This window comes from Chlorocebus sabaeus, chromosome 8 (assembly GCF_047675955.1).
Source record: "Chlorocebus sabaeus isolate Y175 chromosome 8, mChlSab1.0.hap1, whole genome shotgun sequence".
Taxonomy (NCBI): domain Eukaryota; kingdom Metazoa; phylum Chordata; class Mammalia; order Primates; family Cercopithecidae; genus Chlorocebus; species Chlorocebus sabaeus.
This window is the reverse complement of record NC_132911.1, coordinates 107,169,185-108,166,028: the sequence shown is the minus strand read 5'-3', so window position 1 is coordinate 108,166,028 and position 996,844 is coordinate 107,169,185. Positions and strand designations below refer to the sequence as shown.

Below are 996,844 nucleotides of genomic sequence, written 5' to 3'. Positions count from 1 at the left end.
AAGTTCACTATGCTTTGTAGTTTCAACTCCTTTGGCAGCTGCAGAAGCACGGAAGCCAAGAATGGGAAGGATGAGTGAGCCCAGGCACAGGGTGAGGGCGTCAGGCGGGCCTGGAGAGGGTCAGTGGGCCTGGGTCCCAGGCGCTAGCATTGTGAGCTGTCTGAGTTGGAGTGCAGACTGAAATAGGGGAATGGGTAGAGCCTCACTCTCAAGTGACCCGTGCAGGTGCAGCAGGTCCCAGTGTCAGCATCCAGGCCAACTATAGCAGGCCGTTTTCTCTCCTTTCTCTCTGTACATGATGCAGCATCCTACAGGGGAATGATTAAGAACTTGTCAGAGGCTTTAAAGTCACAAGAGCCAGTTAAGCAAGATAGGTAAACTTCCTGAGCCTCAGTTTCTCTATTGAAAAAGTAAGAGTAATTAATCATACCTCTTTTTCACGGGATGGTTGAAAGGACACATTGGGATGGCACATGCAAAGCCCCAGCTCTCCCTCAGTGGTGGACAGATTCAGCCTTGTCTCCTTCTCTTGCCCTACCACAACTGCCACTCTTTTCATTCCCATGTATCCAATACAGAAACCCCTGAAGGCAAATATTTAATTAGGTTTATTTTTGTCAAATGCACTTTCTCCCTTTACTTCGTTTTGGAGAATATCTGTGGACAAGTTAAAATTTAAAAAAAAAAAAAAAGAAACACAGAGCGTCCATCATCTATTAAACACCAACTGTTTATAAAATACAGAAGCAAACTCCTTAGTTTGGCTGCCACTGGTCCTCAAATGCCTTGCACAGGGAGTGGCACAGAGAAGTGCTCAGTAAATCCTTGATAAGGGAATGAATTAACCTTGGGAACAGAAGATGACAGAGGAGGAGGAGAGGAATAATTCATGAAAGAAAAGTAACACTACTACAGATCGTTATTTGTGTCCAGGGGTCAGGACTCCATTTGTCTTAAGAGCCATCCTAGTGTTACTGGTGATTGTAAAAATATAAATGGCACTGGGGAGTGGCCTTCTGAGACTGTGGGCTTAGGCGAGCTTGCACGACCAGCTGCGGGAGTGAAAAAGCATTCAGGGTGTTTTCAAGCAGTGGTTTATATTTTTGTTTGTTTGTCAGTTTTTTTTTTTTTGCCTTTTGACAGGATGCAGTCTTCACAAGCACATAGGACTGTAGCTTTTTCTTTAATAAAACTTATAAATGTGCTCAATAGAGTCTTAATGATAATATTTATTTGGCCCTTATTAGGTGCCCAGACTTGTGTTAAGGTCTGTATAGATGCCATCATTTAATTGTCTCCGCAGCCCTATGAGGGCAATATTATTACTATTATTTTATTATATATATAATATGTTGTATTATCTATTATATATTTTATATATTATATAATATAATAAATTATATATTGTATAATAATTCATATTACTAATTATTACTAATTATTAATAATTATAATATATAATATATATAATATATAATATATTATATATAATATTATTATATATAATATATTATGTTTATATTGTTTATTATATATTATATTACTATTTCATTAATATCATTAATAATCATTATTATTTTATTATTATTAACAAATTATTATTATTTTATATTATTATTATTTAACAGATGAGAAAATGAAGGCTGAGAGAGGTTGAGTAACTGCCCAGAGGCACTCAGCAGGTCAGTGGGTGGCCCAGGAGATGAATTCTGGTCCATTTGACTTCACATCACCCCTCTAATGTATCTGTTAGTCAAGACTTTGGAAATAACCCACTCCTGAATGATGTACATCATTAGAGCTCAGAAGAAAAAAGAACCTGAACATCATTAGAGCTCAGGAGAAAATATCAGGAACTCACAGTTATTAAGGGCTCACCTAATAAGCCCCAAACCCTCTACAAACATTAGTTCACATGATCCTTCCACCAACAACATGAGGCAAGCACCGAGATTATTCTCACTTTATACATGGTGAAACTGAGGCACAGAGAGGTCCATTAACTGTAACTTTTCAGGCTACACAGGATGACACGGAAAGGAGTTTCCAAGGTGTATTAAGTCTTTTCAGTAAACAGTTTCCAAACCAATATCAGTAAAGTGTATCATCTCATCTCTACAGTCTTGCTAAAAACTGTCTCCAATTACTAATACATAAAAAGCCAAAGCATGAGAAATGATTTTCTGAAATCAGTGGCAGTTATCATGGACTCAGACTTGATTCCTTATGAGAAATCTAGCATTCAGTCTCTCTTGGAGCAGCCTGAAGGTTAGTTGTTTTGTTTTCTTTTAAACATCTTATTTAAGAGAATTGAATCCAAATTTGATGTTTTTCCCTTTTGAACCCAAAGTCAAGAGCACAGGTGGGAAACGGAGGCTGGCGAGCGGTGGGTGGGAGAGACCCATGGTGCCAAGGGCCTCTGAGTGGGCTGCTTCTCCTGGTGGGGGTCGCTCGGCTGCTGAGAAAGTGCTATAGACCAGTGGGGGCCTGGCCACGCCGGCCCTCCAGTCATCCGGAAACTGAACTTGAAGCAGAGTCAATGAGGACACGCTGTTCCTGGGCTGCCCCATGCCCATCAGCCCCTCTGCCAGGGGCACTTCCCATGATGCAGAGTGGGCTTGACTCCGGGAACCCGGCATTAGCCCCGGCTCTGCACCATTTGCCTGTGGGGCTCGTGCAAGTTACAGCTCCACTCTCAGCCTCCCGGTCTTCACCTCCGTGGGAGGAGGTGCGACTGGTGGTGTAAGGAAGGGTGCAGAGCACAAAATCTAGAATCAAACTGACTGGATTCAAAACTTCCCTCTGTCACTTACCACTTGTGTAACTTAGGCAAATTACTGAAATTTGCTCAGCCTCACGAGTCTCATCTGTAAAATGGGGCAATAATAATACCTACCCCCTGGGTTTGAGGAGAATTAACTAAGACATAAGCAATTAACATTGCCCTGAGCACGAAGTAAGCCCTCAATCAATGACAGCTACTATTATTTCTTTGAGCTTGACTGCCTTATTGCTCTACATCAAAGCAGGACGAAACCATCCGATGTCATCTTAGAAACTTCCAGTCTCCTCTGAGTTACACCTGATGGCCACTGCTGCTCAATACTACAATTACAACACTAAAACTGAAAGACAAAACAAGCTCTTCAGCCCATAGCGATAGACTATTGCCCTCCTGTTTACTTTTGTGGGTTCCCTGATTGATATGGTTTGACTGTGTCCCCACCAAATCTCATCTTGGATTGTAGTTCCCATAATCCCTATGTGTACTGGGAGGTAATTGAATCGTGGGGGCGGTTACCCTTGTGCTATTCTCATGACAATGACTGAGTTCTCACGAAATCCGATGGTCTTATAAGGGGCTTTCCCCCATTTTGCTCGGCACTTCTCCTTGCTGTCACCATGTGAAAAAGTATGTGTTTGTTTCTTCCTCCACTACGATTGCTAAGTCTTCTGAGGCCTGTCCAGCCCTGCAGAACTGTGAATCAATTAAACCTCTTTCCTTTATAAATTACCCAGTCTCGGGTATGTCTTTATTAGCAGCATGAGAAAGGACTAATACACTGGCTTAAAGAGTGATTTCTGCCTGGGCACAGTGGCTCACGCCTGTAATCCCAGCACTTTGAGAGGCTGAGGCAGGTGAATTACTTGAGGCCAGGAGTTTGAGACCAGCCTGGCCAACATGGATCACTTGAACCTGGTCGGAGGCAGAAACTGCAGAGAGCCACAATCACACCACTGCACTCCAGCTTGGGCAACAAAGCAAGACTCCATCTCAAAAAAAATAAAAAAGAGTGATTTCTTATTTTAACCATTGAGGTGCACCGAAGCACAATCTTGTTCCTCACGTAATTTACGAAACCGCTTAAGAAATAGACCTGGCTGTTTTCTTTTCCAGTTTTCTCATGAGCCAATTAAATGATAAGACTTTCAGTCTCCCCAAATACATTATTTGAGTTAATTACTGCTGAATGAGATGTCAACAATCGTTGGAATAAAACACTTCTGCAACACTCTTCTAAAGTTATAAATGTTTTGGAACTTTGTTTTCACAAAAACCAAACTTAAACTGAAAGTGTTTATTCCTCAAAACTAGTATTATAATAGAGAGAGAGAGTTGTTTGCTGGATGAAGTCTTCATTATATCCAAACGTAGTTCAGACTTAAACTTTATTCAGATGAGAAATAAGAGCAAGACAGAAATTTATGGATAGAAAGAGCTTTTAGTTTCATATCACAGATGAGGAAAGGGAGGCTCAGAGGATATATGACACTGAGCTGCCTTCCTCACTCCCCTATTCACTGCGAGCTCTTGCCCTTAGACAACTAATACTTATTGAGTATATATTATGTGCCAGGTATTGACACCAGTGACAAAATTGTGAATTAAAAAAAAAACTGTTTCTGCTCTCCTGGAAAAAACAGACATTGATCACAAGCCAGCATAAATATACTGTAGTGCTACAAAGAAGGGGAATACAGTGAAACAAGAACCTGAAAGAAAAGATTTGGTGATTTGGGGAGTGGTCAGGGAGGGCTTCCCTGAGGAAGTGATGTAAGAGCTGAGACCTGATGAATGGGTAGGAGATAACCAGGCAAAGGAGGGAAGGAAAGGCTTCCTGCAGAGAGCCATGTGTGCAGCTGGAGCTGGGGAGGGTGAGGACCTGGAAGGGTGAGTAAAAAATGAAGGCTGAAGTATGGGGTGGGCGCAGTGGGAGAAAATGAAAGAGAAAGATGAGACAGAGAGAGATTAAGATTGAGAAAGAGAGAGACTGAGAAAGCCTGAGAAAGACAAAGATGATCCTAGAGGAACCAGGACAGTTTTTCTTCATCCTAGGAGCAATAGGAAGCCTTTGAAGGGTCTTAGGCAGAGTTCTGATCTGATCAGAACAGCATTCCGTAAGGATTACTGAAGCTATAGCACAAAGGATGAATTGGAGAGGACCAGAATGGAAACCTACTGGCCAGAAAGGAGGCCGTTGCAGGTGTCTAAGCCAGAGATGGTGATAATTTGCACAAGGGTGGTGGTGGTGGTGGTAGAGATGAAAAGTGGGACATTTGAGGAACATTTCATTGGTTACATTGACCAAAACAACAACAACAACAACAACAACAACAAACCGTAAAGGACTAGGTCAGCAAGAAAAGGGAACCAAAGATGACTCCTCTTTTCCTGGCTTTTGAAACTGGATGGATATTACTGCCACTCTCAAAGAAAACAAGACCAGCTTCAGGAGACAGATCAGAGGCTGGGTTTTGGACACATTATATTTGAGATGCCTGTGAGATATCCAAGCAGAGAGAGCAAAGAAGGTGTTGAACACACAGAGGAGAAAGCTGAGTCCAAGATTAAATTTGTGAGTCTTCTCCAAATAGAGAGAATACGCTTCCATTTCCTTACCTGTAAGCTGGAATCATCCTAGCATCCACCTCAAGATTAAATAAGATAGTGTGAAGAATTCACCCAGCACAGCAGCAGCACACAGTAGGTGCTCATAGAAATCAGCTCTCATTATTTCTACCAGGGAGCTTATTTCCTGAAGTCACAGCTAGTAAGTCACCTGAAAATAGCAGTCCTATGGATAACCATAAGATTCAACGTCGCAAGTGGGGAAGACTTTTAATTTATTAAGTAACGAGATATGAAAGTGAATTCTTCTTGACTAGAAACTGCAGTTTCTGAGCAGGAGCACCTAATTCTGCAGATGTAATTAATGTAAATGTTCCCAGTTTACCAGGCCCTTAATAGAATCCCATGAATTTTGCCACTGAATGTGTTCCTGTTTTCTAATCTAGAAATACAACACTGAGCAATGAAGTGAAGATGATGTGAGATGGCACTTTCCAATCTTTTCTGAAATGAGGCAGGTACAGATAACTAAATACAATTTAAAATGTGAAATAATGTCAAGTTCTGGCACCGTGTCTGTTCCCTGAGATGTACCTGCACCTCTGAGTACTGTGCACATCATTCATTCAATTCCCCAGCAAATGTATGCTGACTCTTTCATTCTTCCTGGTTATATGTAAGGCTCCCAGAATGTAAATCACCCCTTTGTGCATGAGCAGGGTTTGACAATCATAAAGTAACTTTTTTCTATTTAACTTTCTCCTATAGTCCCTTCAAATCTATTCTGTGCATTCATTCTTTCCCCTCTCCCCTGCCCTCTCTCTTTCTCTCAGGTTAAATCTTGGCCAGATCCCATGGTTCTGATAATCATGCTTAGGTGGCAAGAGAATGTTTTGGCATTTAAAAATCAATTTCAGTCTAATGACCGCAAAACGACAGTCCAATCTAGGATAATTGAAACTCTTGAACCTGTGTGTACCCCAGTTATGTCAATTCAATCCTCTCACCAACCACACCCATTTGCTTCTCTCAACTCCTCTACCTTCTCCCCACTCACCTGGTTGACCAGAAGCAAATGGTCAGAGATTGCTAACTCTCCAGTCAATCACACAGCCCCACCCTATGTGATCTGGAACAAGCCACTGAAACCCTGTGGCTCCATGTCATTACCTCTAAAATGCTGGTATTTCATCACCTCACTGAATTCTCATGAGGCTTAAATGAAAGTATTTTGAACAGCATCTGACACTTGATAAACACTCAGTTAACAATGACTATTCCTAGTGCCTTCCACTTTTCTGCCTACAAGTATGCTTTGTAATAAATCAATGGTGCTACCTTTTGTTCCCTGTTTCTATGCCAATTCCAAGCCCCAAAGCAATTCTTGACTGTGTCACAGTCTTTCCTCAGCTTCTATGGGACATGGTACATATTCTGAGTTCCATTGGCCACAGATATTCTGCAAGAGACTGGAGTTCTAATATCCCATAGCACTGTTCCCATCAGAGTCTTTGCCTTGACAGAGCCTCTTAAAGGGTTGGGTTTGAGCAAACAAAGTCAACAGTTACACACTCGTGTAATTGCCCCTACCACGTGCCAGTTTCCCCAGCTGGGTTATGAATTCAACCAGGCAGAGATCACGTCTTACTCATTGTTGCATCCCAGTGCCTGAGGTGATGCCAGACAAAGAATAGGCACAGCAGTGGAAGTCAGTTGGGTGGTTCCTCCATCAGTGTAACAGAACTACCACGTGACCCAGCAATTTCAGTCCTAGGGACATTCCCAAAAGAACTGAAAACAGGCATTCTAACAAAAATCCATACACAAATGTTGATAACATTATCCATAATAGCCAAAATGCGGAGACAACAAAAACTGTCCATCAATTGTCAGCTAGATAAACAAAATGTGGTATATCCATGCAGTGAAATATTATTCAGCTATTAAATAAGGAATGAAGTACTGATGCATGCTACAACATGGAAGAGCCTTGAAAACATTACGCTAAGTAAAAGAAGCCAGACACTAAAGGCCGCATAAATGAGTTCATTTATATGAAACATCCAAAACAGGCAAATACGTGGAGAAAGAAAGCAGATTAGTGGTTTCCAGGGGCCAAAGGAAGGGAGACATGGGGAGTGACTGCTCAATGGGCCTGGATTTCTTCTGGGGTTGACAGAGATATTCTGAAATTACAGAGTAGCAACGGTTGTATAATACAGTGAATGTACTAAAAGCCACTGAAATGTACATTCTAAAACTACCGTGGTTACAATAGTAAAATTTATATGTATTTTACCACAATTTTTAAAAAACTGGAAAAAGGAAGTAGGCTTCCCATAACCATTTTAAAATAAATTGGTGAATATAAATGAGGGATTTGGGAGGTTAGGTGGTTAAAAAGTTTAAAGGAAAGTTGGAGAGAAGGGAGTTGAAAGGCAAATGTCTCCGAATGGCAGTAAAAGGTTTCAGGAGCCCACCTGCGATACCCCGCAGTCTTCTTCCCAGAGGTAAAGGACCGAGTCCTTCCAGATGATCAGGGAGGGTCTGTGAAAAAGTCACATTGGAAATCAACAGTCATCTACTGCGAGAACCAGAACTGTATTAGGAAACAGCTTTGTCTTCCTAAGTTCTATAACTGAGCATTTCAGGGATCAAAGCAATTCCTTAATTCAAGGAGTCTCCTCTCTATGCCAGGCAAGGCACCCTGCGTGCTCCATCCTTACTGCCTCTGAGGTCATCTACTTCCATCTTCTGCCTGTAGCAGGACGAATGGCAGACAAAACTCCTCAGACACCAAGTTACACAAGGAAGGGGTTTATTTGGCCGGGGGGCATCGGCAAGACTTCAGTCTCAAGAGCCGAGCTCCCCGAGTGAGCAATTCCTGTCCCTTTTAAGGGCTCACAACTCTAAGGGGGTGCATGTGAGAGGGTCATGACTGATTGAGCAAGCAGCGGGTATGTGACTGGGGGCTGCATGCACCGGTAATTACACTGGAACAAAACAAGATAGGGATTTTCACAGTGCATTTCTATACAATGTCTGTAACCTACAGATAACAGAACCAATTAGGTCAGGGGTCGATCTTTAACTACCAGGCCCAGGGTGCGTGCTGGGCTGTCTGCCTATGGATTTCATTTCTGCCTTTTAGTTTTTACTTCTTTCTTTGGAGTCAGAAATTGGGCATAAGACAATATGAGGGGTGGTCTCCTCTCTTATGCCCACTCTCCAAGAATCAAACTCTGTGGGAAGCGAGCTCCAAAAGGCGGCATTGCTCACGGTCATGAAATGTGACCACAGTGTTAGATCTGCCTTGAACGGGTCCTGAGAACAGCGTCCAAGGGACTCTCTCTATGCCTGTCTCTGCTCCCTCTCTAAGCTGGGTGGCCTTGGAAGTCAATGAAACTCTCTGAGCTTTCATTTCAGAGGTGGTAGCATTCACAGAGTCTTCGTCACAAAGTTGTTGTGAGGCACAGATCGCTTTGAAAACTATCAAATGCCAGAGAGAGGTGAGAGATCCCCATCTTTACAGCGTTTGGGAGTCCAACAAGCAGCGTTTAGCGGCTGGGAGGCCAGGGCCAAGGGACCTCTGCACTCCGGACCGCAGGTTCCTCGCTGGAAACCAGGAGCGTCGTCAGAAGTGTGTGGGCGAGGAGAGGATGAGACTGCAAGCAACGCGACCCGCGCAGAGCTGGACGGGGCGTCAGCTGGTAAAGACGGCAACTGCGGAGGCTCCGGTGAGCGCCGTTTCCATGAATCAGCGCAGGCCCTGGAAAGGGGCTGAAGGAGAGCAAGCTTCCCTTACCCCGAGCGCGCTCCGGTCCTGTTCCTTACCCAGAGAGGCTCCGGCAGGGCCTGTCTCTGGCTCAGCTGTCCCAGGGGCGGCCCCGCGAGACCACCGGAGGCGGCTCCCGGCCTCTCCCCTCCCCTGGGCTCTGCAGACAGGGGCCCTGGGAGTTGTTTACTCTCTCCCCGCCACCGCCTCCCCAACCTCTGTTTCTTTTTCTTAGGTGGTTTACAATCCTCTGAGTCGCTTTACACTTTGGGGCCACTCTCACTGTAAATAATTCTCTTGTCTTGGGATTTCTTGTTGCAAGAAGCTTGCTTTCTCCTTCCCAAAAGAACAAGCACGCCCGCACCAATCAATATGTACCGCCCTGCACAGGTCTGCGGAGAGGGGAAGAGGTTTCCAGAACATTAAGGAAATGTGGACACAGCCCTCGGGGCGCTTCTAATAAAAACGTGCCAGGGAGAGGCTTCTCGGAGTGCAGGCAGGAATGCTAGGCAGGCAGGGCTGGGATTTCAAGGGAGCTCCTGAGACAGGGAGAGCCTCCCAGGATTTTCTCATTGTTTCGTTTGTAGGCAAAAAGGAAAAAATGGAGCATCCTGCAGCTTAGCTGGAGGGCCTTAGACAATGCGGTTATGCCACTGGATCTAATGGGAAATAGGAAAATGCAGGCATGAGTTGGTGTTTCTGTTTATTGAAATTCTTTGGAGGATGCTGGCTTCATACCAAGAAGGAAGAAGTCTTAGAACAGGAGTGGGGCACGGTGTGGGCACAGACTCAGTGCCACAACAGGCAGAGCCTCAAGTGCCACATGACACGTGACAGGGACAAGGAGCCCGCTTAGAACGAGAAGACGGGGTTCATCACTTCTCAGCATGTGACCTGGACAAAGTCACTTAACTTCTCTGAACCTCACTTCCTGATCCGTGAATTGGAGGTGAAAATATCTGCCTTGGTTACTTTACCGCATTGTTAAAGGACCATAAGAGAGGAAGTTTGTGAACAATAAAGCAATCCGAGTGCAGTGTGATCACAATATGAACGTCTTGCTCAGTGTCGGTTGCTCTGGAAGGAAAGTTGGTTTGTAGTGAAAGAAGATGCAGCATGAGCGAGATTGTAAAGGCAACGGGAAGTTTAAAAATAGATTGGTGAGATCACAGTAATAACAGAAGGCCACTGTTGAGGAGAGGGTGCTAAGGAATGAAGAAAATAACGAGGACCTGAACAGGAAGCTTATCGTTGGCGACTGAGCAGGAGGAGGTGTTGCCCGGTCCCACAGGAGGAAGCTGGAGGTTATGTTCACTGATGTGCAGAGGAACGGGTTAGGGTAACAACTTTGATTTGAGCATTTTCCATGAGTCACTATCCCATCCCTATTGAAGGTCACATGCAAAAGCCAGAGCCAGGAGCAGAATGCCAAAGTCAAGGCTGGGACTGAGCATGAGAACGGATGGGGAAGGCACACAGAGTTGGGAAGACCAGGATGGTAAAATGAAGTGGACATTCCAGGCAAGTTCTGAGAAAGCCCAGCAGGAAGCATGGGAGGAGGTCAGTGGAGCACAGGGGAGGCTGATCACAGGTGCTGGACCTGCCATGGGGATGACGTGGAGGCCAAGAAGATCAGTTCTGAAGGAGCTGGAATCCTGGGCACAGTGGTCAGGGTGCCCCTCAGCCAGGAAGGTGACCTGGCAGGCCCCCTGCAAGAGGACCAGAGCTGCAGGGCAAAAGGAGGCCCAATTCCCAGGAGTGAGCCAGTGGCTGTGTTTAGGTCTTGCTCTTCCAGAGAGCAACCAGAGACAGAAAGCTACTGTGCCTCCTTAGTTTCTAGCCCTGCACCTGTGTCTGGCACACAGAAGGCACTCGATCAGTGTTCTTTGGAGTAACCCAACACTTGAATGACAAAATGAATACGGTCAGATTGAAAATACTCAAGAAGCCCTGAATTGTATTCCCCTTTTTGGTGGCTTTGGAAGCTGTTGGCTTTCTTTCTGGTGGCAGATAGCTAATGGGAAGGCTGTCTCATTGTCCCTCCTGAAGACTCTTGGCCGTCTAGCATGTTCTTGGTCCCCCTCCCATCTCTCTATGTGGTGTCCGCCCGCAGGATGGTCGTGTCTCACTTGGAGGCTTGTTCCCTTGGCAACTCACTTCTACATTATGCTGTTCTCAATTGGCCTCTAGTTCCCAGGCACTGCTGTACTTTATTCAGATTTCTAACCATGGCAATTCCCAGCCGTATTTACATCTACTCTTGATACAGAATCTCTTAAATTAAGGGATCATCTTCTCAGAAATTAACTTTGAAAATGCATTTAAACGCATTTTAAACTAGAAATATAAAATTTCTTCACGATTTCCTCGCCAAGAAATAATTCTTGTCAGCCATTTTCATTGACTCGTTTCAAAACTGTTTTCTTCTCACATATTGAAAGCCAGCCCTGAAAAGAGTCTCTGGGAGAAGCGTTTGGTTCCAAAAATAATGTCTGGCTCTCAAACTTTCACCCATCTCAGTAGACTTTGTCACCTCCTGGTCACTGCCATCATTTGGCTGCTGGTAGGCTCACCGTCAAGACTGAAGAAGACCTGAACATCATCGCAAGCAAATATAGGAACAAGAGTCACAGTGAACACTTAATTTTGTTTTACCATGCCATTTTTATTAGACTGGTCTATTTGTGTTTTCCAAGGCCCTAACATGGTTTGCATACCTTTAATGAGGATGGATCGTGCTGAGCCATTCTCTATTCATATAGTGTGTGTGTATATATATATATATATAGGTAGATATATAGATATATAGATTTTTTTTTTTTTAACCATAGTCTCTTCTTCAACTGTAAACTTGTAAACTTGAAATACTTCGTTTTGTTTTTGTTTTTTGAGACAGGGTCTTGCTCTGTCTCCCAGCCTGTGGTGCAGTGGCACAATATTGGCTCACTGCAGCCTCAACCTGCAGGGCTCAAGTGATCCTCCCATCTGAGCCTCCCAAGTAGCCAGAAATACAGGCATGTGCCACCACACCTGGCAAATTTTGTTACGTCTTGTAGTTTTTGTAAAGATGAGGTTTCATTATGTCGCCCAGGTTGGTCTTGAACTCCTGAACTCAAGCAATCCTCTCGTCTTGGCCTCTGTAAGTATTGGGATTACAGGCGTGAGCCACCGCTCCCAGGCTAAAACATGTAAGACTTTTAAGAAATACTCAGATGGGGCCCACTAATACTGGTTGAGGATCACCTCACCTTTTCTTTTCAAGGTGAATTTTCGCCTCTTCTAGCAAACCTGTCTGCCACACGTATACTACTCACAGCTGGTGTGGATAGGCATTCCCTTGGTGCAGCAGCTGAACCTATTCCTTACTTAAGGTCCTTAACCACCATTCTCTGCCTTCCCATAAAACCCTGTATTGATTCCCACATTTGGTATCTCTCTCTATATGGCCTCTGATGGCTCAGTTCAATGTATTGCTGAGGTCTTCTGTCTAGGTCCTGAACATCATCTCAAGCAAATGTAGGTCCTTTCCTGAATGCTCAATGAGCCTCTAAGTAGCAAACCATTTATTGTGGCTAAGATATAATCCCAAATTCCTTAGAACAACTTCCCTCTGACTGTATCAAAAACCCAATGTTGATTTCTCCTACTCTTTTTTGTCTGCATTGAGAGCTGAGGTACACTCAAAAATATAGAAAGTTCATTCTAACTGTGCAGCTGTGCTATGACCGACTCGTAAATGTTATGTTCTAAAGAGTTGATTCTGCATAATGCACATAGCGTGATTCTTGAAGGGGAAATTCTTTGCTGGTTGTTCACTGTACCAGGTTGAATTGTGTCCTCCCCAAGAGATATGTTCAAGCCTGATATGGTTTGGCTGTGTCCCCACCCAAATCTTATCTCAGATTTTAGCTCCCATTATCCCCATGTGTTGTGGGAGGGACCTGGTGGGAGATAATTGAATCATGGGGGCAGCTTCCCCCATACTGTTCTCGTGGAAGTAAGTCTCACGAGATTTGATGGTCTTATAAGGGAAAACCCCTTTCACTTGGCTCTCATTCTCTCTTGTCTGCTGCCATGTAAGATGTGCCTTTTGCCTTCCTCCGTGATTGTGAGGCCTCCCCAGCCACGTGGAACAGTGAGTCTATTAAACCTCTTTTTCTTTATAAATTACCCAGTCTCAGGTATGTCTATAGCAGTGTGAAAAAGGAATAATACAAAGCTCTAACTCCCAGTACCTATAAATATAATCTTATTTGGAAATAGAGTTTTTGTGGATGTAATAAAATTAAAATGAGGTCATACTGGATGATGGTGGACTGTAATTCAATAACTCTGTTCTTACAGGAAGAGAGAATGTTGGACACAGAAAGAAGACAGTCATGTGAAGACAGAAGCAGAAATTGGTTTATGATGCCATAAACCAGGGAATGCTGGGGAGTGTGAGCAACCACAGAAGACAGAAAAGACAAGGGAAGATTCTTCACTAGAGAGTTTGGAGGGAGCGTGATACTGCTGACACATTGAATTCGGCTTGAATACATTCACCAGCTGAAAAACAAGATAAAAGGGAGAGGTTTGAATTCTCCAGAATCTTCCTGCCTTCAAGGTTCAGCCCTGCCAATGATAAATAGGAATTTGTTTTTTGGGCGATAACAGTGTCTCTACTTTTAAGAGAGAGAAACTTTCTCTACTTTTGTGAGAAAAAAATGTACTAGAGAGTTCTTCCTTTCCAGGCATTTGGTAACATTGTTGTCCATAATGCATTAGAGACTTATATTTGAGATAGTGTCTAAATATTTATAGCTCCTCCTGGGGTATGAATGTTTGATTTCCTAATGAGGGACCACTTGAGAGCACCTCCCCTCATGCCCAGCTTGTGACTTAAAGATGCCCATTAACCTTCAAGGGCAGCGGCAATTTGGGGATTGGCTATGATAAGAAATGGGGATTGTAAATTTCCACATACGTTCTCTTTCAGGGAAGAGCTCTGAACCAAGTGCTTTTAAATTAGTTTTTGTTTCGTTTCTGGAGAAGGGACTGCAAAGCTGAGGGGCGATGGAGAAGCTGGAGTAGAGATGAAAGCAAATGTAGTGATTTGTTGAGGACATGATGGTGACAGCCAACATTGTGGGGTGGAGAGGAGGGTTAAGGGATGCTGCAGCAACAGAACTGGTTGGGTGTTAGACAGCAAGAGAGATACAAATAAAGCTAACTTCTAAACTGAGAAAATCAGGAAAATATTCGGGTCACTCACTGTGGTGGGGAATTGGTATTTGAGATCAGGAAGGGCAAGGAAGGGGAGACGAGAATGAAGATCTATCAGACTCACTGGCTAATAGAGCTTGATAGAGCTCTCAAGCTCATTGCCTCTAATTGCCCATTTTAAAGATGAGGAAACTGAGTCCCAGAAAGGTGAAGCTAACTCATCCAAAGTTCCATAGTTGGCAAAGGGCAGAGCCAAAATCAGAATCCAGGACTCCTATCATCATCCCATACCCTTTCCAAATTAGAAATCGAGAACTGGAAAAAGTGGGAGGGTTTGTCTAGATTTTGTAGAATTTCATTCTGTAGCTGGTAACACACAACTTCCTCATAGGAGAGGGTATGGGGCAGAGGTCACAAACTGAAAAGCTTATGATTTGACCCCCACTCTATTTTTAAAATTAATATTCTAATTTATTTCTAACATTTCAAGATTAGGCACGTTTCTCTATCAATCTGGATTTTTGCCTGCTCTGGGAAAAGCCAGTCGATCTGTCAGAGGTTTAGTAAAGAGACGCCCTCCTTTCAAGAAAGGGCGTCGTCTAATTTACCCTCATCTACCTGGTTGGCTTCATATTATCTACCTGACCCCTCTAGCCCTTGGTTTCCAATCCCTGGGAGGCCAGAAGGAAAGCAGAGGCCCTGAGCCCAAGACTGACAGTTGGGATTGTAAATGGCAGGGGGTGAAGGGAAGTGACCAAAGGAGCCCAGAACAAGAAGAACCTGAGCCCTGAGGTCACAGAAGCAAAAGGTCTTGTCCAAGAATTCAGGGACAGGGTTTTCATCTGTTTTTAGATAAAGTAACAGGATGTGGGAACCAAAACAGTGGTCAGTTCTCCAGTACCACACAATGCTGATGACTTATGCAAAACATCCTCTTTCCTATTTTTAACTAGATCACAGAAGCTGCGTCAGAGGACTTTGCTGCTGACTAATCCGGTTGAGGCATCTTTCTCTGAATTGCATAAATGTCATCTACATAGGCTAGAGAACATTTGAGAAAAAGAAAAACTGTAAAGACTACTGCATACGGGGCATTCTTATAAATAGTGTTCTGAGTGGGATCGGGGTGTTCTGGGCCACAGCTTTCTGGAAGTTGTCTAGGATTTCATGGTTGAAGAATGCAGACAGAGAAATCATTCATTCGTGTAAGCCGAATTAATGATTCCGTGACTTTTTGCACTCTAAAGAACCGTGAGGACTGTTTAGAATTATGCTGATTTTTCAGGAAAACAATTTTCTAGTAGTATAGATATCCCTGCACTAGCAATAAGCTTTTTATTGGAGAAAGGAATCAGGAATGACAACAGAGGTTTCTTAATGCTTTATAGGTAACTCGTGGACAAGTTAGCCTCTTTGTGCCTCAGTTTTCTCATCTACAAAACAGCAATAGCAGCAGATCCTCTCTCATGGGGTTTGGGTGAGGATTAAATGAAATAATTCACTAAAAACAGTGTCTGGCGCCTAGTAAGGGCTTACTAACTAATAACTATTATGATATTTTCTATGAATAACTGAATTGAGTCGAGAGACAAGTGCTTTGGCTGAGCTACTTGGTAGCAGTACCAGAATTAGAGACCAATTTTTAATTCAGTATCCTTTCTTTCATCACATGTGTTTTTAAACAACTTACTATTTATTTTCTAGTACATATTAACATTTCCTCTTGCAGGACATAGCACACTTACTGTTTCAGTACAAACATACTTCCACAATGGTTTCTTTTGGAAAAACAATTTTGATTGATTTTTTTTTACTCCCTGATTAATATATCACATTTAGAGTGAGAGTACTGCTCACTTAGAAAAAAGCAAGACTTTCAATTAGCAGGTCTTCGGCCACTGACATGGCAATCTGACTTTAAGCCATATGAAATTACGCATGACATTTAGAATTGAATAACCATTCTGATTGCTTCTTTGTGTCTGTGGAGAAAATAACATTTATTTTGACCAAATGTTATTTTTTCCCTTTTTCATCAAATAAATCATACTTAGGAGTGGAGCGCTTCTGTTGTTCTTTATGATTCATTGATCAACTGTGAAAGAACAAACACATCAAATGCTGAAACTTGAGTTACAGTCCATTGGTGATTCTCTCCAGGACACTGCTGTCTCCCGAAGAATCATAGGCTTAAAGAGATAGCAGAGATTTCAGAGATTCTTTAGCTAAACTCCTTGATCTTTATAGATGAGAAAATTGCGCTTAGAGAGGTGACGTGACTTGCAAAGTCATCCAGTTAGTTGGTGGTGAAGAGGGATCTCAAACCTTGTTTTTTCTGACTTTGAGTCCCCATTGCATCATGTCCTGCACCAACTCATGTATTTCTAAAAAACCTTTCTGTATTATCAGGTGTTGGCAAACAGCCACAGGCCATGTCCAGCTTGCAACTTGTTTGTGCAAATCACACAGCCATGCTCATTTGTCTACTTACTGTCTATGGTTGCTTCCTTGCTACAATGGCAGAATTGAGTAGTTGCATCAGAGTCGCTCTGACGTCTGATCCTTCACAGAAAAAGTTTGCCGACCTTTGTTGTATATCAAGTTTGACTGAAATTCTCTTTTTTTGTTTGTTTCCACTCTTTTTGTATCAGACCCTATTGTCAAAAGTTGAAGAAAGTGGAGTTGGGCAGGGAATTATGGGAAAGAAGAAAGAGGAAGAAAAGAGCTAACATTGCTAACATTTATTTATCTGAGAGAGGAAGTATTCTAGAGGCTTTATATATGTCATCTCATTTAGTTCTCAAAAAGTTGCTGGGAGACTCATATTTTTCAGCCCCAATCTGTACATAAGAAAACAGGCTCAGAGAGATAAGAGTTAAGTTGCTAAGTTTATGTCACTAACAATTAGCAGAATGAAGATTTGAATCCAGCCTTCTCCATTCTAAGATTCTATAATTCTTTCAATTACATCATGTGGTTGTTGTAGTCAAGGTGACCTTTCATTTTCTTAAAAAAGTGTTACACTATCCTCCAAATTGAAATCGTTTAATTAAAAAATAGTATTTGGTACCAAATCATATTTAAAAAGCAAGTAACTATAGGTTAAAATTGTATAATTCATGGTGTTGTCATGGGTTTTGTTTTTGTTTGGGTGCTTGTTTATACAAGTATGTGAGTTGGACTGCAGATGATGAGAACGATACATTTCTTGACAAGAAATTTGCATTTGGCATTATTGGAGAAACTGAATGGCTCAGTAACAGGTAGAATCAAAGAAACTGAATGGTTCAGCAACAGGTAGAATCAAAGTCCTGTATGCATGTTCACACAGATAATTACATAGATACCATGTAATGTGTTTTTATTTAATCAGCAATCCCTGCTCTCCAAGGCTTGCCACAATTCTCTAAACCAGTGGTTAACGAACAGACCTAATCATCTGCATCACCCATGAAGTTCCTTAGGTTACACACTTCCAGGACCCTCCCTGCACCTACCTAAGTCAGTATATTTGAGTTTAGGTTTGGGCGTCTGTAATTTTATTTTATTTGTTTAACCTCTGGAGATGGTTCTGATGATCAGCCAGCTTTGGTAACCATAACCCTACAGAATGAGTGAGCAGGCAAGGCCTGCGTCTTTGTCTCAGTCTTTCCTGGTCCTCCTCTATGCCCTCTAAACCTGTCCACCACCTGAGCCCCACGCTTTGGTCAGTGTGCATGCTCTTCTCTGTCTTTGTCGAATGAGGCTGAGTGCAGTGGTAGGGGCACTTCCCTCACCACCATGTACTTCCTCAGCATCCAGTAAAGTGGTGCAAACACCTGCCTTAATTGCAGTGACTGTGGCTTGTTATGCTTTCATTTCTGTCATTGCCTTTTTTGTTTTCTATTTGCATTTGACAGAGTGCTCCAATGACAAATTCAATTCTGATTTCTTTTGCTCCCTAAGTACAAAAGTAAAGTTCATGGACGCTCAGAATTGAGACAATAAAAGGTCATAAATTGTCCCCACTACCTAATTACTTACCTCCTTTTCTTTCCTGCTTTTAACAATGTCACTGTAATCATGATGGATTGAAACCAAAATGGGTTTTGAACTGGGAAAACTTGGAAAAGCCTCAGCCACCTGTTAATTTGAATTTTTCCTCCCCACTGTGTGGGGGTTATATTAGCCTAATATAATATAGGCTTTTAAATATAGACATATAACTACGTTCAACCCACACTCATTTTTTCAGCCAGTTCCTCTCTTCCATACTATAATCTCAACAATTGACTTCAGTAGTCTTTACGACTTTTTGGGAATCACTATTATTGAGTTTGGATGAGAACGCTAGTTCTTACTTTCTTAGGGTGAGATATGTGTACTTCTTTCTCTTAAGTGAATTAAGACAAAAATATGTGACATGTGAGGACTTCAACATATCCCATATTACAATTATGATTGATTAGGTCCCAACAGACAAAGTAGTAGATACAGAATCTCAGAAGAGGAAAGATAACATTTTTTATCCCAAGTAGAACAATAAAAGAGACCTGTTCTCATGAAGGTGTTTAGAATTACCATATCTTACTATCAAAGAGAAACTCAACTGACAACAGAGTTATTAAGCACATCAGAAAGACACTTGATAGTCCCTAACAAAATGTGGAACCAGACTGAGATTTGTGAGACGAGAAATGGTGACTTAGGCGATAATGCAATATACTTTTATAGGCCATTACAATTAGAGGTGAAAAAAGGGTGCTCTATGAAATTGCCTTGGGCAGTACCTTTCTGCCTCTATAAGATTAACAGCACATTTCACAATGGATGTCTCAAGAAACTTAACATTCATTTACATCAAAGTGAGTAAGCTGCAATTAAATAAGCATTTCCCATCCAAGTGAGATGGACCCTAATGAGTGAGTCTAAATCCTGTTTTCAAGATCAAAATTGCCTTTGGTGACAGCACTGCTTTCCAGTCTGTCCTTCCAACAGGGAAGAGCACTTCAGACTGAGGGCAAACGTGCCTAACAGAAAAAGACAGTGTGTCCTGTGACTCGTTAAAAGTGATATGGGGGCTGGGCATGGTGGCTTACCCCTGTAATCCCAGCACTTTGGGAGGTCAAGGTAGGTGAATCACCTGAGATCAGGAGTTTAAGACCAACCTGGCCAACATGGTGAAACCCTGTCTCTACTAAATACAAATATACAAATATACATATATACATATATATATAGAAGCTGGGCTTGGTGGCAGGCGCCTGTAGTCTCAGCTACTTGGGAGGCTAAGGCAGGAGAATTGCTTGGATCTGAGAGGCAAAGATTGCAGTGAGCCGAGATAGCACCATTGCACTCCAGCCTGGGCGACAGAGTGAGACTCCATCTCCAAAAAAATAAAAAATAAAATAATAAAAATAAAAGTGATTTGGAGTGTAGTTAAAGACAAAAAGGGACCCAAATGTATACTTTAACGAGAATTGTATGAAATTTTAATGCACATGGTTCGTAGGCCACCCTGTCATAAATATCAGCAGGGGATTTGCTAAAAGAGGAGAAAACAAAATAGAGGCGGGTAGAGGGCAGAAGTGCAGGTGGTGGTAAGAAGAAACTAGGAGCTGCTAGGAATGGGTTTCAGAAAGAGTTCTTTAATAAGGGGGCAGGGAGGAAAGAGACCATTGTGGGGGCAACAGACATGCAAGACATCAAGGACAGAAGAGTTTGAAGATAGTTTGCTGGCTTTTTACATGTATGTTCCCTTTGGCATTTGCTTGTGAGGCTGTCATAGAGATTTCAACTGTTTTTGTTTTCTTTTCTTTGAACATTATTCTATGCTGAAACTCATCACCAGGGGACCCAGCTAGAGTCCCATTACATTGTGACACAGGCGAGATCATGTGGTTTGTTTGGAAGACAGACCACATAACCATTTACCTGGCAGCTCTTTGGCTTTGAGGCATAACCATGTGCTGCAAGGTGGCTGTGTAAACTCAGACTCCTGAGAGGACTGCATCACATAGTTCTCTATTATCCAGCATGAATAGTGACTGCCATCATAGACCTGAGGAGAACCGCTGGTGCGATGTGGCTGAGGAGTACCCAGGGTCTCTCATGGCTTGTCTGCACTTGCCATGTCCATTTGCTTCTTCCTAATCATTTTCAGGACTGGAAGCCAGAAATGAATCTGAAGAGACAGAAAAGTGGATAAATGGGCATTGGAGTTGGAGTCATTTAAAATGCCTCTGACATAAATTTTTCGTTGTGGGGTTAAAGATGTTGGGGAAAACAGCAAAAGACTGAAATAAGCTTATTTTTGTGGGTTATGTTGGTCTTCCATTGTCTATGGGCTATTTCCCAACTCTGTAAGTTGCAGATGACTGGTGGAAACAATGTGAGTGATTCTTGTCCATGACCTGCATATGAACTCCGCCCAGTAGAGTACAACTGACCCCTCCCATCCACCCTTAAAGAAAAAGACAGTTTTTGCATCTATTAAGCAAATTCGTTGGGTATTCCTGATGGCCTATATACATCTGTGTGTTCTTTGAATTATTCTTTGGTTGTAATTTTTCTTACCATTCCCTCATTAATACGTATGTATTAAATTACATAAAATTTTTGATATATGTCCATTTTATAGATGCATGAGTCATTATGCTTTTATTTATATATTTGTATATATATTATTATATTTTTATCTATCCTCTCTCTATACACACATACACATACACTGGAAAATGAACAAATTCTTTGGCATTTACAAAGCTACAGTAGACATTTCCCTGTCTGTTTTTTCTTTACCTAGGAAAGCATATCTTATTGTGCTTTGTCCTTTAATAGTCAACACTAAGGACCTCTCCAGTCACTGCTCTACAATGACTGAACATACTTACTTGAAACGAATATATTAAGAATATCTTGTAGTATCCTTTGGATCAGCATTCAAATCACAGAGGTAAGAGCCCTAGTCACGTATGTTTGTTCATTTGCCCCCAGTGTCCTATCTACTGCTGGGATACAAGCCCTGATGTGAAGCTGAAGCATTAGGTGCTTTGAAGTCCCCTTTCCCATTTTCCTCTCAAACTCAACACTTCCTCAATTGGAAGTTACACCACCATCTTGGCCTTACCTTTGTAAGATAGAGACTCAGCCGTTTTTTGACTTCTCCCAGCGGCTGCTTTGATCTTTTTTTAAGCAGCTTTGCATGCAGGTATTGGATGCGCTTCCTCTCCACGCTGGGGTAGAAGGATGCTGACACCAGGATTTTAAGTTGCATAAGGATAGAGGACAACAGTCCCAGCATCACTAATATCACTAGAATGACACTGAGAGGAACCCAGGTCTCAGATAGAAGGAATTTTGGTTTCGGGATACAGTTGGGTTCAAACACAGATATATTAAAGGAAGAATCATGGAAAATATCTTGAGTTCCTTGTTTCTAAAATGAAAGAATAAAATAATCATGATGCATGCCACTTTTGTACTCAGTCCTTGTCTTTCTCAGTACTTCCCTGCAGCACACAGCACTATCTTCAAACATGCAGGGAGCTTTGGCCAAAGGAACTATCACATATTCCTTTGTGTGTTATGATTGGAGCAAAGGAGAGGAGATGTGTCTTATTTGTAACTATTGCAGTGTTTTCTGAAGTGGGTTTGTAGAAACACAGTAAAGATTCCCTTGAGGGAAGTGTATCAAGTACATTTTTTCACTCTATCCCTGTTTTTGAAAATCACAATACCCATTAGACTGTTGAAGGCACTGAGAAGTAGGCAGAGGAATCTTTTAACTTTAGCCAGTTTTCCTAACAAATTTGATCACATAACGCATTTTCATGGAATATTTGTTTCTACATGTTAGGACATATGGGACAAAAGAAAGAGCCGGGAGTCAGCTAAACTCAGGGAGAAGACTGCTTTAGAACAAAGCCCCTTAGGACCCCATCATATCCTCCCAGTACCCCTTAAGCAGACCACAAGGTCACAAAGATGTTGAGGCATTAAATTATGTTCTACATCTACCTTCTGGAGCTTAGGGGTGATTATTCTTATTTAGTGTACTATATTCCCTTCTAGGTTGATACATTGGCTCTCGAGCCCATGTTATTGAAGGAGACTCTAAAATCATGTTTGGGCAGGTCCTAAAAATAGGAAAATTTCTCATCCCTATTGGATGCTCATGAGAGGTACATTCCTTCCTTTTTGAAGGCAAGAGCATAAGCCAGTTGCCCTCAGCAGACTGACACAGAGGGCAGGAGATGACATTGAGCCACCCAGCTAAGCCACCCACAAGAGAAGTGTGTGCTGATCCAGCTCTTTCTTTCTCTGACCTGGGAAAATCATTTAATCTCTCAGTGGATTTGTTTTCTAATTTGGCAAAACAGGAGTTAATGGACCAGATCCTGCCCATGAATAAACTACTCCCAGTGTAAATTAAACACCTTGGGGAAGGAACATTAGCTTTACAGACTGGGGTGCTTAGTAAGTTATTATCACTCTAGTGTCACAGAGCCCTGGGGCCAGGAAAAGGTAAATGACTTCTCAAAAAGATCCCAACCACACCCAGAGGACACTGGCCACCTTGGATCTATCCCAGTGCCTGTGAAGACTCTGGAAATCCCAAACCTGGGACCTCTACACAAATGTCAAGTCAACTCTATAATTTCCCCAGCACTGTGCCGAAGCAATGAAAAACATTTGTGTTGCCTCTCCCTTTCTCTTATTAAAAAAATTGTCTGCCTACAATTAAATAGAGAGATTTCAGTCCCCAGAGCAAAGACATGCACTCTTTTTAATACTGTTGAAGAAACAAACACATCGATTGAGTCAGTGATGAGAAATCCTGCAATAAGAAAGCAGCGGGTGTTCGGTCTGGGACAAAGTTATTTTGTCTAGAAATTTAACTGGGGATTTTGCAGTTGGGAATCAGGGCTTCAGAAAGTTTGTGTGGACACTTTTGTATGGGGTTTGTTGAGGGTAATGTGGAAGACAAATTAATTCTTTCAAAATGCCAAGCAATATACTAAATGGTACCCCAATGTTTTAATATATATGTTCCTCTCTTAAATAAACAATTTATTGGCACAGCACTAAGCAATGAATGGAGGGCAGGCTCTGGTGTCAGCCAGTCCTGAAAAGTTAATGCTGCCAAATGCAGTGAACATAGTAGGTGCTCAGTAAGTAGAAACTCTGGCTATTTTTATTTACACTGCCCACCCACAGAGCTAGCTCTACTTGGGTCATTTCCCATCTTCTTTATTTAAAACATATATTTAAAATCATACGAAAGTGAGAAAGAAATTGGCAACACCTTGAGCCAGTGTTTCTCTTCCTGCGTGACTTTTCCTTGGCAAATGTGAGGCAATGGTAAAGACCAGGAGCCCCCAAGGGCACCCTGGTGTAAGGGTAGGGCATCGCCAGTCATGCAGAAGCTGGTTCTTGGCAGCACAGTCTCTCAGATACAGCATGAGCGAGTTTGAGAAGCGCTCCCACAGCAGTCTCATACTCACATCTGTTCCAGTGCCCACCACCCTGCTGTTTCACGTGTGTACACGGTGACCTCCCTCTCAGGACATAAGCCCCTCAAGGAGGCCCTCACAACCTAGACATCTTCGCACCCCCAGGAATCAGCAGTGACCAAAGAAGAAGGTGTCAGGACATTGTCATTGGAAAGCTGGGTTTTTGGAAGGCAGAACTTGCTTTTTTCCCCCTCTATCTAACGTGGTGAGAATTCACAACACAGGTATGGGTACTGGCTAAGAGAGAAGTAAATGAGAGAGAAGAAAAACGTAGGAGAGAGAGGGAGAATTGAGGGAGGACGCCAAGAAAGGAGAACACAGGAGGGGAATGGGAGGGAAGGAGCAGGCCCTTTTCCTGGCCACTCCTAAAGATCAAGCATGTCTGAAATTCTTGTTTGGCTTTCAGCTAAAACACTACTTCCATTATCCACCACTCCAAATAGCTAGAGCAACAGCGTGCCTTGTAATTAACGGGATTCTTCAGGGGATGCAGAGAGCTCAGAATAATCAACTCTGAGAAGCAGCCCAGGCTTAGGAGGGCAGGAGCCATGGGACTAGATCTGCTGAGCCAGACGAAAGGGGAGGAAGAGTGTGGATGCAGCAGGGGGATTTGAGGCCCTGAGAGGGAAAGAGAGAAATGGCAAGCGGGGCTTCATGGGAGGGTTTGCAGGCAACACTGTGGCCGTTTTGCCTCTGCGATTTCCCCAGCAGCTGGCACAGCCTAGGGCAGCTTGAGGAACAGTAGGGCAAATCAGACCCATGGAAACAGGTACTGGATACCCCATAAATATGTACAGTGATTATGTGTCAATTAAAAATAACCACAAAAATTACAAATAATAATTTTTTAAAAAAAGAAACAGCTGTTGGCGTTTTTGAGGCAGGAGATCAGCAGGACTTGCTTACTGAGCCTCTGTCATAACCCTGTGGATAGAAACAGAATATAACAAAGAAACCAGCCAAAATCATCTAGGACCAAGATGGTGATGAAAAAAACCTCTAGTTGTCCTCGCTGCTCATTATATGCTAATTATAATATATTTGCATAAGGCACTCCTACCAGCACCATGACAGCTTACAAATGATGCCATGGCAATAACCCAGAAGTTGTCTTATATGGCTTGGGAACTCCCCACCGCTTTTCCAGAAAGTTCATGAATAACTCACTCCATAATTAGCATATGATTAAGACTAGGTATAAATACAACAGACCAACAATCCAAGAGTGCTAGTCTGGGCAACTCTGCCTATAGGGTAGTCCTTCTCTGCCTGTGGAGCAGCCATTTTGCTGTACTCTGTTCTAAAAAACTTGCTTTCTTTCACTGTCAGCTCACTCTTGTATTCTTTCCCAAGCAAAGCCAAGAACCCTCCTAGGCTAAGCCCCAATTTTGGGGTTCACCTGCATTATTTTTGCCAGCCTGGGCTAGTGTACTTAAGCCCAGCATGCATCACACACATGCACATACACACCTGCACATGTGCATACACATCCCATGTCATTCAGCCTGGCAATTTCTGGTTTAAAAAACAATAAGGTAAGTGTCTGACAATATCCAGATCCTCTGAAATGTCAACATAAGCACAAATATCCACAGAGAAAATGGAAAAGAAATGATAAACAATGAGATGCCCCATACCCACCATCTTCTCTGTTTGTCCACAGTTGCCAAGAGGAGGGAGAGGGAGAATAGAGAAGAGAAAGCCAGATCCCTCATGATGCAGGAGGGACCAGCTCAGAGACAGATGCTGTCCTGGCTAATGAAGATTTTTCACAGATCCATCTGATGGCAATTAGGAGTTAACTTTCTGGCTTTGTTCTTGGAGTGAAGGGTTTAGAACAGGGGTTCTCAATCTTGGCTGCACGTTAGAATTACTCTGGGAGGTTTTAAAAATCTCTCACCCCAGTTCAATTAAAACAGAATCTGGAGAGAGGTATTGAGTTGGTTAGTTCCGCTCCACAGTGAAGCAACTCTGTATCCAAGGTTGAGGACCTCTGGTTTAGAGGGTCCTTGCTTTCTAATACCTAGGCTAGTGTTTCTCAAAATGTGGTCTATGGACCACCTACCTTGAAATCACAGGCATGCTCATTTAAAATGCTCTCCCAGTTAAAACAAAATCTGTGTAAATCGAGGCCTGAAACTCTATATCCAACTCAGGAAATTCTTAACACACATTTAAGGCTGAGAACTAGTAATCCAGTCTCTCTCAAAACACCGAAGTGTAGCTGTGTAGCATTTTAAAAAGTGGGTGCTACCAGCTACCAGCACCAGCCATTTTACTGGGTAACTTAGGAGCCCTTTTCAACAATCATCCTTTTAAACATTGTGCCGATGCCTTGGGAACCCTCCTGTGTTTGATAAGGACTCAGGATGCACAGCAAAGTTCTCGCTCAGAGAAGGTGCTCAAAGTCTACTTGCCCAAGCTCGAGGATGAGAAGGCGGCAGGTCCTAAATCCCTGTCTCTTAGGTTCAGGCCAGATAGTCCTGCTTGGGAATCCACTTCATGTTCAACCTCAGAGACACTTCTTTCCACATTTGAGTGTTTGTTGACTGTAGGAGGCTGGAGGATGCCCTACAGATACAAGGTGTTAGTGCCTGGAACCTGTTAATGTTACTTTATTTGGAAAAAGGATCTTTGCAAATGTTATTAAGTCAAAGATCTTGAGATAGAGAAATTACCCTGGATTGTACTGGAAAGTCCTAATACAATCATATACATTCTTTAAGACAGAGGCAGAGAGAGATTTTCCACATGCAAAGAAGAAAGTGATGCGATGACAGAGCAGAGATGGGAGTGATGTGCTCACAGGCAAAAGGATGCTATCGGCCACTAGAATCTGGAAGATGCAAACAGCAGCAACAGCACCTGGGTTCCTGGGTTTTAGCCCAGCGACACTCACTTCGGACTTCTCCCCCCACAACTATCCGAGAATAAACTTCTGTTATTTTGAGCCATTCAATTATTGGCCATTTGTCACAGCAGCCACAGGGAACTAATGCAGAATCACACCCTAACATCGGGACTTCAATTCAATTTAACCTGCATTTGTTGGGTTCCTTCTATGTGCCAAGCACTATGCCAGGCACCAAGGATGCAAAGGTGAATAAGCCACTTCCCTGCCTTGGGAGGTTCATGATCTTTTGCAAGACAGACCAGCAAATAGCCAGGATACACCATGAGAAGTACCTGTGGGTCCCTACCTCTCCATGCAGCTTCAAGCGAACCTCAAACCCTGGCAAGCTTTGAAACTGTTTGCTCACTGAGAAAATGAGCCGATACAGCAGATAATCTACAGCTGCAAACAGCACCCAGATGCCAAGATGGGTAAGTATGGGGACGAAAAACAGCCCCAGGTTTTTCCTTTCTTTAGGAGTCGGCCAGAAAGTCGGGATGATGACGTACTTCCTCCTTTCCTCCTTATTCAGCGGGAGCACACAGGGCCTCTGTTGAAGTCTCTCCCTTTCATCAAACTGAACAAATTGTCTGGTAATATAGATGTTTTCATACTTCCAACCACAAGGGCCCAAATATCGCTTCATGAAGAGGCCGGTGCCAAGTAGGACGAGCGAAAGCCCTGCGAAGGCAAGTAGCTTCTGACCCAGGGAGGACAACACCTCTGTCGTGGTTGCCATCTGGTACAAGATGCTCAGGACTTCCCCTTTGCTGTCATTTAGCTGTGCCTCCAGGATGTGGCTGGGACTGAAAAGAGAGACTGCCAGGGTCTGGTTCCAAGAAACAAGGTCATCAAATACACTTAGTGGAGTGGCAAGGCCGTAAATCCACTGAATTGCCTCAATATATTTTTTCAAAAGTGGAAAATGTATGGAAAAGCTCTTTGCCCTTAGGTTGCAAGTCATACCATCTAGGAGATCTTTAAAGTTGTGAAAAATATTTTCTATATGTCCCAAGATGACGATCCCTGTGCCAGCTGCAATCAAAGCGTTCCTGCCTTCACGCAGGCCACAAGAGAGAAAGACGAGAAGAATAAAACATCGTGCATGCTTGGAGCAACACAGCAGAACACATGTGATAATCCAGGAGCCAGCAGCCGCCATGATTGATGATAGAAACCAGCAGAAGGCCACAGACAGGAGGCCCACTGAAATAAGAGCAACCAAACAGCAAACTCCCAAATGCTGGATAAAGTCCATCCATCCAGGGCTCCTTGGAGACAAGTAAATCTCCCAAAGACTTAGGAAGATATCAGTGCCTAAGGTCCAGATACCCATGCTCCCTGCGTCCTGAAAATGAAAAAGAAACCAAGGTCAGAAATTGCTTTTGAGTGTCCTCTGACCTTCGTAAAGGCCATGGGGGTAGACTGACTACAGAAAAAGTGGCCATAATTATTTACTCTCCCTGTGTCCTCTCCCTTGAAATATGACTTTACAGCTTCTTCCACCTTCCACCACCAAGAGATGAGGTCTATTCCTCCATCCCTTGCATCTGGGCTGGCCTTGTGACTTCTTTGCCCAATCGAATGCAGCAGAAATGCCAGTGACGATCCTGGGCCTTGGACTCACTCCATGTGCTCTCGTGGAACTCCGCTCCTGCTGTGTTAAGTCCAGCTGCATTTCCCAGCTGTCGCTGCTATAACAGATAACCACTGAGTGTTTTAAAGAAGCACATATTTATTCTCTCACAGTTCTGGAGGTCAGAGTCTAAAATGGGCCTGCAATGCTGTGGTCCTTCCAGAGGCACTAGGGGAGAACTTGATTCCTTCCCTCTTTCAGCTTTAGAGGCAACCTACATTTCCTGGCTCATGGACCCTTTTTCTGCCATCTCAAAGCCAGCAATGTTGCATCTTCTCTCTGCTTTTATCCTTACATCTTCTCTCTAGACTCTGATCCTCCCTCCTCCCTCTTATAAGAGCCTTTGTGAATACGCTGAGCCCACCCAGATCATCCAGGATAATCTCCCCATCTCAAGAGATTTAATCACATTTGTAGGGTCTCTTTTACCATGCGACATAATATGTTGGTGGGTTCTGAGCAGTAGGACATGGACAACTCTGAGGGGACCATTATTGAGCCTGTTATACCAGGCTGGAATGCTGGATGACGAAAGGCACCTGACCAGGCAATTCCATCAGCTCAGCCAGTAGCCATCCAACGGCCAGATGTGAGAGAGGCCATCCGAGACCAGCTGGTTCTCAGCCGACCCACCGGCTGACCACAGACATGTGAGCCATCATAAATGCTGATTTATTTTAAGCCACTGAATTCTCTACTGGTCTGCTAGAGAGTCGTTGTTTATTGATAAGGGTAACAGTCCTATATCATAAGCCTTAATAGTTGAACCCTAGGCTGATAGGCTGAAATGTCAATAAACTGCATTATGAAAGCTTACTCTTTAGTAGTCATCTGTTTCCTTGTGCTCAGTTTTACAGACCAGAAAGCACACCAAGGGCATCCAAACTTAAATGCAGCTTTGGACTGAGGCCATTGTGTCTCCGCTCTGTAACCATGGCTTCTTCCCTCTTATGCCCCTGCTCTCTGAGAAGAGTTTTCTCCTGAGACTCTGACAAAGAAAAGAAGAATATTTATTTTGTGTCACTGAGATAATCATCTTTTCTTTTCTCCTAGATCTGGAATAATTAAAATGAAGGCACTGTGGGGCTGCTAACACGCCATCAGCCACACAGATTTAGGCCTGTGACGCTCTCAGAGAGACTTGGATTCATTTGGAGTGATATATATATATATAAAATAAAATCGATATTCTCTCCTGATTGACATGAAAATATCTAATAAGTGTTATATCACATGTATGGGATTTTAACGTGGACATTGATCAATTTTTAAACAATCTCAAATAAATCCCGTCTCATTAAATAGGATGGGTCTGAATTTACAGAGTAGCTGAATGCAGTGAGAGCCAGTGAATTACATTTGTCGTGTGAGATGAACCCAGGCATTGGCTAGAGGTTGTGCACTGAGCGAACAGAGGTGAGGAAATTATTCTTTCTGTGTTCAGGCCGAATGAGGTTAACGAAGGGCAGAAATAAAATGGGGGGAATAGGCAGGTTACGAGTAAATGTGTAAATTTCTCCACCAAGAGTAGAGAGTGCTTGCAGTTCCTGCCGTATAATCCGAATGGAAATGCTCAGAGCAGAAAAGAGGTATGAGGTGAACTTGAGTGTTGAAGAGGGGTCACTGCCATGTGGAACTGGCCTTAGCAGAGTCCAGATCCCACATATGAGGATGTTCTGACAGCATCAGCAGGAAAGGGAATTAGAATGGCAATGAAAATGGGGGCCAGCAAAGGGCCATAGTTCCTTTTTCCTGCAAGCTTGCTTCCTTTTGGAATCAGAGGTTGGACTGAAGGGTGAAGATAGAGACGGGCCTTACCGTAGGCCCCTGTGCTGCTGAACCTTCCCTGGCATTGTGGACTGAGTCAGACAGGCTCCACGGCACAGGCAAGAGGACTCTGCAGGTGGGTGGGCAGAGGGCAGGACACCCAGCACCAGAGGAAGTCAGGAGCTGCGGCCTCTCCTCCCAGGCATGACTCGTTGCTCTCCCATTGCTTTGGGTTTGACCCCAAACCATTATTTGATTGATACCCTAGAAGATGTTAATTATCTATTACATTGTAGGCACTTTTTATAAAGCATCTTTCTATCCCTGCCCCAAGCCTGCAGATGCTATTAGCATCTGATACAGTGGAAACTGAGGCTTGGAGTGCTTACTGGAATTTGTCAGCAATCACACAGTGGAGATGGCACAGCAGGATTCAGGCCAGACTTCCAGGCCCTGTTGTCTGTACCATGCCCCAATTCCGTGGTTCTGCGTCATGTGACAGGACCCTCAGCTCACTGTTTTTCCCTGCTGGAGGCATCACACCTTCTGCCAGTGGCTGTTAAGAGCTGACCTGGATATCACAAGCCCATTTCCATTATCTGCTCACTTTTTGTTCCCTGCATCAAAATAGTTGACTCTGTAAGGTTATGTCTCAAACTAGCAGATTCTTCTTTAAAGGAAATCAGAAATCCCAGCTGCTTAACTTTTTTCTAATTTCCTTTATGAGGCACCATTTTGCTTCCTTCCTAAAAAATTAATAATGTGTATTCTGGATTCATTTTTCCTTTCTGTTGCCTTCATCCTTGTACAGTGTGTTCCTAATACAGACATTTTTCTGAAAGTATGAAAAAGATTTATGGACACATTAACATTTTAACATTCTGCAATAAAATCTAATATCAATTAAATAAGATATACGACTGCAATTTTGTCCTGTAAGAAGACATGTTTTCTTAACAGGCAACAGCGCTAATGTTATCCTTCTTAGTTTTGTGTTGAAAACAGCACGTCACCAGACACCAAAACTTTCTGCAGTGAGAGGACTGAAGGTATCTTCTCTTATTTTACAGTTCAAGCCCCAGAGCAGAATTTAGGCCCACGAGCCCAGAGGATGATGTTCCAGTCTGCCCTCTTGGCATCGTTGACTGAGGCATTGATTTCCTCTCTGTTCCTCATTTTCCCTAACTGAATATATGACCTACCTGCTCCTTTCGGTTTAATGAGGGGAACCTTAGCAAGAACCTTAAGACTCTCTGGATAAAAGGTCCCCAGTAAATGCAACTCATTTCTTGTTTCTTTGCTGCCACAGAAAATGAAGACTGTCCATTCTCTGCTCTTTAGGCAAAGATTGAATGCCCAAGCTGACGGAAGGCTTAGAGATAGGCACTGGAGGCTGAGCGTGGCGGCTCATGCCTATAACCCCAGCACTTTGGGACACTGAGGTGGGAGGATTGCTTGATTGAGCCCAGGAGTTTGAGACCAGCCTGGGCAACAGAGAGAGACTCCATCTCTCTTTTTAAAGAACAACAACAAAAAAAGAGATAGGAGCTGGATTGTACCAACCTCCAAGGTGTACCACCCTCCAGGCATGGTGACGCCACCCATGCCTCCTTTAGACATCTGCTGATTTCTTTTTTGCTCCAGTGGAGGTGCGGCCATTCTGCTCATCTTCCTTCAGATCTTTCAATTCTCTCCTCTTAGGCAAATTGGTGAATTGGAATTTTGATAAGCTAAGCAGGTGGTTTCTTTCTCAAAGACTTTGTCAAGCAGATACCCAGATTCGTAAATTTTCTTTTTTGAGCTGGAGGGAATCATAGCTCAGAGCTTCTTAGGCTTGAGTATGTGATCACCGGAGGGAATCTTGTGAAAATGCAGATCCTGATTGAGAAGAAGGTTTAGGGTGGACCCTGAGAGCTGGCATTCCTAACAAGTTCCCAGGTGCTGCTGACGCTGCTCTCATGAAGAGCAGGCTTCAGGTAACAAGCTCTGGAATTCAGTGCTGATAGAACTGTCTGCGATACTGGGCGTGCTCTATATATGCACTGTCCAGCATAGGAGGCACTGGCCACATGTGACTATTGAGCACTTGACAGTGCTCATGCCACTGAGGAATTGAATTTGATATTTTATTTGATTTTAATTAATAAATTTAATTAATTTTAGTGTTATTTTATTTAATTATGATATTTTTAAATTTTAATAAATCATTTACATTTAAATTAAGATTAATTAAAATTTAAATTACTTAAAGTTAAATAAATAACTGGAGCCTTTGTATTGGATAGCACAAGTCCAGATGGTTTTGACTGACACCTCCCTGGCTGATAGTCACAGTCGAGGAAAATAAAATCCAAAGAGGCTAAGGGACTCTAAGCTAGGAGTGAGACCCCCAGTTTTCCACCACTTGGTGACACACTTCCCATCACATTCATATCTCATCTCTGACTTTTCATGAGTCCTGTTTTAAAATTCCACTACAGTTCCTGAGTAATGGAATTAAAACTTCCCATGTACCTGTTGTCATCTGCCAGTGCTGCCATAGCAGAACCCCACAGCCCTGGTGGCTTCAACAGCAGAAATTGATTTCTCACAGTGGTGGAGGCTGGAAGTTCCAGATCAAGGTCTGGCAGGGTTGGGTTCTGGTGAGGACCCCTCCCCGGCTTACAGAAAACTGCCTCCTCTCTGTGTCCTCACATGGCAGGGAGAGAAGGCGGGTGAGCTCTCTGGCATCTCTTCACACTGTGTTACCTTTAATTAAGTACAAAGACCTTTCCTACATGGCACCCAGAAATCATTTTACCCACTGCTCTGTTTGGCTGCCAGTCTCTTGTCTCTCTCTTCCACAATAGTGAGGCAGTTACATTTTCCTCTTCTTATAGGGACACTAATCCTATCAGATGAGGTCTCCACACTTAGGACCTCATTTAACCTTAGTTACTTCCTTAGAGACCCGATTTCCAAATACAACCACACTGGGGGTTCAAACAAATTGGCATAAGACACAAACATTCTGTCCATATCTGTACCCAGTTGGCCCTCAGTCACCACAGAATACATAATTAGAGAAGCGGACAAACTCTAGCTTGTGTCAATGTCTGAGACTTAGTGAAATACTCCTAATAATAGACGGTAGTTATTAAGGTGTTACTTTATGCCTGGCCACAGCATCTGATATACATACTTTCTAACCCTGTACTATTGTAGCTATATCTTTTTAGATAGGAAACTGGGGCTCAGGGAGGTTAAATAACTTGGTCAAGCTCACACAGCTAATAAGTGCAAGAGCCAGGATTTTAACCCTGAGGGGTCAGAATGGACAACCGCTCAGCCCCTCTTTGACATGATCTTCATAGAGCAGCTTCTGAATTTGGTTGAAATATATTCCCAGGATCCCAATCATGCACGCATCCTGAAATGCAGATTCACCATGCCAGGATGAGCTGTCCTGCATTGTCAACCACATCCAGGGTCCTCCCCTCCTCTGCCAGCACAGCTTTATTGAGCCTTCTAAAGCTGACTACAGCTCTCCTTTCCCCAGATGAGCACTTGCTCTGTAGCATCGTGCAGCTCATGAACCCCTATGTTTTACTCAGAGACTGTTACAGCCAGCGGTAGGCTCACCTTGTTCACCCCTTAATGTCAGGCACCCTGGACGCAGGCCCATCCTGGTCTGAGGTCCAGATCAAGGGCTGTCTCTCCCAACTTAGCTGTTTCTCCCAGGGACGGGGAAGAAAAGTGCATTCGGTGTTGGTCTCACCTTCCCTGTTAAGCTGGGGTCAGGAATGGGGGCTCATCCTGTCCCGTGCAGGCATCACTCAGATTTTCAAATGCCTACAGGGGTCAGACAAGCACTGGAAACAGTGAAGGAAGTAAGGAGATTCAGATACTCCTTGGGAGTGTGGGGTGTGGGACAGTGGGCCATGGGTCTCTAGCGGGCTGGAGAGCCCACGCCCCCATTTAACTTGCAGGAACAGCAGCCTCTAACCCAGCAGATTTTCTTCAAAGCTCTCTATAGAGGCAGTCACCAGATTTTCTGACTTTTTTTTTCCAAGTCAGAAATCTAGATTTCTTTGGGTGACATCTTCTGGTTCTTAAAAAACTGTTGGCTCAAATTATTTTTAAACACTCTGACGGCTGATTTTGGCCACGGATTGTGAGAGTGCAGCCTTGATCAACAGATGACACTCACATGGCTCTCTTCTCTCCTCTCTGGCCCACTTCTCACCTTAGCTCTCCTCTTCTCCATTCCTCTGAATTACCTTTTCCCCTTTTATCCCTGGAGACATTTAAAAACCATGCTTAAACCAAGTTCCAGTCTCACACATAAAGGTTTTCCTCTATACCTTGGAAATGTTTATTTTTACCCAAAGATTTCTAACTGTTTTATTCCCCTCTCTTGTGCTTACAGAGGCTCTCCCTCTGCCTCTCCATCTTTTTTTTCCGGCAGCTTCTAAAAGTTTACCTGGTCCCTTTAACCTGTAATTTCTCTTTACTTTGCCTCCATTGTCAATAATGTCTATTTCTGACTCAACATGCTTGTGTCCCCAAGATACAATACCTGCTTCTGGCTTTTACCAACAGCACTATCCCTAGAGTAATGGCCACTTTCTTGCTTTTATCTCAGAACTGCAGTTTCTACCACACCTCAGGCAGGGAAGCCTTAGCTGGAGTCCACAGCAGAGTGCCACCAAGGGCCCTATCTCTCTTCCATGGGGTTAAAATGCTTTTTGTGTGGCCAGGTGGAAGGGAACAGGAAAATAGCAGAACAGGGTTAGGGATGAAGAACCCTGATTTGAACCGAGAGCCCTGCAGAACCATGCCGTCTGGGCATCTGGCTTGAGCCCACATTTACCTGCTTTCATGCAGGGCCAAGCTGTTGCCATGGGAAACAGAAACAGTCAGACTTCCACATCAACCCTGCCCACGCTAGCTAGCAGACACTTCTGCAGGTGCATACACCTCGATTGTTTTCCCTGCAGGGGATCTGTGCCAGTGGGAACATCGAGAGCCCCAGTATGAAGGGCACAGGGCTCACAGCCCCCACCCACAGAGCTCTGTTTGGCCACCTTTTTGATGAGTCAAGCAGACCGGCATTCCCGAGCACTGTCTTTTGAGCACAGATCAACTTTCAAGGTGCAGGTGAATGCGTCCTTGCTTCAGATACAAGGTCCAGTCAGCAGCCACAAAAAAATGGAGCCATGAAATAATGAGAACCTCCACATGAACGGCCCACCCTAGGAGCTTTCTAGACTGGGGATTATTGAAGCTGCACATCACCAATGTGGCTCCAGAATTGGCAAGCAGAAACCCACAGGCTTACTGCTAGTGAAAGTGTGGGAGGAAGAAGTGTGACCTTCTCTGGAGGAAAGGCCAGGAGACAATGACCTTGGGAGCATCTCATTGCTCCTCTCTCTCCCCATTTCCAAAGCTCCTGCCTCATCTGATGTCCCGCGATTGCCATTAAGTGATACCAGTTCATTCTGACTCTGCCTGTGCAGAAGCCAGTGGCTTATGCTCAACAAGCCCAGATACAGTCTGCAGACACCCCAGGGGACAATAAACCCAAACGGACAAGCACTCTGTTCTTTCTGTACTCCTCAACCAGCCCTGCCAGTCCCCTGCGGGAAACCAGTCTGAGCCCATCAGTCTCCCTCATTGGCTTGATGTGAATCTCATTTTAAAAGGAATTCGAACAAAGGGCAGAGCAGCGTAGGAAAAGAGCGCCGAACAGGGAGGCCTGTGGCCCAGCCTGCCTCTACCCAAGCCAGGTTGTGTGGCCTCGGATAGGTCACATCACCTCCTGGACCTCAACTCCCATGGGCTAGTTGAGTTCTCAGGTCCCCGCTAGCCCCGTGCTCTCTGAAATAAAAGGTGCAGTGAGCAGCGGAGCTGGTTCTTGGAGCTGGCGTTCAAAAGTCACTTCTGAGACAGAACATCAAAGCCCAGCACCTGGGAGTGGAACAAAAGAAGAATGGAGGGTTTCTTTTCCTTTTCGTTTTTTTTTTTTTTCCCTTTCTTTTTTTTATAAGCTCTTGCAAACTTACAATGTGGTTCAGAATGTACTGTTCTCTCAGACTGCCAAAATAGCTTGAGCAGGAGCTGCGGCCTTCATTTGAGGTAGAGAGAACTCCTCATGACTTTGTTTTCATCGTTCTTGCCTTGGGAAAGCCAGCAAATGCCTTCTTCTGTGAAAACAGCCTTCACACAAGACAGAAAAGATTAATGAACGCTGCTAGGTAAACAGAATAGCATTTACGGAACAATTCAGGCCATTGCTGTGTGTGCCAGGCACCCAGAGCTGCGTCGTCAGGGAGGCAGGACTGAGCCAGGCTAGGGCTCCACATAACCGCCAGGAGGCTTAGCTGAGGGGATTCATAAAGCGGGGGGTGGCTCAAGTACACCCAGGCTATGCCCGTAAGAAGATATTCATGCTGCAGTTTTCCCTGAGCGGAGGATATTCAGATACCAACGTGAAAAGACTTTCTGATACATCCATACATAGGGAGACCATTGGGGTAGAGGGGGCCTTAAAGTATGCTCTGGTTATAATTGTTTATTTCAATTTACTAGCACTTTTTAAAAAGCAATTTTAGAAATAAGATTATTCTGAAAGGTTACTTACAGGTTTCTCTCAAGTTCTTCTTCTAATGCAGAAATGCACTTCCCAAGGGCTGTAGGTCTTGATATATAGCAGGAAAAAGGGAACCAGAAGTGGTGAGAGGGTCACATCACCATGAATCAACCTCTTTATTTCCCCCATAAAGTGACTAAGTCATTTAATATCAACAAAGAGTAACACTGATACAAAGGAATAGCATATTTCTTTCTAGCATTTTCCTCAGATAGATGCTCTAGAAATTAATTATAGAAAATAATGAAATCAGATATTTTCAAACACAAGAGAGTGAGTTGTGAAAGCTTGGATGGCCTCTCTCCCTCTTTCCTCTTTTCCTCTCACTCCCATACACCCCACGTCCACTCGAGCCATTGGGAAATGACAAGCATCTGCCATACCCACCTCCCATCCACACTCGAAGAGGCAGATGGCACGTAGGAGCCGCCTCTGCACTCATGACCCCAGACAGGTCACATAATTGGTTTCATGCCTCCCACTCATACATGTGACTTTCCATCTTGGAAATTTAGTTTCCAAGTCAAAAGGACCAGCTTGTGTACTTTCAGAGAGTTAGGAAAGTCTCAAAACCTTTCTACAAAATTACTCTTTACTTTTTGATGGAGATCCCTATTATACCTGCAAGAACTTTTATCTTAAAAAAAAAAAAAGAAGGATCAGAATAGACCCGTGGGCTCAGGCTGGGCACACAGACTGCATGACCCTCATGAGTCCTTTGTGTAAGGGGCTGACTTAGTCCTGCAGATGAAGAGAGCTGTTGAAGTGAGGTGTTTTCATTTGAACAAGAAGGATGGGACTGCAATGTGGGTGTCTGATTGAGTCATCCAGAAGCAGCCATGGTGGCCCCAAGGAAGGGAAGGGTCAGGGAGTGGGTAGGATCTTGAGGAAATGGCCCCAGACTTTGGTGAGTGGGAAGTCACTGGTGTTTCTGGAAGAGCCATTTAGGCAGGGGCCTGGGGGTGGGCACCACTCTTCAGTGGGCTGGAATGTGAACTGGAGTAGGAGGAGGGGAGGAGCAAGCCAACAGGCTTGACTGGACAGGATTCCTTTGTAGTAGTGACGGGGATGGAAATGGAGAGGGAGAAGGCAGCAGTAGAGATGTAGTGGTTTGAGTTTGGGGAAGACTAGATGAAATTTAGCATATCAGCCTCACAAAGAAGAACAAAGATAAGAGAGAGAAGATGTTGGTACTCTCTGAGGAGGGAGGGAGGAAAGCTGAGGGCAGTTGCAACCCTCCTGGGGAAGGAGGAGATGGAGACTTCTGAGAAAGAGGAGTGCAGACAGAGGTTGCTGGATCATGGAGAGCAAACCTGGGGGCAGCTGCTAGAAGAAAGAACTTGGAAGAGGAAATGGAGGGGCTCCCAGCCCCCACAACCAAAAGTGAAGTCAGTGACCTGGTTTTGAGAGTCCCCAGTAATTCCCAAGCTTGGGAGTGAAAGGAAAAGGCTGATGTTACAATACCTGTACAAATTTATAAGCTACTAGAATTAGTCATTCCATTTCTAAGAATTTATCTTATATTTGCATGGTATGTGTGTGCGGTGTGTATGTGTATGTGTACATGTGTGTACAAATCTACCATATACCTCTCTATGCCAGCTAGATAGCTAGGTACACAGATCAGCATTGATTGTAATAGAGAATATGTAGAACAACCCACATGTCCATCAATTGGGAATTGGTTACATAAATGTTCATAATCTCCAGTAAAATGACTTATTCCCACAATGTATCCTTCTTCCAACTGAAATGGTCTTCCCTTCCTCTCCTTCCTTTGGGAAGCCTTCACAGGATATCTCATATCTTCCCGATGACTCCTTTAGTAGATACTAAGGTATTCCCCACCATATCAATTTTCATTCTCTTTTACCACCCTGCAGTGCTAGATCCCAATTAATATCCTCTCTGTATGCATGCCCTTTGCCTTGTAACTTTGTAGTTCCCACCCAATTTGAATCTGGGCTTAACCATGTGGCCTGGTTTGGCCAGGAGGTAGGTAGCAAACTTGATGAAAGAAAGAAAGAAAGAAAGAAAGAAAGAAAGAAAGAAAGAAAGAAAGAAAGAAAGAAAGAAAGAAAGAAAGAAAGAGAGAGAAAGAAAGAAAAAGGAAGAAAGAAAGAAAGAAAGAAAGAAAGGAAGAAAGAAAGAAAGAAAGAAAGAAAGAAAGAAAGAAAGAAAGAAAGAAAGAAAGAAAGAAAGGAAGGAAGGAAGGAAGGAAGGAAGGAAGGAAGGAAGGAAGGAAGGAAGGAAGGAAGGGAGGGCAAAAGGAAGGAAGGAAGGAAGGAAGGAAGGGAGAGAGAAAGGGAGAAAGAGAAAAAGAAAGAAAGGGAGAGGCCAATTGGGTTTAAAACTCAGAGACCCCTACAGATGAGTGCAACTTAAGGTGGAGGGGCTGTGATATAGGCAGATGAGATTCAGCTGGTGCTGCAAGATTTCTTTCCTGCGCTCCTAGAGAACTTAGAGAATGGAAAAGCTATGCTCAGCTGGGAATTTTAACCTGATCAGCTCAAATGTTGTTTAATTACTTTGAAAGTCTGCAGTTAGTGAGCTGGACTCTTTGAGTATCCACCTGCACTTCTCAGAAGAATAGCCTCAGAACAGCAATGGTTGGTTAGGAGGGCCTGAGAAGCAGAAACCATGCTGATTTTAACGCCAGGGCCATTGACCAAATGAAGTCAGGGCCTGAACTTCCAGGACATCTCTGGGATTCTGCCTCAGGGGCCCAGCAAGGAGCAGTCACTGCTGAAATTACTGTATGACCCTAAGGTCAGGAGCATCTTCTATTCTTTCTCCTGCCATCAAGGAATCTGTCCTGCAGAGGTGGTTTTAGATTTAATGAGTCACAGAAGCATAGATAACACTAGGCTCACTTCAGACCCATGACTCACCCAGCCCAGGAAACCAGCATAGAGGATGTTTTGTGAAGCTGCATGGCCTGATATAGACATGACTTGTCAATTTGTCCATTTAGTAGCTTTCAACCCTTTAAAAATTGCTATGGCCAGTTGTGGTGATTCACACCTGTAATCCCAGCACTTTATGAGGCCAAGGTAAGAGGATCCCTTGAGCCCAGGAGTTTGAGACCAGCCCGGGCAACACAGTGAGACCACATCTCTATTTTTAAAATAATTGTTATAGACTTTCCTGAATAACCTACTAGAGGTAATAAGTTTCACACGTTAAATGAAGAATGTGAGAATTGTATTCTACGAGTTCAGCTGTGCTGTCTCTGCCCTAAAGTGCTCTCCTTTTCATCACAGAGTGATGTTCCCTGCTGTGTTCTTCTGAGATCGTCAGTTATATCCTTCGCAATGATAGATCTTGACCACTTCTGCTATTTCTATAATGAAACCTTTTAGTGTTTTGCACTCACTTCTGTACTGAAGCTGCTTCCCCAGCTTGGCCTTTCTGTCCTCCCCAGGATAGGAAAAGCTCCATCTGCTTTTTTCTGCCATCCAAGACTACTTTTCAAGCATGGCTGTGTACAAGGTCCCTGGGCTCCCCTGATGCAAGAGGAGAGATTGCAGAAGCTCATGTCTGGCTGTTAAGACAGATGCACACATACAAAAGTCTACACAGAGGGATGATACGGTTACATAGAAAGGCCTGAGGAAGCTGAAAGGAGGATTCCTGAATGCTCCCAGGGATAGAATATGGGTCAAGGGACAGCCAAGAGAAGCGAGAGGGAAGGAGCATGAGTAAAGGCACAGAATTCTGCAAGTGCCTGTGTGGTCCCAGTGGGTGCTTGCCCTGCAGCCCTCTCCCTTCCTTGCAGTCAGATCATGGATATGAGACTCTACACTGACCAATGGGAAACAGGAGGAAGTCTATGAGGAGCTCGTAGTAGAGCGTTCCTTTCTCTTAAAACGATGCATATCGTTCATTTTTACTGGACACTGTTGTGCCCGCATGTGTGACTTCAACAACTGCAACACTTTTTATAACATGAAGGGAGACAGAGCCAGAAGATGGGAAGCACCTGTGCCCTTGATATCACCTTTAGCCATTGAACCAACTCTCGATCCTCTCTACCCACCAGACCCCTGATTTGGGAGACAATAAATATCTTAATTGTTCAAGCCACTTTTAAAAATGGACTATTTTTTGGAGAAGTCTTCAGTTCACAGAAAAGTTGAGCAGAAAGTAGAGAGATTTCCCACATACCCTCATCATCACACAGGTACAACCTCCCGACTATCAACATCCCTCACTGGGGTGGTACATTTGTTGTAATCAATGAACCTACATTGGCACTAATCACCCTACGTCCATTGTTTACATTAGGCATTGCTCTTGGTATTATACATTTTATGGCTTTGGACAAATGCATAAAGACATGTACCCATTATTATGGAATCGTAAAGAGTATTCTCACTGTCCTAAAAATCCTCTATACTCTGTCTATTCATCCCTCCCTCTTCACTAACCCGTGGCAACCACAGATCTTTTTACTGTATCTACAGTTTTGCCTTTTCCAGAATGCCATATAATTGGAATCACACAGTAGATAGTCTTTTCAGATTGGCTTTTTTCTCTTAGTAATATGCATTTAAGTTTTTCCCATGCCTTTTCATGGTCAAGCCACTTTTAAATACCATTTTATTAAAGTATGATTGGCATACCATAAACCGTACATGTTTAGTGTATAAGTTGATGAGTTTAAGTTCTTACATATGTGTACACCCATGAAAACATTATCACAATCAAGCTAGTGAACATATATATCTATCATCCCCTGAAGTTCCTGGTGATCTCTTCCTCTTGTCCCTCCCCACTCCATCCCATCTCCAGCCACCATTCATCCGCTTTCTGTCACTATAGATTAGTTTGCATTTTTTAGAATGGTATAAATGGTATCACACAGTGCCTTTTTTTTTTTTTTTAATTTTGCTTGTTTAATGCACTGGTATTATTTTGAGGTTTATCCATTTTGTTGGATATGTCAGTAATTTATTCATTTTTATTGCTGAGTAGTATTCTTTTGTCTGAATATTCTACAATTGTTTTATTCATAAATCTGTTGATGGCATTTGGGTTGTTTCCACTTTGGATCTATTAAAAGTAAAGTTGCCATGAACATTTGAATATAAGGCTTTGTATGGGCATATGCTTGCATTCTTTTGGGGGAAACACCTAGGAGTAGAACAGCTGAATCAAATGGTAGCTGTATGCTCAACTTTTAAGAAATGGCCAAAGTTTTCTAAAGCAGTTGTACCATTTTATGGTCCCTCCAGCAGGGTGAGAATTGCAGTTGCTTTGTGTCCTCACCAACACTTGGTATGGTTAGTCTTTTTCATTTTAGTCACTCTAACAGATGTGTAGTGCTGTATTGTTGTAGCTTTAATTTGCATTTGTCAGTGATTAATGACGTAGAGCATCTTTTTATGTAATTATTTGCCATCCTTGTATCTTCTTTGGTAAAATGTCCGTACTGGTCTCTAATTCTTTTTGATACAACTGCCACAGTAACAAGATTTCTGTTAAAATTTGTCTTCTTCACGAAAAGTAATGCACATTAATTGTAGAAAAGCATCCTTAACTCTACCATTCAAAGATAATTATCTACCAATTTAATGCAATTCAAATATTTTTCTAGTTTGTAATTTGATTTACAGGTTTTTTTTAACATAGAGGTTTTCAAAAATGCTGTAACTCTGTCTCTGAAATTATACTTATATAATTCTCCTCTTTCCACAAATTTTGTTTGTTTGTTATGTTTTGGGGGGTATCCCATACAAACATTTAATCTATCTAATACGTACTTGATAGATTATAAACTAGGGATAATTATAAACAAAGGTTACACATAAACTGATAAACTAACTATAAACAGTATGTATTCTTTTTTCTCTTTTTAACCTGGCTTTTTTTAATCCACTGTAATTATCAATAGTTTGTTCCTTTTTATTGCTGAGTAGTATTCCATTCGTTTTGTAAAGAAGATAAATCTTAACAGAAATCCTGTTACTGTGGCAGCTGTATCAAAAAGGAATAAGAGACCAGTATGGACATTTTACCAAAGAAGATACAAGGATGGCAAATAATTACATAAAAAGATGCTCCACATCATTAGTCACTGAGAAATGCAAATTAAAGCTACAACAATACAGGACTATACATCTGTTAGAGTGGTTAAAATGAAAAAGACTAACCATACCAAGTGTTGGTGAGGACATATACTACAGTTTGTTTATTCATCAATATGTTGATAGACACTTGGGATCTGTATCCCTTTCCTATTGATATTGTGACAAATTGCCAAAAACAGTTGCTTAAAACAACACAAATTTATTATCTTAAAGTTCTGGATGTCAAAAGTCTGACATGGGTCTTACAGGGCCAAAATAAAGGTGTCCACAGGGCTGTTTTCCTTTCTGGAGGCTCTAGGGAAGAATGTGTGTTCTTGCCTTTTGCAGCTTCTAGAAGGCCACCCACATTCCTTGGCTAGTGTCTTCTTCTGAGTTTCAAAGCCTGCAATTGCATCACTCTAACCTCTACTTCCATCACCGTTTCTGTTTTTCTGAACATGAGGCCCTGCCCTCCTCTTGTATGAACCTGGTGATTACATTGGGCCCACCTGGAACCCAGACCCAGGATAATCTCCCAATCTCAAGATCCTTAATTCAGTCATATCTGTTTGCTATGCAAGGTAACATGTTTACAGGTTCTGGGGATTAGGACATGGATCTCTTTGGGGGACCATGATTCTGTCTACCACAGGATCTAATATTGCTTTTTATCCAAATGGTTCAACAGTTGGCCCAATATCATTTATTAAATAATCAATCCATATTTTCTTCACTGATTTGAAATTTCAGGTTTATCATATAAGAAATTCATATAAGATGTATGTTTTTTTCAGAACTTTCTATTCTGTTCCTGGGCTCAGTAAACTTTTTTTTTCCTTTTGAGACGGAGTGTCCCTCTGCTGCCCAGGCTAGAGTACAGTGGTGTGATCTCAGCTCACTGAAATCTCCGCCTCCCATTCAACCCATTGCCATGCCTCAGCCGCCTGAGTAACTGGGATTACAGGCACACGCCACCACGCCCAGCTAACTTTTGTCATTTTTTAGTAGAGATGGGGTTTTGTGAAGTTGCCCAAGCTGGTCTCAAACTCCTGGGCTCAAGCGATCCACCTGCCTCGGCCTCCCAAGGTGCTGGGATTACAGATGTGAGCCTCTGTACCTGGCCTCAGTAGAATCAACTTGCTTATATGCACACCTGCTCCCCATTGCTGTAGTTTTCAGTTCAAACTCCTTCCCATGGCTCTTGTGACCTACCTGACCCTCTCCTGCCTCTCTTCTCAGCTTCACTGCCTACCATGCCTGGTGGGCCTGCTGTGCTCCCACCAGGCCTAGGAGTTCAGTGATACAGTGTCCTGTGTAACTTGCATGTGACAAGCTAGTCACTACAGTTATAGAAGAAACAAGCCACCATCCCTGACTTTGAGGAATTTCCAGTGGTATATATATATGGTAACCCACTCAAATATTTTACGTAAAATGAGAGTTTTAGTACAGAGATGTAATATGTAATAGAGGCAGCTTTAGCTCACCCACCGGAGTTGCATACTTGTCAATCTTTCCTGATGTTTCCATTATGTTAGCATTCATTAAGAACCACCATGTTATGGCCAGGCGCGGTGGCTCACGCCTGTAATCCCAGCACTTTGGGAGGCTGAGACGGGCAGATCACGAGGTCAGGAGATCGAGACCATCCTGGCTAACATGGTGAAACCCTATCTCTACTAAAAATACAAAAAATTAGCTGGGTGTTGTGGCGGGCACCTGTAGTCCCAGCTACTCGGGAGGCTGAGGCAGGCAGGAGAATGGTGTGAACCTGGGAGGCAGAGCTTGCAGTGAGCCGAGATTGCTCCACTGCACTCCAGCCTGGGCGACAGAGTGAGACTGTGTCTCAAAAAAAAAAAAAAAAAGAACCACCATGTTATTAATTTCATCAAAAAGTTGTTCAAACATTTATCACATATGTTCAAAAATTGTAGTGTCTTTATCAGCATTTGAATGTCGGTAATGATATACCTCACAGTGGTCCTTGGTAAAAGTACCGTAAACATCCTGAGCTCACCTTGAGAGGCTGTCTGGTAATTGCTTCCCAGGCCACATCAGCTACCTGTTGGCATCATATGCAGTAACCAGGGTAGGAAATGCTATAATCGTTTTTCTAGTCATGACAGACCCCTCTCTCACTATTCAGTGGTGTGTTCTCAAGCAACTCACTTAACTGCTCTGTGTTTCTTTGTCCATTGCAGTGTTGCAGGGAACAATCAGGTGAGTCATTTCCAGCGTTACAATTTTATTATACCATAATCCCTATTACTAAAAATTATTAAATGTGTGGGTCAGAGTGACATCAAGAGTTATAGCCTCTCCCAACGTCCTCTCCTTAAATTCATAAGATGTGATCATTAACCTCATTTGACTCCTGAAAACATGGGCTCTGCACATGGTGGGATAACATCGGAAATGCTTCTTGATCATGGAGCAGCGGTGGACCCAATTCCACAGCACGCAGTGGAGGAGGCATCACTGCAGAAAGTTAGGCCTGCAGTTTGTAGAAGGGCCCAGACCGAGGCTGGGCAGAGACTCTGCCAACCAACAGGTCACAGTACTGGGGATCAAGGTTCAAAATGGAAAGTTCAGTTAGATAGAAGATGGAACCTTTACAATAAATATGTAAGACAAGAAGGGAGTCGGGGAAGTATTTACCTTAAAATTGAAACATAATTTAATATGATATCTTCAGAGTATGGAGCCATAAATAGAAATTAGGCAGCTCTTTATATACTGAAATGAAATGATCTCCAAGAAATATTAAGTGTGAAAAAATACTAAGTGGGGAAGAAAAATAAGGAGTAGAATGATGTGTATTGTACACAGCATTTGTATAAAAAAGGTAAAAAAGAATATATAGGCATATCGTTTTTATCTTTCTCTGTTTCCATCTCTGAAAGGATAGCCAAGAAACTAATTAACTGTGGCTACCCCTGAGCAGGGACCTGGGGAGCCGAGGACATAGGTTGAGGAGAGGACTTCTCATTGAATTCCTTTTGGTATATTTTGAATTTTGAATCACATGAACTATTGCCTATTTGAAAAATAAATAGCATAAAAACTCCAGCAACAATAAAAAAAAATAAAATTAACTACTGTGTTAGTCTGTTTTCACACTGCTATAAAGAACTACTTGAGACTGGGTAATTTATAAACAAGAGAGGTTTAATTGGCTCACAGTTCTGCAAGACTAGGGAGGCCTCAGGAAACTTAGAATCCTGGCAGAAGGTAAAGGGAAAGCAAGACACGTCTTATATGCGGCAGGATAGAGACACAGCAGGGGAAACGGCCACTTTTAAGCCATCAAGTTCTCGTGAGAACTCCCCCACCATCAGGAGAACCACACAGGGAAAACAGCCCACGATCCATCACCTCCCACCAGGTCCCTCCCTCCACACCTGGGGATTACAATTTGAGATGAGATTTGGTTGGGGACACAGAGCTAAACCATATCAACTACAAAATTATGTTAAAGTTACATAATTATATTAACATAAATTGTAAGTATATGTTAATCACTTACTAATTAATAAATATGTATATATTTATATAACTATAGACATCGATAGCTTACTATAATATAAATACTGGAAAAATAAATAATAAAGCAGATGGACATGCATTCGAAGCCAGTCACTAGCTGGGTGGTCTTGGACAAGTCATTTATTCTCTGTGGAGCCTGTTTTTTGTTCTGAGCTAAATAATATCTATTATTGTTGCACAGATTAAAGGGGAGGGCGGTGAACTGGCCGGCACAGCACACAGTGGCTGCTGCACGTGTCAGTCCTGGACCCACCGCCTTGAGGGGAGATGATCCGAGGACCTCAGGGACGCTGGGGCAGAGAGCAGGAGGGGCGACAAAGCCTCCTGGGGTGAGGAAAGTGTCCTTAGGTCACGCGAGTCTCTCCCTGGGGAAGCAGCTGTTCCCGCGGCGGTTTTGTGACTCTGGCCCGGAAGCCTGGAGAGTTCGTCCTGCTGCGGGGCTGTCTTCGTGGCTTCTGTTCCTTAGGTCATTAGCAGGATAAATGCTGCATTCGCGCAGCCCCAGACGCCCGCCCTGGCCCAGTCTCCACCGCTGTGGCTGGGCCCGCAGTCCGGAAGCCAGAAGGGGCTCCCTAGCGCCCCCCGCGGCCAGATTTCTCCTCTTCCTTCCCGCAGTCTGGCGGCCCGGGTGGGCGCGGCGGAGGGGGTTGGCCACGTTTCCAGTCACTCTTGCAGTTCCTCATTCTAGAGATGAGAAGCGCTCATGAATCAGCTCACGGGTCATGGAATGGGGAAGTGGCTTCTTCTTCTTCCCCTAGGCTTTTTTTTTTTTTTTCTTCTGGGTAAAACTGAGGCACCAAAAAGCCTGAGTCACAGGTACCGGGGCTTAGAGCAGGGCCAGGCTCTGGGCTTCCAGGAGCTCCGGCCCCACCTAGCCCCTGACGCGCTGCCTAGGTCCTTCCTCCTGGGGCCTCACTTTTAAAAATCAAATTCAAAAGGGGGAACATAAAATGGAAAGAAAGATTTCAACAGAAGATTGAAATAAAACTTGTTTCTTCATCTGGTCTCTGTAGGGTCCCCTAATCCCCCCCTGCCCCCCAAACCCGTGCCCAGTTCATTTGAAACCGCGAAATTAGTGGAAAAATTAAAATAATATTACTGTCCTAATTTAATTGTTCCTTCTCTGTAGGCATCACAGCTCTCTCAGCCTGGCCTCCCTGAGTACCTTGAAGAGAGCCAGATTTAGAAGAAATATGACTTCAGCTCTCAAGATGGAAAAACATCTAGCCAAGAGGCAGGGATTCTGGAAAATTGCTAATAAATTGTTACTGCCTGCTATTAAAAGGATCGATAAGATAAGGCCAGAAATGACTGATGAGAGGGCTTTGTGCTTCGGGAACTAATGGGGGAAGAGGCGCCTGACAGCTCAGAACAGACTGGCTGGGACAGTGCATGCCGGTTCACCTCTTTCAGCAAAAACTCCGGTAGCTTCATTCATTGCTTTGACGATCAATAGTTATGGACGGTGGTTATGAATAATTAAATCAATTGGCATGCTGGGGAGCTCAGGTATCGGGGAAATTACCATATGTATGTCTGCAGCATTGAAGATGCACCAATGTGCCTCTTCTGTAATTTTATTGGTGGTGCTCTCTTGGGGCAGAATTGGAATAGGAGGTGCTAGATCCTTGCGGGGCCGATTCGAGACAGGAAGGAGAGCAGGCAGACAGCTGGCTCTGCCTCCACCACAGCCTGGCCCAGCTGCCCTGCACGCCTGCCCAGCTCCTGCATTTTGTTCACTGTCCCTCTGTAGGCAGCCCTGGGGGAGGCAGCATGGTGCTCACAGCCAGAGGCATAGTTGGTGAAGTAGGCTCTTCTGTGGGACCAACCTCTCTTCCAGCCAGCAAGAGCGAGAACCTTCCCAGAACCAAGAGCGAGGCAGCCTGCATCCAACAGCCTGATCTTTCAGGCACACACATCTCTGTCCCTCTTCCTCCCTTTTTTTGGCTGGTCAAGCTGTACCAGTTGATTCCAGGGTGCCCTAGGAGCCTTGTTAGCTGAAAGTTCTTCTTGTTCCCTCTCATTCTTCCACAGGATTCCCCCCACTTAAATATTCCTGAATGCCTTTAAAAACCTCCCTCTTTCTGCCCAACCTTTGCCCCGACATGTAGAAAGACCTGTGTTTGCATTCTCAGGGGATATCCCAGGGGATCTGCTGCCTCTGCAAAGAGCAAGGCCACAAGATGATGTGACATGAGTGGGCTGCAAGGTGGGGCCAGAACTGGGGAGGCTGGGTGGGTAGAAAACCTCAGAACCTGTATTCAGCCTGAGGATGAGCCATCTTTGGGCAATAAATGACAACACAGGCAAATCATTTGTGGCTCCTTTACTATCCTCTCTACTTTCTATCCCAAATGCCCTTCAATGCCTCCCTCTTCTGCTTCAGGGAGTTCTGGATTTGTTGCTGTTTTTTTTCAGGCAGTGCCTGAGCTCAAGGCAACTTCCTACCCTTTCTCCCAGCTCAAACTAACCCAGCCTCCTTTCAGCAAGGCCTCACAGCCAGCCAGCAGCCATGTTCACCAAACAGCTGGGGTGTCATGGGCTTAGTGTAATAATTCAGCAAATTGAAACCACCTTTACAAAATTATAACAGTAAGAGAAATCTGACATGGCTGACTCCATCTTGCTTCTAGCTTCACAGGCAGGCTGTCTTTGCACATTCCTGGGTATGGGCCAAACTATGGGAGAAATTTAATTTATAGTTTAAATGATAATAGCCCTTCCCCCAAACTAAACTACCCTTGTAAAACTAATGAAAGCCCACTGAGTTAGGAGATGAGAAGGGCCTGAACTCTAAATAATTACCCAGTCATTATTCCGGAGGTCATAGGATTTGCAACCTCCGCAGTTACTCCTGCAGAATACATCACTATCATAGAACCTAAGATAGGCTTTTTGAGATGCCTTTTCAGGTTTTTGCATTTCTGAAAACTGGATGACCCTGACTGGTGACTCAACCAGTCCCGTGGCCCCCACCCAGAAGCAGACTCAGTGCCTGAGGACCATTGTCCACACCGCTATGATTGCATCTGCAACCAATCAGCAGCACCCATTGCCAAGCTCCCTTCCCACCAAACTATCTCTGGAAAACCCCTAACCTCTGAGACTCAGAGGAAATTGATTTGAGTAATAACTCTGTCTCCCACGTGGTGTGGCCAGCCTCCCATCAATTAAACTCTTTACTGCAATGCCATGGTCTCCATGAATTGATTTTGTTTGTGCAGCAGGCAAGAAGAACCTATCAGGTAGTTACATAGCGGCTGATGGGTATCAAGTGTGTGCAGTGGATGTCTTCTCAGAAGGTTTCTATACATTCTCACTCCTTCACATACAGTCATTAATTAGACATTGCATAATCTGGTTTCTCTTCAGATTGTATACATCTTTTGCCTTTTTAAAGGAGGCATTGCTCACCCCACCACACAGGTGGGCATCTTGAGGAGTAGAGGCACCTCTTGCACAAGGCTACACATCGCCCATGTTCTGGAGCCCAGATCTGGCCCCAAAACCTGGGCTGTGCCAACACCTCACCCCTATTCTTCCATAGGGGACTCAGGAAGTTGAATCTCTAACAGGGGCAGTTAAGGAGCCATAGCAGGGGAATGGCAGGGAAGTGTTATAGGGCCCACATCACTCCAACTGGCTACATCCTTGACATTTGCTGAGCTTGGTGGGACAGACTGCAGGAAAGCCAGGCCCTGAGGAGATTGTGGCTGGGGAGTGACTGACACCAAAGACCAGCAGCTTCTCGAATCAACCTACGGCTGTCTTGTCTACTTGAAACAACACTGGTGGGCCCTTGATCCTGGGAAAGTCAGCCTAAAACAGGTGATATAAACAGAGCCTAAATAGATCATCACAGGCAATCAAGAGGCCTGGCCTTTCTGATGGGTGACTCCAGGGTATTGAAGGCCCAAGGAGGGGTTGGGCGGCAGGTTGCAGACATAGAGGTCTGCCCATCTCCAGGACCCAAGCCCAGCCTTCAGGAGACCCACACTCCTGGAGTTCACCCTACCCCACCCAGCTTGCAGGAGGTCAGTGCAGCCTGGACCCCTGCAGAGCCCACAGACTTCTAATCTGCGTTCTGTGCTGTGGAGCAGCCACTAACATAGGCAGCTGGCAGAGTGCGCCACAAAGCAAGTTAGGCAAATGCGGAGAGTGGCTGCCAGAGACAGCTGCATGTCCTCCTACCTGGGGACCTAATTTAGTGGGGGCACAGAGAGACTTTATCCACACCTGCCCAGAAGCGAGACCACGTAGATAGTGAGCAGAGCACAGGCTCTGGTTAGATCCAAGGAATTCCCTGCCAGCAGGCAGGGGACAGGTTTGTGAAGTGTGGGGTCCCACAGGGGTTGAACAGGTGGCAGAGCGTTTTAGGAAGAGGCCTGTCATCTACACTTGGCCTGAAGGTGGCAGCTCTTCCCAGGTCTGCAGACAGTTGGGAATTTCCTTCTCTGAAGCTCTTTAAAGTAGGCCAGCTTCTCTCTCCACTGCCTGGAACGTCTCCAGCCTTTGGAGATTATGAAACAGCCTCATTTCTGATTTCAGAGGTTTGTTGGTGGAATCATCCACACCAGCCACCGCTCCAAAACCCGGATGGCACAGAGCAGCCCCTGGCAAACGGACCACTCCCCAAAGGGCTCATCATGCTGGGTGGAGGCACCCTCAGAGCCAGTCTGTGTGGATGAAAATGCCCGTTATGCCTCTTGCCAGTAGTGAGGGTTTTGCCCAGTGACTGAGCCCTTCCGAGGATGGGAATCAGAACCCAGGTGATTTCCTCCCTGTCTTCCTGCTCTCTTACCTACCTCACAAACAAGTCACCTTCCAGGAGTCTTCAGGCACGATGGTTTAGAAAGATAAACATGGAGCCTGTGAAGGGATGGAAGCACTCATTGGTCCAATGGGATCCATTAAGTGGGTATCCAGCAGTTGGCATGCAGGGGAGCTCACAGTGAGGCCACCTCCTGCACACTCTGTGCCTCTGAACTGCAGGGCGCACCCTGCTGGACATGCTGGGGACTGCAGCTCCATCCTCCCAGGAAAGTCTACTAATAGTAATAATAATTACATCCAACCCTTACTGATGCTACCTGTGCCTGACGCTTTTTTTTTTTTTTTTTTTTTTTGAGACAGGGTCTCATTCTGTGACCCCAGGCTGGAGTGCAGTGGCACAATCATAGCTCACTGTAGTCTCAAACTCCTAGGCACAAGCAATACTCCTGCCTTAGCCTCCTGAGTAGCAGTGACTACAGGTGCATGCCACCACGCCTGGTTAATTCTATTTTTTGTATTTTTTGTACAGACAGGGTCTCACTTTGTTGCCCAAGTTGGTCTCAAGCTCCTGGGCTCAAGCAATCCTCCCACCTTGGCCTCCCAAAGTGCTGAGATTACAGGCGTGAGCCACCACACCCAGCCTGGCACTCTTCCAGGAAATTTATATCTATTACTTTGTTTGATGCTAACAAAGGCCCTGTACTGTTGATACGCAATTTTATATGTGAGAAAACTGAGGCATACAGAAGTTAGAGAAATTGTTCAAATTCATACAGCTGGTAAGTGGCAGTTCTGAGATTCAAACCCAAGGCAATCTGGTTTGGCTTAAGAGAGTATTTTAAAAGGCTAAACTGAAGTGCCTCTTAAAGACACAGTCAGCACCACTGTTGACAGAAGCCAGGTACAGAATTATGGAGAACCAGGTTCCAGGGACCCAAGTCTGTTCTGTGTACAGAGCACAGAGAGTTGTCACTTCGCCACTAGTCTAGAATAGATGCTCTGCAGTCCAGGTGGCAACCAGCAGAACAAAAGGGCAGCCTGTCTTTGGGGCTGGAGAGAATGAAGCTGGGGGAGCTCATTTCCAGGGTGCTGGACCACTCCTGAGCTGTCCCCATCAACACCCAAACTCTGTAATTCTGCTCCAAACCCTGAAATGGTACAGTGAAAGCCCCTGACAAGATAGCAGACCCTGGGGAGAGTAGCTGCAGAAATGGAATCGCAAGTGCCAGCTGCGGGTGGGAGCCACATAAACATTAGAATGGAAATTAAGTTGGAGAAGAGACAGCTCAGAATGGACTTTGGGGACTGCTTTTCTTCGTTCTGTAGATTGCCTTTCAAAGAGAAATTAAACACTAAGCATAAAGCAAATGTCCAAGGGAAGAGGGAATCTGCTTTCCTGCTGGTACCCTGGATGTTCTGGGCTGGACCTGCCTCTGAGGCCCCCATCAGGCCTGAAGCCTAGAGCCTTGGCCTCTTTCTGTGGACACTGTGGAAAGGTGCAATGAGAGCATATTTCACAGAACTAACCTGCAGCAAAGACTCTGTGCACTATGAAGTGTTCAGGGTTGGGGGAGGAGGCAGCCCAAATGCATCAGCTGAAATTATTAGAGTCACTAATTGCTGCCTGGGATGAGCCAAGCTCTAACCGGGGCTTTTATGAACCAGCAGAATTCCCAGGGAGCCCGCAGGGCTGCGGCATCTCAGCGTCCTCCTCCTGCAGAACAGCAGCAGCCACTGCGCTAATCAGCCTGTCCTCAGCCTGCCTGTCTCTTTCCTCCCAGACCTCAGTTTGGTTCCCAGCGTCTTGCAGCCTAATTATTCCTGGAGGTTGGGGGGTGCATGGGGAGGTTGGACTCATAATTATATTAAGAGCTTTTGACAGGACCAACCTTTCTGTCTTCTATTTCTGTCTTGTTGAAATTCTACTGTGCCACGTTAAAGGCTGAAATAAATGTGAGGGGAAGGATCCATCAACTCTTTCTGGAAACGGGGAGGCAGCGCAGTGCACCGTGTGCCCAGCACTCGTGTCCATGGTGAGATGTATGGCTTGTTCTCTTGACTAATAGGAAAACTGCCCAGACTTAAATGAGGAGAAAAAAAGAATCCCATGTTGTCTCACTCGAGTTAAATTTGTTACATTCAATTTTATCCCAATCTCAAACCATAAGACAAAATGGGGCCCCCAGAAGATATCTGGTCGACCTGTTTCTATTTCATGGGCTGGCTCTTTCCTGGCACCCCTGCTCTTGTCCTGACTTGCCCTGTGGTAGTTTGCCTTGTTGGGTATAAACAGGCTAGTGCTGGGAAAGTCAAGGCCACTGGCCAAGGCCTTCAGCTGGAAAGCGGCCAAGGCTCTGACTGTCCACCATCCCCAACACTGGCTTTTCTGACTTCAAGGGGAGTTAACAGTGTGAGCACATAACGGTCAGCACAGCAGGACTAAAGCAGAAAGCAGGAGAGTTGGAGGCAAGAAGGCCTTCTTGTGTGATAATAGCACCATGGACAAATAGCCATCTGCTCTTGCTGGAGACCCTAACAATAACTAACATTATCAATGACCATAAGCCAGGGCCTGAGTTAAGTACATGGTGTGGCTTATCTAATTTAAGCTTCATGAAAACCCTGTGAATTAGGCATTGTTATTAGTCTGTTTTATAGATGGAGGACAGACTTAGAGAGTTTAAGTAACTTGTCCAGTGCTATATGGATAGTAACTCTCATAATTGGGTTGTATTCATAACTGAGGTTTGAACTCAGACAATCTGATGCCTACACTGTTAGCCCCTGCATGAAATTGCCAATTTTGCACCCAGTGACAGAGAGAAAGAATGGAGGACAAGGGGAGAGTCAGGCAGAGTCATCAACATCCCCACGTTTCTGGCACTCCCTGGGAAATATCTCAGGGTCTCCAACTTTGACTTCCGTCCTCCTTGACTGCTCTCCTTTCTGCTTTTCTCAGAAAGATCTTCATCAGGGTTTGGTGGGCTCTAAAGGGGTGTCAGAGATGACCACAGCCCTTCACAAGTTTGCTCCTGAAAGTCTGTCAACTTTAGTTTGTGTTCTGTGCCTGATCATTGATCTAATATTTTAGTTTGGAGAAATAAAATACCAATTTCACATGACTCTCATTATTCCAAGAGTTTTATTATCATATCCAAGGGCTTCATGCCTGGCAAATGAATGGACTCCTATCTTGGTGCTTACTAACCAATAGAACTCACCTGACCAGGGCATCACAAGACTTGCTACTGCTTTATTCTGTCCCATAAGGACCTGCATTCATCAAGAGTATGCTTGGCTGCAAGTTAGAGAAAGCCAGACTTTCAGGGGCTTAAAAAGAAAGGGGATGTATTTGTTGCACATACCGAGAAGCCTACAGCTAGGCAGCTGATGGTGTAGATCCGGTGGCTCAGTGATGTCAGGACCACCTGCTCTTGGCCTTTCTTACAAGTTTGCAAGATGGCTGGTGCTACTCAAGGAATGTGACCCCATTAAACCAAGAAGAAGGCGGGAAGAGGTGGAGTTAAATGGCATCTATCCCTTTCTTCAGAAAAAGCAGCAGCCTTCCCAGAAGCTCCTAATGAACTTCTGCTGACATCCCATTGGTCTGAAGTGTCATGTGATCAGACCAGGGACTGAGAAAGGAAGCAATTGCCCTTCGTAAAGAGATGCCCAGGATAAGGGAGCGGGATTATCCATTGAGTCGATCAACAAAGAGTGTCTGCCAAAGGAGCCACTCCTCAAATACTGTCTAGAGCCACAGTTCCCACCCAGGGTCTGCCACTTACTGGCTATGTGACCTGCAGAGTCACCTAATCTATGAAGTCTCAATGTCCTTGTTTGTAAAGTGGAGGTGATAGCAGCTGCTCAACAAGCTTGTTCTGAGACTGGAACAATCTAATAAATGTGAAAGCACCACGCCAATGCCTGGCACATGTCATAGAGCTGGTTCCCAATCAGACTTAACAGGGACAGCTGGCAGCCAAAGAACCGAGCAGGACTTCTCCACGCCCCTTGCCCTTTTCCTGGCTGTCTTCCCACTCTCTGCCTGCCATGTGGAGCAGCCCTGGCTTAATGAGTTCCTAAGATGAATGTCGGAGAACCGCAGAAAAAGCCAGTAGAGGACAGTGGTTCAGAGCAAGGACCTCACGCTCAGACGGGCCTGAGTTTGAATCCTGGCTCAGCTCCTTACAGCTGTGGCCCATGGGGAAGTTACTTAAGTTCCCAAAACCCTCACTCCCTAAAGCGGGGTATCATTAGTTGTTGTGAAAAATAATGCAATACTGCTTGTAAAACATGGAGTCAGACATCTAGCAAAAGTTTGACTAATTGTTAATATGAGAGATGTGAACTCCTCCAGTACTACGCTACTTTCAGGTACGAATCAATCCCAGTCTTAACCTTGCTGAACTGGAAGGAAGTTCAGCAGAAGTGTCCGCCTGGGTTCCAATGTCAGCCCAGTCCCTCTGTGAGCCTGAATTTGTTTATCTGCACAATGAGGTAGAGCCTTCCCCGCTGGCTACCTGGGAGATCTGGAGACAGCCCTGGAAAAGCCCCAAGCCCAGAGTCAGGCACAGAGGAAGAACTCAATGGGTCGCTGCTGTTCTTACGACTGGAACCTTCATGGGTGATGTGGGCTGGGCCGGACATGGCTTGGGGCACAGAGGTGCTTGGTTTCATTTCTGACAGGCAACTTGGAGATTTCTTTGGAATTCTTTGACAGGGCCCCTGTTGATGAAATGTGACAGCACCGCAGCACCTGGGGCTCAGCCATAGCCCTGGACAAGTAAAGCAAAGAGGAATGACACAGGCAGTCATACCAGCCCTGCCCTTGGGGCCTGCGATGGCACAGGAAGCGAGCCGATGACGACAGCGATTGCCAGGGGCCACGCCCACTCGGAAGCACCAGCGATTCACTTTCTGAATCTTCCTAAAGGGGTCTGGGGCCTTTGTGGGTGAAGGGAAGCAAGAAAGCAAAATGTTTTACAATTTCTGTGTGAGTCTTTCCACACACACTCCCTCGATTCTATTGGGGCAGGTAAGTCTCACAGTTTTTCTTCTCTGTGATTTAAGGCATAGAATATTGGGGAAGACAGAGCTTTGCCCCATATATCCAGAAATAGCATCTTCATTCCTGGTGATTCTGTGAATTGATTTCCACTGGGAGTTTATAGGTTCACTCTGCACGCCACCAGAATGGGGTATGGGAGGACCAAGGATCTACCAGCCCAGGGAGCAGACACAGATTTTGTTTGCAGTATACAAAGGTTGAAGCTAATGCTATTTTAGGTACCTCCTAGATGCACTATTTCTTTATTCACCAGTAGTTAAAATAGGCCGTGTTTCACCCACGTTTGCTTTGCACATACTCATCCAAACTGTTAATAGTAGTTGGTGAGGACTTTGCACATGTATTTTCCTATTCAACATATGTAAGAGTTGGCTAGTCGTAAGAAAATTGGAGAAATGAGGGAACTGAGGTGCAAAGAATTATTCTACAATTTTCCTAATGTCACAAGTAGAAAACTGCAGAAAGGGCCCAAACCCAGGTCCTCAGACACAGCTCTTTTTTACAGTACCATTTTGCTTAATTCATTAGCAGGTTTTGCACCCATGCATGGTGTCACATTGCCAGTCCATGCCTTGGCTTCCTCATCGGGGGCAGCATAGCCTCATGGCTCAGAATATAGGATCTGGATGCAGACCTGCGACTTTGCCATTACCAGCTCTGTGACCTTAGCACTTCACAGAGTGATACAGCTTGAATGTTTGTTCACTCCGAATCTCAGGTTGAAATGCAATCCCCAGTGTTGGAGGTGGGGCCTGGTGGCAGGTGATTGGATCATGGGGGCAGATCCCTTATGAATGGCTTAGAGCCATCCTCTTGGTGATGAGTGAGTTCTCCCTCTGAGTTCATGTAAGATCTGTTTTAAAAGCGTGTGGTCCCCTCCCCCACCGCCTCTCTTGCTCCCTCTCTCTCCATGTGACTGCTCCCCCTTTCTCTCTCCATGTGACTGCTCCCCCTTCTCCTGCTTCATCTTCCACCATGATTGCAAGCTTCCTAAGGTCCCACCAGAAGCTGAGCAGATACTGGAACTGTGCTTGTACAGCCTGCAGAACTGTAAGCCAATTAAGCTTCTTTTCATTATAAATTGCCCAGCCTCAGGTATTCCTTTATCGTAATGCAAGAATGGACTAACACCCAGAGTTTGTTGTTTTGTCATCAAAACAAGGATAGTGCCCACCTTACAACTGCCAGGCACATACCATATGCTCAATAAATGGTGTTGTGTACTATTACATTAATAATAATATTCTCCTGGTCAGTATTATTTAACAGTGTGGCACCAACACGGATGACCCTCTGGTACTTTATGTATGCATTTATTTGAATTGATCTATGTAAACATTAGATAGGTACTTAATTTGAATGCAAGCCTCCAGAGTTAAGGGACCATCATTTTACTCTGTGATACCCAACCTCTTCCTTCCTCATCTCCAGGGCACCTGCCTTGTACCTGTCTATCAACTGAACTTAAATTAGGTGACAAAAGGCTTGATGTACATGTATATCCAGGCAGTCAGAAAAAACGAATATCCATAAGAAAACTCACAAAAAGCTAAATGAATTCATTCTAACAACTTTTGAGTAGAGATCATGAAGAAAGGGTTGGAAAGACTAGACCCACTGGCTTTGAATAAATGTTTGACATTGGTCTGGATGTTCTGTCCTCAGGCAAAGCCAGCAATCAACTCTGGCCAGATCTCTACATATGGGTTCTCCAGCTGTGCCCCATGAAAATGAAACAGCTTATCCAATAACGTGCCTCACCATTGTTTTGCTTGTAGAATAACAGGCAGGCATCTGTTTAGGCAGGAAAGGAAGAGACATGCAAAAGTGAAGAAGTTCCTGTTGAAAGTGCATGATGTCATGTATAGCTCTTAGTAAGTGAAAATCGTGTCTTTGCAGGAAACCTCGTTCCAGCACAGATGGTCCTGCCTGACAACCCCAGCCAGTCTTTGGAGCAACAGTTGAGATAAGTCTAAAATTATAGGGTCTTCCCACAAAGGTGAGAAAAGGTGGTATTTGAAGAAGAAAAGATTGTTTAAAATGGAATGTTTATACCCAAATTATTGGGCTCCCTTTGCCTCTCTTTTTTTCTTCCATTAGATTCATTTTTCTAGGATCGGCCTCAATGTTCTCAAAAGGGAAATTTTAAAACACTGTACCTTTCTCGTGGTGGTGGAGCAATAATTATTTTCTCAATTGAATCATTCATTTCCTTTTTCATTCATGCCTTCTCCTGCCCTCCAACAAGTAACTCTCTCTCCCCAGTGCTGACACAAAACCAGAGATGACCACTGCCAGTAGGGAACGTCTGTGGATCAGAATCACAGCTCCATCCCATTCCCATCCTTCCATTCAGTGATGATGGGAAGTGCTCAGAGACTACAAGGCAGGTGTGTGCACTCAGGTGCCTGGGTCCTTACCTACAGCTGTGTGAACTTGGATGAGTTACTTAACCTTTCTGAGCTTCAGAATCCTTATTCAGAACCTTATGAGGTAATACCTCATATAGGCCTGTGGCTCAGGCCTATAATCCCAGCACTTTGGAGGGTCAAGGTAGGAGGATCACTTGAGCCCAAGGGTTTGAGACCAGCCTGGACAACATAGCAAGATCCTGTCTCAATAAAAAAAAATTTAAAAAATTAGCCAGAATGGTGGTACATGTCTGTAGTCCCAGCTACTCAGGAGGCTGAGGCAGGAAGGTCTCCTGAGCCCAGGAGTTGGTGAATCTGCCTTTGCAAAGATTATGACAGTGAGAGAAATATGGCATGGCTGACTCCATCTTGCTTCTAGCCTTGCAGGCTGGCTGGCTGACTTTGCTCATTCCTGGGCACAGGCCAAGCTAATCATGGAAGGAATCTAACCTTGAAGCAAGAATGATAATAGTCCCTCCCTAAAACTAACCCCCTCCTTGCTCAGGGACCAAAAACTAATGAAAGGCTATGAGATTAAGATTATGGGAGGGACCTGAATTCTGCTAAAATATAGACATAGTTTATATAATCCCTAACTACTCAGGAGTCATATAATCAGAGGGCACAAGATTTGTGACTTTCCCAATTGCTCCTATAGATAGACCCCACCTGGACCCATGACTCATGACTCAACCAATCCTGCAGGCCCCACTCAGAGGCAAACTCAATGCTCAAAGACCGTTTCCCATCCCCCTGTGATTTCATCCCCAGCCAATCAGCAGTACCTATTCCCTAGCCCCGCTACCCACCAAATTGTCCATCAAAACCCCAGCCTCTGAGTTCTTGCAGAGACTGATTTGAGTGATAACCTCATCTCCCACATGGCCAGCCTCCCGTCAAACTCTTTCTTAATTGTGGTATCATGGTCTCAGTGAACTGGTTTTGTCTGTGCAGTAGGCAGGAAGAACCCACTGAGTGATTACACTAGAGGCTGCAGTGACCTGTGATCCCTGCCACAGCACTCCAGCCTGGGTGATGGACTGAGACCCTGTCACAAAAAAAAAAAAAAAAAAAAAAAAAGACAAGCAAAGCCTGCTTCCAGCAGTTATTGACAACCATTATTAGACATAGTAGGCATAAATTGTAAGGTAGTCTCATATATTCCCCTGTTCACATGCTCCCAGACCCTGAGGTATGTCCTCACCACTGTGTGTGCTCATTTTGGACTGTGTGTGCCCTCTGGGCACAAGAGCCACCACACCAGGCCATCTCAGAGAAGGATTTTCTGAGGCCCAGAGGGATGGCTTTGTCAGCCAAGAAAGAACCAGGCCTGGAGGTCAGGTGACCTCATTCTAAGGTCCGTATTTATTAGCCACCTTAAGGGTTTTAAATTTTGGCAAAGAGTGAAGCGTTCTCAAGATCCAAGTCACATGAAGCAGAGTCTGGTTCTGTGTGTTTGTTTAAATGAAGCAGCTTATGACGTGAGTATTCAATTTCTGTCATCTGTTCTAAATTTAAGCATGCAAAATGTCAAGTTATCTCACTATTTTGCTTGAGTTAAAAAAAAAGATTTAGATTTATGGCTGAATGTTATAAGAGCTTCTGCTTCATTTCAAATCCTGGCAGGCCCCACAATAGAAGCAACTGACCAGTAAGTCCCTTCCTGAGCCTAAGGCCAATGTGCTGGTCCTGAAATGCACATTAGCAACAAGATCCAAACCTCTGGAGGGAGGGTCTGGATGCTCCAACTGCTCCTGCACCACCTATGCTCCCCACGCATGTCCCTCTCCAGCTCCACACCAAGGGCTACCTCTGAGCACCTCCAAGGCCAAGAGCTTGGAGCTCCTCCAAGACCTGGAGGACTGAATCCTCCTGGCCCTCAGCAACTTGCTCCTGGGGCAAGAGGATGTTTCTACAAAGGTGCCGCATGTGAAAGGAACTCTGAACTTAGGGCTGAGGCCCAATGGACAGTGCCTGGCTTTAATATCCCAAGTTACTCTCCAATGTCCCTGGACGTCTGCCACTTAAAGATAGCATCAGGGTAAAACATGCATCTATTGGTTTTGTTTTCTTAGATAATAGCTTTTAATAACATGCCATTGCCTTATCAAAGACCTCGTAAGAAAGCTTCGTGATAAGTAAAAATTCTCTAAACAGACAAAGAAAATGGCACTTGGAATCACTGTTTATTCATTTTCTAACCAGGCCTGGTTACAACCTCTGTCTGGTATAGATAAGAAAACTTACTCACTTCTTTTGTAACTTAGAGCCAAAATTGCAGAACTCTGCAGTGTATCTGATAGTTTCTCAACCTGGTTAATGGTGTTGTGGATCATAAATTGTCAAATCCCCGCCACCCTCGACATCACAAGAGCTGCAGCAAAAGCCACCCAATCTAAAGCCATCCCCTGATGCAGCACGCAGTTGCAATCTCATCTCTTCGTTTTAATTCTCAGCACATTACACTCTGATAGTTTCCTTGTTTGTTTATCTTCTGCCTCCAAAACACAAGAATGTAAACTCCTAAGTCAATCTCATCCACAGCTATGGCCACAGAGTCCAAAACAATGAGGTGCTCAACACCTAGGTCTCTTTGCAGCTTTAACTATTATTATCTAAGCAAGATCAGGAAGCCAGTGGAGAGCTAGAAGAGGAAGGAAAGTACCATAGGAGAGAGGGACATAAAGGTATCCATTAAGGAAAGGAAGCTGTATCCAGGAGAAAGCCAAGGAGGGAAAATCAAAAAATGTCAGGGATGATGTGGAGGATAGAGGAGAGTTAGGAAGGGTGGCTTCCCCCTTTCTCCATTTCTGGACCTACTGAAATAAGGAAGAATTTTAAGAATGAACTGAGCTTTTCCATCAAGCTGCTTTGCAGGTGAGGTGCCTAATGTCCACATGATCCACTTTCCCATTCTCTGCAACCATGGCTGAAACCCATTCCTCCCTCTATTTCCGTCAACCCCTTACATAGCTGCCCCATGCTGTGGGCATCAAAGGCCACACCAGCCTGCTGATAGAAGCATAACAAACTATGCCTACTGTGTTAGTCTGTTCCCACACTGCTAATAAAGACATACCCAAGACTGGGTAATTTATAAAGGAAAGAGGTTTAATTGACTCACAGTTCCACATGGCTAAGGAGGCCTCACAATCATGGTTGAAGGGGAAGGAGGAACAAAGTCACGTCTTATATGGTGGCAGACAGGAAAACTTGTGTAGGGGAACTCCCCTTTATAAAACCATCAGATCTCATGATGGTTTTATACCTATTCACTACCATGAGAACAGCATGGGAAAGACCCGCCCCCATGATTCAGTTTACTCCCACCAGGTGTCTCCCATGAGACACCTAGGAGCTACATTTCAAGATGAGACTTGGGTGAGAACACGGCCAAACCATATCGCTTACCTACCTAAACTGAGAATGAAAATTACTGCATGGGTGTTACACACTGACATTCAGAGATGTGAGTCAAAAGAGATGACATGGGGCAGTGAGTGAGTCCTGGGGCAGTGCCTGGGAGAACTATCAAATGGAGCAATGTATCAGTCAGCTCTAGCTGCCATAATAGAATGCCACAGACTCTTCATTATTATTGTTATTATTATTATTATACTTTAAGTTCTAGGGTACATGTGCACAAAGTGCAAACATGTGCCATGTTGGTTTCCTGCACCTATCAACTCATCATTTACATTAGGTATTTCTCCTAATGCCATCCCTCCCTCAGTCCCCCACCCCCTGACAGGCCCTAGTATGGGATGTTCCCCACCCTGTGTGCAAGCCCTGGTATGTGATGTTCCCCACACTGTGTGCAAGTGATCTGATTGTTCAATTCCCAGCTATGAGTGAGAACATGTGATGTTTGGTTTTATGTCCTTTTACTAGTTTGCTGAGAATGATGGTTTCCAGCTTCATCAATGTCCCTGCAAAGGACATGAACTCGTCCTTTTTATGGCTGCATAGTATTCCATGGTATATATGTGCCACATTTTCTTAATCCAGTCTATCATTGATGGACATTTGGGTTGGTTCCAAGTCTTTGCTATTGTGAATAGTGATGCAATAAACATACATGTGCATGTGTCTTTATAGTGGCATGATTTATAATCCTTTGGGTATATACCCAGTAATGGGATTGCTGGGTCAAATGATAATTCTAGTTCTAGATCCTTGAAGAATCACCACACTATCTTCCACAATGCTTGAACTAATTTACACTCCTACCAACAGTGTAAAATCATTCCTATTTCTACACATCCTCTCCAGCATCTGTTGTTTCCTGACTTTTTAATGATTGCCATTCTAACTGGCATGAGATGGTATCTCATTGTGGTTTTTATTTGCATTTATTTGATGACCAGTGATGATGAGCATTTTTTCTTGTGTCTGTTGGCTGCATAGATATCTTCTTTTGAGAGGTGTCTGTTCATATCCTTTGCCGACTTTTTGATGGGATTGTTTGTTTTTTTCATGTAAATTTGTTTGAGTTCTGTGTAGATTCTGTAGCCCTTTGTTAGATGGAGAGATTGCAAAATTTTTATACCATTCTGTAGGTTGCCTATTCACTCTGATGGTAGTTTCTTTTGCTGTGCAGAAGTTCTTTAGTTTGATTGGATCCCATTTATCTATTTTGGCTTTTGTTGCCATTGCTTTTGGTATTTTAGTCATGAAGTCCTTGCCCATGCCTGTGTCCTGAATAGTATTGCCTAAGTTTTCTTCTAGAGTTTTTATGGTTTTAGGCCTAACTTTTAAGTCTTTAATCCATCTTGAATTAATTTTTGTATAAGGTATAAGGAAGGGATCCAGTTTCAGCTTTCTACATATGGCTAACCAGTATTCCCAGCACCATTTATTAAATAGGGAGTCCTTTCCCCATTTCTTGTTTTTGTCAGGTTTGTCAAAGATCAGATGGTTGTAGATGTATGGTGTTATTTCTGAGGCCTCTGTTCTGTTCCATTGGTCTATATATCTTTTTTGGTACCAGTGCCACGCTGTTTTGGTTACTGTAGCCTTGTGGTATAGTTTGAAGTCAGGTAGCGTGATGCCTCCAGCTTTGTTCTTTTTGCTTAGGATTGTCTTGGCAATGTGTGCTATTTTTTGGTTCCATATGAACTGTACAGTAGTTTTTTCCAATTATGTGAAGAAAGTCATTGGCAGCTTGATGGGGATGGCATTGAAGCTATAAATACTTTGGGCAGCATGGCCATTTTCACAATATGAATTCTTCCTATCCATGAGCATGGAATATTCTTCCATTTGTGTGCTCTTTTATTTCGTTGAGCAGTGATTTGTAGTTCTCCTTGAAGAGGTCCTTCACATTCCTTGTAAGTTGGATTCCTAGGTATTTTATTCTCTTTGTAGCAATTGTGAATGGGAGTTCACTCATGATTTGGCTCTCTGTTTGTTAATGGTGTATAGGAATGCTTGTGATTTTTGCACATTGATTGTGTATCCTGAGACTTTTCTGAAGTTGCTTATCAGCTTAAGGAGATTTTGGGCTGAGACAATGGGGTTTTCTAAGTACACAATCATGTCATCTGCAAACAGGAACAATTTGACTTCCTCATTTCCTAATTGAATACCCTTTCTTTCTTTCTCTTGCCTGATTGCCCTGGCCAGAACTTTCAACACTATGTTGAATAGGAGTGGTGAGAGAGGGCATCCTTGTCTTGTGCCGGTTTTCAAAGGGAACACATGCCCATTAAGTATGATATAGGCTGTGGGTTTGTCATAAATAGCTCTTATTGTTTTGAGATATGTCCCATCAATACCTGGTTTATTGAGAGTTTTTAGCAAGAAGGGCTGTTGAATTTTGTTGAAGGCCTTTTCTTCATCTATTGAGATAATTGTGTGTTTTTTGTCAATGGTTCTGTTTATGTGATGGATTATGTTTATTGATTTGCATATGTTGAACCAGCCTTGCATCCCAGGGATGAAGCCAACTTGATTGTGGTGAATAAGCTTTTTGGCATGCTGCTGGATTCGGTTTGCCGGTATTTTATTGAGGATTTTTGCATCGGTGTTCATCAGGGATATTGGTGTAAAATTCTTTTTTTGTTGTGTCTCTGCCAAACTTTGGTATCAGTATGATGTTGGACTCATTAAATGATTTAGGGAGGAGTCCCTTTTTTTCTATTGATTGGAATAGTTTCAGAAGGAATGGTACCAGCTCATCTTTGTATCTCTGGTAGAATTTGCCTGTGAATCCATCTGGTCTTGGACTTTTTTGGTTGGTAGGGTATTAATTATTGCCTCAATTTCAGAGCCTGTTATTGGTCTACTCAGAGATTCAACTTATTCCTGGCTTAGTCTTGGGAGGGTGTATGTGTCCAGGAATTTATCCATTTCTTCTAGATTTTCTAGTTTATTTGTGTAGTGGTGTTTTTAGTGTTCTCTGATGGTAGTTTGTATTTCTGTGGGATCTGTGGTGATATCCCCTTTATCATTTTTTATTGCATCCATTTGATTCTTCTCTCTTTTCTTCTTTATTAGTCTTGCTAGCGTTCTATCAATTTTGTTGATCTTTTCAGAAAACCAGCTTCTGGGTTCATTGATTTTTTGAAGGGTTTTTTTGTGTCTCTATCTCTTTCAGTTCTGCTCTGATCTTAGTTATTTCTTGACTTCTGCTAGCTTTTGAATATGTTTGCTCTTGCTTCTCTAGTTCTTTTAATTGTGATGTTAGGATGTTGACTTTAGATCTTTCCTGCTTTCTCTTGTGGGCATTTAGTGTTATAAATTTCTGTCTACACACTGCTTTAAATGTGTCCCAGAGATTCTGGTATATTGTGTCTTTGTTCTCATTGGTTTCAAAGAACATCTTTATTTCTGCCTTCATTTTGTTATTTACCCAGTAGTCATTCAGGAGGAAGTTGTTCAGTTTCCATGTAGTAGTATGGTTTTGAGTGAATTTTCTTAATCCTGAGTTCTAATTTGATTGTGCCATGATCTGAGAGACAGTTTGTTGTGATTTCTGTTTTTTTACATTTGCTGAGGAGTGCTTTACTTCCAATTATGTGGTCAATTTTAGAATAAGTGTGATGTGGTGGTGAGAAGAGTGTATATTCTGTTGATTTGGGGTGGAGAGTTCTGTAGATGTCTATTAAGTCTGCTTGTTGCAGAACTGAGTTCAAGTCCTGGATATCCTTATTAACATTCTGTCTCATTGATCTGTATCATACTGCCAGTGAGGTGTTAAAGTCTCCCATTATTATTGTGTGGGAGTCTAAGTTTCTTTGTAGGTCTCTAAGGACTTGCTTTATTAATCTTGGTGCTCCTGTATTGGGTGCATATATATTTAGGATAGTTAGCTCTTCTTGTTGAATTGATCCCTTTACCATTACGTAATGGCCTTCTTTGTCTCTTTTGATCTTCATTGGTTTAAAATCTGTTTTATCAGAGAGTAGGATTGCAACTCCTGTTTTTTTTTTTTGCTTTCTATTTGCTTGGTAGATCTTCCTCCATCCCTTTATTTTGAGCCTATGTGCGTCTTTGCACATGAGATGCATCTCCTGAATACAGCACACTGATGAGTCTTGACTCTTTATCCAATTTGCCAGTCTGTGTCTTTTAATTGGGACATTTAGCCCATTTACATTTAAGGTTAATATTGTTATGTGTGAATTTGATCCTGTCATTATGATGTTCTTTGGTTATTTTGCCATTAATTGATGCAGTTTCTTCATAATATCAATGGTCTTTACAATTTGGCATGTTTTTGCAGTGGCTAGTACCAATTGTTTCTTTCCATGTTTAGTGCTTCCTTCAGGAGCTCTCGTCAGGCAGGCCTGGTGGTGACAAAATCTCTCAGCATTTGCTTGTCTGTAAAGGATTTTATTTCTCCTCACTTATGAAGCTTAGTTTGGCAGGATATGAAATTCTGGGTTGCAAATTCTTTTCTTTAAGAATGTTGAATATTGGCCCCCACCCTCTTCTGGCTTGCAGGGTTTCTGCCGAGAGATCTGCTGTTAGTCTGATGCGTTTCCCTTTGTGGGTAACTCAACCTTTCTCTCTGGCTGCCCTTAACCCTTTTTCCTTCATTTCAACCTTGGTGAATCTGACAGTTATGTGTCTTAGGATTGCTCCTCTCGAGGAGTATCTTTGTGGTGTTCTCTGTATTTCCTGAAGTTGAATGTTGGCCTGCCTTTCCACACTGGGGAAGTTCTACACTGGGGAATCCTGAAGAATGTTTTCCAACTTGCTTCTATTCTCCCCATCACTTTCAGGTACACCAATCAAATGCAGATTTGGTCTTTTCACATAGTCCCATATTTCTTGGAGGCTTTGTTCATTTCTTTTTACTCTTTTTTCTCTAACCTTGTCTTCTCACTTTATTTCATTAATTTGATCTTCAATCACTGATACCCTTTCTTCCACTTTATCGAATTGGCTATTGAAGCTTGTGCATGTGTCACGAAGTTCTCACGCCATGGTTTTCAGCTCCATCAAGTCATTTAAGGTCTTCTCTACACTTTTTATTCTAGTTAGCCATTCGTCTAATCTTTTTTCAAGGTTTTTAGCTTCCTTGCCATGGGTTCAAACATTCTCCTTTAGCTCAGAGAAGTTTGTTATTACTGACCTTCTGAAGCCTACTTCTATCAACACATCAAAATCATTCTCCATTCAGCTTTGTTCTGTTGCTGGTAAGGAGCTGCGATCCTTTGGAGGAGAAAAGACGCTCTGATTTTTAGAATTATCAGCTTTTCTGCTCTAGTTTCTCCCCATCTTTGTGGTTTTATCTACCTTTGGTCTTTGATGTTGGTGACCTACAGATGGGATTTTGGTGTAGATGACCTTTTTGTTGATGTTGATGCCATTCCTTTCTGTTTGTTAGTTTTCCTTCTCACAGTCAGGTCCCCCAGCTGCATGTCTGTTGGAGTTTGCTGGAGGTCTACTCCAGACTCTGTTTGTCTGGGTATCACCAGTGGAGGCTGCAAAACAGCAAATATTGCTGCCTGATCCTTCCTCTGGAAACTTCGGCCCAGAGGGGCAGCCGCCTATATGAGGTGTCTGTCAGCCCCTACTGGGAGGTGTCTCCCAGTTAGGCTACACAGGGGTCAGGGACCCACTTGAGGAGGTAGTCTGTCCATACTCAGAGCTCAAACGCCATGCTGGAGAACCACTGCTCTCTTCAGAGCTGTCAGACAGGGGCGTTTAAGTGTGCAGAAGTTGTCTGCTGCCTTTTGTTCAGCTATGCCCTGCCCACAGAGGGAGAGTCTAGAGGCAGTGGGCCTTGTTTAGCTGTGGTGGGCTCTGTGCAGTTCAAGCTTCCTGGCTGCTTTGTTTACCTACTCAACCCTCAGCAATGGTGGACACCCCTCCCCCAGCCAGGCTGCCACCTCGCAATTTGATCTCAGACTGCTGTGCTAGCAGTGTACAAGGCTCCGTGGGTGTGGGACCCACCAAGCCAGGCACAGGAGAGAATTTCCTTGTCTGCTGGTTGCTATGACCTTGGGAAAAGTGCAGTATTTGGGCGAGAGTGTCTCATTTTTCCAGGGAGTCTGTCACAGCTTCCCTTGGCTAGGAAAGGGAAATCCCCCAACCCCTTCAGCTTCCCGGGTGAGGCGACGCCCCACCCTGCTTCAGCTCACTGTCCGTGGGCTGCACCCACTGTCCAACCAGTCCCAATGAGATGAACCTGGTACCTCAGTTGGAAATGCAGAAATCACCTGTCTTCTGCTTCGATCACACTGGGAGCTGCAGACCAGAGCTGTTCCTATTTGGCTATCTTGGCAACTTAGCTCTTTAAACAACAAAAACATGTCTTCTCATTGTTCTGGAGCCTAGAAGTCCAAGATAGGTGTGGGCAGGTTTGGTTTCTCCTGATGCCTCTCTTCTTGGCTTGTAGATGGCTGCCTTCCTGCTGTGTCTTCACATGACCTTTTCTCTGTGTACATCCCTGGTGTCCAAATGTCTTCTTCTTATATGGACGCCAGTCAGGTTAGATTAGGTCCCACTCTCATGACCTTATGTTAGCTTATAATCACCTCTTTCAAGACCTCATCTCCAAATATAGTCACACTCTGAGGTATTGGGGGTTAGGGCTTCAATGTATGAATTTTTGTGGAGGGCAATTCAGTCCTAACAAGCTGTGTAAATGTATGGAACTGCAAGTGATGTTGGCCCTGGGCGTGATATAGTTTGGCTGTGTTCCCACCCAAATCTCACCTCGAATTGTAATAATCCCCACATGTCAAGGGCAGGGCCAAGCGGAGATAATTAAATCATGGGAGTGGTTTCCCCCATACTGTTCTCATGGTAGTGAATAAATCTCACAAGATTGGATGGTTTTATAAATGGGAGTTCCCCTGCACAAGCTCTCTCTTACCTGCTGCAATGTAAGATGTGGCTTTGCTCTTCCTTCACCTCCCGCCATGATTGTGAGGCCTCCCCAGCATTGTGGAACTGTGAGTCAATTAAACATCTTTCCTTCATAAATTACCCAGTCTTGGGTATGTCTTCATTAGCAGCATGAGAATGGAATAATACAGGGGTTTTGAAATGATGGCATAACTGCATCTGATCAGTTCTTTCTGCCCACTAATACAAACAACATCAATTTACTAAGACCATAGCATTGCAGTAAAGAGTTTAATTGATGCAAGGTCGGCCACACCACATGGGAGACAGAGTTATTACTCAAATTAATCTTATCAAAGGCTCAGAGTTTAAGGGTTTTTCAAAGATAGTTTTCTGGGGAAGAGGCCAGGGAGTGGGGAGTGCTGACTGATTGGAGATGAAATCATAGGGAATTGAAGCTGTCCTCCTGAACTGAATCTGTTCCTGGGTGGGGACCTCAGGGCTGGTTGGCAAGTCTGGGTGGGGCCATCCAGTTGTCAGAAATGCAAAAACCTGAAAAGACAACTCAAAAGGCCAATCTTAGTTTCTCTAATAGTGATGTTATCTGCAGGAGTAATTGGAGAAGTTGCAACTCTTGTGACCTCTGGAATAATGGCTGATAATTTTTTAACTATGCCTACATCATGTCTTCTTGTAAAACCTTTCATTAGTTTTACAAGAGCAGTTTAGTTTTGGGAAAGGGCTACTATAAATTAAATTTAAACTATAAATTAAATTTCTCCTGAAGTTAGCTTGACCCACACCCAGGAATGTGCAAAGACAGCTAGCCTGTAAGGCTAGAAGCAAGATGGAGTCAGCCATGTCAGATTTCTCTTATGTCATAACTTTGCAAAGGCAGTTTCAATGGGAGATAGAAACGAAAGATGCAGTGGCAGTTAGACACAGGTAAGGTCTGTAGTTTAGAACCATCAATTAGGATTGAGATTGTGCTATGGGTTGAATTATGTCCTCAAAATGTGGGGGCTATAGTCTCCTGGCCCCCTAAAAGTTCACTGAAAAATCACTGACATGAGGCAGATTGATTAATAGGAGAAAGGCATACAATTTATTTAATGTGTATACATGGGAGCCTTCAGAATGAAGATCCCACCCAACAATATGTTCTAGAATCTTCTGTGTCATCTTGGGATTATAGAAAAAATATGAACTCAAAGGATGCCCCAAAATCAGGTTTTAGTGGTGAGACAGGTCTTGGGAGGGATAAAGGAAGAGGCTTGGCTGGCGAAGATGGCCTTGTTATGTAGACGAAGCCTCCCTCTGACAGAATAGATGGTAAATGATTCTTTTTAGACTTTTAAAGATGTCAGACTCTCAACCTCTTTAAGATCCTGGAAAGGCATGGAAAGGGCCTGACTACACTTGATGAAGATGCTCCACAGATGCAAATTTTTCCCCACAAAATCCAGCTTTGTGAGGTCACTTCTGTTTGCTGGCTTTGTGGCAGCCATTTATATTTCTTTACATATAAAAAATATATTTTAGGGTAAAATATTTTTATTTCCTTCAGAGTTATTAAGGCCAGGTACAGTGGCTCTCACCTGTAATCCCAGCACTTTGGGAGGCCGAGGCAGATGGATCACCTGAGGTCAGGAGTTCAAGACCAGCCTGGTCAACATGGCAAAACCTCATCTCTACTAAAAATACAAAAAAAAAAAAAAAAAAAAAAAAAAAAAAAGAGCCAGGTGTGGTGGCGTGTGCCTGTAAACCCAGCTAGTCAGGAGGCTGAGTCACGAGAATTGCTTGAACTCGGGAGGCAGAGGTTGCAGTGAGCCAAGATTGTGCCATTGAACTCCAGCCTGGGAGACAGAGTGAGATTCCATCTCAAAAAAAAAAAAAAAAGATATGTGGAAGTCCTAACTCCTAATACCTCAGAACTGAACATACAGTTTTTACAGAGGTAAAAGATGAGGTCTTTAGTGGGACCTCTAGTCCAATATGACTGATATCTTTGTTGAAAGGGGGAAATTTAAACATAGAGATAGACACATACAGAGGGAAGACACACAGGGAGGATCCCGTGTGAAGGTGGAACACTAGATGGAGACATGTACAAGTCAAAGAATGCCAAAAATTGCCAGCAAACCACCAAAGTGGGAAGAAGCCAGGAAGCACTCCCCTGCAGGTTTCAGAGGGATCGTGACCCTGCGACACCTTGGCCTCAGACTTTTCAGCCTTCATAACTGTGAGACAATACATTTCTGGTGTTCTAAGCCACGCAATGTGTGGTACTTTGTTTTGACAGCCCTAGGAAACTACTACAGATTGAGTCTGATAGTAGATGGCCAACCATTCCTGGTCTGGCCATCAGCCTGCCAACACCTACACAGAACCAACTTGGGCAGGTCACACATGCAGCAGAGGCAGCTGGACACCATGCTCCTGGATGGGTGGCCCACATCCACAGCTGACTGCCTCTAACTGTTACAGTAGGTAGCTAGTCAGGCATGAGTGGAGCAGGAGAGGACTCCCCCCAACCCACTAGGAATGTCAGGCAACCATCAGGTAATGGTCCAGCAGTTGTCACATTGCCGTTCTAAAATGATCATAGGTTACAGCTGGTGCCAGGGAGAGGTAGTTTCCAATAGATACAAATACCTGAAATAGGTAATTGGCAGGCTCCAATAAGATCTCAGGAATTGGGCAAGTGGGCTCAAGCATGCAGATTAAGAGGAAAAATGGCAAAGTATGACCTTCCAGGGGCATTCCACCAGAAAATGGAAGAAAGCCTCGAGTGAGCATGCATACAACTCCAGTAAACACAGTGCACACGCTTACCTCACAAGCACAAGCAGGGCACTGTGCATGCAGGTGTTTCACTCTAAGGGAAGAATGAAGGGAAAGGGGCACAAGACATGGAAGTAGGCCAGCATATGAAATTTTAAATTACATCCTGCACTGGACCTCCAAGATGTCAGCTTGGGTCTCTTCCAAATATATTTTCCTTTCTTTCCTGCTCTAAAGCTTTTTTAATAAACTTCCACTCCTGCTATGAAACCTGCCTCAGTCTCCTTTTCAGTCTTATGCCTCTCAGTCAAATTCTTTTCTTCTGAGGAGGCAAGAATTAAGGTTCCTGCTGACTCATATGGATTTACCACCAGTAACTCAAATACCTTCTACCACTAACATATTTTGGTGCCTGGTGACTCGGATCCCCTCTGCCGGTAGCACAATCTTCTTGCCCGCCTGACAAACCTAGACCTCTTCAGTCAGTCAGCAGCACATGGAGACTTTGCTTTCTAATATGGGACAGAAATCATTCCTGGTCTTTGGGCTCTGCTGTGGTTTGAATGTCTCCTCCAAAACTCATGGTGAAATTTGATTGCCATTGTGATGGTATTAAGAGGTGGGACCTTTGAGAGTTAGTTAGATCATGAGAGCTCTGCCCTCCTAAATGAATTAATGCTGTTATTGTGGGAATGAGTTAGTTATCGCCAGAGTGGGCTCCTGATGTAAAAGATAAGTTTGGCCCCCTCCCTCCCTCTCTGTCTTGCATGCTCCCTGGCCCTTCTTCCTTGTGGATGGGATGATGCAACAAGAAGGCCCTTACCAGATGCTGGCCCCTCAACCTTGGACTTCCCAGCCTCCAGAACTGTGAGAAGTAAATTTCCATTCTTTATAAATTATCCAGTTTCAGGTATTCTGTTACAGCAACACAGAATGTACTAAGGCTCTAAAAGATCTTATTCATTTCCCCTCCCTGGGAACCTACCTACACCCTGTACTTTACTGTGTTTCCTGCTCGGCAGGAAAATGTTCCCACTCAGTGCCCAGCTTTGGTGCATTAGTTTTTATTTTCTTTTTAACTGACTCCATTTTGTTTACTGTACTTGCAGCAAAATAGCTTACCATAAAAGCAAGACAATCCACAGCTCTGATTTCTGCACAAAATTGAAAATAAAATAAGTCAACTTGGAATATAAGCTCTACAAGGGTAGGGATCTTTGTTTTGTTCCCATTGTTGGATTTTAAGTACCTAGAGCAAATGTTTGTTGAGTATACATTGAATAAACATGTGCTGAATGAATAATGATTGATAAATGAGAAGACAAGTATATATTCTGAACAGGTCTCAATAATTAATCAGTAAAGCAGGAACTTGAGCTATTCAAAATGAACTGGTAGTATTTCAGAATATAGGCAATCTCATTTAAAAAAATGATCTGATATGGTTTAAAATAAAGTTTTCTCACATATTCCTCTGAATTTATTGCTTCCCCTGCAACCCTTTGAAGTGGTGGATGTTTTTTCCCAATAGCCATCACACCACTTGACCTAGAAGTAGAGTAGGGTCCCTACATATTTATTGACTATAACTCGTAGTGCGTCATCACTGTGCACAACATAAGCCCCTGTTAATTTGTGTAGATTTACATAAAGATGATTCTTCCATCATCCTAGACTTTCAATTCCTTGAATTCTTCTCCTTTAAAAGCCTTCTTCCATTTTACCTTACTTCTGTTTCCAAGATACATTTATTACCAATAATCAAAACTGTTTCTCATCTCATTTCCATGCATCCTACCCTGACCACCACCTTTAATCTTTCCTATACGCTCCTGTCAGTCCCCCATTTCCAACCATCCTTTGAGTGTAGCAGAACATTAAAGCTATTATGCTATCACTCATCCACTTGATATCCTATTTCCTCATCTTCCTCTGCAAGAATTCCATGGTTAATCATTATAATCACTCTCTTGGTATATCCTCAACTCTCTGCCGCTCTCCATTTGTCATGCTGGCTCAGCAAAGAAACAGTCCTGGTTAAATGAAAATCTCTGTTTCCTCTGCGCCTGCTCTCATGTGGTTGAATGTGGCTGGAAACAAAACAAAACAAAAGAAAAAACACACAATCTTGCTGGCTGGTCTAACCCTAAACTCATGACCACGGTCTCAAATGGGCTTTTAGTGCCTCTGGGCAATCTTACTATACTTTCCAAACCCATTTGACCTCATGCTTTTCTGGATGAAAATTTCAAGCTTCTCTTTTCCCAGACCTCCAGCACCTTCTCCCCGATCCTCTCAGCTAATGATCGTGATTCCTATTTCACCAAGGAAATAGAATCACCAGAGGGCTTCTATCCACTGCTGCCACCACACCTACCCACCTGCAAGCACCTGTACCTGCAGCCTGTGTGGTTTCTCAGTTCCTGTAGGTGAACCATTCATGCTGCTATCTAAAGTCAATTCCTCCACTTATGCCTTCATCCCATCCTCTCTTACCTACTCAAGGGCATCACTCCATCAGTCTCTTTCCTGCATCAAAAATTTCCGCTTTCTGCCATTTCTCCCATCTGAAGGCATGGGAAGGGTGGAGAAATAGAAAACTGCTTTTGACCTGAGTTCTTTCATCAGGCACTACCTATTTATTTTCTCTTCTTTACAGAATCATCTATACTCGCTGCCTTCAGTTCCTCTCCTCCCATCATTTCTTAAAATCTTCTCTGGTTGGGCATTTGCCCACACCAACCACCAACTGTTCTCGAAGTCATCAATGTCCCCCGTGTTGTGTTGACCTTATGACAATATATGACTAACTGTTCCCTGTAGCTTAATTCCAACAGTACTTGATATTTCCAGACTTTAAATTTAGTGGGTGAGAAATTGTATCTATTTGACATTTTATTTTCAATTTCCTGAGTGCTAATGAGGTTGAACATGTTTTCCTGTGGTCATTGGCTATTTATCCTCTCTTCTAGTACAGGCATATTCATTACGTTTGCCCTTTTTTCTATTGTTTATCTTTTTCTTATTAATTTGTAGAATTTCATTTTAAATTATGGATACTAACCTTTTGTCATTTTATGTGCTACAAGTATCTTTTCTGAAAATAGATTTTTTGGAAGCTAGATGGTTTCCTATGAATAGAAAATCTTAATTTTAATGTAATTGTCATTGTCTATGTTTTCCCTTAGGTTTAGCACTTTTTGTGACTTACTTAAAACATTCTTGTTTATCCTGAGGTCATAAAGATATTGTCTTACTATGAAACTTTGAATATTTCGTATTTTGTATTTAAGTCCTTGATCCATCTGGAAGTATCTTTGCGTATGGTGTGAAGTAGGGATACATTTTCTTTTTTCTCATATGAATAATTAGTTGTGTATAATGCTAACACATTTACATTGTGTATCTTTTTCTCTTGGTCTACAATGCCGTGTCAGATGCATATCAAGTTTTCAAACACATATGAGTCTGTTTCTGAGCCCTAGTTCCTGTTCTGTTGATCTATTTGTTTTTGCACCAACGTCACTCTTTTTAATTACTACCACCTCAAAAAAACTCTTTACATTTTATAGGCCAGTGTCTCCCCACTTTTGTTCCCACTCAAGAGCGTCTTTGCTATGGTCTTTATACAAATGTAGAATCAGTTTAACAAGGCCCGTGAAACCTCCTGTTGGGATTGATTGGAGTTATATTTTGTTTATTGGTCAGTTAGAGGATAAATATCTTTTTGTATTTAAGTCACCGTATTCATGAACATATTATCTTTCTACATTAGTGTAAACCTTTCTTTTTTTTTTTTTTTTTTTTGAGACGGAGTCTCTCTCTGTCCCCCAGGCTGGAGTGCAGTGGCACGATCTCGGCTCACTGCAAGCTCTGCCTCCCAGGTTCATGCCATTCTCCTGCCTCAGTCTCCTGAGTAGCTGGGACTACAGGCGCCCGGACCATGCCTGGCTAATTTTTTGTATTTTTAGTAGAGACGGGGTTTCACCGTGTTAGCTAGGATGGTCTCGATCTCCTGACCTTGTGATCCGCCTGCCTCCGTCTTCCAAAGTGCTGGGATTACAGGTGTGAGCCACCGCGCTTGGCTGACCTTTAATACCTTTTAGTAAAGCTTTATAATTTTATCTATGAAGATCTTTCACATTTTCATTAGATTTATCCCTATATCTATTTTGTTAGGTTTCAGTTATTTTGTGATATTTTAATTAGTATATTTTTAAAATTATATTTTCTAACTCTTTGTTGTGGATATTTGAAAGTGCAAAGGATTTTGGCATTTTGAGTAGTAGCAGGAATTTTGATAAACTGTCTTGTGAATTCTGATAATTAATCCTTAGATTATGAGGTTTTGTTCATGTAGAAAATCTTATATAGATAATGATAGTTTGTTTCTTCTTTTCCAATCTTTGTATCTTTTGTCATTTTTATTTCACTATAGCCAGGGCTACACTGGTTCTAGTGTGGCTGGATCACAGTGGTAATAGCTGGTGTGGGATGTGCCGGCATCTTTCTAGTTTCAATTTTTCTTTTTCTTTTTTTTTTTGAGATGGAGTCTTGCTCCGTTGCCTAGGCTGGAGTGCAATGGCACGATCCAGGCTCATTGCAGCCTCCACCGCCTGGGTTCAAGTGATTCTCCTGCCTCAGCCTCCCGAGTAGCTGGGATTACAGGTGCCTGCCACCATGCCCAGCTAATTTTTGTATTTTTAGTAGAGAAAAGGTTTCACTATCTTGGCCAGGCTGGTCTCAAACTCCTGACTTCAGGTGATCCACCTGCCTCGGCCTCCCAAAGTGCTGGGATTACAGGTGTGAGCCACCGCACCCGGCCTCTAGTTTCCATTTTTCAAAAGTGCTTCTAATGTCTCACTATTGGGCCCTTAGGTTTAGAGTTGGTATTTAGGAATCCTTTATTAGGTTAAGAAACTTTCTCTCTATTCTAAATTTGCTGAGATTAAAAAAAATTTTAAATCATAAAAGACTGTTAAATAACTATTAACTGCTTTAACTACATTTACTGAGCATATCCTATTTTATTTTCCTTTAATCTATGAGTGTGATAAATTACATTGATTTTTAGTATTCAGCTACCATTGCATTATTGGAATAAACCCAGTCTGATCATGTTTTATTATTTTGCCATGTTCTGCTGGACTTGAGTTGCTAATATTTTGTATAGAATTTTTGCTTTTATGTTCACGAGTGACATAGGCTTTAATTTTTATTTATTGTACTGTCTTATCTAGTTTTGGAATCAATATTTTACTAGCCTCAGAGAAGAAGAGTGTTTTCTCTTTTTATTCTCTGGAAAAGTTTGTATAAGTTGAAAAAATTATTCCTCAAAATTTGGTTGAATTTACTCCTAAAAGCATCTGAGCCTAGCGTTCCCTTTTTGGGTAGGTTTCGGGGTTTTTTTGGATTGTTTATTTTTAGTTTTAATTTTTTAAGAGCAGTTTTAGGTTCACAGAAAAGTTGAGCAGAATATACAGTTCCCGTATGCCTCCTCCCCCACCACAGCACAGGCTTCCCCGTCACCAACATCCCACCAGAGTGGAGCATTTGCCGTAATCGATGAACCTGCATCGGCACAGCATTATTGGCCGAAGTCAATAGCCCAGGTTAAGGCTCCCTCTTGATATACAATCTATGGATTTGGACAAATTTGTGATGCTATGTAGCCACCATTATAGTATTGCAGAGTAGTTTCATTGCCCTAAAAATCTTCTGTGCTCTGCCTATTTACCTCTCCTTTTTGGAAACGTTTCAAAATACAGATTCCATTTTTTGTGTGAGTTAGTTTTGGTAAATTATATTTTTCAGATAAGTTATCCTTTTTCTAAGTTTTCAAACTTATTTACTCAATAATAATGACTACAGTTCTGGCACTGGAGATACTGTAGTGTGTGAAAAATGTAATAGATGAGAATCCTAACTTCATCAGGTTTGCATTAAATGCATTACAATGTTCCTATTATTTTCTCATTATTTCTGTTGTATCTTTAGTTGACTTTTCATTTCTACTTTTTATTTTTTGAGACAGAATCTCTACCTCCTGTGCTCAAATGATCCTTCCACATCAGCCTCCCAATCCCAATTTTTGTATTTTTCTTTTACTTTCTTTTTTTTTTTTGAGGTACGGTCTTGCTCTGCTACCTAGGCTGAGTGTAGTGGCACAATCACAGCTCACTGCAGCCTCAACCTCCCTAATTAAAGAAGCTTCACCATTGGCAGGGAACAGGAGGCTCTGCCACGGTGGCAACAATCCACAGCTTCCCTCTTCCACTGACGGCATCTCAAACCAGAGGCCCTGATGAACTTGTGCTCTCGTTTTTAGTCAAGATGAGGAAACTCAGTCCAGATGACTTCAAAGAGATACAATAGGGCTTAAGTGATCCTCTTGCCTCAACCTTCTGAATAGCTGGGACTATAGGCATCTACCACAATAGTCCGCTAATTTTCGATTTTTTTTGTAGAGACAAGGTCTCACTATGTTGGCCAGGCTGGACTCGAATTTCTGAGCTCAAGTGATCCTCTGCCTTGGTCTCCCAAAGTGTTGGGATTATAGGCTTAAGCCACCATGCCCAGCCTCTTTTCATTTCTAATATTGGCTTTTATATCTTTTTCTCTCCTTTTTTTTCCTCCGAGGTCAAACCCACCAGAGGTTTTCTTTCTTAGTGGTACATAAAATCATTGCATGCCTTACAAACAAAAAGATCATATATTTGTTAGGAATGTGGTATTGTATCAACCTTTACAAAGAACCAACTTTATTTTGGTTTCAGAGTTCAACATATGGTCATTGGATCAAGTATATTAAATGGTTTTGCTTGTCGATTACTCATTGTAGTTTCATCAAGTATTCTTTACATATTGTAAAGTTCACTAATAGGTCTATGCAAATTTAGAATGGTATATTCTGCTGAACTCAACTTCTTCTATTATGCGCTGGCCTTCTGCTATTTGCCTCAAAGTTTTTACTTTTTACTGATATAATAGAGTAACAGTGACTTTATTTGTATTAGTATTTGCCTGAAATATTATTGCTTTTGTCCTTTTATTTTAAGCCTTTCTTTGTTCTTAGGTTTTACATGTGTCATGTCTTAGACTATAGCAGAATATTTTTTGACAGTTCCTAATTATTAAGTAAATAATTCAGCCCATTTTCATGTTTTGAGGCTCCTGATATATTTGAGCTTACTTCCAACATTTTATTATATGCTTTCATTTATCCCAATTTTTAAAGTTATATTTTCTGTCATTTTTTGGAACAGATTAAATTTTTCCTGTATTCTATTCTTTTTCTCTCTTTTTCTAATGGTTATTCTAAAAACTACAACATGCATCCTAAAGAATGGAAAGTTCATCAATGTCTTTAATTCACCTTTCAAATAATACAAAGACCTTAGGAAAACCCCAACAAGAAATTGTCCATTGTGTTAGCTCTTTTGACCCCACAAGTTAAATATTATTTTGTATAACATGTTTTAGATTTTTTCCAAGCTTACAATTTAAAATAATTTATTTATTTATATACAATTACAATTTCTTTCTTTCTGTATCTCAGAACTAGATTCTGGAATCCTTTTTTTCTTCTTTTCTCTTAACTTTTTATGGTATGACAGATTTTCCATTAGTGTGAGTTTGGAGGTTAACTTTCTCAGTGTTCATCTGAAAATGTGTTTATTTTGCCCAAGAAATATTTCTTGAGAAATATTTCTACAAAATGTATTAACCTAGGTTGACAGTTATTTTATATCAGCATTTTGAAGATACTTCTCTAGCGTTTTCTGACTTCCATCATTGCTGCTAAATCAGCTGTCAGCCTAATTGTCACTTGTTGGTAGTTAGCTTTTTTCCTCACTGTATTAAAGATCTTTTTGCCTCTGATTACCTTCGTAGATAATTATCTGAGTTACCATTGTTCCCGTTCCTCTCAGTCACTCTCTCATCCTCAGAATGTCTTTCCAGTTCTCTCAACAGCCTATGTTTTCTATGCAAGTGGTCTGGCGTATTTACTTATACACCAGACTGCTCTTCGGAAGAACAAGACTTCTCCTTGTTCTTCCTTGGGTCTGTGAGTCCAGTTGAGCCTCGCAACATGTGGCTATGGTCTGCTGAGGTCCTCTCTGGAAAGAGGAAGTGAATACCTGTTCCCCAAACGGAGTCAGATGAGGAGAAAACTGCTAACAGGATAAGTGAGTGTGTTTAGGTCTCTAACATCTGGGGGATACAATGGCATCGTATTTTTATGTGTAGAAACAAAAATGTATTATTCGAAGTCAGCTTGATTTTAAGTAGGAGAAGGTCTGAAACATCACTGGAGCCAAAACAAATTCTTTGTTTACTTTAAGCAACCAAGAAATACATATACAGCTTATCATTGCTGAGAGCACTGGATCCATGTGATCACTAAAGAAGTTTTGCCATTGGCAAGGAACAGGAGGCTCTGCCATGGTGGCAACGACCCACAGTTTCTCTCTTCCACTGATGGCATTTCAAAGCAGAGGCCCTGATGAACTTGCCCTCTCATTTTTAGTCAAAATGAGGAAACCCAGTCCAGATGACTTCAAAGAGGTACAGTATCTCAAAATAATAAAATTCTTTCTTTCTTTCTTTCTAAAAGATTTTAATCAGAGAAAGGTACCTTATTTTATAAAATCACATTGTAAAATGGATTTTATGATGATAAAGACAAAAATAGACTAATGGCAATAAAAACACAGGTTTAGCTTAAGTTACAAAATTGAAGATCCTGGGATTAATGAAGTTGAGTATTTTTCATCCCAATCATCCTGCTAGCTTACCTAAGGAACTCACAATTCATCAGGCAGGTGGTTTATCATTTTCCAAATTGTAGCAAAATGAGATTGTCTCAGCAGCAAGTCAACTGGTTGGGCCAGGGCTCTCCATATTGTATACATCCTCTCTAACCTACACCTTGAGTTAGGCCAGAGAGCAGGGACCTATTTCATTTGTCTTTGGTACCCATGACATGATAAACACACTCAGGTGAGGACAAGTGTAGGCATCTCTGCCCATGATTACCTAAGTGGCTCTCTGTGTAGGCGAGCAGGGATGCAAGCGTGTTTATATATTGATGGCATAAACCCAGGGCTTCCTGACATGTCTGTTGCTACTGAAGGAGTTAATGCAGCAGGTCTTGGAATTTCATGCTGTCTTTTAAAAAATATATACATTGATATGTATTAACTGTAGAAGAAAATTGAGAAATACCAACAAACCAAAAAATAAAATAAAAGTCAATTATGACTTTTCTACCCAGAGAAAACTACTGATAATATTTGGCTTACATTCCACTAGATTTTTTTTCTAGGCACATATATTTTTAACTGTTCAAATGGGATCCTATTTCACATGTATCTAAAATTCAAACATAGAAACATACAGAGTAAAACATTTCCATCCCCTTACCTTGTTTAATCAGACATATCCTACAGATTATCTCCTATGGACATTGTAGTAGGCATCCTTCCTGACTTTGAAAAAGCTCATTTGCATAATAAATTTATGTATATATATACCACATTCCTAACAAATATATGATCTTTTTGTTTGTAAGGCATGCAATGATTTTATGTACCACTAAGAAAGAAAAAACATTGGCAATTAATCTATGATGTTATTGATTTTAAGATGTATTCAGATTTTTGATGTTGAAAGTGGGGGAAAAAACATCATATGATGCAATATGTTTTTTTAAAAGATATAAAAGATACCTTGTGTTTTTCTATCTTGCTTTTCTCATGTAATGACATGTCTTAAAATAAATTTCTGTGTCACTGTTTAAGGCTCTGCCTAGTCATCTGGTTATGAATAGATCATCACTAGTTTAACCATTCTCCTATGAGATTGTTTTCAATTTTTTACTCTAAAAAAAAGCTGCAGTAAATATTATTGTTTACATATATATAATATATGTAACAATCATGTTTTATTTTACAAATTGACATCAATGGTGTATATCACACATATTGTTCCACCTTACATAGCTTATTTTTTCTGTGTATAATCTTCTTGGACCCCATCTAAGGGTAAATTTCAAGAACAGAAACCCTGGATGAAAAGATATGTGCATTTACAATTGTGTTAGATGTTACACGATTATCCTACCAAAAGGAGAGGGCAATTTACACTTTCTCCAGCAGTGTGTGAGGAAATCTTCACAACCTCACCAAGAGTTAACACTGTCAATCATTTTAAACTCTGTCAAACCTATCAACAAAGAATAGATTTGTCCATGAACACTTGTAAGAGTTAACATTTTTTCAAGTTTATTGGCTATTTGTATTCTGTAACTTTTCTGTTTATGTCATTTATTTTATTTTATTATTATTTTTTATACAGACCCTCACGCTGTCATCCAGGCTGGGTGCAGTGGCACGACCTTGGCTCACTGCAGCCTCCACCTCCTGGGCTCAAGTGATCCTCTTGCCTCAGCCTTCTGAGTAGCTGGGACTATGGGCATGCGCCACCACGCTCGGCTAATTTTTCGTATTTTTAGTAGAGACAGGATTTCGCCATGATGCCCAGGCTAGTCTTGAACTCCTGAGCTCAGATTATCCACCTACTTCAGCGTCCAAAAGTGCTGGGATTACAGGTGTGAGCCACTGTGCCCAGCCTATGTCATTTTATTTCTCCTTTTTTATAGATTGCTTTTTAAAAATTTACCTTTCTCATTGGTCTTTATATGGTATGGATAATATTCTCCTCCTTGGTGACTTTTAAAAAAATACTTTTTCTTTATTGAAGAAGTTTTTAATTTTATATGCTCAAATCTCTCAATATTTTTCTTTATGGCTTTATGATTTTTTTTGTTTATTAGGAAGGTCTTATCTCAAGAATATAAAGAGATGTTCTATTAGCTATCTGGGTTTTCTTTTTGCATCTTGATCTTTAATTCATTTGGAATTTATATCTGTGTATGGTACAAAATAGAGATCCAATTTAATTTTTTCCCTTAGGAAAATCCTTCATTGCTTCTTAATTACCTATTTGGCTTCCCTGAAAAGATACACCTGGAAATGATCAGTCCACAGTGCGTTCTGTGGTCAGCAGTAGGATTCTGTTCCATTCTAGCTTCATAACTCATGGGGATTTTTTCAAGTGGAAAAAGTGCAAGTGAAACCAACCACGAATACTTCATTATTACACACGAGTGACTTGCTGCGTTTCTTCCACAAGATGCTCTGACCGCAGCACTCTACCTCCCCAAGTCCATTTACTTTCCATTTCAAAAGGAGTGATCGTAGATTTGCTTTATACTCTGTACCCTGTGGATTACTACATAAGACACAGCCCCAATCTCAAAATGTCTCAAATGCTTATAGTCTTATGAAAAAACCAGTTCATACATACGTAATTAAAACATAGATGTATACACATGCAGATGAAGTGAAAAGCATCCTAAGGCAGTATACATTAATATTAATGTGTGGGCCGGGCACGGTGGCTCACACCTGTAATCCCAGCACTTTGGGAGGCCGAGGCGGCTGGATCACGAGGTCAGGAGATTGAGACCATCCTGGACAACATGGTGAAACCCCATCTCTACTAAAAATACAAAAAATTAGCCGGGTGTGGTGGCGGGCGCCTGTAGTTCCAGCTACTCAGGAGGCTGAGGCAGGAGAATGGTGTAAACCCGGGAGGCGGAGCTTGCAGTGAGCCGAGATGGCGCCACTGCACTCCAGCCTGGGAGACAGAGGGAGACTCCGTCTCAAAAAAAAAAAAAAAAAAAAAATTAATGCGTGATGCATACTCTGATGAGCATGTGTCTCCCTGCCAACTTCCCGAGAGCGGAGGATGATGGCATTGTCATTTTCATTTGCTTGGAACAAAGTAGGAGCCTCGTCTATGTTAATGAACAGATAAAATAGTAGGTAGCCAGGGAATTTAGAGAGAGCGAAATTCCCGTGGTTAATAAAGGTCAGAGGGTGTTTCCCAGAGGCAGGATTGTGCTGGCCCTGAGGATTTGGAGAGATGGAAAATGGGAGAGTGGGCCTGCCGGATTCAGGCCCTAAGGACTGGCTTTCTGGGAATCAGCTTTCTCTGTTCTCACGCATTAGTTCAGGTTGTCTGGGAGGGAACAGCAAAGCTACAAACATTATGTAGATCTCCCTAAATCATCCTTATTCAAATGCTCCTGGAGCCCCATAGCTTTTCAGACCCATGAAAATCAAAGCTCTAGGAGCCACTCGACTGATTGTTCTGCTGGAATCCATTTTCCCCAGGGCATCAGCTCCAGGAGTGCATACGTGCTCACCTCACAGAAAATTCCAAACAATTATATCCCTTAAGTCTCAGCACAAAGGTAGGCCTGACCTTTCCTCTGAGAGCCAATTCTAGCAACAGGCACAAAACAGCAGCAAGTTCTCTGCCCAGGCAGAAAAGTGACACTGCTTTTCAGAGTCAGCCCTGAGAGAGCTGACCCTTCAAGTCAGTAGTGAGAGGGGAAAAGAAAAGATGTCACGGACCAAAAATGGATCTGAACCTTCAACCTCAGTCAGAGATGCCTGGATCTGCCTAGTGCATTTCCTGGGACGTCGGGACACTGGCACAAGGAGGAAGGTGGCAGTGCCTGTACGGCAGATGCACCCTACAGCAATAACAAGCATACTGTAAGAAGAATCCTATGGTCTAAGAAGAACATGTGTTCAGAATTGCAAGCTAAGGAATTGCAAACCTTGAGTATCTGAGATGGTTTCAGTTAATTTAGAAAGTTTATTTTGCCAAGGTTGCGCTCCTTATTTTGCCGAGGACGTGCGCTCGTGACCCAGCCTCAGGAAGTCCTGATGACATGTGCCCAGGGTGGTCGGGGCACAGCTTGGTTTTATACACTTTAGGGAGACATGAGACATCAACCAATATATGTAAGAAGTACACTGGTTCCATCCAGAAAGGCGGGGACAACTTGAAGCAGGGAGGGCGCTTCCAGGTCACAGGTAGGGGAGAGATAAAAGGTTGAATATTGAGTTTCTGGTAAGCCTTTTAGAAGGAGGAAATCAGATATGCATTTAGCTCGGTGTGCAGAGGGATGACTTTGAATAGAATGGGAGGGAGGTTCGACCTGAGCCGTTCCCAGCTTGACTTTTCCCTTTAGCTTAGTAATTTTGGGACCCCAAAATTTTCCTTTCACAGAATCTGAGTGGCCAACCTAGCGATTTGTTTTATCTATGATGGACATCTGAAACCTCAGCCCATTCTTTGGAACACAGGCCATACAGGGAGTTGAGGCCCTTTGTTTTGGGTTAAATGGAGGTTTCCAGGTAGAGGGTGCTAAGTGAAAATGCTTTATACACAACATGCTTTTTACAAACAATAGCAGTTCTCCTGTCCAGTCGGCCTCCACTGGATTTCTCTGTATATAAATTCACATCCCCCCATGCCAATAAATCCTATGTCTCCAGGTCTCTTCTTTGGCCTCTCAGACATGGTACCATCCCTATTGGAGTCAATAGGGGGCTGGTAGGACAGTCCCACAAGTAGAAGAAACACTGATTCACTGGATGCCTCATGAGCACCTTCTCCAGGTCAGGCACTTTCTAGGAGCTGGAGAAATATCCAGGAACAAAACAGACAAGTATTCTTGTCTTCAGGGAGCTACATTATAGCAGGGGGAAAATAGGCAAATATTAAGAATAAATAGAAATAACACAAATTAAGCTTCTTCCAGATTATCCTACCACAATGGCATCATCCCAACTTTAAAATATACATAGTTTTTCCTAGTGGCAATTTAATTCAGACCATAATGGCCAAAATGATTGCCTTTGTAAACTAAAAATAAATTTCTAAGCCTTCCAACCCTTTTACTGGACCCCTCCTCTCAGCTAAGGGAATTCTAAAGTTAACCTGAAAACCTAGTTCAGGCCAGGATGGGAAGCCAGGGTCAGGGATGTTGGCCATGCCTCATTGTACCCTCCACCCTTCGGAAGTGAGGGACAACTGACCAGCATTAACATCAAAACAGAGATCTTAAGACTCTTTTTGAAGCAATAAGACTTCAAATCCCAGCCTGACTTTAGTATAGCATCACATGACAGATAGCAGGCCCTGAATGAAATCAAAGTATTTTACCCTAAAATATCTTCCTTCCTTCCTTCCTTCCTTCCTTCCTTCCTTCCTTCCTTCCTTCCTTCCTTCCTTCCTTCCTTCCTTCCTTCCTTCCTTCCTCCTCTTTTTTTTTTTTGAGGCAGAGTTTCACTCTTGTTGCCCAGGCTGGAATGCAATGGCGTGATCTCGGCTCACCACAACCTCTGCCTCCTGGGTCCCGTTTCAAGCAGTTCTGCTGCCTCAACCTCCTAAGCAGCTGGGATTACAGGCACACGCCACCATATCCAACTAATTTGTGTATTTTTAGTAGAGACGGAGTTTCACCATGTTGGCCAGGCTGGTCTCAAACTCCTGACCTCGTGATCTGTCCGCCCTGGCGTCCCAAAGTGCTGGGATTATAGGCGTGAGCCACCACGCCCGGCACCCTAAAATACATTTCTTTGACATATTTTAAAATGGCCCTGCAAAGCTGTGTCTTGTGGGGAAAAGTCTACATTCTGCAGAGACTCCCCTTCCCTTTCCAGGTCTTTTCTTCTGATCCAGGAGAGAATTAACTAAGAGTCTAGCACCTTTTTAAGTCTAACAAGAAACATTTACAATCTATTGTCTCTGAAGCCTGCTACCTGGAGGCTTCATCTGCTTAATAAGAACCTTGGTCTCCACAACTCCTTACCGTAGCCCAGACACTTCCTTCTATGGATTCCAGATTTGCAGATAAACTCTTTCAACCAATTGCCAATCAGAAAATCTTTGAATCCACCTATGACCTGGAAGCCCCGCTTCTCACTCCCACTTCAAGTTGTCCTGCCTTTGCAGACTGAACCAATGTACATCTTACATGTATTGATGGATGTCTTATGTCTCCCTAAAATGTATAAATTCAAACTGTAGCCAAACTGAAGCAGAGCCATTTGTCTGGGATAATACCCCAGGTCTGTTGCCTCGTGGCCAAGGAAAGCAAGGACACGAACACACAAGCAGTAAGTTTAAGAGTGGATATTTAAGGCCAGGTGTGGTGACTCATGCTTGTAATCCCAGCTCTTTGGGAGCCCAAGGTGGTTGATCATGAGGTCAGGAGTTCAAGACCAGCCCGACCAAGATGGTGAAACCCCGTCTCTACTAAAAATACAAAAATTAGTTGGGTGTGGTGGCACACGCCTGTAATCCCTGCTACTCGGGAGGCTGAGGCAGAGAATTGCTTGAACCCAGGAGGCGGAGACTGCAGTGAGCCAAGATCTCACCACTGCTCTCCAGCCTGGGCCACAGAGTGAGACTGAGTCTCAAAAAAAAAACAAAAACAAAGAGTGGATGTTTAATAGGCAAGAGAAAGAGAAATGGTCTCTCTCCTGCAGAGAGGGGATCCCGAGTGGGTCTTCCATTTCCATGGTGAAATGCACGTGATTTTATAGATGAGTTTGAGGAGGTGACTTTATAGATGAGTTTGAGGAGGTGATGTCTGATATACATAGAGGATGAGAGATTGGTTGGATCAGGTGTGCCATTTGCATAGCATACAAAGATGCTGGCCACCCCACCCTCGTCTTTTATTATGCAGATGTGTTCTCTACCTGGCTGGTGCCATGTTGCCTGCTTCTTTGCTGTACCCGTGGTTGATAAAGAAAAGGGAAGATGGAGCCTCCATGTTGTGGCACAGCTGCTGGCATTCACCCGTTCAAGCTTCTAGCTTGCTTTTTTATGTCTGCAGCTTGATTTTTCAGGCTTTTCTTTGTTAGAAGAAAATGATTCGGGGGCTGCTTTTTATTAAAAGGGAAACCTTGCCGAAGACTCTCTTACCCTCACTAACTGCCTAAATAATTTCTTTCTAGCTCCTGTATCGAAACTACCTTGGGTACATGTCAGAAACTCCTGAGGCTGTGCCACGGGCATGTCCTTAACCTTGGCAAAATAAAATTCTAAGTTGACTGAGATTGTCTCAGATACATTTTGGTTTATACTTTCATCTCCTAAAGCTACAGAGGCTAGTCATAGAGTTCTACAGAGATCTGTTTAAGTTTCTCTTTCAAAAACCCACATAGGTAAAAGAACAGACCCAGGAAAATCCTTCCTAAGTCCCACAGTAAGATTTGAGAAAGCTCAACCTCATACAGGTATATGACTAAATTCTGTACATCTGAAACTAAGGCAAATCCGAGTAGAAGATGCATTGCATGTTAAGCCAGTAAGGGCTGGTTCAAAAATCATAAAGAGTCTGCACTATTGAAAACACTGAGAGAATCCGCTTCAGCAGATTGCTACCTGGCAGCCATCTTTCCCAAACAGCTGTTGGGACCAAGGGAAACTTCCTATTTACCCTCTGAATGTTCACTGAAAGATCATCTCACAAAAGGCAGATTAGTTGGTGAAAAGTTATTCGAATTCTATTAACAAATTCATGAGGAGAATCACAAAGTGATTACCTCCTGCCAAGGGGTTTGGACGCTTCTATAGCATCCTGGCAAAACAGATTATGGGAAGGGGAGAAGAGGAATTCTTTTGAGGAGCAGTAAAGGCTTGCTAGGAAGAACCATGGATCCTGGAACAGAGCTTAACTTGTAAACACTTCGGGATTTGAATAAGCCTGAGAGGCAGACATTAGCTTGTGAAAAGGTCTGTTCAGGTGTGGTTACATACTTGGTCTTACAGTGACAGGAAGAAAAAATACTTGTTCTCCTTTTTGGTGGGGAGGGGGGTCCGGACTTAAGGGAGATAATGGAACTTAACAACTTTATCCTGTGCTTTGAGAAAGACGGTGGAGAGAGGGGAAGGTCAGAGAGACCTTGAGGATTCTTCTGCAGTTCAGCATGTCAAAGCCATATTTTGGAGAATGGTTTCTGAGCTCCAACACTGCTGAAGATGATTCTGTGGCAGAGTTACCTAAGGGAGAAGGCATATGCCTCTAAACTAATGAATCTTACATATTGAGAAGTAAGTGTCTTCTAGAAATGTCATTTACAGTAGGTATTTACACACAAATGGACACGCAAGTGTACAAACCCAGACATTTAAAATTTCCATCTAGTCCCCATTTTCTGTGAAAGCTTGATCTTGAGACAGGAGTTCTGCAGGGCTGGTTTCACAAGATACAGGTCACAAAGGCCCCACTGATAAAGCAGGATGTGGGAAAGAAGCCAGCCAAACCCCACCAAAACCAAGATGGTGACATAAGTGATCTCTGGTCATCTTCACTGTGCATTATACACTAGTTATATAATACAGTAGCATGCTAAAGAAAATCCCAACTGGTGCCACGGCAGTTTACTGATGCCATCACAATGTCCAGAAGTTACCCTGTATGGCCTGAAATGGGGAAGAACCCTCAGTTATGGGAATTCCCTGCCCCTTTCCTGGAAAACTCAGATGAATAATCTACCCCTTATTTAGCATATGCTCAAGAAATAACCATACAAGTAGCCAACTAGAAGATGTTGGGGCTGCTCTGCCTGTGGAGTAGCCACCCTTTTATTCCTTTACCGTCTTAATAAAGTAGATTTCACTTTACTCTTTTGACTGGCTCTTGAATTCCTTCATGCTCAAAGACAAGAACCCATGTGGCCTCCTGGGATGAACCCTAATTTGGGGGTTTGCCCTGTGACATTGCCATTGGAGATTTTGCATGCCATGGAACACTCCAGCTCAAAACCTCAAAATCAGCTTGACTGATGTTTCTTGTCCTCTGGGAGTCAACTTACATGTCACATCCTGAGAGGCCTTTCCTGACTAGTGTGAATATGCTCTTCAGCTCATACCTCCCACCCACATGGTTACTTCCTTTCAGAAGGGAAGGAAGAACTAAATATAATTTATCTTATCTGAACTAGACATAACGGGAAATTATCTCTTTACTCATTCATTTCTTTGCTTACTTGTTTATTGTGTGTTGCCTCCACTAGAACGGGGTCCCCAACCCCTGGACCATGGACCAGTACCATACAGCAGTAGGCAAGCTGTGTGTGGTGCAGGCGAGCATTACCACCTGAGTTCTGCCTCCTGTTAGATCAGTGGTGGCATTGGATTCTCACAGGAGCGTGTATTAGCCTGTTCTTACACTGTTAATAAATTCATACCCGAGATTGGGTAGTTTATAAAGGAAAGAGGTTTAATTGACTCCCAGTTTCACATGGCTGGGGAGGCCTCACAATCATGGCAGAAGGTAAGCGAGGAGCAAAGTCATGTCTTACATGGTGGCAGGCAAGAGAGCTTGTGCAGGGGAGCTCCCATTTATGAAGCCGTCAGGTCTTGTGAAACTTATTCACTGCCACAAGAACAGTATGGGGGAAACCTCCCCCATTATTCAATTATCTCCACCTGGCCCTGACCTTGATATGTGGAGATTATCACAATTCAAGGCAAGATTTGGGTGAGGACACAGCCAAACCACATCAGAGCGCAAACCCTATTGTGAACTGCACATGTGAGGGGTTGAGGTTGTGTGCTCCTTATGAGAACCTAATGCCTGATGACCTGAGATGAAACAGTTTCATCCTGAAACCATCCCATGCCCCAGTCTGTGGAAAAATTGTTTTCCACAAAACCAGCCCCTTATGCCAAAAAGGTTGGGGACTGCTGCACTAGAAGATAAATTCCATGGGAACAGGAAACTTAGTTTGCTTTCTCTCTCCCAGCTCCTAAAACAGCGTTTTGCAAGAGTGAATGCTCAATAAATATTTTCTGAATGGATGAATCAAAAACTGTGTCAGGTTTAATTTAACAAAGCAGCTTTGATTTTGCTGCTACCTTAAGCAACCATCTTGTTTCCCTTCCTTTTTCATGTAGTTCAGGGTTCCAACCCCACTTTTGATGGCTCCCTTCTCAAACTGGCTTCTTATCCAGCCCCCTTGCCTCCCTGAAGCAGCTCTCCTGAAGGCCAACCATGTCTTCTTCAAGGTTAGACCCAGCCTTGCCTCATCAACTTATCTCCAGATTGGGCACTGAGGAAACTTCTTAACATGCTTCTCACAGATGTGACCCTAGATGAAACTGAGCCCTTTGCTTGTCTACATGTTTTTATTTTCCCTTCTCGAGATGTGTTCCTCCTACTGTCATATAAATAAGAATATTCTTTGAAGTTGTATCTTTAGAGCTTTGCTTTTCTCTCGTTCCTCTTTACATCAAAGATGGTACCTCCTGCTCTGTCATCATTGTCTTTTACATGGATGGCACCTATGGAAGTCAGTAGAGCAGTTTACAAATGGTGGTCTTTTGCCATAGGCACATGTAGAATCATTTTTCTGCATTCATCAGATCTCAGGGATGATAATGTGACTCACTTTGCCAGTGAAATGTAAGAAAAAAATGTCATATGTCACTTCTGGGCAGAAATTTTGTAAGCCAATGCTTGGCTCCTTTCCTTTATTCTCCTTTCCCTTTCTCCATAATCATTGAGAATATATGAATGAAACTGACTTGATTGTCAATTATAACAAATATTTATGATTTTTTAAAATCAACATAGAAATAGAGGCTCCCTAGTCTTAAAACTTGAAACTTAACATTTGTTTCATCTGAGTTTCTTTCTCAGGAAACTTTCTTTCAGGCACGGAACTGAAACTCACCAGATCACCACAACCGGTGAGATGCCAGACCCCTCATCCATCATAATTGCTTCCTTACTTTTTTCTAATTCCTGTTTTCCTACCTTGCCTGCTACATAAACCCCCCAATGTTAGTCAGCTGGGGAGACAGATTTGAAACTATCTCCTGTTCTGCTTGGCTGCAGCACCCGATCAAAGCCTTCTTCCCTGGCAATACTCGTTGACTTAGTGATTGGCTTTCTATACAGTGAGCAGCAGGACCGATAGTGTTTGGCTCTGTGTCACCACCCAAATTTCATGTAGAATTGTAATTTGCAGTGTTGGGGAGGGATCTGGTGGGAGGTGATTGGATCATAAAGGTGGAATTCCCTCTTGCTGTTCTTGTGATAGTGAGTGAGTTCTCACAAGATCTGGTTGTTTAACAGTATGTGGCACCTCTCCCTTTGCTCTCTGTCTCTTCTGCTCCACCATGGTAAGACGTACTTGCTTCCCTTTCAGCTTCTACCATTATTATAAGTTTCCTGAGGCCTCCCAGCCATGCTTTGCTTCCTGTATAGCCTATGGAACTGTGAGTCAATTAAACCTCTTTTCTTCATAAATTATCCAGTCTCAGGTAGTTCTTTATATCTATGTGAGAACAGACTGATACAAGGACCTAGACCAAACCCCTGCTGTTTCAGTAACAGATTTTGGTTCCCTAACTGGGAACATGCTTCTTGTGGCTTGACCACAGTGGGCTGGCAGAGTTTCAAAAGCCCTCCTAAGGAGCTGCCCACCTTTTTTTGGCCAGAGATTGGTTTCAATCTCTCTCTCTCTAACCCCACCATTGCCAGCTCCAACTGCATTCTTGATTGCCTAAGAACAGCCTTTTTAATTTGGCATCAGTGTCTGGGTAGGTGAGTGTCTCTTGTGGGCTCAGACAGCAGGATCAGCTCCTCTCAATGTGGGAAATTCTGGAGGAATTTTCATTTGTAGATGGAACAAGCCCAACTGTCAGAGAGGAAAGCACTCGGACTGTTTCAGTTTGGACACTCTTGGGGCTTGTTAGTAATTGCTTGTGTGTCCTGGCAATTGAGTGTCTTTTGTGGTTACCAGACAGTGAGATCAGCTCCTCTCAGTTTGAGAAATTTCAAAAGACTTTCTGTTTGCAGGTTGAACAAGCCCAACAGATAGAGAGAGGAAGCACCTCAGCTGTTTCATTTTGGGCCCTTTTGGACCTCGTTTGCTGCTACAACAGTTGTATTACATTTTGTTGATTGTTTTGTGTGTGTTTTGATGCAGTTGTGGGAGGTCGGGATTTGATCCCACAGTTCAGCCCACTTTGATGCATCCTTTAAGGTTGGTCTGAATGTAGTTATGGGCTTGGCCATCCCACACTGAAAGTGCCAGGTCTCATCTCATCTCGGAAGGTCTTCGAATTATAGTGCAGTCTTCATTTTGCTGTTGAACAGGAACGCAGGAGGGACTTCCATGCATCCAGGATTTTTTGCTGCTGTTCTAAGCAGGGTTGGGCCTGGTTAGTACATAATGTTCTTCTGTAGTGTGTTTGGCCCCAGTATTCTTTGGAGTTTGGGAGAGTTTGGCCTCTAAAAGGAAATCTAACTGCCGTGGAAACTGCTTTACCCAAAACTTTGGTTCACAGCCTTCATCGGATTAACTATCAGAGCAAATCAAGTTTAGCCATGTGTACAGGTCCCAATTTTGTCAGAAATCATTTGGATCCAGCTATCTTTTACAGACTAGTGAGTCTGTATTGCTATCTCATGGCTAGAATTCCAAGGTAAAAGCTACTGGCTCTTTATTTATATGTGTGTACGTGTGTCTGAATGTTATGTGTTTTCATACAGTACCAAAATGGCTTATAACTAAAAGAGCACTCATAAGCTGAATAAGTCCAAGCATTTTTCAAATGTACATGACTAAAGTAAATGTGTAATAAGCAAGCTGACTTTAAGATTATTAGTAAAATAAAAATAAAAATGTCTTCAGAGTTGTCAGCATATATTTTTGTCTGGGTTTTATATTTGTCTCTGCTAAAAATTTTAAGGTGTCAGGGTTTGGCGCAAAAGGTTATAAGACTGCAAAGCCAGCCAAGAACAAAATGATCTTTCTGTGATTTTTTTTTAATGAATAAAACTAATTTAATGTTGTTGGTTTAACAAAAACAGGTGAATCTTCTAGGGTATGGGTGAAAATACCTATATGCGTGCCTTTAAGAGTCTTACCTAGATGAATACCTAATAGGCACTGGTCATAAAAATGGTTAACAAGGAAATCATTACTAGCTTTTTCTGATATTGCTATTTTCATAAGTGATCTAGATAAACTGCTAAAAATGAATGAAATATAAATGAGATAAATACTGTAAGGGAATCTTTGTGGATTTAAAAATCTTATAATTATTTTGGAAACTCATTAGATGTCTGGCTCATTTCTAATAAAGAAAGGGTTATGACCTAGAGAACCATGATTTTAAAAATTGTGGAAAGATTTCATCTGTGAAATGCTAAATTCTGATAGACAGTTCAGGATTTCTTACATCCTAGGTTTTCACTAAAATTTAACGTTACTAAAAATAAGAATTCTAGTTAATATATAATTCTGTATATAGAGCATGCCAAAGAAGATGTGTCCTTATTGAGAAAAAGAATAATTTTGTCTAAATTCAGAAGTTATCTAAAGGTTGATTCAAATTATGGACTTGGAAAAGTTATTTATGAAACAAGGGGAAAAAAAGGAACCAGTAAGTAGGGGAAAGACACGTAAAAAAGTTATGGATATGAAGATGTATTTTTGGAAAGAAAGGTTATAAGGAAAAGAGAGTGATTTTGTATGAGAAAGGATCTTGTATAAGAGGCTTTGATTTTAATTCTATAATCTGTTTCTTTTTGAAAACTTCTCAGAGTTCTATCTCTGAAATTCTACTTTGTTGTGTCTTTCTGTTTTCAGCTTTTTCCTCTCTCACTGAGACGATAACTTTCTCCTTCAACTTTTTTTGTCAGCTCCTGTAACTTTATTTTTCTTCCTATTCTAACTGATGTTGTGGCCTGATGCTTGAATGTTTAGTTTGAAGGTCTAGAAAAGCAATGTTTTCCTCTAGAATAACTTAATTCTATACTCTTGGCTTTTCTTGCTATGTTGAAATTGTTCATCAGGTTTGACTTTCAGGTTATCTAAATAAGCTTCCCATAAAGAGAAGAAATCACCACCTTAGGAGGCCGAGGCAGGCAGATTACTTGAGGCCAGGAGTTCAAGACCAGCCTGGCCAACATGGTGAAATACTGTCTCTACTAAAAATACAAAAATTAGCCAGGCGTGGTGGTGGGCACCTGTAATCCCAACTACTCAGGAGACTGAGGCAGGAGAACCATTTGAACCCAGGAGACAGAGGTTGCAGAGAGCTGAGATTGCACCACTGAACTCCAGCCTGAGTAACAGAGTGAGACTCTGTCTCAAAAAAAAAAAAAAAAAAAAAAAAAAGAAGCAGTCACACTGTGGAAGGGCTTTCTTTGCCTTTTGGTATATGCTCCCAAAAACAAATCTTACATTTTACCAAGGTAATTCCTGTGTCATCATTATTAGGTTTTTGATTGCTTAGGAATACTGGGACTTACAGGAACTGAGGAATTAATGGTTTTACATCCATGTAATTTTCTCTATTGCTAATAAAGTCCTTGTGCTGTTAAGTTACAGAGCTTTGGCTGGGTCTGAAAAAGGCACTGCCTTCTGCTAAATCTTGAACACTGACACCAATCAAAGCCTCATCTTCAGACCTGACAGAAGATGGCAATCAAAATGAACTGCTTCCATAAGACATGAGGCCAGAAGTTAAAAGTGTCTGATCTCTCTTGGCCCAGGGACTATTGCAGAAGAGGTGGGCATGTGAGATTGTAAGGGCTGATTTTGAAGGATAAGATTAGTTCAGAGTTTCTCTAGAAAGTAAACAATATCGAAAGCACACTTTTGCAAGGCCAGTGTCTGGGCCACTGTGTCAGAATCACAGGATTCTCCTACAGCATTGATCTGCTCTTTCATAGAAAATTGTGAAAGGTTATAAAAGGCTTATGAAAATCTTACCTGTGGCCAAGTTTATTAAACTTAGATAGAATTATTTATAAAGATTTATTGAAATTAGCTTTAACATAAATAATACATTATACCAAGGTAAAATTTGTTTTTATCTTTATAATAAAATGTTCATATAATATTAGTAAGAGATAATAAAAGATTTCTGTTAATCTTTTGAGTAACCTGCAGGGAAAAAAGAGAGAGACTTTTATTTTGGCCTCATGCTGCCTTTACTAGGCCTTATTATTTGATAATTATTATTTTGGCTAAATGAATACCTATTTTGTAGTGACCTGTGATCTTATTTTGTGATATGAAATGTTTTAAACCTTTGTTATTTGACAAACTTTCCAAAATCAAAATTTCAAGTTCTAAATTCAGTCTTTTGACTTAAAACTATCTTTTTAGATAGTAGGATTCCCTGAAGTCCAAGAGGGACATATTATGTTCATTTGATGCGTTAAAATTTTACAGGAAGTTTTGTCAAATATGAAATGGTGTTTTGCCAGTGGAATTCACAGCTGGATTAAGCTCCTGGGGAGCTGGCTCACTGGATGCATAAGGAAATGTGAACTAATGAGGAAAAAAAATTTCAATTCCTTAGTTATTGTTATCTATAATACTTTGAAAGAAAGTTAGAGAGTGCTGAGTTGGGCATTCAAACGAAACCAGCGTCAGATGTGAGACTGTTTGGACTCAGATCACTAGCCTCAAAGCTACCCATAAAAGGGAAAATTATGCCAGGGCACCAGAAATTACCTCGGAGACCTGCAGTTTCCAAAAAGGTAGTCAATGTCGGGGAAAGGCAAAATCAAGTAATTATTGAAACCAGAGGGTATAATGTAAAAGGATAAGTTCTGTTTTGTAGATGGGTACCATCAGCTTCCTCCGAAACCTTTACTAAAATGGGTTGTGAGAATAACTAATTGAAGAGCAATGTCTTTGGTTTTAAATGCTGCAAAGTAGAAGAGCATGTTTTGGTTGACTCAGAACCCACAACTTGCTAGTGAACAATCACAGATAAATATACATAATACAGACACACAAGAAGTTATTCTCAAGAGAACAGCCAGCCTGGTTGACTAGATAAAAGCCATTAATATCTGTTTACTTACTGAATACTTAAAGCCAGTAAGATCTGTTTACCCTGAGAAGGGAGACTGCTTAACTCCACTTATCAATGCCAAGTGGAGCACGTCAGATGAAGCAGATGATATGCTTCCTAGGCAAGCCAGGGGAAACTGGCTTTATAACAGCAGGGGTATTAACTTTACCCTTTGGAAATATATTAACTAGTTTCTCTGAGTTTACTTCCAACAGGCTCCAGTTCCCTATGGATGTGCCTCCTCACTCTTTGAAACTGAAACCAGAGAACCAAGTCATGCTGAGGACCAGCTACAACCACAGTGGGCCGGCCCTTTTGAGGTGCTGCTGGCCAGCCACCCATCTGTCCTTAATCAGTGTTGAGGCTTGGATTCACCAGACTTGAGTAAAACTGGTCCCTCTGGGATCCCTCCAGGGAAAACAGTCATGGTCTTGTGAACCTTCGGAGGGCCTTAGGTTAGCATTCAAAGCCCAAAGACCCTAGATTAGAAATCATAAAGGGAACATGCAGCTTTCAGGAACATTTTCTTGTCTTCCCCAAGGGATCGACTCCATATTCTTTGGCATTATTTACATTTGCATTATCTATGTAATTTATTATCTTAGTCAATGTGGTTTAAAATGTTGCTCTAAAATCAAGACAAAAGTACCCCTGAGTGATTCCAATCATAGGGGCAACATTTCCGAGCCTCCTCATGATCCCACAACATCCCTCCTCAGCATGAAGCAGCCAGGAATATCGATGACCAGATTCCCCATGATTGAGGAACTGATCTATTGGAAAGGGGGACTGAAATCATCCCAATTGTCCCCTAGAACTAACATTTACAGTTGTTTGAATAAACATAGAAATTGGCCCTCCCTAGACTTAAAACTTGAAACTTACATTTGTCTCGTTTGAGTTTCCTCCTCAGGAAATCTACTGTTAGGCAAGAAACTAAAACTCACCGGATCATTTCATCCGATCAATGATATTCCAGACCCCTCATCCATCATGATTGCTTCCTTACCTCCACGAAATCCTGTTTTCCCACCTTCCCTGCTTCCCTGCTATATACACCCCCCCAATTTTAGTCAGTCACGGAGGTGGATTTGAGACTTTATCTCCCATTCTCCTTGGCTGCAGCACCTGATTAAAACCCTCTTCCCTGTCAGTACTCATTGCCTCAGTGATTGGCATTCTGTGCTGCAAGCAACAGGACCTAGACTGAACCCCTGGCATTTAGGTAACATCAAGATACAGCCCCTATTAAATGGAGCTCCTGAGTAACTAGGATGGACGCAATGCCCCTGATGAACCACAATGAACATGAAGCATGAGTTACAAATAAGCAGCACTGTTTCAAGTCACTAAGATGCTCATGTAGCTTACTATTGTAGCATAACCTAATCTATCTTTACTGATACATCTCAATTTGTTTCTTTCTCTGAAGCTCAAGTTCTACTTCTCCAGCTGCCATCAACATTTCTATATGATTTTACTTGTAGAAGTACAAGCTCAACATATCTATATCTATATTCATTATTTTTCCTCCCTAACCCAGAAGCAGAAGTCTCTTCCTAATTTTTTAATTTTGGTCAATGGTATGAACACTCTTCTAAAAACCTAAACTTCATTCAATCACTTACAGTCATGTGCTGCATAATGATGTTTTGGTCATGACAGACCACAAATACAACGGTGGTCCCATAAGATTATAATGGAGCATATGTAGAAGCCTGATATGTGGCACTTGATACTGGCGTTGCAGACCAAGTAGGGGAAATTATTGGTATTCAGTAATGCTGCTGGGAAATTTGTTTTTCATATATATATGATCTTAGTTTGTGCAAGTACACTCTGTGGTGTGTGCAGTACTGCAAAATCACCTAATGACACATTTCTCAGAAGGTATCTCCATTGTTAAGTGATGTGTGACTATATCACATTTTGTCCCCACTTTATTTGCAACTCTGCCTTATGATTCCCACAGGTGCCTCCTCGCTTCTAGCTTTGGTCCCTTAATTCTTGCACTGTTGTACCTCTTGAGTCATTTTGCTGCTTTAATTCTCTTCCCTTTTATGATCAATTATTCTTCCTTTGTCATTAGCCATTCATGAATGTGATAAAAGTAAATATCTAGGTTATATTATGCCTTTGCTCAAAACTGAGGTGTGTCCCCATCATCTACTGAATAAACTCTCAATCCTTGATCTGGTATTGAAGACCCTGCATTCTCTCACCTCTAATTTCATTTCCCCTACTCTTTTGCATGGATCTTACATGAGCAAAAAACTACATGGCCCACTATAAATGGGATATATCCTGTGATGGTTAATTTTATGTGTCAGTTTGACTGGGACATAGGATGCCCAGATATCTGGTTAAACATTTTTTTTTTTTTTTTTTTTTTTGAGAGGGAATCTTGCTCTGTCACCCAGGCTGGAATGCAATGGCACGATCTCCTCTCACTGCAACCTCCACTTCCCGGGCTCAAGTGATTCTCCTGCCTCAGCCTCGCAAGTAGCTGGAATTACAGGCATGTGCCACCACACCCAGCTAATTTTTGTATTTTTAGTAGAGATGGAGTTTTACCATGTTGGCCAAGTTGGTCTTGAACTCCTGACGTCGAGTGGTCCTCTTGCCTCTACCTTCTAAACTGTTGGGATTACAGGTGTGAGCCGCCATGTCTGGCCTGGTTAAACATTATTTCTGGATGTATCTGTAAGGATGTTTCTGGAAGATATTTGTTTGAATTGGTGAACTGAGTAAAGTGAATTGCCTTCCCCAGTATTAGGATCATTCAACCTTTGAGGGCTCTGAACAAGAAGTCAGAGGAAGAGGGATTCTCTCTCTCTCTTCCTATTTAAGGTAGGTCATTGGTCTTCTCTTGCTGTTAGCCTGAGAATTACAACAACAGCTCCCCTGGTTCTCAGGCCTGCAGGCTTGGACTGGAATTTCCTTTACCAACATTCCTGGGTCTCCAGCTTGCACACAGCAGATTGTGGGACTTCTCTACTTTCATAGTCACATGAGCCAATTCCTTATTTAAAAAAAAAAAAAATCATTCTCTCTCTATAGAATGAGTATATACTCTGATATGGTTTGGCTGTGTCCCCACCCAAATCTCATGTTGAATTGTAGCTCCCATAATTCCCACACGTTGTGGGAGGGACCCGCTGAGAGATCATTGAATCGTGGGAGCAGTTTTCCCCATACTGTTTCTGTGGTAGTGAATAAATCATGAGATCTGATGGTTTTATAAGGGGCTTCCCCTTTCACTTGACTCTCATTCTCTCTTTGCCTGCTGCCATCTAAGATATTTCTATGCTCTTCCTTTGTCTTCCGCCATGATTGTGAGGTCTCCCCAGTGATGTGGAACTGTGAGTCCATCAAACCACTTTCCTTTATAAATTACCCAGTCTCAGGTATGTCTTTATTAGCAGCTTGAGAACAGATGAATACATACTCTATTGATTCTGTTTCACTGGAGAACCCTGACTAATACATACCCTGAGCTTATTTGCCTCAGTGCTGTTAGAATTAAGTTTCTGTCTTTGAAATCCTTTTCTTCCCACATACTCATGTCAAAATTCAAGTTCACTTTTAAAATTCTGCTGAGATGCCACTTTCTTCATAGGAACATCTCTGATCCCTCCAATCAAAAGTGACTCCACTATCCTGGTACCCCTAAGGCACCTGCTGTGCTCTATTTCTTGTTGTTGCAGTAATAATTTCTCCAAGAGTCTCATCTCCCCTACTGGACAGTGAGTTTTTTACATGAAGTCACCGTATCCTGCACATTTTTGGCTCCTCCCTCATCCCCCAGAATGCAGTGGCAAAGCCCCATTGTTTTTCCATAACTGTTAGTTGAGTGAAGCAGCACCAGGACATGACCTCAATTCACAGAAAAGTCGTGTGGCTCAGCAAAGATAATTCATGTGAGAATTTCACATTTTGACAAAACAGAGGACAATATCAAGGCTAGGTAATAATTAGTGTTGTTGTTTTTTAGTTTTGCAACTAATAAAAATGGTCCACCCTTGGGTTATGAAATTTCATTTTGTTTGATTTACAGATTTACTGCTGGTGATAATAAAACACCTAAATATTAGAAACATCTGTAATTCTCCATCATTAACCTTTCCAGTATAGTATATTAGATAAATACCGCCAGACCTCAATTGTATACGGATGGCTCTTTATTGACAGCACTGCAAGTTCTGGAAACCCTCAAATCTCTCTGCTGTCATTTCTTCCAGAGAAAGAAAATCATTATTAAGGTAATGGCTTATTTATGACCTTCTCGTTGCTCTTGGATATTATCTTCCAACTCTACCTCTCTGTGTTAGTCAGGGTTCTCTAGAGGGACAGAACCGACAGGATATATGTATATATGAAAGGGAGTTTGTTAAGAATTGACTCACATGATCACAAGGTGAAGCCCCACGATAGGCTAACTGCAAGTTGAAGAGCAAGGAAGCCAGTGGTGGATCAGTCCAAGTCCCAAAACCTCAGAAATAGAGAAGCTGACAGTGCAGCCTTCATTTTGTGGCCAAAGGCCCGAGAGCCCCTAGCAAACCACTGGTGTAAGTCCAAGAGTCCCATCACTGAAGAACTGGGAGTCTGATGTTCCAGGACAGGAAGCATCCAGCATGGGAGAAAGATGAAAGCCAGAAGACTCAGCAAGTCTGCTATTTCCAACTTCTGCCTGCTTTATTCTAGTCGCTATGGTAGCTGATTAGATGGTGCCCACCCAGATTGAGGGTGGGTCTGCCTTTCCCAGCCCGTTGACTCAAATGTTAATCTCCTTTGGCAACATCCTCACAGACACACCCAGGAACAATACTTTGCATCCCTTAATCCAATCAGGTTGACAGTCAATATTAACCATAACACCATCTAACCTTGGGAATATGGATGGCAGAATTTTGTGAAGTAATAAGTTACCATGGAGCTGGTGACTCTGTAAAGGTGGGAGCCATAAACAGATGAACATTAAAATGAACTTACTCTGAGAATTCTCCATGCCAGTGGTTCTTAAAGTGGGTTCCCCAGACCAGCAGCATTAGTACCACTGGGCACTTGTTGGAAATGCATACTCCTGGGCCTTTCCTCAGACCTACTGAATCAGAATCTCTGGCAGTGGAGCCCAGACACTCATATTTTAACAAGGGTTTCTCAGAGATTCTGATGCACATTGAAGATTGAGAACTATTGCTTGATATCATCTCTTAAGTCCCAAAGTTAAGAGAACTAGAATAAATTCCTTTACCCAGTATGGTCAGAAAATGTCTCCGGACTTCCAGCTGCACATCTGTTCTTAATGTTTATGCCACTTCCTGTACTCATACAGTGCTCAGATTTGATGAATGTATTCATGTCATGGTTTGACAAATTGTCTGAATTATAGATGATGTTACAGTTTAGCTTGTCTCTTGGCTAAATAAACGGAGATTTACTCAAGCAAGCTAGCTTAAGGAAGGCGGGTGTTTATTGTGAGGACTAATATGAAGTGATTAGGAGAATTTCTTGGATATCTAAGAAGAGAAGAACTAAAATAGGGCTGGACTTCACACAGTCCAGATTCAAGATGGGTCTAAACATCTTGGCAGAGTGTTGGTCATACATCATGGTTTTGATACAATTGCACTTCATATGTCTGCTTTTTTCATCCTGCTATCAATTAGTTTCCTCTGTTGAATCACGTTTCTGATCCTCCATCATTTGGGGTTGTAGGGTTAATTATTTCAATGAAAGAAAGGCTATGATAGGTTGAACTTATCTTTGAAGTGTCATGCTATTTGTCATTCATGTTGATAGTCAAATATTTAACAATTGATACATAAGAGGTATCAGCCAATCAGAATGAAGAACCAACATTTTAGAACTAAGATGTCAATCAATTAGAATGGGCTCTGACTATATAAACCTGGCATGGCTCTACCAATGCATACCTGCTAAATATTGGGCTGAAAAAATGACTACGTACATTTGACCCTTCAGAAGAGACCATGAGCACAGCAGAAAGATTTGTATAGGCAGAAATTATGATTTTATTTTTGCTTAACATCACATCCATAAATTTCAGTACATGGCACATAAGAGACACACATTAAATGTTTAACAGGACATAATTTTGAAATATTTAAATAACACCAATAAACATACTTAAAATTCAAGCTTTAAATCAAATTTAATGTTATCTCTCTTGTAAATGGCCTTTCAGCCTCCTTATCTATTATTTTTGCCCTTACTTCTTCCTCACCAACATTCATTGTGCATAATTTCAATAATCTTCTAATTAACGTTCCTGTCTCTAGAATCTCTTTTTCTTTTTCTTTTCTTCTTCTTCTTTTTTTTTTTTTTTTTTTTTTTTTTTTTTTTTTTTAAGATAGAGTTTCGCTCTTGTTGCACAGGCTGGAGTGCAATGGGGTGCTCTCTGCTCACTGCAACCTCTGCCTCCTGGGTTCAAGTGATTCTCCTGCCTCAGTCTCCCAAGACGCTGGGATTACAGGCACCCACCACCATGTCCAGCTAATTTTTGTTTTCTTTTTTGTATTTTTGGTAGAGACGGGGTTTCACCATGTTGGCTGGGCTGGTCTCGAACTCCTGACCTCAGGTGATCTACCTGCCTTGGCCTCCCAAAGTGTTAGGATTACAGGCATGAGCTGCTGCGCCCAGCCTCCTTTTCTAACACAACTTCTGTCTCCAAAGCATCTCTCTAATACAAGACTTAAGCATTTCAGTTACTTATCCATTTTCCTGTTTAGGATAAATTCATGAATAGGAAAAGTATACTCACACACAGAAGCAATAAATGTAAAAACACAATAGTCATTGCCTCTGGGGATACTAGGAATAGTCAGACAAAGATTTAACCTGGAAGTATAATTCTTTATATGTTCTAAAATTTAAAAATTAAAATAAAAAAATTAGACTTTATAAAACAGTCAAGAGTTGTTGTTATTATGCTCCTGTTAGTAACGTTATCAATAAAAATAAATAAATATGTAAACTTTCTGGCTGTGTAGTTCTGCTTCTAACCATAAAAGTACTGGACTTACCTTTCTGCTAAAAACAACTATACAACCAAATAATATATATGAAGCAATTGTTTTGGGGCATAAAACCACACATAGAGCAGGACTGTGATCTTGATAAAAGGAAATTCAAGAGATGAGCCCATGGGCATTCTGGCTTTCTGTCTGGGAACACTTACCTGGTACAACATAGGGAGGCACAAGCCTAGTAAAGTTGTGATTCTGCTGAGCTAAGAAGTCGGAAGATAGCATTCTGGACTACGAAAGCAGCTGGAATTTGCAGGCCAGAGTACCTGAGAAAAGGGAGCTGTTGAGAGTAGTGATCTCAGAAGTTAACACAAGAATTCCCTTCAATTCCTTGGCAAGAGTTGGATGGTACATGAAAGGGCTGAACTTCAGAGGCCAGCATTTAGAGGATGCAAACTGAAAGGTGGAGCTGGGAGATGTTTGTATTCCAGACAAGCCAGAGTGGAGACAGCTCAGTGAGTACTTCAGACATGCAGTTTTGTCTCCAGAAAGACTAGGCCTTAGGTATGAGGGCCATGCTCTAAGTTCAAAGAATGAAACAAATCTGACAGGTCCAAAAGAACCCATCATTAACTAAATAGTATAATATGGGGTAAAAACACTCAACGCAAAATTCTTTATCCATTAAAATTCTACTTCAAAGGATGAAATAAAGATATTTTCAGAACAACTAGCCTATAGAATTTATTGCCAGCAGATCTATATTATAAGAAATGCTTAAGAAAAGTTTTCAGACTGAAAGGAAATGACACCATATGGAAACTTGGATCTACAGGAAAGAATGAGAGAACCAGAAAAAGTAAATGTTATTAGAAATACAAAGAAATGTTTTTTCCTTCTCTGAATTTTTTGAAATATAACAAATTATTTAAAACAAAAATAATATATTGCATTATAGAATTTTATTACGTATGTAGACAAACTAAAGGACAACAATAGCAAAAAGGTTAGGCAGAGTAAATAGAATTTTGCTGTTGTAAGGGTCTTACATTTGATGTGAACTAGTAAAATATTAACTCTACATTGACAGTAATAAGTTAAGGATCCATCTTCTACTCTATCTAGAAGCAACCATAAAATATTAACACAAAGCAAAGAGAGGAATGAAAATGGAATATAAAAACATATTAATTCAAAAGACAGGAAAAGAAGAAATAGATAAACAAAACTAGATAGGATAACTTGGAAATAAATAACAAGAGGGTAGCTTACACCTAACCATATTATTAATTATATTAAATGTAAATGAGTTAAACTTTCCAATTAAGAGGCAGAAACTATCAGACTAGATTAAAAAGCAAAAGGCAGCCATATAATCCCAAAGGAGGCAGAGAAACAATTTAAATAAACTGGCACAAACAGGTGAAGAGTAAAAGGATGGAAACAGTAAGCATAAGAAGGAGGTATAGGTATATCAACAGAAAATAAACTTCCAGATGAGGAATATTACCAGTAATAAAAGGATACTGCATATAATGATAAATAATTTAATTCAACAGGAAGATATAGCAATCATATATCTTATGCAGTTAATAACAGAGGTTCAGGATACATGAAGAAAAAAACTGACAGAGCTAAAGGAAGAAATAGACACACCCACAAACATAGTTACAGATTTTAATACTTCTGTCTCACTAACTGACAGAATTAGACAATCAGGATATAGAAGATTTTAACAACAATATTAATCAACTTGACCTAATTAATATTCATAGAACAATAACACTACACCCAACAACTGCAAAATGTACATTCTTTTCAAGTACACTTGTAATGTCAGCCAAAATAAGCACTATGCTCAAAAGTAAAATAAACTTCAATGGTCAAAAGATCAAAATCTTAAAGAATTTGTTTTCTGGCCAAAACAGAATTACTTAGAAATCAATAACAATAAGATAGCTAGAAAATGTCCAAATATTTGGAATTAGTACATTTCTACATATCCCATGGATTCAAATAGCAATCACAGGCATGACGAAACATTTTATCTGGATGGTGATGAAAATAACAATGTTTGGTAGAAGCAATTAAAGCATTGTTTGGAAGGTAATGTATAACTATAAAGAGTATATGGGAAAGGAAGAATGATTTTAAAACAATGATCTAAGCTTCCATCTTAAGAAACTAGGAAAAGAACAAATTAAACCCAAAGTAATTAGAGGTAGGAAATAATAACAGAAATCAATGAAATGGAAAAAATAGAGAAATATGACAAATCCCCAAATAGGTAGGTTGAAAAGATTTAAAAAATTGATAAACTCATAGTAAGACTGCTCAAGAAAGAGAGAAAATTACCAACATCAAAACTGAAAAAGAGGTCATCATTTCAGATTCTACAGACATTAAAAGGATAATAACATTACACATACCTTTATAATGAAAAATTTGGAAACATAAAATTGACAAATCCCTTGAAAAATATAGCCTAAACTGACAGATATTCTATTAACCTTTTATTTACTGAACAAATTTAATTTATAGTCAAAATGTTTCCGCAAAGAAAACAAACTTCAAGTCTACATGTTTTCACTGTTGACTTTTATCAAATATTTAAGAAAGAAATAACATGAATATTAAACAAGTTGGTTCAGTAAATAGAGCAGGGAAACACTTCTCCACTAGCTTGGTCATGAGACCAACACATTAGAGGAAAGAAAATTGAAAACGAGTATCTGTCATAAATGTAGGTGCAGAAATCCTTAAGAAAATATCAAACTGAATCCAGCGCTATAGAAAGAGCTAATACTTCATGATCAAGTCGGCTTTCTTGCCAAATTTTCAAATGTCTTAACAATGGAAAATCAATCAATGTAATTAATTATATTAACAGAGTACAGGAGAAAGAAAACCATACAATCATCTTAATAGAAGCAGAAAAAGCATTTGACAACATTTAACACCCATTCATGATAAAAAATTAAAAAAAAGTCTCAACAAATTTAAAATAAGAGGCAACTTCCTCAATATGACAAAAGGGCATCATATTTAATGGTTAAATATTGAACCATTAATATTTTCCTCTTTAGACTGGAAGTCTTGGGCAGGACTTCCAGGTCCAGGAAATCTTTAAAGGTAGCTGCCCAGTTGGCTTGTCCCTTTACTCTTCCCTCGTCCCCTCTCTCTTTTTCCTAGAATGTAGATAGCAGGAGTTGCAGCTACCATCTTGTAACTGGGAAGTAACCCTGAATTAAAAATAAGCTTCTGTAATTTTAGGTTACTTTTACTGAGTACTCTGTTACCCATGGCTGAATGCAATGCCTGATTGATACAAAGAAACAGCTTTGGCTGAGTCCTTATTATATGCTGGGCTGTCATTTCTCTTGTCATTCAAATTCTCAAAGGCCTTTGTAGTGGGCATTGTGCACCTCAATTTACAGATGAGCAAACAGTAGGCAGAAAAACTTACCTCTTCTGGGTAGCCTTCCTAAAGAAAATTAACCAATGCTTCTAAGATCCTGTCTAGCAGATCTTATCTAGCAACTGACACATCGTATTTTAGGTATAGAGGCATACAATTTGGTCATATTCAGGTAGGCTATTTGAGGTCTGGAATGATATCCACCATGTCATTGCTAGTGCTTGAACAGAATATGTTTTAAAAATACAGTTCAGGGAATAGACTGTCATGTACTGTGTTATTCAGAATCGTCATTATCAAGAAGACCAACTGCGTACTAGAGTCAGGAGCAAGTGGCAATTGGTAAAGAGTTTCACCACCTAGAAACCAAGGATTGAAAAGTTCTCACATTACGAGGCTCTTTCCAGGGCGACTGCTTGCTAGTGCCTACCGGTATGTTCCTTGGGGCCTACCCTGTATTTTATGCCCCATGATCCTATTTCCTAGGTAGAAAATAGTGTGTTTGAAATCCAGCTGATAAACCACTCTGCCCAACAGATGAGAAAAATATCACTGACTGGACAGACCAGTACTCTGATACTTCTTTAGTAAAAGAAGAGAAAGGAAAAATAATGGACACACGATTCTGCAGTGGATGATAGCAGTAACCGCAAGGTATTCCCATTGCCACACATCGTGTTCCAAAGGAATACCTTTCCATTGCAACGTTGCTGTGGTCCCACGCTCTGTGAGTGTGGTTTGTCCATCCCCAGGTTTATTCGGCCCTAGGATTTAAGTGTCCTCTTAAAGCCATGACCCCTCTCCTTGACCCTTTTAAGGCACACTCAGCTCTTCGGGAAGACCCTGGAAGTAACTATGTAATTAAATGAAACCTCCATATGTTTGTTTCTGTTTCCATTTTGCTTCTGGTTCTCACTCACATTCACCTACTCTCCTGCCTCACTCTGAGCTAGATCTGAGAAAACAAGGATTACAATTCTAGACGGGGAAAAACAGACCAAATTCCAGTTAAGGGTAGGTAGTTTTGAGACATTTTCTTCCCTGGTTCCTTCTTCTTCTACACTCTTCTTTCCTCTCCCTTTTCCTGCCCTCATTTCCTTTTTTCTTCCATGAAAAAGAGGGACAGGGTTTGAGGTTCAGTGTTGAATGAAGGGCCCACAATGTTTATACCTGAGGACCAAAATGGGATTCGTCGTGACAAAAGAAAAGATGTAAGACGGAAAAGATGAGTTTATGAGTATCTAGAGGTGGCTATTGAAAGAAGACCAGTCCTTTTAGAAGGACAATGATTCCTGGATATTTTTAAGAGCCTGTCTCCTAGTGGATCTGAAGACCGTAGCCCTGTTTGTGGAACCCCATCACTTCTCCTCTCTGAGAAAGCTCTGCAGATCTAGGTTTCTGGTTTCGTGAGTTTGGGATTTTCCCCTAACCAGGCTTGTACCGACAAGTTGACTGAATTTTCAACTTTAAGTGCGCAGCACTCATCGCATCTCAGGACGCTCGGGATGCCCCTCCCCCCACCACCAAAGTTTTAGGATTTTTTTGTTAGTTTTTTACCATGTCACAAACAACTTGTATAAGCTCCATGGATGTTAGCACATGAGGTTTTATAACAAATCAAGAATATCCCAGACAACGCGTCTCTTTCCCCACAGCTTCAATATTTCTCCAGTAAGAGCATAAGGTTTGCCAAGGAAGCTCATGACTGTTCATCAGACACAGGTCCCTGTCCTTCATCACTACCCAGACAGGGACCGAGTTGTCACAGGATCAGGTTCTCGGTAACCCCAACATATTGCCAGAGTTCCATTGTAGTCCACAGGGGCCCTGCAGTCCTTGGTGACTGTGAGTCCACCCAAGAAGCCTGCTGTCCCCAGCAGCCCACCAGCCAGATCTATGACACAGGGAGCCCAGCCTTTGGCGGCAAGAACTAGAGAAGAGCCTGACCTACCTCTTGCTTAGGAAATAACCAGAGAAGCTGTGTGATAAGAAATGTGAGGACCCACCCAGGAGGATTCTGAGGTCACCATTTTCCTATGTAGAGTGATTTTCCAGGGGCTGAGGCGTCCTCTGCCATCCCTGACTCTCCAGGACCCTGAGAGCCAGCCCAAGGGTGTGAAACTCTGCTGGGGCATTTTTAAAGCCCTATCCTTTGGATGACTGCTGGACTTGTCTGCCCAGCTGCTCCTTTCTGAGAAGACCTGGAGCTTCCTTGCAGTGTGGGATTCCTCACGGGGGTCTCTCTTTTAAGTAGTGGTGGGCAGTGGACTGCTGAGCCTGTGGGGGGTTCCTTCCTCTTCAGGGAAGGTCTGCTATGAGGGGGTTCAGCAGAGTCATCTCCAAATCCAGCAGGGGATACCCCAGCTTGGTTCCCAGTGTTCAGAGGGGACTCTGCTTCCCTTAGAAGACTTGTGCCTTATGAGACAGTGCAGCAAAGAATGAAATGGTTTTCAAGACATTCTAATCAATTACCTGTGCTAATAATTGGCATTTGTGAACACTAATTTTACAGCACTTATGGTACTATGTATTCTATATACAGAATCTCATTTAATCCCCTTACCAGCCCAGTGAACTGGGTAGTTTTATGATTTCCATTTTGCAGGTGGGGGTGGTGAGGCTAAAAGAATATAAATGACATTGTCAAGGCTGAACAGCCAATAAGTGTCAGTCCAGGAACAAGCCAATAGAGTATAATTCTTAAAGAAATAAAAACAAAATAATAGTTCGTGATGTAGAAATTTGTCACTGACACACTTGGGAATAAGTCACTATTTCATTTTATAATCATGACAATGAGGAAAATGGATGCTGGTCGTTATCAAACACATGTCCTGGAATTTTTAATTGATGTGTGAAAAAATTCAGAAGATGTAAGGATGATTCCTTGGCAGGAGTGGTAACAGCCAAAGACGCATGGAGAAATATAGAAAAAAATAAAATTATTATTCTAAAAATCCAATGAGAAAGAAAGGGAAAAAGTAGGTATGTATAAATATTTGCCTATATAAAACGAATATATAAACAAATATATAAACAAAACCAAAGCCAAAGCCAGTCTAATTACAGACAGGCACCACTGCTTAACTCAGATTTTAACAAATAAATATAAAAGGAGGAGGCTGGACCTGTAATGAGGGCAAATAGAACCAGGGAGTGCGCCTGAAGGAAGAGTGGCCAGAAGCAGAGGGTTAGAATCCAGAATGGCTGAAAAAATGCTGAAGGTGATAAAAACGTTCCTTTTATTTCTTTTGGGTCCAAGGAGTTGTTAAGGAAGGGGCAGATCCCTTCTACTACTCAAAGATAATGAAGCGAAAAATGCTGAAGTATTTCAGTTCTCCCTTGCTTCTCTTGTGTGCAACTAGAATAGTCTTTAACTGGAAACAAAACAGGAGTCGAGGCTCATGATAAGAAAAAGAGCAGCCATTCACGGGTGCCCACTTTATGCCAAGTCCATATACATGTTCTCGTCAAGTCCCAATAGTAACTCAGAAAAGTTGGCATATAACCAGCAACCTCCTTCTCGCTCCCCACCCTGCCCTGCCTGACATGCTTTCTGTTGGCACCTAGATTACTCTATGAGGAAAACATATCAGTATTTCTGCAAATCATTTAGAAGGCCATAATGAATTCTCTGTGGATAAAGTGGGGAACTGTGTGGTGGATTATGGTCAAGTGAAGTGGCCTACAATTGACTGACCCACTCAATTTATTGTCAGAAGACCCACATTTCATCTGGATATGGCCCTTCTCAGATGGGGGACTTTGGTCACATTATTTAAACTATATGAACTATAGTTTCCTTATCTGCACAATAAAGTTGATGTTACTACTCACTCATAAAGTAGTCATAAAGATTGATTTAGATCAGGGTCCTGAACCTCCGGGGCATGGACCAGTACAGGCCCATAGCCTGTGAGGAGCTGGGATGCACACTGGGAGGTGAGGAGTGGACTAGTGAGGGAAGATTCATCTGTATTTATGGCTGCTCCCCCATCGCTCTTATTGCTGCCTGAGCCTCGCCTCCTGTCAGAGCAGCAGTGGCATCAGATTCTCATAGGAGTGCAAAGCCTACTGTGAACTGCACATGTGAGGGATCTTGGCTGCATACTCCTTATGAGAATCTAATGCCTGATGATCTGTCACTATCATCACCCCTGATGAGACCATCCAGTTGCAGGAAAACAAGCTTAGGGCTCCCACTGATTCTACATTATGGTGAGTTGTATAATTATTTCATTATATATTACAATGTAATAATAATAGAAATAAAATTCTCAATAAACATAATGTGCTTGAATCATCGCAGAACCATCCCCCAACCACTCCAGTCTGTGGAAAAATTGTCTTCCAAAACCAGTTCCTGGTGCCAAAAAGGTTGGACACTGTTGATTTGGATCTTGTGTATTAAAGTCATTTTGTAGATGTGTTACAAAATGTAACACATTTTGTGTTAGATGACAATACTATTGATATCAATTAATATTACCAGAAAAGAGTTACAAAACTTTGATCTTGGCCCTATTTTAGTCAACATTTTATCAAAGATGTGAATCAAAATAGAGGAAACGTCCTTATCAGATCTGCACGTGACACAGAGCTGGCAGTGAAAGCTGACATGTTAATTCAGAGTGAATGCAGGTTTAGGGCAGTTGTGATGATTCTGATAGCCTGGAATATTGGACAAAACCAGTAAGAAAAAAATTTAGCAAGAAAACTTTTGTATCTATGCTTGGCTAAAAATGAAATTCCACAAGGACGGGTAAGAAAGCAATTCACATGGAGGATCTGAGAGATTTGTTTGACCACCAGTCTAGTCTGAAAAGGCTATGTGAGGTAGCTGCAGAAAATGGCAACAGAATGACAGGTTGTGTTTACAAAACAGAGTCCATAGTACTCTTCTTGAGCCAGTACTCATCCGGAGTCATTTGCTTAAGCCAATGGAGAGGGTATATTTAGAGGACAGATAAGATGATGAGGTTTCTAGTAAGTGACAAGTGGTTGAAGGCATTATATGTGCCTGGAAGAGAAAAGAAAACTAATGGTAGTAAAACTAATAGCAATAATGACAATCACCACCACCACCACAGCAATAGCTAATACTTACTGAGTAACTGTATGTCTGGTATTGTGCTAGTCCCTTGTCTATGTTACATTGTTTAATCCTCTCAACAACTTTGTGAGTCAGGTACTGTTATTATCTCTACTTCCCCATTTAATAGATAAGAAAACAGACATGATAAGTGGCTTATTCAAAGCTATAGAGCTATTGCATAGTTACTATACAGCAAATGAGAAAACAATATTTAAACTCAGGCATTCTTATTTAGAACAGGAATTTTAAGCCAACATGCTATTCTGCTTTCTAAGAGTTGGGGATAATAACATAGCTCACTAAAATATTTGAAAGACTATCTATGGAAAAGTGATCAGCCATTTGCTGTACATTTCTGCAAGGTAGTGCTATCCCAGGAAGTATAAAATACTGGAAGGAGATTTAGGCTAAGTGTTAAGGAATACAATTTAGGCTAAATGTTATGGAATGAAATGGATTGCAGCATTTATTTCTCCATCCATTTGTCAAGCAGAGACTTAATGGCCACCCCTTAGGGTTTCCCTTCATGCTAAGAGGTGCCCTAGGTGAACCCAATGGCTCCTTCGAGATTCTAGTTTCATTAGAATCATCTTTGGCCAAATATATTAATTAGGACTCATGACCTCAAGCAGCAGGAACCCAACTAATGACAGCTACTGTGTAAGCTTTCTTGGAAGAGCAGGGATGCCGCAGATCCTCAGTCGTAATGGAACTAGGAACATGGAATCTGTAGGACCCTCTCTCCAAGTCTTGCCTCCACTTGGTTTTGTTGACTTTCTTAGCATAAACCAACTTTCATCATATATCAGAAAACACTGTCACTGGAGGCTCCTGCCTTTTCCCCCACAATGGGATAGTTTTTGTCACTGGAGATGGACTGCCTCTTTGGTATCAAGGCAAAACAAAATAAAACAAAAAAATAACAAATCTTCACAGGCAAGGTAAAGATTGACCCAGTTTAAGAGTCTGCACCCTCTATACCACCATCATATGGGGCCAGGGGAATGGCAGGTGTCAGAGGAACAATCTGGATGGACTAGAAAAGATACTAAGCAATAGGATCCCTTGCCCCAAGGCAGGATTACAGGAAGCTGGCACTCAAAATGCATTAAGGACGCGACAGGTTTAAAGTCTTTTTGATGTAACCGTACACAAACTATGAACATAAATTTCAGGACTCAGGAATCTTCCATGTTTATAACAACAATCTGTTTTTTTTTTTTTTTTTTTTTTTTTTTTTTTGGAGACAGAGTCTTGCTCGGTCACCCAGGCTGGAGTGCAGTAGCGTGATCTCAGCTCACTGCAACCTCAGCCTCCAGGGTTCAAGTGATTCTTGTGCCTCAGCCTCCCACAGGTGCCTGGCTAATTTTTGTATTTTTGGTAGAGATGGGGTTTCTCATGTTTCCAGGCTGGTCTCAAACTCCTGGCCTCAAGTGATCTGCGCGGCTCGGCCTCCCAAAGTGCTGAGATTACAGGTGTGAGCCACTGCGCTTGGCTGACAATAATCTATCTGAGAATATTTGAGAGGGACATTCACTGTTAATGCTGGATATCTGGCACCTATAATGTGCTCGGCATTGAGCTAGGTGCTGTGCTGGGTATGGAATTGCTGGCTTTGATTCCTATGTTCAAAGGCCTAACCATTTAATGGGATTAAGGACTAAGTAGCATTCTGAGAACCATTTCAAATATAATGAAAGATGAGACCTTATCAATTATCTCATTTAGAAATAGATTTCACATTAAGTTTAAATCAAAACTAGCTTCCCAATAAAACTCTCAATGCTTTAGAAATAGCCCAAATGCAGGAATCTATAGATGCATTCATTCAACTCATTCACATCCTATGTGCTCATCACTATTTTAGACACTATAATACAAGTGGTAATGATTCCCTTTTCTCCACTTTCTTGCCTGTTGTCTCCGCCTGACATAGTCTTCATCTCACTCTTGCTTCCCATTGCCATCATCTCCTTCTGTTTAACTCCTGTTCATTTTTTAGATATAAGCTTTCCCTAAATGTCTAAACTGGGTTGAAACACTTTGCTGTGTACTCCTGTAGCATTCTGGGGGCTTCACTTTAGGAGTTATCCCACTTGGAATTGTTTACCCAATGTGTCTTCTTTAGAAGAATGAAAGCCCCATGAGGACAGGGCTAATGTTTGTTTTGTTCACTACTATGCCTGAAATAGTGCCTCAAAAAAAAAGCTAGGACTAAATAAACCTTCATTGGACAGACATTTATTGAACAACTATGTGTCAAACAGTTTTTGATACTGAAGATATGGTCTCTGCCCTAAAGGAGCTTACATTTTAGTTAAAGTGTTGATTTAATGATAGATGAGAATCTACCTCAAACTCCATACATATTTTCCAGGTGAGGAAATGAATGCCCTGGAGAATAAGTGACCTGAGTAAGGGCATATGGAAGATATGAGTGGCACGGATTTGTTGTTTGTTCACTTAAAAAATTTCTCTTTTGCAAAGTATTTCTCAATACACATTTCACAATCCAGAGGTGGGTTGTACGAACTCCCGTTTCTTCAGTGCATAAATGCCCACAGAACACTGAGGGCATCACGAGCTGAGGGAGTTGAGACAAACACGTTGAGCACATGATTTTTACATGCACAGAATGACAAGGGTTACATCAGTAGTCGGCAGACAGCTTTGGTGATCTGTTGCCTAATTCTATCATATCCACTACAAGAATATCATATCCTTTACTGTTGTCTATGGAGCCTTGGCATCTGGGGTCCCTGGGAAAGTGAAGGTGTTGGCGTCAATGGCAGCCGTGTTGTTAGGGTTTTGTCAGGAGCTGCCAAAAGAGCTCATTTGTGAGCTGGGAGTGGCAAGAAGGGACTCATATGTATTATTACTGAGAAAAGTAGAAGAGCTTTTCAGGAGAGGGCACATGAGAAAGGGAAGGGAATTTTTGTAACAGGAATATATGAACAAAAGCAATTCACTAGAGTGGGGGTATATATGGGATAAAGGAAAAAAAAATACGGGATAGGTATGGGGAAATGGACTGGAGTTGAGTCTTTGGAAATGGAGGAAATGGTTGTTTCCAAGAATGGAGAGACAGCTAGACTTAGATTTCAGTTAGATTACTAAATAAATGTGAATTCAAACTAGCTCTTAAATTTCAGACCTGAAGCAGACTCCCATGAGAACTCCACAGGCGTTCCTTCTCCCAGTTGAGGAACTGCCCCAGAAGGATATGGAGAAATCCTGTCACCCATTCATATCCACACATAGAAGCCAGTCTCTGGACAGGTTGTTTTATGTCAGGTTACCACGTCTCCCTACCCCGAAAACACACCCTCCACTCCCCACAAAGCAAAACTGAAACTTTAGCAGAAACACATACGCATAAAACCAGCTATGCCTTCGCCATCTTCACCCAGGGGCTAGCAGAGCCTGTGCCTGAGTATTTGTGACTCTGCTGTCAGTGAAGGCCATGACTAACTTAAAAATTTCACTCATAAAATCTGTGAGTTGCTGAGTCATTTAATCAGAAAGCAACTCAATCCAAAATAACAACTTTTTAAAATACAGCAACTTTTAATAGTGTGAGCAGAAATCTTTTGGCATTTTGAAGAAGTGCTCTACTGAGGGCTATTGCTAAGACCAGCAGTCTACTTATGTTATTGAGAAGTAGGAGACGGTGATTTCATTCTTTAAATGATACATGAGTTCAGGGAACGAGCTGTAGCAGGCTCAGGGCTATGTGGGGAGAAAAGTCAGAGAAAGCACTGCAGATGTCTGTAAAGAAAATGTTTTATTTAAAGTGTTAAATACCATCACCAGAATGAATTTGATTTACATTAGTTGGTGTTCATTACAGGACTAATCTGCCCTTTTTTTCCAACTGGAATTCCCTTTACTTTTCAAACATACTATGTACAGGGCAACAACGGTCACTGGCATAGTGCTAGTTACATGACTAAACCACAAGTCGAGGTGCAGATGTGAAAATTAAAAAAAAACACCAACTTTTAAATAAATACTGCATAATGACAAGTATGTACAAATATTCCATACAGTCATGTCCTTCTTATTAAAATTAGAAACAATTTATATAGGAATATGCACAAAAGATTATGTGACTGCATCTTAGTATCAGGAAAATCATAAACCTTTATTCTAAGGGATGGTATAGACACTCTAGGTCTATTAAATCAATTGTTGCTGGTACACAGGTGTCTAAATTATTTTAATAAAGTTTTATTCATTCTTTTAACAACTTTACCTGGGTCCATCAGAATGTCAAGACACAGTCTTGGTGTATTTCATATTGCACCACATAAAGAGAAGGCATTTTTAGTGATACTCATTTTAACTTTTGCACCGTATCAAGCATGATAGTTTTTAATGGTCAGCACTAAACTAAAAAAAAATTTGTGCATGGCCTTAATTTAAACAAATGAGATGTGGATTTCAAAAATTAAAGCAAAGAATTAAAATCAAGCTATAATAATGTGTTATCAAATTGTACATAAAGAACCATGGGTGGTTTATTACAATAACCAGTGACTTTTCCTCTAAATAGGGGAACTTAGGAGAAATTTGACCTTGTAGCACCACCCAATGGTAGTAACTGTCTGTAAAACCAAAGGCAGGGGTTTTGACTTTAGGAGATTTTCACATAGACTTTTGGTGATGGCATCAAATAACTATTAATAGGCATACTGACTTTCTTTGAGTCACCAAAAAATTGGAGCTTTAAAATTGTTGCAGATTTATATTTGCTATATTTCTTTAGAAATATAATTTGTGAAAAGTTGAATTTTACTACAGAAAAATGAATGAATAAACAGCCCTGTGTTTCAGGGCTCCCAATTTTTAGCAGTGTTTCTATTCACATAGTAAATGGAAACTGACTAAAGAAATTGCTTTAACTGATTAAAAAACAAACAAAACCTAAGACCTTCTACAAATAATACTTTAATCCCTGTATGAATAATGCTGGTGCTAAAAACAAATTTATTGGACATCACAGTGGCAACATGATTTTAGAATTTTCCTGTAAACTGAATTTTAAAGGTGAAAAAAAATACCATGCACTGTACAATAAACTGCAAAAGTTCAAATATCTTCTTTTTCAAATACATGCTGACTTACTTTAATGTACTCCCAAGTCATGTTGCAAAATCCTTTTCAACATGCTTGAAATCTTAAAATTATTTTTCCCTTGAGAAATTCGCAAATTCAGAGGCATCTACAGCTCTGAATCAAACATGGGGTATAAGAGAGGATCAGATCAAAACTTGTAATTTTTTAGTATAAGGTTCACTCTGGCAGGGATAAAGAAAAGATTAAAAGAGGGAGAAGAGGAAAAGTGAGAGGAGAAAGATGTGAAAAATTTGCACATATTGAACTTCGTAAGATTTGTATGTTTAACATGGAGATAAATTGAATATATTATACTTATTTGTCACATAAAGAGAATTTTAAATATCTTCTAGAAAGTATTTCCATTTGTAATGTCTGCCAAAACACAGACTATGATTAAAGAATAAACATGGTGTATCTTTGTATCACCCTGTTGCATTCTCTCTCCTTTTTAAAACCATGCACTAGTGAAATTTATTTTTAAAAATAATATAAACTGTTGAAAATGGCTGATTTTTATTTTTATTTTTTGCAAGTTGCAGCCCCAAGAAAATAATTTAAGTATTCAGCTAATCTGTGTCCATGCAAAAAAAGTTTCTTTAATTTCATTCAGTACAGCGTAGCCACAGAATTTTGCTTTTCAGAGTCCAACACATCTTGGCATTAGTAAAGGACGTGCCTGTGGAGCTACAGAGTCTGCCACTCTTCCTGCTGGACACACTGCTCTGATCCCCGGCCAGAGGAGGGCTTATGATTGTTCCTGACCACTTCTTTGGTCTCCTACTTTTCACCTGATGCTTCCTAGGATTTCACTCCTCGACCTGTAACACGGCTTCATGGCTGTATAGCTCCATTTCTGTGGCATATCAGGGCTTTGGGGTTAGATAAATGAAGAAAAAGGAATGATAAAAATATAAAGGTGCCATTGAAAAGGGCTTCTGTTGCATGAAACTGACTGATTCTTTGAGATTAATCCATGGCTTCAGATTGGACCAGAACTTGAATGTCATTGAATTCCAAACCTGATAGTTCTTCACAGCTCTGCTCTTTCACCTGAGGGCCTTCTTTAGGGCACAATGTGTGCAACTTCCTCTGAGAACACAGGATCGCTTTGTATCCCTAGAAACAGGCTCAGAAGACACAACATTAAGCATGCAGTGTTACCAGGGTTTGCAACCTGTGATTTGTTTTTTTTTTTTGTTTTTTTTTGTTTTTTGTTTTTTTTTGTAACGCTGGTTGCTGTGACAACAGTTTTACAGCTGCTATGAACGAGAGTAAGAAGGTCCAGTCGAACTTTCCAGAGATGATTGGGAAGCTCTTCTTGTCAGAGGGGCCAAGGTTGGATCTACTAGGGAGGAAGGAGGGAAAAGTTTGAACCATCCGATCACCATATTGGATAGCTCTAGTTCATCTAAAAGTATCTGGGCCACTCCCATAAAAGATTTGTGATCCATGCGGCCATAGTCTCCCCAAACGATGATCTGTTGGCAAAATAAAAAGTAGAGTGATGTCAGTGTAACTGTGTAAGTAGAAAAAGTTGTAAAATATATTAAAATACTAAAGTACATTCAGTTAATTTTCTGACATCAAATATCAAGTTAAAATCTGTATAATGAAATAGTTGTCTTTAACTAGTGGAATCTAAAGGTACATTGGGGAAATTGTACTGAAGCATTAAGGTCATAAGAAATCCAGAGAGACTGGAATTTATGTGTGGTGGGGATTTGCATGTCTATAAATCACTTTAAAGAAAATGACAACGTATATTGCTTTACAGCACTGGTCACTGCTTTGAAAAGTTTCCAAAGAATTTCAGTTGTGAGGAACATAAAAGAATACAACAGAAAAGATTTGAGGTATAACGTCTGACTCCATGAAAAATACTTTCTTAGGTAAGGGATAAACAATTAGGTAGATACCTGTAAAACTTTTCCTTGTGGACTCTCTTCGAAAGATAATAGTTGCTGGTAAAGGGGTTCCAGCGTTTTTCTTGCCACTTTTGTTTTCTTCTTGGCTATGCAGACTCCGTTATCTAATAGATACACCTTTACATATGGTGCTTGGGAAAGAAAAGATAGAGGAGAATAAGCGATAAACTATGGACATGAAATGGCCAACTCACAGTGACATTTACCACAGTTTAATCTTTGGCTGAAAGAGCTAGCAATCATGCCACTGGCCTAGCCGCATTCTGTCAAAATCACTAGATAAACAGTGGATAACTGTGTCTTTCAGAGAGTTTTAGGGGATGTTAACTTAGCATCTGAGTTTATTATTTTCATCAACTGGTTATACAGGTTTACACACTGCATTAAATAAAGTGAAATGCTTCCAGTCCTGAGAGATGTCCTACTCAGTCTTTAATTTATCAATACTTAAATCTATTTAACATGCTTGAAGCTATATTGTTTCATTCACTCATCCCCACAAATAGTGATTATCACTCAAAAGTACTTATTTATTGGTGGTGGTGTGGGTATAACAGTAGTGGAATTTCATGTGATATTGATCAAATTAGCTAAGAGGCAACTAATTAGAAAATCTATGACTTAAAATTTATCCAACAGACACTTCTTAAAAACCATTTTTTATGCATGTACAAATCATGATATTCTTTATAGCAGAATGAGTTGACTAGCTCTAAGACATATAAACACAACTGTCTTAATCACCAGTGCAAGGTTATACAATAGATTATATAATTAAAACTTTCTGCAAAGATAGAAAAGTTGAGTCAAAGTTACAAGTCAATCAGTAGAGATGCCTTAGCTAGAAATAGAAAAGTTAGGAGTCAAAATTACAAGTCAATCAGTAGAGATGCTGAGGCTAGAAATCAAGTTTCAGAATCCTCAGGAATTGTTTTATCCATCTTATCAAACAATCTCTACACAATGTATTTGGAGCACTGTGGCACCTTCCATGGCTTCAAGCGCCTTAGATTATAATGACATTTCAGTATGAAATATGTAGCATAAGAAGTTATAATAGTGCCTTTCTTTCCTCAGATTATAGGAAGTAAAAGTCTTATAATTAGAATATCCAGCATACATAGCTTATGGTACTTTTGGAGCCTGTATCTATTTTTATTCTAATTCCAGAGCCTTACGGATTCCTGAGGAGAATTTTGAAGCTCTAGAGAAACTGAAGAATAACACAAAAGACTAGCTAATAAGAAAAAAGAACTCCTTGTGTACATGGTGTGACAAAATGAATTTTCTAAGTGGGATGGTTTTTATTTTGCAGTGGTTTCTACTATGTATGCACTTATTTAACAACTTACATTATCCCCACTGGATCATCCTCATTGAACACTCATTCAGGATAAACACACAAATGACTCCAGCCCCAAACCAGTCATAATGGACTATCCATTAATAACCTTGATTAACTAAATCAAAGGTCTAAACTAATCAAAAGGTCTCTAATTTGAAACAATATGGATTATGGACGATAATAGAAAAATCTCTTTTGTTTTTACCTGGCAGTGTCTTCGAACCTGGTTTTACAACAAGGCCACGGGCCCGGATGATTTCTACCTCCAACTGTCCCTTTTTGTCCATCATTCCTACCTGAATATCACCTAATGGAAGGAGGAAGAAACAAATATGCTTTAATATACAAATGCACTAAGGAAAATACTTGAGTCAAAGACCTTGGTTTAACATCATTTCATCATTTCCCATATATTTTCTTAAATTCAAATATACTTAAAATTCTATCAATAATATCTTCCTTTAAAAAGCATTAAAATTAAAAGAGAAATAATGGTTAAATATTTTTTATTGCTAAAATCTAAGGTCTTGATTCCTGTTGATAATATTGTTACAGATTCTATTGGGCTGAGCCCAGTGGCTCATGCCTGTAATCCCAGCACTTTGGGAGGTGGAGGCAGAAGGATTGCTTGAGGCCAGGAGTTTGAGACCAGCTTGGTCAGCACAGTGAAGTCCTGTCTCTGCAAAAAAAACAGTCAAAGTATTTGCTGAGTATGGTGGCGTGTGCCTGTAGTCCCAGCTACTTGGGAAGATGAGGTGGGAGGATTTCTTGAGCCAAGGTGGTCAAGGCTGCAGTGAACCATAATCATGCCACTGCACTTCAGCCTGGGCAACAGAGTGAAACTCTGTCAAAAAAAAAAAAAAAAAAAAAAAGAGGGATTGAGAGAGAGAGAGAGAGAGAGAGAAGATTCTATGAAATTTAGAGAATTTCATTTTCAATAATCTAAAACAAAATAGTGAAATCATGTGACAGAAATCCTTACCCATTGCAGGTGTTGCCAGAGTCTGGCGTCCCACCAGCTGAGCAGGGCCAAGGCCATCCAGGAAATCGCTGAATTGGCTATCAGAGGCCAAGCGAACACCAGGGAAAATCAGACTGAAAGCAAAATAACATATGAGATTAAATCCCCAATCCTTATTTGTTTTTAAGTAAGCTTGGTTTCATTCTAGCGTCGTTATTGTGGCAAAACTAGTCCTATTATTTTGCCACTTATATTTACTGGATCCAAACACCCCGCTCCACCTCCCAGGGCTCTTCCTTCTTATTCTCAGCAGCCCACGCATGACACCAGAAGCACCTGTCACACTGCACTGTAGGCTTCTGCTGGTGAGCCTTTCTCTTCCTTGGTCGCAAGGGCAGACTGTGATTTCTATGAGTAACACTCAGCACATATTGAGCACTTACTCCATCACAGGCTTTATCATATTTAATCCTCTTAGCTGCACTATGATACGTTCTATTATTTCTCCTATTTCATACATGAAGAAATGTTTCTGGATCATTCCCATCTGCATACAAATATGCTGTTATTTCTTCCACCATATAAAAAAATCCCTTTCCTGACCCCATTTCCCTCTCCAATTACTACCCCATTTCTCTCCTTGAAATAATTGTCTCTATGTGCTGTCTTCGATTTCTTTCCTCTCATTCCCTCTTGAAAGTCTAATCATGTTTTCATTGTTGCCACTCCACTAAAATTTTCTGATCATTTGACACAATTGACCTTGCCCCTTCTTCCTTGAAGCACTGTCTCCCACTGCTTTCTGCACACTCTAGTCTCCTGGTTTCCCTTTTTTCCCTTCTGCGATTCAGCCTTAACCTCTTGTGCTAGTTCTGCCACTAAACACTGGAGCTCGATCCTTTGACCTCTTATCTTTTTTCTATGTCTGAATTCCCTTGATAATCTCATCCAGTCTCATGGTTTTAAATGCCATCTATGCTGCTATTGCCTAGATTGACATCTCCAGCCTGGATCTCTCCCTTGGGCCACAGACCTATGTTCCAACTGCTTAGTCTACACATCTGCTTGGATATGTAATAGGCACCTGAAAGTCAAATTGTTTAAAACTGACTCTCCTCATGCTTTTGTTCCCCCACTGCAAACACACAAACAAAAAATCCAAACTCTGGTCTTGCCAAAAGATTCCCATCTTGATAAATGGTAACTTCATTCTTCATTCTTCCAACTGCTCAACCTTGGAGCCATCTGTCTTCCTTCCTCTCTGTCATGGACTGAATGATGTCACCCCAAATTTCTTATGTTGAAGCCCTAACCCTTAATATGTCTGTATTTGGCCATAAGGCCTTTAAAGAGAGAAGGTTAAATGAGGCCATTAGCATGGAGCCCTAATCCAATATGATCCATGTCCTTGTAAGAAGAGGAAGAGACACCAGGAGTAGGTACACACAGAGAAAAAGCTGTGAGAAGACATCACAAGAAGGTGGCCATCTGCAAGCCAAGGAGAAAAGCCTCAGGAGAACTCAAACCTGCGGACACCTTAATCTTGGACTTCTAGCCTACTGATCTGTGAGAAAATAAATTCCTGTTGTTTAAGCCACCCAGCCTGCATATTTTATTATGGCAGCCTTGGCAAACAAATATACTATCTTTTCTCTCATTACCCACATCAAATGCACCAATAAATCTTACTTGTTCTACTGTCAAAATACATTCAGAATCTGACCTCACTAACGCTACACTCTGGTCCAAGCCACCATTCCCTAGCTTCCGTATTCCTGTAGTAGCCTTGTGAATGCTCTCCCTGTTGCTGCCCTTGCTGTCCTGGCCCCTTGCCCCCTCAGCATTCAGACTGATCTGCCAAAAACAGAAGTCAGATCCTGTCACTCCTCTGCTCAAAACCATCCAACATCTTCTCACCCCACTCAGTAAGAGCAGAGTCTTACTTAAGTCTATATAAGCTGTCCTCACCCCTGCCACATGCCCTAATTTCTCGTCCGTTACTGCTCTCACCCTTCCTCCCCAGTGCTGCCCTCCTCACTGCTGACACTAGGCCAGCTCCTGCCTCAGGGCTTCTGAAGCAATCTTCATCCTAGAATGTTCTTCCTTCAGATATCCCTCTGCTCACTAAATTCCTTCAGATCTTCATTCTAATATCTCCTTTCCCCTTTCCCCATCTATCCTGTGTCAAATCTTACCTCCAACCTCTTGATCATCTTTCTTCCTTGCTGTATTTTTCTCCTTAGCACGTATGCTATCTAATCTACTATATATTTTACTAGTTTTTCTTTTATACACATTTTAACAATTTTTCTTGTTGTTTGTCTTCTCTATTAGAGTGTCAATGTGAGGAGAGTATTTTATTTTGTGGGGGGTGGCGTCTGCTTTGTTCACTGCTGTATCTCTAGCACCTAGAACCAAGCCTGGAATATTGTAAGTTCTACAGAAGGAAAGGAAAGGAAAGGGAAAAGGAAACAAAAGAAAAGAAAAGACCCAGTTGAGAGAACCAGGTCTATATGACTGCAAACCCCATGATCTTAGCCATGGAGATTTACTCCCTCCCCACTATGACTTGTATCTCCAATGTACAGCACAGTGACTGGCCCACTGGAAGGTATGGTAATATTTGTTGAACGAATTTATGGGTATTCATCTTCTTTTTCCAATAAGACTATAAACATCTGGAGCAAGGGCTATAGTGTAAACATTTTTATATCCCTAACAGTATCTAATGTAGTTCTTTGCAATGATTAGTGCTCAGTGCACGTTTACTTTTCAGTTGATTTTCCCTCTCTTTTTAGACTTCTTTAATGAATAGCGAATCTATTTCTCCCCCCGACCTCAACTCTCAAATATTCAGTTAATACAAATGTTTTAGTCTGTTTCTATAAGTATCCCGTATAAGCCTACTTACGAATGTATAGAAACCATTTATATCTCTTGTATTTATGTTATCATGCTAGACAAATTATCCTGAGACATACCATTCATGCTGTGCCAACAGCTCCTATGGCCTCACATCTGTAAACTGGCCACACACAGGTTATCTAAACATCTAATACTTCCATGGTGATGACAGTGAGGCCAGTAAACCCCATTTTCTTTTATTAATGTCCTTTACAGCCCCACTTCCAGATCTTTAGTTGCTAAGTACTATTAATTTGTTGGTGACAGAACTACACAAGCTACAAATGCTTTAAAAATATCTGAGACAGTTGATTCAAAGGAAAGCTACATGATAACCATGTAAAAGGCTCCCCAACTTTTTTGGTGGCATTTCTTTTTGGCTGTTATATTTAATATAATTAAATAATTATAGTTGTTTGTTACAACATGGAACTAAGTATACACCAGCATTCCATATTTTTTAGCAATCATTCTCAGGATAGAGATTCTTAAAACTAGCATTGTTCACATGGTATGGCATGCATGCTTATTATTTTCGGGCTTTTATATATTATTTCAAGCTAGGGCAAAATACTGTATTTGCATTGCATTGTAAGAGTTACATTTTAGCAACTTGCCATTAAGGCAAAACACTTTATTCTTAAATCTATTTCACTTGATATAAAAAGCCAGATACGTCACATTGCTCAGTGGCAGGTGAGCAAAGTTCTCTTCACAGGAAATTAACCAGTGAAAATTCAAGTGGTTCTGAAGAGCATGAGAGTTAGAAAGTCTCTGTGGAAGCACAGAGAGTGAGATAGGTGAGGCACGGAGGAGACACACATCATATGCAGCCTCACTCACTTTCCTTCTGAGCTGTAGCTGTTCATGCTGCCGTCTGTAGACTCTCGGCTTGCTTGTCGAGTCATCCAGTTCCTCATCTCCACGGCCAGGCCTGTTTCTGTACTTCTTTGGACAGTGCTCCTTAGTTTTTTACCTCCTGCTTCTGCAGAGATAGAAACAAAAAGTGTAACAGCTTTGTCATCACTATCTGGTAAGAAATATCAGCCAAGGCTCTGAGATCATCAGATGCAAAGAACTGTGTAAATACAAAGTGCTCTTATTAAGGAGACAGAAATAAAAGGTATTTAAAACAATTTTAAACAATGTCATGTTGAGTGGGACGAAGATTTTCTAAAAAATCTGTAAGCACAAAACACCATTGTTTTATTTCCATTTAAAACAGTGTTCAAATTGTTAATGTAACAAAAAGATTCAACATAAGCAAAAAAAAAAAAGCTTTATTTCCATTGTAATACTTAAATGCCAGGTTAATTTATGCCTATCTTTTGTTTTCATTGTAATATTTAAATGCCAGATTAATTTCTGCCCACCATATTTTCCCCTTTCTTTTAATCATAGTAAAAGAACCAGGCCTTCACACAATTTACAAAGAAACAGATGGTGAGTAATCCTCAAATTCCAGTCTTAACTTTTACAGGAAAGTCTGTTTTTGTAGGGTGATAGATATTAGAAGGAAAAAGAATCTACACAAAGGAGAGAGCCTAGTTTGCCAACAGTTTCACATCTCTTGGTAACTTTCAGAAAGATACTCCAAGGGGAATGCAAAAACCCACCAAAATAATGTGAAAAGAGATGTTTAATTTTTGTTCATGGACAGTCACGTCCTCAAGGATCTTTAATAGCTTGGTGATGTGATTTACTAATAGAAACCAATTAGAAGAGCAAACAGGAAACTGAGTCAAGTACTACAGATGTGACACAGATAGGAAGTACTATCTGGAGAGGTCAGGGAAGAAGGTGTGTCATAGAGGGTGTGGGATTTGAGCTGGGCATGAAAAATAGGTAGATTGGGACTTAACGAGAGGTGAGAAGAGAGCTTCGTAAGCAAGGGAAACGGCATGGGCAAAGGTGCAAAGATAGGGATAGCCACGTGCATTTAAGGGAGGTGCAATGACCAAAGCACATGTAAAGTAATGGGGGAGTGGGTTCCACAAAAAAATTGAGCCCAAATTACAAAAGCTATGAGTGTTGAGATGCGAAGTTGAGAGGCTACCAAAGCTTGAGCAAGAGGGTGATAATACAAATGATTTGTACTCGATTACTTCTTGTCAGGCTTAAATATTTATCCACACTGTGAATATTGATAGCTTTTTGGGATATGACCATACAGTTAGCTCTTTTAGTGCCTGGTATTAATAACTTTTTTTTTTTTTTTTGAGACAGAGTCTTGCACTGTTGCCCAGGCTGAAATGCAGTGGCGTGATCTCTGCTCACTGCAACCTCTGCCTCCCGGGTTCAAGTGATTCTCCTGCCTCAGCCTCCTGAGTAGCTGGGATTACAGGTGCCCATCATCATGCCCTTCTAATTTTTTGTATTTTTAGTACAGACAGGGTTTCACTACGTTGGCCAGGCTGGTCTTGAACTCCTGACCTTGTGATCTGCCCGCCTCAGTCTCCCAAAGTGCTGGGATTACAGGCGTGAGCCACTGCACCCGGCAGTAAGTTATTTTTAGGTCTATAAATATTTGCTGATATTGCCAGTGATTTGTCGAAATCTCTTTTCACCAAGTCTCTTACAAGTAATTACCATTTTGAAATGCTGCTTTAAATTTCATCCATTCTCTACTTTCAACATTAATGTACACCAAAATGCTTTAAAGAGTATATATGAAATATAAATTATGACTGATCTGTAACTCAGTTCCACAATCTAAGGCTGATATTTTAATAACTGATGGTAAACATGTTGTACTGATATGAACTGTAACAAGATACAAAACATCCCCTACTAATGAGGGAAAGATCTTCTTTACAGCAGAATATTAGTAAATGTAAAAGGAATACAATTTAAAAATTACCAATTTGCAACCTCCATTGGAATAAATGATATAAGTAAGGATCATCAAGGGAGGCTAACACTATTAGATGAAAGGTTGTAGAAAGGATACTCATATGAGCCAAATAATTGTTCCATAAATTATTCTAATTGTTAAAGGAAAAAAAAAAGTACTTTAACACTGGGAGACCAGCTGCCACCATCTTAATCAAGTGATCAAACTTAGTGGCACTAAGAGGGGACAATAATATGCACCTCTGGATATAAGATACACAGTATCACTTGTCAAGTTGTTCTGGACAAAAACATGCAACCTGTTTCTAATCAGATCTTTGGAGCCAACTTCAAGTTTTCAAAAACAGGTGATAGAGTAACAAGATATATGATAGACACACATACACAAAACAATCAGAGAAATCCAGAACATGGACTACTATTCAAGAGAGTTGACCTAGTCTATTAAAAGAATAATGAAAACAAACAAAGAAATAAGGTAAGGGAATTATTCTGGATTAAAATATATCAAAGAAATTTAACCATCAAATGCTATGAGTGTACTCGAACTTCTTGTTTGGGAAAGCAAAACAAGAAATTCTATATGCAAAACAGTATAAAAGTAAATTTGAATATGCATTTGACATTAGATATTAGAAAACTGTTATTTTTTAAGGTGAATAATGACATGTATTATAAATAATTTTCTTATTAGGAGATACATGCTAAAGTATTTAGACCTGAAATGTTATATATTCTGCAATTTACTTTCAAATGGTGTAGGAAAAAACAAAACAACAACCAAGCCCCCAACCCCACCCCAAAACTGCACATATATGTTTTAAAAAATGAGGGAGAATGTTAAGGAGAAATGAAAGAATGAGAATGCAGAGTACATCCTGATATTCACGAAGTTAATATTTATGATTTCATTTGAGCAGTCCTCAAATAACTATATCAAAAAGTAAGCTGGGCATGATGGTTCACACCTGTAATCCCAGCACTTTGGGAGGCTGAGGCAGGTGGATCACTTGAGACCAGCCTGACCAACATGGTGAAACTCTGTCTCTACTAAAAACACAAAAATTAGCTGGGTGTGGTGGCTCATACCTGTAATCCCAGCTACTTGGGAGGCTGAGACTGGAGAATCACTTGAACTCAGGAGGCAGAGTTTGCAGTGAGCTGAAATTGCACCATTGCACTCCAGCCTGGGTGACAGAGCAAGACTCTGTCTCAAAAACAAACAAACACACACCCCAAGCAGGAAGTAATACAATTTTGTGCAAGTGTGTCTCTCCATGTAGCTTTAATGTTCATTTCCTGTGAACAGTGCCCTTGTGAAAAAATTGCCATCAAGTGAGACATAAAACTTCAGTGAAATTTGAGCATGTGGAATGAGGATATGTACAAGAAACATATGACTTAGAAAGGAAATGAGATTCTGAAATATCTCAGAACACAGCCTCTGCAATGTCAAAGATCTACAGTTTTTAATTTAAGGTCTGACTCTATTACAGCGAAAGCGACTTGAAAATCTGCCATTATAGGGTTATGAGAACCAGCACCATTTGTCAAAGAATAATATGATCAGCATGTAATTCTTTTGTTTACAGATTGCTTCTTACATGTATCCCCTTCATAACGATGCTAAAAATCCCAATTTTACAGATATAGCATCTAAGGGCCCCAGAAGTTTACATAATTCCCTGAAGCAACATAGTAAGTGACAGAACCAGCATTTGTAGACAGTTCCCAGACTCCAAATTTTCTGCTATTCAGTACTTCATTGTCAGAATATAACTAAATGGGGAGCTTGTGCAGCTGTCTATGGAGATTATCCTGTGCTAATGCTATAATTGCATATGGAAGGCCCTATTAGAAGCAGCTCAGTGGGGTGGGAAAAGCAGAGCACAGTGAAGGAGTCAGGTCCTGGGATCATCAAACTGCTTCTCTTTTAGTCTCCACTCTACCATTTACAAGGTGGGTGACACTTAAGCAAGTTACATACCCGCTCTGTGACTCAGTTTCCTCAAACTGAAATGACAACAATAATAAGCCTATCTCATTAGGAATGAGGTAGGAATTTTTGTGAGTATTAAGGAAAACAATACATTTAAAGCACTTAGGATAGTGCCTGATGCATAGAAAAGTTTCAGTTAATTGTACTGTTATTATTACCAGATAGGGAATTTGAAACTAAGTATTCTAGGCCTGACTCTACCACTAACTTGTGAGCTCTATCTATTGTACTCTCTGAGTCACATCCCCTCTCTGAGTCTCTGGCTCCTCATTTATGAAAAAGGGAGGGGGAGGAGGGCAGATGATTTCTGATATCTTTGAGTTCTAATGTCTATGAGTTTGTGTATTAATGCATAACCGAGACCATGACTAATACCATACATTGAGGAGATACGCTAGTCACTATCATCTGACATAATCAAATAAATCCAAAAATATACTGAACATTTATAGTAGCCCATTAATACATGTCTTTTTCAATGTTCCATTATCAAACACATTTATAGGCTTATTTTACAATTAATTTTTCAGCACCACAAAATCTTTAGCTACATTCACAGTAAAACTAATTTAACTTGAATGTCATTCATTACCACGATTCACATTTAATGTTCCAAATGATTTGTCATGTTATTTAACTTAAAAACTGAATCTATATAATGGTGAAGGTCTATATAAAGAAAATGTGGTAGGGAGAACTCTAAGATGATACCCATGATTATGTTACTCTACATGTAAAAGGGATTTTGCAGATGTAATTAAGGTTACTAATCAGTCAACCTAAAGATAGGGTGATTATCTGAATGGGCCTAACTGAACCACACTAGCTCTTTCAAAGCAGAGTGCTTTCTCTGGCTGGTTCCAGAAGAGGAAATCAGAGAGATGTGAAACACAAGAAAATTCAATGTACCTCTGTCTGCCTGAAGAGGGAAGGGGCCACATGGAAAGGATGTGAGAGCCGCCTTTAGCTGCTGAGAGTGATGCCTGGCTGACAGCAAGAAAAGAGGGACTTCAGGCCTGCAACTGTAAGGAATTGGGTTCTGTCCACCACCTAAAGGGCCTTGAAAGCTGATTTTCTCCCCTAGAACCTCCAGACAAGAACTCAGCCCAGGCAACATCTTCATTTCAGCCATGTGATGCTCTAGAAAGAAAACCCAGCCAATCGTGCCAGACTTGTGACCTACAGAACTGTGAATTAATAAATGGGTGTTGTTTTCAGTTGTTAAATTTGTGATAATTGTTACACTGTAATATAAAACTAATACAGTAAGTTCTGAGTCCTTTGTAGATAAGTTTTTTAAATGAGGAGACTTATTAAAATATCCTATTATGACTTAGGGGTGGACCATCAAAACTGTAAAAACTTAGCCATTATTTTAAAAAGTGTACATTTTAAAAAGTATACACATACATATAAATATACACATGCATACATAAACATATATGTATAATGTATGTATGTGTGTATGCACTGAAACATCAAAAAATACTCAGGTAAGGCCCAGATGGTGTTGTTGTTGAGGCCTTAAATCACTCATTTTGGTATTAGGTATTTTAAGCCAAAGTACATTTGGAGAAGATGCCTGCAGGTAAAAATCAAATTCTTGAACTGCAAAATATCACAGGCAGAAAGCAGAACACAGGAGGTGTCCTTGTTATTCTGCTCTGCTTAGTCTGATGACTCATTTACCTGGCACCCTCAGTAAAGCCATTTGATTAAACAAAAGACCAAAGGGTCAGTTTCCCCTAATAATATCTGGAAACCAGAAAACCTTTTGAGTTACTTGACAACAAAAACAAAAAGATCCTTTCTGCTACTGACTTGGAAACTGTTCTAAGCCCCACCCAAGGCAGGGCTTACAATGCACTGTCAAACTTAATGTCACAGTGACCTCCTTTCAAATCTTGGATTCACATAACCCATTCCTGGTTGCTCCTACCTGCAAGGTCTCATCTACTGCAGACAGACTTACTTTGGATTCAGGATTTTCTCAATGTCAGTATGCAAAATGATTTATGGAAACAGGATGAAGAATAGTTGGCAGATTATGAAAACTGACTTTACATTTTAGTTTAGACTACAATTTATATGCTTTAACAAGTTGCTATTTTTGCATTTTATTCATAATTACCATTTCTCAGAGTTAGTATAATTTAGAAAACCATTTGTGTTACATTTAAATAATTAAAAATGCATTATAATGAGAATTTCTAAAATTATTGACTCACAGATTTTAGGAAGTAATCTTGGGTAGCCAGTATATCTATGTAGTTTATGCACTCCCTTATTGCAGCAGTGAGAAAGTTGAGGTCCTGAGTGGCTAGTTTGTCTTTGGTAGAAGACTTTTTCATCTTTAAGAATCATTAATAATTGTAAATTGTACTTTTACTCTCTTCCACCTTGCTCCTTTAATTCCTAAAATTTAAATATAACAATTGTCTCCAGCACCTTCATCAACCTCTGTGGTAGACTCTGTAGACATAACTTCTCTCCTATCAGCAGATTTTTTTTTTTTTTTTAAATTTTACTTTAAGTTCTGGGATACATGTGCAGAACATGCAGGTTTGTTACATAGGTATACATGTGCCATGGTGCTTTGCTGCACCTAATCAACCCATCATCTAGGTTTTAAGCCCCACATGTATTAGGTATTTGTCCTAATGCTCTCTCTCCCCTTGCCCCCTACCCCCAAACTGGCCCCAGTGTGTGATGTTCCCCTCCCTGTGTCCATGTGTTCTCATTGTTCAACTCCCACTTATGAGTGAGAACATGTGGTGTTTGGTTTTTTGTTCGTGTGTTAGTTTGCTAAGAATGATGGCTTCCAGCTTCATCCATGTCCTTGCAAAGGACATGAACTCATTCTTTTTTATGGCTGCATAGTATCCCACGGTGTATATGTGCCACATTTTCTTTATTCAGTCTATCATTGATAGGCATTTGGGTTGGTTCCAAGTATTTGCTATTGTAAATAGTGCCCATCAGCAGATTTTATAACTTCCCTCCCATCAGCAGATTTTATATCAAGATATGAAAGATGTTGATTTATTTATCTATTTGGTCCTGCAAGATCTCAATATGGGGACACTGTCGTGGATTACTCTAACTACGTGTAAAAGCTCATACACTTAGTTTCTCAGGTCTTGCTACTATCATAAATATAATTCAAATCTCTAAAAGTCTAAACAAAATAAAGACAAAGAGCCAACAATTTCGTTTGGGCTAATCCAGGCTCTGCATTTACAATTAAAATAAACTTGAAATTAAAAATGAACAATTGACACTCAAAATTGTTTCAGACTTTAACATGTATCCATTCATTTCAAAAGCTTTGTCACAACTATTTAATACTATAAAAGTTATATATCTAATAGCTACAGCATGGTGAGCTTCAAGCAGAGGTCATAACTATGGTAGATATTAGGGCTATTCATGTATTCATGTACTTATTCCCACCTCTGAAGTTAGGTGTGGTCATGTAACTTGCTTGTCCAATGAAATGTGAGCAAAACTAACCCATGTAACTTCAGGGTGGAAGATTTAGCAGCTGATGTATGTATGACTCACTATGTCTCCTTCCATCAGCCTGAGTACAGCCACACATAGGACTCTCAATGGACATGTAGCAGGAGTGAGACATAAATTTTTTGTGTTAAGCCATTAATATTTTTAGTTGTTTGTTATTACAACCTATTCTGACAGATACATACAATAGACAGTATTACATTTTCTTGTAAAAGTTTTAAATTTGTCTATTTTTTTGTTTTCAATATCATTTAAAAATTGGCCATTTTGAATACAGCTCTGTTAAAAACTCTGAATTTGATATTCTATTTTGTAACTGTTTTCATGGCTTTTGTTTTATAAGCATGCTTAAAAAAATTTAATCATTGTTCTTAAAATTCAGATTCAGATTTAAAACACATTAAAATAATTTTAAATAAAGATTTGATTTTAGAATAGTTTAAGATTTACAGGAAAATTGCCAAAGATAGTACAGAGAATTCTAGCACCCCCATATCCAGTTTTCCCTATTATTAACATCTTACATGGGTATGGTAAATTTGTGACAATTACCGAACTAATATTGATATATGACTATTGACTAAAGTTTATACTTTATTCTGATGTCCTTAGTTTTTACCTGAAGTGCTTTTTCTGATCCAGGATACCGCATTACATTTAGTCATCATGTCTCCTTACGTTCTTCTTGGAAACACATTTTTTATATCTCTAATTCCTGATATTCTTTTACATTTGTAACTACTTTTTGTCTGCCTTTGTATATAAAATTAACATGCAGTATGACTCATAATAGTATTCGCATATCCATTAATATATCCACTTATTTTTGGTAAAAACAATATATAAATTGAAAATACTTGTCTATAGAAAAGTAGAAAATGTCACATCATATGTGAAAATGCTGTATGTAAGAAAATAAGTCATCCATGGAATACTATGCAGCCATAAAAAAGGATGAGTTTGTGTCCTTTGTAGGGACATGGATGCAGCTGGAAACCATCATTCTCAGCAAACTATTGCAAGAACAGAAAACCAAACACCGCATGTTCTCACTCATAGGTGGGAACTGAACAATGAGATCACTTAGACTCGGGAAGGGGAGCATCACACACCAGGGCCTATCACGGGGACGGGAGAGGGGGGAGGGATTGCATTGGGAGTTATACTTGATGTAAATGACGAGTTGATGGGTGCTGACAAGTTGATGGGTGCAGCACACCAACATGGCACAAGTATACATATGTAACAAACCTGCATGTTATGCACATGTACCCTAGAACTTAAAGTATAATAATATTAAAAAAAAAAGAAAATAAGTTATCAATACTATATTAATCCAGACTGTATGACACAATGTAAAAGGACAGACTTAATACACATTTTAAGTGTATTTATAAGTTTGATTATGTTTCAAAAAAATTCAATTAAAATTCTCAGTCCCAGTGTTATAATTGAGTCAGGCAAGGGTCAGCATTGGATATTAAAATTATTGGATAATTTTTAGAGAACAGAATATTCATGTGGTACCAAAGTATTACTCCAGAAATTGCTTAGTAATTCTAAAGGGAAAAATATATCTTTTCCACAGAGAGAAACTGGCAGTCACCTCTTAACCAAGTGATGAAATGTAGCATGCCTAGGAGTAAGAAATCTTGACATTATGTGTCTATTGATGGACTATATCAAGTTTATATCACCTATGACATTTAACCTTAATGTAATCACATCTCTAGGTCTAACTTCCAGTTTACCAGAAATACAGGGAATAGAGAGAATGATAAAAAAAATAATCCAGAATGTTGGACATTCTACAAGACAGTTTTATCTGGATTCTTCAAAAGTCAATGTCATGAAAAATAAAAGGGAAAGTACTGTTTTAGATTAAGCATAACAACCAAATACAATGAATAAACCTTGACTGAATCCTGGATTAAGGAGAAAAACAACAAAAATCTTTAAAAAACATTTTTTTGGGGGGACAACTGAACTGAAGAAATTGATACAAAATGAATATGAGATAATAAAGAGTTTTTTGGGTTAATTTTGTTTATATATATTTTTTAAAATTTGAGATGTATGCTAAAAGTACTTAATGATTTATCACGATGTCTGCAACTTACCTTATGCTCAAATGTTTGGCAAAAATACATACCACATGTATGTGGTGTATGTGTGTGAATGCATGTGTGTGTATGAGTGAAAAGAGAGCAACAAAGATAAAAGATAAAGTCAATAAAGTCTGTCAGTCTATGTAGTGGATGCTCGTTATATTATTCCTTTTTTCACATTTAAAATATTTCAAAATAAAAGTTGGGAAAAAACTCAACTACTCAATTTAGAACAAGGGAGGGAAAGAGCTATTGTTTCACAACTTACAACTATGTGTAGATGCTTTGGATATAAAATCTACGTACCTCTAGTTTTCATAAGAAGATTGTATGGCAGTGATGACTACTATCATTTTCCATATGAGGAAAGTGCCCAATTCACACAGTTGACTAATGATATAGATGAGATTTGAATTCAAATTTTGGCAATGTTAAAACCTATGCTTGTTTCTCAAAGCATGCCGGGCTTCCATCTTCACTTAGTATTTTCGACACAAATTTCTAATTCCAGAATAATCAGTGACTTGAAACCTCATCTCAGGTTCTCCTTGTATGTCCAAATAAACTTAAAATACATTGTTTTATGGGTAGTGTTGAGACTCAGATCATTCACGATTTTTGGTCTCTCATGAAAAATGGGGAAACGTCACTTTCGTTGCCAAATTCTGACTTCATGAGAATGATGGTAACATGGATTTATGATAAAAATGGAAACAAATGTGCTAGAAAGTTATTCTCTATAATACACATATGCATTTCAATCTCTCAGCGTGCCACTTTGGACCAACCCACACCAAAAATTAGAGATTTCATCAAACGATACCACAGCTGTCAACAGGACTGAATACATCGTGAAAAACTGAGGATTTGCCAACATGTGGAGTTGAAAAGGATCTTGACCTCTTGTGTGTCTTGATCCTCATCTGCAAAACAGAGGTATCAAGCCAGAGGACAGGCATACCTGTTTCCCATTATGGGTTCCTGTAACTGTTAATACCGACTTTTAATAAGAAGTAAGACCTTATGAAGAAATAAAGCTTAAGACTCTTCTGCAGTAAGATAATTACATTTTTTCCATAAAAGTAAGACTTATCATTTTGGTATTCTTAACACATTTAAATATTAGAAATTATAGCTGTCATTGTTACTCTTTTGGCATTTGTAATTTTTTGGTACTTTCTTGTTCTTGTCTGATGTTGTTATTACTACACTAAGGGGGATCAAGTAAAAGCCCATTAGAAAATAATCCATTTCTGATCCACAGTTAAACTACTTAGATAGAGTTGCATATCCACTACCCCACTTCTTGGCTTTTTTTTTTTTTTTTTTTTTTTTTTTAACTTTCAGATCTGTACTTGATCATGCATCAGTTCACTGATACCTGTGCCTGTTTCTGTCTCAAGAATGGATGTGAAATATCACCAAACTCTTCATAACTCTCAAGTTAGATATTTTGAGGCAATACTTTACGGTCGGATGAACATGCCATTTTAGAATCAGATGATATGAGTTCAAGTTCCTATTTGACTATTTGCAAATTTTGGGCAGGTAACTTATCTTTCTGTAGGTCAGAATACTTTGGTGTAAACCTGGAATCATAATTAGCCTATGCCATAGAGTATACAACATGTAGTGGTGTTTAATAAACAGTGTTGAAAAAGAATCAGATCCTATAATCTGCATAGTTTTGGAAACTGAATAACATACAAAATTATAATAAATCTACAGGAAAAAAACTACGCATAAATAAAAGGCCTTGCCATGTAAGAGGAGAGAGCCTATTGGCCAAATTGAACTAAGGGGTTGACTTCCCACCCAAATCATTTTTTTCAGATGATATCAAGGTGGCTGCCATTAAGTTGAAAGCAAAGGAAGTGAGTAAAGCACAGAGGCTAGAAACTAAAATATCAGAGTTGTTAGGCTGAAAGTCTGTGTCTAATGAGGCATTTGGTTGAAGAGACTCACACTTGAAACTGATCTGAAGCAAACAGACTGTAAACCTACTGAATTTCTGCACTACTGTAATAGAAAAAAAATACTAGCTTACCTTACAAAATTCTGTTGAACCCATAAGATAACAATGTAGTTTCCAAACCTGTACTAGAAAGAAGCAGGCTATGACAGCAATGGAACCACCTCTTCAATAGAAACCTTCATGGCCATAGAGAATAAACAACAAAGAAACACCTTCCTGAAAACAGAACCAGGGTTGCCAGATGAATAAACTATGAAACATACTCTACTGTCAATCTCTGCCATTCCTACCAAGTGAGATTGATAACTCCTATAGATGACTGATTGTTTTGGGTTTCCTATTCTCTCCTTTCTAAATGGGAATTTTTCTTTCAGTTATTCTGTGGCTACCATACATTTAAATTACATTTAACAGAGTCAGAAAACGGAGGCAGATAACTTGTTTTCAGGCTTGCAGGTCACTATAATACGAAAAGCCACATCTAGATATAACAGGACTACACATTGCTCAAAGATTTTAGATTTCGAACAGCTGGGTAAGATTTTAAGGTTGTCCTTCTGAGGAGGAATTTATTATGCTCTATATGAAAAAACAAGAGAGTGCATGGATATTGGGTGTCAAATCTGCAGAAAAAGTTGAAATCGAGTACACCATATTCTTTACCTTAGATTTCTTCCATAGATTTTACCCTGTTCTTGTCTGCTTATGCTCAATGAACAAAGAGGAAAATAACAATATGACAAATTCTTATTTAAAAAGAATTAAAAAGAGCTAATCATATTGAGCTTAGTTTTTTTTTCTTACCATTGGTAATTATTTTATATTACAAAGTGGATATTTGTTAATGTTTTTGGCTTACCAGCATTTAAATCTTCTTTCTACATTTGAAAAATATCCCATCCTTTAATTATAGAAGTTGAAATCGTCAGGTGCCACTTTTCCAGCCTGCTTTGCAATTTGGGCATAAGCACATGGTTGAGGCACTACTTTTCCAAACTCTGAATCTGAAGTTAATAAAGCAAAGAAGCAGAGACACCATAGGCTTTCATTCCAATGAAGGTGGTCGCCAGAATATATTTTCCCAAAGTGACCCTACCCTGTAGCAGCATGCAGTGATTCGCCATGAGTTCTGACAATGGTGCAAGCTGTGATGTCTGTGCCAGGTAGCAGTGATAGTTTAGCAGGATTAACCTGCAGTATGGTTTTGGGCATCACTCCTAACCTACAGCCCAGAATCTCCAGCCTTCCTAGAGATTCTATGACCTATCCAGGATCCCTTAGCAAATACCTTTCTTTTCTGCCTAAATTGCCAGAACTGATTTCTGTTGATTGCATCTGGGCACCTGAAAGGAAACATGTTGCATATGCATGTTTCTTTGTAACGCATGATAGAAAAATATGTTGTTAGTATATATTAAGCTAAGTATACACAACTTCTAGGTGTAGCACAAAGAATGCATAACATTCAAGTACTCTTGTACATGCATGAATGCAAACAATCACCTAATCAGTATGGTCCCTTTCAGATCTAATAGCTTCTTTCCATTCCACAATAACAACATAGAAACCGACCAGGTACTTGTTCATTTATTTGTTCACTATATATTTGTTAAGTACTTCCTGAATGTAAGGTACTGTGGGAGATAACAAATTTGTAATACATGATCACATAATTCCCAACTATGTGATTTTTAAATTTAGTAGGTAAGACAGTACACAAATAATGACAATGCAAGGCAATATGCGCTAAGTGCTTTATGAGTGGTAATGTTTCTAGAGCTGCATTGTCCAGTAGAACTTTCTGTGAATGAGATAAATGTTCTATAATTCTGCACTGCCTGATAAGGTAATCACTAGTCATACGTAGCTACTGAATACTTGAAAGGTGGCTAGTGGGACTGAGGAATAAAATTTTAAATTTTTAAAAATTTATTTAAATTTAAACAGTCACATGTGGCTAATACCTCATGTAGTAGATAACACATATTTAGAGGTTCAGGAAAAGGCAAAAATATTTTGAAATGGGATTATAAGGGAATAGTAAGTATAATACTAGTTCACGATATTCATCAAGATAGGTATTGTTATGTACACTTTACATACAAACGAGGAAACTAAAGCTGAAAGACATTATCTTCATAGTCCATACCAGTAGGAAGAGGTGGAGCCAGGATTTCCAGTTCAGCCACACAGTTTTTCCTCTGCCTACAGAAGCTCTTATAGCTTCTGAATACTTCATACAGTAGATGGGATATGGGCTGAGCTTTGAAGGACAATTAGACAGGATATACATACAGTGGTAAAGGAAGATTAGAAAGAAAGGCATGAACAAAACTTTGGAGACAAAGAGCAAGAAGGCTTAGTTGTATAGAATTACTAGCCTTGGGAGGTGGGGATGTTAAACCACACACACACACACACACACAAAAAAAGTCTCATATTGTTAAAGAATTTGAATGTCGGGCTAAAGGCTTTATTTAGTAGGAGATGTAAATTTACTGACGTTTTTGAAGGAAGGGTAGTGTTAAGATGAAGACGGTGTTTAAGAGAACTGATACAGGAGCAGTGGTGTTGGATTGGTCCAGAAGGGAGAAAGAGAGAGCGAGCGAGCAGGTTGGGGGGTTACCAGATCACTTCAAAGATGAGCTCACGTGTCCCAAACTACCAAGGTGACAACGAGAATGGGAAAGAAAAAAGAGAACTGAGAAAAGCTGGGAATGAAGCATTTCCTTGGCAGAAGTTGCAAAATGTTGGTCTTAAATGTCAGGCCACATTTGGTCAATAAGTGTATTTTGTTTGGCCCAAACAATGTTTGAAAGTTTTTATTCATGTGCCAACATTTTAAAATACAAAAGTTTTAAGTAAACAATCAGATTTATAGCTTTCCATCAGGAAAAAAAAAAAGAGTAAATTTTCCAACCTTGGGATGACATTCAGTTTGGCATCAATTAGCTGGAACTGACTATTCATCCTTCTTTTATAGATAGGTAAGCTTTCTCCAGCACTTTCAGTTCTTGTCTTTTCCCTTTCGTTTTATTCCTATCCTACTTCACTGATGCATGTTACTTTCCTGGCCTGTGGTTTACGGGAATAATAAGGGAACAACCGATAATTTTATTTTATTTTTTTGAGACACAGTCTCACTTTGTCACCCAGGCTGGAGTGCAGTGGCTTGATCTTGGCTCACTGCAACTTCCGCCTCCTTGGTTCAAGCGATTCTCATGCCTTAGCCTCCTGAGTAGCTGCGATTACAGGGGCCCACCAACATGCCCGGCTAATTTTTGTATTTTGAGTAGAGACAGGATTTCACCATTGTTGCCCATGCTGGTTGCGAATTCCCGACCTCAGGCGATCCACCTGGCTTGGCTTCCCAAAGTGCTGGGGTTACAAGTGTGAGCCACCCGGCCCAGCTGATAATTTTATTTTTAAGTTGCTAAAATAAAATTTCCTTTCCTTTTAGTCTCATTTAAACAAAACCTATTTTTTTTTTTTGGAGATGGAGTTTCGCTCTTGTTGCCTAGGCTGGAGTGCAATGGAGCGATCTCGGTTTACCCTAACCTCCACCTCCCAGGTTCAAGCGATTCTCCTGCCTCAGCCTCCTGAGTAACTGGGATTACAGGCATGCGCCATCACGCCTGGCTAATTTTGTATTTTTAGTAGAGACGGGATTTCTCCATGTTGGTCAGGCTGGTCTCCAACTCCCGACCTCAGGTGATCCGCCCACCTCAGCCTCCCAAAGTGCTGGGATTACAGGTGTGAGCCACTGCGCCTGGCACAAAATCTAAATTTTAAAAAATGGTACTTCAAATCCTTTGTTCTTGATGACCCAGACAAAAGCAGACACCTTCGGTGATGTCTACAAAGCTCACAATAACCACTTCCCTTCTTAGTTGCCCTGAGAAATGCATTTTTGGTGACTACATTTATACATACATGGCCTTGCCTTCTGGCTGCATTGGGATGGACCAAACTTGGTAAGTGGAATCTCTTCTTTGGGAATTTGGGAGTGGGACTGAGAAAGACAGTAATATGCAGTGTGGGTGGAACTGTGACAGGTGAACTTGGATGCCATTGGCGGCTATTTTCCACAGGCCACATGGTCTGTGTAACACAGCAAGGGAGAGAGTTAGCTGCTGAGAAAGAAAAAAGCAGCCATGCAAAGACAGAATCAATGGCAAGAAATGGGAAAAGAATGCTCATGGGTTCCCAACAGCCTTCTGGCTCCCAGTTTAGGTCCATGTGAGGCCTGGTGGGATTTCTGCTCATGAGTTTAGTAAATTATCTTTGCATAAAGCATGATTTACATTAAAGTAAATACCCTGTTTTCATTTAAAGAGTGATACTTCCAAACTAGAATTATACTATCATTTTTGTGTTAGTTTGTTTTCTACTTGTTCAAATAATATTATATATCCACAGTATTAGGTAAATCTCCTTCCTCTTCAATCAAAAACATTTCAATATGAAAGAGAACAAATATACAGAATGATCTTGTCTGATCGATAAATAGGGGTCTATGTAATAAGAGCAGAGAACATTTACATTAAAACATAGTCCTTGGAAGAAATGGAATGCTGTTATTACAACTTTCTAGTGGGTTTCCTTTATAAGTCATTATATATAAGATGTCTCCACAGGGAAACTCGTTCCCATTACTGTTTTTGAATTTAGTGAACCTGTTAAAGGATGAAAGCCAATAGGGGTTTAATTTTACTTTTATATTAAAGGGTTTTTTTTCTCTGTAGAACTCAGTCTACTAAAGTTTCAAATTAAAGATACTATTTGGACACATGGTGGTGAAAGATTCTGAATCTTACATGAAAAAGGTAATATTTGATAAGCATTGAGTGGAACTGTTACTCAATTTACTTTTCTTAATTCCAAAATCTTTTGCTTCACTTTGTCTGTTACAAAAATATTGTGCTATTTTTGAATATGGTATGAACTCATTTATGGAATGATTTATTACACATAATCATAATCTAGAAAAAATAATATCCCCTATAAAAAGATCCACAGTAGCCTATAACTGTCTATCCATGTCCTGCCTCCAAGGCTGGCTTCATGAAGATGTGCAAAAACTATGATCACTGCATTTAAAAAAGTCTCTATCACATGTTACATTTTTAAACAGTATAAATATAATCGATGGATGGCAGTCGGTTATACTGATATTCAGTGTGAAAAGAATGGTGGAACTATATACTGTTAATTATTAATAGACACTGAATGCCACTGTGCGAGGTATGATGTTTGCACTTTAAGAGGATTACATTTAAATGTATGAAGAATTTTTTTATTTCAGTGGAGTAAGGGCAAAGTTCTAAACTATTTTAATCAAATGGGACTGATTATTAAGAATTAAGTATATTATTTACTATACACAAAGATTAGAATAAGGTATGTCTCTTTATACTCTTCTTGCTGGGTGAATAAACCTCTTAAAGGGTGAGGCTGAGTTAAATAGGTCTTTTTATTCCAGTTTATTTAGTCAATTTTATTTTAATTCCTCGTAGCTTCACTATCACATGCAAAGACTCTTTCCTCAGTTTTCTGGTGATCTTAAAGCTATTCTTGTTTCTTAGATGGTTTTCCTATAATTTATTTTATTTTATTTTATTTTGAGATGGAGTCTCACTCTGTCACTCAGGCTGGAGTGCAGCGGTGCGATCTCGGCTCACTGCAAGCTCTGCCTCCCAGGTTCACACCATTCTCCTGCCTCAGCCTACTGAGTAGCTGGTTCTACAGGCGCCCACCACCACGCCCGGCTAATTTTTTGTATTTTCAGTAGAGGTGGGGTTTCACCGTGTTAGCCAGAATGGTCTCAATCTCCTGACCTCGTGATCTGCCTGCCTCGGCCTCCCAAAGTGCTGGAATTACAGGCGTGAGCCACCGCACCCGGCCCCTATAATTTATTTTTAAGCTAGTGGGATGTAAAAGAAGTTAGATGAGTTAATTTATTCAGTTTTATAGTATTAAGCTGATAGGATCTCTTCTGTATGACTGCCAAACTATATATTGAACCAAAGGATCATAAAATCAGGCAGGCCAAATTTATCACATATGGACATAATTAAACAAGAATCACTAACCCAGAGCCACATGTAACATTAAGATAGCTTCTGAGAAACCAGATTCCCTAAGTATTAGAAAATGTGCCATTTTCCTTCATTATAGGGCCATAATCATTTGCCCTTGGATCTAGGGTGAGAAGTTGTGGGGTTGCTTCTCTTATTTAGGAATGGTAACATTTCCTTGAAACAGTTCCTTCTTTCTTATAATTGTCTCTAATGTTTGAAAACTCCACACACAGTAATATTCTACATTAGGGAGGTGGACCCAGTGTCGAGGCCAAGTAGTTTATATAGTGAAAATAATTCTTATCTCAAAGGGTTCAATGATAAAATAAGTATACACAATTTATAAACTGTTAGATAATATGAAGGTACTATTACTACTTTCACTGAAAAAAAAACCAAAAAACCTCAGAGATTTGGAGAACATCTACCTGGAATATACTCAGGGAAAAGGATGGGAAAAAAAAGAAAAAAGAAAAAAGAAAAAAAGAGCTCCAATATACAAAAACGATTCCACAAAGACTATCAACAATCTTAATTTATTTTGTTTATGGGAATGTCCCTTTCATCCTCACTGAAGTAAGCTTCATTGAGATTTATGATCTGTGGGCAAGTTGTTTAGCTTCTCTGAGTTTTGGTTTCCATATGTGTAAAATGAGGAAAATAGTAACATCCTTGAAAAATTATCATGAAATTAAATGAATGTGGCACATAGAAAGTGCACAATGGAATGGTAACTTTTATTACTATACTTGGTTTTCAAGACCATAGCATATTAAAAGGAAATGTCATATAATAATGAAGAAGCAACATACAGAGTAGTTAGATTATAAATTTCAAAGACAGATGTGGGGTTTATATCTTAACTCCACCACTTACTGGTTGTGGACTCCAGGAAAATTCTTTTCAAAGGTGTGTGGGAGGCTGCTGATACTGGCTTGGTTCATGAGAAACTGAGAGTTATCACTGACACCTGAATCAATGTTTAACCCTCACTTTCTCAGGGCATGCTTTTCTACCTCCTGAATTAGGTTTTCTTATAATCTCTTATTGCACTCTGCACTTTACCTTCCTAAAACCTGTCACAGTTATAATTACATAGATATTTCTATTAATGTCTACCTATCTCCATTAGGGTGTAAACTCTAAGAGGGAAAGGAACGTATCTACTGAATTCATTAGAGACTCATTGCTTCTAACACATCAAATACCCTCAATAAATATTTTTGAATGAATGAATGAGTGGATGAACGAAAAGAATATGATCTCTCTGTAGACTTCTCAGCACTTTTTGTGCAGAATGGAAACTAGATACGCTGTACAAGAAGAAAATGTGAATATGGAACTGGAAGACAGGGTATACTTGAAATTATTTAGCTATTGCACTCTTTCTGGAAAAAAAAAAGACTAGCTTTAAAATCAGACTTGCTTACTGAACTGATTGGTTAATTTAGTCAAATCACACTGGTTAGTAGATCAGTGCTCTTTATACAAGTTGCTCTTAACCAGTGTGAAAATCATATGGTGGGATAGATTTACTTTCTTTATAAATGAGTCCCACAGTTATGATAATAATAACATAATCCTGAGTATGTTATCCACATGACCTTCATGTATCCTATGTGGGTGTCTCAAAAGAAAAAAAAAAGTAGAGAAGCACTGCTTTAGGCCAACGGTTTCTAACTTTTACAATCCTGCAGAGTATGTTGAAATATCTTCAAAAATCCCAGGACTTTCAAAGGTGTTAAGAGAATCACAAAATCAAAGAAAAAAGTTAAGATTTCTTGTCATGGCTGTAAAAATGTAAGCCAATGGAAAAACCTCTAATTTATGGAAAGTGTCTCCTCTCTAGTTACTAGTACAAAACTGTATGGTTAACTTTAAAAACGGTGCTTCCCATTTAAAACATTTGTCTTGGCAACTTAAGAAGCCATATTACGGGACAGAAATCTGTACCAATTTCCATGTGGAGATGTAGGAATTTCCTTTGGGATTAGTCTGTGTGAGCCATGGTTATGCAAACATACTTTAAATATTGAAATAATTTCATATTTATATACATTTGTTTCTTGTCTCAAAAAGGTTTCTGGAATGATATTTTGTAAACTCGACGATCCTAATCATAATTTAAAGAAAAAGGACGATATCTTATCTGAAGCAAAGTCAAGACTGAAGACTTGGTGTAATAAAAATTTGGGAAATGAGTCCATAATAACCTATGTTTTATTTAAATATATATTTTCAGGCACAAGTGTTTAAATTCTAGCCTCATCACTTACTAGGTATGGGAATGTGGCCAAATATAAGAAAATAATAATCTAGTATAGCTTGGGAGCTGAATGAATAGGCTGTGTTGCTGACTGCCTGGGTTCAAACACTGGCTCTATTACCTACCACCCTGGTGACACTGGGCAAATTTCGGAACTCTCTCTGCCTCAGTCTTCTCATTTGTGAAATGAGGATAATAAAAGTACTGCTTCATAAGGTTGTTGTGGGCCTAAAAGAATACATATCAAGTGTAGAACAGTGCCGGACTAATAATAAGTACTAAAAGTTTTAGCTACAATTATGATCATTCATTTACTCAATTTAATTTAATTCTTGACTTGTTTACATTTCCTAGAATTTTAAATATTTAATTATAGGAAGCAAGTGAAATGTAAATGTACAAACAAAAACAGAAAAGGACTAGTACGAAAATTAAATCATGTTTATATACGGAAGTACCCTGCTGTTAAATCTATATTGATTTATAGCCAACTGATACTGCAACAAATAACCTAGAAGAAACTTGGATAGCTCTAGCTAATAAATTAGTTTGAAGACAACTTTCCAGACATATTACCAATCCTCCATCTTCTACTTTCTCCCCTCCCCCATCAGGAAAAATAGCAGAAAAAAATTATTTCAATCTGTTTTTAGAACAGGCAATTTCTTTTAAATCAGGGCTCACTATAGATGTCCTAATAAGAGGTCATTGATTGTCACGGGATAAAAGCAAAACCAACCCTGTTATTTACAAAAATAGAGTTAACATCATGATAACTAACCTACTCTGGATATACATCTAAAAATGAACACAGTTTGCAACCAGCGTATCAGTAAATTAATAAATATTTCAAATGTTGGGACACTACTTACTATTTACCAGTCAAATCTCATTTTGACTTACAAATTGTATTTTCAGTGTTAGTTGTTAAATCTTATAGGAAAGTTCTTCATGAAGAAAATACATCTTATGTTATTCAAAACTTTATGAACTCCAAACCAACTGCTGAAAAGTTTAAAACAGAGAGTCATCCTCCTCGTGTTTTTTATTAGCTTAATTACAATGGCATTGCTGAAACACCAGAGATTGTGCTTTGAGCACAAACTCACCTTCGGTACTATCAACCCTTCACCTGTCTGTCTATTGTGTAACTCCTTCCCCTCACCCGATCGTGGGTTTTCATAGGTTGAGACTCCTGTTTCAAAGTTTTGCTGCTGCATTTCCCTTTAGTTTTCAAGTATTTCTGTCCTCCAGGCCAAATGCTAATACCCGGACTGCGACGAGTAAACCAAAACAGAGTGGGGTGCACCCCAAGAGGCGCCGCCTTGCCTCCCACCAGTCTACATTCTCATTCAACTTCCAAGCACTTGTAAAATACTTCACAAGGAGAGCCTTTTCCCAAGTCGGCGCCTGTGGAGCTCTCCAAATAACCAAGAAACAACTTCTCTGCTCACCTGACGTGCTCTAGGGCTCTAGGGTTCTCCCCTCCCCCGGCACAGTCCCGGAGAGCAGAGGAGCTGGGACACTGCTACACGGAGTTCTCTCTGCCCCTAACAACCCTCCAGCCACTCACTTTCCAAACAGATAGAGACACCAACTACGGGGGAAGGGGTGTCTCACCTCCTTCTTCCTCCTCCAGGGAGTTCATGCAGGGAAAGTAGCCGGCCAGTGCCTCGAAGGAGGCAGACAGGCTGCTCCGGCTCTGGGAGCGCTGCATGGAGCGCCCTGCAGCGCCAGCACCCCCCAAGCCCTGCCGGCCCATCTTGGACGAGGACCCGCTTTTCCCGCGGTACAAGATACGCGGCGTCTTGGCGGCTGGGGCGCGACGTCCGCAGCGGTTCCAGGACCAGTGGGCCAGAAGCCAGGTTGGTGCCGTGGGACCCTGAGGCTCTGGCCCCTGCCTCCCTGACCTAGCCCGGAGGAGACGTGGCTTTCCTGGCCGCTGGGGCCTCCACTTTATTGGAGAGGGGTCTAGAGGAGGAGATAGAGGCGGTGGCGGACGGAGCGGCTGCTCGCAGTGAACGTCCGAGGTCTCGCCCCGGAGGGAGCTGAGAATCCTGGAGGCTGGAACTGCTGGAGTCTCGCTGCTCTCCCCGCGCAGGGAGATGCCGCTGATGCTGCGGTCTCCGCCAATCAGCGGCCGGAGGGGGAGGTGGCGGCGCGGCTGCACCTCGGCGGGCTGGTGGCTCCGGGGCGCGCGCCTCAGGTACCGGGCAGCTGCGCCGAGTAGCTCCCGCTGTTTCCTCTTCCCTCGGCGTAGTTAGGGCCAGGGAGTGGTGACTAATTAGATGCAGTGAGTTAGGCATCTCAGATGAGTACACAGGTAAATTTCTGGTAGTCACTTTCCCTTTCCTCAGGTTTACAATTTTTTAAACGCTCCTCAAACACAGGCAAAAAATACTGAAATTTTCTTCAAGTCATGACACAAAGGCTCCTCAATTTTTACCAAGTTCCACGAAAACCTACAATTAAAGCTTTCTCGTTTGTTAAATGTTAAAATGATAAAAAGTGAACTAAAGAAATCAAGAACCGATAAACAGAAACACTGAAGAGCACAATGATGTCTATCAACTTTGTTTTAATTTTAGGAATTTTTATTGCCTTCTTTCTCTAAATTAAATAATCCACCCAGTATGGCTAAGAATGACAACATTGTAAGGCTTAACATCTAAGCAAAAGGCAACATCCTGTTAACATAAATGTGGAAACAACACAAACATAGTAGAGCAAAGTAGTTTATAAGCAACATTACATGATGCATCTGCAAACTGCACATCTCTATCCCGGAACCTAAAGCTACTTTAATTCCGTTTTCCCAGGAGTCAGATGACTGCCTTACTTTTTGTAACCTGAGACAAGTCATTCCACCTATTTCCCAATCTAGGGAGGTGGGAAGGTAGGTTACTATTCAGTCCTAACCCTGCCAAACATGACCATTGGGCGTGTGTAACAGGGGATTTCAACGTAAAATGTGAATTATACAATCTAAAATGGTTCATTTATTCAATAAATAGTTCCTATATAGTATATATGCACAAGCTACTTTCTTGATATGCTGAAAGATTCAAATACTCATTCAATTAATATTAATTGAGCTCCTAGTATATGCCAGGTACCATGGTAGATGTTTATATGATGATGCAACAGTGATCAAAGCAGCTAAAAAATCCTTGCTCTCATGAAGCTTACATTTTAGTTGCAGGGGAGAGACACAACAAATCAGTAAATTATATAGCGCTAAAAAGGAGATGAATGCAAATAAAAAATTAAGTTAAGGGGTATGGGACACTGCAATTCAAAAACAGTTGTCAGGCTGGGTTCTCACTGACAGTACGACATTTGAACAGAGGTATGAAGAACCTGAGGAAGTGGCTAGTCAGATATTCCAGGAAGAGAGTAAGTTCGAGGCAGAGAGAACCTCTAGTGCAAAGGCCCTGAGGTGTGATGTCCTGGTGTGACCACAGAACAGCAAAGAGGCCAGGGCAGTTGGAGTGAGTGGAAAGGAATGAAGGACAGAGAGACAAGAGTCAGAGAAAGACACAGGTCATGCAGAGCCTTGTAGGTATGATAAAGACTTTCTTTGTCCATTGCACACCACGATTTAGAAGGTATGAAAAATGCATACAAGTAATAATCCTTTTAAATCCACTTAAAATTAGGAAACTTTCCTATAAATAAGAGTTCCATGGTAAGAAAAAGTAACAACTTTAGCTGTTTAGACTTAGGTTCATCCAGATTTATTGCTTTTGTTTTCCTGATAGACTTGTCCTTTCTCATTAATGTTCCTACAACTCCCTGCTAGTCCAATTTCCTTTTCATTATTTATCTTCCTCAAATAATCAGCATTTCAAAACAACATTGATAAAACCAGAGAACGCTATGAGTACTTTTTCAAACCACATCACTTTTATTCAGAGACTAGAAAATTTTATCGAATGAGATTTTCATTATAAGAATCATAGAATTTTAGAAACTGCAAGGACTTTATTAAAGGTCACCTAATGTTTTTCTAAACAGTGGGACACAAGTGAGTCATGAAAATAACTTATTAAGTTTTGAATAGAATTTGAAAAAAAAATACAGTATCAGAGTTCAACCCATATGGTTAGTACATCAACTGCACTATTGTTTTATGAATATGTATGCTTATGTATGTGCGCATGTATGTATTGAGCTGTGATGTAAAATGTTTCTCACTTTTGAAAAAGTTTGAAAAACATGAATCTAATGTAATAAAATATGTACTTTAAGAGAAAATTTAGATTAAAGGGTAAAACAAATATAGAAAATATATTTATATTTAAGAGGAAACAGCTGTTACCATACAAATCTAATTATACTCAGAGAAATGGGGAAGTTTACCAACCAGTCAGACTCTCCTAAAGATTAAGTTACTTGTTTAGAAAAATTTGAGTACTTTTGACTGGATATCCCTAACTTCAGATCAGGGGGAAGGTATCAAGGAAGAGGGATTGAGCAGAAAATCTTAAAGAAATAAATTGGCAAGCTGCGCTCAGGTGGTTCATGCCTGCAATCACAGCACTTTGAGAGGCTGAGGTGGGAGGATCACTTGAGCTCAGAAGTTTGAGACAAGCCTGGGCAACATAGTGAAACCTCATCTCTAGAAAAAAGTAAAAGTAAAAATTTAGCCAGGTGTGGTGGTGCACGCCTGTAGTCCCAGCTACTCAGGAGGCTAAGACAGGACAAAGGCTTAATTAAGCCTGCAAGGTTGAGGCTGTAGTGAGCAGTGATGGTCTCACTGCACTCCAGCCTGGGTGACAGAGTGGGATTGTGTCTCAAAAATAAAATAAAATAAAATAAATTGGCTGGGGATGCATGGAAAACTTTTATTTTGGTACTCAGGGACATCACAATGATGGCTGAAAGTCATTTTGGAAAAAGATTTCTTGGGTTTCTGCTAGTGACTGCCTGGGGAAGGGGAGTCTGAGAATGGAATCAGTGGTTATGCCTGAGTTGCCTGGGCCCTGCCTTGTCTGTGTTAATAACCTGGTTTCATGAACCAGGAAAAAGTTAATCTGGAATAGTCTAGATGTGTCTACTACATGACCACCACTTCCCTCCTGCAGTTTCAGAATAAGGTTGTCCTGGGAAGCTTTTTGATACTTTTTTCCTAGGATCTTACAGATATAGATGAGTGATAGAAGAATGGTACAGGTAGAGTAGAAAGAATGAAAGAGAAGGAAGAAAATAATCTTATTTAGGGGAAGAAAGCTTTAAGGAAAGAGTGTTGGCACAGAGGTACCAGAGTGACAGACCCACAATAATGGCCAGAGACTTCTAGTCTTGAATGACAACTTGTGGAATATACTGAAATTATTGAGAAAATTTAGAATTCTACTTTTTAAAAAATTTTTAAGTTCAATTGTTTTCCTATGTATAACATTAAATAATATTTCTGGTTTATATATATTTTAATAGGTTGATTTATTATTCTTTGATTTCATTCTAAGTACTGTCACCCCCTAAGGAATTTAAAAATTAACATAAAAATAAACAATTGATAAAAGATTGAAAATGTCCTTCCTCCACATCAGAATATACAAGTAGTATATGTAGTTTTGGATGTAGTTCTCAAGCAATGGGCCACTATATAGTTTTATTACATAAAATTACTAACTGTAATTCCAGAATCATTATCATCCAGTATTTCAAATTATTTATAACTTTCTCATTAATTTAAAGATAGAGAAAAAATGAGTCACAAATATACACAATAAATTGTCATCTAAAAGCAAAATATGGCCTTGAAAAAATACTGCACTATTAAACATAAAAAATCACCTTTTTGAAGAAAAGATAAACAGATATAACTTGGATAAACTATCATAGTATCCTATTTGACAAGTGTGTACTCGCATTTTTATAGATATATTGTACTTTAGAGTTTATAAAACATAGTAATTATGCCACTTAATTCTTACATCGGTACTGACAGAATGTCGTCATTATCTCTTTATAAATAAGCCAATAAAGACTCAACATTAAATGACTTGCTTAACTAGAAAGTGGCAGAGCAAGACTCAAACTCAGGGTTCCCGATTTCAGGTTCAGCGTCCTGTATATCTTATACCACATAAACTTACATAAATTGTAGATTATAAATATGATTTTAACTGTGCAGTAAGTTACTTTGTCCAAAATAAATGTTGACAATGCATCTGTAAAACCATAGTGATTATTCAAACTATATACCAACATTAAATCCATATTCTTTTTAAAAATAAAAACATTTATATTAAATAGCCCTATATATATTTAAAGTCCCATCAGTTCTAACAGGGCTAGAAAGTTACACATCATTTATGTATCACTTTTTGTAATAGTTTTTAAAAAATCACCAAAGTTTTAAATTACGTGAAATTAGTTTATTCCTGAAATAGAGGTTTGGCCACTTAAGTAAATACTCAGAAAGGTTGTTACAGGAAGTAGCTCTATCATGTCTAGACCATGTATTAGTTCCATCAGGAACATGGTTATGCCTGTGGCAGCCTCCCCCTGTTCTATGCTACAAATGATGTAAGCCAGGGGTCCCCAACCTACCCCGAGCCACACAGTAAGAAGTGAGCAGTGGTGGGTGAGTGAGCAAGGCTTCATCTGTTCTGTATTTACAGCTGCTCCCACCTAATTGCTTGCATTACCACCTGAGCTCTGCCTCACAGGAGTGCGAACCTTATTTTAAACTGTGCACGTGAGGGATCGAGGTTGCGCACTCCTTATAGAATCTAATGCCTGATGATCTGTCCCTGTCTCCCATTACCCCCACATGGGACTATCTAGTTATAGGAAAACAAGCTCAGGGATCCCACTGATTCTACATTATGGTGAGTTGTATAATTATTTCATTATATACAACAATGTAATAATAATAGAAACAAAGTGCATAATAAATGTAATGCCCTTGAATCATCCGGAAACCATCCCCTGCTCCTGGTCTGTGGAAACAGTTGTTTTCCACAAAACTGTTTCCTGTTGCCAGAAATGTTGGGGACCACTAATGTAGTTGGTGATGAGGAGAATACAAGCTGCTGGCTAATAGCAAGGGAAGGGAAGAGAAAGTAAGTCCCTCTGGGAAGTTATGGAAAAAAAAAATGGCTATGCTAAAAAGAAGTAGAAAAACAAATGGCTACTTCCATCACTAAGTGTTTTCCACTCAACTCAGAAAAGGCTAGTTGCTGAGAGAGATGGGAATTTCTCAGGAAAAGTTATAAATCATGCTGCAGACTGAACCAACCTCTTTCCTCTTGATATACACTTGTTGGTAATAGGAGGATTCATCAGTTGTGAAGATTGATACGATAGTAGTTTTCACAACTGAGATCAATTACCTGTGACTGTGACTTAATTCCTTACATACAAGTGTCTTTATGCTAAATAGGAATATTTGTGGATATATTTTGGTTTGGTTTATTAAAAACCACCTCTCAGGATCCTAAATTATTTTACTTTATTTTTATTTTTTTGCTGTAATGTAATATCTTTGCATTTAAGTCATGAGAGATAAACCCATGAAGTTGATATTTTTAAACTGACTTCAAATTGCTAACGGTATTTAATGGTCTTGAGAAATTACCCTTGATGTGAATATGAAATCCAAAATATGTAATCTTTTTTTCCATCCCCAGTTTTATGTCAATATTGTACAAATAAATTTTAAGCTTTTGTGATTTCAGTTTTCAAAAGTATTTTTGGTTTTTACTCAGCAGTTTTCAAGAGTAAAGAGCAGATGTTATACTTCAGCTAGTCAACCCAAAACTTGCATAAAAATTGATGAGATCAAAAAACATTTACAAGCTGGACATGTCAGCTCAGGCCTGTAGTCCCAGCACTTTGGGAGGCTGAGTTGGGTGGATTTCCTGAGCTCAGGAGCTCAAGACCAGTCTGGGCAACACGGTGAAACCCTATCTCTACAAAAAATACAACAATTAGCCAGGTGTGATGGTGCGTGCCTGTAGTCCCAGCTACTTGGGGTGCTGATGTGGGAGGATCACTTAGGCCCTAGAGGTCAAGGTTGCAGTGAGCCATGTTCACGCCACTGCACTCCAGCCTGGGTAACAAAGCGGGACCCTGTCTCAAAAAAAAAAAAAAACAACAAAAAAACAAAAACAAAAAAACCAAAAACAGATATTTACAGTATGAGAAGAAATATTAAATAATTAGTATTTTCATTATTTCTGAAATGAGACTTATGATAATATATCCATGGAAGTAAGAAAATAAACTTATTGAGTAAGATAAAAACTAATGGTAAGATTTGACTCAGGAATGAAGGGGAAAAAACTCTAAAGATTAAAATAATGAGTTATAAAAGCAGAGTAGGTAGATAATACAGGGGAAGAACAAATATCTGGACTCTAATTTTGATTATGGCCCTTTATAATAACGATGATGATAATAGGTAACTTTAGTTCTTCATATGCATTACCTCATTTAATTTTCATAAACACTCTATAAGGTAGTTAATCCCATTCTCATTTCACAGACAAGAAAATTGATGCATATTCCTTCAATAAATATTTGTTGAGTGCTTACCACATGCCAGGTGCTATTCTAGTCACTGGGGATACGGCAGTGAACAAATATGGATAGAATCCTCCTCTACCTTCACGAAGCTCACACTCTAGTAGAATAGTGGCTAACACTTACATCCCACTTACTATAAGCCAGGCCTTTTTCCTCAACAACTTTACTTACCAGCACATACACTCATTTAATACACACACAATCCTATGAGGGAGATATTATTGTTCATATACTCATTATATAGATGAGGAAACCAAGGCACATTGAGGATGTCTCTTGCTCAAGGTCACATAGCTTATTAAGAAATGAGATCAGGAATAAGCCCATGAAGTTTGAGGCACAGTGTTACAAATAATTTTGTCCAATGTCACAAGGAACAAACCTAAGATTTGAATCCAGGCCTTATGACTCCATAATCCATAGTCTTTAATTGCTAATTGACACAGCTGAAGAGACTCTGCTGAGATCAACAATTAGACAATGAAACTGCTAAAAGGAACTGTTGACCATGATGATAAGACCATGTTGTTCAGACTGGTCTCGATTTCCGGGCCTCAAGTGACCCTCCTGCCTCAGCCTCCTAAAGTGCTGGGATTACAACAAGGAACTTTTAACATGATTAGTTCTGTTTTCTTATATGGCATATTTATGTAAGTCTTTATTTAGCGATCACCAGGAATCTAAAACTCTCACTGAATGTCTTCAAAAAGTTTTAGGAATTGGCGTATGGGTATGAGATCAGCCAAAAATCACATGAACAACTCAGCCTCCAGAGAAGAAGGAAATATATATTCATGAGATTTGCAATTCATTGCTATTTGGCCACCCATGAAAGTATATTTCCAAAAATGAAGTATAGTCAATCATAAACCAAACATTTTGAAGGACGTTTGGTAGGCAGAAAATAGGGACAAAGAAAATTAAAAATGGAAGTTTCCCTACTCTGCCCATAATAACTACTATATATGCCTATTTTTTGATCTTTGAAAGTGGGCAAGAGTTTGGGCTTCTCATGAGGGCTTCTCTTTTTCCTAGTCTCTCTAGGGCAGTCGTAGTGGCAAGGACGGTTTCCAAGTTTAAGAAACTCCCTGCTCACGCATTCTGTTCCACTGTTCCAAGCAATGCTCCAGCTTTGTGATAAATTCATACAAAGTCTTCACAGCAATGTTAGAAGAATATCCTCAAACACTTGAGAAAAGAAGAAACATGTCTCCTGACTATTATAATTTCCTTGAAATTCCAGATGAACATCACCTAGCAACTTCTCATATCATTATGAGATGAACAGCACTTTGAGATTTTGTGAGTGTAAGCATTCTACACAAATATATGGCAAGATCTAAAAACTTTAAGTTTCAGATACCAATGCCAATAACTTTATGCAATATTTGTAAAAAGTGTGCATATTTACATTTTTCCTATTCATTTATTATTTATTCATTCACTATTCATTTACTCCTTACACCACAGTGTGACTAGAATAATATCAGGTATGAATAGAAAAATAAAAAATTCCCTTAACCACGATTAAAGTCTAGTTCTTACTTGTTCCTGTTCCTTTTTTTCATTACTAGCTAAGCTTCATGTATTCATTACAACATTTATGGCAATAAAGACTTCTTTTGATTACCACTTTGTTCAACTAAGTCATATATTAGTTGGATATAAATGGTTATAAGTTGCTTATACTGCTTGATATCATGCTGACATAAAAATAGAAAATTTGGCATTTTTATAGATGTTTTTGCTTAACTGTCCAGTTGACTTTTTAAATTGCAGACACCTTATGTTTTATTATGCACAAAGACATAAGATTTGTAATAAAGTCATCTAAAGTTATGAAAGACCAAAGGCAGTAGAGAAGAGTGAGGGGTCTGTCAAAGCAATAGCATATTGGAAAAAAAGAGCCCATGGAAAACATTCATGTTATACAGATCCAGGTCAAACATCACCTAGATTGGGTATAAGTGAACTGTTGCCTGAAGGTAGTTCTATTTGTAGCTCAGTATATTTGGTAAACAGTTAAGGCTGTGGGCAAAGTAGCCAACTCAGGAACCAATCTAAGCAACTCATCATCAGCTGATTCCCACTTAAGGTACTCTGTTAAAGATGTCTTTCGGGCCGGGCGTGGTGGCTCACACCTGTAACTTTGGGAGGCCGAGGTGGGCTGACCACTTGAGGTCAGGAGTTAGAGATCAGCCTGGCCAACATGGTGAAACCCCATCTCTACCAAAAATACAAAAATTAGCTGGATGTGGTGGTGGGCGCCTATAATCCCAGCTACTCACAAGGCTGAGGCAGGAGAATCACTTGAACCTGGGAGGTGAAGGTTGCAGTGAGCCGAGATCATGCCACTGCTCTCCAGTCTGGGTGACAGAGTGAGGCTCTGTCTCAAAGAAAAAAAAAAATTCAGTAAGAGTTTGTCTGTCTTGTTGATATGAAACTTTATAGTAGGAAATAATAATATAGATTAAACATGTTTTCCTCCTAAAATTCAATTCAAAATGGTTCCATATAATTTGCTTCATTTATAGGTCCACAATAAGGTGAGTGGCTCACATCTAACAAGACTATTACCCAGGAAAAACAGTCTCACTAAGAGGTAAATTTGTGGTATGAAACAGAAACTCTCTAATAAATACAAGTAATTACAAGGAGAGGCAAATCAGTATGTATTCTAATTTCCTTGACCACTGCTTTATAACTTGGATTCCTCTGCTGGCAACTCCTTATGCACCTCAACTTTCTAATGGGATAACATTTCAAACCCCAATCTCTTTTCCCATACTTCACAACAAACTATGAAAAGACATTTGCAAAGGAGCCACAAGTCTTGATCCATGATTTACAGCCTGCACTGTAACCAAATTAACAAACCCAAAAGCTATTCTACTTGCTGTGATTTCTCTTCTTTTTTTTCCCCCGAGGCTGGAGTACAGTGGCTCAATCTCGGCTCACTACAACCTCTGCCTCCCGGGTTCAAGAGATTCTCCTTGAACCCTGTAGCAGGGACTACAGGGGCGTGCCACCACACCCAGCTAATTTTTGTATTTTTAGTAGAGACGGGGTTTCACCGTGTTGGTCAGGATGGTCTTGATCTCTTGACCTTGTTATCCGCCCACCTTGGCCTCCCAAAGTGCTGGGATTAAAGGCGTCAGCCACTGCATCCGGCCCATTCATTTCTCTTCTATCTGTTCAACAAATATTAGTTGACCACTACTATTTCCCAGGCACTTTCTTAAGCTTGAAAGCAAAGTAATGAGCAAACAGGAATGCGTGCTTTTCCTCATAAAGTTGACAAAGTAATGAGTAGGCAGACATTAACAAATAATCACAAAAATTAACTCACAATTATTGTTAAATACCATGAAAGAAAACTGCAAGGTGTAATGAGAGTGGGGACGTAATTTAGATCGGAATTTGGGGAAGTCACAGAAGGAAGAAGACTTTTCTTTTTGAGACGGAGTCTTGCTCTGTTGCACCGGCTGGAGTGCAGGGGCATCATCTAGGCTCGCTGCAACCTCTGCCTTCCGTTTTGGGTGATTCTCCTGCCTCAGCCTCCTGAGCAGCTGGGATTACAGGTATGTGCCACTATGCCTGGATAATTTTTGTATTTTTAGTAGAGATGGGGTTTCACCATGTTGGCCAGGCTAGTCTCGAACTCCTGACCTCAGGTGATCTGCCTCCCAAAGTGCTGGGACTTTTCTGAGAAAGTTTCTTTGATTGTGACACTTGAAGGATAAACAGGTGTTTACAGGTAAAGAAAAAACTGAGTTAAAGATTTTCCAGGTAGAGGGGACAGCATGTATAAAGGAGAGCTATAACACCCCCCAAACTCAACAATTTCTCATACATCTCAACACAGTTCTCAATGTGTCTGTGTAGCATAGTGAAATTATCATCTCTTATGAGGACAGTGTTCACTTGTTTAGGTCACTCAATCTGGGTTCCACTTAGTTATAATAGCACTAAATTCCTGAAGTGGTTTATAAGACCTTTTAAAACCTAGCTTACTAATTAGTGAAGTATACAAATATCAGAGGAACAGAGTATACTGTTCTCTCAAGTAAAGAAATCATGATTTAGTTTTAGTTAAGAAAGAACATGGGTGCATGTGTGTGTGTGTGTGTGTGTGAGAGAGAGAGAGAGACAGAGAGAGAGAAAGAGAGAGAGAAAATTCTCACCGAGAAAAGCATGCTTTTCAGGGAAAGTGATTTCACTTTGGGAGTGGCTGGTACAGGCTGTGGTTTACTCTACAATGATTCTCAATAATTTCAGTCATCTATCAATTTTAGTTTGATGTTAGGGGAAAATATGGAGACTCAAACTTTTTGGGGGGCTAATCATAAACATGGGTTCATCACAATAAAAATAGCCAAGTGAAGCTTATACTCCTTTACTTACAAAATTTAAAAGGTATAACATTATATCATGACATTCAGTCTTTAAAATATAGGAGAAAAAAGCTTAATATTCTAAACTAGATTGCATATATAATATGTAAATATATATTAATGTTGCATACTAAATTTTAAGATTGGTAACAGCTTTCCTCCCAAAATGTTTGTTTATTGTCTAGTCACCACCATTTATCAGCATAGAAAATCTGTGGTATAAAATTTGAGTTCCTTTATTTTCTGTTATGCATTTCTTTGTGATATTTGGCATTGATCTAACATCTGAAAAAAAAGTCTTTGCAATTCACTGTGACATTAATTTCATTTCAATTAACACTATATTTCATAATACGAGGGCAGCATTTTATAGGTTCTCTGGGTGAGGCAAAACATATTCATATCTCAATAAATCTTATATTGTATCTGAATAGACACTGGAAGACATTTCAAGGACAATGATCTTAAATAATGTAGTTGTTACACATTTTATCACAATTCAAGGTAACTGCAACTTTAAAACAATAATAAAGGATTTATTATATTAAATTTCATTATTAAAAATGATCCTTTTTATTCTCAACTTCAGATTACAGATTAAGACTAGCTGACAAAGGGTTAGTTTTCTGCCTTCTGTAGTGACTGAGAAGGTGCTTGTCATAGAACCTGAACATTCTAAAATAAATAAAATTATCATGGCAGGGGGTGACTACTCCTTTGTCACTCTTCTAAGACAGTTTGCCCCAGTCCTTTGCAGCATTAGAGCTTCACCTACTTCCATCTTATATCTGTGTCCTCCTTGCATCCGTAGTCCATCTCAACATTACTCTGAATCTCACGATGGCAGTTACTCTGATCCTATGATTATCTGGGACTTACCAAATCATGATATCTCCTTTACTTAGACCCCACTGTGGCTGAACTTTTGAAATGAATAACAGAAGGGAGTTGCCCCCTATAACCTAAGTTCCTTTTTACTTCCACACATTTTCTCATTTGTTTTAACACAAACTTTTGTGGAAGAAAAACACCATTTTTTTCTCATAGTGGAGTCTGTTAAGAAAAATGTATTGAATCTAAACAATCCTTGAATCTAAACAAGCCAATGAGAATCTATTATCAACATGTATTCATTTCTCTACTGATTCCAATAATTATAAAATAATTCTCCAAGCTGTATGTTTTTGATAATGTTCTCTATGCATATATATATATATGCATACACACACTTTTACATACACATTAAAAATTTGCTAATGAAACGATCACTGACAGTCATGTCAACAACAGTGTTCAATGTAATATAAGAATCCCTATAAAAACTTTTCTGGGCCGGAAGCGGTGGCTCACGCCTGTAATCCCAGCACTTTGGGAGGCTGAGGCGGGTGGATCACTAGGTCAGGAGATCGAGACCATCTTGGCTAACACGGTGAAAGCCCATCTCTGCCAAAAATACAAAAAATTAGCCGGGCGTGGTGGTGGGCGCCTGCAGTCTCAGCTACTCGGGAGGCTGAGGCAGGAGAATGGCGTGAACCTGGAAGGCGGAGCTTGCAGTGAGCCGAGATGGCGCCACTGCACCCCATCCTGGACAGGGCAAGACTCTGCCTCAAAAAACAAAAACAACAACAAAAAACTTTTCTGGTTCCTATGCTAGGCATTCTGCATGGTTTAATTTTAAAGGTTTTTGATGTTATGTCTGTCTGATGCATAATTCTGTTTTATTTTTAATTTTTATTTTTATTTAATGTTTTGAGATACAGTCTCACTCTATAGCCCAGGATGGAGTACAGTAGCATGATCTTGCTCCTAGTTCAAGCGATTCTCCTGCCTCAGCCTCCCAAGTAGCTGGGATTGTAGCTGGGAATAGAGGTGCATGCCACCATGCCCCTCTACATTTTGTATTTTTAGTAGAGACAGGATTTTGCCATGTTACCCAGGCTGATCTCCAACTCCTGAGCTCAAAGTGATCCGCCCGTCTCAGCCTCCCAAAGTGCTGGAATTACAGGCATGGGCCACCATGCCGGGCCATAGTAATTTTTGTTTGTTTGTTTTTGTTTTGATTTTTGAGACGGAGTCTCTCTTTGTTGCCCAAGCTGGAGTACACTGGCGTGATCTCGGCTGATTGCAACCTCCACCTCCCAAGTTCAAGTGGTTCTTCTGCCTCAGCCTCCCAAGTAGCTGGGATTACAGGCACATGCCACCACGCCTGACTTTTTGTAATTTTAGTAGAGATGGGGTTTCATCATGTTGGTCAGGCTGGTCTTGAACTCCTGACCACAGGTGATCCACCCGCCTTGTCTTCCCAAAGTGCTGGAGTTACAGGCATGAGCCACTGCGCCCAGCCAGTAATTTTGTTTTATACAATGACTTCTCTCAAGTATTTTTAAAAAAACTATACATTCATCTCTAAAACGTATCCATGAAACTGGTCACTACTAGTCCCCATTTCACAAGTGCTGAAGTATAAAGAAGATAAAAGGCTACATACACATCCGTTACTGTAGATCTGGGAAAAGCCTAGATAGTTAAACTGTGCATTTAAAAACTTCTTACATTTCTGCATACTGAATATTTTCTTAGAAAAATATATGCGAAGTGCCAATGAATGTATTCCCATCAAAAGGCATTCTATTGAAAGTGTTTATGAAAGACAACTGATTGCTAGCTTAGTAGAACTTATTGACTACTCAACCATTCATTAGTAAATAATATTATTTATCAAATAGCATCATGTGCAAATATGGTGCTTAGCAGAAGTAGTAGATAGTATAATTCATGAACTGACCATTGGTTAAATCTATTACTGTCATCCATTAATTATTATTTGAACTGGTAAACACAGAAAAGCAGAGAAGACAAACCATGTATTGCTGTGTAATTAAAAGTAAAGAGAGAATAATGGACCAACATGTATTTGGAACATTTTGTATGCAGTTCAAAAGCATTTAAAATATCAGCAACAAAGCAAAAAGAAGACAGCTTAAGTATTCCTGTTTTGAACATAATACTGCCACACTTTCAAGATCATGAGACATTGATTTTAAAAATTGTAGGACTATCATGTTCTAACATAACTTTGGGAAAGCATAGTATTCAACAGGAAAAGGGCACTAAAGAGAAAATCTGAAAATAAATTACTTTGGCTACCACAAAAAATCAAATTATAGAGGCATAAAATGACTCAGAAAGGAGTAAAACAACAACAAAAATAATAAAAATAAAACTGCTTTTGAAGGTTCCAATGACCAGCTCGTTGTTATATCCAATGGGACTTTCAAGTCCTTATCTTATTGGCTCTCTGAGCAGTATTCCACAGAGTTGAACACTCTTTAATCTGAAATTATTATCCTCTCTTGACTTCCATAAGATCACATTCTTGTTAGTTTTCTTCCTATCTCTGTGGCATCCTCTTAAAAAAAAAACCCTTGGCTGACTTCACCTCTTCTATCAAATTTACACCTCCAACACCTGTTGTAACACATCCTTCATGTTCAACTTTGGGCCCTCTTCTTTTATTATACATTCCTTCCAGAGGATATAATTTCATTTCCAGTTTTAAACACCAAAACCATTTACTCAAATGTAAATATCTAGCTTAGCCCTCTCGTCTGAGTCTCAGAGCTGTCTACTTGACATCACTACTAGAATAATTCACAGACTTCTCAATCTACTCTTGACTTTTTTCCCACAGAAATTATTTCTTTTCTTATTTTCCCTCTCTAGATAAATGACATCAGGAACCAAATAGTTGCTCAAACAAAAAGAATCTGGACATCCTCCTTCATTCCTTACTTTCCCTTACCATGTGCCTCCTCTTGTCCAACCATCATCATAAAAATTCTGTCGATCCTACTTCTAAAACAGATCTCATTACTATCCATTTCTCTTAATCCTATACCAAGATACTTTCAGTCTTGCCCTCAAGATATTCCTCATAAAGCAGTTAGGACTATCTTTAAATAATAATCCAGCCGAGCGCTGTGGCTCACACCTGTAATCCTAGCACTTTGGGAAGCCGAGGTGGGTGGATCACTTGAGGTCAGGTGTTTGAGACCAGCCTGGCCAACATGGTGAAATCCCATCTCTACCAAACATACAAAAATTAGCCAGAAATCGCTTAAACCTGGGAGGCAGAGGTTGCAGTGAGCCAAGATCGTACCACTGCACTCTAACCGGGGCAACAGAGCGAAACTCTGTTCCCCACCCCTACCGCCGAAAAAAAAAGTCCATATTGGGTCATGTCATGAACCTCTTAAAAACCCTTCAATGTCTTTTCTCCGCAATGAAAATAAAATACAAACACGTAGCATAACCTCGGAGGACCTGTATGTCTAATTTTATCACAAGTCGTACTCCCTGGTGATCACCATACTGAAATCACACTGGTTTATTCCTCAAACAGGGCCAAATTCTTTTCTGCTTCATGATCTTTTGTTATTGGTTTACTTCCTGTTCCTATAGAGCCTTTCCTGGCAATCCAATCTAAAGTAGAAGGCCATTTTATTTTCTTATATGGTGTCCTATTCTTTTTCTCATAAATATTATTCCAAAGGTATATTTATAAATGTCTTTGTTTATATTTTACTCTCTTCGCACCCCCACTCAACTGTAACCTTTATTAGAAAAAAAGACTCTCTGTTTTATTCCCTACTGCACACTTTCTCCCTATCCAGTGCCTAATATTTAGAACACGTTATCTTGTTTAGTTAATGTAATAAAATAAATTAGATTTTGGCTGTGTGTCTCTAGTTTCGAATGATTTTAAATTCTAGGTCCTCATCTGAAGAAGCACAATGTCAAACATGAAGAGGAAATATTTCTTAAGTTTTAAGCCTATAATGTAAGTTTTATTTCAACAGACATGAGATTGCAGTCGATCAACTTACTCCTAATCCCAAGAATGTCTGTGTCAGAGATGTATTTTGGTCCTACATAATTGAACTAAGCTCCTTATTTAAAATATTAGGACATATTACTTCAGGTTGTACCATGTAGCACTGTTCTTGACAGGTCAATTTCAGTGAGAGAAATATAACTTTAATTAGAAAAAGAAATGAGCAGCCTGCCTCTGTGCAAAGGTCAGATGGAAAGGCCCTGTGATACTGCATTTCCACACAATAATCCAGAAGTCTATGGGCAAACATGGATGGGCCTTCTGAATTTTATGTTGATTTATGGCACTCCCAAAAGGGTCCCGGAACAACATTTAAAAAAAGAGAGATATGTGTATGTAGAGATCAGAAGAGGAATAAATACTGTGCATAAATACCTTTTTCAATTTAAAAGAATCTCCTTTAATTTTCCTTGAGAACACTCTCACTCAAAGTATAGGGCCCTCATTCCAAACAAAGAGCCAGTGAAATTCCAAAGTACAGAAGAGGTAATAGATACTTAATATTTTATGCAGTGTAATATTTCTACCTGTAAACTCTTCTTGAACAATTTTCAGTGATGAAGATTTGTGGTTTTAATTAATAAATAATTATTCTTACTATGATGTCAAAAATTACCTCACTGTAAAATCCAGAAATTGGTTCTAGCTGTGCCTTCTGTAATTGTAAAAAAGTCCTCTTTCATGGGGGAGCCTTAAAATATTTAAAATACATCATTTTACTTTCTCCACAGCTTCCTGTTTTCCTATCTTTTCCTTCTGGCTTGTTTTTGGTGTTTCTACCTATACAAAAAATCTGCAGGTCATTTGGACTTCAGCCGTTGTGGTATTGTACTTATAGTTCTACATCATTTCCCTTCATCATTTTCCTGAATCTTTAATTGTATGTCCCTCTGTTTCTCTTTCATTCTTTGGTATTTAAAAATCATAGTGATTGCAAGCTCCCCGCTCAGCCTAAAATGGTTTCTTATATATCCTTTCCCCTTACTTTTAAAAGATTAGAATCAATTTCATTTTTTATTATATATGTCAGGATTGTATTTTTAAGCTTTTCTCACTACTCAAGTCTAATTATTAAGTCAAATCAGTATAACTGCAACTTTAACACATTTCCAGTTTGTGTCCTTCAGACATACATGCAAGAAGTTTAATTCCTCTTCTACAAGACAGTCTTTCAGATATTTCATTTATTTAACAGAATTTTTAGGCACCTACTATCTTAAGTACTTCAGATACATTAGTATACAAAACGAAGATCCTTGCTCCCTCAAGGCTCACATTCTAGCAAGGGGAAACAGACAACAAACAACAAACGAAATAAGCCAGTGAATTATAAGTAAGATGAAAGATGAGTGTGATTGAAAACAACAACATAATAGCACAGTAAGGGAGTGGTGGGAGGTGACAGTCGGTGCTCCTCACCAAGAAGGAGATATTTGAGCAAAGTCTTGAAGATAGTTCTCTTGTTCCTCTAAGCCTATTGCCTTCTCTTCCTTTATTTTATTACCAATGTCTTCCTACAGATTTTTTTAGCACCTACAATGTGTGAGGCAATATACTAGGTCCTAGGGAGTAAAAGATCCATGAAAGAGTTTATTTCAATTATTAGCTCACAGCTAGTAAAAGCAGAACCACAAAACAAATATCCCTATGTGTTAAGTGTTGTAATAAAAGGGTGAATATCAATTATAGAATTGGAAGTAATTAATTCTGCTTGCTATATTTTGATTAATTTTGAAATCTAGGGAAATGTGGTCTCCTTCTCCCAAGATTTCTAACACTTGCTCTTCTCTGTCAGTTCTTTGTTGTTTCTATGAGTCTAGAAGGACAGTTATCCTGATTATCCTCAAAAAGACTTCTGCAAATGTTTAGATATTTATAGCTTTCTAATTACCCCATTTTGCCTCTGTAGTAGTTTTATGACCTGTTTTTAAGAAAATATTTTATCTTCTAGACTGTATTAAATCTTAAAATTACATAATTTTTCTTTTCAGCTTCACTTAAATGCTGTGTACTTGGCTTCCTTTGTCAAGTTCATGGAATTTCGGGTCCATTTAAAAGTCTCTATCAGGCCGGGCTCACACCTGTAATCCCAACACTTTGGGAGGCTTTTCAAGCCTCAGTTTTACCTCTAAAATTATATTTACATCTTCATGTTCAAATTTCAGGTTTTCCTTATGATCCCACAGGACTTCCCTGTAGTATTCGGTTTCTGCTATTTATTCTAACAAATCACTGAGCACCTTTGTCCACTGTGGTTTCTCTTGTTATATCATACTGATACCCTTTACAGAAAGTATTCTTCAAGTTTTTCTTTTTTTCTGAGATGGAGTCTTGCTCTGCCACCCAGGCTGGAGTTCAGTGGCTCGATCTCAGCTCACTGCCACCTCCGCCTCCTGGGTTCAAGCAATTCTCCTGCCTCAGCCTCCCGAGTAGCTGGGATTACAGGCGCCCGCCACTGCACCCGGCTAATTTTTGGATTTTTAATAGAGACATGGTTTCACCTTGTTGGCCAGGCTGGTCTTGAACTCCTAAACTCTGGTAATCCGCCCCCCCTTGGCCTCTCAAAATGCTGGGATTACAGGTGTGAGCCACCATGCCCTGCCTAGTATTCTTCAATTCTAAATAGACCTTTTCTTCCTCTCATATTCAGTTTAAAGAACTATTTAAAGGTCAGTTGATTCCTACCAAATGTATTTTTCAAGGTCTCATGAAATGTACTATATCTCTGGCCAGGAATATTTCATAACAGCATCATAATCCAGTGCTTGTTTAACACAACAATAACTTGTTAGAAGAGGACTTTAAAACTTACACTTGCTAGCTGGTCATGGTGGCTCATGCCTGTAATCCCAGTACTTTGGGAGGCTGAGGCAGGAGGACTGCTTGAGTCCAGGAGTTTGAGACCAGCCTGGGCACCATAGCAAGATCCTGCCTTGAACAAAAATAAAATAAATAAAAACCTACACTTGCATCCATGAAGAACCTGTGTCTCATTTATGCAGTGGGCCACTATTACTGAATATTATTCACAAATATATATATTATATATATATATATGTATAGTTTTTTTTTTTAGACGGAGTTTTCCACTTGTTGTCTGGGCTGGAGTATAATGGCATGATCTCAGCTCACTACAACCTCCGCCTCCTGAGTTCAAGCAATTCTCCTGCCTCAGCCTCCCAAGTAGCTGGGATTACAGCTGCCTGCCACCAGGCCCAGCTACTTTTTCTTTGTATTTTTAGTAGAGACGGGGTTTTACTATGTTGGTCAGGCTGGTCTCGAATTCCTGACGTCAGGTGATCTGCCTGCCTTGGCCTCCCAAAGTGCTGGGATTACAGGTGTGAGCCACCGTACCTGGCCCACAAATATATTTTATGGACAATATTATGCACAAGTATATTTCAAGTTATAAGCAAGGATAGGCTTAGGAACCTCAGGACCATGACATAGACAGTAGGATATTATTATTCTACTCCATCTACAAGGTCATTAAGAACATATTAAACTGGATTTAAATTTTTTAAAATGTATTTTAAATGTCATGTCTCATGTCCACTCCAATAAAATCTTCCAGTCTCTATTAACTAGCTCTGCAGCCGGACAAAGACATTGGTTAGCCATGATGGAAAAATGGGCTGGGCCTAGCAGACATAGGTAGGCCCAGATATTAGTCATCTTAAAACAAGACAAATTATGAACCTCCATACATACTTCTGGGTCTTTGGCAGACATTTCAAATCTTATATGTAAATCCTAGTCTCTCATTAACTAGATATCTCTTTAACAGACATGTGATTTTAGGCAAATTTAATCTCTCTGTCCCTTGGTTTCTTTTCTAAAAAGAGGTCAGATAACTTCCCTATCCTGTCTATAAAGATCACTGAGCTCCCTTCCAGCTTCAGTAGCTTGCAATTTAAAACTTTCTGCTTTCTTCCATACAGAACTAAGAAAGAACTCTCTCTTAGTTCCATACAGAACTACCTTCTATCCCTCTCTTGTAAGAGACAGGAATATATGAAACTCTCTGGAAGCTAGGCCTCCTTACTCCTTGGAACATATTCCAAACAGTTTGGTCAGATGTTTACTTACTCTTACTCAAAGAGACATTATGGTACAGTGGTTAATCGTGTAAACTCAGGAATCAGACAGGCTTGGGTATATCCCAGCCTTTACACATCCTAGCTGTAAGGTGCACTTGGGAAATTGCTTAAACTCTCTATACTTGTAATTAGGAGATAATAGTAATAACCTAATAGGTTGTTGTAAGAATTACTTCATTTGATAGTGAATACGAAGCTCCCAGTACAATGCCTGGTACATAATGAGAACTTAGGAAGTATTACTATTATCATCATTATATTTTATGTTATTTTAAATGGATAATTTAATGGTATGTTCTTCTGAAATTGATCCAAGGCAACATCTCCCATGATATGAATCTATAAAAATGCAAACAATTTATTTCTTTTTAATGCAGTTAACATATTACTGAACAAAGCCTTGGTCACAGTTTGAATTTTTTGTTTCTAAAGTTTAGAGAGATAAGAATTTATATTAGCTACAATTCAGACCAGGCAAAAATTAATATCCCTTTTCAACTTTCAATATAAAGTGCTAATACGATTACCAAACACAAGAATAAAAATAATTCAGTAACCCCTTTCCGTGACTTTTGATAAAACAAACTTTGACAATTACAGAAACCAGTGAATCATGAGGCAACCTAAAATTTTATGGTGTTGTGGTAGATTAAGGGGTCTTTATTATATAGGACCTCCTTTTCCTCTTCATAATATAAATAAGCAGTTCTTGGCTGGAAACAGTGCCTCACACCTGTAGTCCCAACACTTTGGGAGGCCAAGGCAGGTGGATTACTTGTGGTCAGGAGTTTTAGAATAACCTGGCCAACATGGTGAAACCCCCTCTCTACTAAAAATATAAAACTCAGCTGGGTGTGATGGTGTTTGCCTATAATCTCGGCTACTTGGGAGGCTGAGGCAGGAGAATCGCTTGAACCCATGAGCCGAGATCATGCCACTGCACTCCAGCCTTGGTGACACAGCGAGACTCTGTTTCAAACAAACAAACAAAAAAACCCCCCCAAAAAAACCAAATAAATAAGCAGTTCTCAATGATGAGTGTGCCTGATAATCCCTAGAGAGCTGCTTCTGCTGCAGAGACTTTGATTGACCTATCAGGAAATTTGTATTCTTAACTATCATTTTAAGTGATATTAATACAAGTAGACCTAAACACACACCAATAGACACTGGTATAGAAGGCTTCTTATCTGTAAGAACTCACAACTTGAGTTATGATGAATAGGGAGGAAGGTGCATATGTATGTGCGTGCTCAAACACACACACACACACACACAGACACTTCACAAAATTTTTATTGTGAAGTGTCTATGTGTTAGTTGTTCGCAGCTCATAAACCATTTTCAAAAAGTTATAATGTAAATCAAAATGTCATTCATTTCCCAGGTCATCTCTGGCAAACATTCAAGCCAGAAAGTAATTACATTATATTTAATATAGTATCAGCTTGTGTTCTGATTCTGGAATCCAGTAATTATATAGTACAGTGGGGAGAACGAGAGAAGAGGAAGAAAATTTAAAAATGAGAAAATAAAAGAGGGTTTACGTCTCTATTCTTTAGTACAATGAAAATCCTAAAACCACTCTGAAATGGGGAAAAGGTATAGTTTTCACATTACTAACAAATTTTCTTCATTGCTTTCTTATCTCCCTACATCTCTGAGCATCTCCAGATGGGTAGATCTAAAGGTAAAGTCTGTCTCTCACTTTAGTATGTCACCAAGGCTGATGCCCGAAGTCTTCAGAAATTCCAAAACAATTAGCTCCATATCCTGCCTCCTTCAATGAAGACTTCTGCTCCTAAAGTATTGGTCATCTTAGGCTTATTTAGCATTAAAATAAACTGGTGGAGTCTATTCATCTTTCAGAGATATTCTTATTTTCAAACAATAACCTTAACTAGAGAAATTTCAGGGACGGTTAAAAGTGCATTTAAAAAACGTATAGGCAAACTTATAGAGGGACTGTAATTTGGAGCTGGTTACTTTCTTTAAATACAAGCCTCTTACAGGATTCTTCTCTGGGCTCAGTTCTTCTGACTTCTAGCTTTGTCATAGCTTCTCTCTTTCCTCAAACAAAACATACTCACAGATTTGCTAAAAAGGTCAAGTAATTTTTTTATTTTTGTTTTTAAATCAGGTGCTTTAGAGGTTGTGGTTGAGGAATTGAGGTCAGTTTTTCAGACAAGTGTTTAATATTTTTAAGAGCACTCTGTGTAAATTTTTTAATATATTCAAATTTAATTAATACTGTCCACAGAAATTTAACACCAGCTTCTGTACAACACCCCTGTGAGGCAGAGGAAGAACACCATATGCAAACACTACACACTAAAATAACAGCGTCATGTTAAGACAGGTTTTTGATTAAGTAAAACTAAGCTTGGCAAAGCAGCCATCTCAAGTTAATCCCACATTCAGGACTAAAGGTTTATTACCTAGTTTGCATTACTTCATGATTATAATGTAAATATCACAAAGATTTTCAGCATGTAACATGCATTTACAAAGTTCTTAATTATTCTCTAATATTGCATATATAGATAGGTTCACAATGTAGAATACTGTACACCATATATATGTATATTTTCATGTACGTCCGTATGTTAACAACTGCCCACAGGTTTTATGGCCAAGTATACTCAGGACAAATTTATGTTCCACAATTATTTTGCTGTTTTATCTAGCATTTTTAATGTGGGTGGAATGGCAGACAGAGAGTCCTTCTGCATCAACTATTTCTGCTATAGCCACATGGGGCAACTTTGCAGACTTAGGAACTGTCGATTCACAATACTCAAACTATTGGCTTTGCCTCGTCCCTTTAATCAATTGAGAAGTAGCTGTAGCCATTGCTTATAAAAATCACCAAAGCAAAAACCGTTTGAATGTTTCAGAAATAGTTTCTAATGGATTTATTGCTTCAATGGTTCTATTTAGTGTAATTAAAATAAAAAGTAGGCCAATCGCTGTGGTTCATGCTTGTAATCCCAGAACTTTGGGAGGCCAAGGCTGGCAGATCTCTTGAGGTCAGTAGTTCGAAACCAGACTGGCCAACATGGCAAAACCCCATTTCTACTAAAATTACAAAAATTAGCCGGCCATGGTAGCAGGTGCCTGTGAGTCCAGCTACTTGGGAGGCTGAGGCAGGAGAATCGCTTGAACCCAAGAGGCGGAGGTTGCAGTGAGCTGAGATCGCACCATTGAGCTCCAGCCTGGATGACAGAGCGAGGCTCCGTCCCAAAAAAAAAAAAAAAAAAGTACATTGTCTAGTTCCATGTCTAATAACTCCTATAACTTGTATTAAAAATTAAACTGGTTTTAAATGATCCTAAGTTGCTCTCTTCACTTAGTGTCTTCACTTAGAGATCATTTTAATAGGTTTCTGTGTTTGGGCCATAATATATTTATGAGACATGACAAAACCAGAAGTTTAAGAAATTTACTATCTTAAAAGCTTTTTCACACATCTTTTCCAATTTAATTCTTTTCTGCACATAATACATTACATGATAAAATTTTTGGTATGAAAAATATATTATTTTATTTTCCTGAAATTAATTTATTTCTGATAAAATAACTTGATATTTATTTTATACTAAATGTACTACTATTATAAATGTTTTCATGTTTCTAGGCCTGGTATATCATTTTGTATTTGAGGGACTGGGAGGAATGATAATATCTTAGATTTGAAAGTGTCTTGAGAAAGTACTGGTATAATCTGTCTATGAATACAACTTCATGTGAAGGGAATCAATTACACTTCTCTTCTAAATATTTAGGAAACATACTTCCCCAAATCTTGCACTTCCAGAGTCATGAGAGTCTTTAAGTGGAGACACTATCCTTTACAATTCATTACATACTTATTCCTACTAAACTGGAGAAAATTTATTGTGATTCATATCTCTTCACATGTGTTATGGGATTAAATTGTGTTCCTCCAAATTATATGTTGAAGTCCTAACCCCTAGTACTTCAGAGTATAATCATATTTAGAGATAGTATTTAAAGAGGTGATTAGGTTAACAGGACATTAGAATGGGGTCCTAACCCAATATGACTGGTGTGCTTATAAGAAGAGACAGCAGGGATGGACTGGAACAGAGGAAAGGCCATGTGAAGAGGCAGCGAGAAAGTGGCCATCTGAAGCCAAGGAGAGGGTCTCAGAGGAAACCAGTCATGCTGGACGCTTGATCTTGGACTTGCAGTCAGCCTCAGGAACTATGAGAAAATTAAATTTCTGTTGTTTAAGCTACCCAGTCTGTGGTACGGTTTTTGTATAGTATGCTTCAAGATAAAGTGTCCTGTAATCTTTAGCTTTACAGTGCTTTCAAAAGCTTTCACCAGTCTCTTTTAAAAACTTTAAGGAATTTACTTAGGATTATTTAGATCTATTCTAAGATTTTAAAAAAATCTTGCACAGTTTTGCTGTCCCAATACACCATGTCTTTTTGTATGATGAAATTCAGCTGTAAAGTGAATTTCCATAAGTTAAATGATATGTCCTAAGCACGTCTGCTCTTTTAAAAATTGGTATGTCTATACCAATTCTGAGTATCATGCGTTCAGTTTAAACAAAGGTAAATTGTTTATATAATCTCTTAAAAACACACTTGTTGTTGTATTTTTATATACATAAGACTTCAAGTTTCCTAAAGGCAAAAATTTCATTTTATTAATGATGTTATTCTAATTCCCAGGGCCTACCACAATTATAAGCTCACTGATTTGCTTCTAAGGACACTATTTTATCTAAACAAATTCTAATAAAGAAACTATGTATTACCAACAGGCATACTTCAACTCTTATTTCATTATTCTTCTAAAGAAAATATTTTAAAATGAAACTGTTAATACTAGCTTCTGCAATAGAGCTGAATGAGTCATCTGAATACTATTACTGTAGATTGTAGCTTTTGAAATTAATTTTTCTACATTAGCATTCTAAATCATTACAAATTCTATTTTTGATACTTAAAAAGCTCTACAAAATGGAATTATAACTCATTCACATCACCAAAGAAAATAGATGCTCCAAACTCATTTTTATATTTCCACTTATCAGGAAGCAAATCAAAAGTGAACATGTTTCTTATTTCATCATTTAAAGGGTTCAGTACTAGAAACCTGGATAATTTTTTAAGCCCGAATACACTAAATTAACTGTGTAATTTTCTAGCTACTTAATTAAATATAATAGAAACGTAAGATCCTGCATTTCTAAGATGTGTCAATTCAATATCATTTAAGTCTATGATGCCGAATTTTTTACATTCCTCAATTATGCATTAGCTTTTATGACCATATTCTTCTCCTAGATATCATTAATGACATACATTCAACTGAAGAGACTTAAAACTTATTTTGAGAATCTTTTTAGAATTTTGTGATGGTTCTGAAAAAATACAGAAACCCTAAGTTGTTACTAAATTAGCTTGGAAAGCCCTGAATTCTATGCAGCAATTAAAAATTTCCCATAAAAAGAATAAGACAAAGCGCACATATCTAATTATGTTTTAAAAGTTACTTCCTATGTTAGGATTAAAACTTTGTTTCATGCAAATCAAAACCACAATGAGATACCATCTCATACCAGTTAGAATGGCAATCATTAAAAAGTCAGGAAACAACAGGTGTTCGAGAGGATGTGGAGAAATAGGAACACTTTTACACTGTTGGTGGGATTGTAAACTAGTTCAACCATTATGGAAAACAGTATGGCGATTCCTCAAGGATCTAGAACTAGAAGTACCATATGACCCAGCCATCGCATTACTGGGTATATACCCAAAGGATTATAAATCATGCTGCTATAAAGACACATGCACATGTATGTTCACTGAGGCACTATTCACAATAGCAAAGACTTGGAATCAACCCAAATATCCATCAGTGACAGACTGGATTAAGAAAATGTGGCACATATACACCATGGAATACTATGCAGCCAAAAAAAAGGATGAGTTGTGTCCTTTGTAGGGACATGGATGCAGCTGGAAACCATCATTCTCAGCAAACTATCGCAAGAACAGAAAACCAAACACCGCACGTTCTCACTCATAGGTGGGAACTGAACAATGAGATCACTTGGACTCGGGAAGGGGAACATCATACACTGGGGCCTATTATGGGGAGTGGGGAGGGAGGAGGGATTGCATTGGGAGTTATACCTGATGTAAATGACGAATTGATGGGTGCAGCACACCAACATGGCACAAGTATACATATGTAACAAACCTGCACATTATGCACATGTACCCTAGAACTTAAAATATAATAATAAATTAATTAATTTAAAAAAAAAAACCAAAACTTTGTTTCAGCATTGAGTACACATGGACACAAAGATGGGAACAACAGACATCAGGGCCTACTTGAGGGGAGAGGGTGGGAGGAGGGAGAGGGTTTAAAAAACTACCTATTGGGTACTATGCCCACTATCTGGGTAACGAAATCATTTGTACACCAAACCCCAGTGATACAATTTACCCATGTAACAAACCTACATATGTACCTTCTGAACCTAAAAGTTGAGAGAAAAACAAAAACAAAAACAACCTTTGTTTTTGTACATACTGGCTAGGTTTTGTTGTTGTTTTTGAGACAGGGTCTCCCTTTGTCACCCAGCAGGAGTGCAGTGGCAAGATCATGGCTCACTGGGTTCCAGTGATCTTCCCACCTAAGCCACTCAGGTAGCTGGGACTACAGGTGCGTGTCATGAGCATCGCCCAGCTAGTGTTTTTGTGTGTATGTGTTTTTTTTTTTTTTTTTTTTTTTTTGTAGAGACTGAGTTTCACCATGTTGCCTAGGCTGGTCTCCAAGTCCTGGCTCAAGTGATCCACCGGCCTTGGCCTCCAAAAGTGCTGGAATTACAGCGTGAGCATCACGCCTGACCTCACACTGGCATAGTTTTAAGGTACAAATGACTATTGACTCTGGCACCAACTCAGATTTAAAAATACATATGTTAAGTATTCCTCTTTTCAATTTCCACTCCTCATGCCATGGCCCTAGACCTTACTACTTTGTGCTTGGATTCCTTCACAGTCTGCTCACTGGCATTCCTGCCTCTGGTTCCTCTGTTTTAATCCTTTCTAGACATCTCTGCCAGATTTATTTTCCTAGAATATATATATTTATAAAATAAGTTTCTTTCTAAGGAAAACAACAACAAAAAACTATTAAGTGAATTGACAGGACAAAATCTAATCTACCAATCTTGGAATTCAGGGCTTCCAACCAAAGAGCTTTCCAATTTTACTCCTACTTTTCAACACACACAGTTTTAACTAAGTCTCTCTATTCGCTGCCCACCTCCCCACTCAGCATACCCCTTTGCTTCTCATTTATTTCTCTTCATTTGGATCCATTAGTAAGGTGTAGAATGTATCTTCCTGTCCAAAACTTCTTCCTGTGAGAGCTAAGCCCTGCCCTGACCATTCCTATATCCTGGGGCTGAAAGCTATTTGATTCCTCATGCTCTTAGCCTCTGGACCTTCAGAATCATGATAGGGCTTCTAGTCTGACTCTGAATACTGACAGTTCTAGACAATTTATCTTGTCATGCCATTCCCTACCTCCTTTCCCCAAGTAGGAGCCAGGTTCATGACATTCCTCTTTAAAGCACACTTTAGACTTTAAGTCAGGGTCTTCAGGAAGGGGGCCCAACTCCACAGCATTTCCAACACCACCCAGTTCAAGTTGCTTTCCTCCCAACCCTAGGCTTATGGTCCCAGCAGCCTTGCATATACAGAGCCTGTTAAAGACATTATTGTGTGCCGCTCATAGAATGTTCTCCTGCATCTCCACTTATTGATATATTGTCCATCCTTCAAGATTCAGTTCAGTTCCACCAGCTCTCTGAATCTGCTGAACCACAGGCATCCCTTCCTACTCTGAAATTCCTTTCTCTTATTCATTCTTTGGGAGTTCATCACACACTACCTGCTGAAGGTGTTAAAAATTTACCACTCTGGCACACTGATGATTTCAGTTAAAGACACTTGAGTGGCAGCTGGTGGAAAAGATCACTCTAACAGTGTTGTTTCTTAAAAATAGAAGATGAAATTCCCATGTGAAAGATGCCCTCCTTTTACATCTTATCATCAAGAATTGGAAATTTGAACCAAGAAAATCCTATATAGATCTTGTTAAAATAACAGTTATATTTTAAGCCTTCCTCCATAATTTAGTTGCTTCTTCATAGTTTACTATTCTTTGTCCAATTCATTATATAAGTAACTGACTTTAACTGCTTCTTTCGGTTATTTCCTTATGAAAGTTCCCCTGTCATGTAAAATTTGTATTAAATAAATTTGTATGCTTTTCTCCTATTAATCTATTTAATATCAGTGCAATTCTTGGGCCCATCCAGGACCCTAAGAAGATGGTGGTGGAATTGTGCTCCCTTGGCAGGCTCTGGTGACGAGGACTGGACCTAAAAGGCTGGGATGCCCCACTCACTCCAGACCCTGAGGATAGGATCCCAGGAGAACTGACAAAAGCCAGAAGGTAGAAATTCCTACCAAAATCAGCCCTCCTGGATCTCTGTCTAGAATGCCTCATGGAGACAGAAAAGTTTTTAATATTTTTTAAATATTAAAAAAAATTTTAAAAATATTTTTCTTTGTCCCTTCCTTCCAAATCTGGATTGGCAGGAGAAAAACATTTGTAGGAATTAGTTCTTTCAACTGTGACTCTTGTGAATTTGGTTCTGGGTACCCATTGCTTATCGATCCACAGCCTCCCACAAATAGTCCTTGTTTTCTTTGTCTCTGTCTTTTGTGTGGTTTCTCATAAGGAGGAAAATCATAGAATGAGATTCTCCTTTTGTCTTGTTTTATGTCTTGGAAACTAGGCTTTGTGATCAGTGAAAATATTCTCTGTGGTCTCCACCATGACAGCGGCACAAGTTCTCAGGCTTGCATCGGGCAGCTAGCTAGCTGGCCAGGGGTCTGAATCATGGAGTGTCTCTTTTTGTGACTCTGCCAGCACTCAGAAGAAAATTTGTGTTAATTGTCTCAACCTTTGTTGCCTTGTTAACAATGAGTGTCTTTGGTTTTTTACCAAAAACTTTGGATCTTGAGGCGAACTGCATCTTCTGTACCATCTTTGGGATATAATGCATGCATCCATAATAATGCCATAAACGGATTGTTGATTTTGAACCATAAAAAAGGCTTATTGATTTTGAATCACAATTAAAATAGGTATACTTTTGAAGATTTTGACTGTTGTATTTAAGGTTTTAAAAAAATTTATTTTATTATTATTATTATTTTTAGAGAGCTCACATCCTAAGAAATTGTCTCATTGGTACCTATGTAAAGATTAAATTAAAAAGAGGACACAAAAAATGTGACGGCTAGCCTTAGGGACACCCTTACCAAGATTAAATAGAAATCAGACTTAGAACAAAAGCTAAAATACACACCTGCCAAAAATTCTCCTTTTCTACCCATCTATGTTCCCCTTAACCTCCAACTCTCTGTCCCTGACTGCCAACCCCAGAAGATCCTCTGGCTCTCTGAGTCCCTGGCTTAAACTACCCTTGCAAAATCCAGTCCCATTTCCTCAGACCTCAATGAGGAGTTTTAAGTTTTCAAGATCATGTGATCTGGGGTAATCTTTGATAAATACAAAGTTAGTTTAAACGTGTTAGTTTAAAGAAGGTTTATCTTCAGAGTTGTCAACATTAAATATAATGCACACATACAACTTATTCTACCTGAATTTCCTAATAAAATTGCTTATGTTGGCCAGGCACGGTGGCTCACGCTTGTAATCCCAGAACTTTGGGAGACCCAGGCAAGTGGATCACCTGAGGTCAGGAGTTCGAGATCAGCCTGGCCAACATGGTGAAACCCCATCTCTACTAAAAATACAAAAAACTAGCCAGGTGTGGTGGTGGGCGCCTGTAATTCCAGATACTTGGGAGGCTGAGGCAGGAGAATTGCTAGCACCCAGGAGATGGAGGTTGCAGTGAGCCAAGTTCACACCATTGTACTCCAGCCTGGGCAACAAGAGCAAAACTCCATCTCAAAAAAAAAAAAAAAAAAAAAAAAAAGGGCTTATGTTTAAGATTGTAGAATTACAAATTCAATAAATTCAATCTAACATACAATCAAAACATACAATCAAAATAAATTGCTTAATGTATGACAAAAACAACAATGAAAAAATAAAAAGAATTAAAAGATCCATATGTCTTAGTTTTTAGGTTCTTTGCGACCGTGATTTTTAAAATATTTGCCTGATTTATCTATAGGAAAAATATAAGATAATAAGATAATGACTAGCTTTGTTTAATGTCTCATGAAATTTTCATGAACAATTCAAAGATAATTGTTAAAACTAAGTAAATTAAATAAATGTAAGTGGGATAGAAGTTTATAAATAAACTTTTCAATAATTATGGTTTTTAGAGTATGTCTACTTAAAAATCATTTTCAAAATCTTTTTGGCAACGTAAAACTTTAAAGTTATACTAAGTTAAATTAAATGATGGATATTTGTTAAGTATCTATATCATTTCCAAATAGGACATAATACTGAAAAATATTCATTATGAAATGTAAGTTTAAGCTTATAAACTTTGGGCTTCTTATTACAGAACAAAGGACATTTGGGTCTGTTAGCAAACACATCCTGTGCCACAGTGAAAAACTGTACTATCACCAAACATATTTCTAGAAATTATAAAATGGTGTTAATATGTAGAATGATGTTATATATCAGATCATAATTACTTCTTAGTTTTCTAGTTTTCACTAGAAATTAAGATTACTAAGAATTAAAAATTCTAATTGATGTATGTAATTAAAGCTACAAGTAATAATAACAGAAAACCATGCTACATACAAAGCTTAGAAGGAAAATAAGATATATTTTTGGTAAGAAAAGCTGAACATAGGAAAGATATTTTTATTAAGGAAAGAGTAATTTGTTTCGGTTTAAAGGTTATTCAAAGGTTGTTTCAGAATCAATCAGTGAATCAAACATTACAAGTGAATGGATATAAAAAGTTGAAAAGGAAAAACGAGAGAATCTTGCATGTTCAAGCAGACTAAATTTAATAAATTCACTATAAGACTTTGGAATTTGGTCTTCGTTAAAAAGACGAAGTGTTTTTTGGAGTATTGGTCTGCTCTTGGTAGAAAAACATTATGAAAGATTTTTTTTACTTTTAAAATCACCTACCTAAAAAACAAATATTTCATGTTTTATAAAAATAATTTTCTGTGCTTCATGTTATCTTCATATTAGGTCTTTGATTACTTAAGAAAAAGAAATCTTCTCAATATTTAAAGAGCTAAGCATTTTATCCCTACAACTATGGAAGTTTCTATATTTGCATAAAAAGTCTTTTAATTATATAAAACTTGTATTAAATAAATTTATACACATTTGTCCTGTTCATCTGTCTTGTGCCAATTTAATTCTTGGGCCCAGCCATAACCCTAAAAAGATGGAGATAAGGCTGGGCATGGTGGCTCATGCCTATGATCCCAGCACTTTGGGAGGCCAAGGTGGGCAGACTGCCTGAGCTCAGGAGTTCAAGCCAGCCTGGGCAATACGGTGAATCTCCGTCTCCCGTCTCTACTAAAATACAATAAATTAGCCAGGCGGGGTGACATGCACCTGTAGTCCCAGCAACTCGGAAGGCTGAGGCAGGAGAATTGCTTGAACCCAGGAGGCAGAGGTTGCAGTGAGTCGAGATCAAGCCACTGCCTTCCAGCCTGGGTGACAGAGAGAGATCCTTCTAAGAAAAAAAGAATGGAGATAAAATTTTGCCACCCTTACACTTCATTATTATTTAATATTTCTTATTCAGAGGCCCACTACACACCGTTACTTGAAAGTTCCTGAGATATCAAAACTCAAACTATCCCCAAATGCTTTATCTTCTTTGCCAAACTTGCTCCTAATTCTGTGTTCTCTCACTTAGTCAGTGAGAGCACCATTCATTCATTCAGTCATCCAAGGTAGAAAACTGGGAGTCACCTTTGAATTCTACCTCTTCCTCAACTTCCCATCCATATCTAATCGATCACCAAGCCCTAATTCATACCTTCTAAATATCTATAAAATCGGTTCTTCTTAATCCCTAATCCAGCGCCTCACAATCTCTAATGTCTATTATTAAAAATATTACCATTCTGTTGTTCCACCTCCAATCTAAATACTTTCCAGTTCACCCTTCATGAAGCCAGAATGATCTATTTAAAAGGCAGCTTAGGCCACGTCACTCTTCTGCTTAAACAGCTTTTAGCAGTTTCCCCTTTCCTTGACCTAAAAGGCACACCTGTTATCCGTGTTTATCTGTTGCTTCTCCTTGTTTCTCACACCAAGCTTCAGTAATACTGAATTATGTGAGTTGTCTTGCATATCAGAGGTTCTTAACTCCCACATGTTTGTGAAGGTGAGGTACCTGGAATGTCCTCTTTGCTCCTTTTCTCTTTACCTGGACATTTTCTACTAATATGTTCAGGTATCTTTCAGGGAACAATTCCCAATCTCTCTAGGTCAGAGTAGATGCCTCTTCTCTGAGATTCCATACCATCTGAAGTCTGCCTCTACCAAATAGTATTAAACACTATGTTATAATATGTCTATTTATTCATTGATTCACCAAGTATTTATTGAACACCCATTCCGGGTCAGACAATTTTTGTGCCATGTACTAGATGGTCAAGAAATGATTTTTGCTAATGAGTGAGTGAATATATCCAATTGAACTTCAAGAGCAAGATTGTTATGTTTTAAAAATGTATTTCCATTCACCTTCATGTTCCCATCCTATGTCTAAAGCCGTATTTTATATGTAGTATAGCTCAAAAACGTCTTTAATTTTACATTCAGTCTTGATTTAGAGATGTTTTCAAGAAAAAATGTCATTGATTATAAATCACCATAAAGATTTTGAAAAGCTGTAAGAGCATAGAAAGTAAATAATGCCCAGTAATATTTATAATATCAAAAACCTTAATTGCTCATAATTTTGGTAAAATATTTGCAGAAAGCTTGCCCCAACACATGAATTTTGGAGCCACAATGTCTGAAGATTACACAGAAATCATATGCAACAAAGATTCAAGTGCAAAAAGGGTCTATAGGAGCATTTTGCTCATTTGAAAAAAAACAGAATGAAAAAAATTCTCCTAATATTGATTGTTTGCCATGGGAAAGTACTCTAAGCAGGCTGAAAAATAATATAGTCATTGTGAAAAAAGACCATTTGGAGATCTTTGGCTCTTGGCACTATGCCTATACTGCCTTAATAGTGAAGAGTCTTGCTTTGCGGTATTCTAGATTCTTCCAGATTTTACCGCATCACATTCCAAACGAAAAACAACAATAAAAACCTTCCAGATTACAGCTAGCAAGATTTTATAATGTCTCAAGTCAAAGAAGGTATTAATATCAGAAATACTCAAAAACCAAAAGGATAAAGATAGAAACCCCAATAAAAATGAGCAAGGGTTAGGAATAGAAAATTTACATAAGATCACACTGAAAGATTGACTTGTGTGAAAAGATTTTCAGACTCATTAGTTATCAGAGAAACACAAGGTAACATAACAATGATATATCACTAATTGCTGTCACTTATGCTAGCCATCACTAATGTTGATATTAGATGTACTGATATTGGCATGTTAAAAATTAGGAAGTAATGCCAATCTTTGGCAGAAATGTTGCGATACAGGGATCCTGACGCACTGCTAGTAGGAAGGTAGATGAAAGCAGGCAATCTGATGAAGAAGCTGTCAGACCTTGGCCCCAAATTAATTAAACACACATTGAAGGCTCGACTCTGTAAATCCAAAAGACATTCTCACCCAGGCTCATAAGTAGACATATATGAAGATACACAACTCAATGTTATTTGTGATGGCAGGAGTTGGAGTATATCTGGACGTCCGGCATCAGAAGAACAGTGAGGAAAAATGCAGTAAATGAATACCACAGAGTACAATGCAACACTTAGAAATACAGGAATAAAACCAGGAAGAGGATCTGAAAACCACAGTACTCAATCAGAAAAGTAAAAAGAGAATCTAAATTAAAAAGCATACACAAATACATTTATGAATTATATAAAACAATACTATTTTACAAGAGCACATACACACACCGAAGGTACACATTAAACATGTAGAAAATTAGAATAACCATTCTAACACATGGGGGGAGAATGGAGATTAAAGGGAAGAAGGGAGGGAAGGAAGGAAGGAGAAAGAGAGAGAGAGGGGAGTAGAAAAAGAAGCAGACTCTTTCTCTCAGTGTAGACCTGTGTGAAGCTCTCTCCACCCTGTTTTCTCTAGTTTCTCTAAGTGTTTCCTTGTGCCGCCTCCTTTCTTATCAATAGCACATCTCATTATAGCGTAATGATACATTAAATGTCTCTTCAGCTAAGTTAGAAGCCACGTGGTAGTGGGTACCATGTGTCTGTCTTGTTCACTGCTGTATCCTCTACAACTGGTACGGTGCTTGCACACAGTAGGCGCTCAAGGAATATTTGTTGAAAGAAGGTATAAATGCACAACTTTCTACGATGCTTACTCATGCTAAAAGAAAGAAAACCAAAATCTGAATTTAAGATCTTGAGAAAATATCACGTGGATCTATTCGGCATTAAATTCTGGGTTTCATCTCCAGAAAGACAAGTTCTTACATTTCATTCAAGTGAGGAAGTAGAGCAGCAATTTTGTTTTGAATGATACTCATTTGTGGCACTAGCTGAACCACTTCTATATTAGCTAATACATTATACGAAAATTAATTCAAGATGGATTAGAGACTTAAATGTTAGACCTAATACCATAAAAATCCTAGAAGAAAACCTAGGTAATACCATTCAGGACATAGGCACGGGCAAGGACTTCATCTCTAAAACACCAAAAGCAACGGCAACAAAAGCCAAAATTGACAAATGGGATCTAATTAAACTAAAGAGCTTCTGCACAGCAAAAGAAACTACCACCAGAGTGAACAGGCAACCTACAGCATGGGAGAAAATTTCTGCAATCTACTCATCTGACAAAGGGCTAATATCCAGAACCTACAAAGAACTCAAACAAATTTACAAGAAAAAAACAAACAAGCCCATCAAAAAGTGGGCAAGGGATATGAACAGACATTTCTCAAAAGATGACATGCGTACAGCCAACAGACACATGAAAAAACGCTCATCATCACTGGCCATCAGAGAAATGCAAATCAAAACCACAATGAGATACCATCTCACACCAGTTGGAATGGCAATCATTAAAAAGTCAGGAAACAACAGGTGCTGGAGAGGATGTGGAGAAATAGGAACACTTTTACACTGTTGGTGGGATTGTAAACTAGTTCAACCATTATGGAAAACAGTATGGCGATTCCTCAAGGATCTAGAACTAGAAGTACCATATGACCCAGCCATCCCATTACTGGGTATATACCCAAAGGATTATAAATCATGCTGCTATAAAGACACATGCACTCGTATGTTCATTGCGGCACTATTCACAATAGCAAAGACTTGGAATCAACCCAAATGTCCATCAGTGACAGACTGGATTAAGAAAACGTGGAAGATACACACCATGGAATACTGTGCAGCCATAAAAAAGGATGAGTTTGTGTCCTTTGTAGGGACATGGATGCAGCTGGAAACCATCATTCTCAGCAAACTATTGCAAGAACAGAAAACCAAACACCGCATGTTCTCACTCATAGGTGAGAACTGAACAATGAGATCACTTGGACTCGGGAAGGGGAACATCACACACCGGGGCCTATTATGGGGAGGGGGGAGCGGGGAGGGATTGCATTGGGAGTTATACCTGATGTAAAGGACGAGTTGATGGGTGCAGCACACCAACATGGCACAAGTATACTTATGTAACAAACCTGCACGTTATGCACATGTATCCTAGAATTTAAAGTATAATAAAAATAAAAATAAAAATAAAATAAAATAAAATGGAGAAAATAAACTTTTTTTATCTCCACCTTATTGTATCACAATGATAAACAAATACTACTGCTCAAATAACAAGAAATATTATTTAGACAATAAAATTTAAAGTATAAAAATCAGAACTTTCCTATCAAAATATGATTGTTATGCTTTCTTTTAATGGAATTTCTTAGACACAAATGCTGTCAGTGAGTTTTGCTTTCAGAGTCTATAATAATTACTACAAAATAATTCAGACTAGCACTCTACCTATCAGTTTCACAAAGTATGCATTTTTAAAGTATATCACTCAGTAGTAAATACTGTATTATACTGAACAAATGGCCCTATTCTTTCAATGCAGATACTGTTGATATTTGCATTTCATATGTTTTTCCTACTAGAATTCATAAATGCCTATCACTACTGCCTGCAGTTGAGAGAACTCTTACTAACGAATTAACTTGCATAAATACCCTAGCTTCTCTTTATAGTAAAACTACACATTTTTTGGCTCAGACATAGTATAGTGAAAATTTTCACTAGGCTTAATTCTTCTGGGAATAAACATTTTTCTAGGATAACTGCTCTTCTTGGGAACTGAATTTCTATTTCAGGGCATAGGATAATTTACTTAAATATAATTTTGTGACTGGGCATGGAGGCTCCTGTCTGTAATCCTAGTACTTTGGGAGGCTGAAGCAGGAGGATTGGCTGAGGTCAGGAGTTCGAAACCAACCCGGCCAAAATAGTGAGACCCCATCTTAAAAATAAATAAAGTCATAATAATAATAATAATAATAATAATAAAAGAATTTTGTTCTAGGGCTATGTTGATGAGCTCTACACTAACAAATTTTCACTGTGCTATTTAATTGTTTATTATTAGCTAATTAGAAAGAGCCAAATATCATAAGGGTTAAAGACTGGTTAATACAAACTAATTGGCACTCAGATAATAATTTCCTTGAAACTGCTACAGCTTCTAAATATTTCTTTTGGCTTTCTAATCATGTTCTATTTTCAATGTACTTCCTACTAAACTTCTTTTATCTTTTGGTCGTAAGCTCAATTGTTTCTTGGAAAGGCAGAGAACTCACTCTACATATGTATGATTAGTGTCACACTTTACTAAATCAGAGCTGATAAATCAGAGTTCTGAGACTCATATATATGAAACTAGTGAATTAGAAGAAGATGATTTTCACCACAAAAATACCTATTAGGTAGAGTATGCTGATTCATAAACATGGGAATTTAAAACAGCTAAATTTTGGGCAAGAGTCTCCATTTTGGAAGCAGAATCCATGGCATAATCTTTACAAAGCTAAGACTTAGAATGATAGGTTTGATTTTCACTGTGCTGAGAAACCCACCATAAATACCCTCAAAATAGAGACTATGTTTCAATTGACAGCTTGCAATAAAATAATTTTTTTTGTTGGAAATAAAAGAAACTAGATCCTTCTAAAAGAGAGACTCCAAAAATGCATAATGATTTAGGTAACAAACTTTTGCCTCCTCTGGCCCTTCTTATGAAATGACCACATATATTTGCTTGATTCTATATTTATCACCTCTGTCTACTGCTTCCCATACCAGAAGAAGAGATTGAAACAAACAAAAATAAAAAAAGAGAAGAATTAAATTTATCATTCTTCAAACGCTTAAAGTGAGATTGGAGGAATGAAACTATAAAATATTTGCAACCTGTTATCAAAAATTCAGTCTGCCAGTAGCAACTGTATCTTTCTTATTTTTGAAGGGTTGAAATTATCTATGAAAAGGTGAGGTTGTTAAGTAGTTACCCAAAAGGTCAATGTGCTCATAGGCTGCCAAAAAAATGCATGCTCTCATATCTATAGGAAAAGAGGAGATAGCCCACTCTACATCAATGCAGTCATTACGCACCCAGAGCCTCACTCACTTTTCAGTACTAAACTTAAGGAGAAATACAGGCAAACTTGAATACATTTGGAGGAGACACATCAAAGTATTCAGAGACTTGCATCATATAGACAAAAAGGACAAAGCCTAAAAAGGAAATCCAGGCAAGACACCAGAACTTTCTTTTAAAATAAGAAGTATCATATAGGAGCTAAATGAGTCCAAAGAGTAGAACTAGACCATTGGATGAAAGTCACGGAGAGCCAGATCCAAATCACATTAAAAGCTCCTAAAAAGATGAAGGAAGGATCTGCTCCTAGAAAGATAGAGTAAGGATCCTTATCTTTTTATTTTTAAGTAATTAATTTATATTTTTTAGAGACAGGGTCCCACTCTGTCACAGGCTGGGGTGCAATGGCATAATCATGGTCCACTGCCGCCTTGAACTCTTTGGCTCAAATGATTCTCCCACCTCAGTCTCCTGAACAGCTAGGTCTACAGCCATGTACCACCATATCCAGCTAATTTTCTAATTTTTTGTAGAGAGAAGGTCTCGTTATGTTGTCAGGCTGGTCTTGAACTTCTCACTTCTGGCCTCTAGTAATCCTCCCCCTCAGTCTCCCTAAGTGATTACAGACATAAGCCACCATGCTGTAATCTATGTCTGTCACTCTTATCTTTAAGTAGTGAATTCTCTGTCACTGGAGGCCAATGACCCTTGTAGATGATGTGAGAAGATTCAAGCAATCAATGAGGTAGTTGAATTAGATGGTCCCTTCCAGCTCTGATATTCTATTTTGATCTCTGAAGCAAAGTAATTATTGGGTTTTTTCTTTGTCTTCAGAGATTCAGATTAAAAACTGGTTTACTTCACAATTTAATAATTAACTTAAAATATATACTACCTCAAATTATAATTTTATAGCCATTATTCTGCATTTTGTGGAAACTATGTATAATTTAAGTGTGCATATATAGAGACACTATATATACATTTGGAATATATATTTGAATTGCATACATATATTTGAAATACATTTAGAATATGTGTGTGTATATATATATAAAAATGTATATATTTGGAATTTATCTCTCTCTCTATCTGGTTTAGATAAACTTTCCAGAGTTTACGCCAGGATCTTTTGGTTATTTCACTCTTTGGACCTCTATAGAAATACTAGGTTCAGTTACACAGTAAGAGAGTAACAGAAGTAAAGGGACACACCTAAGTGAGTGCAGTTCTGTCCCATTCCTGGATCAGGAAGACAGTCAGTATCCTGATGACAAAGGGCAAATGATTTATTCTCTATCAGAGACCTGTGTTTGTAGGTGGTGGAATGTGTCTCTAGTGCCAAAAGCTGTAAATGGTTTAAGGAAAGAACAGGTGCTCTGCTCCAGCACCTTCTTCCCATTCCTTGTTTCGAAACTTATTGGAGGCTTCTTTTTCTTTATTTGATTCCTATAAAAACATCCATCTTGCAGGATAACTTACAGAAAAGTCTGGCTGCTTATTGTTCTTAAAATAATAATTGTTAAGAATTCACAATTTACTTTTGAAATACACAAAATAATTTGAAATACCAAATAAATTCACAATTTATTTTTTGAAATACAAAAAAACATAATTTAATTTATGAAGAGCAATTAAAGTTATGGAAGGATGAACAATTTATAGACATGGGTGAGCCCTATGAAAGGCTAATATTTGTACTTCACAAGACTCGTTATGCTCACTAGCAGTCCCAGTCCATACAACTACTGCTTCTTTCTTTTCAGAATAGAAAAAGATATATAATTTTAAAAGTAACGTATGTTTATTGTAGAAAGCCTGGGAAGTACTGAAGAGTCTAGTGAAATAAACCTCCACACTCTTACTGCCTGAATGAAGGAAATAACATTTTGTTATATTTACTACCTGTAATTAAATATAATAAAAATGAATCATACTCTGTAGGTTTGTGTCCTATTTTTAAGCTTACATATTGTGACCATTTCCTGTGCATTTAGAGTAAATTGTCATTTGGATACTACATCTCTGCACAATGCCTACTACGAAAACCATTGAATACCTCTCATATTGGGCATATATTTAATTTGGCAAATTTTGAGTGTTTCACCCATAGGAAATGTATAAATCTTATTCATATTTGGGTATCTAGGAACTTCTATAAGCCTAGCATATAATGGATGCTACATATGTTTATTATACTCTTTTTGAATTATACATGGCAGTTAAAATTAAACTACTGATTCAAAGAAAAACACTATTGAAATGGATGCTGGAAATATTGAGAAATTTTTAAGCTCTGGATAGCTCTAGATAAAAAATTAGAAAGATCAACTTTATACCTAGATGATTTTATAGTCTATCTGTCTGTCTATCTATCTATCTATCTATCTATCTATCTATCTATCTATCTATCCATCCATCCAGACCATTAAAAGTCCCACTTCTTCATTCCTACTTCACCTTCCCTAATAAAAGTGGCCTTCAAGCTGAACTCTATCAATTTAGTACCGATCATTTAAGTATTGTCCTATTGAACAAACTGTTAGGCTACATTCATTCTCATCCTATAAATACTATTCTATGTAATTACTTCTACATCTCCTGTGTTATATCTGCAGCTCATCTCCCTGAGGGAAGCTAGGTGAAGGGTTCATGAGACTCTCACTATTAATTTTGCAACTTCATGTGAGTCCATAAATTATTTCACAATAAAGAAGTTAAAAAAAAAAACTCTTCTCTTGAAAAAATTACTAGAAAATATGTGTGATTCTGAAAAGTAACCACTGTTAAGGGGAACATTTTTTATACCAAGCCTGTCAAATTTTATCAAGGTGAAGTCTTAAAGAGTTTGGCAGTTCTTACCTCTATAGAATCTCATGATTTCTAAACAGTAAACAATGTATCTGAAATATATTTTATTCTCTTAATCATAAAATCATTTAAATAATTCAATAAAAATATGAATATGAGGAAAACCTTCAGTTAAATAAGATGGATTTCATGCTTCCAAATAAAACTTTAAGAAATACAAGTGTGTTGCTTTTAATGTTGAAACAGATTTAGTTTTCAAGAAGGAACAGATCTAAACAAAAATAGAGTTACATTTCTATGCTAGATCTGAATGTAGTGACAGAATAAAAGATGTCAGCTTTGAAATGTGTCAGTTTCACCTACAGATTTATTTTCTAAGCCTATTTTAATTCTGCATTGATATTTCACTAGCAGCAGGAAACTACTTGCCTGTCACGTCACTATGTTGCTTGAGATTTATTCTCAAATACACTATTATCATCATTATATTGTTCATATTATAAGCACTGAATTGAAATTCTCACAGTGAAGAGGAATTAACCTCAAACAACAAACCAAGTGAATACATTGAATAATTTTGGAATTCATAATAACAGCTTCCATATGTATACTTCTACAAAGAGTTTGCCTCATGAAATCCATGAAGGAAAAGGCAGGAACCACACAGTGACTTTTGCATAGATTACCTCTTCTCCAAAATCAACCAGTTGACTGCTTCTAAGACAAAGTATATTAAAAATCATATAACTTGAGATGTGAGACTAGAACTATGGCTTTGTTTCATTTCTCAGTCTGTCAGTACTATTTTTTTCCCATCTTCTTTCGTTTTTTTCCCTAAACCAATTTGTACAAATAGGTTATTTCCTCTATTTTCCTGCAAGTCATATTTTCCTTTGAACAATATATTTTCCTGCACTTTAGGAAATCTAGAAGATTGTGGCAGTCACGCTAGAGGTCTGGCCTTTTTAGGTTAAAAATGTTACTTTTGGATCCTGACTTGGTCCTAGAATAGGCAAAAGGCCAAGGAGATGGAATATCAAATATTCTCTAATATAGATAAGTAAAAAAATCTGGCCTTACATAAGGAGACCCTCTCTGGACTGAATCCAGCAATCTATGAGTAGGTGAGGCCTAAAAGGACAAAAGGATTTAGTTAGTGGAAGGCATTCATACAGAAGCGATTGGCTTGGATATTAACATGAAGGGCTATGGAGAGCCTCTGGAGTTCTGAGAACAAAGTGACATGGTAGTCAGACCTATAGACAAAGCGAGCTACTAATTCTCCTCAACTGTTTCTGCACACTGTATCCTCTACTCTGGCATCGCTAGAAGTCAAACCCCTCAGAGTAAAGAGTAGTAGAAATATTTTAGCTAAGAAAATATTTAGTGAGGAATAAAACAATAAATTTATATTGAAGCTTTAGATGTTTATTACATCATTCAGAGGTTTCTTTTGTATAAATTTACCAGGTAGAAGTGTAATTTTGCTACATGCGCAGGTTGTATAGTAGTGAAGTCACGGCTTTTAGGGTATCCATCACCCAAATAATGTACATTGTACCCATTAGGTAATTTCTCATCGTCCATCCCCTCGCTCTTCCAAATCTCCATTATCTGTAATTCCACACTGTACGTCCATGTGTACACATGAGTTAGCTCCCATTTATAACTGAGAAATTGTGGTATTTACCTTTCTGTGTCTGACTTTTTTCACTTAAGATAATGGTCTCCAGTTCCATTCATGTTGCTGCAAAGAATTGATTTCATTCTTTTTTTACGGCTAAATAGTGTTCTACTCCATATATATACCACATTTTCTTTATCTAATCATCCATTGACAGACACTGAGGTTGATTCTGTATCTTTTCTATTGTAAATAGTGCCATGATAAACATATGGGTGCAGGTATCTTTTTGATATAATGATTTCTTCTCCTTTAGGTAGATATCCAGAAGTGAGATTGCTGGATTGGATGGTAATTCGATTTTTAGTTATTTCAGAAATCTTCATACTGTTTTTCATACTGATTGTACTAATTTACACTCCTACCAACAGTGTATAAGGGTTCCCTTTTCTCCACATCCTGCCAACATCTCTTATTTTTGGTCTTTTAAATGACATTCTGACTGGTGTACATAATATCTCATTGTGGTTAATTTGCATTTCTCTAATGACTAGTGATAATGATAACGAGCATTGTCTCATATATCTGTTAGCCATTTGTATGTCTTCTTTTGTAAAATGTGTATTCATGTCCTTTCCCACTTTATTGTTTGAAGTTTTAATGACAAATTTCTTTAATTTCTATCTCCATAGCCGAAGGCCCTCTTGTAGTGTAATGTTTACTGTCTGCATTAGTGCCTTTTGTCAGAATTTTTGGCTACAGATACTATTGATACAGGCAAACCTAAAAATGCTTTTGGCCCTTTGGAAATAACACCTATATATTATTTGGCCTATTGAATAGCTCTTCATTCTTTGACAGCTTTGAAAGGTTACTGAGACCTAGGATAGTTGAAAACCTACACAAAACCCACTATTACCAGGAAGGAACAACATACAAGTTTAAAGAATCATTTTTGTTTACTATGAAATGTAATTAATAACTGGCTTAAGCAAGATTGTATGCTTTTTTCTCAGGGCTTATTGAGTTGAAATTAGGTTCCTGGTGTGAAATGAAAATGTAACTGTAAATTTAAACACAGTTTCATTTATTCATAAGAATAAGAAGATATAATCAAAGCAATTATGCTTCATACAAACTAGGGTTAACTCTGAAAATATTTTGTAACCCGCCAGTCATAACAGACACTAGCTAGTACTATTGGTACACCCAAAATAATGTAAGTAAAACAAAAAAGCATTCCATAGACCATAAATTTCTATCTTCTTCTTCCCTATTATAAACTTTTGCTAGAATCTAATTTCTTATCATGATACCTATGTACATACATATTAAAAGCCTTCTTAAACACAGTACTTTTTAAAGGAGGCGGATGAGTGTCAACTGAGTTGATGTTTATTACTTCTAAAAATCTTTGATTTACTAAGTCTTTGATTTACTAAGGATTTCTAGGAAGTCCATCATGCTATCTTGATTTTTTACTGTATCTTTTTGTATCAAAACAAAACAAAATAAAAGTCATTCACTAACAACCACTAATAACCATTGAAAATTTCTTTAATCTATTTGGAAACAGCTCTAAAGAGAAATCCTAGAGAATTAGGTCTATAGTTAGTGAAATATTTCACCTTGATACTATCAGAAAGGATATTATGGCGAATCAAGCAAGACATATTTTTTACGCTTTTCAATAAAAACATTGTTTAGATATCATGAGGTAGGTAAAAGAGTTATAATAAACGGTGTTTTTCTCTAGTAGTTTTTAATTTAGCTGGGTAACAAGTAATTAAAATTACATGAAACATGTTTACACATGAATTTGAGTATAGATGCCTTAAGAATAGTAGTAATTTACACAGAAGACAAAGTCTTTGTTCTTTAGAGGCATATTACTCAATTTAGTATAAGCAAACTAAGTAGAGTGTGGATATGATGACTTGAGAAAACACAGTCTCAGAAATACATATGTCTACATTTCATGTAATAATGTTGTTACTTTGTCTCTGGTCATATAGATGACCTGTTTAAGACAAAGAGTCACATTATATACATTTTCCACGTAACTGAGGTAGAGTACAAGTTATGACATACATAGATGACACATTGTTCTTTTCCTTTTGTGGGGTGTGTGGACACCTCCCACGCTTTCATGTTTATAGACCATGGCCATAGGAAAAGATACAATGTTTTAGTACCAATTAAAGGAACAAAATTTTTTCCTCGAAAACCTCCATAATCTAAAGCTGTTATTAAGTGTCACAGGAAGTTTTACCAAAATATGTTGCTTTCACAGTTTTTAACTCTAGTCCAGAATTTAAAAGATAAGTCTATCCACCACTTTCCCCAAAGTTTTCTAATGGTGATAATACATAAATTAATGAGACTTTTAAAAATAAACTCTAAAATTTCACCTCAAACAGTTATGGCAAAAGTTGTAGATCTTAGGTGCAGGAGATAAAATCGTATTATTTTATACTCTGATGAGTTGTTCAGAATTCAATTTTAAATAAATGAATACCTGTAGTATTTCCTAATAATTTAATCTCTATATTCCTTAATAGCTCAGATTTTTCTTTCTAAAAAAAGTCAAAGTTTAGTTTCAAAATAATGTTCACTTTTCCCCCCAAGGTATTCTGGAACTTCTGCATTATGGTGTTACTAGTATTTTAGTATTCAAAATTGTCTAATTCGAATGTCAATCTTATTAACCTTAAGCATCTGCAAAATAGCATGATCTCTGTCTCTGATTACTTATATTCTCGGTTTTATAAAATGTATGGATTTACGTAATAAAGAAAAATGAAAAAACAATGGTAAAATATAGTAAAAAAGGTAATAAAAATAATTATGTAAATTAGTAGAAACACACAGATTATAAAGTCCTACTTAATTGCTATAGTTGAATTGCAAATTTAACTTTGAATTTCTTGACAGCCAAAGTTAATGCGGGACATAGATTAAATAATTAGAAAAAATATATCAATTCTGCCATAGAAAGCAGTCCTTTTGAGCATTTAATTATTTGGAAAGCTAGTGGGCTAAGTGATTGGATTTATTTTGTTTAGTTGTACTCTATCAGGCAGAGCAGAATATAGAGCTGCAAACAACATTTAATATGGGTAAAAGTTTTAGTCACTTCTATATCCTTACAGATTCATTTTTAATGCCTCATTTATTTCTTTTTTTCCCCCTAAATCTCAAAGGAAGAGTGTGCTTTTAGCTGGATTACTGGAATAGCTGCAGCTGTTCCATGGCTTATATTAAAGGTAATTAAGCATCAATATTCGTAAACAGGGTACAAATACTTTCACATAAATTATATAACTTGATCTTAGCCAATTGAAATGGATATTATCTTCACTTCATAGAGGAGAAAACCAAGGCTGAAGAAAATGTACACCTATGAAAGCGATGAAGTCTGCCCAACATGGCAGCCCAACATGGCAACCAGAAGCCACACATGGCAGCTGAGCACTTGAAATGTGGCCGGTGTGAATTGAGATGTGCAATAATTATGCTAAGTGAAAGAAGCCGGTCATAAGAGACCACATACTATATGACTCCATTTGTATGAAAGTCCAGAACAGGGAAATCTATAGAGACAGAAAGTAGATTAGTGGTTGATTCAGGTGAGGGCAGGAGGGATGAATGGGTGAAACGAGGATGGGGAGGAATAGCTAAAGGGTATGTGGTTTCTTTTTGAGGTAACAAAAGTGTTCTAAAATTGTGGAGATGGTTGTACATATCTTTGAGTACACTAAAAGCTACTGGATTGTACATTTTAAATATGCAAATATGTGCTGTATGAATTAATCTCAATAAAGCTGTTAAGAAGAAGATATTTTTCTAAATTCAGTACGTTTTTAAAAATACAATGCTATTTAAGTTGTATTATATTTCTATGACAGATTATCTTTGTAACCAAAATATCTGTGATAACATAAGAATACACTTGTGTCACAATATTATATGGAATATACACAGAACCCATTGTATAAAAACATGCTAATGGATTAGAAGAAAATATTCCTAATATTAACAGTAGTTTGTGGGATTTAAAGTTTCTGCAGTAATGGTACATTAAAATATTTATCTCCTAGGGCAAATATTATAACTTTCAAATATGACATTCCTCAAATTATATAAAATATTTCCATAATGAAAAATGGATCTAACATAAAAGCAAAAGTCTACCAGTTAAGATCAGATTCAAGGAAAGGATATTTTACCACTCTCACACTACATCTAACATTTGCCTTGAGTAGTAGTAACTTTAATTTGTAAAAAGTGCATCATTAACTTTTAAGGGGAAATAAAAGGCTATGTAAACATAAATATTCCTTCAGAAATAAATGATTATAAATGTTGAAGCACAGAAAAAATTATATTCAACAAATGTTACCCAAAGATTAATGCATAAAAATCAATTTTTTTCATTTTAATTTGGTAAATTTAGTAAAGTGTGCCATTATTTTCATAAAATCCTGGGTTATACTCTTTTCCCCTTATAGTTCAAAAGCAATAATAAAAAATTATCTAAAATAAAAGTACTTTTAAGAGAAAAATTAATTGTGAAATTAAACAAACACTTGTGGAATTTTCTGTTATCTTGACATAATTTTTCCCGAAATTTTACCATAATTATAGCTCCTTTAATGGACTCATGAGTACAGTTTAAGTTTGGGATACATAATATGAAATTACAACAGAAAGGGTTGATGGCTCAGATTAAAGATTTTACCTACTTCAGTCATTGGGTCACGGTATTCTTAACTGTGAAAAGTCTTATTTTCTCTATGACCCCACAATGTTAACAAGCAATATCTTAGAATGCTGAATTAATCATAATATTTTTTACCTACTTCTAAGTGTATCTTTTCTTAAAAACACATGCTGCGATTTAAATTTAAGGATGTTTAGATGTTTTCCAAAATACTCTAAGGAATATTAATTCCAAGATATGCTTCAATAGACAAAGGGTTATTTCGTCAAAGTGAGTCAGGAAAAAGTCACTGATTCTATTTTGCTTTTGGAGAGTCACAAAGCACACAAACATAATAAAGGACTTTATGAAGTCCTGCAATTAAAAAAAACACATATTAAAACTGTTTAACTCATATTTTCTTCTATACTTATTTGACGATGAAGCCTTATTTTTCTGCTTAATGCCTAATAGCTTCCAAAGAATTATTGTTTTGTAGATACACTTTGGGAAACTCTGCTTCAAGTAAAAAAGTTTTCTATTTTCATAATGCTTCATATTGTCCACTTTTAACCAGTAGCACATTTAAATGGGAAGAATTAGAATGCTACAGGCATAAAAGCCCTTAATAAATACTGCTTCTGATTACTTTTTTGCCCTTGTCCTAGTTACTTTGTTAATATATTTTAAAAATTTACTTCTTATTCCTTTGAAAATTTTGATAGCTGGAAAAAGATTTTAGATTGGTCAAAGATCCAATGTCATATTAATACATTAAATAGTGCAATGACCTTAAAAAGCAATGAGTCATAGATTAAAGTTTATGCTTCAAAGAGCTACAAAGCAACAGTATAAATGAAAGCTTAATTTTGTTTTCTTATTTGACAACATAACATACAATGCATATTTGGGGTTGGGAGGGAAACAATTGCTTCTCCTCCTTCCCGTTTTTAGAAAGCAGCTAGTCACACTGATCTACTTTCTGGAGTACCAGGGAACAAATACCGTATCTTTTCTGAACATATCTCAAGCAACTGCTCCAATTAATAATCCGTTGTTGAGTACCGAATAAAATGAAAATGAAAATTTGTACCAGATTGGCAAAGATTTAAAAAAAACACTCACTAAGAAAATATTACACTAGCATGGCCAAGAGTGGACAAAATTAAGTTCTCTCATATTCTCTCTGAGAGAATGTAAATTGTGTAATACTTTTAGAGGGTAATTTGCAATATTTTTCAAAATTAAAAAATGAGCATGCCCTTTTAGTTAGTTATTCTATTTGCAGAAATTATCCTACAGATAAATCATACATACATTAGGTCAGTGCAAGTATGTTCACAGTAGCATTGTATAGAAAAGCCTAAATACCCTTCAATAGGGCATTACATTAAATCTATGCAGTAGGAGAAAATTCAACAGAGTTCCCTGAAAGATGAGACAGATCTTCATGTACTGACCTGTAAAGATTCTAAATTATATTTTTAAGTGAAAAACAGAAAGCAAATTGCAATAGAACATGTAGAGAGTATACACTGCAATGTATGATAAAGTCTGTATGATTATGCAACAAAATGTTAACAGGGGTTATCTTTGGGAGATGAGATAAAAGCAGAGGAGGTGGGTAAGTAAGGAAGCAACTTTTATTTTCTATTACAGGTATTTGTATTATTTTGATTTTTAAAAATAAAATCAGATATTGGTTTTATAAATTAAAAACACAGAAAAGGGAATATTTTTGATGCATGTTTTCCTGGAAAAAAAACAAGGTAATAATTATGAATAGGTGTATATTCATTAGAGATTTACAGTTTGAAAATAATTTGCTATTATTTTACTACATTTTCCCAGCTGAGCCACTTAACTTCAGTAGCTAAGTTTACTAAGCACGAAATAGATTTTACGTAAATTTCAGAGAAGAAAGTTTTGTGCAGTAAATAATTAGTGGTTACATAAAATTATGCACAAAATCCCACATTTTATCAACTGAAAATGGATTCTCCTGTGCATTATTATTAGTAAAGACTGGTCAGAACAATGGAGTCATATTTTTCTGTACAAATCCAGGAAATGTTTTCTTAGAATCTTTAATAAGATAATAAGCATAAGTATGAATAACTGAATGATTACAAGAGGCTTATAGTTATAGAAATCTAATTATTTCATTGCACTGATATTTCATGCAGTTGCTATTACCAAACTATTAAAATCCCCATTTTGCTGTCCTTGAAATAAGAATATAACCAAGAAAATCCTGATTCTTAATTCATAGAAAACTATAAAAACCTCTATTTTATAGATTAACCTGAGCCATTCTTATTGTTATGCCCAAGCTCCCTATGTTCAATGACTTAGAGGCAAAAAATAAAGGCCACTGTCTCTGATTACACCAGGACTATGGTTCAATAATTAAGCCCATCAGTTCAGACAGTGTTTAGGAATTGCTCATTATCTTGGTATTCTTTAGCAATGGCAAAGATACTCTCATTTTCCTAAATAAAATAAAAATCCAGATTTTCCCAAGTTAGCAGTGGTGTAAGAATTTCCACCTGGAGAGGCACAACCTGAGCATAATTTCTCTTATTATCCAAGAACTTCTTTGAGATTTTTCTGCTAACTGCTCTTGCTACCACCATGTTGGTATATTCCTCCTCTAATCTGTTTTAAGTATGCATGGTGGGGTGTACCTTTTTCTTAATTCCCTGAAGCACAGAAAAACTGGAACAGTTAAATACAAACTCACTAAAGCGTGTAGTATCAACAGCAACAACAAAATGTAGATTTTGATGTGAAACTAAATAACCTCATTTACATAATATGGCTTACTGTTGTTGAGGTAGTATGGTAGGCAGAATTCTAAAGCTGTCCCCCCAAGATTCCAACCTGTGGCTATTCAAACACTAGACAAGGTAATGGTGTTAACATTGGGAGCTTGTCCTAGATTATCCCTGTGGGCCTAATAGCACTGACTCCTTAAAAGAGAAGAGGAAGGCGGGAAGAGTCAGTTACACAGTTTTTTCAGAAGAAAGAAACAGAGGGGAGACAAGGTGGAAAAGATTAGAGGCTGAAAACATAAGAGGGACTTGACTCACCATTGCTGGCTTTGAAAATGGAAGGGTGCTATGAGCCAAGTAATGAAGGCCAGCTCTAGGAGCTGAGAATGACCCTCAGCTGACAGGCAGCAAGAAGATGCGGACTTTAGTCCCACAGCCACATGTAATGGAAATTCTGCCATCAACCTAAACAAATTTGAAGAGGACTTATCCCCAGAGCCACCAGAAAGGAATCTAGTCCTGCCAGCACCTTGATTTTGGCCTTGTGAGATTCTAAGCAGAGAACCAGCTGAGTCACACTGTGTCTGAACTTCTTTCTGATATAAGAAAGTATGAAATAATAAATTTGTGTTGTTTTGAGCCTCTAAATTTGTAGCAATTTTTTATAGTAGCAACAGAAAACTCAGAGTCTCCCAGACTCTAGCTCATTTCTTGTCTGCTTCCATATGGTAGACACCATCATTAGAGTTCTTAATTAAAGCTGTGACATCTTCTTTCAAGTCTAGAACCAAACTCAAAGAGAAATGCATTATGGAGAGACTATTATCAAATACCACTTTTCCTCTGTTATGGTTATATAATTAGCAAATATTAATTTAATGATAGACACTGAGGCCAGCATTTTATAGTAAAAAAATAAATATGGTCTCCGTCCTCAGGAGGTTCTACAGTCAGACAATATATAGCCAATAGAGTTATTTATAGTCTATATCTATGTAGTTAGTAGTGAATTTTAATCTGTTTACTTGGGTTTTTCTTATATGATCATTTGAAAATAGCAGACTATCTTATATCTAGGAATCCAATGTGTAATTATTCCTTCTTTGCCTATGTGATCGATTTGAAGAGATAATATTTAAACATTTAAATTTATTTTACTTTTGTAATTGTTTATGTTATGAAAAATTTTCAGTAGCACTTCATATTGATTAACATGTAAAAGTTAGAAATTGGGCATAAATGTGTGAGACCTTATTAAGCAAGGAGAAGTCAGCTCAGTTCAGAAAAAAGTAAAAATATTACATATGAAGTACATAAATTTGCCATCCTAATGTAGTCCCTAGGGAAATAGCTGTTATATAGAATATAGCCATAAATTTAAAAAGAAATTTTCCTACTACAAAGGCACCATCACCACACTATTGAACAAGGAACTAACTTTTGTCTTTATTTCATAATTAATATTACTATGAAACCTTGAGAAAGTCATTTAATATGTTGTTTCAGTTTCACATCCACAAAATGTTCTTACTACCAGTCTTATTTCACAGAGAAAAGTAATTCAAGTTTTAAGAATTGTGGTTATCTCCTTTAGATGCAAATGAAATACACTATATTATTATCCATAATTATAGTTAATTATAAACATATGAAACATATTTAAACACATCTATGAGTTGATTAACCCATTGATGTGATCTATACACGTGTCTGCTGACCTTACATATTTCAAAACAAATTCACTTGTTGAATTTGCCGCTTTCTTAGGTATGTCAAATAATCCTACTGCTTTTAGTCAGCAACTATTTTGAAAGGCTGCAAATGATAAAATAGGAGTAGTATATAAAACCCGGTGCCATTTATATCTTTTAGGTACAAGTTCATAGCTTCTATAGCCTACATAAATATTGAGAAAGTCTTGTGGAAAGAATATGGCTGTCATTCAATTATTTATGTTTCATTTTTTCTTTCACTATCATATATAATGATATAAAAATATATGATTATATATTAATATATAATTATATGAATAATTTTCATTGGCATACAATGTTTAAATATATTTTCTTCATTATAAAAAGGCTTAGCTTGACTCTCCAAAGCTATGAAGATACTGTACTGTTACTATGGTTACTATAACTTCAGAGCAAGGATAGAATAAATAAACCAATAGTTTGAGGACCAGGATTAAAGCCTGGGAGAATGGAACCATGCTCATTATGATTTGATGCCAGGCCAGTAATGCTGTGCAGGAATAGTCTGGGGAGTATGATGATGTTGATAGTGGTAGGTGGTCCAGCTTATAATACAATCAGAGATGGTTTCTAGGTTGGATCCTGATTCAGCCTGTTATTACAATCAGAAAGGAAATGCTTAGGGACTCTACCAATTATCTTACTTATTTTGATGAGGTCTGAATGGAAGACAGGAAAAAAGCCAGAGCTGGAGATACAGGCAAAGCTGTATCAGTATTGGCCAAGAAACAAGAAGTAAGGGAGTACATATTGCCAGGAGTCAATGCAAGGTAGCCCAGGTAATAAGCAAGTTAGAATTACAGATATAAAACTGTGAAACAATGGTGTGAGGAACTCGAGATTGTTATAATTCCTGCTTCAGACAGAACTGCAGATAGAGAAATAGAGAGAGAATGAGAATATGAATGTGCCATCCTGAGAAGTTGAGTAGGACCAGTTTCGGACATAGCCACATCCTACTACAGCATGTCCTAATATAAAGAGAACTATGCAACTTGACTCAGTTCTTTTCAGTCTTTGAGGAAAAGAAAAAATGCAAGAAGAGAGTATGCATCAGTGACTGGCCACCTCTAGAAACTGTGACAACCAGAATCTTTAGAGATTACTAGGCCTGTTTGGTGATGCTTCTTCAATTTTTACAAAAAGAATTCCTCTCAGGTGTGAAAACTTTATACGACTCATCATGATATACTTTACTTGTTCTTTCTCTTTTAGCCTCTGTTCTTCAAAATCCACCTTTATGAGTAAGTTTCAATGTGGTTTGGGGACTCATTTTTCAGTAATGTAACTGGAGAAGTTTTAGTGTTTCTTATTGTCCCTTAAAAGCTGTTGAAAAGGGAAGTGGGGACAGTTAATGGGTACAAAAACACACAGAATGAGTAAGATCTAGTTTAGCACAATAGAGTGATTACAGTCAGCAATAATTTATTATACGTTTTAAAATAACTGAGTATAATTTCATTGTAACACAATAAAAGGATAAATGCTTGATGGGATAGAGACCCCATTTACCCTGATATGATTGTTACATATTATATGCCTGTATCAAAATAAATACCTCATACCCCATAAATATATACACCTACAGTAAAAATATGTACACACAAAAATTTTTAAAGTTAACAGGAAATTTTTAAAAAGAAAGAAAATAAAGATCCTGAAGTGTAGGAAATAAATGACAGATAATTCTGAAAAAAAAAAAAAAAACTTGTTGAAAACTCTTTATGCTAAAGCAATTATATTTTAGCAGATAACCCATCTTTTGGCTTAACGAAAGTAGCAGCTCTTCAAAGGTGCACTTGAAAGAAGAGTACATATTCATCATAGAGGTGATTTTGGAGATACAGGAAGACTCTCTGTCTCTACAGACTTTTCTCTCTACTTGTCAATGACTAAAATCTCCTTTACAAATTCACTATTTTGGCTTAAGAGTTTTCAAATACTTGCAGAGAGTACTTAAGCATTTTAACCCTTCTGTATCTTAATGGAAATGTATTAGCCAATTAGTTCCTGAGAAAATAAAAAGGGTGAAAGTATCTGAAAACACTTAATAGGGATCAGGTATAGAAAGAAAGGCAGCCCTATTCAGAGAACAGAAAGTGGAGAGTATCAGAAAATTTTCCAGCTTCACAATTTTAGCAGGACTTAACTCAAAATCATTTATTGTTTCTTTTCCTTCCTTCTTCCCCGCAACACTTTTCTTTCTGTTGCTTCTTTAGTTTCCTCATGTAAGAAGTAAAATCAGGAATCGTAATACCTATTTTAAAGAGCAACTATGGGGTTTTAAAAAGTTAATAAACTCGAAAGTGCTTTGCAAAGTACCAATAACATAGCTGATGTTCAAATAAATGACTATCACTTCTCCTGCTTCTCCTGTCTCGTTGTTATTTGGCTTAAGAAATAACGCGTTTTCAGCCGGGCGCGGTGGCTCACGTCTGTAATCCCAGCACTTTGGGAGGCCGAGGTGAGCAGATCACGAGGTCAGGAGATCAAGACCATCCTGGCTAACACAGTGAAACCCCATCTCTACTAAAAAGACAAAAAATTAGCCAGGCATGGTGGCAGGCTCCTGTAGTCCCAGCTGCTCGGGAGGCTGAGGCAGGAGACTGGCGTGAACCCAGGAGCCGAGATTGCGCCACTGCACTCCAGCCAGGGCGACAGAGCAAGACTCCGTCTCAAGAAAAAAACAAAAAACGGCATTTTCTTCTAAATGAATATGGCAGTAAACCAATATTAAGAAGGTAATATATTGTCATTACTCCTGAATTTATTTTTTAGCTCTTTGTGCTTTTTTAAGCCCATAATCTTTCAGCTTGCCATTTAACCTCCATACCCCGCAACAAAATATGCCAAGAAACCTATTATCAACTAGTTTAAGAGCCTGATTTAAGTATCACTTCTATTTCCTTTTCCTAAACTTCTTTAGTAATGGTTAAAATGATCCTTTAGGGCCGGGTGCAGTGGCTCATGCCTGTAATCCCTGCACTTTGGGAGGCTGAGGCGGGTGGATCCCCTGAGGTCAGGAGTTTGAGACCAGCCTGGCCAACGTGGTGAAACCCCATCTCTACTAAAAATACAAAAATTAGCTGGGCGTGGTGGGCAGGTGCCTGTAATCCCAGCTACTTGGGAGGCTGGGGCAGGAGAATTGCTTGAACCAAGGAGGCAGAGATTGCAGTGGGCTGAGATCACGCCATTGCTCTCCAGCCTGGGAGACTAGAGAAACTCTGTCTCAAAATAAATAAATAAATAAATCCTTTAATGTTACCCACTACTTCTAGACCATGAAACTCTAAGTCCTAGAATCAGATTTAATTTTAAAAATCAGAAGAGCTAAGGTAGTAAAGATTTTAAGAAAGCAATAGCTTATAACTTTTTTCTTTGTTCTGTAAAAAATGTTTCATAGCATTATAGAAACTCTCATGATCAAAACCATAGTAAAAACATTAAATATTACTTCAGTAAAATAATCGAGTGTTCATTAAAATAAACAATAATGTCATTGTTAACCTATAATTATCCACAAAGGGCAGAACTTCCCAAACTGCACAGATCAGGAAGCAGCACAACCTAACTGCCTACTTGTGTCATTTTTCTTGAAGAATGCCAAAACTCAGTAAGATTAATTCTAGGTAACAGGTATGAAACAAGAGTCTTCCAATAACATTCTGAATTAAGTAGAAGACTGAAAATGAATACTCATTTTAAAGAATTTTTCTTTCATGCATGAGTATTAAATTTGTTACACTTGTTTCATGGTCTTAAACACTTACATTGGTCAGAAAATAAAAGACCAAAAATGAGCAGAGGCATTGTTAAATGCACTAAAAGCAGACATAGTAAGCAGGAAAGTTGTAATTTTATGCAGAGACTACAAAAAATGTGTTAGATAGCAAAGGTAGGGACACTGGTAACATTTCAAGGTTATTTTAGTGGAAAATGCCAGTCTTTCACAACAATGGAGCCAAACTTCTTGACTGGGCAATTTTCATGTAATCCACATAGTTAGAGTAGAGAACTCCTTTTGGAGTTTGGAAAGAACTGGAAATTAAGTATGAGGTGGAACACTGGCTGGACTAAGTGACATTTAAAGTTCTTTCTTATATTTTGAGATTTTAAAATTATCCAAGAAGATGTTTGGGAATCTATTTCCACACTTAGTCATATCCTCTCCTACATCTTCAATATTCACTTCCCTTTATGCTCAAACACAAAAAGATTTCTCTCATTTTTGGAGTATAAATGTTTGAATATCCAAAAGCATCAACTAGAATAGGTAGGCAAACTTTTTCTGTAAAGGGCCATATGGCAAATATTTTAGGCTTTGTGGATCATGTGGTTTCCTTGATCTACAGATGCTCAGATACTACTCATCTTAGCCACTGGAGCACAAAAGTAAACACAGACAATATACAATAACAAACGAACTTGGCCGTGTTCGGGCAAACTTTATTTATCAAATAAAAATTATTTATCAAGCAAAAAAACCCAACCAAACATAAAAGCACCAGGTAAAATCTGGCTTGTGGCCCATACTTTGCTAGCCCGAAAACTAGGGCTTTTTCTTCTTTGTTTCTTTACAGTTGGTACCTCCCATTTCTACCATGTATTTCCTCTTTAAGTCCTGATGATCCAGACTTCTTCACATCTGAAAAGCTAACATTTATTAAGAATTAAATTAGATGATGCCCTAACTGAGAGCTCCTCCAGTTACCTTTATCAAGTCTGGGACTTCTGTCTACCATTGGGTATTATATCTACCCATATGCTTTAGCTACAACAATTGCCTACCCAAGGGATACCTCCCCTATTGGCCTGAAGCCTGAATCATCAACTCAGTAAATAAAACATTGAAGAAAAATTAAATACATAAAGTACACACCATAAGAAAATGAGATAAGCTTCAAGAGATTCCTGTCATTCCAATCCCATGGGAGACAGTGAACTTGCCCACACAACAAGTACCAGACTATTACAAGCAGCATTTGGGAAAGCCAACACACAAAGACTCTGTATAAGGAACTCATCCAGAGGCTTCACATAAAACAGCCAAGAATCATATTAGGCTATAATAAACAATAAACATTAAAGTCTTAAGAGGGGAAAAAAAGAAATTTACACAGTCCAATAGAAAATAAATTCAAGAACAATTTCAAGAAATAGTCTATCCAAATGAACAGGAACCATAAAAGTGATTCTGGTATTATGAGAAAACAGGGCTTTATAACACCACCGAAAGATCATACTTGCTCCCCTGTAATGGATCCAAACCAAAATGAAATCTCTCAAATGCCAGATAAAAAACTCAGAAGGTTGATTATTAACCTACTCAAAGAGATAATGGAGAAAGGTGAAAACAAAATTAAATAAATTTTTTAAAAATCCAGGACACAAATGAAAAAATTTCCATATATATATATAATAAAAAAAATCAATCAGAACTTCTGGTTATAAAAGACACACTTAGGGAAATACAAAATGTAGTGGAAAGTTTCAACAATTAGAACAAGTAGAAGAAAGAATTACAGACCTCAAAGACAAGGATTTTGAATTAATCCAATCAAACAAAGAAAAAAGAATAAAAATATGAACAAAGTCTCCAAAAAACATGGGATTATGTAAAACAGCTAAGCCTAAGAATAATTAATATTCCTGAAGGAGAAGTGAAGTTTAAAAGTTTGGAAAATTTATTTGAGGTAATAGTTGAGGAAAACCTCCTTGCCTTGCTAGAGATCTGGACATCTAAATACAAAAAGCTCCAAGAACTTCTGGGAAAATTCATTGCAAAAGATCACCACCAAGGCACATAATCATCAGGCTACCTAAAGTTAAGATGAAGGAAAAAATGTTAAGAGCTGAGACCAAAGCATCAGGTAACCTGTAAAGGGAAACCTATCAGACTAACAGCAGACTTCTCAGCAGAAAATTTACACGCCCAAAGGGATGGGGGTCCTATCTTTAGCCTCCTTAAACAAAATAACTGTCAGCCAAAAATTTTCTATCCAGCTAAACTAAGCTTCATAAATGAAGGAGCGATTAAGTCTTTTTCAGACAAACTAATGCTGAGGAGATTTGCTGCTGTCAAACTAGCACTATCAGAAATGCTAAATGGAGTTATAAATATTGAAACAAAACCTCAGTATATACCAAAAGAGAACTTCCTTAAATCATAAATCTCACAGGACCTATACAACAATAACACAATGAAAAAAAAAAAAAAAAAAACAACAACAAAGTACATAACAGCTAATATGATAAGTACAATAGTACATTATATCTCAGTATTAATGTTGAATGTAAGTGGCCTGAAGGCTCCACTTAAAAGATACAGAATGGTAGAATGGATAAAAAAACCACCAACCAAATACTTGCTATCTTTAAAAAACTCACCTAACACATAAGGACTCTCATGAACTTAAGGTAAAGAGGTGGAAAAAGATATTTCACAAGAATGAAAACCAAAAGTGAGCAGGTGTAGCTATTCTTATATCAGACAAATCATACTTGAAATCAACAATAGTAAAAAAAGACAAAGAAGGATATTATATAATAACAAAGGGATTAGTTCAACAGGAAGATACTATAGTCCTAAATTTATATGCACCTAATGCTAGAGATCCCAAATTTATAAAACAATTACTACTAGACCTATGAAATGAGATAGATAGCAACACAATAATAGTGGGGTCACTCCAATACTCCAGTGACAGCACTAGACAGATCCTCAAGACAGAAAGTCAACAACAACAAAAAAATGGACTTAAACTAAACCATAGAACAAATGAACTTAACAGACATTTACAGAAAATTTTCCCAACAATTGGAGAATATCATTCTTCTCATCAGTACATGGAACATTCTCCAAGATAGACAACATGATAGGCCACAAAACAAGTCTCAATACATTTATGAAAATTAAAATCATATCAAGTATATTCTCAGATGAGGGGGAATAAAACTGGAAATCAACTCCAAAAGGAACTCTCAAAACTATACAAATACATGGAAATTAAATAATCTGCTCTTAAACAATTTTTGGGTTAACAATTAAATCAGGATTGAAATTTAAAAATTCCTTGAAATGAATGATAATAATGACACAACTTATCAAAACCTCTGGCAAAAACAGTGTTAAGAGGAAAAGTTCATTGTGTTAAATGCTTACTTCAAAAAGTCTGAAAGAGCACAAATAAGACAACCTAAGGTCACACCTCAAGGAACTAGAGAAACAAGAACAAACTAAACCCAAACCCGGCAGAAGAAAATAAATAACAAAAATCAGAGCAGACCTAAGTGAAACTGAAACAAAAAAATACAAAAGATAAATAAAACAAAAAGCTGATTCTTTGAAAAGATAAACAAAATTGATAGACCATTAGCGAGATTAATCAAGAAAAGAAGAGAAAAGATCCAAACAAGCTCAATTAGAGATGAAACTGGAGACATTACAGCTGATACCACAGAAATACTAAAGATTACTGAAGGCTACTATAAACACCTTTCCACACACAAACTGGAAAATCTGGAGGAGATGGGCAAATTCCTGAAAATATACAACTCTCCTAGTTTAAATCAGGAAGAAATAGAAACTCTAAACAGACTAATAACAAGTAATGAGATTGAATCAGTAAATTATACATATTGCCAACAACAAAAAAAAGTCCAGGACTGATGAATTCACAGCTCAATTCTATCAGACATTCAAAGACAATCTGGTACCAATCCTGCTGAAACTATTCCAAAAGACAGAGAAAGAGGGAGTTCTCCCTAAGTCATTCTATGAAGCCAGTATCACCCTAACACCAAAACCAAGAAAGGACTTAACAACAAAAAAAGAAAACTACAGACCAATATCCCTGATGAACGTATTTAACAGATGCAAAAACCATCAACAAAATTCTAGCTAACCAACTCCAACAGCATATCAAAAAGATAATATACCCTGCAAACTATCACAAGAACAGAAAACCAAACACCGCATGTTCTCACTCATAGGCGGGAACTGAACAATGAGATCACTTGGACTCGGGAAGGAGAACATCACACACCGGGGCCTATCATGGGGAGGGGGGAGGGGGGAGGGATTGCATTGGGAGTTAAACCTGATGTAAATGACGAGTTGATGGGTGCAGCACACCAACATGGCACAAGTATACATATGTAGCAAACCTGCACGTTGTGCACATGTACCCTACAACTTGAAGTTTAATAATAATAAATAAATTTAAAAAAAAAAAAGATAATATACCATGACTGAGTGGGTTTCATAACAGGGATGCAGGGATGGTTTAACTTACACAAGTCAATACATGTGATACATCACATAAAAATAATTAAAAACAAAAATCATATGATCATCTCAACAGATGCAGAAAAAGCATTTGATAAAATCCAGCATCCCTTTCTGATAAAAACCCTCAACAAACTTGGCATAAAAGTGACATACCTCAAAGTAATAAAAGCCCTCTATGACAAACCCACAGCCAACATCATACTGAATGTGGAAAAGTTGAAAGCATCCCTTTTGAGAACTGCAACAAGACAAGGATGCCCACTTTCACCACTTCTATTCAACATAGTACTGGAAATGCTAGCCAGAGCAGATTAAAAAATAAATAAAGGGCATTCAAATTGGAAAAGAGGAAGTCAAACTGTCACTGATATGATCGTATACCCAGAAAACCCTAAAGACTCATCCAAAAAGCTCCTAGATCTGATAAACAAATTCAAGAAAGTCTCAGGATACAAAATCAATGTATACAAATTAGTAACACTGCTACACACTAATGACAACTAAGCTGAAAATCAAATGAACAACTCAATCCCTTTTATAAGAGCTGCACAAAGAAAATAAAATACTTAGGAATATACTTAACCAAGGAGGTGAAAGATCTCTACAAGGAAAACTACAAAACGCTGCTGAAAGAAATCATAGACGACACAAACAAATGGAAACACATCCCATGCTCATGAATGGGTAGAATCAATATTGTGAAAATGACCATACTGCCCAAAGCAATCTACAGATTCAATGCAATTCACATCAAAATACCATCATCATTCTTCACAGAGATAGAAAAAAATCCTAAAATTTATATGGAACCAAAAAAGAGACTGCATAGCCAAAACAATACTAAGCAAAAAGAACAAATCTGGAGGCATCACATTATGCAACTTCAAATTATACTACAAGGCTATAGTTACCAAAACAACATGGTACTGGTATAAATATAGGTACCTACACCAATGGAACAGAATAGAGAACCCAGGAATAAAGCCAAATACTTATAGCCGACTGATCTTCAACAAAACAAACAAAAACATAAATTGGGAAAAGAACACCCTATTCACTAAATGGTGCTGGAAAAACTGGCAAGTCACATGTAGAAGAATAAAACTGGGTCCTCTCACCTTATACAAAACTCAGTGCAAGATGGATCAAAGACTTTAATCTAAGATCTGAAACCATAAAAACTCTAGAAGACAACATTGGAAAAACTCTTCCAGACATTGGCTTAGGCAAATAATTCACGACTAAAACTCCAAAAGCAAATGCAACAAAAACAAAGATAAATAGGTGGGACCTAGTTAAACTAAAAAGCTTCTGTACAGCAAAAGAAATAATTAGCAGGGTAAATAGACTAACCTACAGAGTGGGAGAAAATATTCACCAACTTTGCAACTCACAAAGGACTAATATCCAGACTCTACACAGAGCTCAAATCAGCAAGAAGAAAGCAAATAATTCCATCAAAAAGTGGTCAGAAAACATAGGCAGTTATCAAAAAAGGATATACAAATAGCCAACAAACATATGAAAAAATGCTCAACATCACTAACTGTCAGGGAAATGCAAATTAAAACCACAATGAGATATCCACTTACTCCTGCAAAAGTGGCCATAATTTAAAAGTCAATAAACAATATATGTTGGCATGGATGTGGTGAAAACAGAATACTTTTTTTTTTTTTTTTATTATACTTTAAGTTCTAGGGTACATGTGCATAACGTGCAGGTTTGTTACATATGTATACTTGTGCCATGTTGGTGTGCTGCACCCATCAACTCGTCAGCACCCATCAATTCGTCATTTACATCAGGTATAACTCCCAATGCAATCCTTCCCCCCTCCCCTCTCCCCATAATAGGCCCTGGTGTGTGATGTTCCCCATCCCGAGTCCAAGTGATCTCATTGTTCAGTTCCTACCTATGAGTGAGAACACGTGGTGTTTGGTTTTCTGTTCTTGCATAATTTGCTGAGAATGATGGTTTCCAGCTGCATCCATGTCCCTACAAAGGGCACAAACTCATCCTTTTTTATGGCTGCATAGTATTCCATGGTGTATATGTGCCATATTTTCTTAATCCAGTCTGTCACTGATGGACATTTGGGTTGATTCCAAGTCTTTGCTATTGTGAATAGTGCCTCAGTGAACATACGTGTGCATGTGTCTTTATAGCAGCATGATTTATAATCCTTTGGGTATATACCCAGTAATGGGATGGCTGGGTCATATGGTACTTCTAGTTCTAGATCCTTGAGGAATCGCCATACTGTTTTCCATAATGGTTGAACTAGTTTACAATCCCACCAACAGTGTAAAAGTGTTCCTATTTCTCCACATCCTCTCCAGCACCTGTTGTTTCCTGACTTTTTAATGATCGCCATTCTAACTGGTGTGAGATGGTATCTCATTGTGGTTTTGATTTGCATTTCTCTGATGGCCAGTGATGACGAGCATTTTTTTCATGTTTACACTGCTGGTGGGAATGTAAATTACTACTATGGAAAACAGTATGGAGATTCCTTAAAGAACTAAAAGTAGAATTACCATTTGATCCAACAATCCCACTACTGGGTATCCACCCAAAGGAAAGTAAGTCATTATATGAAAAAGATACATGCACAGGTGTTTATATCAGCGCAATTTGCAATTGCAAAGATATGGAACCAATCTAAGTGCCCATCAACCAATGAGTAGATACATGTGGTATATACACACCATGGAATACTGCTCAGCCATAAAACGGAATGAAACAATGTCTTTTGCAGTAACTTGAATAGAGCTGTAGGCCATCATTCTAAGTGAGGTAACTCAAGAATGGAAAACCAAATATTGTATGTTCTCACTTATAATTGGGAGCTAAGCTATGAGGATGCAAAGGCATAATATTGATATAATGGACTTTGGGGACTCAGAAGGGAAGGTTGGGATATATTTATAGAGTATATTTATATATAAATATAAATATTTATAGTTATAAATATAAAACTGTATGACTCTAGTTTATATTTATAACTCTATCTCTTATACTCTATGCTTGAGGTCTTGAACATAGTTTTAGTTCCTTGAGTATGCTCTAAAGACATCCTTAGAGATTGTATTGTCCTGTGCTTCTAAAAGTTAAATGGGTTCCAATTGCTTAAATAAAAAGTTTGGAAACCAATACTTTCGTCAAATTAGATCATTTGTCTTTCTCTGCTGCATACTAAACGTTTTTCTGAACTTACTCTACACTTCTGAAGTTCCCTATGCTTGATGTGCATTCCTATCTCATTTCATTGAAATATGACTTATTCTTTGAAGTCTGGCTCAAATTACAAACCTTCAAGAAGCCATCCAAAATACCATTCCAGTAAGAAGTGATCTTTCTGAAATCTTACAGCATTTTGTGCTACTAATAGGCTATCTAACATCTCTTCCCTAATAGATTTTAAGCTTTCTGAGAGTAGGTCTATGATTTGTTTAACTTTTATGTAATTTGTGTAATTTTTAAATTTTCCATAGTGCCTGCACAACGCCATTTTTCTTTAATAGAAACACAGTTAATCATAATTGAATGGATATTTAGAAATTTGTATACTTTTAAAAAATCTAAGTGCTTAGTGTTAGTCTGATATTCTATTTAAAATTTTAAGCAATATTTGAGAAAAATGGAATCTAAACTAACCTTAGTACATTTAAATGTTTCACTGAAAATAGGACAAAACTTAATGTGGACTATTTTAAGAAAAAAAGCAGTTTATACCAAGGATAGATAAAGACTGATGGAACAATCATAAAGGACCAAAAAGATACAGCAGATTAAAACTAAAAGAATTTACATAGTTCTCTTATTCAAAATGAGGTACAGAGTCAGCATAAGGTTTCATTGACACACACGAATATTCCATTAAAAAAAAAACAGAAAAAGGTATCTTTATATGAGATGTTACAATTTTTCCCAGTTTAAGTTTCTACACATTAAGATAAATGCAAAATAAATACACATCTAAGGAGTAAGTCTAAGGAATAATAAATGTACTTAAAATGATTAAAAAGAGGAATAATCCAATATGTAAAATCTGTGAGGGAATTTTATTGTGATTGCGATTGGATAACTCAGAAGAAGAAGGCTAATTCATAGTTAAATATATGAAAGTGTATTCAAATATACAAATAATGCAAACCACTTGGTCTTCATCACAATAAAACATTAAACAAAAAGATTTGACAGTTAGTAGGATTAATCCTAGAACACAGTTTAAAGAGGATTCTGTATTGCTTTAAAATTGTGCACTGTACTGTATAATTTGGAAGAAAAGAATACTATTCTTCCTTGAGAAAGGAAATAAACTCCAGTTTACCATTTCAGTTAGAAATAAGAAGTGAACTTTCAAACATATAGTCATATGTATTTAGTTATCTGAAATGCCGTATTTTTTTTAACTTATGTTAAGTTCAGGGGTACATGTACAGGATTTGCAGGTTTGTTAGGTAAACGTGTGTCATGGGGGTTGGTTGTACAGATTATTTCATCACCCAGGTATTAAGCCTAGTATCCATTAGTTACATTTCCTGCTTCTCTCCCACCTCCCAACCTCTGCCCTCCCAAAGACCCCAGAGTGTGTTGTTCCCCTCTCTGTGTCCATGAGTCTGCATTATTTAGCTTCCACTTGTAAGTAAGAACATGTGGTATTCGGTTTTCTGTTCCTGCATTAGTTTGCTAAGGATAATGGCCTCCAGCTCCATCCACATCCCTGAAAAGAACATGATCTCATTTTTTTTTGTGGCTGCATAGTATTCCATGGTATATATGTACCACAGTTTTTTTTTTTTTAATTCAATCTATCATTGATGGGCATTTGGGTTGATTTCATGTGTTTGCTATTGTGAATAGTTGAAATGGCATATCTTTCATTGTTCGTTAATTAAATTTATTATTTTTATTTTTAAAATACAGGTATTTTCACTTGTGTAAAAAAAATTTTTGTCCTTTTTTTTGGAAAAAAAACTTTCCAAATGAAATAAGTCAAATGAATGCAGAGTTCTTAAATAATCTGTGTATTTTTTTAAACAGAAATCTATTTTAATGTATTGAAGCAGAATTTTATCAAACTAGTGCTTCCAGTAAGATAATTTCACAACTGATTGGTTAAATGAAGAGGAATTCTGACTGACAGCAAATCAGAAAACTTCGGTCACTTATCGTTTCTTTCACACAGATGGCTCTAATTCCAGGTAAAATGACTGCTGGCAGTAGGCAGAGGAAGACAAAAAGAGACAAGAAATTGAGATACTTCAAATGTCAATAGGATTGGAAAGGATTTGATAAGAGGTGGGTGGCCGCTGTTCCCCTACCTTTGGGCTACTGTATTTCCTTTGGAAAGGAGGATTTGGGTGAAAGGTGGTGAAGTAAAATTCCTCAATACCTCAGTTATGAGCACAGTGCCTTTCCTGGAGGCTCTCTGTGGTATTCTTTCTATTCTTTCTTATACTTCTGTATTACATGTTGCCTCACCATCAGTTTCCTCATCAGAATATTTCCTCATCTCAACTCATACATCTGTATCAGCTCTCATATCCTACTCTCACTTTCTAAGCAATTATGAAGTTTCAAGTAAAAAGCAATAAATTCCTCACATTACAAGATCAAAACCAAAACCACCCTTTTAAATCTTTGGATTAAAAGCTACAGAAATTACACTCTTATGTCAGCACCAAACTTTAATGCCTAAGAGAAATACACTAGATTCTACTTTTCCACTGTATTAGTGCCAAGCATATCCTAGGTTACATTAGAAACTATTGCCTCTCTTCCTCATTGTATGCACAGTATACAAATTCAGATCCTACACAGTTGATTTTAAATCAAAAGGTCATTTGTCTTTGTGGATAGAAAGATGAGACACAGTAGGTTAGTATCCTCTGCAATATACTTATATATCATTGGCACTTTTCATCAAGGCAAGCTTTGTAATGTTGACTAATGATTACTTTATGTATTTGTTAAGGCCTGTCTTTCCCACTGGAACAGAAATACCATATGAAGAGGACCCTAGTTGGCACATACCATGTTGTTTGTCACTTAGTGGAAGTTCAACAAATATTTACTGAATAATAATATGCTATATTAAATGTTTATATGGCAGTGAATAATAGAGTGTCGGTTAAAAAAAAACACTTCATCCAAGAATAATATTAGAAGAATTTATCCACTTAGAGCTGCATCAAAGAGGGAAGATGGATTCATCTTAGTGCTTTTCATTCTATAAAGTCTGCAATGCCAGATAGTTTTCAAAGCCCAAGGGGACAATGAGCCAACAGTCTTATCTTTTCCCATACTCCTGATATCATTGCTCCTAGTATCATTACTGCTTAGCTAGGATTTTATTATATTTCTAGCAAATAACTGCAACTGTGTCTTTGGAAGTCTTTCTAGTAGGTAACACGGAAAGGACTCAGTTGAGTAAATAAGTAAATAGCATCTAGCAGCCCCACATACCAATTCAGAATGTATGGGGATTTCATTTAAAATGGCCTTAAAATTGCATTTCTGTTTATACTCTGATGCTCAAAAACCTTAAGGCACTTATAAATTTTAATTAAATTAAAGACTTCTGTTTCTTGTATGTGTTTCTTGGCTCAGAATTAAATTCTTTATGGTTTATTTACAATTACCACTCCTTTACTGATTACTAACATGGACAATCCCTGTTGGCTATTTACATCTTAAAATATGTACAGTTAAATTAAATAAAGCTTATACTAAATTAAATAAAGCTTATACTAAATTAAAAGTACTTTCCTGAGGAATTTTTATTTTGAAAAGAAAGATTCCCCCCTCCAATAATATGAAAAAAGCTAATTATAAAAATACACTGTTAGCAATAATGGGGGTCATATAAAGAATACCAGCTTTAGAGCTTTATCTGTCAACCATGAAACTGCATTTTAGTTTCCTGATGTGTAAAATGGTAATGATAATAGTTACATCTCAAGTTGTGAAAATTAAACAACAAATTCATGGTATTGCTAATTATGTTTTTTAATGACTGATAAATTCCCCTCTAAATTTCATATTAGAAAAAAAGCTTAAATCTTAATAACTGGTGGGTGTTCTTTGGTCAAGGAAGGTAAGTTACGAAAATTAACGTTTATTTCTATTTGCATTGACTCCCAGGAAGCATACAGGATGTAAATAATAACTTCAAAAATATGTCTACAGTATTTCTTAAATCTCTTTACCGTTTCATCTAATACTATCATTTCTGGTAGACAGAATGGTCCCCCAAAGATGTCCATGCATTGCACCCTGGACTCTGGGAATATGCCACATTACATAGCAAAAGGACCTTTTCAAATGTAATTAAGGGTATGAACCTTAAAATAGGGAGATTTTCCTAGATCACCTGAGTGGGCCCAATCTAATTACATAAGCCCTTAAAAGCAGGGAACCTTCTCTGACTGGAAGGCAGAAGGGATAAGGCAGAATGGATAGTCAGAGAGATTAAATGCACAAGAAGGATTCAATGTGCCTTTGTCAGCTTGAAGATGGAGGAGGTCATGTGTACAGGAAAATGGGAACCTGAGGTCCACAACCACAAGGAACCGAGCTCCACCAACAACTGAATGATCTTGGAAATGGAATCTTGCCTTGGGTCTTAAGATAAAATCCGAGCGTGGATGACACCCTGATTTTGGTCTTGTGAGACACAGAGCAGAGAAGTTAGTAGAGCTCACCCAGTTTTAGGATGGCATGGCAAATGTGCATTGTTTTAAGTTGCTAAACTAATGATAATGTGTTGTGGCCTCAATAGGAAACTAATACACCATAGATCATGCCCTCATCATTTCTACTCTAATTAAAAAAAGTCTCTTATTCTTGATCTCTAGTCTTTCTTATTGACAAAATCTTTCTAATTTATGTTGTCATGACCCTGCTTGAAATTCTACAATAGATCCCTATTGCCAGCCCTATGGCTCTAACTCCTTCAACAAACATGATTTGTTATCTGGCCCCAATCTCTATTGCTAGTCTCATTTATCACTATGTGTCAAATACTCTCTGCCTGCTCATACATAAGATACCTTTCCATATCTCTGAGTCTAACATTTCCCATGTCCAAAATATCCAGGCCATGTTCTCAGCATCTTCACAATGTAAACATTATCCACACTTCAAGGTTAAGATCAACTGGTACCCTGGCAACAATGCTGGAAGGAATCATTTCCACTATTACATTAATGATAATATAATAATATTAATGATAACAGCTAAACTTATGTTAACAATAATATTAACAGCTGTCATTTAATAGAAACTTAGTATATGTTAGACAAAGTTATAAGTGCTTAGTATAAGTGCTCATAACAACCTCATGAAGTAGGATGATAGAGTCCATAGTTTTTAAAGCTGAGGAAATAGAGATTCAGAGAAGTTAAGTAACTTGCCCATGTGGCAGAATTGGGACCTGAATTCAGGCCTGCTTGAACTCTAAAATTTATGTTTTCTCCATTCTGCCACACTCCCTTACAGAATCTTGCTAATCCTCATCATGTTCCACCTTGTTTTATGTTTACTCAAGCCAACAACTCATTTCCTCTAGTAGATTTTAAGATCCTAAGAATAGAGAAGCTATGAGATAGTAGGGACAATGTTTTGTCAAGTTGTCTTCCATGGCATCCACTAAAATGAATCTTACAAATAGTGTAGTTGATAAAAATGTTTATTTAATGAAAAAATGTATGAATAAAATTTGTGGCTTAGGGAAATGATTAAAATACCATAAGAAAACATTAGCAAATTATTAATAATTTCATTATGACTACAACCTTCATGTTTGGAAAGGGATAATTCAAGATAATTTGCATTTGTAGCTGTAGATGTAAATATTCCTTAACAAAAGCTTTAAAGAGTTCTACTTATTATTTCCATAAACAATAATGAAACACTAAAATATGAGATGATAAGTAAGAAACACTTGACATATATCCATATGATCATTTATAGCTTCAAAACATCAATGTATCAGTTTAATAATTTGAGGAACACAGTTTCAAGTTACCTTCTCTATAAGAGATTAATTAAATTGTTATTCATTCATTTGTTCACTCATTTATTCATACATGCATTCCAACAAATACTGAGTATTTTGTAGATATCAACTATTATCTTAGGTACCAGAGATGTACAAATGAATGAGATATAACTGCTTCCCTCAAGAAATTTATAGTCTGATGGGATTTGAACAAGTGCAAATAAGTTATAATACATGTTACTGTTAATACACAGATGATTCTTCTTTTTTCTTTTTCTTTTTAGATGGAGCCTTGTTCTGTCACCCAAGCTGGAGTGCAGTGGCACCATCTCGGCTCACTGCAACCTCTGCTTCCCAGGTTCAAGCAATACTCCTGCCTCTGTCTCCCAAGTAGCTGGGATTACAGGTGCCCGCCACCATGCCCAGCAACTTTTTGTATTTTTAGTAGAGACGGGGTTTCACCATGTTGGCCAGGCTGCTCTTGCACTCCTGACCTCAGGTGATCCGCCTTCCTTGGCCTCCCAAACTGCTGGGATTCCAGGCGTGAGCCACCATGCCCAGCCAGATGACTCCTAAGATTGAAAAAACCTGCTTATAATTTTCTATTTTAAAAAAGTTTATTTTTAACTCAACACAACCCCCCCCCCCCCCACCAAAACCTGATTAAGAAATGGGCAAAGGTCTCCAATAAACAGTTTTCTAAAGAAGACATACAAATGACCTATGAGCATATGAAAAGATGCTCAATACCACTAATCATTAGGGAAATGTAAATCCAAACCACAATGAGATACCACCCTCATACTCATTAGAATGGCTATTATTGGAACCCCCCCAAAACAAAAAACATTAAGTGTTGGCAAGGATCTGAAGAAATTAGAACTCTTGTGCACTACTGGTAGGAATATAAACTTGTACAGCTTCTATGAAAACCAGTATGGCCTACCCAAGGTAATTTATAGATTCAATGCTGTCCCCATCAAGCTACCACTGACTTTCTTCACAGAATTGGAAAAAACTACTTTAAAGTTCATGTGGAACCAAAAAAGAGCCCGCATAGCCAAGACAATACTAAGCAAAAAGAACAAAGCTGGAGGCATCATACTACCTGACTTCAAACTACACTACAAGGTTACAGTAACCAAAACAGCATGGTACTGGTACCAAAACAAATATATAGACAAACAGAACAGAATAGAGGCTTCAGAATTAACACCACACATCTACAACCATCTCATCTTTGACAAACCTGACAAAAGCAAGCAATGGAAAAAGGATTCCTGGGAAAACTGGCTAGCCATATGTAGAAAGCTGAAACTGGATCCCTCCCTTACACCTTATACAAAAATTAACTCAAGATAGATTAAAGACTTAAATGTAAAACCGAAACCATAAAAACCGTAGAAGAAAACCTAGGCAATACCATTCAGGACATAGGCATGGGCAAAGACTTCATGACTAAAACACAAAAAGCAATGGCAACAAAAGGCAAAATAGACAAATGGAATCTAATTAAACTAAAGAGCTTCTGCACATCAAAAGAGCCTATCATCAGAGTGAACAGGCAACCTACAGAATGGGAGAAAATTTTTGCAATCTATCCATCTGACAAAGGGTTAATATCCAGAATCTACAAAGAACTTAAACAAATTTATAAGAAAAAAAAAAAATCAAACAACTCCATCAAAAAGTGGGCAAAGGATATGAACAGACACCTCTCAAAAGAAGACATTTATGCAGCCAACAGACACATGAAAAAATGCTCATCATCACTGGCCATCAGAGAAATGCAAATCAAAACCACAAAGAGATACCATCTCAGACCAGTTAGAATGGTGATCATTAAAAAGTCAGGAAACAACAGATGCTGGAGAGTATGTGTAGAAATAGGAATGCTTTTACACTGTTGGAAGGAGTGTAAATTAGTTCGACCATTGTGGAAGACAGTGTGGTGATTCCTCAAGGATCTAGAACTAGAAATACCATTTGATCCAGCAATCCCATTACTGGGTATATACCCAAAGGATTATAAATCATGCTGCTATAAAGACCCATGCACACGTATATCTGTTGCAGCACTATTCACAACAGCAAAGACCTGAAACCAACCCAAATGTCATCAATGATAGACTGGATAAAGAAAATGTGGCACATATACGCCATGGAATACTATGCAGCCATAAAAAAGGATGAGCTCATGTCCTTTGCAGGGACATGGATGAAGCTGGAAACCATCATTCTCAGCAAAATATCACAAGGATAGAAAACCAAATACTGCATGTTCTCACTCATAAGTGGGAGTTGAACAATAAGAACACATGGACACAAGGAGGGGAACATCATACACTGGGGCCTGTTAGGGGGTGGGAGGCTGGGGGAGGGATAGCGTTAGGAGAAATATCTAATGTAAATGACAAGTTGATGGGTGCAGCAAACCAATATGGCACATGTATACCTATGTAACAAAGCTGCACGTTGTGCACATGTACCCTAGAACTTAAACTATAACAATAATAATAATAATAATTAGAAAACCAGTATGGCAGTTCCTCAAAAAACAAAAATTAAATTATCATACGATCCAGCAATTCCGCTTCTGGGTATATCCCCAAAATAATTTAAAGGAGGGCCTGTTAGAAATATTTGTACACCCATATTCAAAGTAGCATTATTAACAATAACCAGAAGGTGAAGGAACCCAAGTGCCTACTGACAGATGAATGGATAAACAAAATGTGGTGTAGACATGTACATATACATAATGGAATATTATTCAGCCTTAAAAAAGAAGCAAATTCTGATGGGTAGAAATATCTAGAACACTCAAATTCACAAAGACAAAGTAAAATGGTGGTTACCAAGGGCTGGGAAGAGGGGAGAATGAAGAGTTATTGCTTAATGGATACATAGTTTAAGTTTTGCAACCGAAAATAATTGTGGAGATAGACTGTGGTGATGGTTGCACAACATAATAAACATATTTAATAACACTTAACTGTAGACTTAAAATTGTTAACAGGTAAACTTTATGTCATGTGTATTCTACCACAATTAAAAGTATTTTAAAAATATGTTTTTTAGAAGAAATAATATGAAATCCAATTCAAATTTAACAAATACTAAATTTGTTTCCATGAACAATGAAACTGCTATCTTTCTTAGCTACATGCTGAGCCTAGATGCTGCATAAGTACCTTAACACAATTTATGATATATTAACACCAGCTTTCACTTCCAGAAAATGTTATGTTTACCTCGCCTACAATACTTGAGCCACCCGAAGTTAGTAAATAACATAGAGTAGCATGAGTCCATATTTTAAAATAATGAATGATAGTATTATAAGGGCTAAAACATAGTTTTAATTTTAAAGGCAAGAAATATGCCTAAATTTAGTGGTAAAAGCACATTGTTAGAATCCTACGTTAACATGCCATATCCTATAGGGTTAGTTTGAGATTTGTGATGATGTGAAAAGATAATACTATTACTTAACATCTCTTTTATTCTTATTACTTAGTTGTTTCCACAGATACTATTGTATTTAATGTAGGCTTGTGTATTAATAGGGCATACATCGTCACTTTCTGTATAACCTGGTCTGAATGCTGTCCAAAAAAGTAAGCATTAGGAAGGATGGATCCAGGATTACAGTGAGTTGGCTAGCAATTGAGTTTTTCTATGTTTCCTTAGCAAACATCCACTTAGCGCTATTACATACTAGGTCAGTAGTTTTAAACCTCTAAAAATCTCACTTCCAGTTCTGTAAAAAATTATTTATTAATGATACACATATCCTACTATACTTTTACAATACATAAAATATATGTAGATATTTTAAAAGGTGATTAAAATTAAATAAATATTTGCAAATAGTTATTTTAAATAATAAAATAAGTCATGCTCTTAGGAAAAATATTTGAAGTAAAATGCCTTATAATGTCTGAAAACAGTGGCTTAATGCTATGTGGCAGTATTAGATTGTAGTTTGCTTATTAAACCTGTTTGCTCCTTTTCCTGGGCACTCTCTAAGGCTATATTTCCCAATGTTCCATTTTCCAGCATCAGCTTTGTAACTAAGCAGCCAATGGAATAGAAACAGAAGTGATGTTACCATTTCCAATTCCTGTCCGTAAAAACTTCCCATGTACTGGCTGAAGAGAAAGGGCTCTAAGGCCTTCTAAGAGGGAAAGCCCACAAGAAGAAAGAAGTCTTGAGCCCTGCATGACTACAGAAAAGGCTACTGGAAATACCTACTTTGGACTGATATTTGATCAATAAATGAACTTTTGTATTAAGTTTTCAGGGTTTGTATATATCACAGCAGGTAATGTATGTTAGGTAAATACAGTATTTTGAAAGTTTGCTTCCAAGTTCAGTTTTCTCATATTTAGTTTTAATTATGTCATAGTTGAAAAAGAAACATCACAGACACACACCATAGGCCATGTAAAGTATAAACCTAGGGTAAGGTTTATTGTTAATAATAGTAGGTGTAAATCCATATTTTATTAATCTTTTAGATAACTTAGAATTTTTTGGTAAACTTCTTGTCAGATCTTAAAGTGTCGTATTGTCTTCACTGGGGGCTACTGAAGAGCTTAACTAAGAGTAAAAGTTGCAAACTTGGTATTATATTCAAACCACAGTTTCATCGCTATAAACTTTTTAAGCCACTTTCCTATTTTCTCATTATTAGTTTAGTTAAAACTAACACCCCCAGAAAGGCATGAGACCATCTTGCATTTAGAGTGAGAATTCTAGGTGAAGCCATATATTAAATATTTGTAAAGTTTAATTTCTTTTTTGTTTTTTAGATTAAAAATTAAAAGTAAGTTCTACTATTTCTTTCCATTCCCCAGGGAAGTGAATCATGTAGCCTCATGGAGTTCATGGGCCTTTCACTGAGGATCACCATATGTGATATAACACCAGACACTGAGAAGAAGAAACTAAACAAGAAAACCAATGATTACAGTTGCTAAATGTTATAACAAGAGTTACTTCAAAGTACTGTGTGAACTTATAAATTATTACAAGATGAAAAGAGCATAGATGCCTGAGTGACCACAGGTTACAACCAATGATCTCCACTTAAGTTCTGGATCTCACCTACCCAATTGTTCCCACAAGTAAGTCCCTCTTATTAAAAAAAAAAGCTCTTCTTTGATTATCTCTCCCCCAAGTTATAGTTCCATTTTAGAATTTCTATTTCTTATTTGTTTAAAAAAATCCTAGAAAAAATTGTTTTTAACTGTGCTGTCCAGTACAGTAATCACTAGTCACATGTGTCTATTTAAATTTAAAATAATCTAATTAAAAATGTAAAAATTAAAAAGTCAGTTAACTTACTTACCCTAGCCACATTTCATGTGTTCAATGGCCACATGTGACTAGTGCTACCATATTGTACAGGACAGCGCAGATAAAGGAGATTGCCATCACTGCCAAAAGTTCGATTGAACAGTGCTATTCTAGACTGTAATAGAAAAATTAAAAGTGAAGTCTCCAGATCCAGATTGTCTGGATTCAAATTCCAACTTCTACCCATGACATTAGCTGGGTAAATTGGGGAAATTTATTTCTTGTCTCCCTACTTTTTTCCCCATCTATCGAATGGAGATAATAACTCATTCCTCCTTCATAACTTTGTTGTGAGGTTTAAACGATTCATATGTAAAGGCTTTGAACTGTGTCTAGCACATAATAAGTGCTTAAAGAGTGTTAGGTGTTCATATTTTTATTCTCACTGACTCTGACTCACTTCTTCATTTTCTTTACAAGCTCCCATCAGGCTTTGTCCTCCACTGCAAGGTTTGTCAAGATTTACGAAATTTCTCCATCTTGCCAAATCCAATGGTAAATTATCAGTCTTCATCTTACTTGACCTGTCAGAGCCCCTGCCACAGTTGATCATGTCCTGTTTCTTAAAATATTTTCTTCATTTGGTTTCTAAGATATCCTTTTTTACATTTCCTTTAATGGTTGCTTTCTCTTAAGTCTCTGATGAATTTTCTTCCTCTTCCTGACCTCTAAATGGTAGAATGTCTTAGGGCTCAGTCTTTAGTTTTCTTCTTGATTGAAGTTACCATAAATAATCTTATCCAGTTCCATGGCTTCAAATGCTACCTGCGGATTGCTCCTAAATTACATCCTTTGCTTTGATCTACTGGGCTCTGAATTAATCTATGCAATTAATCATGTAATAACTGTACTTAGATGTCTAATGGACATCTCAAAATCAAAATCATGTCTAAAACAGAATTCTTGATTCCCCCATGAGGATAAATTGGCTACTGATGTCTTATACCTACCATGTGATTTTAAATTTTCAATGTACTTTTCATACATTTAAAAATATTATCTTTATAGAAATGCTATTAGGATAGCACATGTCAATTCCATCAGTCAGACAGACATACTATGGCTCAGATCTGCTGGGTAAGTTTTTAAAGAGTCCATATTTAATATATGACCCAGAGTAAGCAATAGATTTCAAGTCTCCTTATTCCCTCTATATGTTCTCTACTAGGTTATGATGCCTATCAAGTCATACTCAATTCTTTAGAAACAGTGATTTAAAAGATGAGCTTCCAATTAACAGGCAATGGAACATACAAATAGTGTGACAGAAGAGAGATATAACTTAGTCACTATGTGTGTTGGTCAACATACCTTTATAAAAGGTTTCTCCTTTGCTAATTATAATTTACATATAATTACTGTGATATCATCCAGAATCATTTCACTATTCTTTAGGAAGACTCCGTTTTGCTGAGTTTCTACTCTTCAGAAGGGAGGTAAGTTGTCTTGTCTGATCTTGAAATCCATGACGGTACAATAATATTTATTTTTACAAAAGTAAATACCATCTCAAAAAATTGAAATCATTATGATATATCATTCATGACATAATGACTCTTTACCTTAATTACATCTAGATCTTCACACAGAGACCAGGAAAATAAAGAGAATACTAAACAAATCTTTGAAAATACAAACATACTAGTGGAAAACACACAAAGAATTTATTTGTTTCAGGCAAGTTACTCAATACATCTTATATATTTATGTCTGAAGAAAGAAGCTATTATAAGATACAGCATTATAAAACTAGTTCATTGCTGTAGATAATTACTTTTGATAATTTCATATCTAAGCTACTAGAACATATGCTCAAATACTGAAATTTGAAGATTTGTTTCAAATACTTTTGGAGCTTATGATTCCATTTTTTTCTTAAGAAAATAAAGCATAATTAAAATCTTATTTTAAACACATATACATATGCACACAAATACAGAACTTAGAAATCCATTGAAAGTTTGAAGTCCAGTAATTTTTGGCTATGTTACAGTTAAACTTGGGCTTTAAAATGAGAGATAATCTGAATTCTATTGTCAGCAGGTCAAATCTATTAGGTGAGTAGGTATGAATAACTGCAAATTTTAAGAACTATTAAAAATGTACCCATTATAATGTCACCGAATAGTAATGAAGACAATGACAAACAGACTTTGTCATTTGCTATGTAATAGATAGGAAGAACTTTATGATATAACAAAAAACAAGACTACATTTCTTAAATCTGCCAACATGTCAATGTTTTTGAGATAAAAACCTATAACTACTCATACATGAAAACCAAATCGGTATTGTTACAGAATCTTAATGTATGGTCAATAGATCTATAATTCTGTAATACAAATACTATCAAAGAAAGATATATGGGATAGTTATGCCAAAAATGTAAAGACATGAAATTGGTCATTTAGAAATACTGACCCTTCTGTTTTTGAAATATTCTACATCTTAACTTCTGTGATACTATCCTCTCATAATTTTGGTCTTTTCTTTGTGATTGTTCCTTCTTCTTCTTCTTGGACTTTTCCTCCGCACAATTCTAAAATGCTAATCTTCCACAGGGCATTATCTTGGCCTACTGCTATTTTATCTGTATCATTCTTCTTGGGCAATTTCAGCCATGTTCATGAATTTAAGTATTATCTAAACTTTGTAACTCTCATATTTATGTCCCTGGTCCTGACACAAGCTTCAAAAGTGTTTATTTAAATGTTCTAGACATTTCCACTTGGAAATTTTCACAGATATCACAAATTCAAAATTTCCTAAATCAAAGATTCATTCTCTTCCTCTTTCCCCAACATCTCTCTCTCTCTCTCTTTTTTTTTGTGTGTGTGGGGGAGTGCAGGACAGAGTCTCGCTCTGTCACCCATGCCGGAGGGCAGCAGCCAATCTCGGCTCACTGTAACCTCTGCCTCCCGGGTTGAAGCAGTTCTCATGCCTCAGCCTCCAGTGTAGCTGGGACTACAGGCATGAGTCATCACGAAGGGCTAACTTTTATATTTTTGTAGAGATGGGGTTTTGCCATGTTGCCCAGGCTGGTCTCGAATTCCTGACCTCAAGTGATCTGCCTGCCTTGGCCTCCCAAAGTGCTGTGATTACAGGCATCAGTCACCATGCCCCAACCACTCCTCTTATATTTCCAATATCCATTAATGGCACTACCATCCACTCAGTGATGCAAGTCAGAAATATGGGAGTCATCTTAGAATTTTCTCTCCTTCACTCCTCATATCCAATTAGTCACTTAATCAGGTAACTGACTACTAATTTTGCTCTTTAAAAATTCCCTAAATCTATCATCTCCTCTCTATCTTTATTACAACTGGCTGAGTTCAGGAGCTTATCTTTTGTCTGAATTATTGTACTTCTCCATTAATTCACCATTAAATGCTCTTTTCCAGATGTGGACTTAAGTTTACCTCTTTATTGTAGCCCCACTGGAATATAAGCTCCAAGAGAAGAAGGATTTTTGTCTCTGTTTTCTTTAGGATAGTCCCTGGCAAATGATAGGTATGCAAAAATTATTTGTTACATAAACAAATGGCAGCCTGAATGGGCTAAAAACTATACATAAAGTACATACAAATATGACCATATCAATCCTCTACTGAGAACCTTTTAAAACTTCCTATCATCTATAACTATGATCTGAGATGCTCTATGACCTGGTCTCTATTTATCTACTAGCCTCATCTCTAGCTATTCAGTCTAATATTTTATGTTGAAATTATGTAACTGCTTATCATTCCTGCACATATCATGGATCTATGCCTTGTTTCTTATGGTTTCTATCTAGAACACCTTTCTAATTGTCTTTTACCTGGTTAGCAGCCACTTGAGTCACTGAGATGATACCTCTGATTAGGTATCATCTCCAGGAATTCATTCCTGGAATTCCAGGTTGAGTCAAGTGGCCCTCCTCTGAGCATCCAGTATACCTTCTATGTAATTCTAGATTCACCACTAGTGTATGACCTTGAACCAATCTGTTTAAGTATCTGTCCTCTATTAGACTGTAAGCAACTTGGGTTATAAATGATTTCCTATTCATCTTTTTTCTTCATGTGTCTGGCACACGGTAAGTGCGCAATATTTATACATAACAACCCTGAATGAATGGAATTAATTATTTAGTTTCATATATTTTCTAAATTGTAGTCTTATTAATGTCCATTTGAGGTTCCTAATTTAAAAAACATTAGTAGACTTTATTTTTTAGAGAAATTTTAGATTGACAGATGTAAGTTTTAAAGAAAAAAATGCAATGAACTTCTATTAGAGACGTATAAAAACAATCTCAATTTCAAAAGGCCAACATATATCATATTAGCACAACATAGTTAATTACATATAAATATTAACAATTTTAAAAGTCATTAAAGTATGATCTGTATGTCCACTGTCCATAAATTAAACTTCTATTTATACATTAAAATGCAAAATAGTATTTTAAAACAACAAATAAAAAAATCCTATAACAAAAATCCCTTTAAATATCTTTAGTTACAACCAGAATATTAAAAATACCAACAAATAATTATTTCAACATAATATTGTTAAATAAGACTAAATTCCCAGAATTACAATTATAGTTTGTAAAAATCAAGATTAGCCGGGTCCAAGAATTAAAGTAACCTTAAATTATTTTGTGCTGTAGATTTATATCTGACTTCTATGTACAAGAGTCCTAGTAGTCAAGCATAAATTAGATTTAATCCAGCTGCCTATAATTTATTTTGCAATAAAAGAAACACCATATTACATGCATTTGTTAAGTAGAAGATATGCTATTATTTCCAAGATACCAAGGATTTAATGTTTAATTATCAACACCCATTTGAAAAAAAGACATTGCTCTGATTCACAAATTTCTTAATTGCTAACAGTGGCTTTTCTGAGTAGGAGTGTTGTCTATAATTTGTTTTTGCAGATGTGATTTAGCAACTGAATTTTAAAGTAGCAAAGCTTTGAATATCTTCAATGTCAGCAGAAAATTCCTCCATCCCTGCTGCTGGAGAATATTGCTGTTTGAAGTTTTAACAGGGAAATAAAAATTGCAGTGAGAAAATTGATAACTACTAGCAAATGTTGCTTACAAACTGAAAAGGAAGTTGGGTTGTCAGCAATACAAGAACTGTATTATTCACACAAAATATGAGGAGTCATCTTCACAGTATCTTGCTGGGAATGGAAATTAATTTAGCTGGTTCCAACTTGAGGAACCTAAAGAAAAGCAAATATCCCCCATTTCAGATTATCTTTACAAAGGATCAGCAACTGGCAATTGGGTGTCACAGCATAACTCTTCCCTGAGGAGGAAAGACATGATCTACATTTTAAGAACACTAGCCAAGGTTCATTTTGAAGCAGGCTCATTGATCACTGGAAAAAACATCATTGTTGATCTCAGAAAGGTTAACTAGTTTAAAATACCCTTTCCCTCTGGAACATGTCATCATCCACATATTACTGCAATAAAACGAGTAGGAGAAAAGAAATATATCTTGTAATGACAACTCAAATATGAAGTTAAAAGTAACATTAAAATTCCTACCCGTTTGGCTGAGCTGAGAAGCACTGCGACTTTTCCGTGACAGACCAACAATAGCTACCATTTTGGCACCAATGCTAGAGCGCCGCTTTTTGCCACTGGTGCCCAAGGCGCCCACTGCAGTGTCAGACTGGCTGCCATCATTCTTCTCCAGTGAGCACATGTCTCCACTGATGCTGGTGCTTTTTGTCATGTTCTTCCCTGATATGCCCATTTGTCTGCTTTGCATTTTGGATGTAAAGACACTGTCAGCCGATGGGTCATTAAAAGTGAGGACAAGAGTAAAAAGGAAAAGACAGAAAATGCATTTTAGATAAAACATTTGGAGTCTAATTAAATTATATCATCTAATGGAATATATTTTTAGGATTTAAAAAATTTCAAGTACCATGGTCTTGATTTTGTGTTTTGCTACTCTGGGCCAACCTTACAGCAAATATGCAAAATCAGATTTATGATTTTATTTCTACTGTCAAAGACAAGGTGCAAGTTCGCATAATCACAGGAAAAAAATTCATGAAAAATCAGTGAGTTCATTTAAGACACTATGCTGTCCTGCAAGTGGAAGTATGCCTTTAGGTAGGCATACAAAATAAGGGAGAAGTTTACAAAAACATTCTTCTGTACTTTACTGTTGCTTTCAAAAAGAAATTAGACAAGTGGGAAAATTTTACCAAAAAAAAAAAAAAAAAAAAAGGCCAATACTATAGTATCCATTTCAAGAGTGGCCCTGTAACTTTTCTCATAATAAAGTTTATCTACTAATGGTTAAATTTTCTAAAAAGACTTGCTATTTTCATTAGCTTTGAATTAAAAAATACTTTATTTTACTTTACTTAATTTCATCATTACTGATATAAATCTGTATTACAAAAATAAAGAAAAGAAAGATTTCCTTCTTGCATTCTTTTGAAAGAAAGAAAAATCATTATCAGTTTTCCAGACAGTGCACCAGAAAGCAATCAATGAATCACTGAGGCATGTGAGCTGATTAATAATCTACTGCAAGACTAATACTGCAACTGGGAGTAATTAAAGAAATGACTTTGGATTTTTCCACGATTTCTGGGGTATGGTAGAGGTAGATTAGAAAGTGAAGAATCTGGAAGCAGGCTATCTAGCTAGTCCCCATAAACCTAGGAGGAATATGAGGGAAGCAGTCTGTTTTGCAGGAATGAAAAGACTTATTTACACATCAATTTTTGACTCAGTATTGGGGAAAGTTTTATTTTGGTTCTGATAATGAATGTTTAATATATAAAGTAATAAAAAAGAATAAGAATCAAGAAACAGAAATATCTTTAAACATTACATAAAGGATGAGAATTTGAAAACTAACCTATTGAGGTGAACTCTTATATCTAATTCAGTATCTTGGTGTTCCAAAAAAAAAAAGGTGTTTTCTATCCTAGAGTAGAATCTGGTTAAAGGCTAGGACCACATACTACTTTTGTTAACCTATGTAATATCTTCTCCAAGTATTTAAGAGGGAAAAGACCCAGTGTGAAATTAAAAAAATATATAGTGAAGTATACTATTATATCCCTCACATTCGTTTTAAGAAAAAATGTGGCATACATAGTCAGAAACAGGACAGAGAGAGTCCGTGTGTGTGTGTGTGTGTGTGTGTGTGTGAGAGAGAGAGAGAAGGTACAGGCGGGTGAGGAGAGAGAGAAGAGAAGAGAAGAGAAGAGAAGAGAAGAGAAGAGAAAAGAGAAGAGAATATGTTTCTGTAATATCCTGAACTGATAATTTTCAACTTTGTTTGATTTTGACAGAAGGTAAAAAGACAAGGCTTGTTATAGTTTAAAAGGGCCAAAGTTTAACAGAAACTAAGGCTTTATATTATAACCTATGTTCCATAGTTAGAATAAACTAGTGCTTCTGTTATATAGTAATTTTTGGGTGGGCACAGTAGCTCACGCCTGTAATCCTAGCACTTAGGGAGGCCGAGGCAAGATGACTGCTTAAGCCCAGGAGTTTGATACCAGCCTGGGCAACATGTGAGACCCCCATCTCTACAAAAAAGTAAAAAATTAGCCAGGCATGGTGGCACATGCCTGTAGTCCCAGCTACTTGGGAGGCACAGGTGGGAGGATCACCTGAGCCCGAGAGGTTGAGGTTGCAGTGAGCCGAGATGGTGCCACTGCACTCCAGCCTTGATGACAGAGTGAGATCCTGTCTCAGAAAAAAGAAAAATTTTCACTGAAAACATATACTTTTCTAAAGAGCCACCTAATCTACTAATTACCAAGGATGTCAAAGATACACTCACAAAATTGTATCTTGTGATTTTTGCATTTGAATTTTTATGTTTCAATATCAAGGCCATAAAGAACTTGACCAAAATCAAATAAGATACTACAATAAAATACTAATTGGAACTGATACATCTTTTTGTAGATAATATTTTAATGAGAACTTGGTTTGAAACAAGTACACTTCTCTTCAACCTAACAACTTTAATAAAGCATTATTTACAAAAGGAGTTATTTATTTTTATTCATTTGTTTTTTAGAGACGGCGTTTTGCTCTGTCACCCAGACTAGGGTGCAGTGGTACAACCATAGCTCATCGTAACCTTGAACACCTGGGCTCAAGTGATTTTCCTGCTTTAGCTTCCTAAGTAGCTAGGACTACAGTGCATGCCAGCACACCCAGCTAATTTTTTGGGGGGCGGGGGCAGGGTAGACAGAGTCTCACTGTGTTGCCCGGGCTGGTCTCAACTCCTGGACTCAAGGGATCCTCTCTCCTGGGCCTCCCAAAGTCCTGGGATTGCAGACGTGAGCCACCGAGCCTGGCCCAAAAGGGGTTATTAAAAGTTTTATAAGATGGATACTCTTTTTATTTCCTTGAACTTAGAGATCACCAGGGATGAGTTTATGAATAGTGGCACTAGAGTGGTTTGTTTTGATGACAGAAAGGTTGCGGCTAGGGTTCCTTTTCTTTCTTCACTGGACATCATCTAAAACTATAAGCAAAAAATGTAAAAAAACAAGCTACCATTTTTTTTTATTTTTGAGATGGAGTTTCGCTCTCGTTGCCCAGGCTGTAGTGCAATGGCACGATCTAGCTCACTGCAACCTCCACCGCCTGGGTTCAAGCGATTCTCCTGTCACAGCCTCACAAGTAGCTGGGATTGCAGGCATGCACCACCATGTCCAGCTATTTTTTTTTTTTTTTTTTTGTATTTTTAGTAGAGACGGGGTTTCTCCATGTTGGTCAGGTTGGTCTTGAACTCCCGACCTCAGGTGATCCTCCTGCCTTGGCCTTCCAAAGTGCTGGGATTACACACGTGAGCCACCGTGTCTGGTCACAAGCTACCAAAATTTTTAAAGTTTTGGGACTCTTGATTTATGAAATACTTTGTAGTAAAGAATTTGTAATTATGGGCAATATTTTAAAATGCTCAATTTGGTTAGGAAAAGACGTATTACATTAGCAATTGTTTTAAAAGAGAAATTTCATAAGGGTTTGAAAAAATACAGTATATTTCAATACTTCTGGTGAGATCTCAGTGATAGATTTCTAAAGAGCAACTTGGCAATATATGTCAAAAGCCTTAAAAAAAACAAGCCTACCCTTTAACCTGGCCATTCTAGTTTAGAATTTATCACAAGGGAAAACTTAGCAATGTGTACAGATTTAGCTATAATGATATTTACTGCACAGTTGATTATAATAGCAAATAAATAAATAAATAAAAACAAGGGGAGAAAACCCACAAATGTCCAACAATAGTGGGTGTTTAAATAAATTATGTTCATCAATAAAAGACAATGTACTTTTGAAAATGCTGTTATATATAAATGTTTATGGACATAAAAAGATATTCTTGATGGTGGGGGATGGGGAGGGAGAAGCAGATATTTGTAACTTAGCTTTGGGTAACATATGTATTAAATATGGATTCACCCTACTACAAGGGGACATAGGCAAATTCACATCCCAGAGTTTTTCCAGTGACAGAAATCCAAAAATAGTTTTATAAAAAAAGAAGAAATATTTTGTGCTAAACTAAGTAATTTGAGAAGCCTAGATTCATGAGATGATGTACCAGTCATCTGCACAAAAGGAGAATGAAGAGAATATGATGAAAAATAAAATAATGTGTTCAGAAAAATTTTATTTTTAGGGGAAAAATATAAATGTACGTAGCCAAAAATATGAAATGATATACTGTGACCAGTCTGCTAAAAGTCATTTTAATTTTTTCTGGTTGATAGCTATGTTTTAAAAAAAGTTTGTCTTTTTCTATTTTGTTTTTTCCAGAATAAACATAAAAAGTGTTGGTAATAAAAAAAAAAACTAAAACAGACAAATGAAAAAAGCAATCAAGGACCAACATCACTTCTTCTTTTATGTAAGTCAAATTATTCAACCCACATTAGTTCATGTCACGCATTAAAGGTACAGTATGGATTTCTAGCTAATCCTAACAGATTACTACACAATATATTGAGTGTTGATATAGGGTGTTCAGTTCTAGAAAGGGACACTGTTTTTACATTTCTAAATATTGTTTTGTGCATATTTATAATTTTGGCTTTAGAAAAACAATAAAAACTGTACATATTTAGTATTATCAAAGTTAAATATATAAAACTGTCAATACAAGAGACTGATTTATGGCAAAATTATAGTTGTTAAAAAGTTGTATCCTGAATGGTTAAAGAAAAAGGCAAATCTAGTATTGTCAATCATTAGGAGAAAAGTAACAAATAACTACAAAGCAAGTGAAATATGAGTATTCCCCAAATACATAAATAGCATATTAGGGATTATTGGAAGATGTGATTAAATTACATGAAGTTTATATGCTATAGGGCCAAAAGTTTTCATTGATAGGTTTGAATGAATAGAGGCAAGTGGTTTGGCTTCAAGATAATAAATAGCAAAGATGAGACAAAGACAAATTCTGAGTCTTAAGAATGCATAGTCATGCCAAAACAAATATTTCATCATATTAGAGCTGAGAAGGTAGTCTGGAAATAGTTTACCAAGGAATGAATGACTGGGGTGATTCTATGAAGGCCTAACAGCTAATACAATGGAGTATTAGGACTGTGGCACAGGGACAGAAAAGACATTGAAGGATAGAAAGTAGACAGGGATAGTTCCAGGAGTGAAACTATTTATAACATCTTTGGCAAGGAAGTGGTGATAGAGAGGGCTTGTGGTGTTCAAGAGTTTGAAGACAATAGCATTCTGGTAGATTAGAAACAAACCCAGTAGGACTGGTCAAGCTCCTAAACATGTTATCTTGAAAGGCTTACTTCCTTTTTCTTCCCACTGTTGTGCTCCCTGAGCCAGGTGCCACAAATTAACTGAATACCTGTTACTATTATAATTCATACTTCATCGCACCAGTTGGCAGTTATCGGATACATGTCTGGATTTTAAAGTGCCATTTCTGGCATGTTCTTTGCAGGGAAAAAAACAGCAACAACAACAACAAAAAATCTGGCTTCTATCTAAAGTTCTCCTTTTATGTAAATACTTCTCTATATTAAATACCATTTCTTTCCTAAAATGTGGTAGCTGAAATTATTATTATCCTAATTTACTACCCAACAAACTTTATTTCACTTTAACTCAAATTACCATCTATGATTTTAGGCTAGTAAACTAGTAATCATTTATTCAACAAAGATTTAATGAACACCTATTATGACAGATATGTGGATACAAAAATGATATGACATAGTCTGATTAATTTGCTGGCAAGTATCAGCATGTAAAACACAAACATGGCTGCATAAGAACTTGGTTTTGGTTTACAACTGAAATTCCAATGGTCAACTCTAATGTCAAGAAATCTTAATTTAGTTAAATGAAAACCTCTCTTTGAAGAGTATGTAAAAACTGAGTTTTTCATACTAATTCTTTGACTTCTGGAGATGACAGAAATGTAAAGTTCAGTATTTTTAACATTATTGCAAGTACTATATATAAATACATTACGTTAATATGCTTGAATGTATTAGTATAGTATCTAAACGTATTAGAGGGCGTGTGTGTGTGTGTCTGTGTCTATGCCACAAAACGTCCAGGGTTAGGGAGAAATATTTGGCTAATTAACAACATATATTTAGTCAAAAACATCTGCCTTGATTATAGCCATTAGTAATTAATCTATGTTTAACCTTCTTAAGTCTTAGGTCTCATGGCAGGAAGCAGTATTTCAGGGGTCACAAGGTAGGTCACTGCTTATTTGGGATAATTTAAGGAACATCTAGGAGGCCTGTAATTTCCAAAATTCCTTTCCCAAGAGCTTGTTAATGCCCAAAATTCCAATGTATTAAATATTTCTTTTTTAAAAAAACGATTTGTTTCTTAGTTTAAAGTTTGCTCCCTTTTAACATGTCACATTCCTAGGATTTGGACATTCTTATTTAAAAGATATTTACTTTGGGCCGGGCGCAGTGGCTCACGTCTGTAATCCCAGCACTTTGGGAGGCTGAGGTGGGTGGATCACCTTGGGTCAGAAGTTCGAAACCAGCCTGGCCAACATGGCAAATTGATAATTTTAGATAGTGTTACGTGATCTGAAGAAAATAAGATGGAATAAAATAACAAGGGACGGAAAAGTTTGGGGACAACATTAAATAAGGTTGTCAAGGAAGGCCTCTCTGAAGAGGAGACAATTGATCTGAGCTCTGAATGATGAACCCAGTCAGATGAAAGAAGCGTGTTCTAAGCTTAGAGAGGAGCAAGTGTAAATATCCTGAGGCAGGAATGAGAATGTTTGTTGGAGAAAATTTACAAAACTAAATATAAATGGAATGAAGTGAACGTAAGCATTGTAGATAGGGTAAGGCCTACCTGTGTGGGGACAAATGCACGGCCTGCATGACTTACTCATATTTAACTGCCTATTCAGGTATTACATCAGCGCTGCCCAAAGACTGTGAGAACTTAGAATGCACAGGTTCTTGTATCAGGAGACTTGGGATTCAGCTCAGTATTATGACTCCAAATATAACATCAAAGGGCATTTTGGAGAGATCATGGCTATCTTCCTTAAAAGTGATAAATTTATGAAGGCTAAATATTTAAGGAAATTAGGAATATTCCTTTATTAACTGAACATAAAAAAATTCATTTAATTCTGTCTATATATTGAACCTTTACTATCTCTCGAATTTATAAATTATCTACCAAATTATTGAATAATAGACCTCTCCCTCCACCATAAGTTTGAAGGAAGTTACTTTAAAGAAAAATTTTAAATGTATTATGTTATATATCGTAAGCATATGTTTCTCTGTTTATTACACCATGCTCATGGCTCCTAATCATTTGTCTATTATCAAAGGATAATTTTTCAGTATCTTTTATTATGCTAGTTATATGTCCCTGCACTCTCTCTAGCTGTGTTTTGTCTTCCTTAAAGACAATTAAACACAAAAACTACATTTAAAATGTACATGTTTCAAAAATAGGTGTCATTTGCTTTCTCTGTGGATTTAAGATAAAAATGTATACAAAAATTATGATTTTAAAATGTCTTCATTATAACATGTATCTTACAAAAACTGTATCTCTTCTCTGATGATTTCAGCTACTTTTTTTTTTTTTTTTTTTTTTTTAATCATCCTTAGAGAGATGACCTGGTTTCCATTTTGTTTCTTTTTCTCCTTGAATTTTTAGTTCAAACATTTCTGGACTCAGCTAATTTAAACCATAGTAAACATCTTGCCACAAATTGATTGATTCCTTTAGCAAACATCTACCTTGCATCTACTTTGTGTTAGGTCCCAAGGACACAAGTTGGGGCTAAAATGGTACCTGCCCTCCATGCTCTGGCATATAGGGGCTGAAATTGACAAAAAGGAAGAATACATTGTTTTCTTCACATAAAAAGGGAATTTTCTCTAACTGTTCTGTTCAAAGCAAGTATCCATTTCTGATTATCTACCTAGAGGTGCCACTTTTTCTAAATTGTGCAAAGCCTCCATTTAGGCAAATGGTAGCTTTGGCCCTGTGGTCAATAAGAACAATAAAGAAGACATGAGACATAGTTATGATCTAAGGGGCATATGCTTTAGGGGTACAAATATGAGTGAAAATGCTTATACAAATTAGCAAAAGAAAAGTTATAAGTACAGAGAAAAGGGACATAAACCCAGTGTTAGGAAATTTCACTAGAGGGAAGGATACTATTGAGAATCAGAGATGAGAAAAGCTTTATAAACTTGGGTCTTGAATGGTGGGTAAAAATTATGACATGTAGAGAGTGAAAAATATTCAAGAGAATATTATAAATAATACAGTGGTTAGAATGCACATGTCATGGTTTTAAGATGCAAAAATCTTCAATAATAGCAAACTGAATTCAACAATACATTAAAAAGATCTTTCATCATGACCAAGTGGGATTGATCCCAGCAATGCAAAGATGGTTCAACATATGTAAATCAATCAGTGTGATACATTATATCAACAGAATGAAGGACAAAAAGCATATGATAATTTCAATTGATGCTGAAAAAGCATTTGATAAAATTAAATATCCCTTCAGGATGAAAACCTTCAAAAAACTGGGTGTAGAAGGAACATACCTAAACTCAATAAAAGCCATACACAATAGAACCATAGCTACTATCATACTGAAGGGGGAAAAGCTGAAAGCCTTTCCTGCAAGATCTGAAACATGGCAAGGATGCCCATTTTCACCACTATTATTCAACATCATACTGGAAGTCCTACCTAGATCAATCAGACAAGAGAAATAAACAAAGGGCATCCAAATTGGAAAGAAAGAAGTCAAATTATCTTTGTTTGCAGAAGACAGGATTTTATATTTGGAAAAACCTAAAGACTCCACCAAAAAAATTATTAGAATTGATAAACAAATTCAGGAAAGTTGAAGGACATAAAATTGATATACAAAAATCAGTAGCATTTGTATATGGCAACAGTAAACAATCTGAAAAAGAAATCAATAAAGTAATCTCATGTAAAATAGCTACAAATAAAATAAAATACCTAGGATAAACTTAACCAAAGAAGTGAAAGATCTGTATAATAAAACTACAAAACACTGGCAGGAGAAATTGAAGAGGACACAAAAAATGGAAAGATATTCCATGTTCATGGACTGGAAGAATCAATATTGTTAAAAATGTCCATACTACCCAAAGCAATCTACAGATTCAATGTAATCTGTATCATGATACCAATATTATAAACAGAAATAGAAACAAGAATCCTAAAATGTATATGGAGCCACAAAAGACCCAGAATAGCTAAAGCTATCCTAAGCAAAAAGAACAAAACTGGAGGAATCACATTATCTGACTTCAAATTATACTACAGAGCTCTATTAACGAAAACAGCATGATACTGGAATAAAAACAGACATATAGACCAATGGAACACAATAGAGATCCCAGAAACAAATCCACACACCTTCACTGAAGTCATTTTTGACAAAGGTGTCAAGTAAATACATTGAGGTTAGGACAGTCTCTTCAATAAATGGTGCTGGAAAACAAGATATCCATATGCAGAAAAATATAGATATTTAAAATATAGATCCTGATCTCTTGCCATATACAAAAATCAAATCAAAATGGATTAAATATTTAAATTTAAGACCTCAAATTATGAAACTACTAAAAGAAAACACTGGGGAAACTCTCCAGGACACTGGTCTGGGCAAAGATTTCTTGAGTAATACCTCACAAGCTCGGGCAACCAAAGCAAAACTGGACAAATGGGATCACATCAGGCTAAAAAGCTTCTGCCACAGCAAAGAAAACAACAAAGTGAAGAGACAACTCACAGAATCGGAGAAAATATTTGCAAACTACCCGTCTGACAAGGGATTAATAATCAGAATATACAAGAAGCTCAATCAACAGGAAAAAATGTAACAATCCAATTTTAAAATGGGCAAAAGATCTAAATAGAAATTTATCAGAAGAAGACAAACAAATGGCAAACAAGTATATGAAAAGGCATTCAACATCACTGATCATCAGAGAAATGCAAATCAAAACCACAATGAAATATCATTTCACCCCAGTTAAAATGGATTTTATTGAGAAAAGAGGTGATGAATGCTGGCGAGAATGTGCAAAAAAGGGAACCCTCTTACACCGTTGGTGGGAATGTAAATTAGTACAGCTACTATGAAGAAAAGTTTGGAGGTTCCTCAAGAAACTAAAAATAGAACTACCATATTATCCAGAAATCCCATTGTGAGATATACACCCAAATTGAAGAGATATCTGCACTCTCATGGTTATTGCAGCACTATTCATAATAGCTAAGATTGGGAAGCAACCTAAGTGTCCATCAACAGATAAATGGATAAAGAAAATGTGGTACACACATACAATGGAGTACTATTCAGCCATATAAAAGAATGAGATCCCATCATTTACAATAACATGGATGGAACTGGAGGATGTTTTGTTAAGTGAAGTAAGCCAGCCACAGCAAGACAAACTTTGCAAGTTTTCACTTATTTGTGGAAGCTAAAAATTAAAACAACTGAACTCATGGATCTAGATTACAGAATGATGGTTATCAGGGGCTGAGAAGGGTACTGGCGAGGTGGCAGGTGGGGAGAATAGGGATGGTTAATGGGTACAAAAATATGATTAGATAGAATGAACAATATCTAGTATTTGAAAGCATAACAGGGTGACTATAGTTAACAATAATTTATTATACATTTAAAAATAATTAAAAGAGTATCATTGGATTGTTTGTAAGAAAGAGTGAATCATTTTTTTCTAACGTAGAATTTCTAACACAAATGTGAAGCATTGTTACGTCTGTGATCTCATTAAACCTACAAATGAACAAATAAACAAGGCAATCTATTCAGTGAGGATGTCAAGAATAAAACTATGCTTCACTTCTAAGTATCTTCTATTGATTATATACCTTTCTGCTATTTATCTTATGCCATCTATTTATTATATAAACGATTGTAAGCTAAAGGGGGCAAAGACTTTTCCTCTTTTGTTCATTGGTAAATTGTAGGTTTTAAAATAATGTTTGCCACATGGTAAGTGTTCAGCAAATATTTGTTGAATAAATGAGTTTATCTTTAAAACAAATGTAACTCTCTGAAGGTTGTGATGAGGTAATCCTCATGAATTAACGAAGCAACCCCAATGAGGTAACATATATACAGCAATTAGCACAATGTCTAGAATATGGTTAAGATATGTTGGCTCTAATTATATCTAATTATTTACAATTACACAGAGGCATTAAGGCTTTACTAAAAATAGAAACAAACTTGTTAGATTTATTTGAAGAAGCAGCTATTTTATATAACCAGAGATGGTCTGTGGCCTCGAAGAAACAGTCCCTCAGATTTCATACCATACCTTTAGCAATTTCAAATGTGAAAAATATGTAATTCAATAAAAACCATTCATAAAATAATCTTGGAATGCAGATGATTGATAATCATGAATATACAAGTAAATTTAATTTCATAGACTAATTTATTTGTTAATTTTCAGATTATTGTTAATATGTGAGTACAGTCGATTTTTTTTAACTTTTAAATTCAGGGTACAAGTGCAGGTTTGTTACATAGGTAAACTTGTGTTATAGGGATCTGTTGTACAGATTATCTCATTACCCAGGTATTAAGCCTAGTACCCATTAGTTATTTTTCTTGTTCTTCTCCCTTCTCCCACCCTTCACCCTCCAAAAGGCCCCAGTGTTTGTTGTTCCCCTCTCTGTGTCCATGTGTTCTCATCATTTAGTTCCCACTTATAAGTGAGAACATGTGGTATTTAAATTTCTGTTCCTGTGTTAGTTTGCTAAGGATAACGGCCTCCAGCTCTATCTACGTCCCTGCAAAGGATGTAATCTCATTCGTTTTTATGGCTGCATAGCATTCCATAGTGCATATGTACCACATTTTCTTTATCCAATCTATCACTGATGGGAATTTACGTTGATTCCATGAACAGACTAATTTATTAACCACAAAATGTCAAATATTATGGTTGGCACTAAATAAAAAGTTATACACTTCTGGCATAAATGCTATACACAATCCACATGAATAAATTTACTCTTCAGTTTTGTTGGTAAATAATTATTAACATTGGAAATTCCCTTTATTCCTTATATTATCCCTAGAAAACATTCCAAAACTCCAAAATGTAGATTTTCCCATACACCCCTTTTTGTCTGTTAAGGATGACAATTTAAGTGCTGTATTATTGCTTCTAGCTAAATGTTAATTAAAATTGGATAAAAATGCTCAGTGAGAGTAGAGACAAGATAGACAATAAAAGGGTCATCAAAAACGTCGCCACTGTAACCTGAACACATTTATGGCAAAAGTGTTGAACAAAGTATATGGATGATTTGTATATTTAATAAGTAGAGTAATTATCTACTGGTAAGCCAACTGAATTTAATTAGAAAACTCACATTCAAGATATAGCTACACTAATCAAGTTGTAACTGAATAAATCAAAGTAGTCTTTATGCCTTGGTCTCCATATTGTATAAAATGGGAATAACATTATCCAGAACGTTACCCCAACAGTATCCATAAGGTTGCTACAAGGCTTTCTGTCTCCTTTCCTTCTAGCTCAATTAATTAGTTATCTTTACTCTTCAACATTATGAGAACCTTGAGCCCTCCACGTTTTTTTCCAATATCAGCCCCTTCCTCTTCACTTATACTTAACCAACTTAGGTTCCATAGCCCATCATTTCAATCACTTTTTTTTTTTTTTTTTTTTTTTTTGAGGCGGAGTCTTGCTCTGTCGCCCAGGCTGGAGTGCAGTGGCACTATCTCGGCTCACTGCAAGCTCCGCCTCCTGGGTTCATGCCATTCTCCTGCCTCAGCCTCCCGAGTAGCTGGGACTACAGGCGCCTGCCACCACGCCCGGCTAATTTTTTTGTATTTTTAGTAGAGATGGGGTTTCACCGTGTTAGCCAGGATGGTCTCGATCTCCTGACCTCGTGATCCACCCATCTCGGCCTCCCAAAGTGCTGGGATTACAGGCTTGAGCCACCGCGCCCGGCTCAATCACTCTTTTGCAAATATCTTAAACTTTCTGAGTATCCCTCCTCATAAGACATCCACCTGGCTGAACTGCCTGATAAATCCTACCACATGCTGCTTCTCTGTGTACATCTCAACATTTCAGCAGTTTTTTGTTTGTTTGTTTGTTTGTTGTTTAGGTTGGGAGACCTAAAAACCTGGTCTCACTCTGGCACCCAGGCTGGAGTGCACTGGTGCGATCACAATTCACTGTAACCTTGACTTCGTGGGCTCAAGTGATCCTCCCATCTCAGTCTCCCAGGTAGCTGGGACTACAGACATGCACCACCACACCTGATGAATTTTTTCTACTTTTTTCTTTTTGTAGAGACGAAGTTTGGCCAAGTTCCCCAGGCTGGTCTTAACTACTTCTGAGCTTGAGCCATGTGCCTGCCTTGGCCTCCCAAAGTGCTGGGATTGCAGGCATGAACCACCATGCCTGGCCCATATCAGCATTCTTGAAAAAAGTTCAGCAGAGCAGTTGCTCCACTATAGTTCACTAACATTGGCCTCAAAATTACAGCATACATGTTCTCCCCATTCACACAATAAGGAGTGCATACCTACCTTCTTCATGCTATTCAAACCTCTCAGCTTCTGCTTTCCTCTCTGCAGACTTCTCGTTACATTTCATAGAGAAAATAGAAGCTATCAGATGAAATTCCCTTACACCATATACACGAGGTTTTCAAAAATTCATGGAAAATTCATATTATGAAAAACACTTCATGAATTTCAAATTTTTTTTGAACCAAAAATAAGCTCATACTAACTTGTTATAACATGTCTGAATAGGATCTATTTTGAGGTACTAAGAAGGATAAGACATCCATTTGAAAAGATCCCCTTTCACAGCAACATTAATTCTGCTTAAATTGAAGCAAGAACAACAAATTTCGGATGAAGTTTGGGTAGAAGAATGGTGAAATCACTAATATTTTATGAAAAGTGTATGGGGACAATGCCCCAAAGAAATCAGCAGTTTACAAATGGATGACTTGTTTTAAGAAGGGACAGGATGATACGTTCAAGATGAAGCCCCCAGTGGCAGATCATCCACATCAATTTGTGAGGAAAAAGTTAATCTTATTTGTGCCCTAATTAAAAAGGATGAACAATTAATAGCACAAACAATAGCCAACACCATAGACATCTCAATTGGTTCGGCTTACACAATTCTGACTGAAAAATTAAAGTTGAGTAAACTTTCCACTTGATGGGTGCTAAACCTGTTGGATTCAGATTACCTGCAGACAAAAGCAGAGCTTTCAATCAAGTTTTTTTTGTTTGTTTTTGAGATGAAGTCTCACTCTGTTGCCCAGGCCGCAGTGCAGTGGCGCCAACTCAGCTCACTGGAAGCTCCACCTCCTGGGTTCATGCCATTCTCCTGCCTCAGCCTCCCAAGTGGCTGGGACTACAGGCACACGCCACCATGCCCAGCTAATTTTTTGGGTTTTTAGTAGAGACAGGGTTTCACCATGTTAGCCAGGATGGTCTTCATCTCCTGACCTCGTGATCCACCTGCCTCGGCCTCCCAAAGTGCTGGGATTATAGGTATGAGCCACAGCGCCCAGCAGATTTTTTTTTTTGAAACAGGGTTTCACTCTGTTGCCCAGGCTGGAGTGCAGTGGCATTATCATGGCTCACTATAGCCTTGATTTCCTCAGTCCAGGTGATTCTCTCACATCAGTCTCCCAAGTAGCTAGGACTACAGGTGCATGTCACCATGTCCAGCTAATTTTTTGTATTTTTGGTAAAGATGGCCTTTTGCCATGTTGCCCAGGCTAGTCTCAAACTCCTGGGCTCAAGCAATCCACCCACCCTGGCCTCCCAAAGTGCTGGGATTACAGGCGTCAGCCACCACGCCTGGCTCAACAGAAATTTTAAACAAGTCAGATCAAGATCCTGAAACATTCCTTTGATGAACCATAATAGGAGACAGAACACGGCTTAAGTACTATGATGCTGAAGACAAAGCACAATCAAAGCAATGACATTCGAGAGATGGAAGTGGTCCACTCAAAGCAAAAGCAGACTGGTCAAGAGCAAAAATCATGGCAACTGTTTTTGAGGGATGCTCAAGGCATCTTGCTTGCTAACTTTCTGGAGTGTCAAAGAATCACAACATCTGCTTATTATGAAAGTGTTTAGAGAACGTTAGCCAAAGCTTTTTTCTGGGCAGAAAAACTGCCTAGAAATGCTTCACCAGAGAAGTGTCCACCACAACAATGTTCCTGCTCATTCCTCTCATCAAATAAGGGCAATTTTTCAATAGTTTTGATGGGAAATCATTAGCCATTCACCTTACAGTGCTGATTTGGCTCCTTCTGAATTCTTTTTGTTTCCCAATCTTAAAAACTCTTTAAAGAGCACCTATTTCTCTTCAGCTAATAACGTAAACAAGACTGCTGTGACATGGTTAAATTTCTTACAGATAAACTAACTCACTTCCAAAGTGTCTTTTTTTTTTTTTTTTTTTTTTTTTTTAGACAGAGTCTCACTTTGTTGCGCAGGCTAGAGTATAGTGGTGCGATCTTGGCTCACTGCAACCTCTGCCTCTCGGGTTCAAGCAGTTCTACTTCAGCCTCCCGAGTAGCTGGGATTACAGGCGCTCACCACTATGCTTGTCTAATTTTTGTATTTTTAGTAGAGATGGGGTCTCACTATGTTGGCCAAGCTGGTCTTGAACTCCTGACCTCAAAAGATTCACCCGCCTTGGCCTCTCAAAGCGCTGGGATTATAGGCGTGAGCCACCATGTCTGGCCCCAAAGTATCTTGAATGTGCTGGGGCTTGTGTTGAGAAATAACATTCATTTTTAAAAATTTTTATCTTTTAATTCCATTTTTTTCACAAACTTTTTTGAGGTCTCCTTGTATGATACATGATACTATATATCGTATATTAATGAATATTTGTAAATATATATAATCTCCAAATTTAAGTAGTAGGCTGAGCTTCTTTCTGAACTTCAGAACTATCTACCCAGTTGCCTACTTGTAACGAGCACTCAGATGTTACACAGAATATCACAAATTTGATCTGTTCCAAATTGAATTTAATCTTCTCACTCAAACATATTCCTTCTTCAGTGTTCCTTATTTCAGTAAAGAGTATAACTATTTACCTAGTTGCTGAAGGTAAAAATCTAGAGGCACCCTTGATTTCCCCCTTTCCTTCATCCCCATACCTAATCTATCACTAAGTCTTACAAATTCTATCTCTAAAATATTTTACATATCTTTCCATTTCTCCCCATCCAGACTTTGACCATTGAAATCCATGCCACTCTGTCTACTTTACTGCAACAGCATTCTACATGCTTATGTTCCAACTACAACTCATTCTCCACATAGAAGCCACGTGATTTTTCTAAAATACAAATCATTTTATGGCAGTCTACTACTAAAGTTCTTCAGTGTCTTCTCATTGTACTTGGGAAAAATCCAAAATCCATATAATATAAAATATCAGAAGGAATTCCCTTATCTTCCAAATACGTCTATAAACCTAATTGTTCTGCACCCTATCCTCTGTTTCTTCTGCCTGTAACAAAAAGTGTCCCTTCTCTTTGGAAAAATCAATTCCTCCACAGGACCTCAGGATCCCACTCTCTTCTCTAATAGGGTCCTACAAGATTTTGGAGATCTGGTCTCTGCCTTTCTCTTTCACCTAAATGTCAAGCCATTTGTCTTTGTGAACAACTCTTTAGCCACAGTGACCTCTTCTAAATTTCTCAAAAATGTCAAGCTCTTTTCCAACTCAGCACCTTCACATGTTACATACTTCACTTAAAATGGTACAAACACAGATGCGGAATGTGAAGGGCAGAAAGGTTATGAAGTTTGCTGAAAGTTTTGTTGCTAGTATTGGAACCCAGCAGTCTGAAACTAGAACTTAGGTTTTTAGTTACCAACTTTACCAGTAGTATAAGAAGATGAATATGAATTACCCTTAGCTTAGAGCAGGAGTTGCCACACTTTAGCCTGCATCAGAATTACCTGGAGGGCTTGTTAAAACACAAAGTTTTTGGTTCATTAGGTCTGGGGTGATACCTGAAAACTGCATTTCTAACAAATTCCCGGGTGATGCTGATGGTACAGATCCATCAAGCATATTTTGAAAATTGCTGGCAGAGACTTACAGAATACAAACTACATGCCATGTGAAAAAATACTAAGTCTTCATTTGATGTTTAGTAAACAATATTCAGGTCACTCCTTTTGTTTTGCTCAATTATTTCAGACCTGTAAAAACTGTCTGGATGTAGCTGTTACCATACAGCTTTTTATGTTACCATAATACTTTACCATATAGGTATGATATGCTGTGGTAATTGTGCTTATCTGTCCTCCTATATCCCTTAGTCAGGAATTTTATAACACCTACCGTCAGAGGTTTATTTTATCTCTGTCTACCCGGTCAACATTTTTGCTTTCATTCCCTCCTATAATAGAGCAGGTCAGAAAAAAGGTTGGAAATTCAAGTATTTGGCCTATTAAAAGGTAGTTCTATGCTTTTAAATGATTAGCAAATGTAGGTAGTAAGTACCTAGGCTCATGAGACTGGAGTTCCAATGTTAGCTCTAGATAGCATATATAGCATATACCCTGAGACATAGGATACTGATTTCTCTGACCTCAGTTCTTCAACTGTAAATTTAAGGAAATAGATATTATGGAATATAATCTAATTCTGTTACAAAAGACAAATTATAAAATGACCCAAAAAGAAAGTCTGCAAAGCAGAATTTTAAAATAATAATGAATAAGCTTAGATTAATAAAGAACATGAATATTCCATCCACGAAAATAATGAATACTCTAAAATGCATTTATCTTAGTTCTAATTATTTAACATAGAAAATAAGACAAGGAAAATGAATAACTTTCGAAATTATTTGAATGTGTATACGCATTTGATTGTAACTGAAACAGAAAATATGTATTTTATGAATTTAGAAAATTACTAGCTGCAATTAAGAATTAGAATCTTTACTTTTATCCTCTCATCTTCCATACATTCTTTCATAATCACAATAACAACATAAAAATAGCAATTGGATCCCATTGTTTACTTCTTTTCTAAATTCTATAGTGCTTATATTTTTAAATGTAAATCACTCTCTTTGGTTTTAAGTTAATCTAATTTACACAAAGGTATTTGCCAGAAATACTCCCAATAAACCCCAATCTTCAGTTCCTGCCTCTGTCAAATTTAGTTGCCATCCACTGTGCATATGTTTTTCTCTCTTGCCTTTCCCCTTATTCACCATTATTTTCCTATTTTGAAAGATTCAATTTTCTCTCCTCCACAAATTTAAAATAGTTTTTAGCTTAATGTACCATGCACCTCCTAGAGCAATAACTGCATGATTGCTTCCAACCACTTACCATCTTTTCTAAGGGTAAAGAAACCCAACTCAATTTCATTTTCATATACATGTGAATGGATGAAGTGATTATTAGTTGATTATTCCAAATTGTCTACGTATCATCAAATATAACATATTTACTTTAAATAATGTATTAACATATGCATGCATTCATATATATTTCCTCCTCAGACTACCTGAGGGACATCATCATCCATCTAACTGCCCAGATCAGAATCCAAGAAATTTAAGATATGTGTTCTCTTATCCTTACTCTCTCTATCCAAGTTGAGGTTGGTTTAGTTTCCTATCTCTGCCTCTAGCCTTGCCCACTCCAATCATTAATTATAGTAATATTAATAATAATGCTAATAGCCACCATTTATATAATAATCTATGCTGGACTCTATGCAGAATACTTCACACATTTTCTCTTTAATTTACACAGCTCTATGAAGTAGGCGCTATTATACTATGATGCCTATTTTATGGATGAGAAAGATGTGTTCATAGTAATATTTTATAGATAAAATTCTTGAGAGAATTTCTTTAATGACTTATTCATCTATAGAATAAAACAGAAGCTCCATTGCATGGCCCACAAAATGAGTAATGCTCTGACCTATGCCTAACATTGACTTCACCTCCTTCTTTTTTCCCTCTCAAACTAAATGCTCTAGAAATACATAACTATATGTTATCTGAAATACCTGCATAATTTCAGTTTTATGTGCCTTTACATCTGCTTTTTTCTCTTTCATAAATACCATTCTTGCACATGGCCCCTTGGTTTACTAAGTCTCTGCTTGAATAAGAGTTCCTCTGTGAAGTCTTATCTAATCTCCACCCCCCAGCTTGGATAACTTTGATGCGTTTTCTTTTATGCCTACTGTATATACAGAAAAAACTTTGCAATAACATTTTACAGTAATGTGAAATTATATAACACTTTTGCCAATTTGCTGTCATCTTCTGCCTAAGCACCTGTTGGCAAATTGGTGGGTTAAAATTCTCATCTCCTACGAGGGGGATGTGGTGAGGATGGCAAGGCTCCCAAGCTCATTTTGAGAAACTGGGAGATGGAAAGTAGGTCCCCCAATCCTCTTCCATAGGCTTGGGAAACCAAGAAAGAGGTACCTGGACTTCTGCCACTACGCTAAAAGTTTCACTCAGCTACAGGATTCAGAATCATTTTTATTTTGGGTATTTTTACTAGGGTCAAAAACTGCCACCAGGTGGCGTCAAATTGTAGCTGGAATCTGGGCAGTGGGTATGCCCCAGGACTGCTAGGCATATAGGTTCACCCAGATCATTACATGAACCTAGTAGTTCCACATTGCATCTGACATAGTGAATTTTTGGATATCAATTACAGTGTTTTCTCAGGATCTTACTATATATCCATTATGGAAATTCTTCTATTGCAATTGTTTGCCCTCATGGCATTTGTATATTTTGTCAGTGTTACTTCAGCTGAATAATAAATGTTTTAGAAATATACAGATGTCAACCAATTAACACATATTATTTGTACATCTACTGTGTATAAGGCACTGGAGTCAATGCTATGCTAATTAAAAAGAAATACAAGACACAACATTTGTTCTAAAGTCACTTACAACCTAGATTGCTAGATGAAGCATAAAGAAAAAACAATCTCAAGGCAAAACATGGCAAGTGCTAAGTGAATGGTAAAGACATCAAATAATAAAGAATTTCCAGTAAGAAATGAAGAAATCACACAAATCTCCTCTGCCTATCTGTATGTTTCACAACAGTCCTCAGTTCTATGTAGGCCAAGCTGTTGTCTGATGATGAACCCATTTCTGCTTCTATGATGATACAGAATGCATTACCCTATCTGGCACAGTTTCCTCCTTCTTCCACTTAATCTAATCCTTCCATCTTCCAGGAACCACAGGTTATATTTAGATTATACTCTCAACAATGTGCAGACAATTAACGCCTACAGCAGGATGTCGAGAAATGTTTTTATTGATTTGTTTTAAAATCATATTTATTTCTTTGAGACAGGGTCTTGCTCGTTCCCAGGCCAGAGTGTAGTTGTATTATCAGAGCTGATGGTAACCTCAAACTCCTTTGCTCAAGTGATCCTTCTGCCTCAGCCTCCTATGTAGCTAGACCTACAGGCTTGCACTGCCACATGTGGCTATTTTTTTTTTTTTTAATTTTTAATAGAGACATGGTCTCGCTATGTTGCCCAGGCTGGTCTGGAACTCCTGGGCTCAATGGATCTATCCTGCTTCACTCTCAAAATGTTGGGATTATAGGCATAAGCCATCGTGTCTGGCCATAAAATCTTATTCTTAACTCTCACTTTTGTCCCTTCATATAAACAATTTAGTCTAAAACGTACCACTTTATTCTTCAGCCACTTTTAAAGTCAAGATGTAAGGCATAATTGAAGGAAGAAATTATTTTTACATTTAGTCTAGAATAACATTCAGAAATTGCAAATTAGGTCACATCTTAGCCCATCGAGCCCAAGATTCTACAAACAACAAACACATTTTTTTTTCCTCTTACAAATGTAAAAGATATTTAGCCACTCTATTTAAAACAGGTGTAACTATTTTTTAATTTAAATTCAGTCTAGCATACTGAAGAAAACAAAAATTTAATGAAATGGGGGCACAGCTGGGAGTTAAACAATACTATTTATTTTATTATGTAAGAGATTATTTTTATGTATCTTAATTCCTCAAAGTTTAGAAAGTAAAACTCATTATTTATTTAAAAAGTATTACTCTTGTAAAGGCCTTTGGCAATTGTTTGATCAAATATCCAACTCATCAGCACAGAGGAATTTATAAATACTCCACCATCCCAAAACTGGACATACTCATTCTTGCCCATGTTGGCTGTACAACCCTGTGGATCAGATAGTGACCGGGAAGAATTTAAATTTAGTGCTAGATCATTCCCACTTCTAAAATTAGCAGATCTGGTGATCTCCCTAGGTACAATGAATTAGTTATCATTTCAAATTGCCTCAGAAGAAACTCCCTGTTTCACCTGTTTCAATTGAGTGGCTTAATGTCATTTAATACGATAAAAATTTATTTGTTGTTTATAGAACCTTAGGCTACATGAGTTAAGATATACTCTGATGGGCCGGGCGCGGTGGCTCACGCCTGTAATCCCAGCACTTTGGGAGGCCGAGACGGGCGGATCACAAGGTCAGGAGATCAAGACCATCCTGGCGAACACGGTGAAACCCCGTCTCTACTAAAAAATACAAAAAACTAGCCGGGCGAGGTGGCGGGCGCCTGTAGTCCCAGCTACTCGGGAGGCTGAGGCAGGAGAATGGCGTAAACCCGGGAGGCGGAGCTTGTAGTGAGCCGAGTTCGTGCCACTGCACTCCAGCCTGGGCGACAGAGCAAAGACTCCGTCTCAAAAAAAAAAAAAAAAAAAAAAAAAGATATACTCTGATGAAGCAATTGCTGAGTGTTACTCCAGAATAGATCCAAATCCCCTGTGACCTGCATTTGGGAAATGAGATGCTGCTTTTGGGCAGAGTCAGTATCAGTTGGCAACGGATGAGTTACCAAGCTGGTATTCATTCCCAGTAATGTTAAATTAGTAGTACATGATTTTGTAAGTACTGGCATTTCATGTATAAGTTTTGTCTTTGAGGGCAAAAGTTATATTTCTATTTCTTACTTTTATTTTTGCAAACATTTATCACTGTTTACTATGCGGTGTATGTTGTAGGTGCTTTGCTAGTTTTAACTTAATCCTTAAACAATCCAATGAGGAACTATTATTATCATCATAATTACATAGATGAGAAAAGTGGGCACAGTGAGGCTAAGTAACTCATTCAAGGTTACATGTTCACACAAGATAGTAAGTGAGAGAGACATGATTCAAACCCAACTGTCTGGTTTCAGAGTCTGCACTCTTAACACAACGCTATATACAACACATGCTGTTCATTCATTGATTTGCCTGTTCATTCACTCTTCCAGTATAGCGAACTCTTACTAGGAACCAGCTCTGGGCCGAACAATGATTGGAATTGAGCCCAGATGGGTAAGACTCAAGAGATGTCTGCTGAATTCATGGTTTTGCTTCAAGTTTTATCCTTTTCTTGTGAATCCTTAGGTCACTTCTGATGTAATTATAACTTAAATCAAAACAAGTACAGCTGTAAGTGGCCAAGGTTTTCTTTTAGAATAAGATAATTTAGGGTATTTTATTTTAGAATAGTCAAAAGCAGGCATACTTGTGGAAAAAGTTAACCTGAAAAAAGTGAACATTCTAGAGAGTTGATACTTAACTAAAATTTAAAAGTAGGATATTACATATTTTCCTGCATTTTACAAAAGCCACTGAAATAATTTAACTTTTTCTTGATAAAAGGATAACAATTATAAATATTATTTATTATTCTGTGTTTCAGATAATTTAGAACTTTGAGCTGAATGGGCACTAGCCTCAAAGTAGCACAGATGAAAACTAGCTTGAAAACTTGCCCTTCCTCTTTAATCCCTTAGCTCTTGAGGCAAGTGTACTTGTAGGGATTTTTCTATCTTGAAAAGTACTGAGGAAATAAAAGACCAAAGCAGCTTTATAGAAGTTTATTTCTTGCATTTTTAAAAAATAATTTTTATAATGCCATCAATGTGCTACTTTTCAGTTTCATTCAAAGCATCTTGATTCCACTACATAAAAACAACAGCTTCTAACTTTGTCTGACATGTATTGAATGCTTACCCCATGGTAGGTATTGTGTTACAAGCATTCAAATATTTTAAAAATCTCATTCCACATTTCTAACATTCTTTAAGTTAGGTAATTATTCCTATTTTGCTGTTGAAGAAACTGAATATTTGGGAAGGTCGCAAGCCGATGTGTGGTTCTAACGTAAAGCCAACTTAACCTGGTTCTAGAGACCATTTGCTTGAGTACTGTACTTTATTGGAGGACTTAGGCCCTATCAGCAAAACCCCAATGCATTTTATTATCCCATAGGTTATATTTAAAATCAGATTGTACCTATCACTTGATTTGGCTGGCACTATTTATTATCTAGCCATTGAAAAGTTTTGATATCCCCAAGTGAGTTTGAAAATAATGTTTCATTACAGTTGCAAAAAAGGTAAGAGAACACAGTAAAAAAACTATTTTTGCATTTATACATGTTTGCTTGTTTTTTGATTGGCCAACATTTTATTTTGCATTTTGACAATAGTTTCTCAGCTTCCATACTTTTATTACTTTTCATTAAGTAAATAAAATTAGAATAGACTTGCTTTTTCTCAACCACAGTAAGACATAAAACCGGTTTCTTCCATGAAACCGGTCCCTGGTGCCAGAAAGGTTGGGGATCACTGATCTAGTCCACCTGCTAGCCTCAATCACAAGAAACCTAAGTCAGCCAACACTAAACTTTGCTTCTGAGGAGGAGAAACTTTGTAAACACAAAGGCGACCAGCAAAGATAAGCCTCTTATTACAACTTCACTTCTCATAAAATTGGAAAAGACCTTCAGGAATCAACAGCTATTCATTTATTCATCAACTATTTTGGGGCTCTGAAAACTTTCCCCACAAATGAAAAAATTAGATTTAGCTTGCAGTTTTTGAGTAGTTAAAGATGTGTGACCTTTTGAAAGGTTTTAGAACTATAATTTTTTGTCACCAAGAATACCATACATTTAAGAACAGGTAGTCAATTCTTATTTGTTTTCAAACTGGAGACACCTGATTTACTGATATAACATAACCGTGTAAGTTGTTCATCATTAACATATCAATTTTTAAAAAAATATTCTCTAGGGTCATTTAAGATATCTCCTGTGGTAACAGAGATGTTATTCGTAAGGCCACGGCATCCTTCTAAAGCTTTATGATTTGCTGACATTTTACTTAAGCTCTTTAATTTTGTCTCTTAGTTTGAAAAGTAACAATGATAACAATAACCATTTGTTATGTACTAGGCATTATTCTAAGTAGTTTACATATACTAATTTAAACCTCATAAAGAATCTGATATAAGTACTATGATTATCTAGATTAAAGATGAGAAAACTGAGAAATCATAAAACTTGAGGAAGGTGTTGGAATCAGGGCTGCAACAAAAGCCCCAGCGTTTGTGCTGCCTCTCTTGAAGTGAAGAAGCTTGCTTTCTTAAAATACATATTGCTCAGTCAATTGTCATTCAAAAGTGTTTAGACTTTTAACTTGACCAGAACATAGAGACACTTATTTTCTATTCAGCTACAATAACTCAGAAAGAACATGGTCTAGACATTCTGATTTATATGTATGCAGACATAGTCCTTTACCATGGGTAGCACAATACAATTCTATATACTGTTTAGATTTTAGTCTTTCCTCTACTGCTGATTCTCTTTTCTGGGTGGTAGTCTGCTGCTTACCACCTCCACTGCCTCCTGCTGCTACTCCCCACTCACTATGATTTGATCTATTTTTTTTCTGCTTTGTCTTCTTGTTTTTCATATTTAACGGTAAAACATTTATAGACATGACCGTTAAATCAAAGTGCTCCTTATTCTCTATAGGGTAAACTGATAAATCACAAAATGCTGATTGTCGTCATTGGTCTTCAGCTCCTTTTATTGCAGGTTGGACAGATCTGCTTCTCTTTTGGCAATGCTTTTGGTGAAAATAAATTTGGACATTCTCCAAGGCATCTGGGCAAAAAGCCACGCACTAAATTTTGCCCTTGAATTATATTGTCCAGTTGAAAGAGCATACAAAGTACACAATTTCTAAATGAATTAGAAAAATAGTTCTCAAATTTTAGTATTCACCACAACCACCTGAAGAGCTTTTCAAGAATACAGTCTGTGGTCTTAGCCTCAGGAATTCTAATAAGATACTTTTGGCATGAGGGCCAGATATTTCATTTTGAGGTTTCTCTGGCGATTCTACTGCGAATGACAAACAAAAATCATTTGAGAACCCTGGTAGAGGCTAACGAAAAGTGACACTGAGTGAGAAAAGGTAAAAGGTAAAATGAATTCACTAACTCATTCATCTAACCAAATGATATATTTTTAATCTCACTTTGTTAGTTTTGCCTTTCCTGTGCTTAGAAAAAATTTTATGGTTAAATTTCTAAGTCCACTGGCAAGCAGAAAGCAGATAATAGATAATACTGGATTTCTCCAGCCCCAGCTATCTGCATTTTCCCTTTTGGTTAAATATATTCTGCATTATCTTCAGTTAGTTCTTAGTATATCTAGAACCATATTGGCTTATTTGTGTCATTCTGATTACCATACACTTCAGAAGTATTTAAGAAAAAAAGTTTTGTTTTTCTCTCATATATAGACATGATTGCATATCTTTAAATTAAAAAAAATTTTTTGCACTGGCTGCTTTTAAATTAAAAAATACCAAGATGTTATTTCCAGTATAGCAGTTGGTATAATTGCACAGGCCCACTTTTGTTGTTGATTCCACATATAGGCATACTTTATTTTATTGAGTTTTGCTTTATTGCACATGGCAGACAGTATAAGAAAATCCACTTTAGAATTTTTTCATGTGTTGGTGTATAGAAATTTTATTTGGAAATTAGCTGATTTAACTTTATTCTGCATCTTATTAACTTTCTGACTTTACTATTCTCTTATTTTCCTATAAGATTTGAAGTAATTTTGTATTATAGTGCATTTTAAGCATTTGTCCATTTGCATTTTGAGCTTTGAAAATAATTTAAAGTATTATCAGGCCTATATGTTTAAATTGTTTTAAAAATACTAGTTAATCACCATTTGTATTATTATTTCTTTTAATCTACCAATGTTTTACATTTGGCCATGTCCTATTACTACATGGAATGTATTGAAGAAATAACAGAAAAATCTACTTTGCATATCAAATACTATTTCTAAAAAAAGTCTACTGTTGTATCAGCCTACTGTCCCCACTGATGCATATAATAAAAAATTTAGTGTAAATAATACCTGTCATACTCATTGGTTCTCACAACTATAAAATTTCATACTTAAAAGTTTTAATTTTTTTAAATGGAGGAAACTCCTAACTGTAGAATGAACTAGTGCATTCTATATAATAAAAGATATAGATGATTTTTCTGTGTACCAGACTTTTCAGAATTATTGCCTATAATAATTAGAAATGCTTTTTAGAGTTGTTTAAATATCATAAGATCATTTCCTCTACACACACATTTAGTAAAATAAAATTATATACATATTGAGTGAAAGTTAGCATTATACCATATTTTATAAACAATAATTAAATATCTCCCTTAAAATGACAATCTCCACACTTTCATTTTCAAATGTAGGTTTTTCTTTGTCTAAAAATGTCATTCAACTTTGGTCTAATGTATTGAGCATTTTTTGGAAATTATATTATATAAAATAACATGGCAACAATGCAATGACTTCAGCACATTGAAAACTAAGATACTAAAATATAGCATCATTTGGTAAATCATATATTCTTTATTCAGCAATACAATAAAACTTTCTTTAGAATCATGTTTTTTGGGATTCTGAAAAGAAAGGTAACTTGATTGTCCAGTACTCTATTCAGAAAGTACATAGTGTAATAGAAAATGTAAACATTTGAAGAGTTAATAGTTTAAAATAATCTGAAGGTGGAAAAATTAATGTCTTTTAAAACTACCATAACTTTAAAAGCTGAAGTTAAACATGAAGTTAATACTTATTTCATTAATAACATAGATTGCTCTTATTTCCTTTCACCAGATTAAGCATGAATCAAGTAGAAATATGCAGACCCAGTCTCCAGTTAGCTTCAGGCCAATTTCAGGCCTCACATGAAAATTCAAAATTTCTAAAATCAATTACTCTTTATCCACTGAAAACTCCTAACCCTCTTAACATCCCAAATTTTCTTTCAATAGTCACAGTTACCCAAAATAGAAGCACTGATGCCATTGCTATTTCTTTCTTTCCCTTTGCTTCCTATGTTCAGGTCAAGAGGGAACCCTGAATTTGAACTGCTTTGTGTAAGATCACCCCTCCAGCCCTATATGTTTGAGGGAAATAAGCCCTAGAACTCTGCATGCTCCAGGTAAAAACAAACTCCCACCCTAACCCTAGCACTTACAGCTTCACATCTAATAATCAGCTTTCAGATTACCAGTGCAAATCTCATTATATATCCCCTTTATCTCTGTTAATTTCAATCACCCACAAAGCTCAGAACTCTTAAATCGCCACTTACTTCTGGGATTTAAATCCAGTTCTCCTTTCTGGGAAGTGAGGCAATGCTTCCATCTCCTCTGACACACACTGTCACCCTTCTCTACTATTATCATCTTATACCCAATATTTTGCACTTCTTTGTCAGTCCCCCCCATCAGAATACAAACTCCATGATGACAGGGATTTTGTGTGTTAGTTCATTACTTTATTTTATTTTATTTTTTTGAGATGGAGTCTCACTCTTGTTGCCCAGGCTGGAGTGCAATGGTGCGATCTCGGCTCACTGCAACCTCCGCCTTCTGGATTCAAGTGATTCTCCTGCCTCAGTTTCCCAAGTAGCTGGGATTACAGGCGTGTGTCACCATGCCCAGCTAATTTTTGTATTTTTAGTAGAGACAAGGTTTCACCATGTTGGTCAGGCTGGTACTCAAACTCCTGACCTCCAGTGATCCTCCCGTCTTGGTCTCCCAGAGTGCTGGGATTACAGGCCAGAGCCACCGTGCCTGGCCATTATTTTATTAAAAGCCTCGAGAATAGGGCATGGTACTTAATAAGCACTCAATAGATATTTATTAAGTAAATGAGCTAAGTAATTCAATCAAATACCAAAACCTATTTACACATACTTTGTAATAGTCTTGTATTTTTCCCTTTCTTTTCCCTTTCTTGCTTTTGCTTTAGTCCAGAACCTTATTGAAACCAAATTAAAATTAATTTTTAGATTAACAGTAACAGTCTGATCATGACAAAATATTACCATTAAGAAAAAGGTAATGGTCTGAGATGACATACCATATGCCAGGATATGGCAGAATTAGGGATGTAAATTCATGTCTCAGAACTTCTGCCTTAATGTATTTAGAAATCCTCTGTTCCACTGTGGTTTAAGTGATATCTCCCCAGATTCTTCCCTATTTATTTGCACTTCCTTATTCAATGAAAATATGGAATTAGTAGTTATTTAATATATATCACTTTGGAATATTCAACAATTGAATGTATCTTTATAATAGCAGTGATTATAGCTGTATTATAATTATTTAAATGTCCATATCCTTCACTAGCCTTGACCTTCTTAAGGCAACAACTAGTTTTCATGTATTTCAGTATCTCACCATGAAGTACCGTAATTGCCTATGTGCAGCAGCTAGAAAAATGGTTAGAGAAGAAAAAGAGAGAAAAAGAAAGAAAGAGAAGAGATGGTGTGGGAAGAAAGAACAAAAGAAAGAAGAAGGTTGATTAGCTCACTTTCTTGTAAAATACTGCTAAGGTGAGAGAGTAGTGAGCTAATCTCCATGTTTATTTCTTTCAGGATTGGTGACTAGAGGGAAAGAACTGGATCTTTTAGAAAAATTCCTATAAACAATGCTGTCACCCCAAAGACAATGAAATTAATTGGCTATGTCTTGACAGAGAATAATGTAATACTTCTAATTTATTTTTCCTTTTTTTCCTTCTTTGTATCTTAATTTATAATACTCTAAGTTACTGCCTGTTGTAAGATCATTTTTTCACAGAAAACTTGTCTAAGAATTTTTAGATAAAAATCGTCACTTAATTTGATCATATACTGTGTATTATAAAATGAACCAAAATAACAAATAACAATATCCTTTAACTTTTTTTGCTGACAGGTTACTTATTTAATCTAAGGCAATACACACTTCTGAGGAGAATGAATTATTATTTCTGATTGATGGATACCGAAATTACTAACATACAGTCACAAACATCACAGTCTAGAAATATACCTGAAAACTATTCAATGGTGAAAGAAAAACGGAGGAAAAGGTTACTAGACACTTTTTCAAGAAATTGCCAATGACTAATGTTAGGAATTAAATAGATTGTTCAAATAATAATATAATTCAATAATAATATCATTTTTGGATAAAAAGCATTAAGCGTTCACTTTTCTATGTACAAATTATGATCTAGCTCATATTCTTTGGATTTTAAATGTTTTATGAGTGAAGAGACTTGAAGATCATCTGGTTTGCTCTCTACATGAGTGAGAAAACTGAAGCCTGAAGAAATGAAAATACTTGCCCCAGATTTCACAGAGTGCTAAGAGTCAAGATGAAATTAGAATCTATGCAATTCAGTGCTGTCTCTATTATACCATAAGGAAATATCCAAAAAAATTTATTGGACAGTAACTCTGTGTTTTTACAATATGCCCTACATTTGTCTAAAAATACAGTAGCTTACTGTCCTTAAGTACAAATGAAGCTCTAAAATAATCTTTTATTAATACGCTCATTTGCATTTGCTGTTCAAGCAACAAGATGTGTTCCTTTTGAAGGTTCCAGTGTAATTTTTCAGTTACCATGGCTTTTATTTTGAGTGAGACTGCAGCAATATGATAGGTAAGAATAGTAAATTGGCCCTTACGGAGTGTTAGCCTGGTAGTACTTGATTCATAGACCCCGTTGGGTAGAAGTTGACAATACACTACTAAAGAAGAAAGGTTTTATTTGTACTGTAATTTTATTTCAGAGAGAATACTCAGAAACCAAATTGTAAAGTAAACAAAAGTAAATAATATACCATATTTTTTAACTTAAAAATAACATTTTTAACATTCAGAAAATCTTACTTTTAAGAATAAGAATACAGTGACATTTTTAAGATTATTTGAAAATGTTTACTCTTCAATCTTATGGGCAAAGTGTATTTTGCTAAGCATTTTTCTTTAACTGCCATATATATAAACCCAGATTTATAGCATACCAAAAGCCTAAAGTACAATAAATTATGGTTCTTTTGTTTGTTTATTTGTTTGTTTGAGATGGAGTCTTGCTCGGTTGCCAGGCTGGAGTGCAATGGAGCGATCTCAGCTCACTGCCAAGCTCTGCCACCTGGTTTCAAGCGATTCTCCTGCCTCAGCCTCCTGAGTAGCTGGGATTACAGGCGCATGCCACCACGCCCAGCTAATCTTTGATTTTTTTTTTTTTTTTTTTTTTTTTTTTTTTTAGTAGAGATGGGGTTTCACCACGTTGGCTAGGATGGTCTTGATCTCTTGACCTCATGATCTGCCCGCCTTGGCCTCTCAAAGTGCTGGGATTACAGGCCTGAGCCACCGCGCCTGGCCTAAAATCTGATTCTATACAGTAATTAAAGGAATATGTATTATGTACACCAACTGTAAGCTGACCATTTGTGTCCCTCAAAAATTCCTGTTGATACCATAAATCCTCAATGTGACAGTATCTGGAGATGAGCCCTTTGGGAGATAATTAGATCATAAGGGTGGAGCCCTCAAGATAGGATTACTGCTCCTATCAGAAGGGATAAGAAAGACCTTGCTTTCTCTCTCTCTCTGATTTCTGCCACTTGAAGACACAACGAAAAGACAGCCATCTGCAAACTAGGAAGAGTGCTTTCACCAGAATCCCACAATACTGGCACAAGCTTCCCAGAACCGTGAAAAATAAATTTCTCTTTTTTAAACCACCCAGTCAATGTGTTACAGAAGCCTGAGGTGACTAAAACACCATGAAAACTTAAACATAAGAATTTTGGTCGGGCCCAGTGGCTCATGGCTATAATCCTAGCACTTTGGGAGGCCAAGGCAGGCAGATCACCTTGAGACCAGCCTGGCCAACATGGTGAAACCCCTTCTCCACTAAAAATACAAAAATTAGCCAGGTATGCTGGCACATGCCTGTAATCCTGGGAGGTTAAATTGCTTGGACTTGTAATCCTGGTAGGCAGGAGAATTGCTTGAACCTGGGAGATGGAGGCTGCAGTGAGCTGAGATTGCGCTACTACATTCCAGCCTGGGCGACAGAGCAAGACACTGTCTCAAAAAAAAAACAAAATAACAAAAACAAACAAACAGAAACCCCAAGAATTCTGGTAATTATCAACTGGAAGTTGGGAGAATCTTTGGTATTGAGCTTTTGCCTAAGAAATTCTTATATACTTCTTATAAGTTCTTCCTTTATGTAATAAGAATATCTCACACTATATAAAATATCTAAAATTTTCATATTTTATCTATCATAATAAACAGGTAAAAGAGGCTTAAAAAAGGAAACTCCTGTATCATGACGAGGAACTTTGTTACTTATTGGAAGTATTTTTACTCCCTTCTCATAATTTGTTTGCAATGCTGAAATATTCAGTTGTCAATGCCAATAGAAGTTCATATTCTGTCCAGAACTGTTGTCCAATTCCATTTAAGTTCTTGATATGATTCTAAACAATCTCTGTAATCATAACGTAAATCTCACTAATAAGAAATAAATTCAATGCTTAAGAATTCCCTTAAGTTATTCATTTAAATATTTAAATATATACAGATATTAGGCAGCTCAAAGACAACTAAATTTTTAATAAGGCTATGTAGATACCATGTCAGAACTAAGCACTAGAAGAAATAAGACCACAATTCCCAAATATATACATTAAGATATTAGGGTTTCTTTGATGAAATAAAGCAGAAGACAGTACTCCATATAAACAAATAGAAAATGTAAAGATTATTTTGCCCACAATTACATTCCCTGGAAAATTTTAAAGATAAATTTTTGGCTAGGTGTGCTGGGTCATGCCTGTAATCCCAGCACTTTGGGAGGCCCAGGTAGGGGGGGATTGCTTAAGGCTAGGATTTCAAGACCAGCCTGGAAAACAGAGAGAGATACCATCACTACAAAATATTTAACAGTTAGCCAGGCATGGTGGTGCAAGCCCAGGAGTTTGAGGCTGCAGTGAGCTATGGTGGTGCTACTGTGCTACAGTCTGGCTGGCAGAGCAAGACCTTGCTTCTATTTAAAAAATAAAAGGAAATTTATTTCAAACGTATATATTCTTATATAAATTTTAAAGTCCATTATCTTAAAACTATAGTCCTGTGTGAATACATTAGATTATAAGATATCCAAAACTTACAGAAGTACATGCTAAAATACACACTGTGCTCAGCTATATTATTGACATGATTAAAACTATTAATATATGCAAAGTAATAAATTTTGTTTTGCTTTATTTTGAGATGGGGATTTTGCTGTGTTGCCCACACTGGACTCAAACTCTTGGGTTCCAGTGATCCTCCTGCCTCAGTTTCCTGATTGGCTGGGATTATAGGTGAGAGTCACTGGGCCCACCAAGTGTGATGAATTTTAAACAAAACTGAATTAATCTTATACAAATACATTTATGAGTTGCTAGATCAGAAAAAAGAATGACAAAGCTATCAACGGATTTCCAATGAATAGTTACTGATGTTACTCAGTGTATGCAGAATTACTCCAAATTCACGCAATATGTACTTTATTATACTTAGAGTGATATAAGAAAAGCTCTTTATCATTAAAAAACAAATCTGAGAAGTATATTATAATTACCATTTATACTTAAGTTAGACTGATAAAGAAATACGTTTTTTTAAGGACATCTTATCTACCTTTTCAAATTATTCTTATAAGTATAATCATGTCATGCTCTTTTGTTTGCAGACACAACATTTTATCAGGGTTAAAAACAAAATTGAAACCATCATATTTCATGGTAAATTTTATAGTATCTCCCAAATTTTAAAACTACTAGCTGAAGGTACAAAACTCAGCCTAACTCACTTCATACAAATGTAAATCCTAAACCAATCAATAATATAATTTTGCATTTTAAAGAGCTGCTTTTATTAAAACCATTTCAGAACAGATTTAACCATTTTCTATTTTCTAGCAATATCAATAAAGTTTAATTTCTCCTTAATCTAGGTGGTCATATTACAAAAAATAGAAAACATAATTTCCACATGGGGCAAGATAATTTATTTATACATATTTAACATTTCTATAATTAGCTCTACTTCCAGAGACTTAAAATCCATTACATCATTTCTTTCCATACCTGTGAAATACTATGGATTAATAGTATTCTACACAATTTATAGAAGATCCTATTATTTTGCTTATTATCTGAGAAAAATGAGGCAGAGCCAGAGTTTAATTTGCTTTTTTTTTTTTTTTTTGAGACGGAGCCTTTCTCTGTCAGCAAGGCTGGAGTGCAGTGGTGCAATCTCGGCTCACTGCAGGCTCTGCCTCCTGGGTTCACGCCATTCTCCTGCCTCAGCCTCCCAAGTAGCTGGGACTACAGGCGCCCGCCACCACGCCCGGCTAATTTTTTTGTATTTTTAGTAGAGACGAGGTTTCACCGTGTTAGCCAGATGATCTCGATTACCTGACCTTGTGATCCGCCCGCCTCGGCCTCCCAAAGTGCTGGGATTACAGGCGTGAGCCACCGCGCCCGGCTTAATTCGCTTTTAACACATACACATCCACACAAGAGTACAGTGAAATTATAACCACCAAGCCTTCATTAACAGGAATACTTTAGAAATGCAATATTCCGGTTAACTTTTATTCATATTACTAAAGACTGTTCTAAAACATACGAGCAGTTTTCTGACTTAGAAATAACAAAACAAAGAATATGATTTATTCCCTTTTTGATTGTTTGGAAATTTTTGTCATTGAGGATCATCATTCCAACAATAATTACTACTGTAGCTGGAAACTGGTGGCCCATACATTGGATCTGGCCCACTGATATACTCTCTTTGGCCAAAAGAGTTGTTTACAAAGTTAACATAAGAATTAGGGTTTCTGGTCTCCTGAAGCAGCAGATCTGTCAATACTGCTGCAGGTCAATAACTAGTTTAAGGGGAACAGCACTTTCCCCCTTTAATGGGTGCATACATTCTCTAGCTCACCACCATTCCCAACACTATCAAGTTCTTAAGCCTGACTTACTTCAATCACTTATATTACCTGCTTGGCCCCTTTAGGCCAGTTTGAGTTCCCCAGACCACTATTATATCACTGTAACTGTAGGAGTCCCAAGAAATTAAATGTAATATGGTCTGGAGAAAATTCTGTGAAAGTTGCCTTTAGAAGAAATCTGTTATCTTGATGTAGGCAGTTTCTATGTTCACTTTCCTATTTCTGGTAAAATATGGTTAATACAAAATCTAGTCAGTTTACTTCTAGTTGGCTAATACCAGATTTACTGAGCAACTGTTTCCATATTGCTAAGAATAATTAAAGATTTAGTTTATAATAAATAGTAAAAAAAAAATCCTTCCTTCCTCACTGAACCATTTGAAAGATCATTTTACTGCATGTAATTCTCATTATAAGTATGCAAATACTGGAAACATAAATATTTAGTGATTCAGTAAAGACATCAAGCATGCTATTGTTAAGCTAGCACTGAAGAAACTACACTTGACTTAATGAACGAAATGCCTCACTGAATACACAACTATATCTGAAATTTAAAAAAGTGAAAGGCTATTATTCCTATGCAATTTATTTTGTTGAAAGTTTAAGAATTTAATCACCATTATTAACATTTCATTTTAGGGTTTATAATAAATTGAATGCAATTTGAAATACATTTATAATCTTAGCTTCAGATCAGTACTCTTACATTTTGTTACTACAGAATAATTATTAGAAAATATTATGCAGTAATATTCTGAGACAATGCATCTAGTTATTTTCAATTTACAAAGATATATTGACTTGCAGATGTTCTTATACTATTAGAGTTAAATATTTGCAATCCTTCAATGTAAGCTTGAAAAGTTATTAGAGCTTAAAAATTAAAAATGTAGTTATTAAGCTTATACTTTAATGTAGATGAAAAATTTAAATGATTATAAGAATTGAATAAAAACACTGTAAGCATATTGATATCTTAATCTATCATTTCTTCAGCAACTATGCTAATAATTAAGACATGGATATCTAATCCATCGATACAAAAAAAAAAAGGCAATTGCCAGATTTCTCAAAGTCAGTGATGAGTTCCTAGAATCTTACTTTGGCTAACAGGAATATTAATGGTTAACATTTATGAACAAATTTCTAATGGGTTTAAATACTACTAATGTTATTTAATACAATGAAAAGATTAATAAACTTTATAGTGTAATTTACATATTCCTTAAGGAAAATAATAGTACCTAATCCTTTCAACATCTTTTTATTCTCTTCTTCATCTGTCATCTTCTTTTTTTCTGTGTTTCCATATAGTAACAACAAACTGACAATGTTTTAAAATTGTACTAAAGGCAAAGAAACCTTTCAATACAAGATGAATACATGATGTATTGATTTAATACCAAATTGTGTAATAACCACAAATTGAGAAACAACTAGTATATAGCAAATGAAATGCAGATATAAATTGAACATGACAAACTCTTAATGCAGAAAGGAATATTATTTAAAATGCCAAAATAGAATTTCTCTTTGGTGTTGTTTTTATCTTAAAGGTAAATAATAATTTCAAAATAACAGTAAAAGTATTTTAAACACATTTGGAGAACATAAAAATTACTTTTCAGTTCAAATAACATTGACAAAAACTAGGAATTCTAATATCAGAACAATTTATTTGTGAGAGACAAATTCAGGTCTTTATCTAAATTTATTCAATTTAACTATTCAAGCCCCATTAAAATAAAATATGTACAAAATAGATTATGAAAATATATTTTCCTTGTGGTTAATTTTTTGTATGCCATTAATCCATTATCTAATCTTATAATGTGGTAGAAAGACTGAAAACTGGATTTAAAAAAATCACTGAATTGTTTACATATCTTCTTGTGGCTCTCAACAAAATTTGATAGTGGGAGTAGTCTCTTCTATTTGAAAAAAAAACATAATTTGGGATCAGCAGTCTAGGGCTGGAGCATAAAAGCTCTATGAAAAAATGAAGAATTATACTAATAAAAGTAGAACTATTATATATGTACATATTACATGTATGTAATATATATGTGTGTGTGTATGTCAGTGGGTTCAAGCATAACTAAGGCCAATTCCAAAATGATAGTCCCTGATGCAATTCTTTCTTCCAATCCTGTTTTCATGTTTTAAAAACTGCGAAACATATCATAAATACAGAAATGCGTAAGATACATGCTCAATTAAAAGATAATTTTAAAATTAATATCTTTGCAATCACCTCCCAAGTAAAGAGTAGTCTTCTTTAAAGAAGTTATAGGCAGGTAGGATTTGGCCCAATTGGGAAAAATCTTTATAATAATTACAAATGTCCAAGAATATGAACTGCCTCATAAGGTAGAGGGGCTCTGAACTGTTCAAGCAGATTGGACATCAACTGTTAGTGATATCGTATAGCGTTAGAGCATTCATCACATTTAGATACAAACTGGAATAGAATTCTCATGTCAAGGCCAGAAAATTTATGTTTTTAGAAAGCTCCCTCAGTGTTTTGTTCATGAGCCTGATTTGAGAACCAGTGATATAGGAAAAGTCCTAGTTTAGTTCAGAGTACTAGATAATTAACTTCTAAAGTCCTTTCCAATGATGGCCTATGGTTTTCTGGATATTATAACCTAATTATGAAAGAGAAGTACTATGTTACAATTTTAAGAATGAATCATCAGCAGAAAAGAATGATCAAAAGGAATATGATGACTATATTTCACCACAGTTAAAGGATTAATGAAAAAGGCACTACATTTTACCTAATACTTTGATATTTAAAATTTGATTTTTAGAATTATCTTTCTCATTTATTGTCTGAGTTCAGTAGTTTTAATGAAAAACTGAAGTTTTAAAAGTGACTGAAATAGGGATTCATTCTTTCTTCAACCAGTATTTGCTGAGCACCTATGCTGTGCTAGGCAGCATTCCAGGCACTGGGGATACAGCAGTGCTCAGAACAGATGAAGACTTTGCTCCCATGAAGCTAAAATTTCAGTATGCCCTAAATATTGTTCTCTGAAAGAAGCATGCCCGAAACACAAGTTCTTTTTCTTTTGTAGTTATAATCATTTATATAGATTGAACCTAAATTCTAAATTTATTTAGTTAGAGCAGCAACAGAATCTTAAACCAGGAGAATCCCCATCTCAGAATGTAAATAATAAAATCTGGTCTGTCAGTCTCTCAAGTTTGCTGTTAACATCCCATGATACATACATATATCATATATGTATATATATATCATATATGTATTAGGTATTATATAGAAATATATCTATACAGTATATGAATATCATGTTATACATATATACATATATTACATATGCATGAGCTATAAAATCAGTTTTTAGCCAGAAAAGCACCCTACAAATGAGATATTGACATTACTATTTGTTAAAATCATGATTAAAATAAAATGATGAAGACTCTGAAAGTATAACAGGAAATGAGGTAGCAATATTTTATCTTAACAGAAGTCTCTAAATATCTCCTTATAATAGTCACTTGTTATTACATTGAGTGACCTTGAATATCTTATTTGACAAATATAAGAGAATTTGTTCATTTTGTGTAATATGTAAAATTAATTCTTTTAATGAAGAGGGTATATTCCAATTAATAGCAGAAATAGGAAACTTTAATGATGTGCTGAAATATTAGATATGGGAATAATGGACTCATAATCATTAAATAACAATGTAAAACCAACCTGGAAATGAAAATGACAAAGACAGAAATAAACAGACATTAGGGCAAGAATAGGATAGAGCAATTCAGAAAGAGGGAAACTGGGAGACAGTCTTCTAAGCATGTGCTAGATTAGAGCATGGTATATACACATGTATATATAGACACACATATGCATGCATGTACACATGTATATATGACATAAAGGGAGCTGTAATCTCCTTTATTACAGCTAATGGTTCCAAGTCAATGTATTGTTGGAAGCATAGAAAAAGACAGACAGACAATGGGAGGCTGGGCGTGGTGGCTCATGCCTGTAATACCAGCACTTTGGGAGGCTGAGGCAGGCGGATCACGAGGTCAAGAGATGGAGACCATCCTGGCCAACACGGTGAAACCCCGTCTCTTAGTAAATACAAAATTTAGCCGGGCATGGTTGCAGGCACCTGCAGTCCCAGCTGCTGGGGAGGCTGAGGCAGGAGAATCACTTGAACCTGTGAGACAGGTTGCAGTGAGCCGAGATCATGCCACTGCACTCCAGCCTGGGTGACAGAGTGAGACTCCGTCTCAAAAACAAACAAACAAGTGATCTCATTGTTCAGTTCCCGCCTATGAGTGAGAACATGCGGTGTTTGGTTTTCTGTTCTTGTGATAGTTTGCTAAGAATGATGGTTTCCAGCTGCATCCATGTCCCTACAAAGGACACAAACTCATCCTTTTTTATGGCTGCATAGTATTCCATGGTGTATATGTGCCACATTTTCTTAATCCAATCTGTCACTGATGGACATTTGGGTTGATTCCAAGTCTTTGCTATTGTGAATAGTGCTGCAATAAACATACGTGTGCATGTGTCTTTATAGCAGCATAATTTATAATCCTTTGGGTATAGAAAGGGGAACATCACACACCGGGGCCTATCATGGGGAGGGGGGAGGGGGGAGGGATTGCATTGGGAGTTATACCTGATGTAAATGACGAGTTGATGGGTGCAGCACACCAACATGGCACAAGTATACATATGTAGCAAACCTGCACGTTGTGCACATGTACCCTACAACTTAAAGTTTAATAATAATAAATAAATTAAACAAACAAACAAACAAACAAACAAAAGAAAATGGGCCACTTGTCAATTCAATCTCTTTATACTGTGGCTTAATTGCTTTGTTTGAAGTGATTCCCCAAACAATAGACAGACTGAATTTTTAAAATATATATGGGAAGTCAGCAAAAATGATCAATTCTCATAATATTTGTTGAACTATATAAACTATTTTTATATTCCCTCTATTAGTGTCATTGCTTGAGAGAGAAATCTCATCTTGTAGTCCTTGGATAATATTTTTCCTCTTTGCTGGATTTGTTAATCCTTACTTGATTTTATAATTCATTTCCTAGTTCCATCTGTCAGCTTCTTTAGAGATAATATCAATCCCTACAGTAAGTTTTTTCAGTTACAAAGATCTTTTCTAGACAACGCCATATTTTGTACCATAATTTTATGCTTAAACTCAGCAAGAATAAAAATATTTATTTTACTGATGGAAGCCAAAGTTTGAAATGAAAAACTAAAGCATGTCAATGAGTTTTAAGCACATTCCCTGAATAACTGAAAATATTACACTAAAATAGTTCCACCATAAACAAAGTTTGGAAAATGCTGGTTTAAATACAACTTTATTATAGCGCTTCTCAGAGTGTTCAGGTATGCTATGAATCTTGATGAGAAGGACTGTATATGTAGTAGTTCCCAAATTTATTTGATAGTGGAATAACTTTTTTAAAGCATCAGTGCATGGGATTAACTTTCTGAAAATACACTTGAAAAGCACTGATTTAAAAGATTCAATTTTATATTTCTAAGTATTCATACTTCATATTCTTACCTTGTTGACTGATTTTAGCTAGAGGCCCTCTCAGATTCACATAGCTGGAATATTTTAAAAAGACTAAACAAGAGAACCCATGAGACTCATGTGCAAAATAATATGTAATGTTTTAATTACTGTATTTCTTATAATTTAAAAACCTTGTTTGGTTTGGATCAAGGATAAGAAAAACTGTTTAAGCTTCTCAAATATGTTCGTAAGCTATTAATTCAGAAAAAGACTTTTTAATGGTTAGAGGCAGCTAGAAATTATAGATTTTCTTTTGAGAATGTTTTTCTGCCTTATGTAGGGCTGAGTTTCACTTATCTTTTCTCGTACAGTTTATGTCTTCAAAAAGTATTCTGTAGTGAAGTGGAAGGAACCCTGAACTTTGGTTACAAATGTATGATTTGTATCACTACTTTGACACTTATGTAATACTGGGCAATTTAGATAACCTCTTACTTATAACATCAGTTTTCCATCAATCTGAGCTTCCAAGAGAGCTTTAAGTGAAATTCTTAAGAGGATTATAAAATGCTTTATCAATGGGAAGTATTATTTTCAAATCAATCTAATTACTTTTTATCCTTTTTTTTTTTTGAGACGGAGTCTCCCTCTGTCGCCCAGGCTGGAGTGCAGTGGTGCGATCTTGGCTCACTGCAAGCTCTGCCTCCCGGGTTCACGCCATTCTCCTGCCTCAGCCTCCTGAATAGCTGGGACTACAGGCGCCTGCCACCGTGCTGGGCTAATTTTTTGTATTTTTAGTAGAGACGGGGTTTCACCATGTCAGCCAGGATGGTCTCGATCTCATGACCTCATGATCCACCCACCTCGGCCTCACAAAGTGCTGGGATTACAGGCATGAGCCACCACGCCCGGCCACTTTTTATACTTTTTATTCTATATTGTAATCATTTGTTTACTTATCCATCTCCCTTCTAGACTTTATGCTCTTTGAGGAAAGAGATAGGTTTTGTTAACAACTATTTTCCCTATTTTGGCACAGGGTCTAGCATACAGATGTTAAAAATTATTTGCTGAATAAAATGAAGGCAATTTAAGAAATGAAATAATTTTAATTCCATAACCACTAAAGGTCAACCATATCAAACTATGAAACAAACCTTATAAACATTGTCCACAATCTCTACCCTATTACTTTGTGAAATTATAATGAAATCTTTTGGTACTTCAGAAAATATTTTCTCTTGTATGAAATGCAAAATGGATCTATCCTATTCTGAATTGTCATCTGGCAAAGTGTGAGGAAAGTTTCTGTGGAATATGCAGTTCTAAAAAGCTAAAATATGTGAGAATTTTATAAATTTAGTTTTCCTCTTTCTGATTCCTTTTTTTTTAAAAAACCCATCTCTACTATTTATGAAATGCTTGTCATGTGCCAGAAAGTGTTAAGTGCCTTAAGGGCATTATTGCATTGAGTTCTCATGACAACCCTCTAAGAAAATTACTATTATTATCCCCAGCATATGAAGAGAGTGGCTTTTATTTTCCCAAGTTTATATTGTTAGAAACTGGCAGAGCAAGGACTCAATCGAGTTCTGTCTGAATACAGAGTTAGATTTTAATCATTATGCTATATTACCTCTCATGCATGTTTTGGGGGGACTTAAAACATTACTTCTTTTTTTTTTTTTTGAGATGGAGTCTCACTCTGCCGCCCAGGCTGGAGTGCAGTGGCGCAATCTCGGCTCACTGCACGCTCCGCCTCCTAGGTTCACGCCATTCTCCTGCCTCAGCCTCCCAAGTGGCTGGGTCTACAGGTGCCCGCCACCACACCCGGCTAATTTTTTATATTTTTAGTAGAGACAGGGTTTCACCATGTTAGCTAGGATGGTCTCGATCTCCTGACCTCATGATCAGCATGCCTTGGCCTCCCAAAGTGCTGGGATTACAGGCAGTATTATTTCTTAAAATACTAAAAATTCACATGATGAAAAATGATGAAGACTCATTGTATGCTTACTATGAGTCAGTGTAACATGGCATCAAGTTCTCATTCACAGCTTAGCAATGCAAGCCAGTCTAATCCTCAACGTGCCAGATCAGAACTCTCAGTCTCTATATATGACAGGTGTACCATACAAGGTAGCAATTCACACTATGATATACAGAAATAGTAAAAGAAAGTTGAGTAAATAATAGACTATCTAGAAATACACAGTTGTCTTCAGACAACTATGTATCTATTCAAAATATTTTCACAGAAAGTCCCAGAAGACTAAGTCTACAAATTTTCTTATTTTTGCGTCTCCAAATGATAATTACATTGTATCTAAAAATCCTGTATGAAATCTAACAAGAGTGGGAGAAAACCATAAGAAAAGATAACAAAAGGCTTGGTATGGTGGGTTATGCCTGTAATCCAAGCACTCTGGGAGGCCAAGCTGGGAGGATCATTTGAGGACAGGAGTTTGAGACCAGCCTGGGCACACAGCAAAATCCAATCTCAACACAAATGAAAATTAAAAAAAAAAAAATAGCCAGGCATGGTAGTGCATGCCTGTAGTCCTAGCTACTTGGGAGGCTGAGGCAGGAAGATCACTTGAGCCAAGGAGTTGGAGGCTGCAGTGAGCTATGATCATGCCACTGTACTACAGCCTGGGTGATAAAACAAGACCCTTGTCTCTTAAATAAAAAAAAGAAAAAATAACAAAAAACACCAATAGAATTTAAACATTAAGCAAACTCATACCAATCTTTGAATATGCCCCAAAAGTGTAAAGAGTGTAAATAGTGTAAAGAGAGTTCTGTTGAAAGATGAAAAGATGAGGGGAATGACTATTTATCGTATATCAGTAAATCCACCAACCAACCAACCAAATTGTTCCTAAATGGAATGCATATGAGCCATGAAATATATTACTATGAAGTAATTTCCACTGATTCCTGAAATAGAAGTTCATTTCCATTGTGGGGGGCAGGGGAAAGACCACCTGGACTATTTATTTATTTATTATTTATTGAGACAGGATCTCTCTCTGTTGCCCAGACTGGAATGCAATGGTTTGATCATGGCTCACTGCAGGCTTGAACTCCTGAGCTCAAGCTATCCTCTTGCCTCAGCCTCGGAATGTGTGATCACAGGGTAATTTTTTAAAAGTTTTTGTAGAGATGGAGTCTTGCTCTGTTGCCCAGGGTGATCTTGAACTGCTGAGCTCAAGCAGTCCTCTTGCTTTGGCCTCCCAAAGTGCTAGGATTACATGTGTGAGCCACCAATACCAGCCTGTCCTGGACTATTTAAAAACTTTTGTCAAAGAAGACTGTGACGAGCATATTGGGTATTGCATTATGTCAGAAGCTCTATTCCTTTGGAGCTCTTCACACCTGTAAACTTTCTCTGTTTTACTGCAATCTAATTTATTCATAAACAAACTTTTATTGAGTCCCTACTATGTATGAAATATCGTAGACACTGGGAGGCAGAAAAATAAAGATAAAAATAAGAGATATACTATACTCAACTAATCAACCATGATAGATTAATTATATACTCAAATAACTGTATCATAGGGAGAAAATGGGTATCACAAGAGAAACTATTATTTTAAAAGAATATTATATATAATCTGTGAAGTAAGAGAAGAGAAGGTGCGTCATGGAAGAATTCACATGTCAGTTGAATGGTGAAGGATGAGTAGGTACTTTACTCATAAAGAAACCAGAAGCCACATTTCAGGTAGAAGAGACAACGTGAACATATGCACAAGGAACAAAGGCAAGATCCTGGAATGAGAAGGGTCAAGAAGAAGTGCAAAGGGTTGAAGTCAAGATATGGCTAAAAAATAAAGACTGCAATTGTTTCTTCCTTAAAATCCTAAAGTCTCAGGCCAGGTGTTCTTGGATTTTTTTTTTTTTTTTTCACTTTTGTATCCTGAAGATTAGATTCCATTTTTTCTGTATGGAGAATCAGAATTTGAAAATAAAGTCATACTATAGTACCACACTATACTGATGTCATGGCATCTAACAATAATACTCATGCATGAAAGTTTTTTTTATTTCAAACGTTTTCTTTTACTATATCTATAAAATTCGAACTTCTGTATGTTAAATTTGTTTATCATGAGGGATAAACATGATTATGAGGGAGTCACTGGTCAGAATACTGCATTTAGTTTGAATAACAGCTATAGATAAATTGTACTTATTTGCTTTTTTTTTTTTTTTTTGATACAGAGTCTTGCTCTGTCACCTAGGCTGGAGTGCAGTGGCACGATCTCGGCTCACTGCAAGCTCTCCCTCCTGGGTTTATGCCATTCTCCTGCCTCAGCCTCCTGATTAGCTGGGACTACAGGCGCCCACCACCACGCCCGGCTAATCTTTTCATATTTTTAGTAGAGACAGAGTTTCACTGTGTTAGCCAGGATGGTCTCGATCTCTGACCTTGTGATCCGCCCGCCTCGGCCTCCCAAAGTGCTAGGATTACAGACGTGAGCCACCGTGCCTGGCCCTTATTTGCTTTTAAAAATAAATATTGAATGTAATGGAAGCTACTGCAGTATTTTTTTCTACTGTAATTATTTCATACAGTATAATTCATTCCAATTTCATGATTTCTCTACTTTCATACTAAATTCATTTTACTCCTTAATGTATAATCAGTGGGAAAAATGTTAGAAATTAAATGTGAAAAGAGCAAAGAAATGCATTTTATCCCTATAGCAGACAAGTTAATAGAAATAATATTTACCTGTAGATTAATAGTAATGCCATAAAACAAAAGTTGAATATATTAATGAATGATAATGGACATTTTTAATGTATATAACTCTAAATTGTTATTTTTTCTATAAGGAAATTAATCAGTAAAAAATAATCTGTGCAGGCATCTCTGAATAAGGAGAGAATAACCAGTTATCACAGAAATACAAATAAATAGAAGTTACTAACTATATTACAAAGTAAAACTGTAAAAGTCTCTTAAAACTTATGTAAGATATGAGAATGAATTTTAGGCTGGGGGGCTCATGCCTATAATTCCAGCACTCTGGGAGCCTTCAGTGAGAGGACTGTCTGTGGTCAGGAGTTCAAGACAAGTCTGGGTAGGTAACATAGTGAGACACTGTCTGTATTAAAATGTTATGTTTTCTTTTCTTCTTTTCTCTTTTCTTTTTCTTTTTTTTTTTGTTTTTGTGATGGAGTCTTGCTCTCTCACCTAGGCTGGAGTGCAGTGGTACAATCTCGGCTCACTGCAACCTCTGCCTCCCTGTTCAAGCGATTCTCCTGCCTCAGCCTCCCAAGTGACTGGGACTACTGGTGCGTGCCACCATACCCAGCTAATTTTTTTTTTTTTGTATTTTTAGTGGAGACGGGGTTTCACCGTGTTAGCCAGTATGGTCTCGATCTCCTGACCTCATGATCTGCCCACCTTGGCCTCCCAAAGTGCTGGGATTACAGGAATGAGCCACCGTGTCCGGCCTTCTAAAACTTCTTTAAAAAATTAGCCAGGCATGGTGGCATGTACCTGTATAGTACCAGTTACTTGGGAGACTGAGGTAGGAGGATTGCTTGAGCCTAGAAGGTCGAGGTTGAAGTGAGCTATGATAGCACCACTGCACTTTAGCCTGGATGACAAAATGAGACTCTGTATTAAAACTTTTTTTTAAAATTGACACTGATGTCCAATTTCATATCAATGAAGAGAGATATGGCATTGAATTAGAAATACAATCAGTTACTAGAAATGATCACCCTGAAAGTGTGGCGACACCAATAGCAAGGGGAACCCTTTCCACTATGCACAATGCAATATCAACTTTTATCTTATCTTAATTAAAACCTGGTTCTTCCTTGAACACGCTGTTTCCCCTCAGGTTCTTTCTAGTAACAAATACTTACCCTTCTTCCTAGGTTGTAATATTTCTGGCTAGTTGCTACTTTTTCTTGAATACTTACCTTCCACTTTTATTTAAAAGTTTAAATTTCTTCGTAGTTTATGACAACTGGCTATGCTAACTTATACGTCTGCCCCTCCTGAAGCCCCACCACTTTTATTCCCTTTCTGGTATCTAATGGTCATTGCTTCATTTACTGAAGTCCTTGAGAGCTGGCTTAGACTTTTCTTCAATTCTCAATTTTACCACAATCCTAAAGGACTTAAATCGCCATTACAAAAACCTAACCAACTACCCAATAATCCCAAACCTACATAAATTCAGTTATCTTCATATTTATCTTCTCTTCCGTTAACACTTTATTCACTCCAATGCTGTGTCATATAATGTTTCAACTAATAGAATAGCATCTACATAAAATCTTACATTTCAAAGACATATTCTCTCTCTCTCTTTTTATTTTTTTCTTGAGACAGGGTCTCACTCTGTCAACCAGGTTGGAGTGCAGTGGTGCAAGCTCAGCTCACTGCAGCCTTTACCTCACTGGTTCAAGGGATCCTCCCATCTCAGCCTCCCAAGTAGCTAAGTCCACAGGTGTACACCACTATGCCTGCCTAATTTTTGTATTTTTTGAAGAGGCTGGTCTCAAATTCCTGGAGTCAAGCTATCTAACTGCCTTGACCTTCCACAGTGCTGGGATTACAGACATGAGCCATCACACAAACCTCAAAGACATATTATAACTAAAATCTCTTACCTCCCTGAACCCTATTTTTACTATATCACATAATTTTCCAATTCTTGGACTTCATCTATTTTATCCTACTTCATCAGTTCCCACATGAACTTGTCTTCCTTCTTATTTAGCACTGACATTTATACAACCACTCTCAGTTTCCTTCTACTGCTTTTTTTTCAACAACCCCATCCATCAAAACTCCACTCCTCAATAAATGCTATAGTGTGACTTAACTGTTTCTACACTTTACCTGTCTCAATGCTGCTGAGAAAGATCACACTGCTCTCTCATGCTGGTGTCTCTTGAAACTGTTTGTCTCCAACTTGCAGAACTATTCAACAACCCTTTAATTTGTCCATGGTCAGCTACTTCTCATATTTTCTTCAGTAGCTATTCCAAATCTTCAAACCCCCAACTCAACTTTTAAACTCTTATATTCCTACCTTGTATGTGATTGAGAAAATTGAGGCCATCAGGCAGTATTAACTAACCTCCCAACTCCTTATCTAATAACATCTATTTTCATATTTGTTTTTCCTTTTTCAAGCCAGTTTATCCAGCTATGTTTCTGATCCCATTTCCTCCATCTTCAGGTTCTTACTCTAGTAGATGTGCCTTCTCAGTCCTCTATCTACAGACAGATCTTTTCTTCAGACCATGTATGTTACCTGTTCTCAAATTTCTCACGTGCAGGGTCCCATATATTGACTGTGAAGTCATGAGTACACTCAAGTTTACCACATAGGAAAATAATATGATGGCGTATCAACATTTAACCTAGTAATTTTCCTAAATTTTTGAGAATAATATATGTAATTATTAACTGAGAATCTTCAATATGTAGACAGTTCACAATTTTAATGCCAATGATTATATTTATGTCCAAAGAATAAATTTTGGACAGTAACAGAAAGGAAAAAAAATCACTTTTTCTTGAGCATAAGGTCTGTGTTTTATTCATCTTCAGCACTCTGGAAATTTAAAAATATATGCACTAATGAAAAAAATAGAAAAAAGATGAATGAATATTTTAGGGAAGGAGGCTGGAAGGAGTATTAGAATAAAAGAAAAGATGCTTAACAAACTAAACCCTAAACAAAATATTGTTTGCATATTATCACCACTAAAATCATATTTATAGAAGAAGCAACATAGACTATAGATTCTCCTTCCCCCACTTTTTTTGGAGACTTTCTTTTTGGCATTTACAAAAGATATAATTCATAGGTGATAAAATACGCCCTTTTAAAGTATATGGTTCAGTAGCTTTTAGAACATTCACAAAGTTGTGTGACTATCACCACTATCTATTTTGACAACATTTCATCAGCCCAAAAATGAACTCTGTATCTATTAGTAGTCATTCTCCAGTCTTCTTTCCCCTTAACCCCTGGCAAGAAGTAATCTACTTTTTTTTTTCTAAGGATTTTCCTATTCTGGACATTTCATATAAATGGAATAATACAATATATGGCCTTTTGTGCCTTTCTTCTTTTACTTAGTGTAAGTTTTGCAAACTTCATCCATGTTGTAGTATGAATCAGTGGTTCAATCCCTTCTACAGCTGAATAATATTTCATTGTATGGATATACCATATTGCTTATTTATTTACCAAAGCAGAGATCTTTTTCTCTGATGTTTTCACAAATTAACTACTTCAGAGGAACTGACTACTCATATTTTATGCTATTATCCTAATGAGCTTGTGATATGGTTTGGCTGTGTCACCACCCAAATCTCATCTTGAATCACAGCTCCCATAAACCCCATATGTCATTAGAGGGATTGGGTGGGAGGTAATTGAATTATGGGGATGGGTTTTTCCCATGCTGCTCTTGCGATACTGAATAAATCTCATGAGATCTGATGGTTTTATAAAGGGCGTTTCCCTTGCACATGGTCTGTTACCTGCTGCTGTGTAAAATGTGCCTTGCTCCTCCTTCACCTTCCTCCATGATTGTGAGGCCTCCCTAGGCATGTGGAACTATGAGTCATTTAAACCTCTATTTCTTTATAAATTATCCAGTCTCAGGTATTTCTTCATAGCAGTATGAAAATGGACTAATACAGCTTAGATTTGTGTTATTTTTTAAGATAAGAATTTCCTATTAAACTAATCTCCATGAGAGATAATATCTCAAATTACGAAGGAGAAATGGGATTATGGAGAAATAAACATATTTCAGAGGCAATTAAGCATTAGAATTAACAAGATTTGGTGAATGGAGGGAAAGAATTGTGCCCAGTGGAGAAGAACTAATCAAGAGTGATGCTCAGGCTTCTGGTTTGAGCAGGTGCAAAGATACCAGGCCTTGCACTGAGACTAAGTGTATAGAAGAAGGAATAAGTTATTTATTTTGGCTGCTGGTTTGGTGAGAGGTATAATGAATTTAATTTTACATGCTGAGCTTAGCATGCCCCTTGGACACACAGGAAGATGTCGAGAACCCAAGTGGACAGATCTGGCAGATACTTAGGAAGGAGAACTGGGTTGAAAGTATAGATTTGGAAGTTATCAATACATACAAGCTACTTGAAGCCACGAAGCAGAATGCACCATCAAGATAATAGGTATAGATAGTGAAGAAAAGAGGGCCCAGGATGGGATCCTGGAAAATGTCAACATGGAGGACATACAGAAAGCTCACAAAGAAGATAGAGGTGGCCAGAGTGTACGGAGAACTAAGAGACAATCATAAAAGCCAAGAGGGCAAACAAAATGTTTCAAGAAGAGACTGGCAATGAGATCAAATCCTAAATAAAGTTTGCCTGATAAAATATAAAAACGGCTAACTAAATTTAACAGCATACATAATTTCAGTTATGTAACAAAAACTTACATAACTTGTAATTGTAATAAAATAGAATTAGAAAAACAAACCCTCAAAAAAGAGGCAAACAAGAGAGTAGATTTTAGGTACCCCTAACACACAAAATAAAAGAAAGAAAGAAAGGTAACTATATGAGACAATGGGTATGTTAAGTTGCTTGACTACAGTAAATGCTATGTGTATGTATAGATGTGTGTGTGTGTTTGTGTGTGTGTGTGTATATATATATATCTCAAAATAAGCATATCAAAACATCACGTTTTACACCTTAAATGTGTACAACAAAAAATAGACAATGGTGAAAAATTTCAATTATTATATCTAATATGGTAGTATTAACATAGTCCAAGAAGGCCGGGCACAGTGGCTCACACCTGTAATCCCAGCACTTTGGGAGACTGAGGCGGGTGGATCAGTTGAGTTCAGGAATTTGAGACCAGCCCCTGGGCAACATGGCAAAACTCTGTCTCTACTAAAAATATAAAAATTAGCTGGGCATGGTGGAACATGCCTGTAATCCCAGCTACTTGGGAGGCTGAGGCAGGAGAACTGTTTGAACCTGGATGATGGAAATTGCAGTGAGCTGAGATTGTGCCACTGCACTCTAGCCTGGGCAGCAGAGTGAGACCCTATCTCTTTCTCTCTCTCTCTCTCTCTCTCTATATATATATATATATAAAGAAATTGAATGGGATTAGTATGTTTTTGGCATTTCACTTGAACTTGCCGACAGACTAGATAAAAAAGAAAATACAATGGGCTACACTGTTTTCTTATCACTAAGACAGCTATATCAGTTCTTTAAGAGAGATAATAATAAAATCTTAAAGTTTTACCTAGATTATTCTAAAATGGATGGTAGCATAAGATACAATATCCTCAAAAATGCTTGGATAGCTACTGTAAAAGTAATTCTATATGTCTATTGCTGTTTCTTTAAGAACTTTCCATGAGTCTCTTCTACTTAACATAGTAGAGGAGGTTCTAGCCATAAGTTAACCAACATAGTAGAGGAGATTCATTAGGCAAGAAACAGAAATAAAAGGGATTCAGATTGAAAAAGAGAAAGTAAAACTATCTTTAAATGCAGGTGATATGATCTCCTATACAGAAAATTCTAAGGAATTCACAAAAAAACTATTACGGCTAATAAATGAGTACAGCAAGGATACAAGATCAACATACACAAATTAATTGTATTTCTATACAATAGCAATGAACAATGAAAAATGAAAGTAACGAAACAATTCAATTTACAATAGCATCTAAACAAAATACTTGGAATAAATTTAACAAAAGAAGTAAAATATGTATATACTGAAAACTACAAAACATCATTGCAAGAAAGTAAAGAAGCTGGGTATGGTGGCTTACACCCATAATCCCAGCCCTTTGGGAGGCTGAGGAGGGAGGATTGCTTGAGCTCAGGGGTTCGAAACCAGCCCAGGCAACATGGCCAAATCCCGTCTCTACAGAATGTTTTTAAAAAATTAGCTGGGTGTGGTGGCGTGCCCCTGTAGTTACAACTATTCAGGAGGCTGATGTGGGAGGATCACCTGAGCCTGGAGAGATAGAGGGTGCGGTGAGCCATGATTGCACCACTGTACTCCAGCCTGGGTGACACAGTGAGATGCTATCTCAAAATAAGAGAAAAAAATGAGAAAGTAAAGAAAAAATAAATGTTTTCTGCAGATCATATGGGGCAGAAAAATAAAGAAAAAATAAATGGAACAACATTTTGTGCTCATGGATTAGAAGACTTAATATTCTTAAAATGGCAACAATCCTAAAATTGACCTAACAGAACACAATCCCTATCAAAATCCCAGAAATTTTCCCCCTGAATTGACAAGTTGAACTGAAATTTCATTAGGAAATACAAGCAACCAAAAAGAGAGGAGGAATAGCACCTACACTCTACTGGCATTATAATTACCTGTGGTGTTTTAAAAATGCAGAACCATAACTTTAGCAGTGATGTTCAAGTACTTTTAAAAAGTTCCCAGTTGAGTATTAAGCACAATCATAAAACAGAGTAGAAGTTACTTGAGCTTATAAGATTTTCATTGGTGATAAACAGAAGATAGCCTTAATGATAAAGAAGAAAACAACAACAAAAAAGAAAGTACAAGCCACACATAATACTTGGTGGAGAAGCATAGCCCATCATACCCTCTGGGATGAGTTGGCACTGAAACACACTTCCAGAAAATTAAAAAAACAAAAACAAAAACAACAGCTAAGCTTGATGGAATATTGGAATGGAATATTAAATACTGTCTGGAAACATCTACCAAATAGTAGAAACTTATGTTCAGCTGTTTGTTGTACCAGTGGTCAAAGAACCAATTACCTCTTGAATTTATGATAATAAAGGCAAATCATCAGTATAAAAGGCAATGCTCACTTTCCTGTTTGCTGCGTACTATCATCTAAGCTATGGAAAGGTGCATGAATCATTGAAAAATCCATTCTTCTGTTTAACAAGCTAAAAAGCCTAGACACACAAAATGGATAGGTGTATACGGCAGTCAGGATGACAATCTTCATATTTTAGAGTCCTAATCACAACTATTTTCAAGAGACCTCTGCTTCCCCTTTAAAATTCTATAATATAGGCATAAATAGGCTGTATATATAAAGTTATATCACATGGTTATGTAATCTGTTTTCACACTAACTCTGATCTAGAATATGTTAGCAGCAATGATTCTGAGTAAATGTTTCATTAACGATTGTTCTGCTTGCCCTTCTAAAGATTATGAGATCTTTTGCTAGATAATTGAAATGGCTTAAGTCTCTTACAATTGGGTACTCATGAAAATTTGAACTGATGACAAATTTTTCCTTAAAAAATTCTCTAGCTTAAAAAGAGCAATTCTCTTAAAAAAGAGTAATGATAATTCCATAGCATTTATAGATATGCCTGAGAACCATAAGAATATAGAGAAATAATTTATTGATTTTTAGTTTGAACACAAAGTTACCAACATTGTTGATTTTGACAATACTATGCTTTTCAGTATTTTTTTTTCTATCTTCCATTGCAAATTACTTAAGATTGCCTCTCTCTGAATATTTCATGAAATATTCTTATGAATTTGTTAAGGCCATCCTGATGACACTTCGGATATGGAACTATCCTCAAACATCCATCCACACACGGCTAAGAAACAGCATCACTCTCAGGCTTAGAAATTTCAACATGTTTAATTTCACTAAACTTGTTAAATTTTTCTTTTTGATGTATTTGTAAATATAGCTAAGTATAAATATATTACTTATTACTCAACAGGAAAAATATTATATTCAAACACTTAACAAACTGTTTTTGAACTTACTCTTTGCTATTCATTTCTCCTTTTACATTCAGTAGACTTACTATAATGTGACTTACTATAAAATGAACATAATTATGCAGTAAGATCTGTATCATACAATTAGATCTAATTAATGAAAATAGTAATTACAATGGATTCTGTTTATTTTAGTTACTGTGTTAATTGTAAGTACTAGCATTGCTATAAATATTAAACTTTGAGGTAAGTTTTTTTTCTTCATATTAGGTTGGTGCAAAAGTAATTGCGGCTTCTGCCATTAAAATTAATGGCATTAAAAGTAATGGCCATTAAACGTAATGGCAAAAGCTGCAATTACTTTTGGACCACGCTTAATAAAATTCAGATTTCAAATAAAATATAAAACATGTCAATCATATATAGGTTGAGCATTCCCTAATTTGAAAATCTGAAATCCTAACTGCTCCAAAATCCAAAACTTTCTGAGTGCCACAATGCACAGTAACCTTTAAATCACAACATGACATTGTAGGGAGAGACTGAAAGCCTGCCTTTTTTTTTTTTTTTTTTTTTTTTTTGCTATTGCTTAACAGCTGATATAGGTGTTCCGGTGATGCTACTATGCTGCTTAGTTCCCTGAACACATTACCCTTTCACTGTATTAATAGTTTGTCATATTTTTTACTGTTAAGTATTTATGTGTTAATAAGTGCAAAAAAGTGACTATTGGTTGGGACCACAGAAATTCAGAGTCAGAAATGGCGATGATGCCAAACAACCACAGACTGTCCACGAGTGACTGAGACAGACGTCTTTGCTTGCTTCTGATCGTTCAATGCAGACAAACTTTGTTTCATGCACAAAAGTATTAAAAATACTGGATAAAATTACCTTCAGGCTATGTGTATAAGGTGTTTATAAAACATAAATGAATTTAGTGTTTACACGTGGGTCCTATCCTCAATATATCTCATTATATATATGCAAAAATTTCAAAATCTGAAAAAAATCCAAACTCGGAAACACGTCTGGTCCCAAGCATTTCAGATATGGACTATTCAGCCTGTATTATAGAATAAGATTATTTACAATAATGTTGTATAAGAACATAAGCTGTTATTAATATTTAAACAATCTATGATTGTGTTTATCAACTACCAAAACAAAATGATGCTTGGCATACTCAGACATATTTTCTCTCACAATAAAGACTGAGATTTATTCTAAGAAGTAAAAGCAAATTCAAAAGCCTATGTTGAAATGATTAATGAGTGCTACCAACATTTTCTTTTTCTCTTTTGGGGATGGAGTCTCGCTCTGTCACCAGGCTGGACTGCAGTGGCATGATCTCGGCTCACTGCAACCTCCACCTCCTGGGTTCAAGCGATTCTCCCGCCTCAGCCTCCCGAGTAGCTGGGAATATGGGCACACACCACCATGCCCAGCTAATTTTTGTATTTTTAGTAGAGACGGGGTTTCACCATGTTGGCCAGGATGGCCTTGATCTCCTGGCCTCGTGATCCTCCCACCTCAGCCTCCCAAAGTGCTGGGATTACAGGCGTGAGCCACTGCACCTGGCCCCAATATTTCCTTATAAACAACTGCCGTTGATACTTCTTGCCATGTTCCAGGATATATGTTCCCTACAGAGATCAACATGGTCTCCTCTAGTTTACAGTTCCAGAAGTATTACACAGTTACTTAAGCTAAGTGTAGTGCTTTGATGAACTGCATTTCTAGAATATACCATCTTTCCCTTTTCCTTGGAAAATAATGTGCTCTTTTTTTGAAGAAATAATGAAGCAAGTACTATTTAAAAACCAGAAACTTAAGGTTATAGTCGTCTCTGAATCTCTGCCCAGCAAGCCAGGTATGGCAGTGTGGGATCTGGGCTCCGGGCAAACACCAATGGACTCATGTGTTCTCATCTATACAGTATGTAGAAAACACATTAGAGACTCATTCTTTTCTTTGCTCTTGGAAGAAAGGAAGCTCTATGTATCTTTCCAAGGACACCTTGGAAAGCTTTTCTCTGTGAATTAGTGATGAAATAATCCTATGCCCAACAAATCAGAAAAATGGTCATCTTTATTAGTAAACCAATGTAATTATCAAAAGTTAGATGAATACCAAAGACAGATTTGAAATTACTAATTTAGACTCAAATAATAAAATATGCCTTAAGATTCATTTTTATGTTTAATGCCTGTTATAGAGAAACTGTCATAGAGCACAAATACAGTTAAATATATCTAAGATAACAAGTGAAGGGACACTGGCTAAATCACTGAATTGTATACTCAATGGGTAGAGATCTATCCCAATTATCTGTCTCACTGTGAGAAAAGTGAGAAAAGCACAATTTTAGATTGGGCTTAGATATAATAAGGCAAAATCTTGCTTATAAATAAGGTGTGCTTTTATTGAGCAGGATTTGTACTAACACAAAATCAAATTCTGGACTACTAGAAAATTCAATCCCTCCAAAATGTACATAATTTACAATTTTCAGTCTCATATAAATGTAATTAGAACAACCTCATATCCTCAAGCAGAAGGATAAAGTCTTACTGCACACTTGTGCTAAGTTGACTGTATGTAATACATATAATACTGTAAAGATAGCTTCATACTTACTTACTGGCTTGTGCTATGAAAATTAAAATACAGTTGTTTTTATGCCATGCTGCCTGTATTTTTTCCCTGCCTTTCTCCCTGTTCAAAGTTCCCTCTGCAGAAATTTATCTAATGGCACGAGTTTAAGAAAAGCACAACCCATGTTTGCCTTCTAATAAACCCTAAGGTATCTATTCTTTCTTTTCAGAGTATTAAAAAACATTGCTCCTGCTTTGTAATCTTCTGCAGGACTGAAACTGCACTAGAACCTACCAGAAAACTAAGAAGCAGCAAGGGAACCAGAGCCAGAATAAAGTCTACTGTTCGCTACCTGTTTTCTCATTCATTTTTGAAGTTTGTTTCTAGGACATAATATTTCTTGTAAAGTAAGTTCAATTTTTTTCAGCCACTTCAGAAGTTCATTTTAAAGAACTTTGCCTTATTTTTATCTGAAGCAGTTTTCAATATTGGTAAAGAATTTTCAAGTTTCTCTTTTCAATGATCTTTATTAGGCCTTACAGATAAAGAAGATATACAGTAATTCATGTTAAAAGAGACACAGGGAAATTTACATTTGATTCAGCTACTCATAACGAACTTGGGAACCAAATAAATCAGACTCTCAGAGCTAGTGGATACAAATTCAAGACTGTTTAATAAATCAATCTATTTGATAATAGTTTATCAACATATTAATTAGTATTATTAGAAGCAAAATAGATAAAACACAAGAAAATAAAGCAAATGTAAATGGCAAAATAATTTTTAGGAATAGTAAAAAAGACTACATTACTAATGGGAAATGCCTACAAATAACATATTTTACCTGGTATCATCTTGTGAGAATCTCCTTTGCAAATCCTCTTTATTCCACTGTTCTTTTTCTTTCCCTTGCTCGGGTATATCTTGTGTTTTTTCCTCGTCTCCTGATTCTCTGTTTTTCTCCTTATTACACATTTTGGCAATCTCTTTCCCTTTCTCATTCTCATTAATTCTTTCTTCCTTTACCTCTTCCTTCTCATGAACTATCTCTTCATGCTTATCCCCTTCTTTCCCTCCCTCTTCTATTCCCTTTGGTCTTTTGAAAGCAACACAAATTGAAGGCATGCAAATAAACACACAAAAAAAGAAAGTCAAGAAAAAACACTTATGAAATTAAACAGAAAGGTAATAAAACTATCAAAACATAAGTAAAAATTATATCTTTTAAATATTGAAAACTTACTTCAGTGTATACCAGAGAAGCACTGTATAAATAGCACTTAATTGTAATAGTTTTAAAATCATTTTCCTTTTACAAAATTACATGAAAAAAGGTAAAAGCTGTGATCTCCCTATTATAAATTTTTTAATCCAATAAGAGTAAAACAAAATTTAGCTTAGGCATCTATAAAATCTATAGGACAAGTAAGAAACGCAAATTATACTAACTTATATACTACATGCATAAATTTTCTTGAGAAGATGACTTTTTCTATGAATACATAAAAAATTCAAGTGGACGGGAAAGCATACTACTGAAAAAGTATTATTCTTATGTTTTCTAATAACAAAATAAATTATTTTCATGTTCCTTGGAACATGAAAAATTCAAGTCTCAGCCATCACTTTTATTTCAGTAAAGATGTAATAAAAGGTCTTAATTTTTAAATTACAAACATGAAAAAAGGTATTATTTCCAGTGATCTAGTAAGCAAAATTATCCACAGTTCCATAACATTTTTTTTTCGGTGCAAGAAGTCCAAAATGTGTGTTAAAATATATTAAAAAGTAGTATGTACTGAAATTGAGCTCCCCTCGCTTTAAAATAGATATTAACCTTTTAGAAATATATAATTTTATGTTCATCCAAGAAACACAAAGACCTTCTAAAACATATTTGGAGAAGTTTGTTGTTGAAATCCCCTTACTCACCTGATTTTCTTGTTTCCTCTTGGGCGTTCTGATTGGACAGACATGTAGCTTGTGCTGCTGAAACGAGAAGCACTACTAGTCCTTGAAACCGCAGATATATCACTTACATCACTGTCCGAAGATTTAGTAGAAACATTATCTGCCCCTCTATGAGGATCCCATCCTGATCGATACTGTTAACACAGATTGACAAATACGCAGAAGTTGTCAGTATTACCACACAAAGCAATTATTAGCTTTCTCCTATTTCAGCACTTTCATTGTCCACAGAGGAAACTGCAAAATCCCACTCAGTTGCATATAAAACAAAAGTGAATGGCAATTATCCTAAAAGAAAAATTCAGTTTATATGAAACCTTTGTTTTCAGCAAAGTAATTAGAATGTTTTTACCACACCCCAATGAAGGCCATTAAAATAGTTTCAAAACAGCGCTGGCCTCAGGAAAGAACATTTAGGTAAGATCTGGGAAATGAGCATTTGGCTTAATATTAGGAAGTATAATTTTTTTATTTTTTAATAAAATTTTTTTAAAATTCCAAGTATAATAAAGCTGCCATTATCACTTATAGAAACTAATTCTAGTAGCCATCAATTAATTCATTATGCTTCACTGAAAACCTAGAGATAATATAAAATCTAATTATTCAACCATTAACTTTTTTAGAAAAGCCAAGAGAAAAGAGAAAGTTTAATTTCAAAGTGGCTGCTGGATTTTGATGAATCCTAGAAATACTAGAAAAAGTCATTATTATTTACAATAGTTCAAACTTCCTGGAATTGAAATAATCAGATAGTTAACTGGCATAGCCAGGGTTGCAGGGTATTCTTGGGTGTTCAAATATTCTGGTAAATTAAAAACCATCGTAAATGCTTTACGTTAATGACCTAGTCTCATAAAATACATTTAATGTAAAAACTAATGGACAAAATTTAACTTTATTCTGACAACAAAAAAATCATTTGCTAAGAGTCGTCTTGTTGAGATGTAAAAAGGATAGACTTTGGAGTCTGGAAACCTGAAGTAAGAAAAACTCTCACTAGTTGACTAAATCTGAGCAAATCATTTAATCTGTAAAAGGCTTCTTATAAAAAAATGGATAATATCATCTTTTTTTTTGCAAGGCCTAGAACTAAGACATATGTGATATCTGGCATAATGTAAGTAAATGTAGCCTGTAGTATTACGGTATTATTACAACTTGGTGATACAACAGTATTCTTACTATAAACATCAAATATGACTATTATTGGGTTAAGAGATTATCTGCTAATTGATTTTGATTTGTTTAGATGTGCCTCAAACTTAATGCTGACACACTCTTAACTAGTTAATTTTGCAAAGGAGAATTTTCTAATCACAGATATTAGCAAATTCCATAAAGCCTTAGAAAGATGATTATTTTATATCAACCACTTGCTATGTCTTAGAGAATAATTACCTAATAAACAATCCCCCACGAATGACAATTCATTGCAAGTATTAGATAGATATAAACATTTTGACCAAGATAAATTGAGTGGCAACAGAGCATAAACAGTAAATTCGATATAAGTTATCTGTTGATATTTTTTTTCCAAAACCTCTCAGTATCTAGCTATCCATTTTAAAAGTTGACTCTTCTTCTAACGTAAAGAAATTATTTCTAAGGCTCCATAAAATTTTAGTTAAATCCATTAATCTAGCAACATATATTCAAATTAGGTGAGAATTAGCCTTTCTTAGTCCACTTTAACTTTCTATCTTGTTAGATAAACTCTCAATTATCAAAAAGCATACAATTAAATTCTTCTAAAAATTGCTGCCTTTTCCCAGGAAATATCTATTTAAATAGAGCCAGAGGGTTTAATTTTAAAAGAAACATTATTAATATACAGTGCATTTATTCAAAGACAATTTAGATCATAATATTATTTTTCAAATAAAGTCATTTTAAAATACCATTTTGCCTTAAATGACAATGATGAAAGCCATTGCCTAGAATAGCATTTAAATGAATGGTATCAACATTATCCATGTTATATCTGTCTATATAATATATACAATATGTACACTATATAATAATATATTGTATACTATATAATACAATAAATGACATATCTATATATTTTTTCACAAAATGTATTGAAAGTAAATGTGATCTCAAGGTAAGGTATATTTGGAAAGATTTCATTTTACTTATATGTTTTTTGGGCATTTATTCATACGAAAATCAAAGTTTTAAGAAATTTTTCAAAGCTATAAAATTGTTCAATAGATACTATACTGCATATGGGGGACTTTTCTCTGATTCTTATAATTTATAATAAAAAAGAAAACCGGCTGCTATTCTTTCTTTTAAAGTAATTTATTATTGAATATGAAAGCAGTTTTGGTAATATATTTCTTATTTGTTTTTGCTCATGGGATTATTATATCATCTAAATTCAAATGGAAAACTGTAAGTTTTAACTCTGGCAGTAGTAAGGGCAATAATGTAATCATTAAGAGCCAATGCTCTGGAATGGGACTGAATCATTTGAATTCTGGCTACATAGATTATTAGGTTTGTGATCTTGGATCAATTGCTTCTATGAGTCTCAGTTTTTCATCTGTTAAAATATGGATAATAATTGTGCCTATCTCCAAGGCTTGCTGCAAGGATTAAGCAAGATAATGTGTGTAAAGTACTTAGCACAATATCTGACACAAAACAAGTGATGACAAATGATGACAATGATAATGATGATGATGATGATTAAATAGTAGCCAAATACTGGCTTACGTAAATTTCAGGAATATCTTTAGCTAAAGAATATTAGGTAGAAATACTTAATAAATATATTAAGACTATTCTAAGCTACAAAAACATAATTATTTTTACATATATCCAAGAGATCTGCTTCAGAAAACATGTTTATAAAACAAAATTAAAATTTTAAACCCAACTTTACTATTGACTCCTAGTACGTCCTCAGGCTTCGCCTTCCCCATTTGGCCAGGTTCATCCATATCCCATCACCTAATAGGGAAATACTGATTCCCAACTGCAGGATGAAGAATATCTTTATCTCAGCAGGAAATATATGACACTTCTTGGCTGACATAGAACATGTCTTATTTTTAATATTTGTCTTAGAACCTTATCCTGACATCCAAAGCCACTAGGTACTCATGCATCCCATGCTATCCTGATTGGTTTTTGTCCAATTTGCTTTTCTTTCATATCTGAAACCTAACTACTTATTTGGCTTTTCAATTTCAGTAGTTAGGATTCTGATTTTGTCTACTCTAGGCTTTGTCTTTTTAGGTCTGTCATGATGTCTAGTCTTGTTGCTATGATTCATAGCTGCATACAGGCTTTAATTTGTTTAGTTTTTAAAAGACAGGTTAGCATGGTGTGCACTGTGCATATCTTTATCGGAGACTTCTCAGATCATCCAGTTTGCTGAGCTAAAATTTTAGATATGCAAAATTTAAGGAAAGATAAGATTCCCCATATTGTAGTTTTATGCCTTTTTTCACAGCATTATAATAGTGTAAAGGTTTTATGCCTTTTATTCACACACAGCCCTATGACAAGAGACAGTGTGTGTAATTCATCACACATGACCTCTTGTCATAGGGCTGTGTCTATCTCTCTCTCTCTCTCTCTCTCTATACCTATCTCTATCTCTATATCTATCCCTATATCTATATCTATCTATCTATACATACATAGATGTGTGCATGTGTATGTAAACGTGTTCATGTTTAATTTTCAAACCCCCATTAGACTACAAACTCCTGAAGGCCAGCACAGTATCTTCCTCACCTTTGTGTGTCTCTTAGCACCTAAGAGTCAAAGATTTAACTTAATTTAATTTAAACTATGAGTTTTAGCCTTCTTACTAGGAAGATAAGAATACACTCCAGTTTAAGACTTTTTGAGAAAAATATATTCAAAATATATATTCAAAATACATAATAGTATGCTTAGCCAATAGCAAAAGCTTATTTCCAATGCCTAAAGCAGAAAGTCATTAAATAGAAGGACACTGAATGGAATAGTTCATATAAAGAAAGAATAGAAATTAGCTAAAGGCTCTAGTTTAATGGTGATTAATGATGATTCTGCTATCTACTCAAGGCTTTCATCAAATGTATTTCTCTGTTGACTTCTAAGCCACTGAGCATGTTTACCATTGGGATTAGCTCAGGTTTCCATTACAAATAGACATAAGCTTTTAAAAATGAGAAATCTGGCCAGTGAGAAAGAATATGAAAAATATTTTTAATAAATAAAATTTCAGAAGAATACATTTTGAACATATTTAGAATTTAACATATTCACATATACAACTCAACTCCCACCCCCAAAAATCTAAGTACTAAACGACTTAATAATAGAGTCAACACTTAAAATGGATAAATGTAGTTTTACTTTCCCTAAAATATGATAAACAAAAGTTCTATACTTCAACAACGAGAGAAAAGCAGCTGAATTGTTATTATACCAAGGTAATGAGCTATGAATGTGAGTAAGTAAATTTATTTATTTAGGAAATGGTTGGTGTTGTCTTGGCACTATACAATACATAATGTTTTAAATAATTAGCATGTATTACAATATAGCTGATGGATGAACAATGAATGGCCTGTTAATCATTCTCTTCAATGGAACAAAAACAAAGAACGATAACATGATCTTAGCTGAAAACTGCTCTGATTAAAGATCATTAAAATCTTGGAAGAGAGTAAAGAAGTTTTTCCGGACAACATTTTAATGTTTTGTACATTACTATTAAGAAGTCATGAACTAGAAAAATTTACAGGAAATGATTGTTCTTCAGGATGTTCCAGACTCTAAAGAGTTCCTAAGTGGCTTGGAAAAGTTAATGTTCTTCCTATATATCTAACATCAGTGGAAAGTAACAGTGTACCTACAGAGCTCTATTGAAAAGAAGGCTATTATTAAAGTGTTAGAATGATATACTTAAAAAATAAATTACAATTTCTAAAATCAGTTTCATTTTCTCCAGTAGTCATTTGAAGTTCTTAGGTCATTTCCAACTCTGATTTTGCTAAAGCACCTCAAGAACTCTGGTTGTTTGATCTTCAAAGAAGGAGGCAGGATTATGAATGTCCTTAAATATCACTTGTCTCATTTATTGTATAAAACAATAATCAAAAATTTAATTATAGCAAAATACTGGATAATATAGAAGCCCAATTTTGAAGAAAAACAAGTCTTATGCTATCAAGAAGTACCTGGATACCTGAATATCATACTCAAGAAGGAAATACTGAGCTAATCAAAAGACCAGGGGGACGCGGGTGGGGAAGAAAACTAAGGCAAACATAATCTTTGGAAGATAAAAGTTAGGCTGAAGTTCTGGGCAGGGCTCTTGATATCAGTCTAGGGGAGGTAGAGGAAAGAAGAGGGCAGAGGGAATTCTGGCACTGCAGTCATTAAATAACCATGTGCATTTTTGTCATCTTGTTTTTATTTCATATAATAATAGAAAGAAAACAGTTGTTGCTCTTTGATAATAACACAATTGCAGGTACTTTTTCTTTGACGAGCTACTTCAAGATGATGTTTTTCTCTGTCCTACCCAAGGCTCTTATCAGTGCCTGATCTGAATGCTGAATTGTATAAAAAATGTACTTGTCAGAGATAATTTTGTTTAGCTATAACTTCTAAAGAAGGTATTGTGTGATAATGGTCTAAAATTGGGAGGAGAAGGCAGAGAGACAATGCCAAAGACATTGGAGGACTTATTTAAGATTTAGTCTTGTAAACAAAATTCTGCAAATGAAATCCCGGCTGGAAAGATTTCTGATAGCTGCAGAGCTCAAAAGGAAGGAGTCTGCAGTAAAGCTGAGCCTAATGAACAGCATGCCTCAGTCTGGAAAGGAGTCAAGTATATAAAATTTTCACTGGAGACTGAGGCACTGAATTTTCTCCCTTGTTGGTCTTCAGGCCTGATGGCCTCTTCAGTTTGGTATAGTAATTAAAATAGCTACAATTATTATTTGTATACCCTGTGAAACGTACTGTTGTAAGTAATATATGTGGATTATTTTATTTAATTCTCCCAAACCTTATGAGGTGGCCTTTGTGATAGCTGGAGTCAGAAGGAAGTACAGTTAGGTAGGATGAGCCATACTCAATACCCTCTCCATTAAATAGGTCTAGTCATCCTCTAAGGCACAGTTTAAGATGTCACCTCCTCTGTGAAGTCTTCCTTAACTCCTTCAAAGAGAATTAATAACTGCCTCGAATGTTCCTCAACTACTTTACTCATGCCTTTATTATATCTATATAATCCTCAACTACTTTACTCATGCCTTTATTATTAAAACTACATATTATATATATAGTTTTATCATGTGGTATTATGTGTACTTCTCCCTTGTCTATCCATCCATCCACGTATCAATCATCTATCTAGCTATTTATCCATCTATTTGTAACCTACCCACCCCACTAGATTATAAACTCCCAGAGGATAATGACTTTTGTTGATTTCAGTAATCTTATTATCTACATCTGGGCCTGGCATTTAGAAGGAACTCAATGAACGTTTAATGATCCAAATGAATGAATGGAATGATTTGCTTTATCTGGGCTATGTACTGAAGCATTATTCCATTATGAAGTACCAAATCAGTGCACAAGATACTACATTGATAGCTGTATGGGGTTTAGTCACCTAATTATTTCATTCTCTGTGGTGGGTATAGGCAGTGCTGTTAAACAGTAAATGTTTAACAACTAGCTTTCTGGGGAAAAAAATTCCAATTTATGGAGTTTTCTGATTTCCATGATATAAATACTCCCATTATGGCAGATTTCAAGTTACCAAGTGGTCACTGAACAGACAGTTGGGCACACCACTGGTTGTGGGGTTTAGGAATACAGGCTTTGTTTACAGGGCTCACTAAGACTCCTGAGGAGAGAATGAGTAAGGGACAATAAATATTTACTATGTATCAAGACCTATGATCTCGTTTAAAGTTCACATTGGATCTGCGAAGAAGGTATTTTCTCCATTCTAGAGATCTAGAAACAGACTCATGCAGAGAAGTCTTTGAGACATGAAATAGCAAGAACAGCTTAAAGTAAAAAGCTGCAGTCAAAGAAAGGGTAGCCATTAGCATGTATGCCAAGACTTACAAACGAACCAGCTGTTGCTTGATATGAAGGAAATTTATGAGGTGAATAATTTTTCCTGGAGAATTTACAGAGGAAGTATTACTGCCAGTAGTCAATTATGACTTTCCCTAAGGCTTGGCTTTGTGGGAACTCAATGTCTATTAGTAATCAGCTTCTCCTTGAGAAACAATCTTAATTTACTTCTATTGATTTCTCAGTTTTCAGAGATAGAAATGCCAGTGCTGCAATGAAACCCCAGGTTTAGAGATCTCAGGTAGCTGCAAAGCTTATGCTTTTGCCCTTAACAAATGAATTTATCATGTTCTTCAAGAGAATCAACAACTCTTAAGCCATTCTATCATGTACTAAAACTCTTCTCAAAACAAACAAACAAACAAACAAACAAAACCCCACCAGAACAAAATTCCCCAATAACATCCTAATTTACCAGTCAGTGGTATCTTTTTAGTCTTTTTCTTTCCCCTCTCTTCTTGAAAATTTCCCATAATGACTTCTGAGATAATGCCACTCAGGGTTTCTAGTCTATGTCTCTGAGTGTTACTTTTTAATCTCCTTTCCCAGCTTTGTTTTCCCTAACCTGATTTTAAATCACATTTTCTCAAAGTTCCCATCTTTAGCCTTCTTTTAACTATAATATATTACCCCAGGATGATATAATCCATCATCTACCCATTTTAATTACCAAGTAATGACTAATAAAATCCTTATTCTCACCTCTCCCAAGCTTCAGACCTGTATTTCCAGATGCTGACAAGACATCTCCTGTACATTCTTTTGTTGGCACAACAAATTCAGTATAGCCCAAACCAAATTTATTCTTTCACCCTAAACCAGCTCTCCCTGTACCTCTTATGTTGCCTGCACAATAGGTTCAATATCCAACTAAAACCTAGAAAAGTTGTGAATTATCTTTGCTTCCTCCTTCCCCAGTATCCTCCATTCTAATCAGTCAAGAAATATTACTTAGTCATGTAATGGAAACAAATATTATCTAAATATTTAGCTATCGGGGGTTATGAATGGGTCCTTGGTCTTTCCTTTTGGTAACTAGCATATTTAATACCTATTTATTTGTGGCAGTTGCTGCTGAATGCCTACTCAATATTCCCTCTCCCACTTTGGTCTTTATTAAAAGAATTCACACTGATTTTAATAACAACAAAACAAAACAACTACATTTTCTACCTTGTATGTAAGGTGATCATTTTTTATGAGTGTGATCTCTGAAATATAAGCAGTAATCTAGGGGAGGAGTTTAGGGAGAGCTACTGTGTTTCTGATTACAGTGAGCTAACATAGCTGGTATGACCATATGTCTTTCACTTTGTTTTCCCTTTCTTACTGGAGTTCAAACCCAAGCCTACAGCTACAGCAGGCATTCTGTGATGATGGGGACAGAGTGCTTGGGTCTTAAGTAACAGTACCAGCCCTAGGCTGTTTGGACTTCTTGTGTGAAGTAAAATTCCTTGTTTATTCATATAATTTTGTCAGGTGTTTTGTTATAAACAGCTGAGTGCAAACATGACTGATATACTTTCCTGAATGCAAACTCTTCCTGGTCTGTATCAGAAAAAAATTTCTGACCTCATAGTATAAACATATTCCCTAAGCAACAATATTGATGAAAATCATAATAGTCATCTAATTTTGATAAGAGGCAGTATACCATAATGAACAAGGGATTAAGAGCTGAATGATATGGGTGTGTAATTGCTCTTCCATTTACTAGGAGCTACACAATCTTAGGCAAGTCTCTTCTTTAAGTCTGCTTCTAGATTCACATTGTGGAGACAATACCTTCTTAATAGGACCAATATGAATTTTAAATGAGATCACAGGTCTTGACACATAGTAAATATTTACCATGATAATTAATTAGGCATAGTCCATGATGAAATAAAAGAAGCTGTAGATTATGATACTAAATATACACCATCATTAATCCATAAGCTCAAAAATTTTACCTTGACTTGAAAAAAACATGAAAATGGCTATGAATACTTTATAAATAGGTTCCTAATTGCATGTCTCACAAAAAACAAACAAAAAATAAAAGGGCATTGTCCTTTCACACTAGATTGGTTTATTTACTTAGAGTAGGATAATACCAAACCTGCCTTGGAAATTCAGGTTTATTCATTCCTGAAACCGTTCTACTTGAGTCAGGTTTTTTTTTTTTTTTTTTTTTTTTTTTTTTTTGAGACAGAGTCTTGCTCAGTTAGCTGGAGTGCAGTGGCGTGATCTCAACTCACTGCAACCTCTGCCTCCCGGGTTCAAGCGATTCTCCTGCCTCAGCCTCCCGAGTAGCTGGGATTACAGGTGCCCGCCACCACACCCGGCTAGTTTTTGTATTTTTAGTAGAGACGGCGTTTCACCATGTTGGCCAAGCTGGTCTTGAACTCCTGACCTCAAGTGATCCACTCACCTCGACCTCCCAAAGTGCTGGGATTATAGGCACGAGCCACCACAACCGGTCAGTTAGTTTTTATAATTATGTTTATACTTGATACTACGGAAAGTTAAACTGAGGACTATAACAATGTATCACCATAACACTAATAATAATTAAAATTTAATTACTATTTATGGTTTACAAACAACTTTCAAATATCTTATATATAGTTTTCTTTTTCACACCTGATAAAACAGATTTTTAACCTTTTTAAGATTAAGATTTTTAACCTTTTACAGATAATATGTAATATAACATTAACACTTAGCTGTGTATTGATATAGATGTAACCACATAAAATAAATAGTTTTTTCAATAGTTTTAGTCTTAGATTTATTCGTAAACCCTTTATTATTCAGTAATAGCTCAAACTCGTGTCATCTGAAATATCTGCCTCAGTCAACAAGTATTCTCAAAGTCTGTTTTTCTCAGACCCTTACATATATTAATAATATTCTGACACATACATACAATTTCATGTCTATCCAAGCCCCAGAGGATAGAACAAAATGCCTGGTGCTAATCTAAACCAATGCACCCAGTTGAAAGCCCTTATGTTATTATTATGACTAAATGCTTCTCCAAGCCCTCAAATCAGAAACCCATAAGATCTAACTAGAATTAAGAAAAGTCATAAAGAAACTGTCACTAGCCATAAAAATTCCTAGCACTTGGCCCTTTGTGACCCTCTTTAAACATTATATGGATTATATGATTTTTATGAATGTTTAAAGAATATCTAAATGATTGGGATATAGGGTATAGATATTACAGATATCACGTGGCAAGCTAGCATCCCAAAAGTTGCAACAGAAATAAGACATGAGAACATAGCAGTAGGACCAATGCCCTGGGAATCTGAAGCAGGCAGAAACACAACAAAAATATATGAGCTGGAGATAGGAAATAAGGTTCCCTTTCAATTATTAGTACTTTAGAAAGTAATAGTGTAACTCAAAGTATTTGTGTTGAAGAGAATCAAGGCTAAATAATAGCCTGAATAACTACATAATGTTAAAAAACCTGAAAGGGCCTGAGAATTGCTCTGATCTATCCAATTCAGGGATAGGGCAAATATAATTACATTCTGTTGGAAATCTGAAGAGGCCCACTACTCTTGTTCCCTGTGTGAGAAGACAGAGAAGCATCAACTGGGCTTACAGAAAGACCTATTGGGATGGAGTCAACAGTCAAAGAAGGAACAAAAACTAACAATTACCTCTTGCTTGGACTACTACAATAACCTCCTAATGGGACTCCTTGTCTGTAATGTTCTTTTTAAATGCATCTTAAGTATATCATTAGAGTTACCTCCTAAAAGCACAAATTTGTTTATATCAGCAACTTCCTCAAAAATCTTCCAAACCCATAATTCTGTATGGGTTGTATAAGATATAGAAAAATAATATAGAACATAAGTAACATAGATATTAAAATATTAAAATAATACAGATATATAGATATTAACACATAAGATATAGACATTAAAATAATATGGGTATTTAAAATAATATAAAAAAATTTAGAAGAATATAACCATAAAATTTAAAATGTAGTAGAACATTCTATATTTTTAACTGAGAGATTCAAAGTTCTCCACAGTCTTGTCCCAGTCAACTTTTTCATTCTTTTCTCCTAATACATATCCTCCCCATTTGTTGTATATTTCCACACTAAAGAACTATTAGCTGTTTCTTAAACATGGCTTGTGCTCATGTAACGCCATAACTTTGTTTAAGCTCTCTCCTCAGCCTGACAAGTCCTTGACTTCATGTGTTCTATTCTATTCTATTCCCAGATTTCTCCCAGCCAAATGAATATTTCTTTTGCTATTCTTCCTTTGTATGTGTATTTTTAAAAATTACATCACTCAGCACAGCCTATTTTGTACCATCATTACTTATGTACATGCCTTTCTCTAATTTGATAGTGAACTCTTGGATTGAAAGGATATGCTAGCCTGCCTTCCTCCATTCTTTCCCTCTTTCCTTCCTTTAATTCTCTTCTCCTTTTCTTTTTTCCCCTCTCTTTATCCCCTTTCCCTTCCTTCCTTTATTCCTTCTTTACTCACTATTTCCTTCATTTTATTGTGAGTCACATGGTTATTTCTCTGGCATTTTCTCTTCTTTAATGTTGCAGAACCAGAATCCAGAATTACAGCTGATGAGCTTCAGCAACACCCCAGGTATGAAGTTTTGACTTGCAGGTAAGAGAAAGATAATCAATGACCACTAAAATTGCAAAAAAAAAAAAAAAAATTCACATGTCTTAAAAAACAGAGAGGGCAAGAAGACTCATATAACCATTTTGTTGTTGTTGTTGTTGTTGTTGTTGTTGTTCAAGAGAACAGCCCAGGAAAGTTACCTGGTGCTGAACCACACATTTGGTTATTTACTCATCACTGAGTCATTCACAAATTCACCATATTTAGCTTCAAAGCTAAAAGAGACCTCAGAGAGAGTGTAATATATCTTCTTCATTTCACAGATGAGAAAATTGAGAAATATGACTAAGATTATACAACTTGTTATTATAAGGTCTATTTCTTTTCATTAAACTTTTCTTTTTCACTTTTATTATCAAATTTGTTTTTACTTTTAATTAAAAGTGATAATTTGTATTCATTTTAATGGGACACTGGGCAAGCAAGTTTAGAACTTATTTCTTTTTAAAATATTCATATTGCTTTCAACTTTAGGGATATGCTTAAAATAAAGATTTTCAGCCCTTTTTGAAATTTTGAAAAATCTGTCTAAAATGACCTAAATAATCAGAATACAAAACAGCATTAAAATAACATTGCTTGTAAGTATAATTGGATGGATTTTAATAAAGTAAAACTTTAACAACAATATCATATAAACTAACTCGAAGAAAAACATGTTTTGTGTTCTATTGAATAAAAACACGTTTTATGTTCTATTGAAATAACCCCTTTAAACTCATTTAAAATTTAGGTGATTTTTTTTTGGCAGAAAATCGAAAAGGGCTTAAGAAGTAACATGTTCTTATGTGACTGGACCTGGAGACTGCTGGCCTTGTTTGTAAGCATTCTCAGTCATAAAAATGATCTGAAAATGGTCAATCATAAAATCACAGCCATTTCTTTGTTACTCAGGAAGTTATATTGAGGTAGTAAGTTTTGATTTATCCATCAGAATGGAGTTCAACTGTAAGTTGTTTTTTATTACTCCTACCTCCCATGTTATAATAAATACTAAAAAATAACTATGATTAATGGACACTCCCATTTGCTACGCCTAGTGCTATAGAGATGTTTCCATTCTCTGAAGTTATCACCAAAGTCCCTTCCTTCATATGAAATATATTTCAAGGTTAGCTATATTACTTCCAGACTGGAGTATTATTTTACAATCTTCAAAACTGATGCAATAGAAGTAATCAAATTTCCAAATGTTTAATAAAACAATATATTTGTTTTGCTAATAAATGATATCTGTAATCCTTCCAACTAAAGAAAATTACAACTGAATTTTGTGCTGATGAACAAAGCCATTACATAACAAAATTGTAGATACATTTGTATTATAAATAGTTGAACTAAATTGAAGTTATAGATGTGAATGTTTCCACGTTACCCTGGATGACTGACTTTATTGACTAAAGGTTTCTACACAAGTGTCAATTCAAACTTAATTATCAATTACTTCATGTGAAATATGTGAAACATTACACATATAAATTTATTCTCTAAATCATAGTTATTATGCCACAAGTTCATTAAAAATTATATAGATTCAGGCATTTGTGAGAACATGTCTAGTAGAGAGCCTTACACTGATCAGAGAGTACTCAATCAATAAATGAAACATAGAATTGAAAGAAACAAAATACAGAAAATATATTTCAAATCTAATTTTAAGACTAGACTCTGAGATTAAATAATTTACTTAATTAATGATGAGACTGATTAAAACCCAAATGTTAATTCATAATGGTCTTTTCAATGCTGCCTCCAAAGTACCACATATTTGTTTAACACTTTATAGCTTATAAGGTTCCTTCAATTTGTAGACAGAAAAAAGTTGAGTTGTGAAGAACTATTGGGCAACTTATCCAAAGTCTTATTACATGAATGACATAACCAAAATTAAAAGCCCAATCTTCCCATTCTTTCTCAGTATTCTTCCCACTATGATTATCTCTAGATGGAAATCAATAATTGTATGCCCATTAGGAAACATGCTTTTGACTATTATGCAATAATTCACCTATATCTTCTTTTAAAAATCATATTTTGTTCTTATATTGATACAAAATGCTTAAAATTCACCTGCTCTAGAACTTTTTTCAAACTATCCTATCCTACCATTTTAGTTTTCTCTCAGCATCCACGTCCATGTTCATTCACTAAAATTAATCCCATTGAGTGCTTATTGTGGCCAAGGCAAAGTACATGCTACTGAGAGACTACAAAGATGAATAATATCATCACCTTTCTCAAGAAGTGTATAGTTTAATATAAAAGACATAAATAATCCACATATAAAACAGAATATATGTATTTTATGTGGTAATGCCATGGATGGTTCAGAAGGTATATATGTTTTCACCTATCTGTTCTTTTCCATATTCTTTTACTTCATATATGTATACGTATATGTGTGTGCATATATATATACACATATATCTCCATGCTTAATCCTTTCAGTTATATGAAATTTGATTGGAAAGAATGTATCTGCTCTATTTGGCCACTTTTTTTTCCTTCTTTTCCCATATCCTCCCTGATTTTATAAAGCGAGACCTCTTTCCCTTCTGTGGTCTACTATAATTCATTCCCTGTAGAATATTCTAGCTGTTAACAAGCTAGCAACTCTGGAGGCTTGATGAAAGCAAAGATGAAGTCATACAGCTATTATTATTATTTTTTATTTTGCTGAAGGTAAAAGGAAACGCTTCTCCTTTATATTCTTAAGTGATTATAGGAGGGTACTGCATTCTTGGCAATGGCAGCTATTCTCCACAGACTGACCTGCAAGTAGCTGCATGCAACTTATCTACAATTCTTTCTTTTGTCAGTATTTAGAAACTTTATGTTACTAAAAAGGGACAAATTAAAATTTCTGCTATAATTCTACAGTATTCTATAATATACAAGTTGCTGTTTTCATCTTAAATGACTTTTTTTTTTTTTTACATAATACTGCAATACTGGATGACTTATTCATAATTTAAAATAGTCTTTTTATATTTCCTGGCTTAAATGTGAATATATGGTAAAAGGTAGCAATTCACAAATACATATAAAAGAAAGGAACCCATGCTTGAATATCAGCATAAAATTATGGCTACGTGAGTCATATTTAAATGCGGTTTTTCATGGCTAAGACAGCAAGTTTTTAAGATGTATTTGCAAAACCAAAATATTTTATCTCTTAGGATTTGAGAAGGCAGTTGTAAAAATAGGAAGAAATAGAGAAAAGTAATAAAATCAGAAAAATAAAAAGTTCAAAGCAAAACACCTACAGTTAGTTGCCTAAAAATCCCTATTCACATTATAATCAAATATGCTTTCATAATGCAGTAAAGTTTTAATTTAAAAAATCATTAGCTACTTTGTAGAGATGTGTTATAGACTGAATTGTGTTCCTCCCAAATTCCTATGCTGGAGTCCTAGTCTTCAGTACCTCAGAATGTGACTGTACTTGAAGCTAGGACTTTTCAAGAGGTAATTAAGGTAAATGAGGTCACATAGGTAATTCCTAATCCAATATGACTGATGTCCTTATAAGAAGAGATTAGGACACAGACACACACAAAGTGAAGACACAGCAAGAAGGCAGCCATCTGAAAGCCATGGAAAGGCCTCAGAAGGAGCCAGCCTAGCCAACGCCTGAAAGTTCTAGCCACCAAAACTGGGAAAATACATTTCTGTTCTTTAAGTCACCCCTTCTACAGTATTTTGTTATAGCAGCCCTAATCAATTAATATGGGATGTTAAGGAAAAAGAAATATAAACTAGAAACTTTTAAAATCAAAGATTTATCACAAATAAAAATATAAAATATCTAAAATTTCATTAAAATTAGTTACCATCAAGTTTTTTTTTTTTGTTTTTGTTTTTCTGGTTTTTTTCTTTCTTTTGTTTTTGAGATGGAGTCTCACTCTTGTTGCCTAGTTTTTGGAGTACAGCGATCTCGGCTCACTGCAACCTCTGCCTCCCAGGTGCAAGCGATTCTCCTGCCTCAGCCGTCTAAGTAGCTGGGATTACAGGCACGGCCACCATACCCAGGTAATTTTTGGTATTTTTAGTAGAGATGGGGTTTCACCATGTTGGCCAGGCTGGTCTCAAACTCCTGACCTCAGGTGATCCACCTGCCTCGGCCTCCCAAAGTGTTGGGATTACAGGTGTGAGCCACCATGCCTGGCCACAACCAAGTTTTTAACTGTAGATCTTTTATGTAACAGGAGAGACAAGAAATAAATGAGAATTTCTTCCAATGAGGCAAGGAATAAGTGAATAGTTGTTGCTTCTATCAGCTAAATCATAGAGGTCACAAATTCTCTGGTTCAGAGCTTTAGGGTACGAGTAAATGTATGTGTAAACACAGATGTATAAATTATGTGTAAATACAATATAATTTAATATCTGCCTACAGGTATATCTATACCAATAGATAGATATTTAGTTTAAAATTTAAATACAATCAGCTTGCTAGGGAATATAAACTATACGATAAGAATTTGGGGTAGACAAAAATTTGGATAGATTGGCAAAAAAGACAAATCAATTTTAGGCTTTTAAAAGTACCATTTTTTTTTTAACTTTTCATCCTTTTCTCCCCACCTGTTTTTAAGATTACCTTAAAGATATACTTATCTATCTCTACAAGATTCCTGATGACAACAAATATACACCTGAACCCCCAAGGGCTTTGGTAAGAGGAAGTTAGCTGTTGGAAACAGTGATTCTTCCTTTTATCCTTCTTTCCTATCATCATCATCATCACCACCACCACCACCACCACCACCTCCACAACCATCATTATCATATCACAGCTAACGCTTACTGATTGCTATTACATATCAAGCTCTGCTCTAAGAGTTTTATCTTTATATGTAGACAATCTTGAAAACAATCTGGCTGGGCGTGGTGGCTCATGCCTGTAATCCTAGCACTTTGAGAGGCCGAGGCGGGCGGATCACTTGAGATCAGGAGTTCAAAACCAGCCTGGCCAACGTGGTGAAACCCTGTCTCTACTAAAAATACAAAAAAATTAGCTGGGTGTGGTGGCACATGCCTGTAATCCCAGTTACTCAGGAGGATGAGGTAGGAGAATCACTTAAACCCGGCAGGCAGACGTTGCAGTGACCCAAGATCACGCCCCTGCACTCCAGCCTGGGTGACAGAGCGAGACTCTGTTTTTTAAAAAAAAAAAAGATAAAAGAAAACAATCCTCTGAGGTAGGTATTATTAACACACCTTATAGAATAAGAAACTGAGGCACAAGGATGTTAAGTAACTTGCCCAAGGTCATACAGATAGTAGAAGAGGCAGGATTTTAATCTAAACAGTTTGGTTATGGAGTCTACACTTTTAATACTACTCTGTAGTCTTTATTTAACCCTAATCACTAAAAATATATTGAAGAGTGATTAACAAACTGTCCATATATCTCTATTACTGTAAACAAGACTTCAGAATTTCTGTCATAAATGTGGTTGCAATAGTAATAATAATTAACAATATTGTGTACCAATTGTAAGAAATTATACTTCCAACGGCTCCTTCTCTCTTGACATCACTCCTTCTTTTACTTATCTCATAATGGAAGAAATTAAATAAACACATACAGAAATTTTTAGTTACTTTTAAATGCTAGTTTGATGGATGTTTAATATCACACAAATGAGAAACCTATCCTTGCAAGCATGAATTTAAAAAAAACATAGAAGGGGGAAAATAGGACATAAATGATTTTAAAAATGTAATGTTATCCTTTTTCATTTTGAACTATGACTCTTTTAATTAGGCTATATAACCATTTGGTGATTTTGTAAGTGTGACTGAAGCCTTTAATCAGGCCTTGATAAGATTACTATTAGCATCCTCGTGCACTTCTACAGCTATATTATATAATGCTGCTCTTATTTGCTAGTTTAATAACCTAGATTTCAAAATCTAAGTTTATGTATCTTCATAAATATACTTGGTAAAGGAAGCACCACAGGGTGATGTAAAAATAAAACATACACATCAAATGATTAATTAAAATCCTGGAGGATGGCTGGCTTGGACAAGCAACTTGGACAGCTTAGAAGACTGTGGCCTGGTTTGGGGCCAAGAAGCAATCAAAGGGGTACAATACTTGGTTAAATGTATCCTCAGCTGGTGGAGAGGTGGAGAGTATAGCAGGTGGCAGTATCATCAAGGGCTCAGCATACTCTCATAGTTTCGTAGGCTAGTCTGGCATTTAAGAATACTTCCAAGTAATGTAGGCTGTCCTTTTTTCTCTTATGCTCCCATATCAGCAGTTCACTGATTTCCAGATATTTTTCTTGGGATTCTGCTACAGAACCTGAAGTTACTTGCTTGCTGAGGCATGAAGAAATAAATAAAATTATAGGAAAATATGAAAAAGTAAAATAAGAGTTTACAGAAGTGATGTGTTTCATTGAAGAAATCCAGGTATAGCCACTGGCATAGTCTCTGACATCTTCATCAGTACAAGATAAGATTACTTGACTTGGCTTGAGTTGAAAATCATGAGTAAGTGATCTTAATTCTAATCCAAAAATAGAAAACTATTCTGCTGGATATCTGGTTAGACTATGCCTAGCAGGGTTTTTTTTTTGAAAATCTGAATCCAACTTCTGTTCATGAAACAGTAGATTGCTTATTCCAAGGAAGAATGCTTCATTCATTACTTTCTATTTAAAACATCTTATTGTACTCCCTGAGGACCTTGTAGAATAGAGACTGCTTCCATGAGATCATGCCTATTAGAATCCTTCTGTTCTATTTATCAGAGGAGTCCATCTTATACCTGCACAATGATGTCTGTTTTACATGAATACTAGGTTCTCTTGGTAGCTTGAGAACTGATGCTGCAGCAGCTCTTCCTGTAGCAGGCACAAGGCCTGGCTCTATCTACCTCATTTTGTCACTGGGCTGAGTTACATACTAACAGCAACTCAATTTTTCTCCCTAAGAAAAATACTTTTCCCCAAGTATTTTATTTCTATCACTGCTATAAAATTAAAACATAACTCTTATTTCTTCATGTCTACATTATATCTAAATTCATGTATTGTCATGTTTCTTCTTGATAATATGTATAAGGCTATCTAATCTACATTTTAAAATTTGCCTTTTAAAAACTTGGTCTTAGTTTTCAGGTCCATTTATGTCATCACTATTAATAAGCATTTCTTTGAAAACACCCATACCCATATGCATGTCTATGAATCACTTCATCAAGAACCAGTCACCTTTAATGTCAACCATGATAGCATAATTTCTTAATTTCAGTAATTTGGTTTGTAATTTTTCATCACACATTATGTTCCAGTCTCTTTTAATTAAAAAAACTTCATATCCCCTTAAGATTCATAAATTCTTTTCCTCTAAATTTCATTTTTCCTTTTAGATTTCTGCGGCTTGAATCTCCTTATTTGAGAGTAAATGGAACACTCAATGATATCTGAACATTCAATGATATCATTTTCCTTATCTTAGTCATTTCTTTATCATTTCTTTTTGGTCTTGTCAGATTCATATCTGTTGTCTATGATTATATTTGCTGTTGTTACTATAAAATAATAACTAATATTAGCTGCATTATTTATTGAGCATTTACTAGGTGCTAAACAACTTATATACATCATTTCATTTAATCCTCATCACTACCCTATAAAATAGATACCAAAGTCTTGCTTAATACATTAAAAAAGCTGTGAGGTTAAACTAACCCCAAGCCACCTAGGCAGAGTCCACTTGACTCCAAGCTGTGCCCTTTCTAACACACCACTCACCCACTGCTGCCACATTCTGATGATATTTGAGACTTAAAAGTATTCCTGACTTACATTAAATTTTTAAAGAGCTCATACATGACCACTTCTAACAAGCCTCAACTTTTCTCCCCTCATTGCCTGTGCCTTGAATGTCAATGTAAAATACTTAAGGTTAGCACTGAATGTGTCTTCTCAGTGTTGAGAAGAGCATAAGCGCTAATCAAATTAAATAAACAGTTTAGATAACAGTGGTATTTTACTTGTCCAAACATACTTCAACTATCTGAAATATTTTCTATTAATACTGCCTATAAGTCCACCAATTTCAGTTTATTTTGTATTTATAAGGGCTGTTTTAAAAATGAAGCTCTGTATTGTCATTCATATTTTAATGTAAACTAGTTTAATCAAACTGCTTTCCCCAATACATCTTTGAGATCTGTGAATGGGTGTCTAAAAGACTAGAAGCCTGGGAAAAAAGTGACAGGATGTAGGTGAAAAGTGCCTAGGGTCAGGCATGCACAATAAATGTAGACAAATTTTCTTTTCCTTTCTTTTACTACATTGTCCTCTGTTCTACCCAATGTATTCTATTATGGGTTAAATAGATTATCATAGGCTTCTGGCCTCCATTTGAAGAGATCTGGGCAACTCATGGATTACACTGCTTTTTAATTCTAGGGAGACAAATAAGAGAATGGAAAATTATGACATAACTGCTATAATAGGAGTAAGACATTTTTGTGATAATTTTGTTGAAGTATTGCCACAACATACTCCTTAAAAAAGAGCATTGTTTTTCCAGAGAAATAAGCTTTGAGTTCCAATAAATACTGTACCAATAAACATTATTTGTTGCATGAGCCTTATTTGTTGAAATGCTATGGGGCCACTATTTCAAAGAGTATCTTCATAGCAATATTGCTTTTGGGAACATTTAAAAATATGAAATATAGCGAATTTAAAAACTAAAGCTCATATGTTTAAATAAGCATTATCAAATCATCCATATTAATTTCAAAGTATAAATACATTATTGGACTTTTAAGTATTAATAATTATGCCAATTTATCATTATATAACTCACAGAAGGGTAGCTGACCTGTGGTGAACCATAATTTACACTGTTAAACTTAATAAATCACATTTTTCTGAGAAAATAAAAAGGAAAGTTGATTTTATAGAAAGAATATGTTGATCCTTAAATTGTTGCCAAGAATAGATGAAACACATTCAAGCTGGGATAAAAAGAGTACAAGAGGCATGCAAGAGTACATTGAGTATAATAAATTCTATTTTGAGGGAAACTCCCTGAGAAATCATCCACTGATTAACTAGAAATCATGTCTGTATATGCCTTTGCTGCTCTTATTAAAAATAGACTCTCTTCTTTCAAGATTTCTAGTACACTGAAAATATTCTTAGAAAGACAGTTGCTTAATAGGCATTGCTCTATAGATGCTTTCAAAGTGAGTTACTAAGAAGATTTCTTTAAATTTAGTAGGAATTATTTAAAACTATCAATGCAGAAGTCTTGAGAAATTCAGAGAGCAATGCCATTTAGAATGTGAACGGTATTGGTTTTTTGTTTTTGTTTTTTTAAAACCTAGGCTAACAATTAGATTCCACACAGGGCTTCACAATGGTGTCACTGCAATTTCAGGAATACAGCTTAGGAGAGAGCAGATGCTTTATATGTCTGAGGCTTTGGATTTCATCACAGCTACGTCAAATTTGAAAAACTAAATTAGCTACAAGTAATACTTTCCATGACTTAGTGGCTATGTGAACCTGGATAGATTGCATAACCTTGCTATATCTTAGTTCCCTTATTTGTTAAATGATTTTCTTCAGCAACTAGATCTAATGTTAAAACACATAGCTCAATCGGAGGCTCTATAATTTGCATTTGTTATCAAAATACAAAGTAAGAAATGTAAATATAAGCTAAATAGCCCTCATCATAAAAGAGAGAAATGAAGTTGAAAATTTTAATCTAAGGAATTAATTGAAAATTAATATAACTTATATATGTCTGAAAAAGATTCCTCTGTAACTTTCTCTTTGACCTATATCAGAGGAAGATGAACCCCACATGCTGGGGAGATAGGTGATCCAGCAAAGATAGTTCCACATCAAGAAGTACTTTGTTGTGGTACAAAATAGTGTTGTATTTTGGATCCTCTCAAAAAGTTGTACTTAAGAGACTTGATTTTATTTTGAGGTAAGCTGCCTGCATAATCCTGGCAATAGAAAACAGAGTGATAAGTATCCTACATTCAGTAGGATTTGTCAGACATTATTAGAGGCCTTATAAAGATGTCAGATCATTTATTCTCAAAATGTCTCCATTTTTTTGAAGACATCATTCACCTCTGGCTTCTAGTTGAAACCCTAATTGAGCAAGTCAACTCAGTTATCTAAAGGATAATTTTACAATAGTTCTTCACCTTAGAGCAGTAATTCTCAGACTTTAGTCTACATCAGAATCATCTGATAGACTTGTTAAAACACAGGGATCCGGCCGGGCACGGGGGTTCATGCCTGTAATCCCAGCACTTGGGGAGGCCAAGGTGGGCAGATTATGAGGTTAGGAGATTGAGACAATCCTGGCTAACATGGTGAAACCCCATCTCTACTAAAAAAGTACAAAAAATTAGCCAGGCATGGTGGCGCATGCCTGTAGTCCCAGCTACTCGGGAGGCTGAGGCAGGAGAATCACTTGAACCCGGGAGGCAGAGGTTGAGAGAATCACTTGAACACGGGAGGCAGAGGTGGAGAGGTTGAGCTGAGATGGTGCCACTGCACTCCAGTCTGGGTGACAGAGCGAGACTCTGTCTCAAAAACAAACAAACAAACAAACAAACACACAAACAAACACCACAGGGACCCCAACTCCAGAGTTTTTATTCCATTGGTCTGAAAGGGCCCCAGACAATTGCATTTCTAAAAGTCTCCAAGTGATGCTGCTGCTGCTGATCTACTGCCTTAGAGAATATCTAGGAAATTATAATGCTTAGTACAATTAATTTTTACCAGTATTTATTTTTTCCCAACTTAAAATGATTGCTGTCAAAGTTATAAAACTTTGAAGCTTAAGGCATTCATTTATTCATGAATCGAAGTAAAACCAAAATTTAAAAAGAAATCCCAGCTATACCTATAGTATTCCTTTGGTCCATCCTTCTTTAACAAATTTCTGTCAGGTTTCTATAACAAGAATCACGGCTATTGCTTCTAAGACATTTGTCTTTATTGTATGAACAATATAAATCATATAACTGATCAAGTTTCCCTTTCTGTCTTTGCTGCTTGTTAGGAAGCTCAGGGTAGACATATAGTCCACATGTAGCGGGTATGTAGGATCTTACACTATGCTTTTTTTTTTTTTTCACAGACTTTACTTCTGGAGTTACCTTGTTGTAAGCTGACTTTATTTTCTCTTCATCTTTTCTTCATTGACAATATTATTGAGACTATTATAAGTATTTTTATAAATCATCTACATTCCTTCCTGAAGTATAGTAAAATATAAACCAACAAACAAATTTGTGTTATCTGAAGACATATTTACAAAAAATTTAATATCTTATTTTATCAGGACTTTATGCTTTGGCCTCTGGATTATATAAGGTGAACAGATGAGAGACTACAGCATAAAAAAACCACAAAGGGTCAGGTGTGTCTATTTAGTTCTAGGCAAAAATACAAAACAAACAAACGAAAAACACAGATATCATTTCTGATATCCAACTCAAATAGTTAGGAATGTATCTAAAATATTATAGCATTATAGAACTATTTTCTATACAATTCACTGTGCCCGTTTGAAGTTATTCATATTTTCATCTTAGTGAAAAAATTTTGGAAATTTAGAACCTATTGAGTAAAGCCAAGGCTATTTTAATTTGTCTTAAATTTACTTTCATCTAGCTTTAGTCCTGTGACATTTCCAGTATATCAGAATTCTGTGATAAATAATTTTGTATGCACCATGTTGGTAATAATGTAATCTGGGGAAGAGACTAGTAATTTAGAAGTAGATGCTGATGTTAAGAATCTCTGCTTTCTCTATGTTGTCTTATTGAAGAAGCTAGAAACTGGTACATATGTACATACCTGCTACATATGTATACCCAACATAGCCACTCATGCTTTACTTAATTAGTACTTGAGGTTATGAAGGGATGTAATGTAATAGAAACTGAAGATTTTATAAGGATAAAACAGGCCTAAGTTTTAAAAAATCCAAATTGCTTTTCTCTATTACACAGAGACCACAAATATTACAACTATAATGATTCAATTACTAAGTCATAGAGCATACAACAGCTACATGTTATGAGTAAAGTTTACTATTTTAAGTCTTTTATTAAATCTTCAATAGCTATATCAGAACAAAGTATTTTCATGACTTTGACCATGAATAATATCAAGAAACTAAAAATGTCTTGAATATAAAAAGGTAATGGAGTACAAGAAAAGTGAAATAGGCCAGGTGCAGTGGCTCACGCTTGTAATCCCAGCACTTTGGGCTGAGGCAGGCACAAGGTCAGAAGTTCGAGACCAGCCTGGCCAACACAGTGAAACCTCGTCTTTACTAAAAATACAAAAATTAGTTAGGCATTGTGGTGCATGCCTGTAGTCCCAGGTACTTGGGATGCTGAGGCAGGAGAATCGCTTGAACCCAGGAGGTGGAGGTTGCAGTGAGCCGAGATTGCACCACCACACCACTGTACTCCAGTCTGGGCAACAGAGTGAGACTCCATCTCAAAACAAACAAACAAACAAACAAAAAAACCCAACCAATTAATACCTTATTTCCTCCCTTGGTAGACCTCATACTTCAACTTATTCTCAAAAAGTAGTTAAAAAAAGATTCATACTAAAAGACTTTTTAACCTCTAACAGCGCTTCATGAATATATACAGATGCTGTTTGCTTCATGATGGGGTTATGTCCCAATGAACCCATTGTAAGTTGAAAATGCATTCAATACATCTTCCGAACATCACAGCTTAGCCTAGCCCACCTCAAACATGTTTAGAACACTTGACATTTGCCTACAGTTGGGCAACAATCATCTAACTGAAAGCCTATTTTATAATAAAGTATTGAACAGCTCATGCCATTTATTGAATACTGAAAGTGAAAAACAGAATGGTTGTATGAGTACTTGATATATGGCTTCTACTGAATGTGTATTGCTTTCACACTATCCTAAAGTCAGAAACTTGTAAGTTGATCCATTATAAGCCAGGCACCATTTGTATTTTGATCCAATAATTCAGTAATAAACTAGATTCAATTAAAATACTATAAAATGGGAAAAAATCTATATGAAAGAAAACCATAAGATCATTTAAGTTCTTAAACATTTTTGAGGGGCTATAGATTTTACAAAATGAAAAATTCTGAAAGATTTGTCCTTCAGATGTTTAATCTTTTGTATTTTATAATTTTTTTTTAAGTAAGGCAAATTCTATTGCTAACAGCTGTATACAAACACATAAATTTTAGCACTTAATAATATCATGGGGCCATGGCATTATATGTTTGTGTCTGACTAATCTGCATTTAGTAGTTTGAAAGAATCTGTTTCATATGATTGATTATTTTACAACTTTTAAAAAGAAAAATGTCTTGCCTTCGAATGGTAATCTTGTTCCAGTCTGGTATCTGATCCGGCTACCTGTTTGTATTTGTTAATTTTCATTTGGCGATTTCTCTCCTCTATATCCATAGTACCTATCGAGTAGAAAAAAACCCATAAAATTAATGTTCAGTTCTTATTTCTGAGTCGGACTTACAGGATGTATAAAAGAAGAAATGCTAGGCTGGTATATTACTTTCACTCAACATAGCATGTACAAATTAAATGTCATATAATTTTGAAGATTTATTTAAAGCATACAATTTGGTAAGTAAAAACATGATGTAAATATGTAAAATAATTTCAATCTGAATAAAATATAAAGTTTAAAGAGAAGATAACAAATCTTCATTAAATAGAAAACAATTTCTGGTACGTGTATGTCCGGAATATATTTAACTGCACAGAAATTTGACAATAGTAATATCACGTGAACTTTGACTTTTAATTCATCATGATTTATTTATAGGTATTAAAGTTATAAGTTGCTTTCAAATACAATTTTAGAACTGCATTTAGAAACTATTATCATAAAATTAGGCTATATATTGAAGCAGTTTGCCCCAGCATATGTGTGAATCCAAATATCAGAAACTTTTGAATTTGAATTTTCTAGAACTAGGATCAACAACGAGGTTCTTGTAATAATACTGCTGATAGCATACCATGTCAGTAAAGGCACAAAGTATGACTGAAATCAATTTTATAAAAAAATTAGAATATAAAGAGTTAAGAAAGTGAGATGGCAAGCCTCTTACAGAAAGACATTAACACCCTCTATAACAGGTGCTACCCTCAAAACACATCAGTTGTAAATATTCGGAAAGTCTTCAAAAATTTGGGTTAGAACAAGAACTAAATTCAGTTAGCAAATTCTAGAAAACATGAAAAAGCATTTTGAATGTATATTTATGGGGCAGGCACAGTGGCTTATGCCTATAATTCCAACACTTTGAGGGGCTGAAGCAGGAGGATTGCTTGAGACCAGGAGTTCAAGACCATCCTGGGCAACATAGCGTGACCCTGTCTCCACAACAACAACAACAAATTAGCTAGGTGTGGTGACACATGCCTATAGTCCCAGTATCCTGGGAGGCTGAGGCTGGAGGATTATTTGAGACCAGGAGTTGGGAGGCTGCAGTGAGCTATGATCACACTACTGCCCTCCAGATTGGCCAACACAGTGAGATCCCATCTCAAAAAAAAGTATATTTATGATTTTTAAAAGAAAGATTTATAGGAATATTCAATTTCTCATAAATATATATAATTTAAAAATCTCGATCATATACTACAAATCTACATACTGGGAACAATGAGCTTAGCGAACTCAACTGGATATCCATAATAAAATGTCAGTAAATTCACACAGTGTATTTAGGTAGGAATGTCAACATACACACACATACCCCTTGCTTAAGATCATGACTTTAAAACTGCAGTAAAGACAACTAGATGTAAGTGTGCCTATTAAAAAACAGGTATGTTAATACTTACCTGATTTTTTAAATCGAGTAAAGGAAAAGAGGATTAAGAAGGTACCAGTATAACTAGAAGTTATGGTATCCCCTCTTGAGCCAATATTTTAAAATTTTTAATATTTTAATGTTTTAGTATTACTCTCTGCCTTGCAAAAATCTCATTGCATATTAGATAGTTCTTGTTAGCAACAAATTTTAAAGGAAAATTGGTTAATTAAAATAATTTGAAAAGGGAAGAAAATGTTTCAAAAAGAAAACCTTAGATAAATATACAAAAGAACTTATACTATATTACCTCTAAATACCAGCAAATTTAAATCAACTATTTGATAAAGTGAGACAATTTCTTCCTTGTAATAGTCACATGTTAATAATGATTTGAGTAATTGACTCTGAGTCAAATTTGAAAGTGAGGAATATTAATGCTAGGTTAATATAATTTGAATGACATATAAAACCAGGTGAGTGCCTCCATGATGTAAATGTGAAATATAGTCAAATACAAATATCTATTAGTCTATTAAAATACGACTTTGGAATCCTTTATACTTCAAAAGATACTTTCAGGTAAACATGTTTTCTCCAAAGGCAAGCCAATTAAAAAAAAAATGAGCCCAACATTACAAAGTTATGGGTCCTAAAAGAATATCAGCTAAAAGGTGTGTTTGGAAAGTTTCTCAAAAAGTTTCATGTTGATATAATATAAATAGCACCAACTGACAAGTTTAAACACACACACATATAGATATAAATATGTAGGGATAAATATATACATAGAAACAGGTATATAAATTTTCCAATATTTAAACTATTTTCTGGATGGCAACATCCTAGAAAAGCTACATTAAAATTCCTTCTGATTACTAGGTAGTAATGTGAATAACACTGGCAGTAGCTGGCAAACTTTTTCTGTAAAGGGCCTAATAACAAATATTGCAGACTTTGTGAACCACATGAAAACTGTTACTCTGCCACAACTCTGCCACCTTAGCATGAAAGCAACTGCAGATAATGCATACATAATAAGTGTGGCTTTATTCCAATAAAACTTTGTTTACAAAACAGGTAGTGAGTCAGATTTGGTCTCTGGCATATTGGTTTAACAGTGCTTGCAAAAGTGTCTTTCTATTTAGAAATGGTTTAAAAATTAGGTAGATTTATACAATATAACTTTTATTTAACAGACCACTGGCAGATCTAAGGAGAATATTCATCTGTATTTGCTGGATAAGCAAAACAAGATGCAAACAGAGCTTTCTAACCATTTAAATATGTTATCAGTTAAATTACATTCTCAAACAAATCTCTCATCTCCAGACCCAATCATCATCTATAGACAGTTCCCAAATGGGAAAATTCTTCATTGGAGTCTTAACCAATGAAATCTCAAAGGACTACTTTAGTCAGCAAACTTGAGTAAATATCCTTTTACCTTATACCTTCAAATCCTCCTAGGAGAATAAAACCCTTGGGGCAAACAGTAACCAAACAGGTCTCCCTACCCAAAAATTATTTGGTTCATATGAAGTCTTCTGTTCCTTTTCTATATTTGTAGAAGCTATTCCCAAAAAGAAAACACTCCATGTAGAATAAAAACCTTAGAGAGAAAAGTCTCCTATTGATAAAGTCATCCAGCATAGAGGATTCTTCACCAGCAAGGTGATTTTTCTTTGCTGGTCCTTTGCTCTATCTAAGAAAAATAATCCAGTAATAATATTTTGATTTCAACCAAACTTAGTCTTTCTCCCTTGGAATGAAAAGCAATTTAGAGAAATCAATAAAATAGAAGGGCTGTTCACTAGTTGAGGAAAGGACCACATAATTCCTAAACTTTGTTTCAGCTCTGATATACTATATACATTCTATAAAAGGAAAATAAATGAAAGTGATGAAGTGAATGAATTTTGTTCAATTTCCTCTCTCTCTCAGATTCACAGTAAAAATCTGTACTTGCAAGGCCCTCAAAAACCTATAATAAAGAATAACCACTCAACCACAGAACACTTACCTTTTTTCTCCATCTGTTAATATTTTGCTGAAATAATTTCAAACTTTCCAAAATAAAAATTTTGAAAAATGCCAGTTTATAGGTTTAGAAAGTAAGTTTCTCTTGGAATCTCTAAGATTCATTTTCTTATATGTGAAAATGCTTATTTCAGAAGACTTCTTAGTGGTTTGGTATGGTTTTGTAATTCAAGTATGCTTAAAAAATTAGGGTAATTATATCTTAGAAATCAAATCAAATACCAAGATATTTTCAAATTGTAAAAAAATTTGATTAAGATGGTAATGGGACAACCCAATTTCGTCCACAAATACATTTACAATGACAGTTTCTACATGTTTGTAAATATATATAAATGTAATAATATAATATAATAATCTGTTAATGTATAATGTATTAAACTAATATTCAAGTTATCTCAAATTCTTTTTGATATAAGTAAATTATTAACTAAATAGAGAAAATATAATTTCTTGTTTCATAAATACCTTGTTTCATAAATACTACAGTTGATTTAAATTATGCTGGAAATGGCCCTCTGTTTTTTGATATGTATATATATAAATACTCCTAAATTCCATACGTGTTAGAATTCCTACTTAATAAATGACATTTTACACAAAACTTTTCTTCCTTTCCCTTAATTTATAGTAATCTCCTTCCTTAAATTATAAAAGATTTTTATCCTACTTTATAAATTTTAAGGCAGAGCACAAAAAACAGACAGTATATGTGGATGTTCTGGAATTAATAAATATCTCAAAATATTCATTTTTTAAATTGGAAACTTCTGGCCCATTTTCAGCCACTGACTTAAAAAATCCAATATTTTGTTGTTCTTGATTTAACTTATTTCCTTAAATCATATCACATATTCTGTAGCTATTTATTTTGATACAAGGCTTTGAAGAGATTTACTTGTTCTTAAATAAAAAATTAACTTTATAGTTATTTTGAACTTTAAAAAGCTATTTAATGTACCCGGAAAGTTAAAGTTATACTGATAAAGCTGCTATGGCATCCAATATAAAAAAAAAGTTAATTTATAGGTGGATTTTTAAAATCAAAGATATAGTTGAATATGGCCACATTAGCTGGCAGCCAGCTAGTGGTTGTTTAGGTTTTACTACATGCACACACTACAAAGATCATCAGTATACTTTCAGTGATTTCTGTAGTCTGCAAACAGTAATCGTTTTAAGTTTGCTTTTCCAAACACACACACACTCCCCCACACACAGAAAGACAGAGAGAGAGAGAGTGAAAGAGCGTGAGCATGCCCCTGGAGTCCCAACGCAATTTCATACCCCAAACTTCTTTGAAGTAAGGGCACAGGTTTAGCAGTGACGTAATCCACAAGCAAGCTGAACAGCGACCAGAATATGGCAGGATTGTTGACTCAGTCATCCATCTTGAAATCTTAAACAAAATGCTCAAATCCAAGGATCTTAAGAGGGAAAACTCTTAAGCCCAATATGAAAACTCAAGAAAGAACCCCAAACTTCAGGAAAAAATTAGAAATTTGCAATTATAGACATCTTGGAAGTCAGAAATGGCATTGATTAGTACTTCAAATTCTTGTGGATAATTTAGTGATTTAAAAACATTCCCTCTATTCCTTACCCCATCTCTTCTATTTTTATATAAATATTCAACCTTAAATTTAAAAAATCTTTCCTTTAATTGAGATAAAGAATTGCATTAACTGGCTATTTGATGAAGGTTTCTGATAAACAGTCATATGTGGAGTTGTTTTTGATTATTGTATGTCTTTACAAAACTAACATCTGCTTTGAAATAACTGGAGTTCAGAAAACAAATTTTGTTTATATTTTTTAACATAACATATCAAGAACTTGTGGGATGATCATTAGACATTTGCACTTTATACTTAAATTTATTCTAAATAGTATGCTTTTAAAAAGTACACATTAGGTTTGTTTTTCAGTTAAATTTAAGAATTAAAGGTATTGGTGTAAATATGAAGCTGTAATCAGTAGTGAAGGATTCCCAAATGCAAAATGTTTTCTGTTGAAACTATACAAATAATTGATAACAAAATACACAAAGTATAGCTTTAATAAATCTAATTGATTTTTAAAAAGTACAGAGTGATATAATAAATATAATCTGAATATAAATCAAAATATTATCTGAGGCTTTGTTTCTAATTGAAGCTAAAGAAGTATATTACTTATATAGAAAAGACACAGTTTTTAAAAAAATTAAAGTTAATTAACAAACTATTGAGAAGAAATAATTTTGATAACTATCTTATTAAATTGCATTTCATGAACTTTTAAGAAAATACAAACAATGTGGAATAGACACAAAAGAAGATACAGAAAATAATGAGAATGACAGAAATAACATATTTAAAATGAACAAAACTAAAAAAGCCAAATTGTGGACCCTCAATGCTAAATTCACCATTTAAATATGCACCAAATGAAGTGCAGTGAATAAAAAGGTATCATCAGTGTATACAGCTATTGGCTCACTTCAAGGTGGTAATTACAGATGGGAAAGCATGGCTACACATATTTATTTTTTAGATTCAATGAGATATACTATAAAAAGAACAATTTCAACAGAGAAGTATAGAAATTGCTAATATGTCTCATGAGATAAGAATGTGTAATATTTTATGTCATAACTGTATTTTAAAGGGCAGTGCCACTCAAGAAGAAAATAAAATACTTGATTTTAATGAATTATTTATTTATTTATTTTTGAGACGGAGTTTCGCTCTGTTGTCAGGTTGGAGTGCAGTGGTGTGATCTCGGCTCACTGCATCCTCTGCCTCCTGGGTTCAAGCAGTTCTCCTGCCTCAGCCTCCCGAGTAGCTGGGATTACAGACATGCACCACCATGCCCAGCTAATTTTTGTATTTTTCATAGAGACAGGGTTTCACCATGTTGGCCAGGATGGTCTCGATCTCTTGACCTCGTGATCTGCCCGCCTCGGCCTCCCAAAGTGCTGAGATTACAGGCATGAGCCACCGCACCTGGCCAATTTTAATGAATATTTTAATTGTTCTTTCAATACCTAAAAACTGCAAAAAAATTACTTTAAAATATAACTTAATGGCACTGTATATGAAAAAACTTAAAAATGATCATATTTTTGATCATTTTTGATCAAATTTTTTACCATATTTGGATCATTTGAATTTTGACCCTGAAATTTCACCTCCCAGGAGCTTTCCTCAAGAAATGTCAGCGTGCAAAGATGTGTACACAAGCATACTAATCATACCATTGTTTGATAATTGTAAAGACATTGGGAAAAAAATTCCTAAAGGTGCAAAATAGGTAATTATCTAATTGCATAATGGTATATCTATAGAATACAATGCATCCATAAAAAATGATGAGGATGTTGTACATGTGTGTTCATATACTATGAACATATTGCAATTAGTATTTATAAAACAGATTAAACAGTAAAAATAATAGCATAGTTTAGAACAATTTTAAAGATAAATGTATATTTATAAAAATATATATACACACAACCTATAAATAAGACAGAGCACAAAAAAGATTTGAAGACTTATACACCAGAATGTTAGCAGTTATTACTGGGTATTGATAGTATGTATAAACGCTATTTGATTTCTTATTTAGGTTAATACATGATTTATAAATTTTACACAACTGTATGTTACTTTTATAAGAAGAAAAGTGTAATTAAAAAATACAAGATACAATGTTTATGTGAAAAGCAAATTATCCAGTTTGAAAGTCATATGTTTTTGTTGTAATTTGATTAAAATGTTTTGGAAATAAATGTGAAATGCTTTGTAAAATGCAGATGTGAAATTATTCATTACTTAATTTAGCATAAGGACATATATTTGTTATATAAAGAATTTGGATGTATTAATTGAAAGTGATATATAAAAAGAAATAATTCTAAATTGAATAAACTATAGATTTTTCCAATTTTTATGAATATTAATGCAAAAAAGTCATGCTTTAAAATTTTCCATATTAGTGTTTTCAGATGTGAGACTTAAGGATTTATGCAAGAAATTTTTCAAAAGGTACTTCAAAATTATTTCTTCAGAATCACTTACCTAGAATGAAATATTTTACAATTTTATAATGAAACTTCATATATTATATACTAGAATTCATAAAAAATTATGCTTTTTCTTTTTTGAGACAGGATCTCACTCTGCTGCCCAGGATGGAGTGCAGTGGTGCAATCATTGCTCACTGCTGCCTCCACCTCCCATGCTCAAGTGATCCTTCCACCTTGGCCTCCTGAGTAGCTGGGTCTACAGGTGCGTGCTACTACATCTGGCTATTTTTTTGTTTTTTTTTTTTTAGAGGTAGGTTTTTGCCATGTTGCCCAGGCTGGTCTCAAACACAAGAGTTGAGCTCAAGAGTTCCGCCCACCCTGGACTCCCAAAGTGCTGGGATTACTTGTGTGAACCATCGTACCTGGACAAGAGTGCTTTTCGTTAAATTATTTATTAAAAGTAGATGGTAATGCAAGGAATAACAAAAACCAGAACAAATTGAGAAGCATGGAAATGAATACTTCACATGAAAAGCATGAATTATGTACCAAATTATGTTAGTATATTGTACTAATGCAAACTGAAGTATTTTATTTTAAAGAGTAAACAAATTAATTATTCAACTAAGATACACTAGTTTTGAGGCATATTTACTTCCAAATCAATCAATGTTGAGCATTTTTCTATTGTTTTTACTAGGACCTGAGACATTTGGAATAGAGGAATATTAATTTGATTTTGCTTATAACAATGTTTAAAAATAACATTTCCTTTGCTCCTAGGAATGTTGTAAGAAACCTGAACTCCACATGTGCTTTAATGAAAAAAGGGAATGAAATGAAAAAGGAAAGAAACTTACAAAATTGTATTACCTCCAGGCTCACAGTAATGAATGCTAGTCTTTTAAATTGGGCTCTAAACCTTAACAACCTATTTTAGATGTTTAGGTTACTTGTTACTGTGTGTAGTTGTCTTGTGCTTCTCTATTAACTCTCCACCATATTCATTAAAAAATACTTCAAGGGAGGTGTATAGACAAATATCACAGACTCCTTTCCCTATAGTAAAAAGAAACTGATATCTAAACTATTTTGGATATAAGTTGATTAGGAGGGATCCAGTAATCTAAGAAAATAGCATATGTTTGTTTTTGATCTCTAAATTCAGTGAACAGACTAACTGAAATTTTATTATCCAGAGGACTTAGATCTTAGTATTATTTTAGGTTTTGATATTAAAAATCAGGATGTAGCTGTGCGAGATGGCTCACGCCTGTAATCCCAGCACTTTGAGAGACTGAGGCAGGAGGACTGGTTGAGCCCAGGAGTTTGCAACCAGCCTGGGCAATAAAGTGAGAACTCGTCTCAACAAAAAATCAAAAATTTAGCTGGAGTGGTAGCATGTGCCTGTGATCCCACATACATGAGAAGCTGAGGAAGGAGGATTGCTTGAGCCTAAGAGGTCAAGGCTGTAGTGAGCCATGTTTGCGCCACTGCACTCCAGCCTGAGAGTGAGACCTTGTCTCAAAAAAAAAAAAAAAAAAAAAAAAAAAGGATGTACTTGGTCCATGGGGGAAGATTAGGGTTTATGCTAGCAGAGTACAGTGGAAGTAACCACCATAGAGTTGATGGGACCTTGAAACTGCTCGGATTTAGGGAATGGGCATATTTATGATACATTAGGATTAAATAAAAAAAATTTTTTTTGAGACAGAGTGCTGCTCTGTCAGCCAGGATCGAATGCAGTAGCTCAATCACAGTTCATTATAGAGTTTTGACCTCCCAGGCTTAAGTGATCCTTCTGCCTCAGCCTTCCAAGTAGCTGAGACCACAGGTGTTCATACCATGCTCAGTTGCTTTTATTTTTTATTTTTAGTAGAGACGAGGTATCGCTATGTTTCCCTGGTTGGTCTCAAAAACATGGGCTCAAGCAATTCTCCCACCTTGGTTTCCCAAAGTGTTGGGATTACAGGCATGAGCCACTGTGCCCAGCTAAAGAAAACGTTTAAAAACAGCATTGGTTGAAAAGATAAAAAAGAGACAAGACTTGGGTTTTAGTCCTGGCTTCACGAGTCCTGTACCTACAAACATGTGACTTTCTGAGCATAAAAGTCTTCATCTGTAAAACGAATAGTTTTGGACTAGATATTCGTTACAATCCCATCTGCTACATAACTCTGTTTTTTTTGTTTTGTTTTGTTTTTTGAGACAGTGTCTCACTCTGTCATCCAGGCTGGAGTGCAATGGCACGATCTCAGCTCACTGCAACCTCTGCCTCCTGGGTTCAAGCGATTCTCCTGCCTCAGCCTCTCGAGTAGCTGGGACTACAGACACATGGCACCACGCCCAGCTAATTTTTTGTATTTTTAGTAGAGACAGGTTTTACCGTGTTAGCCAGGATGGCCTCGATCTCCTGACCTCGTGATCTGCCCGCCTTGGCCCCCCAAAGTGCTGGGATTACAGGCATGACCCACCACGCCTGGTCAGTTGGTTGACTTTGAAGTCAAATGATGTTTAAGTGTTTTTTGTTTTATATTATCATATTTATTTCATTAATATAGATAGTGTAAAGTGCTCTAGAAATTTTTAATATTTGTCCTGGTACTGCGTTCATTACATTTCCCTTTACAAAATATTCGTATGTGTGCAGAGGCAGGGAAGAAAATGGAATAAAGGAAGAAGTGACGGAAAGACAGAGATAAAGAAAGAGGAAGAGAGGAAGAAAGAGAGGATTAGCCAGAGCCCAGGAGAGACAGACAGGACGTATGAAACACTGATTATATTGAAAAATTCATTAAACCAGGAACTTTATCCAGGAAAAAGAGTCACAAGAGTGCTCTTATCTAGAAGGATCTTTTAGGCTAAAGTGCAAATGCTTCACTATATACATTTCCTTTTTCATAATATACAGTGACAGGTATAGAAGAAAATGTTACTAACCTTCTAGTAACTTAGTTAACTTGTTAGTCACAATTCCTGTATTTTTGAAAAAGCAAGGTATATTTTGAGGGTAAACTAAATTTTAAAATGAAAAGTCCCTCAGAGAAGAAATACAATGGTTATTGAAATTGCTTCTAAGAAAAGTACAATAATGGTTTATAAAAGATACAAATATCAGTCACATTCACTGTGTTAATAAACTATTCCCCATTTATGTTATGGACTTTAGAACACTCTACCTTTTACATGATTGCTAAATACCCACATTAAAGGAGATATGATTAACAGAGTAGCATGTATTATCACCCTGTATGTACATCTTATCCTCATCTTTTAATGTTCTGATATGACATAATTATCAAATACCACTGTATTCCACATCTGGGATCTAAATGTATGAACTAAATGAAATTTGTGAACTAAATTTAAATTATATTAACTATGGCATTAAAATTATGATATAAAATATTTTTGAGAGTATTAAAGATATCTTTTACCTTCCATGTTAGGCAGACAAACAGGCACATAAAGAATGAGAAAAAATTCATAATAGAATCCTATGATACTATGTGTACTCTTAAAAGGATCTAAACACAACATGTGTGATCATGTCCCCCAAACCTTAATGAAAGTTTGATATAATGAACCTCGCTCTTCTCCTCCTTCGAAAAGAGTGGAATCATAAATGGAGAAAGAAGACTGAAATAGGGCAAAATTACTAAATGGAAAATATTAGTTGCTAGATATATCACTTTATATTTTCACTGATGTTATATTTAATTTTCTTTATGCTAATACCATGTTGCAAACAACACACATGTCAAATAAGATGATTAAACTGTGCCTGGAAAATTAAATTGTGCAAACTTACAGAGAAAAATAAAATTTTTGATACTTAAAGAAACATCACTAAAATAAATTATGATTATAAATTGCAAATGTGATATGACTCTAATATAAGAACAGATAAGAAGGATTTGTGAAAGTAATTTCCTCCTTATATTCATGGCGATCATCCTGGAAATTGATTATACACTTGAGTTATGAATTAGAATAAAATCAGTGAAGCTTATGTAGCAATATTGTGATTAAAAGGAAAGAAGCACATTTTAACTTTTGCTGCATTTTATCCATTTGACTAATTTTTTTTTTTACAAAGTGATATAACATTTTTAGACAAATTAGGATCACCCTTAAATTGAAATAATTATTTTTAATGACAAAAAGAAATATTTAGATATATGGATTTTAGATAGTACTCATGCTTGGACACCAAACTGTATTGCTTTTTCCCGAGATGCTGCTGCTCATTGTTATTGGTTAAGTGTACAAGAATGACTACACAGAGCAGCTAACGTCATGTAGTGTAACATTACCTTAGAATTCAAAGGAATGCATCCTAAATGTTTCATGAATAGGGAAATCTCATAAAACGTTTCCATTCAATACTGAGAATAAAGAGGAATTAACAATTAGATGGGGTCACTCTCAGATTAAGAAGGATGAGAATTAGATGGACAGACATCAGGACAGACTAGGAGAAACTGGACTGAGTTTTTAATTTAATTTTTTTCTTTTTTCTCAATGTAATGTTGGCTCCAATGACTTTTAACCCTTCAAATGCCCTTGTGTGAAAACTAGTTACATTGAGGATCTTAAATATCATTGCAAACCAGAGTGAGCTGGTCTCCATGGATGTTAAATATCCCTTTCTGAATTCCTCTCTTATTGCTTTCCCCTTCCCAGACCTCTAGTATTGTTCCCTCATAATATTCTGTGCACAGTGTCCCCATTCTTTGTTTGGTCCTCTTGGCTTTAAAGACATGGGTTCTGGCACAAAGTCATTGCTTTGGTTAAAATTTCAGCTTCAAATGGCTTGGGTAATTTATTTAACTAACCTGTACTTCAATTTTTCAATCTGTAAGCTAGAAATAAAAATAGTACCTGCATACAGTGTTACACTCAATTACATATTAAAACAATTTATACTAAGTGATTTAATTATCCAAAATGTTGACTGCATTTTAAAAGAAGAGTTAAGAAATTTGAGAAAATGCACAATAAAAATTGGTTTTGATCACTGAGTCCTCCTTCCTCAACTACTCTAAAACATTCCCAATCTCCTTGTCAGAACTAGTTCTTACACTGAATTTCCCAAGAGAAGATCTGTAATATGTGTAATTAACAATCTAGCCATCAATCATTCATTATCATTCCAAGTTTTTTAAGTGGGACCTATTGCAGCTAGAATAAAAACAATGAGTTTTTACATAACTTGAGCATCTGGGTTCATTCAACTGAGCCTTATATATTTGAGCTATAAAGTAAGAATATCCAAATATAGGAAGCTTCTTACTATATCTCCAATATTGAGATCAATGCAACACGTTGTGTGGTTTACTAGTGGTTCATTAGTAAGAATTCCCTCTACTTAATTTGTGGTGACTTTAAAGAAAAACCTAATCACTGATTACTGTAGCTAGGTGGATATTGTAAAACTTCTCTCTCAAAGGTTACTAGAAAAACCCTATCTGCCAAATCAAGTGATCATTCCTCAGCACCATTTTATTGGACCTTTCTTCAGCATTTGCTAAAATTATTACACTGTCCTTGACATTTTCTTCAACTGTTTGGCCCTGTACTTTTCTCCCAATTCCCTCTTTATCAAGCTACTTTGCTGGCTCATCATTCTCAGCTGATTTTTCAAATTTATGCATTTCCCAAAGTGTTGTTATAGCTTTCTTTTTTTATTCTATCCCTGAGTAGTTTTTTATTTAATTCTGTATCTTTAATGTCCCATCAATACTGAAGGCGCTATCCTTCAGCTTCTACCTTTCCTGTAAGCTCTAAGACTCACATTTCCAGTTGTCTCCTAGTCATCCCCAAGTGGGCCCCATTAGCACCTGAAACTCAACTTGCCCCAAACAAATTAAAATTATATCTCATATCTCTTCTTCTCCTATAATCATTATCAATGAATATCTACAATATCCAGAATCTATTTCTTTGTTAACTGTCTTGCCTGCTCTCAGACACTATGTCAGCCCTAAATATATCTCGATCTTTTTTGGTTTCTTGCCCACTGCTTGAGATTCAAAGCCCTAGTCCCTTCTTTGATTTCTAGCTAAACCCCTTAGTCATCTTGTCTCTTTCACTTTGAGTTCTGAAGCTGCAGGCTAACCCCACCCATGACCATGGCCCTGTGGACCCCTATCTTGGGAAGGGATCTTAGTTGCTTGGGATGTGTTAGATTAGGTAAATTATTTTTTTCTATTAGTATATTAGAACTATTTTAGTATTATATAAAATCCATTTTAATTTTCTGTATTTTCAATAATTTTAAAAGTCAGATTTATCGAGGTATAATTTACATAAAGTTCACACAACTTAGTGCAAAGTTCTGTGACATTTGACAAATGGATTTAGTCATGTAAACTCACTGCAATCAATATACAGAGTATTTCTATCACCCTAAAAATTCCCTGATGCTGCTTTGATGTCAGTCCTCTTCCTGCTTGCCCAGGTAACCACTGACCACATTTATGTCTAGCTTTTCCTTTTTCTTCAGTAATGTTTTTAGTCTAGAATTATACTTGCTGAAGGCATAGAAAATGAAATGTAACAAAGCTGTAGAGACTACACAGTTAAAATCTATTTTAGAACTTAGTACTACTGTTCTCTGAAAAATCAAATTCTTAAAAATAGTAATACTCTGTATATCCCAGGAATTGTGCTAAGAGTTTTGCATGTATTACAAGTCTGTCACTTAATCAGCACAACTTTACGAGATAGGACTTATTTTTTTCTCAATTTTACTTAGTAGACAATTTACACAAGATCATATAACTAGTAGGTGACAGAGATTGACATGCCCTTCTCCAAAACTTATGATCGAAAATACTGTCATGAAATGACTCTTCTTTCTCTCTCTCTCTCTCTCTCTCACACACACACACACATGCACAGAGTCAGATTTTATTTCATTCTTTCCTCTTTTTCCAGCATCTTTCCTTCCTTTTGACATCTTGACCCTTTTCTTTTTGAGCAGTTTCTCCTCTGTCCATTTTTTTTGGTAATATTTCATCTGATTTCCCTATGAACCCAACCTTGGGCTATAATATAGTCATTCTTTAATATTTTTACAGATTTCCTTAAATTCTCACCCCTTTACTCTAAACAAGCCTATCAACCTCCTTCATACTCAGCACAATCTATAATCTATAACTATGTTCTTCCCATAAGTTATGCAACATTATGTATTAATCAAATTATTTTACATAGTTTTCTTCATGTCAACTTACCTTATTTTGAAATATATATGTGTGTGTGTGTGTGTGTGTGTATACACACACACTTTTTTTGAGACAGGGTCTTGCTGCATTATCCAGGCTGGAGTGCAGTGCTGCAATTATGGCTCACTGTAGCCTTCAACTCCTAGGCTCAAGACAACCTCCCACCTCAGCCTCCCAAATAGCAGGGACTACAGGCGTGTGCCACCACACCCAGCTGATTTTTAAATTTTTTATAGAGATGGGGTCTTGCTGTGTTGTCCAGGCTGGTCTCAAACTCCTGGCCTCAAGTGATCCTCCCTGTCTTGGACTCCTAAAGTGCTGGGATTACAGGCATGCACCACTGTGCATGGCCAATTTACCTTCGTATATGTTACATTTTCATCACAGATATAGAAGTATAGAGCTTTAAATGGGCAAAGAGGAAGAAAGGGATGCGAAAAAAATCATAACTTAAATTTACTATGTTCTAATGAATATTAAGTATTGTGTACATGTTAATATTTACTAAATCCTTGATCACAAACTTGGCTTATTACAAATGTACTCTTTCATTTCAACTCAGAAAATTTAACAAATTTATTTTAATCATAACTGCCATCCAGTGCTACACTTTACTCATTCATCTTCCTGTAAAACTTAAAGTTTAAAAACTCCCTTATCCTTCACTGACGCTTAAATGCCTGCTCGCAAAAATACTTTATAGCATAAATTATTCTCCTCTTCTAAACTTTTAATTCCCTTACTTTATCTTCGGTTTAAGGGTCTTCAGTATGATGTATTTCCTGGCTACTTTACATATCTGGTTTCTTCTTACTCTTCTGGTTTAGTTCAAACATCACTTCCTTAGATAAGACTTCCTGGATTATTCCATCAAAAATAGCTCCTTCCCCACCCCAATCCCACTAGATTGCAAAAGAATTTTAAATAAGAGCACTTAAAACTATCTAAGTTGAACTTTTTAGGGACTACTTTATTTCAAAAAGATAATTTCCATGTGGGGAGATCTTGTATGTCTATGTCACTGTTATGTCTCCAGCACCTAGAATAAGGCCTGATGTATACATATTTAATAGATGTTTGTTGAACAAATAAATTTTTGGAATATAAAATATCTTTATAGTAGGAGAATAAGAATTTCAGAAATAACCTTTCCTTTATGGAGAGCAATTATATTGTATTACACTTTAATATACCATATAATAACTAGGAATGATTTGAGTCTAGCATAGCCAAATTTGCTGATTATTTGGCTATTTTATAAGGAGATTTTAATAGTCTTGGAATTGTATTCCTATCTTAGTAAAGACTCATATTTTCACTACTAACACCTGAAATCTAGAACTGACTGTAATTCTGAGCACAAAGTATACATTTGGGCATTAGAAAACTATTTAAAGAAGGAATTTGAATAGTTTAAAATGATTTGTATTAATAATATGCTTCTGGCCACCTGCTAGACATTTAACGAAAAATTTCTCTAATTTTAAACACAAGTCTTCAATCCTAAATGGGAAAAGTGGTAGACTATGTCTTTTTGTGTGTTTTCCTTTTTTGAAATTTATTTGCTTGCTATTGAAGTGGAAAATTTTTCATTTTGGCTGGTCATTTATTTTTATTTTTTCCTGTTGGTTGAAAGTATACACACACGCACACATACACACAAATTATCAACCCTCAACCTTATTTTTTAACAGTGATGAAACTGAGATTGGAGAAATTAGGAAACTTGTCCAAGATACTGGCCTTCAAATTTCATGTTTTATTGCCTATACCAACATGCCTCTAAACAGGGCAACAGAGAATAAAACATTACTTGTTTTATTGTTCTTTAATAAAAGCATGGTTTCGGTTTTTGTTTGTTTTTTTGAGATGGTGTCTCCACTCTGTTGCCCAGGGTGGAGCTCAGTGGCAGGATCTCGCCCGGGGGCTCGCTGCAAGCTCCGCCTTCCGGGTTCACGCCATTCTCCCGCCTCAGCCTCCCGAGTAGCTGGGACTACAGGCGCCCGCCACCACGCCCAGCTAATTTTTGGTATTTTTAGTAGAGATGCAGTTTCATCGTGTTAGCAAGGATGGTCTCGATCTCCTGACCTCGTGATCTGCCCGCCTAGGCCTCCCAAAGTGCTGGGATTACAGGCGTGAGCTACCGTGCCCGGCTAATTTTTTGTATTTTTAGTAGAGACGGGGTTTCACCGTGCTAGCCAGTAAGGTCTAGATCTCCCGACCTCGTGATCCGGCCGCCTTGGCCTCCCAAAGTGCTGGGATTACAGGAGTGAGCCACCGCCCGGCCTTTTTATTTTTTTTGAAGAAAAATCTAGAAGTAATTTGTCTTGCTTCTGGTGCTACGGATGAACAAATGAAGTGTTCAAGGTATAGTCCAATGCCCAGTTCTACTATTAAAAGAAATTTTCTCTTTTTAAAAATAATCCTGGAAGTGGGTATTATACAAACTCCTTACTAATTCATCATTACAGGTTACTGAGGTATTAAATCTGGATTCAAAATCCTGCTGATTTTGCTTATAACAAACATAAATCATAAAGAGTTAATAATGTATTTATCTAAAAAATAACCTCGACATAATTTGAGTTGTGTAATAATTAATAAGAGCTACCAGTGTTTGATTTTTTACTGTGGATGAAACTTCATAACAAGTTCTTTACAGATACTACTTCCAATTTCTTTCAAATTACAAAAAAGAAATGTGTTTCTAATGTATATGGAAAAAAATTTCTTCGTTTAAATGGTTGTATATGCATATAACTTATTTAGCCATTGCCCCATTATTTAATATTCATGGTAAGATCATTTTTATTGTTACAAATAATGCTTAGTGAACATATCATACATATGTTTTTATTTGAATTTCTATTTCTACAGAGTCCAAAGTTTATGAACATTTTTAAGGTTCTTCATTTATATCGCAGAAGTGCTTTACGGAAAGGTTATGCTAAATTTCACTGCTACTCTGTTATCACACTCTTACCATGGTTTTTTTTCAAATTTTTTCTCTCCACATACAGGCATCACCATGGTGTTTTAAATAGGTGGACATGATATCTCATTTAAAATAGTATTTATTGAGTCATGATTGAAATGAAATTTTTTCATATGTTTACTTACCACTGCATGTCTTGTTTAGAGAAATGTCTGTATATATCCTTTGCCTATTTTTTCTATTAGAGTTTTATTGAATATATACTTTGTAAAAGTTATTCAGATGTTAAGGCTTTTAACATTTTATCTGAGTTGCAGCAAATATCTTCCCAACTTGTGTGCCTTTTATTTATGATTATTTTGATATTCCGAAATTTATACCTGCCACGTTGCACTCAGGATTCTTCCTCTTTTTAAATTTATTTCATTGCTTTTATTTTTAGGATGGCTTTCTTTTTTCACAGAAATAAATATTTTATGCTTTCATTAAAACATAATTAACCCCTTAATCTAGCTGGAGTTTAATAAGATTAATAAGAAGTGTTAAGCAGCCAGCCCAAAGTCATATCCCTAGTGACTGGCAGAACCTGAATAATAATTCATACCTGTCTGATTTCAATGCTCTTCCTCCTTCCACCCAACTATGTTTTTCAGAAATGATAAAGCTTAAGAGTACAGGTGCAATAAGCTTGATGCATAGATTTGCTTGTCAGTTATCTCCTAAACTAGCAATCACAAACTAGTATATCTGTAATGCATATAACAAAGAATTAATTCTAGATAATGGAAACAATGCATACACATCAAAATGCAGATGATCTGAAATAAAAATTCAGTTTTCATGTATTTTTGTAAAAAAATTCTTTTATAGGGCTTGCTCTGTAGTGGACACAGTTTTCATGTGTTTTGCACATTATATTTTGGCTAACTTAATCTTTGCAACATCCATTTGAGGTAGTACTATAATTATTCCCATTTTACAGATAAGGAATCTGAGGCACAGGGTAACTTTCACAAGATCATGGAGCAAGTAAGTGGTGGAGCTGATGAGGCAGTTTAGTTCCAGAACCTGCTCTTATACTGCTTCTCAGACCAACATTTCTTACAGGAACAAATATTTTCCCTAACAGCTGAAATTTTTAGGACACAGAGTTAAGGTGGGTGATAGGCGTAGGTAAAACAGAATGTTATAGTATTCAGAATGTATGAGTAATACATTAATAATTTAACAGTAACATCTTAAATTCAGGATTTAATTTCCAGTGTAGATGAAATTTTATATCAAAAAATAACTACAAAATGGTGCATTCCAAACCTCGTTTTAAATAACTTACTTAATCACTAAATAGCTAATTGTTCCATAGTTATTTGTTCCATGTTGGGGTATCCTTACTCTTTTGAGTTCCAAGAGCTTTAATTATTTTCTTTTATTTGAATATTTATAAGCTTTAGTAAATTGAGCTTAAGTATTATACTTTATCAATAGAAGCTGTCATATGTGATATTTTATATGTACATATATATTTCATTTGAGACTTTTAGATGTATCATAATACTTAATAAAATATTTAAGCTTAAGCTTATATAAAATATTCCTATATACTAACATTTAAACTATCTATCCCAGTATTGAACATAGCATTGACACTTTGTGCCTCCTTATAGACTGAGTGATTTGCATTTTCAAGATTTCAGGGTACTAGGGTTATATAAGGTTTTCATGACTGAGCCATCTTGAGTATCTCCGTCTTTGACTTTCATCAATAATACTGAGTTAATCAAATAAAAGATGTAATCAATGCACACGGAGTATCTATAAAATGGATAGAATGTGAAATACAATTGATAATAATTAAGATTTTGGAAAATTTCAAGAACAGCTTATATGTGCATTTATATGTGTCTGTACATGCACATATATTAAATTACTACTATAATGAATGTTACTTCTCTTTACTTTTAAGGACATAAGTGCAACAATATGCCATATAAAAGCACAGAGCATTCAAAACATGTCATATATGCCACTCAAATCTGACAAGAATTGATATACAAGTTTGAAATATACATGCTATAGTCTGAATATTTGTGTCTCCTCAAAATTCATGTTGAAACCCTAACCACTAAAGTGAGCATATTAGGAGATGGAGCCTTTGGCGGGTAATTAGGTCATGTGGGTGTTGTGGGATTTGTGCCATAATGAAAGAAGCCAACAGAGATCCATTGCCCTTTCTACCATATTAAGACAAAGAGAAAAAAAGATGGCGGTCAATGAACCAGAAAGCAGGCCCTAGCCAGACACTAAATTTGTTGGCGCCTTGATCTTACTTAGACTTTCCAGTCCCCAGAACAGTAAGAAATAAATTTTTGTGCATTATAAGCCACCTAGCTTATGACATTTTGTTACAGCAGTCTGAATGGACTAAGATAATACATACCAATGGGCAACATTCAGAATAATCAGAGAACCAAAACAGAAAAGAGTACTGTAATTGTATTAATTTTTAGAAGTTTCACTTAGCTAACCCTAACAGGAAGTGATTGTTTTACTAAACATTATGATTACAACACAAAATATATGTTACTTATTCCCAACTGTATTTTTATTAAGAAATGTTTGAAATCTATTCCATTTGAATTGTTAAGCTTTTCAAATTAACATTAATATCTGGAAGACAAATGGATCAGTCTGAAATAGTAATTTATAACGTATTTTCTCAAACTCTTAAGGTAGCACAGATCCAACTATAATAATAATTTAATAATTATTAACATAATAACATAACAAAAATAAATATCACAATAATAATAATTGATCTAAGAGACTGGTGAGAAACACAGCTGACAAAACATTTTTTAAGCTGAGATCTCCTTATGAGTAAAATGTATATTATACAAGCACCAATCTTGTCAAATGCTCTAAATCAGGTCTGGAAGTAATTCTAAAAATTTTTGTAGTTGAAACTTAAGATATTAGTTTATGTAACTTAACAAATAGTATTTTAAAAAATTATTTTGTATTAGACTTGTTTAACAATGATTTTAAAAAATTGTGATATGAAATTTCATATGAGTAAGAAAAGGTGTAATACACCCTAATAAAGCATGCTACTTCTCATTTAAAAGAAACTTCATTATGATTTGCAAGTGCTAAGTCAACATTTTTTTGTTGCTTTCAGATGTGTAATCAATTCCTCCATTTATTGTGTAGAATGATGTAGTGATTGTAATTGGACCTTGTAATGCAATTGAAGGTCTTATAATTGTGGTTTAAAACATAAAACATATTCTTTGACCAAATATGTTAGTGAAGTAATTGGACTTGTGAAATTATTTCTCCATCATATTTTGGGCTAAAATTTATAAAGAATGATAACCAACTTGCATATTCATTAGAGATGTGAGTGACAGAATAATAAAGATATTACCTTTTATTGGCCACATACTACAGTCAGTTTTTGAAAAGCCTTAACTTTAGTTTGCTTTTATTAAACAGGTGAAATATATTCTGAATTGCTTGTCACAAAATTTACTGCTTCCTCTTCTAAAATGATTTCCTTTTTCTCTGAATGTTTTCCTATCCTCTGTATTATTCTCACTTTACTCTTACTTTGGAAGAGAATGCATTAGTCTTTATTTATCTCTAGGCTTATGTGAGTTTGTAGAATCCCAAATACAATGCTGGTTATATAGACCATGTCTCCCTTACAGTATTAGGGGTCTGTAACAGAAATCCAGAAAGCTCAGGCTTCAACTTCATCATACTAGGAGGAAAATGGGTGTTATAGATCTATAGCTACCATTACAATTTTAAAAGTGTATGTTAAGAAAGACTTCAAATTATGTTTAGTTACTATGATAATTAATTTAGAACTTAATATTTGAAGACAATAAAACATTTTTGCTTCCATAAATTTAAACATTCAACACACATCCTAGATACCATTTTTTTTTTTTTTTTTTGTAAGAAAAGTTGCTTCCATTATTAATCTTCTCCTCTTTGGAGTCTTCAAATTCTCTCAACCAAGTCCTTTTCCTCTGCCTTTATGCATATCATAAAGATTCCTTTGCTCAACCTTTAAGTTGTACCTCTGAATTTTCTTCCCCCTCAAAGCTTAAATTCCTTATTATTCTCCTTGTTTTGCTACTACTAAATTACATGGTTCATTCCTTCCAACCAGCACTCATTCTTAACATTTTCCAGTTGGTATGTCAAAACCCTACTATCCTGAGCTTCTTTCTCTAATTCTTTCTGCATTGCTTAGAGACCTCCTAATCTTTTCTACTGTGGTCTAAAACCCTGTTCCTTTTACTTAAATACAATATATCCCTCAACTTCATCAGAGAAAGTTCATTTCCCTTCGTATCATGAATGGAATGTTGACCCTTCAAGAATACTATCTCCCTCAGAAACATTCTGAGGGGAAGCTGCTCAAAATCCTTTAACTTACATATATACTATAGAAGCTCGGAAATGGCATCAGCATTCTTTTTCGTATGAATTGCTGCTTCCACATGTTTACTTTTCTAATCTATGTGAAGTCTATGACTTTTATGTTCATACCATTATTCTTCCTTGTTGCTACCATCTATATTCCAGGCAATTTCCTTCACGTATCTATCAAGCTGAGGCCCCCAATAATTTCAATGTCTGTATAAAAATGCTAGCATCAAAATTTGTTGCTTTATTTGCATTCCCAAACTGTAATCCATGCTCCATCTTGGAAACTCACTCCTCAAAACAAACATTTTATCTTCACATTATTTGGAATTGTCCAACATCTGAAAATTCTAAAGATAATTAAATTGTCTCTCATAATAACCTGCTTAGCTTGCTTCTATTGCCTTAGGTATCACCACAAATTTCATTTCTTTCATTAAGACCTTCTCTCCCAATTCATCAAAAATTCTGCATGATTTTACATGAAAACATGATTTAACACAACATCCTTCCCAATCCATTTGAACATCACTTCAACTACTTCCCTTGCCAGCCACCCTAAATATCCCTATTCTCCTCTACTTTCTATATAACTGCCCACAAAGTTCCAACTGTGATCCAAATGATTAATTACTACATCCAAAGTGTACTAATGAGCCAATCATTACACAATCTTAGAGAACCAATGCCATCACAAATTTAAGGTCTCCACTCAGCTAAACTATAACCATTCTTCAGGATATCCTTGGTGAGCTCCCTGTCTCATTTCCCATGGTATTCTTAACTTTAAAATTTCCCCAAGCCATCAAGAAGCCTATTTTATATTAACTACTTTCATTTTTTTCTTTCCCATCTCCTTTCCCTTCTATTTGGTTTCTACCCACAACTTTACTGAATCAATAAGGCAAAGATCATTATTGACTAGTTCTACCATTTAACAACATATTTGTCTTCTCTAGAATTTGTCTCTGCTGCTTATACCCCTTTCTTAAGATTCACTTCTATCATAGATTTTTTTAAATTCTCTTCTTTCATGAATATCCTACTGTCTTTAATCATTTTCAACATAGTTTTCTGGCTTTTGTTCTTTCATCCATTCCTTAAATGTAAATAAGTGCTGGTGATCCCCAAATTTTGATTCTTGTCTCTCTTACTCTTCATATACTACTGACAATTCCATTAATTCCAATGGCATCACTTGAATGCTGATATGCTACCCTAGTCTATGTCTCTAACACAGACTTCTCTCCTGAATTCCAGACAACCAATCATCTCTACAAGATATTTATACGTGAATATTTCTAAAAGTGAATTCTGTCTTTCCCCTGAAACTTGTACAACATATATTCCCTATCCTAATAAAATGTACCATCAAACATTTCAGTCACCTGAAATCATTCTATTCCTCTTCTTCCTGCATCAATAATATCCAGTCTGATCAGTGACCAGGACTTGTAGGTTCTACATCTTTACATAACTTCTCATGTATTGATTGCCTCTACTGATACCTTAATTCAGACCATTATCATTTCTTAACTGATTCATTACACTATCTCCATATATGATCTTTCTGCTTATATTGCTGCAGTCCATCTTTTACATAACTGCCAAAGTAATCTTTTAGAAACAAATATCTACCTATTCTGTTGCTTTATATGTTTCAGTAACTTACACAATCTTTATAAATCTGGTCTCTGCCTACTTTTGCCTAAACTTGTGTGAAGCTATTGGCCATACTGTTTCCTCTGCCTGAAATGCTCTCGACACAAGAGGCTAACAGTGTTCTAGCTTTTAATATTCAACCAAATTCTTCTACGAAGTCTTTCTTGAACTAATATCTATCCTTCCCAGGGGAAAGGAATCATACCATCTTTACTGATTCCATTATATTTTATATATATGTGCATATATATGTACATACATAATATATATATACACACACACATACATACACTCACACTAGGAAACACCTGCAAGGATATATATACACACACACACATACATACACCCACACTAGGAAACACCTGCAAGGATAGGGAGCTATTGTGTGTCTCCTGTTACTTCCAGCACCTAGAACAGTACCAAATGTGTTTAATGAATGCTCAAGTTTCAGCTCAAGTGTTACCTCTTCTAAGACACTTTTTCTGACTGTCTAGTTGAAATAAGCTTTATTTCAGTTTATATTTCTGTAGAATATATTGTCAGAATAAGCTGCACTGACACATAAACAGAGCATGTTATCCACATCTCTTAACTCTTCAGTGATATTGATAGCTTTTTTAGGGTATTAGGTCTTTGGTATTCTCCACAGTGTAGAACACTGATGAACTCATGTTAGGAATCAAATACTTTTGAAATTATTTTAAAAAACCAGAAACTAGTTTTAAGTCTAAAATGCTTGAAACCAAACATATATATCTCTCTGTGTGTGTGTGTACCTAAGCATACACATACACACACATTCCATTTGCCTTTATTCAGTTTATGGAAAAATTATATATATACATATTAAAAAATTAATTATTTTACTTTTATCCATCTAATTGGAGCAGTTGCTGTTGATAGTTGAATATAAAAATGCCTAAATTAAAATACTCATAAGATTTAATATTTTGTTATATTACAAAGGAATGAAAAATTATGAAATGAATAAAAAATGATTAAACATTTCTAGGAAAAGTTAGATAAATAAAATAATAACAAAAAAAGCAGAAGAGACAGACCTGCATATCTTCTCCTCGTAGAGTCCAGTTCTTCTGTGATCACATCGTGTAATGGACAGACATAGACAAAGGAGATGGGAGTGAGTGGATGTACTCAAAAGGTAAAAAGTGACACTGATGGAAAGGGCCTCAAATCATTTTGAGAAAGAATCCTGTGTACAGTTTTAGGGAAGATATAATCAAATGCATTCCACAAAAAAATACATAAGAACTAATGGCAAGTTGATTTTGCTACTATAGGTTAGCAGATTTAGAAAAATAAAGTTAGTGTAGAAATAAAGAGGATCCAAAAGTTTACAATTATTTACGTACAGCAAATCCTGAACACCAATGCTGAAGAAAGATACCATTAGTAAAAACAGTGTTAGTTGTATGACCACATTGTTCAAGACATTACTGAGTTAATTTAAAGTCTGTTACAATGCTTTCGAACTTTTAATTGTCTGAAGAAAAGATTTAATTGAGTCATCACCAAAAAGAGCAATAAAAATAGTTTCAACAGATTTCTATTCCTTTTATGCTTCCCAGGTAAACCAGTGTGCACACAAAAACAAAGAATGGTCATCAGGCTAATATTTAATTGAATTATTTCAATACAGCAAAATATCATAAAAATTTTATGAAGTAATAATTATAGTACAGGTCTTTATTAGAAGAGTAGCTGAAATATATGGCTTCATTTCAGCATTAAAAATCCAAACTAAACTTCAATGTAGACAGATTTTCTTTGATCATATTCCCTTTTAATCCTATTCATTCAACAGATTCTTACAAATGCCACTTTATAGATTATTAAAATTTATGCTAAAATGTATCCATCCAAATCCATCAACTATAACAGATATGACACATGTTTTGGAAATACTTTTTCCCTCAGTGCTAGTGAAGAAGTTCAAATAACATTTTATACAGTGACTTCAAAACAGAAAAATGTCTGTTAAAATCAGAATTCTAAGAAAAAATTTCTTCCAAAGATATTGGTATGATTGACACAGATGAACAATATGCCACAAAACCAAAATTTTCTATTTTAATTTACACACTTAGCGCTGAATCAGCTACTACAAATTCTAAAATCAAACACCACATTTAAGTTCTGCAATAGTTGCATCATTCTTTTTGAGTGATGTATATAGCAAAGCATATTGCATCAAAATATACTTGCAATATCAACATATTAAAATTATAGCTCTTTAGAGAACGATTTCCTATAACAAATTTGTCTCTTTATATGAATAGTGATAAAATAAAAACTTTCCATTAGACTAAGTCCATTAGTACTAGCTAAGATGACCAAAATAATTTTTCTTAGAAAAAAACCAGAAATCTTAGTATGAATTATAGAAAACCGGAAAAGAAATGACATTTTGAAATTTAATATCATTTTCATTATTATATGAACATATTTTTTCACCTGTTGAAAATAAGACATTAAATCTCATCACAAATTACAAACCATACTGCTAACAGGATTAACCACTAGAAAAAAAATCTTCATATTCTTCTGAAATGTACTAATACACATTAAAATGATACATGCTATATTTTTGTTTCCATCATCAATCCACCTGCTTCTCAAAGAAGAATAAGGTAGGACAATCACAGTTTATTAATAACCTAGGCTAATGCTGACTTTCATATGTTGCATCGTGTTTTTAAACACAAAATTTCCCTAGATATACATTTTCCACACTACTAAAAGAGGTTCCTCAAATGTTAAAATGAAATTGGTATGAAGTGGATGAAATAATGGTTTCCATATATTCCATCTCTAAGAAAAGATTTTATTGTTTGCAGAAAGTATTAAAAACTACACAAATAAATGAAGCTTCTTTCTTCACCTAGTATTTTCCTGTATTTTGGATTACTTTATGTGTTATCAATCCAATAGTTTTCATATTACGTGGATCCAAATATGAAAAATTATTCTCAATTCACTCATTAATTAATTTTAGTGAGTAACAGAGGCACACATAGTTCCAGTGACTTACCCAATGATATAAAACAAGTTCAGTTGCAGAGCCAGAAATAGAACAGGGGTATCCTGATTACCAGGTCAATTTTCTTTGTACTAGATACTATATGACCCAATGAAAGCATGTAAAATACAAAGTCAAAGAAGAAAAAATAATTCTCTCATGGTGACGCCTGAACTGGACATTTTATTATACAGTATTTAATTAGAAACATTTTTTTCAAAGTGGCACATTCTGCAACTGTCAAGTAATTCACCAATGCTTTCATTCTTGTAAGGAATATGGCAAAACTTATCTTAGAGTCAATAAAAAACTTTTTTTCAGGAAGTACAAAATTTATATGACTAATAAGGGGATGAAAATGAAATATTTTGAAAATGATTTCACTACTAACTAAAAGTATCAATTAAGTCATTTGCCATAGTTTATCTGAATATGATCCATTAATGAGTCCATAACTAAGCTTACATAAAAATATAACTTTAGCAAATAAAAATTAATGTAATACATAAAATCTCAATATATAAATATAGTTGTATCATATACATTTAAAATATTTTTGGTTTTTTGGATTTCCTGTGGTTATAGTTTTATTATGTACTATTGCATTTAAACAGCCTCATTTTAAAAGAGAAACATAGAGTCAACTACCTTACTTAAGCAGCCATGTCTTAGGCAAATGATAATATGCGACAAGTACTTATTTTGCATATAGTATTATAATGACTAGCAGACTTCGGTGAACCTTGAAAGAAGCTAAGAGCATCCCCTCTATTTCTCCCATATTTCTCATTACCATGCCACAGTCAAATATTCTACTTTTTAGTGCAGTTAATGAAGGGTTCTAATGAGAACTCTTTCTTTTTCATTTATCCAATAACCAGTTACCAGACTCTTCTATAACTAATAAACTCAACTTTTCATCTAATCAATAACCAGTTAAGACTGATTAAGGATAGTAACAGTATTCCCTCTTTTAGGTGCCCAGGTACTATCACAATTATGGCTGGATCTTTGTTTTAGACAGAAAATATAAAGAATTTCTTTGTAAAAACAAAAACAAGTACAGTGTTTTTTGTTCATTCCATCATACAAAATAAAATATTTTCATAAATTATGATGAAATAAAAGACACATAAATTATACTGAATAAACTCATAAGCACCATGTAATCACTTCTGGTAAATTATTTTACAACAAATATTTTAAAATTTAAAAGATACCATCAAGTTGCAAACTATTTAATATAAAAAGCAAGATGGGTGTGATTTCATTATTGTGTATCATATAGTGTGCTTATACAAACCTACATGGTATAGCCTACTACACACCCAGGCTATGATATAGTACTGTTGTGCCTAGGCTACAAACCTGTACAGCATGTTATTCTATTCAATACTATAGGCAACTGTGACACAATTGTATTTTGTATATCCAAACATAGAAAAGATACAGTAAAAATACAGTATTATAATCTTATGGGACCACTGTCATACAGACATCCATCCTTGACTGAACCATCATTATGTGGCACATGACTGTATATCTACATATCTGCATATATAGATATTAATGCATGTATAAAATCATTTTCATCAAACATATTTGGTAATATAGCAAGTTCATGAGAATATGATGTGAGCTTTTATGAAAATTTTGTGCAAACTAAGAATTCTTCCCTTGCCAATGTAATAATGTTTTAACTATTGTTATGTTTCAACTGAACACATATCTCACGTGCAAATAGAAATGATCATCTGTAATCAATTTAAAAAAGACAAACACATGGGGCCTCTTTATCCACAAATGCAGTTTGCACCAAGGGTATTTGATATCTATCTGAAATTCTGCTGATTGGCTAATGTTCTCACTTACCACCATTTACAACAGGCATACACTTGGTACTGTTACCAGATTTAATTGCAGTTGAATTAAATATGTCTATGTCTCATAGAAACAAGCACTATGTTAACAAGGTTTCTGACACAATGAAACAGAAGCATGAAGATTCTAAGTGTATATTAGAATTTGAACATAATTAGAAGCTAACCATAGTGTGAGGGCTCATTGAGTCTTAGAATGTTTCCTTTGGGGGAAGGAGAAATACTTTTCAAAAAAGAAGCCTAGTAAGAACCTAGTAAGAGGGCCTCAGTGATACAAAGATCAGAATAGAAATCTCCTATAAAAACTAAATGCTTACCAAGTTTACAGATGACAAACTAGAACATCTCCACAGTGACAAAACCTTTTAGAAAAATTTCTCAATCCAAATGATGTGAAGTAATCATTTCTAAACTAAATATTTCCAATAATTTTGTCTACAACCATAAATTTACTGAACATTTACAATAATTTCAACCTATTAAATGGCCATCTATTAAATTAGGTGCACTATTTTCAAATACTTTGCTATTTTTAAAAATTCACTATAGTTACATAAAGAGGTTCTCTTTTTTTTTTTTTTTTTTTTTTTTTTTTTTTTTTTTTTTTTTTAGAAGGAGTCTCACTTTGTCACCCAGGGTAGACTGCAGTGGCATGATCTTGGCTCACTGCAACCTTTTCCTCCTGGGTTCAAGCGATTCTCCTGCCTCAGCCTCCTGAGTAGCTGGGATTACAGGTGCATGCCACCACACCCAGGTAAGTTTTGTGTTTTTAGTAGAGACAGGGTTTCACCATGTTGGTCAGTCTGGTCTCAAACTCCTGACCTCATGATCTGCCCGCCTTGGCCTCATCAAGTGCTGGGATTATAGGAATGAGCCATTGTGCCTGGCCTAAAAAAGCTTATCTTTTAAATGCCTTCCTATTTTGGGCAGTGCTGTTTTTCTTTGATTTTGTCTTTGAAATCCAACATGTAATACATTTTTAAATGCAGAAAAAAAGAGAGTATGTACTGAGGGAGTTTAAAATAATTTATTTCCAGGCTGGGCACTGTGGCTCACGCCTATAATCCCAGCACTTTGGGAGACTGAGGTGGGAGGATCACGAGGTCAGGAGATCGAGACCATCCTGGCTAACATAGTGAAACCCTGTCTCTATTAAAAATACAAAAAAATTAGCCAGGCATGGTGGCAGGCACCGTAGTCCCAGCTACATGGGAGGCTGAGGCAGTAGAATGCCATGAACCCAGGAGGTGGAGCTTGCAGTGAGCCGGGGTTGTGCCACTGAACTCTAGCCTGGGTGACAGAGTGAGACCCTGTCTCAAAAATAAAAATAAAATAAAATAAAATAAAATACATTTTATTTCCAAACTATAGCATGCTCTTTATCATAAGAAGAATGGTTACTGAAAAACAGTCTTGGTATTACAAACTTGTCTGTATATGCAGAGAAAACTGAACTAATTTCAAATGAGCAACTAACTTCATAAATCATGAAATTTCACTTCCTGATTACTATGAAAGAATTTACTTCTTAAGATATTAGTAGTATTTAATTCCAAATTCTACCACCTGATTTGTCATATAAAACATTTGTTTGTCTTACATCATTTTTTCCATTAAGAATAAAATATGCTTATTTTACAACAATTCAGAAATTACCAGAAATTATCAAGCTGCTGATAATGACCAAGAACAGAACCCTGATGCCTTTTTCCAGACTGGATGGCTTAAACTAGTACTTAATAAGAAGACTGATTTGGAATACCGCTTTAGACTAAAATAAATTTTTCCTACTTTCAAGAAATCTTAAACATTCAAGAACAAAAAGAAACAAAAGTACAAAATATCAAAATACTCAAGAAAAAAATTTTACGGTATAAAATTCACTACAAAACACTTAATTGAATATTTACTTTTCCTAAAGATACGTTTTATAAAACATAATTCCAAAGGTAAAATTAAGCAAAAAACCCCCTACTTATACTATAATTATAAATTCCATAAAGAACACAGTATGGAAATGTTCATGTTAGAAAAAATTTAAAGGTTAATACATTAATTAAATCAAATAATGCCAAATCTAGGGGCTTATGTACACATTAAAATATTATAGTTTAAATATTAAAATATTAACAATTTGTTACTCTGAATATTTTCAGCTTTCAAAAATACTGTAAAATCATACAGTATATCAGCAAAGGGTTTAGTTGCAAAAAAAAAGAGTTATTTTCCATATAAGATACAAGATAAGAGCACATTATGGTTTCAGTTACAATAACAATAGCTGTGTCAATTCAAGATTTTCCTAGATGTAGCATAACTTACACTTAGAAAATAACAAATCGAAGCTCATAATCATTTTAAAGTTATATGTCCAAGTAAATAAATTCTGAACTACATAAGTGCAAGATTAGTTTCTAAGACTAATTTTGGAGAATATGCAAAATGGTATCAATTCCAAAACATTCATTAAGCCTGAAGAACTTCTAATTTAAGGTAGCTTTCCCACTACTTTTTTGTGTGGTAAATAAAATATCAGCCTAAAATATTTTATGTGGAAATATGCTCTTATAAACATTTCTAATTACTATAAGGAAAGATAAACTCAGAAGGTAAAAATTATAAAATTCAATTGCTTAAAGCTTTTTTTTTCAATATTTAATATTACTGAATTATTAAAGATCATAATATTCTTCTCTGGGATCAGATTGCTTATTGAAAAGATAACACATTATCCACGCTCATGTATCCTTGATTTACATTAAAAATATTTTATTAACTTTAAGGCCTAAAAATTTCTAATCCACATTCTACAGGAAGAAGACATTAAATGATTTACTCTAAAAATTATTTACAAAAGCTTGGGTTTAAAATAATGCATAGGATTCATATATTTTATGTTAACATGAAAGATATTAATATGATAAATATTACATTTCCCAGTGATCTTTATCTATACTGATGTCAATTAAGATAAAAATATTACAAGTAGGGTAGGCCGCCGTAGCTCATGCCTATAATTCTAGCACTTTGGGAGGCCGAGGCGGGCGGATCACCTGAGGTCAGGAGTTTGAGACCATCCTGGCCAACATGGTGAAACGCCATCTCTACTAAAAATACAAAAATTACCCAAGCGTGGTGGCGGGTGCCTGTAATCCCAGCTAATTGGTAGGCTGAGGCAGGAGAATCGCTTGAACCAGGAGGTGGAGGTTGCAGTGAGCCAAGATCGTACCACTGCACTCCAGCCTGGCAACAAGAGTGAAACTCTGTTTAAAAAAAAAAAAGATACTGCAAGCAAATCACTTCTTTTGCTGATAATCCTCTCAAGACATCCCAGTTAAGAAATACTAAGATTATTCTTTAAAAAAAGCAGATATTAGTCATAGTACTCAAAATTCATCCAAATACTTGTTAACTCATTTACTAGTCCATGTCATGCCATTTAGCTCTTTGGTTCTATAGTCTCACATTTAAAATAAAAAATTCAAGTGTTATTTTTACTGCTAGTAAACATCCCAGAAATGGCAAATTCCCAGGCATTATAAATTGTTCTGGCATAGATTTTCATAAAACATCAATTGAAAAAGAAAACAATATATGCTATTGATGCACAGCCAACTTTCCATCTCAGGTTTGGGCTCAATCCCATACAGTTTTTCTGATCCCACAAGTTTGCCAAATTAACCAACCCTTTGATGAGGAATCTTTGGCAATTTATTGAAGTGGGTTTCTTAGATTTCAGCACATAAAAATTAGATATTAAGCACTGTTTATAATCAATAGATTATTAATATCATAAATGCACTTAAACATAAAAGAAATAACTCCAAACATGTCTTCTGTAAAGCGTAAGCTCATATAAACATGTTGTTGCAATATAATCTGCTATATCTGTATCCTACTACTTTCTTCCCATTTTATTACTCCAAAGTTTTCATAATTAAACATATTCTTTAAATATCCTAATTTCCTTTTAGAAACAAACAGATAAGAATATTTATGAAGCACTAAAATTTAACATTGTTTTTACTGCCTTAGAATATTGCATACTTACTCACGACATTTAGGGTTTCAATTTCCAGGACCAATTTTCTAGGATACAGGAAAATATATAATCGCCAAAACAAAAAAAAACTATAATCATTTTAAACTATGACATTAAGCCACTATAGTTAAATTCAACTAAATAAAATATTTAAAGTAGATCTTTAAAATGTTGTGTTTCTGAGATGTCAAAATATTTTTTAGTTAAACATTGCATTGTTTTGTGTTTTAATATACAATGTAACTTATTTACATAGATATATATGGCCACAAACATATTCATGTATTGGACATGATGACAAAGTGGACAACAAATAAATAATAGTTTATGATCAAGGATAACCTGTATCATACAATGTAGCAAGGGGAGAGGTTTACAGTAATAATTTTTGATATATAAATCATAACAAAACATTGATTTTATATTTATCTTGTTTACTTAAAAATATCCTTAAATATATTAAGCTAATCACTGTTTTCTCAATAAACTGATATTAACCGAAGATTTGAAAAGATATATATTTTCTTACAACTTTATGAATAAATTTAAATTCCCAATGTGAATTCCAGTTTATTTTATTACATTTTCAGTATGTATTGTTTTACTAAAAAATAATTCACAGATTAAGTTTTCACTATGCCATCTTTCTTTGCTCTTCAGACTTATGTTACATTATACATTTTCTCAAAGCATTCTATCCTCCTTAAAGCACTTATTACAATTGTAATAACTTAATCATGAGTATAATTATTTTTAAATTATGTATTTTTGCAGACATAATATGCATAATATGCAGACATAATAAGCAAGACAGGTAATTGCTATATCTGTCTTGTCTACACTAATAAGTCAGTGCCAACTAAAACGCTTGGAATACAGCAGGATGGCAACAAATACTTGTTAAACACTAGTTTAATTTTTACATTGACATCTTTTAAAATATGGATCTTAGAGCTTTAACATGAAATGAGTCAGTACATAAAAATACTTTATTACTACAGACACAACATTTTTAATTATAATATCATTAGTAAAACTCCATTTGAATTTTTAAATTTTCAATGAATCAATGTATTCTCATCCAATTACTAATTAAAAGTAGTACTGGATTTTTAGTTAATCAATTATCTCTGCACTTTGCCTTTTTAAATTTTATTCTTGGTTCAAGTTTTGTCTTCTACTTAACCCATTTATGCCTAGTATTCCATAATTGGAATGCTAAGCTTGTGGGAATTATTTATATCCTACTGCTTAAGTTCATTGCCAAGGTCTGATTTTTCACACTCAAAAAATGCGCAACCTCCAGCATAAATGGGTTAATCATATCTCTCCATAAAAAAAGAAGAAAGGGAGAAGAAAACAAAAACACTTTGTTTCAATTCACTGGTAGAATTAACAGTTTGAAGAGACTCCTTATTGAATTCACATACTATGCTAACCCTCTTCCTTGTGGCTGGCAACATATTTTATCTCCCAAGATTGTAAATAAATAATTACCAATATATGGTATAAATATCTCAATAGCATTTGCCGTTAAATAATAGAAATATCCTACAAAGACAAACTTTAGAAAGTATATTGAGCTTTTATTGTACTTTTTAGGGAAGCAAGTACCTCTGCATTAAAGTACTTCAGTTTTAGTCAGCGTAATCAAATATGTAAAGTGGATGACCATCTGTATTTAAATTAGTCATTTTTTCCCTAAAGGACTAATCTTCATAAGAATAAAATAATTATATTTTCCCCAAAATATGTGTAATTAGTTTTCTAAACAAATCTTGAAATAAAGTATTTGCCACTCTAATCTAAATGGAATCTACACACTATCAAGTTCACACCAAAATGAGAAAAATGAGGTACAACAAGCACACACGCATTTTAGAAAGCATGAAATGCAATGCTTGTAGTCTCATGCTTTCATATGGTTTCCAAAGCCTGACAAACCTGGCTCAGATTGATGTTTCTTTTTCGGCAATGGTTTGTCATCACTTATTGTACCATTCACCCTTCTCTGCTGATCTTCCCATGTAACTTCTAGTATAAATCAAAAATAATAATCAGAGCTTATCAGAAACATTAGATAATGTGCATAACAAGAATCTAAATACACTTCAGGGATCTATGGGATTTGGGGGGATATTTTTCCTAAATTCTCACATAAACTATGTAATATGCAGTTAACATTTTAAATACAGAAATGTGACATTAAAATTCTGCTTAATAAATTTCAAATTCCAAAGCACTAAAATTTACTTTCAGTATATCCCAAACAGAATTAAAGTCATAAAAAGAACAGAATTAATAAAATGGCATGTAATTAAAAGTTGTAAATTTATTTGTTTTTAAAATTCAATAAAATACAGAGGAACAAGCTTTAAGATTTGAAATTCTTAAATGATCATTGTTTGTATCCCATCTTTAATTTATAGATTAAAGTTAATTTAATAAATATTAGGTAATTTGAAGAATGATTATATTCATGGAGACTTAACTATGAGGTGACTTTTTAGTAAGTAATATTTAAGAAACCCATATGTCTGCAAAGTAATTATATTCCAGCTAGTCTTTATCACACTATGTAGCCAATTCTATCTGAACACTATAATTTAAAGAGCATACAGTTTGAGACCAGCCCGGACAACATAGGTTCTCTTTTCTTAGATCTTTTTTTTTTTAGAGATTCTATCTCTTAAAAAACTTTAAAAAATTAGCCAGGCATAGTGGCATGTGCCTGTAGTTCAGTTACTTGGAAGGCTGAGGTGGGATAATCACTTGAGCCCAGGAGATCAAGGCTGCAGTGAGCTATTATCGCACCACTGCACTACAGCCTGAGTGACCGTGAGACCCTTTCTCTAAATAAAATAAAATAGCATAAATTCATTTATTAGTAAGATTTATATAATATGTTCCAATGTGCTTTCATAGATGGCATCACGTTTGACCCTACAAAACACAGATGGGACCTTCTATCAGGTAGTTTATACAGGTGAGAAAATAGAACTGACTGATAAGGATAAGCACTGAAAAATTATCTTAGCTTACAATTTCATACTCATTACATCACTTGATTTTCAAAGTAGCATACTGGGAATGGAAGAAATATGTTACAATTTCCTTTACTCAGATGAACTAACTTGGGGCAAAGGTCTAGAGTCACACAGTACACTGTAAAGCAGGCCCTGAGGCAAAGTTTCAAGAACTAAGCTCTTTGTCTTGTATCATATCACCTTCCTAAGATTAAGTTACTTTCAACAACAAAGAGAAGATGATTTAAGGATAGCATTTAGGAAGTCAACAATGATATAGCCTTGAAGAATAACTAAGTTTGCAGGAAGGTATGAGGTGAAAGGGAGTTCTTTCCTAAATTTGATTAGTCAGTTGGGACTTTGGAAGCATAGAAGAAATAAGATGAGAAAAGGGAAACAAAAGTAAATTTAACGGGAACGGTCTCCCAGAATGAAAGGCAAGGTTAGGAAAATAAATTAGAAATATTCATTTACAAGTACTTCACTTAAACAACAGGTACACTTAAGCTTATGGATTATGAATGGAGAGAGAATCTTAAGGGCATTCCTTCCACTTTATTCCAACCTCTGCTTTAGTTCAGGCTATCAAATATTGGATGATTGAATTGCCCTAAATGGTCCTATGCCCTCAGTTTCTTCTCTTTCAAGTCCATCTTGCTTGCTGTCACCAAGTTACTTTTCTTAATACAGATGTGATTGAATGTCCATCCTGCTCAAAAACATATGATAAATCCCTTGGTATTTTAAAGTATCCCTGAATCGCTCTCATATTAATTTTGGACACATGTTCATTTATCTAAGTTGGGAAGGAATGATATAGTTAGGAAATATCCACCAATTCCACTATAAAATCCACTCCTAGGTAGATACTAGTCAAATTTGGAAATTAAGATATGGGTGCTAACATTCTCCCTGCCCTAGAGCATTCATGAGAATAGAGAGAGGCAACAAAACAAAGCCAAGATCCTCTATCACTATTGTATCCTAACACCCTAAATGGTATCCAATACCTAGAATGCCTGCAGAAGCAATCATTAATTACAAAGACTGTCAAAATAACTATCACTTTTGGTTCCTTTGTAAACTTTTTAAATACATTTGCTTGTTTTTATTTTCCCCCCTCCCCTCCCTCCTTCCTTTTCTTTCTTTCTTATTTACAAGGTTATCTGTATTTGAAACAACGTAGACATTGTACACATTAAAGGAACAAAATATATATTTTTTCAATCTCATTGTGTATTTTTAACAGGTGATACAGTAGGGTTTAGTCTATATAATCCTGGCAAAGAATTAATCACTAACAGTCAATTAGGAAGTTTGTAGATGTTAACTTTCCAAAACCAAACAAAATTAACCAACAATAATAAAACATAAAGAATAAATTGGAAAGAAAACTATTTGATACTTTAGACTTTATCAGCCACATTTCCAAAAATTCTTACTTTTGTTAAATCCTAATGGATTAAACAGTTCTCTGGCCTAGAGAAAAGTATCCTACAATTTGTATATTGATTTTTACATATGCATTGAAATATGTAGAAATGTATTAGCACATTATGAGATAACTTATGCTGCAATCCAATCCTATTTATTTCCACCCTGGTATTGTTTCTTATGCAAGTCATTTGATTAAGAATAGCATCATGATTACTAATTTCCAAAAATCTACGAAACTATATACAGTCATACATTGCTTAATGACAAGGATATGTTCTGAGAAATGCATTGTTAGGTGATTTCGTCATTGTGCAAAGATCACAAAGTGTACTCACACAAACCTAGATGGGGTAGCCTACTATATACCTAGGCTATTTGATATAGCTTGTTGCTCCTAGGCTACAAACCTGTACAGCATGTTACTATACTAAATACTGCAGGCAATTACAACACAATGATAAGTATATATGTATTTAAGCATATCTAAACATAGAAAAGGTACAGGAAAAATATAGTATGATAATATTATGAGACTATTGTTGTATATGGAGTCCATTATTGACCAAAACAGCATTATGTGGTACATTACTGTGTGTGTGTGTGTGTGTATATATATACACATTTGTTTATGTTTATGTTTAACAACTGCTTCAGGGTAATCATAATCAGACTTAATTTGACTTTAAATATAAAATTAAAATTTTCAGATTTTTTGCTGAATATACAAAATCATAGCAAGACATTACTATGAAATTATAGTAATAATAACTAACATTTATATAGTAATTATTATGCGACAAGTATTGTTCTGCTTCATCTTCCCAACTTCAAACTTATTTGTTTGTATATTTGCTTTAGAGACAGAGTCACCCTTTGTCACCCAGGCTGGAGTGTGGTGGTGCAATCACAGCTCACTGGAGCCTCAAACTCCTGGGTTCAGCAATCTTCCTGCCTCAAGCTCCCAAGTAGCTGGGACTAGAGGTGTACACCACTACACTTGGGTAATTAAAAAAATTTTTTTTGATAGAGGCAGGGTCTTATTAGGTTGTCCAGGCTGGTCTCAAACTCCTTTCCTCAAGCAATCCTCCTGCCTCGGCCTCCTAAAGCTTTGGGATTACATCTGTGAGCCACTGCACCTGGCCTATTATGTGACAACTATTTGTTCTAAGCAATTTAATATACCAAATTATTTTAAAAAGTAAATTTATAGCATATCTACACAGCAAATAATATAATTTAGAATGGACAGATTTTGCCATTATAACCCTTCCAAGACAACTAGCAGTCTGCCACACCTTTTCCTACACTTGATTTCCTCCACCCACTTGCTTTCTATGAAGATGTGTATGTGATAATAGCTTGGGATTGTGTCCTCAGGAATATTTATATTTCAGTGTTCTAGAAAGGCTAAAAGCTTTGTATTACGAAAATAAGCCATTAGGTAATAGCGGAATATGAAATACCATGACAGGTAATGGCAGAAATATTTGGGACTGAAAACCTACCCAGAACCTCTCAAAACTTACCTTCTCCTTATAAAATTGACCCTGAATATGTACCATGATCTTAAGACACTTTATATAAGTTACACATTATAGAGTAATTTTACCAGCTATGTTTTATTTCTTATCATTATATTATTTTTTCCCCTTGGGAGCTCCCTAAAGGCAAGAAATATGTCTTGTTTATCTTTGCATCCTTAATGGCTATCTAGTATAACACATTTAAAATAGTAGATATTGGTTGAACTACATCTTTAGCTAACGTCTAAAAGCAACAATTACAACAACAGCAAAAAACAAAAAACCAACAAACAAAAAACCGGTTGAAGTCCATGCAAAGAGAACACAATCTAGAACAGTGTCATAGAACACTATGAAGAGGTATGGTATATCAACACATGAGATTAATAGTCTAGATTAGAGATCTGCTGCTATGTGGATTGAAGAAAGGTAGTTATCCTCCAGAATTCTCCTCCTTTATCTATAAGGGAAAATAGTTTTATCAAAAGATGTATAATGTTCCTTCCAAATCTAAAAGTATTTGATTCTAAATCAAGGAGCTATGTCACAGAACACTGATAGATATCTTGGTGAACTATAGGCACACGGTTCGAGGCCACATGGCATTAAACAGCAAAGTGGCAGACCTGGATTCAGAAGAAGCCAAGGGAACAAGAAGTTTCCCACATATCCTTCATGTATTCTGTTTCTTCGACCTCTCCTCACAGCTCTAGATATTTTATTTTCTTCCCTTTACAGCCTTTCAAAGGTGTCTGCACTTGCTGTCTCCACTCCTCTCTTCCCTTGAATCTACTCTAATCAGTCCTTTAGCCCTTATCACTCTACCAAAACTGCTCTTAATAAAAGTCAACATGGTGACTTCCTACTTGCTAAGTGTGCTGATTGTTTCACATTCTTGATAATTCTCTCCTTCAAGTGATTTCTTAACTTGTTACTCTTCTCCCAATTTCTCCATTTCTGGCTGCTTCATCTTCTCAACTTCAAAGTATCAAAGTGGTCCAGTTTATACTTCCTGGACCTCTTCTTTATCTACCTACATGTGTCCACTTGTCCTCTTGATAACCAGTCTTACAGTGTAAATACCTCTTTATATGGATGAGTCCCAGATTTATAGCTACAGTCTACACCTCTAATATGAAATGTAGACCATATTTAATTTGGCATCTTCACTTGGATGTCTAACAGCATCTCTAACTTATCATATCCAAAACTGAGTACCTGATATTCTCACTCAATCTATTATTCTCAAGTATTTCCCTGTATTAGTTAATAGAAACTCCATTATTTTTCTACTTAGGCTAAAAACTTGGATGTCATTATGGAATCTTTCTTTCTCTTTTACTTTGTTGGGAAATGTTGTTGGCTCTATCTTCAACATCTATTCAGAATCCAACAACTTATACTGCTATCACACTGGTCTAAGCCAGTATCATCTGTTTCCGGGGCTAGTGCAAAACCTAACAATGTTCCCTGTTAGCGATCTTAATTCTTGAGGGCATTCTCAATGTAGCAATTGAAATCATCTTACTAAAAAAAAAAAAGGGGGTATTGTGTCACTTTAATCCAAACCTTCCCATTTTATGTGATAAAAACCAAAATCCCAACTATGATCTATAAGTTCATATATGAGTCACCCCTCTAGCCCCAACTATCCTTCTGACTGCACCTGCTACAGCAATATACTTTAACTTATCCACAATATGCTTTAACCAATTAAAAAAAAAGTCCTCCCTTAAACTTACTTAGGAACTTTATTGTGATATATAAAATAAACTGTAAATAAAAAGCCATTCTCTCAGAAGAAGATAGCAAAGGACAAATTGAATAACTAAATCTTAATTATAGGTATAATCAAAACATTAAGCCAAGTAGAAACCAAGTTAGCATATGTGAAATATGTACAGAGTTCTCATCTTACAAATTTATTCATTAATTTCTAGGTTCAACTATATCATATGTTGGGTTGATTTATATAGCAATAGCAATGTTTTACAGTGGAGAGGATTTCATATAATGATAAAAACACAAATTTATAAGTGTGCATATAAAAACAAATTTATAACTGAGGTTTCAACAATCATTGTCACTAGAAAACTTTACATGTGAAACTGCCTTTGCAAAATAAAGACGTTATAAGAAATCTGAAGCCGGGAGCGGTGGCTCACACCTGTAATCCCAGCACTTTGGGAGGCTGAGGCGGGAGGATCACTTGAGGTCAGGAGTCTGAGATCAGCCCGGCCAACGTGGTGAAACCCGTCTTTACTAGAAACACAAAACTTAGCCGGGTGTGGTGGCAGCCGCCTGTAATCCCAGCTACTCAGGAGGCTGAGGCAGGAGAATCGCTTGAGCCAAATTTTATGATATAGAACGAGATGTTACTTTTTTGATAAAATCATTTTAAAATGCTAATATTCTAAATCAATATATGTAGACATATTTGATAATCAATTACTGCAAAACATACACAGTCCTACCATTTTGATAGAATTTGGTTGTGGCAGATTACAGAATTATGTCAGCAATAATTATAGGAAAATCATATCTAAGTATTAAAATCAATCATCTTTTTACTTTCCAGGCAGTTTTAACTCATGTATATAGAACTATGAAAAATCCACAAATGTTATAAATCTTCCTTTTATATTATTGTTAAACTTATGATTAAATTTGTCTCATTTTCTACTTTAAACTTCTACTTTAAAATGTTTTTAAAATAATTCAATTTTAAAACGATTTCTGGATTGAAAAATATCCATGCTGTGATTTTGTAAATGTATAACATGACCACTAGTATCTTCCTCAGAATCCTTTCCCTTAACATGATCAACAAAGTTAATCTTCCAATTGTAATGCCATTACATTTCAATAAAATAGAATTGTATCAGAATCATTAAAAGTACGTATTTTGAAGACTAATTTCCTATTTAGAAATAAATAAAAAAGAATAGACATATTAAATACTGGATAACTTAAATTCAGACTAATACTTGTACTTATGCTTATTTTAAAAAGCAATTCAAGTATATTACAAATGTCAATACGGAGTGTTTAATATCTAGAAAGGCACCATAAACTTCATTTTAAGACTTGCCTTTTTTCCCATTAGTAGGTGGTGTTGGTGTTTCTCCCTCATTGTCTTTATAATATTGAAAACAGATTAATGATTAAGTTATTATAGTGATTAATGATTAAGATCATTAATAACCAAAATAAAAACAAAGCACATCAAAAAAGATGAAATCACACAATAGGGAAACAAATCCATGCACTACACATGACATCCCATATTAATGAACACAAGAGAAAAGTATATACTTCCTATCTCATAGGAGAATTAATAAAAACCAAATAAGTGAAAAATCATTTTTATAGTATATAGTTATGCTTTTATGTTAATTTAAAAACTGATGCAACTTACTAATTACTTTTGACAATAAAACACCAGCAACAAACTGGTTTAGCACATGGGCGTCTTTATCTTAATTAATTTAAAATAAGGAAAAGTGATATTAACTATTGCTGAAGTCCCCAAACTAATGCTATCTTAAAAAATGACTTTAATGTGGAAGACAATTAATGGGGTGAAAGGCTGCAGTGTTTGTATGGACTATATGAGATGCAGAGGAATGAGCTAATGGGAAAACATTAACAGCTAAGCTAAAATGAAATTCATTCTTATAGTATTCCATAAAAATGTGATTCCTAAATTATTCCAGGAAAATGGAAGAAAAATGACATTCTAGAAGTTAGATACTAGATATTCAGAACCCAAGCAATTCTATATGTCTAGAAATATGCAATTAAACTTGCCTGTTTCCATTATCAGATGACTTTGATATTTGTCACCTTTACGACATTGAAAAGTTACTGATAATGAGCAATTCTAGTAGCTTAAGAGATGTTTTCAGTTGTAAAACTAAAAACTCCACTGAAAGAATGCTTCCATGAAAATATATCTTAGGTATAATATACGTAATGGTATTGCTTTCACACCATGGAAAGCAGAGGAAAAAAAGGCATAAAAATAACACTCTATTATTCATAAATAAAAAGTGGTCAGTTAAACACTTGATAAAATTAAAGATATTCTGTATTATTCAAAGAAAGTTACAATTAAACTTGACAATTGGATAAGATTAGTATTCAATTCTGAGTTTCAAATAAAAATAGTGAAAATTTGATAAAGGTAGTATATAAAAATACACTGATTTACTGATTATATAATGTTTTAACTTTTTTGAGACAGAGTCTCGCTCTGTTGCCCAGGCTGGAGTGCAGTGGCATGATCTTGGCTCACTGTAACCTCTGCCTTTCGGGTTCAAGCGATTCTCCTGCTTTGGCCTGCCAGGTAGCTGGGACTACAGGCGCATACCACCATGCCCAGCTAATTTTTTTATTTTTAGTAGAGATGGGGTTTCGCCATGTTGGCTAGGCTGGAATCTTTTAAGTTTTAAAATCCTTTCACCAACATTAAACATTATGATAGATAAACATAATAGGGACTTTAAAAACAACAAAAATAAAAGGTATGCATTTCATTTAGAAAGATGGGGAGAAATTATGATTGACAATAAATATTAGAGTAATACTGAACTGGGATGAAGAAGAGAAACCTATAATTGCTTTACTTTAGGAAAAAAATATAATGGAAAAAATGATCATGGTCTATAAATGTTTTAATGGAATTTATATTCTGCTCTATATTTCTTTATAATTTGCTTCTACTAGATTCAAAATCCATGGGAGAAGGTGCTAAAGCTTCAAAAAACCTTTACTCACCACAACACATGATAAAATATAGTTTTCTAGTAGGTACTCATTAAATTTTTTTGAATAAACAAATGAATGTAAAGCTGGGTAAAGGGTAGGTATATATCTTGGTCAGGGGCACTATCTATAATTCTAGTTTGATTTAAACATCAGGGAAAATATTTAGCCAGTTGGGTAAATTACATATTCTGACAAATTGCCTAGATAGCTTAAGTAATACCCATTCATTAATAAAATTAGGTAATTTATCTTAAAGTTAGTGCTGAAAAACAATCTATTCCTCATTGTGCAGTTATAAATTTGGAGCCTAAAGTCTTATGTAAAATTGAAAAGTCATATTTGAAAACATTCGCTTATTTATTTTAGATACGCAGTCAGACAGACCTGCCTTGACCTCTTCTCCCTGCTTTTCTTCCCCCTGCTCTTCCACATGCTCAGTTTCTTCATTAACTTCTGTACTTGCATAAGCAAGGGTAAAGAAAAATGTAAGACCAAATAGGTGTATCTGTTACTCTTCAAAGAAACTAAACAAATAAAAAATTCTAAATTATTCAGAATGATAAATACACCAATATTTATTTATTTATTTATTTATTTATTTATTTATTTATTTAGAAACAGAGTCTCACTATCATCCAGGCTGGAGTGCAGTGGCACAATCACAGCTCACTGCAACCTGCGTCTCCTGGGCTCAAGTGATCCTCCCACCTCAGCCTCCTGAGTAGTTGGGACTATGGGAGTGCACCACCATGCCTGGCTAATTTTGTAATTTTTGTAGCGATGGGGTTTCACCACGTTACCCAGGTTGGTCTTGAACTCCCAAGCTCAAGCGATCCACCCGCCTCAGCCTCCCAAAGTGCTGGGATTACAGATGTGAGCCACAGGAGTCACTGCACCTGGCCCAACAGATTACTTTTAATAAGTTTCTGACATGCTATAGAAAAGTAAATAAATTTACTGGTTAATTATCACATTGTCTGCTTTTATGATGACTTTGTAAAAGAGAAACTGTGACTTTTAAAATATTTGTAATATGTGGATAACTGGGTAAAGTAGGCAAAATACTTTATATATAAACTTGGTATATTACTAAAGTTATATAATTTTTCTTCTAGAAAAACAGAACATGACATTTTACAAAATAGCAGTACATAAAAGGGAAAAATAAAATAACAATGCCTTATAGTTTTTTAGTACATTGTGCTTTCTATATTATTCTTATTTTACTTCTCTGGTTCTAAACAAAGATAAGTGGCTAAATACATAAGACTAAAATATAAAATAATCAAAATCATAAAGAGTTAAAGTATGACTCGGTCATATGTTGGCTGTCGAAAAGGATTTGAAAATAAATATTTCAATACTTTAATCCTAAAATAATGCCATTAAATTACAACTTCTCACAATTAACTTTTTAGGTGATAATCCAAACATAATTTGATTTAGACCATCAACTGGTAAGTCTATTTTGTGCTACTTACTGAAGATTAACTGAAGTTGAGATTTCTAAAAGAGATATTATATATCTTCTTTAAAACTAAAAAAGTTTGCATAATCTACTGAAGTCTCCATATCAGCATTTATAAAAACACTTTTAAAAATCATCCATACTTTTATATAAAACAAAACTATAAAACAAAACCCCTTTTATTTCATACTAAAAAGGGTAAGGGAGGTTTTGGCTCCTCTTTCTTTTATGAAATTAAAAAAATGGAAAAATCACAATTGGGGACTTTAAAGGAAAATTTTGGTTTTAATTAATTTTATAGGGTCAAAAACAATAGTAAAGAGAATCTTTACTGAGTGCCCATCAGAAACTTCACCAACCCTGACTTTCAGCATCACCAATAGGCTCTGTTTTCTAGTATACTTACTATTACAAAGAATAGAGCTACTTGTATTTCAACAGTCTATTGCTATAAATGACATTAAAAATTCAATTTTAAAAATGTGCACAAATGATAGTTTCTGACTTTATATGCCAATAAATGATGTCGAAACTCCATCGTTAAAAACACTGAAGAGAAAAAAAGTTACATAAATATTACTAAACTTTCCTTAGGAAAAGTGATTTAAAATTCTATGCCCCCAATTTTATGCAAATAATTAAGAACTATAAAAATGTTGTGAAGTTTTTTATCAGGCAGCATAATAGACCATCAGTCACAATATCACTGGATTGTTCAAAATTATGGTACTTGGAAATAGAAAGAATGACAAAACAGAAGTTGACCATCATCCAGTTAACAAGAACACAACTTATATCAACAAGTTATATAAGGGTATAAAAGTATTGCTGCTCAAATGCAGCACACTTACAAATTTGTTACAAATAGTTTACAGAAATATGAATTTTAATATAAACATATATAGAATGACAAGATTATTGTAGTGGTACTTTGTATACTATTTGAGGTAGCTTTTCCCTTTTTAAATAAATATTTCATGAATTTATTCAACAAAGATTTATTGAGGGTCTACAATGTGCCAGGCATTATTCTATGTGCTAGAGATTCATCAGTAAACAGTCAACAAGTTTTTAAAGATACAAAGTTAATTTCAGATTTCCATAACAGGCAGATGATTTTGTATTGATCTAGCAAATGTATGACACTCCATATATCACCATTCAGTATTTTCTTCTGAGTCATAATGTAGTGTTTGATAACAAAACTGTATCATATTTAACTCTGATATACTGTAAGCAGTCTTGCTACATGAAAAATGATGTTGGAAACACAAGCCACAATCACTATCTAATTCAACAACTTTATTTTCTAGAAAGCCAAATTTAATAATTAAAAACATCATCATAAATAAAAAATGAAATATATGATGATAAATATAACTAAACTATGTGTACATCCTCAATGATGTAAACGTAGACTGCAATTGATATCTTTGGTTCAAGTCTTACTCAAAATCTAGTATTCTGGTTAAAAGGTACATAAAAATGTTATGAAAGAGCACATTTTATCTGGTCATTTAAAAGAAGTTAAACTCCTTGCATTCTTATTTGATCAATCAAAGAAATTTAACTCCTTGGTATAATTTCCAAGTTAAAAAAAAAAGTTGAATACTTTGTCAGATATCATAAAACAAAATAATTTTACTGTATATAAGTCTATACAACAAAGGGACATCAATTGCAGTTGGGTTTATTTTTGCTTACTAGCTCCCCAAAAAGGCTGTTAGCACAAAACAAACCCTCCTTTATGTACAGACCTTCATAAGGTTCTATCTCCTTGACTCCATTGTCTAGGGAAACAAAATAAAAATAAAAAACAAAACAAAAACAAAAGAAAAAAAAAAAAAAGGAAAAAAAGGGAACCAAAGCACAGGGGTTAAAAACAACAGAAATTTCCAAAGGCACAGAATGTATTATCTACTAGAGAAAAGTTAAATAATTTAAATATATATGTATTATTTGCAAAACACATCCAGTTACTAAATAAAGGGATCATTGAAAAAATGATCTTAAAAACCGTTATATTCAGTTATCCATGCTTTTAGAGGTCCTTTATCCAAGAATTTATAGAAGTTTGGGAAGTATGTTCATGTGTGTGTCAGCAAATAGTGCTTTTTATGCAAAAATGTAAAATTAATAAAAACATCAGTACAACATGCATCTTTCATTGTATATTCATGATTACCTTTTTCTTGTTCTCCAGTATTGAGAAGGATCACCATTGTTGTGCATCAGCTAACCAGTCCTTTGCAGTGTGTGAAAATTGATTTGGCTAGTTACTAATAAACTTTATATAACTATCAACAATTACATAAACTTAGTTGTGGCAAAGAAATATTATCCAACAGCTCATTTAAGAGTATTATGTTTACTTTTTAAGATGCATTTATTCAAATTTAAAAATGTGCAAGAGCAATAAAGATACCTTATTTTACCTGGAAATATTACAAATTTTTATGCAAAAATACATAATATTTATAAATATAACTATTATCAAATAAGACAAGGCATACAATTAACAAAAGAAGAAAACTAGCACAAAAGTAAGAAAATCTTGATTCACCTTAGCTTCCATGTGTATTTCCTAAACGACATAATTAGAAATAAAACTTACTTCTATCCAATGTTCCCTTTGGTGGAAGCTGTGGAAGCTGTCGGCCCCTTCGTCCTGCCACTGGAGTACTTGATGGGCTTGTCTGGACAGACCCAGAACGAGGATGAGACCTAAAGACACACAATTAATATTAATTTTCAGTATAATGAGTTACATATTTTTAATACCTATATTTGGTTCATATGATAGCTGTATAAATACAATTTAAAAAGAAGTTTGGCTGCAGATTAAAAGGTTAGGAAAACTAGACAAAATATGGATATCTGAATGATTAAATAGCAAAAGATGTTTATTTTTGGTGTAATATGCATACATACACATACATGCACACAAAACCCTACAGTAAAATCCATGGAATTATTAATGTAAATTGGTACTCTATCCATTGAAAGCAAGAGGACAATTTCGCAGATCAAGAAAGAAAAGACTGTACTTTTCTTTCTACCAGATTTCAAATTTTCAACACTAACCTTTCTCCCTTGATCCAGAGATTTTTACTCAGGCTTATATTAAATATCCCTTTATTAGAAAACATCTCATGAAACTACAAATAAAACCCTGAACAATTCAAGATTTAACTAAGGAAAATATTGGTTAATACATAACAGTAGTATCGATAGAAACTAAAACATCTAGTTTTATTTGTAATCATTATGATGATTTGAAAAGTGATGTGTAATGGACACAAATAGTTTCTCATTCTGTAGGAGAGGAACATGACAGTTAATGACGGAATTTACCCAGGACTCCTGATTAATGAGAAATCACAAAACAAATGCAGTCAGGACAGTTAATAAACAAATTACAATGGTAGCCACACACTATTATATCCACTGAATATAAATAGTGTGTTTACATTGAAAGGTTAGTATCGATTATTACTAGTGATCAGCCAAAGATGATAGAAGAGACCATTTAGTTGCTGGGAAAATAAAATGGTGTGCTGGTGGGGCAAAGGGGAAATTAGTCTGATTGATTTATCTTTCACCTCGATAAGGCAGGTGAAGGAGGGGCAGATCTTCCAGTCATTAATGAAGGCATCGACCTCATGAGGTTTGTATCAGGACGTTCAGTGGATCTGGAGCGGGTGGTGGTCCGCTCAAGGAGAGGCCGTTGTTCTGTTGATCTGGATCTGTGATATGGCTGTCTATCTGCTGCTTCACAATCCCTGAAACGTTAGTCAAAAAGCAGCTCAGTTGATCTTTCGTGCCCTTCTGCTATTTGGTTATGATGCATCAAACTGATTTTGAAAAAGGTAACTGTTTAAAATTATGGAGTATGTAAAAATTTTTCTTTTCCCCAACATATTCTGAGCAATTTCAAATGAAACTTCTTAAGAATTTCTAAAAAACCAAATCTGCCTTTCAAAGTAATTTCCAGCAAAGATAATAGTCGCTCAGTCATAAAAAAACAACAAACAAAACTGCTTGCTTTCCAAAATGAATTCCCAAAATGGAATACGTGAAATATGTGAATTATTCTATTTTAAAGAATTCAATGACTTTTCCTAACATTTTCAAGAGTGAAGAAAACCATATAAGCATTAATTCTGTAGCACCTGAAGCTGTTTAGTACTATACCAACTAAGATATAAAAAGGCTTTCAGAAAACACTATACACCTGAACATTTAAACAGAAGAATCAAAATGAGGTTATAAGAAAATAGGGTGACTTTGAAGTCTGTAGCCATATTTAAACCTGATCCACAAGAAAAATTACCCTGTAGAAAACTGGTTAACTGGCTATCTCGGTGCACTTTAGCTATGCCAACTGATTCAATTCAGAATGGGTATTAACTGAAACAATAATTCTGAAACAACATGATCTCTTTGACCACAAATAAATCTAATACCAAAACTTAATCCTTGTTGAAGGAAGTATCCTTAAATTTAAGCAACCTCTCATTGTTGACCTTTCTATCCCTGGAACCTAGCATAATACTTTTACATCTAACATGATCAATAAATGTTTTCTAATACCAGCCCCACAATTTGGGAGATGACTTTAAAAACACTAGCTTTGGCTCCAGAATTCCAAAGTAAAACATGCCAAAGTATATTTCAAATAAAATTATTCCTCCCTATCCAGTTGTAAGCACAAAAATGGACATGCTTATATAATACCGACAGTCAAGAAAGCGTTAGTCTCCCTCAAAGCTAATGTTTCAATGACATCCACTTTACCTGTAAGTTATCTCAACCTTATTTTGGATAATGAAAAATGCAAGTAATTTAAAAAAAAAAAGAAAAAAAGGACATAATTTCCCAAATGTCGTGAATTATATGGCAAATAATTGTGTACTAGTTGATATTAGATTAGGTGACTTTAGAAAGTGAATATTGGCTTTATTCTACACCATATCTTGTGATTATTTAACATTTTAAAGTCATAGGGTAACATATAAGTCAGAGCATTTTTAAATACTTTTAAATCCATATACTATCATGTGATTTACTATCTAAGTTCAGTATTTTCATATAAGTGCATCCAGAATATGTCAAAATAACTGACATTAAATGTAAATATATAAAAAATATTTAATTACTAGTAACAGTTACATGGCAAGAGAAATGAAAAGGTAACCTCATAGTGTAAATATCATAGCTGTCTTTTTGTTTCTGAAAAACTATTTTAAAAGAACACTTTTTTTTTTTATTATACTTAATGTTCTAGGGTACATGTGCACAACATGCAGGTTTGTTACATGTGTATACATGTGCCATGTTGGTGTGCTGCACCCATTAACTCATCATTTACATTAGGTGTATCTCCTAATGCTATCCCTCCCCCCTCCCCCAACCCAAATGTTCCCCCTCCTGTGTCCAAGTGTTCTCATTAAAGAACACTTTTCTTTAGAAATAAGTGTCTTCAGTAGTTTGCTACACGTTTTTAGTCTAACATCTTTATATATCTTCATCATAATGAACAGAAACAAAAGGTATATCTCTTTATATATCATTTCTTAAATTGCTTAAAACCTATTTTTTAAGAGTATCCATCTTTACATTTATTTTAAATATTTATCTTACATTAATAATAAACATCTTATTATATAACAAAACTTTGGGAAATAGCTACAATTACCCTAACAGAAAATTAGACTAATATTTCATGTGTTTATATATAATTTAATTTATTCTGATTCCATCAAGAAATTTTTCCAAGTGGAAAGTGGAGTAAATGTTAGGATATGCAGTTTCACTTCTTTGTGAAGAATCATTTTTAATAATTGAAAAATATGATAATGAGTGAAAACCACAGAATTATTTTAAATGTGTTGCTATGTCCTATGTCCTCAAAAGGAGACCATTATTTATAAAACAGAGGTCACTCCTTAGGAAGTAGCCCTTACAAAAAATGTCTCTTTATAAAAAAGTTGTTTGAAAATTAACCCATCTTTTACATTTTACTTACATAGTTTTGCCCATAAATACAAAGTATATATTAAATAAATACCATAGTGTGAAATGAAAATAGGTTAATAAATGAAAAATGAAAAGAACCACAGTAGAAGGTAGACATTTCCCCAAATGTTCCATCACAGTTAAGGGGAATGGAAAGCTACTGTATTTTAAAATTTAACAGCACAAAAGAGAAGGCTGACACAGGCTCCTGCTCCCACATTGGATAAAAATAGGTCTGACTAGCTTAGACACAATGTTACTGCTATGAAAATTTAAAGTAGTAATGCCTAAATTACCCAGTCTTTTATCAGGCCCCTTAAAGGGATTGAGATATAACACTCACAAACTCCCACCAAAATTCTGAATTTGTTTTAATTTAAAGATGAGAATATATAATTAATTTTGAATAGTAGCAACTGAAAAGTGGGAAATAATAAACACTTGCAAGGCTTAAAATATTTTAGGGCCCACTTGGGGTTCTTAACTTGGAGTCTTTATTTCAATATAAGTCATTTCTTCTGTAACCATTTTATTTACCTTAGTTTATGTTATGCATATAAAATATTATTCCAAAAACAGTGGCCACGGTTTTATCAGATTACCAAAGGATTAGTCACTGAAAAAGCTAGGGCCCCCTCACCTGTAAATTTAAATCTTTCTTATGTAAATAATTCCATTGTCTTTTAAAAAGTGATTTAATATCTATCACTGTTACATCTTTTTGAATAGTTTACATTTTCTAATCTCTATTTATAGTTAATTTTTTTTGCACTTGAATTGATCTAGGCTACTGTCCATTATTATCTAATGGCTGTTATTCTAAACTGCATGCATTCACAAAGGATACTGTGTATCAGCTCCTCCACTAATTTGTGTTGACTAACAATGTTATAACAATACATACTATTGTTAACAACCCAGTCTTAAAAGCACATTATTAGCATATGCAGATTTTGAGATGAGGATGAACTGACAATAGGCCACAATAAAGAAAACAATTTAGAAGACTTTTGTCTTAAATAGCAATCTTTATGCATAAGAAAAACTAAAACTGAAAGAATGTGATTTAGTATTTATTTTCAGTCATTCTAAGGGAAAAATTATTTTATAATCATTCAGCGAAGTTGTCAGTTTTGAATCATTTTTTCAGGTCAACATAGTTGCTCATAAAATATTTTTAAAAATTTCCAAGTATTTGATGCAACTTCCTACCTATTTTATCAGTTTTGCGATGTACTTTAGGTTTCCTAATTCAATGAAAGGACAAGGGATTTGTATGCAAGGGATTGTATGCAAGGGAACTGTCTTGCAAGGGATTTCCCTCTATCAGGGAAGAAGAGGTCAGTGGGCACTCTTGTCTATAATCCAATGTTATTGCCATCCATCCATCCATCCATCCATCCATCCATCCATCCATCCATCCATATCTTTCACAATGATACAACTCCAGATCAAACTAAGCTCAGTGTAGAGTATCTCTAGAGGTATGATAAATAGTAAGAATACTAAAACTCAGAAATCAATGAAAATTTTCCCAATATGTAACTCAGAACGTAGTCTGTATTAAATCAGACTTATTTCATGTTTATATTGGAAAGATGTCATAAGTAAATGTAATAGGTTTTCTTGAAAAGTAAACTTGTAAAAAGTAAAGCTACTTAGGAATTATTCTTTTCCTTTATAAAGCTGACATCTTAAATTTAAAAAAATTGGATATATCTCTGAAGGACAAGTATAGTCCCAGGTTTGGGGCAAGAAATGACTTCTCTATATCCATACTGTATAGAATAAGCTGATGAATAGCAGAAGTGCCAGACACAGTGGCTCATGTCTGTAATCCCAGCACTTTCAGATGCTGAGGCAGACAGATGGCTTGAGCTTAGGCATTTGAGACCAGACTGGGTAACATGGTGAAACCCTATATCTACAAAAAATACAAAAAAAACTAGTGGGTGTGGTGGCAAACACTTATAGTCCTAGTTGTTCAGGAGGCTAAAGTGGGAGGAATGCTTGAACTCAGGAGGTCGAGGCTGCAGTGAGCTGTGATCATACCATTGCACTCCAGTCTGGGTGACAGAGTGAGACCCTGTCTCAAAAAAAAAAAAAAAAAAAAAAAAAAAATACCCAGCAGAAACATTTTATTTTTGTTAAAATATCTTGAATATCTACAGATTTTCTGGGCGTTAACTGCATAACTGAAGTATAAATACATGATAAAATATACTAGAAAACATTAAAAACGAAACATTTTAGACTAATTAATATAGCATATATACATATTTGTATATAACAAATAATTTAAAGTAATTATGACAACTTTAAAATTACAATTTTCATGGTCATCACTAATGTGCAAGATTAACTTTTTAAAAACTCTAGCTCATTATTTTAGCATTGTTTCTAATGTTAAGAGGATTGCAAGATACAAAATATTTGTCATAGAAATCATGGTAAATAAGCAAATAAGTATTGTGCACATATAGGAATATTATATTATTTTGGAGATTAATTTATCATTGGGCATAACAGCATTATTCTACAGAATCTTTCTGTTGAGTTAGATGTAAAGACTTTATATTAGTTAAAAGTAAATAAGCTTATTCAAAAATGACAATATTTAGAGTCAGCCAAGTTAATAACAATCTAAAATGTGAAAATGGTATAATATATATATTGATGTGACAAAGCAAGACATCATTCATGTAGGAAAAAAATTACTATTACCCACAAGCCTATTATTTTATTATCAAAAAGAGAAGTATTCTCACATCTACAAAGGTATTTAAAATATATATTTATTATTGAAAATTGCATGAAGAAATGACCAAATGTCCCATTTTCCTCAAGAAAATTAGGGACAAATACAATACTGAACAATAACATATACTGTATTATTAAACACATACACACACACACAAACATATAAGATGTAAATATTTTGAAGATATTTTAAGTATATTATTTATAATTTTCATTGTTACTTAATTTTTATTTAAAAAGTAACAGAAACAAAACCACAAAGCAGGATTATTTACCCAGCATAATTAATGCAGAACAAATTAATACATCTTTAAAATATAAATTTTAAGAATACTGAGAGATAATATTACATCTTACCTGTAAAATCCTTATTTTTATGAAATAGGTAGTTCCCATATTCAATGAATGTTCAAATTTAATAATGATTTGTCAAACGTAAAAATTAAAGTTATTCCACCAAGTTATTGATCTTGATTATGACTTCCCAGATTCTCAGATTCCATAAAATAGCAAACATTTTAAAGGTATATCTCTAAACAATATAGTTATGAATTGCTATTGTATTATATCAGTATATCTGATGAGGTATGGCTCTCAAGCTAGAATACAGATTCAGTAGTTTCACTGATCAATTTTGAACAATTCACCAGCATTCCTCTTGTTTTGCTGTTTTTATGTGGATAGAGAAATGGGTATAATGCAAATCTCTCAAATGCACTGTTGCCTGCTGCCAGCAGTGGTCACTTTATAGTACCAGTTCAAATCTCATACTCAGATGTAGCAGTCTGAAGATTGCTTAATGCTCCCCAACTCCCCAACTAACAGAACAAAAGTTGTGCTCATTTTCAAGCATAAATACTATCGGCCTCAATCATTACTGATGATACGATCTCAACATTCAACACAAATTTATTTGAAACACAAAAAGCATGACAAATAAGGCCCACCTGTCAAGGACAAAGCCACCAACAGAGGCAGACTAAGAGATAGTATAGGTGTTGAAACTATCAAATGGGGAATCTGAAATAAGTCTGCTTGATATGGTAAAGACTGTAGTAAAAAAGATGAACAGCATGCATGAACAGATGGGGAAATTTCAGCAGACACACAGATGATGGAAGATAAAATAGTCAAATGGAAAGGCTAGGAATAACAAAGTAGAATATGGTAAAATGTTAGCTAAAAAATTAGATCGGAATCAATTTATGACAATTTTTAATGCCTAGTTAAGAGGTTTAAACAGTTTAATTTTCAATGAGAGTAATAAGAAAAACTTCTGAACAAAGGTAATTTCCAAGTAATAAATTAAGAAGAATAATTCAATGGTAGTGCAGAGAATGAGCTAGATTAGGAAAAGGCTCTGACTTGTAGTAATAAGGGTGGAAACAGAGAAGAAGGTATGAATGACAAACATTACAAATCACAATATACAAAATATAGAATATAAAATATAGAGAACATACATAATATTCAGAAGCATGCAAACAGTATTAGCGATAGAAAGAATCTCAGAAGTTATATAATCCAAACTCTCTCACTTTAGAAATGAGCAAACTAAGGCTTATAGAAGCTTGGACGAATTCACAGAATTTGATGTTTTCTGGGCTGGAACTTGAACTGGGCTGTCTTTATTCTAAGCCTGCTAATTTCACTGAACTGTGTTTTCTTTGATAGTAGGGATTTTTTTTCTCTCAAAAATGTTAGACAAATCACCATATAAATTAAATATTAAAAAAACCTTTTAAATTTTCAGCCTCAGAAATGAAATGATGATCTATTAACAGAAATGAAATAGTTCAAAAAAGGTGCACACAAAAACCCAAACCCAAATATATATATTTATATCTATAATATCAGTAAAGCACTGGAAGCAGAAGTCAAACTGTAGAAGGTTAAGGCTTAGGAGCTGATGAAGGAGTGAAGGAAGCATATGTAAAAACACATACTCGAGATATCTGACTTAAGTAAAAAGAGAGAGAGAGAGAAATAGACCACTCTCAAGTTAGCTTGAAGAAAGAAGGTATTATTATTATTATAGTTTATTTATATTTTTATTTTTGAGGAGTTTTGCTCTTGTTGCCCAGGCTGGAGTACAATGGTGCCATCTCAACTCACTGCAACCTGCACCTCCCGGGTTCAAGTGATTCCCCTGCCTCAGCCTCCTGAGCAGCTGTGATTACAGGCATGCACCATCATGCCCAGCTGATTTTGTATTTTTAGTAGAAATGGGGTTTCTCCATGTTGGTCAGGCTGGTCTCGAACTCCCGACCTCAGGTGATCCACCCACCTCGGCCTCCCAAAGGGCTGGGATTACAGGCGTGAGCTACCGCGCCCGGCCGGAAGGTATTATTAAGACCACTTCAACAGTAATTTGAGGAGAAATAAAATCAGTAAAGGAAGAAAGATTGAAATACAACAGAAACAAGAAATAATAAATGCAGGAAAATTCCACAGAAACTAAGACAGGCTAGAGTCAGAAATGTAAGAAGAAGTTAGTTTTGATGGAGAACAAAACAGTTGTAAGAGGACAGAAGATGAATGGTAATGTAGAGAAACTAATATTAAAAATGATAGCAGTTGGGAAAGTGTGTTATTGGCTTACATCACATTGACTAAGAGCACTCAGCACTACCTTCCATGTAGGGAATCTTTAAGAAAACAGTCTATGTGTAGAACCATGACTCCACTAGCTTTGTCAGAATCCTTTCTTTAACCAGGGTTCTAGTTATGATACCCATCTTGAGATAAGACCATCATTGCCTCTCTTCAAACTTCATAGCAGCCCTCATCATTAATCTGGACACAGGTCAAACCTTTCCAGGGACCCTCAGCCAGTTCTGGTATTACAACAACTGACAATTAACTTAGAATATTTTAATTTAATCAGTTCTATTCAATTATCTTATCTCTGTGATTCTTGGCTATCAAGTAAAAGGCAATCCCCACTGCCCCCTGGTATCTTCTTCTCCCTAAATTCTTCATTTCCTATTCTCTCTTCTGTATCATTCTTAATATCTTCTAATTCTCTTTTGTATTTTTGAGAACCCTTATTCCATTATTAATAAACTTTCTTAAACATCAACCTTCCTGCAGGATGGTTTTTGCATATTCCTGCCTCAAATAACATTTAGTTCAACTGTGTAGCCTCTGCTTCCATTGTAGCCTTCATCTGCAGAAGCTACTTATTCTTTCACATTTCACAGTCCAGGAATCCAGGAGGGGAAGCTGGCTCCCTAAAGACACTTCTGACTATTACCCTCTGAACCATAATGGACATAGTCCTTATTTCTCTTAAGCATTCCACTTGGCAGTAACGTTCATTATTAATACAGGTTGCTATTATCTATCCAACTTCCAATCACTATCCCTTAGTCATTGCTAATTTTAGGGACTGACTATGGTAGTGCTAGAGATTTCAATGCAAAGGCAGAAAATCATTGAACAATCATGAACCCCAATCTCCAGATTTTCAAGACTTCAATAATCCTTACTTTATTCTGGCATCAGTCCCACAAATTCCTGCTAGTGTATATCACTATCTTTGCCTTTGTTCTTTCCTTATCCACCCTGGACTCTATGACTGATCATCTGAACCACTCCCATAAAACACTCAAGATTCCCTTCTAACCAATCTTCCTACTCACACAGTCATTAAAACACTCACAATGGTTTAATAACTAACTTGATTTCTCTCTATTAGCATCCTTTTACTTAGCTTCACTTCTCCCATCTATTTTCTTCCTGCCTCAGTGGTAAATAAGAGTTTCTTTCTGCTCACAAAATCCACCTGTGTGTTTAGTCTGATTACTTCCTACCTCTCCTAAGAGTCTCCTAAGACTCTTCTTCCAATCATTCTCTCTTTTTTTCTGTATTTTTGACTTATCTTTCTCTAAAACATCCTTTGCTCCAGTGTGTGAACACATGGACATATTTCCTAATTGAAGGGAAATAAACATCTTTTGATATCACATATGCTATCTAATTCTTCTCCTTCACACTTTCTTGATAAGTTCATTTTCTTATCTCCTGGTCATACTTAGGCTACTGCAACCTGCTTTTTCCCCCCCTCACCTTCCTTCTAAAATTACCCTAAAGTCATCCATGACACCTCACTTGACATATCCAACACGCATTTTTCATTCATTATTTTTACTGTAATGTTATTACTTTCTTCTTGAAACTATTCCTTTAGCTCTTGTCATTCCACTTTTCTCATTCTTCTTTATGTAGCTGAGAAGTTCCTCTTCCTCCCTCTGCCACTTAATGATAATGTTCCTCAGGCAGGGAAAAACTTCTAACCCCTCAGTTCATGGGTTGTTTCTCAGACTGACTTCACTTACTTTTTATGACTGCTTACCATTAGTAGTGAATTTACTCTGAAATTACTCTGTGTAGCTTAGGCAACTTCAAGTTTTAAAATTGTTTACTTTATTCTTTGCTAGACATTTCCTCTTAGCTTTCTCAGTAATTCCAAAACTGAACTTGTCTCACACCTAAACTGATTCCCCCCCTAAGAACCCACCTGGACCCTGCTAAGGTACCTTATGAATCTAGTTATCCAAGGTATAAGACTGGGAATTTTTCATGACTCTGCACTCTCTCAAAATCCAAATTCCATTATTTATCAAGTATTGCTAATTTTAGTTTATTAAAACCACTATTTTCTCTCTGTTCTTCCACCTACTACATGTCTCTCTTTTCATTTTTTCTCTTCAAATCAATCATTCACATAGTCTGTAAGTAGGTACTCTAAGGTGAACAAGCTTGTTATCACTATTCCTAATTAAATCCCTTCAAGGTACCTCTAGAACCTACAGTCTTTGATCTAAGTGCCTTAAAATTTATGAAGAGTATATAAGATTCTTCAGGCTGGTCATGGTGGCTCACATCTGTAATCCCAGCGCTTTGGGAGGCCGAAGTGGGCAGATCACCTGAGGTCAGGAGTTTGAGACTAGCCTGGTCAACATGGGGAAAACCCATCTGTACTAAAAATACAAAAATTAGCCAGATGCAGTGGCACATGCCTGTAATCCCAGCTACTCAGGAGGCTGAAGCAGGAGAATCGCTTGAACCTGGGAGGTGGAGGTTACAGTGAGCCAAGATCTGCCATTGGCACTCCAGCCTGGCGACAGAGTGAGACTCCGTCTCAATAATAATAATAATAATAATAAACAAGAGATTCTTCATAAGTGAAACCCGCTCTATACTCCAGATTCATTTCTTCCTATTTCCTGCCTTGCGAATAATGTTACAACAATTCTAAAATACGATATTTATTACTTCTGTCACCCTGTTCATACATTTCTTTAAAATGTCACAAACATCCTCCCTCATCTCCACATGAATCTAAATAATTCCTATTTATTCTTTAAGATACAGCTGAGTTGTTGTCTCTTCCATGACACTTTACATAAAAATCTAGCTGCCCACAATAGATGTTAGTAGTTCCTTAATATGTTGTGTATAGCTCTAAGCAGGGATGAATACTAGAAAAATAAGTAGGATACAAAGGTAAATGTTAAAAAAGGTTATATTTATTAAAATAAAGGGTATATTTTAATAGAGATATTAATAAAGGGTAACATGATATCCATCCTAAACATGTTTGTTTAAATGAGTGAATTTTAAAAGGCACAATGAACCAAATATTATTTCATACTAGTTAGCATAACCTGGCCAGAAGACTTGCTTTGATTTCTATTGTTAATTAATATTGTCTCTTGAAGTAATATAAAAAAAGCTTAGCAAACATTATTTAAGTCTCTATTCTTCTGTTCCAAAAGAGATAGTCCTCATAATTTTTCATGTTATACACTACGGTAGACCAGTGAAAGTCCAGCTTCTTCTAATGGAGTGGGCATAACTGGAGATGTCATGTTGAATTTACTGCATTCATCCCATTTATTTAGAAAGTTCCAGATATCATATAGCCAAACTATGGCCCAATTGAAGCTATTAACACATATTTTATTCCTAGGAAACAATTTCCAGTTGCAAGTATATGCTACCTTGAAACCGAGGCTAGAGAACTGAATACTTAGATACTGATGCTACTTTTTTTTCCCCACAGCTCTCAATGAAAAAGTTACTTTTTATTGTCCACTTTTAAGTGGTCAATTATTTTGACTCAAGTAAGTAAGAATTTGGATAATCTAGTCCAAAAACCATTCTACAAGAGAAAGAAAGTAATCCAGGTTTGAACCTTGTTAAATACGTAAAAGAAGAACAATGTAGCAACAGCATTGAGGATATTTCTGAGAATGGATTCAACTTCTGGATATGTAAGTAGATAAAGAAAGATGGAGGCTAACAGCAAGAAAATAAAGGGGTCAAGAGAGTAGTATTCTCTACTGAGACAGAAGAACAAGTGAAGTAGAAATAACTTAATGAAACAATAAGAAAAAAAGTGTGCAATCATGGAGTCCAAGAGCGTAGTATTCAAATTAAGATTTCAGAGCTAGAACCATTTCTACTGATAATAAAATGTGAAGTATGGTCATGAGAGTGACTGACCAAAGTAGAACTGGAGATAAAGCTCACTACATTAGAGAAAGTTAAGGAAGTGAGTGGGTGCTAAATACACTATTGAGGTAAATGCTGACATTACTCTGGCTTGATGGCAGGAATTGTGATGTTGAGGAAGACTAAAGCCAGGTTCTAAAATCATCCATGAATAAAATGATATTACTAAGAGGTCAACAAACAACAGCAACAAGGAAGGGTAGTGGGTGGTTGTATTTACTTGCATTACACACAAAGGTACAAGATATAAAAATAACAAGCACAAAACATTACAGAAATAAATACAGGAAAATGGATAGATTACTAGGTCAGCATTCACATGTTCAACACATGTCCAAAAAAGATCAGCCCAAGAATCTCAAAGTGGATTGGGATGGAGGTCAGAAGGATGAGAAACTTAGAAAGTTAGTAGAGTAAATAACAAATGATCAAAGTCCCTTAAAAAAAAGTAAAAAAAGAGGAAGTTACACTGCAAACTCAACATAGCATTTATTACTTCTGTGAAAGAGGCACAGGGATATAATAGGCAAGGAGAGTGCAGGGAAATGTGAGATACATAATTAGATGTCCTGGTTCTTGGTTTGGGTAGTAGATTCAAGGATGTCATGTTATTACATTGTGTTGTAACTAATACACATTCATTTGTATGTAGTAAAATTAGGAGAAAGCTAATATTTTTTAAAAATTATGGATACATAATAGTTATACATATTTATGGGGTACTGTTACATTTTGATACAAACATACAATATGTAATGATCAAATCTGGGTAATTGGGATATATATCACTTCAAACATTTACATTTCACTGTGTTGGGAACATTTCAAATCTTCTCTTCCAGATATTTTAAAATATACAGCAAGTTATTGTTAATTATAGTTGCCTGACTGTGCTATTGAACACTAGATTTTACTCCTTCTATCTAGCAAAGATTTCTTGAGTAAGACCTCAAAAACACAGGCAACCAAAGCAAAAATTGACAAATGAGATTCTATCATGGTAAAAAGCTTCTGTACAGCTTAGAAAACAATAAACAAGGTGAAGTGACACCTACAGAATGGAAGAAAATATTTGCAAGCTATTCACTCAACAAGGGATTAATAACCAGAATATATAAGGAACTCAATAGCACAAAATAACAATAATAATCTGATTTTTTAAATGGATAAAATATTTGAATAGACATTTCTCAAAAGAAGACATACAATGGCCAACAGGTATATAAAAAAATGCTCAACATCACTAATTATCAGAGAAATGCAAATCAAAACCACAATGAGACATCATTTCACCCAGGTTAAAATGCCTATTATAAAAAAAAATCTGAAAATAACAAGTGCTGGAGAGGAATGCTCGTACACTGCTGGTGGAAATATAAATTAATACAACCAGTATAGAAAACAGTATGGAGGTTCTTAAAAATCTAAAAATGGAACTACCATATGATCTAGCAGTCCCTTTGCTGGGTATATATCCATGAGAAAGGAAATCAGTATATTGAAGAGATACCTGCACTCCCATGTTCACTACAGCACTATTTAAAATAGCCAAGATATGGAATCAACCTAAGTGCCCATCAACAAATGAATGCATAAAGAAAATGTGATATATATACACACAATGTAGTATCAGCTAAAAAAGAAAGAATAAAATCATGTATGAAATTGATGATTAGCAAGATGAATGAAAACGGAGGACATTATATTGAATGAAATAAGCTAGGCACAGAAAGACAAATATTGCATGTTTTCACTCATATGTGGGAGCTAAAAAATTGATCCCAGGGAGGCAGTGAATAGAATGGTAGTTACCAAAGACTGGGAAGGATAGTAGAGAGAAGGAGATGAAGAGCGGTTGGTTAATGGGTACAAAATATTAAAAAAAAAAAACTAAGGAACTTCATTCTTACGAGTTCCACCCATATTGTCTAGGTCACTAGACTTAGACCCTCAAGAATTTCTGTTGTCCTAGGGCAAGGCAAATACTTTAATACATATAAAATAAATATTACATATACATGTAAATATACATAGTAAATCCTACATTAGATATTTGATAACTTGCTTGTGGAAACAGATTTTTCCATGTTACATTTCAATATAAACATTAATGATCTCTGTTTCCTCAGCACAAACCAAACTGTGGCACCAAAAGACAATTCATAAATGTCTTCTTCAAAATGGGCCAATTAGGCTGAAGTTGAGAATCTGGGGAAAAGTGCAAAATTGAGATGATCAAGAACTAATTCTAGCTGCATTGGTGAATGGAGAAACTAAGTAACATAAAGCAAACAACCTATTTGTTGATAACTAAGAAAATACAAACTATTGAAAAAGTGATGTGATATGATTTTAACTTAGAATGAAATGAAGAGACACCAGAGTATATAGAGTAAGTCTATAATCAGTAATGTCTCATTCGTGTATATCACCCACCTTTAAAAAGGTTTTAGCCAATTATCAAAATACAGTTACATAACTACTTTTCCATATTTTTGTAAAGTAAATGTATAATTACTGAAAGTAAAAAATAATGGGAATGTAATATATAGCAACAGTAAAAACAAAAAACAACAAAAGATAACTAGGATTGAAACAGAATAACAAAAAAGTAAAAAATTGCAAAAGAAAATTAAATATAGCAATAACCATTATCATATAATAAACTGGAAGGCACTAAATTTCAATTATATTTGCTGAAAGATATTACAAAAGTTATTAGTAAATTGCAGTTGCTATTATCTCTTATGTTTCCTTTCACCTTTACCCATATAAATAAAATACTTATAACTTTACTCATTAGTTTTTAATAATTTTTATAAACTCTTTTATTATCGACTCTTAGTTAATTTCATAGGGATGAAGGAAGTCACACATAACTCCGAATCACTTAGAAACAATAGTCAAGGTGACCAACCATGGCACATAATTCCTAATTTATACTAGCTAAGCCTTCCACCACATTATTTCTTTACCTAAAGGATCTCAAATGTTGTCACTGGCTCAAATCTCTAAATCTTCATACAGCCTTGAGAACTTTTCAAATTTTAGAGATCTTCTCTCCCTTTTCTTTCTAATTAACCTCTCTTTCTAGTTAATCCCTCTTGCTGTTACATGCCAGGAAACTGAGATTTCCCTCCAATGTAAATTATATTTCCTTAAGGCATTGTAGCTGTACTATCTATGATTCACTGCAAATTCCCACTTTGGAAAGAGAAATGGTGGTAGGGTAGAAATGAACAAGTGTTTTCTCACAGACTCAGTATTCTCTGCAGATATGGATTACCTACTATGACAAAGGAGTAGATTACAGCCACCTCCGACAAGGTAACCACAAACAAATCAGTTCAACCTAAGCACTTCAAGGACAGATTCCTCTACTCTGGAGTAGTGAGGTGGAAAAGTGAGTTTTCAAGACCTATGCCATCTAAATACCTAATTATGGACTCTGCTGAGGAAGGTGAGTAGTCAATTGGAGTTAATTTAAAGAGAATACTGTTATTCTATCTTTATGGATAATAGAGAGTTAACCATAATTCCTGGTGAACTAAATTTTTAGAATCACCAAAGAGATGATCCTAATTTACAAAAGGGACACTGTATTTTTGATATCCTACTACAATTAGTTAATATGTTTTATTTCATGTTATTTTATATGGGTGATATTTCTGTATTTCATTAACAACCATGTATGTATATACATAAAAACAGAAATAAAAGTGACCTATATCATATCAATACACAGGCACAAGCAATTCCACAAACAGACTCAATTGTAAGAAAAATATACCTGTCATCCCTGTGATGATGGTCAATGGTCTGACTGTATCTGGAGCGAGGTAGAGTAAGAAAATGACTGCAAGCATGGCAGAAACAAGAATATAAATAAGACTCAAGAAAGAAGTGAAAAAAGTATAGTTTAATTTAAAAAGTGAGATTTAAAAAGATAGGCAGATAGTAAGCAAAACAAATGGAAACTGTTATTGGAAAGCTTGCCCCTTCCTCCCAGTGTTCATTGTAATATGACAGTGCCAAAGGTTAAAATATTCTAAATATTTTAAAATAAAATGCAACAAAAATATAACATTATCAATTATTACTCAAACATCTTTAGCACCATCTAGAATATGTTATATGATAGAGATGCTTTACCATTTTTTTAGGAGGAAAGATGAGATGAGAAAATAAAATAAGCAGAAAGTTTAAGAAGGAAATAATAAATGAAGTAATTTCAAATACTTATAAACGTTGGGAAATTTATAAGGTAACTATTTCTCTTTTAATTATTGATAATTAAAAATAACTATAAAGGGCTTTAACAATTCCATTTAATTAAGAGCAAACTGATCCAGATTACTTTTATTTGATTATTAATTGTATTTATTAAATTTATTGGATGTCATTCATTTTTCCATTCACTATGTTTATTATGTATTATGTATTACATGCTGTTGGCTTTGCTACCTTTCTTGCCTCATAACTACCATAGGCAATTCAATAGCACACTGATCTTTTACCCATCTCTTCTTTCCAAAGCACTAATTTAAAATTTCCTACTTTCTTAGAACCTTTAATACTAAAACAATTGATCTTAGGAGTTTATCATTATATTTCCATAAACAATGGAAATGAACTTTGAACTCTCTCAACTTCCACAATTCTATCTCTAAAGTAAACATACATTTAAATCTTCACTTGTCCTTGTCTTCTGCACCTAAAGAGATACCTCTACTTGTAATCCTGCTTCCCATATGACCTTGCTTCATTTATTATTCTCTTCTGCCTTCCCTTCCTCAACTGCACTTAACCCTAAAAATAAAACCCCTGCTAATCTTTCCTTCCGTTCAAGCCACTGCATCTCGCTCATTTTCTTATCAATATAGAACATCTTAAAATTCACACCTACAATTCTTGCCACCTCTGCCAGATTTTGCTTTCATGCTTTAAGCTTACTGTAATTTGACTTCTGCTTCTACCACACTCTCGAAGCTACCTTACGAATGTGAAATCCCCCCAAAATTCTTTCTTCTCCTCTTAATCCTCATCATAGTCCACTTACCTTTGGTATTAGACATTGATTTTCAAACCTCTATTTTTTAATACTCTCTCCTTTTTTGGTTTCCAAAACCTCTTTGGCTATTAAACATAGTATTTATTTAACAATGAACTATATGCCAAGTACACCATTAAAAGCTTTGCCTACATTATCTCATTTACTTCTCATAACAACTCTTTGAGGTAGGTTCTACTATTCCCACTTTTGCACAGACAGATAAACTGAGGCTGTGAGTGCTTGTTCAGAGCTATATAGTAAGTGGCAGGACTGGGTTTCAAACTCAGGGCTTTCTTAATTCAAAACTCAGGCTCTTAACACATTTGTATATGTAGCCTGGTCTCTCACCTATATGACTGGTTCTTCATGCATTTAATGTACTGGATTTCCTTTCTCTGTAGAGAGGCAGTGGTTTGCCAAGATTCATTTCCTGATCTTATATTCCAACACATTCTTTCTAAGTAATGCAATTGTTTTTATGGTGTAAACAGTAACTCTGCTTTATAACTGATTATTCTTTGGGTGGCACAACACTTTTCCATCTGCTTCTGGGCTCTCCACATAATGCTTTAGTGACAGGTAGACACTTCAGGAAAACACATGTTCATTGTGAGACTGGAACAATACCCTTTGCCTATTTGGACATTGGTGCCAATTTGTGAAATGAGGAGGTTCAAGCAGTGGTTTTCAAACTCTTTTTTTTTTTTTTTTAGCAGATCACTTTTTTCCAAACAAAATTTGGTATAGAATCAATATACAGTAATCAAATAATATCAGAATGATGCTGGCTAAAGAGAGTAAGAAGCCTAGATCCTTATCCATTTAGCCTCATTTTTACCTGTCATAGTAGTCTCTCAGGTACTGCTACAAAACATAGGACTCCATCATCTCTGAAGTCCCTTCTAATTTCTAATATAATTCTTTAATCTCCCTTTGGAACTTAATATAATACTTCAGCTATTCCTCTTTTTGTAATCTCTTGCAATTCGAACTTCAACTAAGGATTAAAATATTTATTTAATAAACCAAGTTTTACAGTCTCAGAATTTAACTCCTCCATTTCCTCATTTTTCACATTCAATTGATTTACAAACCTTGCTTGTTCTGATGCCTGAATAACTCAGATTTCTCTCCTTTACCTTTTGTCTTGCCACCACCTTAAATCAGGTTTACTATGCCTATTGAAACAACCCTCTCTTAGGTCTTCCTACCTTCAGACCCCAGTCTTCCCTTGACTCAATCCAATCTTCATCCTGTCTACAGAAGTTTATTTGCATATTATGCTTTCTGATCATATCGGTACCTCACTAAAAATCCTTCACTGGTTCCTGATATCAAAAAACAAGTATAAATTCCCTAAAAGTTCTAAACTACTTTCAATCTTCATCTTCTACCCCTTTCCATTCCCCATACCACTACCTCTTATCTAGGTACAACAGACTACCTAAGATTCTCTAAATTATCATGTGTTTTCCTGACTCCAGACTTTGTTCATGTTCATCATTCTGTCAAGAATGCCCACCATTCTCCATCTCCACTGCTTCACTTTTCACAGTCTTATTCAACTTTTGAAGTCCAGCTTCTCTGTAATGCCTTTTCCAGTTCACCCGATCAAGTAATTTTTTCTCCAATCTGTTCCAATATTATTATCCTTCTGCCACACAGGCTTCAACATTTTAAAATTAGTTGATATATGATAATTTGTCCAGCTAGACCAGGATAATGTCTGTTTTAAATCTTTGTGCACAATGGCTGACCCATTCAAGTATATTTTGGATTGCACTTAAAAGTAAAATCCAAATTATACTGTTCTCATGATGAACCTTCTCTCAAAAAACAGCAGTGGTTCATATAATTATAGAAACATTCTAGTCATAGATTCTAAGTCTCATGATAAAAAATTACTATTCAAAGTATTAAACTAGATTACTAACTCAATTTCTGGAAGATTATGAGCCTATGTAAGAAAATATTTAAAAAAGTATTCATAGCTTTATGAAGAAGAGAAATAATACCCAACAGTTGTGATGTTGGGCTTTACTGCTTTAAAAGGAATAGGTTTTCTCCAAAATTACTTAAGAATAACAGAAAATATGTAAACTTCAAAGCTTGTTAAAATTTATAAATTTATAAAACATATATATATATAATCATCCAATTTCTAATAGTTTCCTTGAAGAGTCTTATAATTAACTTTGTCCCTATAAAGCCAAAGCAGCCATTAAGCAAGAATCACCTTTATCAAGCATCAGTTTATTTTATTATTCTTTTCTGTCTCTAGTCATGTTAGTTCTTAACATTATCTGGTCATGACCATCTTTGAGGTTTTGTTGAAAACTATAAAACTCATGCATGAACATTTTACAAAATTTACCCTTGTGTTTTAGTAAGCCCTCTAAAATCTACCTAAGGTCCATAGCCATACTCAAAGTCCTTTGCTGCATCCACTTGGTACAACCTTAAAACATATTACACTTCTCCACTGAACCATATTTACTTTTTTTCCAAAATTAATGGACATTATAAAATTTGAGCAATAAGTATGCATAGTGCCTTAAATATGCATAATGACTTAAACAAATAAAGTAAGTTATATTAAAACTGCAGTTAGTCCAATCTGAGCAGTAAATCACTGTAAAAGAAAAAAACAGAAAAACAATATATTTACTAACTTTTAAAAAGCAAAAACAAAATAAAGAAGTCATAGATTCTAAGGCTCATGATAAAAAATTACTATTTAAAGTATTAAACTAGATTACTAATCCAATTTCTAGACACTGGATTCTTAAGCAATAGAATCTTTAAAGACAACACAAGGCCGGGCGCGGTGGCTCACGCCTGTAACCCCAGCACTTTAGGAGGCCAAGGCGGGTGAATTACGAGGTCAGGAGATCGAGACCATTCTGGCTAACATGGTGAAACCCCGTCTCCACTAAAGAATACAAAAAATTAGCCGGGCGTAGTGGCGAGCGCCTATAGTCCTAGCTACTTGGGAGGCTGAGGCAGGAGAACGGCATGAACCCAGGAGGCGGAGGTTGCAGTGAGCCGAGATTGCGCCGCTGCACTCCAGCCTGGGGGACAGAGCAAGACTCCGTCTCAAAAGAAAAAAAAAGACAACACAAAATTCTATTTATAATGAATTGTTCTTTTACTATATTAAATTAGCCGAATGTCCCCTTTAGGAATCACTTTAGTCCATACAAAAAAGAACTGCAAAAATGGGCGATAAAATATTCCATTCTTAAATAAAACTATAGTTTCCAACAACCCTTACTTAATGCAAAAACTTTTTAAATTTTCATTTATTTATTTATTTATTTATTTATTTATTTATTTATTTAGAGATAGGGTCATGCTCTGTCACCCTGGCTGCAGTACAGTGGTGCGATCTCAGCTCTCTGCAGCCTTGACTTCCCTGGGCTAATGTAATCCTCCCACCTCAGAGTAGCTGAGATAAAAAAAAGGTGCACACCACCACATCTGGGATAATTTTACTTTATTTTATTATTTATTTTTTTGTGTGTGTGGAGATAGGGTCTCACTATATGGCCTAGACTGGTTGAGAACTCCTGGGCTCAAGTGATGTGCCTGCCTCAATCTCCCAAAATTCTGGCATTACAGGAATAAGCCACTGTGCCTGGCATGTGTCTTTAATATTGTTAATGTTTTCCTTATGTTGTAGTCCTTACATTCTACTCAGTATGATTTAACTATCTTAAAATGTTCCTGAAATACAGCAAATAAAATAAGTAAAATAAAATGTTATATTATTTTTGTAAAGTGAATTTTCTTTTTTCATTTACTTTATAATTTTAAATTATTAGAGATATGTTTCCTTCACAGTTGACAACTGAAAGGAAAAAAGAGACTATTCTTTTTGGTGAAATAGTTATGAGTATGTGTTATACTTTCTGGTAGGTGACTTCTTGACAAGGAATAGAGAAATAGCATGAGTGTGTAAGGTAGGCCAGTGGTCCATATAATGGGGCATTTTCCTTTTTAGAATATATATTTATTAATTGAATGTATAGGAGAAAAAAAGTTTGTAAAGTAATTTATCTTTTGCCAGTATTAATTATATTCTTATGATACTAAAAGTATACTCTATGGAAATAAATGCCCCTAATGTATTTTGGCCTCCAGGATAGACATAAAAATGCATACTATGGAGTACTTCTGACATGTTACAGAAATACTAATACTCTATACTTATTCTAATAGTAAACTAACTCAAGTAAACAAAAAGCTCTTAAAATAATTTTTTTTTTTTTTTTTTTTTGAGACAGAGTCTTACTCTGTCACCCAGGTGCGATCTCGCCTCACTGCAACCTCCGCCACTCGGGTTCAAGTGATTCTCCTGCTTCAGCCTCCTGAGTAGCTGGGATTACAGGCACCTGCCACCACGCCTGGCTAATTTTTGTACTGATTTCTAATACTAAGGCCACATAGTCTGCCTCAGGAAGAATTATGTTCCTAGTTGTAGCAGTTACCAGGACCTATCGGAAAACCAATGGTATAAAAAGCGGGGGAATGGAGGTAGAAGATGAAAGATATGCTTAATAATTCCTTGTTTTAGCTGAGTCCTAGCATCTAGGTTTCTAAATTACTTGTAAAGCATCTATTTACTTTGCAAAGCAGAATAGGATTTTGACTAATGATACTACAGTGAGATATGCAGAGAAAGACCTAATAAAAATTTTATGTATAAATTATTTTTATATTACCTATAGAAAGCATATAAATACTATATCTTCTCCTTACACCACCCAAGTTTAACCAAGTACCATTAATGAATGTCAAATAGCATTGTTTCTCATTCAATATAGTCTATCCTTGCTCTTGGTGTTGCCTGAATAAACATGCCCATTTTTCAAGGTCCAATTCATGCCCTACATTCATTATATACAAAACTTAAACAAAACAAAACAAAACAAAACAAAAATACGACATGGGCCGAGTGTGGTGGCTCATGCCTGTAATCCCAACACTTTGCGAGACTGAGGCGGGTGGATCACCTGAGGTCAGGAGTTCGAGACCAGGCTGGCCAACATGGCAAAACCCCGTATCTACTAATAATACAAAAAAAAAAAAAACAAAAAACAACAATAATAATAATAAATTAGCTGGGCATGGTGGCACAGCTACTTGGGAGACTGAGTCAGGAGAATCGCTTGAACCTGGGAGGCAGATGTTGCAGTGAGCCAAGATAACTCCATTGCACTCCAGCTTGGGTGACTGAGTGAGAGACTGTCTCAAAAAACAAACAAATAAACAAAACAACAACAACACTACATGAACTGGCTGATTTCTCTCTCTTTTTTCTTGATTACTAAGCACATTAAATGTAAATTATTTGCAAGTGAATATAGCCTTTTAAAATGCAGGAATTTTCAGTACCTACTATACAATTGGAGGCAGTGTCATTTAATCTACACAACTCAATAAAGTTGATACGAGTCATTTAATCTACACAAGTCAGTAAAGTTGATACTGATATTCTAATTTTACAGATAAGAAAATCAAGTGTCAAAGAGGTTAATTTTCCCAAAGACCCAGGTAGCAAGAGGTTAAATCCTGCATTCAAAATCAAGGCCATTTGGTTTTAAATCCTATGAAAAAGATTCAATAAAATAATATTACATTCAACAAAATACATTCTAGTCCAGTGCATCAATTCTTACTGACAAGAAAGGTTATTTATTGTACCTCTCAAAAGACCTAAATTACTATTATTATCTCAAAGGAAATTCTCTTAGGCTTTTTAATCAACATTATTATTGATTAAAATGCTATTCATGAAAATTCACTGTAAGAGTTCTAGAGTATTCTTATTTTCTAAAAATCATAATGCACCCATAGGCATTTTATTACCAAAACTCTTAGAATATTAAGATAAAACAGAAATTAAGAACTTGTTGCTTAATAATGTGATAGACTATATATATAAAATATTGAACTTTTTAATTCCTATTAATAAATGATTACACAGATAATCAAATAATATTAGAAATGGTTTTATATTCCTATTTAAATAAAATTCTATTTTACTTATTTGAAAAAAGGATTTAAGGCAGTTCACAATTCAGATAAATTGTGATCTGGCATCAACAGTGGTCTAAAAGAGAAGTAAAAACCACATGGATCAATTTTCTTGAAAACTTCAGAAAACAATTATATGAACATTTTTGCTAAACTAAAAGATTTATAAATTTTTTAAATAAAAAATGACGTTTCAGTTGTAGACATAAATTGGGATAGACATAAAAATGCACATTGTAGGATCTCTCTGACATGATAATTACCTAATATGACCATATTAACTAATACCAAGGATTAATCATCTAGGCTTTAATAGGAAGTTGTGTTGCCATTAAACCTAGGGTCATTTGCCTTTAAATATTTATAAAGTATTATGCATTTTACATGATAGCAATCATTTTTATTTATAATTCTAGATGTTAATTTTATCTTTTTCTGCAAGATTTAGACAGTATTTGCTTGTCTTAAAGAAAACAAAGTCCATTTTTTCATTAAAATAAAACTTCACATAAAATTGAAGCCAGTTTAAATTCATTTCAGAATTTTCTCTCTCATCATTTCCATTAACAAACCTTCAAGGAACAAGAAGTTTATGACTTGGTATATAAATAATTTCCAGAAACAATCAAGCTCATTAAAATGCTATTAGGCAACTAAAATACCTCTTCATTCATCCTAATATGACTCCTTTCAACTCCTAATCATGCCAACATAGTTACTCTTCTATTACAGTATTGCACTTGATAAGCATCAACTTCTATAGGTAGCATGTCTGTAATTACCCCTAAAGACATAGATTACTAAGAAAAAGTTAAGCAAATTAAAAGAAAATAAAATACATTAACTTTCATTTATCACTAAAAGCAATATTAATTTAATAACTTCTTATATATAATTTCTTCTTAGATCTCAGGCACAAAAACCAATACTTGTTAGACACTATTGAAGACTATGATATCCCCTCTTTACTTTTGGAGAAGTATACTAAATCACAGTGAAATTATAAGCATGAATTAAGTATAATCTTAATTTAGACAAAAAAATTAAGTGTATAAATGTAAACAGTAATTTCTCATATCAGCTTATTTAAAAGCCCCCAAATGTTCTTCCTAAAATCAGTTTAGGATGCATACAAAGGAACTTCTGAGTTCCTTCATTATTTTATCATATCCTTTGAAGAGTTGGGGAAATATAATGGCACTTACTTCACGTATAACCAAAGCATGAATTAGAGTTTATCAATTTGCTTAACTTAAAAATATTAATAATAGTTAATGTAAGCATTATAACATACCATGTTACTTCCAAGTTTGTCACATTTAATGGAGCAAATTCAGAGAGCTCTTCCAAATACAGCAATCAATCTTTAAGATGCTTAAAAGGTTTACTGAAAGCCATGAGGAAAAACCTCTTCATGAATCATAAAATGTTTCCTAAACAAATCAGACTCTGTCTCAATACTTCTATATGTGAAAAGTCACACCAATTTCTCTGATGAATGTAAAAGACTTTAAAATATTTGTTTCATGAAAGTATTTATATATAATAATTGGTTATGACAAAAATAAAACATCTTGGTTTCACTATAATTAACATTATAATCACTTATATAGATTCACTAACTTAACTGGTTGGATTAAACAAAAAACCAAAATGGCAAGAGAAAGATAATTTTGTTTTTTTCTTACCAGAGAAAAGGTTGTGTTTATTTATTTTTAACAGTGTGGCAGTCATAAGAAATAATGTAAGCGTTGTAACAGAAAAACATTGTTTTAGAAACTAAGATAAAGGAATATGTGAAAACATTTTATGGTAACCCCTTCCTGAAAGCAGTGATTATATTACTAATAAGGTCTAATAGTATTTAATCATATTTACCTGTCTCTATCTGGAGAATAATGGTCATCCATGACACGATGTCTATCCATTCGGCTAATTGTATTATAATGTCCAGTAGTAGTGCGTGTCCCTCGAAGCCCCTGTTCCACATTCCGACTAAAACAACAAGATCTATTAAGTATCTTAGTAAACCATTTGAAACACTAAGAAATGAGGTTTATTTTAAAGCACAGTAGAAAAAGACAAAGTCACTATAAGGTGAAGTCCAAATTTTGTTTTCACTAATTGCATCTCTGGTTAAAGGTATAAGTTTCAGTGGAAGGTTGACAGTTAAATAAGATTACTGCTATAACAGATGCAGCATAAGGAGCTCAATTTAAACTAATAACAGTGGGGATATGATAAGGACTATCAAAGTTATTAAAGGATGACTACCAGGTCTCTAGTACTGATATTCAATAATACGCTCAAGAGGATGAGTAGATTTGTATGGAGAAAATATGTTCAGTGTTAGACACATTTGTATACATGACCTATAGGACTGCAGATAGGGATGCCTCATAGGTGGTTGGACATGAGTTCAGAGCTTAGGGGAACAAGTCAAAATTTGCACACTTTGTGCCATCTCCCTTGATACCACTCTAGTCCAAACTACCATTATTGTGAATATGCCATAAAAATAGCTACCTAGGCTGGGTGTGGTGGCTCATGCCTGTAATCCCAGCATTTTGGGAGGCTGAGGTGGGCAGATCACCTGAGGTCGGGAGTTCAAAACCAGTCTGACCAACATGGAGAAATCCCGTCTCTACTAAAAAATAAAAAGTGAGCAAGGCGTAGTGGTGCATGCCTGTAATCCCAGCTACTCGGGTGGCTGAGGCAGAAGAATCACTTGAACTCGGGAGGCGGAGGTTGCGGTGAGTGGAGATCCCACCATTGCACTTTAGCCTGGGCAACAAGAGCAAATCTCTGTCTCAAAAAAAAGGGGAAAAAAAAGCTACCTAAGTAATCTCTTGCTTCAACTCTTACCTCATCCCTGATGACATGCAACAGCCCTTTAAAACACAATTAAGACATGGCATGTCATGTTGTAGGATGAAAGACAGGAGTCCAGTTTTTAATTTATTCCACTGGTGAGTTAATTTTTCTATCCTGTCGGACCCACCCTTTCCATATTAATTGTAGTGCCACTTTATCATCATATGTCAAGTTCACATATAAATATCACTGTAAATGCATATATATTATTATTTTACTATCGATTCCCTTCGATATGTCTATTTTGCTGCTGTTATTCAAGTTCCATCCTAGTTTTAATTATTCTTGCCTGCTGGCAAATTTTCCTCTTCTTTTTTCAAAATGGATTTATTGGTATTTTATTTGCACATAAAATTTTGATTGTTATGGCATTAGGTTTATAAACTAATTTATGGAAAATTGATATCTTTATTATAGGAAGTAATTCTACCCATGCATAGGGCGTATCTCTCATTGATTGCTTACCCAAAGTTTTACATCTTACTTAAAAAGATCCTGTGAATTCTTAGTACATGAATTGTTAGATACTTTGGGTTACTTTTGAGAATAGCACTTACATTTTATTATATTTTCCAACTAGTAATTGCTCATTTTATAAGTTGATCTATAGACAGCTATTTGGCAGAACTCCTATATTAGTTTTAATATTTTGATTATATTGGGTTTCCTGTGTAGATAATCCTATCATTAACAAATAATGATGATTTTTCACCTCTTCTCTTCCAATCCTGAAATCTCTTATTTCCTTTTCTTAACACTTTTCAGGACCTGAAGCACTATTTCAAACAGTGACAATATTAATGAACATCCATCTCTTATTTCTGCTATTAATGTAAATTCCTCTAAAGTTTTTCCATTATAATGCTTGCTTTATTAAGCCTTTACGAAGTGTAGGTGGTTTTCTTCTAGTTTACTATCTTATGTGAATAGAAGTTGAACAATAAAATTCTTTTTCTGCCTCTAGTAAGATTTACTTCCCCATTAGTCCATTAATAAGATGAATTACCATAACAATTTTTCTGGTGTCTCACTGCCATGATTTAAACTCATGGTTAGATTTACTTAAAGTAAGATTTTTTTACATATGTTTATAACTAAAATGGGCTTCTTAAGCTGGGCACAGAGGCACATAGTCCCAGCATCTGAGCCTAGAGGACTGCTTGAGCCCAGGAGTTCGAGTCTAGCCTGGGCAACATAGTGAGACTCTGTCCTTGAAAAAAAAAAAGAAAATGGAATACATATATATTTTATTATACTTTAAGAATTAGAACTAAGGTTATGTTAGTTCCAGAAAAAAATTAGGCAACTTCCCTTCTTTATCTGTTTATAGAGCCAGTTGTATAGAACAGATATTAGTTCTCGAATACTTGGTTAAAACTTACCCATAATAACTTTTTAGTCTGGAATTCTCTTTACAGATGGATGGGGGAAAGACAGTAGTTTGTCTTTGGGTACTGTTTCAACCTATTTGCTGGTTGTTATTTTTTATTATTATTTAATTGGTTTTTTTTTTTAGACTGAGTTTCACTCTTCTTCCCCAGGTTGGAGTACAATGGCAGAATCTCAGCTCTCTGCAACCTCCACCTCCCGGGTGCAAGCAATTCTCCTGTATCGGCCTCCCAGGTAGCTGGGATTACAGGCGCCTGTCACCATGCCTGGCTAATTGCTTTGTATTTTTAGTAGAGATGGGGTTTCACCATGTTGGCCAGGCTGGTCATGAACATTGGTTGTTATTTTATTTAACTTTCATTTCTTCTTGTGTCAATTTTAATATATCTATTTCAGAAATTTAACCATTTTGCCTAGATTAACAAATTTAATAACATAATTTCATAATGACTATTATTTTTAAAGTCTTTTTCTTATCTGTAGCTGTTTCCCTTTTTCAACGTTTTATTTATTTATACCGCTTATCTTTCATGTACAGTCCTTTTATTGTATTGATGTCACCAATCTTTTCAGATAACTAACTTTTGGGTTAACAAACATTCTTATCTTCACTTCTTTTTCTTACTGTCTGTGCCTCATTTTGTCTCAGTTTCACTGATTTTTCCCTAATCTTTATTAATTCCCTCCTTCATATTTCTTCAGGACTTTCTCCATTGTTCTGTACTGTTTTCTAAATTCAGTGTTTATTTAGTTCTCTATTTTCATTAAAATTTTTTTGTCAAGTAAACATTGCACATATTTATGGTATACATGATGTTTTGATATGATAAGTAAACATTGCACATATTTACGGTATACATGATGTTTTGATATGACAAGTAAACATTACACATATTTATGGTATACATGATGTTTTGATATGACAAGTAAACATTGCACATATTTATGGTATACATGATGTTTTGATATAACAAGTAAACATTGCACATATTTATGGTATACATGATGTTTTGATATGACAAACTGCACATATTTATGGTATACATGATGTTTTGATATGACAAGTAAACATTGCACATATTTATGGTATACATGATGTTTTGATATGTGTATACATTGCAGAATGGCTAAATCAAACTATTTAACATTTGCACTACCTCAAATATTTATTCTTTTGTGTGAGAACACTTTACTATCTCAGAAATTTTCAAATATATATTAACTATAGTTGCCATTATATACAGTAGATCTCTTGAACTTATTCCTCTTGTCTAAGTGAAATTTTGAGTCTTTTGACCTATATCTCCCCAATCCTCTCACCCCACCAGGCTCTTTTCTCTGTTTCAGAGACTGCAACTTTTTAGATTCTACATATAAATTAGATCATCTGGTATTTGTTTTCTATACCTGGCTTATTTCTCCTAACATAATGACCTCTAGGTTCAACTATGTTGTCAGAAATGACAGAATTTTCTTCTTTTTAAAAGTTGAATAGTATTTCATTGTGTATATTAACATTTTTATTACCTGTATATCTGCTGATGACAGTTTCATTCCATATCAATTCTGTTGTGGATAATGTTGCAATGATCATGGGAGTGCAGATATCTTTTTTAATATTAATTTTTTAACTTTGTGAGTACATAATAGGTGTATGTATTTATGGAGTACAGGAGATATATTGATAAGGGCACAAAATACCTAATAATCCCAACATAGAAAATGGGAAATCCATCCCTTCAAGCATTTATATTTTGTGTTACACAGAATCCAATTATACTCTTCTTTTTTTCTTTTTTCTTTTTTTTTTTTTTTTTTTTTTGAGACAGAGTCTTGCTTTGTTGCCCAGGCTGGAGTGCAGTGGCGCAATCCTGGCTCACTGCAACCTCCACCTCCCGGATTCAAGCGATTTTCCTGCCTCAGCCTTCCAAGTAGGTGGGACTATAGGCGTGCACCACCACGCTCGGCTAATTTTTGTATTTTTAGTAGAGATGGGGTTTCACCATATTGGCCAGGCTGGTCTCAAACTCCTGACCTCATGAACCATCTGCCTTGGCCTCCCAAAGTGCTGGGATTACAGGTGTAAGCCACCGTGCCTGGCCCCAATTATACTCTTTTAGTTATTTTTAAATGTACAATTGAATTATTTTGACTATAGTTGCCTTGTTGTGCTATCGAATACTAGGTTCTATTTATTATTTTCATTCTTTGTACCCATTAACCATCGCCACATCCCCTTCACCCCCGCTACCCATCCTAGCCTCTGGTAATCATCCTACTAGTCTCTATCTCCATATGTTAAATTGTTTTGATTTTTATATCCCACAAATAAGTGATAACATGCAATGTTTGTGTTTCTGTGCCTGGCTTATTTCACTTGACATAACGACCTCAGTTCCATCCATGTTGTTACAAATGACAGGATCTCATTTCTTTCCGGCTGAATAGTACTCCATCATGTACAAATACATTTTCTGTATCCATTAATCTGCTGATGGACATGTAGGTTGCTTCCAGATCTTGGCTATTGTGAATAGTACTTCAACAAACATAACAGTGCAAATATCTCTTTGATATACTGATTTCCTTTCTTTTCGGTATATACCAAGGAGTGGGATAGTGGATCATATAGTAGCTCTATTTTTAGTTTTTTGAGGAACCTCCAAACCATTCTCCATAGTGGTTGTACTAACTTACATTGAACCAATAGTGTTCAAGGGTTCCCTTTTCTTCACATACTCACCAGCATTTGTTATTGTTTTAGGATATAAGCCATTTTGACTGGGGTGAGATAACATGTCATTGTAGTTTTGATTTGCATTTCTCTGATGATCAGTGATGTTGAGAATCTTCTGATATGCCTGGTTGCTATTTGTATGTCTTCTTTTGAGAAATCTCTATTAAAATCTTTTACCCACTTTTTAACTGGCTTATTGGAATTTTTTTCCTATAGAGTTGTTTGAGTTCCTAATACTTTCTGGCTATGAATCCCTTTTCAGATGGATAGTTTCTTTGCAAATATTTCCTCCCATTCTGTAGGTTGTGTCTTCATTTTGTTATTTCCTTTGCTGTACAGAAGCTTTTTAACTTGATACGATCCCTTTTGTCTACTTTTTTTTTTTTGACACAGTGTCTCACTTGTCGCCCAGGCTGGAATGCAGTGGCATGATCTCTGCTCACTGCAAGCTCTGCCTCCCAGGTTCATGCCATTCTGCTGCCTCAGCCTCCCAAGTAGCTGGGACTACAGGTGCCCGCCACCACGCCCGGCTAATTTGTTTTTTTTTTTTTTTTTTTTTTAGTAGAGACGGGGTTTCATTATGTCAGCCATGATGGTCTCGATCTCCTGACCTCGTGGTCCGCCTGCCTCGGCCTCCCAAAATGCTATGATTACAGGCGTGAGCCACTGTACCCTTTTGTCTACTTTTGCTTTGTTTGCCTGTGTGAGGGGTATTACTCTAGAAATTGTTGCCAAGATGAATGTCCCAGAGAGTTTCTTGAATGTTTTCTTGTAGTAGTTTCATAGTTTGAGGTATTAGATTTAGGTCTTTAATCCATTTTAATTTGATTTTTGTATATGGCAAGAGATAGGGGTCAAGTTTCATTATTATTCATATAGATATCCAGTTTTCTCAGCATCATTTATTGAAGAGACTTTCCTTTCTCTAATGTATGCTCTTGGCACGTTTGTCAAAAATGAGTTCACTGTAGGTGTATGGATTTGCTTCTGGGTTCTCTATTGTGTTCCACTGGTCTACATGTCTGTTTTTATGGCAGTATCATGCTTTTTCAGTTACTATAGCTCTGTAGCATAATTTGAAGAAAGGTAATGTGATTCCTTCAGTTTTGTTCTTTTTGCTCAGAATAGTTTTGGCTATTCTGGGTCTTCTGCAGCTCCACATGAATTTTAGAATTATTTCTCCAATTTCTGTGAAGAATGCCATTGGTATTCTGATAAGGATTGCACTGAATCTGTAGATTGCTTTGGGTAGTATAGAAAGTTTAACATCATTGATTATACTAATCCATGAATGTGGAATATCTTTCTATTTTTGTGTGTGTCATCTTCAATTTCCTGCATCAATGTTTTAGTTTTCATTGTAGAGATCTTTCATTTCTTTCGTTAAGTCAATTTCCAGGTATTTAATTTTATTTGTGATTGTTATAAATGGAATTACTTTCTTGATTTCTTTTTCAGATTGTTCACTGTTGCCATATAGAAATGCTACTGATTTATGTTGATCTTGTATCCTGAAACTTTACTGAATTTATCAGTTCGAATAGTTTTTGGTGGAGTCTTTAGGTTTTTCCAAATACAAGATCATGCCATCTGCAAGCAAGAATAACCTGACTTCTAACTTTCCAATTTAGATGCCCTTTATTTATTTCTCTTGTCTGATTGCACTAGCTAGGACTTCCAGTACTATGTTGGATAAGAGTGGTATTCATTCTTATTCACGGCATCCTTGTTGTGTTCCAGATCTTAGAGGAAAGGCTTTCAGTTTGTCCGCATTCAGTATGATACTAGCTGTGAGTCTGTTGTATATGGCTTTTATCATGTTGAGGTATGTTCTTTGTATCCCCAGTTTTTTGAGGGTTTTTATCTTGAAGGGATATTGAATTTTATCAAAAGCTTTTTCAGCATCAATTAAAATAATCATATGGTTTTAGTACTTCATTCTGATGATATATCACATTAATTGGCTTGTATATGTTGAATCATCCTTGCATCCCAGGGATAAATTTTACTTGGTCATGATGAACGACCTTTTTAATGTATTGTTGAATTTGGTTTCCTAGTTTTTTTCTTTTTTTCTTTTTTTTCCTCCAGGATTTCTGCATCAATATTCATTAGAGATATTGGCCTATAGTTTTGTTTTTTTTTTTAATGCATCTGTCTGCTTTTGGTATCAAAGTAATAATGGCCTTGTAGAATGAGTTTGGAAGTATTCCCTCCTTATTTTTTGAAATAGTTTGAGTAGATTTGGTATTGGTTCTTCTTTAAATGTTTGTTAGAATTTAGCATTGAAGCCATTGGGTTCAGGTTTTTCTTTACTGGGAGACTGTTCATTATGGCTTTGATCTTGTTATTTGTTATTGATCTGTTTAGCTATTGGATTTCTTCGTGGCTCAATCTAGTAAGTGTCTAGGAGTTTATGCATTTCCTCTATATTTTCCAATTTATTGCCATATAGTTGCTCACAGCAGCCACTAATTATCCTTTGAATTTCTGTGGTATCAGTTGTAATGTGTTCTCTTCATCTCTGATTTTGTTTATTTGGGTCTTCTCTCTTTTTTCCTCTGTTAGTCTGGCTAAAGGTTTGTCAATTTTGTTTATCTTTAAAAAAAAAAACCTGTTTCATTGATCTTTTGTATTGTTTTCTATATATCTTAAAGTCAATAACTCTTAGATTTGCTCTTTTGAGTCTATTTTCTAGATCTTGTAGGTGTGCTTCACTGTTTTTTATTTGTTTTTCTTTTGTTTGCTCTTTGCATTTTCAAACGGCCTCTTGAAGGTCATTAATTCTTTCCTCTGCTTGATCTATTCTGCTCTTAAGTGACATTGATGCATTCTTCAGTATTTCAATTGCATTTTTCAACACCAGAATATCTTTTGATTATTTTAAATTATTTCAATCTCTTTGTTAAATTTACCATAGAATTCAGAATTCCTTCTCTGTGTTATATAGAATTGTATTGAGTTTCCTCAAAACAGCAATTTTGAATTTTCTATCTGAAAGGTCGTATCTGTTTCTCAAGTATTGGTCCCTGGTGCCTTATTTAGTTCCTTTGGTGAAGTCATATTTTCCCGGATGATCCTGATGCTTATAGATGGTCTTCGGTGTCTTGGCACTGAAGAGTTAGGTATTTATTGCAGTCTTGGCTTGTTGTGCCCATCCTTCTTGGGAAGGTTTTCCAGGTATTCAAAGGGACTTGGGCTGCAAGCCCAATAATGCTGTTTTTTGCAGACTCATAGAGGTACCACTTTGGTGGTCTTTGATAAGACCCAGAATAATTCTCTGGATCACCAGAGACTCTTATTCTTTTCCCTTATTTTCTCCCAGACAAATGGAGTCTCTTTCTCTCTCTCTGCTGAGCTGCCTGGAACTGGGCTTGTGGTGATGCAAACACCCCTGTGGTTACCACCACTGGTTCTGCACAGGGTCAGACCTGAAGCCAGAACAGCATTGGGGCTTGCCCAAGGCCCACTGTTACCACTACTTAGCTACTATTGCCTATGTTTACTCAAGGTCCTAGGGCTCTACAATCACCAGATGGCAAAGCCAGACAGGTTTGGGTCCTTCTCTTCAAGGTGGTAAGTTCCCCTAGGCCCTGAGCAGATCCACAGGTGCTATCTGGGAGCTATGGATTGGAGTCAAACACCTTAGAAATTTGCCTGATGTTCTATTCTACTGTGGCTAAGCTGGCTCTCAAACCACAACATAAAGTCCTTTCTGCTCTTCCCTCCCCTTTCCACAGGCAGAAGAGCCTCTCCCTGTGGGATCTACCACCACTGGCCCACAAGGGAGTTCTGTCAGGCCACTGCAATGTTCACTGAAAGCCCAAGGTTTCTTCCGTCAGTTTGTGGTGAATGCTGCCAGGCCTGTGACTCACCTCTCAGGGAAATAGGCTCCCCTCTGGCCCAGGGCAGGTACAGAAATGCTAAGCTTATACTAACTTTGTACTCAGGGACTCCATGAGCCTGTTGCTCTAACCCACTGTGGCTGAGCTGACATCTAAGGTGCAAGACAAAGTCACGTTAGTTTTCCCCCTGTTTTTCTCAAACAGAAGCAGTCTTTCATCATAGCCACCACAGGTGGGAATGTGCTGAGTCACCCGTGAAGCCTGCACATCTCAGAGCCCAATGCCCACAACATAGTTTCTGGGTATCACTGCTGGTTATTCAGTGCCCAGGGGCCCTTTATTCAGCAGGTGATTAATCCTGCAGGACTGGGTCCTTCCCTTCAAGGCAGCAACTTCCTTTTGGCCTGTGTTTGTCTAGAAATATGCCAGAGCTAGGGCCTGGAATGGGGGCTTCATGACTCTCCCTAGTTCCCTCTCCTACTGTGGCTGAGCTGGATCCAAGATGCAAGACAAAGCCCTCTTTACTCTTTCCTCTCCTCCCCTTGAACAGAAGGAAGGAGACACTTTAATTGCTGTGAGTTGCACTGCCTGGGGTTGGAGGAGGAGTGGTACAAGCACTCCTTTAGCCATGCCATCTGGTATCTCCTTAGGTCATGTGCCACCCTAGTCCTCTGGCTCTGAGCCCAGCCCAGCACTAGGTGCTGCCCAGGAGTTGTAGTCTTCATGTCCTTTCCAGTTTACCTAGGACTCCAGAGCACTTTGTCCCACTGTGGCATGGCTTGCTAAGAAACTTAAAGTTCTGACTGATGGAATGGGTGATTCCTCTCCGGCTAAATCTGGTCCAAATGCTTCCTCCATATCCAGGCACTGGCCGAGCCCAGCACAGCTTTGCTCTCTGCTATGACAGGGCAACACTGAGTTCAATGTAAAGTTCCCCAGGCACTGCGCTCTTCCTCTCCCAAATGCACAGGCTCTCCATGTTGAACAACTGTTGGTGGGGGATAGGAGAAGGATGGCATTGGTGATTCAAGACTGTCTCTCCAACCCTCCTCAATGTCACTTCCAATCATATGAAGTTAAAACCAGGTACTGTGTTTGCTCACCTGATTTTTGGGTCTTGTGATAGTGCTTTTCAGTGTACAGATAGCTGGTAAAATTTGGTATTCCTGTGAAGATATGAATGTTGTAGGCATTCCACCATCTTGCTTTGTCCCCTCACAGGTATCTTTTTGACATACTGATTTCATATCCTTTGATACTTGGTAGTGGAACTACTGAATCATATGGTAGTTCCATTTTAATTTTTGGCGGGTACCTCCATACTGTTTTCATTAAATAATGACTGTATTAGTTTACATTGCAATCAATAGTGTACCAGGGTTCCCTTTTCTCCACGTCCTTGCCATCTCATATTATTTTTTGCCTTTTGATAAGAGCCATTCTAACAGTTGAGAGGTAATATCCTATTTCATCATTTTGAAGCATTCCTATTTTTTGATAAATATCCTTTAAGATAAAAATTTCCTAAATACTGCTTGTGTCCCACAAATGCTTGCATCATTTTCATTTGTCATTCAATCCTAATATTTCCTAATATTTCAATTATTTCACTTATAATCAAAAGTTATTTCACAGTATTTTAGCTAAGTTCTAGGAATTTAAAAACTATCTTTGCAAAATTGCTTTATAAGTTTATTAAATAATATTCAAAGAAATTATTTATCTGGGATTTATTGAGGTTTACTTTTTAACGAGTTTCTGTTACCAGTTATTTTTGTAAAGTTATGTTGTGTTAAAAATAATTTATATTCTTTGCTTTAATGGTATGTAATTTTATATTGAGATACACAAAAAGATACATATACAAAATATAGCATAGTTGAGTCACACAATAAATTTGACATTATTCAAACCTTCTAAGTCATTGCTAATTTTTTTTGGGGGGGGGGCCTGATTATTGATTTCCGTTAGGGATATGTTAAAACTTCCAACTAAAATTGTTTCTTTCTTTCTTTCTATAACACTGCCAGTTGTTGCTTCTTATCTTTAGAAGCTCTTTATATGTTAAGGAACAAATTTGTCCATGATCATTATACCCAGGTATTTTTATTAGTTTTTATAATGCCTCAGGGCAAATTTGAAAAAGTACTGCTTCTTTACAGAAATGGCCTTATGAGCATACAATTGAGCAAAATTCTAGCTACAGTTTGGCCCTTTCTTGGCTTTTGGTCCAGTCTTTGTGCAAAGTACAGACTGTCTAATTCAAAGTGGTAGTAATGGTTATATATTTTGAATTCAGTAATTTTTCCTAGAACATATATTTCTTTGTCCTTTATGACACTTTTGATATTGCATTCATTTTTTTCTTCTGATTGAAATTGGGATCTTATTTTCATTTTAGTTGATATATAGTTATTATATTTTTTCATGCCTTTGTTTTCATATTCTCTGTGTTCTTTTAAGGACATTGCTTATAAGTGATATGTTAGTGGATCTTATTTTAGGAATGATAAGGTTACTTGTATTTTAAAAATGTTACTTCTCTCTATAATTTATCAATGATGCCTTTTTTTAAGCTAACATTTTTGCCCTAGATTGTCTAGTTACACACTTCTGTTTCATCATGGAATAAACACTTTATGTTTGAACTCCTGTTATAATGGGTTTTCTATCATATGAAACATAATCTGATCTAAAACAGTAGATATCTAAAAAGATAGATATTCCTATCTTCTATTGGACTGTTCAACTGTTCTTTACCTGATAAAAATAAAGTGTGATATAATATGAAACACATTTGGTCTTTGTCTTGAGTTCCTAAAACCATTGGAATTTCTTAAGTGATAGAGTGTCTTTTGTTACTGATCCCCTCTGATAACTTCTGAGTTTATGCTAATGATTACTAAGGGTGGGTCCCCTGGATATCCTCTTGATGGGACCAGTCTACAGACAGACCAAGTGATTACAGGGCTGGAACTTTCAGCCCCACCTACTGACCTACAGAAAGAGGGTTGAGGGCTGGAGATTAAACTCTATAGAAACTTTTGAACAAGATTTGATGAGCTTCCATGTTGCCCAAATCTCATCCTACGCATTTCTTCATCTGCATTTTAACAAATGTCTTTTATAATAAACTGGTAAACATAATTAAAGTGTTTAACTGAGTTCTGTGAGCTGTCCAAGCAAATTATCAAATTAAGGAGAGGGGCTATGTAAACTCCAATTTATAACCGGATAGGTCACAATCTGGGACTTGCAATTGGCATTTGAAGTAGGGGACAGTCTTGTGGGACTGAGCCTTTAACCCTTTAACATGTGAAATCTGATACAATTTCCAGATTATAGTGTCAGAATTGAACTGAATTATAGGATACTTAGGTGCTATCTGCTGGCAAGTTGCTTGATGTGGGAAAAAATCCCCACAAATCTGGTCACAAAGGTGTTCTGTGTTGAGTAGAGTGTACAAAGAAAAAAAACATTGTTGTTTTTCCTCGTACATAGGCATTCTTTTATTTTCCTAGAGGAGGGTAGGGTTCAGTTTATTAAAGTTACAAATTTAAAACTAGTTCTCAAACTTTAAATTTCAGGTTACACATGTTATTATATTGATAAGTGTACCACAGTTAAGTACTTTTAAAAAAATGTTTAATAATTTTGGTCCCATTTATAAACTTTGTTAATTCAACATCTTCAAACATTTTAAACCATGTTTGTCAACTTAATATATCAGATATTCTTTTTAATTTCTGCAATTGTCTAAGTTACATAAATCTTATTTTAGTGGCTTATATCCTTTAAACATAATAAATCTAAAGCTCTCTTAGACATTCCAATATTCTGTGTAAAATTAAGACTCATTTAAAATTCTTAGTCAAATACTCAATTATTTATTTAAAATAGGATGTATAAGTGTGTCATTCTAACTGGTCAAAATTTCTTAAACATTCCATGTATGTAAAATGTAAATTAGGCACATATTTCTTGTTAGCTTCACCTATTACTTCCATGATTCTTATTCCATTAAGCTTGTCTGTACTTAACCGGGTTAATCAGAGATTTCTAGTAAGCTTAAGACTGCTAGCTGCAGATTTTCTGAGCCATTCGTCCCACTGCACATGCTTTTAAAAATTACTGTTTTCACCTGTAAACCCAGCATTTTGGGAGGCCAAAGCAGGCAGATCACCAGGTCAGGAGATCAAGACCATCCTGGCCAACATGGTGAAACCCCATCTCTATTAACATACAAAAAATTAGCCGGGCATGGTGGTGTGGGCCTGTAATCCCAGCTACTCGGGAGGCTGAGGAAGGGGACTCGCTTGAACCCAGGAGGCAGAGGCCGCAGTGAGCCAAGGTCGCAACACTGCACTCCAGCCTGGCGACAGAGCAAGACTCTGTCTCAAAAAAAAAAAAAAAAAAAAAGAAAGAAAAAAATTATTATTCTGATATTTGTTACTAATTTTAAACATCAGTCAAATTTTCATTTTTTCCTATATATTAAATTATCAATTATCTGTATCATTCATGACTATAATTAGTTGGTTCTACCTAGATATACTCATATCAATATGTGACTGAAAACTGGTTCTTCTGAGTTATTTTGAACTCTTAAAATAAAATAACATATAGGTAGTCTAAAATTACAAAATAAGTCATATTTCATTTTACTCTCGTTATGCAGGTTATTGTATGGCATCTTGTTTTTCCTTGAATAGCATTTTGTTTTTCCTTAAATAAATAAAACTATCTTGTTTTTCCTTAAATTCTTTTTCCACAAGAATCTCTTATTTTTAGAGATTATTAATGATACATGATAAATAGGTCTATAATGCCATTGTGATGGTTCATATTAGGTGTCAACTTGAACGGAATGAAAGATGCCTAGGCTGGTAAAGTATCGTTTCTAGGTGTGTCTGTAAGGATGTTGCCAGAGGAGACTGACATTTGAATATGTGGACTGGGAGAGGGAGACCCACCCAATCCACCATCCAGTCAGCTGCCAATGCAGCTAGAACAAAGCAGGTGAAGAAGGTGGGATAACCTTCCTTGCTAAGTTTTCTGGCTTCTTTCTTTTTCCTGTGCTGGTTAACTCCTTTGACTCCTCCTGCCCTTGGATACCCAACTCCAGGTTCTTTGGCCTTTGGACTCTGGAACTTGCACCGGTGGCTTGCTGGTGGCTCTCAGGCCTTTGACCACAGACTGAAGGCTGCACTGTCGGCTTCCCTGGTTTTAAGGCTTTCAAAATGGACTCACACTCAGACTGAGCCACTACTGGCTTCTCCCTTCCCCAGCTTGCAGAAGTCCTATGGTGGGACTTTGTCTTAAAATCACATGAGCCAATTCTCCCTAATAACTCCCTTTCATATATACATATATCCTATTAGTTTTGTCCCTCTGAGTAATACAGCCACCCTACAAATAAAATGAGTAATCTATCTTACCTTTGTGGAGCAGGGACACTGGGTGACCATGATCTAGTCCTTCCTATAACATCTACTCGATGAGGAGACACTGATGGTGAACAATGGTTGGATGACATTACTTGTTCTGGCACTGACAATGTTGAGCTTTGAAGATCTCGACCATCATGTCGATAATCTAAAGGTATAAAACAATAAATATTATAGTTATATATATATACTAAGTCCTTTGTGTCTTTTGTACTTTACTCAAAAACAAAATGTTGGTGAAGTTGAAAGACTTCTAATATATTAAATATAAAGTATAAAGAATAAAGCATAATATTATGATAAAACATTTTATGAACACATAAATTAAAAAGGAATGACAGATATCCAAATATTTAGATGGTTACTATATCTAAGGCATTGTGCTGGGTAAAGCTTTTATATAAACTTAGAGTAAAATTTTACATACAGTTAACTATCTCCAATAAAAGATTCAAATTTATTCTAAAAATATTTTCATCTCTTCAATGACCTAGAAAAGCTTCAAATAATTCTTAACAATTATTATTTAAAATTATTAAGCTCATAAAAAACTCCTAAACATTAAGATCATTTCTTTAAGTGATAAAAGTTTTAGAAAACACCCTGAATACCATTTGTAGTACATGTGTAAATGGTTTTTGCTTTTTTTTTTTTTTTTTTAATGAGATGGAGGTCTCACTATGTTGCTTAGGCTAGCCTCAAATGACCCTTCCACCTCAGCCTCCCAAGTAGGTGGAACTACAGGCCCATGCCACTGCACCTGGCTACCATTTTTCTTACAGTATATGACAGGGCTGATATACAGTAGAAGTCTGAGAATAAAAATATGACAAATCAGAGGAAAGTAACAGCCCAATGATCTGACACATTTACACAAAGAATATTAGAAGAGATACTATCTAAAAGAGTACTAGAAAGAAATTGGTATGTGGACAGATGGAAGGAAAGTAGAAGGACTTCTAAGTTGGTAGAAAAACAACAGTTCAATGTGGGGCAGCAGTATGGAAATGGGCAGGAAAAGTAAGTTTGACTCAAGTTGTAGATATCTAAAACATCATGAGGTTGGTAATGGAAAGAGCCTGAACATTTCTGAGCAGGAAGTAATATTATCACCACCACCACCATTACCTTCATCATACTCTTTGTGGCTATTATTAATTAGCGTTTTACTGTGTGCTAGGAACTCTGCTATGCACTTTAAAAAAGTGTTCTGTTACAACATTTGTTTCAGAAATAACTCAGAAACAACTGTTCATATGTGATATTTCCTATCCTGATAATGTTTTACAGTATTATCTCACATTAGATTCCCTAGAAACAAAGCTTCACATGCACATAGATAAGTGAAGTAGTGTCCTCAGGAAAAAGGAGAAGAGCAGAATAGGGTAAGAAAAAAGGAAAGAAACTAAGCAATGATGTATTCTCAGTCTGATCCAATTGTATGCTCTGAAACATGAACAATTGCCCAGGGTTGGTCTGACTTTGAGGTAAGAGGCCTGGATTTTTGTACTCCTGTGCTAGCCACTCACTGGCTAAAGACTGCCAGTGGAGAGTCGGCAAGGTGTTTAACCTTATGGATGAGGTGGTTTCCATTTGACCAGGCAATTCTCCAGAGAGAGGGACAGCTGTGAGTTGTTAACAACCAACACTCCCTGTAACTGGATGAGTAAATGAGCTGGTAAAGGGGATATGGGTGGAACATCAACAGTGTCCACACAACTTGCAAATAATTGCAGCTGAATGTAAAGTACACTAACACAGCGGGATGCAGCAAACCAGAGAAATACAGAACTGCACACAACGCCCATTCATCCCAAGAATCTCATGTTCCTCCTCTTGGCTCTTTGGTCACAAACTCTGTCTTAGATATATGTACTGAGTGAGTCTTTACTGGTGTTTGTGGATAGTCCCCTTGAGTTCATAACTTTGCAGACTTATCCTTCTTTCCATCTAGATATACTCCTTTCATCTAGATACCTTCATTTTATTTTAGACTCCTATTATATAGTAAATATTTTTATTGCTTAAAATTTAACATGACTTTTTAATTGTGTTATTTTAATTTTTACTCTTCAGTTTTCAAAGCTGCATGAGTTTTGAACGGTCTTTCTTAATCTTTTTTTTTCCAGAGCTCTGCTGTTTTTAGTCCATGATTTTGCACAGCACAAGGTTTTCCCAGGAACACATATACTATATAATAGAAAACAACTCTGCCAAGAAGATATTACCTCCATTTTCATTTGAGAAAACAGAGGTAAAAAAAATCTAAATTAAGTGTCAAATACCAGGGTTAAGACTTAAAAGAAGATATTTCTGACTCCAGTGCTCTCACTGTCTCCCAATACTACATTCTGCTCTGATGATGGAAGTAATACTTTAGGAAGATGAAGTTGATATCAGTATACAATTCATACTGAAGGTTAGAGAAATTGCAACAAGATTAATTGTTCTTATAAAACTTAGAACAGTATTGTCCAATAGAACTCTAAAATGATGGAATGCTCTTCTATCAGTGCTGTCCAATTTGGTAGCCATTAGACACACATGACTATTAAGCATTTGAAATCTGGATGGTATAATGAGAATCTAAAATTTAAACATGTTTATTTTAAATTCATTTAAATAACCACATACAGCTAGTGGCTATGTATACACTACATATTTAGTAAAATAGAACAAGAAAAAGGAAAATCAAAATGCCAGAAGAGGAGGGCATTTTGTAATTTTATATAGGGTGGTTAGACTAGATAACACAAATTGAGAAGGTGACATTTCAGAAAGAATTGAATGAGATGTTTTTCCAAGCTGATAAACACAGAGAGAAGGGTTCCAGGACAAGTGAAAAGGCCCCAAGGTAGCAGTGCATCTCACATGTTCACAGAACAGCAAAGAGGATAGGGTGCTTGGAGTGGAGCAAGTGATGAAGAGCAGATATTGGAGACATTCGGAGGGAAGGGGGAAGATTATGTAGAGGCTTGTACCTTATGGCAAACATTTTGGCATTTAATCTGAGTGATTTTAACCCATTAGCAGGTTTTAAGCAGAAATTGTGCATGTTTTAACTTTTGCTTAAGGCTAGACAAGGTAGTAAATCATACATGCAATAACAGCAGCTTGAACTAGGATAATAATGGAGATTATGGAAGTGGATGTATTTTGAAGGCATAGCAATAAAGACAATTTTGTGAAAGATTTGAGAGACATGAGAGAAAGAGAAGAGACAAGAACACATCTAAAATTCTGACTCAGGGAGAAGAATGAAGTTACCAAATGACATGGTTTGGTGGAAAGGATCAAAAGTTTAGTTTTGGACATGTTAGGCTGGCGATATCCACTACATTTCCAAGTGAAGATGTCAGGTGGGCAGTAAACTATAAAAATTTAAAGAAAAAATAAGTAGAATTGACTGGAGATATACATTTGGGAGTTTCAGCATATAGATAACTATTTAAAGGCATGGACTTTAAACAGACTTGAGATCACTATAAGAAGGAGTAAGATAGAGAAAAGATCCAAGAATAGAGTTCAGGCCAGGCCAATATGAATCAATTACATTTTGTGACTAGATAAAAAAGCAAAAAAAGAGCAACAATTAAGAAAGAAAGAAAGAATTACATACCAAAAGGCAAAAAACACAATTTGGGTAAAAAGAGCAAGTGTCAGAATCAGATACAGCAGGAATGCTGGATTTATAAGACTGAGAATTTAAAACCACTATGATTAATATATGAAGGGCTCTAATAAACAAAGTGGACAGCTTGTAGGAACAGATGAGCAATGTAAGCAGAAAGATAGAAATTCTAAGATCTAAAAAGAAATGCCAGAGATAAAAGAAATACCTGTAATAGAAACGAAGAATGCCTTTGATGGGCTTATAGTAGACTGAACACAGCTGAGAAAAGAATCGCTGAACTTGAGGATATGTCAATAAAAACTTCAAAAACTGAAAAGCAAAGAGAATAAGGACTGAAAAATAACAGAAAAGAATATTCAAGAATTGTGGAACAACTACACAAGGTATAACATATTTGTAATGAGAATACCAGACAGAGAAGAAAGAGAGAAAGAAACAGAAGATTTGAAAGAATAACGATTGAAATTTTCCCAAATTAATGTCAGGAACCAAGCCACAGACCACAGATCTAGGGAGCTCAGAGAACACCAAGCAGGACAAATGCAAAATAATAACGACAGGGAGAAAAAAGAAAAAGAAAAACTATTGAAAGAAGACAGAGAAAAAGAAAAAAACACTCCTCTATAGAAGAACAAAGATAAGAATTACAAATGATTTTTCTAGAGAAGCTACGCAAGTAAGAAGAGAGCGGAGTGAAATATTTAAAGGTTTGGGAGAAAAAACCCACCAACCTAGAATCCTATGACCTGTGAAATTATCCTTCAAAAGTGAAGGAGAAAGAGACTTTCACGGACAAACAAAAATTTGGAATTTGTTGCCAGTAGAACAATATTACAAGAAATATTAAACTGATTTTTTTTAGAGAGAAGGAAAAAGACATATGTCAGAATTTCAAAGCTACATATAGAAAGAAAGAACACTGAAGAAGGAATAAATGAAGGTAAAATTGAAAACTTTTATTTTTCTTATTCTTAATTTATCTAACAGATAAGAATTTATTCAAAGTAATAATAGCAACAATGTATTCAATTATGTATGCTTAAATTTAAGTCAAATGAATGACAGCAATGATACAAGAAGTGGGAGGAAGAAATTCGGATTTTCTAAGTATATGATACTAACACTACCTATGAAGAATTATTTGAAAGCGGACTTGTATTAATTGTAAATGGATACTACAAACTCTAGAATACCTACCCAAAAAAAGGTAAGGAAAAGAAGTATAACTGATATGCCAAGGAAGGAAAGACAACAGAATCATATGAAATCCTCAATTAAAAAAAAAACAAAAACACTGAAAAAGAATAGAAGACAAAAATAAACAAAGAAAAAGGGTAACAAAAACAGTAGATATTAATCCAACTATATCAATAATCATTTTAAATGTCACTCACTTAAATGCACTAACTAAAAGAGACTGTCAGAGTCAATTAAAAAAAGAGGCTCAACTATATAAGAAACCCACTTTAAATGAAAACAATCATATAAATTAAATGAATAGAAAAAAAAAGTACTATGGTAATACTAATCAAAAGAAGTCAGGAGTAGGCAGGGCATGATAATCCCAGCACTTTGGGAGGCTGAGGTGGGCAGATCACCTAAGGTCAGGAGTTTGAGACCAGCCTGGCCAACATGGTGAAACCTTGTCTCTACTAAAAATACAAAAATTAGCCAGATGTGGTGGCACATGCCTGTAGTCTCAGCTACTCAGGAGGCTGAGATGGGAGAATTGCTTGAACCCAGGAGGTGGAGTCTGCCGTGTGCTGAGATTGTGCCACTGCATTCCAGCCTGGGGCCTAAGTGACAGAGCCAGAGCCAGACTCTGTTTAAAAAAAAAAAAAAAAAAAAAAAAAGCAGGAGTAGGAAGAAAGCAGTAGTAGGTACACTAATTTTAGACAAAGCTGACATGACAGCAAAAAACGTTATCAGGGATAAAGAAGGACATTCCATAAAGATAAAGGAGCCAATTCTTCAAGAAGACATAACAATTTGTAATGTGTATACCTCTAACAAGAAGAGTATCAAAATATGTCAGGCAAAAACTGATAGAAGTACATAGAGAAATAGAAGAATCCACCATTATAGTTGGAGATTACCACACCCCTCGGTCAGAAATGAACAGATCCGCTTGAGCCTGATATGCAGAGGTTGCAGTAATCAAGATTGCACCACTGCATTCCAGTCTGGGTGACAAGAGCCAGACCCTGTCTCAAAAAGCAAAACAAACAGGCTGGACATGGTGGCTCATGCCTGTAATCCCAGCACTGTGGGAGGCCGAGGCTGGTGGATTATGTGAGGTCAGGAGTTCGAGACCCGCCTGACCAAAATGGAGAAATCCTATGTCTACTAAAAATACAAAAAAAAAATTAGCCAGGCGTGGTGGCGCATGCCTGTAATCCCAGCTACTTGGGAGGCTAAGGCAGGAGAATCACTTGAACCTGGGAGGCGGAGGTCGCAGTGAGCTGAGATCGCACTGTTGCACTCCAGCCTGGACAACAAGAGTGAAACTCTATCTCAAAACAAACAAACAAACAAACAAAAAACAGATCAAGCAGGCAGAAAATCAGTAAGAAGATAAGTGAACTCAAAAACACCATCAACTGGATATAATCAACATTTATGGACTACTTCATCAAAAATTAGCAGCATATACATTCTTCTCAAGTTCACCTGGAACATTCACTAAAATAGAGCATATTCTGGGTCATAAAACACACCTTAGTAAATTAGTTTTTAAAACATATGATGCTGCTCTGAGTCCACAATGACAATAAATTAGAAAGCAGTAACAGAAAGATAACTGCAAAATCCCCAAGTATGTGCATATTAAATAATATACTTCTAAATAACACATGGGTCAAGAAAGAAATCTCAAGAGAAATTTAAAAATGTCTTTAAATAAATAAAAATGAAAACAATTTATCAAAATTTGTGGGATGCAGTGAAAGCAGTACTTAGAAGAAAATTTATAGTACTGAATGTATATGTATATTAGAAAAAAAGGAATATGTAAAATCAATAATCTAAATTTCTATCTCAGGTATATAGAAAAAGAGGAGCAAATTAAATGCAAAGTAAGCAGTTAGAAAATAAAGAGTAGAATTAGGGTCAATAAAATTGAAAACAGAAAATCAATAGAGAAAATCAACAAAACCAAAATCTGGTTCTTTGAAAAGATTACTAGAATAAATTAGCCTCTAGCCATGCTAATTAAGAGAAAGAGGATATAAAAATTACTAATATCAGAAATGAAAAAGGGGACATCACTACAGATCCCGTAGAAATTAAAAGGATAATAAAGGAATATTATGAAAACTCTATGCCCACAAATTTGATAATGTAGATGAAACTAGACCAATTCCTTGAAAGATACAGTTATGTCAAACTCAAACAAAAATAGACAACCTAAACAGGCCTACATCTATTAAATAAAATGAATCAATAATTAATATCCTTCTAAAATGGAAAGCAACAAAGTCCAGATGGGTTCACTGGTGAATTCTACCAAACATTTAAGAAAGAAATTATTCCATTTTTTTCCAATCTCTTTCAGAGAACAGAACCAGAGAGACTACTCTCTAACTCATTTTATAAGGCCAGTATTACCTCAATATCAAAACCAGACAAAGACATTAAAAGAAAAGAACATATCTCTCATGAACATCAATGCAAAAATTATCAATTATAATGTTAGCACACTGAATCCAACAATGTATAAAAAGAATTAAACACAATAAGTGGGATTAATCTTGGAAACTCAAAGCTGGTTCCACATTCAAAAATCAATTAATGTAATCCACCACATCAACAGGCTATTAAAAAAAAAAATCACATGACTAAATCAACAGATGGAGAAGAGACAATTTGACAAAATCTAACATCCTGAATTTACTAAAAACTCCCAGTACACTAGGAATATGGGGGATCTTCTTCAAGTGGATGTAGAATATCTACAAAAAAACCCTACAGCTAACATCATATTTACCAGTAAAAAAAAAAAACTCAAAACTTTCCCACTGAGATCAGAAACAAGGTAAGTATGTCCACTCTCACCACTTGTATTCAACACTGTACTGGAAGTACTTTGATAATTCAATAAGAAAGAAAAGAAAATAAATGCATACAGATTAGGGAGAAAGAAATAAAACTCTTTTTGTGATGCCATGATTGTCGATGTAAAAACACAAAAGAATTGAAACAAATAGACAAAAAGCTCCAGGAACTAATAAGTGATTATGAAATGTTGTAGGAAATAAGGTTAATATTCCAAAGTCAATAACTTTCCTGTATATGAGCAATGAACAAGTGAAATTAAAAATGAAACACCATTTACATTAGCAGTCCACAACAATGAAATACTTAGGTATAATCTGACAAAATATATATGAGATCTACATGAGAAAAATAACAAAACTCTGATGAATGAAATAAAAAAGAACTAAATAAATAGATATTCCATATAAAGAAATACTCAATATAGTCAAGATGTCCAATCTTCCCAACTTGACCTACAGATTCAAAGCAATCTCAGTCAAAATCTCAGCATATCAGTTTGTGGAGTCTAATAACCAGATTCCAGAGCTCATATGGAGAAGCAAAAGACAGAAGATTCAACACAGTATTGAAAGAGAAGAACAAAGTTGGAGAAATGACACCGATTTTTCAATACTTACAATGAAATTACAGTAATCAAGTCACTGTGGTACTGATTGGTCAATGAATAGACAAATAAATCAATGGAACATACAGACAGTCTAGAAATAAGCTGATATAAATATATTGAACTGATCTCTGGCAACATAAAAGCAAAGGCAATACAATGGAGCAATGATGGTCTTTTCAACAAATGGTGCTGGAACAATTGGATGTCAACATGCAAGAAAGGGAACCTAGACACAAACATTACACTCTTCAAAAATTTAACTCAAAATGCAACATATATGTAAATATAAAATGCAAAATAATAAAACTCCTAGAAGGTAACATAGGAGAAAACATAAATAACCTTGGGTATTGTGATAAATTTTTAGATATAATAGTGTAGGCATGATTGATGAAAGAAATGATTAATAACCTGAATTTCACTGAAATTAAAACTACTCTGCAAAAGACAATGTCAAGAGAATTCCTGCTTTACAGAAGAGAGAAAATATTTGTAAAAGACACATTTTATAAAGGACTGTTGTCCAAAATATACAGAGAACTCTTAAAACTCAACAACAAGAAAACAAACAACCCAATTAAAAAAAAATGAGCCAAAGACCTGAACAGACACCTCACCAAAGAAATTAAATAGATGGCAAATAAGCATATGAAAAGACATTTAACCTCATATGTCATCAGGGAAATGCAAACAAAAACAATGAGATACCACTATACACCCACTGGAATGGTCAGAACACTGACAACACCAAATGCTGGCAAGATGTGGAACAACAGGAACTCTTACTCATTGCTGGTGGGAAAGCAAAATGGTACAGATGTTTTGGAAGTTTCTTACAAAACTATACTCTTACCATACGATCCAGCAATTGTGCTGGTTGGCATTTGTGAAAAGGAGTTGAAAAGTTATGTCCACACAAAAACCTGCACACAGATGTTTATAGCAGCTTTATTTATAATTGCCAAAAATTGGAAGCAACCAAGATGCCCTTCAGTAGACGAATCAATGAACAAACTGTGGTATATCCAGACAATGGAATATTATTCAGCACTAAAAATAAATGAGCTATCAAACCATGAAAAGACAAAGCATATTACTAAGTGAAAGATGCCTGTCTAAAAGGCTACAAACTGTATGATTCCAACTATGTGATATTCTGGAAAAGGCAAAACTATGGAGACAGTAAGAAGATCAATAATTGCCAGGGGTTAGGAGAAAGGGAAAGATGAATTTTTAAGGCAGTGAAAATATTCTGCATGATAACATAATGATGGACACATGTCATTATCCATTTGTCCAAACTCAATGATTGTTTGACACCAAGAGTGAGCCCCAGTGTAAACTATGGATCATGGGTGATTATGATGTGTCAAAGTAGGTTCATCAGTTGTAACAAACATACCAGTTTGGTGGAGGAGGTTGATAAAGGGAGAGGGTATGAATGTATTCGGGTAGGAAGACATATGGAAAATCTGTATACTTTCCTCTCAATTTTGCTATAAACCTAATGCTGCCCTAAAATTTAAAAAAACACATGGAAAATATTACTTCTGGCATAGTTAGTATTTGAGACATCTGCCTTGCAAGCTTAGAAAAACCGAGTAAGTTAGTCGAAACAGTTCCCAGCACTTTGGGAGGCCGAGGCGGGCGGATCACAAGGTCAGGAGATCGAGACCACAGTGAAACCCCGTCTCTACTAAAAATACAAAAAATTAGCCAGGCGCTGTGGCGGGCGCCTGTAGTCCCAGATACTCGGGAGGCTGAGGCAGGAGAATGGCGGGAATCCGGGAGGCGGAGCTTGCAGTGAGCCAAGATCGCGCCACTGCACTCCAGCCTGGGAGACAGAGCAAGACTCCGTCTCAAAAAAAAAAAAAAAAAAAAAGAACAGTTTTGATAGCTCAGGTTTATTATGAATGATTGTAATTGATACTCTGACCTTATTCAATGTGAAACTGGAAAGAAATCTCTGCATATAAGCAACAAACTATCAATAGATATTGCTGGAGGCCGGAGGCGGAGCAAGATGGCCGAATAGGAACAGCTCCAGTCTCCAACTCCCAGCGCGAGCGACACAGAAGACCGGCGATTTCTGCATTTTCAACTGAGGTACTGGGTTCATCTCACTGGGGAGTGCCAGACTATCGGTGCTGGTCAGCTGCTGCAGCCCGACCAGCGAGAGCTGAAGCAGGGCGAGGCATTGCCTCACCTGGAAAGCGCAAGGGGGAAGGGAATCCCTTTTCCTAGCCAGGGGAACTGAGACACACAACACCTGGAAAATCGGGTAACTCCCACCCCAATACTGCGCTTTAAGCAGACAGGCACACCAGGAGATCATATCCCACACCTGGCCGGGAGTGTCCCACACCCACGGAGCCTCCCTCATTGCTAGCACAGCAGTCTGTGATCTACCGGCAAGGCAGCAGCGAGGCTGGGGGAGGGGCGCCCGCCATTGCTGAGGCTTAAGTAGGTAAACAAAGCTGCTGGGAAGCTTGAACTGGGTGGAGCTCACAGCAGCTCAAGGAAACCTGCCTGTCTCTGTAGACTCCACCTCTGGGGACAGGGCACAGTAAATAATAACAAACGCAGCAGCTCTGCAGACGCAAACGACTCTGTCTGACAGCTTTGAAGAGAGCAGTGGATCTCCCAACACGGAGGTTGAGATCTGAGAAGGGACAGACTCCCTGCTCAGGTGGGTCCCTGACCCCTGAGTAGCCTAACTGGGAGACATCCCCCACTAGGGGCAGTCTGACACCCCACACCTCACAGGGTGGAGTACACCCCTGAGAGGAAGATTCCAAAGCAAGAATCAGACAGGTACACTCGCTGTTCAGAAATATTCTATCTTCTGCAGCCTCTGCTGCTGATACCCAGGCAAACAGGGTCTGGAGTGGACCTCAAGCAATCTCCTACAGCTACAACCTACAGCTGAGGATCCTGACTGTTAGAAGGAAAGCTATCAAACAGGAAGGACACCTACACCAAAACCCCATCAGTACATCACCATCATCAAAGACCAGAGGCAGATAAAACCACAAAGATGGGGAAAAAGCAGGGCAGAAAAGCTGGAAATTCAAAAAATAAGAGCGCATCTCCCCCGGCAAAGGAGCGCAGCTCATCGCCAGCAACGGATCAAAGCTGGACGGAGAATGACTTCGACGAGATGAGAGAAGAAGGCTTCAGTCCATCAAATTTCTCAGAGCTAAAGGAGGAATTACGTACCCAGCGCAAAGAAACTAAAAATCTTGAAAAAAAAGTGGAAGAATTGATGGCTAGAGTAATTAATGCAGAGAAGCTCACAAACGAAATGAAAGAGACGAAAACCATGGCACGAGAAATACGTGACAAATGCACAAGCTTCAGTAACCGTCTCGATCAACTGGAAGAAAGAATGTCAGAGATGGAGGATCAAATGAATGAAATGAAGCAAGAAGAGAAACCAAAAGAAAAAAGAAGAAAAAGAAATGAACAAAGCCTGCAAGAAGTATGGGATTATGTAAAAAGACCAAATCTACGTCTGATTGGGGTGCCTGAAAGTGAGGGGGAAAATGGAACCAAGTTGGAAAACACTCTTCAGGATATCATCCAGGAGAACTTCCCCAACATAGTAGGGCAGGCCAACATTCAAATCCAGGAAATACAGAGAACGCCACAAAGATACTCCTCGAGAAGAGCAACTCCAAGACACATAATTGCCAGATTCACCAAAGTTGAAATGAAGGAAAAAATCTTAAGGGCAGCCAGAGAGAAAGGTCAGGTTACCCACAAAGGGAAGCCCATCAGACTAACAGCAGATCTCTCGGCAGAAACTCTTCAAGCCAGAAGAGAGTGGGGCCAATATTCAACATTCTTAAAGAAAAGAATTTTAAACCCAGAATTTTATATCCAGCCAAACTAAGTTTCATAAGTGAAGGAGAAATAAAATCCTTTACAGATAAGCAAATGCTTAGAGATTTTGTCACCACTAGGCCTGCCTTACAAGAGACCCTGAAGGAAGCACTAAACATGGAAAGGAACAACCGGTACCAGCCATTGCAAAAACATGCCAAAATGTAAAGACCATCAAGGCTAGGAAGAAACCGCATCAACTAACGAGCAAAATAACCAGTTAATATCATAATGGCAGGATCAAGTTCACGCATAACAATCTTAACCTTAAATGTAAATGGACTAAATGCTCCAATTAAAAGACACAGACTGGCAAACTGGATAAAGAGTCAAGACCCATCAGTCTGCTGTATTCAGGAGACCCATCTCACACGCAGAGACATACATAGGCTCAAAATAAAGGGATGGAGGAAGATTTACCAAGCAAATGGAGAACAAAAAAAAGCGGGGGTTGCAATACTAGTCTCTGATAAAACAGACTTTAAACCATCAAAGATCAAAAGAGACAAAGAAGGCCATTACATAATGGTAAAGGGATCAATTCAACAGGAAGAGCTAACTATCCTAAATATATATGCACCCAATACAGGAGCACCCAGATTCATAAAGCAAGTCCTTAGAGACTTACAAAGAGACTTAGACTCCCATACAATAATAATGGGAGACTTCAACACTCCACTGTCAACATTAGACAGATCAACGAGACAGAAAGTTAACAAGGATATCCAGGAATTGAACTCATCTCTGCAGCAAGCAGACCTAATAGACATCTATAGAACTCTCCACCCCAAATCAACAGAATATACATTCTTCTCAGCACCACATCGTACTTACTCCAAAACTGACCACGTAATTGGAAGTAAAGCACTCCTCAGCAAATGTACAAGAACAGAAATTATAACAAACTGTCTCTCAGACCACAGTGCAATCAAATTAGAACTCAGGACTAAGAAACTCAATCAAAACCGCTCAACTACATGGAAACTGAACAACCTGCTCCTGAATGACTACTGGGTACATAACGAAATGAAGGCAGAAATAAAGATGTTCTTTGAAACCAATGAGAACAAAGATACAACATACCAGAATCTCTGGGACACATTTAAAGCAGTGTGTAGAGGGAAATTTATAGCACTAAATGCCCACAAGAGAAAGCAGGAAAGATCTAAAATTGACACTCTAACATCGCAATTAAAAGAACTAGAGAAGCAAGAGCAAACACATTCGAAAGCTAGCAGAAGGCAAGAAATAACTAAGATCAGAGCAGAACTGAAGGAGATAGAGACACAAAAAACCCTCCAAAAAATCAATGAATCCAGGAGTTGGTTTTTTGAAAAGATCAACAAAATTGACAGACCACTAGCCAGACTAATAAAGAAGAAAAGAGAGAAGAATCAAATCGACGCAATTAAAAATGATAAAGGGGATATCACCACCGACCCCACAGAAATACAAACTACCATCAGAGAATACTATAAACACCTCTACGCAAATAAACTGGAAAATCTAGAAGAAATGGATAATTTCCTGGACACTTACACTCTTCCAAGACTAAACCAGGAAGAAGTTGAATCCCTGAATAGACCAATAGTAGGCTCTGAAATTGAGGCAATAATTTATAGCCTACCAACCAAAAAAAGTCCAGGACCAGATGGATTCACAGCTGAATTCTACCAGAGGTACAAGGAGGAGTTGGTACCATTCCTTCTGAAACTATTCCAATCAATAGAAAAAGAGGGAATCCTCCCTAACTCATTTTATGAGGCCAACATCATCCTGATACCAAAGCCTGGCAGAGACACAACAAAAAAAGAGAATTTTAGACCAATATCCCTGATGAACATCGATGCAAAAATCCTCAATAAAATACTGGCAAACCGGATTCAGCAGCACATCAAAAAGCTTATCCACCATGATCAAGTGGGCTTCATCCCTGGGATGCAAGGCTGGTTCAACATTCGCAAATCAATAAACATAATCCAGCATATAAACAGAACCAAAGACAAGAACCACATCATTATCTCAATAGATGCAGAAAAGGCTTTTGACAAAATTCAACAGCCCTTCATGCTAAAAACGCTCAATAAATTCGGTATTGATGGAACGTACCTCAAAATCATAAGAGCTATTTATGACAAACCCACAGCCAATATCATACTGAATGGGCAACAACTGGAAAAATTCCCTTTGAAAACTGGCACAAGACAGGGATGCCCTCTCTCACCACTCCTATTCAACATAGTGTTGGAAGTTCTGGCTAGGGCAATCAGACAAGAGAAAGAAATCAAGGGGATTCAGTTAGGAAAAGAAGAAGTCAAATTGTCCCTGTTTGCAGACGACATGATTGTATATTTAGAAAACCCCACTGTCTCAGCCCAAAATCTCCTTAAGCTGATCAGCAACTTCAGCAAAGTCTCAGGATACAAAATTAATGTGCAAAAATCGCAAGCATTCTTATACACCAGTGACAGTCAAACAGAGAGCCAAATCAGGAATGAACTTCCATTCACAATTGCTTCAAAGAGAATAAAATACCTAGGAATCCAACTTACAAGGGATGTAAAGGACCTCTTCAAGGAGAACTACAAACCACTGCTCAGTGAAATAAAAGAGGACACAAACAAATGGAAGAACATACCATGCTCATGGATAGGAAGAATCAATATCGTGAAAATGGCCATACTGCCCAAGGTAATTTATAAATTCAATGCCATCCCCATCAAGCTACCAATGAGCTTCTTCACAGAATTGGAAAAAACTGCTTTAAAGTTCATATGGAACCAAAAAAGAGCCCGCATCTCCAAGACAATCCTAAGTCAAAAGAACAAAGCTGGAGGCATCACGCTACCTGACTTCAAACTATACTACAAGGCTACAGTAACCAAAACAGCATGGTACTGGTACCAAAACAGAGATATAGACCAATGGAACAGAACAGAGTCCTCAGAAATAATACCACACATCTACAGCCATCTGATCTTTGACAAACCTGAGAGAAACAAGAAATGGGGAAAGGATTCCCTATTTAATAAATGGTGCTGGGAAAACTGGCTAGCCATAAGTAGAAAGCTGAAACTGGATCCTTTCCTTACTCCTTATACGAAAATTAATTCAAGATGGATTAGAGACTTAAATGTTAGACCTAATACCATAAAAATCCTAGAGGAAAACCTAGGTAGTACCATTCAGGACATAGGCATGGGCAAAGACTTCATGTCTAAAACACCAAAAGCAACGGCAGCAAAAGCCAAAATTGACAAATGGGATCTCATCAAACTAAAGAGCTTCTGCACAGCAAAAGAAACTACCATCAGAGTGAGCAGGCAACCTACAGAATGGGAGAAAATTTTTGCAATCTACTCATCTGACAAAGGGCTAATATCCAGAACCTACAAAGAACTCAAACAAATTTACAAGAAAAAAACAAACAACCCCATCCAAAAGTGGGCAAAGGATATGAACAGACATTTCTCAAAAGAAGACATTCATACAGCCAACAGCCACATGAAAAAATGCTCATCATCACTGGCCATCAGAGAAATGCAAATCAAAACCACAATGAGATACCATCTCACACCAGTTAGAATGGCGATCATTAAAAAGTCAGGAAACAACAGGTGCTGGAGAGGATGTGGAGAAATAGGAACACTTTTACACTGTTGGTGGGATTGTAAACTAGTTCAACCATTATGGAAAACAGTATGGCGATTCCTCAAGGATCTAGAACTAGATGTACCATATGACCCAGCCATCCCATTACTGGGTATATACCCAAAGGATTATAAATTATGCTGCTATAAGGACACATGCACACGTATGTTTATTGCAGCACTATTCACAATAGCAAAGACTTGGAATCAACCCAAATGTCCATCAGTGACAGATTGGATTAAGAAAATGTGGCACATATACACCATGGAATACTATGCAGCCATAAAAAAGAATGAGTTTGTGTCCTTTGTAGGGACATGGATGCAGCTGGAAACCATCATTCTTAGCAAACTATCACAAGAACAGAAAACCAAACACCGCATGTTCTCACTCGTAGGTGGGAACTGAACAATGAGATCACTTGGACTCGAGAAGGGGAACATCACACACCGGGGCCTATCATGGGGAGGGGGGAGGGGGGAGGGATTGCATTGGGAGTTATACCTGATGTAAATGACGAGTTGATGGGTGCAGCACACCAACATGGCACAAGTATACATATGTAGCAAACCTGCACGTTGTGCACATGTACCCTACAACTTGAAGTTTAATAATAATAAATAAATTTTAAAAAAAAATAGATTTTGCTGGTTTATTGACTCATACTATGTGTTTAAATATTATTAAGAGAGGTGGGCGTGTGCATTTTGTACATGTATATACTGCATTTCACATCTGAGTTGCTTTAACCAGAATATATATTATTTATTTTATCTGGTGGCCCTTACATTATTTGATAAGCTATTGATTAAAGCATTTATTCTCTATTAAAACTAGTTTCAATATTGGAGCTGTAAAATGAAAAGGCCATAAAGAAGAAATGTAAGAAAAATATTTAAGAGAACGAATATATGTTTAAGTCTTGGTTATCATAAGTCTTACGTAAATGTAATTTCTACAGCATTTACTAAAGTGATGGGTTATGAAAAAAAAACTACATATACCATAATTTCAGAAACTACAATACCATCATACTAATTTTTGAGTACTAAAGGTATTGTTAAAGTGTAGTATATCCAAAATTTAGCTGGGCTTAGAAAAAAATAAGGAACTAGTTAGTCCTAGTTAGTACACACAATAGGTAAGGTACCCTAGTTAGTAACCCTAGTTAGTACACACACTAGGTAGTGTGCACCTGTAGTCCCAGCTACTGGTGAGGCTGAGGTGAGAGGGTCAAATGAGCCTGGGGAAATTGAGGATGCAGTGAGCTGTGATTGCCCTACTGCACTCCAGCCTGGGCAACAGAGTGAGACCCTGTCTGAAAAATCAATCAATCAATCAATAAAAAATAAAGTGTAGTATATCATGTAAAATCTATTTCTCAAAATCACATTGGATTTCAAAATAGCAAAATATAGGATATTTCATGGCAGTCTTTTCAGGCTCATTAAATGATTCACCAGACAGTTTCTGACTGGAAAAAAAATAGTAACAATAATGTCAAGACAGGAAAGAATGTTTTTCATATTAAGAGACTTAATGAATCCAGAGTAAGCACTTTGAGTTAGGGAGGGTTTCTAAACACAATTCTGTAGTATCAAAAAATTATTCCAGAAACTATTAACACAAATAAATGAAAAATAAACAATTTTTTCAAAAGATACAACTCCTGTTATAGAAGGGAAAAACTTAAAATGATCATATTAAATAGTTATCTTGAAAACAGAAAATAAAAGGATAGAAACATCCAAAAACGGCATCAAGATGAACGATCTGAATGGAAATAATTTGGATGAAGAAAACCTGATGGACTAGATATTTACAAAAGATAAGAAATGAAATAGTCAAATAACAAAGGAATAGAATACAAATAGGAAAAAAATTTAATGATCTCCAAGAAAGCGATCATGAGAAATATTTCTCAAAACTACTTTATGAGTTTTAACTCTTGCAAACCATAATACATGAAAAGAATTTTTGTAGTCTTATACTGTTCACCCTTAGTACAAAGAAAGGGAAAAAACAGTCATTGAGTTTTTAAAAAGTGGTACACTGATAAAGGCATGCTAACTGACTCTTAACAAAAATTGGCAAAAAAAAATTATCAATCACTAATGCAACTGTGGCATGTCTTACATATATTTTCTTTAGAGTAAAATTAGTCATAATTATGAAATCTATTAGGTTATTTAACTTCAAAACGAATAGAATACTTTTCTTTTTACAATAAGCATATTACATGTAAACATTGTCATCAGAACTTGCAGAAAAGATATATACTTACCTAAAATAGTAAATCATTGGATAAATTTCTAACTTTAAAATGAGGCAAATATGTTAAACTACAATACTATAATTTCAAAATGTAGCTGTACATGATACTAAATATAAAAACAATTTTAAAGTTTCAAAAACTTTCATTTAAATATTTGACATATTTAGATATGGTGGTTACATAAAAAAGATTTCATCTTTTTTCCACCATATTAGTGCAGTACAAAAAAGTCTGAATTATGCAAGAACTCTTCCAATTTATTGTAAAATCCTTATTATTGTCTTAAAATAGAAAATTTATTGAGATCTACTTATCTGGCATCTTTCAAGACTATTCAGTCTAATTGGTACAGGTGTTCCAGCAATTGGGATTACTCAGGGGTTTCAGTTGTCATAGGTTGCCATAGGCTGTTTTGGAGGGTGAGGAGGCGAGTTGTTTATTTCTCTTTTACTTTTTTACTTTTATGGTAAATGATGATGAATTGTACTCCAGTTTTTTTTTTTTTTTTGAGACGGAGTCTCGCTCTGTCACCCAGGCTGGAGCGCAGTGGCCGGATCTCAGCTCACTGCAAGCTCCGCCTCCCGGGTTCACGCCATTCTCCTGCCTCAGCCTCCCGAGTAGCTGGGACTACAGGCGCCCGCCACCTCGCCCGGCTAGTTTTTTGTATTTTTTTAGTAGAGACAGGGTTTCACCGTGTTAGCCAGGATGGTCTCGATCTCCTGACCTCGTGATCCACCCGTCTCGGCCTCCCAAAGTGCTGGGATTACAGGCTTGAGCCACTGCGCCCGGCCTCCAGTTTTAATACTATAAAATAATTCTAAAATTCTTACCTGATACTACACCAATTCCATCATCACAGTCATAGTCAGAGACTTCACTATCACTTATTCTCTTTGACCCTATGAAGTAAACAACAGCAATAATTAAAAATTCTGATTATTTAAGGAAGAAAATTCCCCAAACACCTGAAAAACAAATGAAAATATTCTGAATGAATCAGTTAATAACAAAAAATATGTACAGAAGAAAAGTCATTATGAGCTTATTGTCATTTATTTTCATATACATTTCATGATGTGAGGATATGGGTAATGAGGAGTTAACAATTTATATAATTATTATTTTGGAAATATATAAGATAAAGTTCCTAAATGGTTTAAAGCTTAAAATAACATTAAATACTAAATAATATGTGTAAGTTATCCAACACTGATAAAATCTATTGGAAAATAGATAAGTTAATTTTAGATGCTTATGGATAAAGACACAAGATCAGATAAATTTCAAAACACAGTGTGTTATATTCCAATGCATTAATGCGTCTTTTTCTAATATGCATGACCAATACACTGACTATGGTCAATTCCTTATTTTTCATGCTCATGCAGAGAAAGCATAATTCAGAAAGCAAACTCACTTAAGACATCTTAAATATCCTTTTAAAAAAAACTATGTAGTTTAGCTATTTCTCTATTGCTTTGAAAAGACAATAAGAAAAATGTCATCCACAATACTAATACATAAAAATTGTGAATTTTGGTATGTTTTCTATGAAAAAAACTAGGAAAGGCACTCATAGTGATTACAATTCAAGAGCACCATGTTTGTGTTTTTCCTCACAAAACAAATCTATAGCAAAATTTTTAAATGTGAATCTTACTATGGCAAAAATAGCATAAAACTAAATCAACCAGAGCTTTGAGGGCTAAAGCAGATTGACTACACGCTTAAATATGAAATTATTGCATATAAAAACAAACCTGTGGTTATTTGTTTTTAAATTTTTTTCACCTCCATGTGTTTCAGGAACAGACACACCCTACACAACAGAATTCTTTATTAAAGCATTTTTCCCTTCCTTGGTATCAGAAAACATTTAATGAATGAAGATAGTGTTGCTATTTCAAAAAGATATTGTCTATTTTCTTACAGTACACATTATTTTTTACATGGAAATCGGTTTTATCAGAAAATAAGTGCTTTCATGTATGGTTTATAAAACACTGAGAACTCACATTGCATGAGGTGTCTAAGGCAGAGATCATTAAAATGTCCCAGAATTACCCTCAAGTATTTACAACCTACTCTTGGAGGCACCCGATAAATTTTTTCATTTGTTTATTTTACTACCTGTGCTTTGCCAGCAGGGAAAGTCTCTATTGCCAGAAACTGAAGTTCTCATTTTCTCCTTATAATGGTGAGGAAGAAGACACCTATCTTTTTATCATATGGCCCTACTGAATGAACTCTTTCTATTATTTTCATTCCAAATGCTTATGTTCATAAAGCTTTAGACATGATCAAATCTGAAGCTTTTATAGCTCCAATAGATATTAAACTAGAATTACCTGACAACATCGCAACAGACTGGGCACAAAAGCATTTACAGAATTCAGACATACATTCGAAAAAGACTTGGGACAGAAGGGGTATCACAGAATGGGCTATTGAGGAGAACTTAAGGAGAATTGCTACCCAGCTTGTCTGTAAATGGGCAAGGATAGGGTAATGATTAGTTTACTATGTCAGGTGCACTCCAGAACAGAAAGATTACAAGTTTTCGGTATTTGTAAAAAATCAGATAAAAAATGACAACAGCAAATGATGTTTATCAGCCTTTGTAAGCTGTACCATGTGTGGGTACATGGGTGAAGTGGCATATTTGGTTTGTAAATGCTGCCTCCTTCAAAATTGTATTGATTCCTTTCTAGATTGAGATTTTATCTGTTTGATCTTAACCCTATATAAATTAAACATATTCCAATTCAGTTCCCTCTAATTGTCTCATCTTCTGACATTCTGACGAAAACAGGTTATTAAGTTCAGTATTTTCTTTTTAAATTAGTAGGGTTTTTTTTTTTTTTTTTTTTTTTTTGAGATGGAGTTTTGCTGTCGTTGCCCAGGCTGGAGTGCAATGGCATTATCTTGGCTCACGGCAACCTCTGCCTGCTGAGTTCAAGTGATTCTCTGGCCTCAGCCTCCCGAGTAGCTGGGATTACAGGCACCCAGCACTACGCCTGGCTAATTTTGTATTTTTAGTAGAAATGGGGTTTCACCATGGTAGTCGGGCTGGTCTCAAACTCCTGACCTCAAGTGATCCACCTGCCTTGGCCTCTCAAAGTGCTGGAATTACAGGCGTGAGTCACTGCAGTTGGCCAAAATTGGTCTTTTTAGTGTCCTATATATAATTCTTGCTTTATAAGCAAAGAGAGAGTCTCCCATATTTTCTTCTGAAAATTTAAAAATTTTGCTTTTTGCATTTACATCCTCATCTGTCTTGAACTGAGTTGGTGTATAGTATGAGATATAAATGCAATTTCACTTTTTCCATATGGCTAACCCATATCTCAGTATTGTTTATTTAATATTTCCACCTTTCCCAAATAATCTGTGATGTCACCTCTGTCATCAATAAATGTATTCTATCTGCAAGAATCTAATGCAATTCAAATCAAGGTCCCTATAGGATGATCTGTATTCTAATTTTTTGCCCCTTGTACAGGTTGTCTATCCACAAATCAATAACTCATTGTGTTTGTTACTACAATGTTACATATTGAAGCAAATACATCCACCTTATTATTTGCATCTTGGATCATGCCCCTTTACTCTTTCATATGAATTTTAGATTCAAGTTATCATCTTGAACAAAAACATCCTATTGGGATTTTGATTTTGAATTTCACTGAATCAATAAATTAATTCAGAAAGAAGTGCCATATTTTACAGCATTGTTTTAGTAGTCAGGTACATGGCATTTTCTCCATCTAAGTTTGGCCTTTCTATAAAACTTTTAATTTTGGCTACTCAAATTATCCACATTTGTTGGATATATCCTTTCTATCTTATAATTTCAATTGCTATTAGCTATACAGTTAAGAACTATGTTTTCTAAATTAATTGCTCAGACACAGAAATGCAATTTCATTGTGAATGTTAACCAATCACCTTGTTAAAGTCTTTTTCTCTCTCTTCTTACTTCTATTAAAGTGATTATGGTTTAATTTGAATTTTTCTATGTAGACAATTGTTATCCCCAATCGTTACATGTTTTTCTTTTTTTTTCCTGCCTTGCTATGCTGATAACTACAATGCTGAAAAAAAAAAAAACCAGAAAAATTTTACATTCTTTTTAAAATTGTGATTTAAAATATAAGTTTTCTAATATTTTTCCCTTAGAAATGGTATTTGCTAAAGTTACACTTTATCACATTGGGGAAGGTCTCTATATTGTTAGTTTGCAGAGTGAGATGTAATTTTTATTAAATGTGTTTTCTGCATCTATTGAATTAATCATGCAGATTCTATAATTTAATATACTTATTTGGAAAATTATATGTTAATGTATATTATATATATATTGATATGATAAACGGTTCTTTCATTCCTGAGTTTAAGTTCAGTGATATTTCTTACGGATTTTCGACTTTTACTTCTTAATTATTCTTTTAGAGACAAGGTCTTGATGTGTCACCCAGGTTGGGGTACAATGGCACAATCATAGCTCACTGTAACCTCAAACTCCGAGGCTGAACCAACCGTCCAGTCTCAGCTTTCTGAGTAGCTAGGACTACAGTTGCACACCACCATGCCTGGCTAATTTTTAAATTACTTTGCAGAGACGGGGCTCTTGCTATATTGCCCAGACTGGTCTCAAATTCCTGGCCTCAAGCAGTCATCCTGCCTCAGCCTACCAAAGCACTGGGATTGAAAGCAATTTTTGCATTTTTATTTATTCACTTTAAGTTTTCAAAGTGTTTGCTGTAATGATCACAATTTTATTTTGTTATCAATTTATTTTCTGATATATCAATTATGTTTCCTTTGCATCCTGTAACTTCTTTTTATTCTATCAATAAATTTCACTAAAGGTTTATCTTGCTATTAATTTCAAGGGATGAACTTTTGGGCTCCATTATCCTATCAATTAGAAATTTGTTTCACATATTATTAATTTTTGTTCCTACTTTTATGATTTCTATCCTTCTGCTTTAAATTTGTTTCACTATTTTTTTCCCTAAACTCTTACATTGGATGAGTACTTTATAATTTTCTGCCTTTTAATGTTTACTAACATGAACATTCCCCTGTTAGCACTTCCCTATATTACTCAAATATTTATATGTAGTATATTGATTAAAGTTCTATTCTAGATATTTTCTTCTTAGGACTATAAGATATTTACCATATTTCTTAAATCCAAGACACTATCAACTGAGTGATTACTCACGATTTCAGAGATGCTAGAGCTTGAAAAAAATGCTGATTACAATAAGTTTCTACTTTTTTAAATTTTCAAAAGAACGAGTACAATTTATCTTTCTTTTTACAATTGATGTGATAACAGTATTAGAGAATATTACGTTAATTTTTAAAATTTGTCAAAAGGAATTATAAAATAGTATATTTATAACTCACATATTTCATGGTTGTAACAGAGGAATGTGAATTCATTAATTAAGTGCAGAATTCTTTATTTGACCATAAGATTAAACTTGTTAATTGTGCTGCCTGATTCTTTTGCAACTTTCCTAAATTTTTGTTTGCTTGACCTGTCAATGATGGAAAGCAAATTATATTGGAATCTCCATAAGTGGTGGTAAATTTAATTTTTCTCTCTAGTGTTACTTTTGTATATTGCAGTTATTCCATATAATTCATGCAAGTTGAAAAAATTTCAATAGATTTAGAAAAATAATTTGAAAAATTATTACCCCCAATCATGATAAAATGTCTCAGCAAACTAGTAAAAAAAGAATGTTCATAAACTGATAAAGGGTATCTACAAAAAAACCTACAGCTGACATCACACTTAATTATGAAATACTGAATGTTCCCCCTAAGATAAAGAACATGTAAAGGATGTTCACTCCAAGGATGGTCCTTCTACTCAACATTATATTGCAAGTCCTAAAAAGAGCAATACAGCCAGGAAAAGAAATAAAAGGTATAGGCCGGGCGCGGTGGCTCAAGCCTGTAATCCCAGCACTTTGGGAGGCCGAGACGGGTGGATCACAGGGTCAGGAGATCAAGACCATCCTGGCTAACACGATGAAACCCCGTCTCTACTAAAAAATACAAAAAACTAGTTGGGCGAGGTGGCGGGCGCCTGTATCCCAGCTACCCGGGAGGCTGAGGCAGGAGAATGGTGTAAACCCGGGAGGCGGAGCTTGCAGTGAGCTGAGATCCGGCCACTGCACTCCAGCCCAGGCAACAGAGCGAGACTCCGTCTCAAAAAAAAAAAAAAAAAAAAAAAAAAAAGAAATAAAAGGTATACAGATTAGAAAGCAAGAAAGAATATGATCATGTAAATATAAAGTCTTAAGGAAACTATACAAAACTTATTAAGACTAGTAAGAAAATTTAGCAAGATTTCAGGATACATAGTCAATATAAAAATGAATATTTCTTACAGAATAGGAATATACAAACATAATATTAATTCCCAAACCATGTCATTTACAAGAATTTCCAAAATCATGAACTATTTAGAAATAAATTTAATATAAAATGTCCAAACCACAAAACACTGCTATACTTTCCTATGGTTGTTATAACAAGATATTAAAAACTGAGTGCTTAAAACATCAGAAATCTGTTGTCTCATATCTCTGGGGGATAGAAGTTCAAAATCAAGGTCTCGGCAGGGCCATGCACTTTGATGGCTCTGGGACAGAATCCTTCCTTGTCTCCCTTTGCTTCTGGTATTTGCCAAGAAACCTTGGTGTTCTTTTGTTTGTAGACTTACCACTCTAGTCGCATGGACATTTCTCTGTATATCTTCATATTGTCTTCGCTCTGTGCATTGTCTGTTTCTGTGTCCACGTTTCCTATTTTTCTAAGGACACCAGTCATATTGGTTTAGGGCCCACCCTAATGACCTTGTTTTACCTTGGTTACTCCTGTAAATATGCTATTTACAAATAAGTTCACACCCTGAGGTACTGAGGGTTAAGGTTTCAACATATCTTTTTGGGGGATCACAATTCAACCCAAACAACTGCTAACAAGTTAAAAAGACATAAATAAATGGAGATTCTTTTCTGCCAAATCGAAAGTCAGATATATTAAAATAACATTATCAGGACACTGAGAGAAAATAAAAGTCATTCTAGGATGTTATATATAGCTAAACTTTCTATTAGTAAAACAAAACGAAACAAAACAAAACAAAAAAACCCAGGAGGCCAAGCGCAGTGGCTCACGCCTATAATCCCAGTACTTTGGGAGGCTGAGGCAGGCGTATCACCTGAGGTCAGGAGGTGGAGACCAGCCTGGCCAACATGGTGAAACCCTGTCTCTACTAAAAATACAAAAATTAGCCAGGCATGGTGGTGCAGGCCTGTATTCCCAGCTACTCGGGAGGCTGAGGTACAAGAATCACTTGAACCTGGGAGGCGGAGGTTGCTGAGAGCCAACATTGCAAAATGGCACTCCAGCCTGGGCAACAAGAGCAAAACTCAGTCCCACAACCGAAAAAAATAAAAATAAGAATAAAAAATAAAAAATAAAAAATAAAAATAATATTCAGAAAAACAAAGCCTTTTCCCAATTCTTCAGTGAAGGAATGACTGTAAAAAGTACTTCAAAAATAAACTTACCCCAAAATGAAGGGCTGATTGAAAAAAAGAAAAAAGGTAAAAATTTTGGTAAAGCTAAAAAAACCTGAATGAATAAAATGACAATTATAATGATAATTAATCTGGAGGCAAAGGTAAACTTCTGTTAGTAATATGTTAGATGACAGGGAAGAGGGTGTTTACCAAATTGCAAAATTTTATATGGTTTGGAAAAAAAGGTAGAGATATACGCTGGTTCACACCTATAATCCTAGCACTTTGGGAAGCCGAGGCAGGCAGATTGCCTGAGCTTAAGCATTCGAGACCAGCCTGGACAACATGGTGAAACCCCGTCTCTACTAAAATACAAAAAAAAAAAAAGAAAAAATAAATAAATATCAGCCAGGCATGGAGGTGTGCACCTGTAGTCCCAGTTACTAGGGAGGCTGAGGCAGGAGGCGGAGGTCGCAGTAAGCCAAGATTGCACCACTGCACTACAGCCTGGGTGACAGAGTGAGACTCCATCTCCCAAAAAAAAAAAAAAAAAAAAAAGCTTTTTTAGGTGTGCATGTTAATATTTCAAAAGTAACCATTAAAACAACAGAGATTAAAAGCAGACAGAAAGCAGAGTATACAAAATAGTAATAACATGTCCCTATTATGATACAAAAAAGAAAAAATAATACTCTATATACATTTGTCTGTGTGTGCATTTTTGAGAGATTGTCACTATAATTGCAATTTTGCAATTTCTCCTTTCACTTCCTTCTGGTTTTGTTTTGTTTTGAGATAGAGTCTCGCTCTGTTGCCCAGACTGGAGTGGGTGTGATAAAACTGAAGTCTAGGATTTTAGATGCTTGTCTGATCCTGATAAATACCCTCTTTGAATCTTCTCCCATACCTGAGCTAAGCACACCTGGAGATTCATAACACAGGACATCAGTTGCAGTTGCTTCTGTAGATGGCCCACAAAATCAGGGTGAGAAGGGATGAGAGATAAACACAGGTTCCAGTTTGTCTACATGGATTCCAGTTTTCCTTGATTTTCCGTTTTGGATGCGTTTTTCCTAACCAGTCTATCCTTCTGTCCCACAGAGACTTCCAGAACCACTACTAAATGAAGAGGCAACAGACTTTTTCACTAGATCCTCTTTGGGGTCTTTGGCAAGTGACTTTTCTCAGATTCCTCAACCGTTGTCTTACAAACCTTCCTAAAAGAATTCCCAGTTTCTCCCACTACTTTGTAAAGTTTAATCTTTAAAATAAATATCTTATTTGGTAGTACTTCAGCACTAAATGCTTTGGCTTCCTCACTGAGGCTTAAATTTTATTTCAGTCTTTAATTCATCTAGAGTTCATTTTTTTGTATATGGTTCAAGAAAAAGATCAAGTTCTTCTATCGTCTTTTCTTCATGAATAGCATTATTTGAAGCTCATTTATTCTTTTTTAAACTTTTATTTTAGGTTGGAAGGTACATGTGAAGGTTTGTTATATAGGTGAACTCGTGTCCCGAGAGTTTGTTTAACAGAGTATTTCATCACCCAGGTACTAAGCACAGTGTCCAACAGTTATCTTTTCTGCTCCTTTCTATCCTCCCACCCTCCACCCTCAAGTAGACCCCAGTGTCTGTTGTTCCCTTCTTTGTGTTCATGAGTTATCTTTATTTAGCTCCCACTTCCAAGTAAGAACATGTGGTATTTGGTCTTCTGTTCCTGCATTAGTTTGCTAAGTATAATGGTGTACAGTTCCATCCATGTTCCTGCTAAAGACATGATGTTGTTCTTTTTTATGGCTTCATAATATTCTATGGTGTATATGTACCACATTTTTTAATCCAATCTGTCATTGATGGGCATTTAGGTTAATTCCATGTCTTTGCTATTGTGAATAGTGCTATAAAGAACATTCACATGCATGTGTCATTATGGCAGAATGATGTATATTCATCTGGGAATATACCCAGTAATGGGATTGCTGGGTCAAATGGTAGTTCTACATTTAGCTCTATGAGGAATCGCCATATTGCTTTCCACAATGGTTGAACTAATTTACACTCCCACCAACAATGTGTAAGTGTTCCCTTTTCTCCACAACCTTGCCAGCATCTGTTATTTTTTGACTTTTTAATGATAGCCATTTTGTCTGGTGTGCAATGGTACCTCATTGTAGTTTTGATCTGCATTGCCCTAACGATTAGTGATATTGAGCTTATTTTATACGCTTGTTGGCCACATGCATGTCTTCTTTTTTCATTATTATACTTCAAGTTCTGGGGTACAGGTGCAGAACATGCATGTTTGTTACATAGGTATACACGTGCCATGGTGGTTTGCGGCACCCATCAACCCATCAACTATATTAGGTATTTCTCCTAATGCTATCCCTCTCCTACGCCCTAATCCCCCAACAGGTCCTGCTGTGTGATGTTCCCCTCCCTGTGTCCCTGTGTTCTCAATGTTTAACTCCCAATTATGAGTGAGAACATGCAGTGTTTCATTTTCTGTTCCTGCATTAGTTTACTGAGAATGATGGTTTCCAACGCCATCCATGTCCCTGAAAAGGACATGCACTCATCCTTTTTTTGGCTGCATAGTGTTCCATGGTGTATATGTGCCACATTTTCTTTATCCAGTCTATCATTGATGGGCATTTGGGTTGGGTCCAAGTCTTTACTATTGTGAACAATGCCAGAGTAAACAGACGTGTGCATGTGTCCTTACATTAGAATGATTCATAATCCTTTGGGTATATAACCAGTAATGGGATGGCTGGGTCAAGTGGTATTTCTAGTTCTAGATCCTTGAGGAATTGCCACACTGTCTTCCACAATGGTTGAACTAATTTATACTCCCACCAACAGTGTAAAAGCGTTCCGATTTCTCCACATCCTCTTCAGCATCTGTTGTTTCCTGACTTTTTAATGATCACCATTCTAACTGGCATGAGATGGTACCTCACTGTGGTTTTGATTTACATTTCCCTAATGACCAGTGATGATGAGCTTTTTTTCATATGTTTGTTGGTTGCTTAAATGTCTTCTTTTGAGAAGTGTCTGTTCATATCCTTAGTCCACGTTTTGATGCATTTGATTGTTTTTTTCTTGTAAATCTGTTTAAGTTCTTTGTAGATTCTGGATATTAGCCCTTTGTCAGATAAATAGACTGAAAAAGTTTTCTCCCATTCTGTAGGTTGCCTGTTCACTCTGATGATAGTTTCTTTTGCTGTGCAGAAGCTCTTTAGTTTAATCAGCTTCCCATTTGTCTATTTTGGCTTTTGTTGCCATTGCTTTTGGTGTTTTAATCATGAAGTCTGTGCCCACGCCAATATCCTCAATGGTATTGCCTAGGTTTTCTTCTAGAGTTTTTATGGTTTTAAGTCTTATGTTTAAGTCTTTAATCCATCTTGAGTTAACTTTTTGTAAAAGATGTCAGGAAGGGATCCAGTTTCAGCTTTCTGCATATGGCTAGCCACTCTTCCCAACACTAGTTATTAAATAGAGAATCCTTTCCCCATTGATTGTTTTTGTCAGGTTTGTCAAAGATCAAATGGTTGTAGATGTGTGGCATTATTTCCGAGGCTCCTGTTCCATTGGTCTATATATCTGTTTTGGTACCAGTGCCATGCTGTTTTGGTTACTGTAGCCCTATAGTATAGTTGAAGTCAGGTAGCATGATGCCTCCAGCTTTGTTCTTTCTGCTTAGGATTGTTTTGGTTATGTGGGCTCTTTTTTTGTTCCATATGGAATTTAAAGTCATTTTTTCCAATTCTGTGAAGAAAGTCAATGGTAGCTTCATCAGGATAGCATTAAATCTATAAATTACTTTGGGCAGTATGGCCATTTTGATTTTGATTCTTCCTATCCATAAGCATGGAATGTTTTTCTATTTGTTTGTGTTCTCTCTTATTTCCTTGAGCAGTAGTTTGTAGTTATTCTTGAAGAGGCCCTTCACATCCCTTGTAAGTTGGATTCCTAGGTATTTTTTTCTTTTTGTAGCAATTGCGAATGGGAGTTCACTCATGATTTGGCTCTATGTTTGTCTGTTATTAGTGTATAGGAATGCCTGTGATTTTTGCACATTGATTTTGTATCCTGAGAGTTTGCTGAAGTTGCTTTTCAGTGTAAGGAGATTTCGGGCTGAGATGATGGGGTTTTCTAAATACACAATCATTTCATCTGCAAACAGAGACAATCTGATCTAGCTTTTTCTTACTTGAATACCCTTTGTTTCTTTCTCTTGCCTGACTGCCCTGGCCAGAACTTCCAATACTATATTGAACAGGAGTGGTGATAGAGGGCATCCTTGTCTTGGGCCAGTTTCAAAGGGAATGCTTCCAGTTTTTGCCCATTGAGTATGATATTGGCTGTGGGTTTGTCACAAATTGCTTGTATTATTTTGAGATATATTCCATTGATCAATGCCTAGTTTATTGAGAGTTTTTAGCATGAAGGGGTGTTGAATTTTGTTGAAGGCCTTTTCTGCATCCATTGAGATAATCATGTGGTTTTTATCATTGGTTCTGTTTATGTGATGGATTATGTTTATTGATTGATATGTGTACATTGAACCAGCCTTATATCCCAGGGATGAAGCCAATTTGATCGTGGTGGATAACCTTCTTCATGTGCTGCTGGCTCCAGTTTGTCAGTATTTTACTGAGGATTTTTGCATCGATGTTCATCAGGGATATTGGCCTGAAATTGTCTTTTTTGTTGTTGTTGTGTCTCAGCCAGGTTTTGTTATCAGGAAGATGCTGGCCTCATAAAATGAGTTAGGGAGGATTCCCTCTTTTTCTGTTGTTTGGAGTAGTTTCAGAAGGAATGGTACCAGCTCCTCTTTGCGCCTCTGGTAGAATTTGGTTGCGAATCCGTCTGTTCCTGGACTTAGTTTTGTTGGTAGACTATTAAGTGCTGCCTCAATTTCAGAACTTGTTATTGGTCTATTCAGGTATTCGACTTCTTCCTGGTTTAGTCTTGGGAGGGTGTATGTGCCCAGGAATTTATCCACTTCTTCTAGATTTTCTAGTTTGTTTGTGTTGAGGTGCTTATAGTATTCTCTGATGATAGTTTGTATTTCTGTGGGATTGGTGGTGATATCCCCTTTATCATTTTTTACGGCATCTATTTGATTCTTCTCTCTTTTCTTCTTTATTAGTCTGGCTAGTGGTCTATCTATTTTGTTGATCTTTTCAAAAAACGAGCTCCTGGATTTGTTGATTTTTTAAATGGTTTTTCGTGTTTCTGTGTCCTTCAGTTCTGCTCTGATCTTAGTTATTTCTTGCCTTCTGCTAGCTTTTGAATGTGTTTGCTCTTGCTTCTCTAGTTCTTTTAATTGTGATGTTAGGGTGTCAATTTTACATATTTCCTGCTTTCTCCTGTGGGCATTTAGTGCTATAAATTTTACTCTACACACTGCTTTAAATGTGTCCCAGAGATTCTGGTACACTGTGCCTTTGTTCTCATTGGATTCAAAGAACATCTTTATTTCTGCCTTCATTTCGTTATTTACCCAGTAGTCATTCAGGAGCAGGTTGTTCAGTTTCCATGTAGTTGTGTGGTTTTGAGGGAGTTTCTTAATCCTGAGTTCTAGTTTGATTGCAGTGTGGTCTGAAAGACTGTTTGTTATGATTTCTGTTCTCTTGCCTTTGCTGAGGAGTGTTTTATTTCCAATTATGTGGTCAATTTTAGAGTAAGTGCAATGTGGTGCTGAGAAGAACATATATTCTGTTGATTTGGGGTTGAGAGTTCTGTCGGTGTCTATTAGGTTCGCTTGGTCCAGAGCTGGGTTCAAGTCCTGAATATCCTTGTTAATTTTCCGTCTTGTTGATCTGTCTAATGTTGACAGCAGGGTGTTAAAGTCTTCCACTACTATTGTGTGGGAGTATACGTCTCTTTGTAGGTCTCTAAGAACTTGCTTTATGAATCTGGGTGCTGCTGTATTGGGTGCATATATTTTTAGAATAGTTAGCTTTTCTTGTTGCATTGATCCCTTTACCATTACGTAATGGCCTTCTTTGTCTCTTTTGATCTCTGTTGGTTTAAAGTCTGTTTTATCAGAGACTAGGATTGTAACCCTTGCTTTTTTTTTTTTTTTGCTTTCCATCTGTTTGGTAGATCTTCCTCCAACACTTTATTTTGAGCCTATATGTGTCTCTGCTCGTGAGACGTGAGATGGATCTCCCGAATACAGCACACCGATGGGTCTTGACTCTTTATCCAACTTGCCAGTCTGTGTCTTTTAATTGGGGTATTTAGCCCATTTACATTTAAAGTTAATATTGTCATGTGTGAGTTCAATTCTGCCATTATGATCTTAGCTGGTTATCTTGTATGTTAGTTTATGCAGTTTCTTCGTAGTGTTGATGGTCTTTACAATTTGGTATGTTTTTGCAGTGGCTGGTATTGGTTGTTCCTTTCCATGTTTAGTGCTTCCTTCAGGAGCTCTTGTAGGACAGGCCTGGTGGTGACAAAATCTCTCAGCATTTGCTTGTCTGTAAAGGATTTTATTTCTGCTTCACTTATGAAGCTTAGTTTGGCTGGATATGAAATTCTGGGTGGAAAAATCTTTTCTTTAACAATGTTGAATATTGGTCCCCACTCTCTTCTGGTTTAAGATATTCATTGTTACTCTGATGGGCTTCCCTCTGTGGGTAACCCGCCCTTTCTCTCTGGCTGTCCTTAACATTTTTTCCTTCATTTCAACCTTGCTGAATCTGATGATTATATGTCTTGGGGTTGCTCTTCTCGAGGAGTATCTTTGTGGTGTTCTTTGTATTTCCTGAATTTGAATGTTGGCCTGCCTTTCTAGGCTGGGTAAATTCTCCTGGATAATATCCTGAAGAGTGTTTTCCAACTTGTTTCTGTTCTCCCCGTCACTGTCAGGTACACCAATCAAACATAGATTTGGTCTTTTCACATCGTCCCATACTTTTTGTTCATTTTTCACTCTTTTTTCTCTAATCTTGTTTTCTTGTTTTATTTCATTGAGTTGATCTTCAATCTCTGATATCCTTTCTTCTACTTGATCAGTTCAGCTAATGATACTTGTGTTGCTTCACAAAGTTCTTGTGATGTGTTTTTCAGCTCCAACAGGTGATTTATGTTCTTCTCTAAACTGGTTATTCTAGTTAGCAATTCGTCTAACCTTTTTTCAAGGTTCTTAGCTTCCTTGCAGTGGGTGAGAATATGTTCCTTTAGCGGGAGGAGTTTGTTATTACCCACCTTCTGAAGTTGACTTCTGTCAATTCGTCAAATTCATTCTCCATCCAGTTTTGTTCCCTTGCTGGCGAGGAGTTATGATCCTTTGGAGGAGAAGAGGCGTTCTGGTTTTTGGAATTTTCAGTCTTTTTGCACTGGTTTCTCCCCATCTTCGTGGATTTATCTACCTTGGTCTTTGAAGTCAGTGACTGTCTGATGGGGTCTCTGAGTGGACATCCTTTTTGTTGATGTTAATACTATTCCTTTCTGTTTGGTAGTTTCCTTCCAATAGTCAGGCTCCTCTGCTGCAGGTCTGCTGGAGTTTGCTGGAGGTCTGCTCCCAACCCTGTTTGCCTAGATGTCACCAGCAGAGACTGCAGTCCAGCAAAGATTGCTGCCTGTTCCTTCCTCTGGAAGCTTTGTCCCAGAGGGGCACCCACCAGATGCCAGCCAGGGTTCTCCTGTATGAGGTGTCTGCTGGCTCCTACTGGGAGGTGTCTCCTAGTCAGGATACACGGAGGTCAGGGACCCACTTGAGGAGGCAGTCTGTCCCTTATCAGAGCTGGAACACTGTGCTGGGAAATCCGCTGCTGTATTCAGAGCTACCAGGCAGGGACGTTTAAGTCTGCTGAAGCGGCTCCCCCAACTGCTCCTTCCCACAGGTGCTCTGTCCCAGGGAGGTGAGCGTTTTATCTATAAGTTCCTGACTGGAGCTGCTGCCTTTTTTTCAGAGATGCCCTTCCCAGGGAGGAGGGATTCTGCAGAGGCAGTCTGGCAACAGTGGCCTTGCTGAGCTGTGGTGGGCTCCACCCAGTTCAAACTTCCTGGCTGCTTTGTTTACACTGCGAGGGTGAAACCACCTATTTAAGCCTTAGCAAAGGTGGATGCCCCTCCCCACACCAAGTTTAAGAGTCCCAGGTAGAGCTCAAACTGCTGCGTTAGCAGCAAGAATTTCAAGCCGGTGTGTCTTAGTTTGCTGGGCTCCATTGGGGTGGGATCCGCCGAGCCAGACCACTTGGCTCCCTGGCTTCAGCCTTCTTTCCAGGGGAGTAAATGGTTCTGTCTTGCTGGCATTCTGGGTGCCAGTGGGGTATGAAAAACAAAATTCCTGTGGCTAGCTTGGTGTCTGCCCAAACGGCTGCCCAGTTTTGTGCTGGAAACCCAGGGCCCTGGTAGCCTGGGCACTGCAGTGAATCTCCTGGTCTGGGGTTGTGAAGACCATGGGAAAAGTGCAGTATCTGGGCCACAGTCCAAGGTACAGTCCCTAATGGGTTCCCTTGGCTAGGAAAGGGAGTTCCCCAACCCCTTGCACTTCCTGGGCGAGGCAACGTCCCACCCTGCTTTGACTTGCCCTCCTTGGGCTGCACCCACTTCCAACCAGTCCCAGTGAGATGAACTGGGTACCTCAGTTGGAAATGCAGAAATCACCTGCCTTCTGCGTTGATCTTACAAGGAGCTGCAAACCAGAGCTGTTCCCGTTTGGCCATCTTGCCAGCAATTGTGGCAGTTTTCAAGGGAAATGCTTCCAGCTTTTGCCTATTCACTATTAAGTTGGCTATGGATTTGTCATAGGTGGCTCTCATTATTTTGAAGTATGTTCCTTCAATGCCTAGTTTCTTGAGAGTTTTAAACATCAAGGAATGTGGAATTTTAATAAAAGCCACTTCCGCATCTATTGAAACGATTATGTGATTTTTGTATTTAGTTTTGATTATGTGATGAATCACATTTATCGACTTGTGCGTGTTGAACCAATCTTGCATCCCAGGCATAAAGACTACTTGTTCGTGGTGAATTGACTTTTTGATATGGCACTGTATTTTTCAATTTTCAATTGTTTATTGCTGGTACATGGAAATAATTGATATTGTATCTTGATCTTATATCCAGTAACCGTGACAGATTCACTTCTTATAACAGTTTTTGCATAGATCCCATCTGACTTTCTATATGAATGAACATGTATGCAAATAAGCACCCTTTTACTTCTTTTTCAATCTGGATGCATTTGATTTTTCTTGCCTTATGATACAAGCTAGAACCACAATTACAACTTTCAGTAACAGTTGCGAGGGCAGACATTTTTTTTCTCATTTGTGACCTTGGGAGGAAAGAATGCAGTCTTTTACCAATATGATTTAGCTGTAGGGTTTGATACATGTTCTTTATTGGATTGAGAAAGTTCCTTTCTCTCCTACTTTGCTTAGGGTCTTCTACAGGGATGAACATTGGATTTTATCAAAAGCTCTTTCTTGAGATGATCTCTTGAGATTATATATTTTTTTTCTTTTTCAGTTTAATATGATGAGTGACATTCTGTTTTCCAAATGTTAAACAAACATTGCATCCGTGGTATAAAAACATTTGGTCATGAGATATTATGCCTTTTATATATTGTGGATTCAATTTTCTATATTTTTATTTTACAACATATTTCTAAATTTAATATGCTAAATTTGCTAAAATTTTCATGAGGTTTATTGGTGTACAGATTTCTTTTAATATGTTAGTTGTTGGTATCAGAGTAATGTTTGCTTCATAAAATGAGCTGGATGGTATTCCCAACATTATAATGTTCTGCAAGAGTTTGTAAAGAACTGGTATTGTATCCCCCTTCCATGTTTGGCAGACTTCATTGATAAAGTCATCTGGGCCTGAAATTTTTTTGAGGGAAAATTTTTAGCTACAAATTCCATTTCTCAAATAGATATTGGGCTACTCAAGTTATTTCTTTCTTCTTGAGAGAAACTCAAGTTTGTGTCTTTCAAGGAAAATTTCTATTTCATCTAGGTTGTCAAATGTATTTGTATCAAGTTGTTCACAGTTTTCCCTTACTGTCTTTTTAATATTTGTAGAATGTGTACTGATATCACCTTTTTCCTGATATTGATAATTTGTCTTCTGTCTTTCTTTGCTGATCATTCTGCCTAAAGGCTTATCAATTATATTGATATTTTCATAGATGCAACCTTTGGTTGCATTTACTTTCTCAATTGACTTTCTGTCTTTATTTCACTTATTTCTATTTTGACTTTTAGTCCCTTTCTTCTACTTGAGTCTATTTTGCTCTTCTTTTTGAAGTTTGTTAGGGTGAAAACCTGTCACTGATTCAAGTTATTTTTGGTATTAATAATATATGTCCTTAACGCTATACATTTCCCTACTGTTCTACTTTAGCTGTATCCCATGAATTTCGATACACTAGGTGTTCATTTCATTCAGGTCAAAATAATTTTTAATTTCCTGTTTAACTTCTTTGAGTCATGGTTATTTAGAAGTGTTACTTCATTTATAAATATTTCAAGCTTGTCCAGAGACTTTCTGTTATTGATTTCTATTTTATTTCTATCATGATCAGATAACACACTTTGACCTGAGTACTTTTAAATTTATCGATACTTGTTTGGGCAGGAGTAAGGTCTACCTTAGTGATTCTCAATGAACTTGGAGGGAAGGTGTTTTCTGATTTGTGGAATGTTTTGTAAATGTCACATAAATCCTTCAAGCCTTCTATTTGTTCTACAAACATTGATAGAGGAGTACTAAAATCTCTTACTGTAATTGAGATTGTATCTATCCTGTAGTTTTATCACTGCATTTTCTTTTCTATTCTCTTCTCCCTTTCTTTCCCTTTCCTTCCTTCCTTCCTTCCTTTCCTTCTTTCCCTTTCTTTTCTTTCTTTTTTCTCTCTCTCTCTTTCTCTCTCTCTTTCTTTTTTGACAGAGTCTCACTCTGTTGCCCAGGCTACAGTGCAGTGTGATCATGGCTCACTGCAGCCTCGACTTCCCAGGCTCAAGCCATCTTACCAGCTCAGCCTCTCAAGTAGCTGGAACTGCAGGTGCATGTCACTGAACCCGGGTAATTTTTTTAAAAATAAAAATGGGGTCTCATTATGTTGTCCAGGTTGATCTCGAACTCTCGGGCTCAATCAATTCTCCCACTCAGCCTCCCAAAGTGCTGAGATTACAGGTGTCGTCAATATACCCGGCTTTGACTAAAATTGAGGTATAATTTATATAACATAAATATCTGTTTTAAGTATACAGTTTAGAAATTTTCAGTAAATTCTAAAATCTGTGTATACATCACTACAATCTAATGTTAGAATATCTCCTTCACCGCCAAAGGATTACTCACACCCATTTTCAGTCACTGTCTATTGCTACTTCCAGCCAACTGCTAACTTAATCTGTCTCAATAGATTTGTCACTTCTATACATGTTATGTAAGTAGAATCATAGAACACATGGCCTTTTGCATCTAGCATCTTTCATTTAGCATAATATTTTTGAGGTTTGACTACATTGTAGTATGTAGCAGTATCTTCTTTCTTGTTATATATAGTAATCAGTTGTGCAGATATACCACATTTTATTATCCATTCACTGGTTGATGAATATTTTGACTATTTCTACCTTTTAATCATTGTGAATAATGCTGCTGTAAACATTCATGTACAAGTCTTTCAGTGAACCTTCACTTTTGTTTCTCTTGAAGGTAAATTAGTGGTCATATGGTAAATTTATTTTTAACTTTTTAACAAAAGATGAAAATGTTTTCCAAAGTGTCTGTACCATTTCACATTTACATCACCAAATGGATGAGGGTTCCAATTTCTGCACTTTCTTGCAAAAATTTGTTATCATCTTTCTTTTTTATTACATTCATTCTAGTGGATATTAAGTAATATAATTATGGCATAACTTGCATTTCACTAATAACTAACGATGTTGGGCATCTTTTCATGGCCTTATTTGTGATCCATATATTTTATTCTTTCAAATGACTATCAAGTATTTGCCCACTTTTTGACAGCACTATTTATCTTCTTACTATTATTGCATTTTAAGGGCTTCTTATATATTCTGGATACAAGTCCTCTGTCAAATATGAGATTCACAGATAAACATTATGTGCCACACAATGATGTTTCAGTAAACAACTAATTGTATGTAAGACAGTGGTCCCATACAATTATGATGGAACTGAAAAATTCCCTATTGATGTCATAGCCATCACAATGTCACAGTATAATCACTTTATTTTTTATAAATAAAGTGTAGCCAAAGTTTTCAATGTTTATAAAGTCTACTGTAGTATATACAATAATGTGCCAGGCCTTCGCATTCACTTACCAAGCTTCTCACCGACTCACCCTCAACAACTTCCAGTCCTGCAATCTCCACTCATGGTAAGTACCCTATTCACGTATATCATTTTTTAATCTTTTATACCATATTTTGACTGTACCTTTTCTATATTTACATACATTTAGATAAATAAATACTTGTCATTGTGCTACAATTGCTTATAGTATTCAGCATAGTAACATGCTTGTACAGGTTTGTAGCCTACAAGCAACAGACTATACCACATTGCTGAGGTGTATAGTAGGCTATACCACCTAGGCTTGTATAAGTGCACTCTATGATGTTCATGCAATGATGACAATGTTTAATGGCACATTTCTCAGAAAGTAATTTGGTCATTAGCTGCCACATGACTGTGTTTTCTCCCAGTCTGAGGCTTTAAAAAAATCTTCTTAATGATGTCTTCAAAAGCAAATATTTTAAATTTTGGTGCAGTCCAATGTATTATTTTTTATTGATCAAGCCTTTGGTGGTGTTTTGGGGAAAACTGCCTAACCCAAAGGAATGAAGATTTTTCTCCTATGTTTTCTTTGAAGACTTTTAGAGTCTTAACTCTTACAGCTGGGTCTATTATCCACTTTAATTTTTGTGTATAGCGTGAGGTCAGGTCTAAATTGAGTATCTTGTATGTGGATATTAAATTGTTCCAGCATTATTAGTAAAACAAAACAAAATAAAACAAAACAAAACTATTTCCCCCATTGATTTGCTTTGGATCCTCTGTTGAGAGTCAACTGACCATGAATATAATTTTTAATTCTAAATTTGGTTCAATTTATCTATAGGTCTATCATTATGCCAGTATTATACCATTGCAATTACTGTAGCTATACAATAAATATGGAAATGAGGAAATATATATCTTCCAGATTTGTTTTAGCTGCTCTGGATCTTATACTTTCTCATAGAAAGGCTAGAATCTGCTTATTAATTTCAGCAAAATATCCTGCTTAGATTTTGATATAAATTGGGTTTAATCTGTAGACTAATTGGGAGAAGAGCTATCATCTTAATAATACTGGCTGTTCCAATTCATGCATGTGGAATACATCTCCATTTATTTATATCTCTTTTTCGTTTCTCTGAACAATGTTTTGTGATTTTTTAGTGTACAAGTTTGAACTTCTTTTGTAAACTTTAATTCATCGTTGTTGTTTTTGTTTGTTTGTTTTGCGATGGCGTCTTACTCTCTCACCCAGGCTGGAGTGCAGTGGCATGATTTCAGCTCACTGCAACCTCTGCCCTCCAAGTTCAAGTGATTATCCTGTCTCAGCCTCCTGAGTAGCTGTGATTACAGGCGCCTGCCACCATGCCCGGCTAATTTTTGTACTGTTAGTAGAGATGGGGTTTCACCATGTTGGCCAGGCTGGTCTCAAACTCCTGACTTCAAGTGATCTGCCCATGTTGGCATCCCAAAGTGCTGGGATTACAGGCATGAGCCACTGCGCCTGGTCAAAAATGTTTTCTTAATTTCATTTTCAAAATGTTAATGGATAGATTCTTGTATATTGTTCATGTATCTTGGGACCTTGCTGTCCTTGTTTATTAGTTCTAGTAGTTTTTGTGTGGCTTCTTTAGAATCTTCTACATATAGAATCATGTCATCTGTGAATAAACGCAGTTTCTCTCTCTTCTCCCTCACCATTCTGAATGCCTTTTATGTATTTTTCTTGCCTGACTGTCCTAACTACAATCTCCAGTGCACTGCTGAATAGAAGTGATAAGAAGAGACATCCTTTCCTAGTTATCAATACTAGAGGAGAAAGCATTTATTACCATGAAATATGGTTTGTCATCTAAAGGCTGTTCATAGGTGGTCTTTATCAGAAAGTTCTCTTCTATGCCCACTTTGTGGAGGGTTCTTTTCTAGGCCTACTATGTTCTCTTCCATGCCCATTCACTTTTTTTTTAAATTGTCAATGAGCACTGAATTCTACCAAAGCTTTTTCTTCATATTTTCATATATTCATGTGGTTTTTGTTCTTTTTTCTATTACTATGTTGAATTACATTAATTGACTTTTGGATAATAAATCAACTCTACATCACTAGGATAAATCCCTTTTGGCTATGGTGTACAATCTTTTGCATATACTGTTGGATTCGATTCATTAATAGTTTGTTGAAGATGTCTGTGTGTATGTTCATGAGGAATATTGGTCCGTAGTTTTCTTTTCTTTTAATGTGTTTGTCTGACTTTGGCATGAGGGAAATACTGGTCTTATAGAATGAATTGGTGGGTATTCCCTTTTTCTTTCTAATCAAGGAATTTGAGAAACATTAGTGTTTCTTTTCTTAGGTTTAAAATAATTCAAGAGTGAAGCCTAGGCTTTTCTTTGTGGGAAGATTTTTTCATTATCAAATCATTAATTCAACTTCTTTACTTATTATAGGTTTATTCAGATTTTTAGCTGTTTATGGATCAGTTTCTGCAATTTGTGGCTCTCCAGGAATTTATCCATGTCATCCATGTTGTTTAACTTTTTGGCATAGAATTGTTCATTGTATTCCAAAATAATTCCCCAAAGGGGAATTATACACTTTTAATGATAACTGTTCACCTGTATGTTCTCTCAACATATATTTTCAGCAGTGTCTCACTCTACTGGTATCAATTTACTGTATTAGTTCGTTTTCATGCTGCTGATAAAGACATACTTGAGACTGGGAAGAAGAAGAGTTTTAATGGACTTATAGTTCCACATGACTGGGGAGGCCTCACAATCATGGTGGAAGGCATAATCTTTGAAATATGATACATATACTTAAAATTAAATGCAATATTTATCCACCAGATGAAGAAAAACCCTTATGGAGGTTCTTGTCACCAAAGGAGTTTATAACATATTAGTAATTTATTCATATTCTGACTTGTACCTTCCACTATGACTAATATATCGTATTAGCCTAATTAGCCAAAGGTAATGTTGTTTTTAGCTTTCTATCTATTCCTAAATGTTATTTCCTAGTTTTTATTTCTTTCTTTTATGTGTATATACATGTTTTTACTTATCTTCAGGCTTACATATCATTAATAAATTATTTACTAGAGGTTAGTTGATAGTGACAAGATTGACATGGTACAACATGGAGTCATTATGTCACCCATGGGTAAGTTTAATACTATTACTGACTAAGTACCAGAAAGATCATTTGGGGATGTGAAAATATTAAAAGCTGCAAGATAAATTATAACAACTGCATGAAAATCCAGGACACATACAGCTAACCAGTACTCTAATCTCATTTTTTCTCACATCCACTATTCCTAAGTAGCATGGGGAAAAAAATGAAAAATGTTGATAGATTTAAGTGTTTCAGGTATTGAGAGTTCTCAAGTCTACCAGTTATTGCAATAAAAACTGAAGGAAAGGTCAATCCCGAATGAAAAGAAGATGCTGGCTAGCGTTAGCAGCCTATAAACTTTAAGAATTAGTATATAAATTACATTAGGTTGGTACATATAGTAGTAATCATTATGTAGTAACCCGTCATCCCACACTGTAATTCAGAGAGAAAGTACTGAATAGATAACAATGGTCACAAAGAATAAAATTAATTTACACACAGTTCATTGTAACATGATTATTACAACAAAAGATGTCGTAATGGCATTTGAAAATAGAAATGGATGAGTGTTTACTGTGTGGGGAGGCTGAAAGAAGTGGATGCTGTAGAATTAGTGTTCAATTAATACCATCCAAAGGTACAAGACTGTATTAAGTGGAAATAAAATTCCAGTAGAGGGGTTATTTTAAAAAGGATTGAAAATAATTCTCTAGGTTTTCCTATGACTACTAAGTATCCCATAAGATCAATCCTTACCTCTAATTCTCTATTAATCAAGCAGTCTTCTAATATATATGTAATGTATTCTTCTATTCAGCAGAAGTGTGTGATCCAGATAGACAATACTCATTTGTCAAACTGCCAGCTATACTTCCCATGATTAATAAATGACATGGCATTTGTCCTTATAAATTTATACTTCTAAAATTTGGTTAATGTCAATGAGTCCTGCAGCACTTGACAAATTTGGCTAAAACTGGAGCATGCTGTCTCCATAAAGATATAACTACCCCATGAATACTATGCAAAACAGTATACATATACCTCAGTTTCCAATAGTAGATTGATTAGAAAAATAATGACCTGAGTTTTAGGGGCGAAGAGCTTAAAATGTCATTATTCAATCTGGAAAATATTTTTGAGTTTATTTTAAGCATCTATAGAATGATGTAATTGTATTTTACATTTCAGACTGTAAAATCCAGGGCAAAATGTAATGTTGATGATAATAATAACAATAACAATAACATCAGTTTATATTATTGAGACTAATTAGTTCTTACAACTACCCTGTAATGCAGGTATTACTATTTCCCTTTTATGAACGAAGAAAGTGAGGCATAGAGAGAGGATCTGCCACAAAACATACAGTTCTAAAGTGTAAGAATTAATATTTAAACTCAGGGTAGTCTGAAATTAAAATTCATGGTTTCAACCACTATAGTATACTTGGTATACTACATATTCATAAAATACCTAGAGTAATAAAGGAGGAAATGATAATTTTGTGCATACAGCTATGTGGCTAAATTCATATTAGCCATCTTATTCCTATATTTAGGATTCTAAGCACTAAGATTTAAATGTAAATGTGCTTATTTTGGTGTCACATCACCCAAAATACAAATATAAACCACTTCAACATTGTGATAGGTGATTGCTATGGGTACAACCTTATTTTAGTGTTTCAAACAATTCAAAAGCTTCAGTAATAGCTATGGAAACACTAACAAATGACTATTAATATTCACAATGATATCTTCAAATTCTGTATCATATATATAACTCAAGATTAGGAAAATTCAATAAAAATACGAAAGAATTTTGGTAAAACTTACTTTGCAATCTCCGTGTTGGGCTCTCTCCATGGAGTTGTCTTCGTGGCATATATGGAGAAGGGTGGGGGAGTGGCAATGAAGAGACATCATGCGTCTGAAGTTTGTACCAATGTGGCTCATCATCTAATAATGCTGTTTCTAATTCAATTAAAATCTACAAACCCAAGAGACAAAGGACAGTTATAATATACCAATAATAAAGAAATTATGTTAAATGGTCCTGCAACTTTTGTAGTAATAATTACAATAGTAATGCTATTACACGAAAAACAAGGTCATTTAGACGTTGTAAAATTGTCAGTATGCTTTTGACAATAAATAAACTTTTATAACTTCTTAGTGATTTAACAGTTTTAAATATCTAAGACATTTATTTTTTTGACCCTTGACTACCCATTACTAGAGGCTATCAAATTTACCGTTACAAAAGTAACACTTTTCATTTTAAATGACTGTAATAATAACTAATATTTGTATATCATTTTAGAATTTTAAAAGCGTTTTTATTTAGAGTCAACCTAAACCCCCCCCAGTGATGACTGAGTAAAGAAAATATGGTACATACACACCACGGAATACTAAACAACCATAAAAAAGAACAAGATCATGTCCTTTGCAGGGACATGGATGGAGCAGGAGGCCATCATCCTTAGCAAACTAACGCATGAACAGAAAACCAAATACCACGCATTCTCACTTTTAAGTGGGAGCTAAATGATGAGAACACATGGACCCACAGAGGCAAATAATACATACTGGGGCCTATCGGAGGGTAGAGGGTAGGAGGAGGGAGAGTATCAGGAAAAATACTAATTGGTACTAGGCTTAATACCTCGGTAATGAAATAATCTGCACAACAAACCCCATTAAACATGTTTACCTATGTAACAAACCTCCACATGTATCCCTGAACTTAAAAGTTAAAAAAAAATTAACTTTTATAAGAACTTTTAAATGGGAAGAGAAAAACAAATTTGAAGTGCCTACTGTGTATTAAGAACCGTGCCATATTATCTGCCATAATTATTTTAAAAATTACTAGCTTTGTCTTATTGTTTAATTTTCATAAGCAAAAATACCAAGGCTAATAAAGGTTAAAAGAACTTATCTAAGGTCACACCAGCTTTTAAGTGAAAGAGGTGTAAACTGAATCAGCCTGTCTAATTTAAAATTCTGAATTTATCATACCATCCTGCTAAAGATTTAAAACAAGAAAAGAAAAAAACAAGAATGGATTTTAAACATGAACTATATTACAATACAAATTTTATAACACGAATTTTTAAAAATTTACCCAAAATACAAGTCTGTAGAAATTAATGTCTACTTTTTTTAGGAGGTTGTGCAAGTGACAGTGTTTGTGCTTTGTGTTTACAAGAATGGCCACATAAAGATATATTACTATTTACCTAAGGGAGGTAAAGAAGCAACACAGCCAAGTTAATATTTCATTCTTTCTTTTTTGTTTTTGAGACAGGGTCTTGCTCTGTCACCCAGGATGGGGTGCAGGGGTGCACTCATAGCTAACTGCAGCCTCAAATTCCTGGGGTAAGGCAATTCTCCCACCTCAGCCTCCTGAGTAGCTACGACTACTGTATGCACCACCATGCCTAGCTAATTTCTTTTTTTATTTTTATTTTTTAAACATAGGGGTCTTGCTATGTTACCTAGGCTGGTCTTGGACTCCTGGTCTCAAGCTATCCCCGTCTCCACTTACCAAAGGATTGGTATTACAAGTGTGAGCCACCATGCCTGGAGTTATTTCACTCTTTCTAAATTTTCCCTAGTCATTTTCAAAATTATAGGTATTGTGTTCCAAAGTATTACAAACACACAATACAACACACTTATTTCTCATATTAACCCTGAGTTGCATAAAGTATTATTCCCACTTGGTTGAAGAACAAACTGAAGCACAGATGGGTCAAATAACTTGTTCAAAGACCCAAGCTAAGAAGTGGTAGTGCCAGGAATATAAACCCAGTCAGTTAGCTCCAGAATCTCTGCTGCTAACAACTGTGTGACGCTTCTTCCCAAAGGTCACACAAGGGATTTTAGTTTAGTTTAGCTTTTTTTTTTTTTTGAGATGGAGTCTTGCTCTGTCGCCCAGATTGGAGTGCAGTGGCGTGATCTTGGCTCACTGCAAGCTCTGCCTCCCGGGCTCAAGCGATTCTCTTGCCTCAGACTCCTGAGTAGTTGGAATTACAGGAGTCCACCACCGTGCCCAGCTAATTTTTGTATTTTTGGTAGAGATGGGGTTTTGCCACATTGGCCAGGCTGGTCTCGAACTCCTGACCTCAGGTGATCTCCCGCCGCTTGGCCTCCCAAAGTGCTGGGAATACAGAAGCATTTTTAGTTTACCACTCTTTGGTTCCTCAGCTGACAACACTCACTTCAATATTTCTATAGACTTGTTTTTCCCATGAGATTACCATTTAATTTACTCAGAAACAAACAAACAAACAAACAAAAACAACAAAAAACTGATATAGTTTGGCTGTGTTCCCACCCAAATCTCATCTTGAATTTTAACTCCCACAATACCCTTGTGTCATGAGAGAGACCCAGTGGGAGGTAATTGAATAATGAAGGTGGGTCTTTCTCATGCTGTTCTCCTCATAATGAATAAATCTCGCAAGATCTAATTGTTTTATAAAGAGTTCTCCTGCACAAGTTCTCTCTTTGCCTGCTTCCATCCATGTTAAGACATGACTTGCTCTTCCTTGCCTTCCACCATGATTGTGAGGCCTCCCCAGTCATGTGGAACTATAAGTCCATTAAAACTCTTCTTCTTCCCAGTCTCGAGTATGTCTTTATCAGCAGCATGAAAACGAACTAATACAGTAAATTGATACCAGTAGAGTGAGACACTGCTGAAAAGATACCTGAAAATGTGGAAGTGCTTTGGAACTAAGTAATGGACAGGGGTTGGAACAGTTTGGAGGGCTCAGAAGAAGACGGGAAAATGTGGGAAAGTTTGGAACTTCCTAGAGACTTGTTGAATGACTTTGCCCAAAATGCTGATAGCTATATGGACAATAAAGTCTACGCTGAGGTAGTCTCATATGGAAAGGAGGAATTTTTTTGGGAACTGCAGCAAAGGTGATTCTTATTATGTTTTAGCAAAGAGACTGGTGGCATTTTATCCCTGCCCCAGAGATTTGTGGAACTTTGAACTTGAGGGAGATGATTTAGGCTATCTGGTGGAACAAATGTTGAAGCAGCAAAGCATTCAAGAGGTGACTTGGGTTCTGTTAAAGGCATTTCGTTTTATAAGGGAAGCACAGCATAAAAGTTTGGAAAACTTGTATCCTGACAATATGATAGAAAAGAAAATATCATTTTCTGAGGAAGCTGCAGAAATTTGCATAAGTAACGAGGGGCCAAATGTTAATCGCCTATGTGCAATGGGGAAAATGTCTCCAGGGCAATTCAGAGGTCTTCATAGCAGCCCCTCCCATCACAGGCCTGGAGCCCTAGGAGGAAGAAATGGTTTTGTGGGCCAGGCCCAGGGTCCCCATGCTGTGACACCAAGTCCATAGACTGCATCCCAGCTGCTTCAGCTGTGACAAAAAGGAGCCAAGCTACAGCTTGGGCCACTGCTTCAGAGGGTGCAAGCCCAAGCCTTGGCAGCTTCCACATGGTGATGAGCCTGCAGGTGTACAGAAGTCAAGAATTGAGATTTGGGAACCTCTGCTTAGATTTCAGAGGATGTATGGAAATGCCTGGATGTCCAGGTAAAAGTTTGTTGCAGGGGTGGGACTCTCATGAAGAACCTCTGCTAGGGCAGTGCAGAAGGGAAATGTGGGGTCAGAGCCCAAATACAGAGTCTCTACTGGGGCACGGCCTAGTGGAGCTGTGAGAAGATGGCCACCAACCAGAATGGTAGATCCACCTATAGCTTGCACTGTGCACCTGGAAAACCCACAGACACTCAATGGCAGCCCATGAAAACAGCCAGAAGGGAGGCTATACCCTGCAAAGCCACAGGGGCAGAGTTGCCCAAGATCATGGGAACCCACCTCTTGCATCAGTATGACCTGGATGTGAGACATGGAGTCAAAGGAGATTATTTTAGAGCTTTAAGATTTGATAGTATCACTGGATTTCAGACTTGCATGAGGCTTTGTTTTGGGCAATTTCTCCCATTTGGAATGGCTGTATTTACCCAATGCCTGTACCCCCATTGTATCTAGGGAGTAACTAACTTGCTTTTGATTATATAGTCTCATAGGCAGAAGGGACTTACCTAGTCTCAGATGAGACTTTAGACTTTGGACTCTGGACTTTTGAGTTAATTCTGAGTTAAGACTTTGGAGACTATTGGGAAGGCATGATTGGTTTTGAAATGTGATGACGTGAGATTTGGGAGGGGACAGATGGAATGATATGGTTTGGCTGTGTCTCCACCCAAATTTCCTCTTGAATTGTAACTTCCACAATTTCCATGTGCCGTGGGAAGGACCCAGTGGGAGGTAATCAAATAATGTGGGTGGGACTTTCTGATGCTGTTCTCCTCATAGTGAATAAATCTCACGAGATCTGACGGTTTTATAAAGAGGAGTTCCCCTGCACAATCTCTCTCTTTGCCTGCCACCATCCATGTAAGACGTGACTTGCTCCTCCTTGCCTTCTGCCATGTGGACTCTAAGTACATTAAATCCCTTTTTCTTCTCAGTCTCGGGTATGTCTTTATCAGCAGCGTGAAAATGAACTAATATACCAACCACATTGAAAAAGGCTGAAAGTGAGTAACTTAACATGCTAATAGCTGGATAATTGCTTCCCATCTTGCCTTCTTCAATCATTCTCGACATTACAGTTGGAAATACTTTTCTCAAGTACAGTCAAACCATTTTCTTTTTAAAGAAAATATGAGACTGGGCAAGATGACGAGAACTCATTCCTACAAAAAAAATAAAATTAGCTGGGCATGGTGGTGGGTGCCTGTAGTCCCAGCTACTTGGGAAGCTGAGGCAGAAGAATTACTTGAGCCCAAGAGCTTGAGGCAGCAGTGAGCTATGACTGTGCCACTGTGACAAAGCAAGACTCCATAGAGATGGGAAAGAGAGAATTGGTTATTGGTTATTGGTTCCTATTATCGACCAGATAAATCCAAATTTGTTTATATATTAAGTGACATGCCCAGGTCTCAGTTCCCTTCCAATTTCAGTGCAATTGACCAATATCTCCTCACCCTGATGTCTTCTTATTCCCTCTGCAGGAATTTCACTCCCCTTGAATTTGCTAAATTCCTCTCTCTGTGAAGACTTGCTTTGACCACCTGCCCTCCTCTGCACAGCAATTATGTATTCCTATTGCATTTTCCCCTCCATATCAATTGGCATGTTATATTCTAATTGCTATTCATGTGTCTGTATCACCAATGAATTGTAAATTCCTTGAAGTAAGTAACACTCCTTATTTACCTTTGAAGGCTCAATCTATAGCACAGTGCCTGTTACATTGTAGGGCTTGAAAATAATCTATAAATAAATGGGTTAACTGCTTATTAGTGGTACAGTCTGTTCAGTAAACTACCAAAATATATACATATCACTATAAAACAAAGCAATATATTTGTGAAATACAAATCTTTTATCATTCAATACTGAGAGTTCTAAAATAAGAAATGACATGTAAAAACCATCAGAATATGTACAACCACTGTTTTCTATAGTTTCAAGTTTTGTCCTAAAGCAGCAGCTGAAATACATTCCATTAAAGAAATTGTGCCTACCTTTGCAGATATTCTACATATAAAATTATACTGACAGTTATATAAATAAAAGCATTCAGGATAACACGAATAGCATAAACTTTAAAACAACTCCAGATACCTCGCCTAAGAATTCACTTTCTTCCTCTCGAACTCGAGCTTGATCCCAAAGGGTAATCTCTAGCATTCGTTCCCGAAATTCTCTTCGGTGGACTGGAGAATAAATGAATGTTTGGTTCCATTTGGGTTCCAATGTTTTCTTTACTGTTTTAGTTCTTCTCTTATTTTTATCACTATGGAAAAAAACCAACAAATTATGAACTTACATAGAACCACAAGTTTTATCCTAAAATTTTTTAATTTAAAATTTCTCAGTAAACAAGTTAGGTGACATTTTACCATCAAATTATCATACATTGCAAGTGTTATAACCTTTAAAATTATTATGAAAAATTTAAGGTGTATACTATATCACACTTTATAGATATGACAATAATGGCGAAGTTACAATAAATGTTAAATTTTTTCCATGACAAATTATTGAAAACTTAATCTTTCTCAAAATCTAAATAAAACCAGACCTGAGAATCTTAACTCAATAATTTTTTAACACATTGCCTTACTGAAAACCTTCTAAATGATAATTAACCAGTAACATTACATATATTATTCATTTAAACTACAGAAGTCTCATTGTACAAAAAGATGAGTAAATTATGATATTCACAACTTCTTATCTACAAAGTTCTAGCTAATGACCAATTATAATCTATTTTTTATAAAGATACTTTTTTAAATATAAGAAATTCATATTTATTTGACATATATTTGGTATTTTAAAACATTGTAAATTTATTTCTATGTGAGGTAGTCACCACAACGTCAGTTGAAAATGCAAGATAACCATCCCAATAAATGAGATTGCCAGTTCAAAGGTTTTCATGTTCTTTTTGGTTGTATGTCTCTGTACGTGTGTCACCATATTGTTATACTAACATATTGTCCATATTGGAAAATAGACCAAAACAGAAACTAAAAATAATAAAATAAAAATTTTTAAACATTCAAATATTTCTTCCTGACTATGAAAGGATTATCCTGTACATCACCTAGGGTACATCCAACCTATTTGGAGATCATTAATCTTGCTTATTAGACAGGATCACTGGCTGGATAGGAATACAATTTTCTAGGAAATACAATTTAAGCTACCTAAGAGAACTATCTAAAATGACAGACAAGCTCCAGTTAGAACAGTATCAACTGCTACAAATTATCTCAGCACAACACAGTCCCAAGAGTTTTGGGAAATAGGGAGGAGAGAGAACTAAGAAGGGGTAGAATTGTCTCTGAAATTGGGAAGTAATGCAACTTCTTCTCATTGGAATTTTAAGTTTAATATAGATTTTACTTGAATGATGAAGAGGTATTATATGTTTCCAAAGCACACATATATAATGTGGCAGAAAGATGACTTTAAATATACAAATTGTTAATGAATTTTGTTAATACACATGGACAAGATAACATGCAATGTAGCTTTATTAACCATGAAGGCATTGGCAGAAAAATGACATTGCAAACCCATGTAGGAGATTTTATTTCTATACCTGGAAAGAAGTGATAATGTGTATGGGAATAACTTATCTGAAACAAGGACTGTAATGTATGATCCTTCTCTCCCTCCCTTTGCTTACAGCTTTAACAAATATTTATTTAACATCTACTCATATTTCATTGATGAAGAATGAATTTTGAGACCCTGTCAAGAGATAAAGGTCCTTCCAAGAAGGCCAGGATGAAAGTATTTAACGGGAGCCTTGCTATCTAATTCAAGAATGGTTTATATCTGGCCAGGCGCAGTAGCTCACGCTTGTAATCCCAGCACTTCGGGAGGCCAAGGCAGGTGGATCACGAGGTCAAGAGATCGAGATCATCCTGGCCAACATGGTGAAACCCCGTCTCTACTAAAAATACAAAAAATTAGCTGGGCATGGTAGCAGGCACCTGTCATCCCAGCTACTAGGGAGGCTGAGTCAGGAGAATTGCTTGAACCCGGGAAGTGGAGGTTGCAGTGAGCCGAGATCGTGCCTTTGCACTCCAGCCTGGGCAAAAAGAGCAAAACTCTGTCTCAAAAACAAACAAACAAACAAAAATGGTTTCTATCAAAATCTGAAAGGAAAAAGAAGAGGAAGTCATGAACTTCCTCTTAAGGACAGAAAAACGTTCTCAGATAAAGAATGAAAATTTTAGACAGGATTTCTATGTTGAATAGGAAGAGGAATAGACAATCTCTGAAGTTTCTTATAAACCTAACATATATGATTACAATTTAATAAGGCAATTTGGTACATACCCAAGCACCAATTCACAAAAAGAACCATTAAAAATAACCTTATCTTCAGCAAGTTAAAAAAAAATGAGTTTTACTTTCTCTAGAAGTATAAATAAAGCCTTCAGAATCAAAGCATACTGCATAAGTCAAACACTGAGAAGGTGCGAAAGATATTTAAACACTAAGATCAACAAGCATGCTATAGACATCATTTTAAAATAAAAGCCTAATTATAATAAAATAAATAATTGATCTTTTAATGAATCATCAAATTGCTGAGAAGGTAGTTAATTTTTAAAAACAATAAAATCCAATCTAAATCTTTTTAAAAATTTATTTTCATGTTACTAGAACTTTGGTTTCCATTAAATGTAATTCAGTAACAGCATGCAAACACTTGATGTTTTTACTTAAAATTAGAAGAAGAAATATATTTTAACTGGCGACTAACTTCAAGATATAAAAAGAGTATAAAACTTCAAAATATGTATCAAATAAAATGCAAAGCCTTTGTTCATTGTCTATTCTTTTGTCCTTTTCTTTGCTGAGATTGTTGTTCAGGTGACACTTTGGTACCGAACTCAACCTTGATGACTTTCTACTTGAACCAAATAACTAAATCAATGAGAATCCAAAAGTGTATAAACATGTTTAAGATCACATCTGTGCCTATCCACTTCCAACCTGAGAAAAAATAACGAAATCTTGAGAGCACTCTGCCGTGAGAGGCAGGGATGCAGACAGATAATTGGGGAAAAGTAACTGGTATCATTCCTTCTTTTTTTTTCATGATGCCTATGAATAGTCTCTTTTATTTTTTACGTGCCTGAAATTCAGAGTGTTTAGATTTGTTTTCAAATAAAGTATTTCTCCAATCAAATCAGGGTAGAACAAAAAGAAAAAAAATTAAGGGTAGAACAATACCATTTATATTGATTAGAATAAACACAAAACAAATAATGCTTGAGGAAGGTGATTCTGGGACTTGTGGTAAGTTTTCTTGATGATATAAGGTGATGAATACGAAACAACTTGTTAAATTTATAGAATAGAGAGAAATAATATCTTGGTAAGAGGAGGTAGAAATTGCAGAGAAATGAGTACTTTTTAGCAGTATTTTTAGCTTTTTGACTAAAAGAGCTAGTATTTTTGACTAAAAATTCTAGTATTTTAGCTTTTTGACTCTATAATTTGTGTTAAAAATTTGATTTTAGGAAGCATAACTTTTAATGATTTTGAATAATGAAAATATATATAAGAATATACACATGCCTAAAATTAATATTTAAAATCACATATACAACATTTAAGTTTTTAAAAATCTAATTTACTGTCACTATTTTGATTCCTAAGAACCATCACATTTATGTTAAACTTCACATATCTCACTAGTATGATACCAATAAATGATACAGAATTGAAATACTCATTGCTATTAACATTTCCTCATTTATTTTCCAGAACATTTATTTTTGTTTTATATCCTTACCTTCTGTCTGGAAGAAAGTAAATTTTAACATAAGGATTCCTTGGCCTCCCATCTTCCCTGGAAGGGAGATCCTTTGCTCCCAAAATTGTAACTATTAATTGGTGACCAACCTTGTCAAACCATAGTTTTATCTGAAAAGCAAAAATATTAATTTATCAATTCAAACATTTACTACACAAACACAATGTTTACCTTTCCAATCTTCACCCCATTCTCTTACAGTGTCATTAGCACAGAATATAAATTTTACTTAGTAAATTGTGGCTAGTTAAAAATAAAAGGATATACTATAATAACTTCAATGAATAAAAGAATGATTCAGACATTTCAGTTTGACTGATCAAGCATGTGGGCTTTTTATTATCTTAATGTGATTGCTTATTAACATGTACATAATTACATTATCATAATTAAGGACTTTATATAAAATGACTGATCTGTATCTTTACTTATGCAAGAATCACTAGTTCATTTTGGTTCCCCTACAAAAAAAACTGAGTTCAGAATAAGTGCTCAAAATGAATTGAGTAGATAATATCCTGTTTATATAACATTCACAGGGAATTTTCAAGTAAATATTTTATGTTGTTTCATAGTTAAAAACATTTAAAATATTATAAGCAAAAGGGATTTACTAGTAGCTTTAGTCAATAGATTCCTTCAGTTTGAACTTAAAATGATAATGAATTCATCTTTAAAATTTTTCCTTATTCAGACATTAAGTCTCATTCTTTTGTGAAGTTGATGAATAATATCCTTAGGATAATAAGAGTACATTTTATTATTTGAGATAGAAAATGAGAACAATTTCCCTGTGCCATAATTAGGGAAGGGAACTTCATATCCAACTGCTGAATTCACTTGATTTAACAGTTACCTCCCACACACATACCTCACACTTGCACACCTAGCTGTCTGATTCTACTATGTCAGGATCTATGATAATTATGGCTCTGATCCACATCTTGGCCCAGAACTCAGCACATATCTAACCACTATGTTGAAACTGAAATGGAACCAAAATTTGGCACTTGAGAATAACAGTTACAAATCAGTACTGGTTATACATGAAACACTGGCAATTCAATTCCAATTCCAACATAGCTTTGTTGAGTCCCTCACTTCATATTCTAGAGAATGAGACACTGAGCAACTTTTGAGTCAGAAAAGGTAAACTGACAGTCCAAAAAAGTATATAAAATTATTTTCATCTTTTTTTTTCCCAAATGGAATCAGCCCTTTTATAGGAATAAGAGTAAGAAATATCCAACTTGTTTAAATTATAGTTATCAATTTTTATGTTTTTACATTTAATGCAGGTATTATCTTGCTATTGAATAACAAGAAATTTTTCTAATGGAGCTGCAAAGTACAAAAATAGACCCTAGACAAGTATTTCTTACATTGGGCTAATAAACTTTCCGTGTCAGTATTATCTCACTTATTTATTAAAAAGTTACAAATTCTTGGGCCCACCTCTCGCCTACTGAATCAGAACAAGGCCCTGGAAGTTAGATTTTAACAAGTTCCTAGGTGATCCTCAAGTGCATTAAAATTTGAGAACCACTGCCTTACATTAAGAGATTAACAACTTGAAGAAAAAAGTCTCCAATATATGAAAAGAAAACAGTTCAAATATTTGCTTTTCTAATAATATTAGAATATAGATACAGATAAGAAAAAGGGGCCAAAAGGAGACTATTCTTCTGGCAAAAGATATGAGTGAAAAAGAGAGAAATGCAGGACTGTCTGATTGTATATGAGATCAAAGAGGTGTTATAGATAGTACCATAAATGTGTGACAAAAACCCAACTGATTTCTATGGTATTCTCTATTTTCATCAGTTTTAAAGAGTTTATGGCTTCATTTTTTCTAAGACATTAAAAAGCTTTCTCTGAGGTTCATGACATGAATATTAAGCACCTCAAAGGGAAAAAAAAAAGATCCTGTAAGGTTAAAAAGATTTATTTCCAATAAATGTTACATTTAAGAAACAATAATTATTATGAGACTAAGCTAAAAATTATTAGAGCAAATTATTGATTTCTATGAGAACCTTTTGGGGGGTTAAACTAAGTACTTGTTGCCATCTCCACCAGCAATATTTTTTCTCCTTTAAAATCATTAAAACTAGCATGAGATATATATTTCAAAAGTCTGATAGAGTATTCTTTTCAGATTTCCTTATGCCATGGAAAACCAAAACATTATCAGTTACTAATATTGTCCATTTCTCATACAGAGTAAACCATATGGCTTATTTTTGGTATAATATTTTAGAGTTTACTAAATTATAAATTACAAATGTACAAATATTAAAATAATTTAAACAGCAAATAGGCACATTTTAACTTTACTAATTATTTGACCAAAATTATACCTTTTAATAGACTGCTTTAAACTGAGTATTTGAATATAGCCCTAATTTTTATTTATATTATAGGACTTGCATTGAAGTTTTTAATAGATATCCAGTTCACATAATCGAAACAGATTTTATTAGGTACATCACTTTATAACATTCTTAATTTCTTATCTGTGCTTTTTAAATAAGTATTTAAAATATAGCTGTTGATTCCCCCAAATATAACAAACATATCTTCACAAATCTGGTCCTGACATAGTTCCTGTTCAGCCCCAATTTCATTAATAAAAATATTAGTATAATTTAAATTGTTTTAAAATATTTCTCATTCCAGCTTTAGCATGTAACTATTTTTAATTTTCCTAAGTAGGACCTAAGCAGCATAGGTAAATATTTTATATTGTATAATATTAACAAGAATAATTTATTTTTTAAAATTTAAACAAAATAAGTATTACTCAGAAGCAACAAATTTTTAAAAAACAACATGCAGCAAAGCCAGGAAAGCATAATACTACTTAAAAAAAAACTATATTGCCATTACTTTACCATATAAGGGGTTCCTAATGAAAAGAGGCAAACAACTTGTACCCAAGTATTACATAAAATTAAATAAAACTACAATGGCAAAATATTAACAAAATAAATCCAACTTATTTTATTTGGATTATAATTTTGTTCTTTCAAAGTAAAATACTTTCCAAAAAATGAACATTATATATAATATGCATAAAATTCATATTTTAAATGAGGTACAAATTTATTTGCCAGTCTCCTCAAGGAGTTATTACTTGGAAAATGCAAGAGAATATAGATGTTAAGTGACATAATGAGTGATTTAAAGAGACAGCAACCTTAGTGTAACAAAGGAAAGTATCAACAGTATAAAATTAGCTATTTCTGTAAATGTCATATATATATAAGTAGAATCTACATTAAATACCACTTTGAAATCTATAAGGTTTAGTATTTAGTTTATCATATAAAATCACTAACAAAGATTGTCTCTTTAAATTTTTATTCAATATTCTAATCCCCATGCAAATTTTTACAAGCTGGCTAATAAAATGATTTGAAAGTCAATAATATGGTTTGGAGCAACATACCAAAAAAAGTTTTCCTACTAACGCATTTTCCAAAAACATACAAATAAGGGTTAAACACAACTTTAGTTTCTATCAGGCAGACAAGGCCTTTACCTGAACCCTAGGAACAAAAGGCGTTGTTCTTCTACTAAGGCTTTGGCTCTGGTAAGCAAAATTAAAGAAAAAAGCAATAAAACAAAACCAAAAAGGACAACACACTGGAACTAAAAGACCAAAAGTAAAAACAAACACATACAACTATCCCTTAAATACAATTTTTCCATGACAATATTTATCAAAATTAAGTACTTCAGTGCAATGAATAAATTAATTTTGTCCAATGCCAAAATACATCAAAAACTATATAAAATACTAGAATTTGTATAATCAAATTTTTCAAATGTAGTTCACAAAACAAGAATTAAGACTGGATATAAAATAGTATATTTGGGCTCATGTATTTTGAAAGAATGATTAAAAGCATAACCCAAGAATCAATAAATTTCATATTTTATCCTTAAACATACTACACGGAAAATAGGACAGTGTAAAAAGAAGTTAGTTGAAAATGTATTACAGAGTTATTAGTGAAAACCCATCTGTGGAAGTAATTGTGTGACTTCTCCAAAGTATGTCTACCCAAAGTCCAAAAACTACTAGCCAAGTTGGCTTTAGAATTTCTTAAAAGAATAAACACATTAAAATAAAAGTGTGCAGAAATGCATTGGATTAATTACTTGATTCATACTTGATGAATCCCTATCAGGTTCTAGTACTGAAACACCATCATCAGACATTTATTATGTACCACTTAAGGTAATACTGTTTATTGCTAATCACACCTATTAATGACAATATCGTATCTCTTTTTGCTTATACAGTTTGTTGTACTTTTTCAAGGCTTTATTGACAGTTTATTGTAAGTTTATTGCCTCATGGTATTTCCAACAACCTTATGAGGTAGTTGCTTCTACTCACAATTTGTAGGTGAGGAAACACAGAAAAGGGCTAGACACACTTGCCCATACTCAAACAAAAAGCAAGGTAGTGTAAAGACAGAAAATAGAACCCAGTTCTAATTAAATCACTAAATCAAATTCTCAGAATCAAATCAAATTTCCTTTCTCTTACTGACTTTTGTTTTCATTTTGAAAGTTTCCAAAAGACACCACAATAATCAGAATGTTGTGCCTTTATTAGGCATTCCAAGAGCTAAATCAGAACATGATCAGGTTTGGGAATGGATTTCAAGGCATTTAATTCTGTTTCTATCACCAAGATTCCATCCCATTCCTCACATTTCTTATGGATGTCTCTCTTGTTTACTTCAAAGTCATAAATAGTTAAAGGCTTCTCTCTTTCCACTGATAACTGGAAACAGATAATGAGTACTAAGAGTACTTTTTCTCAGTCCAGTTGGCATTGATCAGACACGTTTATTTAAGACATAAATCTAAAACCCAAAGGAAAGCAGACTTAAAAGCAGACTGTCATTCATCATGAGTCATCTTTCTCTCTCTCTCAATCTCTCTCTCTCTCTTTCTCTCTGTCTGTCTCTTTAAGACAGTTTCAAATCTAAGCTGTCTTCTTTTTTATGTGGAAATATTCCCAAAGGAAGAAAGAAATATTCAGATGTGGAGTGTGTTACTGATGTCTGTCGGTATAACCACAGGCTATTATAATGCTTTAGCAAATGACAGAGGGCATATACGAAATTCATAGAGAAATTTGGCATGCTGAAGAAAGGGACTAAACAAGGTACTTTAGAAATACATTTTATTTCCCCTGTCCTCCTACCTGTTTTGTTTTAGACCAAAAATATTAAGGTTACAGAATATTTTTACAAGTAAATATTACATCATAAAATAAAATTCCCTTTAAAAGAAATAATACTTTCAAATAAATGAATCCTTTAAAGCAAACATTTTTCCATGTTCTAAAATGAACTCATACATGCATCTCACAGACTTCTGAAATCAACCTTCTGAAACCTATGGCAATTTACACCTAATCTTTACCCATGAGTTTATATTTTAAATATGGCTATAAAAATATATTTTTGTGTTGACAATATTTTTTAAATTAACGTAAAATTCACCAGACATACAACTGACTATTTTAAAGTATACAATTCAGTGGCAAATACTGTGTTCAGAATTCTGTGGAATTACCACCTCCTTCCAGTTTCAAAATATTTTCATCATCTCAGAACACTCTGTACTTTACATAATCACTCCCTACTTTTCCATCTCGCTGTCCATTAGTAACCACTGCTTTCTGTCTCTATGGATATTTCAGATAGGGATGGCAAACACTATGTGTCTCACTGTAATTTGTAATTACTATTAATTCATTTATTGTAAGCATGAGAGACCTGATGATATCTATAACAATTCAGGCTTCATACAAATGAAGAATTTGAATTTGTACACCACAATTCATTTTGCATTTTTAATATCACTTTCCACTATTAATTGCACTAGTATCTTTAGAACATTCTTTTCATACAATACTTTCAGAATAACAAAGTCATAACAATGAAGTGTAACAGATAAAAGCTCAAAAAAAACCTTTCATTTATAGAAAGTTTTAAAAAGGCTATGGAGTTTCCAGGGAGATAGAAAGGACATATACCGCTCCTTAAATTATGTATTTCTTTCAAATGGGCATATAAAATGGATATTTGTAATATTTACTTAAAATGGAGTCAAAAGATATTTTTTAAAGTAATTTGGAAAAACACTGCAACCATAAATCAACCACAGATCATGAAGTGAATGAAATAAAATATGATTATCAGTAGTATCAATTGTGTAATATGTTCCCACGGAAAGAGAATTCTGAGCCTTTTCTCACTTTGAAAAAAATTGAAAGCTATATTTTCTTTTAATGCCCTATTATCAAAATAGTCAAAGACTATAAACTAATTGAAACTATTAAGAACTACAAAGGTAATCAACTGAAGGAGAAAAACTGCCAAATTCTGGAAGAACACATATTAAAAATAGGGTCCTAATAAGGGAGTGCTGTCAGTGAAAATGCTAACATACAGCCTACATGGCATAAACCTGAATTCATGCTGATTTTCTTCACCAAATACATTAATAGCATTTTCACTGCTATGCCCGAGAATAATAAACAGCAGGACAATTCAAAAATGGAGAGAAAATAAATTACATACATTTAAAAAAATCAACAGCCTTGAGCATGAAAATGTAAACAACAAATTTACAATATTTTTTTTTATAATCATCTCCTTTGAGAATGATATTATATGTATATATTTTCTATTTGAGACATGAACTGACAGAATATTAGGAAGGCCAACTCACATACTATAAAAATTATCATTGTTCTCAGGCATTAGCAATATCATAATTTTGTAAGTGAAGTACGGGCCCAAGTAAAAACTAACCAAAAGCAAAAATGTCCAAAGGTAGAAAAGAAGGAAAAAGGAATTGTAATGTTGGTTTATGACTTCCTAGTTTTCCTTAGGGTTGATATATGTAGATATATTTTTCCAACCTCTACATCATTAGAGCAAACCAAAATTATCTCCAGGCTGATAGAGACAGGATTAAATATAAAGGGAATTATTATATCTCAGATAGCATCTTAGTTATATTTTCCTGGATGCAAAAATATAAGAATAAAATTCATAAGTTACATGAAGGTAAAAACTTGTATTCGCAGTGACTAGTACTATACCTGATGTGGGGGTCAGAACTTAACACAGATTTCATAAGTAGATGATTGGAGTTTAATTAGGTAAAATCATTTCTGAAGGAAAAATTTGAAAATAGATTTCAAGAGTCCTAAAATTTTCCTTTGCCTTTTATATTGTAATTTTATTTCTGGAAAGTTATTCTGACAATAGAATTTTGTCCTAACAAAAATATTCAAGATTTATATTCAAGGATTTCCACAGTATCATTATTCATAAAAATTAGTTAGAAACAAGCAAGGTACCCTAAAATAGTGATTTAGGTTACAATGAAGTATTAAAATGGCCATTAAAACAATTTTAAGAGGAATTTTTAAAGACAGGAAAAAGTCCACAATATTACTAAGAGAAAAATCAGGATTCAAAATAGTATTTTTTTTTCAGTTTTGTTTAAAAATTTATATGTAGTGAATGGTTATATTTCAGTGTCAGGATTATAGGTGATTTTTACATCTTATTAATTTTCTGTGCTTTCCAGATTTCCCACAATAAATGTGCAGTATATTTATAACCAACATTTTTTATATATAGGGTGGGGTATGGGTATATGTGTGAACAATTTCAAAACATATACAGCTAAAAGTTTTACTAATAATATCATACTGGAACATATTCCTTGCAAGTCATAAGAAAAGGAGAAAATAGTACACATTTTAAATTACAAAATCACTTATAAATCTAAATACTATAACTTTACATTGTTACACATAAATTTAGAAGTGAAACTTTTAAGTTTATATTTCCCCCACATATTTAACAGTTGTACCTTTTACTATATTAATTTTGAACCATGAAGAAAAATAGTTGAATTTGAAATTTGTCTAAATCCCTGAACTATGCTTCTCGTCCTCCCTTCCTAGTCCAATCTGTAGTAAGACCTTGGGATTCAAATGAGAAAACAAAGTGATACTTACTTATTATAGAAAATCTAACTTCCACTCCTTCTTTACGAACTCAAGCAAACTATACATACACACAGACACAGACAGACAGACACACACACACACACACACCCCCACAAACACAGTTTTATTTATGGACTGGGATCATCCAGCCTCAAAAACATTATTTAAGGATGAACTATTGAAATGGATCCATAATAACAAACAACATTTATTAGCATTTTATAGCATAGTAGAAGAAAACATACATTTGTAACTATAAATGACAACATGTGCTGTCGATATATGTAAGAATAAGTAGAAAGATGCTACTTATTTTGCAGACTTGAAAAAAGACCACTAGCCTCAAATGAAAAAGTTCACTCTGTTTATGAAATAGAAAGGAAAAAAAATAGTAAGGGAAGAAATTTATTTTAGTGGAACATTTACAATCTCCTAATAGCATCACATATTCTTTCTTACATAACTTTTCTGTTATTGTCACCTTTATGGTCAAAATCATTCTAAAAAAGACATGTCTAATGACTTTTTTAATGACTGCAAATGAACTTTTTTCCTTTTTGCATATACTTCCTATAACTCCTTTTAATGAAAATACTTCAGAAAAAACAAATACTACCCTTTCCCACCCTCCCCCCAAAAAATATCAAAGGAAAAATTTCATAGCTAATTTAACAAAAAGCTATCTTTTTCGGGCTTAAAATATCAGCCTCAAATAATTTAGTTTTTAAGTGTAACTTTTCGTTAATCCAAAATTCAATGTCTGAATTTTGACAACCTAAATATCTTTTTAATACTCGTGAAATTTCAAGTTTTGTAATCCCCAACAATACTGGTAATATTAACCTGTATTTTTCTAATGTATAAGAATAAATTTATTATGTTACTACTTTTAAATGGTTTAATAAGGGAATGACAACAGAACAAATTAATAAAAAGTAAAGACTTACATTTGTAAAGCTCCTCTGATATCAACACAATATAAAATGCATAAATGAATATTTAAGTTTTATTTTAAAATGTTCAAATCAGGGATCACTTAATGTGCAAAGTTATCTGAAGTATTCAGCAATCCATTATATATTTCTCTGTTTATTTCATTTTGTCTATTGACAAAAAAATCTCAAGTATCATTATATTTCATAGCAATATTGAACTCCAATGATGACTATAAACTGACACCAAAATCCTTAAAGTTGAAAAGCAGTGAAGAATTCATATTTACTTTTATCTGAAATATCATCTTTACATAGTGCAACATTTTTATTTCTCTTAAAAATCTATGACAAATTATAGTCATCTTAAGGTATAGGGCAAAAATTATGAACTTGAATTTTGTTATAATTACTAACATAAAAAAGAGTTTAGGTACCTTCACAAAATATAACTGTTATTAAATTCCAGAAAATCTAACTCTAATAAATGAAGCAGTATGATAAATAGTCAAAATTGGATTTCAAAAACTAAAAGAATGATAAAGTGGGAGGTTAAAAGCACAATTATGTTCTAGTAATAACTTGGTTTGTAAAAAACTAGCATCGTATTTTAAAAGCACTATTTGATATTCTGAAAAGGAGAGTAAATGTAATGACTACATACTGAAAGTTGTCCTGATAAGAACTGTGGAACATCCCTCAACATTCCAGGACTCATAGGAGAGGTAACAGAAATAGAAGGACGATCCATTTTTTGAGATTCAAATGAGCTAGAACCTGCAACGATAATTACACATAACAAAAAACAATGGCTCTTCACAGGTATTTAGTAAGTTTTGCCATATACCTTTTAAATTATTTATTTTTTTATGTCCACAAAATGTCATTATATAGGCCATTTTCTTAGACACAACATTGAAATATTCTTAAAGCGTTTTTTTTGGAAGCAAAAGTGCAGTATAGGGATTCTCTTAAGACCAACAGTGAACCATTTTCTGTGCCAGTTATAGTAGAGACAGGCCTCTTCCTCAGGACTTAGTTACTATCTGTTAAGTGTACTATATTTATATCTTACGATGACATACTAAGAAAAATTTAAAAATAGAAACAAGGAATAATCAAAACATAAATCAATAAAGCAACTGAAAGACTACATTTGCAAATAATAAGAAAATAAGTACAAAATTATTAAATTTTTAAAATGATGTATAGAACAATATAACAAATTATACTGGTAGAAAGAAGTGAGGGGCATAAAAAAAGGAATAAAATATTAAACATTTATTGTCACTATTTTCATTCTTGGGGATAGGAATATTCCCTGTATGTCTGTCATGTTCTCTGGACAGAACATTGCTGATATTCATTGGGATTCAGAACACTGGGGAAGACCTGTTTTTTGTTTTTTTTTGTTTTTGTTTTTGAGATGGAGTCTAACTCTGTCACCCAGGCTGGAGTGCAGTGGCTGATCTTGGCTCACTGCAACCTCCGCCTCCCGGGTTCACGCCATTCTCCTGCCTCAGCCTCCCAAGTAGCTGGGACTACAGGCGCCCGCCAACACGCCCGGCTAATTTTTTGTATTTTTTTTTCTCGTAAAGATGGAGTTTCACTGTGTTAGCCAGGATGGTCTCGATCTCCTGACCTCGTGATCCACCTGCCTCGGCCTCCCAAAGTGCTGGGATTACAGGCGTGAGCCACTGCGCTTGGCCAGGAAGACCTGTGTTTAAGGGAATGGATGTATAAAAACTTAATTGGGAACACAGTGAACCTACAACACCTCTGAGACATCCAATGGGAGATGTAAAGCAGGTAAGTGGAAGTACAGATGGGACCAAATGTCCAAGTAGAGACTAGTGTTGGAAATTAACCTGTAGAGTTGTATGCCTAATTGGAAATGAAGGTAGATAAAACTCACCTCTAGAGAGAATACGGTGTAAAATGAAAGGGAAACTGCAAGGTTTAGGATTAGAAGTAACAGTGATACCTTTTATATTACTAGCAAGTAGGACGAATGAAACCTTTCTACTAAGAAAGAAGCCGGGTTTTGTTGTTGTTGTTGTTGTTGTTGTTGTCATTGTTGTTTTTACAATAAAGGTTGTTAAACTTCAGGCAGCAGAAGACACAACAGAATGTATTCTTTGAACATCCAGGCATGTAGGGACAATGATACCTCCTTTTGATAATGTAAACTTAGAAGTCATACAGCTGGCAATTACAACCATAAGAAGAAAAGAATTTATTGAGGAACCAGGAATAAGGATGGTTAAGGACAGGGCCTTGGAAAAACATCAATGTTTAAAGAATAAAAGATTGGATCTAATCTGAGAAAGGACCCCTGTCTCCTCAGAAGCTATTTTGGAATTATAGCCTAGGGTCTTTTTAAATAGCTAAAATAAGATAAAGGTTTCCATGTTGCTCATACAATATCTGAGAGATGTAATAAAGGTGAATAAAAATTTTAACCTACCCCATAGTATTGTTGTAAAAATTAAATGTGATGGTATAGGTACAACATCAAGCACAGTTATAAGTACTAAATAAAATGGGAGCAATAAGGATAATGATGATAATATCATTTTATAATAATTATAATTTGATTATTTATGTTTCAGTTTTATGTGATCATGATATTCTTTTGGATAAAATCATTTAGCACATAGTCAAAGATACTAAATCAAATAAGTCATGGGACCATATTTTGAAGTATAGAGCTATGGCATTCAAAGGACTACTCTGATAAAGACTCTAAAGAAACTTGTAATTGTAAATATGAAAGTTAAAAAACATCTATTTTAATAGTGCATTCTCAATTATTGTGGTATATAGAGAATCTGACCACTTCTCACCATCCTCATTGCTACCACCGTGGTTTACGTCACCACTGTCTTGCCACTAGATTAGCCTTCTCACTAGTCTCTTTGCTTTTACCCTTGACTCTATTAATCTATTTGCAACCTAGTAGCCAGATTTTAACACTAAATATCTACTCAAAACCATCCTAGATAGCTCCCAATTTTCCTGAAAGTAAAAGCCAATGTCCTTACAGTGGGTTACACTGCCTATGCAATTTGCCCATTATTCCTCTATCCTCACTCATACCATTCTTCCTCTTGCTCATTCCATTCAGCTACACTGGCCTCCTTGAATTTCCTTAAATGCACCTTAGGCTTTCTTGCCATTGCATCCACACATCCTGTACCTGGAAAGATTTCCCCCCAGGCAGCCACTCCAAATGTTTCCTTCAATCCTTCCTTCTCAATGTGGTCTATCCTGATCAACATATTTCAAACTGCAATCCTTTTTTTCCTCTCTCTCAGTATCCCTTACTGTACTCTCAATCAATAAAGAAACTTACTTCATTGAAAAAAAATAATTTAACATCTGAAATACCACTAAAAATAATGTTTAAAATTATAGATAAATTTGACTTTAAACTTATGTATTTATTGTTCCACTACTCCTCTGATGTTAAATCAGAACTGTTATCCCACTTTCCAAAAACATAAATTAGAATAAATGTAATTATTCACTAGTTTATTCTAAGCATCTTCCCCTACTTAATGAGGATGAGGTTACAAATAGTAAGTTTTAAAACTAGGGGAAGTTTTGGGGGTGAATTTTTGGGAGCAGTGACTATGTTCATGATTTTTTGTTGGGATGATGGTTTCACAGGTATGTATGTATGTCAAAACTTACCTAATTGTGTACTTTAAGTATGTGCAGTTTATTGCAGTATACCTTAATCATGCTATCTAAAAATCTGTAATAAGACAATATGTTTAAAAAAAACTTAAAATATTCCACATTTTTGTATTTTTTCCCACAGTGACATGAAATAATACTAAATTTTCCATCTTTATATGCTTACATACTTGATAGTAAGGTTATCATATTTCTTACTTCACATTACTAGCTAAATACTTCATCTGACCTCTGATGAATGCAATTATAAATAACATTTTCTTCTAGAATAAATAAAACTTACTGGACTCCAGTTGTGCATGTGTGCTATCAGGTATTCTAGGTATATCTCTGAAATGATAAAAAGAAAAAGAAAGAAAAAAAAAGAGAAAGAAAGAGAAACTGTTTCAACAATTAATACAACTCATATTTTTTATCATTATCAACCTATTAATAGGACAGTGTAAAAAGAAGAAAACTGTGTATAATAGTGGTATTATATAAATAAGAAACAAGCCTTAGTACTTATTGCTCATAAAAGTATTCTGGGCCAACCTCAACTATTTAAAAGGAAATAAAATTCATATGCATCCATAGCATACTTTTAAAAACAGACTTTATTTTCTATGTGTCTCACTGCACAATTATCCATTATAAAAAATTTGTATTAAACAAGATAAGTTTTACAGATAGGTTTTTATTCTCTTCTGCTCTTTGGTTTTACCTGCTGTTCTAAATCAGTAACATTAAAGTACAAATAAAATATCACCAAAATAAAAAGTAAAATATTCATGTTGTGATTAAAACTTTCATTTTATTTTATTTTATTTATTTTTATTTTTATTTATTTATTTATTTATTTATTTATTTATTTATTTATTTATTTATTTTTTGAGACGGAGTCTCGCTGTGTCGCCCAGGCTGGAGTGCAGTGGCCGGATCTCAGCTCACTGCAAGCTCCGCCTCCCGGGTTCACGCCATTCTCCTGCCTCAGCCTCCCGAGTAGCTGGGACTACAGGCGCCCACCACCTCGCCCGGCTAGTTTTTTGTATTTTTTTAGTAGAGATGGGGTTTCACCGTGTTAGCCAGGATGGTCTCGATCTCCTGACCTCGTGATCCGCCCGTCTCGGCCTCCCAAAGTGCTGGGATTACAGGCTTGAGCCACCGCGCCCGGCCTATTTATTTTTATTTTTTAAAGATGGAGTCTCACTCTGTCACCAGGCTGGAGTGCAGTGGCGCGATCTCAGCTCACAGCAACCTCCACTTTCTGGGTTCAAGCAGTTTTCCTGCCTCACTCTAATTTTTGTATTTTTAGCAGAGACACGGTTTCACCATGTTGGCCAGGTTGGTTTTGAACTCCTGACTTCAAGGGATCCACCCGCCTCGCCCTCCCAAAATGCTGGGATAACAGGCATGAGCCACTGGAAACTTTTAAAATGTAGTAACATCACTGAGAAAAGACAAACACGTTTCTTATGGGGAAATCTCAACATTACCATGGAACTGTATTTACACCAAAAATAAGTGTATATTTTTATTTGAGATTTGACACAAGGATTAAATATTAATGGTTACATTCATTCAGTAAATTACATAAAGGACTATAAATTATTTAAAATATTAAACAAAAACAAGACTTGAAGATCCTTTAATACCAAGAAAGATATTTGATCAATACACTAATCTTATACACTGCAGTTTTATCATAATACAAAACTATGAAAAGACAAAATAAAAAATGAATACAATTTCAAGTACCAGATTTAATACTTTAAAAGGAACATTTCAATAAAACTAAGCTACCACCCTAAGTCGTTTTCTTCAGCATTTTTAAAAAAGAGATAAAAATAATACAGGCCCATCATTTCCTAAATGAATTAACACTGGACATTACTATTCTACAACAAATGATTTCTGTAGGCTTTACCCTAGAATGCTCTTACCCTAAATCTGCATTTAATAATTCACTAACAGTAATATTTTTCTGTTACTTTTACTCTGATACAAGTATATATTTTACCTTGGCATATAATGTAATTCAGTTGCCTCTTTAACATTTATTGCCAATGTTTGGAAATTGTCAATTTTAATCTATAGGCATTACATTTAATGCATAGGCATTATAAAACAGAGGTATAAATTACAAAGCCAAAGAGTACTTTGATGTTTGCTTATTTTGGGTCTGTTTGTTCACCTTGTTAAAAAAGATGTCATGTTTTTCCATAAACTATTACCTCTATCTAGGAGTTGTATGTCCTTTGGCCCTTTCTTTCCTATGTTGAAATCTCTATTTTGAAAAATGTAAAATGTGTAGACTATAGATGATTTATAGTCTCCTTCCCCTACTAAATCCTATAACCACCGTTTAAGGTGTTACAATAAAATGAATAAACACGTAAATACTTCTTCTTTTGTAAGTAACTGTATATTCTACCATCTATATGATTAGATAAAGAGATATTATTTTTGGTGTGATGCTTTTGGTAAGGAAAGAGAAAAACTTACTGTCTACAAAATAATTTATTTCCATAAAGCAATCAGAAATTATTAAATGGCACTTTACAAATAGTTTAACAGTATTCAGCTTCACACACATATAAAATACTGAAACCAACTTACCCAATAGGCCTTGAAACTACAAGCTCTACTTGTGGTTCAGGTTTGGATTCTAGAATGATGTTGTATACTTCCTCAAATGTGGCTCCTTGCAATAGCCTTCCATTCCATTCTAATACTTCATCTCCTATAGTGTGTGTCAGTAATAATAATCTCATAAAGAAAATTTGATCCAATAAATTACACTTAACAGCATCTTAAAGTTCAATAAACTCCATAGGATAAAATAACCATTATACAATATGAAACATACTCAGAACAGTTCCAGTGACACAAAATTTGATGACCATGGTGATTAGTGTATCTCACAGAAAAGGACAATGATTAGAAGAAAAAATTACATAAACATTATCTCTATGTGATTTCTTAATAGAAATTCAAATTCTAAGCAACAATCAAAATCAGTTGCTTCTTTAAAGATTTTATGACTTTATACTCTAGGTTTCTCAATATATGTGCAACTGAGCACCTTGTTTTTTTGTAAAGGGTTTCCACTGTCTAAACTCTCTTGTAAAAAGCTTAATAATTAGTATATCATCAAATCCTCTTTAAGGTACTCAAGGATTTCTCCAATAGTATCCATTACCAAAGAGATAAGGGGTGACACATGGTAGGAAATATGCCTTTGTCCATAAAGTTTGTTCTAAACTACGTTAGAATTTTCTCAAAAGAAAAAGGTCCTATGGGAAACAAAATAGGTTAATATTATATACAGATTAGAATACCCATCAGAAAAAAATAAGATATAGTCAATATAAAAATGATTTTGATCTACTATTACTCAAGAAATAATAGTTTTGACTTTCCATTAATGAATAGAGATTTATATCTAAGTTAAATGAGCTTTTTGTTATTGTCAAATCACTTCTAAGTAAATGAAAATAACTCATAACTACTAAAGTTGGACAGTTTAAATGTAAATAATCAAAGGTAAAACCCTACCTGGTCTAAGATGTCCTACAGTATCAGCTAAACTTCCTTTTTTTACTTTAGTAATAAATGCACAAAGCCGGCCTGATTCAGTCATCTTTCCTCCTACAACCTGTTTAAAAGAAGAAAGTATTAACACAGGAATATTGTTAAAATGAGCATAGTTGAAGATTCAGGTAAAAAATACCTAGAACAATTTGCAACATCTAAAACGCTAATTTAATGTACAGAAAATGATTTCTTAAATAATTTATTGTCTCTATTAGGTTAGTATGTGCCCTAAAAGCTAGGTCTTTTTCACATATTCCAACTGTTTTGCCATTTAATACCCATTATTTGCTGAAATGTTGCATAACTTAGAAACTACATAACAATTGGTAATTTTTGTCCTTATTCTAAAATTCTTGCTTTTGTCATTTCCAAAAACATATTTTACAGTATCATATTAATTATATAAACATTTCTAGTTGTAGATGTAAATACTTTAATACAAAATTTTTGTTTCTTTTACTATAATTAGGATATACCACCAAACTTTCATTGGTAATCTTTTAGAAACACTGATAATGTGCATAATGATGATGGATCTTACTTGAAAAAAATTACAAAATTTACTTAATCGCATTAGAAGTAATGTAAACTTCAGACCATCTGAATCTCAATTTTTCATTTTTATGTTTCTATTAAAATATAACTTTTAGAAAATGAATAAAAATGTTAGGAATAATGCTGTGGAGTCATATGTATACTTGTATATCTTACAAAATTAATGCTTTGATTCTAATTAACTACCATTCAGTCAAATATCTCAATTTGATGGCAAGTGAAGCAAATAATAGCAACTAACTTCACTGACTGAAATGAATTGGTTTTTCTCTTCTAAACAGAGTGAAAGTTATTTGAATTCAAAAATCATGGGGTGTACCTTATTCCATGCATTTTTTCCATAATTACAGTGAATTACACATAGCTGCAATTCAGTTAATAAACTAATTAGTCCTATGTTTGAATCTGAAAATTAAATGTATAGCTCTTATTGACTTATATCCTTAAGTAAATATTTTAAAACTTTCTTGGCTTAACAAACATTAATAATAATTAATTAATTACACTAGCTATAATGATTATTGATATCTTAAAGCTTGCCAGGCACTTTACTAAATGTCTGTATGTTTGTTTATTTAATCATATTACAACAACTCAATTATCCTCATTGAATAGATAAGAAATCTAAAGCTAAGAGAAGTTTATTTGTCCAGTTTCATGTAACTAGTAACTCCTGTATTTGGAATTGAAGCCAAGACTTCCTAATCTTTATTCTAACACTATAATAGGTATCTCTGGATTAAAAAATTGTTTTTAAGACAAAGGGTCTCACTATTTTGCTCAGGCTGGACTTGAAACCCTAGGCTCAAGCAATCCTCCTGCCTTAGCCTTCCAAGTAGCTGGGACTATAGGCACATCCCACTGTCCCTGGAAATGGGTCAAATCTGAATTTAAATTCCACCATCATCACCATCTTGTGACCACGGGGAAGTTAAACACCTCTCTAAGCCTATTTCTCATCTATTGTGAGTGTTAACTAGGATAACAGATATAAAATGCTCAGGTGAGTGCAAGCACATGGATGCCACCCAATAAATGTTCTTGCAAGATCTGGTCATCTAAACCTATGTGGCACCTTGCTTCCCACTCCCACTCTCTCATGCTCCTGCTTTTGCCATGTGACATGTGTACTCTCCCTTCATCTTTGACCATAATTGTAAGCTTCCTGAGGCCTCCCCAGAAGCCAAGCAGATGTTGGCATCATGCTTCCTTTAAAGCTTGCAAAACTATGAGCTGATTAAACCTCTTTTCTTTATAAATTATCCAGTCTCAGGTATTTCTTTAAAGCAATGCAAGAAAGACCTAATACATAGCCCATTTCCACCTACATCCAAAGTTTCCTAATATCTCTTATATTCTACAGGACAATTTTTATAGGAATGACTTAGCTCTAAAACATTTACTTTATTTAGAGAGAGAGAGAGTCTCATGCTGTTGCCCAGGCTGGAGTGCAGTGGTGTGATCACAGCCCACTCTAACCTCAAACTCCTGGGCTTAAGCAGTCCTCCTGCCTCAGCCTTCTCAGTAGCTAGGACTCCAGGCATGTGCTGCTATGTTCAGCTATTTTAAAATTTTTTGGGCTGAGCGCAGTGGTTCAATCCCAGCATGTTGGGAGGGCAAGGTGGGTGGATCACGAGGTCAAGAGATCAAGATGATCCTGGCCAACATAGTGAAATCCCATCACTACTAAGAATACAAAATAAATAAATAAATAAATAGCTGGGAGTGGTGGTACGCGCCTATAGTCACAGCTACTCGGGAGGCTGAGGCAGGAGAATCACTTGAATCCAGGAGGCAGAGTTTGTAGTGAGCCGAGATCACACCACTGCACTCCAGCCTGGGTCACAGAGCGAGACTCCATCTCAAAAAAAAAAAAAAAAAAAACATTTGGTAGAGACAGGACTTCACTATGTTGTCTAGGTAGGTCCAAAGCAATATTCTGGTCCAAAGCAATATTCCCACCTGGGCCTTTCAAAGTGCTGTAATTACAGGCATGAACCATGACACCCAGCATATTCCTTTTTCATTTCAGGTTTTAATTGGGTATACTAGATGCACAGAAACCAAACAAAGCTCTATTTAATGTATTTACCAAATAATTTCCTGGTATTTTACAGTAAAATATAAATCAATATTTGTATTTAATTTCCCAGCATAATTATTTTTGTTTTTAGAATTCAAACAGTACTCTCTTAAGTGCACATATGCACATACACACACATACACACATTTTACAGCATTTATACAAAATTATATATATACATATGTAATATACATATTACATTTCCCAAGTTTTCATTTTGAGTAATTATAAAAAACTATCACTTTAATAAAATATAAACACAGATTTAGACTTAAAGAATAAACTGTATAGTTAAAATGAGTTTGACCACTGTATTTCAGATTCAGGTAGATTCTAATGAGGTTACTTTTAATGTCTTCCAAATTTATATATACACAAGTATTACTGTGGAATTATGGCAACTTCTTAAATAATAGTGGGAAAATGAAATGTTTTAGATAATGAGTGCAAATCTTCACAAATTACTGAAAATGGAAAAATACACTACTAAATTGGTACAGGTTGAAAGTTATCCTTTGCTTTTCTGGTAAACCTATAAGAGTATAGAGCCAAAATATCATACATTTTATTACATACCTTCAAGCCAAGCATTGCTCCTGAATCTCGAGGTACACTTCCATCTTTTAGACGCTTATTTAATAAAATGCGACCAATTAAACGATCTCCATCTTTAGATGGTTGCCAGGTTACAGGGTGCTGACATTTTGCATCAACAAACAAAATAAATAAATACAAAATAAATAAATGATTTTGTCAATTTATGACAAATGGTCTCTGATTGTATGACCTCTCTAAACTTCAGAATTCCAGTTTTATGATTACACAAACCAGCTTTCATTTCAAAGCACTGCTCATAAGGGTGTACTATATTATGCTTATAACCTCAGTATAATCTCAAAGTTTTTTTCAAAATCCAATTACTTCCAGTTCTTACAGTTCTCTAACACAATAATGAATAGCTTTACAAAATCTAAGAAATTTTGAAAATGCGTGCAACTAATTATCTACATGCTGAAAAATAAAAATTCACAGGTTGAAAGATACACTGAAATTCTATGCAAGTGAATTAATTTAAAAATGAAAATTTCCTCTTCAAACACATTTGGAAGATTTTGAAAGACTGTATTACAGTAACAATTAAAAAGTCAAATCATATTAAAACATTAAATTTGACCCTATGATGAGGGCTTTTTTGAAGAGGTTTCTAGATTTAAATAATGAAGTGTACATAAACCCCAATAAATTCCCAACTGAATCTGCATGGGAGAGAAACAGGCTTCATTTACAGGTGGGAATAGATGACATTTCTCACTTCTCAGAGGTTCTTTCATGATTCTTTCAGGTTTCTGATCTATTTAGTAAATTACCTTTACTGGATAATTCAATGATATCTATTGTTAAATAACCTTGAAAACATTAGTAGAGAAACATCTTTGTTTCTCAGGGCTGAACCAAGGCCTCTGTAAATAATGACACTATTCTATTATGAATGATATGCTCAATAGGAAAGTAAACGATTTGTGTAATCATAGTTTCATAGTTATCAAAAAGTAACAGGCATATCTTCATGCAAAATTTAGCAGGCAAAATGCAAGTTCCAGTCAATCGCATCTATATGGTAAAAAGATTTAAAAAGTCCCACTATCCTAAAAGCAAAAATAACAAATATCAAAGCAGATGGCAAGGGCTCTAATACTAATTAATACTACATTAAAATGCTATGACAATAAAACAAAAGACCAAAATGACAGTGAAAGGGAAAAAAGAAAAACAACTTTTTCTGTGCAAACAGTCCCAATTATCTCCCTTTTGTCTGGGATTCAAACTATTAATAATTTAATTTTCATCCCAAGGAAAACATATGCAAGCAATCAAATAAGCCAATCCAAAAATTATTTATTATTTGTGGTTTTTAATAACACTACAAAGTTCTCTCATGCAACAAAAGACAAAACATTCCTTTGTTCCTAAGATTTATTTTTATATATTTATTTTTTGGTATGCCGTCAAACAATAAAAACAGCAAAGTAACCAAGAGATTTTTTTGGTTTGTTGTTTGTTTAGTTTGGTTTTGTTTTTCTTTTCTGCACCTTAAGAAATGCTACAGTGACCCTTGAGATGCCCTGTCCTTTTATTATGTTCTGTTTTAATGAGTGACAGAGAGCAAACGAAGACCGAATGAGCAGGTTAAAAGGCAGGCTCCACAATCTCAGTACCTTATCACTATGGCTATGCTCCTCGTTAAGGGTTGTGCTACTACACGTATCTACCCCAGAGTCCTTAATCTGAGGTTCAGACCATTCCAAATCCTCTTCCAAAGAGTGGCCACCAAAGTACATCATTTTCTTTTGTCTTTCAGACCTGTTGTTAGAGTCCGACAAAACTGCCTGCTCACTAGTTTTTCTTTTTCCCTTTTGACTGTCCCCTACAGGTATGGGATAAAAAAAAAAAAGAAAGAAAGAAACAAAAAAGAAACATGCAAAGGTGTAAATAAAAAAGGAAAAGTGAAATGATAACGAAAATTAAATAGTAAGGCTCCACATGTCTCACCAAAGACATTGGGGATGCCTCACTGCTATGCCAAGACGTATGATCCAACCAGTTGTAATCCATGTCTCCTGTGAGAGTCAGACAAAAGAGCGCAGTAAAGGAGATGGTGAAAAAAGGGACAGACAGAGACATTATAAACATTTTAAACTGTGTAATCCTGTCTGGTCTCAAGAACTTTGTCTGTATAAATAAATACATATATATATATACACACACACATATATATATATGCCAAAAGAAAGCTAATATTTAAAATGAGTAAAATTTATAGAAAGTATAATATAAGGTTTATATCTCTAGACAGATCCTACAGAACAAAAGTCCTGCGAAAAGAGAAATAATAATAAACGGAAATAGAAACAAAAAAAATGTATATGCTGAAAAAGACTATCAGCTATGACTGTTATTCATGCTATTTTTTTTACTCCCATGTTGGTCTAAAGACATGAGTTTGTTCTTCAAAGATTAAGGGACATTTAAAAAGTTTACATTGGTTTGCCAATAACCAGTATTTTAAAAAGCCAAATAATTAAATGCCATTTCTGAAATGCAGTATGATATTCTTCATCATGCTAAAACCTTCTAAGAAATTTGGGTGGTTAAAAAAATTGTTTCCACAAAATAGTAATTTGTATGAAAATTATAAAACAGATTCATTCAATATTAGTAAAAATAAACTTTACTTAAACATCATGAATCACTTAATATTTTGAAATAATTTTTCAACTTTTTTCAGAAATCACATTCTTATAAAAAGTAAATTAAAAAAATTTTGTCAGATAATTTATGTAACTGGCAACTAAGAATGTATATCCACCATTTCCCAAACTTATATGCTTCTTATTTGCTCAGTATTTCAAAATATAAAATATTTGTTATCTTTAATATCTTTTTAGTCTATATATTCACATATATCTTTTAAAATTCTATTTATAATTTTATTTTCTAAAAATACATACTGAACACCTTCTATTTGCTATGTATTGTGTGAGCTCTACTGTAAAGGGTAAAACAATGAAATATGCTTACAACAGAGTAGGGATAGAGAAACAGAACAAATCATCAGTGTCACATAGGAAAATACAAGACACTATGAAAGAGTACAATAAGATCTAATTTAGACTTTGGGGTCAGCAAACACCCCTAAAGTAATAATGTTTAAGATGACAACTGAAAGATGTGATATGGTGCTATAAAAGAACTGAAGGAACACAATGGTTTCGGAACCAAAAAGAATGAAGAAGAATATGGTACTAAGTGAAACTGGTAAGGCAGCACAGAACAACTTAGATAAGTCTTTTATTTCATATTAAAGATTTTAAATTTCAACCATTGAGGGATTTTAAGTGTAATGGTGACATAATCTGATGAACTTTTTAAAATGATGAATATAAGTACTACATAGAGACTAGGCTGTATGACACCAAAAGTTAAAAGACATTTACAATAACCCTTGGAAAAGGTAATTATGGCTTGAATAAAGATAATAGCAATAGACATGGTAACAAAAAAGGGACTGAGATGTTTTTGAGTGTTAAAGACTAAAGAGTCAAGGTTAACTCCCCAGTTTCTGGCATTAATAACTGAATGGAAGAAAAAATTTATGAGATGGAGAAGATTGGAGGAAGAGCACTTCTTGTTAGGGAAGGGTAAGAGGGAATCTATTTCATAAAACATATGACACCATTGACTATAGGATTCATAACTTTCAGGATATAAAAATGTTCGTCTTAGAATTTATTAAATATGGTGGTTGAATTTTGATATATTATTTGAACCTAGTGCACATACAAGAAGGAAACTGGCTAGGGTGTAATAAAACTTAAAGTTTTAGCTGGACATGGTGGCTCATGCCTGTAATCGCAGCACTTTGGGAGGCTGAGGCGGATGGATCATGAGGTCAAGAGATGGAGATCATCCTGGCCAACATTGTGAAGCCCCATCTCTACTAAAAATACAAAAAATTAGCTGGGTGTGGTGGTGCACACCTGTAGTCCAAGCTACTCGGGAGGCTGAGGCAGGAGGATTGCTTGAAACCTGGAGGCGAAGGTTGTAGTGAGCTGAGATCACACCACTGCACTCCAGCCTGGAGACAGAGCAAGACTGTCTCAAAAAACAAAACAAACAAACAAAAAACTTAAAGTTTTGATCTGGAGACATAAATTGGCAATTATTAACATATAGACAGGAGTAAGTGAGATCATTTAGGGATAGAGGATAAAATAAGGTATGAAGAGAACCCAAACTGAATTCTGACATTTAGGGTTTGATTTGAGAAAAAAAAAAAAAGAGAGAGAGAGAAGATTCAAAAACAGCATGCAGAGAAAAAAAGGAAGGAAGGAGGGAGACAGAGGGAGGTCTCCAAATCAAATAGAGTTGCCTAAAACAAAGAAGAAATAAACTATCCTGAATGATTTTTACATATCAAATAAGATGAGGAGGTTAAAAATATGCATTGGATTTGGCAACCATGAAGATTAGAAAAGATGTCAGGAAGAACAATTGGATAGAATGATGAAAATTAAAATCAGGTTGAAGAAACCAAAAAACCAAGGGAAGTGAAAAGTAGAAAAAGTTGTGTGTAAATGAATGGTTCTCAAATTGCAGTTCTCAAAATAGCATCATCGGCAACACCTGGGAACATGTTAGAAATGTAAATTCTGGGTGTCACCCTAGACTTAATGAATCAGAAACTGTTAGTGGGCCTAGCAATCTGTATTTTAACAAGCCTTCCAGATGATTATGGTCAGATGTTTGAGAATTACTGGAGACAATTCTTTTAAGAAACTCATTTATGAAAGAGAATAGGCTTTATTATCTAACACACACAATATGCAATTTGTAGAAAGAATCCCATTCTTTAACCTATGGGCCAGAGAAGTGCTTCCCAAGCTTTTTCATAATTACAATATTAGTAAAACACACTGGAGTATATGGAGATGACCAGTACCTAGGATACTTATGCCCATGCCTGGATGGCTACCCAAAAAGCTAAGAGTATCTGTGTCTCAGAAAACCTGTAGCCCTTTCAAAATACAGTTGTGTCCCACAACAAAGCATTGACAAATCTGTGCAGTAGAGAAAAAACAGTATGAAGCCTGTAAATAAAAATTCTTAACTGGTTTATCTGACAGTAAGAAAATTCAACACAAAATTTCTCTTCTCCCTCTGTGCTTGCAACCTATCAAAAAGGCAGAAATGTAATTTCTTTTGTTCTGAAAATAAAAAATTTAAGCTGTTTAACCATTTGAAACTAAAGTTAAAACCTCTGATTGACAAAAAAAAAAAAAAAAATTGTCCTACATTCTGGGCGCAGTGGCTCATGCCTGTAATCCCAGCACTTTGTGAGGCCGAGGCGGGTAGATCACCTGAGGTCAGGAGTTTGAGACCAGCCTGGTCAACATGATGAAACTCTGTCTCTAATAAAAATACAAAAACTAGCCGGGCATGGTGGCATGTAGCTCCCAGTCCCAGTTACTTGGAAGGCTGAAGCAAGAGAATCATTTGAACCCAGAAGGCGGAGGTTGCAGTGAGCTGAGACAGTGCCATTGCACTCCAGCCTGGGCAACAACAAAGCGAGACTTCATCTCCAAAAACAAAAACAAAAGCAAAACAAAACAAAAAACTGTCATGTATAAGTACTAAATAAACACTTGTTGAATGAGTAAAATTAGTGTCCCTGTAAGAATACGATAATTAATGGTAAATCACATAGAAAATAGTCCTAAAAACTATTAAGACTATTATTATAGACCTAATAATACTTACCACTGGATATTCTTATTTTTTGCAGCTTAATAGTATAGAACTAAGATAATAAAATATCTTTTCTTAGTAACAGTACAAAAACGTATTAGTGTGCTTTCCAGTTCTAGAACAAGAACTAGAAAGCACATAAAGAACCAAATGGAAATTTTATAACTGAAAAATAACTGAAATACAAAAAGCAACCACAGAATGGAGAGGACAGAGGAATGACTCAGTGAACTTGAAGATGGAACAATAAAAATGACCCAATCTGAAAAACAGACAGAAAATAGAATAAAGAAAAAAAAAAAGAAGAAGAAAAGAAAATGAACAGAGCCTCAAGGGCCAAGAAACTATAGCAAAAAGTCTAACACTCATATCATTGTAAGTCCAGGAGAAAAGAAAGTGAATGGGTTAAAAAAAAAAAAAAAAAGTATTCAAAGAAATAAAGACAGAAAATTCCCCAAATTTGGCCAAAGATATAAGCCTATAGATTCAAGAAACTATGTAAAACCCTAAACAAACAATACCCAAAGATATCTGTTACAAGATACACCATAATCAAACTAAAACTAACAACGAAATATCTTAAAAGCAGCAAGAAAAAGCAACACCTTACCTAAAAGGGAAAAACAATTCAAATGATAGCAGACCTCTCATCAGAAACCTGAGAGGCCATAAGGAAGTGGCACAATATTTTTCAGTTGCTAAAATAAAAGAAATGTCAACCTGAATTCTAAATATGATGAAATTATCTCTCAGAAATGAATGAGAAATACATTCTCAGGCAAAAGAAAACAAAGAGATTCTGTCACCAGCAGATCTACCCTAAAAAAATAACTAACGGAAGTTCTTGAAGCAAAAGAGAAAGAAAGAAAGAAGGGACCTGAAAGTATCAAGAAGGAATAAAGAACATACTAAGCAAAAATACGGGGTTTCTTTCTCCTCTTGAGTTTTCTAAATTATGTTTTTGATATTTAAAGGCAGAACATACATTGTCTGATGTGGTTTTCAACATATATAAAGAAAATATTTAAGACAAGTCCATTATGAGATAAAGGAGAAAATAAAGGAATTTAAGTGACTTAAGGTTTCTACATTCCAGTCTAGTTAAACTCAACACCAATACAATGTGATACGTTGTGTACATGTAATATATTACCTAAAGCAACTACACAAAAAACCTACAAAAAGAAATACACTTAAACACTCTAGGTCAATCAAAACACAATTCACAAAGCATTTCAAATAAAAAAAAAAAAATGTTCAAATAACCCGTAGGAAGGCAAGGAAAAGAAAACAACAAAATTAGCAATAGAAGGAACAAACAGAAAACAAAAAAGAAAATGACAAACTATAAATGAGTTGTAGACCAATACTCCTCATGATTATAAACACAGAAATCCTTAAAAAAATATTGGCAAAGAGAATTCAGTGATATGTAAAAAGAATTATACACTATGACCAAATGAGGTTTACTCCTGGAATGCAAGACTGGTCAAATATTTGAAAATCAATGTGATCCACATTTTAAAAAGTTAAAGGAAAAAAAATTACATGATCTTATCCATTAAGTGCTGATGCAGAAAAAGCATTCATGATTTTTAAAAACTCTAAAAAATAACCGAGGAGAACTGGCTCAAACTAACATAGAACAACAATAAAAATCCAACATCTAAGATCATACATAATGATAAAAGGCTGAATGCTTTATATAAACAGAAATTTCACCAAAGAAGATATCTTCATTTATAACAGCCAAAAAATGGAAACAACCAAAATATCCATTAATAACTGTAGCATATCTATACTATGGAATGCTACTTAGAAATAAAAAGGAAAAAACTACACACACAACATGGATAGACCTCAAGGGCATTATATGAATTGGGGAAAAAACTCAAAATGTCACATACTGTATGATTTCATTCATGTATCATTCTCTAAATGATAAAAATATAGACACAAAAAACAAATTAGTGGTTGGCAGATGTCAGGGATGGTGGAGAGGGGGTAGGATGTCATTAGAAAGAGGAAGTGTAATAACAATCTTTGCTGTAATACAGTAGTTCTTCATCATTATAGAAGTGGTGGTTATATGAATCCATATATGTGATAAGATGTCCTAGAACTATAAAAACATTGTTCCAGTATTGGTTTCTTAATTACAGCTATGCAAGATATAACCACTAAGGAAACTAGGTGAAGCATATATAGGATCTCACTGAACTATCTTTCCAACTTCCTACAAATCTATAAATACTTCAAAGTAAAAATCTAAAAATAATGTTTTGCTGCCTTCATAGAATGTCACCACTCCGTCACAACAGGTGTTCAAAGAAAAGGCTAAAGTATCACTTGTCAGCACGATGTAGAGAAGGTCAATGCTTCAGATACGAAGTTACACAAAAAGCACACTAAATCCTGTCTAACTCTGGTATTCAGTTATTCTATTAGCACAAGTTAAACATATTTAAATACGAGGACCTGACAAAAAATAAGTTAAAAATTTGAAACTTTGACTAAAATTTCCCCTTCACCTACCTCTATTGTAAAATACAAACTAACCTAATTATATGCGTATGTGTGTTTTACACACAGAGAAAAAATGCTCATATATTCTATTTACAACATTTTTTCACACAGTCATTACATTAAGACAACAGTTTATTAACTGTTTTATATCATTGCTTTTCTTTTTTGGGTTAATAAATATTTAAAAATTAAATCACATAGTACATAAAGGCATTCTTCAACAACTTCAACAACTTCATTATGATTATAAAGTAATAGCATGTTGTAACAGAGTTTTACAGTTGAAGCTAGAAAAGCTATACTAAAATACTGACTTCACTTCTTATCAATTTTATGACTTGTGCAAGTCATAGGCCTCATTTTCTCATCTGTTTTGAAAAAAATTAGTTGTGATATCTAACAGATTGCTGAGAGTTTTATTTTTTTATTTTTTATTTATTTATTTTTTTTTAAAGCTTTTAGTGGTATGTTTATTATTGTCATTGTTTTGAATGAGATGCTTACTCATATTTGGTAATTATACCTAAGTTGGGTTTTTTTTTTAAATTTATTTATTATTATTATACTTTAAGTTGTAGGGTACATGTGCACAACGTGCAGGTTTGTTACATATGTATACTTGTGCCATGTTGGTGTGCTGCACCCATCAACTCGTCATTTACATCAGGTATACCTCCCAACGCAATCTCTCCCCCCACCCCCCTCCCCATGATAGGCCCCGGTGTGTGATGTTCCCCTTCCCGAGTCCAAGTGATCTCATTGTTCAGTTCCCACCTATGAGTGAGAACATGCGATGTTTGGTTTTCTATTCTTGTGATAGTTTGCTAAGAATGATGGTTTCCAGCTGCATCCATGTCCCTACAAAGGACACAAACTCATCCTTTTTTATGGCTGCATAGTATTCCATGGTGTATATGTGCCACATTTTCTTAATCCAATCTGTCATTGATGGACATTTGGGTTGATTCCAAGTCTTTGCTATTGTGAATAGTGCTGCAATAAACATACGTGTGCATGTGTCCTTATAGCAGCATAATTTATAATCCTTTGGGTATATACCCAGTAATGGGATGGCTGGGTCATATGGTACATCTAGTTCTAGATCCTTGAGGAATCGCCATACTGTTTTCCATAATGGTTGAACTAGTTTACAATCCCACCAACAGTGTAAAAGTGTTCCTATTTCTCCACATCCTCTCCAGCACCTGTTGTTTCCTGACTTTTTAATGATCGCCATTCTAACTGGTGTGAGATGGTATCTCATTGTGGTTTTGATTTGCATTTCTCTGATGGCCAGTGATGATGAGCATTTTTTCATGTGTCTGTTGGCTGTATGAATGTCTTCTTTTGAGAAATGTCTGTTCATATCCTTTGCCCACTTTTTGATGGGGTTGTTTGTTTTTTTCTTGTAAATTTGTTTGAGTTTTTTGTAGGTTCTGGATATTAGCCCTTTGTCAGATGAGTAGATTGCAAAAATTTTCTCCCATTCTGTAGGTTGCCTGTTCACTCTGATGGTAGTTTCTTTTGCTGTGCAGAAGCTCTTTAGTTTGATGAGATCCCATTTGTCAATTTTGGCTTTTGCTGCCGTTGCTTTTGGTGTTTTAGACATGAAGTCTTTGCCCATGCCTATGTCCTGAATGGTACTACCTAGGTTTTCCTCTAGGATTTTTATGGTATTAGGTCTAACATTTAAGTCTCTAATCCATCTTGAATTAATTTTCGTATAAGGAGTAAGGAAAGGATCCAGTTTCAGCTTTCTACTTATGGCTAGCCAATTTTCCCAGCACCATTTATTAAATAGGGAATCCTTTCCCCATTTCTTGTTTCTCTCAGGTTTGTCAAAGATCAGATGGCTGTAGATGTGTGGTATTATTTCTGAGGACTCTGTTCTGTTCCATTGGTCTATATGTCTGTTTTGGTACCAGTACCATGCTGTTTTGGTTACTGTAGCCTTGTAGTATAGTTTGAAGTCAGGTAGCGTGATGCCTCCAGCTTTGTTCTTTTGACTTAGGATTGTCTTGGAGATGCAGGCTCTTTTTTGGTTCCACATGAACTTTAAAGCAGTTTTTTCCAATTCTGTGAAGAAGCTCATTGGTAGCTTGATGGGGATGGCATTGAATCTATAAATTACCTTGGGCAGTATGGCCATTTTCACGATATTGAATCTTCCTATCCATGAGCATGGTATGTTCTTCCATTTGTTTGTGTCCTCTTTGATTTCACTGAGCAGTGGTTTGTAGTTCTCCTTGAAGAGGTCCTTTACATCCCTTGTAAGTTGGATTCCTAGGTATTTTATTCTCTTTGAAGCAATTGTGAATGGAAGTTCATTCCTGATTTGGCTCTCTGTTTGTCTGTTACTGGTGTATAAGAATGCTTGTGATTTTTGCACATTAATTTTGTATCCTGAGACTTTGCTGAAGTTGCTGATCAGCTTAAGGAGATTTTGGGCTGAGACAATGGGGTTTTCTAAATATACAATCATGTCATCTGCAAACAGGGACAATTTGACTTCTTCTTTTCCTAACTGAATCCCCTTGATTTCTTTCTCTTGCCTGATTGCCCTAGCCAGAACTTCCAACACTATGTTGAATAGGAGTGGTGAGAGAGGGCATCCCTGTCTTGTGCCAGTTTTCAAAGGGAATTTTTCCAGTTTTTGCCCATTCAGTATGATATTGGCTGTGGGTTTGTCATAAATAGCTCTTATGATTTTGAGGTACGTTCCATCAATACCGAATTTATTGAGCGTTTTTAGCATGAAGGGCTGTTGAATTTTGTCAAAAGCCTTTTCTGCATCTATTGAGATAATGATGTGGTTCTTGTCTTTGGTTCTGTTTATATGCTGGATTATGTTTATTGATTTTCAAATGTTGAACCAGCCTTGCATCCCAGGGATGAAGCCCACTTGATCATGGTGGATAAGCTTTTTGATGTGTTGCTGAATCCGGTTTGCCAGTATTTTATTGAGGATTTTTGCATCGATGTTCATCAGGGATATTGGTCTAAAATTCTCTTTTTTTGTTGTGTCTCTGCCAGGCTTTGGTATCAGGATGATGTTGGCCTCATAAAATGAGTTAGGGAGGATTCCCTCTTTTTCTATTGATTGGAATAGTTTCAGAAGGAATGGTACCAACTCCTCCTTGTACCTCTGGTAGAATTCAGCTGTGAATCCATCTGGTCCTGGACTTTTTTTGGTTGGTAGGCTATTAATTATTGCCTCAATTTCAGAGCCTGCTATTGGTCTATTCAGGGATTCAACTTCTTCCTGGTTTAGTCTTGGAAGAGTGTAAGTGTCCAGGAAATTATCCATTTCTTCTAGATTTTCCAGTTTATTTGCGTAGAGGTGTTTATAGTATTCTCTGATGGTAGTTTGTATTTCTGTGGGGTCGGTGGTGATATCCCCTTTATCATTTTTAATTGCGTCGATTTGATTCTTCTCTCTTTTCTTCTTTATTAGTCTTGCTAGTGGTCTGTCAATTTTGTTGATCTTTTCAAAAAACCAACTCCTGGATTCATTGATTTTTTGGAGGGTTTTTTGTGTCTCTATCTCCTTCAGTTCTGCTCTGATCTTAGTTATTTCTTGCCTTCTGCTAGCTTTTGAATGTGTTTGCTCTTGCTTCTCTAGTTCTTTTAATTGCGATGTTAGAGTGTCAATTTTAGATCTTTCCTGCTTTCTCTTGTGGGCATTTAGTGCTATAAATTTCCCTCTACACACTGCTTTAAATGTGTCCCAGAGATTCTGGTATGTTGTATCTTTGTTCTCATTGGTTTCAAAGAACATCTTTATTTCTGCCTTCATTTCGTTATGTACCCAGTAGTCATTCAGGAACAGGTTGTTCAGTTTCCATGTAGTTGAGCGGTTTTGATTGAGTTTCTTAGTCCTGAGTTCTAGTTTGATTGCACTGTGGTCTGAGAGACAGTTTGTTATAATTTCTGTTCTTGTACATTTGCTGAGGAGTGCTTTACTTCCAATTACGTGGTCAATTTTGGAGTAAGTACGATGTGGTGCTGAGAAGAATGTATATTCTGTTGATTTGGGGTGGAGAGTTCTATAGATGTCTATTAGGTCTGCTTGCTGCAGAGATGAGTTCAATTCCTGGATATCCTTGTTAACTTTCTGTCTCGTTGATCTGTCTAATGTTGACAGTGGAGTGTTGAAGTCTCCCATTATTATTGTATGGGAGTCTAAGTCTCTTTGTAAGTCTCTAAGGACTTGCTTTATGAATCTGGGTGCTCCTGTATTGGGTGCATATATATTTAGGATAGTTAGCTCTTCCTGTTGAATTGATCCCTTTACCATTATGTAATGGCCTTCTTTGTCTCTTTTGATCTTTGATGGTTTAAAGTCTGTTTTATCAGAGACTAGTATTGCAACCCCCGCTTTTTTTTGTTCTCCATTTGCTTGGTAAATCTTCCTCCATCCCTTTATTTGAAGCCTATGTATGTCTCTGCGTGTGAGATGGGTCTCCTGAATACAGCAGACTGATGGGTCTTGACTCTTTATCCAGTTTGCCAGTCTGTGTCTTTTAATTGGAGCATTTAGTCCATTTACATTTAAGGTTAAGATTGTTATGCGTGAACTTGATCCTGCCATTATGATATTAACTGGTTATTTTGCTCGTTAGTTGATGCAGTTTCTTCCTAGCCTTGATGGTCTTTACATTTTGGCATGTTTTTGCAATGGCTGGTACCGGTTGTTCCTTTCCATGTTTAGTGCTTCCTTCAGGGTCTCTTGTAAGGCAGGCCGAGTGGTGACAAAATCTCTAAGCATTTGCTTATCTGTAAAGGATTTTATTTCTCCTTCACTTATGAAACTTAGTTTGGCTGGATATAAAATTCTGGGTTTAAAATTCTTTTCTTTAAGAATGTTGAATATTGGCCCCCACTCTCTTCTGGCTTGAAGAGTTTCTGCTGACAGATCTGCTGTTAGTCTGATGGGCTTCCCTTTGTGGGTAACCCGACCTTTCTCTCTGGCTGCCCTTAAGATTTTTTCCTTCATTTCAACTTTGGTGAATCTGGCAATTATGTGTCTTGGAGTTGCTCTTCTCGAGGAGTATCTTTGTGGCGTTCTCTGTATTTCCTGGATCTGAATGTTGGCCTGCCCTACTAGGTTGGGGAAGTTCTCCTGGATGATATCCTGAAGAGTGTTTTCCAACTTGGTTCCATTTTCCCCCTCACTTTCAGGCACCCCAATCAGACGTAGATTTGGTCTTTTTACATAATCCCATACTTCTTGCAGGCTTTGTTCATTTCTTTTTCTTCTTTTTTCTTTTGGTTTCTCTTCTCGCTTCATTTCATTCATTTGATCCTCCATCGCTGACATTCTTTCTTCCAGTTGATCGAGTCGGTTACTGAAGCTTGTGCATTTGTCACGTATTTCTCATGTCATGGTTTTCGTCTCTTTCATTTCGTTTATGAGCTTCTCTGCATTAATTACTCTAGCCATCAATTCTTCCACTTTTTTTTCAAGATTTTTAGTTTCTTTGCGCTGGGTACGTAATTCCTCCTTTAGCTCTGAGAAATTTGATGGACTGAAGCCTTCTTCTCTCATCTCGTCGAAGTCATTCTCCGTCCAGCTTTGATCCGTTGCTGGCGATGAGCTGCGCTCCTTTGCCGGGGGAGATGCGCTCTTATTTTTTGAATTTCCAGCTTTTCTGCCCTGCTTTTTCCCCATCTTTGTGGTTTTATCTGCCTCTGGTCTTTGATGATGGTGATGTACTGATGGAGTTTTGGTGTAGGTGTCCTTCCTGTTTGATAGTTTTCCTTCTAACAGTCAGGACCCTCAGCTGTAGGTCTGTTGGAGATTGCTTGAGGTCCACTCCAGACCCTGTTTGCCTGGGTATCAGCAGCAGAGGCTGCAGAAGATAGAATATTTCTGAACAGCGAGTGTACCTGTCTGATTCTTGCTTTGGAAGCTTCCTCTCAGGGGTGTACTCCACTCTGTGAGGTGTGGGGTGTCAGACTGCCCCTAGTGGGGGATGTCTCCCAGTTAGGCTACTCAGGGGTCAGGGACCCACTTGAGCAGGGAGTCTGTCCCTTCTCAGATCTCAGCCTCCGTGGTGGGAGATCCACTGCTCTCTTCAAAGCTGTCAGACAGAGTCGTTTGCGTCTGCAGAGCTGCTGCGTTTGTTATTGTTTACTGTGCCCTGTCCCCAGAGGTGGAGTCTACAGAGACAGGCAGGTTTCCTTGAGCTGCTGTGAGCTCCACCCAGTTCGAGCTTCCCAGCAGCTTTGTTTACCTACTTAAGCCTCAGCAATGGCGGGCGCCCCTCCCCCAGCCTGGCTGCTGCCTTGCCGGTAGATCACAGACTGCTGTGCTAGCAATGAGGGAGGCTCCGTGGGTGTGGGACCCTCCCGGCTAGGTGTGGGATATGATCTCCTGGTGTGCCTGTTTGCTTAAAGCGCAGTATTGGGGTGGGAGTTACCCGATTTTCCAGGTGTTGTGTGTCTCAGTTCCCCTGGCTAGGAAAAGGGATTCCCTTCCCCCTTGCGCTTTCCAGGTGAGGCAATGCCTCACCCTGCTTCAGCTCTCGCTGGTCGGGCTGCAGCAGCTGACCAGCACCGATTGTCTGGCACTCCCCAGTGAGATGAACCCAGTACCTCAGTTGAAAATGCAGAAATCACCAGTCTTCTGTGTCGCTCGCGCTGGGAGTTGGAGACTGGAGCTGTTCCTATTCGGCCATCTTGCTCCGCCCCCCTCGCTGAGAGTTTTAAATAAGATAGTAATGGAAACTCTTTGCAAAGTGTAGTCACACCAAGTTCATGATATCATCATCATTTAAAAAAAAATATTAACTTTCATTCTAATTAGGTAGGGAACATTTAACTATGACCCTTTTATGTTTCCGTTTTTGTTTTGTTTTGTTTTATTTTTTTCTCTTCTTGGTATTCTGTCCTCCTTTTCAACTTGTCAAGTTATGTATGTGGGCATTTCCCAATGTGTAGTCCATGGAATACTGGTTCTACAAAATGTTAAAGGGCATTGAGTAATTTAAAAGTTCTCTAATCAAATAACTTTGGAAAACTTTGGTTTAAGTACAATTAAATAGATTTCTTGAGTGTAGGCCTTTTTTCAAATAATAATGACACCATGCTTCACTAAGAGGATTATATAATATATTGTTTCCACAAACTTAATTGAAACACAGAAGCTTTCTCAGAGGACAAGTGTCCCAGGAACTATATTTTGAGATATAATGCTGAAACCTTCCTAGAGGGTCATTTCCCCTCATAAGATAGTCACTAAAACTGAGAATAAGTCTTAAGTCTTTCCCATTCCAAAGAAAATGTTCTAGTAAACTATTAAAGTAAACACAAAGTCCAACTCAAAAAGGTTTTATATAGGGTATATTATGTAAGACAATGGTTTGCAAACTATGTTCCATTGAGTCGCTTCAGAGACAACTGTTGGACACTGTGCAGAGGACTGATTCTAAGATGGTAGCCCATAATGCCCACCTCATGGTATTCATGCCTTTGTGGGACCTGTGACTTGCTCATAAACAAGGTAGGGGGATGGCAAGGTGATGGGATCTTACTCCCATGACACTGTTAAGTTTCATAAGACTTTGCCTTGCTAGTCGGCTTGTTTTAGATACTCTCTTTGCTGGTTTAATGAAGTAAGAAGCCACGATGTAAAGTCCATGTTACAAAGGAACTTCAGGCAGCCTTTAGGAACCGTGGATACCTTCTAGGAACTGCTAACAGACTTTAGGAGATGTGGGGGAGCTGATGGCAGCTTCTTGTCAAAAGGAAATAAATTCTGCCAACAATCTTATTAAACTTGGAATCAGATTCTTCCCTGCATCAAATGTCCAGAGAGAAATGCAGCGCAGATGACAACTTGATTATAGCTCCAGGAAACCTAGCTTAGCCATGCCAAGACTCCTAACCAACAGAAACTGTGAGATAATAAACATGTGTTGTTGTTTTAAGTCGCTAAGTGTCTGGTAATTTGCTCTTAATTCATTGCCAGTTCTGAAAGCAGTAGATTTTAGAATATGAACCAAACCAAAATGTCAGTAGATCTAGAGGCCCCATGTGCTTAGACCAAGTCTTAAGTTCCAATACAAAAGCATGGCTGGATAAAGTACAGTAGAATTTGAAATAGGATGATAAACATTATCCATAATTAGCTTATTTTTAAAAATCTTGCTTTTTTGGTATTACCAACATATTCTTACTTAATAACATGTAATTGATGAAATGATTGTACATATGGCATCTATTAGAATTTATCTTAATGATTACACAATTTGAAACTGTTCTAGTTCCACAGGTACAAATAGGAGCTTAAGAAATTAACATTCTAGAAAGATAGACAGGTAAAATACATAATTTAAATATGTATATAGATTTTCTTGGAAGCATATAGTCTCATTTCCTGCAACTAGTGGGCACAAACAGCTAAGTATCAAGCTCAAATGTTAATTATAAAGGTACGTGCTCTAAAGGAAGTAAAATTCTCCATGTCAGCAAGTTTGCTATATTAAGGGCAGATTCCTGATAGTAGGGAAACCTGAGGCATGGGATGGGAACATCTTAGCTCCATGTACTTGAAATTCCTAAAACTAGATCCCCTGAACCCTCTGAATCTGGGGATTCAGATGCCCCTCCATTTGCTAAAGAAATAAGAAACACACTGCGGAGGCAGACACCAGCATCATTGAGAATACCAGTGTTGGTTTTCCTCTGACTGATAGGACTGACAGTAAGAGATACTGTTATTTACCTGGGGTCCCCAAAAACAATCAGATAAAGAGGAGCCTGAAATAGAGACCAGGTGACAGCTATTAGCAATCAAATACATAGTGAGTGCCCTTATTATAATGAGTGTCAAGGCAGGAGTGGTAGCCACAGAGTATTGATACACAAAGCTAAGGAGAAGATCATTGAGCACAGCATCCCTAGGGGCAAGACAGATGGGCAACCAATGAGGATATGCCCAATCTATATAATCAAAACAAACAATTATGGATGATCAGGAGGCTAAGGGAAACCACCCCAATAAAAAGACAAAACTCCTTGCATAGTTTCTGGATCTAAACCAGTTTTCAGATGTGGAATCTTATGACTGAAAGAAAGGATGAGTTGCCAGGAGGAAGAACTCTAACACCACAGAAAGTGAATTCAGCTATTTTCTCAGGTAACAGTAAACACAGGAAAGGAAATAACCCACACATTTTAAGAACCACTGGACACAATGAACCTGGTTGACAGTGACACTGAAAATCCCAGTGTCATCATAACCCCACTTTTAAATTAGAGGTATATAGAAAATAAGTAATAAATTGAGTCCTGGCCCAGGTCTGGCCCATGGTGGGCTCAATAATTCCACAGATGCCATTTAGTGGTAATTACAGCAGTCTCCAAATGGACATACTTGGTATTCAGAATAACCCCTACATTAGTTCCTTGGCCTGTGGAATTAAGAACTACGATAATGGACTTGCCAACACGGTGAAACTTTGTCTCTACTAAAAATATAAAAATTAACTGGGCGTGGTGGTGGGCACCTGTAATCCGAGCTACTGGGGAGGCTGAGGCAGGAGAATCGCTTGAACCCGGGAGGTGGAGGTTGTAGTGAGCTGAGATCACACCATTGCACTCCAGTCTGGGAGACAAGAGTGAGACTCCACCTCAAACAAACAAACAAACAAAAAGAACTACCATAATGGGGAAAGTCAAGCCTAAGCCTATGAAAATTCCATCTCCCACTGGTGAAAATTACACATAAAAAAAGGACACAAAGGTGATGGCCCACATTATATTCCTTTTTTAATTCACTAGTCTGCCCCCCTAAAAAAACAGGTGCATTGATACATCCTGAAAAATGACAGTGGACTACTATAAACTCAATCAAGTAGTAGCCCCATCTCAGGTTAACTTGCCAGATGTTGCATCCTCCCTAAATAATTAATACCACCCCAAGTACAAGATACGCAGACACTGAATTGGTAAATGTGTTTTTTTCCATTCCTATCAAGAACGACCAGAACTACTCATATACACCTGGGATGGAAAAAAGACATACTGATAGTTCTTTCTAGGGTTATGTTAATTCCGTTGCCTTCTACCATAATACAGTCCCAAAAGACTGAGACCATAGGGACATTCCACAGAACATCATATTGATTCACTACATGGTGAGAAAGTAGTAATTATATTTGAAGTCTTGTTTAGTCATACACTCTTTAGAGGGCAGGAGGTAAATCCTACAAAGATTTAGGGGCCTATAACACCAGAGAAATTTTTAGAGACCTAGTGGTCATGAGAATGGTCAGATCATCCCCTCTGAGACAAAGGATAAATTATTACCTCTTGTGCCTACCACCAATGAGAAGGAAGCACACTGTGTGGTAGGTTATCTATTTGGATTCTGAAGGTAGCATATTGCACACTATGGAATATTGCTTGGACTCAATTGCCAAGAATTACAGAAGGCTTCCAGCTCAAAATGGAACACAGAGCGGGAAGATGCTTTAGATAAAGTCCAACCCTGTCACTTGGGCCACATGATGTAACAGACTGTATGGTATTAGATGCATCTATGGCGGGAAAAGAAGCCATATACAACTTATGGCAAGTCTCACTAGGACAATCACAATGTACACACTTGTTTCTGGAACAAGGCCATGTAGTCTGCAGAGGAAACCTATATACTACTTTGAAAACAGTTCTTGGTATGCTCCTAGCCCTGGCAGACAGCAAAGATCTAGTCATAAATCATCAATGACCAAACACCTAGAAGTGCCCATTATAAGCTAGCATCTGCTAGGTCTGCAAACTGAAAGGCTGGACAAGCCAAACAATGATTCATTATAAGACAGAAGTAGTGATCCATGTTTGAGCATCAGTAGGGTCAGAAGACATGAGTAAAACACATATGAAGGTAACCCAGACTTCCATACCATCTACTAATATTGTGTTGTCATCTCTCCCTCAGCTCATATCTATGGCCACACAAGGGGCCACTTATGGCTACCTGACAAAGGAGGACAAACATCACGCCTGGTTCACTGATGGGATAGCTCAGCATGTGTATAAAAGCCAAAAGTAGACTGGTGCTGTACCACAGCCCTATTCAAGAGTGGCCCTGAAAGAAAGCAATGAAGAAAATAGGGCAGAGCTTCAGATGTCCATCCACTTTGTGTATAAAAAGAAGGTGCCATGAAGTAAGAATATATACAAACACATAGGCAGGGCAAATGGCTTGGCTAATTAATAGGCCAACAAGGAAAAAAAATTGACAAGATTGAAGAAAAGGATGTCTGGAGAAGTGGTTTGTGAAAATATCCATGGGAATAAGGAAAAAAAAAAAAAAAAGATGTATGTATCATGCTTTAAAGCCCTTTGGGTAACTGGGCTCTTTGGATGGTCCTTGAACAAACCATGTCTTCCAGTATTCATGCCCTTCTGTAGATCCCTCTCCATGTATTTTCTGTGACTTTTCTTTAATACCAAATAGAATATGGTAGGAATGATGCCACATGAGTCCAAAGCTAGGACAGAATAAGTGGTGTCTCAGAATTACAGCTCTGCGAGCCCTGAGCCATCATATAAGAAGTCCTGCTAACTGCAAACTGCTATGTTAGGGAGACCAAAAGTAGGTGCACTGGTTCAGAATCCCATCTAACCAACCCTGCTAAGGTATCAGATGTGCAAAAGAAGTCATCTTGGACACTCTAGATGAGCTCATACCACCAACTAAATTCTACCAGTGTTAACCTTTATAGCATCATATGAAGAAGAAAAACTACACAGTTGAACCTTGCCTGAATTCCAGACTCACAAAATCATGCAAAAGGTGGTATTTCTAGGTAGTGGCACAAAGTGTTAACTACTTCTCTTCATAAAAATCAAGTATAAGTCTTGAAAAATTGGTCACAACAATTGCATGGCTGTGGAAACCAAACAAAAGCAGATACCAAATTGAGAAAAACTTCTAGAGCTTCAGATAATAACAACAGATATATGTTACCTTCTTACCTAGGGTTGCTTCCATAACTTTCTTCTACCAGAGTACATACATGGAAGGGGTCTACTGAAAGGATCAATAAATGTATCAGTGTGATGATGGCTGGGAAAACCAGCAGCTTTTATGCTACCAGAAGACATAAACTTGATTTGGAGTGGAGCTGAGAACCCAAGGTTTTTTCAGCTAAAAGAGGCAAACCCAGTAAGAAACAGAAAACCAGCAATTTTTCTAGCCTAAGGTTGTAGTCCAACAAAGGGTGATCAGTCAGAAATTTAACAGGAAGACCATGGAAATAAGAGACCCTCAGAAAAGCTAAATACACTCTCCACATATATCAGGCTAAGAAATTATATCACTTCTTAGTCACAGGGGAGATCCTGAGAAAGCATGGTAGAAAGTAAAACCCAAGAGTTACTTGAGAACTGGCTGAACTTTAAATGTGCCCGTATACCACACAAAGATTAAATGGCATAAGGTGGAGGCTTTCAAATTCAAGATATTTGAGCACAACTTTTGCCCCAATCTTTGGCTAACAATTTGGATCATGACCCAAAGAGTAGAGACTTCAGAGGGACACATACCACAGGGAGGCAAATTCTATATTTTAAGTCCAAGAAAGTTACTGAAAAAGGGAAAAGAAAAAAGAAACATAATCTTCAGGAAAATCTGTAAGAATCCAGAGTTATTACATGATCATCATTTAAAATGCTCAATTTTCAACCAAAACTTATAAGACATTCAAAGAAATAGGAAAACATTACTCATAACTAGGAAAAAAAAAATCATTCAAAGAAACTGACTGCTATGTACTAAATGTTTGCATGCCCCTCCTGCCAAATTCATGTGTTGAAGCCTTAATCCCCAATATAATAGTTTCTGAGGTGAAGTCTTAGGGAAGTCATGAGAGTGGAGCCCTCATGATAGAATTAGTACATTTATAAGAAGAAACACAAGAGAGATGATCTCTCCCACATCATGTAAGAATACAGCAAAAAGAGCTATTTGCAACTTGGGAAGAGGGCTTCCACTAGACACTAAATCTGCCAGTACCTTAATTTCAAACTTCCCAACCTCCAGAACTGTTAAAAAATAAACATCTGCTTTTTAAGCTATCCAGTCTATGGTAATTTGGTATAGTTGTCTGAGCTAAGACACTGACTCTCAGTGGGATAGATGTTGGATTTAGCAGACAAAGATTTTAAAGCAGCTATTAAAAGTATGTTCAAAAATGAAAAAAAAAAAAAAAACCCTTGTCAAGGAATTACAGGAAAATATGATAACAACTCAGTAAGTACACCTAATTTTATTTCCTAAAGTAAATTATATTGCTTAAAAAGTGAAGCAAAGTAATTTAAATTCTGAAGAAAATAAATGTCCAGCAGAAAAAGGCATAATAAATTATAACAATGTTTAATTTTTAAAACTTAATTTTTTTAGCTTTTAAAAATTAAAAAAAGTATTAATGATTATTTGCTCATTTTTAGAAAATATCATCAACTGATCTCAAGATAACTATCGAAAATTAACAATGCATGTAATCCAGGGATCGGCAAACTTTTTCTCTGATGAGCCAAATAGCAAATATTTTAGGAGCAAAAGAGCAAAATCGAGGCTATTATGTAGGTCTTAAGTAATAACAGTAAAGACAAATTTCTACAATTTTTATTGATGAAACTTAAAATATAAATAGTTGACTGTAATTTTTGAAATATAGACCTATACATTTTGAGGATAATATTTCATGTAACTGGGGTTCAATGTTAGTGTTTCCTATCATCAAAATTTCATCTGCTACCACTGATCTGTAATAAGAGGTATTTGATCTTCAAAAATTTTCTGTTCATACAGATAGTTACTGCCAAACACTGATATCAGTTGATAAACATATAATCTAACTATGCATATTTATCCCTTGTAATACATTTCTAGGTTTTTACTAGATTCTTCTACTAAAAGCTTAGCATGTTATTATATTGCAGATTAGCCATTTCTATTTGAAGGTCCTCAACTGCACAATTAAACAAATTTTGAAATACGGAGGTTTCTTTGTATTCACATTGAAGTCTGACAAACATTGCTGGAACTGTAGTTTGAGCTTAGAAGATATTTCTACTGCAAAATTCTGCAGGGATAGAGATCTTGCTATTTTGTTTTAACTTTTGACACCAAGTCAAGTATATAAAACAGCTTGACATTAGTTAAGATTCAAACATTAATTGTTGAAATAACTTTACCACAGTATAAATTTCTCTTAAAAACAGTTATTTTTTGTCTCACAATTTTGGGTTAAGTTCATTAAGAAAAGTCACCAAATCTGGTGACTTAAATTTTCAAATTTTTCTGGACTTTGCTTTCCTGTGAGTTGATAATATTGTGATGGGTGTTTAATCTGGTAACATGTGATCCACATTCCATGGTGCCTTAAAGCTATAACATTCAAAGTCCACTTTCCTTATCCTTTCTTGATATGGCATAATGTGTGCACAGTTAATAAAAAATAAATGAAATGTCACAGCATGGTTGTGTGCATGCTACTCAAAACACTGTGGAGTCATAAACATGTCACTGTAATTTGCAGTTGCTGAGCAGCACTGCAAAGCAATGACAGCAAACATGTAATCTGTCTCGACCACTCAACTCTGTCATTAAAAAAGTATTGATAAAAGAATCGATAGGCAATACATAAATGACTGGGTTGGCTGTGTGTAAATAAAATTTAGTTTATATACACTAAAATTTAACAGTGTGGCGATTCCTCAAGGATCTAGAACTAGAAATACCATTTGACCCAGCCATCCCATTACTGGGTACATACCCAGAGGATTATAAATCATGCTGCTATAAAGACATATGCACACATATGTTTACTGAGGCACTATTCACAATAGCAAAGACTTGGAACCAACCCAAATGTCCATCAGTGACAGACTGGATTAAGAAAATGTGGCACATATACACGATGGAATACTATGCAGCCATAAAAAAGGATGCATTCATATCCTTTGTAGGGACATGGATGAAGCTGGAAACCATCATTCGCAGCAAACTATCACAAGAATAGAAAACCAAACACCACATGTTCTCACTCATAGATGGGAATTGAACAATGAAAACACTTGGACACAGGAAGGGGATACATCACACACCGGGGCCTGTTGTGGGGTCGGGGGAGGTGGGAGGGATAGCATTAGGAGATATACCTAATGTAAATGATGAGTTAATGGGTTCAGCACACCAACATGGCACATGTATACATATGTAACAAATCTGCACGTTTTGCACATGTACCCTAGAACATAAAGTATAATAAAAAATACATAAATTTCATGTGATTTTCATATCACAAAATATTTAAGTTTTTTTAACCATTCAAAAATGTAAAAAACATTCCAAGCTCAAAAACAAGAGATACAGAGAAAAGTGATGGGTTGAATTGGGCCCACAAACCATAGTTTAACTATCCCTAATCTAGACTGCGTTATCTGATCATTTTCTCAAGTGAGACTTCATAATATATGGATAATCTCCCACATGCAGTAAAATTACATTGTATATCCAAAAGGTTGAGGCTTAAATAAGAAGTCAAGTTGTTTTGCTGCTAAATCAACTCTAAAATCCTTTCACTTGTGTAATATTTCTAGCGCAGGCTAACAAAAATAAAAGCCTATCCCAGATACTATTTTCTAGGATGAGTCAACCATATATGCAGTTAAATTTACAGTCTAAGATTTTACTCCGGTACCCCAAAGGTGGAATTCTAGAGCAAGAAAAAATGCTATCTTATTTCATGTTTCATACTCTAGTACTACATAGTATTGACATTTGATATATTTTAGTTGAAAGAAATAATCAATAAATGAATGAATGAATCTACTCTATACCTCTTGAAATACTGAATTAGTCTTAGACCCAACTTGTCTGCTATTTCAATGCTTTTCAGCTCAATTATAAATGCCCTATACACCATTTGTAATACCATAAGGGCATTTACTCTTTTATGTCTCTCATTGATTAATAATAATAATAATAATATAATAACAATATATCCTCCATAAAAGTATACATTTTTCTATCCATTGAAGAAATTTAATTATCAAATGTTTAAAGCTCTACTAAATATTAAAATCTAGGCATCCTCTACTGAATTCTAATCCAACATAACAGCTTTCACTTTCAATTAAAATTTGCGCCAGGCGCAACGGCTCACTCCTGTAATCCCAGCACTTTGGGAGGCCGAGGCGGGCTGATTACCTGAGGTCAGGAGTTATAATGATGCCTAATATAGCAACAGAGGAATTTATTATATCCAAGTAACATCAGTGTGATTGGGTCCTTTTTATTCAAGGGTAAAGTCCTAAGACTCACATTAAAATTGGAATAATTATTTAGCATAAGATTATTTTACCCATAGGTGGAGTGAATACATAAGAGAATAATCAATCTTTGACTTTTTAAAAATTTTACTTGTGAAAGTCTTAGTAAATTTTATTGCAAGTCAGGAGTGGTGGCTCACAACTGTAATCCCAACACTTCGGGAGGCTGAGGCAGGAGGATTGCTGGAGCCCACGTGTTCAAGACCAGCCTGGGCAACACAGTAAGACCTCATCTCTAATAAAAATTAAAAAATTAGCTGGGCTTGGTGGTGCAAGCTTGTGGTCCCAGCTACTTGGGGAGCTGAGACAGAAGGATTTCTTGAGCCCAAGAGGTCAAGGCTGCAGTAAGCTATGACCATGCCACTGCTCTCCAGCCTGGATAACAAAGTGAGACCCTGTCTCAAATTTAAAAAAAAAAAAAAATTGTTATCTAGCCATCTAATAATTTTTAACATATTCTTATTGTTAGAACTTGTCCTAAAAATTTTTGAGTCCAGTTGGTTTCGAATTCCTCAGATGTTTAATTGGTCTCAGATACCATAAATTAATATTTTTCTCACACTGCTAATGTACATTGTCTTCAATAGCCTATTTTCTTTACAAATGTATAGTAAATTCATTACTTAAAAATAATAAAAAATTATGAGACTATGTAAGGCAGTAAATTTCACTAATGATACTGACAACATCTAAATTCAGACAAATACAAAGCGGACATTTTTTGGGTTTGTTTTTAAAGCTTAAAGGATCATGCTTCTATCTGAAAGGTGTAGTCTATTTTTCCTTCCTCCTAAGCTAGGTCTTTTCTCCAAATTAATCCACCACCATCTCCATTCACCTTCTCATCTTACAAAATAAGTAAAAGTGTGTTGTGCTAATTTCATATGTAAGAATTGATTCAAACATTTCATAATTTACAGCTAGAAAACTACCATACACATGTATTCTTGCATTTGCTAGGCCACTTTTTACACAAAATTTTATACAGAAAAAATAAAGGCCTGCAACTACCAGGTAAAAATAGTCAGATTAGGCTATGGAACACAGAAGAAACTAAAACTCCCCACAACAGATTGTAACTTAAAGAAGATCAAATGGGGCATCTTTTGTGCAGCTGGTCAAATGGTTAACAACATGGCTATTTAATTAAAGTGAAAAATTACACTGGATTATAATATTAAGATTAAAATATATCTAAGGAAAAGTTCAGAATCTATTATACGAGATATTAACTCGCCACTGAAACTAATTTCTAGACGTTTCTCTGGGTCTAAACGCGAAACACGAGCATCAAGTGAGTCACAAAATTCTAATATAAGTGAGTAACTTTAAAACATTTTTGGTCATAATCTACAGAAAGAAATATATATTTTACATTGTAACGAAGCAAAAATTTACTGAACACAATTACCCTTACTCTGTGAACTTGACTTTGATATTTTCTACTCTATTCTAGTCTACTCTTTTTAAAAAAATGATGGTTATGATCCTCTCAATTGATTCTGAAAGTGAAGTGGGGAGGAGACCCAATGAAGGGGATAAGGATGAGGACGAGGGTTGGAGATGGTGAACGTTGCCCCACAAGAGATATTTTGTAAGGTCTGGGCATATTTTTGGCTGTCACAACTGTGATTAGGGGTGCTACTGGCATCTAGTAGGTAGAGGCCAGGGATGCTGTTAAATACCTTACAATGCATGAGATAGTGCAACACAACAATTATCCAGCCTCAAATGTTAGTAGTGCTGAGGTTGAGAAACCTGCTATAGACTACTCAATAAGAAAATAATAGATAAAATTAGAAATCCAATATTATTTTTAAAGGCTACAAAGAAATATATTTTAAACTCTGAGAAGAATGTTCGAAATATTTAAATTCAGAAATACTATGACATTAGCAATCTAAGACTTACCTCCTTCTATAACCCAAAGGCAAAAAACAAACAAACAAAAAAATGAAAAAAACATCAGTTTGCAATTTCCTAACCCAACACAAAGTATGGGAAAGCGATCAATTTAGTGTTGTAAAAAGCAAACTATATCACACTGAGTAAAAGAAAAGTGTTACAAGACATACAGAGCACACAAAATCAGTAAATACAACTAATGCTTCTTTCCTCTGAAGTCCTATGGTACCTGTTTAGTACAATGGCCTTATATTGCTAGTTATTTTAGATTCTCAATTTCTAGGATAGAAAAAATGTGTAACTCATTTCTACATTTTCCACTGGATCCAATCCAACACCTTGCAAATGATAGGTACTGAAAGAGTTCTTGGCAGAAAAATGAGTAAATAGGTGTTCAGTATTCAGTGAGACATTGAATTACATCTTAAAATTACATCTCAACAAGTTAAGCATATTCTTTCTACCCTGAAAACAAGCTTCATTCAATTTAGGACAGATCTTGGAAGAGGCGAAACCAACAGAAATGACCACATCCATATGACCACAATTATACTTTCATTCAGAGCTCTTGAGAGTTGTCCTATAGAAGTCTTAACTATCACAGAACACTAAGTAATCCAAAAATGATTTGAATACGGTATGATGAGTATTGTGTATACACAGTCTCATCTGATCCTTACAATGACTGAACAATAGAGATACTATTATCCTGATTTACAGATTTATAGGTAAAGAAACAGACCTAGAGTGGTTAAAAAGGTAGAACTACATCACATAGTTAGTGAAGGGTTTGATCATCCTCTTTTACTCCAAAACTGATACTTTTCCCATGAAACCTCTGTTTTTGTTACACAAACAATGGCCCAGTCATTGTAATTAGTAGCATCATTTAACAGAATATACTGAATGAAATGACATCTATTATAAATTTGAGTGAAACTCTGTATATTTAAAATAATGAAATCCATCCGAAGTAACAAGTAAGAGACGAGCCAAAACTTAAAGATAGAAGAAGAAAAGAAACAGACTATCCAAAAGGACAGCAGAGAAAAAAAAATTAGGTAGAGTAAATTATAAACTTGCTACCAACTGCCAAGGAATTTTATTATTTATAGACCAGGAAAGATTCTGCTACGTAGTAGAAGCTATGATGTACTAGGACCTAGAAAAAAATTATTTTGCAATGATAATGTTGCTTGGTGCTATCTATAAAGTGTTGTTAACATTTTAAAATTAGATAACTTGATGAAAATTTGCCTTGCATATTTTTGAAAGATTATGCACAAAATTGAAAAGAAACAGAAAAGTAAAGACAAGGAGAAAGATATCGGAGTTGTAAAACACATTCTTTGGAGTTATTTAGTGTAGGAATAATAAAACAAAGTGGTGATTATTTTTTAAAAGTTGGTTGGTTCTTAGAATGATGTCTCTACATATAAAAATACAGAAAAACATGTTTAAAATTCACTAGCAAAATTTCTTTAACTATTAGGAAGAATTTTCAAACATTAGTTAACTATCAAAGATGAACCACAATGTTAGATACTTCTAAAGATAATTTATTCCCAAATCAAATTGCCAATTTTCCACAAATAATAAAAAAATGCTACTTTAATGATGAAAAGTCAAGACATGATATAACTCAATCTCTTTCCCATAATATCCCAGTGTCTCAAAAGCTACAATTTATCCTCACTGAATTCAATTATTGGGGAAATATTAAACATAAAAAAGATTACTTCATTCAAGTTTATTCCTCCAAATTCAAATTAAAGTGTAGTTTTCTGCCGAATACATGTTGGCAGAAACTGTCCTCTGTGAAACAAACAATTAAATACATGAGAAAGAGGACTATTTTCAACAGTGTCTACTAGAAGTTCAAGTTTAGGAATAAAAAAAATGTGAGAGGCATTTTTTTCTATATTTGATAAGTGTTTTAGCTTTGCTAATTTGTTTCAAATAGGATTTTAATTTAACTCATATATACCTTTTTATTTATATCAGATTTTTATAAGTGGATACCTCAGAATACTAAAATAAAGATATCACATATAAAAAAGCTTTCAAGCACTGAATTGATACATTTCTGGGTTTTTTACATTTTTATGTGGTACAAGTGAAGGCATTACTTTAGCAAAGGATAACAGAAATACCTACCAGATAGAATCTAAACCAAACCACCAAAGATAACAAAACTATCCTTTTTCTTATTTTTTAGTATCATGATATACTCTGGCAAATGTGAAAAATGACCAAACTAAAGATGATTAAATATACTTAAGGAAGTACTACAGCTTAGGGAAAATAAAATTTGTATATACTCCACAAAAAATTAAGATTGACAGTTGCTCTTTATAGATAATTATATTTTAATAAGCAAGTTTTTCTTAGTATTTATCATTTGAATGCAACAAATATGAAATATCCCTAACTTGATTTTTTAAAACTGCATATGCATTTCCCCAATCCTATTTGTTGAATAGTTTATCTCTTCCCTCTTGGATTGTTGTGCATTTTATATTTTATCATTTATTAGTTTTAATATATTAAAATTTCACTGATATGTCCAAATTATCTATCAGTACCACATTTTCAATTATTGTCATTTTATACTATCTGGTCAAGTGAGTTCTCCCTCACTACTCTTAACTATTCTTACAAGTGTTATTTCTTCCAGATTAACTTTAGAAATAAAATACTTCAAGGGTCCAATTGGTATTATGTCTAGAATGTTATTAACTCCAAGAGATTATCTGCAAAGAGCTTGCATCTTTATACTACTTAGCCTTCCTAATTAGGAACCGCTACTCACATCTTCCTTATGCTACTCAGTAAAATTTTATGGCTCTTCCTGTAGGCCCCTCATTTTTATATCACAGTTTTTATTTTTAATTCAGAATGGAAACTCTCAATTTATGTGTCCTAGCTAATTATTTTGGTACAGTATAAAATGATTCCATAATCATTTCATACCTAGCTCTGTTCTTGAATATCCCTTAGTGATTCCTGTTGATTCTATAAAGAAAAAATTGACTATTCATCAAATGGTATAAGGAAATTGGGAGTAGGAGGTTGGTATGATACTCATCAATCTGGGATATTTTTCTCATATTCCAAAATAAATTCCAGAATGTTTAAAAAGTTAATGGTTACAAAATAATTTAAAAATGACATAATATACAGTTAAATACTTAATTGATTTGGAAGTGAATAAAGAGCTTTTAAAGATGAAAACAATGGAAAAAAATCACCAAATACAAAGGTTTAGCTACATTAAATTCAATAGTTTCAAATAAACAAAGTAAAATACTAGGTAAACATTAAAATGAGAAATGTATTTGGCAAATAACAGTTAAATGGGGTAAAATCCTAACTATATAAAAAGCGCTTTTAAATCAATAAGAGAAAAACTAATACCCAGAGAAAGAAGGGCAGAAAGAATTAAAGGAATGAACAGATAATTCACAGAAGATATCAAATGCAGATAAACGTATAAAACATTCAACTTTACAATCAAATTCAAATTAAAATGACAAAGAGATAGCATTTTTGTGGCTATTGAATTGGCAAAGATTTGGTGAATTGAGACTGAAAACTCAAGTACATCTGACAAGAGTAAAGCATGTTACAACCTTTTTGGAAAGCAATTTGGTAATCTGAATTAAAGCTTAAAATAATCCAAAGTACAAATATATATTTTTGAAATACTCAAGAGATGTAGGCAAAAAGTATGTATAAATATAACCATTATATTTTACATTGGCAAATGGAAGCCACGGCAATGCCCCAGATAAAGAAATATTTAGTTTGTGGTATAATCTTATGATAGAATGTTAGTGTAGCTATTTAAAATGTATTACTAAAGAACATCTAATGGTTTGGAAAAAAACCACTTATGATGTGATAACAATTGAAAGCATCAGTATACAAAATTATACATAGCAAGATACCAATTTTATAAATCTATAAACCATACATGCATAGGAAAAAAAAGAAGGAAAATACAATAAAAGGTTAACAATGGTTATATCTGGGGGAAAGAAATACGGATAACTTGCATTTCATTCTTTATGCTTTGAAGACTTTTTCAGATGTTTTATAGTGAACATATTGTTACTTTTATAAGGAGACAAAAAATTAATGTTATTTTTAAAACTACAGTTAATGGATATTTTTGAAATATGCTGCCAGGTGATACAAGAAAACTTTCAGAAACAAAGCAAAAAAGCAATTTTTAAAAATTAATAGAACGTCATTCTGTTGTTCTTATACATGAACAACAGAAGATACTTTTTATAACATGAAGTTTTCTTCACACGTTCGATACCATTAAAAGACTTTTAAAATAAAGTTAGTAATACCTATTACATTTTCACTCAGAAATACAACCTATTAAAAAATGCTTATCTAATCAATTACAGCAAAATGTGTAGTTAGAAAGCTTACCTTTTTCACTTACACTCTCACTTTCAATCTCAACATCATCACAACTTGTATATTCGGGCGTGGAAGCCAATTCCTCCTCTGAACTGCTCAACGAAACCTGGCGCATTTTACCTCCTTTCTTCGATTTATGAGGCTTTGGTGGGGGAGGTCTCACTGACTCTGACTGGTCTGAACTGAGAGAATCATTCCTTAACATTGTTTCCATTTTTTCCCGTTTCGTTTTTCTTACAGCAGAGCTAGGATCTAAATGGTGCTGTTTCCGTAGTGAGTCAGTACGCCTCAAGTCTGGTCTATCTATGGGTAGCGGACTCCTCCTAGGGGTAGGAGGACTATGGTTTGTGGTCCTTTGTGCATAAGAACTTGGTCCCTGAGCCTCTCGAGTTCTTTCCATTGAATAAGATCGCTGATTTTCCATGGCAGCTCTACGATCAGATATAGATCTTTGCCTTGATGGTCGGTCCATCCTCAGCATAGAAATCCTGGAATCTTCCAGGTCAGCATTTGCCAAAGAAACATCACTATGCCTTCTCTCATGCCGTGCCCGGGACACTTCAGCATGGATCCGCATTTGTTCTTCATAGGGTTGTGGCTTTACTGGATAACGGGCCAAATTCGGATCACTTCGGTAGCGTGACTGGTACTCTTCCTCTCTCCTTTGTCTTTCGTATTCATCTCTGCTTTCCACATCCTCATCATCTACAATATATTCTTTGGAATGCCTATGACTTCTCCTGTTGGAGTCCCTATAACTTAAATGATCAGAGTCTTCATAAAACTGAGGTTCATGTTGAGATCGCCTATCAGCATAATCTGATGGAGATCTAGGCATTGCGCTATCCGAAGTAGCATACTGTGAATATTCCTCTCTTTCTTCCCTTTGGTCGTATCTTCTATTCTGATCTCTGGACACAGATGGGCTTCTTTTCCTAAGTAACCAAAGGAAAAGAACAATGAGAAGAGCAAAAATTGATCAATTTTACATTTCATTGATTTGCTGGCAGGTTGATGGATAACTAAGTAGTCCTTTTGCCTTTTTAAAATTTCATTTTAAAGGCATACCAAAACAATGGTTTTAGTAGTATTCATTATATTAAGTTCAAATAAGTACTTTGTTGTGGTTATTAAGTGCCTGCAACACTATATCTGGAATATGCTTATGCTCCAAAATTAGATAATATGATATTCCACTGCTATAAAATAGCCTTTATTCTAATTTCCTTGCTTGGCTTGCTACATACACTTCCACTATCCACCAACTATTATTCAGCAGTTTAGAAAAATATTTTCTTCCATCTTTTCTATACCTAACATGTTATGAAAGTTACCTGAAAATGTAATGAAGCCAAACTGATTTGGCTCAAGAGTTGAATACTTTCTGACTAAAACTAAGTGCTGGCTCGTAAAAATCGTTTTCATTCATCATCTGTCTAGTTCATTCCTAGTATTGGTTCACCTAAATTTTCATTTTATCATCATGTCTCCAACATATTTTATTCGATCTAACTTGAGATAAGCAATTTAAATAGATAAATAATAATGATCCACTCATTACAAAAATCCTAGAAATCAGAAAAACTGCTATTTTTATTCCATCTTCATTTAGATTAAGGCCAGCTTGGTGATATTATTCTACTAAGTCTCTACATCTGACCCCTCATATTTCCTTATAGTCTCAGAAGAAGAAACTGCCTCTTACCTTCTCAACTTACCCTTCTAACACTGGTAAAACCTAGTGAACCTTGCAATCACACATAATACCCTGTTAACAAAATATTGACACCAACCTTTTCTCTGGAATAAACTCAGATAATATCAACTATTAGTCATGAAAAGCAATAGGATTAGAATCCTGAAGATAACAGAAAAGGTTTAGAAAACTATTATGGGGATTTTGCCAGGACATGAACAGCAGATAATGAAAGAGTGAAGTCAGTTGAAGTTAAAGATGACTAAGATTCAACAGTCCAGTTGTGAATTTCTTAGTCAATGGTTTATTAGTCCAAAAGCAAGAACAGAGAAAGGATAGAGTAGAATGACCCAACCTGGAAAAATCAGCACTCTTCTCTAATACCTCCCCTGGGTCACAGAATCTTTTTCCCTCATATTTGGAATACAGTCTGCCAATCTATCAATTAGGTTCACTAACAAAAACAGAAGTTATTCTAGGTTTTCCAGGTAGGAAGGGTTTTAATTCAGGAACCAGAAGCTACACAACGGTTGAATGGGCTACAGGAATGAAGGCCAGGAAAGTTAATGCTGATGATCTTAGCCTGAAGATGCAAAGACAAGGGTTCTCAAAATGGACGTTAGAAAGCTGCTATGAATGCCAAAAGTCTATGGACATCTGCCAGCAATTATCTCAACCACCTAAAGCATCAGGGTGGCCAATTAACAGGAGTTTGCCCAGGAGCCACTAAGACTTTTATATCTGCCCATCTGCTAGCCAACAACTAACGCATGACAATAATGGCTTCTGTGTATCCTCCACCTTTCAAATCTCATGTAAGTACAAAGCCAGGATAAACTCTAACCTGGAACTATAAAGGAATAACTACTGTAGAAAGTGAAAAAATTAGTCTATCCCTTAAATGTTTCATAATTAAGAAAGTGGATGTGACATTTTTTAGCATTTACATTTATATATTAAACATTTAGGACTTAATTACAAATCTTTTTAGATTACAATTGTTACATAAAACCATAGATTCCTACAGTTTAAAATTTACAATCAAAACAAAACATTCAAAAAAAATTTATAGTAACACCCTATGTTTGTGTGTATATGTGTGTGTGCACTGTGCATCATTCATTTTACTTTTGTCATTACTTTTATACACATGACTAAAAAAAAAATACTCTGGTATGATAGTAGTCTATCATGAAAAGAACACCAGATTTAAGGAATCTACAGTTCTTAGTCACACTTTTGCAATTAGCCAGTTATTTCAAACTATATAACCATTAAATCCTTAGGAGTTTGTGCTTTAAATTGAGAGACATAGATTTTACATGTTAACTCATATATTACTTTAACAAACATATATTAGGTAAGAAATAAATGCCACACACTATCATATAAATGAGGAATACAGAAATGATTAAGACACATTCCTTGTTCTTAAGAGGGTGAATGATTCTAAAACCATCTTCCATTTCATAGGTAGTATGATTTTATTGATACCACAAATTCATCAAGTTAATAAGCCTACATGAAAGCTTAATGCATTAAGGATTTCCCATAATATATTTAATGCAAACTGAGTATTATAGAAGAATGAAAAAAAAGGGAACACTTCATTCCTATCTTAAAGAATTAACATGAATTTTTGAAAGTAGAGTATAAAGTGAATACAGTATATTTTATCTTACTGATAAATAAGAATATTTATTTCCTATTAAGGACTTCAGTTCCAAGAGAAAGGTTATTAATAATTAGTTCCTAGCAAGCCATCTAGGTACTTTTTAAAAATCATACCTTAGGAAAATTGAATTCATTGTTAAATCTAGCAATCACATTGTTCTAGAGATTATGAAATTTGCCAGAAATATGTGAATCATACTGTAGATGTCGATTTGTATTGGATTTAAGATTATAACCACTATAAAAAATAGAACAGTGGTTATAATCGGAAATTGGGATGACTACTGTCACTGTTACAAAGACTTAAGTTTTCAAAAATACACTTTAAGGTATAGTACTTTACAGTATGTTAACACTATGTGAGAAACAAGGCACAATTTCATTCTAACAATATATGTATCAAACAATGAAGAACCTGCAATCAATTATTTCTAAATAATAAATATTCTATCAAATAATTTTTACCAACTATATTATGAATTACTTCATATATACTGTCCTTTAAATTTTAAACTTCTATATTTCATGATACTATATCCCTTTCAGGAACTAAATAAAATCAGTGTAAATTCAAGTAATGTGTTTCTAGTCTATATCTTTGCTACCGGCCTTTATAAACAAGACTTAGCATTTATCATCATCAGGTGGAAAACATTTAATAGATAAAACAATATCATTGATAATTTATACATTTCTCTAAAGAACCATAAGGCATTTCGCAGTATTTAATTCATCTATTATAATACAAAGGAAAAGGAACGATTCATCTAGGATTTTACATTTCACTTAATCCTTCAAAGACCCTGAGAAATTAAGAGGCAGAATCCAAAATTATGCCTTTCTTTAGTATAAAATGTGTTTGTGGCATCATATAGTGCCTTAATCTTTAATCCTATGCATTCTATTAATCCCTATTTCTGTTATAACAATATCAGTATATATTTATATTCACTTTACATTTATCTAATATCGATTCACTTCTCTTTACTGCCACCTGCATTGTTAGAATTGTTTTCTCTTTCACCATAGTATTCTCTCCTTAATTAGAAACAGTTTATAGAAAACCACATTTTAAACATCCTAAATCTACTGTAATAAGTATCATTTCTACTCCCTGCTTACAGTTGTTTGTCATGTGGACTATTCAATCTATTTCTAAATATTATAGCTTGTATAACACATCTGATGCTCCATAATAAATGTTATTCTAACTATGCAAAATAGTATGCACAGCAAATCCTACCAATTAGACTCCTTAAATTCCATGTCCAAAAAGCATACTGACTGATGGGAAAACTCCAATGAAGCTTCTTTCCCAATTAAAATCACTTCCAGATTTCCCAAAGGCATCCAGGGTTTACATGCCATAAATTAATTCATCATGTTTTTACCATAACTTCCATTTTAATATTTACAGGCTTTACCATCTTAAGTGATTTGTGTTACTAATACCACCTATAATACTGACCATATTGATAAAATAATCATCAAATCTCTGAAAATATAGTCTAATGAACATTTGAAAACATTTATAAACGTTGAAAAATTACATGGAAACCTACATTGTAATATTTACATATTTTAACTCAACTGAAGAAATATGCAATTTTTAAAAATTATAACACTGGAAATACAGTCCAGAATTTGAAGATTACTAATTTTTGTAAATTCAAATTTTACATTAAATTAAGTACTACCTATATGAAAATGTTTGTGAAAAGCATTAATAGTAGAGATCATTAAAAAATTGTTACTTTATAAATAAAAAGATGTAAATCACACTTGAAAAATCAATAACCTGAAAAAAATACCTACTTGTTTTTAAAAATCTTTATAAAGCACGGATATTGCTAAATAAACTAATATAATACTTCATGAATACAATTACACAATGCTAACTAACCATACAGTTTAAATGTAACATTGCAACCAAATTCTAAAATTTTCAGCTGTTAAAACACATTAAATCAAGGATTTAACAGAAGTATATGATCCTGTAAAACATGAAAACAAAGGCCCATTTCTATAATTTCTACAAAAAGCTTTTAATAAATCAATTTATATTTATAAAAAATCAAAAATATATAAATTTTTACATATCACAATTAATATTTAATCTATTTTTATTGTTTTACCTTTGTTCAACCAATGCACATCTGTCGAGCATGAAGCATCATGTTGACAAAAATACATCAACAGTGTGCCAGGCAGTGCTTTCATTTAATCCTTCTAGCCCTGGCAAAATCATAGAAGCCATCCTTAATCAGACGATTTGAAAGTCTCTACTTGCTTACAATTGTTTTATTTCAAAACTCAGTTACTAAAAAATTACACAAAAACAACACTCATTCAAGGATGGAGTCATAGATCCTCTAGTGATGGGTCTGTTAAGAAAAAGGTTATTCTTTAATGCTGTTACTATGTGGCTGTATATAGCTCCAGATCAAGTAAGAATGTACCCTGTAAGGAGGATTATGGTACTTAGCTGATTAGTGTCTCACAATACTGAACACCAAATGCAAGCTACATCCAAGGCATTCCTGGGCACTATGTTTGAAACTGGTGGATTCAGAAATTTATAAATCACCCTCTCCTATATGAATTGCAGTACTTCTAAAATAACAAGTCATGTGCTTGTTATTGATAATTGTGCTGCTTTAGCTTTCACCATAAAATGTACAGTAGCAGTTTAACAGGCCTATTCTGTAACTTCTTTTCAATTATTCAATAACAAGTTTCTTAATCTTTAGTAAAGAGGCAACGTTTCCCCAAAGGTTCAAGAAGCAGCAGTTTTTGTAGAAATTTAATAAAAAGTAATGTGCTCCATTAACTAAGAAGTTGGTTAGACACTAAGTTTAAATCAAATTTTGCTCATTTTGTCAATTAACATCTCAATGCTCATTCAGTGATTTAAAAAAAAATTAAAAAGAGAATAAGGCCACACAAATTCCTTCCTAGCAAAAGCCAGTTATCTGGATATTAATATTACAACTCTGAAAGTTATATTTAAATGATTCCAAATAATTTCATATAAAACTGAGAAAAGGCCAGTGTTAGATGAGTAGAAAAAGATTAAAAAGGGTTGTGCTGTTTTTAGGTCTCACAAATAGCAAGTTTAAATGTGGGTCTAGGAATATATGGTAGCACCATTCAACTATTTGTATAGGTGTTCACCTCTATAATTTTATTTTAGAATTAAATGTAGGTCTTGAAAAGATTGGAGGGAAAATGTGGATAGAGAATGTGATTTTTTTACCTCTCAGATTTCTAATAAAGACTGGCAGATTATTCAAAGAGAAATGTAATAAAATTTCAAAATAATTCATTTTCATAGGAATGTAAAACCAATAATAAATTTCAACCATACAGACCCCACAGTTCATATTAAACTGAAAAAAAAATCCATTTTCCCACAGTTTATTTTTATTCTTAAGTCAAGAAAATCTCAGAAACACTGCAGTTAATAGCAATCCTTCTTCCTCTTTACTTTTCCTTCCATTCACTTTACCACCTCAGTGAGTTCTCTTGGTGATGTTCCTCTAACTGTAATGCACACTCTGGTGCCAATGCCCTTCTCTATCAATCGTCTTGTTTCTAGCTCCTCTTATTCATCTACCCCAGACTTTCATTTGTATCACCTTTAATACCACTATTGTTTTCCCTTCACTCTCTACTGATCTTTCTAGGGCTCCAATTTCTTTCTCCTTTTCTCTTTAGAATGTTTATTCTCCTTTCAGGACTAGTTTCCCCATTTTTAACTCTTTACTCTTAACATGCTTTCTTTTATTTATTGCTTTTGTAACTACTTCCCATGCATTCAAATTTTTGAGGACCCAAATTGGGATCTAAGAGGTTTTCATGAGAATAATTGTAATCTTATTATCCAGTTAAGATTACAATTGGATCTTAAACTACAAAACAACAAAAAGAATCTATGAATCAGATGCTAGTTAAATTAATTTTTATTTTATTTTATTCATGACAGTATTTTCAACTTGTATATAAAAGATGAAGGTTCTTAAATATTCAAATCTCTAGAAAATGCTGCACAATTGATGATCCCTTCAGGAGATCAATAATGAGTAGTGAGATTGAATCAGCAATAAAAAATCTTCAAACAAAAAAATAAAGCTCTAGACCAGGTGAATTCACACAGGAAATCTACTAAACATTCAAAGAAGATCTGGTACCAATACTACTGAAACCATCAAAAGATTAAGAAGGAGGGAATCCTACCTGACTCATGCTATGAAGTATCACTCTGATACCAGAGCCAGAAAAGGACACAACAAAAAGAGAGAGATAGAGATCAATATCTCCAATGAACTGAGATGCAAAAATCCTCAACAAATACTAGCAAACGAAACCCAACAGCATATCAAAAAGATAACTCACCACAACCAAGTAGGTTCCATTCCAGGCATGAAAGGATGATTCAACATACACAAGTCAATAAGTGGGATTCTCCACACATAAAATACCTAGGAATATACTTAACCAAGGAGGTTGCATTAGTCTGTTCTCACACTGCTAGAAAGAAATACCCAAAACTGGGTAATTTACAAAGGAAAGAGGCTTAATTGACTCACAGTTCTCCACGTCTGGGGAAGCCTCAGGAAACTTACAATCATGGCAAAAGGAGAAGAAAAGACACATCTTACATGGCAGCATGCAAGAGTGAGTGTGTGTCAGTACAGGAAAAACTACCATTTATAAAACCATCAGATATCGTGAGAATTCACTCACTACCAAGAGAACAGCATAGGAGAAACCACCCCCATAAATCCAATCATGTCCCAACAGGTATCTCCCTAAACATCAGGGGATTACAATTCAAGATAAGATTTTGCGGGGGAACACAGGTTAACCATATTAGAGGTGAAAGATCTCCGCAAGCAGAACTACAAAACATTGATGAAAGAATCACAAATGACACAAACAAATGAATAAACATCCCATGCTCATGGATTGGAAGAATCAATATCATTAAAATGATCATACTGCTCAAAGCAATCTACAGACTCAACACAATTCCTACTAAAATATCAGCATCATTTTTTCACAGAGTTAAAAAAAAATCCTTCAGTTCATATAGAACCAAAAGTAGAGCCCCGAATAGAAAAAGTAATTCTAAGCAAAATGAACAAAGCTGGAGGCATCACATTACCTGACTTCAAATTAAACTATAAGGCTACAGTAAATAAAACAGAATGGTACTTGTCTAAAAGTAGACATATAGAACAGAACAGATAACTTAGAAATAACAGCCAAATACCTATAACCAACAAAACATACACCTAGCAGCAGAGTAAACAGACAATCCACAAAGTGGGAGAAAATCTTTACAATCTATATATCTGACAAATGACTAATATCCAGAATCTACAAGGAACTCAAACAAACAAGAAAAAAACAATCCCATCAAAAAGTGGGCTAAGGACATGAATAAACAATTCTCAAAAGAAGATATACAAATGGCCAACAGACATATGAAAAAATACTCAACATCACTAATAATCAGGGAAATGCAAATCAAACCCACTATGTGATACCACCTTACTCCTGCAAGAATGGCCATAATCAAAATGTCAAAAAATAATAAATGTTGGTGTAGATTCAGTGAAAAGAGAACACTTCTACACTACTGGTGGAAATGTAAACTAGTACAACCACTATGGAAAACACGAGATTCCTTAAAGAACTAAAAGTAGAATGATCATTTGATCCAGCAATCTCACTACTAGGTATCTACTCAAGGGAAAAGAAGTCATTATACGAAAAAGGTACTTGCACATGCATGTTTATAGCAGCATAATTCACAATTACAAAAATATGGAGCCAGCCCAAATGCCCATCAATCAACGAGTGGATAAAGAAACTGATGTGTATATGTGTGTGGTGTGTGTGTGTGTGTGTGTGTGTGCATATACGCATTTCTATAATTCCTACAAAAAGCTTTTAATAAACCAATTTCTATTTATAAAAGCACAAAATATATAAACAAAACAAATATATAAATATATAAACAATTTTTTTGCATATATATATATACAGTCCACACACAATGGACTACTACTAAGCAACAAAAAGGAACGTAATAATGGCATTCACAGCAACCTGGATAGGAATGGAGACTATCATTCCAAATGAAGTAACTTAGGAATGGAAAACCAAACATTGTATGTTCTCATTCATAAGTGTGAGCTAAGCTATGAGGATGAAAGGCATAAGGATGATGGACTTTGGGGACTCAGGGAGAAAGGGTGGGAAGGGGGTGAGGAATGAAAGGCTACAAATTGGGTTCAGTGTATACTGCTCGGGTGCACCAAAATCTCACAAATCACCACTAAATAACTTACTCATGTAACCAAATACCACCTGTTCCTCCAAAAACCTATGGAAACAAAAATTTAAAAAGAATCAGACCACCCTACTTCTTCATAAGGTGTTTTTTAAAAAATATGTTTGGATTTAAAAAAAAACATACACTGGGGAAGGGATACCTTGTTCAATAAATGGTGCTTGGAAAATTGGATAGCCACATTCAGAATAATAAAACTGGATCCCTATCTCTCTCCATTGTCAAAAGTTAACTCCAGAGGGATTAAAGACTTAAATATACGATCTAAAACCATAAAAATTCTAGAAGAAAACTTAGGAAAACCTCTTCCGGACATTGACTTGGCAAATAATTTATGACTACCATCCCAAAAGCAAATGCAACAGAAGCAAAAATAAATAAGACTTAATTAAACTAAAAAGCTTCTGCACAGCAAAAGAAATAATCAACAGAGCAGACAGACAACCTAGAGAACAGGAGAAAATATTCACAAACTGTGTATGCAACAAAGGACGAATATCTAGATTGTACAAAGAAGTCAAACAAATCAGCAAAAAACCCCAAATAATCCCACGAAAAGTAGACAAAAAACATGAATAGACATTTCTCAAAAGAAGATATAGAGGTTTCCAACAAACATGAAAAAATTATTAACATCTCTAATGACAAGGAAAATGCAAATTAAAGTCACAGTGAGTACTATATTACCCTAGTCAAGAATGGCCATTATTAAAAAGTCAGAAAACAATAGATGTTGGCACAAGTGTGCTGAAAATTGAACACTTATACGCCACTGATGGAACTGTAAATTAGTACAGCCTCTGTGGAAAGCAGTATAGACATTTCTCAAAGAACTAAAACTAGATCTACCATTCAATTCACCAGACCCATTACTGAGAGTATCCATCCAAAGAAAAAGAAGGCATTATATTAAAAAGACACCTGCACACATTTATCACGGTACAATTTACGATGGCAAAGATGAGGAATCAACCTAAGCGCCCATCATGTGATGAGTGGATAAAGAAAATGTGGTACATACATACCATGGAATACTACTCAGCAATAAAAAATAATGAAATCATATCCTTTGCAGCAACTTGGAAGGAACTGGAGGTCATTATCCTACATGAAGTAACTCAGGAATGGAAAACCAAATATTGTATGTTCTTACTCATAAGTGGGAGCTAAACCGTGGGTATAAAAGGTACACGGAGTATATAATGGACATTGGAGATTCAGAATTGGGGAAAGTGAGATGGGAGTGAGAGATAAAACATCACCTATTGGGTACAATATACACTATATAGGGGACAGGTATACTAAAAGCTCAGGCTTCACTATTACACAATTCATCAATGTAACCAAAAACCACTTGTACCCCTAAAGCTATAGAAATAAAAAAATTTAATCTTTTTTTTAAAATAATTCTGCTCTTGAAGTAAATCTATCTTCAATAACGCTCTCTTATCTTCTTTCCAGTTTCTTTCCCAATACTCCTATAGAAATTTCCTCTGCCAGTGATGCATTAGAGCCAGCAAAAAACCAAAAGAAAGAAAGAAAGAAACAAAAGAGTGTGGTGCTTGCTGGAGCTAGGTCCCAAATAAGATGAAGAAGCAGATGCAACCAAAGATGCTGGTGAGGCTGAGCTTTGTGAAAGAAGGTTGTTAAATTTCAACAAGTGTTTGTATGTGATCTGATCATATTTTAAACATGGTGTTCTTTATTAAACACCACATTAAAAGAGGGATATCAACTAAGAGGCATGTCTGAGACCATGAGAATGATGAGTTACCAGATTAGACAACACAGTTAGAATTTTCTTTTAAATTCTAAAAATTTTTAACATATTTTTAGACATGTTTTAAACATAAATTCCTCTAAATTATGTGTTTTTAAACTTTTATAGAAAAGTTTCTTTAGCAATTTTTAAAGTAACTGATAGAAAATAATTTCACACTGTGAAATTACTTGTTTAGCCTTTAATTTATACATATTCTCTAAAAACGTGTTCGATTACAAGCTAAAAGTAGGTGACTTTTAGGGTTACTAAGTCTTCTGAATGAAGAAAATAGTAAATGTACTCTGGAAGCAACTGTAATGAATATTTGTTGTTGGCTTTCTGTCATCTATTTCTCTTTCTTCTTGAAACAGAAAGAATGTCTCCTCCCTTCTAAGCTTTGTGGTTTTGATTGAACTGGCTTCAACTGTTTCAGGGTTGAGCCATAATTAGCAGAGCTAATGAGAATGTACCATTCCTGTTCAAAATGGCTAGTACAATGACCTAAGCTGGTCCAACCACAGTGCCTCTTAAGGACATTGGTCTGACAGTACTGAGACATAGACTTATTGTTTCACGATTTAGAGTTCATGTAACTCTCACAGTTACTAGAAGACAATTTAAGGGTATAAGTCAGAGAGCCTTCCCCTAATGGAGTCAATATCCACATAGTGACAATTAAAAATAGAAATAAAGAAATTAGGTTCTAAGTCGCTTTACTGGAGATTCAGGATCAATCCCCACCTGAATCAACTCATGTACTACTCAAGTTTCAATGAGTTAACAAATAAATTATCTTTAAGTTTAAAGCCAGCCTCATTTGGGGTTTCTATTACTTGAACCTAAACTTTTCTTTGCTGACACAGAATCTGTGACATAGACAGACCCCAAAATCTGTATGTTGCTTTCTCATCAGCTGTCATGATGCTTCTGAGCTCTGTTTCTATGAAAATTGTTTTGTTTTTCCTTTCTGAAATATAGGCACTTTGGCACCTTTACATATGCCATAGTCATATGGTTTCTTTAAAGTATTTCCAGTTTTACAGTAAAAATAGTCACTTAATGAGATGAAAATCTTTCCTGAGATTAAAAATCAAAAGATTGCACATTTAATATTGAATTGTACATGATAATTCTGACATTGGGCTTGTTCTATTTAAGGCTAGAAAGAGATAACAACAAACCACACACAACATGTTTCAAGCGACAGCAACAAGCTGCCTTTTTAAAGTAATTCTCAGTAAACTATCCCTCGGCCAACTGCTAACCTAATTCAGAAACAGAAAAAAGAGGTAGATGACATATGAAATATTACCTCCATTACTGACAAAACAGAAATTGTAGAACTGGTCTCCAGTAAAAAGTGGGATTTCTAATACAAAAACTCAGAATCATACAGACACACCCATCCAGGCACAGACTACATTGGTCTGAGACTATTTTACAGCCTGTTTCTATAAAACTTGTGGCAGGCAACAGGAGAGAATGTAAGTTCTCTGTGAGCATCTTGTTTCCAAGAGAAAGAGGAAAAACAAAGAAACTGCTACTTAGGCTCACTTCCTTATCCCAAGGGGCAGAACAGAAGAGGGAGTAGGAGGAAGCCAGGAATATTATTTTAAAGCAGCTCCATCCATGAGGGAGGGAATATATGAGAAAAAAGGAGGATATCTTATCTACCAAAACATTTCAAGTCTAGAATTGTGTTCAGTTAAAGCAGCTCTAGTGCATGCAGAACTTCATGATTTAGGGTTCAAATAATACTTTTCTTAAACTGAAAGCTGATAAGATAGCAGTAAGAATTAATAGCTTTATAAAATCCATAAAAGGGCCAAAGGCAAAGAGAATGTGGCAAATACAGTTGGTTGCCTACTGAATATCTAATCTCTCTACTTTCTTACAAATAGAATCCAAGTTTTATTCTGGACAGCAGTGTGCCTGGTCTAACAAATTTCTTTTCTGGGTTTTTTAGTGGCTGCGATTCAGGCCAATAAGATTTAGATAGAAGTTTATTAGGTACAGTTTCTACAAAGCTACGTATTCTTAGTGAAAAGACATAAGCACAATAGGCTGACACCTTTCATACTTTATTCTTCCAACGTCTTAACTGTAATGTGGTCCTACTACCTATAACACAATAGCCCTCTTTTAATCTTGAGTTTTAGAGCCACACATTGTAGTAGCAGGGCATTAAGCAAGAGGAACATAGGTCTCTGTTAACTTCCTTGAGTAGTAGATCATCCTTGTGCTGTCTACCTCCAGACTTCTTTTTACATGAGAAAAACATAAACTTCTTTATTTAAGCATGTGGTTATGAGATCTATATTACATACAGTTAAACATAATGTCAACCAAAGCCAACTCGTCTCAACTGAGAACTCTCTAAGACATCTAGGCTCATCAGTAAATAAACAACACACTTGTTATAAACAAGTAAATAAAACGCTACAATAGATACAAATGGTCTAGGAACAAAAATATGTGCAGGTTGTCTGATGAAATACAAGCCAAGGAGAGAGTGACTTCAAATAAAAGATAGAACAGTACAACACACGTCATAATTCCTTAATCAGTGGCTGCTGGAGCCAAGAGTCTATCACGAGCATCTCCTCCTAATTCTGTGTTCTGTGATGTCACATTGGTAGCTTAAACTCAGCCATGGATACTGACACCATGGAAATAGGCTAATGCTGTAAATCAGGTCTTTTTTCTTTGGTGAGCTTGTTGTCAAGTATTTACCAGCACATCACTGCTTACACACTCCTGTACAGTTAGGCAAGAGTCTAGAAAAAAATGTGCAATGGGTAGCCAAACTGCTAATGCTGTTCATCCAGAGACTTTATTAAAGAATACCTAACGTAGGGTCTGACTCAGTCACTGTTTGAGAAAACAAGACAGTAGGAGAGAAAGAAAGAATTCGTTCTTGGCATTATAACTATAGAGTTAATTTTACTTTCCAAAACAACTAAATGTAAAAAAAACCAAACACCTTCGGTTTTAATTTAATGACACCCAAAAATCAATACAATTCTTTGAATATGCCATTCTACCCCGATCCTACAGTCTTTTGAGTTGCATGCTGTGACAGGGTTTAAGTGTGTTTATGAAATCAGAACATGTCAGAGCATTTAAAAAAAACCTTTGTAAATATGGTTTCCAAAGATCTAATGGCTAATGTAATGACAGTAAGCAGGAAGAGTGTCAGACTGCATTTAAAGTAGTAGATAATATGGAAAATAAAAAACCTGAAAGCAGTTACCACTAGATGGCACTAGAATGTATAACTGAATCTACACATTTGTATCCACCAAAAAAAAAAAAAAAAAAAAAAATTATACTAGATTTTTATATTATACAAAATCTCTTTGACTTTATTTATTTATTTATTTATTTATTTATTTATTTATTTATTTATTTATTTATTTTGACGGAGTCTTGCTCTGTCGCTCAGGCTGGAGTGCAGTGGTGCAATCTCAGCTCACTGCAACCTCTGCCTCCCAGGTTCAAGCTGTTCTCTTGCCTCAGCCTCCCAAGTAGCTGGGATTACAGGTGCTGTCCACCGCTTATTTTTAGTACAGATGGGGTTTCACCATGTTGGCCAGGCTGGTCTTGAACTCTTGACCTCAGGTGATCCATCCACCTCGGCCTCCCAAAGTGCAGGGATTACAGGCATGAGCCACCGTGCCTGGCCCTTTTACATTATTTTCTATTGGAATTATTTACATCATACTTCTTTGCATAAAGAGTTTGAAATGGCACAAAAATAAGATGCAGAAAATAGTTAAGTAGAAATTGAAATTGGGATCAAAATCAGAAGTGGCAGCCGAGACCATAAATGAAAATTGGGTAAAAATTGAAAAAGGCTTATAAAACATGACAAGCATTCTGAACTTTCATCCTGTAGACAAAAGCGATATCATCAGATGTTTTGTATTAGCAGATATTCTCGTTGTAATCCTATGGTTAAACCTGGGGACCAGGAACAAATCTAGTGTCATAAAGATCAATTGGATTATTCCAATAAACCAAGTAGGAAACTATGAGGTCCTGAATCAAAGCAGTGGAAGAGAATGAAACAAAATATATTTAGGAGGTTAATTCTGTGGAACTTTAGATGCAGGAAGTAAGAAAAAATAAACGTTGACTAAGTTTTTCTTTTCTTGAGGGGCAAAATGAATAAGATTTGGAATAGAGGAAAAAGAAAGTTTGTAGAAAAAATATGTTCTATTGACCAATAAATAAATATATTTAATAAACAACATTGAACAGAAAGAATTTGACAGTGTTTTCCCATCACTAATAGAAGTCTACATGGCAGATTCTATTTCTATAATGGGTATGAAGACTTGAAGACATTATGCCATTAGTTAATGTGTGTGATAAAGAATGTTATAATTTTTTTTTATTATTGCAGTGGTGTAGTGGTGGTGGTGGTGGTGGTAAGAGTGGTTTAGCTAAACTTAGCACTGAGTTGTGGGCACTTTACATGTATCCACTAATTCATTTTTCAAAATAATCCTGTGCAGTACTATTATTATCATCCCCATTTTTCAGATGTGTAAACTGAGCCCAAAGTTATTTTCTTTGCCTAAAATCACACGACTGGTAAATAGTAGAAAAGGAATTTAAAACTAGTGGGGGAAAAAAAAAAAAAGCTGTCCTTATTGCTATCAGCTGTTAGCTGACATAGTTGCTACTAGTTGGGCTCTGATTCCCCCCAGTACACATAAACAATTTCACAGAATATCAACATCAGCCAAAGGCTCACTGTAACTGTTATAGAACAAAGGAAAAACAATACTATTCCATCATCCTGCCTGAACAGAGATAAAGGCAAAGATGCCGTGCAACCAAAAATAACCAAACATGCCCCTCCCCTAACTGCCACAAGTGACTATTACTTCTTCTCCAGTAGAAACTCTACCACTGTTCTGTTTATTCCATCTCCAAGATTAAAATTAAGACCCTCAAACTGCCCCCACTCTCTAACAGCATCAAATTCAACAAAGACCCCATTTTTAAAATCCTCCCTCAAATCACCTAATGCAAGTCCAACTTGTATAAGTGCCCCTTAACGCCTTCTTATTGAGATTAACCCACAGTTTCACAAGGTTTGTGTCCTGCCTTGCTGTAGCCAACTTTTTTTTTATTAGAAATGTGTTCCTTGTTGGGCGTGGTGGCTCATGCCTGTAACCCCAGCACTTTGGGAGGCTGAGGAGGGCAGATTACCTGAGGTCAGGAGTTGGAGACCAGCCTGGCCAAATGGTGAAGCCCAGTCTCAACAAAAAGTTAGCTGGGTGTGGTGGTGGACACCTGTCCCAGCAGTTTGGGAGACCAAGATGGGCAGATCACTTGAAGTCAGGAGTTCAAGACCAGCTTGACCAACATGGTGAAACCCCATCTCTTACTAAAAATAAAAAACTTAGCCAGGCATGGTGGTAGGCGCCTGTAATCCCAGCTACTCAGGAGGCTGAGGCAGGAGACTAGCTTGAACTCAGGAGGCAGAGATTGCAGTGAGCAGAGATCATGCCATTGCACTCCAGCCTGGGCGAAAGAGTGAAACTCCATCTCAAAAAAAAAAAAAAAAAAAAAAAAAAAAAAACTGTTCCTGGTTGTCTTTGGCTGGTGGACATCAACAGTAGCTCTTCAGGCTCCCTCCAAGGCTTACGTTCTTAAACACAATGTGAACATTCCTCATACATGAAATGCACATATCAGGGAAACTATCAATCTTAAAGCAATTAAAGAGCTGGAAAAATAACACAAAAAGAGAAAACTAAAAAATAATCAAATTTGTCATAAAATAAGTACTTGCAGTTAAATAGTTATGATGAATTTTGGTATAAAATAAGTATTTGCAGTTAAATACTTAACATACATGCCAAATTAATAATGATAATGCTTATATTTATATTAGTTATTTCTATGTCTTATTCCACAACAGGACTACATTTGTAGCTATTTACAGATCATCACTTCAACAAAATATAGGGAAACATGGTCACAAGTTCCTCATGAGTTATATCAAGTGAACATATTTAAAAGGTTCAAATACATGTTTTTGATATTCTATTAAGTGAGAAAAGTTTTACAAAGAAAAAACTAAAATTCACATAAAACTAACTTTTTACTTAATTTGGATAATACTGTCTGAAAAACCATGAAAAAAATTTAATCAAACTTGTTTAATCTTAACACATGGGAATTTACTCATGCTATTATTATTAATAATGACTACTAAACACATTCCCAATACAAGACGAGATTCTTTAAAAAGATACTGCACAGATTCATGACCTTTTTAGAATTTAAAAAACACACAAAAAATTTATAGTTCAGGAACCATAAAGGAGAAAAAAATCCAGAGAGTAAAGTCTATAATGTATTTTATTTTTTTAATAATAAAACAGAAGCAGGGACAAGAATGTATTCACTTACGTTCATTCTGGGCTAGTCAAAAGAATCCAAGTTCAAGGAAAACTAAGATGATTTCTAGGTTTTCACCTTGTAGTTTCCATCATCACTCATGAGTTAAGACAATGTTTCAAATAAAAAATTTATCATACTAGAACCTTATCTAGTTAATCAATTTATGTATATGTATCCAACCAAGACTGCTAAAAAATTAAGAATTACTTCGTTGTTACAATCTCTGTGATCCCAACTGTTGAAAATTATCCCTAGCACTACCAAAGATGTCTAGTAAATGTTGGCTATATGACGAACAAAGAATGAATAAACAAGCCAAAAACAAATTTGTAACAGAACATTATTATGCATCATGGGCTTAAAATTATAATCTTCAGTATAAAAGTTATTAGAAAGACATAATACCAATGGTAATTATTATTTTGGTATATAAATTTTCAGTAGCAGGCATCTCCAGAAAGTGTTTTATACCGACTAAAGTAAGTAGCAGGCACCTCTGACCTTCCCAGTGAATCATTCCAGTCTCTTAACTTCATAGCCTAACTCTAATTATTAAAGTTCTTTGTTTTGCAGAAAAATGGGATTTTATTTTTAATTTAATTTTATTTTTTCACAGATTTTTCTAACATTAGAAGTACAAGCTATCTTTGTCAAGGTTATCATAATTATTATTATCTCACAGTATAGAAGCATAAGTAGAACAACTAATTTTGTAATTCCTCTCAATTGCTACTTTGGCATTTATTATTGCATTTATGTATTCATTATTAGCTTTTTACCTTAACTATTAATCAAAGACTAACTCCTTACATTGTTTTATAATGAGTTATTTGCCTTAGAAAACTTAAAAGGTTAGTTCTGATGACAAAGAGTAACTGAATATAATTTATTTAAGCCAATTTTTAAAATGGATTAAAAACATTTATGTTTTCAGAATAGATTTTTCAAAATATTTGTATCATAATGAGAATACATAATAATTGTATTTTGTGAATATTTCAGAATATTAATTATTAAATGAATGTTATTTCAGAATTTTCAATTTTGCTTATTACTTGCTTATTTTTCAGTTGACACAATTTATAAAACCTTAAGAATGTTGACAATCTTAATGATATTTAGAAAATCTGATTTTCTGAAACTATAACTGGCTAGCATCTCCTTAAATACTTCCTTTTAAAACAGATTTAATTTTTATTAAACTGAAATTTTGAAGTTTAGTTAAGTAAAAACTTATTTTAATCATAATTTCAAATTTTTATATTAAACATTTAGTAAGGATTATATCACAGTTTTAAAAATGTATATGCAATAATTCTTCCTTTCCGTAACCTAAATGTATTTCCAGTTAATTGGTGTTGCTAAGTAAATGACACAGAACCTTATGACAAGATATTCATCCTATATGAACCTAGCTCTGCCATTCTAAATATTTTAAAACACCTGAAAATGCAAAAAAAAAAAAAAAAAAGTCACGAAAGTGTGAGATTAAGTTCAAAAAATGTGGTTATAAGATTGTGTAATTAATAGTAAAAGCCAAAATACTTTCTACAATTACAGATTCACTTGTCATCTTGTTCAGTAATATCCAATGTTAAGAGGTCTCTCTTTTGAATAGCATTAGTAAACATATTACCATGTCAGATTATACAAAGACAACATTAATCCAAAAGTTTATGAAAGCACAAATCTTTGACAGATGATGCATCTACTGACATTAGTACCTGTGCTTAGGTAAGTAGCAAAATTGGAGTCTCTGAAGAGAAATGACTGTTCACACATACTTTGTTATGCAAACAAGTACCAAAATAAGTTTCCAAAAAGGCGGAAAAAATTAGGTTTAAAGCAAATACAGCACAACTCTGTATACTTGTGCAATGACAGGAGGTGTAAAGACAAAGATTCATTCTGAAGACCTTGAGATTCAAGTAATTGTTTTATTCTCAGAAAAGCCATTACATGTAGATATGAATTCCACATTAAATGATATTATCAAAATATTGTCTAAATAAAATCTAAGACATTGTAGTTCTGTTATTGTCAGCTTTATACAAAGAAGTAGAATCAGCATATCACTCACTTTCTGCTGTTACATTATGAATGTGGTCCCTGTTCACAAAAAGTGCTCTGAAGAATTTAGGGGACAAAACAAGTAATCTGAAAATATTTTGTTGATGATACACATAAACATGGCATTTTGGAGCACCAGAATGAACTTCTTAGACAATTTTAAGGACTGCATTTTAAAAATATTACTGTTTTCTAAGAAAGTTTATAAATTCAGAATAAAAAACCTAATCTGGAAAAGTGAAACTAAAATTATGAAATTTGTCATTTAAGTCCTAAAGAGCAACATCCATATGTACTGAAGAGCAAGTGAAATAATTGAAACACTTGTAGAAATAAGTTGAAATGATACTAAATCCAATTGCATTATCATAATAATACAATTTTTCATTGTTAGAAAATGAAGAGGTGTTAAAGACTAAAATATTATACTTTAATCAATTTTTAAAAAATATTATCCAAATTCTCAATAATAGAAAAAAAAATAGTGCTTCTGTTAATCAGAGAAAAGGCAGTAATCTTCTATTTCTGTCACCTTTTAAGTAAAGTATTTTTCTGATAATGAACATAAAGAATTTAAAGACATCATATTTAAATACATTAAGTTATCAGGAAATGAAGGTAGCCATTTGAAACATAAAAACTGATATTGATGCTAGGCGTGGTGGCTCACACCTGTAATTCCAGCACTTTGGGAGGCTGAGGTGGACGTATCGCCCGAGGTCAGGAGTTCAAGACCAGCCTTGCCAACATGGCAAAACCCCATCTCTACTAAAAATACAGAAATTAGCTGGGTGTGGTGGTGTGCACCTGTAATCCCAGTTACTTGGGAGGCTGAGGTAGGAGAATCGTTTGAACCCAGGAGGCGGAGGTTGCAATGAGCCGAGATCGTGCCACTGCACTTCAGCCTGGGAGACAGAGCAAAACTCCATCTCAAAAAACAAAACAAAAAAGAAAAAAAAAAGAAAAAAAAACTGATATTGAAAAGTTATATTCACAGAGAAACTCAAATTTCTCATTAAAAATTTTAATGGTAGTTGGAAAGTTATAATAATTAATGAGACTTTGTATTTATTTTTATTTTTATAATTATGATAAAATTATAATAAAATTATTACCAAACCTCATATAAACATCTTCAAATCCCATATGTTTATTCAAGTATACAATGTATATTAACATTTTCTATGTTTGCTATGAAGGGAAATAGTTTGGGAAACACTGTTATTTGGTCTTGTTTACAAAGTATAGTATGGTTAGCATTAATCCATTCTGAATATAAAGCTCAACTCATTTGCCTTACTGATGATGAGAGATAATAATAATTAATTAAGTTCTCTTAAGGAGTTTATTTTGCTTTTCCAAAATAACTTTTAAATAATAAATGGTGTGACAGAATACTTCAGTGCACAAGTACAAGCCATAAGCCACAAGCTCTAGAGTCAGGCACATTTGATGATTTGTGATTGTTAGTGCTGTAACTCTGTGACTGTTAGTTGTATGACCTCAGTTTACTGATCTATTAGTGGGAATAAGAAATTTTCTTAAGAATAATTAATAAAATCAAATGAGATAATATATGTCCAGTGCTTAACACAATACCTAGCACACAGCAAGTGCTCGATAATGAAAACCGTTTATTTTTTTACCATATGTCAGGTTACAAATTTAGCATAAAGTAAGTCTCAGGAAATTTTTTAAAATCAAAATCATAACAAGCATTTTCTCAGACCATAGTGGAAGAAAATTAGAATCAATATATAGAAGAACTTTCAAAACCACACAAGTACCTGGAAACTAATCAACTTGCTCCTAAATGACTTTTGGGTAAACAATAAAATTAACACAGAAATCAAACAATTTTTTGAAACAAATGAAGAGAAACCCCTACCAAACTAACATAACAAAACCCCTGTGATACAGCAAAAAGAATGTTAAGAGGAAAGTGTATAGTATTAAATGCCTACATCAAAAAGATAGAAAGGGCCAGGTGCGGTGGCTCATGCCTGTAATCCCAGTACTCTGGGAGGCCGAGGCAGTCAGATCACGAGGTCAGGAGATTGAGACCATCCTGGCTAACACAGTGAAACTCCGTCTCTACCAAAAAGTACAAAAAATTAGCCAGGCATGGTGGTGGGCACCTGTAGTCCCAGCTACTCGGGAGGCTGAGGCAGGAGAATGGCTTGAACCTGGGAGGAGGAGCTTGTAGTGAGCAGAGATCAGGCCACTGCACTCCAGCATGCCTGGGCGACAAAGCAAGACTGCCTCAAAGAAGAAAAAAAAAAAAAAAGAAAGAAAGATCTCAAACTAACAACCTAATGTGACACCTGAACTTGAGAAATAAGAATAAACCAAACCCAAAAGTAGCAGAAGAAAAAAAAATAATGAAGAACTAAATGAAACTGAGACAAAAAACAAATCATACAAGGAATCAGTAATATGAAAAGTTGGTTCTCAGCCTGGCCAACATAGTGAAACCCTGTCTCTATTAAAAACACAAAAATTAGCCTGGCATGGTGGCACACACCTGTAGTCCCAGCTGCTCGGGGGGCTGAGGCAGGAGAATGGCCTGAACCTAGAAGGCGAGGTTGCAGTGAGCCATGATCGCAACACTGCACTCCAGCCTGGACTACAGAGCAAGACTTCATCAAAACAACAACAACAACAACAACAAAAAAAACTTCGTTCTTTGAAAATATGAACAAAATTGATACACTGCTAGTTAGATTAACCAGGACAAACAAAAATAAGATTCAAGTCAGAACAATCAGAAACAATAAAGGTAACATTACAACTGATACTAAAGAAACAGAAAAGATCCTCAAAGACTACTATGAACATCTCTACAAACACAAACTAGAAAATCTAGGGTATATTTCTGGAAACATACAACTTCCTAAGAACCCAGAAGAAATTAAATCCTGAACAGACCAGTAATGAATAATGAAATTGAATCATTAACAAAAAGACTTCCAACAATAAAGAAAAAGCCCAGGATCAGATAGATTCATACCCAAATTCTACCAGACATACAAAGAAGAACTTACACCAATCCTACTGCATATAGTCCAAAAAATTAAGGAGAGGCACCTCCCTAACTCATTCTATGAAGCCAGCATCAGCCTAATACCAAAATCTGGCAGACATACCACAAGAAAACTCTGGGTCAATATTCTTGATGAACATAGAGGTAAAAATCTTCAACAAAATACTAGCAAACCAAATCAAACATCAAATAAAAAAATTAGTACACCACAATCAGGTTGGCTTTATTCCTGGGATGCAAGAATGGTTCAATATAAGCAAATCAGAAAATGCGATTCACCACTGTGTAAAGAGAATTAAAAACAAAAAGCATGTGGTTATCTCAACAGATGCCAAAAAAAGCTTCTGAAAAAATCCAACATCCCTTCATGATAAAAATTCTCAACAAACCAGGCATCGAAGAAACATACCTCAAAAAAATAAGAGCCATCTATGACAAACTCACAGCCAATATTATAGTGAATGGGGAAAAGTTGAAAGCATTCTCCCTAAGAACCAGAACAAGATAAGGATGTCCACTATCACCATTTATATTCAATACAGTACTGGAACTCTCAGTCAGAGCAATCAGGCAAGAGGAAGATAAATAAATAAAACACATCCAAATAGGAAAAGGGGAAGTCAAATTTTCTCTGATCACTGATGACACGATTTTACACACAGAAAACTCAAAAGATTCTTAGATTTAACAAATGACTTCAGTAAAGTTTCAGGATGCAAAATCAATCTACACAAAATCAGTAGCTTTTCTTTACACAAATATCACCTCAAGCTGAGAACCAAATAAAGAAATCAATCCCATTTACAATAGCCACAACAAAATAAAATACCTAGGAATACATTTAACAAAGAAGGTGAAAGATCTCTACAAGGAGAACTACAAAACACTGATAAAAGAAATCATAGATGACATCCACAAATGGAAAAACATCCCATGTTCATGGATTGCAGGAGGTAATATCATGGAGATGTCCAAACTTCCCAAATCAAGCTACAGACTCAAAGTAATTCTTATTAAAATACCAACATAATTCTTCACAAAATTAAAAAAAATTCTAAAGGCCATATGGAAGCAAAAAAGAGCCTGAATAACCAAAGCAATCCAAGGAAAATGAAAGCTGGAGGCATCACATTACCTGATTTCAAATTATACTACAAGAATAGGGTAAATAAATAAGCAGGGAATTCATACAAAAATAGACACATAGATCAATGGAACAGAATAGAGAACCCAGAAATAAAACCGAGCATCTACAAACATGTTGTAATGGCTGTAATGTTCATCAACAAAATCAATAAAAATAAACAATGGGTAAATGACACTATATTAAATAACTGGTGCTGTGAAAATTGGATAACCACATTAAGAAGAGTGAACTGAATCCATCTCTCTCACCATATATGAAAATTAACTTAAGATAGATTTTTTTATTTTTTATTTTTATTTTTTTTTTATTATTATACTTTAAGTTCTAGGGTACATGTGGATAACGTGCAGGTTTGTTACATATGTATACTTGTGCCATGTTGGCGTGCTGCACCCATCAACTCATCAGCACCCATCAACTCATCATTTACATCAGGTATAACTCCCAATGCAATCCCTCCCCCCACCCCCCTACCCGTGATAGGCCCCGGTGTGTGATGTTCCCCTTCCCGAGTCCAAGTGATCTCATTGTTCAGTTCCCACCTATGAGTGAGAACGTGCAGTGTTTGGTTTTCTGTTCTTGCGAAAGTTTGCTGAGAATGATGGTTTCCAGCTGCATCCATCTCCCTACAAAGGACACGAACTCATCCTTTTATATGGCTGCATAGTATTCCATGGTGTATATGTGCCACATTTTCTTAATCCAGTCTGTCACTGATGGACATTTGGGTTGATTCCAAGTCTTTGCTATTGTGAATAGTACTGCAGTAAACATACATGCGCATGTGTCTTTTTATTTTTTATTATTTATTTATTTATTATTATTATTATACTTTAAGTTCTAGGGTACATGTGCATAACGTGCAGGTTTGTTACATATGTATACTTGTGCCATGTTGGTGTGCTGCACCCATCAACTCGTCAGCACCCATCAACTCATCATTTACATCAGGTATAACTCCCAATGCACTCCCTCCCCCCTCCCCCCTCCCCATGATAGGCCCCGGTGTGTGATGTTCCCCTTCCCGAGTTCAAGTGATCTCACTGTTCAGTTCCCACCTATGAGTGAGAACATGCGGTGTTTGGTTTTCTGTTCTTGCGATAGTTTGCTAAGAATGATGGTTTCCAGCTGCATCCATGTCCCTACAAAGGACACAAACTCATCCTTTTTTATGGCTGCATAGTATTCCATGGTGTATATATGCCATATTTTCTTAATCCAGTCTGTCACTGATGGACATTTGGGTTGATTCCAAGTCTTTGCTATTGTGAATAGTGCTGCAATAAACATACGTGTGCATGTGTCTTTATAGCAGCATGATTTATAATCCTTTGGGTATATACCCAGTAATGCGATGGCTGGGTCATATGGTACTTCTAGTTCTAGATCCTTGAGGAATCACCATACTGTTTTCCATAATGGTTGAACTAGTTTACAATCCCACCAACAGTGTAAAAGTGTTCCTATTTCTCCACATCCTCTCCAGCACCTGTTGTTTCCTGACTTTTTAATGATCGCCATTCTAACTGGTGTGAGATGGTATCTCATTGTGGTTTTGATTTGCATTTCTCTGATGGCCAGTGATGATGAGCATTTTTTCATGTGTCTGTTGGCTGTATGAATGTCTTCTTTTGAGAAATGTCTATTCACATCCTTTGCCCACTTTTCGATGGGGTTGTTTGTTTTTTTCTTGTAAATTTGTTTGAGTTCTTTGTAGGTTCTGGATATTAGCCCTTTGTCAGATGAGTAGATTGCAAAAATTTTCTCCCATTCTGTAAGTTGCCTATTTACTCTGATGGTAGTTTCTTTTGCTGTGCAGAAGCTCTTTAGTTTAATGAGATCCCATTTGTCAATTTTGGCTTTTGTTCCCGTTGCTTTTGGTGTTTTAGACATGAAGTCCTTGCCCATGCCTATGACCTGAATGGTATTACCTAGGTTTTCTTCTAGGGTTTTTATGGTATTAGGTCTAACATTTAAGACTCTAATCCATCTTGAATTAATTTTCGTATAAGGAGTAAGGAAAGGATCCAGTTTCAGCTTTCTACTTATGGCTAGCCAATTTTCCCAGCACCATTTATTAAATAGGGATTCCTTTTCCCATTTCTTGTTTTTCTGAGGTTTGTCAAAGATCAGTATGGCTGTAGATGTGTGATATTATTTCTGAGGACTCTGTTCAGTTCCATTGGTCTATATCTCTGTTTTGGTACCAGTACCATGCTGTTTTGGTTACTGTAGCCTTGTAGTATAGTTTGAAGTCAGGTAGCGTGATGCCTCCAGCTTAGTTCTTTTGACTTAGGATTGTCTTGGCAATGTGGGCTCTTTTTTGGTTCCATATGAACTTTAAAGCAGTTTTTTCCAATTCTGTGAAGAAACTCATTGGTAGCTTGATGGGGATGGCATTGAATCTATAAATTACCTTGGGCAGTATGGCCATTTTCACAATATTGATTCTTCCTATCCATGAGCATGGTATGTTCTTCCATTTGTTTGTATCCTCTTTTATTTCACTGAGCAGTGGCTTGTAGTTCTCCTTGAAGAGGTCCTTTACATCCCTAGTAAGTTGGATTCCTAGGTATTTCATTCTCTTTGAAGCAATTGTGAATGGGAGTTCATTCATGATTTGGCTCTCTGTTTGTCCATTACTGGTGTATAAGAATGCTTGTGATTTTGCACATTAATTTTGTATCCTGAGACTTTGCTGAAGTTGCTTATCAGCTTAAGGAGATTTTGGGCTGAGACAATGGGGTTTTCTAAATATACAATCATGTCATCTGCAAACAGGGACTATTTGACTTCTTCTTTTCCTAACTGAATACCCTTTATTTCTTTCTCTTGCCTGATTCCCCTAGCCAGAACTTCCAATACTATGTTGAATAGGAGTGGTGAGAGAGGGCATCCCTGTCTTGTGCCAGTTTTCAAAGGGAATTTTTCCAGTTGTTGCCCATTCAGTATGATATTGGCTGTGGGTCTGTCATAAATAGTTCTTATTATTTTGAGATACATTCCATCAATACCGAATTTATTGAGAGTTTGTAGCATGAAGGGCTGTTGAATTTTGTCAAAGGCCTTTTCTGCATCTATTGAGATAATCATGTGGTTTTTGTCTTTGGTTCTGTTTATATGCTGGATTACGTTTATTGACTTGCGTATGTTGAACCAGCCTTGCACCCCAGGGATGAAGCCCACTTGATCATGGTGGATAAGCTTTTTGATGTGCTGCTGGATCCAGTTTGCCAGTATTTTATTGAGGATTTTTGCATCGATGTTCACCAGGGATATTGGTCTAAAATTCTCTTTTTTTGTTGTGCCTCTGCCAGGCTTTGGTATCAGGATGATGTTGGCCTCATAAAATGAGTTAGGGAGGATTCCCTCTTTTTCTAATGATTGGAATAGTTTCAGAAGGAATGGTACCAGCTCCTCCTTGTACCTCTGGTAGAATTCAGCTGTGAATCCATCTGGTCCTGGACTTTCAAAATAAAGGGATGGAGGAAGGTATACCAAGCAAATGGAGAACAAAAAAAAAGCAGGGGTTGCAATACTAGTCTCTGATAAAACAGACTTTAAACCATCAAAGATCAAAAGAGACAAAGAAGGCCATTACATAATGGTAAAGGGATCAATTCAACAGGAAGAGCTAACTATCCTAAATATATATGCACTCAATACAGGAGCACCCAGATTCATAAAGTAAGTCCTTAAAGACTTACAAAGAGACTTAGACTCCCATACAATAATAATGGGGGACTTCAACACCCCACTGTCAACATTAGACAGAACAACGAGACAGAAAGTTAACAAAGATTTCCAGGAATTGAACTCATCTCTGCAGCAAGCAGACCTAATAGACATCTACAGAACTCTCTACCCCAAATCAACAGAATATACATTCTTCTCAGCACCACATCACACTTATCCAAATTTGACCACGTAATTGGAAGTAAAGCACTCCTCAGCAAATGTACAAGAACAGAAATTATAACAAACTGTCTCTCAGACCACAGTGCAATCAAACTAGAACTCAGGACTAAGAAACTCAATCAAAACCGCTCAACTACATGGAAACTGAATAACCTGCTCCTCAATGACTACTGGGTACATAATGAAATGAAGGCAGAAATAAAGATGTTCTTTGAAACCAATGAGAACAAAGATACAACATACCAGAATCTCTGGGACACATTTAAAGCAGTGTGTAGAGGGAAATTTATAGCACTAAATGCCCACAAGAGAAAGCAGGAAAGATCTAAAATTGACACTCTAACATCACAATTGAAAGAACTAGAGAAGCAAGAGCAAACACATTCAAAAGCTAGCAGAAGGCAAGAAATAACTAAGATCAGAGCAGAACTGAAGGAGAGACAGACACAAAATCCTCCAAAAAACAATGAATCCAGGGGTTGGTTTTTTGAAAAGATCAACAAAATTGATAGACAGCTAGCAAGACTAATAAAGAAGAAAAGAGAGAAGAATCAAATAGACGCAATAAAAAATGATAAAGGGGTTATCACCACCGACTCCACAGAAATACAAACTACCATCAGAGAATACTATAAACACCTCTATGCAAATAAACTAGAAAATCTAGAAGAAATGGATAATTTCCTGGACACTTACACTTTCCCAAGACTAAACCAGGAAGAAGCTGAATTCCTGAATAGACCAATAGCAGGCTCTGAAATTGAGGCAATAATTAATAGCCTACCAACTCAAGATAGATTAAATAATTAAATGTAAGACCTGAAACTATAAAAGTCCTAGGAAAAAGCCTAGGAAAAACTCTTTCATACATTGGCCTAGGCAAAGAATTTATGACTAAGAGCCCAAAAGCAAATACAACACAATCAGAAATAAATAATAAAATTAAACTAAAAAGCTGCTGCATAGCAAAAGAAATAACCAACAGAGCAAACAGACAACTTACAGAATGGGAGAAAATATGTGTAAATTATGCCTCTGACAAAGGACTAATACCTAGAATCTACATGGAACTCAAACACCTCAACTAGAGAAAAACAAACTACCCCATTAAAAAGTAGACAAAGGACATGAACAGACATTTCTCAAAGGGAAACATAAAAGCAGACAAAAAACATGTAAATATAGTCAACATCACCAATCATCAGAGAAATGCAAATTAAAACTACAGTGAGATACCATCTTACATCACTCAGAATGGCTATAATTAAAAAGTCAGAAAACAACAGATGTTGGCAAGGATGCACAGAAAAAGGTTAAATTTATACAGTGTTAGTGAGAATGTAAATTGGTACAACCTCTGTGGAAAACAGTATGGAGATTTCCCAAAGAACTGAAAAAGAACTACCATCAACCCAGCAATCCCACTACTGGGTATTACCCAAACGAAAATGAATCCTTATATCAAAAAGACACATGCACTCATATGTTTGTTGTAGCATGATTTGCAATTACATAGTCATGGAGCCAACCTAAGTGTCCATCAACAGTTGACCGCAGAAAGAAAATGTGGTATATATATACAACATGCAATATTACACAACCACAAAAAGAATGAAATCACGTCCTTTGCAGCAGCATGGGTGGAGCTGGAGGCCATTAGCCTAAGTGAAATAACTCAGAAACAGAAAATCAAATACCACATGTCCTCACTTATAAGTGGGAGCTAAACAACAGGTATACATAAACATAAAAATGGAAACAATAAACACTGGGAACCCTAAAAATGAGGGGTTTAGGAGTTGGGGGAGACCTGAAAATTACTTATTCTGTGTGATGGTCACTATTTGGTTGATGGGCAAGAAGTCCAAACCTCACCATTATGTAATATATCCATATAACAAACTTGTATATGTAATTCCTGAATCTAAAATAAAATTAAAAATAAAAACAAATTTTAAAAAGAAAAAATATAACATACTGTGTCTACTTACCTTAGTATAGACAATTGTTTAAGTTATGCTGCTTTTAACATTTGCACTTGGATAAAATGCTTATGTGTGCATAGGAATGTCGTAGTGCAAGATGCTGCTAACCCAGGCACAAAGTATTAAAATTATTGTGTAGGGAAAAAAAAACCTTATTTTACAATATTTCTGCTCACTGGGAGGTGTAAAGTTTCCCTACTTGACCCTAGAAGAAATGTTGAATTAAGAAAAATGTGTCATATTTTCCCGCATACTTCTTTTTTTATCTCTAATTTACCTCCTAGTGTATGTACTCTTTCACTAAGCCCTCAAATGGCTAAAAATAACAGTGGCTGTTAATATTTATTGAATATGTATTATTTGCTAAATACTACACATGGTGATTTACTGCACTATCTCATTCAAATCTCACAAAAAACTTGCACTCACCCTTTCCCTAAGCCCCCAAATGCCTAACAATAACAATGGCTGTTAATATTTACCGAATATGTACTGTTTGCTAAATACTATGCATGGTGATTTACTGCACTATCTCATTTAATTCTCACAAACAACTCCATGAAGAAGGTTCTATTACATTATCATTTGTACAAACAAGAAAAGTGAAACAGAGTACTTAAGTAAAAGATGAACCACTAAGGAGTGACAAAAACCTAAATTCGGGCCCAGTGTGTTTTACTCTAGAACCTGCACTCTCAAAACATGCCATTCCCTTATGTGTGCAGATCAGTGAGCCTTCTCAGTTCAATAGGGAATAAATTTGAGAATATTATTATATTTCTCCAATCAGTGCACTCAACTATGTTCTGTTGAACTTCCCTTTCCCATTCCATAATGACATCTAGAATAGCTCAATCATAGCCATCTTCAATGATGCTGATTAGACCTATGGAAAATTCATTACGGTAGATATTACCGGGGTCTTGTGACATGAAATTTTCCTCCCCTTTTGGCACACAGAGGAACACATATCTTATTTCCATCCATTAGGGAGGGGTCAAGTGAGGAAGCCTGTCCACTGAATTCCTAAAGAAAGTCTATCATTTCTGTGCTGAGGTAGTAAAAAGCTCATGCCCTATTCTCCAGTCTTTTCCCCCTGCCCACATGCACTAGACAGTGTGGCTTCAAGATGTTAGACCCTGGACTGCTAGACCACATAAGAAGTAATTACCCTGGAGAGTCCCCCTTACCCACAGTGAACTACACAAGAACAAAAAGTAAACCTCTTTTGTATATTAAGCATTGACATACTAGATTTGCTTGTTCCTGCTATATAATCTTGCCAATCATGAATACTAGATAAACATTCCTTTCCACCCCACAAATGGAAATACAGGCTGCTCTCTGACACCCATTCACCTAGCCTCTTTTCAATGATCTTTTTCTGTGTTGAAATAAGAATAGGGATAGATAGATCGGTAACTTTACTGCTTAAATAGATGGCCAACCAGGGAATTGAATGCTATCATCCCCTTTCTGTTAGCTCCTCTAATTGCTACAAAAAATTCGGTTGGAGATTCCCTTCATTTGGCCTTCAGTGGGGGTGGGAGGAAATAGTACATCCCTCCCCAAAGTGGTGGAAAAGGGAAGAGAAAGCTTCTGCATTCTCCACTAGGCTCCAGATTTATTACTCAGATAGCTCTCTTACCCCTTTCTTTTCCTCAGTCCTCATTTATATTATGGAAAGTGAAGGTTCCAGTGGGTTTAAGGGCTGAAGGTAATCATCAGTTTCTTTCCTTTTAGAAAACCCTGAGAAGAGTATCAGGATCCAATAGTTGCCAGAACTCTTTTTAATAAGATGCTTAATGCTTTTTTTTGCCCAGTCTGTAATTCCAAGCCAATAGAAAAAGACCCTCTCTGTATCCAATTATAACAATTTAGTGTCTCATGATCTATCTTGTAGTACTTGAGTTTATTTGATCCTGAAAATTTATTCAAACCTCAATTATCTGTATCTATTGTTATGCTATAAAGAACTACTTCAGATTGAACCCATTCACACAAATAAATGAATGACAAGCTCAATGAATATATTCCAGAGGGCTTCTATTTCCCCTTCTTTGTAAAATGTATGGCTCAGACTAGAGAATGAAGATTCCCTTTAGCTCTACTCCACTATAATCATATAATTCTGTAGACTATTCTGTTGTATATTATGATCCCGTGTGTGTGTGTGTATAGGTATGTATATGTATGTGTGTGTATATGTATATATACACACACGTATATATACACATATATACACACACACATATATATACACACACACATATATGTGTATAAATATATATAGTTAAGGTTTCCTATACTATTCAGCTAGGAGAAATAAAAATAACTTTAGGTAACTAGGTTCTGAATTAGATGAGCTCAGCCAACCTCTTTGCTAAGGTTCTCCATAACTTAATTTTTCTGATTTTACATGATAATCTGTCTACTAATATTAAAATACAATTGGAAAGTTGGCCAGCAGTACCCAATAATTTATAAATTGTTTCACTCAATTTTTATTCCTTCATATATATCTTAATTTTCTACTAGCTACAAAGCATTATGCTAGACATGACTGGGATTTAAAATGTTAAAACAGTATTCACTGTGTCCAAAAATGTATTCTGAGGAGATATATAAAATGGTTACACAGGCCTCACCAGGCCAATGTCTCATGCCTGTTTTAGCAATAATGTGCAAATGTTTTTGAAGCTCATCTCAAAAAGTTAACCTAATTATCAGTTAAGACTATATTTGGCTGCAAGTCCTAGAAAATCTACAAAACATCTAAACAGGAGATGTATTTAGTTCTCTGTACAACAAGAAGTCAATCTAAGCCTGGTGCAGCACTAAATGATGCCCAAAAGACACCAGACTCTCTCTAACTTATTGCACTATAATACTGGACTTTGGATATTACAGCTCAGACATTTCTCCTTAGGAAGGATAAAGGTCAAAGCCAGAGAAGCTGCACTAGCTGACCACATTCTCTTTGTCCAGAATGGAGTCACAAGGCTACCTGAAGTTACAATGAAAAGATGAGCTTTTTGTTTTGTGGCTACTATAGTAGAGGAGAATGCATAGTAGAGGAATAAAGTGAGAAGAGAGTTGTAATGGACATAATAAGATCACATAGAGTATTGACACATCTCTTGATTTGGTGACTATTATTTTGATTTTCCAATTAAGTGTAATTCTAAAAACAACAAATTGATTAGAATATAACAATAATTGTATGATAAAATTAAAAATACTAAATATTGGGTATCTCATGGGGAATTAATGATCAACAACTACTTTGAGATTAAACCAACGGCCAGAATACATACAACTGCATATACATACATATCCTAAAATAAAAATATTTCAAAGTAAAACATAAGTTTCACAACTCCAAAAAAATTGATAAATGAAGACCTTTAAAATAAGTACAATATTAAATATTGAGTTAAATATTGAGTAACAGTTTTTTATAATATATATGAACAAATAGCTGCGTAAGGACAAAAATAAAAACAAGTGAGCATTATAATACACAACTGATTTGAAGAATTTCAATAAACTATAACTGTCCTATTCATAACAAAATAAGCAAATAGCTCAATAAAAGATTCTGAGGCACTAGTCATGTCCTTAGAGTCTTCATTAAATGCAACACATATTTGTAAACCTAGATTCGTAAATCAATAATTAAACTCTTATCTGATTTCTTATCCATTAACTTCGGTAACTCACGAACCATCCTGAGTAAAATTTTATATAACACTGTATCTCAGCTATTATCACACCTTAAAGAAGACAGACTGCAGATTTGTAGGGGAAAAACTCAAAATTCAATGTAATGATATTGATTGTCTCTACCTATACATAAATACTTAAAAGAAAAAACTTAGCTTAAATCTATTGAAAATCTTTTTAAAGATAACTGAGTTGTGCATCTGTAGTCCCAGCTACTCGGGAGGTTGAGGCAGGAGAATTGCTTGAACCTGAGAGGGCAATGAGCCGAGACTGTGCCACTGCACTCCAGACTGGGCGACAAAGTGAGACTCCGTCTCAAAGAAAAAATAGAAAATAAAAAATAAACTGGGTTATCTATATTATCCCACCAGGACTGAAAGATGGCAAACTGAACAAAACAAACTATTAATTAAAATGTTCAATTAATGTTCATGGTAGCTAGTATTAGATATATGCCATATTTATCATAAGTAGAATCAGTGCTTTGGTTGTTTAACAAATGAATGCTTTCAGGCATAAACTATGTGCATAAACTATGAAAGGCCACCAACTTTCCTCTTTTTAATCCCTTCCTTTCAAATTGCCATGTGAATGTATTCTTGACAAATTAATCAGCTACAACTGAAAATCAATTTAGTGTAGCAGACAAGACAGCTTCTTCCGAATAAAAATGTTTCATGTTGCCATTCCAGTATAAAAGTCACATCTGAAACACAGAAGTTTTATATTCTCCGTGACATATTAGTAAGTTAAAACTTGTACATAAAAGTGCTTTGTGACACAGCAAGTTAGATAAAAAGACAAGCTCCAACCATCTCTGTCTTCAAGAGACCCATCTCACATGTAACAACACCGACAGGCTCAAAGTGAAGGGCTGTAGTAAGATTTACCACCCAAATGGAAAACAAAAATGAGCAGGGGTTACTATCCTATATCAGATAACAGAGTTGCTATCCTATATCAGATTAACACAGATTTTAAACTCTAAAAAGTAAGAAATACATTACAAAATGATCTGCACATGGAACACATTCTAACATTGACCATGTGCTCAGTCATAAAGCATGTCTTAATAAATAAATAAAAAAAAAATACCACAGAGATTCTTTCATCACAGTACAATAAAAACACAAACCAATATCAAGATTACCTCTCAAAACTACACCAATTTATGGAAATTAAACAACTTGTTCCTCAATAACTCATAGGTAAACACTGAAATTAAGGCAGAAATAAAAAAATTCTTCCAAATTCATGAAAATAAAGACACAACTTACCAAAATCTCTGAGATGAAGCTAAAGTAGTGTTGAGAGGAAAGTTAAGAGAAAAGTGACAAATGCCTTTATCAAGAAGTTAGAAAGAGCTCAAATTAACAATCTAACTTTGCACTTAAAGGAACTAGAACAAAAAGAATGAACCAATCCCAAAGCCAGTAGAAGAAAAGAAATAACTAAAATTAGAGAAGACTCTAATGAAATTGAGATGCAAAAATCGATACAAAATATCAATGAAACCAGGAGTTTATTTGAAAAAATAAACAAGATTGATAGACAACTAGATTAATAACAAAAAAAGATCCAAATAAGTACAATCAGAAAATATAAAGATGACATTAGAACTGATCTCACAGAAATACAAAAGGTCTTCGGAGAATACTATAAACATCTCTATGCACAAAAACTAGAAAACACAGAGGAAATAGATGAATTCCTGGAAAAACACAATCTCCCAAGATTGAATCAGGAATAGACTGAAATCCTGAATAGACCAATATCGAGCTCTGAAATTGAATTAGTAATAAAAAGCCTACCATCCAAAAAAAACCCTGGACCAGACGCATTCACAGCTGAATTCTACCAATTATACAAAGAAGAAATAATACCAATCATAATGAAAATATTACAGAAAAGTGAGGGGCTCCTCCCTAACTTATTCTACGAAGCCAAATCTGACAGATACACCACGAGAAAAGAAATCATCAGGTCAATATCCCTGATAAACATAGATGCAAAAATCCTCAACAAAATACTAGCAAACCAAATCCAACAGCACGTCAAAAAGTTAATACACCACAACCAAGCAGGCTTTTTCCTGGGATACAAGGATGGTTCAAGATACACAAATCAATATATATGATTTACCACATGAACAGAATTCAAAACAAAAAGCATATGATCATCTCAATAGATGCAGAGAAAGCTTTTGATGAAATCCATCATCTCTTCATGATTAAAAAAAAAAAAAAAAACAGTCAACAAACTAGGCAACAAAACAACATGTCTCAAAATAATAAGAGCCATCTATGACAAACCCACAGCCAGCATCATACTGATTAGGCAAAACCTGGAACAATTCTCCCTGAGAAATCAAACAAGACAAGGATGTCCACTCTCACGACTCCTATTCAACATATTACTGAAGTCCTAGCCAACGCAATCAGGCAAGAGAAAAAAATAAAAGACATCCAAATAGGGAAAGAAGAAGTCAATCTATCTCTCTCACTGATGATATAATTATATACCTAGAAAACCCCAAGTATTCTGCCAAAAGTCTACTAGAACGATAAAAATTACAAAATCAATGTAAAAAATTAGTCACATTTCTATACACCAATAATGTCCAGGCTGAGTGCCAAATCAAGAACACAATCCCATTTACAACAGCCAAAAGGTCGGAATGTAGCTAACCAAGGAGGTTCTAGAAGGAGAACTAAAACACTGATAAAAACAAATCAGGGTCTACACAAATAAATGGAAAAATATCCCATGCTCATGGATTGGAAGAATCAATATTGTTAAAATGTCCATACTGGCCAAGGCAATTTACGGGTTCAGTGAAATTCCTACCAAACTACCAATGTCATCCTTTACAGAATTAGAAAAAAAAAAACTGTTCTAAAATTCAAGTAGAATCAAAAAAGAGCCCAAATAGCCAGAGCCGTCCTAAGCAAAAAGAACAAAGCTGGAGGCATCACACTACCTGACTTCAAACTATGCTATAATTGTACAGTAACCAAAACAGCATGGTACTGGTGCAAAAACAAACACATAGACCAATGGAACAGAAAATAAAACTCAGAAATAAAGCCTCATACTTACAACCATCTGTTCTTTGACAAGGCTGACAAAAACAAGCAATGGGTAACAAGCTCCCTACTCAATAAACGGTGCTGAGACAACTGGCTAGTCATATGCAGAGGAATAAAACCAGACTCTGACCTTTCACCATATATAAAAATTAACTCAAGATGGATTAAAGAGTTCAATGTAACACCTCAAACTATTAAAATCCTAGAAGAAAATTAGAAAATACCCTTGTCAGCTCAGCCTTAGCAAAGAATTTTTGGCTAAATCCCCAAGAGTACTTGCAACAGAAACAAAAATTGACAAATGGTACCTTATTAAACTAAAGAGTTTCTGCATAGTAAAAGAAACTACTAACAGAGTAAACAGACTACGTGCAGAACAGGAGAAAATATTCACAAACTATGCATCAGAAACAATTCAACAAGCAAAGAAAAAAAATTAAAAGATTGGCAAAGGATATGAACAGACACTTCTCAAAAGAAGACATACAAGCAGCCAGCAAACATATGAAAAAAATGCTCAGCATCACTAATCATCAGAGAAATGCATTTTCAAAACCACATTGAGATACTTACTACTCCATGGCAGTCAGAATGGTTATTAAAGAGTAAGAAAAAGAAGATTTTTTGGTGAGACTGTGGAGAAAAGGGAATTCTTATATACTGTTGATAGGAATGTAAACTAATTCAGCCACTGTGGAAAGCAGTTTGGAGATTTCTCAAAGAACTTAAGATAGAGTTACCATTTCACTCAGCAATCTGATTACTGGGTATACACCCAAAGGAAAATAGATCATTATACCCAAAAGACACATGCACTCATATGTTCATGGCAGTGCTGTTCACAAGAGCAAAGACAGAGAATCAACCATTGCCCATCAATGACAGATTGGATAAAGAAAATGTGGTACATATACATCATGGAATACCACATAGCCATAAAAAAAAAAGTAACTCATGTCCTTTGCAGCAACATGAATAAAGCTGGAGGCCATAATCCTAAGTGAATTAATGCAGGAACAGAAAACCATATACCATATGTTCTTACTTGCAAGTGGGGGCTAAATATTGAACACCCATGAACATAAACATGGGAACGATAGACACTGTGCTGTACTTGAGGCAGGAGGGAGAGAGTGAGGTTTGGGTCAAAAATGCTTGCAACCTGATTGCAATATACCCATTGAGGTATACTGCAATTGAGCACAAACCTGCACATGGACATCTTGTATCTTTTAAAAAATGTAAAAAAATAAAAGAAAGTGCTTTGTAACCTGCAAAATTTAATTCTACTGTAATACTACCTATAATCTTAGTTTCAGACTTCAAATAAATGAAATCATTTTTTAAATGTATTTAATTAATTCCTGATTAAATTGTTAAAATTAGCCCCCAAGTCCCTGTGTGAGTCCGTCGCTACTATATTCATACTACTTTCTTTTGTCACTGGCTTGCTTCTTAGTTTTATTAATATTAATTCCCCTCAGGCAAACCAGCTTTTCTGACATAAGAGAAAAAACAGGATCCAATCTTGCTGGAAGTTGCAATCACAATCCTACGTTAAAATAGCCTCTTCACTCTCTAGGTAGTTTTCTGCGGGGAGGTCATTAGTGTCTATCCCATCTTGGAGTAAGGGAGAAGAATACAGAAACTGCAGTGGAGGATTGGTCTAAATGCCCATCTGCCTAAATACGATTTGTAGCATCTACACACGAGAGATACAGAAAGATGCAATCTAGCTGGTTCTAATTTTTTTTTTGTTCTTTACAGTGCTGAACCATAAAATAATTAATGATTTTTCTAAAAGTGCAATTCATTTTCATATTCTACAGGTCTTTGCACTGCAATAAAAAATATATGCAGCAAATGAAATCATAATATGAATAAAGTCCCATTTTGCATATCAGTGCACATAATTTGTTTGGTTTAATTTATTAGTCGAAAAGTGTCATTCTTTGAAACTTAAACTTTTGAGTTGCCTCTGTGTGTGTGGTGTGTGTGTGTGTGTGTGTGTACACAGCATTCGTATAGACACAGGCATACACATCTATACATATACAATTGGTCTGCAGCTAGCAACTATAAGAATACTAAAATCGAACCATTTTCAGTACATAAAGATAAGAAAGAAAATATACTCTACTCTTAGTCATATATTTGAAATCTCACTGTTCTAACTATATAGAATATATATTTTTCATTTGTTATTTTTCTTATATTCTTATTTTAAGGAATCACTCCTATATTATCAGATTTTTTCATGTTTTATTGACAATATAAATATTTCTGAATTATCAAAATTATAAGGCAACTTTATATAAACTAGCAAAACATATAGCCTATAATTCTTAATAGAAATACATTACCACATACCAATAGAACATTCACAACCATTTTAAAACCAAGTTCCTTAACTCTAAGAATTATCAAAAAGAAAACTAGATATATAACGTTTGATTATGTCTGGTCACTTCATTTCCCTTTTGATCTTCTGTGTTACTTCATGAAGAAAAGTTTAAATAAATATTAATAGTTTTTCTCTAAGCACCTTTCCCATTATGCCTGAATATAAAAATTCACATCAGATTTGACAAAAATAATTTACAATGCAAAAACCATATGAGTTTGTAAGTTACTTTTCCAAAACTCCAACTAAGTGAATAATTAGGATATTCTTTAGCATTTATCTAAAAGTTATAAAAAGCTTTTCCCACTCAAGGACATCATAGATTTAACACAGGGAAACATATTTAATGCACCTTATACTCAATAATTGGTTGTCTTATCCAGTAGTGAATACTGGATAAGAAACATATAGGATTCTAAATATACTTTCAGATAAAGAAGATCATGTGCAACAGAGCAGATCTGGTACATTTCAATCATTCACATTAAAAATATATGACTTACCTACTAAACTCCAAGACTATTTCTTAGCTCTGTTCGTTTAAGAGTTGTAGCCAGAAATATAAATAAAAGGTAAAAGTACAAAGTCATAGTCATCCAAAAAGAATAGATAGCCACAAAAGATAAAGAGATTAGAACTAGGATGCCTCCAGTCTCTTCACCCTCAACCAAAACCACAGCATTTGGTCTCTGGCATTCATGGGAGAACTAAACAGGCACCAGGGAGCTACACTGGGAAGATGATCCTTCCTATCAGACAGTGTACTTAGCAGCCTCTGTAACAGGACTCCAAATAGCACAGGCACCAGAGGAAATCTACTGAGTTGTCAACGACTTGGGGACCCTGATCATGATGGAGTAAGAATTTTGTTTGACAATTTATTATCAATACCAAGTATATGTTATATTTTGAAATTACTCATTGCATAAGAATAATGTTTTCTTCAAATGGAATAGTATTTCATTCTTTTGTTCTACAAATAGAAGTCACAGATACAAATCTTGGAAATTTTCCTATTTGTGTAATATATAGTCTTATGTAATTGAATGACTATATTTAAACAGTAAAGACTAGATTAGGAATATTACCTTAAATTATAAAGAATGATTTCTGGAGTGAAATAAAAGTGAGTGAAAACAAAAATGTTAATACTTTGTTAAATAAGATATTGGCAAACTTCCCAATATTCAATATTGTTTTCCTTCTAGTATGGAATCCATTCAGTAATTGTCTTTTGCTACGTCCATCCTCTTAAACAAAGTTACGTGTAAACAGCTATATTAGGACCATTTTTTTTTGACATTTTTCCTCACCAACTTACTCAATGACTAATATATCCACCTCCCTCTTTAGACAAAAGAGTTATAATATGGTAAAACACTGAAATTTTTATAATATGGTAAAACACTGAAATCTGTAGAGAGTTCCTAAGTCACAGTATTTCAGGAAGATATACATAATTTTTGTTTCTCCTTATGGTAGAGACTATTAATGTCCTTTTCTGATACCCTTTACCAGTCTTATGAATCCCTCCCGCAGCTGTTGAGAGTGTTGGTTACAATAATGGTAAACATTTTCCGTTCTCCAGAGAACTGGCCCCCTCAACTGACAGAAGTCACCTCCACTGGAAAGTAGCACTGCTATTCCCTCCCCAGTTATGGTTTAAAGCTAATGACCTACTGATATGGTGATACCAAAGTTGGCCACCCTTGCTTCAAAGGAAAAAACAGTGCCTTGCAATTTACATTCAAAAAATAACTCTCCAAAATACACACTTCCCCATACACAAACAGGAAGGATTAGCCAAGGCAAGGCTTTACCTGAGACCACATGCTTCCTCAGCTCTTTTCTCATTCCTGTCTTGCTTCCATCACCTCCTTAAAGATTTTTCCTGAAGAACATTCCTTCATTAAATCATGTGTACACGCAGAGACATACATAGGCTCAAAATAAAGGGATGGAGGAAGATTTACCAAGCAAATGGAGAACAAAAAAAAGCAGGGGTTGCAATACTAGTCTCTGATAAAACAGACTTTAAACCATCAAAAATAAAAAGAGACAAAGAAGGCCATTACATAATGGTAAAGGGATCAATTCAACAGGAAGAGCTAACTATCCTAAATATATATGCACCCAATACAGGAGCACCCAGATTCATAAAGCAAGTCCTTAGAGACTTACAAAGAGACTTAGACTCCCATACAATAATAATGGGAGACTTCAACACTCCACTGTCAACATTAGACAGATCAACGAGACAGAAAGTTAATAAGGATATCCAGGAATTGAACTCATCTCTGCAGCAAGCAGACCTAATAGACATCTATAGAACTCTCCACCCCAAATCAACAGAATATACATTCTTCTCAGCACCACATCGTACTTACTCCAAAATTGACCACGTAATTGGAAGTAAAGCACTCCTCAGCAAATGTACAAGAACAGAAATTATAACAAACTGTCTCTCAGACCACAGTGCAATCAAACTAGAACTCAGGACTAAGAAACTCAACCAAAACCGCTCAACTACATGGAAACTGAACAACCTGCTCCTGAATGACTACTGGGTACATAACGAAATGAAGGCAGAAATAAAGATGTTCTTTGAAACCAATGAGAACAAAGATACAACATACCAGAATCTCTGGGACACATTTAAAGCAGTGTGTAGAGGGAAATTTATAGCACTAAATGCCCACAAGAGAAAGCAGGAAAGATCTAAAATTGACACTCTAACATCGCAATTAAAAGAACTAGAGAAGCAAGAGCAAACACATTCGAAAGCTAGCAGAAGGCAAGAAATAACTAAGATCAGAGCAGAACTGAAGGAGACAGAGACACAAAAAACCCTCCAAAAAATCAATGAATCCAGGAGTTGGTTTTTTGAAAAGATCAACAAAATTGACAGACCACTAGCAAGACTAATAAAGAAGAAAAGAGAGAAGAATCAAATCGACGCAATTAAAAATGATAAAGGGGATATCACCACCGACCCCACAGAAAAACAAACTACCATCAGAGAATACTATAAACACCTCTACGCAAATAAACTGGAAAATCTAGAAGAAATGGATAATTTCCTGGACACTTACACTCTTCCAAGACTAAACCAGGAAGAAGTTGAATCCCTGAATAGACCAATAGCAGGCTCTGAAATTGAGGCAATAATTAATAGCCTACCAACCAAAAAAAGTCCAGGACCAGATGGATTCACAGCTGAATTCTACCAGAGGTACAAGGAGGAGTTGGTACCATTCCTTCTGAAACTATTCCAATCAATAGAAAAAGAGGGAATCCTCCCTAACTCATTTTATGAGGCCAACATCATCCTGATACCAAAGCCTGGCAGAGACACAACAAAAAAAGAGAATTTTAGACCAATATCCCTGATGAACATCGATGCAAAAATCCTCAATAAAATACTGGCAAACCGGATTCAGCAACACATCAAAAAGCTTATCCACCATGATCAAGTGGGCTTCATCCCTGGGATGCAAGGCTGGTTCAACATTCGCAAATCAATAAACATAATCCAGCATATAAACAGAACCAAAGACAAGAACCACATCATTATCTCAATAGATGCAGAAAAGGCTTTTGACAAAATTCAACAGCCCTTCATGCTAAAAACGCTCAATAAATTCGGTATTGATGGAATGTACCTCAAAATAATAAGAGCTATTTATGACAAACCCACAGCCAATATCATACTGAATGGGCAACAACTGGAAAAATTCCCTTTGAAAACTGGCACAAGACAGGGATGCCCTCTCTCACCACTCCTATTCAACATAGTGTTGGAAGTTCTGGCTAGGGCAATCAGGCAAGAGAAAGAAATCAAGGGGATTCAGTTAGGAAAAGAAGAAGTCAAATTGTCCCTGTTTGCAGATGACATGATTGTATATTTAGAAAACCCCATTGTCTCAGCCCAAAATCTCCTTAAGCTGATAAGCAACTTCAGCAAAGTCTCAGGATACAAAATTAATGTGCAAAAATCACAAGCATTCTTATACACCAGTAACAGACAAACAGAGAGCCAAATCAGGAATGAACTTCCATTCACAATTGCTTCAAAGAGAATAAAATACCTAGGAATCCAACTTACAAGGGATGTAAAGGACCTCTTCAAGGAGAACTACAAACCACTGCTCAGTGAAATCAAAGAGGACACAAACAAATAGAAGAACATACCATGCTCATGGATAGGAAGAATCAATATCGTGAAAATGGCCATACTGCCCAAGGTAATTTATAGATTCAATGCCATCCCCATCAAGCTACCAATGAGCTTCTTCACAGAATTGGAAAAAACTGCTTTAAAGTTCATGTGGAACCAAAAAAGAGCCTGCATCTCCAAGACAATCCTAAGTCAAAAGAACAAAGCTGGAGGCATCACGCTACCTGACTTCAAACTATACTACAAGGCTACAGTAACCAAAACAGCATGGTACTGGTACCAAAACAGAGATATAGACCAATGGAACAGAACAGAGTCCTCAGAAATAATACCACACATCTACAGCCATCTGATCTTTGACAAACCTGAGAGAAACAAGAAATGGGGAAAGGATTCCCTATTTAATAAATGGTGCTGGGAAAATTGGCTAGCCGTAAGTAGAATGCTGAAACTGGATCCTTTCCTTACTCCTTATACGAAAATTAATTCAAGATGGATTAGAGACTTAAATGTTAGACCTAATACCATAAAAATCCTAGAGGAAAACCTAGGTAGTACCATTCAGGACATAGGCATGGGCAAAGACTTCATGTCTAAAACACCAAAAGCAACAGCAGCAAAAGCCAAAATTGACAAATGGGATCTCATTAAACTAAAGAGCTTCTGCACAGCAAAAGAAACTACCATCAGAGTGAACAGGCAACCTACAGAATGGGAGAAAATTTTTGCAATCTACTCATCTGACAAAGGGCTAATATCTAGAACCTACAAAGAACTCAAACAAATTTACAAGAAAAAAACAAACAACCCCATCAAAAAGTGGGCAAAGGATATGAACAGACATTTCTCAAAAGAAGACATTCATACAGCCAACAGACACATGAAAAAATGCTCATCATCACTGGCCATCAGAGAAATGCAAATCAAAACCACAATGAGATACCATCTCACACCAGTTAGAATGGCAATCATTAAAAAGTCAGGAAACCACAGGTGCTGGAGAGGATGTGGAGAAATAGGAACACTTTTACACTGTTGGTGGGATTGTAAACTAGTTCAACCATTATGGAAAACAGTATGGTGATTCCTCAAGGATCTAGAACTAGATGTACCATATGACCCAGCCATCCCATTACTGGGTATATACCCAAAGGATAATAAATTATGCTGCAATAAAGACACATGCACACGTATGTTTATTGCAGCACTATTCACAATAGCAAAGACTTGGAATCAACCCAAATGTCCATCAGTGACAGATTGGATTAAGAAAATGTGGCACATATACACCATGGAATACTATGCAGCCATAAAAAAGGATGAGTTTGTGTCCTTTGTAGGGACATGGATGCAGCTGGAAACCATCATTCTCAGCAAACTATCACAAGAACAGAAAACCAAACACCGCATGTTCTCACTCATAGGTGGGAACTGAACAAAGAGATCACTTGGACTCGGGAAGGGGAACATCACACACCGGGGCCTATCATGGGGAGGGGGGAGGGGGGAGGGATTGCACTGGGAGTTATACCTGATGTAAATGACGAGTTGATGGGTGCAGCACACCAACATGGCACAAGTATACATATGTAACAAACCTGCACGTTATGCACATGTACCCTACAACTTAAAGTATAATAATAATAAATAAATTTAAAAAAAAATAATGTGTACAGAAATCCCTGTCTTAAGCTCTGTTTCTAATGAACTTGACCTAAGACAATGCCAGGAGTGAGCCTAGAGACAGACACTAGGAAGGAAATTCTGGAGTTGGATTACTTGCTGGCCAACTAGAAATGAACACCCCATCACTGCTGTAAGTGGAATGAATATGTCCGTGGTCCCTGCCACACAGTGGTAATGCAACTGCTAAGATTTTCACCTATAGTGAATTGGAATAGATTATAGGTAGCAAGGGATGCACTGGATTATGTGGTATCTATCATTTCAAAGGTATGGTAGAAACAGTAATTGTAAAAGACTAGAATTAGATGGTCATTGCTGAATGCCAAACTGATGCATTACAAATTAAGAATGACAAGGTCAGGGAAGTCATCCACTAATATAAAGCAAAGTATGAGAGTCAAAAGGCCTCTCTAGCATTGTTTAAAGGGTTCTTCATCTCTTAAAGTTAGAAAGAAGATAGAGCTAAAGACTAGTCACAGAATTTAATTATAATATTGAGAGAACTTCAGAGAAGGCTAAATTCTCAGCCTAAGCAATTCTTCTATGCTAAAGTGAGGGTCCTGTCAGAGTAGGGCCCAGAGCAAAACCAGAGATCCACAATTGGTCCAGAACATGATACAATCCCATATAACCCATGGTACTAGAGACACCTGTGGTAGAACAACATAAACCCATAGGGTTCTAGAATAGAGCATACTGTCAAAGCAGAAAACCATTCATGTCATGTAGTCGGGGTAGAAATGGAACATCTGATCTCAAGACATCAAGTGACTATGAATCCAGAAGCACCCATCATGAAACCTACCAAATCACAAGACCAGACAGACTCAGCAGCATTCCATTTCTAATAAAATGGAAGTAGCTGATCTGGGCCTCGGGTTGAGCAGGTCCAGATGGGACAAGGAAGATGCCCAAAACATGTGGCTCAACCAAGTTACTTAACACTATTGCATCCATGCTGCCTCTGAAGTTCATATCAACTTGAAGAAAAAAGAAAAAGGCCAAGCTTGGATAGTGAATGGATCAGCTCAGTATGTGAGTGTAAACTAAAAATGGAGTGCGTCTTCACTTCAGCCCTGTTCAGTGTTGGCCTTGAAATAAAGTAATGAGAAGAAATCCTTCCAATAAGTAGAGTTGCAGTTCACAAACTAGTTATCCATTTTGTGTAAAAAGAAAAGAAGCCTGAGGTCATAACACATATGGACAGGAATAGTGGTGAATAGCTTAGCTGATTGATCGGGGGCTTCTGGAAGATTAAGGACAAGAGTTCTAATAAAGAGGCATGTGGATGGACCTTTGGGAGTGGGCTGAGGGTGTGTGGATCCTTGTATTACATACTTACGTGTACCAGAGAAGATCTACACAAGAGGTATTAAATAACCAAGAAAACCAATGAATTCATCATGAGATATCTGCTGGTCTCTGTCCTCACCAACTCCACCCACCTCCATAAGTAGAATAAAGCCATACTGACAGATATGTAGGCAATGCATGTGCCCAACAGCATATTCTACTCCTAACATGATGTATATAACGCTTGCTTCTGCTGAAAGCCTCATCTGTCAATCACAGACCCCTCCCCAACCTCAACATGATTCCACCCTTCAAGGAAACAACTGGACATCTGGTGATAAGTTGGCTGCACTAGATACCTTCTACCTTATAAGGGCCAATAATTCATTCACACAGATATAAAGAGGCATTCCAAGTATGAGTTTGCCTTTCCTGCCCAAAGCACCTCAGCAAGTACCTTTATACATGTGCTCATAGACTGCCTGCTTTACCTACATGGGATACCACATATTTAAGACAAAGCAAATGAAATATATTTCTTTGTAGTGTTAATGCAGTAAAAACACTAATTATGAGATCCACTGATCCTACCACATACTGTGCCATCCAGAACTCTTCAGTCTGATACAGCAGTAAAATGCCCCATTAAACATGTAGCTAAGACTCTGCTTACAGTGGACACTTTGCAGGACGGGACAGTATCCTTCAGGACATAATATATTCCCTAATTCAAAGGTTATCATAAGCTGCTATGCCCCAAATATGTAGAATTCACGGATCTAAGAACCAGGGGATAGAAGTAGGAGTGGCACCACTAACCATTACTGCCAGGTATCCACTTGGGAAATCTGTACAATACTGTTGCTTCAGGCTCTGTGAATCAAGAAATCCTGGTTCCTAAAGTGGGGGATGCTTCAACAGGGGACACATAAAGCTATGGCTACTGCCCGGTCACTGTGTGATCCTTGTGCCAGAAAAAATAATAATCATCACACTGGCATTAGTAATTGACCCTGATCACTGTGAGCAAGTAACAGAGCTGCTACAAAATGGGTATGGGAGGATATGTTTGAAATTCAGGCTAGCCATTGGAGTGACTTGTTATTCCCAAGTCACGCTGCAACTATAAATGGGAAAACATAAGTACATGATGACAAGGAGCTCAGACTCTGCAGGGATGAGGATCTGAATCAATCTACCAGGTAAGTCATCTAAATCAGTAAAAGTGGAAAAAATATAAATAAGTATCAGTTAAGGTCACAAGATCAGAGACAAGTTTTAACAGAAATTGTGAGCACAGAATCCTGGAGGACCTGTGCCTGAATAGAGTAAATTTAATTATCAGAGGCAACTGGCTCTGACTGGTACAAAGGGTACACTAATGTACACATTGTTGGTGGCTTATCCAAATCCCCTTTATCTGGATAGTGCACTCATCTTCCAGCTGCTGTGAATATTGGCTGCTAATTGCACATAGTATCCCTGTTCTCCAAAGAAATAACCTCAAATGATAGCCATCTCATGTAGGAGGTTACCCTCAGCCCAAGGATAGCTCTGATAGGGGTATACAGATAAGAGAAAAAACTGAGGAATGACTTATGCTCAGAGTCCTTCACCCCCAAGACTAGGTTTAACCTGAAACCATGCCCTTGACTAGTTCTTCTTTCCCTATCCTGCTTCACTCCATTCCCTTACAGTTTATTCCTGAAGAGCATTCCCACTATAAAGTATATGCACCTGAATTCTTATCTTAGGCTTCTAGGTAATACTCCTCTTTTTCTTTCTTTTTCTAAGCCTCAGCATAAATTCAAATGAACTGGAATTTTCAAGCACAAGGCAGTAAAAAGAAAATAGACTTCAAGATTAATATTAATTAAATATCAAAATTCTGACTTATAGTCCTCAGGCCCCAAATTTCATGCAAACTTAATTAAAAAGAAGTGACACAGCCAGTCAACTGCAAATGACTTTTCAATTGGGCAGAATCGAGGTGAAACAAAAGGCCTAGTTTAAGAATGGTTTGTTTGAATACAAGTTTTCCTTGTAGTTAAGGTCACAGGTAAGTATTAGTTCTTCAAGAATAGAGACCCTTAGTATCTTTTTCCCTACCTTCCTCCTCAGTGCCAAAACAGAACTTGGCAAGTTGTAGGTACTTAAGTATTAGTTCAAAGAATAAATAAAAAGCACTGGATAAATAGCGGCCTTTGTTTGAAACAGGTGCCTTTTAATTTTCCCAGGAAGAAAATAATGGACACACAGCGTCCTAGACAGGACTTAACAAAATTTATTACCTACACCAAGGTCAAGGTTCTCAAATAAAATTAAAGGATATAATCAAGTTTTTGTCTAAGGTTGTGCAAGTCTCTGCAAAAGTGGAAAAGCCAAGAAGAAACAGTCTCTATGGAATCATTTGTAGAAGAAAAAGGCAGGTAGCACTTCAATTGGTATATAACACAAAACAAATTGAAAAAACAGGAAAATGAACAAAGCAATAAGGGACAAATTGAAAGAAAATTTCAATTTGAAATTTTTGAGGTGAAGTGCAAGTAACATTTATGTCACTTGATTTGATCAAATCCCTCTATTACTCTTGCCATAATGAAAAAATACCTAGGGCCCAGGGCTGTCTCAATGCAGTTAAAAATCAGGAAAACAGGCCAGGCGCGGTGGCTCACACCTGTAATCCCAGCACTTTGGGAGGCCGAGTGGGCAGATCACCTGAGGCCAGGAGTTCGAGACCAGCCTGGCCAACATGTTGAAACCCTGTCTCTACTAAAAATATATATATATATATACACACAAAAATTAGCCAGGTATGGTGGTGGGCGCCTGTAATCCCAGCTACTCAGGAGGCTGAGGCAGGATAATAGCTTGAAACCAGGAGGCGGGAGATTGCAGTGAGCTGAGATCGCGCCACTGCACTCCAGCCTCGGCAACACAGTGACTCCGTCTCAAAAAAAAAAAAAAAATTTCAGAAAAACAGTTACCAAACATTCCTAAAAAGGCTAAAATTCTCTATCACCTTGCTTGCTCTTTCCTTTCTTGCATTTTTGATGTTTTAGTTAGTAGTCAGCATATTCAAATCCGCAGCCTCTACTTACGCTTCTTTCACTTAACTAATCATTATGATTCTCTCTGGACAGTATTACTCCACTAATATCAACATGCTAGCATAAGACTACCATAGTAGAAATTTCCTAATTACGAATAGATGAAAAAGAGGAAAGAAAGCATTTCAAGAGAAACTAAAAGAGTCAAGATAAAGAAAATAAGGAAAGTACTGCAACTAAAGAAAGTATTCAAGATCCAGTTAGCAACTATAAAAAGAAGCAAAGCAGGCAAACAAGAATACAGAATCAGAAAAAAAGAGAAGTGTTAGGGAAGGTAACTCATATAAAACTTTAAAATGTGACATTACATTTCCTTACAGACAACTCACAGCAAACTAGGAATACATAAAATCAACATTGCCATAACTCACAAGAAACAGACTATGGGACCAGGTATAAGCTTAACAAAAGATGAAACTGAATACAAAAACCTCATGACTAGGGATAAACCACGGAATGTGGCTTATCCTATAGGTTATTAGAATTTATGTTCAGAAGGGGTTGTTTAATAAATGCAGAGCTACAAAGAAATATGAAAGCTAAAAAATTCCATATATGATTATATATGACAAATGAATGGAAATATGAAAGAAAGAAAATCAGAGTAAAAATAATATGGCCCTCCATATTATTAAAAGCAAAGTTCTTCAAAGAAATTGCTGCCTACTCATATTTACAGCAGAAAGCTTATGTCCATATGAAGATTTATAAGTAAATATTCACAGCAACTTTAACACCAAAAATGTAGGAAAAAACCAAGGTGCCCATCAACAGGTGAACAGTTATACAAATTCTGGTATATCTATATAAGGGAATACCAATGCTCAGTAATGGATTTAAAAATAAATGAAGAATAAATTATTTATACACATAATAACATGGATGAATCTCAAACTCATCACACTAAGTGAAAGCTGTCAGATTTTTAAGAGTACATAATATAATTTTATTTACATAAAACTCATACTAACATAGGACAGAAAGCACATCAGTGGCTACTCAGGGATAGAGCAGAGCAGAGATGGATAGGAAGCAGGAATTATCAAGGGGTTAAACAAGAAACTTTCAGCAGTTGTATTGATGCTATATTATCTTAACTATGGTGATGTTTCCACAGGTGAATACTTGTGTATATTTGTGTATTTTACATATGTTCAGTTTATTGCATATCAATTATACTTCAATAAGCTATTTAAAAAATCCAGGTCTCTCTCCAACTTCAAATTTCATGCTCTACATTTAAATGATATTCTACCTCTTTAATATGAAGCTAAGAGATCAACAAAATTGCATGGAAAGATGCTCAACAAATAATAAATCTATTTCCTCTCCCCCATTCTTGTCTCAGAGAAGAATCTGCCATAGTAAGGTATTAATCGGAATCCATGTTGGCATTTGGGATTAAGACCTGTGGACTTCATGATCTTCCTATTCTATTCAAGTATGAACTACCATAAAAAACTAGAGATGTTGTCTTAGGCTGTTGCTCTTCCCAACCTTTACCCCACATATGCTAAGTTCCTACAGTGTGGGAACTTTCAAGCCCTTTTTCTTATACGTAGCAAAAACCATATTTGACATGTATCTGGCTATGAAAAACTACATAATTTTAAGTCAGAGCACCTGGGTTTGGGTCCTAGTTTCTGCCAGTTGTGAAATCATGGGCATATTACTTACTTATCTAAACGTAATTTCTAAAACCTGTAAAATGATGACAGTATACTAATACTACATGATTTAGAGAGTCATAGTAATGATTATCTAAGATAAGTGAAAGTACTGATTAATTGTAAGGCATCAAAATATTAGTAAGCATTACAATTGTTTTAAAATAATTTTCACTAGTAATAACAGGTAGGGATAGTAGTAACTAAGGTGGCAGTTTCCTAATAATGAAAGAATTATAGATCATTTCTCCATATCTTCTGCTTTTCCTACCACATTGGCTACAGAAATCAAGTATACCCATAAAAAAGGAGAATGGTACAAAGTGATATAAAAAAGAGTGATGTACAAGCAAGAGATTTTGGATGTGTAAAAAATGTTTTTAAAAAGGATCTTTGACTATGCTCCACAAAACTTGCTTAAAATTGAAGTGATTGTAGGTTTAACTTTCACAAGCAACAATAAAATTGTATAATTTTGAGAATAAGATAAGATTTTATTTTGTTAAAAAACAAAGACTTGACAGAAATAAGGAAACTAAGAAAACATATTTTTTTCACAAAAAAAAATTTAAAAATAATCTTGAAGCTAGAAGTTTACTCTATTAGGAGCTGGAAAATGCTGAAATGCTGAAGTATGTTGAAAAGCATTTTAAAATGCAACGAAGTCAATAAAGTAATATTCTCCTTAAAAATTGAATATTTTTACTGAGTGGCAAACAGAAAGAAGAGCTAAGGTAGAAGAAAAAGGTAATAGTGAGAAGCAGAAACAAAAGACAGATAATTTCAGTAATATGAAAGAAAAAGCCTAGAGAATAACCTCTCATTCTCTCTCTCTCTTCTTAACCAAAAAGCACTGAAGAATGTTCAAAGAAAATAAAAAGTGAAGGTATTTGCAGGTTTATCATTTTTAGGAAAAAATAAATTTATAAAAACTACAAAGAAAAGTTACTAACAAAGTGGCTTTATTTCTATATGATGACTTTCAGAGCCAATGACATTATCAAAGAAGAGGAGTGAGCTTGAGATATAACTTAGAAAGATTTTTTTAAAAAAGAGGACTTGAAAACTAAGACTAAATACAGTTCAAGAAAAGAATCATAACCAATCTTCAAGACTGATGAACCATATCTGGGACTGACAGTTCAGTTTGAGTACAGCTGAAATGAATCTCTTAAAACCTTTAATGAAATATGGAAATAGAAGAAAACTAAACTGACTACAATATTTTCCTCTTTTCAAAATACAAGGTACTAGAAGCTGCTAAGCACACTAAAAATACAGCACATTTCTCACAGATATTACCTTATAAAAACTGGTGAAAGTAATTAAAGACACACAAACAAGGATGTCTTAAAAGGAAAATGTACTAGTCCATTTTCACGCTGCTAATAAAGACATACCTGAGACTTGGCAGTTTACAAAGGAAAGAGGTTTAACGGAGAACTCACAGTTCCACATGGCTAGGGAAGCCTCACAATCGTGGCGGAAGGTAAGAAGGAGCAAGTCACATTTTATGTGAATGGTAGCAGGCAAATAAAGCTTGTGCAGGGAAACTCCCCTTTTTAAAATCACCAGATCTCGTGAGACTTATTTGCTATCATGAGAACAGCATGGGAAAGACCTGCCCCCATAATTCAATTGCTCCTACTGGGTCCCTCCCACAACACGTGGGAATTCAAGATGAGATTTGGGTGGGGATACAGCCAAACCATAGCAGAAAGAAAATTCAAATCATGCCACAAAAAAGTTATTTTAATTACAACAATCATAAATTTTTATAAGATTCTGAAAGATTATATAAAAGACAAATAAGTATTAATAGATATGCCATAGTATCATGTGGTAAAATCATTCCTATAAGAGAAATAATAAGGTAGTTTTCACCATAGTTATGATAAAGTATTATAGATGGGCAATATGCACTACTCTATTATAGTGTGACTTCAAAAGAATAATCACTTTGCTCCCTAAAAAACTTTGAAGAAAACCATTAATTCAAAGAGCATATATGCCTAGGAATAACAGGAATATGAGGGAAAAGTCTCAAAAAGACATATTCTCAAAAAACATAATCAATATCCTTCCTTTAAAAGTTACTGAAAGCATTCACTGTCTGCTGAAAAATAAATTACATTTAAGAAATCAAGAACAGACAGGCACAGTGGTGCACGCCTGGAGTGCATAATATGCCTGGAGTGTATATTAGCAAGGCTGAGGCAGGGCGATTGCTTGAACTCAGGAGTTCAAAATCCAACCGGGGCAAGATAGCAACACCCTGTCTGTTTAAAACCAAAAAGAAATCACAAACAATGAAATTGTTGGGGTTAATAACTAGAGAAAGCAGGCACAGAAACAGAAGCACTGAATTCTCATGAAAATATATCGATTTATCCTTGATTAATAATTAAATGATCTTGTGGGCTGAATTGTAGCTACTCAAAATTCATGTTGAAGCTCTAACTCCCAGTATCTCAGAATCTGACTGTATTTGGAGATAGGACCTTTAAAGAGGTGATTAATTAAAAGAAGACCATTGGGGTGGGTCCTAATCCAATCTAACTAGTATACTTACAAGAAGAGGAAATTTGGACAGAGACACTAAGGATTGTGTACAAGGAGGAAAGATCAGTGAAGACATAGCAGGAAGGCAGCTATCTGCAAGGTTAAGGAGCTAGGCTTCAGAAGAAACCAAACCTCCTCCTAACACCTTGATCTTGGACTTCTAGAATCCAAAACTGTGAGAAATTAATTCCTGTTGTTTAAGCCACCCAGTTTATGGTACACTTTGTTGTGGCAGCCCTAGCAGACTAATACAGATGAGTAAATGTTTAAATCTTTTAAAAAACTTCAATAACAACCAATGAAATTACAAATAGGACAATATGAAAGCAATCAATGACAATGATGAAAAGCAATTCTAGGTGTTCATGGTAGAAATGTAATTACCTTTTGGGAAAGCAATTAGACAGTAAGTCTTAGAAAAGTTGATACATTTTGACACAGTAATTAAACATCAAGAAATCTTTCAGAGCGAAATCCTGAATAAAAGAAAAGGCTTACTCAGTAAGAAGCAGTAATAATTGATAATAATTAATTTATTATAAGTTATTATTTAATTATTGTTTGTTATTTGCGAGGCCATCTTCTAAATCTTCATAAAATTCATTCCCACATTTTTTATTTTTAGTTATATTTAAAATTATAAAGCCCAAAGCAATTGCTGTTAACATTTTGCTACAGTTTCTTTAGAGTTTCTTTAATTCTTCTTTCTGTGCCTTTTTATTTCTTATATGTAAAACAAAAACAAAAAGTATAACTGTATTTTTTTCACTTAATATGGATGAAGGCAGTCAAAAAGCATTATTCTAATATCAAATAACTGAAATTATAAAAGCAGCCAATAGAAAACTAGGATTTTGCTTTATGTGCCAGATTTTATGAACATACCTAAAATGAGGTTAAGCTCTATTCTTCTGATTACCATAATCTCATACATATTTGGTTGCTTTTGTTTCTTTTTCACTTCAATTATAGTTGCACTAGAAGTAAACTTAGTGCTGAATAAGTGTAAGACATAAAGCTATCTATTTCTTTCTTTCTTTCTTTTTTTTTTTTTTTGAGACAGAGTCTCGCTTTGTTGCCCAAGCTGGAGTGCAGAGGCGTGATCTCAGCTCACTGCAACCTCTGCCTCCCGGGTTCTAGCAATTCTCCTGCCTCAGCCTCCCAAGTAGCTGGGATTACAGGTGTGTGCCATCACACCGGCTAATTTTTGTGTTTTTAGTAGAGACAGGGTTTCGTCATGTTGGCCAGGCTGGTCAATGTAAAGCTATTTCTTAATGGCAATCCTCAAATGTCTACAGATGTGTAGCCAAGGGTAACCACAAACAGGATTCAAGCAAAATAGGTAGAAGCAGTTTGAGAGTTTCAAACAGATGCCAAGAGACTTCTGATACATCAGAACCATCTGTAAGATTTTACGGAGTAAAATGTCTAGCTGATTGGGTTAACAAGGCTCACCTGCATTTCTGGAGCTACATGTAGATTGGACAGTACTATCAGGCTGTGAAGATTGAAATTCTTACGATGATTCACCTGGTTGTACTCTGTTGCTGATAACGGTCATTTACACCAAGACAGAAAATCATCAAGTCTAGATTTTTCGATGTTTAATAAAAAAGACGTAAAAAGAGATATTTATAAAGTAATATTATATATGAGAGAAAGTAGGGAAACATTCTTCTGAGCTAGTAAGAAAAAAAGCAGCAATTTCAGATCTTGAAATACATTTTAGAGACTTGGCATTTATTATTTCTGGATATAAAAGTCAAAAAGGATTTAATTTCCTAATAAAAATGTATGGAGAGGGAGAACACATGACATTAATTAATTGGCAATAAATAAATAATTCCTTAACAACAGCATTAAGGACCTAGATGAGCTCAGAGAGCCTAATTTGTTTTCACTACAGCAATAGTTTTCTCTGGCAATACTTAGCAATCTGGAGACTTTATCCATGAAAATACCCTGTGCTCTTTAAGTCATGCTCTGTAAACTACACCTAGCATTCCTGCCTGTTTCAAAGCTCTTCCTTCACTGATGCAGGAAGGTTTTATACATTGTTTTGGTATTTTATAAAAAGGAAAAGAAAGAAATTTCTGAGTAAGTTCACTTCAGATACACTTATTCTATAATTTTACTTTTGTCAAAATAACAAGGGTACCTTCCAGCAGCTGCCTGGTTTAAATTTTCCAACTTTTTAATTAAGGTTTTGCTCTTGAACCATTTCATTCCCACAGTATACAGTGAATACACTGAACTGTCATTGCCTTAAAACTAACTGGAAAATACCTCAGTATTATTTCCTAAAGTTAACATATGAACGAAAAGTATCCACGAGAAGTTCCTACATATGTGCAACAGAAAACATGCACAAAAATGTTCACAGCAGCACTTTTACAATGCCAAAAGCATGGAAAAAACCCCAACAATCTCTCTGTGGGAGAGTGGATTAAAAACTGTGATACACTCATACTCTAAAATATTATAAAGCAGTCAAAATAAATGAATTACCACAACCCACAACAATATGAATGCAATGTAAAATTAGTGGGAAAAATAGAACAATGCCTTTTTATAAAGATGAAATAACCAATGATTTTTAGAAATACATATAAGAAACCTGTATAAGAGAAAAAACAGGAATGATGAACTTGGGGCTGAATATCATGATAGCCACAAACTGAAGGAGTCAAGGAAATGATTGCCAAGGTTCTAGCTCTTGCTTGATAGGGTAGTTTCATGGATGTTTATTACATTATGAAATAATTAACAAGTTCCCGAGTAGCTAGTATTGGGTTTGTCTTCTGTTTATAAACAACTGTAAAACTGGGCAGAATATGAAACAATCACTTTAATGTGTTGGACAAGACAGAACATAAGGCTAAGATTCTTAAGAAAGCGGTAAGCTTCACATTAGCTTTCCACCTGGAAACAATCTTCCAACTGTAGTACTAGGAACTGGAGTCCAAGCAGAAAGTATTGGTTTCACAGAGCATAAGAAGCACAGTCTGGTGTTAAAAATAGAGATTAAAATTCAAGCTTGTTAAGACAGCTAGAATTTTGTTTTTGTTTTTGTTTTTGTTTTGCTCTACACATTCACAGAAACTTCTTTAGTAATGAACTGTAGAATCCCTGAAAGTATGGTCTTGGCAGCTAGAATTTTTGATGCAAAGTACTAGGACAAAAGAGAGCTAAGTGAAAAAGCTCCAGAAATAGGAATAGAAGTTTTGCTCTTGTTCCTGCCCAGACTCTAAGCAGTACATATGCAGGCTATCTGGAGCCTGGCAGACTGCACCTGCTGAGGGCTGAAAGTTGAAGAGAAATTTCAGAAGTCACACCCTACTATAAAACTCTCTGATCAAGCAAGCTTGGAGAGATATTTGTGAAAAATTCCAGGGCATTCAGTTGAGGCCTCACAAAGGCCATGCATTAAGAGTAAAAAAACCATACCCTAGAAGTAAGGGCTGTGCCCTATGACAAAGAAAAAAAAAAAAAAAAAGAGTACTCTCCAAATAAAGCCTAAAACCAAACTTTGACAAGATCGAGGTGATCCTCCTTAATTTAACTGTCCTTAATTTAACTGCCTGACACAATCAAAATTAGCATCCTCAAGATGAAAACGTAGTATAAAAATTCTACAATACATCATTTAGGTGTTTACCCTACAAGACTATGTTACAAGACATCCAAGGAAGCAAGAAAATTAATCTATAACCATGAGAACACAGAGTCAATAGAAGCATTAGAAACAGTCCTACAGATGACCAGAATGTTGCAACTAGCAGAGAGGAGCTTTAAAATAACACAATGAATATGTAAAAGGATTTCGTGGAAAAGTGGATAAAGTAGGAAAACAGATGGGGAATTTCAGCAGATTAATAGGAACTTTAAAAAATGACAATTCTAGAAGTGAAACATGCAATAACAGAAGTGTAGAACACACTGCACATGATTAACAGTAGAATGAAATAAAATCAAAGGTATCCTACACCTTCTGCCTATCCAAAATATATGTAACTTTTGAGAAGTAATAGAATGGTAGACACTCTGACATCATTATATAATAGAGTGAGAGATGTTGAGATTGACATCTGTGTTCTCACAAATCACATGATGAAAACAAAAGCTACCTAATAGTTTAGTCTTGTTGAAACCAATATGGATAATAAATTATGCTAAGAGGCAGGAAATATTACTTTAAAATTGAGACTATTTTCTTTGGCTTCTCCTTTTGCTATAATGCTGTAGGGTCACGTGCCTCAGGAAAACAGCTGTATTAATTCTAAATCACAATTTCTAATGACTTTTGCTTACATGTAGCTTAAACCTTGCTAGCAGAAAAGGAAGTGAGAAGGATTTCAAGCAGGTGAAGGATCTGATATGCTATTGCTGGCTTTGAAAATAGAGGGAACAAGGCCTGGCACAGTGGCTTATGCCTGTAATGTCAGCACTCTGGAAGGTGGAGGTGGGTGGATCTCTTGAGCTCAGCAGTTTGAGACCAGCCTGGGCAACATGGTGAAACCCTATTTCTACAAAAAATACAAAAATTAGCCAGGCATGATGGCTTGTACCTATAGTCCCAGCTATTTGGGGGCCTGAGGCAGTAGAATCACTTGAGCCAGGGAGGTCAAAGCTGCAGTAAGTGGAGATACTGCCACTGCACTCCAGCCTGGCCAGATCATGGGAGGGAGACACACTGTCTCAGAAAAAAAAAAAAGAAAAGAAAAGAAAGAAAGAAGAAAAAAAAAAAAAAAAAAAGAAAATGCGGGGCACTATGAGGCAAGTAATGTTAAGAATCCTCTAGAAGCTGAGAGCTGTCCCCAGCTAAGAGCCAGTAAGGAAACAGTGACATCAGCGCATAACTGTGAAGAACTGGGTTCTGGCAGCAATCTGAATTGTTTGGAAGTACAATTCAGATAAGTGCCAATGCTAGTCCACACCTTGATTTCAACCTGTGAGACACTAAGCAGGGAACTCAAACAAGCCCACCTGGACTTCTGACCTACAGAACTGCAAGACAGTAAACAGGTGGAGTGTTTTAAACCACCAAGCTATGGTTATTTATTAGACAACATTAGACAACTAACATATAGTGCATTTGTATTAAGTGTTTTATAAAGTAATGAATCTTCTTTGCATTAACCGTCATAAAAAACTATGTAGAGAAAATTAAAAGATTCGTGCGTTCATGCAGGTGAACAATTCCATATAATCTGTGCACTGTACAATCAAACCGTGGTACCACTTTTCATCGAAACTGCTCATCTATACATTTGTTGCAACGCCAACACTAAAAAATACAAATAAGAATGTCCTTAGTTGTGTGTGTTTCATGGGAAATATGGTAATATTTTTTAAAGCACACATTTCTCTATGTGTATTTTCATCATCAGATTTACATTTTGTGCAAATAGTTTTTATAACAAGCTGTTCAACTTCTCTAGAAAAGGTAGTGTGTCCTATTTTTATGTTCATCATGTTTTGTTCTAAAATTAAGATATAACTCAGAAAGACCCAAAAAATTATTGTTGAGAAACTTATTGCAAAAAATACATTGTGTGGCATAGGAAAATTTATTTATTTATTTATTTAAAGATGGGGTCTCAGTCTGCCACTTAAGCTAAAGTGCGGTGGTGCAATCATGTCATGGCTCACTGCAGTGTTCAATTCCTAGGCTCAATGATCCTCCTGCATCAGCCTCCCAAGTAGCTGGGATGACAGGTGCACACCACCATGACTGGCTATTTTTTTTCTTTCTTTCCTTGTTTTTGTAAAGAGGGGGATCTCACAATATTGCCCAGGCTGGTCTCAAACTCCTAGCCTCAAGGATCCTGCTGCCTGGGTCTCCCAAAGGGGTGGGATTACAAACACCACACCCAGCTGGAAAACGTATTAATTTAAAAGATCAGCCACAATTTTAAATAATTATCATAAAATTCTTCAGCACACACTTTCCATTTCTTATACTGTGATGGACACCAGTTGAAGATCAATTGATCAATTAATTTCATCTTTAACCTACTCATTCTCACTACAACCCTAAATCAAATTTCCTTTAAAAATTCCCTGTGAAAATTGTCTTTGTAATGGATGCCTACCCAGTTAGAAGGTAATGAAAAAGTATGATAGATTTTGTCTCTTCATTTTATCTTATCAGAAGTTTTCTTTTAAAATTAGATCAGTCACATCGATCTTGCATTTTCTGTGAAGAAAGCCTCTGCATATCTTGCTCATGTTTTGTCATTAGCAACAGTCATTAGAATCTAGATGAAGTAAAGTAGTAAAGAAAGAATATTTAAACATTATATATTCTCAGTACACTCTGATAATATAATGATTATTTAATTAGGACATACAGTTCCAAATCAGCCACTGAACAACAGGCTAACCAATGATATTTAGAAAAGCACAACAAATTATAAAGAATGAAGCTGAGGATTACAGAAGAAGCTACATATATAATTCCCACCAGCAAGTATAGGATCAATACAACTTAAAATATAAAAGAACAGATTCCTTTTTTTGATAATGGCCAATCAGCTTTGCTCAAGCTAACCTTGCCAGAGATGGTAAGTAAAAATCCTGGACAAAGTATGAACACACAACTATTTGAGGCCCTCAATAACAAAAAGACAAAAAATACTGGAGAGCAATTGATTCTTGGAGGAAGATGACACCAAGTGAATTTCTCATTTTATGATTTTAACCAAATTCAATCAATACCTGGAGGCTAAATGTATGTTAGAAAACTCAGTCTTGGCCGGGCGTGGTGGCTCATGCCTGTAATCCCGGCACTTTGGGAGGTTGGGTCAGGCAGATCACAAGGTCAGGAGTTCAAGACCAGCCCGGCCAACACAGTGAAACCCTGTCTCTACTAAAAATACAAAAAATTAGCTGGGCATGGTGGCACATGCTGTAGTCCCAGCTACTCGGGAGGCTGAGGCAGGAGACTCTCTTGAACCCAGGAGGTGGAGGTTGCAGTGAGCCAAGATCACACCACTGCACTCCAGCTTGGGCAACAGAGTAAGACTCCGTCTCCAAAAAAAAAAAAAAAAAAAAAAAAGGAAAAAGAAAACTCAGTCATGGCCAGATGCAGTGGCTCATGCTGTAATCTCAGCACTCTGGGAAGCCGAGGTGGGCAGATCGCTTGAATCTAGGAGTTCAAGACCTGCCTGGACAACACGGCGAGAACCTGTCTCTACAGAAAATACAAAAATTAGGTGGGCAGGATGGCGCATGCCAATAGTCCCAGCTACTCAGGAGGTTAAGGTGAGAGGATTGCTTGAGCCTGGAGCAGGAAGTGGCAGTAAGCCGAGACAGTGCCACTGCACTCCAGTCTGAGCCTACTGACTTGAAAAACCTGAGGAAGGAGTTCGAGCAAAAACAGACTGGAAAGTGAGGGAGATATGACAAAAATAAAGTTAAAGAAAGAAAAAATAAAATTATGTGTATAAAAAACATTGCCAAAATCTCATGCATATACAAGAAGACTTCAAGGAGCTCTGCTGAGCACAGTGGTATGCCCCCTACAATCCCAGTACTTTGGGAGGCCGTGGCAGGGGGATTCCTTCAACCCAGGAGTTTGAAGCTGCAGTGAGCAATAATTGTGCCACAGCACTCCAGCCTAGGTGACAGAATGAGACCCCCATTTCTTAAAAAAAGAAAAAAGAAAAGACTTTTAATTTACAAAAAATAGAAGTTCAGATAAAATTAAAACAATTAAATTACATTTTAAGCTACTGTCATCTCAAGGGAAACTGAGTTAACAGCTAAAGCTCAAACTAACTTCTTTTAAAAATAATCAATGCTGTCTCTACAAAAAATTTAAAAAAAAAATTGGTGCATGCCTGTAGTTCCAGTTACTCAGGAAGCTGAGTCTATAACAGAAGATAAAGATAAATTTTTGAAAGAAACCAAAGAAACCAAATTAAATACAGAAAGACTATCAAGTGCCAATGACTTGTCATCATGAACCACTTACTCCTCATCAAAAATTTATGAAGGCCAGTTTAAACTACAGAAACATAAATTTAAAAATAAACAAAAAAGACTGTCAACAATAGAATTCTATTTCCACCAAAAATATTCACAAAGAATGAAGACTAAGTAAAGATTTTTTCAGGTAAAAGCAAATGGAGATATGAATATCTGCATTTCAAGTAATACTAAAGGGTGTTCTCCGGGCTGAAGAAAAAGTCTATCAGATGGAAATCTACATCTTCAGAAAAAAAACTTAAAATGAGGAATATGTGAATAAATGTAAAAGACTACTCATTTCTCTTGATTTGTTTAAAATATGTAAGACTGTTTAAACCATTTCACATAAAATGGCACAATATAAACACTAAATAGATTGTGAATGATTGTAAATAGATTGTGAAAGTGCAACCAATAAGAACTAATGGTAAAGAATATATGTAGCTAATAAGCAAATAGGTAAATAAAAAATTGCAGCCATAAAAAAAGAATGAGATCATGTCTATTGCAGGGACATGGATAAGCTGGAAGCTAATATCCTTAGCAAATAAATCAGGAACAGAAAACCAAATACTACATGTTCTCACTTAAAAGTGGGAGCTAAACGATGTGAACACATGGACACACAGAGGGGAACAACACACACTGGGGCCTTTTGGAGGGTGGAGGGTGGGAGGAGGGAGAGGATCAGAAAAAATAACTGATGAGTACTAGGCTTAACACCCAGGTGATGAAATAATCTGTACAACAAACTCCCATGACACAAGTTTACCTCTGTAACAAATCTGCACATGCACCCCTGAACTTAAAATAAAAGTTTTAAAAAATGAGTTCCACAACGCATTCATATAATTCAAAAATATGGCAGGAAGAAGCAAAAATAAAAGTGGAACAAAATCCATAAAACAAATACCTAAATTCAAATATATCAATAATTATATTAAATGTTAATGAACTAAATACTCTATGTAAAAGGCAAAAATTGTCAAAGTGGATGAAAAAAGTAAGAGCCAATTATGCTCTTAAAGTGATAAAAGATACATTTTATATTAAAGCCACAGATACGTTGACAGTAAATGACTAGAAAAAGACACACTAGAGAAACAGTATGCATACATGGTTATATTAATATCAAATAAGATGTTTTTGTTTTTGGAACAGGAGCATTTTTCACTAGTGAGACAAAAAAAGGAAAAGACATAGGGTGCTGAGCTGTCCTAGTGATCTCCCTGACCACCTTCAACTAAGGGTTAGACCCATGAGACAAAAACAGGACTCTGAGGCTTCTTGTGAGTACATAGATCCAGCTGAGGCTGAAACTAGTACTATCAGTTTTGTTTTGTTTTGTTTTGTTTTCAGTTACGTGAATTGATAAATACTCTTTTTCCTTAAGCCATTTTTAGCTGGGTTTTCCATTTCAGCAAAAGAATAATCACTGGTCAGGACTGTACTTGAGCCTCACTTTCCTTAATGGTATAACGAAACTTGTAAGTTAATACTATTAACTACCAAAGACAAGCTTACAAAAATTAGATTTCATATCATTATGAAAGCAAAAAGCAAAGGAAGCAAAGCAAGGTGTGAAAATTCTCTGGAGCTCCTCTGTGTTCAGAGTAGGCCAATTGGCTGAGGTCAGTGCTCAGTGAAGCCTAGGATCTGGCTTAGACTATTCAGAGTTACACAATTAGAAAGGACCACTGACCTTGAGTCACTCTGAGACTGGTTTTTCTCCAATGAGTGTTCCCTGACACTATGTGTTATTAGCCACGCAGAAGGAAAAGAAAAGCCCTCTTGCAGGTCAAAGATGAGGCTTCTCACTGCTTTTCTCTTTACTTTGATATGTGTCTTTTAAAAAAATCATTGACTATTCATATTTGGAAGGGGGAGTAAATGCTGTAAACCAAGAATAAACATAGAACAAGTACAAAAAAATTAATATTAATAAGACTTATACACAAACAGTAATACCAAGGAAACGAGAAACATTTCACAAAGCCTTTCCTATAATGTCAATTAATCAAGAAAACATAGGCCAGGCACGGTGGCTGATGCTTGTAATCCCAGTACTTTGGGAGGCCAAGGCAGGAGGATCACTTGAGCTCAGGAGTTCGAGACCAGACTGGGAAACACAGTGAGACCTCACCTCTATAAAAAATAAACAAAATTAGCCAGGTGCGGTGGCTTGCACCTGTAGACTCAGCTACTCAGAAGGCTGAGGTGGGAGGATTGCTTGAGCATGGGAAGATGAGGCTGCGGTGAGTCAAGGTTGTACCACTGCACTGCAGCCTGAGCAACAGATCAAGACCCTGTCTCAAGAAAAAAAAAAAAGAAAAGAAAACATAGATATCACAAATGTGTAGATATCCAGTAACAGAGCTTTAAGGCACATAGAGCAAAAGCTGACAGAATTAAAAAGACAATAAATTCTATAATCATAGTTAAAATTTTTTAACACATTTCTCTCAGCAATTGAGAGAAAAAATAGGATAAAAAGTCATTGAGACATAAGATCTGAACAACACTATTTAACATCACGACACACAACATCCAGCAAGTACAGAATACACATTCCTTTCAAATACATGTGGAATGTTCAAGATAGTCCTCACAGTGGGCAGTAGAACCAATACCAATAATCTTAAACTGATTGAGATTATACAGGTATGTTCTCTCACTAGAATAAAATGTCATCATAAAAAAATAGTAAGATATTTCTCTCACCAGAATAAAATATTATCATAAAAAATAATAAGATATTTTTAAATTAAATCTTTAGAAATGACCACACTTTAAAATAATTCATGAATCAGAAGAAATCATACAGTTCCACCTTCCGAAGCTTTAAAAAGAAGAGGAAATTAAATCCATAATAAGTAGAAGAAAAGGAGTAATTAAGGCAGGAACAGTAATCATTGAAATGGTAGATAAACAAGAGAGAAAAGTAATAAAATCAAAAAAAAAAAAAAAAAAGATGATACACTCCTAGGTAAACTGATAGGCAAATGAGAGAAAGATCACACATCACAAAATAACAGTATCAGAATAAAATAAGGGTCATCACTATCAGATCCATAGATATTAACAAGATATAAAGAAATATGAAATTTATAACAACAAATTAGTCAACTTAAATAAAAATAAAAATTTACTGAAAAACATAACTGACCATATTGAGAAAGATTGAACAGAAAATCTCATCAATCCTATCTTAAAGAAATTGAATTCTTTTTAAAATTTTTAGTATTTTTGTCATCGTATTGTTATCATCTTTTTCTTTCCAACTTTAATTTTCAGTTTGGGGGTACATGTACAGGTTTTTTACATGAGTAAACTTGCGGATCTGGTATATAGACTATTTCATTACCCATGTAATGAGCATAGTACCTGATAGGTAGTTTTTCCATGCTCATTCTCTTCCTATCCTCCATCCGCAAGTAGACCCCAGTGTCTACTCTTCCCTTCTTTGTGTCTATGTGTATTCAAGCTTAGCTCCGATTCGTGAGAACATGCAGTATTTGGTTTTGTGTTCCCACATAAAATTGGTTAGGATAATGGCCTCCAACTCGATCTATGTTGCTGCAAAGGACATAATCTCATACTTCTTATGGTTGTATAATATTCCATGATGTATACGTATATTTTCTTCATCGAGTCTATTATTGATGGACGTCTGAATTGATTCTATGCTTTTTCTATTGCGAATAGTGCTGCAATTAACACATGCATGCATGTGCCTTTATGGTAGAACAATTATATTCCTTTGGGTATATACCCAGTAATGGGATTGCTGGGTTGAGAAATCTCCAAACTGCTTTCTTTCCACAGTGACTCAACAAATTTATGTTCCCAACAACAGTGTATAAACATTCTCTTTTCTCCACAACCTTGCCAGCATCTGTTATTTTGACTTTTTAATAACAGCCATTCTGACTGGTGTAGATGGTATCTCATGCTGGTTTCTGATTTGCATTTCTCTAATGATTAGAGCTGTTTAACATTTTTTAAACTATCAACAGTATTTTGCACAAAATTAGCCCCCCCCCAAAAAAAAACCCACGATTCTTAAATTCACATAGAACCAAAAAAGAGCCCAAATAGCCAAAGCAACCCTTAGCAAAAAGAACAAAGCTAGAGGCATCATCACACTATCCAACTTCAAACTATACTACAAGACTACATTAAACCAAACAACAAGGTACTGGTACAAAAACAAATATAAAGTCCAACAGAACAGATTACAGAACCCAGAAATAAAGTCACATAACTACAACCATCTGATCTTCAACAAAGTTGACAAAAAAAGCAATGGGGAAAGGGGACTCCGTATTCAATAAATAGTGCTGATATAACTGGCTAGCCATATGCAGAAGATTGAATCTGGACCCCTTCCTTTCACCACCTACAAAAATCAACTTAACACGGATTAAAGACATAAATGTAAAACCCAAAACTTAAAACAAACAAACAAAAAAACAGAAAATACCATTCTGGACTAGGACCTGGCAAAGATTTCATGACATAAAGGCTCCAAAAGCAATTGCAACTGAACCAAAAATTGACAAGTGGAACCTAATTAAACTAGAGAGCCTCTGCACAGTAAAAGAAATTATCAACAGGCACCTACAGAATGGGAGAAAACATTTGTAAACTATGCATTTGACAAAGGTCTAATATCCACAATCTATAAGGAACTTAATCAAATTAACATGCAAATACCCAAAACTCCATTAAAACATAGGCAAAGCACAGGAGCAGACACATCTCAAAAGAAGACATACATGCAGCCAAAATAAATTGAATACTTTATCAAAATTTTCACATACAGAAAACTTTATGTCCAGATGGTTTTGCTGGTGAATTCTATCAAATATTTAAGGAATAAATAACATCAATCTTGATACCAACTGTTCATCCAGTAGAGAAAAAGCAAATGCCAAACTCATTTCATGAGATCAAAATAACCCCAATGCCCAAACCTGTCATGGACATTTCAACTTAAGAAAACTAAAATCTCTCATGAACATAGATGCAAAAAAAACCTATGAAAATCACAGAAAATCTACACCAGCAATATATAATATAGAAAATATCCCATGAAGTGGTATTTAACCCAGAAATGCAAAGTTGGTTTAATATTCAAAAACTAAACTTATACAATTAGCATTATTATGGAATCAGGAATAAGAATTATATAATAATTTCAGTTACTGAAGACAAAGCACTTCACAAAATGCACACCCATTCCTTTTTTTTTTTTTTTTTTTTGAGATGGAGTCTCACTCTATCACCCAGGCTGGAGTGCAGTGGCGCGATTCCTAAAAATTCTTTTTAAGAATTTAAGTGGCACGATCTCGGCTCACTGCAACCTCTGCCTCCTGGGTTCAAGTGATTCTCCTGCCTCAGTCTCCTGAGTAGCTGGGATCACAGGCACACACCACCATGCCCGGCTCATTTTTGTATTTTTAGTAGAGACGGGGTTTCACTATGTTGGTCAGGCTGGACTCGAACTCCTGACCTCTTGATCTGCCTGCCTCGGCCTCTCAAAGTGTTGGGATCACAGGCGTGAGTCACCGCGCCTGGCCCATTTGTGTTTTTTTTTAAAAAACTATTATTTAACAAAGAGACTCTCACAACTTCTGTTTGACATTATACTGTTGGTTCTATGCATTACAATAAGGCAATAAAAAGAAATAAAAAGCATAAATACTGGAAAAGAAATAAAACTGTCTCTGCAAATGACATGATTGTTTACAAGGAATAGCATAACAAATCTACAAAGCAACTATTAGAACTAGTAAGTGAATTTGAAAAAGTTAAAAGATAAAAGGTTAATATTAAAAATAAGTTAGATTTTAATATACTAGCATCAAACAACTGGATATTGAAATTTTAAAAAGAATTCCATTTATAATGAGATAAAAAACTTAAAATATGGAAATTATCACAAAGTCATACAAGATCTCTACTCTAAAAACTATGAAACATTGTTTGGATAAATTTAAGGAGACCTAAATAAATGAAGAGATACAACACTGGAAGACTCAATGTTAAGATGTTATTTCTCTGTAAATCAATCTACAAAAATACATTGCAATCCGAGATTTAATCCCAGCAAACTTCTCAAATCAAAATTAACAAAGTGATTATAAAAAATACGAGACTGGGCATAGTGGCTCATGCCTGTAATCCCAGTGCTTCGGGAAGCCAAGGCAGAAGTATAGCAGATAGCCTGAAGCCAGGAGTTCCAGAATATCCTGGGCAATACAGCAAGACAAAAAAAAAAAAAAAAAAAAAGTTTTGTCTCTACAAAACTCTACAAAAATAGTTCTAGCTCCTGGGAGGCTGAGGAAGAAGGATCACTTGAGTCCAGGAGTTGGAGGCTGCAGTGAGCTATGATCACACCACTGGGTGACAGAGAGAGACCTTATCTCAAATATATATATATTTGAAATATATATATGCAGAAGACCTGGACTATCTAACCTATTGGACAAAAAGAACAAAGGTGGAGGATTAACACTGCCTGACATCAAGATTACAAAAAGTAAGACTGGCGTATTGCACAGATCAGAAATAGAACCATGCTTATACAACTATTCAATTTTCTACAAATGTGACAAATCCATCCAATAAGGAATAGAAACCTTTAAGCCTTTTCAGCAAATGGTAATGAAATAACTGGATATCCATCCAGAAAAAATATTAATCTTGACCCCTACCTCACACTATATGCACAAAAATTAATTTATGATGGATCATATATGTTAACCAAAAAGCTAAAACTCAAGCTTCTGGAAGATATAGAGAAAGATAGTTTCCTGACCTAGGGGTTAACAAGGATTTTTAGAGAGCAAACAGAAAATAAAAACCACAATGGAAGACAATTACTAAATCACATTTTATCAGAACTAAAACTTCTGCTCATCAAAAGGCATTGTTAAGAAAATAAACAGGCAAACCACACAATGGGAGAAAACATACATTATATATATATATACATTCACTTACTAGTGAATTTAATAAAAACACAGCCTAATTTTTAAAATATTGGACACTTTACAAAGGAGGATAAACAAATAGCCAACAACAGTATGAAAAAGTTCTTGGAGTTGTTAGTCATGAAGCAAATATAATAAAATTATCATAAGAAGATGCCACTATAGACTCACCAGAATGATAAAAATTAAAAACCTATATCACCAAATGTTGGAAAGCATATGGCATCACCAAAATCTTCAATCATTGTTGGTGGGAGTCTAAAACTTCTTTCAAAAAAGAAAATACTTAAAAACTGTAGATAAGTACCATTTAAATGTATTTTTAAAAATGATGTAGCATTATGAAACTAAACATACACCCACCCTATGATCCACAAATTTCTCTTTTAGTTATTTGCCCAAGAGAAATAAAAATAGATGACCACAAAAAGACTTACGTGAAAGTGTGGTATATTCATAAAAAGAAATACTATTCAGCAATGAAAAGGAAAAAACTACTCACACATGCCACAATTATGAATGAATGTTTTAAAACTATGCTGAGTAGGCTGGGGGCAGTGGCTCATGTCTAATCCCTGCACTTTGGGAGGCGAGGCAGGTGGATCGCCTGAGCTCAGGGTCTTGAGACCAGCCTGGGCAACATGGTGAAACCCTATCTCTACCAAAAAAGGAATTAGCTAGGCATGGTAGCACATGCCTGTGGACCCAGCTTCTCAGGAGGCTGAAGTGGGAGGATCACTTGAGTTTGGGGGAGGTTGTCATGAGCCGAGATCACATCACACTGCACTCCAGCCTAGGTGACAGAGTGAGATCACATCAAAAAACAAAAATAAAAACAAATAAATAGATGAAATTATGCTGAGTAAAGTGCCTTACCAAAAAAGAGTAGCTTCTATAAAATTTGATTATGTGAAGTTTCAGAACAAGCAAAACTAATCTACACTAGTGGGGAAAAGCAGTACAACAGTTGGTTCTGGAGGCTGAGGAGAGTGGGTATTGACTGGGAAGGAGTGTGAAGAATATAGCTGTGGGAATTCAGAGATTAATAAATATGTAGCCCCTAACTCAAGGAGCTCTTAGGACAGCAACTTTACCAGTAACACATAGCCAGTAAGCAGCAGACCCTAGATAGGAGCATAACTGCTATGCTCAATACTACCCAACACAAAGCTACAATGTGTAGTAGAAAAATCAGGCACAAATAAATCCTTGCTTCAACGCAGCAGTTTTCCTTGTCCTTTTCCATTAACTCTATGTCTGACATTTCAAAGGACTTACAATGAAATGAAAAGTTTAAAGCCATATAAGTAACTGTCCTGAGTTTAAGTAAGCAGCTGGACTTTAGTTTGTTCATGAGTAAAATGACAGCAGTAGAATAAAAAAGTCTCCAAATGTGTTTCTTAGAACCAAACATGGGTCCCATGTCCCACTTTCTGTACCGGAGTTGCTCTACTTTTATCTGCTTTACATATTGAGTTAGACCTTGAAAGTGTTCTCTGCCCAAAACAGAAAGCATAGTTTAAAAAATACTAGGCAAAATAAAGAGCCCTCATATTTTAAGATACTATAATTTTTAATGTGCAATGGGTTTTTCTATTTTGCCCTATAAGAAATGTTCACACATTTTTCTAAAATACTTACAATTTCTCAAATTTGAAAGCAAAACTAAAATTGTGGAATTCTTTTGTTGGGGCCATGAATTTTTTGTGAGTAATTCATAGATGGATAAGAAGAAAGCCTATAGCCCACATGAAATGAATTCATTTTACTATTTAGTGAGTAGTGCCAGAATTAAAGAAGTTTACTAGTAATTATTTCTAACTTTTAAAATCCTTTATGATCACACAGAAGTTGAAAATTTAAAAGTAGAGTTAACCTTTACCTGTCAGTCATCACCAAAAGCAGTAGCTTTATAAAACTGTTTTCAATAAAGAAAATGCTTAAAGACTGTAGATCAGTGTCAGATTAAGGACCTATACTAATAATTATAGTATATCGCTAAGGTCCACAGGTAAATATTCTTGTGAAAATACTAATGACACACATATCTAAATCAAAAGCCATTTTGATTAGAAATCTAAATAGATAATTGTGTTACAAGCTTTTATGTCTATAATGAATAATGTTATAGTTCTAAAAATATTTTATAACCACAATTATGTATGTTTAATAACGTATATATATGTACATAAAATGTGTATATTAGATGACTGGGTGCTTTATAACTCGTAACACAGACTTTTCTTGCAATATGAAAAACCAGTTGTGCTGGAATCATACCAAGTCCAAACAAAGCACACTGTGTAGAGAGCACCCTGAGAACTATGAAAAGTAAGCATGTTGTTCTTTCAATGTCAAAGTAGTCATTAACGTACCATGATGAAGAATCATTATCTGTGCCAAAATTCCTGAACACGAATTACTGGTTTGATTATAAACCAAAGCAATAATAAATGCTACAGGAATAACTAAGAACTTCTGACCAAAAATAATACTAAATAAACATTTATTTAGCAAATCACATTTTACTTAAAATGTTAATGTTTTAGAAAAGTGTCAATATTTCAATGGAAAAGAATCCACTTAAACTAAGTGAATTTAAGCTTTATATTTCACTTTTATAATTAGAGTAGCCCTGTAATTTACTTTCAAATCACAACACCTTTGAGAGAGAATAGTACTAATAATAATCACTGGATGACTGCAGGCATAAATTGGGAGTACTCCAGGCAAACTGGATCATATGGTTATCTTACTTGTAACTGAAAAAAAAAAAAAAACTACAAATATTCTTGTCTACTAACATTTTTTCTTTTCTTACTTTTAAATATGAAAGTCTGCATATTTCATTGTACGTATACGGAGAGACTGTTTTTAATATCTACTCTAAATAAATTCCAGTTCTATTATGCCCCTGTGTGGCCAGAAGGCACAGCAAATTCACTGTCACACATTCAGTGGCAAAGAAATACAGCTAGAGGAAAATACAGATCTCTTTATTGTATAAAAATGATGGCTAAAAATTAGCAAATGGAAAAACTTAGAGGATGAATTTTATCACAAAAGATAGCCATCATTAGCATGTTTATTTGAATATTGCCCAAAGCAATTGATAACTCAATGCAGTGAACCATGCTAAAATATATATCTTCTAGCATCTCAATATTTATGTTTGCTTCCAAAGACAAGCTCACAAAAATTAGATTTCATATTGAACTCAGTATTTGACTTTTTTATTAATGATAAAAGCAATTATCTTTGTGTCCTGATTAAGTAATTTAACTTGAGAGAGTTTACAATGAGAAAACTTGATAACAAAAAATTAAACTAAAGTGGCATTTCATCAAAACCTATTAAGTGAGTCAAGTGAGTTTATGCAGGACGAAGACAATTTTTTTTTATAGACTTCCAGTTGTTTCATTTTAGCTGTAAAAGAACAAAGAATCCTGCTGCCTCCTTCATGCACTAAAATGGCACTCAAGAACCATACAATAAGAGAATAAGCTATACACTTTCAGTATGAAAATAAGGTTTGTGCTGTATGGTTTGCAACAAAAAGTTAGTCTAAAATATTTTAATAATTATTACTCATAGATAAATTTCATTTAATCATTAGTTAATGAATTCACTTAACAATCTATATTAATCTCCAGTTGGGGGACTTATGACACATACAGTATTATTGGTGGATTTAAAAATCTTTCTTCCTTTGATAAGTTGAACTTGGAAATTTTTCTGGAGCAGTTATTATGGAAGATTTTCATCCTTTAATGTTTTATTGCTAATATGTCATAGAAGTCAACTGCCTCACCATCTAAAATCCTAATGAAAGTTGAGTTGCAGATTTGGGAATAAGATTAGCTACCAAACAGAAGTCTTAGTTTAAAAACTACTTGAAAGGGCCCCCTTTTAATAATATATTGTCTACAGATGATGCATAATACTATTCTAGTAATCCCTACTAGAAAGCAATTCAGAATAAAATATCTAATTGTCCAAATTGATGGCTATTTTTCTATCAATTTAAAGATCATAGTTAATGTCACAATACAAATACTGAATATTCCATGTCAACTACTCCAAACAATTAAATGATCACTATTCATGTACTAACAACCAACACTGTTCTTTCCAGAGGTGATAGTTATATAATTGATGCTTAAATTGATGCTTAAGAAGATCACAGAGGTCTAATTGAAAGGTCCATTATACAGAAAAAAATTTAAATTCTTGCATATGAGATATTTTGATGACATATTCAGGTCATTCTTCTTCCATGATTTTTTTGTTCAAGAATAATTTTTTAGTCTATATCTTTACTTTCCACTTTAGTGTTAACTAAAATGTTAATACCTATGCAGGATGCATAGGCACTTATATTGTTTAAAAGAATATAAGCAGAATAAAAGGTTTAAAAGACCCTTGTATCCAAACTGAACACAAAAAATAACCAAAAAATTAAAATATATGGAAGCATAAAATTCATATACTTATTTTTTCACTCATCATATTTGTAAAACAATAACTATTTGCAGAACTTTTTGATTGATCTTAAAAGTAAATCAAGTAGCTGATCATTTATGAAGATGCACAGATGTATTTGTGATATAAGGTCACATGATTTTTAAAGACTAATAAGTTAAGGACATATAAAGGCAGAGATTTTTTCCCCTAAAGCAAGATAAATTCTTTATTGATTAATTGGTAGTTTGGGATAATTTCAAATAATAATCAATACAAGTTAAACTATATTGGTCATATAGAAAAGTATTAAAAACTTCATAGTCTAATGTTTAAGGGCAGTAGCATAAAAGTCCAGATTTTAATGACAGCTTTAAAGGCTCTTACTGAAATTAGAGGCATGCAAACAATAAAAGAAATTTGAAGCCAAAGCAAGTACACAGTGATAGGTATGCACACAATTTCCTCAAAAAATAGTTATTTTCAGATTTTTAAATTAATAATACTTACTTTAAAACCAATTCCTTACTATGCTGTTAATAGCATAATTTCTATACCTAAACCCTAATATTAATACGTTTACACACAAATTCTTAGCATTAAAAAAAAAAGATGGAATTAAAACAAGGAAAAGGTTTATAAAGGATGAGTACAAATCCTAAAACTCTAGTAGCTTCAGGACATGGAAATTTTTAGAAAGCCATACTTGCTTTTCAATTTAAATACAACATAAAATAGATATTTTTTCATAAATTATAGACACTAAAGTGATGTATTACTTTAAAAAAGGAAAAAAGCATCTTAAAATATAGATATCCAATTTAGCATATCCTAACATTTCATATACTGTTTTATGTTTTTAATTAGTCTCGAGATAAAATATAAACAAAATCCAATTCATTTATTGAATAAAACTGAATTGAGGAAAGAAAGTGAAATTTTATAAGAAATAGATATGCTATCCCATATTCAAAGTAAAGGTTGTAAATATACTTATCATCAGTAAACATTTTAAATGCCAACAAATTTTAAAAGACTTGTTTTCATTTGCTAAATTAAGATACATATTGTATAACAGGTATTTTTTAATCTCCAAAACAAGATGCCTCACATTGTGCAGAGATACTAAAAAGAAGAGACGAGTAAAATCATTCAATATTTTATGCACTATTAGTTCCCCATCAGTTTCCAGAAGGTTTCAGTGCATTGCCATGTTCACAGAATTTCTTTCTCAGTCTTCTCCACATATATTTAGTTAAAATGGGGTCTTTTTTATACTAAGTATGTAACATGAGAAATTTTCAAAAGCCAAACAACTTAAATGAGCACAGAACTGGGTGATAAAACTGCATTCCAAAAGCATTCTTTAATAGAATATCTTTTAGTGTAAGCCAGAGAAACCATCTGAAAGATATGTTCATAATTTAACAGCCTTCACCACAGAAAAATGATCAGGTTGAAAAAGCAATAGGAATTTATAACAAAGAATCCTGCCAAATTAGCCAACCTAATGCAAAGCATTATTCGCAGTTCCACAATATATCTTGTTTAAAAGTGATTATTGAGCTACCCTGCATAGAGAAATGTCTTAAACCTAGAAAACATCTACCACATGTTTCACAGGAGCATGCACGATTGCTAATTCACATTTTCAACCAAATCACATATGATTATATGGCCCCATCCTTATATATGCAATGTAATCACTGCCATGATCACAAAGAAAACATCTATCTGGCATTTTTAAGTCATTTTACGTATTTAGAAAACAAAATAATGAAACAGCCTGATATCTGTATTACGTTTCAGAGGTCAAGCTAGTTAAATTTAAGATGCTTTTTCTGCTTTGAAGTAAGCTTATTTTCCTTCTTAAAATCAAATTAAGAATGCTACATAAAATCTTAAATTTACAGTAAAAAGACAACACCTTTGTAATACTAGCACTTTAATACAAAACAATTTTTACAGGCACATAAGATTATTATTCTGAAAATAACAATATTAAAAGAAAATACAGTTTAGCTTTACTCACCTTGCATTGTTCAGTGTTTGTCCAAAAAGCTCATTTTGTAAGATATTTGGTGGGGATGAAAAAACCCCATGAAAATGAGATAAAACAGAATTGCAGACCTGGCGCAACGTCTCAAATTGCATTTTCTTTCTTTTTTTCCCCCCTTCTCTTATTTTTCTCTACCACCTGTCTTTAAAATCATCTATTTGCTGACACCATCAAATAAAAACATGCCAATCAAGTTCCATATTTCTCCTGAGCTCTGTAAAAACTGTGCTTAAATGAACAGAGGTTGATAGTTAATTGTACAGTCATTATTCTTCTAATTCAGTTGTAGGAGATTCAGTACCCGTGCAGCTTTCGGCTTTCTCCTGACTGTAGCAAGAATTCTAAACAGCAGTAAGCTTTTTGGGCATTCCCAGCTGAAGTGTGAAGCTGAGCTGCTTTCATGTACTCTACTCATATTTCTCTAAGCCTATTAAAAACACGCAATGAATAGATGCTGTCGTCAGGAGTTTTAGCACATCTGGCTGCCAGCAATAAAATATCAGAAGTAATGAAAATGGGGACAAGGTATCTTCTCAATGCTACCACTGGGTAAGAATAAGAGAAATCATGCATTTCCCCAACCCTTTTCTCTATTCCTGAAAAACAAATAACTCCAGCAACAGAGTATCTCTCTTCAACGTGCAAGCTGCTGCAAAGGACCAGAACACTCTAAAAATAAGTGGTAGATTCTTCTCTTGATGTCATGAAGCAATGAAAATATGATCAACAATAGAGCATTTATCATCTGCATTTAAAATGCCATGCTTCTAAGAGAAGTACATTTGGAAAACATGTACTTAGGTGTTTTAATTTCTCATTTAAAAATTTCTCCATTTATTTATTTTTAAAACAAAGTGGATTAATGTTGAATCTAGTTCCTTTCTAAAGGCTATATACATAGTGACTACATGGTTATTCACATAATTTATACATTATATAAATTATAAAAAATTATACCTTATCAATTAAAATTCACCTAAACACCACACACTAAATTAAAACTTCTCTCCAAATCCAAGTGGAGGAAAAACCCTACAGTCAAGGCCAGAGACACTTCATCAGTTATCACTAATTTATTTCAATAATGGTGGTCATAGCATTTTGTAGAAGAAAATGTTCCCTGAAGGCTCCTACGGTCTTGGAAACCCACCCCATCATCATCTATTATCATTGAATAATTCTGTTTCTGATAAACATTTAGGTTATCCTATACCAAAGTGCAGCCATCTTTCTATAACAGATCTCTAAAACTAGTGTGTAAGCCAAATTTTAAATATTAACTCACTTACAGAGATGTTTAGTATACTTATTGACTTTTAATAGCTCCTAACCTTTGACATTTCTTTAATAGATCCAGCCCTTTTTGCCCTTTTTACCTCAACTCATTGCCTTTTTATCCTTTTCCACACACTATCAATAAATAGACATTTAAATACATTAAGTTTTTAAAAGCTATGAATTCTTTTTCGGCATAATCATGTCACAAAAGAACAACATAAATTAAACATGTAATAATATAAATTTTTAAACAACCATTTTTAAAAATAAGATGTTCAATTATGGGTTTCTTCTCAACTAAGAATGTCCCTATTTTATTATTTCAGTTTATTATTTTATTACTTCAATATTATTTATTATTTCAGATTTTTATAGGTACACGCCAATCTATTTGTCAAACACACATACATGCCTAAAAATCATAAAGTATTTTTAGTTCATAAAGCACTTCCAAATTTATTTTTTAATATCCAGAAAACATTGTACGTGCTAATGCCACTACCATTTTATGGATGAAAAGAAACTGAGGCTTTATTTATTTATTTTTAAATTAATTAATTAATTAATTTTTTTTTGGGAGACAGAGTGTCACTCATTGTCACTCAGGCTGGAATGCAGTGGTGCTCACTGCAACATCTGCCTCCTGGGTTCAAGCAATTCTGCCTCAGCCTCCTGAGTAGCTGGGATTACAGGAGTGTGCCACCACGTCCGGCTAATTTTAATTTTTAGTGGAGACAGGCTTTCACCATATTGGCCAGACTGATCTCAAACTCCTGACCTCAAGTGATCCACCCAGCCTGGCCTCCCAAAGTGCTGGGATTACAGGCATGAGCCACTGCACCTGGCCCGAAGCTGTATTGAATTAAATATCACATAATTTATAAAAGATAGCAAACATATTTTGAATTTGAACAGAACAGAGTCCTCAGAAATAATACCACACATCTACAGCCATCTGATCTTTGACAAACCTCAGAAAAACAAGAAATGGGGAAAGGATTCCCTATTTAATAAATGGTGCTGGGAAAATTGGCTAGCCATAAGTAGAAAGCTGAAACTGGATCCTTTCCTTACTCCTTATACGAAAATTAATTCAAGATCAAAAAGTGGGCAAAGGATATGAACAGACAGTTCTCAAAAGAAGACATTCATACAGCCAACAGACACATGAAAAAATGCTCATCATCACTGGCCACCAGAGAAATGCAAATCAAAACCACAATGAGATACCATTTCACACCAGTTAGAATGGCAATCATTAAAAAGTCAGGAAACAACAGGTGCTGGAGAGGATGTGGAGAAATAGGAACACTTTTACACTGTTGGTCGGATTGTAAACTAGTTCAACCATTATGGAAAACACTATGGCGATTCCTCAAGGATCTAGAACTAGAAGTACCATATGACCCAGCCATCCCATTACTGGGTATATACCCAAAGGATTATAAATCATGCTGCTATAAAGACACATGCACACGTATGTTCATTGAGGCACTATTCACAATAGCAAAGACTTGGAATCAACCCAAATGTCCATCAGTGACAGACTGGATTAAGAAAACATGGAAGATACACACCATGGAATACTATGCAGCCATAAAAAACGATGAGTTTGTGTCCTTTGTAGGGACATGGATGCAGCTGGAAACCATCGTTCTCAGCAAACTATCGCAAGAACAGAAAACCAAACACCGCATGTTCTCACTCATAGGTGGGAACTGAACAATGAGATCACTTGGACTCCGGAAGGGGAACATCATACACCGGGGCCTATCATGGGGAGGGAGGAGGGGGGAGGGATTGCATTGGGAATTATACCTGGTGTAAATGACGAGTTGATGGGTGCTGACGAGTTGATGGGTGCAGCACGCCAACATGGCACAAGTATACATATGTAACAAACCTGCACGTTATGCACATGTACCCTAGAACTTAAAGTATAATTTGCTTTTGGAGTCTTTGCTTTGGACTCCATTTTCTATGCTCCTTCCCTATGATTCTATTTTTTTACATATGTACACACACACATACACACAAATGCACACCTATTGTAAAATGGCCAATTTCGATAGATGAATAGGAAAACTACCTGCCAGTGTCCGAATCAAGGGTATTTTAGTTACAGCAAATATCTCAAATGTTTTAACTCACAAGTAACTTTAAATGGGTTTCTTCCATTTACCTCAAGCAGAAGCAACCTGATGTGCTTTAATTTTTAAGCCTCTGATTATGAGTTGACTTTTCACATCTATGAAAGGTCGATTTCCACAAGTGTAAACAAACATTTTAAAAATTCTTATTTTCAAGTCAATTTCACAGCTCGTACTATCTGTGATGGGAAAAAATTTAAAGTCTCCCCTTTTAAATAGATTTAATTTTTATCAACAATCAGAAGCCCTTTAGAAACAAGTCTACTAAGTAAGAAGGTGATTATACTGCAAAACAACATTTGTTATTAAAAAGGTTTCTTTTATATTTCAAAATTGGATATGAAGACCAAGTCAAAGAAAAAGCATCAAAGTGGTCTAAGTAATGCAAACACTAGAAAGAGACTTAAAAACGACTCATTTGAAAGAGTGAATGATATATCAACTGCCTTCCTCGGAGACTTATTTTTCCAGCTCTCACTATACAACACCCATACTACTGAGCAGCTTTCTTCCAGTTCCCTCAGTATCCCAGAAATGATTTCTTCCACCTTCCTTCTCCATTACCACCCTTTAACCTGCTCCTACTCATCCTTAAGGGCTCAAATGTCCCTCCTTTAGAAAGACTTTCTCTGACATAAATTAGGTCCCCTCTTATGCATTCTCATTACACCCTGTGCTCATTCTTCACAGCATTTGATATGTGTGACTATATATTTACTTGAAAAAAATGTTTAATATCTTTCACCCTCAATTCCATGAGTTTGAGTCCTGCACTCTTATCTCACTCATCTAGCATAGTGCCTAGTACAGAGTAGGCAGTTCATTAAACATTATTGAATAAATGGATGCCTACATGTTAACAACAAGTTAATTCTTTTTCAATAACATACATAGACAAGATAGGAAACCACCTCAGGACTTCATTTGGTTCTCAGTTTCTACAGGGTTTCTTTGCTTGTTTATTTTTAGTCTGCCACATCATCTTATAAGGGTCATAAACGCAGGAGTAACCAATATTTGCAATCAAAAACATTGTGCTTTGAATGGACTTTGCAATTTGTTATGGATATCTTGAATATTATAAAGAATGTTTACTGATACTGTTTGTTTTAAATTTTCAATATAGTGCAGGTTCACATGTGACATAAATATTGGAGACTTCTGTCAGAACAGAAGGAACACGGTATTTGGCATCAGGCAGCCTGGTTTTAAGTACCAACCCAAACTAGTTATATTACCTCAGCATATTTACTTTATGTATCTGAGCTATGGTTTTATCAAATGTAAAATAAGCTACATCACCTCATAGGGAAATTACTGTATTAAAATCTCATAAGTACCAACGCATTTTATAAATTATAAAGTGTTTGGAAGTAAACTCACTATGAACTATTTAGGGAATCAAATTACTGGTATCTGAATTCTAACAATTATGTTCAAGTATCTTTTACTTATCACACTTACTCATTTGACAAATATTTATATTTTCCTTGTGCAAGTCTCTATCCTTCTATCCGTTAGTGCTGATAGGATGTAGGGCTTATGATTATCCTTTTCCAGAAACATCAGATAAACTCAAAAGGACTTCCAAGAAAGATCAGCTCCATATTTACATTGAGTCCAGCAGAGAGACATTAACTCTTACAAATGGTATAGACGATGGCAATTGCTTTCTCTATAGAATCTTTAGTGTCTCACTGGAAATGACAGTGATAATAAGAGTTCTAACAGAAGATATGTTAAAGAACTTTTGGAAGCAAAGGCAATTTCATGACAGAAGATATCTAAAAAACTAATCAATACTTGAATAAGTTCAATCTAAAAGTAATCAAAAGAATGCAAATAAAAATAATAAGGTAATGTATTTTTCCTATTAAATTGACAAAATATTGACCAGAGGATCAAAAAATGCATAATCTCATACCATATTTATTGGTAAGAGTGTATATTGGTACAACATTTTAATAAATATTTAGTAGTATATCTCAGAATGTTTTTAAATGTTCAAAATCTGAGAGCACACTGCAACAATATAAACCAAAATGATAATATTGATTATCTCTGGGTAAGAACATGACAAATTTTTTATACTTTTTGATACACTAGTCACAAGTAAAGCTCAAAATTTAATTTACAAACAGCGGAGAACTCTAAAATTATAATACAATCATTAACCATCACATATTAAATATGATGTTGGCCCATGAACTTTTCTTTAGCAATGCTCAAGTAAATAAAAGAGTAGATTATTAGCTTTCATGTGATTAGCTGTATCATTAGCAATGGTTTCTCCCCTTCTATATCAATATAGATATAGGCATAGATATAGATATTTTGAGACAGCGTCTTGCTCTGTCACCTCGGTGTAACCCCGAACTCCTGGGTTCAACTGATCCTCTCGCTTTGGCCTCCCATGTAGCTAAGACCATAGGTGTGCACCATCATGCCTGAATAATTTTTGATTTTCTTGTAGATATGGGTGGTCTCACTATGTTGCCCAGGCTAGTCTTGAACTCCTGGCCTCAATCAATCCTCCATCCTCAGCCTCCCAAAGGGTTAGGATTACAGGTGTGGGCCACTGTGCCTGACTTCTCCTTCTTAAACAGTAAGTTCCTAAAATTCTGTAATAACTCAAATTGTTTAATTAGTACTATGAAACATCCAAATGACAAGAGAAACCAAAACTCAGCACTAACTTCTTTACATCATCCTCAAAAATATTTGAAGTGTAAATTCTTTTTTTTTTTTTTTTTTAAGTTTTTTTTTTTTAAAGTTTTTTTTTTTACTTTTAAGTTTAGGGGTACATGTGCAGGTATGTTACATAGGTAAATTTGTGTCATGGAGCTTTGTTGTACAGATTATTTCATCATCCAGATATCAAGCATAGTACTTATTATTTTTCCTGAACCTCTCCCTCCTCCTAGCCTCCACCCTCCAATGGGCCACAGTGTCTGTTGTTCCCCTCCATGTGTCCATGTGTTCTCATCATGTAGCTCCCACTTATAAGTGAGAACATACAGTATTTGGTTTTCTGTTCCTGTATCAGTTTGCTAAGAATAATGACCTCTAGCTCCATCCATGTCCCTGCAAAAAAAACATGATCTTATTCTTTTTCATGGCTGCATAGTATTCCATGGCATATATGTACCACTTTTTTTAATGCAGTCTACCATTGATGGGCATTTAGATGGATGCAATGTCTTTACTATTGTGAGTAGTGTTGCAATGAACATACGAATGCATGTTTCTTTTTTCATCCCATTACTGGGTATACACCCAAAGGATTATAAATTATGCTGCTATAAAGACACATGCACACTTATGTTTATTGCGGCACTATTCACAATAGCAAAGACCTGGAACCAACCCAAATGTCCATCAAAGATAGACTGGATTAAGAAAATGTGGCACATATACACCATGGAATACTACGCAGCCATAAAAAAGGGTGAGTTCATGTCCTTTGTAGGGACATGGATGAAGCTGGAAACCATCATTCTGAGCAAACTATCGCAAGGACAGAAAACCAAACACTGCATGTTCTCACTCATAGGTGGGAATTGAACAATGAGAACACTTGGATACAGGGTGGGGAACATCACATACTGGGGCCTGTCATGGGGTTGGGGCAGGCGGGAGGGATAGCATTAGGAGATATACCTAACGGAAATGACGAGTTAATGGCTGCAGCACACCAACATGACACATGTATACCTATGTAACAAACCTGTACTTTGTGCATATGCACCTTAGAACTTAAAGTATAATAATAAAAATAAATACGAAAAAAAAAGAAGTATAAATTCTTAAATTAAAATTATTTAAGAATCTTGGTTTACAAATGCCTAGTGGCTAAGCTAAATATCTTAAGAAAGTTAACACCAACTCAAAAATTAAATAAAAGAATCAAAATTGGAAAGTTATGCTCTTGAATTAAAAACAACACAAGTCTCTAACCTGATAAGCCATGATAATTCATGACATACTTAATTTTACAGGCTGGGTTTAGTTTTAATTTTTAAGAGTACCAAACCATTTCTATTAAGATATTCCATACATGAAAATAAACAAATAACTAAATAAAGTTAATGAATCATTAAAATCATAAGATATATACCATATATAATCTATAACCAAAATCCCTGAAATGCTAAGGGAATTTTTCCTTTTCTTAAAATTTATATCTGTAGTCCCATCTATATAATTGAAACAACTGCATTCTCTCTTCCATTGCATTATTCTTGTTCCACTAACTACTTGAAGCATCCGACTGATAAAAATCTAAGGGTTATAAGAAAGATAGTCCAGAGAACAAACATTTTGAAAATAGTATCTTCATATATTTTGCACATTAAAGTACTCTGTTGTAAAGTATTCTGTATTTCCCTGAGGCACAGATCATAGAACAATTGACCTCAGGGATAACATATAAGAAAAAAAAAAAGGCAGATGATGGAATTCCTAACAAAAGGAGGAAGAAGAAGGCATTCAAAAAAGGTAATTTGGGCCGGGCACAGTGGCTCATGCCTGTTATCGCAACACTTTGGGAGGCCAAGGCAGGCAGATCACCTGAGGTCAGGAGTTCGAGATCAGCCTGGCCAACATTCTGACCATTGCTGCAGAACAGACTAATAACACAACAGTTTCTGGCATCTAATTCACAAAGAAAGGGGAAGCATGGTGAAACCTCGCCTCTACTAAAAATACAAAAATTAGCCAGGTATAGTGGCATACACCTGTAATCCCAGCTACCTGGGAGGGTGAGGCAGGAAAATCGCTTGAACCTGAGAGGCGGAGGTGTATGCCGAGATCGCGCAGTGTGTGGAGACTGCACAGTGAGCCCAGATCATGCCATTGTACTCAAGCCTGGGAGACAAGAGCGAAACTCCATCTCAAAAATAATAATAATAATAATATGCTTCAACTTAGGATGAACCATACAGTACACTCAGGAATGGAAGAAAGGAAGAACAGCCTAGACCTAAATAACCACACTACAAATCTAAAGATGACTAGTACATTTCTACTCACAAAATTTCAGATAAAAAACAGGAAATAGTCCAAAATTGTTACATCGGTTTTCATAAGTTTTAAAAATTTGTTGATGGCCAGCTGAAAAAAACATGTTGTTTTCTGATGTACAAAAACATTTTATAGCATTGCTAGGGACTCAACCCTGTATCTACTGATAATTCTGACCATTGCTGCAGAACAGACTAATAACACAACAGTTTCTGGCATTTAATTCAAAAAAGAAAGGGGAAGCATGGTGAAAGCCACCACAAATGTGTGAAGCCGCACCATAATTGTGATCTCTCTCACTCTTCTTTCTAAGCCAGAAGTGTAAGAGCTAATCCTACTCTGCTTTGGTTTGAGGGACATTATTCTCAAAAGTATTACTAGGTTGCTTTAATAATCCAGTACAAAAGCAGGTTTTGCGACAGCAGTTCCAACACCTAAAACCTGGCAACAGCTGGGCGTGGTGGCCCCTGACTGTAATCCCAGCACTCTGGGAGGCCAAGGTGGGTGGATCACCTGAGGCCAGGAGTTCGAGACCAGCCTGGCCAACATGGTGAAACCCCATCTCTATCAAAAATACAAAAAATTAGCCAGGTGTGGTGGTGGGTGCCTGTAATCCCAGCTACTTGGGAGGCTGAGCCAGGAGGATCACTTGAACCCAGGTGGCAGAGGTTGCAGTAAGCCAAGATCATGCCACTGCACTCCAGCCTGGGTGACAGAGTAAGATTCCAACTCAAAAATAAATTAATTAACTTAATTAAATAAAAATAAAAGCTGGCAACAGCAGAAATATCTTCCTTGTTGAATATAAGAGTTAGTTATAGAGTACCAAACCTAGATTTAAGCTCTACAATGAGAATGTCCAGAGTGACACCTGGAGATTCTACCAATTAAAAGAAAAAGGACCAAGATCCCTGAAAAAACAATTTGGAAAATCCTTTTAGGTTAGGACTGCTAGTTCCAAGTATATATTTCCTTGGTAACTAACAAGAGAACCACTGAAAGCAACATTACAATTTCAGGGATCTATATCAACATAAATAAGCTTCAACTCCATCTCCAATAGTTACATTCACCAAGAGCCACAATATAAGGAATGTTTATAGCCCTGGGACTTCAAGGACTCACATCTAAACTTGCAAACTGCCTCTACAAGTCACCTGTTACCTAGTAACTTCCAAGTGCACCTAGATTCCTCAAGAAACAAATATTGACTGCACATTGTTACTATATATTAGAAATAATAATCATTGGCACAACTATTAAAAGTGTTTCAGCAAAATATGTGAACAAATGAAATACTATGGAATAATATTGGCCTCCAAGAGTGCCCATTCATAATTCCTTTCTTTCATATAATTCCTCTCTCTACTCATTACACTACGAAAAAAAGGCGGTGAGGGATCTTTTCTCCCAAAGGCTACCTATTCTATAAATACAAATATTTGTTTCACTTTGACATTGGCTGTCAGAAAAAAGTGCCTTAGAAGTTTTAAGAACATTAGGATATGTTAATTTGCATGAGTAAAGTAACTTTTTTAGTATCTATATGTATATCAAAACATCATGTTGTAGACCTTAAATATTTACAATAAAATTTTTTTTTTTTTTTTTGAGACGGAGTCTTGCTCTGAGGCCCAGGCTGGAGTGCAGTGGCCAGATCTCAGCTCACTGCAAGCTCCGCCAACCGGGTTCACGCCATTCTCCTGCCTCAGCCTCCCGAGTAGCTGGGACTACAGGCGCCCGCCACCTCGCCCGGCTAGTTTTTTGTATTTTTTAGTAGAGACGGGGTTTCACCGTGTCAGCCAGGATGGTCTCGATCTCCTGACCTCGTGATCCACCCGTCTCAGCCTCCCAAAGTGCTGGGATTACAGGCTTGAGCCACCGAAAGGACATCATTAGGTTCAATACTGAAGAAAAAATATCTACATAAACGTATAACAATAAAGTTTAAAATACTTTGCTTTCACTAGAACTTGCATATGACAGAACACTTCTCATAAACTAGAATATATTGTCATTGCCAGCTATATAATACATTCAGTTAAATATGCTACAAGTACTGACTAGCTGCTTGCCACTGATTGAGTGTCAATGGGAAACAGTGAGTTGGAAGGTACTTGGCTGACTCTCTTTCATTGCCTCCCTTCTCCTTTCTTTCTTTTTTATCTTTCCCTGCCCACCTTCCTTGTCAGCATAGCCCAGGAAGCCACTAGAACTAATACAATTGCCTCTAAGGAGGCTCAGCTTAGGGGCAATATTAATGGTGACTCTAATGGGAACAGTTTTTTCTATTCCAATATAGGCAGATGTCTTTGGAGAGCTACTGAAGAGTGAACTGGTTAGAATTAGTCCTGTGACAAAGGCTCAAGCAATTGCTGTTATGTTCCACCTTGCTGCCCTTAAATGTATTCAAGAAGAGGACATAAGGGATTTGTGTAAAGGAAGACTGAATTATGCAGAAGCTAAGAGTATCTGACTTACAAAGTTCCTTCAAAATTTTATGCTGAATCCCAAATGCCTTCTGCTCCATCGTGCTTTAGTTACAAAAGGGATTACATCAAGACTAATATCTCAAATTTCCCTGGATTTTTTACCCTACCTGTATTTAGCAGGACGTCAGCTTCCTGCTAAATGACCTCCTATAAATGTGCAAGTACCAGACACACTAAATATGCCTCCACAGTCCTCTAAGTCTACTCATATCCTCTCATCAGTAACATGTGCTGATTATAAAGCCACTTGAGGATGGAGCCTCCCCACTTGATGGTGCCCTCAGTCTGAATTCCAGTCCTCAGCCAAAGGTGGCGAATCTTAAGGTTACAGCAATTCAAGGTATTGTGCTTTATGCAGGTATTGGGAGAATAAATCACTGTTCAAAATTCACTCATTCACTCAACAAGTATTTAAATACTGACTAAAGTATCAGAGGTACTTTTCTAAGTACTAAAGCAGGAAAGAAAGAAAAAGGAGTGGAGGGAGGAGGGAAGAAGAGAAAAAGAAAAGGAAAAAGGAAGTAGCGAGGACACCATCCAGCCCTTATAGGAGTTTTTATCTGTAGTATAGCAGGGAAGACAGAGACTAAGAAATCATATGTGTTATTGAGAATTCAGATTAGAAATGTTAAGAAAACTTGTAATAATAGGTTACCTTGAAATAGTCTTGGAGTTCAGAAGTTCATAGGAAGTTTTCCTAAACAAACAGACAAAAAAAATAGATTCAAGATGAGAAACACCAAATGATAAGCATTGGCCAAGCCAAAAGTGGGACAAAGGAGTATTCCAGATATGGAATACGCATATACAAAGATGTACAAAGATCAAGAGACGACACTGATTATGGCAAAATCAAAGAACCACAAGAAGTCAATTCAGGGAGAAATCAAATAGCTGGAGAAGAAACAGTAGCCACAACCTACAGAGCATGGAAAACTGTTGAGATTCTGATTTTTAATCAAATCCAGGAATAATTATGTGTTCTGCTGTAACAATGCTTTTTGAGTCAACAGATGTATCAAGTCCTAGTAGCCAGAATGGAGAAGATTCAGGAGTTAATGAGAAATACATAGGAGGATATATAACCATAAATACACAAAAATATTATCTCACTGTATGTGGAAGCAGAGAGATCATTTAGAAAGTTAATGTAATAGTCCAGGCAAGATTTTAGTTGGCATGGATTAAAGTGATCATAATAAGATAGAGAAAAAAGAACAGACTTAAAAGGTAGACGTTGAATCAACAGGACTTAGTCATTGATTGGTCATGGTCAAGATAGGAGTAAAAAGTACTCTTAGATTTATCTAAGATAAGATCCTATCACATTTAAAATAGAATCTAAACCTCCTCCTTCTACAGAAAAGAGATATGATGCATTGTTTCATCCAAGACTTTTTGGACCAAATGGTTGGTCACAAAGTTAGAACTAGTACCTAGATCTTGTGACTTATAGTCCAGTGCTTCTTACTGGTACTACTGTATCTCTGTCATTCCGCAACTTCTTATGGAACTCTCACTTAAAATCTAAGTTAATGTTACAGTTTTTAAGGGTCCTTGGAATTTAAAATCCAAAGATGATATAAAAATACAGATAAAAAGAATAAGGCCTTCAGCCTTGAAGATAAACATAACTCTTAAGCCTTATGCTTTCTGAGAGAATAAAACAATAAAGCATAGATTCAAACACGTTTAGGCAGAAAAAAGAAATATTGCAAGGGCACAAATCGAATCTTCATAATCCTCCCACCCTCGTGACTCTAATTCTTATTAAACAAAGTCAAATAGAAGAGAATCTGTTGTCTCACCACTTTCTAGACAGGGGTTTTAAGTTATACCTCAAAACTTTATGTTAAATTTTTCATATAAGTGAGTTTCAGATATATATCACAGAAATAAAAAAGTTATTTTACATTGCAACAATTTGGACTCCCTATACACTGTAGTCTTGCCATCTTGGTTATGTGAAAAATATTATAAATATTTCTGAGAGATGTAACTAAAATTTATTAATCCTGCTTTATCACAACTGAGGCAGAGAAAAGGAAGTTTAAAGTGATTAAAGAGATTGAATATACAGAAAACTCAATAGGAATTTGAAAATATCAATGAGGAAAAATAAGGTGAAAACTAACTCTAAGAAATAGACAAAAAAGTTCAGGTGGAAATGTAATAAAAGAAAAAATGAAAAGAAAAAGTGGAAGAGAGATTGCATTAGTAGGGATTGGGAAGTCAAAATAAAGTTTAATTTTCCAGCTCAAGTACTGTGTAATTAGGTAAGCAAAGTGAGAACTGTTCTACCAATAACCTTCAAACCAACCTTGAAAGACCTTATTTCCAAACAAAGAGTTCCAAATCATACCTTAAAATTTCCAACTGTGTCAAATAATAGATATTAACAACTCTCAGGTATGTATCACGGAAATAAAAATAGTTGATTATATGTAACAACAATTTTGATTCTCTGTACTATTTATTTTTGCTGACTTGGTTATTTAAAAAAAAAGAGTAGCTGCAGATTACTAAAGAAGAAATCCACACAATATATTAATGTTTGTAACACTAAGCTGCATCCCAAATCCTAGGACAATAGCGAATTTATCAAGTATTAAGCTATCTTGAGATGCACAGGGCTAATTCACTCTTCAGGATTCCTAGGGATAAAAATGGTCACACAAAATTAAACAAAAACACTCAAGAGAAATAACAATTAGTACCATTATTAAGTATTACACATACAGAAAAAAACACATACATAAAAATAGATAAACACACTTTTTAAAAAATAAGCCTAGGTGTGGTGGTTCATCCTGTAATGTCAGCACTTTAGGAGGCCAAGCCAGGAAGACTGCTTGAGGCCAGGAGTTTGAGACTCGCCTGGGCAATGTAGTCAGACCCCATCTTAACAAAAATAAAAAATTAGCTGGGCGTGGTGGCATTCGCCTGTAGTCCTAGCTACTTAGGAGGCTAAGGTAGGAAGACTGCTTGATCTCAGGAGCTAGAGGCTGCAGTCACCTATGACTGTACCTCTGTACTCCAGCCTGGGTGACATAGCAAGACTCTCAAAGAAAAAAAAAAAAAAAAGAAAATTCCTATAAACTTCTTATAAGTGAAAAACTGCAGTTTAAAAACTCTTCTTGGGTTTTAAATCAAATCTCTCAATGGCTACAGCACCTTTGCAGGAAATACTACAGTCAAAGTATGCCAGGATGATTTAGAAAAACTCTGTCTCAATTCACTGCATATTAAACATATTCCTATGTATTATTCCTAGAAATGAGAGTCAGTAAGGATCTACTGTATTTTCTTACCAGAAGGAGTAGAGAAAATAAACCACATAGACAAACTCAAGGACAAAAGCCGAAATCAAGTGAAAAACAGTCAAGGAAGCTGAGTGTTCCATATATGTTACGTTATCTTATATAATCTTGTCCACATACAATTCAATACTCTGTCAGTGGTAGAGGAGGAGACTACTGAAAATTTATTCCAAAATCTAGCAGTTCTTAAAAGTGTAATCCAGTGCCCTCAGTAGAATCCCCAAATCCCTTTCAGAGGATCTGCAGGGTCAAACCTATATGCATAATACTAAAATATTATTTGCCTTTTTGATTCTCATTCTCTCTTGGGTGTACAGTGGAGTTTTCCAGAGGCTAAATTATGTGTGATATCTCGATATATTGAATACAGAAGCTGTCTTCCACTAAGTTAGACAATAATGGGATTTCCCAAAAATGTAAAATAGTGTCACTTTTCTCACTAAATTTTTCTTTTCTTTACTTTTTTTGAAATATGCTGTATTAGTTTTCCATTGCTGCAAAACAAATAACCATACTTTTAATAGCTTAAAAACATATATTTATTATCTTACAGTTTCCATAGATCAGGAGTCCAAGTACGGTTTAAATGATCCTCTGACTCAGGGCCTCAGAAGGCTGTTATTAAGATGTCCACTGGACCACGTTTATTTCTGAGCTCAGGATCCTTTTGCAAGCTCATGTGATTGTTGGCATGCCTCAGTTCCTTGTGGCTCAAAGATTTAGGTCCTCACTTTCACGCTTGCTGTCAGAGACATACTACTCAGCTCCTACAGGTCCCACACAGATCCCTGACGCATGGCTCTTTCACAGCCCTTTTACAACATGGCAGTTTATTTACTTCTAAACCAGCAGAAGAATCTCTTGCTCCAATTGAAGACATAATCTCATAAAATGTAATATAACTATATAACTGAGTATCCCAACATCTTTGTCACACTCTACTAGCTAGAAGCAAGTCACAGGTTTTATACATACCCAAGGGAAGGGTAAGACTCATTGTACATAACTTAGAATTCTGTCTACTGCATACAGTTAGTTGTCATACAGTGGGTTTACTGCTATTTTAAAATTAATTAATAAATGCATATTTTAAAATTTTTATCAGTTATTTCTAATATGGTAAATATCAATAAATATAATCCACATAAACAAAAGCTCTTTGAGGTCTTCAAGCATTTTTAAGATTGTAAAGAGGCCCCAAGACCAAAAAGTTTGAGAACCACCACTTTAGTCTAAGTTACCTCTTACAGTTGACACATAACACTAGTTTTAAACAGAATAAGCAGAAGTCAAATCCCCAAAAGACATTTTAAATTACAAAAATTATTCAAGTTATTCAGTTATTCCATATCATTTAGCATAAAAATTTGAACTATGATAATTATTTTTATAAAACTTTATTCCCCACCCAACCTCATACTGCATTTCAGAGAATTTCATGAGCTATGTCCTTGAGTAGATAAAAATAGGGTAGGTTCCACGCACAGTTAGAGCAGGGATTGCTTATCTTTTCTATAGTAACAAGCAGGAAGGCAGAGAATATAAGTGCAGATGCTTCAATGTAAATGAGTAAAAAATCTCAAAGGTTCCACCATGATGCTCAACTCATGTTATTAAGAATTGACCAATTTAAATGCCTGAATCCTTGGAAAATTAAAAATATACAATAGGAAAATGTATCTTCATCTTTATTAAAAGTGTTGATTCCAACTCCTCATCCCCCCATCTTTTTTTAAACTCTAATGAGATGGCTAGACCTTGTATGACCCTTGAAAAGACTATTTCTGCTCCTTAAACTTCAGTAATAAACAAGATCAATTTAGTGGCTAGCTCCTTAGTCTCATTCTTCTTCCCCTTTGATCCTCCAAAAGGTACTTCCTAACTGGTTCAACCCAGGTCTGTCTTAGCACATTGGCTCTAAGACAGAAAAATATCCAGTGAGGTAAATAAAAGAAGAAATTTATTTCAAACCACTTTCTTTATTACTGTTTTATTTGCTTTACAAAAAGATCTAAATAAACACTTTTACATTCACCAGCCCCTACCCTTGCCACACCTTAGTATGGTTGCCAAATTTTGTAGTCTTTATCCATTATATCCTCGACCAATATCAGAACTACTTCACTTGTGTGTATTGGGAGAGCCAAAGGGTAAGGGGAAAGGTGGGTGAGAAGTCAGCATATAGCATTAATATTGCCATAAAAGCCCAACTAGAGGCAACGTACTCCCACAGTCCACTATGCACACTCACATATATACTTCTGCCAATATATCTGTAAAATATATGTGAAAAAGGATTATACGAGCATATACACAAATATCAGTTAAGAACGCCTTACAATTTATTAAATTTTATGTTGTTAATGCATGAGAGACTTGGGTAATCTAAGACACACATTAATGTTGGAATAAATTAAAGAGTCTCCAAAATGGTCATTTTGGTGTTAAAATTCTCTCCACAACAGCTTAAAAAAGAGTGCTGCTGGCTAATAAAACCACCACCATTGGCTAACAAATACTCCCATTTTAATGCCTTGCTAGCTTTTCTTTGCTTGCAATTTTACTACTAAAGCATTTTCCTTGATACAATTATCAATAACAAAATGTATTTTACAAATGAATATATGGCGCTGAAAGAAAGCTTGTTAAAAATGAATTTACAGATATTGTCAAGAAATAGCAAGTAACAAGTAGTGTCTTGGTCAATTAAATGTCACTGATTATGACACTGGATATTGGCTTACAATAGTTAAAGTATGATTGAAAAGCAAGTGCTTCAAAAGTGGACTATCTGGTGAAGTCAGGCCCTACAGGAAATAGATAACAGCTTCCCTAGACTTTAAATAAGAAGGACAAAACAAGTGGATAGCAGACTAAAAGGCAAAACTTCTGCAAGGTAAAGGTGAATGACAATGATTGAATATCTCAGATGAAAAGTAAAAAAGTCACTAAGTCCAGCCTGAAACAATGAGAAATGATCACTAAAATTATCCCAATAGTACTGGCAGATATAAAAGTGAGTTGAAATTGGAATTAAATATAGGTGTAAGATATATAGATTAGTATGGAACATGAGAAAGGTTAAGATGTAAAAGAGTATGAAAATGTCTATTCTGCCTCTAATATTTTAAAAGGAAAAGAAAGAATACTTTTTAAATGATTAGACATCCCTAGAATAAATATAGCTACCATGGCTACATATTTACTAGACTGTAAAAATATCCATATGCTCAAGGATAAATAAATAACCTGAACGGCTATATAATCATTGAAAAAACTGAATTCATAGTTTTCAAAGACATTGCTGGCTGGGTGCCGTGGCCCACGCCTATAACTCCAGCACTTTGGGAGGCGGAGGCGGGCAGATTGCCTGAGCTCAGGAGTTCGCGACCAGACTGGGTAATATGTGAAACCCCGTCTCTATTAAAATACAAAAAAAAATTAGCCGGGCATGACGGTGTGCGCCTGTAGTCCCAGCTATATGGGAGGCTGACGCAGGAGAATTGCCAGAGGTGGCGAAGGTTGCAGTGAGCCAAGATCACGTCACTACACTCCAGCCTGGGCGACAGAGCGAGACTCCGTCTCAAAAATAGAAAACATAGAATAAATAAATAAATAAAAATACAGAACTACAAGAGAACTCTAGGCCCAAATGGCAGTAGAGGCAAATTCTATCAAACATTTAAAGAAATAATAGCTCTACAAAAACTACTCTAGAAAATTGAAGATAGAAGATAATTTCCTAACTTATCTTAGGAGGCCAGCATTCCCCTGATTAAACCAATGATATTACAAGGAAAGGAAACTACATACAACTCTCCCTCATGAACATAAATTTAAAAATTTTCAAACAAAGTATTAGTAAATCCAATCCAGCAATACATAAATAGAATAATACCATCATTACCAAGAGGAGTATCCCAGAAATGCAACGTTGATGCAGCATTTGAAAACAGTCAGTATGATTCACCACATAAAGGACTAAAGAAGAAAAACCATGTGATCATTTCAATAGAGGCATTAAAAAAAGCAAATGACAAAATTCCACAGCCATTCATGAAAGAATTATCAGCAAATTAGTAATAGAAGACAATTTTTTCAGTCTAATAAAGGACATCTATGGAAAACCTATAGTTAACATCACATTTGATTGTGAAAGACTCAAAAAGCATTCACCCTAGGACTGGAAAGAAGGCAAAGATGTTATTCTCACCACTTCTTTTAGTGGAGGCACTAGCCAGTAAAATAGGATAAGAAAATGAAACAAAAGGCTTATGACTTGAAAAGTAAAAAGGCTTTTTTCATCATAAGTGATGCAACCATCTATGTAAAAAATGCCAAAGAACCAAAAAAAAAAAAAAAAAGAAAAAAGAAAAAAAAATCACAGTGTGGTACTATTACAGGGTAGAAAATAGACCAATAAGACAGAACAGAGAGCTCAAAAGTGGCCCAATTATATATAAGTACATTATAAACATTATATATAAGTACAAAAACCAGTGATATGAGAATGGTTTGTTTAAAGGCTTCTGCTGGAAACAGTGGCTCACTATATGGGAAAAAAGAAAAACTTGGATTCATACTTCATCATGTCCACAAGTGAACTCTGAATTAATTTAAAATATACACGAGAAAAGTAAAAACTGTAAAGCTGGTAGTAGAAGTGTAAAAGAGTATTTCTAGTGAATTCTGAATGATGACTGACTTTTTAATCCTGACTAAAAGAAAACAAACTATAAATTTTAAAAAGTAATGAATTTAACTACATCAACATTAAAATGTCTGCTAAAAAAAACAACAGACAAAAATGATGGGGAGCTAATTTTTTCAAATTGACAGATAAATAAATACTTCATAGTAATGGCAATCCAAGTAGCTAATATGTATGTGAGGGGATCCTCAGCTTCAATGTAATGAGGAAACTGCAAATTAAAACAAAAATACCCCCTCATATCTACCAGATTGCAAACACATGAAACTCTTAGTAATATCAAATATTAGTAATGATATGGGAAATCACAAATCCTTAAGCACTACAAGTAGAAGTATGGACGGAGGCATTCTTGAGAAGAAAACTAGTGAAATAAAGTATACATACCCTATGCCACATTAATTATACACCTACATAGACAGACTACAAAGTCTTGCATAGGTCCATAAGGAGACATGTACAAGGATGTTCACTGACTCACTGTTTATAGTAACGAGTTTTGACATAGCCTAGAATATCCATCACTAATGGAATGTCAAATAAAATATAGTATATTCACAAAAGGGAGTATCTATTAATTTTATATTGTTGAGGTAAAGAAAATTACCACCAATTTAATGGTTCAAAACACAAGTTTGTTGGCTTACACTTATGTAGGTCAGAAAGTCTGGTAGAAGTCTCAGTGGACTAAAATTAAGATGCCAGCTGAGTTTCTTTTTGGAGGTTCTGGGGGGAATCTATTTTTTGCTCACTCAATTGGCAGAATTCACTTCTCTGTGGTTGTAAGACCAAGGTCCCCATTTTCTTGCTGGCTATAAATCGAGGGAGATTCCCAGCTTCCAGAGGCTGGCAAATTCTTTGACTCATGGTCCCCTTCCCCCATCTTCAAACTCAACAATAGGCATTTTAGTCCCTTTCCTGCTTTGAATCTCTCCTTCTTCTATCTCACCTCATTGACACAGCCAAAAAAAAAAAAAAAAAAAAAAAAAAAAGGTTTTCTACCTTTAAGGCTTCGTGTGATTAGATTGCGCCCACATAGACAATCTAAATTAATCTCCCTATCTGAAGGTCTATAACTTAATCATGTCTGCAAAGTCTCTTTTGCCAGGTAAGGTAACATACAGGGGTTCCAGGGATCAAGGTGTGGACATTTTTGGAGACCATTATTCTGTCTACCACCTTATAATGCAGCAGTCTGGAATAAAAAATTGATATTCCCACATGAATGAATCTTTTAAAATGTAAGATCTAAAGCACCATATCCTTTAGGTAATTTAAAACACATACATACACAAAGCAACATTCTGTATTATGTAAAGATACATAAGCGGGAAAAAAACACAAATCACCGAAGTGCCATAAACTGACAAATGATTAACAAACCTCACTGTATCTGAAGACCAAAATAAAATAAGAGTGACAGAAGAAAAACTGATAAAATAGGAATGTCTATACTATACAAACTTGCTTTCATGCTATTTTTACACAATGCTGTATCTTCTATCTTTTAAAATTCCTTCATTAAAATTTCGTTGGTTTTAACAAATCTACAAAACTTCTCCCAAAGTTCCCTATTTGGTTTCATCATTTAAATTTGTTAACGTATAAAAGTAGTCAATTATTTGACTACTTTTATATATTTCTAAATTACATTTTCATATATTTATATTTGCCCATTTCAAATATTTATGTTTATATAACTATATCATTAATCCTGACTTATTAGATTATAAATTCATATGACACAGAGAATCTTCTACTGTCTTTGTATTTCTCCATATAAACTGTTATATATAAACTATATACTCAATCAATATTGTAGACTACATACCTGAAGTAATATTTGCTGCAGTATGATTCCACTGGGAATTTTCAATAAGTCTAACAAGTATTGGGCAGCCTTGTATATGAGCTATCACATAGAAAGCCTCAAAGAAGAATAGGAAGAGCATGTAATTCATTGTCAAACCCAGGATACTTTTGAGGGTGAAAAGGGTGCTCTTAATAATTATGCCAAGATAACATATATGAGCCAGGACCGGCAGTGACAAACTGGGACATAAGTCATGCTGCCCAAAAATAGATAGGAAAGCATGGAAAAAAGCAAGACATTCAAGCAAATTATTTAAAATGAAGCTAGAATGTGACAGGTTAAAGCAAATAGGCATAACAATTTCTTTTAAAATATGCTAATACACTTTAAATGATCCATCATCATTGCAGGTTTCTAAGAAAAAATTGAATACTAAAGATGAATCTGATACGTAGCAACAAGCAGTTTAATTCTTTTATGCATGTTAACATAGTTTTACAAAGACATTGGGGCAAAATGAGGATAAGGGGGCAGGGAAAATTACCAGATTCTTTAAGTAAATTCTGTTTTTGTAAACACAGGATAATTGTAACAAGTAAAAGATATGAAGAAGATAACGGGTAGCTACTACTTTTTCAGTGATTTCGTTCAATTCATTCTAATTCAGCTAGTATTCAATTTCTAGAACCTTAACTTGGTATGTATAAATCCAAAGATGTAAAAGACAGTAAGCCCTCAAGTTGTTCGAAATTGAGTAAGAGAAAAAAGAAACATTGACAAGTATACTGAAGATCACACAGTGGTAAGTGCATTAACAAAGGTATCCTTTCTAAGCAAAAATATAATTCTTGCTATAAAAACATACAGGAACGATTCATGTAACTAGGAATACTTGAGTTAGGCTTTGAAGAAAAAGGTAAGATTTAGGCCGATATGCCAAGGCACACCCTCACTTAAGAATCTTGATGCTTGCTATTTCTCTGCCTAGAGTGCCCTTCCCTCAGATATCTACATGTCTTAGATATCTTCCTTTAAGTCTTAACTTCCTTTAAGTCTTAACTAAATCTTAAGCAACGCCTTCCCTAACACCCTATTTAAAATTATAAACTGCTTCCCCACAAAAAAATTCCTTTCCTTCCTCCCATGTATTATTATACTACCTTCCTCCACAGCACTTGTCACTAGGACCTCAGAGGTGCAGAACTCCAAGTTGTGACACTCACACTAAGTGAATTGTGCCTCCTGGAGTTCTGCTACACACAACCTGGACAGCGAAATGCACAGGCCTAAAGCTACACTCCTATCCAACATAGTAGTTTTTTCTTATTTCTTTGTCTTTATCAACTAAAAAGTAGTTTTGTCTATTTGTTCACAGCTATACTCTAAGCATCTAGAAATCTGACACACAATCAATACTCAATAAATATTTGTTGAATTAATACATACATAGCAAGAATAGAATTCTAGATAAGAGGAAAAACATAAGCAAATACTTAAAATTTTAAGAATGAAAGATTTTTAAAAATTCATCAGTGATCTGCTGAGGCTAGATTATAGAGGAAAGGGAAAAAAGTGGTGGGAGATAAGGTGAGAAAAGGTAGATAATAGTGAGTCTCAAAAAGGGGCATAACAGGCTTTTGAGTTAGAAAAACCTATGTTCCACTGGAAACTCTACCTCTAATTTTGTTATGTTAAAAATTATTTTTGTATAAAAGGATATCTTAAATACCATTTTTATGACATTTTTATGGGAATTAAAATTACATGCATTAATTTTTTTTTCTCACAAAGTCTAGAACATTGTAGGTACTCAGTAAATGTTCATTTCTCTTAGAAAGCTAAGAATTTGAACTTTAAGTGCAAAATGAGAAGGCATCAAAAGTGAGCAATTTAATGACTTCATCATATCTACACTTTAATATCACATTGCAGGAAACACAGTAGAAAATGGAGAGCAGTAAATAAAGCTGAAAAGCAGGAGGCCAGAAAGGCAGAAAAATATATTGTGGGGAGTTGATGGGGAAGGGGATGAAATGAAATTAATCAAAATCATAAATATGTACATATTATAAAAATCAAGAGGAAGAAGATTAGAAAAATGATACCTAAGTATCTTTAATTGGCCAGAAGAATGACTGATGGTGAATAAGATGGGCTAGGGGATAACAAAGAAGCTGCTACTTTGGGAGGAAGTATATACTTACATTTTGAACATCTCGATTTTGAAATATTTGTGGAACAAAAGGTAAGACTATAAAACTTGAAGTTGTAAATACAACTCTAGTACTGGGAAATCTCAGAACTAGAGATAAACATTTGGGAATAAATATCTTATTGGCATATGAAAGGCAGTGATACATGTGAAGACTTGTTTTCTACAATCTCAAATGTCAACAAAACAATCTCTACAACTAGTTCAGGTGGAACAGAGAATTGTAAATCTTTTGCTTTTAGGATGCATGTTCGCCATCTGGTGGGAAAAACAATAAATACAGGCTTCTTTTTTTTTTCTTTGTACTTCTTATTTTATTATTATTATACTTTAAGTTCTAGGGTACATACGCACAACGTGCAGGTTTGTTACATATGTATACATGTGCCATGTTGGTGTGCTGCACCCATTAACTCATCATTTCTGTTAGGTATATCTCCTAATATACTCACCTCCCCCGACCCCATGACAGACCCCAGTGTGTGATGTTCCCTACCCCGTGTCCAAGTGTTCTCATTGATCAATTCCCACCTGTGAGTGAGGACATGTGGTGTTTGGTTTTCTGTCCTTGCGACAGTTTGCTCAGAATGATTTCCAGCTTCATCCATGTCCCTAAAAAGGACACAAACTCATCATTTTCATGGTTGCATAGTATTCCATGGTGTATATGTGCCACATTTTCTTAATCCAGTCTATCATTGATGGCATTTGGGTTGGCTCCAGGTCTTTGCTATTGTGAACAGTGCCGCAACAAACATAGGTGTGCATATGTCTTTATAGCAGCATGATTTATAATCCTTTGGGAATATATCCAGTAATGGGATGGCTGGGTCAAATGGTAATTCTATTCTAGATCCTTAAGGAATTGCCACACTGTCTTCCACAATGGTTGAACTAGTTTACAGTCCCACGAACAGTGTAAAAGCATTCCTATTTCCTCACATCCTCTCCAGCACCTGTTGTTTCCTGACTTTTTAATGATCACCATTCTAACTGGTGTGAGATGGTATCTCATTGTGGTTTTGATTGGCATTTCTCTGATGGCCAGTGATGATGAGCATTTTTTCATGTGTCTGTTGGCTGCATAAATGCCTTCTTTTGAGAAGTGTCTGTTTATATCCTTTGCCCGCTTTTTGATGGGGTTGTTTGATTTTTTCTTGTAAATTTGTTTAAGTTCTTTGTAGATTCTGGATATTAGCACTTTGTCAGACGGGTAGATTGTAAAAATTTTCTGCCATTCTGTAGGTTGCCTGTTTACCCTGATGGTAGTTTCTTTTGCTGTGCAGGAGCTCTTTAGTTTACTTAGATCCCATTTGTCTGTTGTGGCTTTTGTTGCCATTGCTTTTGGTGTTTTAGTCATGAAGTCCTTGCCCATGCCTATGTCCTGAATGGTATTGCCTAGGTTTTCTTCTAGGGTTTTTATGGTTTTAAGTCTAACATTTAAGTCTTTAATCCATCATGAATTAATTTTTGTATAAGGCGTAAGGAAGGGATCCAGTTTCAGCTTTCTACATATGACTAGCCAGTTTTCCCAGCACCATTAATTAAATAGGGAATCCTTTCCCCATTTCTTGTTTTTGTTCGGTTTGTCAAAGATCACATGGTTGTAAATATGTGGTATTATTTCTGAGGCCTCTGTTCTGTTCCATTGGTCTGTATCTCTGCTTTGGTACCAGTACCATGCTGTTTTGGTTACAGTAGCCTTGTAGTATAGTTTGAAGTCAGGTAGCAGGATGCCTCCAGCTTTGTTCTTTTGGCTTAGGATTGTCTTGGAAATGTGGCCTCTTTTTTGGTTCCATATGAAGTTTAAAGTAGTTTTTTCCAATTCTGTGAGGAAAGTCATTGGTACCTTGATGGGGCTGGCATTGAATCTATAAAGCACCTTGGGCAGTATGGCCATTTTCACGAAATTGATGCTTCCTATCCACGAGCATGGAATGTTCCATTTGTTTGTGTCCTCTTTTATTTCACTGAGCAGTGGTTTGTAGCTCTCCTTGAAGAGGTCCTTCACATCCCTTGTAAGTTGGATTCCTAGGTATTTTATCCTCTCTGTAGTAATTGAGAATGAGAGTTCACTCATGATTTGGCTGTTTGTCTGTTATTCATGTACAGGAATGCTTGTGATTTTTGCACATTGATTTTTGTATCCTGAGACTTTGCTGAAGTTGCTTATCAACTTAAGGAGATTTGGGGCTGACATGATGGAGTTTTCTAAATATACAATCAAGTCATCTGCCAACAGGGACAATTTGACTTCCTCTTTTCCTAATTGAATACCCTTTATTTCTTTCTCCTGCCTGACTGCCCTGGCCAGAACTTCCAACACTATGTTGAATAGGAGTGGTGAGAGAAGGCATCCCTGTTTTGTGCCAGTTTTCCCTAAAGGGAATGCTTCCAGTTTTTGCCCATTATGATATTGGCTGTGGGTCTATCATAAACAGCTCTCATTATTTTGAGATACCTCCCATCAATACTTAGTTTATTGAGAGGTTTTAGCATGAAGGGCTGTTGAATTCTGTCGAAAGCCTTTTCTGCATCTATTGAGATGATCGTGTAGTTTTTGTCTTGTTTCTGTTTATATGATGCATTATGTTTATTGATTTGCATATGCTGAACCAGCCTTGCATCCCAGGGATGAAGCCAACTTGATCATCGTGGATAAGCTGTTTGATGTGCTGCTGCATTCGGTTTGCCAGTATTTATTGAGAATTTTTGCATCAATGTTCATCAGGGATATTGGTCTAAAATTCTCTTTTTTGTTGTTGTTGTTGTGTCTCTGCCAGGCTTTCGTATCAGAATGATGCTGGCCTCATAAAATGAGTTAGGGAGGATTCCCTCTTTTTCTATTGATTGGAATAGTTTCAGAAGGAAGGGTACCAGCTCCTCCTTGTACCTCTGGTAGAATTCGGCTGTGAATTCATCTGGTCCTGGACTTTGTTTGGTAGGCTATTAATTATTGCCTCAATTTCAGAACCTGTTATTGGTCTATTCAGGGATTCAACTTCTTCCCGGTTTAGTCTTGGGAGGGTGTATGTGTCCAGGAATTTATCCATTTCTTCTAGATTTTCTAGTTTATTTGTGTAGAGGTGTTTATAGTATCCTCCGATGGTAGCTTGTATTTCTATGGGATTGGTGATGATATCCCCTTCATTATTTTTTATTGCGTCTATTTGATTCTTCCTCTCTTCTTCTTTATTAGTCTTGCTAGTGGTCTATCAATTTTGTTGATCTTTTTAAAACCGAGCTCCTGGATTCATTGATTTTTTTGGAGGGTTTGTTTCTGATCTCCCTCAGTTCTGCTCTGATCTTAGTTATTTCTCGCCTTCTGCTAGCTTTTGAATGTGTTTGCTCTTGCTTCTCTAGTTCTTTTTTTTTTTTTTTTTTTTTTAGCATTTTTATTTTTTTTTATTTTTTATTTTTTTAAAATTTATTTATTATTATTAAACTTCAAGTTGTAGGGTACATGTGCACAACGTGCAGGTTTGCTACATATGTATACTTGTGCCATGTTGGTGTGCTACACCCATCAACTCGTCATTTACATCAGGTATAACTCCCAGTGCAATCCCTCCCCCCTCCCCCCTCCCCATGATAGGCCCCGGTGTGTGATGTTCCCCTTCCCGAGTCCAAGTGATCTCATTGTTCAGTTCCCACCTACGAGTGAGAACATGCGGTGTTTGGTTTTCTGTTCTTGTGATAGTTTGCTAAGAATGATGGTTTCCAGCTGCATCCATGTCCCTACAAAGGACACAAACTCATCCTTTTTTATGGCTGCATAGTATTCCATGGTGTATATGTGCCACATTTTCTTAATCCAATCTGTCACTGATGGACATTTGGGTTGATTCCAAGTCTTTGCTATTGTGAATAGTGCTGCAATAAACATACGTGTGCATGTGTCCTTATAGCAGCATAATTTATAATCCTTTGGGTATTTCTCTAGTTCTTTTAATTGTGATGTTACGGTGTCAAGTTTATAGATATTTCCTGCTTTCTCTTGTGGGCATTTAGTGTTATAAATTTCCCTCTATACACTGCTTTAAATGTGTCTCAGAGATTCTGGTATGTTGTATCTTTGTTCTTATTGGTTTCAAAGAACATCTTTATTTCTGCCTTCATTTCGTTATGTACCCAGTAGTCATTCAGGAGCAGGTTGTTCAGTTTCCATGTAGTTGAATGGTTTTGAGTGAGTTTCTTGATCCTGAGTTCTAATTTGATTGCACTGTGGTCTGAGATTGTTGTGATTTGTGTTCTTTTACATTTGCTGAGGAGTGCTTTACTTCCAATTATGTGGTTAATTTTAGAATAAGTGCGATGTGGTGCTGAGAAGAATGTATATTCTGTTGATTTGGGGTGGAGAGTTCTGTAGATGTCTATTAGGTCTGCTTGGTACAGAGCTGAGTTCAATTCCTGGGTGTCCTTGTTAACTTTCTGTCTCGTCCATCTGTCTAATGTTGACAGTGGGGTGTTAAAGTCTCCCATTATTATTGTGTGCGAGTCTAAGTCTCTTTGTAGGTCTCTAAGGACTTGCTTTATGAATCTGGGTGCTCCTGTATTGGGTGCATATATATTTAGGATAGTCAGCTCTTCTTATTGAATTGATCCCTTTACTATTATGTAATGGCCTTGTCTCTTTTGATCTTTACTGGTTTAAAGTCTGTTTTATCAGAGACTAGGATTGCAACCCCTGCCTTTTTTTGTTTTCTATTTACTTGGTAGATTTTCCTCCATCCCTTTATTCTGAGCCTATGTGTATCTCTGCACGTTAGGTGCATTTCCTGAATACAGCACACTGATAGGTCTTGACTCTATCCAATTTGCCAGTCTGTGTCTTTTAATTTGGGGCATTTAGCCCATTTACATTTAAGGTTAATATCGTTATGTGTGAATTTGTTCATGGCATTATATTAGCTGGTTATTTTGCTCGTTAGTTGGTGCAGTTTCTTCCTAGCATCAATGTTCTTTACAATTTGGCATGTTTTTGCAGTGGCTGGTACCGGTTGTTCCTTTTCATGTTTAGTGCTTCCTTCAGGAACTCTTGTAAGGCAGGCCTGGTGGTGATATAAATCTCTCAGCATTTGCTTGTCTGTAAAGGATTTTATTTCTGCTTCACTTTTAAAGCTTAGTTTGGCTGTATATGAAATTCTGGGTTGAAAATTCTTTTCTTTAAGAATGTTGCATATTGGCCCCTACTCTCTTCTGGCTTGTAGAGTTTCTGCCGAGAGATCCGCTGTTAGTCTGATGGGCTTCCCTTTGTGGGTAACCCGACCTTTCTCTCTGGCTGTCCTCAACATTTTTTCCTTTGGTTCAACTTTGTTGAATCTGACAATTATGTGTCTTGGAGTTGCTCTTCTCGGGAAGTTTCTTTTGTGGTGTTCTCTGTGTTTCCTAATTTGAATGTTGGCCTGCCTTGCTAGGTTGGGGAAGTTCTCCTGCATAATATCCTGAAGAGTGTTTTCCAACTTGGTTCCATTCTCCCTGTCACTTTCAGGTACACCAATCAGACATAGATTTGGTCTTTTCACATAGTCCCATACTTCTTGGAGGCTTTGTTCATGTTTCACCTAACACCATACTTTAATACATTTCAGACAGATCAATTTTTTTTACAATGTAAAGATAAAATCATAACAGTATTAGAGTAACAGAAATATGTATTAATCTTAGTGAAGAAGAAAGGGCCTTTTAAGCAGAACCCCAACAAAGGATTTGATTCGGTATTTCTCCAAAGAAGATGTATAAATAGCCAATGAGCCTAAGAAAAGATGCTCAACATCACTGGTCATTAGGGAAATACAAATAAAAACCACTTCAAACTCCCCAGAATGCTTATAATAAAAATACAGACAACAGAATTAAAAACATATGTCCACACAAAAAGTTATATACAAATGTCTATAATAGCATTATTCATAAAGCTAAAAAGGAGAAACTCAAATGTCCATCAACTGATGAATAAAAGAGATGTGGTATATACATACAATGAAATATTATTCCGTCATAAAAAGGAATGAATTACTGATTCATGCTACATAATAAATGAACTTTGAAAACATTATGCTAACTGAAAGAGCCAGTAACAAAAGGCTACATATTGCATGATACTATTTTTATGAAATGTCCAGAATAGGCAAATCCAGAGACATAAAGTAGATTAGTGCTTGCAGAGGACTGATGAAAGAGAAGAATGACAAGTGACTGCTAATGGGCACAAGTTTTCTGGGGCTTATGGAAATATTCTGGAATTAGATAGTGGTAATAGTTGGACAACTTCAAAAATAAACTAAACACCACTGAGGTGTATATTTTTAAAGGGTTAATTTTATGACACATGAATTATATCTCCATTAAAAATAAATAAATCAAGAGCCATAAAAGAAAAACATAGGCTGGGCAGGGTGGCTCATACCTGTAATCCCACCACTTTGGGAAGCCAAGGCAGAAGGGTAACTTGAGCCTAGGAGTTTGAGACCGGCCTAAACAGGCTAGAGAGATGCCATTTCTACTAAAAATTTAAAAATAGAAAAAAATAGCTGGACTTGGTGGCACACACTTGTAGTCCCAGCTATTTGGGACGCTGAGGTGGAAAAATTGCTAGAGCCTGAGAGGTTGAGGCTGCAGTAAGCATGACTGTGCTACTGTACTCCAGCCTGGGCAACAAAGCCAGACTCTGTCTCAAAAAGAAAAAAAAAAAAAAAAAAAAGAAAAGGAAAAGAATACAATCCATCATAATGTATGTTTATGTTTATGCATTGGTAAAAAGAGTAATATAAGCAAAACTAAAAGATAATAAACTGGGGAAAAGTATTTGCAATCTGAGGTGGGCAGAATTCTAAGCTGGCTCCTATAATTCTCACCACCCGGTTTACACACCCTGGTCGTCATCCCTCCCCTTGAATGTTGGCAGGATCTGTGAGTATGATGAGATATCACTCCCATTATTAGGTTACATTATATGACAAAGTGAGGTGATTTTGCAGATGTGATTAAGGTCCCTCCTTAGTTGACTTTAAACTAATCAAAAGGGAAATTAATTTTATCAGGCCCTAGGTGGGTCTGATAAATCATGTTAGCCCTTTAAAAGAGAGTTTAGAGGTCAGAGACAGAAGTCAGAGAGATCCCAAGCAGCATAAACACTCTCTACTGGCTTTGAAAAAACACACTGCCATGCTATGAAGAAGGCCATCTGATAGGGAATACTGGGTAGCCCCTAAGGGCTGAGGGCATGTCATACAATTGCAAGGCAGTGAATTCTGTCAACAACCAGGGAGTTTTGAAGAGGACCCTGAGCATGAGATGATATTTCAGCCTCAGGCAACACCTTGATTTCGGCCTCCTGAGATCCTAAGCAGAAGACCCAGCTAAGCTAAATTGTACCCTAATCTTGACCTACACAAACTGAAATTAAAAACTATGTTTTTATAATCCTCTAAGTGTGTGGTCATTTATTATATACATACAGAAAACTAACATACAGTCCATTCCACAAAGAGTTATTTTCTATAATGTAAATGGAGATGCTAAAAATCCATGGAAATAAAAACCAAAAACTCAATGGAAAAATGGAAGAAGATATAAACAGAGTTTTAAAAGAAAAAACTATTCTTAAACATATGCAGAAATGCTCAGTTTGACTCATGATAAAAAAAGAAAAATTAGAAATATAATGCAGTATCATTTTTCACCTATTGCACTGGTAAAGATCAAAAGTTGTATAATATTGTGTTGGCTAATGAACTAGAAAGTAAAACCCTAATACCTACTGATAGAAGTATAACTTTGTGTATCCTTTCTAGTGGGCAATATCGCAATGACTACAAAAATTTAAACTGCATACATTCTTTAACCAAGAGATTGTACTTCTAGGAATTTTCATTTATCTTACAGATTTACTATTATGTAAAACTATAAGTACACACACACACACACGGGCTTTATGTATCATGATAGCATTTGTAATAGCAAAAAAATGTGGTAATAATCTAACTGTCTATCATTACAGACTAAATAAATATGACACATCCACTAAAATTTATGAAGAAGAACACTCTATCCACTGGTAAAGAAAGATTTCCAACATATGCTGCTAAATTAAAAAAGAAAGATAAGGAAATACTATATATAGTATGGTATCACTTCAAAGAAATAGATATATATAGTGTACATATATATTCTTATATTTGCAGAGGATGTCTACAAAAATACACACTCAAACAAAAATAGTAACAGTGTTAGAGGGAAAAAAAAAAGGAAACAGAAACTATGCAGCTGGAGTATGCAGTAAATATATAGAATAGGGGAGATAACGCCAGGTGTGGTGGCTCACACTTTTAATCCAAGCTCTTTGGGAGGCCAAGACAGGCAGATCACTGGAGGTCAGGAGTTTGATAGCAGCCTGACCAACATGGTGAAACCCTGTCTCTACTAAAAATACAAAAATTAGCCAGGCATGGTGGTATACACCTGTAATCCCAATTACTTGGGAGGCTGAGGCAGGAGAATCACTTGAACCTGGGAGGCAGAGGTTGCAGTGAGCCGAGATCACGACATTGCACTCTAGCCTGGGCGACAAAAGTGAAACTCTGTCTCAAACAAACAAACAAACAAACAAACAATAGCAGAGATAATATACAGAAGAAATAAACCTTGAAACATGAGAAAATTCTTCTCCAAGAACTGAGAAGCCTTAAAATTTACTCCAAAACACATTCACAGAGAACATGCAAATCAAAAAATTTGAGCAATTATGGAAACAAGATTTTAAATCGTTTTTAAAAATAAGCATAGTAACTTTTTCAAGTACCTATCAAAGCCATCTCTATAGCAACAATACTAAGTCATTTTGAACAAAATAACTTTTAACACTTGCTGATGAAAAAATAATTTTAACTTTACTAAAAATATATACTTTTGTTCTGGTTCCAAAATGACAAAGAACCAAACTGGCTTCACTCCCTCCACCCCCACAGAAAATGAAAAACAAATATACGGCACCAATTTATCATCAGCAATATCCCAGAATTCAAACGTGAAGAAGAGACAGTTCCCAGGGCCACAAAGAGGGAAAAAAACTCCAAGAAAACTATAAGATATTTGATGCCTTTCCCCATAATCTGCCCACCATGAAGTGCGTGGAATACTTCCCCAACTCACAATTTCTACACTGAATCTCAGTCCTGGAAACTGTTCCTTAACTCAATCAAAGGAGATGCCAAATCAGAGGGGCTAATTCACAGCACCATGCTACAATTCCACAGATCCCCTGGGCATGAACCCCTGGCCAGCCTCCCAACACTGCCAGAATATCCCCTTTGGACTTTTCCCATTCAGGATGGGCAGCAACCCAATCATTTACTATAGCCAGGCAAACTTTGGCTTAAGGTACCATCCAACACCAAAAAGAAGGCAGCAACCTAGAAAAAAAAAAAAATCAACAGGTAAATTAAAAAGAATCTCTAAGAAAACAAGTCAAGTAAAAAACAAAACAAGCCAGACAGGATAGATTGGAATAGACAGTCTTTCAATGCAAAGACATAGAAAGACATCCACAAAAGCAATAGCAAACAGGAAACCATTATCTCTCCAAATGGACAAACCAAGGAACCAGTTACTGATGCCACTGAGAAAGTGATATGTGAGCTCTCTCACATATAAAAATAGTAGATTTAAGGAAACTCAGTGATCTCCGAATTAACACAGAAAAGCAATTCAAGTATTCATCTGAGAAATTTAACAAAGATATTAAAATAATTTTTTAAAAACAGAAATCTTGCAACTGAGAAATACATCAGCTGAACTGAAAAAAATCATTAGAGGTTCTCAAAAACAGAATGCATCAAGCAGAGGAAAGAATCGGAGAGCTCAAAGACAAGCATTTGAAAATATGATCAGAGGAGAAAAAAGAAAAAAATGAAAAATAATAAAGATGATCTACATGAAATAGAAAATTACCAGAAAAGACCAAATCTAAGAATTATTTGTGTCTAAGAGGGAGTTGAACAAGAGCAATGGGTAAAAGCTTATTCAAAGAAATAATGTTGAAATTTTTCCAAAACTTGAGAAATATATAAATATCCAGGTAGAGGAAGGTCAGAGAATATCAAAGAGATTCAACCCAAATAATACTAACTCAAGTCATCTAATAATCAAATCCTCAAAGGTAAAGGATAAAGAGAGGATCCTAAAAGCAGCTAGAGGAAAGAAGCAAGTAACATATAAAGGAACTCCAATTCATCTGATAATTTCAAGAGAAATTCATATGATAATTTCAAGGGATGTAAATATCCCTTTACAAAAAAAAAAAAAAAAAAAAAAAAAACAGAATATGAAAGGAACATATGCCAAAAGAATAAAGGCCATATATGACAAATCCACAGCTAATATCATACCGAATGGGGAAAAACTGTCTTTCCTCTAAGATCTGGAACAAGACAAGGAAGCCTAATTTCACTACACTATGTTTAGTCAACATAATACTAGAAGTCCTGGCCAGAACAATTAGACAAGAGGGGAAAAAAAGTGGCGGGGGAGCATCCAAATTGGAAAATAAAAGAAGTCAAATTAGCCTTGTTTAAAAATGAGAAAACTCTGAAGACTCCACCAAAAAACTGTTAGAACTGATAAATTCAGTAAAGTTGCAGGATACAAAATCAACATACAAAACTCAGCAGCATTTCTGTATGCAAACAGGAAACAATCTGAAAGAGAAATGAAGAAAGCAGTCTCATTTACAATAGCTACAAAAAGAATATCAAATACCTAACAATTAATTCAACTAAAGAAGTGAAATATCTATAAAAAATATAAAACATTAATGAATGAAATTGAAAAGGACACAAAAAATTAAATTTAAAACTTAAAATGTCAATACTACCCAAAGCAATTTATAGATTAAATGCAATCCTTATCAAAATCTGAATGATATTCTTTACAAAAATAATTTTAAAATCCTAAAATGTATATGGAACAACAAAAGAGCCCAAATAGCCAGAGCTAGAGGCATCACACTACCTAACTTCAAAATGTACTACAAAGCTATGGTAACCAAATCAGTATGGTACTGGCATAAAAACAGACACACAGACCAATGAAACAGAATAGAGAATCCAGACATAAACCCATGCATTTATAGCCAACTAATTTTCAACAAAGGCACCAAGAACATTCATAGGGTGAAAGGATAGTCTTTTCAATACACTGTGCTGGGAAAACTGGATATTCATATACAGAAGAATGAAACTAGAACTGTATCTTTCACCATATTAAAAAAAAATCAAATCAAGATGGATTAAAAACTTATGTTGAAGACCCAAACTCTGAAATTACTAGAAGAAAACATTGGGAAAATGTTCCAGGACATAGGTCTGGGCAAAGATTTTGACTAAGACCTCAAAATCACAGGCAGCCAAAGCAAAAATAGACAAATGGGATTATATCAAGCTTAAAAGCTTCTGCACAGAAAACAATAAACAAAATGAAGAAAATGAATGTCTATATAATGACAGAAAATATTTGCAAACTATCCATGTGGCAAGGAATTGATAACCAGAATATATAAAGAGCTCAAACAACTCAGTAGCAAAAAACCGACTAATCCAATTTAAAAGTGGGCAAAAGATCTGAACAGACATTTCTCAGAGGAAAACATAAAAATGACCAACAGGTATATGAAAAATGTTTAACATCACTAATAATCAGAGAAATGCAAATCAAATCACAATGAGATATCTTCTCACTCCAGTTAAAATGACTTCTTCAAAAAGGCAAGGATAAGGGATGCTGGTGATGATGTGGAAAAAAGGAGAACTCTCATACGCTGTTGGTGGGGATGTAAATTAGCATAGCCACTATGGAGAACAGTTTGGCGGTTCCTCAAAAAACGAAAAATAGAACTATCATATGATCCAGCAACTGCACTACTGAGTATACATCCTAAAGAAATGAAATTAATATATTAAAGAGATATCTGTACTCCCATATTTACTGCAGCACTATTCACAAGAGCCAAAATATAAAATCAACCTAAGAGCCCATCAATGGATAAACAGATAACATGACATATATATAGAATGAAATATTATTTGGCCATAAAAAGAATGAAATCCTGTCATTTCCAGCAACATGGATGGAACTGGAGGTCTTTATGTTAAGTGAAATAAGCCAAGCACAGAAGACCAAATATTACATGTTCTCACTCATGTGGGAGCTACAAAAGTAGATCTCATGAAGATCTCTAGAAAGTAGATTGACGGTTACCAGAGACCAGAAAGGGCAGAGAGAAGGAGCATAAGTAGGTTGATCAACGGATGCAAATATACAATTAGATAGAAATAAGACCTAGTGTTTGATAGATCAGTAGGATGATACTAGTTAACAATAATCAATTGTACATTTCAAAATAGCCAAAAGAGAATAATTTGAATGTTCCTAGCATAAAGATAAGATATTTAGGTAGTGGATATCCCAACTACCTTGATTTGATCTTTACATATTATATGAATGTGTCAAAATATCCTATGTACCCCCAAAATATGTATATCTATTATATATCAATAAAAAATCAAAAATACATAAATAAAAATGTGTACTTTTCATGTTACTTCATTTTTTTACTTCCAACCTATGAAGAAAAGTAACAAACTTTTTAAAAATGTCAAAGTCATGTCAAGTTTTGACATTTTTAAATGTCAGCAAAAAAAGATAACTTAAAATTATATGCTATGATTGAGTTCAGAAGTTGTTACCCTTGTCTTTGTACCCAGTTTAAGAGGCATGAAACAAAATTCTATTTGTATCTTTTTAAGAAAGGATGATTTTTTTATGGTCCACAGATCAATTTTGATAACCAATGTCAGATCAAAATGCATACAGCCCATTTAAAAATACTTTTATATGCATACCATTATGAAATCAAATGATGAAATATTTTAACAGCTTTCAAATGGCAGTTTGTATTTATTTTCTGTCTATCAACCGTAATTAGCATAAAACACTGTTCAACTATATGCTATCTTAGACCTCAACTGTATTTTCATCACAACATTTTGACTACTGAATCTCTCAGTCACCAAAATAAATAAAATAGCTTTTATTTAAGTTATCATATTAATTCCCAAGCAGGATGTATGATACATATGCCAATAATGTACTGATTTTCAATATGAAGACCAGTACAAAACTCCTTTCTTTCATTTATTTACAAATTTCTATTGATGACCATTTTTCATTCCATGCAGAACAGCTGACCAGTGAAAACATTTTGGAAAGACACAAAAGAACAGATATACTGAAAAATAGAGGCAAGATATGGGGATAGAGTTCATAGCATATGAGTCCATAACTCTAATTGTTTGTAAGGTCTATCTTCATTCTTTTCCTGGGGTTCTGTCAGACACTCTAATATACTTATAATTCTTCCTTCTTTTTTCTTAAGCTTTTTTACTTATCTATTCATTCAGTCTTTCAACAACTATTTAATGAGCACTACTATGTATCAATTACTGTGTGAGGTGCTAGGAATACACTGAGGAAGAAGATACACATCACTGTTGCATAATGAAATTTGTTTAATTTGTTCAATTCTTCCCTTTCTTTTGTAGAGAAAATTTAAATGTCTTAGTGTTGAAAAGCATTGGTTTTAAAGTGCCTTTTAAAATGTCAACACTTACTAGTAAAGTTTTTCTGATAATGGAGCCAATGATTTACTTTTTTGATTGCACACACACACACACACACACACACAACTTTAGTTAACTGAAATTGACTAAAATTAAAAAGAATAGCTGTCTAATCTAAAGGAAAAGTCATGCTTCACAGCTAACTTATAAAATGCACTTTGCACATCTTTGTCATCGTTGGGTTTTATTAAAATAATTCTACTAACTTTTGAAATTGATGTTGCTTCTTCAACAGGTTTATTTTTTTCTTTTTGCAAGGATTTATTCTGTGACTACTGGCCCCCTAGTGGATAGCAAACGTCAACAAAAAATTTGCACAAGTTACACATTCATCAGTAAAAACGCATTTTCATTTTTAGCATCTTGCTGCTGAAATATTTGTTGCAAATTTTTAAAATTACCAAATAATAAAATACACAAATATTTATAAATTTACACTATACAATAAATGACAAAACCACTGCAGAAAAAAAATCCAGACTACCTTCTGTAAATTCTATGACAGGACTGTTCAGCCTCTATTTCCTACCCTAATTTATAATCTCCAACAACCTTATAGTCTCCCCTCTCAAATGCCAAACGATGGATCATGACAAAACTGGCCAATACATTAAAAGGCAAATGGCACAGCAATGTCAAATACTTCTACCACCACCACCAAAGATCTTTCTATCAGACTTCGTTTTAGTAGTGGTACCTTGCATCCTGTCCTTTAAAAAGAAATGTTAGCTGTCTTGTATCTGAAAAGTTAGGGAAAAGATGGATTATTGCTGATTATATTTCAGTTGAGAACTCTTCACCACACATGCCTCCCACACAGTATGAAATCATGGCAGGAGCAGTATGTAAGTACAAAATGGAGACCTTCCAAACTCACCCCAGCTTATTTTAATGCAACTCTTAATAAAATACTTCATATAAAATCCAGAACAAATGTCAATCTATGCAGAATGCCGGGCCAGCATGTGTAAACTGGGACTGTCCTAGGCAAGCTGGCACATGTTGCAACTCTATTTATAGGTCACTTAAATGAAGGAAAGTTGACAATGGTTCAAGCTGAATTCAGTTGAAAATAGAAATAGAGATTCTTTTTTTCACCTAAAAATTGAAATATTTAAGTTATGTATTCCAAGAGAACAAACTGACTTCTATGCAGTAAAACCAATTATTATACCATGTTAAACATCCTTTTTAAGGGAGATATTTTGTCTTTCAGAGCTCATATCATATTCTTGAAAATAAAAAAGTCTATTAAGCATTGGCCATATAAGAACAGATCATTATTTGTCTTCAAGTCTATTAATCATCCTTTCAATAAAAGATAAAAATGTTACAGAAAAGACACCAGTCATGTTAAAGACATTTGTTAATTATTACAATTTTCTCTCATTCATCATATGCACCAAGCATTTATTGAATGTGCATAATTCATAGAAAGTGGCATGAAAGACATAGCCATTTTTGTTGCCTTTTTGTTTTACCTGTATTCTAAAAAGTATAAGAAGAAATATCTAGGAATAAAGGTTATGAGATCATTTGCTTCCAGGTTATTAGATTCTTTTTTCCCCTAAGAAAAACATTGGTGATTTATTTTTTCTAGTTCCTTAGCTCTATAGTTTAACCTTTTTCTTAACCACACTTTTTTTCCTTTTACAAATTATTTCCCTTTACAACATTTTATCTTATTTCTCTCATGGTTATGCTATTTTTTCTTACCACATAGCACAGATGACCACTTCGAATAAGAGTCGTGACAATCATGGTCATGATTTCATGAAAGCAGACTACCCAGATAGTCCTTAAACCATGTGTAATGCACACTTAGTAAATTCTAAATACAGTTGATTGGTGTTAGGTACACTATCAGCATTCTATAAATATAAGCATCTGAATCTACTGAAAAGATCCATTATCGAAACACTGATTATAAAGAAAATTTCATTAATTTAGACTCAATTTCACAATAAGTCTTAAATATTTACTACTAATAAAATTTCAATGAAACCAGTGATTTTAAAATGTAGCAATTATGCACATAATTCTCCTTTAATTTTTTACTAAATATAATTTACATGCAATTAAAAGTACACAGATCTTAAATGTTACTACTATAATAGCCATTGACAAATATATCACCCAGTAATCCATATCCCTATGGAAGATACAGAAGGTTTCCATCACCCCAGAAAGCTCCCTCAAGGAAAACATCGTTATGATTTCTTTTCTATAGGTTTGTTTTATCTCTTCTTGACCTTCATATAAATGGAATCATATCATATGTACTCTTTTGTGTCTAGCTTCTTCCATTCATCACAATGATTTTGAGATTTATCCATGTTTCCGTGCATGTAAATAGTTCCCTCACTTCATTGATAAATATACACTTATTTGAATATACTTGAATATACCACAGTTTGTTTATTCATTCTCCTGTTGATGGACATATGGGAAGTTTCCATTTTGGAAATTCTATGAATGAGACTGCTATAAACATTATCATACAAGTATTTTGTAGATATATTACTTCATCTCTTAATTAAATACCTAGGAGTAGAACTGCTGGGTCATTGGGAAAGTGTATATTTAATTTTATAAGAAACTGTCAAATACTTTTCTAATGTTTAGACCATTTTATTATTTATTTATTTACTTATTTATTTATTTATTTATTTATTTATTTATTTATTGAGACAGCGTCTCACTCAGTCACCCAGGATGGAGTGCAGTGGTGCAATCTCAGCTCACTGCAACCTCTGCCTCCCGGGTTCAAGCAATTCTCGTGCCTCAACCTCCTGAGCAGCTGGGATTACAGGCATGTGCCACCGCGCCCAGCTAATTTTTGTATTTGTAGTAGAGACGGGGTTTCACCATATTGGCCAAGCTGGTCTCAAACTCTTCACCTCAAATGATCTGCCTGCCTCAGCCTCCCATGTTTATACCATTTTAATTGTTTTATACTTTCACTAGCAAGATGTTAGCAGTCAAATTCCTCAATTCTCACAAAAGGTAAGTGTTGTCAGAATTTTTGTTGTTTTAAATCGTAGCATTCCTAATGGATATATCAAAGTATCTCCTTACAGTTTTTTGGGGGTTTTTGTTTTTTGTTTTTAGATGTAGTTTCGCTCTTGTCGCCCAGGCTACAGTGCAATGGCGCCATCTTGGCTCACCGCAACCACCACCTCCCGGATTCAAGTGATTCTCCTGCCTCAGCCTTCCTGAGTATAGCTGGGATTACAGGTATACACCACCACACCCGAATAACTTTGTATTTTTAGTAGAGATGGGGTTTCTCCATGTTGGTCAGGCTGGTCTTGAACTTCCAACCTCAGATGATCCGCCCACCTGTGCCTTCCAAAGTGCTGGGATTAGAGGCGTGAGCCACCGCTCCCGGCACTTTATAGTCTTGATTTGTATTTCTCAAATAACTAAACACGTAGGACACTTCTTGTACTTACTAGCAACGCATTTTTTTTTTTTTTATAAACAGCCTATTCCAACTTCTTATACTTTAGGAATATTTTAAGTTAATGAATTTTAAGAGTGCTTTATATACCTTTTTAAGCAATATGCATTTTAAGCAATAAGCAAATATTTTCTCTTGAAATTTCTTGAAATACAATGTGGTTATACAGTTTCTTAATAGTGTCTCAATGAATAAAAGTTTTTATTTTGATGAAGTCTAATTTGTTGTGGATTTTTTTTTCATTTTATAGAATTACTGCTTTCTGTGTCTTGTCTAAGAAATTATTGACTACTCTAAAATCTGAAAGAAGTTCTCCTCTAATTCCTCCTACAAGCTTTGCAGTTTTAGCCAAAACCAAGATCAAATAATATTATCCAATATTTTCTTCCAGAAGTTTTATACTTTTAGGTTTTACATGTATCTCTATGATCCACTTTCAGTTAATTTTATACAGTAAAAAGAACTAGGCTTCAAAATTTTTTGGATATGGATATTCAGTTATTCCAGCACCATTTGTTGAAAACACTATCCTTTCTCTACTGAACTGCCTTTGCCTCTCGGTCTAAAATTACTTGTCTATACATGAACTGCCTTTGCCTCTCTGTCAAAAATTACTTGTCTATATATGAATGGCTTTATATATAGACTCTCCATTCTGTTTCACTGATCTATTTGTCTTTATGCCAATGCCACAATGTTTTGATTACTGTAGACTTATAATGTATTCAAATCAGGTAGTGTTGGGCCTCTAACTTCGTTCTTCGTAAAACCTGTTTTGGTTATTTCAAACATTTCTATTTTAAGTTTAGAATCTATCTGTATATATAGATCAAATTGGGGAGAAATGACATCTTAACAATACTGAGCTGTATGATCCGTGAACACAGTTTATCTTTCCATTTATGCGGACTTTCTTTTATTTCTTTCATCAGTGTTTCAGTGTTTTCAACATACAAACCTTGTGCATATTTTGTTAGATTTATATCTAAGTACTTCATTTTTTGGTGCTAGTATAAATTTATTTTGTATTTTTAATGGTCTTAAAATTTTTTTAAATTTCTATTTATAAGTGTTTCCTTGCTACTATTTAGAAATATAAATGGTTATCAGCTATTGACTATATTCTACAGCCTTACTAAACTCACCAGTTTTAGTAACAATTTTATAGATCCCTTTAATGTTCTCTATACATGTTCATGTTCTCTGTGAATAAAGTGTTAGTTCTTTCTTTTCAATCTAGATGCCTTTTATTTTATTTTATTATGCCTATTGCATAAGAGTAAATCCAGGCACTATTATTCCATCTGTACTGGAAGCTGAAGTGTTAAGTACATATTTTGAATATTATTTTTATTTTTAAATAATCAATGTCACAGAGATATTTGGAAAGTCATAAGTATTAGATAACAAGGAAATGGTGATTACCAAACTGCTAAATATTCATCATGCTGAACCTACCTTAAAACTTTATGTGGCACATATACACCATGGAATGCTATGCAGCCATAAAAAAGGATGAGTTTGTGTCCTTTGTAGGGACATGGATGCAGCTGGAAACCATCATTCTTAGCAAACTATCACAAGAACAGAAAACCAAACACCGCATGTTCTCACTCATAGGTGGGAACTGAACAATGAGATCACTTGGACTCGGGAAGGGGAACATCACACACCCGGGCCTATCATGGGGAGCGGGGAGGGGGGAGGGATTGCACTGGGAGTTATACCTGATGTAAATGACGAGTTGATGGGTGCAGCACAGCAACATGGCACAAGTATACATATGTAACAAACCTGCATGTTATGCACATGTACCCTAGAACTTAAAGTATAATAATAATAATAAATAAATTAAAAAAAAAAACTTTAAAGTTTAGATCCAAGATAATTGTTTTATATTTTTATTACCCTTGGTATTTTCATTAAGAGTCATCATTCAAGCAGTAAAATGTAAAAACAAACACTACACTGAAATTCAATAAATATCTGTTGAATGAATGAATTATAACAATGAATTATAATATGAATGAAGACAATCCTGCATTAATTTGTCATACAACTACCAGTTATAGGAGGAAAAAAATAGCGACAGAGAATGCCTTCAAGTTTATCTCATGGCAGAGGAGCTTAAAATACAACACAATACAGAATTTTAGAACTGGAAGTCTTCTCAGGATTTAGACTGTCTTTTCCCATTCCAGAGATGAGAAGACGGAGACACAGAGAAAAAAATAAACATCCAGAAATGATGACACTATGGGCCTAGGTTTTCTGACTTCTAGTTCTTTCTCATCTACCATACAAACTATCCATATTTCTTACTTTTTAACTTCTCTAAATGTTGTAGAACCTGCTACATATTAAATAAATAGTAAAATTTTGCAAATAAAAAAACTTTCCTACATTTCACTTATTTTCAACTACAAAAATTATGAAGCATCCAACTATTAAATAATTTCAAATATAAGAAATATCAACTAAATGTTTTTAAACAGTTTTACTTTAGTTTTCACTAATTTTATTTTCCTAACCCGAAAAAAATCCAGTTTTAAAATGTATTTCACAAGTTATTTTGAAATAAAAACATACTTGAAACTCAAAAATATTTTGCATCTAAGTTGATAAAGAATGCAATTTTATGAGTATATGTTAAGTCAGTATTCGCCTACTCAACGCTAAGGTCTAGGGCCAACTTGATATTCATTCATTCAATAAATACTAATGACCTATCTGTAAAACACTGTACCAAAACCTGTGAGAGAAATAACAAGTCATTTAAAAAGGTCAAAACTACTGCATCACGTTGCAGATCAAAGCTCCTTAAGAGTAACATACTTTTCTGTCTCAAATATAGTTACAAGTCCATAGAGATTTAAATTAAGTTGAACTGAAGTTTCTCTTTCTGAAGCCACTGGTTTCTGAATGGTATTGAAAAAAACAAATTACTAATGCTTTAAACTGAAATTATATTCCTAGCATTACCTCCACTTCCCTGTCCAATTCAAATACTGCAAGAAAACCCATTCTGGTAAGAAAGAAGAAAAAGAGACAGAGAGAGAAGGATAGAAGCTGGGAGGCAGGGTGGGAGATAAAGGAAAAAAAAAAATAGGTTTAATTGAAAAAATTTAAATGGTGACAAAAGAAAATGGGCAAAGGGAGAAATTTCTACAACACTAAGAGAACTGCTCTCTAGGGCAGGGACTGGCACACTTTTTCTGTAAAAGATCAAAGAGCAAATATTTGCAGGTTTTTTTTTTTTTTTTTTTTTTTTTTTTTTTGGAGACAGGGTTTCACGCTTGTTGCCTGGACTGGAGTGCAATGGCACGATCTTGGCTCGCTGCAACCTCCAGCTTCCAGGTTCAAGCGATTCTACCACCTCAGCCTCCCAAGTAGCTGGGATTATAGGCATACACCACCACATCCAGCTAATTTTTGTATTTTTAGTAAACATGGGGTTTCAAGATGTTGGCCAGGCTGGTCTCAAACCCCTGACGCCAGGTGATCCATCCTCCTCGGCTTCCCAAAGTGCTGGGATTACAGGCATGAGCCACTGCACCCGTCCTATATTTGCAGTTTTGAGGCCCATATGGTCTTTCACAACAGCTCAACAATGGAACTGTAGCTGAGAGCAGCCGTAGACAATAAGTAAATGAACACGAGTGGCTGTGTTCCAAAAGAACTTTGTTTACAAAAACCAAGTGGCAAGTCAAATTTGACCCAGGTTCATAGTTTGCTGACCCCTTGCTGTAGGGGAAAAAATTCAAAGGACTCAATACTGGCTACAGATAAATGTCTAATTAACTACTGTATAATCTGCATTTTAAAATAAAAGAAATACTCTTTAAAGTGTTTCCCAAATAAACATTTATGTAAGTTATAATGAGTTCCATTTTCTAGGCATAACTACCAAATCTGATATTAAACTCTAACTTCTTTCCTGACTAAAAGTAATTTTTGTGAACAAAAGGAGCTATTGGTTGGGCATTTATAAGGTTTGGAAAGAAGATATAAAGTATGCTTTGAGTCATTTAGCATGAATTTATTAGTAATAGTAGCCAAAGCACCAGGCAAAAGAGAAAAGACTAAAAGGAACTACAACCTGTTGGCTCCCCACAATAGGTCAATTTCAATTGTTTATTCAGGCCAGTAGTTGTGAGTGAAAGAGGCAATAAGGAATATAAGATTTTTATTTGTTCTCATTACCACCTTCTTCTAAGATTACAGATAGGCAACACTTTGGGAGGCCTAGGTGGGTGGATCATCTGAGGCCAGGAGTATGAGACCAGCCTGGCCAACATGGTGAAACCCCGTCTCTACTAAAAACACAAAAAAATTAGCCAGGCATGGTGGCGGGTGCCTGTAATCCCAGCTACTTGGGAAGTTGAGGCAGGAGAATCGCTTGAACCCAGGAGGTGGAGGTTGCAGTGAGCCGAGATCGTGCCACTGCACTCCAGCCTGAGCAACAAAGACACTTCTGTCTCAAAACAAAACAAAACAAAAAACACAAAGATTACAGATAGGCTTTACCTTGTCTATAATGATGAATTAATTACTCATAAATTTATTGAATTTATTTTTAACATGCATAACTTCCTGATGAAATGCATTCCAAAACTTAATATTCTATTATGTGACCCAGTGCTTTAGTATTTCGTCTTATTCTTCCTAAACCTGCCTCTCTAAGCTCCACAAAAAGCTATCTCATGTGGTTAATTTTTAAACAAATGGAGTCTATATTCCTATTTTCCATTTTTTTTTTAGTCTGATCTTATCGATGTGTTACTCAAGAAATCTTATTTCTGACTGGATTCAGACTTAGAAGTAGAAGCTCACAGAGAGGAAAGTCTGAATTTCTTGGCAATTTGTTCCTGGCGCTTCTGTTTAGCCTCCTTCATTCTCTTGGCCGCAAGTTAAGCATATTCTGCAGCCTCTTCCTAATTTTTCTTAGTATGCTGCTTCTCAGGCAATATGCCACCATTTGTGCTGCAGGACATGTGGAGTAACAAGACGCTGAATCTTGGGTGCTTTGGTCCTAGGTTTCTTACCTTCTTTGTTTAAAGGCTTTCTTACAACATACTGGCGGACATCATCTTCTTTAGAGAGATTGAAAAGTTTGAGGATTCTGCTAGCTTTTTTGGGCTCCAGGCGACGAGGCACCGTAGGTGCCAATAGAATATATTGAATATTCTTGATATTCAATCCAAGAATATACTTTTCTCCTTTTTTAACAATAACCAAGTTAGAATGCTCCAATTGGCATCCACAATGCAACCACAAACTGATTTTCTCTTTCTTTCTCCAGTTCTTCTTGGTCTGTAACAGGAATGCCCCTTACTCATTAGCAGGTGGACACGGCCATGAATCAAGATACCCCGCTTCACGGGGAATCATTGTTTGTCGTTACCACCACTGATTAGGACCTCATAACCCTTCCATTCTTCAACCAAAGCATCAGCAGCAACTTCTGTGGCCATATGCTTCTCATAAAAAGTGCAGTTTGCGTTTATTGTCCACTTCAATGAGTTTCTGGCAGCCAGTGGCTGGGAAGGAGATGTCCAGTTTCATCTTGAAGCAGGTGAATGCCTCCGAGGTACCATGAAAAAGAGCTCATTATCCATTTTATTTAGTTATTCATTCACTCATTTTTAAAAAATCCTATCTCCATTGGTTATCTATTTTTTCATATACCTTGACCATTATAACTGCCATTTGGGGAACTTTCTTGATCTCTGAAGTCATTGTGTAGCAGATACTACCAGCAACCCAACCATATTGCCTCATCATTCACCATTCCCTACACAGCAATATTGGCTTACTATAAGTGTCTGTTACATGCTGCCTGAGCGCTTTCTCTAGCCAGTGAGTTTCAGAGAGCTAACAATTCCCAGGATCAGCCCTGGACCAACAACAAAGGAGAGTTGATAAATAAATACTCCAACTTTTTTGTCCTCTGTATAGGATAACTCTGAGGTCTTTCTACCCAGTCTCCCAGAAGAAGTCTCCACAAGATTAAGATGACTGTTTTCCCCAAAGATAGGATTACATATACTGTTCCCTTTTACCACTTTGTAAAAGAACTGATGCAGTCATTGTTTTCTTTTTCTCTTAAGATCCAGCAACGTATTGGAGTGGTGACTTTAGGTACCATCTAAAATGACTCCCAGTGGTCTTACTTGTTAGAACTGATACCTGAGAACCCACCATACTATATATACAATTTGTTTCTGCAGAAATGCATGACTTTGTACTTATTCAACACAGAAATAAATGTACCTGCTACTTCTGGGCAACAGAAATAGTATAAACCAAATTTAAATTTATCTTTATTCAAACAGAAAAATAAGGTATAGAAAAATAGGCCGAGCACGGTGGCTCACACCTGTAATCTCAGGACTTTGGGAGGCCGAGGTGGGCAGATCACGAGGTCATGAGTTTGAGACCATCCTGGCCAACATGGTGAAACCCTGCGTCTATTAAAGTACAAAAAATTAGCCAAGCATGGTGGTGCACACCTGTAGTCCCAGCTACTTGGGAGGCTGAGGCAGGGGAATCACCTGAACCTAGGAGGCAGAGATTGCAGTGAGCCAAGATCGTGCCACTGCACTCCAGCCTGACAACAGCATAAGACTCCGTCTCAAGAAAATAAATAAATAAATAAATAAATAAATAAACAAATAAATAAGGAAGAAAAAGAATCTTCCCATCAAAATCCTTTATTCTCCTTCCAAAGGTAGGAAATATAAGAGCCCTATGTACTATTTTAAGTATCACACTTTGAACACGGAGAAGCCCATAGAACTGAGCCAAAATAGTTACAACAGAGTTAGCACATGGATATATCAAACTCATGAAATCCTTCACTATAAACCTGACGTTGGGTCTGCATATACTTGCTTGAAAAACCACATCATCCTTCAGCCCAGGATAGAACCTTTGGAGATATTGTTAACCTTCCCCATTATCTTAACTCCCACTTCCAACTAGTCCCATCAATCCAACCTCTATAAAGTGTCTTATAGCCATCTCTTCTTCATTCCCATTAGTCCAATGCCAGTCTCTCTTTCCTATGACAAAAACTTCTAAGTTCCCTGTTTTATTTCACTTCTTTATTCTGGGAAATCTATCTGATAACCTAACACTCCCACATCCCATCTAAGATAGTTCAAACCTATGATAGGTCAAGTCCTGAACATCACATACAGTATTTATGTAAAACATACGAATGTTTACATTACTTAGACAACTCACCGTTGCCTAAACATTTCATGTATTGTTATCTCTGTTTGGAATGAAGACTAAAAGTAAAAACATTTGCCTAAAGATTAAACAAAATGTTTACCTGTCTGAAGCTATGTCACTGGCAATGTGATGCTTCACGCCTGACCCATTTTTAATAGAATCCTGTCTTGTGAGCCCATGAGATCGACTTTTCTCCACTGCAGGTACAGATAAGTCACCTGAGGGTCCTTGGAACTGGGTCTGCTCATGTAGTTTTGGTTTCTTCTCCTGAGGTGCCTCCTCATTTCTTAGCCCTCGAAGAACCTTTTGATCAGGTTGCTGTGGTGTATTAGTTCCACTATTATAAAACCACGCTCCTGATTTAGTGAGGATTTCTTGTTGTTTTCGGCACAAATTACATACCCACATAACCTGCACATGAAGACACAGGGGGAAAAAAATTAGTGTTCCCAAAAGTTAAAAACAAAGAAAAAGAGACAAAAATTCAAGCAAACAAAAAATTATATGGTTATCCTTCTGAAGTTAAAACATAATCCCAATTAACTGCTACTGTAAATTAAATAATACATACTTTCTTTTAATTTTTCTGAATAATTCTAATGAAATAGACAACATTTATTGACCACAGAGGTAGCAAACTAGAGTCCCAAATTGCTGATTGTTCATTTGTACTATTTAATTTGTTTTATTTAAATTAGAGGCATTGTGTAACACACAGAAAATAGATTTTGAAGCTAGACAGTTGGGTTTAAATACCAACTCCAAAATTAGAAACTTTGCAACTTTCAACAAGGAATTGAATCTTCATATCTATAAAACTTAGTTTCCTTAATGATAAAATAGGGAAATAAAGATGATAATTTCCCTGTATTTTGAGGTTGAATATTAGAAATAATTTATTTAAAATATCTACAATATTACTTGTTATACAGAAAATTAGCTGTTAACATTATGTTAACATTCTATCAGCAATTATATTATTCTTAAGGGGGCTTTTATTTTTTTCAAGTAGCACCTAATGGCTAAAATAAAGCTACAAGCTTTGTTGATCCTCTATTTAAAAAAACCTATTAATTGCTAATAATTTATAGTAATGCACTTGATGTTTTTATTGTGGCAAAAGACACAAAATAAAATTTGCCATTTTAACCATTTTTAATTGTATACCTCAGTAGCAGTAAGTATATTCACATTGTGAAACAGATCTTCAAAACTTTTCTTGCAAAACTGAAACTCTACACCCCATTAAACAGCAACAGCCCTTTTCCTCTCCCCAAGTCCCAGCACAACTATTCTATGCTCAATTTTTCAACAGATATATTTTTTCAGATTCCAGAAATCTAAACATATTGTAATTAATATCTCTGTGGCCAGAAAACCCTTCACCATTTTCCGAAAAATCCTTTTCAATTAATCATTTAAAAAGTCATATTATCATAAAATAAGCGTTCATAATTCAAGTGTATGAGTGCTAATGTTTTATGTCAAATACTTACTCTTACACAGCTCTCCAGGTTGCTAAACATTTTCTCACATGAAATAAATTACAACAGTATAGATAATCACAGTAAAAGGTTCAACATGGTGTTTTCAACTGACACAAAAATGTTTCTGTAAAATATCACGTAGATTTTTTACCTTATTGTCCATTATTCCAGTTCATAGTTTGTACAGATCTTATCACACAACATTGTACTTGCTCATTTTTATTATTTTTTTCTTTCATTGAATTGTATATATATTTCTTTTCTCCCCAATTAAATTTGAAGCTTATTGAAGGCAGGAACTACATCTTCTACTAACGTAATAAAACCTTATAAATTATAGAATGGTAAGATATAATAAATGTTTGCTAAGTTTAAGTTTTTTAAAATTCTTCTGGGGGAAATATGGTAATAATATATTTGATATTATTAGGCCAAGATGTATGTTCATTAATTTCCTAAAGAATTAGTCATAAATAATATCAATATATGTACGTATTTTATTTTTATAAGTATTTTGATGTGAAAACAACATTATTTCACTGAAATTAAAAAGAATATGCCTCACAGTTCAAATTTCTTTTGCTATAATTGATTTGAATAGACATGAAATACATCTAACCCATCAACAGTCTCAAAATCAAATTTGAGTCAGCATCTCAGTCTTTTGATGCCATCTTGTGACAAATGCAAGTACTGCAGATCTCTTTTTTAAAGTCACGCAAAACAGATCCACAAAATAATGCAAAAATAAATGAAGTTTGAATTTCAACTTTTCTATTTTAAACGAGCTGTTATTTATGCTTCAGTGATAATCTATCCTAGATTATTATAAGATATAAATTTATCTGAATTAGGTCACACTCAGAGTACTGAAAAAGAGCATCCTTTCGTGCCTGGTAATCAACAAATGAAACAGAAATGAGAGCTTGTGAGACAGACAATTATCCAATCACTATCATCTGCAGAAACAGCATTTTGTTGCTTTGTAGCAGTTGAAAAATAAAATTTTTCACAAGGTAAGCAGGTTACTTAATGTATTTTAGAGCAGAGCTTCTAAAAGAATATCCCGGAGAGAATAGCATCAGTATCACCAGAAGTGCAAATTCCCAGGTCCCACCCTAGACTTACTGAATAGGAAACTCTGGGGCAGTTCCCAGTAATATTTTACCCCAAATCCTCCAGGTAATTCTGTTTTCTAACATTTGAGATCCACCAATCTATGGCAGAGATTCCTAGTTCAATATGTTAAATGGGTTACAAGTATGCTCCTCAGACTGGCTAAGACCAAAGGAGTTCATATTCAGCCTTGTCAGTTTACCTTAGTGTGAACTGCTGACTGTACAAATAGTATTGTTTCTGTGGAGCCCAAAATGAGAAAAAGAATTGGAAACACTATCAGCTTAATCTTCCTCATCTGCTAATATCCAGTGAATATTAATATAACACAGATGAGTATAAGGTATGAAGGATGTCTGATTCCTATTAAAGACTCTCCATGTGTTAATATCCTTCTCACGTTGCCTGGGCTATGCACACTGCTTGCTCCTTTTCTGACTAGATCATTTGTTCCCTCCTAAATCACTAGCTCCCATATCCTTCCCTTCCTCCTTTCCTCCCTCCTTTATTCTATATTCCTCCCTCCCTTATCCTATATCCCTGCCTTCCTCCCTTCCTTCTCTCCTTCCTCCCTCCCTTCCTTTCTTCCTTCTTCTTTTTTTTTTTTTCTTTACTGAAACAGGGTCTTACTTTGTCACCCAGGCTGGAGTTCAATGGCACAGTCTCAGTTCACTATAGCCTCAACCTGCCAAGCTAAAATGATCCTCCTGCCTCAGTCCCTCAAGTAGCTGGGAGTACGGGTGTGGCCACCATGCCAGCTCACTTTTGTATTTTTTGTAGAGATGGGGTTTCACTATGTTGCCCAGGCTGGTCTTGAATGCCTGAGCTCAAGCAATCTGCCCGCTTCAGCCTTCCAAAGTGCTAGGATTATAGGTGTGAGCCATCACGCCTCCTAGTATTTTCTTATTCATGTTTTGACACCTTGGTTACCTTTCTTTTCTTCTTCTACCATCTCCTCCTTCTCTTGGATTAATAGTTTATTAATCCTTTAAGCTCAGGAATTCCAAATCTACCCACATCAAGTACTGTCATGTGCTGCATAACAATAGTTCAGTCAACAAAAGACCACATATAGAAGGGTGGTTCCCTAATATTATAATACTGTATTTTTACCATGCCTTTTCTATATTTAAATATGTTGAGATACATAAACACTTTTCATTATGTTACTACTGCCTACAATATTCAATACAGTAACATGTTATACAGGTTTGTAGCCTTGGAGCAACAGACAATATCATCTAGCCTAGGTGTGTAGAAGGCTAGACCATCTAGATTTAAGTACACTCCATGATGTTCGCGTGACAAAATTGCCTAATGATGCACTTCTTGGACTGTATCCCCATCGTTACCAATATGATTGTAGTACAGAAAAACTGACACTTTCACTTGTAGCCCTTTACACAGATAGCAGCTTAGCTTATAAATTGGTGACAATATTGAACTACCTCTCACAAACACCAGTACCTCTCACAAATACATATATGCTGTGAAATGATTTTTCATTAATTGGCTATGAAATGATTAATGGCTATTAGAGATAAATTCTGTGTCCATGGAACAAAATTTATAGAATTTGGCAATAAAGTCACAGGCCTTTTGCTAATAGAACACTTCAACCAATTACGTTAACCACATAAGGAATGCTGTCTAAAATATCTCAGAAATACACATGCGTATAAATCTCCCTGGTTAGAGACTATTAACCAATTCTCATAATTACCAAAAACATCTAGAACCTGAGAATACAAAACATGTAGGGTTCAAAATTATAGATTATTATTACCTTCAGTTGTAAATAAGCCAAAATTTAAAAAATAATATAGCAATATTAAGAGATGGAATAATGTCTAATGACCCAAATTTGTCACTTACTACCATGTGTTTTATTCCATAAACACCCTGAAAGGAAGGGAAAAACTAAGGAAAATACAAATATCTTTTTTAAACCACAAAAATAACCATAACAGCTGCAGTGAATAGTAAAAGAAAGCAAGAAAACCAAACTTACATTAGGTATATACAATAATTGAGGGCAATCTAAAGGTCTGCAAAATACTATGATTTTCTTCTAAACAGGGACAAAAAAATAGAGTAATTCAAAAAAGGGAGGGATTATATGTTAAAGACTGATGCTAACGAGACCATAGGCCAAGATCCTATGATCCAGCTAACTGCACAGAAAAAGGAATTCACTAGACACTACCTCTAACCATTGCCAACCTGCTCCTAAGTGTGTGTATGCATTTGTCAGAGAGGAAATAAGGTAAAAGAATATAAACTGATCCATTACATAAACAGAAAACTGTTGAAGATTCTGGCTAGCTATTCAACAACTACTTCCTTTCCTCTTAGAAAACTACATTTTCCATGTTATCATGGGCAGCCATGACCATACAATTATATTCTAGCCAATGGATTATAAGTGGAATGGGTGTGCCACTTTCATAAATTTTTTAAAATTCTCATGTGCTATCTTCATGCTGTTCAGCCAAGGCCTTGGAGATAAGGAAACCACAGGAAAAAAAGGTGCTGCCTGGGAACCTGAATAATCACTAGGAGGAGAGCACTCAGCTGATCAGCTCACCAGTGTGGACTTCACATAGGTGAAAACTAAACTTCTACTAAGTTGAGTTTTAAAGACTTTTTGAGTTTATCTTTTATAATTGATAGCATTACCTTGACTAATTCACAGTCTTTTTAAAGTACATGTTTATTCAATGTGTATTACTAGCACAATCTTGTATGTGAAGAACAATACATTACTAGGGCATGAATATGAAAGCGCTTCAATGTTGTTCACTAACTCATGAGAACCAATTGTGTGCTTTCTTCCCAACTCCAAATTCCATGAAGTAATGTGGGTTAGCCTGAAATCAGCCGTGGTGGATGTATTTAGACTAAATAAATTGGAAAATCCCAAAAGTCAGAGATTTTTCTAAAAGAGAGCTGGTTGTTAGCATGTACGAACACACCAGTGACTATAATATATTCACTACATTCTACTAAAAGAATAATATTACATTTAGTAGATAAACTTAGATGAAACTATAATGTAATTTACCATAAAAATTAACTGAAATCATAAAATTCCAATTTTATTATAGATGGGCAGGTAACCAATTCATTATTTATTTACTTATACAATATTTACTAAATGGCTACTGTATGCCAAACACTATGCTAAGAGCTGGTGAATAAAGCTTAACAAATATAGATTTTGCTACAGAGTATAAAGTATAGTAGGGGGACAATAAGTAAACAAATAATTGCACAAATATTATTATAATTATCATAAATGCTACAAAAGGAATGCAGTCCCACCATAGATCTTTCCCTCTGGCGGGCATTGTGTTGGGAAAAAAAAAGGATGCAGAGATCTGCAAGAGGTCTGGAAATCCAGAGGCTCAACCAGAGCATTACCCTAAAGCGTTCCCACAATCAGATTCATGGTGTGTGTGTCTCTAAAAAGGCAGAATTCAAGGGTAGCCTGCGCTACTAAACTACAAGCCCTCACCCAGCACTGCCATGGTGGATTTTGAAAGTAGACACATTGGCTCATATCCTGGAAGGTTAACATTTTCTAATAGGATTCCTTAGGCAATTAAGAGATACTGTCATCCATAAATAAAATCAGAAATTTTCTTCATCTGATGCCCCTGATACAAGCAGCAAGACTCCCAGATTTCCCCTGAACTGTAATCATGGCATTTCTAGCAACACTCACACTTATAGGCTGAAGCAGGAAAGTCTGACTGGTCTTCCTTAAATCTCTCAGGAGGCAACAGCTATCCTCCTGAGAGCTTTAACCTTAAGCATTTCCCAGTCTTAGCTGTTACAAACTCTTCTATGTTGGCTATTGTTGTGGCTTTGAAAAATTTACTCACAAAGAAAGGTAGCTTATTTATTTCTCTATTTTTGATCTGATTTTTCTCAACAGCACACTTGCCAGATTCTTCTTTAAAGCCACTCAGTAAATTGTAGGCTGATAAATAATAGCTCCTTTGGACAAATTCTCTATTTCTTATATTTCTGCTCCTTTTTTGGCTGTTCTCCAAGAAAGTATTCAGGTGTTCTGTGAGGCTTATGCTGCTACACAACCTGCAGCTCATCGAATCCACAGTCTCATTCTTCTCAACTTAGACAGACTTGTACTTCTCAAAAAACCTGATCTCACTTCAGTTCCCACAGCACTGCCAACTTCTCTTAGTCCCTGAATGATCCTCTATTTCTCTATGGCTCAAGCTGCCTACTCTGCAGCTTCTTCTGCAAAGTCATCTCATCCCTCACTATAGATGGGTGTCATGTCTGGGACATGTAGTTATGCTCATTACTACAACAAAGGGTAGTTCTGGAAGTCAAGTCTGGCCTTTTCTTGGCCTTTCTGAATCATGATGCACTGCCAAGTTCATTCTGAAGTACCTATGTCCCTGGTGGATGCTAGGGCATCCCAAAGGGTGATTCCCTTCCATGGATCTCCAATAATAATAAGAGTAAAGGTACCCTTCAATTTAACCAAAATGCACCCTCATCCTGGTTCAAAGCCTGGAAAGAAGAGACTGTAACATACCTCTAATCATCTACTGGCCTCACCTGTCTTCTTTCTCTTCCCCTACAATGTAGAAGAATAGAAGAAGCAAGCTTTTCCTTGACTTTTCTTTTTTGTATACCTAATACTTTCCCCAAATACCCTCAGGCTTGAAGTAATGAGCTTCAATCTTCCCATTTCATCGATTTCATCCCTTAAGCCATCCATTGCCTTAATGGCAAACGAGAAAAAAGACACCAGCTTACCGATAAAAGAATCTAAATAGGAAGGCAATTATAATATAATATATGCATTACACTGTGTTTTGAACATTGTCGGCTATGTTCAGAGATTAATATTTGCCCAAGTACAAAGTACGGACCAGATACACCTCGAGAAAGAGAAGTTCTGGTAGCTTCTGGTTTCTGATAAAATGGCTGATTTCCCAGCTTTAGGCAGGAGTTGTGGGGTGGAAGGAGGAAGGCTGAAGAAGATAGAAAAGGAAGCCTGGGCTGATACTTAATGTAAAAGTGGCCAAGCGTGGTGGTTCATGCCTGTAATTCCAGCATTTTGGGAGGCCAAGGCGGGAGGATCATGAGGTCAAGAGACTGAGACCATCCTGGCCAACATAGTGAAACCCTGTCTCTATTAAAATTACAAAAATTAACTGGGCGCGGTGGCATGTGCCTGTAGTCCCAGCTACTCAGGAGGCTGGGGCAGGAGAATCGCTTGAACCTGGGAGGGAGAGGTTGCAGTGAGCCAAGATCTTGCCACTGCACTCCAGCCTGGCAACAGAGTGAGACTCTGTCTCAAAAAACAAAAAAGTTAAAAGTGCAAGTTTTGAATATAGCAAAATCAACCAATAATAGCTCTCAAAAGAAACAGCACAACAGATCAAAGGTAGAAGGGCTTGGAGTAAATACCAGAAACTAGAAAACAGATGGTTTAGCAAGTCATAGGGAACAAAGCATGGGATTGCTGAAAACATGAAACTACTACTAAGGTTGAACTTTAACACACTATTTAAAGGATGTTAGTATTAAGCTATTTCCTTTGAAAAGAAACAGATGGCATTATCAGAATTATTGAGATATTCATTCAGTATGTGGGTACGCTCCAAAGAAATAGCAAATGAAACTCAATCAATTAAATTAGAGAACCGGGATGGATAAAATTACTAAGTATTAATTTCTGTAAACTTACAATAAATAACTGGTTAAATCAGAAAACTGAAACAATCAGATAATTAAGTAGAAATTTTAACAGCTTCATAATTAATATGATGAGTACATCTTCCAAGTTTTGACAACTGTAAATGCCAAATATTAATTAAAAGACAGGAAATGATAAAAACAAAACAATTAAGCTGAAAATACAATCATACATTATGCCATGAAATTTGTATTACTAAAAATTTTAGATATCCACATTATTTATCGAAACAAAATACAAAATTGCAAAGAAACACAATGTAACTTGCACTTAAAGCCTCACATACATTATAATTAAAATTATACTGAGTTTTACCACTTTGCCTAAATTTAAACTTTTAACCCTCTCTATTACTTTCCCCAAACTCTATTTTTATCTCTACTTATGTAATTTGTTTTATGCCATGATATAAATCTAAACTTTTAACCTTTTTTGCTAAAAGCAGACATGTCTTTCAAAAGAAAGACTGTTGTTTCTACACCCAGAATTTTTAACTTATAAACGAATAAATAAAAATAAAAAACAAATGAAAGGAAATGAGCAGAGCTAAAGCCTCAGGCCTACTATGTCCCCAGCCAAAAAGCAGGTACCAGTGAATAAGAGCACAGGTCTTATGGTTTAGCAGAACTAGAAGTGCTCCATGTGAAATGAGAAACTGAAATTCATGTTCACTTCTGGATGCCTGGTGCCTTCTTCATTAATAAAAAAAAGCTGAAAAAAATGCTGTGGAAATCTTCTCAACCTACACCTTCCTAGAAGCTGTAGGCTTAGGCAAGTGGGACACACTTGTAACTTTGACACTGAATAAAGCCTCCACAGACTCGGTTTATGTACACGAATTTATAAGATCACTAATGTAAAATATCACTAATACATTAATTTGCAATATCACGCAATACCATGATTGAGGCAAGACCCCAGCTCATTAATGAATATCTGGTTCTGAAATGGAGATCCCAGAGACTGCATGAAGGCAACCATGAAATTATTAATATGGAAGAAGTAAGTTCAGAGGAAAGAGGAAGGAAGAAAAGAAGAAGAGAGAGAAAGACAGGAAGTCCTAGATGGTTTCATAGTTGACTTCTCTCAATCACTGAAGGAATAGCTATCTAAAACTTATACAAAATATTATAGAAGGGGGAAAAATGGAAACTTCCATGACTCAATTTATGAGAAATTTTTAATGGCAATATCAGAAAATAGCAGTGGATCCATTTTCTGAATTGGCTGTTACAAATTACCCCAAACTGGTGGCGTAAAACAACAAGAAATGTATTCCCTCACAGCTCTGGGACCAGAAGTCCAATTTCAGTATCACCTGACCAAAATCAAGATATCAACAAGGCCAGGCTCCTTCAGAAGGCTCTAGGGAAAACCAGTTCCTTGTCTCCTCTGGCAATCAGCTTCTGGTGAGTATCATCATTCCTTGGTTTGTGGCCACGTCAATCCAATATTCAAGAACAGCATCTTTGAACTCTCTCTGTTAAATCTTCACATTGTCTTCTCCTCTGTGTTTGTGCACCGATACATATGCACTGATGATACAAGGGATTGCATTTAGGGCTGACCTGCATAATCTCCCTATCTCAAGATCTTTACTGTATCACATCTGCATCTTTTTTGAGGAAAGGGAAGAGTTCGGGGCCATATAAGATAACATTCATAGGTTTCAGGAATTAAGACATGGTTATCTTTAGAGGGGCCATTTTTCTGCCTACCACAGACAAAATTAAAGTGAATAGCCCAATAGCACAAGTGGAAATGAATGCATACGTCTTAAAATCTTGAACCAAATCCTTAATTTTATATAGCAAATATATATGAGAAATAAATGAACAAAGACGAACCTACCATGACAAAGGGGAGATTACACCAAAGATGCAAGAATAGTTTAATTTCAAAAAACATATTAATGAAATTCATCAGATTATTTAATTAAAATAGAAATAAAATGACGTTATCAATACACATAGAAAAACCATTCAACATTCATAAAATGCAAGATTCATTTGTGTGAAAACAATATAAAATCTAGCAACTAAATATTCTAGAAATTAGCAATGATTTGACCTAAGAAAGGATATCTACAAAAACTCTATATCCTATTTTATATTTAAGAATTAAAGGTAAGAGCATTCCTTTTAAAGTAAGAAATGAGCAAAGGATTCCCAGTATCACCACCTCTGTTCAACACTGTATTGGAGATGCTAGCCAAGTAAATCTCTCCTCAATCTCTCTCTCTCTGTCTCTCTCTCTCTCTCACACACACACAGATACACACAGACACACACACACACACACGAGAAAGGATGAAATAAAACTGTCCTTATTTGAACACTATTTGATTAAGAATGCCATTTGATTATGATATAAAATGCAAAAATCTACAGCCAAAATATTGAGTAGTAAGGGAGCTCAGTAAGTTTCCTCAATCAAATCATGATTAAGCAAAATAAACAGCATTTCCATACACCACCTATAACCAATTACAAAACATTAAATAAAATTTTTAAAGACATCTGTTATAAAGAATAATAATAGGCTAGGCACGGTGGCTATGCCTATACTCCTAGCACTTTCGAAGGCTGAGGTAGGCAGATTGCTTGTGCTCAGGAGTTCAAGACCAGCCTGGGCAACATGGCAAAATCCGGTCTCTACAAAAAATTTAAAAATTAGCTAGGCACAGTGACAGGGCCCACCCCAGCTACTTGTGGGGCTGAGACTGGAGGAACACATGAGCCCAGTAGGTCGAGGCTCCAGTGAGCCAAGATGTGCCCCCGCACTCCAGCCTGGGTGACAAAGTGAGACCTGTCTTAAGAAAAAAAGAAAGAAAGAAAGAAAAGAAAATAATATACAAGAGTCCTCCAAATAAAAAAAAAAAAAAAAAAACCCCTCCTGAGGATCCATTTCAACATGGCCAAATAGGAACAGCTCCGGTCTGCAGCTCCCAGCAGGATCAAGGCAGGAGACAGGTGATTTCCACATTTCCAACTGAGCCTCTGCTGGTGATACTCAGGCAAACCGAGTCTGGAGGGGGCCTCAAGCAAACTCCAACAAATCTGCAGCTGAGGGACCTGAATGTTAGAAGGAAAACTAACAAACAGAAAGGAATAGCATCAACATCAACAAAAAGGACATTCACACCAAAACCCCATCTGTAGGACACCAACATCAAAGATCAAAGGTCGATAAAACCACAAAGATGGGGAGAAACCAGAGCAGAAAGGCTGAAAATTCTAAAAACCAGAGCAACTCTTTGACTCCAAAGGATTACAGCCACTCGCCGGTAACGGAACAAAGCTGGACGGAGAATGACTTTGATGAGTTGACAGAAGTAGGCTTCAGAAGGTCGGTAATAACAAACTCCTCCAAGTTAAAGGAACATGTCCTAACCCAATGCAAAGAAGCTAAGAACCTTGAAAAAAGTTAGATGAATTGCTAAATAGAATAACCAGTTTAGAGAAGAACATAAACGAACTGATGGAGCTGAAAAACACATCACGAGAACTTTGTGAAGCATACACAAGTATCATTAGCTGAACTGATCAAGTGGAAGAAAAGATATCAGAGATTGAAAATCAACTCAATGAGATAAAACAAGAAAATAAGATTAGAGGAAAAAAAGAGTAAAAATGAACAAAGCCTCCAAGAAGTATGGGACAATGTGAAAAGACCAAATCTATATTTGATTGGTGTACCTGAAAGTGATGGGGTGAACAGAACCAAGTTGGAAAACATTCTTCAGTATATTATCAAGGAGAACTTACTCAGCCTAGCAAGGCAGGCCAACATTCAAATTCAGGAAATACAAAGAACACCACAGAGATACTCCTCGAGAAGAGCAAATCCAAAACACATAATCATCAGATTCACCAAGGTTGAAATGAAGGAAAAAATGTTAACGACAGCCAGAGAGAAAGGGTGGGTTACCCACAAACGGAAGCCCGTCAGAATAACAGTGGATACCTCAGCAGAAACCCTACAGGCCAGAAGAGAGTGGGGGCCAATATTCAACAGTCTTAAAGAAAAGATTTTTCAACCCAGAATTTCATATCCAGCCAAACAGTCTCAAAGAAAAGATTTTTCAAACCAGAATTTCATATCCAGCCAAACTAAGCTGCATAAGTGAAGCAGATATAAAATCCTTTACAGACAAGGAAATGCTGAGAGATTTTGTCACCACCAGGCCTGGTCTACAAGAGCTCCTGAAGGAAGCACTAAACATGGAAAAGAACAACCGGTACCAGCTATTGCAAAAACACACCAAATTGTACAGACCATCAACACTATGACGAAACTGCATAAACTAACGGCCAAAAGAGCCAGCTAGGATCTTAACGGAAGAATCAAATTCCCACATAACATATTAGCCTTAAATGTAAAATGGGCTAAATGCTCCAATTAAAAACACAGACTGGCAAACTGGATAAAGAGTCAAGACCCATCAGTGTGCTATATTCAGGAGACCCAACTCATGTTCAGAGACACATATAGGCTCAAAATAAAGGGATGGAGGAAGACCTACCAAGCAAATGGAAAGCAAATAAAAAAAGCAGGGATTCCAATCCTAGTCTCTGATAAAACAGACTTTAAACCATCAAAGATCAAAAGAGACAAAGAAGGCCATTACATAATGGTAAAGGGATCAATTCATCAGGAAGAGCTAATTATCCTAAATATATATGCACCCAATACAGGAGCACCCAGATTCATAAAACAAGTCCTTAGAGACCTAAAAAGAGACTTCGACTCGCACACAATAATAATGGGAGACTTTAACACCCCACTGTCAACATTAGACAGATGGACGAGACAGAAAGTTAACAAGGACACCCAGGAATTGAACTCAGCTCTGTACCAAGCAGACCTAATAGACATCTACAGAACTCTCCACCCCAAATCAACAGAATATACATTCTTCTCAGCACCACATCGCACTTATTCCAAAATTGAACACATAGGTGGAAGTAAAGCACTCCTCAGCAAATGTAAAAGAACAGAAATTATAACAAACTGTCTCTCAGACCACAGTGCAATCAAACTAGAACTCAGGACTAAGAAACTCAATCAAAACCAGTCAACTACATGGAAACTGAACAACTTGCTCCTGAATGACTACTGGGTACATAACGAAAAGAAGGCAGAAATAAAGATGTTCTTTGAAACCAATAAGAAAAAAGATACAACATACCAAAATCTCTGGGACACATTTAAAGCAGTGTGTAGAGGGAAATTTATAGCACTAAATGCCCACAAGAGAAAGCTGGAAAGATGTAAAATTGACACCCTAACATCACAATTAAAAGAACTAGAGAAGCAAGAGCAAACACATTCAAAAGCTAGCAGAAGGCAAGAAATAACTAAGATTAGAGAAGAACTGAAGGAGATAGAGACACAAAAAACCCTCCAAAAAAATCAATGAATCCAGGAGCTGGTTTTTGGAAAAGATCAACAAAATTGATAGACCGCTAGCAAGACTAATAAAGAAGAAAAGAGAGAAGAATCAAATAGACGCAATAAAAAATGATAAAGGGGTTATCACCACCGACCCCACAGAAATACAAACTACCATCAGAGAATACTATAAACACCTCAACGCAAATAAACTAGAAAATCTACAAGAAATGGATAATTTCCTGGACACTTACACTCTCCCAAGACTAAATCAGGAAGAAGTTGAATCCCTGAATAGACCAATAGTAGGCTCTGAAATTGAGGCAATAATTAATAGCCTACCCACCAAAAAAAGTCCAGGACCAGACAGATTCACAGCCGAATTCTACCGGAGGTACAAGGAGGAGCTGGTACCATTCCTTCTGAAACTATTCCAATCAATAGAAAAAGAGGGAATCCTCCCTAACTCATTTTATGAGGCCAACATTATCCTGATACCAAAGTCTGGCAGAGACACAACAAAAAAAGAGTATTTTAGACCAATATCCCTGATGAACATCAATGCAAAAATCCTCAATAAAATACTGGCAAACCGAATCCAGCAGCACATCAAAAAGCTTATCCACCATGATCAAATGGGCTTCATCCTGGGATGCAAAGCTGGTTCAACATACGCAAATCAATAAACGTAATCCAGCATATAAACAAAACCAAAGACAAAAACCACATGATTATCTCAATAGATGCAGAAAAGGCCTTTGACAAAATTCAACAGCCCTTCATGCTAAAAACTCTCAATAAATTCGGTATTGATGGAACATATCTCAAAATCATAAGAGCTATTTATGACAAACTCACAGCCAATATCATACTGAATGGGCAAAAACTGGAAGCATTTCCTTTGAAAACTGGCACAAGACAGGGATGCCCTCTCTCACCACTCCTATTCAACATAGTGTTGGAAGTTCTGGCTAGGGCAATCAGGCAAGAGAAAGAAACAAAGGGTATTCAGTTAGGAAAAGAAGAAGTCAAATTGTCCCTGTTTGCAGATGACATGACTGTATATTTAGAAAACCCCATCATCTCAGCCCAAAATCTCCTTGAGCTGATAAGCAACTTCTGAAAAGTCTCAGTATACAAAATTAATGTGCAAAAATCACAAGCATTCTTATACACCAGTAACAGACAAACAGAGAGCCAAATCATGAATGAATTTCCATTCACAATTGCTTCAAAGAGAATAAATTACCTAGGAATCCAACTTGCAAGGGATGTAAAGGACCTCTCCAAGGAGAACTACAAACCACTGCTCAGTGAAATAAAAGAGGACACAAACAAATGGAAGAACATTCCATGCTCATGGATAGGAAGAATCGATATCGTGAAAATGGCCATACTGCCCAAGGTAATTTATAGATTCAATGCCATCCCCATCAAGCTACCAATGACTTTCTTCACAGAATTGGAAAAAAACTGCTTTAAAGTTCATATGGAACCAAAAAAGACCCCGCATTGCCAAGACAATCCTAAGTAAAAAGAGCAAAGCTGGAGGCATCACGCTACCTGACTTCAAACTATACTACAAGGCTACAGTAACCAAAACAGCATGGTACTGGTACCAAAACAGACATATAGACCAATGGAACAGAACAGAGCCCTCAGAAATAATACCACACATCTACAGCTATCTGATCTTTGACAAACCTGAGAAAAACAAGATATGGGGGAAGGATTCCCTATTTAATTAATGGTGCTGGGAAAATTGGCTAGCCATAAGTAGAAAGCTGAAACTGGATCCTTTCCTTACTCTTTATACGAAAATTAACTCAAAATGGATTAGAGACTTAAAAGTTAGACCTAATACCATAAAAACCCTAGAGGAAAATCTAGGTAATACCATTCAGGACATAGGCATGGATATGGACTTTATGTCTAAAACACCAAAAGCAACGGCAACAAAAGCCAAAATTGACAAATGAGATCTAATTAAACTAAAGAGCTTCTGTACAGCAAAAGAAACTACCATCAGAGTGAACAGGCAACCTACAGAATGGGAGAAAATTTTTGCAATCTATTCAGCTGACAAAGGGCTAATATCCAAAAGCTACAAAGAACTCAAACAAATTTACAAGAAAAAAACCAAACAACTCCATCAAAAAGTGGGCAAAGGACATGAACAGACATTTCTCAAAAGAAGACATTCACACAGCCAACAGACACATGAAAAAATGCTCGTCATCACTGGGCATCAGGGAAATGCAAATCAACACCACAATGAGATACCATCTCACACCCACTAGAATGGCAATCATTAAAAAATCAGGAAACAACAGGTGCTGGAGAGGATGTGGAGAAATAGAAACACTTTTACACTGTTGGTGGGATTGTAAACTAGTTCAACCATTGTGGAAAACAGTATGGCGATTCCTCAAGGATCTAGAACTAGAAATGCCATATGACCCAGCCATCGCATTACTGGGTATATACTCAAAGGATTATAAATCATGCTGCTATAAAGACACACGCACACGTATGTTTATTGCGGCACCATTCACAATAGCAAATACTTGGAATCAACCCAAATGTCCATCAGTGACAGACTGGATTAAGAAAATGTGGCACATATACACCATGGAATACTATGCAGCCATAAAAAAGGATGAGTTCGTGTCCTTTGTAGGGACATGGATGTAACTGGAAACCATCATTCTCAGCAAACTATCGCAAGAACAGAAAACTAAACACCGCATGTTTTCACTCACAGGTGGGAATTGAACAATGAGATCACTTGGACACGGGAAGGGGAATATCACACACTGGGGCCTATTAGGGGAGGGGGGAGCAGAGAGGGATGGCATTGGGAGTTATAATTGATGTAAATGACGAGTTGATGGGTGCTGACGAGTTGATGGGTGCAGCACACCAACATGGCACACGTATACCTATGTAACAAACCTGCACGTTGTGCACATGTACCCTAGAACTTAAAAGTATAATAAAAAATAAATAAACAAATCATTCACAAGTTTTAAAATAAATAAATAAATAAAATAAAAATAAAAGAACTAGAGAAGCAAGAGCAAACACATTCAAAAGTCAGCAGAAAGCAAGAAATAACTAAGAGCAGAAGTGAAGGAGATAGAAACATAAAAAAACCCTTCAAAACGAATCCAGGAGCTCGTTTTTTTAAAAGATCAACAAAATTGATAGACCACTAGCAAGACTAATAAAGAAGAAAAGAGAGAAGAATCAAATAGACGCAATAAAAAAATGATACAGGGGATATCACTACCAATCCCACAGAAATACAAACTACCATCAGAGAATACTATAAACACCTCTATGCAAATAAACTAGAAAATCTACAAGAAATGGATAAATTTCTGGCACATACACCCTCCAATGACTATACCAGGAAGAAGCTGAATCTCTGAATAGACCAACAACAGGCTCTGAAATTGAGGCAATAATTAATAGCCTACCCACCAAAAAAAAGTCCAGGACCAGATGGATTCACAGCTAAATTCTACCAGAGGTACAAAGAGGAGCTGGTACCATTCCTTCTGAAACCATTCCAATCAATAGAAAAAGAGAGAATCCTCCCTAACTCATTTTAAGAGGCCAGCATCATCCTGATATGAAAGCCTGGCAGACACAAAACAAAAAAAAAAGAGAAATTCAGACCAATATCCCTGATGAACATCAATGCAAAACTCCTCAATAAAATACTGGCAAACCGAATCCAGCAGCACATCAAAAAAAGCGTATCCACCATGATCAAGTGGGCTTCATCCCTGGGATGTAAGGCTGGTTTAACATCTGCAAATCAGTACACATAATCCGTCACATAAACAAGCAATGACAAAAACCACATGATTTTCTCAATAGATGCAGAAAAGGCTGTTGACAAAATTCAACAATGCTTCATGCTAAAAACTCTCAATAAACTAGGTATTGATGGAATGTATCTCAAAATAATAAGAGTTATTTATGACAAACCCACAGCCAATATCATACTGAATGGGCAAAAACTGGAAGCATTCCCTTTGAAAACTGGCACAAGACAGGGATGCCTTCTTACCACTCCTATTCAATATAGTGTTGGAAGTTCTGGCCAGGACAATCAGGCAGGAGAGAGAAACAAAGGGTATTCAATTAGGAAAAAAGGAATACAAATTGTCCCTGTTTGGAGATGACATGATTGTATATTTAGAAAAGCCCATCGTGTCACTCCAAATCTCCTTAAGCTGATAAGCAACTTCAGCAAAGTCTCAGGATACAATATCAATGTGCAAAAATCACAAGCATTCCTATACACCAATAACAGACAAACAGAGAGCCAAATTACTGATGAGTTGACAGAAGTAGGCTTCAGAAGGTCGGTAATAACAAACTCCCCGAGGCTAAAGGAACATGTCCTAACCCAATGCAAGGAAGCTAAGAACCTTGAAAAAAGTTAGATGAATTGCTAAATAGAATAACCAGTTTAGAGAAGAATATAAATGAACTGATGGAGCTGAAAAAACCATCAAGAGAACTTTGTGAAGCATACACAAGTAAGCATGCACAAAGCAAACTTCAATTCACAATTGCTACAAGGAGAGTAAAATACCTAGGAATCCAACTTACAAGGGACGTGAAGGACCTCTTCAAGGAGAACTACAAACCACTGCTCAACAAAATAAAAGAGGACACTAACAAATGGAAGAATATTCCATGCTCATGGACAGGAAGAATTAATATCATGAACATGGCCATACTGCCCAAGGTAATTTATAGATTCAATGCCATCCCCATCAAGCTACCAATGACTTTCTTCACAGAATTGGAAAAAACTACTTTAAATTTCACGTGGAATCCAAAAACAGCTTGCACAGTCAAGACAATCCTAAGCCAAAAGAACAAAGCTGGAGGCATCCTGCTACCTGACTTCAAACTATACTACAAGGCTACAGTAACCAAACCAGCATGGTACTGGTACCAAAACAGAGATATAGACCAATGGAACAGAACAGAGGCCTCAGAAATAACACCACACATCTGCAACTATCTGATCTTTGACAAACCAAACAAAAACAGGAAATGGGGAAAGGATTCCCTATTTAATAAATGGTGCTGGGAAAACTGGCTAGCCATATGTAGAAAGCTGAAACCGGACCCCTTCCTTACACCTAATACAGAAACTAATTCAAGATGATTAAAGACTTAAATGTTAAACCCAAAACCATAAAAACCCTGGAAGAAAACCTAGGCAATACCATTCAGGACATAGGCATGGGCAAGGACTTCATGACTAAAACACCAAAAGCAATGGCAACAAAGGCAAAATAGACAAATGGGATCTAAGTAAACTAAAGAGCTCCTGCACAGCAAAAGAAACCACCATCAGGGTAAACGGGCAACCTACAGAATGGGAGAAACTTTTTGCAACCTACCCATCTGACAAAATGCTAATATCCAGAATCTACAAAGAACTTAAACAAATTTACAAGAAAAAAAGCAAACAAACCTATCAAAAAGTGGGCAAAGGACATGAACAGACACTTCTCAAAAGAAGACATTTATGCAGCCAACAGACACATGAAAAAATGCTCATCATCACTGATCATCAGAGAAATGCAAATCAAAACCACAATGAGATACCATCTCACACCAGTTAGAATGGCGATCATTAAAAAGTCAGGAAACAACAGATGATGGAGAGGATGTGGAGAAATAGGAACACTTTTACACTGTTGGTGAGAGTGTAAACTAGTTCAACCATTGTGGAAGACAGTGTGGCGATTCCTCAAGGATCTAGAACTAGAAATACCATTTCACCCAGTGATGTCATTACTGGGTATATACCCAAAGGATCATAAATCATGCTACTATAAAGACACATGCATACTTATGTTTATTGTGGCACTATTCATGATAGCAAAGACCTGGAACTAATCCAAATGTCCATCAATGATAGACTGGATTAAGAAAATGTGGCACATATACACCATGGAATATTATGCAGCCATAAAAAAGGATGAGTACCTGTCCTTTGCAGGGACATGAACGTAGCTGGAAACCATCATTCTGAGCAAACTATCCCAAGGGCAGAAAATCAAACACCACATGTTCTCACTCATAGCTGGGAATTGAACAATGAGAACACTTGGACACAGGGCCGGGAACATCACACCCCAGGGCCTGTCAGGGGGTGGGGGGCAGGGGGAGGGATAACATTAGGAGAAACACCTAATGTAAATCACGAGTTAATGGGTGCAGCAAACCAACATGGCACATGTATACCTATGTAACAAACCTGCATGCTGTGCACATGTACCCTAGAACTTAAAGTATAATAATAATTTTAAAAAAATTAAAACTATAAAACTTCATTGAAAGCCCTGAAAGAGAACTTACATAAGTGGAGAGATTTACTATTTTGGCATGACTAGAACAAATACTAAAAGGATGTCAGTCTGCCCAAATTAAATCTATAAAATTCAATGCAATTTTAATCAAAACTCCTATCCTGTTTTCCACAGATTTTATCATGCTGATTATAAAATAAACATGAAAGAACCAAAGACAAGAAGAATCATGATAGTTCTCAAGAGAAATAGCAGTTTAAAGTGGACCTGCTCTTCTTATGTAAAGTGACAAAAATTAAGGTGGTGTGGAATTAGTTGACAGATGCTAACTAGAATATGCAACATAATAAAAGCTCCAGAAACAGACTCTCATATACATCAGTGTTGACCTTACAAATCAGTGGAGAAACAACGCACTATCAAATTTATATGGCTGGGACAACTGATTGTCTCATTTTAGGAAAAAAAAGAGATTCTGACCTCACACCATATACAAAAAATCAATTTCAAATGGATTAAACACTGAAACATGAAAGGCAAAACTTCAAAGCTTTTAGAAAAAAACATCCAGAAAATCGTTATGAAATAAGGAAAACAGAAGATTTCTTGACCCAGATACAAAAAGCACAAACTATAATAAACTGAAATTTTTTATTACATTAAGGTTTTTTAACACTTTCGAATAGTAAAATAATATGATAAAGTAAAAAGAGTAAAAAACTTCTCTCGCAATCTGGGAGGAGTTTTATCGCAATATAGAGTTAACAAAGGATATTTATTTTGAGTATACGAAGAATTCCCATAGTTTAATAAGAAAAAGACTAGGTCAAGGAATGAGTATGTAATTCCACAAAGAAGCCCAACTGGACTATATACAGGTGCTTAATAAATAGGTGCTTAATATCATCAGTCAGAAAATGCAAAATTAAATCAATTAGTTAACATTTCACACTCATCAGTTTGGCAACATTCGTAATTCTGACATCAAAAACTGGAGAAGTAAAGCAACCACTGCAAACATTCCCCTCAAGAATGTAAATTATTTCTACCAGTTTAGAGAGCCATTCTGCAGTATCTAGTGAAACTGAAAACAGCTATCTATACTTTATGATCTAGAAATCTTACTTCTACCCTAGAGAAATTCTCAAGCAACCACAAGAAGCCATTAACAGAGATGTTCATTGAGCACTGTCAACTTTACAAAAAAAATTAGATAACCTACATCAGCATGACAATGCATAAACTGTAGCATATTCATGCAACAGAATTATATTCAACATTCAGAAGGAATTAGATTTAGACAAATCTAAATTTTGAGACAATTCTCAAAATATAGAGATAAAGAAAGCAAGTTTCAGAAAAACATAGATAGTATGATAATATAATATAAAACTAAAAACCTTGTAAAATAGTAATATATATGGTTTACAAGTCTATAAGCATAAAGTATACAAATAAAAACATGGATGGAATAAGTATTTAAAATAATTGTTGTACTCCTAAAAAAATACAAAACAAATACTATAGCAAAATATTAAGATACATATAATTGGTATTACTCTCTAAATGGTTTTGATATATTTGAAATATTTCAAAATTTTAAAATGAAGGGTAAGGAAAAACAGTAGGAATGTCCAACTAGGAGTGAAGGAAGGTTAGCTGAACCTAATGGACATATTTATTGATACTTATAATCACACTGGAAGTAAATGTGCATTTGACATAAATATATCAGTTAATTGAGAATTACTAAATTTTCACACAAATATAATTTTGCAAATACAATATAGCTTATTTTCAGGCCTTTTCTTGTGAAGCAGTGGGAGTATAAAATTCATTTTATAAATGTTCTGTTCTAAATGAAATTTTATCAAAAAAACTAGGAGTGCTTTCCAAAGTAAATTAGTCATTGAGAAGCATTTGTTTATTGATTATTATCAGAATAGGTCATTGTTGCCTTCATAATAAATGTAAAATTTAAAAATCTTATTTTAATTCAGAATTGCTTCTAAGCTTAAATTCCTTCAATTTTTTTTTTAAGACAGCTGTTAAAACAGTGGGTATATCCTACAAGATTAAGGAAATGGAACATTTTTGCAGTTATTAAGTTTTCCCACTAGTCTGTGCTATAGTACTTTGTTCAATATGGCCCAACTTGATTCACTGTATATTGGTATTACATTGTTAACCTATTTCTTCCCCTAAGAAACAAAACATTTTCATTAAAAATTTAGTAACTTCAGTAAAAGAAAAAGAATCAGTTGAAAAGTATCATAATTCCCCATTAGAAAATGTGGTGATATTAATTAGAAGAATTATTTTCCATCACATATTTACTGATTCAAAGATTAAACAAGACATAAATACAACCAAATATACTATCAGTTGACAGTTTTCTTTTCCATTATATAAAAGAATTTGCCAGTTATGATGCTTAAATTACAAAACTATAAGTCATTTCATCTTAAATAACTTAAAGAATGTAACTGGATTGTCTGCAACTCAATGGATAAATATTTGAGGGGATGGAGACCCCATTCATTATGATGTGTTTATGACACGGTTTGGTTCTGTGTCCCCACCCAAATCTCACCTTGAATTGTAATCATCCCCACGTGCCAAGTATGGGACCAAGTGGAAATCACTGGATCATGGGAGCGGTTTACCCCATGCTGTTCCCATGCTAATGAGTCTCAGGAGATCTGATGGTTTTATAAGTGTGTGTTTTATAAGAGAATGAGTGCCAGGCATGTCCCCTGCTGGCACTCATTCTCTCTCCTGCCGCCCTGTGAAGAGATGTCTTCCGCCATGATTGTAAGTTTCCTGAGGCTTCACCAGCCAAGTGGAACTGTGAGTCAATTAAACCACTTGTCTTTATAAATTACCCAGTGATATGGTTTGGCTGTGTCCCTACCCAAATTTCATCTTGAATTCCCATGTGTTGTGGGAGGGACCCAGTAGAAGGTGATTGAATCATGGGAGCAGGTCTTTCTCGTGCTGTTCTCCTGACAGAGAATAAATCTCAAGAGATCTGATGGTTTTTAAAAGGGCAGTTTCCCTGCATAAGCTCTCTTCTCTTGTCTACCCCCATGTGAGATGGGCCTTTCACCTTCCGCCATGATTGTTGAGGCCTCCCCAGCCACATGGAACTGTAAGTCCAATAAACCTCTTTCTTTTGTAAATTACCCAGTCTTGGGTATGACTTTATCAGCAGCATGAAAACAGACTTACATCCCGCCTCAGGTATTTTTTCATAGCAACATGAGAACGGACCAATACAGCTTATTTCACATTGTATGCCTCTATCAAAACATCTCATGTTCCCCATAAATATATACACCTACTATGTACCCCCAAAATTAAAAATATTAAAGTAAAATCATGGTTTAAAAAATGAAAAGAGAGTTTAGTTTTTCTTAAAATAGAAAGTGGCTGGGCGTGGTGGCTCACACCTGTAATCCCAGCACTTTGGGAGGGCGAGGCGGGCGGATCACGAGGTCAGGAGATCGAGACCATCCTGGCTAACACGGTGAAACCCCGTCTCTACTAAAAATACAAAAAAGTTAGCTGGGCGTGGTGGCGGGTGCCTGTAGTCCCAGCTACTCGGAAGGCTGAGGCAGGCTAATGGCGTGAACCCGAGAGGCGGAGCTTACAGTGACCCAAGATCGCACCACGGCACTACAGCCTGGGTGACAGAGCGAGACCCCATCTAAAAAAAAAAAAAAAAAAATTAGAAAGCATATGGCCAGGCACGGTAGCTAACGCCTGTAATCCCAGCACTTTGGGAGGCCCAGGCAGGCAGATCACCTGAGGTCGGGAGTCTGAGACCAGCCTGACCAACATGGAGAAACCCCGTCTCTACTAAAAATACAAAACTAGCTGGGGGTGGTGGCGCATGCCCGTAATCCTAGCTACTCGGGAGGCTGAGGCAGGAGAATTGCTTGAACCTGGGAGGCGGAGGTTGCGGTGAGCTGAGCTCACGCCATTGCACTCTAGCCTGCACAACAAGAGTAAAACTGTCTCCAAAAAAAAAAAAAAAAAAAAAAGGAAGTATATTCACATAGAAGGTTTCATTTAAAATGGTGATTGGAACACGAAAATTTCTGAAGAGGATAAATTATAAAAGACAAAGGACCAGACATAATTATATAAAGATTAACAGATGGTAAAGACGACGATGCTTCATATGAATTGAAGAGAATTGAAGGTGTAAACTAGAGGCAATGATGGTGAAATAGCAATGAAATTTGGTTATATGGAAATCACCAGAACAACCTTGGAGAGAAGAAATTTTTAAAAAAGGAATGTTAATTCAGAGAAAAAAGTTGAGGATATAAAGCTTCATTCACCCGTTTCTCAGATTCCCACTGGTATGTATGTACGTGTGTGTGTGTGTATGTATGTATGTATGTATGTGAGACAGGGTCTCATTCTGTTGCTCAGGCTGGAGTGCAGTGGTGTGATTGATCACGGCTCACTGCAGCCTCAACTTCTTAGGTTCAAGCAATCCTCCCACCTCAGCCTCTCAAGTAGCTGGGACTACAGGCACACACCACCATATTCAGCTAATTTTTTTTTTTTTTTTTTTTTTTTTTTGTAGAGACAGGGTTTCACCATGTTTCCCAGTCTAGTCTTGAACTCCTAGACTCAAGGAATCTGCCTGCCTCAGCCTCTCAAAGTACTGGGATTATAGGTGTGAGCCACCACACCCTGCTAATTCTTGAAAACTTTAAGGTTAATGAATAAAACTATTTGAGATCCTCCATGATTTCTTGCAAATAAATTTCTAGAAGCCATGGACTAATATATGAACTTCCCTTTGCGAAGTGTGCTTCTTTCTCCTGTACTGCTAAAAAGCAATAGCATCACTAATCAGGTATAGTCATCTGACCTACTCCAAATGCAAGACAAGTCCAACTTTGCCTACCAAGGAGGATTTACTATTCTAAGATAAACTATATCACAACACTACCACAGCACAAAATTAAAAACACAACCTCATTTATATCTAAGCTTCAGTATACTTGTATTTTGATTTATCTCAAACGTAACAAGTCCAAAAGTGAATTTCAGACCTTCACAAGGAAATTGCTCCATCTGCAGTCTTACCCATAGCAGTTAATGGCAACTTACCATTCTTCCAGTTTGCCTCAGGCCAAAAATCTTGGGAGTAATATTTTTCTCTGATATCCTACATATATTTCATCAGACAATCTCTTATTACACTTTTAAGATATATCCACAAAGATGACATCTCACTACCTCCACCACAATTACCTTAGCCTAAGTCACCACGTATCTCTCATATACATTATTTCTTCATAACTAATCTTCCAGCTTCCATTCTTTTCGTATCTCCACTAATGTATCTTAACAAAACTATCAAAGTAAGCCTTTTAAAATGTGTTAAAATGTGAGTAAGATCAGGTCATATTAGGTTTTTTGGGGTTTTTTTTTTTTTTTTTTTGGTCAGAACATTTTAATACATCCTGTTTTGCTCCAAATAAATGCCAAAGTCCTTACAATGACCCAAAAAGTTATTTACAGTCTCACTCCCCAAACCTGTCTCTTACCATTTTTTGCTTCTCTGCTCCATGCTCACTTGCTCTGCCCTGGCCATCCACTGGGTTCATCACTCTTCTTCCAACATTTCAAGCATGCTCCCACCATAGGGTCTTATTGTTTGTACCATACTTAGTGTTACGTCCTTCTAGACTGCCTTTCCTCTAAACATATGCAGCACTAACTCCCTCATCCCTTTCAAGCTCAATTATCACTTTTTATGGCCACAAAAATTAAAAATATATTCATTTTCACTTTCTCAAAGTCACTTACAATTTCTAATACTATTTATCTCATTTGTTGTCTGCACCTCCTAATTAGAATATATTCTCTGGAAGGTAAGAATCGTTTGTTTTAGTTCACTACTATTTTCCAGGTTCCTAAAAAAACACCAAAATGTGTTCAAAAAATTAGTGAATTAGTATATTAACTATAGGTATATAACAATTATACATTACTATCTTTAAAATATATGTGCTTAGAAAATTTCTACAATCTAAATACTATGTGCTTTCATGAAAGTGTCTTTAAGAAAAAAATAAACAAACATTTAAGAACTTTATTATTTATATTTATTATAAAATATATTTTTAATAAAAATACTTTTAATAAAATTCAAAACACAGAAACAAAATATTTAAGATAATTTTATGTGCATTAAAATTAAATATTTAAATGAAAATATAATCTGTATTGCTTATCTCAGAAGTTTCCAGATTTGTTCAACTGAGGTATACTTTTGATTTATCCCAACTGATTTTAAAACCTTACTAGGTCTTTTATTGGGAGGTAGACACATTTATTTATTCTGGATAAATATCCATTTCTATGTATAATACTCTTAACAACATATAATTACATTTCAGAAGAACAGTTTAAATATAACTAGTTTTTGAGGTACTGGAGAAAATGCATTGCTGGTGGGAGTGTAAATTAGTTCAACCAATGTAGAAGACAGTGTGGTGATTCCCCAAAGTCCTAATGTCAGAAATACCATTCAACCCAGCAATCCCACTACTGGGTATATATCCAAAGGAATATAAATCATTCTATTATAAAGACACATGCACACATGTTCACTGCAGCACTATTCACAATAGCAGAGACATGGAATCAACCTAAATCCCCAACAATGATAGACTGAATAAAGAAAATCTGGTACACGTACCACACTGAGTAATATGCAGGTGTAACAAAGAACAAGATCATGTCCATTGCAGGGACACGGATGGAGTTGGAGGCCATTATCCTTAGCAAACTAACACAGGAACAGAAAACAAAATACCACATGTTCTCACTTAAAAGTGGGAACTCCTGTAATCCCAGCATTTTGGGAGGCCAAGGCAGGCAGATCACGAGGTCAGGAGATCAAGACCATTCTGGCTAATATAATGAAACCCAGTCTCTACTAAAAATACAAAAAATTAGCGGGGCGTGGTGGCACCTGTAGTCCCAGCTACCCGGGAGGCTGAGGCAGGAGAATCGCTTGAACCCGGGAGGCAGAGGTTGCAGTAAGCCCAGATGGCACCACTGCACTCCAGCCTGGGCGACAGAGCAAGACGCCGTCTCAAAAAAAAAAGTGGGAACTAAATGATGAGAACACATGAATGCATAGAAGGGAACAACACACACTGGGGCCTTTCAGAGGCTGCAGGGTGGGAAGAGGGAGAGGATCAGGAAAACAACTAATGGACATTAGGCTTAATATCTGAGTGATGAAATAATCTGCACAATGAACCCCCATGACACAAGTCCACCTATGTAACAAACCTGAACATGTACCCCTGAACTTAAAAGTTAAAAATAAAATAGAATAAAATAAATACAGCTACTCTTTAAAATATACCAGTAGGAACTAATAAGGTATCAGAGACCTCTTATACAATTCAGATATCCTGATTTCAAACTTACTACAAAGCTACAGTTATAATGACAGTGAGATACTGGAATAAAGATAGACATACAGATCAAGGGAATAGAATTGAGAGTTCAGAAATAAACCCGTACATCTATGGTTAACTGATTTTCAACAAGGGAGCCAAGATCATTCAATGGGAATAGTCTTTTCAATAAATGGCACTGGAACAACTTGATATCCACATGCAAAACAATGAAGTTGGACCCCTAACTCATACTATACACAAAAATTAACGTAAAATGGACCAAAGACCTCAATGTAAGAACTAAAACTATATAATTATTAAAGAAAAAATAGGAATAAATCTTCATGACCTTGGTTTAGGCACTGTTTCTTAGATATTATGCCAAAAGAACAATCAACCAAAAAAAATAGATAAATTGGACTTCATTAAAAAAAAAAAAACATTTTCAAGAAAATGAAAAGATGACCCATAGAATAAGAAAAAATATTTGCAAATTATATATCTGATAAGGGTCTGGCATCCAAAATATATAAAGAACTCTTAAAACTCAACAATAAAAAGACAAACAACCCAACTTTAAATGGGCAAAGGACTTGAATATTTCTGCACGAACATATCCAAATGGCCAAGAAGCACAAGAAGCGATGTTCAATGTCTTTAGTCACTGGAAAATGCAAATCAAAAGCCACAATGAGATACCACTTCATATCCACTGAAATATGTATCATTTTTTAAAAAGAACAGAAAATAAGTATTGGTGAAGATGTGAGGATCCTGTAACTCTTGTACATTGTAGGTGGGAATGTAAAATGATATAGTTACTGTGAAAAACAACTTGGTAGTTCCTCAAAAACTTAAACATAGAATTACCATATAACCCAGGAATTCCACTCCTAGGTAATATCCAAGATAATTGAAAACAATGTTTACACAACTTACAAATGAATGTGCACAGCAGCATTATTCACAAGAGCCAAAAAGTATAAACAACAAAAGTGTCTTTCAATTGATGAATGAATAACAAAATGTGGTATATCCATACAATAAAATATAATTCAGCCATAAAAAGGAACAAAGTACTAACTCTTGCCACAACACAGATGAACCCTAAAAGCATAATATGTAATGTGCAGTATAGATAAACCCATAGAAGAAGAAAGTAGATTAGTGATTGCAGGGGTATAGGGAAGTAAGGGAGTGTCTACTAATGGGTACAGGGGTTTTTTGGGAAGATGGTGATGAAAATGTTCTGGAATTGGACAAATTGTGATGGTTGCATGACACTGTTAAGGTACTAAAAACCACTAACTTATATACTTTAAAGTAGTTAATTTTACTATATAAATATCTCAATTAAAAAAGGTTTTAATGTAGCTTTTCTACAGAAAATATTAGGCCCAGATGGCTTTTGTATTATTTCAGGCTTTTCTACAAGCAGATCCTGAGCCTAACATATGATGCAAAGAAGTTTATTTGAATGACAATCCAAAAAAGTATAGTCAGAGTGGAGAAGTGAAACGTGAAAGGGAGGAAAGCCAATAGATGTCAATTAAAGAGTAGATTATTTCTAGGGGCAAAGTTTGGCCATGATGAGACCTTCTCAGAATCAACCCACTGAGGAGCAAGGGGTCTGGGGTATTTATATGTTAGCTCATTGGCATGCCTGTCTCTCCTCTTTAGGTTAGGCCTGTTCCTTGGCCATAAAATGCCCTTAGGCATAGAGGTACAGGATGCTATTGTTATGTTCAGGAACCATTTGCAGGTACCATTTGGAATGAGCTGAAGGCATATCAGTAGAGTACATATAAAAATTGCTAGTTTTGCAGGTGAATCCTACTAAACTTTTCAGGAACGATTAATTTGTATCTTATGTAAATTGTTCCATAAAATTAAATTTTAAAAACTAAAGCCATACAGCTCATTTTATGAAAATAATATAATTTTGACACAAGATAAGCAAAGCACATACCAATTCCACTGACATATATTTGGAGCCAAAACATAAGTGAAAACTTAAATATAAAACTCCTGGCCGGGCACAGTGGCTCATGCCTGTAATCCCAGCACTTTGGGAGGCTGAAGCGGGCGGATCACAAGGTTAAGAGATTGAGACCATCGTGGCCAACATGGTGACACCCCATCTCTACTAAAAATACAAAAATTAGCTGGGCGTGGTGGCATATGCCTGTAGTCCCAGCTACTCGGGAGGCTGAAGCAAAAGGATCACTTAAACCTGGGAGGCAGAGGTTGCAGTGAGCCAAGACCCTGCCATTGCGCTCCAGCCTGGCAACAGAGCGACACTCCATCTCAAAAAACAAACAAACAAAAAACAACAAAAAATCCTACACAACTAGGAAACCTATCATATTATAATTAATACTATTTAACTCCTTGAATGTAAGGATGATCCAATTCAAATGTACTTCAACATACTAATAGACTAAAGGAGAAAAACAAACATATGATTCTCTCAATCAATGAAGAAAAAGCATTTAATAAAGGTCAACCCCATTTATGTCTTAAAGTAATTATTAGAAAACTTTCTAGTTTTCTAATACAAGTTTTCTAGAAATACAAGTGTATTTCTTTAACTTGGTAACAGAAATAGGAATAAAAGGACATTTCCTTAGGATGGTAAAGATTACATATCAAAACACTGTGTTAAAGATTATACTTAATGGGGAAGTTTTAGATTCATTCTCTTTAAATTTGCATACTATCTGACCAAATAAAACCAGGTTTTCTCAAATACTTCCATAGAGCATAAATTAATATATGTTTACAATATAAATGTAAACAAAAGAATCTGTGATATCAATAAAATCGTAAGACAAGTAATAAAGAAATATAGATGCTAATTATAGGAGATGACAAAAAGAAACTTCAGCTCAGTTATGTCATTTTTAAATGATCTTGATAGCTGAGTAAACTATAATGTGGGTTTTTTCATCCTAATAATCCAGAGTTATCAATTTTTAAAGAATATTTTCAAATCAGACACTGTTAACCCAATGGAATAGAAAATGCAGATAAACAAATTTATCTGGCAATAATTCTGCAGTCATCATAATTTTCTTAACTTAGTTTCTCAATAGATCTCTAAAGTATTCATTATAGTCAATTGCCAAATATCTTGAAAAGACAGAAATATGTGGCTGATTCCTGTTATATACATGAAATACAGAATGCATTTGTAGGTTAGATATTGACATAAATGGAGTTGTGTCAACATCTAACAAAAGTACTTGCTTATTAAAGGTGCAGAGTTTTCTTCTGTGTCCAGAGAACATTAGTGATGCTACAGTTATACACCCATGACTAAAACAAGGTACTTGCTAAACAAATTTTGGAAGAGGGCATAAAAAGAACTTAATTCTATTTCCACTAATACTGGGAAATATAATTTGAGGGTAAGGAGCAGTTGAGATTATTATTTTTAACTGACATCTTTATAAAAATATCTTAATTGCTAATAATGTAGATCAGACTTTAAAAAGCCTGTTCATGGTATGCTATCTAATAATAAACTAGTGCTATTTAATAACTTGAAATTTGTTAGAATTCATAAAGCATTAAGAAGAACGGTATGAGTATATGTAAGATAATGTCCTCAGACATATAATCTTCCTGGGAAAGTGACTCCTAATTATGAAAGAATGCACTGCTCCAGAGGACCCCTGAGAGATTCTGCTCTCGAGACATTGTTGTCAAAGGAAACAGTATGAAACCATCTCTCTTGAAGCATCATTTATTGGCAAAACATTCAAACCCTAAAGAAAACTATTCACATTATAAGAAAACAGATGGTATTAGCAACTTACAAGCAGTTACTCAAGACTGGCTTTGGAGAGCTTTTATAAATTAATATTGCTTACTACTAAAGCTAGGAAATCTTATATGACCAAAAGGGTTATTGTGTCCGCTACAAAAGTGAAAAGCTAAAAGGATGTTGCCTGATAAGTCTATCAGTGCAATTGTATTAAACCCTTACAGATATCATTAAACTTTGTAGAGTTTATAAAACTGCAGGAGGCATTATTCAGATTGTGGCAAAAGTAATGGTAGACAGAAGATATTACTTACAGACTCATTATGTACATATGGTTCCAGTCATTTGCAATCATAACAAAAATAACATATTTGATGCAATGATGGCACATACAAGAGACTTGCCCAGGAATCCACTAGTTAAGAGAATTCAAAACTGTGAATACTCACATTTGGGTTGTTTTGGTTTTAGTTGGCTAAATATATAAGGATCTTCAGGATCTTTATATATTCATCTCAAGAATTGAGTTGACTCAGTGGATAATCATAAGAAATAGCCTAATGGATAACACCTATACTTTAAAGCCTACATTGAAAGCATTCATGTTCATAAACAAACTGTTCTTAAAAAGTTGAGTCCTGATTGGAGTATCAGATGCTACCATTAACATGGGAACTATTATTAATACAGCATTAATACACATAATATTGAATTTTTTCAAGTGGTGAGTAAGTAAACAGGGTGCACTCATACATAGCTTTTGTCACATTACGTAATCACATTCTCAGATGATCTGTATTAACATACTTATTTAAATTGCAAAGTAAAGTAAGACTTTCTCTGACAGTTTCCTGTGGCTGATTGGTTTGACAACAGGACGAGCTTTAGCAATTAGCTCACATGTTTCACATTTTCTATAAACTCAAAGCTAAATATACAATTCTAAGATACTTATAAAAATAACTTAAAGCATGTGAAAAGGCAAAATAACTTTATCAATAGTAATTGTAATTGGCAGGGACACTAAAATTAGCATTTTCCAAATCCTTTTTAGTATATTGGCTTAAACAAGGTGCCCCTAAGTGAAAGGATGGTGAAGTTTAAATAGTCATTTGATAAGTCTTGGTACAGCTTTTTTGGTATAAGTCCCAGAAACAGACAGAATGACTCACCAACTGGGTAACAAATCATTTTGCAAGCCTGGTATTTTCAATTATTTGCTTTCAACAAGTTGAGGAAAAACCTAAATTAATAGTCAGCTGATATATAATTAAAAATAATTTGTGATGATCGATTACTATAATTTTGTTCACATAATTTGGAAAGAGTTCAAAGAATTGAGCGAATTGTTTTAACCAAACTCCTTCTATTCACATCTAGTCATTAATGTGAACATATTTCCTCAGCATTTGCATCTATAAAAATGAAGGAAACAGAAATAGAATCGATGCTGAATTCTATCTGGGTCTGTACTAAGTAATATTTGTCCATGGATTTATGAACAATTTTGAAAGAAAACCAGTCCCTTTTGTCTCATTAAGAAGTGAATTTCTAGTAAAATTTTGTGTCTTATATTTAATTACTTGTAATGAAAATTTGCACTTATTTTAAACAATTGTGTATTAATAATTATTACAATTAAACTCAATCCAATAGATATTTTTCAAAACTTTAAGACTTATGGTCACTGAAATTCTTAAAATGTTTAATTTCAACTTATATATATATTTTGTTGAAAAAATATAAAAAGGTTATCTTTTTAAAAATTCTAGCAAAAAATATATTACATGTGTAGGAAACGTAAATAAAAATTCAATAAAATACAAGGAAAGAAAACTTTCAATTGTTAAACAAAAAGTTTGTTCATGTGTTTGTTTCATTTTTAAGGCTAACTGAAGTTATCAAACTGCTATGCTATTTATATTCCACTGGATACATTTTTAAAGAGGCTGTAACAGTTTTACTGTAAAAGGTCATATTGATAATATGCTAGAATCTGTACCCTTTGCAACCACTTAAACATACAATGAAAATGTTAGATGTCATCTTAAAAATATGTGATGAAGTAACAGGTTTTTCAAAATTAAATTAAGGATTCGAAGTAAACATATTCTAAGATCAGTGTCAGAACTGCCATCTCAGCTACTGCTTATAATATTCAGCCTCCTCCACCCATCTCCTAACCCCAGACTAGATAAGTTCCCCAATCCATAACCATCTTCCATTGAGCTAAAGGGTACAATATTTTCTTAGCAAAGTCATAAATTGCTATCCTCTACAAGAAGTCCTATAAGCCAGGCGGTGCCTACTGAGGCATTTCTTCTCTTCTCTACCATCTGACTGCCAAGATGTCAGCAGGCATCTAGGTTAAGTCAGCATGGCTTATGCAGTAATACCCACTAATATTCTATTTAATCACCATTTATAAAATTGTTTCTGTGGGAAAATACACTTCACGTTCCCACTTGGCATATTAACAACGTATATTCTTCCTCTCCTTTCTCTTCACTGCCCCACAATCTTAATAGTAGTGACTATTCTGACAACAGATGAAAAGCTATTTATCACTGAACACTAACAGAATCTTAACTTCCTATGTTGGCATAAAACAATACTTATCTAAACCAATCATTTCCCATCCACTCTAAATTAAAGTACAAAGGGTGGATATTCTTTCTGGGCCTAGGACAAGGTTCATATTTATAAATATGCATCTTAATCTATTTCCATCATCCAATATAATAAAAACAGCCCTCAAAAGTGAAATAGACCCCAAGATATATAATGATGACACTTAAGGACTTAGTCTATGGTACAGAGAAATAGACTAGCCAGTGAGCACTCTATTACACTTGAGTGTTATGTTTTGCTCCTAGAAACTATTGGTCCCTGAGAAGCAGAAAAAGGAATCCCTTGGAAGGCACACTGAGGAAGGAGTAATACATGATAAAGAGATAATTGTAACAATATCTAATTGAACTATTCATTTTTATTTTCTATGTTCTCTTAATTTCAAATGACTGTATCAAAAGTTAGAAAGCAAATATAAAGTAAACAGATAAAAAAATCACCAGGTCTGTTGCAGCCAGTGTTTTAGCTAAGTTCCAGTGATATGCCTGACACAATTTTTAAATTTTAAATAATATCAAAGTGTAAATCAAAGTGACTGAAATTTAAAATCTTTCCACTTCAATCTGGGGTATATAATGTGTTATACAATAACTTAATAAAATAATGATCTCATTTTATGTCTTTTTTTCTTATTTCATCTGCTCATTTTGGGTCGAGGGCAGGGAATAAAATTAGTGATATCAGGAAATATCTATTTCATTCAATCACTGAATTATTTATATATTAATAAACAATTATTGAACACATATTACTGTGTACCAAGCCCTATGCTACTTACTAGAAACAAAGTATTAAAGAAGACAGAGATGTTCCTATTCTCATGGAATTTATCGTCTAGTGGAGAAGATACACAATAAACAAGTAAACAGACATATAAACAAAATAATTATGTAAGTGTGCTTTCAAGAAAAATCAGAGTGATACGACGAGAGTAGGTGATGTTGACAGAAGTAACACCCTACAGAGGGTAGTTAGAGAAAAATCCTGTAAAATGATGACAGGAGAACTATATCAAAGATGAGAATGAGCTTGCCATGTAAAAATCTGGTGAAGTTCATTCCAAGTATAAGAAACAACATATGTAAATGCCTTTAGGTAGGAAAGGGCTTGGTTGCTTCAGGAACAGAAATACCTGAGGGGAAGAATGGTAGGAGATGTTAGAAAGATAGAAGCCATATTGCGTTTCGCCTTCCCTGTGTGCCCCAATAGGAAGTTATGTGAGTAAGCACGTGAGAATGAAAATGACACGATCTGATTGCATTTTGAAAAATACCATCCTAGTAGATGTATGAAAGTTTGGAGAAAAGAAGCAAAGAGACCAATTAAGTTATTCCAGGCTGGGCACAGTGGCTCACTCCTGTAATCTCAGGACTTTGGGAGACCGAGGCGGGAGGATCACCAGAGGTTGGGAGTTCGAGACAAGCCTGGCCAACATGATGAAACCCTATCTCTACTAAAAATAGAAAAAAGTTAGCCAGGCATGGTGGCATGCACCTGTAATCCCAGCTACTCAGGAGGCTGAGGCAGGAGAACCACTTGAACCCAGGAGGCGGAGGTTGCAGTGAGCTGAGATTGTACCCCTGTACTCCAGCCTGGGCAGCAGAGTGAGACTCTGTCTCAAAAAAAAAAAAAAGAAAGAAAGAAAGAAAAGGAAAGGAAAGGAAAAATTATGCCTAGAGGTTTTTGGTTAAAGGAATAAAGCATCCAATAATGCTTTCAGAGGGATGCATATTAAGTTTGAGATACATATTACATATCTAAGGAAACATGTCATAGAATACACATCTAGAAAATAGTGGCACACAGATTATATTTAAAGCCCATCTTCTATTCTCTCACTCTTGGAATTTCACTTAATACTACAGATAAAATAGATGGCTGATCTGAGGAAAACAAGCCCAATAATTCACAATTCATTTCTGCTCACAAAGGTCTAGAAGATTCTGTTCTACCTAAATGTCAACCCTAGTATAAAATAAAAGAAAGAAAAACTCTTCATGGAGAAGGTGTCATTTTTAGTGACAAAACTCAATTATAGGCCATTATATTATGCTTACAGAATTCCTAAAGTCCTCCCAAAAACAAACCAAAATTTTCTTTCCATACAAAATCCAATTTTCCAATTAAAATCAGTTGAGAACTAAACTTGAGCCAAACGTGAGTAACTATGAAGAGAAATAGGTTTTTTAGATTCCTGCCAGCCAATTCATAACTGGACGTAATAGAACAAAATTAGTTAAAGGTAAGGGTAAAAGAAATCAAGGCCATATTCTCACTAATACCAGAATATAGTTTTGTGTCCCTTCACTTGGGTAAAAAATATGAATAAGTTATTTCTCATAATGAATAGATTCAAAACATGCAGAAGTTCAAGCGAATAAACTGGTTAGGTCTGTTCATACAAGTGACAAAATGGAACTAGCTATTTGTTGTTGTACTGTTCTCCTCTTTAAAATGTAGCCCCATGGGTCTTTGGTGTCAAAAACTTCTATTATCCATTGTTCTGTAGAATTCCAGCTTAACTCAATATAACAGAAATTAAACTCTAAAAATATTCTAATTGCCATGGGTTACTTCAAGGAACTCAAATTTTGACTTGAGTTTTGACTCACATTACAACCAGCATGATTGCACATTAAAATATTCTGAAAATTACTATGGCTATAAAACCCAAATTATATTAAATGAAAAGCTGAGCTGCAAAGAAAGAAAAGCCAAGGTACCAAAACGGAAGATGGAATTTCAAACCAGAATATTATGCTCATAAACTGACAACTGTGTAATTTTGATTTTAATACCTATGCAGGAACAACACAGAATTTAAAAATAAAGCCTAAGTACTACATAGGCTGAAGAGCCGAATCTAAGATGATGCACAAAGCCAGGGTATTTAAAAATCAGTATCTTTAATGAAAAGATAAACTAGAAAAAGTTCATCTACTGACAAAAGAAAGCACAAAGAAGTACGTCTCTGCTTATACTCTAGACTAACAAAAAACCGTCTCTCCCAATAATTCAGAACATTGTCCTGTACTTCACATGCAGGTTTACAATTTGCAGCTTGGTCCACGAGCCAAGAAACCTGAAATCATCAAGAACACTAATCCCAGGCCAAATATTCCAGGAAAACACTTAGAAGAAAAATTTAAAACTCTTAAGGGACACACCATCAACAATGGCTGCCAAAGATTCCCAGGAATTGAGGTCCTCCAAAAGTAAGTTCACAGGTGAAAATTATAAATCACATGAGTGGAACAATCTACTATGAATGAACATCAGCAACCATAAAAAATAGAATCAAAACCAAAAGAACTTCAAATAAAAGAACAACATATTAAAAATTATAAATATGTTTAAAATTATTAATGATGTAAAGGAGTAAATAAAACACTAAAAAGGATTAAACATATATGAAATAAACTTCTGGAAATTAAAAATATTTTCATTGGCATTTGTCTGTTTCTGCTTAGGCTATAGAAAGTAACAAGAAAACATCACTCCCACTTTAACAATGAAAATCAGCCAGATTCAACTACAAAACCTGTTTTCTGGAGCCCTTCACTGTACTAAGGTCAAAAAGAAATTTACTGAACTGAAAACCAACATTATAACAAGCCTCTCTGAGGAGAAAGCAAAGCAGCTTTCATCGCTAACAGAGCAATGAGAAGAGGAGGAAGCTGCCACAGATGTGAGGAGAAATAGGCTGAACTTTTAACAAATGTTGAAAAGACTGAGTGTGGGTTGCTATAGCAGTGTTAGTATTCCTGTAACCCCAGACACAGGGGAATCTAAACCCACCTAGTGACTATTTTCCATGATCCCTTACCAACTGCTCATAAAAAAGACTAGTGACAGGACAGAAAACCTGAGAGACAGCTCTTCAGTGGCACAGAAGTGTGGTTAGAAAACTGAGAGAAGAACCCTCCAGTATTTCAGGCCTTATAATAAGAGGTAGAAAACATGCATTACCACTAAGGGATGATCATGGGAACTGAGAGAAACCCTTGACCAAAAAAGAAATAGGCACAAGAGGCCTACCAAAGCTTGCAGATGTAGCTAGAGATCTGAGGAACTCTTCAGACATGCTAGACTTTGCACTTAGTATGAAAGCATCCGCAAATGACAGAACTGCAGAAATGTTAAAACAGACACTCTATCAGGAATAGGCATATAGTACCTGTTGCCAAGGCAGGAGAGTTGGGAGAAAACCTGCAGATACTCCAGTCCTTACAAGGAATAACAAGCAGAGGGTGTCTACTATTTCACCTGAGAAACAATGGAGTTCAGAAGACAAAAAAAGAAATAAAAATACTAATATGTTTAAAGTACTAAAAAAAAAAAAAAAAAAAAAAAAAAAAAGAGAACCATTCAACCTAGAATTACAAATTCATAAAATATATCCTCAAAAATGTGGATAAAATAAAGACATTTTCAGATGTACAAAAGTTGAAATATTTCATCCCTAGCAAACTTGCACTAAAAGAAATGTCTTTTAAAAAAGCTTGTAGACTGGGTGTGGTGGCTCACATCTGTAATCCCAACACTTTGGGAGGATAAGGTGGGTAGATCACGAGGTCAAGAGATTGAGACCATCCTGGCCAACATGGTGAAACCCCATCTCTACTGAAAATACAAAAATTAGCTGGGCGTGGTGGCGTGTGCCTATAGCCCCAGCTACTTGGGAGGCTGAGGCAGGAGAATCACTTGAACCTGGGAGGCAGAGCTTGCAGTGAGCAGAGATCATGCCACCGGGAGACAGAGCTTGCAGTGAGCAGAGATCATGCCTCGGACTCCAGCCTGGTGACAGAGTGAGACTCTGTCTAAAAAAAACAAAAACGAACAAACAAAAACTCTTAGGAGAGGTAAGTAGAGCAAGATGGCCACATAGAAGCCTCCAGTGATCATTCCCACTGTAGAAACACCAAACTGAACAACTATCCACAATCACCATCATAAAAACCCAAATCAGGTGAGCTATCACAGTATCTGGTTGTAACAACGTATTAAGAAAAGAGGAACTGAAGAGGATAGAAAAGACCGTCTTAAATCACCTACACCACCCATCCCCAAGTCCATAGCAGCAATCATGAAGTGTGGAAACAGAATCTGTGAGTTTGGAGGAAGGACAGAACGGTGATTATGGGACTTAGCGTTGGAACTCAGTGCTGACCTGTTACAGTGGAAAGCAACACCAGCCAGCACTCAGCCACTACCCACAGAAGCAGCATTTAGACCAGTCCTAGCCAGAAGGGAATCACCCATCCCAGCAGTGAGAACCTGAGTTCAGACAAGCCTCATCACCATGTGCTAAAGTGTTCCGGGGTACTAAATAAACTTGAAAGTCATTCTAGGCCACCACGACTATGATTCCTGGATAAGTCCTGGTGCTATGCTGGGCTTGAAGCCAGTGAACTTGGGGAGCAAGCAACCAAGTGAGACACCAGCTGAGGTAGCAAGGGGAGTGCTTGCACCATCCTTTCCCCCAGCCCCAGGCAGTGCAGCTCACACTACTGGGAGAGATTTCATTCCTCTGCTTGGAAGAGTAAAAAGGATTTGTCTTGCAACATGGATACCAGTTAAGCCACAGTAGAACAGGGTCCCAGGCAGAGTCATGAAGTCCCCATTACAGGCTCTAGCTCCCAAACAACATTGCTAGACACACCTTGGACAAGAAGAGAACCCACTGCCTTGAATAGAAGAACTCAGTCCTGGCAGGAATCATCACCTGCAGACTACAGGGTCCTTGGACCCAGAATAAACACCAGTGGAAGCCAGGCAGTACTTGCTGTGGGCCTTGAGTGAGACTCAGAGCCATGTGCCCTCAGGTGTTACTCAGCACATTTCAGGCTATGGTGGTTAATAGACTCCTGCTGCGTGAGAAAACGAAAGGGAAGAGTAAAAAGGACTTTGTCTTGCAGCTGTACCAGCTCAGTGACAGTGTGGTAGAGCACCAAGTGAGCTCATGGAGTCCCACTTCCAAGCCTTCACTCCTTGACCCTGGACCTACCCTGAGTCAAAAGGGAGCCGACTACCCTGAAGGGAGAGACTCCGGATTTGAAGTATTCACTACAAGCTAACTAAAAAGATCTTGGTACTTGAGTGAACATCAGCAGAAGCCAGGTAGTAGAGGCCATAGGTCCGCAGTGATAGCAATGAGGGGAAAGTCCTCTTTGGAAGGAGAGGGAAGAGTGGGAAAGATTTTGCCTTTCAGCTTGGATACAAGCTCAGCTGCAGCAGTACAGAGCACCAGGTAGATTTTGAGGGTTCCCAACTCCAGGCTCTGGCTCCCAGATGATATCTCTGGACCCACCCAGGACTGAGGGAAACTTACCACACTGAAAGGAAGGATGGAAGCCTGGCAGGCTTTAATCACCTGCTGATTTCTATAGAGCCCTTGAGCCTTGAGTGAACATAGATGATATGTTCACCAGTGGTCATTATGGGCCTTAAGCAACCGCCAGGGCTCTGCTGCCTTTGGATCTGACGTAGCACAGTCACAGTGGTGTAGACCACAGGAGTGCTTGTGTCACCCCTTCTACAACCCCAGGCAGCTCAGCACAAAGAGAGACTCCATTTCTTTGGGGGAAACGAAGGGAAGACAAGAGTCTCTGCCTAGTAATACATGAAATTCTCCCAGATCTTACCCAAGACCACCATGGCATCAGCACCTAGGTGAGTCTGTTAGAGTCACAGCATTAATGGGCTGGGGGTGCCCCCTTACATAGATATGGCTACAGTGACCAAAAACTTAGATTATAACACCCAAGTCCCTTTGAATAGTTGGAAAACCTATCCAAGAAAGTACAAGTACAAACAACCCCAGACTGTGAAGACTACAATAAATACCTAACTCTTCAATGCCCAGACATCAACAAACATCAACAAGCACCAAGACTATCCAGGAAAACATGACTTCACCAAACAAACAAAGGCACAAGAGAGACAGATATGTGACCTTTCAGGTAGAAAATTCAAAATAGCTGTTTTGAAGAAGCTCAATGAAATTCAAGATAACATGGAGAAGGAATTCAGAATCCTATCAGATAAATTTAACAAAGAGATTGAAATGATTAAAAAAGAATCAAGCAGAAATTCTGGAGTTCGGAAATGCAACTGACATACTGAAGAATGCATCAGTCTCTTAATGGCAAAATTGATCAAAGAGAAGAAAGAATTAGTGAGCTTGCAGACAGCCTATTTGAATAAACACAGTGATAGGAGACAAAAGAAAAAATAATGAAAAAGAATAAAGCAGGACTACAAGATTTAGAAAATAGCTTCAAAATGGCAAATCTAGGAGTTAATTGGCCTGAAAGAGGAGATAGAGTTAGAAAGTTTGTTCAAAGGGATAATAACAAAGAACTTCCTATACCTACAGAAAGCTATCAATATTAAAGTGCAAGAAGATTAGAATACCAAAATTTAACTCCAAGAAGACTACCTCAACACATTTAATAATCAAACTCCTGAAGGTCAAGGATAAAAGCTTCTTTTCAGCTACAGAAACAAACAAACAAAACAACATAGAATGGAGCTCCAATATGTCTGGCAGCAGACTTCCCAGTGGAAACCTTATGGACTAGGAGAGAGTGGCATGACATCATTCAAGTGGGAAAGAAAAAAAACAAACTTTCATCCTTGAACAGTACATCCAGTGTGATATGGTTCGGCTGTGTCCCCACCCAAATCTCACCTTGAATTGTAGCTTCCACAATTCCCATGTGTCATGGGAGGGACCCTGTGGGAGGTAACTGAATCATGGGGTGCGTCATTCCCATGCTGATCTCATGATAGTGAGTAAGTCTCACAAGATCTGATGGTTTTATAAAGAGGAGTTCCCCTGCACAAGCTCTCTCTTGACTGCCACCATCCATGTAAGATGTGACTTTGCTCCTCCTCGCCTTCTGCCATGACTGTGAGGTCTCCCACTCATATGGAACTGTGAGTCAATTAAACCTCTTTCCTTTATAAGTTATCCAGGCTCAGATACATATTTATCAGCAACATAAAAATGAACTAATACACAGTGAAAACATCCTTAAAACATGAGGGAGAAATACAGACTTTCCCAGACAAAATAAAGCTGAGAGATTTCATCAACATCAGATCTGTCCTACAGAAAATACTAGAGTTCTTCTCTCTCAAAGAAAATAATGTTAATGAGCAATAAAATATTATCCAAAGGTACAAAACTCATTGCTAATGGTAACTACACAGAAAAACACAGATTATACCAATGCAATTGTGATGTGTAAACTACTCATAACTTGAGCAGAAAGACCAAAAGATGAATCTATCAAGATAGTAACTACAAAACATTTCCAAAGACAGTATAATAAGATATAAATAGAAACAACAAAAGTTAAAAAGTGGGGAAATTAGGTTAAAGTGTACAAGTTAGCTATATTTAGACAAAATAAATTTCAAGACAAAAACTATAAAAAGAGGCAAAGAAGGTCATTATATAATGATAATGGTGTCAATCAGCAAAAGAATATAACAATTGCAAATATATAATCACCCAACACTGGAGCACCCAGAAATAGAAAGCGAATATTATTAGAGGTCCTCTATACATATAACAACTGCAAAAATATAATCACCCAACACTGGAGCACTCAGAAATAGAAAGCAAATGTTACTAGAGCTAAAGAAAGAGAGAGAGACCTAACCCCCCTGCCACCCACCGACAATACAATGATAACCTGAAGACTTCAACACCCCACTCTCAGCACTGGACAAATCATCCTAGCAGACAGTCAACAAAGAAACATCAAACATAATCTGCAGTATAGTCCAAATGGACCTAATAGATAATTACAGAACACTGCATCCAACAACTACAGAATATACATTATTTTCCTCAGCACATGAATCATTCTCAAGCATAGACCATATGCTAGGCCACAAAACAAGTCTAAAAATTCTAGAAAAACCAACATTATATTAAGTATCTTCTCTGACCACAATGAAATAAAACTAAAAATCAATAACAAGAGGAATTTTACTAACCATATTAACACAAGGAAATTAAACAATGCTCCTGAGTGACTTGTAGGCCAATGAACAAATTAAGAAGGAAACTGAAAAGTTTCTTGAAACAAATGAAAATGGAAATACAACATACCAAAACCTATGGGGTACAGCAAAAGCAGTACTAAGAAGAAAGTTCATAGCAATAAACGAATACCAAAAAAGTAGAAAAACTTAAACAGTGCATCTTAAAGAACTAGAAAATCAAACCCAAAATTAGTAGAATAATAAAAACCATACTAGAAATAAATGAAAATAAAATGAAAAAATACAAAAGATCAATAAAACAAAGTTAGTATTTTGAAAAGGTAAACAAAATAAACAAACTTTTAGCCAGACTAAGAAAAAAAGAAGGAAAACTGAAATAAATCAGACATGAAAAAGGAGATATTAAAATTGATATTGCAGAAATTCAAAGGATCATTAGAGGCTACTATGAACACCAATATGCCAATAAGTTGGAAAACCTAGAAAAAATAGATAAATTCATAAACACATACAACCTACCAAGATCCAAACATGAAGAACTCCAAAGCTTGGCTAGACCAAGAACAAGTAATGAGATCAAAGCCATAATTAAAAGTTTCCCAGCAAAGAAAAGCCCAGGATCCAATATCTTCATTGCTGAATTTTACCAAACAGTTAAGGAAAAACTAATACCAATCTTACAGTACTCCCAAAAATAAAGAAGGGAATACTTCCAAACTAATTCTATGAGGCTATTATGACCCTGATACCAAAATCAGACAAAGACACAGTGAAAAACAAAAAAACTAAAGGCCAAAATCACTGATGAACATTGATGCAAAAATTCTCAACACAATACTAGCAAACCAAATTCAACAATACATTAGAAAGATTATTCATCATGACCAAATGAGATTTATCCCAGGGATACAAGGATGGCTCAACATACGTAAATCTATCAATTTGTTACATCATGTCAACAGAATGAAGGACAAAAACGACATGATCATTTCAACTGATAACAATAAAGCAAGTGATACAATTCACCATTCCTTCAAGAGAGAAATCTTCAAAAAAAAAAAAAACAAAAAAAGGAGCATACCTCAACAAAATAAAAGCCATATGTAACAGGACTATATCTAGCATAACACTGTACAGGGAAAAACTTTTTAAAAAGGGCACAGAAAACTAAAAGAAGGGTACATCCCCCCAAAAAAGGGTATAGAGCGAACACACCTCAACAAAATAAAAGCCATGTATGACAGACCCACAGCTAGTAATATACTGAACAGGGAACAACTAGAAGCATTTCCCCTTATATCTGGAACAAGACAATAATGAACACTTTCACCACTGTTATTCAACATAGTACTGGAAGTCCTAGATAGAGCAACCAAAAAGAATTCATCTGGAAAAACCTAAAGACTCCACCAAAAACCTATTCAAACTGATAAATTCAGTAAAGTTCCAGAATATAAAATCAACATACCAAAATCAGCAGCATTGCTGTATGCCAACAGTAAAAAATCTGAAAAAGATACCAAGAAAGCCATCCTATTTACAATAAACACAAATAATATCAAACACCTAGGAATTAACCAAAGAAGTAAAAGATCTCTAGAACAAAAATTGTAAAACATTAATGGAGGAAACTGAAGAGAACACACACAAAAAAATGAAAAGATATTCCATGTTCACTAACTGGAAAGATCAATATTGTTAAAGTGTCCATACTACCCAAAGTAACTGACAGATTCAATGAGATCCCTATTAAAATACCAGTAAGATTCTTCACAGAAATAATAAAAAAAAAAAACCTAAAATTTGTATGGAAACAAAAAAGACCCAGAATAGACAAAGCTATCTTAAGGAAAAAGAATAACACTGGAGGAATCACATTACTTGACTTCAAATTATACTACCAAGCTACACTAATGAAAACAGCACAGTACTAGCATAAAAATAGACACATAGATCAATGGATCACAATACAGAACCCAGAAACAAATCTATACATCAACAGTGAACTTATTTTTGACAAAGGTGCCAAGAACATATACTGGGAAAATGTCAGTCTCTTCAATAAAAGGTGCTGGGGAAACTGCATATCCATATACAGAAGAATAAAACTAGATCCCAATCTCTTGCCAAAAGACTTATATCTAGCACCTGAAACTATGAAATTACTACCAGGTAGGAGACACTCCAGGACATTGGTCTGGGCAAAGATTTCTTGAGTAATACCCTAAAAGCAGAGGCAACCAAAGCAAAGGTGGACAAATGAGATCACATGAAGTTTAAAAAAAAAAAAAAAAAAAAAACTTCTGCACATCAAAGGAAATAATAAACAAAGTGAAGAGACAACCCACAGAATAGAAGAAAATACTTGCAAACTATCATCTAAAATTTAAAATATAACAAAATGACAAGTTATAAAGATTATTTCAGTTACATAAGTGAATATATTGTTATTTCACATTATTCTCAAGAGTCTAGCTAATGCAATTAAACAAGAGAAATAAATGAGAAAGAAGGAGGTAAATTATTATTATTTTCTGGTCATATGGTTGCATATTGTTAAAATTCAAGAGAAACAACTAAAAAATTCAAATAATATCATTCAGAAAGGTAGCTGTGTACATTAATAACACACAAAACACAATATTCTTTCTATATAAAAACAAGTAGAAGTAGTAAAAATATTTTATTTATAATCTTAAAATAAAATTATTATGAAATATATAAAATTGACTGGGAGCCCAGCACTTTGGGAGGCCGAGGTGGGCGAATCACAAGGTCAGCAGTTCAAGACCAGCCTGGCCAACATAGTGAAACCCCGTCTCTACTAAAAATACAAAAATTAGCTGGGCGTGGTGGTGCATGCCTACAGTCTCAGCTATCTGGGAGGCTGAAGCAGGAGAACTGCTTTAACTGGGACCCAGGAGACAGAAGTTGCAGTGAGCCGAGATAGCACCACTGCACTCCAGTCTGAGCTACAAAGTGAGACTCCGTCTCAAAAAAAAAAATATATATATATATATATATATACACACACACACACACACATACATACTCTATATATAAATATATATATATAATAATCCTATTGAGGGACATAAAGGAAGGTGAATAGATAAAAAAAAAATTCTAATTTTGAATATGAAGACTTAATATCATAAAGATGACAATTCTTCCCAAACTTATCCATAAATTAAATGTGATCCCAGTAAAACACACCTATATGGGCTATTTAGGACTAAACAAATTGATTCTAAAATAAAGAACGAAAACTAAATTTAAAAAGTATAGCAAGGGAATATCTTTGCATCCCTGAGACAGGGAAAGATTTCTTAGGCTACAAAAAGCACTAACCATAAAAGAAAAAGTTAATAAATTGGACTTCATCAAAATGTAAATTATCTGTTCTCCAAAATACACCATTAAGAAAATGAAAACCCAAGCCACAGACAGAAAATATTCTCAATCCTTAACAGATGCTCCTTGACTTACAATGGGGATATGTCCTATAAACCCAACATTAAGCTGAAAATATCTTAAGTTAAAAGCTTATTTTCAACTTACAATATCTTTAACTTATGATGGGTTTATTTAGATGTAACTCCATCATAAGTCAAGGAGCATAATAAATGCATATTGCTTTCTCACCATTGTAAAGTTAAAAATTGTAAGTCAAACCATCATAAGTTAGGAACCATCTATATATGATATTTGTTCAGTATATATAGAGTGAGAACATCTGTAAGTCAATAATAAAAAGACAAACAACCCAAATTTAGGCATAAGATTGAAGCAGACATTTCTCAAAAGAAGTAATATGAATGGCCAAAAAACACAAATAATGCTCATCATCATTGGTCATTAGAAAAATGGAAACAAAAAGCCAAACCAGTAACCCAGCCAAATGCTGGTGAAGTTAGGGAGCAACCAGAGTGTTCATATTTGGCTGATAAGAATATAAAATTGTATATGACCTTTGCAAAACTGTTTGCAATGAAAATTGAATCCAGCTTCTTGATCCGGCATACTCTACTCCTAGGTTCTACTAAAAAGAAACATAAAAGCCCACAAAAAGACCTGAACACAAATGTTTACAGTGGCTTTATTGTAGCCAACAACATTGGAAGCAATCCTTATTCCCACAACAGAAGAATGGATAAACAAATTGTGGCATATTCATATAATAAAGTAGTATCAGCAATAAAAAAGGAACAAACTACAGTTATAGGCAACATCATGGATGAATCTCATAGATTTTGAATTGAAAGAGGATACTACATATATGATTCTATTTATATGAAGTTCAAAAACAGGCAAATCTACCTATGGTAATAAATGTCAGAAGGGTGATTGTCTTTTGGGAGATGGGGATAAAAAACTCACAGGAAAAGGGCATGCATAAACTTCTTAGGATGATGGAAACAATATATATCTTGATGTGGTGCTAGGCACATTGGGAATAAACATATCTTTCAAAATTCGTCAAACTATGCTTAAATTCTGTGCATCTTATTATGTTCAAGTTACACTTTCTGAAAGGAAATAAAATAGCCAGGAAATTTTTGTAAAGAAGAGTAATGTGAGGAAACTAACTCCAGTAGTGTAACAAATGTGGGGGTGGGGGAGATAGGAGTTGTAATCTGCCACAGTGGGGAGGAGTATTTTAACACTAAATTTAGTATTAAATTTAGTTTTGTTCACATATGGAGTTAATAAACAGGCCAATTTTAGTCCCTTTCCATATTTTTAAAATATTTTCTACAGACAGTTCATCCACCTCACACTGTCTATAGCCAGGGTGGTCCACTACCAACAACAGTCCCTTAGTATGCCACTGACCATTGCTACAAGCTACTAGTAACACATACTAAAAAGATGCAGTCATTAAACTATGTGGTACTTGTATTGGCAAAATAATTGAAAAATCAATGGGCAGATTAAAAAGACCAGAAATGTGCCAGAATGCATATGGGAATTCTACATATGAAAAAAGTGGCTGTGAACATTAGTGGACAAAAAAATAGGTTACTCAATAAATAGTATTATGACAAATGAGTAACAATATGAAATAAAGTAGGATCCATATCTTATATTATACATCAAAATTCTGAATAAATCAAAGCCGTAAATAATTTTTAAAACTTAATAACTATTCTACAAAAAAGATAAAATATTGGAGAATTCATTTTTGTAATATTGAAATAAACTTTTACTACGTATAACAAAATCCAGTGCTAAAAAGACTGATAAATTTGACTAAAGGCAATTAAATGGTTTTACATCTAAATGAAGTCAAAAGAAAAAATAAGACCTGAGATATTTTCAGCATATGTGGTAAAGAATTATATTCTTTAACAAAGAAACCATATTTAAAAATACAAACATAGTAATACAAATGAGAAAGGAATAGTACACAGTAAGAGAAATGCAGAGAGTGATATCAGGAAGATGGCAGAGTAGGATTTTTCTACCCTCACCCCCTCTCAGAAACATCAATTTAAACAGCGATCCAACCATAAAAATACATTCACAAGAGCTAAGGAATCCAGGTAAGAGATTATAGTACCTGGGTGGAACACAGAAATAAGAACAGATGCATTGAAGGGGGTAGGAAGGACAGTTTCACATTATTTACATCACCCCTCCCTCACATCCGTGCAGTACAGTGCCAAGAGAGATAATTTCTGTGGGTTGAGTGGGGAAGAGGGTGAAGCAAGCACCTGACTTCAGTGGGTACCCCATCATCAGGCCTTCTCCAGTGACCACTGGCACAAAGCCAGCTCCTGTGGACCCCATTTCCAAGCTTCCCCTAGCACCAGGCCATTCCTCCTGGCCCCAGGCTCCAGGCTTCCCCACAGTGAACTCAGACTCTAGGCCCACATCAGGATAAGACCAGCTCCTACACACCAAGGTTCCTGTCCTTTTCCAGTACTGGGCCAGCTCTGTGGCCTCAGGCTCCAGGCTAGACCCTATAGACCTAGACTTCAAGCCTTTCATGTTGACTCAGGGATCAAGCAAGTCCCATCACCAGGCTAGCCCCCACAGCCTCAGACTCCAGGTTGGACCTAGTAGCTCCAGTCATCAGGCCAGCACCTGTGGACAGAGACTCCATGCCAGCACCCACAGTCCCAGGCTCTAGATCCACCTAGGACCAGGCCAGCCCATGGTACCCTAGGCTGCAAGTCAGTCCTTACGAATGCAGACTCCAGGCCACACACATATGCTGGAAACATGCCAGCCCCTGTGGGCACAAGAGTCAGGCCTGCTTGTCCACTGACCTAGGTACCAAGCCATCTGACCCACAGACTCCAGCAGCAAGCCTGCCCATGGATCCTGAAGACACTTGGTCTAGAATCTCTGAACAGGCTAACTGGTAAAAGCCTTTTCCTGCTGAAGCCAGTTTGTAAAGAGAACAAGAAGTGCTTACTTCCTCAAATGTGCCCACACCAATACAAGTCCAAAAGATTGTGAATAATCAGAAAAACATGACATCATCAAAAGATCAAAATAAAGCACTGATGGTACAGGAGTTAAGAAATTATTTAGGCAGATAGTGAGGGTAAGGAAGTCCTCGGTAAGGTTTACCCTTTTAATGAAAAGCAACCCACAAATCATTTTCTTTTTGTTTCTTTGTTTGTTTCTTTGGAGACAGGGTCTTGCTCTGTCACCCAGGCTGGAGTGCAGTGGCACAATCTCAGCTCACTGCAACCTCCACCTCCTGGGTTCAAGCGATTCTCCTGCCTCAGCCTCCCAAGTAGCTGGGATTACAGGTGGGTCACATGCCCGGTTAATTTTTGCATTTTTTAGTAGAGGTAGGGTTTCTCCACGTTGGTCAGGCTGGTCTTGAAAATGAAAATATATCAATTTATTCTGCCAGAGATGAGAAATCACAAGCAGTTTCATACAACAAAGACCTGGTCCATATGGTGTTCTTTCCCAGCTCTGTCCTAGTCAGACATATTAAATCAAGGCCCTGGAAAGACCCAACAAAGCTAACAAGAGAAGAATCTATGCAGAACCTATTAGATCAAAGATACCCCCAACAGATCACGAGTACCAATCCATGACCTGTTAGGAACTGGGCTGCACAGCAGGAGGTGAGTGGTGGGAGCAAGCAAAGCTTTATCTATATTTACAGCAGCTCCCCATCACTTGCATTACCGCCTGAGCTCTGCCTCCTGTCAGATCGGTGTCAGCATTAGATTATCATAGGAACACAAACCCTATCGTGAACCGCACATGGGAGGGATCTAGGTTGCTCACTGCTTATCAGAATCTAATGCCCGATGATCTGTCACTGTCTCCCATCGACTCCAGGTGGAACCGTCTAGTTGCAGGGAAACAGGCTCAGGGCTCCCACTGATTCTACATTATGATGAATTGTGTAATTATTTCATTATATATTACAATGGAATAATAATAGAAATAAAGTACACAATAACTGTAATATGCTTGAACAATCCTGAAACCATCCCCTCACCCCTGTGTGGCTGGCACTACAGGCGTGCACCACCACACTAGGCTAACTTTTTTTTTGCATTTTTAGTAGAGTAGAGTTCACCACATTGGCCAGGCTAGTCTCAAGCTCCTGGCCTCAAGTGATCTGCCCACCTTGGCCTCCCAAAGTACTGGGATTATAGGTGTGAGTCACCACATCTGGCCAATAAATGTTAAATGATATTAATGAACATATCTACCCTGGTTTCCTGAAGGCTCTTCAAATTCAATATCTTCATAAAATCATTGCCTTCCCTACCCTCACCCTCTGACCCCCAACACCCCAAAAAGGCCCCTCCATCTTCCATATACTGGTTTCAGCACAAATATCCTCATTCAATGCAGAAAGCTAGTTGTCATCCTTGACTCCTCTATCTTTTTATTCTCTTCTCAACTCTCAAATCCACCAACCCTATATAGCCACTGACATTTTCTCCCACTTTAGGAGCTCATAAACTCTCACTGATGGTATTTTATAGTTACGGCAATCCCATGCAGGATAAGAAAATAGATTTCATTTTCAGTTATAGATTGGATGGAATGGTATTCACGATTGAAATAACTTGCTCAAAACAAACTTATCTAAAAGATAAAAAAGCAGTAAAATGTATAATAAAAATGTATGACCTGTGCCTGCTCACAAAAAGTTAGGTATGCTGCAATTATAAGTATGCTTTGTCATCTCTCCAACTTTCTGTGAACTCTATCCCAGCCAAACTGAAAGTCATTTTAAATCAGTTCTTACTAATATCATCTTCTATAAAACTTCAACATATGTTCTTTATTAATATTTTCAGTTGTCATATACATTTTTTATAATTGCCCTATAGGATATTTTAATTCACAGAATTTTCACAGTGTGAATTTTAATCCCTTTTTATAGGAGAACTGTATTAGTCCATTCTCATACTGCTATAAAGAAATACCTGAGACTGCATAATTTATAAAGAAAACAGGTTTAATTGGCTCACAGTTTCTCAGGCTGTACAGGAAGCATGATTCTGGCGTCTGCTTGGCTTCTGGGGAGCCTCAGAAAACAAACAAACACGGCCTCAGGAAACATGCAATCATGGTGGAAGGCAAAGGGGAACCAGGACATATTACATGGCCAGAGCAGGAGCAAAAGAGAGGAGTAGGGAGGTGTTACACACTTTTAAACAACTAGATCTTGTAAGAACTCTATCAGGAGAACAGCACCAAAGGGATGGTGCTAAACCATTCATGAAGGATCCACCCCCATGATCAATCACCTCTCACCAGGCCCCACCTCTAACACTGGGGATTACAAGGGAACATGAGCTTTGATCAGGGATACAAATCCGAACCATATCAAGACCTAAATCAGGTTTTCTAAGTTCATTTGTGAATTTATTCTAAATATGCAAGCAGGTGAATGGTTTTTAAAACCATAATTTTTAAATTATAATTTCTAAACTTAGAATTAAAATTATAATTTAAAAATTTTAATTTTAATTTAATTTAAATTTAAATTTTAAAATTTTAAAATTAAAATAATTTTATAACTATAATTTTAAATTCTATAATTAAATTTTATAATTAAAATTATAATTTTAAAATACATAAAATATATAATTTTTATATAAATTTTTATATATAAAATATATAATTTTTAAAATTATAATTTCAAAACTTAGAATTATACATTCTAAGTTTAGAAAAAAGATTCATAATGTATAATATAGTCAAACAAATAGTCAGTAGCCTCTCTCTGCCTTTTAAATTACTCAAAACTCTTCTAGCCTTCTAGATTCATTTTGTCCCATATTCTTATTGAATAGTATGTTGGCTGAATAATACAGTCCAAAATACTTCCATGTTGCTGATAAAAATACTCTGGATGTTTGTCTAATTTCCTGGCTAAACAAGGTAAGAATGCTGGTCTTTGTCAGGTTTACAATATAATAGGTCTAATGGTAGCAGTAATACATAAACTTGTGATTTTTTTATGAGTTTGCTATGACAGACTGTTATATTCAGTTTCTAGAACAATTTTGTTAAGGTGATTTACAAGTTACTGTATTAATAAATAGAAGTGCAAATGCAAATAAATAAATCTACCACTGTTAAGTCAGTATTTACTGGAATGAAGCTCCAGCTCCACACAGCCATTGCCCAGATGAAATGGAATAATCAAAAATGATGTAATTTGAAAAATACTTTTAAGTATATGCTAAATTGCATATATTTTATTTAGCGTAAGTACATGCTAAATTGCAACTCTATATGAGAATAACAATGAGCAGCTAGAATACATAGGTTATGAAGGCCTATGTGCTTAAATTATGAAGGTATAATGTGCTTAATCAGAAAGAGATTACATTGAAAACACAGAGCACCTTCCTCTGAATATCATAGCTGCAGCTGCAAACCAAGAGATAACTTGTATGCTTCTGAAATGTGAGAATTACTGCAAGCCATATATCACCCTTCCACACCCTTCATTTCAATAATCATGATCATTAGTAACATTATTCTTGTACAATAAAAGTTAACAACCTGTTAATAACAAGTGACACTTTTATCTAGTGTTGTCTCAAGAGATACCAATATCCTAAGAAAACTAATAACTGTTGTAAAAAGAGAAAAAGGAATAATTTAACACCCACATTAAAGTTGTCTTTCTATAAACAGATGATATGCCTCTAGACAGTGAAACGGGCTTAATTTTGTTCCAAAACTTTAATTTCATGTGGTTCTCACTAGACATGCCAAGGTCAGTATTTAGTAACAGATGAACAGTTAGATACCTGTTCTGGCCTGTGAGAAAATAATTTACCATAGAGCGTAAGTTTACTTATTTGCTCTATGCATCCTAAAAGGTCTGGGAAATGTAAAATTATGTTTTAAAAATTTCAATTCTCTTTATTTTGATCCTATGCAAAATAGAATAATTCATAACTGAGGAAAAATTCAATCTCTAAGACCAACATGTTCATAGTAATTTACTACTAACAGCCTGAGGCTATTTATATGTAATAAATGAGAAAATGTGTTAAATGATCCTACTTTTTAAAACATGTATAGAGGCAAAAACATATAGATGAGTACTGGGTAATGATCATCATGCACTTCCTTTACTGCACTTCTGCATTTCTGAAGAAAATCAACTCTAGATGTTTGTATGGCTTCCCTGCTGCACACTGCATATCTTACTAGTGTTTCCATTAGGAGTATTTTTGGGTATAAGAAGCAAAAAAACATTGACTACTGGTGACAGAAACAAATTTGGGAAGGGAATATTTTTCTCACATTGGGAAAAGTATCTGATTACATCGAATCAGTGGCTCAACAATGTCATGACTAATGACTCCAGTGCTCTTGGCCCTTCCTTCATCATCACAAATGGCTAGTCAAGTCAAAACATTACTTTTGCACTAAAAGGTTGTGCCAACTACATCTTTTTTTTAACTCACTACCTCCCAGCAGTTCTCAAATACTTTCTTATAACTCATTTGCTAGAACTGTGTCACACAGCCATTCCCAGTTACAAGGAAAGCTAAAAATAGTTTATATTCTTCCAGTGGGGACTGCAAGAGGGAAGGAAGTTAAAAATGTCTGTTGGAGGAGGGGCGCAGTCGCTCACGCCTGCAATCCCAGCACTTTAGGAGGCCGAGGCATTCAAGATCAGCTGGGCCAACATGGTGAAACTCTGTCTCTACTAAAAATACACACACAAAAAAGTACCCGGGGGAGGTGACAGGCACCTGTAATCCCAGTCACTTGGGAGGCTGAGACAGGAGAATCACTTGAACTCGGGAGGTGGAGGTTGCAGTAAGCTGAGATCACACCACTGCACTCCAGCCTGGGCAACAGAGTGAGTGACCCCCACCTTCCTCCCCACCACCCACACACAAAAAAAAAGGTTGTTGAGCCATTGAGCAGAGTCGATAACAGTCTCCTTTTTCAGCTATTCAACATTCCATACATATATTTTGCATGTAATACATTCTCCTCCTCCCTAAAGGAGGTAATCCCAAAGTTTCATCTAGTTATAAAATCTAATTCCAAATCCAGGATCTCTGAGGAAAAACAAATCTTACCATCATGGCCCAGTGTGCATCATTGTGAACCACTCAACTATACACTAGAAGACAAATTATACCTGTTCCCAATACACCCAATACACAATGATTGAGAAAAAACAGGGTAACTGTAATAAAAACTCTCATTCATAAATATGAACAATCATAAATATACAGCGACAACTATCCATAGCACACAGCAACCCATATATGAACAATAGCTTAGTTTCATTGGTTAGCCTATCTGGTTGCCCCTGATTGAGCTATCTAGATATTTTCCCTTGATGACTGTCTTTCATATCCCTTGAGTTTACCTTGGCAGAATGTCCCTTGCCCATTATCCTCCTTGGCGTTAGATACGATTGGGACTAACAAGTATACTCTTCTTAGAGTCTGTATGGCATTCACATCCACTGCTAGAACATACATCATATTGCTAATATGAGTTCAAGAGCTTCTATATTGCCTTAGAAGTTGAAAACTCATAGAATTTGCTATCTAGACTTAGGTTTACTTTAACCATTAACCACATGTGGTTATTTAAATTAAAATTAATTAAAATTAAAGAAAATTTAAAATTCAGTTTCTCAGTCAACTAGCCACTTTTCAAGTGTTCAATAGCTATATGTGACTAGAACATACTGAACTGGATAGTGAAGATGTAAAACATTTTCATCATTGCTGAAAGTTCTATTGAACAGAGATGTATAGTATTATAAAAAGGCCTGCTGAATTTTATTTGCAATGTCCCAAATCCACACAAAATTATACTTTTATCTTGTAGTCAATCTTAAATTTAAAATATAGACTGCTAAATTATGAAATCTTATCAATGCATAAAAGTCATTTCTAAAGCTGGGTTTTATCATCATTAAGTGCCTCATTTCTGGGGCAGGTGTCAGAATTCATTACGGAAGCCACAAACAATAATTCGACCATTATGCATCCTGCATTAACTCTGTACACAAAAGTAGCACCAGATATTCTAAAGGTTATAAATTGCCTGAATTATGCTACTTGTGAGTCAGAAGATCAGGTGGGCTAGTAGATAGCTTATAGGTTCTCTAGGGAACCTGCCCCAGATCAAGGATGATGCACAGTCTGGGACATGTCTACAGAAATTGACCCATATATCTTCAAAATTGCATCTAAAATTTGGTAGGATTCCTACAGGTTTTTTTTTTAAAGGGAAAGAAAAAGAAAGAAATTGCAGTAACCTTTCTTTTACTCAGAGATTTTATTCTAAGCCTACATTCAATATTTGCCACCATCTACATCATCCCCAACTGAGTAACTAAAGACTTGGAGGGGAAGAAAAAGGCTCCAGCTGGTAAAAGAAAAAAAAAAAAAAGACACTATTTAGAAACTATCAGCTGAATGATATTCTCTTTGAGTTTTATGCCAATTTGAAATGGGTAAACTTGAAAAGTCCTCAAGTTTAAGTCTGACTCATCCAAAAGAATCAGATAAAAGGATTTTTATCTGTATTTGCAGGGAGTCATCAGTCTCCATGGCAAATCCAAATTCAAATCAGACCAGTAAGGGCACACACTAACAGATTATTAAAACCTAGCCTGTAGTCTAGTCGTATCCACCTGAGTATTTTTAAAGTATAAATACATCCAATATTTAACATGAAGATAAATTCTAAAACATATGAGAAAAATAAAATACATGAAATACTTATAATCAACTGCCAAATACATACTTTAGAAAATTCATATTCAGTGTTATTACTTCATTATTACAACAGTTAAATCTTTATACTAAGTCAGAAAGATAAGATTTTAAAACCTTATCAGTGCAACAATGAGTTTAGCATAATAGAAGATTATAGAAATTTTATCACAATGAGGAATGCTATGAGGTCTCCTTGAAAAAAATTCTAAAAAGGCAAGCCTCTTTAAAAATCAAATAATCAATTTTTTATCTATAATATATAAAGTGTAAATAATTTAATGTAAGTTTTTCAGTAAAAGCAGATAGCATGCTTAAATATGCCATAATGTTTAGCAATGACCATGCATCATAACTATAACAAAACACTGAGAAGTATATAAATTAAATATAGCTATAAAATTAAAACTGGCAATAACAACAATAAGGAAAAACTAATATTAGACAGAAAAAAAGACTCTAACCACTTTGTCCTCCTGGAGTGAATATCCACGAAAGCAAGTTAGAAAAGACAGAAAAGACAAAACAAAAAAGAAATAATTAATTCCATTCTTAAAACAAATAAGAGTTTCTACAAGTTTTTTTAGTGAAATTAAAATTCTGAAAACGTCTAAATTACATCTTGACTGAAATCTAAAATTTTAGATTTTAAAAAATTTTAGGGGGGGAATTTTTTTCCATACATTTCATTCAATTCAAGCAAAAGCATGCTACATAAGAGAATATATTAAGATATATAAACAAAATAATTTCCATAAAAGCAATGAAATATCCAAACATTGGAAAAAAAAAGAATGCTCTTTCTACAAACAAAATCAGTTAAACACTGAGCTCAAAAGACTGAAAAATGTTTAAGAAAAAAGTGTTATATACAAAGACAATAAAAAACATAGCATCAATGTTTAATTTCATCATATATACTATTAAAAGTCGATAAAACGTAATTTTACATGAATTATACATATTGTTTCTGAAGTTTATCTCTGTCCCAATTTTTTCAGAAGTCTTTTATACTTAATATAACTAAAAAGAAAACCTTTTTAAAGTCATTATTATTGATTACCACTGGTAATTTGGGGTCACTGTTTCCCAATATGATAAGAGTGGAAAAGAAAATGAGAAAATACGTATTTTGGACAAAAGGTCATTTAAATAAACTACAAAGTAAACTCAATTGTTTCATTTCTCTTTTCTTTAACATAAAGTAATGATAACAGTGAAAGTGATAATGCAATAATAATGACTGATACAAGAACTTACAATAATTAAAAACCAAATCATGTGTTTTGAGATATCACTGTTTCTTTGAAATATGGGTGATAGTACAACATTTGTGACTCAGAGGAAAGACAATCACACAGTCCTATCTTAAAATCCCACATGTTTGGGAGCTGAACAATGAGAACACACGGACACAGGGAGGGGAACAACACACCATACACTGGGGCCTGTTGGTGGGGGGCAGGCAGTAGGGGTGGGGGACGTAAAGCCTCAAGAAAAATAGCTAATGCATGTGGGCTTCATACCTAGGTGATGGGCTGATAGGTGCAGGAAACCACCAAGGCACACATTTACCTATGTAACAAACCTGCACATCCTGCACATGTATCCTGAAACTTAAAATAAAATTAAAAACAAAAACAACATCTTCTCTCACTTCAGATCTTGCACTATAGTCACTCGATAGTGCTGCCTCTATATAATGCCAGTGTCCTTGGTTGATTTTATATCTCTTTTCTCTATAATTTAATTGATCAGCTAATTATTTTAGGTCATAATTACTAGACCTGGAAACTCCAGTGGTAACTTGAAGTACGCCCAGGAATAGTCATTAAAGATTTAATAATATAATTATGTGTTAAAATTTCTTTTAAATAGTTATTAACATTTTATCCTATTTTATTATCTAAAGAAATTGTATACCAACTACTTTTTTCTCATAATCAACCATCCTTATGGCATCCTTACTATCTTATCACTTCTAATAATCAGTCAACCTTCCTCTCCACAAGATCAATTTACTTTATGTATTACTCCCAAATCTACCTTCTCATTATCACATATCATTGATTCTATCATTATTTTCCCCCTCTTATATTTCCTCTTGATTGTCATGGCACCATTTCGGACTACATAAGACAAAATCATCTGTCAATAACTATTCTTTGTGCAATTTTCCATGATTAGTTCCCCAGTCTCCGAGGAAACTGATGTTAATTTCCCCCTCAGAATCCTTCTTCAGATAGAGTATTCCATTTTTCTGATCCCTCCCTCTATATCAGTGCTCTATATTCTGTGTAGTCAAACTACCATCACTTGCCTCTCACTTCTTGACTACCCTCTCTAATCAACCCAAAAATATCTTTCACCCCACTACAATATTCTCTCTCAGGGCTGGTCTTCTTTTTCCCAAGAATAACAACAATTAAATTCTATCTATATAGTTTATATTTTTAATTCATCCACAAATTTAGATTGCCATCTTCCATAAAACATTATCACAGTGCTGAGCTACAGCATAGAGCTGGACTTAAACGCAATGTTTACCCCACAATAACATGCCCATGGTAAGTACACTAGACTTTATTTCTTCCATTAATTTACTGACCCATTATGTGCCAAAACATAGAAGCCTACAGCAGTCAAGGGGAATTAAACAGATCTAATCAACTAATAATAACAAACTTTTAAGAGTACTAGACTGAAGGTCTGAAGAATCCAGTGTGGCACAAAAAAGTGAGTGGTTAATTCACATGAGATATCCAAAGAAAGCATCATAAAGGAGATGATGCTTAAATCCAGAAAAATAAGTAAGTGCTCATCAAATGGTAAGAATTGTGGACTGGGAGTAGGATCTAGAGGGAATAAAAGAAGTATTTCAGGGAAAAGAAAAAAGAAAAAAAAAAGGCAGAGATAAGAGAAGTGCAAGTAGCATAATCCAGTTAAGACATCTAGAATGGAGTGAAGCTCATGCCTAGAATTAGGTGAGGAATACATCAGAGAGTGGTGACTCTCTCTGGTGATGAGGAGTCACTGAATCATTTTTAAGCAGAAGGTAAAAATAATCAAATTTGCATTTTACAAATCACTACAGCAGTATTTGAAGGATGTGATTAACAGGCCAAAACTGAAGCAGAGAGACCAATTAGAAGACTGGCCTTAGTCTAGGTGACAGAAGATGAGAACCTAAAAAAGACAGCACCCGTAGTTTACATAGAGAGAGAGGAAATTATAAAATCAAAAAATGTTGGGAAAGGAAAGAAATCTAAGATGATTCCTACCTTTCTGGCTTAGATGACAAAGTGGATAGTGGGGCCAATTAAAAAGTTGAAAATTATAGGAGGTGTAGATTTGGGGGTTCTTCCAGCAATAGGAAATACATAGAAAGTATGTTTGGACTAAGTGAGATTCAGCAGTATTCTAATATATTTACTGCAAGGAACTTGGAAACACAACACATTAGGCCGGGCATGGTGGCTCATGCCTGCAAACCCAGCACTTTGGGAGGCCGAGGCAGGCAGATCACCTGAGGTCAGTAGTTCGAGACCAGTCTGGCCAACGTGGCGAAACCTCATCTCTACTAAAAATACAAATATTAGCTAAGCATGGTGGTCCGCGCCTGTAATCCCAGCTACTCAGGAGGCTGAAGCAGGAGAATCACTTGAACCCGGGAGGTAGAGGTTGCAATGAGCCAAGATTTCACCACTGCACTACAGCCTGGGCAAGAGTGATAATCCATCAAAAAGAAAGGAAAGGAAAGGTAAGATAAGGAAAGAAGAGGGGAGGGGAGGGGAGGGGAGGGGGAGAAAAATCCAATGTCCTATTTAATGGATTTTAACATAAAATAAGTTAAAAATAAGGATTATTACTACACTTTTATTTTAACTTCAAAAAATATTCTTTCATTGTTCATTTACTTTTTGCTTATGTTTGAAATTAAAGGTTTCTGTTAGGGATCCCTGAAAAGAAATTGGGTGAAGTTAACTAGGTATTCCATTTAAAAGGGATAAAGGAATTCATGACCAATGTCTAACCCACCTTACATGTCTTGCCTGCTTTCCATTTCCTTTGTGCTCCTGTATCTACAGTCTGTTTTGCCAACCTACAGTTTTGGTGATATCGTGAATTTTTTATATCTTAAACTGTTGTATAGTCTCCTATTACGATTACAATTCATTATAGATTCTATTATTAATCTTCCTTCTATATGCTAAATGAAATCTATTTAACTTGGTACTCACCTTATCTATTGATAAGGAGCTTAACTACTGATGAGCACGTCATGTACTAAGCAGTATCCCTGACACCAAGAGATTAGGAACAAGTGGATACCAAAAGCAGCTTTCAAATGTAGATGTACCAATAAGCAAGCATACCTTGCCTTTGCCATATGTCCAGCAAGCTACAAGTACTTTTTCTCTAATCTAAAATAAATCTCTAAAACCATATACTCCTCATACATTTTTAAATTAACATTTAAGTTTTAAGTCAGGCATGGTGGCTCACACCTGTAATCCCAGCACTTTGGGAGGCCAAGGCAAGAGGATTGTTTGAGCCCAGGGGTTCGAGACTATTTCCTGGGCAAGGTGACATGACCATGTCTCTACAAAAAAAAAAAAAGTTTAAAAATTAAGTGGGTGAGGTGTTGTGCACCTGTAATCTCTGCTACTCAGGAGGCTGAAGCAGGAGGATTCCTTAAGCCCATAGTTCAAGGCTCCAGTGAGCTGATTGTGCCTCTGCACTCTAACCTGGGTAACAGAGTGAAACCACATCTCTTAAAAAAAAAAAAGAAAAGAAAGAAAAGAAAAGAAAATTAAAGTTTAAATGGTTAGGATGCATTTTCAGATATATTGTATATTGTACAAGTACATTTTAAAAGTGTAATATATATATATATATTTCAGATGGGGTCTGGCTCTGTTGCTCAGGCTGGAGTGCAGTGGCAGATCTTGGCTTACTCCATCCGCCACCTCCCAGGCTCAAGCGATCCTCCCACCTCAGCCTGCCAAGTAGCTGGGACCACAGGCACTCACCACCACACCTGGCTAATTTTTTGTATTTTTGATAGAGATGAGATTTCACCATGTTGCCCAGCCTGATCTCAAACTCCTGAGCTCAAGCGATCCACCCCACCTTGGCCTCCGAAAGTGCTGTGATTACAGGCTTGAGCCACTGCACCTGCCCAATATATTTTCATCAAATCTCGGAACTGCACATTTAGCTTATACACAGAATATATATGGAAAATGTCTACTGTATAACCCATTTGGCAAACCACTCCACACTGTTAAACCATCAAATGTGGCTTTCTATCAAAAAGAGTCCAACTTCATTTTTAAATTAAAATAGCTATTATAATGATTCACAAATGGCCATCTCACATTCAAATTCTAATTCTAAAAACAATCGAAGAGGCAATAGAATCTTGCCAAAAATCTGTTGCCTAAATTAAATAAGGCGCTGCCCCCTTCTATATTTCTTACAAACCCTCTCATTGCTTTGCCTCTGAACTCTCCCTGAGGACAACACATTCTGGAATTGTCACTTTGCGTGGTGGCCCAGAGATTTCTACACCCTGAGCCAATGTACTATATAAAAGCTAGATTCAGAATAGGTAAGGTTGAGGAATGTACCTTTCTTTTGAAAAATAGAACAGTTGTAAAGGTGAGTTGAAAAAGAAAGATTCACAAAAAAGAAAGTGTTCTAAGGTAGATCAGCTTTAAGAACACACTACTAAAAACTTTGCCCTTGAAGTTATTCACACCACTTACTCCCAAAAACCATTCCTTCCACATTAGCGATATACTATCTCACTTTCAAGACTGCTATTTCAGAATATGAAGAACTTGTGAACTCACCCAGAGATTCCCGAAGAGAAACAACCCCCAAATTGGCAATGTATATTAATATATTTCAAAGAACTTGCTTAAGAATCACTTTCTAAAAATAAAATAAAAAATTTAAAAATCACTTTCCTTTATAACCATTATAAAATTATGTCATTATGCTTAAAATCTGATAATTTATGAAGTGAAAAAATTCATGTTACATTTTATGTTAAATAATACAATTATGGAAAATGTACATTATTTATTTTTTTCAAAATTAGTGATTAAGCAGGTTGTAATATATTTTTCTTACCAAAAAGCAAAAGAAACAAAAAGTTAAAGTTGCCACACTTTGACGCTTAAAATAATCCTTATTGTAAATTACTTTTAATATCTTTCTAATATCACTATCCAATAATTACAAAGTAATTGTTTCCTTATAAAGTCATTATTTTTTCACTTGACTAAATATATGGCTTTTATTTATTAAGAGGGTATCATCTTAAAAGGAAACAAAGAGAACCAATATTTCATAAAATTTTGTTGTGTTGGTACTTCCATATGTCCTGCCCTTCATTTATTCTCTATGTCCTAAATGTACTTCAAGAGAATTAATTAAATGTCAAGGATGGCTCCACATGAAAGAGCCTCAAAATTAAAACAAAAGGTTATTTTATTGTGTTCTCTTAAAAGATCATTAAGAGAATTTTTAAATAGCTTTATAATTAAATCATAAGCTATGTAATATTTGTGTTCTCATTATTCTATTTCATAAGCTTAGTAAGACGAGCTTTCACTGAGATTCATCCTTTTGGACTATGATAAATCAAAGAAATGTATTTAGTACCTGTTGAGAACAAAAGCCTTCTACATAAGGCAACTAAGCATAATGATCAAATTTGAAAAAAAAAACTTAAATTCCATAGTCTTTTTGTTTAGAATATAGGCAAGCTTTATACATGACAAGTCTCTTGCTTGAATAAAAATGTAGAAAAACTAATGAAAGAAATCCAGGGATGTCTTCCTTGAGCTAAAATCTAGATTATATTTTATTATCTTTACAAATCCTCAGACTTAAGGAAAATATGAGATAAGTGGGGAGTATTGCCTCTGGCTCCATCCTTCTTCCACAAACCATCCCCATCAGGCTAACCCTCAACATATAAAGAGACAGAGTTGATACAGAAAGCTGCACAGAGGCAGAACCCAACAGAATTCCAGGGGTTTCTTCAAGTCTTCAGTTCAGTAATGATCAGTGAACATACATGTGAGAAAAACACTCAAGGGAACGGGGTTAAAGAAAAAAAAAGAACATCTAAAAGAATTAGAAAGAAAATAGCTGTTCCTACCAGCAAGACTGGAAAAACTCATAATTCATGGGATATTGGTTAAAGACTCAGTCTTTCCTCTGTAGAGGAGAATAATTAGTGTTAAAACTGACCATTGCTCCAAACACACCTAACAAACCCTGAAAGAATGTGTACAAGTATCAAACTGTTTCCATGTAACTTAACTACATCTGAAAACTCAAGAACAGTTATAGAAACACAAAAATACCCAACATCCAACAAAGTGAAATATACAACACCTGTCATCCAACCTAAGCTACCACACATGAAAAAAGTACAAAACAAGAAGAAAAAAAAAAAACCCCCACATACCGTAATGACGGTAACCAAGCAAAACTAACACGGACTCAAGGGGGGTTAGAATTAGCAAAAGAGAATATTGAAACAATAACTATAACTGTATTCTATATGTTTTAAAAGTTACATAGAGCATAGAATATATCTTTTTAAGTCCCAAATTAAAATTCTAGTCATAGAAACTACAATGTCTGCGATTATTTAAAAATACACTGAATTCTATAAAGAGCAGATTTGACATTGTAGAAGAAAAGACAAGTAAACTTGAATGCACAATAATATAAGGAATACAAAATAAAACACAGGGAAAAAATAAAATTAAAATTAAAGGAAAGAACATAAGTGAACTGTATGACAATTTCAAGTTGCCTAATATATTGGGAACAGAAATTCTTGAAGCCGTCTAGAGAAAGGAGGGAACAGTAAAAATATTTGAAAAATAATGGCCAAAACTCCCCCAGGCCCTCAACTAACCTCAAACGAAAGAGACACAAAGAAAAACACACCAAAAAAAACCATAATTTAATTGCACACAACTAGTGTTAAAAAATACTTAAGCAGCAAGTGAAAAAATGCTACATTATGCACAGAAAATCAAAGATGAGAATGATATATTTCTCAATGGAAACAGTGAAAGGGAGGAGGCAAAAAAGCAGTGCCTTTAAAATATTGAAAGAGAGAATGGTTTAGGGAAGGCAAAGCAAGATGGTGAAAGAGAATCTCCTGTGATCATGTCCCTGGCAAGAACATCAACTTCGTACAACTATTTACACAAAAAATTAAAACATCATGTGAGAGATCACAATACCTAGTTTTAGCATAGTAACAAGAAAAGATGCATTGAAGAGGATGAAAAGAACAGCATTGTCTACACCACTCCTCACCCAACCCTAGAGAGTATAGCCAGAAGAAAGAATATGTGCTTAGAGTGGAACATTAACACCAGGCAGAATTCCACAAGTGCCCTTGGAGGGAGCATTTAGAACAAGTTCTGGAGCAGAGGAGAACCTGCCACCCCAGCAGAAAGAACCCAAACCCCGGCCCACTTCACCACAGGCTAACAAAAGTGGCCTTGAGCCGCAAATAAATTTCAGTGGCATTCAGGCCATAGCAACTGCAGTCCTTGGGTGAACCCTGACACTGCACTGCTCTCGAAGGTTGTGTACTCCAAGTGCAACCCAGCACGAAACTATCTGGTTGTATCCATTAAAGAATGCCTGCATCACTCCTCTCCCAACTTCAGGCAATACAGCGCACAGATTCCTTTCTCTTAGAGTAAACAGAGGAAACTTTTTCTTACTATTGGGTACCAGCCCAACTACAGTAAAATAAATCACCAGGCAGGATCCCAAAGCTCCCAGTTGGCCATTGCTTCCGGATGGCCCTTCCAGGCGTACCCTAGGCCAAAAGGAAATATGTTACCTCCGGCAGCACAAACCCAAGTCCCAGCAGGTTTCACCACCTGTTGACTACAGTGGCCTTAGCCTTACGTAAACATCAGTTGCAGTCAGGCAATAGTGGCCAGGGTCCTTGGGCAAGCCCCTGTACTGTGCTGATCTGAGACGCCATGGGATTCGAATATAGCCCAGCATGGTGTCACTTGCTATGGTCACAGGGGTGCTGAGTCACCCATCCTCCAACTCCAGGCAACACAGTGCAGCGAGAGACCCTTTCACTGGGGGAAAAGGGAGAGAAAAAAGCTAAAGACTTTGCCTGGGAACTTTATCTTCCCCAAGTCCATCAGGGTTGGATCGCGAGGATTTGCAGCACACATGGGCTTGGAGTGCCCTCTGGTGCTGAAATGGCTACAGTTACCACCGGCTTAAGTAAATACTCAGTACCCTCAACAATTCTTGGAAGACCCTCTGAAGGACTGGAACAAACAAGGCCAGACTACAAAGACTAGAATAAATACTTAATTCTTCAATGCCTAGGCATCAACAAACATACACAGGCATCAAGAACATTCAGAAACATATGACCTCACCAAATTTACTAAATAAGTTCCCAGTAACCAACCGTGGAGTGATAGAGATACGTAACCTCTCAAGAAATTCAAAATAGCTATTTTGGGGATACTGAATGAACTTAAAGAAATCACAGAGAAGGAATTCGGATATTTCTCAGAAAAAAAAAGGCAGCATGGAAACTGAACCGATTAAACAACCAAACAAATCCTGGAGCTGGAAACATCAATGATTAATAAGAAATGCATTAGAATGCCTTCGTGTGGAATTGATCAAGCAGAAGAAAGAATCAGTAACTCAAAGACAGGCTATTAGAAAATTCACATATGATAAAAAAGAAAATAAATGAAAGAGATGAAGCACACTTACATGATATAGAAAACAGGCTAAAAGGGACAAATATATGAGTCATTGGCCTTGTAGAGGAGGCTGCCAAAGAGATTGGGTAAAAAATGTATTTGAAGAAATAATAAGAGAACTTTCCAAACCTAGAGAAAGATGGATATACAGGTACAAGGTCAAAGAATACCAAGCAGATACAACTCAAATAAGACTACTCCAAGACATATAATAATCAAACTTTCAAACATCAAGGACAAAGAAAGGATCTTAAAAGCAGCAAGAGAAAAGAAGCAAATAACATATAAAAAAAACTCCAATACATCTGGCTGCAGACGTAGCAGCAGATGTAGCAGCCAAGAGGAAGTGAGGTGACATATTCAAAGTGCTGGAGGAAAAACTTGCAACAGAGAACTCTGTACTCAACACAGCAATCCTTCAAACATGAAGGAGAAAAGTTTTCAAACAAAACCTGAGGGAATTCATTACCACCAGACCTATTTAACAAGAAATGTAAAATTGAGTTAATCAATTAAAAAAAAGAAAGAAAGAAACAATGATCCAAAAAAATCCTGTGAAGGCATAAAACTCACAGGTATAAGTAACTACACAGGCAAATTCAGATTACACTAAAACTGTAATCATAGCATATAGTATCTTTAGTATGAAGACTAAAAGTCTACCAAAAATAATAACTACAACAATCTGTTGAGAGAAAGGCATATTTAAAAGATTAAATTTGAGATAACAAAAACAAAATGGAGAAATGAAGCTGAAGTGTAGTTTTCACTTCGCTTGCTTGATTCTTTTCTTTGAAATCAAAGGGAAGTTGTCATCAGATTAAAATAACTTTCTGTAACTATAAAATGTATTTTGTAAGCTAACAGAAACCATGAAGAAATGTCTATAATAGGTTCACTAAAAATAAAAAGGAAGGAATTAAAATATAATACCAGGGAAAAAAAATCACTTATCCACAAAAGAAGACAGTAGGAAAGAAAGGAAGAAGGAAATTACAAAATAACCAGAAAACAAATTTTAAAATGGTAGTAAGTGATTATTGATCAATAATACCATCGAATGTAAATTGCCTAAATCCCCTACTTAAAAGACAGAGAAGCAAAATGAATTTTAAAAAAAAGGGATCCAACTATATGTTGTCTACAAGAAACTCACTTGTTTAAAGACATACATACATGGAAAAGATATTCCATGTAAGTAGAAAACAAAACAGATCAGCAGAAGCTATTAGATTTCAAGTAAAAAGCTATAAAAATGGCATTATTTAATGATAAAGGGGTCAATTCAAGAGATATAAAAACTGTAAATCTATATGCAACCAATGTCACAGAACCCAAATATATAGGGAAAATATTATCACATCTAAAGGAAGAGACAGATTGCAATACAATAATATTGGGGAACATCAGCACCCTGCTCTTATTAATGAACACAGCATGCAGGCAGAAAAATCAACAACAAAAATATAGAATTAAACTAAAACTCTAGACCAAATGGACCTAACTGACATTTACAAAATATTTCATCCAACTGTGACAAACTACACATTCTTTTCATTAGCACATAGAACATTCTCCAGAACAGATTATGTCTTAGGCCAGAAAACAAGTCATAATGAAATTTTTAAAGTAAAAATCATATCAGGTAGCTTTTCTGACCATAAGGAACAAATTCAAAATCAGTAACAAGAGGAACGTTGAAAACTGTACATACACATGGAAATTAAACAACATGCTTGTGAATGACCAATAAATCAATGAAGAAATTAAGAAGCAAATTAAAAACTTTCTTGGAACAAATTTAAATGGAAATGCTAAATTACCAAAACTGATGGGATACAGTAAAGCAGAGGGAAGTTTACTGCAATAAATGGCTACATCAAAAAAAGTAGAAAGACTTCAAATAAACAACCTAATAATGCATGTTAAAGAACTAGAAAAGCAAGAACAAATCAAACCCAATATTAATAAAAGAAAACATATAATAAAAAAGCAGGAATAATTAAAATCGAGACAAAAACACAAAAGAAAAATGAAAGGAAAAGTTGGCTTTTTGAAAACATAAACAAAATTAACAAACCTCTCACTAGGTAACTAAGAAGAGACCAAAATAAATAAAGTCAGAGGTAAAAAAGAAGACATTAAAACTGATACTATGAAAATGCAAAGGATCATTAGAGACTACTATGAACAAATATATGCCAAAAAATTGAAAAATACACAAGAAATTGATACATTTCTTAAGATTGGATCATGATTAAATGGAAAACCTAAACAGACCAATATGAGTAAAAAGATTAAAGCCATAATGAAAAGTCTGTCCATCAAACAAAAGCCCAAGACCTCATGGAGTCACTGCTGAATTCTATCAAATATTTAAAAGAAGAATTAATACCAATCCTACTCCAACTCTGCCAACAAATTTTGAAGAGGAGAGACTACTTCCAAACTCATTCTATGAAGCTAGTATTAACCTGAGAATGAAAACAGGCAAAGACACAAAAACAACAACAATGACAACTACAGGCCAGTATCTCTGAAGAACGAACATAGAAGCAAAAATCTTCAAAAACATTCTAGCAAACTGAATTGAATAAAACATTATAAAGATCAATCACCATGATCATCCCAGGAATTCAAAGATGGTTCAACATTCACAATTCAATAAACGTGACACATCACAATCATAGAAATAAAGACCAAAACCATACAGTCATGATAGTACATTTCAATAAACGCTTTTAATAATGATTTTTAACTCTGAACATACTAGATATAAAAGAAACATGCCTGAAAATAAAAAAGGCCATATTTGACAAACCTACAGCTAGCACCATATGGAAGGGAAAAAGAATTAAAAGTCTTTCCTCTAAGATCTGGCACAAGTCTAGGATACTCACTTTCACCACTTTTATTCAATACAGTACTGAAAATTCTAGCAAAAGCAATTAGGCAACAGAAATATACAAAAGGAATTCATATTGGAAAGGAAGAAGTCAAATTAGACTTTTACACAGATAACAGAGTCTTATGTTAAAACCTTAAAGATGATACCAAAAACTCTTAGCACTCAAACAAATTCAGTAAAGTTACAGGATACAAAATCAACATACAAAAATCAGTAGCATTTCTGTACGCCAGCAGCAATCTGAAAACAAAATCAAACAAGCAATCCCATTTACAGTAGCTACAAAAATAAAATAAAATAAAATAACTAGGAATAAACTTAACTAAAGAAGATAAAGATCTCTACCATGAAAACTATAAGACACTGATGAAATAAATTGAATACCAAAAAAAAAGGAAAAGTATCCTATTATCATGGATTGAAAGAATTACTACTGTTAAAATGTTGAAACTACCAAAAGCAATCTATATATTCAATGTAATCTCTATTAAAATACCAGTAACAGGCCAGGCCTGGTGGCTCATGTCTGTAATTCCAGCACTTTGGGAGTCTGAATGGGTGGATCACTTGAGGTCAGAAGTTAGAGACCAGCCTAGCCAATATGGCAAAACCCTGTCTCTACTATGATTACAAAATTTAGCTGGATGTGGTGGCGTATGCCTGTAATCCCCGCTACTCAGAAGGCTGAGGCAGGAGAATCATGTGAACTTGCGAGGTGGAGGTTGCAGTGAGCCGAGATGATGCCACTGCACTCCAGCCTGGGCAAAAGAGAAAGACTTTGTCTTAAAAACAAAACAAACAAACAAACAAAAAACAATGACAGAAGTGTGAGAGTGAAACCAGCCAGGGCAACATAGTGAGACCTCATATCTACAAAAAAAATCAAAAAATCAGCCAAGTATGGTGATGCATACTATAGTCCCAGCTACTCAAAAGGCCGAGGCAGGAGAATCATTTGAACTCAGTGGATCAACAAAACAAACAAAAACACCCAGTAACATTCTTCACAAAACAGAAAAAAAAAAATCCTAAAACTCTAATGTAACCAAAAAGATGCTAGACAGCCAAAGCAATTCTTAGCCAAAAGACAAAGGAAAAAAAAAAAAAAAAGGCTGGAGTAATTATATCGCCTGACCTCAAAATATACTATAAAGCTAGAGTAACCAAAACAGCATGGTACTAGCATAAAAACAGACATAGACTCAGGGAAAAGAACACAGAATTCAGAAATAAATCAACGCATCTACAGCTAAGTCATATTCAACAAAGGTACCAAGTATAAACACCAGGTAAAGGACTGTCTCTTAAATAATGGTTCTGAGAAAATTAAGTATCCATATGCAGAATGAAACTAGAATTCTGTCACCATATATACAAATCAAATCAAAATAAAGACTTAAATCTTAAGACCTGAAACTGTTTCACTACTACTATTAAAAAAAAAAAAACAAAAAAACACTGGTCTAGGCAAATATTTATTGTATAAGACCTCAAAAACAGACAACAAAAGCAAATATTGACAAATGAAACTATATCAAGCTAGAAGATCATGCCTAGCAAAGGAAACAATCAACAGAGTGAAGAGACAGCCCGCAGAATGAAAGAAATATTTACAAATTATCTAATAATGGATTAATAACTAGAAAATACAAAAAACTCAAGCAACTCAATAGCAAAATAAAAAATAATCAGATTTAAAAATGGACAAAAGATATAAATAGACATTTCTCAAAAGAATACAAATATCCAACAGGTATATGAAAAAAATGATCAACATTACTAACTATCAGAGAAATGCAAATTAAAGCCACAATGTGATATCATCTCACCCTCATCAAAATCACAATTATGAAAAAGAAAATAACAAATGTTAACAAGGATGCAGACAAAGGTGAACACTTGTATACTGTTGGTAGGAATATAAATTAGTACAGCCACTATGGAGAAGAGTATAGAGGTTCCTCAAAAAAATCCTAAAAATAGAACCACCATATGATCCAGCAATTCCACTATCGGGTCTGTACTCAAAAGAAAGGAAATAAACGTATTGAAGAGATACCTGTACTCCCCTGCTTATTGAAGCATATTCACAATAGCCAAGATAGGAAATCACCCTAAGTGACCATCAACAGATGAAAGAATTTTAAAATGTTGTATATATACACAATGGAATATTATTCGGCCCTAAAAAAGAATAAAATCCTCTCATTTGCAGCAACACAGATGGAACTGGATGTCATTGTGTTAAGTGAAACAAGCCAGGTCCGGAAAGACAAATACCACATGTTCTCATTCATATGGGGGAGAAAAAATTGATTTCATGCAGGTAGTAAATAGAATGGTAATTACTGGAGGCTGGGAAGGGTAGGAGGAAGCAGGAATAAAGAGCGGTTGGTTACTGGGTATAAAAATATAATTAGATAGAAAACACAAGGTCAGTGCTCAGTTACAACAAGAAAGAGACTATGGTTAACAGTAATTCACTGTATATTTCAAAATAGCTGGGAGAAAAGATTTGGGATGTTCCCCAAACAACGAAATGGTCAGTGTCTGCTGTGACAGATATCCCAATTATCCAGATTTAATCATTACACATTATACAATTATCATTATCACATATACCACATTAATATGTATGACTATTAAATATTATGTATCCATAAATTTTCAATTTAAAAATACTGAAAGACAAAAACTGTCAACCAGGAATTCCACAATCAGCAAAAATATCTTTTTAAAAAGTGAAGGCAAAATTTTCAGCATGAAAAAAATTGAAACCATTCATTAGCAGCAGACTTGCCCTTCAAGAAATACTGAAGGAAATACTTAAGACAGACAAAATATGATACCAGATATAATTATAGATCTACAAAAACAAATAATGCCAGAAACAACTACAAGAATAAATATAGTTCTTTTCAAAAATTATTTAATATTTGAAACTCTTGGAAGATAAACTTTTTATACAAAAAGAATAACAATATATTGTGGGGTTTATAAAATGAATAAAAGTAAAATATGGCACCAGTAACATAGAATCCAACATTGTTGTAAGCTTCTTATAATACACATGAAATAGTGTAATATCAGTTGAAGGTTGACAACAATAATTTAAATATGTATTCCACAAATCTTGAATAACTTAATAAAATAACAGTTACCGCTATTAAGCCAACAAAGGAGAAAATATGAATCATAAAAAAACTTGAGTAATCTCAAAAAAGGCTAAAAAAAGGCTAAAAAATGAAAAAACAAAGAACAGATGACATAAGACAAAATCAAAAAGCAAGATGATATAATCAAATGAAAGCATATCCATAATCACAGTAAATGTACATTTTATAAACATCCAATAAAAAGGAAGAGATTGTCAGGTTGGATAATAAAGCAAGATCCAACTCTATGCTGGCTATAAGAAAAGTACTTCAAACAAATAAATTTTAAGTAAAATAATAGAAGAACATATACTATGCTAATACCTAAGGCAATACATACATGCAATTCCATTTCCATATATATATCTAGATAGAGAGAGAGAGACTTGGTCTGTATATATATATATATTAGACCAAGTGAATTTCAGAGCAAAGAATATTATCAAAAATAAAGAATATCACTTAATAAAAAGGGGTCTGTTAAACTAGAGGATATAACAATCCTAATGTTTATGTCCCTAAAAACAGAGCCTAAAAATACATAAAACTAATAGAACTCCAAGGAGAAACAGACAAATCTACATATTATATATTTCAAAATCCCTCTCTTAACAACTAATAGAATAGGCAGGAAATCAACAGTGAGATAGCAGACTTAAATGACTCTATCAATGAAATTGGCCTTGAATGGGCATTTTAAAATATTCTGGCCAAAAACAGAAGAATATGCATGCTTCTTAAGTGCACATAAAGCACTTACCAAAGTAAACTATATTCTGGGCCATAAAAAAAGTATCAACAAATTCCAAATGATTCAAGACATATAAAGTATATTCTAAGACCACAAGAGAGGTAAATTAGAAATCATTAACAAAAAGATCCCTAGGAACCCCACAATATTTGAAAAATAAATAACATACTTCTAAATTATCTATAGGTAAAAGAAGAAAAGAAAAATGAGAAAGTATTTTTAACTTAATAAAATGAAGAAACAACACACAAGAATTGTGATGATGCCAATAAAGTAGTACTTAGGGAAAATTTATAGAATGTGATTCCTAATTTAGAAAAGAAGAAAAGTATCAAGGCAATGACCTCAGCTTCTATTTTAAGAAAGTAAAAAAGGTAAAATTAAACCCAAAGTAAGCAGAAAAAGACAAGAAAAGAAACAAAAAGAAAAGAAAAAAGATCAAAGATCAAAGCAGAAATCAACAACAAAGAAAAATCAATAAAACAAAAATCTGGGCCAGGCGTGGTGGCTCACACCTGTAGTCCCAGCACTTTGGGAAGCCAAAGTGGGAGAACTGCTTGAGGCCAGAAGTTCAAGATCAGCCTGGGCAACACAGCAAGACCCCATTGCTACAAAAATAATTTTAAAAATTAGTAGGGCATGGTGGCACACACCCATAGTCCCTGCTACTCTGGAGCCCAAAGTGACAAAATTACCTGAGCCCAGGGAGTCAAGACTGCAGTGAGCTGTGGTTGTGCCACTAGGATCCAGCCTGGGCAACAGAGTAAGATCCTTTCTCTAGCCAGGTTGAGCAGGAACAAAAAAGATACAAATTACCAATATCAGGAATGAAAGAGGTAGCATCACTGCAGATTCCATAGATACTAAAAGACCAATAATGGAATACTATGAACAAGTTCATGCCAATAAATTCAACCACTTATGAGGAAGTAGACAAACTAAGATATAACAATGAAACCTTATTCAGGAAATATAACCTGAATAACCCCATATCCACTAAGAAAACAAACGTCACTTAAAAACCTTCCCAACAAATAAAATTGCATGCCCACATGCCTTCACTGGTGTAATCTACCAGTTCTACACAATCTCTTCCAAAATGTTGAAGAGGAGGAAATACTTCCCAACACATTTTATCAGGCCAGCATTATCCCAATACCAAAACCAAAGAAAACATTACAAGGAAGAATAATACAGACACATGCCTCATGAACATAGAAGCAAAAGTTGTAAACAAAATTTTATTAAATCAGCCAGGCACCATGGCATGTATCTGTCATCCTAGCTACTTGGGAGGCTGAGGCAGAAGGAACACTTGAGCCCAGGAGTTCAATTCCAGCCTAGGCAACATAGCAAGACACTCATCCCTAAAAAAAAAATAATCAAATCAAATCCATTAATATATAAAAGAGATAATCCATCATGACAAAACGGGGTTTATCCCAGTAATAAAAGCTGATTTAACATGTAAAAATCAACCAATGTATTTCACCACATTAACAAACAAAATAAAAATATATATGATTAATCCAAACAGATGGAGAAAAGGCACTTGGCAAAATCCAACATCTATTCCTGATCTTACAAAACCAACCAAACAACAACAACAAACTCAGCAAAGTAGGAATAGATGGCATCTATGAAAAGCGTACAGCTAACATTATACCTGATAGTGAAGACTACGGCCTTTCTCCCTAAGATTAAGAACAATACAATGGAATGTCTGCTTTCATCCATTTTATTCAAAATTATACTGCAGTTTCTAGTCAATGTACCTAGTCAAGAAAAAAAAATCATAATCAGGTAATCCAGGGGAAACAATTAGAAGTGGTTAGTTCTTAGCAAAACAAAATAATGAAAAATGGGGATTAATGAAGAAAATGAAGAAATGAAATCACACAGGGGAACTAATTTCCACAATTATGTCTAAGTAATGTATGTAAAACAATAGCTTCCTGATTAAAAATTACTTAAATAAATAAGTAGGTGATAAGATTAGTAAGTAGATAAATGCAAAGTCTAAAGAATTTACTGACACAAACTTATTTTTTTGAGATGGAGTATCTGTTGCCCAGGCTGAAGTGCAGTTCCCCTGCCTCAGCCTCCTGAGTAGCTGGGACTATAGGCGCACACCACCACGCCCAGCTAACTCTTGTATTTTTTAGTAGAGACGGGGTTTCACCATATTGGCCAGGCTGGTCTCAAACTCCTGACCTCGTGATCTGCCCACCTCGGCCTCCCAAAGTGCTGGGATTACAGGTTTGAGCCACCGCGCCCGGCCCAAACTTTTTTTTTTTTGAGACATGGTTTCACTCTTGTCACCCAGGCTGGAGTACAGTGGCACAATCATGGCTCACCACAGCCTTGACCTCTCTGGCTCAGGTCATCCTCCCACCTCTGCCTCCTGAGTAGCTAGGACTATAGGAGCCTGCCACCATGCCTGGCTAATTTTTGTGTGTCTTTTTTTTTTTTTTTTTTTTTTTTTTTTTTGTAGAGACAGGGTTTCATGTTGCCCAGGCTAGTCTAGAATTCCTGGGCTAAAGTGATCCGCCCGCCTCGGCCTACCAAAGGGCTAAGATTACAGGCATGAGCCACCACGCCTGGCCACAAGCATTTTAATATATTGTTTTTGCTAATTTCAACAAAGCATTATTTGGATTGAATTAACATACTCTGTAACGCAAATGAACACAATAAGCTTAACTAGAAGAGAATTGTAATTTTCATTTCTGTACCTTGTTTGAGCGTAATGACACTCGACCTCCACAACGAGCACAGAACTTTGTTTGGCAATATGAACAGTTATGGCCACATCCATCAGCAAACTTTGTTTTGTGGCAGATACCACAGGTTGGCGCATCACCCTTCTGTTCTTGCTGTTGCTGTGATTCTTCTCCCATCTTCTTTACCTGTTCCTTATACATTTCAAACTGCTGATGCAGTTTTCTGTAGAGAAAATAAATAAGAAAAAATGGTTTCCTGATGCTCTCTAAAGGAAAAATTATCACAATTTATAGACACAATTTTATAACTAAAAAATATACAAGATGAGAATAAAAAGAATGAAAGTTTAATTTTCTGATGATAAATTAACACTTTTCATGGCACACTATTTGCAAAAGTATTGCAACTAGTTCCACCTTCTTTTTTGAGACGAAGTCTCGCTCTGCTGCCCAGGCTAAAGCGCAGTGGTGCGATCTTGGCTCACTGTAACCTCTGCCTCCCCAGTTCAAGCAATTCTCCCACCTCAGCCTCCTGAATAGCTAGGACTACAGGCACACACCACCATGTCAGCTAATTTTTATATTTTTAGTAGAGATGGGGTTTTGCCACGTTGACCAGGCTGGTCTCGAACTCCTGACCTCAAGGCATTCACCTGCCTCAGCCTCCTAAAGTGCTATGATTATAGGTGAGGACCACCATACTCAGTCTCCACCTTCGAATATACATATTAAATAACCAATTAATATAATGCATGTTCATGGAAATATTTCTTGAGATTATATTTCTAAATTTCTATCTACCATTTGGAGTACATTTTCAATCACATGTTCTAAAATACAATATTATTTTTCTACCATTTAACTTCAGAAATACAGAAAGCTAATTTGACTTACACAGTGAGGTCAAGACCTATGAACTTCAAATCACTGAGACACAGTCTTTCAATAAGAGTGATATAAAGAATCCAGAGAGAGAAAAAATACTACATAGGCGCTCCAGTCCAATGGAAGAAAATTTACATGCTATTAAAAATGAAGAATTCCTTCATTTTGGGGGCTCTTGAGTGGACTTGAAAGTGCTGAGGCAAATATAAATAAACTTAAAAAATTAGTCAATAAAAATTATCCAAACTAAAATAAAAAGAAAAATATATATAAGTGGGGAATATAAAACAACAGTGCATCCAAGAGTTAACCCAACCTACCATATGTATAATTGTTCACAGAAAAAGAATAGAAATGAAGGAAATATTTGAAGGGATTATGACCAAAAATTTTCCAAAACTAATGAAAGACACCAAATTAAACACAAGAACCTCAGAGAATCCCTGGAAGCACAAATGTCAAATCAAATACCAAACATAAACACATGCTCCTAGTTTGCCTTCATAGTCAAATTGCTAAAACCCAAAGATAAAGAAAAAACTTTGAAAGTGGCCAAAAAAAAATACACATTGTGTAGCGAGACCCAATGGTAAGAATTAGAGAAGATTATTCTTGAGAAACCATGCAAGCTGGAAAGCTTTGGAGTCATGTCTATAAATTGAGAGAAAAAAAAACAAAAAACAAAAAAACCTGACAACCCAGAATCTCATACACAGTAAAATCAGGCTTTGGAAAATATAAATAAGTAAATAAAAATTATAAAAATGAATAAAATTTAAAAATAAAAACTTTTCCAGATGGACACGTATTGAAGAAATTCATTGGCAGTAGACCTTCACTGCATGGAACTTAAAGGAAGTTCTTAAAACAGAAAGAATATGATACTCCTTAGAAGTACCATATGGAAAAAGAGACCTAGAAAAAGAAATACACGCTTATATTAAAAATAAAATGTGTCTCAAAAACTTAAGAAAAATAGAAAATTAAACCCAAAGAAAGCCAAAGAAATACAAGAGATTAGAACAGAAATCAATGAAACCAAATGCTGGTTTTATGAAAAAAATCAGTGGAGACTGACATAAGCAAGTTAAAAGAGTAGGACTTTCCAACATTTGTCCCTCAACAGCAATATCAACTTGAACAACTATTCACATGTGAAAATACCTTCATGAGACCTAAGGAAACCAGGTGGGAGATTATAGCAACTGAGTGTAGCAAAAAAAAATAAAAGACGCACTGAACAGGATAAGAAGAACAGTTTAACATTTCCTGTTCATCCCTCCCCAACCACAGAGATAAACAGAGATACTCATTGCTAAGGAGAAAAAGAGAGAACAGAACACTCAACTCTGCCTTGAACTCCAATACCAGGCAATTGTTTACTGTTTCACCAGTAAAATGCAGTGCTAGGCAGACCCCCCCAGTCTCAGACGTCAGGGTTGTACACACAGACGGAGCCTCCAGGTCCACTCCCGTGCCAGAACAAATCCCACATCCCCAGGCTCCATGCCTGACCACCAGACTTGGTCTTCGGGCCTGCCCAATCTCTAGGATGACTCTAGACTTCTACAATGCCCTCAGTGCCAGGCTGGCTCCCATGACCCCAGGCTTCAGGCACACCCCAGCATCAGGCCAGGCCCTGCAGCTCAATCATCAGGCTAGCACCCTCAGAACCAGCCTCCAGACAAGCCTCTGTGGATATAGGCTCCAGGCACACCTAGCACCAAACCAGCCCCCGTAGCCCAGGATCCAGACTGTTTATTATCTGCAGACCAAGCCTCCCAGCCCACCCTGGCATCAGGTGAGATCCCACAGCTCTAGGTTCCAGGCCTGTCCAGTGGACAAGGTCTACATGCAACCTCCAGGCATATTACAGAGCCAGGACAGCCCCGGCCATCCTGGACTCCTGAATACTCCCATTATAATACAGACTCACACGGCCCCAGGTTACAAGGCATGTCCCAGCACAGCACAAGTGCCTAAAACCCTAGTCATCAAGCCAGCACACAAAGACCCAGCCTCCAGGGTGGCACCTGCAGGTACAAGGTCCAGGCCCACTCAGCACAAGACCAGCCCCCGTAGTCCTAGCCTCCAGGCTTCCTTCAGGTTTCAGACCAGCCCAGTAAAACAGAGGCCCATACCACTGCAAACATCAGCCCAACACAGCGACAGGTTAGCATCCTGGTCTAAGGCAAAGGTCAGAACCTGCAAAAACAGATTCTAGGCATACACAATGCCATGCTGGTCCCTGAGGCCCCACCCTCCAGGTCAGCCCTTGTAAAGTCACACTCCAACAGACCAACAGACCAATAGTATGGCAGTAGAACCCAGTGCCAAGACAAACCATATGGAAAGAGTGTCCAAATCCACTCTTGCGGACACAAAACAAGTTCCACCCTAAAAGACTCAGGCCCCAGGACCAAGCAAGCAACAGGTCAGGTCCCATGGTCACAAGGTCCATCCCAGTGCACCTGTGCACTAACGCCATCCCAACACCTAGCCAGCCCCTCCTGACACAGGCTTAAGGCCAACTTCAATGCCAGGTCAGCCTCTGTGGGCCCAAGTTTAAGGTCAGTTCCCACAGAAACAGATTTGAGGACAAAGCCTACAGACCAAATGAATCGGTCCACAACAGAGGTTCCAGGATCAAAGCCCAACCCAACGAACCCAGGGACGAGGGATACACACCTGCTGACCCAGGCACTGGTTCAGTCTGCTCAAGAATTCCAGCAACAAGACCACCTACCAACCATGCAAACAGCTTGCCCAGAATCACCACACAGGCTGACTGGTGAAGACATTTTCCAGACAAAGACAATCTAAACAGACTGGAATAAGTCCCTACTTCCTACATACACAGACATCAGCAGAAGGTAAGCATAATCATGAAAAACCAAGGAGATATAACACTACCAAAAAAGCAATCATTTCCAGCAAGGAAGTATAAGAAGATGGTGGAAGAGAAGCCTCCATTAATCATCCTCCTCACAGGAACACCAAATTGAACAACTATTCACACAAAAAAAGCACTGTCATAAGAACCAAAGATCAAGTGAGCAATCACGGTACCTTGCTTTAACTTTATATATAAAAAAGAGGCACTGAAGAGGGTAGAAAAGACAGTCTTAAATTCTTGATGCCATCCCTCCTTCACCTATCAGCAGCAGCCACAGAGTGCAGGAAGAGAATCTGCGAACTTACGGAAGGGAGAGTGTAGTAATTGTGGGACTCTGCATTGAAACTCAGTGATGACCTGTCACAGATGAAAGCAACACTAGGCAGAACTCAGCCACCCCTCATAGAGGGAGCATTTAGACCAGCCCTAGCCAGAAGGGAATTGCCCATCCCAGCAGTAGGAACCAGAGTTCAGGCAAAGGCAAGCCCCATCACCATGAGCTAAAGGGGTCTGGGGTCCTAAATAAACCTGAAAGGCAGTCCACGCCACAAGGACCACAATTCCTGGGCAATTCCTGATTCTGTGCTGGGCTCAAAGCCAGTGAATGAGGGGAGCATGCAACCCAGTGAGATACCAGCTGAAGTGGCAAAGGGAGTGCTTGCATCACCCCTCCTTCAACCCCAGGTAGCAGAGCTCACAATTCTGAGACTCTATCCCTCACTTGGAAGAGTATAAAGGACTTTGTCTGGCACCTTGGATACCAGCTCAGCCACAGTAGAATATGGTACCAGGCAGAGTTGTGAGGCCCCCATTCCAGGCCCTAGCTCCCAGACAACATTTTTAGACAAACTCTGGGCCAGAAAGGAACCCACTGCCTTGAAGGAAGGAACCCAGTCCTAGCAGGATTCATCACCTGCTGACTAAAAAGCTTTAGGCTCTGAATAGTCAGCAGGAATGCCCAGGTAGTACTCGCTATGGGCCTTGAGTGAGACTCACAGATGTGCTGGCTTCAACAAATTCCCAGTTGTTGTAGTCATAGGAAGAGACTTCACTGTTTGTGGAAAAAAGAGAGAAGAGTGGGAAGAACTTGGTCTTGTGGCTTGGGTGCCAGCTCAGGCGCAGTAGAATAGAGCACCAGGTAGATTCCTAAGGTTTCTGACTCCAGGCCCTGGCTCTGAAATACCATTTCTCAGCCTGTGTGGGAAAGGGAGGCAACTCACCATCCTGAAGAAAAGGACAAAAGCCTGGCTGGCTTCAGCACTTGCTGATTGTAAAGCCCTTAAACCTTGAGTGAACACAGGCAGTACTCAGGCAGGGGTTGCTGTAAGCCTTCAGTGAGGCACGAGGCTGGGCTGGCTTTAGGTCTGACCCAGCGCAGTCTCATTGGTGGTGGCCACAGGGGTACTTGTGCCACTCTTCCCCAACCTCAGGCAGCCCCACAGAGAGAGAGAGAGAGAGAGAGAGAGAGAGAGAGAGAGAGAGAGAGAGACTCCATTTGTTTGGGAGAGAATAAGGAAAGAGAACAAGAGTCTCTGCCTAGTAATCCGGAGAATTCTTCCAGATTTTACCCAAGACCTTATCCAAGGCAGTACCGCTATCAGTCTGCAACATTCCTGGGGTTGGTGTGGCCCCTTGTGACGACACAGCTACACTGATCAAAGACATCGATCACAATATCCAAGTCCCTTCAAATACCTGGAAAGCTTTACCAAGAAGGATGGGTACAAACAACCCCAGACTGTGAAGACTACAATAAATACTCTACTCTTTGATCCCCAGAAACCAAAGAATACCCACAAGCATCAAGACCATCCAGGAAGACATGACCACACTAAACAGACTAATTAAGGCACTAGGGAGCAATCCCAGAGAGACAGAAATATGTGTCCTTTAAGACAGAGGAACTCAAAATAGCTGTTTTGAGGAAGCTCAATGAAATTCAAGATACCATGGAGAAGGAATTCAGGATCCTATCAGATAAATTTAACAAAGAGATTAAAATAATGTAAAAGAATCAAGTAGAAATTCTAGAGTTGAAAAATGCAACTGACATACTGAAGAATGCATGAGTCTCTTCACAGCAGACTTGATCAAGCAGAAGAAAGAATTAATGACCTTGAAAACAGGCTATTTGAAAATACATGGTCAGAAGAGAAAAAAAAAGAAGAAGAAACACTAAAGTACACCTATGAGATAATAGGTATAAGATAATAGGTATGAGATAAAGTACACCTATGAGATAATAGGCTAGAAAATAGCCTCAAAATGGCAAATCTAAGAGTTATTGGCCTTAAAGGTATAGATAGAGATAGGGGTAAAAGTTTGTTCGAAGGGATAATAACAGAGAACTTCCCAAACCTAAAGAAAGATATCAATATTCGAGCACAAGCAAGTTATAGAACACCAAGCAGATTTAACCCAAAGAAGACTACCTCAAGGCATTTAATAACCAAACTCCCAAAAGTAAAGGATAAAGAAAGAATCCCAAAAGCAGCAAGAGAAAAGAAAGAGACAACATAGAATGAAGCTCCAGTATGTCTGGCAGCAGACTTCTTAGTGGAAACCTTACAGGCCAAGAGAAAGTAGCATGATTATTCAAAGTGTTGAAAGAAAACAACTTTTCTCCTAGAATAGTACATCCAGTAAAAATATCCTTCAAATATAAAGGAATCAAGACTTCCCCCAACAAACAAAAGCTGAGGGATTTAATCAACATCAGACTTGCCAACAAGAAATGCTAAAGGGAGTTCTTCAATCTCAAAGAAGAATGTTAATGAGCAATAGGAAATCACCTGAAGATACAAAACTCACTAGTAATAGTAAATGCATGAAAAACACAAAATATTATAACACTGATTGTGGTGTATAAACTACTGATATCTTAAATAGAAAGATTAAAAGATGAATGCATCAAAAATAGTAACTACAAAAACTTTTCAAGACATAGACACTATAATAAGATATAAACAGAAACAACAAAGATAATAAGCAGGGGAATACAGGTTAAGTATAGTATTTTTATTAGTTTTGTTTTTTCTTATTAGTTTATGCAGTCAGTGTTAAGTTGTCATCAGTTTAAAATAATGGATTCTGATATGTTATTTGTTAACTTCATGGTAACCTCAAATGAAAAAACACACAACGGATACACAAAAAGTAAAATACGAGCAATTAAAGCACACCACAAGAGAAACTGACCTTCACTACAAAGAAGACAGGAAGGAAGGAAAGAAGGAAGAGAGGACCATAAAGCAACCATAAAAAACAAAATGGCAGGGGTAAATCCTTATTAACATTGAATGTAAATCAACTAAACTCTCCAATCAAAAGACACATGGGGCCAGGAGAGGTGGCTCATGCCTGTAATCCCAGAACTTCGGGAGGCTGAGGTGGGAGGATCATTTGAGGTCAGGAGTTTGAGACTAGCCTGGCCAACATTCTGAAACCCCATCTCTACTAAAAATACAAAAATAATTAGCTGGGCATCATGGCGCATGCCTGTAACCCCAACTACTCAGAAGGCTGAGGCAGTAGAATCACTTGAGCCCAGGGAGCAGACGTTGCAGTAAGCTGAGATTACGCTACTGCACTCCAGCCTGGGCAACAAAGTGAGACTCCATCTCAAAGAAAAAAAAAAAAAAGACACATGGAGTAGCTGAATGTATTAAAACAAACAAACAAACAAACAGAAAACCCAATGATCTGTTGTCTAAAAGTAACACACTTCACCTATGAAGATACACATAAACAGAAAATAAAGGAATGGAAAAAGGAATCTTTCTATTCAAGATATCAGTATTTTATACACCACAATCACAGAGTTATAATATTTTGTGTTTTTCTGTGCATTTACAATTACTAGCGAGTTTTGTACCTTCAGGTGATTTCCTATTGCAAAAGGAAACCAAAAAAGGAGCAGGAGTAGCTATACTTGTATCAGAAAAAAGAGATTTCAAAACAAAAATTATAAAAAGAAACAAAGAAGGTCATTATGTAATGACAAAGGGATAAATTCAGCAAAAGAATATAACAATTATAAATCTATATGCACAAAACACTGAAGCATCCAGATATTGAAAGTAAATATTATTAGAGCTAAAAAGAGAGATAGAACGAAATACAATGATAGCTGGAGACTTCAAAACCCCACTTTTAGCATTGGACAGATCATCCAGACAGAAAATCAACAAAGAAACATCAGACTTAATCTGCACTACAGACCAAATGGAATTAATAGGTATTTACAGAACATCTCATCCAATGACTGCAGAATACACATTCTTCCCCTCAGCACATGGATCATTCTCAAGGGCAGACCATAAGTTAGGCCACAAAACAAACCTTTAAAAAAATTTTTTTAAATAAAATTATATCAAGTATTTTCTCTGGCCACAATGAAATAAAACTAGAAATCAATAATAAGAGAAATTTTGGAAACTATGCAAACACATGGAAATTAAACAATATGCTCCTGAATGACCAGTGGGTCAAAGAAGAAATTAAAACGCAAGTTAAAAAAATACCTTGAGACAAAGAAAAATGGAAACAACACACACCAAAATATATGTGATGCAGCATGGGCAATTCTAAGAGGACAATTATAACAATAAATGGGTAGATCAAAAAAAGAAGAGAGATCCAAAATAAACAGCCTAAAATTACGACCAAAGAAACTATGAAAAGAAGAACAAACTAAGCCCAAAGTTAATAGAAGGAGGGAAATAATACATATCAGAGCAGAAATCAGTGAAATCGGAAATTTTAAAAAATAGAAAAGATAAAACTAAGAGTTGTTTTCTTAAAAAGATAAACTCAACAAGCTTTTAGCTACACTAAGAAAAAGGAGGCTGCTCTAAATGAAATCAGGCATTAAAGTTCACACCACAGAAATACAAAGGATCATAAGACACTGCTATGAACTAATAACAATCCTTCTCAAACTCTTCCAAAAAACTGAATAGAAGAGAATGCATCCAAACTCATTTTATGAGGCCAGCATTACTCTGATACTAAAGCCAGAAAATAAACTACAAAAATAATAAAATTACAGGCCAATATTCTTGATGAACATAGATGTAAAATCCTCAACCAAATACTAGCAAACTGAATTCAACTGCACATATAAAAGGATCATCCACTATGATTAAGTTGGATTCCTTGACAGTTCAGAATGCAAAGATAGTTCAACATATACAATTCTACCAATGTGATGCACCACGTTAACAGAATGAAGGACACAAACCGTAAGATCATTTTAATAGATGCAGGAGAAGCATTTGATAAAATTCATATCCTTTCATGATAAATAAACTCTTAAATTAGGTATACAAGAAATATGTCAACACAATACAGGTGTTACATGACAAACCCACAGCTAACATCATACTCAATGGTGAAAAGTTGGAACCTTTCCTCTAAGATCAAGAAGACGACAAGGATGCCAACTATTGCAACTTATATTCAACACAGTAATGGAAATCCTAGCAAGAGCTATTAAGCATAAGAAAGAAATAAAAGGCATCCAAATTGAAAAGGAAATTTAATTGTCTCTGTTTGTGGACAACACAATCTTATCTATAGTAAACCGTAAAGACTCCAGTATGTTGAAGAGATATCCATAGTCCTATGTTCATTGCAGCATTATTTACAATAGCCAAGATATAGATCAACGTAAGTATCCATCAGTGAATGAATCAATAAAGAAAATGTGTTATATACACACAATGGAACACTATTCAGCTTCAAAAAAGAAAGAAGTCCTGTCATTTGTGACAACACAGATGAACTCAGAGGACATTATGTTAAGTGAAGTAAGCCAGGCACAGAAAGACAAATACTACATGATCTCATTTACATGTAAAATCTTAAAAAGTTGAACTCATAGATGTAGAGGGTAGAATTATGATCACCGGAGACTGGGATATGGGAGGTTAGGGAGATGTTGGTCAAAGGATACAAAATTTCAGTTAGATGGGAGATTCAAGTGATCTATTGTACAACATGGTGTCTATAGTTAATAACAATATATTGTATTTTGAAAATCATAAGAGGGTAGACTTAACGTGTTCTCACCACAAAAATAAGTATGTGAGGTAATGCATATGGTAATTAGCTGGATTGAATCATTCCACAACATATACAGACTTGAAAACATCATGTTGTATAAGTATACATAATTTTTGTTAATTTAAAATTAAATTTTAAAAATTTTAAAAATTCAAGAAAAAAATCACTAAAATTGATAAACCTCAAGTTAGAATGATGAAAAAAACAAGACACAAATTATCTACAGCAAGAATGACAGAGATTACTACAGAAGTCACAATTAATCTAAATTAATTTAAAAGACTGCAAAGGAATACTATAAGCAACCATATGCCCATATGTATGTATGTCTTCCTTTGAAAGACAGAAACTAGCATACCTCATTCACCAAAAAAAAAAAAAAAAAAAAAGAAAAAAAAAAAGCTTGACAAGCTTTATATCTATTAAATAACTTTAATTCATAGTTTAAGAACCTTCCAAATCTAAAACTCTGGTTCTCAATGGTTTCATTGGTGAATGCTACCGAACACTGAAGGAAGAAATAATACCAATTCTACATAGTCTCTCCCAGAAAACAGAGGATGGAACATCTCCCAACTAATCTCTTAATGCCAGTATTACTCTGACCCTAAAACCACACAAATAAGCCGGGCATGGTGGTATATCCCTGTAGTCCCAGCTACTCAAGAGGCTGAGGCAGGAGGATTGCTTGAGCCCAGGAATGCAAGGCTGCAGAGAGCTATGATTGCACATTGTACTCCAGCCTGGGCAACAAAGCAAGACCTCATCACTTAAAAAAATTACAAAGATACTGGAAGAAATTATAGACCAATAAAGTATTTCTCATAAGCAGATTTTTTGTAAAAATCCTCAACACTAAAAATACTAGAAAATCAAATCCAAAAATATGTTAAAGAGTAATATCTCACAAACAGGTGATGTTTATCTTAGGAATGTAACTTTGGATACGTATTTTAAATTCAAGCAATATAATCTGTCATATTAATATGATTCCCTAAAAATGTGCAAGAAAGCATGTCACACAACTGCTTAGCAAACTAGGAATTGACAGAAACTTCCTTAGCACAGTAAAAGTGCCTGTAAAACAGTCTACCACTAACATCACACTATATGGTGAAAAATTGAATGCCTTCCCCTAAGATCAGTAATAAAGCAAGGTGTCCTCTTTCACTACTTCTAATCAACATCAAACTGAAAATTCTAGCCACTACATTAAGGCAGGAAAATAAAATGAAAATAAAAAGTTTACAGATTATAAAGGAAAATAGAAAACTATTTGCAGTTGCCCTACTTGTCTTTGTATAAAATCTCAAAGAAACGAGCAAAAAAAACCTCTTGTAACAACCAAATGAATTTAGCAAGGTCACAGGATACAAGATCAATATACAAAAAACAATTACGTTTGTTTTTAGTAGTAATGAACAATTGAAAATGAATATTTTTATAAACAGTCTGCAACAACAGCAAAAAATAAAAAAAGAAAAAAGATTCAGGTATAACTCTAACAAGATAAGAACAAGCTTCCTATGGTGAAAACTATAAAACACTGACAAAAGAATCAAAGGAGACCTAAATAACAGGAAAAATATACCACATTACCAATGGCAAGACTCAAATTGTTAAGATCACAATTCTCTTCAAATCAATCTATTCAATCAATGCCATTCCCAATAAAAATCCCAGCATTGTTTTTTATTAAAAATTGACAAGCTACCTCTAAAATTTATGTGAAAAACTGAAATCCTGGAATAAACAAAAATTTTTTTAAAAAAGAAGAAAGGTGAAAGACTCAAAGTACCTGATTTGAAGACTTAATATAAAAGCTGTAGTGATCAAGTAAACATGGTATTGACAAAGGATAAAGATACATATCAATGGATGCAATGGGAAGTCCAGAAGTGGTATAATACTTAGTGATCATTAACATTTTTTACAAAGGTCCTGAAGTAATTCAATGGAGAAAAAAAAAAAATTGTCTCTTAAGCAATTAGAAATTTACATGTAAAACTAATGATATCATTTGGATGTTTTGTACCCTCTAAATCTCATATTGAAATGTGATCTCCAATGTTGGAGGTGGGGCCTGTTGGGAGCTGTCTGGGTCATGGGGGTGGATCCCTCATAAATGGCTTGGTGCTGTCCTCATGCTAATAGAGTGAGTTCTTGCTCTGCTAGTTTACAGGAGAACTAGTTGTTTTAAAAAGTCTGGAACTACTCCCTGCCTTTGCTCCCTCTCTTGCCATGTGACATGTCTGCTTCCTCTTTGCCTTCCACCATGAATGGAGGGTTTCTGAGGCCTCACCAGAAGCCAGTGACAGCACTTTGCTTTTTGTACAGTCTGCAGAACCATGAGCCAAATAAAACTCTTTTCTTTAAAAATTACCCGGGTATTTCCTCATAGCAATGCAAAACAGACTAACATAAATAGTAGTTGAAAATCCATGTGTAAAAAACAAAAACCTCAACTTGCATCTTACATCTTATACAAAAATTAACTCAAAATGAATTGCAAAACTAAATATAATGGCTAAAACTATAAAACTTCTAGAAGAAAACATGCAAGAAAATCTTTGTGACCTTGGGATTTGGGTCTTGCGAAAGACTTCTTGGATAGGTTAGGAAAATATTTTTTTAATAGGATATAAAAAGTATGTGCCAGGTAAAGTGGCTCACGCCTGTAATCCCAGTACTTTGGGAGGCCAAGGTGGGCAGATCACCTGAAGTCAGGAGTTCGAGACCAGCCTGGTCAACACAGTGAAACCCATCTCTACCAAAAATACAAAAATCAGCAGGCATGGTGGTGGGCACCTGTAATCCCAGCTACTCGGGAGGCTGAGGCAGGAGAATTGCTTTAACCCGGGAGACGGAAGTGAGCCAAGATCACACCACTGCACTCCAGCCTGAGGGACAGAGCAAGACTCCGTCTCAAAAAAAAAAAAAAAAAAAAAAAAAAAAGTTTGAAAAGAAAGTAGTCATAAACAATATATAAATGAATGAGTGTAGCTGTGTTCCAGTAAAGATTTATTTATGGGCACTGAAATTTGAATTTTTTGTTGTTTTTACAATTACAAAGTATCATAAATTTTAAAAAATTAATCAACCATTTAAAAGTGTAAAAAACTGTTTTTAACTTACTGGTTACACACGAACAGGCAGTGAGATAGAACTGGCTTGTGTACCATAGACTGCCTACGTCTCTATGATATAGTTTCACTTATATGACATTCTGGGAAAAGCAAAATCAGATTAATGGTTGCCAGGGGCTGGAGTAGAGTGATGGGCACAAGAAACCTTTTGGGGTGGAAATAGTCTATGTCTTGATTATACTGATAGATTTTATATTTGTCAAAACTCACTCAACTGTATACATAAGAGGTGAATTCTACTGTAAATAAACTATAGCTCAAAAAACCTGACATTAAGAAAAGTTAGATTTCAAAGTGCTAACCTGAAGTCAGCCAGTAAATTAAAAGATAAAATTCCAGGAGTCCTTATATCTACTTCGTCACAAAAGTATACTTCCTTTCTACACCTAATATCAATGAAAATTGTTTTAAAACCAATTTTATTAACTTTTTCTGCCACTTCAGATAATACCCTGTTTTTCCCTGATAATCTCACACCAGGTTTAAGTGAAGCTCTGCTAACACAAAACAAGCACCACTACAGGAGGTTCAGGCCCACAAATGAATGAGCTCTGCATCAGAGCTTCTCATACCATTTAGAAGAATTATCTTTCCAAGTGTAGAAATATGACACATATTTGTACATTTGTGCCATACTGTACATTTCCACTGCAACACTGTTGATACACTTCCTATCTTTGAGATGCTTCTCAGTAAATGACTAAACCCCATTGGGAGAAAAAACAAGACAGAAAAATTAGAAAGAGCAATATTGTTTCAGTTCCAGAGACACTGGATTAATAGACAATTTACCAAGTGCTATGGGTTGAATGTCCCTGCCAAAACTCATGTTGAACTTGATTCCCAATGTGGCAGTGTTGGCAGGTGCGGCCTAGGAGTTGTTTGGGTTATGGGACAGACACCTCATGAACAGATTAATGCTCTTCCTTGGGGGTGAGTGAATTCTTGCACTAAAATGGATTAGTTCTCACAAGAGTGAGTTGTCAAAAAGACTCTGGCTTCCTTCGTTTTACTCTCTTGCTTCCTCTTTAACCATGTGATCTCTTCACACCTGCCCACTCGCCTTCAGTCTTCTGTTAGAGTGGAAGCAGCATAAAGTCCTGAACATTGTTCCCTGTATCAGTAAATGGTGCCACCATTCAATTATACAGGCCTGAAATCTAGAATGATTCTGGAATTGTGTCTCTCCCTCAAATGCATAATTTATTTACCAATAAGTCCTTTCAATTTTACATCCTACATGTGCTTTGAATCCTTCCACTTCTCTCCATTATATGCTGCCAATACTATAGGTCTTGCTAACATCAATTCCACCTAATCCAGAGAACAGTCTCCTAGTTATGCTACTCACATCCATGCTTCTTCCCTTCAATCTACTCTGTACACTACAGAAAAAATTATCTCTACTTAAAAAAAGTTATTCTTCTCTCACTGCTAATTGTTCTTAGGAAGAAAAATCTTATGAGGACCTACAAAACCTTGGATATACTATACACATCTTTAACTTCATTTTTTTGCAGTTTCTTTTCCCACCTTCTGCTAAAGTCTTTCTTTCCATCCTTTTTCTTTCATCCCATTTTAGTCTGTATTTTATACGTGCTCTTGCCTCCATCTAGAATGAATGAATGGATTGCTATGTACACTTTTTTTAATTCTCTTTTTTAAAACCTTAGGTATTCATAATATAATTGATCATACCCTTGGTAGCACTGGTCCATGCTTGGTTCTTGTTCTATTTAACTATTTTCCCTTCCCCAGTTTGATCTCCCTTCCCTGAGGGAACCAGTCTTGTATATTTGCATAGACGGCATGTGCCATTTACTTATTTCCATCTATTTCTGTCACTCAATTTTACATTTTTATATTAAAATCTAAATAGATAAGCCATAGCTAATATGCATGGTACTTATTATGTATGTATCAGGTAAACAGATAGTATTATCGTTATTCATATTATTGTCCCTATTCTACAGACAAGTTATGTGGCTCATAGTCAAACAGCTGGTAAATTGTAAAAGCCAAATCCAAATTTAGTGTTGTTCCAAGAGTTCGTGCTCTTTACCCCTATAGCTGCTGCATCTAGTTCATGCATTTTAATGGCTGTATAATGTTTCCGTTTGGATAATCACATTTTATTCATCCATTTCTTTAAGTTGGCCCTTTATAGTTCATTACTCTTTAATATATCTATGCCATATTTGTTAAATGCATATAAAGTTTTCTCTAGGGCATTTATGCAGAAATATGATGTACATACTAATGTTCACTAGATACTTTTAAACTGCTCTTCCAAATGGATTAACCCTGTTAGTACACCTGCAAGCAAAGTATGAATATTCCAGTTTTCTCTCATCCTTGCCAATGTGTGATTATTATTCAACTTTTTAAATTTTTGCTGATTTGATGGGTATTAATTGACGTCCCATTTTTTAGTTCATAGTGTTCTGATTTCGGTGAAATCCAGCCAGTTTGACTGCCCTTCCTATGAACTGCCTATTCATATCCTTTACTGGATTGGATTTCCTGTATTATTATTATTGATATGCAGGAGTATATACTATATAGCCTATATATACATACTTGAACATAGGAAATTTCTTCTCTCAGATTGTTAATTTTGTTAAACAGAAACCTTTAATTTTGAGGTAGTCAAATACAGCAATTTCTTCCTTCATCATTTGTGGCTTTGGTGGCTGGCTATATAAAACAAAATAAAACAGAACAGAACAACCTTACCTAACCCTAAGTCAGGCACCAAAAATTTCTGTGGTTTCTTCTAGTAGCTTTACAATTTTACCAGTCATATTTAGACTTTTAATCAATCTGAAGTTTATTTTTATATGTGCTGTATTGCAGGGATTTAATGTCAATCTTCTCCATATAGAGACTCTAAATTCCAAGCATCATATACTAGCTAGTCTGTCCTTTCTTCCACTGATTTGTGATCTCAATCTATCATATACTAAGTTCCCATATATGCATAAGTCTGTTTATGAACTCTGCATTCTGTTTCAATGGTGTTTGTGTCTGCTTTTACTCAAGAACAAGATAATAACAACCAAACTCTAAATAAAATTAAAGATGAAAAAAATCTTAAATATATAAATTTGAATATATAACTTTCTAGTGATGTAGATCAGAAGTCAACAAACATTTTCTGTAAAGCGCCAGATAGTAGGTAATTTAGGCCTTGTGGTCCATACAGTCTTTGTCGCTACTCAACTCCTCAGCTCTGCCACTGGGATGCGAAGGTAACCATTAATAATATTAAAACATGAGTTTGACTATATTCCAATAAAATGCTATTTACAAAAGCAGACAGCCGGCAGGATTTTGGTCCACAGGCCATATTTTGCAAATTCTTGATGCAGATAAAAGAGGCAAAGATATAATCATAAAATTAGTTTAAAACTTCTATTACAAATAAATATTTAAATAAATATAAATTTAGAAAGTTTTTTCTACTTTCTTATCTCATAAAGTTATTGTATCTAAATTTTTCATGTATATCTTCTATATCAAAGTCTCCCTCATCACTAAGGAAACTCAATGAATTCAGTATTTTCTAAAGTAAACATTTTTTCACTTCTGAGTTCTGTGAAATAATGAAACTTTTTCAATTCATGTTTACTGTTGTTCCTGGAAATTTTTTTACCAGCCACATAGTTTTGTTGTTGTTGTTTCCCTATTCATATTATAAGTGTGTTTTCATATTCTCCAAAAGTTAACTACCTATATTACTCCTTTTTAAAGTAATCTTTTAAAAAGTTTGTTTACTAGGATTTCCAACACTTGCTACTGTGAGGTCATACCACTGTGAATTTCTTGACTGATGTTAAATTTCTTGTTTCTCTATAGGCCTAGGTATACAAAACTAGATTTGACTGAGGTCCTTCAGGATATGTTCTCTCCAAGCAGTTCTCTGTAGTTCAAAATAAAGAAATTAAGAGCTCCTCATAAGATAAGATTTATGAGGAATCAAATTGAGCAGTTTCCTTTTACTAGAGGGATGGTTTCAGGGGAAGGGGAGAATCCATATATTTCAGGATATATAGTATTCTGGCTTTGTAACTTGCTTTGCTATCTGGTAAAATGGGTTTGCCTCTGGTCTTCTTCATGGAAACTTACTATTTGTAAAATGAGTTCCTCTACATAAATATTATAACACTTTTATCCAACTTTCTTGGAAATCCTAGAGGGATTTTTATTAAAATTGCATTATATTTATAAATTACTTTTAGGATAATTGACATCTTCACAGCCTTACCACCTAAAAACACCTATCTGCATTTATTACCAATCCTCAAAAAAACAGTAACCACCTGTACGGATTACAGGTGATTCTTTTAACTCAAATTTTTCTATCTTATCTTGTGATCCACCCCCAGATAGTCCATGAATAGATTGGTATCTCAATTGAATTGATTTCATTTTTAATTGCATGTATTATCTTTTGTGCATTTAAAAACATTTTGAGAAAGAGTCAATAGGCTTCACCAGGCTGTCAAACGGATTCATACACAAAACAGATTAAGGACCTCTAAGAAATATTTCCATGTTCTATATGTTGTTTCAGAAAGAAAGAAAAAGCAAGTTCTCTAACAATGTCATGAAGTTAATATAACCATACTTCCATACTCCTCCTTATTCTCATGCACTTCAATGTCACTTCCTTGGAGAGGTATTCCTTAACATCACTGACTAGGTCAAATCCCTCTGTTAAATATTTTCAAAGCACTGTATTATATGACATTTACTGCAGTTGTACCTTTTGTTCATGTATGTAATTATCTCATTAATCTCTATCTCTCTAATTAGAAAACTCATGAGAATTGCTTTGTTTTTGCTTTCCATTTTATCCCAGTGACTAGCATAATACATGGCTCACAGTCAAGTTCTCAATAAATATTTACTGAATGTTTACATTAATAATGAATAAACAAATACGTATTGTGTATATACTATTTGATACATGATAGAGAAAAATATAAAGCTGAATATTACCCTGTTCTTGTCATCAGTAAAATAAGATAGATAAGGACATGTATAGATAGGAGACAGACATGGAAACAAATATAATTAAGTCTATTAAATTAAGTTTAGCCTACAGCTGCCTCCTTATAAGTTTGCCCTAAAGGTTTCGTCATACATTTGTCTGGAGTACAGTTACATAGTGAACTGTTACCTAAATGGATGTATAAACAGACTGTAACCTACTCTTGTAACTATCACTGAGTTTCAGTGAAGCATATATAGATAAATAAATAAATACATACACACATACATACAGAATAAATAAATAAGGCAAGCACCTAACTGTAACTAATTCAGCTCCTTCTATACATCCCTTCTATATTTTTGTATGTCACTTCTTTTTTTTTGTCCAAAAATCTTTTCCAACCACACAGAAGCACTGGAGTCTCTCTGACTCTGTTCTGATTAGGGGGCTACCTGAGTCACAAATCATTCTTTGCTCAATTAAACTGTTAAATTTAATTTGTCCAAAATTTTTAATTTTAACACATGGTATCAGAAGTGGGAACCAATATAGAGTTTCTAGTGAGCCCCAAGAGCACTGAGTAACCGAGCAAAGTACCTGCTTGGCCATTGTGTCCATTGCTCTCACAGAAACTGGGGACTATGGGTAAGTTCTCTCTTGGATTCTTAAAATCCATGAATTTCTGTTTTGAGCTATCTAAGTTTGTTTGAGCAAATTTTTTATCTGAACTGGGTTCAGAAGTCATGACAGAAACTAAACTGGGTCCCAGATCACACTCTATCTGATAATTATCTGGCTTGAATCCAGTTAGAGGCGTAAGGTGTCTGACTAGGTCAGGTAGAAACTGGCAGTAAATGGCAATATGGCAGGGGATGTGAACTCCAGCTTTCAGGAGTTCTCAAAGATTTTTGTGTACCATCTCCTTTGTTTCTTTTTTCTTTACACACTTAAGTGGAAAAAATCATTGGCCAAGTTGATCAAGGGGATCTGAGAGGCAAAGCCAAGATTCCATGTGCAAATGGAATCCTAATTTCTAAAGAACTGAGTACACCAACTTCCAACTATACCTACATTTACATGTATAACTGTTAAGCCCCAAAAGCAGGAAACACTTGGAGAAATGGCAAAATCTTACTAAAGGTAATTTAAAATTACACTGAAACATTCCAAATGAACAACACTACACTTTAAAAAGTATATTTTATTTATTTTTAAGACGGAGTCTTACTCTCACCCAGGCTGGAGTAGAGTGGCACAATCTCAGCTCCCTGCAACCTCTGCCTCCTGGGTTCAAGCTACTCTCCTAACTCAGGTTCTTGTGTAACTGAAATTACAAATATGCGCCACCATGTCTGGCTACTTTTTTGAATTTTTAGTAGAGACAGGGTTTCATCATGTTGGCCAGGCTACTCTTGAACTCTTGACCTCAAGTGATCCACCCGCCTTGGCCTCCCAAAGTGCTGGGATCACAGGTGTAACCCACCACGCCCAGCCAAGAAGTATATTTTAAAATGAGGGCTCCTGAATTAGGCTTACCCAGATATGCCTATTGATATGCAGAAGCATCTAAAAATATTTCAATATTGTTATTCCCTCTTTATTAAAAAAAAAAAAAAAGACTGTTTAAAAGGCAAATAAAAAGCTTAAGCAACTAATTGAGTAAGAATTGAACCTGTTAACTTTTGGCTTAATTACTATCCTGTTCTGAAGGGAAAAAGAAAGTTATTCTGGATAAAGTGTTTATAAAAGGTAGGCCCTCAAGTAAAGCAGACTTGCTTCTTTTTAAGATCTATAAATGCTAAATCCAGGCATAAAGGTTTTCTTTGCCCTATTACTTGAGGGGCTCTACCCTGAGCTCAGTAATTTTAGCTAAGAAAACAATAGCTTAGTTTAAAAGACCATCTATTGAACTAAATTGTTTTGAAAATATATCTTTCTGGCATTTAGCAGTCTATATTAAAAACTCTTTTGCAAAAAAGTTTACATCTATAAGGAAATTTCCATTTGCAAGGGTGTATGAAAGGGAAGACTGGGTCACTAGAAACTCTTACCATTGTTTTAAATTTACATAACAAGTCTTACCTTTGTTTAAGGTAGTTTTCTGGCCATTTTGTCTTAAATAGGTCTTTATGTACCTTTTTTCCTTGGTTTGAATAAATGGAGATACAATATTTAGGCCTAAAGTCTCAGCTCTGTGCTTTTCACATATAAATTTTTTTTCACTTAAAGAGTCATCACTTTAAAAGACAAATTGTTGCTAAACTAATAATTGCTTAGGACAAAAAAAAAAACAAAAAACAAAAAACTAGGTAATTGGAAGACTGATAGAGTAAATAGGGAAAAGAAAAACTATTTAAAAGTCCACAAACCAGAATTCTTTATAAAAGCTAAAAGATATGCTTTTGTCTGAGTGTCTGTATGTCTGTAAGTCTATATGTGTTATGTGCATGTGCTAATACTTGGTAAATAAAAGTAGTTGTAAAACTGTTGGTAAAACAATTTTAATTGTCTTCAAAATTGGCTTCAAAATTGTCAGTTAAATATAATTCAGTAATCTCTGCCTGTGTGTACTGGTCAGACAGGCTTATGCTATCTCTGTTACATGTTTTAAGGTCATAAAACAGGTGCTTCCTTAATATTTTTAATACTTGTTTAATTTGACGGTGAACTTATGTTTATGTTTCAAGCCTCTAGGTTCTGGGATCTGGACAGGCATCCAAGGTAGGACCTGAAGATATGTCCTCAAGTACTCAGACCACCAGCTGCAGGGCCGAGTCAAGCCCATTATGGCTCCTTCCTCCCTGGTCCACTTTTGCCTCCTAGCCATTCTGCGAAGGGTTGCATGGAACAGGAATCACCTTCACAGCTGTCTTCTCTTCTGAGTTCTATGCCTAATATGTAAATTCAGGACCCAGATGGGCCCTGGCCTTCATAGCCATCCAGGATGCCATGTGGCTACCTAAGACCCAGGACTACTGGGAAAGACTTTAGAGAGGGTCACATTTCAAAATTCCTTTCAGGACCAGGTCTGGTGGCTCATATCTGTAATCCTAGGACTTTGGGAGGCCAAAGCGGGCAGATCACTTGAGGTCAGGAGTTCAAGACCAGCCAGGCCAAGATAATGAAACCCCATCTCTACTAAAAGTACAAAAAATTATCCGGGCATGGTGGCGGGTGCCTGTAATCCCCGCTACTCAGGAGGCTGAGGCAGGAAAATCGTTTAATCTTTTCAGTAACTTAAAATCTTCAAATCATGTTATATTAAATTAAGTAACAAACAATCAAAAAATGATTCATTTGTAAGTAGATTAAAATACTGAAACATTAATTATTAAACATAAATTCAAGGTCATATACTTTGGCATCTTATTTTTATGTTACATAAAAATGCTAAACATTTAAATCAATTAATAAACAAAAATTTGAGAAAACATAATTCTAAAAATCATAAAATCATTTTCATCTGCAAATGCTGATATAAAACAGTTCAAAATTACTTACGCTAGGTCTTCACTAAAAACTAGGGTTACTCAGAGTTAAAATTATAGTTAATGTGTGTAACTATAACTACTAGATATAGGAAAAACAATTCTGTATACAGAGTGTATAAAAAAAGTAAGATATGTTTTTAGTGAGAAAAGTTGTAGAGGGATAAAAATATGCGTTTGTTGAGAAAATCAATTCTGCCCATCTAGAAGTTACTTAAAGGTTGCTTCAAATTAAAATAATAAAAATGATATAGATATATTAAAAAAACTTAAACATAAAAAGACTTAAATATTTCTAAGAGATATAAAAGGTTTATGAAAATCTTGTGTGGTCGAAAGCTGACTGAGATTGGATGGATTTGTTTACAAGATTTTAGCAATATTAACTTCTATATGGATAGTACCAAGGAATAGGGCATTGCTATAAAGATACCTGAAAATGAGGAAGCAACTTGGGAACTGGGTAACGGGCAGATGTTGGAAGAGTTTGGAGGGCTCAAAATAAGACAGGAAGATGAGGGAAAGTTTGGAACTTCTTAGGGACTGATTAAACAGTTGTGACCAAAATGCTGACAGTGGTATGGACACTAAAATCAAGGTTGGCAAGGTCTCAGATGGAATTGAGAACCTTACTGGGAGCTGGAATAAATGTCACACATGTTATGCCTAAGCACAGAGTTTAGCTGCATTCTGTTCATGTCCTAGGGACCTGTGGAAGTTTGAACTTCAGAGTGATGACCTACGGTATCGGAAGGAAGAAATTTCTACGCAGCAAAAAGTTCAAGATGCGGCCTCCCTGCTTCTAACAACCTATACTCACATGTGGGACCAAAGAATAATCTAAAGTCAACACTTATATTTCAAAGGAAACAGAACCTAAACGTTTGGAAAATCTGCAGCCTGGCCATGTGGCAAAGGAAAAGCTTTTTTGGAAGAGGAATTCAAGCTGATTGTGAAGCAACAATTTACTAGAGATATTTATATTACTAAATGGGAGCCACCTGCTAATATTCAAGACAATGGAGAAAAAACCTTGATGGAGTTCAGAAACCTTCACAGCAGGCCCTCCTATCACCAGCACTGAGGCCTAGGAGAACAGAAACCACTACCCTGTGGCACCTCAAGACATGGCACCTGGCACGCTGGCTGCTCTACAGCTTGAGCTGACACTTTGAAGAATGCAAGCCATGAGCCTTGGCAGCTTCCACATAAGACTGCAGGCACAGAGTGCAATCTTGGCAGCCTCCTCCTAGATTTGAGAGGATGTATGAAAAAGCACAGGTGTCCAGGCAGAAGCCTCGTAAGAGTGGAGCCCTCACAGAGAATCTCTACTAGGAGAGTGCAGAGGAGAAATGTGGGGTTAGAGCTTCCACACAGAATCCCCACTGGGGCACTGCCTAGTAGAGTTGTGAGAAAGGGACCACCATCCTCCAAATTCCAGAACAGCAGATCCAGTGGGAGCTTGAATCTTGCATGTGGAAAAGCTGCAGGCACTCAATAACTTATGAGGGTAGCTACAGGGACAGTACCCAGCAAAGCCACAGGGGTGGAGCTGCCCAAGGCCATAGGAGCCCACCTCATGTAGCAGTGTGTCCTGCATGCAGGACATGGAGTCAAAGGAGATTTCTTGGAGCTTTAAGAATTAATGACTGCCCTGCTTGGTTTCAAACTTACATAAGGCCTGTAGCCCCTTTCTTTTGGCCAATTTCTACCTTTTGGGATAAAATGTTTACCCAATTCCTATACCCCACTTGTATTGTGGGAGTAGATAACTTGTTTGATTTTACAGGCTCATAGGTAAAAGAGACTGGCCTTGTCTCAGATGAAACTTTGGACTTTGGACTTTAAACAATAGAACAAGTTACAATGTTGGGGGGGCTGTTGTGAAGGCATGATTGTATTTAGCCATGTGAGAAGGAAATGAGATTTGGGAGGGACAAGGGATGGAATGATATAGTTTGGATATTTGTCCTTACCCAAATCTCATGTAGAATTGTAATCCCCAGTGCTGGAGGTAAGGCCTAGTATAAAGTGTTTAGGTCATGGGGCTGGATCCCTCATGTCTTGGTGCTATCTTCACTATAGTGAGTGAGTTCTCACTAACTCTGGTTATCTTTAAAAATGTGTGGCACCTCTCCCCACCACCCTCTCTTCTTCCTGTTCTAGCCATGCTCCTGCAATGGCCTGCTCCCCCTTCACCTTGAACTGTGACTGTAAGCTTCCTGGAGCCTCCCTAAAAGCCCAAGCAGATGCCAGCACCATGTTTACTTTAAAGCCTGCAGAACTGTGAGCCAATTAAAACTCTTTTATTTATAAATTACCCAATCAATGGTATTTATTTATAGCAATGCAACAATGGCCTAATACAATTGAGAATATTATCTGTTAATAAGTAACATTTGGTTTTCTATTTTGAACAAGATTTTCATATAATATTAATAAGAGATAGTAGATACATTTCTGTTCAACATTTGAGTAAACTGTGGGAAAAAAAAAACAATAGAAGAGAAAGGCAGACACAGATACTATCCCATATTGTCTTCATTAGGTCTCCAGATTGTTTGGAAAACTGAAAACAGATTTTTGCTTTTTAAACCCTTTTATTTATCCCTTTGGCTAAATAAATATTATTTACAATGACTAGTGATCCTGTTTTAATTGTTTTAAACCTTTGACATATTTGACATGCTTCTCCAAATCAAACTTCAAATTAAAAGTTGTCTTTTTGTGACCTCAAACTACTTTGGAATGCTACAGAGGAACCCTGAAACATTCAAGAGAAAGATGAACAGGCTTATTTGGTATATTAAAGCATATGGAAGCTGGGTGCGGTGGCTCACGCCTGTAATCCCAGCACTTTGGGAGGCCGAGGCAGGCGGATCACGAGGTCAGGAGATCGAGACCATCCTGGCCAACATGGTGAAACACCATCTCTACTAAAAATAAAAAAATTAGCTGGGCATGGTGGCGGGCACCTGTAGTGCCAGCTACTTGGGAGGCTGAGGCAGGAGAATGGCATGAACCTGGGAAGTGGAGCTTGCAGTGAGTTGAGATGACGCCACTGCACTCCAACCTGGGTGACAAAGCGAGACTCCGTCTAACAAAAAAAAAAAAAAAAAAAAAGCATATGGGAAGCACTGTCAAATAAGAAATGTTTTACCCTCTTTGAGTTATGTTATGAATATGGTATTAATATACGTTCCAAAATTGTATGAGATTCCTAAAATTCTGTTATATCTTGGTAGGAAATCAGTCATAACTATAGTTATTATGTTAAGTTATTATAGGCCACAGAAATAACCAAATTTTCTTCTCACTTGTGTCTTTGACCATGATCATATTAATTCCGGTCCACAGTTAAGTGCTTAATTCTGATACATTTTAAAACAACTCTTTACAAGCAAACAAAATCCTAAAGTGTTGTGTCTTCAAGGAAGTTCATGGAAAGGGTAGAAAGGACCATAAGAAGCACCTTTGAATACAGGTTTCTGATGACTTTAGGATCATATCATTTGGACTAAGTAAGGATTCCTAGCACTCCAATGAAAAGACTAACTGATTTATGAAACTGCTAACCCAAGGAGGACAATAATTAATTGAATACCAAGAAAATACTTTGCCAGATTTTCATAATAAATCAGCCAGCACTGAAATTATTAAGAAGTGCTATTCGAATGAACTCTATGATCCAAGTCAAATTACCAATGCGATATGCTTTGGCTGTGTCCACACCCAAATCTTATCTTGAAACTGTAGCTCCCATAATTCCCACGTTTTGGGAGGGACCCGGTGGGAGATAACTGAATCATGAGGGCGGTTCCCCCCTACTATTCCCATGGTAGTGAATAAGACTCACAAGATCTGATAGTTTTATAAGGGGAAACCCCTTTTGCTTGGCTCTCTTTCTGTCTTTGCCTGCCACCACGTAAGATGTGCCTTTGCCTCCCACCATGATTGTGAGACATCCCCAGCTATGTGGAACCATGAGTCCATTAAACCTCTTTCCTTTATAAATTACCCAGTATCAAGCATGTCAATATCAACAACATGAAAATGGACTAATGCAGCAAGCGGGTACCATTAGAGTGGGGTGCTACTGTAAAGGTACCTGAAAATGTGGAAGCAACTTTGGAACTGGATAACAGGCCAGAAGTTTGGAACAGTCTGGAGGGCTCAGAAGAAGACAGCAAAATGTGGGAAAGTTTGGAACTTCCCGGAGACTTGCTGAATGGCTTTGACCAAAATGCTGATAATGATATAGACAATGAAATCCAGGCTGAGGTAGTCTCAGATGGAGATAAGTAACTTGTTGGGAAGTGGAGCAAAGCTGACTCTTATTTCTTAGCAAAGAGACTGGCAACATTTTGTCCCTGCCCTAGAGGTCTGTGGAACTTTGAACTTGAGAGAGATGATTTAGGGTACCTGGCAGAAGAAATTTCTAAGCAGCAAAGTATTCAAGAGGTGACTTGGGTGCTGTTAAAATCATTCAGTTTTAAAAGGGAAACAGCATAAAAGTTCAGAAAATTTGCAGCCTGATGATGCAACAGAAAAGAAAAACCCATTTTCTAAGGCGAAATTCAAGCCAGATGCAGAAATCTGCTTAAGTAACAAGGAGCCAAATGTTAATTGCCAAGACAATGGGGAAAATATCTCCAGAGCATGTCAGAGACTTTTGCAGCAGCCCCTCCCATCACAGGTCTAGAGGTCTAGGAGGGAAAAATGGTTTTGCGGGCTGGGCCCAGGCTGTGTGCAGCCTAGGGACTTTGTGCCCTGCATCCTAGCTGCTCTAGCCATGGTTAAAAAGGGCCAAGATACAGCTTGGGCTATGGCTTCAGAGGGTGCAAGCCCAAAGCCTTGACAGCTTCCAACTGGTGTTGAGCCTGAGGGTTTACAGAAGTCACAAATTGAGGTTTGGGAACCTCTGCCTAGATTTCAGAGACTGCATGGAAACGCCTAGATGTCCAGGCAGAAGTTTACTGCAGGAGCAGGGCCTTCATAAAGAACCTCTACTATAGCAATGCAGAAGGAAAATGTGGGCTTGGAGCTCCCACACAGAGTCCTCACTGGGGCACTGCCTAGTGGAGCTGTGAGAAGAGGGCCACCATCCTCCAGACTCCAGAATGGTAGATCCACTGACAGCTTGCACTGTGCACCTGGAAAAGCCACAGGCACTCAATGCCAGCCCACGAAAGCAGCCAGAAGGGCGTCTGTACCCTGCAAAGCCACAGAGCAGAGTTGTCCAAGACTATGGGAACCCACCTCTTGCATCAGTGTGACCTGGATGTGAGCCACATGGAGTCAATGGAAATCATTTTGGAGCTTTAAGATTTTACTGTCCCACTGGATTTCAGACTTGCATGGGGCCTGTAACCCCTGTGTTTTGGCCAATTTCTCCCATTGGGAATGGTTGTATTTATCAAATGCCTATACCCCCATTGTACCTAGGAAGTAATAACTTACTTTTGATTTTACAGGTTCATAGGTGGAAGGGACTTGCCTTGTCTCAAATGAGATTTCGGACTGTGGACTTCTGAGTTAATGGTGAAATGAGTTAAGACTTTGAGGGACTGTTGGGAAGGCATGATTGACTTTGACATATGAGGACATGAGATTTGAAAGTGGCCAGGGATGAAATGATATGGTACGGCTATGTCCCCACCCAAATCTCATCTTGAATTGTAGCTCCCACAATTCCCACATGTTTTGGGAGGAACCCAGGGAAAGACAACTGAATCATGGGGGCAGGGTTCCCCCATACACTTCTCTTGGTAATGAATAAGTCTCATGAGATCTGATGGTTTTATAAGGGGAAACACTTGTGCATGACTCTCATTCTCTCTTTGCCTGCTACCATGTAAGATGTGAATTTTGCCTCCCACCATGATTGTGAGGCCTCCCCAGCCACATCAAACTATGAGTCCATTAAACCTCTTTCCTTTATAAATTACCCAGTCTTGGGTATGTCTTTATCGGCAGCATGAAAACACAGATTAATAAACTATGATAATCCATCTAGAAAACAATGCTACACACTTGATTTGGAGAAACAAAATCGGTATTTAAGAGAATATAAATCCAATGTTAAGTGTAGACTCACAGAGAGAGGCTGGACAGTCACCTGGTACTTCTTAAGTCCTTAAACCTCCATTATTAAAAGCTCTACCTGGGCATTGTGGCTTCCACCTGTAATCTCAGCTTCTCAGGAGGCTTAGGTGGGAGAATTGCTTGAGCCTGGGAGTTCAAGGCTACACTGAGCTATGACTGTGCCACCACACCCCAGCCTGGGTGACAGAGCAAGACTCCATCTCTAAATAAATAATTAAATAAATAAATACACCATGACTCATCATGGAGGAGATAAAATGATCCAAATAGAATACACACACATGCACATACATGCACACACGCACACACTCACATACTGGTGTGGTGACTCTTCTAAATTACCAAAATGACTTGTGACAAATATACTTCAGGTATATTTCTGCTACCTGATGGGCCATTTGAACATACAGAGATTTCATTCCATTGTTGTTTTCAGTGCATATATTCTGGTTATATAGAAGCTTTCTCATACAAGAAGGCTAATCCTATAATAGTAGCTAAAAGGTTATCAGATAATGTATTTCCCTCATGGGACATTCCTGGAAAAATCTCTAGTGATAAAGGTACTTGTTTCAGTGGACAAGTAAAATAGTTAAATAAAATATTACAAATATAATAACATTAGACAAAGCTAATTAATTCAACTAGGTTGCCTTGGTCAAAGATATTGCAGATTGATAACAATCAGATCAAGTTCCAGAGGAAAATATAAGTTGATCCCTTATGAAATAGTCACTGGAAGGCCTATGCTCCTAATAATAGGACCTCATGTATCTTCCACTCCTAAACTCTAATATGACTAAACTCTAGCAGGCTTTAACATATTATGTCAAAGTGTATTTTTACCAGCTTAAAGAAAGCTTGTCGTGGTCTACCAACAAAGGACAATCAAACCCAGGTGATCTAAAACTCAAGAGATCTGGTCTTCTGGAAATATCAAGGAAAGACTGCCCTTGAAACCCACACTGCAACAAAACTGTGGGACTGTGAACCTTGAGCTTGTAATCTCACAACTCAGAAGAGCCCCTACAGACTCTTGGAACTATACACCCATTGGAGACCTTAAAGTAAAGCTAACCATGGAAGTTTCTCCCTAGAAGCAGATGACATTCCAGATGCAGACAGCTTTCACAAGATCACAGATCAAGACTTCTCTGCTATCATGAAACTCTTACTTCTTAAAATTTTCCTTGCTTATACCTCTATGAACAATACAACTGGAAAAGGGGTTTGTGTGCACTCATGAGGTATCCTTTTATTTGTGGGGGATTTTGCGGCCTACCTTATTTATGGACAACCTATGTTTTGATAGATGAAAGATAAAAAACAACGTGTTCAAGAAATTTTAATGATACCTTTGTTGCTTCATAATCTGTCAGAAACAGAACAGTGGTCCACTCTCTTAACCTACATCATCAGTTAAAGAGAAAACTGCCAGAAGGCCTTCACTATTGAAGATGGGTGGTCTCTTCTGACACAGTTTGGAGTAAATGAGGCAATTATTAAAAATGTATTCCTTATAACAGGTTCTACAGCAGATTCTACTGCAAAGGCTATGGCTGCACAAAAAGCTTCTTTAAATTATCTTGCTGAAGTTATGCTAGGTATAAAATTATAACTTACTGCTGAACAGAGAAGTATCTGTGCAGTTACTGACACTTCTTGTTGCACATAATACATACATTAGGTATTATAGAGATTCTGTTGTAGGGGATTAACAAATAGGTTGCTTGGTTGAAACAAACAGATACTTTATCTAGCTTATTCTTTGGTCTTTGATTTTAGCTGGTTTGGTTCATGAGGATCCTGGTTAAGGTATACTCCAAACTCTTGGTGTTATCCTCCTGACAGTCATAATAGTAGTCTCCCTGGTGCACTGTATTCTCTCAAAAGTTTCAAATGTTTGCATACGGTCATCTATAGAAGGTCAAATGGTTTCTTTTCAAATAGAACAACAAAAACTCAAAGAAATGCATGATTATGAGAACACCATAACCTATGAATGACATACTGTCACTGGAAATCCTAAATGATGGTAACTAAGAGTAGTGCTAATGACCCAAGCTTTGGTCACACTCTCACCTAAGTAAAAACTTCACCAAAAGGGGTGAGTTAAACAAAATTATGGGAGGTCATTGTTTTGGACTGAGCTCATACACTAGGCCTTAACAGACCAGACCGGATCAAATCAAAATGGAGTCACTCATGCTAAATGTGACATAATCAAATTGAAACTTTAAAGACGCAGATAGCCCCCAAAAAAAGACCAGAAATTATTTTCTCTCTTGAAAACAGGACATTCCAGCATAATAAGGAAGTCTCCTCTAGGCTATCTTTTACAAAAAAAGTAAGTTAAAGTCCTGTTTACAAGGACTTACAAAACTCACTGTTCTGTTATGTTCTAGTGAGATTTGAGACCAAGTGAGTACATTTACCATGTACTTAAAGAATGATCATTAAAGAATGATGTCAATGCATAAAGTTTTCGTCAACCTCTCAGGTTGACCAAACGAAGGGAATTGTTAAATTAAGCTTAGCCTAAAACTGCCCTCATTATAAGTTTGGTCTAAAGGTTTCTCTGTACATAGTGAACCATAATCTAACTAGATGTATAAACAGACTGCAACTTATTCTTGTACCAATCACTGAGTTTCAGCCAACAGTTGGCCACAGGTGGCCAACTGTTCAACTGTAGCGAATGCTGAACTTTTAACACATCTAGCTATTACTATACCTCATTTTACTTTTCTACACATCATTTTCCTTTTCCTGTCCAGAAATCCTCTCTGACCACGTGGCAGTGCCAAAGTCTCTCTGAACCTATTCTGGTTTAGGGGATTCCTGATTCAGGAATCATTCTTTCCTCAATTAAACTCTATTAAATTTAATTTGTCTAAAGTTTTTATTTTAACAAGTCAACTGAAACATGTACTAGATAAGTATTAATATATAAGAAAAATGTTACTGGAGCACAAGGAATAGAGGCATTAGTTGTGAACGGTGTTGATAAAACTTCATAGAAGAAAAACATTTTTTAGTTTTTAAGCGTTTTGGCCATGAAAGACATGCAAAATTGTGACAGGCATAAAATGAAGGATAAATTTCAGGTTTACATTTCTTCATATGCAAAGTATGAAAGCAAATGGAAAATTCAGGAAGTTGAAAGTATTCTCATTTGGAATAAGGTATGCATGGAGGGAAAACAGGGAGGAAAATACAATAGAAGAAGCTGGAAAGTCAGCGTGGGGTAGAATACTAAGGATTATTCCCCATATTATCTAATATCCAATTAAGTTTGTAACATCACTAGTTATAGAAATCAGTAAGACAATGCTGAGAAAGATTACAAACCTATCTCAAATATATCAGATATTTGATTCATTCTTTTTAGACTCATAGCATATCTCAAAACCATTTCTGAACTACTGGCTAAAAGAGACTTTACGCCAGAAGTCACATGAAGCTCTTTATCAATATTAATCCTTTATCTTTCACACATTTCTTTTTTTAACACCAGATGGGTAATGTGCAAATATCATAACAAGGTTTGAGGGAGGAACATCTCAAATGAGCATTAAACACTCAATCACACTTATCAACTATGAAAGAATCTCTAACACACATTTTTTTATTATACTTTAAGTTCTAGGGTACATATGCAAAACGTACAGGTTTGTTCCATAGGTATACACGTGCCATGTTGGTTTGCTGCACCCATTGATTTGTCATTTACATTAGGTATTTCTCCTAATTCTATTCCTCCCCCAGGCTGCCACCCTCCAAGAGGCCCCGATGTGCGATGTTCCCTGCCCTGTGTCCATGCATTCTCACTGTTCAACTCCAACCTATGAGTGAGAACAAGCAGTGTTTGGTTTTCTGTCCTTGTGATAGTTTGCTTAGAATGATGGTTTCCAGCTCCATCCATGTCCCTGCAAAGGACATAAACTCATCCATTTTAATGGCTGCATAGTATTCCATGGTGTATATGTGCCACATTTTCTTAACCCCGTCTGTCACTGATGGACATTTGGGTTGGTTCCAAGTCTTTGCTATTGTGAACAGTGCTGCAATAAACATACATGTGCCTGTGTCTTTATAATAGCATGATTTATAATCCTTTAAGCATATACCCAGTAATAGGATTGCTGGGTCAAATGGCACTTCTAGTTCTAGATGCTTGAGAAATTGCCACACTGTCTTCCACAATGGTTGAACTAATTTACACTCCCACTGACAGTGTAAAAGTGTTCCTATTTCTCCACACCCTCTCCAACATCTGTTGTTTCCTGACTTTTTAATGATCGCCATTCTAACTGGCGTGAGATGGTATCTCATTGTGGTTTTGATTTGCATTTCCCTAATGACCAGTGATGATGAGCTTTTTTTCATATGTTTGTTGGCCAGATAAATGTCTTATTTTGAGAAGTGTCTGTTCATATCCTTCATTCACTTTTTGATGAGTTTTTTTTTTTTTTTTCTTGCAAATCTGTTTAAGTTTTCTGTAGATTCTGGATATTAGCCCTTTCTCAGATGGGTACATTGCAAAGGTTTTCTCCCATTCTGTAGGTTGCCTGTTCACTCTGATGATACTTTCTTTTGCTGTGCAGAAGCTCTTTAGTATAATTAGATCCCGTTTGTCTATTTTGGCTTTTGTTGTCATTGCTTTCAGTGTTTTAGTCATGAAGTCTTTGCTCATGCCTATGTCCTGGATGGTATTGCCTAGGTTTTCTTCTAGGGTTTTTATGGTATTAGGTCTTACATTTAAGTCTTTAATCCATCTTGAATTAATTTTTTATACTGTGTAAGGAAAGGATCCAGTTTCAGCTTTCTACATATGGCTAGCCAGTTTTCCCAGCACCATTGATTAAATAGGGGATCCTTTCCCCATTGCTTTTGTCAGCTTTGTCAAAGATCAGATGGTTGTAGATGTATGGTGTTATTTCTGAGGCCTGTCTTCAGTTCCATTGGTCTACATACCTGTTTTGGTACCAGTACCATGCTGTTTTGGTTACTGTAGCCTTGTAGTATAGTTTGAAGTCAGGTAGTGTGATACCTCCAGCTTTGTTCTTTTTGCTTAGGACTGTCTTGGCTACGTGGGCTCTTTTTTGGTTCCATATGAACTTTAAAGTAGTTTTTCTCCAATTCTGTGAAGAAAGTCAGTGGTAGCTTGATGGGGATATCACTGAATCTATAAATTACCTTGGGTAGTATGGCCATTTTCACAATATTGATTCTTCCTATCCATGAGCATGGAATGTTCTTCCATTTGTTTGTGTCCTCTTTTATTTCGTTGAGCAGTGGTTTGTAGTTCTCCTTGAAGAGGTCCTTCACATCCCTTGTAAGTTGGATTCCTAGGTATTTTATTCTCTTGGTAGTAATTGTGAATGGGAGTTCACTCATGATTTGGCTCTCTGTTTGTCTGTTATTGGTGTATAAGAATGCTTGTGATTTTTGCACACTGATTTTGTATCCTGAGACTCTGCTGAAGTTGCTTATCAGCTTAAGGAGATTTGGGGCTGACACGATGGGGTTTTCTAAATATACAATCATGTCACCTGCAAACAGAGACAATTTGACTTCCTCTTTTCCTAATTGAATACCCTTTATTTCTCTCTATTGTAATACACATCTTTAATACAAATGTCTTTGTTTCATGATGCCACCATAACTGAAACTGTATTGAAACGGGAATTAAATTAAGAGAGTCTTTCCCTCAAGAAAAATTAAAAAAAAAAATTTTTTTTTTTTGAGACAAAATCTCACGCTCTGTCGCCCAGGCTGGAGTGCAGTGGCGCAATCTCAGCTCACTGCAATCTCTGCCTCCCAGATTCAAGCAATTCTCCTGCCTCAGCCTCCTGAGTAGCTGGATTACAGTATGCGCCACTATGCCCAGCTAATTTTTTGTGTTTTTAGTAGAGATGGGGTTTCACCATGTTGGGCAGGCTGGTCTGAAACTCCTGACCTCGTGATTCACCCACCTTGGTCTCCCAAAGTGTTAGGATTACAGGCATGAGCAACTGTGCCTGGACTCCTCCTGAAAAATTTATGTAGTCGCTAGATACAGAATCTTCAGAGCTGACATTATTACTCCGTTCACAAAATAAAATAATCTTGATATTAGAGACTGAGATTAAAAATATGTAAAAATTACATTTGTAGCTTGTTATTGACACTAGAGAATGACTATATTTATATGACTGTAGATAGACAGATAGATAGATAGATAGATAGATAGATAGATAGATAGATAGATAACCCTTCCTGAATCCAAAGGGAAAAGGTGTTTCATTGCTTCTCTGAAATTTGTTTCTTGAAGAAAAGTATCAACTCAATTCCGAAATAAAAATATGGTGATAAATACAAGAATCATTTTGAGTTCATTATAAATATTCCACCTATAACTGCTTTCTGCTTGAGCAAAAAAAGTACTTCTTTGAAAAAGAAATTGGAGAGCAAAAACACTTTTATCCACTGTTGCCTAGGTATAACAACATGTGTTTTTCACACAAAACATAAAAAGAAAAAACTCTGATAACATTATTTACATTTTTTACAATTTGTGTAAACTTAGTTGCACTTAATCTCAATTGATGTCATTAACTGTAAACTTTCGACTACTATATGATGCAGAGTGATATGCTCTGATTTGTATTTTAGAAGAAATCACTACCATAAGCAGCACATAGCTTATATAAAAACATCTTCTGTCTATGTGAAGCTTGTCTAACCTGCAGCCCATGGGCCATATGAGGCCCAGGACAGCCTTGAATACAGTCCAACAAAAATCTGTAAACTTTCTTAAAGCATTATAAGATTTTTGGAAACTTTTTTTAGCTCATCAGCTATTATTAGTGTTCCTGTATTTTATGTGTGGCCCAAGACAATTAATTATTCTTCCAATGTGGCCCAGGGAAGCCAAAGGATTGGACACCCCAGGTCTATATCATTCTCAATATCATTCTCTGTGTCTTTCTCAATCTTCAGAAAAAGTAGATATAACAAGTGAAATACCAAAATTTGTATTTTAGAACAAATCGTATCATATCACACCTTTTCTCCCTTTCTAGGCCAGATGCAAAGGCACCAAAACATCAAATAGTAAGGCATGCTCAAAACACAGCAACTAGGCTACATGCGGTGGCTCACGCCTGTTATCCTAGCACTTTGGGAGGCCAAGCAGGCAGATTGCCTGAGCTCAGAAGTTCGAAACCAGCCTGGGAAATACAGTGAAATCCCATCTCTACTAAAAATACAAAAAAATCAGCCAGGGGTGGCGGGCATGTGCCTGTAGTCCCAGCTACTTGGGAGGCTGAGGCAGGAGAATTGATTGTACCAGGGAGGCGGAGGTTGCAGTGAGCTGATATTGCACCACTGCACTCCAGCCTGGGTGACAGAGCAAGACTCTGTCTCGCAAAAAAAAAAAAAAAAAGCATCTATAGTATTACCAAATAACTAAATGGGAAATTATGGAAATTAGAGAGTTACTAGCTTTAATATTTTAAAGTAGTTTGAAGTAGCTGAAGTACTTTACTTGCACAAATAACCCCAAAATTCTCCTCCAAACTAATAGGAAAACAATAATGACATCAGAATGTATACAGCAGCACTATTCATAATAGGCAAAAATTAGAAACAAACCCAAATGCGTATCAATAGTAAAACTGATCAATAAAATGTAGTATATTCAGATACTGGAGGACACACAGCACTGAGAATGAATGAAATACAACTGCATGCGATTACATAGCTGAATCTCATAAACATATTGAGCAAAACAATACAGAACCAATAGAATACATTGTATTATTCTTTCCGTAAACTCTAAATAAAAATAGGCCAAAATAATGGTGCTGGACAGAAAATAGTGGTGCTAGGCTAAAGGATAAAAGTTACCCTTGGAGACGGGAAACAGTTCTCCCTGAAAGGCAGCATGAGGAAATCCTGGAGGGCTGTTAATGTTCTGCTTCTTGATCTCAGTGCTACTTTCTATACTTTCAATCTGTGCACTCTCCATTGTATGTTTTATGTTACTTAGCAATAAGCACTTTGCTGCTTTTATCAATTTTTCTAAATATCCTTTTCTGAGCAACCTATCATTTGTCATTTTAAAAGTTTATTTACTTATCCCTGCCTTGAGCCACACAGCATTTAATATGATTCTAAGGTATGAAAAAGATTCTGTAAATGTTATATTATTCAGATTAAAGATTATCTATGTTGGACCTGGAAACACATCTATGTCCAGGAGCTGCCTTTACCATTTCACAATTCCGTATCAGCTTTGTTTGTTTGTTTTTGTTTTTGTTTTATCTACGAAGCAGCATATTTATTCCAGGCCCTAGTAGACAGCCCCCTGATTTCATTCCCACTCATCATCACCGGCTGGACGGACAGTTCCACCAGACATTGGCAGAGTATACTTAGGCTCAGCTCCTCAACATCCAGGTAACTGACGTGGAAGGCCTGCTCATCAGAGAGCTCACAGAGGACACAGCAGCAGGCAAGGCCCAGGGCACCTAGGGAGCCCAGTGAGCAATTGCAGAAGGACAGGATCTTCTCTCCAGTGAATTTCGTAGAAAATCCCAGGTGCAGCCTGGGCCCTGGTTCCGAAGACCATCCGGGCAGGAGCCCACATCAGTGGAGAAGTAGTCATCATCAGGCTCCACCTCATTGCCATCCCAGGCATCCAGAGACAACGTGTGCACTCGAAGCAGCATTTTGGTCACCGCATTACACCTTGTTAATGTGACACTTGGAAGTGCCACTGCCAATCTCAATGAAACACTCCATTCATCAGGTCATGGTGAATTCTTCGCGGTGATCTGGCCTGGACTCCTGGGTCACTGTGTACTCTAGCAACCACCAGCCTTTCTGCACTACCAGTTCCTGAAGAGCACCAACAGGGATGCACTCAGACTGCTGAAGGGAGGAGCAGAGGCTGCTTTTCCATGGGGGTGCTCCTGGTTAGGACAACAGATGAAACTGGGGTAGCAGCTGCTGCAGCAGTAAAAAACAGAGCGTCCCCAAGCAGTGAAGAGTCTAGGGGAGAAAAAGAACTGCTGTCCTCCGGGGCTAGCTGCAACATGCTCCCCACTCCGAGGTATTTGAAGGCCACCTCAGCTGCCTTGTGCCTGACTGCCTTCTTGTTGGGGCCCTGACCAGTGCAGCTGGTGTCGCCAACAGTGTGACCCGGCAGGTGAAATTAGGCTGGTGGGCCCTCGGCTTTGAGAAGGTCGTACACAGGTGTTCTTCCCTATTCTGGTCCCATACTTCTGCAGAAGGCTGATAGGCATCTTGCCAGGGTTGATGGCCAGCATTTTCTCTACACTAGGCAGCCTGCAGCCCGTGGTAGTGCCAGAGTCTTGCTCCTCTTCACTCATTCCCTTCTCTGTCCCCACAGGCACCACTGTGACTGCCTCCATATCAACTTCTTTGACCAGTCAAGCACCGTAAGAAGCACATAGCTTGCAAAAACAATATTTTGTCTATATCATTCTTAATCTTCAGAAAAAGTAGAAATAACAAGTGAAATTTTAAAATTAAAATTAAATATCCTCAAGGACTCTTCAATTTCCATCACCATTAGCCTTCAAAACAAAAAGATAAACATTTTTAGGGACCCATCTGCTCTCTCCTTATGAATGAATAATGGACTGCCCCACATATTTTTAAATTTCACCTTTGATCCTATATTCTGCTATTGCAAGCTAAGATGAGTAGACAAAGCAAAGAAACCACGTGATGCACTCAGTCTTGTCATCAACAGGCAAAAGCAGTCTTTCCAAAACATCCCTCTAAGTAACTTTCCATGACCTGAGATCTGCAGATTTAGCACTCTGGAGGAGACATGGGAGAAAAACTGTCCTGGACACTTAATGAAAAGAGTATAATAAGTCATGCTAATAATTAGCACTTCAGTTAAAAGCCCCAAAACGTTGACCCTTGAATTCATGTTTCACAACTAAAAAGATACACACCATTTTCCCTGGGCTTGAAAATCTTCTCCACTGGGGGTCCAGAAGCAGATGATCTTTGGGGAAAAAACAGCTAATGACTCCTGGATCAAGCAAATGACAAACCAAAGTATACAGCTTCCACCCAAGACAGAAGATTATAACTTTTCTGGTATCTTTGCTCCTCCTTTCTAAAATAATTTTGTTTACTTTTAATCTTATTTATTAGTATGCTTTGGCATCCCTAGTGATCAGCTAAAGGCTTCTCAGAATATGTGTATACATTCACATATTGTCAGTGTTATCACATTCTTTATCTCCATTAGTCTTTCATTACCATCTAAGAGAAGGCAAAAATCTCCTTGTTATCTCACTGACAAAACTTAATATTTGGTTGGTGCAAGGTAATTGCAGTTTTGGCATTGAAACTAATTCACTTTTGCACCAACCTAATAGCTGTTACTTAAAACACTACAAGTAGCAAATTTCCTTCCTGAGGACACTTGTACATTTGAATTTTCTTCACATTATAAGCTAACCTTCAGTCTTGTAAAAAATAGACCTTGATCTCAGTCATTATAGCAGTTACGGCAGAAGCAACTACTGTATTGGAGTTGTGAGCAAATGTGAACCTGAAAGAGCTAATCCTTCAAGATGGAACTCAAGTGGCTAACTGGGCCTAGATTTTAAAGATTTTAAAGACAGGCCGGGCGCGGTGGCTCAAGCCTGTAATTCCAGCACTTTGGGAGGCCGAGGCGGGCGGATCACGAGGTCAGGAGATCGAGACCATCCTGGCTAACCCGGTGAAACCTCGTCTCTACTAAAAAATACAAAAAAACTAGCCGGGTGTGGTGGCGGGCGCCTGTAGTCCCAGCTGCTCGGGAGGCTGAGGCAGGAGAATGGCGTAAACCCGGGAGGCGGAGCTTGCAGTGAGCTGAAATCCGGCCACTGCACTCCAGCCTGGGTGACAGAGCGAGACTCCGTCTCAAAAAAAAAAAAAAAAAAAAAAGATTTTAAAGACAGCCAAGCTGCCATTTGCTAAGTAGCAGTCATCATATACTCTGAGTTTCCAGAAAACCCACACCTCTACTGAACTTTGTGCTCACCTAAACGAACCAATCAGGGCTCAGCTATATCAACTAATCAGAACCCAGCTGTAACAACCAGTCAGAACTGAGCTGTGTTAACCAACGAGAACGAAGCAAGTTTGAATCCTCCATTTTCATAAAGAAACTGGATTAAGAATATGGGCAGGAACGTTTGCTATAAAATTAGGATCCTCCCTTTGCTTTCTGGAATGCACTTTCCTCTATCATTGAAAACTATGTCTACCCCATTTGCAAACAGTCTCTTTCCTCAAAATTCCTTTCCAGAAAAATTTTGTTGACAGAGCAATCCTTGCTACAGTAACTATTCTTCTGGCAAATCTTTATCTTTTGACATCCTAAAATTTCTATCTCATTGCAATAAATAAGAATCAAATGTAAACTAACTGTAGGTATTACCAGAACTCATTATATAGAGGATAGTGCCTTGTGAGAAGTTTTAGGCAATAATCTGTGAGCAAAAGTGACCTATGACACTTCTGTCTTACATAATTAAGAATAAGTGTGAGTTTTCCGTTATCTCTTTTCCACTGGTGTAGCAACCCTGGAAGCTATGTGTTCCAGATGGCTTACAAGACAGCAGCAGCCTAAATCTCTGAGTTGCCACTTGGAAGAGAAACCTACTCCTACGAATAGGTTTCAGTTTTAGTGAACCTGTGCTCTTGGGCTGTGACTCTGAAAGTGATTCTCAGCTTCTTGTCCCCCTTAGGTGAGGCGGAAAATCTAAAGACTGGAGTTATTTTCCTTTTCTCATATTGATTCACCTCTGGTAAAGTTATTTCTCTTGAGGCAAGGTGGGGAACAGAAAGTTCTAGGAGTATGTCAAAATGGTTACTCCTCCCCTGGACTATTTCAGAATGGTTACTTTCCCTTCCCCCAGCTGGAAGCATGAGGGGACTTTTCTCTGATATTCACTTTCAGAGCTTCATGGTACTCCTAGAAGTAAAACCTCAAAATTGTGGGGGCTTCCCACAATTGTGGGCTAGGACCCCAGGAAGTTTTAACTTTTAAGTTAGTCCACATTCAGCTTCCAGCAGTTCACCAATTACAGTTTAAGTTTTCCTAGCAGAATCTGTGGTTTCTTCACCCAGTAAACTTATTCTTTGTATTTGCCCCTCTCTCTACACTACTCAGAGCTTCATTTGCCCTGTGACCTCAATTTTCTGATGGATTTAAGAAAAGTTGTTGGTTTTCAGATCAGCATTTTTCTTGTGAGAATAGCAGTGACAACTTTTATGCTCTTTCACCTATCAAAAAGAAAACCAGAAGTCCCCACACAATTGTTTTTAATTACTTATCAGCTTGTCTCTTTTTTCCACTTAACCATGAACTATTTGAGAGTAGGAACCATAGTCTTTTTATCTCAGGACCCAGGGTAAGTACAAGGATTCTTCAGAGCTTAACAAATCTTTGTGTCTGCTCTTTATCACACACTCTCTTTCTAGGTTATTTTATGCATTTTTTCTAGCTTTATGTGCCATACTAACCACTCTCAAACATATATCTCTGGCCAGTCCATCTCTCTCCTTTAATGCTGGATAATTATAAGCATCTTAAATTTTAAAAGTTCAAAATGTAAGTTTTAGTTTATGCCTCCAACCTGTTCATCTTCTCCTCTTCTTGATCATATTTAATAACATCATGACCCAATTAGTTCTTTCAACTAGAAACCTGGGAGTCATCTTTGGTTCTTTTCCCTTCTTCAACAACTTCTAAATCTATTCCTCTGACAAATCATATCATTTCAATCTTAAAATATATTCTCAATTTACTTCTCTCCATCTTCACTGTAATCAGTGTGGTCCAGGTTATCACTATCACTAGCAAAGTCTTCAAAAAAGGCCCCTTCCATTGCTCTCTCCATTTCTATTCTCACTCATGCTACTCATAGAGCACTCAGAATGATCTTTATATACATAAAGAAAATCCAGCCGGGCGCGGTGGCTCACGCCTGTAATCCCAGCACTTTGGGAGGCCGAGATGGGCGAATCACAAGGTCAGGATATCAAGACCATCCTGGCTAACACGGTGAAACCCCATGTCTACTAAAAATACAAAAAATTAGCCAGGCGTGGTGGCGGGCGCCTGTAGTCCCAGCTACTCATGAGGCTGAGGCAGGAGAATGGCCTGAACCCAGGAGGCAGAGCTTGCAGTGAGCCAAGATCGCGCCACTACACTCCAGCCTGGGCGACAGAGCAAGACTCCATCTCAAAAAAATAAAAATAAATAAAGTAAATCATGTCACTCCCATGTTTAAATCTCTTAAATATCTTCCCTGTATACTGAGACTCAGATTCAAACTCCTTATCACTCTCTGTAAAACCACTGCCCTATCTGAGTCCTACCTCTGGAACCTCATCTCCTGCCACACTCCCTCTCATCTACTATACTACACCCACGTTGGTCTTCTTTGTGACCTTGCTACTTAAAGACTTTCACATATCATGTTCCCTATGCTTAAAACACTCTTCCCTTTAACATTTTGTTTCTATTAAAAGACCTCACAACCAAAGAGGATTACTATATTAGGTGGTTATCTAATTCCAATAATTCAAATCTTAGATTTTCCTAGTATTTCAAACGTACATTTATTAATCATAGCAAAACATAAATAAAACTAAAATATAAAATTCAAAGTGAAGTAATCCAATTGATTAGTTTAATGCATTTGCATTAGAAAGTTTCTTAATTACCTTTACCATTTTGCTATGTATTGCAGATACAAAGTTAAAATAACAGCTGCATCTTAAGGCATTTATCATTTTTCCTAGTATTTCCATCTTTAATTATCCAGAGGCTTGTTTTATACCTTACATAAAACCTGTTACGTTATATTGTCTTTGCAGAAAACTTTCCCTCATTTTAATGCTGATACAAAAGATAGCAAAATTAAAGAAAAAGAAATATTAAAATTATTTCATTTATATATTAAGCAGTTTCTACAAAGGGTGAATTAACTGGCAACTAAAACAAAAGGCTCATTCAATTTTCTATGCCTCAAATCTCATGAAAAGTTGAATACAATAGTCTACTTATATCTATAATTACACATCAATTACCAAAATCAAAATAAGTAAATCTTCCTGTTATGCTAAAGAATATGAAATGAACAAACCTCAAAAATACAGACCTCAAGAAGCCTACATTATCACTACATTTTTCAACAACCCCACAATGGAATTTATATAAATTGATTAAAATGGAACTACTATTTAGGAAACATAATAGATTTTTAATACTAGCTATCTGGTAGAATATTTCGTTATTCTACTATGAAAGTATTTGCACAAAATACGAAAACCTTACTTTTCAACATTTAAAACTTAAAATGAATACCTGGAATTCAGCTCCCCAAAATAATTTTATGGATGAATAATAGAAAGTAAGCAGCTAGGAAGTTATCCCACTCAGATAGTATTCATATTGGGAAAGAAACAAGATAACCGAGAAAGAAGAAGCCTTATAACTCCAAACAGAGAGTAAGTGAATTAAAGGGCATTCCGAAGTAACCCTGGTCCATGGTTCAGAAAGATAAAAGGAAGGCTTCTAGAAAAATAAATACCAAAAATCTTCAATGTAACAAGAATGTAAGATGAAGAATGTAACTATTAAGAGAATATATTGATTCTGAAGTTTTAAAACTACATAAATCACAGAGCAAGAATGAATTAGTTGTCAAAGACATCTTAATTGAAATAATACCAATTAACCAAGAATTAATTTTTAAATCATCCAAAAGTGCTAATTTTTTCTACCATCTTCCTATCCAAAAATCAAAGCAGATTGGATTATATTTATTATTAAAGTGATTTCTTTTGTGTTTATGCCGATCAAATGTCACTTTGTTACAGTAATCTAAATATCTTTTTTTTTTTTTTTTTGAGACAGAGTCTCGTTCTGTTGCCCAGGCTGGAGTGCAGTGGTGCAATCTCGGCTCACTGCAAGCTCTGCCTCCCGGGTTCACGCCTGCCTCAGCCTCCCAAGTAGCTGGGACTACAGGTGCCCGCCACCACGCCTGGCTAATTTTTTGTGTTTTTAGTAGAGACGGGGTTTCACCGTGTTAGCCAGGATGGTCGGCTCACTGCAAGCTCTGCCTCCCGGGTTCAAGCCTGCCTCAGCCTCCCGAGTAGCTGGGACTACAGGCACCCGCCACCACGCCTGGCTAATTTTTTGTATTTTTAGTAGAGACGAGGTTTCACTGTGTTAGCCAGGATGGTCTCGATCTCCTGACCTCGTGATCCGCCCACCTTGGCCTCCCACAGTGCTGGGATTACAGGCGTGAGCCGCCGCGCCTGACCTAAATATCATTTTTTAAAAGTTACAAAATATCTGTCATTTTATTTAATGGCCATGGTAATCTAATACATAATATATATGGCACAATCTTGATTCTTTTCAAAACCTCACACACAAGATACATAACTGAAGTCATTTAAAACCAAGACAAAATTATATCTAATTATGTTTTGTTATTGGTTTCTCCATTTTATTTTATTTTAAGCTTCAGTGCCATAGTGAAAAAGCAAAACAATGACATTGTGTGGCACTTTAATATAATGCTTGCTAGTTAGAAAAGAAATTATTAAATTTAATTTTACTCCTTATGTCATAAAACTCCTGTGTCATAAAAGGATAAAATATGATAAATCAATTACGAAGAAATATTTATTGAGTTCCTACTATGTATTAGGCATTCTGCTAAATGCCAAGAATGAAACAGTAGGCAAGATAGATACTGGCCTGACTTCAATGACCTTAAGTACAGGAAAAGTTCCAATTTGAGAACTACATATTAACTATTAGGAAGAGTATATCACATCATACTTTTACTTCAGTTGAAACTAAAACCCTGACAAAATATAACATAAAATGTATGCAAAGTAGCATAAAATGGATGAGGAGATTATCCTCATCAATAGCAACAAGACAAAAAAGATGTTTATCTTTTACTCTGCATTAAAGGCAAAACATGAATGTTTTTCTGAGTGTTTCATCATACTCATCATTCTCATTCTCTCCTGGGGTCCATGTCACTTTTCAGCTTGTCCATTCCTACAACCAAACCAGCTTCTCCGAAGAAATAATTCAAAAGGAAGCACTGAGGCTAAGTGGTTGGAGCACCTCTGAATATTATGGCAACTGGCAGAAGACTGGAATTTAAATATATGCGGTCTCTCTCACATCCTGAGCTACCTCAACTTCACAACATAAATAATACTACTTGCACAAAATTAAAATGATACATAAGTGAACAACTTTCTAAACTGTTTTTAATCTATTAACGAAAAAAACTAAATCAATACTTCTTTAATGTTTCAGGTCAGTGTGAGAATATATTGCCACATTTTCCAAATTATATTTCATAACCTAATGAAATGTTTAGTAAAAACAGGATTCAGTGGTCAAATAAATGTATTAAACAGTGTATGTTCTAATACCCTTGGAGCATATTTGGGTTCTCTGAATAATTATAATAAAGAAACTTGCTTAACCTTTTTTAAAACCACCTTTCCAAAACTATTTGACCAAATATTGACTTTGGGGGTTAATATCTTTTAACGTTCTCTAGAACAATTTTGAAAGAAACACACTCTAGTTACATATTGCATTGTTGGAAAAGGATGTTTTACTGAATAAGTATGGCTTACATTATTTACACTAAAATATAGCAGGGTAGGGGGAATTACCTCTTCTTTTTAACTACCCTATTAATTATCCTTGCCATCTTTTTAGATTTCCATTAAGGATAATAGTATCAATTTCCTTTCTGAGGGCATACTTTTCCAAAGACAGTATTTTAACACATACTTTTCAGTATGTTATGCTATCAGAGATAATATTTAGTCTATATATATCAGCTTACTTACGTCTGGGGCTCCTTTTCATTTTGTTGTTTTTGCTGGGGCTGAAGAACGTTATTTACCAGTTCAGTGATTCCACTAAAGGGAAACCACCTGTTTAAATAAGCAAATAATGTGACTGAATAACCAAATGAATAACAATGTAGGTTAATGTTTTCTTATCCATAAAAAAAATACACAGGCACAAAAGCTACAGCCAATGGTAATGTGAGCTCCAATTATCCAGGCAGTCAAAATGTAGGGAAATTAAATTTGAACACTTAACTAGTCCACAAGCAGGCAGCAAAAAACTACATCCAGTCACTATGTGGGTGAAGTAAGAAGCTGCAGGCAGCTCTCTTACAAGCCAGAGAGTCAGAAAGCAGAAGACACACTAGCTGCAGCCTACCCAGTATTAGTATAAGCTAATACCAGAAAGCAGTATGTGGCAAAAGTACAGAAGTTAAGCCTACTACACTCTTAATACATTTACTTACTGTGTCAGTTGTGGTTTGTGTTCTTCTTTGACCCTAAAAAGATAAGTTTGCACAACTGAGTGCACTGTACTATGAAGAGATTTCTATTTACAAATTTGTGTTCATATAAAATGGACACCAAAAATAAGAATTTTATATAGAAAGACTTAGTGCTTTGCCATATATTGAAATTATACATTTCAATCAATTTTACACAAAAAAAGAGAAATTGAATCATTTGTTCTCAACAGAAAACTAATATTAAAATTCTACCTCTGTTTTAAAGCAATGATTTGGTCCTGAAGTTTTCTGAGTATTTTTATTGATATTAAAGATTTTAAAATAATTATGTTAACATACTATATTAAACACAATTACATTTGGTTAAGTGCAAATAGATTTCCTTTTCTTAATTTTTCCTTAATATTGAGGTAAGGCATAAGTATTTTAAATAAAACATAGAGTTTTATGAATGTATTTTTAAAAGGCTTACAAATGAATTTCTTTATGCCTAAAGAAGCAGAGAAAGGAATGGGGGGTGGGGGAGGGCAAGTATCCAAACTCTCTTAAAATAGCTATTAAAATAACTGTATATTAAATTAGAAATGTTCATAAGTTAATTATGCAAACAACCATTCCAGAATGAAAATGAATTTAAATAAATAGTATATAAATAACTATAATAAGTCAGTGCTTCACTTCTAGTTCTGCTGAGTTCAATAAAGTCTTGTCTAAAATAGCATATAGAAAAAACTGCTTTCTAATTCTCTGAGATGAGAAGATATTTTTATATTACAAAAATCTAAAAATTCACAGTCAGAAACTGATTTAGAAGTAGACAGTTGTGGAAAGCTAAGACAGCCGATTGAAAGCAGCTGCAGTCCACAGCGCTCAAGGAGAGGAATGAAAGGAGCAAGTCAGTTCAGCACCTTCAACTGAAATATCTGAGTTCTCACATTGAAACTGACTAAGCAAACAACTTGACCCTCAGAGAATAAAGAGAAGCAGGGTGGGGCAATAGCCCACCTGGGAGCAGCACAGAGCCAAGGGAAGTGGTCAGTGATTGTGTGACCTGCCTAGGAAACCACGCTTCTCCCACAGATCTTTGCAACCAATGGATCAGGAGATCTCCTCATGAACCCACATCACCAAGGCCTTGGGTCCAATACACTGAGCTATGTGAAGTTTCAGCAGAGCGGTTGCTTAGACACACACAGAGACCCAGGAGTTTTGCATACTCTGGCCCCGGAATCTGTGGCAAGGCAGGAGATCCATCTGTGAATGCCCCTAGGAAGGGGACTGAGTCCAGGAAGCAAAGTGGCATCATTCTGTGGGCCCCACTTCCATGGTGCCTCACAAGTTGGGACCCACTGGCTTGGAATTCCAGTCAGCTGGTAGCAGCAGGTTGGAGTCTGCCTGAGTCAGGACTGAGTTCCCAGGGGGGTGGGTGACCACCATCTCTGTGGTTCAGTAGACTCAGTCATTTCAGCCTGCCAACTTTGAAGAATACAGGCAGTTTGGACGAGGAGGGGTCCCCCAGAGAGCAGCATAGCTGCCTTGATGGATCATGGCCAGACTGCTTCTTTAAGCGGAACCTGATTCATTCATCTTCACTTGGCAAGACCTCCCTGTGACGACTTCAGCCACTCCAGCAAGGATTCTCTGGACACAGCTTTGATCTTTCTCAGGGATGAAGCTCCCAGTGGTTCTCTGTCTCTGCGGTTCAGTAGACTCAGCCATTCCAGCCTGTCAGCTTTGGGGAATTCAAATGGTCCAGACAAAGAAGGGACCCCTGAATGCAGCATACCTGCTCTACCAAAGGCCCGTCTGATTGCTTCTTTAGGCAGATCCCTGATCCTGTTCCTCCTGACTGGGTGAGACCTCCCAGCAGGAGTCTCCAGTCACCTCCTACAGGCATATTTGGGCCAGCAACAGGTCAGTGCCCCACTGAAACAAAGCTTCCAGAAAAAGGGGAAGGCTGCCATCTTTGCTGGTTCACAGGTTTCACTGGTGATAACTCTAGGTAGAAGAGAAACGAAGGCAACTAGGGCCTGAAGGGGACCCCTCGCAAACCACAGCAGCCCCATGAAACAGTGCCATCACTTAAAGAAAAACAAACAGAAAAAAACAACAACATCAATAAAAAAAGACCCCATACAAACCCAAATCAAAGGTCACCAACCCCAAAGACCAAAGGTAAGTAAGCCCATAAAGAAAGAATCAACAAAAAAATGCTAAAAACTCAAAAAGCCAGAATGGCTCTTCTCTTCCAAATGACCAAAACACCTCTCCAGCAAGGGTACAAACTGGACTGAGGCTGAGATGGATGAAGTGACAAGTAGGCTTCAGAAGGTGGGTAATAACAAACTTTGCTGAGCTAAAGGAGCATGTTGTAACCCAATGCAAAGAAGCTAAGAATCATGATAAAACAATACAGGAGCTGATAGCCAGAACAGCCAGTTTAGAGAGAAATATAACCAACCTGATGGAGCTGAAAAACACAACATGAGAACTACAGATCAAGCAGAGAAAAGAATCTCAGAGCTTGAAGAGTATCTTTCTGACATAAGACAGACATACAAGAACAGAAAAAAAAAAAATAAACAAGAATGAGAAGGAATGAACAAAACCTCCAAAAAATATGAAATTCTTTAAAAAGATGGAACCCAAGACTGACTAAGGTACCTGAAAGAGATGGGGAGAATGGAACCAAGTTGCAAAACATACTTAAGTATATCATCCAGGAGAACTTCCCCAACAGAGAAAGGCCAACATTCAAATCCAGGAAATACAGAGAACCCCAGTAAGTTACTCCATGACACATAATGTGTCAACCCCAAGACACATAATAATCAGATTCTGCAATATACAAATGAAAGAAAAAATGTTAAAGGCAGCCAGATAGAAAGGTCAGGTCACCTACAAAATGCAGCCCATCAGACTAACAGAGGACCTCTCAGCAAAAACCCTAGAAGTCAGAAAAGATTAGGGGCCAATATTCAACATTCTTAAAGAAAAGAAATTCCAACCCACAATTGCATATTCACCCAAACTAAACTTCATAAGTGAAGGAGAAAAGGGATCCTTTTCTTCCAATCAAATGCTTAGGGAATTTCCACCACCATGCCTGCCTTGCAAGAACTCCTGAACAAAGCACTAAATATAAAAAGGAAAAACAATTACTACCCACTACAAAAACACACTGAAGTACACGGAACAGTAACATTATGAAGCAACCGCATAAACAAGTATGCAAAATAACCAGCTAGCATCATGATGACAGAATCAAATTCACAAATAACAATACTAACCTTAACTGTAAATGGGCTAAATGCCCCAATTAAAAGACACAAAATTGCAAGCTGGATATAAAACCAAGACCCATTGGTATGCTGTCTTCAAGAGACCCATCTCACATGCAAAGACACACAATAGGCTCAAAATAAAAAGATAGAGGAACGAAACAAATTTAAAACAGAAAACACAGGGGTTGCAATTCCAGTTTCTGGCAAAACAAAAACATTAAACCAACAAAGATCAAAAAAGACAAAGAAGGTTATTATGGAATGATAAAGGGTTCAATTCAACAAGAAGAGCTAATTATCCTAAATATAAATACACCCAATACAGGAGCATTCAGATTCACAAAGCAAGTTCTTAGAGACAAAAAGGCTTAAAATTCCCAAACAAAAACAGTGGGAGACTTTAACACCCCACCGTCAAATTGAGACAGAAAATTACCAAAGATATTCAGGACCTGAACTCAGCACTGAATCAAGTAGACCTGATAGATACCTACAGAACTCTCCACCAAGAAAAGAACAGAATATACGTTCTTCTCATCACCACATGGCACTTAATTTTATCTAACTAAAATGTATCACATAATCTGAGGGAAAACACTCCTCAGCAAATATAAAAGAGCTGAAATAATAACAAACATTCTCTCAGACTACAGCACAATCAAATTAGAACTCAAGAATAAGAAAATCACTCAAGAACACACAACTATATTGAAATTGAACAACCTGGTCTTGAATGACTCCTGTGTAAATAATGAAATTAAGAGAAAAATAAGAAACTTCTTTGAAACTAATGAGAACAAAGACACAATGTACCAGAAACTCTGAGATGCAGCAAAAGCAGTGTTAGGAGGGAAATTTATAACATTAAATGCCCATATCAAAAAGCTAGAAAGATCTCAAGTTAACAACCTAACATCACACCTAAAAAAACTGGCAAACCAAGAGAAAGCTCCACAGCTAAAAGAAGACAAGAAATAACCAAGATCAGAACTGAACTGAAGGTGATACAAATATTAAAAAGAAATCCTTAAAAAAAAAAATCAATAAAACCAGCAGCTGGGTTTTTTTTAACAAAATTAATATAATAGACCACTAGATAGACCAATAAAAAAGAAAGAAGAATCAAATAAACACAATCAGAAATAAGAGGGATATCACCACTGACCCCAGAGAAATATAAACAACCATCAGAGAATACTATAAACACCTCTATGCACATAAACTAGAAAATATATAATAAATGAATAAATGTCTGGACACATACACCCACCCAAGGCTGAACCAGGAAGAAACTGAGTCTGTTAATAGACCAATAATAAGTTCTAAAATTGAGGCAGGAATAAATAACTTACCAACTCAAAAAGAGCCCAGGACGAGATGGATTCACAACTGAATTCTACCAGAGGTACAAATAAGAGCTGGTACCATTCTACTGAAACTATTCCAAAAAATTGAAAAGAAGGGTCTCCGCTCTAACTCATTCTATGAGGCCAACATCATACTGATACCAAGACCTGGCACAGACACAACAACATAAAAAACCTTCAGGCCAATGTCCTTGATGAACATCAATGCAAAAACATCACACTGATACCAAAACCTGGCACAGATGCAACAACAACAAAAAACTTCAGGCCAATGTCTTTGATGAACATCGATGCAAAAATTGTCAAACATCAAAGCAAAATACTGGCAAACCGAATTCAGCAGCACATCAAAAAGCATATCCACCATGATAAAGTAGGCTTCATTCCCAAGATAAAAGGTTGGTTTGACATACAAAACTAAATAAATGTAACTCATCACATAAACAGGACTGAAGGTAAAAAAAAATGCATAATTTGTCTAATTAGATGCAGAAAAGGGCCTCAATAAAATTCAAAATCCCTTCATGTTAAAAACTCTCAATCAACTAGGTATTGAAGAAACATAACTCAAAATAATAAGAGCCATACATGTAAAAGCCACAGCCAATATCATACTGAATAGGCAACAGCTGGAAACATTCTTCTTGAAAATGAGCACAAGACAAGGACGCTCTCTCCTACCACTCCTAATCAACATAGTATTGGAAGTTCTGGCCAGGGCAATCAGGCAAGAGAAAAAAATAAAAGGTATTCAAATAGGAAGAGAGGAAGTCAAAGTATCTTTCTTTGCAGATGACATGATCCTATATCTAGAAAGCCCCATTGTCTCAGCCCAAATCATGTCCTTTGCAGGGACATGGATAAAGCTGAAAGGCATTATCCTCAGCAAACTAACACAGGAAGAGAAAACTAAACACCGCATGTTCTCACTTATAAGTCAGAGCTGAATGATGAGAACACATGGACACATGGGGGGAACAACAAACACTGGGGCCTGCTGGAGCTGGGTGTGGAGAGAGGTAGAACATCAGGAAGAACAGCTAATGAATGCTGGGCTTAATACACAGGTTGTGGGATGATGTGTGCAGCAAATCACCATGGCACACATTTGCCTGTGTAACAAACCTGAACATCTGGCACATGTACTCCTGAACTTAAAATAAAAGTTGAAGAAAAAAGAAGGAGACAAGTAATTCATGATGCATATGATATGAAAAATTAGGTACACCTAACTAAAAAAAAACTTCCACCTCATGTGGCACATATTTAGTGAGTCATTCTTGGGATTAATATTATTCATTTTTAAATATTCCTTTATTAAAATTAAATTATTCCTTCTACAGACCTATTAGTGTGTACTGCTTTCACAATATTCAGGAAATTAAGGGAGACTGACCCAATATAGATCACTGAATATCAAAATGAAATAAGACTGGATATTACAAGGTAGAGAAAAATCGTACACAAGCATAATAAAGGCCTCTGAGGGAGTTATACCTGATATAAAGGACGAGTTGATGGGTGCTGACGAGTTGATGGGTGCAGCACACCAACATGGCACAAGTATACATATGTAACAAACCTGCACATTATGCACATGTACCCTAGAATTTAAAGTATAATAATAAAAAATTCCAAAAAAAAAAAATCCTACTCATCCAAAAAGCTCAACTCAAAAAAAAAAAAAAAAAAAAAAAGGCCTCTGAAATTTGACTTCTCACAATTTCCTAGAACTTATCCTAAGAGGTAAACTTATGACTACACGATCAGTTTATTAGTTTTTACCTTCTCAAAGAGAAACTAATAATTAGTCATGAAAACTGGTCAGCAAAATCCTAGACTTTCATTAGAAGGCTATTACCTAACACTGTAAATTAAATTCTCTTTAGATCAAATTGATTCACTTTTACACTGTGTTCATTTTTTAATGATATAGCAATAAATGAAAGGCATACTTTTAGACATATTTGTGTCACAATAACAAATATAACTGTTTATTATTTATAAATAATAAACATTTCTATATTAACAATAAAATTATATCCTGTATTCTCTTTATAAAATTCAGAGTGTAATATCTTATTTGCAAGAATGAAAGTCACATCATTTAGAATTTAAATATAGTCACAAAATGGATTAATATTTAAAAGATTGTTAGTTTAAAACCAAATGTCATATAAACATTCAAACACAAGCAAACTATAGTGACACTGAATTCTATTTAGAAAACTTGTATTTCTTTGAGAAAAAGATAAAAATCTCTTTTTAGAACAAAACATTCACAAAAAGATAAAAAGATAATGGCAAAGAAAGATTACCATATGAGCTCATTAAAATGAAGAACAATTAAAATGACCCTTCACCAAATAATAGTTTGCTAAAAACAAGAAATACTGAAATAAATATGTCAATGAGCTCATTTACTTGTTAAAGAAGTCCTGGGTGAGAATCTGCAAGAAATCATGTTGCTCTTAATCAGTGACAAGTTCGTATCATAAATGTTGATATCAATCTAAAAATCAGTTTCCCATTTCAAAATCTTTACTAGGAAACATAGCATAAAACTCTAAATTATTAAAACTGAGTTTCATAAAAATATCTATATATAAAATGTAAAACATCTGCATCAACCTCCCAAACAAAATATGTATAAATATTTAAAATATTTATATTTTATATTTATGTTTTAAATAATATTTAAAATGCCTTTAAACACAGTTAAAAGTATAAAATTATTCTTCTCCTTTTGCCAATGTTAGATAAAATCACACTGCAAAGTATCTCACCAAAATTAAAATGTTGAGATAATGAATTAAAAATTAATAATATGAGAAACTAATTACATCACCTATTTCTCTGACAATATGCTAACATTATTAACAGTGAACGCCTACATTCGTCCATTCCAAGAAGCTGATGAGGAGATTCTGGTTTCCAATCTGACATATAAAGAGCTTGGAAATTATCACTCCCATCCTCAAAATGAGAAAAAAAGCTGAACTGAAAATCAACAACTCTTGTTAGCATCATCAAGAAATTAATGTGACCTCGCAAATTGCTGCCACAAAAACTAAACAGACAAATACCAAGTTCCACAGTTTACCAGAACCAAAAGCCCAGTAGCAGAGGCCTGCAGGTGGAACCAGTATATCCACAAACACCTTATAATTAATTGCCAGAGGCTCAGGGTAGACTACTTTTTAAGTTTCAAATTCCAAATCTTAGTTTCTCAGTCTTATGGGTGCCAACACACTTGCATAAGTTTTATCTCCAGAAGCTCTACCAGGTTCTCTCAGTGAAAATCAGAGAAAAATCCTCTCCTGCATCCAATAGGAGGAGAAGGAAAGTAACCATTTTGAAATGCACTTGAAGCTCTCTCTTTTAAGAAGGTCTTCTCTCAAGGGAAACTATTTTATAAAAGATGATGTTTTGCCAAAGCTTAACAGGCCTGAGGAAGGGAAATACCCAATTCCATCCTCCTCCAGCCTTCAATGTAGAAAATGGAAAATACCAAATTCCAGTCCTTTCTAGCCTTCAATGTAGGAAGAAGAAAATACTCAACTCAAGCTCATTGACAGACTGAGGCCCAATGACAGAACTATCAGATGCCTCTCCTCCCTCTACACCTACCACCAAATCAGTAGAGTTCTTATATAATAACAGGTGAAACAACCAAAAGAACTACAATCCTCAGAAACTATTTAGTAAGGAATCAATACAGAAACACAAAACAGCAAAAAAAAAAAAAAAAAAAGATAAACACAAGGACAATAGAAAAAATTATAGCCTCTGATGCCACAGCTACAATAAACAGTAAACACAGTCTAACTCTTGTCCGGATAAACAAAAAATGTCACACTTAAAAGCTAACTACCTAAGCTCCTTTTACTGAATAACCCTTGTCCAGCTTTCAATAAGAAATTACAAGGCATTCTAAGTGGCAAGAAAAAATTTCTGAAGAGACAAAGAAAGCATAAATCAAATATGGCAGAAAATTTGGAATTGCTAGACTGGGAAAATAGCTGTGGTTAATATACTAAGAGTTCCAATGTGAAACATAGACAACATGCAAGAATACATTGGCACTGTGAGCAAAGAGAGGCAAACTCTTGAATGAATCAAAAAGGAAATGCCAAAAAGAAAAAACAATAGAAATAAAGAATGCCTTTGACAGACTCATCAACAGAGCAGTAGACTTGGCCAAAAAAACAATCAATGAGCTTGAAAATATGTCAATAAAAACTTCTAAAACTGAAAAACAAAAAGACAAAACAGTGAAAAAGATGGAACAGCATATTCAAAAACTGAGGGACAATTATAAAAACTATAACGTATGTGTAATCGGAATAGCAGATGGAGAAGAAAGGAACAAAAGAAATATTTTAAGTAATAACAACTGAAAATTTTCTAAAATTAATGACAAACACTAACCCACGAATCCAGGAAGCTCAGAGAACACCAAATAGGATGAATATCAAAAAATGTTTCAAATAAGAATATACTATTCAAACTGCAGAAAATGAAAGACAGAGATGACATTTTGAAAGAAAAAAAGCAAACACCTTATCTACAGAGAAACAGTATAAGAATTACATCAGACTTCTGTTCATACAGAAAAGAAAAAAGTAGAATGAAATATCTAAAGTGTTAAATAAAGAAACCAACCAACCTATAGGTCTATACCCAGTCAAATTATCCTTCAAAAGTCAGGAAAAAATATTTTCTCAAACAAACAAAAATTGTAAAAATGTGTCACCAGATCTGCTTTGCAAGAAATATTAAAAAGAAGTTTTTCATTTCCTTCAGAGAGAAGAAAATTATATAGGTCAGAAATTCTGATGTACATTTAATAAAAGGAATAGCATTAGGGAAGGAACAAATAAGGATAAAATAAAACCTTTTATTTTTCTTATTCTTAATCTATCAGTTTGTCAAATACGGAACTATAGCAATATTGTATTCTGTGACAGTATTTTATGGATAAGTGAAATAAATTATAGTGATGTTATATGGTACAGAAGAGGGAAATTGTGAATAATCTGTTACCAGGTTTACACCATTTGTGAAGTTGTACAGTGTGATTTTAAAGTGGACTTGGATTCATTATAAATAAATGCTACAATCTCTTAAGCGACCACCCAAATAAAATTTTAAAAGGAAGTACAATTGATATGCTAAAAGAAGAGAAAAGATAGAATCATATAAAATGCTAAAATAAAGGGAAAGAAGAGAGAGAAAAATTAGAAGACAAAATAAGAAATAAAACAAGCACAATAAATGCAGCACAGTTACAAATACAGTAACCATAAATCCTACTAAAAATAGTCACCTTAAATGTAAATGGTCTAAATACACCAATTAAAAAGCAGAGACTATCAGAATGGATGAAAACAAAAAGACACAATGTCTTAGTCCATTTTTGTTGCTATAAACGAATACCTTAGGCTGGGTCATTTATAATGAACAAATGTTTATTTGGCTTATAGTTCTGTAGGCTTTATAAAAAGCATGGCAACAGCATCTGCATCAGATGAGGGCCTCAAGTTGCTTCCACTCATGGTGGAAGGTGAGGGGTGCCATGCAGAGATCACATAGAAAGAGAGGAAGCAAGAAAGAGGGCAGGAGGTGCCAGCCTCTTTTTAACAACCAAAACTCATGAGAATGAACAAAATGAGAATTCACTCACCCTCCACTCCCAAGAAGGGCATTAATTTACTTATGAGGGATACACCTCCATGACCTAAACACCTCACATTAGGCTCTACTTCCCAACACTGCCATACTAGGGATCAAATTTTAACATGAAATTTGGTAGGGACAAACAAACAATAACCAAGTTATAGCCCCATGGGAATGGGGAATTAAGAGAGATTGATTGATAGGTACATATATACAGTTAGACAGAAGAAACATGACCTAGTGTTTGATAGATCAGTACAGTAATAATAATTTACAATAATCTATTGTATATTTCAAAATAGAAGAGAATAACTCAAATGTTTCTCACATAAAGAAAAGACAAATATTTAAGGTGATGAGCATCCCAATGACACTGATTTAATCTTACAGAATATACTAATGTATTAAATCATTGCATATACCTCTAAACTTTGTATATCCATTATGTATCAATAAGAAATTGAAGAAATGGGCCGGGCGCGGTGGCTCAAGCCTGTAATCCCAGCACTTTGGGAGGCCGAGACGGGCGGATCACGAGGTCAGGAGATCGAGACCATCCTGGCTAACACGGTGAAACCCCGTCTCTACTAAAAATACAAAAAAATAGCCGGGCGAGGTGGTGGGCGCCTGTAGTCCCAGCTACTCCGGAGGCTGAGGCAGGAGAATGGCGTGAACCCGGGAGGCGGAGCTTGCAGTGAGCTGAGATCCGGCCACTGCACTCCAGTCCGGGCTACAGAGCAAGACTCCATCTCAAAAAAAAAAAAAAAAAAAAAAGAAATTGAAGAAATGAATAACACCAAGCAATGTATTGTCTCTACAAGAAACCCACTTTAAATACAAACGAAAACTAGAGTATCCACATGAATTTCAAACAAAGCCAACTTTAGAGCAAGGGAAATTATCAGAGATAAATCAAGGTATTTCATAGTAATAAAAGGATGAATGCCCCCAAGAAAACATAACAATCCTTAATGTGTGCATACATAACAACAAAGTGTCAAAATACAGGAGGCAAAAACTGATACACTTGCAATGATAAAGAGATTAATCCACTGTTACAGATGCTGTTTACACAGCTATCAATAATTGACATATACAATTGGCAGAAAATCAGTGAAGATGCAGTTGAAATGAACAGCATAAATAAAATTGATCTAATGAACATTTTATAATGCTCTATCCAACAATAGCATAATACATATTCTTCTTAAGCGCCCAGGGAACATACACCAAGACAGACCACATTCTAGGCCATGAAACGCCCTTTAATACATTTAAAAGAATACAAATCATTCAAAGTATGCTCTGAGTTCACAGAGGAACTAAATAAGAAATTAACAGCAAAACTACAGTGAAAAATCTCAAAATATCTGGAAATTAAACAATACGCTTCTAAAAACATGAGTCAAGTCTCAAAATAGATTAAAAATATGCTTAACTAAATGAAAGCGAAAATAAAATTTATCAAAACTTGTGAGATGCAGCTAAAGCAGTGCTTAGATGAAAATGTCTAGCATTTTAATGCATATATTATGAAACATATCTACAATCAATAAAGCTTCTACCTTAGTAGACTAGAAAAAGAAAATAAAATCTAAAGTAAGCAGAGGAAAATAAATAATAAAAGTTAAAAATCAATGAACTTGAAAATGGGCATCAATAGACAAAATAAACAATACCAAACCCGCCTCTTTGAAAAGACCAATAAATTGATAAATTCCTAGCTAGGCTAATAAAGGAAAAAAGAAATGATACAAATCACTAATATAAAAAATGAAAGACAGTCCATCACTTCTGATCACATGACATTAAAAAGATTAAAAAATAGTAAGAACACTATCCCAAATCTGATAATTTTGATGAAATGAACCATTTCCTTGAAAGATACAACGTACCAATGCTCACAAAAGGACATGTCTACATCTATTTCAAAAATTGAATCAATATATAAACCAAAGAAATATATACCAAATCTACAAAAGGAAAACTACAGAACTCTGATGAAATAAATATAAGAAAATTTAAATAAATAGGGAAGTACGTCATGCTCATGGATAAAAAGACTCAACATTTTTAAGATGTCAGTTCTCATGATTTGATCTATAGAAACATGGTAATCCCAATCAAAATCTCATCAAGTTGTTTTGTGCATATCAACAATGACTCAAAGTTTATACAAAAAGGCAAAAGACCTAGCAATCCCACTTTCTAGGTATCTAGTCAGATAGACTGAAAACATGTTCACGCAAAAACCTATACATCAATGTTTCTAGCAGCTTTATTCATAATCTCAGAAAACTGAAAACAACCAAGATGTTAAGAGGTGAATGAATAAACAAACTATGGTAAATCCATACAAGGGAATACTACTCAGCAATAAAAAAGAAATAAACTACTGATATGAACAGCATGACTAAATATTAAATGTATTTTGCTAAAAGAAACAATTGAGAACTAAAAAGCTGCATAAGGTTTGATTCAAATTCTATGACATTCTGGGAAAGGCAAAACTATAGATAAAGAAAACAGAGTAGAGGCTAATGGGTCAATGATAGAGGGAAGTATTAACTACAAAGGAGTCACACAAGGAAATTTTTAGAGTGTTAAAACTATTCTATAGTGTTGCTGGATAATTATGTGTTTGTCAAAACCCATGGAATTATGCATCACAAACATTAAATCTTAATGTTTGCAAACTTTTTAAAAAAATCCCTGGAAGGAATACAAAATGTGACAAATTGATCAAATTGTATTTAAAAGGTACAATATAACCTAGTTAGTTAAAAGAGAGTGAGGAATAAAGGAGGTGTCCTAAAGAACATTAGGAAAGGATATTTTAACTAGATAATTGTAATACCAAAGACAAAAAATAACAATACATAAGCATTGTACTCTGGTATACTTGTTTCCATACTATACAAGTTAGTAATTGTGAAACTATTCTACATTTACACTGTGGTTGAGCAATGAGTAAATAACTGCCACAGAATACAAATAAACAAAGAGAGGAGGCTAGAATGAACCCTGCCTGCAGTGCTAAATTTAGAGTCAGACATATCAGTATAAAATCACACATATTTACATATTTTAAAGGTAGATGATAGATGAATAAATAAATAGAGGTTGAGAAATAAATATAGATATGTGTGTCTATACAAGTTTATATATACAAGTATTTCCTCATTTGGTTTGCTGAGAGAGCCTAGAAACAGTGACATCCCAATTGCAATGAGCACATCTGGTACAAAGATCTTTTTTTCTAAATACCATTCTCCAATCAAAGACACTTTGAGAAATGGCTAATTTTCCAGGTAGGCAGAAAAAAAACACAAAGTTAACCTAGATTATCTTGTAATGCTAGAAAATAAGAAATTGTTCAAAAACATAAAAACATGGAGTATGTCAAAAAGCACAAACTCAACCTGAAAAAGTTCCCAATGGCCAAAGCTGGAACTATTTGAGGACAAACAAAAACCCCATATGGATTATAGTGATCCCTCGAAAAATAAATATCTATTAATCCGTACTGATATAAATAAATAAATAGAGGAGATGGCGCATATTTCCCTTACAGAAGAATGCCAAATAATACACATTAAAGGCACGAAGAAAATAGAAAGTCATCATTAGAACATCACAGTAGTAACTGTTGCAGGTAAGATCCACTGCTAATATTAGAAATCAAAGCTTAAAGGAGAAGCAATATTTGCATAGCCTCAAGTATCTCCCCCCAAATATTTATTAATTACTGTGGTTTAGATAGATGTCTAAAAATTATTTTATACCCATTCTTCAAGTGGTGGAGCCTAATTCCTCTCCCTTTAAACAGTGACTGAAATTAGTGACTCACTTGCAACTAAGAGAAAATAAAAAGGAAACAAGTATAACTTTACAGTGGAGAAACCTGAGAGACACAACTCTAACTATATGATCAAAATTAGCCCCCAGTATGATGTGATACCACTGTGGTATTCTTCCAAAAACTTCAAAACCCCAGTTGAATCAGGGGAAAAATAAAAACAAACCCAAACTGAAGAACATCCACAAAAACTGAAATTAAGGAACACTCTTTTTCTTTGTTTTCACAGCTTTCGCCAGTATTCTTCACAAGTATCAAAATCATGAAAACAAGGAAAGAGTGAGAAACTGTCACAAATTGGAAGAGACGAAGGAGACAAGACAATTAAATGCACTTATCCTAGATTGAATCCTGGAAAAGAAAAAGAACGTCAGTAAAAAATATGGTAAAATTTGAATAAATCCTACAGTTATTTAATAGTATTGTACCAATGCTGTTTTCTTTGTTTTGATAAATACACTGTAATTGTGTAAATTGTTGACTGCAGACACCTAGGTGAACAAGATACAGGAACTCTCTGAATCATTTTTGCAACTCTTCTAAAAAGTTAAAATTATTTCAAAATGAAAAGTTAAAACAAAACAACAAAAAAACCTTCCCACAAAAAAACTGCAGGCCCACATGGCTTCAATGGTGAATTCTATAAAACATTTTAAAAATAAGTAATACTTATTTTTCACAAGTACTTATCTTTCACAAAAATCACACTTATTTTCAAAAAATGGAACACATTCCAACTCAGTTTGGGAAGCCAGCATTATTATTCTGATAACAAAACTAGAAAAAGTAAATTCAAGAAAAGAAAGTTACTAATATCCTTAATGAACACAGATGCAAAAATTCTTAACACATTAGTGTGAAGTTAAACTGTAAATGAGACTCCAAGCACTCCAGACTAGATGTACTCACTGTGACTAATACCCAAATTGAGATTACAGAACAAAGCGGCCATGGTGGAGTGAAAGAAGAGTGTTTACATGCCCTTTGTTCATAGAAAAGGCAAATCTGGATAAACATGCTACTTTACTCCCATAAGCCAGAACAGTTCCTGTGACCAAAACCAAGAAAACCTGGCAAGAAAGGACCCATCACTAGCCCTTTAGAAGAAACATCTCACAGAGCCTTCTAGTTTGGGTCTTAGGAAGCCACCCAATCAAGGGCTCAACTATCTTGGCCAATCAGAACTAAACAAGCTTGAATCCTTCATTTGCATAAATAGATCTGATTGAGAACTTGGGTGAGAACTTTCCTTATGTGAGCCAAACATTCCTTTTGTTCTTTAAAGAGGATACTTTCATTTTTCTTAAAGGCTGTACCTCCCCAAAATGCAGATTATTGTGAGGCAGTTTTATATAGAAAAAAAGCAAAGAGAGTGGCCAAGATTGCCAATTAGAAGGAGCTAGTGTGCATGGCTCTCAAGGAAAGGAATATAAGGGCCAAATAAATACACCTTCAACAATAACATCCAGGTACTTGCACTGAAATTAATCAGGAGAACAACCTGACCCAAAGGGAATGAAGAAAAGCAAGACAGGGCAATGGCCCACATGGGAGCAACACAGACCCAGGGAATTCTCCCCTGCCCAAAGAAGCAGTGAGTGAATGAGCAACCCTGGGAAACCACGTTTTTCCAAAAGATCTATACAACCCTCAGTCAGGAGATCTCCTTGTGAACCCACTCAACCAGGGCCTTCAGTCTGACAAACAGAGCTACATGGAGTCTCAGAAGAGCAGCTGCTCAGGCATGCATGGACACCCCAGAGCGATAGATACTTGCAATTTCTGACAAAAGTAGCTGCAGTTCCAGCAAACTGGGAGGTTAGACTTCTGTGCATACCCCTAGGAAACAGACTGACTCCAGGGCACTGAGCAGCAACAGCCCACAGGCCCCACTTCCACAGCACCTCACAAGATAAAACCAACTGGCTTGAAATTCCAGCCAGCTACCAGTAGCAGCATTGCACCTACCTAAGAAGGAGCTCCCAGGCAGGGCCACTATCTTCACTGTTAAGGCATCTTAGCCATTCCAGCCTTCACACTATGGAGAGTGTGAGCTGACCTGGAGTAGAAGGGATCCACCAGCACAGCACAGCTGCTCTACCAAAACGAGGCCAGACTGCTGCTTTAAGGGAGTACCTGATCCTGTTTCTCCTCACTGGGCAAAGCCTCCCAACTAAGGCCTCCAACCACTCCCTGCCTGAGCTCTCCAGCCAAAAAAGATCTAAATTCCCCCTGGTACAGTGCTCCTAGAGGAAGGGGTGGGCTCCCATCTTTGCTGTTTGGACAACTTAGCCATTCCAGCCTTTAGGCTTCAGAGTGTGTGGCATGACTGGGGGCTGAGGTGGACCCCCAGCACAGCACAGTTGCTCAGCCAAAATGTGGCCAAACTTCTTTCTTAAGAAGGTACTGATCCTGCTCCTCCTCACTGGGCAGGACCTCCTAACTGGGGTCTCCAGCCACTTCCTGCAGGTGCCCTTGGGACAATAAGAGGTCAGTACCTCCCTGTGACAAAGCTCCCAGAGGAAGGAACAGGCTGTTATCTTTGCTGTTTTGCAGCCTTCACTGGTGACACCTCCAGGTTCTGGAAAATCCAAGGTGACTAGGGACTGGAAGGGTCCCCAAGCACACTGAAGCAGCTCTATGGAAAAGTGGCCAGAGTGTTATGTGGGTGCCCATTCCCATATCTCCTCACTGGGTGGGTCTTCCAGGCCTGGGCCTCCAATCACACCCCACCAGAGCTAAGGATCCAGTGAGTACCAACTCAGCAACTCCCTGGACAGAGCCTCCAGGGGCAACTGAAAGCCTCTCTGCCTTTTCGATAAGAAAATGTTGATAAACTTCCTTACCACCAAACCTGCCTTACAAGACATCTTGAAAGAAGCACTAAATATAGAAAAGAAAGACCACTACCACCTAATACAAAAACAAACGTAAACACAAAGACCACTGCCACTGTAAAATAAGCCACACAAACAAGCCAAAATAATAACATACAAACAAGCCAACATAATAACCACACAAACAGGCCAACATAATAATCAACCAACAGCACAATGACAGGATCAAATCCACATAGAGCAATACTAACCCTGAATGCAAATGGGCTAAATGTCCCACTTAAACAGCAAAGAGTGGCAAGCTGGATAAAAATGACCCAATGGGCCGGGCGCGGTGGCTCAAGCCTGTAATCCCAGCACTTTGGGAGGCCGAGACGGGCGGATCACGAGGTCAGGAGATCGAGACCATCCTGGCTAACACGGTGAAACCCCGTCTCTACTAAAAAAATACAAAACACCAGCCGGGCGAGGTGGCGGCGCCTGTAGTCCCAGCTACTCGGGAGGCTGAGACAGGAGAATGGCGGGAACCCGGGGGGCGGAGCTTGCAGTGAGCTGAGATCCAGCCACTGCACTCCAGCCTGGGCGGCAGAGCAAGACTCCGTCTCAAAAAAAAAAAAAAAAAAAAAAAAAAAAAAATGACCCCAATGGTATGGTATCTTCAAGAGACCCATCTCACACATGACACTCACAGGCTCAAAATAAAAGGATGAAGAAAAATCTACCAAGCAAATGAAAAACAGAAAAAAAAAAGCAAGGTTTACAATCTTCATTTTCAGACAGAACAGATTTCAAACCAACAAAAATCAAAAAAGACAAGGAAGGGAATTACATAACGGTAAAGAGTTCAATTCAACAAGAAGACCTAACTATTGTAAATACATATGCACCCAACACAGGAGCAACCAGATTCATAAAGCAAGTTCCTAGAGAATTACAGAGACATAGACTATGAAACAATAACAGTGGGAGATTTCAACACTCCACTGATGGAATTACACAGATCATTGACACAGAAAATGAACAAAGATATTCAGAACCCAAACTCAGTATTGTACCAAATGGATCTCATAAACCTTTATAGAACTCTTCACTCAAAAACAACAGAATATACATTCTTCTCCTCACCACATGGAATATACTCTAAAATCAACTACATAATTAAACACAAAATAATCCTCAACAAATGTAAAATAACCGAAATCACACCAAACACACTCTCAGGTCATAGAACAATAAAAATAAGTGTCAACACAATGAAAGTAGCTCAAAACAATACAGTTACATGGAAATTAAACAAAATGCTCCTGAATGACTTTTGAGTAAATAATGAAATTAAGGCAGAAATCAAGAAGTTCTTTGAAAATAATAAGAACAAAGATACAACTTACCAGAGTCTTTGGGACAAAACCAAGGCAGTGTTAAGAGGGAAATTCACAGCACTAAAAACCTACATCAAAAGTAAGAAAGATCTCAAATTAACAAACTAACTTCACAACTCAATCAGAATTAGAGAAGCAAGAACAAATCAACCCAAAGCTAGCAGAAGATGAGAAATACAAAAATCAGAGCTGAACTGAAGGAAATCAAGACATGAAAAATCATTCGAAAGATCAACAAATCCAGCAGTTGGTTTTTTGAAAAAATTAATAGGCCACTAGCTACACTAATAAAGAAAAGACAACATCCAAATAAAAACAATTAGAAATGATGAAGGGAATGTTACTACTGATGCCACAGAAATAGGAACAACCATCAGAAACTACTACAAACACCTCTACACACACAAACAAAAAAACTTAGAAGAGATGGATAAATTCCTGGACACATACACCCTCCCAAGACCAAGCCAGGAAGAAATTGATTCCCCGAACAGACCAATAACGAGCTCCAAAATTGAATCAGTAATAAATAGCCTGAAAACCAAAAAATGCCCAAGACCTGATGGATTCACAGCGAAATTCTACCAGATGTCCAAAGAAGATGTAGTACCAGTCCTACAGAAACTATATGAAATAACTGAGGAGGGAAGACACTTCCCAGTTCATTTTGTGAGGCCAGCATCATCTTGACACCAAAACCTGGAAGAGACAAGAGAAAAAAAAAGAAAACTTCAGGCCAAAATTGTTGATGAACATGATGTAAAAATCAACAAAATACTTGCAAACTGAATTCAGCAGTACAACAGAAAGTTAATCCACCATGATCAAGTAGGCTTCATCCCCAGGATGCAAGTTTGGTTTAACACATAAAAATCAGGCTGGGCACAGTGGTTCACGCCTGTAATCCCAGCACTTTGGGAAATCGAGGCAAGTGGATCACCTGAGGTCAGGAGTTCGAGACCAGCCTGGCCAACATGGCAAAAACCCAATATTAAAAAAAAAAAAAAAAAAGCCAGGCATGGTGGCACGTGCCTGTAGTCCTGGCTACTCAGGAGGCTGAGGCAGGAGAATTGCTTGAACTCGGGAGGTGGAGGTTGCAGTGAGTCGAGATCGCACGGCAGCACTCCAGCCTGGGTGACACAGCGAGACTCCGTCTCAAGGAAAAAAAAAAAAAGGCTGAGTGCGGTGGCTCATGCCTGTAATCCCAGCACTTTAGGAGGCCGAGGTGGGTGGATCACAGGGTCAGGAGATCGACATAATCCTGGCTAACACAGTGAAACCCCACGTCTACTAAAAATACAAAAATTAGCGGGGTGTGGTGGCGGGTGCCTGTACTCCCAGCTACTGGGGTGGCTGAATCAGGAGAATGGCGTGAAGCTGGGAAGTGGAGCTTTCAGTGAGCCGAGATCGCGCCACTGCACTCCAGCCTGGGCGACAGAGGGAGACTCCATCTCAATAAATAAATAAATAAATAAATAAATAAATAAATAAATAAGGGCAGGCGCAGTGGCTCATGCCTGTAATCCGAGCATTTTGGGAGGCCAAGGCAGGCAGGTCACCCGAGGTCAGGAGTTCCAGACTAGTCTAGCCAACATGGTAAAACGCCATCTCTACTATTAAATACAAAAATTAGCTGGACATGGTGGCAGGTGATTGTAATCCCAGCTACTCGGGAGGCTGAAGCAGAAGAATTGCTTGAACCCGGGTGGCGGAGGTTGCAGTGAGCCAAGATCACCCCACCTCACTCCAGCCTGGGTGAAAGAGCGAGACTCTGCCTCAAAAAAAAAAAAAAAAAAAAAATCAATAAATACGATTCATCACATAAGCTGAACTGAAGACAAAACACACATGATTATCTCAATAGACGTAGAAAAGGCTTTTGATAAAATTCAACATTCTTTCACGTTAAAAATTCTGAATAAACTAGGAAATGAAGGCACATACCTCAAAATAATAAGAGTCATCTATGACAAACCCACAGCCAACATTATACTGAATGGGCAAAAGCTGGAAGCTTTCCTCTTGAAAACTGACACAAGACAAGGATGCCCTCTCTCACCACCCCTATTGAACACAATACTGCAAGTCCTAGCTAGAGGAATCAGGCAAGAGGAAGAAATAAAATGCATATAAATAGAAAAAGATGAGGTCAAACTATCTCCATTTGCCAACTATATGGTTCCACACCTAGAAAACCCCATACTCTCTACACAAAAGCTCAGACCTAGCAAAGGGCTTCAGCAAAGTTTTAGGATACCAAATCAACATACAAAAGTTAACAGCATTTTTATACACCAACAATGTCCAAGCTGAGAGCCAAGTCAAGAACACAGTTTCATTCAGAGCAGCCACAAAAAGAATAAAATACCTAAGAATACAGCTAACCAGGAAGGTAAAAGATCTCTACGAGGAGAATTACAAAACACTGCTCAAAGAAATCAGAGAAGACAAAAACAAATGTAAAAACATCTCATGCTCATGGATAGGAAGAATCAATATCATTAAAATGCCCATACTACCCAAAACAATTTAGATTCAGTGCTATTTTTATCAAACTACCAATGACATTCTTCACAGAACTAGAAAAATCTACTTTAAAATTCATATGGAACCAAAAAAGAGGCCAAATAGCCAAGGCAATCCTAGGTAAAGAGAACAAAGCCAGTGGCATCACATTACCTGACTTTGAACTATACCACAAGGCTACAGTCACCAAAACAGCATGGTACTGGTACAAAAACAAGCACATAGACCAATGAAACAGATTAGTGAGCCCAGAAATAAGGGTGCACATCTACAACCATCTGATCTTCAACAAAACTCACAAAAATAAGCAATGAGGAAAAGAATATCTACGCAATAAATGATGCTGGGTTAACTGGCTAGCCATAAGCAGAAGATTGAAGTGGGACCCCTTCCTTACACCATATACAACAATCAACTCAAGATGGATTAAAGACTTGAATATAAAACCCAAAACCATAAAAACCCTGGAAGAAAACCTAGGCAATAGTATCCTGGACATAGGAACAGGCAAAGATTTCATGGCAAAGACACCAAAAGCAATTGCAACAAAAGCAAAAATTGACAAATGGGATATAACTAAATTTAAGAGTTTCTGCACAACAAAAGAAACTATCAACAGACTAAACAGACAACCTACAGAATGGGAGAAAATATTTGTGAACTATGCATCTGACAAAGATCTAATATCCAATGTCTACAAAGAACTTAACCAAATTTACAAGAGAAAAACAAGCAAGTCCATTAAAAAGTGGGCAGAAAGCATGAACAGACACTTCTCAAAAGAAGACATACATGCAGCCAACAAGCATATTAAAAAAACAAAAACAGCTCAATTCACTGCTCATTAGGATGATATTTTGGGTTGTGTTCCACTTGTTCTCACTGTTTTTCTTTTTTTGGTTCCTTTTTTTCTGTTCTTTTTTGGGTTACTGCAGCATATTTTATTATTCTAGTACTTCATTTTCTTTTATCTAGTGTTTAGGGCACATTTCTTTTCATAGTTTTCTAGGAATATGTGTGTGTGTGTTTGTCTGTGTGACTTACCATAGTCTTTCAACATCTTACCACTGTAAGTAGCATGTAGAATTTTTTTTTTTTTTTTTGAGATGGAGTTTTGCTCTTGTTGCCCAGGCTGGAGTGCAATGGCACGATCTCGGCTCACTGCAACCTTTGCTTACCTGGTTCTAGTGATTCTCCTGCCTCAGCCTCCCACGTAACTGAGATTACAGGTAACTGCCACTACGCCCAGATAATTTTTGTATTTTTAGTAGAGACAGGGTTTCACCATGTTGGCTTGGCTGGTCTGAAACTCCTGAACTCAGGTGGTCTGCCCACTTTGGCCTCCCAAAGTGCTGGGATTACAGGCGTGAGCCACCACACCCAGCCACATCTAGAAATCTTACTATTTTATAAGCCTCTCTACCTGTCCTCTGTTATATAGTTGTCTTAAATATTCCTTTATATACTTTGAGAAACCCATCAGTGTTGTAATTTTCTTTCAGCCATCAAACATAAAGAACTCAAAAGGAAAATATTCTCTCAAAATTACCCAAATACTTACTCTTTCTATTGCTCTTTCTTCATTATGGTTGTTCTAAGTTTCCTGTTATTATTTCCTATCTTTCTGTTTCTAAAACTGCCTTTATTCATTCTTTTAGAATAAGCCTGCGGGTAACAAATGTTCTTAGATTTCCTTCATCTGAGAATGCTTTGTATTTCACCTTAACTCTTGAAGGATATTTTTGATAGATTTAAGATTTTGAATTTACAGTTCTTTTGTTACAGCATTTCAAAAATGTAACCATTTACTTCCAGTCTTTATGGGTTTTGATGAGAAATCTGCTATCATTCAAAAAAATCTGCTGCTCTTCTCGTAGTCAAAATATTATCACTCCTATGTTAGGCATCATTTCTTTCGGGCTGCTTTCGAGATTTTTTTTTTTCTTTTTTTGTCTTCAGTTTTCAGAAATTTGATTATGATGTGTCTCAGCCGGAATTTCTTTTGGTTTGGACTGACATTGGTTCACTCAGTTTCTTGAATCTGTATGTTTATGACTTTCCCCTAGTTTGTGAAGCTTTTGCTCATATTTCTTCAAAATTTCTTTTTAATTTTGTGCTCTTCTCCTTTTTTTCTGGGACTCTGAGGACACATATGTTAGATATTTTACTCCCCCTCTCCCTGCCTTCCTTTGTACTGCCAGAGTATCCAAGATGGTTCATTTGTTAATTTCTTTTTTCTGTTCATCAGATTTTAAAATTGGTATTACTCAGGTTTCAAGTTTATAGTTTATTTCCTATTTCATCTTGTTCTGCTACTGAGCTCATCTAGTATGGTTTTTGGTTATTCCATTTTTTAGTTCTAAAGTGATAGCCTTTTAATGATAGCTGCTTTAAAATATTTGGAATTAATAATCATCTATATCATCTTAGTGTTGGCATATGTTAATTGTATTTTTTCATTGGAATTGAAATTTTCCTAGTTCTGAATATGACAAGTAGTTTTAAATGGTATCCTGTACCTTTTACATATTATTTTATGATACCCTTCTTCCTATTTTTAACTTCCTGTTAGATGACATATACATATCTTCGCTTATTTTTGTGGGCTGCAGTTCAAATGTCAGTTTAGTTTTCAAAGCCTTTCCAATGTGCTTCTGGTCTGCCCCACTTACGTGTTATCCTGAAGCCAATCTAAAACCCGGGAGTTATTCTATACCACTGCTGAGTTCTTAAACCGTTTGCTGTTTTGATTTTGGTCAGCTTCTTGCCTTGTCTGTTCAGGGATCTGTCCAGGACTTCATATGCAGATTATAAAAATTCTTCCCTCTAACACTCTCAGTAATCCTTCTTCAGCTCTCTAATTGAGAGGATATGGTATTCTGGCTCATGATTGCATCATGGGGATGGAGGAGAGGTCTGTCCACAATCTGTTGGCTGCAGCACCCAGTTGCAGCAGGTGTGGCGGGGTGGGGGTGAAGAAGTACTATCTCATTACTAAAGGGCAAGGATGCAATATAGTTTCTGCTGAGAACCTGCATCTGGGAACAGGGGCCTCTCTCACTACTGCAGGGCAAGGATAAAAGGGCTCTTACCACAATCCCCACAGGTATGGAGAGGGTGCTGCTTTGTTTTTCAGGCTGTGGTTGGTGGACAGAGCTCTGTTCACAATCTGGGAAGCTGCAGTGCTCCGTTCGGAGGGGAAGGAGTCTATCTCTTTTTATGCTGTTTTCCTGGAGCAGGCAAGTATAATCAAAATGTTTTTGTTCTGTTGGCTGTCCTTTTTCTGGTCCTTTAGCTAGAAACAGCAGGCTTTCCTTGGGACTTGGTTTTTTTTTTTTTTTTTTAAGTATGTGTCTGTTGATGTTTCTGGGTTGTGGGTCTCTTTAGTGCCCATGCTGGGGTATAGAGAGGGCAAAACAACACAAAAAAAACCCAGGGGGCAGCCACAGTGCCTCAGACCTGTAATCACAGTACTTTGGGAGGCCGAGGTGGGCAGATTACCTGAGGTTGGGAGTTCCAGACCAGTCTGACCAACATGGAGAAACTCCGTCTCTTCTAAAATTACAAAATTAGCTGGCCGTTGTGGCACATGCCTGTAATCCCAGCTACTCGGGAGGCTGAGGCAGGAAAATTGCCTTAACCCAAGAGGCAGAGGTTGCAGTGAGCCAACATCATGTCATTGCACTCCAGGCCTGGGCAACAAGAGTGAAATTCCAATTCAAAAAAAAAAAAAAAAAAAGAAGGGATCTCACTCCCACTCACTCCCAGGGGTTTTCTCTTGAAGTTCCTATCCACTCCACTTTATTTTCTTTCTCTTGTAAGGTCTTCTATTAGTTGCTTTTTTAATTTTGTCTAGAGTTTTAAAATTGTAATTAGTAGAGAAAATAAAGTGGAGTGCGCATACTCAACTTGTCTGGAACCAGCCATAGTTTATTTACTGTTCACTTAATGTTTTGTTTCCTCACCAGTTTATTTTCCCCAATGCCTTATATAAAGTACCTAATTTGTTAATATTACAATGATTAAACAAAATTAATTACAGGTAACTCTGGATTGTGAAATTGTTTGAGGTCTAGATAGTATACATGCAGTTGTTCAGTAACTTTGGAGAGCCTGAATCCATGAAGAGAGTTGTAAATTTGGCACCCAGTTACATAAAAGAGCAGGTGCATTTAGGTTTTGAAAAGCACTAGATTGACATAAATTAAAAGCACCTAAAGTATGCTTCATCTAAATTTAAAGCATGAAGAAAGGTATAAATGATTATTTTTTCTATACCAAATAAAATGAGCTTAACTGATTACTATTTTGGGTTGACAATCATTATGTTATAGCATGTGAAGTCAGTAGTTCTCCACTGTAAAAATGATCTCTCTTTTTACTTTCTTGATGAACTCTTAAAGGACATCTGTTGCAGGAAGTCAGGGACCCTGAATGGAGGGACTGGCTGGAACTGAGGCAGAAGAACATAAATTGTGAAGATTTCGTGGACATTTATCAGTTCCCAAAATTAATACTTTTATAATTTCTTCTACCTGTCTTTACTGCAATCTCTGAACATAAATCGTGAAGATTTCATGGACATTTATCACTTCCCCAATCAATACTCTTATAATTTCTTATGCCTGTCTTTACTTTAATCTCTTAATCACATTATCTTCGTAAGCTGAAAATGTACATCACCTCAGGACCGCTATTGTACAAATGGATTGTAAAACATGTGTGTTTGAACAATATGAAATCAGTGCACCCTGAAAAAGAACAGAACAGCAATTTTCAAGGAACAAGGAAAGATAACCATAAGATCTGACTGCCTGCAGGGTCAGGTAGAATAAAGTCATATTTTTCTTCTTGCAGGGAGCCTATAAACGGACGTGCGAGTGGGAGAAATATCACTGAATTCTTTTCCCAGCAAGGAATATTAATAATTGAAACCCTGGGAAGGAATGCATTCCCGGGGGTAGGTCTATAGACGGTCGCTCTGTGAGTGTCTGTCTTATGCAGTTGAGATAAGGACTGAAATATGCCCTGGTCTCCTGCAGTACCCTCAGGCTTACTAGGATTGGGAAATTCCAGCCTGGTAAATTCTAGTCAGACCAGCTGTCTGCTCTCGAATCCTGCTTCCTATAAAGATGTTTATCAAGACAATGCGTGCACAGTGGGACATAGACCCTCATCAGTAATTCTAATTTTGCCTTGCCTTGTGATCTTTATTGCCCTTTGAAGCATGTGATCCTTGTGACCTACTCCCTGTTCGTACACCCCTCCCCTTTTAAAATCCCTAATAAAAACTTGCTGGTTTCACAGCTCAAGGTTGCCATCATGGTCCTACCAATATGTGACGACATCCCGGGAGGCCCAGCTGTAAAATTTCTCTCTTTGTACTCTTTCTCTTTATTTCTCAGACTGGCTGACACTTAGGGAAAGTAGAAAGAACCTATGTTGAAATATTGGGGGCTGGTTCCCCCAGTAGACATCAATATTTTTTATGGTATTAGATCAATATATGCATTACTGGAAAACATTCAGTTGTATCATTTTTATGTGAAACAGCTGTTTAGAATAATTTAAACTTGTTTGTAGCTTTTTATGTTGTGTCCTATATTACATTATTATAATAATTGTTTGCTGATGTTCATATTTTTGCAGTTAGACTGGAATATTTTGTTATTATTATTACTACATTTTTCTTTCTTGGCTGCTGCTGGTATATTGCTTCTTCAATGACTGCCCTATTCATTTTTTACACACATCAAAGAAAAACTGGCAGTAAAGAATGATTGCAATTAGTTGGTAACAGAAGAGGTTGACAGCTTTGTAACCATGTTTTATTAAGAAATGAATATCTTCAATCTATGAATCAAAACTCAGGTTTTCAACATTCAACAATTCTCTTAATACAAATACCCGAATGAAACATTTTCATGAGAGTTAACACATATATTTAAATTAAACTGTGTCCCTATGTTTCAGATAATGTACCATCTAAAGTGTTAATATATAGAGAATTTATAATTCACTTATGCACTTAACAAACGTTTATCACGTACTTATTATGTGACAGGTATTGTGCTAGGTCTTGAAGTCATAAAGATGAATGAAACATGTTTCCTATTATCAAGGAATTCATACCCTATTGAGAAAAGATAAATATATGAACAGTTAACTCTACTAGTGTGTGTATATATATATATTTACACACACATATATACACATAATAAATGTATGTCTACATTTTATATATATTATATAATGTATTCATGTATGTATGCATCTATCTATCATAAAAGCAGAATAATGTTATAAAGCCAGCAGGACTACAAACTATGTAGTTCATTGATGTACAATTATAACTACGTCAGACCTGCCTGCATTCAATAAATGTCTGTTAAATGTTTGCTGAATTAACATAGATAATTTTCACTTACTTTGCTTTCTTTCATCATTATACCCTTTATCACTGTGATCTCCAGATGTCACTCAAACTATTCAAGCTTTGGTTCATACTGTGTTAAACAGGCTTTATCATTAGAAATAATTCTCCCTTTATATGTTGTTGTAAGGACAACAAATAAACACATAGGAAAGCATTTTGTAAACTTTAAGTTACTGCGTTAGGTAATGTAAAGAATCCTATCTTTGATTTTATGCTGTTGTATGAATAAAAAGACAAAAGCAAAATCTTATATTATTAACTCCATTTTTCATTTCTGCCTTCTCAGTGCTCTGTTCTAGAACGTAGCTCTTGAACCAGAATGTGAACTCATTGTGGGCAGGATACTTTGAGTCTTAGTATCTACCTTATTCAGTACTCCTTAAGTGCCTTGACTTTGTACCTGATATAGTAGGTGCTTAAAAAATGTTGTTGATGGACAACTTTGCTTTGTGCACATGTACGCTAGAACTTAAAGTATAATAATAAAAAAAAAGAAGGTTGCATTATACTGCAAAATAAACAAACACCCCTGCCCCAGCCCTTTACATAGCCAACCTCCTTCCCCCTAGAAACACTGTATGAGTTAGTAGCAGGATGAACAAGAAAGACAGCCAGTTGAAGTAAGAAACAAAAATTAAAGAATCTGACGGGATATAAACTGATTATATTTAAAAAGTAAAAATGCTGTTTTTACATATTTACTTTATTTCCTTTACTCTTCCACATTCTTCTGCCAAAAAGGAGCTTAGTATTTTCTGTGCACCATTTTATTTGTGTATGTATGTGTCTATAAATATTCATTGGTTAAAATCAGAAAATACAGATATGTATAAAGATGAAAACCACTCATAAGACTTATCTTTTAAATTGAGTATAATAAGAGTCCCTACCATTAGAGTGAAGAGGATTAAATGGATTAATATTTGTAAATACTTAGAATACATAGTAAGTCATTATATAAAAATATTTGTATATTAAATAGAATAAAATCAAACAAGCAAATGATATCCACTATTAATATTACACATATACACATGCATAGCAAAGTTAGATTATTCCCTGAAGAATTTCACGGTGACAGTAAGCAAAAGAAATTCTTATAATAAACCTTGTCATATATATAAAGGGAGAGTTATTATGAGGAATTGGCTCACGTGATTATGGAGGCTGAGAAGTCCCACAGTCTGCCATTTGCAAGCTAGGAAATCAGTGTTGTAACTCAGTCAGAGTCCGAAGGCATGAGAACTAGTGGAGCTGAGGGTACAGATCTCAGTCTGAGGGATGTCCTAGCTTAAGCAGACAGGCAGTCAGCAAATGGGGAGAATTCTTCCTTCCTCTGCCTTTTATTTATGTATTTTTTAATTTTTTATTATTATACTTTAAGTTCTAGGGTACATGTGGATAACGTGCAGGTTTGTTACATATGTATACTTGTGCCATGTTGGCGTGCTGCACCCATCAACTCGTCAGCACCCATCAACTCGTCATTTACATCAGGTATAACTCCCAGTGCAATCCCTCCCCCCTCCCCGCTCCCCATGATAGGCCCCGGTGTATGATGTTCCCCTTTCCGAGTCCAAGTGATCTCATTGTTCAGTTCCCACCTATGAGTGAGAACATGCGGTGTTTGGTTTTCTGTTCTTGCGATAGTTTGCTGAGAATGATGGTTTCCAGCTGCATCCATGTCCCTACAAAGGACACAAACTCATCCTTTTTTATGGCTGCATAGTATCCTCTGCCTTTTATTTTGTTCAAGCCCTCAACTGATTGCATAATGCAACACACATTAGGGAGGGCAATTCACTTTACTGAGTTTAGCTTTTCAAATGCTAATCTCATCTGGAAACACATTCACAGACACACCTCAAGATAATATTTAATCTGGGCATCCTTTGGCCAGTCAAGTTGATATATCAAATTAACTATCATAATGGGTTTTGTTTGTGAGTTTTGCTTACTATGGGTTTGTAGCTTTTAGCCATTTAAACTAGAGAGGTCCTTAGAAGTGAGTCTTTTTTTTACAATTAACATTAACTTAGTCTATTCTGGATTTAATTGATCATTTTTTCCCTTTTAAATTTCTTTTCTCTTAGACACTGAGAAAAATCCCTCTTGTACCCTTGTGCTGAAGGTCATCAGAGGATATTTATTTAATGTGATAGATCTCCCTAGAGGTAGAGGTCTGAACTTGATACTTGATAACCTCTAGTTCCTTTCTTTTAAAAAAAAAAAAAAAAAAAAAAAACTGAAGAAACCCTACTTTAATATTTATGTCTGTACCAAGGAAATGATTCAACATTTATTGAGAGCCAATTATTTACCATACATACTACATATTTTTATAATTAGAAAATATTTCAAACACATAAAAAATTTTATATAGCCATAAAATGTGTTCTGTACTTTATTATTTTACTTAATCCCAACTACCAGTCTATGAGGTAGCTATTGTAGTTCCCATTTTTACAAAGGGGTAATAAAATGGTTAAATAACTTACTAGGGATGAATGTTAGGGCTAGCATAAAACCTCAGTCTGCTTGACTCAGAAGCCCATATTCTTTCATATAAAAACTAGCAAAATCACACTGGGAGATCATGTTGCTTTTTTTTAACCATCAATATGTCAGATCAAATCTGTCACCTGCATTTTCTTTGAGACTGTCTTATGGATAAAACAGACAGTGTCTTTCTTTACTCTTTTCAAGTTGTTTCAGAAATTCTCATTATTTTAAGTGCTCTCATATGTTGTGACAGCAGGTTCCTTTGTCAGCCATCCTGTTCAGAATAAATAATCTGTACTATGCCAGCATGATTTATTGCTGCTACTTCCTTTCTTTATGTTTTGAGTAATTTTATCACAAAGGACATAAAGTGTTTTAGACATGTGCAAATGCCTGAGTGACTAGAGCAGTTTCCCTGGCTGTTTAGCCAACTGCCTGTGGCTGGTGCTCCATTTGATAGCAGGGGAGAGAAGATAGGAGAGCACATAAGGTTATCAAATAAGATAGATATACTGAATCACAGCACCCTTGTTAAACAGGTGGTGCTAATTGCAAATCCCTTTTCTTGAGGACTATTGAAAATGGAATTTGCATCTGTATGTATGAGATTGCTCAATCTATGACCTGGCTACAATCATAGTGTACAGTCGGTGGTTACTTTTTTTAAAAACCAGATGGCATCTTAAAAATGTTACATATATTTAATTATTTTAAAAAGTGGAAAATAGAAACAGGAAAGATAAAATTCCCCACAATCTTGACACTGTCACTGAAATACTAATAACATTTTTATGTGTTTTGTGTTTGTCTTCTTAAAAGGTTATGCATTAAAAAAACACTTAGAGGTAATCTTCCAGATAGTATCTTCACATTTCTTCTGGACTCAAGGTTTATATGACTTATAGTGATGATGCTAAAAAATTTCAGAATATAATGTATGTGTCATTGTTTGTATTCATTTAATCAGACATAGATACCTTTCTAACACTAATTTGTTGCTCTACTTTAAATCATAAATTCTTATAATCCACTACAGCAAAAGTATTTTTTCTTTCTTCATAATTTACTTTTGTCTTCTCTTCCATAAAGAGTGATAACCTTATTCTTTGTGAATAATTTTTATATTGTTAGAAATGTACTTTTCTCTACAAATCTCTAGAAATTAATGATAATTTTAAAAAATGATACTATGGCAAATCACAATATTTTTGGATTATTTTTATACACACAAGCATTAAATATATCATTTGGGAACCAATTATTTTTGGTTACACCGATAGCCCAGTAAATTAAGTTGCTGTACTCATATTCTATTATATAACTTAGGTGTTTAGAAACAATAAGAGAGTTAATTTCAGTTTTATTTTTGCTCCCGTACATATATGATCAAAATGTACACAGATGTCTCAAAAATACAACCATTTCTCCTACATCCATTCATTCTGATGTTTGTGAATATTTACTATGTGCCAAGCATTGTTCAAAAATTTTGGGTCCCAGAGATAAATGTAAAAAGTAAAGTAGAGGTTCCTCTTCAAAGACTTTCCTCCTCATCTAATTAGGAATAAATAGTAACTTCTCTTAGAAGCAAAATTTATTCAAAGACCTGTGCTAACATTCTTAAATATCTGCTAGCCATAATGAAGAAATCAATGAACTTTATGTTCTTAGCTCCCACAATTTAGCCTAAATTTTGCTCTGGCATGCTTATACTGGTCCAAGCGAGCATTAGGTCACAGTCTATTGCTCTTCCTTATTTGAAGGTGTTTTTACCTTTCTCAGCATTCCACAAGTTACTTCCTCCTTCCTTTGTTCTCCTCTGCCTTTGCCTCTTTTAAAAAGTTCTAAGTTGCTAACCAATTAAGACAAATACAGAATGTGAGGTCCCATTCCAGCCAATGGAAACCAGACACAGCAGTAGGGTGGATGCGTCAGGTTATCAATGACCCTGTCTCCTTTGTTCGGTGTACTCTCGTGGCAAAACTGCTGGCAGGTGTACCCTTTCTGCAGAAAGTAAAAATGGCCTTGCTGAGGAAATTAAATTTATGTTCAAGTGCTATTTCTTTATGGCAACAAGAAACAAGCATTTGTAACATAAATAAGACATAATCCCTACTTTCAGGGGAATCACATAAAATTATGAGGACTTCATGTGTAATATTTATTTGACTATATTTTTCAATTTACTGTTTTATTATTTTTATTTAAATTTCATTTATTAGTTTCAAATACATAATATAGTCACATAGTTCAAAAGTTACAAAAAGTATGCAGTGAAATTTTCCTTCCCACATCATTGTTCTATCTACCTATTCTTCTCCCTTAGGATAATATGTTCACAGTAAATACTTAAAAGGATAATTTTTTAAATTTTGAAAAGAAAATTTAGTTTTAAAAACGGTGTTATTATTTATTGAGTAACTGCTATATGCCAGGCACTTTCTATATATCTTATTTAATCCACTTAATATCCTTTATCTGGTATGATCACAATTTTATTAATTATAAACAGAAACTCAATGAAATAAAGTAAGTTCCTGATGATCACATAAATACCAAATAATGTAACTAAGAACAGGATCTAGGTCTGTCTAAATTCTCCTTTGCTCATTCTCTTTGCACTCTCTTACACAAAATTAATGTTTTGGAATTCCAGCTGTCTACATTAATCAGTTGCTGTCATTTTTCCCTCGGATGATGGATAAAAAACAGGTTTTCACCCCAAACTAATAATGATAAACTTGAGTAAGTAGTCATAGAAATTTGGGGATATATATGTTTTTAAATGATGTAGTCAACATTCAGTTGTTCATATACATATAAAACAAGAATTAAAAGTAATTTGTGTTCAGTTTTCATTATGGGTTTATTGTCATATATATGTTTAACTTAGAAAAAAATTTAAGCTTGCATTCCCTGAGCAAATGTCATCTAGCAGTGAAGGAACATCTTTGGTGCCAGATGAAAAACAATTTGACGTTGAAAAGTTGCCACATATACAACCTGGATTGATTATTGTAACATTATTGACTACTTTTAATATGGAAAATATTTCAGTATTCATTGACAATCACTTTATTTTTGTCAACAGTTTGACAAATGTTATCTTATTATTCATAAGTATAGTGGCTCATTCTCATAGGCAAGGGTGGTGACAGCTAGAGTTTAGGAGCAATAGTTCCTAAAACACTAGTCTGTATGTTATAGGTAAAATGCAAAAATAAGTCCATTTATAGGTGTATATAAATGATAAAATATTTGGTATTATACAGAAAATTATGTGTTTGTTTCATAGAAATGTTCATATTCTCCCTTTGAGTATTTCCAGCTATGTACATGTATCTTGTAGCAGAAAAATACATAGCCTTTTCTAGGAACTGTTATAAAAGTAGAGAAGCCAAAATGCAGATTAAAGGGAGAATCCTGTGGGCAAGCAGTAGTAGTGGTAGCTTTGAGTACTGATGGTAGAGGTGAAGGAAGCGAGAAAGTGGTTGGTATTTGTTATGTGTTATTTCATTTAGGTTTACATTTACACAGAGAGTAGAAGTCTTTCTCTAAGTGATCAGTTTTCTTCTCCTGCCTCCTTTTTGTAGTTCTGATTTATTTTACTGTTCTTTCTTTTCTTCCCCACTGTTTACCACCACTGAATGCAGAAGATTTTTTTTCTGCTGCTTAAAAGTTTGATTTTGATTTTGTTCTTAGAATATTTTTCCTTAATTCAGACCCAAATATTGGGAATTTCCCCAATATTCCAAATATTTATTTGCATATCTTCACTTCTTAAATATGTTAATATCTACATAATTTCTCTAATAAGATAAATATTTAAATATATTTTCATGATTCTTTGGTGTACAACTACTCTCCCTCAACCACAATGTTGATATCATCTAGAATTTTAGCTTGGTTTTTTTTAAAAAAAAAAACTTTGCTTTTTTTTTTTCCGAAACAGGCAGTTTTTACAAAACAGACAATAATAAATTTTACTAAGATACTTTTCTAAGGTACTCTTACTTCATATATTTCTTGCCATATCTCTTGGTTTTGGTTCTCTTGTTACTTGAGAGCGTTTTCTCTTTTCAAGTACTCACTGTTTTCCACATTGGTTTTGTTTTTTGTTTTGTTTTGTTTTGTTTTTTTCCAGCAAAAAGTGAGGTTATTGACTCGTGTAACAGGGGAACATATCCAGAAGTGGAATTGGCTTCAGGCATATCTAGATCTAGAAGTTCAAACATTGTCATTCAGGCAACTTTTCTTTCTCTACCTTTTTGCCTCTCTTTGTCTGTTCTACAGACAAGTTCCCTCTATGTGGTAGTCAAAATGGGTGACAATATCCCTGAACCGAATTTTCAAGCTTAGCAACCACGAGTGAAAATAGGTTTGTCTTCCAATGTCCTTGCATTACCCTCAGGGAAAACTCTCATTTGCTCCACTTGGGTCATGTGTTCATTCTTAAAGTAGTCCCCCAGCTGGGAAGACAGCACATGTGAACTGAATGATATGGGTAAGTACTCATCTGTGTGAAGATGACAGGATACTGCCACTGAGAGGCCCCTAAGGAAACATGTAGTCAGGGAATAGTTTCTCTAGAGGAATCAGAAGAAGAGGGGTGGGAAATGGGATGGATAGACAAAAGTCATAGTTACTACAGCCTTGAAAATGGTCTCACAGAATAATTCCCTTCCTCTCATCCTACCAGATTCTGCCTTTTTTGTAAGTGTCTGGGTCTCTCCAGCTTCAGAAAACTTCTTTTCATCCTGTCCCTACTCTAATGTCTTTTACAACATACATTGACTGTACTGCCAATTTAAAAATTAATCACATGCCTCACTGTATTCTTCCCCAAACCATTTCCTTAGGGTTCTTGTAATAGTTATCTTTTCTGCTTCTCTCCCTCCTCCCACCCTCTCCATCCAAGTAGATCCTAGTGTTTGTTGTTTCCTTCTTTGTGTTTGTAAGTTATAATTTAGCTTCCTCTTATAAGTGAGAATATGTGGTATTTGGTTTTCTGTTCCTGCGTTACTTAGCCTCCAGCTCCATCCATGTTCCTGCAAAAGATATGATCTCATTTTTCATGGCCACATGAAATTCCATGGAGTATGTGTACCACATTTTCTTTATCTAGTCTGTCACTGATGGACATTCAGGTTGATTCCATGGTCTTTCCCATTGAGAACAACGTTGCAATGAACATTTGCATACATGTGTCTTTATGGTGAAATGATTTATATTCCTATAGGATTGCTGGGTCAAATGGTATTTCTGCTATTAGCTCTTTGAGGAATTGCCATACTGCTTTCCACAATGGTTGAACCAATTTATACCCCCACCAACGCTTTATAAGTGTTCCATTTTCCCTGCAACCCTGTCAGCATCTGTTATTTTTTTACTTTTCAGTAATAGCCATTCTGACTGGTGTGAGGTGGTATGTCATTATGGTTTTGATTTGCATTTCTCTAATGATCACTGATACTGAATCTTTTTCATATGTCTGTTGAACGCATATACGTCTTCTTTTGAGAAGTGTCTGATCATGTTCTTTGCCCACTTTTTAATGGGCTTGTTTTTCTCTTATAAATTTGTTGAAGTTCCTTGTAGATGCTGAATATTAGACCTTTGTCGGATGCATACTTTGCAAATATTTTCACCCATTCTATAGGTTGTCTGTTTACTCTGTTGATAGTTTCTTTTGCTGTGCAGAAGCTCTTCAATTTAATTACATCACATGTCAATTTTTACTTTTGCTGAGATTGCTTTTGGTGTCTTTGTCATGGACTCTTTCCCCATTCCTATGTCCAGAATGGTATTGACTAGGTTTTCTTCCAGGGTTTTTATAGTTTTGGGCTTCACACTTAAGTCTTTAATCCATCTTCAGTTGAATTTTGGGTATGGCATAAGGAAGGAGTCCAGCTTCAGTCTTCTGCATATGGCTAGCCAGTTAGCCCAGCACCATTTATTGAATAGGAATTCTTTTCCCCATTGCTTGTTTTTGTCAGTTTTGTCGCAGATCAGATGGTTATAAACGTGTGGTCTTATGTCTGAGCTCTCTATTCCATTCCATTGGTCTATGTGCCTCTTTTCATATCCGTACTATGCTGGTTGGTTACTGTAGCCTTGTAGTATGGTTTGGAGTTGGGTAACGTGATGCTGCCAGCTTTGTCCTTTTTACTTAGGATTGTCTTGGCTATTTGGGCTTTTTGGTTCCATATGAATTTTAAAATAGATTTTTCTAGTTCTATGAAGAATATCATTGGTAGCTTGATAAGAATAGCACCAAATTTATGAATTGCTTTGGGGAGTATAGCCATTTTAATGATATTGATTCTTCCTATCCATGAGCATGGGATGTTTTTCCATTTGTTTTTGTCTTCTCTGATTTCTTTTTAGCAGAGTTTTGTAATTCTCATTGTAGAGATCTTTTACCTCCCTGGTTATCTGTATTCCTAGGTATTTTATTTTTTGTGTGGCAATTGTGGATGGTATTACCTTTCTGATTTGGCTCTCAGATTGGTTGTTGTTGGTGTGTGGAAATACTAGTGATTTTTTTTTTTTAACAATGACTTTGTATCCTGCAACTTTGTTAAAGTTGTTTATCAGCTAAAGGAGCTTTTGGGCCTAGACTATGGGGTTTTCTAGATATAGAATCATATCATCTGCAAATAAAGATAGTTTGACTTCCTGTCTTCCTATCTGGATGCCCATTATTTCTTTCTCTTGCCTGACTGCTCTGGCTAGGACTTCCAAAACTATGCTGAATAGAAGTGGTGAGAGAGGGCATCCTTGTCTTGTGTCAGTTTCCAAGGGGAATGCTTCCAACTTTTGTCCATTCAATATAATGTTGACCGTGGGTTTGTCACAGGTGGCTATTATTATTTTGAGGTATGTTCCTTCATTTCCTAGTTTATTCAGAGTTTGTAACATGAAAAAATGTTGAATTTTATCAAAAGCCTTTTCTGTATCTATTGAGACAATCATGTGTTTTTCTGTCTTCAGTTCAGCTTATGTGATGAATCATATTTATTGGTTTTTATGTGTTGAACCAAACTTGCATCCCGGGGATAAAGCCTACCTGATCATGATGGATTAGCCTTCTATTGTGCTGCTGGATTCAGTCTGCAAGTATTTTGCTGAGTTTTACATCAGTGTTCATCAACAATTTTGGCTTGAAGCTTTCTTTTTTTTTTTTTTTTTAATCACATCTCTTCCAGGTTTTGGTATCAAGATGATGCTGGCCTCATAGAATGAGTTGGGAAGTGTCCCTCCTCCTTGATTGTTTCAAATAGTTTCTGTAGGAATGGTACCACGTCTTTTTTGGACATCTGGTAGAATTTGGCTGTGAATCCATCAGGTCTTGGGTGTTTTTGGTTTTCGGGCTATTTACTACTGATTCAATTTTGGAGCTCATTATCGGTCTGTTCATGTAATCAATTTCTTCCTGGCTCAGTCTTCAGAGAGTGTGTGTGTCCAGGAATTTATTCATCTCTTCTAAGCGTTCTAGTTTGTGTGCATAGAGGTGTTTGTAGTAGTTTCTGATGGTTGTTTTTATTTCTGTGGTGTCAGTAGTAACATTCCTTTCATCATTTCTAATTGTGTTTATTTGGATGTTCTCTCTTTTCTTCTTTATTAGTCTAGCTAGTGGTCTGTTTTATCAAATTTTTAAAAAATCAACTCCTGAATTTGTTGATCTTTTGAATGATTTTTCGTATCTTCAATTCATCTCTAATTTTTGTTATTTCTCATCTTCTGCTAGCTTTGGTGTTGATTTGTTCTTGCTTCTCTAATTCTTTCAGTTGTGAAATTAGGTTGTTAATGTAAGATCATTGTAACTTTTTGATGTGGGCATTTAGTGCTATGAATTTCCCTTTTAACACTGTTTTAGCTGTGTCTCAGAGACTCTGGTAAGTTGTATTTTTGTTCTCATTATTTTCAAAGAACTTCCTGATTTCTGCCTTAATTTCATTATTTACCCAAAAGTCATAAAGGAGCACATTGTTCAATTTCTTTGTAGGTTTCGAGCAATTTTCATAGTCTTGACTTCTATTTTTATTGCGCTCTAGTCTGAGAGTGTGCTTGGTATTATTTCAGTTCTTTTACATTTGCTGAGGATTGTTTCATGTCCAATTATGTAGTCAATTTTAGAGCATTAAAAGGAACGTTTTAAAAAGACCTTTATTATGCTCATTATAGCCAGTAAGAGCAAATAATATAATATAAACATAATTAAAAGACCTAATTAGCATTGCATGTGAAACACAGAAATGTAATGAGATAGAAATTTCTCCAATAAATACCAACTCAGTTGTAAAGTCAAAAGTTTAATATCTGTTAGAAATGTGTCACAAAAGTGCTCATATAAAGGGCAGTGAACATCATATTAGGTAATGTCCTCAACAGCATTACCCCGAAACATGTATTAATAGGAATATGACACAGCTGTTAATTTCATGGGACTTCTGCAACTGTTACAAGCATAATATTGAATCTTTTTATGGAGGTAGAAAGATATACTAAGATATACTCCTTTGTGATGATCACTCTCATTATAAAGATTAATTTTGGAAACTTGAATAGAAAGGAGGGTTGCTGTAATCACCATGATTTGAGAATACAAGCTCTGGAGGAAGGCAGAGCAAGATGGCAGAATAGAAGACTACACCATTTGTTACCCTGCATGAACACCAAATTCCAACAATGATCTGCACACAGAAAAGCACTATCTCAAGAACCAAAAATCTAGTGAGCAATCACAGTGCCTGGCTTTAACTTTATATCATTAAAAGGGGCATGAGAAGGATCAAAGAGACAGTCTTAAATTGTCAGTGTCATGCCTCTTGAATGCACTAGCAAAGACCATGCAGCACAGTCTGTGCACTTAGGGAAGGGAGAGCAGAGTGATTGGGGGACATTACACAGATCTCAGTATTGCCCTGTCATAGTGGAGAGCAAAGCTGTGCTGGGCTCAGCCAGTGCCCAGGCATGGAGAGAGCAACTGGACCAGACCTGGCCGGGGGGAAATTGCCCATCCCAATGGTCAAAACTCGAGTTTCTTGGCAAGACTTACCACAGGCAGAATTACTCTAGGATCCTAAATAAGCTGAAAAGACAGTCTAGGTCATAAGGACTGCAACTCCTAGGCAACTTCTAGTGCTGGGATGGGCTCAGAGCCAGAGGACAACGGAGGCACGTGACCTATGGAGACACCAGCTGGGGTGGTGAAAGTAGTGCTTACACCATCCCTTCCTGAACACCCAAGAGTGGAGCTCACAGTAACAAAAGTGTTTCATTCCTGCTGCTTAACAGGCAGACAGAGAAAAGTAAAGAGAAATTTGTGTTGAACCTTGAATACATACGTGCTCAGCCATAGCAGGATAGGGCACTGAGAAGAGTCATGAGAACCCTATTCCTGACCTTAGCTTCCAGGTGACATTTCTAGACACACCCAGGACCACGAGTGTGTCTTGAAGGAAGAATCCAGTACTAGTCTTAGGAGGATTAATCACCTGGTGACTCTTAAAGAGCCCTTAGTCTCCGAATAACCAGCAGTGATACCCAGGTAAGTATGCCATGGGCCTTGGGGTCTGAAATGCACTGACTACAGATGCAACCCAGGGCACTCCCAGCTGCAGTGGCTACAGTGAAATACTTTTGTTTGATAAAATCAGAGTGAGACCTAAAGGAAACTATGTCTTGCATCTTAGGTACCAGTCCAGCCACAGTGGGGTGGAGCAATAAGTAGGCTCATGAGGTCCCTTAGCCCAGGCTTAGGCTCCTGGAGGGAATTTCTGGACCTGCCCTAGGCCATGGGGGAGCCCACTGCCCTGAAGGGTGAGTCTGACACATGGAAGCATTCACCACAATTTTATGGAAGAGCCCTTGGGCTTTAAATGAACATCAGCGATGGCCTGGCAGAATCCTCCCCAACACCTCAGTGGGCTAGGGCTGGTATGCCCACAGGTATAGACTCCTCTGTCTGTTGAAGGGAGAGGGGAGAGTGAAAGGGACTTTATATTGTGATTTAAGTGTCACCTTACCCACAGTAGAATACAATATCAGACAAATTTCTAAGGTTTTTGACTCCAAATCCTAGCTCCCAGAAAGCATCTCTAGACTCAACCGGAGCCTGGGAAAACTCATCACCCTGAAGGGAAGGACTCAAACCTGCCTGCCTTCACCATCTGCTAATTGTAGAATCCTAGGGCCTTGAGTACACATAGGTGGTAACCAGAGACTTAAGCAAGACCCAATGCTCTGTTGGCTTCAGGTCTGACCCAATGCAGTATCAGCGGTGGTAGCCACAAGAGTGCTTGCATCAACACACCCCTAGTTCCAGGTGGGCACAGCACAGAGAGAGACTCCATTTGTCTAGAAGAAAGTAAGGTAAAAGAACAAGAGTCTCGGCCAGGTGCAGTGGCTCACGCCTGCAATCCCAGCACATTGAGAGACCAAGGCAGGCAGATCACGAGGTCAGGAGCTTGAGACCAGCCTGGCCAACACTGTGAAACCCCATCTCTACTAAAAATACAAAAAATTAGCTAGGTGTTGTGGCACGCACCTGTGATCCCAGCTGCTTGGGAGGCTGAGGCAGTAGAATTGCTTGAACCTAGGAGGCAGAGGTTGCAGTGAGCCAAGATGGCACCACTGCACTCCAGCCTGGGTGACAGCACGAGATTCCGTCTCCACGGGAAAAAAAAAAACAAGTCTCTGTCTAGTAATCCAGAGAACTCTTCCAGATGTTATACAAGACCACCAAAGTGGTACCTGCATGAGTCTGCAAGAACCACAGTAGTATTGGGCCTGAGACCCATGTCCATTCAAATACCTGAAACACCTTCTCGAGAAAGACAGGCAGAAACAAGCCCAGATTGTGAAGATGACAATAAATACCTAACTCTTCAATGCCCAGAGATCAACAAACATCTACAAGCATCAAAACCATCCAGAAAAGTATGACCTCACCAAACAAACTAAATAAGGCATCAGGGCTCAATCCTGAAAATAGAGAGACATGTGACCTGTCAGACACAGAATTCAATATAGCTATTTTAAGAAAACTCAAAGAAATTCAAGATAACACAGGGAAGGAATTCAAAATTCTATCAGATAAATTTAACAAAGAGATTAAAATAATTTTTAAAAATCAAGCAGAAATTTTAGAGTTACAAAAATGCAACTGACATGCTGAAGAATGCATCAGAGTGTCTTAATAGCAGAATAGAACAGGCAGAAGAGAGAATTACTGACCTTGAAGACAGGCTATTTGAAAATACATGCTCAGGCACCCATGATGGCCGAATAGGAACAGTTTCAGCCTCCAGCTCCCAGCATGAGAGACACAGAAGACGGGTGATTTCTGCATTTTCAACTGAGGTACTGGGTTCATCTCACTGGGGAGTGCTGGACAATCGGTGCTGGTCAGCTGGTGCAGCCTGAACAGCAAGAGCTGAAGCAGGGCGAGGCATCGCCTTACCTGGGAAGCACAAGGGCTAAGGGAATTCCTTTTCCTAGAGGGGAGGGATAGCATTAGGAGATATACCTAATGTAAATGATGAATTAATGGATGCAACACACCAACATGGCACATGTATACATATGTAACAAACCTGCACGTTGTGCACATGTACCCTAGAACTTAAAATATAATAAAAGATTAATAGATAGATAGATAAATAAATAAATAAAATCAAAAGGTGAAAAAAAAAAAAGAAAATACATGGGGAGGGATTGCATTGGGAGTTATACCTGATGTAAATGACGAGTTGATGGGTGCTGACGAGTTGATGGGTGCAGCACACCAACATGGCACAAGTATACATATGTAACAAACCTGCACGTTATGCACATGTACCCTAGAACTCAAAGTATAATAATAAAAAAAAAATACATGCTCAGAGAAGACAAAAGAGAAAAAATATTTTAAAAAATGAAGTACGCCTACAAGATCCAGAAAATAGACTGAAAAGGGCAAATCTAAGAATCATTGGCCTTAAAGAAGAGGTAGAGAAAGAGATATGGATAGAAGGTTTATTGAACTACCCAAACCTAGAGAAACTACCCAAACCTAGAGAAAGATATCAACATTGAAGTACAAGAAAGCTACAGAACACCAAGCAGATTTAACCCAAAGAAGACGATGTCAAGGCATTTAATAACCAAACTCCCACAGCTCAAGGATAAAGAAAGGATCCTAAAAGCAGCAGGAAAAAAAAAAAAAAGCAACAAATAATATACAATGTAGCTCCAATATGACAGGCAGCTGACTTTTCACAGGCCAAGAGAGAGTGGCATGACATATTTAAATAGCTAAAGGAAAAAACTTTTACCCTAAAATACTATATCTGGCAAAAAAAAAAAAAAAAAAAGCCTCCCAACACAAGCAAAGGCTGAGTATCCTATAAGAAATGCTAAAGGGTATTCTTGAACCTGAAAAAAACAAATGTTAATGAGCAAGAAGAAATCATCTGAAAATACAAAACTCACTAAGCATGCAGAAAAAAACAAAATATTAAAACACTGTAACTGCTTTATCTAAATTACTCTTAAGCAGAAAGACTAAATGACGAACCAATCAAAATAATAATCACAACAATAATCCATCAAGACATAGATAGTATAATAAGACATAAAGAGAAACAATAAAAGTTTTAAAACGGGAATGAAATAAACACAATTAGAAATGACAAAGGGTAAATGACCACTGACCCCATAGAAACACAAAACAAAACAAAACAAAAAAACCCTCAGGGACTACTACTACAAACACCTCTATGCACACAAACTAGAAAATCAAGAAGAAGTGAATAAATTCCTAAAAACATAAAACCTCCCAAGACTGAACCAGGAAGAAACTGAATCCCTGAACAGACCAATAATGAATTCGATAATTGAATCAGTAGTAAAAATCCTACCAACTCAAAGAAGCCCAGGCCCAGATGGATTCACGCCTGAATTCTACCAGATGTATACAGAAGAGCTGATACCATTCCTATTGAAACTATTCCCAAAAATTGTGAAGAAACTCCTCTCCAACTCATTCTATGAGGCCGGCATTATCCTGATACCAAAACCTGGCAGACACATGATAAAAAAATAAAAAAATAAAAAAAATAAAAAATAAAAAATTCCAGCCAATATCTTTGATGTACATAGATGTAAAAATCTTCAACAAAATATTAGCAAATCAAATCCAGCAGCACATCCAAAAGCTACTCCACCACAATCAAATTGCTTTTATCCCTGGGATGCAAGGCTGGCTAAACAAATGCAAATCAATCAATATGATTCATCACATAAATAGGACTATAAACAGATTATCGCAATAGAGGCAGGAAAGGTTTTTGATAAAATTCAACATCCCTTCATGTTAAAAACCTGCAGTAAAGTAGGCATTGAAGGAACATACTTCAAAATAATAAGAACCATCTATGACAAACCCACAGCCAATGTCATACTGAATGAGCAAAAGCTGGAGGCATTCCCCTTGAAAACCAGAATAGACAGAGATGCCCTCTATCACCACTCCTATTCACCACAGTATTGGAAGTCCTGGCCAGAGCAATGAGACATGAAAAAGAAATAAAAGGCATCCAAATAGGAAGACAGAAAGTCAAACTATCCCTCTTTGCATATGACATAGTTCTATATCTATAAAACCTCCTACTCTATCCTCAAAAGCACTTTGGTCTGATAAACAACTTCAGCAAGGTTTCAGAATACAAAATCAATGTACAAAAACCAGTGGCATTCCTATACACCAACAATGTCCAAGCGGAGAGCCAAATTAAGAATGCAGTTCCATTCACAACTGCCACAAAATGAAGAAAATGCCTAGGAATACAGCTAATGAAGGAAGTGAAAGATCTCTACAATGAGAATTACAAAATACCACTCAAAGAAATCAGAGATGACATAAACAAATAGAAAGACATTCCATACTCATGGATGGGAAGAATCAATATCATTAAAATGGCTATACTGCCCAAAGCAATTTACAGATTCACTGCTATTCTTATCAAACTACCAACGACATACTTCATAGAATTAGAAATAAAAACTATATAAAAATTCATACAGAAGCAAAAAAGAGCAGAAATAGCCAAGGCAATCCTAAGCAGAAAGAACAAATCTGAAAGCAACACATTACCCAACTTCAATCTATACAAGGCTACCATAACCAAACAGCAAGGAATGGTTACAAAGACACATAGGCCAATGGAACAGAGATAATGCCACACACCTATAACCATCTGATCTTGGAAAAAGGTGACAAAAACAAGCAATAAAGGACCTCCTAATAAATAAATAGTGTTGGGATAACTGACTAGTGTTTGCAGAAAATTAAAGCTGGACCCTTTCTTTCCTTATACCATATCCCAACAGGAACTCAAGATGGATTAAAGACTCAAATGTAAAACATGAAACTATAAAAACTCTGGAAGATAATCTAGGAAATATCATTCTGGATATAGGACCTAGTAAAGATTTCATGATGAAGATGCGAACAGCAATTGCAACAAAAACAAACATTGACAAATAGAACTTAATTAAACTAACGAGGTTCTGTACAGCCAAAGAAATTATCAACAAAGTCAATAGACAACCTACAGAATGGGAGAAAATATTTGTAAACTATGCATCCAACAAAGGTCTAATATCCAGCGTCTATTTAAAAACTTAGACAAATTTACAAGCAAAAAACAAACAACTCCTTTAAAAAGTGGGCAAAAGACATGAACAGGCACTTTTCCAAACAAGACATACATGTGGCCAACAAGCATATGAAAAAATGTTCAACATCACTAATCATTAGAAAAATGCAAATCAAAACCAAAATGAGATACCATCTCACACCAGTCAGATAGCTATTATTAAAAAAAAAAAAATAACAGATTCTAGCAAGCCTGCTAAGAAAAGGAAACACTTATACACTGTTGGTGGGACTGTAAATTAGTTCAGCCATTGTGGAAAACAGCGTGACAATTACACAAATAACAAAACAGAATTACCATCTGACCCAGCAATCCCATTAATGGGAATATACCAAAAAGAATGAATATAAATTCCTCTACCGTAGAGACACATACTTGTGTATGGTCATAGTAGTACTATTCACAGTAGCAAAGACATAGATTCAACCCAAATGTGCATCAATGATAGACTGCATGAAGAAAGTGTAGAACATACACACCATGAAATGCAATGAAGCCATAAAAAAAGGAGATCATGTCCTTTTCAGCAACATGGATGGAACTGAAAGCCACTTTCCTAAGCAAACTAATGCAGGAACAGAAAACCAAATACTGCATGTTCTCACTTGTAAGTGGGAACTAAACAATGAGAATGCATGGATACTAGGAGGAAAACAAAATACACTGGAGCTTCCTTGAGGGTGAAGGGTGGGAAGAGGGACAGGATCAGAAAAAAAAATTATTTATTGGGTACTATGCTTATTACCTAGGTGATTAAATAATCTGTACAATAAACACCCATGACATGCAGTTTACCTATATAAAAACCTGCACACGTAACCCTGAACCTAAAATAAAAGTCGTAACTTTAAAAAAGCATGGGCCAGGCATGGTGGCTCATGCCTGTAATCCCAGCACTTTGGGAGGCCAAGGTGGGCAGATCACGAGGTCAGGAGATCAAGACTATCCTGGCTAACACTAAATATAACACTAAATATACAACAACAGCAAAAAAAAAATTAGCCGGGCATGGTGGCATGCACCTGTAGTCCCAGCTACTCGGGAGGCTAAGGCAGGAGAATCACTTGAACCCGGGAGGCAGAGGTTGCAGTGAGCCAAGATGGTGCCACTACACTCCAACCCTCCAGCCTGGGCAACAAGAGCAAGACATCGTCTCAAAAAAATAAATAAAGAATAAAAATTAAAAAGCATGAAGATGAAGTTAAAGGGTAGAATTTTTATTAGATTTTGTCAAGTTAGTTTGTTTATGCTATCAGTGTGAAGCTGTCATGAGTTTAAAATAATAGGTTATAAGAAAGTATTTGCAAGCCTCACAGTAACCTCAAATCGAAAAACACAGAACAGATACATAAAAAATAAAAAGCAAAAAGTTAAATCACACAACCAGAGGAAATCACTTACACTAAAAAAGACAGGGAAGAGAAGACCACCTAAACAACCAGAAAATAAATAACAAAATTTCAGGAGTAAGTCCTTATCAATAATAACAATATAAATGGACTAAACTTTCCCATCAAAAGACACAGAGTGGCTGAATGGATGGAAAAAAAAAAAAAACTCCACAATCTGTTGCCTACAAAAAACACACTTCACCTATATGTATGCATATAGACTGAAAATAAAGGGATGAAGAAAGATATTCCATGCCAATGGAAACCAAAAAAGAGGAGAAGTCACGATATTTATATCAGACAAAACAGATTTCAAGACAAAAACTGTAAGAAGACACAAAGAAGGTCATTATATGATAAAGTGTTCAATCCAGCAACAGGATATAATTATTGTAAATATATATGCACCCAACACTGGAACACCCAGATATACAAAGGTAACATTACTGGAGGTACAGAGAGAGAGAGAGGCCCAAATAAAATAATAGCTGGAGACTTCAACAACACACCATAGGCATGAGAAACCAAAGCAAAAATGGTCAAATGGGATCACATCATGTTAAAAAGCTTCTGTATAGCAAAGGATACAATAAACAAATTGAAGCAACAATCCACCAAATGGGAGAAATATTTTGCAAACTATGCATCTGATAAGGGGTTAATACCCAGAATATATAAGGAGTTCAAACAACTCTATAGGAAAAGAATCTAATAATCCATTAAAAATAGGCAACGGATATGAATAGACATTTCTCTAAAGAAGACATACAAATGACAAACAGGCATATGAAAAGGTGTTCAAATCATTGATTCATTGATTAATTCATCAGAGAAATACAAATCAAAACTACAATGAGATATCTTACCACAGTTAAAATGGCTTGTATCCAAAAGACAGCCAATAACAAATGTTAGAGAGGATGTGAAAAAAAGGGAACCCTCATACACTGTGGGTGAGAATGTAAATTAGTACAACCACTGTCAAGAACAGTTCAGAGGTTCCTCAAAAAAACTAAAATATTGAGCTACCATATGATTCAACACTCCCACTGATGGTTACACAGCCAAAACAAGGAAATCAGCATATTGAAGAGATAGCTGTACTCCTATGTTTGTTGTAGCACTGTTCACAATAGACAAGATTTACAAGCAACCCAAGCATCCATCAATAGATGAATGGATAAAGAAAATATGTCCCAGGCATGGTGGCTCATGTCTGTAATCCCAGCACTTTGGGAGGCCAAGGCAGGCGGATCAATTGAGGTCAGGAGTTCGAGACCAGCCTGGCTAACATAGCAAAACCCCATGTCTACTAAAAATACAAAAACTTAGCGAGGCACGGTGGCACATGCCTATAGTCCCAGCTACTCAGGAGGCTGAGGCATGATAACTGCTTGAACCCGGGAGGCAGAGGTTGCAGTGAGCCAAGATCACACCACTGCACTCCAGCCTGGGTGACAGAATGAGACTCTGTGAAAGAAAGAAAAAAGAAAGAAAAGAAAGAAAAGAAAGAAAGAGAGAGAGAGAGAGAGAGAGAGAGAGAGAGAAAGAAAGAAAGGAAAGAAAGAAAGAAAGAAAGAAAGAAAGAAAGAAAGAAAGAAAGAAAGAAAGAAAGAAAAGAAAGAAAGAAAGAAAGAAAGAAAGAAAGAAAGAAAGAAAGAAAGAAAGAAAGAAAGAAAGAAAGAAAGAAAGAAAGAAAGAAAATGTACTATTTATACACAATGGAGTACTACTCAGCCATTAAAAGACTGAGAATCTGTCATCTGCAACAACATGAATGCAACTGGGGGTAAGACAGGCACAGAAAGACAAACATTGTATGTTCTCACTCATTTGTGGGATATAAAAATTTGTGGGATGTAAAAATTTGTGGCAGATAGAGAGCAGAAGGAGGGTTATCAAAGGCTGATAAGGGTAGTGAGGGGTTAGCGGAGATGAGAGTGATTATTGGACACAAAAAAATAGTTTGAAAGAATTAATAAGACCGTATTTGATGGCACAACAGGGTGACTATAGTCAAAATAATTTCATTGTAAATTTTTAAATAACTGCAAGAGTATAATTGGATGGTTTGTAACACAAAGAATAAAGGCTTGAAGGAACAGATACCTATTTTCCATGATGTGATTATTATTCACTGCATGTCTTATCTAAATATCTCATGTATCCTATAAATATTTACTATGTATGTACAAAAATTAAAAATTAAAAATGGCCAGGTACAATGACTCATGCCTATAATCCCAGCACTTCACAGGCCAAGGCAAGAGGATCACTTGAGCCTAGGAGTTCAAGACCAGCCTGGGCAGTATAGTGACGTTTCGTCTCTACAAAAAAAATAAAAATAAATAATGAATTAGCTGGGCATGGTGGTGTGCACCTATAGTCCCTGCTACTCTGGAGGCTGAGGTGGGAGTATCACCTGAGCCTAGGAGGTGGAGGTTGCACTGAACAGAGATCACACCCCTGCATGACAATCAAGGCAACAAAATGAGACCCTGTCTCAAAGAAAAAAATATATATATAAAAATATACATACATACACACACACATATGTATATATTTATTTATATATTAAAATATACATTATATATAAAATAAATAAAAACAATACAGACTGAAGTCAAACATACTAGATTTGTATGCTGATTTCATCACTAACTACCTGTGATACCTTGGACACTTCCCTACCCTCTCGGAGCCTGAATTTCCTCATTTGTAAAAATGGAGAATAAAAACAGTATCTACTTCACAAATACAAATGTTCATTTGTATTTGAATAAAATCCAAATACAGATGAAAGGTCCTGGTTCATATATTAGATGCTATATAACTGTAAGTAGTAGCAGTAGTGTTATTGTTGTTCTTAAGAAGAAAAAAATAAAGAGGAAGGAGAAGAGTTTTAATATGCCTTTAAGACAACTTTTGCATAACAGCTGTCTCTCCCTAGCTCTTGGCAAAAATTGAGAGGAGAAAATATTCAAAATTGAGGCCAGTAAGAGTAGGTCTTCTGGGTTAATAGAAATATCAATATGTTTTAGCTAACAGATACATCAATGGTAACAACAATAACTTACTGTAAAAAATATAAAGATCCTATCTATCTTGGTCATCCCTCTTATAGACAGAAGCAGATCATAGAACTACCTGTCAGCAAAGCCAGGACTTTCCTTTAAAAGAAGCTCTATCTCCTATTTACTTTTGGAACAAGTATTTGTTGAAACCCCAGAATTCTGTACTTTAAACTATGGAAGAGATGCTCTTAGTTTGGAAGACTTTGAGATCAAGATGTGCCGCTGAAAACCATTATATCATCATGTCAAAGAACACTCCCCAACTGGGCAAGTAACAAATAATAATGTCCTTGTGCCAGGACAGAGTATACGGGTAAGGTTTTGCTTCTAGCACTACTTGTTATTAATTCATTAACCACTTGCTGCCACTTGAATCGGCCCAATTAACAATCCTGTCACAGCATAAAATCCCCTAGCGCATATTTTTCTGACAAAAAAAATTATTATCTCAATGAATTCCATTTTTGCAAGGTTATGAATAGGAAGATGAATAAGGATTTATTTCAATATCTTGATGTCTTTCAATGCATTCATCTTAGCTCTCTCAGCCTATTCATTTCAAAATGTAGCACAAGACCAAAAGAGCTGCAACAGAGCTTCAAATGTCCCTATGATCAGGAATTGCTTTGGAATCCCAGTTTTTATAGTGGTTTCACTAAATTAAGTTGACCTAAGCACCTCAGAGACAGTAATGTTATTCTGGGGCTCGTATAAAAGTTGTGACAGAATTTAAAGGTTTCTATGGTAAATCTGATTTAGTTCAGATCCCCTTTTCCAAGGCTTTCTACGAATGTTTCTAAAATTGATCACAAACATATAAAGTGGTTGATCCAAATAAGTATACTTTGAAAGCAGCTAAGCCTAAAAAGTATATCTTATATACAATTACATTCAAACTTTTTTGAACTTCACCCATAGCGCGAAAGACATTTACATATAATATATACTTACAGAAATGCATATAACTAAAAATAAAATTCCATGAAATACTTGCTAAGTGCAATATCCAATGATATAGCCTATTATTTTCAATTTACATCTTTGTTCTTAACTAATAGTTTTATTCACACCAAATTGATTTCATGATCCACAGTTTAAAAAACATTATTCTATACAGATGATTATAGCTTAAAACCTCTGGACAATATTCAGAATATTCCTAAGGTTCAGAGAGCAGGTGAATACAAAAAAATAACCAAATAACATGAGGTACCTTCATAGTTACCTATCACAGATGCAGATATAGTAGGTTGGTTGGTCACCCTACAGGTTTCAAATCATTGTAGTTCTATATATATAAAGGAGTGCAAAGGAGAGGGATAATTATTAGGGACAGAAGGAAAGTATAACATTGAACAGAGAAAAGGAAATGAACATTAAGTAAGCAGAGAGGCAGGAGGTGTGGGACCTACTGGGCTGACAAAGGAAGCAGAGACTGGAAAATAAACACAGCCAGAGCCAGGAAAACAAGTAGAACCTGAAGCAGGAGGCTAAATGGAGCTAGAGCCAGAAGGGTATGCATAAACAAGGACACAAGAAGAAACAAGGCCAACAGAAAATAATGTGCATGCCAGAAAGTAAAAAGCCTGATGGCATTTGGCTGTCTTATGCATGAGAGCAGAAAGGCCTGAAACTGTGCTACTATGTGTGTTCTCTCAGGCTTTCACAGAACTAGAACTTTATATGCAGCTAAATCTTACTATAGTTAAAGAAAATATGGTCATTATCTATTATGCTCTATTAATAAGCACTTCTTTTCTACCAATAATTTTGATCTTTTTTTATTAGAATGCTCAAGTGAGAAAATAAGCATATGCTCTTAAGCTGTTTGTTAATTTTCCACTGCCAGAATTTAGAATCCAATTTAATTTCTACTACATTGTTATCCAAATCATTTCCTAGTATCTTTAATACTTCATGTACACAACACAACAATGCTATGGAAATAACTGCACTCTTTTGGTGGAAAAAATATTAAGATTCATATTATGTGGAAACTATCTTCTTTTATGTTTTACTAATAAAGTATTTCCAATAGAGCTCAGCAAATTAGTGATGTAATTATTACAAAATAACAACTATTTGGCAAAGTGCTTAAGCTTTGTCTTTAAAAAGTGATTGGATAGGTTTTTATTATTTTTTCTTCATTATTATTTTATTTTTACAGGAATCAGTACTATGTAACCAAAAAAGTCAAATTTCAGGTCAAATTTTAATTTTTTATACTCAGTCAGATATTTATTTTTATTTTTTATTGACAAGTAATAATTGCACATGTACAAGGAGTACACAGTAGTGTTTCAATACATATAACGTATGGTGAGCAGATAAAAGTAATTAGCATATCCACTACAGTTAATAATATATAGTTTCAAATAGCGAGAAGGAGGATATTGAATGTTTCCAACGCAAAGAAATTATTAATATTTGAGATCTTTATATTTATGAGCAGAGCTAATTCACCACACGGCAATTCAGCAAAGCCTATTCAATCCAGTTAAGTATTAAGCAAATGTGCACCACCTCTACCAAAAAACAACAAAAACAAGACAAAAACCCAAGGTTTATAAAGTATTTTGAGTATTTGCTGTCATCTTAATTGGTGATCACTTAAATTAATTGGCTATCACCTAAATTAACTGGCAAAGTATTATTTATGGTTAAATAATTTCAATAAGCAAGTTAGTAACATGTAAACACATACCACCTTAAATAAATATTTCAAAAAATAAAACATATAGCACTGATAATATCCTGAACAATTTTGAAATTTAGAAATTGTCCTTATTCAATTAATTGACTTATTATTTAAGAAGTACATAAAAGTTGTTTGTAAAAGAAAAAAGATATGCAAATAAGTTCAAATTAAGACAAATTTCAGATTAGGTTAGAAAGATCTAAAAGAGTAAAAGGTATAAATGCTCTACAGTCCATGAATTAGCCATTGTGTTCACAGCAACATGGTTTTTGAAAGTAACTTCTTGGTAGGTTAATTAGTTACCAAAAACAAGAACAAAAACCTCCCATTGTTTATTCATAGGAAAAGAAAGATGGAAGAGGTGGTCTGTGGGATGTGATCGAAGAGGAAGTCCTCATTTATTCTTAAAATTATACTATGACTAAATACCATACTATTTAGAGGGTTGAGGTAAATCACTAAGGTTAGAAACAACTATGTCTCTTCCATTGAGATGCTCCACTGCTCCCCAAGAAGAATGAACTGACTGACCCAACTGCTAAGTACAGAAATTGCATCTTCTTATACTGCAGTTCCTAAATTTGAAGTTTGCCATGTCTAAGCACAAATCCAAATGACTGCTTAGGTCTCTCTCTTGGAATTTTCCACAGCCCTAACACTTCCCTTCTTACTTTATAGATTTGAGAGTAAGTCCATCCTTTTCTAAACCTTAACTCTTCTTACTTCCCTATGTCAAAGTTCAAATATCAGGGCCCCACAGCCAATTACTATTATTACACTTTCTCCCATCTCATGAATCTGAATGAAAAACTTGAGGGTGAGGGACAAAACACTGTATTTCTGGAAATTCTGATGTAACTATGGAAAATAAGATGAGAAATTGTACCTTTTACTGTATTTGTAAGGAAATATACATAAACTAGGATATGTGTTTATATGATGATGATTAATTGTATAATCACAAATCTGCTAACGTGGACACTTCAAATAGATATTAATATTAAAAGACAAACAAAGGGAAAAGAGAAACTCTAATTTGACAGTCTATAAAGAATAAAAATTACTGTAGTAATTTTCTACAATGAGAATTACATATATCGAACTTTTATAATTTTACCAAGTATAACACTAAATTCTGCAGAAGCATAAACCATCCATTTTATATTTACATGACATGGTCATCTACTTACAGAACATAATCTTACCACAACGAGAAAAAGAAATGAAAAGAATGCAGATGAACACTGGCAAAAATTTACCTCAGAACGAATAATCATGAGCTATTTGGCTTTCAAATCTCACTGAACTGCTCCCAGGTTTCATGGACTTTCTCGAAACCATATCTTATATGGATGGCAGCCAGGTGAAACATACTTAGATATTGTAAATGAAGGTGAGGCAACTTAGAAACACATCTAAAGATTTGAAGCCAAGTAATCACCAACCTACTTTGTCTGTATTTTCTTTCTTTGTCTTGAGGTTAGAAACGTTTACAATTTACTAATATCCTGTATTTCCATAAGTATCTATGGATATACTGTCCAGCCACAATCTGCATTCCTTTTTATCAGAGAACACAAATACAGTTGATTCTCATTATTTACAGACAATTTAGGTATTGTATAAAATTGCTATAAACAATGAATTAGCAAATACCGAACTACTGCTACCATGGAGGAATATGTAGGGTTAGCTTCCTATCAGCCTCTGATCACATTTTCATCAACCAATCAACTCATAGGCTTTTTTAAATATGTGTTTCTGTTTAAACATGCCTTATTTAATACATACTGTTGATTGATTAATATGTAACTCATAGCCATTAGCACTATGATTCATGCCTGAATGAAACTTAACTAACACATGTATTTTCTCCATTAAGGAACATCTTATCTTGAGAATGCTAGATTATACTTTTTTAATTTTGCTATTTTAAACCGCAAAATTACCAACAAAGAGCATAAAAATGAAAAAAAATGTGGCACTAAATAGGCCACAAAAAGGACACTTGTTAACAGTTATCACAGAGGAAACAAAAAGGCAGTGTTTCTTTGTTGAACCTCAGCTGGGAGCATCCACATGGAGTTACTCAAATTATTCACTGTTCTGCACATGTACACACCCAAAAATAATCGTGAAAGTGCTGTACTGTAAGTATTAATTTTGAGGTTGCAAATATATTTTAGCAGGTAAGTCAGTTCACAAATACAGAATCTGAAAAAAATGAGAATCAACTGTACATCTAAAATACTATGTCTTTCCTCTATTCCATCAGTTCTCCAACTTTTTTGCCTCAGAATCCCTTCATATTAGTAAAAGTTACTGAGGATCTGAATGTGCTTTTGTTTAATAAGTTATATATATATTTCTATCTACTTTATTAGAAATTTAAACTAAATTTTCTATTTATTTTTAAATTGATTTTTAATTATTAATAGTAAATCCATTGCATGCTAACATAAGTTGTAACCTGTTATGTACTGTTTATATTAACATTAATTAATTAAAAGTAATTACATTTCTCAAAAGATTTACTGAGAAAATAATATGACTTTACTAAGGTCTGGCTTAATAGAACGTGGCTGGATTTTCATACCTGCTTCTGTGTTCTACATGTCCTAATATATTGCTTTGGTTGAAGTAAATGAAGAAAATTTGCATTTACATAGATATTTGATTGGAAAAGGAAAGAATATTTAATAATTTGTTCAGGTCATTGTAGATATCTTTTGGTATATGCTCTACCAAAAATCAGCAGGTAGTCGTTTCAGAAAGGTTAACTGTATGCAAAAACCAAAACCATATCAATGAACTTTCTGTACTTTGTTACATTAAAATATTTTGGTCCCTCTTGCACTTTGAATAGATCGTTTACCCATGTACAATTTTGCAGCAGCACACGTTGGTCAGTTGGAGGAAGTTCTTCAAATATTCCAAATTTTAACATATTCCGTCACACAATATCCAAAATCATATCATTAACATCACCACTGATCTCATCAGAGAAGTCTTCAAAACTCAAGATACTGTCACATTCATGGTGGTGAACAAGTTTTCCAAAATTCTAATTTTTACTTGAAAGCTCAGATGTTATCACTGGCAACAAATATTGTCAGTTGTCTTCCTTTAAGTGACAGGCTCAACTTGGTTCAATTTCAAGAAAATGTCTTCAAACACCCAAATGTAAATAACAATCGTTTGGCACTTCTTTCAAATAAAAATTGAGTCCCATGAAAAAAAAGCAGCTAGTTTGGCTCAAAATTCAAATAACTGTACAAGTTCTGTGGGACAATCATTCTCCAATATGTAGAAATGTTCTATGTGTACCTCCCATTTCATCACACAGGATATTTAAACAATGTGTACTCAAAGGCCGAGATTTAATAAAATTAATAATTTTTACTGCTTCATTAAAGACCTTAAGTCAACCTGACTTTCATTTTCTGCATGTGCCTTGTGGTGAAAAATGTGTACTAAAAAATGTTTAATACTAATATCTTATTCTTGTGTTTTACCTGCATTGCTTCTGCACCAGATGCAAATATAAACACCATAAAAAAGGCAAATAAAACCTTAGTATGATTATGAAAATAGTTTTGACTTCACATATATCCTGAAACGATCTTGAAGACTGCCAATGGCCCACATATCACACTTTGAGAACCACTGTTCTATGTCATATATTGGATTTGTATAGTTTTGAATCTTTGTTTTATCTAATATTGTTGAAAATTAAGGGAAAACATATTTAGATATAGGTGATTACGCAATGCCAAGATGCCAAGGACACTAAATGATTTTAGGTGCATTGGGATGAGTGCTCTACTTTGCAAGATACCAAGAGCTTACAAGATGAAAATGAAATTGGTAAATGAAACTATCAATAATAAACATCTCTGAAATGGAAGAAAATACTGTATTTGTAGAATCATTATTCCTTGACATAGGATAATGGTTGTTATAATAAATTAAGGGTAGAAGTATTTGGAGGGAGAAAAAAGTAAATAAACAGAAAGAAAATTGTGAAAACGTTATAGTGAGAAATTAGGATTTCTAACGTCAAACACTTTCTCAAAATATTCTCCTTTAAGTTTATTGATTATACCACCTGTTCCCATGACATCAAAGGGCAACATGTCCTAAGATTCTCCAAGAACATCTAAATAAATCAAGAGATATACAGTATTCATGAATGGGAAGTTCTAATATTGTTAAATGTCAATTCTTTCCAAATAGATCTAAAGATTCAATGCAACCCCAATCATAATTTCACTAAGCTGTTTTGTAATAATTGACTAGCTGATTCTTTCTTAACTTTATATGGATATACAAAAGGACATAGAATATTAATCCAACCCTGAGAGAGAAAAAAAGGTAAGAGGTTTAAACATCCCATCTTCAATATTTATTCTAAATCCATAGTAATGAAGACAGTGTGGCCCTGACATAAGGATTAACAAATAGATCAGTGGAACAGAATACAGAGCCAAAAATGAAATAATTTGATTTTCTACAAAAACACTGAAGCACTCCATTGAGGAAAAAAAATTTTGTTTAACAACTAATACTGCAAAACTGGATATCCAGATAGAAAAATCTTTAAAAGGAATGTCAACCCTCAATTCATACCACGTACAATAATTAATTCAACATGGATTATAGATCTAAACATAAAAGTTAAACCTATAAAGATTTTAGAAGGAAACAGAATGTCTGTGATATTTAGAGGTAAGCAAAGGTATTCTAGAAAGAACACAGAGACAATAATCACAGAATTTTTAAAGTGATAAATCCAATTTCATCAAAACTTCAAACTAACTTTCATCAGAAGATATTACTAAGAAAATGAGAAGACAAGCATAGACTGGGAGAAAATATTTGCAAAACATAAATGAGATAGTAAATTCATATCCAGCATGAATAAAGAGAACTTAAAAACTCATTGATTAAAAAAATCCAACAACCCAATACAAAAAATGAGCAAAACATTTGAACAGACGGTTCATGAAGGAATATGTATGAATGATCAATAAGCACAGGGAAAAGCTTAACATCTTTAGTCATGAGGGATATGCAAGTTAAAACCACAGTGAGCTACCTCTACATATTATAAAATGAACACAAAATGTTAGTGAAGATACAGAGAAACCAGAACTCTCATACCTTTTTTGGTGGGAGTATAAAATAGTAAAAGCACTCTGGAAAAAGGCCTGGCAATTTCTCGTAAAAATAAACATAAACCTGCCCTACTATCCAGCAATTTCACTTACAGGTATTTATCCGAAAGTAAAGAAAACATATGTCTACAAAAAGACTTCAACAAGAACCACAAATTAGGAAATATCCTAAAAATTTATCTGATACATTCAATAACATAAATGAATCTCAAAAACATTATCCTCAGTGAAATATGCCTTACACAGAAGAATATAGTCTACAGAGCATTAATATGAAGTTTCTCTACAAGCAAAACTAATTCATGCTGGGAAAAAAAATAATAAAGCCTTCCTAAGGGCAGGGAAGTGGACGAAATATACAATAGATTCATGAATGTATAAAGGAATAGATGGGTATGATAAAGCAAGTATAATACAATGTTAATTGTAACATCTAGGTGGCAGATATATGGGTGTTCACTATAAAATTCTTTCAACTTTCCTGTATGCTTGAAATTTTTCACGATAAACTGTTGGAAAAAAATAAAAAATTCTGACAGATGTAAGGATCTGCAGTAGTAGAGTTTCACAGGAAGAAAGCACACAAAGAACAATGTTAAGGCATTAAAACATGAGATTTTCTCAAAGATCTACAGACACCTGGGGCTTCAGGGATATAGCCTAGGTTCCAGGAATTCTCACAGGGATCCCCAACCCCCAAGTCACAGATGGGTACCAGTCCGCAGCCTGTTAGGAACCAGGCCACAGAGCAGAAGGGGTGCAGCCAGCAAGAATTACTGCCTGAGCTCTGCCTCCTGTCGGATTTAGTGGCGGCATTAGATTCTCACAGAAGCATGAACCCTATTGGAAAGCATAGGAGGGATCTAGGTTGGGTTCTCCTTATGAGAACCTAACGCCTGATGATCTGAGATGGAACAGTTTCATCCTGAAACCATCACCACCCCAATCCCTGTCCATGGAAAATTTGTCTTCCACGAAACCAGTCCCTGGTGCTAAAAAGGTTGGGGACTGCTGCCCCGTGAGAATTTTATACTTAGTACTTTCATTTTAATAAACACCTAAAAATAATAATACAAAGATGGCCCGGTGCCGTGGCTGACGCCTGTAATCACAGCACTTTGGAAGGCCAAGGTGGACGGATCACCTGAAGTCAGGAGCTCGAGGTCAGCCTGGCCAACATGGTGAAACCTCCTCTCTACTAAAAAAAATATAAAAATTAGCTGGGCGTGGTAGCAGGCGCCTGTTATCCCGGCTCCTCAGGAGGCTGAGGCAGGAGAATGGCTTGAACTCCAGAGTCTAGGGCTGCCGTGACCCAAGATCACGCCACTGCACTCCACCCTGGGCTGTTTTAGAGAGCACCCCAAGCCCAGTAATGCTGTGGTTCTTGCAAACTCATAGAGGTACCACCTTGAGAATCTTAAATAAGAACTAGGAGAATTCTCTGGATTATCAAGCAGAGACTCTGTTCTCTTGTCTTTCTCCCAAACATAAAGTGTTTCTCTCTCTGTTCGGAGCCACCTAAAGCTGAGGGTGGAGTGACACAAGCAACCCTGTGGCCACCACCACTATGACTGCACTGAGTCAGACTTGAAGCCAGCACAACGCTGGGGCTTGCCCAAGGCCTGCTGCAACCACTCCATGGCTACTTCCTATTTTGCTCAAGGCCCTGGGGCTCTGCAATAAGCAGGTGGCAAAGCCAGACAGACCTGTGTCCTTCTCTTCAGGACAGGGAGGTCCCCCAGGCCCAAGGTGGGTCCAGAGGTGCCATCTGGGGGTCAGGGACTAGAGTCAAAAACCTTAGAAGTCTACCTGGTGTTCCATTTTATTGTGGCTGAGCTGGTAATCAAACCACAAGACACTGTCCTTTCCACTCTTCCCTCCTCTTTCCAAAGGCAGAGGAGCCTCATTCTGTAGCTATCATTACCTGCCAACCACAAGGAGTATTGCTAGACTAATACAGATGTTCCTTTAAGGTCCAAGGTCTCTTAAGTCAGCTTATTGTGAATGCTGCCTGGCCTGGGACTTACCCTTCCAGGCATGGACTCCCCTCTAGCCCAAGACACGTCCAGAAATACCATCCAAGAGTCAAGTCCTAGAATTGGGGACCCCAAGAGTCCACTTGGTGCTCTATCCCCCTGTGGCTATTTTGGTACCTAAGGTGCAAGACAAAGTTCCCTTTACTTTTCCCTCCACTTTTCTCAAGCAGGAGTTTTTCCCCATAGCCACCACAGCTGGTAATGTGCTGAGTCTCGTCTGATGCCAGCAAGTCTCACAGGCTTACTTAAGTTCTTCAATGTAGTACCTAAGTATTGCTGCTGGTTATTCAGGGCTCAGGGGCTCTTCAATTAGCAGGTGATGAATGCTGCCAGGACTGGGTCCTTTCCTTCAAGGCAGTGGGTTCCATCCTGGCCCAGGATGTGTCTAGAAATGTCAACCTGGAGCTAGGGCCTGGAACAGGGACCTCGAAACTCTGATGAGTGCCCTATCCTGCTGTGGCTGAGTTTTTGTTCCTGGTTCTTTTAATGTGATGTATTATTCATTTACATATGCTGGCTCATGCTTGATTCCCTGGCATGAATCCCACTTGACCATGGTGAATGATCTTTATAATGTGTTGTTGAATTTAGTTTGCTAGTATTTTGTTGAGCATTTTACATTTATGCTCTGCAGTCTTCTTATTTTGTTGTGTCCTTGTCTAGTTCTGGTATCAGGGTAATGCTTGCCTAGTAGAATGAGTTTGAAAGTATTCCCTTCTCTTTAGTCTTTTTGAGGAATTTGAGTAGACATGGTATTAGTTCATCTTTAAATGTATCGTAGAATTCAGCTATGAAGCAATCAAGTTGTGGGCTTTTCTTTTGATGGGAAACATTTTATTACAGTGTTGATCTCATTACTCATTACTGGCTTGAGGTTTTATATTTCTTTATGGTTAAAGCTTGTTAGATTGGATTGCCTGTGTCCCCTGCTATTATTGCATTGCAGTCTATCTCTGCCATTAGATCTATTAATGTTTGCTTTATGTACTAGGGAGCTCCAGTGTCACATCCACAGAAATGCATAATTGTTATGTCATCTTGTTGAATTGATCCCTATCATTTTACACACACATACATGCACACATGTGTTTTGTATTTACAGTCTTTGATTTGTAGTTTATTTTATCTAAGTATAGCTACTTCTGCTTGATTATGGTTTCCAATTGCAATAAAATACGTCTTTCCACCCCTTCAAGCTTAGTCTATGTGTATCTACAGGTGAGGTAGGTTTTTTGTAAGAAACATACAGCTGGTTCTTGTTTCTTTAGCTATTCAGTCACTCTATGCCTTTTAGTTGGAGAATTAATTCCATTTACATTCAAGGTTGTAACTGATAAGGACTTACTACTGCCATTTGTTGCCTGTTTTCTGGTTGTTCTGTAATTCCTATCTTCCTTTCTTACTGTGTCCTTTGGTGGCTGAAAAGGTTTTGCTCTGTGTACCCACCCTAATCTCATGTCAAATTGTAATTCTCAGTGTTAGATGAGAGACCTGATGGGAGGTGATTGGATCATGGGGGCAGATTTCCCCCTTGCTGTTCTCATGATAGTGAGTGAGTTCTCACGAGATCTGGTTGTTTAAAAATGTGAAGCATTTCCCTCTTCACTCTGTCTGTCTCCTGCCACCATGTGAAGAAATACTTGCTTCCCCTTTGCCCTCCCACCATGATTGTAAGTTTCCTGAGGCTTCCCAACCATGCTTCCTGCACAGCCTGCAGAACTGTGAGTCTTTATTCATAAATTACCCAGTCTTAGGTAGTTCTTTATAGCAGTGTGAGAACAGACTAATACAGTGGTTAAGCAATGCTTCTGGTATTATATTTTAATTCATTACTTTTTATTTTTAGTGAATCTATTGTAAGATTTGGCATTGTGGTAACCATGAAGCTTATAAAAAACATCTTATAGGTTAAGAAGTTATTTTAAAGAAGTGAAAACTTACCTTACATCACAAAGAAAACAGGAAAAAAAAAACTCTACACTTTAAATCGATCCTCTCACATTTTGACTTTATGTTGTCTCAATATACATATATAGACTTTCTCTTAAAAGGTAGGTGTAACTATTATTATTGTTAGATTTGTCTTTTGGGCTTCATACTAAAGTTATGAATGGATTGCACACTGTAATTACACTATTTTCTGGGTTTGTCCTTGTACTTAATTTTACCAGTAGGTTTTATACCTTCAGATGTTTTCTTTTTGCATGTATTTTTTCCTTTCAGATTGAATAACTCCCTTTGGCATTTCGTGTGTGTGTGTGTGTGTGTGTGTGAGAGAGAGAGAGAGAGAGAGAGAGAGAGAGAGAGAGAGAGAGAGAGAGAGACAGAGAGAGACAGAGAGACAGACAGAGAGAGAAAGAGAGAAAGAAAGTATCGCTATGCTGCCCTGGTCCTGAACTCCCAGGGTCAACCAATTCTCCCACTTCTTTCTCCCAAGTAGCTGGGATTAAAGGCACATGGCATTGTAACTGGCTCCCTTTAAGTATTTCTTCCCATATTCGTGGTGGTGAATTCTCCCAGCTTTTGTGTATCTGGGAAAGACTTTCTCCTTCATGTCTGATGGATAGTGTTTGCTAAATATCTTTTTTTTTTTTTTTGAGACGGAGTCTTGCTCTGTTGTCCAGGTTGGAGTGCAGTGGTGCAACCTCAGATCAGTGCAACTTCCACCTTCCAGTTTGGGCGATTCTCCTGCCTCAGCTTCCTGAGTAGCTGGGATTACAGGTGTGTGCCACCATGGCCAGCTAATTTTTTTTTGTATTTTTAGTAGAGATGGGGTTTCACCATGTTGGCCAGGGCTGGTCGCAAACTCCTGACCTCAGATGATATGCCTGCCTTGGCCTCCCAAAGTGCTGAGATTACAGGTGTAAGCCACTGTGCCCAGCCATGGTATTCTTAAAACGGCAGATTTTTTTCTTCAGCACTTTGAAAATGTTGCTTCACTCCCCTCCTGAAATGTATGATTTCCACTGAAAAGTCTGTTGCCAGAAACAATGGAGCTCCTTTATGTGCTGCTTTTTTTTTTTTTTTTTTTTTTTTTTTTTTGACAGGGGCTCACTCTGTCACCCAGGCTGGAGTGCAGTGGTGTGATCTTGGCTCACTGCAACCTCCAACTCCCAGGCTCAAATGATTCTCCTGCCTCAGTCTTCCAAGTAGCTGGGATTACAGGTGCACACCAATTCCACTCGGCTAATTTTTGTATTTTTAGTAGAGATGGGGTTTCACCATGTTGGGCAGTCTGGTCTTGAACTCCTGACCTCAAATGATCCACCTGCCTCCGCCTCCCACAGTGCTGGGATTAAAGGCATGAACCACAATGCCTGGCTGATATGTTAGTTGCTTCTTTTCTCCTGCTGCTTTTAGAATTCTCTCTTTGTCCTTGACCTTTGAGAATTTGATTATATTCCTTGGGGTACTCTTATTCGGCTCTAATCTGTTTGGTGTTCTCTTTGACCTTCCTGCACATGGATATTTATTTCTTTTCCAAGGTTAGGAAAGTTTTCTGTTATTATTTCTTTAAATAATCTTTTCACTCCTTATTCTTGCTCAATTCCCTCTGGAACATCAATAAATCTTAGATTTGCTCCTTTAAGGTAATTTCCTACATCTTGTAGATGATCTTCATTCCTTTTAAATTTTTTCTTATTCCTCTTCTATTTTCAGTATTTCATATTTCAGTATTTTCAAAAACCTTGTCTTTGAACTCACTAATTCCTTCCTCTGCTTCATCCATTCTGCTACTGAGAGGCTCTAATGAGTCTATCAGATCAGGAAACGTATTTCTCAGGTCCAAGGTTTCTGTCTGGCTTTTAAAAAGTATTTTAATTTCTTTGTCAAATTTTTTTGATGATTTCTGAATTGTTTTTTCATTTTTGTAAATATTTATTTTCACTCATTTTGGGTAAATACCAAGAAATGAAATGGATAGATCACACAGTAACTGTATTAATACTTTAAATTTTTTTAAATTATACTTTAAGTTCTGGGATACATGTGCAGAATGTGCAGCTTTGTTACATAGGTATACACACGCCATGATGGTTTGCTGCACCCATCAACCCGTCAACTACAATAGATATTTTTCCTAATGCTATCCCTCCCCTAGCCCCCCACCCCCTGACAGGCCCCGGTGTGTGATGTTCCCCTCCCTGTGTCCATGTGTTCTCACTGTTCAACTCCCACTTATGAGTGTTAGGTTGAAATAGTGTCTCATTGTGGTTCTGATTTGCACTTCTCTGATGACCAGTGATGATGAGTATTTTTTCATGTGTCTGTTGGCTGCATAGATGTCTTCTTTTAAGAAGTGTCTGTTCATATCCTTTGCCCACTTTGTGGTGGGGTCGTTTGTTTTCTCTTGCAAATTTGTTTAAGTTCCTTGTAGATTCTGGATATTAGCCCTTTGTCAGATGGATAGATGGTAAAAATTTTCTCCCATTCTGTAGGTTGCCTGTTCACTCTGATGATAGTTCCTTTTGCTGTGCAGAAGTGCTTTAGTTTAATAAGATCCCATTTGTCAATTTTGGCTTTTGTTGCCATTGCTTTTGGTGTTTTAGTCATGAAGTCTTTGCCTATGCCTACATCCTGAATGCTATTGTCTAGGTTTTCTTCTAGGGTTTTTATGGTTTTAGGTCTTACATTTAAGTCTTTAATCTATCTTAAGTTAATTTTTGTATAAGGTGTAAGGAAGGGGTCCAGTTTTAGTTTCCTGCACATGGCTAGTCAGTTTTCCCAATACCATTGATTAAACAGGTAATTCTTTCCCCATTTGCTTGTTTTTTGTTAGGGTTATCAAAGATCAGATGGTTGTAGATGTGTTATTTCTGAGGCCTCTGTTCTGTTCCATTGGTCTGTGTATCTGTTTTGGTACCAGTACCATGCTATTTTGGTTACTGTAGCCTTGTAGTATAGTTTGAAGTCAGGTAGCATGATGCCTCCAGCTTTGTTCTTTTTACTTAGGATTGTCTTGGCTCTATGGGCTCTTTTTTTGTTTTTATATGTTATCTTGGCGATCATTTAGTTTCCTTAAAACTGGTATTTTGAATTCTTAGAGAGTTCACATATGGCTGTCTCGTTAGGGTCAGCCACTGGTTTCATTCTTTCTCCATTTGAGGAGATCATGGTTCCGTCTGCTGTTGTTTCTTGTGAACATACATTTATGTCTTTGCATTCAAGGATTAGTTATTTATTCCAGTCTTACATATCTGGCTTATTGTGGTTTTTACTGGATATGTTTGCTTACCGATGCTTTGTAATTTACATGTTGATTTTGTTTCTTATGATTGTTTGTTTTTTCTGCCATGTTGCTGCGTCCTTTTTGGCACTAGCTGGTGCATTAAACCTAAGTTTGCCTTGGTTGTAGTAAACATTCAGAGTGCCACCCGTCCCAGATGAGTCCCAAAGGGGATAGTCTTACAGTGTGGGAAGGCTGGCTAGGGATTCATGCCCAGGGGACCTGTGGAACAAACCTCCCATAGCATGGCATCTCCTTTGGCTGACCTACATAGCAGGGTTTCCATGCTGAGGATAGTGGTCCTGCCCTCCCAGTTTTGTGTCTGGTTGTTCTCAAGGATAATTTTTCCTTCAAGTACTCCTGATGTTTTCCCTGGATTGAGGCAGGGACAGTCTCCTGCTAGGAAACTCAAGTTAAAAAGAAAACTAGTTATCCACCTTGATCTCACTTTTTCCAGTGTAGAAACTGTAGTTTTGGGGAAACTTTCTGCATATTTGGTGCCAGGCAGATTGTGGGGAGAAGCGTCATGCAAGTCCAATTCTCTTAATCTGTTCAGAGTTTTTTCAATTCTCCGTAGTCTCAGGAACTGTCTCTTCTGCATATTTGAGTTCTGGGATATTATTGGTGATAATCTCAAATCTCAGTGCTTTATGTATGTGTGTATATACATATATATGTGTGTCTGTTTATATATAAATTATATATAAAACATAAACATATTATATAAATATATATTTCCTGTGGTGGGGGGAGTGTAGCCAGCTTCACTTCACCACCTTTGAAACCAATATTTGTGGTAATTTGTTACAGTAGCAATGGGAAACTAATATAGGAACATTATAAACAATGTTGCAGTGAACATTCTTGACTTTTCTTTTGGTGATTACATGTATTCATTTCCGCTGAGTATATACCTAGGAATGAAATTTCTGGGTCATATGATATCATAGGTTCAGCTTTGGTAGATACTGCCCATTTTCCAAAATGGCTAAATTTAGTTTAAACTGCTAAAAACAATGTATCAGAGTAGCAATTGTTTCATAACCTTACAACACCTAGTATTGTCTCTTTTTTAAGCCACTCTAGTGGGTACACAGTAGTGTTTCATTGTGGTTTTATTCTGTATTCCCATTGCGACTAATGAAGTTGAGCACTTTCCACATGTTCATTGGCCATTTATATAAGTTCTTTTATCTAGTAATCTCATAAGTGTCTTTCCCATTTTTTAATTGAGTAATATGTTCTCTTATTGATTTCTGTGAGTTTTATATATTCTGGATATGAGTCCACTGCCAGATAAATTAGGACCTTTTGATAGTAAAAAGGGACACATTCTTGTGACTCTGCCAAGAATCCTTCCATGTAAAAATTTTTAAGAGCTACAATGCTGATATTGTGATTGCTATCATAGGCATTCAATGTAATATGGTTAAAAGTCTAGATTTAAAGTTACTTCACAGCAAGGGCTAGAAATATCTTCTATCTCCTTTGTATCTTCGGCAGATCCTAAGCATTAAGTACACATTTGGTGTACACTTCGTAAACATTTAAATCAAAGAATGTTCTAAGGTAAACAATGTATTTCTCTTCCCGAGGGCTTTCCTTTAACCCACCAGTTACAATTACTAAAGCTCATGAAAATGTCTACCAGCCAAGTACCACTTTTTATGTATTAAAGTAACACTGAAACAATGGAGGGAGTCCCAAGAACCAGGGAAGACCAAGAAGCATATCTATGAAGGGTAACCAAAGACAGCTTAGAAAGACAGAATGGAATTGCAGTGAATCCAAACATTATAGACAGCGAATGACATTCTTGGTATAGTTCCATATCAGAGGAATAAAGTGAAGAAATAAACAGAGAAATTAATCTCTAAAAATAAGAGCAAGTCAACCATAATAAACTAAAGCAAGGAGTTCAGGACAAGGCTATGAACAATATCAGTCTGTGAGATGCTTGCTTTTATATACCAAAGCTTAGTGGAAACTACACAAAGACTGGTGTTGGAGAGAACTGTCTGAAGATTCATTGTTATAAAAAAGAATGACAAAAGCACTCCATACCAGAATTATTATGGTTTGTCCAAATATCTTTTTATGTATTAAAGTGGGGGAACCTAGGGCAAATATGATATCCAGTTTTTATTTGAATAGCATCCAGTAAGTGTTATCTCTTGGGTCGTTCTAAGCAGATTACAATAGCGTTCTAAGCAGATTTTGCAAGTTCAACTTGCAAAAGAATGAAGCATACATACACTGGCCAGATGAAACACTTTTAGACAGGAAAGAATATATATATATTGCTTGCTGAAGTCAATGGTTAATTGGGAACATTTAAGATGCAAAAACCTGAAACAAATAAATACAATACTGACATGCCAGTGAAAATAATACAATTATCTAAAACCCTTTGTTTTTGCCCATACCTAGGAATACATCAAACCAAGTAGGTAAAAGATCTCTATAAGGAGAACTAAAAAACACTGATGAAAGAAATCACAGAGGATACAAACAAATGGAAAAACATTCCATACTCATGGATTGGAAGAGTCTATATCATTAAAATGTCCAGATTGCCCAAAGCAATCTACAGATCAAATGCAATTCCTATCAAATTACTAACATCATTTTTCACAGAATTAAAAAAAAAATCTAAAATTCATATGGATCCAAAAAAGAGCCTAAATAGCCAAAGAATTATAAGTGAAAAGAACAAAGCTGGAGGTATCACATTACCCAACTTCAAACTGTACTACAGGACTATAATAACCAAACGATATGGTACTGGTACAAAAATAGACACAGGGACCAATATAACAGAATAGAGAACCCAGAAACAAAGCTGCACACCTGCAACCAAATGATCTTAGACAGTCAACAAAAATAAACAATGGAGAAAGGATACCCTATTAAATAAATGGTAATGGACAAACTGGCTAGCAATATGCAGAATAATGAAACTGGACCCCTAACTGTACCTTATTCAACAGTTAACTCAAGATGGATTAAAGACAAGGCTGGCTGTGGTAGCTTGCACCTATAACCCCAGCACTTTTGGAGGCTGACACAGGTGGATCACTTGAAGTCAGGAGTTCAAGACCAGCCTGGCCAACATAGTGAAACCTCGTCTCTACTGAAAAAAATATATATATATACATATATATATATATATGTATAAATTAGCTAAGCGTGGTGGTGTGCACCTGTAGTCCCAGCTACTTGGGAGGCTGAGGCATGAGAATCACTTGAACCTGAGAGGCAGAGGACCTGAGCCAGGATCACACCACCGCATCCAGCCTGGGCAACAGAGTGAGACTCTGTCTGGGGGAAAAAAAAATGGATTGAAGACTTAAATTTAAGGGTAAGGCCTCAAACCATAAAAATCCTAGAAGAAAACCTAGGAAATACTCATTTGAACATTGGCCTAGGGGAAGAATTTATGACTACAACCTCAAAAGCAAATGAAGCATAAACAAAAATTGAAAACTGAGACCTAATTGAATTCAAGAGCTTCTGTACAGCAAAAGAAGCTATCGACAGAGTAAACAGACAAACTACAGTATGGAAGAAAATATTTGCAAACTATGTATCCAAGTACTAATATCCAAAATCTATAAGGAACTTAAATAAGTTGACAAATAAAAAATAAATGACCCCATTAAAAAGTTGGCAAAGAGCATAAACAGATACTTCTCAAAAGAAGACATACAAGTGGCCAACAAACATATGAAAAAAATGTTCAACATCACTAATCATCGGAGAAATGCAAATAAAACTACAATGAGATACCATCTCACACCAGTCACAATGGCCATTAAAAAGTGGGAAAAAAAAAAAAACGATATTGGCAATGCTGCAGAGAAAAGGAAATACACACTGTTAGTGTGAATGTCAATTAGTTCAGCCCCTGTGAAAAGCAGTTTGGAGATTTCTCAAAGAGCTAAAAATAGAACTATTCAACCCAGCAACCTCATTACTGGGTGTCTACTGAAAGGAAAGAAGTCATTCTACCAAAAAGACACCTGCACTTGTATGTTTATAGCAGCACTATACACAACAGCAAAGTCATGGAATCAACCCAGGTGCCCATCAACAGTGGACTGAATAAAGGAAATGTGAGATAGATAGATAGATAGATAGATAGATAGATAGATAGATAGATAGACAGACAGATAGATAAACATGGAATACTACAGAGCCATAAAAAAGGATGAAATCATGTCCTCGGTGGCAACACAGATGCAGCTGAAAGCCATTAGCCTAACTGAATTAACACAGAAACAGAAAATTAAATACCACATGTTCTCCTTTATAAGTGGGAACTAAACAATTGGTACATACAGACGTAAAGATGGAAACAATAGACACTGGGACTCCAAAGCCAGGAAGGGAAGAAAGGGGTAATGAATGAATAACGACCTATTGCGTACTATGTTCAATATTTGAGTGATGGGTTCAAAAGCCCAAACCTCAGCATTACACAATATATCCATGTAACAAACCTCCACATGTATACCCTGAATCTAAAATCAAAAAGAAAAATAAAGGCAAAAGACAAACTCTATCTTAATCACTAAAATTATGCTTTAACAAGCGTGATCTTATCTGGATTAAATTTCAATATATTTTTTAAAGTAGTCTAAATAATATTTTGAAAAGTATATTTTGTCATTAAGGTTATTATAAATCAAATTTCCTTTAAAATATAGATAGCTTTAAACCATTTTGAAACTTCCCGAAGTGATGTGTTTTCAAAAGTTAATTAGTTTAAGATTTGCATTATTTAATGACTCCAACAATGTACTACCAGAAAATGATCCCACCTAAAAGAAACACAACTCATTTAATGAGTCTGTAATCAAAACTGACAATACTGTTAGCCTCTGACAGATGCCACTGAGCTTTCAATGATTAATACAGAACTCTCTGTTGTTAAGCATCATGGTCAACAAAATGTTTATTTTGTGGACACGTGGAGTTTTTTAAAATATACCCAAGATTACTTTCTTTAGGGAAACACTCTCCTCCATGCCATATGGTTCTAGTAAGACTAGCTATGGGCCTAGGCACATAACCCATGGTACCATCATTTCCTTGCACAGAGTGACTGGTCTGAGAAGGGCATGTGACAGACAAAGCAGAGATAATAAGAGTTCTTCCCTAAGCAGACAGTATAGCATAGTGGCAAGCACAGAGACTGCCTGGATTTTAATTCTTGGCTCTATCACTAACTAGTTAAATAATCAAACAAGTAACTTAATTAGTTTATATCTTAATTTCCTCATCTTTGAAATGTAGCTACTAACAATACCTTCCTCAAAGAGCTATTATGAAGATAAAATACAGTATAACATACATAAAGTGTTGGCATGGTAATTAGCATATAAAAAGCATTAAATACATTTTAATATTAGTTATCAATACCATTATGTCTGGGCTTCTGGATTGGGTGGGGACTTGGAGAACTTTTCTGTCTAGCTAAAGGAATGAAAACACACCAATCAGTGCTCTGTGTCTAGCTAAAGATTTGTAAACACACCAATCAGCACTCTGTAAAAACACACCAGTGTTCTGTGTCTAGCTAAAGGTTTGTAAACGCACCAATCAGCACTCTGTAAAAACGCACCATGCTCGCTACAGCAGCACATATACTAAAATTGGAACGATACAGAGAAGATTAGCATGGCTCCTGCACAAGGATGACATGCAAATTCGTGAAGCGTTCCATATTTAAAAAAAAAAAAAATGCACCAATCAGTGCTCTGTGTTTCGCTAAAACTTTGAAAACGCACGAATCAGCACTCTGTAAAAATGCACCAATCAGTGCTCTGTGTATAGTGTCTAGCTAAAGGTTTGTAAATACACCAGTCAGCATTTTGAAAAAACGGACTAATCAGCACTCTGTAAAATGTACCAATCAGTGCTCTGTAAAATGGACCAATCAGTAGGTCGTGGGTGGGGCCAAATAAGGGAATAAAAACTGGCCACCCGAGCCAGCAGTGGCAACCTGCTCCGGTCCCCTTGCATGCTGCGGAAGCTTTGTACTTTCGCTCTTGGCAATAAATCTTGTTGCTGCTCACTCTTTGGATTCACACCACCTTTTACAAGCGGTAACACTCGACAAGAAGGTCTGCAGTTTCACTCCTGAAGTCAAGCAAGACCACGAACCCACCAGAAGGAAGAAACTCTGGACACATCTGAGCATCGAAAGGCACAAACTCCGGACACAGCATCTTTAAGAACCGTAACACTCACCGCGAGGGTCCACGGCTTCATTCTTGAAATCAGCAAGACCAAGAACCCACTGGAAGGAACCAATTCTGGACACACTATTACTATTATTGTTGCTGTTGCTTTTGTTATTTGCATTATAAATATGTGATGGAACTATTAAATCTGGACAATGCAGCCTAAATATGGAAGCAGTGTGTCTTTCCCAGTGGCAGAGCAGATAGAAGAAAATTTTTGAAGCAAACAAAAGGAAACAGAACAGAGGGGCGGAGCAAGATGGCCGAATAGGAACAGCTCCAGTCTCCAGCTCCCAGCACAAGCAACACAGAAGACAGGTGATTTCTGCATTATCAACTGAGGTACTGGGTTCATCTCACTGGGGAGTGCCGGATAATCGGTGCTGGTCAGCTGTTGCAGCCCGACCAGTGAGAGCTGAAGCAGGGCGAGGCATCGCCTCACCTGGGAAGCGCAAGGGGTAAGGGAATCCCTTTTCCTAGCCAGGGGAACAGAGACACACAACACCTGGAAAATCGGGCAACTCCCACCCCAACACTATGCTTTAAGCAAACAGGCACACCAGGAGATTATATCCCACACCTGGCCGGGAGGGTCCCATGCCCACTGAGCCTTCCTCATTGCTAGAACAGCAGTCTGCAATCTAACCGCAAGGCAGCAGCGAGGCTGGGGAAGGGGCGCCTCCATTGCTGAGGCTTAAGTAGGTAAACAAAGCCCTGGGAAGATCGAACTGGGTGGAGCTCACAGCAGCTCAAGGAGGCCTGCCTGTCTCTGTAGACTCCACCTCTGGGGACAGGGCACAGCTAAACAACAACAACAACAACAACAACAACAACAAAAGCAGCAGAAACCTCTGCAGACGCAAGCAACTCTGACAGCTTTGAAGAGAGCGGTGGATCTCCCAACACGGAGGTTGAGATCTAAGAATGGACAGACTGCCTGCTCAAGTGGGTCCGTGACCCCTGAGTAGCCTAACTGGGAGACATCCCCCACTAGGGGCAGACCAACACCCCACATCTCACAGGGTGGAGTACACCCCTGAGAGGAAGATTCCAAAGCAAGAATCAGACAGGTACACTCGCTGTTCAGAAATATTCTATCTTCTGCAGCCTCTGCTGCTGATACCCAGGCAAACAGGGTCTGGAGTGGACCTCAAGCAATCTCCTACAGCTACAACCTACAGCTGAGGATCCTGACTGTTAGAAGGAAAGCTATCAAACAGGAAGGACACCTACACCAAAACCCCATCAGTACATCACCATCATCAAAGACCAGAGGCAGATAAAACCACAAAGATGGGGAAAAAGCAGGGCAGAAAAGCTGGAAATTCAAAAAATAAGAGCTCATCTCCCCCGGCAAAGGAGCGCAGCTCATCGCCAGCAATGGATCAAAGCTGGACGGAGAATGACTTCGACGAGATGAGAGAAGAAGGCTTCAGTCCATCAAATTTCTCAGAGCTAAAGGAGGAATTACGTACCCAGCGCAAAGAAACTAAAAATCTTGAAAAAAAAGTGGAAGAATTGATGGCTAGAGTAATTAATGCAGAGAAGCTCACAAACGAAATGAAAGAGACGAAAACCATGGCACGAGAAATACGTGACAAATGCACAAGCTTCAGTAACCGACTCGATCAACTGGAAGAAAGAATGTCAGCGATTGAGGATCAAATGAATGAAATGAAGCGAGAAGAGAAACCAAAAGAAAAAAGAAGAAAAAGAAATGAACAAAGCCTGCAAGAAGTATGGGATTATGTAAAAAGACCAAATCTACATCTGATTGGGGTGCCTGAAAGTGAGGGGCAAAATGGAACCAAGTTGGAAAACACTCTTCAGGATATCATCCAGGAGAACTTCCCCAACCTAGTATGGCAGGCCAACATTCAAATCCAGGAAATACAGAGAACGCCACAAAGATATTCCTCGAGAAGAGCAACTCCAAGACACATAATTGCCAGATTCACCAAAGTTGAAATGAAGGAAAAAATCTTAAGGGCAGCCAGAGAGAAAGGTCGGGTTACCCACAAAGGGAAGCCCATCAGACTAACAGCAGATCTCTCGGCAGAAACTCTTCAAGCCAGAAGAGAGTGGGGGCCAATATTCAACATTCTTAAAGAAAAGAATTTTAAACCCAGAATTTTATATCCAGCCAAACTAAGTTTCATAAGTGAAGGAGAAATAAAATCCTTTACAGATAAGCAAATGCTTAGAGATTTTGTCACCACTAGGCCTGCCTTACAAGAGACCCTGAAGGAAGCACTAAACATGGAAAGGAACAACCGGTACCAGCCATTGCAAAAACATGCCAAAATGTAAAGACCATCAAGGCTAGGAAGAAACTGCATCAACTAACGAGCAAAATAACCAGTTAATATCATCATGGCAGGATCAAGTTCACACATAACAATCTTAACCTTAAATGTAAATGGACTAAATGCTCCAATTAAAAGACACAGACTGGCAAACTGGATAAAGAGTCAAGACCCATCAGTCTGCTGTATTCAGGAGACCCATCTCACACGCAGAGACATACATAGGCTCCAAATAAAGGGATGGAGGAAGATTTACCAAGCAAATGGAGAACAAAAAAAAGCGGGGGTTGCAATACTAGTCTCGGATAAAACAGACTTTAAACCATCAAAGATCAAAAGAAGCAAAGAAGGCCATTACATAATGGTAAAGGGATCAATTCAACAGGAAGAGCTAACTATCCTAAATATATATGCACCCAATACAGGAGCACCCAGATTCATAAAGCAAGTCCTTAGAGACTTACAAAGAGACTTAGACTCCCATACAATAATAATGGGAGACTTCAACACTCCACTGTCAACATTAGACAGATCAACGAGACAGAAAGTTAACAAGGATATCCAGGAATTGAACTCATCTCTGCAGCAAGCAGACCTAATAGACATCTATAGAACTCTCCACCCCAAATCAACAGAATATACATTCTTCTCAGCACCACATCGTACTTACTCCAAAATTGACCACGTAATTGGAAGTAAAGCACTCCTCAGCAAATGTACAAGAACAGAAATTATAACAAACTGTCTCTCAGACCATAGTGCAATCAAATTAGAACTCAGGACTAAGAAACTCAATCAAAACCGCTCAACTACATGGAAACTGAACAACCTGCTCCTGAATGACTACTGGGTACATAACGAAATGAAGGCAGAAATAAAGATGTTCTTTGAAACCAATGAGAACAAAGACACAACATACCAGAATCTCTGGGACACATTTAAAGCAGTGTGTAGAGGGAAATTTATAGCACTAAATGCCCACAAGAGAAAGCAGGAAAGATCTAAAATTGACACTCTAACATCGCAATTAAAAGAACTAGAGAAGCAAGAGCAAACACACTCGAAAGCTAGCAGAAGGCAAGAAATAACTAAGATCAGAGCAGAACTGAAGGAGATAGAGACACAAAAAACCCTCCAAAAAATCAATGAATCCAGGAGTTGGTTTTTTGAAAAGATCAACAAAATTGACAGACCACTAGCAAGACTAATAAAGAAGAAAAGAGAGAAGAATCAAATCGACGCAATTAAAAATGATAAAGGGGATATCACCACCGACCCCACAGAAATACAAACTACCATCAGAGAATACTATAAACACCTCTACGCAAATAAACTGGAAAATCTAGAAGAAATGGATAATTTCCTGGACACTTACACTCTTCCAAGACTAAACCAGGAAGAAGTTGAATCCCTGAATAGACCAATAGCAGGCTCTGAAATTGAGGCAATAATTAATAGCCTACCAACCAAAAAAAGTCCAGGACCAGATGGATTCACAGCTGAATTCTACCAGAGGTACAAGGAGGAGCTGGTACCATTCCTTCTGAAACTATTCCAATCAATAGAAAAAGAGGGAATCCTCCCTAACTCATTTTATGAGGCCAACATCATCCTGATACCAAAGCCTGGCAGAGACACAACAAAAAAAGAGAATTTTAGACCAATATCCCTGATGAACATCGATGCAAAAATCCTCAATAAAATACTGGCAAACCGGATTCAGCAACACATCAAAAAGCTTATCCACCATGATCAAGTGGGCTTCATCCCTGGGATGCAAGGCTGGTTCAACATTTGCAAATCAATAAACATAATCCAGCATATAAACAGAACCAAAGACAAGAACCACATCATTATCTCAATAGATGCAGAAAAGGCTTTTGACAAAATTCAACAGCCCTTCATGCTAAAAACTCTCAATAAATTCGGTATTGATGGAACGTACCTCAAAATAATAAGAGCTATTTATGACAAACCCACAGCCAATATCATAGTGAATGGGCAAAAACTGGAACAATTCCCTTTGAAAACTGGCACAAGACAGGGATGCCCTCTCTCACCACTCCTATTCAACATAGTGTTGGAAGTTCTGGCTAGGGCAATCAGGCAAGAGAAAGAAATCAAGGGGATTCAGTTAGGAAAAGAAGAAGTCAAATTGTCCCTGTTTGCAGACGACATGATTGTATATTTAGAAAATCCCATTGTCTCAGCCCAAAATCTCCTTAAGCTGATAAGCAACTTCAGCAAAGTCTCAGGATACAAAATTAATGTGCAAAAATCACAAGCATTCTTATACACCAGTGACAGTCAAACAGAGAGCCAAATCAGGAATGAACTTCCATTCACAATTGCTTCAAAGAGAATAAAATACCTAGGAATCCAACTTACAAGGGATGTAAAGGACCTCTTCAAGGAGAACTACAAACCACTGCTCAGTGAAATCAAAGAGGACACAAACAAATGGAAGAACATACCATGCTCATGGATAGGAAGAATCAATATCGTGAAAATGGCCATACTGCCCAAGGTAATTTATAGATTCAATGCCATCCCCATCAAGCTACCAATGAGCTTCTTCACAGAATTGGAAAAAACTGCTTTAAAGTTCATATGGAACCAAAAAAGAGCCCGCATCTCCAAGACAATCCTAAGTCAAAAGAACAAAGCTGGAGGCATCACGCTACCTGACTTCAAACTATACTACAAGGCTACAGTAACCAAAACAGCATGGTACTGGTACCAAAACAGAGATATAGACCAATGGAACAGAACAGAGTCCTCAGAAATAATACCACACATCTACAGCCATCTGATCTTTGACAAACCTGAGAGAAACAAGAAATGGGGAAAGGATTCCCTATTTAATAAATGGTGCTGGGAAAATTGGCTAGCCATAAGCAGAAAGCTGAAACTGGATCCTTTCCTTACTCCTTATACGAAAATTAATTCAAGATGGATTAGAGACTTATATGTTAGACCTAATACCATAAAAATCCTAGAGGAAAACCTAGGTAGTACCATTCAGGACATAGGCATGGGCAAAGACTTCATGTCTAAAACACCAAAAGCAACGGCAGCAAAAGCCAAAATTGATAAATGGGATCTCATTAAACTAAAGAGCTTCTGCACAGCAAAAGAAACTACCATCAGAGTGAACAGGCAACCTACAGAATGGGAGAAAATTTTTGCAATCTACTCATCTGACAAAGGGCTAATATCCAGAACCTACAAAGAACTCAAACAAATTTACAAGAAAAAAACAAACAACCCCATCAAAAAGTGGGCAAAGGATATGAACAGACATTTCTCAAAAGAAGACATTCATACAGCCAACAGACACATGAAAAAATGCTCATCATCACTGGCCATCAGAGAAATGCAAATCAAAACCACAAAGAGATACCATCTCACACCAGTTAGAATGGCGATCATTCAAATGTCAGGAAACAACAGGTGCTGGAGAGGATGTGGAGAAATAGGAACACTTTTACACTGTTGGTGGGATTGTAAACTAGTTCAACCATTATGGAAAACAGTATGGCGATTCCTCAAGGATCTAGAACTAGATGTACCATATGACCCAGCCATCCCATTACTAGGTATATACCCAAAGGATTATAAATTATGCTGCTATAAAGACACATGTACACGTATGTTTATTGCAGCACTATTCACAATAGCAAAGACTTGGAATCAACCCAAATGTCCATCAGTGACAGATTGGATTAAGAAAATGTGGCACATATACACCATAGAATACTATGCAGCCATAAAAAAGGATGAGTTTGTGTCCTTTGTAGGGACATGGATGCAGCTGGAAACCATCATTCTCAGCAAACTATCGCAAGAACAGAAAACCAAACACCGCATGTTCTCACTCATAGGCGGGAACTGAACAATGAGATCACTTGGACTCGGGAAGGGGAACAGCACACACCGGGGCCTGTCATGGGGAGGGGGGAGGGGGGAGGGATTGCATTGGGAGTTATACCTGATGTAAATGACGAGTTGATGGGTGCAGCACACCAACATGGCACAAGTATACATATGTAGCAAACCTGCACGTTGTGCACATGTACCCTACAACTTGAAGTTTAATAATAATAAATAAATTAAAAAAAAAAAGAAAAATGAGTGAGAATTTATATAGATACTTAAGAAAAAGGAAAAATTATAAGTAGACCAATTGGTCATTAGGACAGTAAACAGCAGTCAAAGAAGGTTCCAAAATATTTATTTTGAGTCATTGGTATAGGAAAAACAGTAAAAACAATAGCTTTTGTCAGTAAATGTTTAGGCTGGTGCAAAAGTAGTTGAGCTGTTGCAATTACTTTTAATTGCAAATTTTATCTGGAAATATTGAGTTCTCCCTACTTACTAGAAGCTAAGCTCCATGAAAGCTCTAATCACTATACAAAACAGAGATTAGACTAGTGACTGGCACTTAGTAGGTGCTCAATAAATGTGTTATTTTTGAACAAACTATCTTCAAGATTTGCAGGTAGAAACATAAATTCAATAATTAATTTATTGATACCTATCATGTTATCAGGGACCATACTAACAATTGGGGACTATGCTACCGTAAATAAAACACAATTCCATGATCCTAAGGTACTGCCTGTGTGCTGGAGCATTATCAACCTTTTCCATCCCTAAACACATTTACAATCTCCCGTAAAAATTTTTTCCTGGAAAAGTTTAGAGAAGCAAAGCATCAGAGGATTTGTGAAATGGGAGAGACTTATTTATAAGAACATTCGATATTCATGTGAGTTTAGCTAACTCATTTAAAGAACTCAAAAATTTATCTTTTGATAATGAACAAATAAGTAATAAAGAATGAGATAATTCATACATTTTTCAATTCTAACTCTATTTTTTTCATTAGTGTTATTTTTTCAAAACTCTATTCTTTGTGGAGAATTTGTTGGTAACATCAGTATTGAAAACCAATCTAAGAGTTTAGATGAGAGGTCTACAAACAAACTTACAGCAACAAAGCAGCATAGAGGTACATTGTATAATGAGGGTATGGGGAAGGATTTAGGGCAACATAAAGAAGGGTTACCTAATGCAGTCCTAAAGGATGTGTAAAAACTTCCTGGAACACACGGTATTTGACAAAAGTCTTAAGAACTGAGTAGATTAAAACTAATTGCAGGATACAAGACCAATATTCAAAGATCAATTGTATTTCTGATACTAGCAATGAACATTTCCAAAATGAAATTATGAAAACAACTGCATGTTTAAAATAGCATGAGCCAGGCATGATGACTCACACCTATAATCCCAGCAACTTGGGAGGCTGAGGTAGTAGGACTGCTTGAGGCCAGGAGTTCAAGACCAGCCTAGGCAACATAGCAAGACCTTGTCTCTGCAAAAAGAAAAAAAAAAAATAGCCAGGTGTAATAGCACATGCTTGTAGTCCTAGCTACTCAGGAGGCAGATGTGGGAAGACTGTTTGAGCCCAGGATTTCAAGGCTACAGTGAGCTGAAATCAACACCACTATACTCTAGGTTGAGCAAAAGAGCAAGATCCTATATCTTTAAAAAAAAAAATCAAAAAGAAAAAAATACTTAGGTACAAATTTAACAAAAGAAGTGTTAAGATTTGTATACTGAAAACTACAAATCATTATTGGGAAAAAAATAAAGAAGATTTAAATACATGGAAAGACACCCCATGTCCATAAGCCATAAAACGTAATATTGTTAAGACAGCAATACTCCTGAAATTGACACACATTCGATATAATTAGTATCAAAATCCAAGTTAGCTTTTTTCAGATCAGTTCTATTGATCTGAAGTCCAGAAATAAGCCCTTATATCAATGATGAATTGATTTTTAACAAAGGTGCAAAGGCTATTCAGTAGAGAAAGAATAGCATTTACAACAAATAGTGCTGAGAAAATTGTTTATCCTTATACAAGAGAATGAAGTTAGACTCCTATTTCACATCATATAAAATTAACTCCAAGGGGATTAAAGACCTAAATGTCAAAGCCAAAACCATAAAACTCTTAGAGGAAAACATAAAAGTAATTTTCATGACCTTGGGTTAGGTAATGGTTTCCTTCGATATGACACTGAAGCACAAACAACAAAAACAAAAAAAGACAAACTGGACATCAAAATTAAAAACTTTGTCCAAAGGGCACCATCAAGAAAGTGAAAAGAGCGAGAGGAACACAGTGATCAGCTCATGCAGCTGTAAGACACCATGAACTCACTTTCAGATCACTTTTGTAACGCCGCTGATGTGTTGCAGCAATGTGGTCTTCCTGCCTCTTTTAATAATATTCAGACAGCAATTAACAAAGACCAGCCAGCTAACCCTACAGAAGGGTATGCTCAGCTTCTTACAGCACTGATTGCACAAACAGCAAAAGACATTGATGTTTTGATAGATTCCTTATCCAGTGAAGAATCTACAGCTGCTTTATAGGCTACTAGCTTATATAAGCTACAACAAAACCATGAGGCTGCTACATATTGTTTATCTAGGGAAATGCTTCTAGAAAAGATACAAAGTGCGCTTGCTGATATTGCACAGTCACAGCTGATCACAGTTACAGCTGAAGACAAGAAGTAGTACCCACAGCCAGTCTCTTCCAGACTTATAGTACCAGTGAATACTATGTGGCTGAGAAAAGAATTGTTCCAATACCATTAAGAATTCTGCATCAGATTTAGATGTAAGCCTTACCAACAGTTACAGAAACATTAAACACTGATATGTGTTACCTTTTTAGCTACTTTTAATAATTTCCAATTTTCACTCTTGATAAACAAGGTTATAAAACTGTGATTGAACCATCTCTAAACCATAATTCTAATTTATTTTACTTTATTTTATTCTTATTTTATTTTGAAACAGGGTCTTGCTCTGTCACCCAAGCTGGAGTGCAGTAGCAGGATCACAGATCAGTGCCACCTCAACCTCACAGGCTCAAGGAATCCTCCCACCTCTGCCTCCTGAGTAGCTGGGACTACAGAGGCACACGACCAAGCCCAGCTAATTTTTTTGTTTTTATTTCATTTATTTTTATTTATTTATTTGTTTTGTAGAGATAGGGTGTCACTATGTTGCCCAAGCTGGTCTTGAACTCCTAGGCTCAAGAAATCCTCCCACCTCAACCTCTCAATGTGCTGGGATTACAGGCAAAAGCCACCATGCCAGGCCAAGGATTTGAATACATATTTCTTCAAATAAAATATAAAAATAGCCAATGAACACATGAAAAGTTGCTCACCATCATTTGTCATTAGAGAAATGCAAGTCAAACCCACAGTAGGATACTACTTCATACCCACCAGGATGGACACAATCAAAAAGAGAAAATAACAAGTGTTGGGAAGGATGTGGAGAAAGTAAAACCCTCACACATTGCTGGTGGGAATGTAAAATAGTGCAACCACTTTGGAAAAGTTTGGCAGTTTTTTAAAAACTTAAACCTAGAGTTACCATATGACCCAGCAATTCCATTCCTAGGTATATATCCAAGAACAATGGAAACACACATCTACACAAAAACTTGTACATGAATGTTCACAGCATTATTCATAATAGTCAAAAAAATGGAAATAACTCAAATCATCTGATGGACATTTGTCCACATATATGTGGCATATTCATATAACAGATTATTATTTGGCCATAAAAGAAAACAAAAAAGTACTATAGATGTTATGACATGAACGAATCTTGAAAACATTATTCTAAGTAAAAGAAGCCAGGCACATACAAAAATTACATACTGTATGATTCCATTTATATAAAATATCGAGAACAGACAAATCTAGAGAGACAGAAAGAGATTAGTGGTTGCCAGATAAGTGGCTGGGGTGAGGGAATAATGGAGAGTGAGTACTTAATGAACACAGGGTTTCCTTTTGGGGTGATGAAAATATTCCAAAACTGGATAGTGGTGATGTTTGCATAACACTGCAAATGTACCAAATGCCATATGGTAAAATTTTATATGTGCATTTTATCATAAGAAAAAAAGAAGTAAAGTACTGACACATGTTATGACGTGAATGACCCTTGAGAACATTATGTTAAGTGAAAGAAGAAGTCACAAAAGACAACATACCGTATGGTTCTGTTTATATGAAATCTCCAGAACAGGCAAATCCATAGAAAGATTAGTGGTTGCCTAGGATGAGGGAAGGGAAAAGGGAGGAGGGAGTGCTAACGGGTACAGGGTTTCAGGAGGAAAAAAGAATGAAATGGTCTAAAATTAGACTGTGGTTATAGTTGCACCACTCTGAGAATATACTAGAAAGCACTGAACTCTACACTTTGAAAGGTTGAATTGTACAGTATGTGAATTATCTCAATGAAGGGATTCGAGGAGACAGAAAGGGAGGTAACTGAGTAAGAATTGGCCAGGAAAATGAAGGGTTAGTAAAGGATAGGAATAATCAGTACAAGGATATAGGAAAGGATATAGAATAAGACCATCTTTGCTCTTGAAGATTCCATACCTCTTGTTCCAGAGTACCACCTAAATTAGATGGCTAGGAAATTTAGAATACGATTAGATAGGAGGAACAGGTTTCTATCCTGGGAGAAGTCATCAACAAACGTTCACTACAAAATACAAATATACGTAAATATATCCAAGCAATATTAAGTGGAAAGTAGAAAAACTGAGAGTACACATGTTATAGACTCCAATTTCCCAACAAAGTCGGAAGTCAGGTCACCAGCTGAGAGTGAAGGGTATCAGAGCAGTGTTGAAAATCTATAGAAAATGACAAGTTTGAACGTATCCCTGAAACAACTGAGAAAGAGAGCCCTTTTCTGACTTCTTTATGAGACAGGAATATGGGGTGGTCACAGAAGAAACAGGAAATACCAGGCAACAGTTTCACATGACTAACATAGAAGGAACACAGAAACCAGCTAGAGGAATGGGGAAGGGGGAGGAGCCAATAAGACCCTAACAAACAGGATATAAGAAATACCAGTTAAGACCAGCTACATCTAACATGGCACTGGATTTGACTCAAACTGTACCCCAGGCTCAATTATAAACTCATTATTATACTAAACTACATCTCACCAGACCATGACAGTTCCAGGTATACCCATGTTTGTTATAAAACTCGGTGGCACCTTAATTCCAAGAAATCTCATTCTCTTCCCAGAAATCCTTATGATCATTCTGTCTCTTAATTTGAAAAACCTTTTTTTGGTTTGGACAAACCACAAGCACATTGGGCACAACATACTCTCCTGAGTAGGCCTATACTCCCACTCTTGAGTGTGTACTTTCACTTTTAAAAAAATACTTTTTACTTTTGCTTTGACTTGTCCTTGAATTTTCTTGCAAAGGTGTCAAGAACCTGGACAGTGGCTGGGGTCAACGTCTCACCGGTGTTCAGAGGCCTCCCTAAGCCCACTGGCATCACTGATACTCCATAAGACTACAGCACCAATACCAACAGTATAGTAGACCTATTCTTGACTTTCACCTTCAGTAAAATTCTACATGTCGTTCTTCTCAACCTGCTCCTTTTTATACAATTACATAAAATGTCATAGGATCAAAACATTTGCAAGGCCAGGTGCAGTGTAATGCCAGCACTTTGGGAGGCCAAGGTGGGCAGATTACTAGAGCTGAGATATTCAAGACCAGCCTAGGCAACATGGCAGAAACAATGTGTCTAAAAAAAAAATAAGAAAATTAGCAGGTGTGGTGGTGCATGCCTGTAGTCCTGGCTACTTGGGAGGCTGAGGTAGAAGGATCACCTGATCCCAGGTGGTCAAGACTGCAGTGAGCTGAGATGGCACCACTGCACTCCAGCCTGAACAACAGAGTGAGACCTTGTCTCAAAAAAAAAAAAAAAAAATTAAACAGCACAAAATCAGACTTCCTTCTCCCTCCCTCCTTCACTTTAGTACATTTACATCTAACAAAGACAACTGGAGCTAAAGAGAGTTGCTGTATGGCAGCTTTTATAAACTGCACCTAGACTATTCATCCTGTCACTAACCAGGGCACAGATGCTATGTAGTTCCTAGGCTAGTGTAAATCTTAATGAGAAACAATGAACTTCTGTACACATACATGTCTTTAGCCCATATGTCTGTCAAGTCTCAGATGACAACATAAATAGAACCCAGTAAAAGTCCCCAGTATGAGGCTTCTCTACACGTATGGTTAAAAGGCCGTAGAGTTGTGTCATATAACGTTCAGTCTCTGTCTCCTCACTCTCACTCTTCAAAAAGATAACCATGCCTAATTCCTAAAAAATGATAAAAGCAGTGTGATGGTTGAGTGTCAACTTGGTTGGATTGAAGGATGCAAAGTATTGTTCCTGGGTATCTGTGGGGGTGTTGCCAAAGGATTAACATTTGAGTCAGTGGACTGGAAGAGGCAGACCCACCCTCAATCTGGGTAGGCACCATCTAATCAGCTGCCAGCAGGCAGAAGAATGTGGAAGGACTAGACTGGCCAAGTCTTCTGGATTTCATCTTTCTCCCATGGTGGAAGTTTCCTGCCCTCAAACATCGGACTCCAAGTTCTTCAGCTTTTGGACTCTCGGACTTACACCAGTGCTTTGCCAGGGGCTCTTGAACCTTCAACCACAAACTGAAGGCTGCACTGTCAGCTTCCCTACTTTTGAGGTTTTGGGACTCAGACTGGCTTCCTTGCTCCTCAGCTTGCAGATGGCCTATTGTGGGACTTCACCTTGTGATCATGTGAGTCAATACTCCTTAATAAACTCTGCTTTATATATACATCTATGCTATTAGTTCTGTTCCTCTAGAGAACCCTAATACCAACAGTGACAGATGGCTGGAATAAACCCATAGTCTCCCAAGGTGACTACTTTGAAGAAGACAATACTCATTTAAAGGTATAGAATCTGATGGAGTTGTTTTACATCAGTTAAATTTTGCACGTAATCATATTTCAAATAAACACACTTCAGATGAGTTGAACAAAGAGATTAACTTTAGTACACGTCTTAACAAAAGTTATGTTCTTCTCCTATCCAGGAGAATTAAGACCAAGAGTATGCAACAGAATTAGGCACTGCAGTGCAACAATGTGGACTGCAATTTAAGGCCATGATATGGTTTGGTTTTGCCCCCACCCAAATCTCATCTTGAATTCCCATGTGTTGTGGGAGGCACTGGTGAAAGGTAATTAAATCATGGGGGCAGGTCTTTCCTGTGCTCTTCTCATGATAGTGAATAAGTCTCATGAGATTTGCTGGTTGAATAAGTCTCATGAGATTTGCTGGTTTTATACTTGCCCCTGTACAAGCTCTTTCTTGGCCTGCCACCATCCACGTAAGATGTGACTTGCTCCTCCTTGCCTTCTGCCATGATTGTGAGACCTTCCCAGCCATGTGGAACTGTAAGACCATTAAACCTCTTTCTTTTGTATATTGCCTAGTCTTGGGTATGTCCTTTAATAGCAGCGTGAAAATGGACTAATACAGTAAATTGGTACCAGGAGTGGGGTGCTACTGAAAAGATACACAAAAAAGTGGAAGTGACTTTGGAACTGGGTAACAGGCAGAGGTTGGAACAGTTTGGAGGGCTCAGAAGAAAGAAAAATATGGGAAAGTTTGGAACTCCCTAGTGACCTGTCGAATGGCTTTGACCAAAATGCTGATAATGATATGGACAATGAAATCCAGGATAAAGTAGTTTCAGATGGAGATAAGGAACTTGTTGGGAATTACAGCAAAGGTGACTATTGTTATGTTTTAGCAAAGAGACTGGTGGCATTTTACCCCTGCCCTAGAGATTTGTGGAACTCTGAACTTAAGAGAGATGATTTAGGGTATCTGTGGGAAGAAATTTCTAAGCAGCAAAGCGTTCAAGATGTGACTTGGGTGCTGTTAAAGGCATTCAGTTTTAAAAAGGAACCAGTATAAAAGTGTGAAAAATTTGCAGCCTGATAATGTGATAGAAAACAAAATCCCATTTTCTGGGGAGAAATTCAAGCCAGCTGCAGAAATTTGCGTAAGTAACAGGGAGCCAGATGTTAATCACCAAGACAATGGAGGAAATGTCTCCAGGGCTTGTCAGAGACCTTTGCAGCAGCCCCTTCCATCACAGGCCTGGAGATTTAGGAGGAAAAACTGGTTTTGTGCGTCAGGCCCCGGGTACCCGTTCTGTGTGCAATCTAGGGACTTGGTGCCCTGTGTCCCAGCTGCTCCAGCCTGACTAAAAGGGGCCAAGGTACAGCTCAGGCTGCTGCTTCAGAGGGTGGAAGCCCCAAGCCTTGGCAGCTTCCACATGGTGTTGAGCCTGTGGGTGCACAGAAATCAAGAACTGAGGTTTGGGAACCTTCACCTAGATTTCAGACGATGTATGGAAATACCTGGGTGCCCAGGCAAAAGTTTGCTGCAGGGGCAGGGCCCTCATAGAAAACCTTTGTTACGGCAGTGGAGAAACGAAAAGTAGGGTCGGAGTCTCCACACAGAGTCCCTACTGAGGCACCGCCTAGTGGAGCTATGAGAAGAGGGCCACCATCCTCCAGACCCCAGAATGGTAGACCCACTGACAGCAAGTTGCCTGGAAAAGCCGCAGACACTCAACACCAGCCTATGAAGGCAGTGGGAGGGAGGCTGTACCCTTGAAAGCCACATGTGTGGAGCTGCCCAAGACCATGGGAACCCACCTCTTGCATCAGCATGACCTAGATGTGAGACATGGTGTCAAAGGAGACTGTTTTGGAACTTTAAGGTGTAATGACTGCCCTATTGGATTTTGGACTTGCATGGGGCCTGTAGTCCCTCATTTTGGCCAATTTCTCCCATTTGCAACAGTTGTATTTATTCAATGCCTGTACTCCCAATGTATCTAGGAAGTAACTAACTTGCTTCTGATTTTACAGGCTCATAGGCAGAAGGGATTGCCTTGTCTCAGATGAGACTTTGGAATGTGGACTTTTGAGTTAATGCTGAAATGAGTTAAGACTTTGGGGGACTGTTAGGAAGGCATGACTGCTTTTGAAATGTGAATACATAAGATTTGGGAATGACCAAGGGTGGAATGATATGGTTTGGTTGTTTCCTCACCCAGATCTCATCTTGAATTCCCACATGTTGTGGGAGGGACTCAGTGGGAGGTAACTGAATCATGGGGGCAGGTCTTTCCCATGCTGTTCTCATGATAGTGAATAAGTCTCACAAGATCTAATGATTTTATAAGAGCAAGTTTCCCTGCATAAGCTCTCTCTTTGCCTGTCACTATCCATGTAACATGTAACTTGCTCCTCCTTGCCTTCCACCATGATTGTGAGGCTTCTCCAGCCATGTGGAACTGTAAGTCCATTAAACCTCTCTTTTGTAAATTGCCCAGTCTCAGATACATTATCACCAGAATGAAAATGGACTCATACAGGCCATAAAAACAAAGACAGGGAAAAAACACCTGCCCATATAAAGATCTTGAGTAACTCACTCAGGTAGGCATTAACTCACTTTTATGGCAGTCAAGAAGCTAACATTTATTAACTCAAGATATAATGGGAGCACACTTTTTTGTTTCATTGCTCTAGTTTTGTTGTTGCTATAGTTTTGTTCTTGCTGATATGAGAAAAGAAGTGGTGCTGTGGTTTGGGGGGGGGGGGGGTTTTAAACAAGAAATGTATTTCCATGGGCAAGAACTGGTAATGTTTATGTATCTCTTGACTTCTACCACTGTCATAACAGAGAAATAATTTTAATCATTGCAGAAGCAATAAATCAGATATCAAGACATAGTGATTGGGCTATATAACAAGTGTTAAAGTAGCTATTTCTAACCAAAAGGAGTACTTCTTTCATATGCCTGGATTTTCTAAATTGATTCAATGGGTATGTTTCTTATTTTTAAAATATATAGTTATTAGGAATTCCTATTATTTTTATCTAGCCAGATCAAAATTATCTAAAATAAAAAGTATATAAAAATTGCTCTTTGTTAAGCCTATACTAAGTTGTTATTCTTAAATATGAATGACTAAGATAATCTCTTAAGATATATATATATTTCAGATTCTTGGTCACTGAGAGGAAAAAGCCACAGGAAGCTGCACTCTGTTAGATTAAGCCAGCTAGTATAAAAAGCTCATGACCAATTATTTGGAACAGCTGCAACTGAGTCACTGAGCTAAATTTTAAATCCAACCTAAGTTTGTCAAACAAACTAAAAAATGCTTAGGAATTTAAAGGTACAGATAGTAATTTTTGGTTGTTGGTTTGTTTTCACTAATGTCTGGTTTGTAGGATTTGTTGTTGTTGTCTATTTACAAGCACTACTAGTCAAGTTGCTAACAATTCCTACTTAACATAAAAAGAACACCGATGTTTATTAACACAACCTCAAAATAACATAAATATGGTATCTGGGGTTTCATTTTTCATTAAGAATTTTGATAAAGTGAAAGAAATATCTGAAATAAACTTATTCTTGAAATTTAAAAACAGATCTTAAATTTCAAATGATTATATTTATCTTGTGTTAACAATCTCTGAATCCCCAGAAATTGACACACAGCCCAATTACTTTATATGTAAAACACTTGAATTATTATATGAGCTACCTTTCCATCCTTTCCTTGAGTCAATGAGCAAGTACAGTTAATTGTTCGATCTGTGTATTCAGCAACATTCAAGAATTTACTTAAATGTTGCTTTCAGAGTGTGCTCCCTTCTGAAGATTGTTTATAAAAAGGGCACATGTTTATCAGTTTCTAGTATTTTAGTTGGTAGAGATAGATAAGATCAAGTCTAAACTTATTCTTTTTTTTTTTTTTTAAGACAGAGTTTCACTCTTATCACCCAGGCTGGAGTGCAGTGGCGCAATCTTGGCTCACTGCAGCCTCCACCTCCCAGGTTCAGCGATTCTCCTGCCTCAGTCTCCCGAGTAGCTGGGACTACAGGCACATGCCACCATGCCCAGCTATTTTATCCTTTAATATAACAATAATTCTAATACTGTGTTGGAAGGCAATTCATGGATGTCCCTTGTTTCTTCATGTCCTGTAAGATGCATGACTTACTGTTCTGAACTATCTCGTTTGCACCGTAAACACTTGGAAGATAAGCTCTGCTTCAGCGACAGATTTGGGGGCAGCTCTGGAAAACAATGTCTCCTTCTAGGTCAAAGGGCAGTAAAGCATACTTACTACAAGCTATGAAAGATTTGACGCCCTAGCCTGAGAGCTCCTCTCCTATAACTCAGCTCACTGCATGTGCAGGTATAATCTGGCCCTCTTTATTGCACCCTGTGGGAATAGGAGCTTACCGAATTGAAACAAATGATGATACACTCCCTACTATTATTGCTGTGAGTAATCAACTGTCCTTCATCTCTGACCCAGAGTTTCATTTCTTCTGCCAGCATCTTGAAACCATGGCAGGCTAACTTGTTAGTTTGTCAATAGAATAAAACCTCAGACATTCCACAGTTTTTTATAATCTAACACATATTGCTATAATTTCATTAAGTATTTATTGAATGTCTTCAGTGTGCTAGCACTAGTTTTAACTTATAATGAGACTTAAATTGTGGATCCTCTATGAGTTGACAGTGTCATTAGGAAAAGAGCGCATTCTAAAGAAAAGATACTTTAGCCTCACTGGCTGCTCTTAAAATCTATCTTTGCATTTTTCTCAGTCCTGCTCCCTTCTCACAGCAGCCACATCCACAGCAGGAAACTCTGTAGCTTTATCACCAGAGTCCCTGAACTCTCGCTTTCTTTTTAATTCCCTGTATCAGATCACTGGCATGCTCCACCATGAAGCAGCCATGGACACTAGCTGTGAGATCACCACCAAGGGCATAAAGGAGAAGGAAGTTAAACGGAGGCAGAAAATGGAGGAGATGCCCCTGCTAATGGGAAGGCTAATTAGGAAAATGAGGAGCAGGAGGCTGGCAATGAGAGAGATGAAAAAGAGGAAGAAGGTGGGGGGGAAGAGGAAGAGAAATAAGAAGATAATGGTGAGGAAGAGGATGGAGATGAAGATGAGGGAGCTGAGGCTGCTATGGGCAAATGGAAAGCTGAAGAGGATGATGATGTTGATACCAAAATAGACCAAATAAGGATGATCAGACAGCAAAAAAAAAAAAAAAAAGAAAAGAAAGAAAGAAAAGTTAAAAAATATTTGGAAGGCCACCATGACATATTTCCTCTCCATTTTCCATCTCAGAATCTAAACACATGGTCACCTTTGGGGAGAGAGGCCCAGCAGTGCTCTCCACCACCCAATCAAAACCACAAGAATTTGTAACAGAGGAGAAAAAAGAACTAAAACTTCCAAGGCCCTGCTTGTTTTCTTAAAAGTACTTTAAAAAGGAAATGTGTTTGTATTTTTAATTTACATTTTATATTTTTGTACATATTGTTTGGGTCAGCCATTTTTAGTGATCTCCAACGACCAAACCCCCTTCGGATTGTTCTCTGTCCTACTTCTGACTTTACTTGTGGTGTGACCATGTTCATATTTATAATCTCAAAGGAGGAAAAATCTTGTTTAAAAAAAGCAAAACCTACGACAAAATTACTATCTTATCCCAAGCATTCCAGTAAATTTTTTTGTGTATGTACTTAGCTTTACTTAGTCATTGGTTTGTATGAAATGGTTAAAAAAGCCAAAGATAAAAGATTTGGGGCAGGCACGGTGGCTCATACCTATAATCCCAATACTTTGGGAGGTCGAGGTGGGCAGATCACCTGAGGCCTGGAGTTTGAGACCACCCTAGCCAACATGGCAAAACCCCATCTCTACAAAAAATACAAACATGAGCCAGGCGTGGTGGTGCACACCTGTAATCCCAGCTACTCGGGAGGCTGAAGCTCAAGAATCATTTGAACAACACAGGAGTCAGAGATTGCAGTGAGCCAAGATCACGCCACTGCACTCCAGCCTGGGTGGGAGAGTGAGACTCTGTCTCTAAACTAAACTAAAATAAAATAAAAATAAAAACAAGGTTTCTTTTTTTTCCTCTTTTGTCTATCAAATTTCAAATTGCTAGGGTTTTTGTTTGTTTGTTTTTTTGAGTTAATGCCTACCTGTAAAACAATGTGGTCCAAAAATAAACTGAAATTTTAGTTTGCTGACCTGTTAAAAAAGAAAAAAAGAAAAAACAAAGGTACATTACATACCTGTTGAAAACTTTAAGATCACAGAAATTTTTACAACTGAAGGAACTCTGGAGACAACCCAATCTTAAATTTTAATTTTACCCATGGTTGGGAGAATTTATGTAACTTGCTCAAGGTTGCACATTCATTTACAGGAGAGCTGTAACTGGAGCACAGACTACTCATTTTCAGTACTCTTTCTATAATACTAGAAATTATTTTATTACACTTGATTTATGTACATTTTCAAAATTGTGCATGGTTAGGCCTAAATTATAACTGAAAAGGTTGTAATTTAGTTATAAATCAAGGAGTTACAATTCAGTTAGTTACAAGTGAAAAGTGTTGAATAAAAACAAAAACATATTCTGGCCATAAGATTGTTACAGTCATTACTTATGGAAATAGCAATGATATAGAATGTAAACTCCTGTATGGTAGAAATTATCAAGGGTTTATATTTGATAGTTTTATTCATTGTAGTGTCCCAAATTTCTAGAACAGTGCCTGGAACACAGCAGGTGATAAATATATTCTAAATGATATATAAAACATATTTTAAAATATCACAAAGTCTAAAAACAATACACAACTATGTTTACTCTGTGTTTTTCCCTAAAAGTGGGAAAGAAAATAAGAAAATCAGAATGAACACACGGACATTTTTCCTGACCAAGAAGGCCCAGAAAGACAGGTAAGGTTATAAAATTCTCAGGAGTTAGCAGATTCACAGTGAATGGAATATTTGATGCTGGCAGTTCAGAAAAGTCTCGAAAGGGCTTTCGAAAACACACTGCTTAGCAGTCCGGTGTTAAGATAAGGTAGTTCTATCCTAGCCAGCAGGAGACAGAATGGAGATTATACTGCAGTGTCAGTAATCACTAAGGATCAGTAATATGAGTAAAAGGAAGAGCGACAAGAAGCTATCAGTTTTTGAGAATCTACTAGCATTTATTGAGGCAAACACTGTGTTAAGTACTTTACATACATTTTTTCATTTAATTCTCTCCAATGAGAACATTTATATTTTGATTTGTATTTCCTAAACCACTGATCCTAACTCTATTTATCCACATCCAATTTTCAAGTTGATTATATTCTAAAATTATCTTTCCTAAATCAGTTGTTTTAACCTATAATGCATATTCCCATAGAAGTAGCTTTAGGTTCCCGCCATGATCCATAGAAGCTAATGTAGATAAAATACTATAATGTTGCAACAAATGACAAACCCTGCTTTGTCATTAAAACTACCTATTTGTTAGGTAGGTTTTGGGGTTAACTCTGGGAACCTAACCTTTATCAATATATTTTTTTCCTATAGAAACGTGGTATACGAAGAAAACACAAAATTACTGAGAACACGTTCAACTCTCTGGCAGTGGCTCCTCAATATTATAAAAAAATATATACACTAGCTTACAAAATATTCTCTGAGTTCTATGGGTAAACTGATCTCGACACAGCATTATGCCAGTCTTAACTAATACACAAAATTTCCTATGGAGAAGAGGTAGGTATAAATTCAAAAGATCTAGATCGAGTCCTGGCTACCCCAGTATAACTTTGAATTTACCTAACTTCTTTAAATTTCAGTTACTGCATCTGTAAGAATAATGTTATTTCCTCTACATTATGGGATCATTGCAAGTATAAGATGAGATAACTGGCAAAAGGGGTTTTAAGCTGAAAATAACTTGAGAAAGTATGTCATTTTACATTTGAGTAGCTATTTTGGATCAAGCTTTACAGGAATTTTTTATCCTCATTTTTTAATTGACAAGTAGTATAAATTGTATATATTCATGGTACACAAGTTTTGATATATGTATACATTGTAGAATGACTAAAACTATAAAACAAATGCATTACCTCACATACCATTTTTTGTGTGGTAACACTTAACATCTACTCTTAGAAATTTTCAACTGTACAATATGTTATTAACTATAGTCACCATGTTACACAATATATGTCTTGAACATATTCCTTCTATCTAACTGAAATGTTGTGTCCTTTCACCATCTCACAAATCCCCTTATTTCAACCCCACCACAGAGTCCCTGGTAAACAGAATTCTACTCTCTCTTTCTATGAATTAAACTTCTTTAGAGTTCACATGTAAGTGAAATCGCCCAGTATTTGTCTTTCTGTCCATAGCTTATTTCACTTAACATAATATCCTCTGAGATGATTCACATTGTTGCATATGATAGAATTTCCTTTCTTTTAAAAGGTTAAATAGTATTCCACTGTGCATTTATAGCACTTTTTTTTCCTTTTCTTTTTTTTTTTTTTTTTTTTTTTTTTTTTTTTTTTTTTTAAGAGAGAGGGTCTCGCTCTGACACCAAGGCTGCAGGGCAGTGACACAATCACACCTCACTGGTCTCAAATTCCTGGGCTCAAGTGATCCTCCCACCTTGGCCTCCCAAAGTGTTTGGATTACAGGCATTAACCACCATGCCAGGCCATATTTTTTCTTTATTCATTCCTGGATATCCTTGTTAACCTTGTCTCTTGTTGATCTGTCTAATATTGACAGAGGGGTGTTAAAGTCTCCCATTATTATTGTGTGGGAGTCTAAGTCTCTTTGTAGGTCTCTAAGGACTTGCTTTATGAATCTGGGTGCTCCTGTATTGGGTGCATATATATTTAGGATAGTTAGCTCTTCTAGTTGAAATGATCCCTTTACCATTACGTAATGGCCTTGTTGCTTTTGATCTTTGTTGGTTTAATGTCTGTTTTATCAGAGACTAGCATTGCCAGCCCTGCTTCTTTTTTGTTTTCCATTTGCTTGGTAGATTTTCCTCCATCCCTTTATTTTGAGCCTATTTGTGTCTCTGCACGTGAGATGGGTCTCCTGAATACAGCACACTGATGGGTCTTGACTCTTTATCCAATTTGCCAGTCTGTGTCTTTTAATTGGAGAATTTAGCCCATTTACATTTAAGGTTAATATTGTTATGTGTGAATTTGATCATGTCATTATGATGATAGCTGATTATTTTGCTCGTTAGTTGATGCAGTTTCTTCCTAGCATCGATGGTCTTTAAAATTTGGCATGTTTTTGCAGTGGCTGGTGCCAGTTGTTCCTTTCCATGTTTAGTGCTTCCTTCAGGAGCTCTTGTAAGGCAGGCCTGGTGGTGACAAAATCTCTCAGCATTTGCTTGTCTATAAAGGATTTTGTTTCTCCTTCACTTATGAAGCTTAGTTTGACTGGATATGAAATTCTGGGTTGAAAATTCTTTCTTTAAGAATGTTGAATATTGGCCCCCACTCTCTTCTGTCTTGTAGAGTTTCTGCCAAGAGATCTGCTGTTAGTCTGATGGGCTTCCCTTTGTGGGTAACCCAACCTTTTGCTCTGGCTGCCCTTAATGCTTTTTTCCTTCAGTTCTACTTTGGTGAATCTGACAATTATGTGTCTTGGAGTAGCTCTTCACGAGGAGTATCTTGGTGGTGTTCTCTGTATTTCCTGAATTTGAATGTTGAGTATGGCCATTTTAATGATATTGATTCTTCCTATCCATCAGCACAGAATGTTTTTCCATTTGTCTGTGGCATCTCTGATTTCTTTGAGCAATGTTTTGTAATTCTCATTGTAGAGATCTTTCACCTCCCTAGTTAGTTGTATTCCTAGGTATTTTATTCTTTTTGTGGTTACTCTGAATGGGACTGCATTCTTGACTTGGCTTTCAGCTTGGACATTGCTGATGTATAAAAATGCTTTTGGTTTTTGTACATTGATTTGGTACCCTAAAACTCTGCTGAAGTTGTTTGTCAGATCTAGGAGCTTTTGGGTAAAGACTACGGGGTTTTCTAGGTAGAGAATCATATAGCTGGCAAAGAGAAATAATTTGACTTCATCTCTTCCTATTTAGATGCATTTTATTTCTTTCTCTTGCCTTACTGCTCTAGCTAAGACTTCCACACTATGTTGAATAGGAATGGTGACAGTGGGCATCTTTGTCTTCTTCCTGTTCTCAAGAGAAATGTTTCCAGCTTTTGCCCATTCAGTATAATGTTGGTTGCAGGTTTTACATAGACGGCTCTTATTATTTTGATGTACGTTCCTTCAATGCCTAGTTTGTTGCAGGTTTTTAACATGAAGGGATGTTGAATTTATTGAAAGACTTTTCTCCCCATCTGTCGAGATGACCATGTAGTTTCTGTTTATGTGGTGAATTCTGTTTATGTGGTGAATCACACTTATTGACTGGCATATGTTGAACAAAACTTGTATCCCAGAGATAAAGCCTACTTGATCGTGGTGCATCAGCTTTTTGATGTGCTGTCAGATTCAGTCTGCTAGTATTTTGTTGAAGATTTTTGTCTCTGTGTTCATCAAGAATATTAGCCTGAAGTTTTTTGTCACCGTTGTGTCTCTGCCAGGTTTTGGTATCAGGATGACACTGGCCTCATAGAATGAGTTAAGGAGGAGTCCCTTCTCCTCAATTGTTTTGGAACAGTTTCAGCAGAAATGGTACCAGATCTTCTTTATAAATCTGATAGAATCCAACTGTGGAATCATCTGCTTCTGGGCTTTTTTTGGTTGGTAGAGTTTTTATTACTAATTAAATTTCAGAATTCCTTATTGGTCTGTCCCAGGATACAGTTTCTTCCTGGTTCAATCTTGGCAGGTGGTATGTTTCCAGAAATTTAGCCATTTCTTCTAAGTTTTCTAGTTTGTGTGCATAGAAGTGTTCATCATAGTCTCTGAAGGTTTTTTAGTATTTCTGTGGGGTCAGTGGTAATGTCTGCTTTGTTATTTCTGATTGTGTTTATTTGGATGTTCTCTATTTTTCCCTTCATTAACCTAGCTACCAATCTATCATTCTTATTTATTTCTCCAAAAAACAAACTCTTGGATTCAGTGATCTTTTGCATTTTTGTGTGTATCTCAATTTCCTTCAGGTCAGCATTGATTTTAGTTATTTTCTGTCTTCTACTAGTTTTGGGGTTGGTTTGCTCTTGTTTCTCTAGTTCCTCTAGGTATGATGTTAGGTTGTTAATTTAAAATCTTTCCAGTGCTTTTATGTGAACATTTAGCACTACAAACTTCCCTGTTAACACTGCTTAAGTTGTGTCCCAGAGATTCTGGTTCGTTGTATCATTGTTCTCATTAGTTTCAAAGAATTTCTTGATTTCTGCCTTAATGTCATTGTTTACCCAAAAGTCATTCAGGAGCAGATTGTTTAATTGTCATGTAATCAACATGGTGTTGAGCGATTTTCTTTTTTTTCCCAATATCTTCATTCACTCATTTATTCAACATTTGTTGAAAGCCAGCAAAGTGTGACAAGATACAGAGATCTAGAGAAGGAATCTCTCTTCTACTTTGGGAAGGATAACATGAGATCAAGAAAAAGTCCCTATTGTTCTTGTCACTTGTTCTTTCTTAATTCACTTTCCTAAAGGAACAGGGAAACCTCTTTCCACTCAATCCTAACAAATACCAGTGGCCTAGGATTACATGAAAAGTACATCTTTTACCTCTGTAAACTAAGAATACTGCCGACTTGGTCAATTTGTTTTTCTGTGTCTGTGAACACTTTCCATGGGAGTTTACTGGAAGCCTAAGGGGAAAACTGCCTTAATTTTAGCTAGGATGTCTCAGTGAGGCAGCGCATAACTCAAGATAATTTTGATCACATACAGGACACAATCTTAAGATGTACCTTGTTTGCCAAGGCCTGAGAAAACATTTCCTAAAGGTACAGATGAAAAGCAAAGCTGGTGAGAAAGCAGCAGGGATCAGAAGGTAGTAGGATGGGGACTGCTTCATGGGGCTGGGAATCAGGGACTCAGGGAGAACAGCCACTACCCCTGCAGAGAACACATCTCATGGCTGATCGGTTTTGAGCGATTTTCTTAGTATTGATTTCTATTTTCATTGAGCTGTGGTCCAAGATTGTGCTGAGTATGATTTAGGTGTTTTTGAATTTGCTGAGGAATTTTTTTATGACTGATTGTGTGGTCAATGTTAGAGTATGTGGCATGTGCAGATGAGGAAAATGTATATTCTCTTGGTTTTGGGTGAAGAGTTCTGTAGCTGTCTGTTAGGCCCATTTAGTCAGATGTTGAGTTCAGGTAACAAATATCTTTGTTAATTTTCTGCTTCTATGATGTCTCTAATACTGTCCGTGGGGTTTTGAAGTCTCACACTATTAGTATGTCATTACCTAAGCCTCCTCATAGGACTCTAAGAATGTGCTTTATGAGTCTGGGTGCTCCTGTTTTGGGTGCATATATATTTAGGACAGTTAACTCTTCTTGCTGAATTGAATCCTTTACATTATGTAATGCTCTTGTCTTTTAAATCATTGTTGGTTTAAAGTCTGTTTTGTCTGAAATTAGAATAGCAACTATTGTTTTTTCTGTTTTCCATTTGCTTGGTAGATTTTTCTCCATCCCCCTACTTTGAGCCTATGGGTATCAATGCATGTAGGATGGGTCTCTTGTAGACAATATAAAATTGGGTCTTGTTTTTTTATCCAGCTTGCCCCTCTGTGCCTTTTAATTGGAGCATTTTGCTCATTTACATTCAAGGTTAGTATTGATATGTGCAGGTTCAATCCTGTCAATGTGTAATGAGCTGGTTATTAATGCAGACTTGATTGTATGGTTGCTTTATAATGTCAATGATCTATGTACTTAAGTGTGTTTTGTGGTGACCAGTAAGCCTTTCCTTTCCATTTTTAGCCCTCTCTTAAGGACCAGAGAGGTAGGTAGGTAAGGCAGGTTCAGTGGTAATGAATTCCCTAAGGACTTTACTTGTTAGAAAAGGATCTTATTTCTCCTTCATTTATGAAGCTTAGTTTGGCTGGATATGAAGTTTTTGACTGGAATTTCTTTTCTTTAAGAATGCTGAAAATAAGCCCCCAATCTCTTCTTGTAGCTTGTAGAGTTTCTGCTGAAAAATTCACTGTTAACCTGATAGGGTTTCCTTTATAAGGGATGTGTCCCTTCTCTCTAGCCATCTTTAACATTTTTTCTTTTATTTCAACCTTGGAGAATCTGATGTCTATGTGTCTTGGTGATGGTCATCTTGTATAGTATCTCACAGGGATTCTCTGCATTTCCTGGATGTCAATGTTCACCTCTCTAGCAAAGCTGGGAAAATGTTGTGAATGATAGCCTAAAATATGTTTTCCAAGTTGCTTGCTTTCTCTTCCTCTCTTTCAGGGATGGCAATGAGTTGTAGATTTTGTCTCTGTATATAATCCCATATTTCTCAGAGGTTTTGTTCACTCTGTTTTGTTTTGTTCTTAATTTCTGTCTAAATTATTTCAGGGAGCGGGTCTTTCACCTCTGAGATTCTTTCCTCAGTTTGGTCGATTCTGCTGTGAATACTTGTGATGGCATTATACAGCCAGTCTATCAATTCAGTTTGGTTCTTTCTTGAAATGGCCATTTTGTCTTTATCTCCTGTCTTATTTTATTATATTCCCTAGATTCCTTGGATCAAGTTTCATCTTTCTCCTGAATGGTGATGATCTTCATTCCTATTCATACTCTGAATTCTATTTCTGACATTTCAGCCATTTAAGCCTGGTTAAGAACCATCGCTGGGGAACCAGTGTGGTCACTTGGAGGTAAGAAGACACTGGCTTTTTGAGTAGCTAGAGTTCTTGCACTGGTTTTTTCACATGTGTGGGCTGATGTTCCCTCAGTGTTTGAAGTTATTGTTCTTTGGATGGGTTTGTTGTGTTTTTTTGGGGTTTTTTTTTTGTTTGTTTTTTTGGGTTTTTTTTGCTTGTATCTTCTTTGATGACCTTGAGGGTTTGATTGTGGTATAAGCTGGGTTCACTCAACTGGCTTTGATTCTAGTTTGCTCATGGGTCTTGTGGGAGCCCCCTCCGATTACTGTCTGCATGCCTGTATTTCTTTTCTTGGGTGTTCTGGTGCACAGGGTTCCCTCAGGCAGGGGCCACAGTTGGCAGACAAGCCATATCTTCACCAGCTTGACCCTAATCTGCTGTCTGAGTGCTTCACAGGGGAACATGGCATTGTGGCGGCACAAAGAGTTCAGGCAGAAGTGCGACCACTGGGCTGGAAGCTCTAGCAGGTGTGGTCTGTCTGGCTACAAGAGGTGGAGGTGGGTAGAGTTGCCTGCCCTGCCATCTAGGTGTCTCTAGGGCAACAGGAGATTGCTCCCCTCAGCCAATGCAGGCAGAAACATGCTCACAAAGCTGGAAGCTCTAGCAGGCACTGCCTGCCTGGCTACCAGCAGTGGAGGTGGGTAGGGTCACTTGCCCTGCCCTGCTACACAGTTGTTTCCCAGGACAAGGGTAAGCTGCACCCACCAGCTGAGTTCAGGCAGAAGAGGGATGATGGGGCCGGAAGCTGTAGCAGGTGTTGCCCACCTGGCTACCAGCAGCAGGGGTAGGCAGAGTCACCTGCCCTGCCACTCAGGTGTTTCCCTGGACAACAGGAGTCTGCAACTACCTATTGAAATCACACAAAAGCGGGACTGCTGGGCCAGAAGCTCTAGTAGAGATTGCCTGCCTGGCTCTTTGCCCATTGTTAAATTGAGTTGTATGTTTTCTTGCTATTGAGTTGTTTGACTTCCTAATATATTCTGGATATTAACCCCTTATCAGATGTATGGTCTGCAAATATTTTCTCCGTTCCTGTAGGTTTCCTCTTCACTCTGTTGTTTCCTTTGCTGTACAGAAGCTTTTTAGTTTCATGTAATTCCATTTGGCTACTTTTGCTGTTGGGATCATACCTTAAAAAATCATTGTACAGACCAATGTCATGGAGCTTTTCCACTATGTTGTCCTCTAGAAGTTTAAGAGTTTCAGATCTTAGATTTCAGTATTTAACCCATTTTGAGTTAATTTTGTATATGGTGTGACATAAGGGTCTAATTTTATTCTTCTACATGTGAGTAGCAATTTCCCCAATATCATGTACTGAAGAGATTGCCCTCTGTCCATTGTGTATTCTTGGCATCTCTGTCAAGGATCAATTGACCGGAAATGCCTGAATTTATTTCTGCACTCTCTATTCTGTACCAGTGGTCTATATATCTGTTTATAATACCATGCTCTTTTGGTACTATAGCTTTGGAGATTTTAGAATCAGGTATGTTATGCCCTAGCTTTGTTCTTTTTGCTCAAAACTGCTTTTGCTCTCCAGGGTCTTTTGTAGTTCCATAAATATCTTTAGGATTGTTTTTCTGCTTCTGTGAAAAATATCATGGAATTTTCATAGGGATTGCATTAAATCTATAGATAGCTTTGAGGAGTATGAACATTTAAACAATATTCTTCTAATTCATTAACACGAAATTTCCATTTATTTGTGTCATCTTCAATGTCTTTCATCAATGTTTTATACTTTTCAGTATACTTATCTTTCACCTCCTTGGTTACATGTATTCCTAGATATTTTTTTGTAGCTATTGTAAACAGGATATTTCCTTGATTTGTTTATCTGGTACATCATTCTTACTGCACAAAAATGCTACTGATTTTTGTAGGTTGATTTTGTACCCTGCAACTTTAGTGAATTCATTTCTTAGTTTTAGTAGTTCTTTGGCTGAGTCTATAGAGTTTGCTGTATATAAGATCGTATTATTTGCAAATACAGACAATTTAACTTCCTCCTTTCCAATTTGGGTGCCTTTATTTCATTCTTTTGCCTAACTGCTCTGGCAAAAGCTTCCAGTACTATATTGACTAGAAGTGGTAAGAGTGGGCATCCTTTTCTTGTTCCTGATCTTAGAGGAAAGTTTTCAACTTTCACCATTTAGAATGATGTTAGTTGTGAGTTTGTGATATAACGCCTGAGGTACATTCTTTCTCTACCTAATTTTTTAGAAGTTTATTTATCATGAAAGGATGTTCAGTTTTGTCAAATGCTTTTCTGCATCTATTGAGATGATCATATGATTTTTGTCCTTCATTCTGTTAATGTGGTGTATCACATTTATAGAATTGTGCATGTTGAACTATCCTTGCATCCTACGATGAATCCCACTTTATCATGGTGGATGATCCATTTAATATGGTGTTGAATTCAGTTTGTTAGTATTTGGTTGAGGATTTCTGCATCTATGTCCATCAAGAATATTGGCCTGTGAACTTATTTTCTTTGTAATTAAAAAGTTTAAGACATTTTTAATTTCTTAGTGTCCTTGTCTGGATATTGGCATAATGCCAGCTTTATAAAATAAGTCTGGAAGTATTCACTCCTCTTCATTTATTTTTGAAAAGTTTGAGAAAGTTTGGTATCAGTTCTTCTTTACATGTTTAGTAAAATTCAGCAGTGAAACCATCAGGTTCTGGGCTTTGCTTTGCTGGGAAACATTACTGATTCTAGCTCCTTATTCATTATTGATCTGTTTAGATTTTCTGTTTCTTCATGATTCAGTCTTGGTAGATTATACGTGTTAAATAATTAATCTTATTTTTCTAGTTTATCCAGTTTTTTGGTGTATAATTATTCATAGTACACTTTTATGATCTTTTGTGGTTCTGTGGTCTGAGTTGAAATATCTTTTCTTTAATTCCTGATTTCATTTAATGGAGTCTTCTCTTCCTTTCATAGTCCTGCAAAAGGTTTGTCAGTTTACCATTTCCTTCCCTCTAACTTTGCTCTTGGTTGTTTTGTGGATCTTCTGTTCCTTTTTCCTTCTCCAGCCATGTTACTTTGTGATTAGATTATTTTCTGCAGTGGTATGCTTTGATTCCTTACTTTTTAGCCTTATATATCTACTATAGGTTTTCATTTTGTGGTTACCATGAGGTTTATCTAAAATATGTTATAGTTGTAACAGACTATTTTAACATAATAACAACTTTGATTGCATTTTTAAAGCTATACTTTTACTACACCCCTCCCCAACATTTTACGTTTTTGTTGTCACAATTTATATCTTTTTTCATTGTATATCCCTTAACAAATTATTGTAGCTATTACTATTTTTAATAGTTTGTTAACCTTCATACTAAAGCTATAAGCGATTTACACACCACCATTACAGGACTAGAGTATTTTGAATGTGACTGTGTACTTACTTTTACCAGTGAGTTTCATACTTTAATATGTGTTCATACCACTAGTTAGCACCCTTCTCATTCCACTTGAAAAGCATTTCTTTTTTTTGTTTATTTCAGTTTGAATAACTCTCCTTAGCATTTCTTTTTTTTCTTTCAGCTAGAAGAACTCTCCTTAGCATTTCTTGTAAGACAGGTCTGGTGGTGATTATCTCTGTCAGCTTTTGTTTGTATGGGGAAGTATTTACCTCTCCTTCATTTCTGAAGAAGAGCTTTGTGGGTAAAGTATTGGTTAACAGATACTTCCTTCAGCACTTTGAATATATCATCCCATTCTCTCCTGGCTTGTAAGGTTTCTGCTGAGCAGCAGGCTGTTGGCCTTACTGTAACTCCATTATGTGTGGTTTGCTTATCTTCTCTTGCTGCTTTCAGGATCCTCTCTGTGTCTTTGATAGCTTGATCATGTCTTGATGTGGTCGTGTATGAACTGAATCTGACTGAACTCCCTGATCTTTCTGTAATTGGATATTTATATTTTCCCCAATTTGTAAAGTGTTCTGCTATTATTTAAGTAAACTTTCTGCCCCTCTCTCTCTTCTCCTCAAACCCCTATAATTCAAAACTTTGCTTTTTTGATGTTGTCCCATAAATCCCATAAGCTTTCTTTGTTCTTTTTTGTTTCTTTTTTATTCCTCTCACTGTATATTTTCAAGTAACTTGTCTTTGAATTTACCGATTCTTTCTTCTGCTTGATCAATTCTGCTGCTGACACTCCCTATTGCATTTTTCATTCATTGTGTTTTCTCCTCCAGATTTTCTTTTTTGTTCGCTTGTTTATTTACAATTTCCAGCTCAAAAGTGTTTTGTTCATTTGCTGTTTTCTTGAGCTTGTTGAACGATTTCTCTGTATTCCCTGACATTTGCTGAGTTTCCTTAAAACAATTACTTTGCATTCTTTCTCAGGCAGGCTTATATAGCTCCATTTATTTGGCATCAGTTAGTGGGAAATTAGTATGTTCTTTTGGTGGTGTTACACCTCACTTTCTCATGTTTCTTGTCATTTTATGTTGATGGCTGCACATCTGGTACAGCAGCCAACTCAAGACTTTATAAGCTAGTTTCACTGCAGAAATACTTTCCCCTACGGTGGGGATACAAGGCTGCTTGCATGAGTGGAGTACAGATGTTCTGGCACCAGTGAGGGTGCAGCTATGTTGTCTCTGTAGAGCTCTGGCAGCTGAGGTCCGTGCTGATGAAGACTGCAGGAGCCTCAGCGGCCAACACTGTGGATGGCCACAATGGTGGGAAGGATTGCAGTCTTCAGTGGTGATGACTGCTAAGATCCACCCAATTTCTTTTTCTCCCACTGAGGAAGTTGTGACTAAAGGGGTCCCTTTTCACATTGGGTCTGGCTTATGAGCCCACTCATGGTGGTGGTGGCAACAGTGTCAGATGAGTGGCACCTGTAAAGTACCCATGGAGCTGAGGCCTGAGGCACAAACATGTGTAGAGTACCTATGACTCTGAGATCCAGGGCAGAAATGGCACTGTTGTCTGTGGCACAGGCAACCCCACTGCCATATTGGTAATAGTATGTGATGCTTGTGAAGCAGCCAAGCAGCCAAGAATGGGAATGTAGATGTGCATAGAGTTATTATGGCTCCAGGGTTGGGTCAGGTTCTTGCTCCGTTAAGTGACTGAGCCGGTGCCTAGAGCACTGGCATGCATAGCAAGAGCTTGGCTCCAAGGCCCAGTATGCAAATTAACTCACTATGGCAATGGCTCCAATGTCTGGAATGTGAACAAGCACAGTGCAGCCACAGAGCCTGAGTCTGAAGTGTGGGCACTCTCAGGGCAACTGCAGCTCAGGGGTTAGGGCACAGGAAGGGTTGGAAGAGAGAGAGCATTTCCTTTCCTGAAGCAACTTAACAGTGGCTGCTTCTTGGGCAGGGGAAGAATATACAGCTGTGTGGCCCTCTCTGGGATCCCTCAGAGGGAATGACTGTTGGTTACCTTGGGGGCAAAAAATGCCTGCATGCTCTGTGGAGCAGGCTCTTGGGGATGATGGTGGTTTCAACAATATAGCTCATACTGAGAGTCTCTTCCTTTCTTTCCTGCCCCTAGACATCTCCTGGCATCTCAGGTAAGCCAGTTCACCAGTGATCATTCCTATATGGATATTCTCCATGTTTTCTGCTCCACTTTGTTGCTTCAGATACTTTACTGGACGCTTGAGCCCTCTCAGACCTATTTCAGTTTATGGATAGCTGTCTATACTTGTTTTTGTGTGTGTGAAATAAAGGCTGGTATCTCCTACTCTACCATCTTGGTGGTGTCTTTGAGGCCTTTATATGCCAGTCAGAAGTGTTTGGACTTTTTTCCCTAAATGAATGAGAAGCCATCAAATATTTTTTAGTAGGAAAATAATGTCATCGTTTTTCAGTGGCAGAGTCTCCCTGTGTTGCTCAGGCTGGAGAGCAGTGGCCATTCACAGGTGCAACCATCACATACTACAGCCCCAAACTTCTGTACTCAAGTGATCCTCCTGCCTCAACCTCTCAAGTAGCTGACCTCAAAGGCACATGCCATTACTCCTAGCTAATTTTTCTAAAAAATAACTTATGAAAAATTAACTTGGATACAATATGCAAAGCATAAAAGGTGAATACTTCCCAGCCATAAAAAGGAATCAATTAACCGCATTTGCAAAGACTAGGATGAGATTAGAAACTATTATTCTAAGTGAAGTAACTCAGGAATGGAAAACCAAACATAATATGTTCTCACTGATATGTGGGAGATAAGCTATGAGGACGCAAAGACATAAGAATGATACCATGGACTAGGCCAGGCGCAGTGGCTCACACTTGTAATCCCAGCACTTTGGGAGGCTGAGGCGGGTGGATCATGGGATCGAGACCATCCTGGCTAACACGGTGAAATCCCGTCTCTCTCAAAAATACAAAAATTAGCTGGGCGTAGTGGTGGGCGCCTGTAGTCCCAGCTACTCGGGAGGCTGAGGCAGGAGAATGGTGTGAACCCGGGAGGCAGAGCTTGCAGTGAGCCAAGACTGCACCACTGTACTCCAGCCTGGACAACAGAGTGAGACTCTGTCTCTTAAAAAAAGAATGATACAATGGACTTTGGGGACTTAGGGGGAAGAGCAGAGAAGGGTGAGGGATAAAGGACAACAAATATGGTGCAGTGTATACTGCTGAGGTGATGGGTGCACCAGGTTCTCACAAATCTCCACTAAATAACTTATTCATGTAACCAAATACCACCCGTATCCCAATAACTTATAGAAAAATAAAATTTTTTAAAAAGAATAAAAGGTGAATATAAGGAAATCTGTTACAATTGCAATAATTCCAGAATGAGATAAGATTGTTATTAGAATATTAACAAAAGAAACAGAAAGAAAAGCAATATTACAAAGAAAGGAAGAAGCAACAGGGCTTTGCATCTAATTGGGTCTTTGTTGGTCTCTATCAAATAGGTCAAAGCCTAACTATGCCGTGTATATATATATATATACACACACATATGTGCCATTTTAAAGACCATAGGAGAGATTTTATATCAATTCTAGGATTACATCAGGAAATTCTTGCTAATGTTTATCCTAAATATCTCATACTACAGTAAACATAATTCCATCTATTCTTGATAAAACAGAAATTAACTGTGTTGGCCATAAAATTCGAAAAGTTATCTTTTTTTGCAGGTAACCAAAATCTATCGCATAGCCCTCCAGAGAGGCACAGGGTTAGTATATTGGTAAACATCTCCCATTCTCATTTGGCAGAAAAAAAAAATACGGCATAGAAAACTAACCTTTCCATTTTCCCCTTAATCGGGAAGATTAAAGCAAAAGACCATGGCAAAGACTACAATCAAGCAGCAATCAGGGAATACTACCTGACTACTTAATATTACTGCATTATTAAAAATCATTATTATAATTTCCCTTTACTGACCACTTACCAAGCCAGACATGGTAAGTACTACCCTATGAAGGAAGTATTATTATCCTTACTTTATATAAGAAGACTGAGGCAAATAAAAAATTAATTTGCTAAAGGTTAGATGCTTAAAAACCAGGCTTAGAACTCAAATCTCAAGGTCTCAAATTGCTGAAATTGCTGTACTGGTAGAATAGAAAGATTGAAGAACTACTCTTTGACAAATACATTAGATCTTACTAAAACTGTCATATCCTTAACAATATCTCTGAATAAAGTAGGTGTTTGGTGAGATACATTTTGAACTATTCTAAGTTTTCAATTCCAAAAATCAAATTTTTCTAATTTCATTTAAGTTTCTTCAGGATTCAATGCCATTTGCTCTGAGGCATTAACCATCGAGCATTTGTAGAAACCTCAACTACAATACAATCACTGTTAATTTCTGTCTCCTTTACTATTGTGTTAGTTGAGCTCCTATGTAGCCAAGTGCTTTATATGAATTTAATGTATTTTCTTATTTAAACCTCACATACACGCAAAATAATTTGAGCTAAGTATTACAAACTGATTTTATGGGTGAGAAACTGAGACTTAATAGAGATTAGCACAAAGACTATGTCTTCTTCATCTATGTATCCCCTGTACCTGGCAAATATGCTGCCATATAGTGAACTAAAAGTTCAAAGAACAGATCAGAGAATTAATTTACCAGTTGCAAGTTTGGTTTTTGTTTTACAACCTATTGTCAAGTGTTGCAGTTTTCCTTTGTTATATTTCTTGTCATTTTTAAATTTACAATCCAAAAATAGACATTACTCAAAGTGTGACTGATATGTTTTTGATCTATGTCCCAACCCAAATCTCACATCGAATTGTGATCCCCAGTGTTGGAGGGTGGGACCTGGTGGGAGGTGATTGGATCACAGGGGCAGAGTTCTCATGAATAGTTTAGCACCATTTCCTGGTGCTGTTCTCACGACGGTTAGTGAGTTTTTGCAAGATCTAGCTATTTAGAAGTGTATAGAGCCTCCCCCTTAGTTGTCTCTTGCTCTTGCTCTGGCCATGTAAGATGTGCCTGCTTCCCCCTCACTTTCCACCATGATTGAAAGGTCTCCCCAGAAACCCAGCAGATGTCAGCATCATGCTTCCTGTACAGCCTGTGGAACCATGAGGTTAATTAAATTAACCTGCTTTTCTTTATAAATTACCTAGTCTCAAGTATTCCTTTATAGCAATGCAAGAATGGACTGATACAGTGACCAATGCACATCTTAAGATTATTTCACAGTTTCTATACTCTATATTAATACTTCTCCTTTCTTACTGCTTGTTCTTAGGTCCATGGAGAGTCTTAAAGTCTTCTCTACCATAAATCACATTTATAAAAGTATTTAAACAAACCTTAAATTTTTAATTTGGTCCAATACCCACAAAAGTGCCCTTGTGTGTTTGTGCTGATACAAAATCAAGAGAGCATCTTCCTAGAACTTCCTACAACCAAAGTAGGTTATCAGAGTATCTCTGCAGTTTCCATTCCCAGAAAATAAGTCTGAACCAAACAATTGGCTCCCCAGTAAAACACAATATGATGACACTAAAGCAGAGGTGACCCAAACTACTATTGTATTATTGGCTTCTTCTACTTTTGCTATAGTCTCTACTTGTGTCAACTGTATCATAAGAATACAAGTATTGAAGACAGATGGACTCGGCTTTTAATATACTATCTGCTACTATAATTACTTGATCTCTGAGTTTCATCCATAAAATAAGCATAGTAGCACCTTCCTCCTGGATTTTTTTGCTATAATAAAATGATACACATAAAGCACCTCACACCATGCCTACTGCTCTATAAATTTTAGCTCCTTCGGAACTTTGTTCCTTATGTTATTTCACACTGTTCATCACACTAATCTCAGAGTATTCGGAAGCTTGTTAAAGTTGAGCCCTACTTATCTTGTCGCATTTAGCTACCCGAAAGACTAAGCCATCACCCATTGCTAAACCTATCATTAATCAAAATGCACCAAACTGTTGCCCCACAGTTTGGCAAGAACTGAAGGTGAGGAAGCAGAACAGATGGCCAAAGTACACCACTGGCTCCTGGAGTCTAGCCAAACGCTAATGTTGAATTCTGGCAAAGCTCTGCGGGCATTCAGATCAGTTCTTCTAGCTGTAATCAACTCAATAATGGGGTTACACATTATAATATTAAAATCTTGTAGATATATTTGAGCCTGATCTGCCACATATGGAATGAATAATCACATTTCTGAGCAAGGCTCCTGGTAGTTTCTAATATCAGAGTCAAAAGTTTAGGTAGAGACAAGGCTTTTCTAGCAGTATAGCGCATTGCTAAACTATGTAGAAATAATTAAGGGCAATTGATAGGCTGCATAGCAAGGGAAGAGGAAGCATTTACACTACTCCTCCAAACTTACTCTACTTCTGCTAGCGTAACCTCTACTACAGTTAATGCTTACATAAGTAGGATAAAATTTCACAAAGAGGAAGTTCTGACATTCAGAGCTGATGATAAAGGTATCTGTTGAAATTAACCATACATAAGTACATTCTAAAGTCATAAGTAACAATTTATACTCAAAGGCAAAAAAACATTCTTTTAGCCAGAAAGAGCAACAGTAAACTGGGTATTTTCAAGCTAAAGAGAAATAAATTTCTCTTGTTCATTCAAAGAAGAAAATCAATACAATGTAAAGATTTCAAATAAGTCTCAACTGGTATTTTTTACTGGCCTAAATCAAGGGTTGGCAAGCTTTTTTTTTTCTGTAAAGTGCCAGACAGTAAATATTTGAGGCTTTGTAAGTCAAAAGGCAAAATTAATGATAATGTGTAGTGCTAAAAGAATAAAAAACAAATTTCTACAAAATCCTTATTGACAGAATTCAAATAATTGAGGGTAATAATACAGGTCTACTGATGAGAATAATGGAATTCCCTTTTGGGGGAAAATATTTCACTTAATTGGGATTCAAAGTTAGTATTCCAAATGATCCAAATCAACTGCAAATGTCCTTTGGTTAATGCTGATCTGTAATATGATTTTGCGTATTTCATTTTAGTAATATCTTTTCACACAGATAGGAAATGCAAATATGTACTGATATCAAACAATGAGAATTTTTTTAATTGATGATATTCATCACTTAGAGGATACTTATAGAATTGAGTTTGAGACTTCTCTAGATATTTGCCTTTAAGCATGTTATTATACATTATACATTGCAGATGAAAGTTGGATAGTAACTCCTCAATTACACTGTTAAATAAATTTTGAAATATGTAAATGTCTTTTGTACTTGCTTCAAAGTCTGAAAAATTAGGTTGATACTATAGTCTGAGCTTGGAAAATATATCAACTGAAAATCTGTGTGGGAATGAGGAGTTCACTACTTAACTATTGACAGCATAGGAAGCATATAAAGTAGCTTGAAATTATTTGTGATAAACATTATTGTCATTAAAATGACTTTAAGTTCCATGGTAGAACTTACAAATTCCACATGTAAGCACAGTTTTATCTTGAATGTGGAACTTGTAAGTTGAACACAGAAATTTATCAATTTTGCAGCAAAAGCAAATTTCCAAAGCCATCCAGTGTTCAATAACAGGGCTTAGTGCATTTTTCAGAAAGAGTTTAATGTCAGCCCTGAGCTCAAAAAATTGAAATAAAATTTTATGACTGCTAGACCATCACATTTCTATTTGATAGAGCAAGTCATAATATTCAATTTCTGACAAAAATGGACAAAATTTTCCTACAAGAAGGAAGTTCACTGTTGACACTAGTGACTCAATAACACAGGATGATTCAAATATTTTCTGCAGAATATCTACTCATAAATAACACAATGAATAACCATGAGCTCTAAACACCTTAATTTTTACAAGCTTTGAAAAGTTGTCCAACTAAGCCTTTTTCTACTCCATACATTATTTTTATCTTTTATCAGGTTTCTTTGTTTCTTTTTTCTCTTTTTTTTTTTAAGACAGGGTCTCGCTTTGTCACCCAGACTGGAGTGCAGTGGCATGATCTCAGCTCACTGCAACCTCTGCCCTCCAGGTTCAAGCAGTTCTCCTGCCTCAGCCTCCCATGTTTTATCAGTTTTTAACACATCTTAGCAGATTCCACTTCAGGTTGTACTAAATTAATGTTTTCTCAAATTATTTGAAAATGTTCTTGCCACTCATTGTTCCATACTGACTATTCACAGAGGCTTATTAAAACTCAATACTAACTCCTAAATAAAAAACAACAGAAAAGTATTGGTAACATCTGTCAGGTCAGCAAGAGTCAAGGAAAACCATTCAAAATCACTTGTGTTTTGTAACTGACTAGAAATGCTGCTCCCAATACCCTCAAGTCTTTGAGAAACTGTTCCCACCAAAAGGCTTAATGCTTATTTTCTCTAGATACACTTTTTCAGTTTCTGCAATCTAATATGATTTAATTAAGTAACCATCTGAAGTGGATTTATTTGCTTGGCTAACAAGAGAACCACTTAGAAACTTACTTTTTGGTCACAGCCTCATTTTCATTTATTACTTTCGTAAAGAAAATCTGCTTATATTCCATTTTAAATTTTCTAATTTTCCCTACTTGAGAATATTGTGATCAATGCTTAGTCTGGTAATGCCAATATATATTATATCCCTTTACTATAACTACAGCACTAATACATAATAAACTCAATACTTTGTCATCTAACTTAGCAACTCATACTCTATTGTACTTTAAAACCACATTTGAAGTCCATTTTCTCTTATTTTTTCTTTTTTTTTTTGTTTCTTTTTTTATTGTTTCACATGATGGGTATTCACTAGTAATTAAAAATGAAACAGAACTGTCATAGTACAGCTATATTCATGGCACTCAAAATGCTGTTGAGTTGTAACCATATCACTGCAATTTGCAGTGGACCAAACAGCAGTGTAAAGTTGTGTGCCACATGTGGTCACTGTCCCAACAACTCAATTCTGCCAGTATAGTGCAAAAGCAGCCCATACAATACATAAACAAATGAGCATAGCTTTGCTCCAACTCCATATTTTTCACAAGTCATATCCTTCTTTTGACTTTTTAAAAGCATTTAAACATGTAAAGGCCATTCTTAATTCACAGGTCTACAAAACCAGAGAATGGATCAGATATGCACTGTAATATTTATTGTCAGATTAGCTATATTCCTATCAATTCCTAATTTGCTATATTTTTTATCAAAAGTTGATCAGATTTTGCCCATAAGCAGTATTTGCTGACTCCCCACCAAAACCAATCAATGGAATGACAAATAGAGAAATCAGAACATTCAGAAAAGTTTTTCCTTCACTCCTGAGACCACATCTCAGAGCTACTAAATCACAATTCTATGGTGTAATAAGTGGGAAGTAAGTTTGAATGAATAAGAAGATCATATTTGTGTACGACGAAGAGCCAGAAAATGAAATAAGATGATCTAACTGGGAACATAACAAAGCTATTTCCTTCAGCTATGCCTGGCTCAGCATTTTGACATAACTTAATGAGGGAGAATTACAAGTTAACACTAGAAGTACACAATAGTTATATCTGCATTTTATTGTACTTTATTGCATATAATTCATGCCTAAATTGACTATACTTATTTAATATTGCACAGTGTCATTTCCAACTAATTATTTTTCTTGTCTTTATGTAGCCTCAGGTACAAAGTCTGCTGACATAGTGTTAAAGAGAGGGTGTAAGAGAAAATAAATATTTAGCAACTGTAAATACCATGGTTATGGACTGTATTACAAACTTCATTAGTTTTTTCACTTAATTATCACAACACTACCTATATGGTAGATTTACTAGTTTATTAAAATGTTTATTAAAACATTTACTAGTTTATTAAAATTCCAATTCATATGAACAGGCATTTGAATTAGAATTTGAACTCCATATTTTTTATGTCATATTCTTCTGATGTTTCAAAATCATTTAAACACGTAAAAGCTATTCTTAACTCATAGGTCTACAAAACCAAAGAGTAGATCAGATATGCACTGTAATATAAAGGGTGAGGTATGAGGGTGTGGGCATGCAGAGCTCCCATGCCCTCTCCAGGTGTAACACCTCCCAGCAACTCCAGGAGTTCAGCAACCCAGAAACTCCCAGGTAAAAATACTTTTTAATTCTCTTTGTGATTTGTTCCTTAATCTTTGGATTACTTACAAGATTATTTATTAATTTCTAAATATATAAGAATCTTATTATTTTCATTATTGATTTCCAGCATGGTGATGAGAGAATGCATATTTCTCTCATCAGAATGCAGATTGTATATTTCGATCTTCTGATTTTTTTGAGAATTGCCTTATAATAAAGGAGATGGTCGATTTCGGTATTCCATGTGTCCTTGAAAAGAATATGTACTCTGCAGTTGTTTAGTGTGCACATTAAAGGTATTCTGTAGTCATTGGGTAAAGTGCTCTGTATATACCAGTAAAGTCCAGCATATTAATTATTTTGTTCATATATTCTATAGTTTTACTATTTTTTGTCTGCTTGATCTACCGATAATCTTTTGTCTGTGTGTTAATGTTTCTCATTATGATTTGTATTTACCTTTAAATTCTGTCCATTTTTAAAATAAACTTTTAATGAAAGTATAACATACAGACAGAAAGGTACATAAACAATAAAAGTTAAGGTCATTAAATTTTCACATTTAATATATCCATGTAACCAGCATTTCAAAGCAAAAAATAAAACAGTTCTAGCCCCTGCCTCCCAGTCAGTATCATTATGATTTCTAACACCATAGATTTTTCTTGTCTTTGTTTTTACTTAAAATTCTGTAAAATTTTTCCTTCTACATATTTTAGCCTATATTATTATGCATAAAAATTAGAGGTATTATACATTTATTATAAATTCTGGTGAATTAAAATTTAAAACAAAATGTCCTTCCTTACCTCTAGTAATATTTTTGCTTTAAATTCTACTTTATCTGATATTAATACAGCTTCACCAGATTTCTTTTGCTTAGTGCTTGCAAAGTATATTTTTAATATCATTTTATCTTTAATCTTTCTATATATTTTAAATATCTATAAAAGAGACTTTAGATACATCTCATAAATAGCATATAGTTGGATTCTGTTTTTTATCCTATCTGTCAATTTTTTATTATAACACTTAGTCCATTTACATTCAATGTGTTAATAGATTTGTGGTCAAATCTACTGTTTTACTACTTTCTATTTGCCTCCAACTGTTCTATGTTTAGTTTCCTCTCCTTGTTTGTCTTTTTTAATTAAATACTTTTTATTATATTTTTCTTCTCTACTAGCTTGGAAGGTATACATTATGCTACTAACATTTTAAAATAAACTCAGCAATTATAACATGCATCTACAAATCATCAAACCCTAACATATATATATTTACTTCTTCCTGGCAATGTAACTTAAAACCATTTATACTGTCCCAACATATACCTTACCATCATGTATTTTTAATTCTTACCATATATTTAAAACCCACTAAGACATTTTATTTGTTTTACAGCCAACATTAATTTCCATTTATCCACACATTTATACTTGTCATCTTTCCTCATTCCTTTTTCCACTTCTAGCTTTCTGTCTGAGACCATTTTCCTTCTACCTGAATAACACTCTTTAATACAGTTAGCCTTCCATATCAATGAGTTCTGCATCCACAGATTCAACCAACCACAGATCAAAATATTTTGGGAAAAAAATAAAAAGTAATATTTATTTAAAAATACAGTATAACAACTATTTACATAGAATCTGCATTGGATACTGTAAGCAATCTAAAGATTAATTAAAGTATACTGGATGATGTGCATAGGCTATATGCAAATACTATGCAATTTTATATTAGAAACCTAAGCATCCACAGATTCGGTTATCTGCAAGGGGTCTTGGAATTAATTCTCCACTGATACTGAGGGATAACTGTATTACCTTAAGTGTGGGAAGCTGGTGACATATCTCTGGTTTCATATGTCTGCTATGTCCTTTATTTTGCCCTTATTTCTGAGTACTATTTTAATTGGAAATAAAATGCTAACTGTGCAGTTTTTTTCTTCAGCACTTTGAAGACATCAGCCCATTGTCTAATAGTCTTTATTGTTTCTGTTGAGAATCAGCTGTAAACATTATTGGGGATACTTTGATACATACTTCCCATTTATATTACTTATTTTCTTTCTCCTACATACTGTTATATTTCTGTGCTTTATTGCACATATTTTCTCGTATCTCCCACTTAACTATTTCTCTCTTCACCTGTATTTAATGCTGTTGAATACATTCAATGAGTTGATTTCATTTATTGCCTTTTTCAGTTTTTTTATTTTGATTTAATTTTCATGATGTACAGTGCTCTGCCAAAGCACTCATTCTTATATTTTGCTAGTCTAAACAGATTCATGTTTTAAAATTCAGTGACAGAACTCCATTATTTGAATCCCCTGTTGGTCTATCACTATGGTCTATTGTTTATCTTAGTTTCAGTTAAATGGCATCATATAATTTATGTCTTGTATACCTGATTATTTTTGTGTCCATGTAAGACATTATAAGTAAAAACTGTAGAAATTATTTGAGGCCTACGATGGTATTATCTTCCATCAGAAAGAATTTACTTTTGCTTTAACAAGTAGCTAGAGTCATTAACAATCTTAGGTGTCTGTAATCTAATTAAAGACTACGATGATTCTAAACTGGTTTTCTTCTGTATGTGGACCATTCAATTCGCAGCTCATCCTTACTCCTAAGGAATCACCCTTCAGGTCCCAATCCAAAGCCTGGCGGATTTAGCAGGCCATCTCCCTGTTTAGTGGACCATGAATTCAAACTGTTGCTCCATTAGCCCCACCCCATGAGTGTTTCAAAAGCTCTTCTTAGCTTCTCAGCCTCTTGACCACCTCTACTGGAAATAGGAGATTCCCATAGTAGAAAGAGGCTTCAAATGCACAGCTCACCTTTTGGGTTTCCTTCTTCTCCAGGATCTTGTCCCCACAGTCTTCAATGATGTGTTAGCTCTCTGATACAAACAGATGATTTTTATATTTGATCCAGCTTTTCTGGTTGTTCTCAGTGGAAGAGTTAGTCCAAATTGCCTAATCCACCATCATCAGAAGTGCACCTCTCAATTTTTCTCATCTGTAAAATGAGGATAATAATGACAACTTCCTCAAAGATATTATTAAAAGAGATCAGAGCGCCTGTTACATATTAAGTGCTCAAGAACTTTCGGGTATGGTTTTGAGCTACCTACTGCTAATTTAAAACAAGCTTCAATTAGTAGATATTTTGTCATTTTTGCCTGTCTAGTATCTATTCTCCTCTAATATCTCAAATTTTCTTTGAGAACCAGTCCTCAATTACTGAATGCAGTCTTGATGTCAATCAAGGTAACATACTGTCCTCTGTCCAAGGGTAGGTAACTAACCCAAGCTAGGCCAGACTGCCTCTTTCCATGTAATGTGAACTTTAAGCAGCAAATAGTGAAGCTGATCCATGTAAACAGTGGGTAGCACATTGAACAGGCCATCCATTAGTTTCTGCAAACAGCTATCCAGAGCTAACCTAATTTCTGTCTTTTCCAGGGACTAGTCAACTTTTCTCAGAGCTATTCCTTAGGGCTTACAATAAATTATTTTCTGTTTAAGTTAACAGGGGCCATTTTTGTTGCCTGAAACAAAAATACCTTGATACCTCAATGAAGAACTATCTCACTTTCAAAGTTTTTCTACCAGCCCCTGTAACTTAATCATTTAACCACAAAAAAAGAAGAGTTTTGATATTATTCAGAAAATTTGCAAAAATGTTTCTTTCTTCTTATGATTAAAGAATCAATATTTTGTAACTTCTTCCTGTGCTGGCTTTATATTAGCTCTCAACGCATTCCTGCTCTTATTTCAGACTGTCCTCTCTAAAGATTACATTTGTCACACTCCCTTGAAAGCTGGTTTCCAACTATGTTCTACCACTGGGAAACACTGGTAAAAACTGGATGGCAGGAGAAGGTAAATCATTTTATTTTCTTCCTTCTGTTTCTAATTCCTGCAGGAGCAGCATCAGTATTCCAGGAAACTCAGCAGATTGCCCATGGTCTCTGGTTCTAGCAGCAATTGTAGCACCAGATAACCACAATGCAAATTCTCACTACTGCAACAATAGTGCAGTTCTGGCAGGGGTAGCAATGGGTGACTGGAGGCTTCAGCATCCTCTGAGATGAGTTCAGCATCATCAACAGGACTATAGGCTTTCTGGATCAGTAGAAGTACAGGCTCATGGCATCCTGCGAAGCAGCAGCAACAGCTTCAAGGGTAGCAGTAGTACTCCAACAACCTTAGCATCATAGTACTTATTAGCTGTTTAACACCATTTTCCTTTTTTTCTCTCCCAGCCCAAGGAGCAGTAGTGTCTTCCTGCAGTTACTGATCTTTGATAAATTCATTGTCCATTTTCTGCTTCTCCAGCCCTACCAGGACTTTTGGCAATTGATTCCCTATGTATTAAATTTTCTTTGTTTAAAATATTTAGTGTGGCTTTTGTTTTCTTAATTACACAACTTTCGGTGGCATGGATCTCCTCATTTCAAATGTTTCATTTCAAATGTATCAGCACTATCCCACGAGCAAAAAGAGAAACCTTGTCATTTTTGTGTTTCTTGTCCACTCTTCCTCTTTCTCATTCATCCATTCCAACTCTCTATACTCTCTTCAACTCCTTTTCTTTTTCTTCTTAGCCTATTTCTTAAGTATACCAATGACACCTATGTTGTTATGTATTTTAATAACACTTGGGGCAAATGAAGGTGGACCATTGTCAGTTTAAACAATCAGCAGTTCAAATGCAAAAACAGAAAGTCCCTCTAAAACTATAAATCTTTACTAAAATATAATCCAATTTTTATTATAATTACAGTTGTCAGTACTTAAAAAATATTTTCCACAAACACCACAATTCATTTCTTGGGTAGCAACATCATCTTAGTCCTGAAGACTAAAGGCAAGTAACAATTTTAATTACAATAGAAATTATAACTCATACCTATAGGTTGTACTTCATGTATTATTTCAAATCTATCAGCGCTATTCCATAAGCAAAAAGAGAAACATGTTTTAGAAAACAGAAATAATAAAATGTCAAGATATCTTAGCTCACCTGAAAAATTGAAAAAAAAATCACAAGTCTTGGGAGACATAAGACTTCTATTTACTTTGGATCACAAACCAAACTTCACATTTGTTCAAAACTGAACTGTTATTTGAGCCAGAAATCTGCCACCTCTTTTGCCCTCACTCTAAAACACTATCACCACGTTCCCCAATATCACACCCCTCAACCTGCCTGCTTTACATTGTCAGTATAATTAGAATAAAGCCAAATTCCTTGCCATGTCATGTAAGTCCCTGCCTAATCCTGCCCCAACCTACTGGTCCATTTTCGACTTATCTACTTTCCTTATTCAGGACAGATATTTTAAAAATAACAAATGATCACAGAATGACTCAATCCTTACCCACCACACACACACAAAATTACTTTAAGTCCATGGGCAAGACCCAAATAGCTGCAGTCAAAGTCAATCACATCTTACCTGGGCAAAGAATAGGTGGCAAGTGAACTGATGCCCAATCCAAAATCAAATGGTGAATCTGCACAGTTTGGCAAGTAATGCATTAACACAGAATGGATACTGAAGACTCAAGACATCCTCTATGTAAAGATTAAATAATCTCCCATTTGCTTCTCCCGTTTTTTCTCTCTCCCTCTCTCTCATACTGCACACACACTTACATGCACACACACATTCACACACACATAAACACACACATCCCATCATCATTCCTGGTCACAGCAAAATGATTAATTCCAGTTTACATTCAAGGTCAGTTTTTCTATGATTCTAAAATCTCCTGTCATTGTACCCCTTTATTTCTTCTATCAATCTCTTGAAACTCTTCAAACAAAGTGTCTTTAATTCCTTCATTAATTCATTACTTACACCTACTACGTGTCAGGCACTGTGCTAAACTCAAGGAGGAAAAGAACGCTATATCACACTCAATTTCTGCTCTCAGTCTCCACAAAAACGTAAGTTACCAATAACTGGCTTAACCGGTAAGTAAATATCTGTTTAAGGTTATAACTTATTAGCCATTCAGAAATTTTAAGGTTATTGTATTGTTATTTCCCATTTGGAAAAATATTAGATTACTCTTTTTCTAATGCACTAGGGACCGAGGAGAGAATAAAGAGTTGGAAAGCATCAGACACCCAAAGGAAGAAGTCATTTGTAAGCGGTAAAAAGAAAGGTACCAAATGGGAAAACGACAAAGAACACAAGATAGGTTCCAACAAGCTCACTACTTCACGATGGCCCAGGCCTCATTATCATCAAATTTGGGCAGATAAATAGAAACCGCACTGCCATTAGTAACACTGCCTTAGAGCCACAAGAATCAGAACAACTCTGTTTAACATGACCAATAATCTTTTCTTCTATTTTACTGAGGCTATTTTAAAGGAGCTATATCCTCGAAGAATTTGTTAATCAAAGTATCACTCTACTCCATATGAACTTAAGAAAAAAAACTGCTGAAATCTAACTATAATGACAACCTAATGGCTCTTCACCTTTCTCTTAAGTAGATACAGTAAAACCCTTATGGAAATCTTAATATTAGTTAGGTCTAGGCAAACCTAAGTCTGAAGGAATCCCCTAAAGACCAACAAAATTCAATTGAGCAACAATTTATAGAAAAGACTATGCAGCAGAATGGAGGAAAAATACTTTACCAAATGATATTGAAGATTTTTTCTTTGAGGAAGAAACTGTCCATTTAGGAAAATACTTTGATAAACCACTGCAGAGTTGAAAGGAAATTCCAACAGAAAATAGACTGAAAGAAAAAAACATTCCTAGCCTGATATTACAAAACTAATAGAGATTGGAGAGTGGGAAAGAAATGAGAGAAGAAAGGTAGAGCAGGAAGAAGCAGGGGGCAACAAAATGGACATAAGTGGGTAGAAATGCTCAAAGTGTTTTTTGTTTTTTTTTTTTTCAGAATAAGAAAGTGTAATTCAATTTTGAATTATTCACTCTGTGGGAACCTCATCATCTTTATCCCCAAATCTCCAGAGAAATGCTACTAATGTAGCTGCCTGATATGAGTAAAATTTTAGAATCCAGGAAATAGGGTTATGTCCCACATTTGGCATAACACCGGAGCAGAAATCAAAGCAAAACACACAGCAAAAATGAATAGTAAAATGTTGAATATTTTTGTTTTAATTGCAGTGAAATTTTCTGCAATTACTGAAAACTAGAATGGAGAAGAACCCATTTCATTGAATATGGCTGGCATGTGACAGATGCTGAGGTAGATGGCTGAGAAAATCTATTCATGGAACAAATATTTATGATATCCTATTAAGTAAAAAATTATAATAAATAAGCAAAATATAAAACTATATATATACCATAACTACATCTATGTAAAACATATGATACATACAGATAAAAATAGAGACGAAGATGTAAAAATGAACAGTTGTATAGGATGGTGAGGTTACACACACTTTTTTCATTTTAAAAACTATTGTTATTATTGCATTTTTATAATGAAAATTGAGATAAAAATGAATAGTCTTCGAACTTTCTATGTTTATATAAGGTAATCAGAGCTCCAGATGAAAGTATTTGAAAGATGGTGATTTCAGTACTTAGAATGGTCAGAAGAGAATATAAACTTAAGAATACTACTATTTGCATAAAATTTGAAAAAGTCATGAACAACCTTGAAATATATACCTGTCAAACTACATGGTAAGCCCACAGCAGGGCTTAGATGTGAATAAGCTTGTTTGCATAATTTTTAAAACTATTTTTAAATTATTACTATTTTGAAATAGTTATGAAAATACTTTAAAGTTATAATTTTCAGATTACTAATGGCAAGCAAAGAGCAAAGATGACACTCTGTTTAACTATTTTCAGCACACTGTTTATTTTTTAAAATGTTTAAACAAACAAAAAACACCTTCTTACCCCAACAGAGCAATTTGCTGTTATCAACAATCTCAAAAACTCTCTAGTAAAGACAATGTTCAAGGACAAATACGCAGATGAATTTCACCTGTGTTCTTCTCACTTCCTCTCACTCTAGGCTCACCTTCTAACCATCAAGACTGACCTTCATATAAACAAATGAATCTAACTTCAGATGGGGATGCAGACCACAAGAATAGTAGCAGAAAAAGTAGCCTAAAATGCATAGTATCTATTTTCCTATTAACATTTATTGAATGTCTTCTGTGTGTCCGTCACATTACATTTGCATCTCACCACAACCCTATGAAATAGTCATTGTTTTTAATTTATAGATGAAAAAACAGAGTCCAAGAGATTAAGTGACTTACTCAAGGTCACAAAATTAGTAACTGGGAAACTAGGATATGACCCAGAGTTGACTAATGCCAAAGCCTTTCCTTACATACACTGTACTGCCTTGACTCCTCGAACCAGCTAAGTAAACACAGGATTAGAAGGAAAATAAGCAGGAGAGAAATATTTGCAGTCATAAAAATCTAGTTACTTATAAAAAGTCATTTTAATTGATTAGATTTAGACTACAGAAATTCCCCTCAGCTCTAACCAGATGAATACAGGGTTTCTAAGAGGAAAAATTTTACTAAAAATATTATATTGTTACAGGAGCCAGCCTGAGTCTAAACCATAATGTTTCTGGCTCTGGTAAATTTAAATAGAGGTTAAAAAAAAAAGGGAGTAAAGCCATGAAAACATGTACTGAGAGATCTGAGAGATCAGAACCCAAGTCAGAAAATCAAGAATTCTAAATTCAGGATTAAGCATTGCTTATTTTAACTGACTAAAAAAAGGTCCAGGAAAGAGAACCAGTATAGAATGAACTCCAAACTGGAAGGCTATAACAAGGATTAACCATGAATCAGAGAAATGAATGAGAATTGTGGGGTAAGAGCTGGGACAAAGCTGAGAAATGTGAACTGGAAGGGGTGGGAAAGAGAGGAGAGTGTTTGAAAACATTGGAAATATTGAAACATATGGTAAATTGTGAGACAGTTTGAGCTATGGCATGATTATATAAATTCCTGCTGCAAAATCTGGTGGCAGATTGGAAGCATGTGTTCCAAAACAATTCCATAAGATTTCCTATTGAAGTTGAAGAAAATGAGTAATGAGAGTTTTATGTCTTTAATGGTGTCTGAATTTCTTCCAAAGGTGATTTTAAAATGAAAGCAACACTGATTTGGTCCCAATTTCAAATATTTCAGGATACATAGGATATATAATAAATAAATTCACTGAATTGTTTATTCCATATTATGAAAGGGTCCCCTTTACTCCTTCAATGCTCCAAAAACAGTAAAAATTTTATTATAACTAAAAGTAAAGATACATGAAAGGGTGCAGTGGAAGATGAAGCTGGAAAAACAAATTGGAGAGGGGCTGTGAAGGACAGTGTATGCAAAAGGAGCCTGAATTGTATTCAAAGCAATAGAAAGCCTAAAAAGATTCTTCAGCCATAAAATTAATTATTTAAATTTCATTTTTAAGAATATACTCTGCAGCAATACAGAGGAAAAACCCAGAAGAGACACAAGATCCCAGGATACAAGGCAGTACCAGTGAAAATGCACTGGTAGGAATTCTCATGCTAGTGAGACTTTACACTAAGTCATCAGAAGTCACTTGTTAATATATTATAACAGGCCCTATCACTATCTCATTTCAAAACCTTTCACTACAGATCAAACATGCCAATAAGATAAATTCAAATTTCTTAGCATGACTTAGAACCATAGGTGATTCTAAATATTTAACAACTGATACAGCAATATAATATAATATAAAAATCAATATATAAATTAACATTAAAATATATTTTCTTTTTTCCAAATAAACTATAGATGTAGATATATAGATACCTGCTTTCCATATGACAAGAGTTACAACAAGCTTGTCCAACCCACGGCCCGGAGGCCACATGTGGCCCAGAACAGCTTTGAATGAGGCTCAACACGAATTCATAAACTTTCTTAAAACATTGTGAGGTTTTTTTTTTTTTTTTAGCTCATCAGCTATCGTTAGTGTTAGTGTATTTTATGTGTGGCCCAAGACAATTCCTCCTCTTCCACTGTGGCCCAGGGAAGTCCAAAGATTGGACACACCAGAGTTATAGCATAAATTCTTTATATAGTCATTCTAACAACTTGCAAATCATTTGTTCAATTTTAGAAAGTGTCAATCTCTTAACAGAGCCATGGTTGGATATTTAGAAAAATATTAGACTTCTCTTGACACGTTGATAATTCAAATGAGAATCATTAGGTCCCTGATACCCACCATTTTGCTACAACTTTAAAACAACTGGGCAGACTGCCTGCATGTAATAGTCACATAAACATCTAGATTGAGCCTGTACAACCCACAGGCCAAGAGCAGCTTTGAGTGTGGCCCACCGCAAATTTGTAAACCTTCTTAAAATATTAATTAGTTTTTTTGCAATTTTTTTTAAGCTCATCAGCTATCGTATTAGTGTACTTTATGTGTGGCCCAAGGCAATTCTTCTTCTTCCAATGTGGCCCAGGGACGCTAAAAGATTGGATACCCCTGATCTAGCTCTGTGTTTTCCACAGACACTGAAAGCACTGTGCCTCAGGACACTCCCCACCAAATGCAGTTACCACGAAAACCATTTGCACTGCAGCCTTTCATTGCCTCCACCAACAGGGCACAGCGTATCAGGCAGGCACTGACACTCCAGGCAGTACATGCCTTCCAAGGACCATGTTAATACATACCAGCAAGGTTACTAAGTTCCATAATTCTATAAGACTGCACTAGACAACATCGTTAGATAATTTATTCTCTCCATAATGTTTACTAGTCTGCATCAAAGTGATTCAGTTTTTAAAAATTAGTGTCTGTGTACTGGTGCATACCAATTGAATACCAGTCCTGCATATGATGCCCTTTGTAACTGACTCTCACCAACTAGCTTCACCTTCCACCACTCCATCCCTTCTTTCCATCTTCCATGCACCTAGCAATATAGGAATATTGGCTATTCCCCAAAGACACTATGCACTATGCTTTTCACAGTCCATGCTTTGCATATGTCTAAAATGCCCTTCTCCTTCTCCACATACTTTTTCCTGCAAGGCCAATTTGAATGTGATCTTTGGTTATAAAGACTTCCTTAAATCCTCCATGTTCATATACTAGCCCCTTCCTCTGTTCAACACTTGGTATATAAGTACTTTAAAGCACTTATCAGCATTTGGATTATTTATTTACATGACTCTTTTCCACTAAATTATAAGTACTTCAAGGGCAAAGACTGTGTCCTATTCCTCTCTGTTTCCTAAATTAGTACAGTGGCTGGTATAGAACAGATGCTCAAAATGCATTTGTTTAAAGGAATAACAAATAAATACCTAAACCAAAAACAATCATCTTTGATTCCCTATACTGTATTGCTGGAAAATTTTAGATGCAGACTTAAACATGTATAAGGGGATATCCATTGTTTAAATTCTTTTAGAGAGTAGAGTGTATATGGCTTTGTAGAAGCAGCACCATGTAGCATCTCTCCCCTGACCTTCCCATTGGATCATCTCAGGTAGTCTAATTATTACTTTTGTCCCAATTGGGTTATTATCACTGAAATTCGTTGTCTTATATACACATGTAAAACATTTGTTTTTAATTTTCTCTTGTTTCTGTATTTTTCCAGCACATAAAGTATGTAGGATTACTACATTGCATCAATAGCAACATCTAGTATTAGATGTACCACATAAGATATAAATTATTTTGTCAATCTTTTTATTGTTTGTATTCCCTTCTTTTCTTCCCTATTTCATTCTGGTCCTCTTTATTTCTTTCTTATTGGCTTTTAATGTTAACAATTACCAAGACAGTCATTCGTGACAGAATTTCATAATGGATTGTTTTAATTTTAGAAATAAAAAATAATGTAACAATTTAATTAAATAAGTTCAGTAAAGGGACTGCAGACTTTTTTGAAAATATAAGTATGAGTACAAGTATAAAATTTTTGAAATTTTAGTTACTGAAGTAAATCATTATTTCAGCAATACAATACATTTCTCAAATTTGGGTTCCTGTACTCCTATAATTCCTTTCTTCCTCAAACTAAGTGTCCTATTTGCATGAAGAAGTTAGCACCTAAAGCTATGGGGCCAATAAACAATGCCTGCACCTTGCCACAAAGCAAGATTTTAACTTTTTTAAATGTCTACAAGTTTAAAATAACAAAGCATAATACAGAACCTCTCATTTAGAAGTCTACATAGAAACTGCCAACTGCCAACACTATATTTGAAATCGATGAACCAAAAAGAAAAAAAGACAAAGAACATGTATCACTTTCAGTGATATTAGTTGTATATAGATGGCACATGAGAGGATACAGAGACAACACTAACCAAAATTACTAACTAAAGTTTTCACCACAGATTAATGAATCTATAGTTAGTAAACAGTATTAAGTTAATAACTGACACTATAGCCACTAAAGAGGAATAACTAAAAAGGTATTCATCCTGCAAAGATGTACCAAAAACAAAATATATTCAAATTGGTAAAATAAGATTTTGAAATATTAATAGTTATAAAATATTATAGAAATATTGTATAAATTTGCGATGACAAGTAGAAAAATTCTATAATCAGAGTTCATTCTGAAAAATCTGAAATTCACATAATATTTTATTTCCAGAGCTCTTGAATGTAAAATTTTGCCTTTAGATATGAATTCCACATCAAATGTTATCAAAATGAAAAACCTTATCAATTCCAAGCTGCTTCAGTCCCAATTACTGTTGGCTTTATATAAAGAAACATGATCAGAATATTGTTCTCTGTTGTTCCATACCTAAGTTTGTTGTCTATGAAAGGAAAAGCTTTTATTTTGAAGTTTATGGGTTAAAAATGTCATTGAAATGTAAGTTATTCTCACTGTACAGATCTGTTGAAAGGTAGTTATTGACTTCAAAAAATGGCTTGACTGAATTTAGAACATTTGAATGAACTTAATAAAAAATTTTCATAAACTGTATGGAAGTATATTAATGAATATGACAAGGTTTATAGATTCAAAGCAACAGTTTAGCTTCAGAATAGTGAGATTAAAGTCATAGTCAATGTTACAGTATGAGTGACAGTCAATGATAGTCAATGTCATTGATAGTCAAATGTTACAACATGAGTCCTAAAGAAAAATTATTAAGATGAGCAAAGCATCACCTATACTTGTGGAACACCAACATTATTTTTAAATATTTTATGTTGTTTTTAAAGTTCAAATGGATTAGAATACCATTCGCATTATCAGAGGAAATTTCAATATTACAATTGTCACTGAAAGAAAAGGAAGTGAGTTAAAGAATATGCTAGCTTTGAAGTAAAATTTAAGGAGGGTGAATTTTCAAAATTCTAATAGCATAAAAGCAGTTTCCATCAATCAGGAAAAAAAAGAAGTTTTTTGTTTTTTGTTGTGTGTGTGTGTGTGTGTGTGTGTGTGTGTGTGTGTGTGTGTGTGTTTGAGACAGAGTCTTGCTCTTATAAATGATGGAGCTGGGACTATTATCCGAATATCTAAATCTCATTTTCTTTTTTTTTTTTTTTTTTTTTTTTTTTTTGAGACGGAGTCTTGCTCTGTCGCCCGGGCTGGAGTGCAGTGGCCGGATCTCAGCTCACTGCAAGCTCCGCCTCCCGGGTTTACGCCATTCTCCTGCCTCAGCCTCCCGAGTAGCGGGGACTACAGGCGCCCGCCACCTCGCCCGGCTAGTTTTTTGTGTTTTTAGTAGAGACGGGGTTTCACTGTGTTAGCCAGGATGGTCTCGATCTCCTGACCTCGTGATCCGCCCGTCTCGGCCTCCCAAAGTGCTGGGATTACAGGCTTGAGCCACCGTGCCCAGCCCTAAATCTCATTTTCTATCCCCTATCCAAGACTAACCATAATGGGAAAAAAATCCTATAGTCATTTCATATTACATGTACCTGTAATTCCCCAGCCCAGCTCACCCAGAGCACTTGCCGACTGCAGGCAGCCTCCAAGCCTATACATTCTGGGTACATCCTGGGAAATCCAGTTCAAGGACCATGCATACGTCCAGGAATGACATGACCTGGACAGCAGGCTCCAGCCCTGTCACTTTCTATATCTTATAAGAATTAGTTAATGTAACATTTTCAAAATGGAAAATTTAAAAATAAAAGTCTATTTGTACCTAACCTTCAAAACAAAAAAAACTTCCTGCTGATTTAGCTTATCAGGTTCACTATGTTGCACAAATGACTAAGCTCATTGTCTAGTTTGACTTCACGGACTCAGAAGTGAAAAGCATCATCAATTCTTATGTTGACATATTTTTCACTAAAATTTATTTTTTAGAAAGTATAAAGCAAATAAGACAAAATTGTAAAGGGGGAACTACAATTATCCTAAGGATTGCCCAGTTTTCTAATGCCAATTCTATCAATCCTGTGATAGTTATATTTTTCAACAAATACTCCTGGTTCTCCCTCTATAAGTGATAGGATTGCACTTCTCCACGCTGAGTTAGGTAGGCATGATCATGAAATTTGCTTTGGCCAAAAAAATGCAAGCAGAAGTTGTATGCATACCGCTGAGAGGAAATTTTAAGAGACAACTTAGGATTCACTGCAGTCTCCCTTTTCAGCTGCTCAGAATGTTCCAGAAAGCATTTTCTCCACTAACCTGTGCCCCAGGATGAGGATGACATGGAGTAGAAACCCAAAGGGATCCAGAAAAAACATATCAAAAAGAAATAAATTTTTGTTTTGAGGTACAAATATTGGGGATAACATAGCCTACTATAAATTTATTGCCTCTCGGCTCCAAATCCACCCTTCTTTGACCTGCTTTGTGATAGTGAATCTGGACTCTGTCACCATTTCTCCTTTGCAGTTGGCAAAATGTTAAACTTTGTCAGTAGAGGGAGCCATAGTGACATTAAAGGAAAAAAAGGACTTCAAGGTTCCGGGTGTTTTGTTGTTTTTGCTACAGCACATGGTTGCCAGGAGCTTATAGACACCCAAGTTTCAGAGGCACCCCAGCAGACAGTTTCTAAGAAGTCTCACTGGCACCCCAAGAGGTGGCTTCCCAATGAGTTTCCTAAGCACCTCAGCCAGCTTCTCAGCAAATCCCACCAACATTCCCACAGATGATGTCCTGCTTGCCTGCCACAGCCTGAGACAGCTCAGTGGGCCACAATCACATCCTCCAATGAGGGCTGAATCTCAGCCTCAGACATGCAGGAAGGGCTTCTCTGAAATTTGTTTCTGTCGTAGATACTCTACTTCACCCCTACAAGAGGGCTGTACCCTGCTACAGGTAGTAATCCTTTATATTAAAATGTCCCTGTTCAAATTACTATTATAGTTTCTATCATGACTGGACTCTGATATCTAGTCTATCCTAACATACTGTTAACTGCAACATAAATTTATATTAGTAGTTTTAAAGAAAAATCTTGGATTAGTTTATTTTTCTACTTTATTTCATAGCTGCTTTTAATCTTTATATGCCAAAATTAAACAACTGATTATATCCTAAACCCTGTCATGAAGTTTAATCATAACATACAGTACTGTACATCTTTTCATTAAACCAGACTCTTGGGTAAAAATTACAAAAAATAATATATGAAGGCACACTTATGTAGAGTATGGCTATTCAACCAAACATTCCAAAAGAAACTACTTCTTGTGGAAAAATTAAATTCAAATATTTACTTACTCATACTAGAATATAAAGCTACGCTGCGTCTTTTAACATGACCATCGGATAATGAAAATACTGCATATGAAAATATTTCAATGACTCTTCACTATGTTAGTCATATGGTAAAATTATTTTCTCCTCTCCCTATAAAAATAAATACAATTATTAACTAACATGACTACTACTTAGGAATAGTACTTAAATTCACACTTCTTGCCCCCAGTCCCTCCACCCCAAACCCAGTTAAATCAACATTTTAACTCTGGAGAAAACTGTTAAATAAATAAAAAGTGTAACGCAGATTGGCGGTAATTTGAGGGCAATATACTATTAGAAACTATAGTAAAACATATATAGTAAAATATTATTTCAGAGATATTGTGGAATTTGTATCTCTGAATACAAAATACATTTTAAAACATAAGAGTAGTTCAGTATCTACTTTATAAAAAATATATATCCAAATTTATATCTACTGGCACTCTTTAGTGGAATGTCATAAGGAGAACAAATTGCCCCCCAAAGATGTTCTGTGCTAATCGCAGGAACATATAAATATGTTTCCTTATATGGCAAAAAGAACTCTACAGATATGATTAAAATAGGGAGATTATTCCGGAATATCTGGGTGAATTCAAGTTAATCACATGAGTTCCTAAAAGAGAAAAAAATCTTTTCTAGTTGTGGCAGAGAGAGATGCAATGACAGAAGAAAGGTCAGAGAGATAGCATCGTGATAAAGATTCAAAATACCCCATTGCTTATTCAGAGATATAGCAAGCTATATGCAAGTACCAGAAAGAGGCCTCTCTAGGAGGTAAGAACAGTCCTAAGCTGAATATCCAACAAGAATCTCGGTCCTATAACTTAAAGAACACAATTCTTTCAACAACCCAAATGAGCAAGGAAACAATCCTCCTACAGTTTCCAGAAAGAAATGCAGCCCTGCCTACACCTAGATTTTGGCCCAGTAAAAAAAATGTATGTGCTAATAAAAGCATTAATTAATTCTTTCAGATAGAAGACAGCTTTTAGTTAAAAGGAATTATGTGTGATAAAACAGATTTTCATCTATGTGCCTGGGAAGCAAAGTATTATAAAAATGATAATAGATACCACATATGCCAACAAACCAAGATGAATGTGAGCACCACCTCCATCTGTCAACTGAACAATACCAAAGCACCAAACACCACTGTGGTTATTCTACTACCTAGTTATATTGTTTAGAGTATCCTTTTTCCTTAGTTTTAGCCTCCCAGAAGCCTAATTACAGGATGCAAGAAACTACCAAACTATTTTTCTCTTCGAGCCGAACATAAGCTTCATTGGAAGACAAAAAATGCTAAAGGGCATTCCTCCTGTGCCTAAAGGAGCATTTTTCCAGTTCCTCTGTTTAGCAGAACCTATCAAATTATTTGTATTATATACAAATACTAAATGTTTATAACCATATAACTATACAAAAGTTGTGAATTCCAAATGCCTTAAAAAGCATGTAGCTAGCACCATGTTGTACGAAAAGTAATAGAGTTTTGACAGGTATATATAATATAGATATATGTTCATAATATATAAACTGTATTAAAGTTGTTAGTTCTTGGCCAATTAATTTATACTATCTAGTTGTCTTCAATTTTGTAGGTTACCCATATTAGAAAGAAAGTAGGTAAAATAATATATTACTCCTGTGTCAAAACCTTTTATTAACTTTCCCCTTTCCATAACCCTACCTCAATTCCTATTTCTGGAACTTTCCATTACAAAACCCAAAATTTATCTCCCTTTTATAATACAAGCACTTTCTGAAATTCTGCAATAATTCAGTAAGCTAATATAAAGATGCCCAGAATCTTCACCAACTTCAGCATGGCATTTCCATAACTAATCTCCTCTCTATATTTTCCTAAAATACATGCACATTTCCAAAATTCCCTTAGAGGGAAGGAAATTTGTCCTTGCTAAGCCTAATATATAAAACAAAGATTGTGTGATAGTTTAAAATATACAAAGAATGAAATAAAACCAGAGGGTGAGAAATTCATTGAGACTAAGTTATCAATGGAAGTAGGGAATATTCAATAAAAGGATGATAGTCCTGAAGTTCTGAAAAGATTATATGGTGTGAATATATCCAGTAGAAAAAGTTTTATAAACTAAGATATTAAGAAGGGTTCCTTCTAATTATGAATGGATTCCAAGAGCCCTAATCTTACTTTCTCCCCTTTGTTCTTTGTCCTTTCTTTTCTTCTTTCTCCCTTTTGGCCCTTTTTACTACCGTCCCATTATCCCAAGTTGTAGTCACTTCTAGTACTCATATCAATGTTACAAATGCTCTAGAATAACTAAAACAATAAAATAAGCCACTTCACAACTGCTCCCTCAAAACACTGGTCCTGGGACCAGATGACTTCACAGAGCTAACGATAAGTGAGATAAGCAGATACGGGCAGATATATATTATGTACAGTAGTCAGTTAAGCAAGTCTGGCATCATACGAGTTTACCTGACCCTTAACACACAACTGTCAAATCCTGGCAATTTTGGTTCCTAAATTTTTCAGAAATCTGTTTTGACTCTCCACCTCTACCTCTACTGCCTTATTTCATATCTTCATCATTGATTACCTGGATTACTGTAAGAATCTCCTAAATAGTGCCCTTATCTCTAGTATTACACCTTCTAACCAATCTATTAAATGAGAGTGTTTTTTGTTCAAACAGAAGTCTAATTATATTGTGTCACTGCTTAAAATCCCTCCATGACTCCCTACTGCCAAATCCAAAGAATAGCATAGAAGGCTTTTTAGGCTCTGAACCTTGCCATCTCTCCAGTCTCCTCTATTGATGCATCTCCATTTAAATCTGTGCTCTTCTGAACCACTTCAAGCAAATTTCTTGACCATGTCCTGCGTCATTGTCTTCTTTTTTTTGTTTGTTTTTGTTTTTGTTTACAAATGAAGGGTTTTGGGGGCAAAGAGGAATTGGGAGTTTTAGGATTTTTGCTTAGAGAACAATCTGCCCAGCTAACATCTACTCATCATTTGAGATTCAGCCTAGATGGCATCTTCCCAGGACTGAATCAGGTGCTCCTCTTGTAAAATATATCCATGATACACTGTAGTGCACAGTAGTCTCCTTGCACTTACCATGCAAAATTTTCATGTGGTTTATCATGTTTCTTACAATAAACTCCTTAAGAATTACCTAATAAGAGTTAAATTATTTCAACACCCAGAGATATCTGCATTTCATTAGGTGATTAGAGAATACAAAAGTTTTTAATATCTAGCAGTGAAACTTTGAGATATTTTAACAGGACAAACTATGTGACACCATATAATACAACACAATATAATCAAGCAATACCACAGAGGCAAGAAACTACTAGTAAGATTAGTCTGACATATTTTTTACTATGGTTATAATGTACTAAAAACACCTTATCGATATTTTTTCATGACACTTTACATTTTTATGTGTTCATATGATTATGGTTGGCCTTAGATGGTCTGTCCCTGGAGGGCATGAACTATTTCTATCCAAAGCATTCTGTGTACTCCTTATCACTCAGCTGTGCTAAACACAATGGAAATGTATTAATTCTCTTAAAGTAATCACTTTTACTGCCAAATTTTCCCTAATTCCTAATATTCCTTAAATTAAAAAATGATATCTATCACAATGTTCTTCTGGTTTCTAGTCAAAAAAGATATGCTCTTAGTCCAAAAGAAAGATAAGCTGTAATCATACACAAACACTGTAAGTTTCCTTCCATGGAAAATAAGCAAAATTGGGCATATGTCTAAAAATTACATTTGATTTCAAAAATAAGGGCACTACTACATGAGCAAATCTTGTTTTTTAAGATTATTGGAGTTCACCTTGAAAGTTGGTACCACCTAGATGAACATAGCATTTCATTCCCAATGTGCGTTCATTCACCCAATTGATGTTTTTGAGTACTACTATGTGTAAGGCATTGTATTAAATTAGAAGTTGAGGCTGCATTAGTGAACAAAACAGACATGGTGTGTGCTCTCTTTGAGTTGATAATCTAGCAGGATGGACAGACCATAAACAAGTAAATAAATCATTATAAATTTTGAGAAGCATAATTAAGGAAATATAAAAGGTATTGTTATAAAGAATAATGGAGAGAATCTATGTAAGAAAGAGTGGTCAGAAAAGAGCTCTCTAAAGATCCAAATTTGAAGCTAAGCCAGAAGGATAAGAAACCAGCAATCATACAAAGCTTACGTGTATTTGAGGGGTGATGTGAAGATGAGCGTTCTAAGCTCAATAACCATACTTCAGAATTAGCTTAACCTAATATGGTTCTCTGGGTTCTTAGATATAATGTGAATAAGACAAATATGTAAATACAGATTTTAGTTAAATAATAGAGTAAAAAGTTTAACCTAGGCAAATCTAAAGTCAATTACAAAGTAGTTTCCACAAGTAAGTCCCCTCAATTCACCTTTGACTATGAGTATCTTGCCAATTACCAATAACTTGATGCCAGTGTTATTTTCACTGCTATGTCTCAGTTATCAGGCTCCTTAAGAATGGTATTTGCTGAGGAAACTACTTTCAAGTTGTCACCCACCCTCTCCCCATCCCTAGTCTTCTAAACAAATAACAAAGTCACTTAAAAGCCTTCCAGGCATATTTTGACTTCATAATAGACAAGGAAAAGAATCTTTCAATTTTTAGAAAATAAGAAAATTTCACCCAACAATCCTATGATAATACTAAGGTTTCAAGAGAGCTAGCTATATCAGTTAACAATAATGATTATTTATTGCACAACTACTTATACCAGGATACTTAGTCTATAACAATCACAATCCTTCAAAATAGGTGTTATTACTCAAATAGTATAGATGAGCAAACTCAGAGTTTAATAATATAAGCAAGACGTTACCATTATTAATTAGTAAAGTAAGGTGTCAAGTCAAAATTCATGTGGTCTATCAAACTTGCTTCCACTACCTCTTTCTTCATCGCACAATACAATGAGTTCTTTATCAAAATCTATTGTCAAGAGGAAGATATTATTTAATTGCCCTTACTTTAAAATATAGAATATATATAAATTCATTGGGTACTTTCTTATAAAATGTAAATCAATTTTTTGTTTGCTTGTTTTCTTATAAAATGTCTATCAATTTTTTAGAATGCATTTTGAATCCTTAAAAACTATAGTTTTTCATTTTTTTGGCAATGGCAACATTGGTTTACATATGCAATTTTTATTTAAAAGTATTCATGATTCAACTGGTAGTTTTTAAAAATACTAGAATAGGGAAGGTCATTCTAACAAGATCACAAACCCAAAATCCATAAAACCAAACTACAATAAATTCAAATTTTTTTAACCCTGACCAGCAAAAAAGGCATAAACAAGGTCCTAAAACAAGTAACATGTAAGAGTCTCTACAAATCACTAAAAATTACTAATAGAAAAGGGAATACAAATGGCTCTAACCAAATTTTTTTAAAAAGGCTCTCAATCTCTCTGATAAGAAAATTGCAAATAAGTCTACAGTGGCATCTTTTTCACTGAAATATTGGTAAAGATTGCCACACACTGAGTTGGCAAGGATGTGGGAAAGTCCCCTTAGTACACGTCACTTATACACATTTCCTCTACAAAAGTAAATTTCACAATATTTATTAGATTTAAAATATACTAACCCTTTGACCCAACAACTTTGTTTCTAGGAATCTGTCTCAAATATACATTCATACATGTAGGAAATGTATGTACAAAAATATTTATCACAGATAATACTGTGATAAATACTAAAAATTACTAATGACAAAATACTTAGAAAAAAAATTTAAATACCCACAAATACGGTACTAGTTAAAGAAATTACAGAATATTGATTAAAAGGGATAGTATATATCCTATATCCATTAAAATTAATGAAGTAGCTATACAGTCACAGATGTGGAACTGACCTCCTACCAAGCAAACTGTAGGACACATTTGTGTTTTTACGTTTACATCCATCCATATATATATGTATGAGCACACACATACACACATATACAGACACACACACATTATTATATATACACATGCATTCTTATGCATAGACTGTCTCTGGAAGAGTAGACAATATAAAATATACTAGTAACAGTAGTTGGCTCTGGGTGGGGGAAATAGGTAGCTAAGAAATTTGGGGGCTGCAGAAATTTGGGGGCTCACACTGTAATTCCAACACTTTGAGGGTCCAAGGCAGGAGGATGACTTGAGCCCAGGAGTTCAAGACCAGCCTGGGCAACATAGGGAGACCTCATCTCTACAAGAACAAAAAATATATTAGTCAAGTGTCATGACACCTGCCTGTGGTCCCAGTGACTTGAGAGGCTGAGGTGAGAGAATCGCGTGAGCCCAGGAGGTGGTGGCTGCAGTGAGCTGTTACTGCGCCACCTCACTCCAGCCTGGGCCTCACAGCAAGAAATACTCTGTCTCAAAAAAAAAGAAATTGTATTTCAAAATTTTATAAATTAACTTTGGAAAATACTTTTAAAATTGAATTATTTTAAAAAATAGAGAACTGCTCACTATATATGTGTTAAATATATATACTAATTGTTACCCTAATCTATCAGGAAAATTTTTACTTCTTGCCTTCCTTTATTTGGGGAGCAAATTAACGCTTTAACAGAAAATCTAAACTATGAATGAAAATATACACATCAAGAAACACATAATTTCTAATTTGTGTTACAAAAAGCTTATCTGAAAGGCTATGATATGTACATATTAGAAACTGAGTATTTACTGAATGAATACTTCTCTATTGATTTAGTGGGTTTGCTTTCCTCAGACATTTTTTCACAATTTTTTTTTCAAAAAAGCCCACTGGAAATTCAACTTTTAATAAATTATGCTTTTCTTTCAAACAGTGATTCTTCATTGTCCCACAAAATTGATAAGCTACCTCATTAACATTAACACAATTCAAATAAACAATTTATTAAGTACTTATTAGGTGCAGGTGTTAAGGATGTTGCAAAACACAAACTCAAAAAAAGGGCAAATTTTGATTCTTCCCCTCAAGAAGTTTACAATCTTGAAAGACAAGACTTAAAAACATTAATCATCTGGATGTCTTGGAAGATTGAAAAAAAAAAAACATTAATAAAAGAACATTATAAATTTTACTGATAAATTGAATTAGCCAAATTAAAACTGCTACAGGAACACATGAAAGGATTTTTTAAAGTAATTACTGATTGGGGTTCTACTGAGATTTTTAAATGCTTCCAAAATTATAGTACCTTGCTCACATGTAAAATGGTATTATTTGATTATGATAGACTTCCTATGTGGATGTTCAGCTGAACTTTGAAGAAATAACTAATAATTAGGAGTAGTTTTTAATTACTCAGGCTCCTAAGGTGAAAGATAACAATAATGGTCTCAGTTTTGATCATTCAATTCTCTTATTAAAAATATCTCAAGCATGAATCTTTTACTACATGCATATTTACTTTAAAATTATATGCACCTAGGTATTGTCATCTATATATTAAATATTAATAAGTTTCGAATTCCTGCTTTTTCTCCACTTCGCATGAATACTTAATATAGCCATTGAAACTCATAGATCATGCAAAAATATTTTTATCTAACCATTGAAATATCTTCACACATCAAACGTACTTTTTAACATAATTGTTAAAAGGCAGCAGACATGCATTTAAATTTCAGTTTATTTTTCTCTCTACTCTTAAAATACATGTTAACTTCCAATGTAATGAACAGCACTAAAAAGAAACAAAGGATAGTGATGACCAGGTAAGTGAACCCCAAAACTTCATGGGAAATAGTAACCATTGAAGAATGTTAGTATTATTTTTCTTATGTATTTGTTATTTAATACTCAATATTGATAATGTATTATTTAGTAAACCATCAAAATCTTCAAAACGATTTTTGTCTCTCATTACTATAATTCCATTATAAAGTCTATTCATTTCCTCATTTCCTTGCCTACTCTTTTATTAAAAAGAAATTAAGAACATTTAAAACCAAATGTCCAAATATATAATGCTTTAACCTCCAAATAACTGTTTGTTAAAATAAATATAACAAGAATTGTGAAACCATGAAAGTCATTTTGAGGTACGACCCCTTCCTAAGACTAAGTTAGGTGGCAATGCAAATAAATATTTAAAATAAATCTGAATATATATTTTTCATCAGTGTAATTTTATAGATTGTATGAATATGTATTTAGAGAACATCTGTTTCTATCTAAACTATGTAAATATGAATAAATATTATATGTATTTGAATAGTATGTAGGTTTACATACAGATATAATACATACATACGTAGTTACCTAGAAAACCCTTTTACAACATCTCTAACATACTGTTCATTTTGAATAATCCTAATACTTAAAAATACACTTAAATTTCTATATTAAAACAATAAATAAACTTAGAACTACAGTGAACTAGCCACATAGTATTTCTACTGTGAAGAAAGAAAAACACATTTTATATTTAAATAGGTAAGTAAAAAAAAAAACTACACTTAACTGGAGCATCATTTTGGCCACACCGATTTTTATCAATGATAGTAAAAGGCAAAAGTTCATATATTTAAGTATCAAACTGCAAGTCATCAAAAGCTTGGCATTATTAGCATACAAAATAAAGTCAGGCACAGTAAGAAGCATGCTCAAAAAGCTTCTAAAAATAATGCTTTATTCTTCCAATAGTTGGAGTAAACTGCTTGTTTCTTAATTTCTTCATATCCCAAGGCTGTTAATAAATAGCATTCCCAAATAAGTATTTAACCCTAGAAATTAGCTTTCATGAAGAAATTCTTAATTTCAGTTATGTCAGAAACATATTTGCTGTTTTAGTCACTCAATATTTTGTGAGAAATAGTATTTTTAAGATTTATGAATATTTGTTTGTTACTATAAATTAAAGTTGTATTTTTCATTAAAATATGAAAATATATACCTATTGACAATGAAACCTGTTTCTTTATAAGTACATGAAAGACAACTAAATTCAACAACTTGCTTTTAAAATGTACCTGAGGTGAGTGTATTAGTTCTTTCACAGAGGAACTCTAAACTTTCAATTGTATATTTCTGTAGAGAATATAGGAAACGTATAATTGATAAAACGCAAAAGAATCATCTGAATAACTCACTTCAAAAAAAGAAAAAGGCCAAGTTGGAAAAACATAAAAAGGTTACACATCTTCTGAACAACCTCTTTCACAAACTGAGAAATAAAATAACCATAAAACATTCAAAAGCAAACCTTGTAGAAACAAATCTCTTTGCTAGACTAACCAGAAAAGGAGTCTCAGAGCTAAAGATAACCCTGTCTGGACAGTTCCCTGGTGCTGAAGTTCCAGAGCCGGTAAACGGATGCCTGGGTGCTGCTTTCACTCCTCCCACCCTCGGAAAAACCCGGGCTGTCAAGACTGTGAGCACGAATAGTAGAACTTCACAAGGTAGGGAGTATCCCAAACTGTAGTGATGGTAGGAACTGGAGTCTCTTCAGGATTAAACAGATTTACTAGTTGCAAACAGGAAGAGCAGGAGAGTGCAGGGTGTTAGCACTCGGCGAGGGGGAGGGGCTGGAAGATGGCGGCGGACGCACACCCACCCGAGACGCGACAGAGCTTAGGCCCCTCGCCCGCACCGCCGCCCGCTGCCCGCAGCCACAGTGGGCAGGCCTGCTGTGTCCCGCGTTGCTGGTAGAGCCGCCCCGCGGAGGCATGGGACCAGGGTAGCCTCCGCATCCCCTGCCAGCGCGCCTTCGCCTGGGTCCGGCCAGGGAGCACCTGTGCACGGCCATATTGGATTCTGTGCCCCAGTCACAGTCTCCGCGCGGCGGGAAAGGAGAGGGTACGCGCAGAGCCTGGGTTCAGCCCCAGTCCCGCTGGGGTCCCGGAGCCAAGATGACCAGCGGGGAAATCCGGAAAGGCGCCAGGGAAAATCACACCGCCCTAAGGCTAGCCGCCCTCACCTCAGCCGGCCTTGGCGCCCTCCCTCCCCGACACACACCCCCGCGCTCAGACACCCAGAAAACAGCCTGGGCGGCCGGCGCTGGCCGCAGCCCTCGTGGCCTGGGCGCCGCCGGCGGGAGGGAGGGCGGCGAACTGGGGCGCGCAGGCGGCCGCAGGGCAGCGGCCGAGGGGGCGGAGGGCAGGGAGAGAGGCGGGAATATGGAGACAGGTCCTTACTTGAGCACAGACTGCTCCTTCTCCTCTTCTTTCTTCTGCCTATCCATGACGGCCAGGATGATTTTCCTCTCCTCCTCCGTGAGGTGGCTGAGGTCAGGCATCTCGGGCTGCAGAGGCGGCTGAGAGGCCGCCGGGGTGGGAGCCGGGCGGCCCCGGGGCCCGACAGGAGCCGACATGTTTGGTGGAGCCGAACCACCCTAGGGAAGCGGGGAGGCAACTCCACTGGCAGCAGCGGCACCGGCGCGGCGGCTGGGGCAGCCTCCAGCGCTGGGACAAATACATACAAATCAATGGCCTTCAATCCAAGGCGACAGCCCCCCTCCCCCAAGAAAGAGCAGGGGGAGGGGAGGGCGAGCGTGTGGGGAGGGAGGGCTGAGGAGTGCGCTTCGGGAAATGTTTCTTCTTCCCGGGGGTGACGGGCTGTGAAGTGAGCGGTTCAAGGGAAAGGGGAGCTGGAGGCCGGGACGCGGAGTGCGCGGAGAGGCAGAGGAGGGTGGTGGAGTAAGGTGGCGGGGACAGCTAAGGGTGGGGTGACTGGAGGGAGCAGGCGGGAGGGCGACAGGCGGACCGGGGCGCGAGTGTGTCCAGCAGCGGTGGGGGCCGGGAGCGCGCGCGCCGCCTTGGAGGAGAAGGGGTGCCTGCGAACCAGCCCCCCGGGAACTCGCTTCGAGTGCCCGGAGGCAGAGTACTGCCGGCCCGAGAGGCACCCAGGCGGGAGCGGGGAGGGTCGTGAGGAAGCGGGGACGGTTTCCCCGAGAAGCAACTCAGCCGTCCCGCCGGCTGACGCGTCAAAGGGCTCCCGCGCGCCACAGAGGGAGAACTCCTCCAGGCACGCCCGGGAGAGGGCCGCGGGGCCGGAAACCGCCGCGGAGACCCCAACCCCACCCCCTACTCCACCCCGGGCTAGAGTGGAGAAGCGAAAGTGGAGAAGGTATGTCAGGGGCTAGCGGCGGAGAGTCCCGGGGCCAGGGCCCTTCGGCTGCCAACGCCCGGATCCAGGCGAGCTCCGACGTGTAGCAGGGTCTGGCGCCGGCCGCTCCTCATCACGCGCCCGGCCCAGGGTCGCTCAGCCGCCGCCGCCCCTTGGGTCCATGGAGTCGGCGCGGAGGGCCCGCGCGCCCTGCGCCGCCGCCGCCGCTCAGTGCAGCCTCCCGCACCTCCTCCGCCCCTCCGCCTCCCGGGCTCTTCCCGCTGGGGCCGCGTCACCTCCTCGCCGCCCAGGCCAGGGCACCGCGGGCGCCCCGCGGGCGGCAGCCTCCCTTCCCGAGCGCGATCTCCAGTCTGGGGCCGGGGCGGGTCGGGGAGGGAGGGGAGACTGAGCGTGAAGGGAGGGGGCGCCCGAGTTTTCGGGGACGGAAGTGTGGAGAATACGAGCGTGTGAGGGGGCGCCCGAGATGTCGGGGGCGGGGGGAAGTGTGTGAGCGGGGGTGGGGGCAGGGGTGCCAGGTGTGGCAGGTAGGGAGGTAGAGGCGGGGGAATGGGGGAGACTGGGGCGGGGAGCGTAAGTGTGGCAAAACGCCCGAGAGTCAGGGCTGGAGCTGAAGGTGGGTGACGGGGAGGGGGCGCCCGGGTGTCAGGGCCTGAAGAGAAAGAGTGCGCGTAGCGGGAGGGCCCCCGAAGTGTCGGGGCGGGATCCTGGAAGGAGGTAGGACGTGAGTAGGGAGGAAGGGTCCCTGGGTGTCAGGGATGGGGGCCAGGTAAGGGGCAGAGAGCTGGAGGCCCGCCAGGGGGCATAGCGGGGGAGGAAGGTTGGAGCGAGTGGGGAACGCAGGTGGTGTAGAGGGCGGGGACAGGGCGAGGGGCGCAGGGCGTGAGGAAGTTGTGGAAAACCGCGCTGGACGCTGAGAATGTGCGGAGGGATCCGGAGGGGAGGACGCGGGACAGCGCGGGGAGAGAGGAGGAGAGTTAGGGTTGGCTGGGAGGGTGCGAAGATGACGCGACCACTGGAGGCTGTGGGGGTGAAAGGAGTAAGAATCTAGAGACGGGCTGGGCCGGTGCTGGGGCCAACGGCTTCTGTCTGTCAGGCCCTTTTTGGCGTTCACTCTAGTCTAGAAAGAAGAGGCGAAGACGCGAAGAGATCGGGTTAGAGTCAGATTTTCGAAGCACGGAGATGGGTTCAGTAACACAGGACAAAGGAAGACGAGAAACCAGCTGCTGGAGAGCGGAGGTGGCCACCGCTGTCCTTTGCTCTGCGCGGAGCTGGGCGCCGCCCCGAGAGCCCTCCCGGAGGGGGCGGGGCGGGGCCGGGTGGCTCTCCTGCTCTTCCGGGCGCCCTGGGCAAGCAATGCGGGTGACTGAGCTGGGGTGTGTGTGCCAGTGTGTGTGTGTGTGTGTACACACGGGTGAGCGTGTGTGCGCACCCCACCCAGACTTCCACACGCGCCCTGCTTAGTACCAAGCCATATTGTGGTCTGATGAGTAACGTAAAGCCTTTGGGGTTTATATTATATTTACCTTCTTGGTGTGTAGTAAGCGCTCTCCCTCCTCTGTTCCCCAGGTACCATCTGACTAGCTCCCCACTTAGAGCTGGGGACAGGCAAAGCAGCCCTGGAAGTCTCCTGTGATTTCTAAGCTTAAATGTCTGTTTTTCTTTTCTCCCATGCCTTGTAATTGGGAAGAGGGAAAAGTTTACTTAAGAGCTGTTTTTTTTAATTATTACTCATTTGTTTCAAGCAACACTCTCATACTCCAGATAATTCCATTTTCATCTCTTTGGAGCTGAGCAAACCAGATGAAATTATATGAATCCCAGTTTATTTAATTTTGTTTTAGAATTCAACAATTTTTATGAATTTCTAATCCAACCTCATCATCCTATGGGAAACAGAAGACCACCAAGAACAGCCAGCTGGTAAGTGGCAGGGCTGGAACTAGAACCTAGATATTTTTAAGCCACTTTGAAACCATGCTGGTTTTCAACCCTAGCTGCACTGTAAAATTACCTGTCTTACTTTTTTTTTTTTTTCTTTTTCCAGTCATCTGAGTTGAAGATTCACTGGGTCACTTTTTAAAAATACCACCTGGGCCCATATGTCAAATGAATCAGACTCTGGTTAGGACCCTGGCGATGAATATAATTTGAAAGTTCCCCAAGTGATTAAGGTATAACAAATGTTGAGAACTACACTATATGCATTGCAAAATAGATAACGGAGAAGGAAAAAAAAAGTGGCAAACTAAGAAGAAAAAAAAAAAGCGACAACTAAAACCAACACTTTAAAAGAGAACAGAATTTTTTACCTGAAATTGAAATTGACGTTTACTATCCATACTTTCCTCTCATACACAATGACATGTACCAGTAAATATATGTATCTTTGACTTTCACTTAGGAAACCCTAAGTACTGCTAAAATGCACTAACTGCTCCTTCAGAAGAGAGGAGAGCAGAACTAAAAATAATCAAAAGGAATGGGTGGAACAGTCTACCTTATTCAACTATTTCTGTACCAGATTTGAAAAAACGAACACCCCAACTCCAGCTAACTATCAACCCAAGCAGAACCAGAAGCCAGAATATACACACTGCTCTGAGGTTTAAACTTTTTGAGGTTAAAATAGCTTAGTTATTTTGAGTCTATAAAATGTGAACTTCAAAGTCGCAGTCCAGATTAGACGATTTTGGCTTCCTTTACAGTAGAGGGTCACCCTCTGGGCCCTGCACTGCTTTCTAGCAGTCATATGGTTAGCATGCTGGGTTCCTGAGGCTGTGTCTCCTTGCATCCCCACCCATGCTTCGCCTACCTGGAGACAGTGCCAGCTCATGAAATACAATGGGCATGAGCCAGTATCACTGGAACATACGACTTTTCACAGGAATGAAGCAGAAGTCAGTGAGGTGACTGTTACTGTGTTTCCTTTTTATGGTTTTTACTATAACTAGATGTGTTTTTCCTATTAAAGGGACTACTTAGGAGTGGAAGGAAGTCTTTCAAACAATCTTCCACTGTTATTCACACACCTGGACGAAGTAAAAATTTGTCACAGTATTTATATGTCGCATACATAGAATATATATCATATAGAATTTTTAAATTGACTTTAGCGTAAATGAACTCCTTTTCAAAGTACTTGCCCCAGTTTGACAGAAGATCTCTAGGCTTAGAACTAAAGAAAGTAAAATGTATTCACAAGATCTCTGTCTTTTGGTCTTTCTACAATATGGATCTTAGAGGTGTGTTTAGTTTGTTTTGGTACAGTGTTTTACTTAAAATCTTCATCTGACTGTGTCCTGTACAGCGTTATCTTTTACTTTGGCCTGTCCCTCAGTGTACGAACACATTTAAAGTTGAGTCAAAACTGCAATGTTCTTGTTGAACTTTAGAAGTAATAGCTGTCTTCATCACTGAATTTTCAAGGTCTTCACAGGCCATCAACTAATCCCAAAATGCAAGTCCTGACCAGGCACTGTGGTTTACACCAGTAATCCCAGCACTTTGGAAGGCCAAGGCAAGGGGATCCCTTGAGCCCAGGAGTTCAAGGCTACAGTGAGCTATGAATGCTCCACTGCACTTCAGCCTGAGTGATGAGTGATACCCTGTCTTAAAAAACAATACAGGCTGGCTGGGCACAGTGGCTCATGCCTGCAATTCTAGCACTTTGGGAGGACAAGGCAGGTGAATCACCTGAGGTCAGGATATCAAGACCAACCTGACCAACATGGTGAAATCCCATCTCTACTAAAATACAAAAATTAGCCAGGCATGGTGGCAAGTGCCTGTAATATCTGCTACTTGGGAGGTTGAGGCAGGAGTATCACTGGAACCCCAGAGGCAGAGGTTGCAGTGAGCCAAGATCATGCCACTGCACTCCAGGCTGGGCAACAGAGCGAGACTCCCTCTCAAAAACATAAAGAAAGATAGATTAAAAAACAAACAGGCTGGGCATGGTGGCTCACACCTGGAATCCCGGCACTTTGGGAAGCCGAGGTGGGTGGATCACCTGAGGTCAGGAGTTCGAGACCAGCCTGGCCAGCATGGTGAAAACACATCTGTACTAAAAATACAAAAAAGTAGCCAGGCCTGGTGGCAGACGCCTGTAATCCCCGCCAGTTTGGAAGCTGAGGCAGGAGAATCACTTCAGCCTGGGAGCCGGAGGTTACAGTATGCTGAGATTGGGCCACTGCACTCCAGTCTGGGTGACAGAGTTCAAAAAATAAAAAGCAAACAACAAAAAAACCGCAAGTCCTTTCTGCAGTTCCTATAGGCTCTTGAAATCTATAATTCTGTGGACTTTCATTTTTACATATGAGTAAGGGCTACTTGTAAGTAAATAGGTATTAGGAGGTATATCTAAAGTCACAAACTAAAATAGTTACCTCACTAGAATTTACTGAGGACCTAGTACTCTGCTACAAAAGCTGGGTGTTTCACAATGCTCAGAATCATTGCAGCACCCCTTACTGCATGTAAATATGCCTAGATGGTGGGCATTTCTATAGATTCTCATAACAGAGTTCCCTGCTTCTATGCTTGCAGCTCTATAGTCTCTTCTCAACACTGCCAAACCGGAAGCCTCCTAAAACATTAGATCAAAACACTCTGCTGGTCAAAATCCCAAGGTGGCTCCCCACTTCATTCACAAGAGTTCTTTAAATGGCTTACAAGTCCCACGTGATCACTGACTTCATCTCCTAGTACTTTCTTTTAGGCTTTCCTTGAGCTGTTCCCTGTGCCTAGAATACCCTTCACTAAGATACTCACTTGGCTAAATCCCTCTTCCTCAAATTTTTGCTCAATTGTCAAATACTCCTACCTGCCCCACACCCTCCCTGGTCACTATGATGATCTTTACCTTACCCTACTTTTTCTTTTTGCCACAGCACTTACCACTTTCTCTCTGACAACTGTATTTTTATTCCAAGTTAAATATATACCAGTTTATTATATTTATCATCTACTTCCTTGTACTTCAATATAAGCACAAGGACAGAGTATGAATTGTATTAATGTATCCCAAACACTTAGAACAATACATGGCACATAGTAGGTGTTCCAACAAATATTTGTTCAATGAATTTCTGGAAAGAGGATTTGACATTATATTTGTCTAAGTTGGGCAGCAAAAGGGAAAAAGCATTCTCAAAAAAGGGGGAAAGCAGTGCAAATAAGTAACATCTAAAGTATTTGCCAAGCTGTACAGATTCCTTTAGGATTAAGTTGCTGTCTACCTCTCTAGCTTTGCCTCCAACTCAGCCTACAAACACATCCTCCTCTTCAGCCATGACAGTTTACTTGCACTTTACCGAATATGTGAATTTTCTCATCTCTGTGACTTTCTATTCCCTCAACTTAGATCACCTTTTCTACTCCCTCTCTCATAACTTTCTTAGTTAATTTCTTTGTCTTCACCATGTACTCATCCCTCTCTCTCCCTTTCTTCCACATGTTTTCCCTAGACTGTCATACCAGTGTACCTACTGTGCTTATAGATAGCACTTGTCAAAGTGTATTGTGGCCAATTATTTCCTTGTCTGTTTCCTCGACTGGACCATGAATTCTTTAAGATCAAATAATGTGCCTTTAACTTCAGTTTCCCCAGGGCTTATCAGAGTGTCTCATATATTATAGAGACTCAATAAATACATACTGAAAAAACACATGAGCAGTCACAAAATAATGAGAAAATTACAGTTGTTAGAGTATGAAGAAAGGGAGGCAAGGAGTTGTAGCAAAACATAAAGCTGGAGAAATTGGTTCTGGTAAGATTATGCTACAGTCTTATATGCTGTGCTGAAGAATTTGAACTTACATCATTAGACAGTGGAGGTTTTTTAGTGAGAGAACTGACATGATCAGCTTTGATTTTCAGGAGGATATCCTGCCTTCAGTTCTTCACCCATGTCTAAAATGCCTACTAGTAGAATTACTCAATGGACTCAGATGCATAATGGTTTGGGCCTGGAGACACAAATAACAGAATTTTGCTTCTTGCTTTCAGAATTTATTTTTGTAACTGTTTTGCTCAGTAGATTATAACAGCATGATAATGAGGCCAAGGTCATGGTTTAAATCCCTGAGTGAGTCAGTCAGTGCAGTGGCCACAGCTGACTGTTAATCTTTGCCAGTTGTCAGATGACAACATGTTATTTCTTGACCAGGAACTGGGTGAGAGAATATGACTGGTTCATCCAAAGTTAATCACCATTATTGTAGAAGCAACTCAAAGTACATGGCTATTGGTTATAGGACTATAATTTCATTTTAATGAAAATAATAGTATTATATTAGTGATGGCCAAAGAGCACAACCTCAGAGAGAAACATACATTGTTTGTTCCTGGAAAAGAAGCTAGAGATTAGTAAAGTTTAATTATTGGAATTCAAGGCCAAAAAATAATGAAAAGCTTAATGGATGTTAGTGTAGATAAGCATTATTAATTACTTTTTGTATATTTAGCAATATAGGAAGTTATTTATTATTATGTCATAAAACTCATAGAGCCATTCATATTAAAAGTGGGAACATAATAATTGTCTTTTTTTTTTTTTTTTTTTTTTGAGACGAAGTCTCACTCTGTCACCTGCCTGAGCTTCCCAAGTAGCTGGGATTACTGGCGCCCACCACTACGTCCGGCTAATTTTTGTATTTTTAGTAGAGACAGGGTTTCACCATTTTTGGCCAGGCTGGTCTCAAACTCCTGACATCAAGCAATCCGCCCACCTCGGCATTCCAAAGTGCTGGGATTACAGGCATGAGCCACCTCGCCCAGACTTCATCTTTCATTTATAGCATTATAAAGTTGTTTCTATTTTTGCTTCCCTCCTAGCAATCAATAAGCACGTCTGTAAAGTGAAATAGGACTTTATTAGAGGTAGAGACGTAGCATAACTGATGTTATTATTTTCTTAATTACATCTTTATCCTTTTTTATTTAACTTTTAAGTTCAGGAGTAAGGCGGGTGCAGTGGCTCATGCCTGTAATCCTAGCATTTTGGGAGGCCGAGGCAGGTCGATTGCCTGAGCTCAGGAGTTCGAGACCAGCCTGGGCAACACGGTGAAACCCTGTCTCTACTAAAATACGAAAAATTAGCCAGGCGTGGTGGCGTGCACTTGTAATCCCAGCTACTCAGGAGACTGAGGCAGGAGAATTGCTAGAATCTGAGAGGCAGAGGTTGCAGGGAGCTGAGATTGCACCACTGCACTTCACCCTGGGCAACAGAGCAAGACTTTGTCTCTAAACAAAAAAAAAAGAAAGAAAGAAAAAGTTCAGGGGTACAAGTTCAGTTTGTTACATAAATAAACTTGTGTCTTGAGAGTTTGTTTTATAGATAATTTTGTCACCCAGGTATTCAGTCTAGTACCATTAGTTTTTTTTTTTCTGATCCTCTCCCTCCTCCCACCCTCCACTGTTCGATAGGCACCAGTGTGTGTTGTTCCCTTGTATGTGTCCGTGTGTTCCTATCATTTAGCTCGTGTCCGTGTGTTCTTATCATTTAGCTCCCTTACAAGTGAGAACATGCGGTATTTGACTTTCTGTTCCTGTGTTAGTTCGCTAAGGATAGTGGCCCCCAGCTCCATCCATGTTCCTGTAAAGGACATGATCTCATTCTTTTTTATGGCTACACAGTATTCCATGGTGTATATGTACCACATTTTTTTAATCCAGTCTACCATGGTGGGCATTTAGGTTGATTGCATGTCTTTATGATAGAAGAATTTCTATACCTTTGAGTATATACCCAGTAATGGGATTGGTGGGTCAAATAGTATTTCTGTTTTTATGTCTTTGAGGAATCACCATGCTGTCTTCCACAATGGTTGAACTAATTTACCCTCCAACCAACAGTGTATAAACACTTCTTTTTCTCTGCAACTTCAGCAGCATCTGTTATTTTTTGACTTTTTGACTTTTTAATGATAGCCATTCTGACTGGTGTATGATGGCAACTAAAAGACATCAATCAAGTGCAAATAATTCATGAAATTTCACTTAGAGCCTGAATTTTTTTTCTTTTGCTTTCTTTCTTTTCTTTTTTTTTTTAGAAACAGGGTCTTGCTCTGTCATCCAAGCTGGAGTGCAGTGGCACAATCATAGCTCACTGCATCACTGCAGGCTTCACCTCCTGGGCTTAAGTGGTCCTCTTGGTCTTAGGCTCCTGAGTAGCTATGACCACAGGCAGGTACCACCACACCTGGCTAATTTTTTAAAAAATTTTTTACAGAGAGGATTTCACTGTGTTACCCAAGCCAATATTAAACTCCTGGTCTCAAGTGATCCTCCTGCCTCGACCTCACCCTGTGCCTGGCCTGTGGACTCTGAATTTATTTAAAAGACTGGAAAAAACTTTTATAAGAGAATTGGAAATTTGGTCAGTAGGTATTCGAGGATAATAGGGAATTATTGTTAATTTTAGGATAATAATGGTATTGTAATGATATTAAAAATAAATCCTTAGTAATAAATACTAAAATAATTCCAGATGAAATGATGTGATATCTGAGATTTGCTTCAAAATAATATGACTCGCAGGATTGGCAATGGAAGATCAGAAAAAAAATCTGCATAATAAGTTTTCACAAAGAAAGTGAGTCTTCTAGCTTCCTTTCTGTATGTCTTTCATTAAACTAGAACATCAGCAAACTCAGATAACCCTTTATCAAGCATTCATTATTTGACACATACTGTGTCAAGTGCTGTCACATTTTTTTACCTTCTCATTCTATGAAAAATTAGTATCATTCCATTTTACAGGTAAGAAAACTGAGCCTCAGAGGGGTTAAATGATGTGACCAAAGGGAGTGCTTGAAATTCAAGGCTAATTTTCAAATCTAGGTCTCCTGGCTCCCTGTCCAGTATTCATTCCACTATATGCATTTGCTCAATATGATTGTATGCATTTATATCTGTTTTCCCTGACTAAATCTGAGCACACTTTTATTGTAGTGCCTGGCATATAATAGGCATCATAAAGTAGTTATATCTAACCCAACATGGCCCCTAATAACTATCATACTTAAAATGTGAAAATACAAGTATAACAGAAACTGATATTTAATTAAGGTGACCATATGTTCCACTTTGTCTGACACTATCTCATTTTCCCAAGACAGTCTTTATTTAACCTGTTGATCAGGTATGATTATTCATTACAACTCCTTTCACTCCCCACAGTATCCCAGTTTGCACTTCACATTACATAGTCTTGCTAAATTTAGTGTAACATGAATTAGACTCAGATGCACAATATGTAATAGGTGTAGAAAATCTTAAAAATCTAGACAGTATGTCATGACCATCCTGTAATTGCAATACTACATGTAGACATTTAATAAATGTTGGTTGAAATTAAGTTAATGAATTCCCCACTAGAAAAGAATAAATCACTCTAATTAGGTTATATTCTCCCCAGGAAAAGGTTTTTGACACCAGCTGGAATTCAGAAATAACTATCAATAACAGGAATACCAGGAATCCTGAGCCCATCTCCTTATAAAGATTCATGGCAAAAAAAAAGAGTCAAACTACCCAGGGATTTGTAAGACAAGCGTTATAATTGATATAGAAGTAATCAACATAGACCTGATATTCAATGCAAGAAGATAAAGTCATAGCAAGCTTCCCAACTGGAAAAAAAAAGTAATCACCGTTTATGTAAAATCATATAGGAAGCGACTATAGAAGTTTGGGGCAAAATCTGGAAAATTAGGAATAGCCTGCAATCCAAGATTTCCCACAATTGTGGCTTTCTGAAACAAAAGGGGGGTTTATCTTCCACAATGTGACTGGCTGCTATATGCTTCAGATGTCTCCCTGTGCCTACGAGGATTGATTTAATCTTATCTAGATAGTGCCTGATCCAGCTGCTTTCCTGCATGTCCTTTACTCTGCCAGGCACTATGAAATTCAAGAAACCTCATCCTAGATCTGATGAAAGGAGATGCGAAGCTTACTATCAGCTGTGTACTGACGGTACTGCATCCCTAATTACTTCACTATCTTTCTGATTAGCATCATATAACACTAAAGTGAAAAGGAGGTAGAAAAAAAGCCCTGTCATTTCCCAGAAGGGAAGAGTGAAGAAAGGATTAACAGAAGAAATCAAGAATAACCCAACTTTATTAGACTCTTTATCTTACTAGTGGAGAGAAATTTAGTTCATCCCAATACCAGAGAAAGAAAAATAAGTTTACCATGTTTATTAGCTGCATATTTTATGGGGTGTCTAATATAAAGAAAATGTTACCATGCCAATAATTTTGTAAAAGTCATTCAACTTTGAAAGCTTCAGTTTTCCCCTTGTAAAATAAAAATCCTCTATAAAATGATCAGTAAGAATTTATTATTATTATTATTTGAGATGGAATCTCATTCTGTCACCAGGCTGGAGTGCAGTGACACGATCTCGGCTCACTGCAACGTCCACCTCCTCAGTTCAAGCAATTCTCCTGCCTCAGCCTCCCAAGTAGCTGGGATTACAGGCATGCGCCACCACACCCAGCTAATTTTTGTATTTTTAGTAGAGATGGGGGTTTCACTATGTTGGCCAGGCTGGTCTCAATCTCCTGACGTGGTGATCCTTCCACCTCGGCCTCCCAAAGTGTTGGGATTACAGGCGTGAGCCACCGCTCCCGGTCCAGTAAGATTCTGTATTGCTTTCAAATGTAATGATTCTATGAAATACTACAATTATTTAATATGTACCTCTGAAAGACATTATTGAACCAGCAAGCATGTACTGAGAACTACTGAGAACACCATAGCTGTGTAAGAAATAATGCCTGCCCTCAAAAGAGACACACAAATACTTATAATCCATTGTGGTATGTTCTGTAAGAGTAATATCTATAAAAGTCTGTGAAAGTACAAAGAGGATATACCTAATTCTTATGAAGAAACATAGAAAAAAAATTTTCAATTGGGTCTAGACCTGGAAAAAGGAGTTATTTCGATAGAGGAACAAAATTGGATACACAGAAATGCAAATTATTTTGTATGACTTGGAGTATAGGGTTTTTTGTTTGTTTTTTGTTTGTTTGTTTGAGACAGAGTCTTGCTCTGTCACCCAGGCTAGAGTGCAGTGGCCCGATCTCAGCTCACTGCAACCTCTGCCTCCTGGGTTTAAGCGATTCTCCTGCCTGAGCCTCCTGAGTAGGTGGGATTACAGGCGCGTGCCACCACGCCTGGCTAATTTTTATATTTTTAGTAGAGACAGGGTTTCAAACCATGTTGGCCAAGCTGGTCTCTAACTCCCGACCTCGTGATCCACTTGCCTCAGCCTCCCAAAGTGCTGGGATTATGGGCCGGAGTGTAGGTTTGTAGAGGCTCAGAAGGAGCAGTTGCTGGAGATGAGGCTGGAAGCTGAGCTGGACCAAATCATGTAGACCCTCCAAGATATGCTAAGGAGTTTGGACTTCATGCTGCAACAGTGCTTCTTGGATCTGCATAATAATCACCTTTGTAGATCTTGTTAAAATGCAGATTCTGATCCAGTTAGTTTGAAGTGGAGACTGAGATACTGCATTTCTCATGAGCTCCAATTGATGCCTATACTACTGGTCTCAGGCCGCATTTTAAGTGGGGGAAGTATATTCTACAGCAAGGAAGTGTTAATGGTGAGATTGTTTTTAGGGAGGTCATTCTATGAGGAGATAGGAAATGAAATGGAAAGAAACAAGAATGATATGAAGAGGAATATTAGAAGCAATGATAAAGGTCAAATAGAAAGTAAACAGTGGTGATGAAGATGGAAAGGAGGGGTATCTTTAAGATGTATTTAAGATGTAGGATGAATAGGACTTGGTGACCAGACAGCTGTGATAGGTGAAGGAGAGAGGAGCCCACACAGTAATCCAGTAGTCTCAATTCGATTTAAGTTAATAAAATCTTGTTAAATAAGCCAGGTGTGCCTCTTGCCTATAGTCCCGGCTACTCAGGAGGCTGAGATGGGAGGCTGAGATGGGAGGATCACTTGAGCCCAGGAGTTCAACTCCAGCCTCGGCAAGATAGTGAGACACTGTCTCCTTTAAAAAAAAAGAAAAGAAAAGAAAAAAAAGAAAGAAGGAAAGAAAAGAAAACAAAACAAAACCTCATTAAATGCACCTTGAACAACATCTCAAAGATAAGAAAAAACTGTAGAAGTGCACTTGTTAGGCTGCAGCATTCAATTGCCACTTATTTAACCCTGCAGTATTCTAGGGTTGATCTTCTGCTGTGTTGTCTAATATGGTAGCACTAACCATAGCCATCCTAACCACATGTGGCTATTGAAATTTAAACATAGATTAATTTATTATGTTAATTAAGATTAGGTAACATTAAACATTCAGTTCCTCAGTTACACTAACCACATTTTAAGTGCTCATAGTTATATGTGGCTAGTGGCTGCCATTTTGCATAATGCAGATATGAAATATTTTCACCTTGAAAGAAATTTCTGTTGAACAGCACTGATAGAGGATTAGTTAGGCATCTGTGTTGCAAGGAGTCGACAAGGAAAACATCCCATTGTTTTTATTTTTTGTTTACTACTTTTAAAATGTATATTTTTCTTCTTGTAAGATGCTTTAATTTTTTTTAACGTGATGGTCAATGAATTAAGAAATGGCATTTTTGTAAACCATATTGAAGGTGGGGAGATCTTGGCAGGCTCAACAACATCATTTTCTCTTAAGAAACAACATCATGCTTTGGAAATCCCGGAAGATCATAACACCCCTGAGGGAATGAGCTCATTTGTAAGTAAGTCTGTGAGAATGAGAACAGACATACTCCTCGCATGTAAGTAAGGAATAAATAAAGCTCAGTTTCAAAGCCTTATGCAACTGCCATCAGTAGCTTAGTCAAGAAGGAAGAACTGAGTATAGAAGTGTAAAGTTGGAATCTACAGGGCTTTCCTCTATAACAACAGTTAGGTTATCAATAGAAAAAGAAAGCTCTACCTCTTAGGACACTTCCAGTAACATATAAAGGAAATTCAATACAAAATGACAAACAATAAAGAAATTTATTGTCTCATGTAACTAGAAAATTCAGAAATAGATATCAGAATTGAGAATTGATTAATCCAGCAGCCTAATTATTTTTTTTAATTATACTTTACATTCTAGGGTACATGTGCACAACGTGCAGGTTTGTTACATATGTATACATGTGCCATGTTGGTGTGCTGCACCCATTACCTCGTCATTGACATTAGGTATATCTCCTAATGCTATCCCCCCCCCACCCATGACACGCCCCGGTGTGTGATATTCCCCTTCCTGTGTCCAAGTGTTCTCATTGTTCAATTCTCACCTATGACTGAGAAGATGCGGTGTTTGGTTTTTTGCTGACAATGATGGTTTCCAGCTTCATCCATGTCCCTACAAAGGACATGAACTCATCCTTTTTTATGGCTGCATAGTATTCCATGGTGTATATATGCCACTTTTTCTTAATCTAGTCTATTATTGATGGATATTTGGGTTGGTTCCAAGTCTTTGCTATTGTGAACAGTGCTGCAATAAACATACATGCACATGTGTTTTTATGGCAGTATGATTTATAATCCTTTAGGTATATACCCAGTAATGGGATGGCTGGGTCAAATGGTATTTCTAGTTCTAGATCCTTGAGGAATCGCCACACTGTCTTCCACAACGGTTGAACTAGTTTACAGTCCCACCAACAGTGTAAAAGTGTTCCTATGTCTCCACATCCTCTCCAGCACCTGTTGTTTCCTGACTTTTTAATGATTGCCATTCTAAATGGTGTGAGATGGTATCTCATTGTGGTTTTGATTTGCATTTCTCTGATGACCAGTGATGATGAGCATTTTTTCATGTGTCTGTTGGCTGTATAAATGTCTTCCTTTTAGAAGTGTCTGTTCATATCCTTTGCCCACTTCTTGATGGGGTTGTTTTTCTCTTGTAAATTTGTTTGAGTTCTTTGTAGCTTTTGTATATTAGCCCTTTGTCAGCTGAGTAGATTGCAAAAATTTTCTCCCATTCTGTAGGTTGCCTGTTCACTCCAATGGTACAGAAGCTCTTTAGTTTAATTAGATCCCATTTGTGAATTTTGGCTTCTGTTGCCATGGCTTTTGGTGTTTTAGACATGAAGTCCTTGCCCATGCCTATGGCCTGAATGGTATTGCCTAGGTTTTCTTCTAGGGTTTTTATGGTTTTAGGTCTAACATTTAAGTCTTTAATCCATCTTGAATTAATTTTTGTATAAGGTGTCAGGAAGGGATCCAGTTTCAACTTTCTACATATGGCTACCCAGTTTTCCCAGCACCATTTATTAAATAGGGAATCCTTTCCCCATTTCTTGTTTTTGTCAGGTTTGTCAAAGATCAGATGGTTGTGGATGTATGGTATTACTTCTGAGGGCTCTGTTCTGTTCCATTTGTCTATATCTCTGTTTTGGTACCAGTACCATGCTGTTTTGGTACCAGTACCATGATGTTTTGGTTACAGTAGCCTTGTAGTATAGTTTGAAGTCAGGTAGCATGATGCCTCCAGCTTTGTTCTTTTGGCTTAGCATTGTGTTGCCAATGTGGGCTCTGTTTTGGTTCCATATGATCTTTAACGTAGTTTTTTCCAATTCTGTGAAGAAAGTCATTGGTAGCTTGATGGGGGTGGCATTGAATCTATAAATTACCTTGGGCAGTATGGCCATTTTCCCAATATTGATTCTTCCTATCCATGAGCATGGAATGTTCTTCCATTTGTTTGTGTCCTCTTTTATTTTGTTGAGCAGTGGTTTGTAGTTCTCCTTGAAGAGGTCCTTCCCATCCCTTGTAAGTTGGATTCCTAGTTATTTTATTCTCTTTGAAGCAATTGAGAATGGGAGTTCACTCATGATTTGGCTCTCTGTCTGTTATTGGTGTATAAGAATGCTTGTGATTTTTGCACATTGATTTTGTATCCTGAGACTTTGCTGAAGTTGCTTATCAGCTTAAGGAGATTTGGGGCTGAGATGATGGAGTTTTCTAAATATACAATCATGTCATCTGCAAACAGGGACAATTTGACTTCCTCTTTTCCTGATTGAATACCCTTTATTTCTTTCTCCTGCCTGATTGCCCTGGCCAGAACTTCCAACACTATGTTGAATAGGAGTGGTTAGAGAGGGCATCCCTGTCTTGTGCTAGTTTTCAAAGGGAATGCTTCCAGTTTTGGCCCATTCAGTATGATACTGGCTGTGTGTTTGTCATAAATAGCTCTTATTATTTTGAGATACGTCCCCATCAATACCTAATTTATTGAGAGTTTTTAGCATGAAGGGCTGTTGAATTTTGTCAAAGGCCTTTTCTGCATCTATTGAGATAATCATGTGGTTTTTGTCTTTGGTTCTGTTTATATGTTGGATTACATTTATTGATTTTTGTATATTGAACCAGCCTTGCATCCCAGGGATGAAGCCCACTTGATCATGGTGGGTGAGCTTTTTGATGTGCTGCTGGATTCGGTTTGCCAGTATTTTATTGAGGATTTTTGTGTTGATGTTCATCGGGGATGTTGATCTAAAATTCTCTTTTTTTGTTGTGTCTCTGCCAGGCTTTGGTATCAGGATGATGCTGGCCTCATAAAATGAGTTAGGGAGGATTCTCTCTTCTTCTATTGATTGGAATAGTTTCAGAAGGAATGGTACTAGCTCCTCCTTGTATCTCTGGTAGAATTCGACTGTGAATCCGTCTGGTCCCGGACTTTTTTTTTGGTTGGTAGGCTATTAATTATTGCCTCAAATTTCAGAGCCTGTTATTGGTCTATTTGGGGATTCAACTTCTTCCTGGTTTAGTCTAGGGAGGATGTATGTGTCCTGGAATTTATCCATTTCTTCTAGATTTTCTAGTTTATTTGCGTAGAGGTGTTTATAGTATTCTCTGATGGTAGTTTGTATTTCTGTGGGATCGTTGGTGATATCCCCTTTATCATTTTTTACTGCGTCTATTGATTCTTCTCTCTTTTCTTCTTTATTAGTCTTGCTAGCAGTCTATCAATTTTGTTGATCTTTTCAAAAAACCAACTCCTGGATTCACTGATTTTTCAAAGGGTTTTTTGTGTCTGTATCTCCTTCAGTTCTTCTCTGATCTTAGTTATTTCTTGCCTTCTGCTAGCTTTTGAATATGTTTGCTCTTGCTTCTCTAGTTCTTTTAATTGTGATATTAGGGTGTCAATTTTAGATCTTTCCTGCTTTCTCTTGTGGGCATTTAGTGCCATAAATTTCCCTCTACACACTGCTTTAAATGTGTCCCAGAGATTCTGGTATGTTGTGTCTTTGTTCTCATTGGTTTCAAAGAACATCTTTATTTCTGCCTGCATTTCGTTATGTACCCAGTAGTCATTCAGGAGCAGGTTGTTCAGTTTCCGTGTAGTTGAGCAGTTTTGAGTGAATTTCTTAATCCTGAGTTCTAGTTTGATTGCGCTGTGGTCTGAGAGACAGTTTGTTACAATTTCTGTTCTTTTACATTTGCTGAGGAGTGCTTTACTTCCAACTATGTGGTCAATTTTGGAGTGTAATAAACACGTAAAAGAATTGACCTGTTTTACTGTTAAAATAGGTCTGTACAGCCTCACAACATGCTACCCTCAAAGGAAACAAGGGCTACTGGGACAGATATGTATCTGCTCTTAAAGTTTTGTTTGGGGCACATAAATATGGATCTGAATATTATGATAGTGGAGGGAAAATGAGCATAGCTAAGGGAAGACTACAAAATATTCTGCATTGAGTATATTAGGTATTGTAGAAAAGACGTCACTTCTTCCTTTAAGGCTGTTTTGTAATATATGTAAGGACTGGAATTGTATTTTTAAAGAAAAGCATTCAAGCATGACAATATACTACCTGTGTTTTCACCGTTCAAAGTGCTGTTTAGTAGTTGAAACTTAAACTATTTAATGTCATTTAATAAAGTGACCAAAATGTGTTGTGTTCTTTATTGTATTTTCACAGCTTTGAAAATCTGTGCACATACTGTTTCATAGAAAATGTATAGGTTTTGTTGTCCTATATAATGGTGGTTCTTTTGCACATTTAGTTTTTTAATACTGAGAGGTCACGAAGTTTGGTTATTGAATCTGTTATATACTAAGTTCTGTAAAGGGAGATCTCCAATCTCAAAAAGAATTTACATACCAGGAAACCCATGTGTGTTTGTGTTAGTTTTGGATGTCTTTGTGTAGTCCAGCCCCTTTTCCTGTTTCCCAGCAGCTGTAAAACTCATTTTAAGTCAAGCAGGGATACCAACCCACACTTGATAGAAAAACTGCTTACCATTCAGAAGCTATAGCAGGTAGATGGAAACCTTATTACCTGGCCTCCAGCAGCCTAGTTATTATGTCAGGACTCAATTTCATTCTTGTTCTGTACTTCGCTGTCTATGGTATTGATATTAACAATGATTCCTTTCACAGACATAATATGGCTGACAAAAACAGTCAGGGCCTTTCCACATCTGAGCTAGTCTACTCCTATATCCATTCAATAGAAGTTCTGAACTGTGCACTGATTTGAGCACCTTTTATTCATCCCTGTGGCCAGGGCATGCCATGCTCTTATGACTTAAGTCTGACTCACCTGAACCTATCTCTGTAGCAAGGGAGTAGGATTACCTGATATGCTTGACCCAACAAAACCACATGATTGCCACATAATAGGGAAGGGTGAAATATATGCTGGGAAATAATCATAATACTTAACTATGTCAGTAGACAGAAAGTATTGATTATTTTTTAGTTTTCGTTAATGTCAACTAGTTTCTGAAATCTTCACGTTTTAAGCAATTTTTTTCACAAAAAAAAAAAAAATGCTCTGGGCCAAGTGCAGTGGCTCACTCCTGTAGTCCCAGCACTTTGGGAGGCCAAGACAGGCAGATCACTTCAGGCCAGGAGTTGCAGGCCAGCCTGTCCAACATAGCGAAACCCCGTCTCTGCTAAAAATACAAAAATTAGCCAGATGTCGTGGCACATGCCTGTAATCCCAGCTACTCAGGAGGCTGAGGAATGAGAATCGTTTGAGTCTGGGAGGCAGACGTTGCAGTGAGCTGAGATCATGCCACTGTACTCCAGCCTGGGCAACAGAGTGAAACTCTGTCTCAATATATATGTATATAATGTGAAGCATAAAAGTTAGCAAATGATGTTGATTTCAGAATCACAATGAAAATCACTTTGAGATAGCATAAGGAAAAAAATAGTAGCATGAAAGTGATAAATTTTATATTTTCAATATAGTCACAAAAAATAGGGGAAGATAGAATTTTTTAAATGTTATAAAGAGATGATTGAGATATATCCAGATTTTACCCTAACACTATAGATGACAATCTTTGAAAAAATAAATAGCACCAAAAGTGAAATAGAAGGACTCTGACCACCCCACTGTTAAAACAATACATTTCTAGGAATTATTTACTTTATCAATAGAGTTCCTGTTATATAAGCATGTATTGACTTCATGACCATGATAAGGTATCATGACCTTGTCATGACCATGATAAACATGTTATTTCTTATTTCTTCACTCATGAAAGAATATTGCAGAATTTTTACCCAAGTTCACTATAAATATTACAAAAGGTTTTTTTTTTTTTTTTTGTATTGTGTTTTTTTGTTTTGAGATTTTTGAGCCTCAGCCTCCCAAGTAGATAACAAAAGTTTTTGCAAACAACCAGAAGGTCCCTAGATGTATGCAGGAACTTTTAAAAAAAATAATGATGATGCCCTCACTTTGTTTTACCTTCACTTTAGGATTAATGATAAAATTATGGTTACAACTATTACTTCAATGAAGCTAATATCTAAAACTATCTCCATTTTCAGTTATTCATTCCCGTTTGTCTATATAGCATCTATACTTGAGGGTTTCACTATCAACTCAAACTGAATATATCTAAAACAGAGTTTATACACTATCTCCTCCAACAACAAAAAAACAATTCTTTGTCTGACTTGCATTTTTCTGTCACTGGTGTCATCATTTTCCACAAATCTCCCAAGGAAGGAATGTTAAAAACATCCATGATTATTCCTTATGGTTTCCTTATTTCTAATCAATTCTTACATACTATCAATTATCAGGTATTAATACATCAATTCTTTCTTTGTAATATTTCAGTTGTACTAAAATTTTATGCAAGAACTATTTTCCCTTGCTTCAATTTCTTCTACTCTTCTCCTCCAAATTATTCTGTTCACTGCTATCAAATTAATCTTTTAAAAATACCACTTTTATTATGAGGCAGACTAAAGCATTAGTTAAGAGTGCCTGCTCTGAGGTCAGATGCAAGGGTTTCATATCAGCTCTACTGCGTAATAGCCACAGTAGTAAGCATGTTCCTCATTTGCAAAACAGGAAAAATTATAGGACTTTGTTAAATATTGCAATAATTAAATGAGATAATATAAGTATCATGCCCAGCACATAAGTAGTCAGTAAATGTTTATTATTTTTACATTCCCCAGTCAAAACCCGTTAACTGACCTTGCCTACAAAAGGTCCAAAATCCATAGCTCAAGTTTTACATTTTTCTACATCTGCCTCTGAACCAGTTGTTTTTTGTTTTGGATTTGGTTTATTTTTTGTACATTTTTACACTTTACCATTACATTGTATACACCCTCCGTCTTCAAAATATTGGTCTACTTTTTATCTTCCAGGAGTTTCTAACTTACTTGCATTTCTTATTACTTGTTTCTGAAACACTCTAACTTCTTTACTTATTTGAAATGTACCCATCTAAATCAGAAGGCTTTCAACTATATGAAACAAAAAAAGCAAACAAAACTTAAACTGAGTCAAACAGTAAGAAAATATATTGGTCCAGCAGTAAGACAGGCTTCACATTGGCTTGATCCAGTGGCTCTACTTCTGCTTCTTTGCAGGTATCTTGGCTGTACCCTCCTCCATATATTTCCTTGGCCCTCAACTTATATCTAGCAAATTCACTATTGGTTCCAGGCTTCACATCCATCCAACATGGTGTTGGAGGAACAGAGATGTTTTCTCTTCCTGGTGTTTTCCCAGACATTTCTTAGCTGGCATTTCAAACAAGGGTCCTGAAATTCACCCTGGTTGGGTCATGTTCTCCCCTTCCCATTACCCATCCCCACCCCTAACCAAAAAATGATGTAAGCAGGAGAAATTGAATGTACCAATGTTTATTTTTAAAGAAGCCACAGCCCCTTCCCCAGCCCCCCTACTGAAGCTTGAAGTGGGATCAGCTTTCCCCAAAGTACTTGAGCTTATGGTAAAGAATATATGTTATCCAAGTTAAAGTCTGGATGCTGTTAGTAATGGGAAGGCAGGTAATGAATGTTAGCTATGGAGCCAACAGACAGTGTCCACTCCATTGTCTTTAAGGCCCAACTAAAGACAACCTCTTTACCAATGTCAGTTTATTTATTCATTTATTTATTTATTGAGATGGAGTCTTACTCTGTTGCCCAAGCTGGAGTGCAGTGGAATGATCTGAGCTCACTGCACCTTCTACCTCCTAGGTTCAAGCGATTCTCCTGCCTCAGCCTCCCAATTAGCTGGGATTACAGGCGCACGCCACCATGCCCGGCTATTTCTTGTATTTTTAGTAGAGATAGGGTTTCACCGTGTTGGCCAGGTTGGTCTTGAACACCTGATATCTAGTGATCTGCCTGCCTCGGCCCCCAAAGGTGTGAGCCACTGCATCTGGCCACAGTGTCAGTTTCTATAAATATGGCCTTGACTTGCTTTGTTTGCTTGTTTTGTTTGTTTGTTTGTTTTTAAATTTTATTATTTTTTTTTAGAGACAGGGTCTGAATCTGTTGCCCAGGCTTGAGTGCAGTGGTGCAATCATAGCTTACTGAAGCGTTGGACTCCCGGGCCCAAGCAGTCCTCCCACATCAGCCTCCCAAGTAGCTGGGACTACAGGCATGCACCATCCTGTTTGGCTAATTTTTTATTTTTGGTAGGTTGAGGTTTCACTATGTTGCCCAAGGTGGCCTCAAACTCCTGGCCTCAAGTACTCCTCTGGCGTCAGCCTCCCAAAGCCCACTCACGCAGCTTCACTCCCTAAAACAAAAGCCCACAGAATCCCATTTCTGCTTTCAGAATGAGTTTGAAGCCAATATTATTTTCTTTTTCTTTTTCTTTTTCTTTTTTCTTTTTTTTTTTTTTTTTTTTTTTGGAGACAGAGTTTTACTCTTGTTGCCCCGGCTGGTTTGGTCTCAGCTCACTGCAACCTCCGCCCCTGGGTTCAAGCGATTCTCCTTCCTCAACCTCCCAAGCTGGGATTACAGGCATGTACCACCACACCTGGCTAATTTTGTATTTTTAGTAGAGACGGGGTTTCTCCGTGTTGGTCAGGCTGGTCTCAAACTCTCGACCTCAGGTGATGCGCCTGCCTCGGCCCAGCCTCCAATATGATTTTCTAATAGCTGTGTTTGATGATTATATTTATTCCTCCATCAGTAGGTTTTTTAGCCTTGAAAATGTCTATTTAAGTTTCTTATTTCCTTTGGATCTAGCAAAGTGTTTTTCCCCAAGTGGCACCTGGGAAAACATATTCTATTCATTTCTTTTATAACTGTTCCCTTGACCTCTTTATTGCTTCCCTAACTATTACAACCCAAGATGTTCTTGTAAATCTGACTTAATATTGGCAGTCTTCATCCCTTGCAAATGGAAGTAATGACAGACCCAATACTTTGTGTACAAATATTTTGCTATTTCTGTACAAAATATTTTATTAATGGAAACCACATGTTATGTATTTTATATATGTTATGACTTGAAATTGGAGAATATTATATGTCTCTAATAATGAAGGCTTCACAGTACAACTGTTGTTTGTAGATTTACAGATGGCTGGCATTTTAATTTTTTAATTTAGATTTTTAATTCAAATATGATTGACCTGAAATACTAACAAAAATGATCCTTGAATTGTTGCACTGCAAAATAAGAAAGCAAAATCAGCTATCTGTGATGCAACATTTTATTTATAAATTAAGATCGTTAGCACTCATCTATTGATTTTTCTCTGTATTAAATGTACTCCTAATAATGAAGGGAAGAAAGGATCTTTGTAAAGTTAAATTTACCATAGCAAAGAATAGAGTTGATAATTAATAACATGTCAAAACTCCTTTCTAAAAGCAGATTCGATAAACAGTAAGTATTCAAATAACTACTACAGTTTATCTAACTCAAACCTTAAAAAATACATTCCAAGGTATTAGTTCTGATAGTTGTTCTGTCTTTTCCACTGGATTATTATGAACTCCTTAAAAACATGTGAGATGTCAGCCGGGAACAGGGGCTCACACCTGTAATCCCAGCACTTTGAGAGGCTGAGGCTGGCAGACCCCTTGGGTCCAGGAGTTTGAGACCAGCCTACGCAACATGGCAAAACCCTGTCTCTACAAAAAAATTCAAAAATTAGCCAAGCATGGAGGTACATGCCTATAGTCCTAACTGCTTGGGATGCTGAAGTTGGAGCATGGTTTGAGCCCAGGAGGAAGAGGTTGCAGTGAGCCAAGATCGCACCACTGCACTCCAGCCTGGGCAACAAAGAGACCCTGTCTCAAAAATAAAAAATTAAAAAGAAAAAGAAAATATGTAAAGTGTCTTGTGTTTCTTTATATTTGCCTATTCTCTTAGCACAGTGTCTTTTACACCACTGAATATTTGTTGAATTTAATTTAAAATCAATAAGCCGTGATAATAAGCCAACAACTGATAGGCAATGTTTTGACCCTAGAATATTGACACTTGAAAAAAAAATCCAGGTATAGGAATATTATTTTCTTTTAAAATGTTGAGGAACTTTTTCTACTGCTTTTAGCTTTTATTATTAACATAAATGTTGAAAAAAATTTAAATCTATCTGGTTAAGTGAATCAATGAAACATTACTCCACATTCTAGCTCACCTGCAAATGAACCTTTTTTTTTTTTAACAGGGTTTCGCCATGTTGCCCAGGCTGGTCTCGAACTCCTGGACTCGAGCAATGCACCTGCCTCAGCCTCCCAAAGTGCTAGAATCACAGGCATGAGCCACCATTCCTAGTCCAAATGAACATTTTAATTTAACTTTCTTTTTTTTAGAAAAAATGAAAAATGATTAAACACTTTTCAAACTCAGAGGGTAGGAGGTCATAACTGTCTACCCAGGATACTTTTTCCTTCTTCATTTCCTATGTGTTTCTATGAAAGGACTACTCTGTTGTCACTGTGTATGTGTTATGGTGATAATGATTCATATCATTTTGTGATGATGATGATGATGATGATGATGATGATGATGATGATGATAGTCCTTTAAGTCAGTGTCTCACAGAACACTCAAGAAGTTAACCTCAGTGAGAAATGCTCAGATCTGTTAACCTCAGTAAGAAAGTTTTGGATAAATAACTGTGTCAACTATAATTCCAGTAAAACACTATGGGTAAGTTGTATACCTCAGGCTAAAACCTGAACTGGGTGGGAAGATCTTAATTAGTCTGAGAAGTTCAAACCAGGCTCCTAAGCCTTGGCCCAAGAATGAGTAAGTTTGTCAAGAAAACAGCTCTTTTGTGATGGTAAATGAGATGCCCTGTCGTATGGAGGCAGGAACATGAAAGGGAAGGAAACCATGCTTTCAAAATTGAATTAATTCTTTAGGATTGCTGTATAGTTATAATTATCTCATCATCAAAACTCGTATCTTTTATGCTTGATTTTTCTTTGCTATTTTAATTTTTCTTTTATTTTAATATCTAATGAAGTTTTCAAAATAATCACCTAAATATTGTTCACATTTGGGCCAGAGTTTAGTGCCCAGCATAATTCAAATTGTAACAGCACAAATCTTCCCAAGGGAAGTTGAGTAAAGGTGGAAAACTGAAGGTAGTTTAGTCAGCTTCTCCTCCTAGAAATTTTTCTTCTAGAACTTTCACTGAACGAACCTTAGAAGATTTTGTGTTTTACCTTTTATAAGAAAAGGATATTTCATTGTGGCTCAGCATATAATATTTTTATGAAGTTTATAAGGTCATTCTTAAGCATGTCAACCCATATGGTTTCCCTAAGAGAATGAGATGGCATAAATAAATCTCAGAAAAACAAGATGAAAGATGTGGGGACATCTTTGACTATTATCATCATCTTCAATTTAATTATAAATCTGCATGGTACCTGATGATTAACTTCTACTCCACATGGTGCTGTGCTGGGTTGGTACAAAGATAACTCCCTAATGGCTTCAAGTAATAATTGGGAATATGAGATTTCACAGATTTGAAATAATAGGAGATAGAAGAAGAAGATATGAAAATTTAGTTAGAGGAAAGTTTCGAGAAGTTAAAAATAAAAGAGAAATAGCATTGAGAACAGGGAGAATTTGGGACTGGTTATTTACAAATATAAATAAAAAAAAATAAATGGTTAGGGAAAAATCCTAATATATATATAAAATGTTATATATATTATATATACTAGGGAAGCAAAGATGATACCTAGGAGGTAAAGGGTAGAGAAATAAGGTTCTCATTAGCTTCAACCAATTAGCAAAGTGTCTTGTAGAGCATTATCAAATTTATCAATTCTTCTAGGCATGTAGGCTAGAAGAACTAAGACGCACTTTTGACTCTATCCTCCACTTCATCCCGTATATTCATACTATTCGTAAGTCTTTCTGTTTTAACCATTTTCTCTACTTTCACTCTTTTTCTTTCCTCCTCACTGTTGTTACCCCAGTATAGGTCATCCTACTCCAATCTATTTTATATGTGCCTACCAGATTAATCTTTCTAATATTTAAGAAAGACATGATTTTCATCATGTCACTACTCATCCTGCTTAAGAATCTACATTGCCTAGAATATCAAGTCCAAGCTTCTCTTTCTGAGAAGCTAGAGCTCTCCATAAGCCAACTCTACCCAAAGATGCATAAATTTTATCTCCCATTAATGCCTAAAACATACACTTGCTTCAGGTAGAGATAACTACCTAGGCACTTTCCCCATGATACCAAGCACATTCCTGCTTTAATGCCTGCAGAAGTGTTAGCATATTGCTGAAATGACTTTACTGCTTCCCTCCCCTCTAAATTCTCTCATCTTCAAAGTTTAGTTCAAGTCCCATAGCCAGAATGAAACTTTTTCCAGTTATTCCAACTCTTAAAACAATATACATGCCTCATATTTCTGAAATCACTCTGGCCTTACAGTTGGTGCAGACAACTACTTGCTTTTTTATGCTTTGCTAGAAAGATTGGAAACTACTTGATGACATGGGCCATGTTTTTAACTCCTTTTTTCTCCAATAGTATGTAAAATGTGTTGGGCCTTTGTTTATTCTTAGTGCTTTGACTCACAATAAAACTGAAATTTAAAAAGACTGTGATTTGGGAAAAATCTTTAGAGATTTGTGTAAATTTAGACATTTATAGAGTACTTATATAGTGTAAGTTTTTACAACTTATGTTAAATCGATTTTTTAAAAATACACTATTCTTGCCAGGTGATGTGGCTCACGCCTATAGTCTCAACACTTTGGGAGGCTGAGGCAGGAGGATCATTCTAGCCTAGGAGTTCAAGACCAGCCTGGGCAACATAGTAAGACTCCATCTCTATGAAAAATACAAAAAAACAAAAACAAAAACCTACCCAGGCGTGGTGGTGCATGTCTGTGGTCCTAGCTTCTCCAGAGGCTGAGGTGGGAGGATCACTTGGGCCCAGGAGTCTGAGGTTGCAATTAGTTAGGATAACGCCACTGCACTCCAGCCTACGCAACAGAGCAAGACTCTGTCTCTAAATAAATAAATTAAATTAAATAATGAAATAAAATACACTATACTCATGGCAAAAAAGGAATTCAAAAGTTTCTTTATTTATCTCCAGCCACTCTATTCCCACTCCCACTCTCCAAAGGTAACCCGTGTTAATAATTTCTTTTAAAATCATTCAGAAATTTGCTATGCATATACATGTAATTTTTAAGGCAAATGAGTTTATAATGTACACATTGTTTTACCAATTTGCACTTTTCTTTAAAATATATCTTGGAACTCTTTCTATGTTAGTACTGTAGAATTATATCATTCTTAATGTTTTGCATACTTTGCCATTTATATCAGTGTACCATAGTTTATTTAACCAGTCCCCTAGTGATAGTCATTAAAGTTGTTTCCAGTTTTCTTGCTATTACAAACGATGCTACAGTGCACTTTTTTTGGGGGGAGTGGCTACAGTGCAATGGCGCAATATTGGCTCACTACAGCCAATCTTCCTGCCTCAGTCTGCTGAGTAGCTGGGACTACAGGTGCCTGCCACCAGGCCTGGCTAATGTTTTTATTTTTTTAGAGACGAGGTCTCAACTATGTTGACCAGGTTGATTACAAACTCCTAGCCTCAAGAGATTCTCCTGCCTCAGCCTCCCAAAGTGCTGGGATTATAGACATGAGCCACCACACCTGGTTAATGTATTTTATTTCTTTAAAAATTAATTCAAACATTTATTTGGAAACTGATGGTTGAATTCAGTCATTACTTTATTACTTTAAGGTTAAGTAGTTTGAGAAACTTCAACTCTATCATTATATCCTGGTAGTACATATTCTCATGCAGCTAAATTTTAGTGACTATTTTATGATATCTTTTGATAAGAAAGGTCAGATTCCTCTCTTTCTTTCACATCCCTCAGCCAATCTATCAGCAAGACCTGCCAACATTACCTTTAAAATATATTATGGGCCAGGCGCAGTGGCTCACACCTGTAATCCCAGCACTTTGGGAGGCTGAGGTGGGCAGATCACAAGGTCAAGAGATGGAGACCATTCTGGCCAACATGGTGAAACCACGCCTCTACTAAAAATACAAAAATTAGCTGGGTGTGGCGGCACATGCCAGTAGTCCCAGTTACTCAGGAGGCTGAGGAAGGAGGGTGGCTTGAACCCAGGAGGGGGAAGTTGCAATGAGCTGAGATCATACCACTGCACTCTAGCCTGATGACAGAGTGAGACTCCATCTCAAAAACAACAACAGTAACAACAACAACTATATATATAAATATATAAAATCCGGTCACTTTTCACCATTACTACAACTTGCATAATAGGCCCAGGCTATTGTCAGCACTTGCCTGGACCATAGCAGTAGCCTCCCAACTAGTCTACCTCCTTTCAGTCTTGTCTCCCATGGGATCTCTTCCCCATAGTGATGTTTTCAAAATGTAGCCTGAATCATGTTGCTTTTCTGCTCCAAAGCCTCTAAAAGCTTTCTAAAATATGCAGAATACAATCTGAACTACAAAACCCTATGTGATTTGGGTCCTGACTACCACTCTTTCTATCTCTTTCCCCACTTCAGGAACACTGGCCTTTTCTCACTCTTCCTCATATATACTGTATGAAGCTAACTTGTGTCTCAGGGATATTGTATGCACTCCATCCACTGCCTGGAAGCTTCTTACCTTGTAGAGTCGTATGTCTCAGGTCTCTGTTCAATGCTACCTCCTCAGAGAAACCGTCCCTTACCGTGTTTTCTAATTAGGTCACCTGCCTTTTGTCATTCTCAATATCCTTGATTCCCTTTATTTTTCTTCATGGAACTTCTCACTACCTGAATTTATATTACAGGTTGAGTATCCCTTATCTGAAATGCTTGGGATCAGAAATGTTTTGGATTTCACATTTTTTGTGGATTTTGGAATATTTGTATATACATGATGAAATATCCTGGGGGTGAAATCAGTCTAAACACAAAATTTATCTATGTTTCATATATACCTTATACACATACCCTAAAGGTAATTTTTTGTGCTTTTAAATAATTTTGTAAGTGAAATAAAGTTTTTAATGAAACCTGTCACATGAGGTCAGGCATCAGATTTTCTACTTGTGGTACCATGTTGGCACACAAAACATTTAAGACTTTGGAACATTTTGGATTTTGGATTTTTGGATTAAGGATGCTCAACCTGTACATATATTTCTGTTTATAGGGTTTTTTTTTCTTTAATCTCTCTCGCCTACCAGAATGTAATTTTCATGATGGAAAGAGTATTGTCCTGTGCGTTGATGTATTCCCAGCGTCTAAATTGGCCAGGTATATAATATGTGCTCAATAAATATTGTTTCACTTGAAAAAGGACGCAGAGTTGATTAATACAGGATTTTGGCTCCCTAGATTTGTATCATTCCATCATATTGCAAATTATGCATTATTATCATAGAAACATTCTTAAAGGCACAATTATCAGCAAATACTGTCTCCTGGACAACCTACCTAAAGAAGTCTAGGTAATATTAGAAGACAATTGAATTAGATTGTCACCAGTTGATCAATTACCTGATTTGTTTTTTCACTTGTGATCGTCATTTCTGCCAAGTAACCCAGACATAGGTACTATTGATTTGCAGAATCACTGAGGTTAGATGTCACATCCATGGAACATCACTTGCACACCTGCTCTGTGTTATTATGGTTAGTTTTCTATCTTGGTTTCTCACAAATCATTGACTATTCTGTGTTGTGGTAATTTCCTATGCTCTTTTTTATTAATATTAATTTTAATTGGCAAATTATAATTGTATACATTTATGGGATGCAATGCAATGTTTTGTTTTGTTTTGTTTTTTGAGATAGAGTCTTGCTCTGTTGTCCAGGCTGGAGTGCAGTGGCACAATATTGGCTCACTGCAACATCTGCCTCCCGGGTTCCAGCAATTCTCCTGCCTCAGCCTCCCAAGTAGCTGGGATTACAGCACCTGCCATCAGGCCCAGCTAATTTTTGTATTTTTAGTAGAGATGAGGTTTCACCATGTTGGCCAGGCTAGTCTCAAAATCCTGACCTCAGGTCATCCATGCATCTTGGCCTTCCAAAGTGCTGGGATTACAGACTTGAGCCACTGCACCTGGCCCAGTGTTTTGATATATGCAGACAAAGTAGATTTTATTGTAACTAAAGCTAATTAGATTAATCTAATTAACATATTCATCACTTTGCTTACCTATCATTAAGCTCATTAACATGTTCATCAACTTTACATACCTTCCTTAAAAAAGTACCATTTTTATGATGAGACATTCAAAATTTACTCTTAGTTATTTTGGAATATACAATACATTAATAGATCTCAAGTCCCTACTTTATTCCTCCCATCTGTCTCAAAGTTTGTACCCTTAAGTGAAAAAAACAAAGCTGGAGGTAACACACTCCTTGATTTTGAAACATGTTATAAAGTGATAATAATCAAAACACCACAATGATGTTATAAAAACATTAACATCAACCAATTGAATGGGACAGAAAGCCCAGAAATAAACCCAAAGGCTTGCAGTCAATTAATTTTCAACAAAAGTGCCAAGAACGCACATGTTAAAAAGAAAGTTTCCTCAATAAATGATGTTGGGAAATCCACATGCAGAAGAATGAAATTGGATCCTTACCTCACACCATATACAAAAGTAAACTCAAAATGGATTAAATACTTAAATATAAAACCTGAAACTGTAAAACTACTAAAAGAAAACATAAAGGAAAAGCTCTATGACATTGATCTGGGCAATGACATTTTGGCTGTAACCCCAAAATCACAGACAACAAAAGCGAAAATAGGCAAATGGGATGGCATCAAACTAAAAAGCTTCTGCACAGCAAAAGAAACAGTTAACAAAGTGAAGAAACAGTGCACAGAATGGGAGAAAATATTTGCAAACCATACATATAATAAGAGATTAATATTCAAATTATACAAGGAACTCAAATAACTCAATAGCAAGATAAAAACACCCAATTAAAATATGGACAAACACCAGATATTTCTGAAAAGAAGACACACAAATGGCCAACAAGTACATGAAAAAATACTCAGCATCACTAATAATTAGGGAAATGCAAATTGAAAACCATGATATCACCTCACACCGTTTAAAGCAGCTTTTATCAAAAAGATGAAAGACAAATGTTGGCAAAGATGTGGAAAAAAGGGAACTCTGTGCATTGGTGGTGGGAAGGTAAATTAGTACAGCCATTATGGAAAACAGTATGGAAGTTTCTCAAATATCTAAAAAAGGAAATAACCATTGATCCAATAATCCCATTTCTCAGTGTCCATCCAAATGAAAGTAATACATCAAAGGGATATTTGCACTCTTGTGTTCATTGCAGCATTATTCACAATAGCCAACATATGGAACCAACCTAAATGTTCACGAACAGATGAATGGATAAAGAAAATGTGGTACACATACACAATTAATTACTATTCAGCCTTTAAAAAGAAGGAAATACATGGAATCTCTAGCAAGGACCCTCATTTTAGGAACTCTAATAGTTTCCTCATCTTAGGAACCTACTGAGAGCAGGGTGTCATATTCAGGCAGCGTGCTATACATTCCTGCTACTCCCACCTCACTGTGATTGCAACTTGAGCTCTTAGGGAGCTACAGCTATCAGAGGACAATCAGTAATAGTAATAGTAAATGATAATAATATCTGAGTGTATGCCAGGACTGGACTAAGTGCTTTAAATACCTTTCCCATTTAATTCTCAAAGAACTCTATGATGAAGGTACTGTTACTGACAGAGGATGTAGCATAAAAAATATGATTGTGGGCTTTAGAGACAGATTTGTCTGGCATTGTATCTTAGCTCTATCATTACCTAATTATGTAGTCTTGGCCAAATTGCCTAACCTTTTTCACCTATAGAATGGGGATAATGATAGTACTCATAGGACTTATTGGTGAGCATTTAATGAGTTGACATATGTTCCTCCTCAGAATAAGGCTGGTTTAAAATGTGGACACAGCTCAGAGCTAGAGCTGGGATATAAACTTTACTTTACACAGCTGTGTAGCCCTGGGCAAGTTACCTAACTTAGTGCCTTGGTTTCCTCATCTGTAAAATGGGTGTGGCAAGAATAGTACCTACCTCAGAGAGTTTTTATGAGGATTAAATAAGATAGATCTGTAAAGTACTTAAAGCAGCGGGTGGCAAATAATAAACTTCTTCATATTCTTTCACATCTCCTTCTCAGACTCCAGATGCATATGTGTTAAGCCTATTTGCTGTGTCAATGTATCTTTTACTATATTTTCTGTAATTTCCATAACTTTGGGCTTAAGTCTGAGTATTTTCTTCTGACCCATCTTCCAACTTGTTAAGTCAGAAATAAATAAGTGAATGGACACTCTGGGCATGATATATACTCAATGAATATTAGCTGTCATTATTAACCCCAATATAACATTGGAGGAAACTGAAACTTAGGGAGGTCAAATATGTTTTCAAGCTTAAACAGCTAGCGGGTGGTACAGCCAGCATTTAAACACAGAGTCCATAGACTTAGTTACCTTAATTATACTCTATTGCAATTACTGGAAAACTGGTAGGACACTGCAGATGTTTTGTGATTTACCTTGTTCTTGAGGGTGAATACTGGCTCTGTGTGTGTGTGTGTGTGTGTGTGTATGTGTGTGTGTGTTTTAAGGGCTTTGTCAGAATGGGGATCATTTCAATCTAATCCACCCTGCCTACACCATGTTTAATTTTCCTCAAAATATCTCCCAAATAGAAAGCTTAATCCTCATTTGTTATTCTGTAAATGCAATCAGTGGCAGCTCCCTACCCACAAGGAGATGAGAAGTGAAGCTAACAGTTTTCAAGCAAGCAGCCTTTGAGTCCAGAATTAACCTCATGCTGCTGCCATCCTTGAGCCCTGAGGCTGAGATGTGGCTCTGGCAGAGGAAATGAATGAATCACCTTTTTTTAAAAAAAAAAAAATTAGTCTTTAGCTATTTGAAGCATCACCACTTTAAATCATGAAAGGAATTCAAAGGAAAAAAAATAAAGAAACAGTAATTTCTTTCTTTGTTGATAAAGCCCAAATACATCAATATTAACTCGCTGAGAAAGAAGAGAGGAAAAACCTTCAGATGATTCACTAAGAACAGTTCTGCTTAACTAAAAGGGATAGATAACTGGAAATCAGATATAAAACTGGAATGACAGCAGACTACAAGGAAAGTATAATTATTATTTTGTCAAACCATCTGCTTCCCATCAAACACACAATACATACAAATATTATCCTTTTTGCAGTAAGTTTAGTGATTTAATTCTGAGTCTCCAATTATCAGGGGTTTTTTTTTTTTCATTTTATTTTTTTCCGAAAATATTATCTATTCTATCGGCTTTGCTTATCACTTCTACATATTGAGGACTAAGCTCTGATTTTTTATTTTGCCTAAATTCCTATCTAAGGGGTCTGGGGAGTCATGCCCTACAAACCATAAATTCTCATCAGATGGGTTTTATTTGACCCTATATATTGTGACTAACTTTTCAGTCTGACTCTGGTGCAACATTGCAAGACAAGGAAAAAATGTTTTACCCAGAAATATATTTCCTTGCCATACTTGAAATTGCCCTGCAAAGTCTCTTATGGTTTTCCTTTCTTTCTTTCCAGATCCAGGAGGTAATCAGCTAAGAGCCAGGCACTCCTTTAAGTCTGATAAGAAATATTTTACAACCTGCTGTCTCTCTGAAGTCTGCTATCTGAGAGATTCCTCTGCACAATAAAACTTGGTCTCCACAATCATTTATCTTAACCTGAATATCCCTTTCCATTAATCCCAGGTCTTCAAATAAACTCAACCAACTGCCAGCCAGAAAATGTTTAAATTTACCTATAGCCTGGAAACCCCAAACCACCACCCCACTTTGAGTTGTCCCGCCTTTCTGAACCAAACCAATGTATTTCTTAAATGTATTTAATAGGCCGGGCGCAGTGGCTCACGCCTGTAATCCCAACACTTTGGGAGGCCGAGGAGGAGGGCGGATCATGAGGTCAAGAGATTGAGACTGTCCCGGCCAACATGGTGAAACCCCGTCTCTACTAAAAATACAAAAATAAATTAGCCAGGCGTGGTGGCGTGTGCCTGTAATCCCAGCTACTTGGGAGGCTGAGGGAAGAGGGTTGCTTGAATCCAGGAGGCAGAGGTTGTAGTGAGCTGAGATCACGCCTCTGCACTCCGGCCTGGCGACAGAGCTAGACTCTGTCTCGGAAAAAAAAAAGTATTTGATTGATGTCTCATGCCTCCCTAAAAATATACAAAAGCAAGCTGTATCCTGACCACCTTGGGCACATGTTCTGAGGACCTCCTGAGGGCTGTGTCACAGGCCATGGTTACTCATATTTGGTTCGGAATAAATCTCTTCAAATATTTTACAGAGTTTGACCCTCTTCGTCAACAAGAAGACATCTGAATTTGTTTATCTTGTGTCTTATATTTGCAACTACTTCTTGGAAATATCTGCTTCCTTATCCTGCCATCAGCCCAAATCAATTCTATTTAAAAGTGAACATAATTCCGGTCGGGCGTGGTGGCTCCTGCCTGTAATCCCAGCACTTTGGGAGGCCAAGGCGGGTGGATCACGAGGTCAGAAGTTTGAGACCAGCCTGACCAACATGGTGAAACCCCATCTCTACTAAAAATACAAAAATTAGCCTGGCTTGGTGGCACGCGCCTGTAATCCCAGTTACTCAGGAGGCTGAGGCAGGAGAATCGCTTGAAACCGGGAGGCGCAAGTTGCAATGAGCCGAGATCACACCACTGCACTCCACCCTGGGCAACAGAGCAAGACTCTGTCTAAAAAAAAAAAAAAAAAAAAAAGTGAACATAATCCACTCCCATCTAGAATGTAGAAAGCTGGAAAGAAGGTTGCTTCCATCCTAACAAATAGGAAAAGCAGATAATCAACATAATCATAACTTTTCTTAAACCCATCAAGGATCTGCTATCACAGGGCAACAAAGTATACTGAAATCCAAGGAGAGACAGAAACTTCCAAGGAGTGATAAGTGGGAATATTGACTCACTTGTGGAACAGCCTAGGAGGAAGAAACCCCAGGTGTCATGCAAGCAGATAAGAAGAATACAAGCATTTTTAAAGGATATTGCTAAAAGCTGAGTGTGAGCTAGTGAGAGAATTTAGAATTCCTGGAAGCTGCAGACACAAGGGGAAATCATACCTACTTGCAGGCTCTTCTCTATGTATATCCATTTGGGGTATATAGTAAATAGGTGCTCAAAATATGTGTAGTGGAGAGCACACGGTGTCTAAACAGAGCCATTTCACAGGGACAGGAAACATTTACAGGTGAAAACCAAGGACACCTTAGTGGAGAAAAAAAAATGTCACAGAAGACTATATATAGCCTGAACATCAGGCACATATGCATTTGTGTTTGAGAAGGAACATGAAGGAGTTAGTGGGGAACATGAATTCTCATTTAATGTACCTTGGAAATGACGGGTTTTAGGGGTCAACCATAGTGTGACTCCTCAACAATATCTAACATGAGCATAGCAGTTTTTTCGTTTGTTTGTTTGTTTTGAGACGGAGTCTTGCTCTGTTGCCCAGGCTGGAGTGCAGTGGCACAACCTCGGCTCACTGCAAGCTCCTCCTCCCGGGTTCACACCATTCTCCTGCCTCAGCCTCCTGAGTAGCTGGGATTACAAGCACCTGCCACCACACCCAGCTAAATTTTTTTTTTTTTTTTGTATGTTTAGTAGAGACAGGGTTTCACCTTGTTAGCCAGGATGGTCTCGATCTCCTGACCTTGTGATCCGCCCGCCTCGGCCTCCCAAAGTGCTGGGATTACAGGCGTGAGCCACCGCGCCCGGCCAGCAGTTGTTAATATCATAATGGAAGGACACAGAGGAAGCAGAGTGAAATTGATACCGAGAAATAGTAGAGCAGGAAGACAAGGTGTGGCAGCTTTTTAATGTGGTTGTTCCATTCTCAAAAAATGTTTTATCTATCATCCCCATCTACCCTAGCTGCTTCCACGGTCTTGCATGTGCAAATGTCAAATCCCTGATAGATGATCTCTTTCTCCCCTTCACTGATTGGCCCGCACTAAGTTTTTACCCCATTGCAGTGCGTGGGATCGAAGCACAAAATAGCCCAGGAGAGTATCCCCAGGTTTGATTGATGGCTGTCCCTGTGCCAGATGCAAGCTATGCCTAACACTTGACATGAGCCTCCCATTTCTGAGGAAGCACAGTGTCATATGCCATGTTTTTCTTTGTTGGTACAGTTCTGATTCTACCACGCAAGCCACTTCATTTTAATAAATTTTCCACATTCCAAAATCAATATTTTGTGCTGCCTATGTTAACCACTGGGTTCAATTAGCAGCTTTGTTTTAAAAACTAGAAAAACAAACAAACCCTATTTCATAATATAATTGGTATTTTGAGGGAAAAGGCTCTGAGAAAAATTTGTGAGGTTTTATCAAATCCAAAATAAAACAAGTTAAAAGAAACTTACATCATAAGCAATCAAAAACATATTATTGCTCCTCAAATCCAAATTATAACATGAATCTTTGACTGCAGGGAAGAATAGAGGAATTGTGGCAGAAAAATGAAGGCTAGAGAATTTAGCTTTGTGGTTTTTTTAATTTAACTTTTAATATGGGGTAAATTTGATTTGAAAGAAAACATGTATAAAAGTATTTCATTTATACTCCAGTTATGCATGGGATTTCTATGTGCATTTTTTCTAAGTGCACCTTGACCTACCTCAGTTCATCCTCAGTACTAGACATGGGCATGATTTGAAGGGTACTAGAAATATCCCACACCCCAAAATAATTATCTTTGTACTTTGGTACAAAAACATATCAGAGCAACCCCTAGAGAGAATCTTCCTAGAATTCCATGACTGGTAAATTTCCCTGTCACCACCTTATGGACCAAGGCTTTTTCTTTGTATTATCCTTGAATGTCTCTAGCTTTCTCTGCTTTCTGGCTCCTGTTATTTCCGTCCAGTCAGTCACTTGGGTTTTAACATGACATTGTTCTGCAGTGAGGAAATTTCAGAATATTCAGAGTGACAGGAATACAGTGTGGCAACTTAAACCAGCTTTGATGCTTCTTAACTCACTAAATCCAATTTTAATAGATTGTTCCTCAAAATTCACTGCCAGGCCGGCTGGTAATTCAGCTTAGTCCTAGCCACCAGTTACTGCTTTCACTCCCAATTGAAGACAAAATGTTCTCTGCAACCTTCAGATACTGCTTGGGCAGTTGTATTTAATATTTGGATTCCATCCTAAAGCTCTTTATCAAATTTCTCATCTCAAGGTTCCTTCAGTCTGCTTAGATGAAGTGATTGAAGCTGCAGCTTCTTTTCAAGGCTTTTCTAGATAACTGATCTGTATAAAGCTTATGCCCTTCTCTCATTGGACTCTCCAAGCATCCTTACAACTTCCTGTGTCTGCTCCAGTTTCCCATGCTTCCTGAGCTTTTCCCAGGTGTTTCTCTAATTCACATCCAGATTTAATTCTATCCATCCTTTTCTCTCATAGTTATATCTCTAGCCTTCTCCTGTCAGTATTTTCAGAACCTTAATCCTATACCACTTAGTACAACATAAAACCCATTTACATCTCAATTACTACTGCCTCCATATAGAGAGGAGCACTATATCCTTAAATCCACATACTCATTGAGGGAAGAATTATCTTTTTGAATCACAAGTTTTAATCAACCAAAACCTGGTTAGCAACAACAATTACTTTACAATTGAGCACCTGATTGAGATAGGAAGGTCTTACTATAGGGCATGGACTAGAGCCAGGGAGTAGAGATGCTGAGGAACTGCATAGAAGAGTGCAGTAATTCATTAAGGCTCCAAATAGGATATAGCTATCCTATATATAATTACTTATCCTGTATATAATTTGGGGGTAAAGTCGAGGAAAAGTTAACTTGATATTAAAACTAATAAAAATTAGATGCACCTACAGAAATAACTCCCATTAAGTGGTTTATAAACAAGCTCAAATAGAGCCACTGTCTCTTAGTCCAATTAAGGAAGTCACTGGATTTTTCAGAAAGCTGTAGTGTACTCAGTGATATTGTCAAATGCCTCAAATTACTGTTGTGCTGCCATAAAGGAGGAGAAAAGAAATGCAAGTAAACAAATTAATACTAGTTTTACCGAGCCTTTCCAGAGGGAAGGGCACTTTCACTTCAGAAGACCAATGTCAATGTCTACGTAAGAATACACCTAAAATAGACCAGGGCAAGCTACATCTAATTTTATAAAAATAGCCAGTAATTATATCTAACTATTTTTGTTGTAATTATTTTCATCAAGTGTTGTAGTAGGCAGAAAGAACTAGCAAGAAGAGTGCATAGGAATGTCATGGAGAGGAAAATAATGCACATTTATTTAGTTCAAGATGGAGAAATATATTCCCAAATGGAAGTTTTCAAGAGAGATGCATCTCAGGAGTGGGTGAACAGAAAGAAAGGCTGGAGAAAGGCAAGGGTGACCTACTGATAAGAGAACATTACGATGAGACATAATCACAGGGAGTGCATCTGTAGATAAATGCTGAATCTGAATGCTTGAGCGAAGAGGAAAATTGAAAGAAGATGTCCCACGGAGAGGTTGCCATAGTAAGCATTTTTCCAAATGAAGTTGATATTTTGTTATGTCAAGTGATGGAGGGGTAAGCATTTATGAGTAAAACCCGTCAAATAAAGTAGGAGATAGGGAATAGAATGGGATTCGTTGGATGGGTCAAATCAGCTATAAAGACACATTGTGTAAATGCTGCTAAAACTTTGTTACTAATATAAGGTGAGAAATAAATTCCCAAATTTTAGTCTTTGAGTTCTACCTTCATCATCTTTGCCATATTCTCATACCATTCTTATCTGCTTAATATAATTCTTTAAAACAATTTTTAAAAAATCTTTATACTTTAGCTTCATTCTAAGCCACAATATCTAGGACACCAGGAGTTTGATAAGCTAGTTAGGTCTTTTGCTAACACACATTAACATAAATGCATAACCTTAAAAAATAAAAGCTCTTCACCTGGGTAAAAGCTAAAATCAACCAATATACTACTGGTGATACCAAGATCCCATTCTGAGAAACCCTGAAATATATATTGTTTGTCCACAGTAATATTGTAGTTCGGAATGCAGGAAGGAAAGGTATTAAATGCACTTAGGACCCACTTCACTTTTGCTTCAGACTTGATCTTGCTTTTGTTTGTTTGTTTGTTTGTTTGTTTGTTTGAGACAGAGTTCCTTTGTCGCCCAGGCTGAAGTGCAACGGCACGATGTTGGCTCACTGCAACCTCCACGTACCGAGTTCAAGCGATTCTCCTGCCTCAGCCTCCCAAGCAACTGAGATTATAGGCACGTGCCAACATGCCCCGCTAATTTTTGTGTTTTCAGTAGAGATGGGGTTTCACTAAGATGGCCAGGCTGGTCTTAAACTCCTGACCTCAGGTGATCCGCCCCTATCAGCCTCCCAAAGTGCTGGGATTACAGGCGTGAGCCACAGCACCCAGCCTCTCAATCTTGCTTTTTTGAGAGAAAAAAAAGCAGGAGAAAATAAAGTATCACTAACTTCCTCCTACATGGATGACTCCAGGGCTTATTTTAAGTTATTGAAACTGCTGGATTACTAGAAGTATAAGCCCTCTAGGGGAGCAGCAATTTGATAACTGGACTTTAGATTAAGAGAAAAGCATGATCTTCTCTGATATGGGTACAACTGTAGGTCTGATAGATTCTCCTAGATAGATACTCTGAATATACTTCTATCAGGGCTACAAAAGAGAAAAGCTATATGGGAATGAACAGGTACCTATTGAAAGACAGACCTCTTTGAGGAAAACCAACTAATATTTATGCAAGTACACTCATACTGTGAGTTAAGAGAGGCAGGTGAAGATCCCTCCTACCTGGACCTATCACACACCTTTCTACTGTTTTCACCATAGCGCAGCACCAACAATTTGTTCTCTCAAGTGGATTTACCACTAAGAGAAAGAAGTTGTAGCAAATAGCCAATACTGGCATCTGGGGAGATGTAAATTCTGCCCCCCATAAGTTCTGATACTGGCTTCCTGACTTATAAAGCATCCTTTTGTGAGTTAAATTAGAATGAATGTGTTCCCGCTAAACTTGCACACTTTGTAGGAAGTAAAAAAAAAAAAAAAAAATTCTAGTTTTTCAGCCCACAAAGCTAAAAGTCAATGGTTCCTCCACCAAGAAAACTTATATCACTTGTATTTGGGGCCCAGTCTAGTCAGAGGGATGTGCTTTCTTTGAAACTTCAGTAAGTACAATAGATACTAAAGACAAACTTAATCTCTAGTCTAATTTTCCAAAGGCTGGCCTTGTCTATTGGATATCATTATGAGGGCAGTCCTACTACATTTCGAGGCTATGACTTATATCTTACTGGTGGAGGCTCTGTCATGATATTCAATGAAAGCTATTCACTAATGGAGCTGTTTAAGAAATAAAATGAGTTTAGGTGGTAGCTAAAGTATTTTCAATATAGCAAAGAGTGGTTTGTGCTACTAGTCTTCATTTGGTAAGAAGCTTGGCACCTTGTCCTTGAAGGTGTCTGCCTATCTTCCAAGTCCAAGGGATATGCTGACCTTCTTGTTAAATTGTATTTTTCTCACTTAGCTCATCAGTTAACATTCTCTGTTAATTAGATGCTAAGAGGACAATGTGAGGTCTAGGTAGCAGAACTCAGGACCAACATCCAATTATATAGTATTGAAAACAAAAAGCCTTCGGCACTAGGTAAGTATTCTCTGGAGCAGATTAGTGCATAAACTATATTCCTTTTCAACATTTCATTTCAGTTAGTCATGTTGAAAACTTCACATAAGTATTTGATGTCATAAAACTCTTAGAAGAAAACATAATGATAAATCTTCAGGGCCTTGGATTTGGCAATGAATTCTTAGATATGACACCAAAAGCATGAACAGCAAAAGAAAAACTAAATTGGACTTTTTCAAAATCTAAAACTTTTGAGCATCAAGGGACATTATCAAGAATTTGAAAAGAGAGCTCATATAATAGGAGAGAATATTTGCAAACCGTGTATCTGACAAAGGAATTATTTCCAGAATATATACAGAACTCAACAATAGAAAGACAAACAACCCAATTTAAAAATGGGCAAAGAGGCCAAGTGCAGTGGCTCACACTTGTACTTATAGCACTTTGGGAGGCCAAGGTGGGTGGATCACAAGGTCAGGAGTTCAAGACCAGCCTGGCCAACACAGTGAAACCCCATCTCTCCTAAAAATACAAAAATTAGCTGGGTGTGGTGGCAGGCGCCTGTAATCCCAGCTACTTGGGAGGCTGAGGCAGGAGAATCTCTGGAACCCGGGAGGCAAAGGTTGCAGTGAGCTGAGATCGTGCCACTGCACTCCAGCCTGCATGACAGAGCTAGACTCCATCTCAAAAAAAAAAAAAAAAAAAAGGGGGGCAAAGAACTCGTATAGACATTTCCCTAAAGAAGATATGCAAATGGCCAACAAGCACATGAAAAGATGCTCAACAGTGTTAGTCATTAAGGAAATGCAAGTCAAAACAACAATGAGATGCAACTTTATATTTAATTGAATGGCTATCATTTTCTTTAAAAAGAAAAATAAGCATTGGTAAGGATGTGAACAAATTGGAACACTTGTATGTTGCTGGTGGATACGTAAAAGGGTGCAGCTGCTGTGGAAAACAGTGTGGTTGTTCCTCAAAAGGCTAAACATAAAATCACCCTATGACCCAGCAATTCTATTCCTAGGTATATAGACCAAAAAAATTAAAATAAGTACTCAAACAAATTCTTGTACATGAATGTCTACAGCAGCACTTAGTCACAATAGCCCAAAGGTGAAAACCACATAGATGTCTGTGAATGAAAGAATGGCTAAACAAAATGTGGTATATGAACACAATGGAATATTATTCAGCCATAAAAAGAAACAAAGTACTGATACATGCTGTGACATGGATGAACCTCGAAAATGGTATGCTAAGTAGAAGCCAAACACAAAAGTTCACGTATATGATTCCATTTAATTTAGATATCCAGAATACGTAAATCCATAGAGACAGAAAGAAGATTAGTGGTTGTGTCAGGCTGGAAGGGGAGAATAATTTTGAGTGACTGGGTTTTCTTTTCTTTCTCTTTATTTTTTTTTTTTTGTAGAGACAGAGTCTCACTCTGTCGCCCAGGCCGGAGTGCTGGAGTGCTGGAGTGCAGTGGCACAATCCCAGCTCACTGCAACCTCCACCTCCTGAGTTCAAGCAATTCTCCTACCTCAACATCCCAAGTAGCTGGGACTACAGGCGCACGCTGCCACGCCCCACTAATTTCTTTTGCATTTTAGTAGAAACTGTTGCCCAGGCTGGTCTCAAACTCTTGAGCTCAGGCTGCCCAAAGTGCTAAGATTACAGGCGTGAGTCACCACGCCTGGCCAATATGTACAGGGTTTTCTTTTGGGATGATGAAAATATTTTGGAACTTGAGAAGTTAGTGGTTGTAGAACATTATGAATATATAAAATGTCACTGAATTGTATACTTTAAACTGGACAATTTTATGTTATGTGAATTTAACCTCAATTTAAAACAAAAAGCAGTTGATGGTTGTTATTGAATGATCTGATGTACAAATTTGAAGCCAGAATCAGCGAACAATTGATGGAGAATTGGTTCAGAACAGGTGGCATTAACGAACTAGACTGGCTATCTGAAGTGACTGCGAGATCATGGGGAACTTGATAGTGTCAGATGACAAGGCTGATAGATACATGGCATGGCAGCTGATAGCTTAGAAACTATAGAAGTACATCTACTATTCTGTGGAGTACTTATTAGGACCAGACAGAGTCCACAAAAAAGGTGCTTTGGAAGAGTTGTACCTCATTCTACTAAAAACAGAGGAGCCTGTCAAGAGAGCGAGTTCTATTTTGTATCTATTCAGTACAAAACTGAGGTAGAAGAATTAAGAATCCTTACAGAGAGGACATGCTTTCCGCTTTATAGAAGTCAGTTTCATTACCTTCCAAAGAAAATGCATTGATATGATAAGCCACCTGAACCCTGCCCCTTCATGGTCTGTAATCGGCCTCATTTCCAAACTGGTTAAAAGTTATTATCACCTGGAGGATGATTTTTGAGCTGTGTTACATGCACATCTTGATAATGAACTGTTTGCATGATACCAAATTATCACTTCTTTTTCATCCTTTTGAAAAGGTCCAGCTTACTTACTGAATCAAAGAAAAGTTATAATGATTATTACAGATAGAACAATCTTACCTAAAATAGATAAGAAATGAAATGGAAAGTATTCACTTACCCTTTGGAGTGGGGGATGGTTTTTAGACTGAAACTTAAAAACAAGTCTTGTCATTAGACTGTTTTCTTGGTTGTTAAGTATTCAGAAAATCAAACTAACACTGGCTTAAGCTGAAAGTAATTTATTTGTCTCTCATAATTAGAAGACAGGAGACAGCAGGTTGGATCTCCTGGTGAGTGATGTCCTAAAAGACCCTGGCCTTTTCTGTATTTTCATTCCACCATCCTTCACCTTATTCTTTTGGACTCATGGTCACAATATGGTCACCACAGTAAAAGGTATCAGGTTCACATTTAAGGCATAAAGAAGAGGCGGGGGAAGAGGTAGTACCAACAACATCTGTTCCTTTATTAAGAAAGAAATGCTTTTCTAGAAAAAGAAACCTCACAGTAGACTTCTGCTTATGCCACATTGGCCAGAACAGGTTCACATGGCCACCCCTAGGTGCAAGGGAAGTAGAAAAAACATATTCAGCATTTTCAGCCTCTCTAGTGGAGGACTGCAGATAGAGAAGAGGGCTGGGAATAGGCTTTAGGCTGGCCAGCTTTCACTATTTACCACACTTTTCCTTGTACAAATGTAAAAGAGATTCTTAGATGAAGAAATAAAATAACTAATTTTAGGCCTAATAAACAAGCACATGAACAATGTTTTGATTTTTATTTCAGCTGTCAACCTAGGAAGTACGTAGTGGCTTAAGTTTCACTACATCACAGGAAAAAAGAAAACTGACATTCTCCCCTTAATGATTTGTGGCCTTACTTTTCAGGTCCTAAAGATCTTGATGTATATTGATCTATTTGGTTTTACTACATTTAAGAGAAAGACACCGCGGGTTGGGATTGGGGGAAATGAGAAACAAGCTACATGATCATTTACTCACCTAAATTTAGAACTTTAAGGGGTCACGATTTGGAATCCAGGATATTTGGTAAGACACTCTTTCTCTACTATTCTCCCTACTTTTAAATGTCCAGTTAAATACATGCACACACGCACATGCAAAGTGATATAAACATAGTCACCACCAGCATAGAAGAAAGCAATTTTCTAAACGTTGGCCCGGGCAAATTAAAGTTGTGACTGAATCCCCAACGTCAGGAAAATTATTATTTCCCTGGGGAATACAAATCTTTTAAGTTATCACACCTAAAAACTGGATTTATGCAGCAATATTTCAGGGAACAGTGGTCAGATTTATGACATAAAATTCATTCAATTTACAAAATAATCCAGCTTCTTCTTTGTTATCCACAGAACCTATCTTACCCGACCAGACAAAATAAGCTTAACCTTGACAAATTTTCTCCCTGCAGCAAATGCTTGCATCAACTGGCAGATTTTCCCGGCTGTGTATTTGTAATTACTTTCTGAATTTTGAAGAACAGATTAAATGACTACATAAGGATCTGAATATTACCATCCACAAATCTTTGTGCTGACTGATTACTATGAGTTGTTATTAAATGGGTTTTCCATGTTTCATAAGCATTTCCTGTGCTGGTGCAGCTTTTGTGATACACCATATTGCCTCTGACAAATGACTCAAAAAATAAAATACTAGCTTTAAAGTAAATGAAGCCAACTATGTGGCAGAGTAGATTTCAAGGAAGATTTTTATAGTATCCTAGGGGGAAGAACTTTAAAAACACATTTTCCAAGGGAAAAAAAGCACATAAATGTTAAAATAAATTTTACCAAAGGAACAAAAGCCTTTATAGAATTCAACATTTACAGGTTTAACATTTCAGCTTTAAAAACTTGGGTTACAACTGTGATAGAAATTATCTGTAAATACCACTTACAGGCAAAATATATTCTCTTATACTAGGTTGAAATGGTCTTCTAATCAGCTAGCCAAAGGGCACAGTTTATCTCTATGGCAACCATCTTTTTCATTTATTGCAGCCTCTGAAGAAAGAACACACTGTATACAGCTGGGTAATGCAGTTGTCCTAGACTTCAATAAATTTGCTTTTCCATGCTATTTACAGATTTCTATCATATCTACAATCTTAGTCATTAAAGTTGAGAGATACACAGGGTCTTCATAAAGTTCTTCTACAGATATGTGGTAATATTAATCCCCTTTGACAAACTCCTACAGTACAATGCTTTATGTTTGGAAAGTACATTCTAATCACTTCCATTTATCTTCTCAATATCCGTAAGATGGAATAACTTCTGGACAGGGAAAGTGCTGGTTAATATGGAAGGCAGAGGAGGCTGCTGACCTTTCGCAGAGATTTTATAACAACAATAGGACGTTGAGAAGACAGATCATCTTGTCACAAATGCCATAATAAAGGGGACATCCAAGGACGCCAAACTGAGAACCTAATGTTGGAACCCAGGAAAAGAGTTAGACCTACTAACTTTTGAGTGCAGAGAAAAGCCCGTGATTGTTGAGCTTAGTGTGCTGGGCACTGGTATTGCAGTTTACATACTTAATTGTCACTGAAATCTCATAACAGTCCTGTAAAGAAGCTATTATTTCCCTCAGTTTTCAGATAAGGACAGGAGGTTTACGGAAATTTCTTAATAAGGGTTAGGTATCTTTTCTGCTATTATCCTTTATGATATTTGATGAATATCAAATGATATTTGATGATGTATTCTTGCTACAAATATTTAATGTACAACTATTTAATGCAAGGCACTGTGCTAGTCATTGAGTAAACCAAAATAAACAAGGCCACCATAAGCCCTACCCTCATAGAATTAACTTTGCTAGTCTGTATGGCCCAGAGTCTGTGTTCAAAATGATAATAGCAAATACTTGCATAGCATGCATTATATACAGGTGCTGTTTCGTTTGACATATATTAATTCATTTAATTATCCTAACAACCCTTTAAGGTAAGTATTTCTACTGTCTTACAAATGAGGAAACTCTGTCATGACTAGAGGTTGAGCAATCTACTTGAAGTCACACTTGTTGTCATTGGCAAAGTCAGGATTTGAACTCAAGGTCTAACTTGAGGGACCACTATGTTAATTACTATACCATTCCACCTCTCCAAAATGGAGTGTTGAAATAGGTTGATTAGATACTTCTCTCACGACTCTCAGGGCTGTAGGATGTTAAATGTGGGATATTTTTCTCTAAAGGAATTTGAAATGAGAAAATAATAACATAATATCTCCTCAGGGCATAGGCAAAAGAGGGAGTTTTGGTGGATGTGACAAAGTAGAGAGGTCAGGAATTGGAGAAGACAAATGAGGATAAGACAGGCATAGTCCATGTCCTCTTAGGGCTCGCAGTTAGCAGAGAAGTGCCATGGGATTATGTGACAAAGACATACCCGCCCTGTGGGGTCAGGAGAGTTTCCTCTGAGAAAATGATGTTTGAGCAGACCTGTAGAATGTGAGACAAGCCATGAGGGCAGAGGAGACATTTGTGGAAGGTCTCAAGGCAGGAGAAAATAAACCGTCATCAAAGAACTAAGAGAAATCCACCACAGACATACAGGAGGAGTGTAGCATGAGATGGAACCCAAGATGTTGATGGAGAGGGTAGAGCCTTGATAATGCAGGTTAAAAACTTGGACTTTATTATAATGGCAATAGCAAGCCAGTGAAATATTTTTTTAAGAAGAGAGTTGTGAGAGAAATTTGCTTTTTAAAAAGATCACTTTGGTTAAAGAGTGGAGAACAAATTAAAAGGGGGCAAAATGTGCATAAAAAGACAGATTAGGGGGCCATTGCTATAGTCTGAATGAGAGATGATGGTGAGCTAGATTGGGGTGTTGGCAGTGGTGATGAAGAGAAGAGGAAAGATTGAAAGATGTTTAGAAGATGTTTAGGACCTTGTGACTTGATGAAGCGACAGCCAAGGACATCCAAAGGTATAAGTCTACTGTCTGGGTAATAACTAAGCGAACTAGTAGAAAAATGCTATTGTGTTGCAGAGCAGGTAAAATGTATGGCTGCTGGATGAGAGTCAGCGATAGATGGCCTGAGATGACAGAGGGGAAGAATGTTGGTGGTTGTTGGCAGAGTCTGCAAGTTGGGGGGTCCCCTACAGCTTCTTTGGCACTGTCAAATATACTTCTTAAACATTTTACATTTCATTTCGGCTGTCTGGTGCAGATTTACTGCTCAAGACAGAATTTAAAGAATAGAGAATTTGAAGACTGGAAATAGTTATTAGTACATTGATATATTAATCAATTATAAACATAATACAAATATAAAGAAAATAAAATAAAAATATTTTCTTCATCAAAACTCAAATCAACTTTAAACTGAAGTCTCCTTTACTTAATAAGTCATCACTGCTGACATTAGTACTCTTCTACTTGACTTCCTCTGGAAAGGCAGTTCACAACCTACCTGAAATCACCTTATGAGAGATTATTTGTAAGACCACTGTTTGACTCGTGGCTTACATAAATATATATATTATACATAAAATATGTTTTATATATCTTAATATATCATATATATTTTATATATATATATATATATATTTTTTTTTTCCAGAGAAAGGATCTCACTCTATCGCCTAGGCTAAAGTCCAGTGGTGTGATCAGAACTCACTGCAGCCCCAAACTCCTGGGCTCAAGCAATCCTTCCACCTGAGCCTCCTGAGTAGCAGCTAGGACTACAGGCATGCCACTACGCCTAGGATTTTATTTTCTTTTGTACAGACAAGGTCTCATTATGCTACCCAGGGTGTTCTCAAACTGCTGGCCTCAAGTGATCCTCTGGCCTTGGTCTCCCAAAGCTCTGGGATTAGACATGAGCCACTACACCAGGCCCCCATATTTTCCAATGAACAAACAAGATATAAATTGTGGATAAATTTCCAAACCAGTTCACAAGAACTTATTTTAAGCTTTAATGTAATTAGAATAGGAATTTTTTTTTTCCTTTCTTTTTTCTTTTAAAACTGACAAAGACAATAGAATAGGAATTTCTACATGTTGCAAGGGCAGGTGGAGAGGCTGAATGCTATTGTGTTGCGGGGCAGGTAGGCTATATGACAGCTGGAGAAGGCAGGGATTGACGGCTTGAGATAACAGTGGGAAGAATGTTGGTGGACCTCTTCATGCTGAAGAGATCCATCACAATTATTGAATAAACTCAATTGAGCACATCATGTGGTAGATGCTGTTTATGTGCTGAGAAGTTAACAATAAACAATGCAGTCCCCTGTAGTCTAGTTGAAAATAAGGGACTGAGGGTAGGAAGTTGTGACAAGAAGGTTTCCATTCCTCTTCTATTTTTCCTCATTTCTTTATCCTAAGAAGTGGAAAGCAGAAATTGGGCATGGAATGTGTAGAATAGTGAAATTTACTAAAATAAAAATGTGACAGGCTTTCCTTCCTGCCCCTTCTCCGCTTCCCAGATGCTGACTAAAGTTTTCCCTTCCTTTGTGCTCCTTCTTTCTGCAGAATCCCCCCTCCTTCGCCAACTGGGGCTAACTAGTGCATCAGTGGTAGGAATGTGGGAAGGGGCAGGAGATGAGAAAAAAAAAAAAAATGGTCTTGGGAAGAACAAGACATAGTTACCAAGAAAAAAAAAAAGAGAGAGAGAGAAGGAAATGTACAGCCCCAACAGGAGGAAAAAAATTCCTATCCAAACCAGAAGAAGCAGTTCATATGCAAGATACTCAGATCAAGATAGTACAGGGCTTTACCTTCTTTGCAGCATTCCCCACCAATCATTTTTTTAAGAAAAATAATTATCAGGAAGGCAAGATTTACTTAAGAAAAGCTAATTAATTAGAACCCTCTCTATTGTAACTTCTAAAAGGTAGGTTTCTAGTTAATTAATTGGCCAAGGACTATACACATCTAGGTTACAGCATCAGAAATTGACTTTTGCTAACTTCAGTAGAAAAGGAATTTGTTGCAAAGGTATAGAATGGCTCAAAGATTGGACAGGAAGGCTGGATTTGAAGGCTAGAAATTTGATAGGGGCCAGGGAAGGTTAGGGAGAAGGAACCAGGCCAAGGTCCTACTGCAGGAATGGTCTGTTTGGGATGTCTCAATGGACATGACTGCCACTGCTGTAACTAGACGCATCTCCCTGTCACTTCAAAGCTGTCTCTGTCCACTGGCTTCACTAACCCCAGATGCAACATCCTGGGCAGGAACACCCAATTGGCTTTGTCCCTAGGGAGTGGGGAAAGGCAGTCTCTGGCTGCATCATTTCCAAGAATTACATAGTACGGATTCCATCAAAATAGATGCTGTGCAGCCAGGGAAAGGACAAATGTTCATGCACACTGCTTATGATAATTTATAAAAGTAGTATGGTAATAAAGGGGTAGAATTTCAGCCAAAGATTTCAGAAATGTTTTTAAGGGCAGCAAAGGAGCTCTGCCCATGAGTTACCTCCACTGATGGAGGTAACTCAAATAACAAACACCACTCAGGCCTACGCTTGACTTTGATTCTTAGATCTTGAAGCAGATATCTTTGTCAAGATTGCTACTTGCCTAGGGCACAGCATTGTCTCATTAGAAATCCTCAGCTCTAAAGGTGTGGGTGTGCCCACCTTCATATACCCATTTGACATAAGACATGACTGAATTTCAGAGGTGTTTTGCCCTACAATCACTTACTAGAGGCATAATTGATTATTATAGAGTACCAACAGATTTGGAGCAATTAATTTCTTCTACCTTATTTACTCTAATTTAAGCAAAACGTGGCTAGTAAAAGTATTTTAAGATATGTATTTCCTCTAGAAAATATTTCACATTTTTTTCTCATAAAACGAATAGTGATTTGAAAGTCCCAGATGGATAAATAGGAAATTTCTTTGTTACAGCTGAAAGTGAATTCATTCATTATAAATCAGATTGGATAATGCTATTCAAAGCTTCATATTTCACCTGGAAAGAAATCTAATTAACAAGATTGCTTTTTACAAATTAATTTCCTGACCTATTTTCCTATAGAGTTGAAACTAAACTCAAATATATTTGTTCTAATTACTGAGTACTTATATTCGAGCTTGAAACTCTTATATTTGGGATTCTATATGCTGTAATAACACACGTAAATCCAAGTGAATTTTAAAATTAAAATTAGAAATTTTGAGAATAGCTTTGAGGAACATGTATTGTCATGCCAAACGCAATATTTGGGCTTATCTTCCTCCCAATTCTAGTTGTTTAAGGGAAGTTTTGTGTGATGTTTTCATTAGTAAGTCCTTGAGGGAAACAAGTTTCTTCATAAGGAAGTTCAAGGTGTTAAACCCAACAAAAACCTTCATAAATGATGCAAAGCGAGGCTTCCTGAATGTGTTAGCTGGAGAGCAACACTTCTATATAAAGCTTCTATTTCATCCCTGCTAAAGTGAAGATAAAATTCCCTTTGAGATAATTATGAAGTCTGCAAAATTTGTGTTCTTCTCGGGTGCAATGCATGCTAAGACCTCAGCTCTTGCTTGGCCAATTAAGGGTTGCATTTACCAGGAATGCCTGCAGTACTCTCAGCAGTGTGGTTTTGCAAGTTTGGGCAGAATTCAGGGGTTCATCTGTGGTTGGCCAGAGCACAGAGGGAGGGTTTCTGTGTGGTAGTTCAATTTAGGAACCAGGAAAGACATATACCAAAGTGTCCATTATGCCAGTAATAAGCCAGGCATGGCTGGCAGCCATGAGGAAGCAGATTTGGTAGGAGTTAGTCAGGGTTCCATGACACTACTCAACATAGGGGCTCAGGGTGGAGCCACTTGGAGAAAAAATGGCAATTGGGGTCTACACCCAGACCTGGGAGACACGGAGGGTCTAGGGAGCTTAACTGGATTCCAAGCCCTCATTATACTTATTTCATTCAGTAGCACCAGAGGCAAAACTGAGCCTATGAGCTGTTTTTTGGGGTGTATATCAGGAGGCCTAGAATTATGGATCTAGGAAAACAGGCAGTGGAAATAAAGTTAACATTTGCCCCTCTTCCAGTGCCCTTTATTGACTCAAGGCCACCTGTGCTACTTACTCCTTAGTTTCTTCACTTCCCTCCCCATGTGAAAATACTGATTTGGTATTGCTATTTATTTTGATGATTAACTGATATGTACTAAGCATTTTATAGGCTTGCCTATCCATGGCTCATTTTGAAGACCCCCTACTTCTAGCCCAAGCTAAGACAGCTGTCAAAGGTGGACATCTGAAAGCTGCTAACCAGGGCCTCTGATGGAACACTGCTACAAAAGACCCTTCCCCTAAATACACATTTCTAGCTAAGTTTTCTTATCTTAGGAACTGAAATTGAAAGACAGAGAGGTAAGTGGATAACTGATGGGGCACTGGAACTGCAAAGTGATGTCAAGTCAGTCTGGGGCAGCCATTTTGGGACATGAAGCTATGGAGAGTAGAAATTGTGAGCAAGGACAAGATAATTAGTAGAGAATGCACAGAATAGAGGCACAAAAAGTCTCATTTTTCTAACTATCTAGTGTCCAGCTCCAGAGTCCTGGATGTCTGGCCCAGCTGTATTGGGGTTCCTGTACTTGGGTTTCTGTGTGAGATTCCTGCTCACAAACTGCTTGAAATGCCTTAAGGAAAATATCATTCCCTGTAATAAAATGATCCCCAGTCTACAAGAAAACTATTTACTCAACTAACCATTGTATTTTAAGTCTTTGTGTTCAATTGCAGTAAAGATGTTTTATTCACTGAAGGCAGAAGAGGGAATCATGAAATCATCCAGGCCTATTTTTAAAGCTAGGCCTATTTTTAAAGCTGGCCCAACAGATCAAACTGATTTTCTCCTTGGGTGGATGAATTATGGTGGGTAAAGAGCAGAGGATATATATGTGTGTGTGTGTGTGTGTGTGTATGTGTATTACAATGTATATATTTTGCTGCTGGCTTGACCTCTGTTCCTTTCGGTATGCACGGGCATGTGAGTACACCTGCTGTGAGCCTACTTCCTGTCGCTGCTGGCTGATCTTGTCATGGTCCCACCCAGCCACAGGATTTGCAGCACACTCAGCTCTGGCTCCGTGCCTGCATTTCTCACACCCACCTTCATTTTTACCTAATACTTGCCCTTTCTTATCCTCTGCCCTAAGGCCCCCTAGATCTATATTTTGTGCTTTCTGATCCATTAATCTTAAGCACCCTAATGAAAGTTCTATCCCGTAAGTTGCTTATCTCTCTGGAGAATATTAGCCCAAATCTTATAGTTGACCCTTAAATGACATGGATTTGAACTGCACAGCTCTACTTATGCAGAAGTTTTTTTTTCAAACAGATAAAAAATACAGCATTCATGGGATGTCAAACATGCATATACAAAGGCCCAACTTTCTCATACACAGGGGTTCCACAGAACCGACTTTGGGGACTTGAGAATGTATGGATTTTGGTATATGCAGGACAGGGTTGTAGGGTCCTGGAATCCATCCCCCATGTATACAAGGGACAAATGTGTATTATTTGACCTAAGATAATGAATTTGATACAGATTGCTGGAAGTTTCTTTCATTAATAGTGCCATATCTGAATGACGGATCACAGATTTTGAAAACAGCCCTACTGTATTTCTACTCACTCATGCAATATCCCAGAACCAAATGGTGTTTGATAAATGCCATTCACCTCTGAAGGGCTTCTTTCCCCAGCAGGAAGTCAGGCTTTCCTCTTGGGCACTACTATAGTATCCTGCTAAGATATAATAATGTACTGCAATTACTTGTTTTCATGTTTATTTCCTTTGAGACTGAGCTCTTTTAGAATCTTTTATAGATTCAGTGCACAGTACTGAGACTAAATATGGATTATAATAGGACCTTCCTTTTGTGGTTCTTAGGAAAATTAAATTAAGTGCATGTAAAGCATTTGCAGCATTGTAGATGTTCGATAAACGTTAGCTGCAATTACTAGTATTAATTTAATAAAACTTGTGCCCTTACACCCAGGTTTGTGTCTTGGCTATCTCTGTGGATGGTGTGTCATGCAGAGACAGGGAACACAGGAGATGAAATTTAGGGGTTGGAGCAAAATAATGAGCTCATTTCTGGATACTGGCTTCAATGCTTGTGAAAACATCTGCCCACGAAGCTGGTATTGCCTTTGACTTAAAAAGGCACCTAGCTGGGACTCAATACATGTTGACGAAATGAAAAAATGCTCATTCAATAAATCATTAATTCATCCAGGTTCTTGGCCCTGACTTAATCTGTTTAAATAACTTTAAGGGAAGGGAATCAAAGCAAACAATGTTTAAAATGTATGCACCATTAGCACTATTAGGAGTGTCACAATACCTCAAAACTAGAAAACACTGATCCATGTTTCAAAATCCCTGTCACTGGAATTAATTACTGATTTGGTATTTTCTAATATGGGACTTTAAGGCCCTGTATGAATTACTGATGTTCACTGAGTAGCAATCAATTTTGAATTTATTGCTCAAACATTCAAGCTGACCACGAATGTTCCCTAAGAACAAGATGTCTTGATTTGCAGATTAACTCTTCTTGCCCATGATAATCCTTAAGTCTTTTCCCTTCCTTTTCTCTAAAAATACGATGATGAATGGGGAATATAAAAGAACAGATTGCATAGCAACCTGTTTTCTCTGGGTCCATCAAAGAGAAGGGTCAAAACAGTGACCAAGTGGCAAGACTTAATAACAAGGCATTTGATGTAACTTTTCCTACCTGAAGGGCTACTGTAAATCCTTTGTATTTACTTATGTTTCTTCATTTCCATTAGTAACCCTTTCATGTTGCCACCATCCTTACTTTCTTTCTCAGGATTCTACCCTAACAACCTCAGTCCTTAAAACATATCTGTGCATTTTATTTCATAAGATTTTACTCGTAAAGTTGCATTTCAAAATGATCAAAACCATGCTCCCATTTCTAGATGAGTAAGACTTTAATTACAGAAAACAGCTCAGGTCTTTAACCAGTCAGGTTCTGTTGTGTGAAAGTCACTGAGACATCACTATGGAAACCACAGGTTGTAGCAGGAGGTAGTGCCAGTAACTCAGCAGGTGGAACAACTTCAAGGCAGTATTACCAAATGCCCTGACAAGATGTCAGGCAAACATCATACTACGGTTCATTCATTTTTTAGGTGGTATCTAAACTGGGCTAAGGTACATTAGATTTTAGATAAGCCAAAACATGAGCAAGAAAAGCAGAAAAAGAGAAAGATCAGAGTAAAGTGGTGAAAGGGAAAGGTAAAAAAAATAATAAAATAAAAAAAATAAGGTAAACTTCTATTCTACCAACTTTGTAAATCACTTGAAAACTGGCCCAAGTAACTGGAATTGATTACTCAAGGGAAGGCTTTAAGAGAAGGATGCTCTTTTCTGTTAGGCTTCTTCTCAGTGCCTGTAAAGGTTAACATATTGCTACATGATGAAACAGCTTTCCTACCTGGAATTATTTCCCATTAATTAATTATAAGCTGCTCAAAATTTGCAGTGGAAGACAAAAAGGATGAGTATGTTTTGGTCCTTCAGGGAAAAGGGCTACTGATCACACGACCAACCTCCACCTTCTGAGAGATGTACATGGAACCATGGAGGAGTTGCTCCCAAAACCTGCAAGAGACAGATCTATGTGGTGCAAAAAGGTGGATGTTGGCAGATCTAGAAATCTGGAACAGGAAGCCCAGTTGACTGGCAGTCCTAGATGCCACCCCTCTGGATTCACCACTACATTAGCTGCAAGGCCCAGGGCTGCTCCCTGCCTTGGACAGAACAGTGATGGTATGAGTGCAAGCAACACAAACTCCTCTGGCTGGCAACTTTGGCTCGAGGACTCCCCATCAGCCTGGCCCAACCTTCTGTAGGACTGCATCAACAGTCTGAGATTCCTCCTACCAATCCTCCTTCCCTCTCTTATCACAGGTGTTAGGTTTATGGTAGTCTGAAGGCTCTCCCTGCCTACTCCTACTCCCTCCCCTTTGTCCTACACAAGTGAGTTCCTCCAATAAATCTCTTGCATGTCTAATACCATCTAGTCATCTGTTTCTTGAAGGGCTCAAACTGACAGAGGAGCTCACATTTATGGATCAGTATTTGCATATTCTTTGAAACCACACACAAACTAACAGCAATATAGGTGCACAGGTGAACTTCGTTCACCCTAAGAATCAAGTAATTTGAGTCCTACAATAGATCATCAGGCTGGGCATGGTGGCTCACACCTCTAACCCCAGCACTTTGGGAGGCCGAGGTGGGTGGATCACCTGAGGCCAGGAGTTTGAGACCAGCCTGGCCAACATGGTGAAACCCCGTTTCCACTAAAAACACAAAAATTAGCTGGGCATGGTGGCGGGTGCCTGTAACCCCAGCTACTCGGGAGGCTGAAGCAGGAGAATTGCTTGAACCCAGGAGGCAGACGCTGTAGTGAGTCGAGATTGTGCCACTGCACTCCAGCCTGGGTGACAAGAGCAAAACTCAGTTTCAAAAAAAAAAAAAAAAAAAATCATCAGAATTAAAAACTATGGTTGATCCCTTACCAGCCTTAAGAAAAATATATTTCAGATATCCAAGAAAGCATTAAAAAAAGAAAAAAAAATGCAGCTTAAGAAAGAAAATGTTACCAAAAGAGTTGAAATCTCCTGTGTACTGCACCCTGACTGCATCCTCCTCCCACTCTTGATTTTGATCTTTATCATTCCCGTGCATACTTCACATTTTTCCTATAAATGATAATGTACAGTCGGCCCTCCACATCTGTGGGTTCCTCACCCATAAACTCAACCAACTGTGGCTCAAAAGCATTTGGACAAAAGAAACTGCATCTGTACTGAACATGTACAGACTCTTTTTTTCTCATCATTATTCCCTAAACAATACAGTATAACAACTATTTATTTAGCATTTACATTGTATTAGGTATTATAAGTAATCTAGAGATGATTTTAAGTATTTGGGAGAATATGCAGAGGTTATATGCATATACTATGCCATTTAATACCAAGGACTTGGGCATCCTTGGATTTTGGCATCCATTGTAGGTCTTGAAATCAATCTCCCACAGATACAGAGTGATGACTGTATTCTTAACACATTCTTTTCTTTGGATTTTAAAATCTCTTCTTTACTTACAATTTCCTAAAATTTGGATTTATACATATTTATAATAAAGTTTACTAAGTTGATGATTTTAAAAAAAACCTATGTCACACAGCTATTTAGGATTTAGTGAGATTGAAAATTATTTACCAAAATTAGGCCAAAGTTTCAATGCTGAAAGGAACTTTTAATATCTTAACTTGACCCAAATTAGATTATTATTTATAAAAGTTATATAAATGCAGGCTGATTGTTTTGAAAGACTCAAAAAGCCAAATATAAGCACTAGAAATAAATTCAGTTGTAAAAAATTGACATCATTATTCTAAATGTTATATGGAATCATAGGAAGAAACATTGCAATCATTATTCAAAGTAATATTAAAGATAACGTAAGAGATGGTTTGGTCTTAAATGTCAATTTGAAGGTACAGTGTCTACAATAATGGATCAGAAAGAAAGAAAGTGTATCTGTAATAAAAACAAGAAAAAATGAGTTGCAAATACTGTATTCTACAATGAAAGAAGAATGCAGATTAAGGATAAAACAGATAGTCTTATCAACTAGGCCACCTTTAGGGATCATTTTTCAGGGTAGCTAAAAGGAATAACAATAAAGCTCTACACATATAACTAAAATGTCTGCAATTAATCTAGTACCAGCACTTTGTAGCGTTCTCAAATCAAAAGTAACAAATAATTATACATCAGGATTGTTAGGAATCAATTATTTTACAACTGCCACTATATGCTTCTTCTTCTCTGACACAATTGGCACAGATCCAGGCTTGCTGTGTTTAATACGATTCACTTCCCTAGGAATAAAATATACAAAATATAAGCAAGTTTATGAGAATTCATCTTAAAACTTTCTCAGAAAAATCAAAGCATTTTCTTTCACTAGAAAAATATCTATTTAAAAAATAATTTCACAATGACAATAGGTAAAAGGAAGTTAGTACCAAGAAATCAACTTTACTTATTTAATTGCTTCTTATCCTATTTACCTAACAGGGTCCTTTACTAAGTCTAAAAACCTGCCACAGTTAATACAATTTCTAAAAGTGATTCTACCGCAACATCTACCCAAAGACAGAGAAATAATAGCCATTTGTACATTCTAAATGAAAAATAAAGACCTCTTAGAATTTCATGCATGACTTCAACTATTTCAAAGAGAAGAATATTTCACAGGAGAAATGGTGGTAGTGGCAGTAGCTCTGCTCTATATCCAAAATGATAGATGTCATGTTATAATAAAGTATATTAGAAAACTTTTACTTAAGAGCTCTACTATAGATTAATTATTTAACTTGGAAGTACACAAAATCTCTGAATTCCAGCTACATCAGAAATTATTTTTTAAAACATTATTTACAATAATTTTTTAATATGAGCAAGTGTTTTCTTATTTTGGTAATTCATTTTCCTCGTTTGTCCTTTAAACATATTCTCAAAATGGAAATTCTCCCATTCTCAGATAGTCATTGCTTCCTTTTATTGGGAAAAGGAAAAAGAAATGGCCTTCTGGGCTGGGCGCGGTGGCTCACACCTGTAATCCCAGCACTGTGGGAGGCTGAGGTGGGCGATCACGAGGTCAGGAGATCGAGACCATCTTGGCTAACATGGTGAAACCCTGTCTCTACTAAAAATACAAAAAATTAGCAGGGCATCGTGGCGGGTACCTGTAGTCCCAACTACTCAGGAGGCTGAGACAGGAGAATGGCGTGAACCCGGGAGGCGGAGCTTGCAGTGAACTTAGATTGTGCCACTGCACTCCAGAGCAAGACTCCGTCTCAAAAGGAAGAAAAAAAAAAAAAAGAAAGGCCTTCTGTAGAAGTCTTCAAACACATCACTAATGTACCATCAAATAACAGCACATAAACTACTCCCTTGAATGGCAGTTGTTTGTTTTCGGTGAGATTAGAGCAGAAGTCAGAAAAGGGTAATAGATAGAGTCAAATGCCTCAAAACATACTTTCGTCGACGAGCTTCTTTCATGATGCGCTGTTCCTGAATCTGGCTGTAGATAGATTTTGGTAGATGTCGATGACGAGCTATACGTTTTATATGAGGATAATGCTGAAATTTCTCCTTCAATTTCTGGTTATAATCTTTGGCTGCTTTTTCTCGTGATGTAAGCTGAAAATACACATTTTAGTATCTTAATGAACAGTATGTTGTTTTGCTTCAGTATAAAGAAACTAGAAAGCACCCTTTTCCCCCAAACCTAAACTTTTATCATATGCAACCAAAATTGCCAATGTAATTCTACACTTTACAAAGTTATATTAGTAACACTAGCTCTGCAAGCACTGAATTTCCTTTTAGACAACACACTCGCCGTGTAGAACAGATGCCACCCAGTAGAAAGCAGCAGTGCTGAAGGAGTAGGGCCGTGTGGATCACTGAGTTGGACCTTCCCTAGGCATCAATAACATAGAAAAGCATCTAAATCACTCACTGAAAATTTTGGGGGTGGGTAGGGAGGTGAGTTAAACATAGTGAAACAGAAAAGTAAAAATAAGTATCCAATTCCATAAGAACTAGCCTTTGTTTAACAAATGTTAAGGATGATATAATTTAGAGGAACATTTAATGATGGACCTAGGCACAATGCAATACTTACCAATCATTAAACTTAAAACAGAATTGCCTTTGATTTTCCTATCAGGGCTAAGTAGAAAATAATTCACACTTACTCTTTACTTCTTAAACTTGGTATTTATTTCTAATATAAACACTTTGTATGTTTCTTATAGAAAATATGGGACATTTAGAAAAACATCAAGAACAAAACAAAATCAACCATAATCCCCTATCCTGGAGGTAACCAGCCAGTGATAACACCTGCTATTTTTTCATGGAATCTTTTTTAAAGTCTGAAGCTTTCTGTATGTATTAAATGTTCCATTGTGCCTTTGATATTAAAAGATCTCCCAGGGACTTGCAGCCTTTGAGTTGCTGGATGACTATTTCTCTAACAAAAGAGATACGAGCTCTTAAGTTCTGAGCTTCTAGTTCCTGCATCTTCTGTCTCTACCTCAAGCAAAACACAAAATACCAATAAGACTCCATATTATCAAACATCTGAATTAATAAAGGTATTCTGAAGGTCTTAAATGTCAATTTGAATGTACAGTGTCTCCAATAGATCAGAATGAAACAATTATCAATACAACCTTGTCCATTTATTGCTAACTTATTTTTTTATCACAGCTATGTCAATTTGATCAAAATACCCAAAAATACCTAAAAGTAAATTTTCACAATGTAATATCTAATAAAATTAGAAATCAGCTTTATGACAATGGAAGAAAATGAATTCTCTTACCACACCCAATTTTTCAGAAGCATTAGCTTTCCACAGGCGAATGTTCATTTCATCAGATCCACACATAATATACTTGCTGTCGGAAGTCCATTTTACACAGATAACATGCTGCATTCTCTTTGTGTGATATACCTCCCTATAGAAAAGGAATTAAGTTAAAACCCTTTGGATTTTGGTACAGATTTTCTTTGAGTAACCACTGCCTATTAAGTATCAGGATATCATTTCTGAGTCCTATAGGAGTATAAATAAAAATTCAAATTATTGTCAATGCATTTTTATTGAACCCAACTAATAACGTTCTGTGTTAAGTGCTGGGGTATTAAACAAATCTCCGCTCTCAGAGACCTTACTATCTAGTAAGAGAAATAAATATGAACAAACTAAGCAAAATCAGATGTACAGAAAAGCTCACAGAATAAAAGCATAAAATGCAAACAAAATATGATGTTCAACTGAGGTAACTTTGTAACAATAAGAAAGGACTTGATCTTAAAAGGCCTCTTCCCCATATCAAATCAATTCAGGTCAACACACTTTTTTCTCCCTTCATTTTATTGAAAAAGAAAGAAATGCAATGGTCTTCAAAGAGTACCTCCTGGTATGCTGAAGCTAATGCCAGAATTTTGTTTTGGTTAAATTGTTTAAAAAGCTTAATTAATTAGACCAGCCTGGCCAACATGGTGAAATCCTGTCTCTACTAAAATTACAAAAATTAGCTGGGTGTGGTGGCACACACCTGTAATCCCAGCTAGTCGGGAGGCTGAGGCAGGAGAATCACTTGAACCTGGGAGGTAGAGGTTGTAGTGAGCCAAATTCATGACACTGTACTCCAGCCTGGATGACAGAGTGAAATTCCGTCTCAAAAAACAAAAAAAAAAAAGTTTAATTAAAGTGAGTTGATGATTTACATGTGTGAAAAGAAAGGGAGGGCTACAGAAGTGTCTGATAAGTTGAGGTAGGAATCATTTAATAAATGGAGATGTGAAATACCTATTAGGAAAGGCTGTGAAATATGCTAGGTGAATTCACAGGTGATACTATATTAGTAAGTGTTAAGAAGGGCATTAAAAACCAAGTAAAATACAAGGTCAGAAAAAGTAAGATGAAACTTCTGGATAAATAAAATTTTTGTGTCTGGATTAAATTATTCAAAATGCAGAGTATATAAACAGCAAGGAAATAGGCTCAATAAACTATGCACAGTAAAAGAAAACTCAAAACAGAATGACTAAATCAAATATTCATACCTATAAAAAATATCTCTAAAGTAGGCAAGGTGTGGTGGCTCACACCTGTAATCTCAGTACTCTGGTAAGAGAATTACTTGAGCCCAGGAGTTTAAGACCAGCCTGAGTAACATAGAGAGACCCCATACCTACTAAAGATAAATTTTAAAAATTAGCTAGGTGTGGTGCTGCTCAGGAGTCTGAGGTAGGAGGATCACTTGAGCCCAGAAGACAGAGGCTGTAGTGAGCCATGTGGCATCACTGCACTCTAGCCTGGGTGACAGAGCCAGATTCCGTCTCAAAAAAAAAAAAAAAAAAAAAAAATCTCTCAACCATACGCACAAAACTAGTCTTTTACACCGTTTCTGATAGGTATGTTTTAAGCACTTTGATAAACCATAAGAAATTTATTTTTAAAAGATGATTAAAAAGAATGTCCTATTAAAATGAAAACTAGATGACAGACTGCTTTTTCTTCTCCCCCTCAATGCTCTGCTTTTGAAGACTCATTTCTTATAATCTCCATATACCTAAGAAGCCCTTTTTTCCAAAGCAGTATAATGCGTTTGAAGTAGGGAAATTCAATCAGGCTTCCATAACCATTAAACATAATCTGTTCATGCAGTAGACCGGTCAAATCCAATGGTTATTAGTCACTTAAGTAACTGAGAATCCTCCTCAATGGTAAACTATGCTGAGTTCTTAACTTCTAGATATGCTTATGTCTGCATATATTCTAAGTTTATTAAGCTCACCAAAAGTTCTACTATTAGGGGCCGGGCACGGTGGCTCAAGCCTGTAATCCCAGCACTCTGGGAGGCCGAGATGGGTGGATCACGAGGTCAGGAGATCGAGACCATCCTGGCTAACACGGTGAAACCCTGTCTCTACTAAAAAAACTCAAAAAACTAGCCGGGCGAGGCGGCGGGTGCCTGTAGTCCCAGCTACTCGGGAGGCTGAGGCAGGAGAATGGCGTAAACCTGGGAGGCGGAGCTTGCAGTGAGCTGAGATCCGACCACTGTACTCCAACCTGGGTGACAGAGTGAGACTCCGTCTCAAAAAAAAAAAAAAAAGTTCTACTCTTAGGAGACAAACATATTTTTAAAGGCTTAAATTTTTTATGTACACAGTCACACTAATTTTTCCATGTGAACACTATTAATTTACTTGTTTGTTCAGTAAATACTGAATGAACTTCCAACAAAAGCCTACTTTCAAATACTAACTTAACTGCAGTTTTAAAAAATTTCCTCAAAATTTATTTTAAAAATATTTTGCTTTAGCCATTTTAAGGTCTTTTAAAGGAAAATATTTTTTAAATACAGATTATTCATCCAAGCACGAGTTATTTGATGTTTATAATGATAGGAAACAAACCACAAAAACAAATTAGAACTGGCTTTCCAGCAGATAAAGGCAAAGGTCAGAGGGAACACCATTTATATCTAAACACAACAGGACGTTAACACATATTAAGACTGTGATTACAAAACCTCCAAACAACATCAGGAGACAATTCCTTGGAAATGAAATAGAAGAACCCTTTTATACAATTTTGGAATAATGTGAGCTTTCTAGCTAGACCTACATTCAGCTGTCCATGCTAGCTTTGGAATAATTCAGCCTGAACTCAGCTGCTGGCCCTTTGGAATCATAGGTCCTGTTTTTTTCTTTGTTCTCTTCTCATTCTTTGTGTCTACTTATGTATCATGTTGGAAAAATATTATCCTACTACCTTTGGAAGTTGTGGTGCCAAGAAATGATGGAGGACCATATTCTCTTGATTCTCAACATTTTCCAGAGGTGTGAGAAAAATGAAAGCTATTAGTCTTGCCTTGGGCCTAAATGAATAACCCCAAAAAACCCCTCATGACAATCAGGAGAATATCAAGGCAGCGACAAAGGAAGCAATAGTCACATAGGAACACATAGCAGAAGCTCTACAACAGAAATGATGAAATGAAGATCAAAGCCATCAAAACACTCCTGTCAGTACGCTTCTAACTGAAGCACCTTCAAAATCAGATAAACAGTGATAATGACAATTATCTGCTGACAATGACGATACATGGTTTAGAAATTCATATGGCTTCCTCAAATTACAGTGGAAAAAGACACAAATATCACAAGTAAAACAGCAAAAAGTTAGATAAGTAGATTGGCTATGACCATAATCATCCAATTATCATAATTTTTTGAGAAAAATTATTTCTATTTATTTGGATTTATTTTATGCATGCTTCTAGGAACACATCTAAAGCATTACTAAGGAACAATGGGAATGTGTATAACAGCTCTTTGTAAACCATAATTCACTACACAGGGGGCTGTATCTGTACAGGACTTAAAGTCAGTCTATGAAGCGAAAACTAGAGAACAAAATTCCCCTTGCAAACTCCTTAAAATGCCATCATTTTCTGGTAAACTACCTCTATACAAAAATATGATACAATAGATATATAAATAGATACTGTATTTAATAACATATAGTATGTAGTAAAGGGCCAAACTATACAAAACACAATACAAATATTAAATGTTAGAATCACACTGAATGTGCTTACAGAATGAGACACACACACGAGACTATGGGACAGCTGAGTATTCAAATCTCCTACCTCTCATCAACCAAGCCATATACCTACTAAAGTAAAATCGAGGAGGATGGTCTTGACAATTTAAACTTACTTTTATTTCTTTTTAAATTTTTGGTTTGGTGTACAGAGTTGGATTTGACTAAGTAAAAAGTAACAAATGTATTATTACTAATTTTTCTTAAACTGTATTGGGGCAAAAAACTTTATTAAACTTCAGGTACCCTCTCAGAAAAGATAAATAATAATCAGGACAAAGAAAAATGAAACAAAAATAGTCATATGACATTTTGGTCAATGATAGACTGCATACATGACAGTGGTCCATTAACATTATAATACTGGATTTTTACTGTACTTTGTCTATGTTTATATATGTTTACATAAACAAATACCACTGTGTTACAACTGCCCACAGTATTCAGCACAGTAACATACTGAACAGATTTGTAGTCTAGGAGCAACAGGCTACCCCATATGACCACACAGCCTTAGGTGTCTAACAGGTTATACCGTCTAGTTTTGTTTAAGTGCACTCTATGATGTTCACACAATGATGAAATCGCCCAACAACTCATTTCTCAGAATGTATCCCCATTGTTGTGACATAAGAATATAAATGGTTTACTGGTAAGCACATACCTGCTTCGACTTTTGTCTACAGGAAAGATTCGAATAGATTTATCGAAACTAGCAGACACAAACTCCTTCCCAGTGGGAGAGTAATCCACATCAAGCACTGCAGATACATGATCCATATGGACCATTACAGGAGTGTCCAGTGCACGCATATCAAAAGTATATAAGCTGTAAAAGAATTTTTAAATATTTGACACATTATTTCTAAAAAGATGCCATATGCAGTACTAAAAGATACCAGTGAAAACAAGACCCATATGCAAAACAATGCACATCTAAACAAAAAGCTCAATGCTGTACACAAGCAGGTGAGGGATAAGGAAAAATTTCAGCAGTTTTTATGATGCCTTAAGACTCCACTTATATATACACCAACACATTTTCCTCCTTATAAATCTCATTGTAGAAAATGTGGAAATTTCAAAGTACACAGTACAAAAATTACCTTTAATTCTGCTACCCAGAGGCCAGTTATTTAGTGCAGCATAATTTTTTAGAAACCCTTTTCACCATACTATTTAAATGCATACTTTTAATGAAATTGAAATACTATGTAAAGTTCTATATTCTGATATTTCATGTAGCATATTAATGAGCATTACCCATGTTATTAAACAATCTTTGAAAATATTTTAATGGCTGTATATATAACTTCAAATAATTTATTTCCCTATATATTTTTATTATACTTGAAGTTCTAGGGTACATGTGCACAACGTGCAGGTCTGTTACATATGTATACATGTGCCATGTTGGTGTGCTGCACCCATTAACTCATCATTTACATTAGGTATATCTCCTAATGCTATCCCTCCCCCCTCCCCCATCCCACGACAGGCCCCGGTGTGTGATGTTCCCCTTCCTGTGTCCAAGTGTTCTCATTGTTCAATTCCCACCTATGAGTGAGAACATGTGGTGTTTGGTTTTCTGTCCTTGCGATATTTCCCTATATTTTAATAGTTTCCAACGTTTTATTATAAATAATGCTTAATAAAATCCCAACATTTTGATTTTTTGCTGTATTACTCTTGTCTTTTATTGCCTTTAACTGGAAGATGTCACTTAATTTCAAAACATCAATAAAGGTTAAAAAAAAAAAAAGCTTCAATTACTGTGGTTTGGTATTGCTAGTTAATGAGAGTCTAATTGAGCTTCTTTTATTATTTTAAGACACCAGGGTCTTGTTCTGTTGGCCAGGCTGGAGTGCAGTGGCCCAATCACAACTCACTGCAACCTCAAACTCCTGGACTAAACCTATTTTTAGCAGAAAGTCATAAAAGATGCTTTTAGTTGGCACCACTAAAACATCATATAATAAATCCTTTTATGAGCTAATACTACTTTTTTGCTTTCAAATCTATATAGTGGAACATAAAACAATACAGAAGATCTAAAGTTCAATCCACCAACAACCTTCTGCCTTGTTAAAAAACATGTATTAAGAATCTATCAAAGGCATAACACTGTAATAAATGCTTTGTGGAAAAAAAAGAGAAGACACTCTTTCCTCCCTGGGAGATTAATCTCCCTGCTTTAATATCTTAAAAAGGGGATAACGTGCATGTCCCACCTACCTTATATGGATACTGAAAAGATAACCATAATTTTTCTTCCATCTGACTGAATAGTGATAGCTGATGACTACATGAGTATCAGCTACCTGATACTCATTGCAATACAAACATTGCAGGCAGATATTTTCATTTCCATTAAAACATGTATGCTTCAGTCATTATTTATAAGATCTACATCAAACATCAGCCAACTTTTCTGTAAAGGGCCAAATGGCAAACATTTTCAGGCAAGTGGGCCATAAGGTCTCTGCTGCAACTATTCAACTGAGGCATTATAGCACAAAAGCAGCCATATCAAATATATAAATACGTGGGTGTGGCCATATTCCAACAAACCTTTATAAAAACAGGCAACAGAAAGGATTTGGTCCACTAGTTGTTTACTCTCCTTGGTCTACATCATTCTAAATACTGACAAAATAAATACTTTTCTAAGAAGTTCTTCTCCAATTTGGAAAACTTTTTAAAGCTAAACAAATGAGTTTTCAAACTTTACAGGTATACCTACCTAGTGGTATATATTTTATTAGTACGACTTATACAATTAAGCCATTCCTGATAGAAATACACAACTTTTTAAAAGAGGGAAACTTACTTATAATCTTCATTTGCTGCTGTAAAAATGAAAGCTTCCATAGGGTTCCAACAGATTGTATTTGTTCTCATATCTAAGATAACCTGAGAAAGGAAGCATATACTATCCCATTACCATGAAATTAATTACCTCTAAAATGGATGAATTTCCCACTTCCTTTCGCTTTTTTCCCCCACTGATTTAAGCAAATATTTCATAAACACCTATTATGTGTAAAGTACTCAGCTCAGTGCAATGGGAAGAGAAAGCAATCAGTAATTGCTTCTTAAATACACAGGTGTAGTAGTAAATATAAAAACAGAAATGATTAACTCCCAGTCCCCTAATCTCAAACAACTTATAGTTTAGTCAGAAAAATGTGACACATAATAAAAGTTAAAATATAAACAATAAAGTAACAAATGACTAAGTATCAAATTAGGGGCAAAATTTATGGTGAGCTTAGGGTTAACATAGAGAACTGTTTCTAAAGACAAGTATGATTTGAACTGACCTGTGAAGGATCAGTAATTCAGTGTTTCTCAATGGGAACACTATTGGCATTTTGAGCAGGATTATCTTTTGTTGTGTATTGACTATCCACTGTAGGATGTTTTGTCACTCAGGGACCTCCCACTAAACGTCCCTCTTGCATTCCCAGAACTGTACCTGGTAGGGGACTACAACCCCTGATTAAGAACTACTACATTTATGAGAGAAAGGATAAAAGAAACATTGATAGACTAGTAGACAGAGCAAAGAAGCAATAGAAAGTAGCAGTGTTTAACAATCCCTACATCTGTCAAAGTGACCTACATGTAACAAACTCCAATTCAATGTTACCTTACTGACTAAAAGAAATAAATGAGTTGCAAATTAGAACCAGATTTCAGAGCACCTTGAAAGGCAGGCTACATTTTCTTCAACCTAAAATTAATGGAGCTCCATTAAAAACTGAGAATGTACAAAGCAGGAGGCAATAATAACGAGAAATAAACTAAATTTTAAAAAAAACAGAAAGAGTGTTAGGTAGGTGGGAGGGGGCAGAAATGACCATTTATTAAACTAGTACCTCATGTCAGCATTCTGCTAAATGCTTAAAGTATCATGTTTTATTCTTGGCAAAGTGCTGTGAGATAGTTATTAATACCATCACTTTACAGGAGAAACACAGATTAGGTTAACTTGTTTAAAGTCTAAGACCAAAGTTCATACAGGATCTTCCCATTAAACCACATGAATGAGTGAAATGATATAAGTGGTACTTTGGAAAGATTATCATATTTATCTATTTCAAACTTCAATGAATGTACTCTCCTAATATGTCCAGTTTATTACCTGTTGTAAAAATGATTTAGGAATAACAAAAGCAAGTATTAAAAGCATTTCTTTTGTATGTGGACTATGAAAACAGACTTGTGGCATCTGAATGATGTCCAGCCCTTTCTGTCACTCAAAATTCTAGTACCTGAAATAAACTTTACACCCTTTTACTTACAATGGCACTCCTTTCCTTACTTATAGACAGTACCTGTCTCCCGCTTGAGAGTTAGCTTAAGGTTGTATTATTAGCTTTGATATCTAAGTCCTGAAATTACTACTTTAGAATTGTTAGGAAATCTGTTACTTTCAACAGGATAGTGCTTGCCTAAATGTCAAACTAGTATTGATCAGCATGTAACTGAACAAAAAAAAAGCTGGTTATGTGAATGAGTTCTAAAACTTTCTGGAATAAAATACTGTATATGTCATATGATAATCACGGGGCTTGAATTTTATTGAATATTATTTGAATATTATTACATGGTTAAGTAACGGGATGCAATACCCTTAAGAGCTTTCAATTCAGTAAGTATTAATTAGAGGCCTAAAATGTACTGGCATCATGGAAGACACAAGGATGATGACTAGGATACAATACCTAGTAGAAATTTAAGAGTCTCTAAAAAGCAATGAGGAGCTGAAAGAACATGGCTATCATCATGAAGAGTTCTAAGAACATCTGTATAAAAAATTTTTTTAATTCTGAGAAAATATTTGCTACATATTTTTAGTCACTCTATTTACAGAGGAATATATAATACCAACTGTATGAAGCAAAAGTCAAAACTGAAACTCACCTTTTTCAAAGGAGTAGCTTGCCTCATATCATACAGTACTATATTCCTGTCAGATGCACAACTTCCCAAGAGAAAAGTCTAAAAACAAGTAAAACAATCACCAGTTAAAAGCCAGACCTGGCAGCAAACCACATCCATTCAGTAAACAAATGATTTAATTGCCCTTAATATTTATGTTAAAAAACAAAGTCCATTTTAAGAGGGTACAATAAATTATCCATAATCTCAGCAACTTAAACCAAGTATTTTCATTGTAAAATCCCCATGCTTGTATTTTATTTTATTTATTTATTTATTTAGAGACAGAGTCTTGCTCTGTCACCCAGGCTGGAGTGCAGTGGCACAATCTTGGCTCACTGCAACCTCTACCTCCCAGGTTCAAGCAATTCTCATGCCTCAGCCTCTGGAGTAGCTGGGATTACAGGGGTACGCCACCACAATGGGCTAATATTTTGTATTTTTAGTAGACAGGGTTTCACCATGTTGCCCAGGCTGGTATCGAACTCCTGACCTAACGTGATCCACCTGCCTCAGCCTCCCCAAGTGCTGGGATTACAGGCATGAGCCACCGGGCCCGGCCCCCATGCATGTATTTTAGATGTCAGGGATGATAATGTACAGATATTACTGTGTTCTAATTTGTAATAAAACGTGTTTTACTTACCCACTCTTCAACTTAAGACTTGCTTCCCGTTTTTTACTGTTATAAGTAACACTTCAATAAACATTTCCCCCCTATATTTATCTCTTCTTTTGAATTATTTCCTTAGGATAAAATTTCACGAATGACATTACTGAATCAAAAGGTATGAACAACTTTATAGCTTTTGATATTTAGGGCTAATTATTTTCCAAAGAGCTGTAGCAGCATACACTACAATGTGGGATACGTCCATTTTAATGCAACTGGGCAGCACTGGGTAGTGTCATTTAAAAGTCAGTATCTGTATGACAGTATTTCCTAGCTGTATAAATTTACTGTTTTATTAGTAGTTAAATGTTCCTTTATGTTTAACTCTCTATAAATTAGGCCTGTCTTTTGTCCAACTGTTTGAAGATTTTTCTAATTATTTTATTTGTAAGTCAATTATAAATGTGCATGGTACTTACATAACCCCTTGGCATTAAGTAAAAATAAGCCCTTTATCATCCAGTGGATCCCTGAAACCCTCTTTCTGTAGCATCATTCCTCCTCACTCATGGTTCCTGACACTCACAACTATTAGCTTCTGCCTACAATTACTTCCTACTGCAAGAATGGGGGCTGCAAGAAGAGCTATTTACTAATAGTTGCATGGCCAGCTAACTCCTCCTACTGTCTGTACACAGTTCAAATAACACATCATAAAGCTAATGTTATGATCTTGATTTCCACTCAGTTCTTTCTGAAAGCCTGCTATCTTAATGGCTGCTTTTCGGAGACTTCCCTAGTGAGGTCCCTCAACCTTTCTTGGCTTGTTATGTCAATGTCACCTCAGGGTCTGACCAGGTTCCATTTCTAAAAAGAAAGACTTTGAACAAAGCAAAACAATCTACCTAGACCAAATGCCAACTTTCACACTGTAAAACGTGCCAATGACCAGCATAAACTTTTGGCTTTACCAGAATTCTATGCTTCAATATTTTTAGAGAAAATTAATTATTAATGATTAGAGGAGACAAATACAAATACACTCCATTTGTTCACAGCAACATGCCCTTTCCATTAAATTTAAAATAGGATAAGAGACATGCACACCATTTACTTTTACCACTAAGTTCATAAGGTTAATAGTAATTAAAAAAAAAAACAAAAACACAGCTGAACAAATACAGCTGTTATACAGGCAAGTTTGAAAAACACGGTCACTAGGTCATCCCTAATAATTATGATTTTAGAATTGGTGATCAGCTCCTTCTGATACAGATGTTCACCAAAACAGAGAAGCAAAAGACTTTTTTGTTCCTCTAAATAGTAAGAACCAGTGTCTAGGTTTTGTTTGTGTGTGTTTTCTTTTTTTTTTTTTAGTAAGTAATATCATCACCATCTTCAATTTGGAGAGCACTTTTAAAAAATGTTCACATATGTTATCAACTTTTACAGTTGGTCCTGCTCTGCAAGGGTAGCTGCCTTCCCATGCATGCCATTTCTCTCTTCTACAACCAAGGGGAACATAAGGAAGGAAGATGGAGGATAGAGTGAGAAAGATATAACAGAGACAGATACTCCAGACCAGGCATCAGAAAACTTTTTCTGTAAATGGACAGAGAGTAAGTATTTTAGGTTTTGTGGGCCATATGGTCTCTGTGGCAATTACTCAACTCTGCCATCATAGCACAAAAGCAGCTACCGACAATATGTACGCAAGAGAACATGGCCGTCTTCTAGTAGAGCTCTATTTACAAAAACAGGCAGTGGGGCCACATGTGGCTCACAGACTAGTTTGCCAACCTATTCTAGACCTGTAGCCTCTCTAGAAAGTGTGTGTGTGTAAGCATGTGGTAGTTGCACGAAGAGTGTCCCCTGACTTCTCAGCAATTCCTCAAGGCCAAGCTCACGTCGCACTGCAACATCTCATTTTCCAGTACATCATACAAACAATTTTTATACCTATTTTGACTCAACCTTACTTCCTACCCTTTATCAGGTTGAGTCTTTAAGAGCATAACACTTGCATATTAGGATTTTTCTCTCATACTACCTAAAATGGTAGCCTCACAATAACTGCTAAAATTGGCTTATATATGCTGTGATTGCCTTTTCTTTCAGCAGGAAAAAAAGTATCCCTACTGAGTATTTTGGACAATCAGTTCATCTATTGTTATATATTAAGAAAAAGTTCAGAGAAAGATCTGGAGTCCAAGGGCTAGCTTAGCCTTCAGGACAGCTTCCATTCCTAAATTCAGACCTAAACGGACAATATGTAGTGGCCAATCTCCAACTCTTCCCTTAGGCTGGAGGAACTAGGAATCACAATTCAGACTTCTGAGCAAAGAAAAATATAACTATAACTAATTACCATGCAGTTCAACAATAATCACAAATGTTTTTATGAAGCATTGGTACCTTACCAACTACAAATAGACAAAATGATGTCCAATGCTCCTTCTTCTGACCGTCAAGCGGAGTAGAAAAATTAACATTTTCCTAAATGTAAAATGACATAATCTATGGCACATGAGGTTGAAGGCATGAGTAAAACTAAAGTTAAAACAGGACTATATTTACTTGGATTTTACCCCAATGGGGAAATGCATACACCACTCCTCTAACAATGCTTAACTCTAGTATCTGGGACTAAACTGCTGGGAAACATGTTGGGATTTGAGCAAAGGTATCAGAACTCATATACAATCAGGAAAATTGACAAAATGCCAAAACACCATTAAAATTCAGAAGTTTCTATCATACATTCAAAAGTTTCCTAAACAGAACTGAAATTATTAAGCAATAATAAGGAAACAAAAAAGCAAAACATACTTTAAAAAAACACATTACCTCAACTGGGTTAAATTTAACACTACTTATACTGTCAAATCCCCAGGTCATTGAACATATAGGATTAGTTCTTTGTTCATCCCAAATGTCTACTTGCTGTCCACATGTGGCAAAAACAGCTTCTTTCCAGTGATGATCAATCCCAGTATAGACTGTCTTTAAAAGTAAAAAGATTGTTATGAAGAGGATTGTTTTCATTACCAATTCAAATCTGCAGAATAATATTTTAAACATATTTATCTATACTATCTTTTTTTGAGAAAAGTCCTGTTCACAAAGAAACTTCTTTGAAGTCCTTACTTAAAGGAGGAAACAATACCATAAAGAGACAAGACATTTTAAGAATGAAACCAATTTTGTTTTAGAAATTACTAACGTGTTTCCAACTATAAATTATCTCTACCTCATACTCATACCCCATTCCCCTATCCCTTTAAGAACATTTAGAACTTCTTGAAACCTAAAGCAGAACCTATATATTATATACTAACTATAATATTGAAATGACAAAGTGATTTTTAAAATGTATATTTAATTTAAAGATTAAATCTAATTTTGGAATTGTTAGGTGAATATAAAAATGTAAACATTATAAAACATGGATAGGCCAAATGTTCTAAATTATTCTTAAAACTAAACCACCCATCATCTGATTTGCAGAATAATTTGGTAGAAACATTAATAAGATTTATACATGATGCATAATACTATTAAATTTCTTCATTTCCTAAAGGAGTCTTTCAACTAAGAAATTCTGAGTTTTGTGTAAGATCTATGATGATATAAACCGGACAAGCTGAAGCATTTTCTGAACATCTATCTTTTTCTCCATGGTCTTGCTATAGGAAATGTTTCATTGTATTCTCTAGCTAAAAACAGAAATCAAACTCTACTACAATGAATACCAAAAAAAAAAAAAAACTTAACATTCTTTAGCATCAAAGGACCTTAGCTGCATTAAATATTGCGTAAATGGGTCAACAATTACAGCCTAAAGTCTTTCATTTCTTATTTGCATCTTCTTCCCCATCTTTAAAATTATAACTATAAAATAATTTTAAATAAAACAATTTTAATAAGCAAGCTATTAGTCAATTTACTTTTGTACCTTTCCTAATATCGTATGTAATGGCTCTTCCTCCTCTCCATAGCCTGGCCCATCCATTTTCCACTGCTTCACAGTTTTGTCATCACCAACCTAGAAATATATGTTCTATTATGATGATAATGAACAAGAGTTATAAATTAAAACTTGCCAACACATATATCAAATTATAACTATCTTGTTTAAAAAAGATAACATACCATATCATTCCAGTATACTTACTGATGCATTTATATCCCACCTTGTTTTAGTAGAGATTTGTGACAAATATATAAAGTACATAAAACTAAAAATATAATGAGGAGACTAAAAGAAAAACAAGAACAGGGGCAAAGTTAGGTCATGCATATTATGATAAACATGGCATTTCAACTTAGAGAAAAAACGGATTATAAGAAATGGTATTATAATATCAGGTTAGTCATTTTAAAAAATTGAGCCAATTTGATGCCTACATGAAAATAAAATTCCAGGTAGTTTTAAATGTAAAAAATAAAATGAAAAATCTGAAAATACTGGAGAGAAGGCATTGTTATAATACTGAAGTAGATAAAGTCCTTTTCTGCATGAACTGCAGAAACTACTAAGTCAGTGGTTTTCAAACTGAGCTTTGGGCCTCTGGAGGACCCTGAGAACTTTTCAGGGTCCACACGTTCAAAACTATTTTCATAATGTTAGTAAAGACATAGTTTGTCTTTTCACTGTGCTGACAGCTGCATAAATAGTAAAAAGGCAACAGTGAGCTGAACTGTTGGCACGTTAGCCCAAATCAAAGCAAAGCAACAAACTATGGTAATTTAGACATGGGTATTTGGCAGACATGTTCAAGCTATCAGGTGAAACAGACTACAAAACAGAACACACAATATAGTTTGAGGTTGAAAACAAAATCATAAATGTGGTACTATATAACTACATATATACCAAACTCCTAGTTTTAACTTAAAATCTTACATTTATATATTACATACAATCTATATCCACTTTTTGATAAAAACATTAACAAAGATATATTTATCTATGGGAAGAATATGAATGTAGCTCTTTCCTTACAGCAAATTCAAAAAGGAAAATACTTCTTGCAAAACACTTTACAGTGCCCATGAGATGAGAACAGATAAGTGATCAGGAAAGGTTTTGGTACGAAGATTACACAGGGATGTCTTTTGTTGAGGGTGCCAATGAACAGAATCCTTAACAACATCCTTGTAATAGACAAAAAGTATTTAATAGGGCTACATCTCATTAACAACTCTGAATCTGAGCCACTGGCACTATAAACTCAATTCTAGAAACCTGATTCTACTGGGAGAATGTAAGATGTAATCTAGGTACCAGGTCTTGACTGACCTGGCTTGACCCAAAGAGACATTTTAGCACCTACAGAACACAGGGTGAACTGTGTCCCCGAGCATCCCATTCCTAAAGACAGCATCCCTCCAACAAGTTTCTGATAGTGTCTGCAAGCTCAAGACTGAATTTCCTTGTAAATGACCAAGATGTTCTGCAGTCTATTGAGTACAAACCTCTGCAGACCACCAATTCTGGGAAAGGTTTTCTCATTTTATAGAAATGAGTAGCCAAACAAGAACATATGCCTGGCTACAACAACATCTCATCTCCAGGCTGGTTATGCTGAACAAGGAACTGTTGGTATTATAAATTGGGATATCTTAGTGAAGTTCATGTAATAAAAGTTTATGTTTTGCAACACTGTGTACTAAATTTTTTAAAAACATTCTTAAAGTTGTATCAGCAAGTAGTCTTCACGTGTCTTATCTTTGACAAAGCACACATTACTCAAAAATATCTTTATGGCGTGGGTGGCTCACGCCTGTAATCCCAGCACTTTCAGAGGCCAAGGTGGGCAGATCACTAGGTCACGAGATCGAGACCATCATGGCTAACAGTGAAACGGCGTCTCTACTAAAAATACAAAAAAAAAAAAAAAAAAGGGAAAAATTGGCCAGGAGTGGTGGTGGGAGCCTGTAGTCCCAGCTACTGGGGAGACTGAAGCAAGAGAATGACATGAACCCGGGAGGCAGAGCTTGCAGTGAGCAGAGATTGTACCATCGCACTCCAACCTAGGCAACAGAGGGAGAGAGACTTCATCTCAAAAAAACAAAAAAAAATCTTTTTGAAAAAGGGAGAAACAATGAACTGAGCATGGTGACTCATGCCTGTAATCCCAACACTTTTTGGGAGGCTGAGATAGGCTTGAGCCCAGGAGTTCAACACCAGCCTGGGCAATATAGCAAGACCCTGTCACTTTAAAAAAAATAAAGTGGGGGAAATAAGTGGTGAATATGAAACATTTTCAGTCTTTATTCATTTCTTAAAATGTTTTTATTTAATTAGCAATAAAAATTATATATATTTATGATGTACAACATTGTGTTTTGATATATGTAGGCACTGTGGAATGGCTAAACCAAGCTAATTAACGTATCTATTACCTCACATACTGTTTTGTGGTGAGAACACTTAATTCACTTTCATAGCAGTTGTCAAGACAGCATATTGTTATTAACTATAATCACCATGTAGTACACTTTCTATCCATTTGAAATTTTGTCTCTTTTGACCAACATCTCCCCAATCGCCCTCCCTCAAAGCCCCTAGTAATGACCATTTTACTCCATTTCTGTGAGTTTGGCTTTTTTAGATTCCACACAAGTGAGATCACGTGGTATTTGTCTTATTTAACTCAGCATCATGTCCTCCAGGTTCATTCATGTATGCTGCAAGTGACAGGATTTCCTTCTTTCTGAAGGCTGAATAGTATTCCTGTGTGCACGTGTGTGTACTTTTTAAAAAAATTCATTCATCCACTGCTGGACACTTTAGGTTGATTCCATATCCTGGGTATTGTGAATAATGCTGCAAATGAGCCTTTATTCATTTTAAGCATTAAAATAAATAAATAAAAAATACACTAAGTCTTCTGGCTGAGCTATTAATCAATATAACCAAGTGTAAGAAGCCTTAGTTGCCATCCATTCCCACTTGCCAACCAATTCCTTGCACAACATTGGGCTTGCAGAGTCAGGCAGCTTATCTGCACCCTTCTAGTGAAAAGTAACTGAATGCTTTGCAAGGTAGCCTATTCTGCTTTTTGACAGCAAATAAGTTTTTACACCAAAACCAAATCTTTTAACATTAACACCTATTTCCAGTGCCCTCTATGGAGCAACAAATTAGTCTATTTTCTTTTTCACATGACAATCTTTGAAATTGTAGCTATCAGGTTTCCCAGATGTCATCTTTTCCCTTTATTATTCTCTTGTAATCTGGCTTCTGCACCCAGCCAACCTAGAGTGCAACCTACACTTTATAACTCAGTTCAACCTGCTTTTTAAAAAGTCACCAGTAAATCAAGAATAAGGAAGATCTATTTGACTGATGAGTGCATGAGTATACAAAAACTGTTGTATAGGTAAGTCAAAACACTTAAAAAGACATACACCAAACTAACAGTGTTCGAAGTGAAAGACTAGAATTACACAATCTTTAACTTTCTATTTTTTACATCTCTACATTCCTAAAATGTTTTTCTCAGTCTTTATTTCTCATTATTATTTAGAGTAGTTCACACAACTGACTATTCCTTCCTCCTAGGACACTATGCTCATTCAGATTCTTCGAGCTCTCTGGATACTCCCAGAGTTTTCCCACTTCCCAGAGGTGGGCATTACCCAAGGCTACATCCTTGATATCTTTGTATTTCTATATTTTCCTCTTCATTTCCTCCCAATGATGCCGTACTATGGCTTCAATGAATAATTCTATATTGATGATGTCAAGTTCAGCTCTGACCTCCCTCCTGAGCTCCAGACCTGATGATAGACATCTTCACTCGAACAGCCCATGAGCAGCCCAGTTTGTCACATCATATCCTTCCCAATGCCACCCTTCCAAACTTCCTAATGCTCCTCAGCAACAGGAACCAACCTCTTCCCAGGCACCTCTCAGTTGTCAAACCTTTCAATCCTCCAAAGTGTTTCTAAATCCAACCACTGATTTCTAGTTTTCAGTCTCCATAATAAGGCAGCCTCTTATTATTGCCTACCAAACTATTAAAATGGCTTTCAAACTGATCACTAACTGCTGTCAAATTATTTAACTCAAAGCACAACTCAGATTTTGTCGTTCCCCTTGTTAAAAAAGACCTTCAATGAACTTGAACTGCTATTTGTACACCAATGGTCATGGCAACACTATTCACAATAGCCAAAAGGTGGAAACAAATCAAATGCTCATTGATGAATGAACGGATAAAGAAAATGTGACATATACAATGGAATGTTATTTAGCCATAAAAAGAAAGGAAATTCTGACATGTACTACACCATGGATAAACCTTGAAGACAATTAAGTAAAAAAAGCCAGACACAAAAGGCTTATTCCACATACACAAAATGGTATAATTCTTTAAAATATGTTTCTATTTATATGAGGTACCCAGAATAGTCAAAATCACCAGAGGTAAACTGGTTACCAGGGGTTGGGGACTGAGGGGAAAAGGGAGTTATTGTTTAATGACTCTAGTTTCAGCTGGGGAAGATGAAAAAGTTGTGAAGACGGATGGTGGCGAGGGTTGCACAGTGATGTGAATGTACTGGATGCCACCAAACTGTGTATTTAAAAACAGATAGTAAATTTTACATTCCGGATATTTTGCCACACACAGGCATAAAACTTCAATGATTCCTTACTATCTGACTAAAAAAAGTACAAATTACTCATCTTAGCACCAAAAATCCTCCAGAGTAAGCCAAACTCTTTCTAGACTCACCTCTCATTAATTCCACTTTTGTGGTAAATTGAGTATTAGTTTAATCATGTTACATTATGGGGAAGGCTGAATTACATAAAGAAAACTAGTAATTTTCAAGGTTTAATAAGCTATTTTGCATTGTGAAACTCCAAAAGGGCCTAGGAACAAATAAATGAACTTGAAAAAAATGTATTCAATTAAATTATTCTTACCTATGTCGATCAAATTGAATGACTTAATGGTGTTATACTTACAGTGAAAAAAGAAGTCCCACAAAAGCGAGTACATATTCCTCGTACAAAGCCTTCATGTGCTTGTATTGTACGGATACAATTCCGCTGAGTCAGGTTCCAAATTCTAACCTATGATAAAGCATACCAGGAATTTCAGTGAACTATAAATGTAAAATGTTCAGGATAAATTCAACATTGACAAGGCTACAATTACTCTACTGGGGAGCTAAAACGAAAATCCTTTGGATTAAAACAATGCCATGCGTATGGATAAGTATATCGACGAGCAAAAAATACAATCTGGCAAATCCTCTGTTGATTCTAGTTTAAAGTGTTGCAAAACCTTTTCACTTGCCATAGTAGGAAATTAGGTGTTGATAACATCTTCTGTGAAAACACTCACACTTAAATACTTTAATTATAAAAATGATTATTTAATTTACTATCAAATTGATTCTTAAACTACTGCATTTATACTTTCTTAGGTTTAAAGAAGAAAATACGAAACTTAGTATTCCTAACAAAATTTAGTCTTGAGAAGTAAATTGAAATCCAATAAAGTAAAACCTACAGTAACTAAAAACTAAAGGAAAAAAACATTTGTAATATAACTACTTTTAGTTGAAAATATCAACATTTAGAGTGACACTTGCCTCTCCATCGCATGCCCCAGAAAGGACAGTAGCCAGGTTCTTTGGATGCTTTGCCAAGCAATTGACTCCATCACGGTGACCATCCAGAGACGCAAGGAATGGTTTTGCAAATACTCGTTCCAGTTTGGTAGCATTTAAAGCTCTTACATATTCTCGTGGGACCTCAAAAGGATGTAAAGTAGGATCATAGTTTCTCGGAACTGAAATAAGAATGATTCTTTTTGATAATTCACACTTAATATTTCTTGCTGTCTTCCTCAGCTAATCACTCAGTTATTCAATAAGCATTTAGTTAGTGACACTGTTCTATACCTAACACTAAGAATACAAAAGTAGAAAACCTGCTGTTCAGAAATCTTTCTGAAATTACTGGAAAATCATGGGATGCATACATCTTACAAAACAATTAGACCCTAGATATCTATACATGCAGCCTTTCCCTTTTATATGTCCTAGTACACTCTTCAACTGGGTGGTAAGTGTTCACTGTCAGGGCTTCCAATACACTTTTCATTTGTATTTCCTTATGCCTAGCACAGTTCCTGGGACAAAACATGTGCATGATGTTTGCTCAACAGAACTCTAAGCTTCCTGTGGGGCAGGGAACATTATTAATCTCTGGTGCTAAATACTATGCTGATAGACACATGAAGTTGTGATTATGATGATATTACACAGCTATTATTTACTGAGCACTTTCTATGTTTGTTTACTTACTTAAAAAAGACTCACATAAGAGTTCACCAGGTGCCAGGCACTGTTCCAAAAACCTTAATCATTTAATTTCCACAGCATCCTATGTGTTAAGTTCTATTACTATCTCACACTTTATTGATGGGAAAACTGAGGCACAAAGAGGTTAAGTAACCTGAATATGACATGATGGAGACAGGATTCAAACCAAGGCAGTATGGCTCCAGAATCTATGTTTTAATTGTCCTGATACGCTGCTAAACACATTGTCCTGGTTAATAATCATGCCTAGGGCCGGGCGTGGTGGCTCACACCTGTAATCCCAGTACTTTCGGAGGCCGGGGTGGGCAGATCATGAGGTCAGGAGATCGAGACCATCCTGGCTAACACAGTGAAATCCCATCTCTACTAAAAATACAAAAAGTTAGCCGGCGGGAGGGTGGTACGTGCCTGTAGTCCCAGCTACTCGGGAGGCTGAGGCAAAAGAATTGCTTGAACCTGGGAGGTGGAGGTTGCAGTGAGCCAAAATCTCACCACTGCACTCCAGCTCGGCTGACAGAGTGTGACTTCATCTCAAAAAACAACACAAAACAAAACAAAACTCTCTCTCTATATATATATAATTATGCTTAGTAATTTTAAGCTCGTATGTCTAAAAAACTCAATGTGTAAAAAGTAAATGCATCTTCTTACCCCATGACTTCACCCTGCTGTTTCTTTCTGACTCCCCGGTAATGGTATTATACCTAACATTCAACAAAGCTCTAGCCTAGGTCATTCTTATGTATTCCATCTTCCATATTCCCTACTACCAAAACTCCAAGTTCTACTCACCATCTCTTTGCAACATTTATCCATCTTTCCCTTTAACTATTTCTAGTAACCTAGTTTTTTTTTTTTTTTTTTTTTTGAGATGCAGTATCACTCTGTCACTCGAGCTGGAGTGCAGTGGTGTGACTATAGTCTACTGCAGCCTCAACCTCCAGAGCTTAAGTGATCCGCCTACCTTAGCCTCTCACCTCAGCCTCCCAAGTAGCGTGGACCTGAGGCATGCACCACCATGCCCCATTAATCTTTAAATTTTTTGTAGAGATGGGGGTCTCTCAAACTCCAGGACGCAAGTGATCCTCCCACCTTTGCCTCCCAAAAAGTGTTGGGTTTATGAGTGTGAGCCACTGCATCCCCAGGCAGTTTGGGTCTTCATTACTTTATACTTGGGCTACTGTAATATCATCCCTACTTGATTTGGTGGCAATTTACCCTATTATCAGATGTCATCTTAAAACAGCTTTCTACATGTCACTCCTACGCTTAAAACTTCCAGAGGCTCCCTATATAGCAGTCTTCAAACTTTTTGTGTGCCCCATTAATAACAGAGTTTTTGAGCAGATCCCTTCCCCTCAACATATGTGTATGTTAATGAGGGCATGTAATTAAAGATTTTTATTTTTTGAGACGGAGTCTCGCTCTGTCGCCCAGGCTGGAGTGCAGTGGCGCCATCTCGGCTCACTGCAAGCTCCGCCTCCTGAGTTCACGCCATTCTGCTGCCTCAGTCTCCGAGTCGCTGGGACTACAGGCGCCCGCCGCCACGTACGGCTAATTTTTTTGTATTTTTAGTAGAGACAGGGTTTCACCGTGTTAGCCAGGATGGTCTGGATCTCCTGACCTTGTGATGCGCCTGTCTCAGCCTCCCAAAGTGCTGGGATTTCAGGAGTGAGCCACCGCGCCGGGCCAAATATGTTTTTTTTTTTTTTTTTTTTTTTTTTAAGAAAAATCTTGATTTAACACCGTAATAGATTTAAAGGTTCTAATTTCAGCTTAATTCAATGTTTGGTTTTAATGGCTACTATTGTAAAAAAAAATTCAGGCAGTACTCACTTTCGCACAGTACTGTATTAACTGGATGACATGCATACTGGAATCAATTACCCACTTTGCAAAGTTTCGTGGTTAACAGATGTGATTTCAATCACTGTAAACCTCTCAAAGAGTGGGATTGGTTCAGTTAATATGGTACTGTGCAAATTGCAGAATGCCACCTGTACTTCACAAAGACAAGCATACCCAAAATGATAATGTCCATAGTTGGCTACATTTATTTAATATATTTAATTTTCAGTCTCATCTATCAGTTTTGCAAAGATTATTTTTGAAGTCTAGAAAATTTCCATCTACTCTGATGTCAGCAGCTGTTCCTACAACTAAAATTAGCATTTTAATAATTTCAACAAAGTTTTAAACCCCAACAAGATAGGTCATTTTGTTTCTAAATCTCTTCACGTAGGCAAAAACGAATCTTTATAGATGGAGAAACGGACATTTATAAAGCCACTATTATGTGCTAGGTGCTGTCTAAACACAGTGCATACACGAACATGATTCTTCCCCTTTTTGGACGCTAAGTCTGATGGGAAAGACTATTAACCAAAATAATAATCATGAGACAATGTGATAAACACTGTGATGAAGTGATAGAATCATAGAACACGGGTGCTGAAAGGGTCGGGGCTCATGCAGGAGGTAAGTAGGAACAGATGATTGTTCAGTGAAAGTTTTCCAGAGAAAGTGGCTAAACTGGGTAAGGGTGTGTGCCACAGGAAGCCTTAAAAAAGATGACTGAAATGCACTGAGATTGGCAAGAGTGAATACTAAACCACTGTGGGAAACGTAGTGACTGACAAAAGTGACAAGGAAGGTGGGACCAGAAATTCAAGGACTGGGAATGATGACAAATCTAATTTATATTTTAGAAACATTACTGCCTTGTGACAAACTGTAAACATCTTTTGAGCAAAGACTTCTTAGCAATGCTGACACACGTTCATAATATCTACTACTCAAAATAGTGAAATACTGTTCTCGCCTCATCTCATCTCGCTTACTCCTCCCTCATTGAAACTCTAATGACATTCCTGCCTGAAGACCTTTGCTCCTGCTATTCTCTTCACTTAGAACAATCTGCTTATGCATGGTTGGTCCCTTGTCATTTAGGTATCACAAGGTACAATTTATAAGTAGTTAGCAGTCAATGGGGGAACAGACCAGAAAGATTAATTTCATTTTAACCATTCTTTCATCAAACGTCTTAAGGGATGGTAAGAGAAAACTGAAAACTGAGGCTTTTAAATTCATCTTTGCCTCTTCCAACATGCAGAACTAATGTGAAGTAGTAAAGTGGCAACAAGAGCAGTAGGAAGATTTTAAAAGCCTGTTTAACTCTCAGCCCTTCAACCCACGAGTTTGGCTCATTCAAGTCCACTTTTCAGTAATAGGAACCTGAAGACAATCCTAGAGCAGCAGCTGGAATCTTTCTCCACTATAGACAACTATTTCCCACTCACCACTAGAGGAAATTCTTAGAAAAAGGACTTTAACAGACTTTACTTGCTATCCAGTTCCGCAGCGACTCTATAAGCACAAAGTGTGCCTTAGCGAAAGGGAACTTGGGAAGAACCAGCCTGGAGTGCCAGCCTCCCCCGGCTTTACTCCGCGAAAGCCAAGGCTAGACCCAAGGACTCGCGGAAAGCGTCCTTTTCTCCCTACCAACTTATCTTACCTCTCTGTAAGTCCAACTTGGTTTCGCGGACATAATTGTCCGGATTCCGGCTCAGCATCTTCACCTTCATCTTGCTTGCTCCTACGGCGGGACTCCACGAGCTCTCCGGTACGAGTTCCGCCCACCGCCGCCTACTCCCACATGCGACTTCCGCTTTCCCCAGACTACTTCCAGTCACGTGACCCGCGGAGCGGAGGCCGGCTGGCTCAACTGGATCCTGCGGCGCTCCGTAGTTTTGCCGGCAAACGCTAGCAAGGGGCGGTTCTTGCTGTGCAGTGTCTTCCGCGTCTGTGCGCTGGCGCATTTGTGGGCGAGGCAGGGCGGAGACTCGGCCAAGGCTGCCACCTCCCTTCCATCGCGCTGTCCGCCGGCGTGACGTAGTGGCTGCGCCCCATTCATGCCCCCTCAGTACTAGAGTCTTGCGGCTTCGCTCACGCGCCGTGGGCGTATCCTTTCGCCGGTCCCGGAGGTGGACTTGCGCTCAAAAGGGGCGACCGTCGCCACGGTGGCGGCCACTGCATCGCGTCCCACCTCCGCGGCCCTGGGCGCCGTGGTGTCGGTGGGCCCCGAGCCTATGACGGGCCAGGGCCATTCGGCGTCCGGGTCTTCGGCGTGGAGCACGGTATTCCGCCACGTCCGGTATGAGAATCTGGTAGCGGGCGTGAGCGGCGGCGTCTTATCCAACCTTGCGCTGCACCCGCTCGACCTCGTGAAGATCCGCTTCGCCGGTAAGAGCCCGCCCAGACACCGGGCTGCATCCTCTTACTGTCAGCCCGAACTGGGTGGTAAAGATTCAAAAGGAGGCCTGAATCTCCTCCGCCTTTTCCGTTCTAGGAGGAGGAGGAGCGGTGAAGGGGGTGCTGTCCGCCTTGGCTCACCTGAACTAGATTTGAGGAAATGGTGCTTGCTCTGTAGAGGGGTCGGCTGCGATCGTTCTTCCACGCTCCTCAAGACTAAGGGAGGGGGCGTGTATGTAGAGAAGTCTGAGAAAAAACATCCTCATTGGCAGAGAAGATGGGATTCAAAGCCTGATTTGTAAAATAAAGAAGAGATGGTCACATTTTAAGGTTTAGTCCTCACACGTGCAAATCATTCACTCTTAGAGGAACTTTGAAATCTTAGCATACCCACGTGGTTTGGCAGCTCGACTAGTATTGGGATAGGACGTAATCTTCAGCGAATGGTTGGGAGATTTGGAATAGAATTCTCTTGAATGTTTGATTTTTGGCGGTTATAGAATGGTACAAGGTCCTGTGAAAGAATAGGTTGCTAGAATCGAAATACTATTTTAAGTGTATTAGATGAATTGAGTATGTTGAAATAAAGCATTTTAGAAGTTAAACTCGACACTGAAGTCTGGAAAAAGAGTTTCAGAGATGATCTTTGATAACTGAAATTGCAGAAAATAGTTTCCAAATAAAGTTGTTACAAGTTAAGTTCTGCTTTGAGAATTAAATCTACGGAAGTTGTTTATCTTAGCATTAGGTAATTCAGTTCACTTGATTTATATTGTCTTAATGTCTGTAGACTGCTGTGTGGGCTACAGAAGTATCTAATAAAGTTCTTGCCTTCAGGGAACTTAGAATTTAATTGGAGTCGTTAGACTTAGTCGTATAAAAGGTAATTCTAGACAACATAAAATCAAGAAATACGAATACAAAATATAAATACCCATAAACCGTCAAGAAAATTCTACAATGCTGATGGCCATATGTATCTGTAAGGTTCAATGGAAGATTGGGGCTTGGGGTTTCCCATAGAAAGGCTAATATTTTGACAGCTGGAGGAAGCAAGAAGCCGTTCTATGAAAGAAAATCATCGAAAATTATGGAGTATTATCTCTAGAAAAAACACAAAGGCATATAATTTCATGAAGTTTTATGATGCATGCACAAATGATTATTGACAAGTAATCTTTATCGAATGTTTACTAGGAGCAAGGCAGTGAACTATGCTTTAGATGCATTATCTCATTTATTACCCTGTAAATCTATTCACAGGAACAATCCTGTGAGTTTATGATCCCTGCTATACAGGTGAGGATAACAGAAATTGACTAACTTACCCAAGTCACAAGTTTGTAAAGATGGATCTGGGATTTAAACCCAGGTAATCTAACTCTGGAACCCTCTGGCACTTAACCCCTCACCATACTACCACTATAAGTCCCTGTTCTACAATGGTTTGAACATTACAAGAATTTTAGACTTGGCTGCAGGTTCAGGCCTGTATGACTTAGTGTCTCTCTTCAGTAGCATTTTATCTAGGAGCAGAAGAGGTGATAGTCGAAGTCATCATTGAAGAATAGCGTGGTTGGCCTGATGAATTTAGATAGTGCTTTGAAGCGTATCATTCCTGAGGAAAAGGAATTCTTGGTACCTGAGAAGATTAACAGTCTTGATGAATTGGGAAGAGTATTGGGAGACTAGTGGGGCTGAGGTGACAGATAAAAGGATTGAGATTGGATTGGAGGCCTAAATCTAGGAGTGGAAGCAGGACTTTGTAATAATAAAGCTCACAGTGTAGCTCTGAAATGATGATAGAAAGGAGGAAAATTTAAGAAGATAAATAACAGAAATAAAAATTTATTGATTATCAGCATCAATGCTGAATAACATACTGTAGTTTTTATGCTTCCTTGTAATTAAACTCATTTAATAAAATTAAAATCTAATGAAGACAGGATATGGGGGTTAATTCTGAATGCATGTGCTGTTAAACCAAACCTGGAATTTTTCTGTGAGTTCAAGTATAAATTGGAACTCAGAGGTGTCCAGAGTGGTAGAAAGATTAGAAATTATTTCATATGAAAAATGACTGGAGGAACTAGTTTAGCTCAGGAGAGAAAAAAAAACTCAAGATATTTAGAGAACTTCCATGTGGGAAAGGGGGCTGCCTTATTGTGGGTTGATCCTAAGGTCACACACAGGTTGAGTGGAAATTACAGGAAAGCAGATTTTGGTTTGGCAGCGTGGTAGTGCTCAGAAATGAAATTGATGATGACCAGAAGTGGTTCAGATAGTAGTTGGATGACAAAAGTTAAAAGATACTCTTGTATTAGGTGGAAAGATTGGATTGGATGATTGTTCAGGCTCCTTTTAACTTTACTATGTAATTTTAAACCCTCAAGAATGATGAGAGAGTCCCAATAAAGAATGTGAATGAGATATAAAAATAATAATTTTCTTAAATACCCAAAAGCCTAATCTGCAAGTTAAAGATATGTGTGAGCTCTTGTGAAGAATATAGAGAGTATGACTACATCCAAAATATTAAGGTACCAAATGTAAAATTCAGTGACAGTAGTGCAGAGTAAAGTTGTATAAGTATGTGGTATCACAAAACCCAGTAGCGTAAATAAGCTAGTACTTATTGAGTGCTTGCAATATGTCAGGCATAATTCTAAGAGCTTTATATGTACTAACTCATTTAAGCCTTTATGATTTTTAGAGTTAGGTTCTACTATTTTTCCTATCTTATGGAAAAACTCAGGCAGAGAGTAATCAAGTGACTTAGGGTTGCAAAGTAATTGCTAGAACTAGGAGTCAAGCTCAGAAAGTCTGTTTCCATAACATATGCTGTTAGTTTGAAACCATGAGTGGGTAGTTTGGTATAGCTAAAGGGTAAATTAAAATGCTAGAGATGAAAATAAAGAATGATTCCAGAAAGTTAAGCTGCCAGATTGACGTTATCTTTTATGCCATGTAAAAATGGAAACTGGCAGTAAGACCGCAACCCTCAGTAGGGCAGGATGTTAGGAATGAGACATCAGGACTAGTAGCACAGGGCTGGCAGTTGAACCCGCTTAATGGTTAAGACACCACCCCTGTTTGGTGGAAATTGTGCCTATAAATCAGCGTTTAAGGGTGGGCAGAGAAAAGGGGGCCCAGGAAATTTATTGGCAAAGAAGCAAGAGGACATTCAAGATAGTGTAAGAAGAGAGGGCTTTACACAATATCAGGTGTATTAAGGGGTTCTTAAGAAAGAGAGGACTCCAGAGTGCCTTTGAAGGTTCTTAATTAGAGCGCTTGCAGTAATTGGTGAAGCTCAAACCAGATTGCAGTGGGGATGAGAGAGTCCCTGCTGAGATTGGGAGGGGGAGGGGCTGGTTTTCTCATTGCAGACACTTAACTGATGAGGAGGCACTGGGATCAAAGAGGAAATACTTAGGAGAAACTTAAGTCTTTTAAATACTAATGGGAAAGAACTGAAATCAAGGAAGATATTGGGAAATGGAGGCAGGAGGATAAGGAGTAAGGTATCTAACTAAGGGGGTTTGTCTGAAGAAGCAGGATCCAGAACAAGCTTTTTTGACCAAAACACTTAGTAGGAAATAAATTTTACCTTTGCTATCCAGTGCATACACATACACACACAAACATTACTGAAACACAAGTTTCATGAAACATTACTTATCCTTACTACTTGTACTGTCATTTATATTTGTTTTCAATTCCAGTCTGATTTTAAAGAAAAGATACTAGCTGTCTGTTCAATTGGTTTCTTGATTCATCTGCAATTTTAAAGATACCAATATAGAGCACAGGTTGGGGGGAGATTAATTTTATTAAAAGAGACAAACTCTTAATTGTCACAGAGCTGTCACAGAGGAAAGGAGGGGTAAAACTAACATCCCACAAATTAAACGGGTTGTGTTAGGGTGATAGTGCTAGATGGTAATTTTTAAAAAGTCATTATATTGTCTTTCTTTGAAAATGAATTTAAAATTAGTGTCCTGTCTTGGCTCCTTTCTGTGCACTAAACTTTTTATCTTCAGCTAGTGTCCATTGGCATTTTTTAGTGCTATGATAGACCATTGTAAGCTATTTGATAGGTACTTAGATCTACATGCTAATTCATTAGCGGCAAATGTTTTAAAAATAGTCATGAGGTCATTTAAGCCAGTGGTCCCCAACCATTTTGGCACCAGGGACTGATTCATGGAAGACAATTTTTCAACGAATGAGGGTGAAGGAGGTATGGGTGATTTCAGGATGAAACTGTTCCACCTCAGATCATCAGGCAATAAATTCGCATAAGGAGTGTGCAGCCTAGATCCCTTGCATGCGCAGTTCGCAATAGGGTTCAAGATTCTGTAAGAACCTAATACCACCACTGATCGGACAGGAGGCAGAGTTCAGGCAGTAATGCAAGCGATGGGGAGCAGCTGTAAGTACAAGTGAAGCTTCACCCGTACCCCGCCCACCTAGCTCACCTCCTGCTGTGCGACCCAATTCTTAACAGGCCTTGGATTGGTACCGGGAGTTGGGGACCCCTGATTTAGACTGAAAAAATTTACTGTATTTCATCTATATAACAATTTTAATTTTATGTTGGGGAGATTATAACTCAGCATTGGTTTATACCTATGAAAAGAACAGGTAGTGTTTTTATGGTTGGTTTTGCTTTTTACCTCAAGAGAGAAATGGTATTGTGAGTTTATTATCGAGAGGAAAATGGAAAGTTCTTAGAAAAAGGCATCTATACAGAAGAATGAGACACACAGAATCCAGGGGAAGCATCAGAAAGAATATAAACTACACAGGAAAACATTTCTCAAGAGCCTGTCATTCTGCTGCCTGCCTTTAAACTTGTCGTATATAAACCTCAACCCTGTGAGGTACATGACTTACCCCATTTTATAAGTGAGGATGCTGAAGCTCAGAAAGGGTAAGATGATGTAGCGAATTAGGGAAGTTACCTATCAAACCCAGGTCTTCTGACAAAACCTGATGTACTGTAATCTCCCTTCATGCTATAACATTGCCGGGTTAATGATGAAAGAAATTGACTTTTCCCCCTTTGCCTGGCAATGGTAAATAGTGATTCTTCTTTGCCAGGCTGGATTATACACAGTGAGGTAGTGGCAAGGGGACATTGAACCGGGGATGCTCATATGGCTAGTGGGGTGTAATTTGTATAAACTTTCTGGAAGGCAGGTTCAGTATGTATTTGTAACTTAAGTTTATACCTATTGACCCATATCAGTTCTGTTTCTAACAGCTGATTCTAAGGCAATAATAAGTGTTCATGCAGATTGTTGTACAGAATGTTCTTTAGAGGACTTTTTGTAATGGCCAAAAAAAAAAAAAATTCATATGTCAGATGGAGGAATGACTGTAAATTATGGGATATCTATAAGATGGAAAGCCATAATGTCATATGTTAAAATCTTATTTGGGGGAATCTATTGAGTAACAAGGGGGAATGCTTACAAATAATCTTGAGTGGAAAACAAAGCTGTATACAAAATTATATATAGTAAAATTACAAGTTTGGATATACTATAGTATAATGTAGAATGGTTTGTATGATGTAGAGTGCCGTTGCCGATTACTGAGATACTTAATACTCATATAATTGATTTTTCAAAACAGTAAAGAAATAATTGATACTGTATTATTCCTTGTGGTTTTCTACAACCTGCGCATACCTTTGTAAATAGTCCTTTTAACTATCCCTCATGCCCTAGAGTTACCCTATTTTGAATGTGCTGTTTCCTACAGAGAGGTGAAATGAAAAAGTGCCAGATTTATAATCTAGATTATATTTTTTACAAAATTGGCAAGAAGACTACTTTAAATGCTGATGATGCTAGTTGAAAACGGATGGTATCTCAAAGTAGGATGATGGCAGTGTGAACTGAGACGTAGACAGGTGCAAGAGAAATTTGTGATATAGAATTAAAAAGACTCGTTATTTGATAAAAAGGGATGGGAGGGAGGAGGGTTCATGGATAGTCCCCAGGTATCTGGCGTGGGCGTCTATGTAGATGATGATAACGTTTGTTGAGCTATATGGAACACTTGAGTTAAGAGCAGCTTCGGAAGGGATGGGGAAAACTAGTTCAATTTTGGATGTGTTCAAGTGAAATACTTTTCTACTTTCTACTTGGATTTTGACGTATGTTGGTGGGGAGGATAAAAAGAATTTCCAGGAAAAAAAGTTTACCTCATCCTCTGCATTTTCTTTCCTGCCGCTCCTCAGGTCTTGCTAGCACTCGATATAATTGAGGCTTCTAGCTAGTTTATTTTTTGAGTAATATTTTTTAACATTCAAATCCTTAACCTTGGAGCAAAAACAAAACCTAGGTGTCTACACCTAGTTACCTAAGAGACTTTCGGATTATTTAAGAACTAATCTAATATTTCCTAAAATATTATTTGAGTGCTTGGTATGCCCCCAATAAACACTTGAATAAATTCATGAATGTAGTAGTTTTAAAATATTAAAGCCTGGGCTGGGCATGGTGGCTCACGCCTATAATCCCAGCACTTTGGAAGACCGAGGCAGGTGGATCACCTGAGGTCTGGGGTTTGAGACCAGGCTGGCCAACATGGTGAAACCCCGTCTCTACCAAAAAAAAAAATACAGAAATTAGCTGGGCATGGTTGTGCGTACCTGTAATCCCAGCTACTAGGGGAGCTGAGGCAGGAGGATTGCTTGAACCTGGGAAGTGGAGGTTGTGGTGAGCCAAGATCGTGCCACTGCACTCCAGCCTGGGCAATAGAGTGGGACTCTGTCGCAAAAAATATATATGTATGTATGTATTTATATAAATATATGTAATAAATATATAAGCCTGGAAAATAATTTTTCTACCTAAAAAAAGTTTTTCTTCTAAGTTTATCTCCTTACATAACTGATTGTGTAGTATCTGTGTTTATATGTGATACAGAGCTAGAACTTTGTTCTTACCTGACTTTGTATATCCCTTAATGCAGTGAGCGATGGATTGGAACTGAGACCGAAATATAATGGAATTTTACATTGCTTGACTACTATTTGGAAACTTGATGGACTACGGGGACTTTATCAAGGAGTAACCCCAAATGTGTGGGGTGCAGGTTTATCCTGGGGACTCTACTTTTTCTTGTGAGTAGATTTGGGAGATTTTACAATATTAAATAAAAAGGAATTTTTGTTTTTAGTGATTTTTACATGTCACATGATGAAATAAGATGAGTCATTTAATCAATATCTCTGAATTGGAAGGATCAGAAAGAACAAAATGGCTTATTAGTTAGTTTGATTAGTTTGATTATCAGATGCCTCTGATAATGGCTAATAAGCCATTTGATCTGGAAGAAAGTTCTTAATAGGAAAAATGCTAAGACATGAGGTGGAGTAATACTCTTACAGAAACCATTTCTGTGCTTCTGTGGGGTGAATTCAGGAAGATGAAATGTTTATCTGATTACTTTTATAAGCTAAATACATATTAAGAGAGCTTTTAGTTAAAGCCATTTGAAAAACAGCCAACTCCAGATAATTCGCAATGAAATTGTAGGGCCCCTTTGGTGTTTTATTAGGTGTTTTGGCCATATCAGTGCATACTCTTGAGCATTTCTAATAGAGTCAAAGTATCACTAGATTAGAAAAAGTTGAATCAGTCGGTTTGTTATTTATTAGTGGTTTTGGAAAGTGTTGTAGAGACTGGAAGAGCCTGCAGCTGTTGTCCAAAATGAATCCTGTAGATTTCAGCCCTCTTTGGTATTCAGTTTTGATAAAGAAAGATTGTTTAAATAACTATGTTATTTTCTCCATTTATCAGAGATTAGTTGCAGAGTGCCCCAAACAGAACATTTATAAATACTGAAGCATCATTAATTACTTGTTTATCCTCAGCCAGATTCCCAAAATATTTGAGATGGCTTACAAAAATACATTTGTTTATGATGAAGGTGGAAAAGCAGGAGAGGATAGACCTTGGGGTCCTCATATGAATACGTACCATAGGAAATCCCTGTTGGGAACAGAAAGCAAAAGCCAGTGCATGGCCGAAAGGGTTTGAGGCAAATTGTTTCTTCTTGTTTGATCTGCCCTATCATCTTCCCAGCTCATTCCTTTCCTTACTCCTTCACCAGTCAGATGTCATCACCGTTTAAAATAACTGCTGTCACCTGCCTCCTGAAGAAGCCATGGAAAGTTCCTGTGGCAGGCACATTCAGGTTATTTAGTGAACAAGAGCGTTGTCACAAAGCATCATCACACTGTATTGCAGGAACATGCGCTGCTATGAGCGTGCCTCTGATCCGTGAAACTGAAACCATGAATAAGGAAGCTTTTCTTTGCTTCAATAGGTTTCATTGTTAGGAAAACATCAATATCTATCTAGTGTATTTGCCTTTGTCTTCTTTGTGTCATGTATTTTGCTTGATCTCCCATATGTTTATGGCAGTATCCAAACCAATCTTAAAGTAACTTTTAAGTGAAAGCAAAATAAAATTCAGCCTTAAAATTGTTTAAATATTTTTTCTCTTTTTCTTCTCTTTAGAGTGGTGTGTATGTGTGAAACTATACACACACACCCCTTGACACATATATATGTATATATACACACACACACACATACTTTATGAATTCGAGTTGTATAGATTCTCCAAGACAGTTTCTAAGGACAAGCCATATAAAATTTTCACAATGAGAATTTCTTGGGCCAGGTGCAGTGGCTCACACCTGTAATCCTAGCACTTTAGGAGGCCAAGGTGAGAGGATCACATGAGTCTGGGAGTTTAAGACCCGCCTGGGCAACATAGTGAGACCCCCATCTCTTCAAAAAATTTAAAAAAGAATTAGTTTGGCATCATGATGCTGCATGCCTGTAGTCTTAGCTCATTGGGAGGCTGAGGCAGGAGGACTGCTTGAGCCTAGGAATTCAAGGTTACAGTGAGCTATGATTGTGTCACTGCACTCCAGTCTGGGTAATAGAATGAGACTCTATCTCTGAAACAAAAAGCAAAAAAGAATGTGTTCACTTGAGATCGTCATCGAAGTGAAGAGTAGAAATTGGCATTAAAGGAAATAGGCCGATTTGACTCCCTTACTCTGAAACATTTAATGGGTATATTCTACCAAATAAAATGCAAATCTCAGTCTACCACTCAAGTGTGGCCAGTTTTCCGTCTTCCCACCCACCCTTATTACTTTTCACCATGCTTATCTTTTTCCCTGTTGAAACTGTGCCTGTCTCAATACTACCTCCTACACAAAGCTTTCTGTTATCTCAGTCATAATTCCTGAATTTCTTCTATTGTCTGTGTTGTCTTTTATTATGATTTTTTGTGTGCCACTTAATAGTCCTTATTAATTTGTTAAGAAAAATTCATCACATGTTTATCTTTTTATCATCTATTAGAAAGCTGATGATAGTACCTGAACACAGGTGCTCAGTATATATTTGTTAGGTACTCCTTCTTTGGTCCCTTTTGTCTTTTATGACCAGTCTGTGTACCACTACTGTACTCTCACCTCCTCCCAGTTTTCATATCTTTTGAGATTAATTGATGAGTGTCTGATTAAAATATTTTACGTTTGTATTGCTAGCCATATTCATTTGAGAGGGAGGGGTGGTATAATCTTGAGGCAAACCACTTCCAGCAAATTCATTCTTGAAAAAGGTCTCATTTTGTGGTTGCATTATGCATTGACTTTTGCTTTTGGGGTAATGCTGTTGAGTTACATACACTTTAAAACGGGCTTTGTGACACCTGTTCAAATTAAACTGCTCGCATTTTAATTCTTTTAGTTACAATGCCATCAAGTCATATAAGACAGAAGGAAGAGCTGAACGGTTAGAGGCAACAGAATACCTTGTCTCAGCTGCTGAAGCTGGTAAGGCAATGTGTGAAATATAAAAATGTCACCTTCCAAACTTAATTTTTCAGTTTCTGTTTTTGATTTTTTTTCATTGAACACCTGAGTTTAAATATGCCCATCTAACCGTGTTAAATCAGTTATATGGAATTTCTTTTTTTGTTTGTTTGTTTGTTTTGAGACGGAGTTTTGCTCTTGTTGCCCACGCCGGAGTGCAGTGGCGTTATCTTGGCTCACCGCAACCTCTGCCTTCCAGTTTCAAGCAATTCTTCTGCCTCAGCCTCCCGAGTAGCTGGGACTACAGGCACGCGCCACCAAGCCCAGCTAATTTTTTGTATTTTTAGTAGAGATGGGGTTTCACCATGTTGGCCAGAATGGTCTTGATCTCTTGACCTCGTGATACGCCCGCTCTGGCCTCCCAAAGTGTTGGGATTACAGGCGTGAGCCACCACGCCCAGCTGTTACATGGAATTTCTTAGAAGAAATTCTTATGATTACTCTGTGCAGATTTCAAGAATTTTACTTACAACAGAGTGGTAAAGTTTAGAAAAGTTATGAATCCCTAATGGTTTAAAATGATTTGGTATAGTGTTTCTTTAAAGTATAATTTTAGTTTTCAAATTATACAATTTAGTAGCCTTGTTTAATCGCCTCACTTATGTATACTATCCAGAAGAAAAAAACAGTAAGAGCCATAAGTCTTTATAACTCCTACTTTAATACCTTGATTTCTTAATGTTTGATTAGTCAGAAACTAACTTAGTCATTTTTGAATAAATAGCCACTAGCAAAAACCTGAGTCATAACAGGACCAAATATTTGTTGAATAAAGGACTGCTTAGGAAACCTGGCAAATGAAAAACTTAACCAGATGAATTTTTTAAAAAATTGTCACTCTATAAAGGATGTAAAATGTGACTTACTGTATTACATAATTATTTAATTTTTGAGGCATAGTAGTTACTTTGGATTTGAGAAAGATTGTGATAAAGCTGGGGTAGATATATATGTCACATGCACAGATTATTGGGGTGCCAGATTCCTAGTCCTTTTTGCCTATCTTAAACCCCTCTCGGATTATACCATGTGCTACACCTGAGGTCTGTATCTGCCTACCATCCGTTCTCTGCACCAGGCCACGTTGTTTAGGAGTCAAGACATTTTTGCTATCCTTACGCTTCAAAGGGAAAGCATTTCACATTTCCATGTCCCTTTTAATTTACCTCTCACTAACTGCATGAGGAACTTTTTATGACTACCAAAAATGACGTCTACCCTTTGACCCTAAGACTGTGCCTCAGAGACTACATTTCACAATTTCAGATATGGTCCTATGCATTATCTTTTTTTTTTTTTATTTTTTTATTTTTTTACATAAATGTACTGTTTTTAATTTGGGTTGTCATAAGTGCGAAAGTATCTGTATGCTGAATAATCTTATTGAAATCTCATTTTAGGAGCCATGACCCTCTGCATTACAAACCCATTATGGGTAACAAAAACTCGCCTTATGTTACAGTATGATGCTGTTATTAACTCCCCACACCGACAGTATAAAGGAATGTTTGATACACTTGTGAAAATATATAAGTATGAAGGTGTGCGTGGATTATATAAGGTAACAAATTATCAATATATTTTAAATAACTGAAAATGGCAATTTCCATGGGCTCTGTTGTCTTAGTTCTGAATGACCTATAGTAAGTCCTGAAAAGAAGCCAAACTTAAGCAAGAAACAATTTAATGAAAACCGAAATATAGTTAATAATACTGAAATTGTACTTTAAGCTGTTTGTCCCCATTAACATAGGATGTATCATCATGACGTTGGTGGGCATGAGATCTGTCTAAAACTTTGTCAAGTATCTATTTGATAAGTTACACAACCAGGTCACTCATTCCTTACTCCATTCCTTGGAAGCTGTGGTCTCTTGGGAACCTGGGATAATGTAGTCTGGAGAAGACAGTAGCAGTCCTAACAGGATCTTATTTTATTGAGTTTTTAAATTCATCTCAAATCTTACATAAATTAAAAAATAACACAAACCCAACCTTTTGCCTGTTGTAATATTTTAAAAATTTCTTCCTAGTGTCAAATCTGTTTTCTGATTTTGTAGCTCCTTTTTATTTTCCCCTTTTCTACCTTCTATTCCCATCTATTGCTTACCCCATAAAGAAATTTTTAAGCATATGTAGTTTAAAATCAAAATTAGACACGTTGAATTTCAGTTTGTTTTTCAAGAATTGAGTAATAGCTTTTAAAATCATTTTAAGGCTGATAGGATTTCACTGACCTGTGGGCAAGAATTTTGTAAATATATTACTCAATTTTGTGTCTTTTCATCACTTTCTGCTTTATTCTTTCAGAATACCTATGCACAGTTCATTGATTTACCATTACCTTTAGTTTCTTAACGTTCCAGAATTTAATTTCCTACTCACACCTCAAATCTTGACAGTGTGGGTCTTCTTTATATGTATACTATTTAAAGAAAAACTAATATATGAACATCCAAACCTCTAAAAATAAAGTAGAAGAGAATACTACCCGTTTCTTTATATTACTACAAGTTTTTAACCCAATATTTTAAAAATGTGACTTGTACAAAATTAAATGAATTTGCTTAAAGTGCTGTAATGAGAGAGAAGAGAAAGCATTTTACTTAAATATATTGTTCTTCAAACATACGTTGTTTTGCTTTTTAAAAATCGTTCCCTTATAGGGATTTGTTCCTGGGCTGTTTGGAACATCACACGGTGCCCTTCAGTTTATGGCGTATGAATTGCTGAAGTTGAAGTACAACCAGCATATCAATAGATTACCAGAAGCCCAGTTGGTAAGATGATTCTTGTAAAAATGATATCATTTCCTTTTATGGGTATTTAATAGGTCATGCTTACCTTGGTGGTAGTGCTATGATAATGAGTACTGGCTCTGCCACTGATTTATAGTTAAATATTTATAGGCTGATGCTACACAAATGTCAAAAATAGAATCCCTTAAAGATCCATTTAAATGTTTTTTCTATATAATTTTTACTTCTGTATTTTAAAAGAAATCCTGTCTAAAGAAAAAAACTGTTTTGTGTTGCCATTTTAGAGCACAGTAGAATATATATCTGTTGCAGCACTATCCAAAATATTTGCTGTCGCAGCAACATACCCATATCAAGTCGTAAGAGCTCGTCTTCAGGATCAACACATGTTTTACAGTGGTGTAATAGATGTAATCACAAAGACATGGAGGTGAGAGCATGCGCTATATCAAAAATTGTTTTGATAAGGTACCTTGCATATCTTAGACCATCCTGTTGATACTAGTTTTATAGCAAAGGCCAGTTTGCTGTGGTAAACACATGATGGTGGTCCCTGCTTTCCCAATTATTATGTATGTGACCATGGCCTTAATCTCTCTGAGGCTTAATTTCTTCATTTGTAAAATAAGACTTTCTAGGCTAATAGGTTGTTATAAGAATCAAATTAAATGTGTGAAAATGTTTTGGAAAATAAAATTTAGGTGTTATAAAATATCTGAATGGTGTTGAATATAAGAAGTCATAAGCTAGCTTAATACATCCAAGAAGGCTCCACACCTGCTACTGGCACCATAACTTTTACAAATACTTGTTTCCATATAGGAAAGAGATGGTTTGTTCTTCAGTATGAGATTAAATTATTATAGGCAGACATCACCATATTTCCCTTTAATTCTAAAAGAACAGAGCAGAACATTTAGGATGTTTAAATTTAATTCAATTCAAGAAATATTTAATGAACACCTAAGTGACAAATTTCTAGGACATATTATTGACATTAAGGGAATAAAGTTTTATCTTTATATGTGCTGTATTTTATATTTATATATGCTTTATATGTGCTGTTGGCTAGCACTTATCCAAGCTATGAGGTTTTTTAATGCCTACATTAGGTCAATTAAAGCTCCTGCCTGTTCATACGTTTAAAAACATTTGAAAGATAGCTAATTGAAAGGACTTTTTAGTTCAGTTTTGAGATGTTCCGACCCTCTCTTCCTCAGTCCATCCATAAAAGGAATGTAAATCCCTATAAATCCCTTATAAACTACATTACTTTAGGACATTGAAAACATGAACTTAAATCAGAGTGAGGTTTGACTGCTGCTTGCTCCATGTCTTGTGTCAGTTAAAACTTTCATGTTTTCAAGCTAGCACTATAGAAAATTAAGCATTATCTATTTTTCCCTCTAAAGGAAAGAAGGCATCGGTGGATTTTACAAGGGAATTGCTCCTAATTTGATTAGAGTGACTCCAGCCTGCTGTATTACCTTTGTGGTATATGAAAACGTCTCACATTTTTTACTTGACCTTAGAGAAAAGAGAAAGTAAGCTAAAAGAGGACAATTCCAGTATATCTGCCCAAGGCAGCAGCAAGCTCTTTTGTGTTTAAGGCATAAAAGAATTCTGCATAGAAACGTGGCTCATATTCGAAATTGGTCTATAGTCATCAGAAGCCAGAGAACTGCTAAGTCTTCCGCAATGTATTTCTGCTTTTTGCCTTCCCCATATATATGGAACTTGGGTACCTCTGCCTGAAATGGCTGCCATCAACACAGTGCTAAAACTGACACGAAGTATAGAGTTTCACAGATTTCTGCGTTTTATTGGTGGAACCTGATTCGCAACATTTGCTAAATGGATTAGATGAATGTACTTCTTTTTGTGAACTTAATTGCCTGGATTGCTTTAAAGTTAACCTTCGTGCAATACCAAGAAAATGGCTCCTTAAAAGAATGTCTTTGTATGTCTCAAGGTGAATTAAGGATTTACTGAATAAGGTGTTGCCCAAATCCAGACCATTTTAGAATTGGGAAATTTTAGTGAGAAAAAATCCACTGTAAATATGCTTTAGTTTTAATTCAATTGGGATGCACTACCTAGTGAAAATGGAGAAACTATATACTTCTCAGAGAAATATCTGACATCTATTGTCATTCCATTGCTATTTTTTTTTCCCCAGAGACTTCCATAGTTTAAAATAAAATCCTAGATCAATTTCTTGTTTTTTGGCATAAATACTTTATTGTAAATTTATAAAGTCTGAGCTTCTAGGATCCAGCTGTGTCAACCTTTTTTAGCATATATAGTTATAAATCACTTATTACAGATGCTAAATCACCTTTTACAGATGCTGAAATGTTTGGCATGTGTTTGTCGACAAAGTGAATGGAAATGAGAAACTTTATACTTTAGTTTTCAGATATATGGATCTAGATCCCAAATGAATGATTTTCATTGGTTTCTCAAATTCAGGTTGAAATACAAATTAATAGCCTTTATTGATTTTTACTTTTATGAGTCATTGTAGACATCTATAAATATAAAAGGGCCTGTTCCCAAAGGATGCCAGAATACTGGTATTTTTATTTATCATAAACATCCACGAGTGCTGTTGCACTACCATCTATTTGTTGTAAATAAAACAGTATTGTTTTCAAAGCCATCTTAAAGTAGTTCTTTAAAAATAGGTCTATTTTTTTAAATTTTGGAAGTGGCATTGTGTTTAAAGTAAAGAGAAAATGATAAGTACTTAGTTGTATTTACTGTAATATCTTGTAACATGCAGATGAATGCTTTATCAGTTAAATGTGATGTATTTTTTCATACTTCTGGATTATATTATAATTCATATGAAATCTTGATATTAGTCCCCATATGGAAAAAATGAACTGCAGTTGATATTTGGTGTTTAAGACAGCACCATTATTTAAAAACCTATGTACTCCCAAATGAATAAAACATAATTCTTGTCCTCTGAGAGCATACAAGCTTGTGTGATAAATGCATTAAATAATTACAGCTATAGATTAAGAACATGTAAGGAATATCTTACAAAGCCTGGTAAGAGTTCTGAGAGAAGAGAACTCAATTTCAGTCATTCAACAACAAATAGTCACTCAGTTCCTGCTCTTTGCCAGGTATGTCACCAAGCACTGAGGATATAGCAAATAAGCCAGACAATATTCCTGCCCTCAGGCAATTTTCATCTTGGTGTAAGGGACAGAAAAGGAAATATATGCATAATATAATTTCAGGTATTTAAAGCTATAAATAAAACTACAGCAGAATTTGCGGAATAGTGTTGCTATCTTAGGTATTATGGTTGGGGCCAGGAAAGGTCTCTGAGGTAATATTTGGAACATTTTGAAAGAAGTGAGGAAGCAAGCCACAATGAGAGGAAACACATTTTAGGCAGAGAGGATAGGAAGTAAAAAGAGCCTGAGGCAGGAATTAACTTGGCTAGAGGGGATGGGTGAGGAGAGAGAGGAGGTTGGAGAAGTGGCCATTGCAGTATGGTGGGAAAGAGCTCAGGTTGGACAGCCAGGCCCTCTGGCCTCAAAATTCAGCTTTCCCATTTTCTGTTTGACCTTAGGCAGGTCACTTCAGCCCTCTTTGTCTTAGGTTTCCTGATCTGTAAAATGGTGTCTTAGATCAGTTCCTCTGTAACAATGCCAGAGATGGGGATTCTTGGGCAAGTGACTGAGGGAGCACTTTCAGGAGAAATCTGTAATGGAGTAAAGCAAACAGGATAAGGCTGGGGAAGAGGAGTTTCAGGAGTAGTGTAGCCTCAGCCTGACCTTATAGGGCACTCTGCCGAATAAATTGGGCCACAGCAGATGTCCTGCCCAGAGGTGAAGGGGCTGAGCCGTTAGGTTCCCACATCAGGCTGTCACTGACCACTGGCTATGGGGAGAAGGGATGGAGGAGTGACTAGGTACCTCTCCTCAGCCAAGGGCAATCCTCCAAGTAAGGGCGGAGGTGTCAGCTCTTACCAGCCAACACCTACAGCGACTAGGGTATGGGTAAGTCACTAACAGCATCTGCTGCAAATGAGGATATTAAAAGTACATAGCTGTAGGATTATTGAGAGGATTAAATTAATGAATTTTTAAAAAGCTCTTAGTGTGCCTGGGCCAATAAATGTTAGTAGAGACCAGGCTTTATAGGCCATGGTAAAGAGTTTCAATTGAGAGATCATTCTGGTGATTGTATAGAGGAAACAGGAGAAAGGCAAAAAAGCAGGAATACTAGTTAGGAAGCTTTTACAAATGTCGAGTCATGAGCAGGTGGCAGCTTGGACCTGGTTGATGGAGTCTGAAGTGGTGAATTATAGCTTGGGGGAACTAGAGCAGGGTTCATGGAGGGGGAAACATTTAAGCTGGGCATTGAATGAAAATTCCAGAGGGAACCATGGGAAAAGGAAAGCACAGGTGACCTGCCTTGAACAGTGAGTTGTCAATTAACGTGATAATAAAAGGAAAAGGAAGAGAAAGCTGGAAGATTGGGACCAGGACATGAGAACTCGGAGCCTGACAACCTGTGTAGGCTTTATTGGGTAAAAGAGAAGTGAGAGTAATTAAAGAACAGAGAGACATGGCTACTGCTTAGGGGTGACAGAGGAAGACTGGTCAGATAAGAGGAACAAATTCAAAACAGTGTTAGTCAACCAATAGATACTTCAGTAGGATGAAGATTGATGCCACTGATGAAGCAGATTCAAATTATAGAGGCTGATGACACATTGCAAGCAACTTAGGGGGTGGGGTGACTAAGTATGCATTTCACTATGGACTCTTCTTTCCTGGATTTTGGCAGATGAAGGTAAAGAACTTTAGCTTGTAAATGTGTTCTATGAAGGAGTGTAGGTAGGAGAGGTTGGCAAAGGGAAAACCCTTGAAGATAAAGATACAGGATAAGGGGACGGGTGCAGTGGCTCACGCCTATAATCCCAGCACTTTGGGAGGCTGAGGCGGACAGATCACAAGATCAGGAGATGGAGACCATCCTGGCCAACATGGTGAAACCCCGTCTCTACTAAAAATACAAAAATTAGCTGGGCATGGTGGTGCATGCTTGTAATCCCAGCTGCTCTGGAGGCTGAGGCAGGAGAATAGCTTGAACCAGGGAGTCAGGTTGCAGTGAGCTGAGATCACGCCACCGTACACCAGTCTGGTGACAGAGCGAGACTCTGTCTCAAAAAAAAAAAAACAACTTGCTGGAGCTATGCACCAGAGAATGTAATCAAAGACAATGATGGGTACCATGCCTTGTGAAAAGAAGGCTATTACATTTCAATACGTGCTTTTGTAGTGTGACAATATTTAGAAAGCCATGTCTTCTAAACACACTAAAAAAGGGAGATCAACTAAAATGTATGTTGGAGTTTATGAGTCATCAGAGTTAATATTTTCTTTTGAATGTGGACACTTAATATAAAATCCTCCAGATAAAGTATGTATTTTTACCATTTTTAAAACAAGGTCTCTTTGGCTATTGTAAAATAGCGTATGCAAACAAAATCCTGTGAGATGATTTAGTTACCTTTATGCCTGTTTTCCAAAGATGTGTTAGGTAACGTGCAGAAATTATGTGAAGTTTGGGATTAAAGTCTTAAATTTCATTCTAAAGGACTAAAGAGGAGAAAACCTCTGGAAGTACCTGTAATGAATACTGTTGATTGGCTGCACAGCATCCATGTCTCCTCCTCCTTCTTGGATTAGTAGTCTGAAGTTCTTTTTTTTTTTTTTTGAGACAGGGTCTCGCTCTGTCACCCAGTTTGGAGTGCAGTGACATGATCACATGATCATAGCTCACTGCAGGCTCAAACTCCTGAATTCAAGGGATCTTCCCACCTCGTAGCTGGGACTACAGACATGAGCTACCTCACCTGGCCCCTGAATTTCTTTTTGAAACCCACCCCCTCCCTCCATTCTCAGTTTTGTGATTTAGATGGGATCAGCCTCACCTGCACCAGAGGTAGGCCCTAATAAACAGAGCAAATCTGAATGTGCCATCTCTATCCATAATGAGTGGTTTGGAATTGGCATAGTTACTTAAGCTGGTCTGATCAGAGTGACTCTTAAAGTCATTTTCACCCTGATTATAGTGACATAAATTCTCTCTTTGCTGTTTCATGAATCCTCATTAGGGGTGACAGAGGAACCTCTTCATTCATGAAACAGCAAAGAGAGAATTTATGTCACTATACTCAAGGTGAAAGAACTTAGAGCTAATTTTTAGAGCTTCTCAAAGCCAATTTAGAATCATAGCTTAAACAGAGTGAGTTTGTCCAAAATGGAGTCAGCACCAAGGAAGTAACAAGAAGAAATTGAAAGAAATGAACTAGGTACTTTGTTGTGTTACATGGGATTCTGCATCAACCCTTACACCTAGCAGCATGTACTTCTGGAGTTTTCAGTGGGTGACCCAGTAAATTTCCTGGGTTTTTTTTGTTTGTTTGTTTTTGAGACGGAGTATCGCTCTGTCACCCAGGTAGGAGTGCAGTGGCGTGATGTTGGCTCACCCCAACCTCAGCCTCCCAGGTTCAAGCGATTCTCCTGTCTCAGCCTCCCAAGTAGCTGGGACTATAGGCGTGTGCCAGCACACCTTGCTAGTTATTGTATTTTTAATAAAAACAGGGTTTCACCATGTTGGCCAGGCTGGTCTCGAACTCCTGACCTCAAGTGATCCGCCCACCTCGGCCTCCCAAAGTGCTAGGATTACAGGTGTGGGTCACCGTGCCCGGCCAACTTCCTGTATTTTTAAAGCTAGTCTCGGTTTGGTTTTTCTATCACTTGCTGCAACTAAAAACTTCCCGGATGGCACAGAATCTGTGATACCCTGAATTCTGTATGTCACTTCCTCCTCAGCTGTTTTGTTCGAGGTGGACTCTTGTTTTTGTGGAAATTGAAGTCAACTTTATGAAAATTGAGCACTTTGGGACCATTGTGTGATCACGTAGTTTCTTTAAAATGTGTTCAGTTTTACAGGAAAACATCGTTTGATATTTATATAAGTTAAAGAGATTATTCAACTCATGAAAAGCACAAAGGTAGAAGATTGATAGACTTAGAAAAATAAAATATGCTTATGGTGGAAGATCCAACGGTACAAAAGTTGAATGATTTGTAAGTTCTCCCTGGTGGATTTTCTGAGATCTAATATTCCAGAATTGTGTTTAGTATTAAATTTCAATATTATGATATTGGACTTGTACCACTGTAAAGGCTAGGAAATTATAAAACCTGTTCACATTGAACATGTCAAAAGGAAAAGCAGCAAGCTGTTTTTTTTAAGTGATTCACATTAATCTCTTTCCCATCTAAGTTCCAAGCCAATCCAGACATAGACAAGAGGTAGAGGGAGCATGGGATATTGCCTTTATTAATGATAAAGCTAAAATTAGAGAATGAGGCTTATATAGATGTAAAAGTAGGTTTCCTTATACCAAGCCCCAGAATCATATAGCCATCTAAACCGCAGACAACACTGAACTAAGACTATTTTATGGCCTGCTCTTGTGAAAGTTACAGCAAGGAGAAGTGGGGCAGAATGCATTTTCTCTGTAAGCAGCTTATTTCCAAAGAGAGAGGAGGGAAAGAAAGTGCCACTCATGCTCACTTCCCTATCCCAAACTTAAATCAATTACATCTGTCAGTCTAGGTTCAACCAGGAGACAGAACACACCGTAATTTAAATATGCTAAGTTTAAAGAATTATTATGCTGTGGTAGAACAATATAAATATGTTTAGAAAAATCTAAACTATTCTAGGGCCGAGGCTGAGTAGCCAAAGAAGGACAAAGTTGGAAGAGAGTCCCCCTCTGGTGTTCAGACTTTATTGGAGAAGTTGTGGCTGCAGACTACTGGATGATGTGGAAGTTTGCTGGAGTGCCTCCGGCCAGAGGTGGTTGAGAATTGTCTGTAAATGGTTCTCTGGGACACGGGCAAGCCAAGGCTAGTGAGCAGATTGCAGAAAGAGTTAGGACATTTCTGCAGGTGTGAAACTGGGGCAGAACTTATACACATTGGAAGGACCTCAGAAGCCAACCTTTAGGAGAAAGGAAAGCTGAGATTGATGGGTGGGCATACAGAGAGAGTCAGGGCACTGCTACAGGTACCTGGCCAGGAGCATGTGGGGTGCATCTCAAGAGGGCTGCAGCAAGGTGGTCACCAAGCTTCCTAGGCTGGGACTGCAAGGTAGACTGTATATTCTGTGTGCAACCGGAGCAAAACACCACCAGATGCATACACCACTGACCTTGCAGTGGGAGCGAAAAAGAAAAAAAAAAATGAGCACGCCGACACTAGGATGAGATATTCCTTTCCTCCTGCATTGCCCCTCCAATGTCCTCTACTTATTCTGATTGTAAAGGAGAAATGCTTATTGTTCAATCTGTTGTCACAGAGTAAATACTGAAGGATGAATTTGGAGCTGAGAAGTGATAAATTGACAAGGGGGCCCTTTGGACTGCTCAGCTTCCATACGCACCTTTCTACACATATTTGAACTCCTGCACAACAACAGAGCAACTAACTATATTTTGGCCTAGCAAGATAGTTATCCTTCTCATAAGTGAAGCTCTTACTGGTCCCCAGAATAAGACGCAAAGTCTCAAAAGTCATTGGATTCATTGCTGCGTATATTAATTACTCCTCAATTCAGTCATCATCCCACCTAATTTTCTGTTAAGACTGAATTGTAAAGTTGACCTTAGCAACCTGTATAATAAAAAATAGGGAGAATGGGAAAGTAGAAAATAAAAATAAACACATGCATACAAACAAAGAGAATATATGCAGAGCTACAGTTCTTGTTTCTGTGATTGGTCACAAAGTTATGGTTGATATCTATAGCTTCCACCTCCAACTACCTCTATATTTCCCTTCCCCACAGTCAGAATCAGCAGCTGTGGGTTCTTTGCCTAGTAGAGGGCTTCAAGCCTTCCTTTTTGAAAGGTCTGAATCCTCAATCATCCTGCCCTTTTCTGATTCTTGTGATTTTCCATTTAACCTTTACAGTTGGACATGGAAGTATTAAGAGGCATCTTAGAACATCTCCTGGGTTCCAGAAAGTCCTCCTTGCTTCCATTTGCAGAAGCAAACCAATTTACCTTGGAAATTGAGATCAATCACTGCAGCCAATAAATTAACCCCCTCTTTTTCATCCGTTGGTTAAGTGTTATATGAAGTGCAAAATGACCAGGTGGCAGTCTGATAAGCAGAATTCTAAAATGAATGCCATAACTTTTCCTCTCTTGTACACACCCTGTGTAATCTCCCCTTGAGAACGGGTGAGACCTATAAACATAATTGGATAGCACCTCCATCATTATGCTATATGGCAAAGGGTTCCTAATCAGTTGACTGTAATCCAAAGGGAGATTATCCTGTGTAGGTATGATCTAATCAGGCAAGTTGTTTAAAAGCAGAAGAGTTATCCTGCTGGTCTAGAAGAAAAACAGCCTGTTGTGAAAGTAGGGACCATAGGGACCTGAGGGTGACCTCTAGGAGCTGAGAGCAGTCCTCAGCTAACAGTAAAAAAAAACGAGAACTTTAATCACAACTGCAAGGAACTGGATTGTGCTAGCAACCACATGAGCTAGGAATAGGATCCTAAGTCTCAGATGAGATCACAGCCCCAGCCAATGCTTTAATTTCAGCCTGGTAACACTGAGCAGAGGATTCGGCTAACCTGTATCCAGACCCTTGACCCACAGAAACCATGAGATAAATAAATTTGTGTTGTTTCAAGTTACTAAATTTGTAGTAATTTGTTATGCAGCCAATAGGAAACTGATAACCTGTCTCATCCTACAACTCAGTGGAACCACTATTTTGTTCCCCTCGTGGGTACTAAGCTTTCCAAACCAGCAAACTCGGAGTTGCCGGGACAGGAAGCAAAAAGTCTGTAAGCCGGTTATTAGGTGTAATAATGAGATAAGTCTGTGATAGTTTATTTTAGATGTCAACATGACTAGGTTAGGGGTTACTCAGCTAGCTGTTAAGGCATTATTTCTAGCTATATCTATGAGTGTGTTTCCAGAAGAGATCGGCATTTAAATCAGCGGACTGAGGAAGGAAGATCTGCCCTTAGTGAGGGCGGGTGCAGTCCAATCAGCTGAGGGCCGCATTCAAACAAAAAGGCAGGGAGGAAAGGTGAATGTGATCTTTATTCTGGAGAAGGGACACCTTTCTTTGACTGCCCTTGGACATCAGAACTCCAGATTCTCCAGCTTTCGGACTTGGACTTACACCAGCGCACCCCCTGCCCCGAGCTCCCAGGGCTTCGGCCTCAAACTGAAAATTATACCATGGGCCTCCCTGGTTCTCCAGTTTGCAAATGGCTTGTTGTGAGACTTCTCAGCCTCCGTAATTGGGTGAGCCAATTCCCCTAATAAATTTCCTCTCATTTATTAAGAGATTTATAAGTATATAGGCATACCTTTGAGATCTCTGAGATATTTTTATAGTTCAGTTCCAGACCACTGCAACCAAGTGAATATCACAATGAGTCATGTGAATTTTTTGATTTCCCAGTGTATATAAAAATTATGTTGATATTATACTGTAGCCTATTAAGTGTATAATAGCATTATGTCTAGAAATACCTTGTACATAGCTTAATTTTAAAATACTTTATTGCTAAAAAAATTCTGACAATCATCTCAGCCTTCAGTGAGTTGTAATCTTTTTGCTGGTGGAGGATCTTGCCTCATGATGGCTGCTGATTGATCAGGTTGGTGGTTGCTGAGGTTGGGGTGGCTGTGGCAATTTCTTAAAATAAGATAATGGAGTTTACCACATCGATTGACTCTTGCTTTAATGGAAGATTTCTCTGTAGCTTGTGGTGGTGTTTGATAGCATTTTACTCACAGTAGAACTTTGTTTGAAACTGTAGTTGATTTTTTCCATCCCTGCTGCGGCTTTATCAAGTAAGTTTATGTAATATACCAAATCCTTTGTTGTCATTTCACAATATTGACAGCATCTTCACCAGGAGTAGATTCCATCTCAAGGAACCACTTTTCTGAAATGTTAATTTTTATGGGTACATAGTAGATATATATTTATGGGGTACATGAGACATTTTGATTCAGGCGGCATACGCCATGTAATAATCGCATTAGGGTAAATGGGGCATCCGTCACCTCAAGCATGTATCATTTCTTTGCGTCACGAACATTCCAATTATATTCTTTTAGTTATTTTTAAATGTACTATAAATTATTCTTAATTGTAGTAACCCTGTTGTGCTATCAAATACTACATTTTATTCATTCTTTCTATTTTTTGTGCCCATTAACTATCACCACTCTCCCCCGACTCCCCACTACCCATCCCAGCCTCTGGTAGCTAACATTCTACTGCCTATTTCCATGAGTTCAATTGTTTAATTTTCAGCTGCTACAAATGAGTGACAACATGTGAAGTTTGTCTCTCTGTGCTTGGCTTATTTCACTTAACGTAATGTGCTCCAGTTCTATCGATGTGTTGCACATGACAGGATCCTTTGTGTTTAAGTACCACATTTTCTTTATCTATTTGTCTGTTGTTGGACAGATAGGTTGATTCCAAATCTTTGCTGTTATGAAATGTGCTGCAATAAATGTGGGAGTGCAGATATCTCTTCAATATACCGATTTCCTTTCTTTTGGTTATATGTCTGGCAGTGGGATTGCTGGATCATATGATAGTTCTTAGTTTTTTTCAGAAACCGCCAAACCATTCTCCATAGTGACTCTAATAATTTACATTTCCAGCAACAGTGTATGATGGTTCCCTTTTCTCTACATCCTCACCAGCATTCATTAATTGCCTGTCTTTTGGATAAAAGCCATTTTAACTGGGGTGAGGTGATATCGCATTGTAGTTTTGATTTGCATTTCTCTGATGATTAGTAATATTGAGCACATTTTCATATGCCTGTTAACCATTTGTATGTCTTCTTTCAAGAAATGTCTATTCAAATCTTTTGCCCATTTTCAAATTGAATTATTAGATTTTTTTATATAAAGTTGTTTGAGCTTCTTATATGTTCTGGTTGTTAATCCCTTGTCAGATGGATAATTTGCAAATATTTTCTCCCATTCTGTGGGTTGTCTCTTCAGTTTGTCGATTGTATCCTTTGCTGTGCAGAAGCTTTTTAACTTGATGTGATACTATTTGTCCATTTTTGCTGTGGTTGCCTGTGCTTTTAGGTTATTACAAAAGAAATAACTTTGGGAGGCCAAGGCAGATGGATCACCTGAGGTCAGGAGTTTGAGACAATCCTGGCCAACATGGTGAAACCAGGTCTCTACTAAAAATACAAAAATTAGCCAGGTGTGGTGGCTCACACTGGTAATCCCAGCTACTGGAAAGGCTGGGGTAGGAAAATCCCTTTAACACAGGAGGCAGAGTTGTGTTCTTTAGAGTGGCAACTTTTGACATTTCTCAAATCTATTCTCTCTTTTATTCCTATGGTCATCACCAAAGCCCATACCATTCCAGTAAACTTTTTTTATTGTAGATAATATATCTAACATAAATTTGCCATTTTAGCCACTATAAAGTGCACAATTCATTGGAATTTAGTATATTCACAGTGTTGTACAACCATCATCATTCTGTAGTTTCAGAATATTTATATTATTCCAAAAGGAAACCATATACCTATTAAGCAATCATTCTCCATTATTCCCTCCTCTAACCCCTAGCAATCACTAATCTGCTTTCTGTCTCTATGGATTTGCCTTTTCTGGGCATTTCATATAAATAGAATCATACCACATGTTGTCTTCTGTGTCTGTCTGCGTAATATTTTTGAGGTTCATCCATGTTATAAGAATGTATTGACACTTAATTCCTTTTTATGACTGAATAATATTACATTGTATTCATACACCACATTTTGACTATCAATTTTTTTTCAGTTGATGAACATTTGGATTGTGTTGACGTTTTGGCTATCGTGAAGAGCGCTGCTATGACCATTCATGTTCAAGATTATGTTTGTACCACTGTTTTCAGTTCTTCTGGGTACAATGGCTGTACCATTTTGTATTCCCACTAGCAATGTATCAGAACTTCATTTTCTCCATATCGTTGCCAACACTTATTTTCCATTTTTTTTATTATAACTATCCTGGTCGATGTAAAGTGGTATCTCAATATAGTTTTAACTTGCGCTATCCTAATGACTAATGATGTTAAGCATGTTTTCATGTGCCTGTGGGCTCTTCATATATCTTCTTTGGGGAAATGCCTATTCATTTCTTTTGCAAATCTTTTGACTAAGTACTTTTTCTTTTCGTTGTCTTAACAGCCTCTTAAGCTGGACTTCCTCTACTCTTTGTACCTCTAACTTTTGTTTTTTAACTCAGCTGTTGGAATGAGTTTTTCTTATATAATGTTCTTCTACACCAAACTGTCAATAGCTCTCCACAGCTCTACAGATAACTCTGGCATTCATGGCCTCCACAGTATTTTCTCAGCCTCCTTTACCAGCTTTGACTCTTTTTTTTTCCCTGATGTACATTTATTTTTCTTTTATATATAAATATATATTATATATATAAATATAAATAAATATATAAATGTATATTTATTTATACATTTATTTTTATGTACATTTATTTTTCTTTTATATATAAAAATATATAAAATATATATATTTATATCTTTATAGTATAAATATATATATAATATATAAAATATATATTATAAATATATATAGAAGAAAAAATTATATATATATAATTACACTTCAAGTTCTGGGGTACATGTGCAGAACATGCAGGTTTGTTACATAGTTATACACATGCCATGGTGGTTTGCTGCACCCATCAATCTGACACCTATATTAGGTATTTCTCCTAATATTATTCCTCCCCTAGCTCCCCCACCTACCGACAGGCCCTGCTGTGTGATGTTTCCCTATGTCCATGTGTTTTCATTGTTCAACTCCCACTTATGAGTGAGAACATGCAGTACTTGGTTTTCTGTTCTTGTGATAGTTTGCTTAGAATGATGGTTTCCAGCTTCATCCATCTCCCTGCAAAGGACATGGACTCATCCTTTTTTATGGCTGCATAGTATTCCATGGTGTATATGTGCCACATTTTCTTTATCCAATCTATCATTGATGGGCATTTGGAATGGTTCCAAGTATTTGCTATTGTGAATAGTGCTGCAATAAACATATGTGTTCATGTGTCTTTATAGCAGCATGATTTATAATCCTTTGGGTATATACCCAGTAATGGGATGGCTGAGTCAAATGGTATTTCTAGTTCTAGATCCTTGATGAGTCACCACACTGTCTTCCACAATGGTTGAACTAATTTACACTCCCATTAACAGTGTAAAAGCGTTCGTATTTCTCCACATCCTTTCCAACATCTGTTTCCTTTTTTTTTTTTTTTTTTTTTTTTTGAGACAGTGTCTCCCTCTGCCACCAGACTGGAGTGCAGTGGCGCGATCTCAGCTCACTGCAACCTCCTCCTCCCAGGTTCAAGTGATTCCCCTGCCTCAGCCTCCAAAGTGACTGGGACCACAGGCACGCACCAGAACACCTGGCTAATTTTTTATATTTTAGTAGAGATGGGGTTTCACCATGTTGGCCAGGATGGTCTCGATCTCCTGACCTCATGATCCCCCTGCCTCGGCCTCCCAAAGTGCTGAGATTACAGGCATGAGTCACTGTGCCCAGCCTGTTTCCTGACTTTTTAATGATCGCCATTCTAACCGGGGTGAGTTGGTATCTCATTGTGATTTTGATTTGCATTTCTCTAATGACCGGTGATGATGAGCATTTTTTCATATGTCTGTTGGCTGCATAAATATCTTTTTCTGAGAAGCTTCTGCTCATATCCTTTGCCCACTTTTTGATACGGTTTTTTTTCTTGTAAATTTGTTTAAGTTCTTTGTAGATTCTGAACATTCGCCCTTTGGTCAGAGGGATAGATTGCAAAAATTTTCTCCCATTCTGTTGGTTGCCTGTTCACTCTGATGATAGTTCCTTTTGCTGTGAAGAAGCTCTTTAGTTTAATTAGATCCCACTTGCCAATTTTGGTTTTTGTTGCCATTGCTTTTGGTGTTTTAGACATGAAGTCTTTGCCTATGCCTATGTCCTGAATGGTATTGCCCAGGTTTTCTTCTAGGATTTTTATGGTCCTAAGTCTCTGTTTAAGTCTTTGATCCATCTTGAGTTGATTTTTGTATAAGGTGTAAGGAAGGGGTCCAGTTTCAGTTTTCTGTGTATAGCTAGCCAGTTTTCCCAACACCAATGATTAAATAGGTAATCCTTTCCCCATTTGCTTGTTTGTGTCAGGTTTGTAAAAAATAAGATGGTTGGAGATGTGTGGTGGTATTTCTGAGGCCTCTGTTCTGTTCCATTGGTCTGTATATCTGTTTTGGTACCAGTACCATGCTGTTTTGGTTACTATAGCCTTGTGTTATAGTTTGAAGTCAGGTAGCATGATGCCTCCAGCTTTGTTCTTCTTGCCTAGGATTGTCTTGGCTATGCGGGCTCTTTTTTGGTTCCATATGAAGTTTAAAGTAGTTTTTTCCAATTCTATGAAGAAAGTCAGTGGTAGCTTAATGTGGATCTCATTGAATCTATAAATTACTTTGGGCACTATGGCCATTTTCACGATGTTTATTCTTCCTATCCATAAGCATGGAATGATTTTCCACTGGTTTGTGTCCTCTCTTATTTCCTGGAGCAGTGATTTGTAGTTCTCTTTGAAGAGGTCCTTCACATCCCTTGTAAGTTGTATTCCTATATATTTTATTCTCTTAGTAGCAGTTGTGAATGGGAGTTCACTCCTGATTTGGCTTTCTGTTTGTTATTGGTGTATAGGAATGCTTGTGATTTTTGCACATTGATTTTGTATCCTGAGACTTTACTGAAGTTGCTTATCAGCCTAAGGGAACTTTTGGCTGAGACAATGGAGTTTTCTAAGTATACAATCATGTCATGTGCAGAGACAATTTGACTTCCTCTCTTCCTATTTGAATACCCTTTATTTCTTTCTCTTGCCTGATTGCCCTGACCAGAACTTCCAATACCATGTTGAATAGGAGTGGTGAGAGAGGGCATCCTTGTCTTGTGCCAGTTTTCAAAGGGAATGCTTCCCGTTTTTGCCCATTCAATATGATATTAGCTGTGGGTTTGTCAAAAATAGCTCTTATTTTGAGATACATTCCATCAATACCCAATTTACTGAGAGTTTTTAGCACGAAGGGGTGTTGAATTTTTTTGAAGGCCTTTTCGGCATCTATTGAGATAATCGTGGTTTTTATCATTGGTTTTGTTTATGTGATGGATTACATTTATTGATTTGCATATAGGGATGAAGCCAACCTGATCGTAGTGGATAAGCTTTTTAATGTGCTGCTGGATTTGGTTTGCCAGTATTTTATTGAGGATTTTTGCATTGATGTTCATCAGAGATATTGGCCTGAAATTTTCTTTTTTTGTTATGTTTCTGCCAGGTTTTGGTATCAGGATGATGCTGGCCTCATGCAATGAGTTAGGGAAGTTTCCCTCTTTGTCTATTGTTTGGAATAGTTTCAGAAGGAATGGTACCAGCAAAAATATGGAACGCTTCATGAATTAGCATGTCATCCTTGCACAGGGGCCATGCTAATCTTCTATGTATCATTCCAATTTTAGTATATGTGCTGCCGAAATCAGCACACCACCTTTGTCTCTTACTGTTTCTACACACATTACTTAAGCTCAACCCACCTAAAAACATAATTTCTGTTTTATTAATACCCCAGTGTTTTCACTAATGTTCTTGCCTCTACCAAAATTATTCTTAACAACTTTTCCCACTTGTCAAAATTTTTACCCATCTTGGTTAACATTTCCCTATCTGCAATATTATTTCATCTAGAAATAATATCTCCTTCTACTTCCCATTTCTAGATTATTCTGAAGCAAACTCAAGATGTCACATCACTTTACCTTACATATTTCAGTATCTCTAAAAGATAAAAGTACTATTTAAAAAGAACCACAATACTATTACCAGGCATAAATAATAATTATTTAATATCATCAACTATGTCATTCAAGTTTCCCACAGTCTGGATTTTGCTGATTATATCCCTGTGGTGTCAATGAACATGCTCTTCTATCCCCTGTATTTCCCACAAATTAATGGTTAGAACTAGAGGCTAAATCAGATCCTGGCTTGCTTGTGTCTTGGATAACTACCTCCTAAGTGCTGTTATATACTTTCATTAGAGGGACATAGCTGGTCTATCTCTTTTGAGAATGTTATCAGTCATTGATGTTCATTACTAGGTCTCTTCATGAGGGGTTGAAAAAAAGGTAGTATTGGAATTTTATCATTCTTTCTTCATTTACAAACTATACCACCAACATGTGATGTTACTATAAGACATATAATATTGTGTGTATGTATGTATACTTTTAGAAAGAGAAATTTCCCTTCATCAACAATTTGGTTACTCAGAGATACAGTACATACAGAGAAAGCAGAAGAAATGTTTGGTTCTATTTACCAATTTTCAAAGTAACAAGTTGGTTTGCTGGCATACTGTAAGTTGACCAATAATTTTTATTTTAATATATTATGAACTCATGTATTTAAACATATTTGATGTTTTAAACCATTGCAGTTATTCTCTTTATTGATGCTTAAATTGTATCATCTTTAACAGTGAGAACCAATTGGAGTTGGCTCTTGGATCTTTTTGAGTTGTTTTTCATAGCTGCCTTGTTTTCCAGTATGACAAAATGTTCCACGGTCATATTGTACATTTCCTGCCCCATATGTGAAATCTCCCATTTCTTCAATGATTTTTAGTTCCTTTTAATAGTAAATGGGAGTGTAGAGATCACATTCTGGGCATTACTGGATAGGTAATTGTTTCTGGGCCTTTTCAGTAAACAAAGCTAGATTTTGTTATTGTTTTGTAGCTTTTTTAAGATAAAGTACTTTATGAGTTCATACAGCTACTTCCAATTCAAGCCCAGAATTTACTTAACTTCACCAATCTTATATATATACTGCCTTCATGGATTTTTTTCTGATCACCTCAGCCAGAAATGATCACTCTTCCTTTGAACCACATCACCCACTTCAACACTTTTATAGTAATCAACATATTAACCTTTAATTTATTGTCATTTCTATATATGTCTGATTTTCTCTACCAAATGGTAAGGAATTTGAGGATAGAATCCATCCTTTGTTACTCTTTGTTAAATAAAAATGAAATTCCTAAAGTGCTGATATATTTCCTGACACACAAATACCACTTTCTCTTTGTATTCCTTTAAAAATGGAACCGTATTATACATGTACTAAAAATTATATAAATGAGAGTTAAATGAATAAATACAAATTGGATTTATGTTAAACTTTTCAGATATAGTGTACTAGAAACTCCAATTTTAGTGGCAATTAATTTAAAGATATTAAGGTTGTTGGAAATAATTTTTATTTAACAGATATAAAAACTTCTTAACATTTACAAATTGTACAAAGATTGGTAGCTTAGATATTTTTTAAAAAATGCTATACTAAGAGAAAACACTAAAGACCACGACAATATTCCACATTATAGGTTGAGAGAATGTGACTATGAAGAAAGTATTCTAATCAACTAAAAAAAAATATTGAAACCACTTTTGATTGAAGTAAAATGAATAATGCTAGATTTAAAGACAGTGTGAAGTCACACTTTGGTCTGTAACCATGTTTATTACATAAACTTATTTAAAATGTCATTTAAATGAACCATTTCAAGGTATAATAAAAAAAAGAGGTAGCAAATGAAAATTAAAGCATTTATTTTGGTAGTTCTTCAATAATGATGCGAGAAACTGAATTCCATCCAGTAGAAGCATCTCCTTTTGGGTAATCTGAACAAGTACCAACCCAGATAGCAACATCTACTAATCCAGCACCAATTCCTTCACAAAGTCCTTCCACTGCAAGACAAAGATGAAAGTTACATCTTTCTTTTGAACAAAGAGCAAAATCCTTTAGTTACATTTTATAACTTTAGAAAGCTAGTTTGTAATTCTGTTTAATGTAATGCTACTTAAACATTCTAATACTTGATAAGGTTTTCATAATAAAGTCCTCTTTTTCTAAATTGATACATAAATATTTTTAAAAGATGTATACATACCCATTCTATGATACAAGTTTAACAGTCAGTGTTCTTATAGGTTTCAATCTTAAAACCAGAATTTGCATAGTTACAGAGATAACTTAAAACAGCAATTTATTTGAGTAAACGAAGAAGGGCTATATATACTTTCAAAAGCCAAGACTTTCATTTGATATGCAAGTCTTTTTTAAAAAAGAAAACGCTTTCCAACACTTATCTGCTGATAAGTGATGCTAGACAAGTAGACGAAATAACTTTTTTTTTTTTGAGATGGAGTCTCACTCTGTTGCCCAGGCTGGAGTGCACTGGTGCAATCTCAGCGAACTGCAACCTCCGCCCCCCAGGTTCGAGCAATTCTCCTGTCTCGGCCTCCTGAGTAGCTGGGACTACAGGCACGTGCCTCCACAACTGGCTAATTTTTTGTATTTTTAGTAGAGATGAGGTTTCACCGTGTTAGCTAGGATGGTCTTGATCTCCTGATCTCATGATCTGCCCACTTCGGCCTCCCAAAGTGCTGGGATTACAGGCGTGAGCCACTGTGCCCACCAGAAGAAATAACTTTTATAACATTAAAAGAAATTCTACATAATCATTACACCAGTCCTTCAATCTAGGAATCCCATTTTACACAGAATTTCCTCATAGTGAAAAAACATAAACCCAAAAAAAGAAGAAAAAAAAACAAACCTGCTTTTCCTCTGTGTTTTTATGCATTATAATTATGCACCTTTTCACATGTCCTCTGGACTTTCAACTACTAACAATACAAGTTGCATTCCATCTTACCAAAGTCTTCTCTTAAATTAAAAAAAAAATCCCTTAGTGACCATTTTAGCAGGCAAAAAGACATGGTACCTTTGATGTATGTGTAAAGCTGGAGAAGAAACTGTAGGTTGGCAGATTCTTTAAGAAAATGAATCCTGGTTTTCTGTCCTTGTGATAGTTTGCTCACTCATAGGTGGGAATTGAACAATGAGAACACTTGGACACAGGGCAGGGAACATCACACCCCGGGCCTGTTGTGGGGTTGGGGGCAGGGGGAGGGATAGCATTAGGAGAAATACCTAATGTAAATGATGAGTTAATGGGTGCAGCAAACCAACATGGCACATGTAGACCTATGTAACAAACCTGCATGTTGTGCACATGTACCCTAGAACTTAAAGTATAATAATAATTAAAAAAAAGAAAGAAAATGAATCCTGATATATAAGCACTATAGTGGATGACTTCATGTGACTGGTTAGGCTTCCTATTTGATTGAGGTTAGTGCATTCCTGCTGAGACCAAGGGATGTAGGTCTGAAGCAATCTGCTTACCTAAACTATCACAGGAGTAAATCCAAGGCAAGTCTCTCAGAATCCAGGGACCTGTCTCTGGTTCAGGCCTCTTCCCAAGTTGGGGGAACTAAATAGTAGGCCCACAATCCCATTTAATCTGGTACTCTTAGTACCATGACAAGTGGAAATGCCTAGAAATGCTCATGTTTTCCCAAGGTCTTGACAGCCATGGCCTAGAAACTTGTTCACTTCTCCCTATGGCCTAAGGACATCAGACAAGCTTGGGTCTTGCATCAGCCTCATCTAAGGAGAGTCAAATGGTCACTTCATGGTCTTTAGCAGATGAAATAATGTTGAATGAATATTTTTGCTGTGATAATGTAGTATGATAGCTTGTTAAGTGAAAACGTACTAACACATACCTTAAAGATAACAGAATAGAATGTAAGTTGCTTATATCAACTACTGTCTAAACATATCACTTCCTAATCAAATTTTATTTTTAATATCTAGATTCTTATTTTAAAGACTGTTTCTTAGATGGGAAGCATGTATCTAAGGACTTAGTGAAGAAGGTTTTTAATCTGATTACAAAGAGAACTGGAAGCCAAGAGAACAGGGAGTCAGCTTCT

The 996,844-nt window shown here is 36.5% G+C and overlaps 5 protein-coding genes, 1 long non-coding RNA gene, 3 other non-coding genes and 3 pseudogenes across 58 annotated transcripts in view; 4 read left to right on the top strand and 8 right to left on the bottom strand.

The window, feature by feature from the left end:
- Positions 1–19,937: 19,937 nt before the first annotated feature.
- DCSTAMP (dendrocyte expressed seven transmembrane protein) lies at positions 19,938–28,960 on the bottom strand. Its single transcript, XM_038000213.2, has 3 exons — positions 27,025–28,960; positions 21,439–21,747; positions 19,938–20,493 (listed from the first exon to the last, which is right to left on the bottom strand). The coding sequence occupies exons 1-3, from the start codon at positions 28,051–28,053 to the stop codon at positions 20,419–20,421; spliced, it is 1,413 nt and encodes a 470-aa protein (XP_037856141.2). The 5' UTR covers positions 28,054–28,960; the 3' UTR covers positions 19,938–20,418.
- Positions 28,961–115,744: 86,784 nt separating this feature from the next.
- On the bottom strand, positions 115,745–881,038 carry RIMS2 (regulating synaptic membrane exocytosis 2). Of its 50 annotated transcripts, XM_073018273.1 has the most exons (35): positions 879,729–879,835; positions 856,641–856,821; positions 742,821–742,853; positions 742,347–742,437; positions 697,852–698,062; positions 622,436–622,746; positions 586,557–586,598; positions 499,684–500,609; positions 470,370–470,578; positions 468,730–468,849; positions 465,477–465,576; positions 464,538–464,661; positions 462,223–462,269; positions 458,902–459,014; positions 452,791–452,838; positions 449,226–449,356; positions 445,523–445,694; positions 439,683–439,836; positions 415,702–415,770; positions 396,755–396,911; positions 382,350–382,466; positions 373,170–373,235; positions 357,682–357,861; positions 356,694–356,803; positions 355,837–355,869; positions 333,955–333,987; positions 309,104–309,204; positions 283,884–284,056; positions 282,796–283,047; positions 226,703–226,944; positions 125,079–125,220; positions 121,353–121,465; positions 120,576–120,677; positions 119,017–119,156; positions 115,745–118,578 (listed from the first exon to the last, which is right to left on the bottom strand). In XM_073018273.1, the coding sequence occupies exons 4-35, from the start codon at positions 742,367–742,369 to the stop codon at positions 118,360–118,362; spliced, it is 4,980 nt and encodes a 1,659-aa protein (XP_072874374.1). In that variant the 5' UTR covers positions 742,370–742,437; positions 742,821–742,853; positions 856,641–856,821; positions 879,729–879,835; the 3' UTR covers positions 115,745–118,359. The 50 variants fall into 50 exon arrangements, with proteins under 50 accessions (XP_072874374.1, XP_072874363.1, XP_072874370.1 ...); XM_073018262.1 differs by lacking the exon at positions 856,641–856,821 and having other exon boundaries at positions 742,351–742,437; positions 879,729–881,038; XM_073018269.1 differs by lacking the exons at positions 470,370–470,578; positions 856,641–856,821 and adding an exon at positions 470,704–470,771 and having other exon boundaries at positions 742,351–742,437; positions 879,729–881,037.
- On the bottom strand, positions 619,716–621,655 carry LOC103237260 (small ribosomal subunit protein eS6-like; annotated as a pseudogene).
- Positions 728,936–729,035, bottom strand: LOC119624985 (small nucleolar RNA U13). The gene has a single exon (XR_005241143.1). It is a non-coding gene; the product is annotated as a small nucleolar RNA U13 (small nucleolar RNA).
- LOC140712234 (RISC-loading complex subunit TARBP2 pseudogene) lies at positions 728,986–742,379 on the bottom strand (annotated as a pseudogene).
- On the top strand, positions 811,349–822,182 carry LOC103237677 (mediator of RNA polymerase II transcription subunit 21 pseudogene; annotated as a pseudogene).
- Positions 812,625–812,731, top strand: LOC119625004 (U6 spliceosomal RNA). The gene has a single exon (XR_005241154.1). It is a non-coding gene; the product is annotated as a U6 spliceosomal RNA (small nuclear RNA).
- On the top strand, positions 878,902–887,182 carry LOC140712236 (uncharacterized). The gene is made up of 3 exons (XR_012093738.1): positions 878,902–878,993; positions 882,501–882,579; positions 882,704–887,182. It is a non-coding gene; the product is annotated as an uncharacterized lncRNA (long non-coding RNA).
- A 48,806-nt stretch (positions 887,183–935,988) lies between these two features.
- DCAF13 (DDB1 and CUL4 associated factor 13) lies at positions 935,989–962,902 on the bottom strand. The gene is given in 12 exon segments (XM_008001274.3): positions 935,989–936,637; positions 937,801–937,964; positions 939,157–939,292; positions 943,622–943,786; positions 945,788–945,870; positions 947,887–947,964; positions 951,365–951,520; positions 952,473–952,562; positions 957,501–957,608; positions 958,133–958,332; positions 962,382–962,647; positions 962,649–962,902. Coding segments are annotated over 12 exon segments (1,788 nt in total). The 3' UTR covers positions 935,989–936,549.
- Positions 962,903–962,950: 48 nt separating this feature from the next.
- SLC25A32 (solute carrier family 25 member 32) lies at positions 962,951–978,775 on the top strand. Its single transcript, XM_008001275.3, has 7 exons — positions 962,951–963,109; positions 970,106–970,256; positions 972,910–972,995; positions 974,435–974,595; positions 975,701–975,814; positions 976,078–976,223; positions 977,206–978,775. The coding sequence occupies exons 1-7, from the start codon at positions 962,956–962,958 to the stop codon at positions 977,339–977,341; spliced, it is 948 nt and encodes a 315-aa protein (XP_007999466.1). The 5' UTR covers positions 962,951–962,955; the 3' UTR covers positions 977,342–978,775.
- Positions 978,776–992,369: 13,594 nt separating this feature from the next.
- Positions 992,370–992,476, bottom strand: LOC119625002 (U6 spliceosomal RNA). The gene has a single exon (XR_005241152.1). It is a non-coding gene; the product is annotated as a U6 spliceosomal RNA (small nuclear RNA).
- Positions 992,477–994,486: 2,010 nt separating this feature from the next.
- The window catches only part of CTHRC1 (collagen triple helix repeat containing 1), a 12,060-nt gene continuing 9,702 nt past the window's right edge, over positions 994,487–996,844 (bottom strand). Inside the window, exon 4 of the mRNA XM_008001272.3 lies at positions 994,487–994,747. Within this exon, the coding sequence (XP_007999463.1) occupies positions 994,605–994,747 (143 nt within the window). The 3' untranslated portion in view covers positions 994,487–994,604. The remainder of the gene's footprint in view (positions 994,748–996,844) is intronic.

What these genes read in the sequence shown, in the direction of transcription:
- DCSTAMP (XM_038000213.2), bottom strand. Translation starts at nt 28,053, where the DNA reads ATGGGTATCTGGACCTTAGGCACTGATATCTTCCTAAGTCTTTGGGAG. An exon ending in GCTTGAAGCTGCATGGAGAG is followed by an intron (nt 21,748 to 27,024) that starts GTAGGGACCCAC and finishes CTTTCATTTTAG; the next exon opens with AAACAAGGAACTCAAGATAT. An exon ending in TGAGTCTCTATCTTACAAAG is followed by an intron (nt 20,494 to 21,438) that starts GTAAGGCCAAGA and finishes CTGTCTCTTCAG; the next exon opens with ATTCATTTCTGGCTTCCAGT.
- RIMS2 (XM_073018262.1), bottom strand. Translation starts at nt 879,904, where the DNA reads ATGTCGGCTCCTGTCGGGCCCCGGGGCCGCCCGGCTCCCACCCCGGCG. An exon ending in TACGAGGAGAAGATATGCAG is followed by an intron (nt 309,205 to 333,954) that starts GTCTGTCTCTTC and finishes TCTACTCGATAG; the next exon opens with GTACTATGGATATAGAGGAG. An exon ending in TCTGGCAACACCTGCAATGG is followed by an intron (nt 120,678 to 121,352) that starts GTAAGGATTTCT and finishes TCCTTCCATTAG; the next exon opens with GTGATATTCAGGTAGGAATG.
- SLC25A32 (XM_008001275.3), top strand. Translation starts at nt 962,956, where the DNA reads ATGACGGGCCAGGGCCATTCGGCGTCCGGGTCTTCGGCGTGGAGCACG. An exon ending in TGGGGACTCTACTTTTTCTT is followed by an intron (nt 970,257 to 972,909) that starts GTGAGTAGATTT and finishes TAATTCTTTTAG; the next exon opens with TTACAATGCCATCAAGTCAT. An exon ending in GATTACCAGAAGCCCAGTTG is followed by an intron (nt 975,815 to 976,077) that starts GTAAGATGATTC and finishes TTGCCATTTTAG; the next exon opens with AGCACAGTAGAATATATATC.